A 1,153,433-nucleotide genomic window follows, 5' to 3' on the forward strand; every position below is an offset into this window, starting at 1 on the left:
TCTGTCTGTTATTGGTGTATAAGAATGCTTGTGATTTTTGTACATTGATTTTGTATCCTGAGACTTTGCTGAAGTTGCTTATCAGCTTAAGGAGATTTTGGGCTGAGACGATGGGGTTTTCTAAATATACAATTATGTCATCTGCAAACAGGGACAATTTGACTTCCTCTTTTCCTAATTGAATACCTTTTATTTCCTTCTCCTGCCTAATTGCCCTGGCCAGAACTTCATGATTATCTCAATAGATGCAGAAAAGGCCTTTGACAAAATTAAACAACGCTTCATGCTAAAAACTCTCAATAAATTATGTATTGATGGGACGTATCTCAAAATAATAAGAGCTGTCTATGACAGACCCACAGCCAATATCATACTGAATGGGCAAAAACTGGAAGCATTCCCTTTGAAAACTGCCACAAGACAGGGATGCCCTCTCTCACCACTCCTATTCAACATAGTGTTGAAAGTTCTGGCCAGGGCAACTATAAGCTTCTCAATGACAGTGTATGTTTTTTATTCTGTATTATTGTTTTACTGGCTAGAATAATTTTTGACTCTACAAAAACAACAACAACAACGACAACAACAACAACAAGAACCCTACTCGGGCCTCTTTAATCATAAAAGGAAATTTATTGGTTGAAATATCAAAAAAGTCCAGGCTCCAGGGAATCAAATGCTTTTGAGGCGCACTTTCTCTTTTGCTCACTGCCTCTCATGCAGATCACAAATTAACTGAGTTTTCTCTCTCAAAGAAGAGTCCCTACATATAGCCAGAGATGATGACTGCATGCAGGTGCAACATACTTGTGACAGTGTATTTAATATGTTTCTGATAGAATACTTCCAGAGATAAATCATTTTGCTTTCCTCCACCCCAAACTACTCAATCTTGTCTGCCTCCAAAATCCAGCTTGAATTCCTTTCCTAGATACCCTCTCAGTTCATTGCAACCATAATCTAGTTTTCCACTGGATTTGTAGTTGCTTTCTTTCTTTCTTTTTTTTTTTCTTTTGGACATTCATTTGAGAATGGGGCATTGCCTTGAAGCTTGTTGTCTTGCTTTGACACTTGATATCTGGCTCTGGAATTGCCATTTAACTTTTAATGTACTTGGAAGACCATCTCTAAACAATTGTTGATTTGGTTTGCTAGAAATAACTATATGGCATGACAAGTTTGCATAATGTCTCCCTTTGATCTCAACATTTAAGATTTGGGGATGAATGTACTCTATGTGTGTTGGCTTTCTTTCCATAGTGGTAGAAATACTGTGTATTGGTGATATTAATTAAGCTAATGAAACTTCTTACTTGGTAGTAAGAAAATGATTTATCTTATTTGCCCTCCATTTCTCCATATATAAGATATGGGTAACAGAACTTTCTACTTCAGGTTTTTGTGGTAATAAATTAAATCACATTTATTTGATTGCCATCATTATTTTCACAGCTGTATTTTGTGGATAGTGAAAAGTGGCTGCTGTCCAGTGTGCTGCACAAAGCCCCATTATTGTAGGAACAAGGTGTGCAGGTCTGAAGTGGGGCTAGGGCATCTTAATTTCTAACAGGCATGGCAGGCAGGTCTGATACAAAACTACATGGTTCATAAGACATAAAATAGAAAAGATATAAGGTATAAAAGTAACCTTTGATGCTTTTTTGCCTTATATTTCAAATAATTTCTATTATTTAATGATTCACTCATTCATTTAGTCAACAAATGTTTCTTTGTTGCTAAAAACAAGTAAGACAGTTGCCTTGTTTTCCTCTATCCAACAGTGGTTTGAGGATTGCAGGCAATGATTCTGAAATTTATGTGTAAGATTCACATGGAGAACTTGTTAAAATACAAAGTATATGATCCCATTCCCAGAGAGTCTGACTCAGTAGGTCTGGTGTGAGATCTCCTAAACCTCCATTTTCTCATACTGTAGGTGGCCATTTGCTCATGCTTTAAAAGCCAGTGACCTATTCTATGTGAAAATTATCTGAAGTGTAATCATTATTCTGAAGAGCTAATGGGGATAGTCTATTTGATTTCACTAAAGGCATGGATTCGTCGACTTAGGGAAGACAAATGCCACCTAACAATACCTGAGCCACTCAATGATGGGTAAGAAAAATGCCAAAATATGCCTTGGAGGAATCCAATGCCCTAGAATAAAGGTGCACAGACCAAAATTATGAGACTGGGCTGACATCAGCAGTTTTATTGTCAAATAGAAGTAATAGTGAGGGAATCCCTGAATCATTTCTACTGAGTTTCCTAATGTAGAATTCAGCCTTGTGAAACTTTCAGGTGAATTGAACCTTGTATCCTTCCAGTTACTAGGAGATCAAAGGTCTAACAGGAGATTTTTCTGACTCTCAGTATTGATTCTGCCAAAGCCCTTAATGTTTATAGCTGCAGTTTGAGAGGACTTTAATTACCGTGTTGCTCTCCAGTATCCCTACAGGTTCTAGCAGTTTTACAAGCTATATTTTGAAAGAAATGGCTAATAAACATTCTACATTTTAATGGTTATTTCAAATGCATATGTCATTGACCCAGTATAGATCATCCCAACCATTTCCTAGGTGAGTAAGCCTGTCTCCGCAGCCTTCTTTTTTGAGAGCATCCCTGTTGATGGCTGCTTGACTTCTAAGCCCTAAGTAATTGCAGTATATTCTTCCTTCTGTCCATCAGGAAATAAAACTAAAAATGGCCATACTGCCCAAAGAAATCTATAGATTTGACAGTATTCCTATCAAACTACCGACATTTTTTTTACAGAATTGGAAAAATCTATTCTAAAATTTATATGAAAACAAAAAAAAAGAGCCTGAATTGCCAAAGTCATCCTAAGCAAAAAGAGCGAAGCTAGAGGCATCACATTGCCCAAGTTCAAATTACACAATAAGGCTACAGTAACCAAAATAGCATGGTACTGGTACAAAAACAGACATGTAGACAAATGGAACACAAAAAAGAACCAGAAATAAGCTTGCACACCTATAACCATCTGATCTTTGACGAAGATGACAAAAATAAGTAATGGGGAAAGGACCCCGTATTCAATAAATAGTGTTGGGATGGCTGGTTAGCCATATGCAGAAGAATAAAACTGGACCCCCTACCTTTTACCTTATGCAAAATTAACTCAAATTAACTCAAGACAGATTAGATATTTAAATGTAAGACCTCCAATTACAGGAATCCTAGAAGAAAACCTAGTAAACACGATTCTGGACATGGGCCTTGGGAAAAAATTTATGACAAAGTACTCAAAAGCAATAGTAACAAAGATAAAAATTGACAAGTGGGACCTAATTAAACTAAAGAGCTTCTGCTCAGCAAAACAAAACAAAACAAAACAAACAAAAAAAAAAACCTATCATCTCACACCAGTCAAAATGGCAATTATTAAAAAGTCAAAAAACAACAGATATTGGTGAGGCTGCAAAGAAAAGGGAATGCTTATACACTGTTGGTGAGAAGGTAAAATATTTCAGCCACGTGGAAAGCAGTTTGAAGTTTTCTCAAATAACTTACAACAGAACTACCATTCAACCTAGCAATCTGATTATTGGATATATATCTAAAAGAAAACAAACCATTCTGCCAAAAAGACACATGCACACATATGTTCGTCGCAGCACTTATTCATAATAGCAAAGAAATGGAATCAACTTAGGTGTCCATCAACAGTGGGTTGGATAAAGACTATGGTATGTGTACATCATGAAATACTACACGGCCATAAAAATAAATGAAATCATGTTGTTTGTAGCAACATGGATGCAGGCAGAGGCCATTATCCTAAGCAAATTAATGCAAGAAGAGAAAACCAAATACCTCATGTTCTCACCTATAAGTGGGAGCTAAATATCTGGTACTCATGGACATAAAAGTGGCAACAACAGACACTGGTGACTACTAGAGTGAGGAGGATGAGCAGGGGAGGGTTAAAAAACTGTTAGGTATTATGCCCAATACCTGGGCAATGGGATCATTTGTACCCCAAACCTCAGCATCACGTAACATACCTAGGTAACAAACCTGTACAGGTACTCCTGAATCTAAAAATAAACGTTGAAAAACGAAAATAAAAAAGAGATACAACTTGTCATCAGAAATATTCTAAGGGTTCCTACATTGAAAATACACTTGCCTAAAATGGAAACATTAAAATTAGTACTGCATTTTTCCTTTTGTAAGACAAAGACCATCAAGTTACACTTCAGTTGTAGAAATAACTGAGTAACAGTATTTTCTAAACACGTCCAAAACACTATAGAAACACATCTCCCAGCAACAGCATTTTTTCTTTAAAAACCTGCATATTTACTGCTTATATCCCCCAAGCTTAGTAGTTTCGTGATTCTGCAAGGCAAATATTTAAATGTTTAGCAATTTGTATGGTTTACCTCCTTGTCTGCATTATCCTTCTCTTAATATTCCAAGTAGTAATATAAAAGCATATAAACTGTAAATTAGACTCTAGTCACAAATGAAATCTGATTTATCACCTTTCTAGGCCCTAAAAACCTAATCTTCATGTAATCCCAGGCTCTAATGTCATAATAGCTACCAATTAAACAAACCAACATTTTCACTGGGGCATTGCGTACAGGGATACTATTTATTAACTTGTATATTGCTGAAGACAACTGGATGATGGACTTTAAAAAAATTAAAATGTACAATATTATGGAGTAGGGATTTTTAAAAGAATCTGAACACAGACATCTTGGAAAGTACAAAATTTGTTTTGAGGGATCCTAGATTCCGGGAAAAAACTTTATAATATCCGTGATTTCTAATAACCCTCTGAATCAGATCATGACTGCTTTACTGAGGGTTTAGACAAGGTTTTCCCTCTCCTCTCTTCATTGTGGTTAAATAAGAAAATATTCACCCAAATAAGGACAAATAGAGGCTATTTACCCAGCGCTTGCTATAGCAAGGGAGTCAGCCACCATCATGCTTTATTGGCAGAGACTCAAAGGCAAGAAGAAGGGTGGAAGAGCCTTATGGTGAAAAAGAGCGATGGTCTCAATATGCTTTGATCAGAAGTTGTTGGCATAGGGAAGCTAGAGATGAGCAAAAGAGAAGTGGGGAATCTTTTGTAATAGGTTTGGGGAACATATGTGGCTCTCTCTGGTTGGTTTTATATCGGAAGAAGGAGCTAGAAGTAAAGAAGCCAGCAGTCAGTGACCAAGTCCTGACCAGTAGGGGCTGATTGCTGCACAGATGTGGTTTGGCTTTCTAAACTGATTGCTATAAAAGTTGTGGGTCAGAATTATACTGTCGTATATAGTCTGGCCATCATCTATTGGAATATTCAGTCTATTCATCCCCTCTGTGCTCATTCTCTCTCTTGTGAAGGGTTGAACAATTAATGGAAAACTAAAAATTCAGATTTTCAACTCTTGAGGATTGTTTAGATGTTTCCATAGTCAATAGTATAATGAGGTTTTCTTGTCTTTTTGTTGTTATTGTACCATGGCAATTATCTCATGAGAGGGCAACTGTGCAAAAGCATTTAAGATTCTGAATGCAATGGTATAGCATCATACTCTGACAAAAACAAGAAAATTAATAATCTCTTTAAGATATTTTGGAATCAGGAAGTCCAACTGCCCAACCCAGGCCAAGAGAACAAATCCAATAGGCTATAAAGTGTAGTCTGTTTTACCTAGTCTGTTTCATCAATCCAAATACTTCAAGAAGCATTAGCAATGGAACAGACACTGTCTAGATAAGAAATCTAGAGCAATGCAATTGCCCATCACTAATTCTGCCGATGAGTTTAGACTAATCTCTACACATCTAGGGCAGAGGTGGTATTATTAATGCTTTCTGCCAGTAATATGTTGACATATTGGATATGTGTCCCCACCCAAATCTCATGTTCAATTGTGATCCCCAAGGTTTGAGGTAGGGGCTGGAGGGAGGTGATTTGATCACAGCGGCAGATTCTCATGGTTTAACACCATCTTCCTTGGTGCTGTCATTGCAATAGTGAGTTCTTATGAAATCTGGTGGTTTAAAAGTGTGTACCACTTCCCCAATCTCTCTCTTGCTCCTGCTCCAGTCATGTAGGGCATGCCTGCTTTCCCTTCACTTTTCACCGTGATTGTAAGTTTCCTGAGACTACCCCAGAAGCAGAAACTGCTATGCTTCCTGTACAGCCTGCAGAACCATGAGTCAATTAAACATCTTTTCTTTATAAATTACCCAGTCTTAGGCATTTCTTTATGGCAGTGCAAGAGTGGACTAATGCAGTCAGAGTTAGTGATATGTTTATTGTAGCCTGTTTTATTTGCATAGTGCCCACTAATGGAGACACTGCTGTGATTGTTTGCCAAAAGAATGATACAGTAGAGAACCTAGAAATAAAGACAAATACAACCAAATGATCTTTGACAAAGCATACAAAAACATAAATGGGGGAAAGGAAACCCTATTAAATAAATGGTGCTGGACAAACTGGCTAGCAACATGTAGAAGGATAAAACTGTATCTCCATCTCTCACCTTCTACAAAAATCAACTCAAGATGAATCAAAGACTTAAATCTAAGACCTGAAACCATAACAATTCTAGAGGATAACCTTGGAAAATCTCTTGTGGACATTGGCCTAGGCAAAGAATTCATGACTAAAACTCCAAAAACAAATACGACAAAAACAAAAATAAATAGAACCTAATTAAACTAAAAATCTTTTGCACAACAAAAAATTATCATCAGAGTAAACAGACAACCCACAGAATAGGAGAAAATATCAGCAAACTACACATCTGACAAAGGACTATCCAGAATCTACAAGGGACTCAAATCAGTAAGAAAAAAACAAATAATCCCATCAAAAAGTGGGCCAATGACATGAATAGACATTTCTCAAAGGAATGTCAACAAACATGAAAAATGCTCCACATCACTAATCATCAGGGACATGCAAATTAAAACCACAATGAGATACCACATTACTCCTGCAAGAATGGTCATTATTAAACACCAAAAAAACAATAGATGGTGGCATGGATGCAAGGAAAAGGAAACACTTATACACTGCTAGTGGGAATGTAAATTAGTATAACCTCTATGGAAAATAGTATGGAGATTCATTAAAGAATTAAAAAGTAGATCTACCATCCAATCCAGCAATCCCACTACTGGCTATCTACCAGTAGATAAAGGAAAAGAAGTCATTAGATGAAAAAGACACATACACATGTATGTTTATTGCAGTACAATTGACAATTGCAAAGATATGTAACTAATCTAAGTGCCCATTGACCAATGAGTGGATAAATAGAACGTGGCATATATACATCATGAAATACTATGCAGCCATAGAAAAGAATGAAATAATGTCTTTTGCAACAACTTGGGTGGAGCTGGAGGCCATTATTTTAAGTGACATAACTCAGAAATAGAAAACCAGATACCATTATGTTCTCATGTATAAGTGGAAGCTAAGCTATGAGTATGCAAAGACATACAGAGTAATAAAATGGACTTTAGCCACTCAGAAAGTGGAAGGTCAGAGGCGAGTGTGGGATAAATAAAACTACATAGTGGGTACAATGTATACTACTCAGGTGATGAGTGTAGTAAAATATCATAATTCAGCACTTTATAATTCATCCATGTAACCAAAAACTACTTGTGGCCCCAAAGCTATTGACATTTTTTAAAAATGAATGAGATAGTAATTTTCCTAGAGTGCCTAAATAATCAAGGGTGCACCTCATTTTGAAGCTCTGATCTCTGTTGGAATTTCCAGCCATGAACATTTATAGAATTGGGATCTCTATGTTCAGATAAGTGTCAGAATACTATTCCTAAAGTACATGAGTTGTTAGTCTGAGGTAAACAAGACAAAGCAATCTGGCCGCAAAGTAAGTAGTATCCTGTAGGGCCACCAGGAATAAACGAGTTGTTCATGAAACAGGGATATAACCAACTTACATTAGTTGGGTTATGCATTTAGATCTCTACTGGTCTCTTATGAGTGGCAATTATTTGGCCCATCACCCTAGAAAGGTTGCTGAATTCAAATTTAGAATTACCTAGAGTCTGATCAGTAGATTGTAGTAATTGGTTATACTTTTCTGGGAGAGGGGACACTAGCGAAGCCACAAATTGATTTGTTTAAGGTCATTTATCCATGTCGGTGCAAGTGGAAATGTCATTAGCTGTAATTCCCTGTAGTCTAGTTTGGTGAGATTGGAATTTCCCAGAGGTTTCTATCATGGGGATTTGGTGATTATTGACACATCCAGCAGCCAATAAGATGGAGGGCAGAGGCTACAATTTGGGTAAGTGAAGAATGGCTTTGAATTACAGACAGTGGCAAAACACTTTGGGAGTCCTAGGTGAGAGGACTGCTTGAGGCCATGAGTTTGAGATCAGCCTGGGCAACACATAGTGAGACCCCATCTCTACAAAAAAATTTTACAAAGTAAAAATTTCAAAATGCATGAACCTTCCAGCTCGCCAGTTCATAAGGTGACAATTGATTCATCCTCGGGGAGTGGATCGTATGGCCATAAGGGCTAGTGGGAGTATCTTGGGCCAAGGAAGCTCAAGTATTTCTGAAAGTTTTATGAATTTTAATTTAAGAATGTTACTGGTTCTTCCAAACATTTCATGAGATTTTGGGTGGTAAGAAAAGTGTAATTTTTGAGTAAGAGGTAGTGCATCACAGAATTCTTTCATAATTACCATAAAATGTAATCCTCAGCCATTTGGTAGCAAAGTTGGTCTGCTCCAGGTTGGAATCACAAAATTGAGCTGCTTTTTAGTGACTGTAAGCCGTAGTTTTTTTTGGCAAGGACATATTTTACCCATCCTGAAAGTAAACATACAATAGCTAAAATATATTCAAATCTCCTAGAGGGTAATCCATCTGAGAAGGTTCAAAAGGCCTTTGAAGCTTTGGTTTCTGGCCATGCCCCATTTTTATACTTTTTCCAGGTTTCTATAGTTGACAAGTAACACATGACCTGAAAATAACCTTTTTAAAGTTTCCCCAGCAATACTTAATTGAGATGCTAAGTATTTTTTTCTGTACCATGATGAGTAGCTTTGTGGAGAAATTTAGGTAATAGCTATTGGAAAGCATCCGGTGCCACCAAGCAGCTGTCTTGCAAGAGCCAGAGATTATTTGAGCGAAGGGTACAACCAGATTACCAGATTTGTTTCCATTTTTTTCTTTTTCTTTTATTTTAAATTTTATTTATTTATTTATCTTGAGACAGAATTTCACTCTGTCCCCCAGGCTGGAGTGCAGTGGCGTGATCTCGGTTCCTGCAAGCTCCGCCTCCTGAGTTCAAGCGAGTCTCCTGCCTCAGCCTCCTTAGTAGCTGGGATTACAGGCGCCTGCCACCATCCCTGGCTACCATTCTTTTTCAAATCAGAGGATAAACACCGATATTTATAAGAACTTCTTTGAATCATTTCAGAGACTTATCCTTTGACGGCTTGGAAATAGAATCACCTAGGTTAAGGCTGCTTGTTTGTCATAATAATCTACTAGAAGATTTTCCTTTTTGTTTTTTAAAATAATTTCAACTTTTATTATAGATTAAAGGATACATGTGCAGTTTCGTTACATGAGTGCATTGCGTGATGCTGAGGTTTGTGGTATAAGTGTTCCCACCACCCAGACAGTGAGCATAGAACCCAAGGGGTGGTTTTTCAGCCCGTGCCTCTTTCCTTCCCTTTATTCCTGGTAGTCCCCAATGTCCATTTTTTCCTATTTTTATTTCTATGTGTATTCAATATTTAGCTCCCACTTATAAGTTAGAATATGAGTGTTTGGTTTTCTGTTCCTGTTTTAAATTGCTTATGATGATGGCCTCCAGCTCCATCCAAGTTGCTGCAAATGGCATCATTTCATTCCTTATGATAGCTGCATAGTATTCTATGGTGTACATGTACCACGTTTTCTTTATTCAGTCCACTATTGATGGGCACCTAGGTTGATTCTGTGCCTTTGCTATTGTGAGTAGTACTGCGACAAACATGTGAATGCCTATGTCATTTTTGGTAGAATTATTTGTTTTCTTTTGGATATATATACCCAGTAATAGGATTGCTGGGTCAAATAGTAGTTCTGTTTTAAGTTCTTTGAGAAAACTCCAAACTGCTTTCCACAGTGGCTGAACTAGTTTTCATTTCTACCAATAGTGTGTAAGCATTTCCTTTTCTCTGCAGCAGTACCAGCATTTGTTATTTTTTGACTTTTTAATAATCACCATTCTGACTGGTGTGAGATGATATCTCATTGTGGTTTTGATTTGCCTTTCTCTGATAATTAGTGATGTTCAGCATTTTTTCTCATGACATTTTGGGAAGTGTCTGTTCATGTCCTTTGCCCATTTTTTTAATTGCATTATTTCTTTTTTGCTTGTTGATTTAAGTTCTTTGTAGATTCTGGATATTAGATTTCTGTCAGATGCATAATTTGCAAATATTTCTCCCATTCTCTAGGCTGTTTATTCTGTTGGTAGTTTCTTTTACTACGAAGAAGCTCTTTAGTTTAATTAAATTTCACTTGTCAATTTTTGTTTTTGCTGCAATTGCTTTTGGACTTAGCCATAAATCCTTTAACAAAGCCAATGATGAGAAGGGTATTTCCTAGGATTTCTTCTAGAATTTGTAAACTTTGAGGTCTTATGCTTAAATTTTTAATCCACCTTGAGATAATTTTTGTATATCATGATAGGTAAGGGTCAAGTTTCATTTTTCTGCATATGGCTAACCAGTGATCTCAACATCATTTATTGAATTTCCCCACTGCTTATTTTTTTGTCAATTTTGTCAAAGATGACATGGTTGTAGGTGTGCAGTTTTATTTCTAGGTTCACCATTCTGTTCCTTTGGTCTGTGTGTCTGTTTTGAACCAGGAACATGCTATTTTGGTTACTATTCCCTTATAGTATAGTTTGGAGACAGGCAATGTGATACCTCTGGCTTTGTTCTCTTTGGTTAGGGTTGCTTTGGCTGTTTGGGCTCTTTTTTAGTTCCAAATGAATTTTAGAATAGATTTTTCTATTCTGTTAAAAATGATGTTGGTATTTTAATAGGGATAGCATTGATTCTGTAAATTGTGCAGTATTGTCATTTCAACAATATTGATTCTTCCAATCTATGAGCATGGAATATCTTCCCATTTCTTTGTTTCATCTCTGATTTTTTTTTTTGGGGGGGCAGTGTTTTGTAATTCCTCTTGCAGAAATCTTTCACCTTCTTACTTAGATGAATTTCTAGGTATTTTTTTTGTGGCTATTGAAAATGTGATTGTGTTCTTGATTTGGTTCTCAGGTAGAATGGTATTGGGGTATAGCAATGCTATTGATTTTTGTACATTGATGTTCTATCCTGAAACATTTCCAAATTTAACAGTTCTGGGAGTCTTTCAGTGGAGTCTTCAGGGCTATGCATAGACTCATATCATCAACAAAGAGAGATAGTTTGACTTCTTTTCCTATTTGGATGCCTTTCATTTCCTTCTCTTGCCTGATTGCTTTGGTCAGGAGTTCCAGTGCAATTTTGAATAGGAGTGGTGAAAGTGGGCATCCCTGTCTTGTTCTGATTCTCAAGGGGAATGGTTCCAGATTTTGCCCATTCAGTATAACGTTGGCTGTGGGTTTGTCATGGATGGCTGTTAGTATTTTGAGGTATATTCCTTCAATGCCTAGTTTCTTGAGGGTTTTTATCATAAATGGATGTTGGATTTTATCAAAGGCTTTTTCTGTGTCTGTTGAGATGATCATATACTTTTTGATTTTTATTCTGTTTATCTGGTAAATTACATGTATTGATTTGTGTATGTTGAATCAACCTTACATTCTAGAAATAAAGGCTACTTGATCATGGTGAATTAACTTTTTGTGAATCAACTTTTGTGCTGCTGGATTTGGTTTGCAAGTATTTTGTTGAGGATTTTTGCATCCATGTTCACTAGGGATATTGGCCTGAGGTTTGTATGTGGGGAAGGGTGAGTGCACATGCACACCAGATTTTGGTTTCAGGATGATATAGACTTCATAGAATTAGTTAGGAAGAAGCCACTCCTCCTCAATTTTTTGAAATAGTTTCACTAGAATTGGTGTCAGTTCTTCTTTGTGCATCTCGTAGAACTCAGCTGTGAATCCATCTGATCTGGGCCTTTTTTGTTGGTAGGTTTTTTAAATTACTGATTCAACTTCTGAACTTGCTATTGGTCTGCTCAGCTTTTCACTTTCTTCCTGGTTCAATCTTGGGAGGTTGTGTTTCCAAAAAAGTATCGATTTTCTCTAGATTTTTAAATTTGTGTACATAGAGGTGTTCATAATAGTCTCTCAGGAGCTTTGGTATTTCTGTGGGACCAGTTGTAATGTCATTTTTGTCATTTCTGATTGCACTTATTTGGATTTTTTCTTTTTTTCTTTATTAATCTAGCTAGAAGTGTATCACTCTTGTTTATTATTTCAAAGAACAAGCTCTTGGTTTCATTGATCTTTCGTATGGACTTTTGGGTCTCAATTTTGTTCAGTTCTTCTCTGATTTTAGTTATTTCTTTTCTTCAACTAGCCTTGGGATTGTATTGTTCTTTTTTTCTAGTTCCACTATGTGTGATGTTACATCATTAATTTGAGATGTTTCTAACCCCTTGATGAAAATATTTAATACTATAAACTTTCCTCTTAACACTGCTTTACCTGTATCCCAAAGATTTAGGTAAGTTGTGTCTCTATTTTCACTTATTTCAAAGATGTTTTCGATTTCTGCCTTAATTTTATTGTTCGCCCAAGAGTTATTCAGAAGCAAGTTGTTTAACTTCCATGTTTTGTGTAGTTTTGAGAGATTATCTTGGTATTGACTTTTATTTTCATTACATTGTGGTAGTATAATTTAGATTTTTTTTAATTTATGGAGACTTGTGTCATGGCTGAGCATGTAGTTGATCTTAGAATATGTTCTGTTTGCAGATGAGAAGAATGTATATTTTGTGGTTGTTGGTGGAATATTCTGTAGATGTCTATTAGGTCCAACTGGTTAAGTGTTGAGTTTAAGTCCAGAGTTTCTTTGTTAGTTTTCTGCCTCAGTGATCTTCCTAACCTGTCATGGTGGTGTTGAAGCCCCCACTACTATTGTATGACTGTCTAAATCTTTTTGTAGGTCAATAACTTGTTTTATGAATCTGGGGGCTCCAGTATTGTATGCATATATATTTACGGTTGTTAAATTGTCTTTTTGAATTGAACCTTTATCATTATGTAATGCCCTTTTTTGTCCTTCCTGATTGTTATTTGTTTAATGTTTGTTTTATTTTATGTAAGAATAGTGACTCCTGGGCTGGGCTGGGTGGGGTGACTCACACCTGTGATCCCAACACTTTGGGAGGCCGAGGCAGGTGTATCACCTGAGGTCAGGAGTTCGAGACCAGCCTGGCCAACAGGGTGAAACCTGTCTCTACTAAAAATACAAAATTAGCCAGGCATGGTGGCGTGTGCCTGTAATCCCAGCTACTCGGGAGGCTGAGGCAGGAGACTCACTTGAACCTGGGAGGCAGAGGTTGCAGTGAGCCAAGATCGCACTATTGCACTCCAGCCTGGGCAACAGAGCCAGACTCTGTCTCAAAAAAAAAAAAAAATAGTGACTCTTCATCTTTTCCATTATTTGTTTGCATAGTAGATCTTTCTCCAACTCTTTACTTTGAATCTGTGGAGTGTCATTACATGTGAAATACATCTCTTAAAGAGAGAAGACAGTTAGGTCTTATTTTTTTTAATCCAGTTTTCCAATTTATGCCTTTTAAATGGGCTGTTTAGATCAGTTACATATGAGGTTAGTATTGATATCTGGGATTTTGATTCTGTCATCAAACTGTTGGCTATTTGTTCTGTAGATGTGATTGTGTAATTGCTTTATATTTTCTGTGGGCAATGTGCTTGAGTATATTTTTATGGTAGCAGGTTTCAATCGTTTGTTTCCATCTTTAGCACTCCCTTAAGGACTTCTTATAAGGCTGATCTGGTGGTAACAAATTTCTTTAGTGCTTGCTTCTCTGAGAAGGATTTTATTTCTCCCCTACTTATAAAGTTTAGTTTGGCAGGACATGAGATTCTTGGTTGGAACTTCTTTTTTGCAAAGAATGCTGACAAAAACCTTACAATCCCCAATCTCTCTGGCTTGTAAGGTTTCTGCTGAGAGGTCTGCTTCTAGTCTGATGGGGCTCCCTTTTAAGGTGGCCTGACCTTTCTAGCTGCCTTTGTGATTTTTTTTTTCATTGACATTAGTGAATCTGACTATGCGCCTCAGGGTGGTCACCTTTTGTAGTATTTCACAGGGGTTCTCTGTAATTCCTGAATTTGTATGTTCTCCTCTCTAGCAAGATGGGGGCAGTTTTCATGGACTAGGTCCCCAAATATGTTTTCCAAGTTGCTTACTCTCTTTCTCTTTTAGGTATGCCAATGAATTGTAGATTTGGTCTCTTTTCATAATCCCATATTTCTTGGAGGTTTTGTTTATTTATTTATTTTTAATTTTTGTCTGACTCTGTTGATTCAAATAACCAGAGTTCAGCTCTGAGATTCTTTTCTCAGCCTGATCTATTCTGTTGTTAATGCTATTGATTGTATTATAAAATTCTTGAAGTGAATTCTACAGTTCCAGAAATTCAATTTGGTCCTTTCTTAAAATGGCTATTTCATATTTCAGCTTCTGGGTCATTTGACTGGATTCCTTGGATTGGGTTTCAACTTTGTCTTGTATCTCAATGAGCTTCATGGTCATCCAGACTCAATCATCTCAATCCGGTTAAGAACCATTTCTGGGGGACTAATGTGCTCATTAGTAAGGTAAGGGAACACACTGGCTTTTTGAGTTGCCAGAGTTCTTGTGTTGATTCTTTCTCATGTGTGAGGGCTGGTATTTCTTTAACTGTGATGTAAGTTGAGTATAGTCAGTTGACTTTGTTTTCAGAGGGCTAAGACTCTGTACGGAAGAATCTTTATTTGTGGCTGAATTTTTGTATTATGTTTCATAGGCATTATATACTCGAAAAAATTTTTGGTGTTGTATTTTGGGGTGCAATTCATTAGGTGGTGCTGAAGAGTGGTGGCAGGCAAATAGGCTATTACTCAGCCACACAGCTCTTTTGTATTTTGGCACAGTTGGCAGTTGTATTCTGTGTTAGAGGAAGAAAGATGACCTCCTCTCCTGGTCTGCTCCTGGGCCTTATAGGAGACCTCTCTGATCATTGGCTCCATACCCGCATTTCCTCTGTTAGGTGTGCTGGTCCACAGGGCTCCCTCAGGCAGGGTTCATGGATGACAGATAAGCTGTACACTTCTCAGGTCGGCTCTGTGGAGGAATGGATGTCCTGCTCTCCTGCAGGCCTGTGAACCAAAGGGTCTCAACATTTTCAGTGTTCTGAGAGTGAGGGCTCCCCTTTGCTTGGGTGCTGCCCAAGCTGGTGAGTCTCAGCTGGCTAGGAGCAGTAGGGATGTGCGAAGTCACCAATGTGCCTCTCAGTGCTTCCCAGGGGACCATGGAACTGTGTTTGCCCCCAGAGTTCAGGCAGAAGCAGGTCTGCTGCACTGGAAGCCCCAGCAGATGTGTCTCATCCAGCCAGGAGCATTTGGGGTGGGTTGAGTTGCCTGCTCTGCTATTCAGGAGCTTCCTGGGGGGACATGGAGCAGTGCCTGTGCCACAGACTTCTGGCTGAAGCAGGGCCACTGGGCTGGAAGCTGGCACCGAGCCTTGTATGGTGATGGGGAGTGGACCAATATGACTGTTCCCCAGCACCGTGACTGCAGCCTCTATCAGGGCATAGCAATTGGTGCTGGGCTGCTCCAAGGTTCAAAGCCTGTGGAATTCCGTATGGACTTGAGTGTTGCTTCTGCAAAAAATCCAGGCAGTTCTCTGTATCACTCTGGAGGCCTGGGGGATCAGGAGGTTCTCTCATTCCCAGAATTGCACAGTTCCCTGTAGGAAATGTGGATTCCCCAGGGGATGTCCCTCATTCACCCTTTCCCTGTATTGGGGAGCTTTTCCTGGCTTCATGCCTGTCCCAGGTGGGCAGCTGTCCAGCTTCACTCTTCTCTGTTCTTTGTCTGTCCTCACTCCTTTAATGGATCTTGGCATGATTTCTTAGATGATTGTCTTGCAGGGTCAGTGTTTACTCATGGGTTTGTTTCCTTTCCCTGAGAGTGGTGCACACTAGCTGCTTCTATTCTGCCATTTTCACTCCTATGCTGCTTTTAAAAAACAATGTTGTATAAATACAAAATACAAATACAGGTAAAAGATTGGAAAAAGGTACATCACGCTAACACTGGTCAAAAGAAAGCTGGAATGACCTAGAGCATTTTCTTTAGCTTCCATGTCATCTCTTTTTGCATGAGTTGCAGTCATTATGATAGTCACTTCTCCAGAAACTGGAATGCATCTAAAAGTGCTTAACTTGCTCATTTTTTATGGAAGTTCCAAATGGAAGTGAGAAACAGCCTTTATTTCCAAAGCATCCTAAAGCCATGTACTACTCCAAAAGCATACCTGCTGTTTATATACATGTTGACTCTCTGTTCTTAGGCTACTTGATTAGCTCTTAGTAAGTGTAAAAAGTTCTGCCACCTGGGATTATTATTATCTCAGGTAGAGGACCATATTCTAAAGGAGAGCTTAAGTTAATAATGCCATATCTCACTTGATAAACTCCAGTTTCAGTTTTCTGTCAGCAAATAATGTTAGCTTAAGATTCTCAGTGGAATTCTGTGGAGTGAGGACAGAAAATTTCTCTGTGACGTAAGATCGTCATAAGATTCAGGGTGTGGCTGAAGTGAATAATAATGTGAGAAGGAGAGAATAATGGAATCTAATAAGAGGTTAATTGGCTGGCTGAAAAATGTTGCATGTTCTCCATCAGTTGAAATGTCTGTACTGTATGAGGAGCCATAATCTTCCATTGCCCTAAGACAAGGGTGGTGAACCTTGGCAACAGGGTCAAGGGTGAGGTTATAGTGATCAATGGGTTTTTAATGGTTCCCATGATGTTAGGTTTCAAACCCAAGGTTTTGTTCCAGAGCACTTATGTTCAAAGAGAAAGGAGCTTTTTGTGGTTAGGGTTGCTGAGGGAAGGAGGCTGTTGAAGACCATGTTCTGGGTTCCAGAAGGTGTATTTATGCTTGGGCTTCCAGAGAAGGGAGTCTCTTTCTGAGGACTTGGTCAATTCATATAGAGATGCCACAATCTCAGAAAATTTTGGCACTCATTAACTGCAATATCCACTTAAACTGAGAAATTTTATTGTCATTTTGTAAAGGGTCTGGGATAAGTTAGGATACTTTTTAGTCTATTAGGAGAGGATGTTTTTCTCTCCTTGGACAGTTCATGCCATAAATAATGGACTGTGTTTTGGAAAAATTGTTATGGCCCTTTTTTTTTCTAAGGCTGGGGGCAAGAAAATTGAATCCTTTGTGAAGGCTTCCTTGTTTACTCAACAAAGATGAACAAAGATCATCCACATATTGTATCATAACTGAATGACAAGGGAAATTGAGATCTTTAAGTCTTCACTGAAAAGCTTGGAAGAATAAGAGGGGGCTTCAGGGAACCTCTGAGCATGCCTGTGCAGCTGTATTGTTGTCTTCTCAAGGTGAAGGCAAAAAGATAATTAACTGTTCTGGTCTAGAAGCACACTGAGAAAAGCAGTGAGTCACTACATTGAAGCTAGGCTCTTTCTATTAAATTTGCAAGAGTGAGTATCATAGAGCAGAAAGGATTTGTTTCAGATAAGAATCCAGGGGTTACTATTAAGGACTAGAATATAGGAAAATCCATGGGCTATTTGAAATTCCAACCAGCTATGTGATATATTTACTCTAAGGAAGAAGCTGAGAAAAAGTGACAAGGTTTTATGTAGAAAGAGTAACCATCAAATCTACCAGGAATTCATGAGGTTGACCATCTATACTTATAGTTAATTTATCTTGAGTGTTTAAGGCTAAGGCAAGACATTGGGCACTTTTGTCTTCCTCAGAGCACCTGAAACATCAGAACATTCACTGGTATGACTTTTCTGATTTTTCATCATCTTGGTTTTTATTTTGCAGATGGGACCTTCTTTTTTTTTTTTTTAATCATTGTCTCTTCTGTTTACAATATCTACAAATGTCTTTGTCAATAGGTGATCAGTTTGAAGTTTGATCTGTTATTTGATCTGAAGGGCCATAAATTTATTTGGAATTCATCTGGTTTTTGTTCTAAAACTCTTTTTAAATGTACTGCCTCGAGCTGTAATTCTGGTAAAAGGGCTATTTCCTATTCTACTTTCTATTTTTTTAATTAGGTCTCCAATATCAGGTTTAACTCCAATGACAAAGTGAGATAAAAAGGCTGCTGTTACATCATAATGCTTTTTAATTTCCAAGTGTTGTTGGAGAGTATTTTCTAGTGTATCTTGAAAATATTCTATAGTTTCATCTTTTCTTTCTTTGCATGACTGAATTATGGTCTAATCAATTTTTATTGAAAGCATTTTAGGTGTGGCATAGAGGACACTTTTTTTTTACCTTAAGGTTTTTAAAAATTATTATTGTACTTTAAGTTCTAGGGTACATGTGCACAATGTGCAGGTTTGTTACATATGTGTACATGAGCCATGTTGTTGTGCTGCACCCATTAACTCGTCATTTACATTAGGTATATCTTCTAATGCTATCCCTCCCCCCTCCCCCCACCCCACGACAGACCGTAGTGTGTGATGTTCCCCACCCTGTATCCAAGTGTTCTCATTGTTCAATTCCCACCTATGAGTGAGAACATGCAGTGTTTGGTTTTCTGTCTTTGAGATAGTTTGCTCAGAATGATGGTTTCCGGCTTCATCCATGTCCCTGCAAAGGACATGAACTCATCCTTCTTATGGCTGCATAGTATTCCATGGTGCATATGTGCCACATTTTCTTAATATTGTGAAAAGAGAGATCCTGTAGGCCACTTTCTGTGTCAATGCAACCAGCTTTTGCCATTCATGATTTAGTCTCTGAGGTTCCAACCAACACATGTATAATTTGAAAAAGATTAGATGACCTTGAGTCATATGCACTCCAAATAATTCTGAATTATTGTGTGAATAGTTTCTGATCTTCTCTGGGTTTAGAGACATCCTTAATTATTGCCCTTAATTCAGATTGGGTCAGTTTAAGTTCATTGCCTGCATATTTGGCTCATGGAATGATGGAGCTTTGGAGGCAAATGGCATTTTGGGTCTTAGGAGAGTCACTGGGAAAAAGCTGCATGTCTGGACAAGGAGAAAAGACAGTAGAAGTGTTGATGGAAGTGTGGAAGGAAAAAGAATAAAAGGGCCAGGAAGAGAAATAGCTGGACATAGGGAGGCAGCTGAAGAATGACGAGGAGATATTACTAGGAAAATAAGTCTAATTTGTTGCTACTTAAGTTGGTCAAATTGCTCATTAGTTCTAACCAAAGCATCTTTTAGTGAAGCAATTTTTGAATCAGAATTTCATTTGGTGGCTTCTCCATCCTGCACAAAAAATATTGCTGCCAATTGGGACTAAATAATCTCATTCAATTTTTTTTCTAAATACTTCCCAAATAAGCGATTTTGTCCAACTCAAATGTTTCCCAGAGTGGCAAATCATTCATAGTCAAGTCACGCCATTTAGAAAGGTAGGTGCAAGAATTAGAAATATAATGAGAGTGTATTTATGAAGGAGGACTTTCTTTCCTCAACCCCATGAGAGCTGGCAGCAGTTGGAAGGAAAGTATGCTGTGTGTTCAATGTCTCAGGCACCTAACCCGATGGTTTTTGTTCTAAACCTTCATTCTAATGTGGATCAAACAATCCATGCCCTAGCAAGCAGAGAATAAAAAATAAAACTCCTTCTTGATCAAAGCTGGATCTCAAAACAAAAATACAATCTGAAGAAAGGAAAATCTCACCTGGTTTTATTGGTGATACACAGCAAAATTTGTCCATATTGACACCACTCACCAGTCTGTGAGGCCAGCTCAAACAACAGACTTATGAAACTTATGTCTGCATTTTATACTGTGATTCTCCTCTTTATAAAAAGTGATACTTATAGACAGTACAATAAAATATGGAAGCACAAAGGAGATGAAAAGAGTGGAAAGGGAATATATTGAATTCATCAATGATACCAAACAAATAGAAACCTGTAACAAAACTTTAGTACCAAAGTGAGACTAAATAGCTGCAGAACATCGTTTAAAGCACAAAGCTAGGTCATCTGCCCTGTTTACATACATGGCTAAACACAGCATATTCTCTAGCTAGTGGATAGTATGGAAACTTTATAATGGATCATCCATTTTTCCTGCTGTACTGGATCATTTCAATCAGAACATTAAAGTGATAATACTTCCCATATTTAAAAAAATCCTCCTTGACTGCATATTACACCACACACACACACACACACACACACACACACACACACACACAGAGAGAGAGAGAAAGAGAATAATTCTATTTTTCTGTTATTCGCAAAAAGTTTATTAAAACATACTAATTTCCCAACCTTTTCTTCTGCTTATCTTCAATCCTGCTCCTCCCTTTATCTCTTGAATCCATTTTAACCAGGCTTCTTTCCTCGCTACTCCAGGAAATTTACTTTTGTCAAGGTCACCAATGACCTCCATGTTGCTAGATCCAATCTTAAATTCTCTTCTTGCCCCGTGTATCGGCAGGATATGACCCAGCTGATCACTTTTTCCCTCTTTAAACACTTTCTTTTATAAGCTATCAATAAAGCCATCTTCTGTAGCTTTTTTACCTCCCTTCCTAGTCTCACTTGTTTTCTAATCTCTCTGACATTTAGATAAATATTGCCCCAAAGCTCAGTCTTTTCTCATCTCTTGTCTAGCTACACTTATTCCCTAAATGATCTCATCCAGTCTTCAAGACTTAAAATAGCATTATATACTACTGTCTCTTATGTTTGTATTTATTGCCTGGACCTCGGTATTGAACAACAGTTGGATACCTAATAACTCTTATGTTTAATTGACATGGAAAATGAAACATGAACAAAATTTCAGTAGTGGTTTCCTTCCTTGAAACTAACTCCTTCCACAATTTTCCCCGGATTAGCAAAAGGCAATTCTAACCTTCTCGTCACTCAAACCTAAAACTCAGCATCTCCCTTGACTCCTTGTTTGTCTCCTCCACTCCATGTTTGATTCATAAGCAAATCCTATCAGTTCCAGCTTCAAAATATATCCAGAATCCAGACACTTCTCACCATCTCCACTGTTACTACCTGGACAATGGCAGTAGTCTCCTAATTGGTCTTTCTACTTGTAGTCTTGCCTCCCTACAATCTAATCTTGATATTCTTTAGATGTGCTAACTATCACCTAGCCTCCAGGTCTTTGCATTTGCTCTCTCAACCCAGAATATTCTTCTAGCAGATATCTGCATGCTTTACATCTCTACTTCCTTCAGATCTCTACAAGTATCATCTTGTCAACAAGGCCTTTCCTGTCTAATCTGCTTAAAACAGTGACTATTCCCAATCCCACTGCTCTCAATCACTTTTTAATTATATATATAATTTATATATATTATAAATTATATGTAATGTATTACATATAACATAAATATATTATATATTATATATTATAGTATATATAATTTATTATATAATATAAATAATATATAATAAATTATATATGATATATTATTTATATTATATATAATACATTGTATATAATATATAAATACAATATATATAAATATATGTATGGCTATGTATGTCTCTGCTTCATTTCTCCTATAACACTTCTCACCATTTGTCATACTAGTTCTTTGCCTTATTTGTTGATGACTGTCTCCCACCACTAGAATGTAAGCTCCATGAAGGCAAATGACTTTGTATTGTTTCCTGCTGTATCTCTATACTCATAACAGGCTCTGGCAGAGTCGGTGTTTGACAACATTTATCGAATGAACTAGTAAAACCATTATCTATAAAAATATTTGACAAGTGCCCATTATGTGACTCTGCTACTATGCCAAATACTCTGGCTGATCCAAAAGAAATAGAAAATTGTCTACAACAGTCTACAAAATCTCATTGTCTTGACCGAGATGAGAATATAAAAAAATTTTTTTTCAAAGGTTTGGGGAATGATTGAGTGCTAACTGAATTACAAATAAGTAAAAATTCAGAGGAAGGAAAGATCATAAAGTTCAGGCAAGAAGGGCTTTGTAAAGGTGGGAAAATGGCCTAACAGGTATTTTGAGGTTGAAGGAGAGGAACCCAACTGAGATAAAAGATGTCAGCTGTGATCAGCAATTCCTAGTTCATATTATGAAACTGATCAAGGCCAGAAATTGGATAGGCAGGGATGCAGCCTCAATGTGGAGCCACATTTCTTAACTTTCAAAAGCCCTGGGTTTAGTGTTCTTGGGGTAAATTGTAAAGGCTTCTTCTATAATGAGTCATTATCCATTCATTCATTCATTCATTCTCTCAAGTAATTCATTGAACATTTATTGTGTATTCAGCACTGTGCATATATTATTTATATGGCATGATTTTTGAAGCTTTTACAAGCTAATTGGAGAGAGAAAAAAATTAGACACATACAAAGCAGCCAAGTAAAAGCACAAGGAGGCTTATAATTACCTGCCTAATGAATAGCTCAGCCATCACCTATTTGTTTTTGGTTAAAGTGTCACACAGTTCAGTGTTCAACAGAGATAACATTGCCTACATCACAGTACTTCTGTGCCTTTAGTGAGCTATCATACAACAAAGTACTTTGTATACTGTAAAATGCTACTCAGGCATTCATTATTGCTATCTAGAAGTATGGGGGTGGGTAAATGACTCTGCAGAATTTATCTGTGCTTCCAACGAGAAATCATGAAACTTGAGAATAATTAACATGAAGTTCTTTAGAGTTAACCAATTTAAAACTAGGGAGAAAAGGTCAAAAATACAGAATTTGTACATCTCAGTGAAGGCAATGAATTAAACTTGCCCAAACTTCTAACACAAATAGAACATTTCAAACTCAGAAGCCAATAAGAATCTACCCTTTTCTTGAATTATTTTGGAGAAAATGCATTATTTAAAGTCCTTTCATGAAATCAAAGTCAATAGGTTGCACATTTTTAAAAAGCCTGGTAAGTGAAATTGTTGTTGGTGGAGGACTTCTTAGTTATTTTCTCTCTTCTATGCTAGAAAGAAGTTTAGCTGCTAATGTGATCCTTCTGGCTGAACTTGGACTTCCCCTAAGCTGCTACCTTGCAGATGGTACCTTCTTGCAAAACGCATATATTTGCAAGAATTACCCCTTGGGATATTGTCATTACCCAAGAGAACCAGCTATGAGAACCCATTTTTTCTCTCCTTTATCAACAAAGTTAGATTGAATTTTTTTTTCATTTTCAAGAACTGATGAGATAGGAAAAAAGAAGCACTTAAATTTTAGAAACAAGAAATTAAATAAAACTTTTTAAAGCTTGGGAAAGTTCAAAGTGGAAAAGGGTAGGGGCACTTCGACACATACTCTTTTAAAGTATGGATTTTTCTTTTCAAAATGGATCTGAAAGCATGACAGACGTTTACTCCAACACCCAACACAGTATTAAAAAACCCAGATGTCAGGATGAAAATCTGATGGGCTGCAACCTCAGTAGAAGGAAGGATAAAATATCTTATGTGACCCAGGGCTATGGAAAATGCCTTATTCTTCTCTTTTTTTGGCCTGTTTTATCTTTATTCACCTCCATTGTATTCACCTAGAAAAGAATTTTTTCCTAGAAAAGAGGAGGGAAGAAACTATTTCTACGATTAACATTACCAACAAAACTTTGCTACCCTCAAGTAAGAGAGAATTTGTTTTCTTGTTGTTGAAGTAGAAATGAGCAAACAAAAAATGTATACAGTATACAATACCAATACAGTATAATTACTCTTTCAGTAATAGATGTCCAATCATTAGGCATCTATGTAAAGGTGATGAATCAGCACTCTGTGGAATCAGAGGGCGGCCGTGCCATGCTAAATAGTTCTCCTTGCAGACCTCACAAAAGTTCTTTGCACCCCAGAATGTATTGATTTCATTAGATGTGCTGATTTAGCAATTCTCTGGTTTAAAGACCATAATTACAACACAATGCATGACCTGTGTATACATGCTTATTGCAAGGAGAAAAACTTTTGCTTTCAGCTTATTAACAGCAAATGTACACATTTTTTTCCTGCAAATGCTAGTTATAAATCTCCCTTATAAACCCACAAGCCTCTGTTATTATAGTCTTTTATTAATAAATAAAATGAACAAATTTCATACAGTGTTAATGAGTTAGAGCTTATCCCTTGCTCTCTTTTATGGTTAAAATGTGCTGGAGAGCTGGACAATTTATCTAAGCATGTGGGTGACTAAGGTACATGACACTTTTAATAATTAGGCTCCATCTATCTCTATTTTCACTGATGGAAAAATGTTACACTTGATTTTCTTATTTTCATAGCTGTATCAGAGTTCAGTGAGAACAAATCAAACATAGTAATATGATAATAGAGCTGAATTATAGAGCATCTTCACTATAAGTAGATTTTTTACTGCATTCTGTGTTCACTGTGTTTTTGAAACAATTACTAAGACACGAGGAATAAATTAGGTTGTTCTTTGTTATTTTTCAGAATACCAATTTCCTTTAAGGCGCATCTGCATGTTTGTAAATGTTTGCTCCCTTGCCACTCTGCCTATTTTTTAAAGAATCAATTGCATACCTACCATGTGCCGGATACTGTGCGAAGAACTTCCACTTTATTCTTCTACTTAGCTAGATTTACTGGTAGTGCAGGGATGCTAGTGGAGGTGAGTGTGTGTGTGTGTGTGTGTGTGTGTGTGTGTGCGCGCGCGCGCTGGTAGTGCAGGGATGCTAGTGGAGGTGAGTGTGTGTGTGTGTGTGTGTGTGTGTGTGTGTGTGTGTGTGTGTGTGTGTGTGTGTGTGTGTGTGCTGCCCTCTACTGGACTTGGTTTCTAAATACTGTAAGTGTTTAGGAAATTTATTTTTATTTTTATTTATTTATTTTTTTTAGGAGAAAAGAGGAAGGCGAAGGAAAATCTAGGGAGGGTTATATCACTTTATGTTGCCTATAAATTCTTTGGGCATTTTATATAGCTCAGGAGTTCCAGAGTCTAGCACACTACCTTGTACTTCCTAGGTGCTCAATAATTATTTGTTAACTAAATAAGTTAAAGAGCTTACCAGAATTTCTCTTTTCACTGACAGAGTCTGCATGTATTTAACCCAAGGAACACTGTCTCAATCTTACAGTCTATAATAGACTTGGGGAAAAAGCCACAAAGCTTATTAGAGATAGGGTAGGTTTGTATATAAAACCCCACATTTGCATAACCAACTTTGTCAAATGCCAATATTAATAATTTGGTATATTATAGATAGGGATCCAGAAGCAGGAAAACGTGTAGCCATTTAGATACCTACTAAAAATGTTACACAAGTGGATAAGAACTTGAGATGTAAATTTCGCTAAGAGTAAAGCAAGTTTATAAAGGGGAGCGATTAGTCTTTCATCAAATATCTTGCACTTCAGCCATATAGCAAATTTCACCTACAAAACCCCAGCCAACAGACACGTAGAAGGAAAGGCTTTTTAAGGGTGTGCTCTACAGGGAAAAGGAACAATACAGGAGAGTTGTTTAAATGCTTACTGAAATCTATTTGCAGCATCCACATTGTGGAATTTTAGCTGGAAAATGGGTCCAGTAAAGGACTGAATTTCCCAATCCTCCTTGCATCTAAGTCTGGCCCTCTGGCTGTGCCATTCACAACCTGGAATGAGAATGAAAGTGACAAGTACCACTTCTGACTCAGGGCTTTATGAAGCTGAGCTGCTGCATCCATCCCTTCTCCCCTCTCTTTCCCTTTCCTAGGGGAGCTGACAGCAGCACGGCACAAGACAGAAGTCTAGCAACTTACCTGTACTCGAGCAGTAGATGGGACATCAGTGACAAAGAAGCCTTTTGTAGTAAGTCTCTGGGATTTGTTTGTTATAGCAGCTAGTATTGCTTACCTAACACACACACACACACACACACACACACACACACACACATATATATATATTCCGTATATTCTTCCAGATTAACAAGGCAGAAACACATATCTTTTAAGAAGAGGACCAAATAAAATATGTAAAACAATAACTTTGCTTAGTTATCCTGAAGACACATACACTAGGGGTTTCCGATAGCCAGGACAGCCCTGCAGCTTGTTCCTACCTGTACTGGGAATTAATTTGGTCTGTCGTTCAAGTAGGGATGGCTGCAAACAGAAAGGGCAGAGACTATGGACACAAAAAATATATGGCATGGACACCCCAGTGCTATGGTCTTAGCAACAGGGAAACGGCCTTGGGAGTGCCAGTGGGACACAGGCATAAGGGACAAGGAGGAAATTAATGCTCTATTTTTATGCTAATTCATTGTCAAAAAGCTAATTTCTACTACCATTAGATAGCTGGCTCTCCACAAAAATCAGCTTCTTTATCTTCAAAGGACAACACAGCAGTTGTTTTGAGGATAGCTTTAATTAATTCATTATTTAGCTAATTAATAATGTTCTTTTGTTATTTTCATTCATTTTAATAAACGAAGATATTTGACTACTGTTGTAATAAACCTGATACTGTGAGAAAACATGATATTGTGCTTTGCTGAATATAGTTGAGATGTCTCAGAGGAGATGCCTTGACCTATGCTGTGTGCAAAAAACATCTAATAATGAGCTAGATTATAATTGAGTTCGGATGCATGCACTTTAGGACCTGCTGTTATCATCTTATTTCATAAATGATCTTTGCATTTTTTAATGGAGAAAAGTGTGCATAAAAACTCACTTGTTGGGTTAGAAGGTGCTCAGAGATGTTATCCTTCTCTTCTTCTTCTTGTTCATATTTTATTGTACATTTGCCCAAGGGCTATTGAACAAGATCATGTTTATTAATCCAATAAAGAAGTACATGTAATGATGATCGTTCACTCCTGACCTATAAGAAATAGGTACTTACTTTATTAGTGTAATGAAGTTTTATGCTTTCAGAATGTCTTTGCTCTCTAATTCCTCTTAGGGTTCTGGGTTTTCAGTTTCAAAAAATAGAAAGAGCACATTGATGCAAATCCACTCTCCCAGAGTCTTTGGCCTTTACATAGATTTTTGAAATTCTCTTCTTGTTTGACTTTGCATTTTCTGGCTCACTAAAATGTTTCTTGCTGGAATTTTGCCTCATCAAACACTGCTTGAAATAAACTGGCCAATTGCTTGATCAGAGGGATCTTTTCATCATTTGGAGATCTGAATTATCATGGGTTATAATAAGATTTGACCTGTAGACGCAGGCAGAAATGTGTTCATGATAGCTTTGTTGTAGTTCTGCCTGGAGGCAAAGTTATAAAGCAGATAACCTCCCAAGGTTCCCTACACCTCCATAATTCCACAATACTAATCTCCTCGAGTGAATGCAACATTTTTATTCCTCCTTTGAAGATACTACTATCCTTGCTTTGAAAATATGTTTCTCTTTGTTCTTTTGAGGCTTTAGTATATGTTACCAAAGAACAAAGTGGAAATTTTCAGGAAATTTGTGAGTATGAAGCCCTCTTCTTTTTTTTCTGAAAGGAAGGAAAATGGAGCAGATCCATGGTTTCCAAAATTTATTTCAATTTAATTTAATTCAGTAAACAAATACTGAGCTGTTCATTTGGCAGACACTGTGGTAGGATGAAATACATCACCCACAAAACTGGGGAAATAGTGTCTGACTTATTGCATAGGTTTGTTGAAAAGATGAAATGAAATCACACGTACACCCAGAACCTGGCCTATAAGAAACCTTTAATAAATAGTAGCTATTCTTGTCAGTATTAAGAAGTACCCCAGACAACCTGAAAGCACTTTGAAATGTAATGCCTTGTTAATGTCAAATTTATGATGCCTACATTTCTGAACAGTACTGCATGGAAGGCAATGCTGATGTTTCTAGCAGATCTGGGTTCAAATACTAGTTACATCATTACTACATCACTCAGTGTCGATTTTCGTATTTAGGAAGATCTGTTTTCTGAATAAAGTAACTAGCCTATGGCAGGCTTACATCCAGAGGTAACCATGGTTATGATTATTATATTCTAGATGTCTTGGGCTAGGTCCTGGTTAAAGTGGAGCTGGAGTCAGAATGCAGAGTTCTGGGTGATTTGAGAAATGACCTCAGAGAGTAGGAGTAGGGGCTGAGAAAATGGAAGAGGGAAGCAGGGAAAACAAATAAAGTTTACCAAGTTGGCTGCAGCTACAGATGATGTGTTCACTCTTGTCAGAGACTTCTGGAGACCCTTATGAAATATGTCTCAAAATTGTCTTAAAAGGGAAGTATTTATTCAGTGACTCCCAGGCAGTGATGGGCAAGAAGAAAGAGGCACGTGACTGGGGCTTGAGCTTGAGTTTGGGGCATGGCATTGGCATTGTTAAGTTGCAACCAAATGAAACAAATTGATCAGAAGACTAGTTGTCACAGTGGCTCAAGCAAGGGGTGGGGTCAAGAGAATATGCAGTGTTGCACAGAGGTGTCAAATAGGCTGGAGGACATCCAACAGAAAAAAAAACCAAGGCAATCACATTGCTCACTAACTTGGGAAGATGACAAACACATGTAAAATATCTAATGCATTGATGACTAAATTTCAAGTGAGAATTCAAGGATCTGCTGGTGATAGTAGGCCTGTTTCAATTGTTTCTGCTGCACATCCTTTGAACTCTGTTCTCATATAACACCAGCTGTTGGGGTTTGGGGAAATAAAAAGAACACAGAAGGTTCCCAACCTTGAAATGTGATAAAAATTGCAGGAGTAGATCATTTTTGCTGTCTCTTCCTACTCTCGAATATTGTGTAAACCATTCTCTTAAGCAGAACTCCAAGAACAGAACGTTTTGGATTTAGATCGGTCAGCAAATCTTTAACTAGAGAAGGAAAATGAAATATAGACGTCTTGAATTGCAGTTGTGTTCAGAATAGAGCACTCCTTACAATTTTTTTGAACCAAAAGATTGTTTAAGTGTTACGAACTGGTGGAAAATGATTTTAGAGAGAGAGAGAGATGCCTTCTATTCTCCTACCCCCACAGCTATTAGAATTCACATTTATAACAACTTTTTGTCCTCTCCAGAAAAAAACCCTTATTCACCTGTGAGAATAGCCAGTGTAATATGAGCTTTTACAGGTTTCCTGGTAAGCCGCTATAAAGAACGTCTATATTTCTATAAATACTGTGAGTGTGCTGGCAGAAGCTTTGGGCATTGAAAGCAACATTCACAATGAGGAAAAATTTGAGACTCACTCAACTGTCATTCAGATATGTTTTAAACATCTTCTAAAAGGAGTAAAATTCACTTTAATAAGTATGCTCAACATTAAAAAAATATATATTCAAACGTGTAATTATAGACCGTCCCTGACTCATATGATGGCTTGCTTAATGATTTTTTGACTTTACCATGGTGCAAAAGTGAGACACAGTTGGTAGAAACTATGTCTACTTTTGAATCTTGGTCTTTTTCTGCGCTAGTTATATGTGGTACAATATTCTCCTGCAATGCTGGGCACTGTTAGAGAGACATTCTGCTTTTCACTTTCAGTGCAGTATTCAATAAATTACATGAGATATTTAACACTTGATTGTAAAATAGGCCTTGCGTTAGATGATTTTGCCCAACTGTAGGCTAATGTAAATGTTCTGAGCATGTATGCTGGGCTAAGCTATGATGTTTGTCAGGTTAGAAGTATTAAATGCACTTGACTTGCAATGTTTTCAACTTAAAATATTTTCAGCTTCTGATGGGTTCATTGGGATGTAACCTCTTCCTAAGTAGAGGAATATATGTACACACTACTGAGCAGGCAGTATAAGTAATCTAAATAATGAAAAATTTATGGTCCTTTATTACTTAGTGAGGTATTTTAAAGTGACAGGCTTTTATTATTTAGTGAGAATTTCAGAGCTCATTGGTTGAAAATAGTGAGTGAAAATTTTCATCTCTTTTTCCAAGGTCGTGTCATAATTTAAGTTTTTTTTTAAATGATATAAACTGTACAAAACAAAAGGGAACTGGGATTTCAGATATTTAGATATCTAATTCTTGAATTATTTCATGTTTTATATATCATTAATTAGGGAATTAACTAATTAATTAATTTTTATTAGTACAACTTTATGGAGTACGTGTGAAATTTTGTTACGTGTATATAGTGTATAGTAATCATGGTAGGATATTTAAAATGTCCATCATCTGAGTACAATATATTTTTGTTAACTATAGCTATCCCACTCTGCTATCAGACACTGAATGTATTCCTCCTCTTTGTATCCTTTAACCCACTTCTCTTCATCCTTCCTTTCCCTGACTCGCTTTTTCCATTACTTTAGTCTTAATGAAGATATATGTATGTGGGTGTTAAATATAACATGTCTCACTTTGATGGCATTTGTTTATGCCTAATTTAAAAATAAAATTGTATATATTCATTTTAATCAAAATGTCTATCAGTATTTTTTCAGTATATTAATTATTAAATTGCTTTTCTTTTTAAAACTGATTATAGGTTCAGGATTCTAATTTTCTCTAAATGCCTATAGTTTTTTAAATCTTCCATGATAAAATTACTTGATATTTTGGAGATTCTTTTCCAAAAATATATAAAATTCATCAATCATATCATAGGTTTTCTTTGACTAATATGAAGGATTGAGCTATCAAAAAAGTTGGGTTTAAATTAACTCTTAATTAGGAAGAGAAAAAATTTAAATTCTGTGATTGTGTTAATGGCAAACTGGTAGAACATGTTTAACTTTAGCAATTAGGTTTTGTCTATTCTCAGACATCTTTTGTCTTCCTCCTAATTACTAGAATGCCAGTGCAGAACTCAGAAATTAAAGCAGGAGATGAAATACTGAAATAAGTCTTTTGTTGTCATTCTATTGGCTTGAGAATGAGAAACAGTTTCTGATTCTCACAATAATGAGTCAGAGTCCTTGTTTTAAGATGATAAACTGGAATATTTTGGATAAAATGCTGAGTGAATTAATGCCATTTCCGGAGTTAATCAGCAGTGCCTGTGTCTGCACAGAATTATGAGTTCAATTCTTTCAACTGAAATAATTGGTCACTTCCAACAATAGATTTGAGAGATTTTTAAGGTCAAAAGGAAAAAAGACAGACTGTTTACATGCATTACATAATCACTGGGACCGAATTTTCCACTTTATTGACTAAATGACCTAATTAGCAGCTAGGTTTAGCATTCTGTCTACATGGGTGACCTTCCAAGCATAGCCCACACATGGAGAGTGCAAGGCCACTGTCCAGAGATATTTAGTTTGTGTGAGAACATGGCCCTATTTTGGTGGAAAGCCAGCTTCTTGCCTTTAATGTTGCTAATTGTGTCTAAGCTCATGTTCTCCTTTTATTTCGGAAGCATTGCTGCTTGTTATGTATCTGTAAACACCTGGGAAATGATATTTCTAAGAATAAGAATTACACTCCCTTGGGAGATAAAGATTGGTCAAAAAACCTTTCATCTCCTATAATTTTAGAGTCCAGCCTGAGCGAACTGTTGGCCTTATTTCAAGGGCTGTGTCTCTACCAGTCCATCACGTGGGGAAGGCAAATAAAATATTTAAGTAGTGTTTTTGGAAACTTCCACGTATTTTAATATTTTTTATCTCCTCTTTCAGACAAAACATCTGAACAAATGAATGTAGATGCTGTTTTAAATTGGGCAAATTTTAAAGCTGAGCTACACACTTTCAAAGTGTAGATTAAAAGAAGTACAGTATTATGTTTTCCTCTGGCACTACTTTTAGAGGTTTCATCTCCCTTCAGATCCATGTGTACGTGTCAGGAATTGGCTACTGGTTCACTGTTAGCAACTCTCTTAGAAAGATTCATTAATTTTATAACACAACATCTCTTAACAATGAATAGTTCTGCAAACAGGAGCTTCGTTATTTTATTCATCTCAAGCCTGCTTGGCATGCTGCAGGATTCTTTGGGAACAGAGTTTTGCAGGATGAGACTATTCCCATTTTCAATAACTCATGCATCTGTTCTTGCAGTGTCATCAGTACAGCAAATAATAAACCACTCTCAAGAAAACCTATAAAAGGGCTCTCCTCCCTATTCTGAGCTACAGCATAATACTCCTAAAGACCACTCTTATCAGGCTCAATGAAACAGTGTAAGCAAATTATTGTGGCTATTAACCAGTCAAATCATAGAAGGAGAATGAAAAAAGATGCCTGTGCTGTCACACTGGGGAGACCTTGCTTTAAGTACTAAATCTTGGATATGTTACTCGATCTCTCTGAACTATAGTTTCCACATCAGTAAAACGGGGACAATAGTGGCTTCCTCATAGAAGTGACATAATAATTGCATGAGATGATAAAAGTAAAGTGTGAATGCACACCATCAATTATTGGCTGATATTTCAGTCAACAGTTTTATTAGTTAATAGACTTCCTGCTTTAAGTGATGAAAATCCAACTCAAATAGCTTAATAATATGATTTACATGTCACATAGCAAGAAGTCTGGAGGTAAAGCATGCCCAAGTTCGGCAATTTCAATGGCACAATCATGCCCAAAGAGGTCCAGGTCCTTCCAACTTTCCACTCGAAAGTTCTGAATATGCTTCCTGGGCTAACTCCCTTCACAAGTCACAAGATGGTTTGTTTAGTTTTAGGGGTTGTATCTTCATCACTAAATGTCCATAGTCAGAAAATGGGGTTTTGCAGCCCAATATCTCTTGTAATTGTTCAGAAGTCCTTCCCAGGAGCCACCTGTCTCCCTCATTGGTAACTTGGTTGGGCTAGTGTCCCATGCTTATGTCCCTGCTCCCCAGTCACACTGGGAAGACAAGTGGCATCACCATGATTAGCACTGACAAGTCCTGACTTGTCCCCTGGGTTAGATGGGGCTGGAGATGGGGTAGGCACCTGGACATACCTACCTGATTCAAACCTATGCAATTACTATTAACAAGATATAAACAGAAATAGTTGGTGGACAGGTAACCAACAGTTTCTTACACAATTACCCTCTTAAACTCTACTCTAGACTTCCCATAATACCAAATGCTGAGAGAACACAAAAGTTGCTCCTTGTAAGGTGTAAGAATTGAATTGGAGGAGACAAAAAGTTTGAAGCCAACTCTAATGAAGTGTCATACGGTATACAGCAGTGCTTCTCAGGCTTTAACGTGCATACAAATCCCTTGGGAATCTTACTAAAATGTAAATTCTAATACAGTAGTCTGGAGTGGTGCTGAGATTCTGCATTTCTACATGCTTCCAGGTGATGCTGCTGCTTCTGGTATGAGGACCACACTCTAAGGAGTTGAGACACAGACCGCATGTGATGCTAGATGTGCAGGAAGAGTGGAATCTGGATCATTCTAAAGTGTTTCTCAGAGGTGGCAGGATACTGTGTGAGCCCTAAAGCTGATACGATTTTGATAGATGGAGAAGAAAAAATATAATATGATTTGGGATCTTTTAGGGAAACACATTTGCTAACTCAATAATAGTAAGGACAGTAATGTGGTTATTAAGACATCAAAACAGAGTATATATTTCCTGGATTAAACAGCAGGCACACCATGCCAGAAAGCCATGGCTGTTAGGATTACCTGCTTTTATATACTTATTTTTTGTCTTAATACCTAAAAAGAAATAGACAAGGTAACAGTACATTTGTACCTCAGAGCAGAATAGCGAGTTAAAAGAACTCAACCAGGATTTGGATTTATTTTCAAGAATGGGAACAGGCATTTTCCTGAAGATAAATTAACCTCTTCGAGATTTTTTGGTATCTTTTATCCCTCAAAATAACCCAAACAAAACTTTACCACTATATTAATGGTTACATTTTGTCTTTCTTAATGCTATGTGTTTTCTGAATAAATTAGTCACATGAGTTCTTAGAAAATCAAGAATTCAATAAGGGAAACCAAAGCAAAGAGTAGATACGTTCTTAAAATCAACTTCGTCTTAAAAAGTATGTACATACGTGGTAAAAAGGCCATTACACCAGTTGACATTGGTTGACCAGCCAATAGCACTGCTGAGGCAACACATCCATGTCCCTGAGTTATAATGATGTCATTTTTCTTTTGGGGGTGTAACTGGAGACTACTTGAGAGGTCAAGAACAACAAAGCTATAAAAGATTAAAAGGAAAAAAAAGATAATTATGGAATGTCATTGCTGACATGTTGCTTGAGAAGCTTTCCATCCTCCCCTGTGAAGGCCAGGAGGCTGGTGGTTAGGAACATCAGGGAGACTATCGCATTTTTACATGGGATAGAATGAGCAGCAATGAGGAGTGGAGAAAATAGAGGAGATAATAGCTCTAAATTTTGGATTATTATGCATTTGGTGGCTTGTACTCTGGAATACTATATTCTACTATTACACATTATATGGCATTGTTGATCAAGTGAAAAAATGATAGGACTGAGTAATCAAAATAAATTAAGCGTGGAGGTCAGGATGCTAGCTTTGGCAGTCCTACGAATTAACTACCTGGTTCTCAGTTTCCTCACCGGCAAAATGAGAGAGTTGAACCTGACAGTATTCCCCAAACCTGCTAAACATCAGAATAATCCAAGGGGTTTATTAAAAGCACAGATTCCTTGGACCCACCAAGTACCTGCTGAATTAAGATTCCTGGAGTGGGATGGGCTCAGGATGGGGCCCAAGCAATATGCACTTTTAAAAGGCTCCTTGGCTGATTCTCTTGTACCTCCTCTTCCCATGTTCGAGGACGCTAAGATCCAATTCAGCTCCCCAATCCTGTGATTTTAATGGGACAGGGTGGTGATTTAGAAATAGAGAATGATTGAAAGGAAAATTATCTGGATAGCCACAACAATCGTATTCTTAAGTTATCAGTTTACTGTGAAATGGTTTTCACAGTGGTTGGGCTCCAGGATTTGCCTCAATCTTGCCGCATGTCATCTTTGCCTTTGGGAATGGCCACCTATCAGTGCAAAACTGATTTGGAGGCAGAGAAGAGAGATAAACCACTTTATTTGTACCCGGAGATCCTGGTCTGCATTTATTCAAGCACAATTACAAACAGTAGGGTTTCCCAGTTAACATTTTGTAAAGCTCACAAAAGATTGTTATTTTGCTTATTGCTTTGAAAGCCTGTCCGGGAGGAGGCATGTTTTGATGAAACTATTGTCTTAAATCTGCAAACGCAAAATTGTGTGATGGCTTATGCATCAGAGGGTTGGTTCTAAAGCACTTTGTGGTCAACTCCAAGGGCTAGTTGAGAGTAGGAACTGTTTTTTCATCCCTTCTTCATAAGCTGCTGAATGTGTGTTTCTTAAAAGGACAGGCCTGTTTTCCTTAAAAGCTATTGTTGGAGTTTTGTAATCTTGGTGGTGCTTCTACTGCCTTATAGAATGTTAAAATGGCACCCTAGAAGTGTCATTTCGGGGAAATACATGCACGCACATCTCATAGGGTGGGTGGACCTTCTCTGTATCTGTGCCGTTAAACTAGGCCAGTGGCTGCTGCACACAGCTGGCACTCAGATCCAAGGAGCTTTGCTGTTCTGGCTGATTTCTATGTTTGAGACAATTACCCTCTCTCACCACCTCCAGCTCTGCTCTCACAGCCCAGTTGTGTTAGTTCCTTTCCCCTCTATTCCATGTCTGTACTTACCTGGCCTCTGGCCTTCTGCCCATGTCTTCTACTCTTAGTCCTGAGGACAGAGTTAGAATTTGAGTGTTTTTTTGGTCCCTGTTTCTTAGACCCAGGTAGTGATTGCCTTGTGACTGTATCTGCTACTTCAAGTGACTGTCTGCTGAAGAAAACTCCAGTCCCTATTTTTACATCATGGATGGATCTTTCCCCCTCCCTCCCTAATTCGTACCCCACTAAAACAACTTCCTGACATTCTGTCTCTGTGCCTGTGCATGGGGACTAGACTGATGTGTGGGATTTGTCTTATTGGAGACCTATCACAAGATGGTGGAATTAATAGTCTAACTCACTGCCTATCTAACTTTAATGTGCAGATGAATCATCTAGGTATCTTATTAAAATGCAGATTCTAATTGAGTAGGTCTGGGTGGGCCTCTCTGAGAAGCTCCTAGGTGATGCAATGCTGCTGGTATACATACCACATTTTTTATAGCTAGGGTATAACTGATCCCAGAGGCAGTAAAATATAGAGCAGAGGTTTTGAACTTCTGCACTGGAATTCTTTGATGTATGGGGCTATTCTATGCATTATAGTGTGTTTAGCAATATCCTGGCTTCTCCTCACTAAATGCCAGTAGTATTCTCCTCTCCTAGTTGTGACAATCAAAACTGTGTTCAGACATTACCAAGTGTCTTTTGGGGGGTAAAACCACTCCTGGTTGAGAACCACTGGCATGGAGGTTATTACTAAGGGCTCTGGACTGGAATACCTGGATTCAAATTGTAGCTCACCAACTTACTAGATGCGTAGCCTTGGGCAATTTACTTTTCTTTGCCTCAATTTCCTTCTACATAAAATGGGAATAATAATATCTACTTTGGATATTCATAGGTTTGCTGGGAGGATTAAATGATTAAATATCCATGAAGTGCTTACAACTATATGCATGTGAGCACCTGGAAATCAATAAATGTTAGCAAATATTATCAACATTTCACTCTGTACTAGCCTTTTCATTAAAGGATACTAACTTACTGGCTGCAAACATACTTCGATCAATCAAAAGAGAATAAATATTACATATTCTTGGATTAATACAATGTAGTTTATTTACTTATCCAGACTAAGAACAGAAAAACAGCTCATTAAAAATACATTTTGGCATTTTGTATTGATTTGATTTAGTTAATTACTATCCAGTATCCGACCCCTAATTAATTCCACTTAAGCTCATGTAACAGTAGGGGGGTGTGGGGGAGGAAGATAAAGCATGCCTATGTATGCAATTCCTAACAAAAAAACAACTCATCTAATCTTCATCAAATCTAAGTTCTGAGATTTGGATAATAGTCTTGCAGTCCCCAAACCTTCTTCTAAGATTGGGCTTCAGTAATTTCTATGACGTGTCAGGGTTTAATGTTTTGTTATGTACTTAATTAATTTTTGCTTTTTCAATGGAAGAAGTAGGTGTAAAAATATACCATGAATTCGTGCTACATCGAGACTGGAGTCACCCAGTGAAGGCCCAGGGAGACCCAAACTAGTGACTGGAAGATAAGGGTGAAACTAACTTGGTAGATGTGGAGTTTCAAACTTTGGGTGTCTGACCTGTAGGTTGGTCAGATACACAAAGACCTCAGGGAGGAAATATGGCAGTGTTAATAGAACTATGCCTTCAAGTTGGCTGGATTTTAGTCTCAGATATGCCTCTAACAAATCTGTGACCTCTACACAAGTCTGTGACAAGTCACCAAACCTCTCTGGGCCAGCTCATGTCTGCCTTGGTAGTGATTAGCCCTTCCAGTAACCCAGAACCTGGCAGGCTCAAATACTCCCTTCCCCAGACATAACTGAATAAATCCTGCTGAGTGCTAACTCGCCACTTGGCACTTCTCTCAAAGCACATTGCTGATGTCCATTCTGGTTGCAATAAATAGAATCATATTTTCCAGGCTCATAGGGATATGACTTGATTTAGTTAATCATGATTCTATATTCAGTTATCCTGTATTCAATGATCCTAATTAATGCCACCTATCTGCTTAGTGAAATTTTTAGGAGGAATCTTTCCTTTCATTGTCAACACTTTTGAGAGGATAGCAAAGAGTTTACTTTGAAGAATCCTATCACTATAATACTTGAATTATTTTTCCATAATCATATACTGCCACTGACCTTGCATGGAACTTTAGGAATTAGGGCTTTTTAGAGTTTACAGATGTCTGTGAGACAGCTTAGCTTATGGAACAAGAAAGCAAAGTGTGATTACTGTAGTTACACTTAGAGCATTTTTACATGGTGATAGAACAGCTGGTCATTTCAGTGGAAAAAGTCCACTGGTATATGGTTTTATGTAAATCAAAAACAAAGGATGAATAAATAAAATTTGACATGTTGATTGAATTTGTCATTAGATGTCCAAGCAAAAATGAAATGAGAGTCATAGCAGTCTTACTTGTTGTCTAACCATATTCATGTGCAGCCAATAGTTGTTGAGTGCTTACTGTGTGCTGGGCACGATGTTAGACATGTTTTGTGCATTATGGTTCACTTGATTCTCATTCCAAAACAATATGTTCATATTTACTACCCCACCCTGCCTCATTTTATAGTTGAGTAAATGGAAGTCCAGAAAGATTTAGTATCTTGTTCAAGGTCACAAGGCTAAGTGATAGAGCAGACATTAGGTCTAAGGATTTGGACTTCAGAGCTCTTATCCGTGATGCCAGTTCCATCAAACTTTATGCAGTAATTTTATTTTAAAATGTTTTCAGTGTTCACACTCTCAATGACACTAACAACATTCTAAATGTGTTAAATGGAAATTCCCTGGTACTTCAGGTTGAAGAATTATGCAATTCACGTAAGAAACAAATAAACATATTCTTCTTGGATATCATTGGCACATTGCCCAATCTCATTGCCTATTGACATTTTGAAGATATCTCCAGCAACGATATCTAGACTTCTTTGAGCACTTATTTTTGTTTAATAGAATACTATGTTTGCTATCTGTCCTCATTGTCACAGCAAGGGAAGACCAATCTGCTATTCTACTATTTTTTTCCCACTTATTATAATCACTGTAAATTCAGAGCTGGTAAAAATGTCAGATTGATAGTGCTGCTCTACGAAGCCACAGAAAGGAAGTGTAAATCATTTCCTCACTTCCTGCCAATAATCTCAAACCAAAAAGTGAAAGTTGCATTTTTAGAAAGGAGAGACTAATTCGTGGTCTGAGGCAGTTACTATAAAATTTCCTTGAAAGCCCCAATTAGGCAGTGAAAGGATACACTAAAATAAAAAGGAGTTGACTCCTTTAGAGTTGTAATGACTAAAAGAGAAAACACCTTTGGAAAAAAAGGACTTTGTATTTACTAATCACCATTAAACTGTTAGAAAGGAGAGTACATTTTTTATCTTCAAGTCTTATAGTAAAGTCATAATTAGTTTCTTAAGGGTTCAGAGGAGGTAACCAGGATGGAGAGCCATTCTCAAATCAATATGATTTTGATTGTAAGAAGTAGGGTAGGCTGGGCGCCGTGGCTCAAGCTTTGCAATCCCGGCACTTTGAGAGACTGAGGCAGGTGGATTACTTGAGCTCAAAAGTTCAAGACCAGCCTGAGCATGATGGCAAAACCCTGTCTCTACAAAAAATTACAAAAATTGGCCAGTTGTGGTAGTGCACACCTCTGATCCCAGTTACTTGGGAGGCTGAGGTGGGAGGATCACTTGAGCCCAGGAGGCAGAGGCTGCAGTGAGCCAAGATTGCACCACTGCACTCCAGACTCCAGCCTGGGTGACAGAGCCAGACCCTGTCTCAAAAAAAAAAAAAAAAAGAAAAACAAAAAACGACTGAAGAAGAGAATAATAGGGGCCTCTCATAATTATTCTAAAATGTTCTAAAGAACTGTCATGTTAACAATAATGATATTAATAAAAATAATATCTACTGTTTGTTGGCACTTCTAGATGTTAGGCTCACTGTACATCATCTCATGTAATGCCTACCACAGCCTGAAGCTTTATGTACTGTTTTCACCCCCATTTTACAGATAAGAAAATAAGTGTCCTAGAGGTTGAGAACCTTGTTCCAGGTTCAGGATAGTAGTTCGTGGTGGAGTCAGGACCTAAACAAGGTCTGTCTGCTTTTGCAACCCTTTCTCTCAACCACAATACACACTCCTCTTTGTGAATGAAGGCTTAGGTTGATTCTTATTCCATTCAGATCTTCGCAGCAGATCCATGACTAATGGGTAAAAGTTACAGGATGGCATATTTAGGCTCACTGTATCTAAATTTAAAGTAAGTACATTTAAAGTCATCTATTTTCCATGTTAAAGAATTTTGAATTTATTATTTAGGCAGTAGTAAGCTACAGATGGGCTTTAAGCAAGAGTATACTGGATTTGGAGAAGGTAGGGAAAATAAGATAAAATTATTACCTTAGAAGATTGTTGTAAATAGTCTTGGCAAGAGGTGATGGAATCTAGACTTTGGGAAGATGATGATGGGATACTGTATAGAAAACATATTCCAGAGGCAGCTAAGAGATAGGCAGGAGGGACTATTGATCAGCTGAGTGTGGTGAGTGAGGTAGAAGGAGGAGTCAGCGATGCTTCTGAGACTTCAGCTTAGACAACTGAGTGAGTGCCTGGTGACACTATTAACCTTGATACATTACAGAGACTGATTTGGGGTTGGAGAATAGGTCGTGAATTTAGTTACAGGCTTGCTGAGTTTGAAGTGCCTGTGCCACATCAACATAGAGATATACCTTGGGCAGTTAGAAATCAGTCTCAAGTTTGCGTCCTTCACATTGGCGGCATGGGAGTAGATGGACACACCCAAGGAGCGTGCAGAGTGGGAAGACTGGAAGGCCAAGGACCATTCACAGAGTGGTCATGTCTTTTCTGGCCATTGAGCAGGTGGTTGCTGGTGAAGGAAAGCTACAAAGAGAAAATTAGATCATCAAGCCTGAAATCACAAGAGAACATGTTGGTTTTTTTTTTTTTTTTTTTTTTTTTTGAGATTGTCTGCTAAATAAAGCAATCTGTGTACAGCTGAACATTTCCAGTTTTGTCTTACAAAAGGCTCCCGATAGACTAGAGTCGGTAGAAACTGGTTCCAGGGTCTATGATTTAGGTTGGTATTCTTAAGACCTTGCCTCCTCTCCTCCTACTGCCCCCTTCACCCCAGTCATCTGGGAATTAACCCCTCTTTTCAAAATTATAGTTTTCCAACATTCTTATGTTCTGAAGAATTTTTCTGCATTAACAACATACCTATACTTGAAGTGTGATAAAATACAATGAAAAGATGTCAGGATTTTGTTTTTTGTTTTTTTTTAAAAAAATAAGAGCCTGAAATCATTTCTCTTCATTTTTAATCTTTTTAAACGTTTTTCTTTAACTACAGGTGGAATGGTAAGAAGGCCATCTTGCATGTTTTCTTCTCTTCATTTCTTGACAGTCTGTGTGACCTTGTACAAGACACCTCAGCTAGCTGGTGCTGAACTTTCCTTATCTTTTAAATACAGGCATTGGACTATATTTTTTGAAGTCCCTTTCAGGACAAAAGTTTTGTGATTCCACAATTCAAGTGTTGCACATAAATGCCATTTAAATGTCATTTGTTAGATAACCAAAAGGCTAATAATTGTATAATCAGGAATAGATCAAATACCATTGCAATAAGGTTCCTCAAAGATTGAAAAAGTCCTCTTTACAGGAATGAAATCAAAAGAATTTTTTTCATGAGGTCAAAATCTCCATTTTGGTATGAGCTCTAATTAAATTAAAGCCTGAGAAATTTAAACTGGAAATATAGAAGAGCCCCTCCTGCCCCTGACTGACTCTAAAGGTTGCAAGATAATAGAACATGTTCTTTGGGAAATGTACAGACTTTTAAGAAAGGTGAATAACTAACTTGTTGAGGAAGCTGTAGCTCTAAGCTACAACTCAAAGTGGGTGAACTTAGCAAGAAAGCCTGCTTTGACAAAAAGGGACACAGAGATCAGACTAGACTGGGTACGGTGTTGTCCTCAAAGAGCTGACAGCAATATCCCCTGAGAGATGGACCAAATCATGGCTGACATGGAAAGCCAATTGTCCAAGTAGGGGAAGCATGCTGAGTGCCACTCCTGGTAAGAAAGATAAAAGAAGTCCATAAATAGGAAGCCAAATGAAAGAGTCAATGATAGAGAGCATCAGGAGTAAGTTGAGAAGCAAGGTGTGAGAACATTTGCAGGGAGAGCAGTGCTGGATAAAGGTCATTGCACCATGAAAGCCTTCCTTTATATGTCTCCAGCTACCTGTCCTGAGAGTTTTGAGAAGCCAGGTGGAACCAGACACTAGGAGGTAAACTGCCTTTTGTGCTCTGAGCATCCTCGGTCTAGGCAGAGCAGACTGCTAAGGAATGGAAGTCTTTCCTTCCTTGAGAACTCTAGAAATTGGGCCAATGGTGCATACAAATGATATAATGTTGTGGTATCAAGATGTGACTGTGTATCATGGTACCTGCACTTTCTATTTATTTCAGTAGACTTGGAGATGAACCCTTAGGTCAGTCCTGTCTCCCATCCTGTCACTGCTTCCCCTCCACATTGGGTGAATCACTCCTTCCAGAACAGTGACAGCCATCACCAAAACTGAGAACTCAGTGTGACAAAAGGGCTGTTTTCACAGTTCTCTGGCAACATAATATAAAAATTCACCACATCAGGCACATCAGGCACATCATCTTAATCACCAGGGTCAAAAGAACCTTTAGATGTGACAAGTTGCTGCCTTCTTAGTTAACTTTTTCCCTCTGACTGGCAAGGAGAAGACTGCAAATCACCAACCAGGATGATCACTTCACTGTTTCATTTCTTTAGATTTGTCTCCAACAGTTGCAAATATGGATTTCAGCAAGAGTCTTTTGTATTGAAAGGATATATGAAAGGAACCCAAAGCTCACACTTAAAGGTGAGAATGAACAAGGGCACCGGCACCAGAATTCATAAGGAAACCAGTGAATGCATTTCTTCAGTCCATGGTGGTTTTTTTTGTTTTTTGTTTTTTGTTTTTGTTTTTTTTTTTGAGACAGAGTCTTGCTCTGCCACCTAGGCTGGAGTGCAGTGGTGCGATCTCTGCTCACTGCAATCTCCACCTCCCGAGTTCACACCATTCTCTTGCCTCAGCCTCAAGTAGCTGGGACTACAGGCGCCCGCCACCATGCCCGGCTAAGTTTTTGTATTTTTAGTAGAGACGGGGTTTCACCGTGTTAGCCAGGATGGTCTCGATCTCCTGACCTCGTGATCCTCCCGCCTCGGCCTCCCAAAGTGCTGGGATTACAGGTATGAGCCACCTCCCGCCCCCCGCCCGCCCAGTCCATGTTTTTTAAGGACCTACTCTGTGCCTGACACCGTTTCTTTAGGCACTGGTGGCTACAAGAATGAACAGGCTGACAAAGTTCAGCTCTAATTGAGCTTATATTCCAGTGGATAAACAAATACATAACAGCAAAATGTTACATAATGACAAGAACTATGCAAAGAAACAAGTAGGGGGATGTGATACAGAATGACAGTGGCAACTTTAGGTGTTTGGAAAGGCCTCTCTAAGGTGCTGACATCAACACTGAGGTCTGAGTGATAAGAGAGAGGCAGCTGCATGCAGGTCTGGGGGTGAGTGTTCAAAGCACAGCACAGAGTTGATACAAAGTCCCTGAGGCAGAACTGAAATTGGCATACAAGACAATCTATCAACAGTGACAGAGTAGAGAAGTAGAAGATAAATTCTTAGAGAAAAATAGGGGTCAGATTGAATAAAGAATTTGGAATTTATTCTAACTGTACTGGGAAATCATTGGAGGGTTTTAAGCAGAAAAATGATTTTATCCAATATACCCTTTGAAAAGATCACTGTGGCTGCTCTGTGGAAAATGGATTGTATGAAGACAGGCATGGAAGAACAGGAGTCCATTAGGAAGCTACTGCTATTACCTACTAGGAAAGATCATGGTGGCTTTGACCAGAGTGGTGGGAGTAGAAAAGAAGAGAAGTGGATGCCTGTGGGATTTATTTTGGGAGTAGATCTAACAGAACTGGTTATTTCCATGTAGGTGGAATGACAGAAAGCATGAAGGATAATTCCTGGAGTTTGCAGGTGAACAGAATCAATGTTCAATTTGAAGTACATGTGTGATGTCAAAAAAGATGTCAAGGAAGCACTTGGATACAGAATTGCAGCATGGAGGAATGCACAGTGCTAGTGTGGAAGAGACAGGTACTACTCACTGTGTATTCCTTTGCTTTCCTATATTTTTTGATCCCCTCTGCATTTTGGTGGGTCACATGACTGGTTCTGGACAATGGGCTATGCCACCTTGGGCTGAAACGTAGAAGAGGGAATTTGAGTTTTGCAGTGATCCCTCCTGCTGCTGCCACAGAGAACAGCAATGTCCCAGATGGCAGAGCCCTTTTCAACCTGGGTCCCTTAGTGGGTTATGTGAAGCAGAGTCACCATTTCCTCTCATAACCTGTATTAGTCATATAGGATGAGACACATAAATCTTCTGTGTCAAGCCAGTGAGGTTTGGGGGCGAATTATTATTATTATTATTATTATTATTATTATTATTATTACTGTAGCACAACTTAGCCTGTACTGACTACTACAGCCAAAGAAATGGATTAAGACATTACCAGTAAAAGGATACTTTCTAAAATGATGGAAATGGACATATTCATTTAAGGAGAAAGTCTAGATGGAGAGAAAAGGGGAGACCAGTCTAGAGCCCTAATATGCCCCAGCAAGCAGGAGTTGAACAGAAGAGGAAAGCAAGTGTTGTGTGAAGCTTAGAAAGTTAAGAGAAGAGTCATAAGAACAGGATTCTTGGTGTTGAAGTGCTGAGTATTGATGCAGAAGGGATTTTGCAGAATGCATAGACACTGCAATGGCAATTGAGTTTTCCCTAGACACATGGGTGTGAGAGAGAGACTGTGCTGTGATTTCGTAGAATTAAGTCATGACTGGAGCACAACACACTAAAAATGTCACACTGATAAATAAACTATTTCAAGCCAGCAGGTCAGAAAAACTGAGGATTTTTTTTTTTTAATCTGGCTCACAATTGGGCAGAGGCATATGTATTCAACACATCAAGCTTTTCTAACCTCACTCCAGACTAGGTTAGATGCTCCTCCTTGGGGTTTCCACTGCATCCACGGGATGCCTCTAAGGGTTGGTATATGGCAATTTAAGTGTCTGTTTCCTCAGATAATATCTCCTCCAAGACACTCTCCAGTGCCTACAGTGGTGTCTGCCACAAAGCAAATTCTCAGTCAGTGTTTGTTCAATGAATAAACAGTCTTCCATGGCACCTGCAAGAGCACCTCCCACAAATATAAGGTGATAAAGGTCTGGTTGTTAGAAACATAAGACACTATGTTTTTATTAACATCACATGACTAAGAAAAGTCTAACCCTCTGGTTCAGATTCCTCACACATCATAGTCCATCGACAAGTATTTAACTGAGTGCCTGCTGTGCACCAAAAGTTGTGCCATTGGAAAAAAAAGAAAATATCTATTTTAGCCTCTATCCTCAAGGAACTAGCAATGCAGTTGAAAGGACTAGCTAATGACTATGAAACCATTAGAGAACAGTAGGAAATAGTACACAGTTAATTGAAAAACTGAATGGCAGAGACAATGAGCATTACAGGAGTATGATAATGAGAAGACATAGATAAATGTAGAATGAAATAATATCCAGGAAAATTTCATAGAAGAAGTGGGACTTTGAGGGAAGGTAAGATTTGCAAGACTGAGGAGGGAGAGATGGAGAGGACCGGAATCAGAATGGGTGGGAAGGTAAGGTGGGGCCAGATTAGGAAGGATCCCAAAAGTCAGTGAGGTGCTAATGAGAGGTGACAGCGTGCTGGCAGCCCTCGCAGCCCTCGCTCTCGGCGCCGCCTCGGCCTTGGTGCCCACTCTGGCCGCGCTTGAGGAGCCCTTCAGCCTGCCGCTGCACTGTGGGAGCCCCTTTCTGGGCTGGCCAAGGCCGGAGCCGGCTCCCTCAGCTTGCAGGGAGGTGTGGAGGGAGAGGCACGGGTGGGAACCGGGGCTTCGCGCAGTGCTTGCGGGGCTGTGCGCGGTGCTTGCTGGCCAGCGCAAGTTCCGGGTGGGTGTGGGCTCAGCGGGCCCGCACTCCGAGCAGCCAGCTGGCCCTGCCGCCGGGGGCAGTGAGGGGCTTAGCACCTGGGCCAGCAGCTGCTGTGCTCGACTTCCCGCTGGGCCTTAGCTGCCTCCCCAAGGCACAGGGCTCGGGACCTGCACCCCGCCATGCCTGAGCCTCCCCCGTGCCCCGCCCCGCTCCGCCGTGGGCTTCTGCGTGGCCTAAGCCTCCCGGATGAGTGCCGCCCCGTCCCATCAACCACCCAAGGGCTGAGGAGTGCCAGTGGAAGGCGCGGGGCTGGCAGGCAGCTCCACCTGCGGCCCCTTTGCGGAATCCACTGGATGAGGTCAGCTGGGCTCCTGAGTCTGGTGGGGACTTGGAGAATCTTTATGTCTAGCTCAGGGATTGTAAATATACCAATCAGCACTCTGTCTCTAGCTCAACATTTGTAAACACACCAATCAGCACCGTGTCTAGCTCAGGGTTTGTGAATGCACCAACCCACACTCTGTATCTAGCTACTCTGGTGGGGACTTGGAGAACATTTGTGTGGACACTGTATCTAGCTAATCTAATGGGGACTGGAGAACTTTTGTGTCTAGCGCAGGGGTTGTAAACGCACCAATCAACACCCTGTGAAAACGGACCAATCAGCTCTCTGTAAAACAGACCCATCAGCGCTCTGTAAAATGGACCAATCAGCAGGATGTGGGTGGGGCCGGATAAGAGAATAAAAGCAGGCTGCCCTAGCCAGCACTGGCAACTCGTTTGGGGTCCCCGTCCATACTGTGGGAGTTTTGTTCTTTGGCTCTTTGTAATAAATCTTGCTACTGCTCACTTTTTGGGTCCACACTGCCTTTATGAGCTGTAACACTCACCGCGAAGGTCTGCAGCTTCACTCCTGAGCCAGCAAGACCACGAACCCCCTAGAAGGAAGAAACTCCGAACACATCTGAACATCAGAAGGAACAAACTCTGGACCCACCGCCTTTAAGAACTGTAACACTCACCGCCAGGGTCCACGGCTTCATTCTTGAAGTCAGCAAGACCAAGAAGCCACCAATTCCAGACACACTAACTTATGCCATTCATTCAACATTTAGTGAGGCCCCGCCATTTGCCAGGCACTGTTGTAAGTATGGGGTGTGTGTGTGTGTGTGTGTGTGTGTGTGTGTGTAGTTCCTGACCTCATGGGGCTTACATTCTTAATAAGAGGATAGATAATAATCATTGAAAAACTATGTAGCAAAATTTTAGATTGTGATAAAGGCTGTGAAGGAAGACAAGATAAGAGATACAGAGAGATGGGGGAAGATATTTTCTATAGGGGAATGTAAGAGAAAGCTTTTCTGTGGAGCTGATATTTTTGAAGGGACTCACATAAAGTGACAAGATGAAGATAATAGTGGGTTCCTGGGAATCAAAGTGATATGACAGAGTATTTCAGGAAGATAATGCATAATGTAGAGAAATGTGGAGAGTCAATGAGGTAGCAGCAAGGAAAATGGAATAATTCAGAATCTAAGAAGAATATACTAGAAAGCTTTAGTTATGGGATTTATTTTATATGCTCTCTTTTAAACATCAGAGGTATTGGGGGTTTTCCCTATATATATTTAGGTCCTGTAGTTGAAATGACTAAGACATGAAAAAAAATGATGCTCTTTTATCTGTTCCACCGCTTATACCTCACTCATGAACACTGTAGCTCTCAATCTGTTGACAATAGTCATTTTCCAATATTACCTATTCTTCCTATCCTATAAAGGAACCTACTGTCCATCAGACAGGCTGGTGTCCTTAGAAGACAGAGAAATAGAAGACATGGGCCCTCTTGCCCATCTCATCAAAGTTAGACTTATGAGTATCGCATGGCTTTGTGCCCAGCAGAAGAGGATTAAGGTTGCCAAATCTTTGGATAATAACAAGCTCCAATCTACATAACACCTGGTCTTTACAAACCAAGTCATTATGAATGTGATCCAAGTTGTCACTCCAGGGGTTTTATTATTTCCACATTAGTCGGTGTTGTGTCTTAGATATATGGAGGTTGCCGGCTTGTTTAGTGTGGATTGAATGACTGCCTCTCCTTTCTTTGCTCTGGTTTGGTAACGTTAGAGAGCAGTGGGGAAGAAGGGATCATTGTACTATAGATCTCTTGGTCAGTCAATATTATTGGAGGATGAGCAGCAAAACAGTGAACCCAGATAATGCTGGGCATTAGAGTGGGTGGTACGGGCTTCTAAGACAGGGATCAGAAGCAAGGGTCCCAGAACTGACTGTATGGGGCTGATCACTGTCCAGCCTCCCCACAATGCTGCTGTATGACAAGAAGACGGAGCCAAGATCCTTCCAAATATTCATCAAACCATCTGGTTCTCTCTCTTTCCATTAAGCCACTTCCATCTCTTGCCTGGACACTGGCTTCCCTGTTACACTCTTGCCATTTTCTTGGTTTCTGCACAGCATCAAGGTGATCTTTTTAAAGTCTAAATTAGATGATATTGTTCAAAGAGATGAAACCACCCATTGGTCACAAGCACCTGCCCCTCTGCCCCTGCCTGCCTTTCCTATCCCACCGCACTGCAGTTTTTCCAGGCTTACTCCTCTCCGGCTACCTTGGCCCCCGATGGGTTCTTCATGTGCCAACCTCTTCCAGCCACAGGCTCTTTGGCCATGTATCCTTCTTCTTCCCCTTTCTTGGCTGATGCCTGCTTATATGAGATGCAGTGTATCTCGGTGATTAAAAATGCACACACTAGTGCCAGACTGCCTGGCCAAATCCTAGCTTTTCTACTTATCAGCTGTGTGACTTTGAATAAGTTGCTTAAACTCTCTATGCCTCCACTGTAAAATGGACTTGAAAATAGTGTCCACATCTTGGGGTAGTTATGAGGATTAAATAATATATATATATAAAAAACATTTAGCCTGTAGCCTAATATCTAGAAAAATCTTCATAAATGTTACCTCTCATTCATGATTGGGTCTCAGCCTAAATATCATTTCCTCTGAGAGCTCTTGCCTGGTTCTGATCTTCCTTGCTACCCCCGCTCTATTGCATTCCTTTTTTATTGCAGGACTCTTTTCCTTTTCTTTCATATTATATATTTAGGATCATTTGCATACCTGTTTATTGTCACTGCATTAGACTATAAATGTCATGAGGGCAGGGACTCTGTATCTCTGAATAACCAATACCTAGTGCGGTGCCAGGCACATAGTAGACACTAATCAAATATGTTGCTGAGTGAATGACTGAGGCTGATGGTTCAGGACTTAGTTTGTGAGTGTTGAGCGTCTGCTGGGAAAGCATTGGCACCTCAGAGGGACTGAACTGGGCCAAAAGCCAGTGGAGTTCCACTACACTACTTTTCAATACATTATCTTTACATTGTATTTTAAGATGTTGACACATCAAAATCAAATTACTGGACCAAGCTCAAAACTTCCATTTATATGCCAGGATTAAATGCTCTTTTTTGGCAGAAAAAATATTCAGATTTGCCACAGAATCTCATCCAACCTGGAACTGGACTGAATGAATTGTGTAAATGAGACAATCATGGTTCTTTTTGTCTTCCTCCTTTCCTCCTGTTTTGTCCCCCAGAGTGACTGAATATTTGACTCAATTCGCTGCTTCAGTGGATGGGCCATTGTAGACCTGGGCAGCAACTCCCTGGGTGGCAAGTCCAAGATACTGGCTCATGTTTGCATTTATCACTTGTGTTTTAGATTGGGCTTCTTTATCTATGTGCCTTCTTTAGCTCTTCCTTGTTTAATGCCACTGCTTGTTTATTTCATTTCCATAGCACTTTCCCATCCAAGCTTGTTAGACTATATGGAGAACATCATGTTCAGAAAAAGCAGTGGCAAACACACACAACAACAACAAAAATGTAAATTTACACTCTGCCTATACTTGGCTAGCATAGGGTTACTTTTCTCCGTGATTCCCTAATGGGAAGACTCATTAGGTCTTCCCAATGGAGACCTAATCTCAACAGACTTTCTCCTTCCACCCCCTCTCTTCTGCCATTGTATTTTTGTTTTGTTCATTCTCATTGGAAGCCTGGTGGTGATTGGGGCCTTTGGCATCTGTGTGTGCAGGGTTATGGGAATTTCTAATCTCAAGGTTATTTTCCAACCCTGGCACATTCAACTATTTCTTACACATAATGATGCCACCTTTTTTTTTTTTTTTTTAATCAAGCCTACCTTCTTCCAAATACTTTCTTTGTTCACTTATTTTTAAAAATTTCTGTTCCTGCTCTTACGGTCTTCATTACTGACATCCGTTTCCCTGCCTAGGTTATCCTTTTAATGTTTCTAACCTAATCTAGATTTTGAGAGCAGTGTTTTTATTAAGAACCAAAGCTGACTATGTTGGCAAGAAACTCGTGTTATGAGTAAAATATACATTTAAAATATAAATTGGGAATTTGAGCTAGAAATGGAAAGAGAAAGTTAGAATGAGTCTTGTGCTTGCATTCTTCTACAAAATTTGTATGTAATCACACAGTTAGATAAAGTTCAGACATCTTATACTCTTTGACTATACTGAAATATATGTTGTCAGCAGTGCCTTAATGAAAAGTGATTGTTCTCTAAAGGAATCAAATGTAACAAGTTTAACATTCATGGTTCTTTATTTTTCAAAAATAATTTAGATTTCATTCTCCTTTTTTATTTTAAGAAGCCCAACAGAATTACCATATGACTATTATCTCATATCCTAGATTCAAAAACCAGGAGACCAAATACAAACAATGCCTCAGAGGAGAAAAGTTGTGTCTTAAGAATCAAAGTACTCTTGGGTATCGTAAGTGATTGCTGACATAGAGCAAAGGGTTAATGAGAATGGGCTGGCATATTAAATCAGAATGCATGTTGAGAGCAAATTGCCAGCCTAAAGGAATATATACATATCATTGTCTCTGGTGAGGGAGGGGGATAAATAACTACTAAGATGTCCATACCTGACATTCTCAGAAGTCATCCTTGATATCTTTTTTTCCAGACAGATTGCAAACACAAGTCTTTCTCCCATATGGGGGTGTGTGCAGGGGGTGTGGCCTGAAAATGCAGCATTGATTCTGGGAAAACTGAAACCTGGGAAGCCTGGGTATAATAGTTCAAGAAAACGGAAATGTTTTTCTTTGGCTGTTGTTCCTGAAGTTACTTAAATGAGACTCATTGGCTATTGATCTGTATATATTGAGATTACAATAAAACATAATGGACCAGTTTCTCTCTCCCCTGGCTCACAGGATTGGCCTTTTATCTCTTGAGAGTAATAAATCATGGTCTTGGATTTAAGAAAATATTCTGGGATCTGGATGGCAGCTGATTTATTTTTAAGACAGTGATGTCAGGAAAAAAAAAAGCATAACCCAGAATGTGACTGTAGTGCTTACTGGGAGAATAGCGATTGCTGTTTAAAATATTAAGTAAGGCTTCCCTACTTTCAGAACCCATCATCCCACAGCAAGCTGAGTTGAAGCCCCTTACCAATATATTCACATCTTTCTTTACAATGGCACTTACATTCTTTTGATTTCCTTTTTTCTGTGACAGATCCTAGCTGCTCTATTTATCTCTTGAATCTAATTTGCTCTATGACATCAAGCTTTAATTTTATCATTATTATTTTGCTTCATTTTAAGCACCCATGGTGTGCCAGGCATTGGATAAAATAGAAAAGATACAATCCCTGCTGTCGCTGGGCTCACACATTTAAAGAGATTTGACAGGCAAAATATCCTGTAATTGGCAAGAGGGAGTCCTCATGCTTCCCCCCCCCGCCCCTTCTCCCTTTTGAAGCAACTTCATCTCTCTGAACAAGCTTAAGAAGTTCCCTAGATCAAAGGTGTCAAAAACCAGAAGGGTTTGGAACAAGTGTCAGAGAGTAAGCAAACGACTTTCTGAGCTGTGACTCTGCTCCTCGACTGTCCACGTGCTCTCCGCTGTCTGCACTCCTGCCTCACCTGGACTGACTCGGACTCTCCACCTCCTTCGCTGCTTCCGGCATCGGCTACCCAGGAACCTAAGGCGCTCCTTCCCGCAACTCCGTCCCCGCGCCCCGGGATTGTAAATCCTTTAAACAGAGGCCCCAGAGCTAGGGGTTTTCCCAAGCTCTGGTGGGCGTGGGCTGACAGTCGCTGGGAGCCCCGCAACAGGGGGATGTTCAGGCAGGTATGCACCCAGCTCCCAGCGTTTCACGGAGTCACCACAATGTTTCCCTTTCTCTCTCCCCCACGTATGCTGCTAGGGGTACTCCCCAGCTAGGATTTTCTTTGTCTTTTCTCCTAGTAACACCGAAGCCCTCTCGTGCCCGGGGACTGCAGAGGAACGCCAGACCATCCGGACCGTGCGGGATGGCCCGGTGTGTGTGTTTTACTGTGTGTCTGAGTGTCGCGCATGTGTGCGTGTTGGGGTGCGTTATCAACAGGGGCCTAGGGCACCCCCACTCTCTCTTGCTCTCTTCCCCCATCACTTTATGGACCTCCGAGGCGCAAAGCGCTCGACCCTCTCCTGGGCTCAGTGGCTTGGGTACTCCAGGCTGAGCTTAGCTGGAGAGTCCCCTTACCCAGCCCGCACCGGCACCCCGAAGCTTCAAAGTTGCGGCAAACAGTTGCGGGGAGCAGAGGAACTGAGGTCGAGGCCAGCGCGCCCGCGGTCGTTCGCCTTGGGGAGCGGGCTGAGCCGAGGGTCCTGCGGATGCGCGGCAGAGGCGGGGGGCGGGGGGCGGAGGAGAGGTGGGAGAAGGAGGGGGCCGCGGGGAGCAGCTGCCAGGGGAGGCGAGGCGCAAGGTGGCTCCCCGCGGCCCCCGCGGCTCCCGGACGCACCAGGCAGCCAATGGCTGTGCTGAGGTGTACAGCAGATGGCGTCCGACTGCGCCGTTCCTTCCTCCTCCTCCTCCTCCTCCTCCTCCTCCTCCTTCTCTTCCTCCTCCTCCTCCTCCTTCAGTGCTGAGGAGCCAGAGTCGCCGCCGGGTTGCCAGACGCTGGAATGGGTGGTCTTCCGACACACACCACCATCTTTCTTGCGCTCGGGAAGCTCGGGGCTCAGCGGCTCCCAGAGGCTACGGCGGCGGCTCTGGCAAGACGGGTGAGTGCCAGCGCGCAGAGCCCCGAGTCGGGGATGCCGGGCCCCCTGGCCGGCCGGCTGGCTGGGGCGCGGGGTGGCAGCGCCGGGTATGGGGGCGCGCCGCCGGCGCAGACTTTGCTCTTTCCTCGCCGGACAGCCTTCGTCGCCCCTTCTCCCAGCCAGACGCGGGAACTTGGAAGCGGATCTTCTCGGATGCCTCTGGCTTGGGGCTGCGGGAAGCGTGGGCTACCCGGGGCGCAGTGTGCGGAGACCCTCTAGGCGGTCGAGGACGCCCCACGAGGCGACCTGAGCACCGACCTCATGCAACGGGACCGAACCGTGGGACCCGGGCAGCAGGAGCTCTGTTCCCTTCACCTCCAGCTTGCTTTGAGGGATACTGATGAAGGAAACCGGGGGTCTCCCATCCTGCGCGGAGAGCCTCGGGGCCCAAGATCGAAAGGCCGGGAGTTGTTCTGCAGGCTTTGCAAACAGGTTGACTGAGGGTTCCCTTTCCCGTAGCGCCGACTGCGAAATCTGCGCGTGGGCGTTCAGTGCCAGTGGAGGATAGCTGAGCAAGCCAAGAAGTTTTGCAGCTTCTTCTGATTTATCGGTGGAGTGTCAGGAGGCTGTAGCAACAGTTTACATTTCCCCTGTCCCTGCGGGGGGCTAGGAGCAAGCTGGGGTCAGACGTGATACCCTGTTGTTTGTGGAGAGGAAACTGGGAACGGGGCGTGAGAGTGAGGGGCAGGGAGGGGGGGACAGGCATATTTTCTACTGCATCGCCCATCTGCTCCTGTCCCCTTTGCTCTCTTACGCATCCCATAGTATTAAAGTTATTTGAATATGCAGATGAACTCCGCTCTTTGGTGACCACGTATTTTGAATTTGAAGTTGGAAAACTTGGCAGGGGACGAAGGAATGTTGAGGAGGGGGCGTTAAGCTCTCTCACTCTATCCCTTTTTAAAGACAAGAAAAAAACTTTCGTTGGCGAAGGTGGTACTTTTTTCTTTTGGAATGTCTGAGCTCTGAGCTTCCCTTAAGAGGTATTGCGATTCAATACTGTACGGTCAAGACGAAGTTCGACTAAGATTATGGGACCGTGGCATATTCTACGGAAGATACCAGGGTTCCTTGGTGCTCTGTTCATTGCCAGGGTGGTCTGCTGAAAGCCGGCAGTTTCCCACCCTCAGACTCCTTGGAGCTCTTTAAATGACGGTCTGCCTGGTGTTTCTCAGTGGTACACCTGCGAGTGCTCTGTTATCATGGAAATGGTAACCCATGCAGGTAGGGCTCATGCCAACCAGACTGTGGTGGTGTGTGTGTGTTTGTGTGTGTCTGTGTATACGTGCGCGTACGTGTGAACGTGTGTGTTTGGAGTTTCCTTTTAACAGGTAATCTTTGGATGTCAAAGGGATACAGTTATTTGTTTGGGAGTGTCAGGGCAATCTGAGTTTGTTGAGTAACTAGGAGGAGGTAATCTCCAGGGAAGCCTTTTTGTGCTCTTGACTCTCTACTCAGCAGTTGGTGAAGGCTTCCTGAAAGCCACTTAGGGTGTTACTAACCAAACCAAGAAGTCTTACTCAGTGGTGAGTGAAAGCTCATGTCTTTGTGGGTTAAAAGCTATTTATAAAGTTTCTGTCTTGAGGCTTCACTTTGATAGACTGCTGTTTTTAAACCTTAGTGCCATTAATAATAGGAGGCTTCTTTTGAAACGTCATGTGGCCAGTTCTCTGTTTTCTGAGGGTAGTTGATCTAATCTGGTAGATTCCCTGGAATTGTTTTATTTTCTATACCTGGGAAGTGTGTGTGTGTGTGTGTATTTGTGTGTGTGTTTTCTTCATCTACCTGCTGAGAGTTGAGGGTTAGAAACTCTTTTTCATGCAAATTTAAGTGAAAAAAATTATGAAGAAAATTATCCTGACCCTGTGACGATATACACGGATACTTCTGAAAAAATTGTGGGTGTCATTGTTGACTTTAAAAAAATCGGATAGTCTCGTATAAATCAGCACAGACAGATCCAGCAGCCCTGAACACCTACAAACCATTCAGGGTTTTGGATATTCTAGATTAATCTGTGATAAAGGCTTGGAGATATGTGGTCCAGGAAAGGGCTGTCTACTGTTGGTGGTCTTTGATAGTCTGTTTTGAGGGTTCATAATACGATGAGCTCACTTTATGTCAACCTTAATATTTAAATCAATACTTGAGAAATGATCTTACAATATTTCTTAATCTCCCGGCCCATTGTTTTCCATCAAAGTTGTTGATTGTTAGAGAGTTGAAAGGCTAAGAAAGAGGAACACTGTTAGACAGGTAGAAAATAATTACCGATCATATAAACAATGTAAACACAGACTCTACTGTTTGAAGACTGACATTAACAAATTGGTAACGAGAGGTACCTTTCTGTTCTCTGCTGAGTGTGCCTTTTGAGAGAAAGTAGGGAAGAAATGAAAGGAAAATGGTACTAAATTGTACTTCATCAGAAAGGCTATGAAAGACCTTGTCTGCTTGCTACAAATCCTATTTCTGAAGGAATAACTCTTTTGTTAATATCAGCAAAAAGAATTTTGTCCTTAAATGATAGACTGAAAAAGCAGAATAAAAAGATAGGCACTAAGTTAAAGGAGGGAGAATGTCCAAAACAAGAACAATTCTAAAGCATGTCAACTCACTTTAATTATACTTCAGAAATTGAAACTGGAGTCGTATGATTCCTTTAAAGAAAAAAAGTCTTGCCAAAACTTCAATTCTGCTGTTCTGCACACTTTACAAAGATTAGGCATTAAAGTAATAACATCATGTCAAAAGTTTGAATAGAATGATGAAGAATATTTGACTGGTCCTATTTAGTTAACTGTGAAAATGACAAATGATACAATATATTAAATACATGATTAAGATAAACAGATTAAAGAATTCTAAGTAGTGACAACTATACTAGTTGATAAGAGAAAAAGAATAGCACTATTAAGGCTTCAGAGATGCTCTACAGACAAAGCATAAAGGCTGGGTCTTTGAATAACTATTGGGTATTGTAGTATCAAAAACTACATGAGTTACTTAGATATGCTGTTGGATTTTTGAATATGGATTGCACATAAGTGCTTCATATTTTCAAAAGAAGACGTTTCCCAGTATATAACTATAAAAGAAGCTGCTGCATTAACTTTAACAGCAGGCAGCTTCCTAAATATAACACAGGTCCTTAATTTAGAGCTGTTAACAAGATTAATATCTGAGCGATAATTAGCATTTTAAACCTGTGAAAGTAGAGGGATTTTTTAACTCCACTTCTAGTCTAGAAATTTACTATTGTGAATTTTAGTGGGGTCTGTAGTTTAACAGATCTAAAATCACAGGCACCTTTGCTCCAAGATGATAAGCATTCTATTCCCACCCTTTAAAACTTCTCCATCTACTGAGATTATTTTGTTGATGTTTTTAGTAGGATGTTCAAGGGTGGTTATTCTCGATAGCTAACAGTGGCTATTTTTGAAATGAAGCCACGGAGGATTAGGTAGTTTTTGGTCATCTTGTAAGTATCTCTTGACAAAAGGAAATAGGAATCCCAGTCACTGAATTCCTACATTTATGCTTTCATTCTAAGCCATGAATCCTGGTATGGGCTAGTTATACAAAATGTAGAGATGTAGTTATTTTGCCAGGTTATAGTCCACCAGTGATTTAGTATGATCATTTTGTTGCTACCACATCAAGCATTTCATTTGAAAGGGAAAATCAAATATCAGTGAAAATTACTCCGTATCTTTTGGTAAAACTTTGAAACTAACTCTAGAGATGCTGTAGAATAGTTTCACTGCTAGTAGGGACTCATGCTTTTGGTAACGGGAATTGAATCTAAGCATGGTTTGTAAGCTGAACAATGAAGTCATCTGGCATCTATAAGAACTACTTTATTTTAAGTGTGTATATATTGTTGTGATGACTAAAACACAGTATGTATAAAAGCATCGCTAAATTCACATTAATTTTTGGTTACTAGGTATTTTTGCAATTTATGGATTCTAAAAACACAACTCTTTGCTGTGATGTGGAAATCAGTAGAATTTTTTGACGTTAAAAAGAGGTCCACATACTAGAAAAGGTTAGACGTTGACCTAGATGTGGAGATCTGTGAAAGTGTGAAAATGTTTCCTGCATGAATAAAAAAGGCTATCATTGTTGAACTTAGGTGTTTTGCAGCAAGGGACATGGTGCTCGCTTTTGATTTTGCCTTTCTAGGCATATTTTAATTATGAGCCTCTTGTAATTAAATATGCCATAGCTAAAAACAGAATCCTAAGTAACTAATGCACAAACGATTTTTCAATGCCTTGACTTGGAAGAAACTCGTGGCCGTGTTCCACTTGCCTGCATGAGGGCTGGCTGCTGATTTGTGTCCTAGTGTTATGTTAGCGAACAGCTCATTACTTCTGGAAAAATCACAATGTTGAGTAAGTTCTGAACTTCGTGGCAGTTAGGCACGATTGCCTTAGTCTTAGACTGCAGCTTTGTAGCAATGCGTATTTTAATTTTGAGTTCTTTCAGATGCTTATTTTAAAAAGCATACCATGTAGTATGCATACATGAAAGATTTTAATTATAATAAGACTAAGGCTTGCAGTAATCTCTTCTTGCAGAGTTTGCTTCTGGGCTCTCCTCTATTGATTTTTGCTTTTTGTGCTTACCTTAGACATATTCAGGGCAAGTTAGTGCACATGGATACAGCCTTACTGGTAAAAATATTGAACTACTTGTAAAATATTGAAATACTTGTAAAAATATTGAAATACGTGTGTACCAGTAGGTCAATGAGTATTGCTCTGAGCCCTCTGAAGGTCCCACTATCATCCTGGTCCTACAGACCACTCCCCTTAGATCACTTCTTGAGAGAGCCACTGGGTGTCACCCACCTGGTATGGCAAGGAGGCCTTGGGACACACTCCAGTGATATTTCCTAAGGCTGTTCTGATTGGCTTATGCCCCAGACCTACCAACTGGTAAATATTTTAAATATTATCCCTTGATATTTGTACTCGTAACAAGAATGAATGCAACCATTGGCATTATCAAGTAGTCGAACATCAAATGTTTACATTTTAATTTTCTCTGTGTCTAACATTTATAGCTGTTAAAACACTTAAATATTGTTATATTTATATTATCTAGGAGCCCAAAGGTATCAAAAACCCTTTCATCTGAGTTATCAATTCCTATAAAGCCACTCTACCTTCAATTTAATTTGTTTTCTTAGAAAATATAAAATAAGGATATTAAGTTCCTTCCTTCCTGTTAAGAGGAAGAGCCAAATTTCTCACCCAGGTCATCTGCCACCACTGTAAATTCTTCTACCCCACAGCTGTCTCAGACCACTTAATTAAAATGTATGTATGTGGGAGTAGTTCAACAAGGCTTCTTTCTTTTGGGGAAAAAGTAATTATTTTTTTTTCGATCTCTGTTTCTAGTCTTCAGAATTAACTCAATTTATTTCATATTGACTTCCATTCATTTTCATGATTAAATATTGTTAGTAGGGCTTTCATTTCATCTGACTTGACCCATTCTATGAACTGGAATATCTTCTGGCCAATCACAGAGAGGCAAGGGATGTTAATGACTTTGAGGAAAATTTTTTGGTGCTTTCTTCTGGATCTCTTCTAGCTAAAACTAAACTCCAGCACTGCTAGATGGTCCCTGAAAAACACATAACTTAAATTATGCTTCTTTGTTGAACAGAAAAAATAGGATTCCAGATACTACATCAGTTTAACTCTTGCCTGTCGTTAATTTCCTATTATCCACTTTCTTCTTCTTTTAGACCTATCTCTTTAAAGTCACCCACAAGACTCACACTTATTTAAAGTGGCCAAAAACGTTGCTTTCCCTACTCCTGTGGTCCCAGTTATCCAAATTGTATCTATTGGTCAAAATCCAGTTCCAATTATACTTCCACCGAGCTTTCACTGATGATGCCAATTCACAAAGCCCTCTCTCAGTCCGAACAACTCAGGTGGTAAATTCTAATTTTCATGTTTGATTGAATCTATTTTCTTATTAGCATCTATGTGTGGAGTTCTGATAGTAAAGGATTTAAATGGAGAAGGGCACCACTCTCTACTGAGAATTCTGGAAAATGTTGAAGAGGAGAGTGTGATGGAGAGTAGGGGCCTGGGTAATAACAGCCATTTGAGGATCTGTAAGGTAAGGCTTACTAATATCCAGGTAGGCAACAAGTGTGACTAGTAATTATTACTATTAATTAATTACCTATGAATTGCTGCATACCTAGCCAGGTACACTAGAATTTGTTTGTCTAATCCTCATAATAATGTTGCAAAGTAGGTACTGTTATTTAGTCCCATTTTTTTTGTAATAGGAAACAGAATCTGAGGGACATCTGGCACCTTGTCTAAGGTGAATGCAACTGGTAAACCACAGAGCCTAGATGTGCATCCCAGATTGTTGGACTGCAAGGCCTATTCTGCTTCTGACAAACCAGACTACCCAAAGCCTGAGGTTTTACTCAGCAGGTTCAGTCTTTACTGCTGCTGGAATTTATCCAAAATGCAAGAACACACACACTTACCTACTGCCAAGGCCTCTATAGTCAATGGAGATAACTGACAGGAAGAATATTGCCGAATTACTTCTACCTGGAGGTAGAAGCATCATTTGGAAATATGGAAAAAGGCTGCATTTTGATTTTGCACAGACCTTGTGCATGAAGATTATATCATCTTAAAATTGTAAAGAACTAGATACATTCACTTATAAAAGTGTTGGCTTCCTGAGGAACCATTGGAAAATTCAGAAAAGACAGACATATTTAGGAAGTCCACACCATATTTCTTTGTATTAATGGCTTATCATTAGAACAGAACTGTCCTGCCAACTATGCAAAGCATTAGCTTTTGAAATTAGCATAATTAATACAAAAAAGGGAAAATGAGTTGTTCGATGTGAGTGGGGGTTGCTGGTGGGTGCCTGGGTCACTCCTGTGATCTGGTCAGGTGAGTGCTCTTGTCTGTTCTCTTTGCTCTAAGTATATCTCAACTGGAAACTGTTCTTGGTCAAAGAGGACAACTTACTGAGAAGAGAAGAACTGTTCTTTAGTTGAGCATGTGTAAGAAGTCACAGTTCTGAAGATCTCTTTCTTGAAAGTATTTTGATGGCTCAGTATGAGTTTTCTTGACATGAACTTTCATGCAAGTGTATAATAAACTCATTTCCAATACTAATGTCTCGTAACTATTTCTAAACAAATATACTGTTGGAATCTGACCAGTTTCTGTCTTTGCCTTTGGCAGAATCATATAGGAAGAAGCTCAGAAAAGTCGAAGTTGTAAAGAGATTTTTACTCATTCCAGGAATGAGCTTTTTCACATTCAGGGCTGTTTAGAAGTGTGATCGGCTGTCTCAGGGAAATGTGAGTTGCCCGTCTTTGGGAGTATTCAAGCAGAGTATGAGTAACTACATGTCATGGTGCTTTGCAGAGAGGATGTGCACATTGAATATTCGTAGTTGAGATTTATTGAACATATATCGTGTGCCAGGCGCTACTCTACGTGGATTAACTTATGAAATCCTCTCAAAAAACTTATGAGGTTGATTGTATTATTATTATTTTTATTTTACCAAATATAGAAATAGTGAGTGATTTGCGCCAAGTCGGGAGTTGCATGCAGACATTCTCCTTCTAGAGCAGTACAGATCCTTAGAAATTGAACATGAGCCACAAATACAATTCATGTATGCAACTTTGTATTTTTTAGTAGCCACATTAAAGAAGAAAACATTGAAATTAATTTTAATAATATGTCTTATTAACCCAATATATCTAAAATATTGTCATTCCAATATGTATTGATTATGAAAGTTATTAATGTGATGCTTTAGATCTTTGCTGTATTACATCTTTAAAACCCAGTCTGTGTTTTACACTTACAAGCACATCCATTTTAGTTTAGCCATGTTTCAAGTGTTCAGTAGCCACATGTGGGTGGTGGCCACCATATTGAACATGCCTAGAATCTGTACTATTAACAACTCTACCCTACTGCCTGCCTATTGACAGAAGAGAGTTTCCTTTTAACGGTACATACCAGACTACATAGTAGAGGGTTTCCTTTTAACTGTACATAGTAGTCTTTGTGTATGTGAGACCATTCATTTGTTTATTAATGTTTTCTTTAGATACCAGCATGGATAATCTATTTAAAAAAGAAAAAAAAAAACACTTCCATGACTGCTTTCAAGAGCACAAATTCAAAACCCATCAGATAGGAAGATTTCTCTCTATCTCATTACTTTCATCTACTAAAAACTGAATCCCACATACCTTTCATTTTGGAAGAAGGGGCATGTCTGGCTTGCTTCCACTTTACAACTCTTCATACATATTATGAAATCACCTCACCCTTCTTGTTTCCAGCCTAATAATCCCAGTTTCTTTTTTTATTTTGATTAGTTTGTTAGTGTGTATGTGTAGCCTAATACATATGAAATGGGCATAGCCTAAAAATAACCTTTAACTAAGATTGTAAGTAACCAGTGTTTCTGATTTACATTTAATGCATATTTCTCAGCCCTCTTTTACTGTATCTTTATTATAATGACTGCAGTTGGAGATGACATGCAGCCCACCAAAATGATATTACTGATCAAATGGTAGTAATTTTTTTGTAGATTTGATTCATTTCCTGGCAGGTAGCATTCTTCTCAGTGATCTGAAGGGCTTTTCTCAAGTTGAATTTCTGACAGTAACAGACCCTCTGGGCTGTGACATGCTTCAATTGAAAAAACAGAATGTGGCATTCCTTTCATTGTGTGCAACATATAAAAAAAGTCCTGTGTTTCCTTTGTGAGTGCAACCTCTATTCAGCTGTACATGACAATGTGAAACATTTTAATAATTGCAAGTCTCTTTTGGTGGGGGGGATGCATATTTCACAGGTAGCTTAAATCTTACTTTAGTTACTTTTTAAAAGAATATTAAGAACAAGACCTCTGTTAGAAAAATTTTAAACTTCATAAAGAAGAACTACCTTGTGGAGATAGACTCTAAGGCTATGTCATCTAAGAGTATGTGCATGATTATTAGATGTTTCATTTGGATTACAGAGTTGGTGGAATAAAAACATAATGCTTGCGGATATAATATATTCCCAGTGAAGCACTTCTTTTATTTTTATTTTTTATAACTAAGCAGTTTTCAAATAGCAAGACAAACGAATGTAAAGTCCAAGATGCATTTGTTTGTAAGCTATATGAATAAATTCAAAGAGTATTTGTTGTGCACCTGCTGTGTCCATGACATAGAGTAGATACATGCAAGAGTAAAATGCCAATTGCAGTTTCTAGGAATTTACGGCCTACCTATGGAGATGTGACATGCACATTCTCTGTACTTGGCAAAGCCAGATCACTTTATTTATATATGTCTATCTCTCTTAGTAAGTATGAGCTCCATAAAAGCACAGAAGGCATCTTACTTATACTTGGATCGTTGCCACCTTGCAGGGTATGTACTCAACAGGTGTGTATTGAATTAAATGAAAGGGATACATTAATTTAATTTACCCATGTGAATTAAAATGTAGCTGTCAAGCCATATTTACAGTGGGACCATCTATATAAAATTTGGAATTCAAATAATGAAGACAAAGTCTGGTCTCAATCCTTTTCTACTCCTGTGACTGGATCAGCTCTGCTCACTCCATTGGTGACTTGTAACAAGTCAGGGCACTAGAAAAAGGTTTTCATCTGAAAGGAGTAAAGGAATGTGGACGTCTTTTTTCAACATGCCAGGATTCTATTCAGATGTACCCTTAATCATACAGTCATTCAATATAAAAAATTATTGTGTTCAGGGGATAAAGAACCTTATCATTCAGTCACACTAAGTGATCTTTGGAAGTATGCATATGGGAGGTGGGAAGTGGAGCAGGATAAAAGTGTATTTACGTATGCCTGCATAGGGCTCCCAATGTCTCTTGAAGAATATAGTGCTAAGCAATACCAGGAGGACCATTTAATATTTGTGAACAAAAGGAAGCAGCTAAAAATTAGAAATGCTATATAAGCTTCAGAGGTGAAGCCCCTTTAAGTATCCCATTAAGTGCATAGAATATGCTGCATTGCTAGTTTAACTATTTGAGCCAGTTACAGAACAGTGGCGGTTACCCGTGGGGGCATCAGATCATCAAGAAAACATTTCTTTAGCAATTTCCAGGCAAGGAGTTTATTATACTTTGATAGATTAACATAATTCTTCTCAGCCTACTGGGTTCCTCAAGGCAAGTTCAGCCAATCTTTATGTACTGGTTGCCTGTAGTGTGAAATATATGTACTATGGTTGGCCCAGTCAGGGTGCACTGTGATATCCAAGAATTGGCCATGCTCTTAAGGAATTTTCACAGAGTTTTTATGGAGTTAGGAGAACAAAGAAGGATGCTTCAAGGGTAATTATTGAATTTGTGGGGTTTTATAGGTGAGTAGATTCAGCATGGGAAGAAAGGAATTGGGCTCCCTGTCTACCTATTTGTTTCTGTCACAATTTTCCCAGCATTGTTTGGATTCTGGGTTATATATGCTAGACTTAAACACGAAGTATTTATATTTTCTTTAATCTTTAATGTAACATCTTATTTCATGGTGTTTTGAAGTCTGGGGTTAAGGAACCTAGTGGTTAAGATTCAACAAAAACAAAAAACGGCAATAACAATGCCCTCCTACGGCCTCACAATGCAGGCAGAAGGTTTGTCTCTGGTTTACTGGTCCACCTAGGACTTGATAACATTCTTAAACTCTGTGTTTTGAAAACCTGTGATGCTCACAGCACAGTCTAAATAAAGAGAGACCCAAATCCTTATAATCTAAGATAAACAGTTTTGTCCTGGCATGTGTCAGTGTGTGGCAGAAAAATGTACACAGGGACAGAATTATCCATTGATTTGGCAACAAGGTTGGCAAGCATTGTTCAGCAAATGCCTACAAGATAAAAGCACCTGAAATAGCAAAGTAGTTATTCATCCCCCAAAACTGAAAGCCAAGAGAGGTTCAAAATAGTATGAAATAATTTATTCTGTGAAGACTTAGGAAGGGGACCTAGGCTGATGGAAATATGGTAGAGCATTCATGTGTGCATGCACACACTTGGGTGCTCACACACATATGCACACACACATACAACCAGAAAGAAAACATACAGATATTTGAATGATAGGAAAATGATTCTAAGATGAGAAATGACAGGAAAAGAGGAGAGAAGAGGAGGGAAACAATTCAACTGAAAGGGAAAAACCATTCTCAGCTGTTGGGACTCGACATGTGTTCAGAAATATCATTTGTTCAAACCAACAAATGAGATAATTAGAAGGGGTAGAAGGAAAGAAATATAGGGCTCCAGAGGTTTCACCAGTTTCAAAGGTGAGAGAGATCTGAATAACACAATCAGATTATGCGTTCTCTTGGATTTAGAGAAGCTTTATGAACAAGAGCAAAAACGAATGGGAAAGAACTGAAATGGGGTGATGTAGTGAAATTGAAGGTTACTCATAATGTGCTGTCAGATGTTCATGTATAGTACATGAGAGCCCAAAACTTTCCCATTTAATACAAAGCAACTACTCCTGACCCTGTTTCCAGTTACTGCCTCATCCTTTCAAATTCTAGCTTCTGAAACTAGTAGAATTTGCTCAAGGTCTCCACTTTGCACTCACTCTTCAAATTACCAGTCTGTATTCTGCCCTCACTGGTCCTGCTGAAACAGTTCTGGCCAAAGTCATGAATTACTTCCCAGTTGTCAAATCCAATAGACATTTTCCAGTCTCTATTTATTGTGGTGATTAAAAGAAGAATCTTAGTATATGAGAGGAGCCAAGAATGGATTGGCAAAGTTCCCATGATCCTGCCATTTTGATTCTCTCTTTTAAAGCTGCCAAAATAACTACTGAAGATTTAGACAAGGAAAACGAGTAATTTTGGACTAAACGTAAACTGAAAAAGTTTGACATATATGATACTTGGCCAAAAAGAATAGCTACCAAATAAAGTTAAAATTGGAATTTTAGGTTTTGGAAATGGAGAAAGACACAGGTAAAAGGGAAAATTAATTAGAATTTATTAGTAGAAAATATCACAATGCTTTATGGAAGAAACCCTGTTAACTCTGCAGGGGATGAGAGGAGATGTTGCCTAATACACAGACATATTCCTCTTCCTAGAGGACTTTGAAGCCAAAAAGTTAAAAGTGGCAGAGTGTTAAAGGAATGCATAAAAAAGAACATGCAGTCAGACACAAATGTCCTTATGAGCACCAAATGTTTATGGATCCAGGGTGTGGAGAGAATGAAGGGCATACTTATAGAATATTCTGGTTGACCGAATTATCATGGAAATAATCTTTCCAAGAACACCTACAACCCTCTGTCTGCATAGATCTACATTTGCTTTCACCCTCCTCATGGCACTAGATTAATTTGCTTTCTTCACCTTGCTTTCCTGCTCAAATTCTGTCATTAGATCCACATGGTCTAGACTGGCATTCAAAATCTTACACTCTGAGGTCTCATACTTAGTTTTCCACCATTTGCTTCTATAGTCTCCTTCAATAGATCATCAGTGGCAGCTACACTTGTCCCTAAAATAAATCCTGTACACGTCTCCCTCCTGTGACTCAGTTCAAGCTTTGGTGTCTCTTCTGCCCCTCTCTGTATCATGTTCATCCAGTCATAGCTGAATGAGGTGAATATCTACCCCCACACTCTCCACCTCATGGTAGAGCCTGCCTTCCACAGCCTTTAACCACGAATCCATCAATGTCCTACCCAGGAATTCACACAAAAGACAAGCCAGGGGCTCCGAAGTTCTATGAGAAATATTTTGACGCATCTTTTAAAAACTCCTCTGTTACCGATCTAATAATTGCTGCTGGGGTTTCTCAATGAAATTCTTAGATATCTGTTTACACACAGTAGGTTTATTCCATATTTACTTTTTCCTCATTAAAAAAATCTGGTCAGAAACCGTCACCTTAAGGAAGTTCAAGAGATAGAAGAGAATGAAATGAAGAAATGTTAGGTCAGTCTTTTTAAAAGAGAAGAGATGAACTGATACCTCTATAAGCACAAGGAACAGACATTTACTAAATTCCTTCCCTGGGCCTATAAGTCAGCTCTAAGGTAAGGGAGGAATTTGGGCACTGCAGAGAGATTTATCTGTAGAAAAAGAACGCATCAGCTCATTTTTAAAAGAAACTCAGGCCATCAAAATCATCCCAAAAGTACACTTTAAAATCCAACAAGTCAAGCAAAACTATGGTTAATGATATACATGTGTTTATCAGAGCTGGCATTAAGTTTATAATATATTACAGTTTACATTAGAGTTTTATTTTTATGAAGTGTGTAAACTTGAATACATTGGATCTTGTTGTATCATTTCTCCATAATCATTATCCCTTTTTGGGGACACATGTTAAAAGGCTATATATATATGTGTGTGTGTGTGTGTGTGTGTGTGTGTGTGTGTGTGTGTATTCTTTGTTAATGCCAAGTCCTTGATCAGGAAAACAACTTCTAATTATAATTTATAATGTTTTTCCTTTGGGAAATATGTCCAATTTATGACCCAGTTTCTCAGGACACATTAGAGTAGAAAGACAAGTGTCTTTGTTGGTGTGTGGCATTAGTATAAATATTGTTATATTGTAGCTTAATTTATGTTGTAGCCTTTCTTTTCTTATGAGTATTGTAACTGCTTTAAGGTCCCACACCTTGTGTTATATTTGGAATTGTCTCCATTATGCTGAGCATATTACTGCATATACATTAAGAGCTAATTTAAGTGTTTCTTAAATGAATCATATCAGAGTAAGAAAAAAAATCTTGGAAACTTCATTGAATATAGGTTAATCTTGCTTTGATGATTTAAAGTTCCTTAGGGAACTTGGAGTATTCCCAAAAACACTAAGAAAATCAATTACCATTGAATGGCACTATAAATTCTGTTTATTTAAATTTTCTGGGGTTTTTGACATGTAATATATGGGATTTTGCTCTAAATAGGAATAGATATGCATGTGCATAGACCCATTTGGTCTACAATAAGCCTATGAAAAAATGTAAACAAACTGGTTATTGACGCAAATAGGGTTAGTCCTATGGAGGAGTTGAGGTCCAGCCTGCTGAGAAAGGTCTTGTATTCAGAATACCATGGACAGAACTTGTGGAAGAGAAAGAGTCTGGTCCAAATCAGTAAAATTTAAAGGCCAGAATTGAAGGGATGTATTAGCTAAGGCTGTAAACTGGCTGTCCACCACAGATGAGGTGATTTTTTGAGGGGTGTGTGTGTGTCTATGTGTGTTTGTGTCTGTCTGTCTTAGGCTGTTTTGTGCTGCTATAACAGAATAATTTATAATTTATGAATTATGGGTAATTCATAAATAATTTACTCTCTCACAGTTCTGATGGCTGGGAAGTGCAAGATCAAGGCATTGGCAAGTTCCTTTGGTTCCAAGAATGGTGCCTCATTGCTGTGTCCTCTGGGGAGGAGGAACATTGTGTCCTCATATGGCAGAAGAGCAGAAGAGAGAACCCACTCTCACAGCCCTTTTACAGCAGCATCCATCCATTCATGAGTGCATGTGCCCTCATAGCCTAAGCACCTCCAAAAAGGCCTAACTCCGAATACTGTTACCTTGGAGGTTAGGAGTTCAACATATGAATGTTGGTGAGACACAAACATTCAGATAATAGCTCTGTGTGTGTGTGCATGTATTTGTATTTTCTCTTTCTATCTCTGTCCTCCCAACTCATTGAATTTGATTTCCTTTATGCGAGGAGAGCAGATTCAAGTTTTCCCTAATGATTACCTCTCTTTAGTGTCTAATGTTGACTTTTCATTTTCATTGTATGTACGGAACTTCCCCCTCCCTAAATTATTCTATAGAGTAGTGAGAATCACCTGACAAAGTCTTTCATATATAGGGCTGTCTTTCAAAAACTTAATTTTTGAACAGAGTGTTTAAACAGAACTTTTAGTTTCTTTATCCAAAATCTGATCTCTCTTTTTTTTTTTAACCAAATCCAAAGGCATTTATTGTTTTTTATGCTCTTCACTGAACAATCCAGGCAGCAGTTTGTTACTGCTCCTCAAAGTTCCAGAGAGGTGTAAAACAGGCCCACACTTCCACCCGTAATTAAAGAGTAAAATAATTAGAAGGGGGTGGATAGCCATAGTGAAGGCCAACACCGATGCCTCCAATGCCTGTGAAGAATGTGAAGAAGCATATAAAGAGTATGTGTAAAATGCTTCATGCAATGTGTGAAAGCAATATTTCAAAATCACAATATGATTTCTTATAATGTGATTTTAAATATGCATGTGTAACACGGTTAATAACAAATTTTAATATGTAGATGTTTTCAATTTAATATACGTTATCAAAAATTAAGTATGTGTTGGGGAGTGGGGTGGGGGGGCATTGTGCAAGCTGGCCCAACACGAATTAATTTGTATTTTATCATTGGGAAAATGGGGCCTTGTATTTTGACTACTTACCAGTTCTATTTTTTTTTTTTTTTTGAGATGGAGTCACTCTGTCACCTAGGCTGGAATGCAGTGGCGTGATCTCGGTTCACTGTAACCTCCACCTCCTGAGCTCAAGAGATTCTCCTGCCTCAGCCTCCTGAGTAGCTGGGACTACAGGTGCACACCACCATGCCCGGCTAATTTTTTTTTTAAATTTTTTTTATTTTTTTAGAGACACAGGTTCAACATGTTGGCCAGGCTGGTCTTGAACTCCTGACCTCAGGTGATCTGCCCTTCTCGGCCTCCCAAAGTGCTGGAATTACAGGTGTGAGCCACCGTGCCTGGCCGCCTACTTACCAGTTCTATTGGATACTTGTCTGTATGTCCAGCTCCCTCCTGCTACTCTGCTATGGCCCCTCCCCTCTTCCTGTGCCTGGCAGGCTCTCCATGCAGCCCCTGTCTACCACTTCAGCTCTCTGGCCTTCTCCCCAACCACACTCCTGTCTCTCCCTCTGTCCTCCTGCTACTTCACCCTGGCGTTCCTCTGATTCCTTCTATCTATGCCCTGCTTCGTGTCTCCGTGGCCGTGGCTCTCGCTACTCTTTGCTACTCTGCTCTCCTAGAATGTGGAGAAATAGCACCATTGCCCTTTCCTTCAAAGTATAGCTGTATGATTAACATGTGACATATACATTTTTGAAAATCATCATGCTATGCAAAAATCACAGAATGAAAATCCACAGGGCTTATGGGAAAAGGGGGTAGGCACAGCATTAAAAAACTCCCATAGTAACACGTAAAATGAAAGATAGGAAACTAATACAAAATGCTGGTATGTTTTTGCGTGTGTAAAGTGGTTAAGAAATGCCTAAATACTTCAGTAAATGTATTTTACCTTGGAAAAGATCTGAAATGTACTTGTGGAAGTAGGCTTTGGAAAGTCTGCAGCTTGTGAGTTGTGACATGGTAGAAGGGGTTTACCTGTGATGTATGCAGAAGTTGTAACGCCAGAAGAGGTGTGCGCTTCTGCTGCATTTGTGTATTACTACCTTGCTGTAACTCCCTCAGGGTTCTAGGTCTCTCTTGGTGGCTCCAGTTCTGGGCTCTGCTAATTCCACCTCCTTCACTGGTCTCTTCTTCCTCCTTCTTAGCTGTAACTAAGCTCTGAATTGTTTCACCATCTCTTGTTTGCATTTCGGTTGTCAAAAACACCCTTTGAATGAGTACCCATCTTAAATTCCCTTCATTGAACCACTTGGCTGTGTTCAGGTGCAGATTTTTGCTTGTTCATCTGGTGTTTCTGCCAGATGAAATGGCTGTGTAGCAAACATGAAATTATGTTATGCTCTAGAAGTAGAGAGTAGAATGATGGTTACCTGAGGCTGGGGTGGTTGGGGGGATGGGGAGATGTTGGTCAAGGGATACATAATTAAAGTTAGATAGGAATAATTTTCAAGTGATCTATTATACAGCAAGGTGACTATAGTTAGTGTCGATATATTGTATTCTTGAAAAACTTAGTGTGCATGTTACATGCTCTTAATACAAAAATGATAACTATGTGAGTTAATGCATGTGTTAATTAGCTAGATATAACCATTCCACAGTGTGTGTATATATACTTCAAAGCATCATGTTGTATATGATAAAAACATGCAATATTACCTGTCAATTAAAAAAAAGAAAAAATAGAGGAACGACAACATTCAACAGAGGAAGATCACATTATGCTCAAATTTTTCCCTAATATATGAATTTCACATTTCGGAGCAAACATCCAGGCAGAACTGACTGTACGCTGTTGCAAACTTACGCTGAGTAGCATGATTTTCCATGCATGCTCATCTTCTTCATTATATTAGACACTGTGAAGACTGTGTTTGCTTTTGCTCGTGTTTGTATCCTCATCATCCAGCACATTGCCTGGTATTTGAAAAATGAATGAATGAGTCTTTTTGTCCATTCTCATCTTGTTTTCTCAGGACACTTATACCTGCCGTATACCTTGTGAGCAAAAGGGTTAAAGGCTGATTGTGGCTTAGTGTGTTATTCTACCTAGCTACAAAATCTTGGGATGGTTTCTTCATGAATTATCTATGTGGTTCTCATATCAGGCAGAACTGAGCTGGGAAAACAGAGTACATGCCACGTGGTTCTCATTGAACCAAAGGGAATTTAAGATGGGTACTCATTCAAAAGATGTTTCTGACAATTGAAATACAAACAGAAGATGGTGAAACAATTCAGAGCTTAGCTACAGCAGGAAGGAGAGACCAATGAAGGAGGTGAAATTAGCAGAGCCCAGAACTGGAGCCACCAAGAGAGACCTGGAACCCTGAAGGAGTCACAGCACTGCTGAAAATGCTACCCTAAGGGAGGTAGAGAGACTATAAAAGCTAAGAGCTTCTCCTGGCCTCCCACCCCCAGTCTCCTGCCAGGCCCTCCAGTTGGAAGACCATAATCAGAAGTTAGTTGGAAGGGGAGTGTGGGAATTGTAATTTGCAGGAATCAGCTCCCCTTCTCACAGAGGAGAGGAAGAGTAAGGTAGAGAGCCCTGAGGCAAATGACTGGTGGGAACCCACTGTTTCATCACCTCCTTTTCAACAAGTTAGTTAATCAGTGGTGTCAATGCTGCCTGTGAATCAGTTTGTGAGAGTCTTCTTTATCAATTTCGTAAGAGAAATGCATGGCAGTTAGGACTTTAATTAGAGTTTCCTTGAGAGAACTTACTGGTGAGTGGATTATTTATGTTAAAAGTGTGAAGCACAGGCCACATAGATGCAGTGAACCCGAGGGTGTGTTCTAAGAATGTGTGTCGTGAGGAAACTTCTGTTTCCTAATGAGTCACCATGTGAAATACTTTTTTAAGAAGTGGTCTCTCTTTAGTTTCAAATCACAGTAGCAATATGGTACAACTCACCTTTACCCTGTCTTATTTTTCTTGCAGTTTGTAGGCGATATTGTCATTCATAAATTATATTTCTAGCTGAATATTAAAGTATTCTTCAGGGCAAAACAAAAGTAATCAAAACGGAGCTTTTACAAATAACAATTTTGAGCACAGACTCTGCAAGATGGAGAACATTCTTTCGACTTGGGCTGCCTTTTATTGGGTTCATTCCTTCTATCATTTAGAACAACAATGCTCTCTGATACAGAAATGGCTAGGCACAGATTTTTTTTTGTAAGACATTAAAGGGCTTAGATTATTGCAAAGATGATACTTATTTTGTAGGCTCCATTCTTTGTTTTGTTTTTGTAAAATATGTTAAAGAAAATTTAAAATGCACAAATAGAAGGCTGTTAAATTATTGATGAATTTATTCCTTCAAGAAGGAAGTATTATAAAATAAAATGCAATTCAATTTTAATAAATGTGTCTTAAATTTCCAAAACCTTGAATTTTTTTTCTATCTGATAATATTTAGTTCTGAGCTTCAAAGGTGTTATATGCAAGATACTTTTTTATCCTTAGTCTATAAAATTGTCATCATGATGAAATATTTGTTAACCTTTCCTCTGTTAGTAGCACTGTGAAGTGCAATTTTCAGGGCAAGTTACAGTGACATCCACTGGCTCGGTGAACAGGGATAAATTATTATACTAGTTACTACCAATATTTTTAAGCCACATACTTATGCATGCAAATAAGGAAATTTCTTAGTTGTTTTTCCTCTGGCACAACAATCTCTATTTTCATAATGCCATTCAGCCTAATGGCAGAAAATGTAATCTGAGCGAATTGTAGGTTAACTTCATTATGTCTATATACATATTTTTTAATCATTCAATTCTGGACGTTACTCCCACCTTTCTCCCCTGGTAGCACTTGTTGTGGGAGGGGCTTCTGGCCCGCAGGAGTCGCCATGATCTGAGCTGGCATCCTCTGAGGTGTTAAACCATTGCTGCTCCTGGGTATTGTCAAGCCTTCCTCACACTGGCCTCTGCAGCATATCCTAGTGCCCATGTGCTCTGTTGTCCTTAAGTCCACACTGCCCTTCCCACTGCATCCTCTAGCACTGGGAGATCCATCAGGTCTGCTGTTTGCTCTGTCAAAACCTTGCCCTTCTTGTCACTAGGATGATGTTTGGCTGTTCCCCCTGCCCCCTCAGGTGAGAGCTGGTGAGGCAGTGTAGCCCCTCTGCCTGGCCCCTGGCTGCTGTCACTACCCTGCCACCTAGGCCACAGCAGCATGAGGACAGTGAGATGTGGGGGCAGGGGCCACTTTTCATCTTGGAGGACCCCAGAAGGAAAGCAGGGTAGGGCTCCCGGGGTCTGAGTGCTCTCCACCATTCCTTTTCACAGAAACCCAAACTGCGTCCAGCTCTTGTTTTCCATTAAACATGTCTGCTCTGTTTCAAACACACATACAAGACCAATCTGCAAAACCAAAAGTAAAGAGTTTGAGATTTCTGTTTTCTGATTCTCTTACAGACTTCCCCTTGAGGCAATGAGCAACTCATTAGGTGGAGGTCTTTGGGATTGCCAGGAAAGCCCTTACAGCCCCAGTTCAGAAATTCAGTAAAGCTGGATAAGAATGCCTCACTTGATACCCAATACATGGTCTTAAACCATGTTGGGTAACTCCTGGGAGCCTGTTTTATAAAATGTAAAATGAGATGATAATATCCAGTTTGTATGGCTATTATGAAGATTAAATGTAGTAGATTAAGTCAAGGACCAAGCCCAGTGACCAGTCAAACAAATGAGTTCTTTTCCCTCCACGTCTCCCCTCCCTGCTATAGTTTAGAGACAGAAAAAAGCTTAACTGACACACAAGGATCAAATAAAATCAGAAAACAAACTCAAGGCTGTAATTCAAAGTATTGCCCATGTAATCATGTTGAGGCTAACCCCTTAAAACACAGTCTTGTGTTATTACAGAAGCAGTACATATGCAGTGTAGACAATTAGACAATACTGACAAGCAACAATAAGGAAAAAAGTCATATTTCATCATGTAGAGATAACTATTTTAACATTTTAGTGTATATTCACTTTGATCTGTCTGTCGGGATACATATATGTATATATGAATTTATAAAAATATATTTTCATCTCTTGTAGTACCAAAGAATATTCACATTTTCCCAGTTGTCACCAAAATGTCTTTCACTGCTGCTTTTCCTGTCCAGCATCCCAAAGAGGACCATGTATTGCTTCTGTTTGTTATGATTCTTACGTTTCTTTTACCTAAGAGCTGCCTATTTTTTAATGATGTTGGCTTGTTGAAGAGACCTGTTCAGTTTTCCTGTGAAATATATCACCTCCTGGATTCGTCTGATTGCTTCTTCAATGTGTTGCTTGCTTGGCTTGTTTCTCTTGTATTTATTTAGTTAATCAGACGTTTCATCTAAAATGTTCATCAACAAACATTTTGGGCTTCACTGGCCATTTGGTATAATTCAGATTGCACCATATCGGAATGCGCATGGTCTCTGTGATGCTAAAAATAATGGCTGCATTAAAACGATGACGCTGATATTTCCATTGTGCAGTTATGTGTTTCCCTTTCTGTCAAGAAATTACTTTCTTCTGTGTGTAGGCTTGTTTTGGCATTACATAAGTGTCAATGATTTCTTATCAGTCATTCACCTAATAATTTTAGCACCATTTAAAATACATAAAGCTATTTTGAATCAAAAGGAACCTTTAAGTATGTTGTCGGGATGGAGATTGGCATAGTATATTTAAAAAAAGGGGGTACATCAGCTTTCTCTGTTTGGGTTAATGGGGTGGCAGATTTTAGCAGTCTTTAAGTGAGGCGTATCTTGGTGGCCAAAACACACAAGGTTGCCAGAAGTATCAAGAACTGAGCCTAAAATTCAGAAGAAAGCATAGGGTAATTTTAACAAGATACTTTGAGTTTGTTTCCAGGATGAATGTAAGGAGGAGAGTCAAAATTTAGAAAATGATGGAATTCATAATCCAATGTTATTCAGAAAATGTAGAGCACCTTAAAAATGAAATCCAAGAAGCTTCAAAAATTGAAGTTGGATGATTCTTTTTTTTTCAAGGAAAGTTTTGAGTTGGAATATTTTTTTCTTTATATCTGTATAGTATACTTTTGATTAAGTACCCGAGTTTTATGAGCTCTGACAATTTTTTCATAAGCCCTCTCTTTTTTAGCTCTCTAGGTGTAAATTATTCTTTTCTGTTTGCCAAGAGTAAGTTACCCTCTGCTCTGGCACAGTGAATATTTCTCAGGCTGCTGGAAGGACTAGATGGTACTGGATTCTTATAGAATTTCAAGGACTGATTTTTAGGTTGCTTTATAAAATGTGCCTACAATGTAAGTTTACAAAAGGAACCAGCTTCCCTGGTCTTTTTGTCCCTTTGGATGTTAAGATTCAAAATTTCTTGGAGATTTGGAGTAGAATCTGAAGTTTTTCTTGGCAAATATAAATATTTATGGTTGTAGTGGGTATGGTAGATTGTATTAACCTTATTATTCACTATATTATTAGAAATATACTGCTATCCCTTGTTCCAGGAGCCTCTTGTACATAGCTTGGCCGTGTGATTTGCTTTATCCAGTGAAATACGAGATGATATTATGAGTGATTTTTTCCAAGCAGAACTTTTAAGAGCCATTGTGTAGTTCCCCTAATGCTATTTTCTCCTTCTGCCCTAAGGCTGCCATGTCCCAGATAGAGGCTGCTTTTTCAACCTGGCTCTCAGATCTGTGATTAGTGTGTAGCCTGTGTGAGACACAAACCTATGGTTGAAAGCCTGTAAGGTTTTTCTTTGTTTCTTAATGCGGCACAGCTTAACCAAAACTGACTGATACAGAGGAGAAATGAGATATGTGAGTATAAGGCAGGATTGTGTTGAAGCCAGCTGGAGGGTAAAGTTAAGAAATTTCAAGCCTGTGTTCAGCTACGCATAGTTGACTTGAAGGCATCTGGATTTTCCTTTCAGTTTTGTGATTCAGTGAAGTAAACTGCTAACCCAGAATGGGGTTAAAGTGCCTGTTGGGAGAGACCTTAAGCTACTAGAGTTATGCATACACTACACATCACAATTGATTGAAGGAATGAGAAAGGACTTCTTCCAATTGGAGTATGGTTCTGCTCTGAGGTTAATACTAGTGGTCTATTGGAACAATTAACTGAAAGTGTGCTGGGACTTTTAAGTTATTATTTTTTCCAGATATGCTATTTGAAGTAGTTGTTCGAATTGCAGTGCCCCATTGTGAAAGAACACAATCTGTTTGCTTTATAGTCATGCAAATTAATTTTCAACTGAAGTATAAATGTCAGATGATGTATGTCTTACTCAGCTTAGGAAAAAAATATTCTTTTATATTTGATTTTTTTTTCCTTAGGAGAGTACATGCTTAGAATAAACTGTGAGAGCTATGAATTGAGAGAAGAAACCATTCTCTCTTCAATTCAAATTAATTTCTTAGAACTAAAGCAGGATAAATACTCCTGCTGAAGTGTGTGCCTTAATTACAAACCTTAAGTTTTATGGCTCATTTTAAGCATCTAAACCTGTGCAACATGCCTTAAGTAAGCCAAGTTATCAAATAGGTGGTTGTAAATCATTATTTTGCATAAGGAGTGTTATATAAAAATTAAGAATTAGAGGCATGTCTCTTTTCTCCTTACCTGGTTGAATGAAGTTGATCTTCAAAAAGATGTTATTTTCAGCAGATCATTTTGTTATGTGTTGGAAGTTTCCGGATATAGGTTCTTCGGGCAATCAAGGAACAGAGATGAGGGTCTATAATTCATAATTGAAATTTAGCCTTTAGATTAATTTCATTAGTATGCAGTTGATTAGGAGGTATGTGTTTATTAAATGAAATGACCTCTAGATTTCCATATTCAGTACAAAATTAGGTTCTTGGAGATGTAAGGATGTTTAAAATCACTAATTAAAGGGATATTATTGCCAGGATTGAATAATTAAAATTATAACAGTTTGGTTTTTTAAGTTTTGATAGTTTTTGAAACTGCTTCCAGGCCATTTCTTTCTATGCTTCTGTCCTCAGCAAAAAGTAATTATCTTTTTAACATAAAAAAGGTGAATGTGAGTTTCCCAGTCCTAAAGAGCTGATGATCACTACTTAGTTTTATTTTTAATTTTTTAGCTTTTATTGATACATAATAAATATCCATGTTTTCAGGGTACCTCTGATAATATGATACATTCACATAATATGTAAAGATCAAATCAGGGTAATTGGCATATCTACCACCTTAAATATTTATGTTTTGTGCATGCTAGGAACATTCGAGTTATTCTTTTCTAGCTATTTTGAAATGTACAGTAAGTAATTTCAGTCTAGTTCACTAAGGAACTCCTGTGTGTCAGACACTGTACCAAGCTGATCATACAAAGATAAAAAGGTTTGCTGTGTGCTCTCAAGATGCTTACAACCTGATCAAGGAAATAGATACTTTAAGAATAAGTAATGTACAACTTGGTATGTGACATTTATGGGAGTAATGAATTTTCTTATGGGGAATTAGGGACAGATTCTAGAGGAGAGAGTAATGAATTTTCTTATGGGGAATTAGGGACAGATGAATAAATGTTACAAAAACTGATTTTGTTTGCAAGATTGGTTTTTGTATCTAAACAACAGCAAAGTTAAAATGGATACCACAAACTCTTTGTGGAGGGGCTAGTTTAGAAAATGAGAAATATGTTACTTTATACCAAGCTCATTGCATGAGCAAAGGACCCTTCAATTTTAATTGATAGAAAAGATGGAGCCCTCTGTAGACATATTTTGTCTTTTTTTATTTCTTAAACCCATTAGGGATCTTTAATGGCCTGGGAAGGGAAGGAGCTTTGTTCTCAGGTCCTTACCAAATTGTAAGCTCACCCTTTCTAACTCTCTGTGGTCTCCTAGTGCTTGGGAATCTTTCCTGGTTTGTATGTGTGTGTGTGTGTGTGTGTGTGTGTGTGTGTGTGTGTGTGTGTGTGTGTGTTTATTATACATTCTACTTGCCCTGGGTTTCCTTAGAGAATAGGTTTTGAAACTTGATTTGCCTTCACCAGTCCTCGCTTTTGATGAATTATGTTTCACCACATGTAACAAACCCCACTGAGTTAATAGAGAAGAGTGGAAAATAGAAGAAAACCACCTTATTTAATATCTCAAAATATTCAAATAGTACCCTGACACTTACTGAACTAGATATTATTAAAAATCTAGATTTCAATTCTATAAAAAATCACATTTGTTTATCAAAGTTGAAGTAAAATCCTGCCTTCTTTATGAATGTTTTATCAATAGTTTAAGTCCCAGTGATCTCCACTTTTATTGCAAATTTCTATAACATTTACAATTTCTGTAGGTAATAGAGCTTTCAATTATATACTGCCTTGTATCTTGTTTTCCTGTTGTCTGTGTTAAAATATTTTCTCCATAAAAAGATGAAAGTTTTTGGAGATTCAAAGACTGTAATTTATACTTATCTCTGCCATGATAGTTAGCATATTGGGGGTAGTAAAAATGCTACTTAGGATGTCTAATCCAAATGCATCCAGGTTTTCCAGAGAAAAAATACAGATCAACAAAAAGAGCAAATAAAATCACAACATAACCTAGAGACCAAGGACACTACAAACTGCAGATTACCTCTAAATAGAGAAACACCCAAGTGTAGCAGAGGAAACTGAGAAAAGAGGAGGGGGAAGCAGCGGGAGTTGATGGAAACAGAAAATAATCACTCAATAGAGGGAAAGTACCACTGAGATTGGAGGCCTTAGGAGGAGGTCTAAGACTTTGTAGACCAGTGTGCCAGCTACTGGGGCACTGGAAGGAAATAACTGGAATGTTTGTGGGACATGACATGGCTATCTCAAGAAGACATTGCATCTGGTGGAGAAGGGTGACTTGACATGGGGAGCTTCCGTTGGAGAGTTGGTGATAATGGGAAAGAAAGAAGAAAGAGGGAATAATTGAGGATCCTACAGAAATAAATGAATAGGATAAAATCGGAAGATATAGCAACTTCTAGGTTTTCTCCCCTCCAAAAATACAAAACTACACTTTTTAATACCAGTAGTCAGTGCTCTTGGGCAAGGAAACCTGGCAAGGAATAGTTATGCAACCACCTCCACAACCGAGTAATTTTATTTTAATGACATCAAAAAAACAGGGTTTTAAAAAAATATTACAACTTTATTGAGATGTAATTCACATACCAAAGAGTTTACCCATTTAAAACATACAATACAATGGTGTTTAGTATATATATGAAGTAGTGCAACCATCACTACAATAAATTTTAAATTATTTTCATCATCCAAAAGGAAACCCCATGCCCATTCACAATCACTCTCCGTTTCCTCTCAACTCCACTCCCTCCCCCACCCCCCATCCGAGGCAACCCTAATCTACTTTCTGTTCCTATAGATCCTATAGATTTTCCAATTCTGGACATTTAATATAAATGGAATTATACAGTGCATGATCTTTTGTGACTGACTCATTTCACTTGGCGTGTTTTCAAGGTACATCTGTGTTCATGAATATGTACCAGTATTTATTTCTTTTTATTGTCTACTAATACTCCATTGTATGGATACACCATATTTTATTTGTCAGTTGGTGAACATTTATATGTTTCTGCTCTTTTGGCTGTTACGAATAATGCTGCTACGAACATTTATGTAGTGTTTGTGTGGACATGTTTTCATTTCTCTTGGGTATATACCTAGGATGGGAATTCTGGATCATATAGTAACTTTATGTTTAACCTTTTGAAGAATTATCAGATTGTTTTGCAAAGCATGATTTTACATTCCGACCAGCAGTGTATGAGGGTTTCAATTTCTCCACCTCCTTGCTAACCTTTGTTATTATCTGTCTTTTTTATCCTACTGGGTATGAAGTGGCATCTCATTGTGCTTTTAATTTGTACTTCCCTGATGGCTAATGATGTTGAGTGTTTTTGCATTTCACAATCTAGGATTGAAATTCCTGGATTCAATCCAAGGGTTAGAACACTTCCATCACCCCCTAAAATTTCCTCTGTGAGGAAACTTAAATGCAAATTATAAGTGAAAGGGGCCAATCTGAAAAGGCAACATAATGAATGATTCCAACTATATGACACCCTAGAAAAGGCAAAACTATGGAAACAGTGAAAAGGTCAGTGGTTGCCGGGGGTTCTGGGGGAGGGAGAGATCAATAGACGGGGCACAGAATATTCTTAGGGCAGTGAGACTATTGTGTATGAAACAATAATGGTGGATACCTGCCATCGTACATTTGTCAAAACTCATAAAATGTACAACTCCAAGAGTGAACCCTGGTGTAAACGATGGACTTCTGGGTGATGGTGCCGTGCCAATGCAAGTTTACAGATTGTAACAAATGTACCACTGTGGGTGGAATGCTGGGGAGGCTGTGCTGATGGGGAGATGGAGAGATGTGAGCACTCTGTAGTTTCCTCTCAATTCTACTGTGAAGCTAAAACTGCTCTAAAAATAAAGTCCATTTATGTAACAAACCTGCACTTTGTGCACATGTACCCTAGAACTTAAAGTATAATTAAAAAAATATATATATATATATAAATAAAGTCTATTAAACCAAAGTTCCTCTGGGATTATTTTCCCCATTAATTAGCCTCTGTGATTATAAATCCCCATTTCATACCCAAACAACCATTGATCTTTTTCCCGTCTCTATACTCCTATCCCCGCTGCCTATCCTGAAAATTTTATAGAAATGGAATCATACAAATGCAATGTTTTGTGTCAGACTTCTTTCTCTTACCAGCATGTTTTCAAAATTCATCCATGTTACTGCATTTATCAGTAGTTAATTCCTTTGTATTGCTGAGTAGTATTCCTTTATCTTGATATGTCACAGTTTGATTATTTCACCATTTGAAAGTGATTTGAATTGTTTCCGTTTTTGGCTGCTATGAATAATGCTGCTATAAACATTTGGCTACAAGTCTTTCTGTGTGGGCATATATTTTCTTTTTCTTTGAGTAAATAATATATGAGTAGAACTGCTGTGTTTTAATATATGTTTAACTTTTAAGAAACTCCTGAATTCTTTATCAAAATAGCAGTAGCATTCTGCATTCTTACCAGTAATGAATGGGGTTTCCAGTTCCCTTACAACATTGCCAATACTTGGTAATGTTCTTCATTTTGATTTTAGCTGTTCTTGTGTGTATGTAAGGTATCTCATTTTGGTTTTAATTTGCATTGCCTACATGACTGATGAAGTTGAGCGTATTTTCATGGCTTATTTTCCATTAGTGTGTATCTCCTGTTGTAAAGTGTTTATTCACAACTTTCGCCCATTCTAAAAATTGGAAGTCCTTTATCATGTACATAGTTCATAAATATTTTTCCCAGTGCATGGGGTTATCTTTTGCTTTGTTTAGTGGTATCTTTGAAGAGTAAGTTACTTAATTTTGATACACCAAAACTCACAGATTTTGTCTTACTTATGCCATGTTGACTGACTTTTGGTTGTTAAACCTATCTTGCATCACTGGAATAAAAACCTCTTGATCATGTTGTGTCATCTCTTTATATATTGCTGCATTTCATTTACTAATATTTTGGTTAGAATTTTTGTATCTTTGTTTATGAGGGACAATGATGTGTAATTTCTTTTTTTGTAATATCCCTTTTAGGTTTCAGTATCAGGATTATCCTAGCCTCATAACATAAATTGGAAAGTATTTTCACTTTTTTTTTTATTCCATAAGGGAGTATGTTTAAGCTTGGTGTTGTTTCTTCCTTAAATGTTGGGAGGCATTCATTTGTAAAGCCTTCTGGGCTTTTGTTGGAAAGGTTTTAAATTATGGATTCAAATTTTCATTGTTTTTCATACATTTTGGTAATTTGTATTTTTTTGTGAATGTATCCCTTTCATCTAGTTTGACAGATTTATTGCTATAAATTTGTTCATAATATTCTCTCATTATCTATTTCCATGTGGTGATGCCCCTCATAATTCCTGATATGTGTGCTTTGTGTTTTTTTTCTTGTTCAGCTTTGCTATGTGAGACTAGAAAAAAATTTTGCAAATCTTTTCAAAGAAAGTCTGACTATATTGAATTCTGTATATCTGCTTTCTGTGTCATTAATTTTTATCTTACCTTTCTTATTTCCTTTTTGTGCTTTCTTAAATTTCAAATTTTTTTTTTATTTTTCCTTTAGGCAGAAGCTTAGATAATTGATCGTCTACCTTTATACTTTTCTAATATATACATGTAAAGCCAAAATTTCCATTAAGCATTGCCTTAGTTGCATTCCGTAAGTTTTAATATATTATATTTTTATCTTCATTCACTTCAAACATTTTGTAATTTCATTTTTTTCCTATTTTCCTATTTAGAGGTATATTACTCAATTTTCAAAAAGTTGGTGGATTTTTCTAGTTGTCTGTCTGCTTTTTATTCCTAAATCAATTCCGCTGGGGGCAGAGCGCATAATCTGTATGATACAATCCCTTGAGATTCATTGTTTTGCTTTATGACCAAATGCATGCTTTATTTTGGAAATGTTTTATATGCCCTTGAGAGGAATGTGGATTCTGCAGTTGTTGAGTATTGTTTTATATATATTTGATTAGGACAGTTTAGCTAATTGTGTTCTTCACATCTTCTACATCCTTAAGTGTTTTTGTTTGCCATTCTTTCAGTTCTTGAGAGAAGGAGTTGTTAAAATCTCCATTGACGATAGTGGATTTGTCTAGTTCTCTATTTTTTTCCCTCAGATTAAAAAAGAATTAGGATGTCCATGTCTTTCAGTTAAATTGACACTTGTATACTTATAAAATATTCCTATTTATGTGCAGTAAAACTTCTGGTCCAAGAGTCTACTTTGTCTAGCATTACTATAGCCATACCTGCTTTCTTGTGGTTAATATCTGCTTGATATACCTTTACCATCCTTTACCGTTAATTTATCTATATACTTATATTTAAGATATTTCTCTTACAGCCAACTGTATTAATTTCCTATTGCTGATGCGACAAACTATCATAGCTCGTTGACTTACAACAGCATAAATGAATTTTCTTACAGTTCTGGAGGTTAGGAGTCCAAAATGGCCCTCACTGGGCTAAAACTAAGGTGTCAGCAGGGCTGTATTCCTTTTGGAGTGTCAAGGGGAGAATGCATGTTCTTGCCTTTCATCTTCTAGAGGCTCTCCACATTCCTCGGCTCATGGCTGCTTCCATTTTAAAAGGGGCTGTTCGAGGCTTCCTTACGTTGCATCCACCTGATGCTGACTCTCTTGCATTCCCGTTTTACTCAGAAGGACTCCTGTGATTACATTGGGCCCATCTGGATAATGCAGAATAATCTTTTTGTTTTAAGATCCTTAGCTTAATCACATCTGCAAAGTCCCTTTTGCTTTGTGAGGTATCATATCCACAGGTCTTGAGAATGATGACGTGGACATCTTTGTGAGGGCCGTTATCCTGCCTATTACACCAGCAAATAGTTAGGTATTGTCATTTTTATTATTCTGACAAATTTTGTCTTTTAATTTGACTATTCATCCATTTATATGTAATACAATTAATGGCACAGATGAGTTCAGGTCTACCATCTTGCCTTTATTTTCTATTTGTTGCATCTTTTACTTACTCTCACCCCTAACCCCTCTGTCTTGCCTTTTTGAGAATTAAATGAGTGTTTTATTATTCTATTTTTTCTCTTCTAATCTTTTTAGTTATGCATTATTTTATGATTTTAGTGGTTACTGGAGAGATTTCAGCATGCATACTTATTATAGTTTATCTTGAATTAGTTTTATCATATACATTTTTTAAGTCCTTGGATGTTAACTCTAATACTTGGATCATATGTGAGTCTGCTTTTATTTTTTCCCCTTTGGTTATCAGCCTCATTTGCATATTACATACACACATAATCATATCTTACTCTCATTTACCCTCATCTCACCTATAAAGTGTTCTGTCCTCTCTGAAATGTTAGTTCATGTAGACTTTATTGCTCCTACTGCTTTTTGATTTTTTTTTTTTTTTTAGGTATGAATTTTGAAATGTATCCCTTTTTAAAAGTAGTTTCTGTGTGACCTCTACAGGTTTCCATGACTTCTACAACTATCCTAAAAACACAAGACAGGAAATATTATTTATGAGGGAGAAAAGTTAAAGAAACTGGCATAGAGGATGGCAAGCTGATTGCCAGGGACGCTGGCCTGAGCAGGGAAATGGCATCCACAGTTCTTTGAGGACACTTTCACTCGTTTTCCTATGATCAGGTAATTTCTTCGTGAGACGGCTTGTAAATTTTGACCTCACATGGAAACCTGCTGGCGCCCGTGGAACTTTAACAGTAGCCTCTGCAGCCATCTAATTCACACAGGTCTGAGGAGTTTTCTTTCGAAACTAGACTAGCTCTACCAAGGCCCCACTTAAAACCTTTTCAGAGGGGATTATGAATGTTGGGTGCTACCTGTAGGTGGCGGTAGAGAGTCATTCAGTTGTGATAAAATCTAATTCAAGATTTTCAGAGACTAATTTCTAAATTATAAAACTGAAGTATTCCCCAGTATTTTAACCTTTGTGCTTCTTATCAATTCTGGGAGTTTTGAGTTCCTCTAGAGTCAATATTTGTTTAGGTTTGGAAAAAGACCCATTATGAAGTTATAAGCATGTTATAGTATGATTTCTGTGAAGACTGAAGTCATGAATTTATCTTTCTCCTTAAAAAGCTTCCATTTTAAAGAATTGTGTTTTTTAATAGTAATTTAAAATTATAAACATAACTTTCTCTGCTTCTATATCTGGGACATTTATGAAGAAACCATAAATAAGGTTTGGAAGAGCTTAGGAGGGTATAACTACCAATTTTACTGGCCAAGATAGTGATATCATATTTGATCACACACACACACAAACACACACACACACACACACACAATCTAAAAAAACTGAAGACTCATTTGTTTTTGTCAGGAAAAGAAATAATAATTAGGAATAAGTGAAATGTCTGGAACTTTTTTTATAGAAACCAAATTTTGTTCACTTGGGACACCCTTCAAGGACAATAGAGAGACTCTCCTGTATATCACAGACCTTCAAATGCTGGAACAAGTTATTGAGAGTGGGTGAGAAATTATTGTAATTATTCAAGTTTCTGCTGGTTGGTTTAGATAACCATCATCCCCTTCTTCCCTCAAGTCAAAGGAAAGATGTAAATAAACACTTTCTCTCACTCTCTGAAGTCCATAAGTCACTAAATGACACAAATTAAATAACCCTTCCATGTTTTGAATGAACGGACTTAAAAACAATTGGAGAAGGTGTAAGTCTTTCCATAGGCAACTCCATCTGAGTGAATAAACTCAAAGAAGATGTCCGCCTAGTGAAGTCTTACTAGTGCAGATGGAACTTCACAGAAAGACCATAGAGTAGGGCTTAGTTAAAATGATCTTGTTCATGCATTGCAGTTGGATAGGCCATTGATTATACATAATGTTGTTCATGATCTTTTTGAGATTGGTGAAATGGAAAGCAATACAATTAAAATGCACATTTTAATCATTTTTATTGAGTGTTGGCACTTGCATTTTTCTGAACCATTGGGGGACAAGTCGTGGTTTTCTTTTTATTCTTTTTCCTTCAGTCTTATGATTCAAACAAGGCATGTAGCCTGATACCAAGTGATGCTTGTTTCAGAGCATTAGCACCTTATAAGGAAAATGACATTGCCAAGTACTCTCTACCATACACAAATACTTACAATTATTTAATATCAAAATTTTATATGAGATTTGTTGCAAACCTGTACTAAGTGGCCTGGTGAATTTTCTGTCCTGCTGTTTGTTATGTCTGACTTTTATTTGAAGGTGATTTATATATGAGACAAGTCACTTTCTTGCTACTATAATTCTAGACAAGTATCTAGCAAAATTATGCATTCCAATAGACTTATTTTTTCTCTCCCATGCTCTCTTGTGACCATTTCCTACTTGGATGATCATTTCTTGGGCCCTTACAATCAAGGATGCCTGTTGGTTTCCACACTATGCTGAGCTCTAAAATTATACCCTTTATTCAAAACCTGATTCTTTCAGTTTGACTATTTTTCCACTCTCATTAGAATAACAAGGTTCAGAGTCTGGGTACCTCAAATCTTGCATGTTAGCAACCCGTATTTTATACATTAGGATATGCCTGCCTTTACTTTAATGATAGGCTAGGGTTGACTGGTTCCTAGCCACTTGGGAACAGTTCCTTGAAAACTTTGTGTTCAGTTCTTTGGTTTCTTTGCATGATTATAGAGTTACGGATTGCTTTAGACATCATAGATTGGATTTTGAAGGGAGTGATTATGATGGTAGGGAAAGGTCTCAGTGTTCCTTAAAGGAGTCACTAACAGCATGTTGAGTGGGACAGTTCTTCACCTGTCAGACTATTCTGCATATTCCAGAATGGTTAATACCCCTGTCTGCTTCCCTGTCTTCTAAATGGTAGTTTCTACTTTTAGTTAACAACTCCCTCCAGAGGTGGTACTGTCTCAGGTTGGGGACCACTGACCTGATATCAACACTGCACTAAAAACAAAACAAAGCAACCACCTCCAAACTGGCCAGTAAACATTTTTACTCTCTTGCAAAATCAGAACTGCTTGAAGCCACACTGATTGTGACCTTTCTCTGTGGAACTTAGTTAAAAGAAAAAAACCATTTGTCTGCAGTTTACCCAGCCAATTTCCTTTGAAAATTCCCATAAACCCAAATTCCCATAAACATTGACCAAAGGACAATAGAGGTAGTTAGCAATGCTTTCTTTTTGGTTTTGTAGTCTACACACATTCCCTAACTTCCTCTAAGCCTTGCCCAGAGATTCCCTTGCCAATATTTGGCATCTTGCCCTGCTAGCCTTTCATATAGCTGCTTTCAAAGTGAATCCATAGATTTTCTAGGGTCATCTAAAGTCTCCCTTTGCAGGATTAATGCTGCCTTTCCTGATGAAAGAACTTCTTTTTCTATTCTCCTTTACTAACCAGCAACAATATCTTTCATCTAGATTTGCTATGTAACACTTCTTTGTTAGTTGAATAAGAAAAATGATTTATTTCACATAGCAAAAAAGATGTTGGCTGGCCATGGGATTTTACTGCAGTGTCATTATTGCCCTCCACTATAATAATCCAATTTCTTAGATTCTTACAAAATGTATTTTGTAAATGTTTTGGGAGATTGAAAAAAATGATTTTAACATTTAAGTTTTGCAAAATAAAAAATTTTTTTTTGAACAGCTAGAACCATTAATTAGAGCCTATATATTTTATTTTGGTGACCAAAAATGCTTACATATTCAATGGTTTTCATAGATTCCATTTTTTTGTAATCCAACTTCACCATCAAATGCACTAACCTGCATCCTAAGCATGTCTGTACTTTAATTCAGGTCAGTTCAGGTCAGCTATATTGCAAATCATTACTTCCTCTCTAACTAATTAACATTTGATTATTTGAAGTTAATTTATAATTGCAAAGAATGTTTGACTACACATACACACAGACACACACACACAGACACACATCCAAAAACATAGTTATGTATATTTTACACATTTTTTTTTAATCACTGTGAAGTGCTTCTCCTAGACCTGAGTTAATTTGAAAGAAATAGAACTTTCAGAGATTTGAATATCACTTTTTCAATGGGATCAACATGAATTCTATAACCTCATATAAATTATTCTTAAATGCCCATTCTTATTTAATATATCTTTTACATTCAAGGGCATCTCCATTGTTCTAGATCCCAAGATGGGTCACTTTGGTTTTACTTCTGCCCTCAATAACATGACATGACTGAATCATTGTGCCCATGAAATAACTATGTCAATATCCCGATACTAAAGTAATTGAAAGAAGAAAACCTTAAAAAATATATAGAGCTCCCTTTGAGCTATGTGTTCACTCTAGGGGGAGTAAGAAATATTCTGATATGTGGTGCTTTATAGAAAATTGATTTCATTAAAAAACAATTGTGTATATTATAATTTAAGGAAACGCTAATTGGTTAGTATCTGAACCCTCAATTTTTTTCACGTTAATTAGATTCTATAGTCATTTACATAGTATGTACTTCAAATAGTTTTCAACTCCCAGACCACCAAATTTTGTACGGTCATTATATTTGCATCAGTTTCTGCTATTTTTTTCAATAATTATTTTTTGTGATTACCTCCTCCTTTAGGGAGGTGATTAAGCATCATATTAAGTAGTGTGGCTTCTTGGCTTTGGCTGTCTGGATTTGAAACTGTATCTCCATCATCTCAAGGCTTATTTCACCTCTCTGTGGCTTACAATAAGTATCCATCAGTAGGGGAATATTTCATATTATCTTCCCCACAAAGAGAGTTGTAGCATAGTCCAGCTTGTGGCTTCCAAATGTGAATAGAAAACTTAAAACTGGCAACCAATAGAGAATGGGTGTTTTTATCTGGTAATCACACAGTTAGGTGAAACTATTTAATGTATTGTTCAACTTGTATCAAACCTACTAAAATTGTTGTATTTAGAAATAAAATGTTTGCAAGATGAGCCGTTTTTCAAGTAACTGCAGATTTGTGTGGGCTTCCATAATTTTTTCTTGTTTTCCATGTTAGCATTTGGAATGATGGGTCAAGCCTCTATAGAAACGGTGAGATAAAATGGTAAGGCAGAGAGAGCGAGAGAGATTAACTTCTCAATATTTTTTCTCCTAAATTTTCTTTCATCTCAGATAACACAGCACTTTTGTAGATCTTAGAAACTTACTTTCTTTTTTTATTGCCTATGCAGTTCCCTGGAATGAGCTTACCAAGTAAACTCTTAACTCTTAACTTCCTTTACAACACACCCAGAGTCACCTTATTCATGAAGACTTTCATGACTTTGCCAGGTAGACTTGGAGTTTTTTTTTTTTCCTTTGCCCCTCTTTACCCACTGTGTGTATGTCCATTGTAGGATAGTCCTAAGTCTTGATGGTTTGCATATCTCTGCCTTCACAAATAATTGATCACCTGGAATACAGAGATATTTACTCTGACAAATGATGTAACTTGCAGCGTAATTGGCTGTGAACACTGGGGAATCAGGGACACAAATAATTTTAGACCAAAATAAATCTTGAAATGTTTTTCTGTTAAAATTTCTCACTTCACAGATGAGGAAAACGGAGGACCGCCAAAGTTCAGTTTCCATTCTGTAGACTTTACTCTATCTAGAATCATTTGAGGTAGCATTGGGTAGGCACGTTCTGGAATAGACCTCCAAAGTTCAACTTCCATTCTGTAGACTTGGTTGTATCTAGAATCATTTGAGCCAGCATTGTGTAGGGTTCCAGAATGCAACCTTATGTCAAGAAAGCAAAATGGTAGGGCTAGGCTGCTTTATCCCAAAGCTTCTCAGAAAGGCTTATTTTGGCCTCAGTCTGATGTAGTCATGACTACCTTTTTAAATAAGGTTCAAACAGTTTGTTCTTCCTCTTCTGCTGTTTTGATATTCTCTGGTTAGCATCTGTATTAGAAGAAAAATGGCAGTGGAGCAAAGGAAGGGCCCATTAAAGAGGCTGTAACAAGTATAAGACGACATTTTGAAAGTGAGGAGGATGGTTTGAATAGTATTGTAATGCAATTGGCAAGCCAGTGGAATTGTGTCTGAGGGCAGGGTGTGACTGTGCAGCTGTGAATGGCTAAAACGAAGGCAGTAATTTTCAGCACATGCTGTGATCTGGAGTACTAGAACTAAGAGGAGACTTCAGGGAAGGAAATGATAGCATCTTAAACCAGAGCATTATTTCATTCTGATTGCATAATATAGACATGGTGGTTAAACTGTTATTGTGGAGAAATGGCTTATGCATATTTAGTGAGCTGCTTGTATTGAAATGAGTGGCTGTTACAATAACACAAATGCATGTGTGGTTTCCGAACAGTTAATAATTGTTTAATAAGCAATTCCTTGTAAACCTCCCTGAATCATTGTAACTTGGATAGAGATGGATTATTCTTCCCCATTATTAGGACAGAATAAGAAATAGCTGGTAATGAGGAAAACACTTTAAATATAAGGGGAACGTTAATGGGGTAAACTGCCAATTACCATCAGGAGAAATTTTCAAAGCTGACAGAAATGTACCATGTAGGAAAGAAAGTGAGAATAGCAGAGACAATATAATCCCGTGGATCCTTGGAGAATTCACTTCCTTTTATTTCCAAATATATTTTTGCAATATGTGTACAGTGAAGGCAAAGAAGAAAGCTACACTGTAGAGAGGGAGCCAGCATATTTTGGCCAAAGAACTGAATTCCTTTGTAACATGAGCAATAAAGATAACTTCTCTTGATTTCAGAAATGCACACAGCAGGAATAAAAAGTGTGTGCTTGTCCCCAAGTTGGCCCTCCTGAGAGGATAACAAAATATTCAACAATTGAAATGCTGTACAGCTTTGTGATAACCTGGTGTTACGGTCCTTCAGGTATCCCTACATGTGTACTATTGATTATATTGCCTTTAAAAATAATTTATGAATTAAGTTCATGTATATATATATATATATATATATATATATATATATGTAGTATTTGATCACTGCTTTTGCATCCATGAGTGGGCAAAGCCTACTATGATTTGTCTACAATGAAATATTAAGCAACCCATTAAATATTTAATTCACCCGCTGAACTGCAACAGAATGGTTTAGAAATGTGAGACCTCCCTCTTTACTTACAGAGACACTTACTATATAACCAAATGAATTATTAACACCATTATTTAGATCTTTATTATCACCGCATGATGGGTATGCTACGAAACATTTTGCCTACATCAGAGCTAATATCTAACAACAGAGTCAACATTATTATTTTTCAAAGAGTGAATCTAAGCTCATAAAAATTATAAGCCATGGTGTGGATCAAGGAAAAGATGCTTGCTCATAAAATCATTTGATAAACTACCTAGTAACATCCTTGATATTATAGATTCCTATTTCATGAATTTAGATATATTATGGATCAAGTCATATTTCCTGGAATATAAATACACCCACACACACACACATGCACATATATATAAGACTGTTTATTTGTTCTGTCCAAATTTTCAATAAGCAAACAGAAAATTAATGTAATGAACACTAAACATCATGAAAAGGTGGAAGAAGTGAATGTACTACCAGAACCCCAATATAACTATTGTGATTGAATCTTAAATTTGATGCTGACTTTCCTGGCAGTCAAGTCCAGGAGGCATATTATGATTGGTTGCAAAATTCTTATTATCAGGAAAGAGGGAACATGTCAAATTTTAAAGGTAAATATCTGTCTGCACTAAAATAAATTTTTACGTGGAACTATGTGTGGAGGACTTTAGGGATTATGAAAGTTAAATGTCTACTGTGGCTGTTTTGTAGAATATGCAGATAAAATTTTTATCTGGCAGTTTAATAGAGAATTTTTAAATTAGATTATATATTTGTATTAATCAAGGTTCTTCAGAAAAACAGAACCAATAGGTTATATATAGAGCAAGACAGATATGTAAGAAGAGATTTGTTATAGGAATTGGCTCATGTGATTATGGAGCTGAGAAGTCTGACAATTTGCCATCTTCATGCTGAAGAACATGGAAAGCCAATGGTGAAATGCACTTCAAGTCCAAAGGTCTGAGCATCAGTAGACAATGATTATGTAAGGCCCAGTCTGAGCTCAAACACGCAAGAACCAGGAGTGCCAGTGTGGGAGGGCAAGAGAAGATGGATGTCTCAGCTCAAGGTGTGAGGAAATTCACCCTTCTTCTGCCTTTTTGTTCTATCGAGGCCCTCAATGGACTCGATGAGGCCCAGTGATAATGGTGAAGCCCATCTACTTTACTTAGTTCATCAATTCAAATGGTAATGTCTTTTGGAAACACCATCACAGATACACCCAGAAATAATGTCTTACCAGGTATCTAGCATCTCTTAGTCCAGTCAAGTTGACATATAAAATTCACATGAAAATACTCCTGTACAAAGCTGGATATGGTATGGCCTCTGAAGGTAATGTGGTGCATTGGAAAGTGCATGCGCTGTGAATACTGCTTTGGTCATGTATAGCTGTGTGATCTTCAGCAATGTAATTACCTTTCTATGTTCAGCTTCCTCATGTGCAAAGATCTTCCGTATAGAATTATTTGTGAAGGTATGATGAATTAATGTGTCTATATAGAGGTTGAAACTTAATGTTGGTTCGTGGCTTCATTCTTTAGCACCAATGCATTAAGTGAATGTACTGGAACTCACATACACACACACACATAACACACACACACACACACACACCCCCTTACCCTTGTGTGTTTTACATTTGAGGTTTATTCTTAAAGATGTTAATGCTGGAGAAAACAGAGTGATTTCTTTATTAAATTTAAGGCCATAAAGACCAATATGAATATCAAAGTTTAGCTTGGGGTGTTTCCATAATATTATGGTGTTTTGTAAGGTAGTCAGCTGGAGTGTTTGGATCCTGTGAATTGTTTGAGAGCTTTAGGTTGTACTGGTTGTATTGAAGAGGAGAGTATGGATCCTCCTTCCTACAGATAACCTGGACCTCCTCAGATATTTGCATTTGTTTTCTTGAAGTCACTTTTTCCATTTGGTTACTTCAAAAATCTCCTTAAGTAAAAAAGCTTGCTTAATTATTAAGAATGAGGTGTCATGCTGCTGCCAGAGAGTGATAAATGCAACTTTCTTCAGGCCTTGGGGTCAGGGCCAGCAGGTCAGCCCATTCTATATTCATTTTTTGTTCTAGGGAAATGGTGTCCCTACAGTCATTCAGTGGAAATGATCTTGGAGTTGGGGAACACAGGTGTCTTTCTGGGGTGATGGCGAAACAAATTTAAGTTAGAATTGAATGATGTTCACAAAGCAGGCTGTTATACCGAGCTAAAAACCTTCAAAGACCCAGCTCATAGCTGATCTTTCTTTCTTCACCCTAGAAAAAATGCTGAAAGTATAAATGATTCCACACAGTTCTTATTTTTATTGCAGAACCATATAGACTGCATCTTCAGGCTCCTTTACCTATTTGCTTCTGACTGGGTTTGGTCAGGAACTGATCAATTAACAAGCATTGTCTCTTTTCAGCCCCCTTCAACTGATAAAACTTCTGTTGGAGTAGCCACCTGTGTTTGTGGCAGTTAGATAAATTAGTGTCCACAGTTCAGTCTGTCTGTGTTTGTGTGAATTAGAATTAGAGGGAAATATATAGCACATTTAAACAGCATTTTTGCATCCCCACCAGTGGGAGGGGAGAGGTGATCTGTTTCATGAATCTAAATGGATACAGCCTAAAATTCCAAAGTGGTGGCCATGAGAATGGACCTTCTAAGCCCAGCACAGTGAGAGTCAGTGTTAGCTATGTGTAGGTGGGACAGCTAGCCATTTTCTCTTGTGTGTTGAAGAGCTGTTGTTTGCCCATCCAGTTCGGTTCTCTCTCCCCTCTCATTTATCCTGCTGTGAGCTCCAGGAAGCAGAACCGTATTGGCTGCATCTTCAGGCTCCTTTGCCCATTGGTTGCTGATCTGTTGATTGGGTTTGGCTAGTAGGGGAGGGGCTGGGAGAAAAGTAAAAGTTGGAGCCTTTGATTCCCATGGTTTTGTCCTTGCAGAGTCTGTAGCTCCTCTTGTTTTTTCTCACCTTGTTTGTTTTCTTAGCCTCCAGCAACTGCTCTGTCCTCTGCTCCCTTCAGGTTAGGGGGTAGTAACAGCTCTCCTGTTGCTAGCTCAAGGGTGCTGCACTATTCCTTGTGGCTTCTCCACTTCCAGCCAACACCTTTGTAAACAAAACCTTTACTGAACTCTCTTCATATTACCCATTTAGAGTATGCCATGTGTTTTTGCAGGGACCTTACACTGCTGTTGTCACTCAGTGCTGGTGCCCACTTAGAGGGTGGGAGTCCCTCAGGGAGATTCAGGCTGCTAATAAATGTGTCCAAATATAACTTGGCCACAGCATTGCCAAAGTTGACTCTTGTTCTCTTGGAGATCACAGTGCTAAGGCTACTACTTTTTCAGGACTGTGGATAAAATTTTTTTATCTTTTTCTGCCCATGGCATTTTAGACATTTTAGAAATTATATCCTGGGATTCAGAAAGGCGTATTGGACAGTGTGGGCTCTGGGGTCAGCAAACACAGGTTTGAATTCCACCTTCCCAACTCCTAACTGCATGGCCCCAGGCCCTTTATATAATCTGTATTTCTCTGTCTGTAAAATGTGAGAAAAACATTCAGCTCCTCAGGCTGTTTTGAGACTAAGTATGATGATCCATGAAATCTACCAAGAAGAGTATGTGTACATTTAGGATACTTAATAAATGATAATGGGATATGACACAACTTAGCAAGAAGAGTGAAAAACATATTATATTCAGCCATATTTTCTTTTTTTAAATAAACTTTTAATTTTAGAATAGTTTTACAGTCACAGGAAAGATGCGAAGATAGTACAAAGAGTTCCCATATACCCAGTGCCCAGTTTCCCCTGTTGTAACATCTTACATCAACTATGGCGCATTTGACAGAAGACGAATGTGCTAACTATTGAACAAATAGTTTCCTATTATTATTAACTACTTTCTGCGCTTTATTTTTATATCATTGGTTGTTTTCTAATGTCCTTTCTCTGTTCCAGGGTCCCACCCTGGATACCACATTACATTTAGTCTTCATGCCTCCTTAGGCTTCCCTGAATGGTGATAGTTTCTCAGATTGTCTTTGTTTTTGAGGACCTTGGCAGTTTTGAAGAGTTCATAATCAGGGATTTTGTAGAATGCTCTTTATTTGGGCTTGACTCCTATTTTTCTTATGATTAGATTGGGGTTTTTGGGGGGAAGACCACTGAGGTGAAGTGCTCTTCCCAACACAACATATCAAGGGCATTTACTGTCAGTTTGAGTCATCACTATTGATGTTAACCTTTTACACTTGACAGCTGGCTAGGGTAGTGCTGGGAGGCTTCTCCATTGCACAGTTACTTTTTTATTTTTCCCTCTTCTATATGGTGCCTTTTGGACAAGTCGCTAAGTAAAGCCTAAACTTAAGAGGTGAAAAGTTACACTCCATCTCCTTGAGGAGAGGAATATTTACATAACTTATTTGGAATTTTTCTGTGCAGGAGATATTTTCTTCCCTTCATTTATTTATTTATTCAAATATTTATTCAGATCAGCATGGACTCATGAATATCTTATACTTTGGGTTATTATCCAATAGTATGTTATTTATTTTTTGCAGACATTATTCCATCTTTGGCCATTGGGTGTTCTTTCAGTTGGCTTCTGTGTTCCTTTGATATACCCTCATCATTTTGTTTTTGAGAATTTCCTTACTTCCTAGCACTACAAAATGTTTTTCTTTTTTTTTTTTAAGACGGAGTCTCTCTCATTGCTCAGGCTGTAGTGCAGTGGCGCAGTCTCAGCTCGCTGCAAGCTCTGCCTCCTGGGTTCACACCATTCTCCTGCCTCAGCCTCCCAAGTAGCTGGGACTACAGGCGCCCGCCACCACGCCCGGCTAATTTTTTGTATTTTTAGTAGAGACGGGTTTCACCGTGTTAGCCAGGATGGTCTCGATCTCCTGACCTTATGATCCACCTGCCTTGGCCTCCCAAAGTGCTGGGATTACAGGCGTGAGCCACCGCACCCAGCCACAAAATCCTTCTAGCTAATCTTGTATATTTCCTGTCCTAGAACCAGCCATTTCTCCAAGAAACTCTGGTTCCTTTTGTTGAACAGTAGTAAAAACTGCAATCTGGGAACTGGATATGTTTTTGTTACTGTGGTTTCATTGCTTCTGGACCCTCTCAGGGAATAAGAGCTAGGACATACATGTGTGTATACACTATCTATCTTAAGCTAAATAGGACTTCCTACTGATAGCTCCAAATCTGATCTGTTACCTCGTGTTTTATTCTTCTCCGTTTGCTTTGCTGCCATCTCCTACTCCAATAGTGAGAAGCCTTCCATTTACTTACTGTTCAATCCAAATACTCAAGCACAGCACTTTCAGAATTGTCAATGTACACCTCCATGAGGAACAACTTCACTAATGTAGTATAGTGCTTATGTGCAGATCTTTTTGTTTTGAAGTCTTACAGTTTCCAGTCATTTCCAAAGTTACTTAGATCAACATCTCTTTTTCCTTACTCCCTCCAGTGAGGTTATGTCATACATTTGTAATAGAGTTAGATTCCTTTGCCCATTCCATCCTGGTTTATATGCCTTCCTGTTGCACTGATTAATAGCTTGTTTCTTTTCACGGCTCTCTGGTATCACCTGTTGAACAGATGCATTACAGTGTGTTTACTGAAGGTTTATGTCCATCACTTATTGAAGGACATCTTGGTTGATTCTAGGTTTTGATGATTATTTATAAAGCCACTATAAAGTTTGGTGTGCAGATTTTTGTGGGACATATGTTTTCAATCAGTTGGCTAAATGCTTAGATGTGTGACTTTCAAAGTGGCTATACCGTTTTGCATTCCCACTGGCAATGAATGAGAGTTCTTGTTACTCCACATCCTCATTAGCACTTGCTATTGCCGATTCCTTTCATCCTTAGGAATATCTAAATTTAAACACATGTAATTTTTAGGTTTAAACTATTCTATATCTTCTGGCCACAGTTAAAGCTACCTGAGGTCATCTGGTCTTTTACAGATCTGTCCCCTTATGCTGGAGTTTTGCCAGGTTACTTGCCAATTATGGCTAATTTTTTTTTAGGAGTCAGAAGTGCCTAAGTTATCTTTTCAAGGTCTATAAAAACCTTGCACAAGTTTGGATACTTGCTTAAGCCACTGTTTATTAGAAGTACTGTTTTCAGGTACTCACTTGTTCATCAAATAGTTATTGAATACCTTCTATGTGCTGGGCCTTGGGGATCCAGCAGTGAAATAAATAAATGACAAAGTCCTTGCAGTTATAGAGCTTCTATTTGTAAGGGAGAGGAATTTTTCATGTAAACTATAATATAATGTAATGAACTTTATAAAGTAATGATAAATGTCATGATCAAATCAAGGCAGGGTCTAGGAATCTGGAGAACACGAGTTGGCAGGGGAAAGTAGGGGTCGTCAGGGCTCCCTTAGAAGACAGTGAGCAGGAATCTGGAAGTGGTGAAGGGATGAGCCAGTCAGATGTCCTAAGGGGTGAACATTAGGGGCAAAGAGAAGAGTCAGAGCAGATGCCTGAAAGCTCAATGCTTGCCACATTTGAGGAGGAGTGAGGAGCCCAGAGGCTAGAGCTAAGTGAAGATGGTAGGACATGGGGTTGTAGAAAGGATAGGAGCTTGGTCTTGTTGAAGTTGGTAGACTTCAACCAAATTTAATGTGCCATGACATCACCTTGGAATCTTATTACAATGTAGACTCTGATTCACTAGGTCTGGGCAGGACCTGAGATCCTGCCTTTCTAATAAGTTTCCGGGTGATAGTTCCACTGCTGGTCCATGGATCACAAGATGAACAGCAAAGTTAGACACTCTGGCCGGTTTTTATTCTGAATGAGACTAAAAGTCTTACAAGGATTCTTAGCTTGGGAATGGCATGATTTGTCTTAAAATTTTTAAGGCTCTTGCATAGAGAATTCTCTGTGGAAGCAAGGGGGAAAGCATAGAGACCAGCTTGGTGCCTACCGCTGCAGTCTGGGTGAAAGATTCTGGAGCTTGGACTTGGGTGGTGGAGATGACAATAATGAAAAAAGTGCCAGACAACACCGTTTCATAGTTTGTGCACTGCCCAAGTACTCACAGAATAGGCATGATAGGCTGGCAATCTAGCCACCTACCACTTGCTAAGCCATTCATTTTGTGATTCATCAGCCCAGAGCAGGCAGCACCCTTTTTGTAATTCTTACTCTCAAAAGGTAAGGGGTGCCTTTTTATAATTCATGTAAAGGTAGGGGGTATGCTGGCTGTGCTCTGGGTGAGAAGTGGTAGGAGACTCCGGGTAGTTAACGCATAGAGAAGGCAAGTGTGACAAAAACGTTTCCCTTTCAGTTTTCACTTGTGCTGTCACGTGCTGCTGCCTGAGTTCATAGCCCATGAAAGCTTTTCCTGGAAAGTAGTGCAGCCACAGAGGAGCTAAGCTGAACTTTGCATTTTCCAGAGAGTAGTCTTTCAAAGAAATTGCTTTTGCCAGAGGAGATGGAAAACAGACCTAGGTCATTTGTTTTAGGCTCCTCTCTGTGAGCAGATAGAAGTGAAACTTCCTTTAAAATGTCTCTATATGACTATAAAAGTGGTCACTAAGTGTAAAAAGAAAGTCATAGCTCCCTATGCCAGTCCCCAAACTGCATCTGGTAGTTCATCTCCCTCTCCCCACTGCAAAAGTGGTCTGAAGATAATGTCTTGTCCAAAAAGTGAAACTATAAAAGATACATCATACATTCTGCAGTGCTGAAATGGTGTGCTTTCTCTGAGAATGTCTTAATCAAGCTGGTTGTTGGATGGTGCCAACGATGGGTTTCTTTACTGAAGGTTGCTTCACTCTCATGGATTTTCTGCTAGTGCAATGAGCTCTGCACATGAAAGTTCAGGTGTTACATCCTTAGTCATTATACAGTATAATTAGTTTGTATGCTCTTTTTACTTCATGTCAACATAGTCTGCTCCTTGAAGGCATGCTCCTTGTGGACCTGGCATTGGCACAGTACCCAACTTGCTTGAAAGGTAAAGAAATAAAATGTGATGACATTGTTGTAACCCTTGGGCCAGTGGTGCTCCTGGCATGGATTCTTTGAGTTCCTTCATGGGGGTATCATGCTTGACTTGTTCCCTTGCACTGAATGTGGGGTGGTAGATCCTGCTGAGAGCTGTGCTGCATTAACCAGCTCTCAACACACAGTTTTAAATACACGTTGCATGAATGGAACCCAACTTGACAGAAGTTGGCAACAAAGGGAGCCCTTGATGGCGGAGAGTCCTGGAAAGTCTCATTCACAACTCAGGTCCCCTGAGAAGGATTAGTCCAGGCTCTACACAGGAATGGGCACTCTAGTGTCCTCTTCCACTGTGTTCCCCACTGCTGAATCTCCCAGATCTGGCCTGGACTCTGGGATTTCCCCCTTCTGGACTAGATGCCTATCTTGTTTGTAGTCAAGAGTTTGAATTTTATTTTATTTTTACAAACTCACTAGATAGATGTAGGGAGTAGCACTTTTCTCATTTTTCGACCCTCAGGCCTTAGAATAAATTCACAGCACATGGGACGTAAGTAATTGTCACGTGATATAGTAGAGAAATGAGGATGAGGACTAATGCCCTTCTTGCTTTGATGCTCTGCCCTCCACCTTCTTGGGATGGTTTATTATCAAGATCACAGACCATGGGTTACTTCTTTAAATTAAATAAATTAATTCCATAGTGTATAATAATTGTTTATTTATCATGAAAATTTCTTTTCCTCAGCTCTCCTTTGGCTCATTAGCTTATCATTATGATAACTACATTTTATTTTGGAAAAAGCATGATGGTCATACACTAGGATTGGGCTTGGGAAAAACATTTCAGTAGTTGAACCTAGACTTTAGATATAATTTGCTTGATCTGAACAGTGTTTAAAATCTTTTTGAATTATTTTCCATTATTTCACCATCGGTAAATTTTACACAAGACGTGATTTCTGGGTTCTGCTGAAATGTTTCTACATGGCAGCACAGGGGCCTCTTTTGCACATGGTAACCATCAGCACGTGCTCAGTCATGGTTGCCCTCTTTGGAAGGGTGTCGGCTCTTCAAATTCCCACCATCCTCCATACTCATTGATGTTACCTGCCTGATCTCAGTAGGTATTGGATTTTGGGTTCTGTGACCTGAAGAACAAATTCCTCTAAGACTATGCTTTGCAGTCAAGAGTTTGGTTCCAATTCCAATCTAAACTAACATTAAATGAATTATTAAGTGCAATAGACAGCAAATTACTGGATTAGAGCAGCATTTCTCAAACTTCTTAGGATCTTGTGAATTATGTTTAAGTGATTAATTCATTCTAAATAACATACAGCTTTGTTTTTAAAATATCAATAATTTGAAAACTCATTCTGGTTGCTGGAGCACACTCTGAACACACTTAGTGATTTCTGCCTAGAAATGGTGATTGTATTTTTCTTGTTTAATTGGCCAACACCTTACCATGTTGTTTGCATAGTAATTGTCATGAAAAATTTTAACGGTATAGCCACTGAATTATCTGGAAAGAATATAAAAAATTCACAGTACTTTAGTTGACCTGAAGCTTGCTAATTGACAATAAGATACTGTATTTGGTTCTTTGTAATAAAAGCACATTTTTATTCTCTAGCTTACATGATTCTGATAAGACTGTGGTGAGGTAGTTGTAAGCTAAAATTCAGAAGCTGAGCAAAATAGTTATAAAATAGTAATAATAAGAACTACTATTTATTGAGAAGTCTGTATGTGCCATCACCATGCTAAATACTTTATATACAATGTCCTATTTATTCATCAAAGCAATTCACAGAAGTAGGCATCACAGTATGTTCATTTCCTAGATGAAGAGACTGAAGTTGAGAAACTTTAAGCAATTTGCAGTAGGTCACACATAAGTAGACAGAAGAGCGGAATTCGGCCTCGGGCTTGCCTCAGTTTGTTGTCACCACTATGAACACTCTAGGCTGCTAGAAATAACAATTTATTACTACTAATAAATAACAGTACTAGGAGTCACATGCAAATCTAATTCAGGATACCATTGTTTTTCAGACTAGGTAATAATCTTTGCTCTGAAAATGCATTATTTTTGCAAGTTCATATAAGTGGTCATTACTGGGCAAATAAGAATCTATTTACATATATCTGGTGTTACAAATGAGCAATACCAGTTGACATTTGGCTGGCAATTAAATGAATTTCTTCCAACTATTACTGAATCAATTGATTCGGAAGATAAAATAAGGATTGGATAAAAGTAAGCATGTCTTATTTACCACATTTTTCTTCTGTTTAATTACTTTTCTTCTGTTTAATTAATATCCTTTCTGAGTCTCATACTTTTTGCTTCTTTTTGATGAATATGCAATGATTTTTTTCCCAGCATGGCTACATTGGTTTGAAGGAAAAATATTGACCTATGTGTCAAACAGTCTTTCTTTTTTATTATTATTCTTAATTAAAGCCATTTAACCTGACCTCAGCCCTGCTGTGACTTACCCGACACTGCTGTGCATTTAAACCCTTTGGATTAGCCCCACAGTGTGACTACAAAGCTCCTGTTGGCTGGAAAGTTAATGATAGATACTTCCCATTTCCCAAGAGAAGGAAAAATGGAGCGCCTGCTCTTTAAAATGACTTAAACGTATACATACTGAATTGACAAACGGCTTGACTGTATTTACACTGATATTAGTTTGGAGACAGCTGAAGGTTTTTAACTCCTAATTTCAGGTTTGAACTCATACAACTTTGAACTTCAACTACAGAATTACAAATAATATTTATGAAAATGCCATGATTCAATTCACATGCTATTCTATAATTTTTTTTCCAGTGAACTCTACGAGTCAATACAATTTCTAAGAGTGATTTTTTGTTGCTTCCAGAAGCACAGCGTGAAATGATAACTATGTTCTTTAAAGTGAGGTTGCTTGTTATATTACTTAGTGGAGATGATCAAGTTATTTCTCTGCTTGTGACTCTACAAAATTTCTCTTTTAGAGTTCATTAATTTTTGTGTTATTTTCCTGTTTATAGAGCGCTTTTCTCCTTTTATTCTCATAAGAGTTTTGTGAGTTAAGTGATGCCCATTTTATATGAAGAACTGTGCCTCAGCAAAGTAGCACAGTGACTTGTTCTTTTGGCTTCCTGGTGGCTATGCAGGGACTGATGACCTCAGGTTTTCTGACTCAGGCTCTCCTGATTTCCAATATCCCCCTGTGTTCTGTTGCATGTGCTCTCCAGAACCACCAGTTGGGAACTTTGACTTCTATTTTGCCATGATCTTTGAACTCAGCTGGAGTTCCTTTAGAGTAATTATTGAATAATCATTACATGAACTGCATAAATTGCTTTGTTCCTAGATGAAGATATCTAAATTCCCATGTAAAATGAAAATGGGTTTTAATGGGAATAAGTGGAAAAGTAAAAGCTCTGTTATTAATGTACACTCACTTTTATTAGCCTCGGAATGGACTTGCTGGTAATTATGTATATGTAATTAAATGACTCCAATTACAATTCTTTTTAAAACTCTTTAAAAACATTGTTTTGGAGTAAGATTTGTTTTTTTTCTTTTTATTTTATAATTATTATTATTTTTTGAGACAGAGTCTCACTCTGTTGCCCAGGCTCGAGTGCGGTGGCATGATCTCGGCTCACTGCAAGTTCCACCTCTGGGGTTCACACCATTCTCCTGCCTCAGCCTCCTGAGTAGCTGGGACTACAGGCACCTGCCACCATGCCCGGCTAATTTTTTGTACTTTTAGTAGAGATGGGGTTTCACCATGTTAGCCAGAATGGTTTCGATCTCCTGACCTCGTGATCTGCCCACCTCAGCCTCCCAAAGTGCTGGGATTACAGACGTGGTTTTATTGCCTTAGCATATAATTTTTTGTATATGCAAAGAAATCTTTAGGGAAGAATATTACAAACACTTGGATCTTTGTCTTCCATCAGCTTATATGGCAGCTATAAAATTGCCAACCCTAGTGGTCTAAAACAGAGTTTGGCAAACTATGGCCAGTATGGCTCACTGACTGTTTTTGTATGGCTCTCAAGATGAGAATGTTTTTTGTACTTCTAGATAGTTGGAAATAAATTAAAAGAATAATATGTCTTGACATGCAAAATAACATCATATTCAAATTTTAGTGTTCATGGTCAAGTTTTATTGGAATGTAGCCATGCTCATTAATTTATCTATTCATTCATTTATCTATCTATGGCTACTATTGACCTATGATGACAGAGCTGAGTGGTTGTGACAGATAGTATGCTCCATGAACTCAAAAATATTTACTATCTGGCTCTTTACAATAAGTTTGCCAACTCTTGTTCTAAAGGAACTTAAAAGGGAAGTGTATCTCTGTTGTTTTAAATGCACGTTTTATTATCTAAATAAATGGCTGTTGCTGCCTGTATTTTGGAGAGAAGAAGCACAGGAGTCCCTGATCTAGAAAGAGAATTGACTTGACTAGGTCAGTCAGGCAAAAAGATGGTCAATTTTGGGTCAGTTCCAAAAGATCCCTCTCATCCAGCCTTCCATGGTTCTTGGTGCTATAGAAGATTTAGATTAATAAGATGTTGTTTCTCCTGATAGACTCTGTTAAACTATACCCAGATCACCTATCAGCATCCATTAAGCTGGCATTCCCATGTGTTTCCTATTGGAATCAAAAACAATGGTGTAACTGCAGGAGATGGCTTATTAGATGCTTTTTTCCCCTTGATAGTTATTCATTTTAACATATATTAGAAAAAAATAATTAGAACATTAAACCCATGATTTCATGAATGAGACTAAAATATTTAGATAAAAACATAAGCTCATATAAGAAAGAGAGTAACAGACAACATAAATGTTGGTAAATGTCATGAACTTAGTAAGCAAATGGCCAAAGTTTGGAAAACAAATTAAGTTATAAGTTGAGTTGGAAGATCCAGGATATGTCAAAAGCACACAGAGAGGTTAAATTTTGACCAAAGTGATGAGATGAGGCCCAGCTGAAAGTGAGGTTCTTCTTCCACTCGGGAGAGAGCATCAGGCAAGGGATGTCAGAATTTTTTATTTTTATTTTTTTTCTGAGACAGAGTCTCACTCTCTCACCCAGGCTGGAGTGCAGTGTTGTCATCTCAGCTCACTGCAATCTCTGCCTCCTGGGCTCAAGTGATCCTCCTGCCTCAGTCCCCTGAGTAGCTGTGATCACATGTGTCAGTCACCAAGCCTGGCTAATTTTTGTATGTTTTGTAGAGATGAGGTTTCACCATGTTGCCCAGGCTAGTCTCAAACTCCTGAGCTCAGACAATCTGCACACCTTGGCCTCCAAGTGCTGGGATTACAGGTATGAGCCACTGCATTTAGCAGACATCAGAATTTGGTTTGGTATTATTGGAACATGAAGAAAGTGTTTGTTTGCCCCATTCTTTTTAGAGTTTATTAAGTCAGCTATTACGTAAGGGAGTCCTTACATTCTGGGGATTTGAGAGGCCTGGAAGGTATCCTTTGATATTGTTAAATGTCCACTACATACAAACATTTTATGAAGCGGAGAATATTCTGCTACTTCAACGTGGTATCCTGCTTTAAGAGTATATTGTTTAATGCTATTTTAAGGCTTTTTATATTTTTGAAAACTATGATTTTAATAGCTGCATAGGGTTCCATTGCATGAATGAGACAGTTTATTTACCCAATATCTCTATTCTTGAAGTTTTTGAGTTTTTGTTTTATTTTGCTATTATGAATAACACTGGGACAAACAAACTTCATCCTTGGTTACATTTCTGGTAATTTCTTTAGGATAGATTTTTACACAGGATTTCTTGAGTGAAAGAATATACATATTTGTAAGACAATATGTAATGCCAATGGTCCTCCATAAAGGCTGCACATATTTGCATCTCTACTGGGAATGCACTTGAATGCCCTGTTTTTTGTTTGTTTTTATATCTATATCCTTATGGCTGAAAATGGTTTTATAATCTTTCGAATATCATAACGAAGATTTAATTATCTGTTTGCAAGGTGAATAAGAATCTTTATTCCATTGTTTTCTATGGCGTATTGCTGGTGTGTTAAGAAAACAGTCATTTTTGGTAAATTTTATATATGGACATATTGCTGAACTTTCTTATTAATTCTAAAAGTATTACAATTGATTCTCTCTATTTGCATTTAGGCAACAGAAAGTTTAGAGCAGATTCTAGGAGTGAGATCTTCAACTTTCCTCAGTGTATAGAAGCCTCTATTGTTGGCCCATTCTCACCTGAGCCGAAAAACAACGCTAGCAGTAACATGCTGACAGGATGTAACTTAGATGAATAAAACTGCATTAATGTACCAGTTTGAATGCTTCCCTTTAAGAGTAGAACTTATGGAAATATTACAGTTTTGTTTGCTGTTACTTGTCAAATTTGTTTAAAAAATAAGAGAATATGATTTTTCTTAGAAAAGAATGCTGAATTATGTTCAGCGCTACAAAGAACCTGGAATGGGTTAGGAATTGACTATAGTCCCTTGCTTCTTTTAGCTTAAAACAGAATTATGTTTTAATTTAGTTCTTCAGCCTCTATGTGAAATTGTTTAACATGACTGTTAAGGCCAATGGTATAATAAAATGTCACTGATTCCTCATTTCTAATTTTTTTTCATTTAGCAGTGTCCATTGGCTTTCAAGTAAGTTGATTTTTAGGGGACTGGATTTGGCGGCTTATAGCTCTAATAAAATTATGCTGTTATAAAGGAGAATTGTCATTTTAGGTGCTATCAGACTTTTATGTTCTCAATATCCTGGTATCTCAGTGGAGAATTAGGTATTTATGCTCGGGTGAAAGCAGATTTAATGAACATGAAAACCACTGCCTTTACTCTTTCAAAGCATTCTCCATATTTGTCATGTAAAACCCACTGAGCGGCTCGGTGCTTAATACTTTGTTTTGCTTATTTCATCTCAATCCTCCACTGTCAACAGTGGAAACAAAAGGATCCAAGCTAGTGTCCTTGAAAAAATATACAATAGGCAAAAAAAAGAAGCCGTAGGTCAAATGGTCATTTATCAGGGTCTTTAAAAGTCAAGATCATTATTATTTCTTTATGGAGACAAAGTATAATTATGTAAATGCACTAATAGTGCACATCTGTTGTTTTTTCCTGCTCATTACATCTTCTTCCTTTCTTTAGAATTAGGATCTTTGGAGAATTGCCCCCCATCCCCTAGTCCCTCTATTAGCGTGTCCTGGGTTGGGATTGGGTTTGTCCAGGTGGATTTGTGACCCAGACTTTATCAATCCAAACACCCTCCCCCTTCTTTTTCCCTCAGTCCTTATCCCTTAGGGATTTACTCAGGAATAAGACTGGAGCCAGGTAATGTCCAGAACCTTGTTCTCTGGACTTGTCCTCAATGTACTGGGGAAAAGGCACTCACTCTCCCTGGGAAGACTAAATGAGTACCATGAAACATGGGACTTGGGATGGCCATCTGAGCCACCACCTGGAGGAAGAAACTGGGGGCAAGAGCTAGAGAGGCTCCTGAGGACCTTGCTTATGCCCCCAGTCCAGCTGAAGCTGAACTGAGCTCTGCTATTGATGTCAAAATTATATTGGCCAATGCATTTCCTCTCCCTCCCTTCTTTCTTCATTTTAGAAGTGTAGGGAGTTTTCTTCTTAGGAAAGAATCCCAAGAAGCCTACTACTCTCCTCTTTGCTTAGATCACTCTGCTTCAGCTAAGTTGGCTCTTTGGTATTTCTTAAACATACTGGGCACCTCAGGCCATTTGCATTTGCTAGGCCTTATGTCTGGAAAGCTCTCCCCTTCCCCAGTATTCTGGTCCTCACCCCTTCAAGTCTTTGCTCTAATGTCAACTCCTCAAGCAGGCCTTCCCTGACCACCCTACTTAAAATAGAAGCACACACATTCCTCCGTAAACTGTTCGGCTGTCTTCTTGCATACTAAATACCTTATTATTTGTTTATGGCCAGTATTTCTCCACCTTTTCTGGATCCTAGAAGGAAGACCTTTTTGTTTCTTATTTTCTGTGATATCCTTAACACCTCAAACGGTGCTGGATAGGGTAGGTGCTCAATTAGTGTTGGTTGAACTACAAATAAAAATGGTAGCTAATTCCTCCAGAGATTATTTACTAATTCCAAGGGGAAAATAATAACTTACGCAGTGGAATAACCTGGAGGATACCCTGAACCTAGTGATCAAATTCAGCATTCCCAACAGTGAAACAAAGCCGTATCACCTGCCTCCTGATGCAAGGCACTGAGGACATAGCATCACTTCTGTGTTATTTTGCCACAAATGCAAGGAAACATAAGAAAACATCGGATAAATTCAACAAGAGGTTTAGTCAACAAAATAACTGGCTTGTATCCTTCAAGAACACTGATAGTAGAAATGAAAAGGAAAGGCTGAAGAAGTTTCTGGACTAAAGGGAACAAAAGAGACAGTAAACAAATGAAATGTATGGTCCTAGATTAGAAAAAAATGCTATGAAGGTCATTATTGGGATAACTGGAAGACTTAGAATATGGACTGTATATTAGATAACAGTAGCATATCAATGTCAAATTCCTGAGTTTAATAATCATACTATGATATATAAGGTAATTTCCTTGTTCTTACAAAATACATATGAAGTATTTGAAAGTAAAACATTATGATGTTGCAGCTTTCACAAATTTCAGCACTAAATATACCAATATCTGTGTCTATCTGAGAGAGAGAGAGACAGAGAGAGAGAGAAAGAAAGAATCAAAAAGCAAATGCTACAAAATTCTACCAATTAGAGAATTTAGGTGAAGGGTAAATGAGAATCCATTGCATCAAAAAACAAACTTACAGATAATTGCAAGAATAATATTAGGTGGAACCGTATAAAATTACTAATATTTGGACTTTTTGGTGTATAAAAATTACAATCTCATTGAATATTCTTGCAACCTTTCTGTGAGTTTGATGTTTTTAATGAAAATTAGAAAAAAAGAAAGCGAATGTGATACGTATGACTGGCCAATCTTTACAGAGTCATGTATTTACATGGACTATTTTTTTTTCCCAGTAATTTATATCAGCTCGACTTGTTAAGCTTCCATATCCAATGTACTAGCTGAGGGAAAGAAGGAAAGAAAATGTAAAGTTGCCAATTAGTGGCTTCTCAGTCCCTCCTGATAATTTTGTCATACTTGATATTCATTTATAATTAGTTTGAAACTGGAAACTCCATCCTGTGTGATAGTTCAGAATTCCCTGGGCCTGACTCCTCTGGAGTGTGTCTGCAGGGACTGGCTAGCATGAACTGCTTCCTCCCCCTTCCCTCTGTCTCCTCCCTGCTCCAGTTTCCTAAACAACTGGTGGCTGAGTTGGAATAGGGCATGGTAGTGGCTGATGGGGTGGAGAAAAAGTCCTTTTTTGTTATTGACGAGCACAGCAGCTGGACTCGGTGGAGCAGGTCCCTTTCTTGGGTATCACTTGCTTATCTGGCTGGTGCTGGAGTTAGAAGAGCATGAGTTCTGCAAAGTCTCCTTCCGCGGTTAGGCTGGTGTTCACTGTGAGCTTCTCCTGCCTTGGAATTCTTAGTATAGGCAATGTGTGTGCTCTGTTCCAGCTCCAAACTCAGGGGCTTCTATGGGAGCCTTCACATCATTTTAAAACCTTCTACCAGTGATGGGTGCTGCAGCTCAACTTTAACTGTGGATCTCCTTGCTCTGTTGCAAACTTTAGAAAGGCAGAGTTTGTGCTATGCATAGGACCTAGTAAGACTTCAATAAATGTATGCTGTCTACAGAGAACACAACAAATTACATCAGGACATGAATAACTAGGAACGTAATGAAACAGCAGGGCTCCTGGATCATGGCTCAAGGATCACCGCCCTTATTTCAAGCGCCTCTGAAGAGAGAACCATATTCGCACTAGAAAAGACGAAGTAACCAGGGCATAATTGTACGACGACTTGGGAATTGTAAAGAGGAAGTTCAGTTTTCTTGCCTTTTACGTTCTCTGAATGATGTAGAGACTAATGCTTTTGGTCTTTTGGTGAATTGGTTGCTCAGAGTTATAGGGACTATGGCTATGAGACCCCATCCAGACCGGTCTCCACCAAACCCACTTTAGATGATTTAATTTCAGCAAAGAATCCCTTCGGCCGTTTGTGTATTGACATACAAAAGCCAAAGGGCATCTTTTCCTTCTAGATGTTATTGTGGTTCTGTATTGAGACTGACTCCTGCTGCTGCTGGTGTTGTGATCACCTTGGCAACAACTAATTGTCCTCTGAAGGAGAAATCACTGTCAAGCACCTTAAACACTTAGAGCTTAGGGTCATTTAGTCCTTAGATTAACAGAGCAAACTTCTGAAACAGGCATTATTTTCCCCATTTTACAGATGAAGAAAGGAGACTTAAGTCATTCAGCTATTACATTATGCAGCAGGGTTTTGACTCTTTCTGTAATTAATTCCAAGATTTTGCTTTTATACCCTGTTTAAAATATGCATAAGTTCATCTAATAAAATAAGGAAGGGAATGTCCTGTGGAAGGAGCTAGCGGAAGATGGCCCAGGGCACACACTTTCCTTTGCCTGGTGTCACCACGGAGCATGTTTGAAAGGGAGAGTCCTACCTGCAGTCAGCATGACTCTGTGGATGGAGCAGAGAATCTAATATTTTTAAAAAACTCCCCAGGATAATTCTGATATCCTGACTTCCCTAGAAAGTAGGCTAGATTTAGCCCTATACATTAATGAAATTGTTTATTCTAAGTAAATGTGTGATTCTAATTTATTTTGTGGTGTACTGATGGGGAGCTTTCCTTGAAGAAGTTTGGAGTTTAATTACAAGACAATTATTATCAATAAGCACCTGTTTTATACTTCTTTCATGACTCATGTAGTATCTAGAACAATGATAGGCACAGCACAGGCTTTCTGGATAGTTGGTTGTTTATTTAACATGAAAGAGATGTGTATCATATGGAGGATGAGCATTATCTTGTAGGATATCCTTGTGTAAGGTGATTTCTCAAAGATAAAGGCAAGGAGATAATGAATAACCAAGGAGAATGGAGCTCTTAGTACTAACGTCCAGAAATTCCTCAACTCTTCTACAACGTGGGCCATTAAAGTTCTGATTTGAAGACATCCAGCTGCTAAAGAACAGTTTAGTATTTCATCTCTCAATGTCAGTTTCATTTTGTTTTCTCTTGTGACAGACGGTACTTGCTTTGGTTAGCAGAAAGCAGAAGATACTTGTTTTTATAGATATTTTGACGATGCAAGACGGCCTCCTTAACATGATCGGTTAACCTTTTCTCCCCGTGTCTCTCTTTTTGCTTCGTCAGGTATTTCTGTGTCTTTTGCCAGTAATACCCTTTAACTTTTTTTTTCATTGTTTAAACTTCTGTCTCCATACATTTACTTCTTTATATTTAAAACTTTTACTTTTCATGACATTCCCATTTGCTCTGAATTCTGCAGAAATATCTCATTTTAGCCAATTTATTACTTGGGCAGCACTTTCTTTTCTAAAATTCGTTTTTATTATCTTCCTGATTTTTCTGCTCATTTTCTTGGGATTTAGATTGTATTATCGTGTAGTTGCTTCTAACAGTATATACCGAAGGAATTTCTCTGTAATTCTTAACTAAATTAACAAAGAAGGTCTGGATAAGTTTCTTCCTTTGAATAGTCCCTGTGGGTATTAGGAAATTGACCAAGATGTAGCAAAGATGTATATGATGAGCTGTGGTCCATGGACTGGATTCCTACCCTGAACATTTGATCATAATTGATGAAAATAATTACTAATATGTATTGAGTATCTGCTGTGGCTCAGAATTGTACTAAACATTTTGCATCCATTATCTCTTTATTAATCCTCACAACAATGTACTAAGCTCAATATTCATTTATCACCATTTTACAGATAAGGAAACTGAAGTATAAAAAAGAAACTTTTCCAAAGGTACAAAGGTAGTACATAGTGTAGCCAAGATTTGAATGTAGATAGTTGCTTTAGACCAATGCTTTGTCACTTCTCTGCTTTTAAAAACATTTTCTAAATATTATTTTTGATATGTGTACTCATTCGTTACATATGTAAAAATATGTATTATTATATAAAGAACTGTTTAGTACTTTTTACTAAGTGCTTATATATGATATATGTACATATATATATACTTTGTACTGAGTAGATATATATATAAGCTCCCTTTGATTATTTAATATTATCTGAGATTAAGGTCTTTTTTTCTAATATGTTAGCTAGGAAGCTCAGTTTTGGATGCATCTAATATATAAACCCCAAAGTTATCTTTTTAAAGGGCTGTTCCTGGAATGTTGACAAATCATTTTGTGTGGCTGAGCTTCAGTATTTTGAGTGTACCAAATATAATCAGTGTTTGACTGATTAAATATGTTACTTGCAAAATATTTTATTAGGTTTGCAAACTCTAATACATGGCCTGCTGTCCTGTTTCTGATAGCTAAGGGTGGATGTGGAAACTTTTAATACATGGAGTGTCTTCTCTTTGCTGATAGATGTTTCTGTAAAAAATGGATAAGGTGATGAGATCAGAATCAACTGTGTTTCTTATGCAGAACTAGTGCTCGAGATGCATGCTAACTCCCTAGCTATGCATCTCATTAACTTGCCTAGCAGTTGGAGATCTGCATACTGACTTTGAGAATATTTCATTAGTGTATTTTTCTAAGGGAGGCTTTACATTTGCCGAAGAACTGACAAGATATGTGTCTCTATAACTCAACTTGTTTTGTATTATGATCAATATGAAAGATTGCCTCTGATTACCTGGGGATGCCATGAAACTGTTAAGATATATTAGGTTTCTGGTTTATTTTCTAATTGACTCCTGTCAAATTTAGTAAAAGGAGGTACATTGAAGAAAATTTTAAAATGTGATTTCTTTTTACTATTTTCCTTTAAGAATCTTTGTTCAATATTTGTCTTTTAATGTTTGCAACAATTTAAGAGAACAATGAAAAGAAAATTGTCCTATTTTACTGTTGACAAAATAGAAAGGGAAACAAGATAGTCTTTTATTGCTGCTTTAACAAATTACCACACATTTAATGGCTTAAAACAAATTTATTATCTTATAAGTCTGCAGATTAGAAGTCCAGCATGGTTCTCACTCACTGCACTAAAATCAAGGTATTGGCAGGACACCTGTGTTCCTTTCTGGAGCTTTCAAGGAGCTCTGAAAGCTGTACTGATTACCCTTTTCATATTCTAGGGACAGCTTGCGTTCCTTGGCTCATGGTCCCTTCCTCCACCTTCAAAGCCTGCAGCAACAGTCCAGTCCCTCCTATGCTTCCAGGTTTTCTTCTTTCCTCTCATCTTTTTAACTTAGCCAGGAGAGATTCCTCTCTTTCTTTTCTTTTTTTTAGACAGAGTCTCGCTCTGTCGCCCAGGCTGGAGTGCAGTGGCGCGATCTCGGCTCACTGCAACCACCTCCTGGGTTCACGCCATTCTCCTGCTTCAGCCTCCCAAGTAGCTGGGACTACAGGTGCTCACCACCATGCCTGGCTAATTTTTTTTTTTTTTAGAGCTGGGGTTTCACCATGTTGGCCAGACTGGTCTCGAACTCCTCACCTCAAATGATCCACCTACCTTGGCTTCCCAATGTGCTGGGATTACAGGTGTGAGCATTCACGTCTGGCTAGATTCTTCTCTTTTAAGTACTCATATGACTAGATTGGGCCCACCTTAATGATTATTAAATCAAAATAATCTCTCCATCTCCAAGTCCTTTTCCTTCGCAGCACCTGCGGTGTCCTTTTTGCAATGTAAGATAACATATTCACAGGCTCTGGGGATTCGGATGTAGGCATCTTATTTGGGGGGGGGGGGGGTGCGGCATTATTCTGCTTATCACAGATTCCCCAATGTCATGACAGATTGAAAAAGGACTCATTATACATAAGTTAGTTTCGTCCTTTTAGTTATGAAATTATATACTCTGAAGTGGACCTTCCAAAATATAAAATAGCTTATAATGATTGAATTGGACTCTAATGACATAAATTTCAGGAAATGGCAGATATGAAATAAGGAGTCTGTTTAATAAGAAGCCAGGTTCCCAGGATTAGCATTGAGAGGATTTATTATCATCTGCAGTTTTTATCTGTTTTGTACCCTTGTACAAAATAAACTGTAAGCAAATAAACTGTAAGCACCTTGAAGGAGGTAAATCGGATTCATCCTCTTTTCCCTGAAGGATGCTGCTCTGTGCTGAGCCTCTGATTTCTTGTTCATTTGTTGATTGTTGTTACAGAGCTCTTTGATTACTAAGTAACTGCAACAGGACCGGTCCAAGGAACACTGGGAAAAGGATCAGACTGCGTTTTCTGGCTTCAGGCTCTTTCTTCTCTCTCCTTCTCCAAGTCACATTGTCCCATCTCTCCTCCTCTGGAAGGCATGGGGAGCCTTTTGTCCTAGCAAGAGCTAAAGTTAAATTCTCCATTCATGATGCCTGGCAAAATGTGCTTTTTTGCATTCTAATAATCATTAAAACCACCAAAAAGAGAGGCGATGAATTTCAGATGCAGTAAGAAAATAAAAGGAATTTCTTCACAATAAGAGCTTCCTTGTTGTCCCCAAATCACACCCTGCTACTCTTCCCAACGCTAGAAGATGTCTCCATCTCTATGTGATCAGTGATGGAGAAGGAGTGATCTGACATGGTTTAGCAATAGCATTGAGCATAATAATCTCTATGTCTGGGTAGACTTAGTGATTAGCTGGTTAATTTATATACTTATATCTCCATCTCTTTGAGACACAGTTTCTGACTTCTCTTACCTAAGAGTACAGTGCTGATAAATAGAAACCAAGATTAGAAAACCAGAACAAACACAGGAAAAGAAAACATGCTACAGATTAACATAGTTACTATAGTTTCTGTGATTAGTGGTCAGATTTGACCTGATGGTAACCATAGCAAAAAGACAATCTTGAAAATCATTGGTTTCTCTGGCAGTGTTAGGTCAGCTCCAGACTCTTGCAGGATTTCTGACCCAATTTTTCTGGGGATCTTTCGTTGACTTGGAGTACCTAGCATAATATAGAGTACATGCAATATCCACAATACTTAGAAAACTCACATTTTTGGTATTCTGGTGTCCAGACCTATTTGGACCAGCATCTGAAAAGATGAATAGCTGGTCTTGAGCTGTTAGGATATACAGAAAACAAGAAGTTTTTATGGCCTTAAGCATCAAGGAGAAAGAAATTTAAGTTTAGTTCTCTAGGCCAGGGCAACAATTCATCTATACACCAGAGGATGAAAGCAGTGTTTTATTTGAGGAAAGAATAACCCAGTGTCTCTCAGATGGCCTGCCTCTGCTGCCACAGTGTTGCTGCAGTTTAGTGGAGGTTGAAAATGGGGTGATGAGGGCCAGGAAGAACCTCCCAGCTTCAGACACTGGATTGAAAACCAAGGCAGAAGCTCTTCAGTGGTTTGGGTGTGTCCTCGTGGTCCACTTTCTTTAGAGGAAGATACAGGTAAATTTCTTGAGTTAATGCTTACAAAGATGTAGCCGTTGGTTATCAGTAGAAAGGTATGAGATATTTAGAGAGTTACACTTAAATGAGAGAGAGAGAGAGAGAGAGAGAGAGAGAGAGATTGAGAGAGACACAGAGAAATATTGAGGATAAAAGAAGCAACATATTTTGTGCTTTGAACCATTTCAGACTATAAAATTTGAATTTAGCCTATTTCTTACCTATTTGATAATTCAGGGATAATTTCTAATAAGTGATTTGAAGGGTGTGTGTGTGTGTGTGTGCGTATGTGTATGTCTTGTTTGTGTCTGTTATATCAGCGTGGGATATAACCTGTGGGCTCCTGTGTTGATAACATAGGAGCCATGAAGCTGCTGACAGGTGAGTGAAGATTGGGGTACACTTTGCTCTTAATTTTTGATCTCCAGCCCCTCATTCCACTCTTATCTGTCACCTGGCCCCACATGCCACCTGAAATTACTGTCTTGAATAATCTTCATGTTTCTAAACTCAAAAGCCCCATCTTAACCTCTCCAGAGCATTTCGTCACCCTCTCTTTCTCTGGGTAGCCTTTTCTATGTTTCTTTCTCAGTTAATGGCACTATCATTCCTTCTGTTATACAAATCAGAAACCCAGGAACTATCATTGACAACCGTCTCTTTCCTACACCCATATCCGTTACATCAGCAAATTTGGTCATCTTGACTCCTCCCTCCCCACAGCCACCATCCTAGTCCAACATGTCATCATTTCTTACCTGGTCTGTGAAGTAGTTTCTTAAATATCTCCCCGTATCTGCTCCTGTCTTTCTCTATTCCCTTCCCTACACAGTTACCAGATATGTACTTCTGGCAATATAATTGTTTCAAAATGAAAATTGCTAGCATGGCCTACAAGGACCTGTATGCCTGGTCTTGCTTTCCTCTTAAGCATCATCTTGTGCTCCTTGCTTTTTGCATTCTTGCCACATGTTCTTCTTTCAGTTCCTCAGACCTGCCAAGCACATAATTGCCACAGGGCCTTTGCACATGCTATACTCAGACTGCAATATTCTTGCCTCTTTTGTTTCACCTGGCTAGTGCTGTTTTGTTTTTAGATTCTAGTATGAGGGTCACTTCTTCAGAGAAGCTCCGTCTGAGCATTCTTACTAGGTTCTTTTCTCCTTTTATCTCTCACATAGCAGCATGGTCTTCTCCTGTCAATGCCTGTCTTCTGCTAAACTGTAAGCTTCATGAGAGCAAGAATTATGTTTGTTTTTGCACCTGACACAGAGCATGCACTCAGTAACTAATTGCTGAATTAGCAAAATCCTATTTCTTCTATGAACTCTTTGTTAGTTATTTACATCTGCACGGAACTGTCCCTTTCCAAGGCCACTCTATTACATATGAGTCTTCCTTTGTTCTCTTTCTTACTGTATTTTTGAGTTTTCTTCTAACTACATGGTAAGTTCTATAAGGACAGACTGTAATTTCTGTGAGGAGAAGGAGCATATCTAATTCTTAAAAAAAATAAAAAAGTCCTCCAGAGTGCCCAGAATGCTTTTGAGCACATAGTAGGTTTTGAACCACGACTTGAAGATCAGTGTACCTTTGCTCCTATATATGTGGAAGTTCAGCCAGACTGTTTTGCATATAGCACCTCTTTTTTTGGCTTTCTCCTCCAACCACCTCAGATATGGGACAGTTTGGGGGTAGATGAGAGGTGGGAGTAGAACCATTGATTTGCATCCTCTTCTCTGTGGGAGCTTTCTGGAACCTTAGAGAGGACAGGCTTAAACTCTTCACCTTTCAGATCAGGAACTGAGCCCCAGATGGGAGAAACTCTTGCATTGCATGGGGCAGGTGTGCAGTAAATTGTACCAGGTCGTGTAACTAATTAGAAGAAAATCTGTGGCCATAACTTGGGTCCCCTGACTCCAGGCCCGTTGTTCTTTGCTAGGTTGTCTCATTTAAATTTGGAGAAGAAAGATTAAGCACTCATTAATAAGATGAGGAGCACATACTGGGAATCAAAATTAATAGGGGCAGGGAAAGCCATGAAGATCCTGAGGGAAAATATGGGTCTGTGGGTGAAGCCAGGTAGAGCAGGCATGGGTTAAAATTGGCTAAAACCATTATCTAGAATTTATTTTTCTTTGAAGCATATACATTCCATCTATTTTCCTTATGCCTTACTACTTTAATCTTTATTTATAGAATAATTATACATTAAAACATGCCTTTACACATATCCTTTCCCTCTTGCCTCTTTTTATCTTTTTTATATTTTTATTATACAAGCTCTAAGTTGTGGCCCCACTGAGTATTATAGTCTGTAACTGTGAATGGTAGTGTGTGTGGCTTAGTTTATGATCAGACACAAATCTGGTTGTGTTGTTTTCCCAGCCTGTCTATGCCTTTCCTTTTCCTAGGTACCAGATGTCATTTTCTTTGTGTGCCTGTGTGCGTGCACACACACACACACACACATACCTGAGTGTGCATAAACAAAGATTAAATTGAAGTGAAATACTGTGACATATGGTACCTGAAAAACCAGAGTCTCAGTAGCAGATCCATAATCAAGGGTGCAGATGTTTGGCATTTGACAAATGAAATTTTTTATGTAAAACTGTTTTAGTACATTAAGTCAAAAGATGGAAAATTAGCTGCATACCATAATGAACATTTTCTTCCATTGAAAAGGAATAAAATGAGAAAATTAACCAAACAAATAAGTTAGGCCCCCAGTGATCCTATGAATATGTTTTTCCAAGTACTCAGATTTCATTTTTATTGCCTCTTGGGGGTTCTTTTCTCTCTGCCTTCATTATTCAGTTTACTACACAGATAGTGTGTTAAGGTGTTCTAAGTTTTGTTAACCTTAAAGTATTTGGAAATAGATTTTCATGAGGACACTGTAATGTTTTCTTTCTCCAATGTTGAATTTTATTGTAAATGTATTTTTTTCTGCTCTCTATCCTTTCAGACTTTTGTTTCCCATTTTATCTTAGTTTCTAAAACATCTTGTCTCTTCTAAACACCTTTACTTAGCTATTTCAAATGGATATCAGCCTATTTTTCAAATGTTTCATTGTCTGTATCATTGTCATTAAATTCAGTTCTATATACAATTTGGCATTTAGTTATGCCCTGTCTGGAATTGCTTTTTGCTTAATGCGTGCTATTATTTTACTCCACCTTGATTGTAAATTCCTTAAAATTAGGAGTTTGATCTTGGGATAAGTGATCCATAAATCCCCCTTGATTCCTTTTGGACTGTTTTTAGAAAAGGAAGCAGTCACACTGCTTAGCAGAAAATGACATATGTAGATCAATTATAAATACATGAAATGATAATCAACTGGTAATTGCTATCAATAAACTGATTTGGCATTTCTTCTCAATCTTTTGGAACTGTGCCACCTGTTTCCTAGTTTGCCTTATTTGTTTGGTGGTCTGGAGTTCTCAGCCTGTAGAATCTTTTTTTTTTTTTTTTTTTTTTTTTTTTTTTTAGCCATATTCAATTTTTCAATGGGGTTTTCCTCCTCTTTTCATCAGAAACAACTCAAAATTTTATTTCCTAACAGTATTTTTACATTAAAGAGAAATATGGATCTCAGTTAAAGATTAAAAATAACATACATATTTAGTACTTAATATTTGTGTAATATTCTCCTTCATCTCTTTATTTGACCCATATAACCTAATCCTAGGCAGGCATTTATATCTCAGTTTATGAATGAGAAAACAGGACAAATGATCAGGCAAAGTCCATATAGCTGTTGAATAGCAGAGCTTGAGTTCCAACCTAATCATCTGGCTTCAGATTTTTTGGGCCTCCCAGAGGCATTGTGTCTTTGGTAGAATAGCTAACCTTTAAGTACACACTATTGTGTTTGATGCACTGTGTAAAGAGGTATTCTCCAAAATGCACGACAAAGCCATTTCTCTATGGCAAAGACATAACTGTTACAATATTTTGCCTAGTGACATAGACTTGTGCAAAAAGACATGGACATCAACTGTTGGTGGATTTGCCAAAGGCTGGTGTCCCAAAAGAGAAATGCCTAGTGTTAGAGTTGAATGGTTTTAGATGCTTTCGAAAGAAGCTTAAGGCCCTACCAAATATCATCCTTTGAGGATATACTCGTTGGTCTTGGCAAATGAGCCTAGGTATACAATCTTCCTTTTCTTTCCTAGCCCACTTATATAAGGCTTATCCTTCCTTTAAGCCCAGCACAGTCCTTCTGTATGGGCCTTTTCTATGTTGCTCAGGACACTGGGATATCTTGCTTTTAGGAAACTCCTGTAATAATTGTCTGCCCTGCTCATCTGGCACCTAGCAAATGTGTTAGCTTAATTTCATTATAAATGTTCTGCTTCCTCAACTAGATTTAAAGGCTCTTGAGGCTGGAACCATACTTGTGCATTTTGTATTAGCAATTTGACCATAGTACCTTATACCCAGTAGGCTATAATAAGTACTGGTTGAGATGGTTGTTAGGGTTTTCCAGAAAGAACAGAATCAATAGAATATATATCCTATTGTGTGTGTGTGTATGTGTGTATATATATATACACACACACACATATATACAACTGTGTGAGGTATATATATCTCACACAGTTATGGAGGATGAGAAGTCCCATGATATGCCATCTGCAAGCTGGAGAGCTGGGAAAGCTGGTGGTGTAGTTCCAACTGAGTTTGAAGGCCTGAGAACCAGGGGAGTGGATGGTGTAAGTCTCAGTCTGAGGACAGGAGAAGACTGATGTCCCAGCTTATGCATTCAGTCAGAAGGGACAAATTCCTTTTTCTTCTGCCTCTTGTTCTATTCAAGACCTCAATGGTTAGGTTGATGCCCACCCACATTGCAGAAGCCTATCTACTTTCCTAAATTCACTGATGTAAATGCTAATCTTATCCAGACACACTCAGAAATCATGTCTACACTGGGCACCCAATCTCCCAGTGAAATTGACACATAAAATTAATCATCACAACATGGAGCTGTCCCCAATGGTCCTCATCACTTTGCCACTGGCTATCCCAGTCTCCAGTCATTCATACAACTTAAAAGAATACAGAGATCATTTGTTTTGCATATAGCATATAACAAGAACTATGCTGATCCAGATGGTATCAATATCCCCATTTTATAGTTAAGACACTGAATCTCAGAAAGTAAAGTAACTTGCCTGAAGTTGCCAAGTAGGTGGCCGCCTTGGGATGCATTCTTTCTTCTACTGCTCTTGAAGCCTGGCCAGTATTCATCCTCTAGATATACTTTATCTCACTCTTATGTTTGCTTTTCACCTGAGAATATTGGTAGCTAGACAACAATTTGTGGATTTTCCTGATGAAACCATCACTCTTCTACTGATCTCTTAATAATAGACTTTGTTTGTGTTGGGTGATTATCATATTGGTAGAAATTCATACTCTAATAAGTTTAAAAGGAGAGGGGAATTGGCTGGGTGTGGTGGCTCACGTCTGTAATGCTAGCACTTTGGGAGGCTGAGGTGGGCGGATCACGAGGTCAGGAGATTGAGACCATCCTGGCTAACATGGTGAAACCCTGTCTCTACTAAAAATACCAAAAATTAGCCGGACGTGGTGGTGGGTGCCTGTAGTCCCAGCTACTTGGGAGGCTGAGGCAGGAGAATGGCATGAACCTGGGAGGCGGAGCTTGCAGTGAGCCGAGATAGTGCCACTGCAGTCTGGCCTTGGCGAAAGAGCGAGACTCTGTCTCAAAAAAAAAAAAAAAAAAAAGAGAGAGAGGTCAATTATATGCATAGATCTTGATTATTTTCTAGGATTTTTTTTTTTTTTAGCAATTAACTGTTTGGTACTTTTAATGACCTGTCTCTTTCCTTTTTAGATTTAAGGCAATAAGTAGAGCTAATCTCAGCTGGGTGAACTATGAAGGGTCAAGTGTGGGTCATATAATTCAAAGAGGTTTGTAATGAATATAGTTAGAAATATCCTACTTCGTGATTTTACTTTTGTGTATTCAAAGTCACATTTCTGAAAACTGCTGATTTAGAGCCTAGTTTATAGAAGGGGGTGTTTTTCACTTAGGCAAAGTGCAAAAGGTCAAGTAGAATAATTTAGACCATCATTAAGCGTCTTTCTTTCTCATATGTCATAGGTCTCCTTGCTCAGCCTTTGATGAGGGAAAGAAGATGAAAAAGGTTTGATCAGATGGGGGAAGTTTTTTGAGATGTGGATAATCACTTCATAAAAATTGTAAAATTCACTAATATTAATCAAAATATTCACTAAAAGTTTTACTCATCTAAAATGCATGACATGGACTCCAAATCCCCATAGATTTTTTTTGAGATTAATTCCTGGAATTTTAGAGTTTAATAGTTTAGCCAGAACTCTTATCAGAACCTTTTCCTGCTAGAGAAGTTGTTCCTGTGACTAATATGTAGCTAGTACACGGTAGTATGATGATATATCATGTCAAAATATTGAAATATTTCTATGTTGTTTGGTAAATGACACTGCCCTGACTTGCTGAAACTTCTTACAATCCAAGAGCGAAAAGGTTAATGTCTAGTATACTAGAGGCCAGAGAGGACCCAGCCCCTGGTCAGCATCCATCCTATTGGTGGTGAAGTGTTTTAAATATCACCCTTGGTTGTTCTTGCACAGTCTTTCTGTCATAGAACACGCTCACAGCCACAGTGGCTGTGGTCCTTTGCTGCTCTTTGTCAACCTGAGAGTTGACTTTTGAATGCTGACAGATGTTGCTGTAATATAAAATTAGTGGTAGAGTCTTCTCCGTTGTAGATACAATGCCTTAAAAATATGCCATATATCTAGGTAAAAGTGAATGGACAAATCTAAGTTTTGCTTCCTTATTTTGTTACTACTGTTGTTTCCCGAGGAAAGCCATGTAGGTTGACTGTGACCCTGTGACATATTTGTGGAGTTCTCGGCATCTTGGTGTCAGAGTTTTATGCTGGAAATGTCTAGGACTAGGGGTATAGTGTTAGTATCTGTGATTGTAGATGGAAATACATTCTATAAATTGTGAAATGCTTTGACTCCAGGATTTTTTAAAAGAAGATGATTTTATGAGGTTAATGATACAACTCCAATAGTAGTAATTGCAGTAGAACACAACAGTTAGCACTGTTTGGACAGCTGCTACTTATCACTCGGTTTTATATGGACAATTGACCCCTAGAAAATGCCAAATTGATACTAATAAATCTACTAATAAATCTATGTTATCTTCTGTATTCTAGGTAACAATAAAATGTTTTAAATAATTAATGAAATAAGGTTGGATATAAATGTTCAAATGTACCCATTGTCTAATTTTTCCCTCATAAAACCAATGACAGCGGTCCTACTGTGTATTTTACAAACACTAATTGGCTTGATAGCAGCCATATTATTTTGAATGGTGGAGCCAAAGCTGAGACTTAGATTTGCCTCCAGAGCCAACATGCAACTCTGATCACACCTACTCTGATCCTGGGGCATCTCCTAATCATCAGGACTCTATTTCTATACAAAGCTTAATATTTTAAGTAAGGGACTTTTGAAGTTATAGAAAACTGACAGGTCATGAAACAAAACATAACAAGAACACCTCTTTAAATTGAAAAAAGAAGACTAAATTTGTTGTGTTTTCATATCATTCATAAAGTGAGTGAAAAGTAGGATGATATTTGAGCCTTTAATTGAGTCCAGGTGTAACTCTCTGGTGACTGCTAAGCCATTTTTTCTTAGTTATTGAAATAAGTTTATTAACATTAGCTTGCCTCATAGGAGATGTTATGGAGTGTTGAGAAACTTTTAAATTAGCAATATTGATGATGTAAAGTATCATGACATAGAATGTGAATTCATTATATTTTTCAGTTGTGAGGAGGCTCTGTAACATCTTTTGCCTCATGCACGTCAGGAGTAGATTAGGCTCTTCAGCAAGCTGACTTTTATAGCCATACTCCCTCTACACTCTGTGGGAAACCTTTTGAATTATCTATTTCGTCTTTGCGGGGAGTAACCCTTTGTTTTAGCATCTTCATTCTATGTTGTAAAGAATATCTAAAATAACTCTTGTACTTCAGTTTCCTCACAAAGTGGAGAAATAAAAGATTAATATGTATTAGTCCTTTCTGAAAATATGCCATGCTTCCTGAATTCCATGGCCCAAGAAGAGAAACTGGTACACATTTGAGTTGTTAGATAAAGGACTGAATCTGTCCCTGATAATGATGAAAGAACACAGGGGTTTGAGTTGCATAAAGACAGAGAAAATGACTGAGAATTAATGTCTGTTTATTTTTGCTTTCGGGGAAGAAATTAAACTAATCTCATCAAAGTTATTTAGGAAGTTTGCAACTACTCTTTAATCTTTGTTTCCGAAAACAGCAGACTGCATTATTAGAAAGGAGATCATTGCATGTGGGAAGAACATGCAGCTGTTGTCTGTTTTCAAATATGAAATTAAAGAATTTGAAGTTAATTTCAGAGCTAAAGAAGACTGCTAGTCAAAACAGTGTAAGCCATTTTGGAAATGTTATTGTATTATTTAACACGTATTTATTCAAAAAGTGTGTATGTGAACTGCAATGCAAACATCTTATGGATGTAATCGCACATGAAAATGTCACTAACGCTGAGCTCCAACTACAAATTGAACAACTGGACCTGAGGGTGTTAATTTGGTCTCTGTGTTTCAGATAGTCCATACTCAACTGTTTCCATACTTGAGAAGAGAGAGCCTTTTTTCGTCTTCACTGTCAGGAGGTCCATATGCATGCAGTATTTTAATTTCATATTGTCTAGTCCTGTAGCTAGCAGGAATGAGACTGATTAGTGTGTGTGCATTCACTTTTTGTATATATTGTATTAATTGGTAAAACCACCTTGCAACCTAACATCCTCCCAGGGAGCTTAGCACCTCACTGGCTGTCCTTTCTGCATCACCTTTCTAGATCCCCATGCTATGTTGATCTTTGAGTTTTAGAGTGCTCCAGGGCTCAATTCTTGGACTACTCCACTTACCTAACTATATTCACCTCTTAGGTGATTTCTTCCAGTCCTATGGCTTTAAATGCCATCTACATGCTAAAGATGTTTATGTTTTTCTTTCTAGTCTCAGCAACTCCTGAGCTTCAGGCCTTTGTGTCTGCCATCTAGTGTGTATCTCTCCTTGGATGTCTAAAGTCATCTCAAAACTAACACACCTAAAATGATGGGTATTAATTTCTGTTGCTCACACCCCTCCATTATCTAGCTCCTCTCTTGTCTTCCCCATCTTTACCCAGTTGCCAGGCCAAAAACCTGAGAATTATTCTTGAACTTTCTCATTCATTTCATATTCAACCCATTAGCAAGTCCTGTCAGCTATACTTTCAAAATATATTCCACATGTATCTCCAGATTAATCCCAGCAGGTCACTGCTATCTTCCTAGGTTGGATTGGCTTCATCTTTCCCAAAGATCTCTCTGTGTCCACTCTTAACCTGGCGGGTCTGTATTCGATCCTCTGTATTCGTCATGAATCATCAAAAATATAAAGCTGTTCTTGTCATCCCCTGTCTTCCAAGGGCTTTTCTTCCTACTTGGAATTAAATCTCAAGACCTTACTATGGCCTGTAAGATCTGCCAGGGTCTGGCCATTGCCTGTGGCTCTTTATTTATTTTCTACCACGCTCCTTCTGCACTTACCTCATTCACTCTGCTCTAGCCATAGCCTCCCTTCTAGCCAACCAACTTTCCATCTCAGGGCCTCTGTTCCCTCTGCTTATAATTCTCCTCACCCAGATATATGCATGACATATTCCCTGTCCTCATTCACAAATCTGTGCTCTTCTTCCAGATAGCTGCAAGGCTTCCTTCCTCATGTCATTCACAGTGACTGCTCTGTCTAAAATAGCAACTCTGCCACTCTCTATTCCTGCTTAATATTTTAGAGCACTTCTCATTACCTGAAGTAATATTTGTTATTTCACTTGTTTATTCATTGTCTGTCTCCTTGGCAAGTGTGGAAGCTCCATTTGGACGTGGCATTGTGTATGTTATTCATCACTGTCTCTAGAAACAGCATCTAGAATATGGTGATGAATGAATGAATCAATGATGGAATTACATTCATCTTTTTTTCCTTGATATCCTTACCCATCCTCTAATTTTCATCTTTGATGGTTTAAGTCATTTCTTTATATATCCTCCTACCTTGCAATTAATATTCAACAATATTGTGGTCCTTTTAGAATAGAGGAGCATCTCATTTAAGAGGCAGTCAAAATGCATAATGGGTTCAGGCATAGGACCTGGAAAGAGACAGACCTGAGTTACATTCTGGCTGTCTAGTTACTAACTTCGTGATTTTTGGACAATTTGCTTCATTCTCTTGACCTCATTTTCCTATGCTATTATCACACCTATATGTTTTTTATAAAGAATAAGTAAAATCATACATGTAGAGCTCTTGGTTTAGAATTAATGCTCAAGTATGGTACCTGTTATTATTGCCTTTGATCCTAAAGAGTTACGTAAACTAATTTTTTTGTGATTAAATCATCAATTAACAAGTGACCACATTTGTTTGTCTTTTTTCTTTGATGCTCTGGATGTGATCCCTGTTTTTCTTAAGATCTGCTTCCTTGGATTGGGATTATAAATTGGGTATAGAGGGAAGGAGGAGGGGACAGTTTGCTTGGCTGTTCTTAAATGAGATGAATCATGTTTTGGGCTTAGGGATACTAAGGGCAGAGTTCCCCTTTTATCATTTAAATATGTAGTAAGGTCAATATTTAAACCACTCCAAATGAAGCTGTATAATAAAAGTAGCTTCTGTACTTTCTATAACTGATTTCATCTTAATTGCAAGCCTCACTCTACTGGGTACTAGAGCTTGGGGGAACATAACCTTTCAAATTAAGGGTATGCCAGTCTTTCTTGGTTAAACAAGTTATATTTTGGTCATTTAATTTTTTGCTTATACATATTCAGCTTTTCTATGTTCCTCTCCCTTCCCCATCCTCCTTTTCAAGATTAGGTTATTGAGTCAGGAGGAACCTATGGGGCTAACACACTGACTTCTGGGTCTTTCTTGGCATCTGACTGGAGGTGGCCATTTTGATCTGACCCTGAGGGTCTGGCACTGTATTTGCAGAGGTGTTCAAACCTGATTTGCGTGTGTTTGGGGTACCATACTGGCACTCAATGATAAAATATGTTTTTTCCCTAATTATAAAATCTTCATTTCCTGCCTGAAGTCTCTACTTGTGCAGCTGCCTTGCTCTGTGAGCATGGGTTTCCTTAGTTTTCTTTGTTCCCTCAGCTCCTGGAAAGCCGTGGATGGTGAAGGAGGATATTAGGACCTCTCAGGTGCTTTAGCTTCACCATGCTGGACATTTATAGTTCAAGTGAGAGAATGCTTTAGTCCACTAACCTAGAAATGTTTGTAATTTATGTATAAACTACCCTTGAGATACTGTCATGTTGTTCTCATGCCATATAGGACAAAGGAATTGACAAGGGAGCTTGCAGATTTTCCTAGACTATGCTTTGAGGAGCAAAGATCAAGCATGCCTCACACTGGAGTTTCCTCATACACTTGAGGGTATGCACCACACCTACCTCCTTTCTACTGCCTGAGGGTCACCCCTGGCTGGGAATATACTCCTTCTAACTCATGTTTCTCCCTTTCTCTCTCTAGCCTCTGCTAATGAGAAATGGAAGAACTGTTTTTCCTGGCTGGTAGGAACTTCTTATCCTCCATCCTCAATACCCTATGGCTTATAGTAAAACTCTGTGATCAGAGTTCAACATGGTTAGTTTTGATATAGAAATAGGGAATTTATAGTAATAATAATAAAATCTCAGAACCTTTTTCTTTAGCTACAAATTCTGACCTTTAATATTATTGTTTCACTATGTACTCATTAATTTTAGTCTTTGAGACTCAGAGTCTGGCATTAACCTTCTTCCTTTAGGCAGAGCCCCTCCTCCCCATCCTAGGAGACACTTGACCTGCACAATGGAGGGTATAAAGGGAAAAAACTTTAAAAAAAAATGACCAATGCCTCTCTTTAACCTATTGATCATATTATTGTCTTGACTTGACATGTTTTATTTTTTCTTCTTCCTTTTTTTCTGCTGATTTGGTGCTGCCTGATGGTCATTTAGATCTTGTTGTTTATGTTGGTCTTGCTAATTCATGATTTTTTAAATCAAAGAAATTAGTCATAGACAAAGGCATGTACTTAAGTTGAGTCAATGAGCTTCAAAATGGTATCTTTTACACACAATTTCAAGTTTATGCATTCAGTAAGCATTTATTGAGTACCAGCTATATGCCTGACATTGTATCATTGTCTGGGGATATTAAGTTGGAATGACATGGATTTTTGCCTTAAAACCCAGTTTAGTAAAGAAAATAGATAGAAAAATAAGTACAAGGCAGATTGATAGCATATAACTGAGTATGCAAAAGAATATCAAGAAAGAGGCTGAGCGTGGTGGCTCACACCTGTAATCCCAGCACTTTGGGAGGCTGAGGCGGGCAGATCACCTGAGGTCAGGAGTTTGAGACCAGCCTGGCCAACATGGTGAAATCCCGTGTCTACTAAAAATACAAAAATTAGCCAGGAGTGGTGGTGCATGCCTGTAGTCCCAGCTACTCAGGAGGCTGAGGCAGGAGAATCACTTGAACCCTGGAGGTGGAGGTTGCAGTGAGCTGAGATTGTGCCACTGCACTCCAGCCTGGGCGACAAGAGCAAAACTCTGTCTCAAAACTAAATAAATAAAAAAGAATATTGAGAAAGAAATCACCAGTTCTCTTGGGTAGTTGCAGAGCATGTCAGGGTTCCCACTGAGTTGGAAGTTGGAGAACAGCTTGCTAGGCAGGCAGAAGAGGAGCAGCATAAGCAAAGGCACTGAAACAAACCTGGTGTGTTATCTAAAATCACCTCTGTGTTTGGGGCATTGGAAGTTTGAAGGATTGGCAGAATATAAGACTGTCAAAGTAAACACGTCCAGATCAACAAAGGCTTTGAATGTCTTGATAAAGAGCTTGAACTTTATCCTAAAGATGGGGGTCACTGGAGAATTTGAAACACAGGAGGGGTATGATCCAAGTTATATTCCAGGGAACTTGCTCTGGATGGTATATGGAGAAGTGATTGGAAGGGAATAAGCCTGCTGGAAACCCGATGGCAAAAGATGATAAGGGAAAAAGAAAAAAAAAAAAAAGTCAAGGGGCATGCAGTAAGTAGAGTGACAGAACAAGAAATTAGGTCTGTGGGAAATGAGAGGGAAAATATGGAATGATCCCGGATTTTTTGGTTTGATTGGATAGTTGGTGGTGCTACCAAAGGAGAGGGAATATATTTAATATCAAGAAGAGCTTCTTATAGTATCATCAGTGAGGCTAGCATTTATTGTTCACTTGCTATGTGCTGAGTCCTTTGTATTCATTACTCCTAGGCAATTCTTCTAACAGCCCTATGAAGTAAGAATTTCAAACCCCATTTTACATACCAGTAACTGGAACTCCAAGGGGATATAGATACCTTGGACAAAGTTTTACAATGGGAAATATCAGAACTAAGACTTGAACCCATCTGTCTGACTCCGTAGTCTGCTTAAAAATATATTTTACATGTTTACATTTAATGTTTAATATATTCAGTTTTAAAGGTAATGCATATTTGTTATGGAAATGAAAAAAGACTGGGCGCAGTGGCTCACGCCGGTAATCCCAGCACTTTGGGAGGCTGAGGCAGGTGGATCATGAGGTCAAGAGATTGAGACCATCCTGGCCAACATGGTGAAACCCCATCTCTAATAAAAATACAAAAAAATTAGCTGGACCTGGTGGTGTGCGCCTATAGTTCCAGCTACTCGGGCGGCTGAGGCAGGATTGTCGCTTGAACCTGGAAGGCGGAGGTTGCAGTGAGCCGAGATTGCGCCACTGCACTCCAGCCTGGTGACAGAGCGAGACTCCGTAAAAAAAAAAAAAAAAAAAAAAAAAAAAGAAAAAGAAAAAGAAAAAGAAATGATAAAAATACCTAAAAGCAGGAATAGGAGAAATTATTGTTCAGCATATTACAACACAAAAAACTGATTCTTGGCTTTATTTTGCTGGGTGAACTTCCTGGTGGGGATGCAGGAGTTTGAGACACCTACAAGAATACACAGCTGGGTGTATCTTCTAGATGGTTGCTTATGAATCTGGATCTCAGACTAGCAGTCAGAGCTAGAGACACATATTTGAGAAAAGTCAGTAGATGGGTGGTAGGTAAATTGTAAAATTAAAGAAGAGAAAAGCAAACTTTTCTTAATTATTGTAGCAGTATGTTTCCTGACCTTCTGCAAAGAAAATAAAAATATGCATTTTTTTCCTGAAGAAATGAAGGGGTCAGTTCATGCAAGCAGATGTGTATGGAATGTCATACCTACTATCATGATAGCAAACTTCGTCTCCATGACGTCTCCATGACTCTGAGGCAGCTACGTCTGTGGAAGCATGAATTTGTCAAATGAAAGGATTTAAGGACAATTGTTTTTGAAGAACATCTTGCACTCTTGCATTATCACTTCCTTTTTCATCTGAATGATTTCTGTGTTCTTGGGAAAATACTAGCATTTCTCATTGTTAACTTGGAAAAAAAGAACTGCGCTGGGTTATTTTATAGGTGTCAAAAGCTACACAGGAAGTAGAGAAGCCAACAAAGTACTAACAGCGTGAAACAGTTTGTGTTCTTTGTTCCTTGTCCAAAAATAATTGACTTATTAATCTCAACTATATCAATCTGGCCCCATTATGAGGGTCAAAGACAGGTTAATTCTAATAAGTTGATGAGTATTAGTTCACAGATAAGGCATGCATTTAACAGAGATTATCTTAGCAAGAAAGCAATAATTAGAAAAGTTATTTAGTGAGGTGATTTCAGGGAAAACGGGATAATAAAACCCCTAGTTTCTATCTCAGGGTTATTAGGAGAATAAAAACTGAGCTATGTTCCTAAAATTGACATTTGGAAGTAAAGCACAAGGTAAACTTGTCTCCTCTTTGGGAAGAACCTTTTTTTGAAAATAATAAAACAGTTTCACTAAGGGAGCAATAATTTCACCCAAATCACAGAACAGTTGGGGTGAAGAATTATGGGAATTTGATCTTAGATTGCTTTGGCTTTGATTCCTGAACCCATTACTTCATTATCTGACTTTGAGCAAATAACTTAATCTTTATAGATCTCTGTTTCTTTCTCTGTGAAGTGGGATGAGAATCTATTTCTCAGATTTGTTTTAGGAATTGAACAAGAAAATGCATGTGAAAACATGAAGCACAATCTTTCATGTACTTTAATTGTTCAATAAATATTCTTTCCTCACCCCTTCTGAATAATGTACTCTAATCAGGTATTGACTGGCATGGTCTCCCTTTCCAGAAGAATGTTATTGTAATTTTGAATTTCAGCAAAATAACCAAAATAACTGTTCACTCGTATACGAGTTGTTTCATTTTTTTTTTTTTTTTTGCTTCCTTCCTTTGCTTCCAACTATGGCATTGCTTTCTTTTCTTTCATGTAACTTAACAGATTTAAGAGCACTCTTTATACTTCTATTGTCAAGGGTAATCATTCATTGGAAGTAAGGCAATGTCCCATTGTTACAGTTATTGGTGTCTATTGGGAGAAAAGTTAGAATTTTATTATGTCCGTTCAAACATTACATTTCTTACATTTCCCAAGAGGCATCCTGGCTTATGTAAATTTCTCTCTGATGATACTTATATTAACATGCTTATCCCTCATAATGGAATCATATTCGTGAATGCCCATTTTTCTTTTCTCCTGCATCATAACCATAACCACATGCATAGGGAAGCCATTAAAATGGAGAAAAAATATTAAATAAAACTTTTTTACCATTCAAGAGAAAAGTACAGGAATGAGAATCTAGTTTATGTCTTGTACTTTCTTAGGGGTGGAATCTGATAAATAAGACAGAGATATTGCCACACTCCGATGGAAGAGACAGGCCTGTGAAGAACCAACAGTGAGCTCAGTGTGGTACTTGAGGCTTGCATCTACTTTTACTGATATCTACAGCTGATCTGTGTGCAGTCACTTGTTACCTGATTTGCAGGTAAATGGTACGTATTTTAGTTAGGATGTTTCTCTGTACTGAGTAGGCAAGGAAGGGTCCCAAATATAGTGCCCTGACAGTTTTGGGGTGTCTGCTTCTCTGATGTGTTGTCGTATGGTGGGGTTCTGGGGGTACTCCTTGTTGTTCTCCTAGGAACGCAGAACCCTTTGAACACTAGGGATTTATTCCGGTTTACATAATTCCATGATCCAACAGCTATCCACTGTGCCCAGCTCTGGGGGCAGTGTATACCATCACACTTAAGGATCATCCACAGGGATTTCAAACTGTACTCTGAGAGGCCAGAGTCCTCTCTGAGACTGAAAGCAATGTTCTTCCAACTCCCTTTAGGCAGAGCTTTGTGATTTTGATCTTTTTTAGATGTTGGGCCTGTACATGTGGTTTTGATTCTGATAAAGTTTTATTAGTCAGGGTCCAGTCAGGTAAACCAAAATTAATCTAGAGATCTCAAATAGAGATAATTTAACACAGGGGTTAATATAGGTGTTGGAAGAGCGGAGAAGCCAATCAATGGACAATGTGGTAACTATGAGGCAACAGCTGAAAGCTACCAGCATTCCTAAATCCAGAGGAACAAGGGAGGGAGAAGTGTTGCAAAAGCTTAGGAACTGGGGCCACTTGGTGGAAGCTGGAATTACAGCTGTCCTGCATATTGGATGCTGCATCTGTATCTACCTAGGGCAGGAAGAGAGGCCACCCAAAACAGAAAGAGAGAGAGAGAGAGAGAGAGAGAGAGAGAGAGAGAGAGATCGGTTTTCTGGTTTCTCCTTTTCTTTTGTTCTGCAACCTCCTTTCAGTGTCTCCTGATGGCCAAGCCTAGCAAGGGAATTAGAAACTCATGAAAGGTAATTTGGAAAAGGGCTAAGATTGGATCTGAGCACACATAGGTGATGACTATTGAGGCAGACTTGGAGATGGAGATGAGCTCTCCTTCAGGGAGGAAGCAGCAGGAAAGTGTGGTTAGACAGCCTCCAACTGTCAGCTCTTTCAATCTGTCTTAGCTGCAGAGAGCTTGCTTGCCTGAAGTCATGCCCAGTTCAGGGCAGCCCACAGCTGGAGAGGTAGGAGAACATGTAAAGGCTTAGGAGAACATGTAAAGGCCTACACATCAGAGTGCAAGGTGGTATAGCTCTTAATAAGCAACATTCTCTCCAAAGCTCTAAGCTAGGTTTGCCAACACTTTGACAAGCCTGAATTGCAGTTCACTTTCTTTTTCTGCTCACTTCCCCCTTCTTCCTTTCATATGTGTTGATACCTAGTAAACGTCTTGCACTCCAAACTCCATTTGCGTCTGCTTCTAGATAACTGGAAGTTAGAGAGAGACTTATTAACTCAAACCTTGGACATGATCCAGGGTAGAGGGAGAAAAGAACATGCTTTGGATCTGGGAGGGCCAACAGGATTGTAATTCTCTACAGATTTTGTGAAGCCTCAGAAAAGGGAGAGACTGTTGTGCATTGGAGCATCTGGGCACATTCCTATGAAGGAGGTGAAAGGATTGGAAGACGTGAATAGCATAGTGGTAAAGGGAGGCTTCTGGAAGAGGTGAAGAGCTCAATCAAAGGCTAACAGTGGGCATTATTATGCTTAGTGCAAAAGGCAGTGCAAGAATTTAGGACCTGGCCTTGATACTAAATTCTGCTTCAGGGAAGGATGAGAAGCCGTGATAAGCAAAAGAAGTTTTTCTTTTTAACTTTGCAGCATCTGGGGAAACATATTTCACAGTGTGGCAGAAAGAGGTGTGCAGATTTTAAATAAGCTTTCTAACAAGATTTTGTACCCTGGTTTATTTATTTATTTATTTTGCCCCATAAAACATTTAATCATAAGAGCATAACTGAGCCAGGTACAAGTCATTGTTCAAATATAAATTCTTTTCATTTTGGGGGTTTCATATGAGAAAGGAAGAACATTAGAAATGCACTGTTATGTAAGCAATTACAGGCTGGAATGTTGTGCTAACCTATTATGAACTTTTGTTTAGGAGAGGAGTGGCAGTAGTACACTAAGGCAAGACATGCTTGTTTGCTTCTTCTAGATTAAAGTAGTCTGTGAGCATGAACTTGAAGAGAGAGGTTATTCCTCATTCCTCATCACAAGTTGTTCCTGAACACTTGGAAACTTAAATTAGAAGTTTCCACTGATTTCTTGAGATATGATATAGCTCCCACAGTATGTTGTTTATACAAAAGGGGTATTGGGACCATTCCCGTAACTGGCCATGGTGTGGATGGCCTGATGAGGGGCTCTGGTGAGCACAGGGGGTGGTCAGTCATTTTCCTGTCACTGTCCCTCATCTTGGCTGAGGGATGACTCCTTAGACTTCCTGAGACAAGCAAGGGATTTTCTATTTGTATTAATGATGGATGCTTAACCCCAGGGGTTGGATCAATAGTGGGGTGGGGAGTCTTTCAGATAAAATGAGGCCTTTGCTGCATTTTCCATGGCAACATCCACAGCAATTTGGCTTGAGAGATTAGGGTTCCCGAGTCATTGCCTCTTCTGTCTCCTTAGTTATCACACTCATACCCTGGGTTATCATACCCTGGGCTGGGTAACTAAGGAGACACCAGGTACTAAGTAGATGTCTTGAAGCCACTCTTAAGATTACCTTTCATGCTTAGTGTTGTGTGAGAAAGGAGTCCTAACTAGGAAATGTGATCATTTTGTTCATTAAAGAAATGGAAACACTTTCTGCTATAGTAATTTGATAATAAAATTTGTATATTATGAGAAGCAGGAGCAACACCCCAGTACCTGCTTGATTTTCTTTAGGTATGAAGCTAATGCTAAATAATTAACATAAGGATTGTTTATGGATGCCCTAATTTTATTGAAAAGCACTCTGTGACTCCATTTTAACCTTACTTAGTAATTCATACAGAGTGCAGGCAACATGGGCATTATCATAATTATACATTGAAAATTGCCCTACTAGGATATAACTTTTTTACTTGTATAATGTAGAATTTAGCAGGAATATGACCAGAGCTTGGTAGGTGCAGAAGAAAAATCACCCACTGAAGCACTGTATGGGTTTTACGATACACAGATTTCCATATTAACTTTAGGACAGCATTAGAATTTACTAGCAACTATATTTCCTAGGACTCTATTGATATGCAATAAATATCAATAATAAAAATGGTGATGAAAAGTTGAAACTTCATCTTTTATATATTCTCCTGGGTCTGTGTGTAATCATATGGGTTATTTAGAGTTTATGTAAAGCTTAGTTCTGGCCACAGGAGAAACATTGAAAAATCTTTCATTGAATATAATTTTTCTATTTTTTTTCCAATCTAGAAGACTTTTACAGCTGAATTAAAGGTGGGAATGAAGATGCCTTGTGAACACATCTTCATTTGGATGGAAATAATAAATGAAATTGCTTTGATTTGGAATAAACGTCTGGCAAGGAAGCCTTCTACCCCATTTAGAGAGGACTCTGTTACTGGCCAAGGTGCCAGTATTGCTAATAAAGTCAGGGAAAAGTGGGAATAAATGCAAAATGAGAAAATCAGATTTGGTCAATAGGATCTCAGAGTGCTGGACTTTCCATGGTGGAAGTGAATATGCATTAAGGATTACTTGATTTTAGTTTTATCTAGAACCCTCTGGAAAGCTGTTCTTACAATCAGGAATCCTCTTTCTATCTGGAAAGGATTACAGGCTCAGAGGGGAAAGGATACTTTGGAAAGTTTGGGGGTGATTTCTATCTTATGGAGCAAAGATTATGGGTATTCCTGGGAGGGGCCCCATGGCTTTCTGATAAAGTCCTTAGTGCCCAGTTTAGAAAAAGGTGACTATATATCTGGATTTTTTCATACACAGAATCTGTTTCTTTCAAGATATTTCTTTGTGGCAACCTTGAATAAGAGATGTATGACTGTATATGATTGCTGGCTGATTCTCTATAGGGACACAGAATCCCTTTGCTTGATAGGGTCTTTCTGTCGGTGCCCACCAAGGCAGTCTACCTACGTCCCATCCTTCAAAAGCAGGTCAAAAAGCATGTAAGCAGAACTTTGTCTTTTGAGAGTCTTGCATATGTCTTTAATATTTACCTTACACATTGGCAGGATACTGTCTCTACTTCAGGCTTCTACTTAGTTTGAATGAATATATCAGAAGCACAAGGTGTGGAATTCTAAAACCATGCAGCCCAGCTTAGCCTTATTCCTCCCTTCTTATGAGAAAACATTTGCTAAGATTCCAGTGTGCATTTAAAGGTTCCCCTCACACCATACTGGGTTGTCTCTCACTTTGGGGGTGGAAGGGACTTAAAAGATCATCATGTGGAATCTCCTATGTGTTTTGAAGCACTTTCTGCAAATACAGAGACCATTATTTGTAGCATCAAAGATGTAAGAGATCTTAGAGGTCTTCTAATCCAGGTTTCCCATACAGTGTACAATTCCTGTACAACATTGTACAGTGCTTCTCTGTCAGATGTGGTCAGAGCACTACAGATAACACTGTGCTAGTCTCCTCAAGATATGGAAGCTGTGAATTTACTATTAGGCGGCCCAGTGCGTCTTAAAACTCTAGCATGCATCAGAATCACCTGGAAGGCTTGTGAAACATTGCTGGGCTTCATTCTTGGGGTTTGGGAATTAGTAGGGCTGGGATCTGGCTGTATGATTTGCATTTCTAACAAGTTTCCAGGTGCTGTTGATGCTGCAGGTCCAGAGACCATATTCTGACAGCCAGTGATATAACATATAGTTTTGGAGATTTGAAAACTAGCAAAAGAACATAGGATAAAAAGACAGATGCTAAGTTAAGTGTATAATATAAATTCTAATAACTTTTTCAAGAAATGGCTCTAATTTGAAAATGATAATTTTAGATTTTATTATGATTTCCCAAATATATTTGTGAGGGGCAATGAAGACTTAGAACCTAAGTATTTATTGTATCTTTTAATCCAATTTTTGCCTAGAAGTAAATCTGTCAATCATTTTGAGAAAGCTGTAGGGGTTTTTAGTTATGGAAAGTTTTATTGAGAATGAAATGTTCTTATTCTCTTGAAAGTTTGTTTAGACACACGTTAAATTGAACAAGACTTTTGGTGTTTTAAAAATTCATAATTAATTTCTCACTCTGTGATCACAAATTCCCAATTTCTTTTCCTCTTTTACTCTCTTCTCTCTCAGTTTTTAGAAAATAATAATTTTGACAGCAACAATAGCAGCTACTGTTTATTGAATGTCTTTTTAAGCCTAGCACTTAATGGCATCTCTGAGTATTCTAATAACCCTGCAAGTTAAATTTTTTAATTACCATTTCCAAGATGAGGAGGTTGATACTGAGAAATGTCACCTGACTTATTCAAAGACATATGCAATCTGATATCTTACATTGTAAAGACTTGCATTTTCTTTATTGTAAAACACATCCCCTTACCACCAATGACACATCTGGTTTCTGATGCATTTTGTCTTTGCTTACATCAATATTATTTGAAGGAAGTTTAAGAGACTAACACATTGAGTGCCTAGTAGGTGCCATATCTTTTATATGTTGTTTCGTTTATTTCTCACTATACTCTGCCAGTAAAGTAATGCTAAACTCATTTTGAGAATGAGAATTCTGAAGCATTAAGAAGATTAAAGGACTTACTAAATAACTTGGGAAGGAGTATTTGAACGCTAGTCTTTTTGGCATCTAAACTTGTACTCTGTTCAAGGCACCATGTTGCTTCCCTAAGCTTTGAGATGGCCTGATCTTAAATGCTATTAAAGTTGCTAATTGTGCCTAACTATGGCCAGACTTACTGATGGGCAGAACAGAAAATCTCTCTTGCTAGAGAGATTTGAGGGGAACAGGGAAGTCCTGTCCCCATCCTAGCTCCTAGTGAAACATGCAGGGGGTGGGGAGTCTGATATATATCCATTAGTGCATCATAGCAGTAAATACAGCCTCGATCTCTCTGGTTGTCTTCTGCAAATATGTCCACCCCTGGGAGGGCTAATGCACTCAAATAGCTTTCCAGATTGCATTTCATTCTCTAGAGAAATAACCTGAATAATATTTAGAAAAATTGTTTAGATATTTTTGTTACAGAATATTAGAGACATACAGAAAGGTAAAACAAACAATATAACACCTAGGCATAAACCACCTAGCTTTTTCAAATCTTAATAGTTTTTTTACATTTGCTTCAAAAGGTTTTTTAATATCCTAACATTACTTTTACATTGGAAGTCATTTATGATTTTGCCGTAAAACTGTTCCCTTCCACCTCTCTGCTGAGTTAAGCAGTATTCTTTATTTGGTGTTTATAATAACTCTAATATATATTTTAATTCTATCACTGCATATATATGCATTTATAAAATATATTTTTTGACATTTTTAAACATACCTCTATGGTATGAAGCCATAAAGTATAGTTTCATACTTTATGTATCATTCTGCAATTTGCTTCTTCACTTAATCTTATGTGTTTGAGATTTATCTATGTCAATAAATATAATGTTAGTTTATCAATTTTTACAACTGTATAATGCTGCATTGTATGAGTACATTAAAATTATTTATTCATTCTTTTCTGAATGGTTTTTTAGGTCATTTCAATATTATGCCATGGAAAACAGTGAAACAGTGAACATTTTTGTATATTTTTCTCTTTGAGCACGTTAGAAAGACTTCTCTAATATTGCCTAAAAGAGAAGTAAAGCAAATGATATAAAACAAGTGGAATTTCAGGGATAAAGAAAATATACATCTTCAAACATCCCTCAGTGATGTCAATTTTTCAAAAGGATTATTCTGGTGACTCTACCATTAGCAGCTTGTAAGAGTTTTTTGTTGCAAGACTTCTAAATGGCAGGCATTTTAAACTTTTTTTCAGGCTGAAAGTATAAAAGAATATGTGAATATGGCTTTAATTTTAATTGCCCTAATTGCTGATGATGTGGGACTTTTTTTCCATTTGTTGCTTGGCAGTGAATACAGGATAGTTTCTACCTATTTTTAAGCAAAAATAATTATTTTATAGCTAATATTTAATTATAGTTTTAATTTAATAATGTAGTTTCATCAATATTTTTTGCTCACTATTGCTTATGTCTTACATTTTCCCTTTATTTTTACTTCTCTTCTTTTGGGAGTATATCCTTTAATAATTTTTAAAAGCCCTGGTGTTTATATGTCTTAAACTATCATTATTTTGAACTCAGCCAGGAGTGATAATTTAGCTGGTTATAAAATGAAAGATTTAAATTTATTTTTCTTCAGCTATTGGAAGAGATTGCTCCATGATTTTTTGTTACTGATGAATACTCTGCCATCAGAGTAATTTTTCTATTATTCTGGTCATCTCACTTTTCTTTCTGAAAATTTTGTCTTTCAAAAATATATTGGTGTGTTCTTCAGTTTTTCTGTATATCTAAATATGAATTTATCTTTAATGGTTTTGCTTGATACCTAACATATTCTTTTAATTTGAGGATTCATGTATTTCCTAAATTATGGCAAAGTCTCATCTGTTATTTCTATAATTATCTTTTTGTACCATTCCTTTGTTCTCATCTGCTATTTCTATAAGTATTCTTGTCCACCATTTCTTTATTCTTTCTTTCTGCTATCATTTGCATCCTATATAGCTCTTCATTCTACTCCCCATGTCTCTTAACAGCGGCACCTTGCCGTTATTTTTTGCTTTTTGTCTTTGTATCCTGGATTCTGTGTAAATTCTCCAGTAATACTTTCTGATTTATTTAAAGTTTTCTTTGACTACTTTTAGGCTAACATTTATATCTTGTATTGTTAGGTATTGTTGCAAATGAAATTGCTATCCAAATAGTAGCTTAAAACTATTTTTTATTATTGTTTACATGTCAGTGGATCAGCTGGAAATTAGCTGATCTGGGCTGGACTCAACTGGGGTGACTTTGTTCTATTTGCCTCTACTCTTTTTTGAACCAGGGCCTAGAGAGGGATGTTTTTCTCCTGATGGCTTTGGAGATATAAGATGGCAAATATAAATATTTTAAGTCTCTTAAGACCTAGTCTTGTATTGTTACAGCCTTTTTCTATTGGACAAAGTAATTCATATTGGCTGAGCTCGAAATCAAGGGATATGGAAATATCCTCAAAGGATGTGGAAATATCCTGCCATTGTGGGAGGAATTTCAAAATCAGTGACAAAGGATCTCACCACAGGGAAAGATGAAGAATTGAGGCCAACAGTTCAATACACAACTATGTATATATATATATTTGTAGTAACAGAATAAGGGCCCCGAAAAGACACTCATATCTTACTCCCTGTTGATAAGTTATATGGCAAAAGAGACTTTGAAGATTTAATTAAGGTTATATATGGTCCTTAAAATAGATGATCCTGAATCATTTAAATGGGCCCAATCTAATCAGATGAGCCCTTAAAGGCAGAGAACTTTCTCTGGCTCAAAGTGGAGAGATGTGGCAGAAGAGTAATGCAGAAGAGATACAACGAAGTGAGGAAGTCAGAGAGATTCTGAGTAGGAAAAGGATTCTGAGTTATAAGGGGACATGTGGAAGAAATAGAGAGTTGTTTCTAGAAGGTAAGGCAGTCCTGGGCTGACAGCTGGCAAACAAAACAAAACAACAAAAAAACCAAAAAACCATGGGGGAGGATTTCAGTCCTCCTACAAGGAACCGAATTCTGTCAACAACCTGAATGGAAGTAGATTCTTCTGCAGAGCCCTCAGAGAGGAACACAGCCTTGCTAACACCATGCCTTAGGGTCTTGTGAGACTCAGAGAAGAGGCACTGGTTGAGCCACACCAAACTGAGACTTGACCTACAAAAATTGTTAGATGATGAGTGTTGTTTTAACCTGCTAAGTTTGTGATTATTTGTTATGGTAGCAATATAAAACTAGTACAATTGCTGTGGTTTTGATTTTGTTCTTTTATATGTTTTCTTTTAATATAATTTATGTCTGTCTTTGCTTTATGATTTATCTTTGTATTAAAAACTACTTTCATTTTATAACTAAAAGAACAACCTAAATATTTTTATTTTTGCAGTGTCACACAAAATTAATTTTATTTTTGGTGATTTCAAGTTCTGTTTATTTAGAACAGAACTTGCTGTCTTTCATACCATTAAATTTCTTCATGTGTTTTGGCATTTCCATTAAAAAAATTGTATATGATTTAAAAAATGTTGAAACTGCTTCAAATCTACAGAAAGGTTGAAAGTACTTCTGCCTTCCTATCACTCAGTTTCCCTAATTGTTAACATTTTATATATTTCCCCATCCCACCACTTTGCATGTGTGTGTGTGTGCATGTGCATGTGTGTGTGTGCATGTGCGTGTGTGTGCATGTGCATGTGTGTGTGAATACTCTACTGTTTCCCTCCAGAAACAAGGACACTCTCTTATATTCCACTGTACAGCCCTCTGTTCAGGAAATCAACCCTGGTATACTGTTTTCCATTCTGCTGACCTCACTCAAATTTCCCCATCTGTCCCATCAATGTCTCTTATTCCTTTGTGGTCCATATGGAATCCAGGATCATGTGTTTCATTTAGTCGTCAGGTCTCAGTAGTCTCAAATTGGAACAGTTCCTCCATATTTCTCTTATCTCTCATGTCCTAAAGAGTTTTAGAGTACAGGCCTTTATTTTGTAGGACAAACCTTAATGTAGGTCTGTCTGGTGTTTCCCCATGACCAAACTCCAGCCATCCATTCTTGGCAGGATACCATAGAAATGATTCTATGCTATTCTTGTTGCTTAATCTCAGGAGACACACAATGCTGACCCATCCAATACTGGTGATGCTAACCTTGATAACCTGGTCAAGATGGTGCCTCTACATACTTTACCTTTAAAATGACCTCTTTACCTTTGTGTTTGAGTAACATTTTGTGGGGAGATACTGCCGTATTATGCCAAACCTTCACTTATCAGACTTGGCATTCATTGATGACTCTTTCTTGAATTAACTACCACTATTCTAATTGCCAAATGGTGATTACCTAGTTCTATCATTCTTTTCACATTTGCAGATTAGCATTCTATTGTGAGAAATAATTTTCCCTTCCATCTCATCATTTATTTAATTATATGGACTCATGGATTCCTATCTATTCAACAGGGTATAATTATGTACTTCCGTTAGTTTCATGTTTGTGTGTGTGTGATGCCTAAATTGTCCTAGATTTGGCCAGAGGTACCTTTTCAAGCTGATTTGTGCTCTTTTAACATATCTCCATCCCACCCAATCTTTGAGCATTTTCTTACTTTCTGGCACAACAGGATGATCTAGGCTCATCTTATCATTTTGTATATTTATTAACTCAGCCTAGAATTAGCTATTTATTCCTGGAGGATGGCATTTCAATACCAGATGAGGTTACTCAGCGTGCACATTGGTAGTGAAATGTCATTGCTTCTAGGCCCTCTTAGGAAATAGCTGGGGGGGAATAAAATACCACACACACACATACTTACACACACACACTCTCACACACTTACATATGTGCATACATCCATATCTGTTTCTATATGCATGTATTTTTTATGTTCTGTGAATTTATACCAGTGTTCTCAATTCCAGTTGAAAACTTTGGGATTCATTTCCATCTTCCTTTCATTCATGTTTATAAATTTTTTCTTAGATAGTGAGAAATGGCTGTTATTATCTTTCATAGATTTACTTCTTTGCTTCATAAGTGGGCACATTTCCGTAACTACACAACTTTCTAACCACCCCCACTCCTTCCCCATCAGGCCTGTCTCTACTGATGTCCTCCCATGGCCCCCAGCTCTGCTCCATCCCTTTCTCAAGTGCACAGCACCATGGCCTCGGCACAGCACTAACTGTCCTCCATTGCCCTGCTTCTATGCACACTCTTTTCGCTAAGGCTGGAAAAGGATAAGAAGGAAAGATAAGTTGGGAATGGAAAGTGTGAAAGGAAAGGCAACTAGATCACTTTCAATGAGAAGTAGTTCAACAGTGTTTTCCCTCTGTCTTTACTTAGCTCTCTCTGTGTAGGGTTTTATGATGACATTTTGTGCTCCCAGCTCATGGTGATACTTGGGATGTGGGAGATCCAACCATGGAATCATTGGGCACCATGTTTCAAGTCTTGATTGCTAGTATCTGTAGTGTCTGTCTCCCCCATGTTTTTCTATAAGTCATTGCCCCAGGTGATGGGCAACAAGGGGTTTTATTCTTTTTAAATTTCTCTTTAAAATATGAGAAGCCCTTTTCCAGGTACTGGCTTCAAATAATTAGTCTCAATGTAGTCTGCTGTGTTATATAAGCATTGTTAGTTTTCTTTCTGCCTCTGATGGATTTGTGGTTCCTTCTGCCTGTTTCCAGTCATGGAACTGAGAATGCTTGTGGCTTTAGCCTTACTCGCGTCTCCTTTATAGAGATACGTCTCTTTGGTTTTCTGTATATTTATGTATGTATTTTTTTGACTTGAATTTTATTTACATGTATAAAGTGAAGAGTGGGTACATCTTGACTAAAATTTGAGTGTATATATATATGGATTTTCCAGTATATATCAGATCATATCACCTTTCTACCCTATTCACACACCACCCTACTCTCACCACAAAATCCTAAAATCACTTCGTTTACCTTAGAATATCCAAACTACTTAACATGACTTTAGAGGACCTCTATGACCTGGCACCTGCCTGTTTCCCTTGTTCTTCTCTCTCTTTTTTTTGAGTCAGAGCCTCATTCTGTGGCCCAGGCTAGAGTACAGTGGCACGGTCTTGGCTCACTGCAACCTCTACCTCCCAGGTTCAAGTGATTCTCCAGCCTCAGCCTCCTGAGAAGCTGGGATTGCAGGTGCGTGCCACCGCATCCAGCTATTATTTATTTATTTATTTATTTTTTGTATTTTTAGTAGAGACAGGGTTTCACCATGTTGGCCAAGCTGGTCTCGAACTCCTGACCTCAGGTGATCTGCCCGCCTAGGCCTCCCAAAGTGCTGGGATTACAGGCGTGAGCCATCATGCCCGGGTTTCCCTCATTCTTCTCTTATCACTCCCTCCCTCATTGATTATGATCCAACTCCAAGGATCACCATTTTGCTCTCAAAGACACCAAGTGCACCCTCTCCTGTGGCCTTTGCAAACTCTTTCCTCTGCCTGGATTACCCCCCTCCTCTTCCCCAGATCTTCACATGGCTGGCTCCTTCTTATCATTTAAGTCTCAACTTGAATGTCACCTTCTCAAGGAAGTTTTTCCTATCCACCACCTATGTTCATACTCCCATAAGCACTTTCTATTACACCACACTTTTTCATTTCCTTAGTGGCATTTATCACTTTCAGGAAGAATTTTGTGTAATTATTTGTTTAGTTCTTAATTTCCTGTATGTCAGTGAAGAGCAGGGCACTTCTGTTCTTGGACAGTCACTGGCATATGGTAGACTCTGGCTTGTTGAATGAGTTGATGAATGGATGATTCCCACATTAGCAAGAGGGAATCAGATAAACTTGGGCATTTAGAGAGTTGGGAGGATGGGAATGTTAGGAAAGGTTGAGGGGTCTTCCAAAACACATCTCAACCACCTTTTTAACAGGCTGAGGCCAGTGCTTGTTTGTTATGTTTCATCAAAAGGCTCTTAGTGTTGCATTCAGTGTCATGCTTCTTTCCAAATTTTCTTTAAAATAACTTTTAATGTCAATACTAAATTCTCTTTTGAACTTAGGTCAATTTACTTAGCTCTTGAAGAGACAGATCACGCCATTATAATGAGCTGGATTTTTTTTTTTTTTTTTTTTTTTGTGACAGAGTCACTCTGTTAACCAGGCTGGAGTGTCATCATGAGATCTCCATTCACCACAACCTCTGCCTCCTGGGTTCGAACAATTCTCCCTGCCTCAGCCTCCTGAGTAGCTGGGATTACAGGATTCTGCCACCAAGCCTGGCTAATTTTTGTATATTTTAGTAGAGACGGGGTTTCACCATGTTGGCCAGGCTGGTCTTGAACTCCTGACCTCAAGTGATCTGCCCACCTTGGCCTCACAAAGTGCTGGGATTACACACATGAGCCACCACACCCAGCCATGAGCTGGATATTTGACTGGTGTTCAGACTTCCTGTTAATTGTTTTCCTTGAATCTTCAGTTTAGTATTTTCTCCCAAAGAGAGAGAGAAAGAGAATGAGGGAGAAAGTGATCTAAGATTTCATGAACAACTTTTCTGAAGTTTAGTTAGTTTTACTTTTCTTGTTTTTATTCTTTTAGAATAGAGACCTAGATTGGTTTCTTGATATGATGTAATTCTGTTTTGAAAATTTCATTTTAGTTCATTGGTTTTCATTTTGACTGTTTTCATTTCCACAATATCAGGAACGTGACTTATCTTTTATAAAAATGATTTGCTGTATAAGCATTAAATTAAAACTTAAATTGGCTATATTGATTTGAAATTGCCACCAATTTGGAAATATGAATTCATGAAGTTATATGATCAAGTTACATGTTTAACAACAAACAAAATGATCTGTCCTTGGGTCGCCAGGGTCAGGCTCTCCATGTGACACTGGGCATGGCCACTCTGGGCTCAGGCTTGGGCTGGAACCACTCTGATCCCACTGGGGCTGTGCACTCATGGTGACCACATGCCTGCGTTCCCACCAGATGCAGCAGTAAATGGCTGAAAGTGGCAGCAACTTGTGCTTCTTTGTTCCCTAACCGCAAAAGTGTTAAAGCAGATGTTCTTTTACCAAGTCCTAGGCATCCCGTATTTTCTCTCCCTTGTTTAATTTTACATTTGGATCTATCTTATTCAGTGTCTATAATGTGGTTCTATAGCTATGTAAAATTTGCCAATTTATATAATTCATTATATATAACACACCACATGCACACACACACACAAACACACACACGAATGAATTTAAGCTTACTTAAATCCAGGGCTATCAAGTGAAGACAGAATTATGTATATCTAAAGTACTGATTTGAAGGTTCAGATCTGGGTTGCTAAATTCATGCATGACTACTCCAACAAAATCTCACATAATAATTGCATTTTTAAATAATTTGAGAAACAAAGAGCGTTCATGTCACTATTGAACATCGATTTATCATTTTTCCTCTTTTAAACTAAATTCTGGTTCTTATATCAGCAGTTTAAACCCATTCCTTGCTGTTCTAGCATCTGTAGAGAGTAGTTGTTTTTCTCCTCTGTCTGCTACCCACTGTACTGCTGGAAGGCAATTATATTTATGCACTGGCTGCCTTCTTTTTTTATTTGAAATATTTGTAGACTCTATAGCCTTTCTTCCTAAGCCTAGTAATCAAACTCTTTATTTTGGATGGTAATAGCATTACAAACAGATGTCTTAAAAACATAATGGAAAACAGCATTGGAGAAAAATAATTAAGGATGCAAGTCAACAGAGATTAGTTATTTAGATATGTTAATTAAAAATAAATTTAAAGTGATGATTATTAAATAAATAGCGTTCTAGTCTTGGGCAGCATATTTTCACTGTTTTTGGAATCTTTCCTTTTGGGGATTGAAAATGTCTACTTTGAAAAAAATCAATAAATAAGGGCCATTGTAAAAATAATCTATAGCTCTATCCAATGTGGGGATTGCCTACATGCTGACATGTGGTTTATTCTCGGCTCTCTTAAGTTGTTATTGCCATTGTCTATTCATGCCACACAATATAAGGCTAATGGTCCTTCGCATTTCTGTCCATTCCCAGATCATCCTTGGCATCCTGTGAAATGCTTAGGTAATACATCAAAAATGTCTTCTTTTACACAATACACACTATTTAGATAGTGATACTTTACTTGACAGTAGCTTCTGCCAATACCATATTTTATTGATATGATCTAAAATAGTGATGCCACTGTGAACATGTAGCTTCATAAGTCCAAGCCATTTGTTATTATTTTTATATTCCTTTCAAATATGTGTTGGAATGCTACACTGGAAAATTGACCTAATATTTCCAGGTGATCAGGTACTCTTTTCCCTCCCACTATCTGAATTGCTTTTACCACCCAGTGTGAAAATGGAAAAAAACTTAAGCAGACGTCCCATAATATCTTCCCATGGTGCACCCTTATTGAATTATTTCCAGGTGGATGCGACAGATGTTCACCAAGTCGCTCCTGGCTTCCACTGTTAATTGAACCATAATGGGAGTGACAGCAGGGAAGGACAAATTACAGGAATAGAGAGACAGTTTGAACTCTGGGTTCTTATGACCTTCCTGGAAGTGCTGGTTGGGCTGACAGTTCCTGTTTCTTTCCCATGTGTGGGAAGGAATATGAGATTGTTTCAGCTGCAAAGATCAATGAACTAATGTCCTCTAGGATTAGTAGTGTCTTACTGTTGGCACCTGCTACCAATCAACTTATTATTTCTCTACTTGTGAGATGTTAACAGCTTACTAAACCAGGAGTCATAAGTCTTCACTGTGAACATCTTCATTATGAACAATGCTTTTAGACAAATCACTTAATCTTGATGAACCATCATTTTAAAAAAGAACAAACATTATCAATTTTGAAGTGTCTGAAATGAGGCCTTTTCATGTCTGTGAATATTTTTATAAGGGAGGTAAGTTTTATGCATGTATCTGTTTTAAAACCACTTAACTAGAATTAAAAATTCTCTACTCAAATAATTGAATCTGGTGGAGAGAAGATACACTCAAAGTTGACCAAGTTTAACAAGCACTGTGCTGATGTGCTAATAGATCATAACTATAGTAACCAAGAGTTAAGGAACAGACTACTTAGAGAATAGAAAAATTTACAAAGTTCCTAGAGATGAGTTCCAAGGAAGAGTGAGTGGCAGTCATCAAATAAGATGAGATATGAAGGGAGTGACTAGAATGTTGGTGTGGCTGGTGTGTGCAAGGTATGCCCCTTCTCTGTGTGTTCAAAAAAGTTTGAATGGTCAAGCATACTTGGCCACAGTGCATTTTTATGTTCATCAGAAACAGCATTACTGTAAGTTCTTTGGCATTTTTTTAAAAGAGACGTGGTATAGCCCCAAAACAGCAGCCCAGCACTAAAAGTGTCAGGAATGAAGAGAAGGAAGACCTGAGACACATTAGCTAAACTACAATGGAATGAGCGCAGGACTGACCATCCCTTCTCCCTTTGTGTTTCAGTGGATGATGAGAGAAGAGTAAAAGAAACCAAATCATTCCAGAAACTGGTGTTGGAGGAATTAAGTGTGGATCCCAGTTTTACACTGGAGTGGATTCGAGAAAACAATTCATGATTTTTTTTTTTTTTTTTTTTTTTTGAGATGGAGTCTTGCTCTGTTGCCTAGTGCAGTGATGTGATCTCGGCGCACTGCAAGCTCTGCCTCCTGGGTTCATGCCATTCTCCTGCCTCAGCCTCCTGAGTAGCTGAATTCATGATTTTTTTGAGGAGTTGAGGATGGTATCTTAGGAGGCCAGGGCAGTAGAGTGAGAGAGAACTCAAAGGAGACAGCGATGTGAGTAGAGGGAGTGCATTGATGGTGGTGCAGCCCTTGCTCTTCTTCTCTGTTCATTCCCACACTAACTTGTCCTCATCCAATATCACACTGTTTGTAGCTAACATCTCCCAAATTTATATCAGCAGCCTAAGGTTCTCCTCTAAACTCCAGGCTTGTGTACACAATTTCCTATGGGCTATTTCTACTTGGATGAATAATAAGCATTTCCGTCTCAGTATCCAGAACTGAACTCTTGATATTCTTCCTATTCTAAATCTGTTCCTCTTACTGCACAGCCTTCCCCTATCTGTTAGTAGCAATTTTATTCTTTCAATTGCTTGTGTCTAACATGTTGGAGTTATCCTTGATTCTTCTTTCTTACTGACATCTAATCCATCAGCAAATCTTGCTGTCACTACCTTCAAAACATTTCTAGAGCTTGAATAATGATTTCCACTGCCACTCATAACTGCATCATATCTAGTCTCCTGGTTTCCCAAGTATATTCTTAACACAGCATCTCGAGAGATCCTGCTAAAATGTAAGTCACATGACGTCACTGTTCTGTTCAAAATACTCCAGAAGCTCCCCAAATTAGTCATAGTAAAAGCCAAAGTCATTACAGTGGACTGTAAGGGCCCCGGGCCTACTCTGATGCTTTCTTGGAATCATTCTATTTCTCCTCTTGTTCTCTCCACTACAACCTCACTGGCTTCAGTGCCTCAGGACATCACCACTTACCGTTCTTTTTGCCTAGAACGCTGTTTCGCAGACAGCTGCGTAGCTCACTTCTAATCTGTTTCATTTTGTTTACTGCTGCATTCTTAGTACAAGGACAGTACTTGGTATGTAGTAGGTACCCACTGAATGTGTATTGGAAAATTAATTTACCTTGAATGAGGATATGGGCCAGAAGGCTGGCAATTTGGGTAGCATGAGTGAGATTTGCTGAATAAGTGAGATGAACCTATTTTGTTACATATGGAAGGTAGGACCTAGCATAGGAATATTAAGTGAGGCAAAAGTCTCATTTTAGGGTCTCATTATTTTGTGGTTTGCCTTCTATAATGATTTCTCCCACTTATTTCTTAGCCTTTTAAAATCTGGTTTCTCTTTGAACTGCCTTTTGATTCTTATTCCATTCATATTTATTGAAGACCTACTATGTGTGAGATCCCGTGTTGGGTGCTTAAGATATTTTGTCTCACTTAAGACAACTCCACAATAAACATGTAATTAGGTATTATATTCTCATTCTACATGGGAGGCAATAGTGTTTCAGAAGAATGCAAGGACTTACCCTGAGTCAAGGCTGGTGAGTCACCCAGGACTGGGTGAAGACTTGTCACCCAGGACTGGGTGAAGACTTGAGTTTTGTTCTCCCATGAATCTGGTTTGCTCCACTTTGCAGTCTTTAATCCACCAGCAGAATAATCAAATGTCTACTCTGTAAGAGTTGCTATTACTGACTCTCCCTTTTTGTCTTCTTTCTTTTGGGGAGGAGGTCTAGAAAAATTGAAAGAACCTAAATGTATTGGTCATTTATTGTTGTATAACAAATTACTTCAAAATGTAGTAGCTTAAAATGATAAACATTTAGCATCTCACACAGTTGCTGTAGGTCAGGAACCTGAGAGCTACTTAGCTGAGGGGTTCTGGCTCAGGATCTTTCTTGAGGTTGCAGCTTGGGCATCACCTGGGACTGCAGTCATCTGATGGCTTGACTGAGTCTGGAGGATCTGCTTCCAAGGGGACTCACCCACAAGCCTGGAATGTTAATGCTGGTTGTTGGCAGAAGACCTCAGTTCCTAGCCACGTGGACTCTTAATAGAATTGCTGGAATATCCTCATGACATGGAAGCTCGTGTTCCCCATGGTGAGTGATTGAGAAAGTGTGAGTCAGAAGCTGCAATATATTTTATGTAGTAGTCTAGGAAGTCACACACCATCACTTTCACAATTTCCTATCTCATTGGGGATGGGACTGTACAAAGTGTGGATACCAGGAGGTGAGGATCAGTAGAGTCCATCTTGGAACTGGCTGCCATAGTCTGCCCTGTGGCCTCCCATGACCCCATCTTTCCTACTTGCAAAGTATAGTAATTTCTCCTCCAGGCCCTGAGAGTTGCTGCTTATAATAGCATCAGCTGTATGTCCAGGATCCTATCATCTAAATCAGTTTCAGGTATTATTAACTTTTACTTCACAAAATCTTGCTGTTTTAGGTCCCCTTCTACCTGCCAGGTTACCTTTTCTCTTCTATGCTGAACATTGAACACCGGATTAGCATTGACTAAGTGTGTTTCTGTGCCAGGCACTAAGGTAGGAGTATGAAAAAAATAATAAGGCAGGATGCTGATCACTGGGGAGCTCACAGTCGAATGCATGAAAGAAATGCGTAAATGATCATTGTACAACATAATTTAGGATCATCAACTGGGGAGTGAATAACTGCCCAGATGAGCTAGAGAAGACCCTCCAGATGAAGCATCCTTTATGCTAGGCCTTGAGTGTTGTGGAGAAGTTCATAAAGCGGTCAAGTAGAAAAAAGCATTTTATTCAGAAGAGGCAGAATGAGCAATGTCTACTTCTTCTTCCTGAATATGAGCAGACTACAAAACTTAGCCCTTAGCCTGGTCCTCTTTCTATATCACATTCTCTGCCCTGTTTTCTACTTTCAGGGGCTTAACTGCTAACTTAATGGGCCTGATTTTCCAAATCTGTTGCTTATAGAGTGAAATCAGAAGTTTTCACATTTCAGATCCTTTACCATGGTGACTCAATCTACTGCTTACGCTTTCTCTCCAATCTCAGCACTTTAGTTCACAGTATTCCCTTGTTTGATATTCTGTGTGTTTCCCCATGCTCCAACCTTGCCTAAAATCACCTCATCTTTCAAAGTCTTCTTGAAGTCATTATAGTAGTGCCTAGAATACCTGTGGTCTGTCATGGGAAATTGGCACTTACACAGGTTACTTTGTTGATTAAATCTTTACTCATTGTATGCCCAGCCATTGGCGATTAGTTGGTAAGCATCCTGAAAGGTGGTTCTGTGTGCATGTCCCCCTTGTTTTCACCTGAACCCAGCACTCCACCTGGTCTCTGCATTCTGCATTTGTCACTATTTGATGTTGGCAAGTTTTGAGATGAAATACAGTGCTGGAGGAGGAGCAGAACCATGAGATTCTTTTCACTGTGATACTGAGATGTAATATCATGAAGTTAGGTGTGTGTCAGCTTTTCACAGCGCCCAAGGGGCCATCCAGATCCTTTTGCAGTAGAGTTTTCGGCCATACCACCTGGAATGCACCTGATCTCATTAGGTCCTTTCACACTAGAAATTAATCTACTACTGAATGAAATCAGCCAAAAGATGGCTGTGGCAGTGACTATCATTGTGATGGAATTTGGCCTCAGTTCTCTGAATAGAAAGCCAATTGGAGCTGAGAATATTGAGAGAAGGAGATATTGCAATGGATTTTGGTTGGCTTAGGGTCTTAGGAAGAGGGTTCCAGCCACAACTATTAGAGGTAGAAAAGCTATGCAGAGAGGAGTAGATATTTCGATCTGTGTTTGACTGTAAGCTTTCATTATTGAGCTTCAACAAAAACAAATCAAACCAATATTAACCTCTTACAAGGGACAAATCATTTACATTTATTTTACTTTTCGTGATAAAAGATGTAAAAGTTATCCAGCAATGAGCCTTGGTGATTTACAGGACCGTGAAACCCAAGGGTCTGCTTCCTGCTTGGCTCCAGGCATTTCCATTAAAAGTTGACGGTGACTCTGTGTTTAGATAAGCTTTGTGCCGCATGAAGGAGGGAGAAGCATGTCCTGTCTTTGCTGCTTAGAGAGGAATGGCTACGTAGGGAAACAACACTATTTTTAAAGTAGTCATTACAGTTTATTTTGCAGCAGATTATTTTCCTTCCTGGGAAAAACATCGTTTCACTGACAAATTGCCAAAATCCACACAGTGCAGTGAAGTGGCCTTGCTGAGTTGGCTTCCTCAAGCAGGCAGCAGATACTTATTAAGCGCTCAATATATGCTCCAAATTGTGCCACATTTGGTGTTGGGTACACACAGTGTGTTCTCTGGATTTTCTTTTTTTAAAAAAATCTGCAAAATTCAGGTAGTCTGAATTACACATCCTGAGTAAATGTTCTTGTGGAAGCTTGGAAAAGTAAGAGGACAAAGAAGAATAAAATCTCTCATATTTCTACCATGCAAACACAATGAACATTTTTAGTATATTTCCTCCAAAAATTAATGTATGTATTTTTGCTCATAATTTTCATCAGCTATAATATTGAGTTACTTTTTAAACATATCATATTTCTTTTTATCATTTTCCATATTTTCATTTTTTTTTTTTTTTGAGACAGAGTCTCGCTCTGTTGCCCAGGCTGGAGTGCAGTGGTGCGATCTCAGCTCACTGCAAGCTCCACCTCCCAGGTTCACACCATTCTCCTCCCTCAGCCCCCCGAGTAGCTGGGACCACAGGCTCCAGCCACCATGCCTGGCTAGTTTTTTGTATTTTTAGTAGAGACAGGGTTTCACCATGTTAGCCAGGATGGTCTTGATCTCCTGACCTCATGATCCGCCCGCCTTGGCCTCCCAAAGTGTTGGGATTACAGGCGTGAGCCACTGTGCCTGGCCTATTTTTATACTCTTGATAGCTGAGTAATATGGCTACATAATACTCCATGGAGAAGACATAACAAAATTATTTCACTATAATAGACACTTAGGTTGCTGCCTTTCTAATCAATATTACCATGTGTCTAATTAAAATTAATAATAAGTTCTGATATGAATCCTTTTGTGCACAGTTTGGATTATTTCTGTACTGGGTTATTACAGTACTGGATTATTTCTGGAGCAGTTGTTGCCCTGTCCAAATCCCCTTTACCTGGCCAGGTACTGTGAATGCTGGTTGCTCATGGATCACAGCCCTCTCCTTCCTAGAGAACTGCCCTTTGCCTCTTGGAGGCATGTCCGGAGAAAGGGGCCATTTTGGCTAAGGATGTGGGAAACCATGCTTCATAAGAGAATGGTGGAGAGAGCTGGACATGTTTGGCTGAGAAGAGACAAGCCTTGGAGCTTCATTGCATTGGGAAAGATGAGACATACTTTAGCTGTAATTACCAACGGAAGAGTTAAGATCAAAGGCTTTAGATTAAAAAAGGAGAGCACCTATTTCAATTTGAGATCCATGTCCTAATATTTGGACTGGGCTGCTTGGTGGGACATTGGATTAATTTTCTGTCATTGGAAATATTCAATTACTGCACAGGGTATTAGAGAAACTTTGAGTTATAGAGATCTCTTCCAACATTCTTCTGATTCCTTGATCCTTCAAATGTTTGTCTCAGTACTATCAATGTGCTCTTCTGTGTTTTAACATTAACTTCAACGTTCATTTCTTCTTGTCCATGTGAGTTAGAAGATGCAAGAAAAGCTTCTCTAGAGAAAGAGAAAGGTTTAGAAAAACAATAGCATGTGTTGAAAATTGTTGAGGGAAGATAGCACCATCAGTTAGGAAGATGTCATCCCTGGAGCTGGCGTTACCAGTTAAAAGCTGTATTCTTCTCATAAGTTTGTTGATCCTCTATAAGAATCTCTCTACTATATGTTTTTAAGTAGTGGCAAAGATGTGTTGGAGTGCATCATCCCACCTAAGTTTATTCAGAACTTCCACCCTGCAACCAATAACAAGCATTTTTAAAGCAGGTAGAGGGTTGAGGTGCAGCTGTGGCCACAGAACAGAGTGACAAATGACCTGTAAGATGACATACTGTGTTACCTACTGTCTCATAAATATACAATTCCATGAGAGGATGATTTGATCAGCTTGGATGGTGAGCATTGCCTCTGGTTCCCCAAAAGTATTGTCAACACCTATGGAGTGGGTGTGATTGTCACTTTTTCCGTGATGTTCCTAACACAGGAAAAAGTGGGATTTCTTTTTTTAAGCACTTGTGAGAGTGCCTATTTCATTCTTCGTATTTACCTAGTTCTTCATAAGCTCACTTTGTGTTTGTCCTAATGTATTTAGACTGTCATTTTTGTTTTAATGCTTTTAAGAAGTTTATGATTTTTATTTCTCTCTCAGGCTTTATTCCCACAGACATCTTCTCATGTTCTTCGAATTTCTGAGTATTACTTCTCTTTCCCTAGCTGACAGAGGTCACGTTCTGTATTCTGTTAATAAAATATCAGATCTGTAGGAAGCTATATTTTGAACTTTAATAAAAAATCACTATATTAAACTATGTTATTTTTAATGGCCAAGGTCCTTTAAAAACTTCCTGAAATTCACTCTTAACTCTGAAAAAAGGTGGAGGGGGACGGGGATTATTTGAAGAAACTATAGGGCATCTGACATTCCAAGACTATTAGTTTACGAAATATGACTCATTCATTTTCTTTAAGAATTGTACCTAATTATTCAGTAAGGCTTGCTTATGAAAACATTTGTTTGGTATTTAATTTTTAATGTATGGTTACATGCAGAAAAGCATTCCTACCTAAAGCCTTAGAGATTTTCCAACATTCTACCTGTTGGTCCTCACTTCAGTTTTGGAATTGGCAACAGTCTGGAAAGTATTTGTTATGAAAGGTGTAATGTTGATGGGATGAATAGAAGAAAGCTAGGTTTCTAGCAGAGTCTGTGAGAAATGGAATTTTGCAGTGTTTTGGAAGGAGCCTAATTGGTAATCAGTTTTCCATATGTGTTTGAGGTTGCTGGCTTTTCTAGCCCAGTTCTATTTTTTTCATTAATTGTATTATATCATAATCTACTACTGGAATAGAATGTACCTTGCTTTACCTATTCACTTCATTCATTTCTTCATTTATTCAACATCTACTGCCACCCAGTGGGTCTAGACTACAAACTAGGACTACAGGATGAAGAAAATTATGTCCCCTAACATCCAGGAACAAACTTTTGTTTGGATGCTGCAGAGTCCACAGGAGTATTGTTGAGGCTTTTGAAAATACATGTCTTTAACATGCTAGTGTCTCAAGTAAATAATTTAATTCATGCCAAGAATAAAATCACAGACAGGCTATAACCTTGGCTGTCCCTAACGGACCACCATTAATTCAGTGGACATTTTGATGGACATTTGTGGGCTCATTTGCCTTCTTTTGAAGCCCGTGGGTTTCCATGCAGTGCGGAGCTACCTCAGGTGCAGTTCACCAAGGACAAGCATGCAAACAAGAAATGCTTTTCCATTCCCACATGTCTTTAATGGACCTTCCGCTTTTTCTTTCCCACACTTTTCTGCCCTTATAACTGAGAATGAAAGGTTTAAATATACTTTCCATAGTGAAATAGTTTCAAAGAATATATTATATAGTAAATAGTGTTAATGAACTGAGGGTAACAGTAATATCATTTCACAGGAGATCTATCCTATTGCTGTTTAATTAAAATCTTTCTGCTGATGGAAAGTTCTCTCTCTGGTGTTTTCTTTAATGCATTCATGATGCATCTGTCTGGGCTCCCTTGCTAGAGATATCTTTCATTATAATCCACTTATCTAAGTTTGTAATTAAACTTCTAAATGTAAAATTTCCAGTGGTAAATTGTTAGGATACCCAGTGAACTTTACTTCTTTCTCTGGGAGAAATTGCTCCTTGAAATTTTTGATTTTGTGTTTTGGCCACTTTATTATTTAAAAAGTATTTGTGTGTACACACACATATGTGTGATACAGCAATAAAGACAAAGAGTGGCTTTTTATTTACTATTATTAATTTCTGTCTGTTTCTGTGAAATTGGAGATAGATAATATGGCCTGAATGAATGAATGGCTGTTTTTAAGATGGGAAGTGGTAAATGAAATATACTTCAAGACAATTGCCTTCAGGCTCTATTGATCTGTTTAAAACATCTAGAAACACCACGCGCGCGCACACACACACACACACACACACACACACACAAATCCTTGAAGATGCAAGTTGAAATAATGTAATTTGTTTTCCACTGGTCAAACATGTTGCAAATTTTCTTGGAATTTATACAATGAAAAAAGAATTTAAAAATGCCTTTTGCATTTCAACTTAATTTAGGATGTTTTCTTTCAAATAACACTCCATTCTTGTGCAAGGAGGGATGATACAGGATGAAAGTAAATTCTATCAAATCTCCTGAATCTAATGGCCAATTACTAATGGTCAATGCCTAGACATAATAAATAAAAACTTATAAAGATAATGGAAGAGACTGCTAGAAAATTTTATAGGCTTATAAACTTATTATTTTCATGTCAACTGTAGATACATTTTTCAATAAATTTTTTTGCAATAGTAGATACATAATTAATCAAGAGAATGCAAAGCTATATTTACAGTTTAACTGGATAATTCTTTTGACATTAAATATTTAGAATCTTACATCGTAGAAAATGTTAATGAGTAATTAAGTATTTTTTTAATCTCAAAGTTCAACAGCATTTGAGAAGAGGATGTTTTCTTGTTCACACATTCCAGTTATCTTGAATTCTTATAAAGCTCCTTAGAGTAACTGTTAAATGTCAGCCTACATAAAATCTCTCTTTCTTGACATCATTCACATATATGTGTGTATGTGTGTGTGTAAATTTGGTGAAAAGAGGTTATCAAATTCTTTCCTGTACCTTCAAGCAGAATGGACTACAGACTGACTTCCTCAGGTATCTATTTTATTTCTTAAAATATCTACAGAAGGTAATTGTGTCAATTTTATTACTCTTTCTAGAAGTTAAGGTTTTCAAATGGAACGTATTTTCTTTTTATAATTAACCTAAACTCCTCCAAACAACAGATTATATAGATTTTATTTTTTCTTTAGTGACTAGGTTATGTTTTTTGATATTATTTCTATTAAATGATTTAACTTCCATTTTTTTATAATTTGTAAAAAAAAGTTCTCCACTTGAGGATTTAAAATATAGGCAATTTAGAACTTCTTCTGTTCTGATCTTTAGGGGTGGTGGAATGGGATATCCGTAATGTATTTATAAAGTAGGTGGAATTTTAAAGCTATTTACCATAGGGTTGCGTAACTGCTGAATTAACTTTACTAAGCACAAAACAGATACTTCAGAGACTCAAATCAAGAGACATTCCTAAAGTTATAAAATTTACCTTTTCCCTGTGCAAAACTTAATTTAAATGCTGTTTAAGAGATAACCTACTGCTGTTCTCAATTTAAATAATTTCCATTTGTCTGTAAACTAAATAAATTTTAGTAGCCATTAAAGTAAAAATGCCAAATATACATTTTAATCAATGATTTTCCACCTTAAATGCAAGGATTTGGAACCTGACAACATCTTTTATTGAAGCACAGCAGTATTAATTAAGGATAACAGTTGTTGTTGAATAATAATGTAAAGACCGTCCTACCGTAAGAAGTAAAAAAATCATACCTTATAGAAACCATTCTCTTTAAGTGAAGTTTGTTTTCTTTGATTCCATAATTTCATTCCTTTCCCACAAGAGTCATAATGCTTTGTGCTTGGGAGCCATTTTGTGCTTTAAAAATGTAAACAATAATTTGTTCATCTAAGACACTTGGAAATATGATTCTTTTAAAAATGGGTGTCAGCGGCTGGGCACGGTGGCTCACGCCTGTAATCCCAGCACTTTGGGAGGCCGAGGCGGAAAGATCATGAGGTCAGGAGTTTGAGCCTGGCATGGCCAATATGGTGAAACTCCATCTATACTAAAAATACAAAAATTAGCCAGGCGTGGTGGCACGTGCCTGTAATCCCAGCTACTCAGGAGGCTGAGGCAGGAGAATCACTTGAAACTGGAAAGCAGATGTTGCAGTGAGCTGAGATCACACCACTGCGCTCCAGGCTGGGCGAAAGAGCGAAACTCCGTCTCAAAAAAAAAAAAAAAAAAAAAAAAATGTCAGCATTTGTGCTTGTATCTTAGGTGGCAGCAGATAGTTCTCTGTGTTGGGTAAGATCTCATTACCTGTGTGTTTGTATGTATGCATACCTTCCAAATGTTGGTATTTTATGAATAATTTCTCAAAATGTTTTAAAATAGCCTAATTTTTCAGTAGTTGGATTTTTCTATCCATATTTCTCCCATCATATGCTAAAGCTTCTTCACTGAAGTTATGGTCCAAGATTAAGAAAACTTACCTCGAAAAAATTATTTAAAAGTTGACTTAATAGTCCATGGATCCATTGAGCAAATCTTTGTTGAACATCTGTTTCCCAGGCAATATACTAGGAACTGGACATATAACACTGAACAAGATAAAGTACTTAGATACTACTAGAGGACAGGAACATAAACCAATATGCCAATTTTAAGTACACTAAATTATCAGTTATTGAGCTGTTGTAAGTGTTACCAACAAACAACAAACAAACTAAACATCTAGGGACAGAGTCATCTCAGTTGTGCTGAAGGGATGGTGGTCTGGGAAGGCCTTTGCTGCACAGTGAAGTGAGGAAGCAGGTCACGTGAACAGGAAGGAATGGCAGTGCAAGGATGTTAAGAAGGTGCATGCTTGAGGAACAAGAAAGAGGCCAGTGTGTCTGGGGCACAGGAGTGAATGGAGACTGGTGAGAAAGGAGGAAGGAGAAGAGGTAAAGTTCAACTAGCAGAGTCTTTAGATTCTATCCTGTGATTGCAAGCCACTAGAGGATTTTGTAGAGGAAAGTATATTTTTTCCTTCCTAAAGATTACTCTGGATTTTCTGTGAGGAATGCATAGAAAGAAACCAAGGGTGGAAGCAGAAAAGCCAGGCAGGAGGCTGTTAGTAGCTCTGGGGAGAATTGGTGTCTTGCATTAGGAGGGGAGTGTGGCTTGATACTGGATAGATTGCGAAGGTGCTGTCAACCAGATTTGCAGATAGATTGATTTTTCGATGCGACAAAGAAGGATTTCAGGATGACTCCTGGGCTTCTGGTCTGGTGAAGAGTGATGCTGTTGGGGAGATCCAGTCTGTGGGCTCTGTAGGGGAATCAAGCTCCATTTATTTTGTATGTTACATGTGTGTGCCAATCCAAATGCAGATGTTCAGTGGTAAGGTGTGAGTTCGGGGCAAAGTCAGGTTGAAGAATAGGGGAATAGATATAGACAAATAGAAATAATGAATTGTGGAATTTATTATTCCACCGTGGGACTAAGTCAGATCACCTGGAGAGTGAGCAAAGCTAGAGAAGAGGAGTCTGAGGACAGAGTCAGAGCCACACCAATCTAGAGGTTAAAATGAGAAAGACATACCAGAAATGGAGGCTGAAAATAAATAGCCTGGGAGAAATAAGACAAATTGAGGAGAGTTTGATGTCTCTGTCCCAAGGGAAGAAAGTGATGAAGAAAGAGGGAGTAGGGGAAAATTTGGGCAACAACCAGAAATGTTAGGGGGTGATAAAGAGATGATCCCATGAGGTAATCAGAGAAGGTGATTTTCCATGAAATGATGACAAGGTGGTTTTGAAATTATAAGAATGTATCCATGATACCTTCAGAATCAGGTAGGGCCTGGCAACTGCATAGAAAGAAGCCACATAAATAAGTTCTTACTTTGGACTCTGTATGAACAGATTCATTCTCATTGGGGAATCTGAGGCAGCTTATCAGAGTAATTACTACTTTTCTTGGTATAAGCTGTGTCAGAGCCCTCAGTGAGAACAAATCCACTTACAGAACTTCCTTCTGTGCAATTGCCATCATAAATGAAGCATCCCTTTCTTCACTGGAATGACACATGAAAAATGACAACAGATGCAGTTACTCTACTTCTCATGTATTAATCCTGTTTCTATGAAGATGAGTTTGTTTTATTCCCCATATTGGTTTCTCCTATGTTCACGTTCAGCAGGATGTTAGAGGCACACTCATACAACATACATCAACATACATAGATGTTTATAAATAGACCTACTGTATTTAGTGACATGGATACTGTGGGACTTACAGCTCATGTAGCAGAAGGCACACAAAAGCATGGCTTAAAAACAAAGTAGTTTATTTGCTCACAAAACAGAAAGTCCGGAAGTTGACAATTCAGACAGTGGCTGAAGCTCTGTGATGGTGTCTGAGCCTCAGGTTTCCTCTGTTCTCCACTCTATCTTCCTTAGTAGGTGGCATGGCTTCAAGCAGCAGGTGGCATGGCTTCAAGTATCCCCATGGCTTAAAGCAGGCTCTGGCGCCTCCGGGTGTTGCATCTGTGTTCTATGGGAAAGAGATAAATGGTGAAAGACCATACTTTTTTTGGGGGGAGGGACTTTATATTTTTATTGGATAAGGGAAATCTCCATACCTTTGATACTTCTGCCTCCTAATCTTTGGCCAGAACTGAGTCACGTGGCAGCCCTAGCTACGTGGAAATCTGAGAATGTGATCCTGTCTTTTTTCTTTTCTTTTCTCTTTTCTTTTTCTTTTCTTTTCCTTTTCTTCTTTCTCTTTCTTTCTTTCTTTCTTTTCTCTCTCTCCTCTCTCATCTCTCTCCCTTCCTTCCTTGACAAGTGGACACCTTAAAGAATAGTAGTTCTAGAGGAAAGGGAGATTGGGAGGCCAAGGCAGGTGGATCATGAGGTCAGGGGTTCAAGATCTACCTGGCCAAGATGATGAAACTCTGTCTTTACTAAAAATACAAAAAAAAAAAAAAAGCCAGTCATGGTGGCAGGCATCTGTAATCCCAGCTACTTGGATTTATAAAGTAGGGGGAATTTTTAAGCTATTTACCATAGGGTTGCATAACTGCTAAATTGCTTGAACCTGGGAGGTAGAGTTTGCAGTGAGCCGAGATCGCACCACTGCACTCCAGCCTGGGTGACAGAGCAAGACTCCATCTAAAAAAAAAAAAAAAAAGAAGAAGAAAGGGAGAATATAGCAATGTCTGTCACAGATACCCAGATACCAAATTATGTTTTTGACGGTTTCAGAAAACCTATTTCAATCCCTCTTTTTATCTGTTATGTCCTGTGGCAAAAGTTTGTTAAGAGGTAGGAAAAATATTTGTGAGGACTTTTTGCGAAATTTTCTGTGGCTTCGTTACTTGACACCAAGCTATTGCAATTATAATATAGCAAACCAAAGGAACGTGATTGTATACTTTTATGGTATGCATTCCCATGCCACATTCTTACATTTCACACCATTTAGGATTCTTCAGTTACCTGCAGAGTGTCATGGTGAGGTCTGCAGAGTGAGGTGCAGAGAGGAAGAGGCTGGTGGTTCAAAGGCCTGAACAAGTTGCTAAACATCATGTCATTGCAAGGCTGGAGGTTATTCTCTCATAAAATAGAGATGATAATACCTGTTTTCTCCTTTGCAGGGTCAGTGTGAATCTTTAATGGAGTTCTTGGTACAGAGTGCTTTTTAGCTCTTCAGAAATACGGCACAAAGTCACAAGATTGGAAGGTTGAAAAATCATCTTCCACTATTTTGCTGCAGGGCAGAATTGCATTCAAACTCTTCCTTAAATATTGCTGGAGTGGAGTTTTTCTGACTTTTGAGAAAACAATGACAATAGTAATAATGACAACCCTTTAGTGAGCTGTCAGTGTACACTGTCAGGCACTCATCTATACACTTTCTATCCATGCTTCTGTAGCATCCTTCATTCCTAAGGGTTATCAGTGACTGTCCTCCTCATTTTGTGGATGAGGAACCTCAGGCTCCAAGGTCGTGCACTGCCAGGGTTCACAAGGCATGATGTAAACAGAATGGGTTGTGGCGTCGGGACTGTTTTGTGACCCAGCTTGACACTTGTTTGCTGAGATGGCCTTGGAATATTCATTTAACATCCTTAGGGATAAATCTCTTTTGCATCTAAAAACAGGAATAATTGCTCATTGTGATGATTAAGTGAAATTATTTGATATAAATTGGCTTGTACAGATGCTAAGAGAACCTACATCGGGCTATAAAGGATCTACATTATCAGAGACATGAAAAAATGCTTGTGTTGATATTGAGTTACGACACTAGTCTCTCTTGCTTCAGTGGGAGATCATTGAGGTCACTTGGAAACAACCGACTATCTTTGTGACTTCAGGTTGTTGCTTGTTGGACCATGCCTCAGTTTTCTTATCTTTAAAGTGGGGCATAATATGAATAACTACTTTGCAGGGCTGTGGTGAGCATTAAATGAAGTGTTTAGGTCATTTGTCTTGTATACGGCAACGTATGGTAAAGCCATTATGGAAGGTAAAGTGGGATGCAGAATATTACAGTCAGACAATAGCCTCGTTGATCGGCCATCTTTATTGAGCCATCTTCTCTGCACAGTTACCATGAGATGGCGCTATGGAGATGTGCATAATCACAGTTTCCTTTTCTCCCGCTCATTGCTGTTTCTTTAGGCTGAAAGCAAATTGAAACTATTTTTACTTTATTTTATTTTTTAAATGTTGTGCCTTTTAAATATTTAAGGGCTTCAACGATAAGAATACATTTAAGGGAAAATGAAATGCGTATGAAGTGTGAGGCACATTTTTTATAGTCTCAATGGCCTTTTAATGATTAGAAAACTGAGGCTAAAAGGAGAAACTGTGTTTTTTATTTCTCTTAATATTCATCAGTTTAGAGCTAACCTTGCAAATATATTTTGGATGCTAAGATGTATAGTAAATAAGAAGATTTGGAAACTCAACGACCTTCATGATATAAATTATTCAAGCCATCGTGGGTAGCACATGTCTCCCACATAATGTATTTTTGTAATCATAGTCATAGCATTTTTTTTATTTGTGTTTTACAGAGGAGTGGAATCTCTAATTGTTTCTTATCCTCTCATTTTGTTTATGGTAAACTCTTGTGTAGCTTCCCAAGTTACAGATACAAAAATGAGTCCCAATATTTTCCAAGGAATAATTTAATGGGAATTCCAGGCATTTCGGGAAAAGAGGCAACGTGGTTCAGTGGAGTAGGACACACCTGTGTTCAAACTCCATTCTGGCCTGGGCACAGTGGCTTACGTCTGTAATCCCAGCACATTGGGAGGCCATGGCAGGCTGATCACCTGAGGCCAGGAGTTTGAGACCAGGCTGGCCAAAATGGTGAAACCCTGTCTCTACTAAAAATACAAAAATTAGCCAGATGTGGTGGTGGGCGCCTGTAGACTCAGCTGCTCGGGAGGCTGAGACACAAGAATTGCTTGAACCTGGGAGGAGGAGGCTAAAGTGAGCCGAGATCACGCCACTGCACTCCAGCCTGAGTGACAGAGTGAGACTGTCAATAAATAAATAAATAAATAAATCCATTCTGCACTTTCTGTCAGCTCAGTAGAAAGCATGCAGCACATATTTTTTGGAGTAAAAAAGTCCAAAATTGAGATTCTTTTAATCATTGTGTAAGATCTGTATTCCAGATTGTTTTGGTCAAGATCAGTTTTTGGTTTCTTACTGGCACTAGGCCTTGTTAATGATAGCCAGGAGATTATGGGGACCACAGGAGCCCAGTAGGTTCTCCAAGCCACTCTATCTGGATCTTCTGCTGTTGGGTCCTGGCTTGGGTAATCACAGAAGGCACCTTAAAGGAGTTAGGTCACTTTGCAGAGTTAATACAGGGTTCTAGACTGCTGAGGAAGCCTAAGAGAAAACCAAGGCTCATAGCAAACTGTGCTAAGACAATATTAATGTGGCTTTCTTTGGAATTAAAATTCAAAGATTGATGCAAAATTCAACATCTTTCCATATGACTCCTTGGCCAATCATTCTGGCTCATGTGCTGTCTCATTGGAACTCATAATCCTTTCAATCTCTTTTTAGCTTCCTACCTGCAGCCATTTGGAGTAGAGAAGATATGCTTTTGGCCCTCCTTCTCTTTAGTTTACATTGTAGTGATCTGAATATGTTTTCAGATATGCTGAATGACCATTAGTGAGAATGGACAAAGTCATCTTGTATACCCTGGTGATTTTGTTTCATGAAAAAAAAGTAGCCTCTGTGTAGAACTGGTCCTGCTAGCTATTACTTTATTAACTTTGGAAATAATAGCTTAGGAACAACCACTGCCAAACACAGTCATCATCTTTGTCAAAAGCTCTCTGACATGGCATTGACTTTGATCTATCATTATATATAGAAGACCACTCATTTGCTTTCCCAGGGGTATATTTTTAAACTAATTTGCTTTGTAGGATTCACCAGGAAGTTATATTGTTTTATGAGGACAATATTTAGGTTTTGTTCAACTGCCTCAATGGCATATATAATTGGCAATGATGTCTTCTGAAAAATGTCCAGACTAAAATATTTGTATCAAATCTGTATTATGCGGAATTAACCACCCATTTGTGTGGTGTGGTGTGTATGTGTCTGGAGAATATAATAGCCTGGCTTCAGTCCACCATTCCGTAGAAGTAGAGTGCACATCTATTGAGACAAAAGACTTAGGCAGTCTTTAAATATCATGATATAATTTCCAGTCCATTCTTTGTTGTGTTGCTTCTTAAAGCGTGTGAACTTACCATTATAAGTGTGAAATATCCATAATCTAGCGTATGTGTGTGTATGTGCATAAAAATGTCTCATCTATTGGGCCACAATTCATATCATAGACAGATGCCAGCTTACCTGGGAGCATCAGGGCAGGAGCTGAGATTCCAGGGCTTCTAGCTGGAATGGGGAGCTCCTTCCTGCATGAACCCACACCTGAAACTTGTACACTAAGCAGAGCAGGCACTGATGGGTAAACACATGTGTTTGTGGCTGCAGTCTGTCCCCTAACACACTCTGGAGTCTCTGAGGCTCTTCTCCAGCTCTGCTGTAGCTGCAGTTCTGACTGTGGCACTGTTTCCTCTTCTGGAGAGGGGGAGGGAGGGAGGGTGCAGAGTATGCTCCCTGATGGTGATGTGTGCGTCTGTGAATCTTCACATGTGCAGGTGGGTTCCAGTGCGCCCGTATGTGCACAGAGGCTGGGCTGCTGTCCACTGGGGTTCCAGAAAAGGACTCTTAGTCAGAACAATTCAGGCTTTGTAATAGTGTACTAACTTAAAAATATTTTTACTTGAGGAGGGGGACTACCTTTTTCAGCTTCACACAAAAATACCATGTAAGCTAGTAATTGCCTTAGAATAAACTATAATTTAGTAGCCATGTTGCCTAATTTTTAGCAAAAGCTCAGTTGTGACAAATCATATTCTTGGATGTTTGCTCTAAGGAAATGTGGCCAATTCAGTTCTCTAGGCCAGAGGTTTTAGAATTGTGTCTAGTAATGCCACAAAAGTTTCATGAAATCATCTAACAGGCCACTCTTGGAGAAAAAAACCACTCAAGCAATAGAGCTTTACCATCTTTCAGCTGGAGCACTACACTTTTGCTCTTCTCAATATTGGTATGCAGTGTAGAAATTTGAAGAAAAGTTTTGGTTGCTTTTTACTTCTCATCCCTGGATTGAGGCAGGCTGTCAGAGAGCTGTGTACTGGAACTTCATTGCTTGACTCCTTGTAGAATAATTTTTACTGATTTGTACTTTGCTACCGTACCCTTGGAGTGTTCTAGGAATGCCACGAGACTCCACTACAGACAACTTGCTGTTTTATTTGATGAAGTAATGTGTTCAGCACATGGCCCAGCATACCACCTGTATTTATAAGGACTCCTGGTATAAATCCCAAGAGTGCTTGGGAGCAGGGCAATGTCTTTTCCTGGGGGAAAAAAAAGAAGGCAAAAACTGTGGGCAGGGTGGTATAATTTAATCCTATACACATGAGGATCATAGACTGCAATAGCTATTTCTTTTCTTTTTTTTTTTATTATACTTTAAGTTTTAGGGTACATGTGCACAACGTGCAGGTTTGTTACATATATATACATGTGCCATGATGGTGTGCTGCACCCATTAACTCGTCATTTACATTAGGTATATCTCCTAATGCTATCCCTCCCACTTCCCCCCCCACCCCACAACAGGTCCCAGTGTGTGATGTTCCCCTTCCTGTGTCCAAGTGTTCTCATTGTTCAATTCCCACCTATGAATGAGAACGTGCGGTGTTTGGTTTTTTGTCCTTGCAATAGTTTGCCGAGAATGATGGTTTCCAGCTTCATCCATGTCCCTACAAAGGACATGAACTCATCACTTTTTATGGCTGCATAGTATTCCATGGTGTATATGTGCCACATTTTCTTAATCCAGTCTATCATTGATGGACATTTGGGTTGGTTCCAAGTCTTTGTTATTGTGAATAGTGCCACAATAAACATACGTGTGCGTGTGTCTTTATAGCAGCATGATTTATAGTCCTTTGGGTATATATCCAGTAATGGGATTGCTGGGTCAAATGGTATTTCTAGTTCTAGATCCCTGAGGAATTGCCACACTGACTTCCACAATGGTTGTACTAGTTTACAGTCCCACCAACAGTGTAAAAGTGTTCCTATTTCTCCACATCCTCACCAGCACCTGTTGTTTCCTGACTTTTGAATGTTCACCATTCTAACTGGTGTGAGATGGTATCTCATTGTGGTTTTGATTTGCATTTCTCTGATGGCCAGTGATGATGAGCATTTTTTCATCTGTGTCTTGGCTGCATAAATGTCTTCTTTTGAGAAGTGTCTGTTCATATCCTTCGCCTACTTGTTGATGGGGTTGTTAGTTTTTTTCTTGTAAATTTGTTGGAGTTCTTTGTAGATTCGGGATATTAGCCCTTTGTCAGATGAGTAGATTGCAAAAATTTTCTCCCATTCTGTAGGTTGCCTGTTCACTCTGATGGTAGTTTCTTTTGCTGTGCAGAAGCTCTTTAGTTTAATTAGATCCCATTTGTCAATTTTGGCTTTTGTTGCCATTGCTTTTGGTGTTTTAGACATGAAGTCCTTGCCCATGCCTATATCCTGAATGGTATTGCCAGGTTTTCTTCTAGGGTTTTTATGGTTTTAGGTCTAATGTTTAAGTCTTTAATCCATCTTGAATTGATTTTTGTATAAGGTGTAAGGAAGGGATCCAGTTTCAGCTTTCTACATGTGGCTAGCCAGTTTTCCCAGCACCATTTATTAAATAGGGAATCCTTTCCCCATTTCTTGTTTTTGTCAGGTTTGTCAAAGATCAGATAGTTGTAGATATGTGGCATTATTTCTAAGGGCTCTGTTCTGTTCCATTGGTCTATATCTCTGTTTTGGTACCAGTACCATGCTGTTTTGGTTACTGTAGCCTTGTAGTATAGTTTGAAGTCAGATAGCGTGATGCCTCCAGCTTTGTTTTTTTGGCTTAGGATTGACTTGGCAATGCATGCTCTTTTTTGGTTCCATATGAACTTTAAAGTAGTTTTTTCCAATTCTGTGAAGAAAGTCATTGGTAGCTTGATGGGGATGACATTGAATCTAAAAATTACCTTGGGCAGTATGGCCATTTTCATGATATTGATTCTTTCTACCCATGAACATGGAATGTTCTTCCATTTGTTTGTATCCTCTTTTATTTCGTTGAGCAGTGGTTTGTAGTTCTCCTTGAAGAGGCCCTTCACATCCCTTGTAAGTTGGATTCCTAGGTATTTTATTCTCTTTGAAGCAATTTTGAGTGGAGACCCATCAGTGTGCTGTATTCAGGAAACCCGTCTCACGTGCAGAGACACACATAGCCTCAAAATAAAGGGATGGAGGAAGATCTACCAAGCAAATGGAAAACAAAAAAAGGCAGGGGTTGCAATCCTAGTCTCTGATAAAACAGACTTTAAACCAACAAAGATCAAAAGAGACAAAGAAGGCCATTACATAATGATAAAGGGATCAATTCAACAAGAAGAGCTAACTATCCTAAATATATATACACCCAATATAGGAGCACCCAGATTCATAAAGCAAGCCCTTAGAAACCTACAAAGAGACTTAGACTCCCACACAATAATAATGGGAGACTATAACACCCCACAGTCAACATTAGACAGATCAACGAGACAGAAAGTTAACAAGGATATCCAGGACTTGAACTCATCTCTGCACCAAGCAGACCTAATTGACATCTACAGAACTCTCCACCCCAAATCAACAGAATATACATTCTTCTCAGCACCACACCGCACTTATTCCAAAATTGACCACATAGTTGGAAGTAAAGCACTCCTCAGCAAATGTAAAAGAACAGAAATTATAACAAGCTATTTCTTTTCTTTGGCCACTAGGAAGCTCATAGTCAGATGTGCCACCCACCTGTAGTAATTGTGTGGGTATATATTTAGGGGCAATAACTTCTACCCTTCAGATCCTTTTTACTGTTCAATCTTTTTACTCTCCAGTACCTATATCTTTTTATTTTTCATAATACATGTATTGTGGTAAGTTATTTTAGATCTCCTTCACTCCACTACAGTTTTCTTATTATCTTTTGGAAAACTGTACATGGATATCTGGTAGCCTCGTCAGACCTAATCTATTCTATTCTAAAGTAAAGCATGTTCTCAAATGTGCCCCTCTTCCTGTTTCTTGTTTTTGGTAAAGGGATCCCATCAGTTCAGGCATCTAAGTTTGCAGTCTTTCTATCCTTTTTCATCATCTTCTTTTTGTATAGCACATCCAGTTGTTAACCAGATCCTTTAAATCCAGAAGCAATTTCTATGACTTCTCAAGTCTCTCCTGATCCTTGATCTTTTCGTTCACCAATACTTGTCTGGACTACTGTTTCATGAATTTTCTAACTGCCCTCAATTTCTCTACCATTGTCTACTAGTAATCCATTATGCACAGTGATCCTAGTTATTTAAAAATCATTTGCTTTTCTATGATTCTTGTTACTGTTTACAGCATGAAGCCCAAATCCCTCATATGCCATTCACAGCTCCTTACAATTTGGCTCCCAACCTATGTTTTAAATCTCATCTTAGTCCATTCCTCCCTCTTCTTTGTGTCCTTTACAGCAACCACCAGCCTAATCACCAGTCCCCAAACACAAAACGCATTTCAACGCCTTGTTGTTTTCTCTTCCCGAGATGCCCTTCCTGACTCCTTCAAGTCCTTATGTTTCCCTAGGCTCTTCTCAAATATTATCTTGTGTGAGGCTCTCCTCTATTTTTCGCTCAGCACAGAGGAACTAATTGCCTTGTCCTCAATCTTTCCATCCCACTTTCTTAATACTACTGTTAGAGCATCCCTTGCCCTGCTTTGACTTGTTGTGTATGTGTATCTCTTTCTCCAAATCATGAGCTCCTCATGGACTTTGTCTGAGTGGAAGGGAGGCAATATACAAGGTATCTGCCAACCCTGCTTTTAAGAATAAAATATACTAACACAGGGACTGTGGAGTCCATAGAATTGATGATGCCTTCAATGGGTGAGGATTGAAAACTTGGCTAATTAACTGCTGACCTTCAAATGTTAATATTATAAAGACTATCTTCATGGCAATAGAAAATTTGCAATACCATCATAATAAACGTTCTAGCAGTCAAAGTCAGTTTTTATCATTTCTGTACAGAAGAAACTTACTTGATTTTTTGTACAGAAGAAACTTACCAGATTTTATTTCAGAGAAATAAAAGATATACATTTCATTTAACATAACATATATTTACTACTTTCTTTTAATAATATGTACCATTAAAGCTTATTTTCTTACCAAAAATATAAATATGAGTTAACCACCTCAGGCTTTTGTTTCTTTTCTTTTTAGAGTTACTATGGGAATCAAGTAACTACTTTGGATCCTGTGAGAATGCATGATAATATTATCATGTTACATTGATCTTTTTTTACCAAAAGTATAAAATAAAAAGCAATTGGGGAAATAAGTAGTTTTATCATCCAGTGGTAGATTTCATTCATGAATACACTTCACCACAAAAAATAATACAAAACATGGTAAAAACACAATGTGGATTTGCTTTTTGTAGCTTTTCCCACAGGGTTGATATTATATGTACTATCTTCATGCTAATGAAAAATTTGCAATACCATCATAATAAAGGTTCTAGCAGTCAAAATGAGTTTTTATCTTTTCTTTACGGAAGAAACTTACCGGATTTTTCTTTTTCTCTTTTAGGAATAGGCAAGTCAAGAGGCTGAAAAATCTGAAGCATGTTTCCAAAGAGCAACCTAACAGTCACTTGCTGGGTATGGAGGAGCATGAGGAAGCTCTTTCTATTGCTTTCTCTCTTGCTGTCCCATGCAGCTCATTTGGAAGGCAAAAAGGATAATCAGTTCATCTGGAAACCAGGTAGGAATGTCCTGGCTGTTCCTTTGTCCTATTTTCATTAACAAGAAGATATTCTTTCCATCCTTCTTCTTCTTCTTCTTCTTCTTTCTAAAGTAGTGGGAAATATCCAGAGAGGAAAAATGGACTCTTTTTTTAAATTCTGCAGCTTATATTTGATTTTTACTCCTGCATAATTGTATTCTCCATCCATGATGCTTGTTATCCTTCTGAATTTTCATGTTGTTGTCAACTAAAGTTATGATTTCCATAGTTACATCTACTTCTCCTTTGTCAAATATTTCACCAGTGTGCAGCACATTTGTAGCAAAAATGACATGTGAATTTAGCTGATATTCTCAGCTAAGAATGCTTTGGCCCAGTTCTGCATGTCTCTTTCAGGGTTTAAACTAGTTAGCTGTTTATTATTAAATGCTTTCCAGCATAGATCTTCTATGTCTAGGTTTGAGAGCATGAAAAATTATCCTAACAGCTTTGCTCATTAGTTGTGACTGTAAAGTCACGTTAATGTATTTTGAGATTCTTAGCTACCTCATGCATTATCCTTTATGTATATGAATAATTTGAGTTGAAGCTTGGGGCTGGAATATAACTTATGTTCATCTCTAAATATTTCCTTAATTTGGCTGTGAAAAAGATCTCTTAAATTTAATTTCAGAGCCTAAGAATTTATTAACTTAAATTATGAACCCTAAACATCTTAGCTCTTTGTATTACTGATGCTTTTCCTTGCTCTGGATTTTAATTTTCTTTAGGTTTCACAATCAGATCATTTAAAATATTTATTGGTTTCTCAAGACTCCATTCTTTCAAATACTGATAACTTATATACTTAATATCTTGGAACTGGAAAATGTGATGTTATAGAAGATCTATGGTCCTCAAAGAGTTTTCATTTTGGCCTCATCATCTGTAAATTAAGTAGACTTCAAATGTATTGTGTCACCGTGGAAATACGTATAAAAGTGATGTTTGTAATATTTAAATAATTTTGCAAAAATGAAAGTGAATTATGCTTTAAAGTCTATTAAGTAAAAAAAAAAAAAAAACACCACCATTAGAGATACAGTCTGGATGAAATTTAATTGCATTAAAGCCCCTATAAATTAATTTAATTGTGGGCTCCAATACTTCATTATTGATTTGCATTTTTTTTCCCTCAGAGTAGTTTTAGGAAGCTTTGGAAATAGTCCTGAAAGTCAGTATTTCCTTTCTGGGAATGGGGTTATTTTGTTTAATCACAAAAGACGAACATTTGATCAAATCAAAATATGCACATTTTTATGACTACTGTCAAAAGTTTTTAAAAATATATGATTAAAATGGAAAGTGGCAAATTTGAAACACGAATGAGATGTGTTAAGAAAATGGGGTTATTTTGAAGCAAGTTTTAAAATAAGCATGCTTTTCTAAAAGTAGGTCATTGGAACAAGATGGTAAAAACAAACTCTACAGTGGATGAATTTTTTTGGTAACTGTCAAACTTAAGTTTCAGAAGTGAGGATCCTTTTCATCATACATAACACATTGTTTAAAATGAACATATGAGTCACTACTGTCACTTCTCTTGGTATTCATTACTTCTTTCCCTCCTTACAGTGCCATCAAAGAGGTAACAATATAATTTTTTCCTATTTGGTTTTGCTTTCAAAGCAGATTACTTGTGTATGACTGACATTTTAAAAGTGAAAGAAATCTAAAAGGTACAAAATTAAGAACAAATCTCCAATGTATCCCTTTCCAATCTCTTTTGTATCCTTCAGAAAATTTCCTTGTACATGTAAGTACACATTTATGCATGTTTATGTGTATGAATCACACACAAGATACACATATAATTATAGTTACTAATTAGGTTCTATTAAGAAAGAAACAGCACATGCAAAGTTGGCAGTTGAGAAGAGTTTCATAGAAGTACATTTACAAAAGTAGGCAAGTGTGAGCAGTGTGTAAGGACAGCAACAAGGGATTGTGCAGTGACCCTGAACTATATCAGTTGGGAGCCTCTACAACTTCTGGGTAGGTAGGGGCCAGGAGAAAGAGTGGTTCCCAGAATCTGGAGAGGTGCTTGACACCTCTCCAGATTTGATTTGATCAAATGTTCGTCTTTTGTGATTAAACAAAATAACCCCATTCCCAGAAAGGAAATACTGACTTTCAGGACTATTTCCAAAGCTTCCTAAAACTACTCTGAGGGAAAAAAATGCAAATCAGTAATGAAGTATTGGAGCCCACAATTAAATTAATTTATAGGGGCTTTAATGCAATTAAATTTCATGCTGTGGCTTTTAAAGGGATACAACCAACCTGCAGCAAAACAGGAAGGAAGCCAGGGGAATGAAGGGCTCCACCTCACTTTCCTCCAGCTTTCAGATCTGCCAGGCCTCCCGTTGGATGAATTCAACCAAAAACCACAAGGCAGGGGAGCCCATGGATGTATCCATTTGGGTAAACCTCTTGAGCAGGAAGCAAGATGGAGAATGGTGCACCTGAAAATATTTAATTCTTCCATATATGCATGTATGTATACACACACATTTCATATAAGTGAAATCATACTCTGCACTGCTTTTTGCAACTATCTTTGATCATATAATGATATATTGATGAATATTACATATTAATGCACATAGGCCAACCTCATCTTTTAATGATTGCATAGTATTCTTTAGCATTTTTATTTAATAAATTTATCTGGTTTTCCTGTTGCTTTATCTTCTCTTCTTCTGTTGCTTGGCATTTCAGTGGTTTCTAGTTTTTTGCTATTATAGATAATGCTGACATGAATGCAGTATTATTTTAAAGGTAAGCAATAATAAATTGATTTGAGGTGTTATATCCCTGGAAAAATTCTAGTTTATAACCTTTGAAGACAACATCAACATCTTAGAATCTGTTACCTATTTACGGATGAGTTTAGTATATTTCATTTTGATTTTTAATACTGTATTGCAGTTGAAATTAGCTGTATTTTTAGGGTATGTTATCAAATCCAAGAACTCAGGTCCAATCTAATTTGGAATTTGAACAGATTTCCATGGAGACCCAGATAACTATACTTTATTTTAGAAACCTAGAAACCAGTCTCTGGGTTTTGATTGCTGTGTCAACCACTTTACTCTTTTGCTGATGTCTATTGTTCTCCACCCCCACACCCCAAATCAGTAGGTCAGATGTTAGTCAACCTCATCCAAATTACAGGCATTTCTAAGTGAGTCCTGGCTTTGGAAAAACAATGGATTGATGAATAATAAGTGAGTGTATTATGTTTTTTAGGATTTCCATACTGTGGGAGAGTCTGCTGAGTTATAGGCTGCAAGGTCATTGATCTGTCAAGGCTGTTGAATGCCTGTCATTATTGTGATGAGATCCTATGATCTATATTGGTGTCAGGCACTCTGTTAGCTGTGTCAAGAAAGAAGGATCATGTCAGCAACAGTATCAGATAAGGGACATTGTTGTTTGCTGTTTTAAGTTTCAATATAAAACTATTCATGCCTGCCTGCTTTTGTAGAGATGAACAGATTATGGTCTCTGATCCCACAGTAAATTGTGCTCTGTTAAAAAAATTCCTCAGTTTTGGTTCTAAGAGGTTCACTTATTTCTAGTAATACTTATTGAGTCCTTACTGTGTGTCAGGCATTGTTACAAGTACATGAGATAAATTGATTGAGAATAAAATAGGCAAATCCTTGGTCCCCATAAAGAGGGTAATAAACATGATCAGTAGTTAAATAGAGTATGCTAGATGAGGGTGAGTGCTAAGAAGGAAAGATGAGGCCAGGAGGAGGGATATGCAGTGGGAGCAGGGAGACTAAAAGCTTGAGGAGGTTGTCCATGAGCTGCCTGAGGAAGTGAATCTGAGTAAAGACCTGAGGGAAGTGAGGGAGCCAGCCGTGGATATATCAAGGTGAAGAAGAACATTCCAGATGGTGGTAACAAGAAGGACAAAGGACCTTAGGCAGGAGTGTGGGGGGCATACTTGAGGACATGTGGGGAGGCCAGCATGCAGGAGCAGAGTGAACATGGGGAGGGTGATGGGAGCTCAGGTGAGACGGGTAACGGGGTCCACACAGGGTATGTCCTCATAGGTCAGAATAAGATTTTGTCTTTTACTGTACGTGAGATAGAAAGATATGGGAGGGTTTTGAGAGGGTGGTGACATAAACTGACTTTCTTATTGACTTTCTTTTCAATAAGATTTGAAGAGGATCCTTGTGGGTGGCTGGCTGAGAAGAGCAGGGCAAGGAGACGAGGTAGGAGGCTACTGTGGAATTCAAGGGAAGAGCCATGGTGATAGCTTGAACCAAGGCCATGGCAGTGGAGGTGCAGAGAAGGAGTTGAATCTTGGCTATATTATATTTAAGGCCACAGTTATCAACCAAGGGTGATTTTGCCCTGCTGGGGACATTTGGCAATGCCCGGAGACATTTCTGGTTGTCAAAACTGGGGGTGCTACTGATGTATGTTGAGTAAAAGCCAGGGGTGCTGATAAACATTCTAAAATGCACAGAGCAGTCTTCTACAACAAAGAATTATCAGGCTTCAGAATCTCAACAGTGCCCAGGTTGAGAAACCCTGATTTAAAATAAAGCCATCAGGATTTATTGTTGTGGGATGGGTGATACTGGCTTTGCCCTGAGCAGCTGGAAGAGTGGAGTTGCTGTCATTTAATATGGGCTGAGAAGGAGCTGGTATATAGGGAATATTAAGCACTCAGAATTGGGCATGCGAAACTTTTGATTCTGTTAGAAATTCGTGTGGAGGTGTTGACTAGGAAGTTATGGGGTCTGAATTCAGGAGAGAGGTTTCTGCTGGAGATATAAATTTGAGAGCTACTACCAAAGAGGTAGGATTTAAATATGTAGTCCTAGAAATGAAGAGATTAGCTTGAAATTTGTGATCTGGCATAGGTAGAGGATAAAATTCTAATATATTTCCTTTTAGGACTGAAACGACGTTAAAGAAAATTGTTGTGGCAAAATACACACAATATAAACTTTACCATTTTAACCACTTCAAAGTATACACTTCAGTGATATTAGTACATCACAGTGTGGTGGAATCATCACTTCTATCTAATTTCAGAACATTTTCATCACCCCAAACTATATTTTGCAAGTGAGCTTATAGAAAGTCTGGAAAACAAATTATGTTTTGAATAATACATTCTGAAATAGAAGAAAACTCCATATTTGTTGTGTGTGTGTGTGTGTGTGTGTGTGTGTGTGTGTGTGTGTGTGACAGGCTTTTAAAATAGCTTTCAGTCATCCTAAGAGATTACTGTTGATATAGTTTGGATGTTTGTTCCATCTAAGTCTCCCGTTACAATGTAATCCCCAATGATGGAGGTGGGGTCAGGTGGCAGGTGTTTGGATCATGAGAGGGGATCCCTGAAGAATGGCTTGGTGCCATCCTGGCAGTAGTGAGTGAGTTCTTTCTCTATTAGTTCCTGAGAGATCTGGTTGTTTAAAAGAGAATGGCACCTACCCCCCGTCTTGCTCCCTCTCGCCATGTGACACACTGGCTCTCCCTTTGCCTTCCTCCCTAATTGTAAGCTTCCTGAGGTCTCACCAGAAGCAGATGCTAGCACTGTGCTTCCTGTACAGTCTGTAGAACCATGAGCCAAATTAAACATTTTCTTTATAAATTACCTAGTGTCGGGTATTTCTTAGAGAAATGAAAACAGACTAATACAGGTATAATACTAACACTAATACAGACTAATACTAATACAGGTAAACCAGTGTTCAAATCCTAGTTGTCTAAGGGGAAAAAGTTGTTTAACCTCTCTGAGCCATATTTGTCCATATGAAAATGGATATTGATAATAAACACTTCACCGGACTCTTTGAGAATTAAGTAAGACACTATTTGAAATACCTAATATATAGGGGCTATTCAATAACTGTTAGCTACTATTTCTATCATTATTATACAATAATATCAGGTTTAAAATATTTACTTGTGCTTTTATGTTATACAATTTCTGTATACTTCTCTTTCTTAGACATACAAAAAAGGGGATTATTTGACAGATATGTGCACTTTATTAATAAATGGTCAAAATTATTTCACTGGCTTTTTTAGGCCTAAAACTTTCTTTATATATGCCAAACTCTAGGAAAGTTTTAATTTCAGTAGCTCATGCTCAATGAATAAAAAGGGTGAGGATAATGACCTATTTCTAAGAACTAAGTATATAAATTGGAATTAATATTTTTGGAAAAAAGAGACTATGAAAATTACATTGCATAAGGAATAAAGTATCTTACATATATTAATATTTAGTTATAGCTTAAATAATAGTGTTTTCAGTGTTGAATGTACTTTAAGGAAAAAATTGCATTATATATATTACCTATTTATATATTAAAGGTTTGGAATTTTAGAGAAAATAAAATGTTCTTAGGAGAGAGCTATTTTTTAAAATATGTGCTAGAAGTTCATGAAATTTTTTTTTCTGGAAATTTTACTTATGTTGACATCATTTTAATTACTTGCATGGATATTGGTTTATCTAAGAGGCATGAGTGTTAAATCAGCAATATCCAAAAGTATAGACATATGGCCTGGGGTTCACCACTAAAAATTCTAATTTTTTTATAGACCACAATCACTAATTTTCCAAGGTTTCCAATAGGTCAGAAAAACATCCATCTTACCTAAATTGCATAAAATAATTACTCTGCTATATTTTCTCTAAGTAGTATTAAAATATAGGCTCCCTGAGAACAGGGCATTTTGCTGGTTTTATTCACCAATATACTCCAAGTGTCAAGAATATACATAATTTATATAATAAGAATAAAATATAAAAAATATCCCCAGCACATTAAATAAAATAAGGGACACTGTCTTTTAGGGTGTGTGTGTGTGCTTGTGTGTGTGTACATGTATTAAGGGGAGTTGAGAAGAGATGAAAGAGAAAATATGACCCATGTTATTCTAGAGCTTGTAGTATATATTGAAGAGAGGATATAAAATGACTATAAATTAGTCAAACTTATAAATCAGTAAATGTGAAAATATATTTCCATGTCACTTTATTCCAGTACCATTTCTGATCATCTCTGGAAAAGAGGTTGAACTCAATCTTTAAAAAACAGGCTCACATAGTTAAAGATTTAAATATTATTCTAAATCTTATAATGAGATATTATAGTTATAGCTCACTTTCCAGTTCATTTCCATAAAGAGACAGTTTCAGCTCTTTTTGCTGTTTATTCTGATATTCACCCTCATATTTCTAGGTAATATGCTCATGATTGATACTTCTTAGATGATAGATATTAGATAGTTCCTATTGACTCTCTGTTATGTTAGTTAAGGATTTATCTCTCCTAGATCTACTCCTTTCCTCCTTACTACAGTTATTCAAAATAGTTCTATCAAAATATTTAAATCAACAAACAGTGCCCATACTCTTTGTGGTGTCCACTGCTGAGCCAAGCAGTGTGCTGTGCACCTGCATGCTTTCTTGTTCAGCCTTTTCTTTTACATAGAAATGAAAAATTTCCTTCTTTATTGTTTTGCTTGGTTTTCTTTGAACCTACTGCTGCTTTTCCCCAAGGCTCCATTTGATATGTCACATGCCCATCATTAATTTATTCAAAGACTCAAGCGCAGTTCTAAGTGCTCTATTATATTTTTTCTTAGGGAGATTATCCCACAGTCCTGTCCCCCTGCACAGCGTGCATAGTCATCATCTGTGGAACATCCTTTTGCTCTCGATCATCTTGAATCCCTTGTTTCCTGTTCTGTTTCTCTTCTTTGCCTTTATTGTCGTGTTTTCCAGAACTGCTAAACTCATCCTCTAGTACTGCTAAAATAGGGTGTACTGGAAGTAATTTTTCAAATCCGTTGATGTCTGAAAGGGTCTTTGTGCTTGTCATATACTTGATTGATAGCTTGGGTGTGACATTCAAGGTTAAAAAGCATTTTTTCCTTCAGAATTTTGAAAGTCTTGCCCTATTGTATTATAGTCCCCAGTGCCATTACTGAGAAGTTTGACGCCATTCTGATCCCGCCTTTTTGCACATTGCTACCTGTTTGCTTGTTATTCTTTCTCTGGAATCTTTTTTATCCATGAAGTCTGAAATTTCGTGATTATATGCTTTGAGGTAAGCCTTTTTTCTTTATGGTGCTAGATGTTTGTAGGATATTTCGATTGGTGTACTCATTGCTCATTCATGTCCATGTCCTACACTTCTTCTTCTTCTTTTTTTTTTTTTTTTTTTTTTTTTTTTAGATGGACTCTCACTCTGTCGCCCAGGCTGGAGTGCAATAGTGTGATCTCGGCTCACTGCAACCTCTACCTCCTGGGTTCAAGCGATTCTTCTGCTCAGCCTCCTGAGTAGCTGGGATTACAGGCGTCCACCAACACGCCAGGCTAAGTTTTTGTATTTTTAGTAGAGACAGGGTTTCACAATGTTGGCCAGGCTGGTCTCGAACTCCTGACCTCAGGTGATCCACCTGCCTTGGCCTCCCAAAGTGCTGGGATTATAGTCGTGAGCTACCGTGCCTGGCCATGTCTTACACTTCTGAGATTTTTTTTTTTATGCAATTTCCTCTTCTCTGTTGTGTGAATTCCTTCTGAAACTCCTTAGACAAAGGTTTGACCTCTCTTACTGATCTTCAATTTTTAGATAGTTTCCATATTTGTCTTTTGTTTGTAGATTTATTTTAATGTCTAATTTTTTTTCTACTTCATCTTTTAACTATTATTTTGAACATTTTTTTATTTCTACTATCCCTTTTTTAAATTGTAAGGTCTTTTACTTGTTCTATGATTTTTTTAAATTGCATCTTGTTTCATAGATGTAGTGACTTCATTCAGAGGATATTAAGGATAGTTTAATCTTTTTCCTTTCATTCTCTGCACGATTTATGCTTCCTCTGAGTCATTTTTTCCTGTTTCCTTCATTTATGTGTTTGATCATGGCCCCTGACATAGTGAGCTTTCTTCTAATGTCTATTAATTATTGGCTATCTCTTTAGTGTTTCACATTATTAAAAGCGAGGCACTAAAACTGATTCAACATTCCATGTACATGACTCAGCTGTTGGGCTTCACTGTCAAAATATTTTTGTGTGGAGAGCTGGCTTTTTTATTAGAGTATGAATCCCTCAAATAATCTATATTTATCAATACCCAGAGTTTTTTCTCTGGAAGTGTATTCTTTAAGGTGGAGGCTAAGCAGCTGTAACAAAGATGCTCCCAAATACAGTGGTTTAAAAAAATAGAAGCTCAGACCTCTCTTATGTGAAATCATGTAGTTAGTGGTCCAGACTGGAGGCTCCGCTCCCTGTGTCCATTCAGCCAGGCACCTTTCTTTCATATTCAGGAAAGACATCATCATTCTCTGCCCATCCAAGCTGGGTCACAGGCATTTCCATGTTCTAGTTGATGAAAAGAGGTAAGAGCTGAAGTCCAGAACAACAGATTTCAAACAAGTGACACAGCAGTTCCATCCATGTTCCAATTCTCTATTGCTGTGTAATAGCTCACCCCAAAATAGTGATTTAAAACAATAACACACCAATTTTGTTCACACATCAGTGGGTCATTAGGCCCTGCTAAGTGTTCTCACTTGGGTTCGTTCTCTTGTGCCATAGTAATCAGCTGGTTCAGGGGCTGGGGTCATCTGGAGGGCTTCATCACTCACATAGCTGGCACCTGGGCTGGGAGGACTTAACTAGCTGGGGTTGGAACAGCTGAAATTCTTCAGGTATCATACCCTTTCTCTCTGTGTGGTCTCGCCATATGGAAGCTTCAGGGTAGCCAGGATCCTTACATAGGTGTCTGAAGGCTCTCAGAGTAAGCTTCCACAGAGAAACAGAGAGGAATTGCTTGGCTTGTTCTTAACTAGCGTGAGGGCCATGCATGGTCACTTTTTCTGCCTTCTGTTGGTTACAATTAAGTCTCCAAGGAGAGAGCTTCCAGATCATCTCTTAATGGGAGGAGTGGCAAATAATTTACAGATGTGTTTTGAAACCGCCATGACCCATCACTTCTGTTCACAAATTTCACTGGTGAGAAGATAGTTACCTGGCCACTCCTAGCCACAAGGGAAGGTGAGTCTGTAACTGGGCTGTTATGTAAGAAGGGAAAATGGATTTAGTCATAATAAATGCATAATTTTTAGTACGGGAGCTATTCAGCGTCTCCTCAAATAGGAACGTTTTTTCTACTGCCTACGCTGGACTACTGAAAAAAGAGCAAGGGAGTGGGTCTTGGTGGAGATGGCTCAACATTTAGTCCCCAGTATTTCACTTATATCCTCTCTTTTGAATGGTATACCTCAAATTGCCTTCCACATTGTCTACTCTTCTCAAGAATGTCCTCTTGAGAGGTTGAATTTTGCTGTCTGTTTTCCTGCAGAGATTAAGGAAGGGACAGAGGGAAGGATCTGGGGAGCTAATTAGTTCCATTTATGGATTTTAAAGTATTCTTCATTTCAAGCCACAAGCCTTGCCCCTTCTTAGAGTGTCTAGGTCCCAAGCCTTCCCAGAGTTTTGCAAGTATAAATTGCCTTTTTGTTGTTGGTTCATACTCTTCCGTAGGCCCCTAATATTCAGCTTCTTTTACATTGCAAAGCTGCTTAGAGCTCCTACATTTATCTGCCTCTTCATGTTGCAGAATTCATTGCTATATCTTCTCGACCTTTCTCTCTTTTTGACCTTTACTGAGTTATATCATTTAATACTTTTAACTGTTATTTCAGTGGAGTATTAGCAGGGAGTGAAAAATTACACCTATGTCATGTCTTCCACATTAACGGGAAGTCTTCTCATTTACGTTTTACCACTTCTACCACAGTCTGTTTGTTCTGGAATATAATAGCATGTTGAACTGGGTTAATTTTACAATAATTGACCCAGGTATTCTCTTTGCACATATGCTAGAAAATCTGTCTATAATAACTGGCCACTAAAGTTTTTTTCAGATTAAAACTTCAAAAAACCTAATTCAAATGTTCATTGGCTTTAGATGATCGTGAGTTGAATTGAGATACTGGATTGACAATTTGATATGGGAAATATTCTGCCTGGTGGTGAAATTATTGGTGGAGAAATTTCTTTTTGGCACCTGGAAATGTCTCCCTGCACCTTTTTCTGCCATGGCAGAGTTTTGATATTTTACGTAAGTGTGAATTACTATTAACTGGGAAATACAGGTCACTATATAAATACAAACAAAGGTCAGAGTTCAAAACAAGTCAGACATATCAGAGTGGAATTGAATCATAAACTAAAGACTGAACAACAGTACTTTGGAGTCATAAAGGAACCTTAAAAGCTTACCTTGTAAACACCTTTATGGTCATGACCTTAGATGCTATAAACCACAGTCAATTTTTATTGGAATCAAAGTTTTTAAAAGCCTACCTTCTTCTGTGTACCTTATGGATTTACCTTATTTATGCAGTTATTTTGATATTTCACTAAAGTTCCCAACACTATAGCCACAGATGACATATATGCTGTAGACATTAGGGCCACAGATGTTATCTGAGACTCAATTAGAGAAATAAATCAAAAGGTGTACATTTAACATCACTCATACTTATTACCTTATTCTAATAATATGTACTGTTAAAGCTTATTTTCTTAGCAAAAGTAGAAATACGAATTAACCGTCTCAGGCTTTTGTTTCTTTTCTTTTTAGAGTTACTGTGGGAATCAAGTAACTATTACAGATCATGTAGAGAATCCATGATATTATTACTCTCTTACGTTGATCATTTTCCCCCCAAAGTGTAAAATAAAAAGCTATTGTGGAAATAAGTAGTTCTATCATCCAGTGGTGGATTTCATTCATGAATACACTTCACTACAAAAAGAATAAAATGTGGATTTGCCTTTTGTAGCTTTTCCCTCAGGGTTAATAATTTTCTAATTGAATGCAGCTGCTCAAAGATTTCTATTGCTAAATATATGTACTATGTTGCAAAAGAGTGCTGCACTTTTAATCTTTTTAGAAACTGTTTTCAGCTTAATTACTTGGCTTTATTTGTACAACTTTATACCATTTTCAAATACTGATGACTGTACATGATAAAGGAGCTGACACTACATACAAGGCAGTTTGGTGGAGTGGTTCAGAGCATGGACACTGGAATCAGGCTGTCTAGGTCCTAAGCCAAGCTGTGTGTGACCTTGAGCAAGTTCCTTAACCTTATGCCTCTACCTTCTCATCCATAAAACGGGAATAAATGAGAAGCACGATATAAAACCTAGTTGATATTCTATATTACATACTGAAACTAAGTTTTCTATACTCAAAGTACATATTACATGCTTAAGTCATATAAAGCATGTAACTAATGCTACTTTTTATTTCTGGTAAATGGGTGTTACTTGAAGAGACTTATTCTTTGGCCCTCCACCTTCTGACATGTAGAACGTAATGTAGTTTGGATACATACACATGCATCTAATGATAAATATTATTTTTCTAAAGTGGCCATTAGGTATTCCTTTTCTGCACGTTAAAGTTTATTTTCTAAAATATTTAAATTTTTTTATGTTATTGATATCTCTAGTGACATTCCTAATGTACTTTAGCTGTTTCAAATATTGGGCCTCCAATATTTTCCTCTGACATTTCCATTCATAAAACTCTATTGTTTTCAAAGCAAGAGCTCTGGGATTCTATCCAAAGCAATTACCAGGCAGAACGTAGTCTCAAAGCTTTCTTAGAACTGACAGTGTGTGGCATGTTTGAACAAACCTGGGTTTGAGCTTAGATGGGTCCATGTGATTGACTTCTTCCATTTTCAGACTTAACATGAGGAAAAGCAAGAGTGTAGGTGGGAATAAGTGGCATCTTTATATTTGGTAATGAGTTTAAAAAATATTATATTATGGCACCTTCTCTTTTATTTCTCTTATATAGGCCTTACCATAGCCCTGGGATGCTACAGGCAGGACAGGAATCCCATTTTATTTTACAGTTGAAAAAACTGAGTTTGAAGAGTGTAGATATGTGATAGAACTGAAACTTGCCCAGTGCCCTTTTACTACTTGAATTGTGTTTATGAAAAGGTCTTAGGTTTTCTTCTTTTGAAACTTTAACTTAGAACTGCTTATGATGTTGCCATTCTCCATAGAGAATCTCATTAATAAAAAAAAATACAACTTTTTAATAACATGTAAATTGGTTACCATTTTGGGTGGTTGATGATCCAAATGAACAAACGTTTTATGCCAAGTGGAGACTTTTTTTTTTTTTTTTTTTACAGAATTCCATGCTATTACAATACTAGTAATTGTTAGCCTGAAAGATTGGCTATTTATTTTAAGCAACTTTATTGAAGCATAATTTATATTACATAAAGTTTACCAATTTAAAATGTATAATTCAAACTTTTTAGTACATTTATTAAGTTGTGCAAACATCACCACAATCTAATTTTAGATCACTTTAATCACCCCAAGAAAATCCTGCATGCCCATTTACAGTTAGCCTCTGTCCTGCCTCTAGCCCAGGCAACCACTAATCTACTTTCTGTCTCCATAAATTGACTTCTCTGGATATTTCATGTAAATAGAATGATACAATATTGGCCTTTTTTAACCAGCTTCTTTCATATCACATAATGTTTTGTGGTTCCTTTATATTATAGCATATACCAGTATTTCATTCTTTTGTATTACTGAATAGTATTCTATTGTATGGATATAGCACGTTTAAAAATATTCACATTTGTGTTGTTTCTACTTTTTGGCTGCTATGGATAATGCTGTTATGAGCATAACATGCGAATTTTGGCATAGACATATGCTTTCATTTCTCTTGGGAGCAGAGTTGTGTTGTACGGAATATACATGCTTAACTTTTTAAGAAAAATAAACTATTTTCCAACCTGACTATAGTATTTCACATTGCCACCAGTGATATATGAGAGTCCCTGTTTCCCCACATTGTTTCTAATATTTGATATTGTCTTTTTGATTGTAGTTATTTTAGTGGGTGTGAAATAGTTCCTCATTGTGGTTTTAATTTGCATTTCACTGTATCTTTGAAAGTATTTATTAGCCACTTGTATACTTTCTTTGGTGAAATGTTTATGTACATCTTTTTTGCATTTTTTAAAACTGTTTTCCTATTAGTGAGTTTCAAGAGTTCTTTGTACGTTCTGGATGCAAATCCTTTATTGGATGTGAGTTTTGCAAATATTTTCTCCCAGCTTGTGGCTTTTCTTTTCAGTTTTTGTTTGTTTATTTATTTATTTATTTATTTATTATTATACTTTAGGTTTTAGGGTACATGTGCGCAAGGTGCAAGTTAGTTACATATGTATACATGTGCCATGCTGGTGCGCTGCACCCACTAACTCGTCATCTAGCATTAGGTATATCTCCCAATGCTATCCCTCCCCCCTCCCCCCACCCCACAACAGTCCCCAGAGTGTGATGTTCCCCTTCCTGTGTCCATGTCTTTTCAGTTTTTAATGGTGTTTTTGAAGTGCAAAAGTTCTGTATTCTTATGAAGCCCAGTTTTCCAATTTTTAAAAATTTACGGATTATACTTTGATCTTTTATCTAAGAAATCTTTGCCCTGTTCAGAGTCTCAAGATTTTCTCCTATGTCTTCTTCTAAAATTTTTATAGTTTTAACTCTTACATTTAAGTCTGTGACATTTCAAATTAATTTATTTGGTATGAATAAAAGTCTAAGTTCAGTTTTTTACATGTGGCTATTCAATTGTGCTAGCGTAATTTGTTGTAAAAACTATGGTAATTCCTCATTGAATTGCCTTGGCATCTTTGTTGAAAATCAATTAAATATAAATATTAGAGTTTATTTCTGGAATGTCTGTTCTGTTCCATTGATCTATAGTCTATACATAATCAATCCTTATGCCAGTACTATATATATATATATATATATATATATATTTTTTTTTTTTTTTAAGACAGGGTCTCACTATGTCACCCACTCTGGAGTGCCATGGTGCAATTACTGTTCACTGCAGCCTCAACCTCCTAGGCTCAAGCAGTCCTTCTACCTCAGCCTCCCAAGTAGCTAGGACTATAGGCGTGTACCACTCTGCCTGGCTACTTATTTTTAATTGAAAAAAATTTGTAGAGACAAGGTCTCACTGTGTTGCCTAGACTGATCTCAATCTCCTGGACTCAAGCAATCCTTCTGCCTTGGCTCCCAAAGTGCTGGAATTCTGGGATTATAGGTGTGAGCCACCACACCTGGCCTATACTGTCTTGATAACTGTAGCTTTATAATAAGTTTGAAATTGGAAAGTGAAAGTCCTCCAACGTTGTCCTTTTTTTCAGTACTGTTTTTGCTATTCTGTCTTTTTCATTTCCATTTCTATTGTAGGATCAGCTTAACAATTTCTGTTCCAAAGGCCTGATAAAATTTTGATAAGGATTGTGTTGAATCTATAGATCAATATTGAAAGAATCGTTCTCTTAATGTGTCCGTAACTGGTTCCTTCCGGTGGGTTCTTGGTCTCGCTGACTTCAAGAATGAAGCCATGGACCTGCGTGGTGAGTGTTACAGTTCTTAAAGATAGTGTGTCCAGAGTTTTTTCCTTCAGATGTTCAGATGTATCTGGAGTTTCTTCCTTCTGGTGGGTTCATGGTCTCGCTGACTTCAGGAGTGAAGCCACAGACCTTTGCAGTGAGTGTTACAGCTCTTAAAGGTGGCGCATCTGGCGTTGTTTGTTCCTTTCAGTGGGTTCATGGTCTCACTGACTTCAGGAGTGAAGCTGCAGACCTTTGTGGTGAGTGTTACAACTCATAAAGGTAGTATGGACCCAAAGAGTGAGCAGCAGCAAGATTTATTGTGAAGAGTGAAAGAACAAAGCTTCCACAGTGTGGAAGGGGACCCAAGAAGGTTGCCACTGTGGGCTCAGGTGGCCAGCTTTTATTCCCTTATTTGACCCCGCCCATGTCCTGCTGATTGGTCCATTTTACAGAGCGCTGATTGATGCGTTTTTACAGAGTGCTGATTGGTGCATTTACAAACCTTTAGCTAGACGCAGAGCACAGATTGGTGCGCTTTTACAGAGTGCTGATTGGTGCATTTACAAACCTTCAGCTAGACACAGAGCACTGATTAGTGTGTTTTTACAGAGTGCTGATTGGTGCATTTACAAACTTTTAGCTAGACACAGAGTGCTGATTGGTGCGTTTTTACAGAGTGCTGATTGGTGCATTTACAAACCTGTAGCTAGACACAGAGCGCTTGCGTTTTTACAGAGTGCTGATTGTTGCGTTTACAATCCTTTAGCTAGACACAGAGCACTGATTGGTGCATTTTTACAGAGTGCTGATTGGTGCGTTTACAATCTTTTAGACACAGAGCGCTGATTGGTGAGTTTTTACAGAGTGCAGATTGGTGCATTTACAGTCCTCTAGCAAGACAGAAAAGTTCTCCAAGTCTCCACTCAACCCAGGAGGTCTAGCTGGCTTCACCTCTCATTAACAATACTGAGTCTTCCAATCCATGGACATAGAATGTCTCATCTCTTTAATTTCCTTCAGTGATGTTTTATAAATTTTAGTGTATAAGCCTTGTCCTTCTTTTAAGTTTATTCATAAGTATTTTTTATTCAGTTTGAATAGAGTTTTTCTTTAAATTCTGCTTTTAGAGTTTTGACTTCTAAGACAAAGAAATGCAATAGATTGTTTAAAAATATAGACTGAGTGCAGTGAACTCCTGACCTCAGATGATCTTCCCGCCTCGGCCTTCCAAAGTGCTGGGATTACAGGCATGAGCCACAGCGCCCAGCCCCATACTGTGAGCTTCTACTAGGCAGAGAGTACTGCAAGTAAGTTTTACTCCAACATTTACTATCCAGAAAGTGTAGAAAATTCTATTTAGCTCCCCTTGTCCCCCCGCCATAAAAGCTCACAGTATGTTAAAACTCACTTGGGATATAACAGTGGGGAACTGAGATTTTTTTTTTTTTTTTTGAAATGGAATCTCCCTCCGTCACCAGGCTGGAGTGCAGTGGCAGGGTCTTGGCTCATTGCAACCTCTGCCTCCCAGGTTCAAGCAATTCTCCTGCCTCAGCCTCCTGAGTAGCTGGGACCACAGGCGTGCACCACCATGCCCAGCTAAGTTTTGTAGTTTTAGTAGAGACAGGGTTTCACCATGTTGGCCAGGTTGTTCTTGATCTCCTGACCTTGTGATCTGCCCACCTCGGCCTCCCAAAGTGCTGGGATTATAGGTGTGAGCCAGTGTGCCCCACTGGGAACTGGGACTTTTAATGATCATTGTTACCCCTTATGTCCAGCGGCCACTCCTGGATTTTCACCATGGAAAAAGCCATTTTTCCAGCCAAAAGAAAAATAAACATAGCAAATACCCTTTAAAGTACCAAGGAACCATAAAAAATACCCTTAGTTAAGTGAATAGACTATTAAGTGATATCAGGAACTTGCCAGTGTCTTTTAGCTTATATTGTCGAGAGGACCTGGTTCAAATAGTAAAGAGATACTACTTTTCTGTTTCTTAAAAACTCTGTTTTAAGATCAACCTTGTAGGCTATGTCGAGTGCTCTAAAATCCCAACCCCTGGGGGTTAAATATCATATTTTCATTTTCATACTTATTTGTATTGTGTGTTATTATACACCTTAAGTAACTACCATTTATTCAACTATAAGGTACATGATAAATATTTATTGCATTCTTAAATGTGATTTTAAAATTGTATTTTCACACTGTAACTTTTCTTCTGGGAACATATGTCCAATTTTATAAGGCAAGCCAATTGGACAATATATTTCAGTTAACACACAAATCGATTTTGTACTTCAGTTTCCAGTGAGGCACAGCTATATTTAGCTCCCTCAATGGTGTGAGGTTTCATAAAGTTCACAAGGAAGTTACAAGTAGGTAAAAATCTTATTCATTGCATTTTAATGGGTTTATGTTACAGTTGTTGTAAGTGGGGTTCCTAAAATTGCTGGTGGATGAATTATACATAACTAGGCATTCATGTGTTAGATGCTTGAGTTCAGAGAATCAAATAGATTCTCATAGTGCGACCCAGAATACTTATGTAGAGTATTGAGTATTATAAGCTGTTTTTAAAAATCAATAATTGCATAATTTAAACGAAGTATAAGTTCTAAAGTTCTTAACATGTTGCTAATATGCTAGTGGATGCTTAGCTGGCAGGTTCAATAGTGCAGCCTCCTGCTCATAGCATGTCTTGTTTGGCTGGTCATGAAAAATCACTTTTCAAATTAGAACTTAAAAAAAACTTTCCTGTTCTGAACACTAAGCTCTACTCCCTGTGTGATTAGTGGTTTCATTTCTTTCTCAGCAGTTGGGTAATGATTATGGCTCCAGATGCAGTGAGAGTGATAAAGAGATTGATTAATTTCACTTGAAAGGGCATATGTTCAAAGAGAATCCGATCTGAACACCATGAATGATCTGACATGTTTGCAGCTGAGAATTGTGTATACCCTTACTTTGTGTCCCACTAATGCTAAGACCAGGATCTCTAAACCAATGTTACTAACCCACTTGGTCTGTAAAATACTGGACCTTGCCCATACCTGTTGTGTACATGTGTGCATGTGTGTTTGTTCTTACTGCCTTTCTCTTTGTAGTAAGTTACTTGTGATAGCTAAAAAGGTTCCTTTGGCTCCTTTACCCTTGAGATGGCTTTGAGTTATGTGTTGTTATCGATCAATAGAACCAAAGTCATCTATGAACCATGGCTTAATTTAGATCACACTACACACACATACACACACACACCACACAACAAAATCTCTTTGTATTTTTGTTTGAAAAAAACAGTTTCAACATTGTAGCTGTGTGGCTATGGAGAAGGGCCTTTTATCACATTTTATAAAAGACCAAAAAGGGATCTGTTTCCTTTACCTAATGCTTTTTCAGCTTATGTTTATTTGGTATTTTTTATTTCCAGGGAGCACTATTTTGCACAAATGTCTTTACATACCACTCACTTTCATTTTCATGCATTACGTAACCTTTACAATAAATATTTCATGACAATTTTAAAGTGATTCAAAACTTACATTTCAAGAGAAAAATGTTAATATCTGTAAAAATCATGGGCTCAAATTTTGATAAAAGAAAGATAAGGGTGCACAGCTGATTTTAGCATGGAGCTTGAACTCAGTGAGTTTTGCTAATGAGTCTGCAAATGAGTAGGTGAGTATATGTTTTTAGATAAACAAAATATATCTACTCCCCATTCAGAAAGTGTTTCTTATATACAAGTCTCTATTGTAAGGTATGAGTAGAAGATTAGAAAAAAGTGTGATACTCGGAAAACTATCTTCATAATCTTTTACTCAGTGCTTCTGTAAAACAGAAAAGCCTTCTTATTCCTTGGATTTTTTTTTATTGTTTTAATAGAAAAACAAAGTTTTGATCTGAAATGTCTTAGGTTATTTTTCCTGCCTTTATCCTTGAATCTTAAGATTCTAATCATGCAGTAAATAGTGCTTGGGCACTTATTATGTGTCAGATGCTGTGCTGTGAGATTTACAAAGCAAAGCAAGACATAGCTACTGTTTCCAAGTCGGAGGGCTGCCATTTAATGATCCGAATATGGAACCAGTAGACTATGGCCTGTGAAGGCCCACGCTGAAGGAGAACTAAGAAGAATTGCTGTGTACATTATATTGATGTAAAACTTTTCACCTTTTTAAAATATATTATTTCCTTAATACTTCCAATTTTTTAAAAGCTCTAGAATATTACCTGAGAAAGCCCATGTGCTTCCTAATTGTTAAATTCTGAAGTAGACAATAAGGTCACTAAAGGATGCTAATGAGATGAATGGAAATGGGAAATTTGAGAAGAATTTTATAGCTATTTAAACACTCCTCACTGCTTAGGTTAAATTTTAAAAAATTATTGGGGAAGTGACTTTAGCTCTTTAAGTTCTTTTGATATTTTGAAGACATTTCCGTTAGAATGAACTTTGACAAGGAGAAATTCCCCCCAGGGAGTTTTATTTATAGCACATGAGAAAGGAACTCTGTGTTCTCACCAGGATTTTTACAAAGCAAGGATACTTTTTAAAAACTTTTCTTTGAAAAGCATCTTGTATTCAGCATTAAAGCCAGTGATGCATTAAAAGGTAGGCTTCACCGTCTCTTATTTATCTTTGTTAGACTCTGAGTTGTTTGCCCTTGATTGATTTTGAAATAGACAAGCCAGCTTTCAGACCAGAGAATGATTTAATTATTACAGAACCCAAGGCCCAAAATCAGATTTGAAGGTATGTTGAAGCAGTGTTCAGAATGAATTAGTGGACAGATGTAGAGTATATGTCACTGATATTTGATACCCTGGGCTGGCCCAGAAATGGTGCATTTCCCTGAAGGTCTTCACCTCTAAACGTCAGATGTTTGAATTTAATGGTGCCACTTAATCTACACTTAAGTCAAATAATGGAAATTCTAGAATCATTAAAGGGTCTAAAGCTGAGAAAACAGAAGGAAGGATGCATGCAGGATATACCGAATTTATCGGATATATAGGGGTCTTGTTTAGGATGATTAAATTAGCAGTCTGAACTTTGATGTCAGAACTGACACCGGAGATTAGCTAAAAGTACAATTTATTTTTTAATAGTTTCAAAGGTCATTGTCATTGTTTGGATCGTTATGAAACATATATTTAAGCCAGTGTTTTTATAGAGTTTTCAAGCTGGAGGAGATCTTCAGCCCAGCAAACCTGGCCTCTTCATTAACAAGTGAGAAAAATGACAGCCAGGAAGACAGGTTGGAGCAGCAGAGATGGAACTGGGCCATGCGCCCTCTGAGTCCGTCCTCCCCTTCGCATTCTAAGTGTGATTCACTTTCTTCTTCCACATGTGCTGAGGATGGGGGTCCAGAGCCTGCCATAAGGGAGTGGAGGGTGGACCTTCATGGTATACATTCCACATTTTACAATCTAAACAGTAGAAAGTCATTAAAAAATAGGAAGTAAAGTCAATAATTCAGAAGAGGGTTCTCGGTCACAGGAGAAAGGACAGATGAAGAAAATATTGTGGCAATGTCAGCAGTGATGTGTTAGAAGGCCAGGATTCCTGAACTGTCATTGGATACAGAAGAAGTACCTGGGTGACTGGCCCAGCATCAGCAGCTCTGAAACCTGTGAAAAGAAGCAGCCACTCCATTATATGCACATGGGAGGAAACTTCATTTTAAAATCAATGCCAAGAATGACCAGTGTTACAAGCTGGTCCAGCATAGAGGCATTTTGAGATTGGATGAAATTGGCTTGTGTCCAGCTCTGTTCTTACTAGTGTGTGAGTGTGGCCCAGTTGTGCCTGCCAGCTGTGCCTCAGTGTTCTACTGAGTGCTCTATCCCATCATTTACTTGGTGAACATTAATGTAGCATTTACAATGGCCCTTGCCAGATTATGTAAAATAAGGTTATTGACAGCTACCCCAAAAAGGTGTTTTTTTTTAAAATATGAAATTAGATAATATATTAAAACAGAGCACAGTTGCCTGGCATATATTAAATGCTCCGTAGGAGATAGAATCGTCACTAGTGTTGAACTGCTGGCATAGGAAGACCAAGTTTCTAGCTGAGGAAAAGGAGTAAGGTGATCAAGGATCTGATGTAAATGGGCAAAAAGAGGTTGTAAGGAGATAACATGGTTTTGAAGGCAATCTTTCCTTGACACTTAACAGGTAATTTTGAGGGTTCTGTTTTGTTGTTGCTGTTGTTTGTTTGCTTGCTTGCTTTCAGAATTTTTTTTTTAATTAAGAGAATAAAGCGTTGTAACATATGTTTTTCTCATGTCCACCTCAAAGGTGATGCTGCCACAGAGCAGGGGTATGGACAAGATGGAGGTCTTTTACCCTACTTCATACCAGCCCTTTATCCTGGGTGACAGAGGCACATGGCAGGCCAGCACCACACCTCACCCTTCGACCCAAAGGATCAGTGATTCTAAGTTGCACAGGTGGAAGGATGCCAGCCTCTATCTCATTATCACAGGGCCAGAGAGCTAGGCTAGTGCCTCCAGGGAGGTTGGGTACACTTGTTAAGAAAACCCTTTACCAATTAGAAATAAATAAGACATGAGATTTCCGTGGACTCCCAGCATAGTGGCCAGGGCCACCACCTTACATGAGGCTCTCAGGATAGGTGGCAGAAAGAATAGAACTTTCAAAGGAGTTCTCAGTACCCAGCAGAATCTTCCTGTGAGGGGTGTGTGTGTGTGTGTGTTTCTGAGCTGTGCTGGCAGCATGATTTTTGGAAACCTTAAAGCCAGTGACAAAACCCATAGTCCCAGTTGTGTCCCCAAATGTTCCTCAAGGAGGAGGGAAGAATAAGAGGAGGCCTTTTATGGGCAAGAAAATGTGTTTCTCCTTCCTCTACTTAAATACTATTCAGTGTGTAGCGAGAATATCAGGCAACCCCAGCAAATGTGGAGACAGGGTGAAGTGGTGACATTGACTGGTGGTACGTACCTGAGGTATCCTGGCGGTGGCAGAGGTAACCCACCCTGGGACAAGCCTGGGCAGTGTGAGAAAGTGTCTGAGTGAATGAGTCATCCTGATCCTAGACATGGAGGCAGATGCAGAGAAGCAGAGGCAGTGGCTGAGCTCAATGGGTTAGGGTAATGTGCAGTGACAGGGGTCACTTACCACCCCAACCACTGGAAGGGTTTCTACTCAGAAATCTTTCTGGGGCTGGTGCTACAGGAGACAGGGCATGTTCTGGTATGGCTGCTGAAAAGTTCCCTCTTCTGTTATGGGCTAAGGGTCTATGAAAATAACTCCATGTTCACCAGGATTGGAAACAAAGTGCATGGAGCTGGGCTGAGGTTCCCTGCCCTGTGGCAGGGGCCATCTTCTTCCATGTCAGGACACTCAGGGGTGGGACAGCTGGTGCTGAGCTTATGACAGTTCATCCCAGGTGAAGAGAAACAATGAGTGATCTGGAGATCCCAAGGAACCTTCAATGATCGGCCCTGGGGTCTTACTGGGAGATAATTCTGAAGGAAATAAAATAAGTTGGATAAAGAAGACAGAGAAAGCTGAGAATAAAAAAAGAGAGAGAGAAAAAATTATTTGCTTCCAGCAAATGCATGTTCCATTTGATGTGATTCTTTTGTTTTTATTCTTCTAGAACTTTAGTGTCCTTTAGCCTAGGGATTCCACAGACTCATACAATGTTGGAGCTGGTACAGCGTCTTGTTTTTCAACTGGAATCTGTGGGAGGGGAAGTGACTCTTTCATCCACTACTTCCTTGGCTTTCACCTTCACACTTACTGTGTAATGCGATCCCCATGGGAACCTTATGAACTATGTAGGTGTATCTTACTCTCCTTCTGCATGTGGGTTGCTAAGACAATGCGGGAAATCACTGGTAGAGGTGAAATCAGAATCCAGCTTTCCAAATAGTATATTGAGCACTCTTATGATCATTCTACTTAGTTTAGCAGTGAAATCTTACACAACTCTACCTTCATTCCTTCAGTTGGCTGTCAGGCATTTATGAGGCATCTTCCATGGTACTTATCGTGTTCTAGGCCTTGAGGATACAGTGATATGATTCCCTCTTTCTCCACCCTGAGTTTACCATCTAGTTGGTGAGGCAGCACAGATATAGACAATTATTGAAAGAAAAGCTAATAGAGGTATGCCAAAGGCATTATGAGAAGACGAAGACAAAGGTTGTATGAGAAATATTGTTTTGAACAATGGAAAAGAGCTATAATAGCTATGTATACTAAATACTATGCTAAGTTCTTTGCATGAATTATGCCGTTAATGTATTAGCAAGACCATGTCATTGGTCTTAAATTAACAGTCAGGTTTGTAGTCATCCTGCCTAATCATGATGGTGCTTATTCTCTTCACTAAATTTCAGTAGAATGTTCTCCTATCTAATACAATACTGTCTATCAGGAATAGTGTATCACTTTTGGTTGTGGGCAAACATGCCAATGATAACCAGCAATTTGAGACAAGTACATCATTAGGCATTGAGACAAATGATCATTATGGATAATGTAAAATTGAGGGAGCATGTGGTCTCCTGCGAAAACAGAACTCCAGGGACAGTCAGATCGAAAAAGACAGTTGGGGCTAGCATTGGAGCCCCTTATATTGGGGAGGGGAGGGAGGCATGCATGTGCCTTTCAATCTTGAACACTGGGTGGGGAATACTCACAGCTAAAGGCAGAGTCAAGCTGTGACATTTTGTTTGCCTAGGTAGCTCTGTGAGTGCAGACAGGTTTCCCCTCAATGGTGAGAAACACAGTCTCAACCTTCCAATGCATTGAACCTGGCTTTCTCTGCCTTGCACACCTTCTGCCCTGCTCACTGTGATCCCTTTTCTCATTTTCTTCCTTTTCTTAATAGGGGCCTTTAAAAATATTTTTTTATTCACTCTTTCATTCAATTTCCCTTGTGTGAAGTGAAGTTTTAAGAGAATCTGATTCTTTCAGATAACTCTCAGTGTTCAGCAGCAGACAGATACCCTTTATGAGAGCTTCCTAACTTTAAATACCCAAAGCAAGTTCTGAATATTGGCTAAAAAGAAAAAGTATATGTGTGTGTGTTTGTGTTTAATATATACATGTGTTTATATATCATCTATATCCATTTATTGAGAGAAAATGAGAACAGGATAAGGTGCAGTGCACAGCTGAGTTTATTATTTTTATACTTGTAGGACTTGCCAAGTAGAAGAAAGCACTTATTGGAGAGGGGGAGTAGAGTCAAGCGAATAAACCTGAGATTTTTAGGATCATTTTTATATCTCTTGAATTCGTTGATGATGTTAACAAAAAAGTAAGAGTATGGATTCATTAAAATAGTAATTTAGTATATTGATATATTTGACTGGGAAGTTCTACTGTAACTTTTCCAGAATCCTTCACTGTTTTCTGTTTAGGAAATAAATAATTGACAGGTGACTCTGCATGAAGAATGGAAGAGGAAGAAGTATGACAAATAATAGTGATCTTTCTTTTTAGTGGTCCTTTGAGTTTTTCCATCAAATTTTCACTCAAGTAATTATGGCAATATTAGTTTAGTTTTAAAATGAAAATAAAAGAAATAAAAATAATGTGAAAATTATTCTTAAACTTTGTAGAAAGTATGAAGCTATGCAAACTTTCATTTAAAATAGTCGTATATTCATAAGATTCCTTACATTTCAAGGTTTTTTTTTTTTTTTTTTTTTTTTTTTAAGAGAGGGTCTCACTTTGTCAACCAAGCTGGAGTGCAGTAGTGTGATCTTGGCTCACTGCAACCTCCACCTCCTGGGTTCAAGCAATTCTCCTACCTCAGTCTCCCAAGCAGGTGGGATTACAGGCACTCGCCACCATGCCTGGCTAATTTTTGTATATTTAGTAGAAATGGGATTTCGCCTTGTTTGCCAGGCTGGCCTCGAACTCCTGACCTCAGGTGATCCACCTACCTTGGCCTCCCAAAATGCTGGGGTTACAAGTGTGAGCCACCACTCCTGGGCTCAAGGCATCATTTCTATACAAGTTTTCTCAATAAGAACTGTCAAAAATATGTGAATATATTTTTTATTAAAATGGGCAAAAAGAGATATAATTTAATTCTGTACAGAATTAAGTAGTCACCAATATTTATTTTCTAAATCAATTACAAAGGTAGAAATATTGTTTTAAAAATTTAAGTGAAAGTTTAAAGTTTTTACTTATTTTATCAGATCTGTGAAAGTGGATATACTTCATTCTACCTATATTGGATCACAGGAATTTGATAGCCAACAGACAAAATACAAAACAAAGTAATAAAATGATAAATAAGAACCCTGAAGGAAGTAATTTATTTCATGCCTAAGCAATTAAACTGTTATTATCTTAATATTATTTATACCTAGAAGTGAACATCCATTCAGTTCCATTAACTATTTTAGTAAATTACTAAAAATCTACAAAGTCTGAGAATTTTTATTTTGTGTTAGGAGAAGCTGAAGTAATAATTATGGTCTCAGATACTGACAAATTGGCTTTTTCTCCTTTTGCAAAGGTAACTGCTGTATGTTGCTGACCTACAAAGATTTCAATTTAGAGGTTTGTGTTTTTTCTTTTGAAGGTGGAAAATAAATGCCACCAACATTAAGCAGTAGGATGTTTCTTTCAGTGCATTATTTTAGGTGATAGTGATGACACTAATAGAGGAAATTTGGCATAGGCAGCTATAGTAGATGAAAAAACATTTATCTGAAGTTTTTTTATTTGCCTAAAGATTTGGTATCTTACAGTTCTCAAAATTGAGTGATTTACTTTTCATTTAATCTTTTCACAGAATTTGACAGCCATGATTTAAAACACTTCATGTTTTTTAATAGTTTTAGTATGTTTTGTAGACAAATGTTGCATATGGTTGCTAAAATTTGCTTCCTGGAGCTCATTTTAAATTTCTAGAACTATATTAAGTTATTGCGCCATGTACAAAATTAATAATAGATACGTCAAATTATATTAAGAATTTTCACATAATGTGGTAGAAATAACAGCAGCAATAATAATATTTATGTTGATTGGCCAGTTGTTAGATTTCTGATTGCTTTTACTTGCTTTATTTCATTGAATCTTCACACACAAGAAAACTGTGAGATTATCATCCTTATATTACATCTGAGGAAATGAAGTCACATAGTGAAATGAGTAGCAAAGTTGGAATTTGAACTAGAATATAATTGATAATAGACTTGTGCTTCTAAGCAACTGCTATACAAATTGGGACACTGAGTTTCCACGTGGGATTTGATATGACTGAAATCCATCAGGTAATCTGGAGTCTAATTTGGAGATGATCTTCCCTGGGAAGCCATATGTCTATACATCAGCCATCTAGGATTGAGTTTGCACATATTTGCTAATAATACACACTTACTGAATGAACACAGAAAGATGGACATGATTTTGAATGAATAACATAATACCTTAGGTAACTGGATTGAGTCAAAGCAACCCAGCTAGCTGCAGAGGCTGAGTGAATTCCAGTTTTCTTTATGGGGAGGAAGTAAGACATTTTGAAGCATGGCTACTGAGGATTATATTTTCTAAATAAATAAGAGTAGAACATCATTTAACAAGTAAACTTACGGGAACAACAGGAAAGATTAATTAAAAGTGGGCCTATCCTAGTCTGGGCGTGGTGGCTCACACCTGTAATCCCAGCATTTTGGGAGGCTGAGGTGGGAGAATCACTTGAGGTCAGGAGTTTGAGACCAGCCTGACCAACATGGCAAGACCCCATCTTTACTAAAAATACAAAAAAGTTAGTCAGGCATGATGGCATGTGCCTGTAGTCTCAGCTACTAGGGAGGCTAAGGTACAAGAATCACTTGAACCTGGGAGGTGGAGGTTGCAGTGAGCCAAGATTGCCCCACTGCACTCCAGCCTGGGTAACAGAGCAAGACCTTGTCTCAAAAAAAAAAAAAAAAAAAAAAAAGGTGGGCCTCCTAGAAAATGCACCAGAATCATCACTTTTGGCTTATGACACCCAAGGCAAGGACTGAAATGAGGTGTGCAGTTCTAAATTGCTTGAAAACGGCAAGATGGCATGGGAAGATTTTGGAAAAACGAGGGGTGGAGGGTGGGAAATGAGACAAAAAGAAGGAACAGGGAGGAATAGCAAGATAACTTTCCTTTATCCAGAGATAAAGTGCTGATACTCTACTGTTTGTGCTCCTGGAACAGAAACCCTTTGAAGGCAAGGCCATTTCTTATACATCTTTGTGCAATAGTTTCTTCCCACAAAGTTGTGATTCCAGAGTCTTGCTGAGTTTTGAGCTCAATAAGTGCATAGTGAGCAGGGAGGCATGAATGCATGATGAAATACACAAATGACTTTGGAAAAATCCATTTGAGCTTATATTTATCCAAGAAACACAGAATACTAATCAGGCAGTATCTAAAATGTAGTCCAAAACCATATTGGAAATAAAGGGAAAAGTGGATGAGGTTGTTAATCGAGGGCTTATGAGCATGTCCTAAACAATGTTTGAAATTACTAAATCAGTACAATCCACATGATGCTTCCGTATTTGTAATATGGCCAGACTACTTACATTCTGTTGTCGTTATTGATTGTTTTGTTCCAGTTTTGTTATTGTTACTGTTTGGTTTTCTTTACTATTTCCTTAGGGGTGAGCACAGATTACTGGCATAGTGGGAGGGCATGCTGAGAATCCTGAGAGTGTAATAGCCTAGGAATGTGGTTGGCAAACAGAACAGGATCGGATCTTTAGATATATATTGACTTTGAGGCCCCTCTGGGGCCTGTGGGGAAATATCTCTGCTGGCTTGAACTCCTTTCAAGAATAGTGCTTTAGGTTTCAGCAATCTGGGAGCAGTTTCACGGAGAAAGAGGAGTCCAATAGTGTGTCCCCAGTCTATGGAGTAACTCTGCCAGGAGGGAGGAAGCAAGGTGAACTACAGACAGCTAGAATGGAGTATAGACAGAACATGCTCTTTAGCAAAAGGTGCCAAGCAGGAGCGGAGCCAAGAGGGAATAAAAAGAGTTCAGAGAGGAAGGGCTAAGAAACGTCACTGGATGTGTGGTTCTAGAATGAGTCTTGGACATGGTAGTGGCATACTGGGTAGTGGAGCTTTTAGGAATGGGGGCTTGTGTTCACTCACATTTGGGATTAGTCGCTTACATGTGAGATTTAATGATACCAATATATAGTCAAGATTATAAGTAAGTTGAACCTAAATAATGTTTTTATATTTTAAAAATGTCTTGTTTTCTAACATGCACATGGGTTTTGGGATTATTGACTTTGTACAGATATAACTTAAGTAGCCGAAAAATTGATGGTCCTGAGGTGTTAGTGAATGTTATGAAAATATGTCTTTATCCAAAGGCTTTTTAGTACGTGGAGAAGAATCAAAGTGCTTTGCATACATGAACAGTTCAGGAGTTATGAATGTGGATTCTGGAAATACATAAACATGAGTTTGAATGCTGGTTTAGCTACTACTTTGCTGGTTTTGCTATTTTGTAAATATTACCCCAAATGATATAATTTTTTAATGATATTAATTTAATGATATAATGATATATTTGCTTTTATAATGATCTAATGATATATGATTTAATGATATAATTTTTAAATGATATAAATTTTGCTACTACTTTGCTGGTTTTGTTATTTTGTAAATATTACCCCAAATTATATCATTTATTTTAGTGCCCAAATTATATCATTTGGGGTAATATTTACAATTCACTAAGCCTTTATGTATAAAATCAGACTTTAAGGTACCTTAATTATAGAATTATGAAGATCAAATGGGATATGATGAAGATATTATGAAGATCATGCTTTATTCAGTAACTAATACATACTAAGGGATGATGCTGAAATAACTTGGGAAATATTAATTTTGGTCAGCAAAATCAACTTTAAGGTTGGCTTTTGGCCAAGGCACATACTACTATTTTCTGTAAGGGCAGAAAAATTCATGTTTTGCTCTTAGAAATCTTTAATATTTGTAACCACTGAGAACATTTGGAGTGATGATTATGTTGATATGACCCATATTCATGTTGAAATTGCTCTTTAAATGCCATTCCTTAATAATTCTTTGATCATCTGTATGTTTAACAAAATTGATAAAATTGCTTTCACTGTTTCTTTCTGATAAAAACCTTTTGGCGTTCCTCTGGAGATTTCATTGATAAACTCTCCCTTAAGCATACATCCAAATTAAATGTGAGAACCTGCAGCTAAAAGAAATTGCTTCAAGGCAATGATTCACTAACATGAAAAATCAATAGCAGTTTCCTTAAGGAAGGAAAGATACTTTTAGACATACTCCTACCTAGCTTTCTTCATACTAAAAAATGGAAACAGTTGTTGATAATGTCTTTCCTTATAGATGTAATGTTCATATTTTAGTGACATGCCTGCTGTATAGCAAGATTGTGTGTGTACCTTCTACTCTGCTGTGATTCTTGAATAGAGCTAGTCTCTGCATTTTGAGAAATTGACACTAATTCAAATCACAGTTTCTTTAATAATGCATGCCATGCTGCGACTACTACAAGAGAGCACTTTACAGCCACCAAATCCTACAGATATATTTGAATTAAATTCCAAATTTCTAGACATATGCTTTAATTCCTTCTTCCTTTCCATCTACTCCATGGTTGATAGCTAGATGAGGGGAGGGACAGATGGATAAACGGATGGATGGATGGATGGATGGATAGCAGGTCTGTGCATCACTGATGGATTGATGGGCTGTTGGATAGCAGAATGCAGGGAGGGAGAGAGGGAGGAAGAAAGGAGGGGCCAGGCACAGTGGCTCATGTAATCCCAGCACTTTGGGAGGCCAAGGTGGGCGGATCACCTAAGGTCAAGAGTTTGAGACCAGCCTAGGAAACATGGCATGCATGGCAAAACCCCATCTCTACTAAAAATACAAAAATTAGCCGGGCGTGCTGGTGGGTGCCCATTATCCCAGCTAGTCATGAGGCTGAGGCAGGGAAAATTGCTTGAACCTGGGAGGTGGAGGTTGCAGTGAGTTGAGATAGTGCCACTGCGCTCCAGCCTAGGTGACGGAGTGAGACTCCATCTCAAAAAAAAAAAAAAAAAAAAAGGAGAGAGGAACTTAAAGGGTTTAACACAGTGGTATGTGTGTGAGACTCCGTCTCAAAAAAAAGGAGGGAGAAACTAAAGGATTTAACACAGTGGTATGCGTGCTTTCCTGCTGTACTACTGTGGGCAGTTGATTCAAGCTCTGTTTGCTTTGGTTTTATCTCCTGTAAATAGGTCATAATAATGTTATTAATTGGTATGATTTAGCTGTGCCCCCAGCCAAATCTCAACTTGAATTGTATCTCCCAGAATTCCCACGTGTTGTAGGAGGGACCCAGTGGGAGGTAATTGAATCATGGGGGCCAGTTTTTCCCCTGCTATTCTTGTGATAATGAATAAGTCTCACAAGATCTGATGAGTTTATCAGGGGTTTCTGCTTTTGCTTCTTCCTCATTTTCTCTTGGTGCTGCCATGTAAGAAGTACCTTTCACCTCCTGCCATGATTCTGAGGCCTCCCCAGTCATGTGGAACTGTAAGTCCAATTAAACCTCTTTTTCTTCCCAGTCTCAGATATGTCTTTACCAGCAGCATGAAAATGAACTAATACAGTAAATTGGTACCAGTAGAGTGGGGCGTTGCTGAAAAGATACCCAAAAATGTGGAAGCAACTTTGGAACTGAGTAACAGACAGAGATTGGAAGAGTTTGAAGGGCTCAGAAGATAGGAAAATGTAGGAAAGTTTGGAGCTTCCTAGAGACTTGTTGAATGGCTTTGTGCCAAATGCTGATAGTGATATGGAGAATAAAAATGAAGGCTGAGGTGGTCTCAGATGGAAATGAGGAACTTTGTGGGAACTGGAGCAAAGGCGACTCTTGTTATGTTTTAGCAAAGAGACTATTGGCATTTTGCCCCTGCCCTAGAGATTTGTGGAACTTTGAACTTGAGAGAGATGATTTAGGGCATCCGGTGGAAGAAATTTGTAAGTAACAAAGCATTCAAGAGGTGACTTGGGTACTGTTAAAGACGTTCAGTGTTAAAAGGGAAATAGAGCATAAAAGTTCAGAAAATGTGCAACCTGACTATGCAATAGAAAAGAAAAACTCACTTTCTGGGGAGAAATTCAAGCCAGCTGCAGAAACTTATGTAAGTAGCAAGGAGCCTAATGTTAATCCCCAACACCAAGGGGAAAATGTCTCCAGGCCATGTCAGAGGCCTTCATGGCAGCCCCTCCCACTGCAGGCCTGGAGGCCCAGGAGGAAAAAGTGGTTTCATGGGCCAGGCCCAGGATCCCCATGCTGTGTGCAGCCTAGGGACTTTGTGCCCTGTTTCCCAGCCTTTCCAGCCATGGCTGAAGGGGGCCAATGTACAGCTTGGGCTGGGGCTTCAGAGGGTGGAAGCCCCAAACCTTGGCAACTTCCATGTGGTATCGAGCCTGTGGGTACTCAGAAGTCAAGAATTAAGGTTTGGAAACCTCTGCCTAGATTTCAGGAGATGTATGGAAACACCTGGATGCCCAGGCAAATTTTGCTGCAAGGGCAGGGCCCTCATGGAGAACCTCTGCTGGGGCAGTGCAAAAGGGAAATGTGGGGTTGAAGCCCCCATGCAGAGTCCCTAGTGGGGTACTGCCTAGTGGAGCTGTGAGAAGAGGGCCACCATCCTCCAGACCCTTGAATGGTAGATCCACCGACTGCTTGAACCATGCATCTGGAAAAGCCACAGACACTCAACACCAGCCCATGAAAGCAGTCGGGAGGGAGGCTGTACCCTTTAAAGCCACTGGGGTGGAGCTGCCCAAGACCATGGGAACCCACCTCTTGCATCAGCGTAACCTGGATATGAGACCTGGAGTCAAAGGAGATCATTTTGGAGCTTTAAAATTCGACTGCCCCACTGGATTTCGGACATATATGGGCCCTGTAATCCCTTTGTTTTGGCCAATTTCTCCCATTTGGAATAGCTGTATTTACCCAATACCTGTACCCCTATTGTATCTAGAAGGTAACTAGCTTGCTTTTGATTTTACAGGCTCATAGGCAGAAGTTACTTGTCTCAGATGAGACATTAGACTATGGCCTTTTGAGTTAATGCTGAAATGAGTTTATACTTTGGCAGACTGTTGGGAAGGCATGATTGGATTTAAAATGTGAGGACATGAGATTTGGGAGGGACCAGGGGTGGAATGACATGGTTTGGCTGTGTCCCCACCCAAAATCTCAACTTGCATTGTATCTCCCAGAATTCCCACATTTTGTGGGAGACACCTATTGGGAGGTAAGTGAATCATGGGAGCTCGTCTTTCCCCTGCTGTTTTCCTGATAGTGAATAAGTCTCTTGAGATCTGATGGGTTTATCAGGGGTTTCTGCTTTTGCTTCTTCATTTTCTCCTGCCACCGCCATGTAAAAAGTGCCTTTCACCCCCCATGATAATTCTGAGGCCTTTCCAGCCATGTGTAACTGTAAGTCCAATTAAACTCTTTTTTTTTTTTCCCAGTCTTGGGTATATCTTTATCAGCAACATGAAAACGGACTAATACACTGCATCATAAGACAGAATTAAAATGAATTATGTGAAATGTTGTGATCAGTGTCTATTACATGGTAGGCACCATATAACTGTATAATTTTGAGCTGTATTACCAGAAACATTATTGAAAACAATGAAGAGATAGGCAAGATAAATACAATGAAATTTTAAAGATGGCATTTTAGACTAGAAAAATTCAAGATAAAAATAATTGCATTTTAGCCTGAAAAAACACAAACATGGCTTCTGGGTTATCTTCGATGGGAGTTGGACTGTTTAGGGCATGAAACATCACAAAGAGAAGATGGTTTTATCTCTAGGGGAGGATTTTAAGTGGAGTGGAACCAAATCCATGCATTGAAGTGAGATACTAGCCTTTTTCAAGACATTTTAGTATTCACATTTGCTCTGAAATGAGTTAAGGGACTTACAAAAAATCCTTTCCAAAGCAAAGTGAAACAGTTAGTTTTTTACAGCACAGAAATAATTGGAGTACTCAGTCCAGAGATGGAGACAGGACTTTATCATAAATTGCTGCACCTCCTCTATCAGGTGTAAATATGGTTATATGATGTTTTTCCTGTGATAGTGGCAGGCAACGTAAGTATCACAGAGTTTTTAGGAACTTTATTAGAAAATGCTATTTCAAATTCTCAAGAGTTCAACTGCTCCAAACAACTCATTACATTTCTTTCTAGACCTGTTTGATTCATTTAGTAATGGTAAGCATAATTGCTAACACTTGCTACTTTTTCTTAATGGTCAAGTAGTATTGCAAATACTTTTTATCAATTGTTTTATATTATTTTGCCTCACATGGATTGTTAAGAGGTTGGTGCTGTTAGCATTTCCATTTTCTAGGCTGAAGCACAGAGAGGTAAAGTACCTGGCCCATGGTTACACAGCAAGTAAGTGGCAGAGCCAAGGTGCCAAGGTTCAAACCCACTCTGATTCCAGAGCCTGAGTCCTAAATTAGTTCCTTGTACAGTAAGTCCTTAATAGTTTTTGGATGGTTATAATAAGATCTGGTATTAAATACAACAACAACAAAAGGAGATTTCTTCTCAACCTGACAGTACATTTTCAGGTCTATGAGTTTCAGGTCTGTAAGTTTATGTTAAGTGCCTGTACTTGAAGTACATTTTAAAACAATTGTAAAGATAATAACTCATCACTTTCCACTCACCTTCTGGCATAAAAGGAGATAAAGAACTATATCAGCTTTCCCTAACAATTGCTTTCTTTCCCTAGTAATTGGTCTAAATTTTGCTAGAGGGAAGAAGTACAGGTACAGGTGATGATGGATGTTTTTTGTTTTTGTTTCTTGTTTTTATTTTTTTTAATCCACTACCAGCTACCACACACACAAAAAATGCTGAAAGTTTTCCAGTGCATTTATTAGTCATGAGAATGTGTTGGTTATCTGTGGTCTGTGGGGAATTGGGTTGTAAGAGCATATACTAACATCTGCCATGATGGGCAGTGAGAATATTCCAGTCTACTGGTTCAGGTTGCTCCTTGTGGACTTGAAAGGACTTGTTGGCTTCATGCAGCAGACCTGGTAAAAATAATGCCGTTCCCGGAGTGCCTGCCAGGCCAGGCAGACGGTTAGTGTGCATCCACTCATTTCCTTCCACCAGCAATGCAAAGGAGGCTTAGTTAGCCCTGTAAGACAAGTGCAAGAGCCAAGCATTAAGTTTAGAAATTCACTCAAAGTCACAAAGCTTGTGAGCAGTAGAACTCAGTTTTGAAGTTGTTTAGCATCTCTAGGACTTGTACCCATTCCATAGAGCGTTTTATTGTAGTCCAAGTGCATGATATAGAAAATGTATTTTCCTCACTGCTTCTCCCTGTGTATGACGTTCAGCTTCCAGATGGTTTAGTTTTCTGGAGTCTCTTACCTTCCCTTGCCTCCTTTTTGATCCAGATAGTTCATCAGTGTGAAGACTAAGTTGCCATAGCACCTGTCTTTACCTCCACACTCATAGGTAGTGATGGAGGAGGAAGATAACACTTAGTAGTTTACAGTGGAAAGGGACCCAAATCCTGATATTGGTTGCCACGAATCAATGGCTTCATTCTTTAGTCTTGGCATTGAACTTCTTTGAATAGACCTCTGGATCCTGTTTCTAAAATACACAATTAGAGCCACTCAGCCTGTGTTAAAGACAGCATTATTATGAGGCTATAAAAAGAAAAGTTATAGAAATACCTAGAAAAATAGCATTCAAATTGATATTGGTTTTATCAGTCTCAAAGAGGAGCCTGCTTGTTTGGATAAATCATCAATAACTTTCATCAGAAACATTTTTGACTATGATATGATTGTTACAAATTATGAAGTTTTCCAATCTCAAACTTTTCAGTTTAAGTTATCCTCCCCCCATCCCACCCCAGCTTATTTAATTGGCATGAAATCTTCAGTTTGGGATAGTGATATTACCATTTCTCACTTTGTTCCTAGTCCCCTAGTTCCTGTTAGTAAATGGAAATATATTCACACTGTAGCAGTATCTATAGATACATTATTTAGCTTACAAAATAGCATATTTTATTGGGTTGTTTTAGCAGGAATGGATGGGGCTGATCGTTGCATGGTTTAGTCTGTGGACTCACAAAGCCAGCTCTTGTCTAATTGAGTCAGTGAGTCAGCTTATGTGTATTGAGCTCTCAGCTGGGGGTGGGGTGGAACTTTTAACCAGAATTGAGCATCTGTTCAGTGCTTAAGTAGTATGAGCCTCCAGACTCTGGCTGGCCTAATGGACTCTTCACTGCATCTCTGTTATTGAGTAGTGATTAGTATACAGATTGGGACATATTTGGTTTCATTTCAGTCTGTTCCCACAGATGAGGCCTGTGTATGATCACATCATATAAATTATTTAAGGTGCAGAGTCTATGTAACCCGAGCCATAAGTAAAAGTTGGCCTACCATCTGTTCTGTCACCCTGGAGGACTCTTTATTTTCCAAAGGAAATAGTCCATCTTGTGAACTGACATCGTTAGAGTCATAAAAATTCAAATGCGCCTTGAGCGATTTCTTTACTTTGGCATAAAGTCTCAAGTACAGTATCCAAAAGCTTAACATCGTTTAGCTGAAATATACTGGCTTAGGGTTCACAGAAGACAATTTTAGAACACTAATTGCAGTTCCAGAACAGTGGTAACTAGTTGTAATCTGAGGAAAATTTGAATCTGTAAATTGCATTAATTTTCACTGACTCTGAGAAGTTTGTTCTATTTATTTTTTTCATTTGTAAATTTAGTTTGATTGTAAATACAGTTGGTTGTGGATTTTTGTGGGGGCAGGGGAATGGCATGAAAGGGACTACAGAGATTATTATTGTACAAACCTTTTAGTTTGTACCTGAAGAGCATTGGGTCTGGAAACAAAATTGACATGTTGAAGGCTACAGTGTTAGAACTAGAACTTAGGTTATCTGACTTCTGACGGAGGAACCTTTTGTTATATTATCTCCCATCACATAATCCTATTTTAGTAAAGAATGATAGCCACGTCTCTTTCATTTTTATATCTCCACTCCTGGTTTCAGTGAGCTGGAAGTGGAAAACTAGTGGAGAACTCAATCCATCTCCCCTTTCCTCTTGTTGAATCACCTTGCCAAATATAGTTGCTACATTATATCTATTCTTACCTTTGTCTGGATAAGACCTGCTCCCTGAGCCTGTCCTTCTTATTTTTCCTGATGCATGTAATGAAGATGTTGGTGTAGGCTGTGGCAAGTGACAGATTCCTGAAGGTAAAGGTCTGATAGTTATAGGCTCACTGCTAAAAGGGTTTGTAACTCGCACTCCTTGGAGGTAAGGATAACGACAGAAGGGACCCAGAACTTTGTTATTCTTCTCCGTGACACAAGATCTGAATTGGAGTTGCCAAGACCAAACTGGCTTTTCCTATGTCAGGAAGCAATCTGGCCTTTTCAGTGTTTTCCAGAAGTACAACTTTAAACTTGCAACTTCATCTAAGAAAAATACCTAGACTCAATTAATGGAGTTAAAAGGGCATTCGTTTCTTCAATTTGACATCTTTCCTTTGTCTCTATTTATCGTACCACTCTCCTGACCTGGGGTAATAAATAAAGAGCTTCTCTACACTGGGAAGCCCTGGGCAGGTGTGAGTGATGGGTCTGGGGTGACTTTGCATTCTCTTCATGAAGGTGTTTATACCTCAGATCCTCCTTGTCATGCACTCAATTTAGAACCCCTTTAACAAGTGGTCTTGGTTCTAGTTCCTTAAATTGGTGTTTCCCAAACCCCAAAGTGAAACAATTTCCCAAATGATGAATTCCTTAAAAATGCATGCAGTTTAGGAGAGCAGTAGTAAATAATTGGCAACTCAATAGCTTTAGACCTTTTTACTCTCTCAAAGCTCTTGACTACAGTTGGCAATCTCATAAAACAACCACAAAATAAATAGTTGCCTAAAACAGTAATATCACGGAGTATATTTTTGCTTCAGCCAAAATACGTTCTTGGTAATTAGTAGTAGCCTCAGGCAATACCCAAGCAGGCAATATTTTTGTAGTGTTTCCTTCACTTTCTTGTCTATACCTCACCTTGCAGCAGTCTGCTTTTTGGGAGACCAGCTTGCTTCATTCTGATGACCCAGATCAGACCATGTAAATGGCTTTTTATAATGCCAGTTGCTTCTCATAAGAATGTTTATCTTCTAACAGGTTTATTCTAAATGCGCAGCATCTTTTCCCAAAGTACTTAAATCTAGGATTGTGGCAGGCAGGATTATTAAAATTGAAGTTCAGGGGACTTTTCTCTCTGTCACAGGATATTTAGAGTGTCACTTTTCCAGCCAGGAACCTCTGTGGCCAGTGGCACCTTTTTCCGAGTTTTGCTCGGGCCTACTGGGCTTGTTCCACCCGCTTGGCCCAGCAGGCTGCGTATGGCTCACACTACTGGCCTGGATCCCACACCTGCCAAGGGTGAGCCAGGTGCGGAGGGACAAGGAGTGCGTGAGCAAGTGAGTGTGGGGTCCAGCCACTGTGCACAGCTGGGCATGCCGGCTGTGGCAGGGCGGGCAGCTCTAGGCACTGGCATAGGCACCGGCTCTGTGAGGCTGCAGGTGGACCACACATACCATAAGCTGCTTTCACTGTGGGCAGCGGGGAACATGGTGGTGCCTGGAAGCTTGGAGATGTCAGGAATTGCAGAGCCCCGAAGAGGATGTCACAGCCCTAGCTCAGGGTAACTCTAGGTCTGGGCTTCCTAAAGGGCTGCAGCTCTTCTCTCCTTCTTGTCACCTGCCACATGGCAAGTACGTGGGGGTGTGTTTCAGCCCTGTTTATGTTATAGCTCTTTCAGTCCTGCCATTCAGCAGGTTCCAAATTCTTGTCCCATGTTCAGGGAGAATGAGGTGTTTGGACAACTGTAGGGTAAGTAAGGTGGAGAGGAACTTTATTGAGTGACAGAATAGTTCTCAGGAGACCCAAAGTGGCTAGTTTCCTTCCACAGGCAGGTCGTCTTGATGAGTGTCCAGCTCTCAGCGGGGAGGAGACCTGTAGTCGGTAGTTCCTTTCCACAGGCAAGTCGTCCCAGTGAGTGTCCGGCTCTTGGCAGAGAAGAGACCTGTAATGGGTAGCTCCTTTCTGTAGGCAGGTCATCTCAATGAGTGAGACTGGTTGAGTCTGGGGTTTTTGTGTGTTCAGAATGAAGGAAGTGGGTGCTGACTGGTCCATGGGTGGCCACGGGCAGACCTGGAAAAAGTACTATCCAATTGGCCAAAAGGTTTCAATGAAGTTCTGTCTCTAGGCCATGGACTTCACCTGGAACTGGCAGCCTGGCCCCCAAACCTCAAGCCGTTCCTGGCTTGAAGGAGGGGTTTCACTGGTAAGCTACCCCTTCCCACCTAGGACCCTGTCTGCCTTTAACATGCCATCCATGGTGCCCAGGCTGTCTGCACAAAGAGGCACCTGCAGGCCTGCACCAAGCTGCCCTCTGCTCCCCTGGCCTGCCTCCTGTGCTTGTTGACACCCAAAGTCCAGAGGGAGCCGAAGTGGCAGGGGGCTTATGGGTCAGTACTGCCCTGGCTGGGTTACAACAGTACCTGGGCTCAGCCACAACTTTGCTCTGCCCCTGAGTGGTTGCCAGGAGGAGGGAGAGGCCAAGGAGTGGGAGCAGGCCCTTTGAAGCCTGCAGGGGTGGGGGGCTTCCTGGGCCCCTGAGAGCCCAGGATGCCAAGGTCTGGAGCTGAACTGGGCATCAGCACCCGGGAGTGCGGCCTTCTGCACTGCCAACTTGGTAGAAGGCGGAGCTCTCGTCTGCTCCTGGCTCCCACACCAGCTCTGCCTAGTGCGCAAGCCTGGCAGCGCCTCCCCTGCTGCAGCTGGTGTCCTTACAGCAGCCGCTCCAGATGGGCCGTCGCCACCATCATCTGGACACTCAAAAAAACAAAAAAACAAAAAAACAAAAAAACACATAGGCAGGCCCCTTACTCTGCTTATATGCAAGCCTACTTCTGCTTATTTATATCTGTATATCTCTGGATATAAATGGCCTTCTGCTATGCTGCTCATGCTGTCCCAAACTCCTATGCTCAAGCCATCCTCCTGCCTCAGCATCCTGAGTAGCTGGGACTACAGGCACACACTATTGCAACCCATCATATAAGCCTGTGTCTATAAATATCATATGCTGTTTTTTTTTTAATAAGATGAAGGCATAGGCTGTGTAAGATGTGCTAAGCTAAGGAAGGTGGAAGATGCAGTTTGATTATAAAGAAGGTAGAATGTTTCAGATTCATTTCAGGTGTCACTAACTATTGACAGTACTGCCTTAAGGATGAATGGCAATTTTAATTTTGCATTTTCTTGATTTTCAAGGTGTTTTAGATTGTTAACATTTTATTTAATTATAGAATCAATTAGCATGTTAATGGAAAAATCATTAAGTGGTAGAAGTCATAAAGGCCCTGTTTTTTGCAACTATTTGCAAAACAGAGTACTGTAGTTTTCATTACAGTCAAAAGAATTAGGCCAACTTCACCTTTCCCTAGATTGTGGAAGCTCAAATGAATCCTATCTTTCTAACTGGTTATCATTTTGCATAGAGGTGGCTAATTTCCTTAGAGCTGTAAAGAAAGGTTGGAGAAGATAGAGCCTGGGATTCCTTCAGTGCTTTTAGTATTAATTTCTCCTTAGTTTTTACTATCTAATCTCAGGTATGCTTTTGTAAACATTTTCAAAGGAATAAAAATCCCTAATGTTCTCTTCATTGTCCTCTTATTTCCCCTTCACTGTCTGTCCTCTTAGCTGTCTGCTACCTGCCCTTCTCTGGTGGATATGAGCAAACAAGTCCAGAGTGACTCCCTAGCATCAGCTTTAACTGAATTCCCAGTTGGCTGCCTGGTCCACATGGGAACTCAGTATGGATGGCCACTGTCGCTACATTCTCCAACCAGAGAGCATTTATGCCAAACAGTATTATGTCACACCATATAATTATGTATTACAATTTGGGACCCTTCTCTCTGCACCTGATTCTAATGGGAACATGTCCTGCATATCCTTCCCTTGATCAATTTCTCTTGGCCAGAAAGCTTGCCATTTCCATTTTTCTGAAGGTGGTAGAGAGAGAAAAGGAGGTGTGTTTAATAAAACCACATTATTTTGGAGGTAGCATGTAATTAGCTGACCAAGATGTAATTTCCAGTTGGTAATCTTTTCAGTCTATCAACCAGAAATTGTATTTAGAAAATGCAATAAGCTTCTCTATCTCTGTATGTTTTCATTTTCAGCTTCTCCAAGGAGCTGGGAATATAGATATGAGACATACATTCTATTTGTTGTACTTGATTGATGAACTCTTGTTTGCTACATTTAACTTTTAAAGTAGATAACCTAGACAGAATAATATATTTCTCTAAAATAAAACCCCATAAAATAAAATAAAAACCTCTTTTCTGTGACTAATCTCTATTGCATTCAAGCTAACTATACCACTTTTCTATCAAAACAGGAAAGCGAAACATTTAACCTTCCTATTCTCATGTCAGAGACCACTGATGTCTTTTAACTCTTTCTTGACCCCCAAGTGCCATTCCTCTATTTGTTCATGGAGTTTATGTGAATTTGGATATGTAGTTATGTGAATTGTAATTTTTTACCAGTGTCTTTTTTATTGTGGCAAAAGGTATCATTAATTTACTATCTTAACTATTTTTAAGTGTACAGTTCAGTAGTATTAAGTACATACACATTGTGCAACAGATCTCCAGAACATTTTCATCTTGCAACTCTGAAATATTATACCCATAAACACTAGATTCCTCTCCTACCTCCCCACCTAGCCCTTGGTAACCAACTATCTGCTTTCTGTTTCTGTGATTTTGACCACTTTAGCTACTTCATATGAGTGGAATCATACAAGATTTGCCCTTTTTGGACTGGTTTATTTCTCCGTAAGTTTCATCAATGTTGTAGTAGTATGTAACAGAATTTCCTTCTTTTTAAAGGCTGCATAATATTCCATTTTATTTATATATTTCTTTTTAAAAATTCATTCATCTATTGATAGACATCTGGGTTGCTTCTAACTCTTGGCTATTGTGAATAATGCTGTAATGTGCATGAGTGTGCAGATACCTTTTCAAGATCCTTTTTCTTCAATTCTTGTGGATATATTTCCAGAATATATCTGGGGTTTTTGGATCATATGGTAATTCTGCTTTTAATTTTTTGAGGGGCCTCCATACTGTTTTTCCTAATGCCTGCCCTATTTTACATCTCAACCAAAATCATACAAGGGTTCCAATTTCTCTCCATCTTCATTAATACTTGTTATTTCTCTTTGTTTTTTAGAAGTTATTCTAATGGGGGTGAGGTGTTATCTCTTTGGTTTTGGTTTGTGTGACTCTTATGATTAGTGACTTTGATTATGTTTCCCTGTGTTTGTTGGCTATTCATATATCTCCTTTGGAGAACTGTAAATTCAAGTTCTTTACCTATTTTTTTAGTAGAGTTTTTTGTTATTGTTATTGTGTTATAGAAGTTCCTTATATGTTCTGGATACTAACTCCTTATCAGATATATGATTGGCACATATTTTCTCTCATTCTGCTGGTTACTTTTTCACTCTGTTGATTATATCCTTTGAAACATGGAAGTCTTTAAGTTTAACGTAATCTCATTTGTCTGTTCTTGCTTTTGTTCCCTGTGCTTTAGGTGTCATATCCAAGAAATCATTGCCAAATCCAATGTGACAAAGCTTTCACCTTATGTGTTCTTCTAGGAGTTTTATAGTTTTAACTCTTTTGTTCAGGTTTTATTTATTTTTTATTTTTATTTTTTGAGATGGAGCCCTGCTGTGTCACCCAGGGTGCAACCTCTGCTTCATGGGTTCAAGCGATTTTCCTGCCTCAGCCTTCTGAGTAGCTGGGATTACAGGTGCCTGCCACCATGCCCAGCTACTTTTTGTATTGTAGTAGAGATGATGTTTCACCATGTTGGCCAGGCTGGTCTTGAACTCCTGACCTCAAGTGATCCACCTGCCTTGCTGTTTAGATTTTAAATCTACTTATTCTTACTTTTTGGTATATGATATAAGGATCCAACTTCATTCTTTTGCATGTGGATATCCAGTTTTCCCAGACCTGTTTGTTGAAGGGACTATCCTTTCTTCATTAGGTAGTCTTGGCAACTTTGTAAAAAATGGTTTGGCCATTATTTCTTGGTTCTCTGTTCCATTGGGGGAATATATATATATATATATGTTTTTATGCTAATGCTATGCTATTTTAATTACTGTACCTTTGTGATATGTTTTGGAATCAGGAAGTATGAGGCCTTGGCCTTATTTTTTTTTCAAGATTATTTTGGCTATTCATGGTCTCATGAAATTCTATATGAATTTTAGGATTTGTTTTCTATTTCTACACAAAGTGTCATTGGAGTTTTCATAAGGATTGCAATGAATAGATAAGTCACTTGGGAAAGCGTGATCATTTTGACAATCTTATTTCCATCTATGAGCATGGCATGCCTTTCCATTTATGTCTCTTCTTGATTTCTTTTAGCAATGGTTTGTAGTTTTTGGTGTACAAGTCTTTTACTTCCTTCGTTGTTTATTCCTAAGTCTTTTATCCTTTTTGATGCCATAGTATTTGGGATTTTTTTTAATTTCATTTTTGAATTGACCATTGTTAGTAAATAGAAATGCAACTGAATTTTGCATGTTGATTTTGTATCCTGCAACTTTGTTAAAATCATTTATTTCTGTAAGAGTTTTTTTTTGTGTGTGGAATCTTTAGGCTTTTCCACACATGCAATGAGGTCATCTACAAACAGAAATAATTTTACTTCCTCTTTTACAATTTACATGTCTTCTATTCATTTTTCTTGTTCTTGCTCTGGCTAGGACTTCCAGTACTATGTTGGATAGTAGTGGTGAGAGTGGACATTCTGGTCTTGTTCCTTATCTTAGAAGAAAAGCTTTTAGTTTTTCACCATTGAGTATGTTATAGGCATGGACTTTCTGTGACTTTTATTATGTTGAGGCATTTACACTATATTCCTAGTTTGTTGAATGTTTTTGTCATGAAAGGATGTTAAATTTTTTCAAATGCTGTTTCTGCATGAATTGACATGATCATGAATTTTTTTGTCCTTCATTTTGTTAATGTGGTCTATTACATTGATTGATTTTCATACACTGAGCCATCCTTGAATTCTTGGTATAAATCCCACTTGGTCATGGTGTATAATTCTTTTAATGTGCTGTTGAATTTGGTTTACTAATATTTTGTACCGAATTTTTACATCAATATTCATTAAGGATATTGGTCTCTAGTTTTCTTTTCTTGCTGTGCCTTTGTGTGATTTTGGGATCAGAGTAATACTGGCTTCATAGGATGAGTTTGGAAGTATTTCCTCCTCTTCAATTCTTTGGACAAGTTTGAAGGGGATTGGTGTTAATTTTTCTTTAAGTATTTGGGAGAATTCTCTAGGGAAGCCATTTAATCCTGGGCTTTTCTTTTTTGAACTGTTTTTTATTGCTATTTTAATCTCCCTTACTAGTTCGGCAATTTTTAAAATTAATTTACTGACATAATTTCTATGTTTCTCTTTCCTCCTAAACACACATTTTGCTGATATTGTTGGTAAAGGAAATTATATGATGAAATTCCTCTAAAAGTACACAACTGTATAATAATATAGAAATGTTGGGCAGAATATTGAAAGTTTCTTCCAATACTCTCACACTCATTCCCCTCTGCAAAAAGCTTCTTGATCAACTTCACCAAGAAAACAACAAACAACAATAATTTGGCCCCAAATCCCACCACCTTCATAGACTCCTACATGCATTTGCCTATATATGCATTCCTCCCTCCTTTCTCCCATGTCTGGGGCAGATGGATTCCTCCTACAATTGTGGTCTGTCTCATCTTTTCCCCTGGATTCTCCATCCTGTATTATCCCTTCTTGATTAACTGAAGTAGTTTTGCTTTAAAAAAAATTTTTTTTTTATATCTGACTCCCTGCCTTTTCTGCCCTTCCTCTTCATCTAAACCCCTGTGACACAAGTTTACCTGTGTAACAAACCTGCAGTTGTGCCCCTGAATTTAAAAAAAGTTAAAAAAAAAAAATTGGCTGGTGCAGTGGCTTCTGCCTGTAATGCCAGCACTTTGGGAGGATGAGGCAGGCAAATTGCTTGAGTCCAGGATTTTGAGACCAGTCTCGGCAACGTGGCAAAACCCTGTCTCTACAAAAAATACAAAAAATTATCCAGGCGTGGTGGTGCTTGCATGTGGTCCCAGCTGCTCAGGAGGCTAAGGTAGGAGAATGGTCTGGGCCTGAGAGGTCAAGGCTTCAGTGAGCCATGATCATGCCACTGCACTCTAGCCTGGATGACAGAGCGAGACCTTATCTGAAAAAGAAAAAGAAAAAGAAAAAGAAAAAAACACAAAAAACAGTGCTCATGAGCAGTTCTGAGAACCTCTTTTGTCCACTTTACTCAATATTTCTGTGAATTGCTGTGGAAGCTTCTCAGCCAAGCTGGCTGTATTAACAGACAGTTCATCATCCCAGCCCATCACTCACTAAGTCCCTTTCCCTCAAGTGTTGTATAATTTCTCCTTGTTTTTTAAATGCATTTCTATTCTATTGTTCTTAAATGGGCTCATCTCCAATTTTTGAATTGGTTCAGTTATCTTATAAAATACAAACTTGTTTCTAATACTTCTGTGCTTAAGATCCTTTAGTAATTCTCTACCTGTTTTAGGATAAAATATGATTTTTTTGTACACCAAAAAGACCTTATGATTTGTCTTATGCCTCAGCTGTATATTCTGTCTTCTATCACATACAATTTTGAGCAATATGGAACTATTTATCCTTCTAGGAAAGTGCATTTCTCTTCTTGCTAGTTTTTTTTGCTTCTCCCTCCCACTGTTTCCTGCTTCTCTTTCTCTTTCTCTCCCTCCCCTTTTTCCCTTATCTCTACAAATTAACTTGTTTTAGTCTCTTAAAAACAGCTAAAACATTACCTGCTGAGTGAGCTGGACCTGCCTCAGGTGGGCAGCAGGTATGCTGACTTCCAGGGCAGTTGTCTTTTCATTATTATGCAAGAATATTAGGAAATGGTTTGAGTTCCAGGCAAATTGACTTCTGGAATACTAACAAGAGGATTTTCCTCTGCTGCCACTCCAGTAGAACCTACATCTTTTGATATTTAGATAATGTTATGGAATCCTTATGAAATAATTGGCTTCAGGGATGAGCCATTGTTCAAGCAAAAGGCTTAATTTTGTCAAACTGCAGGACATTGAGTTAGCATTTCTGAGGAATAGGTGTTTCCTTCTGAGAACAGTTGGCTTGAACCAAAGTGAATGTTGCCTCTGGGGAATGAAGTCTACTTTGGTTCAAACAAGTAGACTGTAGATAGTGAGGACTGACTGATGACAGACATTGATAGGGCACAACTAGTGCTTAGGAGTGCAGGAAGTTTGGCAGGAGTGAACTTTTTGTCAACAGCTCAATTTTTGACACTAGTTACTTCACAACAGTTGTTTCTGCTTCCTAACAGAGGGTCAGCAAGTTAAAGCCCTTTGATTGCCTTATAAATACACATTCAATTCTTATCATGAACGTCATCTCCAGGTTTGGAAGTCAGGAGGGAGAGAAGTGGGAGAGGGAGATAGGAGTTTGTACCTCTCTGAATGTCAGCCTCAATCTGATATTTTTACAACTTAGCTTACAGTTGTGAAGTTTTTAATACAGATGCTCATTGACTTACAATGGAGTTACATCCTGATAAGCCCATCTTGAAAATATCATAAGTAGAAAATGCTTATAACACACTAACCTACCAAACGTCATAGCTTAGCCTAGCCTTGCACACGTTTAGAACATTTACATTAGCCTACTTTTGGGCAAAATCATCTAACACAAAGTGTATCTTATAATAAAGTGTTGAATATCTCATATAATTCACTGAATGCTGTACTAAAAATGAAAAACAGAATGGTTGTATGGTTACTTGAAGTGTGGTTTCTACTAAGCACATATGGCTTTTGCACCATCATAAAGCTGAAAAATTGTAAGTCAAACCATTCTAAGTTGGGAACCATCTGTATTTTGAAAGCATTTGTATAGCATTTGTTTTTAGCCTAATCCACTGCATCCTGTGATTGACGTTATTGTAATCCAATGTACAATTTTATGTTAATAAGATGATGTGACCGTATCCTGGTATACCTGAAAGGGTGCATATCTAATGGTCTAGGTTGGAAGGTGAATTCTTGGTATAAAAGGCAATAATTGCTTTTGGTTAATGATTCATAGAAAAAAACTATATTTTACATGTAAATTTAAATACCCACAATTCATAATTGAATGATATGCATCTTATTTTAATTTGAGGAAGTCTAACATTAAAAGATCTATACAGAAAAAATACAACAAATATTTGACAGAAGAAAATTATAATTACAGAGTTTTAGGAGCTCATCTGAAATATATCTGCAGAGTGGGTTGATAGAAGAGTCATAAAACATAATATACGCAAAAAGGAAAAAAAGCTATTGAAAAATCACTTCCCTTTTTTCCCTTTATTTTAATCATAAAAATCATGAAAATAGTTCTATAAACATGAGTGAGCTAAAAAATATTACCAGAGTATTAGTTACTAGAGAAACAGAAATGAAATCTGAAGATGAGATTTATCATCTTCTCACTTCAATTTGTACTCCTGCTGTACTGTAAATGTAACAGCCATCAACATGAAAAATGTAACAGATTGATAATACCATGGAGTTTTAATTAAACTACTGAAATGAAAAGGACCCAGATGGATAACTGGAAAATGTAGTTATCCTTTATGAAATGTGCGGGATTGCCCGTTTGTTCTGTTTCTTGTAAATTAATACTCTGCCAAAAATAGTGCACCATCAGAAGATTTACTAAAAATTAATCATTTAAGTTTGTAAAACAGATGGTTGCTTTAGTTTATTCAATTTAGTTTTGAGACACTTATCACTCTAAATCAGAGATTGTTTCCTTCCTGTCCCCACTTGCTATGACTTCCCATTTCTGCAGCTTTCTACATAAATCAATCAATAGTATTAAAGTACTTACATCTTGTTTTTCTATATAGTCATTGGTCTGATGTATTTACTTCAAAATGTCAGGTCTTTGTATGTCATCTTAGTGGGTTTTAGGTTCTGTGCATTCATAAGTTATAACCAAAATGCAATAACACCTTTTAGAAGCTACTCAGGAAATTTTCATCACTCCTCAAAATAACAACCAGTGATGTCAGCTCAGTTAAGGCATGAGGAAGTGGTATTTTGTCTTATCAGCTTGATGTAAGGCTAAACTAGCTACTTAAGATTTAGGAGTAAGGTTTTCAGATATTTTAGGAGGTAGGTGCTGGTGTCCACAACTGCAGACTGCTGGCCTATTTGTGACTTAGAGCACCAGGTGTTCCCTGTGGGATAGTTGCTTGCAATGAAGCTGTTGTAAACATGTGCAAATTTCCAGTTTCTGACTCCTGTGTCACATGGCTAGATGAAGATGACCTTTATGCAGTAGCAGAACTGGACATAAATGTTGAATTAGAAACATAACATTTTCATGACAGCTACAGAGAAATGAGACAGATGAGCTTAATCACAGAGAAATTCTGTTTGTTTTTATTCTAAGATTAACTCTTTAGGGTATGGAAGAAGGTGGTTGTTGGCCTGCAAAGGGCATGAAAATCAAGTTTGTGGTTATGTGTGTTTTATGCCCTGCACTGTGAGGAAGACACAAAAGTACATCTCTGCTCTGCAAGTTCTTATAACCAAAATGGAGAAATGGCAGAACAAATAGGAAATAATCAATTATTATATAATTGATTCCACGTGAATGCTGTAAGAATTCAAGGAAGGGAGAGATCAGTATGAGTTGCGTATAAAAATAGGACAGAATTGGAGCATTAAGCTATAATGAATTATTGGCATTTGGAACAGAGAGAGTAGAGCATTTTAGACAATAAAATTAGAACAATCAGAGGCCTAGAGGAGGATGACTGTGGCATGATTAGAGACTATTGAGTATCCCAGAAGAATGGTTCATGCGAAGGAATAGTAGCAGATAGAGTTGGCTGGATAATGGAGGGCCAGCCACTGAAGAAGCTTTAAGACTAAATGGCAGAGGTTTGATCTCTATGACACGCCACACAAAACCATGATTGGTTCCTGAGTCTAGAAGTAATGTGAAAGTATAGTGGCGGGAAGATGAATCTGAAAGTGGTACCCAGCTAGAAAATGACTGCCGGCATCCAGGCTGATGGATGTAGCTGAAAAATGAATAACGATTTGTGACTTTAGAGAGATGTTAGAGTATATCAGCTCTAAAGAGTAAAGAGTCCAAGACGCTGACATGGTCTTTGTGTAAGCCAGTCTTTGTGTCTGCTCAGAGAGAAAAAATACCACAAATATTTTAAAGAATCAGCCTGAGCCAGGACTAAAGGGGCACAGGTCTCAGCTTAAGAAGACAAATAGGAAATAATTAATTATTGTATAATTGATTATATAGTTATAATCAATATAACACAGGCCTAAGAGACCTGTGCCCCTTTAGTCCTGGCTCAGGCTGGTTCAATATAGTACTACATTCTCCAGAGCAGGGTAATTTGTCTAACAATGACTATTTATCTCAGTCTGGGCCAATAATAGTGCTTTCCCAGAACTTTTTTTCCTGATTGTTCTGGTTAGAAAAAGCCATTTTTCTTCTAGTCATGAGGCCATAAATATATAAGACTGGATATGCCTGCCATAATTGTTACAGCCTCATGGGACTGCAAGCCTGAGAGAATGAAGCCCCAAAGTAGAAGGTTGTAAAGGTCAGATCAATGACAAGTAGGTTGGAGGGAAATATGTCTATACATGTGTGTATGTGCAGCTGTATATTCATGCACACATACATGCGTATGTTAGTACAGCCCTAGAATGTAAACCTCACTAGCCAAATTTTACAGATGAGGAAATTATTGCTCAGGGAATACAGTAATCTGGTGAAGGTTAAATCGCTACTTACAAGGTGGATTAAGAATCAAAGTTTAAGTTTGTTTGGTTCCAAACCACTGCTCTTTTCTCTTCATGAGACTGCCTCTTGTCAAGGTGATGGTGGAGGGTCATGCTCCATGTTTGGGCTAATGCTAATTATATTAATTGTGTTTTCCTGATCTTTCCCTCATGCTGGGAGGGTGTATTCTCAGCAAACACAGCCACTGTTGGTCTGCTTGGTGCTGTGGGAAGTTGACTTTTTGCTCCCCATGTCCCTGTGATTCTCTGTTGTATAAAATATGCAGAGCTTTACCTCCTAATAGATGTCACGAAAAGTGTTTAGTCAAACACTAGCCAATAAAGATCCATATAATCCATATGGATTACATGATACATTCTACATTATCCATGATACATTCTGCATTAACAATGAAAAAAGTAGACTGTATTGTGCAAACCAAGAGGCAGTAAAAGTAAACCAGGACTAGCTTTTAATATATAACACTTATAGTATATTGGCACATTTAGTTCAAAGGTTTTAATAGATGGAGAAAACAATTTTAGATATTTCAAATAACATTTTAGGCACTTTGCAAATTATTTAATGTAGAAAGTAATAGTTCTGATATTATTTCAATTACCTTTAATGCAGATTTCCTGGACCTAACATTTTAAAAATTATATTTAACATAGATAGGACTGGTTCTGATACTTATTTCAAGTACATTGGTGGCTTTCCTTTTTCTTGATATTATTATATCTTTCTTTAAGCCTCTTTGGTATAATTTTCCAAAGTCTTGTTTCTCAAAGTAACACACTAATTATTGATAATTTACCTGAAATTCAACCCTAAACTAAACAGTCAATTTTTAGCTCATTGTAGAAATCAAAGAGTGAGATGGAAAGATAAGAAGAAGAAAATTATTTTCCTAAGGAAATTTTACTAAAAATTGAAAGAGAATGAAAAAAGGATAGATGTGCAAATTAATCTGCAAATTAATCCCTGAGTTGAAATTATCTGAGTCATGGCAGGAAGATATGGAAACAGTGAAAATACAGTTCACCCTTGAATGCTATGGGGGTTTGGGGCACTGGCCCCTGTGAAGTCAAAAATCTGCTTATAACTTTTGACTCTTGAAACTTAACTAATAGGCTATGGTTGACAGGAAGCTCTACCGATAACATAACAGTTGATTAACCTATTTTGTATATTATATTTTATATACCATATTCTTACAATTAAGTAAGCTAGAGAAAAGAAAACATTATTGAGAAAATCACAAGGAAGAGAAAATATATTTACTATACATTAAGTGGAAGTGGATCATCTTAAAGGTCTTCATCCTCATCCTCTTCACATTAAGTAGGCTGAGGAGGAGGAAGAGGAGGGGCTGGCCTTGCTGTCTCAGGGGTGGCAGACACAGAAGAAAATCCACATATAAGCGGACCTGTGCAGTTAAACCTGTGTTGTTCAAGGGTCAGCTGTTCAGTGTGAATTTGTAGAGTGGAGGGAGAAATCAGGTGGTAAGGAAGGATGAAAGGGGCTCAATAGCTTCCCTTTCAGGTCACCAGGAGGAGGTAATGTTCCAGAAAAGCTTGGAAGGCACCAGAGGCAGTAGGGTCGACTTGGTGCAGATAAAAGCATGGGTGGCTTTCACAGTGGTTAAAAGAAAGGCGGTTTTGGAAGTCCAGCTTCCGTTACTGGAGGAATGTCTTAATATCAGACTAGATTCAGGGAGTGATTTCTGCATTTATAGATTATATATTTTGCCCTCCCTCCCTCCCTCCCTCCCTCCCTCCCTTCCTCCCTCCCTTCCTGTTCAACATTGACTATTTCATTTTCTGTAATACATTTTCAAGTTGTTTGGACTTGGAAAATAAAAGATAACTTCAGATCTATTATGATTACTATCTAGTGGTTGTCAGAAAATTCTTAGTGTGGCCGGGCGCGGTGGCTCACACCTGTAATCCTAGCACTTTGGGAGGCCCAGGTGGGCGGATCACCTGAGGTCAGGAGTTCAAGAGCAATCTGGCCAACATGGTGAAATCCTGCCTCTACTAAAAAAGAATACAATAATTAGCTGGGCATGGTAGCTTGCGCCTGTAGTCCCAGTTACTCAGGAGTCTTAGGCAGGGGAATGGCTTGAAGCCAGGAGGCAGAGGTTGCAGTGAGCCGAAATCACACCACTGCACTCCAACCTGGGTGACAGAGGGAGACTCTGTCTCAAAAACAAAAAAACAACAAAAGAAAATTCTTAGTTTGTGAAGAGACTCCAAGTGGGTTTTTTTAAATTATTGATAGATTTTAATTGCATCAGTATCTTTTTAATAATCAATCTCTTTCTCCTTCTCTGTCCCTTTCTCTCTGTTCCCTGTCCCCCCATCCTTCAGTATCATCACAGACGTTAAGTCTACTATATTCTCTTTTCATATTCTAATGCTTGATTGTATTAATCTAACTGATATTGAACCTAACTGAAAATTTTATTCAGTTCCTAATGTATTCTACTGACCCAGAGTGGCAGATTACTAAGAAATAAGTGTAACACCACATAGATCCTCCAAATTCATAGCTATTTAGGTTGTGCTATTAACTGAGGTTCCCAAGCTAGAGGTGTTTTCTCTCTCTTTGGAGATATACCAATTCAGAAATTCAGACAGTTTGCCAGGCAGCCTTTCTGTACAAGCCTCATTGACACAAAAAGGCATTAGTCTAATTAAATTAGGGGCTATTAAATCCACAAATTAGCATACAAAGTTAGAAAAATCAATATCTTATTAGTTTCAAAACCTTTTATCTAACTCCTCTTGAGTTTTTTTTTCCAAAAACTTTTTATAGTAAATGACATGAAAATTGATTTAAAGCTTTCCAAATATCGGTAATCAATAATTGTTTTCTAGTCACAGAGAAATTCATTAACTTCTATACTTATTGCATTGCCACATATTTTTATTGAACTCTTTTCTTATCACATTATTTTTGGCTGAAAACATGTCAGCTATAAAAAGTCATGAAATAAGAAACATAACAATATAAAGACTTTGTTTAGGTATAGTAGTTAATGGATTGTGCAGAACAGTGGAACACTCTCTCATTTCCAGTAAAAATAAAAATTTATGTCTTTCATTGTTTTACACTTAAACATGGATAACTTCACTGCATTATCATTGCATAAACAAATTATTGGCAAATGAATCTGTAGACCTGCGGAAGCTATATTTGTTTTGTTTAGCAAGAGGTAGGAAGCTCAGTATCTTCTGTAGATGAAGATAGACAACTATCATATATGCACTAGGGAAAATGTATTATGAAGATAGACAAAAGTCATATATGCACTAGGGAAAATTTATTAGAAAAAAAAGAAATTATTGGCCATTGTCAACTTTAGAAAGTAAGTGTAGTGTAGCAATAGTAGATTAGGCATACTTAAGTCATTTTAGAATTTTAGCGTACAATTTGCCTTTTCTTTTGAGTGCATTTAAAACTAATTATTTTGACCTATTTTAAAATTTCTACCAGTTTATTTTATAAAAGTGCTAAATCATTTGTATTAAGATTTTTATCTCATAAATCACTTAAGAATTTTAGCAAATAGATTAATAGTAATTTATAACTCATTATTTGTGGAGAATTTAAGAAACTTTCAAAATTAAGGTGACTGTAAAAGATACTTACATTCTTCCAAGGTAAAACTGTGGTATTTATGAGGAGTATGATTATGAGAATAGGATCATGGATTGAAAGGCAATTAGAGGTTCATATTCAGACTTAACAGCATCCAAACACTTTTAAGAAATGATTCAGATATAAAACTACCTTTTTTCTGTGTTCTAATTCCATTTCATATTTGTATTTATGCAGAACTCTTTTTCTCTCTCTTGAGCCTTTGTTATTGGCTTTTGAGTCAGACCCTTTTGAACATTGATTTCACTACCTCCCAGTGGTGGTGAAAATTACTACACTTTTCTGAGCCTCAGTTTTTTCATCTGCATGATGGGGTCATTAAACCTTCATCATGGTATTGTGGTGAGGATTCAATGAGGAGACTCTATAGAAAGTGGTTAGCACTTGCCAATAACAGAGTAGTTATTATTATTTTGTCACTTTTATTCTCCATAATGTAGGGAATAAAACTGGATGGAAAATTTGAATATGTTCTGAGATTCACCAATCACTAGCTACTTTAAGCCATTGATGTATCAACACAATGGATGAGTTTAGGGGCAAATATTTTTAACTTGATGAAAAAAAATCCATGGATTAAAAGACATTAGTATATTGAGATTTAGATTGTGAACCCAGTGTCATTTCTCCAGTATGAAGATGTTATATGTGACTAGTATAATTTACTGTTCCCAAAGCCATGAGCACTGCTGACGAAGTCTGTCATACTCTGGGGGTTGGTAAGAACCTGGAGAAAGAGAAGAAAAGGGTGTGCTCTGTGAAGAGGGGACAGTTGGGACAATTATGGCCAGGTATGCTTGGGCATATGCCAAGCTATTTATTACATTCTATAATAATTATATATTCTATTATAATTATAATTATATAATTATATATTCTAAAAAGAGAATATTCTAAATATATTATCTATATATTTTAAATTTAGAAATATATATTTCTAGAAATATATATATATATATATATATATATATATATATAGTCGAGGCCCTTTCTCCTGTTTTTTAACAGCTTTATTAATATAAAATTCACATATGATAAAATTTACCCATTTAATGCAAATCAAAATCACAGTGCAATACTACCTTACTCCCACAAAAGTGGCCATAAACAAAAAATCAAAAAATGATAGATGTTGGCGTGGATGTGGTGAAAAGCGAACATTTCTACATTGCTGGTGGGAATGTAAACTAGCACAACCACTATGGAAAACAGTGTGGAGATTCCTTAAAGAACTAAAAGTAGATCTACCATTTGATCCAGCAATCCCACTACTGGGTACCCACCCAGAAGAAAAGAAGTCATTATACGGAAAAGATAATTGCACACACATGTTTATAGCAGCACAATTCACAATTACAAAAATGTGGAACCAACCCCAATGCCCATCAATCAATGAGTGGATAAAGAAACTGTGGTATATGTATATGATGGAATACTACTCAGCCATAAAAAGGAATGAATTAATGGCATTTGCCACAACCTGGATGGGATTGGAGACTGTTATTCTAAGAAAAGTAACTCAGGAATGGAAAACCAAACATTGTATGTTCTCACTCATAAGTGGGAACTAAGCTATGAGTATGCAAACGAATAAAAATGAAACAATTGACTTTGGGGACTCAGGAGAAAGGGTGGGAAGAGGGTGAGGGATAAAGACTACAAGTAGGGTACAGTGTATACTGCATGGATGATGGATGCACCAAAATCTCACAAATCACCACTAAAGAGTTTACTCATGTAACCAAATACCACCTGTTCCTTTAAAACCTATGGAAATAATATTTTTTTAAAAAAGAAATGATAACATTTCTCCTTTCCCTCAACTACATCTTCCTAAATGCCAATAGACACACCTTCCTAAAACTGAAATCTCACCAAACCCAGTCATGTCTCTTCCCCTTTTTAATAACTTAATGTAAAAATAAAAAAGATGTAATGATAAAAAATTTTACTCATTTAAAATGTTCAGCACAATGGTTTTTGTAAAATTTACAAAGTTGTGCAACCATATTCCGAACTGAGAATTTTCAGCACTGTAACAAAAAAACCTCGTATTTATTAACAGTGTCCACATTCTCCTGCACCCCCAGCCATAGGCAGCCCACAAATTGACTTTTGATATCCTCCTTCAGTTGTGAGCCTTAGTCTTGCATTTACTCAGATTGGAATTCCTATTCTAGCCACTCTGGTTTACTCAAGTTATCTGGTACTTTGGTTTCTGCTTGGTCATCTCTGTGTTTTTGCCACATCACCTCCTTCCCTCACCTCTTACTTGCTAACTCTGCCCCCACCCCACCACCTGCTGTTCTACCTAGATAGTCCTCATCAATCTTCTATCAAACCCCATCCTTTTTGTAAAACATTTGCTGACACTCGAGGTGAATTGATGTGTCTTCTCTGAACTTGGATTGTCCGAGTTGGCAGGCATACTTTCTGCTGCCCCGAGTCAAGCCTTCTGCTGTTTTAAACAGAAATGTTATTAATTGTTCACGCACTGATATTATTCTTCAGATTAATTTCAGGATGCTTGACCCACACATATCCTTGCAGAGTATTTAATGGTGCCTTGTATAGAGTTACTATTTAATAAAATATTACTTGTTGATTTTTATCACCAAGCATTAATATTAACTGTCATTTCTATTCACTTATCTGCTTCATACAATTGCCTGAACTTGGCTGGAAGTCATCTTCACTTTCTTGTAATGGAAGAGATCTGGTTCTTAGATGTAGTGTGGATACTTTGTGTTCAGAAAAAGCTACATCTTCCTTTGCAGTTGAAGTGATTTTGAGTGGAACTGTTGAAAAAATAGTTGAGTAGAGCAGTTGCTTGATTTTGTCATTGAGTAAATAAAATACTTGTCATTATCAAGCATATAGCCTTAGGTAGGTTCATCCCACATGAGTAGGGCTTGTATTGAGACACACTCTGATTCAATCCTATTTTTGTACAGGTTCACTTAGTATAAAGGAAAAATACGTATACTTTAAGAGGTGAAAGAAGCCCAGCAAAGAGTGTGAGGTGCAGGAAGTGGGTGAGAAATCCAACTCACTTGACTTGGGCTGTGCTTTGGAATTTGCATCTTTACCCACACCGAGATGGGTACTTATGCAATGGTTTGTAGCTCACACCTGGAGAAAACAGTGCTCAGAGGGAGCAAAGTGCCCATCCTTTCTAAACAGCAGATTGTGAGATTTTAAGGGGAGTCAAGTTTGAAAGGACAGAAAATGAGCTTTGGTCACTGAACAGCTGAGAATGCTAAGGCAGTAGGGGAAAAGGAATGGAAAGAGGTAGAACCCAGAGACTGAGGAGCTGAAAATAAACAATGAAATTTAGTTTAAGTTTATCTTGCAGTGGGGAAGAGTGATCAAGCATATTTTTTTCGTGCTTTGAAAACACTAAAATCTTAACAGTGAGTCATTTCTGTTTCCCATTTCTCCCCAAATATAACATTTTTATTTATTTCTCTATGTACTGTGTATATTTTTTTCATTTGCCTGGCTTTTATTCAGATGCTTGTATACATAGTATCTGAAAAAAACCAAAAACATTCTTTTCCTTTAGTTTGGAGCCAAAGATAATGTAATGTTCTCTGCTTTTGTTGCAGCACAGATTAGACTTTGTATTGAGGCACATTTTCCCTTTTTGTACCACAGTACATCACTGGGAAGGTTGCATTTGGTGCTGTAATGTGTGGACAGAGCTTTTGAAAGGAAAAATAAGATGAGGACCCAATGGATGATGCCCCCATTGTGTCCAAGTCTGTAATAGAGTAATCTGATGAATAAACCAATCTGACTTAGTGTGGTGTCACAGAGGTGACTGCTAAAATAGGATATCTATTCTCCAGTAGGCTCTAATCACTACAGAATTAATGGGAAAAAAGGAAAATAATACAACCCACACTGCTATAGAAATTAAGACACATCTGTGTGACTCGAAAACAGTAATGGGAAGGATCTTACATGACTCCTTTGCTGTTCGTTGAGTCCCTATTGTCCATTAGCCTACCTGGCCATGCAAAACAAGATTTCATGGCATCTTTCCTAAATATCTTTTTTCAAGCAGATTTTAATAAGAACGACTTTTCCATCCATTTTGTTGGCTGCAGCGCTTGCCTGGTTTCTGCATTCCTGTAGCTGGCCTTGACTTGCTTCACTGACTCATTTCTTAAGTGTAACCAATCATCATGTGAATTTCTTCAAAGCACCATTGTGCTCCTATTGCTACCACCCACCACCCTAGCAACAGCTTCCAAGTTATTCTCTGCTCTCTTGATGTATCCTTCTCCAGTCAATTCTGGAATGGGAGATAATGGATTAACCTTCCCCAAAACACAAATGCTAACATGTTTCATGCTACTGGAATTTAACTTTTTTTCTCTATTACCTGTAGTAAATAATTCCATTCACTTTTACCTAATATACTGGCATGTACAACTTTATCACCTTATGCCCCATGATTTTATGGGAGAATTCCTGTCAGGTTGGATCTTTCCTTTCACCAGGCATATGCTGTGTGGAATTCCAATCCAGAACTATCCCCTGAGCCTCAGCTCTTTCCTGTCTCTTCCAAGAAGCCTTCTTTTCTCTCTGACCAATGGCAATAGATTTTGCTCTTTTCTGAACCATGGTGTGCACATTTTTCCTCTATTATAACCCTTAAGTGTTATATATGCATCTTACCTCTACACACATTGTTCCCTTCTCACTTCACAGGCACAAATTATACCCTTAACTCTGTCATCCATCTTGTCAGTGTGCACTATCACTGGAAATCTCTAGGCAAGCAAGGTTTGATTATTTAGCACATCCTCAACCTCCCTACCACCACCCCCCAACATACCACCACCAGGACCATCATTTCATCCTGAAGTACCCAGTGGTGACACAGAGCTTTCATTTTGTGTACAGAGTGCAGCACTTTTTAACATGTGTAATCACTATACTAGCCAGGGAGTCCTTCCTTCTTTATGATAAATAGGGTCTGTGAAACTAACCCCCAAATAAGTTTGGTTTTTTATCTTTTTTAACATTTGTGTAATGGTAAAGACTGAGCTTTTAGTGTAACCATCACCCGAACAGTATACATTGTACCCATTAAATAATTTCTCATCCCTCACCCCCCAACCTACCCTCCAACCCTTCCTAATCTCCAGTGTCTATTATTCTTCACCCCAAGTCCATGTGTACACATTATTTAGCTCCTACTTACAAGTTAGAACATGTGGTATTTGACTTTCTAATTCACTTAAGATAATGGTCTCTACTTCCAACCATGCTGCTACAAAAGACATAATTTCATTCTTTTTTATGGCTGAATAGTATTCCATGGTATATGTATACCACATTTTAAAAATCCCATCATCTGTTGATGGACCCTAAGCTCTTTTTGATAAAGTCTTAATATTTTATCAAACATTAAGTCTTAAGTTTGATAATTTCTTTTCCTCAATCCTCCTACCTCAGCCTCCCGAGTTGCTAGGACTATAGATGTGCACAACAACATCCAGCTAATTTTTGTATTTTCAGTAGAGACAGGGTTTCATCATGTTGCCCAGGCTGGTCTTGAACTCTTGAGCTCCAGCAATCCATCCACCTTGGCCTCCCAAAGTGCTGGGATTCCAGGAGTGAGCCACCATGTCTAGCTGAGACATACATGTGTATATATATATATATATATATATATATATATTTTTTTTTTTTTCTTATTGCCATTCTTAGGAGAAAAATATTATTTCACTATTAACGATTAAAGTAGTTAATAAACTATTAAAGGTAGTTTTTTTTTTGTAGGTGTTCTTTATCAAATTGAGAAAATTTTCTTCCATTCTTAGTTTTTTTTTTTTTTTAAAGTTCTAGGGTACATGTGCACAACGTGCAGGTTTGTTACATAGGTATATATGTGCTATGTTGGTTTGTTGCGCCTATTAACTCATCACTTACATTGGGTATTTCTCCTAATGCTATCCTTCCTCCAGCCCCCCACCCCATGACAGGCCCCGGTGTGTGATGTTCCCCTCCCTGTGTCTAAGTGTTCTCATTGTTCAATTCCTACCTATAAGTGAGAACATGTGGTGTTTGGTTTTCTGTCCTTGTGACAGTTTGCTCAGAATGATGGTTTCCAGCTTCATCCACGTCCCTGCAAAAGACATGAACTCATCCTTTTTTATGGCTGCATAGCATTCCATGATGTATGTGTGCCACATTTTCTTAATCCAGTCTGTCACTGATGGACATTTGGGTTGGTTCGAAGTCTTTGCTATTGTGAGTAGTGCCACAATAAGCATATGTGTGCATGTGTCTTTATAGTAGCATGATTTATAATCCTTTGGGTATATACCCAGTAATGGAATGGCTGGGTCAAATGGTATTTCTAGTTCTAGATCCTTGAGGAATTGCCACACTGTCTTCCACAGTGGTTGAACTAATTTACACTCCCACCAACAGTGTAAAAGCATTACTATTTCTCCACATCCTCTCCAGCATCTGTTGTTTCCTGACTTTTTAGTGATCACCGTTCTAACTGGTGTGAGATGGTATCTCATTGTGGTTTTGATTTGCATTTCTCTGGTGACCGGTGATGATGAGCATTTTTTCACGTGACTGTTGGCTGCATAAATGTCTTCTTTTGAGAAGTGTCTGGTCATATCCTTTGCCCACTTTTTGATTTTTTTTTTCTTGAAAATTTGTTTAAGTTCTTTGTAGATTCTGGATATTAGCCCTTTGTCAGATGGATAGATTGCAAAAATTTTCTCCCATTCTGTAGATTGCCTGTTCACTCTGATAGTAGTTTCTTTTGCTGTGCAGAAACTCTTTAGGTTAATGAGATCCCATTTGTCTATTTTGGCATTTGTTGCCCTTGCTTTTGGTGTTTTAGACATGAAGTCCTTGCCCATGCCTGTGTCCTGAAAGGTATGGCCTAGGTTTTCTTCCAGGGTTTTTATGGTTTTAGGTTTAACATTTAAGTCTTTAATCCATCTTGAATTAATTTTTGCATAAGGTGTAAGGAAGGGATCCAGTTTCAGCTTTCTACATATAGCTAGCCAGTTTTCCCAGCACCATTTATTAAATAGGGAATCCTTTCCCCATTTCTTGTTTTTGTCAGGTTTGTCAAATATCAGATGGCTGTAGATGTGTGGTGTTATTTCTGAGTCCTCTGTTCTGTTCCATTGGACTATATCTCTGTTTTGGTACCAGTACCATGCTGTTTTGGTCACTGTAGCCTTGAAATATAATTTGAAGTCAGGTAGCATGATGCCTCCAGCTTTGTTATTTTTGCTTAGGATTGTCTTGGCAATGTGGTCTCTTTTTTGGTTCCATATGAACTTTAAAGTAGTTTTTTTTTTTTTCCAATTCTGTGAAGAAAGTCATTGGTAGCTTGATGGGGATGGCATTGAATCTATAAATTACCTTGGGCAGTATGCCCGTTTTCATGATATTGATTCTTCCTATCCATGAGCATGGAATGTTCTTCCATTTGTTTGTGTCCTCTTCTATTTCATTGAGCAGTGGTTTGTAGTTCTCCTTGAAGAGGTCCTTCACCTCCCTTGTAAGTTGGATTCCTAGGTATTTTATTCTCTTTGTAGCAATTGTGAATGGGAGTTCACTCATGATTTGGCTCTCTGTTTGTCTGTTATTGCTGTATAGGAATGCTTGTGATTTTTGCACATTGATTTTATATCCTGAGACTTTGCTGAAGTTGCTTATCAGCTTAAGGAGATTTTGGGCTGAGACAATGGGGTTTTCTAAATGTACAAGCATGTCATCTGCAAACAGGGACAATTTGACTTCCTCTTTTCCTAATTGAATACCCTTTATTTCTTTCTCCTGCCTGATTGCCCTGGCCAGAACTTCCAACACTGTGTTGAATAGGAGTGGTGAGAGATGACATCCCTGTCTTGTGCCGGTTTTCAAAGTGAATGCTTCCGGTTTTTGCCCATTCAGTATGTTATTGGCTGTGGCTTTGACATAAATATCTCTTATTATTTTGAGATACATTCCATCAATACCTAGTTTATTGAGAGTTTTTAGCATGAAGGGCTGTTGAATTTTGTCAAAGGCCTTTTCTGCATCTATTGAGATAATCATGTGGTTTTTGTCATTGGTTCTGTTTATGTGATGGATTACATTTATTGATTTATGTATGTTGAACCAGCCTTGCATCCCAGGGATGAAGCCGACTTGATTGTGGTGGATAAGCTTTTTGATGTGCTGCTGGATTCAGTTTGCCAGTATTTTATTGAGAATTTTTGCATCAATGTTCATCAGGGATATTGGTCTAAAATTCTCTTTTTTTGTTGTGTCTCTGCTAGGCTTTGGTATCAGGATGATGGCTGGTCTCATAAAATGAGTTAGGGAGGATTCCCTCTTTTTCTATTGATTGGAATAGTTTCAGAAGGAATGGTACCAGCTCCTCTTTGTACCTCTGGCAGAATTCAGCTGTGAATCTGTCTGGTCCTGTACTTTTTTTGGTTGGTAAGCTATTAATTATTGCCTCAATTTCAGAGCCTGTTATTGGTCTATTCAGAGATTCCACTTCTTCCTGGTTTAGTCTTGGGAGGGTGTGTGTGTTCAGGAATTCATCAATTTCTTCTAGATTTCTTAGTTTATTTGCATAGACGTGTTTATAGTATTCTCTGATGGTAGTTTGTATTTCTGTGGGATCAGTGATGATTTCCCCTTTATCATTTTTTGTTGCCTCTATTTGATTCTTCTCTCTTTTCTTCATTAGTTTTGCTAGCGGTCTATCAATTTCATTGATCTTTTCAAAAAACCAGCTCCACGATTCATTGATTTTTTGAAGGGTTTTTTGTGTCTCTATCTCCTTCTGTTCTGCTCTGATCTTAGTTATTTCTTGCCTTCTGCTAGCTTTTGAATTTGTTTGCTCTCGCTTCTCTAGTTCTTTTAATTGTGATGTTAGGGTGTCAATTTTAGATCTTTCCTGCTTTCTCTTGTGGGCATCTAGTGCTATACATTTCCCTCTACACACTGCTTTAAATGTGTCTCTGAGATTCTAGTATGTTGTCTCTTTGTTCTCATTGTTTTCAAAAAACATCTTTATTTGTGCCTTCATTTCATTTTTTACCCAGTAGTCATTCAGGAGCAGGTTGTTCAGTTTACATTTAGTTGTGCTGTTTTGAGTGAGTTTCTTAATCCTGAGTTCTAATTTGATTGCACTGTAGTCTGAGAGACAGTTTGTTGTGATTTCTATTCTTTTACATTTGCTGAGGAGTGCTTTACTTCCAGCTATGTGGTCAATTTTGGAATAAGTGTGATGTGGAGCTGAGAAGAATGTGTATTCTGTTGATTTAGGGAGGACAGTTCTGTAGATGTCTATTAGGTCTGCTTGGTGCAGAGCTGAGTTCAAGTCCTGGATATCCTTGTTAACCTTCTGTCTCCTTGATCTGTCTAATATTGACAGTGGGGTGTTAAAGTCTCCCATTATTACTGTGTGGGAGTCTAAGTCTCTTTATAGGTCTCTAAGGACTTGCTTTATGAATCTGGGTGCTCCTGTATTGGGTGCATATATATACTTAGGATAGTTAGCTCTTCTTGTTGAATTGATCCCTTTACCATTATGTAATGGCCTTCTTTGTCTCTTTGTTGGTTTAAAGTCTGTTTTATCATAAACTAGGATTGCAACCCCTGCTTTTTTTTTTTTGTTTTCCATTTGCTTGGCAGATCTTCCTCCATCCCTTTATTTTGAGCGTATGTGTTTCTTTGCATGTGAGATGGGTCTCCTGAATACAGCGCACTGATGGGTCTTGACTCTATCCAATTTGCCAGTCTGTGTCTTTTAATTGGGGCATTTAGCGCATTTACATTTAAGGTTAATATTGTTATGTGTGAATCTGATCCTGTCATTACGATGTTAGCTGGTTATTTTGCTCGTTAGTTGATGCAGTTTCTTCCTAGCCTTGATGGTCTTTACAATTTGGCATGTTTTTGCAGTGGCTGGTACCGGTTGTTCCTTTCCATGTTTAGTGCTTCCTTTAGGAGCTCTTGTAGGGTAGGCATGGTGGTGACAAAATCTCTCAGCATTTGCTTGTCTGTAAAAGATTTTATTTCTCATTCACTTCTGAAGCTTAGTTTGGCTGGATATGAAATTCTGGGTTGAAAGTTATTTTCCTTAAGAATGTTGAATATTGGCCCCAACTCTCTTATGTAGAGTTTCTGAGACCCTTTCTTCCACTTGATCGAATTGGCTATTGAAGCTTGTGCATGCGCCACGTGGTTCTTGTGCCATGGTTGTAGAGTTTCTGCCAAGAGTTCCACTGTTGGTCTGATGGACTTCCCTTTGTAGGTAACCCGACCTTTCTCTCTGGCTGCCCTTAACATTTTTTCCTTCATTTCAACCTTGGTGAATCTGACAATTATGTGTCTTTGGGTTGCTCTTCTCGAGGAGTATCTTTGTGGTCTTCTCTGTATTTCCTGAATTTGAATGTTGGTCTGCCTTTCTAGGTTGGGTAAGTTCTCCTGGATAATATCCTGAAGAGTGTTTTCCAGCTTGTTTCCATTCTCCCCGTCACTTTCAGGTACACCAATCAAATGTAGATTTGGTGTTTTCTCATAGTGCCATATTTCTTGGAGGCTTTGTTCATTTCTTTTTACTCTTTTTTCTCTAAACTTCTCTTCTTGCTTTATTTCATTAATTTGATCTTCAATCACTGAGACCCTTTCTTCCACTTGATCAAATTGGCTATTGAAGCTTGTGCATGCATCACGTGGTTCTTGCGCCATAGTTTTCAGCTCCATCAGGTCATTTAAGGTCTTCTCTACACTGTTTGTTCTAGTTAGCCATTTGTCTAGTCTTTTTTCAAGGTTTTTAGTTCCTTGTGATGGGTTTGAACATCCTCCTTTAGTTCGGGGAAGTTTGTTATTACCGACCTTCTAAAGCCTACTTCTGTCAACTTGTCGAAGTCATTTTCCGTCCAGCTTTGTTTCGTTGCTGGCAAGGAGCTGCAGTCGTTTGGAAGAGAAGAGGCACTCTGGTTTTTAGAATTTTCAGCTTTTCTGCTCTGGTTTCTCTCCATCTTTGTGGTTTTATCTACCTTTGGTCTTTGATGTTGGTGATCTACCGATGGGGTTTTGGTGTGGATGTCCTTTTTGTTGATGTTTATGCTATTCCTTTCTGTTTGTTAGTTTTCCTTCTAACAGTCAGTTCCCTCAGCTGCAGGTCTGTTGGAGTGTGCTGGAGGTCCACTCCAGACCCTGTTTGCCTGGGTATCACCAGTGGAGGCTGCAGAACTGGAAATGTTGCAGAACAACAAATATTGCTGCCCGATCCTTCCTCTGGAAGGTTCATCCCAGAGGAGCTCCCACCTGTATGATGTGTCACTCAGCCCCTATTGGGAGGTGTCTCCCAGTTAGGCTACACGGGGGTCAGGGACCCACTTGAGGAGGCAGTCTCTCCATTCTCCAAGCTCAAACACTGTGGTGGGAGAACCACTGCTCTCTTCAGAGCTGTCAGACAGTGACGTTTAAGTCTGCAGAAGTTTCTGCTGCCTTTTGTTCAGCTATGCCCTGCCCCAAGAGGTGGAGTCTATAGAGGGAGCAAGCTTTGCTGTGCTGTGGTTGGCTCTGCCCAGTTCGAGCTTCCCGGCCACTTTGTTTATCTACTCAAGCCTCAGCAATGGTGGACACGCCTCCGCCTGCTGGGCTGCTGCCTCGCAGGTCGATCTCAGTCTACTGCGCTAGCAGTGAGCAAGGCTCCGTGGGCGTGGGACCCACCGAGCCTTGCACAGGATATAATCTCCTGATGTGCTATTTGCTAAGATGGTTGGAAAAGTGCAGTATTTGAGTGGGAGTGTCTCGTTTTTCCAGGTACAGTCTGTCATGGCTTCCCTTGGCTAGGAAAGGGAAATCCCCCGACTCCTTTCACTTCCTGGGTGAGGCGATGCCCTGCCCTGCTTTGGCTCACCCTCCTTGGGCTGCACCCACTGTCCAACCAGTCCCAGTGAGATGAAGCAGGTACCTCAGCTGGAAATGCAGAAATCACCCATCTTCTGCACCAATCACGCTGGGAGCTGCAAATCAGAGCTGTTCCTATTCGGCCATCTTGGAACGGTGACCCTCGACAAAATCTTAATGTGATTGTATGTCGCTAAGAGAAAGTCTTTCTTCTACCAGGGAAGGTATTTGAAGCTTTGTTGCTTCCTGTTTATTCTTGTGTTTTCAGCTATTCCACACTGAAAGGCAAAAAGGAAGAGATGAGAGATGGAATGGTAATGATAGGCAGTTTTGAAATATTTGGTTAATTGAGATATTTTAGTAATTATTAAGATTATTTTTCTAATTAAGCATATAGCTTAAGGAATTAAATTTCAAATAATTTTCCTAATTTGTCAGAGTACTTTCATGAATGATGTTATCTATAATAACAACATAAAAATCTGTCAAATGCCAGTCAGGGGTTGAGTTACCATTTAAGTTACTGTGTTATCCATATGATTCCCTGGAGGAAAGATAGCTTAAATCTAAGCATTTCTGATGATAGACGACCCTGACCAGAGATTATTCTATTTGAAGATTATTTTGGTTTATCTCTGTCTTCCTCTGTCTTGCCCCTGGTCACGTCCCTGCAAAAAAGCTCTTGTGTCTGCCACAGGTGACGGCACATGGGAGGATAAATCCTACATTGATTTTTGATTCTAAGGTGCATATAAAGTAGGTATCAGATTAATTCCTTTAGATTATGTAAGATTTCCATAGATTATGTTTACATGTTTTTTGCCTCTGCATTTAATGATTGATACATTTTTCTCTTGTCTCTGTAAATCTGGAAACTTAACACTTCAATGTGGATCATTCCAAAGTATGTCTCTCCCTGCCAGGTCCAACTTGCAGGGAAGTGTCTGCTGGTCAACTGCATGGGGGTGTCCTGCAGACACTTCACACTGACTCGTCTACCATGGCTGTCACCTTTACTCATGCCTGACGAACCATCAGTAATGGCACCATCAGCTCTCTGAGTTTACATGACCATCTTCATCTTCCTTGTAAACTAAGCCTTATCACTTAACATATTCTGTTCTTTCTCTCTCCATAATTGTATGTATTTTTCTTTTATTTTTTTTATTTATTTTTATTTATTTATTTTTTTAATTACATAGGTTTATTTATTTTTTTAATTTAATTTAATTTTTTTATTATTATTATTATACTTTAGGTTTTATGGTACATGTGTGCAATGTGCAGGTAAGTTACATATGTATACATATGCCATGCTGGTGCACTGCACCCACTAACTCGTCATCTAGCATTAGGTATATCTCCCAATGCTATCCCTCCCCCCTCCCCCCACCCCACAACAGTCCCCGAAGTGTGATGTTCCCCTTCCTGTGTCCATGTGTTCTCATTGTTCAATTCCCACCTATGAGTGAGAATATGCAGTGTTTGGTTTTTTGTTCTTGCGATAGTTTACTGAGAATGATGATTTCCAATTTCATCCATGTCCCTACAAAGGACATGAACTCATCATTTTTTATGGCTGCATAGTATTCCATGGTGTATATGTGCCACATTTTCTTAATCCAGTCTATCATTGTTGGACATTTGGGTTGGTTCCAAGTCTTTGCTATTGTGAATAATGCCGCAATAAACATACGTGTCCATGTGTCTTTATAGCAGCATGATTTATAGTCCTTTGGGTATATACCCAGTAATGGGATGGCTGGGTCAAATGGAATTTCTAGCTCTAGATCCCTGAGGAATAGCCACACTGACTTCCACAAGGGTTGAACTAGTTTACAGTCCCACCAACAGTGTAAAAGTGTTCCTATTTCTCCACATCCTCTCCAGCACCTGTTGTTTCCTGACTTTTTAATGATTGCCATTCTAACTGGTGTGAGATGGTATCTCATTGTGGTTTTGATTTGCATTTCTCTGATGACCAGTGATGGTGAGGATTCTTTCATGTGTTTTTTGGCTGCATAAATGTCTTCTTTTGAGAAGTGTCTGTTCATGTCCTTCGCCCACTTTTTGATGGGGTTGTTTGTTTTTTTCTTGTAAATTTGTTGGAGTTCATTGTAGATTCTGGATATTAGCCTTTTGTCAGATGAGTAGGTTGTGAAAATTTTCTCCCATTTTGTAGGTTGCCTGTTCACTCTGATGGTAGTTTCCTTTGCTGTGCAGAAGCTCTTTAGTTTAATTAGATCCCATTTGTCAATTTTGGCTTTTGTTGCCATTGCTTTTGGTGTTTTAGACATGAAGTCCTTGCTTATGCCTATGTCCTGAATGGTAATGCCTAGGTTTTCTTCTAGGGTTTTTATGGTTTTAGGTCTAACATTTAAGTCTTTAATCCATCTTGAATTGATTTTTGTATAAGGTGTAAGGAAGGGATCCAGTTTCAGCTTTCTACATATGGCTAGCCAGTTTTCCCAGCACCATTTATTAAATAGGGAATCCTTTCCCCATTTCTTGTTTTTGTCAGGTTTGTCAAAGATCAGATAGTTGTAGATATGTGGCATTATTTCTGACGGCTCTGTTCTGTTCCATTGATCTATATCTCTGTTTTGGTACCAGTACTATGCTGTTTTGGTTACTGTAGCCTTGTAGTGTAGTTTGAAGTCAGGTAGTGTGATGCCTCCAGCTTTGTTCTTTTGGCTTAGGATTGACTTGGCGATGTGGGCTCTTTTTTGGTTCCATATGAACTTTAAAGTAGTTTTTTCCAATTCTGTGAAGAAAGCCATTGGTAGCTTGATGGGGATGGCATTGAATCTGTAAATTACCTTGGGAAGGATGGCCATTTTCATGATATTGATTCTTCCTACCCATGAGCATGGAATGTTCTTCCATTTGTTTGTATCCTCTTTTATTTCCTTGAGCAGTGGTTTGTAGTTCTCCTTGAGGAGGTCCTTCACATCCCTTGTAAGTTGGATTCCTAGGTATTTGATTCTCTTTGAAGCAATTGTGAATGGGAGTTCACTCATGATTTGGCTGTTTGTCTGTTATTGATGTATAAGAATGCTTGTGATTTTTGTACATTGATTTTGTATCCTGAGACTTTGCTGAAGTTGCTTATCAGCTTAAGGAGATTTTGGGCTGAGACAATGGGGTTTTCTAGATATACAATCATGTCATCTGTAAACAGGGACAATTTGACTTCCTCTTTTCCTAATTGAATACCCTTTATTTCCTTCTCCTGCCTAATTGCCCTGGCTAGAACTTCCAACACTATGTTGAATAGAAGTGGTGAGAGAGGGTATCCCTGTCTTGTGCCAGTTTTCAAAGGGAATGCTTCCAGTTTTTGCCCATTCAGTATGATATTGGCTGTGGGTTTGTCATAGATAGCTCTTATTATTTTGAGATACGTCCCATCAATACCTAATTTATTGAGAGTTTTTAGCATGAAGGGTTGTTGAATTTTGTCAAAGGCCTTTTCTGCATCTATTGAGATAATCGTGGTTTTTGTCTTTGGTTCTGTTTATATGCTGGATTACATTTATTGATTTGCGTATATTGAACCAGCCTTGCATCCCAGGGATGAAGCCCACTTGATCATGGTGGATAAGCTTTCTGATGTGCTGCTGGATTTGGTTTGCCAGTATTTTATTGAGGATTTTTGCATCAATGTTCATCAAGGATATTGGTCTAAAATTTTCTCTTTTGGTTGTGTCTCTGCCCGGCTTTGGTATCAGGATGATGCTGGCCTCATAAAATGAGTTAGGGAGGATTCCCTCTTTTTCTATTGATTGGAATAGTTTCAGAAGGAATGGTACCAGCTCCTCCTTGTACTTCTGGTAGAATTCGGCTGTGAACCGATCTGGTCCTGGCCTTTTTTTAGTTGGTAAGCTATTGATTATTGCCACAATTTCAGCTCCTGTTATTGGTCTATTCAGAGATTCAACTTCTTCCTGGTTTAGTCTTGGGAGGGGGTATGTGTTGAGGAATTTATCCATTTCTTCTAGATTTTCTAGTTTATTTGCATAGAGGTGTTTGTAATATTCTCTGATGGTAGTTTGTATTTCTGTGGGATCAGTGGTGATATCCCCTTTATCATTTTTTATTGCATCTATTTGATTCTTCTCTCTTTTTTTCTTTACTAATCTTGCTAGCGGTCTATCAATTTTGTTGATCCTTTCAAAAAACCAGCTCCTGGGTTCATTTATTTTTTGAAGGGTTTTTTGTGTCTCTATTTGCTTCAGTTCTGCTCGGATTTTAGTTATTTCTTGCCTTCTGCTAGCTTTTGAATGTGTTTGCTCTTGCTTTTCTAGTTCTTTTAATTGTGATGTTAGGGTGTCAATTTTGGATCTTTCCTGCTTTCTCTTGTGGGCATTTAATGCTATAAATTTCCCTCTACACACTGCTTTGAATGCATCCCAGAGATTCTGGTATGTTGTGTCTTGGTTCTCGTTGGTTTCAAAGAACATCTTTATTTCTGCCTTCATTTCGTTATGTACCCAGTAGTCATTCAGGAGCAGGTTGTTCAGTTTCCATGTAGTTGAGCGGTTTTGAGTGAGATTCTTAATCCTGAGTTCTAGCTTGATTGCACTGTGATCTGACAGATAGTTTGTTATAATTTCTGTTCTTTTACATTTATTGAGGAGAGCTTTACTTCCAAGTATGCGGTCAATTTTGGAATAGGTGTGGTGTGGTGCTGAAAAAAATGTATATTCTGTTGATTTGGGGTGGAGAGTTCTGTAGATGTCTATTAGGTCTGCTTGGTGCAGAGCTGAGTTCAATTCCTGTGTATCCTTGTTGTCTTTCTGTCTCGTTGATCTGTCTAATGTTGACAGTGGGGTGTTAAAGTCTCCCATTATTAACGTGTGGGAGTCTAAGTCTCTTTGTAGGTCACTCAGGACTTGCTTTATGAATCTGGGTGCTCCTGTATTGGGTGCATATATATTTAGGATAGTTAGCTCTTCTTGTTGAATTAATCCCTTTACCATTATGTAATGGCCTTCTTTGTCTCTTTTGATCTTTGTTGGTTTCAAGTCTGTTTTATCAGAGACTAGGATTGCAACTCCTGCCTTTTTTTGTTTTCCATTTGCTTGGTATATCTTCCTCCATCCTTTTATTTTGAGCCTATGTGTGTCTCTGCACATGAGATGGGTTTCCTGAATACAGCACACTGATGGGTCTTGAGTCTTTATCCAATTTGCCAGTCTGTGTCTTTTAATTGGAGCATTTAGTCCATTTACATTTAAAGTTAATATTGCTATGTGTGAATTTGATCCTATGTTATGAATGTTAGCTGGTTATTTTGCTCGTTAGTTGATGCAGTCTCTTCCTAGTCTCGATGGTCTTTACATTTTGGCATGATTTTGCAGTGGCTGGTACCGGTTGTGCCTTTCCATGTTTAGCGCTTCCTTCAGGAGCTCTTTTAGGGAAGGCCTGGTGGTGACAAAATCTCTCAGTATTTGCTTGTCTGTAAAATATTTTATTTCTCCTTCACTTCTGAAGCTTAGTTTGGCTGGATATGAAATTCTGGGTTGAAAATTCTTTTCTTTAAGAATGTTGAATATTGGCCCCCACTCTCTTCTGGCTTGTAGGGTTTCTGCCAGGAGATCTGCTGTTAGTCTGATGGGCTTCCCTTTGATGGTAACCCGACCTTTCTCTCTGGCTGCCGTTAACATTTTTTCCTTCATTTCAACTTTGGTGAATCTGACAATTATGTGTCTTGGAGTTGCTCTTCTCGAGGAGTATCTTTGTGGTGTTCTCTGTATTTCCTGAATCTGAATGTTGGCCTGCCTTGCTAGATTGGGGAAGTTCTCCTGGATAATATCCTGCAGAGTGTTTTCCAACTTGTTTCCATTCTCCCCATCACTTTCAGGTACACCAATCAGACGTAGATTTGGTCTTTTCACATAGTCCCACATTTCTTGGAGGCTTTGCTCATTTCTTTTTATTCTTTTTTCTCTAAACTTCCCTTCTCGCTTCATTTCATTCATTTCATCTTCCAGGGCTGATACCCTTTCTTCCATTTGATCGCATGGGCTCCTGAGGCTTCTGCATTCTTCACGTAGTTCTCGAGCTTTGGTTTTCAGCTCCATCAGCTCCTTTAAGCACTTCTCTGTATTGGTTATTCTAGTTATACATTCTTCCAAATTTTTTTCAAAGTTTTCAACTTCTTTGCCTTTGGTTTGAATATCCTCCTGTAGCTCAGAGTAATTTGATCATCTGAAGCCTTCTCTCAGCTCGTCAAAGTCATTCTCCGTCCAGCTTTGTTCCATTGCTGGTGAGGAACTGCATTCCTTTGGAGGAGGAGAGGTACTCTGCTTTTTAGAGTTTCCAGTTTTTCTGCTCTGTTTTTTCCCCATCTTTGTGGTTTTATCTACTTTTGGTCTTTGATGATGGTGATGTACAGATGGGTTTTTGGTGTGGATGTCCTTTCTGTTAGTTTTCCTTCTAAGAGACAGGACCCTCAGCTGCAGGTCTGTTGGAGTACCTGGCCGGCCGTGTGAGGTGTCAGTCTGCCCCTGCTGGGGGGTGCCTCCCAGTTAGGCTGCTCGGGGGTCAGGGGTCAGGGACCCACTTGAGGAGGCAGTCTGCCCGTTCTCAGATCTCCAGCTGCGTGCTGGGAGGAGAACCACTGCTCTCCTCAAAGCTGTCAGACAGGGACATTTAAGTCTGCAGAGGTTACTGCTGTCTTTTTGTTTGTCTGTGCCCTGCCCCCAGAGGTGGAGCCTACAGAGGCAGGCAGGCCTCCTTGAGCTGTGGTGGGCTCCACCCAGTTCAAGCTTCCCAGCTGCTTTGTTTACCAAAGCAAGCCTGGGCAATGGCGGGCGCCCCTCCCCCAGCCTCGCTGCCGACTTGCTGTTTGATCTCAGACTGCTGTGCTAGCAATCAGTGAGACTCCGTGGGCGTAGGACCCTCTGAGCCAGGTGCGGGCTATACTCTCCTGGGGCACCGTTTCCTAAGCCCGTTGGAAAAGCACAGTATTCGGGTGGGAGTGGCCCGATTTTCCAGGTGCTGTCTGTCACCCCTGGAAAGGGAACTCCCTGACCCCTTGCGCTTCCCGAGTGAGGCAATGCCTCGCCCCTGCTTCGGCTGGCGCACGGCGCACTCACCCACTGACCTGCGCCCACTGTCTGGCACTCCCTAGTGAGATGAACCCGGTACCTCAGATGGAAATGCAGAAATCACCTGTCTTCTGCGTCGCTTGTGCTGGGAGCTGTAGACCGGAGCGGTATCTATTCGGCCATCTTGGCTCCTCCCCCCTGTATTTTTTTTTTAAATGACTAAACCTAGCCTGGAGTGGGTGATAGATTGTTGACTGAATGCATGAAAACCATCATTACTGCCTACTTGTCACACATTGACTTTCTTGAAAATTTAAGTTGCACATGCCATGCCCCTGCTCACAAACCTTCAGTGACTCCCATTGTCTATGGAAAAATTGAGATTCCTTGACCTGTCAGGCAAGGCCCTTACAATTTAGAACCAACTTAATGTGGTATTCTTATGTCCTTTTACTCTCCTAGTAGACAAACTTGACTCTCATGGTTGACTGAATGGCACCCCATTCCCCATACCTGTCTTTTTTTCCATGCCTTATATATATCATATAAAAGAATACACACACACACACACACACACACACACACACACACATATACACACACACCCCTCTTTAAAAATTTGGAGAAAATGCCGTAGAAATTCAGGTAAGGGAAAGATTATTTCCTGCTGGGTGACATTCGGGAAGTTTACTAACGGTATTTGTATGATATGTATAAGAATGTGTATTAATATACATATGTAAGATATGTGTATATATACTTACATGCATATGTGTATAATAAAAGCATTGGAAAAATAGCTAAAATTAATTGAGCACTTACTCTATGTTATGCACAGTGCTAAAAGCTTTACAGACGTTTTTCTCATTTCTCACCACAATTCTAAAATATAAGCAACATGTAGGTCACATTGTATGTGAGAGATATATTCCTGATCTATGCAGAAAAGATGCAGAATTTAAAACTATTTCTGTAAAACAATGGCATTTTTGTTCTTATGTGGTAATAATAATAATAATAGAGATATATCTTAGAATTCACTGAATCTGTTGATTTTGACACTATTGGTTTTTTAAAAAAATTGTTGGCTTTTGGAGATCGGGGGTCTCACTCTGTTTCCTAGGTTGCTTGGGAGGGGATTTGACCTGTGTACATTTCTGAGGGACTTCCTAAACCTTACCTTGTCTTAGTTTGAATGGCCTTTTGGAAAGCTGGAAGTCAGCTGGGGGACAATTGTGGTTATCATTGGTACTGATTACCACAGATTTTGACCCTTGGCTACTCCGCCTTTTATTGTATCCTGCAATTGTGCTTCCTTGCTTCTTTGGAAACAAATGGGGCTCTGAGCCTTGCTTTCACCACAAAGTGTGTAAGTCTCAGCTTGGGAAAAACTTTAAGAGCAACTGTGTGATTCTCTAAATTAATTTTTTTTCTGCTTCAGCCTTTGTATGAGAAAGGACTTGGAAGCCCTCTCAGCCTGGTTCCCTCACTAAGAATGATGTAAAAGAAAACTCCAGATGAAATGCATTTGAAGCCAGCTAGACTTGTTTGAAGCAACTGAGATTTCGGAGGGTTGTTTGTTGCCACTGCATATTCTAGCTGATTCTCACTGATAAGACTAGGGTTTGCAGTTCACTGTTTCCCAGCGTGGTTGCTGCGGTGCTCTGTAATGCACGCCTACCTCTGTTGAAATCTAAACATAGTGAGGAAAGCCAAGGAGGTACATGCAGTAACTACAGACCAGGAGTTCTCAATACTGGCTCATGTTAGAATTGCCAGTGAGATTTAAAAATACCATACAAGGGGCAGCACCCCCAGAGTTTCTGATTAAATTCGTCTGTGATGAGGCCTGAGAATATGCATGTTTAAAAGTGAGAGGTGTGGTGATTCCTTAAGGATCTAGAACCAGAAATACCATTGGATCCAGCAATCCCATTACTGGATATATACCTATAGGAATATAAATCAATGTACTGTAAAAACACATGCACACATATGTTTATTGCAGCACTATTTACAATAGCAAAGACTTGGAACCAACCCAAACGCCCATCAATGATAGACTGGATAAAGAAAATGTGGCAGCCGGGCGCCTCACGCCTGTAATCCAAGCACTTTGGGAGGCCGATGTGAGTGGATCACGAGGTCAGGAGTTTCAGACCAGCCTGGCCAATATGGTGAAACCCTGTCTCTACTAAAAATACAAAAATTACCTGGACGTGGTGGCACGTGGCTGTAGTCCCAGCTACTTGGGAGGCTGAGGCAGGAGAATTGCTTGAACCTGGAAGGCGGAGGTTGCAGTGAGCCGAGATTGTGCCACTGCACTCTAGCCTGGGCGACAGAGCAAGACTCCATCTCAGAAAAAAAATATAAAAATAAAAATAAACCTTCAGTGACTGTGTAATGAACACAACCTAGACGACAGGTTGATAGGTGCAGCAAACCACCATGGCACATGTATACGTATGTAGCAAACCTGCACATTCTGCACATGTACTCCAAAACTGAAAGTAAGATAAAATTTAAAAAAAGATGCCCCGAGATGGTAATATTCTGCCAAAGTTGAGATTCGCTGGTCCAGAAGTAGACTGTTAGCTCTCAGACTTTCTTTTTTTACTGCCTGTCCTTGTCATAAATGTGACTTTACATCTGATTCTTAATATTACAATTAAGCTCAGATGGGGTAAATTTACGCTTAATAATGTTTGAATTATTTAATTAATTTGTAAAACTACTCATGGAAGATCTCATCCCCTTCTGCAATTATCGCCATTAAAAAAAGATTATTGAGTTGCTAGGACAAAGTAGATGGAGAAGAGGAAATCAAAGCACAGACGGTGGTGTTCACTATTTTGCACGATCCCATCAATAATTTTTACATTTCCTTTCAGGGATACTGAAGAAAGACTGTTGGCCCATGGTTGTGCATGGCATTCTCTTGATGTGGAAGAAAGGACCAAATCAATAACTCCCTCCTTTGCTTCAACTCAGATGCTGTTGTGTTTTAGGCAGGTGGTGGGGAGAGATACACATAGGTTGTAGTTGTGAAAAAGACTCCCACGTTTGGTGGCTAGATACTGAAACTACTTTTAAACAACTGCCTGTTTAGGTAATTGAAAGGCTTCCACCATTGATTTGGTCTCTGTGGTAGCATCCCCAGAACTGGGTGGGCTAGGAGAGGATGAAGGGCATGAGGGAGGCCTCACGGCATCACTAATTGTAGCAGGTGCCATGGGACCCTACCGAGAAAGAGTTTACCTTGGGATGAAGCATGCATTTGAGAGCCGGCCTTTAACAGATAGCTTTATTGAGTAATTTAAGGCTGAGACACATCACAAAATATTTTTTCCTCTCTCTCCCTTCCTCATTTTCTTATTATCTTCCCTACTCTCTTTTCCTCTCTGCATTTAACTAGTTAAACGATTAAAATGTCCTGTAAATTTGTTTAGGTTAAAATATAACTATAATTTGAATGTAGCAAACTCTGTTGAATCATCTAATTTTTTAAATCAGAAAATGCTATTAGAATTCATTTATATACCTAAACTCTATTCCTGGCCCATAGGTCTGGGGGAAAAGTAGCAAATGTCTAGCTTATTCTGCAGTGAGTAAACTAGAGAGAAAATACGGCATGTCTCCAAAAGGAGAGGAGAATAGTGATTTAAAAATTTTCTCACTCCAGCTTTCTTTCTGACTTCTGTCCTTTATCTTTTGCCAATACTACCAGAGGTAAAGAATAGTATTCTGTGGGGGAAGATGGTTTAATGATTTTGATGGGCTTTTTAATTCAAATATTTCAGATGGAGTATCTATCAACATTATAATTGCTAGTTGGTGGTTGGAAGAAAAGATCTGTCAAAATGTAAAACCTAAATCATAATTCACCCTTTCTCTGCCATCTACAATGCAGATAAGACATCAAGTTTTTTTAAAATTTATTTTTGTTTGTTTGTTTTTGTTTGTTTGAGATGGAGTCTAGCTCTGTCGCTCAGGCTCGAGTGCAGTGGTGCAATCTCAGCTCACTGCAACCTCCGCCTCTTGGGTTCAAGCGATTCTTCTGCCTCAGCCTCCTGAGTAGCTGGAACTACAGGCACGCGCCATCATGCCCAGCTAATTTTTGTATTTTTAGTGGAGATGGGATTTCACCATATTGGCCAGTAGGTCTCAAACTCCTGTCCTCATTATCTGCCCGCCTCAGCTTCCCAAAGTGCTGGGATTACGGGCATGAGCCATCGCACCCAGCCAGTTTTTTTATTAAATGTGTTTTAAATGAAGAAGAAGCCAACCCCCACCCCCTGCCCCCCCAAAGAAACCACATATATTGAACTCATTGAAATTATATTAACAAAGTATATTTTACTGGGTCATGATATAGAAATAAATTGTTATTTGTCAACGTAATTGTTTCAAAGGGATTCTTCTTGCCCTTGAATATGAGTAATGTACTATAGATTGCATTTCTCAGTTTCCATGAAAAATATAAATGCACTGAGAGACATAGTTTGGGCTGAAAACTTTTTTTGTTGTTGTTGTTGTTGTTAGTGTAAGTTAGTGAATCTCTTTTCCTGGAAATATCTGAGATGATTTAATCTCAAGCTCGCTCAGTGGCAGAGGACTTATCTTTGGATGATTCTTTTTTATCTGAGTTATTACAGTAAATCATCTAAGAGACCCAAACCCACTTTAATAGTTTTACTCTTTGAGAATTGGTATGTAACTTGTGTGCTATACCAACACTTCTAAAGAGGTTCTCAAAGAACTTAACATTTCTATTGTGTTTTATGTTGAGTATGGTAACAAAGAGGTATTCTTTTATTTTTTTTGATCGAGTTTTCTAGAGTCAAGTACATAGGCCTTGAGATTATTTCACCTTTGACTTTGTACAGCTTTTGAAGTTTGGATCTCTAGAGATACTCTGGAAGAACATTAAGATAGTGGTTTACCTTCTCCCTTGTGGATATCTGATATTTGCCATTAATGAGAATAAAAAATTCATAAACCAGTTAGAATTACAGTTTCATGTGGATTCTTCCAGAGCAAATTGTTATGGTTATTTATAACTTCACTCAAGTGAATATAATCCATGTGATAATTTCTCAGGAAAAAAATGAAGATTAGGGTAAAAAATATGTGAAATTATGTTGGTAACAGGGCAAGATATTTCATTTGTTATTGATCCAATAATAAGTAACAGAATATTTACAAATAATAGAAAAGTATGTAGAGAAAAAAAACTAAAACATAGTCACAACCTTCACTTATAGTTTTTAACTTGTATTTTGAGACAAAGGGATGGACAGTAGAGGGCCTCTCTGGAAAGAAAAAAATTACTCTTAGACAAATTTTGTAGGAAAGACAAACTTGTTTATTGGATTTCAAGGTTAGCTAATTCCTTCAAAGACACTGCTGCTTAATCTGATTATTGGCTTTAAAGAACACATTAAGCTGTTTTAAAGAACAAGTATTTTCAGCCTGGGGACTTCTCCTCATATGAGGCTGTAATATTTACTACCCAAGTAATATGGGACTCAAACAGAGAAATGGTAAGAAAGAATTATATATCCTTATACTTAAGCTTTTCTTGTACATGTAGAAATTATTTCTAGGTTTATTTCCTGATTATGCCACTTATGTACAAATGTATGAAAGTCATAAATAAGGGTTAACATGAGTCAGACTTAAATGGAGCATCACAATGAGAAGAGAAATGACCCTAGGACCACTCCACCATCTTCATGAATTAACGGAGTCTTATCTCCCTCATAAAATAAATCTTAAACCCATGTAAACCCAAAGCCTGCAAATAAACATCTATTGGTAAAACACCAATAATTCCTAATCCTTAAATAGCTTTTCAGTCCTCCTTTTAGGGTCTCATGGACACTCTCTAGTTTACTGTGCTCTTTCCTCTCGAGGTACTTAGAGTCATTAAAATCACCCACATTTCTAGGGTTCAAATTAAAGAGATGTAAGGGATTTGCTTAATTACAAATGCGTCAGAAATACAGCCTAACCCAGTCATGTGAATAGTTATTTGCCCCAAGGTTTTATTTTAGAGTCACATTCTAGGTAATGAGAGCTAGATGGTTCAGTTATTCACTCAAAAATTACTTACTGGATTATTTGTTGACATTTCTAGGAGCTGAGAACATGGGCAGGATCCCTGTAGTCACTGAGTTTGCAATCATCAGTTGTTTTAAAAAATCATTAAATAATTCATGATGGAGTCTTAATTGTGAAATGTGCACCAAAAGAGAAAAATGAGCTGCTGTGGAGTTTGAGTCAGGGGGCTAATCTGGTTTGAGAGCCCCGAAGGCTCCCTAAGGAGGTGATATTTAAGCTGCGAGTTGAAGAAACCCAACAAAGAGTAGCCAGATAAGAAAAGGTAAAGTGTTTTGCAAATCTTCCTTGGCCAGCTCATCTCATAGTGATTTTCCTCCTCGTTGGATGTATTGACCAGTTAGTGCCTCTGCCTTGTTTTTAAGAAATTACGGCCAGGCGCGGTGGCTCACGCCTGTAATCCCAGCACTTTGGGAGGCCGAGGAGGGCGGATCACGAGGTCAGGAGATTGACACCATCCTGGCTAACATGGTGAAACCCCGTCTCTACTAAAAATACAAAAAATTAGCCGGGCAAGGTGGCGGGCACCAGTAGTCCCAGCTACGCGGGAGGTTGAGGCAGGAGAATGGCGGGAACCCCGGGGGGCGGAGCTTGCAGTGAGCCAAGATCGCGCCACTGCACTCCAGCCTGGGTGACGGCGAAACTCTGTCTCAAAAAAAAAAAAAAAAAAAAAAAAGAGCTTTTATACTGTTTATCTTATTGTTTCTTTTGACTCTTATACTAGACTGTAAAAAAGTACATTTCTGGATCCTCAGGATTCAGCCTTCAGTGTCTCTATATAGGTATTTTATTTTTACATGAAATATATATAGATACATGTCTTTTTTTTTTTTTTACTGAGCATTTCCTTATGGTTGCATGTAGTAATTCTTTGTGTATTTCAACAGGCTCTGGAATTGAACTATTTTACCTTTTATCTGTAGACAGTAATCTTTCTTAATTGTTTTTATGCCTAAAGTCGACATGTTTGGGTTGACTTTATCAGAGGGATCCCAGAAGACTAGAATGGAGGGTGAGGAAAAGACCAGTTATGCTAACAATGCAGAAACGAGCATCATGGTTGACCCTAACTGAGTCACAGTTCGGAGAACTCTGCTTTTGTTTGAACCCAAAGACAGCAATATAATTGTGTGCAATTTGAGGTGATGTTTAGAGAGCTGGAATATATTTGGTCACCTTGATGGAGCTAATGTATAAATGGAAATTTAGAGAACTATTGTTTGCCTAGATTTTTCGCTGAGCAAGTTTCAGCCCATAACATCAAATTGTTGTAACTTAATTTACAAAATCACCTAGCTAAATTAGCCTCACTCCAGAAGGGAATTGGATTTGATATGACTAACATAATCTACTCTGTATAGATTCTTTCTATGTGTTAATAATAGCTTCTCATGCTCTTTAAAAAAGAAACTCTGAGAGTAACAGATATGCCACCTCAGGAAAATTAGTCACAGAACCAGCCCTCAGAGTGCTTTTAAATTTGTAGTTTCCTTTAAAAAAAAAGTTAATATCAATTAAGTTCAGGACATGAGTTTTCTTATATTTTAATCTGATTTCTCAGATTCTAAATTGGTACAGCAATTTCTTAGAACGTTGCATCTGAAGGATGTGAATGTAAAAGCAGGGCAATTGTGAGGGCATTTCATTCATAGGAGGCAGCAGAAGAGAGAAATATAGAAACTATATGTTTTCTCCTGCCTCGGCCTTCTGAGTAGCTGGGACTACAGGTGCCCACCCACCACACCTGGCTAATTTTTTGTATTTTTAGTAGAGACGGGGTTTCACCATCTTAGCCGGATGGTCTTGATCTCCTGACCTCATGATCCACCCACCTCAGCCTCCCAAAGTGCTGAGATTAGGGTTATGGGCATGAGCCACCACGCCCGGGAGGCAGAGCTTGCAGTGAGCCGAGATTGCGCCACTGCACTCCAGCCTGGGTGACAGAGCGAGACTCCGTCTCAAAAAAAAAATATGTTTTCTTGTGCATAGAAAACATTAAGATTCTTAGTCTCAGGCAGTAGAAATTTAATGAATCTGTCAAGGAGTAAGATTAAATTTACCCTGAATTATTTAACTCTGTAAGGAAGCTAACTGCATGAATCCTGAACTAAACCTTTGATCTCAAAAGAACTTTGTAAAGCAGACATGACTGATTTTTAACTATGTGTCAGCAAAATAAATTATTTAGCAGCCTACAGTGCCAGTTTGGCCCCAAGAGAGAATGAGTCTTACAGTGGCTAAAATGGAGAGCATGGTGGCGTGTTTTGTAAATCTGGGAGAGATCACTTATCTGTCTTTGGAAGCCTTACAAGTTTTTCCATAGGTCTGACCAATAGCCCCACGTCTCTCTTTTGTATAGCAAAGTGTTCTCCCACAGTTAGTGTCCCATAAGAATTTTTTTAAAATTTTTTTTAGTCTGTTGAGTTCAGAAGATTGAGGCTGCAGTGAGCCATGCTCTTGCTACTGCCACTCTGGGTGACAAAGTGAGACCCTGTCTCAAAAAAAAAAAAAAAAAAAAAAAAAAAAAATTAGTAAATTGGTCTCTTTAGCAAGAGGAGTTAGATTTCATAAATATTAATTTTTTTCTTTTTTTTTTTTTTGAGACAGAGTCTTGCTCTGTTGCCCAGGCTGGAGTGCAGTGGTGCAATCTCAGGTCACTGCAACCTCCACCTCCCGGGTTCAAGTGATTCTCCTGCCTCAGCCTCCTGAGTAGCTGGGATTATAGGCACGCACCACCGCCTATAATTTTTATATTTTTAGTAGAGACGGGGCTTGACCATGTTGACCAGGCTAATCTTGAACTTCTGATCTCGTGATCTGCCTGCCTCGGCCTCCCAAAGTGCTGGTATTACAGGCGTGAGCCACCGTGTCCAGCCCCCATAAGAATTTTATTAGGCTTCTTTAGTGGCCGTTTGAGATCTGGCCCACCCAACATTCATTGCCCCTTCCACTGGTGACGGTGGCTCAAATTCTCACTGCCTTTTTCAGATTGTGTTCCAGAAGGGCTTATCTCCTGGTCTCAGAGGGAAGCATGTGACTTGGCCTGGCCAATCAGTGTCATTTAGTCCCTTTGTTAGTTCATTTACATATTCTGTGGCCTTGGGCTGGTGTAACCAGAAAGAGACTCATTTCTTCCACCAAGGATTGATTCTGAGAGAAGGTAGGACCATATCTGGTGGCAGCCATCTTGCTACCACGTGCATGCTGAGAATGAGCCAACATGGAGGACAACGGAGCTGACAGATGGGAGGGCACTGTATGATCCCAGAGTCCTGCTGCAACTATTTTAGCCTTTTCAGTTACATGGGCCAATACAACGTTTTTGGTTTTTTTTTTCTTGCTTTGATTAATTCAATTATTATCATTATTATTAATATTTTCTTTCTGAAACTAGTAGCAGAGAGTCCCGACAAATTTAGTTTCATTTGTGTGACTAAAGCATTTCCTTTTTTGTTGTTGTTATTGCAATAAAACCTCCTGAGTTTTGTGTATTGTATCAGGATTAAAGCACTCTACACAATGTGATAGAAACAATCTGATTATGTACATTTTAATACTTCATGTGATATTATATTTCATCACATTGTGGATAAATGTGAAAAGTTTGAGGCAAGTGATAACAGCTAGAGAAACCTTGGCTAATTAAAAGATTATATTCAAATTGTGTGGATTAAATTTAAAATGTTAACCTGATAATAGTTGCTAACAGTGTTTTAGCCTAAATATGGTCAGTATTTTTCTTAGCATCTTTAAGTTAGCACAAATGGATACAAAGCTGAAAGTGATGATTAATATGTTGCCTATCTAAATCAGGATATATAAAGGTCTACAATAACTAGAATAGTTATTTGTATGTAGCAAGATAAATTTAACAGAGTTCTCCATTTTTATAATGGTATACACTGGTAAGATTTGTCAAACCTGTTTTTTTAATTACATCATGTTTAATTCATTTACCGAAACAAATTAATATTCTCATCTTAATTAACTTATTTTATGGCGATAAGTTCAAATGTAGAAGTAACAAATGAGGATATAAGGAGAGATAGGAAGGACTTTTTGAAGCTTATCAAAATGCAAATACTAGAAACACATTTATTTAAAAAAGCAAAAGTGACGCTAAAGATTTCTATGAGTGAAGAGTCATAGTTGTGTCCTGCAAATAATAATCTTCAGCCTGCATGAGCACAGGATGACTGTCCTGTGTTGTTTTATCAGCAATACTGGGAAAATAACTTAGTGGTTTTAGTTGATCGCAAGCAAATATGATTTAACAACCTGCTTTACTAACCTAAATGGTTAATTTGAACTCATTGATTCAGATGTAGACTAGTTTAATCCAGATATAAAACCCCCAACTTGGGAAGCAGTAGTCACCTTTTATTCTGGGATGATGGAGCCAAGTCTGAAGACTCAGATTGCTTTTGGCATTTCACTTAAGGGCTATTGACCAAAGGGTAGAGTTCAGAGGAAAGGGAGAACAAGGCCAAGAAGTCCTGTCACTATTTTGAGGGAACTGGGGAAGTTTGCATTAGAGGAAGAAAGACTCTTTAATTATTTTTGAATGACATTTATGTGGAACAGTGAGTTACCTTATTCTGAGCATTGTTGGTGAGCAAACCCAGCCTGATTTACAGGAGGGAGGTTTCAGTTGATTAGATCAAGCTTATTAGATCTGTCCCACTATTGGACAGCTCATGAGACCAAGCAATCTAATAGTCAGAACTGCCCCCAAAGTGAGCTGAATTTCATCTAGAGTGGGTACTTTCAGACCTTTGAATTCCCTGTTCACTCTTGTGTGGGAAACCACTTCTTGGACATAGAATGTGGGGGCGGGGGGATTCAGACAGACACACCTCAGAGGGTGTGGTAATGGTGATGGAGGTGCTGGTGGGGCTAGGGAGGGAGAGTGTACCTGACTATTCAGATTCTCTCCAAGCAGGGATTCTGGGAAATTCTTTCAGGAGTGTAATTGGTTACAAGTGTATCACAGACAAAGTCCCAAGGAAACTTTAGAGGTTAGGTACTACCTAGGGATCATGAACATAACCTCAGGCCAGCAGCTATTTTGATATAACAGTTTCGGCTAACTGGCTTCAGTCATTATACTTGCTTAATAATTTCCTGCTTCTTTGTCTGATAGTGCAGCATTGTGTCAAGACTTCCTTGACTTGTGTTGGCTTAAAGGAGTGGAGATGGAAACAGATAAGCTTTCCCTCTCTTCTCTCGATCAGTAGCTTACCAGTCATTCACTCCCATTTATAGCATATGTCAAAGTCAGTTACTGAAACTGCACTCATGTCCTTCCTAGTTTTTCTTGTCATAGAACTTCCTATTCTCTGAATTTACTATTTCACTTTTGCCCCTAAAAACAGGTTTTGGTGAAACTTACTACCTTCCATGTCCTCTTAAGATTACTTGACTGTCAGAGCACTCATTTCATAAAGTTTTTCAAATAAAACATTTGGTTTGAAATAAATGATCTTGAATTTCCTTGTTGATTTTTTAGAAGGTTGGCTGAACTTCAAACTAATTAAAGCCATTATTCCTTCTTGGCCAAATGTTTTTCAGCCTAAATTCTGGGTGACTAGAGATAGAATAGATTGCAAAGGGGCCGATATTAATGCCCCACTACTTATCTCCATAAATTTGTCATAAACACATAAACATAGGAGTGTTTCTGTGCTTATTTGGTTAAAATAATTGTGATATTTATCCTTGACTAGATTTGAGAACTGTCAAGAAAAACTCTGGAGGGGGATTTCAGAGACAGGAATTAGAGATTAAGTTGAGGAAAAGGACCAGGACACTCGACTGGAGGAAGACATGCTTCAATCAGAATCAGAATCTGCACCTGGATTCAGAATTAAGAGCTGAATTGCTAACCATTCGGAGTTCATGAGTTCTGGGTTGTTTGTGTTTGAAGTCATTTTTCAGCAAGCAAATGACCCATTTGTGTATTCATTCAGGAATTTTCTTGTAATGGATTCAGCTGGATGAAATGGTCTCTATTTTTTTATTTTTTATTTTTATTATGATTTTTTGAGACAAGGTCTCACTCTGTTACCCAGGCTGGAGTGCAATGGAGTGATCATGGCTCACTGTGGCCTCCACCTCCCAGGCTCAAGTGATCCCCCACCACAACCTCCTGAGTAGCTGGGACTGTAGGCATGCGCCACCATGTCCAGCCAGTTGTTATTATTATTTTGTATTTTTTGTAGAGATGGGGTTTTGCCCTGTTGTCCAGGCTTTTCTCAAATTCCTGGGCTTAAGCAATCTTCCCACCTTGGCTGCTTGAAGTGCTGGGATTACAGGTATGAGCCACTATGCTTGGCCTGGAATGGTCTCTAACATCTCTTCCCCATATAAACTTTCCATGGTTTTGTCTGTCATTGGCAGTAAATACGGGGTAACTGTGGGAGGGGAATGCATTGAACTTTCCCGTGGGCTTCTTTAGCTTCACTTCATTTTTTGATATGGGTTACTTCAACTGTTTCTGAGAAGTGCCTTTCAAACAACAGCGTTAACATGTGGCCTCTAGTGTCAGGCTTTCCCTATACAACAAGATTCCCTTCTTGAATCTCCTTCCATAGAGTCATTCTGGAGCTGCCACAGTTGTTTATATCTTTACAAAGAGAAGAACAGAGGATGATGTGGGCTCATAGGGAAGAAAAACAATGACACGTTTGAAAATGTGAGACTGGGCCGGGTGTTGTGGCTCAGGCCTATAATCCCAGCTCTTAGGGAGGCCGAGGTGGGCGTATCACAAGGTCAGGAGATTGAGACCATCCTGGCTAATACGGTGAAACCCTGTCTCTACTAAAAATACAAAAAATTAGCCGGGCAAGGTGGCGGGCGCCTGTGGTCCCAGCTACTTGGGAGGCTGAGGCAGAAGAATGGCATGAACCTGGGAGATGGAGCTTGCAGTGAGCCAAGACCGCGCCACTGCACTCTAGCCTGGGTGACAGAGCGAGACTCGTCTTAAAAAAAAAAAAAAAAAAAAAAAGAGAGAGAAAATGTGAGACTGGGCAGATTTTAGAAAGTTGTAGGTAAAGATGAAGATTTCTGTTTCTGATTCGAAGCTGTTAACTTATTGGTATTATTGACATGTATTTTTCTTTTCTTTTTTTTTTTTTTGAGATGGAGTCTCACTCTGTTGCCCAGGCTGGAGTGCAGTGGCGCGATCTCGGCTCACTGCAAGCTCCACCTCCCGGGTTCACACCATTCTCCTGCCTCAGCCTCCCGAGTAGCTGGGACTACAGGCGCCGCCACCACGCCCAGTTAATTTTTTGTATTTCTTAGTAGAGACGGGGTTTCACCACGTTAGCCAGGATGGTCTCGATCTCCTGACCTTGTGATCAGCCCACCTCGGCCTCCCAGAGTGCTGGAATTATAGGCATGAGCCACTGCTCCCAGCCTGTATTTTTCAATGTAAATAGTAAACCTATGAGGAGATGCCCATGATGGATCATTCCTGGCTAAGCTCAGTACCCCTTACTATGGAGGTCTTCATACATGTGCATATCCAACTGGAATGAAGGAGGAACTTATTATAGATTTACTGCTTCTTTAGCTTTGTGTTTGAAGAAGATAAACTATCATGGAGAAGGGGAGTCACGTGGCCTTTGCATGAACGGAGGAATGTGGTGGTCTCTGGAATATGGAAGCAAGTAGAAGCTTTATACAACCTTCAGTTACTAATCACATCAGCAAGGGAACAGGGAACCAAAGACAGTGTCTTTAAGAATATAAAATGATTTCTTAGATTTTGTAACATTTCATTGGTGGTAGGAAGACTAATGTGCTCTGTCATTACCAAAGATGCCCATGTCCTAATGCCCAGGATGTATGAGTATGCTAGTTTCCATGGCCAAGTGAATTAAGGTTGCTAAACAGCTGACCCTGAGGTGGGGAGATTATCCTACATTTTGTGGATGGACCCAGTGTTATAATCAGTGTCCTTATGAGTGGAAGAGGGAGGCAGAACAAGAGCGAGTATCATATTTGCATCTGGAGAAAGACTGCACAAGCCATTGCTGGCTTTGAATATGAGAGGGAGTCCTAAGCCAAGGAAGGCAAGAGACCTCTAGAAGCTGGAAAAAGCAAGGACACAGATGCTCCCCTCAAGCTTGCAGAAGGAACTAGCCCTGCTGACAGCTTGGTTTTTAGCCCAGTGAGATTTATTTCAGACTTCTGACCTTCAAAACTGTAAGATAATAAATTTGTGTCAAGTTGCTACATTCGTGGTAATTGGTTTACAGAGGCAATAGGAAATTAATACACTATACATAAATCTGTTATCTTTTTTTTTTTTTACAGTATATGGCAATATTCTAAAAATAGGAGAAGACGTTGCATGGGAATGGGCAGAGTCATGGAGAGTTGGGATGGCGGTATCCTACTCCACAGTCTATAGCATGTGGGTGGAAAGGAGGAGCAGAGTGTCTTCAAAGTAGCCTGTGTCATGCCCTCCCCTGTAAGGGAAGAAAACAGTCTCTGAGGGCGGGTGGATGAGAAGAAAGGGATGATGTCAAGAGTCAGCCTGGCCTTGAGAAACTACTCCTAGGCTTTAGTTTAGAAAGAAGTACACAAAAGACACCTGAGGAAAAATTGTCACAAAAATGATTGAAAGCACTACAGAAAATAATAAACATTTTTCTGCGAAATACAACTTCATAAAGATAGGTGATCTATTACTTTTCTTATAGGAATTAGAAGTTTGTGGGGTCTTTAAATTTTTTTTTGCCAGTTATAAAACAGACACACGTTTGAAAGAAGAAAAATGAAAACTAATATTTCAATTCTGATTTTAGAATACTTGTGTTTTGAAATCAGATTTTGTGGTTTATTTAGACAAGAGGATCAAAGGAGAAGTCTAAATGAAATGGCAAATGGAGGTTAAGTTACTGCTTCTATATATCATATCTCTGAGATGGGTGAAATAGGTCAAAATATTGCTTTTTGTGTGGTAAAAATTACAAAATTAAAACAATGTAACAAGGTCAAATGTATGTATAGTCACCATCTCTTTCCTGGCCCAACTCTTTGAAAAATTTGGGTTGGCCTGTTTGACACTGCATGCTATCTCCCTTCCCAACCCCAGTCCTTCCATCTTATTTTGCAGATGAGAGTAAATTAGTATGAAAGAATAGGAGGATAAATGTTGGGTAATTGGCCTTGGAAAGGCCCATTTTTTACTCATAAGAAGTGAAAAAGAATATAGGCAGCAGAAAAGGGAAATTGAAAGAACAGGGCTGAATACCCTGGGTGCCAGGGCTTAGGGAGGCCGAGGGTGGGGAATTCCTTGAGGCCAGCAGTTCAAGAGTAACCTGGGCAACATAGCGAGATCCATCTCTAAAATAAAAAATAAAAAATTATTCTGGCATGATGGCACGTGCCTGAAGTCTTAGTTATTCAGGAGGCTGAGGCAGGAGGATTGTCTGAGCCCAGAAGTTCAAGGTTACAGTGAGTCATGATTGTACCACTGTGTTGTCCAGCCTGGACAATACAGTCAGGCACTATCTCTAAAAAATAAATAAAGAGCAGAGCTTATGCCAACCCTGTGTCACAAAACACTTTTGATTGGGAGAGTTTTGAGTAAACTGTGTTATGGAGTTTTGAGGGTGTCTCTGGGTTGAGAGAGTTACTAAGAAGAAAGAGAAAGTGGTATTTGTGTGTTATGAACGGGATCTTCTTGAATGTTTTTGAGCAGTAAATTATTCCTTTTGATAATTAGACTGTGTTTGTTAATGTGCTAAAATGGTGAGATTGGGCCACATGAAACTCATCTATTTATTTGGGTTACAACTATTTGTGACAGTGTGCTATCATAGGTAGAAAATATTGCTAGCTGGCCATGTTGGTTAAACCCAACTCTTTGTCTGTCCTCTGGTTGCACCCTTGCAACTGAACACAGCTGGAGAAGAGTACATGATTTTGTTGCTGAATATTTTCACTTTGAATTTGATACCATGGAATTCTCATAGGAACTCAGTAGTAGCTAAAGATTTTACCACATCTCCTTAGTAAATTCCGTTTTTCATGCCCAAGACAATTGTTTCACTTTTTATTTTTTCTTAAATCTTCAGCAGATTCAGTTCTCCTTTCACTAAGGGAGGATTCAGAAGAGAATTTTTCCTAATCCTTTTAGGATTAGGAAATAGGCCTGAGGATTGACTCAGGCATGGTGAAGTCTTAGCTACTTAACAGGCTGAGGCAGGAGGATTGCCCAAGCCCAGAAGTTCAAGGTTACAGTGAGCCATGATTGCACCACTGCACTCCAGCCTGGACAACACAGTGAGACCCTGTCTCTAAAAAATAAATAAATAAAAGGAAAGAGCAGAGCTTAACTTAACTCTTAACTTTTGTCTAGGGCAACTCTCAACCTTCTGCTCCAGAATTTGTCCCCCTTGACTTCTCAAGGGAATCACTTTATTAACTACCCTCTTTTTTTGCGTTATCAACACATTTTCTCTCTACTTAAACATTCCTATGCAGATATTCTCATCCCTATGCAAATATTCTATAACATCTTCCATCTCAAAACAAAACAATAACCAAAACATCTCTCCAGCTGTCATCTCATTTCTCTTCTTCTGTATGTAGCAAACCTGCTTAGCCGGGCGCGGTGGCTCACGTCTGTAATCCCAGCACTTTGGGAGGCCGAGGCAGGTGGATCATGAGGTCAGGAGTTTGAGACCAGCTTGGCCAATATGGTGACACCGTGTCTCTACTAAAAATACAAAAATTAGCCAGGTGTGGTGGCACACCTGTAGTCCCAGCTACTCAGGAAGCTAAGGCAGAAGAATTGCTTGAACCCAGGAGGCAGAGGTTGCAGTGAGCCAAGATCATGCCACTGCATTCCACTACACTCCAGCCTGGGTGACAGAGTGAGACCCCGTCTCAAAAAAAAAAGGGTTTATACTAGCTGTCTGTATTCTCTCATTACCCATTAACACTTTTACCTGCTCCATTGTTTTCCCACAGTGCTTATTTGAAATTGCTGTTGCTAAGGTCTCTTCCAAAATCTGATAATCAGTTCTTTGTCTTCATATTATCTCCCTCTCATGTAGCACAGTTAACACAGCTTCTACACTTGGTTTTCAGAACATTCTCTGAATAGGCCCTATTCTAGGCACTGGAACTCAGAACAAAGAGAACTAATTTGCCTCTCTTATGGAGTTTACTTTTAGACAGATAATAAACATAAATAACACATATCGTGAAGAGTGCTGGGGTGAAAAATAGAATATGGGGATGGGAAGAATGTGCCGGCATCACAATTCTAAATAGAGGATCAGAGAAGTCCTCACAAAGAAAATGGCATTTGAGCAAAGACCTGGAGGAGAGGAAGGAGCAAGCCACAAGGAAAGTGTTCTGGATAGTGGGACAAGTACATAACTCCTGCCTCCTAATATGACTTCTACACACTTTGCTTAATGAAACCGCTTTCCTGAACCTCACCAATGACTTTTTATTTGTCAATGGCATTTCTAAGGCCCCTTTCTTTGTTCATTTCTCCTTGACATCTCTGCTGTATTTGACTCTGTTAGTCTCTCTCCTACTATTTATCTTATTGTCCAGTTGAGATAATGGTTTTCCTTTATTTTCTGATTTTTATTTCGTTATTTTTAATAGTTTCTTTTCCTCCCACCTCTAAACTTGTAAACTTTCCCTTTATGGTTTTTTTTTTTTTTCAGTTTTCTTAAAGTGCCTGTTATGGTATTTCCCATGTGGTAGGTGCTTAATATATGTTTTTTTTTTGAAAAATTCATTAGACATCTTTTCCACTTTCCTGGATTGAGGTCTCACTTCTCTGCACATACATCCTATTTCTGCTGACCTAATATTTTTCCTGAGTAAATGCTCTAATTTTTCAAGACCATCTTGGGCTTCTTTGCTTGATTAATCAACTTCTGTCTCATTATGCTCCCAGTGCTTAAAATTGAACTGATGCCCTTCCCCCAGATCTTCCCCTCCTGGCAACCTTCTTTCTCACAGTGGTCTCAGGGATCTTGCTGTCTAGACTTCCAACCTCAGAGCTGGTTTTAGCATTTCCGCCTCCTTCAAATTTATTTCATATTAATTCTTCCTAAACATTTTTTTTTGAGACAGGGTTTCAGTCTGTTGCCCAGGCTGAAGTACAGTGGCATGATTTTGGCTCACTGCAGCCTTAGCCCACCAGCCTCAAGTGATCCTCCCACCTCAGCCACCAGAATAGCTAGGACTACAGGTGCACACCACTACACCCAGCTAGTTTTTGTGTTTTTGTAGAGACGGGGTTTTACCGTATCGCTCAGGGTGATCTCAAACTCTTGGGTTCAAGTGATATGCCCAGCTCATCCTCTAAAAGTGCTGGAATTACAGGCATGAGCCGCTGTGTCCAGCCAACAACATGTCTTGAATCAGTTTTTTTAATTTTTATTTGAAAAAAAAAACATTTTGAACAGTCACATTTTAGAGCAGGTCTTTATCTTTTTGTTTTGTTTTGTTTTGGCTGCTATAGTTGCCTGGTCTCTGAGTTGTGTTCTTTATCTTTTGTTTATTTTCTTAGCTCCTATTCAGCTGATGACAAAAATCTGGCTCCATCCTATCTTTTCTGTGTCGTCTTTGCTGTTTGTCTTATTCTGCCCAGAGTACCCTCTTTGCCGTCTCCTGAATATACTATGAAGCACCTTCCCTGCCTAGAACGACCTTTTTTCCTTCTTTCTAAGTCCTATACATGTTCCAAGATATAGATTAAAAAAAAAAAAGACTAACTGGAAATGACTTTCTTTCATGTAGAAAGTCTATTCTATTCTCTTTCTCTCTTCCTTCCCCTCCCCTACTAAACTCTGTATCATTTATTATCTTTGCAAATGACCTAGCCTTGTCTTTTATTTAACTGCCGTTCCATTTTTATATGCCCTGTATCTTCAGCTAAATTGTAAGCTTCCTGGGGAAGAGAATGCTGTTTATATTTTACTGTATCCTCTACCGTACTCAGCATGGTACCCTGCAGGTGGGAGGTACTGAGAAAAGCATTTCTTAGTTGGCTATTGGAAATAAATAATTGCCACAAAATTAAATACTGAAGGAATGTTTCAAGCTCATGGGGTATCCTTACATGGATGCCACACCAAAGGTATTAAACTCAAAGTGTTGTCTTCCTCAACTTTCTCCCTGGGAACTTGCTCATATTCCTGGGTTGCCCTCCTGTTTTCAATGGTGTATTTATCCTACCAATCACCTGAATAAAATCGTGAGGATATTAATTTCTTCTCGTTCTATTTGTTATTATATCCAGTCATTTGCCAAATTCTATTAATTCTGTCTCATTTCTGGTAACTCTGTCTCATTCTCTCCCTGTCCTCTGCCATTGTTTCAGACTTCATGTCCTTTCCTCTGAGTTGTTGCAATGGCTTTTCCTTTTGTTCTTGAGATATTTTCTTTCTCCCAGTCTTTTGCCTTATTCGTATTTCAAAATATGTATTTATTTGATATTGTTAAATATACTTTGAAAAAATACAAGTAAATGCAAGTTTGAAGAATAATGGTAAAATGAGCCTCAATCTAACAACTCAGGTTTAGAAATAGAATATTGCTGTACTCCCAATGTGTCTCTTCCTTATCACAATCAACTCCCTCTTACCCAGAGGAAAGCACTTTCCTTGATGTTTGTAATAATGTTTTCATTTCTTTTCTTTGGAGTTACCGCTGATGGATGCTTCCCTAAAGAAAATAGCTTAGTTTTGAACTTTATGTAAATGAAATTATACTGTATATGGATCTTCTGAGATTTGCTTCTTTCTCTCCACATTGTGTTTCTGAGATTCATCCATATAGTATCATGTCGCTGTATGTTTTTATTGCTGTATAGCCCTCTATTGAATGAATATTTCACAATTTACTTATCTATTCTATTATTAATAGGCATTTGGATTTTTCATTTTTATTATTACAAACAGTGCTGCTCTGAACGTTTTATGACTGTATCAGGACATGGATGTGCATGAGATTGTGTGGGATTTGTATTTTAGAGTGCACTGACTGGGCATGTATATCTTCAATCTGCTATGAATGACAGGCTCTTTTCCAATGTGATGAAACCAATTTACTTTCCTATTAGCATTATTTGGATGTCTACAGTATTCCATATGTTTGTAATTTGTGCTATCTTCGGGCTTTTTAAATTTTTAAATTTTTATTTTGTTTATGTGTGTGGATTTAAAGGTATCTTTGGAATTTTAATTTGCATTTTTGTAAATAGTGGTGAAGTTGAGAATCTTTTCATATGTTTATTGGCCTTTTGGATTTCCTTTTGTTGAATGTTTAAGTCTTTGTACCCATTTGTGTATTTAGGTTTCTTTATTTCTTATGGATTTATAATGATTTTTGTATATTCTTGGGATGACTGCTGCACTGGTTATATATGATGCAAATGTATTTTTCTGCTATGTCTGTATTTTCGCTTTCCTTGTGATGTCTTTTAAAGGGGGAAGTTCTTAATTTTAATGTAGAGATGCTTATCAATAATTTATAAATAGTACTCTTAGAATCTTGCTTAAGAAATCCTTTCCTACCCTGAAGTTATGCAGATAGTTCTATATCATTTTCTAAAAGATTTTAATATTTAAGTCTTCAGTCCATTTTTGATATTTGTTTATGCTGCTAGGTAGAAAGCAATAGCCTTTAAGCTTTTTTGGTTTTCCTTCTAGTTTTTTTCTTCTCCCATCTGTCTAACACTTTGCAACCAGACTCACATCCCTAAAACACAACTTGAATAGTTTGCATATAAAAATTATGCAGCATGTTTCCCAGTACACAGTAAAAATTATATAACTAAATAAACAATATTAATATAATTCAGTTGCCCAGAGAAAACATCCTAACATTTTTATCCTAAACTTTGAGATGTTTGTTCAGTGAACCCAATCTACATTTGCAAGTTTTTACTCACCTCTTGAGTTCATAAAAAGATGTCAGCTATAGGTCTGCTTGCCATTGTAGTAAAGACTTTTGCTTTGATTCTCTTACGTCTGTGTCTTAGACTTCTTGGATTTTTCTTTCAAAGCTCTTTTTGACCTCTTTGTCTATCCAGTTTTGAATGTTTAATGTCCTTCACATCTTATAAAATCTAGCTTATCCTCAAGTCCTTCCCAGGTCCTTTTAGTGAGAAATGTCCACCCTACTCCAATAGTACTTTATTTTGTCTCTCAGCACATGGCTATGGTAAACCTATATTTCTAGACCTGACTCTCTGTAATACCACAAAATGTTTTACATTAAAGTTAGTTGCTCCAGTGTCTTTCTCTCCAGTAGTTTGTGAACTGCCTTGGAGGGAATATTTAATCTTAATAATGTTTGAATTTCACAAAGCATCAAACATCATGTTGTAGAATCTCTAAAATAGTTTTTGAATGACTTCATTCATCAATTCATCCTATGTATTTTCCTTTTCAAAGATTAGTTTAAGGCTATTTAATTATGAGGGTTTTTTTTGCAAAAATATTTTGTGAAAATAGTGAAACTATTTAAAAGGCATGAATGGAGACCCTGAGCCCTCATTTGTTGCCCTGTTCCCAGAGCACATTAGGCAGGAGATAGAAGATTTTCTTTATAGAAACAGTAATCTCAGAAGAAAGACCAAGGAATACTAGTATTTGGGGATCCCAAGTCTCCCTAAAATGTTACCACTTAATTATTCTAAGTGAAGCCCACCTGTTGACAAGCTTTCAGTGAGCTTTTCAGTGTTCAATGTGTAATATAATTGGACAGATGGGAATCTTTCCAATTGAGGGAAGCTTCCAATATGAAAGTCATAAACTAGCAAAAACATAAACAAACCAAACCACATACCTACAAAAGGAATCTGAAGGAAGCACAGGCAATGTGGGAAAAAAAGAAAATATTTTTTAAAAATCCTGAGAGAAATAGGAGAAAATATTTTATCCAGAAAGTAATATCAGGATGCTTTAAAAATGTAAACACTCAGAGGATATTAATGTGTTCTAGAAAATTAAAAATAACATAGAAGAAATAAAAAATATTGAGTACAATTTTGGAAGGTAAAGTAGAGGAATGGCCAGGCATGGTGGCTCATACCTGTAATCACAGCACTTTGAGAGGCTGAGGCAGGTGGATCGCTTAATCTCAGAAGTTCAAGTCCAGCCTGGGCAACATGGAGAAACCCCGTCTCTACTAAAAATACAAAAATTAGCCAGGCATGGTGGCACGAGCCTGTGGTCCTCCTGCTCCTTGGGAGGTTGAGGCATGATAATCACTTGAACCTGGAAGGCAGAGGTTGCAGTGAGCTGAGATTGCACCACTGTACTCAGCTAGGGAGACAGAGTGAGCCTTTGTCTCAAAAAATAAACAAATAAATAAATAAATAGAAAAGGAAAAAGAAGACTATAAGAAAGTATACAAATAAAAGGAAACATAAGAACATTGAACTATCAATTTGAGAAGTCCAAAATTTGATAGGTAATAATTTCAGAACCACAGAACTGAGAAACTAAAGGAGAGAAATAAATAATACAAAATATTCTCAGAATTGCCACACGTCAGTAACTAGATTGAAAGATCCTGCCAAGGTCCAGTTTAGTAAATGAAAAGAAACAATTTTACTCCGAAGTGCAAATCTTGATTTACAGAATACCAGACATAAAGAGAACATCTTAAAATCTTTCAAAGAGAAAGAGAGAGAGTGAAAAATGCACCTTATTTACAAGCAATGGGAATAAAGATGGCATTGGATTTCTGGATAGCAAGTTTGGAATCTATATAGTATTATATCAAAGCTTTACAAATTCTAGCCGATGGTTAATTAATCTTAAACATACCATAAAGCCACAATTACATGTCCATATTTCAAGAATTTTTTCTGAGAAACTACTAAGTGATGTGTTGCAACTAAACAGTGGAATAAACTAAGAAAACAAAAACTACCTGAAAATGTTTTGCACCTAAATAAAGAGAAATACATGAAATCTGGACACAAAATATCTCAAATAGGAATAAGACAAATAAAGTTTCCAGGAGGTCTGTGATGGGTGGTTATAGACTGTAAATGTGCAACAGGCCCAAAAAAGCCACTAGTTCCAAAAACGAGTACCCGTGAAGGGTACTGTTAATTTAAAAATGCATTGATAGGTCATTAGATATATTTATGTAGATGGTATGTCATGGTATTCTGAGTACAGCCCTGATTTATACATATGGTTCTGGCATAATCATTGATAACACATACTTTTACTCTGAGAAGCGACACAGGTAGAATATTAAATTACACAGTCACTCGTGATATGTTGTACCATGTGAAAAATTGCATTGAAATGTTGCATTGAAAGTTTCCTGTGGTGTAGGAAGAAATAACTATAGGCAAAAAGCAATCTAAGCAAATAAAAAAGCATATTTTTAATACCAAGGAGCACTAAATATTGTATAGAAAGGAAAATGTAATTATTGATTATCACTGAAAAAAACTTACATAGATGCAGAACACAAATACCAAGTCACTGGTTTAACAACCACAAATACACACACACACACACACATACACGATATGTATATACATACATATGTATATATATTATACATATAATACAATTATATTGGACAATGGAAAAAGGAACTGAGGGCTATTAAAGATACATTCAACTATAACAGAAAATGCCAACTCAGTTTAAATTTAAATTTTATATCTCTCATGATAAGAAGTTTCGAGATAGGGAAGCTACAGCCATGATACTGGCAGGGATTGGGCTCCACTTCTCTATGAATGTTAATTCTTCTCTCTGCTCTTTTGGCTTTATGCTCAAGCAGATAGCAAGATAGTTGCAGAAGTTCCAGTGATTGCATTCAATTATGATAAAGTCCAGACACAGAAAGCAAATCTACTCTTCTGATACCTCTTATAATCTAGGAAACCTTTCCTCGTAGATCTCCAGCTACCTTCCCTGAAGTCTCTATGACAAGGTTTAGTTGCATATCTACACCTACAACCAATCACTGTCAAGGAGAATGGACTACCACGATGACAGAGTCTTAGACCCAGGGTAGACGTTGGGTAGGCATCCAACATTATCTGCTGAATTTGGGATAGGAAGTGCTGAGGGGTAGTGAGAGCTATGTTCTCATCCACCTTGGAAGTTAGTAGATAACTTCCTAACATGATGAATTAGGATATTAAAATATAATTATATTATTTAGAAAAGTAGTGGTCAATAACAGCAGAGATAAAAGCAAAAGCAGTTGCTCTAGCGAATAGGCAGTAAGTAAAGAAAAAAGGATTTTGCTTTCTTTTTAAACTTTCATATGGTCTTTTAATGTTATTTGATGTTTTAAACAATATGCATGTATGCATGTATGTATTTGATAAAAATGTTATGTAGAAAATAAAATCACAAATATTAAGCCTATTTTAAGTAACATCATTATATTCCATTACAATTTTTCATTACCTTCAGTCAGCTTTTCTTGAAATGTATTTAGGTTGTTGAAAATTTTTACTATTGCAAACCAGGAAGGGCGATCGTTGGTTCATTTAATATACTTTAGACACACTTATAAACATTAAATAAACTAGGGTTTAAGACAAGTTATTAGGAAGACAGTACTAAAGGATTAAAATGGTGCTTCTCAATGTTGCATAACGTATAAATCACATGGAGAGATTTTATAAAATCTCAGTGCTTGGACTGTACCCCAAACCAACAAAATGAAAACCTTTTTGGGGGTGTGGGGGCAACTACACAGACATGGGTAGTTTTATCTAGAAATCTCTTCTGGTGATCTAGTGAATACCAAAGTTTGAGATTCGGATAAATTCTCTCTTCCTCCTCACTCCCCACAAATTAAATCACGGTTTAAAAACATTTGGTATGTCTGTGGTGTAAGCTGAATAAAGATTAGAATTGTATCATTTCTCATACTCATTACCGTCTTCTTTGGATCTTCTCTTATCTCCAGTCCACTCCCACGCTCCTACCACCATCCCTTAAGGCAAGCAATCTTAGGAAGCACAAAAATTATAATTGGAGAATATTGTTCTTTCTTCATTCCTTACTTTATATTATAATCAGTCTTCTCTTTCCTCTAGAGGAGCAAAAGATGTCCCATCTGTACTATCCATTCTGAATGTTATGCTTCCTTTGCTGACCTCGCTTTCCTTTCAAGTGTATAATTAACATCTTGTCCATTCTTGTATTGCTCACATTTGGGATTCTTTCATATAGTCTACTGGCTTGCACTTTTTAATGTGGAAAATTTTCTTTCACTTTTATATTCTATTTTGGCAAATAAATTTAGAGACTAAATATCTGTATTTTCCTCTTTTCTGCACTTTTTTTCTTATAATGGAGTTGTGTTTTATATCAATATTTGTCATTACAAGAGAAGCAAAATTTATCATTTTCAAAAATTATTTGTGAAAATGGACTTCCGAGTCTTTAATATATTCTGTTATTTTACCAATAGAAAAGTGCATTCAATTTACTTTTTTGATCAAAACCAAACTTGACAAATACATTGTACTGTTATGCCATCTGTAGCAAGCTGTTGTAATTACCCATCTGTTTCAAATTGATGTTTTGCTAGTACATTCTTGCATTTGGTGTTTTGCATAATTAAGTTCATTAAAGCAGCACCCTTGAGTTTTAATATTTAGGGTAATATTTTTGAACTCTGCTCTTCAGGAGAGTATAAGTCAGTATGTGGAGTTTTGATGAAAGTAGATGTTTTATTCCTCACTGATTTGTGTTAATTTGAGACACAGTCTTTTAAAACTAAACTATCATGAGATAATGCATTGTGTAACCTCCTATCTTGAAAGATTTTATACTTAAATGAAAGTTAGGCTAAGTGGAATTGACAAGTAATGATGATTTCAATTATGCTCTTTTTCTCATTGTGCTTTATGTAAGTAATGAATGTTCATCTGAACTTCATATTTATTTTCATCTTGCCATTGATAGTTGTTTTCTTCTTGCATTGTATATTGTTACCTCTATAATATTTTAGTATTCTTATGATTCAAAAATGCTTTATATATAGTTTGTGTCAAAATATACTCTTTTACTTTAAAAAATTTTTACTTTAAGTTCCAGGGTACATGTGCACGTTTGTTACATACGTAAATGTGTGCCATGGTTTTTTGCTGCAGCTATCAACCCATCACCTAGGTATTAGGCCCAGCATGCATTAGCTACTTTTCCTAATGCTCTCTCTCCCCCGAACCCCCTGCCCCGCACAGGCCCCAGATTGTGTTGTTCTCCTCCCTGTATCCATGTGTTCTCATTGTTCAGCTCCCATTTATAAGTGGGAAAATGTGGGGGTTGGTTTTCTGTTCCTGCATTAGTTTTCTGAGGATAATGGCTTCCAGCTCCATCCATGTCCCTAGAAAGGACATGATCTCATTCCTTTTTATGGCTGCATAGTATTCCATGGTGCCTATGTACCACATTTTCATTATCCAGACTGTCATTCGTGGGCATTTGGGGTGATTCCATGTCTTTGCTATTGTGAATAGTGTTACAGTGAACATAGATGTGCATGTAACTTTTTAGTAGAATGATTTGTATTCCTTCAGTTTTATACCCAGTAATGAGATTGCTGGGCCAAATGATATTTCTGGTTCTAGGTCTTTGAGGAATCGCGATGCTTTCCTCCACAATGATTAAACTAATTTACATTCCCACCAACAGTGTAAAAGTGTTCCTGTCTCTCTTCAGGTTTACCAGCATCTGTTGTTTCTTCACTGTTTAATAATTGCCATTCTGACTGGCATGACATGATATTTTATTGTGGTTTTGATTTACATTTCTCTAAGGTCAGTGATGTTTAGCTTTTTTCATATGTTTTTTGGCCACATAAATGTCTTATTTTGAGAAGTGTCTTTTCATGTCCTTTGCCCACTTTTTAATGGTTTTTTTTTAAATTTTTTTTGTAAATTCGTTTAAGTTCCTGGTAGACTCTGGATATTAGACTTTTGTCAGATGGATAAATTGCAAAATTTTTCTCCTGTTCTGTAGGTTGCCTGTTCACTCTGATGATAGTTTCTTTTGCTGTGCAGAAGCTCTTTAGTTTAATTAGATCCCATTTGTCAATTTTTGCTTTTGTTGCAATTGCTTTTGATGTTTTCATCATAAAATCTTTGCCCGTGCCTATGTCCTGAATGGTATTGTCTAGATTTTCTCCTAGGGTTTTATAGTTTTGGGCTTTACATTTAAGTCTTTACTTAATTTTTGTATAAGGTGCAAGGAAGGGGTCTGGTTTCAATCTTCTGCATAGGGCTAGCCAGTTCTCCCAGCACTATTTATTGAATAGGGAATGCTTTTCCCATTGTTCATTTTTGTCTGGCTTATCAAAGATAAGATGATTGTGGATGTGTGGTCTCATTTTTGAGGTCTCTATTCTGTTCCATTGGTCTATGTGTCTGTTTTTGCATCAGTACCATGCTGTTTTGGTTACTGTGGCCTTGTAATATAGTTTGAAGTCAGGTAGTTTGATGCCTCTGGCTTTGTTCTTTTTTTCTTAAGGTTGTCTTGGATGTATAGGCTCTTTTTTGGTACTGCATGAATTTTAAAATAGTTTTTTCTAGTTCAGTGAAGAATGTCAATGGTAGTTTGATGGAAATAGCATTGAATCTATAAATTGCCTTGGGCAGTATGGCCATTTTTATGATATTGATTCTTCCTATCCATGAGCATAAAATGCTTTTTCATTTGTTTGTGTTCTCTCTGATTTCCTTGAGCAATGGCTTCTAGTTCTCCTTGAAAAGGTCCTTCACTTCCCTTGTTAGCTGTATTCCTACATATTTTATTCTCCTTGTAGCAACTGTGAATGGGAGTTCATTCATGATTTGGCTCTTTGCTTCTCTGTTGTTGATGTATAGGAATGCTTGTGATTTTAGCACATTGATTTTGTATCCTGAGATTTTGCTGAAGTTGCTTATCAGCTAAAGGAGCTGAGACGATGGGGTTTTCTAGATATAAGATCATGTCATCTGCAAACAAAGACAATTTGACTTTCTCTCTTCCTATTTTATTTCTTTCTCTTGCCTGATTTCCTTGTCCAGAACTTACATTACTATGTTGAATAGGAGTGGTGAGAGAGGGCAGCCTTGCCTTGTGCCAGTTTTCAAGGTGAATGCTTTCAGCTTTGCCCATTCATTATGATATTGTCTGTGGGTTTGTCATAGATGAATCTTATTATTTAGAGGTACTTTTCTTCAATACTTCATTTATTAAACGTTTTTAACATGAAGGGATGTTGAATTCTATTGAAGTCCTTTTCTGGATCTATTGAGATAACCCCGTGTTTTCTTATCTTTAGTTCTGTTTATGTGATGAGTTACATTTATTGATTTGCATATGTTGAACCAGCCTTGCATCCTGGGTATGAAGCCAACTTGACTGTGGTGGATAAGCTTTTTGATATGCTGCTAGATTCAGTTTGCCAGTATTTTATTGAGGATTTTTGTATCGATGTTCATCAGAGATATTGGCCTGAAGTTTTCCTTTTTCTTTTTTTTTTTGAGATGGAGTCTGGCTCTGTCACTCAATGGTGCGATCTCGGCTCACTGCAAGCTCCGCCTCCCAGGTTCATGCCATTCTCCTGCCTCAGCCTCCAGAGCAGCTGGGACTACAGGCGCCTGCCACCACGCCTGGCTAATTTTTTGTATTTTTAGTAGAGATGGGGTTTCACCGTGTTAGCCAGGATAGTCTCAATCTCCTGACCTCGTGATCCACCGGCCTCGGCCTCCCAAAGTGCTGGGATTACAGGCGTGAGCCACCATGCCCAGCTGAAGTTTTCTTTTTTGTTGTTGTGTCTCTGCCAGGTTTTGGTATCAGGATGATGCTGGTCTCATAAAATGAGTTAGGGGAGAGTCCCTCCTTTTAAATTGTTTGAAATAGTTTCAGAAGAAATGGTACCAGCTCCTGTTTGTATCTCTTATAGAATTTAGCTGTAAATCTGTCTGGTCCTAAGCTTTTTTTTTGGTTGATAGGCTATTACTGCCTCAATTTCAGACAACTTATTCCTGGTTCAGTCTTAGGAATGTGTATGTGCCCATTCTAGATTTTCTAGTTTATTTGCATAGAGGTGTTTATAGTATTCTCTGATGGTTATTTGTACTTCTGTGGGGTCAGTGGTGATACATCCTTTATCATTTTTTATTGTGTCTATTTGATTCTTCTCTCTCTTCTTCTTAGTCTAGCTAGCAGTCTATTCTTTTTTATTAGTCTAGCTAGCAGTCTATTAATTTTTTCAAAAACCCAGCTTCTGGGTTTGTTGATTTTTTTGGAGACTTTTCTGTGTGTCTATCTCCTTCAGTGCTGTTCTGATCTTGGTTGTTTCTTGTCTTCTGCTAGCTTTTAGAATTTGTTTGCCCTTGGTTCTCTAGTTCTTTTAGTTGTGATGTTAGGAGGTTGATTTGAGATCTTTCTATCTTTTTGATGTGGGCACTTAGTGCTATAAATTTCCCTCTTAACACTGTTTTGGCTGTGTCTCAGAGATTCGAGTTTGTTGTCTCTTTGTTCTCATTAGTTTCAAAGAACTTCTTGATTTCTGCCTTAATTTCATTATTTACCCAGGAGTTATTCAGGAGCAGGTTTTTCAATTTCCATGTAGTTGTGTGGTTTTGAATGAGCTTCTTTTTTTCTTTGTTTGTTTGTTTTGAGACAGAGTCTTGCTCTGTCACCCAGGCTGGAAATGGCATGATCTCAGCTCACTGCAACCTCTGCCTCCCAGGTTCAAGTGATTCTCCTGCCTCAGCATCCTGAGTAGCTGGGATTACAGGTGTATGCCACCATGCCTCGCTAATTTTTGTATTTTTAGTAGAGGCAGGTTTCACAATGTTGGCCAGGCTGGTCTTGAACTCCTGACCTCAGGTGATCTGCCTGCCTCAGCCTCCCAAAGTGCTGGGATTACAGGCATGAGCCACTGCACCCAGCCTTGAATAAGTTTCTTAACCTTGAGTTCTAATTTAATTGCGCTGTGGTCTAACAAACTGTTATGATTTCAGTTCCTTTGCATTTGCTGAGGAGTGTTTTACTTCTGATTATGTGATCAATTTTAGAGTAAGTGCAATGTTGTGCCGAGAAGAATGTATATTGTTGTTTTGAGGTGGAGAATTTTGCAGATATCTATCAGTTCCATTTAATCTAGAGCTGAGTTCAAGTCCTGAATATCTTCGTTAATTTTCTGTGTCGATGATCTGTCTAATACTGACAGTGGGGTGTTTAAATCTCCCACTATTATTTTGTGAGAGTCTCAGTCTCTTCGTAGGTCTCCAATAACTTGTTTTATGAATCTAGGTGCTTCTGTATTGAGTGCATATATGTTTAGGATAGTTAGCTCTTCTTGTTGAATTGACCCCTTTACCATTATGTAATGCCCTTCTTTGTGTTTTTTTCATCTTTATTAAAGTCTGTTTTTTCAGAAACTAGGATTGCAACCCCTGCTTTTTTCTACTTTCCGTTTGCTTGGTAAATTTTCCTCCATCCTTTTATTTTGAGCCTGTGTTTGTCTTTGCACGTGAGATGGGTCTCTTGAATATAGCATACTGATGGGTCTTGACTCTTTATCCAGCTTGCCATTCTTTGTCTTTTGATTGGGGCATTTAGCTCACTTACTTTTAAGGCTAATATTGTTATACGTGAATTTGATCCTGTCACCATGATGCTGGCTGGTTATTTTGCAGACTTGTTAATGTAGCTGCTTTATAGTGTCACTGGTCTGTGTACTTCAGTGTTTTTTTTTGTAGTGGTTGGTATAGGTTTTTCTTTCCATATTCATTGCTTTCTTCAGGAGCTCTTGCAAGCCAGGCCTGGTGGTGATGAATTCCCTTAGCATTTGGTTGTCTGAAAAGGATTTTTATTTCTCCTTCACTTATGAAGCTTAGTTTGGCCAGATATGAAATTCTGGGTTGGAAATTCTTTTCTTTAAGAATGTTGAATATTGGCTCCCAATCTCTTCTGGCTTGTAGGTTTTCCACTCAGAGGTCTGCTGTTAGTCTGATGGCCTTCCCTTTGTAAGTGACCTGACCTTTCTTTCTTGCTGCCCTTAACATTTTTTTTTTTATTTCAACCTTGGAAAATCTGATGATTATCTGTCTTGGAGTTGATCTTCTCATGGAATATCTTACTGTGGTTCTCTGGATTTCCTGAATGTGAACATTGGCCTATTTTGCTAGGTTTGGGAAGTGCTCCTGGATGATATCCTGAAGTATATTTTTCAATTTCGTCCTGTTCTCCCTGTCTCTTTCAGGTACCTCAGTCAATCACAGGTTCTATCTTTTTACATCATCCCATAGTTGTTGGGGGTTTTGTTCATTTCTTTTTATTCTTTTTCTATAATCTTGTCTGCCTGTCTTATTTCAGCAAGACAGTCTTCAAGCTCTGAGATTTTTCCCTCCACTTGATCTATTTGGTTACTGATACTTGTGGTTGCATTGTGAAGTTCTCAAATTGTATTTTTCAGTTCCATCAGGTCATTTATGTTTCTCTCTAAACTGCTTATTCTGGTTAACAGCTCTTGTAATGTTTTATCATGGTTCTTGGCTTCTTTGCATTGGGTTAAAACATACTCCTTTATTTAGCTTAGTGAAGTTCATTATTACCCATTTCTTTTAATTCATCCATTTCAGCCTCAGCCCAGTTCTGTGCCTTCCTGAAGAGGTGTTGTGATCATTTGGAGAAGAGACACTGGCTTTTTTAATTTTCAGCATGTTTACCTTGATTTTTTTCTCATCTTCATGGGTTTATCTACTTTCAATCTTTGAGGCTACTGACTTTTGGCTGGCGTTTTTGTGGGCTTTTTTTGTTGATGTTGTTGTTGCCGTCTATCATGTAAATTTTTTTTTTTTTAAACAGGCTCATTTTCCTTAGGGCTGCTGTGCTTTGCTGGGGGTTCACTCCATACCCTATTCACCTGGGTCTCTCCCGCACCTGGAGGTATCACCAGTGGAGGCTGCAGAACAGCAAGGATGGCTGCCTACTGCTTTCTCTGTGCACTGGCCTGATGGTGGCTGGAAGGCCACAGCTCTCCTCTATAAGATGTCTGGAGACCCCTGTTGGGAGGTCTCACCCAGTCAGGAGGCATGAAATCAGGGACCTGCTAAAAGAGCAGTCTGGCTGCCCCTTGGTAGAACAAGTGCTTGGCGCTGGGGGGAATGTCCCTTGTCTGGACAGCTAGGACTCCTCAGAGCCAGCAGGTGGGAAAGATTAAGTCCGTTGAACTGGAGACAGCGGCCACCCCTCCCAACAGGGGCTCCTTCTCAGGCAGATAAGAGTTCTGTCCATAAAGCCCTGGCTGGAGTTGCTGAAATTCCTGCAGGGAGGCCCCACCCCATGAGGAGGAGGAATAAATCTGGGTCCCACCTAAAGAAGCCTGGCCACGATCTGTCACAGCTGCTGTGCTGCACTGCAGGAAATTCCTCCCAGTTCAAGGGAAAATGGCTGAAATTGATGGTGGTCACCCCTCCCCTGGGAACTTACTTGGTTGTCTGAGGCAGTCTCCAGCCTGCTGTTGCTGGCTGCCACCTGAGTGGTCCCAAGAGTCTTCACAGTTCTGTCCTTGGGAACCAAGGCCCTGGTGGTGTGGGTTCATGAGTGTATCTTCTGATCTGAGGGTTGTACTAATCTGTGGAAAAATCATGGTTTCCCTGGCAGGGTAGCACAATCACTCACCACCTCTCTTGGCTGGGGATGGGAGATCCCCTTGCCCCATGTGGCTACTGGGTGGGCCATAGCTCCACCTTGCTTTTCCTCGCTCTCTGTGGGTCACACTAACTGCCTAGTCAGTCCCAGTGAGATAACCTGGATACCCTCAGCTGAAGATGCAGGATTCACTCGCTGTACTCATTGTTCTCAGTGGAGCCGCAGTGGGAGCTGCTTCTAATCAGGCATCTTGGCCCCTCCTGTTTTACTTTTATAAAAACTTTTTATACATTATAGTTTGTATTGGAATATTTGTAAAAGAGCGAATGTAACTTTCTTAGGTAAAATGTAATGATTAATTAACTTGAGATATTAAAGTTCATTTGAATGGAGATTGTATAGTTGATAGAGGACTCTCTCAGTGGCCTTAGCCTTGTGAATGGTTGTAAGTGCTGCAGCTGAGGCCACTAGTTTTATCCACCCAGTACAGTGTGCTGAGATGATTAAAGAGAGCAGAATATTGGACAAAAAGAAATCGGTGCTATATACACTATGGGCCCTGGGGTGTGTGCTTATTAGTTGTGAGGGTTCACTCTCTACCTTAGGTATTTGGTAATTTAATAATCTACATGAATTTTTCTTTGCATTTTGCTCATTATTAACCCTGCTTGTCTCTTTATTTTTTAGTTTAATTCTATTCTAGCCATCCCTCCCTCTGTACTCTTTCTCTGAGGTGCTCTTAGACATGGAATATTCTCATTGACCCTGTAGTGTGGCCTGCAGAAGCCTGGGTTCTACATGATTATCATCACTGCCATGCCTCACGTTCAATTCAAGTTAGTGAACCTCAGTTGGGTGCCTTCTGTTTATTCCTTCGACAAGTTTCCTCTTTATCATCAACTTCTCTGGAAAACCTTGTCTGACTCCTCCAGGCTGAGTAGGAACCCTCTGCCCACTGAAGACTGCACACCACACCTATGTTTAGCACTTGCTTCAGCATCTTGTAGTCTTTGGCTCAGCCACCCCTCTTTCTTATCTGCCTGTGAGCTGTATGTCAGGGAGAACGTTGTGTTGCTCATTTATTGTCCAGTGCCCAGTGTCATTCACACTGCTGGCTCTGACAGCACTTGGGAATCACTATGCAGGAGGCACTGGGTGAATTTCTAGGGAGATCGACATAAATGTGATGCCATTTTACTCTCAAGGAACTTACAACCTAGTTAGGGAGATAGACACACAAGCCACTAACTGTAACATGGTGTGATCTGTTTGTTTAAAAGCCATGGCAGACAGGCTGATCTTGAACTCCTAAATTCAAGTGATGCACACACTTCGGCCTCCCAAAGTGCTGGGATTATAGGTGTGAGACACCACACCTGGCCCCAAATTTTAGATATTCTTAAACCTTCTGATCCTTGGTTTCTCTCTCCAAAATACTCTTTCTAGGTAAGATAAAATAAAATAAGGTTCTTATATTTGGTGCTATGTGAGCAAAAATGTACTTTTTTTTTTTTTTAAGTTTTCTTAACAATAGTGACAGGGTGTCCTTATGTTGCCCAGGCTGGTCTCGAACCCTGGGCACAGGGGATCCTCCTATCTTGGCCTCCTGAAGTGCTAGTTTCAGGATTATAAGCATGAACCATCACACCCAGCTGTAAAAATGTACTTCTTATTCTCCAGCCTCTTTTGTATAAACTGTAGTAAGGGATGCAGGTAATGATGTTATCAGTGAAAATAGCCACCATTTACCCATAAGACAAAACTTCTTAAAGCCTCATGAGTAAAATGTGGAATTGTCTTGGGAGTCTAACCTAGTATATCAGGCCCTTTTTCACACACACACAAAAAATCCTTTTCAGGATTTAGTGGAATCTGTTGTTTCCCCTAAGTTGAAAAACAACTCTAAGACACTTTTAAGTACCTGCTTGGGCTGGTTACATGGTTCCCAGCCTAGGTTTCAGACTTTTGATTAAGGCCAGTTTTAGAAAACCGTGAATTCAGAAAGGTTAATTTAGAAATTTTATAAACAGAATTGTTCATTTAAAAATGAACTGGAAAGATTGTAAGTTCTTTCTGAATAATCCAAAAATTATGCATTATTTTCCTTCAAGAATGATAGAGTCAGAATGTGGAATTCCGAGATACCTCTTGACTTCCTCTCAAGTGCCATGTTTGGTCAGGGGAGGCCCATGTGAGCTCAACATGTGTACTGAGAAGTGTTAGTTTCTTTTGGGGCCCATCTATCCTGGATCAGTTTAAAATTAAAAAAAAAACATTTCTAATGTAAAAAGTATCTCTCAAACTGTGTAGATTAACTTCTTGGTTTATATTTAAATATGAATCTTAAGCAAAATAGTGAAAATAACCATCTTGATTTAGTGTTTTTCTCCCATATGTGAATTGTATGTACTTAGGTGAGGACAATAAAATCAACTGAACTGTAAGCTTAGAATAGGCCAGAGGGATAATTTTGCCCGGCAGCTTTACTAATGCTACATTGTTACCATTAGTAACAATGTTACTTCATTGTTGTTGCTTCAACACACACACACACAGACACACAGACACACAGACACACACACACACACACACACACTCTCTCTCTCTCTCTCTCTCTCTCTGATTTAGGAAGCAAGTGGCCAAAGGGGTTTGTACTCCATTTGGAGGTCCTCAAAGCATTATTTGGAGTTGATAATACTTCAGCTAGAACCCAGTAGAATCTGTTTTTTTTTTTTTTCTGAGGAGTATCCTTAGCATAAATGTGATTATAAACAAAGTACACTTAAGATATATGTATGCAATGACTGCTATTTATACAAAATTTAAATCTGCAAATGGAATCAACATGTTTATGGGTCATTAAAATTGTCTAAATTCTTAGGTTCTGTATAGTACACATGTATTGATTTACAAATAAATGATTTACTAAGTGATTTTAAAAAAAGAAGCTGTGGCAGAGAAATGTGCCACGTGGGAGTGAATAAGCAGCATGGTATATACATGATGTGCAGAGTGGAATTTGGTAAGTCCCACCTTTCAGGAACCGTCAGTTTGCTAACCTGGACTTCATGAGAGTGTTTAGTATGTATCATAGCCATGGGGAATGGAAAATTTCTGGACAATCCAAATACTTCAATCAATGACATCAATAAAGATTCACTGAGCACTGGTATATAGACTGAAGTGTTTTTCAAGAAGCAAAATATAAGCATAGCTTTTGCTTTTAAGATAGTAACCCTCAAATGGGGAAATATGCCATGAAGGCCTAGAAAGTAAGATTTTAAAAAAGAGAGCAAGAAAGAAAATATTGGATAAGCACCAACAAGGGAAGTCTGTGATGAATTATCAACCCAAGGTCATAACTACTGAAATGGAAGAGCATGGACCTCATAGCACTTTTCTGTCCCTCCCATCCCACAGAGTGGTGAAGCTGTACAAGATGTGGAATGGACAGGTTTGTTGATATGGTTTAGATGTTTGTCCTCTCCAAATCTCATGTTGAAATGTGATTCCAAATGTTGGAGGTGGGGCCTGGTGAGAGGTAATTGGATCATGAGGGCAGATCCCTCCATGAATGGTTTAGCGCCATCCTCTAGGTAATAAGGAGTTCTCGCTCAGTTATTTTGTGTGAGATCTGATTGTGTAAAAGTCGGGGATCTCCTTGCTCCTGCTCTTGCTCCTGCTCTCACCATGTGGTTTCCTGGCTTTGCCCTTTATTTCCACCATGGTTGTAAGCCTCCTGGGTCCTCACTAGAAGTCCAGCAGATGTTGGTGCCATGCATGTATAGCCTGTAGAACCACGATCTAATTAAACCTATTTTTTAAATAAATTGCCTAGCATCAGGTATTTCTTTATAGTGACACAAAGAATGGCCTAATACAGAAAATTAGTACCAAGAATGGGGTGTTATGTGGAAACAGCTTTGGAACTGGGTAATGGGCAGAGGTTGGAAGAGTTTGGAGGGCTCAGAAGAAGACTGGAAGATAAGGGAAAGTTTGAAATTTCTTAGGGACTGTTAAATAGTTGTGACCAAAATGCTGATAGAAAAATGGACAGTGAAGGCCAGGCTGAAGAGGTCTCAAATGGAAATGAGGAAGTTATTGGGAACTGGACTGAAGATCATCCGTGTGTACCTTAGCAGAGAACTTAGCTGCCTTGTGTTTGTGCCCTAGGGATCTGTGGAAGTTTGAACTTATGAGTGATGACTTAGGGTATGTGGTTGAGGAAGCTTCTAAGCAGCAAAGCATTCAAGAAGTGATATGCCTGCATCTAACAACCTACCATCAGATGTGGGAGCAAAATAAAGACTTAAAATTGAACTTAAAAGGGAGGCAGAGTGTAAACATTTGGAAAATTTGCAGCCTGGGCCTGTTGTGGGGAAGGAATCCAAGCAGCCTGTGGAGCAACTACTTGCTAGAGAGATTAGCAGGACTGGAAGGGAGCCAGGTGTTAATAGCCAAGACAATGAGGAAAAGGCCTTGAAGGCATTTGAGAAATCTTCAAGTCAGCCCCTCTCATCACAGCCCCAGAGGCCTCGGAGGAGAGAACAATTTCAGGATCCAGGCCCGGGGCTCTTGCTGCCTTGTACAGCCTTGGGATACTGCTCCCTTCATCTGGCTGCTCTAGCTCCTGCCACAGCTGAAAGGGCCCCAGATACTACTTAGGCCACTGCTTTGGAGAGTCAAAGCCACTGTAAGCCTTGGTGGCTTCCACACGGTGTTAATTCTGGCATGCAGAATGCAGGAGAGAAGTGGGGCTTGGCAGCTTCCCTCTAGATTTCAGAGGATGTATGAGAAAGCCTTGGTGCCCAGGCAGAAACCTGCCACAGGGGTGGAACCCTCATAGAGAACTTCTACTACTAGGGTAGTACAGAAGGAAAGTGTGAGGTTGGAGCCCCCACACAGAGTCCCCAACAGGGTACTGCCTGGTGGAGCTGTGGGAAAGAGGCCATCGCTCTCCAGACCTGAGAATTATGTAGCCACCAGCAGCTTGCATCCTGCGCCTGGAAAAGCCACAGGGTTGGAAAATTCTAGCCTATGAGAGCAGCCACAGGGACTGCACCCTGCAAAGCCACAGGGCAGAACTGCCCAAGGCTTTGGGAGCCCATTCCTTGCACTAGCGTGCCCTGGATGTGGTACATGGAGTCAAAGGAGATTATTTTGGAGCTTTAAGATTTAATGACTGCCCTGCTGGGTTTCATATTTGCGTGGGTCTTGTAGCCCCTTTCTTTTGACCAATTTCTCCCTTTTGAAATGGAAATGGATACCTAATGCATGTACCACAATTGTATCTTGGGAATAAATAACTTGTTTTTGATCTCACAGGCTCATAGGTGGAAAGAACCCATTTCCAGATAAGACTTTGGACTTGGAACTTGGGACTTTTGAATTAATACTGGGACAAATTAAGATTGGGGGGGACTATTATTAAGGCATGATTGTATTTTGAAATGTGAGAAGGACATTAGATTTGGGCAGCCAGGGATGGAATGATATGATTTGGACATTTGTCCCCTCCAAATCTCATGTTGAAATTCCCTTTGATGATGAGTGAGTTCTTGCTCAGTTATTTCATGTGAAATCGAATTTAAAAGTCTAGGACCACCCCCTCCTCACTTTCTTGCTTCTGCTCTCGCCATATGACCGCCCATTCTCCCTTTGCCTTCCACCATGATTTTAAGTATCCTGAGGCCCTCACCAGAAGCAGATGCTGGAGCCATGCTTGTACAGCCTGCAGAACCATGAACCAATTAAACCTCTTTTCTTTATAGATGATGCAGCCTCAGGTATTTCTTTATAGTAATGCACATGGAGTAACACATATAAGGAAGCAAATAATAAGCTTCTAAAGGTAGAGATAGTGGTAATGTTTCTCCTGCATTTTTTAAGGAAATGTCAAACAGCACTAGTGTTCTCATGATTTTTTTTTTTGAAAGTCAGATTAGTGTTCATTATCTGAGAACATGAATTGACAGATAACCATTCCTGCCAACACTATCAAGTGTACCTTTGTAAACTGCCATTGTAAAAAGTTTATTTCTGTCACTCTGTCAGCTCCCACTGGTAAGAAAGTATGACTGTAAGCATAGCTTATAATTTTGCAAACAGGATCAATGCTGTTTTGATGCCTTAACAATTTGTCTAGTGAGTTTCGGGAATAACTTGGTGCCGTCCCAGAGTCCAGAGATGTTAGTGACAGCAAAAGTGTTGATTGAGAGTTATTTAGCCACCTGAAATTGGACACCTACTTTGTGACAGAACATGCATGGTGTTATTTCATTATCTTTCAGCATTACTGAAAGGTAGTTATCAGTACCTCCACTTCACAGAAGAGAAATCAGACTCACAGTAGTTCAAGCAACATTTCAATATGTTGCATATCTAGATCTGTCTCAGCTGTCACATATAAACTAGAGAGCAAATAAAAGAGATTACTACTTTTGATTTTGCAAGGCTGTTTAGCCAGGGTAGAGGACTGTGACTCCTACCCAGTGAAATACTGATATGCCTTATATGGGAAAGTATGCCATATCCACTGGGGCTATTCATATTTTTACTGCCTTGATGAATGAAATACTTTAAAAAATATAGAGAAGAGAATGAAAACTGAACAAAAAGTTATCTGTAAATGGAAGAAAAACCACATAGAGAAGTCAGGCATGTGAGGATACATTAAAGGTGAGAAATAATGGGCATGTTTTTACTACAAGAAGAGAGGGATGAGGCAGCCGTGGAAGTGGAAAACATGGAGTTAGGAAGGGAGAGACAGAGAAGGGCCAGAATACTGTACTCATAGAAGCTCATTCTTCTTACCAGCTTTCCCACCACTCAACTTAGGCTTCTGACTTTTGCTCCAAGACTGGTGTCATAACTTTGCTTGGATTATTCCCTCGATATTTCATGTAATCTGATAATTGTGTCCTTTTGCATTTGGTCAAGTGCCAAAGATTGTGCCAAATATTTTATATCTAGTCACTTTCCATTTGACAAAAAGGATGAAAGAAGTAATAACAGATTTTTGGAATGGAAATTTTCTCTTCTGGGAACCTTCAGCAACATTATTAAGCCAAGAGTTCCCCACATCTTTAGATTAATATAAAGAAAGAAAAGAAGAAATATATTTTTATAGAAAATTTCCCCTTGAAACTGAAGGTCAGGGAAAATCAGCTGATGAAGTCCAAATGTTTATTTTTTAAAAAAACTTTATTGAAATATAATATGCATTCCATAAAATTCATCCAATTTAATAATATTTAGTAAATGCACTGAGTTGTTTAATTGTCGCTACAATCTGGTTTTAGAATATGGCCATCTCCCCAGTGAGATTCTTGGTGTCCTTTTACAGTTAATTCTTCTCACCTTCAGCCCCAGGCAATCACTAATGTGCTTTAGGTCTGTACAGATTTCCCAAAGGCTCTATTTTAAGAAAAGCAAGTGAGCCAGGAAGTTTTTGGGCTGGATTTTGGTGTCTCTGGCCTCAGAAGTGGAGCAGGAATGCTAATATGAGATCAGGTATTTCAGTCTGATTTGTAAGTCTTCTGATTTTTACCTGTTGTGGAAAAGAATGACCATGAGCAGTGGAGGAAATAATACCTAATTTGAATTTCCTTCCAAATCTGCCAGAGAGAGTTGATAAATGTGTTTAAAAAGTAGTTTGAGATTGCTGAATCTTTTCTCTAACCAGCGTGTGATCTTGGGTGATCTTACCTGGGAAGACTGGCCTCCACTGATGTGTGAGTAAACTGGCTCCGTGTGTGGAGCTTCCAGCAGAGACTATCCTTGTGGCTGTAATCTAGAGAACTTTGTCCTCACCCTCTGAAAATTTATATTTTCCAAAGAAACTTACCACTTGAGAAGTCTCTCATGGATTTCCAATTGTGGGCATGTAAATTTTTCCTGCCAATGATACTTTATTTTTCTGTTTTCCATTCAAAATCTACTCCACTCCTGCTTAACCGAAAAATCAAGTCCGTCATTTAAAATGTCCAAGAAGTCTTCACTGCCCGAGTAACTTCTTCTGTCATTCCTCCATTTACCAAACATTTGTCATTTTGTGCACTGTCCTAGGTGATAAGGATACAGGAATGAATCAGAAAAACAATGAATCAGAAAAACAAATGTTCCCCAAAAGTTTACATTTTACCAAGGCTAGAGAAATAATGAGTAGATAAATAGGGTAAATTCAGACAGTGGTCAATGATACAAAGAAATGAAAGCAGGGTATTGGGGTAAGGATGGTTGGTGGGATTAATGTAAATGGGTGGTCAGGAGAAAATGTCTAGGAGCAGATGGACGTTCTCATTGAGACTGAAGTCCCACATGGAAGTCAGTCTTGTGAGAATTTGTTAGATGGGTATTCCAAGTAGAAGGCAGAGCAAATGCCAAGCCAGAAGGAGAGGGGTACAAGCTTGGTGTATAATATGGTTTGGATATTTTGTCCCCTTCACATCTCACGTTGAAATGTGATCCCCAGTGTTGGTGGAGGGCCTAGTGGGAGGTATTTGGGTTATGGGGGCAGATTCCTCATGAATGGCTTGGTGCTGTCCTTGCAGTAATGAGTGAGTTCTCACTCTGAGTTCATGTGAGATCTGGTTGTTTAAAAGAGCCTGGTGCCTTTGACTTCTCTCTCGCTTGTTCTCTCTCTCTTACTATGTGATACACTGGCTCCCCCTTTGCCTTTTGCCCTGACTATAAGCTTCCTGAGGCCTCAACAGAAGTTGAGCAGATGCTGGCACCATGCTTGTATAGCCTGCAGAAGCATGAGCCAAAGAAGGAAACCTAATTTCTTTATAAATTACCCAGCCTCAGGTATTCCTTCATAGAGCACAAAACTAACACAGTATGTTCCAAAGACTAAAGCACTGTTGGTGGCTGTACGTCAGGAAGAGAGACAGTGACCCAAGATGAGCTCAGAGAGGCTGAAACCCGTGGAAGGGAATTTGAATTTATTCCAAGTGCAGTGGGCAGCCAGCTGGGAGAGAGGTAGGGATATGATGTATTTATATTTAATTCATTTTATTCTAAGTGCTGGGTTTAAAATCTAGGTGTCATGGGAGGAAGCTAGGGGATCATTTGGAGGTGATAATGATAGTGGCTAGTACTAGGGTCATATAGCATTCTAATGGTTTCACACATGTTAATTCTTAACTTGATGCTTTCTTTCTTTATTCTGTGTATCTGTCCTGTCTTCTGCTTTCTCTTCTTGTTTTAAAAGTAGTCCTCATTGAATTGGCTAACCCAAAGTGACGATGGCTTTAAATCATTGAGTTAGAAATGTTCTTAGAGAAAATATAATGCAATCTTCCCATTTAAGAACTGAGGCAACCGAGGTCAAGAGGGAAATCAGTGACATTTCTGAGTTTATACATGTAGTTAATGGCAGAGCCCAGAGTAGAACTTAGAACTCTCATTGATTGCATTTTCCACTAATGTCCTGCCTAGTTTATATTCTCATACATTATACTCATTTTTGTCTTCAGTAATGTGAGGGGCAGATATCCTTTCAGATAGATTGGTCTTTGGACAGAGACACCTGAGCTAATAGAACAAGCTGGTGGAGTAGATCATTGTGTCAGCCCAAGGTGATCAAGATGCCTGAGCAAGAGTGGCCGAGAGTCAGGAAATCGACAGGACTTTAAAAGGTCAGAGTGATGAAGACAGCAGATGGACAGAACTGTAGGGGGGGGACATGCCAGGCAGGGAGCAGATGAACCTGAGACTGTCTGAGGGCATTACAGGACATGCAGCAGATGGGCTGCGCTGGAATGTGGGGCAAGAAACACTGTCATTGACACTAATTACTCATGATGCACGTGCTTTGCAAAACATGGGGGAAAATGGCCTTATTTCATAGGACATTTACTGTAATGGCAGACAAGTTCACAACAGCTTTCTACATTAAATACGCTAGATTGAGGAATCAGGGAAATATGTGCAGTTTGCTCTTCTCCTTCTCTAATACCTTGTTTGAGATGGAGATACTGATTAGGACACGCCACAGTGCCCGGCCAATGGTATTTCTTCTGAGTACTGAGCATTTTCACAAATTAAAATTCCCTTTAAGAAGTAAAATATTCAGAGGCGAAACGATGCATAACACAGCAGATGAGGTGGTTTTGTATCACAAATTAGCAGGTAAATCAGAAGAATGAGATGTGGGAAAGACATCAAAACTGTCACATCGTCTCTGCTGGCACAGGTGAATACCCGTCCTCCCCAAAAAAGAAGAAAGATGGTTATATGTTAAATAAAAAGGAGCTGGACAAATGAGATTCAATAAAAGGCTGTACATTTTGCCTCATCATAAAGTACTAGGCATATAATTTAGCATTTTAAAACTCAAGAGATTTTTCAGCAATAATTATGTGTCATACACAGTGCTGGGTTTTGGTGATACAAAATAGAGCAAGTCAGGATCCCAAAGCTCAAAGAGCTCACCATTTAGTCAGAGAGACCACATGCAAAATGATTCTAACGTAACTGCTATTGTGGAGGGAGGTAAAAAAATACTTTCGCCACATGAAGGATATGTTTCTATGATAATAGAGTAAGAAATTAAATAAAAATATTAAAGTCAACCATGTTCTATAGAAAAGTATATTGGCTAAGTGATATATTTGGAATTAAAAAAAAGAGCGAGCGAGAGAGAGTCTCTCTTTTGATTACCTTTTTTTTTTGTCACGAATATACCTGGGTATGCAGTGGAGAGGGGGACATCTTCTCTCCTGGCTTCTGAAGCTGTGCCACTTGGGTTCCAGAGTAGCAGAATACTAAATGCCAGCTGGGTGGTTTCCAGTGCATCTGAGTAGCTGGAGAGTTGGGTAAATTGAGTGTAGTGCATCAATTTATTTGTACGCTCTTTCATATGCTGTATATTTATAAGGCAGCAGGAATTAAGGATTCTTGTTAGCCTTATTGTTTGCATTCTGTCCTCATAGCCAATTCTTTCATCCCATTAATTTTTCTTCTGCTTCACTTCTTTTCTTCAGATTCTCCTATTTCCTTGCCACTGCCCCAAGGCCAAATTAAATTTGTCAAGAGTATTTTGTAATTCAGGTTCATAAACTTTGAATGCCAAACTGCAACTGTTTGGTTTTCACAATTTTCAGAAGCTTGTCTGGCCCCAAAACGGGATTTCTTATTTGGCTTCTGCCTTCTCCATTAGTCACTTTACCGTAATAAAAATTACAGAGTCCCCTTCAGCAGTCACATAAGCTACAAAGTCACGTTCATGAAAACAAATTAAAATTTTATCCTCATTGTCTCTCTTGCTCAACACACCAATATATAATTTTATTCCAGACTTGGAAAAAATAATTTAGTTGATTGATATAGCAATAAAGAGGCATTTCAGATCGACCAAGATGAAAAGCCTGACTAAACTGTCTTTGTTTCACAATAATCTTTCTTCTGAAGTTACCAAGACCTTAATTAAATGACTCAAGTGTGGTACATAAAATTTGTTCTCTTAGCAGAACTTGTACTGATTGAAGGCTGTAACTGATTTGATAGAGCTTCTGTCTTAAAGTGTCATTTTGGTTTTGTGGAAACCATGGGAACCAATTTAGATGATTGTCTCTTGGTAGCTCTTGCTATTCCAGAGGTATATATGTCTTTTTGTGGGTTCTCCCAGTAGCTGACCTGAAGACCACACTTGAGTTCAAGGAGTCTACTTGGAAAGCTCAGGAAAAGCATATGGGGGATGGAGAAGTGATATAGGAAAAAGAAAACAGCCAATAAATGGAGAACTATTAAGGCAGCACTACAGTGGGTGCCTAGAGCTTGATTTTGAGGGAAGACACTTGGAAGCAAGGCAACACACACACTCAAGGCATGAAGGAGGTAGGACAATTGCACACTTAGTCACAAGACACTGGTTGAAAACTGCCCTGTCCCTGGGAGTGTTAACACCTTGGAACTTCTGGCTTGCCACACAGTAGCACATCTTGGCAACTCACCTATTTATCATTCTAGGAAAAAATGACAGCTACTAGCAATTGTAAGTCAGCCTGATACCAGCCCATAGAGTGGACCCAAGACTATGCATAGGTCATCCACAATGTCTGTTAAAACATGTTCACCCAACTTTAGATTATCTGAAGAATTGAAGAATAGAGAAAACAAAGTTAAACACTAAAAGCTTTGCTCTCTTTTTTAGTTCCACCTGTTCCTCTCATCAGTAGTCTAATCAAGAGATGTTAGTTCCTTCATCTTTCTACTCATGCTCTTGCACTGGAACAAATACTCAGTCAAGTGGTGAGCAAAATGAAGGGAAACAAAGCTACCTGAATGATTCATAAACTGGAGAAACAGACCATGGAAAACCAAGGATTGTCAGTACTGGCCTTTGCGACCAAGAAGGTGCTTTAGATGTTTCGGATGTATATGAGAACAAATCATTGAGTGCTTGTATCATTGTCATCGTTAATGTCACACATTTCTTAGGCATCTCCGTTTAGATATGACACTTTCAGACAGTATAAAAAGCAAGTCAAACCAGTGTGCTTCTTTCCTCCTGGAATCTAAAATCAGAAACAGACACTAAAATGGACACAAAAGCATAGTCCAGAGTGCACAAAGTGAAATACCCATAAAGGCTATGAAGGTAAAGTGAATGAGGAAAGAAGCCAGGTGTAATAAGACAAATAGTAAGTGACATTTTGCCTTGTAGTCAAGAATCTAATAGTGAGTGGTAGAGCCTTTAGTATAACAGAGAGCTTGAGCTTTGTCAAAAGTGAAAATGTAACCATATAGGGATGCACACTCAGTACATCAGTACATAGTACAAATATAGACGTTCATGTGACATTGCCAAAAGGTTTAAATGAGAAGGTAATTCGTACACATTTAAAATACTCTGTGGCCCAAATCTGTTCAGGTGAAAACAACAACAAGAACAAGAACAACAACAACAAAAGCACATTTGCTGACCAGCTACAACATACAGGTCAATTTGGCTGGAGGCCTCTGAGACAGGGAAATGTATGAAACCGGATGACCCACGGCCAAAGGTGGGGTCATGTGTGTCTCTGTCTGCGGGCATGTGTGTGCATGAAAGACAGAAGGGGAGACAAAGAATCACCTGATGTGCTCATGATGAACATAAATATATACATGCATTTATATTTGTGTATATATGTTTATACATACATGTTATAGAAAACAATGAGCTAAGTATAGTTTCTGAGGTTATGGTTGGGGAGAACAGCAGAGATAACTCTTTGATGTATTTTTGCTATTTTAATTGTATTCTCACTTCAAGGTCGCTCAGCCATTGCCACATCACAGATGACTTGCCTCTGTAAGACAAGATTGTTGCAGGAGGGATTTGCTTGGTGGATAGGTGAATTTGGAAAGAAACACATAATTGACGAGGGCTGGCATAAAATATATTTAAACTGCTCAGTTTGTAAGACAGAAAAAAGCATGAAGAGATTTGTAAGGCTTTGAATTGTAGCTTGAAAATCTAAGAAAGCCTATAGGGCCGGGCGCGGTGGCTCACGCCTGTAATCCCAGCACTTTGGGAGGCCGAGGTGGGCAGATCATGAGGTCAGGAGATTGAGACCATCCTGGCTAACACGGTGAAACCCCGTCTTTACTAAAAATACAAAAAAATTAGCGGGGCATGGTGGCGGGTGCCTTTAGTCCCAGCTACTCGGGAGGCTGAGGCAGGAGAATGGCATGAACCCGGGAGGTGGAGCTTGCAGTGAGCTGAGATTGCACCACTGCACTCCAGCCTGGGACAGAGGGAAACTCCGTCTTAGAAAATCTAAGAAAGCCTATATTGAGAATTACTGGGTGCTGAGTCCTGAGATAGGTAGTTTGCATATGTTATCTTATTTGATCCCTATAACAATCGTTTATGGTGTTAAGCAACCATTTTAGAGAAGGGAAAACACACTCCTTTACACATATATGTACAACAACAAGTGTAAACAACTTGTTCCACATTATATAAATAATAAGCATCAGTACTAACATTCAAATACAGATTACCCTCCTAAAAGTATGTATATAATCCTAGACATAAACTTTTCTAAGTAGTGAATATGATCTACATTTTTCTAAAAGTAGGAAAATCGGCATTAACTTGCATTGCTGTGTGGTAATCCTATTTGAAATGCAGGTTGAAAGAGTTGCTGGATGCTGGGATCTTCAGCTAGAGCATGTGCTTTCATGATGCCTGAGCTAGCCTGACTCTGCAGTAGTCCTATCCCATGTGTCCTCTGTAGTCTTTCTAAAAGTGGAGCTAAATTTCAGAGTAAGGTGTTAATCCATCAACAAACATCTCTTGTGATTCAAAGCTGGCACCTGGAGTAGAGTAGGGTAGAAGGATCAATCCTACCCAACCCAGGACTCCATGGCTAAGAATGACTGTCTCAGAGCAAACTCTGGTGGGGGCTGTGACCAGAAGGTGGGAATTGATGTATGCCAGTGGATGTTAAATATGATCTGCATCCAAAGCAGGGAAAGCTGGGATGGTGTGGCAGGAGCTGGGATAAGGAGATGGGAAGATTGGCAGTAGGGAAGCCTAGGATCACAGAGACTCATGGACCAGCAAACCTGCATCTCTGGAATACAGAGGCAGTAACAACATCTTTCACCTCTTGCTTCTCCAAGATCAAGCTCTTCTTCCTGCCTATATTTCTATTCTGTTCTCTTAATTTTCCCAATAAATGCCTAGTTTTAATTTGAATTAGTCTGAGTAGTAAAAAGAACTAAATTGTGTTCTTTTCCTTGAAATAGAATGACCCCATCTAAGGGGACTTTTTTGGGAAAGTGTAATGTGAATCAATAACAAAGGTATAATAATTCCCTTATTTGGACAAAGAAGAATAAGATGGGTCAATAATTACTTCTCATGACTTCATCATTTTCAGGAGATAAAAATCTCACCCAGACCTCACCTAACAAGGAGGTGGTTGTTACCTGCCTTTGTCCTTGTCATTTTAGAATTAAATGAGAAAAGCTTGTTGAAGGTAGAATTTTAATGCTATATGGAAACATATTTCTCTGGGTTATTCATTTTTAATGCTAGGCCTTATTTATAGGTGGGTGTAATGAGGACAGGGTACATGTCATTATTGAAGTCAGAGTTAGTAACAGTGTATTCTGCAGTAGATTCTGTCAGCTCTCACTACTTGATCCACTTGATTTTTCTCCTGAAGTTTTTAAAGAATCATCTTTACTTTTTGCTTCATGTCACATAACATTTTGTATCTTTGAAGAGCAACATATAATTTAAAGATGTAATAGTGTTATTTGCAGTTATGCTGATTTTTATGTCTTAATCCTGTGTGTGTTAACACCTCTGCAGAGATACTACTGTAGCAGTAATTTCTATTTTCCTTCATCTGTCTGTGTGCACTAAGCTAGCAGACTGGATGAAGGTACTCCACAACTTAGTAACTAATTGGAAAAGATATGGAAACCTATTTTAATTTACCAACAAATAAGTCAGACTGGTCTCTCTCTCTGTCTCTGTCTCTTTCTTTCTTTCTTTTTCTTTTTTTCTTTTTTCTTTTCTTTTTTTTTTTCAGACAAGGTCTTGCTTTGTCATCTTGGCTGGAGTGCCATGACGCAATTACAGCTCATTGCAGCCTGAAACCCCCAGGCTCAGGCAATGCTCCCTTCTCATCCTCTGGAGTAGATGGCAGTATAGGCATGGACCACTGTGCCTGGCTAATTTAAAAAAATTATTTGTAGAGATGGGGTCTGTCTTATGTTGTCCATGCTAGTCTTAAACCCCTGGGCTCAAGCAATCCACCTGCCTAAGCCTCCTAAAGTGCTGGGATTACAGGCATGAGTCATTGCATCTAGCCAGACTTTGTTTTTAATGTATGATTTAGAAACACACTAGAAACAGAAATTGGTGCTTTTAATAAAATAATTTAATTATTAATCAATATTGATTGGGTACCCTTGGAAACAGCATGTTGGATGCCAAAACAAATACTTCTAGCAAATGCATAGAAGTATAAATAAATGATCGAGAGAGCTGTCCTTTAATTTTAGTAATGAAATATTGCACTCTCTCTGACGTTGGACTAAATTGAAAACACTTATAAACTGCTGTGGACTACAGTGATGGAGAGTGGGTTATCTTTATTGAATGCATTTTTGAAGCAGTAATGGAAATTATTTTTTCTTAAATACATATTGCCAAAAATCTAGAACACTATTTTGTCTACTCTTTATCCTTGGAAATACAGTGTAATAATGTAATTGATATCTCTTTGCATCCTGGATTTTCTTACATTACCACCAAATTAGTCCCAGTAACATCAAGGATTATTATAAAGTTGAGGAATAAAATACATTGTGCTGACTCTGTATCGAGCTGAAAATATTCCCTGGTGTAGGAAACCACTCCTCTTTTCTTTCTCCCCTTTCTTTCCTTTAGTCTACTCCTTGCCCTCCTTTTTCCTCCCTTTCATCTTTAATCAAAATCCTACTTAAAATGAAATTGTTTCATTGACATTTACTTTATTCTTCTAAAATTAGAGTGTAAATATAAGACAACATCTATGTGCTGGGGAGATTTGTTTCACTGGGGATTAAAGAATAAAATATTTTAAACAAGTTTTGTGCTTGATTTTGTATGGATACTGTCATATCCTAGAAAAGATGGAGCTAGTATTTTTAAACCAGTACACCGAATGGATGTGTTTCTTTTATGTTACCTTCCCCTATTGATGCTTAACTTCATTCATATTGAAAAGTGGAAAGCGGGGCATAAATGCCACCAGAAGTGGGAAGAGGATGTGATAAAGCCCTTAGGCTTCTGATAGCAGAAGCATAGAGGTGGAGGAAACTCACATAGTAGAAGCAAGTTGTCTGATTCTTGTGTCCTAGTTTCCTCCCTCCAGTTATTGCAAAGTGAAAACAAATGCCTAGTCATAGAGAGGGAATGAGTTAATGACTCCTTACCTAGTCTGATTGATTTATGTCATGGAAGTGATTCAGAGGTCGTCTTGTGACCTTCTGGAGGTACAGAAGGAAGCTGAGCTCAAAGCTTGGGACCCTACCACACAGGCCTCAGGGAACTCAGCTTAAGCCAATCAAGCGGGAGGACATGGCTAAGATACGAAGGGTTCCTCATGCTACCAAGGGCAAAGGTAAGGCAAAGTGAGCAAGGGAAGGTAACCTGGCCTAGACTAAGAGAAAAAGCCCAGAATTCAGTAGTCACATTGTAGCAGACAACTGAGCAAGGAGCTTGGGACAGGATTAGACCAGCTGGAGACACTGACCACAGACCCACTAAAAAATCTGAAACCTCACTCAGTGCCATGGCCTGATCCAAGCTTTTTGCTACTCTTAGAATGCCATACTGGGGAGAGGAAGCATTAGGAACCTTGAAAGCCTATAATTTATCCTTAAAAGACAGAGATTACCTCCTAAAGTATTCCTATAAATGGAAAGAGACTAAAAGGCCAAGAAAAAAAGAAAAGACAAGACACCTTTATTAGCAAATCTAAGGTTTTTTCCCCTTGGTTTTCACTGGGTAGGAATATGCTTTTCTGTCTATTTTAGTGCAACATGTATAAATTTCAACCCACTACTCACACTTAAATGAGTAAGGATGGCTGCTGCTTTGCTCCTTATCTCATCTGTGGGAGGAAGGGGGAGGGCACTCCTAATGGCAGAGGCTGGACTATCTTTATAAAGTTTTACTGAGGAATTAGACTTTTAGTATGAAGCTTCACAGTATCAAGTTATGTGGCATATCGGACTTCACACCCTTTTGAAAATGACAGACAGTATTTGCTAGCTGTAGAATGGAGAATGTCCTCTTACCTAGCATAGATGTGCATAGTTGCTTTCTTTCATTTTGTACTTAGATCATCCAAGAATACTGCTGCTGGTGGTTTCTTTCTGGAGAATAGGAACTTCAGATATCAGGTTCTCAAGTTCTGAGTCTAAAGTTGTTTCAAGAGGCAGAAACATAAGCTTGAGAAGTTTAAAAACATACTTGGTGATGGGGGAGATAAATAATTAGTGGCATGCTTTTTATCATCTACTGTTTCATGCTCCTTGAATACCCAACACACGCACACACCCACACACACACCCCCACACACACCCACACACACACACACCTGCTTTCTTTTTATCCAAGTCTTAAGCACGAGTGAAGATCCTGTTCAAGTTTCACCTCCTTGTTGAAGTCTTAGCCAATCACTCCCATCTCTTCCTTCCTTTCAACATCTATTTTATGTATTCTTTATTTAAGGACTTAATTGTATTTTGCCTGCAGAGTTCTCAACAATTTTTTGAGAGATTAATGTTTCCTCAGAAAAGATTATAAACCTCAAGTAGATAGTTAACCATGGTTTTTGATCTTACCCTACTTTTCTGGCACAAAAGAGATAGCTAATAATTGCTAACTGCAATGAAAGCCATACAGCTACCCCTAATAAACAGCAAATACTTTTAGAAATTCCTGGTGAATCCTTTTATCTACCTTTGCTAGATCATGGATTCCTTCATGTTTAGTAAAAGGTAGAATGTGATGAACCTGTGTGTTGACTGAAAAGAAGGAAAGCTAGGAAGATTTTAGGTAAAAGTAATGTAGGGTGATAGATTTAAATTAGAGATCTTGTTTTTTTTTTTTTTTTTTTCAAGCATGATATTGATTTTGACTTATCCCTTTTTCGTGTCAATATGAACCTGGCTGGGCCGGGCGTGGTGGCTCAAGCCTGTAATCCCAGCACTTTGGGAGGCCGAGGCGGGCGGATCACGAAGTCAGGAGATCGAGACCATCCTGGCTAACACTTTGAAACCCCGTCTTTACTAAAAATACAAAAAAATTAGCCGGGCGTGGTAGCGGGCGCCTGTAGTCCCAGCTACTCGGGAGGCTGAGGCAGGAGAATGGCGTGAACCCGGGAGGCGGAGCTTGCAGTGAGCCAAGATCGCGCCACTGCACTCCAGCCTGGGCGACAGAGTGAGACTCTGTTTCAAAAAGAAAAAAAGAAATGAACTTGGCTGAACTTACCCTTGGAATTTTTAAAATTTATGGCAGCAGGTAAGGGATTAATTAATTTACCAAATCTAAAAGTCTGTTTCCCTACCCTCCTACCATATGATTTTGGCATCTGTCTCACCAGCAAGCTGCTATGAATCTGCAGCATTGTGAGGAGAAACTCACAATATTTAAGAAATATGAACATACTGTTTAGATTACATTTTTCAAATATTGCACCCCCCCTTAATGTCTGACTAAAGCCCAGCTGGAAAGTAATTTTGGTATAGTAGAAGTTGTAAGCCAATTTATATTTTTCAAGTTTTGCTTCAAGGCTCAGTCAAGAGAATCCATCCTGTGCTAACGTGTTCAATTTGGCACATTTTGGAAATAGATAGAGAGCAGTTAGGGTTCCAAATTTAATTGTATGAAATATTCCAGGCATTTTACGGTAGATTCCAATTCCAATTGAAGAATTTCATTAGACAGTTCTACCTTAAGACAAATGAACACTTTCTGTCTTTTCATAAATTCCAGCAGGAATGTATAATGGAAGAGACTGGCTATCAGTTTCTCTCTGGCATGGGGAAGAGGGTTCATCCTTTCAGGAGGCTGGAGGAACAAACACAGAGTTAGGATATAATTGACAAGAGAAGTTCAGTTGCTATTATGCTGTGAAATTTACAAAGCAGCAATGTTTCCTGAGTCCCTCCTCCTTCGCCATTTTTCCCCTAGGTTGAGGAAACCCTGCTTAACTTTTCAAAATTTAAGGGGACTGAACTTTATGTAATCTAGAAATTGTAGATATCCTATCACTCAGAATTTAACTGGGAAGGTGTGTTGTCATCATAGAACCTACAGTGTCTTAAAGTCTTTTAATGATTAATCTCATTTAAAGGTGACATATTTTAATATGCATCATAATTGTGATTGCATAAATATCTTCAGCATTAAGAAGGAAAACTGATACTGTGGGGTTGATTATTAACACTGTTATTACGTTCTTAGTGTACTCATGAAACTGGTAATGCATCCATAATTTATTTTTATTATATATTTTGGAAGCATTGTTATAGGTTAATTGGCTCTATATTTTACAAGTTTGCATCACTAATACCAATAAAAATCTGTTTATATTGTTCTTTTGGGAACCTGATTGCATTAAGGAATGATTAGTCTTAATTAAGTTCTGTAGTCTATACTAATTACAATCAAATAAGACTTCACATAAAAGTGTGAAATTAAGCCAAAGTAAATGCATTTTTGATCATTAATTAGACAGCTACCAGGCATAACTTTGGAGATGTTTTTATTTTATTTTTTATTTTGAGTAACTAGAAGGAAACCTCACCTACAAGCTATTGCATTTCAAAAGGGTGCCTCTCATAGTTGTAACAGAAGCCATTTAGTTAATTATAAATTTGAGTAATGTTTGCTTGTTTTACTTTCGTGAGAACTAAAGTGTCCTCAGCTGTTACTTATCCACCCTCCAGGTAGCAATACTATGTTTACATTACAGAATAAAAATAAGAGGCTGAAGGTTTTAAGAGCATGTGTTCTATTATATTGCCTCATTTAACTTTTATGCACTGCAGGTTTTTTCATGTTTTACGCTTCCCTGATTTCTTTTTAATGCTATAGATTCATTGGGATCATCCTGTGTGAGACGATAATGATACTTCTATCTGTACTTCCCCAGTGTGGTGATGACTGATGAGTTTTCTTTGACCTTAACATCTGAGTTTTAATACTCTTGCATACAAGAAGCACTGAATTCTATGTATAATAAAGAAACTATAAACAGAATAAAATCACAATTTCTGGCCATCCACATCTTTTTCTGTCCTCTCATAGGAAGCACGAAATGATATTGTGCCTTCACAATATAACACACCCTGGTTCTTGATGCAAGGAAAGGTTCAATAAGTGTTAGCTGAGATAATAATTATTATTAGGATTGCATTGCATTTGGTACTTCTGGAAGTCCAATTTTAGACCAATTAATTGGTTTTGAGCTCAGGAAGAAGAAAGTATTACATCAGAATTCTCCAACAATTTTATTTCCTGTTCTACATTTATCCTGCTTTGAGATGCTTCAAGTATGGCAACTAAAACACTTACAGAAGCCAAACTTTCTGGCCTGATGCAATGACCATGAAATGCCTATTTTGATGCAGTACTAAAGGCTCCAATTCAGAAATATGTTCGAATCTTTGACCATTTATCTATGTTTAGCTTCAACCCACTTTTTCTAAACCACCTACTCATTCATTTTCTCACAACCAGTCACTTTTCTCCTCTATTTATCAACCCAAGAGCTGTTTTTCTACTTTTCTGACTTTTACTTGCATTTCACTTTCTTTGTTCTTTTTTGTTCAAAACTTTTTCTTTTTTCTTATAAAAATACTTTTGCTTACTCTTCAGAAAGTGTATTCATCATTTTATTCCTGTGTATTTTCCTTTTTTCAGCTGAGCTGCTGATCTACAAGACCCTATTTTCTTTCCTATCTAATTGCTATTATTTCTCTCTGACTGAGTCCATATTCCAGCAAGAAGGTATGACTTTTGCCTTCCACATATGACTGTTTTCTTTCTAGCTCTGGGTTTTGTACACATTTTTTGCATTGCCTAATATCCATCTTTGACAGTTTGTCAATAATCTCTACTCATCTCCCCTCCTTGAAGTTCCTCCTCATAATTATTTTCTTTCAACAACTTTTTACATCTAGAGTATTGGGTATACCTCCTTATGGGTGTTCCTCTAAAATCACAGACTACTCTAAGTACCACTGGGATCATATAGTAAACCTCCTCATGTTACAAATGAGAAAATAGATCCAGACTGGGTCACCTGAGCTGCCCAAGATTATGAGATCCTTCAGGAACAGAATAGGGGACTAGGACCTGGGTGATTCCAAACCCCATGCTGTTTCTCGTGCATCTGCTGTATCTTAGGACTCCAAAGTAGATTTCCCCTTTGGTATTTTATGAGTTTTTAAAAACTTCCTTCATGTAAGAGGCTCTTTTCCCCCTCAGTTATTTTATGAAATTTTAGAAGACAGAGGTCGCACCTCTTTGCTTTTATTCTCTGTTTTCTATCATCCTCCATAACATCTAACACAAATTGGATTCTTAACAGGGGTCCACTGTTGTTAAATATCATTGTCTATATCACTCTAGCATTTGAATTTTCTGTGTCTTGTCTTAACCTGTATTTGATTCTATATCACTGTTTCCCGTTTTCCCCTTTTTTTGCCTTAATTATCTTTCCTTCTCATTACTTTAAAAACTACATTTCCCTGAATCATATTAATTCTCCATTTTATGCACAGATTTTTTTCTTATACTTCTGATACCAAGTAGATTTTATTTAAAAAATACATAATAAAATGAGATAAATTGATGGGAAGCTGAAACCAATACCAGGAGTGTCAATGATTGTCGAAGTCACTGAGCATTTTATGGTGTCTGAATAAATTACCCCTGTATATACTAACTCAAGTCTTTTATCCAGTTGACTGCAGTTACCTCATGAATTTTTCAAATGTTTGACGTATCTCTGGGGAGTCTCTTTATTTGGTTTGTAAGTCAAGTAATAAGGGTATGATGACCTACCTCATGAGAAGGGTTGAACAAGAGGCTATGTTCTCGTGCTGATGGAATGGGAAGGCCACACATGGCTTTTTAAAAATGTATGACATATAAAACTCAGAGGCATATTTTGATTGTCTCAGAGTCCTGCTCCTTTAGAACAATCTTGAAAGGAGATTGAAAGCTTTGCTAAGGAAAATGGAAAGAGGATTCCAAGAACGAGAAAATGTGTGATTAACTGCTCAGAGGGAGAGAGGACGCAGGTTACTGTATTTTTCTGCCTGTAACAGAAAGTAGAGATAGGATTATAGAGATAAGAGGGGTGTAACAATAGAAGAATTGCTCAAATATTTGAAGTCAGTGACCAGAAATCTCTCATTTGAAATAAAGAGGGAATACATGGCATGGCAGTATTGTGAAGTATAATGTAAGATTGTTACATTTCATGTAATGATCCTGAGATGCAAAATCATTGCGAGAAATGGTTCCTTCTCTTATAGCACTGGGAAGATTCTGACTTCCATTTGGATGTCTTTACAGCACCTTCTCCAGGAGTCATTCTCCTAGCCAAGACCCCTTATAAGCATCTATTTACTGTGTACCTATCTGTATTAGGCCTCTCCATGCATTTGCTAGCTCTTCAGTCATCACAGCTAATCCTTAGGTGAAAGGTATCAGTTCCAACTTACAGGTAAAGGAAAAAGAGTCACAAAGCATTGAAGTAACAAGCCCATAATTAAGCAATGAATGTGGTATATCCAGGATTCAAACCTGACATTTATCAGACTTTACAGCATTTTATTTTTTCTAAACTATGTTACTTTTTGGTGCTAAAAATGTTATAAAAACCCAAACCTATCTTTTCTCTTCCATTGATGCCTAAGAAGTGCCCTTTACCCTCCCCTGTTGCTTCCTAAAGGAAATGAGCCTTAAGCTGAAATTCCAATGTTGCTTTAGGGTCTTATTGTGAAAAGATAGAAAAAGTATCTGAGAAAATCAATATTAATTGATACTTGTCTATGAAATTATTTTCTTCATCAGTCAAAAGAAAAAGTGGCATTATATGAGGGCACAAAGATGGCATTCTGTAAAATGAGAAGTCTATGCATTTATACATTATAGATAGGGCTGCTGACCTTTATCCACCTTCATCCTCCTTCCCATGACCCAGTGTGTGTGCACACGTACACACACACAAACACAAACTTATTGCAGGGGAACCATTATAAGGTTATGTGACTACAGCTATTCTTTTTACAAAATCACATTAGTTCTTCTTACGGAAACAATTGCTTGTTACTTATGGGTTCATAGTTACCAAAGTCTTTCAATGTGCTTCCTATGATGGATTTTTTAAAAGGCAGTGAAATACAAAAATACAAATACATCTCACTGGAAATACTGCTTATCTGACTCAGGTAATTAGTCTTTCAAGAAAATTATGGTCCTATACCAAACTTTCAAGAGATCTATTTTTAAACTCCCAATGACAGTCTGTGTGTGTTTGGATAAATGTTTTCATGATGTTGATACCATCCCAAATTCTGGTAAAATAATCGGATAGCTATTGGACATTTTATTGGACCCAAATATTTGACTAAAATATCTCGTTTCCATATGAATATTTACTCTTAACAATCTGTGGCCTTCATTTTGTTAGGTTTGTAATGATTTGAAATATATTCATTAATTCACTGAGTTTTTATTGTAAAATATATTTTACTTCTGTTCTAAATAGCTGTGAAGAGGTAAACTATTGTATTGCCCTACTATTTATTTTGAAGTTGAATATCATATAAAGGTATCATTTACTCATGGATGAGTGCATTTTGTAACTTTTCTTACATTTTGAAAAATAATTTTATAAAACAAACATAGTCTTATTGAATAAATGCTACTGCTCTGAAAATTATAATGAAATATGTATATGCACTACGTAGTAGAAGAGAGTCTATTCTGCCAGTCCTTTAAAGCATTATTTGATATAAACCAGAAGAACTAAAATGTTGTCAGGCTTTTTCAATGAAAATGTGATTTCAGTGCTCAGCCAACTTATTTTACCAATAATTTTCTTCTTGAGCCACCAAATGTTTATGAACAAGTCAGCTGGAAGAGTTGAAAGGTTCTGAAATCTGCCAAAGCATGTCAGTTGTTTTATGTTTAAATTCCCTAAAGAAAAGAAATGTAGGGTATAATACAGAAAATATCATCTGCTATCTTTTCTCCCCAGGGCAATGGCTCTGCTTTGCCATCAGTGAAACGGCCCATCCTTTACTTTGTTTGACTGGCACCTTGTGACTTTCACGTCAGTGGAGTTGTGAGATCTTTAATGTATATAGCTCAGACTGTGTATGTTGGCATTACTGCAGGAAGAAATTGAGATATCTTAACAGAAGTAATTGTATACCTGTATTGTTGGCTACTCTGTCATAATTACTTCTGCAATTGCCAAGTTTCATGAATTTAAAGTTAGCCTATTAATTTGGCTTCTATTGTAGAGAAAAATCTAGGCTTTTCAATTATACAAAGAAAAGAAAGAAAAGCTTATTTTTTCTAAATTCTTTTGTGTGTATTACAAATAGTAGAATCGTGTTGTATTGTTAGCTGAAATTTCACCTTCTAAAAATTTCGTTTCTGTCTCTGCCTTAAAATGAAATAAAAAATAATAAGTCATTGACTTAATTTACATAGTTTTGGGTGTTACCGGATTGGAGGGAAAACTCATTTAACACTTTATGTGTGTATGTGCATATACGTATGTGTCTGTGTATCTCATAGTTATATAAATTATGTTTATTATATCTTTTCAAATTATTAAGAGGAATAACCTCAACTAATGACAAGGCTGAATGGAAAGCCATTTTCACACCTTTAAATACTAAAGCAATAAGAACTACCTCAAAAAATTTGTGATCGAAAATTCCATCTGAGCTGTTTTAATAAATACACATAGAGGCAGGCGCGGTGGCTAACGCCTGTAATCCCAGCACTTTGGGAGGCCGAGGCGGGCAGATCATGAGGTCAGGAGATTGAGACCATCCTGGCTAACACGGTGAAACCCCATCTCCACTAAAAAATACAAAAAAAAATTAGCCAGGCGTGGTGGCGGGCGCCTGTAGTCCCAACTACTCGGGAGGCTGAGGCAGGAAAATGACGTGAACCTGGGAGGCGGAGCTTGCAGTGAGCCAAGATCGCACCACTGCACTCCAGCCTGGGTGACAGAGTGAGACTCCGTCTCAAGAAATACATACATACATACATACATACAGGTTGTATATGAAAAGCATATACATTTGGCTGTGACATGGCCTATAATTTATGTACAGGAGGTTAAAGGACTTATCTGATAATCCTCATTCTACTGGTTTGCTTGACTAGTCTCTTCTGTACTGCCTGTTCACACTCCATTATCAATGCAGAGAGAATAAATGCCACCAACTCCCCCAAATTCTTTTAGAAATAAACAAGATATAGCTAAATAACTAAATATTTAGCTCAGCCCAAGTTAACACTGCAACAAATTTGAATTAATTGAATATTGTATATCTCATTTCCTATTTGTTAAACGTTTTACACCTGACAACGTGCATTTGTATGAAAATGCCCTCCATACTAAGGGGCACATTTTACATTTTCTTTGATATTTTCTATAGCCATACAGTTTTAAAAGATTTCTCATTATTTCATGGATTTGAATATTTTTGAACCAGCACTAATGTTGGACACTATGAAACTGTGAGGTCAAAAACTGACATATAAAAAATTTAAAGAGAATTTTTAATGAAAAAATGTGCATTTTACTGAAATCAGTATTGCTCAAAACATTTCTTCCTAGCTGTGTAGAGGACAAGCAAATTAATATTAGGGTCATCTTAGTTTTGAAGATATTGCATTTAAATATATTAGGGTAACTAAAAACTTTTCCATGAGACATCATTGCATATGACTAATAGTGGGGTTTGAAAGCAAACAGACATTCCTGAGTGTAAATGTGTAGGCTGTCTCAGACCTAAGATAGTAAATATTCATGTTGTAAAAATGGGCACTAGTGAATGGAGCTAGAGTTAAATCAGACATTTGTCACTTTAAGGGAGAGGCTTTGTGGGCAGCTTAAATTATGCCTGAGAATATTTAGATGGCTAAATGTACACTAATGATCCACAGGGATGTTTAAATTACACCATGAAGCATTTTAGCAATTAAAAGTTTCCTGCAGATTTGAATCACATCAACACTAATAGAGATAGATGACCATCTAATGGAGAAATAAAGGCAGAAGCTGTATGGAAAAGACTAGAGGTGTCCAGTTTAATGGATTTTCATATCAGAGAATAAACAACTCATGGAGAAAGTACAATCTGTTGGAAGATGGCTTGTAAAATTCGAATTGGTGAGTGATAAATGAAGTTTCTGGCCTGGTCAGATCTTGAATTCTACACTTGGACCATTGACTGTTGCAAAGGTACAACACAACGAGATAAGAATTGCAGAGACACACTGTGTCATTTTGGTAGCATAAAAAAGAGATTAAGGCATACACAGAAATTAAGGTATACAACTGTAATGTTTCTATAGAGATTATATTGCCAATGAAAAACTCAGACAAAGAAGTCTGTATGATGAATTCACTAGGCCGGCAGTCTTTTTATTTAACTATGAGTCGCCTTAATACCACTTTAATTCCAGGTCAATTCATGTTGTCATTAGTTCTTTTAATATCTATAAAACAAATATCCATTATAAAACATGGAAAAATATGTGGACCACCTTTATGAACATGATTGATACTAGTTGGCTTGGTTTCAGCAATAGTTAGTTGAGGGAGTCAGCTATCCAGATAAATTTGATATGATGTCAAAGCTATAAGACTTGACAGTTTTATATCTAATCTATTATCTACTAGCGAAGACATGAAAAAGTGTTGTATAATCGAAAAAAGACTATATCCTAGGTTGGACTAGATCAGAAAAATACCCTCTGGCCAAAATTTCCATTTGCAACAGAAAGTGAAAAGCCCTTTCTGCATTCTACACTCTTTGCAGTGCATTGTTAAATGGTATAATGATAGAGGAGTGGGTGGAAATGCATCTTAATGAGCATGTCTTCTGGCAGACAGTGAGTTGAACATGTGGAAACAAATTGATTTAAGAAGCCCCTCTTGATAAAATTAAATAAAAATAAGAAGGAAATCACTTTTAACTAAAGAGGAACTATAAAACAAGTCATTCAACCCTAAGGGTGCATTGTGTCTTTAGATGTCATCCAGTAAAATGTCTTCATTACCTGTTAGGAAAATTGAATTTATGACCTATTGGACAACCTGAAGTGGTTGGTATAGTACTTTAGTTAACCAGGTAAAAGTAAGCTCTCTTATAATAAGATTAATTTTGACTATACTGTTTTGTTTGATGTGGCTGATTTCTCTGGGATTTGTGTGTGTGTGTGTTTCTATTCAATGTAAAGAGATAAAACTCCTATTTTCTATAAGAGCTTATCTTATAGATACCCTTATATTTGTGTGGGCATCACAATTTGTGGAACACTTTTATTTTACATAAATGTGGAGAGTATAATAAAAAAAACACTTGCTTACGAAGGAGATAGTGCCAGTTCATAAATTGTGCCTGTTGTAATCCACTAGAGATTAAGTGACCTTAAAGTGTTTTCTTTTTATTTTTTCATTTTTGAATGAAGTCCCCACATACAAACTACAGTGTAATTTCTATTATTTGCAACATCAGCTTGGTGGATTCTATAAAGGTTGACATAAAAATGCTTTGGCAGTCTCTAAACCTAATTTACCACGTGGGGCTCTTTTGTTCTTCTGCAGACAGTAAAGAACAGAATAAATTAAAAATCATTGGGAGTAAATTCACTAACTCTTTGAGGCTATATGATCTCTGGCAGCAATGCTTAAAACATAGATTAATTTTGACATAAGATTGATACTGAGTGTCAGAGAGTGAGGGTAGGGAAGCATAGTTTGCCTCTGGTGACTCTTTCAGGAGTTGCTTTCCTGTGTGTTGCTAAGACATCTTAGACACTGTCCACAATGGGGCTTATCATATACTATTGTCGTTATTTGCCTGCCTTGAGTCATTGAAGGCAGGAATTCTTTCTTTGTATTTTTAGGTCTACAGCAGTATTTTTCAATCTTGGGATCATTGACTCTTTGAACCAGATAATTCTTTGTGGTAGAAAGCTGTTTCATGCATTGTAGTATGTTTAACAGCATATCTGGTCTCTGCCCAATAGAAGCCAGAAAAACCTCCTCCCCCATTCATGTCATATTGGTCTGTTTTCATGCTGCTAATAAAGACATACCCAAGACTGGGTAATTTATAAAGAAATAGAGGTTTAATGGACTCACAGTTCCACGTGGCTGGGGAGGCCTCACAATCATGATGGAAGGGGAAAGGCACGTCTTACATGGTGGCAGACAAGAGTGAATGAAAACCAAGCAAAAAGGGAACCCCTTGTAAAACTATCAGATCTCGAGAGACTTATGAGTTACCATGAGAACAGTATGGGGGAAACCACTCCCATAATTCAATTATATTCCACTGGGTCCCTCCCATAACATGTGGGAATTATTGGGGGCTACAATTCAAGATGAGATTTGGGTGGAGACACAGCCAAACCATATCACATGTCAATCAAAAATGTCTCCACACATTGCCAATGTTCCCTGAGGGAAGAGCTCTATGTCTGGCATGCAATTGACGTTTCATAAACATTTCCTTAAGACATACATGCAGCTATTGCTGCAGCATAAAACAATAACACGTTTATCAGAGAATCTATAAGGCTGTTCTTACCTAATTCTGAATTAAATTCGGGTGATTTTTCCTTCTTCTTCCATCCTCACCTGCTCCCATCCTTCCCAGACCTAAGCTTGAGGTCTTGTAACTATGCAGTTCTGACCTAGCACTGACAAAACGTCATCTCGCTGTGTAGACATCTTCAATTCATTTTGATTTGAGGACATGTGTTGTCCATTATGATCAGATACAGAATCATGCGCAGAAACCCTCACAGTCAGCAACAGTGGTAGATATTGGCACAGTGAAGATAAGGCTGCTACTTCAGTTATGTGTGTATTTCCAAAATAGTAACACTATATTAATATTCATATCTAAGCAGTCAGTATAAATGTAAAAGAATCTCATCTTCACCTCTCACCTAGATGACTTGGAACAATTCTGTTAAGTTCCATAACCTGCTATTTTCTTACTAATAAAATAACAGTAATGTCTACCTCCCCTGACACTGTTATGGGTCTCTGCTGTGTTCTACCATTTTTTCTATATTGGAAGACTTATCACACTTGGTTATAATTATTGTTTCCATTGCCTGACACTCAGGCTGGCCTGTAAGCTGTGTAAGGGGCAGGCTCATATTGTTTGTTACCACAGTCTCTGCTGTAGTGCCAACACACGTTATTTCTCAAAGAAATGCAAGCGTTTTCTAGCGTACACTATACAAATGTGATCATCATCTATTTGTTCTATAAATATTACTGAATGCCTACTTTTCAAAGCCCAGCTGAGAAGCTCTCTAGACCCAGGAGTACAATGGGTAATAGATGAGACAAAGTTCCTGCCCTCATGTAGCTTGCATTCTACTGGGCCAGGCACTTAATAAGAATTAAAACATCAATCAATCTCTCTCACTATCTAATTTCAGGTAGTGGTAAGTGACTAAGTGTTATGAAAAGATATATAGCACAGTGGGATGAGAGTGATGAAGAGTGGCAAGGAGAGGCCTCTCACGAGATAATTAACATAATTTTTATCATTATCATGATTAACATTATCATCAAGGTGATGTTATTAGCCTTTCATTAGTAGAATTTGTTCTTTGATTTATCTTCCTAATAGTGATTCTGAACTATTTACATTCTCTGACCTACTTCCCCTTCACACCAACAGGAGTAAGTATATGACTTTCCAGAGCCGAGGGTAGATCATTTTGCCTTGAAATAGAGATTTTGACAATGCAATGGATCAAACCTGTGGGCTTAATCCAGCTACTCTGCACTTGAGGCCATCTGTAAGGAGGTTTTACCCCTAAAGCTTTATATTCCATTTGTTTCCTAAACAGCTCCCTCTTTCCTTTTTATCTTTTTCAGTTAGTATAAAGAAAGCCAATTTAGTGAGCTATTTCAAATCCTGTTTTAAGCTCTTCTTACAGGAGGGTTTCTGAAACTTAGCTGTTTTGACATTTTGGCCTTGATAATTCTAAGTTGTAGGGACTGTTCTGTGCATGGTAAGATGTTTAGTGGCATCTCTGACCTGCACCTACTAGATGCCAGTAGCAGCTCGTCTCCAGTTGTAACAAGAAAAAATGTCCCCCGACATTGCCAAATGTCTCTTGGGGACAAAATAGGCCCTGGCTGAAAAGCACTGTCTCATAGGAAGCTTCTCCATCTTTCCAACTCTGGTGCACTGTGTCTCCGGCAGGTGCTTCTGATGGACTCACTGGTGTTTGCTTGTGCAGCACCACAAGCTCCTTTTCCCTGTCCAATTATCTGAATCTCATCCATCCTTCAAGACCCAGCTAGAGCCACATCTACTGCATACAGTCTCCTCTAAGCACTAGAGTCTGTTCCATCTCTTCTATTTCTGAATTCCTATTGCATTTCTTTTGTTTGATCACTACCATCTTCATCTATTAGCTGAATCCATCATTGTTTGTTAAAAGGATTGCATTTTATTATCTCTACTAGACTATAAATTCTTGGAAAGGAGAAACCTTGCTTTAGTCACCTCTGCATCTTCATAGACCACATAAAAAATACGTGGAATAAGGACACTCATTAAGTAATGGGTTGAATTTAGCATCAGTAATCCTATTCACAAAAATTCCACTAAAAACCCCATCTTCAATCAGGCGAAGTGATAAATAACACAAACAGTATAATCTTCACAACAATCAATCATTTTGGAAAATTATATTTTTATAAACATCTTCTATAATTCAATTGTAATTAATACTATGGAGGTTCAGTACTGATGGAACTAAGTATGCGTGGAGCTGAGTTTTTAGGACTAATTTTTCTGAAAGAAATGATCAATCTAGGGTGATCCAGAGTTTGGGGAGTGTGACCACTTTAAAAATATGGTCTTCTACTTCATCAACAATACTCCACCTAATTGCTAGCTCCTTATGCAAAAGATGGTTACATAACTACTTAAAACCCTGAGCTTGATCTTTTTTGGTAACAAGCTCTTTTGAGGACAATGTATGGAAAGATGCATCTAATCATGTAAATCCAAAATGTTTCATTGCAGAAGTGAATGGTTTGGTTTAACTCTTGAAGGGAAGTTTAAAAGCTTCATGGAGAAGAGTACACATTCCATTCTTTTTTTTGTCCAAATACAACTTATTCAGAACGTATCTAGTTGTTCAGCAAGTTCAGTGCTCATGTGGCATTCAGGCAATTATTGAATGTTGGAGAACCAAACTCGAGGTCCTTTTAATGACATTTGAGAAGTGTAGGACAACCACAGCTTTCACATCACATGTGGGCAGCTCTGGTTTCCCAGTGTGTTCACTCAACTTCACATGGAGAGTCATCCTTCTACTTTTATTTGTGCGTTTAACAGAGTGCTTGAGAATTTTTGAAACATGAACTTATACTTTGTCAAAAATAAACTTTCTAAATTCGTAAAGCAAATTTTATTTTTTCCAAATATGTCTCTGGACAACTGGACAGAAACTACCTGGGGTATAGACTTACCTGAGAAATGCCCATGTGGTGAGAAATTCATGCAGCAAACTCCACACCTACTGAAATAGATTCATCTTAGCCGGTCAAGATAACGAAATGAATGTTTATTTTTTTTCAGGTGAACAAAACTATGATTTTATTTGAAAAATACATAAATCAGTTACTTTTAATTCTGTGAAATGTATAAATAACTTTTAGAATAAATGCATGCTTTAAAGTTTAAATGCAGACTTCCACTTCTGGCCAAGATTGAGTAACAGGGACTGGCTTACTCTCTTAGCTGAAACAATCAAATAAATTGACAAAATATATGAAACAATAGGTTTGAAAGACACTAGATATCAGGCAAAGAAAGATGGTGATCCCTGAGAGATGTAATGAGGTGAGTGCTACAGCTGCCCCAGTTTGGAGAGTTTCCAAGTCACAGCACAAAGAAAGGGGAATCCAGGTAGACCCAGGCAAACTTCATGAGTTGAGAATAGAGCTGAGACTCTGGGGAGATCAAGGCTGCTAGAGTTCTTAGGATAGGGTACAAGAAAGGAGAGAACTGCACAGAGAGAGGAAGTTCCAGAGGTGGGCAGAGGGTTCCCTGTTGAGTGAAATAAATATTTATTAAATTCTTTGTGAGGGTCCAAAATCTATAACATGTTGAGTATTTTCTGTACTAGCTATTCTACATATAGCAAATGAATCCTGAACACCACCTTTAGTGAGGTTTTGCTGCACAGAATTCCCTTTTGGGGTGCCTACCAACCCCCTGATCCTTCTTTAAAACCCATCCTCCACCCCCTACACTCTGCCCTGCCTCAAGGAGGGTTCTCAGAGCCAGGCTGGTGTGTATGACCTGCCTCCTCTGGGGCAGAACTGGGCCTACCAGGTGACTTCCTAGGAATTAGAAATTAAGATTTTTAGAAAGAAGTCAGTCCCTTCGAGTAAGTGCTGAAATACAAGCCTGGGGTTTACGGGGAGCCACAGCAGTCCATTGCATTCATGTTGGTGAAACAGAGAATGTGTTGGCAGATATAAAACAGGCGGAGAGATGCAGCCAGTGGGAGAGCGGTTGCTTCCCACAGCTTTCTAGTTTCTGCTTCCATTCCCTTGGGAGACCTGACTGCATGCCCTGCCATCAGGTGGTGTGTCATCCTGCCCATCCTTAATGTCATCCTCTTTTGCTTGTGCTTGTTGACTGGGTTTCTGCCATCAATACAGCCTTGACAAACCAATTTCCTGTTTTCCTAGTGAGAAAAGTGAAGTTCAAAGATGCCAGCAACTCCTTCAGGATGGTGAAGCTAGGACGTGGTCGAGGAAGGCTTCAGGCCCCTGGCTCAACATTCACATGTCTCTGCAACTACTCACATGATTGTGGTTTTCATCAGCCCAGTGTAATGGGGCCAAAAATAATTTTGCAGAATGAATGTATTGCGAATGGTCTAGTGCTCGGGCACCTGCATGATGGTGGCCATTTCCTAGGTGCTGCTGAGTGTGGTCAGAGCGAGGCTCATCGCTTAAGACACACTTTTTTCACCTGTAGGCCAAGATCAGCTGTCCTTTGCTGCTTTTGCATAACAACTCAGAGCCATGTCTGTTTTCTTAAAGGCATTCCTGTGTCTTGGTGTTTTCAATATTGTCAGCCTGGGAGTTCTTTCATTTGGTCTATTAAAGTTCAAATAAATGTCTTAGTCAGGAGCCCCAATTCAGGCTGCCCAGTGTTGGCCTGTTGGGGTTGGTCTGTTCTCTATGGCCATGGCAACCAGCTTCCCTGACTCAAACATGAGCAGCTCTTTCAGTTTATCTGGGTTATTCAGATTTTCCCTCCACTATCAGACCTCCGCTTTCCTCACACCTCATCTCAGTCACTTCCCCTCTTGCTTTCTGTGCTCTCATCCAACTAGACACCTTCAATTTCCTTCACTGCATCAGCCAGCTGTCTCTTCTGGTCTCCGGAGCTCTGAGCACACTGCTCACCCAGCCTGGAATCTCTCCCCTGTGTCCTTCCCTACCTGCCTCTGTCTCAGTGTCATACCTCTGGTCTCAGCTTTCTCCTCACTCCCTCTAAGAGGTCTTCTCTGGCCCCTCAGCTTGGTTCTGTTTCCTTAAATTCATTTTTGTCTCATATCCCCTGCATCGTGATACTTATCACTACTTACTCATATTGCTTTTCAAGTGTCTGTTTTCTTTATTAAACTATAGACTCCCAGGGGGCAATGGCCATATCTCTTGCTCACTGTTGTGTATTCAGAGCCTAGCAAAAATGCTAGTGCAAATAGTGATAATGATAACTAGAGGACACGTGTCTCATTCTAAATGCCAGTTATCCAAGAAATATGGCCTTTGTTTATTTCTGTGTGTCAACATTATTTTTGACTCTGAATTACTCTGATGGACTGCTGGGAAATTCAGTATTCTTAGCCTTGAGGGCTCCCCTCTCACTACAGTCATGCCACAATCCTGGGGCCTTTTTAGTAATCTCTCACGTGTCCTCAGGGGTTATTGCTGAGGGGGCATATTGCACTAGTACCCCCATTGTCCCAGCAGCTTTCTGCTGCTCCAGAGCCACGCATGGAATTGAGCATCGTCGGTGTGGCTAGGTACCTCCAGGCTTCTGAGCTGATTTCCCTGGACACATCATATTTCATATGAAATTCCATTTGAATTTCATTCTCCCTCAACATACATATTGCATTCCTTAAAGGTAATTTCTGCCTCCCTGGTGCAGCTGGTGTTAAAAGAGCAGAGTCCTCACTATTTTGGAACCAAAACCCTCTCCTGCACCCTTACCCTTTACTTTAAAGAGTCTTTTTCTAATCTTGGGAAACTCCTCCTTATCGCCTGCTTTTCTGGCTACTTGTCTGTTTTGTAAACATCAGCTACTCTATTTCTCCCTCAGAAGTGGACTTTGATGTCTTATAAATTTCAGAACCTGAACCGGTGGCACACAGAGCTCAGTTCCCCTTTCCTCGAGAGGAGGGAGGGCTTAATGAGCAAAACCTTCTAGGAGATGAAGAGAAATGGAAATACTTGTGCTCTTTTCTTCTAGGACAGCAGTGAATGGTAAAACAGAATAATTCAATTTGCATAATAAAAGAGTCTGCATGTTCATCTTTTGCTACACTAACATTTGTTCAGTGCTTACTGTATGTCAACCACAGTGCTAAATGCTTTGCAGGGGGAAATTGCATTTCATCCTCACAAGAACCTTGTAAGGTAGGTAGTTTCGTCATCTATGAGGAAATTGAGGCTCGGGGGGTGAGGTGGCATTGTAAAGTCACATATGAGGATTCTAGCCTGGCCAGCTTGATGTCAGTCTGCAATATCACCTCCTTTGCTGTTTCTCTCCCAAAAACTGATGGAGGTTTTTGGATGAATAATTAGATAAACTCTTGAGAGCTTTCCTAACCTGATGAATAATAAGAGTGAATTTGGGGAGATATTTTTGACAAAGTCGTCTGTCACCATTTCTCTCAAACTCCATCTTTTAGAGGACTGTAACTTTGAATGGTGGTGTATATATTCTTACTTCCTTAGTAAGTTGGACAAACGCTGCCATCTTACTGTGAAACCTACTTGCCACTGCACATGTCTTTCTGGGAAAACTGCTCTGCAGAGCCCCTAGCAGAGAAAGAGACACACTGTAGTTATTTTCTCATTGTATGTGTTATTTAATTCTCATGGGTATTATCACAGTTTATTTCCTTAACACTACTTTCCATACTTGGGCCAGGATATATTCTCAGAGAATATTAAATAATATGTGAAGAGTGTCTAGACATGTTAATGCACCTTAATGTAGTACTGTAGCATGAATCAGACCACAATTCTTTAGAGGAACTTCTTAAGTAGGAAACCACTGGTGTTTCATATCAACCTCTGTATTAAACATTTAATGTAAATACTTTTGCAAGTGCTTCTAACTATCAAGATTGGCGTGAAAGATAGTGCAAGTTTACAATTCTTTACCCCAAATCCTTGGGGCCAGATGCTTTTCAAAATAAAGATACTTTACAGTTTTCCAAATATAATACAGCACATATATGCTTTATGTTACATACCACCCCCATTATGTTGTAAATAGGAATTTACCCTGAAGAATAAACAATATAATATGCAGTCCAAGTGTAAGTTTCCATGAGATTTGGCTACCAAATGAGCAGATCAGGTTTTGCCCTCAAATGTGTTGCAAACTTTATTTTTATTTTTATTTTTAGAGCTTCTTGCATTTTAGCACTGTGGATGAGGGATTGTGGACCTATAGTATGTATCCACTATTCTTAACAAAAAAGAAAACAACAAACATGGAATAGGTAGTTGAGGCAAAACTGGAATTGAACGAAGGGGCTTCCATGTTTTTTTTTTTTTCTCTCTCTCTCTCTTTATAAGAGAAAGTTAATTTTGGTGGTTAGGGGATAGAACCAATTTGGGGAAGAGATTGGAAAAGAGACATGTACCATTTGTGAGAATAGGAGAGAAAGGACTGCCAATATTAGCCAGGGAAAGCAGAGGAGAAGATGGCTCAAGTGAGGTTGAAAGAGGGCAGAGCTTGGGAGTCTGGGTCTGATGACCTGGTTTAGAAGCCAATATCATCTGCTCCGTGTCACAGGGATGATATTTGGGTTGGCAAATACAGATGTAGAAACAGACTGTCAAGCCAAACTGAGAATGTTACTGAAGCACAGATTCCTGACTCATGCTTTCCAGTGTCAGGACATCCCTTATGGTCTGTCACTCATACAGGCTTCATTAGTCCCTCAGGAATCTCCTGTCAGTGCCATATGATGCCTTATTCTGTAAGATGCTTTGTGGCCTTTTCAATTCTAATTTAAAGAGTTGCACGAATCATTTTTAACTTTTAAAGATCACATCAAAAAAAAAAAAAAAAAGAATATCCAGTCTGTTGTTCTTTAAATTCTGAGCAACTGGATTCAAAAATAATGCTGTGTTTCAGCTTGCACTGTTGTAATATTGCCAAAACTTCTGTTATATAAAATGTGGTAAGAGCATCTGTGAGGCTGAGGGAAAGACACCTTTGTCTTGCCTTTTTTTTTTTTTTTAAAGCTTCTTTGGAGTTGATCCTTCTCTTTTATGAGTCAAAAACTCTGATCTTTTTTTAGCATCTTTAGATGTATATTGCTATTGCTTTGTGTTGAAAATGTAAGTCTTCAATGTTCTTTTTAAAGTCAACAATCCTTAAATATAAGAAAAATATCATGCAAATGCATTTTATTTTGGAATAAAATATTATTAAATCCAAAAATGACTTCTAGACAAAATTTTAAACTTCAGAAAATGTTCTCATTTAAAAAAATTGCAAAATAAGACAACAAAGTATACTTATTTCTTATTGTGTTTTCTCATAGGCATAAGGACATTTTTAAGGTTTCCCAAGAATGATTTATTTGTTGTTAATAAAATAACAAAGATGTTAGCAGGTGCAACCTAAGAAAACTAGTAGGAATACAGAAGTACTAAGAATAAACTGAGATAATCTCTGGAAAGGTACATATCTATACCCTAAAAACTGGAAAATTTTGGAAAAACACAAGGATTCACCAGCACATATTTCATTCACTCTTACAGTGATTCTGTCAACAAATAAAATACAGCTTCTGGAAAATTCCATTGTATACTTATAAATACAGAGTATAAACTTGCAGGGCATTCAATTTGCACAGTACAAGACATCTGAGGAAGAAAAAGCAAATAAAATAGTATTTATTATTGTAGTAAGCTCAAACGCGTATTATTTTGGTAAGAGAGATGGCACAGTATTGACCATTATTAGCCAAGTAATCTAATCATTAATATTTAAAAAATAACAAAAGTATGATGTTATTGTTGTCTGTCAAGTGTTATCCCATTACCAATGTTTTCTTTGATTCAATTATTTTTTTGTTTGGGAATTATTGGCAGTTTCCTCTTATTTATAAAACTCTACCCAGACTCTTTCCTCTGCAAATTTACTGTTTTGTTTGTTTTACTGTTTCAAATATCTTGGCAGTGTCATAATCTCAGTTGGCTAAAGATTTTATTCTCAGCCTCCAGTCCTCTCTTTACTTCTTTCTTGTCCCTGCCCCCATCCCAGTAAGTCACTACATATTTTAATCATTTCTAAGGAATGATTCTGAAATATATTTGCATCACAGTTGCCATGTCCTCACCCCTTCCACTGTATCCTCTGGGCACCTTCATGTGACATCTCCACGAAGGACACCCCAGTTGCCTCCATTCCAATCCATGCCTTTTCCTTCGTGCTTCTTAACACCCTGCTAAGGAGTTACTATATTTTTCTGTAATTGTTGGTTTATTTGAGTCTCTCTGCCATTCTACTGCAAGCTCATATTTATGTTTCCAGTTTCACCACAATGCTTGGTACTCAGTATTTATGTGAATAAATAAAAGAATTGACCACATGGAGTGATCATCTGCTTAAAAATTCTTTTGTGGCTGTCAGTTACCACGGAATAACTTCCAACTCCTGTGTGTAACCGAGCAAACCCTTATAACCTGTCTTTGACTGTGTTTCTAGCATGCTGCTGAACTATTTTGAACACTCTGTGGACTTTTATAATTATTTGCCTTTGTCTGTCTAGAATATATCATCTCACATTTCCATATCACCAGCCTATCCTTTGCCAGGCTTTTTCTACCTGATACCTTTCAAACATCTTGCAAACCCACTGCAAATGTAACATCTTTGTGAAGCCTTATAATTCTTTGTATCTATTTTTACCTAATGCACTTATATAATTACATTGTGAGCACCTATAATTTATTATTTATTATAGTCTCCTTAGAGACTAGCTCAGTGCCTGGCACCTATTAGATTCTCTATAAATGTGATTTGATTAAATGACTGTGCACTCAGTTAATACTGTAGTGCAGGGATAAAAGCACAGGTTTTAGAGATAGAAATAAATATTTAATTTGACTACTGGCTCTGATAGTTACCCGTGGTGTAATTTTAGTCTAGCTACTCAGTAGCTCTGATCATCTGTTTACTTGTCTGTAAATAGGGATAATAATTCCTACCCAAGGTTTGTGAGGATTAAATTAGGGATCATGAAAATGCCAGGCACAGAACTTGAAACATATACTTGCCCAGTCACTTGCAGCTGTTATTATAACTAACTATGGAAGTCCCACAGAAGGCAAGGTCATTAACAGCTGGGTTGGATTTCCAGTCAGTGTGGTACTAACTGCACGTTAAAGGGCTATCAAGACCCTACTAAAAGTAGATGAAACAAGTGTCATTCCAGGCAGCAGGAATAGCTTGAGCAAAAGCAGAGGGGGCGATCCAAGCTGTGTTCTGAGGGAAGCAAGTGGACCTATGTGAATGGAGCATGGTGGCACATAAAGCCTGGAGGCAGAAAGACCCAGATGGTCAAGGGCCCTGAATGCTAGACTGAGAGACTGTTGACTTCTTTCCAGACCTGCTAAATGCCTGCAATCACTTTAGAAAATTGTTTGTGCTTATTTTCTCCTAGCCTGATCTGATTGCGGTTCATTTAAAAGGAACATACCTCGTGCAAGCCCCACCAGTGGGAACACGCATGTACATAGCACAGCAAGTTCGTCTGTGCTAGGACCCCCCGCTATTTCATTCAGAAGCTAATCATAGCAGTTATGGCAGAGAGGAGAAACCCCTGTACCCTGCATATCCCTCCCCAGAGCTCCACTGACAGAAAGCATCCCCATTAGCCTCTAGTGACCCTTCTGCATGGCAGGCAGCTGGTTTATGGGGGAGTCGCAAGCACTCCTTTGCTTTGCCCCGGGATTGTCTGTTTGTTTTCCAGTTTCATTTGTCAACTTATCAAAGAGAAGGACCTTTTGAGCAGGGCATCGACTTTTTGTATTGTGAATGGGGGCCACCACTGCTCATTATCATACTAAATTCCATTTTTCACCTGGACATAAAAGTTAATGGGAAAAGCTGCAATCTACAATAATTCACACTCATTATTTTATTTTAAAAGATGGGAGTTTAAGGAGGAAGTGTACGACTTATCCAGGAGACAGCATCATGTTAATTGGCTGAGGAGCTATCTAGTGAACAATGCTTCTCTGTAAGCAGTTTGTCACAACTGGTTAGTTCTTACTACCATGGAGGGTTCATTACCACTTTCGGAACTGCAGAGTTTTTTGAGTAGAAATGTGTATTTCTTTGTGGGAAGTGTGCTTTCTGGGAGTAGTTTTGTGTGAAAATTTTCCTGTCTAATGGCTGAAATTTGGCTACATTTTTAGCCATTCTGGCCCCAAATGAGGGTCTAGAGCCACTCTGTCCATTGTTTTAGCCACTAGCTACATATGGCTACTAAGCATTTGAAATGTTACAAGTGTGAGAAAGGATTGGATGTTTCTTTATTTTTCTCTTTTTATTTGTATAAATGTAAGGAGTATAAGTGCAGTTTTGTTACATGGATACATTGCATAGTTTTGATGTCTGGGCTTTTCATGTAACCATTACCTGAACAGTGTGCATTAAGTTTTTAATTTTATTTAAGTTTATTTAATTTACACTTAAAAACTGATATTTGATTCAGTTACTGAAAAACTTCCAATTATTGGAGAAAGTTGGTTATATGAATCTACTTAAAAAATTAAACTATTTATTTTGTGAATTCACATACATTTGTAAGAAATAGTAGATTTCCCTTGTGTCTTTTACTCAGTTTCTCCAAAGTTTACATCTTGCAAAACAATAGTACAATTGCACAAACATGATATTGACATTGATGTAGTTAGATCCAGAGCATTTGTATCACCACATGATCCCTCATGTGCCTGTTTATAGACACACCCATACTCACCATCCCTGACTCGTGGCGACCACTAATCTGTTCTTTATTTCTATAATTTTGTCATTTCAAGAATGCTATATAAGTGGAATCATTCAGTAAGCATCATTCTGAGTCTAGTGTCTTTCACTGAATGGACACTTTCTTGGTACTGATCTAGGTTGTAATTATCACAGAGATCAGCAGGGCTCAGGATGGAGGGCCTTGTTTTATTTAGTGCATGAGTCATTTGAATTGCATTTGAATTGTTAAGATTTCTCCATGCTGTTACATGTATCAATAGTTTGTCCTTTTTAATTACTGAGCAATTAACCATGGTAGAGCTGTGGCATTGTTTAACCATTTACCTGATGAAAGACATCTGTGTTTTTTTCCAGTTTGGGGCTATGATAAATAAAACTATAGCGAACATATGTGTACACATTTTTGCATGAAAAAGTTTTTATTTAACCGGGATAAATGCCCAAGGGTGCAATTAATGCATCGTATGATAGCTGCATGTTTAGTTTTGTAAGAAACTACCTGTTTTTAAACTGGTTGTACCATTTTGCATTCTCACTAGTAATGTACGAATGAGTCAGTTCCTCTGCATCTTTGCAAGCATTTAGTGTTGTCATTACTTTTTTGTTTCATCATTCTGATAGATGAATAATGTGCATCTCCTTTTTCAAGTGTGAATTTTATGATTTTATGAAAGCCACACAGAAGTCAAGTATTTGTAATGAAAATTTAGCATCCAAAATGAGATATGCCATAAGTGTAAAATATACACTGGGTTTTGAAGACGTACCACAAAAAAATCTTAGTTTTTTTTTTATATGAATAACATATTGGAAGGATTATAAGACACATGGGCTTAAATAAAATATAACAATTAATTTCACCTGTTCCTTTTAACTTTTTTTTGATGTGACTACTAGAAAATGTAAGACGGCCTGGGAGATCACACTATTTCTATTGGACAGTACTGGTCTAGGCTGTAATTATCACAGAGATCAGCAGGGCTCAGGATGGAGAGCCTTGTTTTATTTAGTGCATGAGTCAGCAAACATTCTGTGGAAGGCCAGCAGCTTGTAAATATTTTAGATTTTGGGACCATGAAGTTTCTGTTGCAACTACTTAATTCTGCTGTTGTAGTACAAAATCAACTATAGATAATACAATATTTAAATGAATAAGCATGGCTGTGTTCCAAGAAAATTATTTACAAAAGTAGACAGTGGGCCCAAGGTTCATAGTTTGCCAATCCCTGGTAATAAATACAAACAAACACACAAGAAGACAGTTAGCTTTATAAGAATGGCTCTATCAAATATGCTCCAGTCAAGAAACAAGAAAACACCATAGGTACTTTAACAAAAGAAATTTAATAGGGAATTGTTTATACAGAAGATGGAAAAGCTGAGAAGCTTGGCAGAGGGTGGTAAACCATCTCTCAAATTAGCAACCACTGGAAGCTGCTACCATTCCTAGACTTGGAGGGACAATCAGAAGGAGCAGAGTTGTTTTCTGAGTTCATCTGGAGAGTCATGTTGGAGACTGTCAGTCAGGGTCTAGGACTGCAGAATAAATGGCTGTCCAGTGGCACCAGACACTGGGGGAGGTCTAGTAGCTTCCAGGGTTTCTCTTTGCTTCCACCACTCAGTCTTCTGTCAGTGCCCTGTAGCAGATAACCTGTATTAGGGAGGGACTCTGGGAAATGTAGTTCCCTGCAATTCAAAGCAGAGCCTGGGAAGCATAGGGAAAGGATCTGAGAGCAATGCCATTTTAGTCAACAGATTAAAGCTAAAATTAAAGGGAAGTAAGGAGCTTTGAGCTAGCCTGGTGGCCAAGAACAGAAGCATTTTGTGCAGATATCTCTTTCCTTTGCGTGGACTCTTTTTCAGTAGTTTTACTATTAAATCCCTCAGGGAAAATGGTTAGTTAAGAAAGAATAAGATAAAAGGCCCAAGAGTCCTCAGATAGAGTTATCAGTCCTGTCAGTAAATCGTCAGAAGCATGGGAGATGTGATGGCAGTGATGGAATGCTAGCTGGCAGTTTGTAGTTGGAGGAATTGTGACATTTTTTCCCTGTGGGTATGAGCCACCTACATAATAAGAGATTGGTAATAGGAAAACAGCATTTCACTTCAAATTCGACAAATGAACAAGACATTTCTCTTCTTCCTTCTAGTTTTTTTTTCCTTCTTCTTTTACTATCTGAAATAAGGTAAAATTTCAGTTTTGCTTCAATCCACTCCTGAGTTCCAAGAACTGAGTTGGAAGATGTTACGAAAAAGGCCATTGATTACACATTCTTATCTTTGAAATGACATCCATTTGTTGAAAAGTCCCTCCTTGGGTCCTCACTTTTACAGATGTCTTTAACACTCATTTATTTGCATTTGTTTTATGAGAGAAACTCTTTTGCCTTTTCTGTTTCTCTGTAGGTAACATTCCTGGACGCGATCTGTCACCTCACTCTCTCCTCAGGAGAACGGGGGAGGCTAAACTGATTGGTGGTGGATTTGGGAGAAGAAGCTTTGCATATGTGGCTTTCCAGGCTCTTTCTCAGAAAGTGTGCACTGGAATTTGCTCTCCTTTGTGGGTTAGAGACCTGACTGCAGTGTAGCCATGCTTTTGTTCACCCTGAGGCAGGATGGGGTTTAGTATCATTAGCAAGGCTGCTTCGCTGAGGATAGTACATTTCTATCATAATCAGCATTACCAATTATAAAAGTCATACTTAAATCTCCCTGCAGCTGATTTCTGGATTTTTTTCTATTGATTTCAAATTGAAGAGGAGAAACAGAGTGTGATATATTTCTTAAGTTCCTCAAAAACCTTCAAAATTAGCACCTTATTTCATTATAATAAGGCCTAGCAACATATATTAGCATACCTGTATTAAAAATGGATATTTAATACATAGCCCATGCCAGGTACTCTGATAAAAGTGTACACACACACACACACACACACACACTTCCTGTTCTTCCCACACATAGTCAACTTAATATTCTCCCAGTTTTCTTCATCTCATCAAATAATACCTCTCTCTACTCAGCATTTCAGGCCAAATATATAATTATCACTGGCTCCTCATTTTTGCCTTGCTGACGATATATTATCCGTATGCAAACCCCTTCAGCTTTAACTCCAAGATGTATTCCATCTAACCACATATCAACATCAACACCACTATCCTTCTATGCCAGAGGGGCCCACCACTGTCTCATTCCCGGAGTCCTGCAGTGGCCTCCTGTCTGAACTCATTCTTCCATTTTGCTTATCCTAAGTCATTGTCTGTGCAGCAGCCACAAGGATGAAGTAACCCATCCATACCAGTCTTCTGCTCAGAAACTCTTCTTCTGAGAGTTCCCCGTTAGAGTTACAGTCTACCCAGTCTTTTCATGAAGCTGGGAAGATCCAACTACCAGATGGCCCTGCCTCTCTCTTTTTTCTCACTATGCCTCCCTTCACACTGGCCTTTTTGCTTTTCCTTAAAAGCATAAAATTGGTCTATATCTTAAGAGTTTTGTGTGTGCCACGATTTTTGCCCCAAATGCTCATTCCACAGATTTTGCCAGACATTTTTCTCAACTGAAACATAATCTCTTCAGAGGAACCTTCTCTGATCTTCGTATTTCAGTGCATTGTCCCAGCTCATAGGACATGGCTCTGTCCATCACTCTGTTTTATTTTCTTCCTGTTCATTGTTTGGAATCTTATGTGTGCATGTGGATTATTTAGGGTAGGCTGAGTCCTGGTAAGAAATAGATCCCCAAATAGTATACTAATACCACTTTTGTGGATTTTTTATTTGCACACACTCAAAGTTGGTTGGCAGACAGCTCTCTTCTGTGTGAGAATTCAGGGTCCCAGATGCTGTTCATCTTGTGGCTCTGCTATTCCCTAGAGTCTGAAGTCAACAGAAGGAGAAAATGAGTATGTGGGAAGCATTCTCACTTCTTAAAATATTTAGCCCAGAACTGATATATATCACTTCTGTTCAAATTCTTTTGGTGATAACTCATCACATGGCTTCATCTACTTGCAAGGAGGTTGGGGGTAATAGGGAAGAGAGTTCCTGACTGACAGGTTGCACACTACCAATTATAATATATTATTAAAGGAGAAAAATAGATTTAGTTAGATATCAGCCATCTCTGCCACATCTACTCCTCTGGACACAAATTTCTGTGCATAACCTTTTTGTCACATAAAGAATACACTCAGCCCCTCCCCAGGTGAGACAGATACTGCTTCCATGTCAAAGTCCAGAATCTGAGCAATGCTCAGTTCTTTCCATGAGGTCCACATGTTTTTTCTTGTGTTGTGATCATTCAATTAAAAGATGAACTATCCTTCTAGCACTAATATAAAATGATAGAACAGGGATGGCAGATGTACATGATAATTCCTATTCAGAGAAGGGAAGATTGAGAAACACACACACTCAGCAGTCCAGGGCAGCGGTGGAGCCTTTGGGACAGGGAATATGAAGATTCTCTGCTTTTCCAGTGGAGGAAGTTCTTGTTTAGAACCTAGATCCCATTTTGGAAGAGTCCTCTTCTACATTGTTCCCTATAGTTCCTTGCTTTGCCCTCTAAGAAGATCTGTCTTGTCCACTTTCTTCCATGGCCACATCTGAAGTGAGTTTGGGAAGTATCTCTGCTTTAGCTGTGCCGTTTCTGCACATGGTTTCTTGCTCGTAAAACTTTGGGAAAAGGATTACCTTAAAAATTTAAGAGTCCATGGTTTTTTATAGTACTAGGCTCATGGCTTCTTTGGCAATAAATTTCCCTCAAAATGTACTAGCCTTTTGATCTGTTTGCTTCCATTCAATGTTGTGTGTCTATCCCCCCACCTCCAGGTATTTCTTATGTATCCTTCTTGAGTCTACTTTGCTTCTTTGCTTCCTCAAACCCGTGCTGCTCACCCTTAGCCTTATTAAGGCCACCTCATGGCCATCTGAAACAATATATTTGCAACACTCATACTCTTACTGTTGTTTCAGCCAAGTCTATTTGTTTAAATTATAATTTTCTGATAAGGATTTGTCTTCCTTTTTCACTCTCGTCTCTTGATATTTAGGGTCATTGATCATTTGTCCTTTTTATCTCAGCATTTTCCTTAGTGTTTGTCAATTTTCCCCCGAGGTTTTCAGTTTTTCATAATACATTGGAAAAGGCAGCAGCCATAATCCAACACATTCCAATCTGCAAAAGTCAAGCTTCTTGAGCTATGGGTTTAGTTTGGTGTTTGGTCAGCCTTTCCCATTATTGCAGGCAGCAGCGTTCACAACTATTTTGTAACTGTACAATGTGGGTATTTATATTTCTAGCCTGTGATATCTGTTCCATGCCATTCACTGCATGGTTATTAAATTAATTCCACATATTTTGGTTACATTAATGGTAGCACCAAAATCAAGTACACACTTCTATATTTTTAAGTATAGTGCTAGCTGCTGTAACAAACAGGCCTCATCATATAATGGCTAAGCCCACAGATGGCTCTTTCTCTCTTAGAGAGCAGTCTAGGGAAGGTCTTTCTGGTTGGCATGTGTCTTTCCTCCAAGTAGTGATTCTGAGACTCAAAAATCTTCCATGTGGCAGCTCCTCTATTCCTTAGGACTTTATCATTGCATCCAGCTCAAAGAAGGAGAAAAAGAAGAGTGAATTACACCCCACACCTGATTTCTTGAAGCCTTTGCCCAAAAGGAACGCAAATTTTACTCACATTCTGTTGGCAAAAGTTGTCACATAGCCATATATATATGCATGAGGAGCTGAAAAGAAAGGTAATCCTCACTGAAGAACTGCTTCCCAGTAACAAACATGTGCTATGAAAGAGGAAATAAAGGTTTTGGTGGACTCAGCCACCTTTGCCACAGTATGTGTGCATGCATGTGCTGCAGTTTCTGTCTATCCTGATTAAAATGTATACTCTAGGAGCACAGGGACTTTTATACCAGTGTTTGTTCACTGGTATATTCTCAGGGCACAGAACAGTGTGTTGCTGAGGGTACGCACTTAATACATATTTGTAGAATGAATGACAATAAGATTAATAAGGGAGACACTGGGGTTTATAGCCCTGACTCTGGCACTCATTGGCCTTGTAAACTCAAGATACTTGCTTCAATTTCTTCATCATCAGAGAGGAAAGTCATATTATCCACCTCATGAAGTAAGGACTAAATTAGTTAATGTACATATATTGCTTATCATAGTTCCCTGCACATAATAAGCATTCAATAAATGTTAGCTAGTCTTGTTATTATTATTCCTATATGTATATATCTACACATATGCTTCATATCATGAATTTTTAGGGTAATTAAAGTTTCATTTCTAGAATCTAAATAGATTTCATTATTAAAATGATTGTTTTTGGACCTAATTAGGAGTTTGGTGTCAAAGCAATGCAGTGGTCTGGATTCATAAGCTTAGAGGATTGTCTTCCAACCTGAAGCAAACAGAAAGACTCAAGTATGAGCATGTGGAACTTTATACACTGCATTGGTTAGACAGCCATGCTGATAAAATTATATAACAAATGGCAGGAATCCCTGTTACTGTTAAAACTGGGTGTGAAGAAAATTGCTTGTAGATAAAATTTCATAGGAAATATAAATTATTGACAGGCTTATCAACAATATCAGCTGCCTTAATATAATATGTCACTTAAAGGGAAATTTCATTGTTGCTCCAGAATGTAGATATTACATTATCTTTGCCATACTATAGGCAACACATTTAGGAAATGAGAAAACATCCAAACTTTCAATTATTTAGTAAATGTTTATTTAACACCAACCATGTTCCAGTTACTATGCGAGGCACTGGTATTACAGGGATAAACTGGACAGAGATAGGTAATAGTCTAGAAGGTATATAAGCAAGTAAATGAGGCAATGCAATGCCAGGAAATAAGTGCCATCATAAGAAAGAGCCCAGCATGCTGTGGACGCTCAAGGTGGGCAACCTACCACAGTGATGGGATGCTGGAGGTTTCCCAGAGGCAATCGTTTCTAAGCTCAACCTAAAAAGTAGGTAGGAACTAGTCAGGTAGATGATGCTTTGATTCTTTCTGATGACTTAGAATTGATATTTTGTTTGTTTTGTATTCAGTTATTTTAGAAGATATGGAAAAATATATAGATGTACCTATAAATGTTTCATATCCCTCCAAGCAAAGAAAACCCCTGTTAATATTCTAGTTTATTTGATCTCTGTAAATTTTATGTAATTAAAATATATAAAATATGCATATACAATATTCACCTATTTTGTTACTTAGATGTTATAAGCATTTTCTGATGTCTTTGTAAGCATTTTTTTTTTTTTTTTTTTGAGAAAGAGTCTTGCTCTGTTGCCCAGGCTAGAGTTTAGTGGCGTGATCTCGGCTCACTGCAACCTCTGCCTCCTTGGTTCAAGCAATTCTCCTGCCTCAGCCTCCCGAGTAGCTGGGACTACAGGCAGCTGCCACCATGCCAGGCTAATTTTTGTATTTTTAGTAGAGACCGGATTTTACCATGTTGGCCAGGCTGGTCTCGAACTCCTGACCTCAAGTGATTTGGCCACTTCAGCCTCCCAAAGTTCTGAGGTTACAGGCACCATGCTGAGCCTGTAAGCATTGTTCTAATGGGTAAAAAATATCCCATTTTAAACATAGATCCCACCTTTACCCTATTGTTTTATATTTAGATTATTTCCATTTTTTCACATCTTAAAATTCAGTGGGAATTAATATTCTATCTTAAAACATTCAAAGATATACAAACATACTTGTCATAATATAGCAAAGTCTGCATCTCCTGAGGATAATCTGAAAAATAACATGAAGGAAGAATTAATTCTCTTTGCCAACTATAACTGCAAAAGTAGAATATCCCAATATGTATTACCTCTCTAGATCCAAGGGGTCTTTCAAGTTGCTGGTCAGTATTGAAGTAGTTCATTGCGGGATTTCTCAGAGCTGTCAGGGTGTTAGGGTGCATTGTTTATCTACAAGAGAGGAGGTATATCATTAGGCCGTGATTTCCTAAGTTAGTTGATAATGGTACCCTGTTTTTATAGTGCGCCTGATAGCACTAGTGTTCCACGGAGCATAGCCATGGAAATAATTAATTTATTATAACTTTGAGGAGCTGGTTGCCTGTTGAACAATTATAGGAGCTAATAGGGAAGAGGTATGTCTTCATTCAGCTTATATTGGTCACATATTTGTGATCTGTATAAGACTGTGCTACACTACGTGGGGTACACGCTGTTATATGAGAAGCGGCTCCTGCCCACAAGGATTTTCTAGTGCATCAAATGTATCAAGATAATCTACGTGTGGGTTTTGCATGTGTGGGTGCGTGCATGAGTGCATGAGTGTATGTAGAGAAGGTTGGGTAGTATAAACACAAACATTGTTTACATTGTATACAGACAACAAGAGATACTCCAGGAAGGGACATGCATAATGCTTAGAGAAAGGAAAACTCACAGCTCACTGAAAGGCTTAGGAAAACATATTTTAATATACACATAGATTTAAAGATGGTTTCTTTGATGCTTTTCATTTTTAAGGATATGGAGTATGAGACTAAGTTTATCCAGAATATAGTCAGACATATTAGTAAGAAGTAAGAAGGGTATGGCCCAGTAGGCACGAGTTTAGGCTGTGTATCAGAAAGTTTTGAGTGTGAATATGAGCTTGAATTTCAGAAGCTGTGAGATCTTGAACAGACACTTTAACGTTGCCAGGTATCAGCTGCCCACAAGGAGAGGCTCAGTATGTTGGGAGGATTTAGTGATAATGTATTTTAAGCACTAACACTCAATAAAAGCTAGGCTGTAGTTCTTACAAAATGGTCTCTTACAGCAACTTAGATGGAACTGGAGGCCATTACTCCGAAGTTACTCAAGAATCAAAAACCAAGTGAGAGCCACATATTCTCATTTGGAAGTGGGAGCTAAGCTATGGGTACACAAAGGTATACAGAGTGGTATAATGGACACTGGAGACTCAGAAATGGGGAGGATGGAAAGGGATGAGGGATGAAAAACTACCTATTGGGTACAGTGTACACTATTTGGGTGATGGGTGCGGTAAAATCCTAGACTTCACCACTATACAATTATCCATGTAATAAAAAATCACTTGTATCCCTAAAGCTATTGAAATAAAAGAATTCAAAATAAATAAGTAAATTTTTAAAACCACTAGGTTGTAGTTCTTACTATTGTTATTGTATTAATAATTCATATTTATACACCCACCACCTTCATAACATGAAAAACTAGAGTGCAATTAGCAGAGGCCAGGCACAGTGGCTCATGCCTATAATCCCAGAACTTTGGGAGGCCAAGGTGGGTGGATCACTTAAGATCACGAGTTCGAGATCAGCCTGGCCAACATGGTGAAACCCCGCCTCTACTAAAAATACAAAAATTAGCTGGGTATGGTGGCGGGTGCCTGTAATCCCAGCTACTTGGGAGGCTGAGGCAGGAGAATCACTTGAACCTGGGAGGTGGAGGTTGCAGTAAGCCGAGATCATGCCACTGCACTCTAGCCTGGGCGACAGAGTGAGACTCTGTCTCTGAATGAATGAATAAATAAGTAAATAAACAAACTAGCAGAAAATATAGACATATCATTGTCTTCTGAGAGTAGTCTCTCATTTTTTGCTAGAGCCCATGGATTTTGTCACACTTCGCCTCAGAGACAGTGTGACAGGGATGGAACCAGACTGTAATCTCCATGTGGACAAGCATATGAAAGTTTTGTTCATCGGTACGTATCTAGGGACCAGCACAGTACCTAGCTCATAATAGGAGTTCATTTAATATATTAAAAAACAAGCATAACAAAATATATTTAACAAATAAAATAATAACAAATAATAACAAAATATATTCAAAAAGAAGAATAACAAAATGTATTTATTTGTTAAATACATTTTGTTATGCTTCTTTTTGAATATTTGCCTTTAAATTACCCATGTTGCCTCATCACTTTCCCTTACCCATGTCTTAAATCATTGGCCAACCATGGCATGCTTTTTTTTTTTTTTGGCCGGGGGTAGGGGATAAGGTTTTGCTCTGTCACCCAGACTGGGATGCAGTGACATGCTCACTGCTCACTACAGCCTCAACCTCCTGGATTTAAGCAATACTCCCACCTCAGCTTTGACTAGCTGGGACTACAGGCATGCTCCAACATGCCCAACTAATTTTTGTATTTTTTTGTGGAGACAAGATTTTGCCATGTTACCCAGACTGATCTCAAACTCCTAAGCTCAAGAGATCCGCCTACCTCGGCCTCCCAAAATGCTGAGATTACAGGCGTGAGCCACCACACCCAACCCATGGCATGCTTTTCAATGAACTGGGATAGAATCTGAGGTCTCAACACAGCACTCCAAGAACACCCTACTAATAGAGTGAAGTTGGGACATGAAGTTAAAAAAAAAAATTGCCGTTTAGTGTTGATATTTGACCTCAGGTCTTGTCTGGCACATAGATGCTTCACTTTGACTTGCTTGTCTCTACTTAAATGGCATTTCCTCAAAAACAGGGACCCTACCCTGTCTTAGTTATCTCTATATATACTTGCAACCAGTACTGTACTAGACATATAACTGGTTCACATCTGGTGACTTAACCCATAACATTTTGTACCTATCCCAGATCTTCCCAAAAAAGGAACAGGCATCTCCAGCAGATGTTCACCAACAAACCGGGGATAGCTTATTCTCTCCCTCTCTCTCTCAGAATAGCCTCTTGACTACCTTAGAGTGTGTTAGGACACTTAATAAACTTGGCTTTTTCACACAATTTGGTACAAAAGTTCTTGTAGGCAGGCCCTAGTTGGCTTCAAATCCTGATAATGATAAACCTGAGGTGCTCCTCTATCACATAACTGTATTTCTGAAAAATTGCTTGGAAGGTAGATTTTAGAAAGCAGATTATAGTTTAAATGTGCATTGGAGTCATTTAATAGATCATTTACAATGCATAAAAGTATCATGTAATATGTTTAGTATCCTTTAATTTATCATTGTTAGAATTCTGATTTTCATGTCTAGTAAAATTAAGATTATGTGCCATCCTTGGGAATGAACCATACTGGATAGCTGGAGTTTTCAAGGTTTTCAGATTATTTTCTTTATGTATTTTTAATGGCCACTTCAGATGGAAATATCTCTAAAACATCTTTATGTTTATCTGCCTTATTAAACAGAGGATACTGGGCAGAATTTAATTTTTCCAGTGATTCAAGTTCATTGTTATGTGGAATAGCTAATATTTGCTGAAATTAAATTACATCAGTTAGTTATTACTTGATAACAAGTACTCTAAAACTCAGTGGCCTAAAACAATAAAATATTATTGTATATGTGTCTACATGCCAGCCAGGTGGTTCTGCTGATACTGGCTAGACCTAGCTGATCTAGGCCGAACTTGCCCTGACATCTCTAGTCAGTTAGAGAGTCTTCTAGAAGCTGGCTTTATCTAAGATGGTTGTAAGTGGTGTGACTCCTCTGTGCTCCAAGTGGTCCCTCTTCTTCCAGCAGGCTAGCTCAGGCCTGTTCAGGTGGCAGTAGCAAGGTGCTAACACAGTGAGCAGAAGTGCACAAGTCTCTTGAATCCTCTCTTAGAACTGACAGTCACTTCCACCACATCTTTTGGCTAAGGTAAGTAAAGAGATTGTCAGCCCAGTTTCAGGGGATGGAGAAGCAGACTTCACTTCTTGATGGAATTGTTGCAAAGTCATATTGCAGAGGGAGTAGATACAGGGAGGGTTGACTATTTGGAGTTTTTAGATATTATTTTTATTTATTTATTTTTTTGAGTCAGATTCTCACTCTGTCCCAAGAGCTGGAGCGCAGTGGCACTATCTCGGCTCACTGCAACCTCTGCCTCCTGCGATTCTCCTGCCTCAGCCTCCCAAGTAGCTGGGACTACAGGTGTGCACCATCACACCCAGCTAATTTTTTTAACACTTTTTTTTGTTGTTGTTATACTGTAAGTTCTAGAGTACATGTGCATAATGTGCAGGCTCCTTACGTAGGTATACATGTGCCATGCTGGCCTGCTACACCCATTAACCGGTCATTTACATTAGGTGTTTCTCCCAATGCTATCCCTCCCCCCGTCCCCCACCCCACGACAGGCCCCAGTTTATGATGTTCACCACCCTGTGTCCAAGTGTTCTCATTGTTCAATTCCCACCTAGGAGTGAGAACATGCAGTGTTTGGTTTTCTGTCCTTGTGATAGTTTGCTGAGAATGATGGTCTCCAGCTTCATCCATGTCCCTGCAAAGGACATGAACTCATCCTTTTTTATGGCTGCATAGTATTCCATGGTGTATTTGTGCCACATTTTCTTAATCCAGCCTATCATTGATGGTGCTGGGAAAACTGACTAGTTATATGTAGAAAGCTGAAGCTGGATCCCTTCCTTACACCTTATGCTAATTTTTGTATTTTTAGTAGAGACGGGGTTTCACCATGTTAGCCAGGATGGTCTTGATCTCTTGACCTCCTGATCTGCCCGCCTCAGCCTCCCAAAGTGCTGGGATTACAAGTGTGAGCCACCACACCCAGCCAAATTTTCTTTTTATTTATTTTTAAATTTTTACTTTAGGTTTTGGGATACATGTGCTGAACATGCAGGTGTTTTACATAGGTATACATGGGCCGAAGTGGTTTGCTGCACTTATTAACCCGTCATCTAGGTTTTAAGCCCTGCACGCTTCAGGTGTTTGTCCTAATGCTCTCCCTTCCCTTGCCCCTAACCCCGCCAACAGGCCCCTGTGTGTGATGTTCCCCTCCTTGTGTGTCCATGTGTTCTCATTGTTCAACTCCCACTTATGAGTGAGAACATGCAGTGTTTGGTTTCTGTTCCTGTGTTCAGTGTTAGCTGAGGATAATGGTTTCCAGCTTCAGCCATGTCCCTGCAAAGGACATGAACTCATTTTTTTATAGCTGCATAGTATTCCGTGGCGTACATGTGCCACATTTTCTTTATCCAGTCTATAATTGATGGGCGTTTGGGTTGGTTTCAAGTCTTTGCTATTGTAAATATTGCTGCAGTAAACATACATGTGCATGTGTCTTTATAGTAAAATGATTTATAATCCTTTGGGTACATACCCACTAATGGGATTACTGGGTCAAATTGTATTTGTGGTTCTAGATCCCTGAGGAACCGCCACACTGTCTTCCACAATGGTTCTTTCTTAAAAGAGCTCTACAACGTGCTACAATGTTGTCTAGGAAGAATGAGCTCCAGAACTCTCAGGCCCTGATGCTAATTGGTCTCAGAAGTCTGTGAACTTTGAGCTTTATCGTTTCCCTTTTTTGGAAGTTGCGTGTCTCTTATCATTAGGCCATCTTTGTTATCTTTGCTGTTGATGTACCTACTTCTAACAGCCATTTAACCATACCCATCTCTTTTCTCATTTTACTTGACTAGAAACCAATTGACCTACATCTGTTAGGGACGTATGTAAAGTAATTCTCAGTAATTTCTGTGGCATGAGGAGCTCTCCTTTTTTGCAATGCAGTTTTGTTGCCTAGAATCTTAAATTTTTTTGCTAGTAGAAGACATTGTACAGAGGCATGTTTCTAGATGGCCAGGGTGAGGTTCTAGAGAAGAGATATGTCATAATATTTTTTTATTCCTCATAAATGAAAACATCTTACACTTTACACTCTTAAGTTTCAAGGGAGTGGAGAGGGATAGTGTTTCTGTTTTTTTTTTTTTTTTTTTTTTTAAACCATTCTATCCTCAGATCCTACCAACTTGTCTAGGGCTCATGATAGGTGGTAGAATGAATGAATAAATACACTGATGATTTGTAGTAGCTCTAAACCCAGGTAGACTGGTGAAAATCCCCAGTGCTTTCTGTGTTCTTAAAAAGTATCCCAGGCAATACTTCCTTGCCTCTGAGGGGTATTAGAAGGATTAACTAATGTCAGGAAAGGGCTTTGATATGCCTCAATGAAGGGCATCCCATAACTATAATGTTTTGTTGTTATAACACTATAAAATGCTTTTTGGGACATATAGCTTACATATTTTCCATAAAATTAATCCATAAATCATGTACAAAATGTATCAAATCCAAAAGCAATAGCTTTGACCTTAGAATTGCTGCAGCAGTAGTTTGATGATATACTACCTACCACATCAGCAGTACTCTAAAGTACATAAAATGTGCTTTCATATATTCAAAATGTGCAAACACTTAAAACAAATGACTAGGTGCTTTAAAAAAGTGATTCAGAGTTTTTTATACATAATGCAGGTATTTTAAATACATTATCATGAATGCTGCAATTCTTATTTATTTTCACTAATGCACATGAAATACTCACTCTTTATATCAAAACATTCCATAGAACTACCTTACAGTTTCTTTCTTTGAAAGGTAATCTTCATTTCCTTATGCTTCCTGCTTAATAGCTATATACAAATGTCCACAGAGCTTTTAATGAAATGTCAACATGTATAATCTTTTCGTTACATCTTTGTTTTATGTCACCAACATGGCAAATAGAATACTTGCAAATTTTTTAATGGAAATATTCATTTCTCCTTCTCAGTTACACTATCAAATTTATGAGTAACTATATGAGAATGAAGGAAATATATTATCATTACTAATGTTGTCAAAGACTGGTTATTCATTTCAGTATACTTGAAGGAACTATTATGGCTTATAAATATAATTTTCAGAAATATAAAAAGACATACCTGTTTCAAGTAGACTCTTGCTTAAATAAGGCTGTTTTCCAATACCTCTATTACTGTACGGTGCCTGTAAAAGAACTGCAAGTTTAAATCAAAATGGTGTGCACATTCTTTTCCCAGAGGGACTTAGCCAAGTACGGGAATATTGCTGAAAGGGTATCTGTGGCAGACACAAGGTAACTTTTAAATATTTGCATAGTGTAATACCAGACAGCAGGTTTGGAAGTACAATTACTCATTTATACTGGAGTTCTTGTCTGTCCGCACAGTGGCTGGGCTGAACCTTTCTCTGTCAACTTATGTCTCATTTTATTGAGAATGTCAAGACCATTTGGTATAAATTACTTTCACTACTTTCTTCTGAAACCTTGCTCACATCACCTCCCTTCTCTCTTCCTTCTCTGAGAAGAAGGTGTAGTTACAAAATTCTGCTGTTCATGAAACATTGTTTTCTGACTCAGTGTTCCTAAAGCCTTTGTACATTGGTTAGCATAGCTACTCCATAATATTTTGCATTAACATTATTTTTGACTAAGTCTTTTTTTTCCCTAAGGGATTCCAAGCAATCTGAGGGCAGAGATGATATCTTAAATATCTATTTCTGGCATTTCTGATATAATTCTGACATCTACATTTTCTACATAGCAGTTACATAACCCTGAATTGAATTAAGTTTACATATGTGAGTACTGCAAATAGTACTATTCCAACTCTGAATATTTTTTGTTTACATATTAAGGCGATCTAAATGTAAATGGACACTAGATTCTTAGCTTAGACTCATGAAGAGCTGTATGAAAATGAAGGTCATGTTTTTGAACTGATTATATATATGTATGTATACGTATGTATATATATACACACACACACACATAGAGAAGGCATGTTGTGAATACTGTACTTTTGTTCAAAAAGGACAGGGCTTTATGAATCTAGTATATTTTTCCATGTAAATACAGTCTGCTGTTATCATTTTTCACACTTCTGTGTCTAAAAAGAGGTCTTATTTTTATTTCCCAACAGGTCTTGATCTGACAGGTGGGGAATTGCAGAGGTGGAAATCACAGTTCTGCTTTTTTGCCTCTTTTTCTTTGTCTTTTAAGAAGATAAATATGGATTTATTTGGCTAAAGTACTTTCTGCACGAACAAATTGTATCTTAAGATTTTTTTTTCTCACATTTTCAACTGTGTGATAAAGTGGCATAAACAGTGTAGTTATATTAGCTGGATGTCCTATATAGAGTATGGAAAAAGGATATTAAGAAGACATTACAAATAACTTTTATGGACATTAAGGAGGATGTTTTAAGTCACAGATGATGGATTAATGGAATCCTTGTTGGCCATGTCACCTATGAGAAGGATAATCCCAAATATTTTATGTGTGAAGATTTTCATGTAATGTTTAGCAAAAATAAAAAAAAGTTTTGTTGATTGCTTCCTTTGGAGAATCAGATAATTATTATTATTATTTACTTTGTAAAATTTTAACATAGGATAGAACTCTAATCCATAGTATTTCCTTATTATGCATTTTGGGCCCGAATTGGGCCTATGGTGGTAGTTATCACTTGGGAATTTAAGGGTTGTATGTCCCTGAAAGTTGTTGTATGTTCCTTTTACAAGAATGTTTCATGGTTTTTGACATTCTAGGAGTGGAAAGAGATTGAAATATTTGACATTTTCTTGAAGAGATTTTTTAAAGCATCTTATTAAAACTTCTTCATTCAAAATCACCACAGAGAAGGGGTTGAAAGCTAAATGGTCACGTTTAAACCTATCTGATGAAGAAGAGCCATTTCTCTGTGATGGGCAGCAGGTCTTCACTGACCTTTCATGGAAAATCCACACTGCTGATGAGCCTGGCACCCCTTTGGAAAAGAGCTGCCACTGCCCTTGGCCACTCACAGGCATCATTGCTGGGACCTTTTCCAAAGTCCCTTAGTCTTAGACTAGATGGAACAGCTGGGTTATGTTTAATTTGTATTAAATTAGTTGGAGGAAGTTGGATCATTTTTAAGTTGTGTTTCTGTGGGGAAGATAAGATTAATCATTTTTTAAGGATGTGGATAGGCAAGGCAGATTAAATGGGGAGGAAAGAATCCTACTACTTCTAGAGATGGCCTTGCAGAAAAGGGTCAAGGAGATAGGGTTGCACTCTACAACTGCAATCTGTACCATTCACCTTGGCTCTGCATAGCAGGCTATAATGGAAAGCTGGCTGTCAACACTATTGTGAAGTTGGCACATTCCAGTTTGCTTTTCTGTAGGATATAAAGGTGAGAGTAAGTTATATGCTGAGAGTCACCCAGCTAGAAAGTGGAGCAGCCACAGTTCAAATGCAGGCCGATTCCAAAGTCTAGAGGTTTTTTTCTAGAAAAGGGACTGAGCAAGGTAAAGTGGAATTTTATGAATTAGCACTGAAATTGATGGAGAGGGATCGTTCTGAAAATTTCTTTATTTGAAGATGAATAAAAACAGAGGATGGGTAAAGCACACAATTATGTAAACATTACTCTGTGCAGCCAGAAGTTGAACTTGGCCTGCTGAATATACATCAGTGGCACTTCTTTTATTCTTCTTTAAAATACACATTTTAAAGATGTGGAGAATAGCAATGGGTTTCAAGCTCTTGGCTCACTGTCCTGGACCTTCCCCTTATTACTGCTGAGATCCTGGATAGGTAATGTGGCTTCTCTGTAGAATGAAAAGTCACCCATTTCCAGGGATTTTTGATAGGATTAAATAATATATTAATAGTCTATATTAGTGGTTCTCTGCTATGGTGATTTTGCTCCCCAAGGGGCATTTGGCAATGTCTGGAGACATTTTTGATTGCCATAAGCGGAGAGGGGGTTGGTGATACTGCCATTTAAAGGGTTGAGGCCAAGATTGTTCCTAAACATCCTGCAATGCACAGGACAACTCTTTACAACAACTGTCTGGCCCCAAATGTTTAAAGTGCCAAACTTGAGGAGGTTTTGTACAGCAAAAGCCTGGTAACAGACAATTCCTCCCACATGGACTCTCCATGTGTTAGGAGCTTCCATACTTGTCTCTGTCTTTATATGCCTACAAGATGAGATCACTGAAGATTAAAGCAAACAGTGTCCTGCTGAAGGTCACACAGTGCTGAATGGCAAAATCAAGATTTGGACTAAAGCCTGTATAGCTCCAAAGCACTTTCTACAAACTTGCTTCCCCCTGTTTAAACTATTTACTGCGATTGACTCTTTGCTTTGGATATTTGGAAGAACAAATGAATGTAAGCATTTAAGGCTGATTTATCAGGCACTGTGAGCAGAGCCTGCCTACTCTATTGTGTTTCTGTCCACATACTGTGCCCAGCTAGTCAGAGGGTGTTGGTTTTCTGGTTGTAGCTGACTGCTGCTGTGGAACCTCTGCTCCTTCCCCACTGCCTGCTCAGGCCAGGCTTTCAGATCACTGACAAATGTTCACTTTTGTAATAATCACCCCCACAGTACAGCAAAAGGTTTGGCAGCACTGTGAGCAATGCCCTGCATGGCTTATTGAAATTGCCTCAAGAAAGAAGCAGGGTTACAGAGGAATAATGGAGTGTTTGATTCCCAAAGGGACTCTTTGATGAGAGCTACAAGGGCTGGACAATGCTTACAAATGTGTTCCAGTAGAAAGGTGGATAGGTGTGGGATGGCCACCTCTCCTAGACTAAGTATGAAAGCTTATTTTGATTCTTCTCTTCCTCTAGGTGGAAGCTACAGGAAGCTAGCCCAAGAGGTAGCTATATTTCTTTTTCTTCTCCTTCTCCTCCTCCTTCTTTTTTCTTCTTTTTTTTCTCTTTCTTTCTTTTTTTTTTTTTTTTTTTGAGTTGGGGTCTCCCTCTATTGCCCAGTCTGGAGTGCAATGGCACAATCTTGGCTCACTGCAGCCTCTGTCTCCCAGATTCAAGTGATTCTCCTGCCTCAGCCTCCCGAGTAGCTGGGATTTCAGGTGCACACCACCACGCCCAGCTAATTTTTTGTATTTTTAGTAGAGACGGAGTTTCACCATATTGGCCAAACTGGTCTCGAACTCCTGATCTCATGATCCACCTGCCTTGGCATCCCAAAATGCTGGGATTACAGGCATGAGCCACCGTGCCCAGCCGAGGTAGCTATATTTCTTTCTGAGACCTGTAGATCTCACACTCAGTGTACCCCATGGCTTATGTGGTCAGCTAGAAAAAAGTAAAGAGGGACTCTTACTGAGCCTACATCTGTCTTGAACAGAATAAAAGAAAAGCTCAAGTAAATCTTCATGTAGATTATGAAGTGTAGACTTCAATTACCCCCAAGTGGTATAAGCTTTGATAATGTGTTTCATCAGGACAGGAATTATGAGGTACTCAGACTAATTCTCTGAAATCACAAGGGGAATAAAGAGTTCTAATGGCATGTTACAGTAAGTTGGTGCCAAGGGAATGGAATTTTATGGTCAACATTAAATTTCCATATCTAGTCCATGATTTAACTATTGATTTTTGGAGAACAAGGATATGACAGGGTACAGCTCACTCTAAAATAAATGTAAATTCATAGTTTGTGGATGGTTCAGGAATGTTGTGTGTTTAATCAATTTTTATGTGGTCTCTGCGTGGAGAAAAAACTAAAATTCTTTGACTGTTGGATATCAATACTTTCCTGTTTGTATTCAAGGGGATAGTCACACATTTCTTTGCATAGAAGGAAAAGAAGCAGAAGTCTCCTTGAGGTTGTTGATGATGGGATGAGCATAAGGGGTGCAGATAAGCAGTAATTTTGGTCGTTGAGGTGATACATATTAGATGTGGCTATTAAAGTATATTAACAAAATATACTAAGAATACTATAATAGAATCAATTGGCAACATACATATATATTAATATGAATGTATGTGCACACAGGAATGTATACATGCATTTATATTATATCTAATATAGTTTATAATAGAATGTCATATTATATAAATATATGTAATATGTGATATGATATAATATGTATTTAATATAACATATAATATGTTATGATTATATTAATATCTAAGCCAATTCTGTTTCTTATGTATTGTTATATTAATATAATACTGGATTCATGTAATTTTCTTGGCATAGCACACAGAGTCAATAATGCTGTGTTCTAAAATTGGAAGCAATGATTATATTGCTATAATTCGCTAATGTGTGGCCAATAAAGTACATCATGTCATATCCTGAAGTAAAACCCCAGCACAGCACAAGATATGTTTGAAAGGATGTAGGAAATCTGAACTTAGAGAGCATGTCCTGTAGGTAGGGCCTTTTCGTGGTCTATAAATTAGGCACATGTTCAGTGATTGTTCTGAATTAGTTTGTGCCTTTACAACATTAAGCCTTGTCACTCTTCTATGGGATCTGATCTCATATCTCAGGGCTTTGACAATTGCTCTGCTGATACCCCTGAAATATGCTGATTTCTGCCCTGCATTTTACCTTCACGTTTATTCCTTGTGAACATGTGGCAGATCTCAGACTTTTACTGATGTGTTCATTGTTTCATGGTTTTATGTGTTCACATCCTGTAAAGGATGTAAGTGCTAGGCTTTGGATGGGAAATTGGATTTTAACCTGAACTTATGAGATATGAATCCTAAAATTGAAATTATAAAAATGTTTCCATGTTATCTATAATCATTGAGGTTAAAAAAAAAGATCATCTACCTCATCTAACCTAACAATAAGAAACTACCACGCATGCAAAATATTTCTCTTTTTTTTTCCTCCAGGAAACAGTTACACGGAGAAAGAAGTTTGTGACCCTTTGCACACTAGGGATAAATTCTTGAGGATTCACATTATGTATTAAAAGCCTGGAGGAGTCCTTTAAAACTGAAAACTTAATTTTGTTTAACCCTGCATCATTCCCAAATTTATTTAATAACAGGGATCCTCCTTTCTTACTAAACTTAGAGGGTACAGTGGTTCCACTTAAAACATTTTGGAAAATCGTAAGTAATAATATGTTATCTTCAGTTGGACTCAGATGAGATGATTAATCCAGGAAAGGCAGGGGACAGCATAGTACTCCCGTGTCCCCAGGAACTTTTAAAACTCAGCATTTTCTTTTCAATAGCCTGAGCTAACATTGACCCTAACAAGTGATTAATGAGCCCTTATAATTATTATTTTCATTATGTCATTGTAAAGTCCCTCCGTAATTCAAATGACATTTCTTCAATTCACTTTCTTTGTAAGCTGAATTCTCACAAAGCACTCTGGGAAATTCCAATAATGCAGGGGCTAAAAAGAGTTGACACAGGCTGCAGGCCATTGCTGTGTGCTCACCCAGCTCGGAAAGGGTAATGAGGATAGATTTTCTCAGTGCACTATTGAGCGAAGGTTTGCATGTCCCATGGGGCTGTCAGCCCCTGGGCTGGTTGGGGATGTATTTATTATTGCAGTACATCTCTGATTTTCTTTAATTATTATATGTGGTGGTGATTATTATAGTGGGTGTCCCTCTCAGCCAAACAAATTAGGTGTGCAAGGAATATCATTTTCTTTAACTTACTTTGATTATTTACATTGAGCCCTTCCTACCACCAGGGTCCCCAATTATTTCCTCTGAAAAGTTAACCATTCTTCAGCTGTCAGTCAGTTGAAACTGGTCACTGCTTAGAGGGCTCTTTTTCCTGATAGGCTGGCTGGAGACTCTCTCTAGAACTTCTGCACCATGCTTGGTTCTTTATGGTACTTTTCCACTGTGCTCAACTTGAGTCCTAGGTGTTTCTCAGTGACCTCGGCCTGCTCTGCCTGGTCACCCTATGCAGCCATTCATTCTCTGGGGAAGCAAGGTAAAGGGTCTCTCACTGACATTGAATCTCTATTCTTACCAGTTTTGCTCTGAGGAGGAGAAGAGCAGAGAGGAAGCTTTTATTTCAATTATATGTATTTTTTTGAGGCAGGAGGAGTGTGGCAGGAGCAGACTCCTTACCTCAGAAATACCCAAGGTAACCTACATAATGGCCTAGGAAGCTGGCACACAAACCCCAGAGGCTTGTTGGACTGTGTCGATGTTTTGCTCTATTACATCTCTTCTTTGAGAACACGAGCATGGGCCACTGATGACCTGTTTAAAAGGAGAAAGGGGGGAAAGAGAAATATTAGGTGGAAGGAAACAATTGTATAGGTTGATATTTCAAAAATGCCTTCCACCACCTTCTCTTAATAAATCTTTCTGTTTCTATAAACAAAACCTACTTCTTACACACATTTCTCCCATCCATTAACCCCCACACTGAAGGTGAGTACTAGGTTTCTGACCCAGACTGTACCCTTCAGAACAATAATCTCACTCCAAGCTCCTCTAGGGTGTGAGTATGAAGACATTTTCTGGAGAATCTTCCAGGTTTTAGTCGGGAACCTGCATCCTGACAGCTTTCGCGCTGCTTCTGGGGTTTCTCTCAGCTTGTCCTGCTTCCTCTTCGGGCAGAAGAGTGGTCCACATCAACAGCCTTGAAGCACAGCTGCTCCCAGCTCACTCCTTCTTAGATATTTTCCTGGATATCTGAGAATGTAATCATATCAACAATCTCTAAAAAGATTACATTCACTCCCTTTTCATTTATTCTGCCAATTTTTCTGAAGATATCCAGGGAATTTAAGGCATCCAGGAATTCTTTTTAAAATTAGTCTCTTTGTAAGGCTGCTTTGAGGACTGCATGACATGTTTGCTGTAAAGTGTCCAGGATAATACTGGGTGTATTGATGCTGTGGTTACTATGATGAACCTGTGACCACCATGATAATTTCATCTCCCAGCACTTTTTAGCTTTTCTTGTGCAAAAGTCTGCCTTTGTTCCTGAGGGATATGTTCCAGGACCTCCAGTAGACACTTGAAACTGTGACTAGTACAGAGCCCTGTACATATTATGTTTTTTCCTATATACATACCTATGATAAAGTTTGATTTCTAGATTAGGCACAATAAGATTAATAACAACCGTAATAAAACAGATCAATTATAGTAATAATATTGTAATAAAATCTGTGTGAAAGTGGTCCCTCTTTTTCTCTCTCTCAGAATGTCTCATACTGTACTCATCTTTCTTCTTGTGATGATATGGATCCTAAAATTAACAAGGATAAAATGACTGTGTGATGATATGAAGGGAGGTGAATGGCGTAGGCATTCTGATATAGTGTTAGGCTACCACTGACCTTCTGAATTCCTGAATCCATGTCACTATCCTGTACTTGCAGCAAGTGGCTCGGTGTCACTTGTTTCAGGGGATCCCTTGTTGAAGTCTTCCTTATGGGCTTAATGCTTTCTGATGCAACACATTGCCATCAATGGCAACATGTTTCTCTTCCTGTCTTCCACCTAAAAATTTAACGCCTTTTCCAACTCAGTACTTATCTTGTGCTGTGGCTGTAACTTTTGCAGTCTGAGGTGCAACAGCAAAACTAGGATGAATTTCTTTTTCCTTCTTCATAATTTCTCAGGTAGAAGATTCATTCTTATGGTAGATCTTAATAACCTCAGCATATGACTTGTTTTTTTTTTCTCCTTATTAAGTCTAGAACTTTCACCTTTTCACTTAAAACTGACACTTTATGACTCCTTTTTGGTGTTCTGAATTGCCAACATCACTACTCTTGCACTTTGAGGCCGTTATGAGTAAAGTAAGGATTACTTGCACACAAGCACTGCCATACTGCAACATTCAGTCTTGTAACCCAGAGGGCTACTAAGTGACTAGTGAGGCAGCATCTGCAGTGTGGATACACCTGACAAAGAAAGGATTCACATCCCCAGGCAGAAACAGAAGCAGGACAAAGTGAGACCTCATCATATTATTCAAAACTTATGAATTGCTTATCTCTGAAATTTTCCGTTTAGTATTTGGGAACTGCAGTTGACCATAGGTAACTAAAACCACAAAAAGTGAAGCCGCAGATAAACAGCAACTACTGTAGTAAGCCAGTATAATAGAATCTGATATGCAATTCTCATTTATTTACACTCTTCAAGAAAAAGGATAATAGTATTTTACTTGTTGAGTGAGATTCCTGCATCATTCTCATTAGAGCTATACTTAAGATCAAAAGTGTTTCTGTAGTCTTGGGTGCTTTAGTACATTACCGTGCTAGCCTTGAGAAGACTGGGCACCCCATCGCTGAATTCCATGGGCTTTATGGAGACTGGGAAGAAGGGGTCTATAGAGTTGCAACAAAGAATAACAGGCATTGCAAAAGGACTTGTGAAAAAACAGTATTTAAAAATTCTGTTGGGCACCATTATTCGGTGCCCAATAGAATATAGGTTGCTACCTATAATCATAAACTAAGGCAACACAAAGAAGAGACTTTTTCTCTTCAACTTTTTTTTCATTTTGGAAAAATCATCAACCCATTGATGTTGCCAGTTTCTAGTGTTGACATTACACCTAACTACTTGGACATGATTCTGCTTCCTATGATGCTACTTGTTCTAGCTTCAGTAATGTGCAACATTAATTAGACCCTAACTGTATGCCTAGTGCTGGGCTAGTACAGGGAATAGAGTAGTGAATAGGATGAAAATGTTTCTACTTTCATGCAGTTTAGAGTCAAGTGAGAGAGACAAGTATTAAACAGTGAATTCTACAATTAGATTTGTAATTGCAGGAGTGAATGCTTTGTAGGAGAATAAAGTACTATCAGAGCAGAGGGAAGAGTTCTCTACAGATATGCCTTGAGACCTAAAGGGTGAGTGGGAATTAACATTACTGGGCTGTAGCAGGCAGTGCATGTAATTTGGTTTAAGAGACCCAGCCAGGTGTGGTGGCTCACGACTGTAATCCCAGCACTTTGGGAAGGCAAGGCGGGCAGATCACCTGAGGTCGGGAGTTTGAGACCAGCCTGGCCAACATGGCGAAACCTCGTCTCTACTAAAAATACAAAAATTAGCTGGGCATGGTGGCGGGCACTTGTAATTCCAGCTACTTGGGAGGCTGAGGCAGGGGAATCATTTGAACCTGGGAAGCAGAGTTTGCAGAGAGCCAAGATCATGCCACTGCACTCCAGCCTGGGTGACAAGAGTGAAATTCCATCTCAAAAAAAAAAAATTAAAAGACGGTCCATATGGCCGCCCAGGTATTGGAAGGAGCTTGGCTTATTAGGGGAACCAAATGGTGGCCAATGTGATGAGAGAGCAGTGAGTGGAGGTGGCTGGGCCAGGAAATCATGATACTAAAGGAGTATGATGGGCCTGATCAAGCAGGCGCTTGTATATTATGTTAATGATATTGTTTTTCTTTGTTTTGTAAGGAACAGGAAGCTGTTGACGAGCTTTTCACATGAAAATGATATACAGATGACATGCTGCACCCAAAGTGGTACAAATTTGAATTATTAAAAGATATAGGACCACAATAGGGAAAAGGAATTGATAGCAGGGGTGGAGTAGGGTGCAGCAGTGGCTTGTTGAAGGCGGAATGGAAAGATACTCCTTTCATCCATGCAAGAGAAAGCAATGGTCTGCACCAAGGTTGCAGGTGGTGGTGGAATGGGATGAAGAAACTGGGCAGATTGAAATAATGTTTAGGAGAGCTGGTGGGTGACTGAATCTGAGCTTTGTAATTCTTCCTGAAAGTCTTCAGCATACCCATTTGACTCTACTGGGTATATAGGTGTTTTAGTTGATTCTCGATAGAAAACAATATTGTGATTGTGCCTTGTTGTAACTGAGCACAGGCTCAGGTGCTTACTGTTTGAAAGCCAATAACGAGGATGAAGCGCAGTGAAAGGAAAGTGACTTTATTTCTAAAGCCGGCTGTGGAGAAGTGACTGGCTTATGCCTCCAGAAACTGCTTCTAATTTTAAACTAGGAAGAGGAGCTAAAAAGGGAACTTGGAATGGGAGCCATGCGGGAGGGGAGCTGAATACAAGGTCCACGTGTCTTGTTCCAGTGGCCATCTCAAGCCGTGGTCCACCAGGAGCGCGGCTGGCATCATCTCAACAATGCCAGGTTGTTGCTTTGAGGTAATCTCTGGAATTTTGCAGCTAAGTCTCCAGGCTTGGTCTGTCTCAAGATTAGCCTCTGGAACTTCTAAGTAAACACATGATTAGATAACAAGCACACAGCTAGATAAATGTGCAAAGGGCAAAGGAGTACATGGTGAGAAAGGGAAGGGAGTGGAGTTTTGGAGTGTCTCAAGACTATATTTTAAGACTAAGGAGGAAGGTCTCTACAGTTTTTTATTTATTTTTTATTATACTTTAAGTTCTGGGATACACGTGCAGAACGTGCAGGTTTGTTACACAGGTATACACATGCCATGGTGGTTTGCTGCATTCATCAACCCGTCATCTACGTTAGGTGTTTCTCCTAATCCTATCCCTCCCCTAGCCCGCCACCCCCTAATAGGCCCTGGTGTGTGATGTTCCCCTCCCAGTGTCCATGTATTCTCATTGTTCAATTCCCACTTATGAGTGAGAACAGTTTGTTTCATGGTTATATGGTCACACTGGGAAGAAAGGAGAAAAGAAAAAAGTTTTATAATGCCTTTTGAAAGTAAACTACTCAGTTACAATGTTACTGCTGTTTCTCAGATTTTTTAAAAAAATATGCTAGCTTGAAAATTATTTTACAGACAAGAGTCTCACATAGTCTTAAAATTGCAGTTTCAAAACAAAAAAATTATTCCTTTGAAAAAAAGTGAGATGCACTAAATGTTCTGTCCACCAAAATGCAGCCAGTACTTCGTTTGTTCTCACTTGCATATCGTATGAATATCTGCTACTAGAAAGATATATGGGTTCAGGTACAGATATACTCCATGTATCTGTTACAGTGGTTGATTCTTGAAATTAGGGAAAATATTGTCTTGGGTATGCTCTTGTGCAATTTTTATCTCAGGCAAAATTAATTCTTGAGTTGCTTAATGGTAAAGGAAATGTTTGCATGCTGTCTGCCCTTTTGTTTTATGTATTTTTAAAGCTTGTGTGCATAGTCCCAGTGTTACTGCCTTGCCTTGACCTCTAGTAGACAACATAAAAGAAAGCCTCCTTTATCAAGTTCAACATGTATTGATCATTCACTGGGTAAACAGAACTTTATTCTCATTTTTTTTGATGAGGGACACAGCTTAAAATTTTCAGCCTCTCGAGAACATCTTCTAGTTTGCTTTCTGTGTAATATAAAGCAAACAGATATCTGGTCCTCTTGAGTGAAGTCAATGCCTAGGCTATCTGTAAGCTCAAGGAGAAAGTCCCTCAGGAGAATGTTGTGTGGGATTCAGCTGGTCTCTGTTTCTGGCTTACTCTTTATTGCCATTTCCATTTAACTGATGCAAAACAGCCAAGTAAATGATTTTCTTCCACCTCTCCAGGGAATCCAAAGGGCTTAGCTGAAGCATTTATTGTAAGTAAAGTCAAAGTTGAGTGAAGCCATATTTATGGGATGAAAACACCTCATAAATATCTTTTGACAGGTAGCAGAGCCCCAAGAGTTTTGAGGCCATCACTCGAACCAGGCCAATGAGCTGGACAGAGACAGGGGCGGGGCTTTCGGCAGGAGACGGGTGGCAGGGCCTTCGGCCCCACACACCAGCTGCACTCAAATCAGACTCCCTTCTAAATATGTTTTACCCAATGGCTTTGCAAGCCCCATTTGCTCAAGGGATATCATTGCTACAAATAATTAAATTGCAATTGTTGTGGAAGAGGTTTAGAATAAGATAGAACTGGAGAGGGCACCTGAGCTATTTACCTTCTGCAGGTTCTTTGATCTCATGCATTGATGTCCTCAATTGCAAAGCAGAACAATTTCAATAAGGCACAAATGGTATTGGGAAGATGATAGTAGGTGTTCAAAAAAACAAAAACAAAAATAATAAACCATGCCTATTACTATTATTGTAATTGTTATTCTAGGGACACATCATTTCTGATTGGTGTCTGAGGGTTCATTCCTGTGCTAAACCCCTGAATCTTGCTGGATGTACTTGAGCAGCAGTTTGGCTGATGTTCTCAAGCAAACAAAGGCAGGAAGGATCTCATTTCACATAACAAATAGTGAAGGGACCCTGGGAGCAGCTATCTGCTCCAGGTGACAGACAGTCACAGAGGCCAAAAATCAGAATTAACAAGTAGAAATTACATTATAAACTTGTATAACACACACAACAAATTGCTTGTTAATGTTGAGATTTTTCGGCCTCTCTTCCCTCACCCACATCTTAAATTGCAACATTTATGGAGCCCTTATTCTTCCCTTGCAGTCTTAGAACTGTTCTAATAGAAACCAGTGTGATATAGAGTTACAAATCACTGGATTGAGTTTGTGTAAATAAAATTGTCAGCCCCATTTTTTGCTCCAAATGATTGTGTGACCTTGGGCAAGTCACTAAATTTGTCTAGGCTTTACTTTTTCCTGCAAAAACTCTGGGCTGTAAGATTCCCTTGTCACTCCTACATTTTAGGAGGTTAGCAGGATGTAGGTTTTAGTGATTCTAAAGACCTACTTGTGTCACATTGCTGTGAAATATATGAGGTTTGAGAGTATTTTTTAGGCTTTAGAATTTTTAGAATGTAGCATCCAAACCAGAAATATTGATAAACAATTTTTAAAAGGTGGTTTTCTGCCTCTGTGATGTTTGCATTAGCTGATGAGTGGTTCAAATACATGTCTAATCTGCTTTGCTCTCGAGCTACTTCTAATGGATGTTCTAGACACTGGCGACTAATAATTTGTAATCAAAAGTAAGTAACAGAGGCATTTTGCTTTTCAGTCAGAGGCATCTGTCCACAAAGATGAAATGGATTTACAATGTGCTATTAGTGCCAAACAAAAACACAATCATACAGAAAGAGCTGGGAACATTAGCAACAAAGCTTATGCTTACTTGAGGTATAAATATTCCATCCAAATGCTCTGCGGTAGTCTGCTATGGAATCATGAACTGCCTTTGCAAGTAAATCTTTAAGTATGTGAAAATGAAGTTGTATATGTTAGCTTTCAACTTTTGCTGTTGAATTTTTCTAATGAGATGTATGGGAATACTTTAGCACACATATTCAGGCCACGAATGTACCATGAATGTTTTTTATTATTTTTTTTTAATGATTTTGGTATAACTGAAATTTTTTTTTGTTGTTGCAAAAAGTGCAAATGGAATTTTTTAATGAAATGCAACAGAGCTTAAGTTTCCTCTCATTTAAATTCTCATATGTTCGTGTATTTTCTTTTTTTAGTATTATCTGATGCATAACTCAGTAATGGATATATCTGATGAGCAGGTTTTCATTGCTAGTTTAGAAAGTATTGAGTGGCTTTGTGCATCCTCTGCTAGTGGAAGTTATTGATGATCATGATTGATTTAGAAATATAGACTTGGAAACTCTCATCTCTTCCTGTTTCCATCAGTGAGCCTGCCTCCAGGGCTGACTCTCAACTTCTGGCTTGCTGCTATAGATCTAGTGAGCTCTGGGAAACAAAAGCATTAAGATTGTTAACACTGTGTATAAAGTAAGTGTAAATAGGCCTAAAGGAAGGACCAAACACCCTCTTCAGGAGTAAATTGGCGTTACACTTAGTGTACAGCATTAACAGATATTTAATGACTTATTTATTTTTGTATTCTCAGAATCTAATACACTACTCGTCAAGTATTAGAGGATGAATAATTGTTGTTACAATGAATGAATGTTCAGATGTCACTTTTTCTCATTGCTTGGGTTCTTAGATGCATTTTAGAAAGTGAAATTTCTTAGATAAATGACTGCTATATAAGAGAGGTATTATTTTAATTATTCCATAGTTGATGCGGTAGCTTTTTGAGAAGTAAAAGTCACTACATTAACCTATTGGAAGTGAAGCATCTTATAGGTAAGTCAATGTTGTTTTAAATCCGATTTTGTAATTCTGAGGTTTATGAGCGCTTTGGTTTGGTAATTATTCACAAATGGTTTGCTTAAGTTGCTAAAACTCTGCATCATTATTCATGTCATCTCCCCATACCCCTTGCCCAAGTTAAAAATAAAGCAATGTCAGGATAATAAAAGCTATGACAGGGAAAAATGAAAAATAAAGCAAACATCTCTTCCTATTGCATGCATGGTATTAAATCAGGGTGGCCACTTCGAATAGTGGCCAGTACTGTGCAAGAGCTATGGAGAGTGTGCTTATTTTCTTTGTCCTCTGGAGCCTCCTTTTTCATTTGTTTCAGGCATTTTATTGAACACCACACCTAAAATTCAGGCATCCAGCATGCTTTCTTAAATGTGATGATTTATGTTGGGTGATGCATGCCTCTAAACTAATCCAGTTAAGGGTAACTTAATTAAGAGGATAAAATTTGCCTGTGCTTTTCTGCTTCTAGAGGAATATTACATTATAGCATTCACATATTTGCATTTCCTGCAAAGACACAGGCAGAAAAAAAGACAAATCACAGAGCCTTAAATTTGAAAGTGACCTGTGAGTTCATCAATGCTACCCTTCCGAGTCCAAAGAATTCACTTCTAGGCCAAAATTTTAATGTGTTAATGTGTGATGTGGCTTAAAATACTTAGATTATTCAACAGCAACTATATTCCTCTCACAAAAAGGGTAGCAAGTTGCAGATATATGACTCTTTACATAATGTTTGCCCAAGTAAACAGATACAGAACTACTGTCCCCATTACATCATTGAAGTATTTTCTGAGAAAGCAACCAGCATGAGTTTTATTAATAGTTTAGAGATACATTACATCAGTAGTCAAACTTTTAATACTTAAATTGTTCTAAATTTTGTTTTACTTTTATTACTTGGTGTCCGTTTTTGTTCACTAGGCATATAAAAATTCTTGACATTTAAAAACATGGTTTCTTATGTATTTCTTTAGATTATTTGTGAATACTGTTAATATATAATACATATATATTTTGTAATAAAAGCAAGTTTTTTTGTATGTAGTAAATTTAAAGGTAATATTCTTCTTTCTTCTTGCAACTGCTTACATTTTTAATTATTTCTTCTATTTGTGAACTTGGACAAGAGATGTAAGATTTCTCAAACTGCCAGTCACATTTTACTTCAATATTCATGTTTTTTTGAAATGGCAAAACCCCTCAGGGCTGTGTGATTTTCACTCATGTATGTATTGAAAGTTCATAGCCAAATACAACTGAATAAATCATGGAGCACATTTTCTCTCCATGCCTGAGAACTGCAAATGGCTATAGGTTAATTGCTGAAAGGTCTTGTCTTCATCTCATATGTCTTGTTTGTAATTTGTTTTTCATTTATTCCATGTGTACACAATTCAGTTTGCATTTTCTTGTTATTTACATGTTTTTTGGTTGTCCTCAGAGTTTGCTTTAATATAAGGAGGAACTATTCTAGTTTGACTCTGCCTTTCTAAATGTCCTGACCAAGGTTTATTAACATGCGTATGTCTTACCTCACAAGAGCCACTATCCTAAATTTCCAGGCCAAGGAGCGGGCAGTAATTGTTTATGTACTGCCTTCATTACCTGTTCTACTCATACCCAAAGGAATATTAACATATATAACATAATATTGAATTAACTCATATCCAAAATTAATATAGCTTAATATTCCTTTGGATAATTTTTAGAGTTAATATTGGATGTGAGTTAATTTTGGATTAACTCATATCCAAATAGGAGATCATGGCTAAGCTAAGAAACATCTTCAGTGATAGCAATTTTAATTGCTTAATAGTTATACTTTTTTTCTCCAATGACATAGAAAAAATTTTGCTGCTTGATAAAATTCTTCATTTGTTCTTAGCCAAAAGGCTAAGCAATTATTTGGAAAAATTCTGTTAACAAAGAGGAGATGAAATCTAAGGGAAGAATAATATTTCTAAAGCTTAAAATAGTAATGATTTCAAATAACCAAAAAAGAGATAGCTTATTTTGAAAGTGGAGAATTTATAATATATAAAAAAAGAGAATGTCATAGTCAAATGCTTTAAAAGTAAAGACAAGAGTTACTTGGCCAGATATTCTAAATGAATTAAGTGTAATATTAACTTTTGAAGATTGATCAGAAATAGGTCCAACTTTTCTGATCTTACTTTCATTAATCCACACAAAAAAAATCCTGAGTGGAAAATTGTGTATGCTTAATAACTAATCAAATAGAGATAAACTGACAGCCATTACTTAAAAATCCACAGTGCTCTACAAACAAAAATTTCCTTTAACTTTATCCAATAACTGTTTTATATCATTCAAGACTAATTTTAGATTTTAAAGTTTGCTGTGTTTGTATATATTTTGAAATATTCCTTTACTGAGTAACTGTGGGAATTTCGGGGCAATAATAAAAATTTATATGAATAGTCTGGCATGATGGACAATAAATAGAACCCTTAAACTGAAACTTCTCTAGAACATTAGGACAGAGAAAGCCTCCCACTTTCAAGTAACAAGAAACATCTCAATTTGCAAAGTAAAAAATTGTGAGTAATCTACGTCACCAGAATTGTGAGTGGCTGATTAAGTCAGCCTATGCTAAGATCACCGTTTTCAATGTGTGTTCTCTATGCTATAAGCAGTCTGTGCTGGGACAACAGACTGGAGGAAGGTAGTGGGCAAACTCAGGGGCATTTTGGTAATGAAAGCTGACCTGCTCCAGTGAAACCTGTTCTGTTTCAGCAAGAAAGTCTCTAGTATGTTTTCTACGTTAATCTCTCTCACGAAGTGGCAGAAGGCATTGACACTGTAACCTGACACGCTATTGCCAAGAATGCCAGGTGTATATGGCTAGAACAGGGATGTGAGGAAGAACTGAGATGACCGGGTGCATTAGAACCAGACCCTTTTGTCCTATTAAAGTGACAGATCCTCATTTTAGTGTGTGGCCCCAATGCAGATAACCTGCTTCTCTGGGGATGTATATGTTTCTTCCTAAATGCATGTGACTACGTACATGTCTACTATTTGTACAAATGTAGTGGATGCTAATGAAAATATTTTTCATGGAGTAATTAAACATCATTTGGGGCAGCTGGTCAGATTCAGGGACAGAGAGAGAGCTTGTGTAAATTCATATGCCTTTTAGGGTCTGAAGTGCCTTATGATCATCACAGTCCTGATACAGGGACAAAGGTTCCTAGTTAAGCTGATAAAACTTTGTTTTTTTAAATTTTAAGTTCTGGGATACATGTGCAGAACATGCAGGTTTGTTACATAGGTAAACATGTGCCATGGTGGTTTGCTGCACCTGTCAACCCATCATCTAGGTTTTAAGCCCCGCATGCATTAGGTATTTGTCTTAATGCTCTCCCCACCCTTGCCCCCGACACCCCGACAGGCCCTGGTGTGTGATATTCCCCTCCCTGTGTCCACTTGTTCTCATTGTTCAACTCCCACTTATGAGTAAGAACATGCAGTGTTTGGTTTTCTATTCCTGTATTCATTTGCTGAGGATGATGGTTTCCAGCTTCATCCATGTCCCTGTGAAGGACTTGAACTCATTCTTTTTTATGGCTGCATAGTATTCCATGGTGTACATGTGCCACATTTTCTTTATCCAGTCTATAATTGATGGGCATTTGGGTTGGTTCCAAGTCTTTGCTATTGTGAATAGTGCTGCAATAAACATACGTGTGCATGTGTCTTTATAGCAGAATGATTTATAATCCTTTGGGTATATACCCAGTAATGAGATTGCTGGGTTGAATGGTATTTCTGGTTCTAGATCCTTGAGGAATCACCACACTGTCTTTCACGATGGTTGAACTAATTTACACTCCCACCAACAGGTTCAGATTACATATTTAAATAAAATAAAAGGGAAGAAACTATTTCTTTCATTGTTGTTGGCACAAAATATGATTACTTACTGTCCTTGTGAAAAGATATCAACTTTCTGGATAAGGCCTGCTGGTATGTCTGTAGATCAGATGCAAAAAACATGATAAACGTCAATGGGCAGCTCCCTCATCTGTCCATTTCTTGGACTCTTTCATACACAAATGAATTAGTTAATTAAAAGATCTGGCATATTACAAGCTAATGTTGGGAACTTTACCTGGAGACAGTACCCATCAGAAATCAAAATGAATACACTTCAAGGATTCTAGGGGCAGAATTTCCACAGACAATTCAGTGCTGCTGCTTCTCTTATTACCTTACCTTTCCCCTGCACCCCATTGTTATTTTCATGCAATTCACTCTGCAAGTACTAACCAAAACTGAGGACAATTATTTTGAAAATGAAAATAGGATACTTTGGCAACTTATGATGTTAAACATATCTCTCTTCTGAGCTTCTTAGAGCTTGAGCTGAAAGACTGGAAATATGAAAAATTCTACTTTATTAAAATCCTGGCTTTAGGGCTTTTCTTTTAGATGAAACACCACCTCAGTGGAAAGTATTAATATTGAGTTAGATGTATAGGCTTTGGAACGTAGTAGTTATAATGGTACCAATCATTTATTAAATTTGTATTTTCTACTTGACACATTATATCATTTATCTTCAGAACAATTCTACAAGTCGGTGCTTTTATTATCTTCTACCTTATATAGGTGAGGAACTTTCTAAGGCTTAGAAAGTTGAAATAATTCATCCAAGTTTACATTACTGATGGAATGCTTATTTCAACAAGAGTGTCCACATTCTGAACCACTAAATTATATTGTCTCTGTTCCAGCAAAATTCCTAATTTCATACTGCTTGTGTTGGAAAGTGTGTTAATTGACTTCTACTTACCTCTGAATTGCTGAATGTAATCTCTGAGTAATTAACATCCTTGTTTTTCTGCCTGTAGGTCCCTGGGGAAGGTGTACAGGAGACTGTGGTCCCGGAGGAGTCCAGAGTCGGGCAGTGTGGTGTTTTCATGTTGACGGGTGGACAAGTCACCTGTCTAACTGTGGTGAGAGCAACAGGCCTCCAAAGGAAAGAAGTTGTTTCCGAGTCTGTGACTGGCACAGTGACCTCTTTCAGTGGGAGGTTTCTGACTGGCACCACTGTGTGCTTGTTCCTTACGCTCACGGTGAAATCAAGCCTCGGACTGCAGAGTGTGTGACGGCTCAGCATGGACTGCAGCACCGGACGGTGCGCTGCATTCAGAAGTTGAACCGAACTATGGTTGCAAATGAAATATGCGAACACTTTGTCCCTCTGCCTCCTACAGAACAAGCTTGCCTCATTCCTTGTCCCCGGGATTGTGTGGTATCTGAGTTCTTACCATGGTCCAACTGTAGCAAGGGATGTGGGAAGAAATTGCAGCATAGAACTCGCGCGGTCATAGCTCCCCCTCTCTTTGGTGGTTTGCAATGTCCAAATCTGACTGAGTCAAGAGCCTGTGATGCTCCCATTTCCTGTCCTCTTGGGGAAGAGGAATATACATTTAGCCTTAAGGTTGGACCATGGAGTAAATGCAGACTGCCTCATCTTAAAGAAATTAATCCAAGCGGAAGAACTGTTCTGGATTTTAACTCTGATTCAAATGAGCGAGTCACCTTTAAACATCAAAGTTACAAAGCACATCATCATTCGAAGTTTTGGGCAATAGAGATAGGTTATCAAACCCGGCAGGTTTCGTGTACAAGAAGTGATGGACAAAATGCTATGTTAAGGTAGGAGACCTTTGATGCTTGTATTTGATTCACCTAAAATATTTTATAGTACAACTTTATAAAGCTTCTTTATGATTTTCTACAAAGCGAAAATGGCAATGAGGTTTATAATTTGGGTTTTTAGAAGTTTCATGTAAGAAATTTTTAATTTCACTGGGAGGTTTTTGAAATTGCATAGTTTAGACCAAGCAGTGTTCTAACATTCTTGTGTGATTAGTACTGCAATTATATATATATATAGGATAAGTCATATATTTCCACATTTTATCAAGACAGTAACTAGTATAAAAATAGATCGGCCCTTACTACAGTGATAGAAGACTAAGGGGCTTCTCATAATGATAAAAATTCAAGTTCAATTTCAAATTTGGGATATGAATTATGTAAATATTTTTGTTTTTCAGAACATTTGTCCTTTAAAATTTTGTTTTTGTTTTTATTTGTTTACTTTTGTTTTCACTGTTATCAACATTCTTTGACATCTGTGTTGTACATTCTTTATACTAGCAATAATACCGAAAAGTTGTTCCAAGAGTGCTTTCTTTGTCATTATTTTGATAAAGGTGTTAACTTGCATAAGCAGTAATTAGAATGACCTACTGGAGAAGAAATAAACTATTAAAAGCAACAGCTTAGGTTTCAAATTTATGCTTGTTTTATTTTAAATTGTAGTCTAAAACATCATGACATAAACTCACAGAAATATATTGAAAGTAGTATTTGTTTAATTTTCCCCCAGAGGGTCTTAAATGAAGCACTGGTGTATTACTAAGTTTCTTCCAAATTAAGATGCCTTTTAATAGTACTTAAATTACCAAACAACGTAATGCTTGTCTTTAGAATTAATCATTCTCATCAGTTGCTGCCTTCTTGGGATCCACAGCTGACCAGGAGATGCCCAGAAGACTACCAGTGTTGTTTATGAACAAAGTAATGTGATGATTGTTTTTTTTCCATTTGACTTCACAGATGAGTATATTTTATCCTTGATGCTTCATTCTGATTTATGCCATATGAAATTGGCAAGTCCATTGAAGGGTGATTTGCAGCTTTTTATTGCCTACTTCTTTGAAGTCCAGATTAAGCAAATGATTCATGCAATTTGTTTGAATATGTGTGGGGTTGTGTAAATACATTGTTTTCTTAATATTCCATACTGTATTGCTGAAGTGAGCATTACATAGAATCTTTTCATTTTGTTTGCGCATTTTTGCAATGTTTTTCTTTTTTTAATAGACTTGATTTTTCAGATCAATTTTCAAGTTTTCAGAAAAAATGAGTGAATGTACTGAGAGTTCCTGTATACTCCCTCACTATCTCCAACATACAGTTTTTTCCTATTATTAACATCTTGCATTCATGTGATAGTTTCATAAACAAACATTTTATAGTTATATACACAAACATTGAGTGCATAACACAGTTCAAATTGTGTTCCCCTCCCCAAATTTATGTATTGAAATTCTAACCTTGAGTGTAATGTTTTTAGGAGGCATGGGGCCTTTGGGAGGTAATTATGTCGTGATGATGCAGTTCTCATAGATGGGATTAGTGTGCCATGAGAGCTTCCTCTCACTCTCTTTCTGCCATTTGAGGATACAATGTGAACTCAGCAGTCTGCAAGCCAGAAGAGAGACCCCACCAGAATGTGACTATGCTGGTACCCTGGTCTCAGACTTCCAGCCTCTAGAACTATGAGAAATAGATTTCTGTTGTTTTTTAAGCCATCCAGCCTCTGGTACTTTGTTATAGCAGCTTGAATTGCCTAAGACTAACTGTTAATAAAAATAAATACCATAGTTTGGGAATTTAAATGAGAAATTTATTTCCACAGTTCTGGAGGCTGGAAAGTCCAAATTCAAGGTGTGTCTTGATTTAGTTCTTGATGAAGATTGTCTTTTTGGCTTAAAGATGGCCATCTTCTTGCTGTGTCCTCACATGGTGGGGGAGAGAGAGAAAAAAAGAGAGCACTCTATGTCTCTTCTTATAAGGGCACTAATCCCATCACAAGGGCTCCACTCTCATGACCTGATTACATCAGAAAGTTCCCATATTCAAAATGGAGGTTAGAGTTTCAACATTTGAATTTTGGAGGAACACAATTCAGTGTGCAGCAGGTGCATTTGTTACAATTGATGAGCTAATATCAATACATTACTATCACATAAAGACTATACATTAGGAATCACCCTTTTTATTGTACATTCTGTAGGTTTGACAAATGAATAATGACATGGATCCATTACAGTATTATACAGAACAGTTTTACTCCCCTAAATATCCCTTGTGCTCTATTTACTGATCCTTCCCTCTCTCCTTGAGAACCCCAACTGCTGATCATTTTACTGACTGTCCCCATAGTTTTGCCTTTTTAAAAAATGTTATATAGTTAGAATTATATATGTAGCTTTTTCTGGTTGACTTATTTCACTTTGCAATATGCATTTAAGTTTGCTCCATGTCTGTTTGTGACTTGGTAGTTTATTTCTTTTTATCACTGAATAATATTCCATTTTGTGGTACTATAGTTTGTTCATTCACCTATTGAAGTACATCTTGGTTGCTATCAAGTTTTGGCAATTTTGAATAAAGCTGCTATAAAAGTTTATGTGTGTATTTTTTTGTGAACATAGGTTTTCAAGTCATTTGGGTTAATATCAAGTAGTGCAATTGCTGTATGGTATAGCAAGAGTATGTTTAGTTTTGTAAGAAACTGCCCAGCTGTTTTCCAGAATGGCTGTGCCACTTTGCATTGCCACCAGCAATTAGTGGAAGTTCTATTTTGTCGCATCACTGGCATTTGTTGTCAGTGTTTTGGAGTTTTGCCGTTCAAATAGGTATGTAATGGTATCTCACTGTTTTAAATTTCAATTCCTTAATGACGTGATGCTGAACATCTTTTCATACACTTGCTTGCCATCTGTATATATTCTTTGATAAGTTGTCTATTCAGATGTTTTGTGTATTTTTCAATTGAATTGTTTGTTTTCTTATTGTTGAATTTTAAGAGTTATTTGTATATTTTGGATACCAGTCCTTTATCAGATATGTGTTTTGCAAATATTTTTGACAGTCTATGATTTGTGTTTTCATTTTCTTGATGGTGTTGTTCACAGGGAAAATATTTTTAATTTTAATGAAGTCCAACTTCTCAATATTTTTTCAAGGATCATTTTTTTTGGTGTTGTGTTTAAAAATATCACTAAACCCAAAGTCAACTAAATTTTTCTCTTATATTTTCTTCTATGAGTTGGATAATTTTGTTTATTATATTTAGGTCTGTGATTCATTTTGAGGTTTTTTGGTGGAAGGTATAGGTTCTATGTCTGCATTCTTTTTTAAAAAGATTATTATATGTTCAGTTGTTCCAGCACCATTTATTGTAAAGAATATCTTTTCTCTATTGAGTTACCTATGCTTTTTTGACAAAGATCAGTTGACTATGTTGGTATGAATCTATTCTCTGCCTTCAACTTTTATTCTATTTTGCTATCTATTATTTGTTAGTAACACAATGTTATGAGTAATGTAGTTTTATAGTAAATCGTAAAGCAGAGAAGTGTCAGTTTTCCTAATTTTTTTCTTCCTGTGCGTTGGCTGCTCTGAATCTTTTGCTTTTTCATATGAACTTTGGAACTACTTTTTGATATTCACAAAATAAATTTCCAAGATATTGATTGGGATTGCATATAATGTAAGATCAATTTGGGAAGAACTAATATCTTGATAATACTGAGTCATCCTATTCTGGTACATGGGATATCTCTCCATTTATTTAAATCTTGTTTATTTTGTCAGGGTCTTGGAGGGTTTTTTAAAAAATATATCTTGTACATATTGTGTCAGATTTATAATAATTTACCTTTTTTGGTGCTAACATAAATGGTATTGTGTTTTTAATTTCATATTCCAATTGTGCATTGCTGGTATAACAAGAAAACAGTTAACTTTTTATATTAACCTTGTGTCCTGCAACTTTGTTATAGTTACATATTATCCAGAGATTTTCATTGCTGTAGTTGTTGATTTTTTGGGATTACCTACATAGATAAGCATGTCATCTGAAAAGAAAGAAAGAAAGATTATTGCTTTCTTTCCAATCTGAATATGTTTTGTTTATTTTATTCTTGTCTTCATTAGCCAAGACTTCCAGTGCAATGTTGTACAGGAGTGATGAGAAAGGACATTCTTTTTTTTTTGTACTGGGAAAGAAATCTATGCTCTCACTATTAAGTGTTCTATTAACTATAGGTTTTTTGTAGGTGTTTTTGATCAAGTCAAGGAAGTTCCCCTTCATTCTTAGTTTTCTGAGAATTTTCCTTATAATAAGCACTAGATTTTGTTGAATACTTTTTCTGCATCTATCGATCTGATTATATGATTTTGTTCATTAGCCTGTTTATGTTATGGATTACATTAATTGATTTTCAAATGTTGAACCAGCCTTGTATATGTGGAATAAATCCCACTTAGTTGTGACGTAAATTAAATTCCTTTTATATAGTGTTGGATTTGACTTGCTAGTATTTTATTGAGAATTATTTCATGTATGTTTATGAGAAATGTTGATCTTTGCTGTCTTTACTTGTAATGTCTTTGTTGTGGTGTTAGGGTAATTCTGCCCTCATTGAATGAATTGGAAAGTAGTTTGTGTGCTTTCATTTTCTGAAATAAATTGTTGAGAATTGGTATAATTTTTTCTTGAATGTTTGGTAGTGAACCCTCTGGACCTCATGCTTTCTGATTTGGAAAGTTACTAAATACTGGTTTAATTTCTTTAACAGATTTAGGACTATTCATATCATTGATTTCTCTTTGTGTGTTTTGCTAGATTTTGTCTTCCAAGGAATTGGCTCATTTCATCTAGATTATCAAATTTAGGGACATAGAGTTGTTCATAATATCCCTTTTTCCTTTTAATAGCTATGGTATTATTAATCATTACCCTTCTTATGTTTCCAGTATTAATAATCTGTATTCTCTCTTTTTTTTCCCTAACCTGGCTAGAGGTTCATTAATTTTATCAGTGCTTTCAAAAAACCAACTTTTGGTTTTGTTGATTTTTTCTATTGATTTTTTTTCTAAATTCATTGATTTTGGCTCTGATTTTATTATTTCTTTTCTTCTGCTTACTTTAGATTTAATTGCTCTTCTTTTTCTAGTTTCCTAAGGTGGAAACTTAGGTTACTCATTTGAGATCTCTCTTCTTTACTATTAGATGCATTCAATTTCCTCAAGCTCTTTCTCTTTGTTCCACAAATTTTGATAATTTGCATTATTTTCATGCAGTTCTAAATATTTTTGCATTTCTCTTGAGATTTTCTTGATCCATGTGTTATTTAAGAGTGTCTTGTTTAATCTCCATATATTTTGGGGTTATCTATTTTGTTATTAATTTTAGTTTAATTCCATTGTGTCCCGGGAGCATATGTTGTATGATTTCTATTCTTTTAGATTTGTTAAGGTGTGTTTCATGGCCCAGAAATATGGCCTATCTTGAATATTTTATGTGAACTTGAGAAGAATGTGTGTACTCTGCTGTAGTTGGATAAAATATTCTATAGATGTCAATTATTTCCAGTTGATTGATGGTGCTGTTCAGTTCAACTATGTTCTTACTGATGTTATTCCTGATGGATCGTCGATTACTAAAGAGGAGTGTTGAAGTCTCCAAAAACAATATAAAATTTGTCTATTTGCAGTTATAACAGACTTCGCCTCATAGATTTTGATACTCTGTTGTTAGATAATACATATTAATGTTTGCTATATCTTACTGGAGAAGTAATCTCTTTATTATTATGTAATGCCCACCCCCCGCCCCCCTTAATCCCTGACAATTTTCTTTGCTGTAAATTCTCCATTGTCTGGAATTATGATACTTACTCCAACATTTTTTGATTCATGCTAGCGTAGTATATCAATGCTTACTGACAAAAAGTGTATTCATCTGTCTTGTAGATAACATATAATTGGATGCTGTTTATTATCCACTCTGACTGTCTTTTAATTAGTGTATTTAGACCATTTATGCTTAAAGTGAGCATCAATACAATTGTACTAATATTTACTGTGGTCATTATTTTTCATTTATTGTCCTTGTTCTTTGCTCCTTTTCAATTTTAATTTATTTTTTTGTTTAATTTTTAGCTTTTGTAGGTGCATAGTAGGTGTATATATTTATGGGTTACATGAGATATTTTGATACAAGCATGCAATGCATTGTAATCATATTAGGGTAAATGGAGTATTTATCACCTCAAGCATTTATCCTTTGTGTTATAAACAATCCAATTATACTCTTAGCTATTTTAAAATGTACAATTAAATTATTTTTTACTATATCACTCTGTTTTGCTAGCAAATACTAGGTTGTATTCATTCTTTCTAACTGTTACTGTGTACCCATTAATCTTCATTTCTCCCAATTACCACTACTCTTCCCAGCCTCTGGAAACCAGCCTCTACTCTCTAGCTCCATGAGTTCAATTGTTTTAATTTTTAGTTGTCACAGATAAGTGAGAAAATGCAAAGCTGTCTTTCTGTGCCTGGCTATTTAACTTAACGACTTCCCCCGTTCCATCCATGTTGGTGCAAATGACAGGATCCCATTGTTTTTTATAGCTGACTAGTACTCCATTGTGTATATGTACCACATTTTCTTTATTCATTCATTTGTTGATGGACACTTGGGTTGCTTCCAAATCTTGACTATTGTGGATAATGCTACAGTAAATATGGGAGTTCATCTATCTCTTTTATGTACTGATTTTCTTTCTTTTGTGTCCGTAGCAGTGGGATTGCTAGATAGTATGGTAGCTCTATTTTTACTTTTTCGAGGAGCCTCTAAACTGTTCTCCATAGTGGTTGTACTATGTTCCAACCAACAGTGTATAGTGATTCCCTTTTCTCCACATCCTCGCCAGCATTTGTTATTGCTTGTCATTTGTATAAAACTCATTTTAACTGGGATGAGATGATATTTCATTTCAATTTTGATTTGCATTTCTCTGATGATCAGTGATGCTGAGCACCTTTTCATATGCCTGTTTGTCATTTCTATGTATTCTTTTGAGAAATGTCTATTAAGACCTTTTGCTCATTTTTAAATTGTATTATTATATTTTTTCCTATTGAATTGTTTGAGCTTCTTATGTAATATGGTTATTAATCCCTTGTTAGACTGGTAGTTTGCAAAAAATTTCTCTTATCCTGTGGATTTTCTCATCAGTTTGTTGATTATTTGCTTTGCTGTGCAGAGGCTTTTTAACTTGATGTGATATAATTTGTCCATTTTCTCTTTGATTACCTGTGTTTGTAGGGTATTACTCAAGAATCTTTGCCCATTTCAATGTTTTGAAGAGTTTCCTCAGTGTTTTTTTGCAGTCATTTCATAGTTTGAGGTCTTGGGTTTAATTCTTTTATTTTTATTTGATTTTTTTGTATGGTGAGACATAGGGGTCTAGTTTCATTCTTCTGCATAGAGATATCCAGTTTTCCCATCACAATTTATTGAAGAGACTGTCCTTTCCTCAGTGTATGTTCTTGATAGCTTTGTCAAAAATGAATTCATTGTAGGTGTATGGGTTTATTTCTGGGTTCTCAATTCTGTTCCAATGGTGTGTATGTCTGCTTTTTTGGCAGTACCATACTGTTTTGTTTACTATAGTTCTGTAGTATAATTTGAAGTCAGGTAATGTGATTCCTCCAGTTTTTGTTGTTGTTGTTGTTTTTTCAGGATAGCTTTGCCTAATCTGGTTCTTTTATGGTTCCATATGAGTTTTTGCATTTAGGATTGTTTTTGCTATTTCTGTGAAAAATGTCATTGATATTTTCATAGGGATTGCACTAAATCTATAGATTACTTTGGGTAATAGAGACATTTTAACAATATTGACTCTTCCAATCCATGAATAAGGATTATCTTTACATTTTTTGTGCCCTCTTAAATTTTCTGCTTTGGTGTTTTATAGTTTTCATTGTAGAGATCTTTCACTTATATGGTTAAGTTTATTCCTATGTATTTTATTTTATTTGTAGCAATTGTAAGTGGGATTACTTTTTCATTTCTTTTTAAGATTGTTAGCTGTTGTCATGTAAAATGCTACTGATTTTTATATGTTGATTTTGTATCCTGTAACTTTACTGAATTTATCAGTTTTAATAATTGTGGATTTTTTTGGTTTTTCCAAATATAAGATTATGTTATCTGCAAACAAGGATAATTTGACTTCTTCCTTTCCAATTGGTTTGTCCTTTATTTTTTTCTCTTGTGTGATTGCTCTAGGACTTTCAGTACTATGTTAAATAGTAGTGGTGGCAGTGGGCATCCTTGTTTTCAAGATCTTAGAGGAAAGGCTTTCAGTTTTCATTTATTTATTTCCTCTCTTCCTCTGTCCTCTCTGATTTTAATGGAACATTTTATGTTGTTTGATTTTTTTGTTCTTTCTTAGCATATCAGTTATACATATCTTAAGCATTTTTTAGTGGTTTTCTTAGAATTTGCAATGTACATTTACAACTAACCAAAGCCCACTTTCAAATAACACTATATAAACTTCACAGGCAGCATAAGTATCCTATAACAGAGTATTCTGAATTGCTCTCTTCCATCCCTTACATCATAGCTGTAATTTATTTCACGTACTTATAACCTATAATCACCAAATACATTGTTGCTATTATTTGAACAGATTATTATTTGTTAGATCAATTTGCATATGAAAAATAAATGACATTTTATTCTCCCTAATTCCTTCTCCAATTGTCAGTTTTTGTTTTTGTAGATCTGAGTTTCTAACCTATATAATTTTCCTCCTCTCTGAAGCTTTTTTAAAAACATTTTTTTCAAAGCAAGTCTATTCCTCAATTTTTATATGAGAAAATATTTATTTCTCCTTTATTTTTGAGGTATAATTTCATTGGATATAGAATTTAGGTTGGTCAGTTTTTGCTTTTTTTTTTTCTTTTTGGAAACAGAGTCTGGCTCTGTCTCCCAGGCTGGAGTGTGGTGGCATGATTTCGGCTCACTGCAACTTCTGTCTCCCAGGTTCAAGGAATTCTCCTGCCTCAGCCTTCTGAGTAGCTGGGACTACAGGCATGTGCCACCACGCCTGGCTAATTTTTTTGTATTTTTGTTAGAGATGGGGTTTCACCATGTTGGTCAGGCTGGTCTCGAACTCCTGACCTCAAATAATCTGCCCACCTCAGCCTCCCAAAGTGCTGAGATGACAGGCATGAGCCACTGCACCTGGCCAGGTTTTTACTTTCAATAGCACATGATCTTCTTGCTTGCATAGTTTGTGAGCAGAAGTCTAATATAACTCTGTCCTTCCTTCTCTATAGGTAAGGTGTGCTTTTCCCCCTCTGGCTTCTTGAAATAATTTTTTTCTTTGTCTTTAATGTTCTGCAGTTCAAATATGGTATGCTTGGACGTGGATATTTTTGGTATTTACCTTGCTTGATTTTCCCTGAGCTACCGGGATCTGTGATTTGGTGTCTGCCATAAATTTTGGAAAATTCTTAGCCATTATTACTTTAAGCATCTCTTCTGTCATTTTCTTTCTTTATTTTCCTACCAATATTTCTATTATGTGTAGTTACATCATTTGTAGTCCTACCATAGTTCTTGGATAGTCTTTTCAATCTTTTTTAATCCTTTTTGAATTTCAGTTTTAGAAGTTGCTATTGACATTTCTTCAAGCTCACTGATTTCCTAGACTCCATCCAGTCTGTTGATGGGCCTATCAAAGGTACTTTTCAGTACTTTACAATGTTTTTGATTTCTGTCATTTTCTTTTGATTCTTCCTTAGGGTTTCCATCTCACTGCTTACAATACCCATCTGTTCTTGCACATTGTCTACTTTTTCACTAGAACCTTTAGTATGTTAATCACAGTTGTGTTACATTTCCAGTCTGATAATGCTAAAATCTCTGCCATATCTGAATCTCATTTGGATGTTTGCTTTAGCTTTTCAAACTATGCTTTTTGTCTTTCAATGTGCTGTGTAATATTTTGTTGAAAGCTGGACATGATGTACCAGGCAAATGGAACAGAGGTAATTAGACTTTTAGTGTGACGTTGTTATATTTACCTGACTTGGAGGTACACTGTGTTTGCTATAGTTGTAGGTGTCAGGGGCTAAAAATCTCCTTTGATGTCCTTGTTTTTGTTCATTTTCTGTTGTATTTTTTCTTTTCTGTTGTCTTTGGGTTTTCTTAGAGACTTCTTTCTAAATAAGGTCTGAAACAAGCAATTTTTTCCATTGTAACCCCCTAATAAAATTCAGGAGCCCTATTTATGATTGCTAAGTTTCAGGAGTCGGGGAAAGAGTCTTTTGTCCCATGATTAGATTCTAATATTTTATTAAGCCTGTTTCTGGACTGTGACCTTCACAAATTCTTCTCAGTCTCTTCCCATTTTCACTCCCAACTCAGGTAAGACAAGAAGGCTAGAAGGGTATATGCCTTCTTTTATATCAGAGTCTGGTAAAACCCTAGTTTGTTAGGCTTTCCTAAGATAGTTTCCTGTGAGGGCAGAACTAAGAAAAACAGAATTCTCTTGGTGTCTTTCAAAATGCCTACTTTTCCTTTCCCCTGCTGAAACATGAAGAAAATTTTTTCTCATCTTCACTGTGAGAACCTGGCAGGGCTGCTGAAGGTATACTCACAAAAGTATAGGGTCCTCACTAGAACTGGGCTCCCTTAAAGTTTTTAACTATAAAGATTGTAGACACTGAGCCTCCAGTAAGTTGTCAATCATAGTTTAAGTTTTTCTACTCTGGTCCTGATTCTAGTAGTGGTTTCTTCTCCTGGCTTTTCCTCTACTATGTTGTGATTCTTTGTATATGCCTCTCCTGTTTTGGAGGCAGCCATTTTCTCTATGACTTCGATTCTCTGATGGATCTAAGAAGGGTTATTGATTTTCAGATTGTTTAGCTTTTTTCTTATTGTGAGGAAAGAGTGACAACTTTGAAGTTCCTTACATGCCAGAGTGGAAACCAGAAGTCACCATTATCTCTTTTGAGTTCTAGACAGCAGATTGAACCGAAGCATTTTTCTTTAAATTATCATGTCATGAAATCTATAACTCTCATTTAGTCTTCAAAGGACTATGAAATGGCTCATATATTATCATAAAATAATTAGGTTTTAGAAAAATATCATGCTAGATGAGGACATTTCTACTTCTGTAACTTTCATTGCCAAAAACAAAAATGTTAACTCTTGACAGTTATGTGATAACATAGTTGACATTGCTGTCTCATTTCTGTCCAACTTGATGAACTATGTTGGCATACTCTACCAGGGTTTTTTACTAAAAGGCTCAGATTAATCTCTGAAAAATGACATTTTTCGTGTGTGTATTGGATGCTTTCAGAAAATCATTAATACCTGTGTATACTTATTGACTTCTAGGATGAACTATAGGGTTCCCTAAAATTATTATAATTTGTTCTAAAGAACAGATTCCTTTTACTCTGTTCATATGCCTAACTTCGGGTCTGTTTCTTTTTGGTAGTATCTGTGACACTGTAGGGACAAGTGGCATTCTGTTTCCTCTGTTTTGATTATGGCTACTGTTGGTTATTATGTCATTTGGAATAGGAAGAGCTTGTCTTTACTTCTATAATGTAAACTCCTGTAGTCACTTTATCAATCTAGGACATGACAGAGCTTTAATTAATGCCATTTGCTAGCTATCTCATTGATTGCTCTGACTTTTGATAATCGCCTCAAACGATTTTCTTTTCAGTTATATTTTGCAATGTGGTAGGCAGTTGTATTATTCTTGCTGCTACTCTGCTCTCTCATCATTGATTTTCTTCTTGTGCTTAAAGATCCTTTGCTTTTACTTGTCTCAGTGCACGTCCTAATTTTTCTCTTTTATTTTGACAGGAGTTTCTCTGAGGTTCCATTATTACATTTAAAAATAGCTGTCATATAGTCTGTTCATCATTCTTTCTCACATATCAATGATGCTATTATTGACTTTTTATAATACCTTAACTTGTGAAATGCAATAGTCTTCTCTCTTCAGTTTTTATTTTTGTTTTTGTTTCACCTTGTTTCCTTTTTATTTTTTTGGAGTAAAAGTACATCTGAATTAAAATATCTGAGCTATAGACTAGGAAGACTGTTTATATAAATAGGAAAGTGATTCATACTTACTGTTTGCGTGAATAAAAATCAGATCAATGGGTTTTACTTTTACTTTGATAGAGAGGAACATTTGGTTTGGGCATCCTTTTAAGAGCTATGATTATTTGGTACATGTTAACCATCTTTCAATTCTCAGACCACTTTAGTTAAATGAATGCACTATGACTTCCTCATTAAGGAGTGACTGAAGGATAATAAATTTTAAGACGATTTTTTTAAAAAGCCATCATCTCTAAAGCTCACTCCTTATTGTTCCCTTGTTTTTTGTATCTACTGTTAAAGGAGATTTAAATTTTACATTGCTATTCCTCCTTAAACATAAATAAAAATAAGTCCCCAAACAACACAAGTCTTTTTCATAATTTGTTCTTTGAAAGTAGTAGAAATGTATATATTTATATGATTTCTACTGTAAATATATATTACATATAAAATACATAACTATACATATAAAACATATATATAACTATATATAACATATATAACTATATATCTGTGGATATATATACATAGTTGTTTTGTTGTTGTGTTGGTGGGAATAGAGGATTATTTTCCAGTTATAGATTTTATTTCCACCTCCTCATCCATATTGATTTAATTTTATTTTTGAACATATTGAACATTAACATGTTTCTAAAAATAAAAAATATGCATAGTTAGAGGAATGTCACCCATCCCATGTCCTCTACTCCTTGCAGATAACCAACTTCCTTATTTTCCATTTTGTACTTTGTGCTTGTTTGTATCTTTCTATTTCCCCTTATTTCTTACACAAAAGGTAGCAAGTTATATAATCTCTTTTGAATTTTTTTTCACTTAACATTTCCTAGGAATTAGTTCATATTAGTTATTCAAGGTCTTTTTCATTCTTTTTTTACAGTTGGATAGTACTTCATTGTGTGTGTGCAGCCATAGTTTATTTGAACAAATTCCTATACTTGGACATTTAGGTAGTTTTTAATAATTTATAATTATAAGCAATTTTTCAATGTACAATCTACTGCACATGTATTTTGGTATTTTTTGAGGTATGTTTTCAGGATAAATTCATAGAAATGTGATTGTAGGATAACAGGATAAATGCATACAAGTTGTGTTAAATATTGCCAAATTCTCTTTTATAATGGTGGTACCATCCTCACATTCCCACTGCAACTTTACAGATACAGTATATTGTTTGTTTGTTTGTTTGTTTTTATCTTTTTTTAATTATACTTTAAGTTTTAGGGTACATTTGCACAGTGTGCAGGTTAGTTACATATGTATACATGTGCCATGTTGGTGTGCTGCACCCATTAACCCGACATTTAACATTAGGTATATCTCCTAATGCTATCCCTCCCCACTCCCCTCACCCTACAACAGGCCCCAGTGTGTGATGTTCCCCTTCCTGTGTCCATGTGTTCTCATTGTTCAATTCCCACCTATGAGTGAGAACATGCAGTGTTTGGTTTTTTGTCCTTGCGATAGTTTGCTGAGAATGATGGTTTCCAGCTTCATCCATGTCCCTACAAAGGACATGAACTCATCATTTTTATGGCTGCATAGTATTCCATGGTGTATATGTGCCACCTTTTCTTAATCCAGTCTATCATTGTTGGACATTTGGGTTGGTTCCAAGTCTTTGCTATTGTGAATAGTGCCACAATAAACATACTCGTACATGTGTCTTTATAGCAGCATGTTTTATAATCCTTTGGATATATACCCAGTAATGGGATGGCTCAGTCAAATGGTATTTCTAGTTCTAGATCCCTGAGGAATCACCACACTGACTTCCACAGTGGTTGAACTAGTTTGCAGTCTCACCAACAGTGTAAAAGTGTTCCTATTTCTCCACATCCTCTCCAGCACCTGTTGTTTCCTGACTTTTTGATGATCACCATTCTAACTGGTGTGAGATGGTATCTCATTGTGGTTTTCATTTGCATTTCTCTGATGGCCAGTGATGATGAGCATTTTTTCATGTGTTTTTTGGCTGCATAAATGTCTTCTTTTGAGAAGTGTCTATTCATAACCTTCGTCCACTTTTTGATGGGGTTGTTTGTTTTTTTCTTGTAAATTTGTTTGAGTTCATTGTAGATTCTGGATATTAGCCCTTTGTCAGGTGAGTAGATTGCAAAAATTTTCTCCCATTTTGTAGGTTGCCTGTTCACTCTGATGGTAGTTTCTTTTGCTGTGCAGAAGCTCTTTAGTTTCATTAGATCCCATTTGTCAATTTTGGCTTTTGTTGCCATTGCTTTTGGTGTTTTAGACATGAAGTCCTTGCCCATGCCTATGTCCTGAATGGTATTGCCTAGGTTTTCTTCTAGGGTTTTTATGGTTTCAGGTCTAACGTTTAAGTCTTTAATCCATGTTGAATTAATTTTTGTATAAGGTGTAAGGAAGGGATCCAGTTTCAGCTTTCTACATATGACTAGCCAGTTTTCCCAGCACGATTTATTAAATAGAGAATCGTTTCCCCATTTCTTGTTTTTGTTAGGTTTGTCAAAGATCAGATGGCTGTAGATACGTGGTATTATTTCTGAGGGCTCTGTTCTGTTCCATTGATCTGTATCTCTGTTTTGGTACCAGTACCATGCTGTTTTGCTTACCGTAGCTTTGTAGTATAGTTTGAAGTCAGATAGCATGATGCCTCCAGCTTTGTTCTTTTGGCTTAGGATTGACTTGGCACTGCAGGCTCTTTTTTGTTAAGCTTTTGAATTTTTGCCATATGTGAGAAATGATATCATAGTAGAGTTTTTGCTTGACATATCTTTTAATATGCACAAATTTGAACATTTGCTTATATATTTAGTGGCTATATTTATAGCTCTTTTTGTGAACTTTCTGTTTTTGTAGTTTGCCTATGTTTCTATAGGAAATGTTGTTTTTGCCTTCATTTTCAAATCTTTGTATTTAGAGACATATTCATATATCTGTGATATATGTTGCAAACATTTTCTCTCATTTGGATATTTGTGTTTTGACTTGGCTTGTAGTGATTCTTGCCATGCAAAAGATTTAAAGAGAATTTTTACATAGTCAGATGTATCATTAATTTCTTTTGTTTCTTCTGGAATTTCAGTCATGGTTATAAAGCATTTTCCCATGCCACACTTAAGTTTACCCATGATTTTTCTAAGTGTATGCATAATTTTATTTTTTTACATTGGAGTCTTTGATCAGTTTGGACTGTGTGGTGTGTGGAGTAGATATAATTTTATATTTTTCTGAAAGTCTTTCCAATGTGTTCGTACCATCATGAAAAAACTATCTCTTTGTCCTTGTGATTGAGATAACATATTTTCACATATTAGATATCTCTATATATTTGGATTTCTTACTACACTTGTATTTCATTTGTCTGCCTAGTTATAAACTAATTCCATACTATTTAAATTAGGCATCACCAGTATATTTTAATATCTGTTAGTGCTACTCCCTCCTCATAGCTGTTCTTTTTGTGTATGTTTTCAAGCTATCTTTATAATTTTTTCATATAAAGTTTAGGATTAACTTTTCTAGCTCCATGAAACAAGCTCATTGGAGTTTTTTTGTGATTACATTAAATTTATAAATAAACTTAGAAAGAACTAAAATCTTGATGATTTTAAGATGACCTAACCAAAAACAAGGGATATATTTTTGTGTCAAGTCTAGTTTTGGATCTAACAGAAATTCTAAAAATAGTTTTCTTTATAGAAACCTTGAATACTTCTTGTTATTTTCTTAAGTATTTTATATTTTTGTTGCTATCGTGGATGGAGTTTTATCCATTTTATTCTCTATCTGGTTAATAGAAAATGATATTGATATATGCTTGCTAATTTTATAACATGCTAACTTGTTCAATTTTTTATTTGAATTATTTTTTATCATTCTATAGTAGTTTTCAAATATAATGTTATATTAGACAATAGAGAGGTTTTATTTCTAATTTGTATGCCTATAATTGTGTTCTCTGGTTTAATGTTTTGAGTCCAGAGAAATGTTGAATAGTAGTAAAGGTAGTGAGCATTCTTACCTTTCCCTAATCTCACTGGGAATGCCTCCAGGATTTCCCCACTAAGTAAGTACTTATAAGTTTCATATCACTGCTGTAACAGATTACTACAAATTTAGTGACTTATGAAAACACACTTATTATCATACAATTTTGGAGGTCAGAAGTAAAAAAAATGAATCTTACTGGAATAAAATCAAGTTGTTAGCAGGGCTGCATTTATTCTGGAGGTTCTAGTGTATAATCAGTTTTTTGTTTTTTTGTTTTTTTGTTTTTTTGCCTTTTCCAGTTTCTGTAAGCCACTTGTGTTCTTTGTCCAGCAGTGTAGTTTCTTCAGATCTCTCTGACTCTGATCCTTCCTACCAACATCCCTCCTTCACTTAAAAATAACCCTGTGATTACACTGGGCTCACCTGGATAATCCAGAACAATGTTTCCATTTTAAAATCCTTTGGGAAAACTGGCTAGCCATATGCAGAAAACTGAAACTGGACCCCTTCCTTATACCTTATACAAAAATTAACTCAAGATGGATTGAAGACTTAAATGTAAGACCTAAAACCATAAAAACCCTAGAAGAAAACCTAGGCAATACCATTCAGGACGTAGGCATGGGCAAAAAGACTTCATGACTAAAACACCAAAAGCAATGACAACAAAAGCCAAAATTGACAAATGGGATTTAATTAAACTAAAGAGCTTCTGCACAGCAAAAGAAACTACCATCAGAGTGAACAGGCAACCTACAGATTGGGAGAAAATTTTTGCAATCTATCCATCTGACGAAGGGCTACTATTCAGAATCTACAAGCAACTTAAACAAATTTATTAGAAAAAAACAACCCCATCAAAAAGTGGGCGAAGGATATGAACAGACACTTCTCAAAAGAAGACGTTTATGCGGCCAACAAACATATGAAAAAAAGTTTATCATCACTGGTCATTAGAGAAATGCAAATGAAAACCACAATGAGATACCATCTTATGCCAGTCAGAATGGCAATCATTAAAAAGCAGGAAACAACAGATGCTGGAGAGGATGTGGAGAGATAGGAATGCTTTTACACTGTTGGTGGGAGTGTAAATTAGTTCAACCATTGTGGAAGACAGTGTGGTGATTCCTTGAGGATCTAGAACCAGAAATACCATTTGACCCAGCAATACCATTACTGTGTATATACCCAAAGGATTATAAATCATTATACTATAAAGACACATGCACACATATGTTTATTGCAGCACTATTCACAATAGCAAAGACTTGGAACCAACCCAAATGCCCATGAGTGATAGACTGGAAAAACAAAATGTGGCACATATACAATATGGAAGACTATGCAGCCATAAAATAAGGATGCATTCATGTCCCTTGCAGGGACATGGATGAAGCTGGAAACCATCATTCTCAGCTAACTAACACAGGAACAGAAAAACAAACACCACATGTTCTCACTCATAAGTGGGAGTTGAACAATGAGAACACATGGACACAGGGAGGGGAACATCACACACCGGAGCCTGTCGGTGGGTGAGGGGCTAAGGGAGGGATAGCATTAGGACAAATACCTAATGTAGATGATGGGTTGATGGGTGCAGCAAACCACATGGCACGTGTATCCCTATGTAACAAACCTGCATGTTCTGCACATGTATCCCATAACTTAAAGTATAATAAAATTTAAAAAAATCCTTATTTTAATCACATCTGCAAAATACACATAACACAGGTTGTGAAGATTAGGGCATAGCTCTGTTGCTGGAGTATTGGCAGGGGTGTGTTGTACCTGTTACAAGGTGTGTGTGCGTGTGTGTTTGAATGTATGTGTGTTTGATCATATTAATGAAATATCCATCCATTTCTGTTTTGTTTTTATTTTTCTTGTGAGAGTTTGCATTAAGAATGGGTGTTGGATTTTGTCAAATGAGGTAATCACATGATTTTTTCTTTGGACCTATTAATATGGTGAATTATATCAATACATTTTCTAATGCTGAACCATTTCTGCATTTGTAATATATTCCCCACTTTGTCATTTTCTTGTTTCTCTCTTTATCGGGTTCAGATATTATTATGACACTTCATAAAAAGAATGTGGATGTTTTTCTTCATTTCCTGTGTTCTAAACAATTTATATAGCATTAGGACTATGTGGTCACTAAATGTTTGGTAGAAATTCTTTGTGAAACTATGTAGAACTAACCTTTTTTGTGAGGTATTTCTTTTAAAGCTCTCTATTCATGCTGAGGCTAATTTTGTTCTTTTCATGTTGGGGTAAGTTTTGGTTGGCTGTATTCTGAAAAGGAATGACCCAGTTCCTCTAAATTTTCAAATTCATTTGCATAGATGTATATCCTTTATTAAGAGTTCTAACCCATACCATTTTTTCTTTTTATATCTATGTGTTTCTCTCCTCAGCTATTATTTAAAATAGTAATTTGCCTGTTTGGTTTAATTTTTTAGCAGGATCATGGTTTGTTAATTTTGTCTACTGTTTTTGTATTCTCTACCTCATTAATTTCTGCATTTATCTTTATTATTTAGTTCTTCATGTTTCCTTTATATATGTATATATTTTTGTTTCATTTTCCAACTGTCTGAATAAGAAATTTAATTCATTTTCGTGTGCCTGACATGTGTGTTTAGGACTATTAATTTTCTCCTGATAACTATTTTAAATGGATCCCGTAGATTCTTATAGTGTTTTATTATCATACTTTTTTTCCCAAAAATTCTGTAGTTTTCTTGTTTGTATTGCTCCTTTTACTCAAGGTTTATTAAATGTAAGCTATTTTAATTTCCAGATAGAAAGGCCATATTTTGTTTGTTTTCATTTTTAAATTCTAGTTTTATTGCATTGTAAGCAGAGTGTTGTTTGTGATATTTCTATTTTTTAAGAATCTACTGATGTTTTCTTTGTGTTAGAATCTATAATTAATATTTGTGAATGTTCAACTGGGTGCAGTGGAGCACACCTCTGATCCCAGGATGGCTGAGATAGGAAGATGAGTTGAGCTCAAGAGTTTGAGACCAGCCTGGGCAACATAGTGAGAATCCATCTCAAAAAAATAAATCTGTAATTGCAAATGTTCTATGTACATTTGGAAGAAGATATGTTCTCTATTATTGATGTGATTTATTAAATATATATGTATTTAATTGATTATACTTTTTAGGTTTTTTTATAATCTTTACTATTTTTCTTCAATTGGTCTATTTTGTACCAAAAATAGTTAAGTTATACTATTATTAGTATGTTTCTATCTATTTTTCCAGCATCTTCTGTGTTTTTTCTACACATAGTTGCTGTTATATGGTGCATAGATATTCAAAACTTCTATTTCTTCATAGTGAAATGTTAACTTTAACATTCTAAAGTGTTTTTATTTGTCTCTTCTGACACTTTTTGTCTTGAATTTTAATTTGTCAGATATTAGGATTGTACAACATGCATTCTTCTTGTTTTAATTTGCCTAAGTCTTTATCCATCCCTTTATTTTTAGCCTTTTGAAACCACCACGTTATGTGTGTCTTTTATATTCCGCATGAACACAGAGGTGGGTTTACCTTTATGTGTCAGTGTAAACACTGAATTTCTCTTAATAAATGAATTAACCTTATTTACTTTTATTGATATGACAATTATCTTTGGCCTCTTCATAGTAGCTTACATTGTATTTACGGTGTGTTTAATTTTACATGTATTAATTGCTTTCTTTATTTGGTGTATACATTTGGCTGTTTTGCTTTTTTGTTTGTTTGTTTGTGTTCTGGGATGGAGTCTCACTCTGTCACCCAGGGTGGAGTGCAGTGGCGTGATCTCGTGATCTCAGCTCACTGCAACCTCCGCCTCCCAGATTCAAGCGATTCTCTTACCTCAGCCTCCTGAGTTGCTGGAATTACAGGCACGCACCACCACTCTCAGCTAATTTTTTTGTATTTTTAGTAGAGAAGACGTTTCGCCATGTTGGCCAGGCTGGTCTCAAACTCTTGACCTGAGGTGATCCACCCACTTCAGCCTCCCCAAATGCTGGGATTACAGCCATGAGCCACTGAGCCTAGCCTCCCAAGCAGCTGGGATTATAGGCATGTACCACCGTGCCCAGCTATTTTTTTTTTTTTTTTAATAGAGACGGGATTTCACCATGTTGGCCAGGCTGGTCTCAAACTCCTGATCTCAAGTCATTTGCTTGCCTTGGCCTTCCAAAATGCTAGGATTACAGGTGTGAGCCACTGCATCTGACCAATATGTTTTGGTAGTTAGGAATACTTGCATTTTTAGTTTATAAGTTACCTTTGTATTTAACTTCGTATAGTGCCCTTAATTTCCTCACCTTTTCTGGCCTAATTTAGTGCTGTTTTTTATGTCAGTTTTAAATTATTTCCACCTGGTACCTATAATTTTATTCCACTTTTTACATTTTCTCTATCTTCTTCTTCTTCTTCCATGTTTTAGGTCTATTCTATAAATAGAATCTATTCTACTTTTTCATAGCATGAAATATTTACGTGTTATTCTTCTAGTCCTGACCCCATTCTCATTGTAATATTTGCTTTACAATTATATATTTGACAAGTTTCAGTCATTTTTGCCAAAGATTTCCAAGTTATTTTTTGGTTGAATGAAGCTTAGTTTCCAGCAGATTCTTGAGGAAAATCACAATATACAGTGTTTTCTGAGTTGGGGAGATTCAAATCTGTTTGAAGAACAGTTTAGCCGGATGTAATATTCTATTTACTATTCTTGAAAATGTTACTGTGTTGCAGCCTTGATTTGTATACTGTTTTGAGAAGTTTGTTGCCAGTTTTAATTTTTTTGCATTTTAAAATTATCTATTTTCCTGAGAACTTGAGAATGTCTTTATTTTAAAGTTTAATAGTTTTACTTGTATATGTCCCAGGGTTGATTGATCTGAATTAGATTTTCAGGGGATATAGTAGTTTGTGTCAATGTATAGATTCAAGCTTTCTTTATTTTGGGGGGAGTTTGAGGGGTTACTATAATTTTAAACATTATTTTGGTCAGATGTTTTAATTTTCTTTATATAAAATATAGGTATGTTGGACTATTTTCCATTTCATTTACTTTCTCTAATCTACTTCTATCTTTACCTCATCTTATTTATCTATTTTTCTTTGCTACTTTCCTTTAATGTTTTAACTGAATCTTGTATGTCATCATTTGAGTATTTTCTTTCTTGGACATCTTGTTATTCATAATTCAATTTTGAAAATTTTTTTGCTTCTATTGTCTTTCTGAGTTCGGTCAATTCATTTTATTTATTTCTCTTTTTGTCCATTCTGGTCTTAATATTCTATTTCTGATTCAAGGTATTTTTTAGTCATATCTTCAAAGATTTTGAGGGTATTTACTGCTGTGTGATGTTTTATGTTACAGGTTTTTTCTTTTCAGCTTTGTTCTTGGTTATTTGGAGGAGACTTTGTTAGTGGAAACGTTTTCACATTTTCTGGCTTTTATTGCAGTTTTACCTGAAGGTAGTCTGTTTTATTTCAGTGTCTATTTATTTCCTGAATAAGGTTTCTATTTCCAAAGCATCCTCTTTTGTTATTTCTGCCCTCTTTTGTGAGGTTTGATTTATGGATGTTGTTGCTGGTAGCGGTGATAGGAAAAGGGCGGTATCTTGTTCTGTCTTTGTTTCTGCAGGATTCCTAATTTCCCTGCTCTAATTTCTTCTCCCCCTTTACTGCATTATCTCTAAGGTCTACCAGCTATTCCGTCTATATATGATTATCCATGACTGCCACTTCCAGTCTCTTACATTTTGAAGTCTGTATCTGGGTTCTGAACTGCCAAGTTCTGAACTGTATTCTGTATTTTGAAGGCATCGTTGAACTTTCTTTTTCTGAAAATGATTTTGTCTGTGTTTCACCTAAGTCTTTTACTCCTCTGCAATTTTTTTCATGGAATCTCTTAGGATTCTCTTCCTCTACGTTCCACACCCACTGGGTGACATTCATACTGGGTAATCTGTCAGATATTTTTCTACTTACATCTAATTTGAAAGTGTGTATATGTGTGTGTGTTCATGTTCTGTCTCTAGTAATGGAGGATGCAAGGGTAATGTGTGGTTTGGTTTGCTCTGCTTGTTGATTTTCTTTTGTAGTAGTGCTGATAGGTGAATATCAAACTCAGGCTACTGCTGTTGTTTTGCATGCCTGGAAGTCAAGATAGGTTTTTCTTTTCAGTGCAACTAGATTGGTTTTAAAAATTTGAATCTATAACAACAAGAGCTCTCAAATATTTTAACTTTAAACATAGTTTTGGTCTAAAAGGCAGGGGAAATTAATTTTAGTTTTGGCCATTCTACAATTTTGCATGCAGCCATTAGGAAATTACTTATCTTTTTGGGTTTCCATTTTGGTCTCTATAAAATGAAGATAATGGCCAAGACCTTCAAATGATTGCTGATATTGCTTATATCTCTAACCGGTTGTACACACATCCACAAATATGTACCTACATATCATTCTTAGTACTCTGTCTAAGAAATTTGGAGAAAATAAAGTCTGTTTTATTCTGAGAGTGGTACTGCATTTTAAATCTCTGTTGAATAATGTTTTCCAGTGACAGAAATTGATCATAATACTAAAAACATTTCATTTTGATATAACATCACACTCAAGGATACTCCTCAGGACTTTAATATCTCAGTATGTCTGTGTGCTTATCTCTATATCTGTGGAACAATCTCTTTATTCCACAGAAGCAACTGAACGGCATATTTAAAAATAATTTCATCCTGCTATTTTAGCTTAACTGCATGATGTTAGGTTTATTACCTTTGGAAAAGTTTAAAATCATGTAAATCAAGATAAGAAATTAAGAGGCATTTTAACAGTGCAGTTTTATTTTATTGAGAATTTTAAAGAGAAGGGCTATGTAACTCAAGTAGCATCCCCCATTAGTTGTAAACACTCTCCTTAGGTAAACATTTGTATCAAATAACACCTAAGTTACCTCAGCTTAATCTGGTTAAGAAAGGAGTTATGGAGAAAAGGAAACTCATATACTCTTCCAGCTAAACTTCTCAGTGATCCTTTATATTTGTTTTTTGGTAGTTTAAAAATCACTTTTAATATTTTCAAAATTGCCTTCTCCATCATATTTTTAAAACTCTTATTCAAATGCCTTTGTTAAATTTCACATTGCAGAAGGTGGCAATGCTCACTTTTTGGTCTAGTTCCTATAGCAGTCAGGGATGTAACATAAACCTTGGTATATGCAGGTTTTTTTCTTCAAGTTATTCTAATTTTTTATATGTTTCTTTTAGTTTGCCTAGTGGCAGAAAAATGCTACCAGTTTGGAGTCAAAATCATTAAAAGTAATAGCATACATTCTGATTTCCCAGATAGATTCTCTTTTAAATCTATCTCCGTTCTGGTTCATTTCTCTTCATTTTTCCATTCACATTTTATTCCTTGGTGTTATTTTCATGATGTGATATTGCAAACGTTCGCTGAGTTAGAATCTGTAAGTTATAGAAGCAACTGTCCCCTTGTAATTATGCTATAATTTGGGTAAGCTGCTGCCATATGGATAGCAGTGTTTTTGTTAAATAATTGGAATAAGCATGATTTCGAATGGCCCACTGTTTGATTAAGAGTTTCTAAAGTACTCAGTTGCAATTTCACTTTTGTAAAAATACTTTTTAACTGTAAAATGTATTTTGGAAGTATTATGTTCTATAAACAAATATTACATAATTTAGAACAAAATTAGTAGAAATTCAAATACCTTCACAATTAGGGACTTTACTCTTATGTTATTAGTTATTTCTAATCAGTATTTTTTCCATATTCAGGGTAGATTTAGCTCTCTAGGAATATGTTTATTTATAAATTGGATTATTACATGGTTGTAGCAAAGCTTTGTGTCACATAACTTTTTAGGTTTCTGGTTGAACATGATAAAATGAACACAGCTATGTCTGCTGTATTGGGGAAATCTACTTACATGACAGTAAAATAATAAAAGAGGCATAAACTCTCAAGGAAAAATATAATAAAGCATGTGACAGTTGGGAAGAAAGTTCAACAAATTTTGGGAGCTGAAAAGTAAAGCGATGAGTGGTAATTTACCTAGCTGAGTGGAGAAAGTAGAAAGCTCTTCTTCAGTTGGAAGATGTTGAAGAAGCAAATCAATTTACAGGGTATAGCTGCGTTGTATTTATGACATTTTACCTCTTGCGTGGCACATAGGAAGATATTTCACTGTCTTCTTTGCAGTATATTTGAGCCATTTGGCTGAGATGTGACCAATGACTTGTAGGCAGGAGCAACCTAAGCCACTTCTAAGCCAAAGTCATAAATCACCTTGGGCTACCCTCCTGCTATCTCTTTCCTTTTTAAGGGTGAACTTGAAAGCCACATATTCTAGATGGTGAATCTATAAGGTGGACACAACCTGGATTCTAAGTCTTCACTTAGAACATTGCCCTCTGGAAGAGTTGAACAACCTGCATCAAACTTTATGTGAAAAGAAAATAAACACTTATTTTAACAAATATTAAGATTTCCAGGTTTATTTGTTACCACGGTATAGCCTATTTTATTCTGACAAATACAAGATTATTGGAAGCCTTAGGAATTATAAGTTGTAAGAAACTAAAGACAAATGTGTTCAATGGTCCTAAAAATTACCCCCTTACCTAGAGAAGATAGTGTTAGTATAAAAGATCATACTGTGAAAATGCAGGGTAAAAGTAAAAGTCTATATAGTTTGTGAGAGAACCCTGACAGTACTCCCTTTCTCTAGTCAGCTGTCATAAAAGCACCATCCAGGTTTATACACATGAAGCAAGAGATAGGGGATTCCTATCCTGAGAAAAAGGCAAGCTAAAAAGTAAAGACTTATGGATACTGGCATTTGTAGAACACAAATAAAACGCCCTGGTCCTTGCATAATCAGCCAATAGTAATGATTAATACTGGATAAGACTCACCTATAATCAAAGAGCTTCCAATTTGTGTTTGTGGTGCCACATTCTAATCCCTAATAGCAAAGGATCACCAAAAATGTAAGCTAAGTCCAATGTGAAACAGTGAGGACAAAATAAATAGAAATCAGGAACTAAGAATAAAATGAGATAAGGTACAGAGAGAAATAAAATAAAAATATTTTAATATTGTCAATTATGTAAGATGAAATATTGCAGTTATGAGAACAAGATAATATTTAAAAGGAATAATTAAGAAATGAACATTAAAAATCTAATTGCAAAATAAGTTAAAAATGAATAAAAAGTTGGAGACTAATTTAGGGTAAATTACTTGGAAAGAAAGAAAACACAGAAAATAGAGAAAAAATAAAAGAAAAAGTTATATAGGTTAAATATCTGATGGATGATGCTTCCATAAATGGAGGACCTATAAAACACCATACATGAAAATGAATTGATGACCTAAATATGAAGTGGTAAAGTGTAAAATTTTCTAAATGAAAAAATATGAGAGCATAGATTTATAGCATTGGGATTGAGGAAAAAATCTCAAGTGTGGCATAAAAAACACAAACTGTGAGGGGAAGGATAAATCAAGAAATTTAAAAACTGTGTGTTACAAAAACCATAACAAAATTAAAAATCAAATTATAGGAAAATATATTTGTATTATATAAAACCACCAACAGACTACTGTTCAGAATCTATGCATATATTTCTATATGTCTATTGTCAACATCTATCTATATATAAGTCTGTGTGCATGTGTGTGTGTGCGTGTGTGTGTACTTAAACTCAGTAGGAAAAAAATACATGTTAGAAGTCTAAAAGTTGGCTGGGTGCGGTGGCTTATGCCTGTAATCCCAGCACTTTGGGAGGCCAAGATGAGTGGATCACCTGAGGTCTGGAGTTCAAGACCAGCCTGGCAAACCCCTTCTCTACTGAAAATACAAAAATTAGCTGGGCATGATGGTGCACGCCTGTAATCCCAGCTGTTTGGGAGGCTGAGGCAGGAGAATCACTTGAACCCGGGAGACAGAAGTTGCAATGAGCCAAGATCGTGCCATTGCACCCCAAGCTGGGCAACAGAGCAAGACCCCACCACCCCCGCCACCAAAAAAGTCTAAAAGTTAAAAAAAAAAAAAAACTTGTAGCTATAGGGGCAAAATTGGTTCCTAACTCGTATCCCTCCAACTCCTGCTTCTGTCTCCTTCTCTGACTTTGACTTTTCTGCCTCCCTCTTACAAAGATGCTGTGATGCATTGGGTCCACTGGGTACTCCAGAATCATTTCCCCTTCACAATATTCTTAACTTAATCACCTCTGCAAAGTTTACTTTGCCATATATGGTGGCAAATTCATTGATTCCAATTATTAGGTGTGGACATTTTTGGAGGGCCATTGTTCACTCTACCACAATGGTCAAACAGTATGGACCAATTTGCAGAACAGGAAGTATGAAGAGTCATTAATGATGTGAGAGGAACATAAAGCTCATGGTAATCTGGAAAACAAATGAATTTTCACAACAAAAATAAGCCTGATGATACCAAGAATTGGGAGCATGTTGAAAAGAAAAAATTTGACAATACTTTATGTATCTGCTTATATAAATTGGATTTATGACATAACTCTAGGCAATACTAATAGGGGAAATCTCTTTTACATGTGTAACACATAGAGATATGTACAGGGAGGTTCAATACATCATCCTGTGGATTTGCAAGAAATTGAGCACAACCAGAGGTCCCACTAATTGGGAAATGAATACATAAATTGCCATGTATTCATATACTGGGATATTACTCAATAATGAAAATGAATGAATTCTATCTGCATGGTCAACATGGATAGATCTAGAAATCACAATACTACATGAGGAAGATCTTTCCCAGAGCAATATGTATAACAAAAATATTTAAGTAAAAATTTAAAAAAAATGGCAATAGTATGTGCCATCTGTAAATACAGGTATATACATCTTAGTTAAAGCATAAAACATTTATACTTATTAATTACACTCTCACCACTCCTCTTCACATAGTACTGGAAGTCCTAGCCAGAACAATCAGATGGAAGAACTAAAGGCATACAAATCGGAAAAGAGGAAGCCAGCCTGTCGCTGTTTGCCGATGACATGATCGTTTACCTAAAGCCTCCTGCAGAAAGCTCCCAGAACTGATAAAAGAATTCAGCAAAGTTTCTGGATACAAAATTAATATACATATATCAGTAGCTCTTCTATATACCAACAGCAACCAAGCTGAGAATCAAATCAAGAACTGAACTCCTTTTACAGTAGCTGCAAAAACAAAACAAAACAAAACTAACCAAGGAAGTGGAAGACCTCTACAAGGTAAACTGCAAAACACTGCTGGAAGAAATCATAGATGACACAAACAAATGGAAATACATCCCATGCTTATGGATGGGTAGAATCTGTATCGTGAAAATGACCGTACTGCCAAAAGCAATCTACAAATTCAGTGCAATTCCTATAAAATATACTACCATTATTCTTCACCAAATTAGAAAAAACAATTCTAAAATTCATATGGAACCAAAAAAGAGCCTGCATAGCCAAAGCAAGACTAAGCAAAAAGAACAAATCTGGAGTCATCACATTACCTGATTTCAAACTATATTATAAGGCCATAGTCACCAAAACAGCATGGTACTGGTATAAAATAGGTACACAGGCCAGGCACGGTGGCTCACGCCTGTAGTCCTAGCACTTTGGGAGGCTGAGGCAGGTGGATTGCCTGAGTTCAGGAGTTCGAGACCAGCCTGGGCAACACAGTGAAACCCTGTCTCTACTAAGATACAAAAAAGTAGCCAGGCATGGTGGTGTGTGCCTGTAGTCCTAGCTACTTGGGAGGCTGAGGCAGGAGAATTGCTTGAACCTGGGAGGCGGAGGTTGCAGTAAGCTGAGATCACGCCACTGCACTCCAGCCTGGGTGACAGAGCAAGACTCTGTCTCAAAAAAATAAAAAAATAAATAAAATTAAATTTAAAAAAAGGCACATAGACCAATGGAACAGAATAGAGAACCCAGAAATAAACCCAAATACTTACAGCCAACTTATCTTCAACAAAGCAAACAAAAACATAAAACGAGGAAAGGGCACTCTTTTAAACAAATGGTGCTGAGATAATTGGCTAGCCACACATAGGAGAATGAAACTGGATCCTCATCTCTCACCTTATACAAAAATCAACTTAAGATGGATTAAAGACTTAAATCTAAGGCATGAAACTTTAAAAATTCTGGAAGATAACATTGGAAAAACCCTTCTAGACATTGACTAGGCAAGGGTTTCATGACCAAGAACCCAAAAGCAAATGCAATTAAAAAAAAAATAAATAGCTGGGACTTAAACCAAAGAGCTTTTGCACGGCAATAGGAACCATCAGCAAAATAAACAGACAACCCACAGAGTAGGAAAAAAATCTTCACAATCTATACATGTGACAAAGTACTAATATCCAGATTCTACAATGAACTCAAACCAACAAGAAAATACAATCCCATCAAAAAGTAGGCTAAGGACATAAATAGACAATTCTCAAAAGAACATATACAAATGGCCAACAAACATTTGAAAAAATGTTGACCATCACTAATGATCAGCATTATGTAAATCAAAACCACAATGGGATATCACTTTACTCCTGCAAGAATGGCTGTAATAAAAAAATCAAAAAATATTAGTTGTTGTGGATGCAGTGAACAAGGAACACTTCCGCCCTGTTGGTGGAAAATATAAACTAGTGTAACCACTATGAAAAACAGTGTGGAGATTCCTTAAAGAGCTAAAAGTAGAACTACCATTTGATCCAGCAATCCTACTACCCAGAGGAAAATAAGTCATTATACGAAAAATATACTTGCATATGCATATTTACAGCAGCACAATTTGCAATTGCAAAATGTAGAACCAACCCAAATGCCCATCTATCAATGAGTGGATAAAGAAACTGGTGTGTATATGTGTGTGTGTGTGTGTGTGTGTGTGTGTGTGTATATGTATATATACATATATATGTGTGTGTATATGTATATGTATATGTATATATACTAGTGTGTATATGTATATATATGTGTATGTGTGTTTGTGTATATGATGAAATACAACTCAGCCATAAAAAGGAATGAATTAATGGCATTCACAGTGACCTGGATGAGATTGGAGACTATTACTGTAAGTCAAGTAACTCAGGAATGGGAAACCAAACATCATATGTCCTCACTCATAAGTGGGAGCTAAGCTATGAGGATGCAAAGGCATAAGAATGACACAAAGGATTTTGGGGACTCAGTGGGAAAGGGTGGGAAGAGAGTCAGGGATAAAAACTACAAATTGGGTGCAGTGTAGACTGCTTGGGTGATGGGTGAACCGAAATCTCACACATCACCACTAAAGAACTTTAGGAGTCCAAAGAGGGCAGATCACCTGAGGTCAGGAATTTGAGACCAGCCTGGTCAACAGGGTGAAGCCCAGCTCTAATAAAAATACAAAAAATTAGCTGGGTGTGGTGGTGCACCTGTAGTCCCAGCTACTTGGGAGGCTGAGACACGAGAATTCCTTAAACCCGGGAGGCAGAGTTTACAGTGAGCCAAGATTGTGCCGCTGCACTCCAGCCTGGGTGACAGAGTTAGACTCAGTCTCAAAAAAAATTAAAAAAAGTAAAAAGAAAAATGAACTTACTCATGTCACCAAACACCACTGTTCTCCAATGACTTATGAAAATAAAAAAATTAAAAAAATAAAAATTTAAAAAATATATATAGCAATACTACATGCGATCTGTAAATACAGGTCTATACACATGAAAGTATAAAACATTTATACTTATTAATTATTACATTTTTATATCTGAAATAATACAATCAATTTAAGGATAGTAGCTATGTCTGAGAAGACAGAAATAAAACTAGAATTGCAAAGAACACTAGGGATTTCACCAGTATTTGTAATTTTTTTATTATTTAAGGAAATTTGAACCAAAAGTTAGTTTTGCTAGAAAGGTATGGAAGTATTTGTTATGACTCTATTTTTCTGTATGTGTGATGTATGATATAAAAGTAATGGTAAATGGAATGCTAATGAATTGGAGGTATTTTACCGCTGATTTTTATTTTATAAGAGCTTCTGCCCATATTTGTAAATAAGGAGATATTCTTACATTTCCAGGGGAAGTAAGAATTACTAGTGTAATATTTGTTTCAAATGTTTTCTTTATATTTAAATATTTGAGGAGTAATTTACAAAAGACAGCATGTTCTATACATGTGACAGGGGTCAAATTATCATGGCATCTTTTCTAAAAAGGCAAATCAACAGAATAGGTCTGTTTCATTAAGAAGATACATCATTTTCTATGAAAGGATCAATTTTCATTTCTGTCTGTGGAGAAAAATTTTTGTTGTGGATTTTAGTTTGTAAGGTCATTCCAATTACACTAAAGGTTACTACAAATCTAAGGGGTGAGTAAATCGCATTTTATTATTGTTTCTCTCTCTGCTGATAATGAAACTTAGCAGCCAAGAGATTAAGGTCATAATAATATATCGTGATGCAAAGTGCAGGACCCAGATACTTCTCATTCACCATCTAATATTCCTTTTACTGTTCCAGAAAAGGGAATCTTACTGATCAAATTAGACCAGAGCTCAACATGTTACCTTTTATTATTATTGTTTTAATCAAGGAGTGGGATAGTGAAAATAACATTAAAAATATGTTAATATGTAATCAATAGGACATATGTTATTTCTTGGAAAGAAAACAAGAATTAGGAGCCCTTTTCAAAAATATAAAAGCCTTAATTAATTCCTATAACTGCCTGCACATGCTCTTACTGTTGGAGACTTATTATCTGTTCTGCTGGTCCAGGAGGAAAAGTCAATGTGGGAAGGATGAGCAATAGAGAATGAAAGCTGGTAAGTGGGAAGAAATGAACCACTACTTTAGCTGTATACAGAGAATGAAATAGCATGGGGCTTTCTTTATGAAGGGAAAAATGAAATCAATCTTGGAAATTGAAACTCATTTTCTAAAAACATACACAAGTTATAAAACTCTTTCACATTTCTGCATTGGTTTGCTCGGGCTGTCGTAAGAAGTTCCACAAACTTGCTGGGTCAAACAACAGATTTTTATTTTATTTTATTTTATTCATTCATTCATTCATTCATTCACTCATTCACTCACTCACTTTCTGGAGGCCGTAAGTCCAAGATCAAGGTGGGGGCAGCATTGCTTTTTTCTGAAGGCTCTCTCCTTGGCTTGTAGATGGCTGCCCTCCCGCTGTGTCTTCACAAGGTCTTTCCTGTGTATGTGCCTGTGTGCTAATCTCTTATAAGGACACCAGTCATGGTGGATTAAGGCCTACCCTATGCTTTATTTTAATCACCTCTTTGATCACTCTATAAGTAAGTTTGCAATCTGAGGTCCCAGGGGTTATGACTTCAACATATTAATTTCAGAGCAATGAAACTCAGCCTATAACAATTTCTGAAAAGTCAAAACATGGAAACTTCTTGTTGACTTACAGCTTTCTGTTGTATCGCACAATGAAAGAGGTGGTCCCCTGCCCCAGCCTCTGCTTTACTTGGCAACAGTGACATTACTTTCTGTATGAGATGAGACATTTTCAGGAAAGTTTCTTTCTATGGATTTTGATCCCAGGCCCCAAAATTGTCACATTGAATTGAACAGTAACAATGAGACACTGCACTTTTCATTTTGAAAGGACTAATATTATCTAAATAGATTTTTAAAAAATGAAATATTGAGGCTGGGCTTGATCCTGGGCCAATCCTGGCACTTTGGGAGACCAAGTCAGGTGGATTGTTGAACCCAGGAGCTCAAGACCAGCCTGGGCAACATGACAAAACCCCGTCTCTACAAAATATACAAAAATTAGACAGTTGTGGTGTTGTGCATCTGTAGTCCCAGCTACTCAGCAGACTGAGGTGGGAGGATCACCTGGGCCTGGGGAGGTTGAGGCTGCAATGAGCCCTGATTCCACTATTACACCCAGCCTGAGTATCAGAGTGAGATCTTGTCTCAAAAAATAAATAAAATAAAAATAAATAAAATAAAATATTGGACCAGAGGAAGATTTAGCTTTTCCTCTATGAACACATTAACTCTCAATGGCTTAATGGGGAGTATAAATATGGAAATTTACTATCAATATGGCCAAATATTAGCATGTTTTACTCTGTCTTCTATAAGTGATCGCTCCCCCATTTATGTGTTTTCCCAAGTTAGAAATGAAACAATTTAAGACTTCTTCCTTTTTTTGTTTTTTTGAGACTTTGCCCGTCACCCAGGCTGGGGTGCAGTGGTGCAATCTCGGCTCACTGTAGCCCCCTCCTCCCAGGTTCAAGCAATTCTCCTGCCTCAGCCTCCCAAGTAGCTAGGACTACAGGCACACACCACCACCATGCCTTGCTAATTTTTGTATTTTTAGTAGAGACAAGGTTTCATCATGTTGGCCAGGCTGGTCTCGAACTCCTGACCTCAGGTGATCTGCCTGCCTTGGCCTCCCAAAGTGTTGGGATTATGGGCGTAAGCCACTACACCTGCTCCCCCCACCTTTTTAAAACCACATTCAGAGGAACCATTACCAAAATCTCTCTGTCAGTATTTGAACATTGACCCTTTCTTTAGTTTACATTCTTAGAATATTATCCTTTTTCTCCCAAAGTATTGGTTGCCTTTGACTGAATAGAGGAACTTATAACAAGGGACAAAAGGAACAGAATGCCAATTAATATTTGAAATATTATCTCCCAATATGAATCTGATTTCCCTCCACTTGAAATCATTTAAAGCCTATTTAAACAAATTTCTTAGCCTGTGACAGGAAGCCCTTCCAGAGCAGCTTTCGAAGAACCCTCATACCTTGTATCTATCTACGTTCCCCCTCGCACTTTATGCTTCAGGAGAACAAATAGGCTCCTACGTTTCCCCAGTGGTGTGCTTACAAATGTTTAACAATCAGTTCTCAGGAGTTTGGGAGAGGAGGCTTGATTTGTAGCATTTGCCAATTTCTGTATTGTAAATACTCTGACTTTGCCCAATTTAAAGCTTACAGGAGGTCAAGTGGTTTGCAAATTCCTGAAAATTTAACAGTTGGCTCCTGTGAGCAGGTAGAGCTAGCTCCAGTATACCACTGGTTCCCATCCCCAAAAGGTATGATTTCAAACCTTTGAATATACTATCGTTTTGCCTTAGAATAGTGTTTTCTCTGTGCCTGAGAAGCTCCCGTTAATCTTTTAAAAATGTAGCTGAGGTGTCCTCTCTGAGCACCCTTCTGCCTTACGGGGGTTGGGGGGGTTCGTCACTGCCTCGTCAATGTTTCTCCTCATCATTACAAATGCTTTTATGTCGGGTTGGTCACATTATCACATTATCTTATCTTTTTATTTATTTACCTTTTTCCTAATTAGACTGTTGGTACTTGATCACACACACATTTTGCTGCTCAGGAAATTAATGCTCAGAGCCTAACAATATGAGGAAATATAACAGCACATTTTAAAAATTACCCAGTATTTACCACAATGGATAGGTGAATATTCTAAAGTTTATATTTACCTTTTTTGATGCTGTACAAATTACTTAGCCTTTCTGAGCCTAAATTTCTTTATCTATCTACAAAGTGGATATAATAAAATGTAAACTCATGAGCTTGTTGTGAGAAAGTTGTCTGTGAAGTGCAGCACAGTTGTGACACCTGAAAACCAGTCAATCCGTGGTAATAGTAGGCTAACACCATGGGTGAAAGCAGTCTAGAAGGGCTGGGCGTGATGGCTTATGCTTGTAATCCCAGCACTTTGGGAGGCCAAGGCAGGTGGATCACTTGAGGTCAGGATTTCAAGACCAGCTTGTCCAACATGGTAAAACCCTGTCTCTACTGAAAATACAAAAATTAGCTGGGCATGGTGGCGTATTCCTGTAGTCTCAGCTACTCGGGAGGAGGCTGAGGCAGGAGAGTCGCTTGAATCTGGGAGGCAGAGGTTGCATCACAGCACTCCAGCCTGGGCGACAGAGCAAGACTCCATCTCTAAAAAAAAAAAAAACAGCCTAGAAGGACCCCCATTATTTCTAATAATACGTAATACTGATAAAGGTGGACCCATCTTAGATGTGTATCCTGCTAGAGTGAAGCAGCTTCACTGTTTCAGAAGAAATAAACATTCTTCAGATGTTACTCTTCAATATTTTTTCATGATGTCTCTAAGATTTTTTAAAAATCTTCCTATTAAACGCTTAAATCAAATTTCAGAGTTTTTTTTTCTCATGGTAGTCACTTTATAATGTTAGTTGCATCCATTAATATATGGCCTCCTATTTTCTACTTCTGTTTTTTTCAGCCTTTGCCTTCAAGATTCTTTCCCATTGACTGTTCAGTCCTGCATCATGCCCAAAGACTGTGAAACCTCTGAGTGGTCCTCCTGGAGCCCCTGCTCCAAGACATGCCGTTCAGGGAGTCTCTTGCCAGGATTTAGGAGCAGGAGCCGGAACGTGAAGCACATTGCTATTGGAGGTGGAAAGGAGTGCCCTGAACTTCTTGAGAAAGAGGCCTGCATTGTTGAAGGAGAACTTCTGCAGCAATGTCCCAGGTATTATGCCTTTATGCCTTCTTTAGTGTGAGTGTTTTAATATATAACCTCATTTAATGTTATAGGAATGTTAACAGTAATGAAAGTAGCTGTGACTCATATTTATTGAGTCTTCACTCAGTATACAAGTTCCATAATTGGCAGCGTAGGAGAGTGGGTTAAGATCATGGGCTTTGGTGTTGACTCCCTTGGTTTAAGTCCTGTTTCTGTGACTCTCTAATTATATGAATTTCTTTAAGTTACTTAGAGTGCATTAGTTTACCAGCAGTACTTAATTCATCCTGTGTTTGGCACATAGTAAATGCTCAGTAACGATTAGCTATTATTACCTGACACAACACACCTAATTCTCATAGAAACCTAAGAGGCCATTCATGGCATCTCCATTATACAAATGAAGCTACTAATGTTCAGAGAGATTAAATAATTTCTGAAGTTATGTAGGTAAGGAGTGGCAGTACCCTGATTCTATCTCAATTCCGTTTTCAAATCTTACTGCCGCTATGTGGCATTCTTCAATTCCAGAGTCCCTAGGGAGCCAGAGAATATTCGAGAAAGGATTTAACATATATTAATGGCTATATTTTAACAGCATTTTTTTTTTTAGATAAAAACTCTTGTTGCCCAGAGTGGAGTGCAATGGTGTAATTATGGCTCACTTTAGCCTCCACCTCCTGGCCTCAAGAAATCCTCCCATCTCAGCCTCTCGAGTAGCTGGGACTACAGGCATGTGCTACAGTGTGTGCTACTATATATATTTTTTATTTTGTATAGAGATGGGGTCTCACTGTGTTGCCCAGGCTGGTCTCAAACTCCTGGGCTTAAGCGATACTCCCACCTCAGCTTCCCAAAGTGCTGGGATTCCAGGCTTGAGCCACCACACTGTGCCTGGCCTACATTTTAACATCTTGATATTGGTTATATTTTGTGTGGCTCCAAAGACCTGGGTAAAGGCCTGCAGTATGTTTTCCTTTAGGTTGTTGGCTCACAGTGGGCCCAGTCTGATAACAGACAGAAATCTGTTAGGGATGGATTTGTGATGTTTCCTGCTGAACAGCTGCCCTGAACTGAATCTGTTAAATCTGTAGCTATTCAAGATAGGCATTTTTCTTATAGTTTCTTGTAACTTCTGTGACTAGAGACTCATTTCCCTAGCAAAAAATAAAATAAGGAAAAAATAGTTTTCTGTATGAATTAGTGATTTGGTGATGTGTGAAGGGTATGGGTTACTGACCCAACAGGTTCTGGTGGTGGGCTGCAGCCTGTCTCTTCCTGAAACCTGATATGAGGTGTGCATTAGAAAGGCAGGTTTCTGTTGTCAAAACTCTTAGCCACTCACATCCCCGCTTCCCAATTGGAACCAGTGTTGATTGAGCACAGTTCCTTATATTCTTATTGTTAATTTTTTGCTAAAATGACCCCTTAGATTTGTGTCATTCCTTACCTCAAATGCAGAAGATGTAGAGGCAGTGCATGCCTCTTTACCACAAACTCTCAGCCTCACAGAACCCTTCCTCGTTGTGTTGTGTTGAGTCTTTGAAAACGCTAATTTTGGAGTAAAACAGAAGCTTGAAAATGGCATAACTCTGAGATCTCTGTCCCTTTTAACATTGAAATACCTGGATTAAAATTGTATCTTCATCACTTACTAGCAGTATGATCTTGAACAAGCTATACAACTTTTCCAAGACATTTACTTTTTCAGTAGAATGCATCTGATAATACTGCCTGTGTGGCAGACTTGAAAGGCTGAAGACCAGGCATGTGAAATGCCAGGCCCAGGGCTTAGCACATAGGAGTCACTGCAAGAAGGATGACCACTATTGTTGCTATTTGCAGGTGTATTTGTTTCCTCCAGAAAGACAGTATCTCTTTTTCTTAGCATACAATAATAATTTCATGAGGTAGAAACATATTTCTTCTAGATAATTGGGAAATCTTATTTCCCTTCGGAGGTTTACTTCGGAAGGCTTCTCAATGATATACAGGCAGGAATAAAATCTGGGTTTCATGATGACCTTGACATTGATGCCTCTATCCTTCATTTTTTTTTCATGGAATAGCTAATATTCTCTACCTGATACTTTCAAATGTTTGTGATTTATAGGCAATCCTCCATTTTCTTTTTTAATAACAATTACAGTTCTCTTAGAAGTCAGAATGGTACCTTCCTGTCAATGCTGAGAAAACTGAATTACATCTACATTTGTTAAACAATGCCTACCTTTTATCAAGTACCTACTGTTGGCCAATAATTATAGCAGAGTTATAAATTAATTAAATACAAATAACATTTAGTGTGACATGGAACATTTTTGAGAGTGAAAGGGATGTAAATTGGCATTAAGATTCAAGCACAAATTCACTCAACTCTGAAGCCAGTATTCTTTCCATTATATCACACTGACTTTCATGATAGGCACAGTGAAGATATGCACTAAGATAAGGGTATACCTACTAATATACATGCATTTGTGTGCATCATATTTTTTTCAACAAGATAATGTGGAAAGTAATAATTCAGGATGTACCCAAGATGAATTTCTGTATGGGTCTTCATTTGATAGAACTTTAGTGTCTGAAAATAGAGGCTGACAGACTTCACTGGTGATGAACCTGGCCCTCTAGTTCTACCGTTTGAAAATGTCGCTAAGTTTGACACACAAAGACACACACACACACAGACACACACACACATACACACTTTTAAAATGGTGAAGCTGTAGGAAATAGGAGTATTGGAGAATTAACTGAAACACCAACCAATCAGTGTTCCATAGGGAGAATGATGTAACTAATGATTCTTCTTGGTTGTGGGAAGGGGAATACATGGGTAACGCAACTAAACATCAGCTAACATTCTAATTTGTCTGAAATCTGGACTGTGGTCTCTACCATGGGAAAGCATAGAGGCTATGTACTAACTTTTGTTTCTGGTTTTATATCAGTGATTAAAATTCACTGTTAACAAGGGAAAGGAAAATGAAAATCTATTAGGGAACAGAAATTATCATGTTTCCTTTCCCAGAACTCATAAGCAAGTCATGTGCATCAAGCAAGTTACTTCACCTTATTTCTCCCTGGGAAGTAAATGCATGCTTATTTGATTCTTCATAGTGTTTTAAAAAATCTTTTAGAGTACTGTTTGACTTTTACCGTTCCGCTATCTTTGCTATTTGAGATGTGTTTGTTCCTTCAAGAAATACACATTAAGCCCTTGCTATATGCCAAACACTATGTTAACCATTTGAGATACCTCAGAGAACACAACAGACAAACTTCCCTCACACCCTGGAACCTACATTTTAGTGAAAATACACCAAATAAATAATATAAACTGTCCAATTGGTGGAAGAGCTATGGAAAAAATAAAACATCCAAGTAAGATAAAGCTAGAGGCTCTGGAATGCTGTGATGACGGGTTAGCACAGGTGATGAAATTAAACAATGTCCCTAGAGAAGCATCATTTGAACAAGCAGGATTTGAGGAGGTAGGAAAATCAAAGAAGTAAATAAATTACTCACTCAGGAAATTAGGGGAAAAATATTTCAAGAACAAGGTATAGGTAGAAAAGTGCCCTAGTCCCTGGATATTAGTAAATCTTCAGTTGCATAGCTTTGGGGGATACTCTTCTCACTGCTCGACTGTCCAGCATTTTCACACTAAACACTATGAGTGACCGTCCCTAAGGCATGACTCCATGAAGGGAATTGTAACTAACAGGAGATCTTTCAAAAAGCATTCCCTTGGGCCACCACACCACCAAGTAGTTGCTTTGGAGCAACTAATTTAACTTGAAAGGAGACAGAGACAGTTCATGTTATGCTATCTTAGGAAATTTTAGAACTACATGAAAATTAGCATTGTATAGCCTTAAGTTTGTTTCAAAGTTGTAGTTTTTGACTAAGACATATATAGACCCCAGGAAACCTCTTCCTCCAGTCTATTTGTAATTTTATGGACCTCCCCAACCTCTAGTGTATCATTAAACACTCACAATATATACTATGGGTGGGGAATGGACATGAGAGAGAGGATAAATTTGCTTGTCAGTTGCCACCTTGGCTCTTGGTGTGGTTGTCCCCTGTCACTGGGCATCATGATCTTGTATGTCATGTTATTCTGTGTCCCCAAACATGATGAGATAGGAGTCATTTAGGATACCTTGGCACTTGGGCACTTTCCTTTGTCCTGACTAACATCTAAAATATTATATCCCAGATCTCAACTAAGGGGAAGGCAAAAAGCATTCTAACACTGCAGGATGAGGCAGTACTGTTTAGTAGATGGGGTAAAGAAAGACAAAGATCATAGAGCTGTAATAGTGTGAATGCTTCATGTCAGAGAGCTGAGACACAGCCTGATTCTGGAACAGCTATGATTCCAGATCTCTTGCGCTTTAATAGAGAGGCCCATTCTGGTGAAAGACACTGTAACACACAAGAATATTGGAAAAACATCAGCTGCGAACATCTTTCTTAGAAGTGACACCTCAGATGACCTACCAGCAACTCCTGCCACCCCACTGGGAGGCAACAGTTTTCATAGGAAAATGGCTGTTCTGTCTCTTAAATGATCATTTAGAGTATGGAATCGAATGTAAGACAGAACTATTAAATGGTGACAGTGACCAATACCAAGTAAAACTCTTAAGAAAATCTCAAGGCAGAAGCTGCACAGCTGAGAGTATTACATAGTCTTTGTGATATTACTACACAGAAAAGCCAATGTGTAAAATATCATTCCAATACTCTGGTCTGGTACTGAATAGATGGGCTCTTTTATTTCATCCTGCCTTGTTTCTGGTATGTATTAATTTATCCTTATTTTGCATGGACTAGAGATCCTTTAAAATAAGTCTATTTGTGCAAATTTATGCTGAGAGATCTATCTGGGCGCCCTGCACCCCATTTTGATTTGCTTGTGAAACAAACACCTGAGACCAGCCTGGTTCTCCCTAACATCTTTTTGAGGCATTGTACCTAATTTTAGATTTTCTAGACATCCTTTTTTCCTTGAGAAAACCCTGGGTATTAGTTGATGAATTTTTAGATGAATATTGAAGTCAGGGATAGTGCCAAGAAGAAGGATGGTAGATGAAATCTTGGTGTGGTTGTTCACCTCCTTTGCCTTTTGAAACAGAGTGCTGTGTTGTGAAGGGATGTTTGTTCAAAACCTGCTTTGGCCTGTCACTGTGTTAACCACTGGAGAATTCATAAAACAGAGAACTTCCAGTCTATGTTCACTTAGGTTATTTGTCTTAAGAATCTTGTTTGATGTACTCTTTCAAAACTATCGTGTTGCTGCAAAAGTAATTGCAGCTTTTGCCATTGAAAGCAATGGCAAAAACTGCAATTACTTTAGCACCAACCTTATAGATGGCCCAGAACACGATAATCATGTCCTTTAAGAGTGCTTAATAGTAATGTCCCAACACACCATCTCATACATATGGATAGGACTATTTTGTTTGTTTCCTTTTCCTTAGAAAGAGTAGCACCTAGAAAAGTGCCTGGCTCATAGTAAATGCTCACCAAACACTGAAGGAATAAATAAATGAAGGTTAAAATGTGAGGTAGCTCCAGAACAGTATTATACACTCAGCACTTTATTCCATGTTTACCTTTATTATATAGTAAGTATGACAGACTCAAAGGTATTTTAAAATAAAGAACAGCTGAAATTGGCATCATCAAGGTCAAAAAAGGACATCCACCCAGGACAAGGATGGACCCAGGAAGCTTGCCACAGTTCCACAATCCTGCTGATGCTGCGTCCAGCTTTCCAGATAAAAAACCTCTGTTGTCACTGGTTATGAGGGTTACTTCAAAAAAGCTGAGGAATGATATCATAGTCTGAATTTGTCCAAGTTTTCCTTCTAGCACACACATCACTTGTTACATCTTTTAAATCTTCTCCCATTAGTTTTCTTTTTGTTGTCATTTGTTTTGAAATGGACTCTCCCTCTGTCTCCCAGGATGGAATGGAGTGGCGTGATCTCAGCTCACCACAACCTCTGCCTCCTGGGTTCAAGTGATTCTCCCACCTCAGCCTCCCAAGTAGCTGGGATTACAGGCATGTGCCACCATGCCTGGCTAATTATTGTATTTTTAGTAGGGACGAGGTTTCATCATCTTGTCCAGGCTGGTCTCAAACTCCTGATCTCAAGTGATCCACAGCCCTTTGCCTCCCAAAGTCCTGGGATTACAGGCGTGAGCCACCGTGCTGGCCTTACGTTGATTTTCTATCACAGCACTGAACACTCTTCACATAGTAAGTATTTAATAAATGGTTGTCAGATAAATTAACAGATTGTCTAAGGAAGCTTTTCAAAAATTGTTTAAGCAGCTTTTCTCCAGCTATTTAGAAGTAGAGCTAGCAGGAGTTTATTTTCATATCCCAGTGGTGCCTGGAACGCCAGCGAGACAGATCCATTCACTCTCCTGGAAAGGGGGCTGAAGGTGGTGAGCCAAGTGGTCTAGCTCAGCGGATCCCACCCCCATGGAGCCCAGCAAGCTAAGATCTACTGGCCTGAAATTCTCGCTGCCAGCATAGCAGTCTGAAGTCGACCTGGGATGCTCCAGCTTGGTGGTGGGAGGGGTGTCCGCCATTACTGAGGCTTGAGTAGGTGGTTTTCCCCTCACAGTGTAAACAAAGCCGCTGGGAAGTTCAAACTGGGTGGAGCCCTCCACCGCGCCACAAAGCTGCTGTGGCCAGACTGACTGTCTAGATTTCTCCTCTCTGGGCAGGGCATCTCTGAAAGAAAGGCAGCAGCCCCAGTCAGCGGCTTATAGATAAAACTCCCATCTCCCTAGGACAGAGCACCTGGGGGAAGGCGCGGCTGTGGTCACAGCTTTAGCAGACTTAAACATTCCTGCCTGCAGACTCTGAAGAGAGCAGCTGATCTCCCAGCACAGCACTCAAGCTCTGCTAAGGGACAGACTGTCTCCTCAAGTGGGTCCCTGACCCCCATGCCTCCTGACTTGGAGACACCTCCCTGCAGGAGTTGACAGACACTTCATACAGGAGAGCTCCAACTGGCATCTGGTGGGTGCCCCTCTGGGATGAAGCTTCCAGAGGAAGGAACAGACAGCAATCTGCTGTTCTGCAGCCTCTGCTGGAGACACCCAGGCAAAAACAGCCTGAAGTGGACCTCCAGCAAACTCCAGCAGACCTGCAGCAGAGGGGCCTGACTGTTAGAAAAACTAACAAACAAAAAGGAATAGCATCAACATCAACAAAAAGGACGTCCACACAAAAACCCCAACAGAAGGTCACCAACATCAAAGACCAAAGTTAGATAAATCCACGAAGATGAAGAAAAACTAGTGCAAAAAGGCTGAAAATTCCAAAAACCAGAATGCTTCTTCTCCAACGAATCACAACTCCTCGCCAGCAGGGGAACAAAACTGGATGGAGAATGAGTTTGATGAATTGACAGAAGTAGGCTTCAGAAGATAGGTAATAACAAACTCCTCCCAGCTAAAGGAGCATGTTCTAACCCAATGCAAGGAAGCTAAGAACCTAAAAGTTTAACGGAATTGCTAACTAGAATAACCGGTTTAGAGAAGAATATAAATGACCTGATGGATCTGAAAAACACAGCATGAGAACTTCGTGAAGCATACACAAGTATCAATAGCTGAATCGATCAAGGGGAAGAAAGGATATCAGAGATTGAAGATCAAGTTAATGAAATAAAGCATGAAGACAAGATTAGAGAAAAAGCATGAAAAGGAAAGAACAAAGCCTCCAAGAAACATGGAACTATGTGAAAAGACCAAACGTACATTTGATTGGTGTACCTGAAAGTGACGGGGAGAATGGAATCAAGTTGGAAAACACTCTTCAGGATATTATCCAGGAAGACTTCCCCAACCTAACAAGACAGACCAACATTCAAATTCAGGAAATCAGGAAATACAGAGAACACCACAAAAATACTCCTCAAGAAGAGCAACCCCAAGACACAAAATCGTCAGACTCACCAAGGTTGAAATGAAGGAAAAATGTTGAGGGCAGCCGGAGAGAAAGGTCTTGTTACCCACAAAGGGAAGCTGATCAGATGGATAGTGGATCTCTCTTCAGAAACCCTACAAGCTAGAAGAGATTGGGGGCCAATATTCAACATTTTTAAAAGAATTTTCAACCCAGAATTTCATATCCAGCTAAACTAAGCTTCATAAGTGAGGGAGAAATAAAATCCTTTACAGACAAGCAAATGCTGAGAGATTTTGTCACCACCAGGCCTGCCTTACAAGAGCTCCTGAAGGAAGCACTAAATATGGAGATGAAAATCTGGTACCAGCCAATGCAAAAACATACCAAGTTGTAAAGACCATTGACACTATGAAGAAACTGCATCAACTAATAGGCAAAATAACCAGCTAGCATCATAATGACAGGATCAAATTCATACATAACCATATTAACCTTAAATGTAAATAGGTTAAATGCCCCAATTAAAAGACACAGACTGGCAAATTAGATAAAGAGTCAATACCCATCAGTGTGTTGTATTCAGGAGACCCATCTCACATGCAGACACACATAGGCTCAAAATAAAGGGATGGAGGAATATTTACCAAGCAAATGGAAAGAAAAAAAAAAAAAGAAGCAGGGGTTGCAATCCTAGTCTCTGATAAAACAGACTTTAAACCAACAAAGATAAAAAAAAAAGTCAAAGAAGGGCATTACATAATGGTAAAGGGATAAACGCAACAAGACGAGCTAACTGTTGTAAATATATATGCACTTAACACAGGAGCACCCAGATTCATAAACCAAGTAGTTAGAGACCTACAAAGAGACTTAGACTTCCACACAGTAATAGTGGGAGACTTTAATACTCCACTGTCAATATTAGATCAACGAGACAGAAAATTAACAAGGATATTTAGGACTTGAACTCAGCTCTGAACCAAGTGGACCTAATAGACATCTACAGAACTCTCCACTCCAAATCAACAGAATATACATTCTTCTCAGCACCACATCACACTTATTCTAAAATTGACCATGCCATTGGAAGTAAAACACTCCTCAGCAAATGTAAAAGAACAGAAATCATAACAGTCTCTCAGACTACAGTGCAATCAAATTAGAACTCAGGATAAGAAACTCTTTCAAAACCGCACAAGTACGTGGAAGCTGAACAACCTGCTCCAGAATGACTACTGGGTAAATAATGAAATTAAGGCTGAAATAAGTAAGTTCTTTGAAACCAATGAGAACAAAGACACAACATACCAGAATCTCTGGGACACAGCTAAAGCACTATTTAGAGGGAAACGTATAGCACTAAATGCAGACAGGAGAAAGTAGGAAAGATCTAAAATCTACACTCTAACATCACAAGTAAAAGAACTAGAGAAGCAAGAGCAAACAAATTCAAAAGCTAACAGAAGACAAGAAATAACTAAGATCAGAGCAGAACTGAAGGAGACACGAAAAACCCTTCAAAAAAAATCAGTGAATCCAGGAGCTGGTTTTTTGAAAAGATTAACAAAATGATAGATGGCTAGCCAGACTAATAAAAAAGAAAAGAGAGAAGAATCAAATAGACAAAATAAAAAATGATAAAGGGGATATCACCACTGATCCCACAGAAATACAAACTACAACCAGAGAATACTATAAAGATCTCTACGCAAATAAACTAAAAAATCTAGAAGAAATGGATAGATTCCTGGACACTTACACCCTCCCAAGACTAAACCAGGAAGAAGTCAAATCCCTGAATAGACCAATGACAAGTTGTGAAATTGAGGCAATAATTAATAGCCTACCAACCAAAAAAATTGCAGGACCAGACGGATTCACAGCCGAGTTCTACCAGAGGTTCAAAGAAGAGCTGGCACCATTCCTTCTGAAGCTATTCCAAACAATAGAAAAAGAGGGAATCCTCCCTAACACATTTTATGAGGCCAGCATCATCCTGATACAAAAACCTGGCAAAGACACAACAACAACAACAAAATTTCAGGCCAATATACCTGATGTATTAATGCAGAAATCCTCAATAAAGTACTGGCAAACCAAATCCAGCAGCACAGCAAAAAGTTTATTCACCACAATCAAGTCAGCTTCATCCCAGGGATGCAAGGTGGATTCAACGTACACAAATCAATAAGCATAATCCATCACATAAACAGAACCAATGACAAAAACCACATAATTATCTAGATAGATGCGGAAAAGCCCTTCGATAAAATTCAACACCCCTTCATGCTAAAAACTCTCAATAAACTAGGTATTGATGGAACGTATCTCAAAATAATAAGAGCTATTTATTACCCACAGCCAATATCATACTGAACGAGCAAAAACTGGAAGCATTCCCTTTGAAAACCTGCACAAGACAAGGATCCCCTCTCTTACCACTCCTGTTCAACATAATATTGGAAGTTCTGGCCAGGGCAATCAGGCAAGAGAAAGGAATGAAGGGTATTCAAATAGGAAGACAGGAAGTCAAATTGTCTCTGTTTGCAGATGACATGATTGTATATTTAGAAAACCCCATTGTCTCAGCCCAAAATCTCCTTAAGTTGCTGATAAGCAACTTCAGCAGTCTCAGGATACAAAATCAATGTGCAAAAATCACAAGGATTCCTATACATCAATAATAAACAAACAGCCAAATCATGAGTGAACTCCCATTCGCAGTTGCTACAAAGAGAGTAAAATACCTAGGAATACAACTTACAATGGATGTGAAGGACCTCTTCAAAGAGAACTACAAACCACTGCTCAGGGAAATAAGAGAGGTCACAAACAAATGGAAAAACATTCCATGCTCCTGGATAGGAAGAATCAATATCATGAAAATGGCCTTACTGCCCAAAGTACTTTATAGATGCAATGCTATCCCCATCAAGGTACCATTGACTTTCTTCACAGAATTAGAAAAAACGACTTTAAATTTCATGTGGAACCAAAAAAGACCCCATATAGCCAAGAGATATCCCAAGCAAAAAGAACAAAGCTGGAGGAATCACGCCACCTGACTTCAAACTATACTACAAGGCTGCAGTAACCAAAATAGCATGTTACTGGTACCAAAACAGATACATAGACCAATGGAACAGAACACAGACCTCAGAAATAACACCACACATCTACAATCAACTGATCTTTGACAAACCTGACACAAACAAGCAATGGGGAAAGGATTCTCTATTTAATAAATGGTGTTGGGAAAACTGGCTAGCCATATGCAGAAAACTGAAACTGGACCCCTTCCTTACACCTTATACAAAAATTAACTCAAGTTGGATTAAAGACTTAAACATAAGACCTAAAACTATAACACTCTAGAAGAAAACCTAGGCGATACCATTCAGGACATAGGCATGAGCAAAGACTTCATGACTAAAACACCAAAAGCAATGGCAACAAAAGCCAAAATTGACAAATGGGATCTAATTAAGCTAAAGAGCTTCTGCACAGCAAAAGAAACTATCATTAGAGTGAACAGGAAACCTACAGAATGGGAGAAAATTTTTCTATCTATCCATTTGATAAAGGACTAATATATAGAATCTACAAGGAACTTAAACAAATTTACAGGAAGAAAACAACCCCATTAAAAAGTGGGCAAAGGATATGAACAGACACTTCTCAAAAGAAGACATTTGTGTGGCCAAGAAACATATGAGCAAAAGCTCATTATCACTGATCATTAGAGAAATGCAAATGAAAACCACAATGAGATACCATCTCACGCCAGTTAGAATGGCGATCAATTAGAAGTCAGGAAACAACAGATGCTAGAGAGGAGGTGGAGAAATAGGAATGCTTTTACACTGTTGGTAGGAGTGTAAATTAGCTAAACCATTGTGGAAGTCAGTGTGGCAATTCCTCAAGGATCTAGAACCAGAAATACCATTTGACCCAGCCATCCCATTACTGGTTATATACCCTAAGGATTATAAATCATTCTACTATAAAGACACAGGCACACATATGTTTATCGCAGCACTATTCACAATAACAAAGGCTTGGAACCAACCCAAATGCCCATCAATAGACCGAATAAACAAAATGTAGCACATATACAACATGGAATACTATGCAGCCATAAAAAAGGATGAGTTCATGTCCTTTGCAGGGACTTGGACGAAGCTAGAAACCATCATTCTCAGCAAACTAACACAGGAACAGAAAACCAAACACTGCATGTTCTCACTCAAAGTGGTAGTTGAACATTGAGAACACATGGACACAGGGAGGGGAACGTCACACACTGGGGCCTGTCATGGGGTGGAGGGCTAAGGGAGGGATAGCATTAGGAGAAATACGTAAAGTAGATGATGGGTTGGTAGGTGCAGCAAACCCCCACGGCACGTGTATCCCTATGTAACAAACCTGCACGTTCTGCACATGTATACCAGAATGTAAGGTATACTACCAATAACAAAAGTAGAGGAGTCATGACCTGGAGTCTGCAGATACTGTTTTAGAAAAGAAACACTAGATTTCAAAGAATCTGGAATTGTTTCAATAGGAGACTCTTGCCTTTTTATTGGATTTGTCTATTACTGAGGTATTATTTCACGAGTCCCCATTGTGCTACTTAAAGACCTCCTGGATGGAAGGTTTGTTCCCCAGTTACTGTAAGAAAGTTAACGTACTGCTAAGTGCTGTATATGGCGATAGAAGTCTATTAATAATACATGTGTGGAGTTTGGCTGGCAAAGTCATTTGCTGAAGAGCAAAGAGCTTTGCACTTCACAGTAGCTTTCCATAATCAATAGTCCCACTTTATCCAATAAAAAATTACTGGAGCATATAAAATGTATAAAGCTTGATCAGTTCCCTTTATTTTAGTCATCTGTTCAGCAAAAAATGACAAGTTAATTCTTTTCTAAATGCATTTACAGCTTTAAAAGGACAACAGACATTATCATAAATTAGTCATGCTGCAATACACTGATTTTTAATATACACATGCATTTAATTTGAATACCTTGCACTAGGGTTTCAATTCCAAGAATGTTTGCAAATCTATATGTGCTCAGTCAAAACATGACCATTAACTAATGCAATTGTTCTTTCAATCTGTCATAATTAAATCACTTAAAATTCTATTTTGTGTTGTTCTGCTTTAAATCTAAGCCTTTAGAAGAAGGAGCAAAGAAACCCACACTTTTAAGCAATTCCAAGCATTTATGAAAGTGATAAAGTTTAGATGTCAAAGGACAGAGGTTGCTTTCAAGCTGTGATGGTCCTGGTTCTATTTTAAGAATAGTTTCTTAAATGTGCCTACTTTTCTAATTTTGGCTTTGCTAATTTAGGATGCCTCTACTTATTGCTTCACAGCTATAAATTCCTTCCTTCTTTTGTCCCCCTTTCCTCCCTCAATTTAGGAAATATTTTAATTATGCGATTCCTTAGGTGGGACAGCATCACTCTCAGGAAGTCAGGCCAACCACTTGAGTTGTTTAATTCTAAGGTCTAGACTCAGCTTCTCTAATCCAAAGTTTGTATCCTGTATCTCTTTATGAGAACGTGCATTTCCTCAGTTACAGGAGAGTCCCTTCTTTGACTAATTTTGATTTGTCATTTTAAGCTGCATCTACCTTTTGAGAATGATAACATATTAAATCTTAACTGTTTCTACTCATGCAGATACACTTGTGAACCATTTCCTGAGTAGACTTAAATTATAAACTAAACATAGAGAAATTGGGCAATGAGTATCAGGCATGGGAGAAAAAAGTTCAGAAGACAAATGCTAGGAGGTAAATGAAGAAAAATGAAATTTCACAGCTATAATACATGATGTCCTTAATATTTGTGATTTTGTTCCCTTTCCTGAGCTGTCTTACCTAAGAATTCAGTGCCAGGAAATTTTGCTGCTAATACGTGGGTCAAAAACAAATTTGGAATCATCCATCACTCCTCTCTTTCTCATTCCAGGTCTAATCCATTAGAAGGTTGTCTCCACCTTCAAAATATATCCCGGATCTGATCTCTTTGCACTACATTCACTATGACTGCTGCAGTGGAAGCCACCATCCTTTCTCCTAGACTGGCAAAGACCTTCAAATGTATAATTTCTTCCACCTCCCTGGCTCCCACAGCCTATTACTTCCCTCAGTAGCCAGGTGATCCTTAAAAAATTAAAATCACATCATCATGTCACCATTCTTCCCAAAATTGTCCAGTGATTTTCCAGCATATTTGGAATAACACTCACAATCTGTCCTCTGGCCCAGTGATCAAGCTTTTTGGTACCAGTGACCAGTTTTGTGGAAGATAATTTTTCCATAAACTGGGACAGGGGGATGGTTTCAGGATGATTCAAGTGTGTTACTTTTATTTATTTTGCATGTTATTTCTATCATTATCACCTTATAATGAAATAATTATACAACTCACCATAATGTAAAATCAGTAGGAGTGCTGAGCTTGTTTCCCTGCAACTAGACAGTCCCATCTGGGGGTGGTGATGGGAGACAGTGATGGATCATCAGGCATGAGATTCTCATAAGCAGGGCTCAACCTAGATCCCTCTCTTGTGCAGTTCACAATAGGGTTTGCACTCCTGTGAGAATCTAATGCTGCTGCTGATCTAACAGGAGGCAGAGCTCAGGTGGCAATGTGAGTGATGGGGAGTGGCTGTAAATACAGATGAAGCTTCACTTGCTCACCTGCTGCTGTGAGACCTGGTTCCTAACAGGCCGCTGACCAGTACTGGTCTATGGCTCGGGTGTTAGGGACCCCTGCTCTGGCCTATGAGGTTCCATATAACGTGGCTCTTGACTACTCTTTATGTCCTGTCTCTACTATTCTCCCCTTGACCCACCTGTCTTAACCACACTGGCTTCGGTGCTATTTCTAGATGGTGCTGGGCACTCTGCCTCCCTGGGGACTTTGGACAGGCTGCCCTTTTCTCTGCCCAGAACACCACTTGCCCACCATCCTTATGCTCACTCCCTCATTTTATTCAGGACTCTGAGGATTTCCCTCGTCATGGCACTGAAATATCTCTTCTCATCCATCTCTCTCTCCCCACCCGGTAACTGGTGCCATGCCATGTATTGATGCATTTATGTCTGTCTATCCCACCAGAAGGTAATGTTCCCAAGGTCAGGGGCTTTCTCTCTCTCACTGCTGTGTCTCTGTTGTCCTCGGTGCTTAGCTGTGGCTCAACAATTACTTGTTGAAAGAAAGGATAAGTGAATGCATGGATGAGTAAGTGATTCACTTACTGTTTGGACAGGCCTATTTCTTTTTCTAGTCAACCTGCTTTTTAGCACTTTTCAGGCTTCAGTCTTCCATGCATATCTTTATCTTAACTAAAATGTTCTTATGGGAGTTATTCTTCCTGTGCATCCAGTATTTGAGTTATTAGCATTCCCTTTCTCAGAGGTTTGGGGTTCAAAGTGGCTGACAATGTGCTCTCTCACTCAAAGTAGGGACATCAGAGCTGTTTTTACATAAATGGAGGGCAGGTTTCTCTAACATTTAGAATGAGCAGGGAGCAATGTTGGGAATTTGATTTTGGGGCCTTGAAAAGACATTCTTCTTCAAAAAGTTATCTTTTGCATCTTTTAGTGGGAATTTGAATTTACACAATTAGAGATTCCTTTACTTATGTTTTATTTCTCTTTTAACTTGCAATTACAGCCATGCACTCCATAACATTTCTGTCAATGGTGGGCCAGGGACTGCATATATGATGGTCCCATAAGATTATAATACTTTATTTTTGCTGTACCTTCTTTATGTTTAGACATGTTTAGATATGCAAATACTTGCCATTGTGTTATAGTTGCCCACGGTATTTAGTAAATTGACATGCTGTACAGGTTTCTAGCCTAGGAGCAATATATACCATATAGTCTAGGTATGTAGTAGGCTACACCATCTAGGTTTGTGTAAGTGCACTCTATGATGTTTGCAAAAGGATGAAATTGCCCAATGACACATTTCTCATAACATATCTCTGTCATCAAGTGAGACAGGACTATCTCCTGAAAGTGCTAAAATTCATCCCTAGGTGACCACAGGGATCTAATTATAAAATGATTGATTATAATATATTCTCAAACTGTACTTGTATTTGAGATTAGAAGAAAAGTTATTTTGGCAGTATGAAATATAATTGGTCAGCAGATTATATTTTTGTTTACACCCAGAACACACTTCCTCAGACCAAGGTCAACATTGACTTGTCCTTGTAATGGCTAGACAGGTAGCTACCCATTGTCTACTGAAATTGCATTCTGTACTACTTGATTGAGCTTTCTGGACTATCTGATTGAGTAAATGGGTTTGCCATTTACCGTTTTAATCATTTTATTATGAAGTGTCATTTTATTATGAAGATATGCTTCAGAATCAGGCAAACCTTGCTTTGAACCCTGCTTTCACTGATGTGACCTCGGAAGAGTTACTTACTCTTCATGCCAATTCTCCCATCTGTAAAAGGAGAAATAAGATTTTCTTCATAGGGTTGTTGGGAGGATTAAATGAAGTAATGCCCCTAAGTTCATTAGTGCATGCCTGGTACAGAGTAAGCAGGCAGAAAATGCTGACTATTATTTGTACTACTTGGAGGATCTGCCTTGATACCCTAGTAGTCCAAACAAATTAATGCCTTGTTTATTCTGTTTAGCCAGACACTTTGAAAAAAGCACACTGATTCACACTCTCATGTTGGTAAGGGGCTATGGAAACTGACATTTTTTCATTCCATGGCCATTTACTCTACTTGAGGCATTTCCATAGCCAATTTTGAAGGTCTGTCTCAGAGGAGGTAGGACGCTGGCCTTTGCAACTCCCCACATTCCCTTTTAACCAGGAGGGCCAAATGAGGGTGCTTTGAAAGGCTTCAGAGTTGGGAGATGGGAGGATGAAAAGGTCTGGTCTTTGACATGGGCTTAGCCATTAAAGAGAGTGTTCCAGGCATCAGAAAGCTGAGTTTTCTGGAGGCTGGAGGACTATCGCTGTAACAACTTCTAAAGGAGAAAGGGAGTAACGTTTAGCTGAGTGCGCTCCTTTGATTTGTTATTCTGTCAGATCCTAGCGACACTTTCTCTGGTTGGAGCAGCTCAGGATGTTCAGTTTTCATGGCTGCCGGGATTATTTGTGACTAAACATAGATAGGGCTTTTGAAAAAAAAAAAGAAAAAAGGTTGAGCAAAGACTATGAAAAGACCCATATTTTTTAAAAAAGGAATATAGAAGTCGTTTATTGGTGTGGTTTTTCCTCTCCCTCTTGTTAGGTTGATATTTTCTCTGAGGTAATAAAAATAAAATAGCAATAGTGATAAATGTCTTCTCTAAAGGATTTATCATTTGCCAGTGAATGGAACTTGGGTGTTTTTGGTTAATGAGCTACCAACAAGTTTTTTTGTTACTTTATATACAGATATAGTCAGTAACCTCTTGTTTTCATTTTTCTTCGTAATAACTTCCCAAATTTCTCCATTGCTAATCCTTGTAGGGTCATGTTAAATTAATTGCAAAAGCAGTTTATACAGAATGCCCCATTCCTTTCAAACAAGTAAAAAAATTACTATAATCTAAACTTTATATTTCTTTTTTGCTTTTTGTTGAATTGTGGTTGCTGGAACTTAGACCATGGCAATTGTGGATTTCTAATATTAAGACTTTTGATGAAATCAATGAAATCCTCATAAATAAAATGTTAATGTATGTGTGTGTGTGTCTGTGTGTGTGTGTGTGTGTGTGTGTTTTCCACATCAGCAATGGGCAAAAGGCACATGTAGAAGGGATGCAAGAAGAAAGGGAATGGACACTTATTGAACATTTATTATATGTCAGGCTCAATGATTGGTATTATTATCTCCCTTGTACAGGTAGGAAAACAAAATTGGACCCAAGTCACTAACTAGAAAGTGGTGAAATTCTGATTCAAACCAAGTTGGTTGGACTCCAAAGCATACTTGTCATCTGTACCACACTATCCTCTTTTTGCCTGTCTTCTTTGTTAACTATATCATAGAAGTCTCTGAGTCAGTGGCTGTATCTGACCCCCTTGTTGAGGCCAGAAAGTTCTTCTTTTGGGGAACCCTTGGAAGAAGAGGGTTTGAAATGAGATCTTGGTAATCATCCACCCCAACATTCTCATACCCCATTTTATTTTGCCCTGGATGAAAGATCTATCTGTGCCCTGAAACTGGAAATCTGAGAAACAAGCCTTCTGCTGAGGTGGCCCTGAAGAATAGGAAAAGGACTGACTCTGTGAGCAGAAAGGGTTTCAGAGCCCTGGCTCTGGAAAAGAACTATCCCTGTGAAGAAATGAACTTCTCTTTATTTCTCATACCCAGGAATTAGAAATATATTGTTTTGTGGGGATTTTTTTGGTGTGTGTGTGTGTGTGTGTGTTTTTTGTTTTTTTTTGTTTTTGTTTTTGTTTTTTTTCTTTCAGAGTTTTGCTCTCGTTGCCCAGGCTGGAATGCAATGGTGCGATCTTGGCTCACCACAACCTCTGCCTCCCGGGTTCAAGTGATTCTCCTGCCTCAGCCTCCCGAGTAGCTGGGATTACAGGCATGTGCCAACACACCTGGCTAATTTGGGATTTTTAGTAGAGATGGGGTTTCTCCATGTTGGCCAGGCTGGTCTTGAACTCCCGACCTCAGGTGATCTGCCTGCCTCGGCCTCCCAAAGTGCTGGGATTACAGGCATGAGCCACCATGCCTGGCCAGAAATATATTGTTATTTATATTCACCTAGCAAAGGAAGGACTTGAACTCTGCACTCCAAACTCTTGTCTGCCTGAGTGACTAATTCATAAGGCTAGGGGAAAAAAAGTGAAAATTAAGTAGTGAGGCTGAGGGAGAAAAACTCATGTTACAACAAATCCCAGAGGACTGTCCAAATCCTTTTTCTATGATGGGCTTTTCACAAGACTAACGATTCTCAGCTGATTCTTAGCTTTCAGGCTTTTTAGAATGATGACATTCATTGTTAGGGATTTGTCACTATGAGGTTTCTTGGAGATTTGCTTTCTTATTTTGACATCTGTTACTTGATTTCAATTTTACTCTAGTTTTTGTAAAGCCAGGATCTTGGTGACATATGATTACTTTTATGGCTGGTTTTTCCTCTTTTTTCTTTTAAACAATCACAAAGTTGATAAATTTTTCTTTAAATATGAAATGGGACAGCAGATATGTGAATGTTACTTAGGCTTTGTTTATTGTTCAGAATTTAATGAGTCTCTCAGTGTTTTTACGAATGCCACAAGGTTATATTAATGCTGTGGGCTTAAAGAATGCGGTAATAATCCACAAAAGGAAATTGTGTCTAAAATAATTCTCCAGGTATGAATGTAGTAGTGTGATAGTTGTTTTGTTTTCTGTACATTGTATACAAACTCCATTGTGTTTTCCTCCTTATTTGTGGGGGTGTATGTGTGTATTTGAGTATTAACCAGTTATAAACTAGGGAGACATATTCCTATATCAGTTTATATAACAGTATGGCTGCATATGTAAAAAAGTATTAATCAGTTATATATAGTGGCACGGTATTAACTCATTTTTAATACATATACTTTTATGTGAATGACATGAAGTCAAATGGGTAAAGAGTTTCTTATATCAAGAAGATTGAAAAGTTGGAGATGGCTGTATGTAAAATAATATATTTACGACTTCACACATTCACACACTGTCTTATTAAGAAAGAAAAGCCAACTTTCACACAAAGTCATCTGAAAGTCTGTGAAGTGAAACCCCATGACAAGTTCAGCTATCAAGAATTAGGCTCATTCGGTTTCCAACTCCTCTCTCTATTCCCTCACTCTCTTCCAGCTTCAAGGCTGAGACACACTCACTGTTTGTCTGTATCACGTTCCTTTAGTCTGGTCATCCTGTGCTATTGTCATGATGGGCTGCTGGATGTTTTTTTTTCTAGGAAATAAAAGGGATTTAGTAATTCAAAGCTAGTATACTTCTTTATCCACAGGCAAAGATTTGGTCCTAGAAAGAGAGATTAGGCCTCTTGATGTCATGACTTAAGTTTTCCTCAGAGTTTTATATTTTTCTTACTTCTTCTTCTTCTTTTAAATAAACCAAACCAAACAGGTATTCCTGGAGAACTTCTGAATGGAAAGAATGCCAAGTCTCTCTCCTCCTCGAGCAGCAGGATCCCCACTGGCATGTGACAGGACCCGTGTGTGGCGGTGGGATCCAGACCCGGGAGGTGTACTGTGCCCAGAGCGTACCAGCAGCTGCCGCACTGAGGGCCAAGGAAGGTAGGCAGCCAGTTCCGGGACAGATGGTGCGCTGCTGGTTGGAAGGAAAATCTCTCCAACTCTCCAAGTATTCTTCTTGAAATAACTGACACTTAGCATTCACAAATTTAATATTTATTTTGTTGACCATTTGTATGCCACCCCTAAGTTCTTCCACTTGTAACACTTGGGATAGTTAAAAATAGTAGCAAAAATAATATGTCTCCCAAGAGTCACTGTGAAAGTTAAAGGAGAAAATGTAGTTAGGGTGTGTAGCATAGATAAATGCTACAAGCTAAAGGTCTGGTATGCCAGGAATGAGTCAGTAATGAATGAATAACATTCTTTTTTAAAAAAATTTTTTGCTCAAAGGAATTTTTATGTGTGTGAATTTTTGAATGTGGAAATTTCTACAAACATATTCCTTTCAAATGTCAAAGATCCAGAGTTTTGTCGCCAAGTTTTAATTTTTCTGAAGAAACAGAAGGAAGAGGAGAAAACAGTAGCTTCCTCCATAATAAGCTCTCTAATTGGTGGGTGTAACCCAGCAATAGTGCATTTGTTTCAGAGTGCGGATAGTGATAATATTTAGAGACTGGGAAACTTGCTCGGATTTATGTAAGTCAATTGGCTGAGAAGTCATGAGTAGACAAGGAAGCTTCCACTCTAGAAGAATTTGTGACCTGTTCTAACCACATTGGAGAACACAAGCAGTACTCCCTGCAGAAGTGGTAAAGGTGGGAGTGTTTCCTTGGGCTTGCCAGGTAAGAGGACATATTTCCACTGTGGGCTTTGGTTAGGAAGGCAAGATGCAAATTTTCTTGCTATGGTAATGCATCCATTTAATTCTGTAAAGCTTGTCATGCTAGACGTCTTTTTTTGTGTGACATAGCCTTGCAGAGTTCATAGGCATCTGTGACCATAGCCTCAGACAAGGTACCTGATGGGATGGTTCTTACAGACTGCTTAGCATTTTGCTTCAACAATTGGTGCTAAAAGGCCACATTGACAGGGCTACAGCTGTTTTTGAAAATAATGATTGAATTTTCTTCCTTCTCTAATTTCACTTTGGAAAATTACAGCTTAAACACTTTTTATTTCAGGGCAAAACATGACTATAGTTACTCCTCTGAATTTGTAGAAACAGAATTTAGATTAAAAAGCTCCAGGTTAGTTTTTCAAACCTTGGTGATCTTTCCATTCCAGCTCCTCTCTTCTTTTCTTTGACTACCGTCTGCTGTTGGAGGGTCTTCAGGGATCAACATATAAATAAAACTTGTATAGAATTGATACATTATGACCTACCTATTTTTCAGCTTCAACTTTTAATCTGCTATTGACATTTTCATCTTTCTGAAGTTTCTTTTGTAAAAATAGCTTTTCTTATGGATCACCTATTTCTAAAGTTTCTTCAGGCTTAGTCTTTCTAGCTTTTTGAATGGAAACTTACTGGGCAGGTATAATTAGGAGGAAAGTGGAAGTCTGGTGTTCTAGAATTGGGAATTAGATGCTTACATAGTGTGGGGGTGCAGGTGGAATAGAGAAGGGGTGTTAATTGCAGAGTGAGCAATCTATCAAGCCCTAGTACAATCTACTCCAAGCATCTAAAGAGGAGGAAAATGTCTTAGGCCAAAGCACACTTGGAAATTAATATCTGTGTTCACAGGAAAACAGAAAGTACTTAGAAAGCTGTAAGTCTGATAGTCCAGTTCTCAGGGGGAAAGGCTGGATGTGGGACGTGGATGTAAATACATAGATGTGTAACACGACCGTATACTCCTGTACAGAGCTGAATATAGCGAGTAAAACTATGCTGGATAACACAGCACGGCTGCCATAAAGGCACTGTATAGCTTACTGCTTACCTTAGTAGTTGTTATCAAAGGTTTTATTTTGCTATGGTGTGGAAGTGAACCAGCGGGGTTGTTCGCCCATTACTTTCCTTTCTTATAAATGCTTTCACTTCTTACTGTTATCATTTATAGATGTACCTTGACAAATCTGGAATGAGAATTTCTTCTTGGCCCCCATTAAACACAAAGGAACAATTGAATTTTTATCGTTAGGAACCTGTGAGTATTTGCCCAGTGAAGTAAGCAGAATATAAATATTTTTAATCTGTCAATGCAATAATAAAGGCCAAAATTGGATACATTTTTAGCATTTCAGTTTCTGTGAACATCAAATTATTAATATTTATTGTTGTTATGTTAGATATTCATACTTTGGAGGGAGAAAGCATTTTAGTAGTATTGACTTTGGAAATTCCTTTGTGAGTCCCTATTGACATCCCCACAAGGTTAATTTTCCCCTAGACTCAAGGATACTCTTTCTCTGTTCACTCTGGAGTGTGACTGTGATTGCTTAACTTTTCTCCCATACAAAACTGCATCATCCACTGGTGATTTAGCAGCTCTGATTCCAAGCACCTGATTTTAGAGGAATTTACAATCTTGGGGGGAAAAACAAACTTCATTTCCATGGATCCTTCATGTAATAGAATGCATATAATTTCTAGATGCTATAATAATAATTTTAAAAAATGCTAATCCCCTCCCAAGTGTCTCCAAATCTCTTGGCCTAGGCTGGATGCTGAAGCTAAATCCTGACATTGATATGGTCCTGTTGATGACTTATTTTTGGTGATGTCTCATTCCTCATTGAACCTCAATTCATGATGCTTGCTGCAAGAGTATAGTAACACCTATAGCATATTTAGTTGATACTGTTGTTCATTGTTCATGTGGTGTTTTAAATGCAGCCAAAATAGTGCTGTAATAATCAATGTATGTATTACCAGTAATATTAGCCAAGCCAATAGAATTGGGAATGAAAATGTAGAGAACTATTTATGATTTTGCTTAACACTTGTTGTTTTAAAGAGAATAGTGTTTCTCTTTTATAAATCAGAAGCAGCAGCACAAGTGATGCTTACCTGCAAAATAAAAGCTTGAATTTGGTAAGACCACTTTCTTCTTGCCTTTTCTCAAATAAAATTAAAGCCACTCAGTTTGCATTCAACAGTCCTTTCTCAGAAAGTAGAACATGAACCAAGGAATGCACTTTCGAAATCTAATGAAGACCAGGGCAAATTTATTCCATGTATGGCAATGTGGCCTAGAGACTAGGATATCAACAAATATAAATTTAAGTGACATAGAAGTAGATATGCCATATATTCGTATATGGTAAAGCAAAATTTATTAAAGCAATAAACTATATTTAAAAATCCAGAAAAATTTTTGGTATGGTTGTAGTGGAGCAGAACATTGCTTGAATTTTCTAAAATATATATATTTCAGATTTTCTACTGATAGCATATTAAAAATGGAACACAGTTTAGCTATGAATTGTTCAATGCATTAGTTGCCCCCTCTGCACTAATAAGATTGTCTTCATTCTGGCCTCAGAGTTGGCATTAAGAGTACATGACCACATAAGGGCACACATTCTGGAATGCTAAGTTGTATTAGTCCATTTCCGTGCCACTGATAAAGGCATACCTGAGACTGGATAATTAATAAAGAAAAAGAGGCTTAATGAACTCACAGTTCCACATGACTAGGGAGGCCTCACAATCATGGCAGAAGGGGAAAGGCACGTTTTACATGGCAGCAGACAAGAAAGAATGAGAGCCAAGCAAAGGGAGTGTCCCCTTATAAAACCATCAGATCTCATGAGACTTATTCACTACCATGAGAACAGTATGGGGCAAACACCCCCGTGATTCAATTATCTCCCACCGGGTCCTTCCCACATCTTGTGGGAATTATGGGAGCTACAATTCAAGATGAGATTGTGGTGGGGACACAGTCAAACCATATCATGAGTAGTATATGGAAACTTAATATATTTCAGGTTCTGGGTTTTAATTCTGACTTTGAAGGAAATGTAGTAAACCACATAAATGTTGTACCAGTCTTCTAGTTCATTATTTTGATTTTGAATATGTTGATTTGGTGAGTAAAATTACATGACAATCAAACATTTATTTGTTTAAAAAAATTATGTGCCTGTTATGAGTTAGTCTATGCACTAAAGTGCTTCTGTCATAAGGGTGTCCCCCAGTAATTTACAGACTTTTAGTTGTAATAATAATTGAACTATTAACTCCGTATGCGACAGTGACTTAAGTGTTTTGATGATTACATATCTAACATGGTTTAACCTATTTATTGATGCCCAAGAGTAATCTCCATTGAGGTGATATTTAAAAGGAGGTTGGAGAGTCCATAAGCATGTTCTAAGGTGTGGGAGAACACATGAAAAGAAATGGAGAGGTTTGTGTTCAGTAGCAGCCTATGCACTGGTGTGAAGAGAGCTCAGGGTAAAAGCAAGTGACAATGACAGTGGAAAGGGAGGCCTTCTGTGCTCTTCTGGAGTAAGACTTTGTTTTTGAGAATATGGATATGTGCTGCAGCCTTTTTTCCCCCTACTGTAGGTTTTTAAACATAAAGGAAATCTCATATTGAGTGTATTTAAGCTATTAAAAACATTAGTATGCTAAGAAAATTATCATGAGTTATCATATCCTATGTGCAAATGTATCTGATTATCCAGGAAGTTTTTGAGTTATGAAATAAAGTAATTTATATTCTGAGCTGATATCTTAAGGAGCAATTGGAGGAGATATTCCACCATCATTTGAAAGACTGGAAATATCTTTCACCTGTCTTTAGAAATTGGTTTTAAAGTCAATAAAGTCATTTGGGTGTGAGAATAAGGTGTCAGGAAAGTGGTACACTAAGAACTTCCCTTGATGTCAACCCTTAGAGGAGCAGTGAGACTGTTTAAGTGGGCTTATCGCATTTTCTCTTGCTTTATGCTAAGAGAGAAGCAGAGATAATAGAATAAAATAACCTTTGCTAATTAACAGCAGGATATTTGATGACAGTTCACATAAGGCCAAGAGAGATAAGTTTCTTGGCTTGTAAGAACCTTGGAAACCTCTATCTTGGAAACCTCTTCAATTATTGAAATCATAGGTGTAGAAGAAAGTCAGCAAAGGGTAGCACAAGAGAATTATTAACATGCAGATCTCTGGATTCCTCACAATGACAGGTGGTGATGAAAAGGTGTGGGGAGGGGAGGGAATGAGAAGATGGGTGAAGACAAGCAGTTACTCCAGTGTTTTTTTGCAAGAAGGAGGAGGAATGGAAGTGGAGGAAGAAAAAGAAGGGGAAGGAGGAGGAAAGATGAAGGAGGAGGAGGAAGAGGAAGAAAAGAAGAGGGAGAATGGAGCAGACAGAAGGGAGAGGGGATGGGGAAGGGGAGAGCAGGGAGGAAGGACGAAGAAACTTATTAAGTCAAACTCTTAGGGATCTTTTCTTTCCATTAGGCTGCATTATCTCTCTGCTTATATCTTGAACCTACACACTAAGGTAGAGTTTAGGACTTGATAGCCATTTCTCCCTGGGTTATTGATGTAGGACCCTAGACTCACAGATGCTCCAGATCTCTAGTGTTAACTCCATCTTCTTCTTAAGTGAGAATAGTTAGCGTGTCACGCTACCTAGGCCGAGTGTAAACAAGCTTCCTTTCCAAATTGTTATCTGTAAATGGAAGGAAGTAGAAGAGTTAGTGAAAGTAACGACATGTGTTCCATCTTTAAATCCCCACTCTTTTTGCAGAGGCAAACATAGACTTTATAAGCCATGTATCTACATATATAGTTCAAATATTCTCTCTAAAAGTATAATGCTGGGAAGAGTTAAGGAACAAAAGAAACGCGAAGTCAGAAAGAGTCCAAAGTGAGATTGGTTTCTACTGGTTCTGTTTGATTGCATTTGTATCTAAGTTTAGTTAATTTTTAAAATCAAGTGTAACAAACTTATCTTAGTGTGATATAGCAAGTGTTTATTGAATTAATGGGCTTAGCAAAAATATTGAAGAGTTCCTACTTTAAGTGTTCATTAAATTATCAGACTGTTCTTGTTATTAAAAATTTCCTAATTTATTTAGCTCAAGGTATAATGCACCTCATTAAACAAGAGCAGGAGAGAGCTACCCTGGACAAATGAGAGAGTCAGGATATTTGAGGAGAAAGCCTAGCACTGAGTAGAGGTTGCTCTGGGAAAAATAAACGGCTTATGGCAAAATTTGCTTTTTGCATGATGTGTGAGTCCTGTTTAATTTGATCTCCTGAAGAGGAAGGACATGTGCAATGTGTTATATATTTCTTCAAAGTTAACATAACTAAACTGAAAATTCACTGCTATGTGTTGCTGAAACTAAAGCATGTGGCATCGTGGAGAAGGGAGATTGTGAATGACCTAGAACTAGATATGAATTTGGATTTTGCCAATGGTTTTACCAGTAATAGTTCAGCTTTCCTAATCCTATAGCCCTAAGTTCATACTCCTGTAGGACATCACTTCTTCCTGATTTCTAACTATTATTATAATAGTCTTTGTCGCTCATTTGGCTGTAAAGGCCCTTAAAGGCCATGCTTGACATTCTTCTTTGTATTCCCAAGTGTCAATACTCTTCATGTAAAAGGCAAATAGCAAATGTTTCTGGAATTCAAAATGGAAACTCTTAAACACAACAGAATGATATGTTGAGTTTGATTGAATTCTCTTTGCTTTTTAGATAGCACAGAGAAAGGAATTGTTTGGCTGTTGACCAGACCAAAATTGTCTGCAACCTGGATGTCAGCATTCCATGCCAAAGCTAGGTAGCTCTGAGAGCCCAGAATGCAACCAGACAAAATAGAAGGTATAAGGATCCTGAGTGAGGGAAATGGCCCGGGGGGAAAGATTGGGAAGGAAAACAAAGGAGAAAGAAACAAGGAGCATTACTGGGCCAGAGAGATTGGCCTGGACTGAAATGGGGGCTTTGCCCAGTAGTTTTGGGCTAAGGCAATGCTAGTTGATTTCTAAATGATTTCCACAGTTAAATATATCCCACTGTTGTTTTAAAGAGGAAAAAGTTTATAGAAGCCATGAAAATTGTTTATTTCTATCAGTGTTACTTGTGACCTCTTTAATGGTATAGGAGGGGAGATGAGCCAGTTAAATAAATAACTATTGAAATGAAATAAGAACCTTAAGAGAAAATAGGAATTTTAGGTAAGAAGAGATTAAACCAGTGAGACATGGGGGCATAGGGTAGGTTTGGGGATAAGAAAGCTTTTACCTGGGCCTTAAAGGAAGTGCGTGGTTTAAACAGGTGTTCATATGAAAGGGACAGAATCCCAGAGGAAGCAGGCCATGTGTAAAGACACTGAGGTGGAAAGGCAGAGAACATATTTTCAGTAAAACTGGTAATCAAGCTCGCCATGAATATGGGGGAGATGAGGTAAGTGCTATGGGTTTAAGGTAGAGAGGTAGAATTATAGGCTATGATCTTAGGCCTCATGTGATCAGACCATGATATGGTAATACCTGAACTTTTAAGTCTCCATTCCTGTTCAACCCTTGGAGCTCCAACAATGCTGAACATCTTTCACAGTCTAGGGCTTTGGAACTCATCTCTGCCTGCCTGCTGCCCGCTATCATATAGTCTCCCTTATTTTCCTCCCTCACACATTTACTCCCTGGCTCAGACCTGTACCTGGATAACCCATGCCTAGAAAATCTCTCTTCTGGGAGTTCTTTGAGATGACACAGGTACCTCTGCTTCTCAGCCACTACAGCACTTTGTCACACTGCATGATAATTGCTTGTTTATGCATACTGGTCACCTTGCTGCTGTGCAAGTCTGAGATCAGGTAAATAACCAGATCTGTGTTATTTACTCTCATCTTCCCAGCGCTGGGCACAGTATCTGGCATGTAAAAATTGCTTATACTGAATTCAAGCTTTGTGAACCTTCTCACCCTCCTTTTACCACCTTCTTTCTTGTCCTTGGCTCGTGCTGTGTGGTTTAACTGTCCCATCTCCCTTCCTAGACTGTTAAAGATGTTGCCAGTCCATTTTCAAACTTGGATGAAACACCATGTTGTGGTGTCTGGGATCTAGCTTCCTTGAGTAGCAGCTGAGAGGCTGGATGCTGCAATCTGGAGGATACAACCTGGAAGGGTAGGGGGCTTAGCTCCCTGTGGGGTGAACCTCGACCAATGAGAAACAAGATTCAGGAGGAGGCCAGGCCACTCACAGTGCCCCTGGAGATTTTTATCATGTACAATTTTATCATGTACAATTTTTGCAATCCTACCAAAAACACAGATCTGCTGAGTGATCACTATGTATCTTTGTGGTTTGATGATAAATGGTGGTCAGCAGGATAACATGCCACACAGCATTCCCTCATATTTTCTTTGCTTTACTCCTGTTGTTTCTGCGCTGTCATTGCCTCCTGGCCTGGAACCTCCTGAGTAAAGTATTAGCACTCAAATTCTCACTGTAGGTTTTGCCTTCTAGAGAACTTCAGTGATAACGTTCAATGAATGCGTGTTGAAAGGAAGAAAGGAGAATGTTTTAAGGATTTATTGCAATAGATGAGATATAATATGAGCCTGAAGTATGTTGAAGCTGTAAATGACAACTTTTCTTTCTGTTCCTCCTTCAATTTCTTTCTCTTTTTTCTCCCTCAGTCTCATTTCTCTTCCTCTTCTTTTATGTATTTCTCTTTCTCATCACCCAATATTTCTGTTTTTTCTCCTCCCTCCTCTTTTCATCTTACATAAGCCTTAAGAAGAGGCTTAGTAATTGTGATAGACTTCTCAGCGGTTAGCACATTGCCTGGCAAAATGTAGATAAGAACTCAGTAGATATTTCCTGAACAAATGAATGTAACCCCCTGCATATAGTCTTACCATTCAGTTTTAGGCATTACTTTTCACTTTGGGACAACTTTTCTCTTCATTCCAGTTGTTTGCATACACCTGCACTTCATTAATGAACAGTTAAGTTCTTTTTCTGAGAGTAGAAGATTACATTTGGAAAACCACGCTGAGACTAGTGCATTAACAATCTTTAGTTGAGTGTCTCGCTCATCTTCATTTTGTCAGCTGAACTGGATTTTTCTCAAACACAAAGCCAAGAGGTAATGAGGTTCCTCTTGGCAGTGCAATTTCTGAAACAAAGTTATTGCTTCCAATCTATTTCTCCAGCTTTGTTAAGTTTGCCAATTTAACTAGCAAGTAGGATATAGAAGAAATATCCACTTACTGCCCAACTCTTCCTGCAAGAAAGTTTCAGAACATTTTCACAAACCTTGTTCTAGTATTTTGCATTTTTTTCATGGTCTAGTTTAAGCTTTACGTCAGGTTCTCTTCATAAGAGGACATAGTCACTTAGTAAGATCTCAGTGTGCTTAAGAATAATTAAATGACTCCTTGTGTCTTCTGGCTACTTCCTCAAGCACACAGGGGAAAGGGGGAAGGGATTTATTCCTATGTCAAGAGAAAATCTGGAAAGCCAGTGAACTAGGATGCTAGTTCTAATTCCAAGATCCTGTGTGTCTCCATGTGGAATATACAATTGTAGTTCATTTTATTCTTTTTAGATCTGCTTTTCTTTTTTACCTTTTTATTTTTTAAATTGACAAGTAAAAATGATATGTACTTATGGCATACAACATGATGTTTTGATATAGGCATATATGTGAAATGAGTAAATAAAGCTATTTAACATATGCATTGCCTCACATACTTACCATTTTTTTTTTGTGGTGAGAACACTTAAAGTTTACTCTGTTAGCAACTTTCAAATATGCAACATGTGATAAACTGTAGTCACCATGAAGCACAAAAAAAAATCTTTTGAACTTGTTTCTTCTAAGATCTACTTCTCTAAGACTTTAATTATTTTTTTGACTTTAGATGGACTTTATTAAAGTTGTCCCAATTCTTTTGAAACTCAGTTCTGGACACAGCCATTTCTATTTGAATAATCTATGGGCATTTACAATTTAGTTTTTCTTATATTGGACCCTTCATCATCTTCCCCACATCCTTATCAGAGTCTTTTCCACTGCTCCAAAATTCAAGAAATTGTCTCTTTCAATTGACTCTTCCTTATACGACAGATTTCTCTGTAGCATGAGAGGTTGTTTGATAGCATTTTACCTATAGTAGAACTTATTTCAAAATTGGAGTCAAACCTCTCAAACCCTGCTGCTGCTTTTTCAACTAAGTTTATGTGATATTCTAAATGCTTTGTTGCCATTTCAATAATGTTGAGAGCATCTTCACCAGGAGTAGCTTCCATCTCAAGAAACCATCTTCTTTGCTCATTTGTAAGAAGCAATTCATCATCCATTCAACGTCTATCATAAGGCTGCAGCAATTCAGTCACATCTTTAGGCTCCACTTCAAATTCTAGTTCTCTTGCTATTTCTACCATATGTGTAGTTACTTACTCCACTGAAGTCTTGAATACCTCAAAGTCATTCATGATGTTTGGGATCCACTTCTTTCAAACTTCTGTTAATGTTGATATTTTGACCTCCTCCCATGGATCACGAATGTTCTTAATGGCATCTAGAATGGTGAACACATTTTCAATTTACTTTTCATGTATTTCATTTTCAGTGTACTTTTCCCAGATCCATCAGATGAATTACTGTCTATGGCAGGTATAGCCTTACACAAAGTATTTCTTAAGTAATAAAACTTGAAAGTTAAAATTCCTCCTTGGTCCATGGGCTACAGAATGGATGTTGTGCTATGAGTCATGAAAACATTAATCTCCTTGTACATCTCCATCAGGACTTTTGGGGCATCAGGTCCATTGTCAATGAGAAGTAATAGTCTGAAGGAAATCTCTTTTGTTTTCTGAGCAGTAGGCCTCAACAGTGGGCTTAAAATATTTAGTAAATCATGCTGTAAATAGATATGTTGGGGTTTGTTATTCCATTTATAGAGCACAAGAAAAATAGAGCTAGCATAATTCTTAAGGACCCTAGGATTTTTTGGAATGGTAAATGGGCACTGACTTCAACTTAAAGTCACCAGCTGCATCAGCCCCTAACGAAAGAGTCAGCCTGTCTTTTAAAGCTTTAGAGCCAGGCATCGACTTCTCCTCTTTAGCTACGGAAGTCGTAGATGGCATCTTCTTCCAATATAAGGCTATTTCATCTACATTAAAAATTGGTTTTCCAGTGTAGCCACCTTTATCAATGATCTTAGCTAGATCTTCCTGATAACTTGCTTCTGCTTCTACATTAGCACTTGCTGCTTCACCTTGCACCTTTTTGCTATTGAGATAGCTCCTTTTTAAACCTTAGGAACCAACCTCTGCTAGCTTCAAAGGTTTCCCCCACCCCCCCGCCCCACAGCTTCCTCAGCTCTCTCAGCCTTCATAGAATTGAAGAGAGTTAGGACCTTGCTCTGGATTAGGCTTTTGCTTAAGGAAATGTTGTGACTGCTTTGGTCTTCTATCCAGAGAACTCAAACTTCCTTTATATCAACAATCAGACTGTTCTACTTTCTCATCGTTCATGTGTTTACTGCAGTAACACTTTTAATTTCCCTCAAGAACTTTTTCTTTGCATTCACAACTGGGCTAATTGTTTGACACACAGGCCTCGCTTCCAGCCAGTCTTGGCTTTCAACAAGCCTTCCTTTCTAAGCTTAATCATTTCTAGCTTTTGATTTAAAGTGAGAGATGTATGACTCTTCCTTTCACTTGAACATGTAGAAGTCATGGTAGGGTTATCAATTGGCCTAATTTCAATATTGTGTCTCCAGGAACAGGGAGGCCTGAGGAGAGGGAGAGAGATGGGGGAATGGTGGGTAAGTGGAGCAGTCAGAACACACACAATATTTATTGATTAAGTTCACTGCCATGGATGGGTGTGGTTCCTGGAGCCCCAAAACAATGACAATAATATCGTCAAAGATCACTGATCACTGATGACTATAATAGATATAATAATAATGAAAAAGTGTGAAATAATGCAAGAATTAGCAAAATGTGACACAGAGACACAAAGCGGGCACGTGCTGTTTGAAAAGTGGTGCTCACAGTCTTGCTGGACGCAGGGTTGCCACAGACCTTCAATTTGTAAAAAATGCAATAGCTGAAAAGTGAAATAAAATGAAGTATGCCTGTATTTAATATCTGCTGGCTGTGCTGAGGAGATTAGAATTTTTACTCAGCTGCATACCGCAACATGATTCCAATCCTTTAAGAAAGAGGAACAGGTGCCCTAACTTACAGCGGCACACCATCTATATTGTTGCTGATAACACACTGCATACCTAATGATACTTAAAAAGAAATCTTTCATTTTGGAAATTGTCAAATGTATATAAGTATAGATAATAGTTATTACTTTTTGGTAAAATGAAATTAAGTAGGAGGAAACACTGAATTGAGAGTTAGATGAGTGGAATTCTAACTCTAACCTTCTGCTGGTGGGCTACCTGATTTGGGCTTCAATTTGTTACTTTTAATAGTGTGAATAATAGTTTTAATAGTGTGAATAATAGTTTTAATAGTTTTAATAGTGTGAATAATAGAATGTATTTATTCTCATAGGTATATTAAACACTAGTTTATGGCTCAGGCCTGTAATCTCAGCACTTTGATAGGCTGAGGTGGGTGGATTTCTTAAGGTCAAGAGTTCAAGACTAGCCTGGCTAACATGGTGAAACCCCATCTCTACCAAAAATACAGAAAATTAGCCAGGTGTGGTGGTGCACATCTGTAATCCCAGCTATTCAGGAGGCTGAGGCAGGAGAATTGCTTGAACCCGGGAGGCGGAGGTTGCAGTGAGCTAAGATTGTGCCACTGTACTCCAGCCTGGGTGACAGAGTGAGACCCTGCCACAAAACAAAATGAAACAATAAAAAAAACCAAAAAGCCCTACTAGGTTAATATAGTATATTAAACACTAATAAATATAGGGAAACATAGATGTAAAGGCAGTTGCATTCTGAAGAAAATCTATGTAAATGTAATACTTTCTTTTCTTATTACTGGTAATATTTTCTTCCATTGAACTAAAATGGATTGGGAAGACTACAGATACTTTATTTCCCCAAAATTCTATACCTGTAATTTTCTTTCCTGCTAGTTAGGATATACTGTCAAATTGACGACTCTTTTAGTGTACTATAGATTAAATAAAGCTTACAACAACGTCTGTCATTTTTAACACTTATAACTTTAATAAAATAAATTATTTGTGATTTATTAATCTATTTCTACATTAATCTGTTTAGGTTAAGAGTATTATTTCAACTAAGACTTAAAGAAATTGGATTTTGAGATTGAGAAGAATCGAAGTATCATTTAAGCAGTAATTATCAACAACCATTGTGACACAAATCACCCATGGTACTTAATAAACATTACTTTCTGGGTTCCTCTACTGAAGATTCTGATTCAATGAATCTAGTCTGGGCCTGAAATTTTGAAAATTTTTGTGATATAAAAGATGATTCTCACCAAGAGGGAAAATTAGGAAAGATTGATATAACCCAATATTTTTATAGTAAAATATGCAAATTGAGACCTGCAGTAGTTGAAACTTGCCTGAGTTCTCAATGTTTGTCAGTTGCAGGCCTAAGGCCCATGCCTTAAACTTCTAGCACTTTAGAGAGGTCTCCATCCACTTCCCTAACCTGAAAGTTAATGTGCTTATAAAACATGTACCTTCTCTACTAACTTACGCTGACTTTTTACTGACACTAATTTACTCACTAGTCTAATTTCTTCTTAGCTAAATTTAGCAACTATTCAAGTTTCAGGGGTTGGAAAGCAGCCTCAGGAATCACAGAGTTCCTATAAGAACCTTTTTCCAATGAAAATAACTTTTAAGTGTCCAGGCTCAATGTGGAGTTTGAAGCTTTAGCATCAAAGCTTGTAGTGACTTGCTAACTCTAATTGATTTTTTAGCTGAGACTTCCTGGATTTTTGTTTCCTGGTTGGTTCTTACATCTTATATAAGCCACATGGCTTTTTTTCATGACCCTGAAAAACACCTCCTATTGTGATAATTCTTTGTCAAAGAACCTTGAAAATCTGTAACCTTTTATAAAGAAGATAATTATTTTCTACTCGTTTTCAAGTTGCTTGGGGTGGAATTAAAGCTTAAAAGACATAGTGGTGATATACCAGGCATCAATCAGTTTACTCTCTTCTTGCAACTCTGGAGCTCAACTTATTAAGACTTTTCTCTAGATTTCTTTTTTCTCATTAGTAGAGGGGTAAACTCTGTACAGGATAATTTAGACCCTGTTGCTGTGGTCAATGTTATTTGTTCTTTTTATGTCAAATATAAGACTTCTTAAAGGAGTTTTGTTCTCTTTAATTCAATTAAAATCCCCTTTGAACATTCTGTAATTACCTTTTTCTTTTTTAAGACAGAGTCTCACTCTGTCACCCAGGCTGGAGTGTGGTGGTACCATATCAGCTTACTGTAGCCTCAGCCTCCTGGGCTCAGGTGATCCTCCTGCCTCAGCCTCCCAAGTAGCTGGGACCACAGGCCCGTGCCACCACACCTAGCTAATTTAAAAAAATAGCTTTAGAGATGGGATCTCTCTGTGTTGCCCAGACGGGTCTCTAACTTTTGGCCTCAAGCAATCCTCCTGCCTCAACCTCCCAAAATGCTGGGATTACTGGCATGAGCTACAGCACCTGATCTTATAACACCTTTTAACTCAACATTACACAGTCATTTCTTAATACCATTTATGATTATAAGTATTTGTTACTTATATTTTGACCATTTGCATTGTTGGGTGATGGGGTCCTAACTTATGAAATAGTCCTAATTCTAAATATCTCATCACTGTTTTCTAATGAGAATAGGATGAGCATTAGTGGGAAAATGTAGAAGGTAAAAGAAATTTTTATTTCAGTGTACTTGACATTTGGTGTTGGAGGACAGTTATAAGAATATGTCTGACAGTTTTTATGTTTTTTCAGTAAATTGTCAATGGCAGGAAAAACTGGAGGTCCTTTAGAACTCTAGGAGCCACATTGAGAGGGGATTGCATTGGGAAGCAAGGGAAGGAGAGAGCAAGGGGCTGGGGCATAGCACTGACAGGTGGGTGCTGTTTCACAATACCAAGATGAAGTGGATTTATGGCCAGATGAGGTAGATTTAAAAGGCTTAAAATGGGACAGTCACTGAAAAAACACATAATGCATGTCTAGTTTGTTAATATGTTTTAGTAGTATATGTAGCCCTATCCCATTTGCTCAAAGAGCTGTGCTATATTATCATTTCAATCTCCATAGTTACTAAAATCCTTACTTTTCCCAAGCCTCACCTTTTTTTTTTTTTTTTTTTTTTAAGGAAGCTATGTAAAGATTTGATTTTGGGAATGTTTATTTTTAATAGGGGAGTAATAGAATAGACCTTTCCTATTGATAAGGCAAGGATACTTCCTTATGTGAGTTCACATTACATATTATCAATATATTAACTGTGCCCAGTATTAAGTGACTGTCTTTTAGCTCTCCACTAATCCTTCTTTATACAGGTAAAGGCTAGACATCAAGATATAACCTTAGCACTGTTGCTGTATTCATTCCTGTTATCTTTACTAAGATAGTGGAATCGTAAGGTCTACAGTTGGAAAGGAATTGGATTGATTGTCTGGTGCAAACCTCTCTCAGACAGTGATTTCCTCTTGAAGAGTTCTAGAGTGTGGTTTCAGGTTGCATGCTAGTGATAAGTAATTCATTGCTACACAAAGCTGCAATTATCATATAGACTTTTCCTTGTATTCAACTGCCTCTTGTTAATGTCTATCCATTTCTCCCAGTTCTGTGCTTACAGGCTACATGAAATTTATCTATTTTTTCTATAAAAGCCCTTCAAAAATGTAAAGACAGCCACACTGTACTTTTTACAGTTTCTCTCTTTACAAAACACTGACAGTCTGACATTTTTCTCATGGGCCATATATTCAAACTCTTTTATCATAAAGGATGATTAATGAACTGTAATAATCTTGTAATGAAGTATGGTTTCCTTTCTGTGTGGTTACTATTTAAAAATACCCCGTTGACTTTTGCCTTGGATTATTATCACACTGAATACCTAGGAAATCCACTCTTTTCCTGTCTTGAGCCAACAGTGCAAAACTGGTTTGTTTTCTCTTTCCACTGTCTCACCTAAAATTCCTCATGTAGTAAGGCCCCAAATAATCTATTTTAAAGCAACCTGAAGGGTTTGTTTGTGTGAGGGTGGAGAGTGGGAATGTTAATGGGAATTCTAGTTATGCAGAGTTTGAAAGAGGAGGAGGTTAGGCAAATGGAACATAAACTTCTTTATTCAATAAAGTAAAAGGGACTCCCACCTCTTCCATGCAGACAATGTAGGAGGTGAATTGGTTTTTCCTGTGGAATAGTGGTTCTCATATTTCAATGAGCGTGTAAATTACCCAGGGATTTTTTTTTAAATGCTGATTCTGAGTAAATAAACTTGGGATGGGAGTCGGATCCTGCATTTCTAATAAGTTCCCTGGAGATGCCTATGCTGTTGCTCCATGGACCACATTTTGAGCAGCACTGCCCAGCAGAAATTCATTGTGAGTTACAAATGTGAATGACATATGTAATTTTAAGTTTTCAAGGAGCCATATAAAAAATGCATAAAGAAGATAAATAGGTGAAATTAATTTTAATAGTGTATTTTGTTTCACCAAATATATCCAAAGGACTATCATTTCAACATAAATCAGCATAAAAATAAATAATCAGATAGTTTAAATTATTTCACTTTGGTACCAAGAGTTTGATGTTTGTATATATTTTACACTTGCAGTGCATCTCATATTGGATCAGCCACATTTCAAGTGCTCCATAGCCATATGCAGCTCTGTGGCTACTGGCTACCATGTTGGACAGTATAACTTTAGATCTGAAGATTTTGATCTCTCAGAACCTGGAAATAACACAAATAACTAATATTTGTTGAGTATTCACTTTGTGCACGGCATGGATATGAGATGTAAGTGCTATATAAATGCTTCATCTAAGTCATCTCCTAAGACCCTTATAACATCCCAATCAAGTAAACAACATTATTATTTCCATTATACGCAGGAAGAAAGTGAGGCTTTGGACTGGCGGTAACTTGTGTGAAGTCACAATGGTAGAGCTGGATTTTTCAAGCCCATGCTCTTACCCACTGTTTCAGAGCAGAGGGCCCTCTGAAGGAAGCAAGTCAGCATTCCTAACACTGAATTTTAATTTTTTTTCATGTGCTCTTGTTTTCTTGTGGTATCTTTAAGCCTTTAGCACAGTTGATTCCCTTCTATAGTCTAGCAGCAATGGTCTCCTTTTGACAGTGCCTTCGAGAATTAAGATTCTTGGGGACGCAAGGGGTACTCTGTACACAAGCTTATGGTGGGATGGCCCAAGTGTCAGCTGGAGCAGCAGTCCAGAGGATGAGGAAGATGGGAAGTGGTTCAGGCCATGCGCTGGCCCTCTAGGGGTGGGGGGCACTGTCAAACCCATTCCCAGGGGCTGGCCTTCCATAGTCACATGGGGCAAGGGCTTACATGATTTTGTTTGTATACCAAAGGGAAACGGCAAACCCGTGGCCCTTCTCTGCCATCTCAACTGTGGGTGAGGCACTGGTTATATACATTCCCTCTTTATTCTGGGCTGCAATTTATCTAGAACAAGAGGCTCAATTTTCTTTTGAAAAGCTACACAATCCCTTTGCCTACTTTAAATTTTGATTGCCTCTTAACCGAGTTCTTTCTACCCTTTTCAGATGTAGAATAGGATTTCATTAACAGCAGTAACAATGAGAGTTGGAGAGGTAAATTACTGTGTGGTGCCTAAGACAGCAGGCCCTAGGCTCAGATTGCTGCCCTCAGAGTCTGGCCATATCTTTTGCTAGCTATGTGACCTCGACTAAGGCACTTATCTCCTGTGAACCTCAGTTTCTAGAACCTCTAGTATCAATTTCTGATACTAATACTGGCCTTGTGAGTCTGTTGTAAGCATTACATAAAATAGTATACACATAATGCTTAGCTTAGCCCCTTCTATTTAAAAAATAGTCAGTAAATGTTAACTCTTAAATTATTATTGCCATTCTGACCCTTATATCTCATTATTCTATTTGCCCAAGCTGAAGGGTTATCCAGTTCTTTTACTTATTTTTCTTAACATAAAGTTTTCAAGTGCCCCTTCCATTCTCTTAGTTTTCTTTAGCATTTATACAAGCCCAGTTTCTTCTGAGCTTTAGCCCTTATAACATTATTATAATGCTTGTCTGAAGTCACTAATATTCTTTCTCAATATCTGCAAGTCCTTAAAACGTACTCATTGGGGAGCTCCCGGTGCCTCTCAGGAGCCCTTCTTTGGAGTTTTCTTCTTTCAGATCTGCGTTGAGATACCTGCAAATTGATTATCAGAATTCTTTTTTGAGGGGAGCCTACACCTTAAAATTCTTAAGAGATTTAGCCCATGGCTTTTCTGAGACCCTTTTGAAACTTGCATTTCTAGTCTAGGGTGCAAGTCTGGCTCAGCTCTCTATGTCTGTCACAAAATCTTAGAATACCTGAAGGAAACCCTGGGAGGAGTAGAACTGCCAATGGTTGGTCCCTACTTTTAACCCATCTCCATCGTGCAAAAAAACTCAGTCACTCAGTCTCTGAACACAGTCTCCAAATACAGCTTCACTCACACAATGATTTAATGAGAAATGCATGTTTGCCTGAAGATTCGAGGAAAGGAAGAAATGAAGAGTTATACGCTACACTAAAAAAAAAAACACCGTAGCAACTTTTCTCATTAGACCATTAGACACACTGTTCTTCTTCAATATTGTGAACTACTTGATAAAGAAAATGTGGCACATATACTCCATGGAATACTATGCAGCCATAAAAAAGGATGAGTTCATGTCCTTTTCAGGGACATGAATGAAGCTGGAAACCATCATTCTCAGCAAACTGACACAAGAACAGAAAACCAAACACCACATGTTCTCACTCATAAGTGGGAATTGAACAATGAGAACACATGGACACAGAGAGGGGAACATCACACACCAGGGCCTGTTGGGGGGTGAGGGTGCAGGGGGAGGGATAGCATTAGAAGAAATATCTAATGTAGATGACAGGTTGATGGGTGCAGCAAAACCACCATGGCTGTATGTATACCTATGTAACAAACCTGCATGTTCTTCACTTGTATCCCAGAACTTAAAGAATAGTAAAATTCCCTGAAAATGAATTTGGAGGAATGAGATTTTATTCCAGTGAACAGTTCACAAACAAGGAGAAATATCCTTCTGTATAAAATAAAGGTGTTCCAGAGAACAACAGAATGGTTTGGCTTTTATGAAAGTTTTCAATCAGGCCCTCTTATGCAAAGGAAGGATTCAAACTTGCTTTGTTCTGATTGATTGATGCAGCTGAGTTCTGATTGGTTAATGTAGGCCATAGCTTATTGGTTGATTCAAGAGACATGAATGGGCACAGTCAGCTATGAAAGGCGTAAAGTTAAGCACATGTGTAGGTTTTCTGGGAACTCTGAGTATGTGTGTGACCTCTAGTCAACAAATGGCTGTTTGGCTCCTTTTAAATTTTAGGCTCAATTAGCCACTTGGCATTCATCTTCAGGGATTAACTCTTTCAAGTTCCCATTATCATCCTCCAAACTCTCATTTTCTGATTGCCTTTTTATATCATTTTCTTTCTTTAAATGCAAAACTTTCATCTTAATTTTTTTTTCTGAAAGACAATTCATTTTTTATGTTGAAAATACTACATTTAGCAAATCAAAAGATGAATATTAGAAAATTATTGACTATGTATTGCTACTAAATAGGACTGAAGGAAATAGAATCACAGTTAATTCCACCCAAATTGCTTTCGCCAATGTTCTCATCTTCCCATTTGTTAGAATTTGTCCTGAGATGGCAGTTCCTTTTCCTACTTTCTTTACAATTTCAGGTATTAATGTGCTGTCAGTAGAAGTTTCCAAACGTTCTGATTTTTAGTTAAATGAAATTTTGGTAAAATATTTGCACAACTGAAATCCTCATTCATACTTTATACCTCTGTGATCATTGAGGTGTAATTTACAAACAGCAAAATGTTCAAATGATGTGTATATTTTGCTGGGTGCCTTTCAAGACACATATTTCTATCACCCCCAGAAGGTTTCCTTCTGCCTCTTCCCAGTTAACTCATTCCACTTCCACTCCTAACCCCCACCAGAAGCAACTATTCATCTGTTTTCTATCACCTTAGGTTAGTTTATTCTGTTCTAGGATTTTGTATAAACGTATCATATAGTATGTACAGTCAGGTACTGCATAACCATGTTTCAGTCAATGACAAACCACAAATGAGATGGTCGTTCTTTAAGATTATATTTTTTACTGTACTTTCTGCTAAACTTATGCTTAGATATGTTTAGATACATGAATACTCACCACTGTTTTAAAATTGCCTACAGTGTTCAGTACAGTAACATGCTGTATAGGTTTACAGCCTAGGAGCAATGGAGTATGCCACATAGCCTAGGTGTATAGTAGACTAATTCATCTAAGTTTGTGGAAGTAACACTTATATGATGTTTGCACTACAAAATTGCCTGATGACACATTTTTCAAAATGTATTCCTATGGCTAAGTGACACATGACTTTTTGTGGGTTTTTTGTGGATTTTTACTCTGGATAATATTTCTGAATTTCATCCATGTTATCCTTTCATTCTGAGTAATATTCCATTGTATGAATATGGCAGTTTATTTACTCATTTTCTTCTTGAAAGGCATCAGGGTTTTGTTAGGTTTGTTTTTTAGTATTATTTATAATGCAATAATGAATATTCTTTTTTTGAAATAAAGTCTCACTCTGTTGCTCAGGCTGGAATGCAGTGGTGTGATCCCAGTTCACTGTAGCCTGGACTTCCCAGGCTCAAGTAATCCTCTCTCCTCAGCCTCCCAAGTAGCTGAGACCCACCATACCTGGTTAATTTTTTAAAAATACTTCTTTTATACAGATGGGGTCCCATTATGTTTCCCAGGCTGATCTCAAACTTCTGGCCTCAAGTGACCTTTCTGCCTCAACTTCTCAAAGTGCTAAGGCGTGATGAATATTTTTTTGGAATAGTTTTGGAATATGAAGGATTTTTTGTGAAAAATTCTTTCATTTATTTTGAGTAAATCTTTGAGAGTGAAATCGCTGGATAATAGTTTCATAGAATTTCTGGAATATATTTTGATTAAAAATATCCAAATAGATTGTACCACTTTATGCACCTGCCAGCTGTGTGTACATATGAGGTTCTGATTGTTTTATATTCCTAACAGCTTTTGGTGTTTTCAGTTTTTTTACTCTTGGCTATTTGGGTGGGCATATGGTTGTTTCTCCTTGTGGTTTAAATTTGCATTTCTTTGGTGACTAATGATGTTGAGATATTCTGTGTGCTCATTGTATATCTTCTTCTGTAAAGTTGGAGTATTTAAATCATTATAGAGGGTTGTGATGGATTTTCCATCCAGAATAATAATGTGTTGTCCATGTCCTCCAGAAAACTGGGTGGGTTTATCATTCTCTCCAAAGATTACTTCTCTTCATCTATATCTTATTTTGTTTCTCTCCTGAGCAACCCACCACATGTTTAGATTCATTATTTTCCAAGAAGATGAGCATAGCTATGACATTTAATAAGAAAATGTGTGGGAAACAACTGTATTCTGAAATTTTTGCAAATTTAAAGTATGTTTCTATTTTCTTTTTAATATCAAATTTGTTTCTTTTGAAGATGATTGTATGTATGTTCTACTTGAACTCTCCAGCTCAGCAAGTCTTGGTGTCATTTGCAATATCTTATTTACCTCCTTTTGTTATATTTCTAGTTTCATTCTATAAGGTGGTATGGTTATGTTATTTTCCATACTGTCCCTAGGTATTTAGTGCTGTGTATTACCGAGCACATCTTCCATTATTGAATTTTTTCTGTTCTGTCACTCAACATTCTGTTCTCCAGTCATTCCATTTTTCAATTTTATATTGGTTTTTCTCTTTCCTTTCATTGTCAGCTTGAAGTAAATTCTGTAATTATTTGATGAGTGTTAACTGCTGTGTTAATATGCTGCCTCTACTGTATGGACATGTTACTGCTGATTGAGGGTCAGTAGGGTAAGTGCATGGAATTATTTTCAAGGATTGTTAACTAGGAACATCTGAGAAATTCCTCGGCTAATAGATTATATCTCTGAAAAAAAATTAGTAGTGAAAGGATCTGCTACTCTGGATCTAGAAGAACACATTTCTGAGGCAATTTGGATGTGGTAGAGAGCCAATGTGATACAGATGCACATGCACTCACTGACCAGTGCTTCGGTGGAACCCCGAGGTAATATGCTGCAATGTGGCCCAGGAGGCTGCCCAATCAAAGTAGGCACATGGTACGAAGAGGATTTTTTTCTATCTATATTTAGTCATTTGATTTCTAGCTGTGAAATCTTAAACTCTCCACACCAAGCCCTTAAATAGTTTGCCAGCCATTGGGCCAGGATTTTTGGATGGCAGGAGAGTTAGCGATTCCTCCAGACTGCCTTTTGATTGATGTAGATATTACATTTGCCTGCCTGATTCACTGTGAGATGCTCCAGGAATCCCTTCATAGAAGAAATACTCTTGCTGAGATTCTGCTATTGGTAATTTATTCCTTTGGCTTAAGAAAAAAGGTATTTAAATACAAGTGTCCCTAGTAAAAAGATAGCATATTATGTCAAATACTTTATGATATTTTATATCAATGACACTTTAATATGAATTAGTTTAATGAGACTATCTTCCATTTAATTTTTAATTATTTGAATTAGTTTTTATTCATAAAGGAAATGTGTTATTATAAAAATTTATAGAGAGAATATGTAGTGCAAAAAGTTTAAAAATTTTTCATTCAACATTTGGTTGAATGTTGAATGTTGCCTGTCCTAAGAATATCAGGGCTAGTTATTATAAATGAATTGGCATAAATACTTTTTGGTCTAATTTAGTGCATACACACACACACACAATACATATATATATATATACTGATATCTAGATGTACATCCAGAATATTTTTTCAAAACTTGCCTTTGTCACTTAATTTTTCCAAAATAGCACTTATATATGTCCTTCTTTATAACAATTGCTTAATATCCATGGTATAAATTACTTCAGAAAGTTTATTTCTCTTTAGAAAGACATTTAGCATGTTTTTCTTATAACAAACGAAGTATACAACATCCAGCTATCCTCAAATAATGTTGAGGGGAACGTCTTTCTATGCCTTTGTTCAAATGTCAGTATTTTACTATGATTCCTTGAAATGGAATTGTTGGATTTGTACATTCCAAATTTTGACAGATACCACCAAAATTTCTTCCAAAAATTCTGTGTCATTTAAATTTCATTAACAGTGTCTAAGCCATCCAGTTTCTTCATTTTCCTGCCAGTTCTAAATATTTTCATCATTTTTAATTTTTTGCCAACTGGATAAGAGAGAATTGAAGTCTTGCTTTTTGGAGTTTATTTTTAAGACAACTAAGGGTAATTTATTCATCGAACAAATATTGAGGATCCATTTTATGATAAGAACTGTTTTCATTACTTGGAATATAGCAATAAACAAAGCAGTAAGTCTTTTTAGTAGTATTTATGTTCTGGTGGGAAGGGAGAGAAAATGGATTATTTAACAAAAAATGAATAAGTGTGATACATGCAATATAGAAAAATTAAGCAGGCTTAGAGAATAAATAATAATAAAGGAATGAGTAAGAGTGGGTACTGCTTCAAATAGGGAAGTCAGTAAAAGTTCTATCTCAAGAGGTGATATTTAAGTAGAGACTTAAGTAAGGAAGTGAGACTGTATCTCTCTGGGAAAGGAGTGTTCCAGGCAGAGGAGTTAACAAGTGCAAAGCCATAGAGCAAGAGGGTTCCTGGAATGTTCCCCAAAGAGGGTTTCTCACATGGAGGAGTGTGAGGCCGGGGAGAGAGGTAGGAGGGGAGTCTGAGAGCTGGTCCCTTACCAGGGCCAGATGATTCTGAGATGTATTGGCCAAGGCAAGGGTTTGAGATTTAGTTGAGTGACAGGAAATGCCAGACTTCTCTGAGCATTACCACAGCTCTGTGGTAAACTAAGAGTGTGTCAGTGCCAGCTACAAGCTTGAGAGCAGGGATAAGGATACATCTTCTGTAGAGAATTTATAAACAAAACTAAGACCAATTAGAAAAAATAGACAACAGATTAGCAGTTACCAGAGGTTAGTGATGGGAGGGAGCAGATGTTGTTATAAAGAGGTAGCAGAAAGGAGTCTTGTAGTGATAGACTAGCTCTGTGGCTTGATTGAGGTGCTGGTTACATTAATCTGCACAGATGATAAAATTGCATAGAAACACACATGCGTGTGCGCACACACACACACACACACACACACAGAGGAATGCATGCAAAACTGGTGAAATCTGGGTAAGCTCTGTAGATTGTATCAATGTCAATTTCCTGGTTTTGATATTGTACTCTGGTTGTGCAAAATGTTACCATGGGGGAAACTTAGTGAAAGGTACATGGGACCTCCATGCCCGTGTGTGTGTGTGTGTGTGTGTGTGTGTGTGTGTATCTTCCAGATAAAAAGTAAAACAATCATATTTAATTATTACCATCTGCTGGCAATTCTTAATAACAGTGGTAAAACACTCCTTCCCTGGGGCAGCCTACTCCCTGTGCCCCACCCCTGGTACTCACTGTTACAGTCTAGAAGTTACGTTTAATGTTTTTTTTGCTATCATCCTTGTCTCCTAAACATTCATATAGTAGATACAATGAATTCAAGTTTTAATAGAGATCGAGCCATTGGTTTATTTTAACTATTACTAAACACTTCCTACATATAGTTGTTTTTACATATGACACTCGATACTTTGATAAACAATATTTCAACAACATTCTTTAACCAAAGAAAAAATTGCTACAAAATGTAGCAGATGACTTAAAAAAATAAACATAAAAGAAGTGCCTTAGTCTCTTTTGTGCAGCTATAACAGAATACCACATACTGTGTAATTTATAATAGACAGAAATTTATTGACTAACATTTCTGGAGGCTGCTCAAGGTTAAGGAATCTAGTGAGAGCCTTCTTGCTGGGTTATAACGTGGCAGAAAGTATCACATGGCAGAAGGACAGAGAGGGAATGAGCCCAGGAGAGGGCAAACCCACTCCCTAGATAAGGATAATAACACTCCTGTGATAATAACATTATCACTCCTGTGATAATAACATTAGTTCATTCATGAGGGAGGAGCCCTCCTGACCAAATCACCTCTTAGAGGCAACTTTTCTCAATATCATTACTATGGCAAGCAAATTTCAACATTCGTTTTTGTTGTTGTTGTTGTTTTTGGAGGGTTGAGCATTCAAACCATAGCAAGAAGACTTTGAGAAATTAAAGATGATACCTAAAACCTTGTCTATTATACTATCTTAAGCATTCTTACAGGTTTTATTTGATATTATCAAATTTTTTGGACAATAATTGTATATAAGCCATAATATTTATCTTTTCTCACTTAATATTTATAAATTTTATGTCTTTTTTATGTTATCACACTAGGTAGGAAATATATCACAACATTAGGTCATAGTACGTTCACTGTTATATTTGCCTTGCTTCTAACTTAAATATCTAGAGTTTTGCAATTCTAAATATGACTTGATTGTTATTTATGTTATGTGACATTTATTAAGTCAGGGCGATTGTTTTCTTATTTGTTTTGAAGATTTGGATATTTGATTGTTAATGGCTGTGGAATAGCATACACAGGCATACACACACTTATTGAGATGAGTTCTTTTTCCTCCCTCAATCTATTCATGCAGTAAGTTACATTAACAGATATTTCAATGTTGAACTATCCTTGAATGGTTTTGGAAAAATAAAAAATCTAGCATCCTACCAAGGTATATGTAATTGGACAAAAGGCTATAATAGTATGCTGCATACCAGGGACTTTAAAAATAAATTACCAGAAAAAAACAGAGAAGACATTGCATAATTCACAATTATGCCCTGGCTATGCCTGGCTTTTTCAGAATTTCTCAGCATGTGCCTGATCTTTTTCTTTTGTGAATGCCTACCTCATGTACAATTGGTACTATACACATGAATGCTGAATTACATACCTGTTTTAATATAGTCCCCAGTTTTTGTGTGTGTAAATCTAATTCCTCCAGTCAAATTATAAGCCCATCAAAATGTGGAATCATGCATTCTCTTCTCTGGGACTTTTTAACAGTGCCTAGAAAAAGGCTGGTTAGTAATAACTGCTTTGCCTTGAGGAAGCAGGCAGCAGGGTGGAAAGGAGGGATTTAGGAGTTCAACAGTTTTATTCCAATTACAGCTCAGCTGGTGTGTCTTATTTGACAGTGATCTGTGTTAAGGAGGTACTTTCTGCTTCCAGAATATTTCCTTTTATGAAGAATGTGTTCTTTCCTTTTAACATTACACTGCTTATTGCTAAGAGGTTACAAAAGGTAAGTGGCCTAATATGGGCACTTTCACACTGTGTCTATTTAAGTTTTTGGACTTTGGGATCATTAGCAAGTAAATTTAACATGCTGACCTTTCATGCATGCCTCTATTAACCTTGCTCTTATTTCCCGTAGTCATTTTTCATTCTGTATCTTAGTATCTTATTTCTAATAAACTGTATTGGTTAATCTCAGACTACAAGAATCTGTTACTTATATATAGTTCTTCTATATGCTGTATTTTCATTGGTTTGGGATCTTTTTTTAACCAATCATCTGAATTTTTTTTATTTGTACATATTTCTCATGTACTGCCTGCTGGTTTTTTTTCCAGTTTTTAATTAACTTTAAAACAATTCATAAGAGTTTATGGCTGTAGGAGTGCCTTCTAATTTCAAGATGAAACATTTAAACCAACTTGACTCTACAGGTACTCATGTTTTAAGATTGCACATGGGTAGGGCAACAGACAGCATAAACGGAGTCATCATTTGAATTAAAATGTCTTTCCTCTGGGTGGAAGTAATAGAAAGTAGTGCCTTTTGAGGCATAAACTAGAGGGAACAGCTTGGAAAGAAGAGAATAGGCTGGATTTCAGCTTTTACCTGCCCCCTTGGTAAGGTGAACTTTTCTAGACTTGACCTGTACAACCCTATTAAGACCCAGTATATTAGGATTTTAAGGCCATTTCATACTCTCAAATATACATCAAATTGTTGCTACCAACTTTTTCCCTCTTTTATTTAGTATTTCATTTAGAATTGAATTCATATAACCACACTAATTTATTTATGTATTTATTCAACATTTATTGAGTGCTGACTATCTGCTTGTCAGTATCAGAGAGGCTCAAGTTAAAAAGGTCAGCTGGACAGATACAGTGTCTGCTTTTGCAGACTCAGTATCATAGGGGAATTTAACTTAATATATGTGTTCTTATTTAAGTATCTACATAGTCTACAGAGGCCTTTCATTGTAGGTAGAAAGCTTATTTCAAACTGTGTTTTGACAAAAAGACCTGTGTTGTTTCTCTTGGTGAGTGAAAACACACTAATAATGACTATCTGGTGGAAATAGATGATCTAGACCTAACTACAGGGTATTTGCAACCTAATTCGGAAGGAGAAAAAATATTCATTTCATGGAGAAGAACATCATCATTGCAGAACAAAATGAATAGATGTGAAGTATTGGAGGGATTGGGATATTAATTAATTAAGGATTTTATCTTTTATTATTATTTTTAACTAGAGGCAATAAAAATGGATGAACTAAGCATCAGGACAGGGAATTTTAGGTTGATTTTTATACTGTTGATCTTGAAAAAGAGATACGATCACTCTAGACCTTGATTTTCTCATTTGTAAAAGTAGGATATTATTATAAGATATAATTAATATCTCATTCATTCTAAGATTCAAGGAGAGAGCACAGCTCTGAGGAGAAAATTAGGCTGTTATTTTCTTTAGGTTCTGGCCGGCTATTGTTTGAGACATAAAGCCCCCTTCGATCATGCAAGTGGCAACTCAGAAAAGGAGAAGCTTCTTTTTTTCCAAAAATATAGCAGTATATGTCAGCTTTTTATTATCATAGATATAAAATAAAATAACTATAGATGAAAGGAGTCTGATATAATTAGTTGACAATGAATATTAAGAAGAGAGGCCACAGTTAGTTATGGCCTGGTGGCCTGCAAGATGTGTCTTGTCTTTGTTCCCAGGATAAGAAATATTAATATATCAGAAAGCAGGAATGGTTGTAATAGGAGTCTTGTCCTATTTGGATTCTACTGGGCCTGACTGGAGGCAGGATGATTCTGGATAGGTAATGCTGATGGTTCTTAGATAAAGTGCCTTACCATTATCTGTACTCTCTCTTAGGGAGCCCCTAAAGGCTTTCTGACTTTTGTGCCAAATTGAGTTCATTACTGTAAAGATCTTGAGCTGCCAGAGGTAGGAATATTATCTGAAAAGCCATGACTACTATCCATTGAGAGCCCCCCATGCTGCCAAATATTAGCCATAATAAGTATGTCTTATCTGTGGGCTTCATTGATTTGAACAAAACAGTATTTGTTAGAGCACCTCAATTAAGAAGGTATAAATGCTAAAAAAAGATTGCTGCACCTGTAGTTTTTCATATGTTATTTAAAAAGCTATATTACTTTGAAAAATTCGTTTTACCTGTCCTTTTAGAAATATGTAATAACGCTTTCAGAATCAGTGTTTATTTGCATTTAAGAACCTCCAGATACATCCATGCTGTTTTTAGTGTAAAATCGTCTAATTTCATTTTTTAATGAAATAATTATTCTCATTATATTTGATGCTTTCTCTCTCAAAACTTCATAGAAGACAACTGTAGTATTTTAAAATGTAAATAATTGTCTCCTTCATTTTATAACCCGTTTTTTCTGATGATATATGTATATGTGAAAAACTTAGGCATATACAACTTAAGACAACTTTTTATAACATGTCTGCTATTTAAGCAAAAGAAAAAAATTCATAAAATTCCACAGCATATCAGTTGTTTTGAAGTTTCCATATTCTCCTCATGCACTAGAATGCTACCAGAAAATAGTGTATCTTATTGGCTAAAGCATTATCTTTAATAAAAGTAATAAAATAGTAATAAAAATATCAGCATATAGATTTTAACTACAGGCAATACACAGGTGCTGAGATGTACTGTAGTCAAATTAAAAAGATAGATTTCAGTCTATAGCCATGGAAAAGCACAACAAAGCCAAGAGTTTCAAATCCTTAATCTGGAAGAGTCTGACATGGTGATAAAGAGAGAAAACTAGTATCACACTCTCTGAGTTCAAGTCTTGCGTCAGCCGTTTAGGAATCATAAAATCTTGGACAGATTAAAAAAAAAACACTTCAGTTGTCTCATTGAAAACTGGAGATACTAGTAGTACTCATCTCATAGAATTTTCTTATTAGTTAAATTAGACTATACTTGTATGTTGCTTAGTACATCAATTGTTCAATATATGATCTAGTCCAAGCATTCTCAGTAGAGGTGATATCACCCCCAAGGGGACAAAAATTAGTTCTTAGGGTTAAATAAAATATTGTACTTATTATATATAAAGCACAAATACACATATAGCACATATGCAGATATATAGCATATGTTTATTGTGAAAATATCATAAGGGAGGAAAAGACAATTAGGAAAAAAATGTTTACAAAAATTACTGAGGGAGGAGATCATGAAACTTAGGTGAGAAATACTGTGTAGTTTAATATATTTATTTTGTTGAAGCTCAGTTGCTAAGAGATTTGTCCAGTTCACAGGAGTAGTAGTAGACTCTTAGTTTAATGGTTTTTAAATGAGAGTATTTTGTCAATTGGCTTGTCAAAATTATACTCCATAAATTATTCACAAGAGTGACTCCCCAACCTGGTAATCATAAAGATTTTTATAAAGTATAAATCCTTGTTGTACTCTCTGCTACCCTGTTCCCAATTTTGACCCAGTGCCTCTGGGTGTATGTTAGGTTCCGTTGGTTTAGACAGGTTGGAAGCTACTAATTTAGAATACTGGCTGTGACATAGTGAAGAGCTATGCAAGTAGGACTTGTAATACATGAATGCACCTGGGAAGAAGGTGCTTTTGTTCGGTTTTGCAGTAAAGGGGTTATGCATTTCCTCACACAGAAGAATGAACTAGTCTGTATTTTAAAAATTCTGCAGACTCTTGTTCCTGTCACTTCTTGGGACCTAGTGAATCCCATGAGCCTTCCTTTGAAGTTGAGTTAACTTGTTTAGTCTAAAATGATTTGCAGATTTAAAGTAGCATACGCTAACAAGGACGTCAGTTACAATGAGGTCTTTATTACTCCTTCCTTTAAAAAAAAAGGCACATATTTATTTTAGAGACACAGTTCTCACTTGGACCTTGTCTGCTTTTTTTTTTTTTTCATCCCTTATAAAGAGGTTTAAGCTTTGGAGTTTGTGGTCGTGTTTTTGGAGGAGAATGTTATTTTAGAGAATGTGGATTTCTCCTTGCTATCATTATTACAGATTTCCGTTCAGATACTTTTAGGTCAGGGTACCTACTTTCTGAAGGAACACAGGTGAAGATCTGTCTTGCTTGATTCACCCCGTAGGCTAAAAGGGCATCTTGTGACCAGAACTGAAGTCTGCGAGACCTAGCTCTGATTTTTCTCACCTCTTTCTTACCGGATCTTCGTGATCCCTTTCTCTCTTCTCAGACATTCGTATCTCAACCATGCTTTTGTATTTTTTTTAAACATCCTTCTCCCTTCAAATTCTTGATCATTTGCCTTACGGACATTTTACTGTCACCTCTGGCCTTTCTTAATTGATAAGAAGAAAGAATTTGTGCTACTTACATTATAGTGACATTAGGTGCTTGATATGGTTTGCCTGTGTCCCCGCCCAAATTTTATCTTGAATTGTAGTTTCCATAATCCCCAAGTGTCATGGGCGGGACCTGGTAGGAGGTAATTGAACCATGAGGGTGGTTACCTCCATGCTGTTCTCATGATAGTGAGTGAGTTATCATGAGATCTGAAGGTTTTAAAAGGGACTTTTCCCCCTCTTTGCTCTGCATTTCTCATTGCTGCTGCCATGTGAAGGACGTGTTTGCTTCCCCTTACACCATGATTATAAGTTTCCTGAGGCCTCCCCAGCCCTGCAAATCTGTGAGTCAATTAAACCTCTTTCCTTTATAAATTACCCAGTCTTGGGTATTTCTTCATAGCAGCATGAGAATGGACTAATACAAAAAACTGGTACTGCAGAGAGTGGGGCACTACTGTAAAGATACCTGAAAATGTGGAAGTGACTTCAGAAGAGGTTGAAACAGTTTGGAGGGCTCAGAAGAAGATAGGAATATGTGGGAAAGTTTGGAACTTCCTAGAGGGTTGGAGGGCTCAGAAGACAGGAAAATGTAGGAAACTTTGGAACTTTCTAGAGACTTGTTGAATGGCTTTGACCAAAATGCTAATAAGGATATGGACAATAAAGTCCAGGCTGAGGTGGTATCAGATGGAGATGAAGAGCTTGTTGGGAACTGGAGTAAAGGTCACTCTTGCTATGAAAGAGACTGGTGGCATTTTGTCCCTGCCCTAGAGATCTGTGGAAGTTTGAACTTGAGAGAGATGATTTAGGTTATCTAGTGGAAGAAATTTGCAGCAAAGTGCTCAAGAGAAAGCAGAGCATAAAAGTTTGGAAGATTTGCAGCCTGACGATGCCATTGAAAAGAAAACCCCATTTTGGGGTGAGAAATTCAAGCTGGCTGCAGAAATTTGCATAAGGAACAATGAGCCAAATGTTAGTCACCAAGACAATGGGGAAAATGTCTTCAGGGCATGTCAGAGACCTTTGTGGCAGCCCCTCCCATCACAGGCCTGGAGGCCTAGGAAGGAAAAATGATTTTATAGGCTGGATCCAGGGCACTCCTGCGCTATGCAGCCTCGAACATGGTACCCTGCATCCCAGCTGCTTCAGCTCTAGCCATGGCTAAAAGGGGCCAATGTACAGCTCAGGCTGTTGCTTCAGAGGGTGGAAGCTTCAAGCCTTGGTGTATGTGTGGTGTTGGGCCCTTTGGTGCACAGAAGTCAAGAATAAAGGTTTGGGAACCTCCACTTAGATTTCAAAGGATATGTGAGAATACCTGGATGTCCAGGCAGAAGTTTTCTGCAGGGGTGAAACCCTCATGGAGAACTTCTGCTAAGGCAGTGCAGAAGGGGTTGGAGCTCCCACACAGAGTCCCCGCCAGGGCACTGCCTAGTAGAGCTGTGAGCAGAGGGCCACTGTTCTCCAGATCCCAGAATGATAGGTCCACCAACAGCTTGCACTACTTGGGACCTAGTGAATCCCATGAGCCTTCCTGGTCTCTGTACCTGGAAAAGCTGCAGACACTCAATGCCACCCTGTGAGGGCAGCCAGGAGGCTGGCTGTACCCTGCAAAGTCACAGGGGTGGAGTTGCCCAAGGCCATGAGAGCCCACCTCTTGCATCAGCATGACCTGAACATGAGACATGGAGTCAAAGGAGATCCTTTTGGAGCCTTAAGATTTGACTGCCCCTGTGGATTTCAGACTTGGGTGGGGCCTGTAGCCCCTTCATTTTGGCCAATTTTTCCCATTTGGAATGGGTGTATTTACCCAATGCCTGTATCCCCATTGTATCTAGGAAGTAACTAACTTGCTTTTGATTTTACAGGCTTATAGGTGGAAGGGACATGACTTGTCTCAGATGAGACTTTGTACTTGGACTTTCAGGTTAATGCTGGAATGAGTTAAGATTTTGAGGAACTTTTGGGAAGACGTGATTGCATTTTGAAATGTGAAGACATGGCTTGGTGCAGTGGCTCACGCCTGTAATCCTAGCAGTTTGGGAGGCCGAGGTGGGCAGATCACCTGAGGTCAGGAGTTCGAGACCAGCCTGACCAACATGGAGAAAACACTGCCTCTACTAAAAATACAAAACTAGCCAGGTGTGGTGGTGCATGCCTGTAATCCCAGCTACTCTGGAGGCTGAGGCAGGAGAATCATTTGAACCCAGGAGGCAGAGGTTGTGGTGAGCTGAGATGGCACCGCTGCACTGCAGCCTGGGCAACAAGAGTGAAATTCCGTCTCAAAAAAAAAAAGAAAAAGAAAAGGAAGTGTGAAGACATGAGATTTGGGAGGGGCCAGGGGCAGAATGATATGGTTTGGCTGTGTTTCCACCCAAATCTTATCTTGAATTTTATTTCCCATAGTTTCCACATGTTATGGGAGGGGCTCGGTGGGAGGTAATTGAGATCATGAGGGTGGTTACCTCCATGCTGTTCTCATGACAGTGAGTGAGTTCTCATGAGATCTGATGTTTTTATAAGGGGCTTCCCCCCTACACTCTGCACTTCTCCTTGTTGCTGCCATGTTAAGAAGGACATGTTTTCTTCCCCTTCTTCCATGATTGTAAGTTTCCTGAGGCCTCCCCAGCCCTGAACAACTGTCAGTTAATTATAACTCTTTTCTTCGTAAATTACCCAGTCTTGGGTATTTCTTCACAGGAGCATGGGAATGGACTAATACAGGGCTTAATGAGGGGGTTCCTTCTAAGAGATGCTTTGTTAGATGATCTTGTCTTTGTACATCATAGAGTGTACTTACACAAATCTAGTTGGGATAGTCCACTCACAACTAGGCTATATGGTGTGGCCTAATGCTCACAGGCTACAAACCTGTAATGCATGTCGCTGTGCTGGATAATGTAGGCAATTATAACACAGTGGTAAGTATTTGTATATCTAAGCATAGAAAAGATACAGTAAAAATACAGCGTAAAAGATTAAAACCCAGCACATCTGTGTAGGGCACTTACATGAATTGGGCTTGTAGGAGTCAAAGTTGCTCTGGGTGAATCAGTGAGTGAGTCCTGAGTGAGTGTGAAGGCCTAGGATGTTACTGTACACTACTGTAGATTTTATAAACACTGCACACTTATGCTACGCTGAATTTATTTTTAAAACTTCTCTTTTCAATAATAAATTAATCAGCTTAATTTAACTTTGTACTTCATAAACTTCTCAATTTTTTAAAACTTTTAACTCTTTTGTTATTACACTTAGCTTAAAACAAAAACAGTTCTTCAACAGCACAATATTTTCTTTCATCTTACCCTTTCTGTAAGCTTTTTTCCATTTTTAACTTTTTTTGTTTTTTATTTTATACTTTTAAACTTTTTTGTTAAAAACTAAGACACAAATACACACATTACCCTAGGCCTACATAGGGTAAGGATCATCAATATCACTGTCTTCCACCTCCACATCTTGTCCCACTGGAAGATCTTTAGGGGCAATAACACACATGGAGCTGCTATCTCCTCTGTTAACAATGCACATGTACCCTAGAACTTAAAGTATAAAAAATAACAGCAACAAAAAGACAATGCCTTCTTCTGGAATACCTCCTGAAGGACCTGCCTGAGGCTGTTTTACAGTTAATTATTTTGGTAAGTAGAAGGAGTATACTCTAACAATAAAAAGTATAGTATAGTAAATGTACAAACCAGTAATGCAATTATTTATTATCAAGTATTATATATTGTACATAATTGTATGTGCTGTACTTTTATATGACTAGCAGCACCACAGGTTTGTTTATACCAGCATCACCACAAATGTAAATAATGCATTGCACTATGACATTAGGATGACTATGATGTCCTTAGGCAACAGGTATTTTTCAGGTCCATTATAATCTTATGGGATCACAGTTGTCTGTGCAGTCCTTGAGGTGAAGTGTCATTATGTGGCACATGACTGTGTTTGTAGCTAGTGGAGGGTGACCTTTGCACCCAGTTGCCACGCCTTCCCTAGTTTCAAAGCTACCTTAATTTTTTTTTTTTTTTTTGGTCATTCTTTGCCCTTTAAGCAAAACTTGAAGAGGAGGGGTGCTTATAGTGAACTCTTTAAATGTTTTTAGGAATGGTCCTACAACTAAATGGTAAAATGAAAATAGTCAATATAAACACATTTCATCCCCTCTCTCAAGTCTTTGGGAATAATCTTAAGTACTTTTTAGATTACCACAAAAATACTCACCTAGCTTCTTTTACTTTAACAACAAACTTACCTTTTACTTTAACAACAAACTTACCTTTCTTAAGGTTTAGCTTGTACTGGTGACATTTTTAAACCTATTTTTTTCTATTTTATCTCATTTCACATATTTTTTGGAAGCAGACAAAATGGTCACTTATTTTTTTCCTAGTTAATTATTACTATAACAGCCTACTTTTCTATTATAATTTTTCTTGCAAATACAAAATCATTGTATAGTGTAATATTAAAGGATATGGAGATTTAAGAAGCCTGGAGTTTGTCACTTATTAGCCTTGTAATTTGAGACAAATAACTTACCTTCAGTTATCTCAGCTGTAAAATAGAAATGATAATTGTACGCACCTGAGTGGTTGTGATGAGTAAATGAGAAATCACACTGAAGCGATTAGCATTGCACCTAGAGCCAAGTGGGTTGTCAACGCCTATTAGCTATTAATACCAACATTAGTCAGTTAAATAGGCACTTGTGATCATTCCTGGGAAGACTTGCTTTCATTTAACTGTTGTCATAGTTTCTATGGAAAAGAAAATGAATTATAAGTTACAAAGTGCTGGGTGTGAAGAGTACTCTTGGACCTTTTGAAAGCTCCCCTTCCCTCACATTGCATATTTCTGCCCTTGAAATCTCTGGAAATAACTCTTTCATTTTACCTGCCTCTCTGCCTTTTTACTTTTTCTCTTTTCTTGACCGCTTCCCCATCTCTCACTTGCCTCCTTTCTCTTCCGTGTCATCAATAATGGTGCTTCTCACTTCATGAACTGTATAAGATGTCATTTAGATCAGCTCTTGTTCTTTCTATCTTCTCCATGCCCTTCTTTTATTTCTGAGCCAAAAGTCTGAGAAATAATCAGAAAATAAGTTTCAAAAGGGGGACAGAGGAGAGAACATATGATAATAGAAACAGATGAATATATAGCTGAAGGCTACTATATTTTTTCCCTTAATTATGTAATTGGTGGCTATTGACTTTGATTTCTTTCTAAAATTATATATGTACTTCACTTGTTTTGCCTTTATTTTTCTCCCGAAGAGTGTTTTTCTATCTTTGCCTATAGTGCTGTTACTCTTTATCATTAGGAAAATCACTAGTTGATATTCATTTTCTAATTGGCTATATGAAATGAATGAAATTCAGAAAACTTTTTGACATGTGGCCAAATTTTACATAATTATTTCTAATTGCAGGAATTATTTTTATATATTAAATCTGCTGTGCATATACACACATCTTCCTGCCAAATTGTATTGCATGGTACTTTGCCAAGAGAGTCACAATATGGCTAAAATTAAGCTTTATTAGGTATAATAGGATGAGATGTGATTTAATTCTTTAAGCTGCCTATAAGTGCTAGGAGACAGATTTTATTCTATTTACTAAGTTAAAAGACTGATTCATTATTTTCCAAATCCCAGTGGCAACAGTCAACTGAAACAATGCATGATGCTTCTTGAAGGAAAATGGCTTTATGGTTAAAATTGTAAAATTATTTATCTTTCCCCTTCCACCATTTGACTCCTTCAGTCTGTAGAAGAGGCCTATTTATTTTAGCAGTAGGTAGATTGAGTTTCTGCCAAGTCGGTGTACTCCCTAAATGAATATATCAGGGGCAATATTGTTTCTCAAAAATCATTTAGAAAGTAGCATTTTTACATATGTAGGCTCTTTCATTAGTTTCAAATTAAATTTGAGAAATTGCTGGTGCTTTTTTAGTTGTTTCTTGAAAAGCCCATGGAATTAGGGAGTTCTGAGTCTTTCAGTGAGAATTTCCTTTCGGGTTTACAGTGCCTTCATTTGATTTGGAAAACTGAAATGACTATAACTTCTTTATCTAACTTCTTTGAGGAGGTTGATATTACATTCTGGAAATCAAAATCATATTTAAAATTAACTGAAGATAGAATGTTTTATTTGTAGGGTTACTTAGATACCCCTAAGGTAGAAAGCAGGCAAAATAATTTAGGTTTGGGGGGTTCTTAGGAAGTAACAGTACCTTTATTTTCTTTTCATTTCTACCTTTTTGAAAATGCTGGGGAAAAAAATTAGTATCTTGTGACAAATTCCTCTACCATCTGTAAGATACTTCTTTTTCTCCTAAAGGAAAGATGAACTCCATTACGCCTTGGCAGGATTACCTCAAACACTTTCTGAATTTTGAGAGACTGACTTGATTTTTCATCCAGTAATAGATATATTTAAAAACAAGAAAGCGCCAATGACTCTTATAGTACCTCTTTTTACTTTAAGCAAATATAACTTCTTGTATTTAAACTAAAGAGGGATATATGGTTATTAATTATAATTAATTAAATACTATTATGCAATTCTATTTTAATTTCTTTTTGAGGAGTGTAAATGCACTGACATTTAAATTTTACAAAATGGCTATCAATAGGGGTGGGAAAATGTATACTCATTGATTCTTTAGCATCTTATTTCTCGGTTAATTCAAATTAGTTTGGAGTAGAGTTTGATTTAATTTCAAAGAATGATACTCATTTTTCTTTACAATGGCAGTCACATACTAATGATCACAACAGGCATTTTTCCTCTTAATTACAATTCATTTTGAATGAATTTGTATGCTCATCTGAATTCACCATGTCATTAACGAAAATCGTGAACTTTGTTCATTTCTAGAATTAAGAACAGTTTTTTTTTCTCTTAACATTAAACATATCCCCTACCCAGCATATTTTTCCTCCTCTTAATTAACATTCTGTTCATGGAGGAATTCATTATTTAAGGTGACTTTGCAATCATTAGTAGCAGACTTTAACATTTCTTGTGAGGCAGGTCAATTTAATAATTGCACATTGCAAATGAAAAATTCCAGGTTAGACACCACCAAAATATTCAAAATATTAATGACTATTGCATATGTGCAATCACTTACAATACTATAATATTTTCCTTAGCATTTAGAAAGATGCTGCTAGGCAGTGATCCAGATTTGTCTGAGTTATATGTTATTTTGACTCTTTAACATTTTGTGACCATGAAGAGTCTCTGTGGGGATTAACATTGCTGTCTACCAAACCTAAATAGCCTATAAGACCTCGGATAATTGCTTATCTAGTCTGGCAGTTGGTCAGCCTAGGAATGGCAGAAGGCTCTAAGGTGACATGGTCTAAGAGGCAGCTGGAGGAAGTGGGATAGCACAGACCTGCTCCTAGGGGCTCATTGCATTAAGAGAAGACAGAGCTAATTAATAGAAATAAATTTGTTTCAGGCAGTAGTTTCAGAGAAAGGAGTGCAGGTGAATAGAAAAGCAGCAGTTCTTACTACAAACATTATGACTGGAGTTTGGCCAAAGAGAACTGAAGACTCAGTAGACAGTAAATTGCATAGATCACCCAACTTTAGGTGACCCAGGAAATGCCTTCACTCCACCCACTTCCTGGGATAAATGTATTTCAACATGAACAGCCACAAATTTTTTAAAAGTATGATAGTCATTTGAGCTGGAACAAATTTTGGTCTCACTGACTCCTTGATGGGGACCATTTGGGAAAAGACTGGAGTTTTGCAGTAGCAATGAAGGAGGGGAAGGATTTGGATTTTATTTAAAGGTATAAAGGGTTTAAAGTGTTAAATTTATTTAAAGATTCTTGGATCTGTCATGTCACGTGTTGCCTCCAGTTCTGGTCACTGTGATTCATAAACAAAATGTCCTTGGTAGAAATGACCACATCTGCACTATCTGATGTTTTCATTCTACGGAAGGAAAACCAAGAAGAATAGACAGAGATGAGTTGGCCACTTGGGTAGAGGCTTAGCTCTTGCTTTGCTCTGTGCTTGCTGAATGAACTTGAAGAAACCACCCAAAGTCTTGGGAGCTGAGATTTTCAGTAAAATTGATGAATTAAACTAAATCAGCTCTAAAGCTCCCTCTAGCTCCAAAGGTCCTATTGACTGTTGGAGCGTAGAAATATCCTGTGTTTTTACTCTTCTCTGGAAGATGTGACTTGCTAAGTGGTCTGAAGCTGGTAAGTTCTTTGTGACTTACTCATGATTTATTTCTAGAACAAATTTAGCCTGGGGTGGGCGTAGTGGGTCTGTGATAGAGACAGGCTGACCCAAGCACATTGATTCAGTGTCTAAATGAAGCATCTTAGACTTGTCACCAGACACTGGAATAGTTTATTGATATGGATTAAGATTCACTGTCCATCAAAACAGCAGGTGCTGAAGAGACGTGACTACTTTGATAAATGGTCTCTCTCCTACTCCCGGTCCTCCAATATGTCACTTAGTAGTCCCTGGGGAAATCCCTCCCTGTTCTTTTCCAGCAAACCATGTCCTTCTCTAATTTCAAATCTGAGGGTACTATTAGTTCTAATGTTCAACAGTCAACTAATTGACAGTTAAGTATTTATCAAAGGGGACTCAGGGGACTTAATCTCACAACCCCCATAATCCTCAACAGGCCTCCAAAAATAAGCCACATATGCATAATATCTGTGTAGACACAGTGTCCTTGACAAACGCAGCTTCAGAACATATTTCCCAGGCTTTTTCCAGCTGCACTGCCAACCATAAGCCCTTCCCGCACAGATATGCTGGGAGCTTCAGATACACTATAGTGCTTGCCTACTGTGTGCCTGAGAGTTGCTCCGGTTGATTGAGTACTTTCAACTGCAGGGCCCAACATCAAGTACAGAGGTTGTGGCAGCAGCTGTCAGCTGGGTCTTGGGGCTGAGGAGCTTAGGGTATCTTCTTAGTAATGAGAGAGACAGTCATGGCAAGGAAAAGAGGGCAGTAATACAGCTTTCCAGTCTTATTAGGATTCGTGGACCCATATATAATTAATATGAATTCTTACTGTAATATGGACTCTATGAAGACAGAAACCTGATATGTTTTCTCACCATTGTAGCTTTAGCACCTAACACAGTGTTAACAAATGGTGTGATGCAGGTCCACTGTGCACTGGTTACCAACTTGTCTGAGTCCAGTGGGAGAGAATACACTCATATGCAACAAGTTATGTGAAGCAGATTTATTACTCACAGATAGGCAGCAAGGGACAACAGACGCCTACGATTCATTGTGAGCTGGTGCCCCACGGTACAGAAAGCTGCCCATGGTGGATGGGGTCTCCACTGTGCATATCCCACTTGCACTGCAGATGAGGGACCCTGAAAAGTGGCCCATCTTGGGTTTCATACCTTGGGGGAAACCTGACATGCTGGGCTAAAAATGTTGAAGGACATCTTGTTCTTATGGGGGACTGGAGCACAGCCGGGGCTGTTTTGGCTAGCTTCCCCCTTATCTCTGGATGTTGCATTTTCAGCTCATTCTACAGTTATTTTTGGGAGCTACACACAACAAAGAGGGAAAACTGTATCAGTCCAAGGCCACCCAGAGAAGTGTCCCATGCAGGGAAGGTACTTAATATAGGTTGAATGACAAATACCGAGGTCATATAGGGCTGTGGTTAAGAAGGCAAACTCAGACCCAGATGCCTAGATCCCAGTTCCAGGTCCACTGCTCACTAGCTGGGAATGTGAATAAGTGAACACTTCTGTGCCTCAGTTTCCTTATTTTAAAACTAGAGATAATAATAACAACATATATCTTAAAGGGGAGTTATGCAGATTAAATGAATTAATGTGGATAAATAGGTTATAACTCGTGCCTGACATGCATTATAAATGCTTATTAAACATCAGCTTACATGGCCCACTTTCTTTTCCATCATTACCAAGGTTTTGTTTTGGGAACTAAAGTTTGAGTTTGTGAGAACACATGCTAACATGTATGAGACCAGACTGAAATACACTTCTGCCTGAAGCCATCCAACTATGCAGCTTTCTATTTATACAATGCTCTGGCACATCTCTTTCATCAACTCTGTTAATATACTGCTTGATTTACCCTTTTAGACTGAGAGCTCCTTGTAACTAGACACCACTCAACAGTGCCTGATTTAGATGGATGCTCAGTGGTTTGAAATGAATGCATGATTTACTCAATGAATGACTGTCTTGTGTGTGTCTTGATTTCCTCAACCCTGGGGACGAATCACAAACCCCTTCCCCATCTCTTGGGTTCCCCTTTACACACAGTTCATCAGTCTCATCTGTGCATCCCCAGTTCCAGTCACTCCAGCTTCTCATCCTATTGTTCCAATTTCAAGCACAATCTTTGTTTGATTGCCACCTCTCCTCAGCCTCCCTGGGCAATCCCTTTACATTCCCCTAATACCTGTTCTCTCTTTCTTTCTCTGTCCCCTCCACATGGCTTGCAAACTGTAACATTTACATTGGCAATCTTGCTTTGTACTTGCCCTTTATTTTAAGTCATATCAAATCCTTTTGGTAAACTGGAAAAGAATTAATTGCAAATAAAACATTATTATTTTGTTTCTCAGCCTCTCTTTTCCTTTCACCCTCATAAGCAGCTCAGGCTGCCTCATTGTTCATTAGAAATACTTTTTCCCCATGGGTTGCAACTTTGTCATGATAGTATTTTTTTTATTTTGCTGCTATTTTGGTGTTCGAAGTTCTGCTGGTCAGTGCTGAAATTTATTTTCACTCTTACCAGATTTGACTCTTACACATGTGTTAAGGGTAAGACAGAAAGTAGATGGTGTGGTTTAGAACTCACTCCTCTTACTGCAGTGTCCACCTTGGAAGCATTTCTAGTGGCTCAACTGAATAGAAATGACATATCAGAAATATTTAGACAATAGTACAAACTAGTGTGTAAAATAACATTTTCGGAACTTTAACCATTTGTTAAAAAAAACTCTAGATTGCTTCAAAGCCTTCCTAGTTTAGGGTCTCTCTGTGCAAGAGTAATTACTTAATGCATTTGTCTGTTCCTTTAGAGTGTCATCTCCAAGTATTACTATCCTAGCTCCTATAAAATTACAATCTTCACAAGGATTGGGATCTTGTCTTTTCTTTCTTCTGTGTATTCTCATGGTGCCTAGAAAGAGTCTCCTGGCCAGGCATGGTGGCTCACGTGTGTAATCCCAGCACTTTGGGAGGCTGATGGAGGCAGATTGCTTGAGCCCAGGAGTTTCAGAACAGCCTACAGAACATAGGGAGACCTTCTCTCACAAAAAGCAATAGAAAAAATTAGCTGAGCATGGTGACATTGCACCAGTGTTCCCAGCTACTCAGGAGGCTGAGGTAGGAAGATTGATTAAGTTGATGCTACAGTGAGCTATGATGGTACCATTGCACTCCAGCCTGGGTGACAGGGTGAGACCCTGTCTCAAAAAAAATTAATTAATTAATTAAATTAAAAAGAGCAAAAAATAAAAAGAAAAAAATAAAGCATCTGCATACAGAGGACGCATGGTGAACACTGTTGTTGGAAAGATGGTTGCTGCGACCTAAAATGACCTCCATGTGGCCCCACTCTGGGTGCAGGTGCACACCAGGAAGAGACAGAAGCTACTAGTCATTTTCCAAGAGGACATTTGGGCCTCTGTGTAGCCTCACAAATGAAACTGATTTCCAAGGGTCAGTTCTGCAGTCACAGATTCTGAATTTTCTTCTTATCCTAAGAACCATTTTTCTTGTGTGTCTTTGCCAGCTCCCCCGCTCAGGGGAGTCGCAGCAGTAGATGGGTTATGCTAAACACTCCACCTCAGGGCTTCCATCTGGATTTTTTTCACAGTGACCTAGTCATTTATACAGTTGAGATAGACTCATCTTGAAACTTCACAAAGCCATTTAATTTTTTTAAAAAGTCATAACTCTAGATAATTTGTATCTATGATATTTCCAGTTCTCTCTTAGATTCCCAGGGAATACCCTGCAAAGCAGGAATTTCAAGTGCATGCACTTTGCCTCTGTCTTCTTTGCCTTTTCTCAACCAAAATACTAATCATGTGAAGCTAAACAACACATATTAGAAAGTGTTGATGTTTTCTTTGCATATGTTCTTTTTAACTATAAAGTTTTATTTGCAAGACAGGCATGCAAATAAAGGCAGAAGCAATGCTAAGGATGTCCAGAGAATGTGACATAGTCCGTTATCTTTTTGTCCCTCAGTCTCTAGACCTGTGGAAAAGACATTATGTGTGGGACCCACCCCATTGCCCTCTCAGCTCTGCAATATCCCTTGCTCTACGGACTGCATAGTATCTTCCTGGTCAGCCTGGGGCCTGTGCATCCATGAAAACTGCCATGATCCTCAGGGGAAAAAAGGTGAGTGCCTTGTTTGCATGCGCTTCATTTGCTGCCAGTGTACAAACATTTATTCTGATAGCTAAGTCACTGATTAAGCCTGCTTAAGACAATATTTGTTTGTAAAATTTAGATAACCAGCTCAAGCCTAACGGTATTCAGTTTTAGGGAGGCAGCTGGGACATTTCTGTGGAGTGCAAAATCTCACCTTGATTGACCTTCAGTTAGACTCATAGCTGACTACTACTCTATTTGGTATAACTTCATCTTTTGTTTTGTTTTGTTTTCCAAGATGAGGTCTTGCTCTGTCACCCAGGCTGGAGTGCAATGGCACGATCTTGGCTCACTGCAATCTCTGCCTCCTGGGTTCAAACAATTCTCCTGACTCAGCCTCCCAAGTAGCTGGGATTACAGGTGCTTGCCACCAAGCCCTGCTAATTTTTGTATTTTTAGTAGAGATGAGGTTTCACCATGTTTTCCAGGCTGGTCTCGAACTCCTGACCTCGTGATCTGCCCACGTCAGTCTCCCAAAGTGCTGGGATTACAGGTGTGAGCCACCGTGCCTGGCCACTTCATGTTTTTTATATATAATGGTTTTATGGGGGAAATTGGACATGATTTCCACACTCACATCTGAAAAGAACTGTTTTGCAAATCTATATTTCTTTTTAGATTTCCACATTTAACATTTGATGTTATATTTTAGATTTTTGCAAGGGTCATTATGTATATTGTTTAGTTTCTGGTATTGATCTTGGGCTTAAGGAAAAATCTTCAACCTTTATATTCCTGTTTATTTTTGTAGGCCTCTATGATCTAGTTTTCTTCAGTTTGTAATCAAAATACACATCTTCATCTTCAAAAGTTCATTCCTAGTGATATCTTGCCTTCTCTTTCATTGACCCTTTAGTTTCTATTGATACTGTGTTCCCTTAAATGACAGTACTTAAAAAAAATATTTCCTTTACCAAGAGAAATGAGATCAAAGGACATTCCAGAAGTTAGGTTCTAGTTATTATATGCAAAGCAAGAATCCATGGCCAAACACTTGATGCTAGCGTGCTTGTGTACCTAGCACCCTGCTCACTGCTTACTGCTACATTCACTTGAAAACCCACATTTCAGTAATTCCTAGAGTGCTCATATACACACATGTGCACACCCAGACTCACTTATCCCTGTTCCTGGGCTTTTCCTTTCATTCTGACTCTTGTTCTAAGGTAGAAAGGAAGATGTGTATTGGCTTTCAGGCAGGAAGAAGCTAACTTTCATTCTTTTATCAAACCATAGAAATCTGGATCTCAAAGAAGCCTGGAGAGGGCCTTGGGCAATTCTCTTATTTGACATGTAACCAGAATATCCCCCACGCCTCTGCAGCTTGTGGACACAAATAAATTTCTATTTATACTAATACCTATAGTTTGCAGTCTTATGATCTACACATATATAGTCAGTTGCATGTAGTTGTATACGAGATTCCTCAGGGTGATTTACATATTTTTAGAACAGTCATCTTATGTTTAGCCTGTGCTGCCCCTGTTTAGGTCACTGTCCAGAAAATCATGTGAGGTTAGACCAAGGCTCCTCCAGTCACTGTGGCTGTGACATCAATTTGCTGCATGAAGTGCTGCCTTCATCTGCTTTCAAAGCTGTAGAACCACATCAGACCAAGTAGATCTGGGAGACTTTTGGTTATATTACTTGGGAGACTAATGGTTATAGGTGACAGAAACCCAACTGATAACCAACTTAAGTCAAAAGAAGAGACTGGTTTGAGCTCATGTAGCTGAAATGAGAAGAGAGGATAGGGCTGCATCCAAGAGTATAAACAGGCCAATGGGTCTCCGTCTTGTTTTCTAATTCATTCTTTACCTTTACATTTCTCTCTCTCTCTCCATCTCTTGTGTCTGCTTTTCTCTATATTGGGTTCAATTTAAGGTAGTACATGAAGCAGGAAGAAATGTCTTTTCCATTGGTCCCAGGAAGAGTCCTGGAATTGAATCTCATTGGCTGTTTTATGTCATGTCCTCATTCCTGAACCAACTACTCTGACTGGAGGATGTGGGGTTTACATGTTCAAATCCTGGACATGTGGCCACCACTGGGATCAGGAGAGGCACAGTTCCCTTCACACTTCACAGACAGAGAATGGGGAGATGTGACTCCCTCAGAAAAAAATGAGGTACTGGTACTGCAGGCAGGTAGAAGCAGTTCTGGCAGTCAGATTTTATAGGTGTTTATTAAATAGATGTTTACTAAATGCTTTCTCCTCTTTGTTCTGGGCCATGGATTCTCTATGGCAATTCAGAGAATGCTCTTGCCTGCTTTCTTTTTCTTTCCTTTCTTTCCTCCCTCCCTCCCTCCCTCCCTCCCTCCCTCCCTTCCTTCCTTTCTTCCTTCCTTCCTTCCTTCCTTCCTTCCTTCCTTCCTTCTTTCCTCCCTTTCCCTTTCCCTTTCCCTTTCCCTTTCCTTTACCCCTTCTTTTGAGTTTCACTCTTGTTGCCCAGGCTGGAGTGCAATGGCATGATCTTGGCTCACCACAACCTCTGCCTTCTGGGTTCAAGCAATTCTCCTGCCTCAGCCTCCCAAGTAGCTGGGATTGCAGGCATGCGCCACCATGTCTGGTTAATTTTTGTATTTTTAGTAGAGACGGGGTTTCTCCATGTTGATCAGGCTGGTTGCCCTAATTCTGTGTTGTGTTTTTTTGTCACTTGAGCTCCAATTTTCACAAAACTCCTGTTAAAAACTGGCTCCTTGAACTTTCAGTTTTGTTTTCCGGATAATTCAGAACTGGCCCATGGAACTTCAGACCACCTCCCTTGGCCCCATTCTGCCAAGTAACATTTTTTGCCAAACTTTATCCTCATTGGCCTCTATTTCTCTATAGTAAAAGTCAACCTGTGCAGATATACGCTGGTCCATCATTCATAAGACACCAGTTGCTGTAGGTTGAATGGTGTGCCCCCAAAAAGATGTGTTCAAATCCCAACCCCTGGTACATATGAATAGGATGTTATTTGGAAATAGGATTATTTCAGAAGTAATGAAGTTAAGATTAGGTCATACTAGATTAAGGTAGGCTCTATTCCAGTAACTGGTGTTCTTGCAAGAAGAGGAAAATTTGGGCACAGTGACATACACAGAGAGGAGAGTGCCGTGTGAGGACGTTGAGACACAGAAGAGGAGAGTCCAAATGAAGATGGAGGCAGACATTGGGAGTAATGTGTTCTAAGCCAAGGAGCACCATGGAGAGCCACAACCACCAGAAGCCAGGAGAGAGGCATGGCACAGATTCTTCTGTAAAGCCTCCAGAGGGAGCATGTGGAGCATGGCCCTGCTGACACCTTGATTTCAGGCTTCCAGCCTGCAGAACTGTGAAGACGATACATTTCTATTGATTTAAGCTACCCAATGTCCAGTACTTAGTTATGGCAGCTCTAGAAACTAATATACTACCCAACTTTGAATCAGCATTTAGGCTCAACAAGGATACAGAACTTCACAAAATGACAACACCAAAGTGTCAAGAAGTAAGGTAATTTGTCTAAAGTCCCGTGGTGATTTAATGATGGCCATGTTGGCAGTAAGGATCTGGTTTCTTGTCTCTTTAGTCCAATGTCCCTCCAAACCCTAAGCTTCCTTAGTTGATTTTCTCCATCAGCCTAAAAAAGTTTGGATCAAAGTACAAGCTCAGTTCTGAGAAGAGAAGCTATCTGCCCATGATGCACCACATTAGTCAGTGTGAGCCATTATGCCTGAGAGCAAATCATTGAGCAGATGCAGGAGACAGGGTATGGGGCGTGGGATGTAGCTAGTGCCAGTACGCTGTCATTGGATGAAGTGGGAAAAGAGACTGCAGTTGTGGGAGGGAGGGAGGTTGTGCTGAGAGTAGCTTAAGAGCATTAGATAACCAGAGGTGGGGAGTGTTTTCCCCCAATCAATACTTTTTTGAAAGGGAGACTCAGCCTTTGAAAAGGGCTTAAGGCATCATCACTGGCCATCAGAGAAATACAAATAAAAACTGCAATGAGATACCATCTCACACCAGTTAGGATGGTGATCATTAAAAAGTCAGGAAACAACAGGTGCTGGAGAGGATGTGGAGAAATAAGAACACTTTTACACTGTTGGTGGCACTGTAAACTAGTTCAACCATTGTGGAAGACAGTGTGGTGATCCCTCAAGGATCTAGAACTAGAGATACCATTTGACCCAGCCATCCCATTACTGGGTATATACCCAAAGGATTATAAATCATGCTGCTATAAAGACCCATGCACACATATGTTTATTGTGGCACTATTCACAATAGCAAAAGATTTGGAACCAACGCAAATGTCCATCAATGATAGACTGGATTAAGAAAATGTGGCACATATACACCATGGAATACTATGCAGCCATAAAAAAGGATGAGTTCATGTCCTTTGTAGGGACATGGATGAAGCTGGAAACCATAATTCTCAGCAAACTATCGCAGGGACAAAAAACCAAACACTGCATATTCTCACTCATAGGTGGGAATTGAACAATGAGAACACTTGGACACAGGAAGGGGAACATCACACACCGGGGCCTGTCGTGGGGTGGTGGAGAGGGGAGGGATGGCATTAGGAGATAAACCTAATGTAAATGACGAGTTAATGGGTGCAGCACACCAACATGGCACATGTATACCTATGTAACAAACCTGCACGTTGTGCACATGTACCCTAAAACTTAAAGTATAATAATAAAAAAAAAGAAAAAGAAAAAGAAAATGGCTGACGGAAAGGATGGAGGCAGTAGAACCTCTCACCTGAAGGTGGTACTGTCCCCACAGCCTCCTGCAAAGTTTAGGGACATGTTGGGATTGATGAGAATTAGCCATTTTTTAATAGAACCCAGTCTGTGGCTGAATGGCTGCCTCCTGAACTGTAGTCACTGACAGGAGGGATGGTAAGCCCTGATGATTGTTATTCAGGTCTAGCAGTTTGGTATTTTATAAATGCTCCCCTAGAGCAGAGAGAATTTTGGTTTGTAAGGTCTTGTTAAAACCTGCCAGGACCACCTGCCTATATTCCCTCTTGGGAAGAATGAAGAATAGAGTTTTCCCTCTAGAGAAATGATTCTGTTCCTTCAAGGTATCCAAGCATGTTATGGTGACAGCAAGCAGTCTTGTTATTTCTACTGACTTGTGTGTATTAGGTCTGAGATCCCCCTCAGTCTTGGTTCCTGTTCTGGAGTTCTGCCAGGATCACTTACTGGTACAAAGTAAAGATGCTTCAGAATTCTACAGAAGCTGGGGTACACAGGCTAATGCATTAAACATTGCAAAACTCTGGGATATAAGCAGGAGTGTTTAGCTTCACATTTGAATTCTGTACTCTAAAATGCAATGATTCCACTAGCAGAAATCTAGGACATTTATACTTTCCTAGATATTTCATACTCTTAAAAAATACACACACACCACACACACACACACACACGTGCACACACACACACACACACACAGAAAGATGGAGTATTTAAGAGAAAATCAAGCAAACAAAAGCAAAAAAAAAATGAATGTGGAAAGTAGGAGAGAATATCATTTTTCTCCTCTCTAGGCTTTCCTAGTCATCGTGTTATTGCTCTGGTACATTTCCTTCATTCACATTAAGAAAACAAGTAGAAAGGAATGGGAAAGTAGGAAATGTTTTATTACCAAATAGAAGAAATTAGTTACTATAGAAATTATCTTTACATGACTTTTATTCTTAATCAGAAATCCTTCCATTAGGAATCATCAAAGGCTTGTGGCTGTTGGCTATTCAGAGTACATTAGAAAATCAGCCGATGTTCACAGCCTTCACACCCTTCCATTGCGTCATGACAGGCAGACAAGGGAACCCATGATCGGCAGGTTGGTGCTTGTCAAGTGAAGCTAGGATGCCTTTCAGAGGAATTTAAATTGGGTCAGGTTTTATCATTTATTGCTTTCTCTTTGATACACTCCCAGAGTGTTATAATTAGAGATATAGGAAAGAGAATTAGCCTGAAAAAATAAATACTCATAGACAAACTCTACATATAGATGTGATGCATTTTAAATTTTTTTCTTGATATATAGACACACATTTATATGACATCCTTATCCCTTTCAGACATATACTAGAAAGGCAGAATTGCCCACTGAAGTTGTTCTAAAGAGGAATTTGCTGGAGGCTCCCTATAGAGTGTCACAACAGCCAGCTGCTTATGTGGGAGGACTTCAGGGATTCCTTCCCTCAATGAGAGCACCCAAGTCCTTAAAAATTCCCAAAGGACAAGATACTTTGAAACTGAGAAGCCATGACTCTTTTTTGAAGGCAGTCTTTTAAGCTCTTAAACAAATTAGATAACATGCTAAAGTTGGAAAATACTGACATGTTTTAGATGTTACATACCAAAAATGGGGGTATTTCCATTTTCCATCCTTGTCTGCTAGATAGGCTTTCCCTTGAATGAGAAGTCTATAAAATCATTTTGCTTTCTCATAGATAGGAAATGCAAAGAGATAGTTGTTTCTTTTTTCTGTGTCTATGTGTTTGGGGTGGGTGGGTCATTCTGTTAACTTCTCATTCTAAGCTTTGGAAGTTCTCATGCTGACATCACCCTATCAGTGTGTCTTCTTAGTTTCTGAATTTACACCAGGCTGTGGACTAATAATGATACTATAAAATACTACCCCTGAAGGATGGTGGTTGATTTCTAAAGGGTTAGGATCGAAGCTTCAATATGCTCAGATTCTTTCACTCAGAGTTGTTACCCAAAGTTCAGGGCCGCCAGAGAGGAAGAGCAAATGAAGTACTTAAGACCGAACAAGCTTCTGTCCTGTTTGTTTAACCTGCTGGACTTTCTTTTTCATAATTTTTATTTTATTTTATTATCTATTTATTTATTTATTTATTTTCTGAGACGGAGTCTCACTCTGTCACCCAGGTTGGAGTTCAGGGGCGTGATCTCGTCTCACTGCAACCTCTACATCCCAGGTTCAAGCAGTTCTGCCTCAGCCTCCTGAGTAGCTGGGATTACAGGCACGTGCCACCCTGCCTAGCTAATTTTTTTGTAGTTTTAGTAGAGATGGAGTTTTACCATATTGGCCAGGCTGGAACCTGCTGGACTTTCTTCACACCTGTCCCAATGGAGTTGGTGATGAGACATAGCATTGCCCGTGGATAGCTCATGTGTACACTTCTGATCCACTAACTCATGCAGAAATACAGCCCTCAGATCTGGATATACCCTCCTGAGCCTCTTTTAATTTTTCCATGGCTTCAATTAAAAAACACTGACCCCTTTTCTGCCATCTGCTCATCTTCCCTTTTCTCTCCCCATCGCACTGTCTGTTCTTTTCTAATGGTCTCCTGTAGAATTTTACACTATATCTTAATTCTTGGGGACATAGAAAAAAATAAACCCTGCAGATACTAGTTTCACTAAAGGTGAATTGAATCTGTGGTCAGAAAATGTTGATTATGACTCTCCCCTGCTACCCAGTGTCTAAAATTCCACTGTCCAATCTACTAACCTTTAGTACCTTCAACTAAACCACAGTGCGTTTCAGGTTCACTTTACAAAGTGTAGCAAAAATACAATATCCACAGGAGCTGACTTTAATTTTTCTTGTGAGGAGGCAATGACTCTGAAAGACTTCTGCTGATTTTCACACCCATCCATTTAATCAGTAGTAATGCACCTTTGGAGAAGTAATAAAGTGGCATCTTAGTTTTCACACATGCAAAATGGGAATAGTAACTTATAACATAGTTTTGAGGCTTTATTCATTTAGAGTAATAAAGTTACTGTCCCAGTCTTCGTAAAGGGCGGATGTTAGTTTATGCATGTGCCTTTTTCCTTTGTTGGGTTTTACGCTTTGAGAAGAATACACATTTCTGGTTCCTCCTGTGGCTTCCCATAGTACAGGAAAATGATGTGCAAATGGCAGTTAATATTTATGGAATAATATCATCTGATTAATATGAAACTCAGTAAATGAAGGTGATTGGTTGGCTGGCCCCCAACCACTGTGGACTTGGCAATTGTATATCTTTCAGAATAGAAGTACCTGGGAGACGACTGATGTCTATTGCAGGCATGAACAGCGATGTGTGATTAAAGTTAAGTGCTAGCAAGAGAATCCGAGGTTTTTGTTTTATGCTGAGCTTGTGCTGTGATTTGATCCTGGTTAGAGTCAGGACAAGGGCAGCACAAATGAAAGACTGAAGGAATTTATTGACTGAGGAGATGTAATCTATAGATTTATGGCAAGATGGATGCAACTTGATTTATGGAGGAAAACTGAACATGTCCCTCAATGGTATTAAGCTCCAAATAATAGGACACCCAGAATCCTTTGTAAAGACTGCTAAGTTTCTATGCTCAAGTCTGGGCTGGTTGTCAAACAGTGTAAATCATGGCAACTCGTGCCATGTCTTGCTCAAAGATAAAATCAAAACAAGCAAAAATATAAGACAATAAATAAGCAGCATGCACATGTTACATATAAGAATAGAAGTCATTCGAGTTTTGTGGCAGCGAGAGCTCGTAGGTCACCGTAGTTTGATGCTCGTCAAGTGAAGTTTAGAGCCGTGTATGCATCTCTTTTGAAGGTGTCTCAGGAAGGAAGCTGAGCCCTTCTGTGGATTTTATTTGGCTAGTTAATGATATAGACATGGAGCTATGGCGTATAAAGCACGGCAGAAGCCATAATTTTTTTTTTAACCGCCCTGATCTTAACCGTGTCAATGCCATGAGAATATAGCCTCTGACTGGCTGAATGATTTCTTCCCAAGGTAGCTAATCCTTAAAGAGTCTAGGAGTCTCTTTTAAAGGGAGGTTCTGGGTTATCTTAGAAAAAAAAAAAAAAAAAAAAAAAAAAAAAAAAAAAAAAAAACCTCAAAGCACTTAAAAATCCTTACCTAAAATTCTTGCCCAGCCCTGTACTTTGCTAAAATACTTAGTATTTTAGGTAAGGATTTTTAAGTGCTTTATTTGAGGGGTTTTTTTTTTTTCATCTAAGATAACCCAGAACCTCTCTGTAGCTTTTTCTTGTGTCTCAAAACCACATGTTCATTGTGTTCTAGCCTCCTCGACTGTGCTATTTAAAAGAGAGGTTGGTCTTTCTCCAACTATACCTTGAGATGTGTAACTTTTTCATGAGAGAGATGTTACCTCTCATGCTCCCTAACTTGTCCTTCTCCCCTCCCCTTGTGAGAAGAGTGGTGGGATATGCAGCTTTCACTCTGGGAATTGAATGTTCTCTGTGCTATCAAACTCTCTCATTTTCTTTACTTACTCTGAGGAATAAATGAATAACAATATCTTAAAATGTTATTCATGCAAAACTGTTGGTTTTGTTAAAAGAAAAAGGAATTAAAGGAATCTGTTGATTGAATTTGGAATAGAAACGATGGAAGGTATAAGATCCACAAAAGGTAGACGTAGCCTTTAGAAGTGATATATCATGGGGGCCAGAGATTGAAAATTTAGACTGAAGAGTTCAATCTGGTTCTCAGTCCTTCTTTATTAGGTCACTTTGTTTTTTAAAAATTGTGCATTAGTTTTTATCATTTAAAAATAGAGGGATTTCTGGTTTCTTAGACAAAATGGAAGGATCTGTTAACAGAGGGTTCGTGATCTCTAATGTCGAGAGTCAGCGGAAGCTGAATAGTAGTCAGGCATTTTAGAGCAGGCCCATTAACCCAAACACTCGCTGCAGTCTCACGGTTGACTCATTTGCCTCGATGTGTACCTGCTTGACTCCTGTTGATTTGCATTTGTGACTCTCTGGGCCCGTAGCATGTAAAATACATCTATGTTCTTATTACAGTCTCTGGCTGGGACTTTGAGGCCCTAGTACCACAGTACACTTTCTTTTAAACAGAATAACAATCATGGACCCATGTCTAGCCTGGGTGGAAAGTGAACTCCAAAGAGATATTGTCTTTATGAGGCAGACTGATGTGTAAATCTCAGTGACATGACGCAGATAAATCTTGGAGCAGGAAGTTGTGAATGGTCAGGCGCCAAGGAGATGCCAAAGAGGCGATGTATTTTAACCGAATGCAGCGTAACAAGAATGTCAAAATCAACAGCAAAAAGAAAATGTGGATTAATCTATATTTAGATCATTTCTGAGTCTCCATTTATTTCTACTGGTTTATTGATGCCATAGGACTTATGCTACTTATTATTCCATTGAATTATGTCTGACTTCTCCAACTCCTAGGTTGTAAACTCTTGGAAGACAGATTTCCTGCTTTTATTCTTTCCCATTCTCTTTTTTTTCTACATCTCATCCTCTCACTTCACATAGAATAAAACACATCAAGATAATACATGCTTAGAGCGATGAGTACTTGAATAAAAGTTTTCATCTCTCACCCAGCTGCTTCTTTTCCTTTACTGGAAAAGAGTGGAATTCTCTGAAAATTCTTTTCTCTCTCTTTTTAGGATTTAGAACGAGGCAGCGCCATGTCCTCATGGAATCTACGGGGCCTGCAGGGCATTGCCCTCATTTGGTAGAGTCTGTTCCTTGTGAGGATCCAATGTGCTACCGATGGCTGGCATCAGAAGGGATCTGTTTCCCTGATCATGGAAAATGTGGCCTGGGACATCGCATTCTGAAGGCCGTCTGCCAGAATGACCATGGTATGACCCAGTGACCCACTAGAGGTGTTAGGATGTTAAGTATCAGCCAAATAACACATGACCACCCTTCAATAGATCATTCTCATGAGGAAGAGAAGCACAGCCTTTCTTATCCTTGAATATTTACGTTTACATCAAGTGACACATTGCTGCAAAGTAAGATGCCATGACTTAATATGGGTCCACATACTCCATGACAGAACACTATTTGATTGTACTTAAATGCAATACAGCAAACCTAGAGATTTCTTAAGAGTTTTTAATTTGTCAAAAAAATAGAAAACAAATCTCTTGGATAGTGTTCAACTTATCAATATAAAACAAGTAAAAGCCAATGTATAACATGCCTTTATATATTATAAACAAATACCACCTTGTTAAGAATCCAGGACTGAAACGTCCTTCAAGTTAAAAAAACAACCAAACAAAACTAAGTGGCTTTTTGTTTATATAACATTAGAGTTGAATCAGCTTTAGACACAATACTAACATTTCCAAAGAACTGTTTTTAAATACAAGTTGTCAAGATTTACAAAACTATTAACAATGATGTCCTTCCTCGATCAGCAAGCACCTGGTAGGTTGTTTGAAATGAAAAGTGATTCAGAAAACATGTAAGTCATGTGGAAATAAGAAAAGTGACATGTAAAGCCTTGATCCTAAACTTGAAAAAATTTCAGTGCCTTGGAAGAATATTGTGTATATTTATTAATCAGCTCTGCCATGAGAAGCCCCATTTATAGTGCTCTTGATATGTGGGATGAAGTGTTTTGAACTTATGCAGCTAAGTAATCCATAGAACAGAAGGAAATCACAAAATAGATTCAGAACGGATAATAGCATCCACACAGGGTTGATATATATTGTAAAGCTTTTCCTTCCTTTTTTTCTTTCTCTCTCTCCCTCCCTCTCTTCATCCTTTCTTCATTTCTTCCTTTCTTCCTTTCTTCTTTCTTTTCAATTATTAATGTAATTACACAGATATAGATTTTGTCAGGTGACATAATTGGTTACCTGTGGAAACCAGGTGATTGTTTAATTAAAGGGCAATAACAGATTGTATTAGCTACAGCAGAGAGTTAAAACTAATAGCAACTCCTGTGAATCTTAACATATAATTTTTGAATTGTGGTAACATGTGCAATTTAGTAACAGATCACTTTTTTATTGCTTTTGTTTGTGTGATATTGTGTTTTGTAATAAGATGTATATTTTTTGGTCTTTGTCCCTGGCTCGTTATCACAGAGCTCCTAAAACCCTGGTTATTTCCTGAGATACAGGGGTGCTAGGAGAAGCTTTTGTTTTAATAGTTGGTCTTTGATCCTGGTTCCTGACACAGCTCTTAAATCCCTTGGAATTTCCTGAGTGTGAGGCCTGCCTTATTCTAATGAAGTGATGCTTGGTGAGCTTCTGGATGGAGGATGATCACCAGAAAGACCAAACCATGATTAGAAGCTTAGGGATTTCAGTTCTCCCACTGGAAAGAAGAGAGGGGCTGGAGATAGGGTTAATAATTGATCCTACTTACATAAACACCTCTGAACTATGAGGTACAGAGAGCTTCTGGGCTGTTGGAAACGTGGCAGTGCTGAGAGGGTGGCAGATCCCAGCAAGGGGATGGAAGCCCCACACTCTGTCCCCTATACCTTGCCCTGTGCATCTTTTCCTCATGAATCTCTTCTGCCTTTTCATTTATATTCTTTATAATATTCTTTGTGATAAACCAATACATGTAAAATGTTTCCCTGAGTTCTGTAATATGTCCTAGGAAATTATAGGATCTGAGGAAGGAGTTGTGGGAACCCCGATGTATATATAACCATGGGTCAGAAGCACAGGCGACAGTCTGGGACTTGTGACGGGCATCTGAAGTGAGGACAGTCTTGCAGGACTCAGCCCATAACCTGTGGGATCTAATGCTAACTCCAAATAGATAGTATTAGAGTTGAGTTAAATTGTAGGATATCCAGGCGGTGTTCGAGAATTGTGTGGTTACAGAAGTGTTCTGTGTTGAGTTTGGAGTAAGAAGTGAAGTATGGAAGTTTAAAATGTGAGCTCTAGAGTTAGACAGGTTGCAGTTTCAACTCTGCTACTCACCTGCTAGGTGATCTCAGGAAATGTATTTAACTTGGAAGCATCCTTTCTTTCAGCTGTCAAGTGGGGTAATAAAACCTCTCTCTCACTCTTAAGACTGTGAGAGTTAAATTAGTTATATAACAATGATTAGTGAAGTGGCAATGATTTTTTTGAATGGCATATAACCATTCAAAAAAGCCATAAACTTTTTTTACGTGTATTTTGAAGTACAATTATTATTCTACCTGGTCCTGAAGGATTGGTCAAAGAGCATTCTTTTAAAAAATGAAAATAATAAGGAGGATTAGAATAACCATAACTAATTCTTCCTCCCCAACTCCAGCTAAGGAAACAGGAAGATCATTGGTTTGGTTGGAACCCAGTGATAAATGACTCTCATGCATTGTTATCTCACAGCAGATGTTGGAGGGTTGTCATGATATCTCTGTCCACTTGGCTAGGAACTTCTTTCATAATTTATGCTGAGCCTTCTACAATCATCAACTTTACTGTTTTACAGCAGTTTTAGAGCTTTCTTGCTTATTCCTGTGAAATGACTAATTTTCAGCTTTTGACCTACACGCCGAACTTACGTGTGCAGAAGAGGGAATTAACATTTGTTCATATCAGCTCCATGAAGTCTTTGTGGTTTTTAAATACCTGAATGACTCCCTCATCGTTTGTGGGGCAGTGGCCATGCTCATGGTTATAGGAACATGCTTGGCCTCCCGGTGGCTGAAGCTGTCTTTTGTTCTGTGTGAAACTGAAAATGTGGTCTGGTTACACTTTGTGTGGTTCAGCTTCAGTGTGAATCTGGGTGATTGATGATAGAATTTTGGCAGAGAAGTGCTCCTGTTTGACTCCTACATATTATCAGGGTTTTTCCATAACCACAGGAGTTGACAGAACTGTTGACATTAATTTAAATGCCTGGAGAAAGACAGGTTTGAGATATACAGTGTCCTTTGATTTCCTTTTGTTTTTTTTTTTCTTTGTAACATTTGATATTTTCCTCCATCACTCTTGGTTTATTAATTGCTTCATAGACACTTTCTTTCAGAATTTATTTTGAATTTAACAAATGAGACCAAAAGAAATACTTTATTTTTGATTTTTTAGAAAACCGCTTACATTAGATCTACTCAGACTTGAGGCTTACTGTAATTTGTAAGGGTAACTTGGCTTGTTTACCATTTTTAGGCTTTTACATATGATCTCCTGCGTATAGGTGTTTAGAAAGGAACATTCAACATCCCTGCCAAGTATCTATGTCCCACTCAAATTGTGGAACCATGAGATTTCTACATAAGCTTGACCAAGATTCTATAGGACTCTCGACAGTGTCTTGTTGGGTGTCCTTGTTAGCTGCTAGGAAGATGTATTGCTCTTCCTCAGGAGTTTGTTTAGACCATTAGCTTACAAACTTCAAAAATATATAATCTATGTCACATTGAAACCAGGGAGTGTTCGGAAATAGCAATTTCTGATGTGCCTAAACTTTGTGGATTAGTTTAAGAATGTGGTCTACTTTGGGTTATCTTAGATTCGAGTAGTCATCTCTAATTCCTACAGGTATCTCTGCTTTGTTCCATTCTCTACTTTGATTTATTAGCAATACTATCAGTGCCACTGAAGCTCCTCTTTCTCCCTCAAGCCTGTAATTATAGCAAACAATATGTTAGTCAGTGATATTTATTTTCAGGAGGAAAATTGCTTAATAGATTGTATAAATGAGTGTTCTTATTTGGAATCTGATTTTCGAGTCTCTGATTGGTGGAATAGCTTTGATTTCTGTCCTCTGCACAACGTCTTATCAAATGTCAATAGATATTTACGGAGCGTAGAATATGCATAGGTTATTCTTGTCTCATTGACAAGTATGTTTCCTCATTTCAAAGCAGCACTTGAAATGTAAATGGAGTGAGATTCAAAAATGCAAGCCCAACATATTTCTCCCTTAGAATATCAAATTTATTCACTGCATTTTAAACATCGATTCTCAAACATATAACTGGTTCGTTATTGCCAGGTTTCACTGGCGATTGATCAAAGTTTACCACCAAGTGACGTCTTCAAAAGCAAGTTGGAAAAACCCTCATAATGCCGGGGTAGGGGACAGTGTTCCCAGTGGCTGGCAAGTGACTACTATGTATCATCTTTCATGTGCCCACAATGCAAAGTGGGCAGAAGACTCCATGGGGTCGTTGGATAAACACCTGTCTGCCTGCTGTAGCAGTCAGAACTGGAGCACTCACCCATAACTTTTGCCCCATAATTTGCCAAATAAGCTATCTTGAAAAAAAAAAGTGTTTATATGTTTCAGCAAACATCTTCATTCAGGGATAATGCAACATACAATCTGCGCTTCTAGAAGGCAAATGCCCACACTAGTGAAGAGTGTAATAGATCACAAAGAACAAAGTTCACATGTTGAGAGGCATGGAGTTAGAGTTCTGCAGTGTTGCCAAAAACACTCCCTTGCATACAAGGTTTTTTTATTTTCACAGTTGCACTATGCCTTTTCCATGCAAATATTTTTCTCAAGCTGTGTATATATTTGCACAGCACTAGGAATGATTTTGCATCATTAAAGTAGCTTTGCTTTTTATTTCAAGGATATTTTTCTAGGGGTCTTTGCCTTAAATCATTAATTTTGAACTCTCCAAGAATGTTACCTTTAATCTTGGCTAAAATGACATGTACTTGTAAGCTCTAACACTGTGAGTACCTTTTTAAGGAGGACCTCAACTGGTGGAAATGTGTTAGAATAATCATTTACCTAAGTTGGATCAAATATTTTTTAAATGTTTTTAAGTCTATGATTGGAGTTGAAAGTTTTGTTTTGTTTGTTTGTTTTATTTTTAGATCTCAGAAATGTTCTTTGGCTTACCTGTGAGAATAATGTCAGACTCCATTCAAATAAAAATTATTTTTTGGAATATTTTGCGATTCACCAGAATTCTAAAGAGAACTCCTTTTGTGTTGTCTTTATTTTTAAATCCTTCGATTAGGCTGTATCTCGTGTTGTTAACAAATGCTGCTTTGCTTCTGCTCTGTAAGTTTTTGCTTTTGCTTATAAGATATTCTAAATGCTATTTTAGTATAATATTTATTTTCTTGTATTTTAGGATGAAAGAAGAATAGATTATTCATCAGATATTTCTTTTTCACATAAGTATATTCCTTCAGTGAATCAACCTATTAAAGAGATGCTACAAAATTCGAGCCACCCTGAGGATATGTAGGCTCTAAAATAAAGTTAAAATGTGGATTTTCTAAAAGTTTTGAGAAATGGCAACTTGGTTAAAATAAATATGCAGTTTATTAAGATGTGCATTTTGGAAAGGATAATAGTAATCAGATTTATCTTTTCTTTTTTAAGAAAGTGACAAATGGACACAGGAAGGGGAACATCACACTTCGGGGACTGTTGTGGGGTGGGGGGAGGGGGGAGGGATAGCATTGGGAGATATACCTAATGCTAGATGACGAGTTGGTGGGTGCAGCGCACCAGCATGGCACATGTATACATATGTAACTTACTTGCACGTTGCGCACATGTACCATAGAGTCTAAAGTATAATAATAATAATAAAGGAAAAAAAAAAAAGAAAATTAAAAAAAAAAAGAAAGTAACTACCATTTTTTCTTGTGCTATCAATTTTTTATTTGTGTAGGAAAACTCCCACTTACCTTTATATAAGGACGGGAATCTTATCTTGCCAACATCTTGCCACCTGTTTGGAAGAATCGAAGAATGGGAGAATAAACATGGACATGCATATGTATTAGCAATGCAGATTCAGAGAAATGGCCTTTTGGAATAGTCAGAAATAATGGGTTGTAGCACACACCTTTGTTTCCTGCCCAGATCCCCTTGGCCATTTCCCATTTTTGTGGGTGTCAGCCTGAAATTCCAGCTGATATCACCTACATCTCTTTGCCTAAGAAATGTCTCTGTCCACTGCAGCCTTGCTAGGGAATTGGCAACCCCAGGGAGCAGTCTTCAACTATTGATTGAGAGTTGGTGATACACACCCAGCTTCTTTCTTCTCGGTTGGAATAGCCTGGAGGTATATGTTTGAAGCTGTTTCCTTATCGATTACCTACTGTTTACCAGGCTCCTCCCTTTCTTGCCTCACTTCCCCACTCTTTGACTGGCTCCCTGGCATGGCTTCCCAATAAGTACTTGTCCGGGAATCTTTGTCACAGAGTTTCATTATGACACAGCTCAAACTAAGACAAAGATGCTTGGAAAGATATTTAGTCAATACATTCCTATAGGAGATACAAAATCCAATTCAAATCATACCATGTTGATAGTTTTTAAAGAATTACCTTTCAAAGCAGAAATGATATAGTATCTCATGAGAGATCATTCAATATTTTGAACAACCCTCAGTCTTTATTCATTATTTGCCATTATTCAAAGGGCTTCAGTATACTACTTCTGTTCTCCCTATGAAAACATAAAACATATTATTGAATTCCATTTATTTTCCAGTTAGGCAATCTGGGTAACATACATCATCATCTTGAGTCTTGTTTTTCAACTATTGAGTCATGTGTGACTCTGGAAGGGGACTAGGTTACTCTTATTTTCATTTTGTAGTTGATTCCAGATTGTATTGGAATAGTTCTGAAAAAGAAAAAGATAAACAGACCTCTACTGGGTGTGAAGGTAATTACTTGTATAGGAAAATTGGGTCTGAAATGTTGGAGAGACATGGTGCTCTATCTTGTTTCTTCTAGATCAGTGGTTCTAAAACTAGTAGGCATCAGAATCACCTGGTGGGCTTGTAAAAACACATGTTTCCAGCCCCTACCCCAGAGTTTCTGATTCAGTAGGGCTGGAATAGGGCTCAAGAAGTTGTATTTCTGGCAAGTTCCCAGGTGATGCTGGTATTGATCCAGGGACCGGACTTTGAAAAACACAGTTGTAAGCCAAAGAAGGACAATGGGCAGCTTCATAATGTTAGCATATAACAGAGAAGTAGGCTAGAGCATGTCTTACAAGGCATGTCTTACACTTAGTTAGAATCAAGAGTAGTATTGGTCCAGGCACAGTGGCTCATGCCTGTAATTCCAGCACTTTGGGAGGTCAAGGTGGGCGGATCACTTGAGGTCAGGAGATTGAGACCATCCTGGACAATATGGTGAAACCCCATCTCCACTAAAAATACAAAAATTAGCTGGGCATAGTGGCACATGCCTGTAATCCCAGCTATTCAGGAGGCTGAGACAGGAGAATCGCTTGAACCTTGGAGGTGGAGGTTGCAGTGAGCCAAGATCGTGCCACTGTACTCCAGCCTGGTGACAAAGCTAGACTCTGTCTCAAAAAAAAAAAAAGAAAAAAAAATAGTAGTATTGGTCCTAATCTTGTTTCTTGTTTCCTGCTGCGGAAGTTATTCTTGAAATTCTTGAAATATTCCAGAAGCAAGCAGTGAGTAATTTTTTTTTTTACTTCTTTATTGTTACCTATGAATTACTAAATGATCAAATAGTGGAAAGCAATAGTGTTCTCTTGCAGGAACAGAAGACACGCAATATGTGAGATGAGTTATTTAGGTTTAGAGGAGAGAATTTTCATTTCAGCAAGCTGTCTTTCGCAGACCACCAACTGGTAGCAGTTTGGTGTCAGTGTCCTTACCTAAGGAAATGTGGTGATGACAAATACGTTGTGTTAAATTTTGAAATGAACCTGACATTGCAGTTGAAAGTGTCAATAAGATCAGGCTGTGCTGTTCACGCTACAGGAATCAGACTGCAAGGGAGATTAAATTAGAAAGTTTCTGTAGCCAAGTTCCTCGTTCCCTTTCATTTAGTTGTCTTGCAGTGAAATTAAAGATGAAACTCTAATAATGTTTGGCAATGAGGGAATCCAAAAGAGAAAAAATAGAGACTCATTCTAATCAGAGTTTCCCCATCCACGTTTGACGTGAAGGTGGGAGTAGATGTAAACTGGTGAATCAATTTAAATGCTAAAGAGAGAGGAACTGCAATGCGGGTTTAAATATATTTACTGTATGTTGTCTCTATAAACAGGCATTGTATTTTGAATTACTTCCACTTTCCACCCTGCTGCATATGTAGCATTGCATATGTAGACATTGCAAGATAGCTTTTGTCTTTTTTCTCCTTTAAAAAGGGGCCTAAATAAATGACTGTTCCCATCACTACTCCACCAATGTTTCACAATCAGACTAAATGTAATCTGTTTTTTCCAGACTTTAATATTTAGAAATAGCTTAGAGCAAATTGCTTCCTGAGTTGTGCCTGTGTCTCTCATAAGAGTGCTGTGTCCTTTTTCTATGTCTTCTGAAATTCTTGTTAGGCAATCGACTTTCTGTTCCCATTCTATGTGATTCGAGAAGCAAAATGAGTCATAGATTGTACTGATATTTCCAAATGTAGCTCATGTGATTAAATGGTCAACCCAACCTTTCCGTGAGAATTAATGTGAGATTGTCACCCTTGCTATCCTTTTCATCTTCCCCCCAGACATGTCCTAAGTTTTTCTATTCCCTATTGTATTCCACTGTAATGCCAATAACAGGGATTAGTTATAGCATTAGTCACAGGGTCACAGTTTTGTTTTCACTTTCTGAAATGTATTTTAAAGTGTTATTTTGCTGTTTCATATGACCATTGGCTCATTACTCTTGACACATTTACCAGTTTTCCCTCTATGTAGACACAAAAAAAGTAATGAACATGGATAAAACACTTCTCCATTATGACAGAGTAATTTACACTGGTGGTATGGCCAATATGACTAGATAAGGAAAGGTAATCAGAGGTTTACACATTCTGTACCTATTTAAATGTTTTCAGGAAATATAGTGGAAAAAAAAAAGCCCTCCTAGAAAGGCCCTTCCACACCCTGCAAAAGCAATGCTTTTTTTTACTTAATCTTATCATCAAATATTTTTTGAATTACTAAATTAATGTATACATATACTTTAACTGATTCATGAATCAAGAATTCATAGTGTGCAACCTTTTGTGCTCTGAAATTCCATAGCTCATAATCAGTGCTCCTTTACCTCTGTTACCTCTATGGTAATTTGCTTCCACAGTCACAGTCATGCTGTTCCCCTGCCTGAGATGCTTATCCTCCTCTTCTTCTTTGGCTAATTCTTTTTTATCCTTTAAAAACTTGAATTGGTGTCCTTCAAGAAACATTTTCTTCACTCTCACTCCAACTATTTTATGCTGGTCTAGAATCTCAAGTGAATATTATGTTTATCACCCGCCCAAGATTATTTGTCACAGCCATTAATGGTAATTTTATTTCCTTTATAGGTTATTGGTTCAGAAATGGGTAACGTTAAATTTATTTAGGTCAACAAGATATGAGAAGAGGGACTTGAACAAGGAAGGGTGTTGTTTTAATTGCTGCTGTGATCCATCTTATTATAACAGGATATGTAGCTTCAGGATAAAGGCATTACTGTGTACAGTAGGTCAGAGATGGAAAGATACTATGGGTCCTGGAAGATATTCTTGAGCCACTGAATCAACAGTGTGAGCACGGGCTGTTATGTGAGACAATATATTTCCTTACTGTTAAAGCCAGTTTCTATCAGAGTATATAACGGTTGCTGCAGAAATCATTATAGTTGATAGACTGCTCATCGTTTGTGTTTTCATAACAGTTTGTGATTCAGTTACCAATGCCTTTACTGTATTATATTAAAATTATCTGTTTATTTCTCTGTTTCTGCCATTTGACTCAGCTTCTCAAGGGCACATGCCTTGACTCATTTATCATTTTATTCTTGGCATGATTACCAGAGTATTTGGTATATTAAGGTACACTCAATGTTTATAGAACTTGAAAGAGTTATTTCAATTGATTCACACAATAGCCCAATTGGGAATTATTGTTATTTTTTATTGCAAATTTACTGATGAGGAAATTGTAGGCAGAGATGTTGATAGTTTAAAGTCACTCAACTAGTAATTTCTGATACCAGAAGTTTGAACTTCAGTTGCAGGACTCCAAACCAGTGCTTGTTCTGCTTTATGAATGTTGGTAAATGCATGTCACATGTACCAACTACATTGACCCTGCCCTGTACCAGACTATGCAATAACTTGCAATAGTTAAGATGTTATTTTTTGGTAAAGTTCAACTTGGCCTGAGATTTATTCTCAATGCAGCATTAGAGACGCTTGTGCCAACTCACTGGGCTAGACTCATGAAACCTATTCCTAACCACACACTAAGCATATTGCCTTTTCTTTCCTTAGTGTGAGCTAAGAGCAAGAGAGATCACCTGTACAATGAAAACATAAAGCCCACACACATTTCCCTCTGGCACAAAGTGAATTTAAGTTAGATATATAGTACATACTTATCTGGTTTTCCCTGCAACTGTAATTCTAATCTTGATCATATTCAGACAGCTAAGCAGCATAGAATTTATTCATCAGAATGGATTGGGAGGAGAGAGAAGCAGAGTCTCTGAAAAAGGAGATATGTGAAATCACAAAGAAGATAGGAGACAGCTCTTTAGGGATAAACAGCTTTTCACTCCCTCATCGTAGAGATATTCCTAGAGGAGGGTGATAGCAGAGCTGCTAATAACACCATATTGAGAAGTTTGAGAAAGTTTAGTAAAAAGCAAGCAAAATTCAATACACCAAAGTGGTCTTTAATATTACATCAGAGTTCATTAAATATACTTAACTAAGGATTCATTGAGAAGGAGAGGTAGTTATTTCTGTGTTGTTCCAGAAGGCAAACAGGTAGAAATAAAAAGATGACAGATGTTGGCCTACATGAGACTACATCTTCCGTTTTAGCTGCCTAGCAATGGTGAGTAAATGAGCTCAGTGTCACCAGAGGCATATTCACAGAGGCTGGGATCAGCTCTTAGGGTTTCTGCAGGGGAATCTCCTCAGTATCCTGCAAGTGAGGGTAGCTCTGTGGACAATCTGCTGCCATTTTGGACAGGACAATTTTGTATTTTTCCTCGTTGTCCTGCAATTAATGATACGTAGCATCTCTGGCACTCCCCCATGGATTGGCAGTCATGTACCCTCATCATCATGGCAAACAAAATGGACCACATAGTTTTTATTATCCCCATAAGGAGTGGTGGTATTGCTCCTGGTAGAAAACCACAGCAAGGAGATGTCTAGTTTTTCCCAAATTATCAAGATTATGTTTAATTAAATAATTGATTTTAATTAATCAATTTTAATATTAAAATTTAAGTTAGAATGGATTGAGGAAATTAGCAGTATATTTTGAGTGCATTGTAATTAAAAGCTAAAATAAGATCAGGCTGCAAGTTTAAATTGGAAACTTCAGGTAAATAGAAAATTCGCTTATCCAGAAGGGCCAGTCAGCATCCTTACTGGTAAATAGGGTTTCTTTGTTTATAAGGCATCCCAGCAGGTATAAGAGGATAATATGAAAGGGAAAGTATAACTACCTCTTTAGAGAAATACTAAGGCATATGGGCATTTGTTTATTGAGACAAGTAGGACCCTGTGCTTTAGGAACTTGGCAGGGAGCACAATCACAAAATCATTTCCATGCAGTATTTATCACAGGCACAGCTGAGAGAAACAGTGTATGTCCAGATATTCTGAAATCCTTCCCTCAATTAATTCTGACTGGGGAGAGCTGTGTGCCTGGAGAACATAATATTGACAACTTACAGAATTGTTTTTACGGAAATGTTCACAGCTGTGATGTCAGCTGCCTGTAGTGTATGAAGTTATAAAACTCTTCACCATGAAACTCATTGTCGTTTCTTCAAAAGGTATGAGATTTAGGGTCTTTGTGTGTTTCCGCATCCTGTATGAGAATCCATAGGAGTAACACTGGTCAGTTCTAAATCAAACATACTCGCCCATCTCTCTGTGATAATATAGCTGCCAGCATAGGTTGAGTGCACCCTGAAAATTATACTGATGACCGGATTCCCAGATTGTCTCCCTCCTGGACTCATTTTACACCCTTTCTTTCTTTCATATCATTTGAGTGTCATCCTGTATGCTGTATATCACTCCTAATTTCTCCACTTGCTAGGTGTGTGACTTTGAGAAAGTTACTGCTCTCTTTGGCATCTCAGTTTTGCTGTGAGAAATGGAAATTAGAATAGGACCTACATCATAAATTTGATATAGATGCTGATTTCATCTATGTCAAGTTTTTAAAACAGTTCCTGGCATGTTAATACTGCTGCAGAAATGTCAGCTCTTATCATTATTATAATTATCTTTCATTTTGTGTAAACAAACTTACTTAAATACTTTATAGAACGAATTGGTGGTATCAGTTAGTGGAAATGGCAACTGACTTTAGGCAATTGATTATCTCTCAGAGGCCTAGTTTCCAGACTTATGGTTGTAAGGATGCTATTTTGTAAAATTTTTGTTTTTTTAACTCTTTTATGTTTTAAAATCTTTACAGAAACATTGAAAAGTTGAGGAAACAGTACAAAGAGTTCACTTGTATTCCTTGCCCACTGCCCAATGTAAACATCTCACATAACCATAGTTCAATGATCAAAAATTAGAAATTTAACACTGGTATAATATAGCTTGTTTTGAGGGTTAAAAAAGATAACGTGAAGGCTTAATGGAAGATCTGGCAGCTATCTTGATTTTTCTGGAAGTTACTGTTATCTGCAAGAGTGGAGTGTCTGGTAATCTTCAGTCAATCCAGATGTTTGAAAGCATTATTTACAAATGATGATTGTAAAAAGTTAGAATGTTTGAATTGGAAGGTGCAGGCATAGCCCACATTATAGTCTGAGATCACGTTCTTAAAAAGAATGACTTGTATTTTTTTAATTAATTAAAGAAAATGCCTTAGTAATAGCACAATTTACTATAAATCCTGGCATATCCCTCTGGTAATAGGGAGGAAATTTTGTGGCCTCAGGCTGTGATAGTAACATGAGCCAAGCAGCTATGGGATGGGCCGTAATTATACCCAGTGTCAAAACAAGGGACCTAGGTATTGATGGATATAGGCCTTTACATGCAATAGGAAAGAACATCTATGGAAAATCAATTTCTTTGTTGTGAAAAATGGCTCATTGTCATTTCTAACATTTTACTTTGGGCTGATTTCATTTTTAGTGTTCAAATTTGTTTATGTTGTACAGTAAGGATGAAAAATGCCTGTGTTCTCTAGTGGTTTTGATTAAAGATAATGGAACCTTCTGTTTATATATACTTTCCACTTTCAAAATACTTCCTTTCACTTACATTATTTCATTTTACTTCTCACAACAGCCCTGCATGGTGGTCAGGCATTGGTGTTTCTCACAGTTCTGCAAGCTGGAAATCCAAGATCAAGGAAATAGCCAGGTTCAGTGTCCAGTGAGGAGTACATCTCTGCTTCCAAGATGGTGCCTTTTTCCTGCATCTTCAGGAGAGAAGGGACACTGTGTCCTCATATGGTGAAACGCAGAGGAGGGAAAAAGGGCTAAGCACTGTGAGAAGCCTCTATTACAAGGTCCTTAGTCCCATGCAGGAGAGAGGAGCCCTCATAACAAAATCTCCTCTTAATGGCCCCTCTTCTTAACATTTTCACATTGGCCATTAAGTTCTAACTCATGAACTTTCGAGGGGACACATTCAAACCACAGCAGTGACTTACTCCCATTTCACAACAGAGGAGATTGAAAATAAGGGAGGGTTAAGACATGCCTGTGGTCACAAGGCAAGTGTATTTACAAAGTCTGAGCTCCTAAATCCTAGGATTCTATGTGGAAACACAGTTGAGACAGGTACTATGAAATAATGAAATTTATATATCTAAAAATGTCTATCACTTATGTAACCTAGGGGAATTTTTAAAAATTCCACATGTACATATTCATCCATATTCATATCAACTGTCTATATTTGTCTATATTGTCTATATATCATATGTCTAAGTCTAAATCTATATCTAGCTGCTTCTAACATTCTCATTCCCTAGATCAATATTTTGGGCAAGAGAAGAAAAGAAAGCCAGAGATCCAGAGGAAAGACAAAAATAGTAGAAAGCCCACTGTACTAGAAAACTATTGTTAAGGCATAGATGGGCCAAAACTAATTTGAAATTTGTTTGGAGGTGATAATAGGCATTTGGGAATATGAGGCTTCATTCTACTCTCCCAAAATGAAATTATTGGAAAAGTTCTTTATTCTCTTTTGAATTATATATAGTTAGTTATAGTCACAGATGAATGACTTTTAGCTTTTTGTTTTGTTTTGTCATTCCCTCATTCTCTCAGGTATTACAACAAATAGTGGACAGCTACATTATGGAGAATAAAAATAGCATGCCTGATCAAAAGCTTTGGGTGGCCCCAAAAAGGAGCCCGAGAATTGGCAAGCAGTTATCTAGAAGAGAGTATACTTCCTACAATAAAAGCAACGTATTTATATAACTTATTAAAGAAAAAAATTTGTGGGGAGTCTCTAGCCATAGGGCTGGCTGCAAAGTTATATCTCTAGTGCCTTTTTTTTTTTTCAACTTTTATTTTAGATTCTGGGGGTACATGTGCAGGTTTGTTACAAAGGTATATTGTGTGATGCTGATGTTTGGGGTACGATTGAATCCGTCACCCAAGAAGTGAGCATAGTCCCCAATAGGTAGTTTTTCATCCATCCCTTGGCCCCTTTTGTATTCTCCAGTATCTATTATTCTCATATTTATGTTCATGTGTACTCATGTTTCAACTCCCACTTATAAGTGAGGATATGCAGTATTTGGTTTTCTGTTCCTGCTTTAGTTCACTTAGGATAATGGTCTCCAGAGCATCCATGTCACTGGAAAGGACATGATTTTGTCCTTTTATATGGCTGCATAGTATTCCATGATGTATACATACTGCATTTTTTAATGCAATCCACCTTTGATGGGCATCTAGGTTGATTCTATGTCTTTGCTATTGTGACTAGCTCTGCAGTGAACCTATGAGTTCATGTGTTTTTGGTAGAACAGTTTATTTTCCTTTGGCTATATACTCAGTAATGAGATTGCAGGGTTGAATTGTGTTTGTTTTATTTTTTTTATTTCATTTTTTTTCTTTTATTATTATTATTATTATTATTATACTTTAGGCTCTATGGTACATGTGCGCAACGTGCAGGTAAGTTACATATGTATACATGTGCCATGCTGGTGCGCTGCACCCACCAACTCGTCATCTAGCATTAGGTATATCTCCCAGTGCTATCCCTCCCCCCTCCCCCCACCCCACAACAGTCCCCGAAGTGTTATGTTCCCCTTCCTGTGTCCATGTGTTCTCATTGTTCAATTCCCACCTATGAGTGAGAATATGCGGTGTTTGGTTTTTTGTTCTTGCGATAGTTTACTGAGAATGATGATTTCCAATTTCATCCATGTCCCTACAAAGGATGTGAACTCATCATTTTTTATGGCTGCATAGTATTCCATGGTGTATATGTGCCACATTTTCTTAATCCAGTCTATCATTGTTGGACATTTGGGTTGGTTCCAAGTCTTTGCTATTGTGAATAATGCCGCAATAAACATACGTGTGCATGTGTCTTTATAGCAGCATGATTTATAGTCCTTTGGGTATATACCCAGTAATGGGATGGCTGGGTTGAATGGAATTTCTAGTTCTAGATCCCTGAGGAATCGCCACACTGACTTCCACAAGGGTTGAACTAGTTTACAGTCCCACCAACAGTGTAAAAGTGTTCCTATTTCTCCACATCCTCTCCAGCACCTGTTGTTTCCTGACTTTTTAATGATCGCCATTCTAACTGGTGTGAGATGGTATCTCATTGTGGTTTTGATTTGCATTTCTCTGATGGCCAGTGATGGTGAGCATTTTTTCATGTGTTTTTTGGCTGCATAAATGTCTTCTTTTGAGAAGTGTCTGTTCATGTCCTTCGCCCACTTTTTGATGGGGTTGTTTGATTTTCTTGTAAATTTGTTGGAGTTCATTGTAGATTCTGGATATTAGCCCTTTGTCAGATGAGTAGGTTGCGAAAATTTTCTCCCATTTTGTAGGTTGCCTGTTCACTCTGATGGTAGTTTCCTTTGCTGTGCAGAAGCTCTTGAGTTTAATTAGATCCCATTTGTCAATTTTGGCTTTTGTTGCCATTGCTTTTGGTGTTTTAGACATGAAGTCCTTGCCCATGCCTATGTCCTGAATGGTATTGCCTAGGTTTTCTTCTAGGGTTTTTATGGTTTTAGGTCTAACATTTAAGTCTTTAATCCATGTTGAATTAATTTTTGTATAAGGTGTAAGGAAGGGATCCAGTTTCAGCTTTCTGCATATGGCTAGCCAGTTTTCCCAGCACCATTTATTAAATAGGGAATCCTTTCCCCATTTCTTGTTTTTGTCAGGTTTGTCAAAGATCAGATAGTTGTAGATATGTGGCATTATTTCTGACGGCTCTGTTCTGTTCCGTTGATCTATATCTCTGTTTTGGTACCAGTACCATGCTGTTTTGGTTACTGTAGCCTTGTAGTATAGTTTGAAGTCAGGTAGCGTGATGCCTCCAGCTTTGTTCTTTTGGCTTAGGATTGACTTGGTGATGCGGGCTCTTTTTTGGTTCCATATGAACTTTAAAGTAGTTCTTTCCAATTCTGTGAAGAAAGTCATTGGTAACTTGATGGGGATGGCATTGAATCTGTAAATTACCTTGGGCAGTATGGCCATTTTCACGATATTGATTCTTTCTACCCATGAGCATGGAATGTTCTTCCATTTGTTTGTATCCTCTTTTATTTCCTTGAGCAGTGGTTTGTAGTTCTCCTTGAATTGTGTTTGTTTTAAATTCTTTGGGAAATCTCCAAACTGCTTTCCACAGGCACTGAACTCATTTACATTCCCACCAACAGTGTGTAAGCATTCCCTTTTCTCTACAGCCTTGCCAGCATCTGTTGTTTTTTGACTTTTTAACAAAAGCCATTCGGACTAAGATGGTATCTCATTGTGGTTTTGATTTGCATTTCTCTGATGATTAGTGATGTTGAGCATTTTTTCATGTTTGTTGTCCACTTGTATATCTTCTTTGGAGAAGTATCTGTTCATATCCTTTGCCTACTTTTTAGTGTGGTTATTTTGTTTTTGCTTGTTGATTTAAGTTCCTTGTTGATTTTGGATATTAGGCCTTTGTTGGATGCAGAGTTTGAAAATATTTCTTCCCATTCTATAGGATGTCTGTTTACTCCGTCGATAGTTTTTCTTGCTGTGCAGAAGCTCTTTAGTTTAATTAGGTTTCACTTGTCAATTTTTGTTTTGGTTGCAATTGCTTTTAAGGACCTAGCCATAAACTATTTGCCAAAGCCCATGTTGTGAAGGGTATTTCCTAGGTTTTCTTCTAAGAATTTTATAGTTTGAGGTCTTCTATTTCAGTCTTTATCTTGAGTTAATTTTTGTATATGGTGAAAGGTAAGGGTTCACTTTTATTCTTCCGCATATGGCTAGACAGTTATCCCAGCACCATTTATGGAATAGGGAGTGCTTTCCTTATTGCTTATCCTTATGGACTTTGGATGACTGTAGATGTGTGGCTTTATTTTTGAGTTCTCCATTTTGTTCCATTGATCTTTTTGTCTGTGTTTGTACCCATACTATGTTGGTTTGATTACTGTTGTAGTGTAGTTTGAAGTCAGGTAACATGATTCCTCTGAATTTGTTCTCTTTGCTTAGGATTACTTTGGCTCTTAGGACTCTTTTTTGGTTCCATATGAATTTTAGAATTATTTTTTCTACTTGTATAAAAAATAACATTTGTAGTTTGATAGAAATAGTGTTGAATCTATACATTGTTTTGAACAGCATGACCACTTTAATATTGATTCTTCCAATCCATGAGCATGGATGTTTTTCCATTTGTTTCTGTCATATCTGATTTTTTTCAGCAGTGTTTTGTAGTTCTTTTTATAGAGATCTTTCACCTCCTTGGTAAGAAGTTTTCCTGGGTATTTTATTCTTTTTGTGGCTATTGTAAATGCAATTCCACTTACAATAGCCACAAAAAGAGTGAAATATCTAGTGCCTTTAAAAAATTATGCTCAGAAAATCCAAGTGGTTTATGTGATTGGGTAAAGAAAGTATAGATATGCTTTCCTAGGTAATCTTTCCTTTCTTTCACTAGGAGATGTCATCTGAAGTCGTTTTAGTGTCTGTGAAAATGTAGCTGTTGCCAACCCTTTGACATTGGATAGCTATTGTCTTAGGAACTGCCCTGGGAGGACAGAGGCAACACTGAGAATGACAGCATGGCTTCTCCAGGGCTAAGGTGGACAGGTGGCTTGTGAACCAACCAGAGTGTGGCTGTGTTTCACGAAGGAATGACCTGCCTGTTCCTCGGGAGATCTGTGAGCTCTACACAGTGACTTGCCACATAGACCATGGTGTGCAAGTTTTATACAAAGCTCAAGAGCAGCACTTCCTTTTAAGGGATTAGAGGGCAGGAAGTGTTTTGAATTATCAGTTACTTCCTTTTGCCTGAAGAACTGTCCTGAAACCATGTTTGTAATCTTGAATAAATGCATTAGATCAATGCACAATGAGTTGCACTGTTGAGACAGATATCTTCCTGATCTCTGTGTTGTAAGAGGCTAGAAATACGAGATTAGAAGTTGATTTGGGAAGCCTGAAATGAATGCCAGAGTAACTACCAGTACCCCAGAAAGCCATGAGAATCCTGAGAAAGGGAGTTATAGCTGTGGTGAAAGAAGTATGTTGTTATTTATTTTGCATTATCTTTGGTGGTTAGATAATATCTTGTGTTGATAGACTATCATATTCAACCCATATTTCCTTTGCTGTATGTGGTATATAATGTATAGTTCATTTTTTCTCAATCTGGCTAATTTATTTTACTTATTTTTAATTTTTGTTCCAATGTTCCCTTCATCCACATCCCTTCCTGATCTAAGATTTTAATATCAAATTTGAAAAAAAAATTCTGTATTTGCTTTCCATGGGAAATCCCCAATGTTTAGAGCTACCAGCTCTAGACATGGTAAGATAAGTCTCATTGTTCATCTGGTATCTCCAACACTTAGCATGGTGCCTGGCTCATGGTAGGTACTCAATATTTGAAGAATTAAATGAATGCTGGATTTACCCAATGACAATGTAGGAATCAAGATGTAAGAGCTAAAAAATCGTGGGCATTGAATTCAACCCTTTCATTACATTGAGATTCAAAGGAATTTACTTTTTCAAAGAGAGGTAGTGCTGAGACCAGAATCCAATCACCTTGCAGCCTGCCAAGAGTTCTTTCTCCCTCGCTATTTACCAGCAAATGGATATTTCATGTCTCAGACCAGTGCCACCTTCTTCTTGTTCTTATGAATTGGAGTGCTGAAGGTAGATACTCTATCTGGAAATCTTCTAACCCACCCATGTAACAGACAATTTTCCAAATTATTTTCCATGGGATATTAGTTCCAGGGCCTCCTAATGAATAACCTGGAGAAATAGATCTTCCAATTAAATAAAAGTGGACAAGACTGCATACTTTATCATGAGTTTCCGTAAGAGAGATACACATTACCATAGAAAGGGCTGCAGGCAGAATACCTCTGAAGAAAACCTGCTTAATTTTGTTTCCTTGGGAGTGTCCTAAATTGTTGGAACATTGAATATTTTATTTGTAAAGTACATACTGACATGTTTTCCTAGAGATAGCATTTTGGGGATGGCGGTCATCTAACTTCCAGGTTTGACAATGTGTTACCCAGTATTCTGCAGTCCTTAGGAGCAGCATCTCTTTTCTATGCTGTAGTAAATTTGAAAATGGACCTGGGCACTTTAAGATATGTGTATATGGATATTAGCTATGCCAGGCATTTATTAGAAACATATATTGTACTGAAGTTTTCACAGGAAAGATGGAGGAAGAGTTTTACATAGAGTGGTCATTTACCCCGGTTTGCTCAGTGAAACCCCGTTTACCCCCATTGTCCTGCTGTCATTATGAATGCCACTACATTTCAACCTCAGAAATGTCCTGATTTTGACACATTGTCATTCTTCCAAGCCTAGAGCCAACATATTAGCTATTGTTTTTCTCTTGAACACATTCTCTTCTCTGGCAGCCAATTCCCATCTCATCTTCCTTCCTTCATTTTCCTCCACACCACACTCAGTTCCCACTTCCCTGGCTGCTGCTTTGTTAGGCAGAGTTGTCCTGTAGCTATATAAACCCAGGGGCAGCTCCTTTTTGCCAGAAGTGAGGGTTCATAAATTCTTGTCAGAAAACTGATTTCTCCCTATCAGAGGGTTTTCAACATTTGTTGTCAATAACCTATGAGGGAAAAAAACAGAACGTTAACAACAACAACAACAAAACTCCCCCTGTATACATAGGCCCTGTAACATCATCCCCAGCACTGATCCTTTGCTTGTCCACATCCATTATGGTGTTCACTCTAGGCCCTGCTCTTTCTCAGGGCCTCTAGTGTCACCACTTAGGAAGCCACAAGATCAACGTCACCCATGACCTGTGCCCTCCAGAGCTTCGTTCAAGTCTGCTCCATCCACAGGGTCCTCCCCATGACCTGTGCCCTCCAGAGCTTGGTTCAAATCTGCTCCAGCCACAGGGTCCTGTCTTCAGGATTCTTCACACTGACCTTCTGGTCACTTCATGCCCCTCTCTACTTGCCATGGTACCATGCTCTGCATTGCATGTTTTTGTTGTGATTGCTTTTAAGAACTTAGCCATAAATTCTTTGCCAAGGGTATTTCTGACTCTGACTATGCTGACCTCACAGACAGCTCCCTTCTCTCATCTGCTATTTCACACATACTTCTTACGGCATGGCTTCACATTTATTCAACTCTGTATTCTAAGTTGAGCTTCCTTCTTATATATGCTCCTCAAAAATAGAAACTGTCTTAATAAGTCTAAATTGCCTTCCATTCCTAGCACATTGTTAGACTTGAATCAGTCAGGGATTTTCAATCATAGAAGGTATTTTAGATACCATCTAGTTCAGTCTTTAAACATGTTCAGAGACTTACGTGAGGTCACCCATTTGTGGAAGGCCAGTCCAGGTTGCCAGGAAGAACTGTGGGTTAATATGGGGGAATAGCCCACAATTAAGGCTTGGAAGGTCTAGATCACTATGTAGGCTTCTGCTGGATGTGACTAACTAGAGAATTTCTGCTGCTTATTGTCTCCTATTTCTCATAGGCAATAGCGTGGAGATGATTTTTTGAACTCTGTGGGTTTGAAATGAAGACTACATGAGACAATGTATATGCCATGTGCTATTCCAAATCTAGGACATACCAGGCACTTAGTGCATGATAGTTCATATCAATTTTTTTTCTGATTTTTCATTCTTTTGTGTGCAAATGGCTTGAAGAACGGAAGCAAGTTGCCTGAATTTGGGCAGCTTATGATGTAGAATCGGCATCATAACATCTGCTCCGAGGTGTTTCCGAGGAGGGTTGGGAGCGTGGGATTGCCATGGTGACAAGGATTCTGCCAGACCCGCCTGCAGCAAGGGAGCTTGCTCTTTTTCTGAACCCATCGACTTTGATGACACTTGGCAAAAGTATCCTCGGGTGTTTGCAGCATTGGTTTCTGTACTGCACGGTCCTTCTGGTCATCCTTTCCTGGGCTTTCATGAGTCACAGTAACAACTTCAGTGCTGAATATGGAACCAGAATCCCCTGGGGCTGGTTAAAGCATATATGCATATCTAACAATATAATTCAGAGAGGAAATGATTTACAGTTCACAATGTCAGGTAAACACACTTCTGACGAGCGTAGTATTTTCACATCTTTTAAGGGGATTGCACCTTTTCCCTCATGTGGAGAGTTGATGGGGTGTGCTCCCCATCAGCTGTCACTGCTGCTCTAGGAGAAGGCTGCCCACTGACAGTCTGGCGGCTGTTTGCTAGCAGCGGACTGCTGCATGTCTCCTCGGGGCAGACCATTTATCACTGGTCTAAGCCTGGACTAAAAGATGCTGCAATTTCACAGCCACACTCCTGCTGACAGGCTATCACCCAAGCTGCCTAGTGCAGTGTGCCTTTGCCCTTACAATAGGTCCTGAGGCCGGCGCAGGGTTTCTCTCATGAAGGGCCTCTGGCAGAGTCTGCTGTCTGCAGAGGTGCTGATGATAACCCCTGCAGGTGACACCACTCTTCCTGAGAATGGCAAGCAGGTGTATTGCTGCCTTTATTCCCTTCATCAAGTATGAATTCAACAAAATGCTGATTGTCCATTGGTGGCAGGATTTGTGATTCCCTTCTCAACTTTATTCTCTCCATGTTAGTTTGCTACCAGATATCATTGTGTTTCTTTTATAATTCATTTATAATTTTATTTTCAAAATTGTATGTAAATCTCCTAATTATTATTTGCATTTTTATTGTTCTCTTGCTGCATCCTCAAGGCTCTGATGGGAACAAAGTATGGGGCTTATGCTGGGATGAGGGGTGGCCTTTCTGTTTTGAGACAGCTGGCTGGGGAGCAGGGAACCTGGTGCTTGCCTGGTTCTGCCGCTTTTCTTACCAGATGTCTGGGTTTTAGTAAGCTACGTGAGGTTCCTCAAACCTAGGCTTCCTCTTGCCTCTGGGCCTTTATTTAACACTATTCCGTCAACCTGGAGCATACTCTAGACCATGCCCCCATGGCTGCCCACCCGCCTGCACTCATTCAGTCATCTCAGCTTAGGGGTCATCTCCTCCAAGAAGCTCTCTCTGACCCCTCATTTGTTTGAGTATCCTCAAATGCTCCCCCACTGCAGCCTGTGCACAGGCTTCCACAGCCCTACTTCAGCAGCTGTGGATCATATTATATATACTGAATGATGATCTGTCACTTTGGTGTGAGCATTTTACCAATTACACATTTTTTTCTACATTGTCTTTTTATGGCTTCATTGTATCACAAAGGGCAAAGGCACCTCAATTTCTTTAAGGAATTACCTATTGTTGGATATTTGGGGTGTTCCAGTTTTTTGGGGTATTACAGATAGTGCTAAGATGAATATACCAATAACTGAATCTTTATGCTTTCCTTAGGATGAATTGTTGGAAGAGGAATTGCTGGTGTTACCATTTGTGTTTTGTGGGTTTGTACCTCCCTACAGTGTTACTGGGATTGGAGATTTAATCAGAAGTGAAAGAAAAAAATCAAAGTGGGAAAAGCCCCTATGATCATCTCAGTTTATCCCAGCTTAATCGTGGGTATACATAAATAATATGCTAATAAACAGCATGTTTATTCAACACAACAACACATGTATATGTGTTCTAGGAGATACTGATGATACATAAAGTATCCTCCAAGTATATTATAGTATAGGAAGTGAACAAGGTGCATATAGAAAGGGTATGAGCAAGGAAAAACTCACAGGGAGAAGAGTGAAGTGATATTCATGATCAATCATGAATGTCATTTCTAGCCAGAGTGATTGGGGCTGGGAGAATTCTCCTGATAAGGAGTTAGTTGGAACAAAGCTGAAAGCATTGATATACTTGTATACTTGAGAAGAGAGATGGGAAACTGAGGAAAAATTCTAAGTAGAAAGAGTTGTGAAAGCCAAACTTGGAAGCAGGAAAGCAATGGGCATTTTTCCAGAATAATGAGTGTTTCCAATTTTCATATGAATAAGGAATAGCAGTGCTTTTTTAAAAAAATAAACTCCTGCCATTTACACAGTACCTTTATGCATTTTGCTTCAACTGCCTACTCTTATTCCTGAAACCTGGATATACTTTGAATTTAACAAATCTTGATAATAAATAAATATATACAGAAAAAGCCCGTTTCATTTTAAATGGAAAATCAGTATTTCCTCATTCATCCTTGGAAAACCTGGAACAAAGGATGAGGAGCCATAGGAAATGCTGAGTGGGGTTTTTAAATTAAGCTAAATTATTTGACTTGGTGTCTCTAAGTCTATTCTTGAAGTATTCTTCCATAGCTTAGAAAGGAAAGCTTGTGTGTGTGTGTGTGTATGTGTGTGTGTTTGCATAGCTGATATTCAGAGGGTATGCATTAACTGTGGAAATTCTGAAATAGTTCAGCATGTATTGATAAATTTTCACTCACCCCTCCACCCCTGCAGCTCTTCAGAGTCCAGCCACTCTCCCAGCACTTTGCAGACCTCTCCACGGTCCAATAACCTGATAAGTCACCCTGCCACGCCAGGGGTTAAATATTTGGAATATCACACATGTATGTACGTATGTGTGTATGTGTGCATATGCATCCCTGAACACTCATGTGGATGTGTAACTTGTATGAGTGTGTTTGTTCATTTTTATGATAAATTGATAATTTATAATTGTGTAAATTTATGAGGTGCAAATTGATGTTAAATTTATAAACACAGTGTGGAATAATTAAGTCAAACTAGTTAACATATTCATCACCTCAAATACTTAACATTACTTGTGGTGAGAACATCTGAAATGTACTCTTTTAGCAATTTTGAAATGGACATTATTATTAATCATATTCACCACATGTGAGAGAACTGTAACAACGGAAACAGAAGTGACAGGACACATCTGATTGACAAGAAAGCTTCTTGAGATAGTAGGCTCAGGTTCTGAAGGAAAAGAATGGTGGCAGATGCTCTTGGCAGGTCCTTTGTCCCGCCTTGCCAACACTGAGGGTGTTATGCTCAGTGATGAGCATGTCATTGGCCTTTCTGTATAGGAGCAGTTCCCTGTAAAATCAAGAATTTGTTGTTTCAAGGACTGTTATAAACTGGAATGTAAAAGCCAGAACTCATAAAGTTACGGGATGCATACAAAACTTCTGACCTGCATGTCTTGAAGCATTCACCTTCTCTTAGACCTAGACGGCAAATCATAGACATAAACTTGTGCATCCTAGATAATTCTCCTGACTCTGGACTTTCTCGCTCCTGATCTCCTTAACCATTTGACATTAGAGGAGAGTCTGGATTTGCAACCTTGGTTTTCTCATCTGGAAGTTGAGCTAATGGACTCGCCCAACAGGGTTCTTGTAATGATTAATGGGATAATAGCCAATGCCATCCAGGCCTTCTAAAATCGTTTTCACAACTTGCCTCCAAACACAATAAAGAAATATGACAGTAACAAGTAAGACCACACAAAACCCATAATCCCAGCATAACTGGAATGTGGAGAAAACCCATCTTCCAATAACATTAAGTAGGAAAATAAATACCAAGTCCAGTGAGCTGTCTCCTGTATTCCCTCCCTTTGGGGAGTGCAAGAGTTGCTGAGGGTGGGGAAAAGGGGCATGCTGTAGGAAGGAAAGGGCAGGAGAACTTAGCAGCAGCCCTAAGATTGATCTAAAGCTGCCACAAGGGAAAAAGAGACTTCCCTGTGTATGATATTGAGAGTTTCCTCCAGTTCAGAGCAGCCCCTCCTGGGAAGTGACTTAAAAGCCCACACATGATCTGAGTAAGCAGTCTTGGAAAAATAAAGCTCCAGGAAGAGAAAGAAGTGTGTTAGTATTTTTATTTCAATTGAATTAGTTTGTAAATGAACTTAGGGAGAACTTCTGTCTTTACAAGGTTGATTTTTCCTTCAAAGAACAAGCGTATCTTTACATATGCTAACATCAACCTTTGTGTCTTTCAGGGTTGTTTCAGTATTTTCTTCATACAGGTTTCATACATTTCTTGTCAAGATTATTCCTATTCTATCTGTTGTTACTATTGTAAATAATGTTTTCTCTCTTTGTATCCTCTAATTATTATATATGTACATGAGCACTACTGATTTCTTACGTTAATTTTATAGCTTGCTACTCTATTGAATTATTTTATTATTTGAGTTAATTTTATCATTGACTCTCTAAGGTTTTCCAGGTACACACTCATATCATCTGCATAAACATTTTCTTTTACTTCTTTTCATTCAATTTTTATTCAGATAATTAATTTCCCTTTTCTAAATGCACTGGGTAATATATGATTAATAGTGGTAGAAACAGTGGGAAATCTTGCCTTTACCTAATCTTAGTGAAGCCACCTTTAGTGTTTCTCATCAAGAAAGATGCTTTCTTTAGGAGTGGGGTAAATATATTTTAATCTATATGTGATTCTATTTTGTGAATAATAAGAGACCCTGTTTATAGAGCACATAGGAGCTCTTTACTGTATTCCCAACTTTTTGGTAAATTTAAACCTCTTCTAAATAACTTTATTTAATAACTGCAAAAAGCAAAACCCTGCATATAGCTATTTGTATGTATATGTATGTGTGTATATATGTATACACACACACACACACGTGTTTCTGTATTTGTGTATAGACATATATCAATTTTTCAGCTTCTTTATTGAGAGAACTGAGAAACTGCCACTTCAGTAGCAACAAGCCACTCCTAGAGCTCAGATCTTGGTTTCTAAATGCCATTTACTACTAAAATAACCCCAGGCTTCTTGGAAAAATAGCTGATTCCTGGTGCGAATCAGAAAAAACAAGATGAGCTTGGGAGATCTTCGTGTGCCAAAAAGTAAGAAAATGTTTAAAGAATTGTGGGAATATTGCAAAAGAATGCAGGTCCACTTTGAAGGGGTTTCTACTGGCTAAATCTATGACAATTTGAGCTCCAAATAAATAATATTTAACTGTTATAACTATTTAATAAAGTACAAGTCTGCTTGATGTTAATAAATGCATGAATAAATAGATAAATAAATGGGGAGAAAGGAAAGCTCTTGCTTGCATTAGAAAGCCAACCAAAAAATATCAAATGAATAATGGAATTAAAAAATCACTATTTGTAACCATCAGAGTAATAATTAAGTCAGGCAAGAATCATCAATGAATGTTGACACTAGTGGATGAAATTTTGATGAAGAACAGGATATTTACATCATCTGAAAGTATATACCCACAAGATATATTTTTATTACAAGAGGTAAAATGATAACTTTACAGAAGGAAAAAAATAGCAGACGTTACTTTAACTTTCACAGATTGACCGTCCCTAATCTAAAAATCTGAATTCCAAAATGCTTCTAAATTTCAAAATTTTTGAGCACTGACATGATCATAGAGATGACATCGTTGGCACTGCACAAAAAGTGCCTATAGACGACAGGGTGAAAAAGTGTGAAGGGCTTTTTTGTACTGGAGCAGTGCCTTCATCACAGAACAAGAAATACTGTTCGTTTATAAAATCAAAGAGAGATTTCTAACCCAAAAACCATTGTTAATGAGGCAGATGACTCTGGAGAAAACATTTTAAAAAGCCCTCCAGCAGAATGCCTCCTCATCCTTAGAAGACCCACTTCCTGGTCCTTCAGCTGCTTCTGATGTTTCTTCTGAGCTAAAAAATAAGATACACAATAACTTTTTAATCAAAACACAGCCTTTTAGCTGGAGATGGAAAACCTGCTTTGTTTTTTGTGGCTGCTGTTTCGCAGCAGATCCAGGTATTCTGGTGATGGTACTGTGCTGCTTAGTTACCCTAAACTTTTAACATTATCACCATTTAACATTAACACCAGGTATTCTGGTGATGCTACTGTGCTGCTTAGTTACCCTAAACTTTTAACATTATTTTTTCACTGTATTAATGGCGTGTCATATTTTGATCCCTAAATACTAATGGGTGAATGAGTATAAGAAAATGATTGCTGATCTGTAACATAAATTCAGAGTCAGGAATGATGGTGATGCCAAACAACCACAGATTGTCCATGTGGGTGACTGAGACAGTGACACCTTTCGCCTTCTGATAGTTCACTGTACAAGAACTTTGTTTCATGTATAAAATTATTAAAAATATTGTATACAGTTATCTTCAGCTATGTGTATCTGGTGTAAAAGAAACATAAATGAATGTCATGTTTAGACCTGGATTCCGTCACCAAGATATCTCATTATGCATATGCAAATATTCCAAAATTTGCAAAAATCTGAAATAGAAAACGCTTCTGGTCCCAAGCATTTTGGATAAGGGATATTCAAATTGTAATCAAAGATCAGCAGTAATAGGGCTAATGCACAGCGGGCTCCTCCTGTTACGACGCCCTAAGAGCTCAGCATCAGTTCTGTGCTATTCCTGCCAAAGGTGCAGACCCTTAATCTAATCACACAATCATGAGGAAATATCTAATGTAATCATGAAGAAACTTCGGACCAACGCAAATTAGAGACATTGTACAAAATAACTTCAAAAATGTCAGTCATTAAATACACAGAGTGACTGTGAGACTTTTTCAGATTGAAAGGGATTTGGGATGTGCTACTGAGGGCATGATTAAGATAATTGACAAAATCTAAAAAGGTCCAGAAATTAGGCGATAGCATTATTTCCAGTGTGAAGTTCCACTGCTTATGTACACAAGAGACAGAGATGGAGGAAGGAAGAAGTTGGAGGTGGGAGATGTGTGAATAATCCAGTTGAGGGTGTGCTAAAAGCTAAACTTCAGGCAATCTTGTTGAATGGTATCCAGTAATATTTTGTTTTATTCTTGTGACTTTTTTGTAAGTCACAAGTAAAAAATAAAAATAAATACATTGAAATAAATATAAAATGAAGTGATCTGGCTAAATCACCACCAAAAGATGTGTCAATTAAAATTTGCTTAAAAAAGAAATAAAGATACCATACTTTAAAAAAAGAAATTAGGACCCTGTGAAATGGGCTACTGTTAGAGGTTTGAGTGGATGTCAGAGTAAGTCTTAAACTTTATGAAGATGAATGGGGGAGGCATGCAATACTGTTGGCACTTTAGAAATGCTGTTGTCAGAGGGGACAGAAAGAATCCATTCTTGGGTTCTGTGTGTTTAGGAACATCATGGAAGCATTATCAGCATTCTCTTAACATTTTAGGGCGTTGGCACTTTGTTCCGAGAGTGTAGTCCATGTTTGTGAAAGCTGAAGCATGATTCCCTGAAGTGTTAAGAAATGCCCATTGTACTAAATGAGAATAAGACCATGTCTTCAGGTCATTGATGGCCACTTGAATCCTATCTCCATCAAATGACCTGGACAATTTCCTATTCAGCACACACTCATGCACACGTGTATGCATGTGCACAGTATGTGTTGTGGGGAGGTTTGGTGAGTTCATTTTTTATTTTCAAGGAGTAGCAAATACATCTTTCATGCCTCTGTGTCTACTTCATCTTTCTGCCTGCCTGCTTTTCATTATTTAGCTTCAAATTTTCATTACATCTTTACCAAAGGATGAAAAGAGAAACGGAAATACTAATGAGTCTACATAGTCATTTATCAGAAATTCTTCAGAGATGTTTTGAGTCCAGGAATCAATGAGACTGGCGTTTCTCTTGTACTCATTTATTTTCTTCCTTCTAGGATTCCTCTTTTCACCGCCTGCCCTTCTCCAATTTTGAGAGGAGAACATGAGAGTGGTATTTTCTCTTTATCTTTCAGTGGTGTAACCTACAACTTTATCCCTAAACCTCTTAGAGGTAGATCCTGACATTTGGAGAGGAATGACTTATGTTTAATAAAAATCTGCTTCAGGAGAGTGAATGGAAAAACACTTCCCTACAGGTCACATTTCCCCTATAGTTCCTCCCCAACTTAGAAGCTATCCTTGGAAGACAATTCCCCTACTGCTGCCAACCTCTCGGCTTTCTGAGGAAAAGAGATGAACGGTCTCAGCTGCTAGCTTTCAACCACCTGAATAATGATCAGAACATGTCCTTCTTCCCCTCCACTGCATATATGCACTTGAAGTGGTAAAGTGTTGTTATAAAAAGCTGGGGGTGGGAGCTTTAGGTGTATAAATGGGAATGTATATTCTGATTACCTTACCATTTCTGTGGATTCTCATTAACTTGCCGTATCTCTGAATACAAACTTTTATTCCAAGATATATTGGTAAATGATGAGTTATAAAAGAAAACTGTTTGGAAGACTTTTTGGTGGTTTTCTTTTTTTTTCAGACTAGGAATTTGAACACCTTACTGTTGCTGTTTTACCCTTATTATTTGAGTATTGCGATGCCTTTGGGACAAAATTGTAATTATTTTGCCTAAGATATTTGAGTCGGGAGATTTGTATGTCCAGGATTTGCACTATTTATAAGAAATTAACAATCAGAATAGATGCTGTTAAGAATTCTTGCCATAACCATAAGGGGCAGAGCTGAACTGCACAGCACTCCTAGTGTAGTCTTTGTGTGTGATCTGCAGTATAAATTGGGTAAATGGTGGTGCTGCTCTCCCATTCTACAAGTGAGTCCTATTAAGTTACTTTCCATGTTTGGCTCTTCACTGACAGTGGTGAACAACTTAAGAAAACATGTTTTTAAAACAAATGCTTTTCCCAGGCTTTTATTTTCATTTCTCTTTCTTTTCTAAAAAATATATTGAAAGATAATGTATCTAGTCTTTTCTCACCCTAAAAATATGAAATATAGAAATGTATGCACATCGTAAATACTTTAAAAATGTTTATATAAAATAAAAAGTAAGTCCCCTTCTCAAAGCCTCCTTCCATTTACCTCTTCCCTCTAGTCCCAGTAATTAACAAGGTTTGGGATATTAACTGAATATTTTTAAGGTATTTCATATGTGCATATAAAGATTCACTTAGCTATTTACACTTGTCATGTATTGAAATACAGACATATTAGCTAATTCTTTTGAGTTGATCTTTAAGGATCTGATATACTTGGTTTTGTGATGCTCTTCCTGAAATGACTGTGAAAACTAATTCCAATGCTCATTTTATGAAGTGGAGAAGAAGAATTATGTGGTGATGAATATCACTAAAACACTCTTGATAAAAAATACCATATTGCATTTTTGCTTTTGATAAGTAAGCATAATTTATTTCCCCATATCAGATTATTGAAAGTTATTGTGTATGTTCTCCTTAACTAAGAGAAATATGCAAATATGAGAATTTTGCATTATACTTTTGAACTTTACTTGATAACAGTTTTAATAGAGAAAATGAAAAAGCTGAAGATAGTGTAAAATAGTTTCCAAAGGCCAGGTGGCTAGAATGATTAATGAGAAAACAATGCTGGTGGCCAAATATTTCTAGAGATGCAACTGAGATTTTGGAAGAAATAACCTCAGCATCTGACTAGACTGTTGCAGAATCTTCACATAATTACATCCTTAAAAGGATGTAATTCCTCCTCAAGGAACATTGGAAACGTGAATATTTTTCAATCTTTAATAATTTTTCTATTACTCAAATTTTTAAATCTGTACCACTGTATTCTTCCTTAGATATTTCAGAAATATGTGTTTCTTTCTCTCTGAAGGCTATAAATTATTCAAGGGCATAGGAGTACCTTTTTATTCTTGTATATTCCTATATGCCTTTCTCATTCCCACCTCAATTTGAGTATGATATGGATGCTGTGTCAGTGCTTGTGGAATTAATGAAAGAAATCAGTTTAGATTTAAATCTCCATTTGAACCCACTTTATTGTGGCATTTTATACATACAATTTATGTAAATACTTTACTGTTCAACCTTGTTTTAGGCCAACCTTCACATTTTTATTTCTTCTTGGTTTGTCAAGTATTTTTTAAAATGAGTTTACATTGTTTATTTTTAAAGAACATTTTTAGAAAAGTGTAACATACATGTAGAAATCAGCATAAATCATAGTATTCCCTGAATGAATTTTTAAATGCACACACACATGTGCCTAGTATTCACATAAATAAATAGAAATTCCTGACTTCCCTGAACCTCTCCTGCCTCATCCCAGTCATACATATGGTCCATACTGTAACCACTATTTTTTTTTTTTAATTTAAGAAACAGGATCTTACTCTATTGCCCAGATTAGAGTGCAGTAGCACAATCACAGCTTACTGCAGCCTCCAACTCCCAGGCTCCAGTGACCCTGGGTTCCAGTGGTCCTCCTGACTCAGCCTCCCAAGTAGCTGGGGCTACAGGCACATGCTACATGCCTGGCTAATTTATATATATATATATATATATATAGAAGAGATGGGGCCTCCTATGTTGCCCAGACTGGTCTCCAACTCCTGGCCTCAAGCGATCCTACTGCCTTGACCTCCCAAAGCACTGGGATTATAGGTATAGAGCCACTGCACCCAGCAAAACCTGTATTTTGATTTGTAACATCATAGTCTGATTTTGCCTGTTTTTGAACTTTATGTAGATGTAGGCTATTTTCAAACAGCATTGTTTCCAAGATTCATCCAGGTTGAACAGTAGTTACAAATATATGTGTGGTTCATTCTTTTTCATTGCTAAATAGCATTCCATTGTTTGACTATATTGATTGATTGATTGATTCCATTTTGATGGCCATTTTAGTGTGTGTCTTTGTTACATTTAACCCTTAGTGCAAATGACAGAATTTTCTTCTTTTCAAGAGGTGCAAAACATTCTGGGGTGTGTGTGTGTGTGTGCGTGTGTGTGTGTGCACACGTGCCACATTTTTATTATCCGTTGCTCCACTGGTGGGCACTTGGGCTTCCCTCGTGTCTTGCTTATTGTGAATAATGCTGCAGTGAACATGTAGTACATGTATCTCTTTGACATGTTGATTTCAGTTCCTTTCAATATGTACCCAGCATATGAGATCATATGGTAATTCTACTTTTATTTTCTTGAGAAATCTCCATAGTTTTTCTATAATGTCTGTATTAATTTACATCCCTACCAACAATGTATACATATATTAAAACACATTGTACTCCATAAGTATATATAATCATTATTTGTCAATTTAAAAAATGAAAAAACAAAAAACAAAAAACAAACAAAACCAAACCCCAGTGCAAAATTGTTGTATCATATGGTAAGCACATGGTCACTTGTAGTAAAAGCTGTCCCACAGTTCTCCAAAGTGGCTGTGCCAATTAAGACCCCATCCAGCATCAGTGTGAGAGTGCAAGGTGCCACATCCCCTCGTCGGACTTGCTACTGTTGGTCTTTTTCTTTTAACCACTCAGGTGGATGAGTAGCAGGATCTCATTTGTGGTTTAATTTACAATTTCCTAATGACTAAATAGACTGAGCCCTTTTCAAATCTTTATCAGCCGTTTGTGTTTCTCCTCTGGGATGCTCCTGCTCAAGCCTTTGCCCATTTTTTCTGATGGTCTCTATGTCTTTTCCTTGTTAATCTCTCAGGGTACTTCATTCTCTATAGATTCTGGATCTGGGTCCTTTGCTGCACATCATCTTTTCTCCCATAGTGTATTGTGTAATTTCACTTTCAGAACACTGTCTTTCACAGAAAAGAGATTCTTTGTTTCCATGTAGTAATTTTATTAAAATTTTTCTTTAAATACTGTGCTCATCTGAGTGAGCTTTTGTATGATTTTCTTTTTGTTATTTTCTCTGGGTTTTTTAGTAGCCTGAATGATACTTCTCCAAAAGATATCCACATCAAATCCCTGGAACTTGTGAATGTGATCTTAAAAATTTGGGAAAAGGGTGTCTGCTAATGTGGTTAAGGATTTGAGGTTATGAGATAATCCTGGATTATCTCAGATGGACCCTAGATGTCATCCCAAGTGTCCTCATAAGGAGGAGGCAAAGAAGACAGACACCCAGAAGAGAAGACACAGAGGAGATGGCGAGGTGAAAAGAAAGAAGCAGAGCAGAGTGGTTTAACCACAAGCCAGGGAGCATCGACTGCCGCAGAGCAGTTACGGAACAGGTTCTCCCAGGAGCAGCAGTAGAGAGCACGGCCCTGCCGACACCTAACTGTCAGACTTCTGTTTTTCAGGACTGCTGGAGAATGAGTTTCTGTTGTTTCAAGCACCAAGTTTGTAGTAATTTGTTATAGCAGCTTTGGAAATAAATACACGGTTACATAGGGCTTCTTAAGTTTATGGCTCCATGAGTTTGACACAGATACACACCAAGAATCAGCAAATGCTTTGAGAAAAGAGAGGCTGTGGTGGTAAGTCAAGTCTCTCCAATTACATCTCTCTGGGATCTCAACTTCCAGATTTCTATTTGACTCAGCAGTTTCCCTATGTCTTGATAGAGAGATAAATAGATGATAGATAGATAACAAACAGGTGATAGTTGGATAGATAACAGATGTGTAGAGAGACGATAGCTAGATAATGGATAGAGGGATAGATAGGTGATACATGTGTAGATAGATATGTGATACACAAATAAGAGATGGATAGAAGGAGGCATGGACAAACAGACATAGATAGATAATGATGGATAAACAGATAGTATTTTGTTTGGCTTTGTTAGTTGTTCTCAGTGTGATTGTTGATATTTTTCAAGCTATTCCCATCACAGCCAAAAACAGAATTCTGATGTAAAATTTTTAAATTGAGAATTCTCTCATTTGTTTCCCTAAATTTACTTTGTTCTCTAGAAAAGTAAATAATAACTTCCTAGTTTTATTCCCTGGTCTAGGGTATGAATAAAATGAGAACTCTTATCTTCCTTAATGGTATTTTAAATACCTGAAATTAAGCTGCTTTATGATTTATCCTTTCTTAAATAGGACTGTAATAATTGTGTCAGATTGTCTGGAATTGGCATGGGTGTTAGAGAGTAAGAACAACTAATTCAAACCTTAGTGAAGTATACTTTTATAGATCTCAATATTTTAATGATAAATAGTTTCTAATTTTACTTATTTATTTACATACTTCTTTCTTTACATGTGAAATAGATCTTGACTGTGCTCCTGGTCCTAGCCCAAAATTCCATATTTCTTTTTTAGTGAGAGAAGAGATAAGGAAAAAAAACTTCTTTTATTTTATTAATATTTATAAGTGAAATTTATTAGTAGCTATAAGGTTTGCTAACATGCTTAAGAACTGAGATAGTTCATAATGACAATGGGGACTTCAAAACATCAATAAGGAATGAAGGGTGTGTTTGTGTATGTGTGTGTGTGCGAAATGTAGAATCTATTAACTTCAGAAAATAGAATATTATGCAGTGCGTTTCTTACTTTTAATTGGCATTGATTAAATTAAAAATTTTTAATGGAGATTTAGAAAAGTATCATGACACACACACATGTTTGCATAAACTTTGCTCTCAGAGAACTTGAGGACATAATACTATTTCATTGCACCCTTTCCTCACAGACAACCTTTTCTTTGTCAGGTAAGAGTACACAGACTACTCAGTGATAAATATGAGTATGTGAAAGAAATATATCCATAGACAATCTCAAGGGAAAAGGAATAGTTTACAGCTACTAGGAAATCAACATCAAAGAGTTTTCAGATTGGTGATGTGATAATTATTGGAATAGAATGATAGGCAAGACCGTTCAGTCCTCTGGGGTTTCTATGTAAAGATCATCTGTTACATGGCACCTGGAGTGGGCACCATGCAAAAAAAATTCCCAATATGTTAGTTTAGAGCAACACTTTTATTTAAAGGAAAATAAAGATTGCTTTAACATTTCTCTAAATTAAGAAATACCTACATCAAATTCTTAATAAAGGGAAAAAAGAGCAAAGTTGGGGTTTTCCCTTAATCTTTCAGTTGAGAATCCCTACTTATGGTGGAGAGAACTATGCTATATATTAATTTCTCCAGGTGGTATTGTCTTCAGATTTCCATATATACTGTGTCACAGTGTAAGGTGGTATTGTCTTCAGATTTCCATATATACTGTGTCACAGTGTAAGCTGTGAATTTTTCTTAGAGTTATTTTGCATGCCACTTTATCTGCTGTTCAGTTGTGTTAAGTGTGATTGAGATCTGAGATTACAGGTGAAGACTTTAAGAAATTGTAGTTGACATTCAGTAGTTGATTAGGACACCATTTCAGAAATAAGATGCCATTTAGAAGGACATCATTTCATAAATGAGACATTTTCATTTACAAATACATATGTATGTAACATATATATTTTTTATTGAGCACAAATTATTTTAATCTACAAGTGGCTTTGTGCTGGCTTATTGCCTACATGAAATGCATCAGTAAATCAGGAATCAACTATCTTAAGAAGTTATACTGAAAAGTATGATTTGTGGTATGTGTCATTTTTCATAGATTATGATGTAGTAATTTCATCCAGAACTCAGATTTATTGAAAGAAAAAAAAATCACTGAAACACACTGGCATTGTTATAACTAAGTAATAGTTAACAAAACTTGGAATCAATGAGCATCAGTAATGCATGGACAAAATCTTCATCATCAGGGAATACTGCATCTGAATATAACACCCAATTACTATGTGAGAGGCTAGGTTAGGATGCACCCACACGGATGACCCAAAAGTTTTCTTCTGTCTACCACACTCATCCATTTCTTTGTTGACTCCAGGTAAGCCTGGGCCAGATCCTACCGTAGCCAAAATCCTGAAGGAAGGAAGATAGGCGAATGCTTCTGAATACCATTTTGTAATGCCAGTTTTGTTGCTGGATAGAGTGCCAGTGAAGGTGAAGAAACTGTAGGTTTTTTAGAAAAGATTCTTGGAGATTATAAAAGTTCTCAGTAGGTATTTAAAAGACTGTCACGTAGAACATGTGTTAACTTGTACTCTGTGGTCCCACAGGAACTCCAGAGAATCCCAAAGATTCTCCTACCACAAATGAAGGGAATTTATAAGAAATTCTTCCAGTCAGCATAATTAAGATCTAAGTTTATCACAGCTGAAAAATGTTCAAATAAAGACACACCATTTGCTGAGGATGTTGCCAGGAAATTAATGAAATGCATGGTTAGATTCAATCCTTTAATTTAATTATGTAGTTTTTGTTTCTTTTTTGTTTTTGGTATAACAAAGGCAAGAGCAGTTTTCTGTTTTGTATCGCTATTGTTTCTGTTAAGTAGATGTGAGACCTCTGCAATATTATGATTTTAGACGTTGAACGTCACTTTCCACTTTGGAAACAAATTTTTTCCAAGTTCATTTCTTTCTACAAAAATTGAGGTGATGGAAACAGCTTCATATTTAAAGGTTCTCGGCTCCTCAAGAGCTCTACTTTTGAATTTAAATATTTGTTACTTTTAACATCATGTGAGTCTTAAATCCCACAGACGTGATTCTACAACAGCTGTACATTTATTTTACAACAGTTTGCATTAATTCAGACCCGACTTGCTCTTCTAATACATTATTTATCATTGAGTTAAGAATAAGAATAATGTCAGTGGTAGATTGTTGCAGCATATTTCTACATATTAATACTATCTACTAACTTATTTTCTTCTATTACTAAAGTATATTCGCATACAAATCTCTGCCTTTTCTGACAAAAAAATAGTTTATATTTCCAACAGTGATTATCCTTTTTTTTTTTTTAATCTAAATGTCTTTCACATTTTTTTTAAAGGAGTAGGAATTGTGGAGGGTGATTTTGGAGACTATTTGATTTTTAGTGGGTGATTCTTAAGCAGCTGTTGACTGCTCCATGTAGTCACCTTACAACTGTGTCATTTAATTCTTGACACCTCCCTCAGAGGTAGGAGGAGTCCTTAAATCCTGAGGAGCAAGACATTGTGATTATGAGAGGTGAAATGACTTGCCTAAAGGCATGCATCTAGTAACCAGTACAAACTAAAGAGGGAAATGGAAATGATCTTGACTTTCAACAGTATAATTAATGAGGAAGAAAGAATAAGCGTAAGTGAGAGTGTTTAAAGTCCCAAATACACAATCACATGTAGCTAGTTGCCACGCAGAGGTTTTCAGCCCTGACTGCATATTAGTTACCTGTCATATTAGAGTTACATTATCAGGGGGTCCCATACTTAAGCACTGATTTAATTGGATTTGGATTGAATCCTAGTATCAGCATTTTAAAAGAGATCCCCAGGTGATTCTTATATGCAAACAAGGCTGCCAGCCACCGCTCCCTATATAAGAATTAAACAGGTCCAGGCGGGAATAGAGAAAGACCATAAAGGATTTTGCTCAGAAAAGCATTAGGGACAGGTAGAAGAGGCATGTTTTGTGGTAATATATCTGAGTAAGGGCAAGGATACATTTTGTTTAACTGTATTAGGGAGTCACTATTCACAGACACATCCTTTGCTGAAGCCCAGTACTTCAGCTTAAATGAATGAAAGCAGAATAATAGATTTGTTTTCATGGTTGGAGCTGTGAATACAAATTAATATATTGAAAGAAATAAAAGCAATTAGATAAGGAAGGATTTCATCTAATTAAAGCAGGAATGTATATCTTTGTGGGATTTTGAAGAAAGGGTGTAATTGATGAGGTGAGGCTTCTGGAAGGTTTTCACTGTTTTTCCAAAAAGGAAAGTTCAGAGGGGAGAGAGGATGTTGATGTTAGGAAGAAAAGACATTTTCATAGGTAATTTAGGACTGTGTCTAAAGGAATGAAGAGAAGCTGCAAGATGTAAAAGTGAAGAGAGGATGAGGAAGATAATGCATCTACTTTTCAGGGCTACCTATTGTGTTCTTAATGCTTTTATATGTTGAAAACTTGACCAGGTAGAATTTATTGTGGGCATTGTATTACAAATGAGGAAACTAAGCTCAGCAAATTTGAATCATTTGCTCAAGGTCAGAAGATTAGAAATGGGTACATCATTGCTCAGATCTAGGTCTTTCTGGTCCAAAGCTTGGCTCATTCACTACATTCCTTTTCTGTCAGGCACTGCTGCCATGTAAATAATGCATATTATAAAGAATTAGCAGTTAATCAAGAACTACTGAATTAATGGATATGAGGCAACAGGTGGCAACAAATTTCTAGATGTTCTTTGCTGTTAATCTTTTAACCACCAGAGTGTAATGCAAATTGTTTGCAAGAAGACCCTATCAATAAATCATGGAGCTTAAAAGCAGGTAGAAAGAGAAATAAAGTGACTATAAGGATAGGCAGCCAGCATGGCTTTCATAATATGGCTAAGAGATGGCACTGGATTGAGGTACTGGTAGACATTTGGAGAGTGGGTTCACTTAAGTGAATGTTGGGCAAGAACATAAAGACGGAGCCCTTGACTGTACTTCTCTCCTGAGTTTGGTGAGTTCCTACTTATTCAAACCTCAGTCTGTTTGTCACCTCTTCCATGAAGTATATACTGATCTCTGCTTATATTATTGATCACTGTCTCATTTGTGCCATCATTGTGTGATCACCTGATTGGTTCTTCCTGCCCGCTGCACAGACAAAACCAATTCATTGAGACCGTGGTTTTGCAGTAAAGAGTTTAATTAATGCAAGGCTGCCAAGTGGAAGTGTTCCCGGACCAAACTGAGGGTAGGGCTGCTATTTCTTATGGCCCAATAACGAGATGTAGATGAACTGGGGAGGAAGAGAGTTTTTAATTCTGTAACCGGCTACAGTGAGAAGTCCTGGAAATTATTGCCAGACCAACTCAAAATTACAAAGTTTTCCAGAACTTATATACCTTCTATGGTATGTGTCTATGAGTAAGTGTGCATTCATCTAAAGACATATGTATTAACTTCTTTTAACCTATAACTAAGGTCTGAGTCCTGAAGACCTTCCTCTGGAGCCTCAGTAAATTTACTTAATCTAAATGGGTCCAGGTGCTGGGGTGATTACCCTTATCTCTCTGCTGCTAAATTACCGAGGTTAAAAGAGTTCCTTCAGACCCCCAGTAAACTTGTTTGTGGAGGCCTGGGGAATTTCTTCAGACCCACAATAAAATTTGTTTAATCCTAAACGGGTCCTGTTAAGAATTCCTTTTTTATTTTGTCGTGCTTTAAGGCCCAGGAAAGGCCTACGCAAAACCCTGGGTGGGCTTTTGTTACATTCCAGCCTTTGTATAAGGGCACTGGCTTTTAATATTTAATTTAACCACCCAGTACTGAAACAGTTGTTATGGAGGTCTGCCACAGGACTGGAGGTATCCCTCAAATCAGTCTCCTCAAAGGCTCAGAGGTAGGGTTTTTCAAGGATAATTTGGTGGGCAGGGTGCTAGAGAATGGGGAATGTTGACTGGTTGTGGATGAAATCAGAAGGGTATGGAAAATTGTCCTCATGCACTGAGTTAGCCCCTGGGTAGAGGACACAGAACTGGATGAGTCATGAGCCATGGGGCTGGGTAGAGTCAGCTGGTCATCAGCAATGCAAAAGTCTGAAAAACATCTCAAAAGGCTAATCTTAGGATCTACAATAGCAATGCTGTGTACAGGAGTAATTGGGGAAGTTACAGATCTTATGACCTTCAGAATAGTGGCTGGTTATTGTATAACTATGCCTGCATCTTAGCAAAATTAAAGCCCCTCTCATAATCCTAACCTTGTAGACATCATTAGTTTTACAAAGGCAGTTTAGTTTTGGGAAGGGCTATTATTATCCTTGCTTTAAGGTTAAACTATAAACTAAATTTTTTCTCAAAGTTAGCTCAGTTTATTCCCAGGAATGACCAAGGACAGCTTGGAGGTTAGAAGCAAAATGGAGTCAACTATGTCAGATTTATCTTACTGTCATAATCTTTGCAAAGGTGGTTTCAATTGCTCCTTTCCAATGCCTGTGTTATAACACTGATCAAATAGAATATTTGCTTGCATAGCTGACTTTACTAGATTCTGACCCTCTTGAAGATGGGCTTCATGCTTTAATTCTCCTTCAATCCATAGCTCTTAGCACAGGATGTCTCTCCCCATTAAAAAATAAGTGGATTAAAAAGATAAATAAATGTATTAATAAATGGATTGACTTCATTCTTTTTATCAGTGACTATTACAAGGTCCCACAGTGTGCCAGATTTATGGACAGAAACACAGATCACAATTACATTGTTTACCTGGAAATAATGTAATTACTGTTATAGCTATGATTTGTTTTTTAAAGTCTGGTCATATTTGTAAACTCATTTGTTTAACATTCAAATTTAAGAACCTGAACTAAATACTGTTGGATTTGGCAAGTGATTAAATCATTCCAATGATGCCTAATAATAGTCACTATAACAATTTTATTTACATGCAATTCTAACTATTTGAAAGTTAGACAACAAGTTACCATGTATTATCTAAATTTAAGAAATGCTAATGCATTTAATGCATTTAAATTACAATAACTTGGCATACGTTATGGGCTGAATTGTGCTCTCTCAAAATTCATATGGTGAAGTCCTAGAACCCAGTATCTCAGAAGATAACCATGTGGAGATGGGGCCTTTAAAGAATGATTAAGGTAAACTTAGGCTGTTAAGGTGAACCCTGTTTGAATCTGACTGGTATCCTTATAAAAAGAGGAAGTTGGGCGTACAAAGGGGTGTCTGGAAGGCATGTATACAGAAGAAAGACCAGTGAGGACACAGCAAAAAGGCTGCCATCTGCAAGCCATAGAGAGAGGCCTTAGGAGAGACCAACCCTGTGATGACTGACACCTTCATCTTGAACTTCCAGCCCTCAGAACTGTGAGAAAATGAATTTCTGTTGTTCAAGCTACTCAGTCTATGGTATTTTGTTACGGTAGTCCAAGAAAATTAACACAGCATGATAGTCATTTTCCTTCTCAATGATGCCTATCATCTAGGTTCTTTGTCATCTATCAAGCTTTCACTTTTTGGCATTTAAGTAGCTATTACCATGAAGTAATCAATAGACATAAGTAGATCATGCCTAAGCAAGTAGACATACAATATTAAAAATTCTGTCGTGTTGAGTTGAAAAAAAATGTATAATTGGTTCAGAGATATATGGGGAAAAGAATTTCCCCATAATTTATACTCTATAAATTATGTTAAAATATATACATTCATTTAAAATGATCCATTGAGGCTGATTTGAAGTATTTGTTCTTACAGTCATGTAGGAGCCTCTTTTTTCTTTTCAAGTTTAAACATTCAAAACATTCAAGGATAAATCTCTTTGTAAACTACCTAAAAGTCATTCTCAAATCTTTATAAACTTTGAGTGGGAGAATTTTATAGGAAATTACTGGGCTGACTTGGTTTGATGTATAGTAATACATTTAAACTGCATTTAAGTAGAGATGAGAGGAGTATCAAAGACTGCACCAATAAACATTAATTTCTTCTGAAAGAGTTTAACATTTCTCTTGTGCAACTTTTATGTTCACTTTTGTATTATGTCATTTAATGAGATTATGTTCTAGTTAAGGTTAAAAAAAAGTTATTTCAGAAGATAGAATTTAGCCCTGTAGGTATATCAGGCTTTTGAATGTCATATGGCTTTTGAACTCCTTATCTATCTTTCATTTATTCTGAATAATTTTTAGAATAATTCATTTGGGGGAAAAGGAGAATATATTCATAATAGAGCTGTTTCTTCCAAACTTTGATTCTGTTGATTGCAGGAACATTAACTATTCTTTCTTAATTATATTTTTTGCTTCCTCCCACCTGTAAAAGTGAACATTCATTGAGACCCTATTATTGCAAGATACTTCCTTGACATTTAGTGTTTCAAAGGTATCGGTGTGACCTCAAATATCTTTCACTTTGGCTTTGGAAATGAGATTTGTATAAACAAATAGATACTGGCCATGAGAAAGAGTAATTTATAGTTTAACTGTTTAATTATTTTGTTCACAAAATTTGACATTGAACAATGGGGCATAGTCCATTTAAAACTATTAACCCAGATTGCTTGTCTGTTACTTCAACAGACTTCATCCTTCCTACACACACACACACACACACACACACACACACAAAGGCACACACACACACACGGAGAATATATTATAGATGTTATAGTTGTGCCCTCTCACTGTCTCACACTCAAGATTTTCTCAAAAAAGCCAGTGTTTTATGTGAAAAAATTAAACCATCACATTATTAGTGTAATATATGTTATGTAATTTTCATTTTCAATCAATTCATTTTAATACTATAATGTGTATCTAATTTTTTAGCTGAATTTTAATATAGAATTTATAAATGATCTTAGGATGACATGTGGTTAATGGCTTGCTGACTTGGAACAAGTCATTTAATCTTCTTTTGCCTCAGTTTCCTTGTCAATGTAAGAGTGCTAATACCTTGGTGAACATTGTTTGATTCATGGTTTGTGAAATTGCTTGATAAACAGCTAAGTGTTCTACAAGTATTTTTTTGTTATTTTTGTCACTGCAATTATGATTGTTATTTCAAAGTGTCTTTCATGACATTTGCATATGCACCTGCCTATTATCACATTATGGAAAGAAAAGGTAAGAATGCAAATTAGCCTTTGCTGTTAGTCTTTCATTCATTCGTTCAATAGATATTTGTCAAGTGAATCTGTACCAGATATATCTGATATATATCATGGTGAGAAAACTAGGAACAGATTCTACCATGCTGGAGCTAAATAAACAATAAACAAAGGGGGAATCCTAATGTGAATCAAAACAATCACATACATATAAAATTACAGTAATATTTTTGGTGATGTTTTCTAATATAACCTCACAAAGTCAAAATTTTATTAGATATTTATTGTATTAAATATTTTTAAATGCTACATTTTATGTAAAATTATGTTACTTTTGAATTCACTACCTTTGGCTTCACTTACATTTGATTCTGGTCAGTTTTTCCTTTTTGTTTGTTTTTGGCAGATATCATAGTTTCATAGGTGGTTTCTCCTAAATTCATTTTGTAATGAGTGAGCTCTTTCTTAATTTTATTCTTAAATTCCATGTCTCCACAATCATTTCAGAACTTATCTCAATGGTACACAGTAAGTTATTCTATCAGAATTATGAAAAGCCTTCATCAGAAAACTCTTTAGAATATTGACAAGATTTGGGAATGCTTGAAAATTATTCAAAGCCTAATTTGATATGTGAAGATTTTTGTCAAACTGGGTAATTGAAAATGTGTTCAAGAGAAATAGCATGTAGAATAAATTTAAAGCAAATTAAAACATTGTCTGAATTCGGACTAATTGGCTGTCAAAATGGAATGTATTGAGGGCTGAGATGGTAGTAGTAAATGCTCAAAGGTAGGCCTCATCTCTAAAGCATTTTTTTAGTGCACACAAAAAAAATATCATTTTTGTCCTGTGACTTACAGTTCAGAAATTCACTGCTTAAGGCAATCCATCGTCAGCCATGAAAATATAAGATTTTTAAGATGAGGCTGAGGCTCTTTAATATGTGAAAACATGCACTGAGTCTTGAGGATGGCTCCAGGACAAAACCAAGATGCTATAAAGAGAAGGGTAAGGAACGAACCACAAATGGCGTAAAATTATGGATCAGGAATCAAAGTAGAACTAGAATACTTTCCTCGATAGTTGATACTGGATAAAAGTTCAAGGACAGGAATGTTGTTCAATTCAGGCCCAGATTTATGGCATCTGCCACAACAAAAATTGTTCTAAATTGCATAAGCTGATGTCTGTATGCTAAAAAAGAAAAAAAAAAAAAGGTTATACAGAAACGTTGTCAGGTATGTAATATTTTTGTAAGCCTAAATTTGAAGGAAGCTGTAAAGTCATTTGAAATACACTAAAGAATATTAATATATTGGGAGCACACAACCGTGTACCCTTTGGTCTCAACATTTGCTGCGGCTTTTAAAATTTATATTTCATTGTTAGGTAGCTAGCTAGCTAGATATCAGGTAGGTATCTGACACATATTCTATATATCTGCTGTTATGTATCACCAACTTTCTCCCCCCATTTGCACATTTTATTAGCAGCTGATAATTATATCTAATATAATGTTATATATATTTATAATATATAATAGTATATATGTTATAATATGTACTATATTCAATATTAGTATTAACTAACCTATATAATATATAGATTATATATTATAATATATTGTTATATTAAGTTTATATTAGGTCATATGTTGTATGTATTATAATATGCTATATGTATTCTATATAATTTATTTAATAGTATGATATGGTATATATAATTTATATATGTGGATAATCATATGTAATGATACATGATATATAAGATTATTAATTCATAGTAAAATAAAATTAAGTGGCAAGGCAGAGAATTGATCCCCTTATCCCTAGTATTCTCCCTGTCGGATTGGGCTGCCAAAACAGATATCAATAAACCTGTTTTGAAATCTCGATCATGGTGCTTGAAATCTCAGCCAGCTTTAGCACCAGAATTATTCCTGTCCTTGTTTAAATCAAAGTAGATAATGGCTACTGGGTGGTGACAAACGGCAGGTAGAGTTGGCTCACAGAGCCAGATCCTGGAACACTATCAGGATCACCCCAGCTGTTTTGTTAGCCCCATAATTATATGACTCTCTATCTTATAAGCTTGAAATTTTTAGAATCTACTTACTGTATTAGGATAGAGTTCTCATGTTCAGAATCCATGAAGCCATGGGTAAAATTCAGCATCTCATTTAATAATAATAATGGTAATAAATTTTGTTCTGAGATTGATTTTTCATGCCAGTGTGTTTCAGGTGGGAGGAAAAGAAATAAACTAATAAGTTGAAGGCTTTGATTCTAGATAATAACTCTGTTCATTTTTGTGTTAATGGCAGTATATATGTTTTTCTCATATACATTGTTTTTCTTTCTGGGAAGTAAAAAGCATTTAACATTGTCACCATACCTATTTATGTACTTTTACCTGGATTTTCCTTCTGTCTACCATCTTCCTTATGTTTACAACATCAAGTTGCTGACATCAGATCCCTTTGAACAAGTGGAAATTGAACTATTAAAATAACAACATTAACTCTAATAAGCATCTCTAGCATGGTATTTAATAAATATACAAATCATAAAAGTCATACCTTTGGTAGAAAGTAGAGAGAAAGGCAAGCATTTTTATTTATTATACTTTAAGTTCTGAGATACATGTGCAGAACGTGCAGGTTTGTTACATAGGTATACACATGCCATGGTGGTTTGCTGCACCCATCACCCCATCATCTGTATTAGGTATTTCTCCTAATGCTATCCCTCCCCTAGCCCCCCACCCCCTGACAGGCCCCGGTGTGTGATATTCCCCTCCCTGTGTCCACGTTTTCTCATTGTTCAACTCCCACTTATGAGTGAGAACACGTGGTGTTTGGTTTTCTGTTCCTGTGTTAGTTTGCTGAGAATGATGGTTTCCAGCTTAATCCACATCCCCGCAAAGGACATGAGCGCATCCTTTTTTTATGGCTGCATAGTCTTCCATGGTGTATATGTGCCACATTTTCTTTATCCAGTCTATCGCTGATGGGCATTTGGGTTGATTCCAAGTCTTTGCTATTGTGAATAGTGCTGCAATAAACATACATGTGCATATGTCTTTATAGTAGAATGATTTATAATCCTTTGGGTATATACCCAGTAATGGAATTGCTGGGTCAAATGATATTTCTGGTTCTAGATCCTTGAGGAATCCCTACACTGTCTTCCACAATGGTTGAACTAATTTACACTCCCACCAACAGTGTAAAAGCATTCCTATTTCTCCACATCCTCTCTAGCACCTGTTGTTTCCTGACTTTTTATTGATCACCATTCTGACTGGCATGAGATGGTATCTCATTGTGGTTTTGATTTGCATTTCTCTAACGACCAGTGATGACGAGCTTTTTTTCATGTTTGTTGGCAGCACAAATGTTTTCTTTTGAGAAATATTTGTTCATATCCTTTGCCTACTTTTTGATGGGGTTGTTTGTTCCTTGTAAATTTGTTTAAGTTCCTTGTAGATTCTGGATATTAGGGCTAATATCCAAGATACAAACATTTTAACAGAAACTTTTCTCATCCTATTCTACAAAAGCTGCAGATTCCCAAACAGGTTATATGAGTTCTAAAACTGTGATAATCAATTCTCCCTAGGGGAGGAGTCATTTGAAATAAGTCATTCTGAAATGCAAAAAAGGGCATGCTGGCCTGGAGAGCTCTGTATGCCCTCAGTCATGGGAGGAAATCTGTTGATCAGGAAGTTAAGACACTATAGTATGTTTTAAAATGATGACTGAACAAAGATGACCACCTAGTAATAGTCTTTATTTTCTTGGAAGACCACTTGAACTCATCTTTAAAGCTTGCAAGAAGGTCAGAGACACATTTTGCAAGGATTATGTTAAGACATTGGCCAAGTTAGTTATATTCTTTATTCTCTTAATCTTTGTGAATTAGCTCTTTGACTACTTTGAATAAGTGGAAATATTTTTTCCAAATTTTAAATATTTCTTCTCTAAGATACTGAAAGCAATTCATCAGAATAAGGCCTAAGGAAATTATGCATTCCTTAAATAGATTTTTAGATTAAGCTATGTGATAGGCCCAGAAGTACATAAAGATAGTGAAATTCTATTTGCAGTGTCAGTGTTTCAATATTTTATGAAATTAGCAAAGCTTTATTGTATTTTCTGCCTGGGTACTCAATTGAATAAAAGGAATAATAAATAAGAATTCAAAGGCAGAATTTTGTTGAGGGGGAAAATAAATTAGAAACAGTATTGCAGTCATGCTCATATATATTTTATGAATTTCATGCATTCTGTATTTGAAAGTTTGTCAAGATATGCTTGTGTTTTAAAATATAGATTAACACTGAAAGTTTTAATATTCTTCTATTTACATACTTACTGCTTTGCACACATAAGTATAAAAATTCTGCTGAAAGCAGTTGTCAGGATATCCCTGCCCCCTGCCCCCTGCCCCCCGCCCCCCACCCCCCTCATTATAATAACAGAATAGTGAAGAAAATTGAAGAATATTTTCTAAGTTAGAGAAACAATATTGCATTCTCTAACTCTGGGGCTTTCCTTATTTTCAGGCAAATTTATCACACACGCTCTTCTTCCATCTCTTCATCTACATTTGGAAGAGTGGATTGAAATTAGTTTTGACAGGCTTGAGATTTTAGGTACACTGATGAATAAGGGAAATGGAACAGAATCCCTTTTCCATGTTGCTGAAATTATAGGGATCCTGTCACTGCCTGGAAGTAAACACCGTATGATTACTTCTGAATCTGAAACGGGTGCCCCATGGTGCCCAGATGTCCAAGGATGGATTTGGCATGCTTGGCAAAGATCTGTAAGTCAGCTCAGCATTGGCTGGATGTACAAAACAGGTTGGTGATTAAACTTTCATAGTTTGTGAAATTTCACAGCGAAAGAAAATGTGATTTCCTGAGTTTTGGCTGATCTCCACAAACTTGAATGAGAAGTCACATGAGGCCAGATCTGTAAGCACAGTGATACATCATAGGCTCTGGCTGCCAATGCCAGTGCTCATATTTTTAAGGATGCTCAAATGTCACTGTCTAGGTTAGCTGCCTAGTTGTCTATGGGCAAGTTTGCTCCCATATCTTCCAAGAGATATATGTAATACTGATTTAACTCTTTTGTGATTATTCAACTCTTTTCTCTCTTGGCACTTTTAGTCATTTTTTCTTACCTAAGTGAGAGCCCCTTTTGCAAAATTTTCCTTTTGACATGGTCATCCTTCCATCCAGAATTGTTTCTCAACATTCCCCCTGGAGGAATTGTATACTGATGGATATTACCTCAAGCAAGAGCTAAAAAAGAGTACTGGACAGGTAAACCCACTGCCAAAGCAAGCATACTGACAATCAGTTGGTGCCTTGCAAAGCTTTGCACAAATGCCTTTTCATATGCCCATTATTTTTTACACCATTCCGTACTTTCTTCCTATGTTGGCATAGTTTTTACAGACTTGACTGTATCTGCAAGGAAGTTATGGAAAATCTAAATCCATTAATAGAGATTGGTAGACATATGTCATTATTATTACCAACACATAGTGAACACTTACTGTGTACCTGTTACTTTAATCTTACCTCATTTAATTTTGATGTAATTCCTGTGATGTATTGGCAGGAATCATTATTTACATATTTAGGTGAAGTAGCCAGTGCAAACTTAGAGATGAAATAACCCACCTAGAGACACCCAACTTAGAATGGCAGGCTAGAATTCAAACCCAGGTCTATCTGCTTGTAAATCACTGCCTTTACCAGTATTCATAGCAGTAGAACCTTGATCAAATATATTGATGTTGATACATTTCTAGTCATTTAAAAATTTCCTCAGTTTGTGCTAGCTCTATGGAAACCAAAAACATCTCAGATGCTAAAACATCTGTTCAGCTCAATTATGCTCATTTCAGTTCAATTAGCATTTATTGACTACTTACTATGAGCCAAGTACCGTTCTAAGAAGTGGGGATTCAGAAATACATAAGATACATCATTTTCTCTGGCCAGGGAGGTGATATAATGGGTTAAAGACTTAAGACATTATGCAACCCTGAATTTACTGAGCAGCTGTTTCCCTCCATTTGTTATGTCTCAGGAAAAAATGCCTGTGTGCAAATAACCTAATAAGTACAGTTTAACTGCCTGGAAAAATTAGAAAATTATTCTTTTAATCAGTAGGCCAGTTAGAATAAGATAAATTATCAGAAATATCTAATGTTCTTAAATTGCTTCCACATAAACTATGCCTTGCAGGCAGTAATTGTCAATATAATTATTAATGATATAATTACAATTTGACCTCTTAAGTAGACATTCAATAAAATAATACTTATTTCATGGACATGTTTCTTTTTTATTTTAATGCAGAGGAAAATGGAGGACATGTATTTCAGATGTCTGTATTCTTCATCTTTTTTTACTCTGAGCATACAACTTGACTTAAATGTCACTATTATTGTTCTGAAGTGTTGAGGAGAATTTGACAATGATATAAAGTGACGTTTGCATTTTTGAAACATTTGCTTAAGTTCACTCCTTGTGTTTTGAAATATCTCAGCATATATTTTATTTATATTTAAATATATCTTAAGTGAAAGTGTGGTTTCTTTCTGAATTATTAAAGATTGGCTAGAAACATGGCAGTGCCAAATTGTTGTAATAACTGGTAGTTGAGTTTGGGGAAGATAAACAAAGTAGGGTTTATTCTTCTTTAGAATTCATTCAATTGCATAAAGGCATTAATATCAGTCTTAAGACAATACTAGAAAAGTATACTATATAAAAGAGAATTATAATAGAAATCTATATATTCATTATATATGCTTATCATTAATTTAGGTGTTGTTATTTACATAAATTTCCAACTGATGTCAGCTTGGCTTGAGTAAGAACTTTGGGATTATGCCTTCAATATTTATTCTTTCCCCACTCTGTTTTTCTGATGGTTTTCTTTATAATATTCATGTGAGGATCTTATTTTTTACAGCTGACTGGTTTTACTAAAGACTGAACTAAACTTTTAATGGCTCTGTTTTCTGTTTGGAGCACAAAAAATTCTGATGAGTGAGAAACCTATTCTAAGTATTAGCTTCTATGCTGCCTTGTCTGTGGTATTATAATACTGTATCTCAACTGAGTTCGTGAAAAAAAAATATAGAAAAGTGGGATACATTCATTATTTTAAGGTCTTAGTTTGCAAGATTTTGATGAGAAAAATATACAGCATGATTCTCCCCTAGTTCACCACTGCAAACTTTCAATGTAGTTACGTGGTTTGTTGTTTTATTATACTTCCTTAATATAGTACAAAACTAGTCATTAGACCCCTGCCGTGTTCTGCAAAATTGAATAGGAACAGTTTAATAGCCAGGGAATCAGGCATGGGAAAAGACATCAAGAATGCCTTTTAAAGGGAAACACTATGGTTATCCTCTGAGAATTACACAGTCAGTGATATTTGTCTGCCTTAAACTGTTTTGTTTCTGTAGATTTGTGTTCCCCAGTACAAGAATTCTTAGATGTTGATGAGCTCTACAAATTTTTCATAAATTCCAAAATGTACAGGATCCAAAGACAAGAACTGGCAATATCATGGAGCTATAATAGCAGGCATATGATTCAGACAAAAACAGAAGAGGTTACCAACCAACTCAAGAAAAAGGCAAGCTAGTCTTGCTTTTTGCATACTGTACTCAAAGTCAAGCTTCCTAGAGGCCTAAGCTGAAAAATGTGTTAGAGTGAAAATAGTTTGCCATGGTCTGTAACTTTCAATATGTTACTATCACAATTATATCATAAAAACTATTAGGAGCAAATACTGTAAAAGCAAAAGATTGCTTATACATTAACTAGACTAAACATCTTTCCTTTTACTTCTCATTTACTTCTTCATCCAAAATTTATTGAGACCTACTATGTGGCTGACATTGTGCCGGATGTTTGCACAATGTTATAAAAGACAAGTCTCACCTTCATCATGGTGCATTATACTAAATGGATGCTAAATAATATTTTAGCCACAAGGTAATTTTCATTGCATCATACAGGTTGACAGGATGTTATAGTGCTAGACTCTCAGTTGTTACTTCAGTAAACATTCACTATGGAAAAATTGTGCTATAGAACTGTAGGTGAAAACTAGTGTTGGTGTTGTATACTAGGACACGCTGGTTGGAGAATTCACTCTATCCAAAATCATAAAATTATAGGTCCTAATACAGAAGTTTCAACTCTCTTTCTTTGTGTGTGTGTATAGAGCAATGTATTTTCTGTTCCTTCCTGAAAATTTGTATTTTTAAATACAAACTGAATACAGCACCAAAGCACAATCTATACAGGAAAAAGTTAATAAGATGACTTCAGCAAAGTTAAAACTTTTTCTCTGCAGAAGACACTGTTAAGAAAATGGAAAAAAAAGACTGTAAAAGGACATTTTCAAATCACATGTGTGACAAATAATTTCTTTCTAGAATGTATAAGGAACTTACAAAACTCAACAATAAAAAAAAATCCCAATTAAAATAATAAGCCAAAGATTTGAAAAGGCTCTTCACCAAAGATATACAGATGGCAAATAAGCACATGAAAAGATGCATCATTGGTCAATAGGAAAATGCAAATTAAAAATACAGTTTAATAACACTACACACCTATAAGAATGACAAGTCAATAAAGAACAGAAAGAAACTGGTTATACCAAGTGCTATTAAGGGTGTAGAACAGTTAGAGCAATGTAGAACTCTCAAACATTGCTCATGGGAAGGCAAAAGAGTGCAGCCACTTTGGAGAACAGTTTGGCAGTGTCTTATAACATCTACACTTGCCATAAGATTCAGCAATTTCACCCTTAACTATTTACCCAAGAGAAATGAAAACTTGTAGTAATCTTGCATAGCAGCTTTATTCACAATCTCCAAAACCTGGAAACAACCCAAAAGTCTTTAAGCAGGAGAATGGATAAACAAAACCTGCTACATCCATACAATGCAATGCTATTCAGCAACAAAAAAGAATGACTAATTCATAGAGACAGTAACATGGATGAACCTAAATTGCACTTTGCTATGTGAAAGAAGTAAGACCTCAAAGGATACAGACTGTATCATTTTTTATATATATGACATTCTGGGGGAGGAGGGAAGCAAAACTATAGGGACAGGTGCCTTCTCAGTCGTTCCCAAAAGTTAGAACTGGCTCACGCCTGTAATCCCAGCACTTTGGGAGTCCGAGGTGGGCGAATCACGAGGTCAGGAGATCAAGACCACGGTGAAACCCCATCTCTACTAAAAATACAAAAATTAGCTGGGAGTGGTGGCGGGCACCTGTAGTCCCAGCTACTCGGGAGGCTGAGGCAGGAGAATGGCGTGAACCCGGGAGGTGGAGCTTGCGGTGAGCCAAGATTGCACCACTGCACTCCAGCCTGGGCGACAGAGCAAGGCTCCGTCTCAAAAAAAAAAAAAAAAAAAAAGTTAGAACTGATGGGGAGGGATTGACTACAGGGGGACCCCACAAGTGAACTTTTTAGTGGTGATAGAACTGTCCTGCCTCGTCATTTTGGTGATGGATACAAGACTGTGCATTTGCCAGAACCCATAGAACTATACAACTACAAAGAGTGAATTTTATTGAATGTACATTAAAAAGCTATGTGTGATGATAAATAATGGAAAAAAAGAAAATAGGCAACTTTTTCTACTAAGAACCTTAATGAAGTTTATGTTTTTTGACTTTGTTTTTCCATTTCAAGAAATCTATTCTTAGGAAAGTAATCAACGTGTTATGGTCAAGAATATTTTTGGGGTGTTATTTATGACAGAGAAATTGAAAACATCTTAATTGTGCAATTATAGTGAGGTAGTTAAATAAGTTACCATACTTTTCTCATGTACAGACATTAAAGTTATGTTTCCGAAGGTTAATTACAGAGATAAATGATTATTCTTTAGTGATATGTTACCAATTTACTCTATTGACTTACCCAATCTAACTTAAAAGTTTTGATTATTCAACTATTTAAGAAACTTCTAGATAATTTGAAGTACTTTGTAAAGGTATACCTCATATTGAAGCTGGTCCAGATTCTTTTCTGCAGAGCTAGCTAGACAGCTAAATGAAATGAGTAATATTATTTCTGACTTTATATTCCTTTCAGTTCCTCTTATACTTTTCTAGCTAAGACAAAATTAGGATGAATAAGAGGAATGGTATCTTTAACTCAAATCATTTTTCTATTTGGAAAGTCCTTTATCCCCATTTTTACCAATAATAAGAAAACCACATTATGTATAAATAGTGTTTGCAATTTTCTAAATATTATTTTCTATTACCCTCTTTGATCCATCATCAAACCCAATAATATAGTCAGAAATGTTAGTACTGCCCTTCTCTCCACTTATGGCAGGTATCTTAGGCCTAATAAGCTTAATAATTTTCCAGCATCACATTTTGGTAAATGTCAAAAGCAGAACTGAAATCTAGACGTCCCAACTACTCATCAATTATTCTGTCCATTATAATGCACTGTTTATTTGCTCCAATATTTTCTTTTGAAGAAGCATTTTCTACATTACAGAGGTCACTTACTCATTTTATTATTTTATTCTGGATTCATCTTTTGAAAATTATACAGAGTTTTTCTGCAAAACTCTCATGAGAAACAAGGTTTCCATATTAAGTAGCTGTCATCAGATCATATTTTGAGATGTTGCAGTGTGCTTTTTTCTTGTATACCTTCTTGGGCAAGAAACCCTCCCCCTGTTGATTTCTGAAGCATGCACTGGAAAAATTGGGATAATTATACCTCAAATACAAACATACAGAAAAGGGTTAGTGCCACAAAATGGAGCTCACATCAGAGACAATAATTCTGAAAGTCAGTAATTCATATGCAAGTGCCGGGCGTATACAACAGTACTTTGTAAATCCCACATTTACAAAGGGAGCTCCCTTCAAATATCAAAAAGGAAGGCCAAAGGACTAGAGTGTAGAGCATTAGCATAAGCCTGGATCCCACATTGCTGGCTTCCTGGGTCAGAAAGGAGGAGCCTGGGGAGGATGTGGAGAAGATAGTAGATGGTGAGAGTCCCTGGCCTCTCTCATTCTGTGGATGAAATACTGGGCTGAAGAAATGACAACTATGGAAATTTCATATAGGTTAAAAGGAAACTGAAAGCAGAGAAAATGGTTCCCTGTGTTTAGGCAAAGAGTGGGCCTGAGCTAGCTGCTACCCACCCTCCAAACCAGGTCTCCCCAGGCCTGTTTATCATGTGGGATTCCTCAGTGTCCCTCTATGGGCTGTGGAAATGTTGACTGCTCAAGGAAACTAGAACTGTCTTGAAGTCAGGTGTAGGTGGCTGTGAAGTATGTGGACCAGAAGATAGAAAAACTGTGTCACGGACCCTAGAAATTCGCAGTGGCTGCAGGTGCGCTTTCAAGACTAGGTAATAATACACAAAGACCAATTTGATGGCAATAGCTGAGTTGGAGAACCAACAAAATTCACACATGTCCAAAATTGTTACATACATATTTCTCTGACCCTTGGCTGCTGCCCAGAGAAAATGAGAAAAGAGACAGAGGAGAAACATTGAAAACCTGAGATTGAGTTAACTCTGAAATATCAAGTTTTACCATCCAGTGCTAAGTTACTTTAAATGGACACCTTCTTACCCTGTTCTCATCCACCCTGACTACCAAGCTGGAAGGCTTATCAACAAGTTGGCGTTATTTTTAGGAACAACAACAACAACAAAAAAGGTTTTTTCCTGCACTTTAGTTATAGTAATTTTCAAACTCTTTACACAAATATAAAATAGTGATTGCTTCCTCCTGGAATGTGTGACTGGACCCCCTCAATGTAACATTTCAGCACTGATGTGGTTTGGATTTGTGACTCTACCCAAATCTCATGTTGAATTGTAATCTCGAATATTGGGAGGAGGGGCCTGATGGGAGGTGACTGGAACATGGAGGCGGATATCCCCCTTGCTATTCTCTTGACTGCAAGTTCTCATGTGATGTGGTTGTTTAAAAGTGTGCAGTATCCCCCCACCCCCGCTTCCTCCTAACTCGGCCATGTAAGGTGTGACTGCTCCCCCTTCTGCCAATGATGTAAGTTTCCTGAGGCCTTTCCAGCTATGCTTCCTGTACAGCCTGTGGAACCATTAGCCAATTTAACCTCTTTTCTTTATAAATTACCCAGGTAGTTCTTTATAACAGTGTGAGAATGAACTAACACAACCACTAAGACGTTTTGTTAGATTTTTGCTCAATTTGTTGTTTTTGAGCAACTGCAGTTTGCTCCTCAATCATAGAGTCTGTTTCTGCTCTTTCACATCTCTTTTCACCTTGAGTAACACATAGTACAGAATTCGTTTACTAAAGGTGTGATCATACTTACACTTCACTGACTTTCCAGTGGATTGAGTCTTCTGTAGCCAGGTACATAAATTGTCCTGAGAGAGAATAGAACGCTTGAGTATCAGTAGAGCATCATGATTAAGAAACATACTCTGACTAGGTTGTCCATGTCCAAATTCAAGCTCCACCATTTACCTGTGTTTGTTCCTACACAGAATATTTAACTTACCCAAGACACAGTGCCTTTATTAATAAAGATAGTTCCCACATAGGATTATTGTGAAATTTAAATGAATTAATATAGGTGATTTACTTGGGGCAGAAACTGACATCTATTAAGTACTATGCATGTGTTTACTGATACTAATGCTTTGAGGGTTAAATAAGCTAATACTTATAGGACATAACAGTATGTTTCTGGGTGCATCCTAGGTGATCAAATTGTTAGCTACTATTATTATATTATTGTATTTTGAAGAACTTTGTATAGCTACCCAGTTAGGCTTCTGAAACAAACAGCTCACTTGCCACATGGATGCAATTTTAGCTAATTCCTGGCCTTTGTAATCATGTTTATTTGGAAATATTTTTTCTTATTCTTTATTTATTATTGCTATTATTTCTTATCTAAAGTATTTTCTTTTTAATATCTCTTTTGGGTTTTCCTCCCATGTTCATTTTAGCCTTTGCTCTATGTTCTCTTTCTTTACTTCTATCAGTTCTTAGAACTTCAATGTTTTCCACTTTGTGAGCATCTTTACATCATTATTATATTTTTTGCCTGTGTTTGTGTAATTTAGCTCATCATACATTGCACAGTTTTTGCTGAATCTCCCTACTTGAGTCTTTACTTATGTGGCCTTGTATTCTGTCACTTCCTCTCATCTCTTCATTCTGAACTGTCTTTCATCTACTCATCTTTTCTATGTTGGAAAGCATTGTTCAATTCCACCCCATGCCATGATGCAGTTTCAAAATAAACAAGGTGCCCACTCTTCTGGGCTTGCTTCCCCAATGCTAGATTTACTGATGAGCTGACAATGAATTGTGTACAGTCCCTTATTTATGGTTTGGTATTATCTAAAAGTAATGTAAAGAGAAAGATATGTGTGAGATATGAACCAGAAAGCAACACAACCCGTAATGGATAAGAACTGAGCTTATTACATATTGCAGATCTGCTTTCCAAACCCAACTCAGACACTGGCTGTGTAAGGAAAAAACTTTGAGGAAGTTTTTTAACTTCTTCATGCCTCAGGTGTAACAATAGTGCCAAACTAATGATATTAATATGAATATTCAGTGAAATACTGCATGTGATGTGGTTAGCTAGAGTTTAGTCCACTCTAAGCTTTCCCAAATATCAGATGCTATTATTATTTTATTGCAGTTGTTGATGTTGTTTTTGTTATTATAATATTTGACATTGAGTTTCTTTATGTATCTTCCTATATGTGTAAGCTAAATAGACAAATATGCTTCCAATTCTGAAATTAGCAAGCAGAGACATTAATTGTGTTGTTGGCAATATTAGGATGTTGTACATAGCTTCTGTTTTGCCCTTAGCTTTTGTTCCATATTTTATTGGTTCTGAATATAAACATTTCCTTAGCTGGTTAGGGTCTCCATCCAGAAGTGGCCAGGGGCTACTTGTTTTTGAGGACATAATATTTAGATTTTAAAAATGGAATTAAAAGCATATGAGTTCCACTAAATTTACTACGTACTCTGTTGATATCTTACTTAGCTGTGGGCAAGGATTTAATCAAGGTTTATTGGCGTTCTTTTCTTAGATTTAAATAGGACATAAAATTTTATGACATGTAGAGTATTTTCGATAACTGTTTCATTATTTTCCATAGTGTAATAGCATACAAGAGGAAATATCAATAAAGTACCCAGTATGCATTATTTTTGGACGAGTAAGGTAGTTTGAAGTTTGTATCATAACAAAATGTTGGTCTACTTTTCAAATTACACTGTGGATTCATGGTTGTCTAGGTTTTTTTATTTTCTTTTTCTTTATACTTTGTTCATATCTTTATTTTTTCATTCTCTCTTTGGACACCTGTACTCTAGGGTCAGAAAATAAGAATTATAGACTATGCTGTTTGTTTATTTTTTTAAAATATACCTGCTATTTATATTTTATTTTTAATTGGTATATACATTTGAACTGAAAAAAAGAAACATTCTTAAATGATCTTGAGTATATTTATATGTTAAGAATCTTTGTTGTGTCCAAGTGCTTTTGATTCTGCTGGGCATGGGCAGGTTTTAGAAGAGTAGTGTGAACTGTAGCCAGAGCCATTTCATCTGGCTATCTATGCCACAGCCCCCAGAATCACCAGCGAGCAAAATTGAGTGATAAATGTGACTCCAGAATTCCACTCCTAGATATATATCCCAAATAAGTAGAAACAGGTATTCAAACAAGTATATGCACATGCATATTCATAGCAGTAGTATTCATAATAACCAAAATATGGGAACAGCCCAAATGTCTATCAACAGATGAATAAACACATTTCAGTCTATACATACAATGGAATATTGTTCATTCATAAAATGGAATGAAGTTCTGAAACATGCTGTAAGGTGAATGTGCCTCCAAAATACTGTGCTTAAAGAAGCCAGATGCAAAAGATCACAAATATATATAAAATATTCAGAATAAATAAATTCATAGTGACAGAAAGAATATAAATTGGCAGTTTCCAGAGGCTGCGGGGAAGAGGTAACAGAAACTGCTCAATTCGTATGGGGCTTTACTTTGGAGTGATTAAAATATTTTGTAACCATTGTGAATGTGCTAAATGCCACTGAAATGTTTACTTTAAAACAGTTAATTTTATGTTATGTGAATTTCATCATATTAAATAATTTTTCAAAATCCCAAGTGACACGGTCAAAGCAGCACCATTTTCCATTTTCCCAGAATCATAACTGGTTTAAATAAGTCTATTCCACGAGGAGAGAACAGGGAGTTTGCTGTTATTGATCTCAGGGAGCCTGGTGAGTGCTGGGAATAATTTTATAGAGTCTTTTTGAAAGATGAATTCAATTTCCCTCTTAAACATATTCCATTTTATTATGACATTAGATTATCTGAGCTTGTGAAAATCACTTTTAATGTCTAAGCTTCTGAACTATGTAGGGGTTTATTTTCCATGCTTGCCTGAGATTTCCATGGTCTCATTGATCCATCCAAGAAAATAAAAACAGGAAAGCATAAATGTTCCTCTTCTGAAATGGGTTCTGTCTGCACAATGGGAAGATAATTATACCAATGTATATGGGCAGATGAGGTTATTTAGGCTCAAGTGCTTTATTTTTGGCCTTAGATGGTTTAGATTAGCCAACCATGTCAATAAAAGGATCTGTATAATTATAAGTTTTTAAATATTTTATGTGAACCAATCTATGAAACTGTTGATTGTCATTTGTACACAAATATGAATAGTAAAGCAAGTGCTTTTCATGGCTGTGACATAAATATCTAGATTTCAGATGAAGACCATTTTTTTTTGTGGTATATGTCTTTGCAAAGACATTTTTTAAGGTTCCCCTATATTGAGAGCTCACCATGTGTTAGACACCTTGATATGTATGTTGAATAAATGAATCCTAATCCTTAGAATAGCCCTAAAAGGTAAACGTCATTATTTTATTCCTACAAATAAAATAATTGACGTTCAAAAATGTTAAGTGATGTCCTTAAGTGAATAAATGTTGGTAGCTGCAATTCACCTTAATACACTTAATTGAGTCTGGCTAGACACATTGCAGCTGAGACCTCATTGTGCAGCTTTTTTTTTTTTTCCAGATTTCTTTTAAAATAACTCCCGCAGGAATTACAGGATGCTTATGACTATTAGTTTTGCTTCCCTAAAGTTCTGATCTATTTGTTCCCTTTTCTGAATTAGCCTGTATAGCCAAACTACCAAAAGGTTGGCGTTGGTGGGAGTATTGACATTAAAGTCCACTGAGGAAATAGGTATATCAGCTTATAAAAAATCTGAGATTTTAAAAAGTATTTGAGTGCCTGAAGTGAATACTGAGAACACTGAATGTAATGACAGGGAGGATGGTAAATTTGGGTAATGGGAAACCTGAGTAACTGGGAATTTAAGGAAGGCAGAGATACAATAAAATTTATGTTTCAGTCTAGATCATTTGGAATTTGATGTCAAATAACTCCTCCAAGATAGGCTTTCTCTTTTCATCATGCACCTTCAGTATTAACTATCTTCCAGATATCTCGTATTTTCTTACCTAACCTTTGCTGATCCTTCCAAAGCCTGAAATACCCTCCATCCTTGCCACAAGTTCTCAGCCCTTTTATTTCCCTTATTGGAGGGAACCATGCCAATCCACTGAATCACTGAAATATTTTATGTTTGAATCACGCAGTTGCAACTTGACATTTACTTTTGGGCTTGGTTTTACTTTTATGTGTTAATAGCTCATCTTCATCATTAATCATGAGCTCTAGAAACATAAGTAACAGTGAGCCCATCTATTTTTATCCCATCATATGCCTTGGACATAGTATTTACTCATCAAGTAGTAGTTGACAATTTCATAATTCTTTAATGTAGAGTTTTCTCAAAGCATACTCATAAAAATACCATTTCTGAAAGAAAGAGAGAGATGCTCTTCAAAAAGTATGGCCCTTGATCAAATACAGATGAAAAGCACTACATCTCATTTACCTTCTAGGAAACTTACAATATATATTGGCATTTTCAACGCTGAGAAATTTTTCAGTAATGAAACCAATGTTACTATTTTTAACCCAACACTCACCACCTTTCCCTTTACTTTTATTCATAAAACCCCTACAAATATCTTGTTCCTCAAAATGTTTATTGCAAGACATAGCTTTAAAGTATTTTGTGCACAGATTATGTTAATAATATTCACAAGTGTGGAAATTAAATTTTGATTAGATGTAGGTTGGGCCTTTTGTTTGGCCTGCCTGCTTCTATACTTGTGAAAGTGCTGTATTGGGGGTGTGTGTGTGTGTGTGTGTTACACACAGTGTGGACTCAACCTGGAAATAGATTGAGACTGAAGACAGAATTATTGGAACTGGTCTTCCAGCTTGATTATCTGCTAGAACCTCTATTACTTCTCATAATATGCTTGAAAAGCTTTATTTGTACCTTAAGGGCAATGAGCCTGGCCTCATTTACAAATATGAATGAAGATATTAGCTGTGCACTATCTTCGCCTTCAGGCAGTCTTGCTGACTGTCAGCTTGTTTTATTGACTTCCTCAGAAAAAGAATATCCATATCCTTGGAATTAGACACAGCATGGTTAATGGGAGAAGCAGAAGTTTCAGAGTCAGAGAGTTCAGATTTGCTCCCCAGCTCAGGCCCGTGTAAGCATGAGCAAACTTTCCTCTCTCAGCCTCTGCTCTGAGCCCTCATCTATAAGATGAGATGGATCACACTTGTCATTCAGAGTTTCTTGTGAGGACTCAATAACATATGCAAAGCCTGAATGATATATGCAAAACACAGTGCCTGGCACAAGGAGATGTTCAATAAATACTAGTCCCCTTCGCGTTTATTTTTTTGTTGCAGCCAGATCATGACAAGAGAATTTCAAAGCCATAAAGTCATACAAACAAAACCGCCTCTCTCCTATAGTTGCCATTTCACGTTTTATGTTGTTATTTCAAACAATAAATGATGTCACTATTCTTTGTGTCCTCTTTTTTTATGAGGAGACTGTGAATGAGGGAATAGTAAGAGTTGAGTTATTATCTATAAAAGATGAATATTTGAATTCTACTAATAGCAAATAAATAACCTGAGAGTTTTAATTCGCCATTGTAGTCATTTGAAATATTTTTCCATTACTTAGAAATTATCCCTTTAGTCCTAACATCTGTTAATTATAAAACTCCATTATTTTATAGTTTCTGAAAAATCATGTTCTATGATATGGTATCAAAGGATTGTAAATAGTATTTACAGAAAGGCACTGAGGCAATAGCAAAATTGAGGATCCTTGACATCTGGTGTGTTTGTGCCATATTTTTGAGTATAGTTATTTTTTGGTTTAGCAATGCATTAGATTATTCAAGGGGGAATAGTAAATGTATTAGGGAGAACTTCAGACTGGCTGTCAACTTTATGTCAACATGTTATATAATTTTAGCCACAGGTCCATTTTCATTTTAGTTTCAGATAATTTACCACTATGAAAAAGGAGAACCAAACAGTCATCGTGTGATAATATTTCATAAGGTTGCACATTTGGAGGTGAATGTACCCAAAAGAAAACTAGAATTATAAAATTCCTTTTAATTTAGTAGATTAGAAGGCTCAACATAAACTGTGGTTTTCAGGCGAATGGACAGCTCTGACTTCTGTTTTGAAGAAAAGCATATACTTGTTATATATGGTTGTCCATAACACATCCACCACATCCATGGCTAAATTGTTTCTGAAAGAAGCCAACTTTGTCTCTATGAAAGATTACAAATGGGAGTTTTGCTGTAGTATCTACCTTTCTAAATGCCAAATTATCTCCTGGCAGTTTTTTCTGATGTAAATATTGTGAATGGCTGAAGAAACTATCATTTTTTTTTTTGGTACTTTAAACTGAAGTAATAGATAAAGCAGTGAGCCTTGATTGTGCATTAATCACCAACTGTCTTGATCTTGTTGATTATAGGAGAAGATGTATCAGGGAGTCTTTGCCCAGTTCCCCCTCCTCCTGAGAGGAAGGCTTGTGAAATTCCCTGCCGAATGGACTGTGTGCTGAGCGAGTGGACGGAGTGGTCATCCTGTTCCCAGTCCTGTTCAAATAAAAACTCAGATGGGAAACAGACTAGGGCAAGGACTATCCTGGCACTGGCTGGGGAAGGTGAGTAACAGAAAAGGTTTTCACTCTGGATTCGTTAGCTCAATTATTATCGTTTTTCCTTATTGGTGATAGAGAAGTTTATATGGAAGATACTACACATAGATGATATCTCTATTCCCTGAATCCAGATTAACAGTTTCATTTCCCTCCATGCTTTTTGTTTTGATTCTCTAGTTTAGCTATACTGGGTTCACCCATTTACATGAATTGCTTTATCACATACCTGTGTATGGGCCATGGCAATCAGATGGATGTTATTTTTCAATACCCTTCTTAGACAAGAAAGCAGAGTTTGGTTGACACACATCCAAACCGAAGATAGCTTGTGCAGTTGGGAACACAATTAGACTATGTTTAGTAAAAAGAGCTTCAAATTAATAATCAGGAGACATGGCTTCTCAACTGGGAACTGCCACTAACATCTGCAAACTACCTGATCTGTGCATGCTGGTATCCTGTTCTGTCATGCCAGCATTCTGCAGGAGGGGGGCACAGCATGGAGGCTGTGAAAATGGCTTTGATGAAGCTAAAAAGTGCTATGAGAATATAAGCGGGTGACATCAGAACAAATTAGAGGAGCAGCTGTTCCTGTAATTTATGGTGATGGTCTTTGTCTCCAGCACACGTCATTTCTTTCATGCCTTCCCTTGGCTTTTTCTGCCCATGGCTCAGTTAGAACAGCAGGATAGCATGGCCACTGGCTGTGAGGAACTACTTTTTAAGTAAGTTTCTGTTCTTTGATCCTGCAAAATGGGGCCAGGGTCAAGATAAATGAAGATTTTCGTATTCTTAAAGTGAAGATGGTTCCTTCTCTTTTCTTTTATATTTCTGGAAGGAGTGAATGGGAAAAAAATCAAGAATAACAAAACCAAGGTCACAAATCTTGGGCATTTGGCCCACTGAATGAACCATTAAAGTGTGGAAGAGTAGGCAAAGATCGATGCTTTAGATAAATACCACTTTTTATATGGATATAAAAATGTGAGAAAAGGACAATAATGAAATTGGATTGTCTGACTCATCCAAGAGTCTGGATGCATATATGTTTGGTCTTCCTGCCAGGCGATAGCACATTGTCAGGTATTATTTCAGAGTTTAAGGAGGGGCTTTCTTCTCCAAACTTTAACAGATATTTCTGGATTTCTCAAATTGCAGTGAAATGCACTGCTTGATGGAGGATGGGTGTCTCAATATAGTTCTCTTAGAAAAATAACGCCTCCCTTAGGAAAGGAAGACCATGCTGCATAAGGGGTGTGTGTGTGTGTGTGCTCATTCAAGATAATATCACTTCGAGGTCATAGACTATTCTAACTGGCTAATACATGAATATATGAAGCATAGAAATATTTTTTGAAAAGCAGGTTTCTTTGGAGTTTATCTCAGAGATGCATGCTGCAGTGGTGGGCAACAGAGTCAATTAATTTTAAAATCTAATTGATGTGGACTGCTGCTTGTTATTTAGTGGAAAAGAGTGTACAATATTATCCTCAGGTGTTGCTCGGGACAAAAATCCCTGTTCTTAGATTGGGAAGAACAGTGCTCAGGTCTTTGGAAGGCTGTGTCAGCAAAGCTGTCTCTCTAGACCATTAAAGCAGCAGAAACAACAAAAACAAGGACAGCAACAACTATGTATTATCTTTTGTTCTTATTTTTGGCAGGTGGAAAGCCATGTCCCCCTAGTCAGGCTCTCCAAGAGCATCGTTTGTGTAATGACCATTCCTGTATGCAGCTTCACTGGGAGACATCGCCTTGGGGCCCTTGTTCTGAGGACGCATTGGTAACTGCCCTTAATGCAACCATTGGCTGGAATGGAGAAGCCACATGTGGTGTAGGCATTCAGACTCGGAGGGTCTTCTGTGTCAAGAGTCATGTGGGACAAGTGATGACCAAAAGGTATTTATTAGCTTCTTACTGAAAATGCACTTGCTTGTTTCATGTTAAGTATTTTTAGTTGAAAGCATTTATCAAGCAATAGATATTTCTGGGTCTCTGATAGAGTAAGAGGGTTTGTTGTTGCTGTTTGACCGTTAAAGATTAAAACATGTGCCTCAAACAAAGATAAACACGGTTATGATATATATCACTGGTGCATTTATAACATGTATTAATATATCAGTTCATGGATAAAAATGAATAATGTCCACAAACATTGAATGCTTTTGAATAATCAAATTTTCTAGAGCTGTTCTCTGTATTTTTTACTCTTCTCAAATAACATAAAGACGAGGTCAACATAAAGCTAGGTTCTGTGCTTTGAAATATAGGGTTGTGTCTTACTCTTCTTTAGACTCCACAGATCTCTCCTGCATTAAATAGATACATCCATACAGCCATTCTAATTAGACTAATGAATCCATGCCCTCCGGAAGCTTACAATCTCATGCATGTTATACTCTCTGTACATGGAGATATAAAACTTTTTAAAGACAGTAGGAAAATATGGGCTTGGAAACTAGGATATAGATGTCAAAACGATCAAGAACAACTGCAAATGATGGGAGGAAAAAAAGTAATTGACTAAAGAACTGGCTGTGGGGGTTTTATCACTAGACCAAATGAGGAGATGTATGTTTTCCTACAGTCCCGGTGGGAAGGCTGGTAAAGACGAAAACAGAAGGGCCCTATGCATTATAGAGAGACTTGTGAATGGTCTATCTGGAAAGATTCCCAGTGGCCATATTTGGAGACCCCACTCCAGACACAGGGTGTGGGACACTAGGATGAGCTGGTGCCAGCTTTGGTCTAGCGTCATAAGCTAGGCAACATACAGTGCCTCCCCAGGAATTTTCAACCTGGAAGAATGAAACTCATTTATTTTCTGTTCATGATACTCTAAGCATATGAGCTGAGAGTTGCCACAGACAGGGTCAGGTCTGGTAGAAAAAGTAAAAGGAGAGATTTGTTCTGATGCTCAGGAAGAAACAGATATGCAGTTGGAACAAATTGTGGCAGCATTGAACCGTGGTCCCATCCCTACTGACTACACCCTGCCCTCCATGGCAAAATATGAAAATACATTTGGTGTTCTGCCTAATCCAATTTAATTTGTGTTTCTCTCATGGGCAATGGAAACACTGAATAATTTCATCTGGGGAACCATAGTGAAGGGCTCTGGGCCTGATCCACACTGTCATGGAAGCCACTTTGGCCACGTGTAAGGAAAGTCACCCAAGCTCCGTTATGGGAAATTAACTGGTTATGGCAGATAGAGTGCAGACTGGCAGACATTGCCCAGAGCTTGTGTTAGAGCATTTGATGAGCGGATGGTTTTGCAAATACACATGAAGATGTGTATTTGCAAGTCATACTGTGACTTGAAGGGAAGCGTAGCCTGGAACACTTCACTTTTCTCTTCTCCTAAATGTGGCTCCCAGAGTGCTGGGATTGGGTGTTCTTTCTTTTCCAACCCTAGTCTAGCACAGCATCTGGCAGGTAGTTAGTATAAACATTTCTGGAATTTATGAATGAGCTAAACCTATGTGTAGAGGAGTGATAGGTTTGCCAAGGATTGGATATGAAGATCAAGGGAAGTGTATGTTTATCTTTTGCTTCAAGAAAAACATATTTAATCTCTCATGATAAATTTTGTTAAAGGGGACTATCATGAAAAGTAGTGAACATGTCATACATATGACCTGCTCTTTTTAGCTCATAAATACTGTTTTTGCTCTAGAACCTAACTCTACATTGTTAGCAGTGTTCTTGGAAATGTCAACTTGTATCAGTTGTATTTTTCAACTTACCTGGTAGCCATAGCAGCACATGGATTGATTGGACCAATGAATCAATGGAAGTTATAGACAAATATGGACAATAACATTTAGTATCGCCTGCTTCAGGTGATAACCTAAGTCATGAGGTTATGGTAAAATTCTGAAAGTTTTATAAAGGTGTTACGCAGACATGAGAACTCCTTTTATCTGAGAAGGATTGAAGCCTAGATAATGTTTATTCTTATGACCTGAATTTTCAACTGCTTAAGATGCACGAAAGATTAGAATGAATATAAAAATAAAAATAAGTATTGATTAGATGTAGGAGTAACCCTACATAAAATGCAGCAAACTATTATTCTTTTTAGTGATGAAAAATTTTAGCATGCCTGAAGCCTGATCTCCTTTCCACAAAGCTTTTCATCTTTGAACCACTATGACAGGAAAAATACACTGGACATGAATGTAACTTGTTTATTTTTTAGCAAAGGGGCATTCGAATTGAGACTGATACCTATTCCATAAATTATCATCATATTTTAAAGGGCTATTCGGACAGAAAAAGTTGAGTTATATGTTCAAATCAGCATCTATTTCTTCTTGTATCATCATTATTACTTTGAATAACAGTTTCATGAAGGTTTCTGAGCACATCAGCTTACTCAAATGTTAAAGACAATTTGAGAAAAAAATCACAGGAACAGAAGTTTGTAGTTTAAAACATAATTCATAATAAGGTAATATGCATTTGTTTTAAAATGTACATAGGTGAGACTAAAATATTATTATTACAGTAAATCATCTCCAGTTTTGCTGTGGTTTACCAACACAGAAAAATCAATTGCACAGATGTTTTCCCTAACATACACACACAAATATAAAGGCATTGCTAATTACTTTCTGTACTGTTAATGAGGCTGGAGACTTAACAACCTAGTTTTAATTCTGACTGTATGTCTCCAAATAATCCTGTTAAACATGAGCAGCCTGCAAATTAATTAAAATTCTTGAGGTTAATGAGATTAATTGAGCTAAGAAAATAATACCTAGTGTCCAGTGAAGCACCCAGGGAGATTATCAGCAATATAAAGTATCCTTTGCTATGCCTCCAGAAATATATTTTTGCTCTTTTTCACATGAAAGTCATTGCAGTGGGAAAAGATCCCCTGTCATATATGAAATCTTTGGGATGGGGATAGAGAAATGGAAAGGAAGAAGAAAATATCCTAGAGAAAGAGTGGTCTTCAGAAAACAGAGAAGGAAGCATGTCTCCGTGGAACATGTGGTTCAAAATAATGTTATATTTCTAAACCCACTGCACTGAGAGGCATAGAGTTTCTCGCAAGTTCTTGTGTCCCTGGGTTGGTGTGTTGGTTTCCATGTAATTGTACAGGTGAGACTGTTACCATTGTATGAATAATAGAACTGATCATATCAGAAAATGAGAGCTAGCTGGGCACAACTGAATCAGAGTGAGAGCTCGTTGGGATCTTCCTGAAGTTGTGTTCAGTTTTGTTTTACCATTCAATGCTTTTCTTTCTCCAGTGGCAGTGTACAAAAAATAATGATAATAAAGATTGAAAACACATAACTCAAAGCCTTTCAAAGTTCCTGATAAGGTACTTTCTGCTTTTAATGTGAAAACAACTGGCATTTTGTGAGATACAGCAATAAATAGCTCCATTTAAACATTTAATGTTTAAAAGCTTGGCAGGTTTCCCCATCTAGCTGAGTGAGATGAACACATCAGTTCCTGGGTCAGATGACTAATTATGGAGGTGTAGCTAAAAAATGGCAGGTCTTCGTAGCTCAATGTGATGTATTTCAGCACAGTGCTTATAAGAAGCTAAAGCTAGCTGGGTGCGGTGGCTCATGCCTGTAATCCCAGCACTTTGGGAGCCGAGGCAGGTGGATCACCTGAGGTCAGGAGCTTGAGACCAGCCTGGCCAACATGGTGAAACCCCATCTCTACTAAAAATACAAAAATTAGCCAGGAGTGGTGGCACCTGCCTGTAGTCCCAGCTACTCGGGAGGCTGAGGCAGGAGAGTCACTTGAACCTGGGAGGCGGAGCTTGCAGTGAGCTGAGATGGCATGCCATTACACTCCAGCCTGGGCAATAAGAGAGAAACTCTGTCTCAAAAAAAAAAAAAAAAAAAGCTGAAGCCTACAATGAGGCCAAGAGACAAGAGTTATAGAACATTCCAGTGCAAGTCCAGGAAAATATAATCATTGAAATAGATTTCGTTCCCTTTTATGGAGAGCATTGCTAATCCAAAATCAGAGTATTACATGAAAGCAGGAAGTTAAATTTTGACAAAAGGCGAGGGGCCATATATGCTTACTAACTAAAAAGTGAATCCATCTGTTTCTCTGGGTTTCAAGGCTTCAGTTTTGTTGCGGAAATAGCTGGAGAAATAAGTCTAATATTCCCCAGGTATTTATTTGTCTTCAGGCTTCGATAGCACAGAATCCTATTCAGTCATTCACTTACTGTTACTAAACGTTTACACTGAGCTAAATATGGGATTTTTAAGGCATGATATAAAATGGAATTCTATCATCAAGGCACTCAAGATTAGTGTATGTACAGCATGTGCGTGTATGTGCACACACACAGCATCAGCACCCCAAAAGTTATCAAAAGTCTTTTCTCTGTCAGTGATAATACAGTGATACAGAAAACCAACTTTACCGTTTTTAGAAGTTGGGGAGAACCTAGGTTGCTAATAGCCAAAGATGGTATTTTTGAAGACTATGAGAAAATTTATGGAAATTGGAAATGTGACGATGCATGAAAGGATAGACAACATGTAGATAAACAGGAAGAGAAAGTTGAATCCCTGAGGAGAGGGCAAACCTCATTGGCAGGGGAAGTGACAAAAAGACAGTTTCCATTGCAACAAAATATTTGGCCCTTATCAAACCAAAAATAACTTGCATTTCCAGGAAAGCCCACAGTTCATTTCTTCTATAATAGCACTGTAACTAACCTAAGCTTGACCTTTGCCCTTGAGGGAATAATACCCTTTCTCTCTTTCAGACTTAAGAGAAAAAGAGAGAGAAAGGGCCATATCACAGAGAGTTCAAGTATTACCCAGTGAGTGTTTATGGTGAGTGATGCCAGTAAAGGGTCAATAAAATTGACAATATCAGTTCCCTAAAAGAGATTAATGCCTACTCCTAATTGAAGGGGATAAAGTTCCTGAGATATTAGCAACTCTCTATAGAAAGCTTGAAGTGTTGCGCCACAAATATTTCCAGGCTGTTTTGTGAATGTTCGAGTGTTGGGTGGGTCCATATGGGAAACCTTGTGACTCCTGGGCACAGGAAGTCGGCATCACTCAAGTTGTGTTTTCATTCCCAGCTATCTACCAGGAGAGGTTGGAGACGAGTTAGAATAAATGGCAATTCAATTCATTTTTAGAAGACCTTAAAAAATGAATAAGGGACTTAGGAATGATTTTAGTGTTTTCTTATCTTGACTAAAGTGTGATATAAATTTTCCTTACCGGAGTAGCTTCTTTAAATAACACTATATCTTGATAATGACACTCGTCTTTCTTTCTCTTATTACGCTCATTGAATCAATCTATTTTATAGATGATTTGTGTGTATGTATGTATTAAAGATAGTTAATAATAATAATGCCACTAATAAGAATGAATTTATGAGCAATTTTTTCTGAGTATATATCTTTTAATTTTTATTTTTTATCAAAGCATTACATGTTTTATTGTATAAGTAAAATAATAGAGGGACTGATGGCGGAAAGCAGTAGGTTCTCAACCACCTCCTCCTCCACTTCATATCCTACTTCCTTAACACAACCACTTTTTTTTTGAAATAATTATAGATCCACAGCAACTTGCAAAAATTGTACAGAGAGATCTATGTACCCTTCACTCAGCTTCCCCCAGCTGTAACATCTTACATAACCATAGTACACTATCAAAGCCAGAAAATGTATTTATATAGCACAACCACTATTTAACAGTTGCTGAATTTTTTTTCTTTCTCTTTCTGAATTTTGATTGGGAAAACAGACACATAGTTCACCAATATAAAAAGGTGAACAGTTGGAAGCCTTATGCCACCCCGGCTCTCATTCACCCACTTCCCTCCTCCTTCCCTGTCACCGACAACCACTTTATTCATTCCTCATCTACCTCTCCTGTATCTTTATGTGGATACAAGCAAATTCAAGTGTATATCACTGGCCCTTCTCCCTTTCTGGTGTTTACCTCCTAACTCTAAAAGATATATTTTTCACAGAAGAGCCATGTAGCTCTGCATTTATCAATTTAAAATTGTCATTCTGTGATTTGCTCCCATGAAAGTAACCAACCTCAGCTCATTTCCACTACTTCCTCTCCCAACTCCTCCCAGAATGTTGGCATTCTGTTGGTTACAATAGTACTTTTGATCAAGTTTCTTAGAACCTTTCTCAAAGTCAGTTTGGGCTGCTATAACAAAAATACCATAGACTGGTTGGCTGAAACAACAAACACGTTTATTTCTGACAGTTTTGGAGGCTGAAAGTCCGAGATCAGGTTGACCTCATGGTTGAATTCCGGGAAAAGCCCTCTTGCTGGTTTGCAGATGGCCACCTTCTTGTATCTTCACATGGTGGAGAACACAGAGAGGAAGCCAGCTACTTGGTGTCTCTTTTTGTAAGGGACACTAATGCCATTCATGAGAGCTCCAACCTCATGATCTAATTATCTCCTAAAGGCTCCACCACCCGATGTTTTTACTTTGGGGGTTAGGTTTTGACATACAGATTTTGGGAGGGACATAAACATTTTGTTCATAATGACTTTGTCTTTTGTTTCATTTGTGTTTAGATCAACTCTCTGAACACCTGCTTTGTTGGAGGAGGACATCCAGTGTCCATCCTCTCTCCTCTTTCTAGTTCTCATCCTGTACTCTCTGTGACCAGAATGATGTTTTGGAACATTTTATCCCAAAACAAAATTTATTCTTCTGTGTTTTGCCTATGCATTGTTTCTAAAATATTAACACTGTGAAATTGCTTTCAGATTTATAATTATGTAAGTTGATGAGGTCTGATATCACTCAGATTCCTCTCCCTTCTTAGATGAACCATTTTTCTTCCTTTTTGCCCTAAGTTATTCGTTTCTGTTCTGCCTGCCCTCCCTCCCTCCTTCCTTCTTTTTCTCTCACTCTCTCTCTCTCTTTCTTTTTTAGAGACAGGGTCTTGCTTTATTGGCCAGGCTCTGGAGTGCAGGGGTGTGATCATAGCTCACTGCAGCCTTGAACTCCTGGGTTTCAGTGATCCTCTGGCCTCAGCAACCCAAGTAGCTAGGACTATAGGCATGTACCCCCATGCCCAGCTAATATTTTTTATATTTTTTGTAGACACAGGGTCTGGCTGTGTTGTCCAGGCTAGTGTTTAACTTCTGGGCTCACGCAGTACTCCCGCCTCGGCCTCCCAAAGCATTGGGATTACTAGTTTCTCCTCTTAACATTTTCTTTGTGTTTGAAATTTGGACAGGCCCTGTATTTGCATGTTATTCATTTTGTATACACTTCCTGGGTTTTTCACTCTGAATTATCATCCCTTTTTCAATTCTGTAATAGTAAAAACCAAATGTATAGTATAAAGTGCTTTCCTGTTTTTCTTCTTGGTGTAACACTGTTGTAGAATATAATAAATGTGGTTGTTAGCCATCTCTACTCTAAAAACAAGCAAGCAAGCAAGCAAGCAAACAAAAACTCACTTGCTATTTGCTGAGACTTTAGTTTTCCAAATAATTGTGAATCCATTAACTATATTACTTTCTTCCTGAGTCTGGGCACTGAATTAATTATCAGTAAAGTAATAAAATCAATATCTTTTTCCTTGTTAATGCTGGGTAGCATATTTGTTATTAACAGGCTGTCATATGTTGCTTCTTCCAACTTTTCAGTCTACGTGTTCTATAGAAATACCTGTTAATTGGCTGGGCGTGGTGGCTCATGCCTGTAATCCCAGCACTTTGGGAGGCCAAGGAGGGCAGATCACGAGGTCGAGAGATCGAGATCATCCTGGTTAACATGGTGAAACCCCGACTCTACTAAAAACACAAAAATTAGCCAGGCGTGGTGGTGCGCCTGTAATCCCAGCTACTTGAGAGGCTGAGGCATGAGAGTCACTTGAACTCGGGAGGTGGAAGTTGCAGTGAGCCGAGATCGTGCCACTGCACTCCAGGCTGAGGGACAGAGTGAGACTCCATCTTGGGGAAAAAAAAAAAAAAGAAAAGGAAAGAAATACCTACCTGTTAATTATTTAAGTAGTCTAGAATTCTGTTAATGATCAAAGATTCCTAGTATTTTTAAGTGACCATCAAAGATTTTTGTTTTCCAATATATTTTGTATTTCTTTTATAATCCTTTCTTTTGTAGAATATTGCTAATTTGATATATCACCCTGAATAAAACATTTAAAATAATATTTCAGTTTTTTCCTTCTGAAAAAGATAAAATTAGTTGATGCTCATGGTGAGACACTTTCTTGGCACTCATCTTTCATTGGTTTCAGAGGTTGTTTTTTACTGGTGTAGTGAAAAGTTATTTTGGTCTCTGGGTCAAGAGAGCTGAGGTCTGCTTCAGGCTCTGCCTCCAGCTTTGAGTGTTTGGGCAAGTAGCTTCACCTCCAGGAGTCTTTCTTCCCTCACCTATTAAGGGAACATGAGGGCCTTAACATTTTCGGTTCTAAAATCCTATAGTTCTGTGTTCAACCACTTAGTCTCTCAAGGAGGCATTGACATGGTCTTTTCACATTGACAGATGTCCAGAATCTACTCGACCTGAAACTGTGCACCCCTGTTTTCTCCCATGCAAAAAAGACTGTATTGTGACTGCTTTCAGTGAGTGGACACCCTGTCCAAGGATGTGCCAAGCAGGTAGGTGGATGCTGCATTCTTAGTTCTTTCTTCCCTAACCTGATTGTTTCTCCACAGCTTAGTAAGTGAGAGGTTGTGGAATGCGAGCACCATTTTGTTTTTTTTCATTTGCCTGTCACTCTGGAAACAAGTTTGGTAAAGTTTGTAAATGAAGTCTTGTATTTCCAAATCTATCAGAGCTTGGAAGAGAAAACAGATTCTCTTATTTTATGTCATAGTTCCACCTGCATGCATTGCAGGAGTATTCATCTTCTACTGACCCCATTGTGGCATTTTGAACAGTCATTCCCATGTAATTCCTTATAAAGCATCATCACTATCACAGTTTCTATGTGGCTCTTGTGTGTCTGGACCCTAATTCCAGGTATCCTCATTAGAATATAGGGCTTGAATATGATGCTCACATCACTGATTAATATAAGTACATGGAGTACAAGAGCAGATACATACAAAGTGTTGAACAAGTACAGAAATTGGCAATATATGATTTGTATTTCTTTATTCTTAATGCTGATACTTTATACATCTGGGTATATTTGAAGGTATTTAATCCAGGATACTTAACAGCAAAGTCCTAGATGAACACATAGGAGTATATGCTAAAGTGATCCTCTCTCTTAGAACAGATCTTTCCCCCAAAGTGTATTGCAGCTCCCTGATGGGCTCGTTCATGTGAAGATATAATTAATCGTCATCCCAAAACTCCATTTTGGCCTAAGATCTAGAGTTAATAACTTAGTCCCTCTCTCCTAGTCTCATACACTAGCCTTGGCCCTTTGGATCTTACCATTGTATGGTTACAAAAGGCAAATCCAAGAAAAGGAAAGACAGAAAGAATATTACCTCTAATGCCCAGAGTTCAGTGAGTCTCATCCGCTGGTCCCTGGGCTTCTCTTGGCAGCCATGTCCTCTCAAGCAGGGCGTGGCTCTCTTGCTGCACCAGCCTCCTGGAAGAAGAAAGAAGAAAGTATGCAGTTCTGCAGAGAAAAAAACCCGTCAGAGGTTTACTTTCCTTGGATAATTCCAGCTATGTGCATCTAAGATCCTTCAAATGCTCTTTGACTCACATATCTATAGCATCACTTCATGAGAGTGACATGAAAATAAGGCCAATATTGACATAGATCTGATGGTCATTCAAACACCTCTCAGTGATTGAAAACAGAGCTGTGGCACCTGTTGAAAATTATCATCTTTGTATTGCAATGGTGGAGTACCAGCATAAAGTTTTATAACTATGGCATTTCATCTTCCTGATGATCATTTGTCACAGAATTAATATAGTAGCATACAATGAGATTTGCTTATGGATAGAATCGTAAATAAATACATTGAATAAGAAAGAGCTTTGAAAATACAGTGCTTTATTTATCTAATCTTTTGAGGGATGGAAACGACAATCTCTTCTAGAAACTCTCCAAAACTTGTTTTTTTTCTGAATGAAGATCCAAAGTAAATGAACTGGATGAACAGGGTTTGTTAAATAGCCAGGGTAATGTCATTTCAAAGCAGGCAAGGATAGAAAAGTTTCTGTCTCTATTCTGAGCCATTTGAAGGGGCAGCATCTAGGAGGCTGACTTTGGGAATTTTAATCATAATGTACCTAAAAACATTTCAGGCTCTTAAAGATAAATATTGAAAAGATGCAAGGGAATAATATAATCTATGAGGATGGAGTTTTGTTGATGTTTAGCTATTTATTTTAGCTTCTTATTCATGAGAGTTTAGTATAATTCCTGTTAAATTGTTATAAGAAGAGACTGGATTTAAGAGAATACCCCACTGGCAGCCAGAAATTGGTGTTGGAGTTGTTGAAATCTCTTGATACATAGGGAAGCAGATTAACTTTGTTGAGCCAGTGTGTCGTGGTGACCAGAGATTACTTTAGCCACTGCTAGTCCACCTATTCTATATTCAAGAAAATTCTCTCTGCTACCGGAGAGTCTTTTCCTAGCATTGGGTAAAGGCAACGGAATCACAGGGCATGTAAAATAATTGTTCCTCAAGCAACTTTAAATTTTACTCCAATTTGCAGAAATTCAATTAGTTGTTTAAATCATTGGCATTGTAATGAAAATAGTTCTAAGTCTCTGTGGTCTCTCTTTGCCGCCATCTCTTCAAGCCCAGATAATTCTTTTCACAGCTTGGCAGTCAGGGACCTACAGAGGCAAAGCTTCAATTTTCAGATTTCTTCCAGCTTTCCATTTCAATCCTATTTACCCTAATTTTTAGTTTACAGCTTGGGACTAAGATATTATTAAGTAACTATGGGTTAATTAAAGGACACTATCAGAGGGGGAAAAATTTGGAGGAAATTGTATCTATAAGCCTATGGTTCTCAAACTTAATTACATTTGAATCACCTGGAAGCATTATTAATATGCAGATTTCTGGATCCATGACTAGAAATTCTGATTCAATAACTATGGGGTGGGTCCCAGAAATTTTCAGTTGTAAGAAGCTAGGGCCCCCTGAATGGTGACCCTCCTCCTCCTCATCTCCCTCATTCTGATGAAGGCCATAGATCCATGAGCAAAACTTGCTTTAACTCTAGATATGTGGCCCTTCTTTCAGCTTCTTGAATGTATCTTGTTTTTTTTCCCAGTTTAAGAGACTGTAGATTGGGGCATAAGAGCATGGATGCTGAAGCCAGATAACTGTGGTTGTATCTTCATGTTTGCTGTGTGGCAGATATATTAATGTTTCATTGCCTCAGTTTTCTAATTTGTAAAATGGAGGTTAATAATAACACCTGCCTATAAAGAAAGCACTTAGACCACCTCCTGACACCGAGTAGGCACTGGGCAAGTGTTTGTATAGTTGTATAGTTTGCACCTGCTGTGCATGAGGTTGGCACTCCACTCTCTTCAGCTGCACCTCCTTCCTGGGTCCTCAGCCTGTGTATCCACAGAGACCTGCCTTTCCCCTGGAATGCTGCTCTCATCTACCAGACTACTGTAGACTCCCCCATCCTCCTCCATTAAGTAGATTATCCCACAGCATCCTATTCATCCCCTTAACTTGTCTTTTCTTGTTAGAGTTGCCCCTGCTAGATTTTAAGTCCATGAATATAAGGACCACTTCCGCCATCTTCACAACTGGATACTCTAAACCCAGTCTAGTATGGGGCATATAGTTGCCACTCAATGCATATGTTTTGAATGTACAGGTATTCTGTAAAGAGATAGAGGAGTGTGGATTAAAATCTAGGCAGTGGATTTTGTGTCCTTGAGAGTGTCCTTCAACAGACTTTTTGGGAAATGGTGTCCTAAAACAGTACTTCTCAAACTTGAATGTGCATACAAGTCCCCTGGGGATCTTATTAATTGCAGGTTCTAATTCAATAGACCCAAATGGGGCCTGGAATTGTACATTTCTATAAGTTCCCAGGTGATACGTATATGTTGGGTATAAAGCTCTATGTAGGGTTGGGTTCATTAGAAATTTCTGGGCGAGGCAATGTCTGATCAAGGTTTTAAAGTGAGAAGCATGGACCAGGGACAGACCAGCAGGTGAGGACAGGGTGGGAGGTGAAGGGGAGTGGTTAAAAGTGGTTAACTTAAACTGAGAGATCAGGAAGAGATCCAGGAGGAGGATGGACCAGAGCAAGTGGAAATCTCGACTAATGAAGACAGAAGAACTCCTTTTTTTGTTTTGTGGCTGTGGCTTCAGGTTGGGTCATCAAAGTTGAGAAGCGGTTATGTCTGAGGTCCTCAAAGTTGACTGCACAATGGAATCATCTGAAAATCTCTGATGCCTGGATCCTACTCTAATATATTCTGATTTAATAGGTTTGTGGTAACAACCAGGGAGTCACTGGATTATGAAAATCCCAAACCACATTCATTCTAAACCTCTCAGAAAGCCAAGGTCGTTTAGGGGACCAAGTGCACCAGCAGTGATTTGTGACATAGCAATGGATGAATTGCATCAGGTTTTATTTTGTCCTGACTTGATTCAAGAGCTAAAACCTTAAACATAAAGGTATTTTCAAGCCATGGACAGTCTCAAGCCATGCTTATGATCTTCTTACTCCTCCTTCTCTGAGTCTCTCCTTAAAGGATCAATGATAGTCTCATATTTTTCTAAGCAAACCAAAGGTCTATCAAGCTTTGGCCTGTTGTGGCCTAATTCTTCAGTCCCTGTAATAAATTCACCAAATGATCACGAACCATTTCCTTTGTACTTTTTTTTTTTTTTTTTTTTTTTTTGCTGTTTTCTTCTTTTTTCAGCCTATGAAACAAATGCCTGCCTAAAGTATCCAATGTGGTCTAGTTAATAATAGCAACAGCTCGCTTATTGCAACATTTCTCAGCCCTTAGTTTTTTCAGTGGACTGATGTCTGAGCCTCATCCCAGCCCGCCCAGTCAGAATATCTTTAGGTTGGAAGGATATCTGCGATACTAAAATTCTCCATAGGTGACTTATAAGCAGTGAAGGATGAGAAACACTCATTTAATGCCTAATATTTTACAATATGTCTTCACATACATTTCAGCCTGTTATAGGAGATCATTGATAGTTGTTTGCCGAGGTAGTGTTGGAACTAATTATGTTGGCCACTGCTGTCATCACTGTCATTCCTCATGTTTTTACTTTAAGATCACAAATCAATATTATTCTTTGTATGATTTATATAAGAGAATCTTTAAGGAGCCTCACTGCATATTTTCAACATTTAATTACATGAAGTTTCAAACATATGCATAAATGAATGCAATGTGAATACAAAGTATTAATGGTTAATACAATGTATTCATGTCATGATGGCTACACAAAGCAATTATCACCTCATGGACATTCTTATTCTGTCTATACATTAATCCCCACTTCCACACCCAAAAGGACTAGTTGAAATAATTGCCAGATATGTTTACCAGTTTATGGAAAGGGAGAATATGAAAGAGGTAAAGTTATTAGACTGAAGATAAATTATGGTATGTTAAAAATAGAATATTCAACAGAATATTTCTAGAAACCATGGAGCTAATGATTAATTATTTGTCAGTCTCAAATAATTAGAGGCTGAAGGAACTCCTTTAACTTTCATCTCTAAGGAGTGAGCTAGAGAGTAGTGTCATGGTAACGGGAAGGCCAACAGCAGAGACTGCTGCTGGGAATTTGTAGGAAACCTCATTTGGTGGAATTCGTTTCCTCCTGTGTCAACCCTCCTGGAGTTACCTCTTGAGTTTTCAGTATCAGAAAGAGACAGTGATTTTTTTTTAAACACCTAAGCATGTAGCATGGATTCTTGAGTTAGATTTCCTTGATTCAAATCTCATCTCTGCCATACAAATTACTTTAAACTTGCTGTGTTTCAATTTCTTCCTTTCCAAAATAAGGTAATATTACCACCTACTTCAAAGAGCTGTTATAAGGAGGACACATGGAACAGTGCCAGGTATATAGAAACTTATTATTATTTGTTTTTATTTAATGTCAACCCCATTGAGTTTTTTTCAATCCACAGATGTCTGAGACTCACCCCAGCTCACCCCAGTCAGAATCTCTTCAGGTTGAAAGGATATTTTCAGTATTAAAACTCTCCATAGGTGACTCTTACTAGTGGTGGAGGATGAGAAATACTCAGTGCTTAACATTTATTTATTATTATTATTATTAGATGATAATGATGATGATAAAAGTTCCTTAAGGTCAGGGAGCTTGTATTATGTTGAGTTCCTGCAATTATTAAGTCCTCTACATGCTGGTATTATGGCACCTGTTTCTATGCCTGTATTGCTCTGGACAGACTATAAACTCAGAGGGTAGGAGTCTTTCATTTCATTAATGAACTTCCAGTGCTTAGTACAGTGTCTGGCACATGGTGGGCATTTAGTAATTGTTATTGAATGAATGAATAAATAAACATATCTCTTCCCCAGTCAGTTCTAATGCTTAAAGATTTTGCTTTCTTTTAAATGAAACTGTGGCATTAACAGATTATTCCACAGATCCAGGCCAATTAGGGAATTGGTCAATCTGAATGTCAAAAAGGTCAAAAATAACCTATTCTGGATTCCAGAATTTTGCCCACTGAAATACATACAAGCACTAACTTGCCTCTTTACTTTCCCCTGTCAAGCATATGTGGCCCCCTCCTCTTCACAGAACCATCCATACCTTTGTTCATCCATTTGTTCCCAAATAATAGAGGGTCTGCTATGTTTGAGTAATCAAAGCTTTGAGCCTGGAACACTGGCCCAGAAAATAATGTTCAAGGCACTTTAACACCTTGTTCTTCCTTGAGATTGACATTACCTAAATCTTTTTTGCTTCTTCTGTAAACTTTAGATAATGTTATCTTTTCCAAAGAGTTTTTTGAGAAATTAAACACAGTAAGATGTATAGCTCACATAGATGTCTCCAGACCCAGCTCTGATACATGAGTGTAGGTATCTTTGCCTTCACAGGTGTTGCTGGGTATAACTTGCTTCCTTTAGTCTGTAATTTAAAGTCCATAGATCACTACATGGTCCCAGTGCTCAATAAATATTCCTGATAATTTAGTAGGAGGAATGACAAACACTTGGGCTTGTAGAGATTACAGTTTTCAATCATACTCCTGCCAAACTGAGGTGTTCTGCTGATAAAATTCATAAAAAAACACCTTTTCCTATTTCACAGGGGGAGAAAATTCATGGATAAAATTCTCTCAATTAAATATTATTTTATTTTTTCCTATGTGTATATTTTAATTATGGGATCTTCTGCCTGTCTTTATTAAAACCCAGCATAAGAAGTTATCAGATTTGGTTTAAAAAAAAAAATAACAACATTGCATTTGAGTCTGATGACCATATTGAGACAAGGAGGAACACTTACATTAGAATGGGAGTTGCTGCTCAGAGCTCAGAATTCTTAGTTAGTCTGGTCTAAACTCCTTCAGAGAAATGTTAATCCAAATAATATCTGGTAGGGAAAGCATTGTCAGTCCAGACTCTTTCCTCTCACCGCATTACTCCCTCTTCTTCCCTCTGGACTAGAGATTGATGTATATTTAGAAGGACCTGAAATCTACGGTATAATCTACTGGATTTTCTCTTGCATCCTACAGTGGCCCCAGGAGGTAAGTCTAATCATACATAACTAACAGGTGAGAAACCCCAGGCTCAGAAAGATGAAGTAACTGCTCCGAGGTTACCCAGTATGTTAGAATCAGAGCATGGTGGAAATCCAGGCTTCTCTCTGGCTCTAGGGCTTGTCTGTTTTTATCCCACGACAACGAGCTACTTGCTACATTCATAGGCACAGATAGTCTTGCTTGTCTATTAGCAAATCAAGAATTTGAAGCCCAGTACCTTTATTGCAGGCTTTGCATGTTATAGATCACACATTAATTTGACACGTGCTATCTCATAAATTGTCAGGACAGTTTAATGGTAAAGGAAGAGCTGTTTTATTAGTCCTGCTTCACAGATGAGGCAACACACTCCTCAAGGGAAGTTGCCATATGGCCTCAAAGGAGCAAAGACCAAGTTAAAAAAACCCAGTGTTTAAACTTGCTACATTTTCCATCCTGGTGCCCCTGTTCAGCTACAGAAAGGCAAGCTAGACAAGTTTAATTCTGGCCAGTGAAAGGCTATAACTTTGGCATAGCTTTGCTTTATTTCACTGCCTCTTCCTATTAAATTTATATGCATTACTCTATTTGATTATTTCTATTTTAAAATTTTATTTTAATTTGACAAATAACTGTATATAAGTATGGGGTATAATGTGATGTTTTGATACATGTATACATGATGGAATGATTAAATTAAGCTAATTAATATATCCATCACCTCACCTGCCTAGAGTTAATAATAAAGCATATTTCAAAATTGCCACCAGACTAGGTTTTAAATGTTCTCACTATTCCATTTAATTCTTACCTCAACCTTATGTTGAAAGAATTATTACTCCATTTTATGTAAAAGAAAATAGGGCTTAAAGATAGAGCCCAAGGTTGCAAAACTAACATTAATAAATGCCAAAACCACATGGAATCCTAAGCTCTTAACCACTTAACAACAAATATTTGCTGAATGATCACTGCGTTTCAGGCTGTGTGCTAGGCGCTGTGTGTATATGGATAAAGTAGTGAATGAAGCATACAGAAATCTCTCCATCATAGAGAATACCATCCAGTTAGGGAAGATAGAGGAATTGAACACAAAACTACCTAAATAAAGGTGCCGTCACAAAGTGTGCTATGAAGGTCAGGGCACTATGGAAGAAGGCAAGAAAAATCTGATTTCCCCTCTGTCTAGAATGTCTCCCTACATCTCTACTGCTTGCCCAAATCTTACTACAGCCTAAATCCTAGCCCCCTCCACAGGGTTTGTTCTGACCCTTCTGCTGGAAATAAACACTTTGCCCTCTTAAGTCCCATACTGTGTCTGAAATGTTTGCAGTCTGGCTATTGGTAAAGGTGTTTTGTGTTCCTCTGAAGGACTGTGAACTCCTTGAGGGCTTAAACCTTGCCCTTTTCAGTTTTCAGTCCCCAAAGTACCAAGAAATAAACTTAAGGCAGAACAGAACTTAGTAAATCCATGTCAAATAAATAGATGCTAGCAAGAACCAATTTGCTTAAGCAAACCTAGCAAACTGCTGAACGAGAAGTTAGTCTACCTTCACAGCTCAATTTTCCTCATAAAAATTTGCATAGCTTAATGCAAGAACATATGTGGTGACGCTGGCCACACAATGTGTGAGACTTAGAGCATCAGATTTGTCTCTGTTTTCCTGGCAAATGTGGTTAAAAGGGAAAAAATTCTATCATTTTTGTTTATTTTTTGTTTACTTGTTTGTTCATTCATTTGTCTATCAGTCTATTATCTGTAATGAAGTTGTATGAATATCTCAGGGAAGCAAAGCCTATTGAATTGCTAATTTCTTAAAGTCATTTCCCACTCATGCTTCAAAGTCACCAGCTGGGGTAGTAGTTACAGTTTTCAACCATATGTTTATGGGAAATACAATGCACTGTCTGATAGGGTTTCATTCTTGATAAAAACCCAAGGCCATATATAAGGTGAAATGCAAAATTGTGGTCATGTGCCATCTTTTAGTGTCCTAGACTAACCCGTGGGTAAAACTTAAAATAATTGAACAGGTTTCTGAAAATGTGGTCCACAAACCTTCAGCTCAGATCTGTGTGGTATGCTTGCTAGAACCCTAAGATATTCTGATTTTGAAATTGGAACTGGGGCCTAAAAATCTGCATTTTTAAATTAACTTCCTTAGTGATTCTAAGACACACTAAAGTTTGGAAACCACTATATTGGAGAAGCATTGGATGTAACCATAGACCAACAGATTGTTTAAGAAATGTGTGACAAGCACCTACTATGTTGTTTTAATCAACTCTATTTTAGTTTTTAAGGATCAAAGAACTTTAAGCTACATTAGGTAAAAGGGGGCTTGGCTGGGCACAGTGGCTCATGCCTGTAATCCCAGCACTTTGGGAGGCCGAGGCAGATGGATCACGAGGTCAGGAGTTCGAGACCATCCTGGCTAACACGGAGAAACCCCATCTTTACTAAAAATACAAAAAATTAGCCAGACATGGTAGCATGCGCCTGTAGTCCCAGCTACTCGTGAGGCTGAGTCAGGAGAATCGCTTGAACCCGGGAGGCAGAGGTTGCAGTGAGCTGAAATCATGCCACTGCACTCCAGCCTGGGTGACAGAGTAAGACTCCATCTAAAAAAAAAAAAAAAGCCGGGCTTAGGGGGGTGGGCTTGATAGGAATTTATAACAGATCTGGCAGATGTCCAAATGTAAGAAAAAACCCTGTGGGTGTGATGGGAACTGTAAACGCTGGGATTACAGTTTAGTTTATAGCTGGAAGTAATGCTGGAAGTGCTGGGATTATAGGCATGAACCACCATGGCTGGTCCTTTATTTATTTATTTATTTGTAGAGACGGGGTCTCACCATGTTGCCCAGGCTTGTCTGGAACTCCTTTTGCTGTCCTTCTGCCTCAGCCTTCTGCAGTGCTGGTATTACAGGTGTGAGCCACTGTGCCTGGCCCCGGTTTGTATAATACTTTTGTGCCAGGTCCCTCAGTGGCTCAGAAGCCTGTTGGAGCAGGCCCTGAGGCCAGAGACTCATGTGGAAGGAGAGGGGACAGTGATGCACAAAGGCAGCAGGGACTGATGCAGGAGCATCCCTCGGGAGAGGGCTTGTGGTGTTCCGCAGGGAGGTTGGCCTCTCCAACTGGCTCAAGCTCTGCTTTTAGGAGGAAATTCAGAACCTGGCTCATCCCTCTCTTGTGCCTCCACCAGTTACACTCTGGGTGCTAAACTATTGGAAGAGACTAGCATGTTTCCAATAGAAAAGGCTCGCTTTTTTTTTTTTTTTTTTTTTTTTTTACTTCACAGCTTTGGTTTGGGAAAAGGGCTGTTGTGAATTAGGTAGAAATATAGAAAAGGCAAATGAAGCTCCAGAGGATAGAAATGCAGTAGAATAACACCTTCATGTGGAATAGAAACTGGGAGAATGAGGTACTCACTCTGAGTATGATCAGAGTCTGATATTACTCACTCTGAGTATGATCTGAGCGATATTTTACTTCAAACAAACAAAATATGCAGTCTGTGTGTACTTGCATTCTTACCAAAATGCCTTGGCTATGATTCCTATCAGTGGTCTATGATAAACAGTGCTGTCTTGGTTGTCTTATAAAATAAACCAACATACCAAAGAAAACAAAATAAATTTAAAAAGCAGAAAAATAAGCAAATGTAGGTTTGGTGTGTGGAGTTCTGTTCTTTACACCTGAAATGCAATACTATGCTGTCTTAGTTTATATCTAATAGTGACTTTAAAGCACTATTAATTTCCTTCATGGAACAGCCAAGCTAAGCTATGTTACCGTTAATAAATCTCATGGCACATGGATATTTAAAATGATTTATTGTTAGCATTGGTGGCAAAAATCTGTGTTTCCTTCAGTGTGAGTGTTCTTTCTTTACAAAATGCTTTTACTTCTGGCTCGTTTCATTCTCATATCTGTAGAATTCTCTGCAGACAATATAATATGATTCTTATTTGTCTACAGAGGTAAATGAGTTGTTTTATAGAAACCAAGGTACCCATTCTAATTAGAAGTATATTTTTAGTCTTTTGATGTACTTCCTATGAAGAAATTGAATAAATTAGCTTTGATTTACCTGGGATGTTTCCTTCAGTTTATTAAATTATCTTCTGCAATTAAAAAGAATAAATTAGTTATTTTTTGCTTCTTTGGCTTTGGTCCCATTTCAATGTGATTTCTAAATTACAGTGTGGTTTCCGGAGGTTTTTGACTCACTGGGTTAGCTAATATGATGGTAGATTTATGAAGTGTTTAATTTATATTATTATAGTAAAGCCTAGAATTAGAGGTGGAGTTAAACATTAAGATCTTAATATGTCAATTTGAAACTTCAGGTTTTATAGAAACATCAAATAATTTATGTATGGTTAAAAATCAAGAAGCTACTTTATGCTTAAATGAAATAGATTGCTCATGGTTTAGACAAACAACTTTTAAGTGTCCCCTAGTAGAAAAATCAGCCCTGGATAGTCTGTGAATCTCTTGAAGTTGTTTTGAAATTAAGTTGCTACATATAGATGGTTCCGATAGAATATCTCTTCAATGACATGTTTTCAATGATAAGAAATAAAATATCCAAAAATAAGTATGCTAGGAATGATAGACTCTCTGCCTTTTGAAATCTTTCCAAGTTAGATTTAATTCGCTGATATCTAAAATATGTTTGTCATATTGTATTTTGAGACCTTATGGATAACCAAAGGAATACAGATCACACGAATGTGGTGGCAAGTTCTGTTGCAAGTGTGTTAATTTCTAACTTGAGCCAGCAATATCCTCTCTCATTGCTGAATGACCACAATGCTTTTGAGTGGATGTTTGATTATATTTAGTTTCACAGTGAATTATATTCAGTCTTAAGCTTCTGTCTTATTTGTTCATGGGTACTGGGAAGAGCTTGACCTTTTTTGGAATCTAACAGACTTCTGGTGGACTCCTGGTATTAGTCACTTTTTCGCAGTATTTTGAATTTAAGTTAACATCTCTGAAACTATATGCTCATGTGTAACATAGATATAACATGTAATATCTGTAAGACAACTTCATAGGGTTTTCTTATCCCGTGCAAAGTTGCTCAATATGTGATAATTTTCTCCATTATGTATTTTTTTCTACCCCAAGTAAGTTGTAGGATTCATGACTATTTAAGCTCAAGCCATAAACATTATGAATTTTATAAACAGAAGATACTTAGCAGTGTGTATGTTTATGTGGGTGTGTATGTGTGTGCGTGTGTATGTGTGTATGTCGAGACAGAGAAAGAGTGAGAGGGGGGCTCTCAGAGTGGAACAATAATAATGTTTAGTATTTAAACATTAGGACCTGTTTATCACATATAATGTTATTTTATATTCTTGCAATGTAAATATGCAATGTAACATTGCAAGAACGTAAACATTGCAAGGATATAAAATAACATTATATGTGACCAACAAGGTCATACATGGTCTTGAACCTTGAAGAATTCCATCTTTTCCCAAACTATCTTTCCTTCCACCCAAAATCAGAAACAACTGAGAGTTAATCAAAGCAGAGGGAGATCAAAATATCAGCTGCTTCTCAACCCCAGAATTAGACAGGCTTTCCTACCTGGCCACAGCCTATGCTGAATAGCAAAACATTCTCCTTGGGTGAGCACAGCTGAGAAGACAGAAGAATATGTGCATTTTCTGAGCAGACGTATCCCAAAGAAAGAAAAGGAGAGAGCATATCATAACAAGAAACATATCAGTTTCTTGTTGCCAAAGTCATGATTTACATCTCCACAGGAGATGTAGGTGAGGGAGGTGTAGAGAGTCGAGGCACAAGAACTACTATGGAAGTGGATCTCCCTTCACATGGAAGGCATCATTAAGAGGACTCCACCCTTGCTGTCTGGTGCTGTGCGACTTGGTGAACTCTCACCCTAATACCTTCCACTGCCTCCTTGACTTCCCTTTAGCTATGTCAGCCTCCTTTCTGACCAAGCTTTTTTCCATCTCATTCAGACTTTCACTTGCTGCTCCCTCTTTCTGAGAATCTCTTCTAGCCTTTTGCCTGGGTGCCTTTCTAAAACTTTTCATTTTTTTAGAAACAGGGTCTGGCTTTGTCACCTGATGGAGCACGAGGATGCAGTCAGAGCTCACTGCAGCCTCAAACTCCTGGGCTTAAGCCTCCTGAGTGGCTGGGACTACAGGTGCATGCCACCACGCCTGATTAATTGTTTTTATGTTTTTAGAGGTAGAATCTCTCTATGTTGCCCAGGATGGTCTCAAACTCCTGACCTCTAGTGGTGCCTGGCCCTTGGGTGCTTTTATTCAACACTTTGTTTTCAGTTCAAATGCCATTGCCTCAGAGTGTCTGTCTCTGACTACCCTGTTTAAAAATCCCCCTTCTTCCTGTTTTTTTTTTCTTCTTCATTACTCTATATTATTTTCTCAGAGCAATTATCATTATCCCAACTAGAATGGAAGTTCCATGTCTTGTTCTCTGCTGAAACATGTTGAATGGTGACTGCCCCAAAGTAAGTGCCTAAATATTTGTTGAATGAATAATAATGGATGAGTCAGTAAACCTTTTTCTAGGGCTTACTATATACCAAGTTTTATGCCATCTGCTAGTTACATTAAGATGAATAAAATGAGGTTACTTTTATCATGGAACACTTAAATAGAAATTCAGGCATGCAAACACATATTTTCTATAACAGGAATGTGTACAGGACATTATGGAGCCAGAGAGAAGGGAGTCCTATGCTTGGGGAGGTGAGATTTAGTAGATCAGGAGTTACCAGGTAAACATGGAATAGATGTTTACAAGTAGTAAGTAGCAGAGGAGATATGTGTGCAGAAGCTTGGCTGTGTGTGAGTACTTTGTAATTGAAAGAATTACAGGTGGCTAATGATGCTTGGGATACACAACCCATATGGGGGAATGATAAGAAATAAAGAGATATGCAGGTACCCGCTCGTGAAGACATTCTACCAAGTTTGTATCTTATCTGGAATTCTGGTGGAATTTACATTTTAACCATGAGTGTGATAAAATCACATTTATGTTTTAGTAAAAGAAAACAGTATAGAAAATAATGAGGGGAGACAACATTGGGAACCAGTGGAAAAATTAGGGGACCATTCAATTATCTGGGCAAGAAATGAGGAAAATATTTTCTTCAATAGAAAAGGGGAATTGAAGTTACCTTAGTCTGTTTTCTGTTACTTAAAACAAAATACTTGAAACTGGGTAACTTATAAAGAAACAAAATTTATTTCTTACAGTTCTGGAGGCTGGGAAGTTCAAGGCTGAGAATGAGCATTTGGTGAGAGCCTTCTTGTTCGTGGGGAGTCTACAGAGTCCCAAGGTGGCACAGGGCATCACATGGTGAAGGGTTGATCATGTGAGCTTAGGTCTTTCTTTGTCATCTTACAAAGCTACCGGTCCCACTCCCGTGATCCCTAATCCCATGAATCCATAAATAAAATCCAGTCACCTCTTAAAGGAGCCACCTCTCACTTCTGCCACATAGGGGATTCACTTTTGCCATGAGTTTTGGAGGGGGCAAATATTGAAACCACAGCAGTAGGTAAGCATATGAATTATCATAACTCAGTAGTGTTTAATAGCATGTCTTCATGACCTGGAGTGCACTCAATTTTTCATCCATCCATCCTGTGTAATTCACATAACTGGATGATTATGCAAACACTCTTCCCTGCTCAACGGATTTAATAGAAACAGTAGTAAGCAATTGGCTGGATTTCAGCAAGGCACAGACCCTTTTTAGCCACCCATCCTGAGTGTAAGCTTCCAAGGAGTAAAATGGTTCCAAAGATCCAGGGTATCTCACAAAGTCCCCACATTCCCATCTCTTCTTATCAGGATCAGTGACAAAATTTGAGGGTCCTGTGCAAAATGGGAAAATGTGGAGTTCAGTGTTCAAAAAATTATTGAGAATTTCAAGACTATTTTCACAGAGCCCTAAACCACCCCTGAGACTGCACAGATCACCTGCCCATCCATGATGCTGGTCCCAGTCTTTATTGGCTTTCTCTCCAGGCCAGGAACCTAACTGGCTTTGAGTTTTAATTTCTGGGAAGAGTTGCCATTAACTCAGATTATTTTATTGGATTGCATTTCTTCAGCTGAGAACATCTAAGGATTGGAGGAAATAGGACCAGGGAGAGGTTCATTTTTGTGACAGACAACAAAGCAGAATGCACACTCTGGACCCAGATTGCTTGGGTTCCAAAGTCTCTCAACCACTTACTGGGACCTTGCATGAGGAACAGAAGCTCTCTGTGTCTCCATTTTCTTACCTGCAAAATGGGAATGACAAGAGTAATTGTTATAGGTTCTTATGAGGAGTGAGTGAGTTGATTCATGTAAAGCACTTGGTAAATGACTCACATGGTTGAATTGTTTTTCTTACTGTTTTGAAGATTATAGTCTCCATATTAAACTTTTGTGGTTCCATGTAGTAAAATTATCCCCATTCGGAATGAAGTTTATCATTTGGGGAAGAGAAATGCTTAATTTTAATGTAGTTGAATTTATCCAACTACATTATGGCTTTTATTTTTTATGTTTTAAAATACTTTTTTTATCCTAAAGATATAAAGATATTAGCCTATGTTTTTCTTCTGAAATTTTTACATCAAAGTCTTTACTAATTTATTTTTAATATGGTTCCAGGTAGAAATCCAATTCTGTGTGTGTGTGTGTGGGGAAGTGGTCCTCTTTTCCTCTCATTCCCGCTCAATGATCTAGCCACACCTGTGCTGTTGCTCTGTCTGGAATTTGACTCTGGGCCTTGGCACATAATATCAGCTTTGCCTTGACTTGTCCTTCCCCAGATACTACATTAGATGACCCCCTACCTCCTTCAAGTTCTTACTCAAATATTCCCTTCTCATTGAAGATTTTGAAATTAAAAATTGCAAAACCTTCTCCCCTGCCACCACTCCCCCTGCCCCCTACCTGCCACAGGCACAAATGGAAAGATATACACAGACACGCATACAATGCTCTTTTTTTTTTCTGCACAGTATTTTTTTTTTATTTTAGGTTCCAGGATACATGTGCAGGTTTGTTATGTAGGTATACATGTGCCATGGTGATTTGCTGCACCCATCAACCCATCATCTAGGTTTTAAGCCCCTCATGCATTAGGTATTTATCCTAATGCCCTCCCTCCCATGTCCTCCCCACCTCCTGACAGGCCCCGAAACATGTTGTTCCCTCCCCTGTGTCCATGTGTTCTCTTTGTTCAACTCCCACTTATGAGTGAGAACATGCAGTGTTTGGTCTTCTGTTCCTGTGTTAGTTTGCTAAGAGTGATGACTTCTGGCTTCATCCATGTCCCTGCAAAGCACATGATCTCATTCTTTTTTATGGCTGCATAGTATTCCATGGTGTACATGTGCCACATTTTCTTTATCCAGTCTATCATTGATGGGCATTTGGGTTGGTTCCAAGTCTTTGCTAGTGTAAATAGTGCTGCAATAAACATACATGTACATGTATCTTTATAGTAGAATGATTTATAACCCTTTCGGTATATACCCAGTAATGAGATTGCTGGGTCAAATGGTAATTCTGGTTCTAGATCCTTAAGGAATCACCACACTGTTTTCCACAATGGTTGAACTAGTTTATATTCCCACCAAAAGGGTAAAAGCGTTCCTATTTCTCCACAGCCTAGCCAGCATCTATTGTTTCTTGACTTTTTAATAATTGCCATTCTGACTGGCATGAGGTGATATCTCATTATGGTTTTGATTTGCATTTCTCTAGTGATCAGTGATGATGAGCTTTTTTTTATATGTTTGTTGGCTGCATAAATGTCTTCTTTTGACAAGGGTCTGTTTATATCCTTTGCCCACTTTTTGATGGGGTAGTTTTTTTCTTGTAAATTTGTTTACATTCCTTGTAGATTCTGGATATTAGACTTTTGTCAGTTGGGTAGATTGCAAAAATTTTCTCCCATTCTGTATGTTGCCTGTTCACTCTGATGCTAGTTTCTTTTGCTGCTTTGCACAGTATTTTTTGCACAGTATTTAATTACTATATGAAACACTAAATGTTTAGCTTATTTATTTTCAAATTGCCTTTCTCTCTCTACTAGAATGAAAAGTACTTGAGGTCAGGAATAATTTCTTTTGTTTGGTTGCAGCTTCAATTTCTAGAACGGTATCCTCTCCTCAGAATATTTCAGTATTCTTCTTCTAGGACTCAGAGCACCTATAAATAGTTCTCATCTTGGGTTTTCTTTATTTGTGTGTGTGTGTGGTGGAGGTTGCAGGTTTTGCCTCCTCTTTCCTGATTTCTCTTACCCAGTAAATCCCAGGCTCTCACCATCAGTGATGGAGAAATTTTCCCAAGGGCCAGTGTTCCAAACTGTTTCCTGACTTTAATGCTTTTTTAGGCATGGATTTATAAAACACTTTAAAAACATTTCAAAGAGGATTGCAAGGCAAACAAAAATGAAAGGAGAAGGAACTTATAGGACATGTCAACAAATTATAGCCCAAATAATGGTTGGGTATTTATTAATATTTTAAGAGAATTGGTATAAGTATGTATAATATATTACTATGATATTAAAAACAGTTTTAAAAAGAGTTATTGTCTTTTAAATATATTCTGAAATATTTGCATGTAAATAATGTGCTTTCTGAATTTTTTAAAAGTAATCTGTGTGTGTATGTGGGAATGGGTATAGTTGAAACAAGGTAGGTCATATACTGATGGTTATGGAAGCTGTCATATGTGGACTCTGGGTTCATTTGATTTGTTTACAAATTTCTTAAAAAGGTAAAAATTTTGCAGGCATGGTGGTTCATGCCTGTAATTCCAGCACTTTGGGAAGTCAAGGTGGGAGGATTCCTTGAGCCCCCGGAGTTGGAGATGAGCCTGGACAACAAAGAACAACCTTGTCTCTACAAAAAAGAAACAATAATAAGGCAGGTGCAGTGGCACACTCCTGTAGTCCCAGCTACTCTGGAGGCTGAGGTGAGAGGATTGCTTGAGCCTGGGAAGTTGAGGATGTAGTGAGTCATGATCTTGCCACTGCATTCCAGCCTAGGTGACAGAGTGAGACCCTGTCTCAATAAATAAATAAATAAACAAACCTTTCAGGAGAGGTTCTCTAGACATGCAGTTTCCTATATTGTTGGAAGCTAATGTCTGCATCTTCTCATTCAGAAGAAAAATGTGTTTTAAATGGCTATATGGTAATTCAGTCATTTTTTTCACTCATTCACTCTTTTATTTGTTCAACAATTATTTACTAATGCCTACCAGGTTTATTTTATTTTATTTTTATTTATTTGTTTTTTGTAGATATGGGGGTCTTGCTATGTTGCCTAGGCTGGTCTCAAACTTGTGGGCTTCAGCAATCCTGCCGCCTCAGCCTTGCAAAGTGCTGAGATTACAGGTGTGAGCCACCTCGCCTGGCCCTTACTAGGCTTTAAGCACTGCAATAAGACCTAGAGAGGCGCACTGTTCAAAGACAGGGAGTCAAAAAGACAACAGGATGCGACAGAGTTCTTTGTGGAGGTGTAGGAACATGGGAAGAGGGATGATTAGGTGAGGGAGGGGTGGAAAAAACTTCTTGAAAGTGGTGACCCTCTGCTCAGTCTCAAAGGAAGTACAGGGGTCATCTAGACGAAGAAAGAAGAAATATGCTTAACCTATCCTGCACGCTAACCTGTCTCCCAACTAACATTTTTACGTGCTGACTAGATGCCAAACCCTGAACTAACTACTTGATATTTCATTACCTGATTATTCTTCTTCAAAGCCCCCAAATCAAGTCTTCTTATTATTGCCCTTCGATGTACTGAGAGATAAGTAATTTTTCTAGGTTCACAGACCTTGGGCTCCAGGTTTACTGATTCTAAAAAGTCGCATTATTTCATCAACATAAAGCCAAAAGAGAAGTTTTGAATGCTAGTGACCATGTTGATGCTGCAGAAGTAATGACAGCAATACAAGCATTAACATGTACCTTATGCATAAAAGAGATAATTAAGAGTGTTTATCTTGTGCTAAAATTTATGGTTAAAAATGAAAAGCCTAATTTTAATTAGTTTGTATTCACAGAGTTATTTTCCCTTAGTCATGTTTTACAACCACTTCCAAAAAAAAAATTTTAATATGACAACTGGTATTTAATGTCTGAGTAATTTCCCTCACCTTTCATTTGGAAAACCAATGTTTCCATATAGACCCATCATGGAAAGGACATTGAGGAAAGTTTGTCCAAAAAAAAAAAAAAAAGCCCATGATTTTTGTGGTTGAGCCATAGTGAGTGATGGGCAGAACATGGCAAGCTCCCTGACAGCAAGTGGTCCAGTGATACACTTCACTGTCCTGTAAAAGCTGAGGATGCAAGGACCCAGTGGTGCTATCTGTGCCCTTTCTGAGTTGTGTCCTCACTCTGCTAGCTTCTCTCTCAAGCTATCAGCACAATGGTCGGCCTGAATAGCATTCTTAAGGACATAAAGCATTTATAGAGTAGGGCAACATGAACTGTTTTAAAGCAGTTTTCAGATATATAGTTCAAGATTCATGCCTAACAATGATGACAGCATCTTCAGCTTCAATTCTAGCAGTATTTTTTCAGCTTATATCTTAGATGACATTTGTGCCCCTCAAAACCTGTCTGTATCCCATGCAGAATGGTGTTTCAGTGTATTTCAGTCTTAATGCTGACGGAATGCAACACATTAGGGGACCTTGTTGTAGCAAGCAGCTATAGTCACTTCCTCTGCTAAAATGAAAGGGGTCAGGATTTGGGGAAAAAAAAAAATAAATAAATCCCTGTCATTTCATAACACATAACACATTCACAAGTAGAAAAAACAAGTGCAACTTATCATTATAGGTGTTATTATTAACCTTCCTTGATTATACTGCACAATTCCAATTATACCCGTTATGACAGACTTAGCTAGAGGGCAGGTCACATTTTTTAAATGGGTTGAGAGCAGTAACGGTTTAGCTAGTGTTAATTTGTTTTCAATTGCTTGGTTAAGCATGCCGTATGGTCTTTTTCCTGTTTTACATATTGGATGCATAAGAAACTCTGCTTTAATTGTGCTAAATTGGTGGTTCTTCTCCCTGGGGATTTTTTAAAACATGCTAATACTTCAGCTCCACCCATCAGGGATTGTCATTTAATTGTTTGGGTTTCTAAGAGTAGGGTGGGGCACTAGGAATTTGAGAAAGCATCCCTGAGATTCTGATATGCAGCTGGAATTAGACACAATGAAATCAGCTATGGATGACTTCAGTTGTGATATGTAGAGACTGAGGAAGGGCAGACTCAAAGTGGGTCACTATTAGATAAGATTAGCTCTCTCTAAATCGGAGATGTTTTAAGAACAGCAGTGGTTGGGGATAGAAAGCTGAGGATATTGGAAGGAGTCCCTGGACATTTAGAACTATGGCCTGAGCTTCTGAGTGTGTTGTGTCTACTACAGGAAGTTTGTATTTGCCTTGACTCTTATCCTGGATAGTGTAGGCAGATATAAACATGAATTGCTCTTTCTTAAGTCTATACAAAGGGCTTTCATATAAAAAATTTCAAGTTCACTATATATATATAATATATATATACACATACACATATATATAGCATTTGAAAAAAACTTTAAATCCCACTTAATTAAGCATTCCTAACAGCTGTCCTGTGAATTGTCTCAGCAGTATTACCCACATAGGACAGTAAGAAAATTGAAGTTCTGAAAGGTTAAGTGCCTTGCCCAAGGTCATATAGCAATTCAGTAATGAGCTGGGATTAGAAACCAGAGCCCCGAAGGTCTTGTCTGTTGCCAGATCCATTGAATTTGGCTTCTGTTGCAAAATGAATGATGATTATAAAAATTTAAGAATATAGAGTACATTTTTTCAGGCAGTATTTCAAAATGAAAGAAGTATATGGATATCCTGAAGCTTATTTTTAACATTCCTGGAAAGTTTAGCAGAAAAGCTTTGCAATTTTGCCTAATTTCATTTGTATATAGATAGATAGAATCTTTAGCTCAGTGTTCATTTTGAAGTACTTCAAGGTTTAGCCTGGGAGAGAATTTTAGGGGAAGATGCTGCTGTTGATGTATCTGCTCTATATATGGAACACCAAGATGAATAGGAAGGAAGTATATAAAACCTTCCTACTCATAGTTCTAGTAGGGCATTGCATTTTTTAAAGCACTTAAGCCTCCATTTCTCCTTGAACAACGAGAGAACATATTGGATTGATGAATTTGGATAATAAATACAAAGTTCATATTATCATTTCTGAACTCTTATAGAGATCTTTTACGTTATTATCCATCTGTCAAGTTTCACTTCTGCTGCTCTGGGTAGATTTAATAATGCATGTATGTACATTTCAGCATAACACCAGCACCTAGGTGAGTTGCCTACATGTAGCAGGTACCTCACAAATATTTATTAATGATGACAACACTGTATGTGGTAAATGCTTCACTCTGATAACTCAGTCACAGATTTAAAGATGAATAAACTTAGGCTGCCTAATATTGTACTGCCATCTTTGCTGTCTATAGTATTGACTTAGAAACAGCCTTTTTTTTTTTCTTTTTTTGAGACAGAGTCTCGCTCTCACCCGGGCTGGAGTGCAGTGGTGCAATTTCAGCTCGCTGCAAGCTCTGCCTCCCAGGTTCATGCCATTCTCCTGCCTCAGCCTCCTGAGTAGCTGGGACTACAGGCGCCTGCCACCACGCTTGACTAATTTTTTGTATTTTTAGTGGAAACAGGGTTTCACTGTGTTAGCCAGAATGGTCTCGATCTCCTGACCTCATGATCTGCCCACCTCAGCCTCCCAAAGTGCTGGAATTACAGGCATGAGCCACCGCGCCCAGCCAGAAACAGCCTTCTTAATGACAATTTGGAATTTTTTCCAAGTCCAAGTTGTTTTCCCTGCATATTAATGCTCCTTTTTGAATAAATGCTAAGTCTCTTCAGTTTTATGGCATCCATTTGTGATGTTTCTGTTACAATAACACATATAGAGTAGCTATGGTTATTTTGAGGTAAGCCCTGTACTCTCTTTTCCCATTAATTTTTAATTCAATATTTCACAAACAAGTTTGTTGAGGGACGCAAAACAGCCTTCTTTGAATGTTTGAATAATGCAAGCAGAATTCTGTGGCAAGAAATAAAAAGGTCCACTGATCCTGTTGAGTAGATAATTTTAAGAATAGCAGTGCAGTCAGTCTACCTTTTCCACACATTTGAAATGCAATCCTATGCTGGAATGAGAAATAAAATGTACGTTTCTTGTTATACATGCACATGGGGGTGATAGTCTTTGAATGATCATATAATGTTTCATACAAACCAAGACATTTATGAGAGTGAATGGAGGAGTTATTATTATTTAAGCTAAGATAATAGGTATTGGCTAGAATTGCCCTGAGAAAACAGGATCTTTGACCATCCTATCCATTCCTCTCTAATAATATGAGAACATGGTTGTAGGTACTAATTGCCTTGCAATTGTAGTTTAATTTACCAGGAAGATAGAATGGTTTTAAGCCATTCATTGTCTACTCCTAGACGTACAAAACAGGAATGAGACTCAGCTCTGAATGGAAAGCTGGTTTGTCATTTTTTTTTCTTTTTCTAAATTACAGAAAATTTAACTATTGAAACTTTTCTTCTATTTTTAAAAATCTTTCTTTTCTTTCATGAACTCACACGCTAGAGAAAATTCCTTGCACCTGGCAATGTGTTCATGCTTTACATGCAGTATCTCATGTAATCCTCCTAGCGGTTATAAGAACTAGAAACTTTTAGTTGGCCTGTTTTACAACTTAGGAAGTTGAGACTTAGCAGGGTCAAAGAAATAATCTGAAGTCTAACAGGTGTTAGGGTTGCAACTCCACCCTAGGAAGTATTTAACATGTGACTGTTAATGTGATATTAATCTTAAAAAGCATTGGTGTCATCCTTTTGTTTTAATCTTTGTGAGAGAAGAATCACCACGATGGGTTCAGTTTTGTTTTTGAGTAGTGAATTGTATATATAAGTGAAGAGGAGGGATGAGAACTTCAGGGTGAGGACCAGGAGTTATAAGGTGGTAAGCCTGGAACAATACTGGTGCTGTGAAGCACAATAGACCACTGATGTTTAGTGGGTAATAGGAATATTTGAGAAACAAGGGAAACCCCTAAAGGTTAATTTTTAAAATCTATTAGAATTCTGCAGGTTGCTGCTGAAATAACTGCCATGCATTGCTGGTACATAACTATCCTGCATCTACTCTGCACCTATCCTTGCCTCTAGCAGTGCCCCCAATTTCCTGGCCACACGTTTGTCTCCAACCCTGCCTGTCCTATCAGCCAGTACCTTTGTTCACTCCTGTTCTACCACCCGCTTGCTGTCCCCCTACTCTTACATTTTAAATTAGTTGCAAACTTAGTAAGTCAGTTCTTTATTTTAGCTCATTAATCGAATAACTCTGACATCAGGGCTTAGCATTCATGACACTAATTCAGTGTGATGTTCCCCAGCTTACCTAGCTGCAAATCACCCAAAGGGTCTCTTTACATACTCATTTCTTCTCTCTTTGCTATCATCTTTCTGGAAAAGACTAGTGTAGACCTTCACAAAGAATCTATAAACATCTCTCAATGTTTGTAGCCCATTCATGTGCTTTCTATGGTAAACATGTTTCTTAATCTTTAAGTCACCATCTTCTCTAAATGTTATTTCTTTTGACTATAATTAATAACAAGTTTAATTATACCTGATGACTTAGTGATGACAAAATATGCATAAATCAAAACTGAATTTAAACTGGTTATTTATTAGTCATAATCATGCTTGAGCAATTGTTCATGTTGGCAAACAGGCACTTTAATTTATTGTTATTCTTCTTCATAGGCCTAATGAGGTTGGAAACATCACTCACAAAAGCTTACAAATATGGCAGTTTTTTAACACTGAAATCTTCTGTAAGTGAGTGCTATTGAAAAATTGCTTAGAAGGGAAGAAGTATTCCTTTAGAATAACAGAAGGACAGTGATGTAGACTACCTCCCCCCAAAATCCCCCACCCCCGAATGCTCCCCTCTTTCCCTTCATCATACTATAAAGTCTCTTTTAATGGAAATATCGTGGGCCTAAATGTCTGCCTAGTACAGTTTTAACTCTATCTAGGTGATTTTTGGGAAATTATTTACCTCTTCCACCCTCCATTTTCTTATCTGTAAAATGGGAATAATAATACCAATCTGATAAGAAGTTATAATAATAAAATAAGGTAGCATATGCATACATAAAATGCCCAGACATAGATCTGACATAGATTAAGATGATAATTCCTAGAAACATTTAATATGTTTTACACACATAGGTGATCTAAATGTAGCCCAGTGGCAAAGCCACTATCCTCCCCTCTCTATAGCTACTTCCCAAAATCACTTTTTCTTGAGTATTCAGTGGAAAAGGAGGTGTTGTTTGACATCACTTCCTGAGAGCTACTACTTGGCCTTTGCCCATCTTCTCTTAACTGGCTTCAAACCATGATATTGGGGGCTGCCTCAGACTCTACTTCTTTTGTTGCTAGTTACCTCTTGGATTTCTGGAATTATTGTTCTCCCTTGACACAACCCTCATGCTGGGTTCAAAATGAGGTGAAATTTTTACAGGAAAGGGATATGGATCCAGACCCTAAGAGAGGATTCTTTATTTTATTTTATTTATATACTTTAAGTTCTAGTGTACATGTGCACAACATGCAGGTTTGTTACGTAAGTATATATGTGCCATGTTGGTTTGCTGCATGATTCAGCTCGTCATTTACGTTAGGTATATCTCCTAATGCTATCCCTCCCCCAGGCCCCCACCACCCAACAGGCCCCGGTGTGTGATGTTCTCCACCCTGTGTCCAAGTGTTCTCATTGTTCATTTCCCACCTATGAGTGAGAACATGCGGTGGTTGGTTTTCTGTCCTTGTGATAGTTTGCCAAGAATGATGGTTTCCAGCTTAATCCATGTCCCTGCAAAGCACATGAACTGATCCTTTCTTTATGGCTGCATAATATTCCATGGTGTATATGTGCCACATTTTCTTAATGCAGTCTATCATTGAAATCTCATGCAAGAAAGAATTCAGGACAAGTCCATAGAATAAAGTGAAAGCAAGTTTATTAAGAAAGTAAAGGAATAAAAGAATGGCTACTCCATAGACAGAGCAGCGCTGAGGGCTGATGGTTGCCCATTTTTATGGTTATTTCTTGATGATATGCTCAACAAGGTGGGGATTATTCATGCCTCCCTTTTTAGACCATGTAGGGTAGCTTCCTGACATTGCTATGGCATCTGTAAACTGTCGTGGAGCTGGTGGGAGTGTAGCAGTGAGGATGACCAGAGGTCACTCTTGTGGCCATCTTGGTTTTGGTGGGATTTAGCTGGCTTCTTTACTGCAGCCCATTTTATCAGTAAGGTCTTTATGACCTGTATCTTATGCTGACCTCCTATCTCAGCCTGTGATTTAGAATGCCTTAACCATCTGGGAATGCAGCCCAGTAGGTCTCAGCCTTATTTTACCCACCCCTATTCAAGATGGAGTTGCTCTGGTTCAAACGCCTCTGACAAAATAAGAAAATCATTGACTGCTCTATCTCAAGTGTACACTGCCTGCCCTTGACCTTCCCACAACACCACTTAAGTCTGTTGTGTGTAAAGGATTCTGCTATAGATTTGGCCATACTTTGAGGCATTTACATCATAAGGACAGGGGAATTCTTTAAAATTGAATGCTAAATATGTGCATTGTAAAGTTCAAGGAAATATACGTGCACACACATACACACACAAACACACACAGAGAGAGAGACTCTTAACAGATAGTTCACACATCTCTGGTATTGTTTCCCTAGCTTAAGATCCTCCCTTAACTCTCTCTCTTCAAAGACATGTACATTTTTCTTCATTTATGCAGTGTGGATCAGTTTCTCCTCTGGAAAATCTTACTTTGATACTAAATGTTGATTTTCACTAGAGGATCCATCCTTTTGAAAGTCCATCTGAATATCTGTAGGGCATGAAAATCAATGCAACTATTCTTCTCAAACTTTAGATTATTTTACCTGCAGTCACACCATAAAGGCAGACTACCTCTGTGTGCGAGTGTGTATCATATGTGTATGGTGTGTGTGTGTGTGTGCATGTGCATGTTCAGTGTAAAGGGAGAATTATTGATCCTTGCTGTATATGTAGTCTCCCTTAGGGTTTCTCCCTCCATGTGAGGTGAGGGCATCCCTTTCGTTTTTTTCTATTATTTTCAATCTTTATTTGCAGACGCCTAAGATAATATTTGGACAAAACACACATACACACAAACCCACACTCAAGAAAACATTCTGAGGCTAAATAGTACAGTATAGGCTAAACAGAGATAATACAGTATAATTGACATTAATTGGGAGTAGGGGAAGAGACTTTTTCCTAAAGGCATAATTATTTACAGAAGATTGTTCCCACCCAAATAAAGATAGCTTTTTATATTATTATGATGCAGAGCTGTCTTGGTAACCCTCTTTTTCTTTTTAAGCATCTATTTCTAAACTCCTCACAGAACCTTAACTACATTTAAAAGGGGGCCAATTACAGCATTTACTCTTTCAAATAGCAGCATCTCTCCTTTGACTTTATTGGCATGTTCTGCCAGGAAAGAAGTAGCCCACTCAAATGGGGCAACTGAGGAAGATTTAATGAAGGGACTATTTACAAAGGATGAGAAGTGTTAGGGTAGACTAACAGGGTATGATGGTTTAGGACCTGGGCTAGTGAAAGTTAAGAGCCATAAAGTTGATGGAGGGAGAAACATTTAGTGGAATGAAAGAAAAGTATTTAATAGCTATAGGCAAATTCCACTCCATAGGAACTGTGGCTTTTGTTAGAGGTAGGGAGACAATGTGAGGCAACACAGAGGATGGAATCTGGTGGAATAAATAACCTGATGTCTCTATTCCTCCTCTTGCCCTTTTTTTCTTTTCTTTTGTGTGTCCCATCCCCCCATTGGCAAAACCCAAACAGAAGCCAATAAGCCAGAGGGCTACCAATGCAGCCCATCTCTGGGTATAAAGCAGGTTGAAGAAGAACAAAGAGGGAATCTAGGGGGAACAGATGGAAAAGATCCTATACATCTCCTTAACTTCTAGTTCAAGGTCATAAGATGTGCAAAGGTGTTGGTCTCTCCTCCTTCTGAGGATCTCATTAAAAATGATAGGAAAGGAATTTTAAAAGCCGTAATTCCTTCTCAAAAACAAAAGGAGAGGGCCATTAGTGGAGGAAATATCTTTATGGATGACAGAACATTAATGCGTAAGACCAAAAAGTAGAGAAATTGATGACATGACATTGGGAGCCATGACCTAATGTAGCAGGAAGGTGGGTAGTGGCAGGGAGAAGACCCCAAGAGGGCTCTGCAGAGCCTTGGTGACTGGTCTGATGGAGGACAGGAGTGAGGGGTAGGGCTTAAAAAAATATGGGTTATTAAGTAACCAGTAGAGGCATAAAAAAACATCATTATAAAAGATTGAAAGATGGTACAAAGTAAATTGTCAATTACTGCAGAAAGTCAATAGGTAATGTCTGAAGTTAATAAATCAAGAAGTAATGACATAAGCATAGTATTTATAGATTTGGAGGTAACCATAGAAAAATTAAATACAGAAGCAGTTGAAAATGTTCCCTCTGAAAAGGAAGACAGAGAGTAAGGAAGCTTTCATAGTGGCTGAGTTGCTTCTCACTGTGAGTCTTCTAGTATTAATGATTTTTTTAAATGCATATATAATTTTAATAAATTCTTATTTCATTGTGCTGGCTTTCTATAAGTTAACTTCTTGATATGGGTAGGTCCATTATTTGTACCAAACCTACCAATTTTTTCCATCTTCTCCTGTCTTTTCTCTCCATTCTTTATAACCGTCACTGTGCTTCTCCCTCTCTCCCACCTTCCCCATGTGCTCACACCCAGAGCCATGCTCACATACCTTCCTTCTGAGTGTAGTTAGTTACATGTCTGTCTTTGCAAATAAATGTCTTGCACTGTTACATCTCAGTGCCTTTCTTCAAAGTGTTTCCTTGGCCTGAAATGGCTTCATTCATATATATATATGTATATGTATATATACATATATATATATATATATGTGTATATATATATATGATTCATTCATATATATATGATTTTTTTCTATTTAGCTATCAAGGCCCTCAAAGAAGACAGAAATCAGTCTCCTTCATGAGCCCTCTTTGGTTGCCAAAGTCAAAAATGATTTCTGTTTCTTCTATATCCACCTAGCACTGTGTCACTCTCTGACACTGGTCACACTGCAAAGTCTTCTAACTAGTCGTATATATGTCTGCCCCTTTTCTTCTTGCTTAATTATAAGTTCTGTAGGTCAGAGATTTGTGTCTGCATTTACAGTGCAAATAGTCTGTCTTTCACATAGTAATTGAAATAGTTGCTAAGCACTTTAACGGTAATTGATTTTTGTTGTTGATGTTGATTCAGAAGGCATCTAAAGATTGTGAAATGAGTGCCTCAACATATTAAAGTGAACATCAGTTTTTTTTTTTTACTGATGTTCCTATTAATACTTCTACTTCTCGGCAAAACCCTGAAGTAAACAATATTTTGTTCTTTCCCAATTTTAGTGCCTCTTCTGTAAATTCCAATTATACGCATATGGTTATGAGGTTATGAGGAATAAGAAATCTAATAAACTAATATCGGTAAATAAATAGGTTACTAATATATTAATTATTATAGGTCTGTTTTGTTTGCATTATAAAAAGTAGCCTGGATGGAGAAATCCCTTACTCAAGGGACTGAGTTGCTAATAATAAAACACCAGGGATTTCAGCTGTTGTTTGGAGATCAAAGAAGGTTTCTGGGGCCCCTCCGATCATGCCATAAAACTTTTATGCCATTGGTAAGGTAGATTCTAATTAAACATATTAAGACAGTGGGAAATAATTATATTTGAAATCACCATTATTAAGTATTGTGTGTTTATTTCATAAAAGTAAGATGGAGTGTTAACTCCTGGTCTTTGCTTGTTATTTTCATTCCCAGGTTGACTTTCCACATGTGCTTACTTTATCTCACTCTCTTTCTTTTTCAATTGCTACCTGGATTTTGATCTGCATCAACATAAAAGGGCACTATGTAATTTTCTTTTTCCTTTATTTCAGGGAATGCCACAATAAAACAGTCTCGATACAGAATCATCATCCAAGAAGCAGCCAATGGAGGCCAGGAATGCCCAGATACCTTATATGAGGAGAGAGAGTGTGAAGATGTTTCCTTGTGTCCTGTATATCGGTAAGTAGTTACCTTTTAAAATTATCATTAGACCTACTATAAATTATAACCTATTTTCTTTCATATAATATATGGTCGTTTGGTGAAAAATAAGAAGAGGGGATCTGAGATTTACATATCTTCAAATACTTTAATATTCTTACCCCCTTATCTGGAACATATTTGAGAGGAGTAGAGCTATCAAAGTCTAATTAACAGGGGATAAAGGAAGCATGTTTGACTGTAAGTGAGCTGTTTGACTTATGCCACCAAGGCAATCCATTTTCAGGATCATGTTCGAAAGAGATTCAGGATGAGGTTGTTACGGTTGTTATCTGGGGGCTGGGAGAAGGAATACACACCACACACACATACACACACGTACACGCAGGAGGTAACTTACCTTCATTGTATCATTCTCATCCTAACATCTTTAATCAAGAATTAAGAACAAATTTGTACTCCCTTGTTTATTTTAATTAAAAATGTTTTTGATTCTCAATTTTTGTGATACACAATTTCAGAAACCATCCACTTAGAAAAAAACGTTTAACTTAGGGGTAAAATTTTTTATTACAAAAAGAAAATGAATAACTTTTAAACTGTATATGTTCCCTGTATATTCCCTCTTGGCAAATTGGTGATTACTGTTTATAAAAATAATACCTGAGGTTTCTTTGCTTACTCACAAACTTCCCCCCTTTTAACACCTGACAGTTTTAAATCTGATTGAAATGCTACTTTATAGTGTATTTGGATTAAATTCAACCTCTGTGGGGTTTTACCGATTTGTGAAAATAATCCATGGTCTTAAAAAATAATATAGGTTTTATCAGCACACTTAAAAATGCCTTAAGCAAAAATATCCCGTGTTTCTACTAATTATCTGAGAAACTAAACTTAAAGCTGTGAAATTCAAGGGCTAATTTATTTGGGAAAATACAAGTCATTTCCTTTTTTAAAAGGAGAAAGATATCATTGAAGAAGTCTAAATTACTATTGATTTTATCATCCTTTACTTTCATTGTTTTTATCCGATGACCAATTTTGGGAGGCTGTAAATAAACACTGGAAACATGCCCAGACTACCATTTTTTCCTCATTAACCACAGGGTCATTGTGGAAACACTGTCAATATTCATCCTTTTATACAATGTCTAAATATTGAAACTTCTGAGCCTAGCAAAAGAGCTCTCAAGGAAAGTGTCCAAATGAAAAAAATTAGCCAAATCAAATATTATTAGACATTTTTATGAACCCAGGGTTGTTATAATGAGATAAAATCAAAAAACTATTAGTGGGATCTTCCATTTCTTTGTCCACTCATTTTACTCTCCTATTGCACTTTAATTTAGCTACTTGTGTTTGAGCTAGTTTCTATCAATGACCTCCTGCCACGTTCCCCAAAAATCAGTTCTACTGTGTATGAATTGGATCATTGTGCCATTTTTCCTGATGCATAGTTCAAAATGTATCCAAGTTATCAGCATGAATCTCTGCACCTTAGTGAAACATCCTTGAATTTTGAGCAATATAGTTCCAATTTAGATTTTGCTTTCACCTTTATTGGTATGTTAGGGAGGAAGTTGTCTTAGGAAGCGAGTTAACATAGGATTTTATCATTATCTTCTGATTCTTCTTTCTGACTCCATTAAGGTGATATATTCACATGTTTACCAAATTAAAGCAGAATCAAAATGCCTATTTAATTTGTCAAGTGAATTTGAACTTCTCTCAACACATTAAGTAGATAAGACAGCATGGGTGCCTTTATCCCTATGTAGAATTGGCAATGAGATGTTGACAAGAGGCTGTGGCTGAGCATCAAAGACAGGACTGGAAACTGGCCTGTCCTGACTTATGCAGCCTGGGACAAATCATTTAACTTCTCTGAGCCTGGTTTTTGAAAGTTTAATAAAGGAATTCCAAAAATTTCTTTCCTCCATTTCAGTCTATTCACCAAGGTAAAGGAGATTGAACTCCTTGGTCTCATTTTGGTCAAGAAAGCCTATATAAACTCAATTTAAGGAAATTGAGTGAATCAATGACATTTTAGTTCAAAAGTTGGACTAAAATCCCTTACCTTTTGGCTTCTGTATCGTGGAATCATGCAGAATGTATATCTATGCATGTATAAAGTAAATTTATAACAATCTAAAATTAATAGATGATTTCTTTAAATGTAACAGGTTTCCTGTTTAGCTGTTTCCTGATTTTTTGCCCAACTCTTCAGCTATTCCCATTATGAAGGCCACTTGAATGAAGTCAATGATGTTTTGCTTCATGTTTCTCACTGCTTTTTTGAAGTAGTTAGCAGAGGTACTGGCTCATATGAAAAGGGTTAAAATGTACTAAGTGAAAGAGCAGAATCTGTAGTTGTACTTAGGGTTTGGGTTTTCTGGAATGTTCTCAAGAGACAGATTTAAGGACACAAGTCATCGTCTGCCCTGTGAGTCATAAAAATAGAGTTTTGTTGACCTGAGAAAGAAAAGCCAGTAGAAAGTGAAAAGATTTCCTTCAAGACTGTATCCTCTGAGGACGAGACATCATGGTATTTTATCAACGGCAGGTCCATTCCTCTTTCCTAAGATTAACTATCAGATAAGATAGTTCCATGGTGCCCGTTCTTTTACTCTCTAACCTATTGAGATATTTGATTTACTTCAAAAGTCCTTGGAAACACCTTATAAAAATTTGAAGCAGAGGATTAAGTGTGAAGGTTTGTACCTCAAGCTTATAAAAATTTTGAAGCAGAAGATTAATGTGAAGTTTGTACCTCAAGCTTACAGATGTTCAAATCTTGATTCTCTAATGCACCAATGGAACACATGGATTTTCTCTCTCTTTTTTTCTTTTATTGTTTTTATTTTTTTTTTGGAAACAATTTTAAGTGCATAAAGAACTAGACCCTCCAGACTGATCAGTGCCTCTAATGTTTATTATTGCCACTTTTCTATATTAACCAAAGTTTATGTATAAAATATCCAAATTCAGTTTTTTTCTCATTAGCCACAGGGCCAATTCAAAAACACTGAATTACTGCCTAAATCATGAATCTGGGGTAGAGCAGACTATTGTCATTCTAGTGCTTGCCAAGGCTTGGTTTTATGACATTCATTTCACATCCATTTTTATGGAATTACTGTCTTTACGTTTTTTTGAACTTCAAACATATCTAAGTATTTCTTCTTCATGTTGATCACAATAAAGTTTCTATCCATTGTTTTTGGTAATCACAGGTGGAAGCCACAGAAATGGAGCCCTTGCATCTTAGTGCCAGAGTCTGTCCGGCAGGGAATGATGGGCAGCAGTGAAGCCTGTGGAAAGGGGTTACAAACAAGAGGTATGATGATTTTTACATAGTTTTTTTTCTTAATACATAAGTTAACATTATGTAACTCATATGTGTTGCTTACTTTTATATTTGAATGAATCGTGATATTATTGGCTTGAATTATTCATATTTATTGATGTTAAATATAAATAGGATTTGGCATAGTTAGCATTTTATATTAGATTAACTATAACCAGTTAGTGTACCTAAGGACTAAAGCAATATAAGCAAATATCTGTTCTCGGTCATAGTATAGCCCAATGCTCATGTTCCAAATGCATGTTAGATATTACATAATATCTGTGAAGGAAGGTTATGTCAAGATTAGATTCAACTGTCTGTATACCGTAGGTTTTTTGGTGCTAGTTAAATATTTGTTGATGAATGAAAGAATAACTGAATGAATTGACTAATCTTAATGATCATAGGATATGGTTTAAATGTAATTGTCATATACATACTCATCATATATCTTACATGTCAAATGCATACAAAGGAAATATTAAAATTTCTGGAAGACATATGAATAAGCTTCTGGACCTGAGTAGAATTGCTTTTTATCATCAATGTCTAGAAGGTGTGGGAAATCTCTGAAAAGTGCTCAGAGAATCATCAGACTGCTCACTTTTCTATTTCATTCGTAATCCAGGTGCCGGTTGTAGGAAGCTTGATATGAAGTGCATTATTCTCCAAACCTGACCACTTTGTCACTAAAGGGATATATGTGGCAAAATTAGACCTTGTGGAATCAATTAAATTATACTGATTTCATAATTAGTGTTCTTTTAGAAGGCATGTTTAGAATTAAGTTTCTCTTTTTGTTACATAGGTCATACTTTGAAAATAATATCCCTGTCAAAAAATTTATAGATGAAATTTATTGGTCAGGTAGTTTGATTTAAGATTGCTATGGGGATCTACAGTGGCTTTGTGTAAATTATAATGAACCACTTTCTTAAGACATTTTACTTTTATATATCACTAAATTATTGTAATAATATGATATTGTTATTTTAAGATTTTTGCCTACTTTCTCCTGAAAAATTGTTACAGAATATCCAAATTACCAATATCTACTCCATGAATGGAGCCCTGTTAAAAAATGGCACCTTTATGTAGTGTACAGTTTAAGTAGGACCTTGAATTTGTTACTTTATGATATTACAATACTAAACAAAACCATTTAATAAATTCTGCAAGGATATTGTATGTAAATGATGTAGAATTATCACATAAAAGCAAGATACTTCATATTTTCTAGAATATGAAATCTCTTTGGATTTCAATATAAATGAATATTTTGAGCTGGGTGCCTGATAATCCTTTAGATTAGGCAATGAACTTTCTCCAAATTTGACACCAACATTAGAGCATTCCTGGTGTTTAGTTGATGGGCAAGTTGCACTTTTAGCATAGTAGGATGGGTCTTCAATTTTAGGATTATGGAAGAAAGACATTGCTACCTCTATCTTTTCTTTAAATTAAGAACCTTAAAGGAAAATACAGAACAATAAGACTAAATACATCTCCAATGAGATCAATCTCCTTTATAAAATCACTCCAAAGAACAAGGAATACAGTAAACTTAATTTCAGGTAAATTAGGAGCCATCGGTAAACTAGGTCATAATATATAAATTTGGAAAGTAAATGGAGATATGGCAAAGTATTTTGCAGAACAGGATTACACCTAAGTGTTGGCCAGGGTGAAGGTGTGGGAGCTGGAGAGAAATAAAATGATATATCCTGGACAACTCCAGGAAGAAACCACATTCTGCAGAAGGAAGTGTGCAAGGGTGTGTGTGTATGTGTATTGGGAGTTGAGGATAAAAGCTGGAGTTCTGAAAGCCTGAATAAAGAGCAGGAAAGTTCCTCCTTGTTCAAGTTCCTCACCTTTCACTCTACAGAGTCAGATTTCTACCATTTCTTTTTCTTGTGGGAGCATGGAGATGTATTCTCTGGGAAACAGAGAGGTTTTAGACTCTGGACAATAAGCAGAGGTGGGTGGAGATGCGGGGCTAGACTGAAATCAGGTGGATCAAAGGAATGTCTGAATAAGGAATTATGAGACTCTGATTTCCTCTGAACATTAAACTGCTAGGAGTTGAAGATAGAGAAATGAGAATATAAAGGGGAGAAAAATATCAAAGAAATAATACTAGAAAAATACTCATTAAGGAGCCAAAATGATTAAATAAGGCCCATATCAAGGCTTGTCATTGTGATATTTCAGACCACATGGGGTAAAGTCATGACCCTAAAGCCTTCCAGAGTAAACACCATGATCTCTCACCCAGAGTTCTTGAATAAGATTGTAGGACTTTTCAACATCAGCATTGGAAAGTGGAAGGAAATAGAACAATATCTTCTAAATGTGGAATGAGAGTATTTTCAACCAAGAAGTCCATATTAAATTATCATTCAATTATTAGGATAACATGAAATGTTTGTAGAAAACAAAATCTCCAAAAGCTTACCTTCGTAGCATCCTGTGTCCGGAAGTAAATAGAGTATATGCCTCATCAAAGATGAATAAATCAGGATGCACACTGGGTATCCTCCCCAGAAGAGAGGACATTGGCATTCCTAGGAAGAAAGATAGGGGAAATTCATGGACCACTGCTGTTCACAGGCCTCGAGCTGGTCACTAGGCTCATGTGGTGAGAGCAGGAGACCTGTAAAGTGTCAGGAGGGATGTCTTAACATAAACAATAGAAAGAATAGAGGATCTGTCAGGTTTGACCTGGACAACTGTACTGAGAAGCATTTCATAGGCATAAAAGCACTTATCCAGATTCATAGAAACGTTTGCAAATAAAAGTGAAAGAATTTCAGGAAATACAAAGTGCCGTAGATAGGAGGTATAGTTACAATATACTTTTTCAGCTTACCTATAAAGAATATATTGTCATAAAGGCAAGAGCATTAAGTTATGGATTTAAGCAAAAAATGTGATTCAACAATGTTGAGAGTTTAGTGAAGGGACTTGGGAGGTGTTGTCTTCAAAAAGACAACAGTAGAAAACACCTGTCATTAAGGAATTGGCTAATGGAGCTATATGAATATATTTTTAGAAACATGAAGTACCCATTAGAAGAAACTGTAGAACAGTAAAAAATAATTGACTCAAAGTGAGGAGTCGGATAATTATTTGTTTTATCATTATTCAAGTTTCAATGCTATGAATATGTACTACTTTGGTAAAAATATATTTTTTAACATAAACTGGCCAGGTGTGATAGCTCACGCCTGTAATCTCAGCACTTTGGAAGGCTGAGGTGAGAGGATTCCTTGAGCTCAAGAGTTTGAGACCAGCCTGGACAATATAACGAGACCCTGTCTCTACAAAAATAGAAATTTAAAAAAAAGAGCCAGACATGGTAATGCATGCCGGTCATCCCAGCTACTCAGAAGGCTGAGGTGGGAGGATTGTTTGAACCTGGGAGGCTGAGGCTACAGTGAGCTGTGATCATGCCACTGCCTTTCAGCCTGGGTGACAGAATAAGACCCTGGCTCAAACAATAATAATAATGAAATAAAGTGATCTATTCAGTGTTCTAAGGGATTATTTAAGTAAATGCATTGCAAAATGCTGAAAAAGCTAGGTCCAGGAAGGAAATTTAGATTGGGGAACGGAAGAGGAGGGACCTGCCTGTTTTACACTGTATGAAGAGGCTTCTGCTGTCAGCATTTTTTGCTGGTTTAAACAAATAGGGTCTTGTTTCTTTATGCATATTAATAGGATGGACTGTAGTTCCCAAAAATACATGTCCACATGCTAAGCATCATAACCTGCACATATGACTTTGTTTGCAAAAAGGATCTTTGTAGATGTAATTAATTTAAGGATTTAAAGCCTTTATCAATTTGGAGGAGTTTATTTTGTCTTTGAGGATTCTTTGCGTCCCAGAGGGAGTTTGAACTCAGACCATAAAGTCACGGGAAAGCCGGCTTGAGGTTACACACTCTCATGAAGGATTCTCCTCTCTTGCTATCCAATGCTATGTTTTAGAATTGCAAGTTGTCTTGCCAAAACCTTGTGCTTACAAGTTTATTTCTATCTAGTTCATCCCTAAACACTAAGGGTGAGTGTTAGTTGCCATTGCTTCTAGTGTGGGAATTTTATAAGATTCTGTGTAGCCAATTTTATATTTCTTCCTTCTGTGCGTTATGAATCCATAAAAGTAAAAACTGGGATCTCCAAGATTTGATAGAAACCCTTGGGATGAAATTTGTCTTTCTTATTTACCTTGCAGGGCCTCATACTTTCACTTTGTTTGGGGTGTTATGGATTCCTTACTTTCAGATCAGCCCATCAATATATTCAGAAAATATATATGTTGTCATATGCTTTAGTCTTTTTCATTTGAAAGGATATTTCAGGATTTGTATGCCGTTAGACTGCCAGAAACAGAAGTACCACTTGTTTTATTTCATTGTGTGTTTGTTGCTGACCTGTTTAATTGGTTCATGGTTAAGATTTCATTCGTGTAACAATTTTTCAGCCAAAAAATAAGAAAAACAAGAAGGTAGAACAGCACATAGAGTTATAGCTGCAGCTAAACATCTATACCATCTCCAGGAAGATGGGCATTTTGGGTTTCATTGTCCTAGTTGTCTCATACTTCAAGGAGACCCAAGTGTTCTTTCTGCCTAGAGTCTTGTGCTTTATCAGAATAATTTTTTAAAGGTGACTTATATTTTATGGCAAACAAAAGTATAAGAGAGAGAAACTTAAACATAATAACAAGCTTTGTAGAAACTGCCCTTAAAATGCTAAAACCTTAGGACTAAAAAAGGAGAGACAGAAAAGCTGAGGTGCTGTTGTTTCTATAAGTGGAGTGTATTTCACTAGGGACTGATTTTTTGTTTTGCTATCCACAGTAACTATTTTAAAGCTGACTTAATGGACTTTCTAGTATTTTTCTTTTGCACAGAACTTTCTTGTCATTTATCAGCCCGTGAGTATACTCTGTCAGCGACAGACTTGACATTATGGCACTGTAATGGATACAGAGGAGGTACAGGAGATCGAAATCATCTTGTCTATGATATCATTGACTTTCTTGAACTATCTGTAGTCTTTTTTGGTTTATTTTCACTGAACAGTGTTTAGGTGGAACAAAAGAGGCAGATCTCTAAACTCTGTCAAATCTTCTTTTTCTTCTTTAATTAGTTTTTGTCACGGTTTTCTTACACAATAGTTTTAATGGATTCTGTATGTTTTTCTTTGCATTCAAGGAACCCCTTTAAAGTAAAGATGTTTTTCTGGAAAAAAACATGAGCAAAATAATTCCCTTTCAAATTTAATTGTGGATTACCTTTAGTTTTCTTTCTTTCTTTATTTATTTTATTGGATGATAATGTGACTTTATTTTTTAATTTATTATTTATTATTATTATTATTATACTTAAAGTTTCAGGGTACATGTGCACAACATGCAGGTTTGTTACATATGTATACATGTGCCATGTTGGTGTGCTGCACCCATTAACTCATCATTTAGCATTAGGTATATCACCCAATGCTATCCCTCCACCCTCCCTCCACCACACAGCAGTCCCCGGTGTGTGATTTTACCCTTCCTGTGTCCACGTGTTCTCATTGTCCAATTCCCACCTATGAGTGAAAACATGCAGTGTTTGGTTTTTTGTCCTTGCAATAGTTTGCTGAGAATGATGGTTTCCAGCTTCATCCATGTCCCAACAAAGGACATGAATTCATCATTTTTTGTGGCTGCATAGTATTCCATGGTGTATATGTGCCACATTTTCTTAATCCAGTCTATCATTGATGGACATTTGGGTTGGTTCCAAGTCTTTGCTATTGTGAATAGTGCCACAATAAACATACGTGTGCATGTGTCTTTATAGCAGCATGATTTATAATCTTTTGGATATATACCCAGTAATGGGATGGCTGGGTCAAATGGTATTTCTAGTTCTAGATCCCTCAGGAATCGCCACACTGACTTCCACAAGGGTTGGACTAGTTTACAGTCCCACCAACAGTGTAAAAGCATTCCTATTTCTTCACATCCTCTCCAGTACCTGTTGTTTCCTGACTTTTTAATGTTTGCCATTATAACTGGTGTGAGATGGTATCTCATTGTGGTTTTGATTTGCATTTCTCTGATGGCCAGTGATGATGAGCATTTTTTCATGTGTCTGTTGGCTGCATAAATGTCTTCTTTTGAGAAGTATCTGTTCATATCCTTTGCCCACTTGTTGATGGGGTTGTTTGTTTTTTTCTTGTAAATTTGTTTGAGTTCATTGTAGATTCTGGATATTACCCCTTTGTCAGATGAGTAGGTTGCAAAAATTTTCTCCCATTCGGTAGGTTGCCTGTTCACTCTGATGGTGGTTTCTTTTGCTGTACAGAAGCTCTTGAGTTTAATTAGATCCCATTTGTCAATTTTGGCTTTTGTTGCCATTGCTTTTGGTGTTTTAGACATGAAGTCCTTGCCCATGCCTATGTCCTGAATGGTATTGCCTAGGTTTTCTTCTAGGGTTTTTATGGTTTTACGTCTAACATGTAAGTCTTTAATCCATCTTGAATTAATTTATGTATAAAGTGTGAGGAAGGGATCCAGTTTCAGCTTTCTACATATGGCTAGCCAGTTTTCCCAGCACCATTTATTAAATAGGGAATCCTTTCCCCATTTCTTGTTTTTGTCAGGTTTGTCAAAGATCAGATAGTTGTAGATGTGTGGTATTATTTCTGAGGGCTCTGTTCTGTTCCATTGGTCTATATCTCTGTTTTGGTACCAGTGCCACGCTGTTTTGGTTACTGTAGCCTTGTGGTATAGTTTGAAGTCAGGTAGCATGATGCCTCCAGCTTTGTTCTTTTGGCTTAGGATTGACTTGGCAATGCGGGCTCTTTTTTGGTTCCATATGAACTTCAAAGTAGTTTTTTCCAATTCTGTGAAGAAAGTCATTTGTTTCGTGATGGGGATGGCATTGAATCTATAAATTACCTTGGGCAGTGTGGCCATTTTCACAATATTGATTCTTCCTACCCATGAGCATGGAATGTTCTTCCATCTGTTTGTATCCTCTTTTATTTCATTGAGCAGTGGTTTGTAGTTCTCCTTGAAAGGTCCTTCGCATCCCTTGTAAGTTGGATTCCTAAGTATTTTATTCTCTTTGAAGCAATTGTGAATGGGAATTCACTCATGATTTGGCTCTCTGTTTGTCTGTTATTGGTGTATAAGAATGCTTGTGATTTTTGCACGTTGATTTTGTATCCTGAGACTTTGCTGAAGTTGCTTATCAGCTTAAGGAGATTTTGGGCTGAGACGATGAGGTTTTCTAGATATACAATCATGTCATCTGCAAACAGGGACAATTTGACTTCCTCTTTTCCTAATTGAATGCCCTTTATTTCCTTCTCCTGCCTAATTGCCCTGGCCAGAACTTCCAACACTATGTTGTATAGGAGTGGTGAGAGAGGGCATTCCTATCTTGTGCCAGTTTTCAAAGGGAATGCTTCCAGTTTTTGCCCATTCAGTATGATATTGGCTGTGGGTTTGTCATAGATTAGCTTTTATTATTTTGAGATACGTCCCATCAATACCTAATTTATTGAGAGTTTTTAGCATGAAGGGCTGTTGAATTTTGTCAAAGACCTTTTCTGCATCTATTCGGATAATCATGTGGTTTTTGCCTTTGGTTCTGTTTATATGCTGGATTATGTTTATTGATTTGCGTATATTGAACCAGCTTTGCATCCCAGGGATGAAGTCCACTTGAGCATGGTGGATAAGCTTTTTGATGTGTTGCTGGATTCGGTTTGCCAGTATTTTATTGAGGGTTTTTGCATCGATGTTCATCAGGGATATTGGTCTAAAATTCTCTTTTTTTGTTGTGTCTCTGCCCGGCTTTGGTGTCAGGATGATACTGGCCTCATAAAATGAGTTAGGGAGGATTCCCTCTTTTTCTATTGATCGGAATAGTTTCAGAAGGAATGGTACCAGCTCCTCCTTGTACCTCTGGTAGAATTCGGCTGTGAATCCATCTGGTCCTGGACTCTTTTTGGTTGGTAAGCTATTAATTATTGCCTCAATTTCAGAGCCTGTTATTGATCTATTCAGAGATTCCACTTCTTCCAGGTTTAGTCTTGGGAGAGTGTATGTGTCGAGGAATTTATCCATTTCTTCTAGATTTTCTAGTTTATTTGCATAGAAGTGTTTATAGTATTCTCTGATGGTAGTTTGTATTTCTGTGGGATCGGTGGTGATATCCCCTTTGTTATTTTTTATTGCGTGTATTTGATTCTTCTCTCTTTTCTGCTTTATTAGCCTTGCTAGAAGTCTATCAGTTTTGTTGGTCTTTTCAAAAAAGCAGCTCCTGGATTCATTGATTTTTTTGAAAGGTTTTTTGTGTCTCTATTTCCTTCAGTTCTGCTCTAATCTTAGTTTTTCTTGCCTTCTGCTAGCTTTTGAATGTGTTTGCTCTTGCTTCTGTAGTTCTTTTAATTGTGATGTTAGGGTGTCAATTTTAGATCTTTCCTGCTTTCTCTTTTGGGTATTTAGTGCTGTAAATTTCCCTCTACACACTGCTTTGAATGTGTCCCAGAGATTCTGGTATGTTGTGTCTTTGTTCTTGTTGGTTTCAAAGAACATCTTGATTTCTGCCTTCATTTTGTTATGTACCCAGTAGTCATTCAGGAGCAGATTGTTCAGTTTCCATGTAGTTAAGTGGTTTTGAGTGAGTTTCTTAATCCTGAGTTCTACTTTGATTGCACTGTGGTCTGAGAGACAGTTTGTTATAATTTCTGTTCTTTTACATTTGCTGAGGAGTGCTTTACTTCCAACTATGTGGTCAATTTTGGAATAGGTGTAGTGTGGTGTTGAAAAGAATGTATATTCTGTTGATTTGGAGTGGAGAGTTCTGTAGATGTCTATTAGGTCCGCTTGGTGCAGAGCTGAGTTCAATTCCTGGATATCCTTGTTAACTTTCTGTCTCATTGATCTGTCTAATGTTGACAGTGTGGTGTTAAAATCTCCCATTATTATTGTGTGGGAGTCTAAGTCTCTTTGTAGGTCACTAAGGACTTGCTTTATGAATCTGGATGCTCCTGTATTGGATGCATATATATTTAGGATAGTTAGTTCTTGTTGAATTGATTCCTTTACCATTATGTAATGTCCTTCTTTGTCTCTTTTGATTTTTGTTGGTTTAAGGTCTGTTTTATCCGAGACTAGGATTGCAACCCCTGCCTTTTTTTGTTTTCCATTTCTTGGTAGATCTTCCTCCATCTGTTTATTTTGAGCCTATGTGTGTCTCTGCATGTGAGATGGGTTTCCTGAATACAGCACATTGATGGGTCTTGACTCTTTATCCAATTTGCCAGTCTGTGTCTTTTAATTGGAGCATTTAGCCCATTAATATTTAAGGTTAGTATTGTTATGTGTGAATTTGATCCTGTCATTATGATGTTATCTGGTTATTTTGCTCGTTAGTTGATGCAGTTTCTTCCTAGCCTTGATGGTCTTTACAATTTGGCATGTTTTTGCAGTGGCTGATACCAGTTGTTCCTTTCCATGTTTAGTGCTTCCTTCAGGAGTCTTTTTTTTTTTTTTTTTTTTTTTAAGAAAAGATGGAATTAGAAATCGGAAGAAGTTAAATAATGGAGATCTAAAGTCTTAATTATACAGCAATAATACCTGGTATTTAAAAATGAAAATTCACAAGAAACATATATTTGTATTTACCATTTTTGCCTGATATGCTTTATTTAATGCAACATTTCATAATCTAGTGTTTCACTAAGGCTTGTAATATGTGATCAAATCATTAAGAATTGATTTATGGCTGGGCGCAGTGGCTCACACCTGTAATCCCAGCACTTTGGGAGGCTGAGGTGGGCGGATCACCTGAGGTCAGGGGTTCGAGACCAGCCTGACCAACATGGTGAAACCCCATCTGTACTAAAAATACAAAAATTAGCCGGGCGTGGTTGTGGGTGCCTGTAATCCCAACTGCTCGGGAGGCTGAGGCAGAAGAATCACTTGAACCTGGGAGGTAGAAGTTGCAGTGAGCCGAGATCTTGCCATTGCACACCAGCCTGGTGAGACAGACTTTGTCAAAAAAAAAAAAAAAATTGATTTATATGATTTTCCAACATTATATATTACATAAAGTATATATTTATATAAAACAAAGGCAAGTTGATTGCATGAGTTGGATTCAGAGAAAACTATTTGTATTGTAGATCTGAGTAGTCTAATTTTCTGATTGAAAGTGTTCTCTTCAGCTATGTTATCTTCATGGAGAGAAGGTTAAAGATATTACCCACCATCACCTCATCATCCAACTTTTGTCTGGAAAACACATAGAAATATAGCAAAAACACACACTCTAAAATAAAGATGTCGTTATAGTCTATCACATGTCAAGACAGCCAATCAGCTCGTTGTGTTCTTCTTTCTGATGCCGGGTATCCTTGTATTTTAGGAGACAAAGGATACCTCTGGAACATTGGACTTTCATTCTCCGAATGGAAGACACCATAGTCACTTAACCTTCGAGCTGCAGTTTTATTTTCTGCGATAGCCATCTACCTACATCACAAGCAAAAAGTCATTTCAGTTCATTCATAAAGCAAAGCACATATATAGGTTTGAACTATGACTGAACAATAGCAAAAAAACAGAGATAGTCACAGCCATTTTTATTTTGGGTATGGGAGCGGGAGGAGGAGAAATGTTTTCTGAGAAAGAAAGTAGAGTAGTTTCTTCTGTTTACTTCAAGGTTTGGACAAAAATTAGCAACCTTATCCACGAGCTGTGGGCATTTCCAGTAGGGGATGCAGAGCAACTGTAGCGTAACCCAGGTGCCCCTTCCACAAATGTAACTGTATTCTAAGAGGGCAAAGCCATTTGGCAGTGTTTTCTCATGGACTTGAAGAAGAGAGGACATGAACTCTCTGTCCAAATCAACATATCAAGGTTGCCGATATAGGCAACAGGCAAATACTTATTTAACCACTATTTTTAATAACTTTTGTGAGATAGTTTTTAATAACTGTGTTCATAGCATAGAAACAAATGATTATACCCCAATATTTTTGTATTATTGATTATTCTTGGGGAGAATTCGTCCATGAACAACAGAGTAAAATATTGGAGGACATAATATTCTTTATTGATTTATCTAATTAATTATCACCTGATACCAAATGATTGATTATAAATATTTTAAGGAACTTAAAAAAATCTCTCCTAAATAATATGATTTTTAAGTGGTAAAAAGAAAGGAAGATCAGGTTAAAATGTAGAAATTAGACAGTGTAGGGCAACTTTCTAAATTAAAATATCTTCAGATTATAACAAAAGGATGGGTTTTATAACACCAGAGGCATTGGTTTTGAGAGTAAAGTGTTAGATTCAGAGCAAAGATTGCATTTTAATCTTCGTGAATAATGATTCTGCGACGTATTTTTCATTTTCTTTGCATGTTTTAGGGCAGGGTTATATTTTGTGACTTTTATGGTTGCTTCAGGTAGAATGTGAACACTTTTTTAAATTGGTGATAAGTTAAAAATAAATATTAAAAGAGATGGGCAACCTAAGGCAGTGATGCTTTAGTAACACAGTATGAACTAACTGCAGATTCAGAGATGCTGTCTTGTGCCAGCCTCCCATTTTTAACATAATAAGCTATGATACAAAGAACAGAGTAACCGTTTCTTCTACCTCCACCTCACCCACATCCCAGTAGATATTTCATTGATAAAATGGATGTTAGATATGAAGATGGGTGGGTGGGGGGTAATTTTTTTTAAATTGGTGAATGCAGTCATTTGTAAAACTGGTAGTAAGAAATTTCTCTTCTAGCTACATGGTTCTCAGTCACAGAACTATCTTCCCTTCAGGAATGCTAATATGAATTTCAAAGTCTACTGCAAACTGTGTAAATGTAATAAGATTATATGTCTCTTGTTCATGACTAAAATTCTATCTCTTCAAATAGACGTGAATTCCTTGGCTTCCCTTAACACTTAGATTGCTAAGGTCAGGGTATTCACGTATCTTTATGTCAGGTGCCATCTCAGGATTGCATCAGAAACATGTAATGTTTGTACGTTTTTTGTTTTCATTTCTAAAGAGAACAGAAGGACTAACACTCTTTCCAGGCAGCAGTGAAAGAACAAGGAGACCGCCCTTGCTCTAGAGGCTCTAAAAACTAACAGAGGAGAGTCAAAACTCAGCCTCACCACTACTTGGAATGCAAACAAATACAAAAGTTGTGAAACAATGCTTCTTTATGCCAACTATGTTATGAAAAATGTACATGGTGAGAAAACCAAAATAAAAAACAAATCACTCTTTTAGCTGAGGTGTATGGGGAGTGAGAATTTAAAACCTACTAGAGTCTATTAAACTTAGCAAGTACATAAAGTAATCTGCCACTTAGCAGGATATGAGAAGTAGGAACTGAAAATGGGAAAGCTGGGGGTTTTTGAAGACTTTGTAATTATGCCAGGAAGGGTTTTGAAAGCCTCTACCAGAAGAATGACTTTAGGAATGGATTAGAAGGAGTCTACATAAAAGGCATTTTGGGAAATAAAACAATGGGACTTAACAGCTAACTTTATGTACAGAGCACAGGATAGTGATGAGTTGAAATTTCATACTCAATGGGGTTTTAGGCCAATGAGAATAGGATAATATTGACATTAAAAAGTTCACATCAATAACTGACATAAAAATGCACACACACAGAGCGCACATACGCAGTGAGAGAGGGCTTAAACATGCAAGAATAAGTATTTCTAGAAACATTACATATATATATATTAGAATCATTTGTTTAAAGTTTGAAATTGATGCCATTTTCTTTTGAAAGCACAGAGGGCATGTAAAGGCCTAAGACCTAGAGGCAAACTGGTGTGATGAAAAGGATGCTCCTTCACTTTGAAATGTGAGGGACATGACTCTAATCATAGTTGTTCCACTCACTACTTGAGTGAACTTGGTTGAACCACTTAACCTCTCAATATTCTTATCTATGAAGTGGATAATAATTCCATTTTTTTTGATACTTTTACCAGTGCTTATAGTTGCTCAGGAAATATTAATCTATTTTTCTTTTTCAAACCTCGGAAGACAGCAATCCTTAGAAGGCAGGGAAAATGGAAGTATTACAAGACATGTTTTTTTAAAGCAAGTGAGTGGAAATTAGTGGAGAGATTCATTGTTGTATGAATAAAAGGGTGAAGAGGGGGAGTTTTTGTGACCAAATGATCTTCCTCTTAGAAATCCTCAATTAAAAAAAAAAAAGAAAAAAGAAATCCTCAGTAGAGTTAGTATATTAAAGCCTCTTAGATTGCAGCCATAAAGAAGTGTATTACAGTTTTTTTCTTTTAAGTAACATAGTTTTCTCAAACTAATTTGCCTGTAGACTGTTTATCTTGAAATACCACCTAAGATCTTTATGCTATTTAAAAACATGGGTATGGTATCACAAAAATCACATAGAGGCAATTTTTAAAAAATATGTGTGTGATATTGTCAAATGTTTGTAAAATAATTGTGTAAACAAAGACAGAAGAATGATTTGGCAATTGAGTAGATGTAGCTGAATATATAGACTCTAGTCTCAGCAAAGTAATTGTAGATTTTTTTAAATAATAATTTTGGGACTAAGGGCTAACAGCAAACAGATATTGAATAGATGGCTTTATAAAATCTTTGCCAAAGAAAACCAAGAAATAAGTAGCTTTAAAACTCAGGGTTCAAAGAGTGATGATAGGACCACCCTGTACAAGTATGAAGAAAAAAGAGAAAAAAAAGAGTGGGGTAAATATACTGAAGGTGTTCGAAAGGGAGGAAATACTTGAGCAAGCATGATTTTTGGGTGAGGGGATATGACTGAATGCGTAAGTGAGTTCAGGATTTGGAAAAGAAGATCCTTTTTTCTTTCTTCTAAACTCCAAGGGAAACTCAGAACCAAGGTATAAGGGCAATGTGGAAGAAACATAAAAGACCTCTTTATAAAATGGTTCAATGTACGTAGGAACCTCTCTCCCAGTAGTTACGCATGATCTTCTCACTTTAAATCCAGTAATTAATTTTCAGCCCCAAAGAGTTTTCTTTTCTTTTTTGTTTTTTGGATGGAGTCTCGCTCTGTTGTCCAGGCTGTAGAGCCTTCAATCTACACCTGAGTTCAAGGGATTCTCCTGCCTCAGCCTCCTCAGTAGCTGGGACTACAAGGCGTGTGCCCGGCTTGTATTACTGGGACTACAAGGCAGTACGCCTGGCTAATTTTTTGTATTTTTAGTAGAGAAAGGGTTTCACCGTATTAGCCAGGATGGTCTCGATCTCCTGACCTCATGATCCGCCTGCCTGGGCCTCCCAAAGTGCTGGGATTACAGGCGTGAGACACAGCGCCCAGCCCAAAGAGTTTTCTTTCTGAGAGTCCGTAACTCTACTCATGTTTTGCAGTTTTCTCCTGGTGCTTACTCTGTCTCTCTACTGCTCAGATCCCAAGTCACTGAGCCCCGCTTCTCTTTCTCCACTGAAACCTTACATGGCATCATTCTTCGAGCTTCTCCTTTTGTGATTTCCATCTTTAATGTCTCCCCAGATCATCCCAGTTCTGCCCAGGATTTAAGCTCTTTAGATACTCCCTAGGTCTTTATTTCAAGGGAAGTCTCCCTGTCAGCACCAGGCTTAGAATTTTCCCCTGCTGAACACCAATCACCTTAGAGACAATATAATGATCATTCAAATTCATTGTTTCTAAAAGTGAACCTATTTTCTCCATCTGAGTTTTCAATCTTAAGGAGTTGCATCTCCACTGATACATTAACAGAGAGAATCAGGCTTGGAATCCCATCCGTTCCATCTTCATGAGGACTCTCCAGCCTATTCCCTTTTGCTAGACCACTGTTGATATCCACCTGAGAATTGTGGTAACATCCCACTGCTCCAGGCGCATTTCTTACAAATCCATCACACTTATGAAGCCAAGGTCATCTGTGTAGAGTAACTCACCTGATTATCTCAATCAACTGCCCAATAATTTTCAGTTTCTGTCCTTTTCTATTCAAAGTCCTTATTACCATGCATACTTTTATGTCTCTAACTGCTTTCTCTCATATCCCTAATCCACTAGCCATTGACCAGATATTACCCATAATCTACAAACACTCATCAACTCTTGGCTTCTCCTTTAACCTGGAAATCTTACCTTTCTTAACTTGTTGGGATCCTATGTCCTGTCCTAGTCCCACCTCACGTATCTCTTTCTCCAAATAATTCCATTCTCCCAGTTGTAATTAAGCAATTCTCAGTATACACTCCCTTCTTACTTATACTTTATGTTTAGGAATTATACCTTAAAGGTTTTCTTATTGGATTTTTCAGCTCCCGAAATGCAGAAAATGTACCTTATTCGTCTTTATATCCCCAATGCCCCAAATAGTCATATATTACACATATAAAAGTTACTTCATAAATGTTTGCTCAATAAATATTAATCCATGTGCCCGTTAGTGGAGGTTCAGAGCTTTGGCAAAAATACGATGAACAAAAATACATGTAATGAAAGCATGATTTTATTCTGGAAAGTCAAATGCTGAAATTATAACACATTAAAATTACTATGACGAAACACTTTTTCTGTGCTTAAATCGAGTAATGGAAAGGGGAACTGTGCTTATGAGAGTTTAATCTCCTAGAGAGTAGAGGCTCTATCAGCTTTACTGTATAGTGTGCATATTTTACAAATTCCTTCAAAAGTGTATTTCTAGTGAAATAAGAATGAGATGATGAGAAAATGCCATACAACCCAATTCTCTGATGCCAGGATTATGAATCAAATTTATATAATTTCTCAGGTGCCACTCTATGAATTTACATGAGACTGAGAGGATTTTGTCCCTTAACTGTAGCAGAGTGGGCCAAAAATGTGGCTTCTCTTTCTGTTTCTTTAGAGTAGTGCTTTTCAGTCGGGGTGAATTTTTCCCTCAAGGGACATTTGCAACATCTGAAGACATTTTCAGTGGTCACAACTGGGGGAGCAGAGGCTGTTACTGGCATAGTTCTGGCATAGCAATAGTGCTGAGATTCAGAAATGCTGCTTCTAGAACCAGAAGGGGAGTGTTGGCTTCACTTCTCATGATTACACAGATCTAATTTGAAAATATTTGTTCATTTTTAGGACTACTCAAAATGCTTCCCATACAAATAATATTTCTTACAACTTGTGCTTATTGTTAATAACATAAGCTAATTGGTTTAACTGTGTGTATAGATAGAAATTAATTACAAATGCATTTTAATCTGGAGTAGTGCTAAACACTTTTTTAGAGAATCATTTGTTTCAACATATGGGTCCAAGGCACTTCAGAATTTACAATTGGCTGGTGGATGGTGATATGACAGTTGCAAAACTGCAAACTCACAATTCAGTTCTGAAACACTTGTGTAGACTGAAAATTTGAGTACTGTGTCATCTTATTAGCAACTGCCCTTGGAAGCCTAGGTTTTGGAATGACATGTATGGCATAATTATATTTCACAAAAAGAGCTGTTTATTATGCTTTAGAACCTGTTAAGTGTAGTTTGTATTTGGTATTATTATAACAATCCAATCTACTGTTAACATAGTTGGTCTCTAATAAGTACTTTTTCTTCCTTACATTACCAGAAAAATAATTTTGTCTCCATGGTTGTTGTTTTCTACCATATTAGATTATTTATTCCCTGATGGTAACTACCTGTATTTGTTGGGCTTAAAGGATCCTCACCCTTTCTTTAACTCCCAACTGCAATTTTAGCATGCCAGCTATCTTCAATCACTCTAGAACACTTCTTCCTCATAACCCTGCTCTGTGTTGGCCATCCCATGTATATCATAACTTCCTCATTAGTTATTTCATCTTATGGGTTAAATTTGTACTTTAATACTCCCTATCTTTACCAGTTACCCAGTCTTCTTTAGTTTATGGAACTATGAATCAAATTGCGTGCCCTCTCCTTGCCATGGGATAGGTGGCATGATTTCCCAGCCATTGCTTAAGGCACTAGTTTTCTGGATTTTTAATATTAAATTGAGTGGGCCCAGGTGGTGCTTTTCATCAAAACTTGCAGTTAAGAACTGACTTAGTTTTGTTTTTTGACAGATAGTCTTTTTTTTTTTTTTCTTTTGAGACATGGTCTGTATCATCCAGGCTGGAGTGCAGAGGCACAATCATGGCTTACTGCAGCCTCAACCTCCTAGGCTCAAGGGATTCCTTCACCTCAGCCTCCCAAGTAGCTGGGATGACAGGTGCGTGCCACCACTACCAATTAATTTTTGTATTTTGGGTAGAGATGGGTTTTGCCATGTTGCCCAGGATGGTCTAAAACTCCTGAGCTCAAGCGATTTATCTGCCTTGGCCTCCCGAAGTGCTGAGATTACATGGGTGACCCACCATGCTGGGCCATAGATAATTTATTCTCCTATTCTGTGAAATACCTCATACCTTTTCTTTTTTCTTTTCTCGCTCTGTCTATTTCTATCTCTGTCTTTCTATTTCTGCCTTTTTTGCTAAGTTAACCAGAATTGGTTCTCTTAATTGCAATTTTAAAACTTTAACTGATGTACCTCAATATTCCCAACTTGTTATTCCAATATCCTGTATTGAACAGAATGGCATCATTGAAAAATTACTCTGGAATTTTCCCAATTTTTAACCAATTATATATTTTATTAGACACAAGATCTTACAGGTTTTACCCAAAATCTGTTCTCTTCTCTCCCTTCTTACTGCTGCCAATTTAGTTTAATACTTCATCATGTCACCTGGACTATTAATCTCTAAATCCATGTCAATATTTCTAAATGATTATTCCAACATTACTATCTCATTACGTAACTATGTCTTTAATATTTTATACTGCCTTGAGTACTTCTAAAACATGAAATATAGGGCTATTTATAATCTGGCCCCTGTATTTTATTTTGTAACTCACTTGGCCCTAACCCTCCAATACCTAATTCACCTTTACACTTTCTCCAAAAGGTCTGTCTTCCCTCTGCATTGACTAAAGTCTTCACAGGGCTTTCAATAAACAGTTCTCTGCTCCCATGTCATCTTTCTTTCATTCTTTTTAAGTGCTAACTTGTAATCATTGGTTAACTCGTCTGTCTCTTTCCTATTAAATACCTGTGAGCAGCAATCGTGTTTCATTCATCTTTGTACACTCTACAGGGTAGTCCTGCCTTAGCTGTGGTTTTGTTTTCGACAATTTCAGTTTCCTATGGTATGGTACAGTAAGATATTTTGGAAGAGAGGGGGCTGGGTGCAGTGGCTCACACCTGTAATCCCAGCACTTTGGGAGGCCGAGGCAGGTGGATCACCTGAGGTCAAGAGTTCGAGACCAGCCTGGCCAACATGGTGAAACCCCGTCTCTAATAAAAATACAAAAATTAGCTGGACGTGGTGGTGAGTGCCTGTAATCCCAACTATTTCAGAGGCTGAGGCAGAAGAATCACTTGAACCCAGGAGGCAGAGGTTGCAGTAAGCTGAAATTATGCCACTGCACTCCAGCCTGGGTGACAAAGAGTGAAACTCCATCTCAAAAAAAAAGAAAGAAAGGGAGAGAGACCACATTCATATAATTTTATTATAGTATATTATTAAAATTATCCTATTTTATTGTTACTTGTTAATTTCTTACGGTGCTTAATCTATAAATTAGACTTTATCATAGGTATGTATGCATAGGAAGAAACATAGTGTTTATAGGAGTGGGTACTTTCCACAATTTCAGGCATTCACTAGAGGTCTTGGAACGTATATGCCATGGGTAAGAGGAGACTGCTATGCATAGTGTCTGGCACATTTTAGGCACTCAGAAAATATTAGGAAAATCAATGCCTTGATGCTTATCTTTTCTTGTATTCACAGAATTTTAACTAATACTAACTTTTAAAAATTTTTTCATTATGAAACATTTCAAATATATAACTCAAACATGTACCTATCCATGTACCAGTATTTAATACTAACATACTACTTTCGTGTTTCCTTTTTTCTCCCTCCTCGCCCCCTGTATCTCTGCTGACATTTGTTTACTTGTCTCAAATATAATTTCCTAGTTGAGTTTACAATTGGCTCAATTTTCTTCACATTTTCTCACTGGAGTTATTACAGAACAACAACAAGGCCTGTTCCAATTAGAACACTAGCACAACCAGCAATATCATAATAAATGTTAAAGAAAAAACTTGTCAATTGAATGAATATTTAGTTTTCCACTTTACCTCGTAATAGAGTGATGTATGCTTAGTCTCTTCCTCTAAAATATATCTGTTACACAAATGCATATATGTTTTTTCTTTGCTTCTGTTCTGTTTATATGATTTCCATGGCAATTTTGAACTTTACTACATATTATGCCTTCATCCATCAAACAGACAAAATATCAGTCTTACATAGAATATTTTGCCCTACTGAAATTAAAAAATCTTTTTTTGTTTTTGTTTTTGCTTTTGTTTTGTTTTTGAGATGGAGTCTCGCTCTGTTGCCAGGCTGGAGGATAGTGGTGCGATCTTGGCTCACTGCAATCTCCTACTCCCTGGTTCAAGCAATTCTCCTGCCTTAGTTTCTGAGTAGCTATGAGCCACCATGGCCAGCTAACTTTTGTATTTTTAGTAGAGACAAGGTTTCACCATGTTGGCCAAGATGGTCTCAATCTCCTGACCTTGTGATCATCCCTCTTCATCCTCCCAAAATGCTGGGATTACAGGCATGAGCCACCACACCCAGCCAAAAAATCTTTTTAGGTAGTAGAATTTATCTGCTTATATGTTTTTAAATGCTGAGGTTCCATGGTGACTAATTTGTTTTCATTCATATTTGGGACCTCAAAACATTTTATCTTCTGTCAGATCAGATAGATTAGGCTTTGCAAATTCATGTCCTGTATGATCTGACCTCTTTTACTCACAGAGGATTGAGCTCATTTGAATTTGTTTTATGGTAGATATTTTACAGTCATCATTAAATAATGGTACAACCTGTTAACTCAGAAGGTTAAAAGTCAAATTTCCATTTTTCTCTTGTTGTAAATGGTTTGAGATTCTTTGGGGGGAAAATATCCATTCGGGTTGAAAATGAGTTTTATTCTTCACATATTCCACATCGCAAATTTCTTTTACATGTTTTCTATTGACCCAAAAGCTTCAGACTTAGGATAATTCGTGTTATATGTTGTTTACAAATTTATTAAGTCCTTCGTTTTATGCTCAACTAGAATTTTTTCATAGTTTTCTTCAGCTTAACTCTTATTGCACTTAGGAATTATTTTTCTTGCTTTCATTCATTTCTTAAAAATTTTATATGCTACCTTTTTAGTTACAGTGACTCAATTTGCTACCCAAACAAACACAGAACTTTCAACAAAACAGAGGAATCCTTCATCTAAGGGGCTAACATACAAGTTGGTAAGGCTCTATTAGCAAGGCTGATAATTATCTATCATGAATGCTGTCACTGTCTTTTGGATTCTGGTAATGAGAATGATGTGGTTACCATGGACTATAAACTCATAATGCAGACAGGATCTTAAATCATTTTCTGCATCTGATTTGTACTAATGGTTAATTAATTACCAATACTACCATTGAATGCTAAATGACAGTTTTTACAAGCAAAAACTCCACACATGTAGGTTGAGATAAATTGCAGATATTTCTAAAAATATCCCCAACTCCCTTATAATTATCATTGAAAGCAGCAACTACACAGAGGAGACACAGAGGGGAGAACAGTAGGGTATGGCTCCTCCAACTTGGGCTGTGTCTGGTTTGGATGGATAGTCCCTAGGTGTAAGCTCCACTAGCTAGAAACTCAGGGCTGTTGTGGCTTCCTTGCTCATTGATTAGTCCATTGTGATACACTCAGTCTCTCCTCAACTGAAAAGACATCTTCAAACTGAGTTCTTTCTAATCGCCGTAAGAGATTCAAATATGTGGTTCATATTTATTGCTTTGCCTTTTCTATTTTTGTCTCCAGTAAACTGTTTTATTATTATTATTTTTTAATACTTGGGTTTGTACATTCTTATTTACATTTGTTGTCTTTTTCAAACAATTACTGATGTGAATATTGGAGGGGGTCCCAGAAAGTATCTAGTAGGCCTGGAGTAGTGGCTTGCACCTGTAGTGCCATCTACTCTAGGGAGCTGAGGCACGAGAAGTGCTTGAGCTGAAGAGTTCGAGGCTTCACTGAGATATGATCACACCACTATTCTCCAGCTGGGGTGACACAGCAAGACTCTGTTTCTAAAAAAAGAAAGAAAAGATAAAGGAAAAGAAAATAGCCAGTAGGATAACCCCACTTCCTTCCTATTTTTTTTTCTTCTTTCCCCAGCCTTTCCCGTTTTATGGGTAAGTATGTGGAGTTCAACTTGGTCAAATTTGAAGGTTTTTTTTTTTCTTTTTTTAAGCTGCAAATTCCAAGTAAGAAATACTCAGATATCTAAAAAGGAGTAAATTGATCACCAAAAGGTAATTCCATAAATATGACAATTTCTGAATTTAAAACAAAGTTCCATCATGACTCACCAAATGTCCTTGAAGTTAGTGTTTCATATGGTTTAGCTGTGCCCCCACACAAATCTCAACTTGAATTTTATCTCCCAGAATTCCCATGTGTTGTAGGAGGGACCTAGTGGGAGGTAATTAAGTCATGGGGGACAGTCTTTCCCATGCTATTCTCATGGTGGTGTATAAGTCTCATGATATTTGATAGGTTTACCAGGGGTTTCTGCTTTTGCTTCTTCCTCATTCTCTCTTGCCACTGCCACGTAAAAAGTGTTTTTAGCCTTTTGCCGTAATTGTGAGACCTCTTCCAGCCACGTGGAACTGTAAGTCCAATTAAACCTCTTTCTTTTGTAAATTGCCCAGTCTTGGGTATGTCTTTATCAGCAGTGTGAAAATGGACTAATACAGTTAATTGGTACCAGTAGAGTGGGGCATTGTTGAAAGAATACCTGAAAATGTGGAAGAAACTTTGGAACTGGGTAACAGGCAGAAGTTGGAACAATTTGGAGGGCTCAGAAGAAGACAGGAAAATGTGGGAAAGTTTGGAACCTCCTAGCGACTTGCTAAATGGCTTTGACAAAAATGCTGATGGTGATATGAACAACAAGGTCCAGGCTGAGGTGGTCTCAGATGGAGATGAAGAACTTGTTCGGGAAATGGAGCAAAGGTGACCCGTGTTATATTTTAGCAAAGAGATTGGTGGCATTTTGCCCCTGCCCTAGAGATTTGTGGAATTTTGAACTTGAGAGAGATGATTTAGGATACCTGGTGGAAGAAATTTCTAAGCAGCAAAGCATTCGAGAGGTGACTTGGGTGCTGTTAAAAGCATTCTGTTTTAAAAGAGAAACAGAGCATAAAAATTCAGAAAATTTGCAGCTTGATGATGCAGTAGAAAAGCAAAACCCATTTTTCAAGGAGAAACTCAAGCCTGCTGCAAAAATTTGCATAAGTAGCAAGAAGCCTAATGTTAATCCCCAAGACCATGGGGAAAATGTCTCCAGGCCATGCCAGAGACTTTCATGGCAGCCCCTCCCATCACAGGGCCAGAGGCCCAGGAGAAAAAAGTGGTTTCGTGGGCTGGGCCCAGGATCCCTGTGCTGTGTGCAGCTTAGGGACTTGGTGTCCTATGTCCCAGCTGCTCCGGCCATGGCTGAAAGGAGCCAATGTACAGCTCAGGCTGTGGCTTCAGAGGGTGGAAGCCCCAAACCTTGGCAGCTTCCACCTGATGTTGAGCCTGCGGGTGCACAGAAGTCAAGAATTAAGGTTTGGGAACCTCTGCCTAGATTTCAGAAGATGTATGGGAACGACTGGATACCTAGGCAAAAGTTTGCTGCAGGGGTGGGGCCCTCATGGAGAGCCTCTGCTAGGGCAGTGTGGAAGGGAAATGTGGGGTTGGAGTCCCCACACAGAGTCCCTAGCGGGGCACTGCCTAATGGAGCTGTGAGAAGAGGACCGCTATCCTCCGGACCCCAGAATGGTACATCCACCGACAGCTTGCACTATGTGCCTGGAAATGCTGCAGACACTCAGTGCCAGCCCATGAACGCAGCCAGAAGGGAGGCTGTACCCTGCAAAACCACAGGGATGGAGCTGCCCAAGACCATGGGAACCCACCTTTTGCATCAGCATGATCTGAAAGCGAGACTTGGAGTCGAAGGAAATCATTTTGGAGCTTTAAAATTTGACTTCCCCGCTAAATTTCAGACTTGCATGGACCCTGTAACCCCTTTGTTTTGGCCAATTTCTCCCATTTGGTATGGCTGTATTTACTCAATACCTGTACCCCCATTGTATCTAGGAAGTAACTGGCTTGTTTTTGATTTTACAGGCTCATAGGCAGAAAGGACTTGCCTTATCTTAGATGAGACTTTGGACTATGGACTTTTGGGTTAATGCTGAAACGAGTTAAGACTTTGGGGGCCTGTTGGGAAGGCATGATTGGTTTTGAAATGTGAGGACATGAGATTTGGGAGGGGCCGGGGTGGAGTGATATGGTTTGGCTGTGCCCCCACCCAAATTTCAACTTGAATTTTATTTCCCAGAATTCTGAGATTTCCCAAGAAATCTCAGAGGGTGAGGCTACAAAATAACAACATTTTAGTGCAGTTACCAGCTTATTTATTAAGATAAAGAAAGATATGGGGAATATTTGTATTTTATTGAAAAACAACACTACACTGTTTTCACACTTTTAAAAATATTAAACTTGTGGGCTTAACCGGCTGTTAAACGTAAACATACATAGTTTTAACTATGAATAGTTGCTATTGTACCATGGATTTTTCTCTATTCAGTTTAGGAAATTGATTTTGTACCAGTGAATGATAGATACGATTTTTAAACTTTCTCTCTGTATTGATTTGTTGTATTTTTGAGAAATTGCTTTTAAACCATAAAACATGATATCATATGCAATCTTTTACATCTGTTCTCTCAATTGGGCAATAAAGTATTGAACAATATTTCTTATAGACCCAGTGCAGTCTCACTGTTATGTGCTTAATGAAAATATTTTGTCTACCTTATGGAATGAGTAGAAGCAGGTGAAGGTTGATTATGATTTCTTAAAAATCTGTTTCTTAAATGGAATTATTCCCCTACTTTTCATGTGCTAAGGGAAATCAAATAGGAATTTTATTATACTTAGCATTTATAAACTTAATGCTATTTTAATTGCTTCTTATTCCTACTTACCCTTGCCCTCTGCAAGTTTCTTAACCAAAAAAAGTTAATTTATTCCAACTAAAATATCCTTACTTATTATAGCAATATCTTTTAATCAGCTGTAATGAAGAACTGAGCCTGGGCAGGTTATTTTGTAATTTACAAAAGGTTATGAAAATTTAGAAGCTTTCCTTCCTTCTTGTCTTCCTTCCTTGAATGATAATTGTATGATATGCCGTCTCCGTTTTATTTACCATTCTAATAATGCGACTTGGTCCAGTGATTGTAGGGTATGTTTGTGTGTGTGTATGTGTATGTGTGTGTGTTTTCTATGCAACCATTGTGCATTAATACATACCCATATGGCAAATTACATTTTCAAAATTTATTACAAAATCTATGTGAAATAGAGGGAATAAGTTGTCCCCAACATTTATAATTTATACGTGCCTGAAAATCTAGAGATGGATGATTTATAAGAATTCATGAGAGGATGGCATTGCTGTAGAGGAAGGCACATGCTGGAAAAAGTGAAATCAGCCAAAGAAATATATTTATACTTGTGCTCATGAATAGATGAGTAGTTGATTTGATGCTGGAATATACGACAAGTAAGAGAATGGTTGAGCAAGTTTATGTGGACAAAAAGATGGAAAGAACTCGTGTAGTGACTGAGGAGTGTAGAGGACAAGATAGGTCAGTGAGGCAGAGACATCAAGGGTCATGTGGGGAAAAATGGAAGCTCTAGATACCACTTTGGTGTTAGCACGATGAGGGCTAGTAAAGTGTATGTGCCTGTGCTAAGTATGAAGTCCCTTATTGCAATTCTCATCACTATCAAAAGGAATTAAAATCCTTTTACAATTGGAATTTATAACTTTTATTGTAATTCATAAAGCAATATAAAAACCTGCCTCCCACTGGCTCTTTAAAACAAAATCATTCTACCCAGCACTGCATCACAGCTGGCCCATTAATGTTCACTACAGACATTAACCCAACTGCCCCCAGCTTCCTTTTGAACTGCTGCTCCTGCGTTTCCCTTTATGGTTCCCAGGCGACTGGCTGTGGACCTCATCGGCTTGCAGTATTTGCTTTTGGCTCTTTCTGGCATGATTGTTTCATTATTCCATCACTGGTGTGTTAATTAACTTAACAAATATTTAATGATCACCTACTATACCATAAACACCAGTTCTAGATACTAAACTATAGTAATAAACAAAATTAAACTCTTTTACCTCCTGTAATTTAAATCATGGTGAAAGAAAATAGATTATCAACAGAAATGGATGGTATGTGATGTCGGCATGGTGACAAATGCTATGGTGAAAAATGAATCAGGTGAGGACAGAGAATGCAGGAGTGAGGTGAAGAAAATGGCTCAGTTTAAATATATTTAAATTTTAATATATTTTATTTAATATATTAATTTAATATATTATGTTCATCACGGAAGCTCTTGCTCAGGGAGTAACATTTGAGCAAATACTAGAAGCAGGGAAGGGAACAAATGATGCTTAGGTCTAGAAAATGCAAAAGTCCCAGGTTAGTAAAGACCTTGATGCATTAAAATAGCAAAAAACAGTGAAATTTGAGCAGAAAAAATCAGGAGGAGAAAAGTGAGACACGAGGCCAAAAAGGTGGGGGAGAGGTATAAAGCCTTGTGACAACTTTTGATTTTTACTCAGTGAAATGGATGGCTTTTGAAAGCTTTACACAGAAGACTGATAGGATCTGGTTTACATGGTGGTTAAATGGATAATAGACTATACTTGAAAAGACCCAAGCAAGGACACCAATTAGGAGGCTGCTAGAACCATCCAGGGGAATGATGATGTGACTTGGACCAGAGGAGTGCTGTCATTAGAGGTAAGAAACGGTCAGATTTTGAATATGGTTTGAGGGTAGGATTGATAGGCCGTATAAATGTTATGAGGGAAAGGTTATTCTGGTATGATGAGAGATATAATTTGGGTGGTCATCATCACATAGCTGATATTTAAACAATGGGACTGAATGAGATCATGGAGGGATTGCATGTGGCTAGGGAAGACTCCAAGGACTGAAACAAGGCTAAGAGATTGGGGAAATGAGAAAAAAACAGCAGAGACTAAGGAGAAGATGTCAGTGGTGCATGGAGAAGACCAAGAGAGGATGGAGTCTTGGACGTCAAGAGAAGGAAATGTTTCTAGGAGGGAAAGAGAATGGCTATTTGTGCTAAATGTTGCTGAAAGGACAAGTAAGGTGGGTTGGAGAATTGTCCGTAAGATGTAACAACTAGTAGGTCATTGTTGGCCTTGACAAGAGCAGTTATACGAAGGTGGGGAAGAATTACAAGAGCATGCCATCTTGGGTTCAAGAGAAAATCAGAGACAGTAATTGGGGGTAATGAAAAGTAAAGATCTTGTAACAAGTTTTGATGTGAAGGGAACAGAGAAGTGGGGTAGTAGCTTGTGGAGGGGAAGTGCAGTTAAAGGAGTGTTCTTTTATTTGCTCTTGTGGTTTGTTTCTAATATTGAAAAATAATATCTGAAGAGAATGATTTCACAGAGAGAGAAACTCATGAGGGAGAAAAAGGAGAAAATTGCTAGAAGGATGTTCTTAAAACAAGAATGGATGGATTTTATTTTTAGAAAACTTTTCTGTCTTGAAGTCATGACCATTTTAAAAAATTGAAAAGAAAAGCAGTACAGTCTAAATTCACTCTTCCCCTTCATTCTCCTACCGCAATCTTTACTTCCCAAGTCAACTCAAAAGTAACTCGGTATGTAGTTCTCAAATGCAGGTGCAAATATCCATAGAGACACACAGAAGCACTTCTTCATTTTATTTTTTTGAAACGAGGGTCTTCTCACTCTGTCACCCAGGTTGGAGTGCAGTGGCACAACCATAGCTCACCATAACCTCAAACTCCTGGGCTCAAGTAATGTTCCTGCCTGAGCCTGCCAAGTAGCCAGGACTACAGGCACATGCCACAGCACAAGTGCCCACCCGCTGCACATGGCTAACTTATTTTTATGTTTTGTAGAGACAGAATCTCACTTTGTTGCCCAGGCTGATGTCAAACTCTTGGCTTCAAGCCATCTTCCTGCTTCAGCCTCCCAAAGTTTTGAGATGACCAGCATGAGCCACTGCCTCTAGCCACTTCTAAAATATAGGTTCATTTTGTATTACAACCTTTGCAATTTTATTTAATATTAGTAATGCAACTGTATTTTCGCAATAATATGTAGAATTCATTCTTTTTTTAAACTCGTGTTTAATCTTTTTCTGTGATTATAAAAATTGATATATAATATGTTGGTAAAAATATTTGGAAAATTTAAAAAATTCTGTAACATATAAGGAAAATATATTTTTCCTCAGCTCACTTCCCAGATACAACTATAGACATTTTTATCTTAAAATGTTATCTTTTACTGACATGAATTTAACAGAATAAAAAGAAACAGAAGTGCACATGAGAAAGTTGCTGAATTTCAAATGCTTTGTTCTATTTTATTTTATTTTAATAAACAGAATTAATGTGGTCCTCAAAGATTAATCTCAGGTTCAAAGAAAAGTTGAGAGATACATTAAGAAGTTGGGGTAGTCATTTATAACTTTAATTGCATGATTCTTTTTTTAATAGAAAAAGTTTAATTGTTCCACTCTTTACAGACATATATAAACATACATTTTTATGTGTATGTGTATATATATATATATATATATATATGATTTGAAACTTCTCTGAGTGTTCTTTTTATTATTATTATACTTTAAGTTCAGGAATCCATGTGCAGAACATGTGCAGAACATGCAGGTTTATTATATAGGTATACACGTGCCATGGTAGTTTGCTGCACCCATCAACCCGTCATCTACATTAGGTATTTCTCCTAATGCTATCCCTCCCCTAGCCCACCACCCCCTGACAGGCCCCAGTGTGATGTTCCCCTCCCTGTGTCCATGTGTTCTCATTGTTCAACTCCCATTTATGAATGAGAACATGTGATGTTTGGTTTTCTGTTCCTATGTTAGTTTGCTGAGAATGATGTTTTCCAGCTTGATTCATGTCCCTGCAAAGGACATGAACTCATCCTTTTTATGGCTGCATAGTATTCCATGGTGTATATGTGATTCTTCATTGTCGTTAGTTTATTTCATTAAAAATACTTGGACAAATGTCCCCTAAAAATCAGATTGCACCACTAATGTCTAAACACCAAGCTAAACCTTCCTGGATTCTTTAAATTAACTAATGCAAAAAATATCTGTCAAGCAATGACTCTGTGGTAGGCATAATTTTGAGAAGTGGAGATGTAGTAATTGCCAGTGTTGATAAAGCCTTTGCCTCATGCAACTTACATTCATTTTAAAAATAAGAATAAATTTTCATATATAAATCTAGATTTAGAAATAATAATAGGGAAAGCTTGATTTGAAAGCCAAATTTCTATTAGTGACAGAAGATTTTTAAAGGAAATACATCATGGGATAATTATTATACTTAATACATTATAAATTAAATAAAAATTACAAATTACACTTGACTTCATATTCTCAGTAGGCCCCGTCATCCTTCTGCAGTTTCTTCACTGGTGTATGTATGCTATTGTTTTTCTAGAAAACTCTGTTACATTCTATTAATTGCTTCATGTCAGATGATGCCTAGCTTGTTTCATCTAGGAGCCATAGCTCTCTTTAGGAATTTTTTCTTTTCCTTCTTTCCATTTTTGTTTGTTTATTTGTTTAACAAAACATGATATGTAGTTTTCTTAGCAACTGTGCCTCAAAATAATAATTCATAATAATGTAATATTCATAATATTTCGAAGCTATGCATGTATATTCATAATGTACATGAGTAGCTTAGTTTAATGGTGAATGTTGTCTGTTTAATGGTGAATGTTGTCTTCTTGAGGATATACCCATGGGGGCTTTCTAGACCTGTTGCATGATTATAAAATTGGACCTGAACTTAGATTTAGTTCTACTTTTTCTGTCTTGGATTTATATTTAATTTTGCTTGGGTTATTTTTCAGGATCCCTGAGGTGGCAAGTTTTCTGAGATCTTATGTGTTCAAAGATGATTTTATTTTGCTCTGAAACTGAAATGACAGTTTGATAGAGTGTAGAATGCTGGCTTTAAAATAATTTTCCCCCATGCTGCAGGTCAGAAATCTTATGCCAATCAGGCACTCATTGTACCAGTCGGGATCAAAAGCAGAACCAGTATGGGATATGAGTTTATTACAGAGACTTGGCTTACACAGTTGTTGGAACTGGTCAATCAGTCTCTGTAAGGCTGTCATCTCTGCATTTGATGATGAAGCTTGGAGTCTACAGGACAGGCAGTCAGGAAGAGAATGTCACAAGTAGGCTGGAACCCACAGCACTGCTTGGAACCCAGGAGGATGAATTGAAACTCATGTCCATTCTTGCTATCTTTAACGTTGCTTAGAAGGGTATCTTGAATGAGCTGGGGCTTCTTGCAGAGTTAAACATAACTTGGAGTCCCAGAAGCTAAAGGAGGGAAAGGTAGAAAAATTGTAGGCTTAGCTGCTGCTTCATGCCCAGGAGGCAAGTCAGTACATCAGCAACAATGCAGGTGAACTACCAAAGTCCTACTACCTTCCTTACCCCTTTTAAATCTCTTAGACTCTCCCTTGTGACCCTCTCTAAGCTGAAATACAGTCATGTGTCACCTAATGACAGGGATACTTTCTGGGAAATGTGTCTTTAGGTGATTCTGCTGTTGTGTGAACATCATAGAGTGTACTTATATTACACAAACCTAGATAGGATAACCTACTATATACCTAAGGCTATGTGGTATGACCTATCGCTCCTAGGCTACAAACCTGTACTGCATGTTACTATACTGAATACTGTAGGCAATTATAACACAGTGGTAAGTATTTGCTTAGCTAAACATAGAAAAGGTACAATAAAATATAGTACAAAAGATAAAATGTGTACACCTGTGTGGTGCACTTACCATGAATGGAATTTGCAGGACTGGAAGTTGCTCTGGGTGAATCAGTGAATGAGTGGTAGTGAACCTGAAGCCCCAGGACATTACTAGACACTTTTATATGACTGGAGAGCTCAGTAGGTTTGTTTACACAATGTCACCACAAACACGGTGCGTAATGCATTGTGCTGTGATGTTAGGACGTTGCTAGGTGATAGAAATTTTTCTGCTCCATTATAATGTTATCGGATCACCATTGTCTTTGTGGCCAGTCACTAATGGACCAAAAAGTCACTACATGGCACAAGTAATGGAATTCTAGGAACTGTAATTTAAACTAGCCAAGTTGACACATTATAAAACCATCACACTTAAGTATTTTTAGGTAGCCTGTTTTTGTGCCTTTTTCATTCCTTTTTCTTCAAACTTTAAAGATTCTTTTTACCCTGAATTTATAAAATTTTAGAAGGATTTGTCAATGTGTTTATCATCACCATCATCATTATTCTCATCGTCATTTATTGTGATAAGATATTTTGTTCTTATTTTTTGCTCTATACGTAATGGGCATAATTTAAAAACTTACATGTCTCTTCTAGTGAAAAAGAATTATATTTTATTATTTTCATGCTGTCCTGTCTTTTTTCTGTGATATCTTTAGACTGATACATGTCTTCTATATTTACCCTTTTATATCTTGAGTTTTCTCTTTGTGTTTATCTCTTTATTTTGCCCTTTTAAAAATGTTTTCATTTTATTGCCCAGGTATGATTTTTAGCCATGTCTATTTTGTAGCATGTTTTTAAAATTATATAATTTCTTTCTTATTTTCTGATTGTTCCTTTTACAAAAAATATGAGGATACTAATAGATAAATAGAACATAACAATATTTCAGGCAAGAACCTTTTTTAAAAAATTGCTCTTGAGAACAGAATTACTTTATTTTTATTTATTTTTTTTTCTTTTATTATTATTATTATTATTATTATTATACTTTAGGTTTTATGGTACATGTGCGCAATGTGCAGGTAAGTTACATATGTATACATGTGCCATGCTGGTGCGCTGCACCCACTAACTCGTCATCTAGCATTAGGTATATCTCCCAATGTTATCCCTCCCCCCTCCCCCCACCCCACAACAGTCCCCGAAGTGTGATGTTCCCCTTCCTGTGTCCATGTGTTCTCATTGTTCAATTCCCACCTATGAGTGAGAATATGCGATGTTTGGTTTTTTGTTCTTGCGATAGTTTACTGAGAATGATGATTTCCAATTTCATCCATGTCCCTACAAAGGACGTGAACTCATCATTTTTTATGGCTGCATAGTATTCCATGGTGTATATGTGCCACATTTTCTTAATCCAGTCTATCATTGTTGGACATTTGGGTTGGTTCCAAGTCTTTGCTATTGTGAATAATGCGGCAATAAACATACGTGTACATGTGTCTTTATAGCAGCATGATTTATAGTCCTTTGGGTATATACCCAGTAATGGGATGGCTGGGTCGAGTGGAGTTTCTAGGAGAACAGAATTACTTTAAATTCTCTTCTGTAATCTGCATTGTCTTTGTTCATCTTGACCTTTGTCTAATAAGCTGTTGGTTTTCCACATTTACCTAGGGATTGGGGGTTGTTCATTTATAGCTGCAGCTGAAACACTAGTTCAAAACATGAGCTTCTGCAGCAGCTTTATAAAATAGGTTTAACACCTGAAATGGATGAATTATTTTGGGGTCAGCAGCTCTTTCAGTTTTAACAACATACACAGACCCTATTAGGTCTATTAGATGAGAAGTTCAAGTTGACTTTAGGCCTTATTCTAACAGCTCTGATGTTGGTGCTACCAGTGGATCTGGCTCCTTTCCATCCCTCCCACCACAGATCCCCATCAGTCAGGGTAACTCCCAGCCCGCCCAGAATGAGAGGGGACATTCTGTGGTGACACACGGGAAAAGAACAAAAGAGACACCAAACTCTCTAGGAAAATGTCTCGACAACCCAGGAATAAAAGCGGGCTGTGAATCAATATGAATTTCCACTTATCCCTAATCCAAAGGTGAAATCCATTTATCTTCTGAAGACACACACGTTAGAAAAACTATAGAATGCTTGGGATAAATTGCAGCTTTGTTTATTGAATGTGGAAATGGGAATGTCAAATGCCAAATGTGAAATGTGTCCCTAAAATCGCTTTCAGGCTTCCATTCCTGAGAAATCAAACATATTTTTATGAAAGATGAAAAACAATGGTCATGCACTACTGATAATAATTGTCTATTCTTTGTGCAATTTGGACACGGGCATAAATTGGATTTATGTTGCACAAGCATAAATTACATTCTTCTCAGAGTAGATTAGCATGTATTTCAGGATTTATCATACTTGACTTTAATGCCTTTGTTAGTCAGGCAACTCTGGAAGCTGACCAGGAGCAGTGACCTTCTCTGGAGACTGTCTTTTATGATACAAGGAGTCTTACAGGTTCCTCACAGGAGCCACTACCACCTGACAGGAAGTAAGAATGCCTCTGGGAGGGAGGCAGGGGTGCAAATAGGGCAACCATTTTCTACCATGGGAGTCCTTTATCAATCTATCCCGATGCTCTTATCTAATTACAACTGTGTGTGATACACTATGGAAGAGAGAATGGAGGCTTCCCCACAATTATTTCCTCCAGGTGTTAAAGTAACCCCTTCTTGGTGCTCCTGCCCATCCCTAGAACATTGTATGCATGTGCACTCACACTCATAAACTCATACTTCAGTCCTAGCGATGATGGAGATGGCTCTGCCCTATTTGAGCTCCAAGCAGAAAAGATCACCAGGAATAAGGGAGCAGGCCTGTTCAGTGTGTGATGATTTTACCAGCTGTGAGCTTCCTGATTAGGTTCCAGACCAGCTTATTGTCTGATTAGTCTTGTATCATCTATTAGGAGAAGATCTGGTTGAAGCATTTCTATGCTTTGAAGTCGTGTGAGGGCTTTATAAGTGATGGAGTACCATGATATGTAACATATCATATGTAAGAAGGTTTATTTTAGACTTCATTCAGAGTCATTACCCATTGTAGATATATCATATTCCTAAATTGTTCATTAGCACACATTAACTCGTACTTGTCAAGTTATAGGTATTGAGCAAGCAACAATTTTTTGTTTTATGTGTTTATATAATTTTTTTCTGTTTTCAAACTACAATTTGCCTTATGATTATAAGAATATTATATGTTTTTGAAAAAAATCCCATTGTTTCATAGAATTCATTGAGAAAAAGGTATAATAAAAATTACCTGAAATCTCACCAACCTAAAGAAACCACTATTTATTTTGATATTTTAATGTACAACCTTCCAAACATTTTTCTATACGTATATGTACTGACACACAACTGCTTTTTTCCTTCCTAACAGTTTGCAGACATATCTTAAAGTCCTTATTTATTGTTACAAAGCTACTGATCATATGAATGCTTCATTTTGTGGTAACCAGTTTATTACTGAATGATATGACGTTGTTTCTGTATTAGAAACAGCTCTGAACTACAACTTTGTCCATTTTTAACTTTAGGACCTACTTCTGTAAGTGGAATTTGTGAGTCAAAGAGCAGGAATCTTTAAAGTTTTTCATAAATATTTCCAAACGGGCTTCTAGAAACATCATATCGTTTTATTTTTCAACAATAGCATAGGACAAGTGCCTCATTCTTCATTCCTTTAGCTAATGCCAGATCTAATCAATATTTTAATAGTTGTCAATCAAAATGGACAGGAAAACTCATTTTTGTACTTGAATTTCTTTGATTGCTATTGATATTACTTAGTCATTTATATTCCTTTTCAGACATTACTTCTCAGAGTTTTTTTTTTTTTTACTATTTTTATACTGGCTGTTTGCTTTTTTGTCTTTCCCTATAGTGTAAAAGACTTAGTTGGCATACTGTGGATAGTAAGCCTTTTTGTCACATATTTTGCAAATATGCTCCCAGTTTGATATTTATTTTTAACCTTGATTATGAACTTATTTATTTTTAAAAAATTATTGGACAAAGTTCAGAGTTATATATATATATATATATATATATATATATATATATATATATAATTTTAAAACATTTTTCAGTAACATCTCTATCAACTTTTTTTTGGTTTCTAGATTTGGTATTATTATAGAAAAGTCCCTCTATCTCTAGATTATAAAAATAACTAACTTGATTTTCTTCTTCTGTTACCTTTTTAAATTTAATTATTATATTTAGATGGAATATATTTAGGAGGGAAATTGCGGTAGAGATAGAGTATTTTGTTTCTCAAATAGCTAGCCAGTTATCCCTAGTTACCCCATGATTTCAAAAGCTGCCTATTGTAATTTCTCATGTTAGAATCTCTGCCTGTGCCATTTTACTGATGCATCTCTTCACACATTAGTAATTCCACTGCTGTAACGTTAGTTTTATGATGTTTTAACACCTAGTATGCTATTTTTTTCATTGTACAGTTATTTTCAAAATTTTATATATTTATTCTTCCATGTGAATTTGTGAATCCTTTTAAAATTTTTATTTTAACTTTTAAATTCTTGGTATTATGTGTGTTTCTTAGTCTTTCATACCATCCCAGAATTATTACTTGGGTAAAACAATTACTTCAGCGGGATAGATCTGGTGGAAATATATTGACAATTACAGCGAAGTGGTATATATTTCCACAGATCTGTTAGAAGTTATGGCCTTTGCCTAAGCCTGCATGTGTGGGCGAAAAAAATACCACAAACGATACCTTCAAAATGAATCTTTAAAACTAGGAAGTTATAGAACTTGGTGAAGGTTAAATGACTGATCTTAACAGAATGCCACAGTCCTCATTTTGTGCTAAAAATAACCTCTGAAACTTAACCAAAAAGTTACTAAGAATTTACTCCAGGTTTCCCTGATGAGTTCCCCTCCCTCATTTTTGTAGATATTTCCCAAAGATTTTGGAAAAAAGTGATAGGTTCATACAAGTGAATCATCTAAATAAGAACTAACTGCTGTTAAGAAAAGGCGAGGCCGGGCACGGTGGCTCACGCCTGTAATCCCCGCACTTTGGGAGGCCGAGGCAGGAGGATCACGAGGTCAGGAGATTGAGACCACAGTGAAACCCCGTCTCTACTAAAAATACAAAAAGTTAGCTGGGCGCGGTGGTGGGTGCCTGTAGTCCCAGCTACTCAGGAGGCTGAGGCAGGAGAATGGCGTGAACCCTGGAGGTGGAGCTTGCAGTGAGCCGAGATGGTGCCACTGCACTCCAGCCTGGGCGACAAGCGAGACTCTGTCTCAAAAAAAAAAAAAAAAGAAAAAAAAGGAAAAGGCGACCAGGTTCTTATGATATGGTAATTTGGATGGGGAGAAGATGGGGAGGAGAGAGTGAGCCAGTAGAAGTGGGATTTATAATCATTGACTGTTGTTAACGTTGCATAAATGTATTACTCCCAGCAGATAATTAAGGTTTTTACTCTTCTGACTTGGTAGGTTCTGACATAATCTGTATTTCAAGAGTAAAAGTAAAACCATAGGGGAAAAAGTGTAGAATTTAGAGTATAAATAGAAGTCTTTTGTAAACATAATTCTTATTCACAGCATTGAACTGATCCATGAAGTACAGTTGACAGTTTTTCCCAGGTGATGGAAACATAAATTTTTTGTATATCTTGATTTTTTTCTGTTCTTTTATCTTTTTATTTTTTAATTTTTTTATTTTATTATTTTATTTATTTATTTTATTATTTTTTATTTATTTTTTTTCCTGTTCTTTTATCTGTTTTTCATCTCCTAGATGAAACAAGCTAGGCACCATCTGACATGAAGCAATTAATAGAATATAACAGAGTTTTGTATATCTTGATTTTTTTCCTGTTCTTTTATCTTTGTTCAGGTATTATGTTCATCCTACATACTAATTATCTGATCTATTTTTATTTTCCCAAGAATTCTATGGGCAGTCAAGTCCTTTATGATACAAACATCAAGTATTATTTATTAATGCTACATGCTCAAATAGTGTTTGTTGGTATTGTATAATGAGCCTATTTCTCATAAACCTCTTTATAATGATACGGCGTGACTACACATTCTACAATTACCTAACATGCAGAGGCACCTTTTGAAATATGGTAACTGGACTATTTTTAGAGGATCGAGTGATGTCAAGCAAAACAAACAAATCATAAGTACTCTAGAACATTCTAATCAAATTATCTTATAGTATATCCATAAATATCTCCAGAGGAAAAAAATTCTCAGATTGTTTCAAGATAAACCAGTTTTATTAACTCACAAAACGTGGGCTTTAAAAAGTATTGATGCTGGGGCTGGGTAGGATGGCTCCTGACGATATAATTATGCCTATAACCCCAGAGCTTTGGAAGGTTGAGGTGGGAGGATCTCTTGAGGTCAGGAGTTTGAGACCAGCCTGGGCAACATAACCAGACCTCGTCTCTACAAAAAATTAAAAAGAAATGAGCTGGGCATGGTGGTGCACACCTGTAGACCTAGTTACTCAGAAGACTGAGACTGAGGCCGGAGGATTGCTTGAGTCCAGGAGTTCAAGGTTGTAATGAGCTATTACAGCACCACTGCACTACCACTGCCTGAGTGACAGAGCAAGACCCTGTCTCTATGAGGGGAGGGAAGAAAAAGGGTCCATGCTGGTTTAGTTGCAGCTATTCCTGTTTGAATTCTAAGTTACTCCATATTAGTTACAGCATACATCTGTTACAGTTACATCTGTAAACCCACTCTATTAGGCAAGACTTTTTGCATTATATTAACAGAAAGTCTAACTCAAATTAGGCTAGTTACAAAAAGAGGGACCTACTCTCGCACATAATTGAAAAATACAAGGTTTTGATTTTGCTTCAAGCGTGATTAAATCTGGAGACTCAAATGATATCATCAGGGCTTGGGTTTTCTTCCTGACTCTAGTTCTCTACGTTCTGACTTTATTCTCTAGCCATCTCTGTGCATAAAGAAGTACCTCCTAGTCCAGGTTTAACAACCACAGGATGATGGGAACTTTCCCTGTCCAGTGTTGCAGAAAAAGCCCAGGAATTAAGACTTAATGTTTTTATTTGAAGTCATATCTGTGAACCAATCACCATTACTCTCATTGGTCAAGCCTAAGTCTAGTACTCACCCCAGGAGGTACAATATAGGGCCAATCTTATCCCACATATGTCTACTGAAAGTAAAAACAGAGGTAATACCCTCACTCCCCCACCCCCATCCAAAAAAAAGCAGGGTACTGAAACAGAGGACAAAGGCGTACAAACTGGGCAGCAATAATATTGGAAAACCATGATCCAACATTATTGAAATTTCTCCACTCCTTCCTAGCACAGAAACAGCATAGGATTCAGAACCTAATTGTCTGTGTTTAACTTTTGTCACTATACTTAAGAGCTTTGTCACCTTGGTTTTAACCTTTTAAAACCCTTTGTTCTAAAATAGGAATGCTTATCTTTTTTTTTTTTTTTTTTTTTTGAGATGGAGTCTCGCTCTTGTTGCCCAGGCTGGCGTGCAGTGGTGCTATCTCGGCTCACTGCAACCTCCGCCTCCCAGGTTCAAGTGGTTCTCCTGCCTCAGCCTCCCAAGTAGCCACAGGCACCCGCTTATCTTAAAGGAAGTTCTGAAGATTGAATTGTCTCACAATGGAAAGGTGTAATGTATAACATATCTAGAAACAAGACTCATTAAACAGAATTTTGTAATGGAGGTTGTTTACTCGTCTTACTGTTTCTGACCCTAAAATCTTTACTCAGGATGTAATACCTCTTATAAAATATCTTTCTATACTCTCTGCAACTCCATGAAGAAACGCGTGTTCTTACAACTTGTGGTTTTTTGAAGAGAAAAAAAAAAAAGGAGTTAAGATGACTATACCGTAAGTATATATTTCTTTTTTTTTTTTTTTAAGGACATGTAATGGGACCTAGGGTTAGCTCCTTCATCATCCATGTGGCTTTAGAAATGTTCTGTTCTGTTTCCTACTCTTCTTCCATGTTTTGAGGTGCTTATATGTCTCCTGTGTTTTATTCCATGTGATCTGTACCATGATGTCCACCTCCAGCTTCAAGACTCTTATTACTATCTACAGAGCAGTGTTATTTCTCTTATTAACAATGTTTCAGTGAATATTGTTGTGATATTTTCTGTGTCACACTATTTATGTTCCCAAGCCCCTTTAATCCAGACCCGTGCTGTTTAATCACTTCATGTTCAATATTGTGTGAACTACAAAAGCACTTTATGAAGTGCAAAGCACTGAAAAGATGTTATCATGGCTGTTGCTGCCATTTTCTCATAAGATCTACTAAACTTATCAGTTCAGATTTTTCATATCAGACACTGTGGTGGAGGTTTCTAGTCGCCCCCACAATTCTAATTTTCTTCTTATTCCCTACTAACACAAACCTGACTTTTTTTTAGAGGTGCCAGCTTAAAAAATCATTGTTTTCCAGATTTTCTTAAGGCTTAGGGGGGTCAAATGAGTTATAAGCATAGAATATTGGGTAGAGCTTCTGGGAAATACCTTTAAATGTTGCTGATTTAGCTTGCCCTCCTCTTGCTCTTGCCTGGCTCATGGATGAGACTCCTGGAGCTCCAGATACCTTCTTGTGGCCTGGAAGACGGAGACATTCACTGAGGATTACGGAGTAGAAATACAGAAAGGTCCTAAGGGAGTTGCTGTGTCAGCTTTGGAGCACTTATCATTAGATTTCTTTTATAAGAGAAAATAAAACTGCCAGACAATTTAATGTGTTTAGGCCACTATAATTGGATTTCTGTTATTAGCAGCTGAATATAGTTAACTGATTAGACTCTTTTTTCTTTTCATAGTAACCATATTTAGCATATGACCTCATACATGTGCAAAGATATTATATCACATTGTACTCCAGCTCTTCTATTCTAATATATATATATATATTTACTATATGTATTGATGTATTTTATTACACAGCACAGTATTGTTAATCATTTTTGCATACTGTGTCATACTTATCCAGAAAAAGTTTGCCCTGTTTCTCTAAAATGAATCATCCAAATATATTGAAAACTATAACTATTTTGAAATCATACACCTTCAGTAAGATTTATCAGTCTTTGGTTGAGGAAATGACATTAAATGTGCAATTTGTCCTTTATAAAGCCTTATTGACTTTGAGTTAATCTGTGTTGATTTGGGCCATGTAGAAAATGAATGTGGTATGTGGACTAGTGTCAGGGTTGTAATTATACCCAAAGCCCAACGTCATGCTTTTCATATTTAAATGGAATAATAAGTTTTATTGTATTTGCTGTCCACAGTCTTTACTGTGAATCCACCAACCATCTAAAAAGTGCTTACAAAGGTGGAATGGAAAGAGATGTGTTCAAATTAGAGAAAAATGTATTAATTCTTTCATACCCCTGGCTTTGGGCCTGCCATTTCTTTACCTTGAATGTCCTTCTTCTTCTTCGACTGATAAAATCTGACTTATCCTCAAAGCCCAGATCAGATGGCATTTTTTTCTCTGAAGCCTTCCCCAATTCAAAGAATTATTCCTTTCCCTCTAGCTTCCCAGAGCAATGCAGCAAATGCATGTGGGATCCCACAGAGGCTTTCTGGCTTTGAGCGTGTGTGTGCCTTAGACAAGTTACTTGATTTCATTAAGCCACAAGTTTCTCATCTTTAAAATAATTGTAACACCTACGCCATAGAGTAGCTGTGAGATAAGTGAGATTAGTTATATAAGGTCCTCACAAAGAAGTCAGCCCATATTTATCCCTCAAATTATAAAATTTTTCATCATCTTTATCTTAATTAGCCTTATGAAAATTATTCTTTCCGTTTTAGGGGGAAACTGAACATATGCTGTAGTTTAGAGTATTATGTGTCTTATAGGCTAAATTATGTATGGTGTAGAATAGGAAATTTTCTTACTCATCTTTGAATACCCTAGACCTAAAAAGTGAATAATTCATTTATTAAACTGGAAGAATCTAAAATAAGTATCTTTTGAATTAATCAATTAATAATTGTTCAGCCTTGTGCTTTGTATATGAAAGTCATGCACATGCATTCTTAGCTGTTATAATAGGAGTGTTGTGTTTGTGCTAATGAGTTGACATATTCTTATCTGGTCACCTATTCCAGAAGGGATAAGAATGTCTTACCATGATATTAAATAAAATTAACTTCCCCAGATGGGGAAGGTACACATAATCCTGGCTTCATTAGTCTGGCACATCAACAGCTGAATCAACCAATCATAGGCACTTTAGGAATGAGGCAATGTGGTAATCTCAATGCGTAAAGTGGGTTCTTCTGGACTGAAATATATGCAAAGTGGTCTGCAATAGGAAAGTAAGACTCTCAAGGGTCTTCAAATGAACATTCTGGGATGGTGAGCAGTGCATCCCCTTCAACAACACCCAAGAAATACAAATATACCAACCATATTGTGTTGTTTCAGTCCATGCTGAATTTCATAGAGTATAAATTCTTGTCCAATCTAAGCACATCTGTTCATAATAATTAACTTCTGTGCCTTGTGAGCAGAAAAGCGGCATCAGCTATATAGTGAGATGCATTGGCTTTATTTCTGTTTGTCATAATGATTCATTGAGGCATTATGGGGAAGCAGATGCTTTTTATGCACTCCAAGACTCTGCATTGTGGCTGCCTTTGCACTGCCATTACTTCTCATATGTTGAGTTAAGCAGAGTTTTAAGGTTGTAGAGCATTAAGGTTGTCAAGTGTTAATACCACTGTGGGAATATAATTTTGAAACCTTAAAAAGTCATTTGCTCATTCTAAAACTCAGCTCCCCTTTCCTCCCTGGTGTAAGGTCATAATTTAAGCTCTAATCTCAAATTGGAATGGAAGCTTTTACAAAGTTGCAAATCATGGGACTAGAAGTTCCTGTGAAAACTTTAATTCCAGTCCCAGGTCTGCCACCTTCTCTGTCAAATACATGCAATAACACTTTCTCAGTAGAGACATTATGATGATTAAAATGAAATTAGAGGAGTAGGGCACATAGCATGGAGCCTGACATATAGCAATGATAACAGCCAGAACAGTTACTTTTCAGGGCCTGTTCTAAATCTTTACATGGGTTGTATTTAGTCTTCAAGAAATCCTATGAGGTGGGTACTATTATCACTCCCATTTTATATATAACGAGACTGAATCTTGGAGAAATTAACTTCACCAAGCTCATCTATCAAGACAGTGTGGGACCAGGATTCAGGCCCATTCAGAGTCCAGAGCTAGCATCCATAAATGTACCCTTCTTCACTTCATAAATATCAGTTGACAGATCTTTAAAGCTAACACAAAAGCAGATTTGACCTTTAGCTGAGATTTGATTAGACATTTGTTAACCATGCATTAGCTGGGTTATCCTAATTTAGATAGGAATCAATACATGCCCTAGAATACTCTCTAATCCATTCTGACTTCTAGACTTGGAACATCTCTGTTTGTCATAGAGCCTCACCTTGTTTCCTGATAGGTACAGAAACCTAGTTTTAATTGGTATAGAGGGACATGGAGGAGAGGATATTTCCTTATCTCTATCATAAACACAACAAGAATATTATCTGACATTTCCACAGCTTTTGGAAAGGAAAGTCATTCCAAAGCTCTATCGACAGGACAGCTTCATGCCATGGCTCTTGTCGCTATGTGGCTCCATATTCCTGACTCTCAGGCAAGCTCACTGGTCACCACCAGTCAACACATAGTGTAGTAGAAACTCGAGGAATGTGATAATAGAGAAATCAAGGAGGCTGTGATGGATCAGGTTCAATCACAATTCTGAAAGAAAAGCTGATCAGAAACGACGGAGTTAAAAAGATTCTACAAAATAGATGAGTATAAAGACAGTACAGTTAACAGACAGAGTAGACTGGAATGAATGTGAAGTCAGAGGTGGAGGTAGCATGACAGAGACACCTTGCTACCTACGAGCAAGGAGACTGGTAGCCTGACTTCTGGTTGCCCTGGCTCCCAGTTCCTGTCCCCCATGAGAAGCTCGATATTCATAGTCTCCTCTTGTATTCCTATGAAATCATTCTCCCTTATTGACCAACATCATAACCTTACCACATCCTTCTATTATTCATTGAGATGTCATAAGACACTCTTTTATTTCCAGTCAAAAGAATAAATTATGTGTCTACTCTTCACTAACTATGCTGAGAGGTAGTGTGTGGCATGAAGGCGAGAATTGTGGCTGCACACAGCTCTAGGCTTGAATCTCTTCTTTGACACTTATTAGCTATTGAGGGAGTGGGAAGTCTGTTTTGATTAAGTAGTAGTGACTAGGTGAGTGTTTAGTCTCTTGCTTATGTGAATGAATTTGACTGGAAACCTGATGACAAATTTGTCTATAAGCCAAACTGGCAAAAAAAACTAGGGCGAACTGGTAATTTTGAAAGATATTAATTCCATAAATTTTACAGATGAATATTCATCATTTATATGAGAAAATCTGAGAAGATGAATGAGATTCTGTTTGACAAAAATAAATGCTCTGGCTCTAGCAAAGCAGAATGCCACATCATTGTCAGCAGTAATACCTGTCATTTATTCCCATGTTTTCCGTAAGTCATAATCATTTTGAAAGTGAATTTTAAATAGGAAAATATATCACTCTCCGAGGCTCATAGTAATGAGTGGCCAAAAAAGAGATTTTATCGCTGGAGACTTGGATTATCTTTTCCCTCATTGTCACAACTCCTAAGGATTTAATGTGTTTCAGAGGTAAAAGTCACTACAGGTTAACTTAGGAAATAAGCACATAGTGTAATTTTCATTTCAGTTATCACATCAGTTATCAATTTTTGATTACTTCTCTGTGTCCTAAATATGCTGAAGCAGAGACCAAGTTCTTTATCATATGCAGCCCTGGAACCTAGTGTAGTTGGACACACAGTTGATAAGAAGTGTTTCTTTAATTAATGGATGAAAAAAATGACACAAGATACTGTATCTCTTCCTTGAGTTATATAGTTGTGGTTGAATTTATAGTATTTGAAATAGTATTCCTCACAAGAAAAATATAGTCAGCCAATAATTAATGACATTCATGTTTATTTCATTCAATCAAAAATTTCTGTATGTTTTATAATTCTTTCATTCATTGCTTTGAATTTTACTAGGCATCTTGTGAGATAACAAAAAAAAACCTCTATAGTTCCTAACCTCAAAATGCTTATAGTTAAAGGGGTATAAATTACATGGTTACCAACAGACATACCATTTTGAGTGCTTGCTGCTTTCTCGTATTGATTCTTACAGCAAAGCTTTTCAACCTTTGGGGACAATGGATAATTTAAGGGAAAGTGTATATTTCTAGAGAAATAAAAGTTTAAAAAATTGTTTTGTATAAATCAAGGGGAATTCTAATCAAATCAAGGGTATAAAAACAGGAAAGGACTGTTTCAAAGATAGGACCAAGAAGACAAATTAAAATTAGGAAGGAGGACAAAATCAAACTCCATATTACTGACCCTTTTCTGAGGACCTTTCTCCCAGGAAGAAGAATGCCTCAAACCATGAGTCAACTTGATCAATGCATGCCTCTTCCTTGCGAATAGAGGTCAGCAAATTCCATTTCATACTTAACTGCATTCAACTGGTTTTTCATTTTCCATGATATGATATGACAGATTTCCTTGCGGTTTTGCCATAGGCATTGGCGTTAAGCAGTGCATTCTATTCGAGATGTTGTTGCTATAGAAAGAAGTCACTGGACAGGCAGCCATAGGTTAATAACCCATCTCTCTGAATTCCAGCTCCCTTCTCCACCTACACTTTTTTTTTTTTTTTTTAATTTTTTAAGCTTCTGCTCACAGACAGAAACTCCACATCTGGGCCATCTCTGAATGGAAGTGAAAAGAAAGCTCTGAACTGAAGTGAAAGCAAGCAGTTAACCTCACTTTGACTTACTTTTCAGCCATGGCTTTTAAAATTTTCCATTTTATGCTTGCCTTGGAAAAGAGCAAGAACAACAGTGAAAGGAGGGTGAAAAATCTCAGTACCCAACAAAATGGTATCACACAGGAAACCTGGTGGTGGGCTTCGCTGGACCTGCACCCTTTCATGTATTGGTTGCCTGACCATGGTGGAATTATTATTTATCCTTCATCAGCTTCATGACCTGTAAAATAAAGAGACTAATAACACAACCTCAGAGAGCTGTTTTGTGAGCTAAATGAGATAACTCACAGACACACACACACACAGACACACAAACACACACATGAATACGTTTAGCACAGTGCCTGATACTCTACCCATGTTAACTGAGTTTAATAAATGTAAAATAAGAATGATATGTATGTATTATATTTGATAGAATGTAATGAAGTAACATAAATGTATTTGGAAGGATGTTTTTTTGCTGCAAGTAATTTAAAATACTGCTCAAATTATTCTACTATGCAGAACTCAAGACTTGGTGTCTGCTTCGCAGTGCTTCTGATTCTCTTGGCTCTGTCCTCTGCCGTCTTCATTTGCTGGTTTTCCCTTAGCTTCACAATCCCAAACTTCTCATTCATGTGTTGCCATAACATCTAAAGGAAAAGAGACATATCTTCCCAGTGTCTTCTCTTAAATGTGAGGGAGCATTTTTCTTTTTCTTTTTCTTTTTTTTTTTTTTAAGCCCTCTGAAATCTTTTCTCATATACCATTGACTTGGATCGGGTCACAATCTCTTTCCAGAACCAGTCTCGTTAACAGGGGATTATCAGGAGTTGACTGGCTTCAGTTTGGATTCTTGACCTAATGGATATTTTAAGGGGAATTATGTTAGATCCATCCAGACTTCCTTTGACACTGGTGAGGGACACAGCTTCCATTGAGACCCATGATCATAGCAAGGAGGGGTAGATACCCAAAGGAAAATCAGTGTGCCCTTCGGAAGGGTAAGAGTGAATAAATAATGCATAAAAATGAACAGCATTATGACAATACATGAACACACCTAGATCTTTGTCTGGTATGTAGTTGATACTCAACGTAGATTAATTTCTTTGCCATTCATCCTTTCTTTTCTTGGCTATTACCACAAAAGGTCTTAAGCCCCCCGCACATTCTTAACAAAGTACAAACAGGCAAGAAGTGAAAACTTGACCTAAAAACAACTAAACTTAAAAAAACCTTCAGAGCGGGTTATACAAAGCCACTTAGATTCCTAAAAGTGGTAGGCTGAATAATTGACAGAGAAAACGGTGGCTCTATTTTTTAAAAACTCTTGAAATCTACCTATACTCATACCTTGCAGTTCCCCTTTACTGTCTTTTGTAGTAACAAAAGCTATCAGTTATTCCAAGATATTGATTTCATGCCTATCAAATGCTGAGCTTTGAAAATATTAAAATAAATAGAAGATGCTGGAATGAACAGTTTTGGGGGACTTAAAATACAGTTGACAAAACTGGATGTACACAAGTGAATATAATGTGAATCCTTACAAAGCAGCAAGCATACTAGCACAGATCAATATAAGAATGCCAGAAAAATGGACCCCTCCCTTGATAAATGCAGCTGCGGTTTCAGACACATAGCAGCCAAGCTTAAGTGTGTTTTATGATAAATGTTTAAGTGTGAAAATAATAAATGAGTAAAATCTCTCTGTGGGTCAATGCTAGAATACTTAAGCTTGTTGATTCTTTCCTGGAAAACACATTTATCCACACAGTTAATGGTTTTATTTCTATTTGACTAAGTCATCTTTCCTTCCCTTGGTAGTGAGTAGTTATCTGTCATTTCCAATGGAAGCTTAGTGTACTTTTTGCACTACATGCATATTGTTCTACTGAAGTCCCTGATTTAAAGAGCAAGCCTGTGTTAGAACTGAGACAGCTGGACTAGGTGAGTGTCCGGTAAGCTCAGGCCACTGCCAAGCCTGAGACATTCTGTGACATCTGCTGAGCATTGCAGACCTCCTTATTAATCTTTTCTGGTACTAAGTTGAAGATTTGATTGTTTAGCTTTGAGTTTTTACTGTAAATATTAAAAGTATCTGATTATAATAATTTTTGTTTATAATATGATATCAAGGAGCAGAAATTCAGTATTGTTTTATATGATTAGTTATTCCAACCTCTGACATCTTTCTCCTTTTCCTTCCATTCTCTCTTCTCTGTTTTCCTATTCTCTTTCTCCTCTGCTCTCTATCTCCTCTATCTTCCCATTTACTCTTTTCTTTTCTGTTCTTAACATTTCCTTACTCCTTTTGTACTCCCCCATCTTGCCTTCTCTTCTACCTTTATCCATCATTAAATATTTATTGAAAGTTTATGATAGATATCAATACAAGGAAGTGAGGCAGTTATTTATGGTACATAGTTTTAGGTAGCTCCAACTTTGAAATGTAGAAGGCTAGATGTAATAAAAAATGTTTTTCAAGCACTGCCACCATGATTCAATTACCTCCCACCAGGTCCCTCTCACCACATGTGAGGATTATGGGAACTACAATTCAAGATGAGATTTTGGTGGGGACATAGCCAAACCATATCAGAGAATTTGGGAAGGAGTGGTTCACTTTTGTAAAACCAGCCAGTCAGATGTCACTAGACAAAACACCAGTCTGCTGATGTCCATTTTCAAAGGAAGAAGCATAACTGTACTATTATACATTCTGCTATGTTTCCTTGATTCATGTTTTGAGAAAAAAAAAGTTTTTGTAGGTTTGTCGCTGTAAAATAAAAATAAAAGGATAATTATCAGTATCCTAGCTAACATTTAAACGTTTTCAAGCAATAGTTTTAGAATTGTTAGATAATAAAATTAGTTATACTTTCTTTTTAGCACAATAGCTAAACAGTATTAATTAATTATTGTAAAGAAAAGCTGTCAACATCCACAGATGTGGCCTTTGGAGTTTCTAGATTATTCTTCGGGAGCCTCTTTGTGAAAGGTATGCTGACATTTCAAAAAGCAGATAGTCCAAGTTGACATTTTTTTCACAGCTGGATGAATTTTCAAAACACTACTGAGGCAAAGAATTACAAAGCTGTTGCAGTGTTTCTCCCTTATTGATATGGGGATTTTAGCTTCTTATCAGATTTTTACAAGTAATTGGCATTTTTCACTGCTTCTCCTTTACAAGGGGGACATAGCTGCATGAAATTTGACATCTTATACTTAGATAAATGCGTATGAGTCTAAAATATTAGATAAAGAGAACATATTATTTTAAAAATGCAACTGAAAATATGGCTAATATTTTCATTGAATTTGTTTAATCCTATAAGAGTTTCTTTACTAAAAATTTGGCAGAAACAGCAACAATAACAACAACAAACACATTTATGCACAAATACAGTCACTAGTTTCTAGTAGCAACAGATTTTTGAATGTCCTCTTACTCCAAGACTTAATTGTATTGAATTTCATAGAGAACACTTTTGAAATGTAATTTAAAACGTTTAAATGTTAGCTAGGATACTGATAATTATCCTTTTATTTTTATTTTACAGCGACAAACCTACAAAAACTTTTTTTTTCTCAAAACATGAATCAAGGAAACATAGCAGAATGTATAATAGTAGCAGTTATGCTTCTTCCTTTGAAAATGGACATCAGCAGACTGGTGTTTTGTCTAGTGACATCTGACTGGCTGGTTTTACAAAAGTGAACCATTCCTTCCCAAATTCTCTGATATGGTTTGGCTATGTCCCCACCAAAATCTCATCTTGAATTGTAGTTCCCATAATCCCCACATGTGGTGAGAGGGACCTGGTGGGAGGTAATCGAATCATAGTGGCAGTTTCCCCTATACTATTCTCGTGATAGTAAGTTCTCATGAGATCTGATGGTTTTATAAGGGCCCCCTCCCCAGCTTTGTTCATCTCTTTCATTATCTCTCCTGCTTCCCTGTGAAGAGGTGCCTTCTTCTATGATTGTAAGTTTCCTGAGGCCTCCCCAGCCATGCTGAACTGTGACTCAACTAAACTTGCTTTATAAATTACCCAGTCTCAGGCAGTTGTTTATAACAGTGTGAGAATGGACTAATGCAGTAAATTGGTACCACAAAATGTGGAAGTAACTTTGGAACTGGGTAACAGGCAGAGATTGGAACAGTTTGGAGCACTCAGAAGAAGAGAGGAAGATGTGGGAAAGTTTAAAATTTCCTAGAGACTTGTTGAATGGCTTTGACCAAAATGCTGATAGTGATATGAACAATAAAGTCCAGGCTGAGGTGGTCTCAGATGGAGATAAGGAACTTGTTGGGAACTGGAGTAAAGGTCACTCTTGTTATGTAAAGAGACTGACAGCATATTGTCCCTGCCCTAGAGATCTGTGGAGCTTTGAACTTGAGAAAGATAATTTAGGGTATGTGGTAGAAGAAATTTCTTTGTTTGTTTGTTTGTTGAGACGGAGTCTTGCACTGTTGCCTGGGCTGGAGTGAGGTGGCATGATCTCAGCTCACTGCAACCCCCACCTCCAGGGTTCAAGCAATTCTCTTACCTCAGCCTCCCAAGTAGCTGGGATTACAGGTGCCTGCCACTATCCCCAACTAATTTTCTGTATTTTCAGTAGAAACGGGGTTTCACCATGTTGGCCAGGCTGATCTCGATCTCCTGATTTCGTGATCCACCCACCTTGGCCTCCCAAAGTGCTAGGATTATAGGCATGAGCCACTGCACCCGGCCCAGCAGAAGAAATTTCTAAACGGCAAAAGATTCAAGAGAAAGCTGAGGATGAAAGTTTGGAAAATTTGCCTGACAATGCAATAGGAGAGAAAAACTCATTTTATGGGGAGAAACTCAAGCCTGTTGCATAAATTTGCATAATTAATGAGGAGTTGAATGTTGATCATCAAGACAATGGGGAAACTGTCTCTAGGGCATGTCAGAGACCTTTGTGGCAGCCCCTGTCATCACAGGCCTGAAGGCCTAGGAGGGAAAAATGGTTTCCTGGTCTGGGCCCTCCTGCTGTATGCAGTCTTGGGACTTGATGCCCTGCATCTCAGCTGCTCCAGGCATGGCTAAAAGGGGCCAACATACAGCTTAGGCTGTTGCTTCAGAGGGTGCAATCTTTAAGCCTTGGCAGCTTTCATGTAGTGTTGGGCATGCAGCTGTGTAGAAGTCAAGAATTGAGGTTTGAGAACCTCCGCCTAGATTTCAGAGGCTGTGTGGAAATGCCTAGATGTCTAGGCAGATGTTTTCTGCAGGGGTAGAGGCCTCATGAAGAAACTTGGCTAGAGCAGTTTGGAAGGGAAATACGGGGTCAGAACCCCCACATGGAGTCCCCACTGGGGCACTGCCAAGTGCAGCTGTGAGAAGAGGGCCACCATCCTCCAGACCCCAGAATGGTAGACCTAACAACTTGCATCATGCACCTGGAAAAGCCACAGACACTAAAGCCAGTCTGTGAAAGCAGCCAGGAGGAGGGCTGTACCCTGCAAAGCCATAGGGGCAGAGTTGCTGAAGGCCACTGGAGCCCACCTCTCACCTCAGCATGACCTGGATGTGAGACATGGGGTCAAAGGAGATTATTTTGGAACTTTAAGATTTAATGAGTGTCCTCTTGGATTTCAGACTTGCACAGGCCCTGAGTCCCTTTGTTTTGGCCAATTTCTCCCATTCAGAATGGGCATATTTACTCAAAGCCTGTACCTGCATTGTGTCTAGGAAGTAACTAATTGGGTTTTGACTTTACAGGCTCAGAGATGGAAGGGATTTGCTTTGTCTTAGATGAAGTTTGGACTTAGACTTTTGGTTTAATGCTGCAATGAGCTAAGATTTTGGGGGACTGTTGGAAAGGTATGATTGTGTTTTGAAATGTGAGGACATGAGATTTGTGAGGAGCCAGGGGTGGAATGTTATGGTTTGGCCGTGTTTCCACTCAAAGCTCATCTCAAATTGTAGTTCCCATAATCCCAAAATGTGCTGAGAGGGAGCCGGTGAGAGGTAATTGAATCATGGGGGCAGTTTCCCTCATACTATTCTTGTGATATTAAGCTCTCACAAGATCTGATGCTTTTATAAGGGGCGTCTCCCTTCACTCAGCTCTGTCATTCTCTCTCCTGCTGCCCTGTGAAGAGGTGCCTTCTGCCATGATTGTAAGTTTCCTGAGGCCTCCCCAGCTATGCTGAAGTGTGAGTCAATTAAACCTATTTCCTTTATAAATTACCCCGTTTGGGGCAGTTCTTTATAGCAGCATGAGAATAGACTAATATATTCCTCTAACACAGACTTTCAGTGAGCAACAGAATGAGTTAGGTGGCCCTGTAGTATCAATTGTGTGGATCCAAGAATGAAGGAAACCATATTCATTGACTCATTGTAAGTTGCCCAGAGAAATTTTGGGAGGGTCTGTCTGGTAGAGGAAATAGTTGTGCAAGTGGAGAGGTAGATTGATGGATGCTAGGAGTTTAGAACTCATCCTGGACATCTAACCCACTTCATCCTCTGCCCAACAACAGGTTCTGATACATCTACCTCCTGGGAGGACTCAAATTGTCTTCATCTACACCACCACTACTGTAGTTCATACTATCGTTTTAGTCTATTCTCTACTCTGCAGCCAAAATGATCTCTTATGTATGGAAATCAAATGATACCATTTGCTTGCCTAAAATCTTTCAACAATTTTTCCTTTATTCTTAGGAAAAAGGCACAGCCCTCTACACGATGGCAAAGTCCTGTGGGTCTGTACTTTTTTCCAGGTCAGGAAAGTCCTTTCCTCCCTCAATCCAGCTCCAGCTGCACTGATCTGTTTTCAGTTCCTAGAACACTCATTGCTCTCTTTAACCTCTGGCCCTTGGCACATCCTGCACTTCATCCTTCTCTGCTCAGTAAGGGAAACTTTCTGTCCTCCAGACTGCTAAGGTCTCCCTATGACATCCTGTGTCTTCATTGCACTGGTTACAAGTTTCACTTATGAATTTGTGTGATTAGTGGATTAATATCCACTGTTTAATTAATAATGTCATAAAACTAGATTATAAATTCCATGATAACCAAATCATAAACTCATGCCTGTTACTCTACTCCTGATTTCCCAGAACTCTGGTTTACACATATACAAATAAGTAACTGTTCAGTATGGAAGGAAATAAAGGATTGTAGATATGAAATCTGGTTTGGGTACAGGCCAACTGGAATTTCTGTGTTGGTTTCCTTGCTAGCTAGCTATGTAACCTTGGTCAAGGTACATAATCTTCAACAGACTTGGTTCATAATGTCAGACAAGGTTCATAATGTCAGATATACATGGTGACTATAAAGATAAATTATATAATGTTTCTTAATTATTGCCACTAATATTATGCCACTATTATTATATGTAGTTCTGTGTTAATATTGTATTAATCAACAATCTAATTTTCCTTAAGGACAATTTGTGGCAAGTAGCAAAATGCACAGTCTGATGCCAAAAAAGAAATCTCTTATTAGTATTTGTTTGAATCTATTGAGAACCATCAGAGATCAGAAATTAAGCATTATTTCCTTCTGGAGTGCCTCCACAGTGACTTCATTTCAGTATGTTACCAATCAGATCATCATGAATGATGACATAACACACATGTCATGAAAAGTCAATATTAAAACACAAAAAGACTGCTAAAATTTCAGCCTTCTCTGAATGAAATTTCCTAAAATTACTAAGAAGTAAACTTTAAAAAATTGTTTAGTTTGCAATTGTAACTTTTTAAAATTTAGGAAAATTTGGAGGAAAAATGCAAATAATAATGGTTTCTTATTCAGTAAATTCTCAGAATTATCAGAGATGCTCACCTGACTAAATTAAATCTTGTATTTTCTTGTCTCTGAGTGCCTCTACATGTGTAATTAGCTTCTGCACTTTATATTGCTCAACCTGTACCTAGACTGTACTACACACCATGGAAGACATAAAAGGAATATCGCATGTGAAGAAATTATTACCTAGTTGAGAAAATAAGGTTCCCACCTGGACTAAAAAGCAAGCCAGAGAGCAGATGAAATAAACGATTTTACAGCATAGACAAGTAGAGAATAGAAAGCCAACAAGAGAGTCCCATGGAGTCTTTATTTGACCTTTTATAAGAAAAGTAACTTTCTTTGAACAGCTAGAGGTAATTCTCTTCTGATGCCCCAGGCACTTTCTCTTCACTCCCTGCCCTTAGTTCTGTACTTTATACAACTGCTCAGAAACCTTCTGTTATTTTTAGTCCTGGTCTCCTCTAGTTACATCATCCTAATGCTACAGCAGCCACAATAAGAAAAGCAGGAAATGCTCCATGATGATGGGGTGGGGAAGCAAAGAGGAGGTTGAGTGGAAAAGCTCTCTCACTTGATATGACTTATTGTCTAATATGGTTCTAAACCAAAAGTTTGCAAACTCTGCAAAGGGCCAGAGAGTAGATATTTTTGGTCTCATAAACCATATGGTTTCTGTCACAACTACTCAATTTTGCCATTTAGCATGAAAACAACCATAGACAATATGTAGACATGTATGTGTGTTTGCAATTCAATATTACTTCATTTACAGACAGGCCAGATTTGACGTACCGGCTAATCTTCCAAATCATTCATTTCTTTCTTTCTCTCTTTCTCTCTCTCTCTCTCTTTCTCTCTCTCTCTCTCTTTCTCCTTCCTTCTTTCCTTCCTTCCTTCCTTTACCTCAATGCTAGTGGCCATAAATGGAGGAAAGAAGGAGAGAAGTATTCTACCATCACTGTTCTTTTCCTCCCTCCTCAGCTCATCCCAGCTCAGCATCAACTCCACAGGAGTGAGAAGTCGGGGAGCGAGAAAGGAAGTGATGGGAGAAGGGAGAATAGACCCTGCCTTTATTTTTCTCCACACCCTGAGCCCACATTCAAAGCCCTCAATCCTTTCTGTCACCTCATGTGACTTGTGCCAAATTCTCCCTGACTCTTCAGCTCAATATTAACTCCTCTGCATGCCCTTCATCCTCAAATTCCTCCATTTCTCCCCATTCCTCCAGCCCTGCTCTCCTGTAACATCTGCCCCAGCAAATCAGCATCAATCACTGACCAAATCAGGACATCTGGTGAGGATGTGTGCTTCCGGCATTCTTAGGGTATTTCTGAATGCATTTTCCCCGTATAGGAGTGGTTAGAGAATACAGTTAAATATGAATAGAAATAGATTAACTAGATTTCTGTAACTAATATGATTTGGCTCTGTGTCCCCACCCAAATCTCACCTTGGATTGTAATAATCCCCATGTGTCAAGGGTGGGATCAGGTGGGAGTGAAAGTAATTGTCTTATGGGAGCAGTTCCACCATGCTGTTCTCGTGATAATGCGTGAATCTGATGAGATCTGATGGTTTTATAAGCATCTGGCATTTCCCCTGCTGGCATTCGTTCTCTCTCCTGCTGACCTGTCAAGAGGTGACTTCTGCTGTGATTGTAAGTTTCCTGAGGCCTCCCAGCAATGTGGAACTATAAGTCAATTAAAGCTCTTTTCTTTATAAATTACCCAGTCTCAGGTATTTCTTCATAGCAGTGTGGGAATGGACTAATCCAGTAACCTACCCCAGAAACTTTGTATTTCTATGGGAAAATGTAGTAGCTATTTGGAGATTCAAGTTAATGATTGCATATGAGCTTTTACAATACAACCATTTATAAGTTAAAAAACTACCTCATGATCTTATTTAAGCCAAGAATTGCTTAGTGTTGGAATCTTACGAGCGCACAAAAATAAGGTAATGAAGGCACTGACTGTTAATTATAAGTGGCCAAGTAAGGAGGACGTCTCCAGGGGCTCTATAAACTGATCTTCCTCCTTCTTCTCATTCCATGAACGGTTGGTAAAACAACACAGAACAGATTATCTACTGATGCCTTAATTCCTGTTTCTTTTATTTTAACCTTTCTTTTATTTTCCCCTCTTGGAAGTAGTTTTTTTTCTTATCCACATTGAATTTTCCTCCCAAAGTTAATACCCTATGCTCACAACCTCTAAATAAATCAGCAACAGTTGGTGATAATATTGGTTTTTGGAGAGAAATAATGTTTGGCATGAATTGCAGTAGTTAGACAGATTGGAAGCAGCTTAAGGACAGAGGGGGTAGTAAGGTGATTTTGAGTTGTAGTTATTGCCCTTCAGCGCACTTTGAGTAAATAGATCAAATGCTGGTTTCGAAGATAGCAACAACCTAAGAAAGGCCAGGATATTGATTTTAAGTGATTTTACCTGCACAGAGAATGGTGATTAGAATTCTAGCTGCTGCACATTCAGGAGGAAAGTTTCTTAGGTTGTAATTGAAGAATATTGCCCTGTCAAGTTTGAAATGTTTGCTTTTCTTTTTTTTTCTTTTTTAGTTTATAGCAGCTTATTTTTTCTACTGATTTATTTGTTTGTATATTTTCTTAATTTTCTTGGGTATTCTTTCTGATAGCAAGCTATTCCATTAGTAAACCATCAATGAATATTATTTAATAACCTTAATTTTCAAAGAAAGCAGATGCTTACTAATTAGAGGAATATGAGTTCATTAAGTGTTGTTTTCTAGAGACAGTAGAAGAGGGAAGTCCACAATTAACAGTACTAAAGTGTCAGAGAAACAGTTAATTATGAGGATTAGATCATCAGAAATATTCAAGGTGACTTTACATATTTTAGGACTATTTATAATTTTGCATTTATGTCTGTTAAATAATTAACTGCCTTCCAAAGCTGCAATAAAAAGTGCTGATGCAGGAAAAACCAGCAAGTTACCTGCTTCCTCCACAACCTATTATCTTCTGAAGCCGTCCTGAAACTATATGATGGCGTCTGTCTTTACTCCACCTTAGCTCACGTAAGTTGAGTTTTTATCCCTTCAACTCCTCGTCCAATATATTGTGAACAGTGGACGAGATTTTGCAGTATCGGTGTGGCAGCCAAAGATCTTCCCTTTGCATCAGAAGATAATTTACGGAGATGGTGTTAAAGAACTTAAATAACCTTCTCTTCCATCCTCTACCTTCTGGATGGGTTGCATATCAAACCAAAATCAAGATATGTGCAAAATTCAGCAGATCAGTTGCAATAACAGCAATTCTTTTCTTGGTCTTGCTCCCTGTGCTAAGACCATGAGGAGCTGCAATGAACTAGAACACAGGACAGGCAATTAGATTATGAAGTTGTGTTCTTGAAGAGAATATCACAAAACAGTGTTTGTCTAACTGGAGTTATGTAGCAACTTTTTCTTATTTTTAGAACATTTTATCGAAGCATTACATACATAAATGGTTTCCATTATTTTTTAAAAGTATTCAAAAATAAGCATTTAAATGTCTGTTCTTCAAGAATATAATGAAGCAACTTTGAAGTCATGCTTAATCCACCATTCCTCCTTCATATCAATTTTTTAATGTATCAACTTTATATTTACTTTCTATTTAAAATACTTTAAAAACTACAAAATAGTTGCAAAATCATACGCTGATTCCTTGTATGCCACCTTTCCCTGTTGTTAACATCTTATATGAGAATAATAATACCTAAATAATAATAATAGCGAATAATATATATATTATATATACCTAATAATAATACCTAATAATACCTAAACCAGGACATCAGCATTGGTATAATACTATTAATATTCAGAACTTATTCAGATTTCACCAATTATCCCACTACTTTTGTTTTGTCTTGATTTTCCAGTCTAACACTCATTCCAGAATCCCACATTGCATTTAGTTGTCATGCATTCTTAGTTTTCCCCAGTCTAGGACAGTTCTTCACTCTTTATCTCTTATGACCCTGACAGTTGTGAAGATCACCTCTCATTCATTTCGTAGCATGTTTCTCAGTTGGAGTTTGTCTGATGTCTTTCTCATGATTAGGTTGAGGTTATACTTTCTTGGCAATAATAGCATCAAATCAGAAGTTACATGATATCAACATGTCTTATTACAGATTAATTTTGATCACTTTGTTTATGTTGGTCTGAAGGATTTCTCCACTGTTAAGTGACAAATTTTCTCTTGTAATTAATACATATTATGTGTGAGGTTACTTTGAGACTATAAAAGCATCCTGTTTCTTATCATTCTTTTACTCCTTAATTTTAGCAACTATCAGTGATTCTTACCCACAAAATTTATAAATATGGTGATTTCCAAATAGTGATTATCTAGTTTTCATCAGTCTTACTATTTATTAATTTGAATATTACTGAAAGTAAGAATTGTCTCTTCTTTCCTATGTATTTATTTTTCCAACTATTTATATTGGCCCAGACTCATGGGCAGTTATTTTACTATATGAGTTTTAATCCATTACTATCATTATGTTGTTGCTCAAGTTGTGCCAAATTTGGCCATTGGAAGTTTCTTCAGGATGGCCCCCAGTGTTAATTTTTTTTAAGAGGAAAACCATTATATTCTTATGGACACTAATCTGGTTATTTGGTGCTATATACAAATAACCCCAAAACTTAGGGGTTAAAACAACACTGTATTTTCATTCTTATGCTTCTAAAGATTAGTAGGCTTGGTGATTCTCACTTATCCTTCAATCCATTGCAGTCAGACAGCGGCTGAGACTGTGCTAAAGATTTCTTTAGTTTGAAGCCTGGCTAAGAATGGTTGCAGCAGCTGAGGTTATTCAGGTCTTTTTTTCTCCACATAGTCCCTCCAAAAGGTCAGGTAGGCTTGCTTATATTACAGCAGGCTCAAAATAGTTGAGCATTTTGCATGGCGAATAGCTTCTCCCAGATCAGGAACTCTAAGGGACCTAGGTAAAAGCTACAAGGCTCCTGATGTCCAAGCCTGAGATGTCATGCCATAGTCTATTGATCACAGTGGTTACGGGTCAGAGAATTCAAGGTTGGGAGGTGGGAGGACTGGCCTCTGACTTGCATTGAGGAATTGCTTCACAAAAAAGAGAAGAAATTCATGATGGCATCTTAGAGACAAACTAAAACATATATCTAGTGTTGATTTACATCCATTTAATTTTAATGCTACTTATAAGTCTACATAAATAAAACTAAGGAAATATTCTTTAGTTTACAATGTTAATGAATTATAAAGTAATAAAAATTAAATGCAACAGAAAGTTTTTAAAACCAATAAAATGCAAATTAACAATATTAATTAAATATGACAGTTGATGTTGCTTCATTGAAACCAAAATTCTGCTTAGGATGTGGTACTGAATGTTATAGGGAAGAAGGTTTTGAATCTGACATACTAAGACTCTGACACACTAAGACATTATCCTTTAATCAATTACAAAGCCTCTGTGTGTACCACACATTATGAAATCTTTTGTTGATAGAGAAAGACAAAGACAAAGGACAGGAAATGTGATGAAGTTCATGGCTGTGGAGGTTAATTGCTCTTTAGAGATTTTATGAAGTTTCCTTGGCATCTGTCAATTGTCTTTTGCATGATTCTATAATGAATTGGCTACTTGTATGTACTCATAAGGTGGCATATAATAGATACATGATCCCCACTCTCAAGAAATCTATAATCTCTTTTTTGATAACATAAAGAAGTAGGAGCCTAAATGTTTCTTAGAAATTGTTGAAGAATAAATACATTTTTTCTGAATAAATATATTTTGAAGATAAATCAAAGCTGATCCCTGATAATTTTCTTCCAAGAACTGTGTCATCAGTTGGAGTCCCGTGCCATTAGAATGCAGCCCTTCTGCTCAGACAAATAAGCACAACTGTTTCTGTCAGACGGCGAGCATCCAGTGCATCCAGAAATCACTGGAGCAGGTGTGTTTGTGGTAGATGCAAAAATAACTAGAGAAGAGCAAATGAGCACAAGCTCCTTCATGCTCTACTGAGTGCTATGAGAGAAGAAAATATAGAAATATCAAGAGAATGTCTTTCTGGCCATTCTTGGGGTTGTGAGAATGGATGAAGCAGAGTAGAAAGCACAGTATTGTGAAGGGATGGATTGGGAGCTGGGGTTCAGCTGAATGCCCAAACATCTAAATTGAATAATAATAATTCAAAACACAAATGCACATCATTTGTGGTTTGGAGATTTGGAACATCTATAAGGCAGCTGTTGTTCATAAATTGATCTCTCAATGACAGCAATAAAGAAAAGTGCTTTGACGTAAGTGGTCATCATCATGTGACTCTAGAAGAAAGATCAGTCCTGTGGGAAGCAGCCCTAAGACTCAGGTGGCTTTGGTGAGGAAGGGGACAGACAGGGAAAGGTTGCTGTTTTTTCTCACTTCCATACAGACATGTCTTTCCCATTTCTGCCTGAACCTCTTTCCTCAGCTTTTTCTTGCTACCTGATTTAACTATGTAGAGAAGCAGCACTGAGTTAAGGAAAGAGGGAAAATAATGGTCTTTTTTTTTTTTTTTTTTTTTTTTTAATCAGACCAACCTGTATTTAGTCCCAGCTTCTCTCCTTACATATGTTTGCAGGCTGCCTCATCTGCTGATATCCCAGTTTTCTTTTGTCTGGTGTGAAGGTCTAATAATTCTGTCATAGGATAGTTTTGATATGGAAACTTACTAGTTCAGTGTTTGGTACATTGGAGATAAACATCATATAAAATATATCATTGTGATTTATAGTCAATAAAAGTTGGAATCACTCTCCTTTTTATAGACATTTTATCTTGAACTGAGATTCTACTTCCCACACTTTAATCAAATAGATACAAATCTAAAATATATTCTTCATATGCATAATTTCAGGAAAATTCAGACTTCTCTTAAAAAACTAAGTTTCAGATGAAATATATCTTAAAACTCAGGTATAAAGGATGTAAAGGTTTTAGGAGGAATTCAGAGGATAATTTTTTATTGTAAATTGATAGTTTATAATTATATAAATGGGTACAAAGTGATGTTATGATTTATGAATACAATGTGGAATAATTAAATCAAGCCAGTTGACATATTCCCTACCTCAAATACTTAAAAAGTTTTTGTGGTAAGGACATAGTATTTGAAATGCACAATATTATTAACTATATTCACCATGCTGTGCAAAAGATCTGAAAAAGATCATATTCCTTCTGTTTAACTGAGATTTTGTATCCATTGACCATTATTTTTCCATATCCCAAACCCCTGCCTCCATAATTGCCATTCTACTCTCTGTTTCTACGGGTTCAATTGTTTTAGATTCCATGTGTAGGTGAGAATATGCAGTATTTTTGTCTTTCTGTGCCTCGCTTATTTCACTTAGCTTGATGCTCTCCACTTCCATTCATATGATTGCAAATGACAGAATTTCTTTTTTGAAAGATGAATAGTATTCCATTGTGTATGTATCCCACATTTCCTGTATCCATTCATCTTCTGGTGGACACTTAGGTTTACTTCATAACTTGGCTATTGTGAACAGTACTGCAATGAACATGGGAGTGTGGACATCTCTTTAATAAACTGATCTTAAGTCTTTTGGATAAATGCTCAGAAGTGGGATTGCTGGATCATACTCTAATTCTCTTTTTGTTTTTTTCAGGAACCTCCTTACAGTTTCCATAATAGCTGTAATACTATAATTTACCTTCCCACCAACAGTTACAAGGGTTCCCTTTTCTTGACATCATTGCCAACACTTGTTATCTTTCATCTTTTTGGAGAATAGCCATTCTAACATGTGAGACGATACCTCACTGTGGTTTTAATTTGCATTTCCCTAATGATTAGTGATGTTGAGCATTTTTTCATTTATATGTTGGTCATTTGTATATCCTCTTTTGAAAAATGTCTATTCAGATCCCTTGCCCATTTTTTAATTTTTGTTTGTTTTTCTTGCTGTTGAGTTGTTTGAACTCCTTATATATATTGAATATTAACCCCTTCTCAGATATATGGTTTGCAAATATTTTTTCTTCATAGGTTGTTTCTGCACACTCTTAATTGTTTTCCTTGCTATGCAGAAGCTTTTTAGTTTTATGTAATCCCATTTGTCTCCTTTTGTTCTTGATGACTGCATTTTTGGGGTCAAATAAAAAAACAAACAAAAAATCATTGCCTAGATCAATGTTATGTAGTTTTTTCGTTGTTATTTTTATTTTTCCCCTACATTTTCTTCAAGTAGTTTCACATTTTATGGTCTTATGTTTAAGTGTTTAATCCATTTAGAGTTGATTTTTGTATGTGTTGTGGGATTAAGGTCCACTTTCATTCTTCTGCATATGGATACCCAGTATTCCCAATACCATTTAAGAGATTGTCCTTTTTACTATTGCATATTCTTAGGCACTTTTATAAAAAATCGATTGACCATACATATATAGGTTCATTTATGGACTCTCTATTTTGTTCCGTTGGTTAATGTGTCTTTCTTTTTTCTGCCAGAAGCATTCTGTTTTAATTATTATAGCTCCATAGTAAAATTTGATATCAGGTAATGTTGTACCTCCAGCTGTTTTTTGTTTGTTTTTTTTATCATGATTGTATTGGCTATTCAAGATTTTTTTTGTTGTTGTTGTTCCATGTGAATTTTAGGGTTTTTTTCTATGCCTATATGAAATGACATTGAAATTTTAATAGAGATAAAATCAGTATTGAATTGGCATTGAATTGGTAGATTACTTTTGGTAGTGTGGACATTTTAACAATATTCTTTCAATCCATGAGCATGAAATATATTTTTATTTGTATATTCTTGAATGTCTTTCATCAATGTTTTATAGCTTTTTAGTGTACAGTTCTTTCACCTTCTTGGTTAAACTTATTCCCAAATTTATTTATTTTTTGTAGCTATTGCAAATGAGATTGTCCTCTTGACTTTTTTTTTCCCAGACAGTTTGTTGTTAGTAAACAGAAACACTACTGACTTTTTGTGTTGATTTTGTATCCTGAAACTTTCTGTATTTGTCAATTAGTTCTAACAGAGTTTTTTTTTTTTTTCCTGGTATATTCTGTAGGATTTTTCATATATAAGAAAGATTATGTCATTAGCAAACAGTGACAATTTTACTTCTTTCTTTCCTATGTAGATGCCTTTTATTTATTTATCTTGCCTAATTGTTCTGACAGGGACTTCCAGTATTATGTTACATAGAAGTTGCTAGTATGGGCATCCTTGCCTTGTTCTAAATCTTGAGGAAAGGTTTGAAGTTTTCACTGTTGAATATAATATTAGCTGTGGGCTTCTCATATATGGTCTTTATTGTGTGTAGATGCATTCCTTCTATACCTAATTTGGTGAGAAGATTTTGTTTTGTTTTGTTTTATCGTGAAACTATGCTGAATTTGTGAATTTTTTTATATCTAAGGAGATGATCATATGGTTTTTGTTATTCATTCTGTTTAATGTAATGGGTCATGTTTATTGATTTGCATACAGTAAACCATCCTTGTATCCCAGGGCTAAATCCCAGGTAGTAATGGAGGATGGTCTTTTTAATGGTTGTTGAATTCAGTTTGCAAGTTTTTTTCTTGCGGATTTTCCCCTTTTGTTCATTAAGGATACTGGCCGGTAATTTTACTTTCTTCTAAAGCCTTGACTAACTTTGATATCAGGATAATGCTGCCACATAAAAAGAGTTTTGAAGTATTCCCTTCTGTTTGTTTTGTTTTTTTTTTTTTTTTTGCATGAGTTTGATTTTTTTGCAAGTTTTTTTTTTTTTTTTGCAAGAGTTTTGTGTTTTGTTTTTGTTTTTGTTTTTTGATTGACTTTTTTGCAAAGATTGGTATTAGTTCTTTAAATGTTTGGTAGGATTCAGCTGTGAAGACATCAGGTCCTTGGCTTTTCTGTGATGGGAGACTTTTTATTACTGACTGAATCTCCTTAGTCCTTATTAATCTGTTCAAATTTTCTGTTTCTTCATGATTCAGTCTTAGTAAGTTATATGTGTCTGAGAATCTATTCTTTTTTTCTAGGTTATAGTTTGTTGACATATAATTGTTTATAGTAATTGCTTATTATTGTTTGTGTTTCTGTTGTATCATTTGTAATGTCTGAGAGGAGAATTGTTTCAGTAATTAAAGTGTTAGCCTGAACAGGGTTTTTCAACGTAGGCATTATTGGTGTTTGGGGCAGGATGACTCTTGCTGTGCATGACCATTTTGTGCCAATGCCGGATGTTTAGACTTTGTCCCCAGATACTGCCCCTCAGTCATTTTAACAACCATGGCCCTACTTCTTGTTTCAAAATTCTGCTTAGAGGAGTGCAATTACTTTCAGTTGAGAATGTCTGCACTAAAAGACATGTTTATTTGTTTTAGAAGAGAGCACGTTTCCATATGTAGGCTGAGCACATGCTACAGTGTACAAATACCACACATTTATTCTTAAAAATGATAGAAAATATAATTTAACGAATGCATAACTTCATTCTTTTACAATACACTGAAGCCCTTGGTGGACCAGAAATTGCTAACAAGAAGCATTAGAGGTGTGATAGAAGCACTAATCTCAAATACACATGTTGAGTTCTTTGAGGTGGCCTAAAAAATAACATTCCTTTGTTATTTCTGAGTTCTGAATGAATGGAGAAAAAAAGGAGAATGGTCTAAGACAGGAGCTCCCAACACCCGGGCCACTGACCGGTATTGGCCGCATTAGATTCTCACAGGAGAGCAAATCCTAATTGTCAACTGCACATGAGAGGGATCTAGGTTGCAGGCTTCTTATGAGAATCTAACTAATGCCTGATAATCTGAGGTGGAACAGTTTCATCCCGAAGCCACTCCCCCATATCTGTGGAAAAATTGTCTTCCACAAAACTGGTCTCTAGTGCCAAAAAGGTTGGGGACCACTGGTCTAAGACACAGGGAGTTAAATATTTCAGATATTAAGCCCATGTTGAATAATGTGGCTTATAAGTGAGAACAAATGAGTTTTCTAATATGAGAATAAGACAAACTTACCACCCAATCATGGAAGCATCAGACTGTACAGGCCTTTCCACATTTACAGATGTGTTTGCTGCCTGCATAACATTCATAGTAGAGATGAAAAAAGGAGAACTTATAATTTCTGCAGGCTGGCCCACTTTTGAGTGACAAAAAAAGATGCTGCTTTATATGTGACTACATTCTTCCAAATACCCCCGATCGATTTTCTCCCATCCACAGGAGAAATAAGTGGACACAAACCGGGAGTGTTACAGCTAGTGCAGCTTCCTTCATTTGGAGGAGATATCACCAGTTTGAAAGAACCATTTTCTCTCATTATTACATAGAAATGAACTCCTAAAACAAGGGTGCACCATGCCTGGAAGGGGTGGATATAAGGAATAGAAAGAGCATGATGATGGTCTAAGGGCAAATAAAAGGGTGGGTAGTCAACATTAATAGAACAGAAACAAATAGGCTGGCCCTTGCATATCCTCTGCATTTCCACCTAGGTCAAGTGGCAGTGATGGGGGGATATATATGTAATCAAAGGGAGCCTGATATCTGGTAACTTATAAAAATAAGACAAGTTGGTGATACCTAAGTAGAATATGGAGCTCCCTGTACAGAGAGTGACTCTAGAATCTTCTTTAACTATATATTCAGCTACCCAACACCCTCCCTTCTTCTGAAAACAGGCTTGAATGCAACCAGAGGAAGCTACTTCTTGCCTTCCCTAACCCTATAGTGAGGGATAGCATATAAATTGATATATCAAATAATCTAACAGCAAATCTTAACTGTAAACAGATACAAATGTCGTTAGCCATCAAACATTTAAGAAAATGCAATATCACCAAGCAAGGAAGAAAACTGAATAAATGGAAGAAACTATTCCCAAGAAGAGAGGTTAATCGAGGAAGTACATTCAGAATAAAACAGATTTTGACATTAACTTTCTTATTAAGCGCTTTGGTTACATGAAAATAATTGCATAGTACCTTCAGAGAGATAAGGAAAAAATAATTTATAAGCTAGAAATTTATGGCAAACCCACACTATGCATTTGTGAGGAGAAAAAAATAGACATACAAAAACATATGATGCTTTTTAGACATAGACGTAGACGTCTCTGTAAGAATTGAAAGATGTGCTTCAGAACAAAGAAACATAACTTGAGAAAAAGAAATGGGGTGTGAGAGACCGTGCTACTTGGTCACATGGTCAATCAAACTAAGAGTGAGAGAGAGAGAGAATATGAATTAATATGGTATTAAAGAAATAATGACTGTGACCAAGAAGAGCAATTAAAGAAAGAAAAACAGCTGAGCATTCTTCTTTTTTAGACTCTAACCTAGATAAAAGCTGAAGGAAAGAACAGGTATGTAGAGTCCATGAACTACATAATATGTGAGTTTAGAAAACAACTTTAGGATGTGAGCAATTCAGCTGATGATTAAAAAAGGAAAAGAAAGGATAAGAGACATTTTTTAAAAAGCTCAGTACACACACATATATATGAATAGACACAAACACACACACATATATACACACCCATATATTTATTTAAAAAACATTTGCACCCACTTTGATGACATGTCAAGGCTGCTTGGTGTGGTGGGGGAATAGGGTAGGGAGCTTGCCCTTTTATTTTTGTGAGAGGCTAGGTGCTATTGGCTGCTTCAGGGCCTCCTATGTCTTCCCTTATCCTCTTTACTTTTGTTTTGAGAGCATTTTTCTGGTGGTAAAAAGCACTTAACATAAAATTTACCATACTAAACATTTTAAGTGTACAGTGCATAGTGTGAACTTTGTGTTCATTGTTGTGCAACAGAGCTCTAGAACAGTTTAATCTTGCAAAACAAACTCTCTAGCCACTGAAACGCTATACTCCTTTTCCCTCTTCCCTAGTCCATCATTTTACTTTATATTTCTGAGATTTTGACTACTTTTAGATGGTTCATATAAGTGAAATAATGCAATATGTGTTTTATTGCCGTGGGTTTATTTCCTTTAGCATGATGTCCGCCAGGTTCATTCGTGTTGTAACATATGACAGGATTTTATTCTTTAATATGGCTGCATAATGTTCAATTTAATAAGGCTGTGCATAATATTAATATTCCATTCTCTCTCTCTCTCTGTCTCTCTCTGTCTCTATCTCTCTCTCTCTCTCTCCCTCTCCCTCTCCCCAACATGCCCTTGATTGAGCATACCCCTAAGTAGCATTGACTCTTATACCAATTATTTTCTCAAATTATTTTTCTTCTTTCTGAAGCACAACTTACAATTCTTCCAGAGTGCTCTATGTCTAGAAAGTGCTATACATTTTTGTATGTGTAATTGTTTTGAAGTTTTATTTTCTCCTCACACATGGATAGGATAGTGTGGGTTTGCTGTAAAATTCTAGCCTATAAGTTATTTTTCTTTATCTCTCTGAAGGTATTATGCAATTATTTTATGTTTGTGTGTATATACTACATTTTCTTTAACCATTCATTCATTGGTGGACATTTAGGTTGCTTCCACTACTTGGCTATTGTAAATAATGCTGTGCAGTGAATATAGATGCACAAATATCTCTTTGAGATTCTGATTTCATTTTTTCAAATAAATATGTAGAAGCGGAATTGCTGGATCATATATTTCTATGTTTAACTTTCTGAGGAGCCTCCATACTATTTTCCATAGCGGCTGCACCATTGCAACCCCACCAACAGTGCACAAGGATTCCAATATCCCCACATCCTCACCAACACTTATTATTTTCCACAAAGCCTAACATATTTATATCTGTCCTTTTACAGAAAAAAGTCCCCAACCCTTGCTTGATGAGAAAGCACAAAAAATTATAGAATTTAAATATTAATCAACTTTGACAATGTAAAACTACAGGAGCAGAAGTTGAGACAGAAGGAAAAAAGAGAGATGAAGGTTGATATAGACAAGTTAATGCTGTTATGCTACCATGTGGTTTAAGAAACAGAACATTCCTGTAAGTGGGTATGAGTTACATGTTACCATAGTGAGAAGTCAGTAGTGTTCCACTGATTAATAAGTCAATGAAAGGATTAGTATAGAATTTATAGTTATGGAAGATATGACTTTAACAACAGAAGCAGTAGAAAGTGTGGACTCCGGGGAGCTGGAGTGATGGTACCAAGCGCTGGGAACAGAGACAACTCCTTTTCACTAGGCTTGTTTGGAATTACTTACATTCGTTGATATTGATTTTTTTTTTTTTTTTTTTTAAATAACGAGAGGAGAAGCAGTAGAGCATAAGGAAGAGATACTGGGCTTACTTTGCCTTCCTGGCTCAGCTGCTATCTAGTTGTGTGAATTTGGGCAGATCTCGTTATCACATCCCCCTTTGTTTCCTTAATCGAACTTGGACTCTACGATTGAGTTTGGATGTGTTATATGCTCAAATTTTTTCAACTTCTATGCTTAGGATATAAACTTATACAGTGACTTAAGAGTTATTTACATGAAAAATAGTTCTTAATGTTATAGTTCCACTAGAATTATCATGCTTAGATATTCGTCTCTAAAGCATTAAAATTAGAATTGTTATGATCAAATCACAGGAAGAAGTTATAGAACTCTATTGTATTATGCTCTAAATTTAATTTGGGCCTCATTTTCAAAAAAAAAAAAAAAATAGAAAGAATTACTAGAGGAAATGTAGACCAGAGTTTCACAGTAGCTGCACTTAAATTGGATTATTAATAATTTTGTTTGTGTAAATTCAACAATGTGGAAAATTCTATATGGAGGCATTTGAACCATCTTAAAGGCTCTAAAGTGAAGAAAGATATTATGAAAGAAACAAATGCAAAATTGTATGAATATCCAGTTGATATAGACACTCAACAGAAGATATGATTGAAATGTCTCCACTATACTCTCTAGATGCAGATTACACAAGGTAGTGTCAAAAGCCAAGTATGATTTAATAAGTAAAAAGCAATTGTTTGCAACTGAATGCCTACTGAGAGTATCCATAACTGCAAGGCCAGATGTTCATATTCGTGCTTTTTTGTGTGTTTTCTCTGGTTTTTGGTTTTCTGAGGGCTGTTAATCATATGCCCCCGATATGAAGTGTTCAATCCATTTTGTTAGCCTTTTATCGTTTTAAACAGTTACAGATTATGTCTCCATGGAGTGTGCTAGAAGTGTCCTTATGTTGCACCAGCCCATGCTTTATGAGATAAACAAATGAGTAATTCAAGCTTTGTAGCGGGTTCGTGTGTCACATAAGAGCTCAGTCATAATTTCTGAATTGTCTGCCAATGCACATTAAATCAAAGTGTCTATCTGAAACAGTAGTAGTATTTCATGAGCTGTGTAGAACAGTTCTTTATCCTATCTCTATGAACCCTTTTTTTTTTTTTTTTTTTTTTTTTTTACCTTTTTGGTTTTACTAGGGGCATGGGAGGGCACAAAAGTTTAACTACTTAATGTTAAAGCCAAGGTCAAGACACAGGAATCTAAATGCTACATTTTTCATTCCTATTATCTTGAAAGTTTGGTCATTTATGCATATAGATAGTATATCCCTGGATGACAGGAGGAGGTTCACTTTTTCTGGAGGTTTCAAAAAGTGATACTAACTCTAAAAATTTTGAAAAATTAAATCAACCATATTAAAAGATAGTTATAAAATAGTATTTTTCTGGCAATCTAAAATGTTGATTTTTCTGAATGTCAATGTGTGTAGATGAATGTGTGTGAGTATGTATATATGTAACTGTTTCCATAAACTGGGATAAAGTTAGATAAGGTTAGTGATTTTTGCCACATTTTGTGCTGTGGCAAAACTATTTGACTCTACAATCAAAGTGAAAATGGCTTCAGAATCATCCATTCAAGTCTATTGCTTTGGGAAATCATATATAAGCAATCACGGGCATCTTCAAATCAAACTAACTAATATTCCCTTTGGAAACATTATTTTGTGATTTTTAACAGCATTTTTACCCATTTGTCATTTCTTTATGGAATAAAATGATCATGAAAAGGAATATTATTAATTTGTGATGCTGATTGCATTCCATTCCAGCTGATTAAAGCCAGCTGGGAAACAGTACCCCAATGCTGTTTATAAGAATCATGTCTGGCATGTGCAAAGTTCATAAAAATCCTTAGCAATTTGTTAAATAATGTGCCAGATGATAGCTATAGATTTGTAATATTTTAGAAAGGTCTATCTTTAATTCATGAACCTTTCAATTACCTTAAAAACTTATGCCAGGAGGGCAAAGCTGTCTGACCCACTTAGAATTATTGCAAACTCTGTTTTCAGTTACAGTTTAAAAGTAGGCTATTGCTGTTGCTTGCTGTGTTCAACATTTTATTGAGACCATTTTTCTTTGACTCTTGAATACCTAGATAGTTACTTGTGATAGTTATTTCAAATTCTATTCTCTCTCTCTCTCATTTTTTAAATGAGCCCATAATTTTTCAAAATTTTGCTCAATGATCAGTCTGTGACAACAATAATATGCTAAAGTCATAACAACATGAGAACTAACAGAGATTAAGAGGGAAAAACTGTTGTTTAAAGGTATCTATCTTGTCTCCTAAATCCCAGATAAAGCATCAGGTGTGACAATTGTTAATCGTAATTTGCTAGACTAGGTTTTTCATATTTCTATTATGGAACACACAGTTTGGGGCTAGAGACAGTGATATTGCTATCAAGTATCACTTTAAAAAGTCTCTTATATATTAGATATTTCTCATTAACTTATTTTATAAATGTACTATTTGTTAACCTGTTATGTACCAATGTATTAGGGATGGAATACAGAAGAAGACACATGCTTCCTTATTGATCTTTTAACATAATAGTGAAGTTGTATGTTAAATATTTATAAGAATAATCAAGTCTTGTTCTGATAAGCATTACAAAGGAAAAGTTCAGAGTACAATAAGTGAGTTTAATAAAGCTAAGGAATCCTTGACATTTTTTTTGGAGGAAATATATTAATAATTGAGCCAAGACAGGATGAAGGAAATTAGATTGGTCAGGAAGAGGAGAAAGAGTATTTCCAGTAAAAGTAATACTATGTGTAAATCTGTGTGTAAGGAAGATGTTCAGTGCAATGGAATAATCAAAATAGAACCGTTGTGGTTAAACTAAATCTAGCAGTGGAGAAAGTCAGAGAGTGGCACCCGGTAAAGTCATACCAGTGAGGAGAGAAGGGGGATCATGGAGGAGTTTATAAGCCACACTCATGTATCTAGACTTTATGATAAAAGCAATAGAACCATTGCAGAGCATAAAGTTGGAGAGTGACATGATTAGATTTATGTCTGAAAGAGATCACTCTGGAAGCAATATAGAGAATGAGGTGGGGAGGGTTGGGGAGAAGACTGGATTAAGAGAGACCAGGCAGCAGGCAATTTTAATAAACCAGAGGAGACAGGATCGTAGCTTTGATTATCAGGGTGCTAGTGGAGATGGGAAGAAAAGGATGCGCTGAAGAGATGTTGGAAGAGTAGAATGCCAAAGACTAATTGGATATAGGAGTCAAAGGAAAGACGAAACGAGGACAACACCCAGGTTTCTGGTTGAGCAACAGCATTGATGGTGATGCCACTTACTGAATTAGTTGTGAGAGTAGAGCAGGACACCAGAAAGATCATCAGTTGAACTCTGTATATGTCAAGTTTGAAGAGCCTGCAAAAATAGCCTAGTGGAGATCTCTGGTAGACAACTGGAGCTAAGTGGAAAAGTCAGGCTTCAGATCAAGCCTGGTAATCATTCACATCACCATTGATAATTGAATCCTTGGGATTGGTTGAGATCTGCTAGTCTCACAGAGAGGGACAATGTCTAGTGAGAAGAAGGCTTAAGATCATTCCCTGAAGAACTTCAACATTTAAATGACAAGTGTCAGAACATGGTATGAGTCTTAGGTGCTATTTAATGATATAAGCTTAATATAGAATATTAAGATAAGCTTAACATAGAAGATATGCAAGATAAGCTTAACATAGAGTATTAAAAGTAATACATTTGATATATTTCTGTCATCACCAAGGATGTCCTATATGTTCAGCAGGACACAATATTTCACAAATGCAATTTTTCTGACTTTAGGCAAGTCATGGTTTCTAAAGCATCAGTTTATTTGCTGTTAAAATCAGTCTACCCAATGGTCCATGCATGCATAGGCAGAGTACGTTATCACTAGAGCAGACATTTCTACTAGGGATCATTTCCAACTAAATAGAAAATAGAGTTCTGATAAAATGATGCAATGGATGAGTGAGCCTTGATAGAGTTTAGGAAGTAGATAAAATGTAGAACAGTACGAGCAAATTTTCATGTAATTATAAAGGAAGGATGAAGCCTGGGTGGCTTTCAACATGAGGCACTGATCACATAAGAGGTAGAGGGAAAGCTTAGATGTAGCTAAGACAACCAGGGGATGAAAAGCTTGGAGATCAATTTTGCCAACTACATGTTTTATTTAAGGATGGCCTTTTAATAATATTAATATTAGCAGTTTTCTTTTAGTCCTCCCTAAGCCCACAATGCACTAAATCAAGCTTGTTCAATCCATAGCTTGGGCCACATGCAGCCCAAGACAGCTTTGAATGTGGCCTAACAAAGATTCATAGATTTTCTTGAAACATCACGAGTCTCTTTGCAATTTTTTTTTAGCTTATCGGCTATCATTAGTGTTAGTGTATTTTATGTGTGGCTGAAGATAATTATTCTTCTTCCAGTGTGGCCCACAGAAGCCAAAAGATTGGACACCTCTGTGCTAAATAGTTGCATTATTTATTCTATTCCCAAAGCAACTCTTTACCTAAAAATAAAAAAGAGGAGGGGGCAGGGGTGAGGGGAGAAGGAAGAGGAGGAGGAGGAGGGAAAAGAGAGGAGATAAAAAAATTTTCATGTAATTATAAATGAAGGATGAAGTCTTTTCAGGGCAAGAAAAATCGAGATCCTATTCTCCCTCACTTTTGGCATCTGCCTGCAGGATTCTGATGGAGGTTAATGGGCAAATGTTTGAGATGGAATGAACCATGATTGCCTCTGAAAGTCCACAAGCCAAGTTGTGTCTCCTTTCAAGGAGGGACAAAAACTTGTTTATTTCCCTGCTCAAAAACAACTTGGTCATTTCAGTCTCTGTTGGGCCTTCAGAGAAGTTGGCTCTTGGGTTAAGCCACTTAATCCTCCTGGCCTTATAGACTCTTTAATCAGTTTTGTTTCTAAAGTTATCACCCCATGGTTTATGGGGTTTACCTGGAGTGGGTGGCTACAGGATTCAAATTGTCTGCCATGACTTCGGCCTTCTTCTGAGTTAAATGTCCAACAGTGGTTCCTGATAAGTAAATTGCTGAGTACCATATTGTATGCCCCTGACACTGCCCTCTAATTATGGACCACGTATCAGTGCTCCAGTTAAAGGTAACTGATGTAGTGCTTCCCAAATTATAGTTAATGTTAAACTCTTTGTGAAAATGTTTAAGAAGGGTTAAAGGGAGAAAAATGTATTGAGAAAAAATAAACTTCTATCTTTAAAATAAATTCCTCTTTTTAAAGCAGAATTTTTATTTTTCAGTTTTAGAGCCATATATATATAATATAATGCATTTCTAACAGACAGATTTGGTACATATTTTCTCTAGCTTTTTCAGTGGTAGAATGAGCCTTGCTTAACATCTCCTAGAATTGGAGTTTCCTGGAAGATAGTAGAAACGTAGAGTTAGCCATAAAGTAGACTACACAACTCTTAATTGGCTGAGTTCTAGAATTCTGACAATTGAGGTGTTTTGTATTAGGCAGTGACTAATTGATTCAGTCAGATTTTCATTTTTCGAAAGACAGGGAGGCAGTGTTAGAAAAAATGTCAGCAGTAAGTGGAGATGTTACAGTAAAAGCAGAGTCAGAAAGAAATTGGGTAATGAGTATGGTGGAATTGCCAACTTAGGGAGAAATATATAACCTCATCTCTAAGTTTAGCAAGATGTGTCAGTTACCAGTTATTAGCTCATTCCTGGTGCCATTGGATTCTGAATGATGGTTAACCCTTGAGTCAGCTATCCATGAGGCCAAGTTGTAGAGCTATGGGCAGTGGTCTGTGTATCCCAGCTTCCCTGTGTATTCACTGACCTAACCAATCCTGTTTCTTTTTCCTTGCAACCTAATGTGACTCTAAAGCAGGAGTGGACTCTGTATGATATCCTGGACATGGCATGAATTTCCCTAAAATAACAAAGAATGAGAAAAGAATGAGAGATCATTCTTCCAGATCTTCTAAAGCTCACTGTAGAATTAGGTTGTTTGTGTTCATGCTTGGCATTCTTTTAAGTGTTTTGCAGTGAGAATTCACTTGAATTTATTCTTTTCAATTTTCTAGACAAGACCTTATGGATAAATACATACAAATCAAAGAATCTTATACCTATTCTGCCAAGTATAATAGAAGCTTCAACCACACAAAAGCTTTCTTTCTTACCTTTCAGAATGTCATGCCATCCTTATTTTACATACTTCAGGAGATTCCACATGTGATTGAAAATGAGGTAGAGTAGGCTTTGGAAGAATTGGGAAGCTGTAGTTACAGAAAGAAAAGAACACATTTAAGTCAATCTTTGTGCCAGTTTTCATTAGAAAAGGCAATCTTAAAACCATCTGGCCCACTTTTCTAGTCTCCCAGCTGAGTCTGATGTCTGATCCTTCTCTGTCTCAAACTAATCCTGTTTGTAACTACGTGGCTGGCTCTGCAGACAGAGCTGGTATTTCCCTCCCCTCTGCTTGAAATGATAACTATGTATATAACTCCACTAAAATATTTTATTACATTGTTATTGTAGTTATGTGTTTATATATTTGTCTTTCCCATGAACTTATTAGCTTCTTAAGGGCTACAGTAGTATCTTATTTGCCTTTGTATCCCCACAGCCTCCTAGATCTTGGATGTTGAATGCACAAATATGATTAATGCAGTCATAAAAAAACCTCTTTACTCCAGAAATCTTAATTCTGGCAAATGTGTAATGCACAATGTTTTACCTTTCAAAACTCTATTTTAAGAGGAAAGAAAACTTATGAAATTTCCTTTAGGTATACTGTCGGAAAGAGCAATAATTTATAGTCATATTCATAGTTTGACCAATTGAATGTCTTTTTCTTTAATAATCATCTATTAAAATCATTCCCTAAGCAACATTAAAATAGAATAATATTGTATTTAGTATCTTTCTTTTATAGATGTCCAAGTATTTTATTTTATAATTTTTAGTATAATGTACATCTAGCAAGTAAGAAATAGCCTTAAGTTAACAGTTTTAAATATAAGTTCTATAGTCATTTTTGACTGAGTCATTGAGCAGTTGCATTTATGGTTATGTATTATGAAATCTATAGTAATCTTGCATTTTTTATATTATGAAATTTAGAATCAAGGTACTACTTTTGTCCAAAAAACAGCCCATAAACTCAGTCCTATTTCCATTGAAGTTTGGATTTCAGTTCCCTCTGGGTATCTGAGCAGCTGTTTTTTTCTAAGTCTTGATCATCTAATCAAAAGGGAATATTCTGAATGCATTTTCATTTTATCTAAAATTAACAGTGAAGCTTCAAGCAGATGTTATGAAAGATTGGAAATAACTGTTAAATAAAAAGAATAGCAAGAGACTGCTGCAGTCTAGCATAGAAATGGCAAAGTAAACAGCCAAATACAAAATGTAGTAAGCATCCACCATGAGTATCTTTAATAGCTTTATTTGAAATGATTTGGGGTTTTGACAGTTTAAGAAAGAAGTAATCATGAATGAATATCAGATCTCAAATATTTATGCTTTTTTAAGAACAGCCACAAACTTTGAGGCTTTTTAAGAGCTTCATAATCTTGGGTTGAGTTTTATTTTTGCTGGAGCAAGAGTAATGAAAATAAACCAGTTGTCACCAACTCTAACATTGAAATGTGAATGGCCATTTAAATACTGCAAAGCCGGAAAAGTAGAATGGCCCATTGAAACTTGTGTTACAAAATAAGTGAAATCATATGGCTGACATTTATTTTTACAGGAAATAAATGAGATAGTCATAAACTATCTATGAATGAAACTAAAATGTTTCATAAACACAAAGTTTTTCTTTTGTAAAGATACATTGTAACACCTATCTATTCTTCTAAAAATATCTCAATACAAGATAAAAAGTATAAAGAAATATAAATTCACTGTGTAGAAAAATAAACTTATATTTGTTCAGACCTGGGAAGGGACCAGAGTATCATTAAGATTAAAACACAGGAGTATGCAATTCCCAATTCAAGAGTGCTTTTAAAATCAGCATGAACATCCCAAAGAGTTGCAAATATAGTCACACCATTTACTTTTCTAATGAATCAATCTCCAAGGAAGGCAAACTGCTTAGCTTTGAGTCCTAGCTCAGCTGTGTAACAGCTATTTGGAATTGGAAAGTTAATTAACTTTTCTTTGCCCCTTTTTCCTTCTCCATAAAATGGGAATGGTCACAGAAGCCAACTGTAGAGTGTGTAGAATGGTATTGACACATAGTGAGCACTCTGTAAAGCTAGGCTAACGCTATGCTTCTTTGCCCATCTACCTTAAGGGATATGCTTCTTTGCCCATCTGAGAGTGTTAGGCATGGTAGTGTGTCATGGACATCCAGTCATGGAGAGAGTAGGCATCTGTGAGACCTACTACAGCTGTGGCTTCTCATTGACACAGGGAGCTGCTGTTGAAGGCTGCCGTGCTGTGGCAGTCCTGTATCATTCACTGGCATCGAGTATCACTAAGGCGTGAAGGCTCTTTGTGTGAACCACAACTGCTAATGTGGATTTTGGTCAAGGGTGCATCACGGTGGGCTAACAAATTTGCATATCTTTATGCTTACTACTTTTATTTCTCATACATATCCACATACCAGGGCTATACCTATGCCCACTCAGGGCTAATTTCATGATCCACCAACTCATGGACTAGAACTTCTGTCCCCTCCCCTTCTTTCTTTAGGAATCCACCTTAAAAATTAGATCTCTTTTCCTCTTAAATTCTCAAACACCAAGCATCAGATAACATCCTTTTTGGAGCCTAATTGACAAAGTTGCTCTACCATGCTTCTAAATGAAAGCTGTCTTTAAGTCCAAAAGATGTCTGTGTTAGATTATTATTTTAATAGGTCCTAATGAGTCTTATATCCCGGTATTTATGTCCTTGGTGTAGTCCCCTCCAACATTGATTCTGTACTTGCCATGACTTGCTTTGGCTAACAGGACATTGGTAATCATGACACAAGCCTAGATGTGCTGAAGGCTTGCCCACTGGAGCTTGCACTCTTGGGAGGCTGACCCCACCTTATGAGGGGCTGTCTCGACTCCTCCAGTGAGCAAAACCACATAGAAGAGACGCCAGCTTCTCCAGTGACAGTTCAGTTCAGCTTCCAGTTGACTCTTGAACTGAATACACCTTTTAGGTAAGCCCAGGCAAAACCCAAGAAATTGCCAAGTTAATCCACACTTACTTTAAGCCTTTATTTTGGGGTAGTTTGTATCTAGCAGTGGATCAGTAATACAGTGTCAATGCCTACTTTTTCAAGCTGCTACTTTCAATTATCTCTTTTCCAAGTGAGGAAACACACACACACACACACACACACACACACACACACACGCTTTAACCTCCTTGGTAGCAGACATTGTTATGCTTGGCTTGGAAATGTATTATGTGATCATAGGAAGTATATTTTCTATTTATATTTGTTGAAACATATTAATGACATTATATGTGTATGATTCACTACATCAAAGATTTAGTAAATACCCAGGAAAAGATTTTGCTAGGTACCAAGAAAAGTCACTCTTAAGGAAAATAAATTTTAAACAAAGAATTAAATTGATACTTACAATTAAATATCTTTAAATGTATCTGTGCTTCAAAGATATATTTCCCTATTCAAAACAGCTAAGCATACTCCAGTGACTATATGGTGTGAAATTTGGTGGTCTTAAGTTTATATCTTAACATCTCCATTTATTGTTTTTTTAATTTGGGGGAAAATAATAGGTTTTTCTGAGCTTTAGAGTTTTTTTGTTTGTTTACAAACTGAGATTATATATCTTATTTATAGGATTGTTATAAGTATTAGAAAATTATTCCATAAGGTATGCAGCAAAATGTTGGACCCCCAATGCCTTAGTAATTGTTCCGTATGTTTAGTGTTCTCTCTTCTTGCCATTACCAACTTTCCAGTTTTGAGGCAATCTGGACGTACGTTAAATAAAAGTACTGGAAAGAACTGGTGTTTGAAAAATAAATTAGGAGAAAATGGATAGCCTAACTTGTCTCTCTCTTTTGAGGACAATGCATGACCAGTTCTCCTACCCACCACTCTCTACTCTTCTACTCCCAAATGTTGAGACATTGATTAACAGTGCTATAGGAGGAGGCAGTAGTAATGATGAAATTGCAGTAGCTCATGTGATTATAACCATGGGGAAGAGCAGCAATGATCGTTTGTTCTGCAGCTTCCTCTCAGTCATACATTTTAGATCATTTTAAGTGAAGAGTGAGGCTTTGCTCTGTATTTCCAATAGTACCCTTCTGTGTTTGCATTTTAATATTACCACTTGTTCACATTTCAGAGCAAAACATTTCTCCATTTAATCTCTCCTACCTTGCCTGACACTTTCTCTTTTTTATGGTGACTTTCTTTTCTCTTTTCTTTCCTTTTCTTGCTTAAGTGAACAGCTGTGCCCTCAGGCACCAGCCTTGACATGCTGCCTCTTTCAAATATTAGAAAACAAATAAGATGAGGTTCTTTTGCAGGGTGGAAGACTAGTCAGTTTTATTTGCTTGTTTTGTTTTGTCTACAAACCATTCTAAGATTCCCACTCAAATCTCCTCCCTGAAAAGACACATTTTTTAAATTGCTGGCCAAGGTTGTAATGAGAATCTTATTTCCTCTTTCTCTTGTTTTATGAATTGATTCAAAATAGAACTGACCTTAGAATCTCATGTAATAGCATCCGTAAGAGCATTTTTGGTCATGATTATGGACTGATTTAATTTGCAGACTGTAGATGATTTAGCTGTGGTAGATTATTTAGGTGTGAACTTATTACACCTACTCAGAGGAGCAAAAAAAATTTTTTAAAGCTGGACGTCTACATGCCAAATAAATTTAACAAAATATCTTAAACATACCACCCCTGTTACTGTTTTATGAAGGATAGCATCAAAGAAAGTGAAGGGAACTTATTCTGGATAAATTCTCAGATAAGCAATCCTACTGACAATTTCCATGATTTCCTGAAGTCTATTTTTAGAGGTTCCAGAGAAGCCAGTTGCAGATTGATCAGGAGCCATTTGCAGTCTCTTGTGGTCAGATGCCGTATCTTATACTTCAGATCCCCTTCAGCGCCAAACACAGTATCTCACATTTAGAAGGCGCTTAGTGAATTCTTATTCAATGGCTGTTTCACCATGGCTTTAGTAGCTTTACTTTTCCGATGATCACAACCTGGGTTTTGATGTTCACAAATACTGTATATTAGCACCTTTGCTTGTGAATGTTTGTGTTTGTAGGCTCCCTGAGTGCCTGCAGCTTTGTTAAAAGAAGGCTTTTACTTATGGACATTCATCAGAGATCAAAAACACATATTGCTCAACTGAAAATAAAATAAATTCCACAGATACTCTTTATCTGTAGAGGCAAAATCTCTTAATATAGCCCACAAGGCCTTCTACAATTTCATGTGTGCTTACTTTTATAGTCTTCTTTCCCACGTGAACCTTTGGCTTTTAGTCCAAGGAAGGCTAATTGGCTGTGCCATATCTTCTCCATAGAATATTTTCCTTCCCCTTATTGTCAAGTAAAATTGTATCCCTCCTTCAGGGTCCTGGAAAGGAGCTACTTCTAGGAGCATCTCAGTCCAGGAGCGAGGGCAAGCCACACATGGAGAGTGGACCAGGACTTTGATGAATTGCATTTGAAAAATAGACCTGGTGGGGCTTAGAGCCAAGACACAGAAAGACCAGCTTTATCTTAAAATAGTGTGAGAGTTAAACTAGGCACAAAAGAGTCAAAATGTCAGGACATCAGAGTAGAGGAAGAGGAGATGAAACCTAGAGGGATGCTAGTGAATTCCAACTGTAGCGCTACCAAGGAAAACTACCAAGAGGGGTGGTAGAATAGAGATGATGGGATGCTACAGACAGGTCCCTGGCTTTTTATCTGGTCTGGATTTAACCCTGACCCACATTTTAAAACAGAATGATAGGCTACTGTAACCTTGGACACTTGCTAGAACATTTGGTCACCTCCTGGGTACCGTGAACTTCTAGGATAACACATCACCCACCAGATGCTCTTTTTAGATGTGTGTATGTAATACCTCTTTTGTTCTCCTTTAAGGTTCTGTCTATATCATGGGATTTCTGCTATACTTATCTTGCTGTTCTTCCCACAGTCCGCCAACCCCACATTCACAAACACATACAGGCTCACGAGACAGATGGTATTCAAAATATTTTTATTGAATTAATAGGTGAATCAATGAATAAGTACATCACTTGTAATACAGAAATCTTAATGTGAAATCCAATCATAGGAATAAAAGTCAGCCTAAAACAAATCTAGCAGGGCCTTATTAAATGGGCAACTGCTATTTGTTTAAAGCTTAGGTAATCAATAACTTGTCAAACAGGTCATGTAGAAGTTTGTGAACTTTTTAAATGAATGTAACAGGGTCCTCAGAAACCGTGGCTCATAACTTGTGAAATATAGATCAAATGGCTACGGATAACTCAAGTTATTAGCCAGACACAACTGAGGAAGAGATTTAGAATTTTAAGCCTTGAGGTCCATTCCAAGATGACTGAATAGGAACAGCTCGGGTCTGCAGCTCTCAGTGTGATCGACGCAGAAGATGGGGGATTTCTGCATTTCCAACTGAGGTACCTGGTTCATCTGATTGGGACGGGTCAGACAGAGGGTGCAGCCTATGGAGGGTGAGCTGAAGCAGAGCTGGGCACTGCCTTACCCAGGAAGCACAAGGGGTTGGGGGATTTCCCTTTCCTAGCCAAGGGAAGCCATGACAGACTGTACTAGGAAAATCCGGACACTGCCACCTAAATACTGCACTATTCCAATGGTCTTAGCAAACAGCACACCAGGAGATTTTATCCCTTGCCTGGCTCAGCGGGTGCCAAACCCACAGAGCCTTGCTCACTGCTAGTCCGAGATTGAACTGCTAGGCAGCAAGCCTGACTAAGAGAGGGGTGTCTGCCATTGCTGAGGCTTGAGTACATAAACAAAGCAGCCTGGAAGCTCGAACTGGGTGGAGCCAACCACAGCTCAACCAGGCCTGCCTGCCTCTGTACACCCCACCTCTGGGGGCAGGGCATAGCTGAACAAAAGGCAGCAGAAACTTCTGCAGACTTAAACATCTTTGTCTGATGGCTCTGAAGAGAGCAGTGGGTCTCCCAGCATGTTTGAGCCCTGAGAATAGACAGACTGCCTCCTCAAGTGGGTCCCTGAGCCCTGTGTAGCCTAACTTGGAGACACCTCCCAGTAGGCGCTTACTGATACCTCATACAGCTGGGTGCCCCACTGAGATGAAGCTTCCAGAGGAAGGATCAGGCAGCAACATATGCTGTTCTGCAATGTTTGCTATTCTGCAGCTTCCGCTAGTGATACCCAGGCACACAGGGTCTGGAGTGGACCTCCAGCAAACTCCAACAGACCTGCAGCTGAGGGACCTGACTGTTACAAGGAAAACCAACAAACAGAAAGGAATAGCATCAACATCAACAAAAAGGACATCCACACCAAAACCCCATCTGTACGTCACCATCATCAAAGACCAAAGGTAGATAAAACCACAAAGATGGGGAGGAACCAGAGCAGAAAAGCTGAAAGTTCTAAAAACCAGAGTGCACCTTCTCCACCAAAGGACTGCAGCTCCTTACCAGCAATGGAACAAAGCTGGATGGAGAATGACTTTGATGAGCTGACAGAAGTAGACTTCAGAAAGTCGGTAATGATAAACTTCTCCGAGCTAAAGGAGGATGTTCAAACCCATCAAAAGGAAGCAAAAAACCTTGAAAAAAGATTAGATGAATGGCTAACTAGAATAAACAGTGTAGAGAAGACTTTAAATGACCTTATGGAGCTGAAGACCATGGCACGAGAACTACATGGCGCATGCACAGGCTTCAGTAGCTCATTTGATCAAGTGGAAGAAAGGGTATAAGTGATTGAAGATCAAATGAATGAAATGAAGCAAGAACAGAAGTTTAGAGTAAAAACAGTAAAAATAAACAAACAAACTCTCCAAGAAATATGAGACTCTGTGAAAAGACCAAATCTACATCTGATTGGTGTACCTGAAAGTGACGGGGAGAATGGAACCAAGTTGGAAAACACTCTTGAGGATATTATCCAGGAGAACTTCCCCAACCTAGCAAGGTAGGCCAACATTCAAATTCAGGAAATACAGAGAACACCACAAAGATACTGCTCAAGAAGAGCAACCCCAAGACACATAATTATCAGATTCACCAAGGTTGAAATGAAGGAAAAAATGTTAAGGACAGCCAGAGACAAAGGTTGGGTTACCCACAAAGGGAAGCCCATCAGACTAACAGGGGATATCTCGGTAGAAACTCTACAAGCCAGAAGAGAGTGGGGGCCAATATTCAACATTCTTAAAGAAAAGAATTTTCAACCCAGCATTTCATATCCAGACAAACCAAGCTTCATAACTGAAGGAGAAATAAAATCCTTTACAGACAAGTAAATGCTGAGAGATTTTGTCACCACCAGGCATGCCTTACAAGAACTCCTGAAGGAAGCACTAAACGTGGAAAGGAACAATCAGTACCAGCCACTGCAAAAATATGCCAAATTGTAAAGACCACTGATGCTAGGAAGAAACTGCATCAACTAATGAGCAAAATAAACAGCTAACATCATAACGACAGGATCAAATTCACACAAAACAATATTAACCTTAAATGTAAATAGGCTAAATGCCCCAATTAAAAGACACAGACTGGCAAATTGGATAAACAGTCAAGACCCATCAGTTTGCTGTATTCAGGAGACCCATCTCACGTGCAGAGACACACATAGGCTCAAAATAAGGGGATGGAGGAAGATCTGCCAAGCTAATGGAAAGCAAAAAAAAAAGCAGGGGTTGCAATCCTAATCTCTGATGAAAGCAGTCTTTAAACCAACAAAGATCAAAAGAGACAAAGAAGGCCATTACATAATGGTAAAGGGATCAATTTAACAAGACGAGCTCACTATCCTAAATATATATGTACCCAATACAGGAGCACCCAGATTCATAAAGCAAGTCCTTAGAGACCTACAAAGAGACTTATACTCCCACACAATAATAATGGGAGACTTTAACACTCCACTGTCAATATTAGACAGATCAATGAGACAGAAGATTCAAAAGGATATTCAGGACTTGAACTTAGCTCTGCACCAAGCAGACCTAATAGACATCTATGTAACTCTCCACCCCAAATCAATAGAACACACATTCTTCTCAGCGCCGCATCTCACTTATTCCAAAATTGACCACATAGTTGGAAGTAAAGCGCTCCTCAGCAAATGTGAAAGAACAGAAATCACAACAAACTGCCTCTCAGACAACAGTGCAATCAAATTAGAACTCAGGATTAAGAAACTCCCTCAAAACTGCACAACTATATGGAAACTGAACAACCTGCTCCTGAATGACTACTGGGTACATAATGAAATGAAGGCAGAAATAAAGATGTTCTTTGAAACCAATGAGAACAAAGACATAACACACCAGAATTTCTAGGACACAATTAAAGCAGTGTGTAGAGGGAAATTTATACCACTAAATGTCCACAAGAGAAAGCAGGAAAGATCTAAAATTGACACCCTAACATCACAATTAAAAGAACTACAGAAGCAAGAGCAAACAAATTCAAAAGCTAGCAGAAGGCAAGAAATAACTAAGATCAGAGCAGAACAGAAGGAGACAGAGACACAAAAAACCCTTCAAAAAAAATCAATGAATCCAGGAGCTGGTTTTTTGAAAAGATCAACAAAATTGATAGACCGCTAGCAAGACTAATAAAGAAGAAAAGAGAGAAGAATCAAATAGATGCAATAAAAAATGATAAAGGGGATATCACCACCGATCCCACAGAAATACAAACTACCATCAGAGAATACTATAAACATCTCTATGCAAATAAACTAGAAAATCTAGAAGAAATGGATAAATTCCTCGACACATACACCCTCCCAAGACTAAACCAGGAAGAAGTTGAATCAATGAATACACCAATAACAGGCTCTGAAATTGAGGCAATAACCAATAGCATACCAAACAAAAAAAGTCCGGGACCAGACAGATTCAAAGCTGAATTCTACTGGAGGTACAAAGAAAGGAGCTGGTACAATTCTCTCTGAAACTATTCCAATCAATAGAAAAAGGGAGAATCCTCCCTAACTCATTTTATGAGGCCAGCATCATCCTGATACCAAAGCCTGGCAGAGACACAATAAAAGAGAATTTTAGACCAATATCCCTGGTGAACATCGATGTGAAAATCCTCAATAAAATACTGGCAAACTGAATCCAGCAGCACATCAAAAAGCTTATCCACCAAGATCAATTTGGCTTCATCCCTGGAATGCAAGGCTGGTTCAACATACGCAAATCAATAAATGTAATCCATCACATAAACAGAACCAAAGACAAAAACCACATGATTCTCTCAATAGATGCAGCAAAGGTCTTTGACAAAATTCATGCTAAAGCCTTCATGCTAAAAACTCTCAATAAACTAGATATTGATGGGACATATCTCAAAATAATAAGAGCTATTTATGACAGACCCACAGCCAATATCATACTGAATGAGCAAAAACTGGAAGCATTCCCTTGGAAAACTGGCACAAGACAGGGATGCTGTCTCTCACCACTGCTATTCAACATAGTGTTGGACGTTCTGGCCAGGGCAATCAGGCAAGAGAAAGAAATAAAAGGGATTCAATTAGGAAAATAGGAAGTCAAGTTGTCCCTGTTTGCAGATGACATGATTGTATATTTAGAAAACCCCATCATCTCAGCCAAAATCTCCTTAAGCTGATAAGCAAGTTCAGCAAAGTCTCAGGATATAAAATCAATGTGCCAAAATCACAAGCATTCCTGTACGGCAATAACAGACAACCAGAGAGCCAAATTATGAGTGATCTCCCATTCACAATTGCTACAAAGAGAATAAAATTCCTAGGAATTCAACTTACAAGGGAGGTGAAAGACCTCTTCAAGGAGAACTACAAACCACTGCTCAACAAAATAAAAGAGGACACAAACAAATGGAAGAACATTCCATGCTCATGGGTAGGAAGAATCAATATCGTGAAAATGGCCATACTGCCCAAGGTAATTTATAGATTCAATGCCATCCCCATCAAGCTACCAATGACTTTCTTCACAGAATTGGAAAAAACTACTTTAAAGTTCATATGGAACCGAAAAACAGCCCACATTGCCAAGACAATCCTAAGCCAAAAGAATAAAGCTGGAGGCATCACGCTACCTGACTTCAAACTATACTACAATGCTACAGCAACCCAAACAGCATGGTGCTGGTACCAGAACAGAGATATAGACCAATGGAACAGAACAGAGGCCTCAGAAATAACACCACACACCTACAACCATCTGATCTTTGACAAACCTGACAAAAACAAGAAATGGGGAAAGGATTCCCTATTCAATAAATGGTGCTGGGAAAACTGGCTAGCCATATGTAGAAAGCTGAAACTGGATCCCTTCCTTACACCTAATACAAAAATTAATTCAAGATGGATTAAAGACTTACATGTTAGACCTAAAACCATAAAAACCCTAGAAGAAAACCTAGGCAATACCATTTAGGACATAGGCATGGGCAAGGACTTCATGACAAATACCGAAAGCAATGGCAACAAAAGCAAAATTGACAAATGGGATCTAATGAAACTAAAGAGCTTCTGTACAGCAAAAGAAACTACCATCAGAGTGAACAGGCAACCTACAGAATGGGAGAAAATTTTCACAATCTACCCATCTGACAAAGGACTAATATCCAGAATCTATGAAGAACTTAAACAAATTTACATGAAAAAATCAAACAACCCCATCAAAAAGTGGGCAAAGTATATGAACAGACACTTTTCAAAAGAAGACATTTATGCAGCCAAGAGACACATGAAAAAATGCTCATCATCACTGGTCATCAGAGAAATGCAAATCAAAACCACAATGAGATACCATCTCACACTAGTTAGAATGGCGATCATTAAAAAGTCAGGAAACAACAGGTGCTGGAGAGGATGTGGAGAAATAGAAACACTTTTACACTGTTGGTTGGACTGCAAGCTAGTTCAACCATTGTGGAAGTCAGTGTGGCAATCCCTCAAGGATGTAGAACGGGAAATACCATTTGACCCAGCCATCCGATTACTGGGTATATACCCAAAGAATTGTAAATCATGCTACTGTAAAGACACATGCACATGTATGTTTATTGTGGCATCATTCACAATAGCAAAGACTTGGAACCAACCCAAATGTCCATCAGTGGTAGACTTGATTAAAAAAATGTGGCACATATACACCATGGAATACTATGCAGCCATAAAAAAGGATGAGTTCTTGTCCTTTGTAGGGACATGGAGGAAGCTGGAAACCATCATTCTGAGCAAACTGTCACAAGGACAGAAAATCAAACACTGCATGTTCTCTCTCATAGGTGGGAATTGAACAATGAGAACACTTGGGCACAGAGTGGGGAACATCACACACTGGAGCCTGTCATGGGGTGGAGGGATGGGGGAGGGATAGCATTAGGAGAAATACCTAATGTAAATAATGAGTTAACGGAGGCAGCAAACCAACATGGCTTATGTATACATATGTAACAAACCTGCAAGTTGTATGCATGTACCCTAGAACTTAAAGCATAATAATAAAAAAAAAATAAGAATTTTAAGCCTCAGTTTCCTCTCCTCTGAAATGGAGGTAATGCCTTGCTTTACATATGTATTCAGACTTTTCGGAAGGATCAAGTAAGAAAATATCTGTGGACAAAATATTTTCTACTGCAATTGATATCACAAATGGTTTCTCTTTCCATCCCCTTCTATATGTTACATCTACTTCTGCTATTTTTTTCTCTTCAAAATATGCTATTGACATACAATCAGTAAAAAAAAAAAATAGAAGAAAAACTAGGCCACTGATATTCCTTCCTTGCAAATCTTGCAAAGATCTAAAAAAGGCAAATAAAAGGTAAACGTTTTTGATATTAATTGTTATAAAAAATATTTTGAGGGGACTTATGTAATTAAGGTAAAATAGAGACGTTTTAGTAGATTCAGTCTTCTAATATAGTACTAAAATATAGCATTTCTATAACTATGTTTTCTCTTTCTGTTATTTCCTTTGCTATAGTCTTTATCATACTATTTCCCTTACAAAAACCCTTTAAATTATTTCTTAAGTCAACATTAACAGAAATACTTTTAAGGAATATAGTACAAGGATGTTTGTTTTCCCTATTTACTTCCAAAGTGATGATATTACATCTTCAAGGTTAGTATGTACTCATTTCAGACTTAATTCACCTGGGTAGATAAATAAAATTTAAAAATGAGTGATTGCTTTTTTTTTTTTTTTTTGGCTTGAAATCTTTCCCTGTCATCCATGATGCATCAAGTAGCTAAAATATTTGCTACTGTGTTATACCAATGCAGTAGCTAACTACCATATTCCTTAGGCAGGCTGTGCAGTAGAAAACTGTACAGATTAGCAAGAGATCTGGATTCCAGACACATTTCTCATTTCAATTATTTGCCTTAGCGTGGGCAAGTCACCCTAAATTTCTGAACCTTAGTTTCTTTGTATATAAAAGGAGAGAGATGGGAGAAATCAGAGTCACAGGCATGAAGCAGGTTACACAGATATGTTTTTAGAGTAGGAGTAATGCAATTGGCAATGATGGCACTTGTGTGAAATTACAGCTGTCACCCCTATGCAATATATGTTTTGGAAGTATTTTTAATTCTATGCACACAAAACAAAGCAAGTCTGCAGGCTAATTCAAAAGGTCACCAGTTTTTAACCCTTGGAATGAGTCATATCTGAATTCCCTTCCAGCTTTAAAATTCTGTAATATTTCTAACTTATATTAGTCTGCTTCAGAGGGCATAACAAACACCACAGACTGAGTGGCAAAAACAACAGAAATTTATTTTCTCACAGTTCTGGAGGCTGGAAGTCTGAGGTCAGTGTGCCAGCATGGTCGGGTTCTGGTGAAGAACCTCTTCCTGGCTTGGAGATGGACACCTTCTAGATATGTGGCCTTTCCTCAGTGTGTGCATTCAGAAAGAGTGAGCATGAGAGAATAAGAGATCTTCATCCTTTTATAAGGCTACCAATTCCATCATGGCGTTCCCACCCTTATGACCTAATCTAACCTTATTTATCACCCAAAGGCCCCTTCTCCAAATACCATCACTTGGGGTTTAGGGATACAACTAATGTATTTGGGGAGACACAGATATTCAGTCTATTACATAACCTATTCAGTCTGTCTTTCTGAAAATGTCAGAAAGCATGAGTTTTGTAGTTCAAGACTCTAAAGGACTCAGGGCCACTTTTCTTGATGGAGTTTGTTGAGAAAGAATAAAAGCCTTCCTGTATCTGAAGATTGTGCAAAGAATGTGGACCCACTTTGTTTTCTGTCCCCGTAATTGAAACAAAAAGGAACTACCTTCAGAAATTAAAGAGGGATGGACTTTGGGTATATGAAAGAAAAATCATTGTAAATTAACCCAAATCTCTAGATTTACAAAAAAAAATTTATAGAATTTTACTCTGAAATTTCCTATCAAAATAATAAGCTATATTTTTTTCTTTTTCCTTTTCTCTCTTTTTTTTGCTTAAAAATTAAAAAAAAAGTGTTAATCATTATCTTAGGCATTTTTTCAAGTCTTTTGGTTTCTCCTAGCCCTGTGAAAATTATGTTATGAGTAAGGAGGGTATTAGTTAAATTAATTCTGGCTTTTTCAGCTAGCTTACATTTAATTGTTTGTAAAGATCATGTATCAATGCAGTTTACTTCAACAGAAGCTCATCTTTTCAGTGATACCATATTCCAGTATCTGGGTAATTTTAGACATATTTTTATTATGCTAATTTAGAAAATCAGAATTGAAGATTATACAACCAAGAGAATTTTACTTGTTAAAAAACAGATGTGATCTAATTTCCACAAGTTGGAAAATAACTTGAAAAGGAAACTAATTTACGTCTCAACCCATGAGGTAAAAGACTGTGTTGAATTTTAGCCTTATCCTGATTCTTTAATTCCCAGTTGCCCACTACTCAGAAAATGTGTTCATTGTGTTACTTGCATTTGCAATCATGACCACAAAGATTACCGTCATGTAATTTTCAGAATTTTCAATCATATTTAAGGGAGATAGTTATAGAACTCTGCTTGGAATTTCTTGGACTTAGTCTCATTTACTTGGTTCAACTTTTCCAAGTAGTCGGAGTACTAGGAGAATTGAATGTTAGTACCTAAAATGTGTTAAAGCAAAAAATAATTTTATCATTTTCACACCTAAGCCACTTACTTTTATGAAGTTGTTTTGATTTGAATTTGCCATTGCCCCTTCCTGTTTTGTTGTTTTTGTTGTTGTTGTTTGGTGGAGGGGCGGGTGGGGACCCTTTTTTTTTTTTTTTTTAACAACCTTAGACACTATTTGGCATTGCATCCCTTTTCCTCACAATGTTGCAGTTTTGGAAGGAAGCAGATGCCTCACAGTCGCTAATGAGTTTATCTTGGCTGAGAATAAAATGAGATTATTTTGGCTTGAGTTTGTTAATTGCTGTCAGTAGTCTTTCAAATTGATTTCTGGCATTATTTGCTTTAGCAGGCAGCAGCTCTGAGGAGTAGAGATGCCCTCAATACCAGAATTCATGTCTACTGCTTTGAATTTGCACTGGACTGTTTTTTGTGACTTATGAAATCAAAGGGATACAGAAATTAATGCTACTCTCCTAGAAATGGAGAAAGAAGAACATGGAAATTAAATCCGAGATTATGTTTGGGGGTTGAGTGTGCTGAAAGAGGCTAAATAGTTCCAGCTAAGGGAAGTGAACTAAGATCTGCAAAGCAAATCATTGCCTTTGCCTTTCCACACAGCTCAGTAACGATTACTCTCTTTTGTAGGCCCTGGTGTTTCCAGCTAGCTCATCTCTCATTACAAGCAAATAACCGTTGTATTTCATCCTCATCGTTTTGACCTCTGCTACCAACAGAGTTTTCTCTGTGTCCTGTTCTAATTTCTCCTTCTGGAGGTTACAAATAAATTACATTGCCCACCCTTCCCAACCAAGGACTCACTTAAGGTGTCAAAAGCCAAGGACTGGGTATCTTTTGTGTATTTTTACTTTGCAATGCTTAATAGAGCTTCTGGCACATAGTAAGCCATTAAAACATGAAATAAATGAATTTGAATAGCTGTCTCTGTTATTTTCACAAAATTGGAAGAAAAAACATCTGCCACTGTTTGTTGTGTCATTTTTGTTGAGAAAGATAAATAATAGGTGGAATATCTAGAGGAAAGAAATACAAACTTATGCTCCTTTATATTTTATTGACAAAAGTAGGAAAATTGGACAGGCTTTGCCTATAAAGAATGCATATATGATACAGAATCCTGTATATCATGTATTTGATCTGGTATGCTATTTCGTATACTTGTGAAAGTATTTTAAAGATGTTAGATTTAATCTGTTTTATTTACTCATTCATTTAATTTTGGTTTTTATTTTTATCAAATATATACATGCCCATAATTTGAAGGATATTTCTATGATGTATGACTCCATTTGTTCTCCCCAGCATCAACTGCTATCAATTATTTCAGCTGCTTATGTTGTTTTTTTAAACTGAATCTCCAAAGAATGTTTGTTTTGTGATATTTATATTTCTGATTTAACCATTATCTTTTGCTTCCCCACTCTGAATGATAAGGATTTTGTTTTGTTTTGTTTTGTTTTGTTTTAGACAGAGTCTCACTCTGTTGCCCAGTCTGGAATGCAGTGGCACAGTCTCAGCTCACTGCAACCTCTGCCTCCTGGATTCGGGTGATCCTCATGTCTCAGCCTCCCAAGTAACTGGGATTACAGGCATACACCACCATGCTTGGCTAATTTTTGTATTTTTAGTGGAAAGGGGGTTTCACTATGTTGGCCAGGCTGGTCTCGAACTCCTGACCTCAAGCGATCCACCTGCCTAGGCCTCCCAAAGTGCTGGAATTACATGTGTGAGCCACCGTGCCCAGCCCTTAATAATAAGGATTTAAAACTCTTGTCTCATACTCTCCTCACTACACATGTACACTTCCCATCTTCTCCAAAAGTTATATAATTTTATTAATATATTCAGTGTTTATATTAGTATAGCTATGTACAAGTTTTTGAAAGGCTTACCATGGGTAAATAAACTATGATAATCTTTTTTTTTTCATGCAGCATTTTATTTTTCCTGGAATTATTTTCTATATACCTTTTTGCTTTTAAAAAATCTTATTAAGAACAAACAAAAAATTTTTTACTAATTGAGTAAATGTCTTCTCAAGATTATCAGATCCATCAGTGACATATTTCTGTAAAATTGTTGTGGACCTTTCTGACCTATTTTATCTGGACTCAACCTCGATATTTAGTGCAGATCTGCCATCCTGGGATCTCCCTTAAACATTATTCTGTCTTCTTACTCTCTCCCCTACTCTTCCTTGGTCTGCTGTCTTAGAGAAGTGCATTTTGCTCTTCTGCAGGTTTCTGAGAAAAGATGTGGAGGTAAAATTTTTCTAATCATGAATATCTGAAAAGATCTTCATTCCATTCTCACACTTGAATAATATGGTGAGGTATAAAATTCTAAGTCAGACACAGTTTTCTTTCAGCATCTTGCAGATATTTTCCATCTAAATTTCAGTGGAGACAAGGAATCAAAAGCTGTGAGATCTTTGTCCTCACTGTTTTGAAATTTTATGAAGATGTATCTTTATATGGATCTATTTTAATTGAATTGACTGGACATTCAGTTATCTCTTTTAATTTGGAAAAATATATTCTTGAAATTAGTTTGAATAATTTTTTAATGATTTCCTCCCTGGCATATTTTTGTTCTCTAGTTCTAGAACTCCTATAGTCTAAATGTTAAACTTCCTAGATATATTTTTCTAATGTTTTTCTCCTAGATTTCATCTATTTGTTCTTTTACTCTATGTTTGAAAGATTTCTTTGACTTAATCTTACATTCTATTGAATTGTTTTTTTAATTCTTATTTTGCTTTGATTTCTGAAAGATCTTTACTTGCTAAATATTCTTTTTTCATAGTAAGCACTACTCGTTTCATGGTAGAAATCTTTCTGTTTTTCTTCAGTATGATAGTTTTAGTGATAGTCTTTTCATTCACAAAGTTTTCTTCCCCTTATGTTTTGATTTGTTCCAACTTCTATTTATGACAGACATTGTCCTCAGGTATCTGGTAATCCTTCCCTTTCTGTTTCTCTTTAAGATTGAAGTAAAAAAGTTGAATTGTGTGAGTTTTTCTGCTCATACTAGCATAAGAGTGAAGTGGTCTGGCTGGGCTGTTCAGTTGAAAAGCTCCTCATGTCAACATAGGTGACCCTTTCCTCTTGTACTGAATGGACTTCCAAGAGAAGAATTTTTCAGTGGTGGCCTAGAGGGGGAAGACCTGATTGTCAGTCTTCTGGAAGCTGAGTTAGGGAAGATGGCAAGGAGTTTCAGCATTCAGCATGAATGTGGTCAGGTAATCCCCTCAGCTATGCCTTTGGCCCCCAGGCCAGAGAGAGTCTGATAATACTCTTTAACCTCCAGTCTTTTGCAAAGATAAAGGGAAGGTCATAGGTAGCTCTGTGGCATGAGGAGAGGGAGGGAGGGAGAGAGAGGGAGCTGGGAATCTGGCTGCTTTGTAAACACACAATGGGATATTTCTGATTTTTTAAAGCACATCCGTTCTCTCCATTTAACTCCACTTTTATTCTGTGATGTAAATCAGATTACTTCTTGACTTTTTCTATTCTGCCTTAAAATTTACTATTTTCTTTGGTCTTTTTAATCCTTTACCTCTTGTTCATTGATTTACAGCTTCCAAAATCATGACACTATTTTATTCTTTCTCATTCTGTTTGTCCTTAATGTGTTTAGCACTCATAAAGTTTTAGTGCAGTTATAGAAGGATGTGAAAGTATATTCAAATTTCCACTGTACCATCTTTATTGGGAAGTCCAATTAGTTTATATTTGTTGTGGAAAATGCCTTTCTAAGTGAGGTATGAATTTTTTTAACCAAAATTGTAGAATGTTTTCCATTGTGTATTAGCATGCTGTGTATACTTAACATGTCACTAAGTGAAATAAAAACAAAATAATCATGCATAAGTGCTTGCTTTAGTACCAGCTGGCTATGCTAATCTTGCAAGTTCTCAATAGAACCACAGATTACAACAATACATGTAAGAATGCACTGTACATGCTTGTGGCCATAATGTATTCATGGAGTATTAGGGCTGGAAGGGACCCAGATCATCCAGGTCCAGCTCATTCATTTTGCATATCAATACACTTGAGTTTCCATGAGCCTAGCCAGTGGGTCATGCAGCTATTACAGGTAAAGCCGGAGCCAGATTGACCATCCTGACCAGCCATCTTGCCTCCTCAGGTTGTGCTTGGATCCTGGACATTGTCATGGAACTCTTTGATTAAGACACAAGTTCCACTTGGGTGCTATGAAGACTTGAAGCAAATGTGCAGCATAACATTTTTTCGGACCTGGTTACAGGTCCAATTAGCCTTGGTAATTTGAATCATCCGGGTGGCCAATACTACCTCAAAGTAGTCAAATGTGCAAATTTAATATTGTTAGTCACATTAAGGTTAATTACTTTTCAGAGTTTAGAGGTAAAAATAGACTTATTTTAAGTCAAGTTCCTGACTTAAAGAAATTATAACTCGTGAGACATTGGAAGGCAGTTTTACACTTAGCTAATTTTAACAGGTTAAAAAAAGACTGTACACAAAAAACTGGAGGTCATTTGGTATTGAAATATATATCACTTTAAGCAAATTCAATTTCACATAAGCAAAACATTGGTTGTTTACATTGAAAAATGAATCTTTGAGGTTAAATACCATTATTCTGGATGGAAAGCCTTTCAATAGCAGGCTTCTCTATTGCATTAAAATAAATTCATTTCCTTCCTGTTTCTTGCATACAACTTTTCAAGAATCCATCTACATATTATAAGAAGTGAGTTGTTCTTCATTAAAAAGTCTCATGTGAGACACGAAGGTATATGACTAATGAATATATATAGTATATAAGGACTACAAAATGATCCTCTGAATCCACCATTACTCAGACTTTTATAATAGAATTTTATCAAGTTTGAGATTCTAGAACAGAATTAAGGTGTAACAAATTTGTTTTTTTATAAAGAATGTAGCAAATGCATGGTCTCCAGAGAAACCAAAGAAGATATGGGGATGAATAAACATAATTCCAGCAGCACGTCGAGAGAGTCTATGGAGGAGGAGAGCAAACAAAATGAAAACAAATGCCTTCTTGACATGGCATCAGCTTTGTACATAACAGACGATATATTAAAATAATGGTGATTATGATCTCATGCAAAGCATGGCTACTCATAGTGATCTACAAAAAGGAAATCCTTTGTAGAAAAAGGAAAGTTCCTTAGAAGATGTTTTAAATAGCCAGATCCACAAGAAAATGTAGAATATATTTTGGCAAGTGGGGAAAATAAATGTGGATATTGTGCTAATTTATCGTTTCTCTATAGCAATGAGATAATTAATATCTTGGATCTTTGCAGTTGTTTTTCATGGGAGAACAGCAAATTATTTCTAAATTCGGGTTTTACATTCCATTTGTTACTTAGTTACTGTTTCTAGAATGATTATATGACACAAAATTTAGCTTCCTAATAAATGATGCTGCATTCATTATCCCGATAGCCTATTTCATGGCAGATGTTGTTAGAACCTCAGTTGTACACAGGCTTTTTAAGAATATTATTTCTCATACTTCAAGAATAAGTACATTTTAAAAAATCTATAATTACCTGATGCAGTGATTTGGCCCAACTCTTCCCTGTGCCTTTATGTGAAGTGCAGCAGGTGACTAAAGCATCATCCATCTGTCAAATCCAGAGCAACTGTTAAAAATTACGCAGCCCATTTTTTTCTTCTGATTTGGAAGTTAGTTGCACAACAGCTGTTTGCAGAGATACAGGTGAAACTTATGTAAATACTGTCATATTCCTTCAAAAATGGAATAAATCATACACATGCAGTGTGTGAATTAGCATATTTATTCTTTCTACCTGCCAAATACGCATTTCTCTGGTACATGTACATAAAATAGGGGTTTAAGGTGCATAAAACTTCTAGCATATTGCATAGTTATAGGCAATAGTCTGTAGAATGAAGTATGTCTAATTTTTTTTGCCAAATATATAAAAGAAATGCCAGAAACTTTCATACAATTTGAGTTGAAGACTTTATTCAGCATAAGACACAGAATTCTGATGCAGGAGATATTTCTGAAGGATTCTAGTCTGATGTCTTTTTAGTGGCAGTGAGAAAAATGACTTGGAAATATCAGAAAGCATCTCATCGTTAGCTTTCATCTCTAATGAAGCCATGATGTAGAAAGAAGGGAGGAAACAGAACACTCATTTGAAAGGGGAGTTAGATGATTTCTTACCTAACAGATTTTTATAACATGGTAAGAAATTAACTTTAGCTGGAGGAGCCAAGATGGCCGAATAGGAACAGCTCCCGTCTACAGCTCCCAGCGTGAGCGACGCAGAAGAGGGGTGATTTCTGCATTTCCATCTGAGGTACCATGTTCATCTCACTAGGGAGTGCCAGGTAGTGGGCACAGGTCAGTGGGTGAGTGCACAGTGCGCCAGCCGAAACAGGGGCGAGGCATTGCCTCACTCGGGAAGCACAAGGGGTCAGGGAGTTCCCTTTCCAGGGGTGACAGACGGCACCTGGAAAATCGGGCCACTCCCACCCGAATACTGTGCTTTTCTGACGGGCTTAGGAAATGGTGCACCAGGAGATTAATATCCCGCACATGGCTTGGAGGGTCCTACGCCCACGGAGTCTCGCTGATTGCTAGCACAGCAGTCTGAGATCAAACAGCAAGGCAGCAGCGAGGCTGGGGGAGGGGCGCCCGCCATTGCCCAGGCTCACTTAGGTAAACAAAGCAGCCGGGAAGCTCGAACTGGTTGGAGCCCACCACAGCTCAAGGAGGCCTGCCTGCCTCTGTAGGCTCCACCTCTGGGGGCAGGGCACAGACAAAAAGACAGCAGTAACCTCTGCAGACTTAAATGTCCCTGTCTGACAGCTTTGAAGAGAGCAGTGGTTCTCCCAGCACGCAGCTGGAGATCTGAGAACGGGCAGACTGCCTCCTCAAGTGGGTCCCTGACCCCTGACCCCTAAGCAGCCTAACTGGGAGGTGCCCCCCAGCAGGGGCAGACTGACACCTCACACGGCCGGCTGGGTACTCCAACAGAACTGCAGCTGAGGGTCCTGTCTGTTAGAAGGAAAACTACAAACAGAAAGGACATCCACACCAAAAACCCATCTGTACATCACCATCATCAAAGACCAAAAGTAGATAAAACCACAAAGATGGGGAAAAAACAGAGCAGAAAACTGGAAACTCTAAAAAGCAGGGTGCGTCTCCTCCTCCAAAGGAATGCAGTTCCTCACCAGCAACGGAACAAAGCTGGACGGAGAATGACTTTGACGAGCTGAGAGAAGAAGGCTTCAGACGATCAAATTACTCCGAGCTACAGCAGGATATTCAAACCAAAGGCAAAGAAGTTGAAAACTGAAAAAAATTTAGAAGAATGTGTAACTAGAATAACCAATACAGAGAAGTGCTTAAAGGAGCTGATGGAGCTGAAAACCAAGGCTCGAGAACTACGTGAAGAATGTAGAAGCCTCAGGAGCCAATGCGATCAAATGGAAGAAAGGGTATCAGCAATGGAAGATGAAATGAATGAAATGAAGCGAGAAGGGAAGTTTAGAGAAAAAAGAATAAAAAGAAATGAGCAGAGCCTCCAAGAAATGTGGGACTATGTGAAAAGACCAAATCTACGTCTGATTGGTGTACCTGAAAGTGACAGGGAGAATGGAACCAAGTTGGAAAACACTCTGCAGGATATTATCCAGGAGAACTTCCCCAATCTAGCAAGGCAGGCCAACATTCAGATTCAGGAAATACAGAGAACGCCACAAAGATACTCCTCAAGAAGAGCAACTCCAAGACACATAATTGTCAGATTCACCAAAGTTGAAATGAAGGAAAAAATGTTAAGGGCAGCCAGAGAGAAAGGTTGGGTTACCCTCAAAGGGAAGCCCATCAGACTAACAGCAGATCTCTCGGCAGAAACCCTACAAGCCAGAAGAGAGTGGGGGCCAATATTCAACATTCTTAAAGAAAAGAATTTTCAACGCAGAATTTCATATCCAGCCAAACTAAGCTTCATAGGTGAACGAGAAATAAAATACTTTACAGACAAGCAAATGCTGAGAGATTTTGTCACCACCAGGCCTGCCCTAAAAGAGCTCCTGAAGGAAGTGCTAAACATGGAAAGGCACAACCGGTACCAGCCGCTGCAAAATCATGCCAAAATGTAAAGACCATCGAGACTAGGAAGAGACTGCATCAACTAACGAGCAAAATAACCAGCTAATATCATAATGACAGGATCAAATTCACACATAACAATATTAACTTTAAATGTAAATGGACTAAATGCTCCAATTAAAAGACACAGACTGGCAAATTGGATAAAGACTCAAGACCCATCACTGTGCTGTATTCAGGCAACCCATCTGACGTGCAGAGACACACATAGGCTCAAAATAAAAGGATGGATGAAGATCTACCAAGCAAATGGAAAACAAAAAAAGCAGGGGTTGCAATCCTAGTCTCTGATAAAATAGACTTTAAACCAACAAAGATCAAAAGAGACAAAGAAGGCCATTACATAATGGTAAAGGGATCAATTCAACAGGAAGAGCTAACTATCCTAAATATATATGCACCCAATACAGGAGCACCCAGATTCATAAAGCAAGTCCTGAGTGACCTACAAAGAGACTTAGACTCCCACACATTAATAATGGGAGACTTTAACACCCCACTGTCAACATTAGACAGATCAATGAGACAAAAAGTCAACAAGGATATCCAGGAATTGAACTCAGCTCTGCACCAAGCGGACCTAATAGACATCTACAGAACTCTCCACCCCAAATCAACAGAATATACATTTTTTTCAGCACCACACCACAACTATTCCAAAACTGACCACATACTTGGAAGTAAAGCTCTCCTCAGTAAATGTAAAAGAACAGAAATTATAACAAACTATCTCTCAGATCACAGTGCAATCAAGCTAGAACTCAGGATTAAGAATCTCACTCAAAACCACTCAACTACATGGAAACTGAACAACCTGCTCCTGAATGACTACTGGGTACATAACGAAATGAAGGCAGAAATAAAGATGTTCTTTGAAACCAATGAGAACCAAGACACAACATACCAGAATCTCTGGGATGCATTCAAAGCACTGTGTAGAGGGAAATTTATAGCACTAAATGCCCATAAGAGAAAGCAGGAAAGATCCAAAATTGACGCCCTAACATCACAATTAAAAGAACTAGAAAAGCAAGAGCAAACACATTCAAAAGCTAGCAGAAGGCAAGAAATAACTAAAATCAGAGCAGAACTGAAGGAAATAGAGACACAAAAAAACGCTTCAAAAAATTAATGAATCCAGGAGCTGGTTTTTTGAAAGGATCAACAAAATTGATAGACTGCTAGCAAGACTAATAAAGAAAAAAAGAGAGAAGAATCAAATAGATGCAATAAAAAATGATAAAGGGGATATCACCACCGATCCCACAGAAATACAAACTACCATCAGAGAATACTACAAACACCTCTACGCAAATAAACTAGAAAATCTAGAAGAAATGGATAAATTCCCCAACAGATACACCCTCCTAAGACTAAACCAGGAAGAAGTTGAATCTCTGAATAGACCAATAACAGGAGCTGAAATTGTGGCAATAATCAATAGCTTACCAACCAAAAAATGTCCAGGACCAGATGGATTCACAGCCAAATTCTACCAGAGGTACAAGGAGGAGCTGGTACCATTCCTTCTGAAACTATTCCAATCAACAGAAAAAGAGGGAATCCTCCCTAACTCATTTTATGAGACCAGCATCATCCTGATACCAAAGCCGGGCAGAGACACAACCAAAAAAGAGAATTTTAGACCAATATCCTTGATGAACATTGATGCAAAAATCCTCAATAAAATACTGGCAAACCGAATCCAGCAGCACATCAAAAAGCTTATCCACCATGATCAAGTGGGCTTCATCCCTGGGATGCAAGGCTGGTTCAATATACGCAAATCAATAAATGTAATCCAGCATATAAACAGAACTAAAGACAAAAACCACATCATTATCTCAATAGATGCAGAAAAGGCCCTCGACAAAATTCAACAACCCTTTATGCTAAAAACTCTCAATAAATTAGGTATTGATGGGACGTATCTCAAAATAATAAGAGCTATCTATGACAAGCCCACAGGCAATATCATACTGAATGGGCAAAAACTGGAAGCTTTCCCTTTGAAAACTGGCACAAGACAGGGATGCCCTCTCTCACCACTTCTATTCAACATAGTGTTGGAAGTTCTGGCCAGGGCAATTAGGCAGGAGAAGGAAATAAAGGGTATTCAATTAGGAAAAGAGGAAGTCAAATTGTCACTGTTTGCAGACGACATGATGTTATATCTAGAAAACCCCATTGTCTCAGCCCAAAATCTCCTTAAGCTGATAAGCAACTTCAGCAAAGTCTCAGGATACAAAATCAATGTACAAAAATCACAAGCATTCTTATACACCAATAACAGACAAACAGAGAGCCAAATCATGAGTGAACTCCCATTCACAATTGCTTCAAAGAGAATAAAATACCTAGGAATCCAACTTACAAGGGATATGAAGGACCTCTTCAAGGAGAACTACAAACCACTCTTGAAGGAAATAAAAGAGGATACAAACAAATGGAAGAACATTCCATGCTCATGGGTAGAAAGAATCAATATCGTGAAAATGGCCATACTGCCCAAGGTAATTTACAGATTCAATGCCATCCCCATCAAGCTACCAATGACTTTCTTCACAGAATTGGAAAAAACTACTTTAAAATTCATATGGAACCACAAAAGAGCCCACATCGCCAAATCAATCCTAAGCCAAAAGAACAAAGCTGGAGGCATCACACTACCTGACTTCAAACTATACTACAAGGCTACAGTAACCAAAACAGCATCGTACTGGTTCCAAAACAGAGATGTAGATCAATGGAACAGAACAGAGCCCTCAGAAATAACGCCAAATATCTACAACTATCTGATCATTGACAAACCTGACAAAAACAAGAAATGGGGAAAGGATTCCCTATTTAATAAATGGTGCTGGGAAAACTGGCTAGCCATATGTAGAAAGCTGAAACTGGATCCCTTCCTTACACCTTATACAAAAATCAATTCAAGATGGATTAAAGACTTAAACGTTAGACCTAAAACCATAAAAACCCTAGAAGAAAACCTAGGCATTACCATTCAGGACATAGGCATGGGCAAGGACTTCATGTCTAAAACACCAAAAGCAATGGCAACAAAAGCCAAAATTGACAAATGGGATCTAATTAAACTCAAGAGCTTCTGCACAGCAAAAGAAACTACCATCAGAGTGAACAGGCAGCCTACAAAATGGGAGAAAATTTTCGCAACCTACTCGTCTGACAAAGGGCTAATATCCAGAATCTACAATGAACTCCAACAAATTTACAAGAAAAAAACAAACAACCCCATCAAAAAGTGGGCGAAGGACATGAACAGACACTTCTCAAAAGAAGACATTTATCCAGCCAAAAAACACATGAAAGAATGCTCACCATCACTGGCCATGAGAGAAATGCAAATCAAAACCACAGTGAGATACCATCTCCCACCAGTTAGAATGGCAATCATTAAAAAGTCAGGAAACAACAGGTGCTGGAGAGGATGTGGAGAAATAGGAACACTTTTACATTGTTGGTGGGACTGTAAACTAGTTCAACCCTTGTGGAAGTCAGTGTGGTGATCCCTCAGGGATCTAGAACTAGAAATTCCATTTGACCCAGCCATCCCATTACTGGGTATATACCCAAAGGATTATAAATCATGCTGCTATAAAGACACATGCACACGTATGTTTATTGCGGCACTATTCACAATAGCAAAGACTTGGAACCAACCCAAATGTCCAACATTGATAGACTGGATTAAGAAAATGTGGCACATATACCATGGAATACTATGCAGCCATAAAAAATGATGAGTTCATGTCCTTTGCAGGGACATGGATGAAATTGGAAATCATCATTCTCAGTAAACTATCGCAAGAACAATAAACCAAACACTGCATGTTCTCACTCATAGGTGGGAATTGAACAATGAGAACACATGGACACAGGAAGGGGAACATCACACTCTGGGGACTGTTGTGGGGTCGGGGGAGGGGGGAGGGATCGCATAGGGAGATATACCTAATGCTAGATGACGAGTTAGTGGGTGCAGCGCACCAGCATGGCACATGTGTACATATGTAACTAACCTGCACATTGCACACATGTACCATAAAACCTAAAGTATAATAATAATAAATAAATAAATTAAAAAGAAATTTAATCATCATTCAATGCTTAAATATTCTGTATACACTAAAATGCAATTGATTCATAGATATTTACATATTTAGTGCATTTTTCCCCTATGTGGTGGAAATTGGGTATTCTGTGTAGATTATGAGCCCTCTTAGGGAAAAAATTCTGTTTATATTACTGTTATGTTTCATCAACTGACTGTATCCTCCAGATAGTATTCTGCAGAATTCTAAGTTGGTAAATATGACATTGCAGAAAGTCTAGGTGAATGTCTATTTTGTCCTTAGTGGAGGATAAAATTTAAAAACAAAATTTTGAAGGTCATAAGCATGTGAAAAAGCATTAATGAGATAATATTAAGCATTAATGACAAAATATTAATTCCTTATTTGTGGGTACACTTTTATTTATAAAAGTTAATATAAATGGTTTAAAGCATAACTTTTGGGAAAATCATTTGTTTTCTAACTAGTAAATGCTTATGATTCCTAACATTTCTGGAGAGCTGCATCTAATTGACATTGTTTTGTGACATGATGTCTGAGCTCGGTTTAAAAAAAATTACATCATTTCAGATTCAGAATATTTAAATTATGAATTTTTTTGCAGCAGCTTTGTTGAGATAAAATTCACTTTTTTTTTGAGCCGGAATCTCCTTCTGTTACCCAGGCTGGAGTGTAGTGGTGCGATCTTTACTCAAGGCAACCTCTGCCTCCCAGGTTCAAGCAATTCTCCTATCTCAGCCTCCTGAGTAGCTGCGATTACAGGCACGAACCACCATGCCTGGCTAATTTTTGTGTCTTTAGTAGAGACAGGGTTTCACCATGTTGGCTAGGCTGGTCTCGAACTCCTGACCTCGTGATCCGCCTGCCTCGGCCTCCTGAAGTGCTGAAATTACAGGCATAAGCCACTGCGCCTGGACAAAATTCACCCTTTAAAGTGTACTATTTGATGACTTTTAGTGTATCCACAGAGTTGTACGACCATCACACTAATTTCACAACATTTTCATCACTTCCAAAAGAAACACCTTAGTCATTCCCCATTGAATTATTTTTAATGGAAGAAAGTCAACTGAAATAAATGGAGCTACTCTAAGGTGTTGTAAAACTTGGGAGAGGATCACTGATCTATTAAAAAAAAAAAAAAAAAGCCTGGTTGCAATGAAAGCTCCTTCATATTCACTGTCAGGTCTTAATTTAGAATGATTGCTGCCAATGCCAATGTCTTGACGAATATGATTTATATGCATTTATGATGGTTTTCTTCAATATAGGTTTTAATATTTCTTTGTAGAAGGAAAGACTTAAAGAGGCAATCTAAAAGGAAGGAGTGGCTAAGGAACTTCTTCTGCAGCTGACTTTGCACAGCACATCCACTGTTTCTATTCAGAGTGTGTATTTATTTGGTCCAGTTTACAGGAGGGAGTAGTTGAGGATTAAGAGATTTGTCTTGCAGCCTCCTTAACAAGCAAGCTACTTTTTGTACTTATATATTTATTTTGGGTGGTTTCATCATGGCTGATGGAGATTATTGGGGTGCAAGACCACTTGTCATGTAAACATCATCCGTGGGCTACATTTTGTCTTGTTTAACACTTTTCTTTCTTCCTTGGACTTAGGATTCCTAACAGTTATTCTTTCACCACTCATTCTTGAAAGTCTTCACTCTACTTGTCTGGAAGAGCCTGATTTCCTGACTTGGCTGGGAAGTTAATTTGGAGCACCTGTGATTCCCACCTCCCCCAATCACTCCCTAAGCCAGAGCTGGTCCTAATTATTTTGCTTCCAACCATGGCTGAGTAACTTGACCACAATTCCTAGCATTCCCTCCTGGTCTTAGCCATAGCAGATCATCAGCCAGAGTTTAAGATGTTTCTCCTCCCTTCTCTGTGACCCACATGTGTATTAGCTATTCTTTATATCTAATTTATGAATTGTTTGTGATTTTATTTTATCCATTTTTTTCTGAAATGCTTATTCTTGTCAGTCTTTATAAGTGATACCTTGAAGCCAAGAGCCCTATCTGTGTAACTTCGTGGTTTAGCTGGGAACATAGAGGGCTACAGGGCTCAACAAATGCCTTGGAATAAAGTGAAGGGGCATTTTTCAACTCTGCATTTTCTGGTCTTGTATTAGAACCTAAATAAAGTGTTTCCAGGTTACCTAGGGATTAAGTGTATATCACTAGCTTCCTAAGCATTTATTTATTTAAAAATTCACTTTTTTGAGGCAACAATAATTGGAGAATATGTTTCCAACGTGCAAAATAAGTTGTATCTTTCCATAAGCAAGCTTATAATTGGGCTCCTGCAGCCACGCAGCTTCACATATGGAACTTATGAGTCAATTAAAGCACCCTAACAAGCAATTACAGGTTTATTGTTTAATTCAATTTCCACAACTCATGCTGTTTCCACTCAAAAGTCGCATATATGTCAGCATGTAATCATAAGTACACACTTTCCTCAAAATTGGTTTTGAAGAATGGGGCCTCCAGCTACTGTGCTCCCACAAACTGAGTGCAGCACAGGGAGAAATCAAATGCAAGGGGAGAAGGAAAGCACTTGGCGTATGGCAAGAACTGGCTTTAACTTCCAAATAGATTTCTTTGTATAATAGCAAGTAAAAGATCTCTTCTACTTACAGATGTCACAGTAACGAGATTGCTAGAACATCCTCTGAGAGGATATGAATATGTAGAGTGGTTGGTTTGTGAAGTTCTAATATTAAAGTCAGGGGGAAGGGCTGGAGTTTGATCCACCAATGAGGAATTTGGCCAGAGTGACCTGTCTCTATGCCTGGAAAATGCTAATACTAGCTGTCCACCTTCCCTGTTCCTCCTGTGCTACTAGGGCTCGTGCCCTTCCCCACACCAGCTCTCTACCTGGTGAGAAGATGAAAGCAATTCATCCTCTTCCCTGCAGCCCAAGTAATAGATGCACAAGTAAATTGGGAAGACTTTGTTGCAAACAACATCCCATTGGCGATACCAATGCATGTCCTAACTCTGGTAATTCTTTGCTCTTAAGCTTCAGGTGGAATATGGGAGTGATCCAGGGCTGCCATTGCTTCTGGTAGACTTTTAGAGCACATGTGTCCATTGTAGAGTCAACAAGACAAATTTGGGCCAGGCACAGTGGCTCACACCTGTAAAGCTAACATTTTTAGAGGCCAAGGTGAGAGGATCACTTGAGACCAGAAGTTTGAGACCAGCCTGGGCAAAAAAGTGATAACTCATCTCTACAAAAAATAGAAAAAATAAAAAATAGCCATGCATGGTGGTGCACAAATCTAGCTCCAGCTACTCATTGGGAGAATTGCTTGAGCCTGGGAGGTCAAGAATGCATTTGTTTAAAAGACAGCATACAGTTAGTCTTCTTTTCCAGGACATAGGACTCTCCCTTCTAGCTGTTTCCACTCCCTTCTCAATACCAGTATTCCTCTGAAAATGTTTTTGTCTTCATTTATTCATAAGCTAACAATTGAACTGCAATAGTTGGATGAATGGAAGTGACTTTATAGAAGCAGAGGGACAGATGGAAAGGGATGTGAAGACACTCCCCTGCTGGCTTTGAAGAGGGAGGAAGGGGTTATGTGTGAGGGGTATAGGCAGCCTCTGGAAGCTGAAAAGGGTGAGTTAACAGATTCTTTCCTAGAGCCTCCAGAAGGAACCCGACCCGTTGCCACCTTGGCATTAGCCTGGTGTAAGGAAAATGCATGTGCAGTGGTCGAGAATAAGCCAAAACAGACATCCAGTCCAGCATGACTCAGTGAATTCGGAATGCAGACATACAACTCCACACATTATGTAACTACACCACGTGAGGTGCATTAGGTGATCACCCACATGAGCGCGTGCTTGACTTGGAGCCACTGTTGTCTGTAAAAGGTATAATTACCCTGCTAACACTGTACATATGGCTTGTGCCCGTGGCTCGTGCCACGGCGTGTACCCAGGCTCACTCACACCCAGAGAGAGAGTAAAACCATGTCAAAACTGTCTACGATTCCTCGAGTGTTTTTCCAACTACCTGACACTCACCCTTTGACTCCCCTCAGACCTCAGTTAGAACCTGACAATTGGTGTCACAGACAGGATTTCAGAGTGAGTGAGCCTTCAGTCCCCACCGATTCCGGGTCAGCCATCTATCTGGCTGCAACATGGATTGTGGTACCCGGTGGCAGCCGTATTGCTCAGATGGGCTCTGATGGAAAGCTAAGTGGCAGTAGATGAGTCCCCTGCAAGCATGGAAAAGGCGCTGAAGCAGCTAGAAGCACAGAGCACCAAGAAGGAATGAACCTTTGCCAGCAGAGTTGGATGGGCATTTTTGACCGTGCTATGAGAAGTACACACCCAGTCCCTGAGGGATGCAGCAGAGGTGAGGATCCTCCAGATGCAGACAGGTCACCTGGATGCCTGGCTACATATTTCAGAAAAACAGTTAGAAGCTTCTGTGAATGGGAACCTCCAGGTGCAGGTGGGGTGCCTGGAGGCCCGGCTACAGAGCTTGGAAAAAGAATTAGAGGCTGCTGTGAACGCAGGCCTGGAGGCCATCAGCAGTACCAAGGGGTCCATGCTGTAAAGAAGGCGAAGATGCCCCACCTGCGGGGCCCTCCCCAGTGGGAGAAAATGGGGCCTTAATGAGTGACACACTCACAGATGCAGATAGATTTGATTTTGGCTGGGGCTGACTGAGAGAAAATTGATAAGCAGCCCAATGAAGTACTCTTAACTTTGTGGAGACAGTTGTCTTTGGAACACCAATTCCAGAAAATGACCAAGTAGGGGAAGGACATTGCTGTGTGACCCAGTCCCGCCCAGGCACTTCAGCTCAAAGACTACGTGCTGCAGCCAGGCCAGGGTGTAAAGCCTTTTCTCTTTGATGAGGGAACTGACCAAGGTGCTTGGCCACTGGAAAACTGGAAGCCACATGTGAAATGAGTGATCCACTGGTCTCCCACCAACGTACGGCAAGTGCTGGCACTGGTAGACATCAATGCAGATATATTCTGGGGGTGGATGTTTTACACAGCTTGGCAGCTGTGCTGTCTGTCATGAACTTGATGGACCGCTTGACGATTGAATTGGGACAGTACCACTATGTGGTGGACTTGGCTAATGCATTTTTTTTTTTCTAGAGAGCCAGAAACAGTTTGTCTTCATGGGAGGGCAACAGTGATCTTTCACAGTGTTGCCTCAGTGCTATATGCCTAGCCCCACCGTATGTCATGGTCTTATTGATAATGTTATGTTAACCTCTGATTCTCTTGCAGATTTAGAAGTGACAACACTCCTCTTGCCTGAGACTGGGATGATGCAGCTGAGACTGCCTTCCTAGCAGCCAAGGGGGCTATTCAGTAGGCACAAGCCCTGTGGGTAGTTGACCAGGAGTGCCCATTTGAGCAGGATGTGCATGTGACCATGGATGGTTTTGGTTGGGGCCTGTGGCAGCACATGGAGCACTTGAGAATGCCAGTAGGTTTTTGGTCCCAACTATGGAAGGGAGCTGAGCTCCAGTATTCCTTGATAGAGAAACAGCTAGCAGCTATGTATGCCACCCTTCAGGCTTGTGAGAGTATGGCAGGATGGGCTGCAGTCATCATGCAGATGACTTACCCAATAGTGGGATGGGTGCGTTCATGCATAACTATCCCCTGGACTGGGATGGTGCAGACATCCACTTTAGCAAAGTGGGGCACCTACTTAGAACAGCAGAGTACACTGAGTACAAGCCCCTTAGGAGCAAAGTTGCAATAGGTCTTGGGATCTGTAGTCCTAATGCACAATAAGGCCATGGGGCCTGAGGCACCCCTAGACCCTGAGCCTTCACTGTTTAAGGAAGGGCATCCCCCAATTCCCAATGGGACATGGTATATGGATGGGTCTAGCCAGGGTGCTGCTGCTGCCTGGACTTCTGTTGAAGTCCAGCCTAGTACTGACACCATATGGTTTGATAGCAGGTGTGGATAGAGTAACCAATGGGCTGAACTTAGAGCAGCATAGATGGTGATCACCAAGGAAGCGACACCTATGGTAATCTGTACCAATAGCTGGATGTTCTAATGAGGCTTGACCTTGTGGTTAACGACCTGGAAAATACAGAAGTGGCTAGTCGGCCACCTACCCATGTGGGGCCAAGCCATGTGACAAGACCTGTAGGTGGAAGGATGACCTCCTCCAACCAAGCATGGGACAAATGGTAACCTGTTGTTGCCTGCCCCAGTGCCCCTAAAGGTAGGGAAATAACCTGGCTTAATGTATAAAGCAACATTGGGGTAACGTCACCATGGGGTGGTTGCACACCATAACCTGGAGTTATTGCTCCCTGTATTACTGCTGTAGCCTCTGAGTCCAGGGTTCCACCCTGTGGGTGCATCTCCCCACTAGAAAATCCCTCAGCCTAGGGGGTGGAATATAAAGCCTATGCATCAGACCTGTGTGTCCAAGGCCTGAGTCTCCCTTGGCCTTGGGGATGGAATGTAAGGAAAATGGATGTGCTGCAGTCAAGAATAGGCTGAGGCAGACATCTGGTCCAGTGTGACTCAGCGAGTTTGGAGCGCAGGCACATAACTCCGCACATTATGTAACCACGCCATTTGAGGTGCATTAAGTGACCACCCACATGAGCTTGTGCTTGGCTCAGAGTCATTATTGCCTGTAAAATGTATAATTACCCTGCTAACACTGTACATACGGCTTGCATCCATAGGTCATACCCAAGCACATGCCCAAGCTTGCTTGTGCCCAGAGAGAGAGTAAAACCATGTCAAAACTGTCTACGATTTCTTGAGTGTTTTTCCAGCTCCCTGCCACTTGCCCACCAGCACCCCTCAGACCTCAGTTAGAGTCTGACACCTGCTAAAACTGATTTTGAATTTCTGGACCCCAGAATCATAAACAAATACATTTATGTTCTTTTAAGCCACTCAATTTGTGGATTGTTACAGCAGCAACAGGAAACTAATACACCCTTGAAACAAATAAGCATTTTTTAAAAAATCTTGTGGGACCTTCTTTATACTAAAGGACCAAGGGTGTTGAGCTTTCCAGCAGAGCATCCAAGTCCTTTGGCACCTGATACCTAGCTTTGCTCTCCAGGCATGTGGTGAACAAACACCCTCTGCCTCCTGCTCCAAGGTGGACTTCAAAGACTCCAACTACTCTATTTAGCAGTATCCTAATGTGTCTCAGGAGCTTATTAGGAGATACCTCAGGACACCAGCCAGTCACAGGCTTATCTCTCCTGGGACTCAGCTCATGGTAAAGCATATGGATTACGGGCTTCATATTTTTAAAAATGCTTATTAATTGATATTCTTAATTCAATCAGATTTCTTTCTCTGCAACCTGTCTGCCATTATAACTTCAGGGAAAGAGACAGGATAAATGCCACTTCAGGAGGAAGAGAGATGTAATTCCAGGGAAGTCTCTGTCAGACAGAAGGGATTAAAATTCTCCTCTTTCTGCCAGCATGGGTGAAGGAAGGGAACAGGAAAGAGACTGGGGTAGGGAAAGGAAGTGGCACAGAAGGAACATGAACCATGGCTTCCCCTGACTCAGGACTTTCATTCTAGAGGTGAAGGAAGGGTCTGCTCAATCTCCTGTTTAGAATCTTGAGAAGAGGTGCTCTACAGGGCCCCACTCCAAACATGGCATGGGCCCTGTCGTCTTACAGTTGTGGCCTGGAGTGACTTGGCAGAAGGAGGGACTTAATGCCTTTTCAGGTGCTCCCTGAGTTCTCCCTCTGGAGAGAAAGTCTCCAGAAGTTTCCCCATGGGGAAACTGCCCTAGGAGGATGTGGTAGCTGATGGTGCTGGCTGGCAGGCTTAGCAGAAGATCCTACCCTGGAACTCCTGGGCCACTCATCACATGGCCCCTGCAAACTGGTTCACCCCAACAGGTGCCGAGGTGGGGTGAGACCTCCTCAGCTGGAGGATGAGGCACCTGACCAGGTTGAGAGAAATGGATCTGGAGTTCTTCAGCCTGAGACTTCAGCAATGGATATCACCAAGGCAAGCAGTCACCAGGTGGACTCCAGCCACTCGTTTCAGAGGATAGCAAAGACCCAGGGAGCTTCAAAGAATTTTCCTGCAGCGCCAAGGCCCCTGCTGCCTGCCACAGACATCCAGGTGCCATCTTGGGAGAAGAAGGGGAAGTCACTAAAAGAGACTGCACCTTTACCTGCAAAGAAATATTTTAAACAAGAAAGAAACTAATTAAAGTGGCCAGAACTGAACTAGTGTTAATTGGCATTTTTACCTTTCATGATTACCTAGTAGGGAGCTCTTAAGGAAGATTGTATCACCCCATGATGAAATAATTGCAGTGGAGTGTAGTTCTGCCCTTAGATTCAGTTCAGCAAGAGGGCACCTGCCCTGGCCTCCATGCCCCTGCTCTGGCCTTCTTGCTATGCTTCATTTTTGGGCAAGGAATCACAAGGCAGATGATAGCCTCACCAGAGCCCATGCTCCCCCACTCAGCCCCTTGTCTAAACTCTTTCCCCAGCACTTGGCACCTTGGAACTTCTGCCCAGTGGTCTTGAGCCAGCTTCCAGGGTTTGCAGGGGCCTCTACTCTGAGTCTTAACCTCTAAGGAAAGCTTGCACTGCCTGTGTGTATATCTTAGGCCATGGAGTGGACAAAAGGTGGCCAATTTGTGACTTGCACATTGGAGGATTGACTTCAGTGTCCACACGCATGTGCAAAAAAGTCTCTTCTGGAACAGAATCAAGCTGGGGGTGAGAAGAGAAGGAGTAAGGCCAGATACCTTCTGCCACCATATTCCAGCCTGAAACTCCAGGTCATCCCAGAATTCTTTAATGAAATCTTGGTTTCAAGTCATTATGAAGGTATATTTGTGAAGGTGCAGAAATAGAACTAATTTATTACACCGTTTAAAATTTCAATTATAACCTTTAACTCTTTGGACTTGTGGTTCTTACCTCCACTTATATTTTAACGATGATTTCCAGACATGTGGGCAGCCTGATGTAGTGTCATTAAATTAGACACTGAACATGTCATTATGCATATGAGAAGTCTTATCAAAGGGGAATTTAGAAGTTCCTACTGAAGTGAGTAGCATGAGCAGGAAACAAGTCTGTCACATTGCTTGTTTCTCTGCACACCTTTCACGGTGTTCCAAGCCCCTGGCCAAACTCATGCTGTTTTCAAGGGACATGTCCTACTCAGCATTTGTGCATCATTCCTTCCAGAAAGGCTCCACTGACTGGCTGATGCTCAGGGTCCCAGTGCTGTGCTCTTGCAGCCGCCTGAGTGTAGTGAAATTTTATTTCTGTTTCTTTCATCTGTGTATCTTAGGCCACTAGTGCAGGGCCTGACATACAGAACACATTGTAGGAACATCGGTTGAGCTGAGCAATTGCTTCCCACTCTCTCAGCAACTTGATATGCATGTGAATTGAGCCGTGCAGCTGAACTGAGGTCCCCTGCTATTGCAGGACAGGAAGCTTTATAGGTAGAGGCCCTCAATTTTCCAAGAAAGTCACCCCCATTTCCTGGAAATTATGACCTCTTGAAATAAATTCTATCCTTTTTCTTTAACTATTAGAGTTGAACTCTGGTCAGAATCAACTTCAGGAAAGTAATTTCAGTGTCCTTGGTGAAGGTGATGATCTGAAGTAGCAAGCTCCAGCCTTTTATAGTTTTTCCAGGGAGAAGATTATCATTTCTTATCATAAGGCCAGTAACCCCTGCCCTCTTCATATCATAATTGAAAAGAAGCAAAACTTATCACTGCATGTCTGACTATCAAAGTTTAGAGGTGATCCAGGGCAAAAAGACCAGCCATTTAGTAATAGTTAATAATCTGCTGATTTGAGACATCATTTAAGCTTAAGAGGGCTGCCTGACTATCCTACTGTTAACAGCAATTCTTTTTAAAAAATTAACTATGAGACACACTGAGAATTCATACAGATCCATGCTTTGTTTCATTTGCTAAGTTTTTAGATAATTTTACATTTATGCCAGGGCATTCTTTTTCGTGCTGCTAGAATTGAAAAGAATCAGGTAACAGGGGGAAGCAATCAATGACTATTCTCTCCACTCTGACCTCCCATTTTGGGTGCGTTTCTCCCAAGGCTCATCCTGTGTAGCAATTAAGAAAAAGATGAAGTAGCTGAACTCAGTTCTCTGTGTTATGTAGCTTGTTAGATACTTTGCATAGGAATATGTGGCCTTAGTCATCAAGGAGATTTTTTGGAGGGTTCCAGGTCACCCTGACACACCCACTTGCCAGGTGACTGCTGTTATTTGAGTACTCTTGTCTGAGTGGTTTACCTCAAACACCTGCTTCTCCATCATTCCCTAACAAGGATACTCAGCTGCCCCAGGCAGTTTCTCAGAGGGCTTTCTGCCCAGAGCATAAGATAGCTAAATTTCAAACAATACCCAATAATGAGATCCTTATAGAGCTATTTGAAATAATTTTACCTAGGAGTACAATTTTCCTCCAGTAAAGACAACAATATTCCAAGTTAAATAAATGAAATATAATTAAGCATTAAATTGTCCCTCCCCTTAAAAAATTCATTACAGGTAAAAATATACAACAAGAAGGGTCAGAAGTATATAAATGTCTTCCCCATCCTAATGGAAAGACCTTTCCCAATAGTATAGTATAGTAATTAAAATAACAGAAAGAACCAAAAAATAAATATTTTTTCTAAGATTGTGTCCTGAGAATGATTTGCTATGATCTGAAGGACCCAGAATTTAAGAGTTCAACTAAACAGCAGATGTCTGACAGATAAATTCTCTGTAATACCATATTTTTTTCTGCCTAACCATTACACATCCCTTCTATGCCAGGTTTCCCATTGGTTATCACCACTATGAAAACTATAATATTGTACTACTGTTATCTCTCTACCTGCCTGTCACCGACATCACTGTGGCCTCCCAGAAGCCAGATTACTGATATGTATATGTGTGTATATACGCACACACACACAATACATTTGTAATTGTTTACAGCAGACTGCTAACCTCAACATTATCATGTAAGAGAGGCTCTAGTAATACTTTTAGGGCTCAAGAGGCTTTGGTGGAATTTGGAAATTCTTCCTGAGCCAAGAACCAAGACAGATGATAGTAGATGCTTTTTTCCTACCATTTCTTACATTTCGTTTTCAATAGGCTTTTTCATAATAGTACATACTTCCCAGGGCTCAGGTACTAATGTACTCAGTGCTTAGTTTTGTGCAAAGCAATTTATCTGTATCAGTTTATCCTGCAAGGTAGGTATTATTACTCCCACTTCATGGATGAGTTCATTGATATAACTTATATAATTTATATAACTTAATATATATAACATATATTATTTATATAATTTATATAACATATATATTTATTATATAACTTACATAAGTTATATATAAGTTATATAACTTAACAAAAGTAACAGTAAAAAAAAAAAGGAGACTCACCCTTAATTCTTTTTGAGTTTTTTTTATTGATATATAATTTCTGTACATTTTTTGTGGGGTACATACGATACTTTGTTTTATACAGAGAGAATGTGTAATGATTGAGTCAGGGTATATATCACTTCAAGTATTTATCATTTCTATGTATCAGGAACATTTCAAGTCATGTCTTCCAGCTATTTTGCAATATAGAAAACATTGTTATTAACTATAGTTGCCCTAGTCTCTTATCAAACATTAGAACTCCCTCCTATCTAACTATATGTTTGTACCCATTAACCAACCTCTCTTCATCCTCCTCACCCCCACACGTATCCTTCCCATCGTCTGGTAACTCTCATTCTACTACATACCTCCATAAGATCAGCTTATTTAGCACCTACATGAGTAAGAAAATGCATTATTTGTCTTTCTGCACCTGGCTTATTTCACTTAACATAACAACCTTCAGTTCCAACCATGTTGCTGCAAATGAGAAGATTTAATTATATTTTTATGAGTGAGCAGTATTCTATTGTGTATATATACCACATTTTCTTTATCCATTATTCATTGATGTACTTATGTTGATTCCATATCTTTGCAATTGTGAATATTGCTGCAATAAACATGGGGGCTGCAGTAAACATGGAGGTGATATACTGATTTTCTATCCTTTGGATAAATACCCAATAATGGAATTTCTGGGTCATATAGTAATTCTGTTTTTAGCTTATTGAGAAATCTCCATACTGTTTTCCTTAGTGGCTGTATTAATTTACATTACCACTAACAGTGTATAAGAGTTCCCTCTTCTCTGCACCCTCACCAGGATCTCACCATATATCTGCCATATATATATATATTTATATATATATATGACAAAATAATATATATGACAAAATTATATGTATATATATAGAGAGAGTTTTTTTTCTAACTAGCATAAGATGATATCTCATTGTGGTTTTGAGTTTCCCTAATGATAAGTGATGTTAACTATTTTTCAATATACCTCTTGGCCAATTGTTTGTCTTTATTTGAGAAATGTCCTTTCAGATAGTTTGCCCACTTCTTAATGTGATTTTTTTTTTTTTTTTTTTTTTTTTTTTTTTTGCTGTTCAGTTGTTTGAGTTCCTTCTATATTCTGGATATTAGTCTCTTGTCAGATGGATAGTTTGCAAATATTTGCTTCCATTCAACAGACTGTCTCTTCACTCTTGATTGTTTTCTTTGCTGTGCAGAAACTTTTTATTTTAATATAGTCGCATTTGTTTATTTTCATTTTTCTCGTTCATGCTTTTGAGGTCTTACCCATAAAATCTTTGCCTAGACCCATGTCTAGAAAAGTTTTCCCTAGGTTTTCATCTAGTATTTTTATACTTTTGCATCTTATGCTTAGGTTTTAAACAATTTTGAGTTGCTTTTTGTACATAGTGAGAGACACAATGTCTATTTTTATTCATCTGCATATGGATATTCAGTTGTCCAGCACAATTTATTTAAAAGGGTTCCTTTTCACCAATGTATGTTATCAGTATCTTTGTCAAAAATCTATTGGCTGTAAATACATGAACTTATTTCTAGATTCTCTATTCTGTTTCATTAGTGTGTGTTTCTGTTTTTATACCAATGAGATGATGTTTGGGGTTTTGAAGTCAGGTAGTGCGATGCTTCCAGCTTTGTTCTTTTTGTTCAGGATTGCTTCGGCTAAACTGGCTCTTTTGAGCTCCACACAAATTTTAGGATTACCCTTTCTATTTCTGTGAAAAAAATGATGTTGGTATTTCGATAGGGATTGCATTGAATCAGCAGATTGCTTTGGGTAGTATGGTCATTCTTACAATGTTAATTCTTTTGGTCATGAGCGTGGGATGTCTTTCCATTTGTGTTCTCTTCCGTTTCTTTCATCATTGTTTTATAGTTTTTCTTATAGAGTTAGTTCACCTCCTTGGTTAAATTTATTTTTAGAATTTTTTTGTAGGAATTATAAATAGGATTGCCTTCTTGATTATGTTTCAGCCAGTTCATTATTGGTATATAGAAATGCTACTGATTTCTGTATATTTTTATATTCTACAACTTCATTAGATTTATATATCAGATCTAAGTTTTTTAAATAGAATCTTTATGTTTTTCAAAATATAAAATCATGTCATCTGCAAAGAGAAACAATTTGACATCTTTTTCAATTTGGATGCCTTTCATTTTTTTCTCTTGCCTGATTTCTCTGTCTAGGACTTCCAGTACTACGTTGAATAAAAGTAGTAAAAGTGGATATCCTTGTCTTGTTCTAGTTCTTAGAGGAAATGCTTTTAACTTTTCTCCATTTAGTATGATGTTAGCTGTCAGTTTGTCATACATGGTCTTTATTATTTTGAGGTATGTTCCATCTGTGCCTAATGTGTTGAGAGTTTTTATTATGAAGGGATGCTAGATTTATCAAATGTTATTTCTGTCTATTGAGATGATCAAGTAGTTTTTGTCTTAAATTCTCTTTATGTGCTGTATGACATTTGTTGATTTGCGTATGTTGAACCATTTTTGCATCCCTAGCAAGAAACCCACTTGATCATGGTGTATTTTTTGATGTGATACTGGATTTCATTTGCTTGCATTTTGATGAGGATTTTTGCATCTATGTTCACCAGGGATATTTGTAGTGTGGTATGGGGTGTGTGTGTGTTGTTGTTGTTGTTGTTGTTGTTGTTGTATTCAGGAGGATTAATATCAGTTCTTCATATGTTCGGTGAAACTCATCTGTGAATCCATCTGATCCTGGGCTTTTTGTTGTTGTTGGGAGACTTTATATTACTGCTTCAAACTCACTATTTCTTATTAGTCTGTTCAGGATTTCTGTTTGTTCTTGGTTTCATTTTGAGAGGTTGTATGTTTCAGGAATTAATCCATTTTCTCTCAGTTTTCTCGTTCGTGAGCATATAGTTTTTTCTTAATAGTCTCTGTTTATCTTTTGTATTTCTGTGGTATCAGTTGTTATATTCCTTTTTTCATTTCTGATTATGTTTATTTGGATCTTCTTTCTTCTTGGTTTGTTCAGCTAGTGGTTTATCAGTTTTTTTTTTTTTTTTTTTTTGTCTTTTTAAAGAACAGGCCAGGCATGGTGGCTCATGCCTGTAATCTCAGCATTTTATGAGGCCAAGGCGGGCAGATCACAAGGGTCAGGGATTCGAGACCAGCCTGGCCAACATAGTGAAACCCTGTCTCTACTGAAAATACAAAAATTAGCCTGGCATGGTAGCACGTGCCTGTATTCCCATCTATTGGGAGGCTGAGGCAGGAGAATCACTTGAACCCAGGAGGCAGAGGTTGTGGTGAGCTGAGATCGTGCCACTGTACTCCAGACTGGACAACAGAGTGAGATTCAGTCTGAAAAAAAAAAAAAAAACAACTTCTTTTCTTGTTAATCTTTTGCTGTATTTTTTGTTACTTTTGACTCTATTTTATTTAGTTCTGCTCTGATCTTTTTATTTCTTTTCTTCTGTTAACATTAGGTTTGGTTTGTTCTTGCTTTTCTAGTTCCTTGAGATGGAATATTAGTTTTTAAATTTGTGATCTTTATACTTTCTTGATGTGGGCATTTAATGCTGTAAACTTCTCTTAGCACTACTTTTCTGTACCCAACAAGTTTTGGTATGTTGTGTTTCCATTTTTATTTGTTTCAAAAATGGTTTAAGTTTCTATCTTAATTTCTTCCTTGACCCAGTGATCATTTAGGAATATGTTGTTTAATTGCCACATATTTGTATAGTTTCCAAAGTTCCTCTTGTTACCAATTTCTAGTTTTATTCTGCTATGGCTTGAGAAGATACTTGATATGATTTCGATTTCTAAAAATTTGTTGAGGCTTATTTTCAACCTACAATGTGGTCTGTCCTAGAGAATGTTCCATGCCCTGGTAAGAATGCGTATTCTGCATTTGGTGCATTTAGGTAGAATGTTCTGTAAATTTCTGCTAGGTTCATTTAGTCTAAAGTCCAATTCACATTCATTGTTTTTTGTTGCTTTTCTGTCTTAATGATCTGTCTAATGCTGTGAGTAGGATGTTTAAATCCCCTACTATTATTGTATTGCTGTCTCTTTCTTTCTGGAGTTCTAGTAATATTTATTTTATGAATCTGGGTGTTCCGGTGTTGGGTACATATATATTTAGAATTGTTATATCCTCTTACTGAACTGATCCTTTTATCATTGTATAGTGATCATTTTTGTCTTTTCATAAACTGTTTTTTATTTAAAGTCTATTTTATCTGATATGGCTACTCTGCTCCCTTTTGGTTTCTGTTTGCATGGAATATCTTTTCCACCTCTTTTCTTTCTGTCCATATGTGTCTTTAGAGAGAAAGTTAGTTTTTTATAAGCAATATATGGTTGGATCATCTTTTCTTTTTCTCATTCTGCTTATCTATATATTTTAGGAGGAGCATAAATTTAATCCATCTATGTCTTTTAAAAGGAGTGTAAATTTAATCTGTTTACATTCAAATTAATACTTACATGTGAGGTTTTGCTCCTGTCATATTTGTCTTTAGGTGAAATTGTCTTTAGGTGAAATTCTGTTGGGTTGCCATTAGATTCCTTTCTCTTCCTTCTTTGTGTGATTATTTTATAAGACCTGTGAGTTTTATACTTTTTATGTTTTTATGGTGGTAAATATCAACCTTTCATTTCCATGTTTAGGACTCCTAAAGATTTTTTGTAGGACCAGTCTGACAGTAACGAGTTTCTTCAATATTTGCTTATTTGGGAAAGACTTTATTTTTCTCTATTTATGGAGCTTGATCTCACTAGGTATAAAATTCTTGGCTGCACGTTTTTTCTTTCAGTTTTTTTTTTTTTTTTTTTTTTAACACAAAGTCTTGCTCTGTTGCCCAGGTAGGAGTGCAGTGGTGCAACCTTGGCTCACTGCAGCACCCGCCTCCTGGGTTCAAGCGATTTTCCCACCTCAGCCCCCTGAATAGCTGGGATTACAGGTATGCACCACCACGCCTGGCTAATTTTTGTATTTTTAGTAGGGATGGGGTTTCACCACGTTGGCCAAGCTTGTCTCGAACTCCTGACCTCAAATGATCTCCCAGCCTTGGCCTCTGAAAGTGCTGGGATTACAAGCATGAGGAATGACACTTAGCCTCTTTCAGCAGTTTATAAACACCTTCCCATTCTCTTCTGGCCTGTGAGTATTCTGCTGAGAAATCTGCTGTTAGTCTGATGGAGTTTCCTTTAAAGATGACTAGGCACTTTTATCTTGCTGCTTTAAAAATTCTTTTCTTCTTTTTGACTTTAGACAGTCTGATGATGATATGATCAGGGTGATTTTTTTTTTTTTTGCAGTGTATTTGAGGATTGCTGGGACTTCTGTATCTGAATATCTAAATCACTAGCTAGAATAAGGATGTTTTCATCAATTATTTCCTTAAATAAGGTTTCTAAACTTCTTTGTTTTTCCTCTCCCTCAGAAATACTGATAACTCTTAAGTTCATTCAGTTTACATAGTTCCAAACATCTTAAATGCTTTGTTCATTATTTATATTATTTTCTCTTTATTTTTGTCTGACTAGATTATTTCAAATGATGTGTCTTCAGGTCCTGAGATCTTTTACTGGCTCTAATCTACTATTAACATTTTTAATGTATTTTGAAATTTCTTCAGTGAACTTTTCAGATCTATTATTTCTGGTTTTTTTAAAATAAATATATCTATCACCTTGGTGATTTTTTCATTCATATCCTAAATTGATTTTCTAATTTTTTTGTCTTAGTTTTTGTCATTCATATCCTAAATTGGTTTTCTGATTTCTTTTGCATCTCTTGCATTGGGCTTCTCTAAAACATGTACTTTTAATTATCTGGCATTTTGAGAATTTCTTTTTAGCTAGCATCTATTGCTGGTGGAGGATTACTATGTTTCTTTGAGGGTGTCATAATACCTTGTTTTTTCTTCCATGCTTTTTGTATGTTTGCATTGATTTCTGCGCATCTAGAGCAACAGTAGCTTCTTATTTGTGAATTTACTTTTATTGGGAGGAGCACTTTTTTCTTGAAGATATGGCTATGATGGTTGGGTAGGGTCATTTGGCTTTGCTTCTGGGTACATGTCGTTGCAAAGACTCTATGATTCCCCTGGCTATAAATAGCTTTAGTGTGGTAGCTTCCTTGAATGCAGTTGTAGTAGTGGTACACTGGGTGGATGAGCAGGCTCATGACCTCTTGGGCAGCTGGGGTGGCATAAGCAATGAGGGATGGCAGTGGTCATGAGAAGCTTTTCTTCTTCCTTATCACTGTGATTTTTGTGTTAGGAATTGTTTTAATGGGCTGTGTGGGCTTGCCTTCAGACCAGTAGGTGACTTTTGCAGGTTAGAGCCAGCTGCAGTGATAGTGGTAGGATTTATGCCCAACCTCTCTTTCCTGGAAGAAGTGCTCAGATGTCTCACATGGTGGATTGGGCTATGGAACCCCAGGGGCCTGGATCCTGTGCTGTGTCCTGGAGCAGGGGAAGAAGGTAGGTGGAGCTAGATAGTGCAAGCCTGTACTCAGGCCCACTAGTGGCAGGTGCATTTGCCAGCCCTGATGGAAGTGGTGGGGCAGTCCTCAGGCCCCTGGTTGAATGGCTTAGGGGCAACCGCTGACATGCCAAAGAGTTAGCACAGTGAGGTAGAAGTAGTCCCAGTGCTTCAGCCTTGGCCAGCAGGAGTGGGATCTTAAAGCCTACAGTTTTATCCGTAGATTTCTACTTCTGATTTAATCCTCAGAAATGTTCTCTGATTTAAAGACACTATATATCTTTAATATTGGCCCCAGAATTATATTGTAGGTAATGTATAATTAATATGTTTTTAAAATTTCTTTCCCCAGGAGTTGTGCAATGGAAGGGACCTCTGAATTGGGTTGTACCTGTGGTTACTTATTATCCCCATTTATGCTAAATGTCTTCTTTTCTAATTTCCTTTGTGTGTTTGTTTTGTGCGCTTTGCTGATTTTCCAGTCCTGCAGCCTTCCTGCTTGCTATTTCTTTAGTATTTTCATACCCTCTAGTATAATTCAATGCACAGTAATTCAATTAATGTTTATGAATAAAATGATTACTTTTATACTAGAACATTCCCAACAAGGAAATGTTTCATTTAACTTTTTAGTGTTTTCATTTCCAGTGATCTTTTCACACTTGAAAATAAATTAGAATTCTGAACTAGAAGACACCTGAAAACTAATTCCTGGTCTGAACTGATGATTGCATGATCTGTAGCTGTTGAGTTTTTTCTTTCTTTTTTTTCCTTCAACTCTGCAGTTTTTCAATGGCCTTCATCCTTGGGTTATCATTAAGAGAGCTGTGGTCTTCAGGCTAATGTGGGTGCTGTCAAACATCATGTCCTAACTTTGCATGCATTTGGTGGCATTTAGAAAACCCAAATGCCTCCATTAAACTACTTTACAATACCAATTGATAAAGAAAAACAAACTGATTTGCTCTACACAGCCCTGTTAATTCAGTGAATGTGTCTTCACCATATCTGAGCTATTGGTTCACTGATGCTTACAAATCTAGCACCAAATCCGGCAAAGATGCAAAAATATTTTCTCCTTACCTTTATTCTTCACATACTAAGGATGACCAAGAAACAAATGAGGCATGGTGAGGAGAACGTGTGTACACATACTTGCTTGGAAAATGATCAGCCTGCTTTATTTAAAAACAAATATAAAGGATAGTAATATTTAATAGCATTTATCAAGCTCCTTAGTGTGAGACATTGTTTTAAGAATTCTCACTAGACTTTGTTATAGTCTTGGGATACTCATTTTAAAGATGAAAATACTAGGGCATGAAGAATTAAATAACTTACTTAGTTCACATAGCTCGTTGTTTAGACTTGAAATTTTCAATTATTGCCATTTGACTACAATATGTGTGAATTCCACCCTACTCTATAGCTATTCTTTCTTAATTTCTTATGCTTTCCTTTATTAATTTGAAAAGTTCGATATCGATCTCTGTAAATGCAGTGCATTCTAATTTAGATAGTTTCTAGAACTTGAAAACATCATTCAATTTGGTTTATCATAGTTTTTAAATTATGAACATATTCAAAAGAAATTATGTGAATAAAATATTCTAAAATAATTTATTATAATTGAAAAAATGTTATTTATATACGTCAAGCACCTGGTGGCTCACACCTGCAATCCCAGCACTTTGGGAGGTAGAGGTGCACAGATTACTTGAGGTCAAGAGTTTGAGACCAGCCTGGCCAACATGATGAAACCCCATCTCTACTAAAAATACCAAAAACTTAGCTGGGCATGGTGGACAGTTGTACTCCCAGCTACTCTGGAGGCTGAGGCATGAGAATTGCATGAACCCAGCAGGCGGAGGTTGCAGTGAGCTGAGATCGCATCACTGCACTCTAGCCTGTTCAATGAAGCGAAACTCCATCTCAAAAAAAAAAAAAAAAAAAAAGGTTTAAATTTCACATAGCAATGCTTCTGAAAGTATTTAAAATGTGTCTTCATGTTATTCAGTGCATTGTCATTTTGGAAAAAAAATTAACTTGGCAAGATAAAAGTTCTCTAAATTAACTCTAAATTGGTTATCTAAACAAGCAATTCAAAGAACATTTGCTTGTACCCTACTTGAGATAAAATGTCTTGCTGTATTCATCATTAATGGCTGCAATATTCCCAACAAAGAAAATGCAGGTGATGTTGGCTTGATGTGTGATGGATTTTGTTCCTGCGACGTGGATAAAAACAAAAACAAAAAATATTCAGAATGAATGAATAGCTCCACCTGCCACAGAGCAGATGTACAAACTGGAAAGTATTGTGTGTGCATCCATTGTCATCTTAGCTAATTCCTTGGTTCTAAAGCATTAGATGGGTTTGGCTTTCACCAGTTCTAAAAAAAAATAAAAAATAAAAATAAAAAAAGATAGATTTATGGTGTTCAGACAGACATATTATCTGATGTGCTCAGAATAAAGAACTGAATTCAGAATATAAGAAGAATGGGCATCTGAAAGGAGCCCATATGTACACTTACCCTGCATAAGAGAAGTTTATGTAAAAAGTTTTTAACAACATTATCCTAAGCTGTGGTCTTTTTGTTCCTTTCACATAGCAGATTTTAAAGAACTGTAAAAAAAGTGATCCTAAACTATGATTTCTTTAGAATGATGAATTCAGCAAATATCCATTAACACAAAGCATGTCTAAGGCATCATGCCAAATATGGGTAGTCAGTAGACAGGGTAGACAAGAATTACGTGGGCCATTTAAACACAAAGATATTCCCTGGTTTCTCACCCAGAGATGTTGATATGGAAGATTTGAAGTGGTACCATGGAATCTGTGTATTCACATACACATCCATGGTTAGGAATTAGAAGAGGTGTTTTCAACTGGGGCAATTTTGCCCCCAAGGGAACATTTGGCAATGCCTGGAGAGAGTTTTGATTGTCACCACTTAAGAGGGGTGGATGCTACTGGCATCTAATGGGTAGAGGCCAGAGATGCTGCTACATATCTCACCATGCACAACACCCATTTACACACCCACAAAAAATACTGTCCAATCTAAATTTTCAGTAGTGCCAAGATTGAGAAATGTTGATCTAGAGAATATAAATGTATATTCTTTGAGAGTCTATAATTAACCAGAGTGAAAAAGATGAACCAAAATATTGTGCATTCATTCAAAAATAAAATAAAACAAAATAAATGGCATTAGTCCAGAGAATTCAGTAAAAATTTAAGCAAAATTTTAGAAATGGGTTACCTCATGATTATTATTTTAAGGAATGACTAGAGAGTTCCTAGTTGAAAAAGTGCATGAGAGAAACTTTGAAAAGCTATAAAGAACTAAAAAAGCTATAAAGAACTAAAAGTAGAATTACCATTTGATCCATCAATCCCACTACTTGGTATCTACCCGGAGGAAAAGAAGTCATTATTCAGAAAAGATACTTGCACATGCATGTTTATAGCAGCACAAGTCACAATAGGAAAATCGTGGAACCCACCCAAAAGCCCATCAATCAATGAGTAGATAAAGAAACTCTGAGATAGATATATATACACACACACACACACACACACACACTATATATATACACACACATACTATATATATTCACACACTATATATATACACACATACTATATATATACACACACATACTATATATATATGATCATATATATGATCATATATAGTATAGATATATTTTATATATATGATGGAATATTACTCAGCCATAAAAAGGAATGAATTAACAGCATTTGCAGTGACCTGGATGAGATTAGAGGCCATTATTCTAAGTGAAGTAACTCAGGAATGGAAAACCAAACATCATATGCTCTCACTGATATGTGGGAGCTAAGCTTTGAGGATGCAAAGGCGTAAGAATGATACAATGAAGTTTGCGGACTTGGTGGGAACAGTGGGAGGGGGGTGAGGGATAAAAGACAACAAATATGGTGCAGTGTATACTGCTCAGGTGATGATTCTCACTCATCTCCACTAAAGAATTTATGTAACCAAATACCACCTGTACCCCAATAACTTATGGAAAAATAAAATTTAAAAAATAAAATCTATTTGCAATGGAAATGATCTGAATAGATTATGCTTGTGCTTGAAAAAAATAAAAATTTTAACTGGTCCCTAAAAATTAATAAGGAGAAAAATGTTTATTTACAGACAGCAGAAATTCCTTTGAAAATACTGACTGTGTAGGTCTACTTCTGTAAGTGCCATCTAAACAAGCAAAAAAAAAAAAAAAAAATGACATCTAGGAGGAGTCTGTGTGATTTTTTAAAAGTGGTTTCGTCCTTTTTGTGTTCTCATCTTACTCTTATAGTTTCCCTTTCTTAGTTTTATATCATCTCTAGAGATTAGATGCTGAGGAGCAGGAAGTACAATAAATTACTGGAAGTTATTTTGGTTGCTGTCAATGCAGGGTTTGGATTAATAATGAAACCAATTAAATCCTCAAATACCTCCAATGGCAACAATAAAAATTTAATTTCCAGAGAGAAATAAGGTTAGCTATGTTGAACACCATTTGCACCATTTGTGAAACCCAAGTTTTTAAACATTGGGGGATTCTGCTGTCTTGTCAAAGAACCAGCAGCTGACTGATTTAATCAAAATAATAACAAAAGATTTCATGCTTTTTTTCAGCTGTCTCATGCATCTCTGATGACAACCAGTCAGCAGAAATGATGGAATGCCTCAAGCAGACAAATGGCATGCCTCCCCTTGTGCAAGAATGCACGGTCCCATGTCGAGAAGACTGCACCTTCACTGCTTGGTCCAAGTTTACGCCCTGCTCCACGAACTGTGAAGCCACAAAAAGTAGGCGGCGACAGCTCACAGGTATAGTGTGCATTTTACTCTTTAGCATCAGGCAAGCTGAACATCTCTGGATCTTTTGTGTAGAATATGAGGTCCAAAGGACAGGAATTTGCATCAGGTCTCTTCCTCTCTCTCCATTCCTTAATACATACCCTCAAACTCAGAACAATGCCTGATACATAACATGTACTCAATTAATATTTGCGAAATGAATGAAAGATGTGAACTGTTTTATAGCTATCAAGTTTCTCTCTATATAGTTTTATAATCTTTGTAGTCATAAAAGGCATTTTATTCACCAACTTCTTTTGAGTAGGTAATGACAAAGTTTGTCATGTGCTATCATGCCAGGATCTCAGTGAGCTTGAAGGCAATCACTGATTTGGAAAGATTATCAAAAACAGGTCTAACTGACATCATTGTCTTTTGCCATTATCTTATAAGCAATTTGACATTTTAAAATTTTACTAGTGTAAGGCAAAAATCAAATTACATATACTGATTCTGCTTTTGTGGTATATTATTAATTATGAGTTCTGTTTTCAGCTGCAAAAATTTAATGGGAATTAAAGCAACTAATTGTTTAATTGAATTCCTGGGGCAATTTTTGCCTGCAGTATGCAAATAATTGATGCAATAGTATATTTTACTACGTGCCTAGATAAATATACCACAACTTCTCTTAACTTCTTATGTGTTTGTATAAGCAGAAAATGAAGAACCAAAGGAAAATGCCAAAATAATCACTGAGATAATGAAATTGGTGTTGACATTGAAGAATTAAGCACAGATGACCATTTGTTTTCATGAGCACTTGAAGGGCTAATTCTGTTGGTTTCAAGACCCTTTTGTCTGAATGCATTGCTTACCTGATCACATTTTGAATTTAAATCACCATTATGGATTTAAGTAATCTGCTAGAGCCTTTAACAGGATTTCTGCAAACAAACTGGGAGTCCATTTGTAAGTGTAGGTGAAATGCATAACCATAAACAGAAACACCAAACAAGAAATGCTGTACTTCGTGCCCTATCTTCCACAAAAATTTGTGCCACATAATTTTATGCAACATTACTTGTTTCTAAGATACAACAAATTTCTCATAGAAAAACAACACAATGAGATAGAATGTATGTGACAGGAATAGTTGAAGTTCAGGGGCCAATGAATGAAACTTTGTTTGCCTGTACAAACATAATACATCGGAAGCCATTACTCTGGCAACTCTTTATATACTTGAGATGAGAGAGAATTTCCTGTAGAGGGAAGGGAAGTTTTTAATTAGTGGCCAGTTGTTTTCTTTTTTCTTGAAAGTTTATTCATGATAGTTTACACCTACATAATGAAAATGGAAAATATTGAAAATCCTAGGATATTTATTCATTTTATAACCAGCAGTATTTATGTTATGAATTGTTAAAACTCTAATGAATTTGACTTTTATTTAAAATGTTCCTTTTATATAAATATTGAAAAATAGCTATACATTTTTTCTGTAAACTCTAAAAATTACTCATACTAAAAGACTGTTTGAAATTTCTTTTCTAAATTATTAACTGCTGTACTTTCAGGTGGCTAATTGGCCTTTGTGTATCTTTATGTCTACGTGGCACCAAAACAAGTTAGCAATTTCATGAAATACATGAGTTTTTTTTTTTTAAAAAAAAAACAGTAAAATGAATCATTTAATATCACTGTTGGAAAAAAATCCCACTAATGAATTGAAATATTTTCACTTTTCAAGACTTATGTATATTGTCATGAAACTAATGCTTGTATTTTGTTATCCCTAAGTAATTTGGTAGTAAATGCAATAAACAGTCTCTAACATGAATGCTGCTGAAAGCCTTGGACTCAAACTCCAAAGCCATGTGATTCTTTCTCTCTTTAACATAAACACACACACTGAAACATATAAACAAACATAAATACAAGCCACTTCATTGAATATGGGGCCATACAGGATATTTAACTTTCTTTTGTCCATTTGTAACAAGAGGCTTTAATTCACTGAGCGTTCTGTATTTTGTACCCAAACTATGTCATCACAGGTTTTAAACTCTATAGTATTTAAAGCAATTGTTTATAGAATGCCAAAAATATTCTGTTTATTAGATAGAAAACCTGTCCAGGTTTTATATATATTATATGAGATATAATATATAAATATTTATTTAGAATAACTAGATAACTAGTACATATTCTGACTTAAGGAAGAAAAAGTCTTTAGAATTGTACTAGGGATTGATTTTTAATATTAACTTGTTCTGAATCCAAAGGTTAATGCTGATTTTGATTAGTATATAATCAAAGGATCACTGATAGTTTGTTTCTTATTGTGACAACCATTTCTGCATTAAGTTCCTTAAATCCTTCATCAAACAGTGATGCTATGTAATTAAGAAGGATATCATAAACATAGAGGCAGCATATATTTGTACAGAATATTTGTTCTGCTAGTAACTTCTGGTCACCTTGTAGATGAACATTATTTTTCTTTTTTTCTCCTCCTCCCTCTCTTTCTCTTTTTTTCTCCTTCCTCCTTCTCCTTTATCTTTATCTTTTTCTTTTTTTTACAACTTCCTTTTCTCAATTATTCAATGAATTTTTTTTGTTTACCACTTATGTGCGCTAGACCTTGGTAATACCACAAGAGAATCAATAGACATGATCTTCACTTAACAGAGCTTGCAATCTAATTGGAGATATGGTGAGATTTTTACTGGAGATAATTACAGTATAGCTTCTGCTATAGTAGCTGTTGTATTGGGAGTGGTATTCAAACAAATCCTATTGTAACAAATTACCACAACATTGCTGGCTTAAAGCAGCACAGATTTATTATTTTACAGATCTGTAGTGTTTCACAGAGCTAAATAAAGATGAGATGTTGATAAGGCTGCATTTCTTTCTGGAGGCTTCAGGGGACAATTGTTTCCTTTCATTTTCAAGCTTGTAGAGGCTGTGCACATCCTTGGCTCATGTTCCCCTCCCTCCATCTTCAAAGCCAGCAACATTGCATTTCTCTAACCATTCTTCCATGTTCAAGGATGGTTTTCTGGAGGTAGTAACCCATGAGTTTTGATCTGAAGAAGTAGGCATTAGCTAACCTAAGGAAGGAGGGTAGAAACTGTGGAAATTTCTGGAGTAAACACACAAAGGCCAGAAGCAAAATAAGTAATTTCTAGGAACTGAAAGAGGCTCACTATGACTGTATCGTAACATGCTAGAGGCAGAGTGGTACAATGTAGGCTAGAGGCAGTTACAAATGGGTACAAATCATATAGGTCCTTGATGACCCTAGGGGAGGAGTCTAGGTTTCATTCTGTGCTATGGTAAGCCATTGCAGAGTTTTCAGTAGACCAGTGATTTGATCAGATTTGTACTTTGAAAGCTGGTTCTGACTGCAATGTGGTGGAAAGATCGAAGGTAGTGAGGTATGACAGCAACAAGATCTTGGAGGAATCTGCTGTAATTTCCGCTGGAGATTTGCAGGTGGGGCTAAATATGGGTGACATCCATTGGAATGGAAACAAATGGACTGATGCAATGAATCTTTATGCATTTGAGGTGATATACTTTTGTCATTAATCAGATGTAGGGGGTTCAACAGAATAATTCAGGGCATTCCAACTTTTAACTTGGTGATATTGGTAGAATTCAGAAACAGAGGAGAAAGGAACATTGTGATGTAAAGAGAATGAGTGTGATTGGTTCTTTAGATGTAGATTTTTCAGTCTATGGATTGGAAGCTTGAGCAAGAAATCTTGGATGAAGACAGTCATTTAAAATTGAAGAAATACGTATGATAATTAACACTCTTCAAATGGATCAGAAGAGAGACGAACCTAAGATGGTGCCTTGGGGAACCCCATCAGTTTAAGGGAGGTAGAGAAGAGGAATAGTTCACCAAGTAAAAATAAATAATATATGGCAAGAGAGAGGTGGGGGCATGGGGTGAGGGTGAGGAACAAAAAGATATGTTACGATGGAACTTGGAAAGAATATTTCAAGAATGAAAGTGTAGTCAATACTCTGAACTATCATTGAGTGATTAGACCTGAAAGATAAGGAATAAAAGATTCCAGGACTTTGGCTTTGTTTCTTGTTTTTGTTGTTGTTTGTTTGTTGCTTCATAACAGTGGTTTCCAGAAATATGTAGACAGAATCCAGGGTTAAGTGGGTTTAGAAGAGAAATGAAACTGAAGAGATGAAGATTGAGAGATTCAACAATATTTTATGGAAGTTTGAAAAAAGGGAGTTCTCGAATCTGCTAAATGCTAATAGGAAGGAGGCACTCACTAATTATTGATATATCTCTCAGCCAGTAAATTTTCGTGGCTGTGATGGAAGCTGTGCTTTTCAAACTTATTCTAGTGTCCTAATGGTAGAGGCAAGTGAACACCTTCTATCAGAAGTATAGCTGAATCTACTACCAGCTCAACTTCAGGTCCTGCAGAAATTCTTTTTTTTTTTTTTCTTTTTTGAGACAGCGTCTTGCTCTGTTGCCCAGGCTAGAGTGCAGTGATGCGATCTTAGCTCACTGCAACCTCCACCTCCTCGGTTCAAGTGATTCTCCTACCTCTGCCTCCTGAGTAGCTGGGATTACAGGCACGTGCCACCACACCTGACTAATTTTTGTATTTTTAGCAGAGATGGGGTTTCACTATGTTGGCCAGGCTGGTCTCGAACTCCTGATCTCAAGTAATCCTCCCCCAGTGGCCTCCCAAAGTGCTCGGATTACAGGTGTGAGCCACCATGCCCAGCTTAGAAATTCTTATTTATTGCAAACATACGCATCATGGCAGACCGTAGAGCCAATCATCCCATCAGCAACTCTAGAATTGTATGTAATGCAAAACATGTGGCAATGAGAAAGTAGCCCATGCATCAGCTTGTATCAGGCATTTCAGAACAGCCATAAACACAGAAAATAGACCAATAAAACTGCCTATATATTTTATAACCAGCCATGACTCTAGCTAATGACTCACTAATGAGAAAACAAAAGGTGGAATTATTAGATCTAGGAAAATTTTTAGTAATCCAGAGGAATTGTGTTGACAGCAAAGTTGAATCAAGTTACAGGCCGATTTAGAATCCACTAAACATGATTACCAAGTGTTTACAGCTGTGAAAAATGACATGCATTGTCTTACTCAGAGATGGGACCAAAACTAACAGGTCCATCAAATTGAATTGGTAAGGTAAAGTCATATTTCAGAATACTTAAGTTAGAAGAATCTCTCAAAATGAAAGAGCTTTTTCTCTGATTAAATTATCCAGTATGACTTGATCATTTATTTCAATTTATTGTTTGTATAAATGTTTGAGAGCTGCCTGATGGCAGAGACCAAAATGAGTTTAACTTTGTCCATCACATTGCAAGAGACCTCTACTAAGAAGAGAGGGAGTTAACCACTTAGATGCTTTTGTTGGTTCCCTGGAGATCATTAGTCAAGGAGAATGGGGACAGGGTTATCAGTATGTTTCTTCCAGCAAACTACAGAGAAAATAATGTTAAATAAATTAACTGGAATTCTCTAGCTGTAGCAAACATCTTCTAATATTTTATGCCACTCTCAAACATTAAACCATTTTCTACTTTTTTCAAATTAACTTGAATTTCACAGTTGTTCTGGGAGTTGTTTCCATTGTCTCAGGATTTACTGTCATGGCAAAAGAGTGAAAAAAACAAAGGCTTTATTTTATTTAATATTCTAAAAGGTTACAAATACAAAAGTGTGAGTGACTTTTAACAAAACAGCAGATAGGCATTTAATATCTCAATGTCTCTTGTTGGAACAGGGAAAAGCAGAAAGAAGGAGAAATGCCAGGATGCTGACCTTTACCCTGTAGTGGAAACAGAACTATGTCCTTGTGATGAATTTATATCCCAACCTTATGGAAACTGGTCAGATTGCATTCTTCCAGAGGGCAGAAGGGAGCCTCACCGAGGACTGCGGGTACAAGGAGACAGCAAAGAATGTGGAGAAGGCCTGCGCTTTCGAGCAGTAGCCTGTTCTGATAAAAATGGAAGACCTGTTGACCCCTCCTTCTGCAGCAGCTCTGGTAAGGAGATGGATGGAGAGTAACAGATGAGAACACTCACACACAGCTCGGGAGGTTTGTCTCAGGTCTAGAATTAATAGCTCTGCTCTATAATAATTGTTTTAGTTCTCCTTTGTCAATAACACATTGTCTCTCGTAAAATATGGACAGATGAAATGCATACATCTGTATCTCAATGATTATCTGGAATGTGATGGTGTTGGATCCCTGATTCACTTCATTCTCTAATTCACCTTTGTTTATTAGCCACCTGTTTACTGGTGGTCGGCACTGCTGCTCCACTTCACTGAGAAAGCCAAAGCCGAATACAAACAAATATGTTCCATGCTGTTTTTTCATGCTCTGACCATATACATAGAAGGCATCAGAACTTGAGTGTCTTCTAATGTAGTTGAGAAAAAAAAAAATCAATGAAAAAGTTGATTTTAAAAGGCCAGGCGCAGTGGCTCATGCCTGTAATCCCAACACTTCAAGAGGCCGAGGCAGGCGGATCGCCTGAGCTCGGGAGTTCAAGACCAGCCTGACCAACATGGAGAAACCCTGTCTCTACGAAAAATACAAAATTAGCCAGGCCTGGTGGTGCATGCCTGTAATCCCAGCTACTCGGGAGGCTGCAGCAGGATAATTGCTTGAACCCGGGAGGCAGAGGTTGCAGTGAGCCCAGATTGTGCCATTACACTCTTTCCTGGGCAATGAGAGCAAAACTCTGTCTCAAAAAAAAAAAAAAAAAAAAAAAAAACCAACAGTTTTACTATAAAGTATAAGTATACCCAAGTTAATAGAATAAAACCGTAGGAAAAAAACAAGAGACAATCTCAGAGAGTTTTGTCAGATGTTAATCCGGGAAAATACTGTTTTTGAACCTTAACTGGGAGAATTTGAAAGATCTGGGTGTATGGAAAAAGAAATAGAGGTTAAATACAGCTGGGGTGAAAGTTGGTGAAACAGGCTGAAACCAATCATTACAATGGAGCGTCTGAATTTCCTGCTCTGCTTTTCTTTCTTTTTTTTTTTAATTAGTTTTTTAAAAAGAATAAACAAGTCTAGAAACAAATGGGTAGATTTTGGTCTTAGTCATCAAGGTTTTGTGTACTAATAAATGTTCTCAGTAATACCAGAAAATCAAATTCAATTATAATGTACAAGCTAAGTAAATGATAGTTCTTCTTTATTGCCATTGTACTAGCTATCTTTATTTAAGATATACCCATATCATTATACAATGAGATTTAATGACTTTTAAATTAATACTCTCATTGCTTTATATAGGCTTCCTAGATTAGTCTACATTAATTTTTTAAGTGATTTGACTTTCAGAAACATTAAATACATAACAAGAAAGTAATGGACCCATTTTAAGGTGCTCTAATCTTTGTTTTTTAGCTTGTATGTGTGCATTGGTTTATTCATTCATTTGAACAAAACGTTTTTATTGACCATCTGCTATGTACCTGGACATCTATGACTTCAGTGTACAGTTAAGGGGAAGTCAGAAACTTGTGGAGTTTACTGTCCAGTAGGGGATAGAAATAAAACAAATACATAAAAAGAATTTCAAGTTTTGATTAGCTCTGAGGATGCTGAAAAGAAAATTTTTTGATAGACTTTAGGGAAACCTTCACCGAAGTGACATAAATCTAAGATGTGAAGGGTAAGAAGGAGGCAGATGTACAAAGCACATAACAAGGTTGTTTTAGTTAGTGGGGTATCCAGAAGATAAAAGCTAGGAAAGATGTTTTGGATTAAAAGAAAACCCTGTGGTTTGAGAGTAGAGAGTGAGGAGAGAGCTGTGTGAGGTGAAGTTGAAGAAGTATGTGGAATCTTGTGAGACAAGCCAAGGAATATGGATATAATTTAACTGCAGTCATCAGCTTGGAAGTGGGGTGAGTAATGTTATTCAATTTAGAGATTTTAAAGATCCCTTTTGACTACTGTCTACAGACTGTCTTAAAAGGGGGAAGGAAGCTGCTGAGAAACCCCTGTAGTTAATCAAGGAAAGACATGATGGTAGGTTAGACTAGGGTGGTGGCAATAAAGAAATACAGAGTAATTTTAAGATGTAATTTAGAGAAAGAATTGACAAGATTATTCCAAATGCAAGTCGTTTTTTCTATATGTTATCTATCATTCATCCCTAATTTTGCATGAATTTGTGGAGGGTTTTTTAATTTAGAAAATAGTCATTTCAGGTTAGAAATGAAAACATCTTGAAACAAGAGGAGACATTTGTAATTCAACCAATTTGCAATGTCATAGCAAAAGCTATTAGGGAATCTAAGAGACTTTCACCAAATGAATATTGTGCTTTAATCAAAATTTACTATAGCCTCACAACTTTTATGATACTTGTATTAAGCTACTTTCACTGTATATATTTTCAAAAAAAAGGGTTTTTTAAAAAAAATAGCAAGTGAAAATACCTTATTGTGTCACCTCTAGGGATATGACATATACTTGTCTATCAAAGGAAAAAAAATCTTTTAATGGTTACTAATAAAGACTTAGTGTGTGTATGTATGTATATATATATATATCCATCTATGAATTGGGGTAGGGCACTGTGGCTCATGCCTGTAATCCCAGAACTTTGGGAGGCACAGGCGGGAGGATTGCTTGAGCCCAAGAGTTTGAGACAAGCCTGGTCAACATAGGGAGGCCTTGCCTCTAGGAAAAATAAAAAATTAGCCAGGTGTGGTAGCATGCATCTGTGGTCCCAACTATTTGGGAGACTGAGGTGGCAGGATCACTTGAGTTTGTGGGAGGTCAGGGCTTCAGTGAGCCATGATTGTGTCACTGCACTCCAGCCTGTGTGAAAGAATGAGACCCTGCCTCTAAGTATACATATATATGTATATGAATTAGCTCACTATTAAGAATTACATTACAGGTTAGGTGCAGTGGCTCATGCCTGTAATCCTAGAACTTTGGGAGGCCAAGGCAGGTGGATCACTTGAGGCCAGGAGTTCAAGACCAGCCTGGCCAACATGGCAAAACCCCATCTCTACTAAAAATATAAAAATTAGCCAGGTGTGGTGGCAGGCACCTGTAATTGCAGTTACCTGGGAGGCTGAGGTGGGAGAATCACTGGAACTCGGTAGGTGGAGGTTGCAGCGAGCTGAGATCGTGCCACTGCACTCTAGCCTGGATGACAGAGCAAGACCCTGTCTCAAAAAAAAAAAAAAAAAAAAATTGTTATCATGGACAAACTGAGGCACAGGATAATGACCTAAATCTGGATCTCCCAATAAGAATGGTAAGTGTTTCCCCCTTTTAAATCTTTACTTGGACTTTGTCTCCCATTTGCATTTTAGACATGAGCAGGATTCCCTACAATGACATCAGGGAGACTTCTTCATGAGGATAATTATTCCTCGTCAAGCATAATGTGTTCTATATGGGCCCTATTGGATACACATAACTGTGGGAACACAACTCCATAAATTCTGAGTTATCCATACTAATGGATACCATGGATAACTCAAACCACAGATAGTCACAGCCAAGTCTGCTTGGCTTTGGGAGTATCACAATGAGGAGAAATATTAAATTTGCAATTTATTTTTTAAAAACCTTTAAAATGGAGTTTGTCTCTATGTTCTGTCAGCCCCTATTGGCGCTTAATGGGTTCCATCACTGCCTGATGCAAAAGTGCATGGTGTCGTCTTCATCTGTGTGACAACAGGTCCAATGATGGGACTACCTAAATTGGGCAACAAAATATCCCATGACAAAATTAAGATTCTTGAGGTGAGCCACTTCCAACCATATTTCTTATATCAGTGTTTTTTTTTTTTTTTTTTTTTTTTCTCGAAGAACAGGACAAAAAAGTACTCCAGCATGCCAATACAATTTCCCTTGCCAGTCTTTGTTTTCTCATAGCACTTAATCACCAACTGACACATTATATATTTACTTTTTAGAAATGAGTGCTTATTATCTCTCCTTGCAGTCGATTGTAAAGTTCCAGGAGAGTGGAAACTTTTTTTAAATGTCTTTTATTTATTTTCAACTGCTGTATCCACAACATCTACAGTGTCAGAAATTTCATAGACACTCAAAACATATTTTTGAAAACATGACTGAATCATCAGGTTCTGGCAATTTTGTCTCCAAAGTATGTCTCGTCTTTTCCTTTCCTTTTGCTATCTTCTGCACATGGTGATGTTATGCTATTCTGTCTTGACTTATCCACCTGATATCTGTCATGCCAGGAGCCATTAGCCATCATACTGACATGAAAATGTGCCCAAGCCATGGGCCTGCTTGCAGTCTTTCCTGGTCTCTTCATGTAGCAGCTCCTCAGCTGGAGCCTCGAGGACTTCCATGAGGATGTACTCCACCTGGCATGCCCTTTTTCCTCCTGTCATGGGACTCTTCATCCTCTGGGTTAAGATCAGGTGCTACCCGTTGCAGGAAGTATTTCTCCTTCTTCCACTCTTGTGTTTCTTTGTAACACTACATTTAACTTTATTCGAAAAATCCATGTAGATCTCTATTTCTCTTACTAAATTGAAAATTCATTGAAATTCATGATTGTATCATGTTTATTTCTCCATCCCCAATACCTGTCACAGGCTCTGGCCCCACACAGGCTCTCAGTATCTGTTGGCTGAATGAATGGAAAGGCTAGTTTAGACAAGAGTCAACACACATATGCCCGTATACAAATTCTGAAGTTTGTGTGCAGTGTATGCACATGTTTTAACAGCCCTTTGGGTAGAACAGCTGTGTATAACAAAAGCAGATCCATAGAGAAGCCACCTGTGTAACACAGAGACAAAGAGCACAGAAAACCTTGTTCTATTTTGCCCTCGATGTGTAGTTTGGGAATAGAGGAAATGAAATTGCATTGCTACTAGTGGATAAGCACTGTTTTTGAAACAATGGAAGAATACAGAAGGAATGATTTTTCAAGTAATGCAGTGACAAAAATGTGAATAAGCTTTCATTCATCAAATTATGAAATGAAAATGTAATCTGTTTTCTATCTGATTCCAGATAAATTATAATTGATTTGGTAGGCAATTAATTATTTTCATTAATATATCATCCACATATAATTTAGCATTTGCAATTTAACAATTATAATTTCATTAAATTACTGTAATATATAAGTAGGTATAGATAGAAGACAAAGCAAAATAATAATCATAATCTAAAAGAATCTCTTTTTCGATTTAAGAAATAAATATTTACATGTTTGCAATCACTGGAAAAGTGAATTTAATATTAATGCATTTAGAAAGTTTAGATTTGCTGTTTATGTGTTGAATTTTACATAATTGAAATATTTCTCTTACAACTCTATATGAACAAATTTATTTTGGCTGAGGTGGGAGAACATGCTTGGGACTGAAAATTACAGCTTTATTAATCAGGGTGATTAAAAGAGCTTTTTTTTCTGATTCCAGGTCTAGGTTCAAAATTAACCATTTTATTTTATTTATTTATTTATTTTTGAGACAAAGTTTCCTCTGTAGCCCAGGCTAGATTACAGTAGCATGATTATAGCTCACTGCAACTTCAGAGTCCTGGGCCCAAGTGATCCTCCTGCCTCAGCCTCCTGAGTATCTAGGACTACTGGCTAATTTATTTTTTATTTTTTATTTTATGTAGAGGTGAGGTCTCCCTATGTTGCCCACACTGGTCTCAAACTCTTGGGCTCAAGCAATCCTCCCACCAAGGCCTCTCAAACTGCTGGAATTACAGGCATGAGCCACTGCAACTGGCCTAAGAGAGCATTTTATATATAAAGTGTCCTTATTGGGAGAACCTGCCCCCAATAGTCACGTAGGTTCTTTTCTATTTTCCCTAAGTGTCGGCTGGTCTAAGAAATAAAGGGACGGAATACAAAAGAGAGAAATTTTAAAGCTGAGTGTCCAGGGGAGACATTACATGTCGGCAGGTTCTGTGATGCCCCCCGAGCCGTAAAACCAGCAAGTTTTTATTAGTGATTTTCAAAAGGGGAGGGAGTGTACGAATAGGGTGTGGGTCACAGAGGTCACATGCTTCACAAGGTAATAAGATATCACAAGGCAAATGGAGGCAGGGCGAGATCACAGGACCACAGGACCAGGGCGAAATTAAAATTGCTAATGAAGTTTTGGGCATGCATTGTCATTGATAACATCTTATCAGGAGACAGGGTTTGAGAGCAGACAACCAGTATGACCAAAATTTAATAGGTGGGAATTTCCTCATCCTAATAAGCCTGGGAGCGCTATGGGAGACTGGGACTTATTTCATCCCTACAGCTTCGACCATAAAAGACAGCTGCCCCCAAAGCGGCCATTTCAGAGGCCTACCCTCAAGGACGCATTCTCTTTCTCAGGGATGTTCCTTGCTGAGAAAAAGAATTCAGCGATATTTCTCCCATTTGCTTTTGAAAGAAGAGAAATATGGCTCTGTTCTGCCTGGCTCACCAGCGGTCAGAGTTTCAGGTTATCTCTCTTGTTCCCTGAACATTGCTGTTATCCTGTTCTTTTTTCAAGGTGCCCAGATTTCATATTGTTCAAACACACATGCTCTACAAACAATTTGTGCAGTTAACGCAATCATCACAGGGTCCTGAGGCGACATAGAGACATACATCCTCTTCAGCTTACAAAGATGACAGGATTAAGAGATTAAAGACAGGCATAGGAAATCACAAGGGTATTAATTGGGGAAGTGATAAGTGTCCATGAAATCTTCATAATTTATGATCAGAGATTGCAGTAAAGACATGCATAAGAAATTATAAAAGTGTTAATTTGGGGAACTAATAAATATCCATGAAATCTTCACAGTCAACGTTCTTCTGCCATGGCTTCAGCTGGTCCCTCCATTCGGGGTCCCTGACTTCCTGCAACATGTCCTGGCAAAGATTTGTGGATATCAAAGACAGGAAACATGTATTAATCTATTATGAGCAGTCTTCATAAGTCCAGTTCATGGAAGGGACTGAATAATTATATTATACCCTCTCTCCCAGAAAGAAATAGAAACTTTTGGTCATATGAAATTCTTGCCAAATGACTCATTGCCTAAATCCTTTACACCTTTATGTTTATTTACTAAGACATTGAAAGGCTCTTCAGTTCACCACTTGGGGAAGAATAATAGTGTCTGGGCCAGGGAGATTTGCACTGACGAGATAAAGAATATGTTTCTATGTTTTCATGTTGTGATTTTGCCTCTTTTGCTATTTTTGTTTGTTTTAACATGACCATAGATATAAACTTCATATAATATTGCTGCGTTAGAGCTGTTTCTCTCTTCTGTCCACTTTTCTCCAGCCCCATTGCTCTGCCTTAGTTCAGGCTACTTTACGTTTCTTGTAGATTCACTGCAGTGGTTGCCCATCCACTGTCCTCACTCAGTCCTTCTTCCTGCCAGCCTTTCTCCCATTTCAAGGAGAGGAATCTTTCCAAAAGGCAAATCTGATTATCACTCTCATAGATTTTAAACCCTCCAAGGGCAACCCATTGCCCAGACCCCTTAGAATGGGATACAAGCCCTTCATGATTTTACCCTCCTTTTTTAAAATCAATATACAAGATTTACATATTTTCTGCATACAATTGATAATTTGAAACATTCGTATAATCATATCAGGTTAAGCAGAATATTCATCACCTTAAATATCTTTTCTTTATGCTAGAAACATTCAAATTACTCTTCTAGATATTTTGAAATGTACAATACATTAATGTTAACTAGAGTCACTCTACTGATTATTGAAAACCAGATTTTATTTTTTCCTAAGTATATATTTGTACCCGTTAATCAACCTCTCTTCATCCCTCCTATTTTTTCCAGCCTCTGGTAATCACCAATCTACTCTCTATTTTTATGACATCTCCTTTTATAGCTCCCACATATAAGTGAGGACATGTGATATTTGTCCTTCTACGCTTGGCTAATTTCACTCAACATAATGACCTCCAGTTCAATCAATGTTGCTGCAAATGACAGGAGTTCATTCTGTATAGCAGCTGAATAATATTCCATTGTGTATATATATCACTTTTTTTTTAAGATGGAGTCTAGCTCTGTCACCCAGGGTGGAGTGCAATGGTGCAGTCTGGGCTCATGGCAACCACTGTCTCCTGGGTTTAAGTGATTATCATGCCTCAGCCTTCTGATTAGCTGGGATTAGAAGCACCTGCCACCACACCCAGCTAATTTTCGTATTTTTACTAGAGACGGGGTTTCACCATGTTGCCCTGGCTGGTCTTGAACTCCTGACCTCAAGTGATCCACCCATGTTGGCCTCCCAAAGTGCTGGGATTATAGGCATGAACCACTGTGCCCAGCTATATCACATTTTTGATGCAGGATTTTTATTGGTCCCTTTGCCAGCTTTGCTGCAGAAGACACCCCATCTACTCAGCCTGCCAGGCTGTGCCTGGCTTGTACTCTGGTGCTTATCCCACAGCCACTGCAACTGAGCTCTCAGCCCCCACTTTTGGTGGGTCCTGAGTTCTTGTCCTATATCAAAGAAGAATGAGGATATACTGATAATCGAAGAGTGAAAAGGACAGAGAATGATGTTACTGAGTGATGAAATAGCTCTCTGCAGAGATGGGATGCAAAGGTGCCCCCCACCTGAAGTCAGGTCATCTTTCCCTCAGTGTGGCTGGGTCCAGGGCTTTTATGTGCTCAGAATGGGGAGTGTGTACTGATTGGTTTGAGTATGCAAAAAGAGGCTAAAACAAAGCCACCACTCAAAGGTAGGCACAACAGTGTAGAAAACCAATTAGGAAAGGGTAGGTATATGTAAAATAGGTGAAGAGCGGGGATCAATTGGTGGAAAGCACAGCACACAGTCAGAGAGGTTCTCAATCTGATCCGAGAATTTACCCAGGACTGTCTTCAGCTTGAAGGTCAGATTTCACTGGAGACCTGTCCCTGTCTGCCTAGGATTTGTCTGCCTCCTGTCATTATCATTTGCTTTATACATTCATCCACTGATGAACACTTAGATTGATTCCATATTTTGGCTATTGAAAATAGTGGGAGTATAGATACCTTTGCTATATTGACTTTACGTCTCTTGGATATATACTCAGTACTGGAATTGCTGGATAATATGGTAGTTCTATTTTTAGTTTTTTAAGGAACCTCCATACTGTTATTCATAATGATTATACTAATTTACATTCCCACTAACAGTGTATGAGGGTTTCCCTTTCTCCATATCCTCAGCAGCATCTGTTATTCCCTGTCTTTTTGACAAAAGCCATTTTTACTGGAGTGAGATGATACCTACTGTGGTTTTGATTTTAACCTTGTTGAATCCCGAAGCCTCATCTTTCATCCACCCCAGTCTGAACTCCAGTCCTGGGTTCTAGAATATCTCAATAAACACCATTTGCTGGCAGGAGTCTTTTGCCTTCTGTACCTATCTACTTTCCTCCTGCACCTATCTACTTTCCTCCTGCACCTATCTACTTTCTTCCTGCTCTGACTTTAATTTAATTTAATTTGCAGCTTAATTCTCTAGTTGACTCCTAATAACCTTTCTGAACTTGTATTAGAAATGTCACCCTTTTTGAAAACCCACAGGTAGTCTTGCCCGGCAGCCCTTTCCCCACTCCCCAACCCCTAGAACCCACTAGGAGTGGAGCTTGCCTGCTTAATGTTTGTTAGCAAGATATATGTTCTTGGTCATATACTTCTCCTGTTATACCTATCTTACTGCTAACCCATGCTGCCACAGAGGGCTGTGTGCCTCCTGAGAGATGGACCATGAACACTTCATCACTCTGTCATCACAAACAGCTGGCAAAGTGTCAGCACATCACACATACTCAATAATGGCTCACAAAACATATACTGTAAATTATGCTTATGAATAACTAATTTTCATTTACATATGTGAATTCGTTCCCTATGACTACTTTATCAAAACTACAAACTTGGTGGCATAAAACAATGCAGTTATTCTCTCACAGTTCTGAAGGTAAGTAAGAAGTTCAAAATCTGTTTCACTAGGTCAAAATCAAGGTGTAGTCAGGGCCATGCTCACTCCAAAGGCTTTGGAAGAAAGGTTTTCCTGGCCTTTTCCCCTTTTTAGAGTTGCACTCTTAGCATTCCTTGGCTCATGGCCTCTTCCTGTGTCTTTAAATCCAGTGGCATAACATCTGGCTTCAGTCTCACATTGGGTTCTTCTTCTGCAGCAAACCTTTTGACTCCTTCTTATAAAAACACTTACGACTACCTGACCTATGTGGACAATTTAGGATAACTTTTCTGTGCAGGGAAAAACACCCTGACTGTGTTTATCCTCTGCCCACACACCACCACAACACCAATCATCAACACACAAAAATACTTCTGTGACCAAATGTGTGGGAGTTTTTCCCCCACACACCCAGCAGCAGATACCAGTTGGTTGTCCTCCAATTCAATTCTAATACTGTCTATCTGGAGATAATATCAGATCCCACAGGTTGGCAGCTCAGACCCCAAAACTGCCTCCCGTACCTCCAGGCACCAGTTGCAACTCTGGGCCTCTGAAAATTCTGACCAACTGGCTTCCACGACTCCCTCTTTGGGTTTGATTAATTTGCTAGAGTAGTTCACAGAACTAAAGGAAATAGTTACTTACATTTATTGGCTTATTCTAAAGGATACGGATGAAGAGACAAGAGGGGCATGGGGATAGGGGGACAGAACTTCCATGCTCTCCCTGGGCACACCACCCTCCAGGAATTTCCATGTGTTCAGCTATCTGGAAGCTCCCTGAACCTGGTCCTCTTGAGTTTTTATGGAAGTTTCATGAAGTCAGCATTCCTTCCACAGGATATAAGAGGGTCTTAACACCCACAATCAGAAATTTTGGAGAAGATTAGAGTCCTGCCTTGGAGCAGGTGAAAGGAGGGTAGGAGAAGGTTGGAGAGATTCTGTTTCCTGAGGCCTAACACACCCAACATTGTAACAAAAGATTGTATCAAGGACTATGGGAGTTATAAGCCAGGAAACCTGGATGAACACCAATATAAATCGTAACACCACACTTACCATCTCAATATCACATCTGCAAAATCTCTTTTACCTTGTTAGGTAGCATTTGCACATTCCAAGGAATAAAACCTGAAAATCTTTGGGCTGTTTTTTACCCTACCAGAATATGTTAAGAAGGCGGTCATGTTTTTGAAACTAAACTCCTGAAAGATGTGCAAGTGAAAAACAATTTGAAACTTTGCTCAAGGGTTTGAAGCATTCACAGAGTGTTATTTTCTTATTTTCCTTGTGTGTAATATCTACACAGGGGACTTTATGTGAATTATATTGAATTGAATTATCTGGAAAACTATTAGGCAAAATATTGTCAGCAAAAATGTTACAATGAAGAAAGCAAATATGGGATTTGAGTATTTCCTTGAACAACATTATATAGAATTAGTATTTCCTTTTACTTTTGTTTTGTTTGTTTTTTACAGGGTATTGGGCATCCCCTTGTCTCCAGGTCACATATTTGCTATATCTTGTTTATTTAGTATGTTGTATTTTCTAATTCCAACCTATTTAGCAGTTGCTGGAGACAAGGGCTTACTGATGAATTCTCATTTGAAGAGATAATTCAGCTACTGAAAATGTTTGAGGAGCTCATGTTGTCCAAGTCACCTGGAAGGATCCATTGGGAATAGTAGTTCATTTGCTCATGGATTCATTTATACTTTAAAAAAATATCAATGGAACATCTAGTTTTCATCAGGCACTTTCCTATATATCAGTTTATAAAGATTAACAAGTCATACTCTCTAAACATATTCATAGTCTAATAAAAGACTGTATTAGGGACTTCCAAATTTAGGAATATCTCTTCTCTCTGAGTCAAACCATACTTTAATTTTTTTTAATTACACTGAAGCAAAAATTTCAGGACCTCAACCAGTCAAATGGTTTAATATACTCTATATTTCTAAATCCAGAATTATGCCCAAATATGGAATCAAGATTTCTTTATTGGTGATTGAAAATGGAAAATTAGAGAAGACATGTCTAGGGCCTTATAGCCTGGTCTGTATGGATTTGATAGGAAAACCTTTGTAGAGAAGGCAGTGTGTGTTTTGACCCTTCTCAGAGAATAAATTGTGGACCCATGATGAAATCCACGTACAACTTTCTTCGTACCTATTTGGAATAAAATGGGATATATTTTACCCTAAATAAGAAAGTAAACAGAACTTCTAAACAAATGGTTTTTAATTAATAAACTAATATTTATTACTCATTTTTTCTTCAAAAACAAAAGCAAGTAGGTATCTTATGAATGGGCTACAAAGTAACTCTTTCTCTACCTTGATTAAAGAAAAAATAGTTCAATCTTCCTGAGATCAGGGAAAAAACAAGAATGTCTATTCTCAACTTCTATTCAGCACCATGCTGGAGGTTTTAGCCATGGCAATTAGGCAATAAAAATAAATAAAAGGTATCTATATTGAAAATCCAGGAGTTAAACTACATCTATTGGCAGATAAAATAAACTTATAAATAGAAAATATTAAGAACCACCCTCAGAAAGAAGCTATTAAAGCTAAAGAATTTAGCAGGTTTGCAGAGTATAAGATCAATGGTCACAAAGCATTTGTAGGTCTATACACTAACAATGAACAATCAGAAAATGAAATTAAGAAAATAATTCATTTATAATAGCATCAAAAAGACTGAAAGACTTAAGAATCTAGTTAACAAAAAAAACTTATTATACTCTGAAAACTTTATTTATTATACTCTATAAAACATTGTTGGGGAAGATTAAAGAAGACCTAAATAAATGGAAAGATGTTCTATGTTAATGGATGATAATTCTTAATATTGTTAAGAATTGTTATCTTAAAATACCAATGGTCCTCAAATTAATCTATTTAGTTCAGATTATATTAAAAGCTTAGCTAGCTTTTTTGAATAAATTGAGAAACTGATCCTGAAATTCATATGGAAATATGAGAGACCAAGAATAGTCAAACAGTCTTGAAAAGGTGGAACAAAGTTGAAAGAGATACACTCTCTAATTTCAAAACTTACTACAAAGTTACAGTTATCAAGACACTGTGGTACTGGCATAAGGAGAAACATGTAGATTAATAAAACAGAATTGGCATTTCATAAATAAACCCTTACATTTATGCTCAATTGATTTTCAACAAGGGTACTATGACTGTTCAATGAAGAAAGAATAATCTCTTTAACAAATGGTGCTGGAACAACTGAATGTCTATATGCCAATGAATGTAGCTTGACTCTTTCCTTATACCATGACAAAAATTAACAAAATGAATCATAGACCTAAATGTAATAGGTAAAATTATAAAAAATTATAAGAAAACTTAAAAGCATATCTACTAGACTTGGACTAGGCAGAGACTTCTTAGATACTATACCACCCAAAGCACTAGAAACAAAAGAAAAAATTAATTGTAGTTCATCAAAATTAAAAATGTGTGTGCTGTAAAAGATACCATTAAGAATATATAACTAAAGAGGCTAGTATGATCCTTATACCAAAGCCAGAAAAGGACACTATGAGAAAAGAAAATTATAGGCCTATAGCCCTGATAAATGTAGATGCAATAATCCTCAACAAAATTTTAGCAAACCAAATTCGATAGCACATTAAAAGGATCATATACAAAGATTAAGTGAGATTTATTCCTGGGATGCAAAGATGTTTCAAAATACAAAAGTCAACAAATGTAATACATCACATTAACAGAATGAAGGACCCAAATCATATGATCATCTCAATAGATAAAGAAAAAATATTTGATAAAATTCGACATCCTTCATAATAAAAACTCTCAATAAATTGCATACAGTTGGCTTTCCATATTTAAAGGTTCTGCATTAGTGGACTTAACCCACCACAGATAAAAAATATTTTGAAAAATAGGCCAGGCACAGTGGCTCACACTTGTAATCCCAGCACTTTGGGAGGCTGAGGCAGGCCTCTCAAAGCACTTTGGGAGGCTGAAGTCAGGAGATTGAGACCATCCTGGCTAACACGGTGAAACCTCGTCTCTACTAAAAATACAAAAAAATTAGCTGGGCATGGTGGCAGGCGCCTGTAGTCCCAGCTACATGGGAGGCTGAGGCAGGAGAATGACGTGAACCCGGGAGGTGGAGGTTGCAGTGAGCGGAGATCGCGCCACTGCACTCCAGCCTGGGTGACAGCAAGACTGTCTCAAAAATAATAATAATAATACAACAATAAAAATAGTCAAATAAAAACCATATTCTATAACTGTTTACATAGGATTTACATTATAGTAGGTATTAAGAGTAATCTAGAAATGATTTATTTATTTTTATTTTTTATTTTTTCTTTGAGATGGAGTCTCGCTCTGTTGCTGGGCCTGGAGTGCAGTGGTGCAGTCTCTGCTCACTCCAACCTCCACCTCGCAGGTTCAAGTGATTCTCCTGCCTCAGCCTCCTGAGTAGCTGGGATTACAGGCGTGCACCACGACGCCCAGCTAATTTTTGTATTTTCAGTAGAGGTGGGGTTTCACCATGTTGGCCAGGCTGGTCTCAAACTCCTGACCTCAGGTGATCCGTCCACCTCAGCCTCCCAAAGTGTTGGTATTAAAGGCGTGAGCCACTGTGCCTGGCCCTAGAGATGATTTAAAATATATGGAAGGATATATGTAGGTTATATGTAAATGCTATAGCATTTGTATCAGGTACTTGAGTACCCACAGGTTTTGGTATACACAAGGGTGATGGAACCAATCCCCTGTAGAATACCCTGTGGATTCTGAGGGATGATTGTATAAAAAAAATGTATGTCAACACAATAAAGGCAATATATCACAAGCCCACAGCTAACATTGTCCTCAATGGTAAAAAGTTGAAAGCTTTTTCTCTATGATCAGCAGCCAGACAAGAGTGCTTATTCTTGCCACTTCTACTTAACATAGCACTAGAAATGCTAGCCAGAGCAATGATGCAAGAAAATAAGTTAAAGACATCAAAAACAGAAAGAAAGAGAAAGAAAGACTGACCCTGTTTGCAGATGGCTTGATCTTATATATAGTATATCCTAAATACTCCACTAAAGAACTGATAGAACTAATAAATGAATTCAGTAAATTTGCAGGAAACAAAATCAACATACAAAAATCAGTGGGGTTTTTATATACTAAAAACAAACTGTCCAATAAAGAGATTAAGAATACAATCCCATTTACAATAGCATTTTAAGAATAAAATACTTAGGAATAAAATTAAGGAAGTGGAAGATCTGTAAGCTGAAAACTATAAAACATCAATGAAACAACTTGAAAATGACATAATAAATGGAAAGATATCCTGTTTGTTAATAGATCAAAGTAATAAATATTGTCAAAATGTTTATACTGTTCAAAATCATCTACAGACTCAATGCAACCCTTATCAAAACCTCAATGGCACTTTTCACAAAAATATAAAAAAAAATCCTACAATTCATATGGAACCACAAAAGACCTTGAATAGGTAAAGTAATATTGAACAAGAAGAAAAAAGCTGGAGGCACCACACTTCCTGAGTTAAAATTATATTACAAAGCTATAGTCATCATAAGCAGTATGGTACAGGCATAAAAACAGACACATAAATCAATGGAACAGAATATAAAGCCCAGAAATAAATGTATGTGCTAGTAATCTTTGACAACGGTACCAAGAATACACAATGAGGAAAAGAGAGTCTCTTTGATAAATGGTATTGGATAAACTGGATATCATGAAATTGAATCTTTATCTTACATCATACACAAACTCAAAATAGTTTAAAGATTTGAACGTAAGACTTGAAGCAATAAAACTACTCAAAGAAGACATGAGGGAAACATTCATGACACTGGTCTTGACAATGATATTTTGGATATGACACCAAAAATAGCAGCAACAAAAGCAAAAATAAGTGACCACATAAACTAAAATTTTCTGCACAAGTAATGAAACCATCAATAAAATGAAGGGGCATCCCATGGAATAGGAAAAAATGTTTGGATACCATATATTCAATAAGGGGTTAATATCCAAAATATATTAAAAAACTACTACAACTCAATAGTGAAAAACAAATAGCCCAATTTTAAAAGGGCAAAGGATCTTAGTAGACTTTTTTTTCAAGGAAGACACACAAACAGCCAACAAGGATATGAAAAGTTGCTGAACATCACTCTTTATCAGAGAAATGGAGAGCTAAACCACAGTAAGATATCACCTTAGACAGTCTTTTATTAAATAGTCAAAAAGTAACAAATGTTGGTGAGATGTAAAGAAAAGAGAACCTTTCTGTATACAAGGCTCTTGGGAATGTAAATTGGCTTAGCCATTATGGAAAACAGTATGGAGTTTCCTTAACAAGTTAAATACTGAACTAATACATGATTCAGCAGTCCAACTTTGTGGTATATTCTCCCTTCCAAAAAAATAAAATAAAATCACTATCTCAAAGAGATGTCTGCACTCCCATGTTCATTGTAGTGTGATTCACAACAGCCAAGATATGAAAACAACTTACATATCTGTTGACAGATGAATGGATACAATAAATAAATTATGGTGTGTGGGGTATGTGCTTGTGTGTCTGTGTGTGTGCTTGTGTGTGTGTGTAATGAAATATTATTCAGTCTGAAAAAAAAATAAACCCTGCCATTTGTGGCAATATAGATGAACCTTGACATTAGGCTAAGTGAATTAAGCCAGACACAGAAAGACAAATACTACATGATCTCACACATATGTATAATCTAAAAAAGTCAAATTTATAGAAACAGAGAGTAGACTGGTGGTTACCAGGGGTTGGGTATTAGGGGAATGCTGATCAAAGGGTAAAAACTTGCAGTAATGAGATGAATAAGTTCTGTAAAGCTAATGTACTTGAATGTACATCGTGGCAATCACAGTTAATAATAGTATATACTTGAAATTCTCTATGAGAGAAAATCTTAAGGATTCTCACCACACACAAAAACAGGGAACTATGTCAGGTGAAGTACATGTTATTTTGCTTGTTGGAAATCATTTTGTAGTATATGTGGATATATCAAAACATAATGTATACTTTAAGTATACACAATTTTTATTTGTCAATTATATCAGAATAAAACTGAAAAAAATAATGTGTAAAGACAACATACATGATGGGAGAATTATTTGCACGTCATATATCTGATAAGAGACTTGTATGCAGAATATATAAAGAATTCTTACAAGACAACAAATAAAAGATATTTGTCCTTTTATTCTTGATATATGATCCAAGGATTTAAGTTGGCATTTCTTCAAAGACAATACAAAAATGGCCAGCAAACACATGAAAAGATACTCAACATCATGTCATTAAGGAACTACAAACCAAAGCCCAATGAGATACTAATTCATACCCACTAGAATGGCTGTAATCAAAAAGACAAAAACAGGTGTTGGTGAGGATATGAAGAATTTGGAATTCTCATACATTGCTCGTGAGAATACAAAATGATTCAGCTGCTTTGAAAAATTATCAGTTCCTCACAAAGATAAACATAGAATTACCATATGACCCAACAGAGATGAACAATATATCCAAAAGAAATAAACACACATCCACATAAAAATTTGTACACAAATGTTTAGTAGTGTTACTCTTTATAGCTAGAGAGTGAAAACAACCCAATTTTTTTCTGCTAACCCATTTTTTCTGGATAAATAAAATGTATAGTTTCTCCATAAAGCAATATTATTTGGCAATTAAAAGAATGATGTACTAATACCAGCTACAACATAGATGAATCTTGACCTCACTATACTAAACAAAAGAAACCAGTCACAGAAGACCGAGTAGTATGTGGTTCTATTTACATGAAATATCCAAAATAGGCTAATTTACTGCTATCGTCTGAATGTGTATGTCCCTCCAAAATTTATATATTGAAACTTAATTCCCAATATAATAGTACATGCGTAGGACTTTTAGGAGTGATTGAGTTATGAGGACTCCACTTTCATGAGGCGAATTACTTCATGGGAGTAATGCCCTCATAAACAGGCTTGAGGGAGACTGCTTGTCACTTTTTTCCCCTTCTGCTGTGTAAGGAGAAAGCTAAAAGTTACCGTATGAAGAAAAGACCATCACCGGACACCAAGTTTGCCAGCACATTGATCTTGGATTTCTCCAAGAACTGTTAGAAATAAATTTCTATTGTTTACAAATTACCCATTTTAAGGTATTTTTTTACAGCAGCAGGAATGGACTAAGGCATTTATAGAGACAGAAATTTGGTTAGTGGTTGCTTAGGACTGGAAGAATGGGGAGAAACTGCCAATGGATATAGGGTCTCTTTTGGGGGTGATTAAAGTATTGTCAAATTGTGGTAATAGTTGTACAACTCTGTGAATATAATGAAAAACATTGTGCTTTACATTTTAAATTCATGAATTATATGTGAATTATATCTCAGTAAAGCTGTGAAAAATTAAGTCAATTTAAGATCTAATTAGCAAAGAATAACAATTCAAAAGAATAGTTGAATGCAAATATATATATGAACACATCTGTGTATGTATATACACGTATTATTTATGTGTGTGTATATGCACACATATACACACATTCACACATATTTATAAAATATTGGCACTAGGAATTTTGATTCATTTGAAGGATTTTCTGGAGAATCACTTGTGTTAGGAATAGACGTGTAAACTAATTAAATGTAAAACATACCAAAACAGAAATTTGAATAAAGCATTCTGGTTAGACATTGGGAAATTCTGGTGTGGTTTTAGGTTTTATAAACAGCATCTCAGAATAGAGGAATATTTAATCTGAGTTTTGAAGAATAAGAGTGCATTGTTGTTTGGCAATATTGACTAGTGCTGTGTGATTAGGGTATATGCAGATGATAGAAGACTAGGTTAGAAATGTGGATTGGAGTTAACCTGTTTAGGAACTGTCGTGCTAAAGAAGCTCTGTTACTTGAGTTGGTTTTATTTTTTTCTGAATTTGAGTAAAGTTTCACCTTGTTTTTTAAAGACATTCATGTCTAACAGAACTCCAGTGTTAACAAAATGATTTTTATGATAAAATTACTTAAGTATGGCCAGGTGCAGTGGCTCACACATGTAATCACAGCACTTTGGGAAGCCTAGGTAGGAGGATCTCTTGAGCCCAGGATTTTGAGACCAGCCTGGGCAACATAAGGAGACCCCATCTCCACAAAAATTTTAAAAAGAAGTTAGTTGGGTGTGGTGGTGCATGTCTGTGATCCCAGCTACTTGGGAAGCTGAGGTGGGAGGACTACTTGAGCCCAGGAATTCAAGGCTACAGTGAGCTGTGATCATATCACTGCCCTCTAGCCTGGGTGGCAGAGCAAGACCCTGACTCAAAAAAATTTATTTTAATTTAAAATATTACTTAAGTACATGTCAACGTAAACTAAGCATAACCTCCCTATGCTTACAGGATATAAGCTATATGAACTGAAAGAGACACAGCATTTCACATGTTAAATTTTGAAATGGACTGTCCTCTGAGAAATAGCTTCAGATGTCTGCAAAACTCAGCTTTAGGCCAGTAATTCTTCACTTTTTACTCTGGTGAAGTAAAAATACATTTACCCAACAATGTTTCTCTAGCATACCCATCAGAAGAGGAATTAGCCCAAGGGCTGCCCCATGGATAAAATCTCCTGCCTGAGGGTAGAAGAAACTCAGGGGCCCTGGCCCTAACTTACCTTTCTCCCTCTCAGTGATTCTTCAAATCCCCAGCTGTCAAGACATTGCTGCTTTAGAAAGTTGGGGCATTAGCCGGGGCTGTGATAGGATTCCATGTTTATTTCAGAAAGGTAATTCTGACTTCAAGGTTGAGGCTGGATTCGAATAAAATCAAACGTAGAGAAACCAGCCAGGAGAGAGTGACATTGGTCCTGGAGAGTGTGAGACAAGGCAGCAACCACAGGGATGGGGAGGGAAGACACTGACCAGAGGTGCGGAAACACAGAGGAATCCAGAATAAGGTAGAAAAGTGAGCTAGGGATGGTTGATGACATTAACATGGGTAAATATCCAGCTGGTGAGAGGAAAACAAAGAACTCAGTTCTGGATGGTTGGAGGACTGAGCAGAACAATTATTAGTGTCGACAAAAAGAGTCAAACTCTATAAAATATTTGAAGAGTTTTATTCTGGGCCAAATAAGAGTGAACATGGCCCATGATACAGCCCTCAGGAGATTCTGAGAACATGTGCCCAAGGTGGTCAGGGAACAGCTTGGTTTTATACATTTTGGAGAGGCATGAGACAACAGTCAAATATACTTAAGAAATACATTGGTTTGATCTAGAAAGTGAGACAACTCAAAGCAGGGGGAGGGGGTTTACAGGCTATAGGTGAATTTAAACATTTTCTGGTTGACACTTGGTTCAGTTTGTCCAAAGACCTGAAATTGACAGAAAGGGAATGTTCAGGTTAAGATAAAAGATTGTAGAGACCACGGTTCTTTTGAAGTCTTATAGTGGCTGCCCTTAAAGACAATAGATGACAAATGTTTCGTATTCAGATTTTAGTTAATCTCTTTAGGATTGGGAGGGTCTGGAAGAAAAAGATCTAGCTACGTTAATAGAGATTCTTTATAGATGCAAATTTTCCCCACAAAAGATGGCTTTGCAGGGCCATTTCAAGATATGGCAGAGAAACATGTTTTGGAATAAAACATTTTGATTTTCTTCCTTGACTTGTTATGCCAGAGTAAGACTGGAAAGTAAATCACAATATAAAGGGTTAAATAAAATAAAACATATCTGATGAGAATTTATGGTTTGTAGATTATGACACCCCGGACCCCATAGATAGGATTTTGGGCAAGATAAAAAAAAATTAGAGCTTAGTCCTCATTCGAGTGGTTATGAAGAAAATACAACTAAAATATTTTATTGAAGTCAGGAGAAAGAAATTTCTGTAGTTTTAGATTTGGAATAGAGCTTTTGGAATAGCTTATAGATGATACGAATGATGTTGACAACAGGAAGAGATAACTTCAGAAAAACTCTAAGAAATATTTTTATTTGAGGTGGTTATGGAAGAATCTGCTTAAAACTCCTCCCTGACTAAGAGCTTGTTACCACTGCAAAATTCAGCTGAACTACTCTAAAATTGGAAAGATCTTTATATTTAAAGTCTAAAAGTAGCTCCTTCCATTCATTGGTTCAAATTAAGTTCATTTAATTAAAAAAAAATTAAAAACTTGTCAGTGGCCAGGCGCGGTGGCTCCTGCCTGTAATCCCAGCACTTTGGGAGGCCGAGGTGGGTGGATCACGAGGTCAGGAGATTGAGACCATCCTGGCCAACATGGTGAAACCCCGTTTCTACTAAAATCCAAAAAATTAGCTGGGTGTGGCAGTGTCTGCCTGTAATCCCAGCTACTCCGGAGGCTGAGGCAGGGGAATCGCTTGAATTTGGGAGGCGGAGGTTGCAGTCAGCCGAGATCGCGCCACTGCACTCCAGCCTGTCGACAGAGCGGGACTCCGTCTCAAAAATAAAATAAATAAAAAATAAAAATTGTCGGCATAAGAGGATTTCACAAATTTGAAAAAATATATAATGCTTCCTCCACTTATAAATGTTTTACTCTTCAGGCTAAATATCCAGGATTTTTGTTTTCTGACTCATATGACTGTTTCTACTCCCTTTCGTTCCTGTGCTCATGTTTTCCTAGGATGTTTCCATTTGGCCACTAAACACTTAAATGGCAGTAAAGGGAACATAGTGTCCCAATGTCATTTTCAACCACACATTTCACGTACCATATGGACTTCCTCTCACTGTTCCCCATGTGTCTTCTGTCCTTCCACGACTCCATTTCTTTGCCTGTGTTCCTCCCTCAATTTGATGTCTTTTTCTTTTTAAGGTGGACTTCTACTCAATTTTAAGCCCTAACTCAAGTCAGTTTCTTCAAGAAGCCTTTTCCTCAACTTCACCAGTCTGTTTCTACACTCTTAGAAATTTAGACCGACACTAATGAAGAATATTATTTATATTAGACTTTATCTCTTTGCTTGTCTTTCTCCCTTTCTAGATTGTTAGCGTCTAATTCTTGGCTCATTTACTCATTAACGTACGACATATTTATTTAACACCTTCTAGATGCTAAAACCTCTGCTATACCTTGGCTATATAGTATTAAACAAGACAGATATGATCTCTGTACAGTCTAGTAGTTGAGGAAGATATTAAGAAAGTATATACACAGAATATGTAATTTCGAATAGCCCCAAGTGCAAAAAGCAGCAGGGTGCTATAAGATAATAAGATGGGGGACATTATTTAAGTTGGGGAATCAGGGAAGACCACTCTAGGGAAGAAAATGTGATCTAAAAAGTGAAAGATAAGTAGGTGTGTAATAGGCAAAGAACACTCTTTTGGACAGAAAAGATGCTCAAAAATGTCTCTTGAACCAATAGGAATACAATATTTGCAATATTGTATATTTTTTCTTTCTTTTTGAGATGGAGTCTTGCTTGTTGCCCAGGCTGGAGTGCAGTGGCATGATCTCTGCTCACTACAGTCTCCACCTCCTTGATTTAAGTGATTCTCCTGCCTCAGCCTCCCAAGTAGCTGGGATTACAGGCGGGCACCATCTCTGGCTAATTTTTGTATATTTTGTAGAGACAGGGTTTCTTCATGTTGGCCAGGCTGGTCTCGAATTCCTGACCTCAAGTGACCCACTCGCCTCGGCCTGTGAAAGTGCCGGGATTATAGGCATGAGGCTCCGCGCCCCACCTATTTTTCTACTTTCTTTAGGCCATTTCAATACTGCTTTTGTGCATGTTTTATAAATCACTTCAAACACTGCTCAGTAGATGACATTTACATTAAAATAATTAAAATGTATACTTTAATTTGTATAATAACTATTGATGCATTTTCAGTGTGCAGTTTAAAAAAACTCTTGAAGTCTGTTTTTTAAGAACTGCTATAAAGTTTTGTAACCCCCAATCTGAGTATATATGTTCAGCTGCCCTTTGGGTACCATAATGCAGAACTGCGCTTTTACCTGTATTCCTTTTTATATTCTTAGTTGCTCATTATTCCAGCTTGTTAAGGGCTCTAAATCATGACTCTGACATGTCATATATTAGCTATAACTCTCAGCTTTATATCATCCCAAAATTTGATAAGCATGCCGTCTGTGTCTTTATCCAAGTTGTTAATCAAAATGTTGGACAAAATAAGACCAAGCATTCACCCTCAGCATTTGTTGCAGGGAGACATCTCTCAGGATGGCACTGATACATTAATCAACATTGTTTGGGTAGCTACAAAAATCCCTCTAGCTCTTTACATTTGTTTATGATGTATCAGGGGACTTTTTGTCAAATTTCTTTCCGCATATACCATCTCCTTTCTTCTCTACAAGTCTAGTAAACCCATCACAAAAGAGATTAGATGCCTCTCTCTGAGTGATCTAAAGGAGCCCATTTGGACACCTGATGCCCATTTCTTCTTTCTTGAAATATTCAGAAGCTCTTTAACAGTATGTTCATAAATTTTTGTCAGAATCAGGCACTAACATAGGTTTGTGTTAACCCCGTATGGCACTGTGCCCTCTGGTTAGGCCCAGACCTCCTGGGCAAAGATAATATTTCAATGGCTTGAAACTGATGCCAAGTTACACAACTTCCAAAAAGACTGGGTCTTTCACAAGCTCATAGCTCCTTTCAGGTAGTGATGCTGTTCAGCACTCAGACATGACAATGTGGGGATGTCACTGCAGAACAGATTTCCCACACTGAGTCTTTGCTTTACTGTGTCTGTTTTCCATATTTTGTGTATTAATTTACAGATACTTTTGGCTACAGTGATAGTTCCTCGATTTCTATAGTTATTTTCTCCTTATGGTGATGTACGTCTCCTCTACTCCTGATTCAAGTCTTGTTCTCAGTTTTGTACTTCTACCTGTTCATTTATTCTCCCTCTCACTCAAGGTTGCCTTAAAGCCTATAATTATGTCAGCTGCGAACATTTTTTCTTCCATTAAGATGTACTTAATCGTTTGCCAAGAGGCTCATTATATATAGTTCATTGCCTAAAAAAACTTACTGTAATCTTCAGTACTATCACATTGAAAACACTTTACTTTTTATGTCCATCTTTCTTTTTCTTTTTTAAAGCCTTCTTCTAAGAAAAAAATATATTAATACCACCTGTATTCACTCCAGCCCCTTCCCCTCATATCTAAGACTATCATGTCCCAGCAGCTACATTCTGGATTTCTCATCAGTTATATTCCTTTCCACTAATATCATTCCATTTAAGTTGCAGTTAATTAACTTGATAAGTTTTGGCATTCTTTTTTGGTTATTGGAGCCATGCCTGAGGATGGTTTGGGGAAAGATACAAATTTTTTAGCGTATGCCATGTGTTAGGCACTCTGCCCGGGACTTTGCTTATGTTATTTCATAACGTCTGTTTATCAGAGTAAAACCTCACACAACCCAGTCTTGATATAGTTTCATATTGGAAGCAATTAAAATATTTTAAATCTTTTCAGATTCTTGATGTAATACCAAATAGTGCAATGATGAATCACTATGCACAGAGATCTTAAAGATACTGTTTTCTCCATTCCAGCCCCACCCAATGTCCACTGCAGGGCTTTGAGCAGGAGAAAATTAACAAAGTTATCTTGAAGGTCATTATCATAGTTTTTTCTGTCCTTGTATTTGTACACCTCAAGTTGAACTGAAGAACATTTTCATGTCCATGGGCAATGTTCTCTGTGGAGTGCCTAATCAAACTGATATACTATTAGTCTATTCTTAATTTCAAACAATGAGAAAACACTGAAGTAGTCTCAGGTATTGGGGCCCAGGGATGGATACACAGGGAGCTAAGGAAGTAAAGAGGAACTCCTGTGTCTCAGGAGGAAATGCACAGTGGCTCCTGGTTCTGCCCTCTGCATGGCTCCTCACTGTAGGATTCTGTTGTTCAGGTGACTCTGTGTCTTTGGGTCTCCTGATTCAGCCTAACTTTCCAGTTCCTTCCGTGCTTCTACCACTTTCTCTCCATCTCACATTTAAAATTCCCTAAGAGAATATGAGTTACTGCATGCTCTCATCTCCAGTCCATGCACATCCTCCTGTTATTTTTAATTCAGTTTCATAATTTCCCCTTTCAGTCTGTATCCCCAATCCTATTAGCTTCCCTCATATTAAATTTATAACCTTCCACTTCACTCTGCATCTGTTTGTATTAATGTATATGTATTCCTGATGTATACATATAAATAAATATATATAATTATTTAGCTTGTGTTTTAATTTACAGTTGTGATATACATATTCATCTTGTTTATTTCTGACAGATAATGGTAACTGACATTTATTGAGCACTTAAAATATGCTGTGTCTTCCTCTAAGTGCTCTCTTTATTAACTAATTTATTCTTATATCAATAGTATCAGTTAGATATTATTTTTATTCTTGTGTTACAGATAAGGAAATCAAGGAACAGATAGGTTAAAGAATTTGCACAAGATTGCACAGCTAAGAACATCAAAGCCTGTTTTGTCATACACACAATTTGGTTCCAGAGCTTGTCCCCTATTCTGTGTATTAACTGCCTCTGTTCCTGCTGCTGTTTTTAGATTAGTTTTTATTTGGGGAGCAGTGCATGCTATTCCATCTTTTGCATCTATTTAGCATTTTACATTTATTTCCCATTAGTGATAAATTAGCAAGCCTTCATTCAATTCTTGGCCATTCAACTGATACTGTTATGAACAGTCTTACAACAGCCTCTTGTGTCACAGTATGATTACTAGATGGCTAGTAAAATAGTATGAATATAATTTACAAACAAACAGTAAAAACAAGAACAATAACACAAAGAAATTATACCAAAATGTTAATAGTTGGTAGCCTTTGAATGGTGAGAATGTTTTCTTTCTCCAGTGCTTTTCTCTTTTCGCTTCCCATTTCTCATATCTCTACATTTAGAATTATACTGTTGACAAGCCCCCAGATTTTGAGTCTCAGGTGTGAAATCAAAGCCAGAGCCAAATTTCTACCTGTGTGGCTTGTGTATTGTGTCACTTAATTTTGCACACACCTAGGTATAGTTTAGTTTTACCTAATTATTTCCAATAGCAGCAAAACGAATATTTGTGCCCTGAAATACCATAGTTGTTTCTACAGTATCTCAGTTTTCTTGAATAACACTTGAAGATTTTATCTCATCTTTTTTCCCAGATCGTCTTTTGAGATACTAGAAAGATGAATGCAAAGTACATTCTAATCCCAGATGAAATAATCCAGCACTTTCCTGGATCAGAGCTATACTTCAAATATACACAGCCATAGCCTTGGCAGCCCAAGCTCTGATTTGACAGCTTATGAAATCTTATCAAATGAAAATCCTTACTAATGATGTTGTCTTCCACTCCCCCCATGCATTACCGTTATTGTCTAAACAGTCAGTATAAGGAGATGGTCTTGCCTGTGCCCTCACTGCTCCAAGTTCATGTCTAAGGGGATGATGATTGTAGAGAAATTCCTATAAAGCTAAGATGATTGTGAAGAACAGGAGGCAAAACAAAGGAAGCTGTCTTCAACATGTCCTGAATTATATCTCCACTTGACAAAATTATTACCAGCTGTTGAGCATTGTGAGGTTACAGAATTTCATGCACCTTTAAAGCAAGAAGAGACATGAAAGCAACAGATTACAGAAGTCCCTATGAGTCATTTCAAAGAGCTCGGACCTTAATATAGGAGCAAGGGAGGGAACACAGGAAGAGGAACCCGATTGGTGAGGGTGGGGATGATGATAAAGATTTCAATGTAACTTTTTATTTAAGGTCTTATTATTTCATCCTCATCGATGCCAGCCTTCAGGCTCTGTGTTCAATAGTTTAAATAATTCTGCTTTAATTATCAGGGAACTATTGATTGCTGTATAGCAAATGTTAATCTTTACCTACTCTGTTTGTTTGACCAGGAAATAGATAAAAATTCACATGAGCACTCTACCCTTTTCTGCATGCCACAGAGGTTTTGGCCTTGAGGAGAAAACATCATTTTGGGGAAGACTTGAGACATTTGATCTTCTTAAATATGGAATTTCTCAAAATGAAACTGTCTTCCCAACTCCCACTCCCATCTCATACACTGAAGATGTTATATTTTCTTTGTTGGAGAATAATACTAGTAGCAGAAATGGCTAACTTCTTGTTCCAGACCATCTGATCTACAGAGCAATTTGAAGTACATGTAATAATTACCTCCACTTTAGAGATAAGAAAATTGAAGATTGGAGAGGTTCAATGACAGGCACAAAGTAACACCACGAGTAGTAAGTGTCCTGGTTGATTTTGAACTTAGGTCTTTAAATTTCTAAGCCCATGTTGTTATCCACCATGGCACTATGCCTTTCTAATAGAAACAGTGAATTTTCACCTACTGAGTGCTCACTGTGTGGTCAATACCGTTTAATGCTCTCATTTGATTCTCATAATAATCTTATGCGATGGGTACTGTTATTAACCCCATTTGATAGCATTTTCCATAAAGGTCTAGATAGTATATATATATTCAACTTTGTCAACTGTACTGTCTCCGTCACTAGTCACCTCTGCTTGTTGCAGTGTGAAAACAGTCATAGGCAATGCAGAAATAAATGGGTGTGGCTCTGTCCCAACAAAACCATATTTACAAAAACAGGTGGAGGCTGGGGTTGACCTGCAATAGTCCCTGCGATGGTTGATAACATTGAAGCTTAGAGGATTTAGGCAGCTCATGTTGAGGTGGGATATAAGCCTAGGTCAGCTTGGTGTGTATCTAAGGCTGCACTCTCATCCATGTGTTACATTCTCTTCTTTATTATAATCTTCATTCCTCTCTCTAGTAGGTTGAATTTTGTCCCCGCAAAAGATATATTGAAGTTCTGTCCCCCAGTACCTGTGCCTGTGAACTTATTTGCAAATAGTCTTTGCAGATGTAATTAAGTTAAAGAACTTGAGATGAGATCATCCTAGGTTTGGGGTAGGCTGTAAAACCAATTATTAGCATCCTTATAAGAGAAAAGAGAAAGATTTGAGACAGAGAAACAAAGGGGAAACAACCATGAGAAGATGAAGGCAGAAATTAGAAGTATGCTACCAAGCAAGGGGCCACCAGGAGCTACCAGAAACTGGAAAAGGCAAGGATTTTTTCCTATAAACTTTAGAGGGAACACAGCCCTACTGACACCTTAATGTCAGGCTTCTAGAATGTACCAAAATGAATTAAGCATATATTATGAGAGAGCAATGAGAGAATAATTTTTTTCTTGTTTTAAGCTACCAAGTTTCTGCTAATTTGATACAACAGTTCTAGAAAACTAACAAACCCTCTTTTTCTGTTGCTTTTTCTTCAGAGGAATATTTTGGTTGCTTGTGATGCTTTTTTCTGGTTTCAAAAGCCCTCTCTGTGTGAATTAGGATTACCCACAGTCTCTTGAGACTTCTATTAGTATAATTAGAAGATTTCTGGCTATTTAATTTTTTGAAGAACATAAAATTAAATAAATAAATTGAAATGTCTTGACTTCTTTTATTTCTTTATTTCTGCCTTCATCCAAGGTATATCATTAAATAAATAAGTTATCTGTCAGTTGCAGACAACAGAAGTCTAAATGTAAATCTCTGGATTAGATAATGCACAATCCGTTAGGAAACAAAATTATTGGTAATGGAACAAATTCTCTATTACCAGAGAGCTGTATAAATCAAAACTGGAAGTTGTATTTAATTTTACACCTTGGTGATAGTTCAAAGGATTTTATAGTAACTTGCAAGGAGTTAATGTACTGTGAATTCATTCTTGTACATTGATTTCTGCGTTAGCTCCGTGAAAGGTACAGTTCTTTGGCAAATGAAAACTTTTGGAGGTAAATTTTTTTTGTCATGTAATCCATATTCCGATTATAAATCAGAATTTATAATAACTTGTTTCATTGTTCATGATTACAAATCATTGTCTGGATGACCCCACAGTCCAGCAAATAGAAAAATAGATTCTCATCTCTGAAGCTTACTATACAGACACTTTATTACATTATGAACTTTCTTCTGTTCCACAGAGTTCTTTGGAGGAGCTAGGCTCTGAATGAAGAACGCTTCCATCTGTCTATCTCTAGATATTCATGTTCTAGTTATTCACGATGTCTCTTGTTGCCACCTTTAGGAATTATGTTTGAATGTTGGTGTAGTAATATGTAGAATACTGATAGCAGTGGAAGTTAATCCACCTAATGAACCTTAAAGTTCAGAAACTTTATTTTCATGATCCTCTTCCAAATCATTGCACTTAAATTTGCATTTATAATTTTGTCTTCTTTTTTAAATTTTAAAGAATGCCTTTTTCATTATATAATTTCCAGAGCCCACATGCCTGCTCCAACACTGGCTGGTAGCATAGAGTCTGGCTCCTTCTGAAGATTTCAGACTAGAAAGTTTCTGACTCAACTCTTCCTAGATCCCTTCATGCGATGAGTAGGGTGAGCCTGGAGAGGTAGATCTCTGTCTCATCCAACCTCCTCTCCAATAACCATAGCCTCACCTTACCTTTTTTTTTAATTGGACATATGAGTAAGTTTTGGCCTTGTTTCAGTTGGTAAAGAAGTCCTTAGTTTAGGGACTGTAGAATACTGTGATGGCACATTTCGTCTGAAGAGGTCCTGCTATTCAGTTCCAGCCAATTGTTGCTATGCTGGAATGAGAACCCAGGTGTTCCCAGATCATCTGCATTTTCAAGGGAAGACAGAAATGTTTATTTTATGTGAAATCTCCCAACTTTGCACTCCTATCCTCATAAGAAATACACAAATATATAAATAAATAAGCAAATAAGTAAGCAGGTAGGCAGTAGGTAAGTCTACTGTTCTGGTCCAATATATTGGCTGGATTCAGGTCAGAGTTTCTTTAGGAACCCTGGGAGATAGAGCAAAAAGAAGAGAAATACTTTTCTTCTAAGCTTATATGTTTCTGAATCCCATGACACACATAGAGACATTTATCTACTCATAAACTGGTGATTGCTGATGCTTAGGATTCATTGTATCAGATCTGTCTTCACAGTTGGGAAATGAAGCTGCTATTTAAAGAGCAGATTCATTGGTCACTTTGAAGGTAGTAGTTTCCATTTAGATAGTATATTAGCCATGTGTACATGTCACAACTAGCTAATTATAAGTAATATCCTATCATGTTTCATTATATTGTTCTCTAACAACATGCATATCATTTTTTAATTATATTTAGTGGTCTTTTAGCCTAAGGGCAAAGCATTTGCCATTTCAGAATTTTCAAATTGTCTCTTAATCAGGTGCTCTGATCTCATGCTGTCTCTTCTTCATTCCAGTGCCCCAATCAAATTTATACCAGAATTCTTAATCAATTTTCTGAGCCTCCCCAGCAGAACCTCCTGCTGTGGTCTCACGCCATCCTAGCCAAATTTATACTACTCCTCAAACAAAAATTATTGTAGAGAATATTTGACTTATAAACATTTGGGGTTCATTCTCATCTTCTTAATTTAATTTGTGGTCTGTCTCCTGCCAAGATTGCCTTCCACATGCCTGTCTATTTATCAAAATCCTGCTACACTGTGAAGGTTATTTATTTTCGGTTAGGCCATGACATATGTAGAGTTGTGCTTTAGGGATATTAATATTGCAGTTGATCAGACATGGAATGGATTAGAAGAAAGAAACTGGAAACCTGCAGCCCAGTTAAGGGGCTATTATAATAGTTCAAGTGAGAGATATTGAGTATCTGGCCTTGGTTGGTAGCAGCAGACTTGGAAAGATAGACATGGAATGAAACAACAATTGATTTACTGACCCAAAGCAGAATCTCTCATTTTGTCAATGTTATCCTAGTCTTTAATTTACATGGAAATAAGCTGGAATGAGAAAAGGCACCCAAATTTGAAAATTATTACCCTATAATTTTTCTGCTAAAGTATCTTTACAGAATTATGTTTTTTATCAATCACCTGCCTCAAAAACATAATAATGAAAGAACATTTTTACTGTGCTATATAGCTTTTAGTAGCAGTAAAATGTTAGTATGTCACTTTCATCGTATATTGATTATTTTCCACAGAATTCTACTTCTTATATTTTTTTGACCCTCACAGCATTATAAGAAATTAGAATGGAGAAGTATTGTTACATTTTTATTTTCACACAAGGAAATTGAACTATGGAGATTTAATATTTTATCCCAGATGACATAAGGTTAGACTTTGATTTATAATCCATATTGTGAGTCCTTTTTTAAATACTAAATTATACATTTTCCTGAAATACATATATATAAGCTCAACTTTTTGCAAAGTCACATCCTCATTTGATTTGATTTGCCATTCAGACTGTGCTAACTGCTGATATAGCTTAATTGTACTTTCTCAGGACACTATATTCGCAAAATATTCTAAATATTTGTTTCATTGTGTTCTTTACTTCACCTTCTGAAGATGCTTTGTTGTGCCAAGCTTGATCCATCAGGATGGAATTGGTAATGTTGCAGAAACAAACAGAACAGATTACTTCAAAGTCTCGGTGGTTGAAAGCCACAGGGTCTGTCACCATTCATGTCTATCTTGGGTTGGCTGGAGACTCTGCACCAAGTCTTCATCACTCCAGGACCTGGGCTGATTGAGCAGCCAGCACCTGGAATATTGCTGGTCCTTGTGGCATAGGGAAAGAAAGAGTAGGTCAAATTATGCTGCAGCTCTTAAAGCTTCCACCTAGAGGTGACACACTACATTTCTGCTCACATTTTATTGGCTAAAACAAATTATAAGATCACGCCAAACTTCGAAGTGTGGTAAAGTGTCCAGGAACAGAACCTGAAATATTTGGAGAATAGCCTGATGAATACAAGATATGCTCAGAAATCAGCTTTCATAAATGAGAAAATGTAAAGTACATATAGTATGGTGTAGTTTAAGGTGAAATTCTCTCAAGGCAAGAAGATGTAATGAGAAGACTTCATATAGGCCCTTGGAGCCACAGTTCTAAGAATTACTCGGTAATATTGGGTTATTTAAATCTGTGTGTCTTTATTGTGTTGCAAATACCAACTTTATTATGTGATTAAAGCATTCAGTCACTTTAATTTTAACAGCACTTATTTGCAGTAATGGGAAAAATAGCTAGTGCATGTACAGTCCTAATTGAACAGATCAGATTGTTCTGTGTCTAGTCTCATTTGTCTCTAATATCCTGAATATCATCTAAGGAAAAAAAATATCTTTTCTCTGCCTGGAGGAACCTGGCACAAGGGTGTTAATGTTGCAAGCTCTGCCTATAAGAACAACTGAGATGCCATTGTGATTAAATTGCCTGGACTATTCAATTTCAAAGATCAGTTCTTTATAGGATTTGGCTGCTTGATTAGGTTGACACTGATACATTTAGTTGTGGCAAGTGAACCAAGTCAAGCCATCAGCCAAATCCTGTGTGTACCAAGATAAATACTTTTCACAAGAATCTCTTAGAAAATTAAAACCGTAATATATTCATGTTATCTCAATTTGTCATAGAATTTGTATACATTATTTGTATCATACAACATATGTACTTGATTACATACCACATTTTTTTCCTCATTTATAAGAATTATCTCTTCCCAAACATGAATTAATTAGATCAAGGGCAGGGTTGATTCTCTATCTTGTCAATCCTTTACTAAAGAGAACATTCTGGGCCATAGTAATTATTTTTTTCTGCTTGATAGTGAACTATCTCAACCAAGTCTGAGTTTGAGTTCCCGTTGTACTTCTGACTATGAAATGAAATCTTTTCCTAGATGACCATGAATAACTCATCTACATCCAAAATACAGTACACCAGTGAATTAGTGAATTATATTTTAATTAAGGAAACTGGCTGACACCGAAATGATTTTCCTGGTGGATGTAATATAATTTAATAAGTTATTGTGCTACAAAAAATTGAGTTTTAAGGAATCCAGTAAAACTTTTTTTTATCAATTAATTGTTTGAACATTGTGTGACTTCTAAATCAGCTACATTTCAGTTATCTTATCATATTGTGGGTCTAAATGAGATATTTTGTTTGCAGTATATTAGCATCATTTATAATATTTAACATTATTTTGTCTATGCTGATGGAGTTTTATAAAAAGCAGTAAGATATTTTCTACTAGTAGACAGTACTTTCAAAACCATCTCTTAATAATTCAGAATTCTAAAAAGAAGAGATAATAACCTAGACACTTTTTAACTATCATGTCTCAGGCCTCATAGAGACCTAAACAAAGTTGGAAGCATCTTTATGAGAGCATGCAACTTCTTTTCATGAGTGGTATTTCCAAGAAAATGTATACATTCACCAAGGCAAGCTGGTAACTCTATTACATTTGATTTACATTTTCACATGCTGATGGATTGAGATTTTAAGTATTTGATGGATTGAGATTTTAAGTGTTTAACACTGTCAGTTCCTTTCTTCATAACAGTGGCAAAGTATTGATCTAACTTCTCAAATTGTCTTTCTTGGACTAAGGTTAAAATAACTTTTGCAATTTTTTCTCCACCTTTCCCAAACAAATATGCCCTTTAAACTAATCTGATTGAAGTCATTGGATACTTTTTAGTATAGTGCATTTTTACTAGATAAATAGAAAAACAATTATATTCTCATAGTACTAAAATATATAAGCTACAAAACTGGATATCCATATGCAGAAGAATGAAACTAGACCTCTATCCCTCACCATTTACAAAAATCAAATCAATTAAAGACTTAAATATAGGACCTGAAACTACAAAACTACTAAAAGAAAATTTTGGGAAAATGCTCCAGGACATTGGTCTGTTCAGAGATTTCTTGAATGAGACCTCAAAAGCATAGGCCACAAAGGCAAAAATGGACAATGGGATCACATCCAGCTAAAAAGTTTCTGCACAGTAAAAGAAACACTCAACAAAATGAAGAGACAACCAACAGAATGAGAGAAAATATGTGCAAACTATTCATTCAATAAGGGATTCATAACCAGAATATATAAGGAACTCCAATAGCAAAAACAAAATAATCCAATTGAAAAATAGTCAAAACATCTGAATAGACATTTTTTAAAAGAAGACACACAAATGGCCAACAGGTATATAAAAAAATGCTCAACACCACTAATCATCAGGGGAAATGCAAATCAAAACCACAATGAGATCTTATATCACCCCAGTTAAAATGGCTATTATCAAAAAGGTAGAAACTAACAAACTCTAGTGAGGATATGGAAAAAGAAGAATGCTCGTACACAGTTGGTAGGAATGCAAATTAGTACAGCCACTATAAAAAACAGTATGGAGATTTCTCAAAAGACTAAAAATAGAACTACCATATGACTCAGCAGTTTCACTGCTGGGTATGTAACCAAAAGAAAGGGAATCAATATATCAAAGTATCAGCACTCCAATGTTTATTGCAGCAATAATCACGATAGCCAAGATATGGAATCAACCTAAGTGCCTATCAACAGATGGCTGGATAAAGAAAATATGTATATACACAATGGAATATTATTTATCCATGAAAAGAATGAAATTGACATCCTATCATTTGCAGCAATATGCATGGAAATAGAGGAGATTATGTTACATGAAATAAGCCAGACACAGAAAGACAAATATTGTGTGTTCTTACTCATATGTGGGAGATTTGAAAAAAAAAATGGATCTCATTGAAGTAGTGAAGAGAATGGTGGTTCCAGAGGCTGGAAAGGGTAGTAGGGAGGGAAGAAGAAAGACAGGTTGCTTAACGGGTACAAAAATACAGTTAGATAGAAAGAATAAGATCTAGCACTCAATAGCACAATAGGGCAACTATAGATAACAATAATTGTTTTACATTTCAAAAAAGTATAAGAGAAGAGTTGTAATGTTCCCAACACAAACAAAAGATACATGTTTGAGGTGATGGATATCCCAGTTACCCCGATTTGATCATTACACATTGCATGCTTGTATCAAAATATCACATGTACCCCATAAATATATACAACTATTATGTATCCATAAAAGTTGAAAAGGGAAAAAACATCAAATAAAGTTTAAAAAGCAGGTTTTAAATATTGAGAAAATCACAACATGCTACTTTAACTCACAAGATTCTCCCGGATCTTAGCTTGTTTAGCATTGAAAAAAAAATCTGTTTCCTTTTTGGTACTATGATGTTTCATTATTCGAGCACAGTGTCAGTAGATAGAACATAAGCTGTCCAGTGAGATGTTGGCTATTATTTTATATAGCAGGAAAAGATAAGTAAATTAATCTAGGTTATTTTCTCAGGATTAATATAATCAATATTTCCTACTTTTATGTCCTTCAAAACTAGATCTTAATGGGAGAAAAACATGTTCGTACTTGACTGATGAAGGGAAAAAATGCACATAAGGTAATATTCTGGGAGAGGTTGTATTAATGAGTCCACCTTATTCAGAGAACTGTGCTGACACATACATCCATTATGCTAACCCAAAGCCTTCAGTCTTTGGGGATTAGAAATATAGACCGAAAAGTCCTTTCATTCCAAGTCTCTGGGCTTCAATTCTATTTGGTAGTTCATTAAATAAGTATCACTGGTTGTAACATCGATAGGGACAGTATTAATGCATCCTATTCAGTCCATCTTTATCTGTAATAGGATTTTTTTTGAGCATCTACTATGTATAATGAATATGGTTTACAAAATTACAAAGTTTGGTGTATTCTCTACTGATAATTCTGTAATGACTACTTCACCCCTAATTCTATATGCATACCGATAACTAAAATAGAACACTAAAGTATCCCTAGGCCAAGTAATAAGATGGTCCAAGCAATGTATTCTGCATATAAACTGTACTGTAAAATACTTTTTGGTAGAAAAAACTGCTTTTTTGGTAGCAATTAGGTTTAGATGTATGAGTGTTGCCATGAAATATTATGTAGATGGGAACAGAGATTCTGTAGTGTATTTTATGGAAATGAGTTTCTTAAACATTAGTGGGACTTCCATAGTTAGAAATTAGAATATTTGTGTGGCAGGTCAACCTTGTACATAGTCACATTTGATCATATTCTGTTGCCAAAAACTATAAGTGTTAAGTATGTGGGTAAAACTTATCCATTCGAATATGAGATAGGTATAAGAATATGCAAGTATTAATATTCTTCACTATGAATTTTCCTTTGGGGTATACTCTGGCATGAAAATAATTTTCCTGAAAAATAAATGTCACTGTTGTTTAGTCCTGTTGAATTTCAAAATTATTTTTTACTCATTGAATTTATAACCTTGACTTTCATAGAGATCCTCTGGGTTTACTTCTTATCATAGAGAAAGAAAAAAAAGTATTGCTACAGGCTTGCTAATTAAAATCCTTCAGTGTGCAAGTGTAGATGAGAATGATTTAAAATCTCAATTAAAAGGGCATCTACTTCAAATTCTGCTTTAACATAGGGTCTACATAGACATTCAAACATTTAAAGTTTATCTGAAACCTCCTAGAATTTCAGATTTGCATATGTGAAGTATGCATGCCATGAGCGTTAATCCCACCTAATTTCTAGTTTTCCTCTTTCTATTTGGTAGCAAATGAAAGCATTTTGTGACTCAGTTTCTCTATAAAATTAAGTAGTGTTGTGGCTTCTTTTTAATCCTTTATTTAGCTTTTACTGTGTATCTAATAGTGAATTAGTAATCAAAACTCCTTAGAAATGACTGTAAAATTAAAATTATGTTAGAGGATTAGTCTTTTAGGAGTGTCTATTGGAGCATTTTTTTTTTCAATTCCAGAAGGATCTTTTCTGATGACTCTTAGATTTTAGTGTATTCTCTCTTGTCAATGACTAGTATTAGGGGAATTTAAATTCATTCTAATATTAATCTGAAAGAAATATAAATATGAAATGGAGAGAGAGAGAGAAAGAAAGAAAGAGAAAGTACCAAGGAAACAAGGTTCTGAAACAGTCTGTGGACCAGGGGAGAAATGAGGTGGAAATGAAGAATGTTCCTTATATAGGAAAATGGACACCTTTTTCATGTTAATATGAAGAGAGAAGAAAAAAATATGAGAATGCATACAGACACATTCATAGGAAACTGAAGGAGTCTCATCCATTTCTTGCTATTTTTTTCTGTGAAGGAAGATGTGAAGAAGATGTGAGGTCTTAGAAGTTTGAAAATAGTTGGAGGCTTGAAAGAGCTGTCTGTGGAATCAGAGTGAGAAGAAAACTCAGAAGAATGACCAAGCAGTGTGAGAAACTGGTTGAAGATAGAGTACCTATTAAAGTGTCTCCAGTGTGGTATCAGCATTTTCTTCATCTCTGCTTGGCAGCCCTGTTTTAAGAACAGAAAAGGAAGACAATTGGACCAAACTAAGTCTGAAGTTTTTCCAGCCTGAGATGGCAGAACACTGGGACGAGGCCATCAACCAAATTGGCAAGAGAGTGGTTAAAGTAATGAAGCAGGGAGGCTAAGCTGGTTAGGAAAATAACTCATTTTTGCAAGAGCAAAGGCTCGTGGAGAAGATGGAGTAGTCTGTGTAGATAGAATTTAAGATAGAAGAGACGGGAGGGTGGGAGGAACAATAAGTTTGGTAGGCAGTCCTCAGAATCATCTGAATGTGTTTAAAAACTACCCTTTCCTGGCCGGGCGCGGTGGCTCACGCCTGTAATCCCAGCACTTTGGGAGGCCGAGGCGGGCGGATCACGAGGTCAGGAGATTGACACCGCGGTGAAACCCCGTCTCTACTAAAAATACAAAAAAAATTAGCCGGGAGTGGTGGCAGGTGCCTGTAGTCCCAGCTACTCGGGAGGCTGAGGCTGGAGAATGGCGTGAACCCGGGAGGTAGAGCTTGCAGTGAGCCGAGATCGCGCCACTGCACTCCAGCCTGGGCGACAGAGCGAGACTCCATCTCAAAACAAAAACAACAACAACAACAACAACAAAAAACTACCCTTTCCTGGGTCCCGTCCTCTGAGAATCAGGTAGAATTGGTCTATGGTTTGTCCTGGGGAATGGACTTAGATTTTACAGACAAGGTTGAAAATCATTGTTTAGAGTCTTTTATAAAGAATTTTTGTTTGTTTGTTGTTTGTTTGTTTTATTTTTGTAAGGTGTGTTGACATTTTATTATAAAGGCAATGGGGAGTTAGCAGAGGTTTCAAAAAAGGAGTAATAAAAGTTATTTCGTATTTTAGAAAATGATCTTTTTTTTCCCCCTCAAAGTAATTGACAGATACTAAAACAGAACAATTAAGAAAAAGAAAGGCAGACTTGTGGAGAGAATATGGCATTATTCTGGGCCATAAATGGTGGGATCTTGAACTAGGGCCTGACAAAGGAGTTGTAGAATAGGGGGCTTATTTATTTGTTTTAATATAAGGATTTGTGACACATTTTAATGTTTGTGTAGAATGATGGAAGAGGGTCTAAGATAACTGGAGATATTTATTTTGGATAACTTCTTAGCTTTTCCATTGTTGCATAAAAAAATACCACAGACTTCACATCTGAAAACAACCTTTATTATCTCATAGTTTGCACGGGGCGGAAGTTCAGACACAGCTTCTCTGGATTCTCTGCTTGAGGGCTACACTTGGTTAAAATCAAGGTGTGGGCTAGGGTTGAGATCTGAGCAGAGGCTTGGCTGGGGAAAGCTCCTCTTCTGAACTCCCTCATGTTTTTGGCAGATTTTGTCCCCATGCAGCTGAAGAACCTGTGTTCTGCTAGCTGAAAGCAAGAGGCTACCCTCAGATTCTAGAAGCTGCTTGCAGTTTCCTGTCATGTGACCACGCCATCAGCATTTCATAACATGGCTATTTTCATTTTCAAGGCCAGCAGGAGAATCTCTCTCTCTCTACACGAAAGAACTCAGTCCTCTTTTAAGGCTTTTCACCCAATTAAGCCAGGCCCACCCAGTATATCTCAAACTGATTAACTGATGTGGCACATTAATCATATCTGTAAATTCCCTTCACCTTTGCCATATACCATAACCTAATAATGGGAGGGACATTCTGTCCCATTCACAGTTCCTTCCCACACTCAAGCAGAAGAGATTATACAGGCATGTACAACAGGATACAGGAATCAGATGATGTTGCAGTTAATCGGGAAAGGAACACAAGAGAAGTATAATATTTTAGGAAATTGATGGCCTCAGCTTTTAGACAAGTTGAATTTTCAGTAAATTGGGCATCAAATTAGAGTGGTTCAGTAGATGGTACAGAATTTAGTGGAGAGATCTGCATTAGAGGTATATATTTGGTAATGATTATTAGAGGTGATAGTTAAAACAGTGAGATTATCCAGAGAAAGACTGTTGCAAGAAGTGGGCTGAAGACACAAGCAAGGTCAATAGAGCTAGAACTTCTAAAGCTGTACTTCAACTCACATCTCTTGATTTCAGTGCAATATCCCATTATACAACTTTTTGCTCTTCTACTGTCTTCTTTCAATAATATCCCACTCTTCCTAATCTGTGGTCCACTGTCTGCCCTCTTCCCATCCCTAAGTCACATTACAGAATCAACATCTTTTTAAGTGAAAGACTTGCAGATCACAGACCCTTAAGAAGGATGGAATCTTTTATAATCCCTCTTCTAGACAGTGAATCTTAGGAGGGAAACACAAGGCCCAGTGAGGGGAGATGGCACCATCTTTAGCCCTGAGCTACCTCATTCCTTCTTATCAGAAACCAGAACTAACTGTGCACTTTTTCCTGTTCCTTTCATCCCAAAATTGCCTACAAAGTAAATGGAGTGGCACAAATTTGAATGCAGATGTCATATTTATTTCTTAAAAATTTGATCTGTTTATCTGAGAATAAAATTATTGAAGCCACTACGGCAATATTGTTGAAAAATGCAAACTGTGATCATGGAAATAGAAAGTGAATTTGATCAGTACATTTTAATCAGACTGTCTTCTCTTAAATCTTTTTCTGTCAGGTTACATTCAAGAAAAATGTGTCATTCCCTGCCCATTTGATTGCAAGTTAAGCGATTGGTCTAGTTGGGGGTCTTGCAGTTCATCTTGTGGAATTGGAGTGAGAATTCGATCCAAATGGCTAAAAGAAAAACCTTACAATGGAGGACGACCATGTCCCAAACTGGATCTCAAGAATCAGGTAAAGTGCATGAAGCAACAAATAAAAAGCTAAAAAAGCTATCCTCATTATTATTTCCCATTGAAACTGAAGTCATTCTCTTATTACAAGGAGCTCATGAAAAGTTACCACAATCTCAGAAGAAGGATTAAGAGGGCCAAAATTAAAATAGTAGAATTAATAATTGAAGCTTTGCTCACTCCTGGATAATGCTGAGACAAATTTGGTATCCTTAGTAGTAATAATATTTGTAAAATCAAATCAAATTGATTTTAAAATAATCTTAAGCTATAATTTTGATATTTTAAAAGTTGGATATATATATGTATTATATATATGTCTAAATATATACATATATATTTAAGTATAAGTAATGCTGCGAGAGTATCACTTATGTCATGGCAATATGATTAGTGGTCTTATCCATCAAGTCCAAAAATGGTGTTCTATTTTTCTTTCACCTAACGCTTTATCCTAATGTTTTTCATTCTCAATCTTGCCAAATCTTCCACAACTCTATAAATCTCTTTTGAACTACTTCTCTACCTGCCTTCTCAAAAATCATAGATATTTTCATAAATAAAACCATGATAGATCCCTTTCCATATACATGTCTAATGAAATTGCCATCCTAAGCAATCAAAGTTGATTAGAGTATTTCAGTTGGCTTTGTATATATAACAGAGTCTAAGATTTCATTAAGAATTATAATAAAGAACTCAAATTTCTCCCATGATTGTGTACTGATTATTAGATTAGGACTGATATAACATTAATCAGTTGACTAGGTTGAGTACAAGATGATTTTGATTAAAAGGTTTTTTATTTTTAGACAGGTGAAGTGCATCTCATATGAGTTGGTAGAGCCTCTGTAATTGGGAAACTTAACAGAATAGCTACATATGCTTCTATTACTAATTCTAGTATATGAATTTCTATCCTCTCAATTCCATTCAGCCTCTATACATGCTGTTTAATGTAAGGAAAATCTCATATGTCTTTTCTTAATTAATTTTAATAGCATGTTTAGTACTGCTCAGACTTGAATATCATGTGTCAATTCAAGACCAATCTCTTTAGCTATTTTTTCCTAAGTTTTTATAAAAGACATGTAACTCATTGAAATTAAAAAAATTATTTCAACAAGATATGTTTAAGTTCTAAGATAGAGCACAGTTATTATGCTAGTCTTTATTTTTAAGGTTTTGTGGTAAAATAATGACCATAGTTTAAGATTTGAACCTTTTAGGGAAAACAAAGCAGAGGATTATAAAATCAACATAAAGGTTGAAAAAAAAAAACCTCACAAAATTTTGGTGACAGGAAGAGTAAAATATGATTAATGAAAACAGGAGGAAAATAATTAAAGCAGAGATAGTCTGAAGAGATAAGCTTTACAAAGAAAGAAATAATGCAGGTTTATGTTCAGGAGGGAGACTTTTAGGGAAATACTCTGTATGAAGACTATTTGCCCATCCCTGGGGGAATTTTCTGGGCATTTAAAATGAAAAGAACTACTAAGCACTTATAGTTATAAATAATGTATGACAATTCTTTTTATATCTTCCTCAAAACCATCAATGAAAGCTAATGATTTTAATATGCTAATTTTATGAACTAGGAAATTATCAAGGGAATAAGAGGATTTTATCTGAACTCTGACTTTAAGTCTTTATTCTCAGTATGTGAAGGCAAATGTATAGACATGTCTATAACATTTGAGAGTAAGAATTTTATGAAGGGATGACACGACAGTATTTGGGTGCCTGTTGTGACTTAAAGGAAACTTGTTCTAAACAATTCATTAACATATAGCACTTATACCCTCAGGAAGTTGTACAAACTAGAAATTAAATCAAAGTTCAAGAATAATTACATAAATTCAATAAGTGAAGGTAGGTCTGTCTGTAGAGGGTATTTCTAACTTTTGAGTTCCAGAAGGGAATTGCAGCCTTCCAAAGACATTTTCTTTTAGGTTTTCCTTGATGCTCAAAAAAGAATCCTGTATAATGATCATAAATAGAATTTAGTTTGGCTTTTATTTTGTTATAAAGAGATTTCAGATATCAAGTATGTATGTGGCTAAATTAAGAACCTCACCCCAATCCATACGTTATATCTTAAAAAAATTTATTTATTATAAATTGACAATATGGGGGGCACAAAATGATGTGTAATTTATGAATACAGTGTGGAAAAATTAAATCAGGCTAGCTAACATATCCATTACCTCAAATACTTTTTTTTCTCTGCTGAGAACATTTGAAATTTACTTTTTTTGTTGTTGTTGTTTTTGAGACAGAGTCTCACTCTGTCTCCCAGGCTGGAGTGCGGTGGCACGACCTCGGCTCACTGCAAGCTCTGCCTCCTGGGTTCACTCCATTCTCCTGCCTCAGCCTCCCAAGTAGCTGGGACTACAGGCATCTGCCACCACGCTCGGCTAATTTTCTGTATTTTTAGTAGAGACGAGGTTTCACTGTGTTAGCCAGGATGGTCTCAATCTCCTGACCTCATGCTCTGCCCGCCTCGGCCTCCCAAAGTGCTGGGATTACAGGTGTGAGCCACCGCACCCAGCTTGAAATTTACTTTCTTAGCAATTTTGAAATGTACAATACACTATTATTAACTACATTTACCATGCTATGCAATATATCTCGATTGAAAATAAAATGTATTTCTCCTGAGATTTTGTGCCCTTTGAGCATCATCCCCCTTCGCTCCACTTCCAGCCTCTGATAACCACCATTCTACTCAGTGTTTCTATGAACTTGATAGTTTTGGATTTCACATGTAAGTGAAAACATGCAGTATTTTTCTTTTTGTGCCTGGATTATTTCACTTATCATAAGGTTTTCCAGTTGCATCCATGTAGTCTCAAATGGCAGAGTTTCTTTCTTTTTAAGATTGAATAGTATCCCATTGTGTATCTATAGCATATTTTCTTCATCCACTCATCTGTTGATGTACACTTAGGTTGATTCCGTAACTTGGCTGTTGTAAATAGTGCTGTAATGAGTATGGGAGTGCAGACATCTCTTCAACATACTGATTTCAAATTTTTGGAGTAAATGCCCAGCAATGGGATTGCTGGATCATATAATGCTATTTTTAGTTTTTTGCGGAACTGCCATATAATTTTCCATAATGGCTTTACTAGTTTACATGTGCACCAAATGTGTATAAGGAATCACTTTTCTGCACACATACTTTATATCTTACCATGAGTTAATTGATCAGGACAATAAGTAATAAGTCCTTTCTCTCACTCGTAAGTTTTTAAATGGCAAGGGCAAATAATATAGTGAAAAATCCTAAATTTAAAAGAAATTCTCTTCAGAGCCATTCTATCGATCAATCTATCTATCTATCTATCTATCTATCTATCTATCTATCTATCTATGTGTGTGTGTATGTAAGTATGTTTGTAGAAAGATCTCTGTGGTGACTTCATTATATATTTGTTCTTATGTATAGTAGAATCCCATGTGTATGTTATACTGTACATAGAGCTTTGTTTGATGTTATTCATATTTTCTTAATTCATTTGACAATAAATTGGGTTGTCAGCAATTTTCATTTTTAAAAAATATTCCCCAGCTTCTATTATTTATGGCAATTCTTTAGAGGAGGCCACTATTTGTTTCTCTAGGCTAGGCATATGGTATATTTAGAGTTATACCTACTGAGGCTTTTTTATAAAGTTCAATTTTACTGCTAGCTTTAGGTTATTCATCTCCTGTCCAATTTGTTTCAGTTTTCGATTTACTTTCCTATTTTTGGAACCAGATTAATACCCTATTGCATTTTTACCCATAAGTAAGAGCTTTAAGAAAAAGTAACCAAATTATAACATGAAGAGAGGAACACATCTTTACTATTTGGGCATGAGGAGGATGCATTATGTGTCAGATTGAACATAACATTCTGTTCATAAAAATATTGAATTTTGATGTGTGTATGTGTTTATGTAAATGTCAGTATATCTGAATATACTTATTCATTCTCCTCCACTGCTTCTCTTTAGAATATGAGGTCTTTTTGAGGGCAAGGGCTGTCTTTCTACTTTTGCAACTCATTCCAGTCCCTGTACATTATCTTGTGAGTTGTCAAATTGTATTCACTGGAAGCCTCATTTGAAAACGTAGCCTTCTGTCTGGATGAGTGGTGCCTATTTCCACAGAAATAAACAAAGATATTAGAACTCTGGTCTCTTATGCTGTGATTTGTCATTAGAATTCTCAAAAATGCGAGCTCTTCTAGAGGAAAGAGATCAGAATCCCCAAATTATTATTGCCCAAAGAGTCTTTCAAAATTTTCCTGGAACATCTTGGGTGTTTCATTCCCCATTGCAATCTAACACAACAATATAAATGGGAAGGTTGCTATTATGTACACATGCTCCTCATAAGTTGATCTGAATCTGTTAGTGAAATCAATATTTATCATCTTTCATAAAAGCCTCCTTTTTAAACCAAAACCTATCACCATGATAGCTCTTTCTCTAGAAGTGCCTAAATGACAGCAATACTCAAGTAGCTTTCTGCTAAGTATATTTGCGATGCTAAATACTTTGAGAATGCAGCTTGTCCAAAGCTCTTATCAAGGCATAAAACATCTTCTAAATAGTTTATTGTATTATCAGGTTAGTTGGCTAATGCCCTTGACTCTGCTTTGCATATTGAAATACCTAATATATTTTAATTTTTCACAGTCTCTAATGGGTTGAGTAGATTTAAGTGCACTTGCGCTGTACATTTTTTGCTACATATTTTTTTAAATGTTGCCTAATAGAAGATTAAATATGAGGACATTAAAGCCCTGTTGGACTTACATTTCCCTTTATGAGTTCTTCACATGGTGGAAACCAACAGAGTTCCAGAAAACTATATATTTTGTTTATTAATTGCAAAGCACATGTCCAGTTTGTTTGAATAAAAATTTTGTATCAAGATTAATTACCTGTTCTTTTTATAAGTACATGCTATTTAAATGCATTTTGAAAACATTTTTATTATGTTTGCAACTGAATGAGAGTATATAAATTAAATATATGTGTTCTCTAGCATCAATTGCTATTTTAAAGGTGTGTCTTCTCCCCAAAGAGAGGTATTCTAAGTTGGAAATGAATAATGTAATAAATTTTATTTTTCATAGCAAGGTAATGATGTTTTTAAGAATTTCTTGTTTCCAAAGATATACAAATGTATTTTAGGATGAAGATGACTTTGGGATGAGAAAAATTTCTATGGAGAAGTAGCTTATGCTCATTCTGATACTGCTTTATTAACTCTATTAGCAGCATGTTGGGATGTGAAAATAGGATAACTGCCATTCTATTGCAATATTTGTTTACCCAGAAATATATGGCTATGCTTCAGATTTAATTTGGTTTAATCAATGTTGGCCTCTTGCATCTTTTCGACCAGCCCAACTCTTTGATCCTGACCTAGGCCTGATCATTCCTGGCAGACTGCTGCTCACTTTGGACATAGAACTTTGGCAGGAGCCCGAGACTTTACTGGAGCAAGAGGTCATCTTCCTGGGTATCCATATGGAACGCAGCCCAAACTGATCTATGATTGAGCACATTCAGGTGTACTGTTCTTACATGTGGAGGGGAGGTTGGTGGTTTTACCTTGGATAAGAACTTGTTTTAAATATGAAACATCACATGCCGTATAATTAAGGGCTGCAGAGTGATTTATTCCTCAGGGCTATTTGGGAGGATTTAATTTAGAAGACAAAACCTCTAAAACATTTTACCTCTCTCTGCAAAGTAATAATCCCAAAGCCCAGGCATGCACCCTATCTTGGAGGTGGCATAAAATGCCTTATATAAGCTGGTGTTCTTCCATTTGTATCCTTTATGCCGGTCAGCTAGCCCTGACTCTGTGCTCTCAAGTTGTGGCATTGCACTAATTGAGCTGAATGGAGCTTAGAGGAGAGGCAATTTTTCTTTTTTTTCTTGCCCTGTTGCCATTTCCAAGAAAAATTGTTTTTTTCTCCTCAAGAGATTCCTCTCCCCCAACATTTGTATCCTCACACACCCTATTGTAGATCATTGCAATGTACTATCCCCTCAGGCTTGTTAAATCTTTTGAATCTTTGATCGTTATTCTTGCGAGCTGTCAGAATCAATCATGAGAAGCAATTTTCCTGTATCTGTTGCCCACATAGTCTTACATTTTACTATATTTTTTCATACTGGTTATTGCTATTCTGCATGCATCCAAACTCAGTTTTAGCTGTTCTTCAAGATATTTGCTATGCACCTCTAGAATGTTCTCTTCTAGGCTGGCTTATCAAATGTCCCTAAGGCTGTCCTTGGGCAGGGTTGTGAGGATTGGCTGGAGACAGCTATAAAATTGTGAAGCTGGCAAATTTTGTCTAATTTTGCCATTGGAAGTCTTTCACTGTCCTCCCACATCTCATATTATTCCTAATCCCTTAACTCCTAACTCCCTGAAATATTAGATAGCATTAGCTTCAACAGGAAAATCAAATCATCTGTTTATAATTTTGCAAAACTGTCTTCTTAACCAAGTGTTTCAAGTAGAAGCTCCCAAGTAGTTTTCTAGAAAAACATTACAACCTGCTTTCCAAATTTTCTCTGAATCAGTCTGTCATTTAAGCTTTAAATAAAGAGTGAAAAGCTCTCCCCTCCTTTCAGGCATTGAAAGAATAAGAATCTGACTTTATGCATGTAAATTTTTTATACTAAATGTACCAGAGGACTTTAAAAAGTTTGTGGAAAAATGGAATTAACAGATAAAAATACAAAAGATACACTTTCTCAACATAAGCTCCATCCATGTCAAGACACATCCAGGTCAAGGCTAGTAAGTGATGATACTAGCCATTTAGTCCACCCCTAAATAAATGAAGGTTCTGGGAATTTAACCATGTCAATGCAATCAATCATTTTTTACATTATTAACCAAAGAAAAATGGGTGCCCTTTCAAGATCTTTTTAAGATTAGGAAACAAACAAAAAAAAGTTAGAAGAACCAAATCAGGACTGTAAGTGGATGACTAATAATTTCCTATGAAAAACTCTCACAGATTTGCTCTTGTTTGATGAAAGGAATAAGACGGAGCATTGTTGTGATGAAGAAGGAATCTCTGGTGAAGGTTTCCCAGGGGTCTTTCTGCTAAAGTTTTTATTACCTTTCGCAAAACACTCTCACAATAAGTGGATGTGATCATTATTCGAACCTCCAGAAAGTCAACAAGCAAAATGCCTTGAGTATTCCAAAAAACTATTGTTATGACCTCTGCTTTTGACTGGTCTGCTTTTACTTTGACTGGACCACTTCCTTCTCTTCATAGCCATTGCTTTGATTGTGTTTTGTCTTCAGGATAGTACTGATAAAGCCATGTTTCATCCCCTGTTACAATTCTTTCAAAAAATGCATCAGGATCTGGATCCCACTTTTTAAAACTTCCATTGATAGCTCTGCTTTTGTCTTGCAGCTAATCTGGATGCAACAGTTTTGGCACCCATCAAGCGGAAAGCTTGCTCAAATTTAATTTGTTTTCAGTCAGAATTGCGTAAGCTGCAGTAGTTGAGACATCTATAGTATTGGCTATTGTTTATGCTGTTAATCATCAGTCATTTTCAATTCAGGCAATACCAATATAAAATTTTTCCTCAAAAATTGGTGTACATGGTCTGTCCCTTTGGGCTTCATCTTCAACAGTGTCTAATACCTTCTTAAAATGAGTTATCTTTTTGTAAACTGCTTTTATTTTATTTGGCATACTGTCTCCATAAACTTTTCATAAAGATCAATGATTACACCATTCTTGTACCCAAGCTTTCCCATAAATTTGATTTTTGTTCTTGCTCTAGTTTTAGCAGAATTCATGTTGCTCTGATAGGGACTCTTTTCAAACTGATATCTTATCTTTCTTAGTGCATCAGACTAGATCCTGTCCAGACATGTAACAAGTTAATATGAGTTGATTTTGGTACAAAAAATTTTGAAATCTATGTGTCCTTTTTTCACCATACACATTTTCCATGAACTTTTTAAGGACCTCTTATAGTAGTTTGAAAATTAAATCCAAACCGATGGGAGTACAGTATCTTTAAGAAAAAAAAATCTAAATAAGAAATTTCCTAATACCATTTGAGAGTAAGATTCTAAATTGCATGCTAAAAGTCTCCCATTCTTTAGATTTTTTTAAAGCTTTATTCCAGTATTAAGATAAAGTGACAGAAAGCAAGTGACCTATGTATTGTCACAGGTTCCTGCAGAAAAACATTTGTTAAAACATGAGTTTATTTTTTTCTACATGACTTAAGATTCAAGATAAAAAGACCCAGTGTGGTGGCTCAAGCCTGTAATCCCAGCACTTTGAGAGGCGAAACAGGCAGGTCACTTGAGGTCAGGAGTTCGAGACCAGCCTGGCCAACATGGTGAAACCCCATCTCTACTAAAAATACAAAAATTAGCTAGGTGTGGTGATAGGTGCCATAATCCCAGCTACCTGGGAGGCTGAGGCAGGAGAATTGCTTGAACTCAGGAAGTGGAGGTTGCAATTAGCTGAGATCGCACCACTGCACTCCAGCTTGGGTGACAGAGTGAGACTCTGTCTTTAAAGAAAACAAACAAACAAAAAAAGATTCAAGATAAAAATAATAATCTCTCTGAGGAACCTATCTAGGTCTTTTGAAATCTGGAGTTTATTGATCGTAACCATTATTGGTCATAAGAATGGAAAAATCACTGGGATTGGGAGGAGACTGTTACAAAAACAGCTTTCCAGGCACCTGCTCTGGAATCTGTAGTTCAGTACACTTAGAGTGGATTAAGGAATGTGTATTTGTTAAAACAAAAATGGTTTATTTTTGCTGGTCCTTCTGATAAGGCAGGTTTGTGAATACTACCAGGGTTAAGATTCTTGCCCAGTGAAGCCATCATTTCTTCTGAAGTCAGCCATGGAAAAACTTTTCTCTGCAGTTGACTTAGCCTACCCTTTCTAATTCAAACAATGAAAGTAATCACTCCTTGTCTGCATGATACCATACCCAAAGCAAATCTGTGAGGACCTTTCCATTTTACAGAAGAGGAAACTAAGGTTTAGAGGATGTAATAGCTTGTCCAGTGTCACCCACTGGTATATTAAGTGGTTAAGACTCAATCAGTTCACTTTCCAAATTGAACTATTCTGAGTCTCCATTTCATAATCTGGTCAATGAGTATAACTGTGACAACTATCTCATAAGCTTATTATGATTATAAATAAGCTAAAGTGAATATAAACTTCTTATCTCGTTGCTTGACACACAGTAAGTACTTGATAGATGTTAAGTATGAACACTTTTTCTTGGTCTCTAACATATAATATCTGTTTCCACATCAGTTTACTTTTATTTATATTATATTGCCTTTTAGAAATAAGTTATGCAGATTGCTCCTCTTTTTGCATTTATCTCCTGGAGCATTTGGATTCAAATGTTTTCATTGTAATGATTCAGCTTAGATGAATAGTAAAAGCTGTTGTCACTGCTTCCTGTATGGAATCAGTCTGTTTTATTTTATTCTTAAACACCTTATTGGGCATAGCATTTTTTCCCTAATGACGAAAAGTAATATAACTTTTAAATAACTTCCCATGAATGTGTAATTCTTTCACCCTTTTTGTATATTTATAAGAAGGAGTGCAGACAGAAAGGCACACAAATCCTTAGGTACACAACTCTATGATTTTTCAGAAAGTAAACATTCTCTCTCACTTACTACCAATTGGGGTCAAGAAGTAACATATCATCAATATATCAGATGACCTCTCTGTTTCCTAAATCCTCCACTGCCGCCTTCCTCTCACCAAATATAACTACTATTCAGATTTTTAACATAATAGATTAGTTTTATCACTAAGGAAAACAACTTTATGTAAGTGGAATTTTGCATTATGTACTCTTTCACATCTACCTTTTTCTACTTAATATTATTGTTCATGATGTTACATGTAGCAATATTTTGTTGATTTTTAGTGCCTTATTTCATTGTATATACTTCATTATTTTATTGTATATACCACATTTTGTCATTTTATTGTTGATGGGCATTTGGGTTATTTCCAGTCTGGGGCTATTACAAATAACACTATGACCATTCTTGTATAAGTCTTTTAACAATAGACACGTATGTGTGCATTTCTGTTCAGCACATGCCTAAGAGTAGAATTGCTAGATCATAGGATATGTAGATATTCAATTTCAGTAAGCAATTGGCATTTCATCTTAACTTGTAAACTATCACAGGTCTTCATAAATACAAATAGTAGATAATTTTAGATAATGACTTAACATATGATCTGACACCCTGAAAAATAAAAGCCATGTGGGTGCAATAAATGTTTATCTCAACACTTCTCATCACAGCATATCAGTAACTGCTGCCTAGTCCTGAGTCATGTATCTTGTCCCAAATGGCAAAAGTACATAAGCACTACCTTCCCGCTGGACTCTGCTCACTGCACTCCAAAATAACCATCATAACCATTATGTTTCCTCTGTCTCTTATCTCCTTCCCTCCTCTTCAATCTATTCTTCATACAGAAACCTTAATTTTCTACATCATAAGTCTGATATGACTTAAAATTTTTCAAAGCTTCTTGTTGCCTTTGAGACACAAAAGCAGCTTGTGTACAGCCTCTATAAGCTGACTAAAACTGGCTTAAAGTCTGCAATAGCTTATCAGAAAAGGATGTTTGTAAGGCTGGTCCTCTGTGTAATCAGAGTTGTAGGTCTGGGTTGTAAATCAGAGTTGATGGCTCCTATGGTTAGGAGGTTTAGCCCATAGGAATATAGATATTTCTCATGCCAGCCAGACCCTGAATCCCTAACTTGTAGATAACTGTTTTTTTTACCTTTGGGTCCATCATAATTGATAGAGGGGCATCTGTTTGGGTCTCTCACATTACACTACAATATGATTTCCTCATTTACTTTTTGGTTTTAATGTTTGTCCCTCCCCAACATCCCCAAAACATATACTACGCAGTTCCCACGAGTGCCTTGAAAACTGCTAACAGTGTTATCTTAGGTTGGGTTCTCCCAGAAAGAGTGCAGGATTTGAGAGCAAGAATTTTATTTTTAAGTGCAGACAACACCATTAGGTGTTGAAGTGTTACAAAGAGATGAAGAAGCCAAGAGAGATACATTATTAAGCCAGGTACCATAGTGGCCACTGAAGTTTAAGCTTGTGGGTAATTCTGGGAGGCTGTGCAGAACACATGCCTCAGATTTATCTCACTGAAAGGCCAGGGAGCTGGAATATTCATAAGGAGATTTCTGAGAGTCCTTGGTGGAGGGAATGTTAAGTCTTCGCACTTTGTACTAAGTATAAGCAGTCTTCTGTTCTGGAAGAAACCCTTAGGCATAGAAATACAGGTTCCAGTAGCTGGAATTTGGCCAGAGCACAGTGAAAAGTTGCTATTAGTATTATCTCCATATTGAAGAGCTGCTCAATTGACTTTTTAAGACATTATTTATTTATTTATTTATTTTACAGAGGATATTGTGTGGTCTATGCTATCCATGTTGAAACCAGAAGTAAATTTTATTTCCAATAAAAATATGCTTTATGATAGCCCAGTGGTCGATTAGATATGTATCTTTAGTCGCTTGTGTTTGGAGTAAAATAGGTGTATAATCATCTCACTCTGCAATCTTATGTGGTCTCTCCTGAGACTGATTCCTTATCCTTTGTGGATGTTGAATCAAAATTATTGCAAAGAGCAAATCTGGGTATAGAGCCCAAAGCATGTCCCAATTTAGGAGAGAGAAATAAGGAAGGACATGCAAAGGCTTCAGAACAACCCTACAAGGAGCCTTTTTTTTCTCCTTTATGTGCTCTGCCATATATTAATCCTTTTTTCTACCACTGCTACCAAGTATAGTTTTATTTGTCTGAAACTAGGAGTAAGCAGGAGGCAGAGTAGGGTGGGACTGGGATGTGAGCCCCTTCAATGGCATTCCCCATGCATGAAAAAAAGAAGAGTACCTGGCTGAATGTAACTAAGACATTCCAGGACAATTGAATACTAGAATAAAAGACGTTCAAGTTGGGAAGAAACCTAAAAATATCTAATCTACTAGTTGCCAAACATGGCTGCACATTAGATTTACATGAGAAGATTTGTGACCCCTGCTCCTCTTCCTAGACCAATTAAATCAGAATATCTAGTGATGTGATCCAACTGTCTATATGTTTACAAATCTTCAGGTGATTCTAATGGGCAGATAGGACTGAGGATTGCTGTCTAAGGCAACCCCTTCATTCTGTAAATGAGGTAACTGGGACTCAGAGCGGTGATGTAACACCTAATTACTGACTAGAACAGGGGTCCTGACACTTGGTCCATCGCTCTTCTTTTCTACTTTGAATACATCTTCCACCCAAATGAATGCAAGTGCAATAAGACACATCAGTAACATGGGTGTGTACTACATGTTCATTGTTCTTAGAGGCAAACAAGCCAGTGGCACTCTGGCTTCATCCTCTAATATTGCCTTCTGACAATGACTGTCTGAACCACTAATGTCAAGTGGCGTTTACCATGAGCAAGTAATCTCTTTTGGAAGATGGTTTAACTGAACCTGTAGCTTCCAACAACTTTCTATTGCTTAGGTGGGGAAAGACCTTACCTGAAGGCTGTGTATATTCCTCTGAATATGTGGAAAAATAAAATATGAGGTGTTTCATGGCCCCATGGTTTGGAGTGGCATGATATGGTGGTAAATATATTTTCCTTTGCATTATTCATTAAATATTATATATGTATCCTCATGCTATATAATTAAAATCATTGCAAGTATTATGCAGGTGGGTAAAATGATATAAGTTTATTATATGGATGAGAATCTTGTAGCAGACAGTAATTTGTTAATAAGCCCCAGTAGCTTTCAAAAAGAGAAGTGGTAACAATAAAATGGAATTCAAGGTAATTGTAAATATTTTGGAAGGCTTTAACTCAGTGTACTTGTGCTATTATTCGTTTGTTCTTTCATTTATTCATCACACACTTATTTTACTCTATTGCTCAATGAGTTTCCATTGAGCGCTGGCATTCCAGGAGTTTTGAGTGGGAGGTCGTAAAGTGTGAAGTATCAATAATAATGCTGTGGATCAAGCTTGTCCAACCCGTGGCCTGCATGTGGCCCAGGACGGCTTTAAATGTGGCCCAACAGAAATTTGTAAACTTTCTTAAAACATTATGAGATTTTTTTTTTTACTACTCTAGATGCTTATGGCATCTGAGCTGCTTTATCTTTTTCAAATACACATGAAACCAGTTTGCACGCAATCAGCAAAATTGCCCTTTCTCCTCTTTATTAGGATGATTTGCAACTAAAAGAAACCTTAAGCCAAAATGGGCTTGAAGAGTAAGGAAATGCATTATCTCATATAGCAAGAAGTCCAGAGGTTATGGAGACTTCAGGGCAGGTTGGCTCTGTGGCTCAGCAATGTCATAAAGACAGAGCTTCTTTTCGTCTCTCTCTGCTTTGTCATCTTCAGTGTTGGCTTCATCCTCTGGTTGTTAGCAAGATGGCCCAGCAGTTTGCAGAGTAGCCTCCTGAAGCAGCAGTGACCAAAAGAATAAGAGAGTGTTGCTGTTCTGGGAATCTTAGGTACAACAAAATTCTCCCAATGCCTCCCCAGCTCTCCCAGAAGCCTTTTCCTCATGCCGCACTGACTGAAGCTGCATGTATGTCCATTCGTGAACTACTCATTGGAAGAAGTCCTGGGAAGAGCTTGATTTGCTCAGACAAGTGGTTTCCAAACTCTTATTTCTTAAACTTCTTGGCACATATAGAAATCTATAATATTTGTCTGACGAACTGGGATACATGTTCAGAACTGCTTAAGGCAACAGTGAACGATCTGAGACCCTAGGCTCTGTGGGGTGGTGACAGCAATGTCTCAGTCACACCTGGAATGCATTTGTTATACACTGGTGTGGGAGGGCAGGACTTCTCAGACTTTAATATGTACGTGAATCATCTGACAGATGTTACTTCAGTGCACACTGTGATTGAGTAGGTCTGGGGAAAGGAGATAGCCTGCAATTCTAACAGCTGCCAGATGAGGGCAAAGCTGCTGGTCTGCAGATTACACTTTGAGGTGCCAATGTGTCTTAACTAGTTGGAAGGTTTTTTCGTAGGCTGATCACCTAGGGTGGAATGCTTGTTGAGGAGTAAATAAGAATGTCCCCTATATACACTTAATGTTACTCTCTTTTTGATACCTAATTTGATAAAAATGTAATTAATTTTAAATAAAATGTTGAGATGGGAAAATTAAGTAATGTTTTAAGTCACATATCAGAAAGTCTCATTTGCAATGGGAAAAATGGCCGAATACTTTCTCTATGAGGATACAAGTTGCATTGACCAGGGCTCTTCCTTGACACTTACGTTTTTGACAAAGGGATGGTTCTATCTTGCAAGCTATTTTCTGTAAACAACCTTCCAATGCCTCACTCACATGATAAATAAGGAAACCCCAAATCAGATAAGCAATACATGCATACAACACATGTTTCTCCTTTTGTTTTCTCTGACCTCTGTAACTATGTAAGCCTCTTTAGGTTATTTACAAATGATTTAAAGGCATAGTAAAATTATGCACATATTGATGAGTGCTCATAACAATACTAATGAAGAAAACTAAGCCTAATATTTTCTATAGATTTCTCCAGAATGTTTTGATTCAAGTTAAACCTTCTGTAGACTATTGAAGTTGGAACACCATTTAGTAATGCATGTAACAATAGCAGCTGGCAGGGAGAAGTAGAGCTGCATATTGTTTTGCAGGAAAGTGAAATAAGAGCCTGTATTTATGAAAAGAAATCCCAGTGAAAATTGTCATTTAAAGAGATTTATATATTTAGATTTAGATATGCAGTTGCTATAAAAAGTTTAAAAAGCCCCAGAGGGATGATACATTCAGAATAGGTGAGGGTAGAATCTTAGCAAGTGCAAGGCAATGAGACATCAGACACTTAAAGCTTGGCTTAATATGCACATACCCATCTAGTTATTTGCTAATGTTCTACTGTTTCGCATGTGTCTCTCCTGGTTTGTCCTCTAAACTTGAAGATGCTGGAAGGCATGTGTCTTATCTTCTATCACCATCATGAGTCTCCAAGGGCTGAGCATTTGGAACCACATGAGTGAAAGTCTGGGTGCCTCCAAACAAAAAAGAAAAGAAAAAATAAAAGCTTTAGAGGCAAATAGATTTGTGTGTGTGGAGGGGTGGGGGGTGGGGGCGGTGGGTAGAACTTTTGACATAGTAAAAGTATTACATTATTTCCTCTGAGTAAATTGAGTCACTGGAGAATAGTTAGCATGTATATTTAGATACTTTATTTTCAGATTCCATTTTTGGCCTTACATGAACTTCCCTATGGATTCTTTATGGTGTTTACATTACCCTCTACATCAGTCAGAGCTAGAAACTAGACAGGTAGCATCAAGCCCTGTGAAAGAGAGTAAAAGGGGAAAAGTTTGATTCAGTCCTTTTAATGTATTGGTGTGGTCAAAAGAGATTGGCCTTTTTGTTGACTACTGAATTGCTAATTCTGTGTATTTGTTAACTTTTAAAATGTTGGTTTTTATGTAGTTGATTAGGCCATGTCTATATAAAACTGAAACAAATGGCCAGTTCAATAAAGTCCAGGGAAAATAATTTATGAAAATAGAACATGTAGTGGTTTGAATGTAGACCTATCTGGATCTGTCTAGATTCTGTCTCCTCACCCTTGGGATTACAGGGATTAATATTTAAGTCTCCCATGTCTAAGAGATCAAACCAGAAAGATAATTGAATAGAATACTGAATAATTCTGGCGAGAAAAATTAGTCAAGTTAGCTGCATAATGCTAAATAGAGATAGCGAAGTACTAAGAGAAAGAAAACTGAATAGAAATAGTTTTGTAATGTAAAAGTGAATATGAACATTCTGAATTCAATATGCGATCCTCTTTGCATGAATTATTATCAGTCATTTGTAATGCACATTATTCAGCACATCGGAAAAATCTTTCCTGACTTATTTCTTAATTAAAAGTAATGAGCATTTTTAGTTTTTATATATTTATATCATTTACATGTCACAAAATTTCCATAATTCTGTTGGCCTTAATCATCAAATAAGTATTGCTGTGCTTAAATACAATCACTTTGCACCCCTCCTCTCCAGCAGATGTTATAAAAGAAACTATCACAGCTGGGGGAAATTGATATGCAAAAGTATAAAACTTGGCAGTGAAAAGATTAATTTTTAATGCCCTTGATTCTTGAAAACTTTAAACTTTTTTCACAGTAAGGCCAGTGGTTTCATTGTCTGGTGGGCAGTGGACAGATGATAATGTTCTGCTCTATTTTACTTTATGATGAACCAAACAGCACCAGTTGTTTCTCTAATGACTTTGTAAGAGATGCTTCAATGCTGAAACATTAGCTGCATACTTTGGACTACTATGATGGGGAAGTGAGAAGTAGTTTTAATAACTTGCTAAAATTATCACCATTAGAGTGAATGAAGCACTAAAATAACCATACCAGATGTTTCAAATGGTTAGATTTGGGGGAAAACATACAGTTAATTTATATTTTAGTACTAAGTACAAATTTTAATTTACTCTGATTAACTACTTTATAGCCCATCTAGAAGACCATTTGAAGGAGTTATGGAAAAGCTATAAAAGAAGTTGTAATCGAGAGATGACACTTTATTGGCACAGAAGCAGAAGAGTTTTATGCCCAATGCCCATATTGCTTAGAAGGTTCAAGTTTCACTTGCCCAGAACCTATTATTGAATTACAGACTTGGAATCAATATGGGAAGCAGATTAACTCACTTAATTACCACAATTTGCACCAAGGTTTAATCTCTTCACAGACCAGGTAAATGTTCTAATCCATGACCTTATACGTTATCCTTACTGTACTTGCTGAGCAAAAGGATAAACAGATTTCTTGATACAGATTATTATAAAAGAGACTGGACAAGTGGAAATGGGTGGTTGAGCTCCTCAGCTTTCCCATGGATGAAAACAGACAAACAAAAAACATAGGGAAGTATGAATGCTGTTGAAATAGCATGTTCAAAAATCTTAGTATAACACCTGGCATGTAATGATAGGTAGCCATTATTATTAATCACGATGCTAGTAAGGATGCTGAAAGAAGAGCACTGGAAACTCCATGATGTTGCAAATTTTCTTCAAGCCCAAACCATTGTAAGCTAGTGGGCCTCTGGCCAGCTCTCAGCTACAGAATACATTATTTGGACTAGTCAGTGTTTGCTACCAGCTGTCAATTTTTAAAATTAGTTGTCAAGATTTTAAAATTAGAATTTTCTGCATTAAAATTTGGATTCCCAATATTCCTTTAAAAATCAGAATGTCTGGTACTCTTCAGCTGAATCTGAGAATGTCTATAGTCTTTAGACAGAATATAACAGTATAATGACCGTTTTCCCTCCCTCTTCCCCCAGCCCTCCCTATTTCTTTCTTTTTCTTTACTTTTCTTTTTTTTTTTTTTTTTCTTTTTTGAGACAGAGTCTCACTTCATCACTCAGGCTGGAGTGCAATGGCTCAATCTCAGCTCACTGCAACCTCCGCCTCCCAGGTTCAAGTGATTCTCCTGTCTCAGCCTCCCAAGTAGCTGGGATTACAGGTGCCTGCCACCACGCCTGGCTAATTTTTTATATTTTTAATAAAGGCAGGGTTTTGCCGTGTTGTCCAGGCTGGTCTTGAACTCCTGACCTCAGGTGATCCACCAGCCTCGGCCCCCCAAAGTGCTGCAATTATAAGCGTAAGCCACTGCACCTGGCCAGCTCTTCCCATTTCTAAGCCAAACATCAAAAGCCAGGCTCATCCCTTATTATTTGTGATTTGGAGAGGGAATTCAAATGCACATCCACATTTCATATGTTTAAATTACTAAGTTATAGAACAAGCCAACAAACTGTTATATAAAATATGTTTTATCCTTCTACCTTGACAAATACACCTTCATAACTACCCAGAAATCTAAATTCAAATTTGTGATTCTCAAAGTTCTGGGGTGGCACGTGGTGCCATAGGAAGAGCCCGTCTTCACACTGTGGTTTGCACTTCCTGCTTGTTTATCCCTACTCTGTCCCAAAAACCTCAATCTACTTGTATAAATTCTGTCCACTGCCATCAAGGACCCCATGCCTACTCCTCAGGTCTAGGGGTCATCACGTGGGAAGAGGGTGCAGTCCCCAGCCTCAAGAGGATAAATCTAGAAAAGAGGCTCACACAAGTCATCGAAGCAATTCAAACCCATTTTGGGGAGAACTTTGGGGTCCAGGGCTTGTGAAATGGGGTTTAGGTGCAGGCTCCCACTGGCATGTCCCCTAGACTCTGCAGCTTCTTCACTGTGGGGAAAGGTGTAGCTGGACGAGGGCCAGAAAATGTTCTTCTGTGCTGAGGGCAAAAGCAAAAGGCAGTACTGTGGGTGACCATTTATAATGAAACTTGTTCTGTTGTTTTCTTACGGTTGCTTCAAGATGAAAATATTATTCTTGGAATTCAAGTCTCTATCAAAAATGATAATGTGAAAAATAATGTGGTGAGTTTTAAGAAGGTGGAAAGGGCTTAGTTCTTAGATGGAAATTATTTTACCCATTTATGTCACAGGCCTACAATCTGCAGGTGTTGGAGTTTAAGGCCTTTGGTTAGTCATCTTCCTCCTGTTCATATTGCAGTGCTGTGTTTATGTTACATAGTAGCTGCTTGTGAATATTCACTGCTTGCCTTAATGCCAGAATATGTGATTTGTGGAAAGCTCATTAAATTATTTCAATTGAAATAGAAAAGAAATTAGGAAAGTTTCATCTAAAAAGCCTTTTAAGAAAGTGCCCTTAAAATAGTGATTCTCACTTTCTGGTTTCAGGATCCTATACACTCTTAAAAATTATTGAGGACCTAAAAGAGCTTTTACTTATATAGCTTCTATCTATCTATATTTACTGTAATCAAAATTTAAAAATGAAAAGTAGAAAAAGTATGTATTAGTGTATTTAAAATAGTTAAAACTAAATTGTACCCTTATGAAAAATAACTATATATTTCAAAACAAAAAAAATTAAGTGGAATTGATTGTTTTACACTTTTGCAAATGTCTTTGATATCTGACTTCATAGAAAAGAGCTGAATTATGTCTGTTCTTGCATCAGTCTTTTACAATAGGTTGTTTTAGTAAAGGATATGAACAACTTTCAGCCTTACCCAGATATGTAGGTGGAAAAAGGAGAAGTATTATAGTAGACCTTTTTAGGCAGTTTTAGATACTCTTTGGTACTGCACCAAAACTTGACAAATGATTGGTTTTGAAAGGCTAGTTGCAGTGTGGAATCTAAAATCATAACAATGTACTTTTTATATTCTGTTACTTTAAAATACATTGAGATCTTAGGCATTTTGAATTAATCTTTAATCTATGCATTATTTTGTGACATCGTATATTGGTCATTGGAAAATATTTGTCCATTGAGTTATGCTGGTATGTAAATACATAGTATCAAAAATCATACTCATTAATATCACCACAGATATTATTTTAAAAGTTTTTATGTGCTGTGCAACTCCTAAGCTTATGGTTGCAGACACAAGTCTTCCAAATTTCTAATTTTCTTTCGAGAGCTTCAATTTTATCATTGCACACAAATACTATTAATTGTTTTTTTTTTGAGTAACAGTCTCCATTCATTCAGGAAAAATTATCCACTAAATAAGCAAGTCTTTATAACCATAGCTTGTCTGCAAAACATTATTATTATTAATATTATTATTTGTTTGTTTGTTTGTTTGCTTGAGACAGAGTCTTGCTCTGTTGCCCAGGCTAGAGCGCAGTGGCGCAATCTCAACTCACTGCAGGCTCTGTCTTCCGGGTTCACGCCATTCTCCTGCCTCAGCCTCCCACTACAGGCACCCGCCACCACACCTGGCTAATTTTTTGTATTTTTAGTAGAGACAGGGTTTCACCGTGTTAGCCAGGATGGTCTCGATCTCCTGACCTCATGATCCACCCACCTCGACCTCCCAAGGAAAACATTATTTTAAGTGAAAATGGTGTTCCATTATCAGCTAGTACAGCTTGCAACTCAATCACACAAGTCCTTCATATCAAGAGAACTCTCAAACCTTAGTATGTAGCAGAATTATTTTATGCTCACTTCAAAATTAGTCATGTTGAATATTATAAAGATGTGTGATGGGGAGTGCAGTGGTTAAGAATACAATGACTACTAGTACAGTTCTGTGCCACTCTTCAATTGCTTTTAAGTACCAGTAGTTTACTGTCCTCGCTTTTGCACCCTCACTACAAACGTCTAAGAAGTTTTTAAAAAGCAAAAACATCTGCTTTATGATTATGAAAATAGTTTTGACCTGTAGGCTCTCTGAAATTGTCTCAAGTACTCCTCAGGCATTCTACAAATCACACTTTGAAAACCACTTTCTTAAAAGTAGAAGGGTGAGCATAGGACCTCCTGAAAGTGGGTGGGGAGGGGATAAAGGAAATGAAACTGCATTTTCTCTTAGATGTGCCACGTTAGTCATAATAAATTTATTAGAGAAACAACTGTAGAATTTTTTTAAAAGAAGGCTACCTAATCCCTTTGGCCAAGACTTTACAATCTTATGCTTTTCACTTTCAGCAAACTGTTTTCGTTCATTACTAAAATTCATCATACTGAAGTGTATGTTCAATGTATTTCTACATATGTTTGACCATACCATTTATAATTCCTCTATGTAAACACTGCTTCCAAATTGCTCCTCAATTTTCTGATGTTTGGTTACTATAGTTTTTCCAGAAATTTACTTGATGTGCCATTAATCAGCTGTTTCCCTGGATTCTTTTCTGCTCATTCCTATTCACATTTAAGTCATCAGACCTGGAGGAAACAGATTGAATGGTTTCAGCTTTTACTTGTCAAGTCCACTCCCTTTGGTCTCCCTTTTCTCTATTTTTTTTTCTAGCTTTACCAGTGGCACTTTCTATCCCCAGTATCCCAATATAGAGACCACATAGTCAACTGAACTTGACTAAGAAGTATGGGAATGCTAGATGTCTCACAATAAGTGTTTCTTTATTTTCTTGTTAGCTTTCTTTTAGTTTAAACCTCTGGATCATAACACAGACACATCAGGTGGCAGTCAAGATTTTAAAAGAGCAAATTATGCTTTCTAGGTCTATATTTACATTTGCCTGAATCAGTGAGCTTCTCAAGTATGGTGTTAGAGCACAGTTACAAAGGCCTAGGCATGGAATCAAATAGTCGTGCCTTAAAATTCTTAGTCATTTATTTGTTTGAATCCTTAGCAAGATTAAGCTCTCAGAATCCCAACACCCTTATCATAAATGATGAAAATAGTTTGTATCTTATATAAGAAAATAATACACAAAAGCCACATACCACAATCTGTGGCATATACTAATCCTTGATCAATGATAGCCATTATTGTAATGTTTATAAATCATTTTAAATGGATTTATATCCCATTTCTATTCACTTCTTCTCTTAGCTTTTTGTAAATCTGTCCAAGTGTAAGTTTCTCTAGGACTGGATATTCTTGTACTTAAACTTCAGAAAGAAAGAAACTCTTTTCAGACAGGCCAGTGACCTAAATGTGCTTGATTGATGTGATTTACTTTCCATGTATATTGCTAACAGTCATATTGGAGTCTTTGTTCATATGTACTTAGATATACATTCAATTTGGGGAGTCTTTTGACTTTTCACTTTTAAGGTACTTAACGCCCTTTGAAAATTGATATATAATGTTTGTATTTATTTATGGGATACATATAACACATTTTGTTACATGCATAGAATGTGTAATAATCAAGTCAGGGTATTTAGAGTATCCATTGCCTCGAGTATTTATCATTTCTATGTGTTCGGAAACTTTCAGATTCTCTCTTCTAGCTTTTTTTGAACTATACAATATATTGTTAACTATAGTCATTCTACTCTCTTATTAAACATTAGAACTTATTTATTCTCTTAAACTGCTTTTTGTATCCACTAACCAACCTCTCTTTATCCCCCACATCCCCAGACCCTTCTCAGCCTCTGGTAATGACCAATCAACCCTACTTCCATGAGATACGCTATTTTAGATCCCACATATGAGTAAGAACATTCAGTATTTGTGTTTTTGTGCTTGGCTTATTTCATTTCACATAAGGACCTCCAGTTCCATAGATGTTGCTTCAAATTACTTTATTTATGGCTGAATAACATATATGTATTGTGTATATTTACCACATTTTCCTTATTGATCATCTGTTAATAAACATCTAGGTTGATTCCATATCTTTGTTATTGTGAATAGTGCTGCAATAAACATAGGGGTGCTGAGATCATTTTTATATACTGATTTCTTTCCTTTGGATAAATATCCAGTAGTGAGAGTGCTGGGTTATATTGTGTTTATATTTTTAGTTTTTTGAGAAATCTCCATATCGTTTTCCATAGTTGCTTTTAAATTACATTTCCATCAACTGTCTAGAAGAGATCCCTTTTCTTTGTGTTTTTACAAGCATCTATTGTTTTTTCTCTTTTTAATAATAGCCATTCTAATTGGAGGAGGATGATACTGTACTTTTGCATTTTCTCAATGATTATTAATGTTGAGTATTTTTTCATATACCTGGTAGGCCATTTATATGACTTCTTTTAATACATTTTTACTCATGTCCTTTGCATGCTTTTTAATGTGACTATTTGTTTTCATTTTTGTTTTTTTCTCTTGAGTTGTTTGAGTTCCTTGTATATACTGGATATTATTATAGCATCCTGTTGAATAAATAGTTTGCAAATATTTTTTACCATTCTGCAGGTTATCTCTTCACTCTGTTGATTGCTATCTGTGTAGAAGCTTTTTAGTATAATAATATGGTTCTGTTTGTTTATTTTTTTTTTCTTTTTGCTTGTGCTTTTGAGGTATTACTCATAAAATCTTTCCCTAGACCAATGTCCTGAAGTGTTTTCCCTATGCTTTCTCATAGTGGTTTCATAGTTTTTGGTTTTATGTCTAAGTCTTTAATCCATCTCTGATTGATTTTTATATATGGTGAGAGATAGGGGTCTAGATTAATTTTTTCTGCATATGGATATCCAGTTTTCCCAGTAATATTTAATGAAAAGGGTGTCCTTTCCCCAATGTATGTTATTGGTGTTTTTATGGAAAATCAGTTGTCTATAAATACATCTCAGCTCACTGCAACCTCCATCTCCTGGGTTCAAGGGATTCTCTTGCCTCAGCCACCATGCCAGGTTAATTTTTGTATTTTTAGTAGAGACGGGGTTTTACCATGTTGACCAGGCTGATTTCGAACTGCTGACCTCAGGTGATCCACCCACCTCGACCTCCCAAAGTGCTGGGATTACAGGCATGATCCACCATGCCCAGCCGTGATTATTACTTTTATTCCAGTGTGGTATGGGAAGATACTAGACATGATCTTGATTTTTTTAAAATTTGTTGATATTTGTTTAGTGTTCTAACATATGATCTATCCTGGAGAACATTCCATGTGCTGATGAGAAGAATGTGCATTCTACAGGTGTTGGATGAAATGTTCTGTATGTCTGTTAGGTCTATTTGTTTCTAAAGTTCAGTTTATATGCAATGTTTCTTTGTTAGTTTTCTGTCCAGAAGATCTCTCTAATACTGAGAGTGGCTGTTGACATATCCAGCTATTATTGCATTGCAGTCCGTCTCTTCCTGTAGATCTAATGTTTGCTTTATAAATCTTGGTCCTCTGGTGTTGAGTGTATACATATTTACAATTATTATATCTTCTTGCTGAATTTATCCTTTGCCATTGTATATGACTATTTTTCTTTCTTCTTACTAGTTTTAATTTAAAATCTTTGTTACCTTATGTAAGGATAGCTACTCATTTTTGCTTTCTGTTTGCATATAATATCTTTTTCCATTCCTTTACTTGAAGTGTATATGTATCTTTACAGGCAACATGAATTTCTTGTAGGCAGCATGTAATTGAGTCATGTTCTTTTATCCATTCAGCCAGCTTATGTCTTTTAAGTGTAAATTTTAATTTATTTATACTCAAGATTATTATTTATATTTGATCATTATTTTTATTATTTATATATTTATTCCTTTCATTTTATTAACTGATTTCTGGTAGTTTTGTTTTGTCTTTGTTCCTTTCTCTCTTATTGTTTATCATTGCAGTTCGGTGGGTTTTTATAGTGATAACATTTGAGTTCTTTATGTTTCTCCTTTGTGTATTTGCTACACAATACACAAATTGTAGATGCCATTTTTTCACTTCTAGGTGTAGGACTCTCTTAAGCATTTCTGGTACGGCTGATCTAATTGTGATGAATTTCCTCAGTTTTGCTTGTCTAGGAAAGACTTTTTTTTAATCCTTCATTTATGAAGGGTAACTTTGCTGGGTATAGAATTCTTGACTGACAGTTTTTTTTTCTTTCAGCATTTTGAATATATTGTCCCATTCTTTCTTGCCCTGTAAGGTTTCTATTGAAGAATATGCTATTAGTCTAATGGAGATTCCCTTATAAGTAGCTATATGCTGTTCTCTTGCTTTTTGTAGAATTCTCTTTTTTTTTTCTTTGATGTTTGAGACTGTGACTATAATGAGCCATGGTGAAGATCTTTTTAATTGTATCTATTTGGGCATCTGTAAGCTTCCTCTATATGGATGTCTAAATCTTTTCTTAGACTTGGGAAGTTTTCATCTATTACTTTGTTAAATAGGTTTTCTATCCCTTTTGTTTACTTTTCATTTGCTAAAACACCAAAAATTCACTCTGTGGTGTCCTATATATCATGTAGGCTTTAGTCATTCATTCTTCTTTATTTTTATCTAACTGGGTTATTTTGGAAGACCTATCTCAACATTCTGAAATTCTTTTGTCTGATTGATTGAGTCTGTTGTTGAAGATTTCAGATGTATTTTGCATTTCATTGACTGAATTCTTCAGTTTGAAAATTTGTTTTTGTTTTTGTTTTTGTTTTTTTTGTTATCCACCTCTGGTAAATTTCTCATTCAATTGTTTTTCTGATTTTCTTGTATTGTTTATCTCATTTGTCTTATAGCTCACTGAGTTTCTTTAATGTCGTTATTTTGGATTCTTTTTCAAAAATTTCATAATTTTTTTTTCATTGGAATCTCTTGTGGAAGAATTATTGCATTTCTTGGAGGTGTCATGTTCTCTTGCTTTTTCATGTTTCTTGTGTCCTTACATTGGTATCTGTGCCAGTAGTGTATCAGTCACTTCTTCTAATTTTTTGAATTCTCTTTAATAGGGGAAGACACTTTCCTGAAGTTGTATCTATGGTGTCAGTTGTGTTGGGTACTTTGTCTTTGATCCTGGGTGCATAGTATAGTTTTCATACGATTTATTTCACTGTAAACAGAATCAGTAGTGTCTGTGATTTGCTCAGTGGCTTATGTTGGTTGTTAGTTGAGTCTGTGGTGAAAATTTGCTGGTGACAGGGATGTCAAGTAGGCCAACACTTGGACCCTAATGGTGGCAGTGGTGCCTGTCCTTTGCCCCAGGGAAGTATATGCATATGCTGGCACTGATGTTGGAAAGTCCAGACAGGCTTATATTTGGGTCTCCACACAACTTGCTCAAATGCTAGGAATGGCAGCAGTGGGCCTGTATGTGGACAGGTTTCTGGGACATGGGCATGGTACAGGCAATGGCAGTGCGGTGACAGAACAACCCTATCTCCCAAGTGGTCTACACCAGTGTTAGTGGTGGCTGCAATGGTCTAGCAAGGCCAATCTCCAGGCCCACAGGTGGTATGTGCAGGTGGGTGCCTGCTCTGGTGGTAGTGGAATGTGAGGTAGGCCTTCTGTTAAGCAACCAGGAGGAGTGCTCAGGTGTCAGTGGTGGCGGTTGTGCCAGGTAATTCCCAGGCTCCCAGATAGCATGCTTGGGTCCTGTGGAGCTGGGCTTGGTGGGCCTGTCCTCTGGCTTCCCAGTGGTGCATGCAGGTGCTAGCTGTGGTAGACAGGGGTGGAGTGATCTTCAGGTCCCTGTCAGAATGCTCAGGTTGGAGCAGCAGCAGTTGCTGGGGAAAGTGGGGTTCCTTTCACTGGGAGCAGCCTTAGGCAGGTGGCTGGGGACCACATGCTTTGGCCCCAGTTAGTGGCTGCAAGCAGGTAGCCTTTCCTCAGTACGCTTGTAAAAGCACAGAAGCTAAGCTTCTCTGGGGATAGTGGGGGATGCTGCCAATGGTTCATGTTTTTGCCCTGGCAGCAGCATCTAGATATGGTACCTGGCTGCAGGCAGGGAATATCAGTAGGACTTCAGAGATATAAAGATACAGGGGCTATTGAGATCCTGGCAGTATGTAGTAGTCTGATGAGGGTTAAGGCTTCAAACTGGTGCTATGCTGTAGCTGTAGCTGCTTGGGACTCAGAGTTTTGTGGGACTCAGCATGAGCTCTCTCTGTAACAACCCTGGTGCACAATCTCCAGGCAGATCTTTATGTTAGTCTCCCATGGGGTCTCCCATGGCTAGGATTGCAGGAGTTCACAGTTGGAATGTGGACTTTTTGGGTCTTTCATTTACCCTTTTCCTGCAATGGGAAGCTCTCTAGGCACCCAACAAAGTTTGGCTGAGCAGACTGCCTCACTTCCCTCTCATTCCTTGCCTTAGGTGTTTTCTGTCATTTCTCTCTTGAATCCCTATCTTCTCTCTAGGCGATCTATTCAAAGTGTGATTATCTACTCACTGTTTTGACTCTTCTTTGTAGAGAGGTGAATATTAGATGCCTCTAGGCAGCCGTCTTGAAGTCTTGCTTATAGAAAAATCTCCTCTGTCATTTGGGATAAGAACATGGTATTAGACTACAATTATTGATTATAGAAATAATATATTCAGTATATGTTTTCATCAGAATTTTAAATCATGGCTATTATTTCAATATTTACAAAATGTGGTCAAGTTATAAAGTTTTGAAAAATTCATTTTGATTTATAGTACATTATGATAATTTGAAATGCCAACATAAGGCATCTTTCAAAGTACCCATATAGGCCTCACCAAATTCTAGAATTTAATAAAAAACTAACTGTAAGTATTAGATTATTTTATTAAATTTGTATGTAGAATGTTCCACATTTTTGGCAATTACATTGAAGTTCTATCTTTATTGAGAAAAGATGAGATTTTTCACTTTTGATTAAGCTAAATTGCATGTTTCAAGAACCATCCAATTAATTATAACTCAAATAGAGATTTTTCATTAGTGTTTGGAAGAGGCTAAATTTAAGTGCATTAATAAATTAACAGGATTAAAATTTTACCCATGTGATGGGCTACTGGAATTCTCTAGACTTTTTAAAAAAGACAGCCTTGTAAATCTTTGAAATCAAATCAGAATTTTATAATAATTTTTCCCAGAAGCACGAAGTGCTATGTAATTCTGCTATGTTTGTGTCTCCTCCAAAATTCTTGTTGAAACCTAGTCCTTGATGCAACAATATTAAGAGACAAGGCCTCTTACAAGGTCATTAGGTCTTTATAAAAGGTGTTGGGGTAGGGGTGAGTTCACCCTTTTGTCTTTTCTGCCATGTGAGAATACAGCATTTGTCCCCTCTGGAGAAAATAACTTTTAAGCTGCCATCTTGGAAGCAGAGAACAGCCTTTATCAGACACCAGACCTACCAGTACCTTGATCTTGGACTTCCCGGCCTCCAGAAAAGTGAGAAATAAATTTCTATTTTTTGAATTGCCCAGTCTCACGTATTTTGTTATAATAGTACAAACATACTAAGACTTATGCATACAACTCTTAATTAAGACATATGCATGCAAATCTTAGTTACATGTCAAAACACTGAAACTTTCTTTATAACATGATTTTTGCAGCTCATACAGAAATATCGGGTTTTGATGTTTTAGTTTTATATCTATGACAGTTGTAAAATTCTGTCTGGGCATTAGATAAGGTTATTAGTTAGACACTTTCCAAATTGAATTATTATGGATAACATCTCCTCTAAGATTACTTTTAGAAAGTTGTCATCTGTTGTTAAATAAAAAATAACCCTGGAAATCAGGGTGAGCAAGCTGCTTCTACAAAGTACCAAATAGAAAATATTTTAGGCTTTGCAGACCCCATGATCTTTGTAAGGATTACTTAGCTCTGTTGTGATATTGCAAAAGCAGCCATGAGCAATAAAGAAATGAGTAAACATGACTGTATTCTAATAAAACTTTATTTATAAAAACAGACATTAGAATGGATTTTACCTTTGGGATATAGTTTGCCAACCCACATCCCACTCCCCAGTAAGATATTAAACATTGGAAAATACATAAATATAATAGCAGCCCCTACCAGCATTTTCATATATCCAAGGAGTCTCAGGAATGATGCTTATAATTTTAAATGGCGTTGTCCCCTTGGGCTATTGGAAATAACATTCCATAAAAGTTTAGCCAGCTGGCCGCGGTGGCTCACACCTGTAATCTCAGCACTTTAGGAGGCCGAGGCAGGCGGATCACGAGATCAGGAGATCAAGACCATCCTTGCTAACAAGGTGAAACCCCGTCTCTACTAAAAATACAAAAAAATTAGCCGGGCGTGGTGGCAGGTGCCTGTAGTCCCAGCTACTTGGGAGGCTGAGACAGGAGAATGGCGTGTGAACCCGGGAGGTGGGGCTTGCAGTGAGCCGAAATATTGCCACTGCACTCCAGCCTGGGTGGCAGAGCAAGACTCCGCCCCCCCCCCCCACCAAAAAAAAAAAAAGAAAAAAAAAAAAAAGAAAAAGAGTTTGGCCATAGGTTAATTTCAAGTGCATAAAAACTGTTGACTAATTATTAGTAGAGGCCAACTTTTCAACTGTATTTTGCATGTTCACCAAGAAACTAATTTGTATTCTAAGAATAAATGTAATTGCATAAATTCTCATGTTCAAATAATTTCTGGAAACACAGGATTAAACAAAATTAAATTTGTTTCTTTACTGTAGAACTTAATAAAACTTCTAATATACTTATGTGCCCTGTGGGTCTCCAATGGGTGGTGCAGGGTGAATATGGTATAGCATATTTTGTTTCCTAAACTTATTTAATCATAAAACCCCTACTGAATAATCACAGAAAGTACAATACATGAAACATAGTTTGAAAAATACTTGCATAGGTATTCCTGGGCTTGGGTATGCCTGACAGCATTCTTAAATATGGCTGGCCATCTGTCAGTAGCTTTCCCAGCTTGAAAGGCTCAATAGCCACCTAAAGAAAACTGTTTTTTTTTTTTTCCTTTGAGCCACCATTTAGGGTTTATTATTAGTATTGCTTTTCCTTTTTAGTGTGTACTCATCAGAACCACCGTTTCTACCCTGATTGTGTTCCAACTTCTCACCTTGTTCCAGAACAAATAAAAGGACAGACAAGGGTGAGAGGAAAGGCAGGAAGTGGGTGGGAGATCCAGATGCCCAATACAGCATAGGATCTCTGAAATGCAGATGAATTGCTCTTCAACCCCTGGGACATAAAAACATTGCAAGGTACTCTGACTGTTAGGAAAAAGCTTAATAAGAGGGAATGCCTGAGACATTACTAAGTGATAGAAGTCATGACCAAAAGTCGTGAGGGTATGTTCTGTCTCACTTGGGACTGAGATGTGTTCTCAATAGGATGCCTTGGGACCTACAGCTCGTCATTCCTTGGTTCTCTGCTTCCCTTGACTGCCATTTATTCTGGTGTTTTGGTGGCTCTCCCACTTGAGGGAATTACAGTATTAAGAGTTCAAACTAATGAGCAGAATGTTCTACCTGCGTTATCTGTTTTAATTCTTGTTTACCCTATGAGGAAGGTACTACTATCATGCCTTTTTTGTAAATGAAGAAAGTAATTTCTCAGGGAGGTTTAAGTAATTACTGAAAATTACATAACTAATAAGTCATGGATCTAGGACTAAAACCCAAGGGAGCTTGTCTCCAGAGTCTTAGGTAATACCTCTTCATAACCATCCAGTGCATGAAGGAGAAGAAGCTACTAATTCCACATGGAATGTTTATTAATTGAAGATGCTGGGCTCTGTGCCAGGAGCAATGGTTTCAGAAGTTAAAATGGCCTAACTCTTAAACCCTGAAGGCACTTACACAGCACCTACTTCATTGAACTCTATTATTGTCTGTTTATTTTATTTTATTTTATTTCTTTGTAGATGGATTTTTAGAAGCACAGAGGTGGGGACAATGAATTTTAGTTAATGAAGTTAGGGAAGTTTTTATAAAAGTAACAGTGGAGCTGAGCCTGTAGGATGATTCTAACAAGTAGAAAATGGGAGGGCGGCTTTCTGGGCAGGAGAAAGCACAAAGACCCAAAAGCCCCTGCTGGTGGCAGGAAGCAGTGTGTTGTCAGGTACGACTGGTTATAACCTTACGAATCATTTCGGAGACAGAATTTACAGTCTGTGTTCGTGGATAGAAACTTGAGGAAACGAGACCTAAAGAATATTCAGTTTTCAAGCTTGGATGGCTGGTAGGATGCTAACACCATTAGTGGACAGAGAACACCTTGAGGGCTGGACATTATGCGATTCGTTCCAGACATGCTTGGTTTGAGGTTTCTTAAGACATTTAACTGCAGATTTCCAATCAATGGTTGGATATCTAGATTTGAAACCTAGTAAAATGCTCAATACCATCCAGACTGCATTGGAACTAAAAAGGTGAACTATTTCAACTGATACTAGTTTTTATAATATGTCAGAAGTAACTTATTTCTAACACTTAAAGTATACTGTAAAATAATTATTGAATTAACTATTAAGGTATTCATATGTATATGCACACACATATACCAATATACACATTATATTTATACACCTATATATTTAAAACCAATGTATACATCATATATGTAATATATATTACATGTATTATATTTTGAAGAATATATGTGTCTTTTATGAGAAAAGGCACTTTGAGTTTCAACTCATTGATATAGAAGCAGGTTTTCTTAATCTTTAAGATTGGCCCTACCTATAATTTTATCAACTGCTTACAATAAAAAATATAGAATTATCAATGATTGATGATGAAATTAGAAGTAAAGGTTCTAGTGATCTGAAAGATGGTGTTTTCACAATTTTCTTCCCTCACTGTCTTTCTCTTCCTTCCACGTGTACATGCATACAACACAGTGTACTCAAAATCACCTATCTTCTAAGATGAAGAAGCTAAGGCATCCTCTATCAATTTTTGGAGAATGAAACATTCACTTGTATCTTGCCTGAGAGAATAATTACAAGTCAGTCTAAGATTGAATTTGAAATTACCAAATGTTAGAGAAGAAAGAACTTTGTTCATTGGGTAGTCCTGCCTATCCTGTAGGATGAGCCACAGAGAGAGTATATGACTTTCCCAGCTTGATGGGGGGCAAATCTATGACTAGCACGAAGTCTCCAGGATCCCCACTGCTGTGTACATTCTGACCACCTCAGTTCTCAGATTTTAGGGATGAAGTTGGAATTTCATCCATGCCAACATAATTTTCCACACTTGTTAATTTTCTGTACTTGTTGACTAAAAGAAGAACTTAATTTTTTTTTCTAGGTTGTCTGTTATGCTAACAAATAGAAATGACATAGCAATGGACAATTTGGTCTATTGTCTCCCCTTCTTAAGAAAATGTTGAGCTGGGTGCGGTGGCTCATGTCTGTAATACTAGCACTTTGGGAGGCCGAGACTGGCAAATCATGAGGTCAGGAGATCAAGACCATCCTGGCCAACATGGTGAAACCCCATCTCTACTAAAATACAAAAAATTAGCCAGGCGTGGTGGTGCACACCTGTAGTCACCGCTACTTGGGAGCCTGAGGCAGGGGATCACTTGAACCTGGGAGGCAGAGATTGCAGTGAGCCAAGATTGCGCCACTGCACTCCAGCCTGGCGACAGAGCGAGACTCCGTCTCAAAAAAAAAAAAAAAAAAAAAATAGCCTACCCAATCTCATAACAAGTAAAATCGAGTTAATTAAGTTTTTTTTCTTCAATGTTTGCCAATTTAGTCTTACTGACCATAGGTTGTTTTGGTTTGGATTTTAGTTTTAAGAATTGCATTCATTGAATTAAAATCAAATCCATAGTTGCAAGTTTCTTACAGTAGCCTTTAAAATCACTGTTAAGTCACTCTGTAGATGATGTGACCCAGGTTAATTATAATTTGAATGATTAAAAAGAGAAAATCCTGGATCAGGACCCAGCATCATTCCTAATGTGCACACATACAAATACACATTCTAACTATATCTTCAATATGGAATGTTTTTATATTTTGTTAGCCTGAAATCACCATATTTTAAACAACTGATAGTTTAAAGAAAAAAAAACCTCTCCTTCCTTTACTGTCTTTTTCCCACATCTCTACATGAACATCACTGATTGTGAAGTCTGTGGAACAATATTCTGTTTGTGTGTGTGTGTGTGGTGTCACACAGAGAAAACACTTGAACAACTCAAGAACAATAGATATTCATTAGAAAAACCCATCAGAGAAATCAATGGTATTTTGAGTTTCACTGAGGACAAATGCAAATACATTGAACATAACGTATGATCAGAGTAATCACCAAGATAGCAGGGATGATGACATAAACTGTGTTAGAGTATAGCTAAGACATGGGCATTTCCTAACCATTAGTAATTGGCCACTAGAATTCATTCAGCATACAAAGGATGCCCATTAAGTCTCAAGTAAGAGCAAGTGACTTTTGGTCATGCTAGATAAGACAGTGACTTTTCAGAACTTTCTTTTCGATGGTATAGAATCCAAAGTGAAAATGTTATGTTTTTACATTGATGACACTTCCCTGTTTAAATACACAAAGACCATTTTAAAAAAAATCTATTCCTAATGATGTTAGAAAGTGAGATAAGATAAATATTTTCATAGGGTGCAGCTGGAGTTTTAAAAATTACTTTTTTCTTTTTTTTAATTAGACATTATTTTTAAGGCAGTTTTAGGTTCACAGCAAAGTTGAGCAGAAGGTACAGAGATTTCCCATATAGCCTCAGCCCCTACACATACATCATGGCCTATCCTACTGTCAACATCCCACATCAGAGTGCTACATTTTTTACAGCTGGTGAAACTCCACTGACATACATTATCAGACAAAATCTATAGTTTACATTAGGGTTCACTCTTGGTGTTATTTATTTTTGTCACTCAGAAATGCCAGCTGAAGCATTGTTGTAGGGAAAGTGATAACTTTGCTAATCCTGTGTATGAAAGTTTATCCTACTAGGGTCTGAGGGTCCCAGGGATAATGGACATAGTCTAGAAAGTCCATAAGTTGTCTAAAAAAATCTTTGCATGTATGTATTAATGAGTGTATTTTAATTACAAAGACAATTGTTAGAAAAATAATAAATTCAAGCATGTTGTGGATTATCCAAATAACCAGATTTTATCCAAACATGGTTTTTCAAAACCTTCATTTACATTTGTGTTTTTGGTCACATTAGTAACAATCACTTGAAAAGTTTATTTTAAAATCTGAATCTGAGTTCCATAGACTAATGAAGGTTTATAGAGTTATTTATGTGACCCCATATTTTTAGATTAGAGACACATTGACCCAAGGGTGAGTAATTTCCATGTGCATAATGACACGGTGCAATGAAACTATAACCTCTTAACCAAACAAAGATTGGCTTTTTCAGTTAACTCTTGAAGGAAACACTTCTCCCTAACATACACACAGCTGTGTATATACAAAAGAAATAGTGCCTTTTTTCCCCTTAGCTAGATTTGAAATGAGGGAAATGTGAAGAGGGATAAAAAGGAGATACGTTCACCTTTCTGAATTGATCATGGAAAAGACTATCAGGAATTATAGGTGTGGCCAATGTTTTTGATAGTACTATTACTATTTCTGAATTTGCCCATTAATCTGGGTTTATATAACACAAACTAGAAAACATATATTAAGTCATGTGCTTAATTGTATTTATATGATACCAAGCCACATAGTTAACTTTTACTCCCTTCATCTCAATATTTTTAGCTAAATGGACTACTATTCTGTCATCATGTGGAGACAGGTTTAGATTGGGGTTGGCCCAAAGGCTGAGCTGTTGACAAATGTCTTCATACCAGGATGCCAGAAGCCAGTTTGCTATGTTGGCCACAACTCTGAGCCAAGACCTGTTTCATGCTACTCATGTTGAAATCATTCCCATTCCTTTTAAAAAGATTTATGTCTTCCCCACTATTAGTGTCAATTGAAAGAAAGTTAAACCATTTAAGAGGACAAATTGGGAAAAAAAATTCTGGAAAAAGATGAATTAAATTGTTCCTAGTTTAGTGTATAGCTCCATCAGTTTCTAGATTGTTTCTAGTATTCGATATGTCATGATTTTCTGATTTTATTAAACCATCAGTGATGTGTTGGTCTTTGAAAAATGTAGAGCAATTCTTTTTCTTATTTTTTTTTCTTGAAGAGTACTACTACTAATCTGGTTTTGGTTTGAGCTAATCTTTGCATCTCAATAAGGAAGACAAGAGCAATTTCTTGATTATCTCTATTTTCAACTAAATTCATTCTTTGCAGTTTTACATTTAACCCTGAACTCCTTTTCTACTTCTTTAGGCTACAGTACTACAAAGCAAGGGAAATGAAACTCCATTTGTCTACTTTCAGAACAAGTTCCAAACCCACTTAGGGAAAGCTTGCTTACTACCATTTTATAACTACAAAATGACAAATTTAAGTTTTGAGACTCCTTTTTCTTTCCATCTTATACCTATTTTCCAGATTCAACATTCCTACCCACTTATTATCAATTATATACATGTGCCTGCTAGGAGTCTCTTCCCATGCCTCTCCTATTTAGGCTTATTAATCTCCACACCTCTACTTTTGCGTCAACTATACCAACTCTAGAGAAGAAATCATCTCAATTGAAACAAGTTGTACTGTGGTATAAGTAGGTAATAACTGGTAGATGTAGTATTCTCATCTGCCCTCCATAATTTTCCTTGCCAAAGAAACATCTGTTAATTCAAGGTTAGTAAAGAGGAGGTAGATAGGTTTAATGAAAAGAGCTTGAGCTTTAGAATCAAGAAGACTTGTGTAGACATTCTGGGCCCCATTTATTCCTCCTCTATAAAAAGGTACAAAACAATGGTTACTTTTTAGGAATTCTGCCACAATTGAATTAGATGATTTATCTAAAGCACCACACATAGTATTTGGCATAAATTAGCGGTTAATAAATAACACAAGAACTTAGCACTTAAAACATGATACAATTTCAAGTATTATTAGCAATAAACTAAGAAAAGTATCTTTGGGCTGGGTGTGGTGGCTCACACCTATAATCCCAGCACTTTGGGAGGCTGACACGGGTATCACCGGAGGTCAGGGATTCAAGATCAGCCTGGCCAACATGGTGAAACCCCGTCTCTACTAAAAATATAAAAAATTAGCTGGGCATGGTGGCGGGTGCCTATAATCCCAGCTACTTGGCTGAGGAGGGAGAATTGCTTGAACCTGGGAGGAGGAGGTTGCAGTGAGCCGAAATTGAACCATTGCACTCCAGCCTGGGCAACAGAGTGACACTTTCTCTCTCAAAAAAAAAAAAACAAAAAACAAAAAAAACAGAAAAAGGAAAGAAAAGAAAAGTATTTTTGGACAGCAGTTCTTTGTTGTTGTTTTAGTATGTTCTCCACAGTATTCCTTGAATCTTTTCCAGAAAGAGATTTACAGAAAGTTAGATACTGTATTTACTGAAGACTTTTCTTTATAGTTTTAACAATTGCTTTCTCTAACCCTTTGTAGAGTGGATTTTATTATTTTGGCCACAAAGAGGCAGGTTAAATGTCAGCAAGAGATTAACTTTATTATATGTAATCCAAGAACATTCTGAGGCTAGTGACCTGCAATGCAGCTCTGTCTTCTGTTGTCCTAAGAGCCAAGTCCTACTACTCCCTGCCTGTACTTCTTACTTTACACACTCGTATGGTGACACAAGAAAGGGCACTCATGGCATACAACTTCCACCACAAGGAAAGTCTATTATCATCTTCAAGTAAAAGAATGCCTGGTGGTAAAGGTCAGCTTGTGAGTCCAATTTTACCTTTGGTTTATGCATTGGAGAGAAACAAAGCCACACAGATATAAGCCAAGTTGCTGACAACCTTTAAGTCTGCAGTCTTCTAAAATGCAGATGAGAGAAAAGCAACATAATGTAGACATGTTATCCCCTGCTCCTATTTTCTTTATTTAATTTTTTATTCTTTCATTTTGATCAGATGTATTTTAAAAAGAGTGATACCAATCCTCAGGGGAAACGTACCTAGCACTGGATATGATACCCTTTGTGTCATTTGAAAATGATGCTGTTAATACCTCAGCTGAAATCTTCACATCTCATAGTACATTACCTATTTTTATATGAAATCAGCTGCTTCATAATTAAATTTGATGGATGACACTTTTGAATGTAAAATTTTACTAGTAAATAAATTGAACAATAGCATATCATTTTCCCAGGAAATCAATCTTCCTGCCTCTTGATTAACCAAAATGCATGAAAGGAGAGCATTCATTATTAAATTTTAAAGCTGTGGTTAACAGAAAGGTACTAATTTAATCTTTCCTGTGGAAAATAGCTTACAATTTATTAGTGTGCCTCACAGCCTTATTAATCGAGCATAGTATGCTGAATGAAATAAATGGGCTCTTCTCTGATGATCAGACCCCCTCTATTTCTTTAACATCTTCATTTTTATAAATGAGAGTATAGTAGATCAAGATTTTTAAGATTCAGGAGAGCAGACTGTATCAACTAAAAAAGTACTCCTTGGAATTTACTCCTTTAAAAAATAAATTAGTATTTATTGCCAGATTTTCTTCTTATGTATTTCTTTCTGAGAGTCAAGGACAGAAAAAAAAAAATAAAGATGGTATTTAGCTGAGATCCTGTACCCTAGTCAGAAATGAGCCTGTGATCATGTGACGCATGGACATTTCTGTGTTCCATTTTCTTGTGCTTTGTAAGGATCTATTCCAGCAAGCAGAACCAACATGGCAATCTCATATTTCTTGGGAAGCATTTATTAAACTCACCAGACCATCTCTGCCTACCACACTCTTACTCTTACTGAATATGTTTATCACCTTACATCTACTTTTAACTTCTTCATTTTTCTGCTACCATTTTTTATATCAAGAGAAAGTTTAACTTCCCTGACTTTGTAACCATGGCCCTTTGTGATCTGGTGCTATGCCTCCATGGACACCTCTCTCTCACTCATCTAGAATTACATGCAAACATCTTTTCTTTCCCACAAACAGTACACTTTGATTCTCATTCTGCCAACTCAATCCATGTGTCCATTCTCTACCTCTGTAACTCCTACGCATGCTTTAATACCCGTATTTTTTATCACCTTCTCTAAGAATGCTGTCTTGATTACCATCTCCACCCCGCACCACACAGAGTGCTACTTTGCATTTTCCTGGCATGCTGGGATTTCTTCTCTCACTCATTACTTACCACAGTCTAATTGTTTGTTGCTTGTCTGTTTCTCTCTATGGTAGGTAGAATCCTTTGCACAGTGCTAAGTATTGTGTATTCAAAATGTTATTTCAGCCAATGTGGATTTTTTTTTTCTATTTAGTGGTTCCTGATGAAAGTGCATAATAACTTTAATAAATATACTATTTAAAATTAAATAATACCCAGGAAAAACTGGCAGGTTTAATATTTCCTGTAGCCTGGCAATAAGGCAATAGGCCCTTTGCCTTTTCTTCTTTCTGTTCCTTAAAAGCAGCTATCTTCTGATCTCTAGCTGTTATAGCCACTTTACCCACTTGAACCCTTTTCTCTAGTTTGTATTGGCAGAAAATTAGATCTTAACTCCCTCAATCTATCACCCATAGTAATTCCAAAATCCGGGGAGGTCCACCCTGGGGTTTACACCCTCAGTCTTTATGGAAGTGTTCTTCTCTATGCAAATAGCCACTTCCAAGGGTAAAATTTCATCGCCCCAAGGATTATCTTGGGAGGGACTCTAAAGTGAGTAAGTTAGTAATTTAAAAGACCTAACACTCATCTCTCATTAACCATCCAAATGATTGGTGCAAGAGCCTGCTGACAGGTCCCAAGTATTCAACTGCCTCTCAACCTCTCCAAATGCCCCCTTATCCCATACATTTCTGAGCAGTGAGTGGTTACACAACAAAAAGGGACTGTTCACATGATTATTTTCAAAACAAAGAAGTTCTGCTCCAATAGAGCTTTGATATTTGTACTGGGAAAAAATATATGCCTCTTAACTTTTCAATGACATATTCTGCCAAAACTAGCAATCAAAACTCCAGTTCTACCCCCCTGGCAAGCCCACTAAATTTATTGGCCAATTTTATTTTCTACAAATAATACAGAATTTTTATTTTTCATATTAAAAAATAAAAGTCAAAAATTTTATTTCTAGTGAATCACATCTCAATTTAGACTCAATTATTGGAGTCTTTATCTGTTTTACTGAGTTTTTAAAATAGCATGGGCTCCAGATCAGAGTCACAAAAATTTAAGAGAGAAAATTTTGAAATTGGTGAGCGTAGTTTGAGCCATCCTTTGAAATTCTGCAAGTAGAGATATATCAAAGAAAGTTACATTTTTAAAGCTACCAAAGACTTACAAGCTCAGTTAATGAGCCCTCTCATTTTGCATGTGATGAGTAGATTCCAGGTCCAATGCTCGTAGCTGACTTTCCTAAGGTCTCCTACGGCCAAAGACTGATAGATTTGGACTACAGCTGGCCTTCTGATGACCAGATTAATGTACTTTTCCCTCCAGGCAATCCAGCACTTTCTACATTTTAAAGATAGAATCTAGGCATGTTAATATGTACTCTTATCCCAAATGTTGTCCCCTCCCAATAATAGGCCTATTTTCTACCTCTTTGAGTCCTTTTTGTTTTGTGTGGGTTTTTTTAGACTCTCAAATATATAGCCAGGTTTTATTATGTGCAGATTTCTCTCATACAGTGAGTTCTTTTAAGTTATTACCAGTATAATTACCATTGCATCAGTAATTTCTCTCCTTCAACTGCCCTGTTTAAAAACCACGGGCAATATTTGCTCTTTTGGCAGCATAAATCTCTGATCCATTTATTTATAAGATAAACTCTTATAATTGGAAGGATTCTAAAGTGATCATTATGTTGTAAATACCTCATGAGTAGAGGCAGTTTACCAAATGGATTTAATTTCTTTCTGTAGAGTGGTGACTTCTCATTAACTTTTTTCATAAAGATAATTTTTAATTCAGTCATAATTTTTTGAGTGCCTATCATGTGCCTGGTCTTAGGGATATGGAAATTCACATACACAGAGGTTACCCTTGAGGAGTTCCGATCATCTAGTTCGCGTAGTTTGCTAGGATCAGCAAATTGCAGAAGTGGTAGGCAAATGTGGTTATTCTTATGTCCATTATTTCTATTCTGCAGAGAATAGTCATAATTTTTATTTGGTCCTCTAAGGGATTGTAATTCAAAACAGGGTTAATAAATACTACTAATTGAGCCCAACCTTTTTCTAAATTGTAATATGCAGGCACAGACTTCCAGAAAGATTGGTAGTTACTTTTTTAGGCTTCTTATGAATGAAACTCTACATAGACACACATACAACACATACACAACACACACACACACACACACACACACACACAAGATCTCACTTTAATCCTCTTTTTCTTGTTAAAGAAAATAACATTCTGTTGATTAACATTGATGGTAAGATAACTTTTAATATAATTAATTTTTCTTTCAACTACAGTCTGGTAAAATAATCGTAGACCTTAAAAACATTTCACATGACCCTAATTTTTTCAACTTGTTAGTAAACTGTGTAGGTCTTCCCTGAAATCTGTATTATCTGTGATGATTTTAACCAAAATCCTCCCTGCCTTGTTTTGAGGCTAGACCCACTTCCAAATGTACCAATTGCATATAAGCTTTCCAAGATAGAATATAGCCAAATTAAGAATATATATATGTATCAAACATATAATTATACATATATATCTGTATATATATATGTGTGTGTGTGTGTGTGTGTGTATTTCCCCAAGGAAGAATTTCCTCTGGCATATGGATAAAAATACTTCATTTCTTTAAAAACATCTCTGACAGCAGTATAACTTAATTTCAACTGGCAGACTGTTGACTAAAATTACCCTCATGAAATAAAAGCATTATTAAATGACAGGAAAGTTTCTTAGCTCCTTCATTGACTCACATTTTTAAAGTCACACATATGCAACTTTAAGAGGGTAAACTAATATTGGTTTTCATGGAGTGCTTGTTTCTTTTAAGGCTCAAAAACCTCAAGGAAATATTTTTCTATTAAAATGAAGCAAAATGTAACCTTCCTGCTGAGAACTTATATTTGATGATCATTTACTTTCCTCACAATGCTGGACACTAAACACCATACAAGGACTTGTGGCACCTCAGCACGTTGGCTCTACCACCATTGCATATTAAATAATCCAAGGCATATGGAACTTTCCCGTATATAAAATGGTACTACAACAGCTAACAAATTTGGTGATTTCTAGTGATCTGTTAAATATGTTCAGATAAGTATGAAATTAAATTAATCTATGAATTGTTGTATCTTCTATTTTTCTTCATTAAGGTTGTATTTATTGAGCCCCCCACCATGTGCCAAGATACCATGTTAGGCACAAGAAATAAAAGATGAATTAAGACTGTTTAGGTCAGTATATCACATCTCTGTAGAAGGGACAGTAAAGTCTTTTTTTTTTTCGTGTGAAAAGTATATTATCATGATTTAGACAATTGAATTGATTTCATAATCAAGTAGTTCTGAAACATTGGCCGTGCGTCTTCTTAATTCCCTATCCTTAAATGAAAGCATCTGACCCAGTGATTTTATATATCTTCTTAAATCAAATGATCTAGAACAACTTCACCCACCAATCCTAACCTAAGCGTCAGAGTTTACTGGCCAGTTAACCATCTTTGGATCTATTGGATGGGGGTTTTTTTTTTTTATTGTTAAAGAGAGCATGGAATCCGGGGGGTAGGGGAGCTCTTAATTGTTTGTTGGTTGTGTTGTAGTCACCCATGGCAATCCTTCATCCAGTAAGAAACAAAAGAGAAAGGGAGAAGGTGTAGGAATTGGCCTTTTGGACTAATTATAAGAGGGGAGAGAGGTGTTATATCCTGACAACCTTATCTTCATGGTAGCCCTTGCAAAACCCTGAGAGAGCAGAGGCCTAAGTGAGAGTGAGCTGCCTCATGCTGAAGAAAGGAATACCTCCCCACTTTCTTCAGGAATCTCATGGAGACCTTTGGAAGATCAGAGGCATGTCGTTCCCTTGCCATGGATATGGGCATTGTCACCAGGACTACTAGCAGGGGCAATACTGAGGCTCCCTCAGGAAGTGGGCAAGGAGGTACTGGATCTCCCTTATATAATCATGATGGAGAGCCTGGCTCACAGGCATCTGTGGGCCTCTGTTCAGAACCACCGGGAAACTCAGGGTAGGCTGTGTGCCTCTTGCAGGAGAAGGCTAAGTGTGGTAGTTGCCTGTAAGTAGATGAGGCAAGATCAGAAAAATCTCAATTATTGGTGAAATGTGACCAATTATATTTAGTGAAGTACAGAGGACATTTGCTTCTTCCATCTATTCTATTACAGTGTCCAGTTCCTCTTTTAGTCTCAATGATTCATTGTGAACCTAAAATAGTATACAGATTGCAGGGACTTGTCTAACCTGTAGAATTTTGAGAAATTTTAAATATGTCTTGGTACTTACAGAAAAAAAATGTGTATGGATATTTTCAGCCTGGCTGAAGCCCTAATACCATCATATCAATGCTTGCATAAGCAAAAATAACAAAATAATTTTCCCATCAAAACATTTTATTATGTTCCCATTCCTCAAATTTTACACCTACTCCCAATTTTGCTTTCAACGATCCATCTCATCTTCTACTTTTGATCTCTTGACATCTATGGCAAAGAGTACTAGCCTTTCAACACTGAAAGGTTTTCATAAGATTCATCTGAATCTTTATCTCTAAAAAGCATTGAATTGCTTAAGTTCTCACCAATGGATATGAGCCATGACAATACCGAAGCTCCTTCAATTGGCTTCGTGAACAGAGCTATCAACAATGGGGAACATGAGCTGGAGCAGAAGAGGGCAGACTGAGAAATACCATGTGGTGGCTGTGGCTGAAAACCAAATGCATGAGTGCACACACATACACACCAGAGGACTATCAGGAATTCTTGGAGGAGAAACACATTTCATGAGGGCAGGCAATACAGTCTAATCTGGAATCAATGAGGAGCATATTGAAACTATATAAATCTTGGAGGAAAACATAAAGATAAAATATTCTACATTAAAAGGAATGCAGCTTAGAAGAAATATAGGATGATAAAGGACCATAGCAGTATGTAATCCCTGACAATACAGGAAAAAATATCAAAACCATATGTTTCAAGACACCCCACTGTTTATGCATGGAGTTCAGACAAAAACCCCCCAATTCCAATCAACGGCTCCTCTTTCCTTGAAATACCATCACTATTGAAATCCTGACCTAATTAAAATACCCACTTTGATATATCAGAATAAAGAACTGAATATTGAATAATGAAACCTATCTGAGTGCATAAGATTAAATGATATTGTAACAACTCAAGCTAAGTATAGAAGTTGAATCTAAGGTTCAATCTACCACAGGAAAAACAAATTAAAGCAATGATTTGAATAATTCAGAAACATGTTTTTTTGACTCAGTAGCAAAGATCTAGACATTTTATACATGCGTAGTCAGGCTAATGGCACTGCTGTCATTGCAATTTAACATGTGCCACAGTTTGTTCTAAAATTTAGCCTTTCTAGTGCCTGGAGAGTTGACACACCAACAAAGAAAATGAGGCAAATTAGGAAGGTCTAAATTATAAGTCAGGCACACTTATGTTTACTTTCCAGCCCTATCACTTACCACCAGTGCAACTCTGACAGTATTTAACGCTCTGTGAAGCTATCTTTTAAATCTGTAAAATGAACATACTAATATGTATGTCAAGTGTTTCTGTGAGAATCAAATGAAATGATATGTGTGTAGCTCCTAATATGGAAATCTGACATTCAGTAAGCACTCATTACTATATTTCATTTTGTTTATGCACATGTTAGTAAAACATGTTGGGGGCATTTCCATGCAGGTGAGGAGTGCATATTATGTATCCACTCAGGTCAGTCAATGCCTCCTTACAACATTGCCCAGAGCTTAAAACTTGGTAATTGCACAAGAAAGGATTGTTGCAAATGTGAATTGTGACTTTATACTTAGTACCTTTTATGTTTCATGTTTTTTTTTTTAATATTAGAAAGGTTTAAATCAGAAACAAAGATTTATAGTTTTGTTAGATTTGTAAGATTAAGCATCTCAGTACTTCACACAAGGGTAAAAGCAAGTGCATGGCAGGGGCAGTTAACATTTAGGATCACCCTGAATTGTGACATTTACTTTAACAGGGTGATTCTGTCAGGGGGTATATTGCTTCACCTAGCATCCTTTCATGAAATCATAAAACTAAACATTCACTGCATCTACCCCTTTTGGAATAAGATACTATTGACATATGCAAATGTATTTTATTAATCAACATTGAAGATTATTCACATAGTGAAAAGAAGAGGATTCCACAATCTAGCAAAATTACCTCTTTTAATAGAATATGGTATATCTCTTTTTATGATGTATCTGAATACAAGCCCAATAGTATGGAATGTTGAATGAATTAATCCGTAATATTAGAGCCATTTCAATATTACATTGAGGGGTTCTGCATCCACTTTTTGAAAAAAAAATTTGGTAAAGGTATTTTATTAAGAGATCAAAATATATAATCTCAATAAAATTTTTGATTAGGTTTTATACTATGACATACTATGAAAATGAATTCATTCTTCCATTTATTTTGCTATTATTCATCTTAGATGATACCTCTATAGGTTTCCTCAGCAATAGGAACCTTACCTTAAAGTAGAATGAAAGTTAGAATCACAACTCCCTCCCCGAAAAGAATCATTGATGCATTACCAATATGATTGTACTTACAAAAACCACTTGAGTAATTTGCATTTAATTCAAGATTTCCTCAAGAAAATTGCCTATGATTTACTAATCTAACTGTGGGTTAGCAAGGAAATTAGCATCTCTGAAGCCACAGAATAGCAGAGATAAGTTAAATTTAGTGGTTAATTGTGAGAGTAGTTAACAGAAATCTAAGCAGGGCTTTCCCCAGTGAAGGATGTTGAGCTTCCCCTGAATGCAACTGGAGGTGCTTTGCTGTGGTCTGGCTAATGGATTGAGTAATTTAAACAGGAAAGGATTAAATGGGTACTGATGATCAATGCACAAGCTAAAGTGTTGGTTTGTCTGCTTTCAGTGTTTATCCTAAACCTAAATACAAGAAACTCATAAGCCAATAAATGATGTGTAGTGAAACGTTTTAGTATAATCTGAAAATATATTAGATAATAAAATAAATGATGATGAAGTCAGGTTCTATGCACTGAGGATAACATCCCTGGATTTATTATTCTTCCACAATAAATATTCTTTCATTATAATGGTTTTGAACTTCAGTGGTTGTCTTAGTAAATTAGATACTGTCAGGTTAGTAGTTAACTATGCAACACAAATCCTTACTGACAGATAGATAAATAGATAGATAAACACACACATATATATGTATGTACACATATAAAGAGAAAGAGAGAGAGACAGATACAGAGATAGGAACAGATGGATAGAAAAAGAGAGAAAAAGAGCGAGAAGGAAAGGTCAGAGACAAATCTTACATTTGAAATGGAGTACATTGATTCCATTAATAAAATCTCAAGAGTGAAATGAATACAACCTAGCTTCTTGCTAACCTTGACTTGGTACTAAGTAAATGCTTCAGAATCAAGCTATCTTTACTGTGAATTAAGATAAAAATGCACTGAAATCAACTAACTTTGGGAAGCTGGAATTCTCATCATAACTACAATCAATAACTTAGACAAATATAAATAAACTTGGATGTTTAATCCTTGAGATAGTACCCACTTTGATTAATCCAGTGCTAAATATATTTTGTCATCAAATTACTCTTACTTTGAATACTACTTCTATTTAATCTCAGCCCCGCACAACAATATCTCTGATTCCGTGGGTTATAGTTTATAATGTTTATTTTCAGGTTGATGAATTTATAATATTCTTAAAGGCCGCAGAAAATCATGCAAAGTGTGTATATCCATGTATGGAATATAATGTAAATGGAAAAAGTCCATTCCCTCTGTAATTTTTAGAAGATGCTAGTCATTACTGCATATTACATATATTACATAATAACAGGCTGTCAACAGTCATAAGTCTTTCCAAAGAAACAGCAGGGAAAGATACATATTTTTAAACAAAATATTCATTCTATCATTGTTATGTACAGAGTATCATGCATCCAAATGGACTATATATTATAATCTGTAAGCAAGCATACCATTGTTATAACTCTGGGACATATATATTTTTTCTTCTTAAAATGAACTTTGTTGAGGTTTAATTTGTATATAGTAAAATCCTAAGTATACAATAGAGTTCATTGAGTTGTATACACTTGTGTAAGTAGCAGCCCAGTCATAACTGAATATTTCTCCCACCCTAATCAGTATAAAAAACATTCCTCACAAAAAAGTCTCCTTTCCTAGTTGCCACCACTGTTGCCCTAGACCCTGGTCTTGGTTCAAAATCACAGCTGTTCTCCATTTTAAGCTTGTCCTACACCCTGTATGAATAAACATGTTATGTACTGAGGGACAGAGACATGAGAAAGAATTGTGAAAATTCTACATTGCTGTACATGTAGCTATTATGTAATGTTATATTTTTGCCTTTTTCATGAGAAGAATATCAAGTGATGCAGCTGAAGAGTAATAAAAACAGCGTAGGCATTGGTGCAAAACAGATCTGCTTTTAAATTCCAGATTACCTACTTTCTTGATGCATAGTGTTCAGTTCAAGTTACATAATGTTTGTGAACTCTAGTTCCCTCCTCTATTAAGTGGAAACAACACCCACTTATAGAGTATAGAAAGAGCGCGGTAGCTCATGCCTGTAATCCCACCACTTTGGGAGGCTGAGGCAGGTGAATCACGAGGTCAAGAGATCAAAACCATCCTGGCTAACATGGTGAAGCCCCGTCTCTACTAAAATTACAAAAATTAGCTGGGCGTGGTGGAATGAGCCTATAGTCCCAGCTGCTTGGGGGAGGCTGAGGCAGGAGAATCGCTTGAACCTGGGAGGCAGAGGTTGCAGTGAGCCAAGATCATGCCAGTGCACTCCAGCCTGGTGACAGAGTGAGACTCCATCTCAAAAAAAGGAAAAAAAAAAAAAGAAAAAGAAAAAGAAAAGAGAGAGAAAGTGAGCTTCGGTGCAGTGATTGTCATCTTTATGTTCCTGAACATAGCTTTCCCTCTAATTACCCTTACTTTAAAGGCCACTTCTGGTTCATCTCAGTTCTTTACAATACCTCTGACTCCATGGGTGATGGTTTACAATATGTATTTTCAGGATGTGGAATTGAATTTATAACATTTATAGGTTACTGAAGAAATTAATGAAAAGTATGTATATAGTTTATATATAGAATAAAAGGTAATTGCAAAAAAAAATCCTTCCTCTGTGTATTTTTGAGAAGAAGATAGTCATTATTGCATCTGTCTAGTCTAAGACCTACTCATTCTCCCTCAACTCGTTCCATGCTGCTGAAAATGTTGGTGTTGGATTCTGCTCCCATCTAATCCATGTAGTTGACTGTTTTTCTTTATGAGGATGTCCAAAATAGCAGCAACAAGTCTAACTATGTCCTTTCAACAAGGAAAGGTATTATCATCTTTACCTAAAATGATTATTGATATAATACAAATATGATTGAACCACACAAATTAGATCCCCACTGAAGATTTGGTAGACTGTTCATTATTTGTCTTTTCTGTGGAGTCATCTTGGATCCAACATCCACCTGAATTTAATCTTGGATTATACCTTCAGGAAAGAATATGCAAGAGTGCTGCTTTGCTGTTGAGGCAGTATCATATCTATTGGGTCAGTTTTATAGTTTCTGCAGATCAGGAAAGCTGCCAAGTAAAATGGTATAGAGATGTGTGTTAATCCAAGCTGTCCAATAGGCAGACTCCAAGACAAGATTAAAGGCAATGTATTAGAGGAAAACGACTGTGAGAGAAAATACAGTGGTGCTGGGAGAGCCAGTTTGCCATGATGCAGGTCTGACCTGGACTGAAGGAGACAAGGAAGGGAGGAAGGAAGGAAGGGAGGAATGGAGGAAGGCAGGAAGGGAGAAAGGGAGGAAGGGAGGGAGAGAGGGAGGGAGAGAAGGAGGGAGGGAGGGAGGAGCAAATATTTTAGAATGCAGTCCTAAGAGGAATTCAGCAAGGCCATTGGAGGATCGTTGAGCCTGTCCCAATTTGCCTGTCCCACATTTCCCAAGAAGGGGCCTGCTTTGTATCTCTGCTGCAGTCATCACAGGCTGGGAGCAACCCACAAGAAGCATGGACCAAGTGGTCATTTTCAGACTTTAATAAGAGAAGATGATGCATTAATATGCATAGAAATCACTCGGAGTTTTTGTTCAAATGCACATTCTGATTCGGGGAGGGACATGAGCTTCTGTGGCTCCAAGTTCCAGGAGCTGCTTATGGCACTGGTCCCTGGACCACAGGTTGGGTCACAATGGTAGGAACACTTAGCTATTAGTCAGTCCATCCACATTCGTGGATTCATTGCTGTTCCATTCACTGGCAACCTGGGAAACCCAGTTCCACAGAGCTTTTGTACCAGCCCAACTCATAGGCCACTGTCCAGTCTATAGATGACTGCTCTGTGCCACATGATCATGCCTGGACCAATAATCTGTGGACAGAGTCCTGGGATAAAGTTGTACAGAGTGGCAACTTTGCATAATAGTCAGTGTTTTAAAATAAAGTATATTAATGGAAAACTAGAGGTATAGCAAGGCCAACAGATGAGAAGATGACTGCCATTGAAAAGACAGTTGGTATACTCACAGTTCCCAAGAGGAGGGGCACTCCATGTAATGGGGCCCACATTGGATAGCACCAGGGCTGTCAGGAAGCAGAGGGAGTGCAGGGACTGTGACAAGAGCTTATATCATGGTTTTCCAGGGAAGAAATGGATAAGGCAGGGTAAGCAGGCTTAAGATTGGCTAGTTATAACAACTGGCATAGTGGCCAGCTTTAATTATCTGGTACCTGGCTTCGGGGTGATTAGGACAGATGGATAGTGACCCTGTGCATAGGAGCTTGTAAAGGAGGTGGTTGAGGCGTGGACTCTGGATTGGTCTGTTTGTGTTTGAAAAGCACATCCGTGGGGAATGCTTTTCTCCTGTGGAGGAGGGCGGCTGAGTGAGAGACAGGAGGCCAAAGCAAGGTGACCCAGGCCTATCATTAGGTTGTTCAAAGCAAAGCATACCCTTCATATTCACACAAGGCAGAAGTTACAACATCACATTACGGAAGCTAGAATGAGGCTAACAACACAGTCACTGGCTTTGTTTCAGAATTGAGTCGTGACCACAAAAAGCCCTCAGATGCCTCTTCTTCAAAAACTTCACCATTTACACACAAGGGGGATTTTCTTTAGAGGTTGGATATGTCCTTGGGTAAACCATTTTCTGGTCAGATTAGGCATCTTCTTTCCTTCTTTTGGATTCTTTAATGTTCCTGAATAAAAACTGATTCCAATTCTTGATTCTATGCTAATGGCAACCAATTAAAACAACTCCTGTATTTATACAAGTAGACTGAACCTACCTGCCTGTGACTCTCTGTGATTCTGACTCTCAAACGCTGCTTTGTGGAAAGCACAGGGAGATGTGGAGACACATAGATAAATACTCAGGAGGGAGGTTTGAAAACGCCCACAGACAGACTTCTCCATTAGCATTTACCACACAAAATGCTTCAGAGAATGGACATTCTCTTTAGCACTCACTCTTTTACAGGGATCTTTCAGGTTTTAGGACGACCTCCTGATGAAAACCTGATTCAATGCTAATGGACTGTAAGCTCTCGTAGCCTGGGAATGTTCTGGAAGCTACTGCAAGATGACCCAGCCTCTGGGCTCAGTAGGCAGCTAATAGTAAAAACATCTGAATCAGAAAGGAGTCCTGCACAGTCAATTTCAAGAAAGGTGAATTAGCAAAAACCTTAAACTCTGCAGACCCACTCATCTCCACAGGCTTGAAAGAACTAACAATCACGTCATTGGTGTTTTCTGAAGAAAGTATTGTTTACTTCAGTTTAACAATACAAGCTCAGCTGGCAGACTCCAGGTGCCTGAAGATATTTGAGAGGGCAGCACAGTACATAATTATATCCTTGAAAGGAAAATAGATAACCCCTCCAGGAATTGAGTATTCTCATTCATACAAAATCTGGCCTGTTTGTCAGCCCTCATCTTACAATGACAGCTAGCAATGGGAGAGAAATTACAAATGGCTCTCACTCCAGTGCCAGAAAGTAGCCTTCCGGCTTCTCTTCAAACCACAGAAAATAGAGCCACCTTAATACAAAGTCAAAGAATTGCCAGCCTTGGGGAGGTCAAACTCCAGTCATGTATTATAGTTCAGGGATTTTCAGAACATAAATCATACCAGAAATTCCACTGTCTTTCTCCCTTGGCAACAAATTCCCATAACTTTGGGGTTTGGTGATTTGAAAATTCTAGAGTGAAGTTTGATGGAATAAGCTTAGTCAGGTTCAGATTCAGAGCTGTTTTGTGAGCAGCTAGCTTTGCCACTTCAGGCAGGTGGTTTAAACTGCATGAAGTCATAAATCCCCACTTCCTCCTTTGTGATTGTAATAAGGGCCTGAATTAGGTAATAAATGGGAATAAACTTCTTTGTAAAGTTATAATTACCCTTCAAATAGGAGATTAATTTCCAAACCTGAATTTTTCTTACTATGTTTAAATCCATTTTTTTCTGTTTCCTTTTTCTTCCTCCTTTTCTTCCTCCTTTTTTCTGTCTTCTTTCCTCTCTCTCTACTTCTTTCCCTCCCTCCCTCCCTCCCTTTCATTAATCTTTGCTTTTGTCCTTCCTTCCTTTCATTCTTCCTTTTCTGTTTTGATTTATGTTTGGTGAAATTGATTACTTTCGAAAGATGATTTGGGCTAAAATAATTACCCCAGTCAACAAATTGAGCCAGTATTGTAGAACCAGGCTTTCTGGGATCAAATTCTGTCTCCTCTAAGTGACTGTGTAAACATGAGCGAGTTACTTAAAATATCTGTATAATAGTTTCCTCATCTTAAAAAGTAAGAAAGATAATAGTATCTACTTCACATGGTTCTTGTAAAAAAAAAAAGGTAGTATTTGCAAAACAATTAAAATAGCAACTGGTTTACAGTAAGTGCTGTATTTGTTAAATAAAGTACCTTAAAGTGTTATTTGAAAAATGACAAGTTAAGATAAACTGAGTTTAGATTTCAGTTTTCTGAAGGAAATCCCTGTCCACTTGTATTTACTTTTTAAATTCTTTCTCTTTTTAAATTACTGGTTTTGCTTTTTGTTGTTGTGTTTTAGAAACAGGGCTCTGTTGCCCAGGCTGGAGCGCAGTGGCACACTCAAGCTCACTGCATTCTCAGACTCTTGGGCTCAAGTGATCCTCCTGCCAGGCTTCTGCTAAATAAAACAATTTTTTTTTTTTTTTTTTTTTTTTTTTTTTTTTTTTTGAGACAGAGTCTCGCTCTGTCGCCCAGGCTGGAGTGCAGTGGCGGGATCTCTGCTCACTGCAAGCTCCGCCTCCCGGGTTCACGCCATTCTCCTGCCTCTGCCTCCCAAGTAGCTGGGAATACAGGCACCTGCCACCATGCCCGGCTAATTTTTTTTTTTTTTTTTTTTTTTTTGTATTTCTTTAGTGGAGACGGGCTTTCACCATGTTAGCCAGGATGGTCTCAATCTCCTGACCTCATGATCTGCCCGCCTCGGCCTTCCAAAGTGCTGGGATTACCGGCTAAATAAAACAATTTTAAACTAAATTAGTTAAGCTGGAGCTCATGTGTATAAATTGAGTCTCAGTACTCAATTTATGCCTGGGCAAGTGCTGCCCCATCCCTTCTCAAGGGAACTTATGGGTTGGAGCACCCTCCTTTATAGAAAATACTCTGTGCCTAGAATCGTCCAGGGCCAGCAGTGTGGTCAGAGGAGAGACCTGAGCTGGACTTGGACCTGGAGCTAGATGGGAACCTGACCTGTTTTCTGCCTCAGGGCACTCTCCAACCTGCTATTCTACCATGTAGGTTTAACCAGTGCTCCAAGAAGTTCCAAGGCTTACCGCTATGAGGTCATCCTGGGGCACCATGGGCAGGTAGACACTAATTCCTGAAGGCAACCTGGCCAGTGAATCATTCTCCCTGGCCAAAGCAGTATTTCTTTTACAGAATCATATGAACAGTGCTGATACACTAATTTTGCAGGACTCAAATTGTTTAAAGAGACAGGAGTCCACCAAATATATTTGTCCTGCACAACTTATGATAGCCCTGTGTAGCCTAAGGTCATCTTCCTGTCTTTTTCTTTTCTTTTTCCTTTTCTTTTCTTTTTTTTCCTTCCTTCCTTCCTTCCTTTCTTCCTTCCCTCCTTTCCTTCTTTCTTCTCTTTCTTCTTTTCTTACTTTCTTTCTTTCTTTCCTTTCTTTCTTTCTTTCTTTCTTTCTTTCCTTTCTTTCTTTCTTTCTTTCTTTCCTTTCTTTCTTTCTTTCTTTCTTTCTTTCTTTCTTTCTTTCCTTTCTTTCTTTCTTTCTTTCTTTCTTTTTCTTTCCTTTCTTTCTTTCTTTCTTTCTTTCTTTCTTTCTTTCTCCTTCCTCCCTTCCTTCCTTTCTTCTTTTATTTATTTTGTATATCTTTATTTATTCACATTAAAATTTGGCCATTTTAAGGATACAGCAAGATATCAGTTTATTTATCTTAAACATTTTTTTCTCTCTCTCTTCTTTGGATTGGATATTGATCTATATTGAATTTTATTTGTTTGGTCATTATCTGTATATTTTTAATTATTTGAACATATTTTCCTCTAATTCTTTGAACATACTTTCCTTAAATTTGAGAATATTTAGACTAGCTACTTGAAAGTCTTTGTCTGCTAAGTCCACTCCTAGTCAATTTCTACAGACTGTTTTATTCCCTTCTGTGCATTGGTAACTGAGTTTTGGCTACTACCAAAAGCAAGTTTTAGAACATTTCTATTATCCTCCAAATTTTCCCTGTGCCTCTTTGCAATCACTGCTGTGAAATAAAGGTGAAATAAAGACTGTGGTTAGATGCTTAGATGTCTATAATTGTTATAGGTTTATGATTGGTTATTCCCTTTTATCATTAAATATGAAATCTCTTTCTTTAATAACATTTCATTTCTTGACGACTATTTGATCTGGAATTGGTGTAGTCATTCTAGTTCTCTTCTATTTATTGTTCATTTGGTTTTAACATTTTTTTCTCCCTTTATTTTCAACCTATTTATGTCTTTGCATTGGAATTATGTCTCTTGTTAATATTAAATAATTGGAGATTATTTTTTACATAGTCCAAAAATCTCTGCTGCTGGATGTGTTTAGCGAATTCACATTTAATATAATAATTGGTATGATTGGATTTAGATAAGGAATTTGGTTACTTATTTTCTATTTCCGTCATTTATTTTTTATTCCTCTATTCTTTCTATCTTCTATGAATTTTAATAGCTACTTTACCCTTCTAGTTAAGTTTCAGCTATATTTATTTTTAAAAAGTGATTGCTGTAGAGATTATAATATGCATCTTGAATTTATTATAATCTAATGGTAATTTACCCTGACTTCTGATAAAATGTGGGAATTTTGCACAAGTATGGGTCCATTTTCCCCCATTATTTTTGCATTGTCATGTATATTATATCTGTGCATTATAATATGCATTATAAGCCCCCAAATACAGTATAACTTTGCTTCACACAATTCTAAATCTTAAAGAAGAAAAGAAATACATATGTGTGTGTATTTTATATATTTACCCTATACTTACCAATTCTGATGCTCTTCATGTCTTCCAATGCAGACAAGTTAGCATTTGTGTTATTTTTCTTCCACCAAAGGACTTCTTTTAGTATGCTTTATAGTGCAATTCTCCTAGCAACAATTTTTTTTTTAACTGTTAGCAATTTCAGTGTCTCCTTTGGCTTCCATTGTTTCTGAAGAGAATTCTGCCACTAATCATATAGTTTTCCTTTGTGTATGATTTGTCGTTTTTCTTTGGTTGCTTTTAAGATTTTCTCTTTATTTTTGGCTATTAGGAATTAGACCGTCATGTGTCCAGGTGTAGTCTCCTTTGTGTTTATGCTATTTGGGGTTTGTTGAACTTCTTGATGCGTTAGTTAATATTTTTCACAATTTGGAAGGGAGGCATACTAACTACTATGCCACATATACCTATACCTCAGTATTTGTCACCAATTTGGGAAGATTTTGTCCATTTTAGTTAAAATATGATTTTTCTCCTTTCTCTCTATCATCTTCTTCTGTGACTCTAATTGTATGATAGTTGGAATGCTTAATAGTGTATCACAGATCTCTGTTTATTTATCTTAAACATTTTTTCCTCTTTCTTCTTTGGATTGGATATTGATCTGTTCTGAAGTTTATTTGTTTGGTCATTATCTGTATTTTTTAGTATTTGAACATATTTTTCTTTAATTCCTTGAATGTATTTTTCTTAAATTCGAGAATATTTGGAATACCTACTTGAAAGTCTCTGTCTGCTAAGTCCACTCCTAGTCAATTTCTACAGACTGTTTTATTCCCCTCTGTGCATGGATAACTTTTCTGTTTCTCTGCATGACTAGTAATTTTGTGAGAAACTAGACAATGGAGATGGTATGATGCAGAGGTTATGTTGCAGTTAGTTTCATGTCAGTTTCAGGTCCCCCCTGCAGCAAGAGGGTTGTTGTGTTTTTTGTTTTAATAGGCAGTTAAGTTCCCTGGACTTAAGCTGGAAAATCTGTCTGCTCTGAATAGGGCAGTCCTTGAAATGTCCATTTAGTGTTTGATAGCCTGGTTCCCTTGTAGAGTTTCAGGGTCAGCCAATGACATACACAGAGGTTATGCTAACCTCTTACTTGCTGGGTTAGGCTTACTGGCCCCATGCAGTAAGGCTTCCATCCTCTGCCACCCGAGCTGTTTGTTGGTTGGTAAATAGACTCAGAGACAGCAAATCCTTAATTCTCCCTAGGCTTTCAGTCTTTACCTGGATCATTACTGTGCCTCACCTGCAGGGGAGTTTAGGAGTAAACTGAGGATGTATGGAGAGTTTATTATTTCAACCTTTTTTACATTTCCCTAACTTCCAAAATTTTACACTCGAATTTCTTATTCCTTTGCCACCTGCCCTGAGCTGAGTCTGCAAACACCAAATGTAAAGCTATTGGATTTTGCCACCCTATATGAAGCAGTAGGAATGTCCCAGCCAGTGGCCACAAAATCACTATTCTTACCTGATGAATTAATTAGCAGGCTTCATGAACAAATAATGTTCAAATTGTTACCTGCTTTTTATCTTCTTTTGATATCTGGAAATAATTATTTTGAGTAATTTCGACCAATTTTAAACTTGTTTTCTCCCATCCAAGTACTAACTAGGCCCAACCCTCCTTAGCTTCCAAGGTCAGATGAGATGGGTGTATTCAGGGTGATATGGCCATAGAGCAATTTTAAACTTGCTTTCTAAACAGTGTAATCACTCACACTTTCTATCAAGGCATTATTAAAAGTACAATTTTTTTCATTTTATTTTAAGTGATTTAAATCATTCATGGTATCAGAATGTATGTAAGTTTTGTTTGTTTTTGAATGATTATTAGTTACATTTATTTCTTTTTTTTTTTTTTTTTTGAGACAAGGTCTTACTCTCTTGCCCAGGCTGGAGAGCAATGGCATAATCACAGCTCACTGCAGCCTTGACCTCCCAGGCTCAAGGGATCCTCCCACCTCAGCCTGCCTAGCAACTGTGACCATAGGCACTCACCACCACTCTCAGCTAATTTTTTGTATTATTTGTAGAGACAGGGTTTCGTCATGTTGCCCAGGACATATCTTGAACTCTTGAGCTCAAGTGATCTGTCTGCCTCAGCCTCCCAAAGTGCTGGGATTATAAGTGTAAGCCACCACGCTTGGCCTTATTCACTACTTTTAAAGGACCTTGAAAAGCCTATGGAAAAAGATATCATGGATATAAAGATTAACTTATGTAGGTACAATTATAAATCCTTTACGTGTAGTAATTCTTTTTATCCTCATAGCTAATACTTACCCCCATGAGGCAGTAATAATATTTTTCTCACTTTCCAGAAGAGTAAACTAAGCAGAAACAAGATGAATCACTTGCCCAAGGTCACCTACCCAGGATTTCAAGTTCAAGCAGAGTGGGATAATCACTTTGTATCATTAGAGAGGCAAACCTAAGATAATATCAAAAGTTATCAAGGACTGTTATTTACCTTCAAAGCAACACCACTGAAAACATCTAAAGGGTGTACAATAAGGATCCCTGATATTTCCTGGTGTCTTCCTCAAACTTTATCACATTAAATAACTCAGATTCTCTAAGCCTTTGGGGCTTATTTGTCACTTTTTTAAACAATGCTGTTTATTTCTCTAATTAATCCCCATATTTAACATAGTGAACCAGTGAAGAATAAAAAGCAGTAGGTTATATTGAGCTTATGCACTAATTTGTTGAGACTGAGAATTTGGGGACAATAGGAAGTTTTACTGCAACACACATCTGAAAGGGCATAATAAAGTGAGTTGTTAAAAAATTAATTACATTGCTATAAGATTGATATTTTAATTGCAAGTAGAGGATTTGGAGAGAGTAGAATTCAGCATCATATGCAAATAAATCTAGCCTTGATCAATGAGGCATAAAAGGAAAGATAAAATCTTCTAATAATTTATGCTAGGAAAACCGTGCTCCAAATACTGCAAAGTAGGCATAAATATATTATATGCATTTTATAATTTGAAGTTTTCGATGATATACAGACACATAATAAATATAACAAAAATCTTCTAGTATACATTTGACCAAAATAATTTAAGTAAAATATGTAAACATTTCATTAAAAAAGTTATTATTACTTTTTTACTTTCTGTCTTATTTAGAGTATCTTAGAAAACAGATCCTGAGGTAGAGCTAGAGCTAGCACCGTGAGGATTATTCTGGAACCTGATTCTTATTCAGAAGTTGTCCAGACAACCAGGAGAGTTTGTGGATGAGGCAGCAGTGGAAACTGGGAATCTCTATGAACAAAGCCTGAGTACGAGGAGACAGTGATATCCAGAGGGTCTGAGAGGAAATGTAAATTGTGCCAGATGCACATACTTTGTGTCACTTCATTTATTTTTATAAGTTGTAATTTTATATGCCTCAAAGTAACAACACAGTTGCTTTCTATCTCTATGCCTCACTGCATTTCTCTTTTCTTGACCCTGTCTGTATTGATCTATTTCATTATTGACAGTATTTTCCCACTAGATATCAATTGAAAATTGATAAATGCCTTGAAATTGACCTTGCATCCTCTCTTACTGCCTATATATATGACAGTATATGTGATATGGTTCTGATGGTTAATGCTGAGTGTCAACTTGATTGGATTGAAAGATGCAAACTACTGTTCCTGGGTGTATCTGTGAGGCTGTTGCCAAAGGAGATTAACATTTGAGTCAGTGGACTGGGAGAAGCAGACCCACCCTCAATCCGGGTGGGCACCATTTAATAAGCAGCCAGTGTGGCCAGAATAAAAGGCAGGCAGAAGAATGTGGAGAGATTAAACTGGCTTAGCCTCCCAGCCTCATCTTTCTCCTGTGCTGGATGCTTTCTGCCCTTGAACAACAGACTCCAAGTTCTCCAGCTTTGGGACTCGGACTGGCTTCCTTGCTCCTCAGCTTACAGATGGCCTATTGTGGGACCTTGTGATACTGTGAGTTAATACTCCTTAATAAACTCCCCTTTATATATATCTATCCTATTAGTTCTGTTCCTCTAGAGAACCCTGACTAATATAGATTTTGGTGCCAGGAGTGGTTCCAGAGGAACAGAATATTAAGGACAAAGTTCTTTTGTTGATTTTGGAGTTTCTGGAATTGGCTGCTTAATATGATAAACCCAAAAATGCTAAGGACTCTACTTCTAATAGTACAGAGAACACTAATAGTCCTTGGTGTTAACTGTTTGGAGAGTTATGCAAAATAAATGCATTTGACACTCCTGATTCACCACTCTTGAGAGGCAAGGAATTTGGTGACTCTAAACATAATACCTTTGACTATATGTGGAGAACCAAGGAACATAATGAAGTTGGTTGGTTGCTCCTACGTTCAGTGGACAAAGTGATGAAAGAAAATGAAGAACCCAGGCATTCTAACTCCCAGCTTTAGAAGCAAATACTGAACATCATATCTTCGAAGATTGCCCTGAGTGAGAGTCTTATCTCCTGTAGAGAAAGAGCTGAAATTTTGGAACACCAGACACAAGCTCTTATCATGCCAGTGGCTGACCTGCAATGAATGGTGCATGCACAGCCTCACCAGGTGTCTACTGTTAAAGTGAGGGCATTGACTGGAAAAGAATAGGACCCTGCAACTTGGAATGGGGATGTGTGGGAGGATGCTGATGAAGCTGGAGACACTGAATTTGTAAACTCTGGTTAACTTTTTTTGCCAGAAGAAACAGCCTCCCCATTCCCATTAGTGGCAACATCCCCTACTGGTCCCATGCTGCCATCAGCCTTTCCACCTTTGTCTGAAGTGGTAAACCCTGCAATGCCTGAGGCAATAATGATGGCCTCCCCTGAGGCAGTTGCCAGAGAAAACAATATTGATTTTCCTCAGGACCCTCCCCTAACACCTGTTTGCTTCTAGACCTATAACTAAACTAAAATCCTGCCGGGCTCCTACAGGTGAGGTTCAGAGTGTGACCCATAAGGAGGTGCATGACATTTGAAAAGAACTACTTGAGTTTTCTAATTAATATAAGCAGAAATCTGGAGAACAGGTGTGGGAATGGTTATTAAGGGTGTGAAATGATGGTGGAAGGAACATAGAGTTGAATCAGGCTGAATTTATTTATTTGGGCCCACTAAGTAGGGATTCTGCATTTTATGTTGCAGCTCAGGGAGTTAAAAAAGGTTCTAATAATTTATTTCCTCAGTTAGCTGAAATATGGATTAAAAGATGACTCACTGTGAGTGAGCTGAAAATGCCTAATCTCCCTTGGTTTAATATAGAGGAAGAGATCCAAAGGCTGAAGGAGATTGAGATGGTAGAGTGAATTACTCACTTCAGACCTAATCATCCCAGCTGGGAGGGTCCAGAAGATATATCCTTGACCAATACTTATGAAATAGACTGTGACAGCAGCACCTGCATCTTTGAGGAGCCCTGTAATTGCTCTTCTCTGTATGTCAGATCTAACAATGGGAACTGCAGTCACTCAACTACAACATTTAAATGCAATGGGAATAATTGGATGTCAAGTTGGCTAGGGCCAAGTGGCAGCACTCAACCAACAAAGGCAAGGTGGGTGTAGCTGCCATAATGGACAGCAGAGGCAAAGCAGCAGTTAGAATAGTCTGACTCATGTAGAGCTCTGACATGGGCTAATTAATCACGGTGTTCCTAAAAGTGAAATTTATAGGAAGCCTGCTATATTCCTACTTAATTTATATGAGCAGGAAACTTGCAGGTCAAGTGGACAAAAGACTAATTTGAATTCTAAAAACAGAGAATCACTGATCCTCAATCAATTTCCAGACTTGAACCAATTTACATATCCAGAACTACTTGAATGAAGGAGAGACCAGGTCCCCTTGAGGAAGGATCCCACTACATTACCAACAATTTACGCTGTTAATCTTTCTCTCATCCTTCCCCAAGGAGACCTCCAGCCTTTTACCAGGGTAACTGTGCATTGGGGAAAGGAAAATGATCAGACATGTTGGGGACTACTGGACACTGGCTCTGAGCTGACCTTGATTTCAGGGGACCCAAAACATCATTGTGGTCCTCCAGTTAAAATAGGGGCTTATGAAGGTCACGTAATTAATGGAGTTTTAGCTCAAGTCCAACTTCCAGTAGGTCCAGTGGGTCCATGGACTCATTCTGTCGTCATTTCCCCAGTGCCAGAATGCATAATTGCCATAGACATATTTAGTAGCTGACAGAACACTCACATTGGCTCCCTGACTGGTAGGGTGAGGGCAATTATGATGGGAAAGGCCAAATAAAAGCCATTAGAGCTGACTCTACCTAGAAAAATAGTAAATAAAAACAATATTGCTTCTCCAAGGGATTGCAGAGATTAGTGCCACCATCAAGGACTTGAAAGATGCAGGAGTGGTGATTCCCACCACATCCCTGTTCAACTCTCCTATTTGACCTGTGCAGAAGACAGATGGACCTTGGAGAATGACAGTGGATTATTGTAAGCTTAATCAAGTGGTGACTTCAACTGCAGCTGCTGTACCAGATATGGTTTAATTGCTTGAGCAAATTAACACATCTGTTACCCGGTATGCAGCCATTGACTTGGCAAATGCTTTTTCTCTATTCCTGTCCATAAGGCCAACCAGAAGCAATTTGTCTTCTGCTGGCAAGCCCAGCAATATACCTTTACTGTCCTAGCTCGGTGGTATATCAACTCTCCAGCTTTGTGTCATAATCTTGTTTGAAGAGAACTTGATCAATTTGTGCTTCCACAAGATATCACACTGGTCCATTACATTGATGACATTATGCTGATTGGATCCAGTGAGCAAGAAGTAGCAAACACACTGGACTTATTGGTAAATCATTTGCATGCCAGAGGATGGGAAATAAATCAGACTAAAATTCAGGGGCCTTCTACCTCAGTAAAATTTCTAGGGGTCCGGTGGTGTGAGGCCTGTTGAGATGTTCCTTCTAAGGTGAAGCATAAGTTACTGCATTTGGTCCCTCCTACAACTAAGAAAGAGGCATAATGTCTAGTGGGCCTATTTGAATTTTGGAGGCAACACATTCCTCATTTGAATGTGTTACTCCAGCCCATTTGTCGAGTGATCCAAAAGACTGCCAGTTTTGAGTGGGGTCTGGAAGAGAAGAAAGCTCTGAAACAGGTCCAGCCTGCTATGCAAGCTTCTCTGCCACTTGGGCCATATGACTCAGCATATCCAATGGTGCTTGAGGTGTCAGTGGCAGATAGGGATGCTGTTTGCAGCCCTGGCAGGCCCCCATCGGTGAATCACAGTGGAGGCCTCTAGGGTATTGGAGCAAGGCCCTGCCATCTTCTGCAGATAACTGCTCTCCTTTTGAAAGGCAGCTCTTGGCCTGTTACTGGGCTTTGGTGGAAACGGAATGTTTGACTGTGGGTCATCAAGTCACCATGCAACCTGAACTGCCTATCATGAACTGAGTGCTTTCTGACCCATCTAGCCATAAAGTGGGTCATGCACAGCAGCATTAAATCATCAAATGGAAGTGGTATATATGTGATTGGGCTCAAGCAGTCCCGAAGGCACAAGTAAGTTACATGAGGAAGTGGCTGAAATGCCCATGGTCTCCAGTCCTGCCACCCTGCCTTCTCTCCCCCAGCCTGCACTGATGGCCTCATGGGGAGTTCCCCGTGATCAACTGACAGAGGAAGAGAAGACCAGGGCCTGGTTCACAGATGATCCTGCACCACCCAAAAATGGACAGCTGCAGCACTACAGCCCCTTTCCAGGACATCCCTGAAGGACAGTGATGAAGGGAAATCTTCCCAGTGGGCAGAATTTAGAGCACTGCACCTGGTTGTGCACTTTGCACAGAAGGAGAAATGGCCAGATGTGTGATTACATACTGATTCATGGGCTGTAGCCAATGGTTTGGCCGGTTGGTCAGGGATGTGGAAGAAGCACGATTGGAAAATTAGTAACCAAAAAATTCGGCGATGAGGTATGTGGATGGACCTCTCTGAGTAGTCAAAAACTGTGAAGATATTTGTATCCTATATGAGTGCTCACCAACGCGTGACCTCAGCAAACAAGGATTTGAATAATCAAGTGGATAGGATGACCTGTTCTGTGGACACCACTCATCCTTTTTCCCCAGCCACCCCTGTCGTTGCCCAATGGGCCCATGACCAAAGTGGCCATGGTGGCAGGGATGGAGGTTACGCATGGGCTCAGCAACGTGGACTTCCACTCACCAAAACTGACATGGCTACGGCTACTCCTGAGTGCCCAATTTGCCAGCAGCAGAAACCAGCACTGAGCCTTCGATATGGCACCATTCCTCAGGGTGATCGGCCAGCTACTTGGTGGCAGGTTGATTATATTGGACCTCTTCCATCATGGAAAGGGCAGAGGTTTGTCCTCACTGGAATAGACACTTACTTCGGATATGGGTTTGCCAATCCTTCATGCAATGCTTCTGCCAAGACTACCATCCATGGACTCACAGAATGTATTATCCACGTCATGGTATTCTACACAGCATTGCCTCTGACCAAGGCACTCACTTTATGGCTAAAGAAGTGTGGCAGTGGGCTCATGCTCATGGAATTCACTGGTCTTTCCTGTTTCCCATCATCTTGAAGCAGCTGGATTGATAGAATGGTAGAATGGCCTTTTGCAGTCACAATTACAATGCTAAGTAGATGACAATACTTTGCAGGGCTGGGGCAAAGTTTTCCAGAAGGCTGTGCATGCTCTGAATCAGCATCCAATGTATGCTACTGTTTCTCCCACAGCCAGGATTCACGAGTCCAGGAATCAAGGGGTGGAAGTGGAAGTGGCACCAACCATCATCACCCGTAGTGATCCACTAGCAAAATTTTTGCTTCCTGTTCCTGTGACATTACATTCTGCTGGCCTATAGGTCTTCGTTTCAGAGGGAAGAATGCTGCCACCAGGAGACACAACAACAATTCCATTAAACTGGAAGCTAAGATTGCCACCTGGACACTTTGGGCTTCCCTTACCTTTAAGTCAACAGGCTAAGAAGGGAGTTACAGTGTTGGCTGGGGTGATTGACCCAGACTATCAAGATGAAATCAGTCTACTACTCCACAATGGGGGTAAGGAAGATTATGTGTGGAATACAAGAAATAATCCATTAGGGTGTCTCTTAGTATTACCATGCCCTGTGATTAAGGTCAATGGGAGACTACAACAGCCTAATCCAGGAAGGACAAATTGCCGATACCTTTCAGGAATGAAGGTTTGGGTTGCTCCACCAGGAAAGAAAAAAAAAAGCATGGTAGTAGAAGGTAGCCATCAATACCAGCTACAACCACAGAACCAGTTGCATGTTATGTGGACCAGCTACAACCACATAACCAGTTGCATGTTATGTGGACCAGCTACAACCACATAACCAGTTGCATGTTATGTGGACTGTAATTGTCATGAGTATTTCCTCCTTCTTTTGTTAAAAACATGTTTGTGCATGTATACACTTGTACTAAGAACTTATCTTCATTTTATTTTTCTTTCCTTTATCATGTGATATAAGATTTATTGACTTCATATCAGCATTTAAGTGTTGTTAACTTTATGTAATAGCATTTGGGTTGGGGACTGGTGCATTTCCAGTTGTACAAAGGATGGTTGTATTGTGTTAGGCATAATTATGACCTTATTATTGTCTTTATTTGAAGATTATGTATGATCTCAGGAGATGTGTATGGGTTCAAGTTGACAAGGGGTGGATGTATAATGATTAATACTGAGTGTCAGCTTTATTGAATTGAAGGCTGCAAAGTATTATTCCCGGGCATGTGTGTGAGGGTGTTGCCAAAGGAGATTAACATTTGAGTCAATGGAATGGGAGAGGCAGACCCACCTTCAATCCAGGTGGGCAGCATCTAATCAGCTGCCAGTGCAGCCAGAGTAAAAAGCAGGCAGAAGAAGTGGAGAGATTAGACTGGCTTAGCCTTCCAGCCTTATCTTTCTTCTGTGCTGGATGCTTCCTGCCCTCGAACATTGGATCCAAGTTCTGCAGCTTTGGGACTCGGACTGGCTTCTTTACTCCTCAGCTTGCAGATGGCCTATTATGGGACCTTGTGATACTGTGAGTTAATACTCCTCAATAAACTCCGATATATATATATATACACACACATACATATATGTATATCTATCTTATTAGTTCTATCCCTCTAGAGAACCCTGAGTAATACAGTGGTATATACTGTATTATAGATCACATCAACTAAAAGCTATGGGGATCAGAAAGTTGATGCATTCATTTGGAGGCTTAAAAGACAACATATATGTCTCACATTTTACTTCAAATTTTATAAATTTGCCATGTATGATTTCAAAATTACAATAGAATACACTTAACATTTTATAACATATTTAAATAGGTAGTTCTTAACATTGAATAATAAGGGTTTCTGTGCCCAGTAGAACTATAGTTCCAATTCTAGCTCTTGTATTTATTGGTCAAGTCACTTAACTTTCTTAAGAATTATTTTCCTCATCTGTAAAGCAGAGATAACAATACCTGCTTAAAGATGCTTTAAGTGTATCTGTCAGTCATTGTCCAGTCAGGAAATCAACACCAATCTATGTCTTTCAACCAGAAACAGATTTATTATAGAAAAGTTTGCAAAAGTGTTAGATGAGCTGGAAAGGAAAAGGGGAAAGGGGCTGGGCACGGTGGTTCACGCCTGTAATCCCAGCACTTTGGGAGGCCAAGGCGGGTGGATCATGAGGTCAGGAGTTCAAGACCGGCCTGGCTAATATGGTGAAACCCCATCTCTACTAAAAAATACAAGAATTAGCCAGGAGTAGTGTGGTGGCACGTGCCTGTAGTCCCAGCTACTCAAGAGGGTGAGGCAGGAGAATCACTTGAACCCGGGAGGCGGAGGTTGCAGTGAGCTGAGATTGCACCACTGCACTCTAGCCTGGTGACAGAGTGAGACTCCATCTCAAAAAAAAAAAAAAAAAAAGAAGAAGAAGAAGAAGAAAAAGGAAAGGGCCATTATTATCCAGATATGAGCAAGATGTTGCCATCTCTGGACTGATTTCCATAAGGGTTTTCTTGCCACTAATATTATTAGAACAGTTATTTTCAGTACTGCTGAAACCATGGCAGGTGGTATGAGCAAGAGCTGTTGTTCCTTCACCTGGTAGAACTGCTAACTCCTGATTCTAAAATGCTTCATTAGCAGAACTTGGGCTCCCACTGCTGCTATCACTATAGGAGGGTTCATCAGAAACAGAATGTCTCACTTCTTACTGATTTTCATCTTGGCATAACTACTTCTGACTGGCAGAATATGATCAGCAACTTGCTAGCTAGGAAAGCTGCAAATAATAGTTTGCAGGTTTCTAGCCCTAGCAGTCTGAAGGTGAATATAGAAGGACAAGTTTGGGGCTGAGACTTAATAAGGAAATGTCTAACATATTAAGAGGAAACAAAAACTAAAGCATCTGTCATCAGGTAGGGATCTTACTCGTCCTATTTTTATACATGTAAACCTTCTTATAATTTCATATTCTTCTTAGAATTCATCAATAAATACTTAAAATATAAGAACAACAACTTTATTTGATCACTGGGGCTTTAAAAGGAAACATATCTCAGGGAATGAGTGAATCCCAGCAAGAGAATATAAAGTTTTCAGTACCTGTTACCATTTCCTTTCTGACGTGGAAAGAAAGCAAAACACATGAAGACGAAGAGCCCTGAGGCATGGAGAATAATGTCACAGGGACATTGTGAGAGAGATGCTAAAAGGTAAAGACTTCCCATTTTATTGTCCAATGCCCTTAATAATGTGAAAATATTTTACATTATTTAATAGTTGTGTAAAAAAGCTCTAGACTTAGGATGCATTTCTGTTTTTGTTTTTTTCACATTTGTTGGGTGGCAGTAGGAATAAATTAGTTTACAGAGTGTGGGCTTCCCTTCTACAGAGGAAAAAAAAGCTCTTGGATTCATTAATTCCTTTTAGGTTTTGTCCAGCTTTATTGTTCTGTTTCATGAAAATGGATGATGATGATAATGATAATGATGATGACAATTTGTATAACGAATAGAATTGAATTTTTATTGAATGCTAACCATATGCCAGAAACTAGGATAAGCACTCTGTATATATAATGACAACCATTGTTAATGTATTTAAAGCACCTGCATTTAAGAGAGGAGAAAATTAGGCATAAGTGAACTAGTTACTCTCCTTATGTGTGTATAGCTGAATGCAGACCTAAAACTAATTCTCAGTGCTTCGTTAAAAGCACTAAATTTATAAGAGAAAGATGCCCATAAATGCTGGATATGTTTTATGTCCAAAGATTCTTGGGTAGACACTGCTACAGTAGGAGTGCTCATAAGAATGGCAAGCTCTTCGATTGCTTTATTTCTTTTTATCAGTCCATTCACTTGCTGCCCTTTGGCATAAGGTACTTTTATCTTCAGCATCCCTGGAGCACAGTATATGCACTAGGAAATCAATAAACATGGCAACATTCAATATTAAATTGCAATTACATATTACTTCTTTCATAATGCTAGAGCATGATGAAATTCTACAAATTACATTTCATAATTTAATATGCTGGATGAATCATGATTCGTGCTTAAAAATCATTAGCACTTGAATTTTTAACACTCTTCAAGTTGTTTGAAAGTTGTGTTTAGTGAACCATTGTGGGTGAACTCTTTGGTCAGACAAAAGGAAAATATAAGGCTTCCTAATTTCTCTGACCTGAGGTGGGGTTGGAGATTGGGTTAGAGCTGTTTTTGCTGCTTGGTGGTATCACCAGAGCAGATGTAAAATTGCTATAGAGGCAAAGAGTCATTTGGGCATTGCCAGGGAGATTAACATATTGTTTGTATCAATTTTTGGGTGAGAAAGAGCTGATCCAGGGATTTGAGCACTCTGTCCCCACTCCAGATTATGGGATTCTATAGTCCTTATTTAATAGGTATGTTATCTCAATTCGTTTTCACAGCACTTTTCTTAAAAATAAAACAAAACAGATATTTGTTGAGCTGTCCTTCTGAGTCAGCCTTTGTAGTGAGGGGGGAGCTGTGACTACAGACATCAGTGAGATCATCACTGTCATTAAGAAGCTTGTATGCTCATGGGTAGAGAGATCTGTAAATAAATTGTAATAAGTCATGTGGAGTGCAGCACACCTTCATCTAAGAAAAAAAGCCCACAGGAAGGAAAAATCTCCCCCATCCCTCTTTTTCTTCTCGTTGGACCCTTTCTCTTCTCATTGGACTCTTTCTCTTGCCCATTAGTTCATCTCTCACTGGTGGGCTTTACTGGTACAGGGGAATAAAGTTGTTAGTGTCTCAGCCCTGTTTGTTTTCTATGATCAGAGCATGGTTGGAAGAAGTGGAGATGCCAGCTGGCAAAGCCACTTCTGGTAGATCAGGGACAGTAGAGGGGATACTGGCATCTGGCTGGCTTTTGAGACTTCTCTGACAATCTGTCTCCCTGTAGAGCAGGAGTGCTTCTTAGCATATGGTCACCATGTCACATGGCAGAGCATCAGAGGGCCTGTCAGTCATAGAATGTCCCCACAACAGGGCAGACTGTGCTGGCATGCATCCCTCAGCTGTTGAGTAACCTTACTCCATGTTCTGCATGATTTTTTAGCACAAGATACCCAGTGTTCTAATCCCTCCTTGTAGGGGTATCACAAAGGAAAATCCCACAAGACCTCCTTGGTTCTGTGCTTTGTAAATGTGAACAACTTCCCAGATGGAGATAAACTACCTTTTCTTCTGAACTCAGCCTGAGAACTGCATGGGCTGGCTGTCTTTTTCTCAGGTTTGAATCAGCTCAGATAAACTCTTCTTGGTGCACTAGCCAAGACTCCCCATGAGTGCTCTATAGTGAACCCTTCAAATGCTTCTCTCTGTGTGTAGTCTTAAGAGTCCTACCAGAGTCCCTTGTAGACTGCATGTGTTTTCCAGAAGGATAGTGTAGAAATGACATCAAGCTGTAAAAGACAAGCTTAATTCCCAGCTTTGCGCTTGTTTCTTTTGTAACATGAGCGAGTCACTTAATGTCTCAATGTATTTATCTTAAAATTAGCATGATAATCCAGAAATTCCACAGAGTTGTGACTGCCTTGCATACATGTCTTTGTTCCCTTTTAGCACATTTCTTGACACAAAGGAGGTGCTTGATGAATGTTTCTTGAATGAATTGCTGGTGAGGGAAAGAAAGCAATTCAGTCACTCTTTTTTTTCTTTTCCTTTTTCTTGGAATGAAGAGGGAAGAATAAGTATGAGGCAACTGTGGAATTTCTTCTTAGTTAGAAACCTTAGTTGCAGCTCCTCTTGCTCTGGACTTTCCTTTGCATTATTTTATTGACATTGTCATAAATCCAGCTCCATTCGAGCAAAGTTTTGTAGCAAATCTACCTTCTACTTAAATGAGAACAAAGCAGATTTTGATTAGAAATCTCTCAGCAGAGCAGAACAGAGCACTTAGAAATTATATGCTGTGACACAGTATACACTTATACCAGATAAATCATTTCTGCATTGAAGACTCTGCCAGTTACCACCATTTGTGCTGGGTGATTGCATTCAAGCTAGTTGTTTATCTGCCTGATGGCAAAGATTGCATCTCATTCATCTTTAAATATCTCTAATGGATGGTGGAGGACTTTCCACATAGTGGCTACTGAACAGACATGTGTGTTTTGAATGAATACACTTGAAGATTGTTATTGACATCGTAAAGGCCACAACCTAAAAATGCTGCAAGGAGTCATGTACTTTTCTTAGACCAATGTGATGGTATAAATATTATTTCATATGCACAGATGTAGAAATGGACTAGGCATATAATCAGTGTTCTGATTATAGGTTGCAGTTGTTATTTTGTTAATAGCTTCTTCTGTCATTAATTCAAAATTCAATTTTTGCCACATCAATTTTATTTGCTCATATAGTCTTCAGATGTTTTTCCTGTGCTCATGCTATTTCTCCATGCAATTTTCACATTTCCAAGCCCAGAAACCTCTGTTTCTTCTCACGTTTGGAGTTTACCACAGTGTCTGGAATCATGGATTTGTTTTAGAGGTTGGGAGAAACTTATATATTACTGAATCCAATCCCACATTTTCTTGGGACATTCTGTTACTTTGTGTATTCATACAGAAAAGGAAGGGAACTGGAAGAACTGATATGAGAAATGTCATTTTCAAACTATGCTTTGGTAAGTTTCCCATGTCATTGAAAATTTTTAAGAGCTATTTGAGAAACTTGGAGTATATGACAGACACAATTTGTTGCATACTCAATAATTGTCTGCCCAATAGCCATTCTTTTTTCTATTCCCTTTTTCATGCTCATAGAACCAAAATGTATTCAGTCAGGTATATGCCCACTTCCACTGATTTAGTCGATGGGTCTGAGCTGGTCATGGTTACTCCACTGTGCTGTTTCAGTGACCTAGTTCTTGCCATCCCCACTTATAGATCTCTGGGGCATACTCTTTTTTAAGCTCCGGGATGGATCTCAGACACCATCTATTTTTTTCCTAAGATCATTATATGATTCTAAATGTGAAGCCATGGTTGAAAACCACTACTGCAGCGTATTCTGAACAAATAGGTCCTCAACACATGACTTTTAGTTAAAAATACAGTGAGGGGATTTAATTTTATATAAAAGTAGTTTAATGGATTTTTTTTTCCATTAAAATACAAATCAATTTCTGGATTTCAACCAACTCTTTTTATAGTCTACTAAGTGAAACTGCATATGTGTTTACTGCATTGAAACCCTAACAATGACAACAACAGAAAGTCCTGCTGCTTTGAGTTTTGTAGCCTGTCAAAATGTCAAAAGGGTTGGCATCAAGACCTCATTTTAAATGAATGCCTTGTGGTATAAATAGGATATTCAGTAAGCCACTGGAAAATCTCAAGTTTGCTTGGGGAGGCTTTGCCGTTAGCCTCCCCAAGCAAAGAGCTATTTCCCAACTCATGAAGAAATTCCTCATGTGGAACTGCCTCCTCACCATCTCTGCCATGGGCCACTGGAAATCACTGCTTGGCTGGCAGAGCACAGGGCCCTCTGCAGGTTAGAGCTCACTGTTCATTTTTCTTCCTTTCCTGTTCACCAATATTTTTGGGTCTAAGCTATTTTGGAGTACAAAGTGTTTCTTCCCCTCCCGACATAGTCTGGGACAGAAATATCTGCATTTTTTTTTATAGGTGATGGCTGCATCTTTGTTTATGTTTGCCAAACTAATGTTACAGAGTCAACTGCCGTGAATAAATGTTGGAAAAGAAAGAGTCCCAACTCTGAAGGAGCTTAGCTTTTGCTTTGTTTTGTAAATAACAATTATGCAGAAAAAAGATGTGTGTTCATAAGGTCAGGAAATTTATGTGCACTGGTCTGAGTCTTCTAAACTGAGGTTATTCTTACATGGGACAGCCTTAAGACTGTTCTTAGGATGAATATTCCATGGCTGTGTACCTGTCCTGCTCACCAGCTGTTCTCCCTGTGATTGTGAGTGACTTTTCTCAGTGGTGGATATCAGACATTCAGGTGGCTGAATATTTTGAATGTCATCACTGCTGTAGAATTTGTATCCACTTGCATTGTGGCTAGCATTGCTTGGCATTTTGCTATTCACTCTCTTTTCCATGTATGTTGGCAGCTAGATGGGAGACAATAAGGAGAGGCTGTGCTTCATGTTTTATGAGGTCGTTGTTGGTGTGCCTTTTTTTGTTGGTTGGTTGGTTGGTGTTTAATTTACTTTTCTCACAATTTTGGCACAATCTTTGACATTTAGTTCAAAATAAATATTTGCTGTTTGGCTAAGAGGTTCAAAGCACCAAGGGTAGTGGAACCACACGTGAATATTGTGTTCACACAAACAGTATACTCAAAACAGATGGTGTCTGATCATGGACTGCTGCAGAAAAAATAGAAAACAAACACCATGCACAATTTCTAGCTGTCTCTTTCTGACCCCAGAGATCACAGTTTATTCTAACTCTTAGAATCCCAAGGGAGAATCACTGCCCCAGATCATAACTGAGGTCGGAGCTGCTAGCTCCTAGGTAGCTGCAAATATCTCTTTATTTTGACAGGCAGTTTATGAGCATCTCTTCAGCGTACATTTGATGAGGCAAAGCCTTTTCCAAAAGCTAGTTACTTATACTTATTTATCCATTTCCCAGCCACTATAATTCTCTCTTCTCTTGAAATTCCTAACTGCTACTCAGGGATACATTTTAAAATATGCTGTCATTATGGAGCTTAAGTAGTGTTTTGCATCTGTAATTTGTTGTGTTGATCGATGTGAGCCACATTTTGAATATAATAGTGCAATTTCATTTGTTTAAATATCATTAATAACAGTATTTCATAATGTACTATGCTTAGAAATGGAAATATTATAGTCAGAAAGTGTAGCAATGAATGAGAAGAAAGCTGGAGATCAAAGAGCTGCTGGTGAGTTCACACATTTATAAGTGTTTAATGAGTCAGAGGGGGCTGAATAAGTAAGTGGCTGTGTAACCAAATTACTCCCTCTGTTCCTAGCTCTTAATGTAGTCATACATCCCCATTTAGGAGCCATATAAAAGCTAGCTTCACCCAGCCCTTGTCACAGTTGGTATGCCAACCAGCCCCTTTCCTCCTTAGCCTGTAAGTGTCTCTTCTCTTGTCCCTGGGTCTTTGTTTCCTTGCCATGACTCTTCAGCTGCAGATATCTCACCTAGCCAGCCCCTCCCAGGCTGACAGCCACTTGGCTTGTTATCTCTGCTGCTCTTCTCCCTCCTTCCCCCGGTTTCACTGCTCTTACTACTTGGAGAGAGGCAGAGAGAGAGCCATGTCCCCTACCACTTATACCTGGCCGATTTCAATAGGATACCGGGCTACTGGATCATTCCTTTTCTTTTCATCTGAAAGGATTGAGCAAAATCAACTTTTTGAAAAGTAAAATATTAACCTACCACATGACTTATTACATTAAGTCCATTTATTAGTATTTGTAAGATATGGTGCTAGGGGCTGAGAATGCAGAGCTGTGCCCTCAATGAGTTTTCAGTTTATGGAGAATTAAACTAAATTTCCTTTAAGTTTAGGGTTTTTTGTTGTTGTTGTTGTTTGTTTGTTTGTTTTTGAGAGAGAGTTTCGCTCTGTCACCTAGGCTGGAGTGCAGTGGTGCAATCTCATCTCACTGCAACCTCTGCCTCCTGGGTTCCAGCAATTCTCCTGTCTCAGCCTCCTGAGTAGCTGGGGCCACGGGTGTGTACCACCACACCCCACTAACTTTTTTGTATTTTTAGTAGAGACAGGGTTTCGCCATGTTGGCCAGGCTGGTCTCGAAATCCTGACCTCAGGTGATCCATCTGCCTTAGCCTCCCAAAGTGCTGGGATTACAGGCATGAGCCACCACACCCAGCCAGTTTAATTAGTTTTTATTTATGTAATTAATTTTATTATTATGGTATTAATAATAAATGTGGTGCACAGTGATAAATGTTTTGAATAAGAGGGTGTTGGCCTATAGAGGAGAGCTGTCTTGGAGGTTTAAACTGTGCCTCGAAGAATGAGCAGGTTGAAAATTAACACGTGTACTCAAGAGAACATAAAATATCACCAAAGAGGAAAATCCTCAGAAATTTTGTACCGCTTATCCAATCCGTAACAAGCCACTGAGGAGATAAGTCAGCAAAACCTTCTACCTTCCTTAGAGAAATGAATAATTTTGGAAAGGGAATGAAAAGATATGAATTGCCGGAAGGAAGTATTGATTAAAGGATTAAAATAACCAATGTACTTTAGTTGAAGAATGATTGTGGCTATATGTGCACACAAATTAAAGTTTAAAAAAAGCATTTTAATTTGACTGAACAGTGGATTATTTTGAAAAGAAAATAAAAGAATTCAGTTAGTTGCAAAACAGAATAATCTTATTTGAATAGATTTAATCCATATCAAGAAAATTGCCTTGTAGAAATTGGGGGGGGGGGTGTGTGTGTATGTACGTATGTGTGTGTGCATGTGTATAAAAACCATCTAAAAACAGATTTCCTGCTAGAATAAATGTTCATTTGTCCAGAGGTGTGTCCTAAGGAAATACAGAAATCTGGAAAATTATCACCTAATTCATCAATGAGTATAATTGATTCTGTCATAATAATAGAAAGCCAAGGTCAGTTACCTTGCTCCATTTTTTAGCTGAACATTGTGGTTATTTGCTAGCATTGCTCCTTCTATTTTGAAACTCCTTTTTTTGTACCAACAATTAAATTTTATTTTGAAGAATCATGTGTCCCTCATTTGAAGTCTATGACATTTGGGTGGTGTTGACTCTGTGCTTGATCCAAAGGTAAACATTAGGCTCCCACATAGACAATCAGAGCATTGAGTTGCCCTGGCTGCAAAGTGAACTTAGGGATAGATCTGTGACCCAAGAAGGACTGCAATGGGTCATTGAAATAGATTAGAAAAAAGAAAAGTGCTGTCTTCCATTGAACTTGAATTTTGGAGGATGTGAGGACAGCACTCTGGAGCGAGCCATTTTGCCACAACCAGTGAAACAACATGGAGATGACAAAGAGAAAGCAACCAAGAGATAAGAAAGGAAAAACTGGATTCTAGAGTCATTTTTCTTTTCCCTGAATCAGTTAATTCCTAGAGCCTATCATGAACTTTTCAGCCATAAGAATCAATAAATTCCCTCTTTGCTTCAATCAGCTGGGCTTGAGTTTTTGTCATTTACAATAGAAATAACATTGATACACACTTGATTGGATTCCTGTATTTCTTAGCTTCAATTACATCAATTTCATGTTCAACTTTGTTCAAGCTAGAATTGTGCCCAATCTTGTTGACCCAAAATTGATGTTTGTTGTATTTCGTTGTGCCCAAAATTGGGGTTTGTTGTATTTCATTGGATAGTTTGGAAGTTACATCACAGATATTTGGAAAGGATGCATGATGAAGGAGGAGGAGTCAGACAGCCCTAGACTTTAATTTCCACTCCTATCATGCATGCATTGGGTAACTGCTGCCATGTCATTTCAACACTCTGAGCCCTTGTTTCCTCGTCTGTTAAGTAGAGATAGTAATGACTACCTCACTGGATTTTTTATGAGGCGTATGTGGGACAATATGTTTAGCAACAGAAGAATAATAGCTGCTGGAATATTGTAAATTAAACACATGATATTTCAGTGCCTTTACTTATAGGTCACTCAGGTACAATCTTGATTTATGCAAAAATAGCAACTAACTAAATTAATCTGTTTGTAATCATTATCATTAAAACTGACATTCCTTGCCTGATCTAGTGCCAAAACCTCCTAGAAGTGGGCTAGCCATAGCACACTGCGTTTTCAATAACTCCCTTAGATTTCCTGTTTGCATACAGATGGCATTTCTCACAGTTTCGTCTGAGGACAACTTGTATCAGAATCACTAGAGATGTTGAAAATACAAATTCCAAGACTCCATTGTATATTTACTGCATTAGCCTCTATAGGAACTTCTGACCTGCCAGAGTCCTTGACCTGCTTGTACGTAGGACAGAGAAAACACTGATTGCCATGGTATGCAAAGCTCTTCTCAGTCTGGCGCTTCACAGACTCATCTTTCTATCAACTGCATTCCAGCCACACCAAAAATTCTTGGCATTCCTTGAGCATACAATCCTCTTTAATTATTAAATTTTCGTACATGTAATTATTTTCACTTGAAAAAATCTTTGTCTTTACTTTTTGGCAAACTCCTACTTATGGCTAGTGATCGGGAGATATTAAATCTTCCAGGATCTTCCACTTCCATGGAGACAATACTTTCCCTTTCTAAGGCACATTTCATTTTATGAATTATTTGCTTTACGTGACTGTTAACTGCCTCTCCTCTCCCACTTTTTCCTCTGGACTATGGGCAATCTAGATATGATCATTATTATTTAATGAGGTACTCTGTAGATATTTGTTGAATAAATACATGAATGAAAGAATGAATGATTCATTGTGACAAGCATTGGAAATACAACGATATAAAGGCAAGGTAGAGATTTTCAAGGCAGTCAGGGAACTAGCTCTTTCACCTAAAATTTATTTTAAAATATAAGGGCTATATGTGCTAAGGGACTAATGATTGTCCCAAAGATAAAGGCTTTAGTGCATAGGGAGGCCTCATAAAGAAGGTAAGGGAAGAGTTGAACCTTGAAAGAGAATAAGCAAACATTAGAGTTAGGCAAATATCGTGTAGAATGTTCATGGAATGTGGATAGTTTAAGGGATTTAGAATCCTCCTAAGAATCTTTTTTTTTTTTTTTAAAGGACATCCAGAGTGTACTTGTGTTCAGAGAGACCATAGAAAACTTCAGAAAAAGGAAATTCAAATGGAAAGTTTAAGCTTTTTAATAAGATTATGGTTAAAAAAATCATCAGAAGAATTAAACTGTCCTTTGGATATTATACCTATTTTCCCTGCTGTGATTGAGATGAGTAATGAGAGTAGGGACATCTGGTTTTGTAGTGTGACCTCTAACTACATGTCAGCACTTAGAGAAGTGTCCTTCCATGTATTTGAAATTTAAGTGACAAGCGGATGATGATTCAATTAACATTAAAAGGGAGAGAAAATGCCTTTTAATTAGTATGTGGGAAAAATTAAGTGCAAAGGAGCCTTTTAATTTTTTTTGGTTCCTCCACATATTGACTGTTAATTGAAAAACGGTTATTGTTAGTACCACAATGTGTTCTTGAGTTCATCTGGGAGAATTAGAACTTCAAAGCTGTGCAGGCCTAATGAAAAAAATCAGCATTCTACTATTGCTCTAGCAATCAGCTGTTGAGATGTGTGTGCCTCATTGAGGCTTTGCAAAAGTTAATTGTTGACTAAGCAATAGGTAGAGAAGCTGTAGGGATCCAACATGAGTGAATCATGTTTACAACTGGAAAATTGAACGTTTCATGGATTTATATGAAACATGTTTCTTTTACCATGAGGATACCTCATACCTCTATTAAATCATTTATGAGATTTTCATGGGGTATTGCATGACATGGCTAAATGACCTGCCAGGCCCACCATGTTTCTCAATGACAAGGTGCATAGTCCATACTGTAACCCCTGCAAATTGTGTCACTGGAAAACAACTGAAATGGGACTAAGCCACAATGTAAATGATACTTCCTGGATTTGTAAAATGACCCTTGAAATGACAACAAAATAGAGCTTCAAGTCAGCTTAGTCATTGGCCTTACTTGGGTAATTGTGCTGTTTTAGCACAGCCTGTCTCATTTAGAGAGACAGGAAGTTGAAATGTGAAGGGCACACAACTGCAGGCAAAATTGGAAGTGCTAAAGGGGCAGCATTATGGGGTGTTCTGGGGATAGCTGTCACAGGCTTGATCTCAGGGGCTTGAATGCAGAAGCAGAACTCTAGGAGACCTAGAAAGACAAAACAGCGTTCTGTGAAACACAAAGTGGACTAAAGCATATGCAAACAAGTGTAGTACGTCTTACTAGAATTGTGATAAGTGACAAGGCTTGATTTCACAAGGATTATAGCATGAGCTGAGTTGCTGGAATTAGGATACAGAGGAGTGCAGGCATCATTGATCCTTGAATTCCAATATATAATCATCTAGGTTAAAAAGAACTTAACATTGATCAGTTCTCGAATATCTAAACACACAATCTTTGGGATGCATTTTCTGTCACTACAAAGCATTTGTGTAGCCTACATCTTTCTGTTGTTAAAAGGTGTGTTTAAAAGTTACAAACCCATTGTTATGCGGACAGAAAATAAAATAAAATCATAGTAAACAGGCTCACTCTAGTAGGGCTAACATAAGCACTGTATCCCAAAGCAGTAAAAGTTGGCCTTGTAAGGCACACACCCTGCTTCCTCTGAAGCATAGCACTCAATTAATAATAGTTGCATTGCTTGGTCTTCAAGATCAGTAAAGCAGTCTTATCAGAGTGTGATGTTTTCTACAATTAATCATGGCAATTAGGCTTAATACTGAATTCAAGAAAATATTCTGACACTGATGCCCTTGACACATCATTTTGTTGAGCAAAGTAAGGATATGATTTGGGTCCACAATGATTAAGTATAGAGGTAGCACTCAGGGTAAGAATTGTTAGTTTGAAATTCAGTTCTCAAGCACCTGAAACCCAGCAGCACTCTCATTTAATGAAATTTTTATGAAAGCTTACTTTCATATCTTATCTTCTGCTCTAGAGTTTTTTAAGCAGTAAAATTGCATGGAAATGTATATAATTATACCTTTAATTACTTAATAATTGGGATAATTAACCAAGGGCTCCCATAGGAGGATGCAACTGACCAGTTACACCTGCAGTTAGCTAATTTCAGGTGCTATGATTTCTGCATACAAATTTTTACACCTGCAGTTAACTGCAAGGGCTAAAGGTAAACTTGGGACAAAGCCATCTGTGTGACCCTTTCGCCTTAATGCTCATGTGCTTTATACCACTACCTAGTATCTAATGCTTAATTCAGTAGTGTTTAAAGTCTTAGTAGGTAAAGTGTCTTCCTGGAGTGACATAAAATTTGGGTGAGTTGTGGTGTTTTGCTCACAGAATATCAAGTAGTATTCCTCACAGGAGGAATGAGCACAAGTCTGGGGCTCATAGCCAAATAGAGATAATTAGCCTTCTACAATATAAACAGAGAGAGTGTATTTGACCAAGTAAGGTGTATTTGAAAGGGAGAGTTACACATTGTAACTGTGTTTTTAGAGTTGAGTGTTAAAGAAGTGAATTCTGACTTACCAAGTTAATTGCTTAACATGATAATATTGAGAACACAGTAGGAGTTCAATAAATGTTTGGGGAATGAAAGAACATGCCTTGCAATTACTTTAGGACCATTCTGAATCTGAATCTTGGGAATTCAGTAGAGCCATCTTGATCAAATGTATTGTGGTAGTTCTTCTGTATATCAAATGCCAATAAAGGATGTTTTTCTAAATACATAAAGCTATTACTGACTTGATTCCTAAAGCAGAAATTCTTTGATCTTTGGTAATACTAATCATTGAAGAAACTTGAAAAAAATCTAATTATGGAAAAGGCAAAACTTTAGATTGAGAAAAAAAAGAATTATTCTAGATTATTCTGTTTCTCTGTGTTTTGTAACTCATTAAATTCCTACAAAACACATTTAATTTAGATTTAATTTGATGGGATCATAGCCCTTAGGGAAAAATTAACATCTTTGAGATAAGATTTCCTTATTAGAGAGTGCAAAAAATTAAATGATTTGCTATAAATGATTAAACTACTTGGTTATGGAATAGAGATAAAACATGTTATTCATGTCCCTCAGAGTTTGTTTCAAAATACAGAGTATAGTTGGCTGTCTCTTTGCATCTTCTTTGTTTCTTTTTCTAATTCTTTCTCTGTTGTAATCTGCAGGGCTTTATGATCCCACTTTTAAGTTTTTAATAATGAATAATTTAGAAATTCTGTAATAATATAAAACAAACTTGTAAACTAGCCAGTGAGTGACCATATGGGTAAAAGTCACAGTTATTAGGACAAATATATATATTTTATATGAGCAAATAATGTGTGGCTATATGCATATATATGTATACATATATGCATAGATATATACACATACCATACATATATATACCATACATTTATGTATCTATATCTATATACATTCTATCTGTATCTATGTATCTATGTAATATTCCTTATATGATATATAATAGGTAATATTATTTATATATAAATAATGATATACATATGCATAATGAAATAATATATTTTCTTAACAATGTAGCTTAGAAATATTAGAGAAGCCAAAATATATTTGTTTTAATTTAAATCACCAAACTGCATTTGAGTATAAATAATTCCCTATTGCTAAATTAATTTTTTTCAGATTAAATCACTTCTGACTCATTCCTCTTGTATCAGAAATGTTCCAGTTCTCTATAACGTGCCTCTCCAGGACTGTTTCCCGTAGGAAATAAGTCAAATACAGAGTAAATCCTGTTATTTCTACTCTGGTTAAATCTCTCCTCTCTATAATTACATGAGAGACAACTTCTTTATCATATTATTTTATTAGGTTTCAGACTCACCTAAAATTAATAACTGTATTACTCCTCCTTCAACTCAATACCCTACTTATTAAAAAAAATTCAACTATTCTGACATTTAGCAAGAAGGTAGCAAAATAGTTGGAGTATTTGTTGTTGTTATTATTGTTTTGTTGTTTTGCCTTGTTTGTTTTAGATCTTCCATTCTTACATAGGCTTTGTTTAGTGACCTCGTCCAATGATATGCAAAACATTGCATTGCAAATGTTATATAAATAGCTCTTCAAAAGAAGAAAACAATTATTCCCTAAATAGATTATTATATTTGTTTTAATGTAGTCATAGCATGTGAGCCCTTAGCCTGGGCTGCCACTGACTGGGCTTTCTGGGTTATTGAGATTTCAGCAAGTTCCATATGATTAAAAGGACTCTCAGAACCAGCAATTTGCCTCTGAAAATGTTGTTTGCTTGGCTGCTTGATTGATACCCTCTCTTATTACATGAAAGCACAATAAAAACTTTGACTAAACACTTAATTTGGCAACTACAATCTTAGGGGCTTTCTCTCTGTAATATTGGTTGTTTATTCCAATATCCTTTTAAAAAGTATATATTAAATAACTGCCCATGCACATGTATGTGTGTGTGAGCATGCACACACACACACACACACACACACACAGACTTCCTTTAACTGATGGGAAAAGAGCTTGTTTTCTTCCAATTTTGATCTTCTGTAGTGTTTGAAACACTATTTTTTCCCTAATCTTTCCATTTCCCCTTTTGCCTTTTCTCTAGGTTTATTCTTTTCGTTTTAGTACCATAAAATAGAAATAGTTATCTCTTTTATTTTGCCTTCTTACCTATTTATGAAGCGGTAAAGAAGATTAATGAGAATAAGGGTTCTAACAGTAGTACATCTATTTTTCAAGTTGTTGGTGGCTATTTAATAGTGGATAGCAGTCCCTTTTATGTCATTGTGAATACAGGATAGTATTTTATGACCAACCATAAGTTGCACTCAGAAAAGTATCATTCATAAAGTTCCAGGACAGTGAAGATACATATTTTTTTTCCATTTTTTCTCTGAGGAGACAGCAAAATTCAGGTTCTCTGAGGAAATAGAAAATGCACTTAAGTTTTTCTTTGTATCATTCAACTTTTCTATATATTTTTAATTATAAATTGTATATAATACTCAATTCATTTTTACTTCCATGAACTAAACACAAAATAATGCTTAACCTACAGGAAAGTTTTATGTACTTGATACTAAAATATATACTATCAATATAAGTTTTCTTTTTTACCCCAAATTCTAAGATATGTCAAGACAGACACATAAATCTATGAGTAATGGATGTATCCTTAACATCTCTGAGTTTCTCAAAAAAGAAGCTGAAAAGCATATTTCTTATAATCACATTAGATATCTCTCATATAAAAGCTATATAATAACGTATTCTTTCAGGTGATTCCATATTAAACTAGTTAGAATGACTATTCACATCATGCTCTTGTTTAATTATAAAATTTCACAAGAAAAATGTAGACATATTCAATTCATGTATCCTCCTATAATTGAAACTTGATTTTGTCTGTTGGCATCTGCCTTAATTATGCATAAAAATCTCTATTTTTCTCCATTTTTCTCTAAGGCAGATTTCAAGTATTCTTTAACGTTTTATTTAATTTGAAGGTCTTATGGTACTACAAAAAGTTGTGAATACAGATAATGCTGTGGAAATGTTTTAATATGTAAAACTTGATAACCTGTTCATTTTTACTCCTGGTTAATGTTTTGGATTCACATTTCCCTAGATGAGCATTCATTATTTGTGTAAGTCTATACCATTTCTATCCATTCACATTGACACACTTGGCTGAAAGTTCATTATTTGTGGAAGTATAGAGGAGGTATATGCTGGAACACATACGAAAAAAAAAGCAAAGGTATTCATACCTCCTAGTGACCTGCCTTAATTACCATTTATATTAACTGTCAGTGATATTTAATTTCAGGTAATGAATAAATTGGATTGCATGGAAATGGAATTCGAACACCTATACCTATTTATTTACGTGCAATGACCACATAGGCTCCATGTAATATAATGTGGCTTCAGAGTATCTTTTTACCACATTTTCTTATTCTGTAGTTATCAATCCTCACAGTCTGTGCTTAAGACTATACCAGGTGCCTAACTTACTAAGAGGTAATTATTCAAGGAACAAACATTTATTTAATAGATCCTGTGTGCTACTTGCTAGGATACAGCTAGGAATATGACAGTCAAAAACTCTGCTTTAATGAAGTATATATTCAAGTGAAGTAAATAGATTGCAAAGAAGTAAAAATACAAAGAAATGGTTGCAGGTAATGATAGGTTATGATGGTTTGGAGGACAGAATGATCAGAGAAGACTTCTCTGAGATGACGATGTCAGACATAGCCAAGAATGATGTGAGGGGGATGCTGGGGAGGCCTGAAGAAAGAATATTATCAATGTGGGGAACAGACTTGGAGACAGACGTTCTCTTGTCATGGAGGAACAGTAAGAAGGGTGGTGTGGCTGAAGTAGATAAGGTACAGGGAGAGTATTGAAGATAATTTCAGATAAATAGGCAAGGTTTGGGTTATTTAAGGACCTAACCGGCCATGAGTATGGAAACCACGGGTATGTGAATCACTCTCCTACACAAAACACGGCAGGGCCCCCTAACAGGCCATGAGTATGGAAACCACAGTGGTTTCCATACTCATGGCCTGTTAGGGGGCCCTGCCGTGTTTTGAGTAGGAGACTGAATTGGTCTGAGCTTGTCTGAAGTGTGTGCTACAGATCCCAGTCTCAAAACAGACTCAGACTCCATTTGGAAAATAGGACACATATATAAAAAGCCAAATCTGTGGTACTGTCTGCTGAGTCTCAAAAATTCATGGGACTGTGGAAACACAGATTTGGGGAAGTTTAGGGTTAAAGAGAGGGAGATCTGAACTGAACTCTAAAGAAAGAATAGTACTTAGATATGTGAAAACGGTGTTGGCCCAGGGCAAAAATTAAGCAGTTTCTGTTTAGGCCATTAAAGTTGACATAATAGCAGTATTTTAATGTGGAAATAGCCAGGAGCAGTTTTACTAAAGCCAAGAAGAAAGATTAAGATTGCATATAGAAGTAAAAGTGGTTGAAATATTTGAAAATATTTTAAGCAAGAACAATAAAGGACTAATCTTACCCAGAAATTATGTATTTATTTAACAAGAGACTAAGTAATTATAATATTAAGATTTTTAAAAAAAAAAGACAGAAAGAAAAAATGATATATGTAATTACAGGAAAACAACTTAGTACATCATAATACATTCAAATTTCCATATCTAATGTGACTGATGCTTCTTCAGTATGTACCCTGAGGAATGACAAAGAGGTGCTTTTGATTACTTTTATTGCCGCATAGAAATTTAACCATCCATATCCAAGAAATTACCCATTATAATTCAGTGAAAGAATTTTGGTCTTTAATATTAATAATGCATTTGTTACTTACCCAGCACATATTTTCTGTAGCAATGCAATAAATTAAAATGGAATAATTCTAGCTACTCTTCAACTATAGAGCTGCATTCCTAGAACCCTGCTACCTCTCTGTTCTGGACAAACCAAAATGCATGGGTTGTCTATACAAAAAAAAGAGTGAAGCAAGTGATACACCCAAGTTTTGATGATCATTGATCTAAGTTCCAATGCATGGGCAGTCATCATCAAGCTTTGGTATTAATACTAAGATAGCACAGAAATCATTCTATAGATATAATACTAATGTGCAATAAAATTATCATGTGAACATGTTCATTAATCACTAAATTCTGATATGATTATGTCTACTACATATGAAGCCGACTTTTCCCTGATGTCAGGAATTTTGTTGAGTTTCTTATGATTAAGGATTTTTAATGTTTCTATACTTCTATCTAAAGCCAAAGGTATTCTTCTTTTAATTAGGCTGTATAATAATATATAAATGGCAACTTACTCATTTTAATAATATTTTTGAAATAGTGATAGTTAATCTGGCTTTCTGCTGAGTTTGTGAATGCCTGTAGCCTCAATGACTTCTGGTTGCAAACAACCATCATTTATAGATTGTGGTGATGATGGGTTGTATAACTCTAATGTGCTTAGAGTTTACAAGATGCCACGTATATGGATATTTAATTGACCTTCTCAACTTAGTTTCTTTGGAACTATTATTCTGTTCATTAAGATTTGTGGTCTATTACATAAGAGAGTAAAACTTGATTTCAAATTGAAAGTGGATTTTGGATTTGGGTTATAATTTTTCAGATATATCTACATATTTATAATTTACATTGCTTTTAGACTACATTCATTTATTCATCTTCCTAAAAATATTTTGGAAATATCTATTTTATACCAGGCACTGGGTTTAGTATAGAGACTACAATATTTAAAAAAATATGATCCTAGCCCTGCCCTCAGGGAGCACCCAGTCTAGTTTTAAAGATGGCAGTAATTAAACTATCACTCACATAAGTTCAAAAATTGAAGTTGTAGTAAAGTTAGGGAGGAAAGAAAGATACATGGTTGAGGAAGAGGGGACCAGTAGGGACAAGTGTCATGGAATCCACATTCCAAGAGTTAGTCTGGTCTATATGTCCTGTATCCCTGTAAAATAGCAATTCTCATGTCTTTTCCTGTGATAAGCTGTGATTAAGATACTTCTTAGGGAATTTGGGTTCGGCTTCAGAGATTTATTTCATTTCATTAAGCCCTTGATCTTAGGAATCAGCTCTCATAGCCAGAGGACAGCTAGGAAAACATCTGCTTAACCTTCTCAGATCCAAGTGTTCTCTATTTCCACACAATCATATGTTTAATATCAGTTAGGGGGAAGTACTTTGCTCGAGAACTGGGAGGGTAACATTCAAATTGTAGCTGAAAAATAGCCATTAATTTTGAATGATCGGGGAAAGGATTTCTACTTTTTTCAATTTTGCATTATAATAGCAGTTCCACTAATGCATATATAATTTTCTTTCCCTTTTGCTTATCATGCACTGCTAACACGGACTTCTACAAAGGCTCAGGTTGGTGTTGCAATCTGTTTTGATCTTTATTGTTTTTATTTAGTGAAAAGAAGCTTTGATGTTTTCCTTCACAAATCAGCTTTTTTTCTCTTTGTAAATTCTGATCAAAACATTGTTCACATATGACAGAAAAAAATTCCTCCCATAGAAGAGTCACTTTCTCAAACATTGCTGTTGAATGAATTCCTTTATTTCAGTAAAAGGACTATTTCAGACACCTAGGAAATTGATTTATATCTGCTTAAATTGGCCATGCCTGGCTTATTTTATGATAGGAAGACAACAATGCTCTGAGATTTCAGAATCAGCATAATATAATGGGCTCTGAAAAGATTTCTGATACGGAATCTGCCCTGTACTTTCAGAGTGTATTAAATGTCATTGCCATGGTTAATATAGCTCCAAACAGCTGAGAATTTTATACATAGCTGCCTAGCCAGAGCTGATTCTAGGATCACCAAATTCTTAGTAAATAGCTTTCAGAAAATTAATGGTGTTTCTCTTTTTCTCTCTCTGTTTCTTAAAGGCATTAGTCTGCTTTCTAGATTACATCAATATCTCATATAAATCACAAGTTCTTTACTTTTATAGTTTGAATAAATCCACATGCTATTTCTGTCCACCCCAATTCTTACTTGAAATATTATTGGTCATACAAATAAAAACATCAGTAATGTTTTCAGAGACTACTTGTGTAGTAGACTGGAGTGATATTTATAATGCCTTAGGGGCCAAGTGCTAAGTGTAGCTAAAGTGAGTTTGTCACTCACAGGATAATTCAAATTTTTTTTTCACGTGCAGGGTTTTGTAAAGACTAAGAAAGGAAAATCAAATGGCTAGGTGGTTTGGATCTCATACACTGGGAAGAGGGTAAGATGTACAATTCCAGACCTATTCTGCCTTATGCTGTTTGGTTGTTAGGAGGCAGACTTTAAGATCCAAGAATGTTATAATGTCATAACGTCTGTTATGTCTAAGCTTCATCAAATTGTTCAAGTTGGCTTTTTCTAGTCATATGGTGTATAAGTAAAATCATGGCATGATATTCTTGGGGTTGGCTCCCATTTCACATTCTGGTCATGTGCGAACAGCTTGTGTAGAGGATGAATTTACTAAAATTAAATATTCACATCATAATCTCATATTTAACTTCCAAGACTGTTATAATGATTTGTCAAGATGAATACTTAGAGTCCTATAGAAACTTTTTTTCTCTGAGTAAAAATAATGACTTATTGCTAATAAGGCTGTATACCATGCTGCCTGACACATGCAACTTGGTGGATTGTTTGAGCTTACTGACCCAAAATATTACGTTGTGTTGACTTAAAGTCATTTTCTTCTTTTTTCGGTTGAAGATGGTAAACACTGTCTTCCTAATTCATGATGCATTTCTTGCTGAATAATCAAGACTTCATCTTATTTATTAGTATATATTATTTTAATTTAACTTTACCCTAAAAAGGATCACATCTGAATTTTTCTTCCAAAACTTGGTCACACAATATAAAAACTAAAAAACTAAAAGCTTGATATACATGTAATGTCTTTTCTAAAATGAAGTGTGAGATATAGAAAAGGGGTCAGCAAATATGACTTTGCAGATAATGAGGTCTTGTTGCCACTACTCAACTCTGCTGGAGTAGCACAAAAGCAGCTATAGACAATAAATACATGAATGAGCATGGCTGTGACTCAATAAAACTTGATTTAGAGAAGTAGGCCATGTCAGCAAAAATAGTGGAGAAGAGATCTCCCCAAATCTCTTCCTGCATAAAAGCAGCAAGAACCACTTGGCAAAACTTGTCAAAATCAAGTTTCTTAGAATTCTGGAAATAAATCAAGGGTTTGCCACAATCTGGAAAGCATTTACTCAGAAAAATGACTGAGTCTTGGTAAGAACTGAGAGATTTCTCGCATTTTAACTTGCCCTGTTTCCAACCCCAGCTGCAGGGTAGCCTTGAAAGAAGCTGCCCACAATTGTGGCAAAACAACCAACCAACCCCCAACACCTAGCATTTGGGAAGCCAGTGGAGAGGGCTGAACAGGATTGGAACTCCTTCAAAGCCCTATCTTTGAAGAATTGTCATTGTTTGAACTGTCCAGTGTTTCCCGGGAAGACCCCACTCACACAGCTATCTTTGTTTGACCTGACTCCAAGCTGGTCTGGTACAAACGGCTTTTTCTCTGATATGCTTTTTCTCTAGAGAAAACGCAGTTTAGTCTAAAACACTCAGAGGCAATTGTTTAACTTGTAGCTACCTGAGATGGTATATAACAGTTAGGGTAAACAATCAGATAACAAAAAGCTTAAAAGGAAAAGCTAGAGAATGAGATGTTCATAGGGGTTCTGACAAACTGTAAGATATTCCTGGGGATTAAAAGAGCATGCAAGTATATAGGGCTGTGCACGTACTTAGGAAAGCACTGACAAGACCCTAAGATCTCACCTCAGGCAAACTATGAGACTTGGTGGCAGCAAAAAATTGAAAAGAAAGGCAGTTTTAAATTGCCTGGCTAGATGTTGAACGTGTGCCCCAACACATATGTATAGCCACTCAGCAAAGACTGGCAAACTTAATAATTCCAGATATCAAAAGGCATCTTCGTCAGATCATAACACAGAGACATCATTATACATGACAAACAACATACATATCATAGAGTTATTTCAGAAAAGTAACTAAACAAATAACAATAACGAATAGCAACAACAACAAACTTTGGGGAGAGTGAAGAATCTGATTTCCAGGATTGCCATATTATATTATTTTCAATGTCTCCTCTTTAACAAAAAATTATGACACATGCAAGAAAAAGAATATGGTCCAAAAACAAGAAGCAGTCACTAGAAGCTGTCTCTGAGGAAGCTGGGATGTTAGACTTAAGGAGACAACTATTTTTCAAATATTTTATTTAATTTTATTTTTTAATTGACAAATAATAATGGTAAATATTCATGGGGTACATAGTGATGTTTTGATACATGTAATGTATAGTGATCAAATCAGGTTAATTCACATATCCATCATCTCACACACTTATCATTTCTTTGTGTTGGAAACACTCAATATCTTCCCTCTAGCTATTTGAAACTATATATTATTGTTAACTATAGTCATGCTACAGTATAGAACACTGCATGTCCAGCTGTAATGTTAGAAAAAGATTTTGAACCTATTTTAAATATGTTCAAAGCACTAAAGAAAACCATATCTAAAGAACTAAAGTATGAGAATAATGTGAAACAAAATAAAGAATATCAATTAGCCAGATAGAAATTATAAGAATCACATAGATATTCTGGAGGTAAAAAGTTGAAATGAAAAATTTACTAGAGGGCTTAAACAACAGTTTTGGGCAGGCAAAAAAAAATCAGTGAATTGAAATATATGCCAATTGAGATGATCTAGTCTGAGGAACAAGAAAGATTAAAAAGTGAAGAAGAATGAGAGCCTCAGAAATCTATGGGACATTATCAGGTATGTAAACATTCACATCACAGGAGTCCCAGAAAAAAAGAGGAGAGATGGAAAGGGGCAAAAAAGATTATTTAAAGAAATAAAACCTAAAATCTTCCTGAGTTTGATGAAAAAATATAAATTCAGAAGCTCAACAAACTTTGTGGAACATAAACTCAGAGCTATTTTCACCTATATACATCATAATAAAAACTGTCAAAGCCAAACATAAAGACTCTTGACAGCAGCAAAACAGAAGTGACTTACTATAAACAAATGAATATCAATATCAGGATTGACAGCTGAGTTCTCATCAGAAACCATGGAGGCAAGAAGGCATTAGGAAGACAAATTTAAAATGCTGAAAAACAATCAATAATTATATATCCAGCAAAGTATTCTTTGAAAATTAAGGACGAATTAAGAAACTCTCAAATAAACTAAAACTGAGTACATTAATTGCTAGCTGACCAGACCTACACTAGATACTAAAGGAAGGCTTTCAGGCTGAAATGAAAGGACACTGGAAAGTAATTCAAATCTGCATAGAGAAAACAAAGAATACCAGTAAAGGTAAAGCTAAAGGTAATAACTACCGAAGTATTGAACACTCTACCTAGCAATAACACAATATACATTATTCTCCACTGCACGTGGAGCATTCTCCAGGGTATACCATACGTTCAGATTCATAACAATCTCAGTAAACTTAGAAGTCTTGATATCATACAAAGTGTTCAAGGGAAACAATAGCCAAAACAGTATTGGAAAAAAACAAATCTGGAGGACTTACTTACACTTTTTTGTTTCAAAGCTTACTACAAAGCTCAATAATCACAATCATGTTGTACTAACATAAGGATAATCCTGTAACTCAATAGAATAGAAGTGAGAGCCTGAAAATACACTAAAACATTTATGATCGTTTTGGCAATGGTGCTGTATTAGTTTTCCATTGCTGCTCTAGCAAATTATCACAACTTTAGTTGTAGCTTAAAACAACACAACTTTATTATCTTGTAGTTCTAGAGGTGAAAAGATCAAAACAGATCTCGCAGAGCTAAAGTCAAGGTGTTGGTAGGACTGTTTCCTTTCAGAGGCTCCAGGGGACAAGCTATTCCTTGCCTCTTCCAACTTTTAGAAGCTGCCAGTGTCTGTGGCCAGATTACTCTAATCTTTGTATCATTTTCACACCTGCTTCTCCTGTATCTGACCTTTCTGTGATCCTCTTATAAGGACTCTTTTCCTTATTATTGGCTGACTAAAATAATGTAGGACAATCTCCCTAACACAAGATCCTTAACCATATATGCAAAATCTTTTTTTGCTATACAGCCAATATGTAGAACATTCAGATTCTAAGAACAGGATGGGAGTATCTCTGCAATACTGTTGTTCAGCTTAACACAGGTGCCAAGGCAATGCAATGAAGAAAAACTCTCTTTTTGACAAATAGTGCTTGGACAACTGGATATCCACATGCAAAGAATGGATTTAGACCACTCCCTCATATCATATGAAGACGGTAATTTAGGTGGATTAAAGACCAAAATATAAGCACCAAAGCTGTAAAGCTGTTAGAAGAAAACATTGATATATATCTTTATGATCATGGATTAAGCAATTGACAATGAAAGCTCATGTAACCAAAGAGAAAAGAGATAAATTGGTCCTTATCAAAATGAAAACATTTTCAATTTAAAGACACCATCAAGAAAGTGTGAAGGCAATCCACAGAATGGGATAAAATATTTGCAAACCATACATCTGATAAGGGTGTAGTATTGAGGATAAATGAAGAACTCTTATAACTCAACAACAGGAAGACAAATAATTTGATTAATAAATGGGCTCAGGACTTAGACATTTCTCCAAAATAGGTCTTGGAGAAGACAAACAAGCAGCCAAAAGGACCTGAAAAAATGCTCAGATGCTGAAGATTAGTCATTAGGGAAATATAAATGAAAATAAAAATGATATGTCGCTTCACACCCACAAAGATGCCTACAACACAGTAAGTGTTGGTGAAGATGTTGAGTAATTGTAATCATCATCTATTGTTGGTGAGAACCTAAAATGTTGCAGCCACTTTGGAACACTGTGTGGCAGTTTCTCAAGATGGTAAACACAGCATTTCCATATGTCCCAGCAATTCTACTCCTAGGTATATAGCCAAGAAAATTGATACCATAGGTTCATGCAAAAACTTGCATATAAATGTTTATAGCAGCATTAGTCATAGGTGAATAGCCAAAATGTCCATCAAATAAAGAATGCATAAACAAAATGTAGTACATTCATACAAATGAGTACTATTCAGCTACAAAAAATAGTGAAATATATGTTCATGGATGAACTTTGAAAATATTATGCTAAATGAAAGTAGCCAAAAACAAAAGACCATAGATTATATGATTCTATTTATATGAAATTTCCAGAAGAGGCAAATTCATAGAAGCAGAAAGTAGACTAGTGGCTGGGTGGACCGAGAAGGGGGAAAAATATAATGGGCAGTGACTGCTAATGGGTATGGTTTTTCTTTTAGCGATGAGGAAATATTCTAGAATTACAGATAGTGGTTATGGATGGACAACTTTGTGAATATTTATGTAAGTTAAAGAGTAAGTACAAGAGATCTAGTTCCCACTGTTGAAGATGTATACAATCCATGACTATTGTAATCAGATGACATTTATTTTTAATGAAGAGTGAGTTTATAATATTCATACTCTCTTTTATTTTTATTTTTCATCAATACCTTGTAGTCTACCTTATATGTAGTGATTTATAAATAGTTAATGGCTTGATTTTAATTCTTTCAATGTAGGGCACTTTATATGTCTCAGTTATAAAATTAAAGACTTCTTTTTTTTGGAGGAATCATTTCATACTCCAGAAATTTCAAAAACTGACATTATTGTAGAATTGTACATGCCTCCTCATACTATTATGAGAAATAGCAGTGATATTTTTGGAATGACTGAGGTTGTTTTGCTGGCTTAGCTGTTAGTGATTGGGCATCTCTTGTTCTCAATAATGTATCAGGGGCTATGGAGGATGAGAAAGCATACAACTTCAAGGCATGTGTCTGTCTCAGTCACCTCTTCTTTTGAGGGTGCAATGTTAGTAAGTATTCAAAGATTAATTTATGTGGGAGTGCAGGTGTATTTTTGATGAAGAAAATGAGACAGTTGGAATTGATGATCAGTTTACTCTGAGCTCCAAAATTTCATCATATTTGCATTTTAATCCTAATCTTACTAAAATAAAAAGTTACTTATTACAGTGAATTCTCTTAAAGTTTCTAAAGTTCATATACCATTGCTGTACATCTCTTGAAAATGGTAAGTATTAATATCAGGTTATGAAGAGAAAAACTAGACTCCAAGAGTCCCGTAAGTGAGCTGCCAGAAAATCAATGGCAGAACCTGAAATAAAACCTCTTTCTCACAGCTTCCTTAATACTGCCCTGCTCACCAGACCACAGATAATCTTTCACACAGTATAAAGGATCACTTCACCCATCATTGAAATGAAGCCACCCCCGAAGAAGACCACATTATCAATTTAATAGAACCCAACCGAGGAATCCAATAATGAAGGATAGGAATCCAAGACAAGTAAAGTACTTGATGCTGCCCATCTCCTAAATTGCTCTATAGATGCCATTTCATTAAACCAAAGCAGTGTGCTTCCTGCTAAGGAGTCATATTTTAACAGACCTCTCCAATAAGTGAGAAGCCAGCTCAGATCTAGAACCCTAAGCTCTATACTTCCTAGAGTTCAGTCAACATGCATTTATTATGAGCCCATCATGAGTCCAGCACAAAAGAGATGCTATGTGGAACATAAAAGGTGTGCAAGACATGGTCCCCACCTTCTGGGAGATCAAGCTGTCTCTGTGAGCCTTGCTCCCTCATGCCATCAGGGTCTGCCTGTGGTTATGCATGGTGAGGGCTGACCACCTTGAATATTACCTGCCTTTAAGGGAAAAAAGTCAATCCTTTTAGAAGCTTATTTTTTAAATTAATTCAAGACATCCTTAATTGGGATAGGAAAGTGGGGTAATATTGTCTTATTACTGTCATCTACACTGAGAAAAAACATAAATGGATTCAGAAATGAAAGGATTTTGAATTCATATCAATCTAAGAAATATAAGACTCAAAATTCATTTAGATTTTTACTTTCCAGAACCATTTAAATCTAAACACTATAGATTATAGTTATAAGCAATTAGAACTGATATTAATGCATAATGCTGATCTTGTAACATTAATAACAATGGGCAAAAGTTTTAGCTTCAGGTGATATTAGCATCATCTTTCGGTATGGGCATGTTTTTCAGAAAGCATGTTCATATTCATTTATGTGTTCATGCATTCCGTATTGAAGTCATTATATATATATATATATATATATATACCTATTGAGCACAGAGGATAAACCAGGGACAATGGTTTACAAATGTTTTTCTTTCTTTCTCTTTCTCTCTTTCTTTCTTTTCCTTTTTCTTTTGGGGAAATTGGGTTTTTTTGTTTTGTTTTGTTTTACAGAAAATACAGTTTTCTGGAATTCTTAGTTCTCAATAAATATCAGAGAAAGGCTGTTGTTATTTGTACACACGTGTGTATTTATGTTTTAACCTATCATCAAGGCCAAGTTTGTGGAAATATGCCCACTTTATATAAATGGGTTAGTTGACCATTCAGTAACACATTTTGTGGTCTTAATTATTTATTGCATGCAGGAATAGCTGCTCTTGTTACAAGTGGCTTCTACCTTACCAACAGTAGTCTTTCCTTTGGCCAAAACAAATGAAGTTTAATCAAATGGAGGCCAGGTACAGGTTAGCGTTAAATGAACACTTTTCTTCAGCAATCATCTGTTTTTATTTTGTGAAGAGCCAGAAAGGTCTGTATTAGTCTTTGTCTGTTCCTCACTGTCTGCTTCAGAAGAAAAATGTTTGCAACAAAATACCTTTTATTCCATACAGCAACAGCTTTCAATTAGTCCATAATAAAAGTCTCCAACTGTTGAAATTAGTGTGGAACTCAGAGCCAAGATCTCAATTTATCACCATGTAAATTAATGGCAGGAATTCCATTATCCAATCAATTTTACTTCTCACTTTTGCAAAGGTCAGGCTGTGCCATCCTTGGTTATAAAACACCACTTCTGGCTCTATGTTCCACTTTAACTTTCTCCCAGACATGTCAGGTCTGTTATGGAAGGACTCACATTAAGTGTTCATACTTTCAAAAGCCATTTTGTACTGGGCCTAGCCTTATATTTTAACTCGTAATAGCACAAGGCTGCCTCAGAACTGCTTCTTCATACATTTATACTTTTCTACAGGAGAAGAAAAAATTCACTGTGTGTGTGTGTGTATGTGTATGTTTGTAACACTTCTGTGCAAAAGTCTCTTTAGGGCTATATTATAATCATTATTTTCATTTTTGTCTTTTCTCCAAACTACAATGAAGTAATAATCTATTTTATCTCTTGGATAAAAAGATGCAGCAATTTCCTCCTTTCTCCTATTACAACAAACTCATTTAGAAATTAGCCACATCAAGAATGGAGTTTGCAGACTGCAATTTGTATGTTTTTCCTTTTTTTAAAGTCAGACTTTCTAGATAGAATAAAGGCCATTTTTGATAGTTCCCCTTTTGTTCTGTCCTCTTTCACTTCCTGATAGACTGTGGAATAAGTGATACATAAGAACTCTGATGTGCTTCAGAGTAGGGAAGGTTTGTTTGCAGTGCTGATTAAGAGACTGTAGCATGGTGGGCCTGCAGCTCTCACTGCATGATAAGAAACTCTTAAAAAGGGATTTCTTACCAGTTACGGGCTTTCCTTTTGGATGTGATCCTGGAATTCAGGCCAGATCCAGTTTTGTGCTTGCCTACTGTGAACATTGGTAAGTTCTGAGCAAAACTTCCAAAGACCAGATTGCTTTTAAGGTCACACATGACATCAGATTTATCCCAAGGAAGCCAACATAAGATGAAATAAGATGGCAAATGTATTATGAAGAAATTTTCTTTTCAAATACCCACGAGTTTTTGCTGCTCTTCTCATTAGCAATACTCCCTGGAATCGAGGGCACTTGGGAGGCTGCTGCCTTGTCTTTTTCCTCACAATGATGTTGGTGAAAAACAGGAAACTTGAATGTGTTCCTAAGTATTAGAATATACTAATTTTAAATGATCCCCAAAAGTAGCAGTGATGTTTCAACTGTCTCTTTCATTTTCACTCCTAAATCTTGGTGTTTCTTCTTTCTTGTTATATACTGGAAGCTTTGTGAAAATAGTAATAGTGATGATCATTATTCCATAGCTATCACCTCATACTGAGACCATAACAATTTCCTCCTTTCTCAGCCCTTTCACACACTCCCATCTCCCTCACATTCAAGATGACTTATTCTTTCCCAAACTTTATTTGGAATATCTCACAATATAAATCTCAGAAGTCTTAGTAACTCTCATTGTCCACAAATAAAATTTTACATCATTACGTTTTCCTATTTTCATACCCCAGCTAGCTGCAGTCTCCAGATTTTATTCTGTACACGTCATGACCCTGTGTACAGTTTATGAGAATTACATTTCGGTTAGTTTGCTTGATTGATTAACAAATCTCCCTTTCAAAGTATAGTAGTTCATATTAGGTTAATCCTAACTAGGGCTACTCATCCTTGTCCATTTGTACTTAATAGTCCAGCCACACAAATGTAGGATTTCTCTGCTTAAGGAGTGTGTGCCTTAAATTATATTGCTTCTTTATACAAACACATTTTTATAATCCAAATTATATTGATTTCCTGGGCATGCTCTATAAGTTTCTCACTTTCTTGAATATATTGAGTAAGGAGACAGTTGCATGCATCCTAGAGAAAAGGAATAGCATGAAGTTCTTAACCACTGAGAATAACAGGGAGTTATATCCAGCCTTCTTCCAGCAAAAGTCCATAAGGAAAGTAAAGGTTTTTCTCAAGCCTTTACTTCTTTTTTTTTTAATTTTTTTATTTATTTTTATTTATTATTATTATACTTTAGGTATATCTCCCAATGCTATCCCTCCCCAATCCCCCCACCCCACAACAGTCCCCAGAGTGTGATGTTCCCCTTCCCACTTCTTAGGTAACAAAAAGTTGCGAGCCTGGGGCTAAAACTCATTCTCCTCCTTTTCTTGGTAAATCCTAAACAGCACCGCATACCTTTCTGATTCACTTCACCTTAGGACATATGTTTCTAAGGACTGAGATCCGTTAACTGATCTCTGCTTTTAACCCCACCTTATGCCTGTAACTTGTAGAACCTTTGCTGCCTGCCAGAAGGCAGACATGTCTTTTTTTTCAGATGCTCTTTTTTTTTTTGCAACAGAGATAGAAAGTTTTCCGTTTTCATCTGATTTCTGATGGTCATATTCTGTGGCCCAGACTCACTCACTCAATCTATCTACTCATCCTTGCACTAGACTCTAAACAGTATCTCCTAGATGGTAAAAGCAGTGATAGGTTTTCATGGTGCAATCCAACCCTTTCTGAGACACATAACTTAAAAAAAATTATTCTGATAAGAACACTTAGCATGAAACCCTCTTAACAGATTATCAAGTGTACAATACAGCGTTGTTATCTATAGGCACGGCATCATACTGTAGGTCTCTAGAACTTACTAATCTTGCATAACTGAAGTTTTATACCCATTGATTAGGAACTCCTTATTTCCCTGACCTGCCAGCCCCTGGCAACCACCATTCTATTCTTTGTGTCTATGAGTTTGACTATTTTAGATACCTCACCTAAGTCTATCATGCAGTATTTGTCCTTTTGTGATTGGCATATTTCACTTAGTGTAGTGTCCTCAAGGTTCATCCATAACCTCTTTTCTGAAGACTGTAAATTCAGCTCTTCCAATATTTTCTGAGAGTATCAATCATAGCTAGCATGGTGTTGCTTTTTTTCACTTGAACTTGACTGATAACTACAATCTGTTCTATGAAAATTGGAAGGACCACCATGGCTGGAGTCGCTGGCATGCTGTGAACGATCTCCAAAATCCTATCTGATTTCTTGCCATAATACAGCATGGCAGTGGGAAGCACCTCCCAGGGTATTGAAGAAGGCATTTTTAGACTCTGGAGTGAGCTTCCCTCTCTCATTCTACTTGCTGTGACTGTTTGCATAGTGCTGTGGAACAGAATGTGGGCTTTACAGTTCAACTTACCCCAAGTGCCTATGTCAATATGCTCCATCAGTTCTGTTAAAAAAATATACAGCGGGAGTCTGATCAATGCTCAAATTTGTCTGTACATATGTGTTAGTACTTGCCTTGTAGAATATCGTGTGCTTTATAGGATCTGCACAATAATTTATGTTGCTGATTGAGTGCCCCTTACTGTGCATTCACTTCGAAATCATAGTTTATTTTCATAGTCACTTAAACCACATACAATCAGAAATATAAATCTGCAATAGGGGGAGATATAATATTCTGCATTAAAAACTAAGGAATTTCTACTTATCTGCCATTACAAATAATATAAACTACAACAGCACAGATAGCTTAGCTTTAACTATGGTCTTTGAGATGAGGGCTTTGTGGCTGCCCTCTGTTAAATATGTTGTGTAGTGGGAAGGGGCACTGTGTGCAACATCCTTGAAGGGAGTCAGCAAGCTCAGGAGTGGGGATGAAGTACATGCATGGCTTATGACTGCATTTATTAAGTCTCAGTGCTTCCACCATGGCAAGGAAAATAAGACTATGTGGATGACATGGATGGGAGTAGGTGTTGGCTTGATTTTGAGGACCTCATGTTTATAAGATCATCAGTGATACTCAGGCCAGAGGGAAAGGGTTAAGTGCTTTAGATCATTAGAAAATGAAAGGTAAAGAGTCCAGAGCTCAGTTCTATGCTTAGTACCTGGGTAACAAATTCGTCTATACACCAAACCCCTGAGTTATGAGTTTACCTATATAACAAACCTTCACATGTACCCCTGAACCTAAAATGAAAGTTAAAATATTAAAATAAATAAATAAATAATAAAAAAGCAACCAAATCATCGAAGTAATCAAAAGATAAAAATATATAAAGATATAAGCTGAAAAAAAATCCAGAGTTCAGAACTTCTCAGAAAAAATTATTCTTCAAAAACTTATCCTTCTGAAAGTGATTTCTGAAGGTCTGTTATATGCATATATAAGCAGCAGTGTGTTTTTAGGGCATAGCCTTTTTGTTAGTAAATTTCTTCTCTTCTTTATATGCAAAGGCAGCAGTTCCCTGCATTTCTGATATGAAGACCTTATACTCTTAGTCAGCCTGAATTGGGAAAATGCCTAAGGGGAGAAAAGCTCATTCAAATTCAGCAGTGCCTTCAAATGAAATTAAAATTTCATTAATCACAATGGTGCCTACATTCATTTGACAAGAGATGACACCAACATGCCTCAGATTATGTTATTCATTGAGACTACAGACAAGGTTTAGGATGTGAAATGTTCATGGGCCCATTGCAATAATGCTGCTATCCTTAAGAGCCACACATCCAGATTGCAAACCACTGTTCTTAGGCAAAGGGGAACGCAGCTACCAAAGTTATTCTAATAAACTTCCTATTGGCTTTAAAGTTCAAAAATTTATTTATCAATACATTTTGTTAAATAAAGCTTATTTAGTATTATTAGTTTCATTTTTAGGTTCTTAATATCAAAATTGAGAACACATAATGCATATTTAAAACTAAGATGATTCCTAACAAACCAGGCATGATGGGAAGCTCAGAGTATTCTGAGGACATCTGCTCAATTTCTGTGTAGGTAAAAAATCTAGTGTGTGAAAATGCCTGCCAACAGGAGGATAGCCTGGGCCTGGGGCTTGAGCATCTGGCTTAAAATGGACAGTTATCAAGAGGGGTAACTGACCCAGGACCACTGGACCTAGGATCTCCAGAGATACCTGACTCCCAGTATTGCCCTCTTGAGAGACCAATAGTACACGTGACAGGCATAATAGTTTTCTTGCAGATACCAATTCAAAAATGTCTCTGGAAATTTCCTAACCCACCATCTTCCCACAAATAATTGCAACCTTCCAAAAGACATAGGCCTGCTCTTGCTTTAAACATGAAAGGTAGTTTACTGAAAGACTTTTTGACTTTTTGAAATTGTCGAATGCATCTCCTTACCCAAAGACTAAGAATAAATTGCTTTTGCGGCTTTTTTTTTCTATATAAAGTAACAGGCATCATCTAATTTATAGGCAACTTTGAAAATTCTGTTTCTGGCTTTCCTTTTGCAGGAATTTAGAACTATTAGAATTGTGTTCATTGAAAAGGTATTCAGTATCTCTTGGAGGATAGTGATGTGCCTGAACAAACTAAACAGGCAGAGCCTATGCACCACTGGCCCCTCCAGAATTGGTATCTCACCATCTCAGTGTGAGTGCGGGCATTAGCTTCCCTCAAATTTCAGTTATTATTTTTTTCCTGTTAGTAAGGATCATACCAACCTTGTCTAACTCCAATGAGTGTGATGACCAAGATTTAAGGCACAGAATACCTTACATAAGCTATAAAGTTCTACACAGTATTATTGTGGTATCACTGCTGACCAGATACTATTAATGGGCATATTTGTATAGCTTGTGGGTATGGTTGTATTAGGACTAAAACTTAGCATTGCATGCATTACATTGTACACAAACAGATATGAATGCATGGTTGATAAAAATGGAAGCACAACTTCTTTGTGTAAATGTGATCCTTTCCAGTCAGTCAGACCAATCAGAATGGAGTAAAGCATAACTTAATTGCTGATTGAATAAGAAAAGGGTCAGAATGTGGTAAATTGGAGGAGAGTATAGCCCAGAGAACCCATCTGGGGGGAAAGTGAAGTGTGAGCCATGAATGAGAAAAGAGAGAAAGCCTGGACATCTATAGAATGGCTAGGAGTAAGTTCATTGAATTACGGGATGGGGATCCTAGGCCTGATGAGAGGCAAAATTGGACAGCTTATGGAAAGAGCTCACAACATTTGGAGAAGTAGCAATCTCATAGTGCTTTATTGATCTCAGTGTTCCTAGAGACCATTTCCCCTAACATTCCAATGAAATTGACATTGAATATGACTTTCCAGGATCTCTGGTCTCAGATGGGCCTTTGAACTGGTTTCCAAGTTCTATTGAGTAGCCACAGTGCCCAGCATGGAGGTCTCAAGCTTGAAGGCATCTACCTGGGTCTTGACTTGCAGCTTCACTAGAGCAAGGTTTATTGCTACAGAAAGGCAGAAACTGTAAATTTTCTATTTTTTTAATGTGGTGGTTGTTAAAGGATTATTTGTTTTATTTGAGCCCTTGAACCCTACGGCTCTGACATACAAGAATGACTTCCACCAAGCCCCAGTAAGGCCCGGCTTCCAAGTTTATGGCAGGAAAGTCAGTCTGTAGCTGGAGAAGCAGTATCAGAAAGCAGTACTTAGTTAAACTGATCAATTACAATGAATGGAGGCTTATTTAGTAAATATTAAAAGAATGACTCAATGAATGAGTTTATGATATGACTCTGGACCTGGCAAAATTATAAAAACACAATTCCCCTGTGAAGAAATAACAAATAGGACTCATTACTAGGAGAATGAAATGTTGCCTCTCTCAAAGGATTTGGACTTTTCAGTGGCATTTTTTTAGCATCTATGGCCCTATTAAACCTTGTTATTTTTTCCCTAATTTGTGCCATTCAGAAATGGATTTCATTTAACTTTCCCATGGCTCATTTCTCTCCCTTAGAACATTTTCATATGATTCCCTGATAAAGTCCATGCAGCAACACATTTCCATTATAAAACCATAATAAGCACCAACTAAACAGCAATGTAAAATAGGCAGAGCATAAAAGACTGACAGGAGAAGGAATTGGGCATCTGGGTAGTTAATTTTTATTCTTGAATGCCCTGCTGCTTTTTTTGTCTTTTGTGGGTGTTTTTGGTCCTCTAGATAAGATTCCTTGCCTGTTGGACAAAGGCTTTAAGGAGACATTTTTCACGATTCTTTAAAGATAGCTTCTTTTTTTTTTCAACAAGGAAATCATCAACTGATACCTTTCAATGTCATAGTGAGATTGCTGTTCTTCACCAAAGTTCCATAATGGAAAGAAAAGATTTTTATTTTTGTTCCTTCTAATCATCCTTTGTGCTTTCTAAAATATCCCTTACTCATTTCATGGAGTGGGACTGTTTTCTCTAGAGAATTAAGTGAGGGGCATTTAGCAACCTGTGTCCCTTCAATAATTAGTTTCAATTCAACAAATATTTATTAATAGCTTCCCCTTCACCTTATGTCTTGCGAAAAATATGCATCATGAAAACACAGCCTCTCCCTACAGAAGACACAAATGTTTTCCCCAATAAACACTTAAACAAATGCTGACAGTTCAAGTATAACTTTGGTTATGACCAGAAGCGTATGCATGCATGGAGAGGTCAAACTGTGTCTCTCTGAGCATATTGACTCAGTATTATTTCAGGTATGAAATAGACATATAGTTTTTGGGACTAAGGTGAGATAAAGAGCTAAAGTCATGAAAGGCTAAAAGAGGGGAGGCAGTTCCAAGATGGCCAAATAGGAACAGCTCCAGTCTACAGCTCCAAGTGTGAGTGATGCAGAAGATGGGTGATTTCTGCATTTCCAACTGAGGTACCAGGTTCATCTCACTGGGGCATGTCAGACAGTGGGTGCAGGACAGTGGGTGCAGCGCACTGAGCGTAAGCCAAAGCAGGGCAAGGCATCACCTTACCTGGGAAGCACAAGGGGTCAGGGAATTCCCTTTCATAGCCAAACAAATCTGTGACAGAAGGCACCTGGAAAATCGGGTCACTCCCACCCTAATACTGCACTTTTCCAATGGTCTTAGTAAACAGCACAACAAATTATATCCTGACCCTGGCTCAGAGTGGCCCATGCCCAGGGAGCCCCACTCATTGCTAGCACAGCAGTCTGAGATCAAACTGCAAGGCGGCAGCAAGGCTGAGGGAGGGGTGTCTGCCATTGCTGAGGCTTGAGTAGGTAAACAAAGCCACTGGGAAGCTCGAACCGGGTGGAGCCCACTGCAGTTCAAGGAGGCCTGCCTGCCTCTGTAGACTCCACCTCTAGGGGCAGGGCATAGCCCAACAAAAGGCAACAGAAACCTCTGCAGACTTAAGTGTCCCTGTCTGACAGCTTTGAAGAGAGTAGTTGTTCTCCCAGCATGGAGTTTGAGATCTGAGAATGGACAGACTGCCTCCTAAAGTGGGTCCCTGACCCCTGAGTAGCCTATCTGGGAGGCACCCCCCCGTAGGGGCAGACTGACACCTCACACGGCCGGGTACCCCTCTGAGATGAAACCTCCAGAGGAACGATTAGACAGCAACATTTGCTGTTCAGCAACATTCGCTGTTCTGCAGCATCTGCTGCTGATACCCAAGCAAACAGGGTTTGGAGTGGACCTCCAGCAAACTCCAACAGACCTGCAGCTGAGGCTCCTGACTGTTAAAAGGAAAACTAACAAACAGAAAGGACATCCACACCAAAACCCCATCTATGTGTCACTATCATCAAAGACCAAAGGTAGATAAAACCACAAAGATGGGGAGAAAACAGAACAGAAAAACTGAAAATTCTAAAAATCAGAGGGCCTCTCCTCCTCCAAAGGAACACAGCTCCTCACCAGCAATAGAACAAAGCTGGACGGAAAATGACTTTAATGAGTTGAGAGAAGAAGACTTCAGACGATTAAACTTCTCGGAGCTAAAGGAAGAAGTTTGAACCCATTATAAAGAAGTTAAAAACCTTGAAAAAAGACAAGACGAATGGCTAGCTAGAATAACCAATGCAGAGAGAGAAGTCCTTAAAGGACCTGATGGAGCTGAAAACCATGGCACAAGAACTACGTGACGAATGCACAAGCTTCAGTAGCCGTTTCAATCAACTGGAAGAAAGGGTATCAGTGATTGAAGATCAAATGAATGAAATGAAGTGAGAAGAGAAGTTTAGAGAAAGAAGAGTAAAAAGAAACGAACAAAGCCTCCAAGAAATATGGGACTATGTGAAAAGACCAAATCTACGTCTGATTGGTGTACCTGAAAGTGACGGGGAGAATGGAACCAACTTGGAAAACACTCTGCAGGATATTATCCAGGAGAACTTCCCCAACCTAGCAAGACAGGCCAACATTCAAATTCAGGAAATACAGAGAACGCCACAAACATACTCCTAGAGAAGAGCAACTCCCAGACACACAATTGTCAGATTCACCAAAGTTGAAATGAAGCAAAAAATGTTAAGGGCAGCCAGAGAGAAAGCTTGGGTTACCCACAAAGGGAAGCCCATCAGACTAACAGCTGATCTCTCAGCAGAAACTCTACAAGCCAGAAGAGAGTGGGGACCAATATTCAACATTCTTAAAGAAAAGAATTTTCAACCCAGAATTTCATATCCAGCCAAACTAAGCATCCTAAGTGAAGGAGAAATAAAATCCTTTACAGACAAGCAAATGCTGAGAGATTTTGTCACCACCAGGCCTGCCCTACAAGAGCTCCTGAAGGAAGCACTAAACATGGAAAGGAACCAACGGTACCAGCCACTGCAAAAACATGCCAAATTGTAAAGATCATCAATGCTAGGAAGAAACTGCATCAACTAATGAGCAAAATAACCAGCTACCATCATAATGACAGGATCAAATTCACACATAACAATACTAACCTTAAATATTAATGGGCTAAATGCTCCAATTAAAAGACACAGACTGGCAAATTGGATAAAGAGTCAAGACTCATCAGTGTGCTGTATTCAGGAGACCCATCTCACGTGCAGAGACACACATAGGCTCAAAAGAAAGGGATGGAGGAAGATCTACCAAGCAAATGGAAAACAAAAAAAGGCAGGGGTTGCAATCCTAGCCTCTGATAAAACAGACTTTAAACCAACAAAGATCAAAAGACACAAAGAGGGCCATTACATAATGGTAAAGGGATCAATTCAACAAGAAGAGCCAACTATCCTAAATATATATGTACCCAATACAGGCGCACCCAGATTCATAAAGCAAGTCCTTAGAGACCTACAAAGAGACTTAGACTCCCACACAATAATAATGGGAGACTTTAACACCCCACTGTCAACTTTAGACAGATCAACAAGACAGAAAGTTAACAAGGATAACCAGGAATTGAATTCAGCTCTGCACCAAATGGACCTAATAGACATCTACAGAACTCTCCACCCCATATCAAAAGAATATACATTCTTCTCAGAACCACACCACACCTATTCCTAAATTGACCACATAGTTGGAAGTGAAGCATTCCTCAGCAAATGTAAAAGAACATAAATTATAACAAACTGTCTCTCAGACCACAGTGCGATCAAACTAGAACTCAGGATTAAGAAACTCACTCAAAACCACTCAACTACATGGATACTGAAAAACCTGCTCCTGGAAACTGAACAACCTGTTCCTGAATGAATACCAGGTACATAATGAAATGAAGGCAGAAATAAAGATGTTCTTTGAAACCAACGAGAACAAAGACACAACATACCAGAATCTCTGGGACACATTTAAAGCAGTATGTAGAGGGAAATATGTAGCACTAAATGCCCACAAGAGAAAGCAGGAAAGATCTAAAATTGACACCCTAACATCACAATTAAAAGAACTACAGAAGCAAGAGCAAACACATTCAAAAGCTAGCAGAAGGCAAGAAATAACTAAGATCAGAGCAGAACTGAAGGACATAGAGACACAAAAAACCCTTCAAAAAATCAATGAATCCAGGAGCTGGTTTTTTGAAAAGATCAACAAAATTGATAGACTGCCAGCAAGACTAATAAAGAAGAAAAGAGAGAAGAATCAAATAGATGCAATAAAAAATGATAAAGGGGATATCACCACTGATCCCACAGAAATACAAACTACCATCAGACAATACTATAAACACCTCTATGCAAATAAACTAGAAAATCTAGAAGAAATGGATAAATTCCTGGACACATACACCCTCCCAAGCCTAATCCAGGAAGAAGTTGAATTTCTGAATAGACCAATAACAGGCTCTGAAATTGAGGCAATAATTAATAGCTTACCAAACACAAAAAGTCCAAGACCAGACGGATTCACAGCCAAATTCTACCAGAGGTACAAGGAAGAGCTGGTACCATTCCTTCTGAAACTATTCTGATCAATAGAAAAAGAGGGAATCCTCCCTAACTCATTTTATGAGGCCAGCATCATCCTGATACAAAAGCCTGGCAGAGACACAACAAAACAAGAGAATTTTAGACCAATATCCCTAATGAACATCAATGCAAAAATCCTCAATAAAATACTTGCAAACCGAATCCAGCAGCACATCAAAAAGCTTATCCACCATGATCAAGTGGGCTTCATCCCTGGGATGCAAGTCTGGTTCAACATAGGCAAATCAATAAACATAATCCAGCATATAAACAGAAGCAAAGACAAAAACCACATGATTATCTCAATAGATGCAGAAAAGGCCTTCAACATAATTCAACAGCCCTTCTTGCTAAAAACTGTCAATAAACTAGATATTGATGGGACGTATCTCAAAATACTAAGAGCTATTTATGACAAAGCCACAGCCAGTATCATACTGAATGGGCAAAAAGTGGAAGCATTCCCTTTGAAAACTGTCACAAGACAGGGACGTCCTCTCGCACCACTCCTATTCAACATAGTGTTGGAAGTTCTGGCCAGGGCAATCAGGCAGGAGAAAGAAATAAAGGGTATTGAATTAGGAAAAGAGGAAGCCAATTTGTCCCTGTTTGCAGACGATATGATTGTATATCTAGAAAACACCACCATCTCAGCCCAAAATCTCCTTAAGCTGATAAGCAACTTCAGCAAAGTCTCAGGATACAAAATCAATGTGCAAAAATCACAAGCATTCTTATACACCAATAACAGACAAACAGAGAGCCAAATCATGAGTGAACTCCCATTCACAGCTGCATCAAAGAGAATTAAATACCCAGGAATCCAACTTACAAGGGACGTGAAGGACCTCTTCAAGGAGAACTACAAACCACTGCTCAATGAAATGAAAGAGGACACAAACAAATGGAAGAACATTCCAAACTCATGGATAAGAAGAATCAATATCTTGAAAATGGCCATACTACCCAAGGTAATTTATAGATTCAATGCCATCCCCATCAAGCTACCAATGACTCTCTTCACAGAGTTGGAAAAAACTACTTTAAAGTTCACATGGAACCAAAAAAGAGCCCACATTGCCAAGACAATCTAAGCCAAAAGAACAACGCTGGAGGCATCACGCTACCTGACTTCAAACTATACTATAAGGCTACAGTAACCAAAACAGCATGGTACTGGTACCAAAACAGAGATATAGACAAATGGAACGGAACAGAGCCCTCAGAAATAATACCACACATCTACAACTATCTGATTTTTGACAAACCTGACAAAAACAAGAAATGGGGAAAGGATTCCCTATTTAATAAATGGTGCTGGGAAAACTGGCTAGCCATATGTAGAAAGCTGAAACTGGATCCCTTCCTTACACCTTACACAAAAATTAATTCAGGATGGACTAATGACTTAAATGTTAGACCTAAAACCATGAAAACCCTAGAGGAAAACCTAGGCAATACCTTTCAGGACATAGGCATGGGCAAGGACTTCATGTCTAAAATACCAAAAGCAATGGCAACAAAAGCCAAAATTGACAAATGGGATCAAATTAAACTAAAGAGCTTCTGCACAGCAAAAGAAACTACCATCCAATTAAACAGGCAACCTACAGAATGGGAGAAAATTTTCACAATCTACTCATCTGACAAAGGACTAATATCCAGAATCTACAAAGAACTCAAACAAATTTACAGGAAAAAAACAGCCCCATCAACAAATGGGCAAAGGATATGAACAGACACTTCTTAAAAGAAGACATTTATGCAGCCAAGAGACACTTGAAAAAATGCTCATCATCACTGGCCATCAGAGAAATGCAAATCAAAACCAAAATGCGATATCATCTCACACCAGTTAGAATGGCAATCATTAAAAAGTCAGGAAACAACAGGTGCTGGAGAGGATGTGGAGAAATAGGAACACTTTTACACTGTTGATGGGACTGTAAACTGGTTCAACCATTGTGGAAGACAGTGTGGCGATTCCTCAAGGATCTAGAACTAGAAATACCATTTGACCCGGCCATCCTATTGCTGGGTATATACACAAAGGATTATAAATCATGCTGTTATAAAGACACATGCACACGTATGTTTATTGCAGCACTACTCACAACAGCAAAGACTTGGAACCAACCCAAATGTCAAACAATGATAGATTGGATTAAAAAAATGTGGCACATATACACCATGGAATACTATGCAGCCATAAAATATGATGAGTTCATGTCCTTTGTAGGGACATGGATGAAGCTGGAAACCATCATTCTCAGCAAACTATCTCAAGGAGAAAAAACCAAACACCACATGTTCTCACTCATAGGTGGGAATTGAACAATGAGAACACTTGGACACAGGAAGGGGAACATCACACACTGGGGCCTGTCATGGGGTGGGTGGAAGGGAGAGGGATAGCATTAGGACATATACCTAATGTAAATGACGAGTTAATGGGTGCAGCACACCAGCATGGCACATGTATACATATGTAACAAACCTGCACGTTGTGCACATGTACCCTAGAACTTAAAGTATAATAAAAATATACGTATCTCTCTCTCTCCCTCTCTCTCTCTCTCTCTCTCTCTATATATATATATATATGTATATATATGTATATATAAAGAAAGGCTGAAAGATGCACAAAGGAGTCCAGGTGCTGACTTTTTTGAGTGTTTGCTCCCCTAGCAGCCCACCATGTGTCCCTAGCAACACCACTGCCCAGCCCCAAACGTGTGCACTCTGGCTTTATTATCTGGCTTAAAGCTGGGACTGTCACTGCATCCCAGAGAAACACTAACTGGGGTCAGAGGAAGAGCCTTGTGTTGTGATGGGGTTAACTTGGCCTTTAAAGGAAGAGGGTAAGGATTTGTTGGCTAGAATGAACAGCATGAACAATTCTTAAATGATAGACACATATGGGGAAAATTTTCAAGTAATTCCATGAGAATGGAGAATCTTGTTTAAGAGGTGCTGTTTAAATGCTATTACTCAAGAATGTATCTCCACATCTTCCTATACAGACATTCTCCCTGTCTTCCAGTAGCTTGACATTGCAGATAGCTATCCTGCTGCAGGTGCAGACAACTGGAGCATAAAGAATATAAGCAAGAAACCAATATACAATCAGGTGGTCAAATGTTTATACCAAAGGTACATGCAACTAAACAAACAGTTTTTCATTTTTAGTTTGACCTTGGGGCTTTATATGGGAGGGAAGGTGAAAATCTAAGTTCTACTTAGTATTGATAGCTTTAGAAAAGATACTTTCATTTCAAAGAGTTTATCTCAACCATTTGCTCTTAAATTCATGCATGAAATATAGGATAAATTACTTTTCAAATTAAGTTTTTCATCCACCCCTGTTTGTACAAAGCACTTTGGCAGAGGTGCTCTCTTCTATCTCAGGGGAAATCCAAAAAACTTTGTTTAAATTAACAGATATTAAAGGGTTCAGAGAATGAAACCATAAATTCAGTGAAAGCATTGTTGTTGTGATGCAGTCAGATCAGCTAAACCCTCAGCTGTCATCAGCTCAATTTCTTAGTATCTATTTGGTTGGGGTCCTATCTCTTCATTTTTATAGATTATTCTCTTACATCTACTATCCTGACTGTTATGGAAAAGACTTCTTAGATATAAGATATCACCCCCTTATTCTAATGTAGGAACTGCTTCTTACCCTTTCATTCCATTCTTGCCAGCATTCACAGCATGAAATGTGATTATTTTATTACTTAATTCCTTTCTTTCCACACACCCATTTCCACTTCTATTTTCCCATCTCCTTTCATTTTGTCCTCACATATTTGTTACCTTGTGGTTTATCTTCTTGTGAGTTCTAAGTGAGAGAGCCAAGTAGAACCAGATGGTTAAAAATAGTTTCTGACATTATTTGTGATTCTTCAGAGGTAGTCTTGCAAATCACTTTTTCTCATTTGATTTTTACCTAACATGCTGACAGTGCTCCAGTCTTGTTTTCTGATTATCCTATTACATAGTGCCTTCCTTTGCATTTAGTAAAAACATACAAGCAATGGTTCTGTTTGGATAGTGCAGCCTAGTTATCATTTACAATTTTATGGAATTAGAAAGGCAAGAGGAGGAAAGGATTGAGACTTAAATTATTATTTAAAAGGAAAAGCATGAATTAACTACATTGGTGATAGGTGGAACCATTCTTTGTAAGCATGCCTATAATTGAGCCATCTTTGTGATCATGCAATGGAACAGTGTTCTTTTTCTTACCTAGAAAGAGCACTGTTCCCCATATAAAGGAGCAATGCAATTGAAATGCAGCCACAAAGAGGCAGAGAAACTCAATTGGCTGCCCACTGGGATACAATTTCAGTTAAAAAAAAAATCACCACAAACAAATGCATGGGAAGTAACCTAAGAATTCATTTACTGTACTCATTGTTTTCAACATAAAATTGTAAATATTCATAGTCAGTAATCATGTAGAGCCACTAACAGTTTAGCAGTATTTCTCTTGGTGTGTGTGTGTGTGTGTGTGTGTGTGTGTGTGTGTATCTGTTTTAGCTACACTCTGAAAACATCCTACATATAGCTAAATTTATATGAAGCCACAGTACCCAGGAGGCTAAATGATTGCCTGTTAGCATTGATCATTTGGGGGCATAAAAAGAAATTTCTGGTGCAAATAATACCACTTTTCTTATGCATTGTAAGAACTCCTTACATTCAAGAATAATTTTCCTTATATATGTTTGTTTCAATTGACATGTTAAAGTACATCTGAGAATACAATATACCATATAATTGAGAGCTGGACCATCTAATAGATGCTGTGTGAGCTCTCAGAGGAAATGAAATGATAATGGAATTCCTATTCTTGGCACTAGGAAATGACCGTCCTTTGTTCTCTTCTGTGAAAGCATGCCATCATATTTTAGTTGATTTCTCCTGTATGCTTCTTTAGGCAAGTCAGTAAATTCAGAGAAGCCAAATCTATCTTGCTTTCTTGGGAAAGTAATTTGGCTGTTTGGGCCAGAGTGCAGTTTTTTGGGTTATGTTCAGCAAGCATTACTAAAAGATAGGCTATTTTTCTATATGTTGGATAGTTCCACATAATTTTTTTTTCTTTCCTGTTCCTGACAGGTACATGAGGCAGTCCCATGTTACAGTGAGTGCAATCAGTATTCCTGGGTTGTAGAACACTGGTCTTCATGCAAAATCAACAATGAGCTGAGGTCCCTGCGCTGTGGAGGAGGAACACAATCTAGGAAAATCAGGTGTGTGAAAATGGAGAGATCTGGGAAATAGGGGGAAGTGGAACTTATATATTTTTTATAAAAACAACAGTGATGTTTATCCAAGTACACTCTGATTTTCATAACATATACTCTGGTTTTTGCTCATCTTTGAAATATTCATTGAAATATATGCATCCTGACCTGCCATGTGTATAGTGGGGTTCCCTCTGCAGTGCAGCCACAATCCGTTAGCGTATCCTGCAAATGACATTGGTGCGAGAACCACCTGCATGGAGCAGGCTGGTGTCACTCCACTGATTCATGGCCGTTATTCTTAACAAATTAGGAGATTCTGACTGTGTTGCCATTTCTCTTTTTTGCATTATGGTTAGTATAGTTGATGAACATTTTCTTAATTTTGGATGTTGATAATTAAAAAGGTTAATTTAAACCCCATGATTAGCCTTGGAAACTAAAGTCTGAGAATACCTATGAACAATAGCAATACATGTTAATATAAGAGAAACACATCTCAGAGAGAATTTAGCGAATGCTAGATTATTTACTGAGGAAACTGGTTTAAAGTTTTCAGTTTAGAAATATAGCAGTGTTAACCAAAGGAAATACATGGCCTGAGTTTGTCAAGATGATCTATTTTGAAATGATTTTGAAAGAAAGAAGAACAATGTCCTTACCAACTGAGGATAATGGCAATGAACATTATACAATTAAAACAGCAAAAGTTACAATATTTACACATAATGATTAGTATGTAAAATAAATAAGAAGCATAACTTAGTTAACTATTGCACATGCATAGTGTATTATTTTGTCAGATTTAGGAAGCTGTGTTTCAAATGGACAGTCAGTGTCCAAATCAGGTAGCTGCCTATTGAGTTAACTGTTGGAAGTCAGTTGCAAGGCAGAGCCTAGTTATATCATTGATTGTTATTCAACGTCTGTGAAACGTACTTTACTCAGTAATTCAGTACATACTCACTATTTATGACAGTCTCAATGTTGCAAAATCACTGGTAGTCATGTTGAAAGGAAGAGCTGCTGGCAAAATTATAAAATTGCTTCTCCTCACCAGCCCAAGCAAATGGCTAATAGACAAATTATCTTTCTTCCCTTTGTTCATTGCCCTTTCTTCTGGGAACTCAGATGCTCAGACTGTTGCAAATTTGGAGCTTTTACCTTTTTCTTTTTAAAATCTCTGTCTCCTGTGTCTTTTTCTCTCATGGTTTTGAAAAACGATTGACCAACCTAGCTCGTAAAGTAGTATGTAAATGAGCTGTGGCATCTCCTACTTGTATCCTGTTCAGGCCTCTTAGAAATATTCAAGGAAAATCTCAGGAGAAAAAGAAAAGCTTTAGGAGAATAAATTGCTATGGACAGAATTGTGGAAGGTTGATTGAGGAAGACACACTTGAACAAGAAAGCCTTTCAGGCATATGCCTCAGCTTAAACCTACAAAACCCGATATAATACAAACAGTGTAACTACCAAGCATTACTCCACAATAGGATGAATTGTATATTTTCCAACCCCTTCCCCACAAAAAAATCCATATGTCTAAGTTATAACCCTCAGTAGCTCAGAATATGACCATCTGGAAATAAATAGGATCTTTAAAGAAGTAATTAAGGTAAAATGAGGTTATTGGTATGGGCCCTAATCCATTCTAACTGGTGGCCTTATAAGAAGAGAAGACTAGGACACAGACACATAAAGGAAAGACCATGTGAAGACAGGGAGAAGATGCCCATCTATAAACTAAGGAGAGAGGCCTCAGGACAAAAAAAAAATCCAGATTACACCTTGATCTCAGACTTCTAGTCTCCAGAATTATGAGAAAATAAATTTCTGTCATTTAAGTGACCCAGTCTGTGGTATTTTATTATGGTAGCTGTTTCAGCTCTTTTTATTTTGCTATGACAGAATACCCAAGACTTAGCAATTTATAGGAAAAGAAATGTATTTGGCTCATGGCTCTGGAGGCTGGCAATTCCAAGGACGTGGCAGCAGCTTCTGGCAAGGGTTTTAGTACTCTTTCATAACATGGCAGGAAAGTAGAAGGACAAGCAAGCATGTGAGAATGAGACCGCAGGAATGAGCCAAGCTTGCTTTTACAACAATCGACTCCCACGAGAACAAACTCACTTGCATAAGAACTCAACACTAGAATAATGACATTCATAAGAGTTCCACCTTCAAGACTCAACTGCATCTTAAAGGCCTCACATCTTAGTACTATTACATTGGCAATTACATTTTCAACAGATGAATTTTAGGGTGACATATTCAAACCATATCATTCTGCCCCAGTCCCCTAAAATTTATGTCCTTCTCACTTGGTGGAAGCTTCTGGCGAGGGCTTTTGGTACTGTGTCAAAATGAAGTGGAGGGCATTACATGGAGAAAGGGCAAAAGCTTTTATGTTAGCTCAGGTCTTTTTCTCTTCTTAGAAAGCCACCAGTCTCATCATGGTGGCTCCACTCTGATGACTTAATCTAATCCTGATTATGTCGCAATGGCTCCATCTAATCAACATACATATTTGGGAGATTAAGTTTTCAATACATGAAATTTGGAGAACACATTCAACCCACTGAGGTAGCCCTGGAAAACATACATACTCACAATGCACCTTGCTGTATGTACATAATTACTTTTAAATATGTGAAGCAGATCTTCCAGTTACCTTGCATTCTAAACTATTATTGACCTTAAAGTCTTATAATGAATGGAATAGCTCATCTGTTCTCTTTCTTAAAACCTTCCAACTGTAGAGCATCTTCATGGTTTATCCATGACTAGAATCAATTATTAAATCAAAAAATATTTATGAATATTTGCCTTCTGTGTGTCAGATATTGCTCTAAGCACATCAGATAAAATAGTGAATAACATTTTTGTCCTCTAAGAATTGACAATATAATGTCACTGAGTAGAATTTGGTCCATTTGCTCACATGCAGTGGAAAGCTAAACATTGAAGCACCAGGTTTTTGCAGCAAGGAAAGTTTATTGTAAGTCCGTTGACAAGGAGATAGGAGGAAATGCTCAAATCTGCCTCCCTGCGCTGGGGGTTGGGTCATGTTTTATAAGCATAAATAACAAGGTATGATCTGATTGGATCTTGCAATAAGGTGGTGCTGAGAGACATGATTTGAGTGGACCCTCCTATGCCAGGGACTTGACCTGATTGATCCTATATCCTGCCATGCAGTATCCACCTCTTAATTCAGTCCCTCTTCTGAGTACTTACATTCCACTGGTGCTTAGTTCATCTGGGCATGCCCATCGGGTTTCATAACCTTTAGTGTAAGGGACCCATGGCAACTGAAAAACAACTCACAACTTTGTTACATAAAAATTCAGTCTGATTGGTCTGATGTAATATAATAGCAGTAGAGATAATCTGATGATTATAATAGCAGTAGAGAAAAAAATGAACACATAAATTATATTCAACAAAATGTCTTTGCTATGAAATACCAAAAAAGAAAAACAAAACTGGGTTGGAGTTATCAGGAGTATTATTTTGGCAAGATGGTCAGCAAAATATTTGAGCACAAACCTAAATATAGTGAGAGACCTGAATGAGCATGAAGATCTGTAGAAAGAGAATTCCAGGGACAAGGAGAGTAAAAAGCAGGAACCTTCTTGGCTTAATAACAGAGTAACAAGCTGTCCCATATGGCTAGTGTCAGTACTCAAACAAGATAAAGACTGGATATTATTCTAACTGCAACATGAAGCTATGGAAGGTTTGATGTGGGGGAATGACATGCTCTATTTTATTTTATTTTATTTTATTTTTTGAGACTGAGTCTTGATCCATCGCCCAGGTTGGAAAGCAGTGGCACAATCCCAGCTCACTGCAGCCTCTGCCTCCCAAGTTGAAGCAATTTTCATGCCTCTGCCTCCCAAATAGCTGTGATTACAGGTGCCCACCACCACACTCAGCTAGTTTTTGTATTTTTAATAGAGACAGGGTTTCACCATGTTGGCCAGGCTGGTTTCGAACTCTTGTCCTCAAGTGATCTGCCTAAAGTGCTGGGATTACAGGCATGAACCACCCTGCCCGGCCTCTTATTTACATTTGAAAAGAGCCTTATTGGATGTGGTATAGGGAAGGTATTTTCAGAGTGTAGTGTAGAACAGCAAGGAATACAGTTTTGAGGCCGTTGCAGAATTCCAGGTGAAAGAAGTTAATGGTTGGAATCGATTTAGTAAAAGTGAAGGTGATGCGAAAGTCAAATTTGGAATATACTCTGAAGGTGTAGAACACAGAGTTTGCCGATAAAATGATTGCACGGTGGAGAAAACAGGAAGCCTCAAAAATGACTGTTAGGTGGTGTGGCCTGAGCAACGTTAGGAATAATGGCATAATTTTTTGAGTTGGGGAACATTAGAAGCAGGTTTAAGATAAAAATCAAAATTAGCTTTTGAACACATTAAATTTGAGGTGATAGTAGCTTAACAACTGAACTATTACAGTCCAGTTCAGAGGAAAGATTTAGAATATAAATTTGGGCACCATTGGCTTATAAATTTAGTATTTATTGAGAAGAAATTGAGTCCTGGGGAACTCCAACATTCATAGATTAGAGCAAATAGAAAGATTCTACAAGTGAGACTAAGAAAAAAACCGAAAAAGAAGGAAAACAAAGAAAATGAGAAGATGGACAAGTGAGTTACTCAAGAAGATATAGTAATCAATTGTTTCAAATGCTTTTTGGTTTACTGAGATAAGAATTCACCCTTGAGTTTGGCAATGGGGAGTTTGTTGATGATCTCACTAAGAGGTTTCTCTGGAATGATAATAAAAGTGTGATTTAAGTGAGTTCAAGAGGTAATAATTGCGGAGGCGAGAGGAGAGGAGGGGAGGAAGTGAAGATAGCAAATATAGACAATGCCTTAAAGCAGTTTTGCAATGAATTTGAGTAAAAGTGAGGTGATGACTGAAGGGAGTTGGGCAAGGAAATTGATAGTGCGGGATATGTAGTGGATAACTGCATTTTCATTCAGGAACACCCTCAATTTAAATATTTTGGAGTCTTTACTCTCGGGCTTGTCAGAATACCTAGTAAAGTCTCTTATTAAATCATATGTGAAATAGATAATCCTAACAGCCAGTGTATTAGTCTATTTTCACACTGCTATAAAGAAATACCTGAGACTGGTTAATTTATAAAAGAGAGATTTAGTTGACTCACAGTTCCACGTGGCTGGGGAGGCCTCAGGAAACTTACAATCATGGTGGAAGGCGAAAGAGAAGCAAGCTTGGACCTTCTCACATGGCAGTAGGAGAAAGTGAGTGTCAGCACAGGAAAAACTACCGTTTATAAAACCATCAGACCTCGTGAAAATTCACTCACTATCACGAGAACAGCATGGGGGAAATGGCCCCCATAATCCAATCACTTCCCATGAGGTATCTCCCTGAACACCTGGGGATTACAATTCAAGATGAGATTTGGGTGGGGACACCAAGCCTAACCATATCAGCCGGTATTCTGGAAACCTAGTGAAACAGGAATGCTTGGGTTATAGACAGAATGATGGCCCCCAAAGATGTCCACATCCTAATTCCTGGACTTTATGGATATGCTACCTTCAGCAAAAGGGACTTGGCAGATGTTATTAAGGTGAGGACATTGTGATGGGAAGATTTTCTTAGATTGTCCAATGGGAACAACGTATTCACAGGATTTTTAAGAGTGGAGGTAAGAAAGGGTGGAGGATGTGACTACAGAAGCCAGGCACCAAGAAATGCAGTGTTGCTGCCTCCGGCGATGGAGGAAGGGGTCACCCAAAGAATACAAGTGTCCCCTGAACCTGGAAAAGGCAAGGAAAGAGATTCTCCTGTAGGAGTGCAGCTCTGCTGATGCCTGACTCTCTGATGTTAGCCCATGAGGCCCAAGTTGTATTTCCATCCTACAGAACTATAAGATAATACAGTTCCATGGTTTAAGCCACTAACTTTGTGGTAATTTTTGCAGTATGTAAACTTTTACTTAAGCCTCTGTTTACAGGATGGTGTCTCCATTAAGTGCACCAGGTGTTCTCTAGTCCAAAGACCCTTTTGTGACCCTCTCCAGATACTAAACCAGAAATCATCGGCAAGGGGAGGGGATGGGCAATCACTTACCTGTGTGGACCAGGGGAGAGGATCTAAAGGTTTGGGTACTTATACTTTCAATAAATCCTTCAATTTTTTTAAGCCTCATTTTCTTCCTCATTTCCAGAGGTACTTGGTGCCATGAATTCCAGAATTTTTTCTTTGTTCTGTGTTGTAAATGGAGTTATTTTTAGTGTTTCCCTTTGAAGGTTTAGTATCAGCTTTTTCAGATGTGCTAAGGAGTTACCAGGAGCCCATCTATTTTCCATTTCTTGTACTTGTCCTCTCCCATGTTCTCTGTCCTTGTGGAGTAATGCCTTTCCCTCCCAATTATTATTATTATTATTAATTATTATTATTATTATTTTGGTACCAAATTCCTTTACTATTGCTTTTGTGGCATATTGGGAGTAAATGGAGACTAATATGTACATTCACTGGATTTCATTAACCAGAAGTCTTCCCTCTTCTTTCTCAGTGAAATAATAAATGAACATCAGCAGATAGTGTGCAGGCAGGAAGGGAAGCAATTTCCAGTTTTTTTTTTTTAAGTTTGTCCAGGAAAGGACATTTAAGCTAACCCATGGATTTTCCTTCTGCTATTGACTTTTGCCACAGAAGAAATTAAAGTCCATAGTTATTAAAGTCCATAGAATTAAAGTCCCTATATTAGAAGGTATTATTACAACTTTTTTGTATACCATTCTCTGCTAACCTCTTTTATACTATCTAACTTTTCATGAGTTAGCAGCTCATAAAGGTTGTTTTATTTTTCAGTATGTGATTGGCTACTTTGAAATGTTCCTAGAGTTTTCTTTTATTATTATTATTGTTATTAATTATTATTTTTATTTTGAGATGGAGTCTCGCCCTGTCGCCCAGGCTGGAGTGCAGTGGCGTGATCTCGGCTCACTGCAAACTCAGCCTCCCGGGTTCACTCCATTCTCCTGCCTTAGCCTCCCGAGTAGCTGAGACTACAGGCGCCCGCCACCTCACCCGGCTAATTTTTTTTATTTTTAATAGAGACGGGGTTTCACCATGTTAGCTAGGATGGACTCGATCTCTTTTTCTATTTTTGATGTGTGTATAAAAGAAACTCTTAAGTGCAGGATAATTCATTAGCATAGCATGATCTAGGGAGCACCAAAAGCTCTTTAGCATATTGTTATTAAAGTGCTTACTTCTTAACCTTGACATTGTATCTGAATTGCTAGATCAGCAAATGGCATGATTTATTTCATCATCATTGCCATTTTCATCTTTATCTTTATCATTATCACTACAACAAAATACTTATAGCACTAGGGATCATATTTGTCTCTATTTCAGTTCTGTACCCCAACACATACTAAGGCGAGGACTTAGTATGTAGCAAGCTATCAAAAATATTGACTAAATGAATCACTAACAAATAACGACTTTGTATCCCAACAGCTAGCAAAAGATATTTGCACATAGAAAGTCTTTATTAAATCGTTTTGAAAAATAATTATAAAATTAATTTCTATTTGGGATGTGATATAAATAGAGATAAATGCCCCCATCATAGGGGTACAGCTGGATGAATTTTAACAATGTGAACACAACTGTGTAGGTCAAGAAACAAAATGTTATCAAGACTACCTGAGTCCCTATCAGTCACTAACCATTTCCTCAAAGGTAGCCACTATTCTGACTTCTGACACCCTAGATTAGTATTACCTATTCATTAACTTCTTTGGAATGGGATCATATGTACTCTTTTATATCTAGCTTCTTTGGTTCAACATTGTATTTTTGACTGTCACTCATATTCTTTCATTCATTCTCATCACTTTATGGCATTTACTATAATATATTTATAGGTTATACTCTTGCTGAACATTTGGACTGTTTCTAGTTTGGTTCATTATGAATAGTGCTGCTATGAACATTTTCAGTCAGCTTTGGTTTTTGGTTTGGTACACATTTATATACATTTCTATGGAAATATAAGTGGATTGTTGGGTTACATAGTATGTATAGGTTTAGCTTTAGTAGACATTGCCAACCAGTTTTCAAAACAGATTATGCTCCCACCAGCAGAATGAGAAGAATTAATTACAATCGCTCTGCATTCTTGCCAGCTTTTGATATTTTCCATGTTTTTACAATTTAATCCATTTTGGCAAGCATATAGTGGTATAACACTTTGGTTTTAATTTGATTGAATCTTCATCATCTTTAACAATAGTGTGATTATCTCATTATTGCCAGTACTTATCTCAAAACCTGACACAGAGTAGGCCAAGCACCCATGATGCATACATCTGTGCTGTGTGATTAATTGCTGCATGAAAATACTTGCTCATTGCCCTTTGTTTTTTGATTTGAAAAATTCTTTACTGAAATGCAGAAGTTACCTGAAATAATACCTATTCAGTTATTTTTCATATTACTTTGCCGTAACTTTAAAAATGGATGGGATAAAGTTTAGGAAATTTTACATGGTATCAGATAGAAGTTTGGGAAAGGTTTAAGAAAGCCACAGGAAGTAGGAAGGTTCTAGCTATCACAAAGTGACGGATTTATTCAGAGAAGGAGAGCCTTCAAGATTCATTACGATAAAAAGAATATTCACTCAGTGCTGGACCTGAGTAAATGTATTGTAGGTCTCTTGAAATATAAAGTTCTTCAAGGTCAACCATTGCCTTTAGTCCAAGGTCAATCATTGCCTCTAGTCTTTCCATTGTTCTCCCTTGCCCTCATGAATAAAGGGTTCTGTACTGAGTTAATGCTCACAAAACCTGACTGACTAAAGGAGGAAAGTTTTGTTCCCCTTGGTTTCTGTGCTGGTCTTATGTTATATTTAACTATCATCAGTTACTATGATACGTCATAACTATTTTAAATATACTCTCCACTGATTTAAATAATCAAGCCATTTTGTGACCTTGCTTTACAGGTGTGTGAATACTGCGGATAGTGAAGGTGGAGCAGTGGATAGCAACCTGTGCAACCAGGATGAAATTCCCCCGGAAACCCGGTCCTGTTCTCTCATGTGTCCCAATGAGTGTGTCATGTCTGAATGGGGACTTTGGAGCAAATGCCCACAGGTAATTTCTCTTTCTTTGTCAATGCTCTGATAATCTATTGTTGCCTTCACTGTTGTTCTCTGTGCATTCATAGTGCTGGTCTCCAAAGCATTCTTCTAGTAACATGGGAAAATAATTTTTTTCTTTTTGAGAAATCCAAAGAAAGAAAAAAAGAAAAAAAAAAGTCTGCAAGCAAGACTGAGCAATTTAAAATGCCAGTGCATCTTCCAGGGCCTTTATCACAGGAACATGAACAAGGAAAATGAGCCTATAATGATCACACTAGGATCCAACTGCGCACCTATTGTGAAAGGGGTCCTCTTTAGTAACAAATGATTCTCGTTATAATATCTTGGTCCTCTTCCATTTTTATCCTGGCAGAATCAATTATATCTTAGGAGCTCAACTCCACTGTGCAATTTAGCTTCTGTTAGTGATCTGTTTTTGCCTTTTGCTGTTTTCCTGAAGATGAGGCATTCTTTTGCCATGTTTCTACTTCTTCCAAAGCTAACAAAAATACCTTAAAAAAAAAAAAACTAAAGCATATACCTTTATTTTTTTCTTTTAAAGTTTTAAAAAATTGGAAGCACAACAGGAGTATGGCAAAATAAATATTATTCAAGGAGCATATTTCAACTTACTATTCCCAGAAGATAAATTCTGACATTTTATACTCATACTTCAAAGTAAACACTGAAAAAAATGAAAGTGGGGATTAGGAACAAATTATATGAGTTCAAACATTAGAAAGGAAAATTAGGATACTTTGAACTCAATTGTCATACTGACAATTTGTGGAAAGACTGTGGAAATCTCTGTATGGAAATGGAAAATATCTTTAAAATCAGTTAATATCATATGTTTAGAGCTTCAAATTATTGATTCCTTATAAAATATTGAGCCCTTATCTTTGATATTTGTATAATTCTGTTCCTGAAGGAGATTTCACTCTGTTGTTATTTTTATTTGTTGAGTTGTTTTTAGAGCAATATAATATTGACATGAAGAGAAACTAATAAGAATAACTTGTAGAAGTGGGATATTTGTACTACTAAGTCATTTATTTTGTGTGTAACCTGAATATAATGAAAGTTAAAATTTATCGACCACTTATTTTGTGCAAGGCACATGTAGGAACTATTCCCTTTAGTACTTGCACTAATCCTGTTAGGTTGGTAGTATTACTAGTTCATTGTTCAGCTTAGAAACTGATGTGTAGAAAGGTTAAGTGGTTTGCACAAAGTTTTGTACTTAATAAGTGATGAGCTTAGAATGAACATTATTCTGTTGATGAAGCCAGAGATTTTGCTCTTATATTCTTGGCCCAGTTATCTTGGAAAAATTAAGGTAGATTTCGAACCAATACTTTTCTTTGTTTAAAATGCAATATTTATTTTAAGAAGAAGGGAAGCCGTTTTAGCTATCTGTATGATTAGTCCATGAGTGAGTACTATGTTTATATTTTAGAAAGTGTGCTAGTACCACTCTTTATTAATCAACCTATAGAAGAATTAGCAGCCTGAAGAAGTTTAATTAAATGTAAGGTCATGATCTTCCTCACTTTTGTTTTTCTAATTTACTCACAGAAGACTCCATTAAGCTCTAATCAGTTTGCAATGAAAACATTGCCCTCTTAAGGTATCTGGCCACTGGGCTAAAATTTTTATTGTAAGAACGTTTTACACAAAGTTGTGAAGGTTTAGCATTCTGTGTTTGCTTCTTTCGGGTTTTTGTTTTTTCAAGGCTTCTTTTTCAAAACATAATTATTTAATTTTTGGAGTGTTTAGAAATTGGAGGTAGAGAAAATATTTTAACCTCCTTTCATGTGTCAAAAAGACAACATAGTTACCACCTGTCAGCATGGAATGAGAAGGTTGTTCCTTTACCTGCTTATGTACCTTCTAAGTTACATAATGATAGAAGCTATGACAATGACAATACAGACTTTTATTGAGCATATCTTATATAACCAACATTATACTGAAAGCTACATGTAACTCTTAAGTTTTATAACAACATTGCACTATGATGATATAACACTTGTCCATGGCCACTCAGGTCTGTCTGACCACAATGGCCTTGTTCTTTCTCAGATGCTGTGCTGTACTGTCCCATGTGAATGTAAACTTCAAAATGAAAAAATGGTAATTAGGGCTCATACCTGATTATTTTCCCTAAATCTAGATATATTGCATAACTTTAGTTAAGTTGCAAGATCTTAGCATAATGTCCCGTCATCATAGGACAATCCCAATCAGTATTGGACAATGAGAATGAGAATGATTGTAGCAAACACAGCAAACTAAATCATTGTGCCTATAATTTAATTAGCACTTCAATGTGCATTTTATTAGAAAGAGGAAACAATTATTTTATAAGTGTTCTGTAGAACATGAGCTGATTTAAGGATCTTTAATATTTGCCATTATTTTACCAAACTCTCCTTTGATAGTCTGCAGTGTGACATATGATATTGGGACAAATTCATTATTTGTTGGGTATTTTCTCCTCCAAAGGTACTTCTTTAGAGACAAACAAATAAGCTGAACATGTGTTTAAGTGTGGTTGCAGCAAGTTATTTAAACGTCTGAGTTACAGGTTTCTTATTGGGAAGTGAGGACAATAATAGCTATTTTTTTTCAGATTGTTTAAAAAATTAGATATAATATGTATAAAATAAATTTCATAAGGTATTACCTAACACAGAATTGTGATGAAGAAGAACCACCACAAAGCCCCCTCCCACTTACCTTGTTTGCCATGTGGTTGGGAAATCCCAGACAGGGAGCAGTACATTTTTTAAGCTATACAGGAAAGATCCCTTCCCCTGCACAGAATAAGTTATTACTTGATCTTTTAGAAATAAAATGTCACCTCCATTACTGAAACATGACTTATATCTAATTTAATAGTAGTCCTTAAAAATAATGCATCACAAAGATAACTTTGAATGAATGGGTTACTGACCTGACAGTAACTGCCAATTGCAAACTCTACAGAAGAACAAATAAGACAAAGGCATTAAAAATTGTATTGGGACCATTTTTTTAAAACTATATTGGGAAAACCATAAATGGATCAAGCAAAAACAAATACAATTCGAGGAGGAATTTGAAGAAAATGAAAAGCTATTTGTTTCCTTTGTTTTATGTTCATGTTTTTTCTTATTCCCATAACACACACACATAAATATTTTTTTACTTTAACATGCTTACTTTTCTAGAATGCTTTACTATGAAAGGAAAATTGTGTAATTGTGCATACAATAACCTTCCTAATAGTGTTTACTCTTTAAAGGTATGTGTGTGTATACATGTTTATACATGTATATAAGTACATGCATACACATACAAATATATAGACATTTCGTAGTTCATTATTTACCACCCAATGTTCTCTTTTACCTAACTAATTTTTTCCAGTTTTTGTCCTGATCCTACATACTTCAGAATTATGCTGAGGATTATTCATAGAATCATCTATTTTTCAAGAGAAGTTTGTAAATTTCTGGATGCAGATATCTTAGAACATTTGAAGTTGATTAGCCACTTATGTATCTGAAACAATATTGGGTTGCCTTCATTTATGCTACCAATCCTTACAGAAATTTTCCATTGAGTAACACAGATTTTCTATTTATATCTCTCCTTGGAGTCTTGGCAAAGGAATTTCCTAAACATTGATATTGATAGGACAAGTGTATTGGAAGTGAATTTCCAAACTGTTGTATACTTTGCAGAAGCAAGACTTTGCAAACCCACTCTAGAAAGATGACTTAGATTTAGCAAACCTATTTGAACTTTGATTCACCTCTAGCTTAATGTGTCAGGGGTTGGCCAGAACTGTAGCCAAGCATCCCTTCACATAGTGGGAATTAGAGGCTCGTTGAACAGTGGTCCCAAGGAAACTTCATGATCAAAAAGTTACCCAAATCTTTGAATTATCACCAGAACAATCTGTGAAAAACGATCACAAAGGAAGACTTTGCAAAGAAACTATATAGGGCTTAAATGCAATGGAATCTGGATTCTGTCACAGTCTGAATATTGTGTTTTTAAAATTCACCTTATTTCTGTGCTTTATTCTTTTCTGTAACTCTTTATGTGTGCAGGACATACTAGTGAAAGCCAATGCAGAAGTTGCCATTATTTCTTCAGGCAAATGCCCTGCTTTAGAAGAGAAAGAGAAATGCATGCCAGTTTTCTGATAAGTGATCTATAATTAAGCATTTGAGGTTAAGAAAAACACACCCCCCCTCTTTTTTTAATGGTGCTCCAGTGTTATTTTGGGGAAAGGCTGTGAGCAATGACATTTTATTCCTGATGACTCAGTATTTTCAGCACCTTAGCATCACCTGTGTAAATTATGTTTCAGGGAAGCAATTTATCCCAATGTTTAGTACTAGAGCTTAGCTCTAAGCACTTCCTCAACTTCACGTAACAGTCTTTATCACGCAGATGGCAACCTGTATTTGTCTCTGGAGGAGGTGCCTAATGATCATGACCCTCATACTACCTAGTTCTTTTCTTTGATTCAAGCTGAAAGCCAGAGGATGAGAATGATGATAATTTTCTATAATCTGGACAGTAAATTCTGGTTGCATGTGCTAAATTGATATTGGCCCTTGTCAGATGACAGTAATTCATTACTCAGGGGCTTGCAGAGTATTTTACCCCTGTGTGCAGTGAGATGTAATATCACTTAGAGCCACTTTTATTTCCAGAACCATATAAGGCACTGCAAGAAGGGTGCCTCATTTCATGCATTGGAGCAGTGAATGACAATCTAATAGAAGAAGTCTTTAGGCTCCTCAAGTTTTTGATATTTAATATGCTTGTCATCATTCTTTCTTATACAGTCTAATTTCTTTGATTCTCAATATCATCAATTTGGAGTACAAAATAAGGCTTCCATTGCCCTCAATTTCCCTCTGTCTCTCCCTTTGCCCCAACACCTTCCATTCTATCTCCATTTCTATCTCTATCTCTATTTCATGAAATTCTCAGTCATATAAAACAGTATTATGGGCCCTATACATTGATCATCCTGCTTCAACAATTATCTACATGTGACAAACCTTATTTCATTTATCTCTTATTTCCCCACTTCTCTTTCCCTTTCTTACTAGCAGACTAAGGCACATCCCACATTTTATATTATTTCAGCCATAAATACTTCTATATATCTTCCTAAGAGAGAATGATTAATGACAACAACTACACCTAACAACACTTTTCTATACCTTGTAAAAGTGTAATTCTATACCTTGTAAAAGTATAATTTTCAAAAAATTAAAAACGTGACTCTCATACAAGGTATCAAAAGTTAATTAACTGATTAGTCATTAAAGTAGCACGATTGTAAGGTGATTCAAAGAGAATTGGAGAGAGAAGAGAATTTTCACGTCTAAAAGTGATGGAATATCATTGGATTTCTTTGGACTGGATTTATGCTCCATAGCAAACAATGTCATAAAGGGCAAAATATATAAACCAACAGTTTTGATACATTGGATGAGTAGCATGGGACTATGGTGATTGAGGAAGAAAACCAAATGAAATGAGCCTTACAATCACCATGGCTTTCTAGCTAGAGGCACTTTCTGAATTGTGATGAAAGGAATGAGACTCCAAGGAGACCATGGTGAGGATCCAGTAACCAGAGTTGGAGAGGTACGGGAAGTTGAAATTTGAGACACAAAATACTGAAAAGAAAAGAGTTAGGCAAACCAAATCATCTAGATATATATATGGGGCCTCCTGGAGTTCTTAGCTAACTACTAATTTGGACATTCATGGAGTGAAAGTCCCCAAGTTCAGGCAAAGAATGACTTCTGAGAATCTGCAAGATGTACATATTCTAAAGCTCACACAGGTCTAGGAGACATTTCAATTTCATGTAGTGTGAACAGTGATACCTTTTCAAGCTCTGAGACCATTTATTAATGACCTAACAAGGGTTTTGCCTTAGCAGGAGGGCTAAATTGACCTTAAAGTCTACTCCGGAATTTCCCTAATGAAATTTAAAGACAAACCACAGAAAGACCAAGCTGATCCACAGGTAACATTACTGCCTGCTAAAACATACTCCAACACATTGGGATGGAAGACACCAGCACCCCCAACAAGCATTCAGCAGTGTTACAATCACAATGTCTAGGAGTGGTTATTGGCTAGAGAGGGGACATGATAGGGACCTAGGTGGTTTTGGTAATATTTTGTTTGTTTGTTTCTGTTTTACAAGGTAACATTTTTATTTCATGAGCTCTGTTCTGGCTATATAGGTGTTTTCACTTGAAAACATAGCTACTAAGCACAGAAAGAAAAAAGGAATGGAAAACGAATAGAGACTAAGTGATCTGTAGAACAACAGCAAGTCATTTAACGTTTGCATAATTAGAGCCCTGGAAGTGGACAGAAAAATATTTGAAGAAGTAATAGCTCAAATTATTTCAAATCTTGGGATGGTTGCAGTTTTCAGAGAATATTATCTGGATCATATGATCCTGGATGACAATATTCTGAGGACAAAATAGAAAACATATTCTAGAGGGTCTCAGTACCAGTACATGAGCAGTGTTTCCCTTAATCACTTTATTTTCAAAATGGTAGCACCATGCTTAATTGTGCCCAGTGTAGAGATTTTCTGCTTTACTTTTCCCAAATAATGAAGTTCCATCCAAACAGTTAAAGGCCCGAGTAGAACAAAAAGGCTGACATTCCTATGAGTAAGAGGAAACTCCTTCTGCCTGATTGCCTTGCACTGAGACATTAGTTTTTTCCTGCCGTTATACTCAAACCAAAACATTGGTCCTTCTTGGGTATAAAGCCAGCAGGCCCTTTGGACTGGAACCACACCATTGACTCTCTTGGGTCTCCAGCTTGCGGACTGCAGATCTTGGGACTTGTCAAGCTCCATAATCATGTGAGCCAATTCCTAAATAAATTAATATGCACGTGAATACATGCACACACACATGCACACACACATACCAAACACACACACACACACACACACACACACACTATTGATTCTGTATCTCTGGAGAACCCTAATATAGACGGGTTAATTATTGATAGATGCACTTTCGATTAGTTCTCTAGTTTTGAACACTACTTTTAATCCCTTTTTCAGATTTACTTGATGCTCAAATTCCTAGTCTTTTGAGGTTATAGAGTCCAAATCAAATTCCAGTTTATCCATTGCTGATTTGGAATTCAGTACTTTCAAATTGGCTTTCAGTTATCAGATAAGTTTTCTAGCTCCTTAAATTTTATTACTATTAGGTCCTTATATTATTATTGTTGTTGTTTGTACACTTTTATAAACAAATGTCTTCACTCTCATTTTAATCCTTTTAATATCATTTTAGTGGTATTCCTGGAAAGAGTTTTGTATAGTCTTCCATATTTAACGAAAATTTCCTATCAATTAAATTTTAACACAATTTGCGGTATCTGGTCATATAAAAGTGTTTAGTTTTTATGATACTAAGTTTCTTTCTTGCTTAAAAAAATCCCAGGTTTACTGTATAAAGATATGTTTCTAATATTTTAATTGTTTGAAAATATATAAACATGTTTTACTTTGTTTTGTATATGTTGACACAAGTTCTATTAGATTTCAAATGAATATTCCTATACCAACTAGTTTCTGGATTCCATTTTCTAGGTATTTTTTAAAAATGTTCACGAGTTTTATTTCTATTTTTTCTGTACCCAGTTACATTTGATATCATGTGAATTGAGATTTTTTTCATCACTATTATTAATGGAGTGTTTTCTTCCATCTGTGTATCTAATTGGTTAGTGCTAATGTCTAAAGAAACAAATGGGTGTTATATTGGTATTACAGGAATATCTTGCATCCAACTGTGTTTTCTTAATTTTATTATTAATTCTACTACTAGTTTTTAAAAAATTAGTTCATAGTCTTAGGTTTTCCTGACATACACCCATATAATATGCAATAATGACTTTTACCTATCCTTTCTTGATATTCACCTTATCTTTCCTAGACATACATACTTTATTAGGAACAACTTTCTAAATAGTGCTAAAAATCAAAAATCATTTTTATCTTTTCCTGGTATATTAGACTGTTCTCATGTTGCTATAAAGAAATACCTGAGATTGGGTAATTTATAAGAAAGAGGTTTAATTGGCTCACACTCCTGCAAGCTGTACAGGAAGCATGATTTCTGGGAAGGCCTCAGGAAGCTTTTACTTTGGTGAAGTGAGAGCAGGCACGTCACATAGCTAGAGCAGGAGCAAGAGAGAAGGGGAATATTGGGGGAGGTGCCATACACTTTTAAATGTCCAGATCTCACGTGAACTCAGAGCAAGCGGTCCCTTATCACCAAGGGGGTGGCCCAAGCCATTCATAAGGAATCCACCCTCATGATCCAAATATCTCCCACTAGGCCCCACCTTCAACACTGGGGATTGCAATTCAACATGAGATTTGGGCGGGGATAAATATCCAAACTATATCACCTGGCTTTAATCAGGTGATATAATATGTTTCAGCTATTGTTAAACAAACACTCATTGTATATTATCTTTAATATTTTCTGTGAATTTCTTTTTAAATATATTTATATATATAATATATCAAAGTATGTATGTGTTCAAAAATGATTACTCAGTTCTACTAAATGCTTTTTATTATTGCTGATATTATTTTTAGAATTTGTCTTTTATAAATATGATAAAGCAGAGCTTCTAGTTTTGAAATACACATTAATTCTTAAATTAAACTTTAATTTAAATTATAGGCTGGGCGCAGTGGCTCACGCCTATAATCCCAGCACTTTGGGAGGCCGAGGCTGGCAGATCACCTGAGGTTGGGAGCTTGAGACCAGCCTTCCCAACATGGCAAAACCCCATCTCTACTAAAAGTACAAAAATCAGCCCAGCGTGGCAGTGCATGCCTGTAATCCCAGGTTCTCTAGAGGCTGAGGCAGGACACACGGGAGGCTGAAGCAGGAGAAATTGCTTGAATGCAGGATGTGGAGGCTGCAGTGAGCTAACATCGCATCACTGCACTCCACACTCCAGCCTGGGCAACAGAGAGAGACTCCGTTTCAAAAAATAATAATTATAAAAATAAATAATAATAATAATATATAAAATCTGCTGGGCATGGTGGCTCATACCTGTAATCCCAGCATTTTGGGAGGCCCAGGTGGGTGGATCACTTGAAGTCAGGAGTTGATACAAGCCTGGCCAACATAGTAAAAACTCCATCTCTTTTAAAAATACAAAAATTAGCCAGATGTGTTGGTGGGCACCTGTAATCCCAGCTACTCGGGAGGCTGAGGAGTGAGGTTTGCTTGAGCCTGGGAGGCAGAGGTTGCAGAAGGTTGCTGTGAGCCAAGATGGCACCACTGCATTGCAGCCTGGGTGACAGAGGGAGACTGCTTCTCAAAAAATAAAATATAAATAAATAAAAATAAATAAATTAATTAAATTCTATTCAGTTTATCATTTTCTTAGCTGGTTCAGGATGTTCTGGTTCAAGATATTTCTCTCTCTCATTTCTGTCTCTCTTAATCTTCCCATCAACATATTTGGCATTATTGGTATGCTAATTTTAAAATAATTTGTTAAGGTTCAACATTTTATATTCTTTAAACTAGTTTTGCTAAATGTAGGAAATAGTTATTTGACTTTTTTTATTATTATACTTTAAGTTCTAGGGTACATGTGCACAACGTGGAAGTGTGTTACATATGTATACACGTGCCATGTTGGTGTGCTGCACCCATTAACTCATCATTTACATTAGGTATATCTCCTAATGCTATCTCTCCTCCCTCCCCCCACCCCAAGACAGGCCCTGGTATGTGATGTTCCCCTTCCTGTGTCCAAGTGTTCTCATTGTTCAATTCCCACCTATGAGTGAGAACATGTGGTGTTTGGTTTTTTGTCCTTGTGATAGTTTGCTGAGAATGATGGTTTCCAGCTTCATCCACATCCCTACAAAGGACATGAACTCATCCTTTTTTTATGGCTGCATAGCATTCCATGGTGTATATGTGCCACATTTTCTTAATCCAGTCTATCATTGATGGACATTTGGGTTGGTTCCAAGTCTTTGCTCTTGTGAATACTGCTGCAATGAACATACGTGTGCATGTGTCTTTATAGCAGCATGATTTATAATCCTTTGGGTGTATACCCAGTAATGGGATGGCCGGGTCAAATGGTATTTCTAGTTCTAGATCCTTGAGGAATTGCCACACTGTCTTCCACAATGGTTGGTTAGTTTACACTCCCATCAACAGTGTAAAAGTGTTCCTATTTCTCCACATCCTCTCCAGCACCTGTTGTTTCCTGACTTTTTAATGATCGCCATTCTAACTGGTGTGAGATGATAACTCATTCTGGTTTTGATTTGCATTTCTCTGATGGCCAGTGATGATAAGCATTTTTTCATGTGTCTGCTGGCTGCATAAATGTCTTCTTTTGAGAAGTGTCTGTTCATATCCTTTGCCCACTTTTTGATGGGGTTATTTGTTTTTTTCTTGTAAATTTGTTTGAGTTCATTGTAGATTCCGGATATTAGCCCTTTGTCAGGTGAGTAGATTGCAGAAATTTTCTCCCATTCTGTAGGTTGCCTGTTCACTCTCATGGTAGTTTCTTTTGCTGTGCAGAAGCTCTTTAGTTTAATTAGATCCCATTTGTCAATTTTGGCTTTTGTTGCCATTGCTTTTGGTATTTTAGACATGAAGTCCTTGCCCATGCCTATGTCCTGAAAGGTATTGCCTAGGTTTTCCTCTAGGGTTTTTATGGTTTTAGGTCTAACATTTAAGTCTTTAATCCATCTTGAATTAATTTTTGTATAAGATGTAAGGAAGGAATCCAGTTTCAGCTTTCTACATATGGGTAGCCAGTTTTCCCAGCACCATTTATTAAATAGGGAATCCTTTCCCCATTATTTGTTTTGGTCAGGTTTGTCAAAGATCAGATGGTTGTAGATGTGTGGTATTATTTCTGAGGGCTCTGTTCTGTTCCATTGATCTATATCTCTGTTTTGGTAGCAGTACCATGCTGTTTTGTTTACTGTAGCCTTGTAGTGTAGTTTGAAGTCAGGTAGCGTGATGCCTCCAGCGTTGTTCTTTTGGCTTAGATTGTCTTGGCAATGCGGGCTCTTTTTTGGTTCCATGTGAACTTTAAAGTAGTTTTTTCCAACTCTGTGAAGAGAGTCATTGGTAGCTTGATTGGGATGGCATTGAATCTATAAATTACCTTGGGCAGTATGACCATTTTCATGATATTGATTCTTCCTATCCATGAGCATGGAATATTCTTCCATTTGTTTGTGTCCTAATTTATTTTGTTGAGCAGTGGTTTGTAGTTCTCCTTGAAAGGGTCCTTCACATCCCTTGTAAGCTGGAATCCTAGGTATTTTATTCTCTTTGAAGCAACTGTGAATGGGAATTCACTCATGATTTGGCTCTCTGTTTGTCTGTTATTGGTGTATAGGAATGCTTGTGATTTTGGCACATTGATTTTGTATCCTGAGACTTTGCTGAAGTTGCTTATCAGCTTAAGGAGATTTTGGGCTGAGATAATGGGGTTTTCTAAATATACAATCACGTCATCTGCAAAAAGGGACAATTTGACTTCCTCTTTTCCTAATTGAATACCCTTTATTTCTTTCTCCTGCCTAATTGCCCTGGCCAGAACTTCCAACACTGTGTTGAATAGGAGTGGTGAGAGAGGGCATCCCTGTTTTGTGCCAGTTTTCAAAGGGAATGCTTCCAGTTTTTGCCCATTCAGTATGATATTGGCTGTGGGTTTGTCATAAATAGCTCTTATTATTTTGAGATACATCCCATCAATACCTAATTTATTGAGAGTTTTTAGCATGAAGGGCTGTTGAATTTTGTCGAGGGCCTTTTCTGCATCTGTTGAGATAATCATGTCGTTTTTGTTTTTGGTTCTGTTTATATGCTGGATTATGTTTATTGATTTGTGTATGTTGAACCAGCCTTGCATCCCAGAGATGAAGCCCACTTGGTCATGGTGGATAAGCTTTTTGAAGTGCTGCTGGATTCGGTTTGCCAGTATTTTATTGAGGATTTTTGCATCGATGTTCATCAGGGATATTGGTCTAAAATTCTTTTTTTTGTTGTTGTTGTGTCTCTGCCAGGCTTTGGTATCAGGATGATGCTGGCCTCATAAAATGAGTTAGGGAAGATTCTCTCTTTTTCTATTGATTGGAATAGTTTCAGAAGGAATGGTACTAGCTCCTCCTTGTACCTCTGGTAGAATTCGGCTGTGAATCCATCTGGTCCTGGACTTTTTCTTAATTTGGTAGGCTATTAATTATTGCCTCAATTTCAGAGCCTGTTATTGGTCTTTTGAGGGATTCAACTTCTTCCTGGTTTAGTCTTGGGAGGGTGTAGGTGTCCAGGAATTTATCCATTTCTTCTAGATTTTCTAGTTTATTTGCATGTAGGTGTTTATAGTATTCTCTGATGGTAGTTTGTATTTCTGTGGGATCGGTGGTGATATCCTTTTTATCATTTTTTATTGCATCTATTTGATTCTTCTCTCTTTTTTTCTTTATTAGTCTTGCTAGCAGTCTATCAATTTTGTTGATCTTTTCACAAAAACCAGCTCCTCGATTTATTGATTTTTTGAAAGGTTTTTTGTGTCTCTATGTCCTTCAGTTCTGCTCTGATCTTAGTTATTTCTTGCCTTCTGCTTGCTTTTGAATGTGTTTGCTCTTGCTTCTCTAGTTCTTTTAATTGTGATGTTAGGGTGTCAATTTTAGATCTTTCCTGCTTTCTCTTGTGGGCATTTAGTGCTATAAATTTCCCTCTACACACTGCTTTAAATGTGTCCCAGAGATTCTGGTATGTTGTTCTTTGTTCTCGTTGGTTTCAAAGAACATCTTTATTTCTGCCTCTATTTTGTTATATACCCGGTAGTCATTCAGGAGCAGGTTGTTCAGTTTCCATGTAGTTGAGCGGTTTTGAGTGAGTCTCTTAATCCTGAGTTCTAGTTTGATTGCACTGTGGTCTGAGAGACAGTTTGTTATAATTTCTGTTCTTTTATATTTGCTGAGGAGTGCTTCACTTCCAACTATGTGGTCAATTTAGGAATAGGTGCAGTGTGGTTCTGAGAAGAATGTAGCTTCTGTTGATTTGAGGTAGAGAGTTCTGTAGATGTCTATTAGGTCCACTTGGTGCAGAGCTGAGTTGAAGTCCTGGATATCCTATTTAACTTTCTGTCTCGATCTGTCTAACGTTGACAGTGGGGTGTTAAAGTCTCCCATTATTATTGTGTGGGAGTCTAAGTCTCTTTGTAGGTCTCTAAGGACTTGCTTTATGAATCTGGGTGTTCCTGTATTGGGTACATATATATTTAGGATAGTTAGCTCTCCTTGTTGAATTGATCCCTTGACCATTATGTAATGGCCTTCTTTGTGTCTTTTGATCTTTGTTGGTTTAAAGTCTGTTTTATCAGAGACTAGGATTGCAACCCCTGCCTTTTTTTGTTTTCCATTTGCTTGGTAGATCTTCCTCCATCCCTTTCTTTTGAGCCTATGTGTGTCTCTGCACATGAGATGGGTCTCCTGAATACAGCACACTGATGGGTCTTGACTCTATCCAATTTGCCAGTCTGTGTCTTTTAATTGGAGCATTTAGCCCATTTACATTTAAGGTTAATATTGTTACGTGTGAATTTGATCCTGTCATTATGATGTTAGCTGGTTATTTTGCTCATTAGTTGATGCAGTTTCTTCCTAGCATCGATGATCTTTACAATTTGGCATGTTTTTGCAGTGGCTGGTACCGTTGGTTCCTTTCCATGTTTAGTGCTTCCTTCAGGAGCTCTTGTAGGGCAGGTCTGGTGGTGACAAAATCTCTCAGCATTTGCTTGTCTGTAAAGGATTTTATTTCTCCTTCACTTAGGAAGCTTAGTTTGGCTGGATATGAAATTCTGGGTTGAAAATTCTTTTCTTTAAGAATGTTGAATATTGGTCCCCACTCTCTTCTGGCTTGTAGAGTTTCTGCCGAGAGATCAGCTGTTAGTCTGATGGGCTTCCCTTTGTGGGTAACCCGACCTTTCTCTCTGGCTGCCCTTAACATTTTTTGCTTCATTTCAACTTTGGTGAATCTGACAATTATGTGTCTTGGAGTTGCTCTTCTCCAGGAGTATCTTTGTGGCATTCTCTGTATTTCCTGAATTTGAATGTTGGCCTGCCTTGCTAGGTTGGGGAAGTTCTCCTGGAAAGTATCCTGCAGAGTGTTTTCCAAGTTGGTTCCATTCTCCCCGTCACTTTCAGGTACACCAATCAGATGTAGATTTGGTCTTTTCACATAGTCCCATATTTCTTGGAGGCTTTGTTCATTTCTTTTTACTCTTCTTTCTCTAAACTTCTCTTCTCGCTTCATTTCATTCATTTGATCTTCCATCACTGATACCCTTTCTTCCAGTTGATCAAATCGGCTACTGAAGCTTGTGCATTCGTCACGTAGTTCCCGTGCCATGGTTTTCAGCTCCATCAGGTCCTTTAAGGACTTCTCTACACTGGTTATTCTAGTTAGCCATTCGTCTAGTCTTCTTTTCAAGGTTTTTAGCTTCTTTGTGATGGGTTCAAACTTCTTCCTTTAGCTCGGAGAAGTTTGATTGTCTGAAGCCTTCTTCTCTCAACTCATCAAAGTTATTCTCCACCTAGCTTTGTTCCGTTGCTGGCGAGGACCGGCGTTCCTTTGTAGGGGAAGAGGTGCTCTGATTTTTAGAATTTTCAGCTTTTCTGCTCTGTTTTTTCCCCATCTTTGTGGTTTTATCTACCTTTGGTCTTTGATGATAGTGACGTACAGATGGGGTTTTGGTGTGGATGCCCTTTCTGTTAGTTTTCCTTCTAACATTCAGGACCCTCAACTGCAGGTCTGTTGGAGTTTGCTGGAGGTCCACTCCAAACCCTGTTTGCCTGGGTATCAGCAGCAGAGGCTGCAGAACAGGAAATATTGCTGAACAGCAAATGTTGCTGTCTGATTGTTCCTCTGGAAGCTTTGTCTCAGAGGGTACCCGTGTGAGGTGTCAATCTGCCCCTACTGGGGGGTGCCTCCCAGTTAGGCTACTCGAGAGTCAGGGACCCACTTTAGGAGGCAGTCTGTCTATTCTCAGATCTCAAACTCCATGCTGGGAGAACCACTACTCTCTTCAAAGCTGTCAGAGAGGGACATTTAAGTCTGCAGAGGTTTCTGCTGCCTTTTGTTGGGCTATGCCCTGCCCCCAGAGGTGGAGTCTACAGAGTCAGGCAGGCCTCTTTGAGCTGTGGTGGGCTCCACCCAGTTCGAGCTTCCCAGTGCTTTGTTTACATACTCAAACCTCAGCAATGGCAGGCGCCCCCCCCCCCACCCCCCAGCCTCACTGCCACCTTGCAGTTTGATCTCAGACTGCTGTGCTAGCAATGAGCGAGGCTCCATGGGCATGGGACCCTCCGTCCAGGCGCAGGATATAATCTCCTGGTGTCCCGTTTGCTAAGACCATTGGAAAAGTGCAGTATTAGGGTGGGAGTGACCCGATTATCCAGGTGCTGTCTGTCATAGCTTCCCTTGGCTAGGAAGGGGAATTCCCTGACCCCTTGCGCTTCCCGGGTGAGGTGATGCCTTACCCTGCTTCGGCTCACGGTCAGTGGGCTGCACCCACTGTCCTGCACCCATTATCCAACAAGCCCCAGTGAGATGAACCCGGTACCTCAGTTGGAAATGCAGAAATCACCCGTCTTCTGCATCACTCATGCTGGACTATTTGATGTTTTAAAATACCTCTGGAGCTGGAATATGTTTCAGTGTTTTTTTTTTTTTTCGATTTCTCCATTTTATCTTGTGGTTATAGTCTTTTGAATGCTTCTGCTTCCATTTTAGCATTTATATTTCACACCACTATGGCATATTTTTGTTAGATTTAAAAAGATCCATTGAAATCCAGTGCACATAGATTTTTTAAACTCATATAGTCTCATATATCTGTGATTACCATCTTTTTATTACTTTTTATCACATAATAATGTGTATGTGTGTCTCTGGCATTTTGACAATATCCATATATTGGTATGTTGACTCATGTTGTCCTTTATTTATTTATTTATTTATTTTTTGAGATGGAGTTTTGCTCTTGTTGCTCGGGCTGGAGTGCAATGGCATGATCTCAGCTCACTGCAACCTCTGCCTCCCAGGTTCAAGTGATTTTCCTGCCTCAGCCTCCTGAGTAGGTGGGATTACAGGTGCATGCCACCACGCCCAGGCAATTTTTGTATTTTTAGTAGAGATGGGGTTTCGCCATGTTGGCCAGGCTGGTCTTGAACTTCTGACCTCAGGTGATCCGCCCGTCTGGGCCTCCACAAATGCTGGGATTACAGGCGTGAGCTGCCGCACCTGGCCACATGTTGTCCTTTTAAAATCAAATAACATAAGTGTGTGCTTTTGATGTTTGGCAGATACTTTCCTGCCATTTGGTTTTCTTTTCACTTTTTTGGCTATTTACATTTCTTATTATTCTTCATTAAACTCTGACATTTTTGTCATTTGTATAATAAAAAAGTACGTAAGTTTTTATTTAATCCATATTCTATTTAGAAAACATTTTACGTCATTCTATTAATGTAATGTATTTTCTCTTTTATAATCATGAAACATTTAAGCATGCAGAAACTACCCAGAATCATATAAATAAAACTTTAGTGTCCAACTTCCATTTTTATAAAATCTTAGGCAATTTATGCCTACATTTTTAAAATTCAATCCTTTCCTTACATATAATTGTGAGATTTTGTGATTTTCTTCAAGTAGATATTTTACATTAAGTTTATATTTAGGCATTGCTATTTTAAATTACACTGTTTAAAATATTATTGCCAGCATGGAGGCGGTATAGTGTTGGGTTTTCTTTTTAGTTTTTGTTTTTCATGTTACTGTTCACTTCACTAGACTTTTATATTTGCTCTTGCATATTTGGGTTCTGGTTTCTTAGTATTTTAAGGCATATAAATATATTATCTCAAATAATAGATAAGCCTTTTTTCTAATGTGTACATGCAAGCGTGTAGAATACTTTTTCCTATCAGAACTTATTTAGTTGGGAAGAGCTAACAACCACCATGGCAATTATATACTGGTTATTGGACATCCTTGCATCCCTGATTCACACAGCAATGCCAAGTGCTTCACAATTATTATGACTGTTAGATGGAGATCATTTATGATTTTCGTCTTAAGGAACAAAAGACTAAGACCAAGACCATAGCTAAGATGAAGACCACATAAGCTGCCAGTTGTGTTTAAAAATTATAGAAAATTTGAGTGAAATTATTGGCTTTTAAGTTCTTTTTTTTTTTTCTTTCATGGCCCTCCTGATTTTTCTCTTTTGCTATCAGTACCTGTGCTTCACTTTTCATATGTAAGCCATGCTTTCTCCCTTCCTTTTACTCCAGAACAGAACTTACAATATTCTTTTGTGCAAGTCCTGGGAAGAGCTAGATCACTGGCTGTACTATTTACCATGGCTAATACTTGTCCAAGCATTTTAATACAAGCATTTAGTACAAGACACAGCAATGTGGGACACACTTAGGCCTGATCACCTCATGAAGAACCAGGCTGATGGTCTGACTGATGGTCATTTTCTGAGCTAGAACCATGGGCAGGGTGACATCATCTGGATGGAAATTTGTGCAGGACAGGCATCATGGCTGACTTGGCTAGTATAGCTGACTATAATAATAATATGTTTATTTCTAAACATGTACAAGATTGTATCAGGCTTGGATTTTAGACTTTCTTGATTGAATACCCTGCATGTATTGCAATGAGTATTTGTGTATGTGTGTGTTTGTGTATAAGTGGATGAATTATTTTGATATTTTGAAAGTCTTTTATATTAGACATCTTTAATTTTCCAAGAAAAACAACTCAATCACTCCTACTGTATAGTATTTTTTAAAGTAGCATAGGTTTTTTAGTGCTTCTGCATCATATTTCTACAATTGACATTGATTTATAATTTCCTTTTTATATGTTAATTTTGTAAATTTGGAATTAGGGCATCTAATTGCTGTAAAATACATTTTGCACTTTTCCCTCTGCTTTGAAATAGTTTTTTTTTTTTTTTTTTTTGAGCTAAGGAGGTACATGATACTTGATGGTATAACGAGTTTATCTGTGAAACTCTCTGGATACAGAACATTTTGGTTGGTGAACTTTGATCAAACTATTCCTTAGTTTCCTCCAGGCTGATTAGTCTATTCACATTTTCAATAATTTCTTGAGCTAATTGTTAGAAATTTTATTTTTTATTTTTTCTGATACACTTTAAAAATTCCCTTGTGGAAGAGTCTTTCTACTTTTATTTCACTCTGTTTATTATTTTTTCTCTTCATTTCTCTTGGTTAGATTTGCTAAGTTTACCCCTTTAGTAATCTATTTTCAAAATTTTATTTGATGCTCATATCTGGTCTTTTTATTTTCTAATTTATCATTTTTAGTTGTTGTACTTATTTAATCTATTTGGGGAGGCATTTAAGGTATACATTTTTTCCAACTAGAATAAAATGCTTATTAATATATCTACTATCTTTTGTAGTAATGAAACATTTAAAGATATTATTTTCCCTTTAGTAGAATTTGGGCAGAGTGGAATGGTAAGGTTTCGACTCTGACCTTAAATTTCATATGTAATATTCTCATTTTCATTACGTCTAAAAAACCCGTAATGATATAAATGTCCTTATTTCCTGAATATTTTATAAAGTTCAGTATATTTCAGTTTTTAAATTTCAAAGGTTTTTCATATTATTTATGCTTTTTTACTTATTAATTTCTGTTTGCTTCAAAAATATATTTAAGTTTTAACAAAATCAGTGATTGCCTTTCTTAGAATACACATATATATTGAAAAAATTGGTTCCATGTATTATATTTTTCAATATTCTTGTGTCCTATTTGTCGTAAACCAATCGAAAAGTTATAGAATGACAGCAGTCTATTAGAGGATGCCATTACGATTATATTTCTGTCAAATTCTTTTTGCTTTTATTATAGTGTTTTATTCTTATAGTTTGATACCATGTTATTTAGCTCAATAAGGTTCACAAATGTTTGTTTATATAATGTTCAGCTGATCTTTGTTTCATAAAAACGTTTTGCCTGGGATTTTATTCTGTCTAACAGTTATGCTGTTTTCATTTCTTTTTCTTTGTGTTTTAAAAATATCTTTATTAACTCTTTTGTTTATTTTTCTATGCTTCTTTCTTATAAAGAAGACTTCCATTAGAAGTATAGATTAATATTTTTGGCTTTTCATAGGAGTATTATCTATTTTGTATAATTGGCATCTGTTGTATTATGCTATAAAAAGAAAGGATCTTTGGTATTTCTTTTATTTTCAGTAGTTTCACGGGCTATGCCTTGTATTTTTCTGTGCACCTGAGTAATTTAATATTACTACTGATTATGTTTTATTTTTTATTAAAAAATTTAAATACATATTTCTCTGCATTACAAATGTATACACAAAAAATTCAATAGTGAACCTTGCATATCAAAAAAATATAGCTTGTTTTATTTCTCCCTCAAATTTTTTGTATTTTGTCAATATAACCTAAAATTATAGCTCTAGATGATTATTTTAATCAGTGTCTGTATTTTACATAATCATATATTATTTGTGAATATCCACATGGAAAAGCTAATCTTTTTCTATTAGAACATTTTTGCTTTTATGAATGTGGTACCCTTTAATTTCTGTATTTTAGCTATGGAATACTACTCCAAGCAAGTTGGAATGATACCTTGAATTTCTATATACTTCATTATGACAAAACTTCAAGTTCAAGTGCTTTAGTGCATTCTGAGACCATAACTTTTATTCCTAAATCACTTCTCATTTTCAGTGATTACAGGATGCATCTTCACCCAAGCTGCATTTTTCTGTTATCCCCTGTATGGTTTAGGGTTTTATATGTGTATTATCTGTTTCAATTCTAGGAAATTGTTAATAGTCTTTTGATGTATATACTTTATATGTTAAAATGCATAGATCTCAAGGGGTTGATAAATTTTCTTACTTCTTATATCTCTGAATAACCATTAAACACAAAAATATAAGCCAAATCTAGTACACTACAGGATCTTTGATGCTACTTTTCAGTGCATATGTACAATTTTCTACTCAAATTTAGGCACTTCTATTACATCTATTAGTTTTGCCTGCCTTGGGCTTCATGTACTGAAATAATACCCAAGCCTTTTGTGTATGATCTCATTAGCTCAACGTTATGTCTTGAATTTCATATAAATGGAACCACACAGTTCTTTTGGGTCTAGTTTCATTTGCTCAACATAATGCCTTTGAGATGTCTGCATGTTGTTGAGCAGATCAGTAGTTTGTTCTTTTTTGTTGTTAAATAGTATTTCACTGTAGGATTATAGCATCATTTATTTATGTACTCTCTTGTTAGCAGATATTTGGTTCATTTCTAGTTTAGGGCCTTTATGAATAAAGCTACTGCAAACATTCTGTAAAAGGTATTTTGTGAACATCTGCACTCATTTCTCTTAAGCACATATTTAGGAGTAGAATAGCTAAGTTATAAAATAGGTGTATATTAATTATTAGAAATTTTCAAGCAGTTTTCAAAGTTATAGTGCCATTTTACATTATTTACAACAACGTAGGAAACTTTCAATTTTAATACAACCTCATCAACATTTGATATTTTCCATGTTTTTTTCTTGTTTAATTTTAGCTATTCTGCTGGATATACAGTAATATCTTTTAGTGATTTTAATTTGTATTTCCCCAATAACTAATAGTGTTGAGCAACTTTTTATCAGTTTATGGGTCATTAAGATATCTTATTTGTAAAATGATTGTTGAAGTCACATGCCTATTTTTTAATGAATTTAACTATTTTTATTATTGATTTAAATAAGTTATTTGTATATTCTGGATGTAAGTCGTCTGTCAGATGTAAGCATTGTGAATATTTTCCACAATTTTATATTACTTTTTACCTTTTTATCACAATGTTTTGTTTTGTTTTAGAAGAGGATTTTACTTTTGTTGATGCCAAATTTATTGTTTTATTTTATGGTTAATATCTATTTTGTCCTAAGAAATCTTTTTCTTACTCAAGGCCACAGAAGCGTTTTTTTCATATTTTCTTCTAAAAGTTCTATGAGTTTAGTGTTCACATTTAGATATATGGTTCATCTCAAATACATTATGTATGTGTGGAATGGTTTAGGAATATTTTAGGTTGAGTCCTTTCGAAGGTGGATCCTGAGCTTCAGTACAAGTGATTTATTAAGGAAGTGTTAAATGTTCCAAAAAGAAACCAATAAGGTATAGAAGGGAAGCAGAACTGAAAAGGGAAAGAAGCCAGGCAAGGGTGCTATTTCAAATGAAGTCCCAGACTCAGTCTGATTTTGAAAGACTCTCTGGAGTAGAATTGCACTACAGAGATGACCATTTTTGAAGCAAAGGATCTAGGCTTATATCTCCTGCCACTAGTTACTTACCAGCTACAGGCTGTTTGGGGTTGGGGATTAAATCTTCCAGGCACTTTTGATTCTCCTTAGAGTTTTAGAAAGGTAAGATAATCCATGGGCAATTATTTGAGAGTCTTGGGTGCAAATCATTAGCTGCAAATCATGGCAAAGCAGAGAAATTGGTACACAGAACTGGTAAAAATATCTGAAGGAATCTGAATGTGGCACCAACGTTATCTGCTATAAGATTAATGGCCCCCACTTCCATACAGTTTCAAATTGCATTGTTGCCTTTGTAGACCATCAAGTAAACAGCTCTGTGTTTGTCTCTTTCTAGACTGTCAGTTTTATTCCATTGATTGGTTTGTCTATCCATGCAGCAGTATTGCATTGTCTTAATTAGTGTTGACTTAGACTAAGTCTAAAAATTTGATAATGTATTTTTTCATTATTCTTAATTCTTCAAAATTTTCATAGCTATTCTATGTCTTAGCATTTCCGTATAAATTTTAGGATTGCATTGTCGATTTCTTACAATAATCCTGCTGTGTTTTTACTTGATAATAAATGGAATCTATAGATCAGTTTGGAAAAGAAGCCTGATATCATAAAAATAGTCTCTCAATTCATGAATATGGTATATCTCTCCGTTGTTAAGATCTTTCTTAATTTATTTCAACAAAGTTTTATAGTGTTCAGTGTAGATGTTCTGCATATCTTAGTTTATTACTATAATTTTATGTTTTTAATGTTACTGTAAATGAAATTGTTTTGCTATCTTTACTTTCCCATTTTTGGTTGCAACTGTACAGATATGCAATTAATTATTAAATATTAACCTTATATGGCACTACTATGCTAAATTCACTGCTACTAAAAGTACTGTTTTTCTGTGGCAAACACAACTTTCCAGTTTTTATGCAATGGACACGTTTCCGTATGATATTTTATCACTCCAGCATATGTTATGGCCTCAAAATTTCCATTTCTCCCCTTTGTTGCATTTGTTATATTCCTCTATCTATTCCAAAGTGACAGTATTTAATTACAAGAAGATATGAAAATGCTATACCTGTTCCTTTCATTTTTCAGTCTGTCAAAGTTTCTCCTTTATATACCGCATCTTCTCATTGGCAGTAATATGGGTAACTTGTTGTGGTGGGTTTCATAAGCCTTTACATGCTTTCTATCATATTTATAGCATGTGGCTAATTAGGCAGCCCTAAAGCCAGACATGTTCAAACAACCCAGGGATAAATACTTTCAAAGGGGTGAGGTAACACATAAAATGCTTTCTGGTTTCTAACACTTTAGTTGTCTTTTGTGCACAATTCTTGAATTCAGATGAGTCCAAGAAAGTTTAATTTGAGATTTACTGTGTTGGCTTGGTATTGAAAATACTAAACTTTCAGTTTTAAACAGAAAATGGACTGTCTTTTATAGACTTAATCCCTTTTTGTAGGATGTACATTGGGAGAAATTTCATTTTAAAAATATACCTGTATAGATATATGTACACATTCCATGTGAATCAATAAATATATATATACATATATGTTTATATCAATCATGAATGATTTATTAATCACACAAAACTTTAAAAAATAATATTATTACAAACTTCAAGTGAAGGTTATAACTATATACCTATTTAATATTTTAATTCAAGTCATTAAATATTTAGTATATTTTTGGGAGCTCATAAATTGCTCAATACTTTTGAAGATATATATTACATAGTTCTAATCTTTAAAAGACTCAGAATCTTAGTGAAGAAAAAACCCCAGAATACAAGTAGCAAAAACAGAGAGCTATACAAAATAGTCAAATATATTTCAGCCTTTATATCCTATTGGGGGGTTAAAAAAATGAGATTATTGTAAGCCAGAGAGGTTAAGAAAGACAGCTGGTAAAAGTCATACATCTTGCAAGCACAGAAGGCAACATGGAAACTCACCAAACAGGTAAAAAGCATGAACACATGCTGGATAATACAGCATCCTCCAGGGACAGAGCCCAGACTGCCTTACCTGGAAGACAATGTAGCTATTAACTAACTGTAAGAATTCAGTTAAATGGAGGCAGATAACACAGGACTTGAGTGTCAGATTAAGGAATTATTTTTGTGTTGCCAGTATATGGAATTAGTACATGTTTTGAAATCTGCACACTTTCTAGAAACATTAAAAATGTTTAATTATTCTTTATTTGGCTGTGTTCAAACATCATCTTCTAATTGCTCAAAACTCCTGAAACCAAAATCTTATCATCATGGTTAAGCATACTCTGATCAAATATCAAACAATTATAGCTGTGTCTCAACCCATAGTTATCTCCATTGAAATAAAATGAATTGACTTCAATCAAATTCATCAAAGCATATGCAAATTGAGTTAATGTGAGAGTTGTGCTGTGAGTGCCTAATATAAATGGCTTCTTTTATTCTTTTTTTGTTTTCTTTCTTCTCTCCCTCTCTTTCACCCTCCTCTTTTTTTTTCTCCTCTTCCTCCTCCCCCCTCCTCTTCCTCCTCTTTCTCTTGCACCTCCTCTTTTCTTCTTCAAGATTGTTAATACCATGTGGCTATGTTCTGTGGTCCAGTAACAGAGTGGATTGATCAGCACATTTTCTCCTTTGTTACTATATATTCTAAAGTATTTTTAGAAGTTTGAAATGACATAATGAAACAAGATTATTATGTATAACTGTAAGGGATGCTAGAGAATGTGTATTGCCATAAAAACAATAGAATGTAAGGATACAACCACATGTGGTGATTAGTTTGATAAATATTTAAGAAACCATTGTGTGGTTTTTCATCAAAAAGAACATTTTGAAACTAGCATTATTAGTAGCCTAGGCTCCAAAATCATGGATATGAGATAAATTTTGAAATTTTGTCAGAATGGAGGTTAGTATGCTGGAGTATACTAACTAATAAAAATTACTGTTGCCATGGACGATCAAATGGGACATGGAAGTGCCTTGCTGGATACAATCTTTGTCGTAATGACATTTAGAATAATGGGATTCTGCCTTTGTTATCAACACCTGTATAGTTAGATTATGATTCTCTGACTCTCAAACAATATTAGACCATGAAATTCTCCATTGTCTATCAGGCCAGATGTCCTGATCTTTTAGTGCTTGGAAATAGGATTCTTTGTGTTTAAATGCATTGGCTGTATGAGCCAGCTGTGAAGGTCATTTCCTAATCCAAGACAGTCCAATGGGCAAAGGAAAAACAAAACCAAAAAAACCTGTTTTCTTTTTTTTTAAGATGCTTTTGTTTGCAAATATCACTACAATAAAATTTACCTGGAATCGTGGGAAGAATGGTCCTCTAGTGCAGCAAAGTACTTGCATAGTGACAAGGAGTGTCCTTACTAATGGTCAAACTACGGAGAACATATAGTCAGGAAAACTGGAGGCATCTCCAAGAACAAAAGACACAAAATCAATGAAGTGTAAAACTCAGCTGTCCAAATCTGTAAAAGGGCAATGTACTGTGCACTGTAGTTTTCTGAGGGAACACTTGCAAAAGGTACACAATTTTAGTGGTTACCGTTTAATTATTTTGAATTGGGTTGTCACTGTTTATTGATAAGAGATTATTAAAATTGTAATTACACTCTCTATATCTAGAGATATAGCCCTCAGTTTTCGTATCTATAATATGGTTAGTTAGTAAATATTTCTCAAAGAGTTCCTAAGGTAAATAAATGATAGAAGACATAAAAGCCCCCAACAATTGAGCTTGAGTCTCTCTTCTTATCTCCTACTTCTCTTGCTTCCTCACTCTATCTTATTCCTGTTCCTATCTCCCCATTTCCCCATCTTTCTTTTTTTCTGTCTTTCCTCTTCACCCCACTCTCCATGCTATGCACATATGCATATTTTTAATAAAGATCTAACAAATTCCAGGACATTATTTTTGTCCTGATGAAGGTAGAGGAGGAACTAGACCACTGACATAACAGTCTGCTAGATGGTACATTTTCCAGAAGTAGCCAATATGCTAAGAAATCCTCAGATCCTTGAAATATATCTCACTGCTACATCTGATAAATCTAGAATATAGAATCAGGAGTAAAAGATGATTTTCTTTTTCATGCGCTAGCAAAATTTTAGCAAGGAAAGTGGGTTCTTTATCATTCAGATTCTTTAGCATTTAGGACCCAGTGTACAGATTCTGCCATGTGTTCCAAACTGTTCACTAATTCATAGAATAAAGTGCTTACAGAAGAACTGGAAAACATTTACATTGGCTTGTACAGTAAGTTAGCAAATGAGCATTTATTAGACAGTTATAACTGTTCAAAACTCACTAGAGATGCATTCACTTTAGTTTAAGGGTTGCACGTTTCCCTATAAATAGCTTGTTGTGAATAATGTAAATGTGCATCCCTGAGAAGAAATTAAATACATTTCCTGATACTGTTAATGTGTTAGAACAGTTGTACCATAAATCACTTGAATAGCATTTATAGATTACTATACTCTATCTAGGCCAAGCTCGTAAATATCTGTGTAACTCATAATTCAATGATTTGCAACCCTCGAAAGAAAACCTTAGAGATTTTTCTCTTGTTTTCTTTCCTCCCTTCTTGTATGATATCGACAAACATCTAGCTCAAAGAAATTCATTTTGAATGCCTTTATAAAGCTTTACTTTTCAATAGAAGCTGGAGGATTTAGTGTATAACTAAACGAGAGGGAATCAACAAAAAGCATGTGGAGTGACTTTCCACTGCACATGGTTGGGTCATCATTCACGTATCCTTTCCCCTTTGCTCTACCAAGCCCTCCTCCTTGTAAGATTCAGAAATCCTCTATGGCCATGCAAAACGTGACAATTTTCCAGTGCCCCTCAGCTTCCAGTTTCCTTTGTCTTCCCTCTTCTTTCCTCCACCTCCTCCTTTGCCTCCTCTTCTTCATCATCTCTCCCTTTTCTGCCTTCCCCTCCCCAGGGGCACCTGCACACATGCACGCACACACACACACACACACACACAGAGAGAGATAAAAACACTTATTGTAGAAACCAGTTCAGGCATATTTTGTCTGTTCCTACCACCATGAATTTCATTAAAACTTATGGCATATCAGAAGCAAAATGAGCATTCAGCTTTGGAAACAATAAAGGTTATTGGTTTCAGTATCCAGTCATGTGCCACATAACATTTCAATAATGACTAACCGGATGTATGAAGGTGGTGCCATATGATTACAATGGAACTGAAAATTTCTTATTGCCTAATATTTACTGTATTATAATTTTTATCATTATTTTAGTGTACTCCTTATACTTATATATATTTTTAAAAGTTAACTACAGACTGGATGTTGTGGCTCAGGCCTGTAATCCTAGCACTTTGAGAGGCTGAGGCGGGCAGATCACTTGAAGCCAGGAGTTCAAGACCAGCCTGGCCAACATGGCAAAACCCTATCTCTGCTAAAAATACAAAAATTAGCTGGGTGTAGTGGCACACGCCTGTAGTCCCAGCTACTTGAGACGCTAAGGTATGAGAATCACTTGAACCCGTGAGGCAGAGGTTGCAGTGAGCTGAGATCACGCCACTGCACTCCAGTGTGGGCAACAGAGAGACCATTTCAAAAACAAAACAAAACAAAAAAACCGAAACTTAACTACAAGACAGCATCAGGCAGCTCCTTCAGGAGGTATTTCAATAGATGCCATTATTATTGTATGAGATGATAGCTCTATGCATGTTATTGCCCCTGAAGACCTTCCAGTGGGACAAGATGGGGAGGTGGAAGACAGCAAAATTGATGATCTGGACCCTGTGTGGCCTAAGCTAAAATGTGTATTTATATCTTAGTTTTCAGCAACAAAAAAAAGCTTAAATAGGAAAAACATTAAAAATAGAAAAAAATTATAGGATAAGGATATAAAGAAAAAATATTTTTGTTAGGCTATACAATGTGTTTGTGTTTTAAGCTTAGTGTTATTATGAAAGAGTCAACAAGTTAAAAAAATTGAAAGTTTGTAAAATAAAAAAGTTGCAGTAAGCTGAGGTAAATTTATCATTGAAGGATGGAAAACATGTTAAAATGAGTGTAACCTAAGTGTACAATGTTTATAAAGTCTACCATAGAGTACAGTGGTGCCTTAGGCCTCCATATTCACTCACTGCTCACTCACTGGCTCACGCGGAGTAACTTCCAGTCCTGCAGGCTCCATTTGTGCTAAGTGACCTATATAGGTGTACCATTTTTTAAATCTTTTATACCATATGTTACTGTACCTTTTTTATTTTTAGGTGTATTTAGATACACAAATACCATTGCATTATAATTATCTATAGTATTTAGTATACAGTATTCTGTACAGGTTTGTAGCCTAGGAGTAATATACTATCCCATATAGCCTAGGTGTGTACCAGGCTATCCCATCCAGGTTTGTGTAAGTACACTTTATGATATTCGCACAATGATGAAATTGCCTAATGATGGATTTCTCAGAACGTATCCCCGTCATTAAGTGACATATGACTGTATGTCTTTGAAACCATTCTTCTAAGTAAAAGGAATTTTGTAAAATGGTGTTTCTTTGTTCTGGGCATTTTGCATGCATTATCTCATTATTAAAAAAGTATTAACTCACAGTGTAGCATTCTTAGTCCCTCTTTATTAGTGAAGAAAGTGAAAGATACAGCAATGAAATAACTAATCAAACTCATAATACTTGAGGTTGTAGGATCAGAATTTGAAATTGAGCCTCATTCAGAAGCCAACATCTGTATCCTTTCAGCTCCACCTAATTGGTCATAACTGTAGCAAACTATTTCAATCTGATGAAAATCTGTCATGCCTATTCAATAAAGTGCTCTGAAATTTTCTCTCTGTTCACTGTGTCTGAGTTCCCAAAATTGCAGTGGCCTGCTCCCTCACATTTACCTGTGCGGCTTTCATTCACCCCTTTCTGGTCATCCCTTGGGCTTCTTGAGGGAATACAATCCAAATTATCCTTCAAATGTATTGTTTATTTCTGAGGCTACATTAATTGAGAGTGGAGAATCATTTCGTGTTGTTCTGTTTTGTGGTGCTATAGCAGAATACCCCAGACTGCGTAATTTATAAGGGAAAGACATTTCTTTTCTTTTTCCTTTTTTTTTTTTTTTTTAAGATGGAGTCTTGCTCTTTCACCAGGCTGGAGTGCAGTGGCACAATCTCGGCTCACTGAAACCTCCGCCTCGCAGATTCAAGCGATTCCCCTGCCCAGCCTCCCAAGTAGGTGGGACTATAGGCGAGCATCACCACGCCTGGCTAATTTTTTTGTATTTTAGTAGAGACGGGGTTTCACCATGCTGGCCAGGATAGTCTCAATCTCCTGACCTCATGATCCACCCACCTTGGCCTCCCAAAGTGCTGGGATTACAGGCGTGAGCCACCGCGCCCTGCCAAAGAAAGACATTTCTTACAGTTCTGAAGTCTGGGAAGTTCAATATCAAGATGCCAGCATCTGGCAAGGGTCTTCTAGGTGCATCATCCCAAGGTGGAAGGGTGAAAAAAGCATCAGTGGTGGGGGACAAGTTTCTTTGTTTTTTAATAAGGAACCCACTCTTGGGATAACAGAATTAATCTACTCATGAGAGTGGAGCCCCCATGGCCTAATTACCTCTTAAAAGTCCCACCTCTCAACACATTTGCATTTGGGATTGTTTCAAACCCTTGAACTTTGGGGGACACATTAAAACCATAGCACCTCTCAATGGGGAGTTTCTCTCTGTGCCACATGTCTGCATCTACCATCCACAATGACCCTGCCTTAGGAGTTACCAATGCTTCCCATGCCCACTTGTCACATCCCAGAGTCTGACTGTCTGTGCCTGACCAATTTTTATTTTGTTTCTGGTGGTGCTTGATTGAGTTGCTCCAGCCTTAGTGTAACTGGTGGTGAGTTGGAGCTTGATAATCTTTGGTTTTCATTAGATGATGCTTTGCTGAACTGCTGTCTCATGGCACAGTCCAGCATGAACACCTCCCCTCGCCTGAGTATCCCACCATTGCAATATGGACACCACCACTTTGTATTTGTAGAATGCCTTTTGTTTCTTCAGAGTGCTTTCAAGCTTATCTCACTTCATTGCCTTCACATCATTGTGAATTACATGGGGTAAATCTGAGTGAAGAGACTGAAACATGGAGAAATGAATTTTATTTCTGCAGACAGTGACTTTAGTTTCTTTTTTTTTTTTTAAGTACACTTCTTCCCATGAGTCCTGTGTAATTAAAGTGTGCTAAAATGGGTTCTCTAAATCTTTAACTTTCTGCGTAGGATGGTTTTGACATTGGAACACCCAGATCATTGAACAGTGTACTTGGAAGGTCTTAGTCACCCATATAATTTAGAATGAAGGCTGAGACTCATTAGCCACTGGGGTAATAATAAAATGGTTCTTCTTGCTATTGAATTAATATTTATAGAGCAAGTATAAAAAGATAGCACTTGAAGTACTTGACATCCAAGAAGACAGCAAGAAGGGGATATCTGGATTTTGGTCTCTGTTTTGCTTATTACGCTATGTGACTTTGGCATGTTACTGATATTCTTTGAAGCTCAGTTTACTGATCTATAAAACTTAGTGTAATTACTTTTAGAATATCAAATATAATTTGACTTGGCATCACAAATGCATAAACATTAGTAATATTAAAAACTTTAAAACATGACCGGGCATGGTGGCTCATGCCTCTAATCCCAACACTTTGGGAGGCCAAGGTGGGTGGATCACCTAAGGTTAGGCATTCAAGACTAGCCTGGCCAATATGGTGAAACCCCGTCTCTACTAAAAATACAAAAATTATCCAGGCTTGGTGGTGTGCACCTGTAATCCCAGCTACTTGGGAGGCTGGGACAGGAGGATCGCTTGAACCTGGGAGGTGGAGATCGTGCCACTGTATTCCAGCCTGCCTGGGTGACAGAGTGAGACTCTATCTTGAAGAAAAAAAATAATAAAATAAAAAAAAACTCAATCAGATCCCAATTCACTTATAATAAATATTTCTAATTGCTCATAGCTTCCTGAAAGTAAGGAAAGAGTTTTCTTCAAGAAGTATAAAAACATGTACCATAAAACCTAAAGTATAATAATAATAATAATAATAATAAAAGAAAAAAAAAATAAATAAATAAATAAATTGTACTGAATTATCAAAAAAAATAAATAAATATGCAATCTCCTAGATTTTCTGTTAAGGGTTTCAATTGTTTCAATAAAAAAATTAAGTGTAAAAAGAATAAAATAAAATAAAATAAATAAAAATTATTAAAAAAAGAAGTATAAAAAGAAGTGACTGTTTCAACTTTTTAAATAGTAAAAATATAAAATTTAATTTTTTAAAATGACTCAATTCCTCTCTTTGATCTATGTGATATATGTCTTTACTGTCAATAATATTTCATTATTATGATGGCTATTATTAAAACTTTAGTATTAAACTACTCTATAGCACCAGTTTTGAGCTCAGATGTATGATCTATATTCCACTTTACCTGTGATTTTTATTTCATCTAATATGTGTGTTTCATGTCTAAGAAGAAAAGGCCAGATTTTTGCTTTGAATTTTAACATGTATCTATCGTCTAGGTTATCCTAGAAGTCCTCTTTTGCATTGTTTTAATCCTCAAAATTGGTTATCTGGAAAAAGAATGTAAAAATTCACTTATTCCCATGGAACCTCACAGTGTCAGTTGCCAGGGACCCGCTCCATAAAATATCACTACTGATGAGTCATACTGGGCACAGTGATCCCTTGTTGAGTTTTGCACACACTTCAACATTTTTAAAATTTACATGTTTCTTTCCAAGTCTTTTCTAATATCTTTTCCATTTTGGGTACAATATAACTATTACCTTTAAAAGTATCTATGAATAATATTATGCAAACTGTGATTTCTTAAAGAAGTATGTGATATATTTGGCTATATTAGATTTATTATATCCCAGTAGTATTTCTTAGTTCTTAATATTTATTTGTAGGATTTCTAAATCATTACTTTTTTGGTATGGTTGTACTAGTAGAAAAATAATATAATATAATAATAATAATTCTGAAATTGCACATGTAAGTCCTTTGGGTGTTTTGACCTTCAAATTAGCTAATAAGCATAAATTCTATAGAGAGCATCTTCTCACCTCCGAGATTCTGTTCACATTTCAATAAGGCCCATGGACAAAATAGACCTTCTCAATTTGGCTGCATGTCTTGTTTTCCAGATACTGATTTCTATTTTGAGAGGCAAGTACATAGTGATGCTGGGTAAACAACTGTGGAAAATAAGTTTAAGATTTAGAAACAGCCCAAACTCATCACATTCTCCTTTTTACCCTATCTCCTTTCATGTCTGTATACTCCTTCACACTGGCACTTTGAGCAAGTAATTTAACCTCAATTTGTCTGGAAAATTGGAGTAATAGTGCATCACTCAGAGGCCAGTGTGAGGATTAATACATTTAAATCACTTAACAGTGTCAGGCACATAAGTACAAAAATTAGTTGTAAATATTGTGTATTTGACTAATATTGACTACCTGCTATGTAACAGGTATTATGGTAGACATCAGTGGTATGATGAAGAGACCTTGTCCCCAAGGAACATACAGTCTACTGAAATATACAGGAAATTCCAGATCAATCTCAGCAGAGCCCTAGTGTTAAAAGTAAAAAGGCCAAGGGTATTAAAAAAGCATATATTGGCACTTGGCATTTGGCACTTTTTTTTTTTTTTTTTTTGAGACGGAGTCTCGCTCTGTGCCAGGCTGGAGTGCAGTGGCACGATCTCGGCTCACTGCAACCTCTGCCTCCCTGGTTCAAGCGATTCTCCTGCCTCAGCTTCCTGAATAGCTGGGGTTACAGGTGCTTGCCACCACGCCCAGCTAATTTTTTAATATTTTTAGTAGAGATGGGGTTTCACCATGTTAGCCAGGATGGTCTCAGTCTCCTACCTTGTGATCCACCCACCTTGGCTTCCCAAAGTGCTGGGATTACAGGCGCGTGCCACCATGCCCAGCTAATTTTTTGTATTTTTAGTAGAGACGGGGTTTCTTCATGTCAGCCAGGATGGTCTCAATCTCCTACCTCATGATCCACCCACCTTGGCTTCCCAAAGTGCTGGGATTACAGGCGTGAGCCACCACACCTGGATATTGGCACATTTTCTAACCCCTGGGAAGATCAGTGACATCTTTCAGGAAGAGAATGTTTTTCTGGAAACCTGAGAGGTAGGTAAGGGCGAGTTAGGCAAAGTGGCGTAGGAGAGTGATGAGGAAAGAGTAAAAAAAATGAAAGAATACATCCTGTATGAGGAGAGCCCAGAACAACAATGTGACTAGAAAGAATGGACCTAGATCGAAGTCCCATGTGGGGGCCTCTATGTTGCTTGCCCCAAGTATGCAACTGGATAACACCTCTTCTAAGAGCAGATCAAGTGGCTTGGCTAACCTGAGAGGAAAGGGGTCCTGCGTTCTTTGGTGGAAGAAGAAAGGAAAAGGTGAAGAGTGAAATCCCAAACACATTCTAGATCCATTGTTTGGCCCCTTTTCTTTGGTTTGGTAGGGAGTGGGAATGGAGGGTGCACAAATATTAAAACAGAAATGTCATAGAAGTGGCCCCTTTTACTTTTCTGGGGTCTAGAGAAAGACTCAGTACCCCTACTCTGCTGGCAGAGACTGGAATTTTTGTCCTGGGAGTCTCATTCCAGATATTATTCTGGGACTCCTCACAAACCAGGAGGCCTCGAGCAATTTATCGGCTACTTTGGCTTGACTTTAAATTTGGTTCTTGAATGGCTGGGGCTTAGGATAAAGAAAGAGAAGTAAGCATTGCATGGGAAGGAAAAGAGGAAGGAGGAGGAGGAGGAAAGGAAGAGAGAGAAAGTGAAAGGAGAGAGGGAAACTGAGATTGAGATTAAGAGTTTCGTGAGTCCTCATTTCAAATAGCAACTGTCACCTAAGGACCCTTTGGGTGGCATATAGATAAATATGAATAAGGCTTGCTGCCTGCCTTTGAGGAAACCACAGTTCACAAATGATGCTCCCAGTCTAGGGGCCTGGCTTGTCAGATTTAGAGTTAATTGGAAGGAGAAGTGCCAGATACATGTTTTAATATAATGGGACTGACAAGAACAGGGGCAAAAGCTATGATATCATTAAGATGATATAACATTCCTGGTAAGACTTCATTTGCATTATTCATCAGTGTCTTCTAATATTGGTGTTCCAGTGCCATTCATATTTCTCTCATTGAAAAAATTTCCAAAACTCATTTACAGAAAATTTGCACCACCAATTATTAAGTTTACCACATACGCTTACCTCTATGTCTAGGTCTTTTTCTGTGTATCTCTATTTCTATATCTCTACACAGACCTTCCAAACACACACATACACACACAACTATTATGTTTTCTGAACCATTTCAGTATATGTTGTAGGCATCATCCATTTTATCCCTTAACGTTGATGATTTAATATGTAATGCTAAATACAGGGATATTTTCTAACATAATCACAACATGGTTTAAAAATTCAGCCTCGATGCAATACTTATAACTAGTCTGCAGTCCGTATTTGTGGTTCTCATGGGTCTCAATAATGTCCTTTATAGTATTTATATTTTTTTTGATTACAGGATCCAGACTGTATTGCATTTGAGGATCATATCTCTTTCATCTCTTTCTTCCTCTCTCAATGCCAAATAACTGTCATTTTTGGAGAATTCAGCCCAGCATTTTGGCTTGTACTTGGTCATTCTTTTTTCTTCACTCCCAAGCTCCAACTGTAATATAAACAGGTGACAACCTCAATTTCTGTGATTGGATATGCCATACATCATTTATCTGTTCCAAAACCTCTGACTGGATTGTAAATATGCAACTTCACAACTCCTTAGTGTCATAAAATATCAGACAGAAAGACTATGTGAGGATGTCCCTGCCTATTATAAAATCTTCACCCAAATAACTTAGCTAAGCAAAAAATCTACTGACATTTATGCATCATCCTAACTTCCTCTTTGCAGTAGGACAGCAAAGTCTTACCAGGAACATTATATCATCTTGATGATATCATAGCTTTTGCCCCTGGTCTTGTCAGTCCCGTTAATACTAACACATGTATCTGGCACTTCTCCTTCCAATTAACTCTAAATCTGACAAGCCAGGCCCCTAGACTGGGAGCATCTTTTGTGAACTGTGGGCTCCTCAAAGGCAGGCAGCAAGCCTTATTTATTGTTCTATTCCTAGCTTGGCTCTCTCATTCTTTAGCCTGTGATTTATCTTGCTTTTTGATTAGCTTATAAGCTATAGTTCCTTGTGTCTGTTCCCTCTCTTTCCCAATCTCTAATTACCATTGTCCATACTAAATGCTTTTCGGGTTGCAATAACTGGAGTCAATACAGCTCTGTGGTGCTTTTTTTTTTTTTTTTTTTAACCAGTTATCCCCAACTCAACATACTCCACAAGCACCAGTGCTTTACAAGTGTAACAGTTACTGAGGAGCAAATTAGACCTCCCAGATTGAAATCCCAGCTTAGACATCTACTATAAACTTGTTATGTTCTTTGATCTTTAATTTCATTATCTGTAAAAACAAGGATATTAAAAGTACACTTAGCTCGTTGGGAGGTTGAAGGGCTGTGTGAGATAATAAATATGGAATGTTCAGCACAGTTCTAGGTATGTATTGACATTTTTAAATGTTTCCTGTTGCTATTATTTTGGGAATAGCGTAGCACCCAGAATATAGTTTTAGTTTCCCTCACTATTATACATTTATTTCTTAAAAGACCAGTGGAAGCTGTAAGGAGCTATTCCTTTATGCACAGATATGTATGCCTTGTTAAATTCCTTAAAGTTAAGGTAAAGTATAGGAAAAGACAGTCTTCACTGAAGGACCCCAGAAATCCAAACCTCCACCCCTTCTAACTGACCAGGTTAGTTTATAGTGTTTCAATTTCTGATCAGGTTTGAAATGATGTTATAGTAAACATTCTTGTGTTGTATGCTATCTTTTTACCTATGTAAAATGCATTAATGATAAGAGTGCACTGCACTTGCAAAATCCAAAACTCCCCAGAATTCAGGATATACATTCATTAATCTCATTAAACTCATTAGATATCCCAAACTCTGGGGAGGCTAAGTGATAAATAGTCTCTCTACTTGAGACAATTGAAAGGCCAGACTGCCCTTGCAAAGCTTGTGTTGTCACTCACTAACACACACAGTCTGTTGAAATCTATTCTCAGTAAACTATCGCAAGAACAAAAAACCAAACACCGCATATTCTCACTCATAGGTGGGAATTAAACAATGAGAACACATGGACACAGGAAGGGGAACATCACACTTCAGGGACTGTTGAGGGGTGGGGGGAGGGGGGAGGGATAGCATTGGGAGATATACCTAGTGCTAGATGACAAGTTGGTGGGTGCAGCGCACCAGCATGGCACATGTATACGTATGTAACTTACCTGCACATTGAGCACATGTACCATAAAACCTAAAGTATAATAATAATAATAATAATAATAATAATAATAAAAAACAAAAAAAAAACAAAAAAAAGAATAAAGGAATGTGATATCTCATAAGCAATCATCAAAAAAAAAAAAAAAAAGAAATCTATTTGTGGAGCATCTCTAAAGGCCATGAGCCTATCAGAGGAAAGATAAAATTTAAAAGAAACAAAATGCACCAAAAGCACCAAATTAATAATATATAGAATATGAGGTAGTGATAAATGATATGGAGGAGAAAAAATATATAGGAAGACAAGGAGTAACATGGAGGAGTTGCTGATATTTTTACATAGCATAATCAGAGAAGGCCTCTCTAACAGAGAAGTCTTTGAGCAGTGGTGATTAGAAGCAAATAAAGCAGCAAGTCATGCAGGTACTGGAGGAAGAGTGTTGCAGGCAGAGGGAACAGCAAGATCAAGGCCCTGGGGCAAGGAAATTCTTGGAGCTCTCCAAGGATGACACAGAGGCCAGAGTGGTGAATGAGGTGTAAGCAGATAGTGTAAGGAGGTGAATGGGCAGATTGTGTAAGCAAGCTATGAGCATTCAGATATGATGCTGGACCCGATTATGTATAACTTTGTAGGCATAGAAATAGATTTGGTTTTCACTAAGTCGGGAAGTCATTTAAGGGTATGGAAGAGAGGAATTAAATAATCTTAACTGCACTATTTTAAGAAGATAGTTCTGGCCCCAGAGGTCAACATAATCTGTAAAATGGAAAGAGTGGAGTGAGTTATTAGATTATTGTTATAATCTAAGTGAAGAGTGATAGTGACTGTTACCAGGATAGGAGTGGCACAAATGGTGAGAAGTAGATGGGTTGTGCATTCTACTTTGAAGATGGGGCTGAAAGGATTTGCTCAGGTTTGGGTTATAAGGTGTAAGAAAAATAAGGGAGTCAAAATTGAGTCCAAACTTTTTGACCTGAGCCTCTAGATTGTTGGAGTTGCTGTTAACAGAGGTGGGAAAGATTAGAAGAGGATGCTGGGGATGGGGATATCAGTTTGTTATTGTGCATAAAGTTCAGAGACAATGGTTTGAGGGCATTGGTTTTCAAACTAGAACATGCATTAGAACCACCTAGAGGACTCACTAAAACAGGATTGCCGAATCCAAACCCTGAAGTAGATTTTTCTTTTGTCTTTTTTTTACCCTAGGGTTTTTGATTTAGTGGATCTAGAATGGGATGGGACCCAATAATTTGTATTTCTAACAAGTTGCCAGGTGATGTTGATGCTGCTGGTCCTGGGACCACACTTGAAGAATGACTTTTCTAGTGTTGAGAGTATCCATGGAAGGCATGGCTAGGGTAAAAAAAGCCCCAGGGCATTAGCAGGGGGGAGTTGAAGTATAGTTAGTGGAATGCTTTCTGCACCTGGACTGCTGGAGTACCCCCTTTGGTTCTACTTTCTTCTACCTCATGGCCAATATTGATACGTGTGAGCCCATGGTCAACAACAGTTTTTGAGTTTTGATCCTGCTTCACATTTGGTCACAAAGAACCCTGTGAAAGGAAATATTCTAAACACACGAAGAGTTGACTCAGACACTAGCTTTTGCTTCTTCTCCAGTTAAGTCTAATTTATCTAGATAGGCTGCAGACACCAACCTAACTCCATACCCATTTCTATGGGAAGAGATATGCCAAAGAAACTAATTTGTCTGACAAGTTTACATTTAAGAATCACATTTTTTTTGCTTTAGATGTCATATAATTGAAAGCAAATTATTTTCTAGGTACAAACTTAATTTGATAATTGTATTGTTCTGAAATTAATTCTGGCATTTAAAGAAGAAAATCGTTTCATCTTATAGAGAAATATTCTAGAGAGAAAAATCGAGTGAACATCCACTTCTTTTTAAAAGTTATAGCTTATAGCAAAACTCACAAAAAAACAGACAAGCAAACCTTTATAGTGAAAACACAGTTTTGCAATAATGATCATGACAGTCTATGTAATGGAAAAATTCTTTTGATAAGAATTTATCATTACGTTAGTGGCCTTTAATCATTCTTGACTATGGTCTACTATAAAACTATGTTTCATATCACAAAAAATACACAAATCATTGTTTACCTATAGATGTTATGAATATATATATATAATTTTTTGAAATAATTTTTACCCTGAGTATATGACAGATGTTTACTGTGCTATGCCCTATCAGTTTTAATATTGCTGGCTTTTACCCACTAAATTGAGAACCAAGATGGCATAATTAAAAACATGGACTCACAAGGCTGATAGGGTTGGAATCTTGGCTCTGCCTGTAACTGTGTGATCTTGATGAAATTGCTTAACCTCTCTTTGCCATCAGTAAAATGGGAATAATGATATATCTACCTTATAAGGCAGTTATAAGGATGAAATGAGTTAAAGAACTTAGAATGGTGACTGACATATAGTAAACACTATGGAAGTATTAGTTACTAATATTGTTTTCACAACCCAATGATATGTAATGGCTTGAAGTTTGAAAAAACAAACAAACAAAACAACACTTATTTGGATGACTAAGACTAACTTCACCCACCTACCACCTTATCTTCCAACACGTATAAAAAATTAGTAAATTAACTTTCTCAGAGGCAACATTAATAAATTCTTTTGTATGGAGGGTGAAACAGCTCCATTTCCTTTTAAATCCCTAGTATGTTCTTTTAAAGTGTAATTGTAAGTCTTTTGGGGAGACAAGGTATGATCTCTTGAAACTCCAGACTATAAAAAGAAAATTCTTCCTTAGATGATGTTTTATTCATTGGTGTGGTGTCTTGCATTTAATATATTTTCAAAAACTATTTGTTTAAAATGAGTGTAAATCTTAATGGAAAAATTTTCAAGGAAACCAAGTGATGCATATAGATAATAAATTAATAACTTTGTAATTTACAATGATTTTACATTCATGTGTCTTAAATCTGTAATTCAAATTGTATAACGTGAAATGCTAAATTGAAATATAAAAGTTTGAGACTCTTCAAGAGTCACCATGTACAGTGTACTAGTTATAGATAATTTGTCAAAACACATAGCCCCAAATTATAATGGTTCAAATGCAATGTAATGTTTGCTGATCACCCATAAAACAGTCCAAAGTGAGTTTTCCAGCTGTGGAAAGGGTAATCTGAATCTGTTACATGCATCACTCTGAGGCCCAAGCCCATAGTGGGTGTGCTGTCTTAAAGCTTGACTTCCAGTGTAATTCTGGTTACCACTATTCCAGCTCTCTGGAGGGAGCCAGTGCAGGTTGAAGGATGACAAGTGGGATTTAGCGTCAGGAGTGGAAGTGTCACATAAGACCTCCCATTTATCTGTCATTTGTCAGAACTCAGTAACATGGTCACTTAACTGCAAAGAAGGCTGGGATGTGTGATCCAGTCTTGTGCCAACAACAAAAAAAGAAAATAGATTTTAATAACAAATCGCAGACTCTGCCAAACATCATTAAGTTCTATTGCAAAAAATTCCTTGTTTAGCACTATTTAGGTCAATGTGTTCTCATTATATTTGACTAGGAACCCTATTTTTCTCTCTTGGCACCTCTTAACACACTATAGAAAACAACACACTTTGGAAAAGGTGGTTGTCAGGAAACTATCAAATCGCATAATGAAAATAATCTTACATTTTCCAAGAACGATGAGAGAAAGATTGTTTTAACTTCTTCAAAATTGATTAGGACACAGATGCAGAACAAATAAACTATATATTTAACAAATATACAGTTAAATCATTATTAGTCGAATACCCTTGTAACAGTCACCCAGGTGGCAGAACCTTCCCAGCTACTTGGAAGGAAGAGCTTCACAACTTCCTCCGGATTATAACTTCCTTGCTTCCCTCAAAAGTAAATTCTGCCCTGATGTCTATGGTAGTCCTTTCCTTACTTCTCCTTACAGGTCTAAAACCAGAGTGGTTCAAACATGATCACTTAGTTCTGTCTTTAGATATGTCTTTAAATCTCTTTTAACCTAGCTTCTCCTCCCCTTGCTTGTTTTCCCCCTTCGTAGTGATTTATTGGTGAGGAAACAGGCCACTTGTCCTATAAACATTTTCAGTCTCTCTTTTGTGAATTGCATCTGCATGGTGAGGTTTAGCATGTTCCTTTATCCTTGAATTTCCTGTAAATTGGAAGTTGGATATCAAGGCTTCATTACTCTTTGACAAGACTCCTTCATAGAAAGTGTGCTGTTTACCAGAAAGCACATAATGTGTGGTTATCACTTTTTGTGAGTTTGGCTATCATTGATGGTCAACGACTAGAGCCTTTGCTATTTAGGGAATGCAAAGTGGCTATGTTCAAATTCTATCATTCTTCCTCATTTGTTTGTGGAACTGTTTCTATTAAAAGAATTTTTGCTTCAACTGCTATTTAATTACTCAATAATCCATTTTGTATTGAGGAGGCAAGAAAAATTAATGTCAACTTTTTCTTTGCTGGTTTTCAAAATGGGGAATTTTCTTAGCAGCTTTCACTCTATGTGACTTTTTTGTATTATTACGAAATCACAGATTTAAACAAATTTGATGTGTTTTAATCATTTTCAATTATCATTTATAATAATATTCAGATTCTCCTAGTGATAGTCTTTTAAAATGTGTCCTATAAACATTTCAATAAAGACTGTGGTGGTCCTCATTAGCTTCTGTGCTATATATGTCAGGATGTTTCTGGCTCATCTTGGACATTTCCTTTGTCAGACTTGGAATCAGCTATTTCTCTATAAAGACCTAATTTGTTTTAGTAGTAATGCCTCTTCAGTGCCACAGAAAGAGCTTTAGGAGTGCTTACTGTTACTGGATTCCACTATTTCTAGGTACTTCAGTAGGCAGAACTTTATAATATATATTATTATTTCCTTTATTTTGAAAACAGAATATAAAAGTGGGTATATGCTAATGTTTCCAATTGAAATTCAGAACAATAGGAGTTGGTTCTGTCTTACATCTGTATCTCATTTTTTCTTGATAAACTAAGAATCAAGTTTATCAAGGACATTGAAGATTATAGTTGAAATAGAATATATAATAATTACACATTTGCTTTATTCCACATAAAAGAAAACATTCTCAGAATAATAGTACTACACTACCACCACCATGAGTATTTGAAAACATTAATATTTTTCACATAAATTCTCCTAATTTTTTTACATTTGTGTTTTATATATATCTTCAGAGCATGTAGCTTTTACCTAAGTTCCACCTGTAAAGTGGCTCACTGCAAATCTCTATATTAAAGTATTTCCAGTCATTGGAATGTATGTCTAAAACTCGGTCTCCGGGAAATTCCTAAGATAGGGCTCATGGAAACAATATTTTGAGTTCTTGCATGTTATTAACAGTATATCTATGTTTTTAAAAATTGTTTTTAATTGACACATAATTGTATATATGGGGTACATGTGATGTTCTGATAGATGTGTGTGATGGATTGATACATTGTGTGATTATTAAATCAGGATATTTAGCATGTACATCACTTCATACATTAATTATTTCTTTGTGATGAGAACATTCAGAATCCTCTCTTTTAGCTGTTTTTTTAAAAATGTGATGTAATATTGTTAACCATAATCACCCTACTGTGGCCTGGAACACCAGAACTTATTCCTCTTATCTAAGTGTAGCTTTGTATTCATTGACCAATCTCTCCTCATTTCACTCTCTCCCCTACCTTCCCCAGCTTCTGGCAACCACTATGACATCAACCTTTTTAGAGTCCACATAGGAGTAAAATCATGCCATATTTGTCTTTCTGTACCTGGTTTATTTCACTTAACCTAATGTCCTCCATTTTCATTCGTGTTGCTGCAAAAAAAAACAGGATGTCATTTTTTGTGGCTGAATAGTATTCCATTGTGTATGTCACATTTTCTTTATCCCTTCATCCACTGATGGACACTTAGGTTCACTCCATATCTTGCCCATTATGAATAATGCTTCCATAAACATGGAACTGCAGATGTCTCTTCAACATAACTGATTTCATTTCCTTTGATTTTGTTTCCCACTACTACACAGTAGTGGGAATGCTGGATCACATGGCAGTTTTATTTTTTATTTTTTGAGGAAACTTCATACTGTTTTCCATAATAGCTGGGCTAATTTACATTCCCACCAAAAGAGTTTAAGTTCCTCTTTTTCCCTATCCATGCCCAGCACTTTTTTTGTCTTTTCGATAATAGCCATTTTAATTGGAATGAGGTGATATATCATTTTGGTTTTCATGTGCATTTCCCCAATGATTAGTAACGTTGAACATTTTTTCATTTACCTGTTGGCCATTTGTATGTCTTCTTTTGAGAAATGTCTATTCAGGTCTTGTGTCCATTTATCTTTAGTCATTATAATTGAAAGTGAGCTTTGCTGGATATAAAATCCTTGGATCATGTTTTTTTTTCTTTGTGTATATTAATTATGTTTCTACATTTTCTTCTCTCATAAAATTTTCCTGTAAAAAAGTCTAATGATGATATTTTATTTTCATTATAAGCCAATACTCAAAGAATTTTTTTCTCTTTTATAAAGCTTAATAATTATACTAGGTTATGTCTCAGTATTGGTGATTCTGATGTGCCTTTCCAATAAGTAGTTGAATTTTTTTCTCTATTTTTATTGGAAAGGTTTTTGAATCTTCTTTTTATTAAGTTCTGTGCTCTTTCTTTGGTTTTCATTTTCATGAAATTCTATTACATGTATGTGGTATCTGCTTTTCCTTACTTCTCTATTTGCCAAGTTTTTTCAAATTCTTTTATATCTCTTTTTGAATGTTTTTGTAATTTTTTTCTTTACATCTTTAATTTCTCTTGAAGCATTATTTGTTGTATTTTTATTCTTGTATTTCTTCTTGTTTCATTTTTATTTCTGAAAATGATTTTTAAAGTTCTAATTATTTATTGGGTTCTATTACCTAATTTTTGAATTTTTTCTAATTTTTATGCTGTTCTTTTATATCTTGGGTCATTTCTTAAGTGACTTTTAACCCCTTTGGATACAGTAGTTTTTATCTGTTTTGTGTGCATTTCTTTCTGCTGCACTGCCTAATCTGTGGGGATGTTAATCTGCCCTTTATTCTTTTTCCTTAGAATATCCTTTCATGGAATTTAATTTTATCTCTTTATTTGTTTACTTTTCTGTGAAATTAGTTTCTGTGAACTTTTAAAAGGGAGTATGGATGAGGATTGTTTTCTTCTCATTTGATTTCAAGGCTCCAACTCTCTCTCTCTCTCTCTCACACACACACACACACACACACACACACACATGGTCAAAAATAAAACAGCTTACTTTGTGAGATTTAATGTTTCCCATTTCCTTCCTCATCTTGCTTCCTGGTCCTTTCTTTTTCCTCACTGCTATTTTCCTTGTTTTGCTCAGTTGAGAAATTCTTCCCACCTGTTTCTGTTTAGTAGAGTGGCGGGGGATAGGAGGAGATTGTTCTGGAAGGGAGCTCTGGCTTGTTAATGTTGGCCGTTCAATAGATCCAGACTGTGTCAGCTTCCAAGACCTCTCCATAAACCCCTTATATTCACCTGCTCTTGAAGTGTGCAAATTTCTCAAGGTCTCAGCTTTAGTTCCCCATTTTGGTTGCCTTGGGTCATCAGATTGCCCCATTTTTACTTTCTGCTCTCTTCTGTCAGATGCTGATATCACACAGGTCCAGAGCTTCCGTTGTTGGTCCCACCTGCTTGTGGTTTGGGATTTGTGGTGATGGGTTGTCACTTAATTCTCCTGAGCATATGGTCTGTGTGTTTTTCATTTTGCTCTCCTTATTGCACTGTGTTGTGAAAAGATCGTGTCTCTACTTCTGTGACGATCTCCTAAGAATATCTGAGAACTGTATTAAACATGTGACGCATGAGTAACAGTTCTTCAGATTCAGATTTTTCTGTTCTATGCATTTTCTCATTCCTTGTCAGCTTTGGAGAACCAGGGTTTAATTTCATTAAAAATTTCTTCAGAAAGCTCTGCAAAAGTTTTTCTGTGAACTTTTTACGCTATTTTTCCAAATAAGAAAACTAAAGTTCTTGAAGTATAGATCCATTTTGGCCTCAGGAAAAGACAGACAGAGAAACAGCAAAGCTACTGACATAGGGCTAATCAGCTATCCAAGGGAGAGACCATCTCAGAATTATCAGTTAGACCCTGTAACAGAATAAAGGCATTGGGTTTCTATCTCTGATGGAAGCTTACAAGGCCAGGCCTTGGAGTCATGCTCATCCCCAGACAAGAAATTTGCAGACTGATTTAAATTCACAAATAATTGGATTTATCACAGGTTTTATTAAACTCTGATTATTAATAGTTCAGTGATAATGAGAAAAATATCAAGTTATACCTCCTTGTTTAGATGTATTTAAAATGTCTTATCTAAATTATCTGTCGGTCATCTTTTATATGAGTAAATTAAAACTCAGTTACGTATATTTTTATTAATTTACTGATGGATTCTATTTTTCTAGAAAATGCTGTCTAGATTTTATAGGAAATGTTATGAGAAAAAAGATTATATTCTTTTCATCGGATATACATAGCTATGGGAAACTCTTACATTCAGACAATATGATCATAATCCAGGGTTGGCCATTTGTCTGCTAACGGCAGCTTACAAAAAAATAGTCATATTACCCGGGAAGAACCAAATTATTACACATAACATTTATTATTTGTATGCTCTACACCAGACACAGTACAATGCACAGAATGTCTAAGAAAATTAAGACACTGACTCTCAAATTGCCCATAGGAAAGAATGCACAAACATAAATACATGTAACAGAAATGTTTACTAGATGAGGCAATCCCATTTATTATGGGTCCAAGCATGTCAATTGAGGCTCACAGAAAGGACATCTGATTTCATCTTGAGGGATATGAATACAGGTATTTAAATCAGGCAAAAGGCTTTACTTCTAGAGATAACAAAATATGTGAAGGCATAATGTCATAAGGGAAGATTGAACTTTAAGGTAAATGCTGCTTTACAAAAGTGGTAAGTCATGAAGGGGTTTCTGTACTAGACACTAACTGGTTCTAACTGGATCATCTTCTTCCCTAGCAAATAAACATTAGCTATATAACCTTGATTTTTTTTTAAATAAAACTGGTCCAAAGTTGACTTTTGGTTAATTATTCACACATCATTTTCCCACTTCTATATGCAGGAAATTGACAATATGTCTTTATATAATTACTTTAGTGAAGAGAAGATCCAGAATTGTATTTGAGGAGTCTTGATCTAATAAAGAAATCATCCAGATAGATGTAAACATCCTTTCTCTTCTTTTTTCACTTATCCTCACCCTCCTCCATCTCTCTTGTGGATAATTCATTATTTTATGGACTTTGTATAAACAGCTAATAGAGAGAAAGAAATAAGGATAAAAACACTAACATTAAACTTTCTATAAATAGCTATTAGAAAGAAATAAAGAGAAACAGTAATCTATCACTTGTTAGCAGTACTAGGAGAATTTTTATAAGATGAAGTGTGAAAATACTGCCTGAGATGAGGTTGAATCATGTTCATGGATTTCAGTCACCCACGCAATCCTCTTTGCCTGTTTCTATGGGAAGAAACTTAGTAGGGGAGTAAGATGCAGTGTTGGTTTTCTTTATATTAATATCTAATTATCTGAAACTGTATGGTATGAAATGTGGATTACCTCAAGAAGATATTTTAGAACTATACCCATCAGACTTATACACATATGGACTGTGAGATCTGAGGAAGAAAATTCTTAAATCTCATCAAATTTCATTTCATCCCCATTCTTCTTTCTTATCTAGGTTTAGATGCAGAACTAAGGTTTAGAGTATATAAGCGAATTGTTCAAAGTTACATAGTAATTTGATTGATGTGTGTATGTTTTATTTTCTCTTTTACTTGATAGCTTAGACTAAGCAGATACCTAAGCCTTTACATGTATTCACTTGTTTCAGACATTAATTGATTACTTTATAAGATAGAAATGCAGGAGAGCACTAATCAGGAGTATCTACCAAGATACTTTCATTTTATTTTATTGACAAATCATTTGTTATTATTCTGCCACATGAGAAGAAGCATTCAAATTAATTGGTAAAATAGTAATAAATTATTGGTAAGCATTTAGCATGGAACTCATGTGCAGATAATTAAGAATAATTGCTTGGTTTCATGGGCCCTTCTTGATTATCCAGAGACAATTTGATTCAATTAAGTATAAAATTATAAGTACTGACAGATCCAAATACAAAATCACATGAATAGTGAATGTGTATCAATGGTCCAAACTTTTACAATTAGAAGAAAAATTTGTGGCATGCTTTTTGCATATTTTAATGCAATCCAACATAATAATTTTGGTTCATAGCCAAGACTCAGTATACAGGTTTTGTTCTTTACTACTATATCTGAAAGAGGAATAGGAATAAAAAACAAATAAAATATCCCACATATAGAAATGGTGATTTGATGATCTGCATCCAGAGACTTTTATTTTTCCCATGACTTAAGAATCTATGGGCCTCGTTAGATTGGGGGTCTGGGATTGCATGTTGTGAACATGTTTAATGGTATTTGTTGAAAAACTGCAACATATAATTGAGATTAAGACTTTCAGGGAGTGACATGAGAAGTAGAAGCCATGATCCAACATGCCCTAAAGGAATTTGTAAAGAAAGTAAGAGGCAGGGTGATGAAGAAACAGAATGGCGATGTAAAGAAAGGTAGCACCTGAGGATACATGTAGGTATATGTGTTTAGAAGCAGTTCTATACAGAATTTCCTAAGCATGAGTGGAAGTTTGCTCAAAAAGGAAGAGAAGAACATGGTATTGTTAGAAAAAAGACTGAGAGGAGTGAGGCTTGATTAGTGTTCTGAAAACGGTGAATAGGATTTGGAGGACAGTGGAAAGAAGATTGTTCGAGTAGGAGGAGCTTGAAGGCCCACTGTGGGTAGACCAGCTGGATGAAATCTGGCAGGCCGGTTGACCTGGGTCAAGAGCATTATAGGAGCTGAGGCTACAGGAGGACATGTGGAGCCACAGGTATCATGATATTTGCAGGATATCTTTGGAGTTCACATTTTCACATTAATTTTGCCAGGAGGGCAACAGCATGCAGTTGTCCATGCTCTGTGGACCAAAGGCACTCCCAAATAAGAGGAAGATTCTAGTGTATTGGCATTATTGATTTTATAATTCCCTTTCTATATCTCTGTGTTCTAGTGTTTAAAAAATGATTTTCTCATGAAAATTTTCTGTGTGATTATTTTTATTAGTCTAGACTATCTGAGGTCACAGGGCAGTTTCTTCCTTTTTTTTTTTTTTTTAAAAAAAAAGCATTTAAACATTCAAAATGTATGGATCTCTTACATTGTTGCAGACTATTTGAGAGTACAGTGTGAGTTTAAATGATAGAAATAGTCTCCATGTGCTTAATTATATATGGGAGATAGAAATGTAGCCTTCAAGGTAACACAGGAAAAACAAAAGAGTTGTCAGGTGGAAAAAAAGAATTTATAATAATTCACAGAATGGTTTCATTTTCTAAGTAATATGTTTAACCCTCTAGATAATCTATTCCCTATATTGTTACATATGTGCCTACTTATACCTGTATATCTTATATAATTTATCAAATAACTTTCCCACAGTTAACTTTTCCTACTCTGATTTTAATAGTCATGCGATCCCCACACAATGCAGAGAAGAACTCGCCACCTGCTAAGACCATCACTGAATTCAAGGACTTGTGCTGAAGACTCACAGGTGCAGCCTTGCCTCCTTAATGAAAATTGCTTCCAGTTCCAGTACAATCTAACAGGTACAGTTAAAATCTATGACCTTGTCGTTTTCCCTGAACATTGACTAATGAGAGAATTTTTGTGTGTGTTTTCATTCTCAAGATTAAGAATGGAGAGTAGAATGTGTGAGTGTATTGCATAAAAGCCTGAGGACTTGATGTTTCTAGTATCCCCTCACAGAAAGAAATGCCCACTCTTGGCATGTAGAATCAGCAAGGCCACATAAAATCTCTGTGGTAAGAGAAGCTTAGAAAGATTTGGCAACATTTCAGCAAAATGTTGATTTAAGCCGTGATAAACTGAAACAACAAAAATAAGTAGCAGAGAATAATTTACCATTGAGAGAAGAATGTAATCATACTGTCATAGAATTCGGCTCTTTCGTGCCTTTTATTATTTCAGAAATCTGAGCTTGTGAGATACTTTCTGTATGGGTCTGAATAAGAATGAATGCTACGACTGACTGGTCAGGGATGTTTTCGAGGCACTGGGAATTACATCAGTCTAGATGGTCGGCTGCTGCTCAGGATTTTTCCAGGCACCACAGTGCTCAGTGTCTAAAACCAGAGGACTGTTATAGTTACATTGATCTGCTACTTGCCATTCCCTGCAGCAGCAGACATTCCATAATGCTACAAAATGTGGAACCATGTTAAGTCACAGCATTGAATTCAATACTGACAACCAAACCACCACATGCCTGCAGAGGCAAAGCAATTGCCTTTTCTGAAAGAAAAAAAAAATCCTCACCACAGCCACGTTGGCTCTGCTGAGATTCCTCTTGTGGAAAACCTCATAGTGACTTCTGTGGGGCTGTCTGATTGTCTTCATGGGTAAAGATGACCTGGTGTATTTGTCCTTTTTCTTTAGAGAAAAGATCTCTGGTTTTTATAGTACTGTTTCAGAAATACAATAAAACTTGTTTCATTGGAAGAGCATATCTTTGAAACACTGATTTTACTATACGTGGGTTTGCTATTCTATTCCTATTAAACTATTAGATCATCTACCAATATGGAAAATTTCCTTAAAGAGATTTTATATGACCAAGGGTCTTCCTTTCTACTGACACCAAAAATAACAGTTGTTTAAAAATCAAATTAACTTTGGGATAATTTATTCTAATTCTTCACCATCTAGTTTGTAATATGACTAGCCAAATCTGTAAAACTTTTTCTCATGATAGAATAATCTGAAAAAAATATAGTTTCTGTAACAGTCCATACAGTTTTATGTGTCTTTCCCTCTTTCTTTCCCGGAGCATCTCTTTTGACTATTCTGTATCAAATGCACTAAATGATTTAAATGATTGAATTTAGTATTGAAAATGTTTTCAAGTTTACATAAAAGATTGGTGTCTTAGTCTGTCCTGGATGCTATAACAAATTGCTATAGACTAAGTAGCTTATAAAACACATAAATGTATTTCTTATAGTTCTGGAGGCTGGAAGTCCAAAATCAAGGTGCTACTAGATTCAGTGTCTGGTGAGGAGGGCCTGTGTCTCTAGACAGTGCCTTCTAGCTACATCCTCACAGGATGGAAGGCGCAAACAAGCTCCCTTAGGCCTCCTTTGTAAAGGCACTAATTTCATTCATGAGAGCTCAGCTCCCATATTCTAATTATCCCCCAAAGGTTCTCCCTCAAAATACCATCACCTAGAGGGTTAGGATTTAAATATATGAATTTTGCAGGGGGACACAAACATCTGGACAATAGCAACTGGCATCATTTCTGGGTTGTTTTTTCTCCAATTATCCTCAACAAATAGTTGATTCTAAAGTGGTTTTTCTTTACCATCCTGGTTAGTATCTTTCCTCTTCTACTCCAGCTAACCATGAGATGGTTTCTAACAAATCATTGGGTCTTTATCTCTGGAAAGCAAATTTAAGTAGGTAACTCACTTTTCTTTGTGTATTTGTTTTTTGTTTGTTTTGCAATAAGGGCATTGCACGATGCTTCCCAAAGCTACCTGGAAATGATTTTAGGATTATGTGTGGATTATTCTCCACCAATGCAGATAATCAAAGATCTGTTGTATTTTGCTCACATGGCCATAATTTTGAAACTCAGTGTGGGTGATCCTATGCCTGTAGAGTGGAGCACATGCCAGCTGAGTGAAAACGCACCCTGTGGTCAAGGCATCAGGACCCGCCTGCTAAGCTGTGTGCGCAGTGATGGCAAGCCAGTCAGCATGGACCAATGTGAGCAGGTACTGTGTTTATATTCATATCTCACTTTCAAGGCTTTGTTTTTCTTAATATTGGTCTGCAGTTCCATGATGTCCAATATAGATAACAGACTGATTTCTTCTCATCTCAGCTTAGGTTCAGTTAGAGTAAAGGGTGCCAGTATAGTATGGTTATAGCTCACTAGTTTGAATTTAGTCAAAATGACTGGGAAAGGTCATTTTTGTAGTGGAGAAATGGGTTCATTAAAAATATACGTTTTTATTACTTATAAAAATTTATTTAACTGTACTTGTTTGCCAAACTGTTGACCTTGGGTGACTTTAATATTTAAATATGATTCTTTTGTATTGGACAGGTGATTCATTTGCATATGTGATAATACTGTCCCTTGCATAGAAGACGAACATGGACACTTGCCATTACATAATCATGTCAGTTTGCTTAAGCAGATAATATTTGGATAAATAGCAGAGATTTTTCTTTTCAACCTACATTAAAATGCATCCCTGCCAAGTTTCAAATTAATGGGTTCTGAATCTTTGTAATTTTATAGCCCTCCTTTTTTTTCTCTGTTCCAAACTATATGGAGTTCAGACAAAAGCTATAGTCAGACCTTTTCCAAAGAACTTGGCATTTTCTTGGCAACATATAAATGAAAAACACTATGGGGGCAGTTTAATAGAAGTAAAGATACTATCACACTTCAAGAATCACTGAAACAATCTTTGGATAAATTGCAAAAAGGGGACCAGTAAACTCACGTTTCCCCAGAAACTTCTTTAACAAACTGGCAAAATGAAAATTGGTGGCATTTCTCTTAAGAGAGGTGGAATACATCAGTGGGAATTAAAACAAAACAAACCTCTGTCACCTATCCTGACTTCGCTCTGTTTTGTCACAACACGCTCATGCTCTTTAAACCAACAGAGCAGCTGCAGACTACGTCACCAGTCCTAAGAACAGAACATCTGAAATGGATCTCCATTTGGTCAGATTCTGAAACTGACTGACACAGGGCAAAATGCTGTATACCATGATTTATTTTAACATATATTTTATTTAATCAGCCTCTGAAGAAGTTGTCTGTGTCAGGGAAAAAAAAAATCATTAATCTACAACTCCCAATAGGTGAGCATTGTTTATTTAGTATACGTAATGAGTATTTTCTTTTGATACAAAAAGATATAAACTATTCATTAACAGAAAGTCAGTTTCTCTGATTTCCGGATACCATATGCCCAATAAATATGTAAAAAATACCAGTTTAAAGAAATCTCAAATTATTAATGAAACTAGAATATCCATATATCTCAGATGGATTATAGGTCTCATTATGATAGTATCCATTTTACCCACTTGGCAAGTCATTGTACTATAATCATTAATTTTAGCTTGGTAAGGATATTGCTAACATATAACACATGTTGAATGTCAAAGTTTTCCTAAGTAAGCACACAAATAGTGTGTTATTCCTAGAGCAGAATTTTTTATTATTCTTTCTGTGTTTCTCAGGTGCTTTATTCTTTCACTAGGACCTCCGCTACCTTGGCCATTAGAAAATTTGTATGGTTTGCCAAGATGCTGCTTTCAGAGAGGACAAGAAAAAAAATAAACTGTATCATCAACTTGACCCGTCGTTAAGACCAGGATTGTTTTTAGCCCAGGCTTTTTTATACACTTTAGATGGGTTGCTGATTGTATATTCATCCCCACATTATTTATTGTCTAGCCTAGCTGGCTTTCTGTGTTGGCCCTCTATGTACTTTTGGCCTATTCAGAAGCACAAAGTGCCTGAAGTTGGCATTGAAGTGTCTTTCTGGTTCCTTGCTGATTGAGCAACAGGACAGATCTCTGTGTAACGAGACACCTCTACTTTCCTGGCAGCCTAATAGAGTTTAGGATTTTATAAAAAGAAATTTTGGCTGACAAATTTTTATTTGGTAATTAAAGGACAATCATTTTCTATGATTGTCACCAATTTATATAAGAAAGGATATACTTCGCCACTGAAATAGGGAAAGGTTTTTATCACAGAGTAAAGGCGAGTCTTTCCCATGAAAGGACAGTGATTTGACTAAAGAATGATTTCTCCAATAAAGTTGTGTTTCATTTTCATTTGCAGCATAATTTGGAGAAGCCCCAGAGAATGAGCATTCCCTGCTTGGTGGAATGCGTGGTCAACTGTCAGCTCTCAGGGTGGACGGCTTGGACAGAGTGTTCACAGACCTGTGGCCATGGAGGTATTCATTTCCCCGTGTTTCCCACTAACTAGTGTAGATTTCTAAATATCTTTCAGCTTGATAAATGGCATAAGGTATGGGACCCAGCTAAAGCCAATAGAAACTGACCCACAGGGGAAGAAAAACAGATCCTGGCCTCATATCAGTCTAGGAGAGTGAGGCAGATGTTGCAGAATGGACCAGTTAACAGTGGCAGACACCAGAGAGGCCAATGAACCTGTGGGGCAATGTTTATTCAGGTCATAAGCTCAACAAATTGAAAAAACATGTTGGCCTCAGTGGTTTTTGGAAAAAATAGTATGTGTTATTTAAGTAAAGCTGTCTACTATACCACGTAAATCCCCAAAGAACACCCTAGGCTGAACATAATAGACTAGAGACTTGCTTTTCACCCACATAAAGAGAGGGCTTTATGCTTCAAAATGTAAATCGAGGACACAAGTTCACAGAGGTTCTGCCACTTTAACAGGACCAAGTTACTCTGGATGGTGATATCACTTGGCTCTGTGGAGGTTTTATGAACTGGGTTGGAAGCAGCATACATCTCTTACATATATATTAGACATAAATTGCTCTATGTTTCCAACTCATTGGAAGATGCCAGGGAAGGAAATGTACTTTCTGGGTAGGCAGTCACATCTCAACAATAATGTTACATTATCACATAATGTTATAAAGGAAAGGGAGTATAAATCTTTGGGAAGAAACAGAAATCATTACTATATGATCCCAGAATCCCAGTGGATAAGTAATGCACCATGGCAAGGAATGCAGAAGGCAATTGATACCCAGTAGTGAGGCAGGTAAGTGAAAACAGAGGTGGAATTCCAGTCATTAGGCTGAAGTAAGGATCAAGACATGGGCCCACGGGAGAGAAAGCAACAAGACCATAGCATAAAACAGAGCTGGCTTAGGATAGAACTCTGGTCCTAAAGTAGAGTTGCAATATATCATAAGGTAAATGTCAAAAATTTGGAGTAAGGACATAGGGAGAAATCCTGGTACACTGTTAGTACATCTTAGTGCATTTTGTGCTGCTATAATAGAATACCTGAGGCTGGTTAATTTATGAAGAAAATAGGTTTATTTGGCTCGTGATTCCTATGGCTAGAAGGTTCAAGATTAGGCAGCTGCATCTGGTGAAAGCCTCAGGCTGTGTCAACTAATGGCAGAAAGCAGAAGAGAGAAGGTGTTTGTAAAGAGATCACATCCTGAAAGAGGAAATAAGAGAGAGAAACTGAGGAAGCAAGAGAGAAATAACCCTGTGTTGCAGGAATGAATCTATTCCTACACGAGTGAGAACTCACTCGCCCCCAGGGAGGGCATTAATCCATTCATGGGGGATCTGCACTTATGAGCAACACACCATCCCATAGACCTCATCGTCCAAGACCATCACAAAGGGGATCAAATTTTGATCTCAGTTTTGCTGGGAACAAACCAAATCCAAACCGTAGCATTCCACAGGCGAATCTAAAAACTCGTGTTCCTCTCACATGCAAAATACAATTATTCCATCCAATAATCCTAAGTCTTAACTTGTTTCGGTACCAACTTAGAAGCCCAAAATCTAGAGTCTCATCTGAGACTCAAGGTAAGTTCTTCCAGCTTTGAGCCTGCAAAAACAAAACAACAATGACAAAACAAAAAACAAAAAACAAAAAAAAACAAGTTATTTGCTTCCAAGGTACAGTGGTGGTACAGACATTTGTAAACATTCCTGTTCCAAAATAGGAAAGCTAGCAGAAGGCAAGAAATCAGAGCAGAACTGAAGGAGTTAGAGACACAAAAGACCCTTCAAAAAATCATTGAATCCAGGAGCTTGTTTTTTGAAAAGATCAATAAAATTGATAGACCACTGGCAAGACTAATAAAGAAGAAAAGAGATAAGAATCAAATTGATGCAATAAAAAAATGATAAAGGGGATATCACCAGCGATCCCACAGAAATACAAACTACCATCAGAGAATACTATAAACACCTCTACGCAAATGAACTAGAAAATCTAGAAGAAATGGATAAATTCCTGGACACATACACCCTCCCAAAACTACACCAGGAAGAAGTTGAATCCCTCAATAGACCAATAACAGGCTCTGAAATTGAGGCAATAATTAATAGCCTACCAACCAAAAAAAGTCCAGGACCAGATGGATTCACAGCTGATTCTACCAGAGGTACAAAGAGGAGCTGGTACCATTCCTTCTGAAACTATTCCGATCAATAGAAAAAGAGGGAATCCTCCCTAACTCATTTTATGAGGCCAGCATCATCCTGATACCAAAGCCTGGCAGAGACACAACAACAACAAAAAAAAGAATTTTAGACCAATGTCCCTGATGAACATCGATGCAAAAATCCTCAATAAAATACTGGCAAACCGAATCCAGCAGCACATCAAAAAGCTTGTCCACCATGATCAAATGGGCTTCATCCCTGGGATGCAAGGCCGGTTCAACATATGCGAATCGATAAACATAATCCATCATATAAATAGAACCAAAGACCAAAACCACATGATTATCTCAATAGATACAGAAAAGGCCTTTGACAAAATTCAACAGCCCTTCATGCTAAAAACTCTCAATAAACTAGGTATTGATAGGACATATCTAAAACTAATAGGAGGTATTTATGACAAAGTCACAGCCAATATCATACTGAATGGGCAAAAACTGGAAGTATTCCCTTTGAAAACTGGCACAAGACAGGGATGCCCTCTCGCACCACTCCTATTCAACATAGTGTTGGAAGTTCTGGCCAGGGCAATCAGGCAGGAGAAAGAAATAAAGGGTATTGAATTAGGAAAAGAGGAAATCAAATTGTCCCTGTTTGCAGATGACATGATTTTATATTTAGAAAACCCCATCATCTCAGCCCAAAATCTCCTTAAGCTGATAAGCAACTTCAGCAAAGTCTCAGGATACAAAATCAATGTGCAAAAATCACAAGCATTCTTATACACCAATAACAGACAAGCAGAAAGCGAAATCATGAGTGAACTCCCATTCACAACTGCTTCAAAGAGAATAAGATACCTAGAAATCCAACTTACAAGGGATGTGAAGGACCTCTTCAAGGAGAACTACAAACCACTGCTCAATGAAATAAAAGAGGACACAAACAAATGGAAGAGCATTCCATGCTCATGGATAGGAAGAATCAATATCGTGAAAATGGCCATACTGCCCAAGGCAATTTATAGATTCAATGCCATCCCCATCAAGTTACCAATGACTTTCTTCACAGAATTGGAAAAAGCTACTTTCAAGTTCACATGGACCAAAAAAGGGCCCACATTGCCAAGACAATCCTATGCCAAAAGAACAAAGCTGAAGGCATCACACTACCTGACTTCAAACTATACTACAAGGCTACAGTAACCAAAACAACATGGTACTGGTACCAAAACAGAGATATAGATCAATAGAACAGAACAGAGCCCTCAGAGATAATACCACACATCTATAAGCATCTGATCTTTGACAAACCTGACAAAAACAAGCAATGGGGAAAGGATTCCCTATTTAATAAATGGTGCTGGGAAAACTGTCTAGCCATATGTAGAATGCTGAAACTGGATCCCTTCCTTACACCTTATACAAAAATTAATTCAAGATGGATTAAAGACTTAAATGTTAGACCTAAAACCATAAAAACCCTAGAGGAGAACCTAGGCAATACCTTTCAGGACATAGGCATAGGCAAGGACTTCATGTCTAAAACACCAAAAGCAATGGCAACGAAAGCCAAAATTGACAAATGGGATCAAATTAAACTAAAGAGCTTCTGCACAGCAAAAGAAACTACCATCAGAGTGAACAGGCAACCTACAGAATGTGAGAAAATTTTCACAATCTACCCATCTGACAAAGGGCTAATATCCAGAATCTACAAAGAACTTAAACAAATTTACAAGAAAAAAATCAAACAACCCCATCAACAAGTGGGTGAAGGATATGAACAGACACTTCTCAAAAGAAGACATTTATGCAGCCAACAGACACAAGAAAAAATGCTCATCATCACTGGCCATCAGAGAAATGCAAATCAAAACCACAATGAGATACCATGTCATACCAGTTAGAATGGCGATCATTAAAAAGGCAGGAAACAATGGGTGCTGGAGAGGATGTGGACAAATAGGAACACTTTTACACTGTTGGTGGCACTGTAAACTAGTTCAACCATTGTGGAAGACAGTGTGGCAATCCCTCAAGGATCTAGAACTAGAAATACCATTTGACCCAGCAATCCTATTACTGGGCATATACCCAAAGGATTATAAATCATGCTGCTATAAAGACACATGCACTGTATGTTTATTGCGGCACTATTCACAATAGCAAAGACTTCGAACCAACCCAAATGTCCATCAATGATAGACTGGATTAAGAAAATGTGGCACATATACACCATGGAATACTATGCAACCATAAAAAAGGATGAGTTCATATCTTTGTAGGGACATGGATGAAGTTGGAAACCATTATTCTGAGCAAACTATCGCAAGGACAGAAAACCAAACACTGCATGTTCTCACTCATAGGTGGGAATTGAACAATGAAAACACTTGGACACAGCGTGGGGAACATCACACACTGGGGCCTGTCTTGGGGGTAGGGAGGGGGGAGGGGTAGCATTAGGAGAAATACCTAGTGTAAACGACGAGTTAATGGGTGCAGCACACCAACATGACACATGTATACATATGTAACAAACCTGGACGTTGTGCACATGTACCCTAGAACTTGAAGTATCATTTAAAAAAATAGAAAAATAGGCCTGAATAAAGAAATGACAGGGCCCAGGAAAGTGCAAAACATAGCAAGACAGGCATGAAATTTTAGATTTCTGGAACATATTCATTTGACTTCATGTCCTGGGCGCACTGGTGCAAGAGATGGGCTCCCAAGGCCTTGGGCCACCCCACCTCTATGGCTTTGCTGAGTGCAGCTCATGTGGCTGCTCTCACCAGTTGGGAGTTGAATGCCTATGGCTTTTTCAGGTGGGCATTGCACACTGCCAATGGCCCTACAGTCTGGGGTCCCCAAGGCAGCCCTGCTTCCAGGAATCTACTAGGCTTTGCCATGGTGGAAACTCTGTGGCAGCTCCACTCCTGTGGCAGGTTTCTGTCTGAGCTCCCAAGCTTTCTGACACATCCTCTGAAATCTAGGTGGAAGCCAACATACCTTCACTGCTCTCCCATTACAAAATTAGTAATATGGATGTGGATGCCCCTAAAGCTTATAGCTCAGCCTCTGCAGAGCATGGTTACATCTAGGGCAGATTGAGCCATGGCTGCTCCAGCAGGAATCACTGGGATGTGGTTAGCAGATCTCTGAGGCAACACAGGGCAGTGGCGCTCCGGTCATGTCCCCTGAAACCATTCTTTCCTTCTAGACTTCTGGGCCTCTGATGGGAAGGGCTGGCTGTGAAGATCTTTAAAATGCCTTCAGGGCTTTTTTTCCATTGTTCTGACCATTACCACCTGGCTCCCTTTTAGCCATGCTACTCTCTTTAGCAAACAGTCTGTTGGCAGCATTCTTGTATTCCTTTCCTGAAGATACTGTTACATTCTCTACCACATGACCATGCTAAAAATTTTCCAAATCTTTCCACTCAGCTTCCCTTTTCTCTAGCTGTTTACCATAAGCAGTTAGAAGCAGCAGCAGCCAGAGCTTTGCTTCTTAGAAATTTTGTCCACCAGCTATGCTATTCTTTTACTCTTAAGTTCTGTATTCCACAAAGCTGTAGGGCATGGCCACAATGCAACCAAGTTGTTTGCTATGGTGTAACAAGGATAGTGTTTTATCCAGTTCCCAGTAAGTTCCTTATTTCAGTCTGAGACTTCATCAGCATGTCCTTTACTGTCCATCTTTCTGTTAGCATTTTGGTCACAACCACTTAACCAGTCTCTAAGAAGTTCTAAACTCTTCCTCATCATTTTGTCTTCTTCCGAGCCCTCACCAAAAACACACTTATTGCTCCAGTTATGGCAATGCAGACTTTTTCTAGCCTGTCCCTGCAAACTCTTCCAGCCTCTATGTATTACCCAGTTCCAAAGCCACTTTCACATGTTCAGGTATCTGTATACCAACAATTCACTCCTCAGTACCAATTTTCTGTGTTAGTCCATTTTGTATTGCTATAACGGAATACCTAAGACTGTGTAATTTATAAAGACAAGAGGTTTATTTGGCTAATGATTCTGGTGCCTGTAAGGTTCAAGATTGCGCAGCTGCATCTGGTGGGGGTCTCAGGCTGCTTCAACTCATGACAGAAAGTGGAAGGGGAGCAGGTATGTGCAAAATAGTCACATGGTGAAAAAGAAAACAAGAGCAAGAAGCCAAAAAACCACACACTTTTTAACAACCCTGTCTTGCAAGAGCTAATCCATTCCTGCAAGAGTGAGAACTCACTCACCTCCAAGGGAGGGCATTAATTTATTAATGAGGAATCCTCACCTATGGCTCAAATACTTCCCACTAGTCCTTACTTCCCAACCCCACTGCAAAGGAGATCAAATGTTGATATGCCTTTTGGTGGGCACAAACCACATCCAAACCATAGCAGGCAAATTAAACAGGGGAGGAGATGGGAAGAAGAACTGCAGTTTGGAGAAATCATCATTGGGAAGGGAGGATGGGATACCAGGACCTCGATCTGATTGTCAACCAAAGATATTTGAAAGCAGTTTTCTAGAAGTCCTGATATTGGACCACTGGCAATAAGTTATGGACTCATCTATAAGCTACTCACAAATGGATGTGCTTATGTTGTTGATAATTATCTTCTTTAGTTGGGATTGTGTGAGAAACCAGGCATGACTCACAATTAAAAAGGAGCTCATCTGTGAACTCAACTGTAAGGTCCTAGAGAGGGCAGAGCCAAAAACTGTAGCCAGGATACATATTAGGAAAATGTGACTAAGAAAAATTGACAACTACTTCTACAAAGAATGTCACTCATAATGAAAACATGGGAATTGCAATGTCCAACAATAATATGTAATTTCTTGCACAAATGAGAGCAAAGAGCCTGTGGAAATGAAATGGCAGGTCTTAGGACTGAGATTTCAGTGATTACCCAATAGTTTGTCAATTGTTTTAACAGGCAGTCAGGCATGGTTTCCACTGGGGCATCTACTTTAAAGTTGTGTAAATCTAAGTTCAAAAGTAGCTGTTTAAGGAATTAACTAAATCTTTCTGAATGTCCTATTCTTTATCTATGAATTGGAATTTTGCACATGTTAGTGGTTTAGTTTTTGTTTTGAGAATTAAATGAAATTAAGTATTTGAAGACACCTGGCATAGTAACAGACACATCATGAGTGTTTAGTATATGTGAATTTTCTCCTCCATGTTCCTCTACCTGTCTGTAGAAGAGAGGGTTATTGGAGACTCCATAGGATCTTTTAAAAATTATTCCATAGACGCAGTCACCCTCATCTCCCAATTTTATATCTCATCCTTTTACTCCTCTCCAAATTCTACACACTATATTCATAGCCTATATGATGTTCTAAAAGTGAATATCTGATCAAGTGTTTTCATATTGACATATAAGTCATTCATCTATTTTTTTTATCCATAAACAAATACATACATGTCAGTTATAGTCTTATGTACTTAGAATTCAGCACTGGGGGAAAAAAGGCAATTTCCCTATTTTTATGGAGCTTAAAATCTAGTTTAGGGACAACAGAGAGTAAACTAACAAATAAGTAATAATGCCCATTGATGAATCCACAAAAGACATTCAAATGAGAGGTATTATTTGCATCAGTGATGTCTTTCATCGAAACAGTTGGTTGCTCCTCTGTCCAGAAGAGACCCACCTGGATATCCCACTGCCATAGCACTACAGTGTTGTCCTCAGGGGCCACTGCTGGGATGTTTGTTTGTAATAAAGCATTCACTGTACCAAGTCACTGAAACATGACAGATCTCTGTGTTATTCCAACATACCAACTTTATGAATAAGACCCCAAATCGTAAGTTTAGTATTAAAAGATCACTTAAAAATTGTAAGCGGTTCTGTTAGTGCTGTGGACTCATCAGACTCTGTTATCTACTAGACCCTGTTTGTCTACAAACAACAAAAACCCATGCAAATTTGAATCCTACTTTTCAGGATTTCTAGACAACTATAGTCTGAGCTAAAATTCCCCTTTCTCCAATCCTTAGAATAATAAACAAAGACAAAAACAACACACAGATTTCACAAGAAAAGTCCTTGTGTGAACTAAGGCACAGAAGGACTAGGGAAGGAATGTTAACTACTTGGAGAAATCAAGTTGCATAAAGTACTTGGAAATCATCTAGATAGTGTCTATTGGCATATAAGTATGGCATCAGTTACACATCACCTCTGGCTAGTTTCTAAGGGTCAGTAGGATAATATTTGGGCAGGATGGTGCCATAGCTCTTGTGACTAATGTTTTCCTTACTAGGCTGCTCAGTGCTCAATCGCACAAGCATTTTTTGACTACCTGTTCTATTTAAGGTCCCATGTTAAGATCTTCAGACAAAAATATAAGGATGAGTATTTTCTACTTGCATGTATTTGCACCCAACCTCAATTTTTTTTTTGTGATATAGAATCTTGCTCTGTTGCCCAGGCTGAAATGTAGTGGCACAATCTTGGCTCACTGCACCCTCTGCCTCCTGGGCTCAAGCAGTCCTCCCACTTCAGCCTCCCAAGTAGCTGGGACTATAGGCACATGCCACCACACCTGATTAAATTTTGTATTTTTTGTAGACACTGGGTTATGCTATGTTACCCAGGCTGGTCTTGAACTCCTGAGCTCAAGCAATCTGCCTGCCTCGGCCCCCCAAAGTGCTGGGTTTACAGGCATAAGCCACCCCACCCAGCCCCAATCTCAAACTTTAAAAACAGAATTGAGTGGTACAAAGAGGAATAGGATACATGGCCCTTGAATTTTTAAGCACCTACCCTCAAGACTGTGCCAAGGCAGCCTCTGTGGGTGTATCATGTTATTCCCCACCATCCCCAAACTTCTTCCCCATTCTAGCCTTCCTGCTCCAGTCCGTTGGCACCACTCTTCCCTAACTATCACTCCTGTGGAAGATAGTAATATTATTAAAATAAGATAATTCTGTATTTAAATCATGCTTGAATCCTCATACAACACAACCTGAAAAACAAACAGTAAATGAATAGCAGTAATCAGAAGCCAGAATGTATGGTATAGATGAACTTGTTTCTTAAGTGACCAAATTGTGGAGCTGCAAAGGTTGGAGACTGTCATTAGGAAACATCAGCAGCTCGCCTGTTCTAAGACAAAGTGCCAGCAGCTGCCTTTTGTAGGAGCCGCTTTCTCTTTTCGAACGGGTTGTAGCAATAGGCAGAGACCACAGGAAGAGGTAGAGTTTATTTAGTCACATTAAAGTGGGCATGCGAGTTACCTGGGAGTCAAACTTCAGCAGCTGCAGTTCTCAGCTGCTGTCTTTATCAAAAACAAAAGTTCACACAATTATCTCTGTTTCTGCATTTGCTGAGTTGTTGGGCAAAACCTTGTGTGCTGGATGTCCCTGATGCTTCCCCATGAGCCACACTTCATCATCAAACCCACAGAACTGCAATGATCTGAGAGGAAGTTTTGAAATGAGCTCTTACTTTATTTTCCAAGTGTCTGGATTGCCTCTTTAATGTACACCTGATGCTTGGCATATACTTTCTAATTGTGTTAAAGATTTCAAGGTCAGAACAGTTTGAATCCAATTTATTTCAATTTAGAGAGAGACTGATTCTAAGCTTCCACTAAGGGATCTTTTTAGATAGATTTCAAAGATCAAAGCTTGTAATAGAAGAGCTTAATATTTGGATTAGTTATGTTTTTTGTCTCTTGAATTTTCATCAGTTTAGTGGGATGTAGAACTTCCTAAATTTAGCATATCATGAATTATTCATAATTATTTAACTGATAACACTCTAAGAATGTTATTAAATCCAGACTATGATTTCTTTGTATTTTATATTTTTAAATTTAATGCATATGAGTTTATAATATTTTTACATCATATGACCCAGCCTACTTCTTGTGTTTCCCAGACGGCATAAAATTTTTCTGTCAACTCTAGCCCACAATAAGAAAATAATTTTGTATTAACTCTAAAACACAACAACAACTTTGTGACTTCCAGCTTTTTTTCCTAGGTTTCAAGGGCAAGCCAGTAACTTTAATTTTTGGTATCTGCATCCGATTTGATCAATGCATGGTATTCTTGATTGGGCACAGTCTGTCATAATAATTCAGACTTATTTACTGTATCAAGTAATTCGTTCTTATGGCAAAAGAACAAGAAGCTAGGTAGTGGAATGGAAGAAAAAGAACAGACAAGAAACTCGACGATCTGGGTTTTAGAGTCAGCTTTTCCATGGCAAGTTGTAGGATGTCGGACCGCTCACTCATTCTGTGCAGAACTCTCTTGCACTGTTTTTATCTATAAAATGATGAAATATTAGAGGGATTACTTTTTAATACCTGTTGGTCAAGGGTATAATTACTGATGCTAGGAGTATGTTAGTAATTCTTCTCAACAGTACTATGAAGTATAGACCTAATTTTACAGATGTAATGATAGGCACTGAAGTTATCTGCCCAGGGTTACATAGCTTGTCAGTTGTGGAGGATGGATTTGAACCCAAGTTCAGGTATCTCCAAAGCCCCCATTTGTTCCACTATGATCCTGTACATCTGACACTCTGTATCATCTATTGTGTACATGGCCCTGGCTTGCATGCTATATCACTATAAAAATTATTATAATTTATAGGTATATTTGAGAATAAGCAGAGAAAATGGGTCATAGGTTGGCACACAAAGGACAGTGAAATATATTAATGCTTTAAGAAGTCCCTCTGAATTTTAAACCTTCTAAATATGTTCTTGCCTCACAACCAATAATGTTGCATGTTATGTAGTTTATCTAATAGGAATACAGCTGCCAATCTTACAGAGAGGTAATGTGTGACTCTGATGGTTTTCTCTAAAAAGGGTGTGAAGATTAGCTCCAAGATTTGCAAATTCACTCTCTCTCACCTTCTTGCATCCCATGGAAATTGCTCATTGTGGGTATTGCTGCTGTTTATAGGTATTACAGTGGTCCCTCAAGTTGTGTTAGTTTTTAATGGAACTGAAATGTGATTGTTGAAAATAGAACTGGAGGTAAGCGGTCAGAATGCATATACATACTCTACCATTGAAAAATCTGGAGTTATTTATATCCAAGCAATGTCAAAAGTGCTTAATCTTCTGCCATAAAATACCTATCTAAGCCCCTTGACATCACAGCCTTGACTTTTAAAGTGGTGGTCTTGTTACTTCCCATGTACCTGGTAGAGATGTGATCCTGGCTGGGACTAGAGTCTGTTTTGCTCTGAAAAGCCTATAGAATGTTTATCTTGCTTAAGTTGGATCTTCTGTAGGATAAAAGGGTATCTGGAGACCTGAAGCAATTTTCATATAAGCCAAGGAATCCCTCTATAGGGGAAGCTGATGGACTGTATCTCTGGGTGTAGAATTACTGCTGCATCAATACTACACACGTCCTAAAGAGCTGTCTTTAGTTTGCAGATCAGGATGGTAATTTTCCTCCACTCTGCTATACTGGAAAATAGCCTTGATCCCAAATCTATATCCACCAGTAATATTTAAAATAAATTTTGGATAAAAATTCCTGATATTTGTTAAGAGAAGTGAGAAGTACAGCTTTAACCACTTTTTAGTAGATGTCCAGCCTAAAAAGCCACATGAAATTAACTGAGCATTTTATACACAACCTGATTTTCCACTGCCTTCAGAAATTTACTCTGATGAGTACCTGAAAGCAAATAAAGAATTGTCATAGGAGAAAGGTGTTAGCACAGTCATCTTAATTAATTTTTGCTAAAGAAAATATGGAGTGTACAAATACATACAACAAATTTATTGCAAAAGATAGATCTAAGTGCAATTCTCAAACAAGTTTGAGTGGCCTAATAACTAGAGCATAGTATCTGATACCTAAGACATGGATTAGATGAGATCTATTGGAAAGCATATGTTTTTGGAGCAAGACAAATCTTTGTTCCAAACCTTCTACCTGTATCATTTCACAAAAAATATTTAAATTCTCTGAGCCTCAGTTTATCATATGTTAAAGCGGAACATTAATAACTATGTCCTAAACTCAGCCTGAAACCGGGGTTGATAAAGTGATTTATGTGACTCAGAGAGTAGGGGGAGGAACTCTCAGGGGCAGGAGAGTGAAGAAAGCAGGATAAGGGAGAGAAAAAGCTAAGCAAGAATGTATGATATCATTTGTATATCAAAGCACACTGTATTCTCTCAATTAATGTAGTGCCTCCCTCCATAGTGAGGACTGTTTTTACAATGACAAAAGGTATGATACAATAAAACGCCTTAAACACAGAAATATATATGACTAAAATTAACTTAGATTGAACATGGCCATCTACTAATGAGGTTTTGTTAGTATTCCTTTGCTTCTTTTTCACTTATGTTGTCATCCACTAGTATTTGCTATTGTCTAACACTAGGTCACAGGTACCAAATGCTTAAGAATAAATCCATAGGGGGAAAACCCTTGAAAGCAGAAACCTTTTATTCATTAACCTGATTTTGGGGTTCTCATCAGGAAAGACCATCATTACCTTCAGTTAAGTGACATTGTACCCTATTCTGCATGGTGTTTTAATTGGCCAACCCCTTCTAGATGTTGGCTTCTGGATGATCATTTTCTGCCAATGATTGTGCATAAACTTTGGAAATTTAACTTATGTTCAAAAGAAGTAATGTCCAAGTGGAAAGGAAGCCAATAATAATGATATCCATAGACATGCTGGAAGCTCAAAGTTACTTCATATACTACTATTATTGCTTTTATATATCTACTGTGCACTGGTATTGGTATATTTATGTAAATTGCTCAGATATTTTATTCAATGAACTATTTGTTTCCAGTAAATAGGAACCTTCTTCAACAATCTCTCTATTATTCTTATATTTCCTTTTCCATTATCTCTTACATATATACATTGCCTTGGCCATATCCAAATTGGCCAGAGCTATCAAAATCGTAATTTCCAGTAAATTCACTGACTACGTGTCAGGGCCACAGAAGAATTGTTGTTTACAGCATGGCTCTCTAAAGGGCATGGTGGCTGGCTGCTTTGATTGGAAAGTTTGGTCAGAATAAGGAATTACTGCATTTGACTTCCTTTCTTTTTCTAAGTGTATACATTGACAAATGTTTACCAGTTTTGAGATTTGTTTGAATTGCTTAAAATTTCCTACATCTACTTTGTCAGTGGAGCCTCAAGAGGGAAGTTTGACTACTGCCTAGTTCAGTAGGAATATGATCTAGTCTGATATGCTTTAAACCTGTATGCAAGCACTAGGATTGTCCTCTCTTGTTTTTGTTTTTGTTTTTACAACCTGTATACCACCTCACTGTCTATTATTTTTTCTAAAGATCTTGCCATTCAATCCTTTTTCTTTCATTGCTAGTGATTGTTGCTCATATAATAATAAGCTCAATATCAATGTTGTTTATAATGAGGTCCCAGTATTCTCCAGGGAAAAAGAGGAAAAGGCTCAGAGAGGAGAATTGCTAGCAAATAGCAAATTTACCCTACTATGATTTAGGTCTTTTTTTAATTGGAAACATATTTTATATGGAGTGTCTTTCTCTATTTTGTAGCCCGATGAGTGCACGAATAGAGAGTCAACTTCTGTTCCTTCATCTCAATGGGCATTGCTCATTCAGCATATTGTCCATATTTATGATTGAATTTAGTTCCCAATTGATACCTATTGTCATGTCTTATGTTGTTATTGAAAAACATAAACCCAAGCAAGACAAGTCCAGAGAGTTTCCAAGGAAATTCTTCCCTTCTGACTTTGAAAGCATAAGGATATGTATGGCAGCAAGCTTCACTATTACTCTGAGAACAGAAAGAGTCCAGGATACAGTGTTAAGGGATTTGATGGGTTGGGACCTGACTGAGTAATTATGTATTTTATAATTTTGTTCATTTAATATAATAAGCCCAGTAAAATACAGGAGACACGGGTAGCGTGTTTTATGTACTCATTACAGGCATGTTTCAGGGCCAGTTCTAGGAATTGATATGAGAGTATTTGTTAAAAATAAATGTTTAAGAAGAGAAAAATAAAAGCATTTACCATATTTAAAATATTCCGCAAGTTTCTTTTTCTTTTTTTTTTTTTTTTTTTTAGATGGACTCACAGGCTACAGTGCAGTGGCGCGATCTTGGCTCACTGCAACCTCTGCCTTCCAGGTTCAAGCGATCTTCCTGTCTCAGCCTCCAAATAGCTGAGATTATAAGTATACACTACCATGTCTGCTAATTTTTGTATTTTTAGTAGAAGTGGGGTTTTACCATGTTGGTCAGGCTGGTCTCGAACTCCTGACCTCAAGTGATCTGCCCGTCTTGGTGTCCCAAACTGCTGGGATTACAGGCATGAGCTACTGCGCCCAGCCCCTTGCAAGTTGCTTTTATACAGTATTTTTTATTTGTATAACCTTTGTGACACATATCCAGGCAGTCCTCATCGTCTGATATTCTTCACCTGAATCCACATTATTGTGAATTCCATAGACAGCCAAGCCCCTCATAACATCAAAATATTCAAGAATAAACTTATTATTCACAGAACCTTTGCCCAGTCAACAAGCTTTCTCCATTAACACACGTGCTCTGTCATTGCAAATCAGGGGATTTGTTGGTCTATCTTTAGCTGTAAATTAAATGTGTGTCCACTACAAAGGGGTTACAATATGGAGTGATCTTCACACCAAAGATTAAAGGGAGCCCTTGGAAAACTGATGATAATTGACTCAACAGCCAAAGACTTTATGTTCAAGCTGTGAAAGTCAGCTATGAAACATCAAGATCTCTTACAGCTATCATAAAATTATGTAAGAAATATCAATGACCAATTTATTATTTGTCCTAATAACGAGTGCATAATTGTAATCATAATATATATGCTAGTGGATATTAGATAAAATAAACCCACTTGCATTCTTTTAGTTTCAGAAAAAAGTCTTATTTAAATATTTTTTACTATTTATTTAAAATAATTTAATTCCCACTTAAAATAGCTTCACTTTTAAGTGGCATTTTTTTAACATGAATTATCTTCAAGTAATAAAGACTTTTTGTATTCTCAGTTTTATTTTACAGAAAATTTATGCTCGGAAGAGTTAAAGTACTTGTATGTGGTCATATCATTTACTAGTTGTTAATTGGAGAGAACTATTTCCAACTAGAAACTTTTAATGCCCATTCCAGGCCTCTCTCCACCATATATCAGGTTTATTTTTTAACTTTCTATTTTTTTCCTATAGATATGAGGTCTTGCTATGCTGCCCAGGCTGGTCTCGAACTCTTGGACTCAAGTGATTCCCTTGCCTCAGCCTTCCAAAATGCTGGGATTACAGGCGTGAGCCACTGTGCCTGGCACATCAGCTAGTTTCAAATTCTCTTCCTCTCATGTTCCATACCACACCATACTTTTACCTTTAATTTGGCCACATCCTCCACTGCTTTCTCTCTCCCATCAAAACTCATCATTGCCAAAACAATTCCTTCAGGCTCCTGCTGTTAGGATTTCTTGATAGAATAATCATTGCTGGGAGATAGCTGCTTGGTTGAATATTCCATCCTTTCTGAGATCTGGCATCCCAAGTAATATTTGACCACTACCCTGGGAGGTGGCAGACCTCTTTATTGATAACATCCACATTCCATGTTATTAGATTTTTTTATTTGAGGGATATATTTTTGGTTCTTTAACTTATACAATCTAAACATCCCTGACTTAAATAGAAAAAGAAATATAGTAAAAGATAACAATTACCCAACAGAAGCATCAGGTCCAGTAATTTTCTCTTACACTTGCATGCATTTATTAGCAATATTTTTTGTTGAAGTTTAACATGAACCAATTAAACACAAAATACATCAAAATGCAGATTTACTATACGTTCCTTGGTTTCAAAAAACATTCTTGAAAGTCATAGGCATTGTTTGGAAATCTTCTCTTTGTGTTTGGATACCAATAGCAAGAGAGACCATATGGCTGTGCTTCCAATGAATGGTCTTGAGACTTCATTATTTTAAAAGTAATAGCATCATTTTTTTCTTTTGCATTTATTAGATTTTCTCTACCTTTATGTCCAGCAGAACATATCTGTCACCTTAATGGAAATAAATAAAATGGTTCTATAGTACTGGCCCTCCGCATGCCATCAATTCAAGACAAGCTTGAAGTTATTTGGTTATAATGAAATAGAGCCTCTTTGGCTGTGATAAAGGTGACACCACATTGTCATTATCCTTACAAAGATGGATGGAACAGCCTGCAATTATAAAGACATTAGGATAATAGGTGTTTCAGTCAAGAGAATAAACATTAAAGTTATTATAAAAGGTGAAGAGTATTTAAGCAAAAATTAATGTGAAATCTTGTGCCAAATGTGTTCATCTGGCAGGGACAACATTTGATGTGAATGATATCTGACCTGTATGATTTGAGTGATGCCGGGAAGAACATCTGTCTAAATGTATACACTCCATGCAAGAGCTCTGTGCCCAGGGTTGCAGAATAAGCCCTTGCCTATATTATCACTGAAAGAAATTTTACCACTGATATGATTTGGCTGTGTCCCCAACCAAATCTCAAACTTGAATTGTATCTCCCAGAATTCCCACGTGTTGTAGGAGGGACCCAGGGGGAGGTAACTGAATCATGGGGGCCAGTCTTTCCTGTGCTATTCTTATGATAGTGAATAAGTCTCATGAGATCTGATGGGTTTATCAGGGGTTTCCGCTTTTGCTTCTTCCTCATTTTTCTCTTGTTACCACCATGTAAGAAGTGCCTTTCACCTCCCACCATGATTCTGAGGCCTCCCCAGCCATATGGAACTGTAAGTCCAATCAAACCTCTTTTTCTTCCCAGTCTTGGATATGTATTTATCAGCAGTGTGAAAATAGATTAATAGAGTAAATTGATACCAGTACATTGGGGCACTGCTGAAAAGATACCCGAAAATGTGGAAGTGACTTTGGAACTAGGTAACAGGCAGAGGTTGGAAAAGTTTGGAGGACTCAGAAGAAGACAGGAAAATGTGGGAAAGTGTTGAACCTCCTAGAGATTTGTTGAATGGCTTCGACAAAAATGCCGATAGTGATATGAACAATAAAGTTCAGGCTGAGGTGGTCTCAGATGGAGATGAGGAACTTGTTGGGAACTGTAGGAAAGGTGACTTTTGTTATGTTTTAGCAAAGAGACTCATGGCATTTTACCCCTGCCCTAGAGATCTGTGAAACTTCAAACTTGAGAGAGATAATTTAGGATACCTGGTGGAAGAAATTTCTCAGCAGCAAATCATTCAAGATGTGACTTGGGTGCTGTTAAAAGCATTCCATTTTAAAAGAGAAACAGAGCATAAAAGTTCAGAAAAATTTGCAGCCTGATGATGCAGTAGAAAAGAAAAAGCCATTTTTTTTTTGAGGGGAAATTCAAGCCAGCTGCAGAAATTTGCATAAGTAGCAAGGACTCTAATGTTAATTCCCAAGACCAAGGGGAAAATGTCTCCAGGGCATGTCAGAGAACTTCACGACAGGCCCTCCCATCATAGCCTGGAGGCCCAGCAGGAAAAGTGGTTTTGTGGGCTGGGCCCAGGGTCCCCGTGATGTGTGTAGCCTGGGGACTTGGTGCCCTGTGTCCCAGCTGCTCCAGCTGTGGCTGAAAGGGGCTGACATAAAGCTCGGGCTGTGGCTTCAGAGGGTGGAAGCCCCAAGCCTTGGCAGCTTCCATGTGGTGTTGAGCCTGAGGGTGCAAAGAAGTCAAGAACTGAGGTTTGGGAACCTCTGCCTAGATTTCAGAAGATGTATGGAAACGCCTGGATGCCCAGGCAAAAGTTTGCTGCAGGGGCAGGGCCCTCATGGAAAACTCCTGCTAGGGCAGTGCGGAAGGGAAATATGGGGTTGGAGCCCCACACAGAGTCCCTAGTGGGGTGCTGCCTAGTGGAGCTGTGAGAAGAGGGCCATCGTTCTCCATCCCCATGAATGGTAGACCCACTGACAGCTTGCACCTCGTGCCTGGAAAACCTGCAGACACTCAACGCCAGCCCATGAAAGCAGGCAAGAGGGAGGCTATACCCTGCAAAGACACAGGGATGGAGCTGCCCAAGACCCTGGCAACCCACCTTTTGCATCAGTGTGACCTGAAAGTGAGACCTGGAGTCATAGGAGATCATTTTGGAGCTTTAAAATTTGACTGCCCCACTGGATTTCGGACTTGCCTGGGCCGCATAACCCCTTTATTTTTGCCAGTTTCTCCCATTTGGAATGGCTGTATTTATCCAATATCTGTGCCTGTATTGTATCTAGGAAGTAATTAGCTTGTTTTTGATTTTACAGGCTCATAAGCAGAAGGGACTTGCCTTGTCTCAGATGAGACTTTGGACTGTGGACTTTTGGGTTAATGCTGAAATGAGTTAAGACTTTGGGGGACTGTTGGGGAGCCATTATTGGTTTTGAAATGTGAAGACATGAGATTTGGAGGGTCCAGGGGCAGAATGATATGGTTGGGCTGTGTCCCCACCCAAATCTCAACTTGAATTGTATCTCCAGAATTCCCACATGTTGTGGGAGGGACCCAGGGAGACGTAACTGAATCATGGGAGCCGGTCTTTCCCATGCTATTCTTGTGATAGTGAATAAGTCTCATGAGATCTGATGGGTTTATCAGGGGTTTCCGCTTTTGCTTCTTCCTCATTTTTCTCTTACCACCACCATGTAAGAAGTGCCTTTCACCTCCCATCATGATTCTGAGGCCTCCCCAGCCATGTGGAACTGTAAGTCCAATTAAACTTCTATTTCTTCTCAGTCTTGGGTGTGTCTTTATCAGCAGCATGAAAATGAATTAATACAACCACCATCTAAAACTCCTTGTATGTCTCCTATAAAAGACTTCAATAGGTAACTATCTTTGCTGTCTTGCTCATGTCTACCCAGCAGCATGATTAATGAAGCAGCTACTAGAGTAAAACTGCTTTGAATCCTGTTCTACAACCTACTTTGTTTGTTTGTTTTTTTAAACCCAAACAAGTGACTTAAATTCTCTGAGCCTCAGTTTTGTCATCTATAATATGAGAAAACAGTAGAATTTTCTTCTTGGGTTGTTATCACTATTAAATGAGTCCATGCATATGAAGTGTTGAAAATATTGCCCAACACATGGTACTAGCTCAATCAATGTATTGATATTATTACATCACACATTTGCATATAACATAATATCACATCAATAATTTATGAAAATATAAATTAAACATATAGTACACTTTACTTAATGTCTGTGAAGTATCATGTTAGGCACGGAAGTATAAACCTTAAGGAATTTAGAAGCCAGTGATAACGACCCCCTAGTTTTCTTCAAGGATATTCTCAGAGAGTTAGTTTACCCCCAAATCTATGATAATATTCTGGTGGACAGTAAGAGGTCTAGTTCTTTGAAAGTGAGTCACCCTTACTTATCACTAAACTTGAAGGTATCTGTAATTGTTTCTATCCAGGGTTTTCAAGTAAATTCTATCTAGAAACGAAGTCCTCACTAGCTTTCCCTTTCTCTTAGGATATAAATGTAGAATCTTTGACATCAACTAAAAGACTCTGTTTTTAATAGCTTTAACAACATTTTCTCAAGCCCTTCTCACTATTACTCTCTGCTCCAGCTGCACTGGTTTCTGTCAGGTCCTCAGACATGTGATCCCTTGCACCTCACCATCTCTTCACGTGCTCCCTCCTCTGTGTGGCGCACTCTCTCTGCACACCATGTCTGACTTACATCTTTTCAGATTTCTGCTTAAAGTTCCACTGCTCATGGCAGTGATCTCTGATTCCTTCTTAGAATGGGCTGCCATTCTAATGCATGCTTCCACAGAACCCTGTTTTTCTTTTAACATTTATCACAAATACAATTACATAATTAACTTTATAACAACATTGGAAGTCCATCATATTCACAAATAACTAATAGTAATTAAATTATATGTGCTGAGTACTTCATCAGAAAGAACAAGAGTGAGTAGGAAAGAGAGTGAGAGTGAAAGAATGCAAGAGAAAGAGAGAAGCACAAACAAATAATGTAGGTTATTCCATCACTATTCCACTTGATGAGCTGATGACCTAATGCCTAGAAGGGGGCAGAAGGTGATATGGGAGCACTGCTCTTTCCTGAGCAATTTTTACTAATCAATTGTCTTTCATTGCAGAACAGGAGACTAGTATTTGAACATATGTTTTTTAAACATCTTGGTTCCTTCATACAAGCCAAAAACTTTATCTTGTGCTCAGTGAAGAAAGAAGTTGGTTCTAAACCTCTGAAAAAAATTATCTGTTTTGAATTAATTGAAAGACACTATTGGGACCTTGGGGTAGCACCTTCCTAGGAAATTTTTTAAGATAATTTGGATTATGTGTGATTTTTACCTTACTTGCTCATGTTTATGCTCATGCTCATTGCCTCACAGAAGAGGCAATGCTCACTATATTTTGGTTTAATATTTGTAATCCTGTCTTAAAATATGAGGTCTTTGATGGTAGAAGATACATCTGGCAATTTTACTACTGTCCATAGCATACTACAGGATGCCTTGATCATGCTAGAGCTTAATAAATAAATATTTATTAAATGAATTGACAGTCTACCAATGTTTACAAGATCAGTCTACTTGGCAACAATAGCAAGTTTGTACTTTGAAGGCTAAAAGAAGTAGAAGACAGAATTTCAGATCCTTTAAGCATTGTGAAAACCTAGATAGCCTGTGTCTCTGTAGAACTCTAAATGAAAATGACAGAAAAACTAAAAGTGGGATAGGACAGAGTTCAGTCTATTAAAATGAAGACTTACATGTATAAGGCAACATTCTGTTCTTCAGGTCCCTTTCCAAGCCAAACTAACTGAAAAGCTGACACCTCCCTTATCATTTTAGGTCGAATGAGCCGGACTCGATTTATCATTATGCCAACCCAAGGAGAAGGACGGCCATGCCCCACAGAGCTTACCCAGCAGAAAACCTGCCCAGTGACCCCCTGCTACAGCTGGGTCCTTGGCAACTGGTCTGCATGTAAATTGGAGGTAGGTCGTGTAATGACAGTTAGAGAAATACTCATCAGTATATTCGAAGCACTTGTCTGGTCAAACCTATGCGCTGATGGAATAAATTTCATAGCACCAGGGGTCTGGCACAATGTATTTTTAATGCAATGCAGAACATGGAAAAATACAACCAAATGGCTGAACCTCATGCAGAGTGATATTGCTAGGATAATAAACAGCCATTCATTAAGCACTGATTATAATAGGACAGGTCACAGATACTTCAATTTCCTTGGCATCCTTAAGAATTCTGTTATTTTATTGGCTTGTTGGGAATATCAAAGGATTATTTAATTAGGCAAAAATCCTGATGCTGTGAAAATGCATAGCTTGCTTTAGATTGTTTAAGAAATGTAGATTTCTTAAAAAAGCACTTTTAGGGTTAGACAAAATCTTGCATATAGCAGAAAACCAAGTGTATGAAGTTATATTTTAACATTATTACATGAACCATGGTTACTACATTTTCCTCAATGATTACTTTTTTATTGGCCTTACAGATAAATGCCTAACAACATCCTAGTATATCACGTACCAAGAGCTTTTGCTAGATCAGCAAAGATCCTTTACTGCATTTTCTCTCTGGCTTCTTGCTTAAGAAATAGCACATTGCTTTTCCCTATTTTCTTATCGTAGTAGTTTATCCTTCAGTTCATGTTCCAAAGCATACTTTAATTAGGTAACAATAATTTTGATTATGCATTAAGAAATCTGCAGAGTATTCTCATAGAGATGTTTAGTGTTCCTGTCAGGATGACATTGTCAGGCAACATTATTATCTTGCAAAAGTTAAATGCCTATGTATTTTAATGGGTCCCAGAGGAACAAAAATGCATGGTACATTTGTTCAGTCTCATTTTTAGAGAAAATAAGGTAACCATGCTAATTAACCAATTCAGAAGTAACTTAATAGCTTTAAATATTAATACTTTGTCTACTAGTCTAAATTCTTTCCTAAATATTCAGCAATATTTAAATATTGTTTGGATTCACTTACAAAAATTGAAGGAATATTGCTCCTTATCATTGGGACTGCTTTGACAGAATAGAGAAAATAAGCTCAGAGAATTTAGAAAGCCATTTCAGGGGAAGGGAGAAGAAAGTTGAATGTTGGGAAGAAGAGAGAGGACAAAGGATGGGAGGGAGGGAGAGACAGAGGGACAGAGAACTGACAATGTCCACACTCCAAGTTTTACCAAAAATACAACTACTACTGTACCTTACCTGTTTTTGGCACTTTCTCTTTTATCTTCTCAGGTATCAGGAATCTATATCTTTGATAGGCAAGTCTACCAACTTGTTCCATAGGAATATTATAGGAAAATGCCAAATGCAGTGTTTTCCTGTCAAATGTTGAGCTTTTACAAAAACAATAAGGGCAAGAGTGATGGGTGGTGGTCATTCTCTGTAGTGGTGCTGGTGATGGGTGGAGGGTTATGGCATCTATTGGAAATACCTAGTCTTGAAAGCCCTGACAAGGCTTCTGGAGATCCACCAGAGTAGGTGATTGGTTTGTGCTTCCAGAAACTTCAGAGTTGCCTCAGATTTCCAGATAGAGTGAGTCCCGTTCGCTGACACTTCTAGTTGTGAAGAAACTCTGGAGCTAGACTTAATCTATGCAAAAGCTTCAATAAACAAGTCTACAGTTAATTATTCTAGGGTGGGCACTTACCCAAACAGTGCCAATCAGCATTCTTCCCCAATAATTTAAAATGAAATTGATCTCATTCCAAGACACTGTAATCAGAAGCTCTTCCTTGCCACATTTTTCTACCTTATAGATGAAGTCAGTCACTCAGAAGCAAAAAGCCCACCGAAAATGACATAAAGTAAAGCAGAGGTGCAAGAGAAAGGGAATCATGACAATATCTAAGTTGAGTTTTTCCTGACTACCAGCTATATTCCTACTTTTCCTGCAGCCTGATTGTTAACTCTTTGTGAGATAGGTAACACCATATCTTTTTAAAAAATTTACTACACTTAAATTTATATATAAGCTGGATTTTTAAAATTACTGATCAAAATGCACGTGGGCCTTTTTGCACAAAGGAAAAACATCTTTCTACCGCTGCATTTGTGCTTCCTCTTGTCCTAGCATGTCCTTGCCTGCCAAACACAAGTTGGGATCTCATTCAATGAGGGTGGTGATGATATTTAGGTGGCTGCTTGCCTTCACAAGTATCAACCCATAATAAAAGCTCGTGTGGGGCACAGTGGATGTGCCAATTCTGTCAGTGTCTTATGTGAAAAAGGAAGTATTTATCCTCAGGCTTCACTTTCTTTTTTAGCATTTCCTAACTCTTCCCAAGTTTCTCAGCTGCTAACACATATACACACATATGCTCATAAATCTGCTTGAGAAGCTCAGATTCTGGAGTCTAGCAGCCCTAATTTTGGTCATGGTTCTGCCAATTTTTAGTTCTGCATTTCTGGCCAAGTCTATAAACTCTCCAAACATCTGTTTTCTTTTTTATATAGTGGGGGTAGCAGTAGTACCTATTTCGCTGGTTATGTGGGCAGGAAGTAGATAAGTGAAAGTACTTTGCATAGTAATAGACATAAGTTAAGAGCTCAATAGTTACAGTTAGTATTATAATTTTTATTAAAACTATGATTATGATTATAAGCACCTATCTGCCTGTTCACATTAGGCAGTAATGCCAATTCATTGTATACAAAACCTCTATTAATGCTCTAGGCAATGGAGAGTTAACGAGAGAACCTGTGCCATTTAGTCTTTCTCTTAGAAACCTGGGTCTATTTTCAGGCCCTAGTGTGTAAAATCTCTTGACTGTGGATGAGTGAATGTTTGCTTTATGAAGGAAATTATTAATCTGATGCTGATTTCTCTTCACATTGTGGCTGTTGTTGTCAAAGTTATAAGCAATTAAGGTTGAATATGGACTGATTCCAAGATACATACTAGGAGCACACTGTTATTTGTCTTAGTTTTTAAAGTGATTTGTAGCATAAGTTTGTTTACTGTTATTTCTTCACACTCTGTCTCATGGTGTGTAAAAAAAAAAAAAAAAAAAAAACCACTTTAATAAACTGCATATTTTACCTAAGGGTCCAAGTATCAGTACTTTCAAAACTATCAAATTTCATGTATATTGCTGTATCTTTAAACTCTTCTTCCCAGGTACACAAAGTCTAATACTCCACAGTAAAACATACACCTAGACAATTCAGCAATGAATCTATCATATGGAATGATAAGTTATAAGTGAGCCCTCCCTTCCCCGGAGTAATTTATACCTATTGTTTTTCACTCTAGGGAATAAACATTTACTAGAATATTTGCTTTGAATAAATCTACTATGAATTGATTTTGAGCTTCCACTTATCTCCAAAAAAATGCATTTAGATTTAAAATTATGGTGCTTTTTTGGGACAGTTTCATAACAGGCATAGAAATTATTAGAGCAGTTATGAAATACTGATAAAACAAATGTGGGAATGACTGTGTGCTGTGGGCTGAATCTTTGTGCCTCCTCCTCCAAACTCACATGTTGAAACATAACCCCCAATGTGATGGAATTCAGAAGTGGAGTTGTTGGAAGGTGATAAGGGCACGAGGGATCCGCCCTCATGAATTGTATTAGTGTCCTTATAAAAGAGGCCTGAAGGAGCTTCTTCTTCCCTTGTACCATTTGAGGACACCCAGAAGTCACCATCTATGAGGACCTGGCTCTCATTTAAACACTTCAGGTGGGGCGTGGTGGCTCACACCTGTTATCCCAGAACTTTGGGAGGCCGAGGAGGGTGAATCGCTTGAGGTCAGAAGTTTGAGACCAGCCTGAACAACATGATGAAACCCCATCTCTACTACAAACACACACACACAAAAAAAATAGCTGAGTGTGGTGGCACTTGCCTGTAATCTCAGCTACTCGGGAGGCTGAGGCAGGAGAATCACTTGAACCAGGGAGGCGGAAGTTGCAGTGAGCTGAGACCGCCCCACTGCACTCCAGCTTAGGTAACAAAGTGACACTCCATCTCAATAATAATAATAATAATAAACACTTCACTGGCACCTTAATCTAGGATTTTGCAGCTTCCAGAACCATGAGCAATAAATTTCCATTGTTTATAAATTACCCAATCTAAGGTATTTTATTATAGCAACATGAACAGACTAAGAGACTACTTTAGATAAATAAATCATAATTCCTCTTAATATGTCTTTAAAAGAGGGTACAGTGTCCCTAATGTTTGTGACTGCTCAGATTCTTTAGATTTAAAGTTGCTACAACTTCATGTCCTCCAAGTTGCCCTTTTTCTTTTGTGCCAGTATGTCTTTGAGTTACAACTTCTCTATGTTAAGAAGCTTTATGAGCAGCCATTCTATACCATCCTGCACCCTCCACCAGCTTATCCGTGACCTTCCCTTGATGCCCAACAGCTGCTGTCACTGTACCCTGGCATGTCCAATGCCCAGCTGACCCATAAGCCCAGGGATCACTTGCTCCATGTCCTGGAACGCTGTCATGACTGCTTTAGCGGGCCACCTTGTCCTACTTTACTCCTGCCTCTGCAAAGGCCGTAGCAGCTCTAAAATCTAGACGATGCAGTTCGGGAGTCCTGCAGGGGAAGAGGGATAAGAAGGAGGGGACACTCAGTTTTCAAGTGCATAGTTGTCAGACTGTCATCTAATAATGGATTGTAGCATGTGGCATACCTGACTGCAGCAACAGAGGTGCAAAAAGACTGGGAAGTTTGAAGGCCTGAGTCCCTACTCCGATCTCTCTCTGTCTCTTTCTCTCTGTGTCTCCCCAACCCCTCTACCCTCACTCTCTCACTTCTCTTGTTCTTCCTCTTGTTTTGTCTCTTGCTCCCACCTTCACTTTTCTTCTTTGTCTTAGCATCCATAGCAGCAGCAATAGTCACAAAGCCTCTAGCTCTTCCACCAACTTCTGGACTTAGTGGAAGCTAAGTAACATGACTTGGAAGTACAGAGGAGTTAAGACTTCCTAAAATGACCATTGATCAGTAAGAACTGGATCCTAGGAGTCATTGACATTTAACAACAACTTTCTTTCCTCTCCTCCCTGCTCTTCATGAATGGTACTGAGACATGGTGATACCCCATGACCTGTCTGGAAGATGATGTGGGTAGCCAAGAAACCAGCCGTGCTTGTTTGTGAAGCTGAGGCCAGCTTGGTAACACACTACCTCATGTTAGCATCCCCTCCTTTCCTGCTTCAGTTATCTTTTACCTCTACTCTAGCCATACTGGGATTGCTTCTTAGTGTAAAAGTTTTGCCTTGGACTCTGTTTTCTAGAATATCTAAATGAAAATAGAGCTATCAACTGAAGTTATCCAAATATCTAATAGACTTCTTTGAAGTGTGAACACCTGACTAAAATCGAAGATACTCATCTCATGAGTGCCTGACAAAATTTTATTTTTTATTTTAGAACTATATTTTTGATACATAATAGATGTATATATTTTTTGGGTATATGTGATAACTTAGTATATTCATATAATTTGTAAATATCAAGTCAGTGTAATTGGGATATCCATTACCTTATATATTTTCCTTTATGCTGGAACAACTCAAATCATTCTCGTCTGGCCATTTTGAAATATATAGTAGATTATTGTAAGCTATAGTCACCCTACTGATCTATCAAATACTGGGTCTTATTTCTTTTATCAAACTATATATTTGTACCCATTAATCAACCTGTCTTCATCCCCCCTCACCCCTAGCGTTCCTTGCCTCTGGTAACTACCAATCTTAACTCTCTATCCTTGTGAGATCCACCTTTTTAGCTTCCACATATGAGTGAGAACATATGATATTTGTGTTTCTGTTTGGCTTATTTCACTTAATGAGCTCCAGTTCCATTTATGTTTCTGCAAATGACAGGATTTTATTCTTCCTTATGGTTGAGTAATAGTCCATTTGTATACATTATACCACGTGTTCTTTATCTGTTCATCCATTGATGTGCACTTAGGTTGATTCCGTAGTTTGACTATTGTGAATTGTGCTGCAATAAACATGGCAGTGCAGTTGTCTCTTCAATTTATTGACCTCTCTCCCTTCTCTTGACTATATAAATGTGTGTGTGTGTGTGTGTGTGTGTGTGTGTGTGTGTGTGTGTGTGTGTGTGTATTCAGTAGTAGAATTTCTGTATATGGTACTTCTATTTTTAGTTTTTTGTGGAACCTCCATACAGTTTTCCATAATGGCTGTACTTATTTAAATTCCCACCAACAGTGTTCATGTGTTCTCCTTTGTCCACATCCTCACCAGCATCTGTTATTACCTGTCTTTTTTATAATAGCCATTTTAGCTGGGGTAAGATGATATCTCATTATGCTTTTGATTTACATTTTTCTGACAAGTACTAATGTTGAACATTTTTTTTTCATATGGCAGTTGGCTATTTGCATGTCTTCTTTTGAGAAATGTCTACTCAGGTCTTTTGCCCATTTTTAAATTGGATTATTTGGGTTTTTTTTTTTTTGCTATTGAGTTCTTTGAACTATTTATTTATTCTGGTTATTAAGTCCTTGTCACCTGGGTAGTTTGCAAACATTTTCTGCCATTCTGTTGGTTGTCTCTTCACTTTGTTGATTGTTTGCTATGCAGAAGCTTTTTAGGCTGTTGTAATCCCATTTGTCTATTTTTGCTTTGATTGCCTGTGCTTTGATATCTTACATGAAAGAAAAAAATATTTTCCCAGACCAATATCCTGGACCATATTCCCAGAGTTCTTTTCTTCTAGTAGTTTCAAATTTTGGTTCTTAGGTTTAAGACTTTAATACATTTTGATTTGATTTTCATGTATGTTGAGAGAGAGAGGACTAGTTTTATTTTTCTGCATATGCTTATCCAGTTTTCCCAGTAATATTTATTAAAGAGACTGTCCTTTCCCCACTGCATGTTCTTGGCACCTTTGTCAAAAATGAGTTGGCTATAAATGCATGAATATAAATCTGGATATAAATCTGGGGTTTTTATCATGCATATAAGTCTGAGTTTTTTATTTTGTTTCATTTGTCTAAGTGTCTGTTTTTATGCCAGTGCCATGCTTATTTGCCTACTACAGGTTTGTAGTATATTTTGAAGTCAAGTAGTGTGATGCTTTCAGTATTGTTCTTTTTGCTCAGGATTGCTTTGGCTATTCAAGATATTTTGAGTTCCAGCTGGACACAGTGGCTCACGCCTGTTATCCCGGCACTTGGGGAGGCTGAGGTGGGAGAATCCCTTGTGCTCAGGAGTTTGAGACCAGCTTGGGTAACATAGTGAGACCTCATCTCTACTAAAATTTAAAAAAAGTTAGCCAGGTGTGGTGTTGGATGCCTCTCATCCCAGATACTCGGGGGGCTGAGGTAGGAAGATGGCTTGAGTCTGAGAGGTTGAGGCTGTAGTGAGCCCTGATTATGCCATTGCATTGATATTTTGAGTTCCATATACATTTTACGATTTTTTTTCTATGTATGTGAAGAATGTCTTTGGTATTTTGATGGGGATTGCACTAAATCTGTAAATTGCTTTGGGAAGTATCATCATTTTAATAATACTAGTTCTTCCAACCCATGTGCATAGAATATCTTTCCATTTTCATATATCATCTTCAGTTACTTTCATTAGTGTTTTATGCTTTTCCTTGTTAGATCTTTCACTTTTTTTGGTTAAATTGATTTGCAGGTATTTTATATCCTTTATAGCTATTGCAAATGAGATTGCATTCTTGATTTATTTTTCAGGTTGTTCACTGTTGGTGTATATAAATGCTACTGATTTTTGCATGTTGATTTTGTATCCTGCAACTTTACTTAATTCTTTTATCAGTTACAAGAGTTTTTTGGTAGAGCCTTTAGGTTTTTGTAAGTATAAGATCATATCATCTGCAAACAAGGCTAATTTGACATCTTCCTTTCCAACTTAGATGTCCTTTATTTCCTTCTCTTGACTAATTGCTATGGCTAAGACTTCCAGTATTATGTTGAACAAAAGTGGTAAAAGTAGGCATCCTTGTCTTGTTCCAGATCTTAGAGCAAAGGCTTTCCATTTTTCTCCATTCAGTGCAGTGTTAGCTGTGGGTTTGTCATATGAAATCTTCACTATTTTGAGGTCTTTTTCCTTCTGTATCTAATTTGTCAAGAGTTTCTATCATAAAGGGATATTGAATTTTATCAAATGCTTTTCAACATCTATTGAAATGATCATATGGTTTTTCTTCTTCTTCCGTTAATGTTATGTATTATTTCTGCATATGGTGTACCGTCCTTACAGGGATCCTTCAGGGATTCCTGAAATGAATCCCACTTGATCATGATGAATGATCTTTTTAATGCATTGTTGAATTTGGTTTGCTAATATTTTGTTCAGGATTTTTACATTTATTTTCACCAGTAATACTGGCCTATAGTTTTCTACTTTTGCTATGCCCTTTTCTGGTCTTCGATCAGGGAAAGCTGGCTTCATGGAATAAATTATGAAGTATTCCTTTCTCTTCAAATTTATTTAAATAATTTGAGTAGAATTGGTATTAGTTCTACATTAAATGTTTGGTAGAATTAATTAATGAAGCCATCAGGGTCTGGGTTTTTTTTTTCATGGCAGACTTTTAAGTACAGCTTCAGTTTTCTTACTTGTTATTCGTTTGTTGACATTTTCTATTTCTTCATGGTTGAGTCTTGATAGGTTGTATATGTCCAGGAATTTATCAATTTAGTCTAATTTTTTCAAATTGTTGGCATTTGGTTGCTCATAATATACTGTAATGATTATTTGTATTTCTGTGATCTCAGTTTTTATGTCTCCTTTGGGGTTCTGATATTATTTATTTGGGTCTTCTTTCTTTTCTCTTAGTCTAGCTAAGGTTTGTCAGTTTTTTTTTTTTTAAAAACACAAAGATTTGATCGTTTGATCTTCTGTATGATGAGACCACTTTCACTTATGGCTACTCTGATGTATATGATTTTGTCTTTCTACTAATTTGAGGTTTGGTTTGTTCTTGCATTTCTAGTTCCTTGGAGTACACCATTAAATTGTTTATTTGAATTCCTTCTACTTTTTCAATGTGAACATTTATTGCTGTAAACTTCCCTCTTAATACTGCTTTTGCTGTATCTCATAGATTTTGGTTTGTTATATCTCCATTTTCATTGTTTCAAGAAATTTTTACATTTTCTTAATTTTTTAATTTATTTGTTGGTTATTCAGGAGTATGTTGTTTAATTTCCATGTATTTGTGTAGTTTTTAAGGTTCCTCTTGTTATTTATTTCTAGCAGCATTCCCTTGTGATCAGAAAACACACTTGATATGATTTCTACTTTTTTGGATTTGTTGAAACTTGCTTTGTGGCCCAAGATATGGTTTATTCTGAAGAATGTCCTATGTGCTGATGAAAAGAATGTATATTCTACAACAATTGGGTGAAATATTCTGTAAATATCTGTTAGACCTATTTGGTCTAATGTAGTTTAACTCTAGTGTTTCTTTGTTGATTATGTGTCTGTCCTGTCAATTACTGAGAGTGGAGTGTTGAAATGTTCTACTATTATTGTATTGAGGTCTCTCTTTCTCTCTCTCTCCCTTTAAATCTGTTAATGTTTTCTTTATATACTTGGGAAGTCCAGTGTTGGGTCTATCAACAATTACAGTTGCTAGATCATCTTGCTGAATTCACACCTTTATCATTATATAGTGACCTTCTTTGTCTATTTTTACAGTCTCTGATTTGTAGACTATTTTAGCTGATATAAATATAGCTGCTCCTTCTCTTTTTGGTTTCCAGTTGCATGGAATATCTTTTTTTATTCCTTCACTTTCAATGTCTTTCACTATATGTGTCTTTCTAGGTAGGGTGAGTTTCTTGTAGACAGTATATACTTGGGACTTGTTCCTTTATCCATTCAGACACTCTATGTCTTTTAAATGGAAAATTGAGTCTATTTACACTCAGTGTTATTGATAGGAACTTGCTACTGCCATTTTGTTGCTTGTTTTCTAATTGCTTTGTAACTCCTCTTTTAGTTTTTTCCCCTCTTCCTTTGTGGTGAAGTTATTTTTTCTGGTAGTGTGTTTTAATTTGTTGCGTTTTACTTTTGGTAAACCTATTATAAGTTTTTGCATTATGGTTACCATGAAGCTTACAAAAATATCCTGTATGACAAGTTATTCTGAAGAGATGGCAAGTTCACTTAGATCACAAAGAAAATAATAGAAACAAACAAAAAAATTTACACTTTCACTTTGCCCCCCTGACATTTTGACTTTCATTTTTCTCAATTGACATATTTTTATATTACCTATCTCTTAGGTTGCTGTAGCTGTTATTATTTTTGATAGATGTTTATTTGGGGCTTCAAATTCAGTTATGAGTGAATTGCACACCACAATTACAGTATTAGGATATTCCATGTTTGTCCATGTGCTTAATTTTTCCTGTGCTTTCTGTTTGCACATTTGTGTTTTGTTCTTTCAAACTGAAGAACCCCCTTTAGCATTTCTCATAAGAGAAGTCTGTTGGTGATGAATTCTCTCAGCTTTTGTTTGTCTGTAAAGGACTTTATCCTGCCTTTGTATCTGAAGGATAACTTTGCTGGATACAGTATGCTTGGGCAGTGGATTTTTTTTCTTTCAGAACTTTGAAAATGTCCCACTCCCTCCTACCCTGTATGATTTCCATTGAAAGATCTGTTGCCAGATAAATCGGAGCGCCTTTGTATGTTGTTTGCTTATTCTGTCTTAAGGTTTTTAAGGTCCTCTTTTTCTCCTTCATCTTGGAAAGTTTGATTATTATGCACCTTATGATAGTCTTATTTGGGTCATATCTGTTTGGTGTTCTCTGGCCTTGCAGTACCTAGATATTTATATCATTCTCAAGTTCTTGAAAGTTTTCTGTTGTGTTTTATTTGAATATGTTTTCTACACTTTGCTCTTGCTCAACTCCCTTTTGAGCACCAATAAATCCTAGATTTGGTCTTTTGGGGTAATTTTCTATATCTCGTAGGCAGTCTTCATTCCCTTTCATTCTTTTTCTCCTCTGACTGTGTATTTTCAGATAACCTGTCTTTGATCTCCCTAATTCTTTTCTCTGCTTGATCCATTCCGCTTTTGAGAGCCTCTAATGAATTTTTCAGTTCAGCAAATGTAGTTGTTTCAATATTTCTATTTTTTTAAATTATTATTTCAAACTCTGTTTAATTTCTCTGATAAATTTCTGAATAGATTTTCTGTGTTATCTTGGAGATCATAGAGTATTCTAGAAATTGTTATTTTGAATTCTCACTCAGAGAGCTCACATATCTATGTTGTTAGGATCACGCACGTGTTCCTTTCTTTATTCATCTGGGGTCGTCCTGCTTCCCTGTTTCCCTTGTTTTTTTAATGGATGTACATCTCTGTCTTTATGTGGAAGAATTAGCTATTAATTCCAGGCTTGTCTGTATGGCTTGTTTTGGTTTTTATTGGATATTATTTTTTAGTAATTCTTTGTAATTTAACTGTTGGTTTTCTTTCTTTTTTTCTATTGCTAAGTTCTGGCCTTCTTTTCGGCACTAGATAGCATCTTGAGCCTAGGTTTGCTTTGCTTCAGTAAGCAATTAGTGTGCTGCCTATCGTGAATAGGGGAGGTCCCCAAGGGGATATCCCAATAGTGTGAGAAGGCTAGGTAGGGGTTCATGCCTACGGGATCTGTGAAACCAACCTCCTACAGCATGGTACTACTGAACCGCCACTTTGACTTGGTATCTCCTTTGGATGAATTACAGAACAGAGTTTTCAGAGCTGGGGGATAGTAGTCATCCCTCCCCTCTTTGTCTTTGGATATCCTTAGGGATGTTTCTTTCTTCAGGCACTTCCCATGCTTCCGGTGGGTTGAGGCAGGGACAGGCCTCCTGCCAGGATACTGAAGATGGTGGGGAAGCTGGTTATCTACCTCAACCTCACATTTCGCAGCACAGAAACCATGAGTAAAGGGGAAAATTTCTGTGCACTTTGTTCTGAGCAGATTGGGGGAGGGATATTGCAGATATGGAAGTCTGATTCCCTTACGACTTACTGAGTTTTTTCACTTCTCTGTGGCACCAGGAACTGTCTTATCCTCATGTTTGAGCTCTGAGATATGGCTGACGATAGTCTCAGCATTGAATATTTGTTTTTGGTTTTCTGTGGGGGGCTGGAGGAAGGGTGAAGCCAGCTTGCTTCTATGCTGACATTTTGGAGCTGAAGTCTTCTCTGCCAAAAATTTTATAGTAGGAAATCTTTTATCAGGCAGATCGTTGGGCCAGTTTACCACTAGGAGCCATCCAATTCTAAGCTTCTGTTTCTGTGAGACACTGTACAAAATTTTTCTAATTGCCTAGAATATCTAAGTGAGATGGGTATGACATGTCTTCAAGGAATATTATTCAGCAGAGAAGGCATGCTGTGAAAACAAATTCTTGTGGCAACAGAGAAAAACAGTGTTTTATTAGAAGCCTCAACCTAATCCATATAAAAAAGTACTGAATTCTATAAAAAAGAAAAACAGGTAAAATAAATTTATGCCCTGTAACTTTACATGTTCTCATTGGTGATTACAGATTAAGTCATTTTATCACATACATCTAGACAAATTATGTATTGTTTTCTTTTTTAGTCAATCTTGGCTGAGTTCCAAAATGAATTGTCATATTCTAAGTACATAGGTTCCATGGCATGATTTGCATTCCCACTGCAGCTTCTCTATCAGCTCTGGCAGTGTTGCTAAGGGATGTTTTATTGTCAACAGTTGAGAGAGAGCTCACAAGAGGAGGAAGCTACCAAAATATGCAACTATGGTCTTCTTAGGCAAGAGGTGGCAAGAGCCAAAACTTTGAGATGTGAATTATTTGGGTAATTGTGAAAGTATCCTTTCCTCTCATAGGGTGGAGACTGTGGGGAAGGAGTTCAGATCCGCAGCCTTTCCTGCATGGTCCACAATGGTTCAATATCTCATGCAGCTGGACATGTCGCGGATGCACTGTGTGGAGAAATGCCCTTTCAGGACAGCATCCTGAAACAGCTGTGTTCTGTGCCTTGCCCAGGTATGCAATGCTAGTGATTGGGAGTGCCTCCCATGGTGATCTTTTTGTTTATTTTACTACTATTTTCCTAGAAATGCTCTAGCTCATCAAAATTAAAGTTTTTAAATAACTTTAACTCATTTTTAATTGTGGTTATCACTTTGGTATATACCTACTGCTTTGATGGAGCCAAAGTAGGCAAAAAAAAAAAAAAAAAGACACTGGATTTGGAAACTTAAGAGCTAAGTTAGAATCATGTCTCTATCACTTCATTGTTTCACTTGGGGTATGTAGTCTAGCCCCTGTGAGCAATGATTTCTTCATCTAGAAATTGTGATGTTAATTCTGTATCCAACAGCACCTAGCACACTGGCCAGCATTCAAAAAATGTTGGCTGAATTCTGGGTGATGGCATGGTGGGAACCAGTAAGGCTATGAGTTCATAAAAGCACTCTGTAAATGTGAAGTTCCATATAAGTGTGAAGTTCTATATAAATTTTATTAGTTACATAAAATGTATCAGTTTATTTTAATCCTAGTAACACAACATAGTTTGTATGGCATAAGTTCAAGGTGACAATATGTGTTTATAATACAGTATATAACATATGTGTATGTATGTATACACACATATGTATTACAAAAATATATATAATTTATATAAAGATACATTTATATAAATTATAAATTATATTTCTTGAGTGAGAAAGATGTTTAGGGTATTAAATTAAACATTCTTTGGTCCAAAGGATAGTTCATTTCAGTGACCTACTTATTCTCTTTTATATGGTTTCTATGAACATCCATTTTATGATGTTATTCTGATCTTTGAACACTGAGTTACCATAATCTTTATATCTCTCTTTTAAAAGTTTTATTAACACTAGCAGATACATAATATTTTCTAGACGTGACTACTACAATTTGAAGCAAAGTAATAACAATCTAGTTTTTGGCACTTTCTTGTTAAGCAATATTAAACTATAAATTACTTCATCATTCTTAGTACATTCTGATTGGAAAATTGATCAATATAGAATGTGTAGTATCAGGAACTGCACGTATCACTGCAAATCTCTGTGTGAGCCCTGCCCATGCAAATGTTGTCCAGTGCCACTTTTCATGCTGTTTTCTCCACCCTGTACGGCATGACTGTCCAGGAGACTGCCATTTAACGGAATGGTCAGAGTGGAGCACATGTGAATTAACCTGCATTGATGGAAGAAGCTTTGAGACTGTGGGCCGCCAGTCTAGATCAAGGACATTTATAATTCAGTCTTTTGAGAACCAAGACAGCTGCCCCGAACAGGTTCTAGAAACACGCCCTTGTACAGGTACCAAGAGTACTTTTCAGTTCTTTAGCCTTGATTGATCAATGCTTATTCTAAGTGAGGTGTAATAGAACTGCTATTATCATATTTACTTACAGGAGGCAAATGTTATCACTACACATGGAAAGCAAGTCTTTGGAACAATAACGAACGAACTGTATGGTGCCAGCGTTCAGATGGCGTTAATGTCACAGGTATTCCTGCCTAAGACTCATGTGGGCACTTCACAAAGACCCCTGAGTGTTGTTATTTGTGAGAAGAATTAGCTTACAAATTATAAGCAAGGGGTGACTTGGGCAGGTAGCTTAGATGAATTTTATTACAAATTTTCATTAGACGTTTGCATCTTAGAAAGAAAGAATTCAATTTTAAGACCTATAAAAATATCAAACAACTTAAAGAAATAAGCTGAAATGCAATAAAATATCCTTAAATATCATGATCTGAGATAAAGACTGAAAAAGACAGATGCTAGTAAAATTTAAATCATGTCCCTTCTCAATAAAACGTTTCAAAGGACGTATCTTAGCATGTGTGTGTGCAGTATTCACCTGACATAAAACATACTCCCAAGTTGAAATTAAAGAGGTTAATAAAGACAAAATTTAAAAATTAAAATATTCTGTATGTTAATGATACTGAAAGCTTTTATGATGTAAATTACAGGTATTTGTATTCATGTGCTGGATGCTTAGTTTTTGAATATTTTGTGAGTCATGATTATTACTTAATATCTAAATATAGACTGAGCAAGAGGTCCCTCATTCATGATTACAGATACCATTTGGTTGTGCAACTGGTCTTCTCAATAATTTTTGAGGTTTCTTTGTTTTGTTTTGTTTTGTTTTGTTGGAGACAGAGTCTCACTCTGTCACCAGGCTGGAGTGCAGTGACACATCTTGGCTCACTGCAACCTCCGCCTCCCTGGTTTGAGTGATTCTCTTGTCTCAGCTTCCCGAGTAGTTGGGACTGCAGGCACACGCCACCACACCCAGCTAATTTTTGTATTTAGTAGAGATGGGCTTTCACCATGTTGGCCAGGATGGTCTCGATCTCTTGACCTTGTGATCTGCACGCCTCGGCCTCCCAAAGTGCTGGGATTACAGGCGTGAGCCACCGCGCCTGGCCAATTTTTGAGATTTTTAAATGCTTTCTTGTCAGAGCAAATTAAATTGTCATTATTCTTACTTAGTACTATGGTTTACAGAGAGCTTGTGCAAGAGCTGAAATGCCTATAGGAATAGAAGTATTGTCAGCTCCTCCTTTTTCTTGTTTACTTGCTCTTGCACTATTGGTATTCTTTTTAATTCATAGTTTATCCACAAAATAATTTACTTTAAGCTACTTACCCTTTTTGTAAGTTGTTAAAACTAAATATACTCTAAGTCTCCCTAGTCAGGAACACAGAAGGCATCATACTCTGCAATACACTGAGAGTTAACATACTGGTAGGGGCTTTGCTATCAATTCTCTGCACGGAATTCCTCATGCACAGTGTATAACATGTAATCATCTGATAAAGAAGCTCAGGTCACCAGTATCATCTGACAAATATTATTAAAGCTTAATTTAATTCTTAGAATTAAAAAATATGTTCTATAACCTATGTAAATTCCAAGATTTTCTTTCCTATTCCTAAGAGCCCTCCTCCCACTGAGGTACTCCTGCTGTGGAGATGCCTGGTTGAAAGAGCGGAAACCCTCCCCCCACCAGCACCAACACAGTTGGTAGAAATAGGACTGTGTGGTTATTGCCACTAACACCCAAATTACCAATTTCACACCTAGATGCTAATTCTGGACTGTGAATTTTGCTTTTTAAAAATTTCCGTGTGGATTCTTTGTGTTATTTTTCAAGTCACGGTGAGAATTTGGCTGCTTCATTCCCAGGGACAATGTAGGTCTGACTGTTCGCTACTCTGCTTTAGGCCTAGAGCTTTTTGCTAGCTACAAAACTATAAACTATAATGGGTTGACAATTGTACTTATCCAAACGCTAGGACCTTTCAATGCAACCAGTACTATATAAATGGTGCTTTGTCAAATTGTCTCTAGGCGTTGTCTCATGTCTCTTTTACTATCTTGACTAGTAAGACTAGTATGTAAATGATTTTCCAGTTACAGAGACATACATTGTCTCATCCATTAATTCAAAAATATGTACGGAGCAGGAACAAGTACTGTGTCAGATGTTTGATTGTCTCTCCTAGAGCTATGGTGCTTGCTCTTAAGAATGTGTTTATATGTGACTCTGTGTGCATGTATTCCAGTTGATTTACATTTAAAAATACTACCAACGTGTTTGATACCATGGTCCCATTAATTCATTCATGGCATTCTTTTAGCATTTCCTGGGTTGTTGAAATCGGCCTAGTGCCTACCTGGGTGCTCAGGAGCTGAAGCAGTAGATATGTAGAAGGAGTATCCCAGCAGATATGTTTTCTGCTCCTGAGTTTAAATTTAGATTTTATCAATTCTTCTACAGATTCTGGCTCTCATAGACTTTGCGCTCAAGCATAGCTGTATGATAGAATCACATCGCCAATAAACAAGTATAAAAACTCTACTGCAAATAGCCTCTGTTAGAAGAGCCTCCCATCTCAATTCATTTTAGAGTAATCAATAAAATAGGCTTGGACCACAATGTTGGCAAATAGATTTTTCAAAAATAATAATACTGTTGCAAAGAGGCCAGTGGCACAGGTTAAAAAAAATACCAAAAAATTAGAAATAATTATCATAGAGAAATATGCAAATGATGGTGGAATTTCCTTTGTAGGAGGCTGCTCCCCTCAGGCCCGTCCTGCTGCCATTCGGCAATGCATTCCAGCCTGCAGAAAACCTTTCTCCTACTGTACACAGGTGAGTCATGTGCTGGAGTCTTCTATAAGTGCATTAATTGCTGTGTTTTACATATGCAGTCAGATGTTCTCCTGCCTGCTGCAGCCCAAGCAGCAGTTCCACGTGCCCATGATACCATCTAGAGGCATTTGCAGGAGTAATCCCAGTTATAAAGAATTTCTTGTCAGGACCATGTATTAACAGTCTTTTTCTATAAATCTGTCTTTAGCCAAATCTATCTTTCAAATACCTAATTTATGTTAGCTCTATTTACCAGTAAGTATTCTCAGTTGACTTATGTCTTCTCTTCTTAACCTTTTATACACCTCAACTATTTTGAAAGATACTATAAATGTTCATATTTGCTAAAGTTATTATGCAAATTGTATTACACTATGATTACTGTTGAGTGAGTATACATTTTTAGTTTATTTTAAATAAACTGAATATGTGACTATGGTTGAAAAAATATGTGTATGGGGTGGCGGTTATACGTGTATTTTTTTTTTTCAAAGCAGAAATTTATTTGTGCTTTTTCTCCTATAACTCCCATCGACCACAACTCAGGAATTAATGTAAAACATGTAGTGTATTCTAATCAATGGCACTCATGGTGTGCAGTGCATTATAATTTTTAAAAACTATACTACATTTTTTAAAGAAACAAGCTTTTTCTTATAGTATGCTTATTCTAAAAGTGATTTGATTAAAAATAATTCAAGTACTCAGTCCTATTATTGGCCTTACAAATCAAGATGGGTTAATTCTTTACCACAGAAAAGACAGTGGGTCAGCTTGCAGAGGGGAATAGAAGGAAAAGAGGAGAAGTTCAGGAACAACTCCATTTGGGTTAATGATGTTTGAAAAGTAGAAATTGTAGCTTTTCACCAACTCTCTGGATGTCCTCTTTAATTAAACAGAAAATACTTTTTTCCTTGAACTCTTGAACATATGACTGACTGGTTACAAGTTTTGTCTCATGCTAAAAATAGACATGCATCTTGAGAATATGGCTTTAATAGCTGAGCATATACAAATTTTCTTAGATATCTCCACTGTGATATGAAGATATCATTTTGTGATACTTTCAATTAAAACCAACTGAAAATGTCATATTTATGTGTTATTATTATATGAATGCAACCTGAACTAAACTATAGGCAGTTAACTATAAAATGTGCTCTTACTTTTTTCTTTTGTAGAAGATTAAGGTGCCTTGTTTACTTTTAGTATCTGTTTCTCCTCAAAATCATGTGTTCAGTCAATAATTGATGACCTAAATAAAGTTAACCGGTTGATGAGGATTGGCATGAGTAGCTATGTGAAGCTAAGATCTGCTCAGAAAATGCTAGATAAATAGCTTTAGGTAAGGAGCCATAAGAGCGAAGTCATAGAGATTCATAATCTTATGCTTATTCTCTTCCACTCTTCTCTATTGTCTGTATACTTGCTGGAGGAAGAGCAGTTATTTTCAAGTTCACTTCCAGAGACAGATAGGAATCTTCATCCATCATGTCTCATAATAATCTGCTTCTTGGTGACATTCATTGTACTTGAAAATGACCAGAAATTTACGGACTAATATAAAAGACCCATTGTCACAATGCCAACTGGAGATGTGATGTGGGGTGACACTCGAGTTATTACAAGGAAGGAGTAACTCAGATAGCCATAGGTATATTTCTCTTGAGCATGTGTTTTTGGTGAAGTCTTTTATCTCCCATGTAAGACTACCCTCCTTGAGTTCAGAAGTAAGCCTACGAGCAGAGACGTAGTTTGATATGGTTATGTCAGCAGCAGCGAATCCATACAGGTCTGCAGCAATTTGACTCTTGCCTCCTCTGAGGAAAGAATTCATCTGAGGGGCATAAGGCAGAATGTACTTATGCTTGTACTGAGGCAAGTATTTGAACAAGAGTGAAAGTTTATTACAAAGTTTCAGAGCAGGAATGAAAGGAAGTAAAGTACACTTGGAAGAAGGCCAAGTGGGCAACTTGAGAGATCCAAGTGCCCTCTCTGACCTTTGACTTGGGTTTTATGTGTTGGCATGCTTCAGGGGTAGAGGTTGCTCCCCCTCTCCCCTGATTCTTCCCTTAGGGTACGCCATCCACATGCACAGTGGCCATCCACAGTGGCCTGCCAGGACTTGGGAGGGGCCGCATGCACAGCGTGTTTACTGAAGTTGTATGCATGCTCACTTTAGGCATTTTTCCCTTACAAGTTGTGTGTTCCTAGAAGAAGGTCATATACCAGTTAAACTCCTCCGTTTTGCCTCTTAGTGAGCATGGTTGAGCCTGTTTGCCCAACTCCTGAGATTTTATCGGGAAGCTGCTGATCACCAGCTTCAGGTGTTTTCTTTTTTCTTTTTTTCTTTTTTTTTTTTTTTGTTGAGATGGAGTCTTGCTCAGTCCACCCAGGCTGGAGTGCAGTGGCATGATCTCGGCTCACTGCAACCACTGCCTCCTGGGTTCACGCCATTCTCCTGCCTCAGCCTCCTGAGTAGCTAGGACTACAGACGCCCGCCATGACGTCTGGCTAATTTTTTTTTTTTTTTTTGTATTTTTTAGTAGAGACAGGTTTCACCATATTAGCCAGGATGGTCTCGATCTCCTGACCTTGTGATCCACCCGCCCTGGCCTCCCAAAGTGCTGGGCTTACAGGCGTGAGCCACCACACCTGGCCAGGTATTTTCTAACTTTTGGGAGACTGCCTTTCCCTAGTGCTGGCTGCAAACAATTATTATTTTAGAGAGACAGTTTAACAGCTGCCTAACCATCACCTGATGGTTGCCTGACATTCCTGGTGGGGAACCCTTCTCCTGCCCTGCTTATGTCTTTTTAGCTACCTACTCTAACATTTAGTGGTCAATGGTAAAAGGTGATGGAGGAATTTCGCAGCTGTGATAACAAGAGCACTTAATTCAAAGAAGATATGTACATAATCCCTGTTGCTTTGCTTCTCAGTAAGAAGGGTGGGTTGGAGCAAGTAGGCAAGGATCTGAAACAAATGGAGATAAGAGTTGAAGATAATTTGATTAAATGCCATAAACATCTCCATAAGAGAGGAAAAGATGGTCGGACATGGTGGCTCACACCTGTAATCCCAGCACTTTGAGAAGCCGAGGCGGGAAGATTACCTGAGGTCAGGAGTTCAAGACCAGCCTGGCCAACATGGTGAAACCCTGTCTCTATTAAAAGAACAAAAAAAAGACAAAATTAGCCAAGTGTGATGGCGAGTGCCTGTAATCCTAGCTACTCAGAAGGCTGAGACAGAAGTGCTTGAACCCGGGAGGCAGAGATTGCAAAGAACTGAGATTGCACCATTGCACTCCAGCCTCAGCAACAGAGTGAAACTCCATCTAAAAAAAAAAAAAAAAAAAAAAAAAAAGACAAAAAGAGAGAGGAAAAGACATAGTTAATTAACTTTATTCACAAAGAACTATGGTTTAATATTTGGCAGGTGTTAGAATTGTAAACACATTTGAAAAACCTAACATTTGATTTAAGCTGACTTTGGAATTTAAAAAGATGAACTATGTATTTGATTTTCATGTCATTGGTAAGTCAGTTGCCCCAAACCCTAAATTGCCATGATGTATAGTGCAAATATTAAGTGATTTTAACATTATATTTTTATTTATTCACCTGTTCAACTCACTGTGTAACCATAAAAATATTCTTTATGCTGTAGGGTGGAGTCTGTGGTTGTGAGAAGGGCTATACAGAGATAATGAGATCAAATGGTTTCCTGGATTACTGCATGAAAGTACCAGGCTCAGAGGATAAAAAAGCTGATGTGAAAAACCTTTCTGGGAAAAACAGACCTGTGAATTCAAAAATACATGATATTTTTAAAGGATGGTCTCTTCAACCACTTGATCCAGGTGAGTCTCTGTTGTGAGTAAGAAATGAAAATTTTCTCACAGGAGGTCTATATTTTGACCACTTCTCATGATGGAAAGAATGGAGGGAAGGAGGAAAAGAGGAGAGAAGAAAGAGGCAGTATGGCATAATTCAGGGTTTCTCAGATTTGAATATTGTGTGATGCATGAGTCCCTTTAAGTGTACAGTGTTTTCATGAACGGTTAAACGTAAGTCTCTCAACCTCAGTCTAAGAGACAGTAGGTTAAGGAACAAAAATAATATTCTTTGAAAAATCTTTCTTTTTTCTTGGGTCGGGGAGAGAGTTTCACTCTGTCGCCCAGGCTGCAGTCCAGTGGTGTGATCTCGGCTTACTGCAACCTCCACCTCCCAGGTTCAAGCGATTCTCCTGCCATAGCCTCCAGAGTAGCTGGGATTACAGGTGCCTGCCACCACGCCTGACTAATTTTTTTGTATTTTTAGTAGAGACGAGTTTCGCCATATTGGCCAGGCTGGTCTTGAACTCCTGACCTCAAGTGACCTGCCCGCCTTGGCCTCCCAAAGTGCTGGGATTACAGGCATGAGCCACTGCGCCCAGCCTGAAAATATCTTTCAATCCTAAATTATCTCTGAAAAATGATCTACTCTTATAACTGAATTTGTATATGTAACTAAAATGACAAAATTGGAATAGAACCTCAAGAACTTATAAGAAATGTCCAGAGATCCTATTTGCTTCAAGAAACACTGGTGAAAAGGTAAAGAGTATCAGTTTCAAAGTTAGACCTTACTGGACTCATGACTTACACACACCTGTTTTGTGATTAGGTGATTAGGTGTAGTTTCTTAACTTCCCTGGACCTCAGTTTTCTCATCTATAAACTCAATCTAGTGGTATTTATCCTGCAGGATTGTCATGGATATTGCAGTATTAGGCCTGTAGGGCTCAGTAATCGACTCTTACTAAGTGTAGGAATGGACATTTATTAGATGCTTTCTGTGTGCCCTGTGGCTCTGTGCTGGCTGGTTGTACAGCATGAAATGTCTCATTATGTTCTTGCAACCTAATGAGATGTTATCATCATCCCATTTGAGAGATGAGGAAACTGAAAATGGCAGTGCAGGTTAATTTTATCAGTTTCACACCACCAGCAAGTGACAGAGGAAGGTTTTAAAGGCAGATCTTTTAGGCTTTTACAAACCCCTGTCCCGGCTTCCTACTTTGTGAATTGGATAGAAGGGGAAAGCCAGAGTCTCTGTGGCCATCAGACATACTTCTTTTGGAAACAAAATGCTACAAATGATCAAGCAAAGCAACATAACTCCTGGGGCATGGGAAGGGAAGACACAGAAAAAACTCAGGCAAATATACCCTAGGAACTTTCCTTCCAAACCCTAGGCCTTAGCCGTACCAGAAGTGTCTTGTGACCTGTTTAATGAAGCAAAATCCAAAGCTCAGCCCCAAAGAAATACAGATCTAACAGGAGAAGCAATATTTATACCCCTCAATCAACTTTTAAGAATTACCACCATATCTTAGTCAACTGTTGCTTCCCCTATGTGTCTGGGAATGCCAAAGGTGTTTAAAAACATCTCATTAGCTTTAATGCTAAATTAGAAGTAGATTTAAATTTGAAGGAAGCATGATATTAAATATAGCCATGTTCACCCATTGCCTGTGGACCCTATTTCTGACACAGAATTAAGTTGAGGTCCCAGGGAAATGCGTCTTCAAATCCACAAGTAAGCCCTTAACCTTTTATCCATGGATGGAATTTGGAGATCTAACTAAAACAGCAATATCATATGTGTGAGTATATGTGTCTGTGTCTATGTGTGTCTAGATACACAAAAGTTTATGTATTCACACATATATGTATATTGGGATATAAATTGCATGTGTGTGTGTTTATATTTGTATATATATATATAGATAAGTACATATAAAATATATATTTGGTCTTGGGAGAGTTTACAACTTTCATTAGGTTTTCATGGTGAGGGTGTAAATTAGAGCAACCTGTCAGGAGGACAGTTAGGTCATACTAATATATTTATTTACCTGTCATATATTTTGACCTAAAATGTTCCTCTAAGGAACTCATCATGCAGTTATATGCACATATACTAAAAGAAGTCTGTAAATTATATCAATTACATGATTGCTTATTATAGCAAATGAATGAAAACAATATAAATGCCCACAAATAGAATAATGGGAAAACCAAAATATGATATAACTGTGTCATGGTGTATCACAGGGATACTAAGAAGAGGTAGACCTTCTTTTATGAACTAATATGAAAATATTTCCAACCTATATTGTTTAGTTAAAGAAAAAATACAAATCAAAGTGAATGATATGCACCATTTGTGTCTTTTTAAGAAGTGTATGAATTGGTATGTGTGTGCTCAGGTGCTTGCATATACAGAGAAAAACTGGAAAGATTCACGAGGAAACTGATAACAGTAATAGCTACTGGGTAGGGAATTGAGAGGGTGATGGGAAGACTTATTTTTCACTATTATCTTTTTTAATAGAGGTTTTAGCCTGTCTTTTTTTATGTCCTTATAGAATACATTAATGCTTTTTTTAAGTAACATGGCTTAAAGGTTTTGTACCACCACATACCTCTAAACTGAGTATTTAAAAGCACTGGATCCTCCCAATGCACCAATCCATAAGGTATTATGGATTATAAGCTATAAGGAGCGTTCTCACTCAGGAAAGCCTTTTTTTTTGACCAATGTAAAAACTCAGATTAGGCCATTTCATCATTAGTGTTTCAAAGAGATTAGAATCAAAGTTTTGGTAAAAGTTTTATGACCATAGAAAAATACCATTACTACATTAAACCTTATTCTAAAATCTGATTGAGACTTGAAAGTGTCCTATAAGCAAAAACTGTAATAGGTAGTTGTAATGTAATTGAGAGTAATTGTGATTTTATTCAAAACAAGTGTTGTTTACAATAGATTTTGATTGATTTTCCCCTCATAGAAGCTTTTCAAATAAGATAATGTTATGTGTATTTTGGACCTGTAAATTACATTCGTGTAGTATAATGAATCTCTGTGTGTGTTTCTTCCAGAAATAAATGCAATTCTTTTGGGATGCTGAGACATTGCCTTTGTCAGTCCAATTCTAAGTTTAGTTAGCTATAGGCTCACATAAAATAGAGCACAAAGACATTAGAGTGACAGAAACAACTCAAGTTTCTATCACATGTAGAAAAAGCATATATATATTTGTATATGAATATATGTATATATACTCAAGCTTATATCTTATATAGAATAAAAGTAACATAATAGATTAAAATATATGGTTGATTCATTTTGTTAACTGTAGTAGATATCAGATCCAGAATAATGTGTACTTGCAGACACATGGTCATAATTTCACAGTAATTTGGTGAATTGATTAACTTGTTTGGTCATGTGGTTTTTGTTTGCCTAGCATCATTTTGGAAGTAGAGCCACTAAAAATGGTCATAGTAGTTTTCTTTCCATGCAAGGTTGTCTCCTAACTATAATTTTCTTTGTTCTTTTTGTCAAATGTTTTGCCATATTTTTGTATATGCATATGACTATAAACACCTTAAAATAAATTCAAATTAGCCCAACAATTGACTGGATTTTATGAACTAATGATTACCATTTGTTTGGTATTATGAAAAAATTTGATTGACTATCTTACATTTTACATTTTCACTTTTTTTTCTTCATTTGAGAGCTGTTACCTATGTGTATTTCCACCTATGCTTATGACTTATGCGTGTCTCAGAATTCAGATGAAAAGTAAAACATTCAGTAAAATAAACATTTTGGTGCCATGAAGTTACAACCTAATGTTTTTGAGAGTTAATTTGCTAAAAATCAAACAACAATGCAAACTGTTTATCTGTAAAATTTCATTAAAAATGGTACCATGTAATAACATTTAAGGTTTTTTTCATAGATATAATTTCTAGTAGGAAACCCATATTCCTATGATGTTCTAAGAGAATCTTTTTAATTCCCGATTATACCTGCCAATTTACAGAGTATGCTAGAACATTGCTAACTTCTGCAGTTGAGTGCACAGTTGGCTAAGGTGCTGCTGTTCAAGTACAGAACTAATGGTCAGCTTGGGGTTGTCAGATCTGATGTTGCCCTATCTCTCAAATGCTGCAGACTTCTGTATGCTAAGCTTCTTATGTTATCTCTATTTTAAACAGATGGCCGAGTAAAAATCTGGGTTTATGGCGTTTCAGGTGGCGCTTTTCTTATCATGATTTTCCTAATATTTACTTCCTACCTTGTTTGGTAAGTACTAATTAGTAAAAAGTTTATATTCCATATTTTTATGGATTTCATGTTATACTTAAAAAAAGTATCTCAGGATCATTGCCCATTATAACAGGATTCTTCAGTCCAAAAATAATCTTTAACAGTAGAATGGCTGAATAGTTGAAATGAGGAATCATTATTTTTTTTGTTCTTATTTGAGATAACATTTTTTAAATTTGGTATTTGAATAATATGAAAATCACCGGTCAGAACTTTTCCATTTGCGTGTTTTGATTTCGATGAGTAGTTTTCAGCTTTGACAATACATTGATGTCTCCTAGGGAATCAGGCTTGATCCCACTCCCCAGAGATTCTGATTTAATTAGTCTTAGGTGTGGCCAGGTCATCTGGGTGTTTGAAAGCTTCTCAGGTAATTCTAATCTGTGGTCATGGATAAGAAAATTACTATGGATTATTTTAGTTCTTAAATTCTGTTCTTAAATTTTGAATGGTTAGGTTAAACTGACCAGTTGGTTGAAAGAACCTGTAAGCACATTTTAAATAGTAGAGCAAGTTGTTTTTCTATATTGACCAGCTATGAGACAAAATTTAACTGATGGTCATTTCCAAAAAAAAAAACCATTTTGTAAAGTGACTAGTTCTGGGAATTTATTAATCTCAAAAAATAATAACTAGTTTATCAACTGCTCTTGAAATCAGACAGAAGTAAATGCAGTTGACTCTTGAACAATGTGAGGAGGACTGGGGTGCCTACTCCCCACACAGTCGAAAATTCAAGTATAATTTATGACTCCCCCAAAACCTGACTACTAATGGCCCACTTTTGACCAGAAGCCTTACCAATAACATAGTCAAATAACGCATATTTTGTATATGAATTATATAGTATATTCTTACAATAAAGTAAGCTAGAGAAAAGAAAATGTAATTAAGAAAATCATAAGGAATATAAAATATATTTACTATTCACTAAGTAGTTATGCATTATCATGAAGGTCTTCATCCTCACCATCTTCATACTGACTAGGCTGAGGAGGAGGAGGAAGAAAGGGTTGTTTGCCTTATTGTCTCAGGGGTGGCAGAGGTGGAAGAAAATCCGCATATAAGTTGATGCAGTTCAAACCTGTGTTGTTCAAGGGTCAACTGTAGATTTTAGTGTTTTCAAGTGTGCTAAGAATATTATATCAGCTCTCTGAGCAGAAGTTTCAATGGATTTTAATGAGATCAAAGTGTTACTTCAATTTTTTCTCCTAATAAATATATTTATATTCATCATCTGTCTCAGAGACTATTTTCCTGAGAATTTTTACCCAAGTTTTAATCTTGATTCAAATTCAGCCGTTGTCTATTAACCTCAAGTTCTGTTTCCAAGGCTACACAGGTTTTTAAATTTTTGCTCTTGGTCAGTGAAAGTTGATGAAGAAAATAAGATGACTTTAATTCTTTCTGCCACCTATAGTGATAGAAATTGAATCCCTAGAAATTAGATTTCTATCCAACTAACATTTCTCTGTTGTTGTAGTGAAAAGTAACATCTTCAATTGGTCATTCATCCTGGAATCAATTTTTTTTTTAACTGATTCTCTTTATTCAAATTGATGTTTGGCTAGTATTGCCTAGATCTACTTTTAATGAACAAATGTGAATGTGAAAGCTTTGTATGAGGTTTAAAGGAATAGGAAGCATTCACCACCAGAAAAGATTAAAACAAGGAGGAAATTTCTTAAATTGCAGCAAAGGACATGAAGGTTTGGCCAATAGGAAACTGCTTTCAAAGCAATCAGTAGGCCAACCCAGTGTAAGGTAATTAGATAGTCTATCGGTCTAAAAAAGCTTAGATGAATTCTAGCTGTTAGTAGCCATATCCCCAAATCCAGATTCTATAGTTCCCATTTCCCTTAAATATTTAAAAGATTAAAAATTTACGTGTAGTAACACATACATTTTTCCTTTTTATTTTTCTCCATTCCCTTCAACCTAAAAATGTGTTAACCATAATCTATTCCTTTGACAACAAATATTTATTAAGGCCCCTTTCTGCATGACTCTAGGCTCTGGGAATTAATTAGGTACATCATTGAATTCTGTTAACAAACCACTTTCTAGAGAATTTATATATATATATTCATGGGATACAAATGCAATTTTGCTACATGGATATATTGCTTTTTGGTGAATTTTTAAGTATAAAATACCTATGAAATTTCTCTTTACTTTTCAGTAGCCAAATTACATAAATATTTATGCACATTGTGTCTCATAGCCATTTTTCTCATCCCCAATATCTGCCTTTAATAATGTCCCTGTGGAAGTAGCGTTCATATTTGGACCGGCTCCCATCTGCGGTCTACAGCCAGATTCGTCTTTCTGAAGCTTAGCTCCAGCGATCAGCCCTTTACTACTCATACATGAGCTCTGGCTTCCCACTGACAGCAAAACTAAAGTCATGTTTTGGCTGCCTCACCAGTTGACTAAAGTCTTCCACAACTGGAGCCCAAAAAACTCTTTCAAATTTATCTGCTACTAATTCCCTATACCCTGTACAGGCTGGTGTGTTGTATAGGTCCAAACACATTTAAGTCTTCATTTTCTAACAAGGAAAATTTTTTAAAAAAGAAAAAAATTGACTTTTTAAATAAACTTTGATTTCGATAAGACAGTAAATTGTCTATGCTAATATTTAATCAATGTGCTAAATTATAGTTCCATTTATTATCTTATATCATATATAAATACAGTATTTCATTATATAAAATGCTCGTCTTCGGCCAGGCGTGGTAGCTCACACCTGTAATCCCAGCTCTTTGGGAGTCCAAGGTGGGCGGATCACGAGGTCAGGAGATCGAGACCATCCTGGCTAACATGGTGAAACCCCGTCTCTACTAAAAATACAAAAAATTAGCCGGGCGTGGTAGCAGGTGCCTGCAGTCCCAGCTACTCCGGAGGCTGAGGCAGGAGAATGGCGTGAACCCGGGAGGCGGAGGTTGCAGTGAGCCGAGATCGCGCCACTGCACTCCAGCCTGGGCGACAGAGTGAGACTCCACCTCAAAAAAAACAAAAAAAAATGCTCATCTTTTCTAATTTCATATTCATAACAGAATTTTATTCAAGGTCTACATCTACCTTTCAGATAAGTCACTCTTATCACTGCTTTAGTCTTTCTTTCCGCAGTTCACTTCAGTATCAGGTTTAGTATATTCATTTCCACCCAAGTTGTTTGAGATACAGTACTTCTTTGGATCTCTTTGTGCTGCTGTTTCAGAAGTTTTATCCTAACATCCAAATACCTATCTGCATATATTAGGGAGATGGCCATTTTATTTGTCTTGTGTGTATATTTATGATTTGCTTTTTTTTAAAAAAAAAAAAAAAGCTTTTGGTATAACAAATGTAGCCCCTCATTATATAAAAGATTTTATAGTCATTGAATATAAGACTATTGCCTTTTTCTGAAAGATAATTTTTAGGAGGAATAATTTCACATTAGGGCACTATATTAATCCATTGTCATACTACTATAAGGAAATAGCCAAGACTGGGTAATTTATAAAGGAAAGAGATTTAATTGACTCACAGTTCTGTACGGCTGGGGAGGCCTCAGGAAACTTACAATCATGGCCGAAGGCAAAGGAGAAACAGGCACCTTCTTCACAGAGCAGCAGAATGGATTGAGTGCTGAGACTAGGGGAAAGAGCCCCTTATAAAACCATCACGTCTTTTGAGAACTCACTCACTATCATGAGAACAGCATGGGGGAAGCCATGATTCAGTTACCTCCACCTAGTTTCTCTCTTGACATGTGGGGATTATAGGGTTTAATAGGGATTACAATTCAAGATGAGATTTAGGTGGGGAAACAAAGCCTAACCAGGCACTTAGGGTACTGCCCCTCTAATTTTCCAAGGAAGTTTCTGCTTCTGTGGCTTACTCTTTGTTTCCCATTGCTAGCTATTGGTACTCTACCTGTTCATTAATCCCTGTAAAACTCAAATACCAACATTTTCCTTTTTAAACAGTCTGGAATAACTTGTTCATGTCTCTTTTGTCATGGTAGTTACCCCGTGATAATATTGTAGTTATTTATGTAAACATCTTCCTACTCTATCAAACTCCAGAGAGTTTGGGTGGGGAGAGGTAATGACTATGCTTTATGGATTGTTTTAAAGCATGAATTTGATAAAGATTTACTGAGCAAATAAGTAAAATGTATTAGTAAAAACTAATTTATTGCCCGTGATTTTTAGAAAAACAGTATAGGAAAAAAAATCTAATATTTATATGTCAAATATTACATACATTGCCTTATTCAATCATAATAATTCAAGGAGGTGTTGCTATTGCCATCCCTATTTTAAAGAGTAATTGATCCGTAGTGAAATTACATAACTTTTCTGAGGTCATCAGCATGGTAGATTCAACCCCAGGTTTGCCTATCCCTAGAGTTTGCCTATCCCTAGAGTGCATGCTCTTTCTACTGGTCTTTGAGTTGCTGTGATTTATTTCTCTTGAGTGATGCCCAAAACTCTTTAGACTCAACATAATGTCTATAGCTTCCACATTTCCTAGAGGATCCTTGTTTCACAGGTAAAGTAAGCTGTTGACCTGTTACAGACCTATTGATATAAAAACACATACCTTTTACTGTTACATATGAGCCGCCAAAGAAACCCAAATAGATATTTTCACAGCATCTAATTCTATTAAATGGATTGCAGAAGAGTTACAGGATGACAGTTTTAGAGATTTTATATTTTTGCCCAAAACAGAAGCCTTAGGACAAGAGAACTGCTATAATATGCCAGGTCTTTGGTGTATACTTCAGATGAAAGCAATTTATAATAAAACTTGAAAATGCTTCTGAGAAAATGTCAAAAAAAATAGCCTTCTAAAGACTACTTCTTTCAAATACTAGCCTTTGAACATCTACCATTAGTGTTTGGAGTTTCAGAAATATTATTGATGCTCCTTCTCCCCTGGCAGTAAATATCCATGAAGCAATTTAATGGGGATGACCACTGGATGAACTTGCTGTTAACCTAGATGTAGCACCTGGAAGTTACACCAGATAATAATGTCCATTCTGCCTGGCCCAGCACAGTTCTGTAATGCACTCTCATTCTTCCCAAGTTTGAGAGTGGTACTTGCACCTCCAAAGGCTTGTCTCTCACAAGTGGCTGCCAAAACAAAATGTGGTTTGCTGCTTTCATCAAACTAGTTAATCTCTTCTGGCTTGAGAATGAGTCCTTGCTGAGAACTGCCAGAGGCTTGCTTGTCAGTCCACAATGAGCTCACTTTTCTGGCTTAATTCGTTTTTATCCTTTGCTAAAATGCAAATGACCCTAAAAGAGGTCACTTTAAAATGTGTCTGCCAGTGATCTTTCACAGCCAGGATTGCAAAATGGTTTTATGCTGTGTGCCAACTCTAAAAGCGGGCATGGCTGTCAAGAGTGCTGTTAGGAAGAATGATGAGGCTACACCTCAGCTCAACAGGAGAGAAGAGAGTGATGGATTAGAGATGTCCACCTGGGCACAGGATGACTAGTGGTGTTGGTGGCCTATGTGCCAGGCATTTATGGGTCCTGATTTAGTGAGTGAGGGAGGTGATCATACCTTTTCTGAAACCAGAGTGGAGGAGAAAAAAATAAGAAATAAACTTACTTCTAAAGGAAAAATATGGATACTGTAGGGAGAAAGGAAAGCAAGCCAGAGGTCCTAAAGACAAGCCTCCTAGTTGCTGGCCTCCTCAGTGTTGGCCTTGCTGAGTGCAGTCTTGCCCCTCAGCTCCTCCTCCTGAGGTTCTTTTTTACTGGCCAGAAAGCCTTGCAAAGCTGCTGTTCGGCAAAGTACTACCATATTCAGTGGTCCAGAGATTAATATTTGAGAGGAGGCTGATCTATTCTAAGCCATAAAACTTCTCAGATCTCATGGATTCGTAATTGTGATTTTGGTATCTGGCAGTTGGGAGGTTGCACAATATGAAAAGATGCATGATAAATGAGGTCCTAATGCCAATGATCCCCAGCACACCACATGGCCCACAAAGGTCCAAGGCCTACCTATTAGTAGTCCCCGCTGGCCACAGTGTCTGTGATTCCAAACATGGTAAGTGGTATAAACATATTTATTTGTGTAAATTTTGAATAGAATATTCCAAGCCTAGATCATAGAGGCTGGCCAAGTTGACATGTCTCCCGGGTGATAGTATTGTCTCTTTATAGAGATATGACCACCTCTAGCCTTTCTCCTGGCTTTGCATTCTCAACTCCCCAATGCTTAGGATTCTCTAATTTCTCCTTGCCCAGTGGCCTTTAGCAAATGCCCATTAAGGGTAGACTGCCAAAATCTCTGTTTTGGAAGCAACTACATTTCTTACCCCTCTCTTCTTTGCTCCCTTCCAGCAGAAAAAAGAAAACCAAGAGAGGTGGGAGGGAGAAGACTCCTGCTGTAATTTCAGATGAACTTCCTTGTACTCTTTTTTGCCATTAAGACAACCCACCCCATCACCACCACCACCATCAGGGTGGATTTACAGGCTGTCACTTTCAGATTGTCTCACCCTCTGGTGTGTGTGATTTCTTAACACCTTTAAATGCTGTGGAATGGTATACCCACGACTCCATGTCAAGCGGGGTTCATGCCAGAGCCTGAGCCCATCAGTATAATTAGAGTCACTGGAACATACTTAGTATAGATAAAGTTAAATTGGATGTTATTCAGATAATTAAGTAATACCCTTTTGAAAATTGGAAAGGACATGGAAAGCAGGAAATTGAAGGCTGAAGCTCCCTCTGGAGAATATTCTGAATCATGTTCTTGCATCTCCACAGCTTCTCTGGTTGGAAGTTGTTTGCCTGCAGCCATCCCTGCCCAGCACTCAGCATATTCTCAATGAGCACCCACTTCATGCCGGGTGCTAGGGTGGGGGGCACTGAGAGAATCTGCAGTTCCTTTTAGGGTTTCTGCCAAAACCATTTTTAATTTATTTCTTTAACTTGTGTGATTTGCTTCAAACATCAATCAAAAAAATAATTTTACTCCTCAAATTAAAATTTGAGCATTTTAAACTAGGAGTTTCTCCCTACAACCATTTTAATTTTATCAATTTTTTATTGCAGTAAAATTCACATAACATAAAATTCACCATTTTAGCCATTAAGTGTAAGAATCCAGACACAATAGACCACATACAGCATGATTCCATTTAAGATATCAAAATCTATCAGGGCAGAAAGTTAATTGATGAATGGCTGCCAGGGGCTGACAGCAGGGGGAAATGGGGGAGAGACTGCTTGGAAGAGTGCAGAGTTGCCTTCTGGCACGATGAAAATGTTCTGGAGCTAGATAATGGTGATGGTACACATGCTGTGACTGTGCCAATGCCACTGAATTGTATAGATTAAAATCTTTGTTTTTAAATTAGATTCACTCAGAATACAAAAATTAATTCATATGTGCAGACACAAAAAGTCATTTCTACCAAGTGCCAAATGAATGCCATATATATATATATATATATATATAGAGAGAGAGAGAGAGAGAGAGAGAGAGAGAGAGAGTGGTGAAAAGGTTAAAAGCTCAGGTCTATGTGTTAGATTTGCTTAGAATTCAGGCTCTGCCACTCACTCAGTGACCTGAGGGAAGGTAAACAACCTCGGTAGTCCTTCTCTGTAAAGTAGCAATAATTCTAATGCCTCCCTTGCAGGGTTGTTCTGGGATGTTTTGAGAGATTTTGTGTAAAACATTCAGCACAGGTCTTGGCACTTAGTATGCATCCAATAAGCAATAGATGCGAATATAATATAAAAACATGGAAGGTTGGAGACAGGGAGAGAGATGAAGCCAGGCTGTGTAGGTAGGGCAAAGCAAAGACCTTGAGGAGGGAGGATAAGTGTGGTGGTGAGAGAAGTTAAATGGCAGAATTAAAGGTTACAAGCATTTATAAATACAAGTTAAGATTTCCCCATACTAAGAAACAAGAAGTGTACTGCAGGGTGTTTTGCCCCACATCTGGGGCATCGCTGTGTGATTTGGGAATGTTGTTCAACTTCAGCTTTTCTCTCCATGAGAAGGAAAAGCAGCCTTCTCTGACCTGGCAAAGTTGTGGACTTCAGGTAAATCAGAGACCAGGTGAGAATGGCTTTGCACGGAGTAGAACTGGTTAAATTTTCCTGACACACTCTGGCATCTTGGCAGCCAAATGTCAGGTTCCAGGTCAGAGCAGAAGTGTTTTTACTTAAAAGCAAGACCAGCAGGGTGAGGCCTTGCTGCTCCAGCTGCTTATGATGTTGAGCATCTGTGATGTGAAGGTCACAATAGCTTAAAAATTAGTGAGAAAAGACATTCCTGTTGTTGTGTATCGACAAGAACATAAAGGGAAAACAACCATTCCTGTTGTTGTGTATCGACAAGAACATAAAGGGAAAACAACTCTTCTACTAAGTTCCTTCATTCCACTAAACCAATTTTAAGATTCTGTAAAATGATAGCTTCTCCTTAACAGAGGGTGAAAGCATTCAATATTCACAAAAGGGAACCTGCACATCTAGAGAAATGAATCTTTTTGTCATTTTACCACTTAAATTTCTATACCTCAAAATTGTCTTTGGCAGATGAAACAGAGCTCTATGAACTTACTTTATCTGAGGAATTTTTTTCCCTTTGCAGCAAGAAGCCAAAACCACATCAAAGCACACCTCCCCAACAGAAGCCTCTGACCTTAGCCTACGATGGAGACTTAGACATGTAATCTGAAAAAGAAATCCAAATGTAGACATCAGCTGCCTTAACCGCTTTCTCTTTTGTAGCTCTCAGACTTCTCAGTTTTTTGAGAAATCTCAAGATGTGATATATTGGGCAGAATACAAATATTGCAAAAGTAATATTGCCTCAACTTCATTTGGACATGGAGTCAAGGATTATTAGGTCTGCCATTTTGTTTTCAAGTTGTTTGTGGGTGTGTTTTATTTTTTTGGTTTTCCCAAGGGACCTGAAAGCCCTTCTCTTCCTGTTTGGAACTGGGAGGAAGAAAACATGATGGAATTCCCACAGACTTGAGTAAACTTGATCTTCAGCAGCATAATGACAATCCAGAGGAAAATCCAGTCAAGGCATTTACTCTAAATGACCAGTCTGACACTGCATTGTTACGCACTATATTAGTGCAAAGTCTTTATTCTTCCCATACTTCTTCAACACTGAGTTTTCTAGAGTTTACATTGGTTTAAAGACTTTCAAATTGGATTGCCTATTTTCATGAACACAGAGAGAATGGATTACCATTTCAGAAATTCTCTGAGTTTTTAACCTTTAAATATTGTATTTTGTTTTGTAGCCAGGGGATGATGGCACTTCATGGGTTGCAGCTACTGAAAATAGCAGAGTGTGTGTAATTGCTGAACTAGATGAAAGTTAGGTCATTTCTGAAGGGAATGTGTACTGAATGTTAGAGTGTACAAATGAAATATGTGGTTAAATTGGAGAATGAGGTAGATTATTTGATTACTAAAACTGTATTTTAACAAAAACTTATTCATGTAGATATAGCATTAACCACACACAGTTGTAATTCAGTTTAATGATGACAAACTCTGCTTTTGTAATTTCAATTTTCTTATCTGAATATTTATAAATTCTTCTTTCGAATTAATTATCTGACCTCATTTAATATACATCAAACACCGATCCTGTTTGTAGAAAGTCTTGCTTTTATAAGGTTTCAATAATATCTAAAACAACACATTAAAAAGCTGAGACCATTTTATGAAGATAATTGTTTGTAATCATAGGTGTTGAAAGTAAAAAGGTGCCATCTTGTGATATTGACTTGTATTTATAACAAATAAACTGCTCAAGAGACTGCAGTGTTGGCTGTTCTAGATTTATTCACTTCTGAAGTGCCTTGCCCTTGCTTTGACAAAAACAGTATTAATATCAGTTTTTCAGTGTTTTGGGGATTGACAGCTGCTGTCACTGACAAAAACAAACAAAAAAAGGAATCGTACCCCTCCACACTATCAGGCATACTAGGAAAGAGCGCCAGTCACAATGACATAGAGTAGCTTTTAGGGAACATTTAGAGCTCCAATAATATTAGAAAAAACTTCTGTAATCATGCAAACACTGATATGTAAATGATGTGAGAGAAGGAAGAAAATGGAAATGTTAGAAATGTGACACAACGACCAGATTAAAGGATGTTTTCATTTACACTGTGACCTCTATTAACCATTTAACACCTAGGTAAGCCCTCCAACTAGCTGATTGTGTCCAATGATACCATAATTTTAAAATAAGAAAGCAAAAAGAGCATACTTTATTTTACTAGTATAATTGAGGAAACAATTCCCAGAATTGTGCTTTCAAAAGTTCACTTTAGCTAAAGCATCAATAGCCTTCTTAGTAGTTTAAGAAAGGCTGCTTTGGAGATCATACCATGGCTAGGCTCTTTATTGCATGTGTGACCCTGGACCAGGAATATAACTTTTCTGTGCCTCAGTTGTTTGACCCACAAAATGAAGATAATAAAATTATGTTCCTCTAAAGTTAGACACTAATAATAAATGTAAAATCCTTAATATTCACCATGTATCAAAAGTGCAATAAATATTATCCACAATTAGTATTGTATATTCAGAGTTAGGACCCTTAGGTCATTCAAGTTTTTCATTCATTACAGATTCAACAATTATCTATATATTTAATTTGTGTCAATAATATTAGACTTTTAGTACTCATGGCTTGAATAAAATTGCTTTTCCAATAATACATGCCCAAAATATTATTTCAGTTACATCCAGTTCCCAAATATCAATATCACTACATATGTCTTTCATTCATTTAAGCAAATCATATATATTAAACATCTACCATCGGTTAGGCACAGTGCTCAGAGGTGCACTGTTGAATGAAATGTGATCCCTTCTGACTTTTACTTTACTTGAAAATTATGCCAGACAGACCCAAAGATTTGAGACGATTACTCCTCAGGAGGAAAGCCAAGTAAAAAAATATGAGTAAAAAACTATGTACATTCCATAAACTGATATAGATTTCAAAAGTTTATACATGAAGTCTATGAACACTTCCTTAGGACAGCATATTGCTCCTACAGGACAAATGGTTTTAACATGTGTAGTGCTTATAGGGAGAGGATAAAAGTAGGAGATCAGAAGAAGTCAGTTTGTGCCTGGTACTACTACTAACTAGCCATTGACTTTAACAAGCCACCTAAGTCAGTTTCCACACTGCACAGTGTAGAAAACAGACTCACGGACACCAACTGATTTACCCTGTGAATGTATATAGTAGAAATCCCAGAAAACTAGCTTGCAGAAAGATTCAGTTTCATATGCAAAGGGTTTTTGTTTTTGAATTAAAGTCATTTGAAATTGAGAGCTTTTACATAAAAATTTGGAGTTCTAGGTTCTCTTGAAAACTTACACAATCTGGTAACAAATACCTCAATCCTTCATGGTAATTTGCTGGAATTGAATGTTGACTGCAGTCTTTAGAAATGGCATTCACTCTCTGATTAAACAAATATACATCATATATTTAGGCTTTGCAGGCCATACAATCTCTATTGCAACTACTCAACTCTGGGAAGGCAGCTATAGACAATACATTAATGAATGAGTAGTTGCAATAGAGATTGTACGGCCTGCAAAGCCTAAATATTATCTGGCTCTCTACGAAAAAGAACTGCTAACCCCTTTCCTACTGGTTCCCTCACCCTAGTTTCTTCTCCCCAGTTTCTTCTTCTTTTTTTTCATAGCCTGATTACTTCTAACATTCTATTTACTATACATATTTATGTTATAGTTTGCCTATTTTTTCCTTGCATTTAGATGTTAACACCATGAGGGCAAGGATCTTAATTTTGCTCACATATGTATCCCAAATGTTTGGAATACTCAATGAATATTTGTAAAGTGATTGAATGAGGCTAGAGGAATTACAGCATGCAATCACAGAAGCCATGGTGAGGAATTCGTATTTTATTCTGAATAACAGCCACAACGGTGTTTTAAACATGATATGATCCATGGCACCACAGCCTCATGACTTCCTACACTCCTTACCCCAGATTAGACAGGTCAGTTTACCTGTGTGCTTGGTCTGTGCTACATATTAGTCCAGCAAATACTGCATGAATGAGAAATGATCATATTAATGGAATCTCAAAAGACTAGCATTCAACCACTTCACCTCAGAAGATTCCCCTGTGGGCAGAGGCCCTGGGGAGAAATGGTTTTAATGCCAAGCTCTGCATAGTTCTTTAATAACAACGTTAAACATCAAGCTCAATTATTTTGGGACAGAGAGATCTTACAGAAATTTTACAAGCTTATGTATTACATTTGTTATAATGCTTGTGAGTTTTCTTCTGTGAAATTTATATAATGCTGTTAGTGTAACCAAAGCATGATAAAACTCACCTAATCAACTAATACGCTGAGTACATAGGTGTGCCAGAAGTGGGTTTCAGATGTGCTGGAATATTGATTCCTCTTCACCTTGGGGGTGACAAAAGCCAGTCAGTATCTTAGTCAGTCATGGCCATACCCACTTACCCTCAGATTTTATAGAATTACTATCATTTTCTATGCATTCCATAAGATTAAGCTCCTGCAATGGGCAATGATCATAATTTATTAATGATATTTGTTTTCCAAAGGAGAAGAAAAATCATTAAGTTTGTAATTATTCATAGAAGTAGGAGGCTCATTGGAACAACTTGACAATAGTTTCCTGAGAATATTCCTATTTTAAATAAATTTACAAACTAGGGAAAGCACATATAAACAATAAGAAACGATATGGATGGGTGCAGAAAAGAAGGCTTGACTAATTGCATCTAGGAGATTAAAGTAGGGCTTAGGAAGAATAGGAGTTTGAGTTGCACATTGGAGAGTAAAGACTTTCTGACAAGGATAGAGGGCTCGGTAGCTGATAATTGGCTAGACAATGTTGCCCCAAAGATTCAACTTAATGTCCACATTCTTTGTGATAAGAACCAGGGTGATGACATTTTAACATTCTTAGATTGATCTAGGAATGAGATACCAACAGTTGTATCAATTTTTTTCATCAAACAGCATCAAATGCTTTTTCATTAACACCTCATGATCCATTATATTGGCAGTCTTCCTACCAAAGAGTTTTTATCCTGTGTCTACCATGGAGCAGCCTTATCAGTCTCACTCCAGAAGGAGGAGTTGTTGAAAGCAGTATATGCTGCCCAACTACCTAATTAAGAAAACTCTGCCTCAATTCACTTATAGGTAGAGACCAGGGAATTGGGGACTATTTAGTCACAGAATATAGGAATTACACACACACACACACACACACACACACACACACACACGCACACCAAAAAAAACTTCCTAGAATGTCACTTGGCGTTTTATGATTATTCTTAAAGCAAAATCAACAGATTCAAATGATTGAACAATGTCAAACAACAAAATTGTGTGATTCAGAGATCCCCAAACTTTCTTGATCCACAGATCCTTTGTGTCTCAGTAATTGACCAAAAGTAATGTTTAACTATTCTGCTTATGAATAGTTAGGTCCAAACAACTTAATTTATGTCTTAAGAATGTAGTAGCCTTTAGGAAAAATACAGGCATAAATAAAAAGTAATATTTTTATTTTATTTTTAGATTACCACAATTACCAAGTCATTAGGAGCCAAAGTGGATTTATGCTCCTGGAACTTCTCAAATTTTGGAATCTATTTGGATGCTATCACCTTCATTTCCAATTTCATATTGATTTCTGTGCACTTTTTATCAGAGCAATCAATGAAAATCTAGCTTAACAAAGATGTGACATCATTGACAGAAATGTAGTGTCATGAAATATGAACTACGTCAAGCTAGTAATTCATACCATGTCTGATGGATGCTACGTTTTGCTGTGTTTTTCTCATAAATTTAAAATCTAGTAGATGCAATCTCAAAGAGATCTTTGATACATAGCCAATAAGAGTTGTGTCTCTAAATGGCCAACATTTTAGATACATTGTCAATTTTTTCCATGAGCTTGTTTTTCATTTCAGGGCTGAAAACCTTCATAAGTCTCATTTTGTTGTTATTTTGCTTCCTAAAACTGCAGCTTCAACTTATTTCTCAAATCTCTAAATATCTCTCTATCAAGCATTATTGATTTGCTGAATGTTTAAAAGCACAAAGGGCACAGTTAAAGGGCTTTTCTGTGAGTGTGGCTATTCACCCCTCATAAATATATTCTGTATAGATATAATTTTTATGGAAAATTTCCTTAAAATGGAGTATTATGCCCTCTTCCCACCAAGTTTTCTATTATCAGACCCTTTACCTAAACACTGTTCATTGACACCTTTTTAACATAAGCATATTGATATTTAACAAAAAAGTAACAAGGAAACATGCAGTTGGAACAACAGAACATGGCAAGAAGTTGTAGAGAAATTGAAGAAATAAAAGTAAAGGATGTAGAGACACCTTCAGCTGCTGATTATTTTATCAGAAGTTGAAAGAATCCAAGGCCATTGCCACAAAAAGCAATTTATAAAAGGTTTATTCATGACTAATATTTCTGAGATTACATATATGTGTATGTATATATACAGGCATTTGTGTGTGTGTATATTTCTTCAGGGGAACTAAATTCAAGATTAACAAGAAAAGATCTAAGACCACTCTGAGTTAATAAGTTCCATCTCACTACCTTAGGCAAAAAGTTAGTTACTTTGGAATATGATTTCATCAGTAAATTGTAACAAATCAACTAGAATAGGCCTGAAACTACTTGGGGGATTAATCTTCTAACCAATAGACAGGCTATGGTGCCCATCTTGTAGCCTAACCAAGGTGAAAAATGGCTGTGTGTCACATTGAAAACTAAGATCTTGTAGATTTGGTCATAATGGCAAATTTGGACCTATGGTCATGCTCCATGCAGGGCCACTGAAGAATTCTTAGTTATTTTTCCCATCTTTCCTTTTAACAGAATAAGAGGGTAGTTCCTTTTAATGGCTCTGTACTGTAGCTTCCTTTGGACAAGATAACTAGACAGGTTGGACAGTAAGGTGAATCACCTTTGGTAGATACTCAGTATGAAGTACTTACTCAGGCTGCTCCAAGTGCTGTCAATGGGAGAGAGAAGGGGGAAAGTTCTGAGCACATTAGAAAGCGGGTGAAGTTTCAAGTCCTCCTTTTTGTGTACTTGACACAAAGGAAAAGAAAAGCATTCACAGCCCTCATGGAGGCTGCAGGGCTTTTCCCAGAACCACAGACCTCCACTTACATCCCTTATTGCACAACAGAGGTTTCCATTCTCAGTTTTGTCTATGTGAATGATTCCAACAGGAGTTGTGTGATGCTACAGCCCTGATGGTCTTTATAGTTAGTTTGATAATTTGGGGTAGCTGCTTGAACTTTTTTTAATTTTATAAGTTGAATTTATCATATTTTATATTTTAAATAATGAATAAGAATGTTTTACCTGAAGCTAGAGCAGCAAATAAACAATAGCTTAAAGAAAACAAAGTTCAAGTCTTATAAATTTATTTTTTACTCAAAAACTATATTTTGTTGATTCTATTCTTTAAACTGGGAATGACTTTAAGTATAAAATTTTAATTTATTGGCTTTTCATGTGCATTGTGTATTTCAAATACAACGACAACACACCACCATCTTGCCTCATCCTAAGATTTGGAAAAGATACAAAAAATAAGTTTTTAAGTACTAAATAGTAATACCAGTTCCTTAACTTATCAGATTTACCTTACAAACCAATCTGTTGTCAATTATAGAAACACTAAATATATACATGACTTATTATTTACTACCATTGATTAATCTGACACTAGGCTATATATGCCAGTACCAATTTACTTAGTCCATCTCCTACAGACAATGAATAAATTTATAATCAAAGCTTAAAATTTTAATAATTGTATCTAAATAAAAATTGAAAAATTGGTCAACAGTAGTCACTTTTGAAGATACAAGTTATTTCCATAAATTTCTAAGAACAGACCTTTCCGTTGAAGAAAAATGGCAAATATATGCCTCTCTCTAAACAAATTTAAGTAAGCCTTTCATTGCAAATAATTTGTAGAAATCCCAGCAGGGATATGCAGAATGCAGACACATAGTCCTGGATTTATTTGTTTCATGTGCGTCAGTGTGAAGAGAGTGAAAGTGTCTACCTGGACTAAGAGGTATTTTAGTTATCTGACTCAGGGCATGTTGAGTAAAGCTAATTTGCCAGTCCTGGGTGGGGGCAAATCCTCAAGCTTGATGTGTAGGGAAGGGAGGGGGCCTGAATAATCCCTGAGGAGTAGTAGAATAACAGATGGAACACTGAGAACTTATTTCCTTGAGGATAGATTTCCACGATGGAAAGAAAATGAGAGGTTCTAAGAGGCGGGCTAGTGGCTTGTACTATAGCATAGCCTGCCTTTGCTGGTGTGTGGCGATTAGGCCTGGTGGAACTGCCATCAATAAATCAAGCATGATCAGGGTGAGGAACAGGAAAGAAGGAAATATGGGGAAATGGGGTGAATGTCAGGTGGATCAGAGAGATACAGTCATGGGGGTCAGGTGTAGTATCAGGAATAATGTGGGAGGCTGGATTGAAGTCTGGGCCTGGAACAATGGTAATTGTGGGACTTAACAAAGAGTGAGTACAGCTGAAGGAGCCAGGGAGCAGAAAGTATATGCGTCACATATGAGGAAGAAAATAGATTTTGGAAGTTATGAGAAATGTAGAGAGTGAGTTGAGCATAGTTTGTGATTTTTAGGGCCTCTAAAAGTATTAAAGCATGCAGACATGAGGGCTAGGCTAAAACAGTAAGGTCAAGTTGTTTGGACAGAAAGGCTACAGGGTGCGGTCCTGGCTCTTGTGTAAGAATTCTGACCATGCTAACCATGCCTAGGAAGGAAAGGAGTTGTTGTTTTGTAAGGGATTGAAGTTTGGGAGATTAATCAGACACGATCAGCAGGGAGAGCACGTGTGTTTTTATGAGAATTATGCCGAGATAGGTAACAGATGAGGATGAAATTTGGGCTTGACTGAAGTAATGGGGGCTATGTGTGAAGCCTTGCGGCAGTACAGCCCAGGTAATTTGCTGAGCCTAATGGGTGTCAGGGTCAGTCTAAATGAAAGCAAAGGGAGGCTGGGATGAAGAGTGCAAAGGAATAGTAAAGGAAGCATGTTTGATATCCAGAACAGAATAATGGGTTGTAGAGGGAGGTATGGAGGATAGGAGAGTATATGGGTTTGGCACTATGGGGTGGATAGGCAAAACAATTTGGTTGATAAGGTGCAGATTCTGAACTAACCTGTAAGCCTTGTCTGGTTTTAGGACAGGTAAAATGGGGGAATGGTAAGAAGAGTTTATAGGCTTTAAAAGGTCATGCTGTAACAGGCGAGTGATAACAGGCTTTAATCTTTTTAAAGCATGCTGTGGGATGGGATATTGGCATTGAGTGAGGTAAGCGTGATTAAGTTTTAATGGGATGGTAAGGGGTGCATGATCGGTCACTAAGGAGGGAGTAGAGGTGTCTTATACTTGTGGTTTAAGGTGGGGAGATACAAGGGGAGGATGTGAAGGAGGCTTTGAACTGGGGGAAAAAGCGACAATGAGGTGTGGCTGTAGCCTAGGAATAGTCAGGGAAGCAGATAATTTAGTTAAAGTGTCTCGGCCTAATAAGGGAACTGGGCAGGTGGGGATAACTAAAAAGGAGTGCTTAAAAGAGTGTTGTCTAAGTTGGCACCAGAGTTGGGGAGTTTTAAGAGGTTTAGAAGCCTGGCCGTCAATATGCACAACAGTTGTGGAAGCAAGGGAAACAGGCCTTTGAAAAGAAGGTAAGGTGGAGTGGGTAGCCTCCGTATTGATTAAGAAGGGGACGGACTTACTTTCCACTGTGCGAGTTACTCGAAGCTCGGCATCTGTGATGGTCTAGGGGGTGTCTGTGATGGTCTAGGGGGCTTCTGAGGCAATCGGGCAGTGTCAGTCTTCAGCCGCTAAGCCGAGAAGATCTGGGAAGGAGTCAGTCAGAAAGCCTTGGGCCAGAGTTCCAGGGGCTTTGGGAGTGGCTGCCAGGTGAGTTGAACAATCTGATTTTCAGTGGGGTCCTACACAGATGGGACGCGGCTTAGGAGGAATCCTGGGCTGTGGGCATTCCTTGGCCCAGTGGCCAGATTTCCAGCACTTGTAGCAAGCTCCTGGGGGAGGAGGTTCTGGAGGAACTCTTGGCAGCTGCGGTTTAGGCGTTTGGAATTTCTTGTGTGCTGGAGATGTGGCTGGGGTTTGTCTCACAGTGGAGGCAAGTAATTGCAACTCAGAAATACATTGCTACTTGGCTGCTTCTACTCTATTATTGTACACCTTGAAGGCGAGGTTAATTAAGTCCTGTTGTGGGGTTTGAGGACCGGAATTTAATTTTTGGAGTTTTATTTAATGTCAGGAGCGGATTGGGTAATAAAATGTATATTTAGAATAAGACGGCCTTTTGACCTTTTAGGGTCTAGGGCTGTAAAGCGTCTCAGGGTAGCTGCCGAACGAGCCATGAACTGGGCTGGGTTTTTCATATTTGATGAAAGAGCCTAAAAGCTCACTGATTTGGGAGAGGTCTGATAAAGAAAAAGGAGCATTAACCTTGACTATGCCTTTAGCTTCAGCCACCTTTTTAAGAGGAAATTGCTGGGCAGGTGGGGGAGGGCTACTCACGGAATGAAACTAAACCGGAACAGGTGTGAGGAGGGGCGGTGATAAAAAGATTATAGGGTGGAGGAGCGGAGGCTGAGGAAGAATTGGGACCTAGCTCGGCCTGGCAAGGAGCAGCCTGGGGAGGAGAGGAGAGGTCAGATTGGTCTGTAGAAAAGGAAGATTAGAAAGACTCAGCGACATTTGGGGTTGGGACTGAGGGGACAGGCGGGAGGGAAAGAAGGAAGATTTGGGACGAGTTGCACTGGGCACAGAGACTAGGGAGGGACAGATGTGTAAAAAAATGCCTGGACATCAGGCACCTCAGACCGTTTGCCTATTTTATGACAAGAATTATTTAGATCTTGCAGGATGGGAACATTGAAAGTGCCGTTTTCTGGCTATTTGGAACAACTGTCGAGAGTTTGTACTGGGGTCAAGTAGCACTGCAGAAGAAAATAAGGCATTTAGTTTTTAGATCAGGTGTGAGTTGAAGAGGTTTTAAGTTCTTGAGAGCACAGGCTAAGGGAGACGGAGGAATGGAGGGTGGAAGGTTGCCTATAGTGAAGGAGGCAAGCCCAGAGAAAAGAGAGAGTACAGACACAGAGGGAAGGGGTTCAGGGGTTCTTACCTTCCAGAAAAGTGGGAAAGGGGTCGGGGCGTGGAAATAAGGGATTGGGGCACAGAGATAAGAGGTCGGGGTGCAGAAATAAGGGATGGGGGTGCAGAGATAAGAGGTTGGGGTGTGGAAATAAGGGATTGGGGATTCTTGCCCCCTAGAAAAGTGGGACTTGTCACTAAGGGTGAAGGAGAAGGGGTTGAGGGGTTCTTGCCCATCTCCCAGAAAAGCGGAGAAGGGGTAGAGACATGGAGAGAAGGGGTTGGGTACTTGCACCTCCCCCAGAAAAGTGGGACTTGCCGCTAAGCATGCAGGACCAAGGCAGGTGTCCTTGCGTGGTCTTACACCTCTGAAACATGGGTGAATAATCAGAAAGGCGTCCCTGCAACGATTAAACACCAAGGGAAGGCTGCCTTCCCTGTCCGTGACCAGTGCTGGAGTTTTGAATCCACAGATAAAACGTGTCTCCTTTGTCTCTACTAGAAAATGAAAGGAATTGAAATTAAGAGAAGGGAGAGATTGAAGTGTGGCACCAAGATTGAAAGGAGAAAAAGGTTGAGGGATAGTGAAGGAGGTTGGAGAAGAGAGTAAAAGGAGGCCGCTTACCAGATTTGAAATTGGTGAGATGTTTCTTGGGCTGGTCAGTCTGAGGACCTGAGGTCATAGGTGGATCTTTCTCACGGAGCAAAGAACAGGAGGACAGGGGATTGATCTCCCAAGGGAGGTCCCCCAATCTGAGTCACGGCACCAAATTTCATGCACGTCTGTGTGAAGAGACCACCAAACAGGCTTTGTGTGAGCAATAAAGCTGTTTATTTCACCTGGGTGCAGGTGGGCTGAGTCCAAAAAGAGAGTCAGCGAAGGGAGATAAGGGCGGGGCCGTTTTATAGGATTTGGGTAGATAAAGGAAAATTACAGTCAAAGGGGGGTTGTTCTCTGGCAGGCAGAATGGGGGTCACAAGGTGCTCAGTAGGGGAGTTTTTGAGCCAGGAAAAGGAATTTCACAAGACAATGTCATCAGTTAAGGCAGGAACAGGCCATTTTCACATCTTTTGTGGTGGAATGTCATCAGTTAAGGCAGGAACCGGCCATCTGGATGTGTACATGCAGGTCACAGGGGATATGATGGCTTAGCTTGGGCTCAGAGGCCTGACAATTTGAGTTCAACTCAAAGGCAGAATTGATTTTTCTCCCTGGCAGTTTTCTGAAATGTACATTATAGCTTTGTTTAGTTAAACCAGTTATGACACTTGTGCCTCTGAAATGCTAATATACCTGCAATGTGCCCTCTGAGCATGTTGACTTTACTTCTTTGGTGGAACAAATTTCAATCCCTTTTGTGCAGAAAACTAAGATAAGCAGATATTTGTGTAATGTATATGTTAATTAAAACGTACTGTACCCTGGGGGCTGGAAGCAAAGAAAATATTATGGCTATTTTAAGGAAGACATTCACTTGTGAAATACAGGAGCAATAGGGCAGGATAGTGGATTGCTAGATGCTGTAAAGTGACTTATAGTAACATACTTAAAACAAGAGAAAACCATGCTGTAAAAATACATTTGGATGCCTTAATGTAACAGTGATATGGTTTCCATCAGATGTTGTGTCATGCTGATGGTCACCAAGGCAGTAAAATTACTTCACCTGGTTGTAGGCTGTCACAGCTCTACTCAGTCAACGGGTGATAGGTTTACATTACCATAAATAATTAGCTTTTCCAGGTAAGCTGAAAACTGTCTTCAGAGTCTATTACCATCCTACTCACTAGCAAATCATGGGCTTACAGATTAAGATGCAAAAAGCTAGCATGTCCCAATTGGTGCTATACTTTCATGCCAGACAAATACACAGGCAAGCAATGACTGTCCGATAAACAATCCATCAAAAACCCTCTGGACTCAGGCAATGATCCCAGAACATACTCACTAGCTTCCTACTTATCTTTTGTTTGGTAAATGATTCAGTTCCTAAATTTTGAGGTTCTTTGTTTTGTTTTGTCTTATTTTTAATTTATTGTTCATCTTGGTCCAAGAGTTTGTATATGTCACCCAGATATCAATCAAACATTCTAGGTTGGAATTGACAACAAACTCACTCTTTTTCACAGTGGTATGACCACACTGGTTCCCTCACAACCAGCATTCAGTTAGCCAGTTAGCCCACTCAAGTCTTTCTTCGAAGAGTGAGGTTTCTAACAAGTGTGTGTGTCTTAGAAAGAAAACACAGGGGATGCAGTGAAGTTTCAAAGTGACTCACAGTTTTATTTACAGAATACTGAATGTCCAAGTCTTATCTTCAATGTGAGATGTAGTGGCTGACCACAAACACATGGAATGTCTTGAGTAATTTCATCAGTTTTACATAGGTAAATGTGTATTGTCATAATTGTAGAAAATATATTTCTACCTGTATTTATTGATTTATTAACTTTAGAAAATAGCAATTGATTTCAATATGAATCATGAGCACTAAGCTTGCAAATATAGTTTTTTCTTTCTACTTTTTCATATTTACATTATTTTAAATATTCTATCATTTATAATTTAAATTCAAAATATATACAAACATCCATATATTCAATAATCTTTTGACCGCTTTTTTTTTTACGATAATAATATTAACATTTATCTCCTTTTCCCTCACCCTTATGCCACAGACATTTTTAACGACCAAATAAATATAGCACTGTACTAGTCTGGTAGCATATTGGAACATAAATTTTCCTCACTAGGCATCCAGTCCCACAGATGCTGTCTCTTATCGAGTGCTTAGAAGTGTGCTCTTTTTCATTTTACTTCCTATCTGGGAAGCATTTTTCTCATCCAATTTTCCCGCTTTGGAGTGTCTAGTTGATTTTTCCCCTATAAATTATTACCTGTTTTCATTATATTAATTTTTTAACTTCATAAATATAGATTATATGCTATAAAGCCTTTTTGCTTTTTCTCCAGCTACCAAACTTCCAGTCCTTCTTTGTCTTTCTCCAATCCAAACTGGTTATAGTTTAGGTTTATTATAGAGATCTCATTCTGGGACTTGCCTTTGTTATTTAATTGGGTGGTTCCATTGTCTTTTAGATTCCATGGCTTTCTTTTTCATGGATTACTCCATTATTTTGCTGAAGAACATCCTAATAGTTTGAGTCTTTCCACGTCTGAAGAGATCATATTCCATCTTTGTATGGTTTGATTCTAGGCTAAAACAGGTGGGATGGTATTATATAATAACAAAGTTATAAAAAACTATACAAATTATTAACTAGAATATATTAATAGAGCCTCAAATATGAAATAAAAAAAGACTGAAGTACCATGAGAATTCACTGACATACTGGACTTTTAACATATCTCTTTCAGTAAATGGTCATTTAGATAAAAGATAAAATCTAAGTACAATTTTTAATCAGCATTGCAACAACCAACTGAAGAATATAATTTCATACATAGATAAAACAATTGGCAACAATTTTAAGTAAATTAGAAAGATAACTGCAATGTCACCTGAAGTTGGAAATTTTCAGAAAAAAAAAAAAAGAAATTTAACAAAGCCTAAGATTGGTTGTTTGAAAATACTGAAAAGCAGATAATCTTCTGGAAATGCTGATCAAGATAAAAGTTACAAATAAAGAATATCTGGAATGAAACAAAGGGACATATTGCATGGTATAGAGAATGAAATGTAATGGGGATAACATGATGAATTTTATGAGAATAAAACTAGTAGCTTACATAATATTCCTTGAAAGAAAAACTCAAAAAAATTGAACTGAACAGTCTTCTTAATATTAAAGAAATTCAATTGGTAATTAAATATAATTATATACAAGATATAATTGGTCCAAATGGCTTTGCTTATACATTCCAGCAAACACTCAAAAAGTAATTCTAAGGATTCACCAACTTTTACATAGAATTTGTAAAACAGCCAACACTTTCCAACTCATTAAATTGGGTTAGCATATCCTTGATACCACAATAAGAAAAGACTGTACAATTTATAAAAATATAAAAATTATTGGCCAATCTCACTCATGCAATTCTAAAGAAAATATTAATCTAGCAAAATACACTATGACAATTTTGGAATACATCCAAGAATACAAGGTTGGCTTATTAGATAATATAATTAGTCACATTAACACATTAAAGCAAGAAGACCTTGTAATCTTCTCAATAAATGCTCAAAAAGAACTTGAAAAAATGCAAGAATCTGTGGCAAAGCTCTTAGTAGAAAAAATAGAAAGAATAGAAGAAAAATACTAACCTGATATGGTAGTTGGTCTCCGAAATGTCCCACAATAATTCTTACCTCCCGATTATTCTTACCTTCATGTATTTACGTAATTTCCTCTATCACAGAACAAGATTTCAGAAAAATTCAAGATCTAATGATTTTATTAGTGATTCATAAGTTGAGCAGCCTCCCATCTGGGAAACAGAAAGGCACTTCCCAGAGCTGAGCAGAGAGAGAACTCTTTATAGGCAGGAAAAGGCTGAAGAAAGCAGAAATAAGGAACAAAAAGTTGACTGGTTATTTTAAAGTAACTTTCCTTATACAGTTAAAGTAGTGAGGACTTTCTTACTGCACTGGTTCATATTGAAGGGGCCCATTTGGATGGGTTTCTGTGAATCTCCTGTCTTTTGGAAAACTTTTTTTCTAAGTTCAGTTTCATTATGTGGAAGCTGGCATGAGTAACTCTATTCTATATTAGTCTGGCCTGATTGTGTCTAGTGCAGGAGCTCAGTCCAAGAAATGACCTCCCATAACTTTTACCTAACACTTCTGCATGACATTCAGTGAATCTGGGTACTCAATAAGATACTGTGGAAATAGCAATGTGTTACTTTCAAGGGTGTCATAAAAACATTTTGGCTTCTGCCTTGCTATCTCTTAGATTGCTCACTCTGAGGGAAGCCAGCTACTATGTTCCGAAGGCATGTAAGCAACCTTATAGAGAGGTCCATGTGGAACCTATCTAAAGTCTCCATCCAGCAACCAGCATCAACTCGCCATCCATATGAGCAGGCCATTTTGGAAACCAACACTCCAATTCCAGTCAATCTTTAGATGACTGTACCCTTGGCTGATATTTTGACTGTAACTTACTGTCTCCCTGGCTGACATTTTGACTAGTTTCATGAGAGACCCCCTAAGACAGAATCATATACCTAAGGTGCTCCTAGATTCATTACTCACAGATAATATGAGCTGACATATGTTTATTGTTATTTTAGGCCACTAATTTTTAAATTAACTTGTTATGCAGCAAAAGATAACAATACACCTGATAAAATGTTTTGTAAAGAAATTTAACAGCATTCTTTATATGCAAAAATAAAATATTAAAATATTCACTTTAGGAACAAAATAAGGAATTCTAGTATCATCATTCTTTTTCAATATAATATATTAAGAAATCCTAGCCAGCCCAGTAAGGTGGAAAGTGAACTTACAAAGATTGTAAAATCAGAATAAAAACCTTATTATTACAAATGAAAAGTTGTCTCATTAGATAATGAAAAAAAGTAGACAAACTATTAAGACAGTTTAGTAAATTTTTCAGATAGAAAATCAACATATTGATTTTCGCTGCAATTATTTACACCAACAGCAAATAGAAATGCAATGAAAATATGCCATTTGAAATATCAACACCCCCAAAAAAGCACTAGGAATAAATTCAACAAAGCATATATAAGAACTTTTTGTAGGATAACACTTTATTTAGAGGTTATAAATAAAACTTAAATACATGGGAATATTTGCTGGATGCTTTCTTCCTTTTTCCCTCTAGACCCACTCTCAACTTTTCTCCACAAACTCTTGAAGACAAAATTTATGGATTACATCAATGAGCTCCCTTGAACCCTGGATTCTGGTAGGCATCATCAGGCAAGAAGCACTGGCATGAGATTAGAGAGCAAAAAGAGAATATTCAGCCAACTGTCTTCCTGCTGGATGGCCAAGGAATGATTATATTCCTCTAATGAAGGCCACAGCTTCTGTAAAGTGAGTGGCTCTCTTTTATAGCTAGAGATTTTGCCTCTGGGTTCCAGTAACTACTCCTTCAATCTACTTTCCTTTGCTACTTCAGACACAAGAGTGATAATCATTTATGACTGTTGGTTTTCCATTAATCCTGCTCATTCATTTAAAAACACTTTTATTAAACTCAAATCAATCATCTTGTTTGAGTAAACCACTTCTTTCCTGCTTAAACTCTGAGTAATAAGTCATTTGTACCAAAGTGACCCCAGGAAATGGGACTCTTGCACTGCATTGCTCATATATTTAAGGAGAGCACATATTACTTTCTTGCCCTAGAAACCAATGGCATGTAATGGATTCACAATTACCCAGATTAACACTGGTGGTGGTGGTGTGTTATGAATGCAAATGGAGAGCAGGAAATTGGGAGATCATCTATGGCCCCTCATTGCTATGATGACAAAAGTGACTATAATAATGCAGGAGACAACAAACAAAGAAAAGAAAAAAATTAAGGCCTTTAATGTTAACTCAGATTGTGGGTGAAGAACGACTGTATGACAGCTGGTGACTCAGGACAATTATGGCTGAGATATAAGCCGTATATCTATCTATCTATCTATCTATAATCTATCTAACTATCTATATCTATCTATCTATATATCTATATATATATATATATATATATATCAGACTTAAGATGAGTTTGTTTACATGGAAACAGTCACCTCGGATTCATGATTTAATGTTTTAATTTGAGCTTCTAAGAATTGCATTAAATCTATGGTGAATTTAAGCCTAGACTTAATGGTGGACTAGACATGCACCAAATATCAAGGAGATGGAGATGCTGGACTGGATCTACTTTGAACCTGCTTAGTCACCCATGAGCCTTACCCTCATGGAAGGCCCAGAGGATACCGTCTTCACCAAATCATTGAGAAATGCATTGGCAAGACAGCAGCTTTAATAAGTTCTGTGGTAGCTGAATCTGTAAGTCAGAGATGATGATAGAGGATGCTTCACTGGAATTGGGCTCCCTATTTTTAATGAGAATAATTAATAAGATCCTACATGAGAAAGGCCAGGATGTAGAACTTAAAAATCAGCGCTAAAACTGGGCATAATTGCCATAAAAATTCACAAGGACAAAGTAGCAATCAGAATATTGACCTGTAGGAATGTGTGGTGATTGTTAGTTAATCACACCTAAGGATGGAAAGTTTATTTTTTACTGATTTACATATACAAGAAAAAAAAAATCAAGGTCTGGTAGCAGTTGTAGCTTATTCACATAGAGAATTGTGATCTCTTACATGATGCCTAGACCTAAGCTATTTTATGGATCTAGAGTCCTTTGATAGAGAAAAAGACCCTACAATGTGACCAGTGCAGTATACTTTAAGTAAGACCTCAAGCCTTCCCCCAAGATGCTCGTGGCCATTTCCCATGATGTTTTTTCAATACATAAATGGAGACACACAAATCTTCTGGACATAATTTAGTAGTGGAATAACTGATGTTAATCCCTAGGTCTAAAATCTTTAACATGTTGTACAAGTCAAAGAGGTGATATATGGCGGTCCAGTGATAGATGAACTGCTGACTCCAGTCTGTATCACAATGAGTCCAGCAAAAGCTCAAACTTATGTTACAATGATTTACCTGGTTCAAGAATTAAGGCTCAGTTCAGGTATAATAATTAAATAGAACAGTGACTACTCCCACTGCTACCTCTCACCCCACTTACAGCCTTATGGGAAGTATTCTAAAACCAATGAATGAAAACCAATTAGCTCACGCCAGAATCACCTGGAGGACTAGTTAAAAAACAGGTTTTTTGTGTTTTTTTTTTTTTTGAACTAGAATTAAATGTGTGCTTTATTTTTTTATTTTTTTACTTTAAGTTTTAGGGTACATGTGCACAATGTGCAGGTTTGTTACATATGTATACATGTGCCATGTTGGTGTGCTGCACCCATTAACTCGTCATTTAACATTAGGTATATCTCCTAATGCTATCCCTCCCCCCTCCCCCCTCCCCCCACCCCCCACTCCACAACAGTCCCCGGTGTGTGATGTTCCCTTTCCTGTGTCCATGTGTTCTCATTGTTCAATTCCCACCTATGAGTGAGAACATGCGGTGTTTGGTTTTTTGTCCTTGCCATAGTTTGCTGAGAATGATGGTTTCCAGCTTCATCCATGTCCCTACAAAGGAAAGGAAGTCATCATTTTTTATGGCTGCATAGTATTCCATGGTGTATATGTGCCACATTTTCTTAATCCAGTCTATCATTGTTGGACATTTGGGTTGGTTCCAAGTCTTTGCTATTGCGAATAGTGCTGCAATAAACATACATGTGTATGTGTTTTTATAGCAGCATGATTTATAATCCACCAGTTAGAATGGCGATCATTAAAAAGTCAGGAAACAACGGGTGCTGGAGAGGATGTGGAGAAATAGGAACACTTTTACACTGTTGGTGGGACTGTAAACTAGTTCAACCATTGTGGAAGTCAGTGTGGCAATTCCTCAGGGATCTTGAACTAGAAATACCATTTGACCCAGCAATCCCATTACTGGGTATATATCTAAAACACAGGTTTCTAAGCACCACTCCCAAAGTCTCTGCTTTGGTAGCTGTGCGATGGAGGCCACAAATTTGCGTGACTGCATTTCCAAGTGATACTTACTAATTTGAGAACTCTTAGCCCTTTCTCTATGGTTCAGGTCACCAATTGGTGTTCTTCTAGATAAAGTCCTTCCCAAATATGAGCCTCTTTCCCACGGCATGGGAGGTATTCATTCCTTTCTACTTTGTCTGATTGGTGCAAAAGCTAGATGTCTTCTGGTACACATCAACACAAACAATCAGAGAGTGATATTAATTACAACTATCTTTTTAGATGTGGTCTTTTCTAGAGAGCAAAACAACACAGCCCTTGGCACCTAGTATACAGACAATGACTTGACAATTTTTTTTCCTTATTGCTACCAGCAAAATTAGTTAAAAGCACTTTGTCTTTACATATTAGGAAAAACAGTATACTATTATGCCCTTGTCACTCATCAGCTCTCCCGTTCTCCCTCCATAATATATTCTAAAGGGAGCTTAATTTTCCTGGTGGCCTACAAAGTATTTTGCTAGTACATTTTATTGATGACATTTTCCTCATTGTACCTAATGAGTAAGAAGAAGTATATGTATACCTGAGAGAGGGTGATAAATACCCCTGAAATTCAGAGGCCTGCTACATTGGTGAAATTTCTGGACCCTCTGATCTACAGCATGTTGGGATCTCTTTTATAAAGTAAAAGTCAACCACTATATTTACTCCCACCAATTAATAAAAAAAAAAAGAAATCCAAGGTGGTGATACTCTAAATTTGGGGGTAATTGTAACTTATTCAGCCTTACTGTTTCAAGGTGTTTACTAAGTTAACTGAAAGGCTCATGGTTTTGAGTAGCACTTTGGAGCAAAAAAAGTCTCTGCAGCAAGTATAGGCTGGAATGCAAGCTGCCCTGTCCCTTTAAACTTATGACCCACAGTCATACCTGTTTTGGAAAGATCTGTAGTAGAGAGATGCCAAATAAAGCTTTTAGCAAGCCGCAGTATAAGAACTGCAGTGCAGGCCCTGAGAGGTTTGGAGTTTGGCCATGTTCTCTTTGCCCCCTTTCCCTGACAACTATATGCCATCTGAAAAGCAGTCCCTGGTTTGCTACTGGGCTCTATGAATACATAACCATGTGACACCAAATATCTACACAATAGAAACTACCTGTTAGGTATTTGGCATTATGTAATTTACCAAATCATAAAATTGGAACATTTTCAGCAGCCGTTGCATTGTAAGATGGAAATAGCATGCAATCCAGCACTGGCAGGTTCTGAATGCATGGGTAAACTACACAAAGTGCTTCAGATTTCAGTGCCCACTCCCACTGCTGCCTCTTACCCCACTTACAGCCTCATGGAAGATATTCTAAAACCAATTAATGAAAAATGAAACAGGACTGACCTGGCTGGTAAATAAATCCACACAATGTTCTGCCATAAGTTAAAATAAAGGAAAGATAAAGACAGTAGTGAAGGGCTATCTTCCCAGTGGGTTGGTTGCTCACGTGAAATAGAGATGGCCAATGGTAAAGACCGACATCAACTTACAGCCAGGGCTATATACTGGCTGGTTAGTCAAGGACGGGAAAAAAACAAAACTGACAAACTGGTAACAACAAAGGCTGAGACTGAAATAAGGTGATGAATACCTTGGTGCAGCATATAAAGATGATCATGTGCCACATAAATGCCCACCAGAAGGTATCCACAACCTAGGACCTTCTTAAGAATTAGCCAGACAATTAAAAAAAAAAAGAATTAGACAAGATCTTTCTCTGATGTCAGTCTCTTTCCCTTGCCACTCTTCTCTTTGTTCAGTGGAGTCTTGTACGACAAGGCCCTAATGACATGTGTAGTGGTTATACATAGCTCAACAAATGATCCGCATTGTTAAGTGCAAAACCTGCTAATAGCAGACACACAAATGGAGCCTTAAATGGCACCATTTCCTAAGGAAACCTGCTAGCCACCTGATGGCTGACCGCAGACATACACAATCATACGTGGAGTGAAATTGCTGGTTCATATGGTCGAAGTCTTTTAGCTTTATTACAGATTAGTTGGCAGTTTTGCAAGGAGGTAGTACAATTTTAGATTCTTAACATAAGACTTCCAGTTGCTCTACATTCTCACCAATCCTTGCTTTTCAGGCTTTTCATATATGAGCCTGTTTGGTATATGTAGTTTTTTAAATTATTATTTTAAAATCTTATTATACATGTAATTTGTATTAGCCATGACAATTGAGAAGCTTTTCATATGCTTATTGCCATATGGATATTTCATTTTCTAAGTGTCTGTCTAAATATTTTGGTCATTTTTAAAAAGTATGTTGCTTTGTTATTATTGGTTTGTAGGGTTTATATGTTCTGGATATACATTCTTTGTCAGCTATATGCTTTATGAATAGTTTTCTGAATCTGTGGATTTTCTTTTTATTTCCTTAAGTTTATCTCTGTGAGCAGAATATTTTAATTTTAAGCCTAACTTTGCAACTTTTTTTAATGGATGGGCCTTATTGGCCCTGAAGGAACACTTGCTACACCAGGAAATTTGTGTATGTTTTCTTCTAAAAGCTGAAAAGTTTTTAGCTTTGACATTTAGATTTATGTCAAATTAATTTTAGTGTAAGGAATAATGTAGATAGATGGTCAATGTTAACTGATTTTTTAAGCCTTTCTTTTTTCATTTTGACGTATTTTTTCTCCAGAAATATCTGTATTTAAAATTGAAGAACACTGCGTGGGCAACATGGTGAGACCCTGTCTCTAAAAAAACTAGTTCTAGCTATCATGAGCCTGAGGTTGTAGAATCAATTGAGCCTAGGAGTTTGAGGTTATAGTAAGCTATGATTATGCCCCTTTACTCCAGCTTGGGCAACAGGGTGAGACCCTGTCTCTAACAAATAGATAGATAGATAGATAGATAGATAGATAGATAGATAGATAGCTGATGATAAACAGATTAGATAGATAGATGATAGATAGATAGATAGATATAGCTAGAAAGATAGAAAGAAATAACTCTCCCTTATCCCATTAAACTGCATTGGTGCATCTGTCAAAATCAAGTAATTGTACACTGTCTTTAGTTCTATTGATGTATTTGTCTCTCTGTGTACTAATACTCATTGACTTAATTAATGTTGTTTTATTCTGCCTGGAAATATGGCCTTTTTTTAAAAAAAAAATTGCCTTGACTCTTCTGCATTTTTAAATAAAATACAGAATAAACTTTTTCAGATCTAGAATTTAAAAACCTGCTAGAATTTGGAATTATACAGCTATGAATCCATATATTAATATCAGGAGAAATGGCATCTTAACATTCTGACTTCCAATTTATGACATTATTTTTCATTTTATTTAGTTTTTTAATTTCAGTGATTTTCAATGTACAGGTCTTACACATGGTTCTTTAAAATTATTATTCAGTATTTTATAGTTTTGTGGTTTTTCAATCGCTATTTTAAATGGTATTATTTCCCCATTTTATTTTCTGATTTTGTGTTACTATACCTATATGAGACCATTTGACATTCTCCTACAGGGCTCTGATCACCAATTTAAAAATCATTATTTATTTTTCCTCTCTGTGCTTCAGTTTAGAGAATTTCAAATGACCTTGTTTGAAGTCAATAAATTTTAGTTTCTGTGTCCAGTCTACTTTTAAGACAATCAGATTAATTATTCACTTCCAATATTACAGTTCTCAGTTCTAGAATTTCCTATTTTAGTTTTCCTTTTCTCTGCTGAAATTCTTCATCTATATACCAGTTCATCCATTTTTTCTTCTAAATTACTTCACTTTAATTTTCTTCATCTACTAATTCCTATAATTGTATCATCTATAGTTCTGCTTCTTTTGGCTTTTTAACTTTTTAAAAAATAATTTCATCTAATTTTATTGCCTTGAACATGTTTTGACAGCAGTAGCCCTCTCTCACCACTCCTATTTAACATAGTATTAGAAGTTCTGGTCAGGGCAGTCAGGCAAGAGAAAGAAATAAAGTGTATTCAAATAGGAAGACAGGAAGTCAAATTGTCTCTGTTTGCAGATGACATGATTGTATAGTTAGAAAACCCCATTGTCTCAGCCCAAAATCTCCTTAAGCTGGTAAGCAACTTCAGCAAAGTCTCAGGATACAAAATCAATGTGCAAAAGTCACAAGCATTCCTATACACCAATAATAGACAAACAGAGAGCCAAATCATGAATGAACTCCCATTCACAATTGCTACAAAGATAATAAAATACCTAGGAATCCAACTTACAAGGGATGTGAAGGACCTCTTCAAGGAGAACTACAAACCACTGCTCAAGGAAATGAGAGGACACAAACAAACGGAAGAACATTCCATGCTCAAGGATAGGCAGAATCAATATCATGAAAATGGCCATACTGCCCAAAGTAATTTATAGATTCAATGCTATCCCCATCAAGCTACCAATGACTTTCTTCACATAATTAGGCTTTTTAACTTTTTATCAGGAATCACATTGTCTTAACACTTTTCATGTCTTCTAGTTTTCTATTGCATAACACAATTTAAATACAAAATAGCAGCAAACACCCAAGTTGGTAAGTTCTTCCAGAAAGGACTTGCTTTGTTCCTTCGTCATGGAGCTAGGGGCTTATATCCTCAATTTAATCAGTAGTTTAGAAGACTTGAGTTCTGTCTTTAGAAGCTTCCAGAATGGGATCAGGCCCCACCCTGCAGCAGGGCTTAAGCAACTTCTTTCTATTTTCCAACCTGCCTGCCATCAGTTTTTCAGAACCACTGCTTAGTCACCCAGATTCCTTATATGGAGAATTTCATTAGCAGCCCTGTCAGCCAATTTGCACTGGTAAAAATCTCAGCTTGCCTCTCCCTTTGGCATTAATGCTGCTTTGCTTATAATGGTCTAACTTTTCCACCCAAGTATTCCTATAGACTCAACAACTGCATTCAGAAATGAAGGATGTTGCAGTCTCTGCTCATCTCTAAAGGTCTCACATATTTCTAAAATTATTTTATATAGGCCAGGCATGGTGGCTCAGGCCTGTAATCCCAGCACTTGGGGAGGCCAAGGTGGGTGGATGGCTTGAGCCTAGGAGTTAGAAACCAACCTGGACAACATGGTAAAACCCCATCTCTACAAGAAATACAAAAAATTAGCCAGGTGTGGTGGCGTGCAAATATAGTCCCAGTCTCTCAGGAGGCTGTGGTGGGAAAATCATTTGAATCTGGGAGGTTGAGGCTGCAATGAGTCATGATGTCACCACTGCACTCCAGCTTGAGCAACAGGAGTGAGACGCTGTCTCAAAAACTAAAAATAAAAATAAATTTTACTTAAATTTCTTTGTGCCCATAGCTTTTTGGTGGTTTTAAATATGTGTGTGTGTGTGTGTATGTGTGTGTGTGTGTGTGTGTGTATATATATATGTGTGTGTGTATATATATCATGTTATATGTTTTTTCTTAATGTCACAGAGTGATCAATTGTATTTTGTGACCATTTATAATTTAACTGAGATCATAACTCCAAGAGATATGTTTTATATTAATCAATTTATCTCACACTCTTTACCTATTTCTCACTAATATCTTAAATGAAGAGCAAAAAGCAGTATTTCAGGAAGAGAGATGACTGGACTGGAATGATCTCAGGATAATATAGTAGCTGTTAGAACTTGACATGGGAATATATATTTTTCAACAGAACAAAGGGCAAAAGTGAACTCTAAGGAGGAAAATGGCTGAATATCTACCATTTGCCCCAGCAGATTAACTTTCACATTTCTCTACCATGCTGTATGCTCCAGAAAATGGTTTATGGATTCCATCAATAAGCTCCCTCACACACTTAATACCAACTGTATTTAGTCACTTATAAGAGGCCCTGATGGTAATGGGAGGAGGACACATCTTAGCCTTCCGGAATGCCTGGAATGTACTGTATTTTGATCCCATGGTGGTTACAAAAGTGTGTACATATGTGAACATTAACTACACTGAACACTTAATATGTGTACTCTTCACTGTATGTAAGTTCTAACTGAATTAAAATAGTATTAAAATATATTTATAACACATTCTATTTAGTAGTAAACTATGAAATAGAAAACAAAAGATTTGCACTATCACTACCTCTATGTAACATTGTACAACACTGTGAAAAGCCCTTGCTATTGCAATATGACAAGAAAAAGAAAATGCATAATGTTTGTAAGAAATACAATTTATTATTCACACATAATCTATAAAACCCACAACAAACTATGAAAAATAGAATTAAAAAGAGAATTTATTAATAGATTAAAAGGTCAATACATAAATGTTTTTATGCAACAACAGATACAATTACATACTCATTTTTAAAAGAATGATTATTCTTACTTTAGCATCAAGGACTGTCAAACACAGTAAAACTAAAAGTTGTATAAGATGTAGACACAGAAAAGCCATGAAACATTACTGAGGGAAATTAAAGATGGTCTTTGTAAGTAAATGGAGCTTTATGAATTGCAATATTCAAAATTGTAAAGATGCCAATTATCTCCAAATCAATCAACAAATTAAAGAAAATCTCAGAATATGTGTATATGTCTAAAATCATAGCCTGGACTATTCACAAGTGTTGTTCAAAGATCAACTGTATGTATGCATACAACTGTATTCTTCTCCCACTTCTTGTTTACTTTTTCACTCAGTAATTGTGTCTTACTAAATTTAAAATTTTTAAATTTTAAATATAAATTAATATTTAATACATATTAAGTCTATATATTGTGATAGCAAAGGCATGGAATCAACCCATATGCCCACCAATGATGGATTGTATAAAGATAATGTGACACGTAAACACCATGAAATGCTATGCAGCCATAAAGAAGAATAAAATCATGTTCTTTGCAGAAACACAGATGCAAATAGATGTCATCATCCTAAGCAAATTAACCCAGAAACAGAAGCCAAATGCCACATATTCCCACTCAAAAATGGGAGCTAAACATTGAGTGTTCATGGACATTAAGATGGCAAAATAGACACTGGGGACTGCTAGAGGGAGAAGGATGGAAGAGGGGCAAAGGTTGAAAACTATAGGTACTATGCTCACTACCTGGTTGACAGAACCAATCATACCCCAACCATCAGCATCACACAATACACCCATGTAACAAACCTGCACACAAACCCACAAATCAAAATAAAATAAAAGTTGAAATTATAAATAAAATAAAAGTTGAAATAAATAAAATAAAATCATAAGCTCATTCTTACATACATGAGAGATTGTAATGGGTCAAGAATAAAAAAGACAAATTTGTGGAAGCAAAACAAAATTGGAAGAATTTTATTACCAGATATGAAAACTTCACGTAAGCTACACTAAGATCATGTAGTGTTGGGGTAAGATAAACTAATACATCAAAAGAGTGGAATAGAGAATCTAAAAAAGACTGTACACATATATGTCACTTGATTTATATCAAAGGAGAGTCTGTGTTATAGTGTGGAGAGAATGATCTTTTCAATAACCAATGCTGAATCAATTGAATATCTACATAGAAAAATATTAATCTTGACACATTCCTCATGTTATTTGCAAAATGAATTTCCAAAGTACTGTAAATATAAATGCGAATTTTAAATAAGCAACAAGGCTTCTGGAAGAAAATGTATTAGAGTATCTTTATAGTCTTGGAGTTGGCAATGATTTCTTATAATAGACATAAAAATATAAACCATGAAATAAAAAATCGATGGATAAACTACATTAAAATTTTAAATATCTATTAATTAAAAGGCACCATTACTGAGTGAAAAGGTAAACAAGGAGTGGGAGAAGAATACAGTTATATGCATACACACAGTTGATCTTTGAACAACATGTTTGAACTGCACAATTCCACTTATATGCAAATTTTTAAAATAAATATATTGGAAAATTGGAGATTTCAGACAATTTGAAAAAAAGGGGAGATGAACCACATAGCCTTATTTTAAAATTAGAATTTTTTTAAAAAATAGAATTATTTTAAAAAATTAAGAAAAGATATGACTGCATAAAATATATAAAAATCTATTTAGATACTAATCTATTTCATCATTTACTACCATAAAATATACACAGATATAAACAGTTAAAATGTATCAAAATTTATGCATATAAACATAGACTGTACATAGAATCATTTGTGGTCAAGAGAAATGTAAACAAATGTAAATATGAACTATAGGACCTACTACTGTATAAAATGAACTATAGGACCTACTACTGCATAAAATGAACTATAGGTCCTACTACTGTAATAATTTTGTAGCTACCTCCTATAGGTTAGCATGCAGTTAGCTCAAGTGCTGGGAGTATCCACTTAAAATACTACGTGATGTTAATCATTTCTGCATGAGCAGTTTCTCTCTCCAGTAAATTGTATATCACATCAAAAAGTGATCTCTCATGGTTCTCACGTATTTTTCACTGTACTTAGTGCAATACTATAAACCTTGAATAACATCACAGAACCCTTATGAAATGGCTCTACTGATGCTGGAGGAGTTAAGCAGAGAAAAGACATGACATTACAAGAAAAAGTTGAATTGCTTGATATGTACTATGGGTTGAGGTCTGCAGCTGCAGTTGCCTGCAGTTGTCTGCAGCTGCCGACAGATGATTTGTCTTGTAAGCAGACACAGTATTAATACAATGCAGTAGTATAAATATATTTTCTCTTCCTATAATTTTCTTCATAATCTTTTCTTTAGTTTTCTTAACTGTAATAATTTGGTATATAATACATACAACATAAAAAATACATGTTAATTGACTGTTTATGGTATCAGTAAGGCTTCCAGTCTACAGTAGTCTATTAGTAGTTAAGTTTTGGGGGAGTCAGAAGTTATACATGGATTTTACACTTTAGGGGTGATTGGTGTCCCTTAGCCTTCATGTTGTTCAAGGGTCAACTATGTAAGTGTGTGTCTATATGTGTGTATAACTACATGTATGTATGACATGCATTCAGAATATATGAATAACTATCATGAACCAATAAAAGGAAGACAACCAAGTAAGAAAGTGAACACATTGAATAGACAATTTATAAAAGAGAATACCAAAATAGCCAATACATTAAAAAAAGCTAATTTTTTTAGTCCTTCGCACATTGAAATTGAAACCACAATGAGACCACAACTCATCTGCCAAATGGCTAAAATAAAAAATAAAATTAAAAAAATAAAAGACAGTGTCAAACGTGGGCAATACTTTGGCACAATGGAAACCCTCAAGTACTATTACTGGCAGTATACATTTGTGCAGAAACTTTAGATAAATTTTGTGGCAGTTTCCACTCAAGTGGAATAAAAGCATAAGTGATGACTCATTGTTTCCATTTCCATGCAATATGGACTCACGTGCAAAGAAAGATGTGTACAAGAATATACATAACAGCACTACTAATAATATCCCTAAACTAGAAACAATCCAAATGTTTAATTGTGAGTTGATAAAGTGTTATGTATCCATGTGACAGAATATCTTACAATGAAAATGATACAAACATGTTTAGATCCAAGAAGGATTAATGTAGCAAGCACATACAGATGATCCCTGACTGTTGATGGTGTGATTTATGAGTTTTTGATTTTACAATGGTGCAAAGTGATTGCATCAAGATTCTCCTCAACTTATGATGATATGTGTGAATAAAGCCATTGTAACTTGAAAACATTTCCAGTTACTATGGGTTTACTCAGACATATTTGTCTAAAGTTTCTGTACCAATTTAGACTCCCAAGACATTGTTTTCAAGTTACAATTTAAGAAACACAATTTCCACCTATAAAATTTTCAATTTATGATAGATTTATCAGGATGTAACCTCATAAATTAAGAAGGATCTGTGTATACTACTTTCTTGCCTATGACTTATTTTGCTTAATACAGATGTTCTTCAACTTGCAGTGAGGTTATGTCATAATAAACTCATTTTAAGCTGAAAACATTGTAAGTTGAAAACACATTTAATACATCTAACCTAGCAAACATTATCGCCTAGCCTACTTAAGTGTATTCAGAACACTTACATTATCCTACAATTGGGCAAAATCACCTAACATAAGGCCTATTTTGTAATAAATCCTGAATATTTTATATAATTGATCGAATACTGTACTGAAAGTAAAAAACAGATGGTGTGTGGGTACTCAGAGTATGGTTTCTATAGAAAACTTATTGCTTTCACAACATCTAAAGTAAAAAACTCATAAGTCAAATGATTGTAAATTGAGGACTGTCTGTTTTATGACAATGTAAAGTTCAACAATAGGGCACTGCTAATCTTTTTCTGTATCTTAAACTATCTGATGTACAATTATGTAATTTTCTATATGTGTAATACATAGTTAAAGTTTTACTGAAAAAACATACATTTGCACATTTGTACATACATTTGCACATTTCTAGATATCTATTTCCTAGGAATCCATATAATAAAAATTAAATATCAGCCAGCACCTAAGAACATATATATAAAGACGTTAATTGCAACATAATTTTTTAAAAAGTAAATGCCCTTCAATATGGAACTGTTGAATAAATAATAATATGTGCACATAATGATTACTATGCAGCCACTAAAAAGAATTTTACTTGTAAGGATTTAATGAAATATGTGAATATGTCACAGGACCTTCAGGTGTTGCGTCACCAGCCAGAAACATTTGTGGCCAGCGGAACCTCAGCTTGAGTTTTCCTTGTGCCCTCTGGGCTCATTCTGCACACTCGGCCCCACAGGCTGCACTCAGCTTATGCTACCAGCTAGTATCCTACGCCTGCCAAGGGAGAGTCAGGCATGCAGCGGCAAGAAGTGTGTAAGTGAGTGGGTGTGGAAGCTGGCCACTGTGCACAGCCAGGCATTCTGGCTGCTGTGGTGGGGTGGGAAGCTCCAGGCACTGGCGCATGTGCCAGCTCCATGCAAGGCTAAAGCTGGAACAGACATACAGCAAGCACCCTCTGCTGTGGGCACCAGCATCCGGACAAGAGGAATGCAATGGCACTTGAAAGCTTGGTAGACACCACAAACCACAGAGCCCCAGAGAGGGTGTTACAACATGTCACAGCCCTGTCCTGGGGAGCCCTGAGGTCTGGGGTTTCAGAAGGGCTACAGCTCTTCTTTCCTTCTTGTCACCTGCAGCGCAGCGAGCTGGGTGGCAGGCAGGGTGGAGGGCATGTTTCAGGAGGAGTATTTAAGTCTGTTTGTGTAACAGTTCTTTCAGTCCTTCTGCCCTCAGCCAGGCCTGCAGCTCCTGGGCTGGCCAAGCCCTGCCACTGCTTCTTGTCGCAAGAGGTGGCTGCCCAGTGCTGGCAAAGGACCAGAGAGCTATAGTGTTACAGCAGCTCTGGCTTGGGGGAATGCTGGTATGGGCCCCCAGCAGAGTCACCACCCTTCACTCCCTTCACACTGCAGGCAGTGTGTCGCTGCCTGCAGCTCAATAAGCCATCCAGGAATCTATTATAGCCCCTTTAGCTGCCACTGGCACCTCTGTGAGCCAGCCAGGAATGTGTTACAGTTCTTTTCACTCCTGGTGTTTAGCAGATCCCAAGTTCTTGTCCTATTTCCAGGAAGAATGAGGTTATGTGGACAAATGGAAGGTGAGCAAGGGAGAAAGCTTTATTGATAGAACACCTCTCAGCAGAGAGGAGACCTGAAGTGGGTGACTCCTATCTGCAAGCAGGTCTTGCTGATGAATATCTGAGTCTGACTAAGTCCAGGGGTTTTTATGGGCCCAAAAGAGAGGAAGTTCATGCTGATTGATCTATGGATAGGAGGAAGTATGTGCTGATTGGTCCATGGGCAGCCATGGGCAGGCCTGGAAAAAGCACCATCTTGTCACAAAAGGCATCAAGGAAGTTTTCACTCCAGGTTGTGGACTCCACTGGGAACCGGAAGCCCAGTGCCCAGGCTTCAGGCCATCCCTGACTTGAAGGTGGGGTTTCACAGGGGAACAGCCCCCGCCCACCTAGGAACCTGTCTGCCTCCCACTGCCATCAACATGCCATCCACAGAGCCCAGGATGTCTTCACTGAGGGGCACCCAGAAACCCACACCAAGACACCCTCAGCCCCCTGGGCTCCCTCCCATGGCCATTGGCACCCAGTGTTTTAGCCTCAGAAGCAGTTTCCAGAGGGAGCCAAGCCAGCAGGAGACTGGTATGTCAGCACCACCCTAAGTGCACACATGCCCAGCTGGGTAGCAAGAGTGCCTGGGCTCAGCTATTGGGACATGTCCACAACTTTGTTCTGCTGCAGAGTAGCACTGGGAGCAGGGAGACGCCAGGGAGTGGGAGCAGGCACTTCCAAGCCTGTGGGTGCAGGTGTCTTCCCAGGCCACCAAGAGTACAGGGATGCCTGGATCCAGAGCTGTGACTGGGTGGCTGCAGCTGCACCCAGGAGCACAGTCTCTGCCAACTAAATAGGGTGTGGGGCTCCCACTGGGATCACCTGTTCCCAGCCCCTGCCATCTATGCAGATCACACAGCCCTGGCTGTGCCTCCCCTGCTGCAGCTGACGTCCTTGCAGCTGCCACTCCAGATGGGCCACTACTGCCATCAAATAGAGCAAGATGCTGAAAAATGAGAAAAACATACAGAATGTCACTCATTTTTTAATAAAAATAATCAAAGAGTTACATATTTAAGTATATATATGACTTTGTATTTCATATAATATATACTTTTTATATTATTGTGAGATTGTGGAGAAATTGTGAGTAGTGCCTACATTCCTGGGTAGAAGGCGATGATTGATACAAGTGGAAAGATGAATAAAGGAAGAGAATTAGAAAATCTAAATTAAAAAAACAACATCAATATATATAACTAAATTAATGTATTTTCTGTCACAGTGAATAAACATATATGTATATATAATGATAAAATAGAAAGATGAAAGTATAAAGAACTTTAAAGAAAGTATGAAAGACCAAAAGTAAGTACAGAGAAAAATTACAGGCCAGCCTCACTCTGACCATAGAGGCAAAATATGTTTTAAAATATTAGCAAACCAAATTTAAATATTTGTTTTAAAAAATATATCATGGCCATATCAAGTTGTCCCAATAATGTAAAGACAGTTTATATTTTAAAATAAACTTGCTATATTTAGAAATTAAAGAAAAAGAAATAAACCATTATGTCAAATATATGAAAAGCATTTGTTTGTAATATTCATTAATGGTAACAATTGCTAGCAAACTAATAATAGATGGCAACTCTTTCAGCCTAGTATAAGACATCTACCTAAATTTTATGTCAGTTATTATTAATAACGCAAACATAGGAGAAGTATTGATAATGGAGACATATGATATTATCAAGATGACAGAAGAGGAGTTCCCTGGTATCACTCATCCCACAAAAGTACAACTAGCAATTATCAATAGACAAGAATACCACCCTGAACTTGCCAGAACTCTGAGGAGAAGCAGAAAACCCCTGTGGGTTTTCCAAAATGACAAAAGCTGCAACTGATAAGAAGGATGGTTATTTCAGACTTCACTACCCTTCCCCTAAACTAACATAATGCCGCTTACAGAGAATTCCTATCAACCCACAGTTTCTCAGGTGGGAGGAGGGAATTGGAGGTGGATATTTGATCTCCCCACTGGTCCAACAATCTTCCCATGAAGGTGGGAAATGCTTTGGTCTCCTCTGCTGGAAGCACTGGAAGTGCCAGGAGAGCTCCAGTCCCATCTCATGGAAGCATTGGGAGTGCCCATAGGGCCAAACCACCTGGGGTAAATTGGAAACAAAGATCAGGAGCACTGATTGCCGTGACTGGTGTGCAGATCTTAGTGGCTACTCTACCACTGATTGGGGGGGGCATCATGTTGAGGAGACCAGCACAATTACAGTGCAGGGGGCATGGTTCATGTATCTCCTAGGCCCAAGTTTCTGGCTGGCTTTCACACATGGTTCAGGTGCTCTTGTTGAGTCTTACCCTGACTAGGAAGCAACTAAAACTTCAGTAATTATTTTTCAATGTTCAGATTAAGTCTTCTCAGAGTTGAAAAGAACTGCAAGTCATTGGTTTAGTTCTGGTGCAGCATTTGAGGTCTGGTGCTCACTATAAGTGTTCCCCAGAACAGAACTTAACTGCAGGCCAGCAGTTAAATTCTGACATTAAGTAGTAAAAGTTTAATGCCACAAAATAATATCTTCACAAGATAAAGTGGTGACTGTCTCCTTAAATGCACAAGCATTAACATAAACACACAATGATTGTGAAAAATCAGGAAAATATGATACCACTGTAACGCCAAAGGTCCTTGCCTTAGCCACACCAAAGAATTGGTGTGGTGGCTGCCCGTGGCAAGTGATAGAGACACGGACTGATAGAAAAAGCTGTAGGCTTTATTGGGCAGAGTGAAAGTATAAAGCTTCCACAGCGTGGAAGCGGTCTCAAACAGGTAGCCAGAGTTAGATTATGCAGTTGCCTTTTAAACTCTTTAAGGTGGGAAATACGTGCAGAGAGAGGATGTTACCAGAGCGAGAAACAAAGGCAGTAAATTATTTTCTGACATGTCTTAGATTTTGAGGAAAACTGGAATTGCAACTTAGGTTTTATCTGTTTTATGACCTTGCAGTGGCATGGCAAAGGAGACAGGATATCACATGACTTTACAAAGTGTGTTTACAAGGAATTGGAATTAGGAGCATAGATAAAGTCCATTGGTCACAGAAAAACGGGCATTTAACATTCCTTTTAGTTTTAGGGGAGGAGAAAGGGAGAAAGGGAGAAAGGGAGAGAGGACACAGGGAAGCTTACAGCAAAATTTTCTCTGTTTATAGCTTTTTTGGGGAAGAAAACACATGCACAAATCCTGGTGTTAGGAATATTTTAAGCATATATCTTCAATATTATTCATCCAAGACCAAAGTAAGTCCTGATGCAGGAAATGAGTGAGTTTCACAGCTTTCTGAGCCCCTACTTGACCCAGGAAGCCCAGCTGGCCCCTCCTTTCACCACCAAGATAAACAAATAAAGCTCCCATAATGGATTCAGAAGAATTGAAGATCTATGAACTGACTGACAAAGAATTCAGAAAGATCCTCTTAAAACAATTCAGGGCATCACAAGAAAATATGTTTAGAAAGTTAAATAAATTTTAGAAAACAATTTATGATGTTCACAAAAACATTTGACAGAGGAATAGAAATAAAGAAACAAATTAAAACCCTAAAACTGAAAAATGCAATAACTGAATTGAAAAACTCAATAGAAAGCTTTGAAAGCAGACTTAATCAAACATAGGAAAGCATCAGTAAGCTCAAAGGACGTATAAAATTGTTCAAGTAGGGAAGTAAAAGTAATAAATAAAAATCAAATAAACACCACAGGAATCATGGGACACCATCAAGTGATCTAAACTTCACATAATGTAAAGTTCTTGAAAGAGGTAAGAGAGAAAAAGGCCTAGAAATAATATTTTTAAAAATAGTGACTAAAACTTTTCCATATCTGGGGAAAAATAAAAACATACAGGTGTAGAAAGCTCAGAGATCACCAATCAAATGTAAGACAAAGAATAATTCCCCAACAAATCCTCAAAAATCAGAGACAAAGAAAGAATACTGAATGTAGCAAGAGAAAAAAACATATCACATTCAGTGGAGTACCAGTACAACATTCAGTGGATTTCTTGGCAGAAATCCTGCAAACTAAGAGAGAGTGGGATGATACATTCAAAGCACTGAAGAAAAAAAAACCCTTCCAACCAATGATACTTTACCCACAAAAACTATACTTCAAATTAAAAGAGAGATAAAGACTTTTCCAGACAAACAAATGCTAAGGAAGTTCATCACTACCAGACCTGGCTTACAGGTAACACTCCAGGCTGGAGAAAAAAAAAAACAACAACATTAATAAGTAATAAAAAAAATCTGAAAAATGTAATACTTACTAGTCAAAATATGCTAATAGCCAAATTCAGAAAGCTCTAAAAATGTAATGATGGTAGGTAAATAACTTAATATTCTTAGCATAATGGTTAAGTGATAAATCACTGAAAAATAATAGTAAGTATGATTCTATTTTAAAGAATATGCCATATAAAAATGTAAATTGTGACATAAAAAGTTCTAAATATGGGGTGACAGTAAACTTAAAATATAACTTTTTTAAGAGATCAAGGTTAAGTTGATAGAAGCCTAAAATAATCTATTCTAACTACAAGACATTGTCTGTAATCCTCATGGTAACTAGGAAGCACAAAACCTGCCTTTAGTTTAGTAGATAATGTAAAAATAAAAGACAAGGAATCAAAGTAGAATACTAGAGAAAATCACAACCATCAAGGAAGACACTAAGAAGGAAAGTAATAAACAAAGAATCTACAAAATGACAGTAAAATAATTAACACAATGGTAGTAGTTGGTACTTACCAATCAATAATCACACTGAATACAAATGTATTAACTTATCCAATTAAGCCACAGAATGACTGAATGGATAAAAAATAAAGACCCAACAATATGTTGCATACAGGAGACTCACTTTACCTGTAAGAATACTCACAGATTGAAAGTGAAGGGATAGAAAAAAATATTCCATGCAAATGAAAACCAGAAGAGAGCTGGGGCAGCTATACTTATATCAGATAAAATAGATTTTTCAGGTTAAAAAGTTGAAATTTTCTTTTCCTCTTAAAAAGAGGCAGAGAAGGTCATTATATAATGATAAAGGTATCTATTCAATATATACATACCCAGCATAGGAGCACCTAAATATATGGAACAAATATTAATAGACCTAAAGGGAGAGAGAGACTACAATACAATAATAGTAGGAAACTTCAACACTCCATTCTCAGCAATTGACAGATGATCATCCAGGCAGAAAATCAACAGAGAAACTCTAGATTTAAACTGTACTCTAGACCAAATGGACATAACAGACATTTATAGAACATTCCATCCAATAGCTACTGAATGCACATTCTTCTCAACTGCACACAGGGCATTTTCCAGGATACATTATATGTTAGGCCACAAAACATATCTTAACAAATTTAAGAAGACTGAAAACATCACAAGTATCTTTTTTAACCACAATGGTATAAAACTAGAAATTGATAACAGGAGGAAATTCAGAAACTTTACAAATACATGAAAATTAAACAATATACTATTGAATAATCAATGAATGAATGAAAAAAGTAAAGGAGATATTAGAAATATTCTCTGTAAAATCAGGGATAAGTCAAGAATATGCTTATTGAATGTATGATGTCTACTAAAGTTTCTAAACAGTGTAACAAGATAAGAAAAGAGAGAAGAAGGACATTGCCGTCTTTCAAAACGATGAAACTGGTAACATACAAAGGGCAAAATCTAAGAGAAAATTATAATTTAAAAAAAGGTTTATTTAATATAAACTTATGATAAACTTATGTCAAACTTATGCCTTAAAGGTAAAGACAAAAGTTCTATTTCTTATCTTTCAAGGAGCCTTGACTTCAGGAGGATAATAAAATTTTACAAGTCGTTGAAGTCTGTCATATCTTTGTCTTTTCCAGTTTATTCAGGACATCGAACATCTACAATTGCTAAAGTACCAGTATGTAACTACACCTTCTCAGCAATAAGTTATGTATTAGGAGTTAGAGACACAAAGTGTTGCCCTCAAAGAATTTACAATATATTATGGGGAAGATTCATAAGTGGTGTAATACAATAAAATGTTTAGACAATATTATAAATGTATGTTCACAATACATTGGAGGCATAAAGATGCTAATAAGTTGGCCTGAGATGATTAAGAGATGTCTTTACAAAGGATTTGGAGCTAAGTTGGGAGACAGATTGGGAAATGGCCTTCCAGGCAGAAGAAATAGAGGCATATCATTGAGATATGAGGTACCTGAAATATTTCAAAGAAGCATGGGTGTAAGAGGAATGTGGAAAGTATCTCTTGAGAGAAAAAAAAAAGAGCTGGATTATAGAGAGTTATTTGTAGCATAATAAGCCATGTAGACATTGACCAAAGGCTATGGAGACCCATTCAATAGGCTTAAGCAGAAAAGACCTCAGATTTTAGTAACATGGGATTGAAGTTAGGGTAATAAAGGCAAGGAAGAGATAGCTAAGGCAACAAAAAGGAGGTGAACTGAAAATATATGTGGCTCTGGTTTGGGGACAAAGATGATGAGAAGTGTTAGCAAATCAATTAATCTGATGCACCTGTAGGATCACCAGGCCAAGATCATTAGACCTGCAACAGGAAAGGATGGGGCAAGGGTTGAAAAACTATTGGTAGTATGCTTACAACCTAGGTGATGGGGTCATCCATACCGTATACCTCAGCATCACACAATATACCCACGGAACAAACCTGCACAGGCACCCTCTGAATCCAAAATAAAAGTTGAAAAAAAAATAGTATCTGACATAAAGTGATTATTATTTCACATAAATCTGTAAGCCCATTTCCCCCTCTTTGTCAAAGATGGTATTCATTTGACCTTGGGTGGATTTTTTTTTTATGTTAAGCCAAGCAGATGATCTCCTGGAAACATATAATTGGTTGAGAAACCACAAATTATTCTCTATTGATAATTTGAACTTAATATGTAACCTTGGGAGTTATAACGTGATCATGCCTTGTAGCTTTCTTTCTTTTTGTCAAGGCCCAGCTATGCTGCATTTCTACCTTTTACTCATAAATTCTTATATTTAACGTTTACATTTTTCCTTGACTTGGTTTGTGTTTCTTTGAACAAAAAAACTCAATTTATAAAATACATATGAGTTAAATCTCTTGATTGTAGCAAATGTTTCAGTATTACTTGAATGTAAAGGTGACTACAGTGAACTGCTCAACATCTTCTCTTCTATCAATAATATTTTAGTTCTTAATTATGAGCAGAAGAGAATAAAATCAGATAGAAGGCTGGGTAGTTCATGCAAAGCAGACCTACCTCAAAGTTGTCTGTTTTGTAAAGACTTCTTAAATGCTCAATATACACAGCTATTCAATGTCTTCCTCTTTGGCTCTCAAAACATTGGGTCTCAGATATTTAGATGTTCCTGTCCAGTTAAGGGCAGAGAATCTAAATATATCCCAGAATTTCCCACCTTATCATCTATATCACCATATTTCCATAAAATAAAGAATTATCTTCATTTAAAAAAATCAGGAAAAGGCTGATCTGAAGATGATAAGTTATCTCGATTGATTGTTCAGTCAGTTACAGATCCAACTCCTTGCTCTATTCTTTCCTCTCTTCTCACTACTGCACTTGGCTAGGAAGATAAGTCAGAAAAAACCTTTATTTTAGAATTAAGTTCAGTTCCTTCAACTAAACATATTTAACTTTATGCAAAATATCTCTACAATTTTCTTTTTTTTATAATCAACTGAAACCAAAGCCCTGGTCTTATAGCACTTGTAATTCTTCACTTTGAGCAACTATTATTAGTTCATTGTTGGTATTGAGAGATGACAGTGTGCTGGCAGCCCTCGCTCACTTTCGGTGCCTCCTCAGCCTTGGCGCCCACTCTGGCCATGCTTGAGGAGCCCTTCAACCCACTGCTGCACTGTGGGAGCCCCTGTCTGGGCTGGCCAAGGCCAGAGCCAGCTCCCTCTGCTTGCCAGGAAGTGTGGAGGGAGAGGCACGGGTGGGAACCGGGGCTGCACCCGGCACTCATGGGCCAGCGCGAGATCTGGGTGGGTGTGGGCTCAGCAGGCCCTGCACTCAGAGCAGCCAGTTGGCACTGCCGGCCCCAGACAGTGAGGGGCTTAGCACCCAGGACAACAGCTGCAGAGGGTGTGCTGGGTCCCCCAGCACTGCCGGTCCGCCCACACCACGCTTGAATTCTCACCGGGCCTCAACCACCTACCCATGGGGCAGGGCTCAGGACCTGCAGCCCGCCATGCCTGAGCCCTGCCCCTCCATGGGCTTCCACGTGGCCCAGGCCACCCCAATGGGTGCTGCCCCCTGCTCCATGGTGCCCAGTCCCACTGACTGCCCAAGGGCTGAGGAGTGCAGGTGCATGGTACGGGACTGGCGGGCAGCTCCGCCTGTGGCCCCGGTGCAGGATCCACTAGGCAAAGCCAGCTGGGCTCCTCAGTTGGGTGGAGACTTGGAGAACTTTTATGTCTAGCTAAAGGATTGTAAATACACCAATCAGCACTCTGTGTCTAGCTCAAGATTTGTAAACACACCAATTAGCACCCTGTGTCTAGCGCAAGGTTTGTAAACACACCAATTAGCACCCAGTGTCTAGCTCAAGGTTTGTAAATGCACCAATCAGTGCTCTGTGTCTAGTTAACCTAGTGGGGACTTGGAGAACTTTTACATCTAGCTAGAGGATTGTAAATACACCAATCAGCACTCTGTGTCCAGCTCAGGGATTGTAAACGTACCAATCAGCACCCTGTCAAAATGGACCAAAAAGCGCTCTGTAAAACAGACCAATCAGCTCTCTGTAAAATGGACCAATCAACTCTCTGTAAAATAAGCCAATCAGCAGGATGTGGGTGGGGTCAGATAAGGGAATAAAAGCAGGCTCCTAGCTGGCAGTGGCAACCTGCTGGGGTCCCCTTCCACAGTGTGGAAGCTTTGTTTTTTCACTCTTTGCAATAAATCTTGCTGCTGCTCACTCTTTGGGTCCGCACTGGCGGTAACACTCACCGTGAAGGTCTGCAGCCTCACTCCTGAGGCCAGCGAGACCATGAACCAACCGGGAGGAAGGAACAACTCCAGACAGGAGGAATGAACAACTCCAGACACTCTGCCTTATGAGCCGTAACACTCACCACAAAGGTTTGCAGCTTCACTCCTGAAGCCAGCGAGACCACGAACCCACCAGAAGGAATAAACTCCGAACACGTCCAAACATCAGAAGGAACAAACTCTGGACACACCATCTTTAAGAATGATAACACTCAGAGCGAGGGTCCGCAGCTTCATTCTTGAAGTCAGTGAGACCAAGAACCCACCAATTCCGGACACAGTATTACATTTATTATGTATGGAGCCTTCCTCTTCCATTGAATGATATTTTTCTTGGAGGAAAAAAAAGTGTTTTTCTTATTCATCTTTGTCTTCTCCAACATGTCCAGGCAGCCCCTAACATACACCTTTTATATAGGCAATGCTTCAGTAATATATTGCTGAAGGCTGAGCAACGCTGGTGGCCCAGGAGCAATTGATTTATTATTGTTTTTATTTTTAAAATTTCAGTTCAGGTTTGAGTGAGAAAAAGATGAGAGTAAAAGTTGGGCACATCAAAATTTCTCTTACCAATAATGTTCGAATCTTTACTGTAGGCATGACCAAGTAGCTCAGGATGACATGGACTTCAAACAAAGTCTGATTTTACCAATTATCTTTGCTTTAGGAATCCAGTGATTACCTGGGAGTATTTTGATGGCCATGTTTGATTATTTAATTTTCATTTTCAAAGCCATCACTATTTTTCTAGTTTAAATAATTTAAACAGCTCTAGCGTAGACAATAGTGTCAAAAATAAATTGTAGACTAAAAGCATTACTGGTACATTTACATTTAAGATTCATTTGCTGAAATTATCAGGCTGGGTTACAATAGATTGTGGTTGAGGCACAGGCTGTCAAGACTCTCAAGGGCTACTTTGTCCTGGAAATGATTTTTAAACTAAGCAAGGATGTTTATCTAATAACAATGTGAAATGAAGATATATTTTCTTGTTTTGTTGCCCTATCATTCTTAGATAGTTCTTATATGTAAGCCCTGACTAGGGCATTTAACACAGCAGAGAAAACTGCACACTTCCACCTTCATCTTGGAGGCCAGGCACATGGCAGCCTAATGGAGTTCTGGTATGAGCAGTCTCAAATCTGGACATCTCTCAGGATTGGCAAATGATGAGTCTCAGGAGCTGTAATTCTTTGGGCTGATGACTGGGGCTGGAAAAAATTAAGAGATCTCATTCTTTTCTGGCAAGTGGAGAAGCCTATTAGGTTTTACATATTTTGAAGACATTGTCTAGCCCCATTCAAATACCTTAAGTGCTTTTTTCCTACCAGCATACATTTCAAGCAACAGATCTAACACAGGCAGTTAATGCAACAGCTCTAAAGAAATATTCTCATATAACCAACTGAATCCATCTCAGGTGACCACTCAATTACTGCAAATACACACATTAAACCATCGCTTCAAGGTAATTTGTTTTATAATTATTTGGTGTGATTAAATTACCTGGAAGCATTACAAACTACATTGTCTTTTTTTCCTTTTTGCCAGACACGAAAGGTGGTTTGCAAGCATCATGTTTCATGTGCTCTCTTCGTGTCTTCTCCTAGTATGTACTCCTTTCATCTTTTTCCCCCACCTGCTCCTCCAGTCTTATTGTGTGTGTTCACTATGGTTCAACATATTGGCATTGTTGCCCAGGTGTCCTAAGATCTGTGCTCATCAATGCTCTTCACTGCTTGACTGCTCAAGTAGTTGACTTCTACTCATCATTCTGTCCTTGGCCTTAAAATTGTTTCTTCAAGAAAATCTTCCCCAACTTCTAAAACTAGGTTAAGTGACTCAATTACATGAAAATACTCTCATGTTAATGATGTATATTTACTTAATTTTTTTCTTTTATCACTAGATAAGGTCTATGTGAATACGAACTTAGGCCCCATTTCTCTGAGATCTATGCCCCAAGACAACTACCACAATGGTGGTGGTAGCAACACCATTCTTTCTGTAGAACTGACATCTAACATATGATGACAGCACTGAATTTCCTGCCTACTCCTTTGAGACAGTAGCAGCTGTGTCAGATATTATACAACTATCATTATGGAGCATTGACCATGATAGTAGCCCAAGCTGTCTTGGGCAAGTAACTTTAATATCAAAGATTTTTAGAGTCCTGTGTTTCTCTACATGTGTTGACAGACCGACGTGTGTTGCTATTATACTGGCAAAGAACAGCAAGTCTTCCTAAATTCTAATTTGTGGGTAAAAACATATGCATTCCTAGGGAATTTTGAAGATGTTTGTGGAAGCAGAATCTTTCAAAGTCTATATGTTCTTATAAGTCTAAGAAGTAGTAGCAGTGAGAAGTTTTGGGAAATTCAGGAAAGGTAACTTTCTCTGGTATATTTTTTTGCTAGAGCTGTCATAAAAATTATTACAATCACAGATTGGGTAGCTAAAGCAACAGAAATGTAGTTTCTCACAGTTCTGGAGGCTGGAATTCCAAGATCAAGATGTCAGCAGGTTTGGTTTCTTCTGGGGCTCCTCTCCTTGGCTTGCATATGGCCGCCTTCTCACTGTATCTTCACATGGCCTTTTCTCTCTGAGTAAATATCACTGGTACATCTCTGCTTCTTATAAAAAAAATCAGTCATATTGAATCAGAGCCCCACCCTTAAGATATCATTTAAATTTAATTATCTTTCTAAAGGCCCTATCTCCAAACACAGTCACAGTGAACAATAAAGATTCAACTTATAAACTTGGAGAAAACATAATTTCTCCATCACATCTGGTATTTCCTGGGATAATCTGGTTACATGTGTTTCTACTGTTTCAAAAGAGTGATTTTTAATGTTGCTGCATTTTGTTCTTTTATAGGTATATACTCATACATATGTAGTATATATGTTTATATCAAATATACATAAAGATTTATGTGTGTATATATACATATATTTATATATATATATAAAATTAATGATTCTGACCTGGACCTCAAAATAATGTCTATATTTTGCTGTTAATATACCTAGCCAAAACAAGACCCATTGATCTGTTGCCTAAAAGAAACACTTCACCTGTTAAGACACGTATAGACTGAAATAAAGGAATGGTGTGATGGTTAATACTGAGTGTCAACTTGATTGGATTGAAGGATGCAAAATATTGATCTTGAGTGTGTCTCTGAGGGTGTAGCCAAAGGAGATAAACATTTGAGTCAGTTGGCTGGGAAAGGCAGACCCACCCTTAATCTGGGTGAACACCATCTAATCAGCTGTGAGTGTGGCCAGAAAATAAAGCAGACAGAAAAATGTGAGAAGACTAGACTGGCTTAGCTTCCCAGCCTACATCTTTCTCTAATGCTGGATGATTCCTACCCTCAAACATCAACTCCAAATTCTTCAGCTTTGGAACTCAGACTAGCTTCCTTGCTCCTCAGCTTGCAGATGGCCTATTGTGGGATGTTGTGATACTGTGAGTTAATACTGCTTAATAAACTCCCCTTTATATATATGTGTGTGTGTATGTGTGTGTGTGTGTGTGTGTGTGTGTGTGTCCTATTAGTTCTGTCTCTCTAGAGAACCCTGACTAATACAGATTTTGGTATCAGGAGAGGGGTTCTAGAGAAACAGAATATTAAGCATAAAGTTCTTTTGTTGGTTTTGTAGTTTCTGGAGTTGGCTGCTTAATATGATTAGACCCTAAAATGCTAAGTACTCTACTTCTAATAGTATGGAGAACACTAATAGTCCTTGGCACGAACTGTTAAGAGAGTTATGCAAAAATAAATGCATTTGACACTCCTGATTCACTGCTCATGGGAGGCAAGGAGTTTAGTGACTCTATACATAATACCTTTGACAATATGTGGAGAACCAAAGAACATAATGAAGTTTGTTGGTTGCTCCTAAGTTCACTGGACAAAGTGATGAAAGAAAATGAAGAACTTGGAGATTCTAATTCCCGACTTCAGAAGCAGATCCTGAACTTTACATCTGCTAAGATTGCCCTAAATGAGAGTCTTATCTCCTGTAGAGAAAGAGCTGAAATTGTGGAAAACCAGACACAAGCTCTTATCATGTGAGTGGCTGACCTGCAATGAAAGGTACATGTGCAACCTTGCCAGATGTTTACTGCTAAAGTGAGGGCATTGATTGAAAAAGAATGGAACCCTACAACTTGGAATGGGGATGTGTGGGAGGACTCTGATGAAGCTGGGGACATTGAGCTTGTAAACTCTGATGAACTTTTTGCCAGAAGAAACCACTTCCCCATTCCCAGTAGGGGCAACATCCCTTCCTCGATCCATGCTGCCATCAGCCTTTCCACATTTTTCTGGGAAGATAAACCCTATGCTGCCTGAGGCAACAGTGATGGCCTCCCCTGAGGCAGTTGCCAGGCAAGACAGTGTTGATTCTCCTCAGGACCTTCCTCCTACACCCCTGTTTGATTTTAGACCTATAGCTAGACTAAAGTCCTGATGGGCCTCTAAAGGTGAGGTTCACAGTGTGACACACAAGGAGATTCACTAGATTCAGAAAGAACTGCTTGAGTTTTCTAATTTATATAAGCAGAAATCTGGAAACAGGCATAGGAATGGATTTAAGGGAGTGGGATGATGGTAGAAGGAACACAGATTTGGATCAGGCTGAGTTTATTGGTTTGGGCCCACTAAATAGTGATTCTGCATTTAATGTTGTAGATCAGGGAGTTTAAAAAAGGTTCTAATAGTTTATTTGCTTGGTTAGCTGAAATATGGGTTAATAGATGACCCACTGTGAGTGAGCTGGAAATGCCTAATCTCTCTTGGTTTAATGTAAAGGAAGGGATCTAAACGCTTAGGGAGATTGGGATGCTGGAGTGGGTTAGTCACTTTAAACCTACTTATTCCAGCTGGGAGGGTCCAGAAGACATAACTTTGACCAGTGCTTGTGAAGTAGATTTGTGAGGCAGCACTTGCATCTTTGAAGAGCCCTGTAATTGCTCTTCTCTGTTTGTCAGATCTAACTGTGGGAACCACAGTCACTCAACTACAACATTTAAATCCGATGAGAATCATTGGAACCTAAGGTGGCAGCGGGCAAGTGGCAGCACTCAACCATCAAAGGCAAGGTGGGAGTAGCTACTGTAATGATAGCAGAGGCAAAGCAGCAATCAGAATAGTCTGACACATGTAGAGTTCTGGCGTTGGCTAATTAATTATGGTGTTCCTGGAAGTAAAACTGATAGAAAGCCTACTGCATTCCTACTTAATTTATGTAAGCAGAAAACTTCCAGATTGAGCAAACAAAAGACTAATTTGAATTATAAAAACAGAGAATTACCACCCATCGATCAATTTCCAGACTTGAACCAGTTTACTGACCCAGAACCCCTTGAATGAAGAGAGGCAAGGTCCCCTTGAGGAAGGACTCCACTACATTACTGACAATTTATGCTATTAATATTTCTCCCATTCTTCGCCAAGGAGACCTACAGCCTTTTACCAGGGTAACTGCAGTGGGGAAAGGGAAATAGTCAGACATTTCAGTGACTACTGGACATTGGCTCTGAGCTGACCTTGATTCCAGGGGACCCAAAATATCCTTGTGATCCTCCACTTAAAGTAGGGGCTTATGAAGGTCAGGTAATTCATGGAGTTTTAGCTCAGGTCTGACTCACAGTGGGTCCAGTGGGTCCACAGACTCATCCTGTGGTCATTTCCTCAGTGCCAGAATGCATAACTGGCATAGATATATTTAGCAGCCGGCAGAACCCCCACATTGGTTTCATGACTGGTAGGGTGAGGGCAATTATGATGGGAAAGGCCAAATGGAAACTATTAGAGCTGCCTTTACCTAGAAGAATGTAAATCAAAAACAATATCACTTCCCTGGAGAGATTATGGAGATTAGTGCCACCATCAAGGACTTGAAAGACGCAGGAGTGGTAATTCCCACCATATCTCCATTCAACTCTCCCATTTGACCGGTGCAGAAGACAGATGGATCTTGGAGAATGACAGTGGATTATCATAAGCTTATCCAAGCAGTGACTCCAGTTGCAGGTGCTATACCAGATGTAGTTTCCTTGCTTGAGCAAATTAACACATCTTCTGGTACCTAATATGCAGCTATTGATTTGGTAAATTCCTTTTTCTCCATTCCTGTCCATAAGGATGGCCAGAAGCAATTTGCCTTCAGTTGGCAAGGCCAGCAATATAGCTTTACCTTCCTCAAAGGTATATTAACTCTCTGGCTTTGTGTCATAGTCTTGTTCAAAGAGACCTTGATCACTTTTCACTTCCACCAGTATCACACTGGTCCATTATATTGATGACATTATGCTGATTGGATCCAGTGAGTAAGAAGTAGCAAACATACTGGACTTATTGCTGAGACATTTACATGCCAGAGGGTGAGAAATAAATATGACTAAAATTCAAGGAACTTCTACCTCAGTAAAATTTCTAGGGGTTCAGTGGTGTGGAGCCTGTCAAGATATTTCTTCTAAGGTAAAGTATAAGTTGCTGCATTTTGACCCTTCTACAACCAAGAAAGATGCATAATGCCTAGTGGGCCTATTTGAATTTCGGTGGCAACACCTTCCTCCTTTGGGTGTGTTACTCCAGCCCATTTATCGAGTTACCCTAAAGGCTGCCAGTTTTGAGTGGGGTCCAGAACAGAAGAAGGCTCTGAAACAGATCTGTGCAAGCTACTCTGCCACTTGGGCCATATGACCCAGCAAATCCAATGGTGCTTGAGGTGTCAGTGGCAGATAGGAATGCTGTTTGGAACATTTGGCAGGCCCCTATAGGTGAATCACAGTGGAGGCCTCTAGAATTTTGGAGCAAGGCCCTGCCATCTTCTGCAGATAACTACTCTCCTTTTGAGAGACAGCATTTATCCTGTTACTGGGCTTTGGTGGAAACTGAACGTTTGACTATCGGTCATCAAGTTACCATGCGACCCAAACTGCCTATCATGAGCTGGGTGATTTCTGACCCATCTATCCATAAAGTGAGTCATGCACAGCAGTATTCCATCATCAAATGGAAGTGGTATATACATTATCAGGCTTGAGCAGGTCCTGAAGGCACAAGTAAGTTACATGAGAAAGTGGCTCAAATGCCCATGATTTCCCCTCCTGCCACCCTGCCTTCCCTCCCCCAGATGGCACTGATGGTCTCATGGGGAGTTCCCTATGATCAGTTGACAGAGGAAGAGAAGACTAGGGCCTGGCTCACAGATGGTTCTGCATGATATGTAGGCACCACCTGAAAGTGGACTGCTGCAGCACTACAGGCCCTTTCTAGGATAACCCTGAAGCACAGCGGTAAAGGGAAATCTTCCCAGTGGGCAGGATTTCGAGCAGTGCACCTGATCCTGGCCTTTGCATGGAAGGAAAAAATGGCCAGATGTGTGATTACATACTGATTCATGGGCTGTAGCTAATGGTTTGGCTGGATGGTCAGGGACTTGGAAAAAACATGATTGGAAAATTGGTGACAAAAAAATCTCGCTAAGAAATATGTGGATGGACTTCTCTGAGTGGTCAAAAACTGTGAAGATATTTGTATTCCATATGAGTGCTCACCAACGGGTGACCTCAGCAGAGGAGGATTTTAATAATCAAATGGATAGGATGACCCGTTCTGTGGACCCCACTCAGTCTCTTTCCCCAGCCACCTGCTGTCATCGCCCAATGGGCCCATGAACAAAATGGCCATGGTGGCAGGGATGGAGGTTACATATGGGCTCAGCAACATGGACTTCCACTTACCAAGGCTGACCTAGCCACAGCCACTGCTGAGTGCCTAGTTTGCCAGCAGCAGAGATTAACACTGATCCCTCAATATGACACCATTCTTTGGGGTGATCAGCCAGCTACTTTGTGGCAGATTGATTATATTGGACCTCTTCCATCATGGAAATAGCAGAGGTTTGTCCTCACTGGAATAGATACTTACTCCTGATATGGGCTTGCCTATCCTTCACACAATGCTTCTGCCAAGACTACCATCCAGGGACTCACAGAAAGCCTTATCCATTTTTATGGTATTCCACACAGCATTGCCTCTGACCAAGGCGCTCACTTTACGGCTAAAAAAGTGTGGCAGTAGGCTTATGCTCATGGAATTCAATGGTGTTAGTATGCTCCTCATCATCCTGAAGCAGCTGGGTTGATAGAATGGTGGAACGGCTTTTTGAATTCACAATTACAATGCCAACCAGGTGACAATACTTTGCAGGGCTGAGGCAAAGTTCTCCAGAAGGCCTTGTATGCTCTGAATCAGCATCCAATATATGGTATTGTTTCTCCCATAGCTGGGATTCATGGGTCCAGTGGCATCACTCACCATCACCTCTAATGATCCACTAGCAAAATTTTTGCTTCCTGTTCCTGTGACATTGCATTCTGCGGGCTTAGAGGTCTTAGTTCCAGAGGGAGGAACGCTGCTACCAGGAGACACAAAAACAATTCAATTAAACTGGAAGTTAAGATTACTACCTGGACACTTTGGGTTCCTCCTACCTTTAAGTCAACAGGCTAAGAAGGGAGTTACAGTGTTGGCTGGGGTGATTGGCCCAGACTATTAATATATAATCAGTCTACTACTCCACAACCAAGGTAAGAAAGAGTATGGATGGAATACAGATCCATTAGGGCGTCTCTTAGTATTACCATGCCCTGTGATTAAGGTCAATGGGAAACTATAACAGCCCAATCCAGGTAGGACTACAAGTGGCTTAGACCATTCAGGAATGAAGTTTTGGGTCAATCCACAAGGAAAAAATTTATGACCTTCTGAGGGGTTTGCTGAAAGCAAAGGGAATACAGAATGGGTTGTAGAAGAAGGTAGTCATTAACACCAGCTACGACCACGTGACCAGGTGCAGAAAAGAGGACTGTAATAGTCATGAGTACTTCCTCCTTCTTTGTTAAAAACATATTTGTGTATGTACATACCTGTACTAAGAAAACATCTTCATTTTATTTCCTTTTCCTTTATCATGTGACATAAGCTTTCTTGACTTCATGTCAGCATTTCTTTAAGTATTGTTAACTTTATGTAATAGCATTTAGGTTGGGGACTGATGCATTTCAGGTTGTTTGAAGGATAATTATATTACGTTAGGTGTAATTATAACTTTATTATTGTCTTTTTCTGAAAATTATGTATGATCTCAGGAGATGTGTATGGGTTCAAATTGGCAAGGGGTGGACTTATGATGGTTAATACTGAGTGTCAACTTGATTAGATTGAAGGATGCAAAATATTGATCCTGGGTGTGTCTATGAGGGTGTTGCCAAAGGAGATTAACATTTGAGTCAGTGACCTGGGAAAGGTAGACCCACCTTTAATCTGGGTGGGCACCATCTAATCAGCATAGCCAGAATACAAAGCAGACAGAAAAATGTGAAGAGACTAGACTGGCTTAGCCTCCCAGCCTACATCTTTTCTCCCGTGCTGGATGCTTCCTGCCCCTGAACATTGGAATCCAAGTTCCTCAGCCTTGGGATTCAGACTGGCTTCCTTGCTCCTCAGCTTGCAGATGGCCTATTGTGGAACTTTCTAATCCTGTGACTTAATACTCCTTAATAAACTCCCATATACATGTACATATACATATATATACACACACATGTATATACACATATATATACGTATATACACATATATATACGTATATATATGTGTGTGTGTGTATGCATATATATATATATATATCCTATTAGTTCTGTCCATCTAAGGAACCCTGACTAATACAGATGAAAAAAGATATTCCTTGCCAATGGAAACCAAAAAAGAGTTGGAATTGCTATACTTATATCAGACCAAATAGATTTAAAGATTAAAACCATAAGAGACAAAGAAGCTCACTATATAATGATAAAGGGGTCAATTCAGAAACAGAACATAACAATTTTTAATATATATACACTCAACACTGAACCACTCAGATATATAAAACAATTATTCATAGAGCTAAAGAGGGATAGGCTCCAATATAATCATAGCTGGAGACTTCAACAACCCACTTTCAGCATGGGAAAGATCTTCAAGACAGAAAATCAACAAAGAAACATTTGATTTAATCTGCACTATAAGCAAAATTGATTTAATGGATATTTACAGAATATTTATCCAACAGCTAGAGAATATACATTATTTTCCTCACCACAAGGATCATTCTCAAGGATTGACCATATATCAGGTCACAAATCAAGTTCTTAAACATTGAAAAAATTAAAATAATATCAATCATTTTGTCTGACTATGATGGAAAAGCTACAAATTAATAACAAGATGAGTTTTGGAAACCATAAAAATACATAAAAATGAAACAATATGCTCCTGAATGATCAGTGTGTCAATGAAGAAATAAGAAAGAAATGGAAAAATTTCTTGAAACAAATGACAATAGAAACATGACATATAAAAACCTATGGGATATGGCAAAAGCGGTACAAAGAGGGAAGTTTACAGCTGTAAGTGCCTATATCAAAAAAGAAGAAAAACTTTGAATAAACAATGGAATAATAAATCTTAAAAAAAACTAGAAAAGCAAGAGCAAACCAAGTCCAAAATTAGTGAAAGAAAAGAAGTAAAATATTATAACAGAAGTAAATGAAATTTAAGTGAAAAGAACAGCAAAAAAGATAAATGAAATAAAAGGTTGGGTTTTTTTGAAAAGTTAAATAAAACAGACGAACCTTTAGCTAGACTAAATAAGGAAAAAAAGAGAGAAGATCTAAATAAATAAAATGACAGATGAAAATGGAGACATTACAACTAATACCACAGTAATTCAAAGGATTATTAGTGGCTACTATGAGCAACTATATTCCAATAAATTAGAAAACTTAGAAGAAATGGACAAATTCCTAAACACATACAACCTACCAAGATTGAACCAGGAAGGAATCCAAAATGTTAAACAGACAAATAACAAGTAATAAGATTGAAATCATAATAAAAATCTTTTAGTAAGGAAAAGCCCAGGACCCAGTGCTTTCACTGCTGAATTCTATCAAACATTTTAAGAAGACCTAATACAAATTTTACTCAAACTATTCTAAAAACAGAGGAAGAGGGAATACTTCCAAATTAATTCTATGAGGCCATTATTGCTCTGATGCCAAAAGCAGACAAAGACACATCACAAAAAGAAAACTATGGGCTAATATCCCTAATGAATAGAGATACAAAAATTCTCAAAAAAAATTAAGGAACCAAATTAGATAATACATTTAAAAGATCATGCATCATGACCAAGTGGGATTTTTCCCTGGGATGAAAGAAAGTTTCAACATAATCAATAAATGTATGACATTTCTATTTTTATTGTTTATTTATATAAGTATTATAAATAAATATTAAATAAGTAAATATTAATATAGATAAATATTAATTATGTGTTGTGTTTTATTTATTATTTATTTAATTTACTTATAATTGTTTTATTTATTTAATTTATTTATTATTGGTTTGTTTATTAATTTATGTTGTATTGATTATGATTATTTATTGATTACATAATTAAAAATGTCATACATCATATCAATAGAATGAAGGACAATAATCATATGGTCATTTCAATTGATGCTGAAAAAGCATTCGATAAAATTCAACATCCATTCATGTTAAAAACGCTGGAAAACCTAGGTATAGAAAGAACATACCTCAACATTGTAAAGGTTAAAAATGACAGACCCACAGCTAGTATTATACTGAATGAGGAAAAGCTGAAAACCTTTTCTCTAAGATCTGGAACACAACAAAGATGTCCATTTTCACCACTGTTATGCAACATAGTACTGAAAGTTCTAGCTAGAGCAGTCACACAAGAGAAGGATATAAAGGTAATCCAAATTGGAAAATAAAAGAAGTCAAATTATCCTTGTTGGCAAATAATACGATCTTATATTTGAAAAAACCTAAAGACTCCAGAAAAAAACTATTAGAACTGGTCAATAAATTCAGTAAAGCTGAAGGATATGGAATCAACATACAAAATTCACTCATATTTCTATATGCCAACCATGAACAATCTGAAAAAGAAATTTAAAATGTAATCCCATGTACAATAGCCAAAATAAAATTAAGTACTTAGGAATTAGCCAAAAAAGTGAAAGATCTGTATAATGAAAACTGTAAAACACTGATGAAAGAAATTGAAGAGGATACCAAAAAAGTAGAAAGATAATGCAGGTTCCTAGATTGGAAGAATGAATACTGTTAAAATGTCCATACTACTCAAAGCAATCTATAGATTTAATGCAATTTGCATTAAAATACCAACAACGTCTTGCATGAAAATGGCAGAAAAACTATCCTATATTTCATATGGGACCACAAAAGATGCAAAATAAGCAAATATATCCTAAGCAAAAGGAACAAAACTGGAGGCATCACATTACCCAACTTCAAACTATACCACAGAGCTATAGTTACCAAAACATCATAGTACTGGCATACAAACAGACACATAGACCAATGGAACAGAATAGAGAACTCAGGAACAAATCCACACTCCTAGACTAAACTCAATTTCAACAAAGCTGCCAAGAACATACATTGGGGAAAAGACAGCCTTCAATAAACTGTGTTAGGAAAACTAGATATCTATATGCAGAAGAATAAAACTTGAATCCTGTCTCTCAATTTACACAAAAATCAATTCGAAATGAATTAAAGACTTAAATGTAAGACCTCAAACTATGAAACTACTATAAGAAAACCGGGTGAAAATCTCCAGGTTACTGGGCAAAAATTTATCAAGTAGTACCTCACAAGCACAGGCAACCAAAGTAAAAACGGACAAGTGGTATCACATCAAGTTAAAAAGGTCTACACAGCAAAGGAAACAATCAACAAAGTGAAGAGACAACCCACAAATTGGGAGAAAATATTTGCAAACAACTCATCTGACAAGGGATTAAAATCCAGATATATAAACAGCTCAAACTCTGTCAGAAAAAAAATGAATAATCCAATTCAAACTGGGCAGAAGATTTGAATAGACATTTCTCAAAAGAAGATTTACAAATGACAAACAGGAATATGAAAAAGTGCTCAACGTCATTGATCACCAAAGAAATACAAATCAGAACTACGATGAGATATCATCTCACCCCAGTTAAAATGGCTTTTATATAAAAGTCAGGCAATAACAAATGCTGGTGAGGATGTGGAAAAAAGGAAACCCTCGAACACTGTGGGTGGAAAAGTAAATTAGTACAACCACAATGAAGAACAGTATGGAGGTTCCTCAAAAGACTAAAAATAGAGGTACTATACAATGCAGCAATCCCACTGCTGGGTATATAACCCTCCCCGCCCCCCACCCCCAACAAATAGGATATGGAAGAGATATCTGAACTTCCATGTTTGTTTCAGCACTGTTCACAACAGCCAAGATTTGGAAGCAACCTAAGTGTCCATCAACAGATGAATGGATAAAGAAAATGTGGTACATATACACAATGGAGTACTATTCAGCCATAAAAATGAATGACATTCAATATTTTCAACAACATGGATGGAACTGGAGGACATTATCTTAAGTGACATAAGCCAGGCACAGAAAGACAATCATCACATATTCTCACTTACTTGTGGGATCTAAAAATCAAAACAATTGAACCCATGGAGATAGAGAGTAGAAGGGAGGTTACCAGAAGCTGCGAGGGGTAGTAGAGGGGTAGAGGGGATGTCTGGATGGTTAATGGGTATGAAAATAGTTAGAAAGAATAAATATGGCCTAGTATTTGGTAGCACAACAGGATGAGTATAGTCAATATTAGTTTAATTGTACATTTAAAAATAACTACAAGAGTATAATTGGATTGTTTGTAATACAAAGGATAAATGCTTTAGGGCATGGATACTCCATTTTCCATTATATGCTATTATGCATTGCATGTCTGTGTTAGAACATGTCATGTACTCCATAAATATGTGCACCACAAAAATTAAATCTAAAAAACTATAAAATATTTTTTAAAATTACATAGCCAACTCTTGTTTAACAGATAGCAGTGTGTATCTATTTTAGGAATGGTCTTAAGGGGAAATAATATTTCTTATGAAAGAGCCTTAGAGACATAAACATACAGACAGTTAAATTCTGCTCTACATAATCTATTGCATTTAAGGGATTAAAAAAAATGTCATATTTGGTCACAGATAACCCTTACAATCTCTGCCCATGAGAATTTAGACCCTTTTGAACCATCAATATGGCTCTTTATTGTGCATTTTCATGTTTACTGAGATGAAAAAATATAAAATTCACTATTATTTTGCACAGACTTATCTAAAATTGTTTTAGATACTGACCAGATGTTTTTTCTTTTCTTGTTTTGTCTTAATTTGTGATTTGGGATATTTCTTCAGCCTGTTTCTGATCCAAGGTTTTTGCTTTGTATACCATATCGCAAAAACTGTTTTATTCATAGGAAAATGAAAATGCTCAGCCTGAGTAAACAAATTTCCTGCATGACAAAGCTGTTGTCTTTCCTGACAGGAGAAGCTCCAATTCCCTGTTTAATGCAATCAGTGGAGGAAGTCTATGAACTGTTTGAATTGAAATGAAAAACCATAATGACGACGTTTATAACATATGTCACATTAGATTTGCTTGGTCTATATATCTCTCTCTGGAATAATAGTGATTTATGCAAATTGCTTCTCACAGCAATTTATATCAGTGTAAAGATGCCACTAGATATATGGAGAATTTTATTTGCTTCAAACTGACTGTCTATTTAATTGTATTTGCCACAAACTGAAAATACTACCCTCTGGCACATCTGCTTAGATATAATGGTTAATTTATTTTTGGGTTTTATAGCTTCAGCCTCTTCCACTTGTTAGATACTTGAAAGCATAACTTTCTCTCTCTCTTTTCTTTGCAAATATATATATATATGTTTTAATATATGTATATGTAACATCTTTATGTCACAAATCTGGTAACTACACTTTTATTTCTCTGGAACTTCATAGCCTAGATATCGTTATTCCTCTTGTGGAAGGAAAACAAAAAACGCTTACTCTGGCTGCTTAAACTACAGCAGTGGTTCCCAATACAGAGAAAGAGGGTATTTCGTGACTGTGAACATTTTTGGCTGTTGCAAGTGGGAAGGGTTACTATTAGCACCTGTGAACAGAGGCCAGGGATGCTGCTAAACATTCCACAATTTATGAGACAGTCTGATAACAAAATATTCAGTCCAAAGTGTCAATAGTGCTAAGGTTGATAAACCTTGAACTACAGAATGATTTTTGTAGTGCACTGGAGCTGCTTTATTAAGATATGTCTACATAAATCCCAATATTTCCATTAAAGGTCAACAACTTCTAAAAATACAAAGGTCAATTCATCTAGGTATAGATGAATTTCCAGGAAATCCAATTGCATTTTCAGTTGTAGTTTTGGAGTATTTTACATGCCTGAATTCTTTCTGGCTGCTTCTATTCTGCCCTCTATAGAGCCGGGCTTTCCCCAGAGTTGCACAGAGCCCAGTGTGGCCTTATGCTTTTTCCATAGACTCCTTTTTCTTTGAAGGAAAAGGAGTGAAAGAGCCCAGGAACTCATCCTCAATCATTATTTTGGCTCTCTGCTGCTCAGCACTCCTGTGTCTTTCTCAGTATGTCTTCTACTGCAATGACCTCTTTTTCTCTGTCCCCTTCATTAACTTTTCCTCTTCCTCCCATTCCTTCCATGTAGCTACCACCCAGGGCTCTGACACAAAATCTCTTTCTTTACTTCTGAATGTGCTCCTTTGACATTTTCATTTACTTTCTGGTTTCAATAATGATTTCTAGAGGATTATTAAATTTGCAATATAAGCCTAAGTCTCTTTTCTGAATTACATATTTTTTTCTCTGGGTACCAGGTGCTTTGCCCAACTTTACTGATTTGCTTAAAAACACTTTTCATAACCTCCTCCTTTACGTTTACCACACTGACATAATCGGTGCTAAATCATGCAGATTGTGCCTCATGTAGTTTCTTTCCATCTATACTTATTTCCCAGTATTATTTGCCTTCTCCATCCACTCAGTCCTATATGATATGGTCATAGGAATTTCTTCGAAGCAGAGATTATTTGTGTTAGCACACTGCTAAAATCCTGAGTGCAAACTCTTCACCATATGTGTTAAATGAAAATTCCCCATCCTGACATTCAAGATCCTCATTAACAGGCCCCAGACTAGTCTTTCTGCTTCGACAATGTGTACACCAAAAGAACTTTCACATTCAGCCAATACACCCTGATCCTTGATCATGAATATGCCCTGTATTTTCCCAAGTGTCTGTTTCAAGCTTGTTTTGTCCCCCATAAACTCTGCACCACATCATTACAGATCCTGTAAGAAGCCTTTTTTAAAAAGCCTCCCATGCTCCTCCACCTTCAACATTATTTTTCTCTTTTATGAATACCCAAAGTACTTGTTGCCACCATTTTATCAATGCTTACCTAGTGGAATGATCATTTTTGTCCTTGTCCAATTTTCTGTGTTAAATAAACTGCACATTGTTTGTTGAAGGGCATGGATTGAGTTTTTCGTATTTGTTTTTCTTCAAAACATTAAACATAAGATGCTGCACATTATTCATTGTTCAGTAAACGTCATACTCAAATTGCAATCTACCTTTTGCCCTCTATCTTCAACTACTGACAGAATATTTATTTTATTTTTATCTAAAATTCTGCTTATTTCTAAAGCTGGGCTCATCTTCCCCTGATCACAAGATTCTCCATTTACAATTTCTTATTTTTGTCAAGGTAGGTCTTTTAACTCATTAGCCAAGTGAAAAACAAACAAACAAAACAACAACAACAACAAAAAAAAACCCTCAGTCTTTAATTTTATACTTCCTTTTTTCCTTTTCTTTTTAAGTCTTTTGAATCTTTCCTTGGACAATCTCCACCTGCATTTTATGTTGACCTCTTAACCAGTGTTTCTGCCACTCACTTTATTTGAACACTAATAAAAATTGCTCACATTGTTTTGAATTCTTCCTATGTGCTAGGCATTACTTAAGCACTTCCTAATCAGTAATTCTCTTGATGCTGAAAACAATCTTATTATCATGATTCCTGGAGAGATAAAATGACTTTGCCATAGAAACAAAATTATAAAGTGGTGAGCCAGATGCAAACTTAGGCAACCCGACATCAAGTCTTAAAACACTAGGCATACTGTTCCCCATCCTTGAATTCATCTTCAACTACAAGCAATTTAATTAAATCTCTTTCCATAATAAAACATTTTTTTCCACTGTTAATAGAAGAAAAAACCATATTTTTTTGAATTCTAGACCACGTTCAATTTCTCCCAACAATACTGCTCCAAACTGGTCTATTGCAAGAGCCTATCTCTCCAGCAGTTGCAGACACTGGCTGAAACTTCCCAGCTCCTCTACAACTTGCTCAGTCTTCTCCTTTCACCTTTTCTGCTATCCACGCCCTCCTTATCCAGTAATTCAGATGTGCAAATGAATAGACTATAGGTCAGATATGACCTACACAGCACTGGTTTATGGTATTTTAAAGTAAGATATTAAAAATTAGATGTTTTCACAAAAAATTCAGATTTCTGATTCTTCAGAAAAATGGAAAGATCTGGCAATGTTGAGCCTGCATATCGCCTCATAGTAATTCATGGGAGCTGAGAAGTTACTGTTTTATTTAAAAGGAATGGACCCCTCCCCTCACTACTCTCTCCGTAATACTGATGCTAAGGGAACAGTCACTATTTAGCTCGTGTTAATTCTTGTGTGTATATTGACTTTAATACTAGACTTGGAGGAAAGTAAAATACTTATTATTTTAATCTCTATGAAAAGCCAAAAAATAAAAAGTAAAATAAAATAACTTTTGATGATTAAGAAAACCAAAAAAGGTATATTACATAAAGCCAGTAAAAAATATATTATTTTGCATTTATTAAGCAATAAGTGCAGGTAAAACAAATGAATGAAAATGAATAAATGAGTGTTAGTATGTAGGGAACTGAATATACTTAACATTCATTCCGTGGAAGGCAATTTCCATATGTTATTACATTAAATACTTACCAGACCTCATGATGTTCTCTCCATTTAAAAGATAAGGCAACTGAAGCTCAGAAAGGATGAAGTTGCCTACGACCACATGAATATGAAGCTATTTAGTAGTGTGGCCAGGGTTTCCTCTGACCTGGCTGAAAAGTCTAAGTGCTTCCCACACTGCCATATTTAAGTAACACATTGATTAATTATGTCATTAAGTGTGAATAGAGAGCACAGATATTGTTACTAATTCTCAGAGTCAGTGATAAGCTGGCTCACACTGACTGATAACAGCGCTTTGTGCACTTCTCTTCCTATCTCCACCTTAATGCCATCACACAGGTAGCTTGAAATCAGCCTTGGAGGGAGTATTTACACCATGGAAGCTGGCAAAAATCCTAAAATTAGGGCTGGTGTTTTGTTTTGGTTTGTTGTGTGTGTGTGTGTGTGTGTGTGTGAAAAGCCTGTTGTTAAACATTTACTAGCACGCTCTTAATAAGAAATCTGGTTATTTCAGGTTTGACCCAAAAAGGTTTTATTTTTCATGTCTTGGGAAAGCATCTCCTAATACTAAAAACCTAATACACTGAATATCAGGATTTGGAGAATCATTGTGGTTGATCAGACAAATCTTTGTCTGGTAACGGTAGCTATTTCCATTAGCTCTGTCGGGAGCACACAATGCTGCTATTGCAAATTTCTATTTCTGATGTTCATAACAGAAAAAACTGGGAAAACATGAGCGCGAAAGACTACAGAATAGCATTTGTTCAAAGAAGCTACCACAGAGCAAACACATAGCAGCCGACAAGTTATGTTGGGCCCCATCAGAAATAAAGGTGAGACTTGCTCATGATTTTTCTCACTGATGGTCACAGCAGGCACTGTTAACCAAGCAGAACAAGTCTTTGTCCTCTTGGTATTCACATGCTATGTTACACTGACGTTCAAACTCCTAGAGCCCAACAACAAGGCTTCATAGGCATTTACACCCTGCTGAGAATCCAGACTCTGTTATGTCTAATAGCAAGTTTTTAATAGTTGGTCCATATGTTTGAGATTAATTAAGGGACACATCTGATGTTCATTTGGCCGATCTCTGGGCTTGCTGTTGGTGTTGCAGCTGATGAGATATAAAAGCCTTGTGAGTCTGAGTGAGGGTTTAGCCTGGCCAGAAGGCCGGAGAAGACCAGAAGATTGGAAGAGAGAGGAAAGATGTGGCTACCAGAGGGAGAAAACCCACGCAGGAAGACTTCATGATGTGCAAATTGGTCATCATCTTCTTCCCTGCGCAAAACTTCATGGACATTTTATTACTCATCATACCTTTCAAGGTTGGATATTTGGGATGATAGGGTAAAGTTACCAAACGCTAGGTTTAACCCGAAGATGGGCAAAACACAAGAACAGACACATGGTACAGTAAGTAACTAAATCATATTTTCTTTGTTGCTATTGTTTTGTTATAAACACCATGAAGTGGCTCTTTCTAATCATGAATTGGGCTGGGTGACCACTTCTCTATTAATTGAAGCACACTGGTAAGTGTTGGAAGCAGTTTTAACTTGCTTTAACATATACTTCTAATTACCATCGAATATCTATTTTCTACTTTCTCCATAAAAACAAAACTCAGAGTTTTAATTTAGAGTGATGATGTAACTAGCCTTCCACGACTTTCTCAAGCCTTCTTTTCAGCAAGGTATGGGCATGTGAATACTTAATGTCAACAAGACATATGCAGAAGAATTGCATGGGATTTCCAGGAAAGTGGTTGAAGGGGTGTTGACTCAGTTTCACAGACTCCGTTTTTGGTTCTTCCACTTTCCTACTGCCTGTGTTGAAGAAGAGATAGCATGAACACCAGATGTCACGTTTGTACAGGAATCAACCTTGAAGATAGAAGCCTTGTAGTAAAGACATTTTAGGAGAAAACTAGGAGTTAGGTGGCTGAGTAACTCATCAAATCATTGCATGAGGCTTGGCAGCCTACCTTTTACATGTCTTTGTCTCATGGTTATTTTGAGTTTTCTCCTTTATGCAACCAAACTAACCATAATTTATATAATCATAGTAGCCCTTTATAAACAATCAAACATTATTGCTTTTATATTTAAAAATAAGGAATTCTGCTTACAAATGATTCCTAAGTATTTCCAGAGATTTGTGGACATACATGCCATTGATACAGTAATTTTCTTAATTTTATTCAAGTTGTTTTTATTCATGTAGATAGTTCATTCTTTTATATGTGTTTAAGTCAACTTTACAGCTTTCCCCAATGATCATTTTGAGTTTATCAAAATAAAATAAAATGCAGCCATTAGTAAACATTTACATATATTTTGGGATGAAATTTTAAAATTTAATTTTATTGTGGTAAGACCACAACATGAAATCTACATTCTTAACAAAATTTTAACTGTACCATAAAATATTGTTAACTATAAGTACATTGTTGTATAGTAGATATCTAGCAGTTATTAATCTTGAGTAACTGAGACTTTCACCTGTTGATTAGTAACGCCCCTTATAATGCTTTTATTTTTAATTTTTTTGAGGAACCTCTATACTGTTTCATCAGAAGCTGCGTCATTATGCATTTCCTCTAACAGTGTGTGCAAGTTTCTATTTCTTCACATGTTGTCTAACAACTGTTCTTTGGTTTTTTGATGTTAGCTATTATAACAGTATTAGGTGATGTCACATTTTGGTTTTGAATCTCATTCTTTGATGATTAGTGACATTGAGCATCTATTTATATACTTGTTGGCCATTTGTATGTCTTCTTTGAGGAAAGATCTGTTCAAGTCTTTAGCCATTTTAAAAATAGATTTTAAGGGTATTTTTGCTATTGAATTTTAGGAGTTTTTAAATATATTTTACAAATTAGTCCCTTAATTGATATATGCTTTGCAAATTATCCGATTCCATAGGTTTTTTTTTTTACAATTTTTTTTTCTGTACAGCTTTTTAGTTTGATGTATTTCCACTTGTCTGATTTTGCTTTTGTTGCCTGTGCTTTTGGTGTCATATCCATGAAATGATTGCCAAGACCACTGTCATGTAACTTTGCCCCATCATTTCTTCTGGAAGTTTTGAGGTTTTCATTTGTTTATTTAAGCCTTTAATCCATTTCAAATTGATTTTTGTGTATGGTATAAGGCAAAGCTCTAATTTTGTTCTTTTGCATGTGGATGCCCAGTTTTCCCCGCACCATTTGTTGAAGAAACTATCTTTTCCCCATTGTGTATACTTGGCACTCTTGACCAGTTCACAATATGTGCATGAACTTATTTCCGGGCTCTTTTCTGTTCCATTGTTCCATGTGCCTAGCTTTATGCCAGTACCATACATTTTTAATTATTGTAGCTTTGTAATATATTTTAATATCAGGAGGTGTGGTACTGCCAACTTTGTTCTTTCTCAAGACTGATATGACTATTTGGGGTCATTTGTGGTTTCACATGAATTTTAGAATTGTTTTTCTATTTCTATAAAAAATGCTATTGGGATTTTGATAGGGATAGTATTTTGAATCTGTAGATTACTATGTGTTGCATGAACATTTTAATAATATTAAGTCTTTAAATCTATGAACACAGAATGTCTTTCCACATGTTTGTGCCTTATTTGATTTTTTCCTCGTGTTTTGTAGTTTTTACTGTATGTCTTTCATCTCCTTAGTTAAGTTTAATCCCAAGTATTTTATTCTTTTCTGTGCTATTGTAAATTGGATTGTTTTTCTAAATTTCTTTTCAGTAATTCATTCTTAGTGTATAGAAATCCCAATGATTTTTGTTTATTGGTTTTGTGTTCTGCCACTTTACTGAATTCATTTGTTTTAACAGATTTTTGTGGAGTCTTTAGGGTTCCTATGTATAAAATCACATCATCTGCAGAGACAATTTATCTTCATCCTCTTGAATTTGGATGCTTTCTATTTATTTATGTTGCCCAATTGCTCTGGCTAAGATTTCTGGTATTAAGTTGAATACAACTGGACAAATTGGGCATCTTGCCTTGTTCCAGATCTTAGAGGAAAATCAGTCTTTCACAGATGATTATCCTGTCAGCTGTGGGCTTGTCATATAGGGCTGCCTTTATTATGTTGAAGTAATTTCCACCTTTCCTAGTTTGTCGAGAGTTATCATGAAAGGCTGTTGAACTTTGTGAAACATTTTTTTGGCATCTATTCAACAATCATGTGATTTGTATTCTTTATTCTGTTAATGGGATATCTCACATTAATTGATATTTGGATATTGTGACCCAGGAATACTCCAACTTGTTCATGGTGTGTGGTCCTTTTAATGCACTGTTGGATTCAGCTTGCTAGTATTTTTTTTTTTTTTGCATCTGTTTATCAGGTATATTCGTCTCTAATTTTTTTCTTGTAACATCTTGGTCTGGCTTGGATATTAGGATAATGCCGGCCTCATAAAAGAATTTGGAAGTTTCTTTCTCCTCTTCAGTTTTTTGAAAGTGTTTGAGAATTATCAATATTAATTCTTTGAAGCTATCTGGTCCTGGGCTTTTGTGGAGATTTTGGATTACTGAATCAATCTCCATGTCAGTTATAGGTCTGCTCAGACTTTCTATTTATTTATAATTTAGTCTTGGTGTTTGTATGTTTCTAGGAATTTATCCATTTTTTCTAGATTATCCAGTTTGTTAGTGGACAATTACTTACAGTAATCTCTTGTGACACTTTTCATTTCCATGGCATCAGTTTTAATGTCTTTGCTTACATTTTTGTTTTATTTGTTTGAATTTTTCTCTCTTTTTTCCTTGGTTAGTCTAACTAAAGACTTATAAATTTTGTTGATCTTTTCAAAAAACCAGCCCTTAATTTTATTGACTTTTTATTGTTTTTCTATTCTCTATGTTGTTTAATTCTGCTCTAAATTTCATTACTTACTTCCTTCTGCTAATTTCATCTTTGGTTTATTCTTTTTCTAGTTCCTTGCAGTGTAAAGTTAGGTTATTTATTTGAGAGCTTTCTTTTTTTAATGTAGACGTTTTTCACATTAAACTTCCTTCTCAGTCCTTATTTATTTTCCTGCATCTCATAAATTTTGGTGTGTTGTGTTTCCATTTTTGTTCGTATCAAGATATTTTCTGATTTTCCTTTTATTTGTTTTTTGAGTTATTGGTTGTTCAAAAGTGCAGTGTTTATTTTCCACATATTTGGAAATGTTTAAGTTTTCCCCCACTATTGATTTCTAATTTCATTCCATTGTGGTCAGAAAAAAATGCATGGTATGATTTAAATCTTCTTAACTTTATAAAGTGTTGTTTTATGAACTAACGTGATCCATACTAAAGAGTGTTCTGTGCACTTACGAGGAATGTATATTCTACTACTGTTGAGTGAAACTTTCTGTATAGGTCTGTTAGGTCCATTTGGTACTTCACATTGTTTAAGTCTACTGCTTGCTTCTTTTCAATTTTCTGTCTGGTGTTTTAATCCATTATTGAAAGTGGGGCTGTGAAGTCTCCTACCATTATTGTATTGCTTTATATTTCTCTGTCAGTTCTATCAATTTTTGCTTTATAGACTTAGGTGTTCTGCTGTTGGGTGCATATATTTAGAATTGTTATATCTTCTTGGTGAATTAACTCTTTTATTATAGATAGATAGATAGATAGATAGATAGATAGATAGATAGATATTGTTTTTCTTTATCTCTTGTGACAACATATTTTACTTAAATTTATTTTGCCTGGTATATGTGTAGCCACCTCTGTATTCCTTTTGTTACTATTCCCATGTAATAGCCTTTTCTAGCCCTTCTAATTCAGCTTATGTGTGTCCTTCAACCAAAAGCAAGTTTCTTGTAGACATCATACAGTTGGATTTTAAGAATCCATCCAGCCACTCTATGTCTTTTGATTGAGGCATTTAATCCATCTGTATCTAAAGTAATTATTAATAGGGATGGATTTACTATTACCATTTTGTTAATTGTTTTGTTTCTCTTGTAGTTCTTTTCCCATCTTTTCCCCTCTTGCTGTTTTCCTTTGAATTTCATTAAATTTTTTTTTTTGTATTGCTGTGCTTTCATTTTCTTCTCTTTTTCTTTTGTGTAATTTCTACAAGTATTTTTTGTGGTTACCATGGGACTTATATTAAATACCAATAGTTATGTTTATTGTAAGCTGATAACAATTTAAGCTAAGTTGCATACAAAGTTTACACTTTTATCCCGGACACACGCACTTTATGTTATCAATGTAACAATTTATATCTATTCATACTGTGTACCATTAACATATTTTAAAATTACATTTATTTATAATACTTTTAAAACTTTTCTTCTAGGATAAAAGTGGCTTATGCAACAGTTACAATCAAGGAGTATTCTGTATTTGTCTATACATTTATCTTTACCAATGAGTTTTATACTTTCTTATTTTATTGTGCTGCTGTTTAGCATCCTTTTGTTTGAACTGGAAGAGCTCACTTTAGCATTTCTTGTAAGGCAAATCTGGTGGTGATGAACACTCTCAGCTTTTGTTTGTCTGGGAAAGTCTTTCATTTCTGAATGAAAGTTTTGCCAGATATTGTTTTCTTGGTTGGCAGATTTTTCTTCCCTTCAGCACTTTGAACATATGATCCCACTACCTTTTGGCCTGCAAGTTTCTGCTGAAAAATCAACTGGTGGTCTCATAAAAGTTCCCTTGTACACAACAAGTTGCTTTTCTTTTACTACTTTCAAAATTATTTGTCTTTGACTTTTTACCATTTGCTTATAATGTGTCTAGGTGTAAATTTCTTTGGATTATTAACTTATTAGGAATGTTTGGGCTTCCTGGTTCTGGATATTCATTTCCTTTCCCAGATTTGAGATATTTTTAGCCATTATTTCTTTGAATACCTTTCTGGTCCTTTCTCTTTTTCTTCTCATTCTATGATTTCCATAGTATAGTGTACACACCAGTCCAATTGATGACATACCTTAAGTTTTCTCCACTCTTTTTTATTTCCTTTTGTTTTTGCTTCTCTGATTGAATAATTTCCAATGACCTACCTTTGAGTTTACTGATTATTTCTTCTGCTTGATCTAGCCTGCTCTTAAATTCCTCTAGTGAGAATTCCGGTGAGGCAGGAAATCTGTCCAATCCCATAGGAAGGGGGCTAAAGACAGGGAGCCAAGCAGCATTCTCCATTGGGCCCCACTTCCACAGATACTCAGTAGCTAAGACCCACAGGCTTGGAATCCCCACCAGCCAGTGGCAGCAGACTTGAGACTGCCTAAGATGAATGAGCTCCTAGTGGGAGGGACGGCTGCCATCTCTGCGGCTCCAGTCGGCTGTTTTCCCCTGCCAGTGCCTGGGAAACTGGAAAAGATACTTGCACATGCATATGTATAGCAGCACAATTCACAATTGCAAAAACATAGAACCAACCCAAATGTCCATCAATCAATGAATGCATAATGAAACTGTGGTGTGTATATATATATATATATATATATATATACACACACACACACACACATATATATGTATATGTACCACAATATGCATATATATACGTATATACGTATATACGTATATATATATATGTGTATATATATGTGTGTGTATATATATGTGGTATATATATATATATACACCACAGTTTCATTATCCATTCATTGATTGATGGACATTTGGGTTGGTTCTATGTTTTTGCAGTTGTGGGTGCTGCTATACATATGCATGTGCAAGTATCTTTTCCAGTTTCCCAGGCACTGGCAGGGGAAAACAGCCAACTGGAGCCACAGAGATGGCAGCCGTCCCTCCCACTAGGAGCTCATTCATCTTAGGCAGTCTCAAGTCTGCTGCCACTGGCTGGTGGCGATTCCAAGCCTGTGGGTCTTAGCTACTGAGTATATATATATATACCATTTGTAGATGAATTATTGTTGATTTGGTTTCTTAATAAGGAGGGGAGAGGATGGTCCAGGACTTTTTTTTTTGCCATCTTTCTGACTTGCCATCTTCAAACTTTCTGCCTTTTTCTTTGTAAGGCATATTCTCTGAAAAATGTAATACTTTTATATCATCAGCAAAGCAATAGTAAGACCAGTTTCATCTATTATTGTAACTTTTAAATGTAATTTATGCAATCTAAAAAAAGCTGCCAACCTGGTATTCATATATATATATATATATATGATGGAATAATAATCAACCATAAAAAGGAGTGAATTAATGGCATTTGCAGCAAGCTGGATGTGATGGAGACTATTATTCTAAGTAAAGTAACTCAGGAATGGGAAACCAAACACTGTATGTTCTCACTCTTAAATGAGAGCTAAGCTATGAGGATGCAAAGGCATAAGAATGACACAATGGACTTTGGGGACTCAGATGGAAAGGGTAGAAAGGGGGTGAGGGATAAAAGACTACAAATAGAGTGCAGTGTATACTTCTCAGGTGATGGGCGCACCAAAATCTCACAAACCACCACTAAAGAACTTACTCACATAACCAAACACCACCTGTTCCCCAATAACCTATGAAAATAAAAAGAATAAAATAAAATAATAAAAATAAATAAATAAAAACCCTAGAAGAATATCTAGGCAATACCATTCAGGACATAGGCATGGGCAAAGATTTCATGATGAAAATGCCAAAAGCATTGCAACAAAAGCAAAAATTGACCAATGGGGTCTAATTAAACTAAAGAGCTTCTGCACAGCAAAAGAAACTGTCTTCAGAGCAAAAAGACAACCTACAGAATGGGAGAAAACTTTTACAATCTATTTATCTGACAAAGGTCAAAAATCCAGAGTCTACAAGAAACTTAAACAAATTTACAAAAAAAAACCAACCCCAATAAAAAGTGGGCAAAGGACATGAACAGACACTTCTCAAAAGAAGATATTTATGTGGCCAACAAACATATGAAAAAAAGCTTGGCATCACTGATCGTTAGAGAAATGGAAGTCAAAACCACAATAAGATACCATTTCACTCCAGTCAGAATGGCCATTATTAAAAAGTCAAGAAATGACAAATGCTGGCAAGGTTGTGGAGAAATAGAAATGATTTTACACTGTTGGTGGGAACATAAATTAGTTTAATCATTGTGGAAGATAGTGTGGCAATTCCTCAAATATCTAGAACCAGAAATACCATTTGACCGAGCAATCCCATTACTGGGTGTATACCCAAAGGAAGATAAGTCATTCTACTATAAACTTACATGCACATGTATGTTCATTGCAGCACAATTCACAATAGCTAATACATTGAGTCAACCCAAATACTCATCAATGATTGACTGGATAAAGAAAATGTGGTACATATACACCATGGAATACTATGCAGCCATGAAAAGGAACAAGATCATGTCCTTTGCAGGGATGAGGATGGAGCCGGAAGCCATTATCCTCAGCAAACTAATGCAGGAACAGAAAACCAAACTCCTTATCTTCTCACTTACAAGTGAGAGCTGAATGGTGAAAACACATAGACACAGGGAGGGGAACAACACACACTGGGGCCTGTCAAGTGCAGGGTAGTCGGGGGAGGGAGAGCATCAGGGAAAATAGCTAATGCATGCTAGGCTTAATACCTAGGTGATGGTTGATAGGTGCAGCAAATCACCATGGCACACATTTACCTATGTAACAATCCTACATTCCTCCACACATACCCCATAACTTAAAATTTTTTAAAAAAGTGTTAATTGGATACAAATGCCGGGGAGAATAAACTTCCTGGGCATGTGCACTAAGAGACAAAATGGTGAGAAAAAATAAAAAAAAAACCTCCTCTATTAAATTTTTCAGTTCAATAATCTTCAGCCCTACAGTTTTTGTTTGGTACTTTATTATATTTTTATATCTTTATTTAAATTCTCATTTTGTTCCTGCATTGCTGTCCTGCCCTTGGTGAACATCTTTATGACTGCTATTTTGAATTCTCTGTCAGATAAATCACATATCTCTACTTAATTAGTGGTGGTTTCCAGATAATTATCTTGTAGATGTTTTTGGAACATATTTATTCATTTCTTTGTTTTCTTTCACTCTCTGTGTTGGTGTTGGCGCATTAGAAAAACAGCCATTTTTCCCAGTCTATGAAGACTGTTCTCATCAGGAGAAGACTCTCACCAGTCAGGCTGGTTGATTCTTGGGATCTCTCAAATCTTTGCACTAGTTCAATCTGCTTTCTTTGTTCTTAGCAATTCCTAAGGGTCCAGATTATGCTTGTCCTACCCAGAGCTTTGAGACAAGTGAGACTGAATCCAGTTACCAGAGTAGCCCACATAAAAACTGAATAACTAGATGCTCTGTCCAAACCTTTTCTCTCCAGGAAAAATCTGAGATCTTGGATTTTTTGCCTGTTCATTCTGTGCTAAATTGGGGGATGGGGCTGTGGCAACTAGTTGCATACTCAGTCAAACCACTGTCTTGTTCTCACTGGCCCATTGATGTCTAAAGTATTCTGGTTCTCATCAGCCCTCTGAAACAGGCAAAACAGAAGCCATTTTTTGGGGTATCCCCCAGAAAAGCTGTACCATTGGATGCATGGTCCAACTCTTTCCCTCTCCAGGGAGGAGCTAGGAGCTGAGGGTTTCCTTCCAATCATGTGGCATGGGCAGGAATAGGAATTCTTGCAAGAGGGTGTCTTGATCTCCCTAGCAGTTTCTATGTATCTGATTTCGCATTCACACAAGGTACAGATGACTTTTAACCAGTTTCTAAATTCTCAGAGGATAAATTTGTAGATGAATTATTGTTGATTTGGTTTCTTAATGAGGAGGGGAAAGGATGGTCCAAGACTTTCTTTTTTGCCATCTTTCTGACTTGCCATCTTCAGATTTTCTGCCTTTTTCTTTGTAAGGCATATTCTCTGAAAAATGTAATACTTTTATATCATCAGCAAAGCAATAGTAAGACCAGTTTCATCTATTATTGTAACTTTTAAATTTAATTTATGCCATCCAAAAAAAGCTGCCAACCTGGTATTCGTTCTCTTTTTTAATGACATCCTAATTTTGTGGGCCGCAACAAAGGGCTCAAATAAAAACAAACAAGCAAACAAAACTACATTCACTTGTATCTGTCAGTGATGACCAAGATTTTGAAATTCTAGCCAAGTAGATATAAGCATAGTGTAGCTGACAGAGTGTTCTGAAAAACTCCTTTAAAGGAGGTGAACCCAGCAGGTTCATACCCTTTTACTTTTCACCATCTCCTTTACTCCTATCTGTTGTGAGTGTGAAAGCTGGTAATGGAGCAGCCATTAGGACCATTAATGAAAAGCCGAGAGAGTCACCGAATCCTGGACTCAGATATTTTTCAGCCGCAGAACCAGTGCCTGCAAGTATCTGCCTTTGGATATCATATTGTGCGATTGGGCTCTAAACCCTCAATTTGTTTACATTTACAGGCAGTCAGGCAGACAAATTCAATCCCCAAGAGTTACATAGCTACAGGGAAAAATAAATACATAAATAAAAGGGAGGTCAAGTATCTATATTTTAGGAGGTGGTTTATAAGAGATGATGATTTTTCAAAACTATTTTCATGACTGCTTCCTGCACTTTTAGTTGGAGGTTGGCAAGATTTCATTTTCTCATTATCCCCTCAATCATGAGAGAAGTAGCAATAATTTTATTCTCTTCTTTTTCTCTGATTCTCCAACGAAGATATTCTCACCTGGGAAAGCTATTTCTTCAACTCTTACTCGTAGATAATTGAGAAATCATGTCTCCTTGTTCTTTCTTTCTTTGTTCCTTTCCCTAATATCTGACTTTTTCTTCAACATCCCATTACTTTCCTTCTTTTCTAGCTTTTCCCTTTGCTTTTCCCCCTTCTCTTATCTTTTCTCCATCTGTTATTTCTTTTCTTTAATCTGTATTTTTATTCAATGCATTTTAAAATATATATTACAACTGCTAGAAAAAGTTATTATTTATTATTTTTTTCATCACCCCAAATGCTTGAGTTACTGAAATTTTGGAAAATACAAAAAAGAGGCATTTTAGCAGTTTAATAGGTAAACACAATGACTAAGGACTAAGGGCTATATATATATATAGCCCTTGAGCATACACACATATATGTGTGTGTGTGTGTGTGTGTGTGTGTGTGTTTGTGTGATATTGCTCAGTGTTCTTTAAAGAGAGGTTTTGTTACAAGATGGCAAGAAAATGTATTATTGGCAAAAAAGGAAAAAGGACAGAAAAGAAAAAGCCCTCTTGGTACACATTTGATCCCAATGATTTTCATAGCATGATATGCTACTTACTGGTATAAAATACTAATGTGTGTGCACATGTATGAATTTAAAAATGTTATTCCACGCTGGGCACAGTGGCCCATGCCTGTAATCCCAGTACTTTGGGAGCCTGAGGCCGGCAGATCCCCTGAGTCAGGAGTTTGAGACCATCCTGGCCAACATGGTGAAACCCCGTCTCTACTAAAAATATAAAAAATAGCTGGGCATGGTGGAGGGCACCTGTAGTTCCAGCTACTTGAGAGGCTGAGGCAGGAGAATCACTTGAAGCTGAGAGATGGGGGTTGCAGTAAGCCAAAATTGGGCTACTGCACTCCAGCCTGGGTGACTGAGTGAGACTGTCTCAAAAATAAAAAATAAAATAAAAATAAAAATTTAATCCCATACCAACTTTAAAGCAAGTTTTCCCTTCTATACACCTCTATTAGACATGATGCAAGCCCTTGAAAGCGCTTGTTAACTAAAATTATTTATCTAATTATTCAGTGATCTTGATATTGGAGATTTCTGCTGTAATGTCCACCTCTAGTTCTCTCCCAATTTGAAAGTAAAGTAAAGTAAATGAAAATTGGAATAGCCATTCACCATCTTTACAGTGATTTGTGTAATAAATGGATCTTGCCATAGAGTAGTTTCTTTAGGTAAATCTGGTGGGGAAATAACATTGCCTGTAAATTATTTTATTACTTGTTTGTTACTTCAAAATCCTCTATCAGGTTTTAAAGATAATTTATGGTTTATTACCTTAGGGTCATTTCATGAGAGCAAATGTGGTTTTCCTGACATAAAAATGCCACACAGTAACTAAATGAATATAAAATAGGTGCCTCAACCAAAAGAAACTTGGTTCTGACAGCCTTGCATTCTGAAGGGAAAATGGGCAAGAAAGTAAATTGAACTGACAAGGTGATGTAAACTGTAGATGGAAGTCTGTTACTTCATTAACTTAGCAAAAGATTTTGACTCCTCACAATACCTGTAATAATTTAGCAGCATGAGCTGCTTGGCCTCTTCGCCTCAAAAGTTATTTCCCAACATATTTCTGGAAGTAGATTAGCACTACCAAGTCATCCTGTTGTGACACCTGGAAGTAGGTAAAAGCAAGCTGTGAAAATGCCAAGAGTGGACATTAAGAATATTTTATTGCTACAGTTAAATTTGGAAAGAAAAGAAGACAAAAACAGCAATACTCCCTGGTGCTGTCTGTGTGGGAGCCTGTCACGCTCCTCCAAGTCAACTTCTGCATGTTCTGCATTCCCCGGAGGTCTCTTTGTCATCTTCCTCCCTGTCATCACCAATCAATCCCTTATTTAAAAAGGAGCACATAAAGGGGCCACACCATCACACAAATTGTCATGAGGAAGCACAGAATTCTAAAGTCTTTTCATTCAGCGCAAGCACATATCAGGATGTAGGTGCCATGAAAAATCATAGTGAAAATGGGTGGATCACTCACTCTGTGTTAAGCACAGGTGTAAGCTTTTCATACCCAGCGTCTGTTTTATGATGTGCAACAACACCAATACCCTCCTTTAATGGAATGAGTCCATAAAGGCGGAGAAAAGTTAAGTAAGTTACTCGGGGTCACAGAGCAGGTGACTGAGCCAGAATTGGAGCCTATGCTATATGACTCCAGAACTCTCTCTTAATAATAGCCATACTGCTAAAAAAAATAAAAAATAAAAAATAAAAAATATTAATTATGCCTTGCTAAATGCTGACCTGGAAATTTAGCCTGTCACATGCCCATTTGTTCAGCTCCTCCTCCTCAGTCTCTAATTCCAGCCCTAACACTACAAGGCTGAGAGCTCCTTTAAATGAAAGGGCACATAGATTTCTAAGCAGCCTGAAGTTTCTGCCTGATGTTTTTAGAAGTGTATTCCTTATAAAGCTGATCCTTTCTCAGTCCTACAGGACAATTAGAATTTGTCAGTTGAAGACACGGTGCATTATTCTCCCCTTTAACCCTGTCCTATTTGTGCTTCCTTATCACAGTTCACAGGCAGCTACTGATCTGATTATTAAACAGACAATTCACTCTGCTGCTCCTGCCTTCCAGAGCAGGAGCTCTATCTGTTTGGACTAGTTCAGCCCCATCTCTTTTGGGGTGACTCGGGTGATGCTAAGCTTCCCAGGGCTATTGTGTTCTGTCTTCTGCCTCTGACTTTTTCCCTGCTACCCACGTGAGCTTCTGCTATGCTCTTTTCTTTCCTGTCCAGAAATCATGTAGTAAGATGCTTTTTGGCTGGAGTCCCTGAAAGCAGTCTGAAGCTGCAGACCTTTCCTTCCTGTGTCCTCCAGGCAGTCAAGCCCATTGAGCAAAGTTAAAACTTGCAGAAACTAAACTCTCTTGCTTTCATAGCCCTTGGTGGTCTCTAGATTTGTCAGGGGCTTCCAAAATCACTCTTGAGAGGAGAAAGAGATGCAAGAACAAAATTAATAATAAAATCACTATGCTTCCTCTCCCACTGGTTGCCTCATCAAATTTAGAAATTGCTATAGCAGTCTATCCAATTAGGCCATAGAGACTTAGTGGTGGAGTCTACCATACTATAAGGGATCCCATTTAGTTTATTATTTTCAGGTTACTTCTTTTAACTAAGCAGGCTGCTAAGTTCAATCAAATATAAACATAGCAGGGTAATTCAGGAAAGCATCCGACTTGCCTATTGCTTTTAGCCAATTGGCCTATTATGAGGGAGTTATGAAATCTATTATTTGCATATTGGTTGACTGAATCTGGGAACCAGGTTGCCAATGGTTTCACTTCAGATTGATTCTGGGTGAAATACCCCAAATTTTAGCCCAAATAATAAGCTATGAGATTAATTCAGAGGTATATTTTTATTATACTCTTAAAGCTCAACATGGGACCACAGGTCTCTTGAAAACCCGGCATGACTTTAGGAGACAGGAGGAGGAAACTCATTGTCTCCCTGGAAGCACACCCGTATTAGACTTGGAAATCCCCCTAATTTGTTGCTCTCCTGTATGGAGTACCAAATTGATAGAGGAGATACCTTATTAGAATACAGTTTTTGGCTTAAAACATATTTTTCACCTATTTGGATTTAAATTGGTTGCTACATTTCAAGCTGAAGACCAGAACAGTTAGTGAGCGGTTAGTGATAATCCAATTAAGGGCCTTAATGGGGTCAAGCTTCTCATTGAAGGTGACTGGCCATGGCTATTTCAAATACAAAACCTGTTACTGAAAGGGATGAGCCTTTGGCTCCTGGATGATCTCGTCTATATGCCATGGCTTCACAGAAGCAATGAGCACAAGCCCCAAACTCTGTAATATTTTTTAAATGATGCAAAGACTGAAAAGTGTATTTTTTTCCTCCTCAAAAGAATAGGCATGAATATGAAGGAGATTATTTAGGACATGCATACATTTTAAGGAAAGAGCTATCCAACTGAGAGGCTGGGATTATATAAAGTGAATGTCTGTTTTGTGTCTGTAGATTTACATATTCAGAATAACTCAGAAGCCAAGAAATTTGCTTTGATGAAAAGTTGCAAGATGCATTTATTCTTGGGCAATGAAATGGTATGTCTTCAGGAAAGCTTGAGAGCTGCAGATTCTGAATATAAGAGTGTTAGAGTGTGTTACAGTAAGACACCTGACACTAAATGCTCCTAAAAGTATTGATAATAGGATGAATCTGCAGATTTGGTCTTGTATAAAGTATCAAATGCCATATTTGTTGGCTAACCCCATAATAAAGGACATGGAATAAAAGAGGAAGGCCTCAGGCAACTGCTGCTGAGGAAAAGCCACTGGCATATGCAGAAAGGGTTTTGCTGTCTGTGTACTTGGGGCAAGGAGCCTATTTTGTTGTGTTCTCTGCGCTTGATTTTAAAATACCTCAGGCCAATATATATGTGTGTTACTTTAAATCTATAACTTAGGAACTTTCCAAATTCCATGACTGAGAATATACCAACCTATAACCCTGTGAGTCTCCAGGTCAGAGGCTTTAGCTGTCTTAATCTCCAAGCAACATCAGAGCCCTTAAAATGAACATACTGGATGATAAAGTAGCTTTTCATCATTGAACTGAGTGCTGTTTCAGATGAGTGCGGAGGAGAGTTATTGTTCCTGGCAACATATCCTACTCCAACACCTTCGTAAGAATAGAGAATAAGAATCAGAATCAGCAAACCCAATAGGCTCAATCTTAGAGAACACTGTTTTAGGCTTAGACTTCTGAAATTAAACCTATATTTATTTTACCACTGTATTAGTCATGGTCCTCCAAATCAATAGCATATGTAAATTTGTGTGTATTGAGCGGGAGAAAGTGGAGTGGGGGGTGAAGAGAGAGAGATACCATAAGGAATTGACTCATACGATTACAGAGATGACAAATCCCAAAATCTACAGTCAGCAGGCTTGAGACCCAGGAAGGGCTGATGTTTTGATGTTTCTGTTCAAGTCTCAAGGCAGGACAACCAATATTCCAGTCCAAAAGCAGTCAGGTAGGAAGAATTACCTCTTATTCAAGGGAAGGTCAGGCTTTTGTTATATTCAGCCCTTCAACTGAATGGATGATGCCCACCTACATTCAGGGGTACAATCTGCTTTACTCAGTCTATTGATGTAAATGTTAAACACGTCCAAAACCACTATCACAGAAACATGCAGAATAATGTTTGACCAAATATCACTGTACTGCATTGCCCAGTCAAGTTGACCTATTAAATTAACTATCACAACCATCTGGCAAAGACATTTGACATGTGCTCCAACTATAATATTAGGTGAAAACTGCCTCTAGAATGGTGTCACATCTGTCTCTAATGATGTGAGGTGGTGTCAGAACACAGAATGGACAGAGGCCTAGAATCTCATCAATATTACTGAAAATGTTTTATGATGACTTTTGTGCATGCTTGTTAATAGATGTTGATGTACAGAATTTGCTTTCATTGCTTTCATTGTAACCTCATTGTAGTGAGAGCGTATGGGTGGATACCTATTGTTTTCAGCTATTTCTGAACTACTGGAGACTGCCCAGTGTCAACCAAGAAGAATCTCATACTTGGGAATGGCCACATTACATTGGCTTAGGCCAGATTGCAGCACATTTTCTATAAAGCCTCTGGGCAGAAAATGTTTTTTTCCATAGAAGAGGTTTTGAAATGTCCTTCCTAGCTCAACAGCACCCAGGATAATACAGATCTCACAGAGCAAATGCAGGTGACAGAGATCACAGCCCCAGGCCTCAGGTAGAGAGTAAAGGCTTGCAAGATCTCACAACTATTTTTGATAATATACAAAACAGAAAGCTAACATTGAGCAGAGGTAAGGGGAGTAAAATACAGCTTCTGTGGAAATCAGTTGCTGAAGGCTGTCTCAGGAGCAAAGAAAGAAACAAAATAAGACTTTGGAACCAAAAGAAAGATGCGGACATCAGAGCACACCCAAACAGAGAACCCAGAGAAGATTAACATTAGCCCCTTATCATATTGCTCAAAGATTATCATCAGCTCAACAGTAATCAGAACTCCAAATAAATATCAAAAGCTACTGAATTCCTTTAGAGTTTGTCATATATGTGTAAATTAAATGTTATATCATTTTTATTGCATTTCTTTTGTCTTCCTATATATTCCCCAAATCAAATGCCCTACATGTTTTGTGATGGGATGAATGAAAACCATCTTATAAAATTAGAGTCAAGATTCTGGTGCCCACAGTGGACTAGACAGATAAGCACCTGCATGCCCTGATGAATATGTAGTAGAATATATAATTGAATACAGACCTAATGAGACTTAATTCTCTTCTTGTATATACCACTGAAGTAAAAAACAATAATCCAATAAACAAAATCAATGACTACTCCCAAGGAATGTGTATTTCACTCAAGGCTGAAGTTTTCCACCTTCTGGAAGCAAATTTGCTCTCTGAAATATTTTATATTTAGCTTTGAATGTAAAGTCCCTTTGCTTTGGCTGAGGACTCCCCAACAGGGTTGTAAAGAAAAGGAAATTGTAGAATTACTTTATCTGTTGCCCTTTCAACTGGCTTTGTAATGCAATCTATGTTTTGAGACTTAAGGGAGGTGCTTTTGGAAGATACAGTAACTCTAATCAACCTTGCAGTATTTTCTCTAGGAAATTACTACATCAATGGCTAAAATTGCATTTAAATGAAGAATAGTAGGTAACTTCCTTCTCACAATAGTCTTTTGTGTACTTGATGTCTCTTGTATAATCTATATTCAGCCTTCTGCTATTTCTTCATATCTTATCTCCTCAGGACAGTGGGGATTTATTTGGATTATTAATGTCTCCTTTTCAGGGATATTTTTCCCCATGAGGCTATTTTGTGTTCCACTATGAGCTCATAAAGCTAATCTAAACATAGGGCACCACTGACATTAAAGGAAAAATTTGTTCAGAAAACATCCCCGTAAGACTTAGAAAAAAAAAATCAACCCTCCAGGCAGATTCACAGAGTGATTTTAGGATGAACATTTTCATTTCATGAAAAAAAAAAGACAGCTTTGATTTTTACGTATCACTTTTTTTTCCCGTAAGTTAGAGATACTAAAGATAAATATGTTTATATGTGTGGAATTTACTCCAGATTCTGATAAACAATGTGCATATCTCTGCATATTGAGTCGAGATGGCAAACACACTGTGGATTTTTTGTATTATAACTAAATTATGTATCTGGAGTTTTACCTCCTCAGCAAGATAAGCTTTTCTATTACATATAGGACCACATGCAAGAATTAGGAAGATTAGGAAAGAGAAAAAGGCATCTGTCTGAGCATGTTGATAGTACTGGTTTGGGGAATTTAGCTGACATATTAAAAGAACTATCTGAACAAGATTGGTAGAAACTCAATTTCACTTCTCCCTTGAGTTTCTTGGGTTCTGGCCATTTCTGACAATTGAAGGCTCTGGATGGGAGCTCTCTGCTCATCTGGGAGCCTATTAAAAGAAGGAAATCAAATACACATAACTGTATTTACTTCCTTTATGGCAACCACTAAAACCACTGAATAAACAAAAAAAATGTTGCTCAATAAAATGTTAATTTGAAAATGCCACTGTAGTTAAGTCCAAAGTCATTTTTCACCCTTATATCCTATCCTGTATCCAATTTGTCATTAATTACAGGGTTTTTTCTTTAAAATGTCTTTCAACTTTTTTTTCTCGTTAGGCCTTAGGACTACACTCTTTTGTTAACAACAAAAACAATAATAATAATAAACTTTAGCGTGACTTCCTGCCTGAGTCTTTACACATTTCCATGTAAATATTTGCAGATTAATTTAAGGCTTAGGTTCAGCTACCTAAGATAGTGTTTCAGTTGTTTATGAGAACGCCGAGTACAAACTAACTTTATATTTAAGATGTATCTCTTGTGAGAAGTAAATAGTTGTGTCTTGCTTTTTATCCAACCTGATGACTTCTTTTAATTGGAGTCTATAGCCCATTTTTATATTAATATGGATGCATTAAATCTATGATTTGGTATATGTTTTCTATTTGGCTCCTCTATTTTTTCATTAGCCTGTTTCTCCTTTCCTACACTACAGAATAGCAGGTTAAAGTAAAGTCTCTTTGGGGCCACAAACTGAAAATAAGTCATGGTTGCTAATGGAGCTATCTTGGTTACTTGTGTAGATGTCTATGGTAAGGGTCCATTCTCTGATGAGACTGACTGCCTGAGCTTATACTGCTCAGCTTGCCATTATTGCTGTCTGGATTCATTATCATACCAGAAAAATCAGTGCATCTACCATCACAGACAAGGCACAAAATAAAGGGTTCTATGTTTCTGATGCAGAGATTACCATTACTACCTCTTGTGTAACTTGTGATACATGCCAAAAGTTGACCCATTTGTCTTGTGATAAGAGAAGTCACCTTGTACAGGGTATAGCTCTCACCCACTCTTGTAGACTGACTAGATTGCACCTTTGACCCCCTCTCCAGGCTGACAGCAGTGTTTTACCACTGTTTACGCTTTCTCTCATTATCGGTGTTTCTGTTCCTTAAAGATCAGCTGTATTTGGCCAGAGTCGTGGCCCTTCAAACGATCTGTGTATTTGGCCTTCCAGATCATTTTCAGTCTGATAAGCACTTTTTATCATACATGTTACTTAGTAATGAGTTGATTATCAAGGTATTTGATAGAATTTCCACACTCCCTTTTATCTACAGGTATCTGTTATTATTGTGCATGCATTGCATCTGCCTTCTCAAAAATTGATTCAAACTATTTCTGACTTTGTGTTTCTCACTTTCTTTTGGCTCACACGTCATAGCAAGGAAATTTGGCCACTGAGTGCAGCTGCCCCCAGAAAGGGAACATCTACCTGTGACTGCTTCTTGGATGGTAATTAGGACCAAAGACGTGAGAGGTTATTTAAACCTATTTTGAAAATTGAAGATTCATCCTTGATCATTCTTGGGCCTGAAGCTTCTTACTTTCCCCTAATAATAAACACAGGTGATCTTGGTAGGTATGCCCCTTGGATGTCCAAAAGTGGGCCCAAAAAACTTAATTCTGGTTTAGCATCTTGGGTTCTTTTGTTGGATGGATCTGGTCCTGGATCACAACACAAAGATCTCTTGGTTGACCACATTGTTCATTGAGTTCCCCTGCAGTGGCCCACTTCTACAAAATTGAACATAATAGATTTCTACAAATGTTATAAAAATGACCTTGTTTCTCTCATACCTGATCTTTCTAGATGAGAAATCTAGTTGTGAGTGGGAGATGATTAAAAAAAAAAGGTGTTGTACTATATTGGAATGAGGCACATCTATTTTGTGGTGGCAGAAAACAACACCCTGTCACCTGGGAGAAGAACACTTCAGATATGGAGAGGGAGAGGAGAGAGGGGTACGTTAATCATCTCTGTTTTCCAGAATCAACTCTGGAGATTTCTTTCATAAAGAAGAAGACCCTGATTTTCTCTCCCAAAATATTATAAGAACATTTACTTCAGCTGACTGCTCAGTTTACCAAACCCTACCAGATATCTGTGAACACAATTTGATCAACATCTCCTTTCACCTTACTGAGAAGATAAGTAGAAACATATCTTCTGCACCTTTCATGTGAAACAGCCGTCAACACATCTGGAGGTCTTCCCCACCCTCATTCAGGTAGCCCTTGCTCAGTCCCATGATGCAGACTAATTCCACCAAACCAGTGGGATAGACAAATGGGACAGGTTAGATTGACTGCCCTCAAGCAGGTCTTCCAGAACAATCATTTGACTCAATCATTTTAACTGAACTGGGCACTCAGAGGTCTAATGGCCAGACAGAGAGGCTGTTAGAACCCCTGTCAACCTGTGGGTCCTGACCCATGTAGGAACTACTTTGAGGACACCAACAATTGTAGCCAATACTTTATTTCCTAGGGTTCTATGTATATTTGCTTCTTAACTGTAAGGCAGGTATAAACTGACTTCCTCCTAAAAACATAATGTCTTTACCTTAAAAGACTTTCAAGTATTTAAGAATACAAGTAGATCATGCAGCTCTCATATGACTATAGAAATCTCTTTAAAATTTGGTCACCCCTAGTTACTCAGGGAAGATTTCTGGAGAAATCAGTGAGATAAATGACTCATTATTTTAGCACACCCTGTGAGCAGTTAGTTTTACAATGGAAAGCATTCAGTTAGAAATTTGTCCTTAACTTTATTGAAATGACTAAACATACCACTTCAGCTCTAGAATGCATTCAGGTCAGCCATAACTTAAAGGCCACAATTGCCCTAGACTTCCCCCTTTTGGGTTTAAGTAGAATCTATGTATTCACTGATACATCTTACTGTACCTCAGTTAAAGTGGAAAGGCTAATGCAGAAATTTAAGAAGAAAATTACCTCAATTTCTAAGGTAGACCCTGATGGCTTAAAAGAATTTATTTAGCTGGTTGGGTCCAGCTGGGAAGAATGTTCAATACAGCAGATTGGCCTCCTCCTGCTACTTGTAGCTCTGGGGATAGTAGTCTTAATTAAATGATATGGGAAACAAAGTGATGGATTTAGTCCTAGCCTACCTTATTTAAATTAATGAGATTAGCCAATAGAGTAGCGTACTCGTGGGAAAATTCACCAGCAGTCAAGACAAAGTAGTAGCAATAAGAATTAGATACTGTTGTGACATAATTCTCCAGGGCTATCTCATAATTTTATGTCTTATAAGGAAGGCAGTTACTGTACTTTATTCTGAACTATCTTTTAAAATATTTTTGTATAGAGAGTAGCCTTGGAAGACAGAGTTAGAGTTTTCCTCCAGAGCAAATAGCAAGCATGCTTACTGTCAAATACAGTGATGGTAACATCTCTTTCCAGACCAAAGGGCTGGCGTGCTTATTACCTATCATGAAATATTAGAGTTCTAAGCACAGAATCCCTTTCTTGTATTACAGACCACAGCATGTGCTAATGCTTTCTGGCTGAATAGCCCTTTGGAAATCAGGAATTGGAGGCACAGGGCAAAAAAAATGCCAATACCTTTGTGATTGCCATTATTATTTGTAATTAACTATATTTTCCAAACCAGAAAGCTCATATAATTTACCAGAATCCATGAAACTGTGGCAGGCTAACATGTTAGCTTCCCAATAGACTAAAATCTCAGAGCCTTCAGAGTTGCTGACAATATAATAAGGTGAAACATCACACATAAACAGTGATCACAGTTTCTGATACAATAAATAACTTCAATATTGGAAGTTATTTGGTGTCATTTCCCTTGCATATCACAACACTCAGTACAGAGTCAAAGTGCAATGCATAGTAAAAGAGGGATTGGTCAAATTTTCAATAAGATATTAAAAAAAATAATTTGCTTGCCATAATGCCACAAAATAAAGATTTCAAAATATAATTGGGTGGTCAAAACAAAATTAATAGATAGTTCTAGAATCTTTTTAGTTCAGTACATACCAATCAGATGTCAGTTTTCACAAGTTGAATAAATTTTGTTCTTAATTTTCTATCCAGTAGATGTCAGCAATTTTCTCTATTTCTTTATAAAGTTAATTCTTTCCTAACTCATATGTTTCAAACATCAGAGATTCTCATTACAATTAGATTTTTATCATTATCTAAAAATTTTGGTAACACAATAATCAATGTTGGCTAAAGATGATATTTTGATACAATGACAAAAGGCCAATGCTCAGCTTTATATATCTCAATGCATCAGCCAGACACGTGAAAAAATCTCATTTATGAAGGACATACCTGTCATATAATGAAAAGATATGATAAATTTTTGTCCTGAGTAATATTTCAGTACTTATTAAACCCATAATGTTCTCTTATTTTTATGGAAAAGGAGGGAAAGGTGGAGTTTCTATTAGATTATATTATTACATAAAATATCCTATACCCTTTCCTGTGGAAGGGTTATAGACATACTTCAAAAAGTTTGTAGAAAATGGAATTAAATGATAAAAATAAAAAATAGAAACTTTATTTCTCAACATAACCTCCATTGAGCTCAAGACACTTTTGTAAGTGATAGTGCCAACCATTCAGTCCATCTCCAAAGAATTGTGGGGCCTGGGTATTTAACCATGTCAATGCAGTCTTTTTTACATTACTAAATTTTAAAAAAAAAGTGTGCCCTTTAAAGATTTGTTGTTTAAGATTAGGAAACAATAAAAAGTCAGAAGGAGCCAAATGAGGACTGTAAGTTGGATGCCTACTGATTTCCTATTTACACTCTAATAAAATGACCTTTGTTTAATGAGAAGAATCAGCAGGAACATTGTCATAGTGGTAAAGAACCCTCTGATGAAAATTTCTGGGTGTTTTTCTGCTAACACTTTGGCTAACTTTCTTAAAACTCTCTCATAATAATTAGATATTATCAGTTTTTGGCCCTCCACAAGGGCAACAAGCCAAATGCATTTAGAGCCATTACTTTTGCTCTTGACTGTTTCACAATTGGACCACTTCCATCTCTTGGTAGCCATTATTTTGGTTTAGTTTTGTCTTCAGGATTGTACTGGTAAAGCCATGTTCAATCTCCTGTTATAATTCTTCAAAGAAATCCTTCGGGATCTTGATCCCTCTTGTATAAAATCTCCATTGAAAGTTCTGCTCATATCTGCAGTTGATCTGGGTGCAATGGTTTTAGCACACATTGAGTAGAATATTTGCTCAACTTTAATTTTTCAGTCGGAATTGTGTAAGCTGAACCAATTAAGATGTCTATGATACTGGCTGTTGTGGGTGCTATTAATCATTGGTCTTTTACAATTAGGGCATTTTGATGGTCAATATTGAGTGTCAACTTGATCAGACTGAAGGATGTAAAGTATTGTTCCCGGGCATGTCTGTAAGTGTTGCCAAATGAGATTAACATTTGAGTCAGTGGACTGTGAGAGAGAAACCCACCCTCAGTCTGGGTGGCACCATCTAATCAGCTACTACGGCAGCTAGAATAAAGCAGGCAGAAGAGGTTGGAAGGACTTGACTTGCTGAGTCTTCCAGGTTTCATCTTTCTCCCATGCTGATACTTCCTGCCTTCAAACATCAGATTCCCAGTTATTCAGCTTGTGGACTCTTGGACTTACAACAGTGGCTTGCCAGAGGCTCTCAGGTCTTTGGCCACAGACTGAAGCCTGCACCGTCGTTCTCCTTATTTTGAGGTGTTGTGACTCAAACTGGTTTCCTTGCTCCTCAGCTTGCAGTGGGCCTATTGTGGGACTTTGCTTTGTGATCATGTGAGTCAATACTCCTTAATAAACTCCCCTTCATAATTACATCTATCTTATTAGTTCGGTCCCTGTAGAGAACCCTGGTTAATACAGGCATGAACAACATTAATTTTTTCCTCACAAATTGATGTGAATAATCTGCTGCTGTGGGCTTCATCTTCAACATTGATTCCTTCTTAAAATGAGCTATTCATTTGTAAATTGCTAATATCTTTAGGGCATTGTCCCCATAAACTTTTTGAAAAGCATCAATGATTTTACCATTCTTTCATCCAAGCTTCCCATTAATTGGATGTTTGTTTTGTATCAATTTTAGTAGAATTCATGTTGCTCTGATAAAGATTCTGTTCAAACTGATGTTTTATCCTTCTTAGTCCCTCGAACTAGATCCTGTTCAGACATGTTATAACAAGTTAGTATGACTTTATTTTGGTGTAAAAACTTTGAAATCCCTGCATAGATATTTCATAATGTGCATTTTCATGAACTTTTTGAATATCCTTCATATACTTCAATCTATTTATTGATGCCAGATTTTAAAATGTGAGCAGGAATGATGTGTCTCATTAATGAGTAGAAGTTTTTAGAATCATCATGTCCTTTATTCATTGTTTTCTTTTTCCTCTGACATGAGACTGGAAATATCCCATACAGGGGTTGTTCATCATGTTTCCTAAAATGAGAACAATGAGTTGCATTTAACCCATGATGGCTATGTAACAAGAGAAAAAAATTGACTGAAGTTGAGGACACTAAGATTTAGGGGTTTGTTAGATACTGCAACAGATTTAGCTTGAGCTATCTGATAAAGGGGCAATAGAAAAGGATATTTATTGCCCCAGAAAGTTGATGAATGGGTAATATGTATAAACACCTTGTTAATTCTAAAGCACAATTCTATACATTTAAAGAAGAATACGGCAGGGTGTGGTGGCTTATGCCTGTAATCCAGCATTTTGGGAGGCCAAGGCGGGTGGATCACCTGAGGTCAGGGGTTTGAGACCAGCCTGGCCAACATGGTGAAACACGTCTCTACTAAAAATACAAAAATTAGCTGGGTGTGGTGGCATGTACCTGTAGTTCCAGCTACTTGGGAGGCTGAGGCAGGAGAATTGCTTGAACCTGGGAGGTGGAGGTTGCCGTGTGCCGAGATCACACCACTGCAATCCAGCCTGGGTGACAGAGTGAGACAAAAAAAAAAGAAAGAAAGAAAGAAAAGAAAGAAAGAAAGAGAAAGAAAGAAAGAAAGAAAGAAAGAAAAAAAGGACTTCTGAACATAGAAAGCTATTAACTTTTCCTCTTCTTTATTTGCTTTTTTAAAGATCATATATTCCATGGCCTCTGTTGGTGTCTCGTAATGTTGACCATTAAATTCTATTTTTCTCTTTTACTATCCTCAGGCAAAGATTCAATGAACATCCACTATGTTCAGCCATGTGTCCACATTTCTGTCTTTATTCCTTCCTCATGCCTTATGGAGGAAACTTCTTACAAGATTTGTAACCATTTATGAAACAACCTCTGTATATCAGGTTCTGCCTTAATGTTAATTTTATTAACATATTTAATAGTAAATCATATGTTATGCATAAATTTTCTTTTACAAATAACTGAAATGAGATTGACAGAGGTTAAGAAAATTGAAGACAATTACACAGCTGATAAAAGAACAAAACCAAGATTTGAATTTAGTTTGCTTAGTTTCAAACTCCCCTATCCTTCCACTACATCATTTTCTTCGATGGCAGCATGAGAAAACTACATAGTTTATCAAATCGAATTTCTCCATGACACCCAAACTATGTGTAATGGAAATTAACCATATGAGAAATTCATGAATTTCAATTAACATTTGTACTCCTAAACTGTATGTTGGCTCTTTCTTAGTTTAATGCAATCAAAGTATCAGTTTCAAAGTACTTGACAATAATTAAGGTGGAAGAAGTTTTTGGACAAATCCAGGTACTTGAGATAAATATTAATCAAAACTTTTCTTTTAGCTTAATTTCACGTGATCTTCATAACTCTTTTGGGGCTGAAATTGGTTTATTTCAGATAAGCCTAGAACTGATTATTGGTTTAAGAATATAAGAATATGAGAGAAACAGATGGATTTCAAAACACTATGTTGAAGAAAAGAAGCCAGAAACATAAGATTATATACTATATGAATTCTTTGTATGATGTTCCAGGATGGTTCTGCATATAAAATCAATTAAAGTGTTATATCATGTCAACAGAAAAGGAAAAAGCACAAACAAAATCCACATGATCATTTCAACAGATGCAGAAATAGAATTTGACAAAATCCCATCTCCTTTCATGATAAACCACACAGCAAAATAGGAATAGAAGAAAACTTCCTCAACTTGATAAAGGGCATCTATGAAAAAAACCTATAGCTAACATCAAGATGAATAATGAAAGACTGGCTTTTTTTCCTCCTAAGATCAGGGACTAGACAGAGATGTCATCTCTTCAAAATTGCATGAAGATTCTAGCCAGGGAAATTATGCAAGACAAATAAATTAATGACATCTGGTTGGAAATAAGAAAGTAAAACTATATTTACTTGAAGATGACATGATTGTGTATATGGAAGATCTTTAAAATTTACTAACAATTTATTACAGATAATAAATGACCTCAGTAAGATTGCAAGACACAAAATCAATATATTAAAAAAACACAACTGGATTTCTGTACACTTGCACTACACAATTCAAAATAAAATTAAGAAAACCATTCCATTTATAGTAGCATCAAAAGTAATCACATATTTAGGAAAAAAATTAACAAAACAACTGTAAAATGTATACTCTGAAAACTACAAAACATTATTGAAAGATACTAAAGATCTAAATAAAAGAAAAAATCTGATGTTCATGAATTGGAAGACTTAGTATTGTTAAAATGGCAATACTTCCAAAAGTAATCTAAAAATTCAAGGTAATTATGATTAGAATCCCAGAAGACTTCTTGCAGAAACTGTTCAGCTGTTTCTAATATTCAGATGGAATTGCAAAAGACCCAGGATAACCAAAGCAATCTTGAAAAAGAAGAACAAAAAACTAGGACTCATTTTTCTGATTTAAAAATTTACCAACAAACTAGAGTAATCAAGACATTATGGTATGGCATGAGGATATAAACCAATGAAATAGAATTGAGAGATCAAAAATACATCTGTGTGTCTATGGCCAAATGATTCTCATCAAGAATGCCAAGACCATTAAATGGGACAAAGAATAGTCTTTTAAACAAATGGTATAGAAACAACTGGAAAACCATATGAAAAAAAAAAAGGCAATAGTCACTTGTCATTGAAATGGTTTGATAAAATATAAATTCATGCGCATGATGGTAAGACACACTACCATCTACCATCTGGCCCAGGTTGTTTTACATAATATTGTACTATTTCTTTAGTCAACTTTTATGATAGCACCATACACATTGATTGGCTATTAACTTACCATGGTTATCCTTGAATCTTTTCAAGGATCTCTACTTCAAAATGGGAACATAATAGAAATTGACATACATAATTGAATAAATAAACTTTCACATTCTCTTTTTTTTCTCATCATTCTCTTTCCATTGGCTAAAACATTTCACTAAAAAAGTCCTCCAGAGCACAGCCAAGGACACCCATCCCCCAAGGCTCGCCATGTTCCCCTAGGAGACTCTAGCCTTAGGAGAAGAGTCGGACCTGAAGAGAGAAGGGCAATTTTGCCCATGAGATGGAGCCAGTCTTTCTGTCTGCCTCCTTCTCTCAGGACCCCAGCCTGGCCGTGCCTGTTAGCAAGTCAGCCTTGGATGCCCAACTGGAGTGCCGTCCTGAAGTTGCATCATAGCTTCTGCACTGGCAGACCATGCCTGAACATCAGAGAGCTCCAGCAGAGCAGTCCCCCACTGACACATACCAGCCGTCTGCACCTTCCTTCCACTTCAGCCTCCCCCATGCCACTTTGCTGGCATATACTTGCCCATGGCCACTCCCTCATTGCTTTGCCAGCATGCATGTGTGCAGGTGGACCTTGCCTCCCGTTCCCTGCCAGTACATGCCACGAGTGCATATGCCTCCCACCATGCCATTGCTGCCAGCATGAGTGCACCCATGCCCCTCCTCCCACCACCGCACCACCACATCACCATTATTGGCATGAATACATGTGTGGATACCAGCAGCCTTGCCTCTGCCTTGTGCTTCCACTGCCACTAGTGTAAACGTGCAGGGGCACTGCCATGGGTGCAAATGCGCAAATGGACCCCAGCAGCCCCAACATTTCTCCCCTGCCATGTAACCACTACAGTCATTACTAAAGCCTACATGCAAGCCAGTAGCCTTGGGCCTGCCAGCACTCCACCCGAGCTGACAAGTGTGCAGCCCACCATGCTGCCACTGCTGCTGGCACATTCAAACAAGTATTGATCCCACTGCTACCACCTGATGAAGCACTTTGGCTGGCACCACCCTTTGAGGTGCTGTGACCAACAAGGAACACCTCAGCCCCTCCAACACAGCACATACCCAACCTCGAGAGGCCAGAGAACAAAGCCAGGGGCCGGATACCAACCCTTAGAGTTAGAGCATGTAGCCCAGGCATGCCCAGCTGAGCCTTGCCCCTCCAAAAGTCTGCCAGAAATGAAGCCAGATGACTGAACCCACCTTATACCACAATCCAACACCAAGGACATCAAAGAAGATAAAAGAAACAAAAACCCATCCAAAGGACAGCAACTTCAAAGGTGGAAGGAACATCAGCCCACACAAGATGAGAAAGAACCAGCACAAAAACTCTGGCAACTCAAGAAGCCAGTGTATCTTCTTACTTCCAAACAACCACATACTAGTTTCCCAGCAATGGTTCTTAAGCAGGCTGAAATGGCTGAAATGACAGAAATAGAATTCAGAATATGGATAGAAACAAAGATCATAGACATTCAGGAGAAAGTTGAAACCCAATCCAAGGATTCTAAGGAATACAACAAAACAATATAGGAGATGAAAGATGGAATGGCAATTTTTAGAAGAAACCAAACAGAAGTGATAGAGCTGAAAAACTCATTTCAAGAATTTCAAAAACAATTGCAAACATTAACAGCAGAATTAACCAAGCTGAGGAAAGAATCTCAGAACTTGATTACTGGCTCTCTGAAATAACTCAGTCAGAAAAAATGAAGAAAAATCAATAAAGAAAAATGAAGAAAACCTTCAAGAAATATAGGATCATGTAAAGAGACAAAATCACCCACTCATTGGTGTCCCTGAAAGAGGGGGAGAGAAGCAAGCAACTTGGAAAACATATTTCAGAATACAGTCCATGAAAATTTTCCAAACTTACAAGAGGACAACATTAAAATTCAGGAAATGCAGAGAACACCTATGGAACACTACTCTAGAAGATCATCCCCAAAACATAGTCATCACATTCTTCAAGGTTAAAAAAAAAAAGTTAATCATAGCTAGAGAGAAGGGACAGATAACATACAAAAGGAACCCCAATTAGGCTAAAAATAGACCTTTCCACAGAAACCCTACAAGCCAGAAGAGAATGGGGGTCAATTTTCAGCTTTTTTTTTTTTTTTGAGACCAAGTTTTGCTCTGTCACCCAGGCTGGAGTGCTGTGGCACAATCTCAGCTCACTGCAACCTCCACCTCCCAGGTTCAAGCGATTCTTCTGCCTCAGCCTCCCGAGCAGCTGGCATTATAGGCATGCATCACCATGCCCGACGATTTTTTGTGTTTTTAGTAGAGACAGGGTTTTGCCATGTTGGCCAGGCTGGCCTCGAACTCCTGACCTCAGGTGATCCACCTGAGGCATCAGCCACCTCGCCTGGCAATTTTCAGCATTCTTAAAGAAAAAAATTTAAACAAGAATTTCATATCCAGCCAAAGTAAGCTTCGTAAGCAAAGGAGAAACATCCTTTTAAGACGTGCTAATACTAAGACATTGTATTACCACCAGACTTGCCTTACAAGATGTCCTGAAGTGAGTGCTAATCAAGAAAAGGAAAAACTGTTACCAGCTACTACAAAAACACACTTACTTACATAGACCATTAACACTATAAAGCAGCCACACAAACAAGTCTACATAATAACCTGCTAACAACATGATGACAGGAACAACTTCACACATACCAATACTAACCTTGAAAATAAACAAGCTACGTGCCCCAGTTGAACGGCACAGACTGCTAAGTTGAATAAAGAAGCAAGACCCAATGGTAGGCTATCTTCAAGAGGCCCATCTCACATGCAATGGCACCCATAGGCTCAAGATAAAGAGATAAAGAAAAATCTACCAAGCAAACAGAAAACAGAAAAAAGCATCAGTTGCAATCATAGCTTCAGACAAAACAGACTTTAAACCAACAAAGATCAAAAAAGACAAAGAAGGGCATTACATAATGTTAAAGGGCTCAATTCAACAGCAAGACTTAACTGTTAAATATTCTAACTATATATGCACCCAACAGAGGAGCACACAGATTCATAAAGCAATTTCTTAGAGACCTACAAAGAGACTTAGGTAATAACACAATAATAGTGGGAGACTTCAACACCCCACTGACAATATTAGACATAAAGCATGGCAGAAAACTAACAAAGATATTCAGGACCTGAACTATGGACCTAGTAGACATCTATGGAACATTCCACCCCAAAGTAACAGAATATACATTCTTCTTACCTGTACATGGCATATACTCTAAAGTTGACCACACGTAGGCCAACCCCAAAGCTAACAGAAGGCAAGAAATAACCAAAATCAGAGCTGAACTGAAGGAGTCTGAGACATGAAAAACCATACAAAAAAAAAATCAAGGAATTCAAGAGTTGGCCCTTGAAAAAATTCCTAAGATAAATAGACTGCTAGTTACACTAATAAAGAAAAAAAGAGAGAAGATCCAAATAAACACAATTAGAAATGACAAAGCGTACATTACCACTGACCCCACAGAAATACAAATAACCATCAGAGACTACTATCGACACCTCTATGTACACAAACTAGAAAATCTAGGGGGAAAAATGGATAAATTTTTGGACACATACAACCTCCCAAGACTGAACCAGGAAGAAATTGAATGTCTGAACAGACCAATAATGAGCTCCAACATTGAGTCAGTAAGTAAAAATCCTGCCAACCCAAGAAAAGCCCAAGACCAGGTGGATTCATTGCTGAATTCTACCAGATGTACAAAGAAAAGCTGGTACCATTCCTACTGAAACTGTTCCAAAAAATTGAGGAGGGACTCACCCCCAACTCTATGAGGCCAGCATCATCCTGATACCAAAATCTGGCAGAGACACAACAAAAAAAGAAAGCTTCAGGACAATATTATTTATGAGTATTGATACAAAAAATCTCAACAAAATACTAGCAAACTGAATTCAGCAGCATATCAGAAAGCTACTACATTGAGATCGAGCAGGCTTTTTCCTTGGAATGCAAGGTTAGTTCCACATATGCAGATCAATAAATGTGATGCATCAGATAAACAGAACTAAAGACAAAAACCACATGATTATCTCAATAGATGCAGAAAAGGCTTTTGATAAAATTCAACATTGCTTCATGTTGAAAGCTGTCAATAAACTAGATGTTGAAGGAGCATACCTTAAAATAATAAGAGTCATGTATGACAAACCCACAGACAACATCTTACAGAATAGGCAAAAGCTGGAAGTATTCTCCTTGAAAACCAACATAAGACAAGGATGCCTTCTCTCACCACTCCTATTCAATCGCCACTGAGTGCTCTGGTCTACTGGATGTCCTGGTCTGAAAAATCAGGCAAGAAAAGAAATAAAAGGCATCAGATTAGGAAGAAAGAAAATCACACTATCTCTGCTTGTGGATGATATGATTCTATAGCTAGAAAACCCCATAGCCTCTCCCCAAAATTCCTTGAGCTGAGAAACAACTTCAGCAAAGTTTCAGGATGCAAAATCAATGTATAAAAGCCGGTAGCATTTCTATACACCAAAAATATCCAAGGTGAGAGCCTAATTAGGAACAAAATTCCATTCACAATAGCCACGAAAAGAACAAAATAAAATACATAGGAATTCAGCTATCCATGAAGGTGAAAGACCTCTACAATGAGTATTACAAAACACTTCTCAAAGAAGTGAGAGATGATGCAAACAAACAGAAAAATATTGTATGCTCATGGATAGAAAGAATCAATACTGTCAAAATGGCAATACTACCCAAAGTAGTTTACAGATTCAGTGCTATTCTTATCAAACTACTAATGACATTCCTCACAGAATTAGAAGAAACTATTTTAAACTTCATATGGAACCAAAGAAAAAGAGCCCAAATAGTAATACTATCCAAATAGGCAATACTAAGCTAAAAGAACAAAGCTGGAGGTATCATATTACCTGACTTCAAACCATACTACAAGGCTACAGTAACCAAAACAGCATGGTACTGGGACATAAACAGACACATAGACCAGTGGAACTGAATTAAGAGCCCAGAAATAATGCTGCACACCTACAGCTATCTGATCTTTGGCAAAGTTGACAAAAATAAGCAATGGGGAAAGGACTCCCTATTCAATAAATGGTGCTGAGATAAATGGCCAGCCATATGCAGAAGATTGAAACTATACTCCTTCCTTATAACATATACAAAAATCTCAAGATGGATTAAAGACTTAAATATAAAACCTAAAACTATAAAAACCATGGAAGGTAACCTAAGAAATACCATCCTGGACATAGGGCCTGGCAAAGATTTCATGACAAAGATACCAAAGCAATTGCAACAAAAACAAAAATTAATAAATAAGGCCTAATTAAACTAAAGTGCTTCTGCCCAGCAAAAGAAATCATTAACAGAATAAACAGACAACCTACAGAATCGGAGAAAATTTTTGCAAATTATGCATCTGACAAAGGTTTAATATCCAGAATACATAAGAAACTTAAACAAATTTACAAGCAAACAACCCCATTAAAAAGTGGGCCAAGGACATGATCAAACACTTTTCCAAAGAAAATATACATGCATTTAACAAGCATATTAAAAAATGCTCAACATCACTGATTATTAGGGAAATGCTAATCAAAACCACAATGAGATACCATCTCACACCAGTCAGAATGGTTATTATGTAAAAGTCTAAAAATAACAGGTGCTAGCAAAGTTGTGGAGAAAAGGGAATGCTTACACACTTCTGGGGGAAATATAAATTAGTTCAGCCATTGTGAAAAGCAGTTTGGCGTTTTCTGAAAGATCTTAAAACTGAATTACCATTCAACCTAGCAATCCTGTTATTAGGTATATACCCAAAGGAATATATATCATCCTAATATAAAGACACATGCATGTGTACGTTCATTGCAGCAGTATTTGCAATAGCAAAGACATGGATTCAACCTAAAGGCCCATCAATGGTAAACTGGATAAAGAAATGTAGTACATATATACTATGGAATACTATACAGCCATAGAGAAGAATGAAATCATGTTCTTTGCAGCAATATGGATGGACCTGGAGGACATTATCTTAAGCAAACTAACATAGGAACAGAAAACCAAATATTGTATGTTCTCACTTATAAGTGGAAGCTAAGCATTGCATACGTATGAACACAAAGACGAGAACAACATATCAGGGCCTACTTAGGGTGCAAGGTGGGAGAATGGTGATGATCAAAAAGTTACCTTTTGGGTACTATGCTTATTACTTAAGTGATGAAATAATCTGTACACTAGATCCCTGTGACACACAATTTACATATATGATAAACCTGCACACGTACCCCTGAACCTAAAATAAAAGTTAAAAATAACTTCCATATTTATGTCTTCACTCAAGTGTTAAACATTGTTAGCAGTAAAATGTACATACTTTGGAAATAATTTTATATCTCCCTTTACATACATATGTGAACATATTAATATATACATCATTTTATATTATTGAATTCATACTGCATTTTTTCACAATGTTTCATTTACAGATAATATATCTTGAATAATAATCATAGCTTCCACTTATACACCACTTTTTATGGGAGAGGCAACATTCTAAGTCCTCTATGGCTCTTACTTAATGTGATCCTCAAAAAAAAGCCCTGAGATAAGTACTATTACTGTTCACATTTCAGGATGATGAAACTGAGGTATGTGGAGTTTAATAAATTTGACCAAGTTTGCACAACTGGAAGCTGCTAATTTAACTCTGGAAAAACTGGAGGAACTTGAAATCTCTCCATATAAGAGCATATTTTCCTCCTTCTCCTCCTCCTTTTCCTCCTCTTTCTTCTTCTTCTTTTTTTTTGACAGTGTCTTGCTCTGTTGCCCAGGCTAGAGTGCAGTGGCATGATCCTGGCTCACTGCAACCTCCGTCTCGCGGGTTCAAGCCATTCTCCTGCGTCCGCCTCCTGAGTAGCTGAGATTACAGGTATGCATCACCACGCTCGGCTATGTTTTGTATTTTTAGTAGAGCTGAGGTTTCACCATGTTGACCAGGCTGGTCTTGAACTCCTAACCTCAGATGATCCACCCAGCTTGGCCTCCCAAAATGCTGGGATGACAGGTGTGAACCACCAGGCCCTGCCCTTCTTATTTTTTACAACAGCCCCATTTCAGCAACAACTGGCATGTTTTCTACTTAACTATATTTATCTGTTCAAGAAATGGAGACATAATCATTTAAACTGGGTCTTTTTGTGCTATTTCAGGTAATGCCACATTAACATCTTGACACTTATCTTACTGTATAGAATGAAGTAAAGATCAAATTATCTTTTCCTGATTGCCAGTGAGAATTTTATTTATGATATTTTTTTTTTATTTGTCTGCCTGTCCATGACATGGTCAGGAACTGTCTTTTATCTTACGCTTAGCTAAGTGACTCTACAATTGTTCACTAAATGAATGAATGAATAAATAATCTATCCGCTTTATGAATTATTAGCTCATTGAGGATAAATCAAATGAGTCACAGCATTGTGAAGATCAGATGAGTAAACTATAACATGCTGAGACATTAAAAGTTTTATATTGTTCTCCCTCTTTGTGATTTGATGTGAAATCTTTGTGTAGGTACTTTAAAGATTCCTGACCACGTATTCAAAATCTTAAACATTCTTTAAATCCAAAGTCATTACTTCCTGATTCCTCTAAAATGTCTCAAACGTTTTCTGGTTTCTCTGATTCTTCATTTTAATAAAAACTTTCCTCTTTCATTAAATTTCATTTGGTCTTTGAAAAGACACTCTAGCTTCTGGGCTATGCTTTGCTTTGCATCCTGTCTGCCAGTCTGAGTTTAAAACGAGGAAGCACGGGGCCGCTCCACATCTGATTGGCTGTAGTCCACTCTCTGGTACTGTGCTGATGCAGCTGACAGTGCTGAGATGATTAAAGGATTTCGGGAATCTGTGAAGAACCAAGTACAGATATTTGAATTGTAACCACTTGTCAAAATTTTACAGTAATTAGGAGCTAAGCAAAGAAAAAAGAATGTGGCTGCTCAGAACTTGGTCGAATCTCAATGTGATGAATATTCCTTTTGAAATTTTTAAATGACCTGAATTCATTAACAAGACACATAAACTTCACATTCCATTGAAAGGAAAAAATAAATACATTTGTGTAGTATCCTAGATAGTGGTAACCTTGAGATGGGGGCCAGTATTTAGAAGTGGTGTCTTGGAATTGATTGCATTTGAGCAGCTACGATCTTCCTTCTTTCTCCTAGGAGAGTAGTCAGATTACCCTTTCATTAATTTTCTCCTTCATTGCATTTATACTGCCAGACACTGTAGCAGGTATGGGGACAAAATGGTAAAGAGCGTAGGTGCCTTATTGGACCTTGTCAACCTAATAGCTTGTTTAGGACCTTTTATCACAATTTTCTCTGTGTCATTTACAGCTACTGTATTTAAACACAATTTTTGAAGCTTTACGATCTCTTATGATTGAGAGCTATCATTTACCTAATTGTTTATTTGAGAAGATTAAGATTGCTTCTATTTTTAAAATTATTATATCTAATTTGGATACAAATATTTTTATATTTAAATATTTATTTACCTTGTCAAAAGAAGAGTTTTGAAGTAAAATTTTTCACTTACCACAGGACTCAATCCAATTTAACCAAGGAAATTTTTTTTTTCACTAGGGAAATCCTAAATTTTGTGTGTCTTTGTTAAAGGAAATAATTTAAAAGCCCAATTAGAGGGTGTGTGATGTAGGAATCACTTTCCCTATATTAGGGCTTTAAAGTAAGTTGGCTTCTTCTTATCTACCAGGAGCCTCCTATTTGCTGCCATGTTTGTAGTCAGGGAGCATGGCGTAGTGTTTTGGTTTGTTTCATGTGACTGTATGATGATGGATGCTTTTTCCAGCATCTGAGGTTCCAGAGAAATTGAGCAACTTGAATACTTGTGAATGTTTTAGAAATTCTGAATTATGATTGTACAATACTGGAAATCTCTATGATACAAAATAGAAAAAAAAATGAAGTAGCTAACTGATCTTCTTAGAGAGATGTATGGGTTTGAGGACTATATATAAACCAAGATTTCAAATGATCTAGAATTCAAGGTGTGTTATCCAGGAATGGTGTCTCCCACCTTGACTAGATGCAATGAACCCTAGAAAACCAATCTCTCTGGTCTGTCCCCATTGGAATAGTGTAACCAGCTCAATCTAGCCCCAACAAAAAGGAATAAATGTAATTACTGTTTTTCCTATTACAAAAACCTCAGGACAGAGAACAGATCCCAGCTATTCCAACTAAAAATACACACCCCTTAGCTTAGTTTTACCCATCCTTTTGCCATTTCCTCAGGCTGTAGAAAATTGGAAGTGACACAAAGTACCCAGCTCTCATTATATCTCATAGTGAAAAAGAAAAAGGGAAAAGAAAGAAAAATTATACTAAAAATGCACTTGTGGGGAGAGAGTCTAAAGTTACCCACATTCTATCAGAGCAAATAGAATGTGTAGACTAAGACTCTCAAAAAGGAGAAAAATGAAAACTAAAGCAATCTTGGCAACTAGGAAAACCTAAGATAAGAAGAATAAATTTTTAAAATCAAGAAGGCAGGAAAGAAGGAGAAAAGACACATTATCTAAAGTAAGAAATAAATAAAAAATACATTGGTCCAATTACTAAAAGGTGAATAAAAATAATAAAATAAAAATTTTTGGAACCGGGAAATGTGTTAAAGGATTACTGCTTCATACTGTCAAAAGATAAAATTACAACAAATTTATTTTTTATGCTTATTTGAATATAAAGTTTAGGGTTTTTATTTTTATTTTTTAACTTTGTCAGGCATAAAGCTTCAATTTATATAGTTTAAAGATTTATTTGGCTTCTATGGGAAATTCTAGATTTGGGCAATACATTCTATAAAATATAATTAGTGATTTGATGAGCTGAGCAGAGGCTTGGTTTTATAGACAGAAAAGGGCTGAAAAAAGCAGAAACAGGGAATAAGAAACAGATTGGTCATTTCAAAGTTACTTTCCTTACAGGGTTAAACACAAGGGACTTCTTTATTACGCTGACTTAAGTTGACTGAGATCTGCATTTTGTTTTGCATTATTTGGGAAAACTGGCCCACTTCAACGTTCAGTTTGATTACATGGCATCTAGTATGAGTGGCTTCATTCTGGTTTGGTCTGGCCTGCTGGGATCTAGTACAGGAGGCTAGTCCAAAAAAATGGTCCTCATAAATTTTGTTTAACACTAGTGTATCAACTAAATGCAGGAGTAAAACCAATTATTAGAATTATGGTTAACAACTAAATACTAATATTATAAAAATTGACGTTGACATAGGAGTACCAGTAACCAAAAATCCAGAGGAAAAGTTGAGGAGAGTTGATAAGATTGGTGAGATTGGTAGCATCCTTCTAAAGCAGAGTAAATTACAGATATGGCTTAAAATTGAAGCACATAGTTTAAAAAAAGCATAATGACTCCAACTTTTACCAAAAGTTTCATAGCATCTTTTTGAAACCATAGTTGAGAATATTAATTTTAATTTTTTTAACTTTACTTCTATATTTTAACTTCAAGTAAAATTAACTTTATTATCAAAATAGCATGTACTTTATAAATTCCTTTCTATAAATATTTATATTTGTTTATTTATTCTCATCCATCTGCATATAAATCCATCAATCTATTTGTATATTCAGAAAATAACACCCAACTATTTCAATAATAAAAATGTATGGATGGTGAGAATTAAGTTTAAAAAAATACTTCACCTTTGGGGTTTTTTTCAAAATAGACTATTTTTTAGAGCAGTTTTAGGTTCACAGCAAAATTAAGAGGACAATTCAGAGAATTCCTGTATACTCCCTGACCTCAAACTCAGGTAGTCTCTACAGATATCAATATCCCACATCAGAGTGATTCCTTTGTTAAAACTGACACACTTACGTTGACATCATCATCACCCAGCCTCCATAGTTTGTATTTAGGCTCACTCTTAGAGTTGTACATCTTACGAGTTTTGGCATAATGTATAATGACATGTTTTAGTTCATTCAGGATCCTATAACAAAACATCAAACACTGGATAGCTTATAAACAATAGAAATTTCCCAGTTCTAGAGTCTGGGAAGTCCAAGATCAAGGCACCAGTAGATTTAGTGTCTGGTGATGGCCCATTTGATTCATAAATGATGCCTTCTCACTGTGTCCTTACCTGGTGAAAGGGGCAAGTCAGCTCTCTGAGGCCACTTTTTTTTTTTTGAGATGGAGTTTCATTCTTGTTGCCCAGGCTGGAGTGCAATGGCACAGTGTGGGCTCACTGCAACCTCCACCTCCCGGGTTCAAGTGATTCTCCTGTCTGAGGCCACTTTTATAAAGGCACTAATCCTATCCATGAGAGTTCCCTGCTCAAGATCTAATCGTTTCATAAAAGCCTTGTCTCCTAATATTATCCCATTGGTGAATAGGTTTCAATATGTAAATTTGTGGGTGAGGGGATACAACATTCAGACTACAGCAGCATGTATCTATCATTATAGTTTCATACATAGGACAGCTTTACTGTCCTAAAAATTCTATTTATTCTGCTTACTCCCTGGCCACTGAAAATCACTAATCGTTTTACTGTCTCGATAATGTTGCCTTTTCCAGAATGTCATATAATTGGAAATATACAGTATCTAGGCTTTTCAGATTGGCTTTGTTCACTTAGTAATATACACTTAAGTTTCCTCCATGCCTTTTTCATGGCTCTGAATAATATTCCATTGTCCGGATGTACCAGTTTTTGTTTGTTTGTTTGCTTTGGGTTTTTTAAAAGAAGTATTCATCTACTAAAGGACTTTTGGCTGCTTCCAAGTTTTAGCAATTATAAATAAAGCTGCTATAAACAACTATATACATTTTTGTGTCAACATAAGTTTTCAGCATCTTTAGATAAATACCAAAGAGCACGATTACTGGATCACATGGTATGACTATGTTGGATTTTATAGGAAATTGCTCAGTTGCCCTCCAAAGTGGTTGTACAATTTTGCATTCTCACTGGCAATGAATGAGAGTTCCTGCCAGCATTTGGTGGTGGCAGTGTTCTGGATTTTATCCATTTGAGTAGGTAGGTAATGGTATCTTTGTTGTTTTAATCTACAATTCTCTAATGACAGTATCATCTTGAGCATCTTTTTGTATGCTCCTTTTGCTTTTCAATTCTTAAAAATTCTGTTAAAGCAGTTTTCAATTTTATGAAATCAATTGAGAAATATTAACTTTAAAGGAAAAAAAAAAAAAACCTTGAAGCAAATATGCCAAGATTTAACAGTGGTTAATTCAGAATATGAAATATGAACTATAAATTATCCCACTTTCTCTTTCATGTTTTAAAAATTCAATAAAGTAAGAAAACTGTGTGAGATAATTTTAATCTACTCAGCCAGGCACAGATGAGAAGATATCTAGGTGTGAGATTAGGGATATTACCCTACCTGTCCATTTTTACCCTGGATTTTTCAGCTTGGTCTCCACCCTTGAGTATATTTTGTCAGAGCTTACAAGGGCTAAGGAGACCCTTTGACGTGGCATTTCAACACCACTCATACCCAGCAAGAGATGTGCGAGTGGTATCCCTCTGGGCCTGGAGGAACTTGGCTTCATTTTATTCAAACCTTAGCAAAGCTGCATTGAAAAAACTGCTTCTCTTATTTTGAAATTTGCTATACTTCCCTTTTCTCTTTCCATCACCAATCTTGCTCTTTTTGTAACGTTTCTCAATAGCATGAAAAATGCTAATTTTTGGAGTTGAGTCCTTAAAAAGTAACTTTCTCATGTTAAGTCTGTAAGTGCAATGCCGAAGAGCCTGTTGTCCTGCCTAAACAGCTGAGGCTGCAGAGGGGTGTCAGTTCTGACGCATTTCCAATTTATCTGCATTAATAGTTTATGAGAAGGCTGGGGTAGGGGTTAGAGAACTCTGCTTTAAGCCTTAAACACTTGAGAGGCAAAAAGCAAAGAAGAGAAGAGAGAGAGGGGAAACATGCACCCACAGTGGCAGTTGGTTAATGTTGGCTGCTGATAAAGGGAGCTTACCAAGAAGGTGGCTATCCTTTGATTCACTGGGTCTTGGTGGGGCATGAGGGGACTTCTCCTTCCTGGTATTTTGCTAGTTTACCCTAAGATGACATAGCTAGTGGCCCAGTGCTTGTTCACTGGCATTCAAGCAGCTTTCTGTTTGATAATTCTGTTTTATATGCTAAGCTGAAGAAATCACCTCAGCAAGATAGAACAACCGTCAGGATTAAAAGGCCCTGGCCCCAGCACTATCAACAGCCCTGCAGTGTTTGTTGCATGAATGAGTGCTAAACCCCCCAATTAAATGCCTCATTAGAAGGCCTACCTAATCCTAGATCTTCACAGAATCACATAGCATCTGTCTTCTTAGCTCAGCTTTGGGAGTGGTGGCAACAGGAGGGAGCTTGATCCTCACAGTGGAGTAGAAATGTTTTCACAAGAAAGGAGAACGTTGGGAATTATATATTCAATTTGAAGGCTGCATGGGGCCTAAAAAATTAGATTTCCTCAGAAATGCTAAGGAACCAGGCAGATCGGAATCTGCCAGAAAGGCAATTCTTTTTTCTTATTTCTTAACATACCCAAGGATAGAAATAGTGTGAATTTCTGTGTTAAATAACCAAAGAAGTACTTTTTTTAAATTTTAGAGATTCACCAAAAATGATGGTAATTTGAAACATAAAATGCAATAATAGGAAACTGTATGGGCCGTAGAGTTCATAAGCCGCAACTTATATCTGAGTGGCTTTCACTGCCTTGTTTAACTTCTTGGAGTCTCACTTTCCTCATTTGTAAAATGAGAACATCTAGCCTGGAGTATTTTTATAAGAATTAGAGACAGTGAGTGTAAAAAACTTGGTACAGTGGGCAGCACACCTTAGGCACATTATAATGATGGTTTAAGTACTATTTATAGATTTTTTTCCCCCAGAACAACACTAAGGATTACCCATTGTTGGAAAAAAGAGATGCAATTTTAGCCATGTACATCAATGGGTTTAGGAATCTATAAAAACCATAAGTAATTAAGAAGATATGTGTTACAGATATTGGTCCAAATTTTAATATTATCTTAATAAAGGATAAGCATTGTAACAGAAATGAAAAGACAAACAAACCACCACAAAAAAAGGGAGACTGCAAGAGGAGAATTGAAACTGCTCCTTAAATGAGCCAACTTCAGCCCACAGAGAGGGCATAAGGACAAGACTGAGAAGCAATTTTGTGGCCATTACTTCATAATCACTTTGTCATTCTGAAGCAGTGCTAATGGTATTTAGAAATTTCCTATAGCACCAGAGTTCTTCTCTCATATCCTGTTCTCCCATAGCTATGGCAAATTTTGGAAGTATTATAGAGAGTTTTAGGTGCCAAGAAATCATTGCCCAGACACAACGGTGACTGCCTTTAACACCAATGCTCTCTGCTTGGTGCACTGGGTAACATTTCCCCATCACGGGCAAAGAATCCATGTTGGAGCCAGATCAGAGATTGCACATATGGGACAAAAGCTCAAAATACCTCATTACTCTCTAATTGTCACTGGAGTCCAAAGTCTTCCTGAGAGTGGCTCTGCTTCACTCACCAGAACTTCATGTTATGATGTGCCTCTGGAATTAACGATTAGAATAAAAAATTTAAGATGGAACAGTTTTAGAATAACTCTGCTTATGAAGAATGTTTGTTGTCTCCACTTAATGTGGCATTTGTTTGTCCCCTGCAGACATCATATTCCAAGGGAAGAACATTTATTATTTATTTCATTTTTAAAAATTTATGATTTTTTTTCTCAAAGGATATATCCCAAACTCCAAACTCTTAATAGTTTATATGGCAGGATGGTGAAAAATATACATGGAAGAATTTTCCTCATCACTTTCTTGCATTTATGGGTGTGAATTTTAATGTTCACCTATTTAGTTAGAAATAAAATAAGTTAAAACATCTATGACCCAAAACTCGTAGTTTTGCTCAGCCATTCTACAGAGATGCTGATAATTTATAGCACTCTAATCATAAAGGCTGACTGGCTTAGTTAGGTCCTCAACATTAGACATAGAGGTCTTTACAAAGAATAAATGATTTAATTTATTTAAAACTCAATGACCATTTTTTAGTGCCAACTCTTTGCCAACTAGTGGAGATGCAGAGGTAAATCAGATTGGTCCATACTTTCCAGAAGGATACTCTCTATTGATAATAATAATTTCATAAAGAATAATTATGATGATGCTACCAGTTGTTGGTTCTTACCCCAGGCCTGGCACTGTGCTGAGCCCTTCATTCACATTCATTTATAAAAACTTTTCATTAACAAGATGACAAAGATAACTACTAGTATCTCAATTTTACAGAAGAAAAAAAATGCAGGCATAGACGGGTTAAATAAATCTGCCAATACGTTTTAAAATGTAGGTTTTTTTTATTATTCAGGTATGGTGAGGCCAGTGGATCAGGAAAAGACTGCCATAGAAAAGATAGTTGTTACTCACAGTTCCCAAGAGGAGGGAGAACAACCCACCACCCAGGTTCACATGAGGAAGCACCAGGGCCAATGAGAAGGCAGAGGAAGCAGGAGGAAAATGTGGGTAAGAGCTTTTGTTTTGGCTTTCATGGGAAGAAATGGGCATTGCACCTACAGGCTGAACATGAGGATTTTACTTGTTAAAGACTCAGCGCCAATAATCACCCTACTACTGTTGTAGCTATTAAGAAATGTTACAAAAAGAGCAAGACTGGCTCTTTCAGGGTTCACAGTGAAATGCTTTAGTATTCCTTCATCCTGTGCATTCTCTGTCGAATTTGCTCCATGTGGAGGCCTCCAATTAGCATAATACAGGATGCTACTTTTCCATTCATATCTATGAACAAAGGCAGAACCTGGTTCTTCAGATTTAAATGTTGCTGCCTCTGCTGACTAGACTTTTTAGCCCTACATAAATTACAAACCTCACTGAGCTTTAGTCTTCTTACTTACAAAGAGGAAGTATGTAATAATGCTGTTGACCTAAACGAAGAAACTGAAGCAAACTTAATATGAGTAAAGAGTTTATTGGGCTAAAGTTGAGGACTAAAGAACAAGAATCATAGATTCAAGTTGCCCTGAACATATGCTTCCATTAGCAGCAGTTATGAGTGGGTTTTTAGAGGAAAAAAATAAGAAGTTTAGGGGCAGTTCCTAAGTTGTTTCCCAAGAATTTACATTGGTTCATTAAAATAACATAAGCTATCTACCGGCTATGCATAGATCTTTGTGTCACAGCTTCCACAAACGAAGATAATGGGCAGGGGTCACATTGTGCACCTTGTGGTAACGCTTAGGTAATTTATCACCTACTCTGAAACTTCCAAGAAGGAAAGGAAAACCAAAATGCCTTTAAACAAGTACCTCTCCACCCCCACCCAAGCATGGGTGCAGGAACCATGACTGAAGTCCCATGCTTGTGTCACTCTGGGCCTGATAAATTTTACAAATCTCACATTCCTCAGACTGCGCTGAGCCCTTGTCTTTCTAGATGTTTACTCTGAAAGTTCTTTTAGAGATTAGAACAGGTTTTTGCATAGGCTGGAGAGCATAGTAAGTGCTCAGTAAGCACTATATATTTTAAAATTATTCAGGAAAGTTCCCTGTCTGTGAGATTCTTGCTAGAAGACAAACATTAGCAGATAGTTACTAACTACTTTTTTTTTACATTTTGTTTTTATAGATTCAGGAGATAGATGCATGTGCAGCTTTGTTATGTGGATATATTGCATAATTATGAAGTTTGGGCTTCTAGTGTGCCCATCACCTGAATAGTGAATGCTGTACTCAGCAGGTAATTTTTCAACCCTCACCCCTTTCCCACTCTCTCCTCTTTAGAAGTCCCCAGTGTCTGTTATTTCCCTCTGTATGTCCATATGTACCCACTGTTTAGCTTCCACTTATAAGTGAGAATATACAGTATTCGATTTTCTGTTTCTGAGTTATTTCACTTAGGATAATGGCAAAGCCCCATCCATATTGCTGGGAAAAAAAAAAAACATTATTTCATTCTTTTTTATGGTCATGTAATATTCCAGTACATATATGTATGTGTATATATATACCAGTCATCCACATCCATCAGATCCATCCTTAGGTTGGCTCCATGACTTTGCTATTGTGAGTAGTGCTGTGCTATGATAAACATAGGAATACAGGTGTCTTTTTGATAAATTAATTTCTTTTTCTTTGAGCAGATACCCAGTAATGGGATTACTGGGTCAAACGGTAGTTCTGTTTTTAGTTCTTTGAGAAATCTCCATACCGTTTTTCATAGAAGTTGTACTAATTTATATTCCTACCTAGAGTGTGTAAGTGTTCTCTTTTCTCTGCATCCTCACTAACATCTGTGGGTTTTTTTTGTTTTTGTTTTTGTTTGAATACTTTTTTTTTATTATTATACCTTAAGTTTTAGGGTACATGTGCATTTTTGAAAACCTTTTAATAATAGCCATTCTGACTGGTGTGGGATGGTATCTCATTGCAATTTTAATTTGCATTTCTTTTATGATTAGTGATGTTGAGCATTTTTTCATATGTTTGTTGGCCGCTTGGATGTCTTCTTTTGAGATATTTCTGATTCTGTCTTTTGCCCAATTTTTAATGGGTTTGTTTGTTTTTTTTCTTGTTGAGTTTTTTGAGTTCCTTTTGGGTTCTGGACATTAGTCCTTTGTCACATGCATAGCTTGCAAATATTTTCTCCCATTCTTTACATTATCTATTTACTCTGTTGATTATTTATTTTGCTATGCAGAAGCTAGTCTGAGTCCCATTTATCTATTTTTCTTTTTGTTGTATTTGCTTTTGAGGTCTTAGCCATAAATTCTATGCCTGAGCCAATGTTCAGAAGTTTTGTCTAGGTTTTCTTTTAGGCTTTTGATAGTTTCAGGTGATACATTTAATTGCAAACTATTATTTAGTGAGGATAATAGTAGTGATGGTTAGACAAAATGTACTTGAATGCTTCTGGGTAAAGAGCATCTTTTTCCGAATTACACAAAATCATAGAAGCATATCAGTCAGAGTTCTAGAAATTATCTACCATCTAGTAAACAATCCTAAAAAGATTAAATACCTTTAAAAATTCTACTTCAATAACTATGTTATGATAAGGTTCCTTGTGTTCAATTCCTAGTAGAGTGCCCTTTCCTTTGTCCACATTGTCAGGGTTGGTTTTGTATGAACATAAAATGGCATCAAAATATTAGAGTATTATATGAAGTATGAAATATATAATTTCTCCTCTATAATTCCCTGTGTAGGGCCCAAGGGGTTAACTTCTTCTTCTGAAGTTTCACTGAAAAATCAAATTACAAAAGGCAGGTTGATTAGAAAAAAGGCATATACATTTATTTAACATGTATACGTGGGAGGCTTTAGAATGAACACCCCAAAATACAGGGGAAATTGTTCATTGTTATGCTTATGTTCAACAAAGTATAGACAGTGATGTAAAAATGTGATTGGAAAAAAGGGGTATGTGCTGATGCTAATAGACTGATTGGGAAACCCAGCAAGGCCAGTCTGTCTAGACTCTTCTTGACCTCATTGTGTCTGCATCCTTTCCTTCTGGGTTTGTGGCAGGTCCCTCTCTGGAAGGGGGGTTTTATAACTTAAGAGTCAAACAAAGTTGGTCAGATAACTTGTGACTAGTTTTCACATGGCATATTTTTCTGTTTTATGGCTGCGTTTCAAACAAAAGCATTCTACTTTCTGTGACCTGCCTCGGGGAAGAAGGATTATAGTTTCTATGGTTAGCTTTGGGGGAGAATGAGACTGAGAGACAGGAGAGCAAGAGAAAGTTAGAGAAAAACTTTTATTTCTAAGGTGTTTCTGAGGGCTTCATTTTGGGGTATTGTTTTTTAGTCCTACTTGTCAGTTGGGGCTGGGAATTCCAAACATTAGATTCATTCCACTGGGTTGAAAGAGTGCCTTCTCACAGTCCTTGTTAAAATACTTACAAATAATCTGAACGCTAGCACCATGCATAAAACCTATCAGTCACAAAGTTAACACAGTGGGTGGAGTCCTATGAAACCTATCAGTCACAAAGTTAACACAGTGGGTGGAGTCCTATGAAACCTATCGGTCACAAAGTTAACACAGCAGGTGGAGTCATCAACCAGGGGACTGTGGTTTGTTGGATTCTTTTCTTTTCATTGTAACCCCTGCGTCCCATTGATAATTGGTTGCCTGACCAATTCATCTGGGTAGGAAACCTGAACAGTTGAGGAGGTCATGATAGCATTTACATTTACCAAAAAGGCGACAGGACTGATGTGTTAGGTTGGGAAATGTGGGGCATCAAGAGTGATGAATACCAGACACCATATGGGTTTTATTTCAAAAGTATATGTCCTGGCCAGTGCAGTGGCTCATGCCTGTAATCCCAGCACTTTGAAAGGCTGAAACAGGTGGATCACCTGAGGTCAGGAGTTCAAGACCAGCCTGACCTACATGGTGAAACCCCATATCTACTAAATACAAAAAATTAGCCAGGCGTGGTGGCATATTCCTGTAATCCCAGCTACTTGGGAGGCTGAGGCAGGAGAATTGCTTAAACCTGGGAGGCGGAGGTTGCAGTAAGCAGAGATTGCCCCATTGTACTCCAGTCTGGGCAACAAGAGTGAAACTCTGTCTCAAAGAAAAAAAAAAAGTATATGTCCTGACATTTTCTTAATCCTGTGGTGAAGAGTAGTGCTTTTTAAAATGGGCTTGTCCTTGGATCAAAATGAATGGAAAATAAAAGAAGGCACATCAGAGAGGAGAGGTATGGCTGAAAATCCAGGACACAGCTATGGGGTTCGATAAGGGCATCTCACTTCCTTCCACTTGAGCTGTTAGCCAGAAAGTGTCACCCAAGATTCACCACATAATGAGAGCTGCAGTGTCCATTTCAGACTGGGGGAATTCTGCCGGGATTTTTTAGGTGCTGAACAGGAAAGGAAGTCCTACATCAGGCACCTCAGCAGGGTGCCTGGCGGGGTCAGAGGGAAGATAAGAATACAGCTTCCGACAGTTTTGCCAGATTACCTGAGAGCATATTTAGGCTTGAAGTGATTATTTTCCTGAAAGGAAGCTTAGAGGTCTAGATGAGTAGCAAATGTGTCAATGGATAAGGTTTCAAACACTTTTAAAGTAAAGATTCTCTGACCCCACTTTTATATTTATTTTGCAGCCCAGGGAGGCAATAGGATGCAGTGGGTAATGGGACGGATTTTGAAACTGAATAGATTTGTGTTAAAAACCCTAGCTCTGCCAGTGAGTATGTTCCATAATGAGTATTGGAACCACAGTCTCTTAATCTGTAAAATGTGGGGATAAGACCTACCTCACATAATTATTGCAGATTTTAAATGAGCTTATACAAGTATTTAGCATAAAGCCTATATAATTAAAAGTGATAAATAAGTATTGTTGTTATGGTTATGATTATTTTCTTACTGATCATGCCAACTTGTTTATGCTGGATCATTCCAGAAACATGGAGAGACTAAACAGAATGACCCATTAACTAAATTCAATTCTTGATTTCATTACTATGTCTCACTATTTTGTATGGATAGACTGCTTGTGCTGGTTTCACCTAGACCAAGTGTCCATAAGTGATACAGGCTAATCCATCCTAATGAGCTAATAAATCAGTTTAAGCAGGCATTCTGCTGGTGCTTCCCTCATCTGCTTTATCAATTCTTTGTACTTTGTCTTCAGAGGGAAGTTTGTAAGCACAGTAAGAAGATTCATAATTAAAATAGAAGGTTCATTTAACCCTAATATGCTAATTTGTCTTTGTGAGGAGATAAAAAAACATTATGGATATACTATCAGGAAATAAAATACAACCAGCTGCATTTTTTTTCTCCTGAAATGATAACAAAGAAGATAACATTGGAGCAGTAACACTAAGTCTGAAATTGGCATTAGCTTTACGTACTTAACACAAATGAAACAAGATTTCTCTTCTCTTTAGATCCTCTCTGTTAGGTTTTTTAACTTCCTGCTCATCCATTGAGCCCATGTTTTCAGTTCTTCTTGTCACTAGGATCTGTCTGGCTCCAGGCACTTGCAAGCTTCTTTTGTATTTCTTTATTGGTAAGCTGTGTGTGACGAAAGTTGATTTCTGTGTAGCCTCCTTGTGTCGCTTCCTGGATCTTCTTTCCACCACCTTGGAATATTTCTCTCCATTAGTCAGATTAGCCATCACACAGGGACCATGAAAAAGGTGTGAGTTACAGAATATTGGCTAATTTGAATTCTTAGAATAATGTGAAACTACAAATACTTGCTGAGTCTACTGAAGTTCATGTTGATGAGTCAGGAAGTCATTTCAATTGGTTGCAGTTGAGCATTACTGTGTTTAAAGTAAAGATTAGTTTCTTAGTTTCAAGTGTACATATGGGAACTTTTACTTCAAGGGACCTAGGGCAAGAAAGATAGGTGTAGATTAAATGGGGACTTTATAGTAAGGCATGAATTTATGTTAAGATATGTAATATGTGTATGATTTAGGGCTTGTTATAAAATGTCTCCAAGCTATGACATTCTCATGTGAAAAATGTTAACAGGGTCTTTGTAGTACACTTCTGCTGTTTTTGCTTACTTAGAGTTGCCAAATTTGGCGAAGAAAAATAGAGGAAACACACTTTAATTTGAATTTAGATCAACGAAGAATAATTTTTTAGTATTGTTCCAAATATTGCATGGGACATATTTATACTAAAAATTATATGACATTTGGTACATAATTATAATGAAAATATTAATTATTGATCTGAAATTAAAATTTAAGTGGGTACCTTCTATTCATAACCCTATGCTTATCCCATCTCTTCCTTCTCTGATAATCTCTGATCTTTCCCTAGGAAAGCACTCCTCTCCTAATGTAAGCCCATGTGCTTCAAGTAGAGTTTCTCCTGCGTGGCACTAAGTGGGGTAATAGGATGAAGATTTGGCCAATTGGGCACCAAACTCTCTTTGTTTATGTTTCTCGTTCAAAGTTGGTTATGAGACCAAGGTGGTCTAATTGAACTCAATATTGGGACTCAATCAAGCAACTCTGAAAGATGAATTTACTCTCTCTGGGCTGATGAGCTACAGATGTAAGTCAGCAGTTGCTGGATCTGTTTTGCTAATGTGATTTGAGAGACTGCTGGAGAATTCAGCCAGGATGGCACAGTGTAGACCTCAGAGTTAAAGAGAGTTAGATTGCGTATTGAGGATAAAACCACCTTTGCAAAGATTATGACAGTGAAATAAATCTAACATGGCTGATTTGATCTTGCTTCTGGCCCCACAGGTTGACTATCTTCATTCATTCGTGGGCATAGGCCAAGTTAACCATGGAAGAAATTTAGATTATAATTTAACTTGAAAGCAAAGATGATAATAGTCCCTCCCTAAAACTAACCCCCTCCTTCCTCAGAGACTGAAAACTAACGAAGGCCATGAGATTAGGATTATAAGAGGGGTCTGAACTCTGAGATTAGGATTATAGAGGCATAGTTTCTATAACCCTTTACTACTTACGAGTCATATGGGCAGAGGTCACAAGATTTTTGACTTTCCCAATTGCTCCTATAGATAACATCACTGTTACAGAACTTAAGACTGGACTCTTGAGATATTTTTCAGACTTGCATTCTAGCAATGAACTGACCTCACCCAAACATGTGACTAATGATTCAAGCTGTCCTATGCACCCTGATAAAGAGGTGGACTCAGTGCACAAGGACTGTTTTCCACACCCCTATGATTTCATCCACAACCAATTAGCAGCTTCCATTCTCTAGTTCCCTGTCCATCAAAGTATCCTTTAAAAACCCTAACCTCTGAGCCTTGGAGGAGACTGAGGTGAGTAATAACTCCAGTTCTTCCATGGAACTGGAAGTTTCATGCATGTGGCTTGCCTTGCATTAAACTCTTTTTTGCTGCAATACCACAGTCTCAGTGAGTTGGTTTTGTCTGTGCAGTGGACAGGAAGAACCCATCAAGTGGTTACAAATCTGGGGGCTTATCCATGATCTGCCCTCCTGGGTGCCTATCCACAGTTTGTCGGGCCCCATGTGTGTGTTTATATATGTGGAGAAATCCCTGAGGGAATTGCTAATAGAAGTCCAGCAGGCCTTAATTTGGAGAACCCTCTTTTTTTGTCTGATCACATTTGGTGAGCCCTGAAGGAAGCTCAACAGGTCTAACTCAGGGTGACCATTTGCCCTTCCACCTTGCCCAGATACTGACTGTTGAAATTCTGGGATGGAGGTCATCCTTTCTGACCTCGAGTAGATCAAAGTCAAAGTAGAATGTGTTTTGGTAAAAGGTTATAGAAGAAGGCATTGCAGTATGGTTTTTATTAAAGGGAAAGTAATTTTCTCTAGCTTAGAGGTTTTGAAGGATTGTCCGAAGTTTAAAAAATGAGAAGACAAAATTGAAGATTTAAGCAAGTTGTAAAACATTTGTAAAAGATTTAATCTTGTAGAGGAATTTCTGTGTGTGAGCAAGTTGTCCAAAATTTGAGGGAGATTATTTAGTTTTTCTCTGAACTGAACATTAATATGTAAAGCACATTGATGCAGGCCCAGAATCTGGGCTGCTGTGTCTAAAAAATAGAGTTTTGTGGAGCATCAATCTGTCATTTAATAAAAAATTGTAAATGGTAATAAAGCGTTTGTAGAAATCTTACCTTACAGTTAAACTAATTAAAATTAGATAAATTTATTTATAAAATTGTATTAAAAATTAGCTTTAACATTAATAATGCACGAATGTAAAGGTGGAATTTGGTTTTCTCTTTAGAACAGAATTTCCATGTAATACTTAAAAATATACATATGTATATATATATATATATATATTTTTTTTTTTTTTTTTTTTTGCCTTTTGAGTACACTGCAGGTAAAAAGGAAAAAAGAATGGAGAGGAAAAGGACAGTCAGTTGGTCTCATGCATTGGATATTTTTTGAAAAGCTGAGTCCCCTCTATATCAGAGTAAAGGTTTTTGACTTCTTGAAATTTTTTGTTATCAATTTGACTAAATGAATGACCTGTGATCCAACTTTGTGGTATCAAGTGCTTTAAACATTTGATATTTAACAAACCTTCCAAGATCAAAATTTCAAATTCTAAATTCAATCCTTTTTACCTTATTAACTTTTTAAGATATTAGGTCCCCTGAAGTCCAAAAGAGACATTTGGTTAATTTGTTGTGTTAAATCATACAGGAGGAATTTTCAAGTATGAAATGGTGTTTGGTTTTCTTTGGATCATATTTGTATGAATGTGTAATTAGTGTGTGTTACAGAATTGCATGAGATTCTTGTATTCTGATATGTCTCAGCATATGTTATCAGTAATAATTATAATTATGTTAAAATTTTTTATGCCACAGAATAAGCACATTTTCACCAATTGTACCATTAACCCTGAATGTTCTAAAACTTTTGTCATCCATAAATGCTTTAGATTGATCCTTTTGAAAAGATGATTTTATAATCAGCTATAAGACTGACAGGCGCTCTTGAATGCAAGTTTCTGATAACTTTAGAAATTGTGTCTTTGAAATAGGAAAACTTCTCAAACTATTATGGAAAGCTGATGTATTCATGAGATTTGAGCAAAACAGGAGTTATTGGCATGGACTGAACTAATAGAAGACTGAAATAATCTTTTTGTGACTTATTGCTTGAAACATTGCTTGTCTTCCAGAGTCAAGAAAACTTATTTTCTTTTGAGCTGTTTACAACTTTTTAACAACTGAGTAAAGTATACTCCCTTGAGCAAAATTTGGCATATATATCTTTCTCTCTACGTGATTTCTCCAGAATTTGGAAACTATTTATGAGTATTTTTAACTTATGACAATATATTTATTTGCAATAATTCAATGAGAATCTGTTTTCTTTTCTAACAGGAAACAATTGGAGACACTGATTATTTTACCAAGGCTTTGACTGGTATGACATGTTTTCAGACTGCTTTGGAGAATTAATGTTGAACTACAGAGCCAAAAAAGTTCCTTGGGAAAATTGGTCCCATACCTTGTCCTTTACAAGTTTCCTAACCTGTAGTAAGTAAAGAATGTCAGTTTCCAACAGGCCCAGGAACCTCAAGTTATTTTGGAAACATCGAGATGGAAGGAATTCACTCAATTCATACAAGCATCTGCAGGTACAAATAAATCTTTGGCTGGGCTCCAGAGGCTTTTAAAAGGTCTAATCTGAGATTCCTTATTAAAAAGTCCCAGAAAAGCCAATTTAAAAAAAAAAAAAGGATATATGGCAATTAATTATTCTCACCTCATTTTGTGTGTATAATTAGGCCAAGTATATAATAAGACTAAAACTTATTTTGCAAATAAATTAGTCTTACTATGATGTGTCTTTGATAGAAATGAAAAAGTGAAGAGATAAACATTATTTCAGAAAAATTATAGTACACCTGTTATTAGATTCCATTCTTGTCCATTGTTTTTGAGTCTCCGCTAACAACCCAATATCTGACTGCTTTTCACGGTCATTCACCTGGATCCCTCAAAGCCTCAGGTTAATTTTACAGAGACTCCTGAAGCTAAGAATTTTACCCCTTATGTTACGGCTCATTATTTATCTTATAGTCCACTGTTCTCTCAAGTGCTGTACTAAAGCTGTAGATAAGAATATTAGTGTTTTTGTTATGCAGAACTTGAGACCCCAACTAGGCACCTGTGAATGCATAGGCACCCGTGAATACATACAGACAACTGCAAAATGGTTTCACGCCTCTTGCCCTCGTGGAAACCCCCATCCCAACTATGCCCACTGTCAACAGGAAGAAGTTAGAGGAGTCCTCAGTCTTTTTCCATCTCCATAGCTCATGCGTAAGGACTGAGGTATGGTGAAGCCCAAGGAAGGAATTGAAACCACCTTTGCAGAGATCATGAGGGTGAGAGAAATCTAACATGGCTGACTGCATCTTTCTTCCAGCCTCACAGACTGGCTGTCTTTACTCATTTCTGAGCATAGGCCAAACTAATCATGGGAAGAATTGAGTTTAGTTTAACTTGGAAACAAGCACGATAATAGTCCTTTCCTAAAACTAACCCTCTCTTTGCTCAGGGACTGAAAACTAATGAAAGGCCATGAGATAAGAACTATGGGAGGGGCCTGAACTCTGCTGAGATGTAGGTGTAGCTTGTATAATCCTATATTGCTCAGGAGTCATGTGGGCAGAGGTCAGAAGATGTGTAACTTCCCCAATTGATCCTATAGATGACCTCACCATTGTGGAACTTGTGTTAGTTCATTTGCTGTACTATAAAGAAATACCTGAGGCTGGGTAATTGATAAAGAATAGAGGTTTGTTTGGCTCATGGTTGTGCAGACATATAAGCATATAGGCATGACACCAACATCTGCTTGACTTCTGGTGAGGTCTTAGGAAGATTTTACTTATGGCAGAGGGTGAAGGGGGAACAAGCATGTCACATGGTGAGAGAGGGAGCCAGAGAGCTCCCAGGCTCTTTTAAACAACCAGTTCTCATGGGAAATGATATATTGAGAACTCACTCATTATTGTGAAAAGGGCCCCAAGCCATTCATAAGCAGTCTGTCCCCATGACCCAAACATCTCCCACCAGGCCCCACCTCCAACACTGGGGACCACATTTCAACATGAGATTTGGAGGGTAAAAACATCCCAACTCTATCAGTGAGATTGGTCTTTTGAGATGTTTTCCAGACTTTTGCATTCTGGCAACTGACTTGCCCCACCTGGACTCATGATTCATGATTCAACCAGTCCTATGGCCCCCAACAGAGAGGTGGGCTCAGCACAAGAGGACTGTTTTCCACATCCTTATACTTGCATCTCCAACCAATCAGCAACACCCATTCCCTAGTCCCCTGCCCACCGAATATCCTTGAAAAACCCTAACCTCCAAGCCTTCAGAGAGACTGATTTGAGTGATAACTTCAGTTATCCCATGTGGTCAGTCTTGCATTAATTAAACTCTTTTTTTTACTGCAAAATAACTCAGTGAATTGGTCTTGTCTGTGCAATGGGCAGGAAGAACCCATCAGGAGATTAATGACATTATATGAACCTCTGCCTGTGACTATAGCCAGCCTACCCTGCATTTCTGGTAATATGAGCCTATTTTATAAACCACTTGCTGCTTTAGCCATTTTGAATTGGGTTTCTGTCACTTGCAACAGGAAAGTTCTGAAAAATACAGAGCATAATCAAATTTTGTGAGTACTAAGTGAAAAACTATGTAGAGAGCTAAAAGGACTATCTGTTACATAAAAGATATTCACTAAATATCAGTTCCCCTCTGCCTCCCCCCTCCCAATCTCCGTAACACCACACACAATCCCTGTGCAAGCACAAACAATAATATATGAGTGAGAATATATAGAGTTTTAAATTTACATTTATCCTCCATATGAGAAAGAAACAAGTGAGAAAAATAACCTCTTAATAACTACAGGATCAGCCACATATTTTCTTAATAAATGAGACCACTACTTTTTTACTTACTTTAGACACAAGATATAGCAGTTTTTCTCCAAAAACATAAAAAGCAATTGCTGACTTATTGATAAGTAAGGCTCATAATGCTAAAATATGAGAAACTTTAATCTTAAGCTCATGCAATGTTACCATAATTACTAGTTGGACTGGGATATTTACTTTCCTAAAAGTTTACAGGGACAATAATTATTTGCAAGCTTAGGCTAACTAGTAAATATTGGGAAAGATGATTTTTCCTTAATTTTATATATTGAGATTAAAACATGGTTCTATTTGAATCTGTGTGTGTGTGTGTGTGTGTGTGTGTGTGTGTGTGTGTATAGAACACAGTGTAGTTTAGTGTTTCTACTGGGAAATCGAATGAGAATACATATAATAAAGAGAGCCCAATGATCTGGTCTTAGGGTAAGATGCTTAAATATTACCCAAATTGTAAGGCTAATCATCCTGTCTTTTAAAATTACAATAATTACTTTGTTCTTACATTTCACGATCATGAAACACAAGCAATGATTCATATTGAAGGCTTTGGAGTTAGATAAACTAGAAATAAAATCCAGGTCTGAAAATTGTAATTGCATGGGTATTTGCAATTACCTTAATTACTCTGATACTCTGTAATTTCTTTAAAACAAGTTGCTGTGAGAATTAAAGTATGATGGGTACCTGGAACAAAGTAGGTGCTCACAAAATGGTGAGCTACAGAGATAGTTGAATCATGGCTATGTTTGGATTTTACAGCATAGTCTCTGAGGAGATGGTTGCCAGATCCATAAACTGGCAGTTTTTCTTCTGTTCTCTTCAATTCCCCTGAAGTTAGAACATGCTATAATCCAGTTTCTTCCAGCTACGCTTCAAATGATTGTTGGTCCATAAACTGAGGCAAGAGATTTTATAACACCCTAGCTAATTTTAAAACACCTCTCCCAATCGCAATTACTTTCTGGTATTTTAACATGGTCTTTTTAATTTATTTCAATTGCTATGAAGTTGACATTTTAGCTTCTGGTATAATCATCTCTTTTGTTTCTTTGATCCACTCCTATTCCTTATGCACATTTAGTCTGATGCATATAGGTCTAAATTCTCTACTAGAACACAAATCAATGGTAAGAAAAGTGGCTATATCAGGGTAAGTGACACAGCAACACTCAGGATAGTGCAGCAGGCCATTTATTGGTAAAGAGCATAGAGCACAATTTGTAACTTGGGGCTGGAGCTGCTAGTGATATTGCTAGGCTGGGAAATTTAGGGAGATATTTGCTCCGAGGGTCCCACAAGTGCAATGTCAGCCCTGGGAGCAAATGCCTCCTAAATTTTGAGCCCCAGGGCCTCACTCCCTTTACACTAGTCCTGGCTCTGAATTGCAACACTAAGTCACATTGGCTCAAAATATAGAATAGCATTCAAAGCTTGGAAAAATAAACATTTTAAGTAATTTACAGTGGATTGTATTAGAAGTCAGCAAAAAATTTTACACACAAGGGGAATATATATATAGCATTCTCTTTTTAGATTATACATTAAAAGGTACTAGGAAAATTTAAAATTTTTATGTCCAGTTTTAAAAATACATGAATAATAATGTTAGAACCACTAGCATACCTCAACAAACATTGAGCAAACTAAGTGCATCCACATCTTTATTTCATCATTAGTTTGGTGACTTGAAATAAATTTTATGTTAAACACTATGAGCAAATCAAAAGGTTCATCCAGGAAAATTAAGTACTTCTATTTTTTTAAAGTTTTAATAGGATGTATATTTCTGTATTAGTCCATTTTCATACTGCTATGAAAAAATACCTGAGACTGGGTAATTTATAAAGAAAAAGAGATTTAATGGACTCACAGTTCCACATGGCTGGGGAGGCCTCAGAATTATGGCAGAAGGCAAAAGAGGAGGAAAGGCACATCTTACAGGGCAGCAAGCCAGAAAGTGTGTGCAAGGAAACTGCCTTTTATAAAACCATCAGATCTCAGGAGACTTATTCACTATCACAAGAACAGCATGGGAAAAACCAGCCCCCATGATTCAATTACCTCCCACCAGGTCCCACCCATGACAAGAGTATTAAGCAGCTACAATTCAAAATGAGGTTTGGGTAAGGACAGAGCCAAACCATATCATTCTGCTCCAGGTCCCTCCCAAATCTCATATCCTCACATTTCAAGACCAATCGTGCCTTTCCAACAGTCCCCCAAAGTCTTAACTCATTTCAGCATTAACTTGAAAGTCCACAATCCAAAGTCTCATCTGAAACAAGGCAAGTCCCTTCTGCCTATGAGCCTGTAAAATCAAAAGTGAGTTAGTTACTTCCTAGATACAGTGGGGTACAGGCATTTAGTAAATACACCCATTCCAAATGAGAGAAACTGGCCAAAACAAAGGGACTAAAGGCCCATGCAAGTCCAAAATCCAGCAGGGCAGTAAAAATCGTAAAGTTCCAAAATGACCTCCTTTGTCTACATGTCTCACAACCAGGTAATGCCGATGAAAGAGGTGGGCTCCTTTGGTCTTGGGCAGCTCTGCTGCTGTGGCTTTGAAGGATACAGCTCCCCTTCTGGCTGCTTTCATGGGCTGGCATTGAGTTTCTGTGGCTTTTCCAAGTGCACAGTGCAAGCTGTCTGCGAACCCATCATTCTCGGGTCTGAAAGACGGTGACCCTCTTCTCACAGCTCCACTGGGCAGTGCCCCAGTGGGGACTCTGTGTGGAGACTCCAACTCCACATTTCCCTTCTGGACTGCCCTAGCAGAGGTTCTCCATGAGGGCTCTGCCCCTGCAGTAAACTTCTGTCTGGACATCCAGGTGTTTCTATACATCCTCTGCAATCTAGGCAGAGGTTCCCAAACCGCAATTCTTGACTTCTGTGCACCCACAGGCCCAATACCACATGTAAGCTGCCAAGGCTTGGGGCCTGCACCCTCTGAAGCAATGGCCTGAGCCCTACTTTGTTTCCTTTTAGCCACAGCTGGGATGCAGGGCACCAAGTCCTGAGACAGCACACAGCAGCAAAGCCCTGTGTATGGCCCACAAAACCATTTTTTCCTCCTAGGCCTCCCAGCTTGTCATGGGAGGGGCTGCCATGAAGGTCTCTGACATGCCCTGGAGACATTTTCCCCATTGTCTTGGCAATTAGCATTTGGCTCCTTGTTACTTAACGCAAATTTCTGCAGCCAGCTTAAACTTCTCCTCAGAAATGGGTTTTTCTTTTCTACCACATGGTCAGGCTGCAAATTTTCCAAACTTTTATGCTCTGCTTCCCTTTTAAATATAAGTTCCTATTCCAAGTCTTATCTTTGTGAATGAATAAAACTGAATGCTTTTAAGAGCTCCCACATCACCTCTTGAATGCTCTGCTGCTAAGAAATTTCCTCCATCAGATGCCCTAAGATCTTAAGATGCCTTAAGATCTCTCTCAAGTTCAAAGTTCCACAAATCTCTAGGGCAGGGACAAAATACCGCCAGTCTCTTTGTTAAAGCATAGCAAGAATCATCTTTGCTCCAGTTCCCAATAAGTTCCTCATCTCATCTAAGACTACCTCAGCCTGGACTTTTTTATCAAAACCATTCAACAAGTCTTTAGGAAGCTCCAAACTTTCCCGCATCTTTCTGTCTTATTCTGAGCCCTCCGAACTGTTCTAACCTCTTCCTGTTACCCAGTTCCAAAGTCTCTTCCACATTTTCGGGTATCTTAATAGTAGTACCTCACTGTACTGGTACAAATTTACTGTATTAGTCCATTTTCATACTACTATGAAAAAATATCTGAGATGGGGTAATTTATTAAAAAAAAGAGGTTTAATGGACTCAGTTCCACATTGCTGGGGAGGCCTCACAATCATGGCAGAAGGAAAGAGGGGCAAGGGCACATCTTACGTGACAGCAGGCAAGAGAGCATGTTCAGGGGAACTGCCCTTTATAAAACCATCAGATCTTGGGAAACTTATTCACTATCATGAGAATAGCACAAGAAAAACATGCCCCCATAATTCAATTACCTCCCACGAGGCCCCTCCCATGACATGTGGGGATTATGGAAGGTACAATTCAAGATGAGATTTGGGTGGGGACATAGCAAAACCATATCAATCTCTGATCAGTATAACTAAAATGAAGAAAACAAGCACAAAAAAAATCCTGTATTGTGTCAATTTTCAGAAGCCTGCTCCCTCAAAAAACACATTAACATTTCTTTTACAGTGTTGTTACATGTGACTTATTTTGCTTATATATAAAGTAAACAGAGAGTTTTCATTCTTCTTAATAAGTACTTAAAATATGTTTCTAGGTATTAAGTTTAAGTGTTAATTTATGACACCCTTTAAATTCTTTTGTATGGCAGACTCACCTGACAGCAATAATTTAAAGACCCCATCATCTAAGAAGAATGTGTGTTCAGAGATCCAAGCTAAGGAACCTGGAAGCAGTCAACCTGGAGATTTATTCCTTATTGATGAGGAACATCTGAAACCCTGGCCCATCCTGTGGAACGCAGGCCTTACAGTGGATCAAGGCCTTTTGTTTTGGGTTAAGTGAAGGTTGCCAGGTGGAGGGTGCTAGGGGGAGGGTGCTGAGAGAAAATGCTATATAAACTGTGTGTTTTTTACAAATGGTGGTGGTTCTGCTATCCAGCCCATTACCACTGGACTACACTGTATTGTAAGTCTCCTCAACAAACTCTATGTCTTGTTTACTGGTTCTATGTCTTTTCTCCTGCCTCTTGAACATGGTGTCATCCTATTGAATAGTCAATAGGGGTCCAGCACAATGTCTATGAACTTGTAAAAAACAATTTCTAAATATATACGGATGCTTATGTTTTAGTAGCAAATTGTCGTATAATTAATCAGCACCATGTAAAGACATATGTATTTGCTTTGGTTCTAGAAATAACTTTGGTCCAGTATAATAAGAAAATCATGGGTATTGGAGGAGTGGTCTTCAAAGAGTCAAAAGCATAAATTGTTTCCTAACTTTTTTTAGTTGTCATGTAAAGTGTTAATTTTTTCCTGAGATATTCAAACCATAAAACCTAGCATTTTCTCTCCAATATGAATATATTTTTTACAAATTGATACATTTCAGAAATTCAACTTTGTGAGTGCATTTGAAAAGAAAGAAATACAAGACAGCATTTTAAGGCAGTTCAGATAGCTTTCTAGCCTAGAAGAAAGAATGAAAACGCTGGTCTGAAACAAATTTAAAAATCAAGGAGTTGATTAGCTAGCCTTTAAGTTTGTAAACCTAGGGGTAATTGGATGGTCAACTCTCTTCCCTTAAGATTAAAGCTCTGCTATTTTTTTAGGGCTCAAAAAAATTTATACTGATATAAATTTTAGAGAACACATGCCCAAGTCTTCATCCTTGATACATTCAAGAAGCTTCTTTCTCTATGCTCAATTTGCATTCTCTGTATAAGACTCCTTGAGGCTAATCTGTGTTGTCAGGTTTTAAGGAATCCAGTGGTTGTGCATTTTCAGTAGCTCAAACTTAAGTCTGCATACTGGCAGCTGTCATTTATGTGTGGGTGAGGTATGAGGTGGAGGTCAGGCAATATAGGCTTTGCAAAAGGAGGACTTATCTATTGCTTTCAGTTGCTTTGAGCTTTTTCTCTCCTCTTTCCCTTTCTTTTCTTACTGTGTGTTTGTTCCCTTTTCTTTGGAAGAAAGTTTATATGCTGCTGGGATAATGCTGAGTGATCTATAGCTGGAAGAAACAGGGAGGTTTTTGATGAAGTCTCCAGTTGTAGCTAGACCTTTTTCACCTGTCACTTGGAACCAAATTTATATACTTCCTAACTACTAGAGAAGACAGAAAGATGGTCCTGCAGTCAGGTAGAGTGATGTACTTTAAATGATATCAATGCCCTCCTTCTTGCTGACTATTAGAAAGAACCAAAAGCAGAGACATTCGTTAGACAAACCAAAGCCCTCTGCTTAGACTAAAACAGGTTAAATGTTCTTTTGAGAGAAACCTTTTAGTTTGCTCTTTAAAGATGGCTTACCTTCTAGAAAATGTAGTAGGTTCAAATCCTTTCATTTTGAGGAATGCCCCTAAACATTCAAGAACTTCAAAGTGATTAAATGTGTATCATTATATATCAGATCTTGGAGGCTATATGGTATGAGAGAAAAAAACATTAGTTTTGGGTCATAATTTTTTTTTTTTTTTGAGACAGAGTCTCGCTCTGTAGCCCAGGCTGGAGTGCAGTGGTGCAATCTCGGCTCACTGCAAGCTCTGCCTCCCAGGTTCAAGCCATTCTCCTGCCTCAGACTCCCGAGTAGCTGGAACTATAGACACCTGCCACCGCGCCTGGCTAATTTTTTGTATTTTTAGTAAAAACGGGGTTTCACCATGTTAGCCAGGATGGTCTTGATCTCCTGACCTCATGATCCACCTGCCTTGGCCTCCCAAAGTGCTGGGATTACAGACGTGAGCCACTGTGCCCGGCCAGGTCAGAAATTTTATACCCCAGTTTTGACACTGTAATTAACTCTTTGAAAGGCACTAGAAAAGTTTGTTTTTTTGTTTTTGTTTTTGTTTTCCTGGGTGTCAGTTGCCTCATCCCTAGATATTGGACTTTAAATTAAATCTCTGTTTCAGCTCAAACATTCTGTGAATTCTTGTTATTCTAGGTTTAACATTACAAGTATAGTACAGAACTGTACATCACAGTCATGACTGGAGGAACCTGCAATCCTACCGCAGAGATAAGGCTGTCCCTGTGAAATAATAGCATGCACTACAGAACAGACTACATTTTAGTAATGAATAGAGTGGAACAGATCACAAGTGTCAAAATATTTCAGAATAGCAAGAGAGAGTAAGGCAGACTCAAATGATAAAGTTCCTTGGAAACGGTTAGACTTGGGTTGGGCCTTTGAGGTAGGCATTGTGTAGATGGATAAAATTGCAAATGTAACAGGTAACAGTAATTCAGTTAATGGATACTACATGACAGGGCCCAGATATGAGAGGGAGCATGGTAAAGCCAAGTAAAGAGATAGCTCAATATATCTTTTGGTTCAAAGGGTAAAATGTTGTTTATTTTTCACTTTATGCTTTAGTCAGTTTGGACTGCTTTGAAGAATACCATAGACTAGATGGGTTAAGCAACAAACACTTATTTCTCACAGTTCTGAAAGCTGGAAAGTCTGAGATCAAAGTGCCAGCAGATTCACTATCTAATGGAGGCCCACTTCCTGACTCAAATGACCATCTTCTTGCTGTATCCTCTCATACTGAATGGGGCAAGGGAGTTCTCTAGGGTCTCTTTTATAAGGGTATTAATCCTATTCATGAGGGGTCATCCTCATGACTTAGCTCCCAAAGACACCATCATTTACAATCATCACATTGTGGGTTAGGATTTCAAAATATGAATTTGGGTGGAGGGCACATAAACAGTCAGTCCAGAACATTGTAGAACCCCTATTTCCAACTTTCTTCACAGTTTATATAAGAAGCAAACTTAAGACCTAGAGTATGGACAGATCAACTGTGCTATCTTACACAATTGTATCTTACTCACTTCTTAGAAGGACTGCTCTAGATTACAGCCAGTCTTGCCTTGCTTCCTCTCTGAATGGGTCTTTTCCCCCTAAATTTCTCTTGAAACTATTCTACCACCACAATTTCAATTGCTAGAACTAAAGAGTTTATTGCATTCTTTTTGTGACTTCCCAAAGTTTTAGATACAAGGAAAGTTTTAGAAAAGTCCAAAGAACAGATCATCTTTTCACTTTTGCATCCCAGAACACAGCCATTGCATCTCAATTTACTGCCTGATTCCACATGACCTCATCTTCCATAAGCCCTCTGTTGAAGTTCCTTGTGCTTTGCCCTTGGTTCCTTGTCTTTCAGGAGCATAAGGAACCTCAGAACATCCATTGTTATTACTATTTGGAAGTTCTAAGATTGACGCTCTTCTTTAATTGCAGATTTATACCTAGCCTGCCAAGCAGAGAGCAATGGAGTAACTACCAATTCATTTATTTTCATAATTTAGCTACATAGGATCATATGAGTTGCATTCTTCCTTTTCTTACCCATTTTATAGATTCTCAAAATTATGCCTTCTACCTAGTGAGAGAGAAGAAAAACTGCTTGAAGATATTTGACATAAAGTTACAGAATCTTTCATTAGAAACAGATGGTGTAAGGAAAGTGTTATGTTTCATATCTGGGTATAATAGAAGTCAAGGTATGCATCCAGGTTTCCTCCAAAATATGTAAAAATGTATCTAAGGAACTTCTTTCCTTCTTTGAACCAAGACTAGGGGAGGTAAAACTTTTCATGTTCTGCCTCATTTAACTCTGAGGAAACACCTCCTGATGGATGTGGCAGTGTTTGTTTCCTATTCCATCTGGTGTTCATTAATTACTAAGAGCATTAATGATGACTCGAAAGCCATTTTGCAAAACAGTAAAGTAGAATATGGTCCACAGAATATTTAATGTTCTACATATTTATTTTATTCTGCCAATTTTGAACAGGTGGATCTATTATGTTTTTGGCTATTCGTCTCATATGACTGACTCTCACTCTTAGAACTTTCACAACTTCATGCTAACTGACTAAAAAGGTGCTTAATTAAATGTGTGCTTGGTAATTAGAGAGTTTTCACAAGCAAGTACAGATGGAGAAAATGTAATTGAATGGAGGAACATAGCAATTCAGTGAGCTTTTATATAGATGTGGAATAGTATGAGCAAGATAGTAGAAGAGGATCTTTGTAGAAGTTTAACAGTAGAAGCTTTTTTATCCCTCCCTAAAAATTTAACAGTTTTGAACCACTCAGATTTATACTCAAGGGGAGATGCCCTAATACATGGGGCAATTAGTAGGAAGAGCATATGGCCTAGTTTCCCTGAGACCATCTTAGTAAAAACCTTATAGCAGATGTTGTTAGTTTCCACCTATAACGCATTGGTATTCACATTCAATTCTATGTCTAAGACATCTCAAGACAAGCACTTGTGACCCTCTCTATAGGGCTTCCTCTAGGCTCAAAAGAATGGCAGGCCAGAATTGTGTAGTCGTTTATGCTCTTGAGAGTGACCCTTAGATGGTAAAAGATGGAAGTTCTGGGATAAATAGCCCAGTTTCTTCTCTCCTTGGGGATACATCTGGCTTATGTTCTAGATCAATTTTCAGAGTTTTTCAGCTGGATTGAGTCCCTGTTACCCACCGTGGTAACTGACTTGATATATAGCTATTATTGTGTTCTCTCCTTTTCTTGCCTTAGTTCCTCACTCTCATGCTAGTGCTTCCTGGGATAGTCTCCCAGATAAATGGCTTCTACTCAAATTCTTGCCTTCAAGTCTGCACCTGGGGGAAGACAACCCAATGCTTGCTATTGCTGGGTAATTTTGAAGTTTCCTTTGTCTCTCAAAATTTCTCAGCTTAGATATAAAATAAATAGCATTCTAATCATTACATATCAGGATACACTCTTGCTAGACTCATCTAAAACTGCAGACAATTTTGTCCTCATTATTTCAAGATTTAGTTTTGAGTCAACAGTTTCAAATAGTTCTCTACTTCCTCTTTTTGCAGTCTTCCAGAAGACAGATAACTAGAGTATTCCAACACCCACAGACACCTCCAGGGAGTTCAACTTATTTCTCTCTGTGCATTTCCATAACATTTTATTCATACATCTGTGAATTGCATGCTTAGCAAAATTACAATGACAATTTGCATAACTGTCTTTTCCATGAGGTTATAGGTTTCTCTAGTTCTGAGGATCTTAGTTTATTTATCTTTTACTTTCCACAGTATAAATAAGTACCTGACATCTTTAAATGATACCTACTCAATGAGTGAATAAGTAAATCAATGAATAAATGAACCACATGCATAAATTCTATGGTCTATTCCCTTTGAAATTAGGTCTGGATTTCTGAATCCAGGAAAGGATGTTTACTGGGTGATATGGTTTGGCTCTGTGAGCCCACCAAAATCTCATGTGGAATTGTAATCCCCACGTGTCAGGGGAGGGTCTGGGTGGGAGGTGATTGGATCATTGAGGTGGATTTCTCCCATGCTGTTTTCATGACAATGAGTGAGTTCTCATGAAATCTGATGGGTTAAAAGTGTGGCACTTCTCCTACCTTACGCTTTCTCTCTCGTGACACTGTGAAGAAGGTATTTGCTTTCCCTTTGCCATCCACCATGATTGTAAGCTTCCTGAGGCCTCCCAGTCATACTTCCTGTTAAGCATGCAGAACTGAATCAATTAAACCTTTTTTCTTCATATGTTACCCAGTCTCAAGTAGTTCTTTACAACAGTGTGAAAACAGACTAATACAGAAAATTGGTACTGGGAGAGTGGGCAGTGCTATAAAGATAGCTGAAAATGTGGAAATGACTTTGGAACTGGGTAACAGGCAGAGGTTGAATCAGTTTGGAGGGCTCAGAAGAAGACAGGAAGATGAGGGAGAGTTTGGAACTTCCTAGAGACTTGTTGAATGGTTTTTACCAAAATGCTGATAGCAATGTGGACCACAAAACTGGGGCTGAGGTAGTCTCAGATAGAGATAAGGAACTTATTGGGAGTTAGAGTAAAGGTCACTCTTGCTATGCTTTAGCAAAGAAACTAGCAGCATTTTGCCCCTGCCCTAGAGATCTGTGGGACTTTGAACTTGAGAGAGATGATTTAGGCTGTCTCGTGGAAGAAATTTCTAAGCAGCAAAGCATTCAAGATATGACCTGGCTGTTACTAACAACATACAGTCATATGTGTTCACAAAGATATGGGCTGAATTTGGAATTCATATTAAAAAGGGAAGCAGAACATGAAACTTTGGAAAATTTCCATCCTGATCAGAAAAGAAAAACCCATTTTCTGGGGAGAAATTCAAGCCACTGGCTGCAGAAATTTGTGTAAGTAATGAGGAGCCAAATGTTAACAGTCAAGGCAATGGAAAAAATGTCTCCAGGGCACTTCAGAGATCTTCACAGCAGCCCCTTCCATCATAGGCCTGGAGTCCTAGGAGGGAAAAATAGTTTCATAGGCCAGGCCCAGGGCCCTGCTGCTCTGTGTAGCCTCAGGACATGGCACCCAGCATCTCAGCAACTCAAGCACCAACCATGGCTAAAAGGAGACAAGATACAGCTTGGGCCATTGCTTCAGAGGGTGCAAGCCCCAAGCCTTGGTAGCTTCCATGTTGTGTTGGGCCTGTGGGTGTGCAGAAGACAAGAGTTTGGAAACCTCCACCTAGATTTCAGAGGATGTATGGAAATGTCTGGATGTCCAGGCAGAAATCTCCTGCAGGGGCAGAACCTCTGCTAGGGCAATTCAAGGGGATATTTGGGGCTGGAGCCCCCACACAGAGTCCCCACTGGAGCACTACCTAGTGGGGCTGTGAGAAGAGGGTTACTGTTCTCTAGATCCCAGAATGGCCGAGCCACTGACAGCTTGCGCTGTTCACCTGGAAAAGCTTCAGGCACTCAGCAACAGCCCATGAAAATAGCCAATGGGGCTATAGTCTGCAGAGCCACAGGGGTTGAGCTGCCACCCAAGGCCCTGGGAGTCCACCTCTTGCATCAGCATGTCTTGGATGTGAGACATGGAGCCAAAGGAAATTATTTTGGATCTCTAAGATTTAATAACTTCTCTGCTAGGTTTTGGACTTGTGTGGGACCTGTGGCCCCTTTGTTTTGGCCAATTTCTCCTATTTGCAAGGGGAAAACTTACCCAATGCCTGTACCCCCCATCGTAGCTTGGAAGTAATTAACTTATTTTTGATTTTACAGGCTCATAGGCAAAAGGGATGTGCCTTGACTCAGGTGAGACTTTGGGCTTGAACTTTTGAGTTAATGCTGGAATATGTTAAGACTTTGGGGGACAGTTGAGAAGGGATAATTGAATTTTGCAATGTGGGAAGAACATGAGATTTGGGAGGGTCCGGGGACCATGGGTGGAATGATATGATTTGGCTCTGTGTCCCTACCCAAATTTCAGATGGAATTGTAATCCCCATGTATCAGAGGCAAGACATGGTGGGAGGTGACTGGATCATAGGAGCAGATTTCCCCCATGCAGTTTTGTGATAATGAGTGAGTTCTCGGGAGATCTGTTGGTTTAAAAGTGTGGTTCTTCCCCTACCCCTCCTGCCATCTTGTGAAGAAGGTGCTTGCTTTCCTTTCACCTCCCACCATGATTGTATGTTTCCTGAGGCTTCTCAGTCATGCTTCCTGTTAAGGCTGTGGAACTGTCAGTCAATTAAACCTCTTTTCTTCATAAATTACCCAGTCTCGGGCAATTCTTTAAGGCAGTGAAAACACTGGGTAATACACTGGGTAACGAAGCCACGTGTTCCTGTCATAAAGGCATCTTCCGTTGTAGTAAAGAAGTTGCAGAAATAACTGTGGTTCACATATTGAGTAATATCAAACTTTTCTCTTTGTTAACTCAATAGGTCAGAGATTAGCACTTGAAGAAAAAAGATTCTCTAAAAGCACATAGGAGTCCAATTGCCCCAAAAATAGCTTGGAGTAAAATTCCACCCATTAGGGTTGCTTGGCATTTACATGGCAATTAAACATTCTGTCAGTTCCACTCTTCTGGAAATGAATTCCTAACTAAAAAAAGAAGGCAATAAGTATGCATATAGTGTGACCCGTGAAGAATCCTGAGGCACTTTTCCAGTTTCCCATGAGACCTGCCGTATATCTGCCATATATCTTGGAAGTACTGGAAGCCTAAAACATTATCTACATGAAACATTGAAGTGCTTTGTCTCTCTACATTTTTCAGTATCTTTGAAAAAGCAATTTTACCAAATGCAATATTTTATGCCTCTTTCTTGCAAATCTTAAAGAACCAAACAAATGCAGATAAATGAATGGATAAATAAGTTGGGGACAAAGCAAAAGATCATCATGTAAAAATAAGCAGTGCATAGGAGCAGGAAGATCAACCTCTGGAATAAGTTATTTCAACCTCTTTTGTTTTCTGACTTTACATCTGGCTGCTGTGACCCTCAGATTTCAGCTTTTGTTACCTGGTATCTGTAGATGTCTTGGCTCACTTGCTTTAGAAGGAAATGGGGAATAATGAGTCTATTCTTAGTCTGCTTTGGGATTACAAAACCACCCTAGCAGAAACAGTGAGAGAAGTCTAGCATGGCTGACCCCATCTTGCTTCGAGCCTCATAGGCTGGCTGTCCTTGCTCATTCCTGGGCATAGGCCCAGCTAACCATGGAAGGAATTTAGTTTATAGTTTAACTTTGAAGAAAGGATAATAGTCACTCTCTAAAACTGACCCCTTCTTGTTCAGGGACTGTAACCACTACAAGATTAGGATTATGAGAAGAATCTGAATTCTGCTAAAATGTAAACACAGCTTGTCCTTCTGTAATCATTTACTATGCTGGAGGTTACAAGATTTGTGACTTCCCAAATTGCTTCTATAGATAACCTGCAGATGCGCTCTAAGTATAGTGAGATAGCAAAGAATCTATAGAACCTAAGATTGGTCTTTCGAGATGTTTTTCAGACTTTTGTATTCTGGTGACAGCCTGACTCCACCTATACCCATGATGCATGACTCAACAGGTCCTGTGACCCCACCCAGAGGCAGACTGAGAGCACAAGGACATTTTCCAGACCCCTAGGATTTCATCCACAACCAATCAGCAGCACCCATTCCCTAATCCCATGCCCACCAAATCATCCCTAAAATCCTTAGTCTCTGAATTCTCAGAGAGGCTGACTTGAGTAATAAACTCTGCCTTCTTCTTGGCTAGCTCTGTGCTAATTAACCTCTTTCCTTGACGCAAAAACCTTCTGTTCTCAGTGCACTGACTTTTCTGGGCAGCAGACAAAGTGAACCCATTGGGTTATTACAATTATACTAAGGACCCCAGGATACAGAGCACGTTTTAAACTCAAGACAGGGTGACTTAAACAAAGAAAGCAGGCACCATGCAATAGACTATCTAGTCAGGGGCATGTGGCAAGAGCTGCAGCCCTCTCCTGGGACATGCAGAGAGTGATACTTCTCCAGAACTGCTGGGGGTTACTGACATCTATGATGCAACTTTCTGTTAAAGCACAGCAGAAATTTACCTGTTTTGAAACTCAACTTTCTCAGATGTAAAATGGTCCCAGAAGTCATCTCAGCCAGGCTTTATCTTGGTAAAGAAAAAACAACAATCAAAAGCTAAAAGTCAACAACAAAACTTGGAAAAAATCAACACCCTAATTATGTACAGCATTCTAGAAAATTTCAAATTGTTTCTCTGTTATTGCATTATATTTGATTATCACAATTCATCTATTAGGTGGGAAAGAAAATGAAGATCCTGAGATACAGGATAGGTAAGCCATTCTGCTAGTTATTGGTTAAGTCAGAACACAAGTTCTTTGCTATCTCACTATACTTAGAGCGCATCTGCAGGTATAACCATTGTTGATCTCCCCGGCTCCTTCAGAGACCACTCCTTCCGTAATCTACTTCCCTCAGGCTATAGGAATGAACACCTACTCTAAGTCTGGGTAATTATTATATCACTCTTGCTGAACAAAAGTGATTGGTCCAAGAGGTAGACATTACCTTTTTTGTTTGTTGTCTTTCAGCTTCTGAAAGGAAAATAAAATCTCGGGACCCCAAACTCACTATGCCAAAAGGAAAAGTTAAGCTTTGGAACTGAGTCATGCAAAAAACAAAAGCAGAAACAAAACAAAACAAAACAAAAACCTGCCTTCCTTTTGTTTCCAAATAGATAGCTATAATTTCATATGCTTACGTTATCTTATGTAAAATGTAGATTTGCTGAGCACAAGACAGGTACATAATTGACTTGTTCCCCACTAATCTCTTTTCACCTGTAAAATGTGGATTTCTCATTGCCTAGCCTCTCCCTTTTTTTCTTTCCTTCTTCCCCTCCTTTCCAATCTTTCCCTTTAAATATTGAAGTCCATCATGAACAGACACTTTTCAAAAGAAAACATACACGCGGCCAAAAGTATATGAAAAAATGCTCAACATTGCTAATCATTAGGAAAGCGCAAATCAAAATCATTGTGAGATACCATCTCACACTAATCAGAATGGCCATTATTAAAAAGTCAAAGAATAACAGATGTTGGCAAGGTTGTGGAGAAAAAGGAAAACCTATACACTGCTGGTGGCAATGGAAGTCAGTTAAGCCAATGTGAAAAGTAGCTGGACTATTTTTGAAAGAACTTTAAACAGAACTACCATTCAACCCAGCAATCACATAACTGGTTATGTACCCAAAGGAATACAAATCGTTCTACCACAAAGACACACACATGCATATGTTCACTGTAGCATTATTCACAATAGCAAAGATATGGATTCAACTGAAATGCCCATCAATGGTAAACTGGATAAAGAAAATGTGATACATATGCACCATGGAATACTATGTAGCAATGAGATCATGTCCTTTGCAGGAACATGAATGGAGCTGGAGATCATTATCCTTAGCAAACTAATTCAGGAACAGAAAACCAAATAGTGCATGTTCTCACTTATAAGTGGGAGCTAAATAATGAGAATACATGGAAACAAAAAGGGTACCAAGAGACACTGGGTCCTACTTGAGGGTGGAGTGTGGGAAGAGGGAGAGGATCAGAAAAAATACCTATTGGGTACCATGCTTGGTACCTGTGTGATGAAATCATCTGTATGTACATCAAACCTCCGTAACATAAGTTACCTGTATAACAAATCTGCACATCTACTCCTGAACCTAAAATAAAAGTTAAAAGAAAAGAAATGAATAAGTAAATAAATAAATATTGAAGTCCTTAAAACCTTATTTTGAAAAAAGCACAGGTCACAGATCCTACTTTAATTTGTGTTTCTTTTTCCCATGCATGTTCTCAAACCTGGCAAAATAAATTTCTTAATTAATTGAGATCAGTCTCAGACACTTTTTGGTTTACAAGTTCATAAATTTTTAACTAGTTTTTTTTGGTTGTTTGTTGTTTGTTTGTTTGTTTTTTGCTATGCAGATGTGGAAAGAATGAAGTCACCTTTTCACTGGGATCGCTAAACTAGTGGTATCAATCTTGAGCTGTTAAGGGTGTCTGCCAAGCTGTTGGAGGAAATACATCTTCAAAATCTATTTTATTTCATTTTATTTTTTATTACTATACTTTAAGTTCTAGGGTACATGTGCACAATGTGCAGGTTTGTTACATATGTATACATGTGCCATGTTGGTGTGCTGCACCCATTAACTTGTCATTTACATTAGGTATCTCTCCTAATGCTATCCCTCCCCCCTCCCCCCTCCCCCCACCACATGACAGGCCCCAGTGTGTGATGTTCGCCACCCTGTGTCCAAGTGTTCTCATTGTTCAAAAGAACTTAAACAAATTTACAAGAAAAAATCAAACAACCCCATCAAAAAGTGGGTGAAGGATACGAACAGACACTTCTCAAAAGAAGACAGTTATGCAGCCAAAAGACACATGAAAAATGGTCATCATCACTGGCCATCAGAGAAATGCAAATCAAAACCACAATGAGATACCATCTCACACCAGTTAGAATGGCAATCATTAAGAAGTCAAGAAACAATGTGTGCTGGAGAGGATGTGGAGAAATAGGAACACTTTTACACTGTTGATGGGACTGTAAACTAGTTCAACCATTGTGGAAGACAGTGTGGCGATTCCTCAAGGACCTAGAACTAGAAATATCATTTGACCCAGTCGTCCCATTACTGGGTATATATAAATCATGCTGTTATAAATCATGATTTATAACAAGGATTATAAATCATGCTGTTATAAAGACACACGCACATGTATGTTTATTGCGGCACTATTCACAATAGCAAAGACTTGGAACCAACCCAAATGTCCATCAATGATAGACTGGATTAAGAAAATGTGGCACATATACACCATGGAATACTATGCAGCCATAAAAAAGGATGAGTTCATGTCCTTTATAGGGACATGGATGAAGCTGGAAACCATCATTCTGAGCAAACTATCTCAAGGACAGAAAACCAAACACCACATGTTCTCACTCATAGGTGAGAATTCAACAATGAGAACACTTGGACACAGGGTGGGGAACATCGGGGCCTGTTGTGGGGTAGGGGGAGTAGGGAGGGATACGCATTAGGAGATATGCCTAATGTAAATGACAAGTTAATAGGTGCAGCACACCAACATGGCACATGTATACATATGTAACAAACCTGCACGTTGTGCACACGTACCCTAGAACTTAAAGTATAATAATAATTTAAAAATCTATTTTAAAAAATATAAAAGAAAAATAAAAAGAAGAACAAAAATGGGATTTGAATTTTTATGTTAACCTGTGAAGTGAGGCCTTCATTCTTGCATATCTATCTTAGCCTGGGTATCGTTTCTTGCTTCCTAAACCAATAAATGCTCCCATGTATGTTTAAGTTGCTTTGAGTGGTGGTGTTCTCCCTTGCAACCTTTGACATATTATGAAGATAAATAACAGATGCTGGCAAGGTGGTGGAGAAAAGGGAACACTTATACACTTCCAGTTAGAACACTCTTCTAGTTAGAGTACAAATATGGCTCAACCACCCCTAAGATTATGAGGCTTAAAAACAGAGATTAGATGAGTGAATTTAGCCAGAAAATGAAGAAGGCAGAGTTGCTAGAGGGGAATAAAGGGTGTATATATGCCAGGGAAGGGAGTCCCAAGGACATGCAGGAGAGGTAAAGAGAAAGGAAGTTGGGGAAGATAGAGCTGGGGTAGAGGTTGAGGCATGTTTTAGCTTCAAAGGTTTCAGAATATATCTCAGGTCAGGAAATAGTCTAATGCACACAACTTGGTCAACTCACCCAATTCATCATCTGATGGCTATGCTAGTTCATAAATACTCAGTAACCAAGGTCTCTGCCTCTTTGCTTGTAATTCTGACTGTTGCTCTCTGTTAGCCAGCCTCAGTGCTATCTTTGGTTTGCTACTAAAATGCTTCTCCTTGGACAGGTGTAACAACCAGTCTTATTTAACATTACGATCCTATGCAAAACTCCAGAGCATGCATAAACCTGATTTCTTAAGAAAGCACAAGGCTTATGTAAATCCTATTAAAGAAGCCAAGAAATTAAAGACTCAGCAAAATGGGGATTATCATATTTTGTACTCATTTAAGCATTCGTAGATTTAGGGAGGGGTTGAGTGAAGCATAGAAAGTCAGATACCTTGATACAAAGCCTGCATCTGTCACAAAACATTGTGACATGTTTTTTTAAAAGCCTGTTTTGAAAACATGTCAGTTCTCAAGTTGGTTTGGTAAGTAGTCTTCATATTAATCATCAGTTCAGAGATCCTTGGGCCAGAAAGCCCTGGAGTTGTAATCTAATCTTTGCTACCTCAGAGAACACCAATTTAATCCTACCAGGTTTATTTATTTATTTATTTATTTATTTATTTATTTGCTAGTCACTGTGATAGCTTTTGAATATACCATGGAACACAAATCGTAGTCCACAATGTCATAGAACTGTTAGTCTAACGGGAAGGAAGACAGGCAAGTAATAATGACAATATGAGGAGACACTAATGAGGAGGAAGCTTAGGGAACTAGGTTAAGTTGTAGCAGGAAGCCTGACTAATCTAGGGGCAGAGAAGGCTTTCCTTTCAAAATTGATGTTTAAGCCAAGACTGTAGGAACAAGTAAGACTATCCAAGTACAAGTGGCTCTAGAGAGTGTTTTACGCAGCAAGAAAAGTGTGAAGAACAAGAAGAGAAGGGGAGCACTGATCCTGGTGGAACCACAATATGTCCATTATGGTTTGCATGTAATGGTGCAGCAAGAGGACACTGCAGGGAGATGGAGCTAGCTAGTAACTATCATAAATAGGTACTAAAAAATATTGAAACAGTTGATGCCTAGGATCAGACCAGTGTTCTATTAGGAGAATCATATTCCAACTTCAAGGTTTTCTCACTCAGCAACTCATTATCTGGTTACCAGGAGCCAGATTGTGGAAGGCCTTGTAAATTGTTTTAAGAAATTTGGATTTTGTGTTTGAAGTTTATTTGAGATAGCTATGTATCCAACAACCCACACATCCATTTGCTTATTTCACAAGTACTTATTACGCTTCTATTACATGGCAGGCATTGAGGCAGGAATTAGCTTTAGATTAGAGAATAAAGTAGACACACTTCCTAACTGTGAAATTTATAGAGAACATGGAGAAATAAACAATAAACAACTAAAGAAACAAACATGTGATATGACTTATTGCTACAATAAAGGAAACAAATTTCATATAACGAGAGAAGATAATGGAAATGAACTCATGGACATAAGGTGGTGTGAATGGTTTCTTTAGGGAAATATAATTTATGATGATAAATGAAGGTTAAGACAGAAGCCTTGTGAAGAAGATTCTAGGCAAAAGGACACCTCTGTGAAGACCCAAAGGCAAAAATATCTTGAGACGTTTAAGGAAATAAATACAGCTACTGTGATTTAGATGGAGAGGGAAAGAGAGAGTGGTTCAAGGTGAAGTTAAAGGTTTACCAGGTTAGACAGGGACTTTGTAGACAATATCAATGAGTTTGGATTTTATCTGAATAGCAAGAAGAAACCATTGAAAGTTTAAACAGAAAGTAGTGGCCATGGTACTATAAAGGTTGGGTTCTGGTGAGGACCCTCTTCCTGGCTTGCAGGTGGATACCTTCTCACTGTGTTCTCACATGGCCTTTCCTTGTGCACACAACGAGAGAGAGAGAGAGAGAGAGAGAGAGAGAGAGAGAGAGAGAGATGTCTCCAGGGTCTCTTTCTCTTCTTATAAGACAATACCATGGTATCTTCAGGAGCTATCACAGGACTAGCAAAAAGTACCTGATTGGTGTTCTCTAAGATAGCAAAAATCAGATTGCATTCCTATCAAGGTGAGGCTCATCCTTATGATCCCATTAACCATAACTACCTCCTAAAGGCACTATCTCCAAATACAGTCATGCTGAGGATTAGGGCTTCAACATACACACACATTTGAAGGAAACAAAATTCAGTACACAACCGGACTATGGATCAAGACTAGAAATGGAAAGACACAAGTATGCTAGGATCTTGATTGTGTCTTGAAACGAGTAGTGCTCATGCATCGAAGAGAAGTAGGTGAACTCAAAATATGTTTAGACGTAGAAACAGTAGAACTTGTAGATGATTTGGGTGTGGGAAGTGGTACCACTAATAAAGTGGAAAAGCCTTGGGAAGAAAGATTTGTAAGAAGGAAACGGGCACAGTATTTTAATTTCTATATTTGGGAAATCTATAACTCACCAAACTGAAGATGTGTGTTGAAAATTGAATCTAATAATCTGGAACTCAGAATATAGATCTAGAGAAAAGTGAAAATTTTGGAAATCATTGGCATCAATGCAGAATGAATTATCACCAAGAGAGACCATAGAGTGAGTGGAGCTGAACATCCACAGTAAATTAACATTTAGAGGATGGGGAAAGAAAAAGTCATCTAGAAATAAATTAAGCTGGTGTATATGTTTCATACTTTCTTTATCCAATCCACTGTTGATTGGCACCTGGGTTGATTTTATGTCTTTGCTACTGTGAATAGTGTTGTGATGAACATACGAGTGCATATGTCCTTTTGGTAGAACAATTTATTTTCCTTTGGGTATATACCCAGTAACACGATGCTGGGTCGAGTGGTAGTTCAACTCTTTGTTCTTTGAGAAATCTTCAAATGGCTGTCCTCGGTGGCTGAACTAGATTATATTCCCACTAACCATGTATAAATTTCTTCTTTTCTCCATAGCCTTGCCAACATCTGTTATTATTATTATTATTATTATTTTTACTTTTATTATTATTATTTTAACAGAAGGTATTCTGACTGGTGGGAGATGGTATCTCACTGTGGTTTTGATTTGCATTTCCTGATGATTAGTGATGATTAGCATTTTTCATATATTTGTTGGCCTCTTTTATGTCTTCTTTTGAGAAGTGTTTGTTCATGTCCTTTGCCCATTTTTTAAGGGAGCTATTTCTTTTTTTCTTGTTGATTTAAGTTCCCTATAAATTCTGGATATTAGACCTTCGTCAGATGCATAGTTTGTGAATATTTTCTCCTGTTGTGTAGGTTTTCTGTGTACTGCTTTGATGTTTTCTCTTGTTGTGCAGAAGCTCTTCAGCTTAATTAGGTCCCACTTATTTTTTTGTTTTTGTTGCAGTTGCTATTGAGGACTGATGGAATACTATGCAGCCATAAAAAAGAATGAAATCATGTCCTCTGCAGCATTATGGATGCAGCTAGAGGCTATTTTCTTAAGTGAACTAGTGCAGAAACAGAAAATCAAATACTGCATGTTCTCACATATAAGTGGGAGCTAAACATTGGGAACACGTGGACACAAAAATATGAAGAATAGACACTGGGGACTATTAGAGCAGGAAGAGAGGAAGTGGGGCAAGGGCTGAAAAACTGCCTATTGGATACTACGATTACTAACTGGATGATAGATTCAGTCATATCTCAAACCTCAGCATCATACAATATGCCCATGTAACAAACCAACATATGTGCCCCCTGGTTCCAAACTAAAAGCTAAAAAAATAAAATAAAAATTTCAAAACAAAACTACAAAAAAATAAAATTTAAAAAATAAATAAGAAAGACAGAAAGGCAGGAATAAAACCAGGAAAATGTGTTGCCAGAAGTGGAGAAAGTTTCTAAAAATGAATATCTGTGTTGAGGTCCCCAAGACCACTCCAAGGTTCAATGATTCTCTAGGAAGCCTCACAGAACTCAACATAAGTTGTGCTTACAACTATGATTAATTATATGGCATGAAAGAATATAAAGCAAAATCAGCAAAATTAAAGGCAGATGGATAAATTCCAGGGGAAAGCAGGTGCAAACTTCCCAGGATCCTCTCCCAGGGGAGTTGCACAGAACACAGGTAATTTCCCCCAGCATCAAGCTGTGACAACAAATATGAAACGTTGCCAACCTAGAAAGCTCGTACGACACTCAGTGCTCAGAGTTTTTACTGGGGGCTTATCATACAGGCAACCAATTCCTGGCATGTATGAAAATTCCAGACTCCCTGAAGGAAATCAGGTGATCAGTATAAACCATATTGTGTGCACAGGCAGTTTAGTTAGGTACTGTTAGCTACTCTTAAACAAACAAACAAACAAACAAAAAACAGCTTTACTGAGGCATAATTGACATACAAAAATCTGCACATATTGATTGTATATAAGTTTGGACATATGCATATACCTGTGAAACCATCACTACAATCAAGGTAAAAAACTTATCTATCACCTCCAAAAATTTTCTTGTGTCCCTTGTGAATTTGTTTTTGTGATAAGAATACTTAATATGAAATCTGCCCTCTAAACAAATATTTAAGCGCATAATACAATATTGGTGACTATAAGCATTATTTTTCACAACAGGTCTCTAGAGCTAATTCTTCCTGCATAATTGTAATTTCGTACCAACTGAGAAGCAATTCCCTATTTTCTCCTCCCCCTGTTCCCTGGTAACCACTGTTCTTTTCACTGTTTCTAGGAGTTTGACTATTTCAGGTACCTCATGTAAGTGGAATAATGCAGTGTCCTGCCGTGCCTGGCTTATTTCATTCAGCATAATGTCCTCCAGGTTCATCCATGTTGTTTGAAATGGCAGGATTTCTCTCTTCTTTGAGGCCAAATAATATTCCATTGTACATGTATGTCACAATTTCTTTACCCACTCATCTGTCTGTAAACTTTTGGGTTGCTTCCATATGTTGGCTATTATGAATAATGTTGCAATAAATATGGGAGTACAGATATCTCTTCACAATGCTTATTTCAATAATTACTTCTGGGAATGGTGGGAATTCTCCTCAAATCAAGATTCTCAGATGCCAGCCAAGGGCAACCTTGTAAGCAGGACTTTCTAAGGATAAGCGGTCAGGTCTGCTTTATGTATTTTCTATGCAGCACCAAAGTGTCAGATGCTGTTTGGGAGGATTAAAGGTAAAGAGAATCAAAGATTGTCACTGAATTAAGTGATAAGGAAGTTATTCATGACAATACAAAAGCAGTTTTCATACAGGGCAGAGTAAGGCAATTTTTCAAGGGTTGAGGCATAATGAAGGGATAAAAGACAGAAGAGAGTCAGTGTAGACAACTCTTTCAAGAAGTCTTGTTATGAAGGTAGGAACAGGGAATGTAGTAGCTAGAAGTAAAAGTGGAGTAAATGGTGTAATTTTTGTTTTTGTTTTTTAACGGGGAAGCCTGGAACATATTGAAAATCTGGTATGCACAGGTTGGTAGAGAAAGAGAGGTTGAAGGCACCAGGCAGAAAGAAGACAATCAAAAGGATGAGAGTTCTGAAGAGGCAGAGGGAAGGTTGGCTTTAGACTGAAGAAGGGACTTTCCTTTCATTTTGATGGGATGCCAGGCAGAATGGATATATTCAAGGGCACAGAAATCTGAGGTTTTCATAGCAAGAAGTTGAAATGATTTTTTTCTGGTAGAATTTGTTTCTTTAAAGAAATAGGGAGTTAGATTTCTACTGTGAGATCTATGAAGATCTATGGATGTGGGCGTTGGAGGATTAACTAAAATGAGAGAGAGTAGAGTAAAGAAACACAGTAGGACTGACAGTCTGCTTAATGTTGGTGACCACAAATTTATAACTGCAATAAATGGCTAATTGGGTGCTTTCTTCAGAGACAGTTCAGTTGGAGAAGGTTGATGTTGGACGTAGTCAGAGGCACACTATGGTTCAGCTTAGGAAACCATGTGAACATGATGTGGCCTTAAGAAAGCCCTGAAGAGGGCAAAGGTGGGCAGTGGGGGATATATTAAAAAAATTATTCTGACTTGGCTTTCCTGTCTTGTGTCTCAGGGTAGACCTAGAAATTTGATGCTGTTCAACCAGTGTTTATTGAACACTTTATATTGTGCCATACACATGTTCTAGATAATAGAGATAGGGACATAGAGCAAGATTATTTTGCATAGTAAAATAACCAAAAGTCTCATTTACCACAGTATAAAAGAGGTAATTGAATAACAAAAGTAAAGGTGATAAAATAATTTCTTATCTATTCTCCCACAGGTAAATCAATGCTTTATATTATCTGGGGCTAGTAGGATACTTTTCCTATATTTTTCTTGTGACTATATACAAAATATCATGGCATTATATTACTCATGATTTATTTTGAACTTCTCTTTCTTCATTATAATGCATTTTGCTAATTAGTTATTTTCTTACTCTACAGCCATTCAAATTTTATTTATTGGGTTTGTTGTTAAAGATGGTGCACATTATAGAAGCAATGCTGGGAGTTGCAATTTCCTCTGTTTTAATAAACCAAGGCTTTAATGAGTTGTCTGGCTGATCCATAGCCCAGAATTTAGAAGAGAAATCAAGCCTTCATTGTAAAATGAGGATCTAGACTTTGCTAAAAATGTCACAATACTTTGGCAGTCTGGACTGACAAGAGAACAAAAAGTTATTTTTAACATTCATTTTATGGTGATGTTATTCTTGAATATGTGGCATAGTCTGATGAAAGCATTTCCATTTTGAACTTAGAGAAAGTGTTGAGTGTTAAAATAAATTGAGAAAGTACTGTAGCATTTCATTTTTATTTCTTATTTAATTCAGCAACCCTAAAAATGGAAAAATTCTAGAATCAGATGTGTAAAACTTCATATGGAATAAATAAATACATCAACAATGACACTGTGTTTATCCATTTTGCTGACATCATATGAAGTATACTATCACAGATTTATCGCATTGTATTTAACAAACATGTTCCTAAGTATATAGTTGTTGCAATAAAATATTTATTATCTTATGTATACTAAGAACTATGCTAACATCCATGAAAGATGCAAATTAACTGTAGTCTGCCTCGTGGATTATAGAGTCTTACTGTAGAAAAAAGTAATGTATCACACAGTTTGAGAGATATCTAAGACAACATCAGTAATACCCTAAATATGTGGCAAAGAAAAGTTTGAGTAGGGTGCAATTACTCTGAACTGTGGGATCCAGTTACTATTTCAAGAAGCAGCAGATCCAGGATAAAGTTCCAGGACACACTCTGCCATGATTGAGCTATTTCCGGTTCTGGCTTAATCCTCTCTCACTCTCTCACATGAAAATGCTAGACTTAATGCTACTTAATGCATTAAGGATTCTTAATGCTACTCCAAAACCTCATCTGGGTTGGATGCCTACATGATTTGTACTTACAACTTCCTTTGCCTGGAAAGCCACACCCAATTCATCAACCTGCTTTTATGACTAATTTCTAGCCTTTCAGTAGCAACTAAAAAATCACTCACTCAGGGGTGCTTCTCAGACCTGGTTTGGCTGGGTTAGGAAACCCCTTCTCTGTGTTGTTAAAATATCTTCACTTACTTCTGCCCTTCAGGTTGCCTCCTCACTGATAGGCTGCAAACTCTTTGAAGGCAATATATCCCTGGTAGCCATGAGTATACTGTACAAATGGAGGCCATCATCAGCCCCTAGAATAATGCCTGGTACATAATGGTCTCTCTAAAAATTATCTCATGGTTGAATGAAAGAGAACATTTGATATGGAGAACGCTCTAGTTAAATGGGACATCAACTTTCTTTTTTTTTTTTTTTTAAGGGGCATGTCCTTTTATTTTATTTTTTTTCTTTTATTATTATTATTATTATTATTATTATTATTCTACTTTAGGTTTTATGGTACATGTGCGCAATGTGCAGGTACGTTACATATGTATACATGTGCCATGCTGGTGCGCTGCACCCACCAACTCGTCATCTAGCATTAGGTATATCTCCCAATGCTATCCCTCCCTCCTCCCCCCACCCCACAACAGTCCCCGAAGTGTGATGTTCCCCTTCCTGTGTCCATGTGTTCTCATTGTTCAATTCCCACCTATGAGTGAGAATATGCGGTGTTTGGTTTTTTGTTCTTGCGATAGTTTACTGAGAATGATGATTTCCAATTTCATCCATGTCCCTACAAAGGACATGAACTCATCATTTTTTATGGCTGCATAGTATTCCATGGTGTATATGTGCCACATTTTCTTAATCCAGTCTATCATTGTTGGACATTTGGGTTGGTTCCAAGTCTTTGCTATTGTGAATAATGCGGCAATAAACATACGTGTGCATGTGTCTTTATAGCAGCATGATTTATAGTCCTTTGGGTATATACCCAGTAATGGGATGGCTGGGTCGAATGGAATTTCTAGTTCTAGATCCCTGAGGAATCGCCACACTGACTTCCACAAGGGTTGAACTAGTTTACAGTCCCACCAACAGTGTAAAAGTGTTCCTATTTCTCCACATCCTCTCCAGCACCTGTTGTTTCCTGACTTTTTAATGATTGCCATTCTAACTGGTGTGAGATGGTATCTCATTGTGGTTTTGATTTGCATTTCTCTGATGGCCAGTGATGGTGAGCATTTTTTCATGTGTTTTTTGGCGCATAAATGTCTTCTTTTGAGAAGTGTCTGTTCATGTCCTTCGCCCACTTTTTGATGGGGTTGTTTGTTTTTTTCTTGTAAATTTGTTGGAGTTCATTGTAGATTCTGGATATTAGCCCTTTGTCAGATGAGTAGGTTGCGAAAATTTTCTCGCATTTTGTAGGTTGCCTGTTCGCTCTGATGGTAGTTTCCTTTGCTGTGCAGAAGCTCTTTAGTTTAATTAGATCCCATTTGTCAATTTTGGCTTTTGTTGCCATTGCTTTTGGTGTTTTAGACATGAAGTCCTTGCCCATGCCTATGTCCTGAATGGTAATGCCTAGGTTTTCTTCTAGGGTTTTTATGGTTTTAGGTCTAACATTTAAGTCTTTAATCCATCTTGAATTGATTTTTGTATAAGGTGTAAGGAAGGGATCCAGTTTCAGCTTTCTACATATGGCTAGCCAGTTTTCCCAGCACCATTTATTAAATAGGGAATCCTTTCCCCATTTCTTGTTTCTGTCAGGTTTGTCAAAGATCAGATACTTGTAGATATGTGGCATTATTTCTGACGGCTCTGTTCTGTTCCATTGATCTATATCTCTGTTTTGGTACCAGTACGATGCTGTTTTGGTTACTGTAGCCTTGTAGTATAGTTTGAAGTCAGGTAGTGTGAAGCCTCCAGCTTTGTTCTTTTGGCTTAGGATTGACTTGGCGATGCGGGCTCTTTTTTGGTTCCATATGAACTTTAAAGTAGTTTTTTCCAATTCTGTGAAGAAAGTCATTGGTAGCTTGATGGGGATGGCATTGAATCTGTAAATTACCTTGGGAAGGATGGCCATTTTCACGATATTGATTCTTCCTACCCATGAGCATGGAATGTTCTTCCATTTCTTTGTATCCTCTTTTATTTCCTTGAGCAGTGGTTTGTAGTTCTCCTTGAAGAGGTCTTTCACATCCCTTGTAAGTTGGATTCCTAGGTATTTTATTCTCTTTGAAGCAATTGTGAATGGGAGTTCACTCATGATTTGGCTCTCTGTTTGTCTGTTATTGATGTATAAGAATGCTTGTGATTTTTGCACATTGATTTTGTATCCTGAGACTTTGCTGAAGTTGCTTATCAGCTTAAGGAGATTTTGGGCTGAGACAATGGGGTTTTCTAGATATACTATCATGTCATCTGCAAACAGGGACAATTTGACTTCCTCTTTTCCTAATTGAATACCCTTGATTTCCTTCTCCTGCCTAATTGCCCTGGCCAGAACTTCCAACACTATGTTGAATAGAAGTGGCGAGAGAGGGCATCCCTGTCTTGTGCCAGTTTTCAAAGGGAATGCTTCCAGTTTTTGCCCATTCAGTATGATATTGGCTGTGGGTTTGTCATAAATAACTCTTATTATTTTGAGATACGTCCCATCAATTCCTAATTTATTGAGAGTTTTTAGCATGAAGGGTTGTTGAATTTTGTCAAAGGCCTTTTCTGCATCTATTGAGATAATCATGTGGTTTTTGTCTTTGGTTTTGTTTATATGCTGGATTACATTTATTGATTTGCGTATATTGAACCAGCCTTGCATCCCAGGGATGAAGCCCACTTGATCATGGTGGATAAGCTTTTTGATGTGCTGCTGGATTCTGTTTGCCAGTATTTTATTGAGGATTTTTGCATCAATGTTCATCAAGGATATTGGTCTAAAATTCTGTTTTTTTGTTGTGTCTCTGCCAGGCTTTGGTATCAGGATGATGCTGGCCTCATAAAATGAGTTAGGGAGGATTCCCTCTTTTTCTATTGATTGGAATATTTTCAGAAGGAATGGTACCAGCTCCTCCTTGTACCTCTGGTAGAATTCGGCTGTGAACCCATCTGGTCCTGGACTTTTTTTGGTTGGTAAGCTATTGATTATTGCCACAATTTCAGCTCCTGTTATTGGTCTATTCAGAGATTCAACTTCTTCTTGGTTTAGTCTTGGGAGAGTGTATGTGTTGAGGAATTTATCCATTTCTTCTAGATTTTCTAGTTTATTTGCATAGAGGTGTTTGTAATATTCTCTGATGGTAGTTTGTATTTCTGTGGGATCGGTGGTGATATCCCCTTTATCATTTTTTATTGTATCTATTTGATTCTTCTCTCTTTTTTTCTTTATTAATCTTGCTAGCGGTCTATCAATTTTGTTGATCCTTTCAAAAAACCAGCTCCTGGATTCATTTATTTTTTGAAGGGTTTTTTGTGTCTCTATCTCCTTCAGTTCTGCTCTGATTTTAGTTATTTCTTGCCTTCTGCTAGCTTTTGAATGTGTTTGCTCTTGCTTTTCTAGTTCTTTTAATTGTGATGTTAGGGTGTCGATTTTGGATCTTTCCTGCTTTCTCTTGTGGGCATTTAGTGCTATAAATTTCCCTCTACACACTGCTTTGAATGCATCCCAGAGATTCTGGTATGTTGTGTCTTGGTTCTCGTTGGTTTCAAAGAACATCTTTATTTCTGCCTTCATTTTGTTATGTACCCAGTAGTCATTCAGGAGCAGGTTGTTCAGTTTCCACGTAGTTGAGCGGTTTTGAGTGAGATTCTTAATCCTCAGTTCTAGCTTGATTGCACTGTGATCTGAGAGACAGTTGTTATAATTTCTGTTCTTTTACATTTATTGAGGAGAGCTTTACTTCCAAGTATATGGTCAATTTTGGAATAGGTGTGGTATGGTGCTGAAAAAAATGTATATTCTGTTGATTTGGGGTGGAGAGTTCTGTAGATGTCTATTAGGTCCGCTTGGTGCAGAGCTGAGTTCAATTCCTGGGTATCCTTGTTGACTTTCTGTCTCGTTGATCTGTCTAATGTTGACAGTGGGGTGTTAAAGTCTCCCATTATTAATGTGTGGGAGTCTAAGTCTCTTTGTAGGTCACTCAGGACTTGCTTTATGAATCTGGGTGCTCCTGTATTGGGTGCATATATATTTAGGATAGTTAGCTCTTCTTGTTGAATTAATCCCTTTACCATTATGTAATGGCCTTCTTTGTCTCTTTTGATCTTTGTTGGTTTAAAGTCTGTTTTATCAGAGACTAGGATTGCAACCCCTGCCTTTTTTTGTTTTCCATTTGCTTGGTAGATCTTCCTCCATCCTTTTATTTTGAGCCTATGTGTGTCTCTGCACGTGAGATGGGTTTCCTGAATACAGCACACTGATGGGTCTTGAGTCTTTATCCAATTTGCCAGTCTGCGTCTTTTAATTGGAGCATTTAGTCCATTTACATTTAACGTTAATATTGTTATGTGTGAATTTGATCCTGTCATTATGATGTTAGCTGGTTATTTTGCTCGTTAGTTGATGCAGTCTCTTCCTAGTCTCGATGGTCTTTACATTTCGGTATGATTTTGCAGTGGCTGGTACCGGTTGTGCCTTTCCATGTTTAGCGCTTCCTTCAGGAGCTCTTTTAGGGCAGGCCTGGTGGTGACAAAATCTCTCAGCATTTGCTTGTCTGTAAAGTATTTTATTTCTCCTTCACTTATGAAGCTTAGTTTGGCAGGATATGAAATTCTGGGTTGAAAATTCTTTTCTTTAAGAATGTTGAATATTGGCCCCCACTCTCTTCTGGCTTGTAGGGTTTCTGCCGAGAGATCCGCTGTTAGTCTGATGGGCTTCCCTTTGATGGTAACCCGACCTTTCTCTCTGGCTGCCCTTAACATTTTTTCCTTCATTTCAACTTTGGTGAATCTGACAATTATGTGTCTTGGAGTTGCTCTTCTCGAGGAGTATCTTTGTGGCGTTCTCTGTATTTCCTGAATCTGAATGTTGGCCTGCCTTGCTAGATTGGGGAAGTTCTCCTGGATAATATCCTGCAGAGTGTTTTCCAACTTGTTTCCATTCTCCCCGTCACTTTCAGGTACACCAATCAGACGTAGATTTGGTCTTTTCACATAGTTCCACATTTCTTGGAGGCTTTGCTCGTTTCTTTTTATTCTTTTTCCTCTAAACTTCCCTTCTTGCTTCATTTCATTCATTTCATCTTCCAGGGCTGATACCCTTTCTTCCATTTGATCGCATCGGCTCCTGAGGCTTCTGCATTCTTCACGTAGTTCTCGAGCCTTGGTTTTCAGCTCCATCAGCTCCTTTAAGCACTTCTCTGTATTGGTTATTCTAGTTATACATTCTTCTAAATTTTTTTCAAAAGTTTTCAACTTCTTTGCCTTTGGTTTGAATATCCTCCCATAGCTCGGGGTAATTTGATCGTCTGAAGCCTTCTTCTCTCAGCTCGTCAAAGTCATTCTCCGTCCAGCTTTGTTCCATTGCTGGTGAGGAACTGCGTTCCTTTGGAGGAGGAGAGGTACTCTGGTTTTTAGAGTTTCCAGTTTTTCTGCTCTGTTTTTTCCCCATCTTTGTGGTTTTATCTACTTTTGGTCTTTGATGATGGTGATGTACAGATGGGTTTTTGATGTGGATGTCCTTTCTGTTAGTTTTCCTTCTAACAGACAGGACCCTCAGCTGCAGGTCTGTTGGAGTACCTGGCCGGCCATGTGAGGTGTCAGTCTGCCCCTGCTGGGGGGTGCCTCCCAGTTAGGCTGCTCGGGGGTCAGGGGTCAGGGACCCACTTGAGGAGGCAGTCAGCCCGTTCTCAGATCTCCAGCTGCGTGCTGGGAGAACCACTGCTCTCCTCACAGCTGTCAGACAGGGACATTTAAGTCTGCAGAGGTTACTGCTATCTTTTTGTTTGTCTGTGCCCTGCCTCCAGAGGTGGAGCCTACAGAGGCAGGCAGGCCTCCTTGAGCTGTGGTGGGCTCCAACCGGTTCAAGCTTCCAGGCTGCTTTGTTTACCTAAGTGAGCCTGGGCAATGGCTGGCGCCCCTCCCCCAGCCTCGCTGCCGACTTGCTGTTTGATCTCAGACTGCTGTGCTAGCAATCAGCGAGACTCCGTGGGCGTAGGACCCTCTGAGCCAGGTGCGGGCTATACTCTCCTGGGGCACCGTTTCCTAAGCCCGTCGGAAAAGCACAGTATTCGGGTGGGAGTGGCCCGATTTTCCAGGTGCCGTCTGTCACCCATGGAAGGGGAACTCCCTGACCCCTTGCGCTTCCCGAGTGAGGCAATGCCTCGCCCCTGCTTCGGCTGGCGCACGGTGCACTCACCCACTGACCTGCGCCCACTGTCTGGCACTCCCTAGTGAGATGAACCCGGTACCTCAGATGGAAATGCAGAAATCACCCGTCTTCTGCGTGGCTCACGCTGGGAGCTGTAGACCGGAGCTGTTCCTATTCGGCCATCTTGGCTCCTCCCCCAGGGACATCAACTTTCAATTGTTCCAGAAAAAATGCATCAAAGGCATAATGATTAACAGCACTATGACTTCCTCTAGGGCCTGTGAGGAGATAAATCTGATTGCAATAAAAGAATAAAACTTGGCTCTGGACAAAACAAGATGAGTCCCATAAATTGTGAAAAAAACTCTACACCACAGAATTTTGTGGGTGTGTATCTATCATGTGCCTATCATTTCTGTTACCTCATTTAATCTGCAAGCAACTTTGCCAAATATCTTATGATAACTTACAGACACTTTGTAATTTAAAATTGTCTAAATTCTATTATCTGATAACTTATAGACACTTTATAATTTAAAACTGTCTAAATTCTATTATCTACTTGCTCTAATTTGATCAATCTTTTATTATAAAAACAACATATGCACATAATGAGCTATTACGCCATTGCCATTTCCAGTTTGCTCATAGGTAACCTCTTTTAACTACTTGTGTTTTTCAGTTTCTGGTGATCAACAACATCTTAGTAATATCAATATGACTTCATTGCTTGACTTACCAACTTAGGATAGTTTTCTTTTATTTAAGCTATTGGAGACTAAAAATTCAGCTCACTTATTCTGCCATCTGCCAAATATTTCCCTTCATTCTGAGTTTCAAGAATTATACTGTCATTTTAGTTATTCTGCAGGCTTTAAGAAATAATGTAAATAAAGTGTCTGGACCTACATGTTTGTTCCATCAGCTTGAAACCTAAAAAAGACAAGGCAATGTACTACCCTACACTAACCTACTCCATTTACCACTATCGTACCTACTGTATTATTATTGGAGTATCAAGACTTGTACAATTTTCTTTCTGACAAAACTGTAATTAATTCAAGTATGTTAATAGTTTGAGATTCTACAAATCTAAATGCCAATAAATAGTATTAATAATATTTGGATTATCCAAATACTACTTTTTAAAAGAACAAAGGAGTATGATCAAAACCATAAAAAGAAACCCATAGAAAGAAATATAATTCAACATCATGTAAGATATGCTAATGAGAAGAGAATCAGCCAGCATCAATCAAAATTATTCTCTTTTTAAATTTTCTATAATTCAAACATGATGTATTTTGCTTTGCTTTTTTGAGCTGATTCACCTTCATGTATAGCTCTTTGTTTTTTGGAGGATTTCTATTCATATCTCAATGCTTCTTTTATGATACAACTGATATCTTCCAGCTTTGAAGTCATAAAATTTGATGAATAATGTCACTTTTATCTTTCACTCATGGTTCTTTATGCGCTCTTTCCCTCTTCCAGCAGAAGAGCCATGTCCCAGAAAAGGACGTGGATCCTAGGATGAAGACAATAGACAATGTAGAAGAGAGCTACAGCCAGTCCACATTGGGCATGTGACTTAAACATATGGGGCCATTTGCTACCTTAGCATTTCTTACTCTGTTCTGATACAGGCTTGATATGTATGGTTGAGAAATTTTCTTTTTATAATTTTGAATTACTATTCTAGCACCCACTGCTTTCGATGAAAGATTTGATACCAATTTATCATTTCTTTGCTAAATGATTGATATATTTTATCATATTCTTTCAGAAAAGTTTTAGAATCTTCTCTTTAATCATTGGTGTCTTGAACTCTTCTATGCATTGTCTAAGTGTTAACTTTGTTTCATTCATACTTCAATTAAAGACTTGTCTCTTTCTAGTTCTAATAAATTTCTCCTCTTCCTCCCTTAATTTTTCCATGTTCCCTAGTCTTAAGTCTTCTAGCTTTTAAGTCATAATATTGACATTTTTATTAGAAACAGATCTTCCTAATTTTATATTTTGAATTTCTGTCCTGTTTTAACGGTTAATTTAATTGGAAATTAAAATAATTGCAGTTTAAACAAATTGTCTCAGTCATAAGGTAACATCCTATTGGCTTTAGGTTATATGTGATTTCCTCAACTCATTTCTCATTTTTTCTTTTTCTTTTATTAATGACATTTCTAATGTAAGTACTATGATCTTTTTTCCTAGAAGTCTTTTTGCAATGAAGATAAATGTCTTTTCAATTCTCTTTGGAAATAAAAATTGAAATTAAAAATATTATTTTACCTTTGCTGAATTATATCTGCTTTCCTCTTGAGCAGTTGATTCGTGTGTTCATTTTGGTACATCTGTATCAAGTCATTTGTTTTCCTCAAATGCTTAGTTGTCTTTAATTTTCTATCATATTTATGAGTAAATGATGAGGTAGATGATCATAGATAACTGGAGACCTGTTCTAAGCTCTTGACAAGTCTAATACCTATTCTGTTATTATAACAATCAAAACATCCTTCTTGTAATTAAAGGACTGATAACAATGACTACAAGTCCTGGGTGTCGGGACAAGGTGAGTTGGCTTTCAGGTTTCCTATTAGGGTACACAGATGGGGTATAGGTAGCAAACTGTCCTTCTCCTCCACTGAAAGAAAAGTGCTTTCCTCTTAAGACACATACCTGCCTTAGGAATCCTAACCTTGCATGAATAGGTTGTTCGAACTCATTGGAAAACTCTTTTTCCAGTTTTAGCTACAGAGGCAACTCTACTGCTCTTTGACTTTTGGTATATGTAGGTTTGTTTAAATTTAAAAGGATCAATTGACTTAGTCTTCATATAGACAGTTTTAAAATTATTTATTCAGATTATTACTCTACAACCCTTTGTGCTTTTCCTGTCTGATGATCCTGAGCCTGGTCTTTCCAGGGTTTTGCCAGGAAGCTCAGCTTCTACATTTTTTTTTTTTTTTTTTTTTGAGACAGGTCATCCAGGCTAGAGTGGAGTGGTGTGATCTCGGCTCACTGCAGCCTTAACCTCCCAGGCTCAATCGATCCTCCCACCTCAGCCTCCCAAGTAGCTGGGACTACAGACACATGCCACCATGCCCAGGTAATTTCTTGCATTTTTTTGTAGAGCAGGGTTTCATCATGTTGCCCAAGCTCATCTACAGTTCCAGGGCTCAAGCAGTCTGCCCACCTCAGCCTCCCAAAATGTAGCTCTAATGTAGTCTTCTTCAGGCTTTTTCTTTCTATTATGATTTGCATGTTAATGTGGTCCCATTCACTTTCCAAAATGTCCTATTTTCTGAGATGCTTGGCCTATTGTTAGTATTATTAAGGATGTATTTCATTTTGTGCCTTCTTACTAGAATCTCAAACATGTTTTGGCATGTATATGTCTCAGTCTCCCATCATGAACAGGAAGCTACCAAATTTATTTTCCTGAACATTAGGAAAAGCTATGCATCTATTCATTACTGGATAAAAAAACTAAATTTTACTAAGAAATTTAGGAAAAAATGATATAGAAAAGGGAGGAAGGAAGATTAACATTTGTTGATGACATACTGAGAGCCAAGAACTGAATAAGAGACTTTTTTTTTTTTGCTTTCATGATCTAATTTAATCTACACAATAACCCTAAGTGCTGTCATTATCCGGTTTTCAAATATATCAGGGAATTCAAATAAACCCAGGGAGCTCAAAAGGTTTAAGTAAATTGTCCAAGTTGAGTCATAGGACTAATAAATTGTAGAACTGATCCTAGGCATGTCTAGCTCTAAATCATCTGCTAGTTGCTTCACAGCATGCTGAATGACTTTGAGTGGTTTAGACTCGATGCTGGAACATTGTTAGTTGTTTCTAAGTTATTGTTGTTGTTGTTGTTGTTTTTAAACAGGAAAATAACACATGAAATACTAGATTTTATTTGCAATCTTTAAACTCAGAGAAATTCTATATAAAGGGAAAATGTATTTTAAAATACATTTTCAGACTAGCATAAGCAGTAGAACATACTGCATCCCTTTCAGTGAAATTCAACCAGTGACACATATTTTTCCTCCCCATAATTGGATTATGCATAGATAGTAACAAACATGTGTTAGTGTTCTTTAATGACAAATCAAGGCTAAAACAAGAGATGCTGTGATCTGGTGCCCACAGACCACGAGACCAAGACAGTAAAGTGGGTAAACATAGTTCAGTCTTCCCCCAATATAGTCTTCATGCCAAAACAGGTGACAAAGTTTAGCTCAAGTGTCGTGGTCTTCATTCAGTCAAGAAATGGTGTGTTTCTTTCTTCCCCAATGGATTAGGTATATATGACACTCCCAGGGTACGTGGATCTATCAGTCTATCTTCATCCTATATGATTCCTCCCATAAGCAATGGGAGCTGAAAAACAGCAAACAGCAGTAGAAAAAAAGAAGCAAACAAACCCTTTCTGTGAGATGGTTTATGAGGGGGAATCACATTGGGTTTTTCATAGAAAAAAATTTACTGACCACATTACTGGTCAACTTATTATTAAAGACTTCTCACAAACAAAAACAAACCTTTGCTATGTTGATATGGCTGAGTTTAAATCTACCATATTGCTGGGTTTTTTGTCTGTTTATTAATCCATTCTTGCTTAATTTCCCCCATCTGTTTGAAGAATACATGTTTATTCTAGTTTATCTCCTTTATTGACTTATTAGTTATGCACCTCTGTTTTGTTTTTAGTGGTTGCTCTATTTTTTGTCCAATAAAACTTTATATGATTATGAAAATGTTCTATTATCTGCATCACCCAACACTATTCTCTAGTTACACATGACTATTGTGTCTTTGACAAATACATTTAAATTTAATATCAAATAGATACATACAGCTATCAAATGCTATACCATGAAACTTAAGGGATTACTATGTATAGTCTTAACTTATCCATGTTTACCTTCAAATAATATTACTTTACATAGCCAGGTGTGGTGATGTGTGCCTGTAGTTCCAGCTACTTGGGAGGATTCTAATTTCAGCTGAGGCAGGAGGATTGCCTGAGTCCAAGAATTTGAGGCTGCAGTGAGCTATGATCACACCACTGCACTCCAGTCTTGATGGCAGAGTGAGACCCTGTCTCTAATAAGAAAGAAAAGAAATTACTTTACCTAGAGTATGAGAATCTTATACCTATGCTGTAAGTTTAAGACTAGACTAGTCTAGTTCAATTGTCATTGTACATTTTACTTCTACCTATGTCATAAGCCCCCGTTATATATTGCTATCATTTTTGGTTTAAGCAATCATATTTTAAAGATACTTTTAAATAAAAAGAAGTATCTTATATGTTCCCTCATATTTACCCTTTTAAGTGTTCTTCATTCTTTTATAAATTTCTACCTATCTAAAGGACTTCTTTCTTTCTTTCTTTCTTTAGTAAAGATCTGCGGATAATGAATTGCCTCCGCTTTGTATGTCTTAAAAAGTGTTTATTTCACTTTCGCTTTTAAAAGTTGTTTCTGGCTGGGTGCGGTGGCTCACGCCTGTAATCCCAGCACTTTGGAAGGTCAAGGCAGGTGGATCACGAGGTCAGTACATGGAGATCATCCTGGCTAACACAGTGAAACCCGGTCTCTACTAAAAATACAAAAAAATTAGCCGGACGTGGTGGTGGGCGCCTGTAATCCCAGCTACTCGGGAGGCTGAGGCAGGAGAATGGCATGAACCCAGGAGGCAGAGCTTGCAGTGAGCTGAGATTGTGCCACTGCACTCGAGCCTGCGCGACAGAGCAATGCTCTGTCTCAAATAAAATAAAATAAAATAAAATAAAAAGTTGTTTCTACTGTGTATAGAATTCTAGGTTGACACTTTTCATTCAACACTTTAAAGATGTTGCTCTACTCTTTTCTGGTTTGCATTATTTCTGACAAAATGCCTGCTGTCACTTACCTTTGTTCATTTGTACAAATGGTCTTTTTTTCCTGACTGCTTTTAAGATTTTCTCTTTATCACTGAGTTTCAGCAATTTGATTATGATGTGCCTTGGTGTATCTTTCTTCAGTTTCTTGTGTTTGAGGTTGGTTGAGCTTCTTACATTTGTGGGGTTATAGTTTTCATTAAATTTTTAAAAATTGAATAGTTTTTCTTCAAATATCTTGCTGTCTCTACCCTATTATTGTTTCTCTCCTTCAGGGGTTCTAGTTATAGATCTGTTAGGCTGCTTGATATTGTATTGTCCCACAGCATGTTTACTTTAAAAAAAATCTTTTGTTCCCTGCATGTTTAATAAGTATATCAATTTTTTTAGGCAGGGTCTAAAATGTTGCTAATATGATCTAGGGTTTTTTGTTTTTGTTTTTGTTTTTTGTCTTAGCTGTTACATTTTTCATCCCTAGAAGTTTCATTTTGGTCTTTCTTTTATAAATTGTATTTCTCTCCTCAACATATTTATGCTTTCCTTCATGTTAATGAGCATACAGAAGACATTTTAAATAGGTGATTCAATGTTTTTTTAAATGAATTCTATCATCCATGCTGTTTTCTGCATCTGTGTCTATTGAATAATTTTTTTCCTCATTATGAGTCATATTTTCCTGCTTCTTTTATGCCTAGTAATGTTGTATTGGATACCAGACATTGTGGATTTTGTATCGAGTGCTGAATATTTTTTAACTTCTTTAAATACTTGAGAGGTTTTTTCCTTTGTCGTTGTTGTTTTATCTGGGATGCAGTTAAGTCTCTTGTTTTATCCTTTTGAGGCTTGTTTTTTAAAATGTGTTAGTTTGGGATAGAACACCGTTTATTCTAGGGCTAACTTATGCTACTTCTAAGATAGGACCCTTTTAAAGATTTCACTTGATGCATATATGTTAAGATACATTTCCATTCTGGCTGGTGAAAACAGTAATTATTCCTGGCCCTGTGTGAGCTGTGAATACTATTTTTACTGTTTTTTTTCTGATGGTTCTTTGCTTAGTCTTGGTAGGTTGTTCACATGCATGGAGTGATCAGTACACAGCTAAAGGCTTGAGGAAACCCTCTGAAGACCTTTGGAACCCACCTTCTCTTGAGGATCTTTTATCCCTGGTATTCTGCTCCATAAATTTGAGTTGCTTTGGCCTCCTTGAACTCCAACTTTGTCTCCTCAACTCAAGAAAACTTCAAGCTCCAGTTTGGTTACTCCTATCCGATGGTTAATTTTTTGTGTTAACTTGTCTGGGGAAAGGGATATCCAGATGGCTGTTAAACATTATATATTAGTCCATTCTCATGCTGCTAACAAAGACACACCTGAGGCTGGGTAATTTATACAGGAAAGAGATTTAATTGACTCAGTTCAGCATGGCTGGAGAGGCCTCAGGAAACTTAACAATCAAGGCAGAAAGGGAAGCAAACATGTCCTTATTCACATGGCAATAGGAAGGAAAGAATGAGAGCGGAGTGAAGAGGGAAGCCCCTCATAAGACCATCAGATCTTGTGAGAACTTATTCACTATCATGAGAATAGTATGGGGGTACCACCCCATGATACAATTACCTCCCACCACGTCCCTCCTACCTCACTTGGGGGAGAAAAAGGGTAAACATTGGAGGATATATGGCTTATGTATATTATCTACATTGTTTTGATGTTACATCCAGAACTTTTACACCTTATTGCCATAGCCTTATTTTACATAAGATGAAAGACATTTTATCAGGAAGACTTCTTCTAAAGTATTCACTCATATTTGAGATGTATTTGAACACAAAAGACAGTAAAGCAGTGAAAGAGGGGCAGTGGTCCACATACAAGATTAAGTTGGTGTTTTTTATAAGCAGGCTGGCTAGAAAATGAGGCCCTCTGTGCAGCAAAAATTGCTCCAGGGTAATTTAAGTACCAAACACAATCAATAAAAATATCAGGGCTATTTATAATGTGTTGCTAAGAAAGACAACAAATAAAAACTCATTTCAGAGTACTTGCCAGCCATTCAGACTTGGAAGACACATCTCCAGTGAGTCGGAATGGAAAAGAAAGGCTGTAGTTGTCACCGGCATTCAGCAAATTATTGGCTTTTGCAGCCTGTAAAATCTAAGAAAAGCTTTGTGTTCATTTTTAAAGCCCCAAGCATTTCAATGGACCGTCTTTTTGTTCATATATGCTATGAAACATAAGTTCTATGTTACCACACATTTATCGACCACTTCAAGCTTAGTAGTGTGTGCTATTTGGACGTATAATGATGAGTAACAGCAGTTTTATCCCTGAATAATTTTATAGTAAAAAGGGGTTAAGAATTTATGTCCAAATATTAACAATCCAAGTCATGATATGCTAAGTGCCATTAGGATAGTCTGAAGAAGGGTGTCCAGGGGCAGAGATCTCACCTGAATTGTCTCTAATGGATGCTTTCTTGGAGGAGGTAGTTTTAGAGTAGATGACAGAAGGTGGGCAGGATTTTCACAGGAAGAGGTAGGAGTGGATGGTAACTTATTAAGAGCAGAGGCAACAAATCACCAGGTGGTGATTTAAAAGAATAAAAGTTAAGGGGAGAGGGACTAATGGAAGAAGACACTGGAGAGAAAACTTGGGCACAGGATTATAAAGAGCTTTACGTGGCAGGCTGAAAGGTTGTTGTGCAAGATAGGTAGGTCCCTTCTAAGTTCCCATTACCATGCATTACAGCACTAGGATTTGATACTAAATTTACAACTTTACATAGTATGGATTTAAAAAAAAAAAAAAAAAAAAAACAAAAACAGGCTTTTTGGAGAAACTTAAATAGGCCAAAGATACAAAGATATACAAGGAAAAAGACATCATGTGAGTCCTGATGCTCCTTTCACCCCACAGAGTGATGTATGGGGGCCAAGGCAATGCTGAGCCTGCAGCATATCCAACTGGTAACACTTTACCTTGTTACTCTCACTTTTTCCAGAAAAAGTATGATAAATTAGCCTATCAGTGGGCAAATTCACAGATTACTTAGTCACATGGTGTCTGAATTCATAGGAAGTGTCTGGAGAAGCCAGATAGCTGGAACTTAAAGACCTTGGATCCCCTGGATGTTACTGTGTGACCCCTAGGAGGCCACATGGGTAGCTGAATTTGGACCCAGCAACTCTCACTCTGACATAGTGGTCTTAAGTTCTAGCTAACTTTCAGGGTCACTTTTTGGACAATTATGCTCATTATACCATCAAAGGATTGGAATTAATAAGATTAATGGAGGTTTCAAATTCAAAAAAAATTCTAAAGCCAAACAGAATTTTAAAGAAAAAGGAGCCCAGGGCTTAAGGCATACTGAAAAGATTAACAACATTCAAAGTTAAATTTAGCAAGAACCTGCATAACAAAAGTCAAGATTATCCTGACCCATTCAATGTTCAGATGAGGAGTGAAAAGGATAATAGAGTCAGCATGACTCAACCATGAAAACAGGTAACTAAAAATGTGCCAGTACCATTAGCAGTGCTAAGAAATTTAGAAGAGCTAGTTTGGGTGGAAAGAAGGCAGTAAGTCTGGATTTTAGACATTTTGGATTGGAGAGGTCAAATAGAATAGCTAAACATATTTTGTGTTGTTTTTTGCCTCAGGCGTACTCTTTTCTTTTCTTTTTTTCTTTTTTGAGACAGGGTCTCACTCTGTCACCCAGGCTGGAGTACAGTGGCACGATCACAGCTCACTGCAGCCTCCAACTCTTGGGCTCAAGCTATCTTCCTGCTGCAACCTCCCAAGTAGATGGGACTACAGGCATGCACCACACTCAGTGAATTTCTTCTGATTTTTCTTTAGAGATGGTGTCTTGCCATGTCACTCAGGCTGGTCTCCAACTCCTGGGCTCAAGCAATTCTTCTGCCTCGGCCTCCCAAAGTGCTGGAATTACAGGCATGAGCCATCCCACTTGGCCCATTTAAGTCTTATAATTACTCTTTGAAGTGGAAACTATTATTATTATCCCCGTTTTACTGGGAGAACAACTAAGACTTAGAGATATTAAAAATAGCTCATTATACCATTCAGCTAGTAAGTGGAAAAATCCAAATGAAGATAGTCTTCTGATGCAAAGCTGATCAACCACTGAGTCAGTGAGCAAATTCCAACCAAAAGGTCTATCTGAGAGCAGCCACAGAGGCTTTGGTTTATCCACCTAGTCATGGGAGAAGGAGCTACAGGAAGAAAACAAAATTGTTCAAAGGGAACATAGAGATATAAAAAGAAAGGCAGCCCTGAAGAAAATGTTGGGACAGACCAATTTGAGTGAGTAGTGGGAAACAGGAAGGAGTAAGAATATGAAGAATGGGAGAAATTAGAGAAGACAGGATGTGTGTTATGAAAAACAACAAACGAAGTTTTGAGAAAAATCCATAATCCACAATGTAAATTGTTGCCAAAGGGGGTAACAACTAGAAGGTTATGGGGAACTTTGGGATAATAATGACAAACAAGTAAAACATGCTTATTATGTGTTAGGAACTGTTTTAAGTACTTTACATGAATTAATCATATAATCATCACAGCAAGTTTATTACCCTATTTCACAGATAGAAGCTGATGCACAGAGAAGCAGTGCCCTGCTAAAATAATTAAATGGCAGGAAATTTGCCTGAGATGGCTCTGACACCCTGGGTTCTAGAGTAAGCAAGCCAAAACCCAATACAGAACTTGAAACAAAACTTAATCTCAGCCAACCACAGGCACCCTACTGGGCATTAGGTAATATTGTCTTGAACTTCCTGTTAAGATATTCTAAATAAGGCATTTGCTCACACTTTAGCCAATCAGATAATCTATTTTATTTGCTCTTACATTCACCTATAAAAGCTTCCCCTCATGTCCCTTTTTAGCGCTATGAACCATTTCTAGTTTTAAGCTGTCTGATTCATGAATTACTATCTGCTCAAATAAACTCTTTATCTTTTAACAGCCAAAAGTCACTCAGCTCATAAGTAGCAGAGCTGTGATACAACCCAGTGAGTCCAATCCAAGTATATATATCCTTCATTGTGCCACAGTTTCAGGAGAATGGCACCTGCACTGACCAGACGGTAGCATGTTAACAAATGACTAAATGATATTATTTTCCCTCTTGCTATCCAGTGGTTAATGGGATAACCTGGCTTAGGGATCTTCCTTTCTTGCTGACTCATTTTTTAAAAAGCCAAGGAGCTGGAGTCCAGCAAGGGTCAGCATAGTTGTGCTGCAATGACCATATTGCAGTTTCTGTGGCTCTGGGGACTGACTGCTGGACTCTTTTGACAAGTGAACCAAAGTCTTAAAGGTCAGGACCAGTGTTTCTCTGGGAGTTGCTTAACTCCCTCTCCCCTTTTTTCCTGATGTATTTTCCTTCAAAATAGCAGAGAAGCCAAGTAGGCCCACATATTTGGTAAGAAGGAGAAGAGAGGATGCTGGTGAAGAACAGGGGTCTGAGTCAGTGCTAAACAAGAGGAGGTCCCAGTGTCAAATACAAGGGCCTTTTTCATTATGAGTCAGGCCTTTGCTACTTGATTGGAGGCACAGTACATAGAGGTTTAGGGTTAACCCTACCTAACCACAGAGAGGCAGCTGCTGGAACCAATGAAAAGGAATGATTGCAAACAGCACTCACCAATCCTTTGTCTCTACAAGAAGACCCTCTTAGTTATTCCTTACTGTTCCTATTCATTAATTCCTTTGAAAAGAGCCATTGCTTGTGAGCTTTGGTTGAAAAGCTCAGCATTTTTCCTGAGAGGAATTCTACGTTACCCCATTAGCTGGAGCAAAGTGGGAGTGAGGTCATCCTGGAGGCTCCAAAAGGAGTCTGGTTCTGGGGAGGAACTGACCTTGATTTGAATAACGGCTCTTGCCAGCTCAGCCCCAAAGCCTCAAATTTCTCATCTCTTATGTTGCTGAATTTATGGCTTCTACAGCCTCCCCCACTTGCTCTCTCCTTAAGAGCCCACATTTTTCTGCCTTCACCATTTTATCGAAGAGCTGTTTGCCAAGATTCCCAATGATGGAGTCCAGGTACCAAGGGGAGGATGGAAGACCAGGCAGGGGAGCCTCAGTTACTGCCCTCCCCTTGTGGGGAGTGGGGTGTGTGTGGAGAGACACTGGTCCTTCAAATAAGAGTTGGAAGAACTGAAAGCAATGCTGTATGTATCAGTGGTTCCCAAACTTTGCTGCATATTGAAATCAACTGGGGACCTTTGAAAAATATGGCTGCCTCATTTCCACTCCCAGACACTCTGATTAAACTAGGATGAGATGGGCATTGGAAGTTTGGAAAGCTGCCCAGGTGATTCTAATGTGCAGCAAAGTTTGGGAACCACCAGTCTACTTCACTTGCCTCCCCTGTCCTAGATTCTTGAAGAATATTTTTGAATGTGTGGTCTTGAGTTGGCTTAAGGAAGTCTGGATCCAACAAACATATTTATTCAAGTTGGCCTGGTGGGCTTTTTCCGTTTGGATCTGGTATGGTGTCATAGTTGCTGGAATGGCCTTCCTGACCCCTTAATCTCTTCGCAAAAGTGATCAACTGTTAGGCTTAGTCAGCTGGGAATGAAGCTTAAAGGAGATGCAGCAGGTGTCAGAGTTCAAATCTATAAGTTCTAAAGGCTAACAGACGTCCCCGGAGGCAGGTGGTGAAGAATACCAGAAGAATAGAGGAGGCAGATGATATCTGTTAATCCAGCAAGTTTTGGTGAATGATAAATAGCAGCATTGATAGGGATATAGCTTGATTCTAGAACAAAGGACGTTCAGGTGGAAGGGTAATCACAACCATTTGAACTGGACTGGAAGCAGGAGGAGGGAATCTGGTAGCTATGGGAGAAGCATTGACACCAATTTTCTGGTCTTCACTGTACTCATTTTGTGTGAATGTGAGTGATCTGTGTCCAGAGATAACAAAACTCTAATGAATATTATTATACAACAATATTGGAAATATGTATTTGGGTGGTGTCATCTACTGGTTGCTACATAAGGACCTAGCACAGCTGGGAAGACTTTGCAAAAGAAGCTTGTTATAGTGTTGTGTAGCGGAATGAGCTCCCCAGTGAGACAAATCTGGGAGAACATGGCCTGAATACTTGCTAGTTGTGTGACGTTGGCCAAGTTACATAAGCTTTCTGAGGCTTAGTTTCCTTATCTGTAAAGTGAGAATATGGTTCGCTCTCATAAATTTGCTGCTGGATTAAGTAAGATAATGGCATAAACATCTTGTACATTTCTTGGCATATAACACGAGTTCAACAAACGCAAGTTGCCTGGCCTTCAAAGGAAGCCAAAATATTCCTCTCCAGAATACTGAGGATTATTGAGCTGAAGAATACAGGAGGCATCCTGCCCCTCCCTCTGCCTGCATGATGGCAGGACAGCAATTTATAAAGACAAAAGTTGACCTTCCCTCCTCCGCCTTTCCCACCTAAAGATAGGCTGCTTTCCAATGCTTGCTTATCAGCTCAGAGACAGCAGCACCAGAGCATGTAGGAGCAGACTTTACTCTTCCCATAAATTTACATTCCCATGTTTTCCCGCCTTTAGGAAGCCTGAAGATATTATCTTCTTTATCTTTTTACTGTATAGGATTTATGGCTCTTTGACAAAATACTATTTAATTCCCTAAGCCACTGCCTTGAGAGAGAAATATTTTGAACTGAGGCCTCTTCTGTGTGATGGGTACAGTACACGTTAATAAACTTCTCCTGGTTTTTCTCTTGTTAATCTGACTTTTGTTTTCAGGAAAATGTCTCAACTAAGAGCCTATGAGGGCAAGATAAGAAATTATATTCTCTCCTTTACACTTTTCTCTGTCATCTTGTTCTTTTATCTCTAGAATAGAAATATATTAAAACATTTTTATAATATGCAGCAGGTTTAGTATCACTTAAATTTAAAAATATTATAGGTTATTAAATATAATAATATATATAAGTGTTTTGAAAATTATAAAGTACTGAGCGACTCTAAGGTATCATTATTTTAATTACATAATTACACACGAGCAGCTCCTATCTCATGTTCCTGCCTATTACTGCCTGCTACTGACTCTCGAATCTGCATTTCTAGGACAAATCCCTGAAGGCTCCTTCTCCTCAGGGGCACTCACAAATCTCCACTTTGCATTTCCATAAACAGACTCATTACCTTCCCTCCTATGTGTTTTCTTCTATTAGTTGGTGCAAAAGTAATTGCAGTTTTGTCCATTGCTTTTAATGACAATTAAATGGTGCAATTACTTTTCCACCAACCTAATACTTCTATTGGCACTTTGGATGAAGTGATCCTCTCTGTATTTGTGTGAAGAAGGATCTGTCTGTGAGTTCAGCTTAGAGTGGTGGAGTGAGCTGAGGAGGATGGCTGAATTAGAAAGTCATAATTTGAAATCTTGGAGGGGCAGAACAGTATATGGTGAAATAATATATTCTGGAACCTAACTGCCTTGGTTCAAATCCCAGCCTCATCTCCTATAAGCTGTGTGACCTCAAACAAGCTTCCAAATTTCCCTGTGCCTCAGTTGCCTCAGCTGTGAAATGGGGATAGTAATAACAGCACTTACCTTACAGGGCTGCAGTGATAATTAAATGGCCTAACACAGTTCATCTATTTACAATACATTCATTATTTATTAGCTTGCTGCTGCCTGTATAGCCGCATAGTCTCTGCAAAAGTAACTCAACTTGGAGCCTATTAGCTTGTCAGTGAAGTGAAATAAAAATGCTTGCCTGTTAGAGACTGTGATGATTAAGTGAGAAAGTAAATTTGCTGCCAAAGAGTTGGGATCGTTCTCTAGTTTAGTTGACATCAAGGAAGACAGTGGGTTGTGTCCTCTTGCCCACTGAAGACAGAAAATATAGATGTGCACCTCCTTCCTGCTTCTCCTTTCTGCATCTAGACTGGTCATCTTACCTGGTATTGGCCAGTTAAATTGAATTTGGAAGCCCTTACCTTGGATTGGCCAGTTACCCTGGATCTGGCTTCTATTACCTGGGTTTGGCCAGTTCCCCCTGAAACTGTTCATCTCACGTAGGAGCCGGTGAGTCTAGTGTCCAGGTTCCTGGGCAGGCTGGTGCGGCAGAGACACTGTGGACAACACTTTCTCACTTGCTGTCTGGCTGCTTCCATTCCCCCATCGTGGGGATTCAGAATTAGATGTAAGAAAAGGGCTTCTCACTTGAGCAAAATAAGTGCTGTACATGGTAGGTCTCAGATTACTGCAGGACTTGCAGAGAATCCCCACAATAATCAGGAATAATTTCCCTTCTATTTGCTATGAGTGTATTTACCTAAAAACTAGTCTAGGTTAACTTGGGTATCCCTAGACTCTGGCTATCTTGTTGCCATAGGAGGATCTCAATCTGTTCATGTTTTCTGTCATAAGCACTGGGATTAGTATTCATTCTATTTCCATGTGTGATGTGGTCAATCAGGCTAGAAAGGGGACATTTTCCTCCTCCCTACCTGTTTGATGTGCTTACCTCCTGAAATCCATGGCCAAAATGATGTGGACACACTTTCTTCCAGACAGTAGCTGTTTTCTTGCTAAAGCCTCTGTTGTATATTCTCTCGGTCACATGAGCTCCACATCCCTCTGAATTTGGGCTTCTCTTTCTCTGTCATTGTCCATATTGTCCTGGTCATCTAATAAGTGGTGATACTCCCTCCAATGCCTCTCACTTTTGTGGTGTCTAAATAGTGGTCTCTCCACATTCATTGGGTTTCTAGCCATCGCAAAACTAGATTCTATCTTCTTAAAGCAACAGTTCTGATGCCTCACTGCAATGATTTTTCCCGTCGTCCGTGTGCAGAAGTGGATTTGCCATGAAGCTAACGAGGCATAAGGTTGAGGGCACCCACTGGCAGGGCCCCTGGCATTATGTTTTCATGGTCATATGTTATTGTAAAATAAATAAAAGTAAGACATTTAACCTAAATAAATTCATACCTCCATGCCTTTCTGCTTTGGTTTACCCTATGTACACACCCCATCGTGTCAGAAGGTGATGTCATAGTGTGGATATTTTAAATTCATGTAACAGGAATTTTAGCTGAGCATATATTACAATCCAGTTTGGTGCCGTATGTCCTTTTTTGACTCACAGCCACATTGTGCCATTATGCTATTTTCCTGAATTTTGTGATGTTTTTGAAATCTGTCAGCTTTGAAAACACTTGTAGCATGTTGTCGCTTATTTCCTTACCTAAAATGATGTGTTTATTTTTATTTTTATTTTTATTTTTATTTTTATGTTTCGAGATGGAGTTTCACTCCTGTTACCCAGGCTGGAGTTCAATGGTGCAATCTTGGCTCACTGCAATCTCTGCCTCCCGGGTTCAAGCAATTCTCCCACCTCAGCCTCCCGAGTAGCTGGGATTACAGGTGCCCACCACCATGCCCAGCTGATTTAGAGATGGGGTTTCCCCATGTTGGCCAGACTGGTCTCAAACTTCTGACCTCAAGTGATCCACCTGCCTCAGCCTCCCAAAATGCTAAGATTACAGGCATGAGCCACCGTGCCTGGCCAATAATGTTTATTTTTGTACCTAATTTTGTAACAAAAGTTTTATGATGGTGCCCCAAATTAAATAAGCTGCAAGCTCCCAACAACAACAACAAGAAAGATCCACCCTTGCTCATAATGTTTAAAGAATACGCTAGTTTGGGATTCTGATCCCTCCCTCCTGGGCTGCTCATATATTTTCCAAATTTTCCCAACAACCACCACTGGCAGTGTGGAACTTCTACTCCTGTTATTTACTCCTTTTCCCCTCAACATGTCATATATGGATTTTAAGTCCTATGTGTCTCTAAATTCCACCCATCCCTTTAGGCCCTCACCACATTGCATATCAAGGACAAAGATGACAAAGTCACAGTTATTGACTATTTCCAATAGGACAGGTGTTCTGTATACATTGTCTTTAGTTCCTACAACCACCTGGAGAGGGAGGCATCATTATGATCATTCTGTAGTTGAAGAAAGATAATCTGCAGTTATTTTTCCCACTGTTATGACACACAAAGGCCAGGAGCCAGCATTTGCTATTGCCTTGAATCAGCACCTCTTTAGAATGAGAACCCCCCTCCCACCATCAGTCCAGAGTTATCTCTGAGCCCTAAAGTACGATGGTGCCTATCTTGTAAATAACCAATAAGAATCTTAACTATTTTGTACACACACTTCTTCATTCCTGCTTCTTCCTCCACCCCAACTAGAGCATAATAACCTGGAAAACTTGGACAAAATTTATGCTTCCATTATATCTCCTGTAAGGCCCATGGCATGCAGACAGGTTAGGGTTTATTAAATTAAGGTACAAATGAATTACTCTGTTAGAAACTAAAATAAAAGCAGTTGGAGGAAGAGCTCAATTTTAATTCATAACAGTTAGGAAACTTGAGAATAAGAGTCTCTGTTCTAACATTTTAATCCCAAAATACAAGACAGAAGTTAAATGATGCATAACAGCAGAAATATATTTGAATCCACAATGTCAAGAAATATTAACTAAAAATATTTTTCACACAAAAAGTAATTCACTTGTGTCTGGAGACTGACACTTCAGTGTAGGTGATTAGACTGAGAGGAATTCATAGTTTTTAGAATACAGCTGAAAAATTACATAGAAATTTTGAATCAACTTCTGTTCTTCAACCTGAAAAATGCATATTTTCAAAACCCAATCAAATACAATGATAATGAAGATTAACAAATAAGTTGCATATCAGAAAGATGATGATGCCATTACAGTTTTCTTTTTTATCTCTCTTTTTTTACCTAATTGTCCATATGTAGTTTCATGGAATAGTGGGAATGAAATACACAAGCTTCAAGTTTTCATTTTCTCTCTCTCTCTCTCTCTCTCTCGCTCACTACTCCTCCCTGCCTCCTCTCTTACTTCTATTACACTTCCTTCCTCTCTATCCTTCTCTCTTTCAAATCATTAATGTATTAAATTAAACGGAACATTTGGTTTCAATACACAAGCTATAGGTATCTGCCTCAAAAGAGCATGCTGGGAAAATTTCTTGGTAACCTGCTGTTGCTCAGTCATTGGATCACAGAATCTCAGGTTTATTCTTATAGTGTCTAATATCTTAGATATTATGTAGCTCAAACCATTTCATCAAATTAATAAACATACTTGTTTAGTATGTCAAGCGCCATATTAAATACAATACATATTTTATTTTTTTAAAGGAAATTCATAAGGTACATATTATCTTTACTGTAGAGGAAACATACCTTGAGATAGTTGAATAATAATTGTTAACATTTGACTAGGCATGGTGGCTCACGCCTGTAATACCAATACTTTGGGAGGCTTAGGTGGGTGGATCACCTAAGGTCAGGAGTTTGAGACCAGCCTGGCCAACATGGTGAAACCTCATCTCTACTAAAAATACAAAAATTAGCTGGGCATGGTGGCATATGTCTGCAATTTCAGCTACTCAGGAGACTGAGGCAGGAGAATCACTTCAACCCAGGAGGCAGAGGTTGCAGTGAGCTGAGATTGCACCACTCCAGCCTGGGTAAGAGCTAGACTCTTATCTCAAAAACAAATAAACAAAATTGTTAACATTAATTAGGTGCTTACTATATGCCAGGTAATGTTCTGAGTTTTATATTTGTTGACTTGTTTGATCCTCACACAATGCTGATAATAGTACTTACAAGACAGGTAGTATTGTTGTCCACATTTTGTAGATGAGATCATTGAGGCCAGGAGACATTCAATGCCGTGCCAAGGTCACACAGCTAGTAAGAGCAGACTAGATTGAAAACCAGGCTAACCAGCTTCAGAAACCACCACTCAGCTCAAAATAATGTATCTATTTAGAGAAAGTCTTTGAACTTAAGTCTTTTTTACCCAAAGCCCATTTTCTTAGTTACACTGTTTTAATCTTCTTTCCAATTACCTTACAAAAGGTTATTAAGCCTTGGCTAGAACTCCTCAATTGCTGGTGGGGATTGGCTGCTTCTGTTTCTGAAGAAAGTTCATTCTATTTTCGGACAATTCTGTTAGAAAATTCTTCCTCATACTGAGCTAAAATGTTCCTCCCCATTACCTGTGTGAAAGGAGCAGGTTGGCAGAAAATGTCACTAGATGTGAGGTTGGACAGGAAGGTAAAGACCGGAGTGTGCAGTGCCTTGAGGCCATGCCAGCCTCTGAAGCTGCTGTGGAGAGTGACCCCTGAAATAAGTCCAGTGTTAGCACACATCTTCCCATGCTGCACATGGACGGCAGGTTTCCACCTTTGGAGCAGGAATCTACTTTCATCTGTGCTACATTTAACAGTGTTGGCTTCTGCTCATCATTCCAATGTAAAGATGTTTTGTCTCCCAACTCTGACTTTCAGTATATTACCTACCTTTTTCAGTTTTCTACATTCATCAGTACTTTTATTCAAGCTATTGATAAGCTTGATAGCAAGCTTGATACCAAGAAAGATGTTACTGGATGTTGCCTGAAAAAAACAGACTTGAATTTCTAAATCACCATTAAGTTGTAGTATTCTTGCCTTGTAATATATTGCCAGAGATTCTCTCCTCTTTTTCTCACCAGGCAGTGTCCTGGGTGCTTCACCAGCTAAGAGATCACTGGGTGAGAAATAGTAAAAATCATAAAACTTGGACCTCTGTAGCCAAGGAGGATGTTTAATGGTGTTACACAGGAAATAAAATGGTATTTATGTTTCTGCTTAATGGAGAATCAATATTTAGCTATGACCTAGTTGGAAAGTTCTTTGAATGACCAAGGGGGAAAAAGCTATGGATCATAAAAGTCTACTCACTGCCACAGCTTTGAGAAGAACACAAAGTTGACTGGGCAGAACACAGAGCAAGTACATAAGGCCAAGGCAAGACAAGGGTACTGACACAAGAAAGCAGAGCCACGTGCCTTTCCGCGTCCATTCGTAACTCATAACCAGCAGGCTGGGTGCTCGCAGGCTGCAGGCGAAAAAGAGCCCCTTCTTAGAAATACCTGGTAAGGACTTTATTAATTAATGTCTAAACTTTCAGTGGCTATAGCTATAGAGAGGGAAAATTCTCTGTAATTACAATGAAGATCATGATACCAGGAAGCAATCTTCCCAGCCACCTGGGAAGGGCCCAGAGAGTTATCTGTCTCATAAGGAAATTAACAAGTTCTGTTCAGAGGAAGAAATAAGACATTCTGAGCTAAAGCAAAACAAGATCATTCCCAATTAGCTAAGATATTAGTAAAGACAGAATGAAGTTTAACACAGAGTGTGCCATTTAGACCTTTTAGTTTATTATGCAGTCATTCTCACATTGCTGTTTTAATAATCTGCATATAATTTTCATTTTGAAATGGTTCCTATGTTTTCTCGAAGTACTTTATTATGAAAAATTAATAATAATAACTCTCCATATACCATGTTAGAGAGATGTCTGGTCTGAGCCAACCCGAACTAAAAATCACATGTAAGGCTCACGTTTACAACTCTGGAGCCCTTAAGTGGGCAGACCAGACAAGCAATCTTTTCTTAGAATGTTTAAAACAGCTGTTCCCAACTAGTTGTGCTTCATTATTGTATTTCCACCCATAAGTAGGTATATGTCCATACAAAACTCAATTTGGGAGATCAGAGCTTGCCTCTCTTACTGAGACATCTGATGCTTTTGAGGGAGGTGTCCATCTCAATGTTGTTTCTCATCCCAAGACTCACCCTACCCAGTCCCAGCAATTCCATGTGATACATTGTCAAAAGCTGTAACAAGGATAGTTACAATTTACGCTGCATTTAGTGTCTGAAGTATGTGTTCTCATTTTAAAGTAATCACTTTGATTTACTGCTTTCTGAATTCTCATAATAACTCTTTGACATATATTTAATCATCCTGATTTTATATTTTAAGAAATTTCAGTTCAAGACTTTAAGCTTCTTTTCTAAAGCCGAATAGCCAGGAGATGGGGAACCTGGTGTCTGCTGTCTATGATGTCGTCATTTCTGTGCTTGGCATGATGCTTGGGTTTTACTACCAATTTGTTTTCTAGGTGTTTTTTGTTGTTGTTGTTGTTGTTGTTTCCTTGTGGGCACCTCTAGCACTGGGATTCTGCTTTTATGTCCTGCCTTTTATGGACTGCCATTCACACACTACTCCATCATTGCAGAGTGCTCCTATAGCATTGCCTATCTCAGAGGCAGGGCCACCTCATGTTTGGCTGGTCCCAAGGAAAGGATGCAAATGTAAGGCCCACATTCCATTTGTCTAAATATTTTAATTTATAAGCCAAGTTAACTAATCATTTAATAAAATACGTTCAATCCTCCTACCTTGACAAATATACACAAAAGACCAGAGAGGCCACATTTGAGTTCAGAATGATCAAATTCCTCAGCCAGAACCTGGTGGTGCCAGAAGAGAAGGGACCTGGAGCCCAGCAAGCCACCTGTCTGTACCTCTAGCTCCATTCTGTCCTGCGAAGGGCCTCACACATTCACCACCCCCCAGCCTAGGAGTGTGCACAGTATAGTGCTAGCCACCCCAGAGAGGGCAGATCTGGAGAAAACACCTGCAGGGGCCTTGGGGAAGGGCTGGGAGGCCATGTGGGTGAAGAATTCTGGGATCTGGGCACCACCTGCATCACGGGCTGAGAGGGGAAGATGCTAATTCTGGGGACATGTTCCACTGGCCCCGCGGGCATATCGTCTATGGCAAGGGGCCTCCAGAAATTAGTCCAGAGTGGGGTCTTAGATGGGTCTAAAGGCAATACTGCTTGGGGTTTCTCCAAACTTTGGCTTCTTTCATTGAAGACAAGTGAAGTAATGAGGAAACTCTGGGTCAAACGCCAGACAAGTTGCCTTGCAGCAAGGCAAGCGGGTCTGCTAGAGCCAGTGGCCTACGATCCTACAACCCTTTAGAATTGTTTCCTTCCAAGTATCCAGTGCTTTTCTGTAGATATGAGCCATCCATTCATAGAGGCTGTGGTGTGAACACTCATTCTCTAAAATAGGACACCTTTCCCAGGATCTCATGTATTTTATTTTAAAAGAATCTGCAATTTAAACCAAAGGAATAAATTTGCTAATCATGGAATTTCTAGCACACTGGAAAAACACATGGGGACAGGAATTTTCTTGATATAAACCTGTACGAGTTTCCTAGAGTTACCATTTCAAAAGGCCACAAATTTGGTACCTTAGCACGATAAGAATTTATAATATTTACTCAGAGTTGTGGCGTACAGGATTCTGAAATTAGGGTGTTGGCAGAAACACGCACCTCCCAGAGGATCTAGAGGGGAGTCCTTCCCTGCCTCTTCAGGCTTCTGGGGGCTCGAGTGTTCCTGGGTTTGTGGTCACATCACTGCAATCTCTGCCCCTGTCTTCATATGGCCGAATCTTCTCTGTCACAAATCTCCCTATGCCTTTCTAAGGACACTGGCCATTGGATTTAGAACTCACCTGGATAATACAGGATGAGCTCATCTCAGGATTCTTAACTTCATTACATCTTCAAACACCTTTTTTTTTTTTTTCTAAATAGGGTCACATTCATGGGTTCTATGTGGACATATTTTGGGAGGGTTTCCATTAACTCACTATGAAATTCTCATGCATTCATAAACTAAAGGCAGATGTAGGAAGAGGGAAGTGGTGAGCACTGGAGTCCCTACTGTGACCTCCTGCCTGTGCGAAGGCCATGAATGTTAGTCCAACATTGCAGACCTCTGGAAAGTTGGCAATGCTCCTCACAGGAGAGGAACTTCACGAGTCAAGGAGAGATGGGGAGGGGAGCAACTGCATTTGAGAACATGAAGAGAAGGTTATTGTGACACGTTGCAGGGAAGCTTTAGGCACGTTGAAGCAGAGTAAAGAATAAATCTTCTCTCTTTACTTTTCAAGACCCACAATTTCCTCACAACCATACCTGGAAATTAGTTTAGGACCTAAAATCTAAATTCTGTTATTTTTTCCCTATCCAAAGGAGACACAGAGCTATTAATAATCGACTGCTTATTAAATCTTAAGTGTTTTAATAATATTACTCCGTTTTACTTCATTTTTCTTTCCCTTGTAAGAAAGATAACATTCACACCCATTATATAAGTACGAACACTAAGGCCTTGTGATGTTAAGCAACTTGCCAGGATCTCATAGCTAGGAATTACAGGAGCTGAGACGCACGGAGTCCATGCTCTTTCTAGCCCGGGAGTCAATCTATAACAGCCCTGGCCCTCTAAGTTGAGTGCCTTAACATGACTGAGTTTGCTCCTTTTCTCCTGAAACAGCGATAAAACATCCTTTAACAGCAGCCAGAGAAGCTTGGGCTGAGGAACTAGATTTTCCTTTTGCTTACACTATACCGCCATCTAGTGGCTATATAGTTAATTACAAATAATATCTTTTCTGGTGTCTTCATTCTTTTGGGGGGGGTATTGGTAATTAATTGATATTTAAATATTGCTTTTAAGTCTTGTGATTCTATAAAAATCTACATCAATTTCATTCCTTTGCTTCCATATATGCATGCACCGCTTCTCCTGTACACCTTACCTTCATATGTGTACCCCACTTGGTCATATTTTGTGTAGCAGAGAAGTGAGTTAGGCCTACCTTCAGTGCTCAGAATATGACTTGAAACATCCAGAAATTAAAATCGTATGCAAACACACCACATGCTCCCCCTCCTCCCTCCTCATGGAACCGTGCTCCTTCAGCATAATCTAAATAAAGCTTGTCCAACCTGTGGCCCACAGGCCATATGCAGCTCAGGACAGCTTTGAATGTGGCCAAATTCATAAAGTTTCTTAAAACATTGTAAGTATTTTTGCAATTTTTTAAGCCCATTAGCTATCACTACTGTTAGTATATTTTATGTGTGGCCCAAGACAATTCTTCCAATGTGACCCAGGGAAGCCAAAAAATTGGATACCCCTGGTAAATTGACAGAAATGTTAGGATAGACTTGCTTTTGATCATGTTTTTAGATCTGAATACACAATTTTTGTCCCACCAAAGATGACATATGCACTAAGCCATGGCAGAACTGCCTCTGGTACTGATTGCCCAGCGCACGTGCTGGAGTGAGATCACCCATTCAGGGATGTGTGCTGAGTGCCTCTGTGTACATGTTGAGCGGAAGGAGGTCTCACCGCCCCATTACGAAATACACATTCTGAGGCTGCAAGACACCAACCAGTGCTAGTATTAATCACCTAATGTGGCTGTTGTAACAAATTACCACAAATTTAGTGGCTTAAAACAACGCACTTTTATTATCTTACTGTTCTGGAGGTCAGAAATTTAAAATAGGTTTCACGGGCCGAAAACCAAGGTGTCGGCATGCTGGTGTCTTCTGGAGGCTCTAGGGGAGCATCTGTTCCCTCACCTCTTCCTCTGGAGGTTGTCTGCATTCTTTGGCTTAGGGCCCCTTCTTCTATCTTCAAAACCAGCAACATGGCTCCAGTCCTACTCACATTGCTATCTTTCTGGTTTGCTCTCTTTTGTCTTTCTCTTCTCCACTGAAAAACACTTGCTGGTTATATTGAGACCACTTACAATAATCCAGGATAATGTCCCATCTCCCATTTTAAGGGTAGCTGATTAACAACCTTAATTCCATCTGTGACCTTAATTCCCCTTTGCCATGGAACATAATATATTCACAGGTCCCAGGGACTGAGGCTTGGACATCTTTGGTGGTGTGAGTGGGGCATTATTCTGCATACTCAATACTCAAGAGAAGGGAAATCTGGACCGAAGTGTTTCTTGCTGGGCCACGGTGGCGATGGGAGAGGCAGGTTCCACCCAGAGATCATTCTTTCCCTTCTCGCTGCCTCTTCATCTTCACAGACTGCAGAGAGGCTTGTAAGCATGAGGACACATCCACCCTTAGATTCTGCCCACACTTTTTTGGAAGCCACACTTAACAGTAGATAGGAACATAGATTTAGACAGATTTCAATTTAAATCCCAGATTTATTCCTAGATGTAAGAACTTGAGTATATTACTAAGCTCAGTTTCTTCATTATTAAAATGGGTGAAACACCTTCCTCCTAGTATTGTTGCAAGGCTTAAATAAAAGAGTCTCCAAAGAATGCTTAGCAGAGCACATGGCATATATTAGGACCTCATAAAGAAGAGTTTCTGAAAATGAAGGTTTTTCTATTCAATATTTAGGGGGAGATTAACTAAACACTTTGCTGGTGCTTGGGGAACAAGGAAAGGACAGTGTCTATCCTCACTGAATTAATTCCAAGTGAATGAAAAAAGATTTCATGTGTGAAATTAGAGACCAAGTTACAGCCTATGATAGGTACAGAATTTGCCCAATCATATACCTTTAGGTGCAAGTGCATTTGTAGAGAACGTTGAAGAGAAAGACATAGCCATAAAAAGGAATGAAACAACAACATTTGCAGCAACTTAGATGGAGTTGGAGGCTATTACTCTAAGTGAAGTAACGCAGGAATAGAAAACTAAATATCGTATATTCTCACTTATAAGTGGAGCTAAGCTATGAGGATGCAAAGGCATAAGAATGATATAATGGACTATGGGGTCTTGGGGGGAAGAGGGGGAGGGGGTGTATACTGCTCAGTGACAGATGCACCCCGTGATCACCACTAAATCACCACTGAAGAACTTATCCATGTAATCAAAAATCACCTGTTCCCCAAAAGCGATTGAAACAAAAAAATAATAAAAATTACAAAAGGAGGAAGATAATCTTTCCTTAATTCTTTCTATTCTTCATTTTCTTGAATATGCATACCCATGTACCTACTTAGGTGAGTATTTCCGTACTGTATAAGAATATACGTGGAAATATGGTCATTTTGACCTGTTTCCTAATGGTGGTTGGAAACATATATATGTACTGCTACCACACACACACTCACAAACACACACACACACACACACACGCCATCAAGTCATATCAAGACCTATTTTGCCCTAAAAAGAAGTAAACATTTGGCAATAAAATAAAAACGTCTTTGAAACCATCTTATTATACTAAAGGTTATTGTCAGGTGGAAGTCCTGAAATAATGAGTTTAAAAGTTCATTGGTTATGAGCTACCCCAAAACAATTTGCTTAAATTATTTTTTTTAATCTATGCTTTTAGGTAGGCTAAATCTATGTGTTCCCTATGGTCTTGTTTCAGTAACTTTATTTATGAATATGTTCTTTAAAGAAGGTAATTTTTACAACTATTGTAAAACTTTTTGAATTTGTGACATCTAATGATATGGTTTGGCTATGTCCCCACCCAAATCTCATCTTGAGTTCCCACGTGTTGTGGGAGGGACCTGCTGGGAGGTAATTGAATCATGGGGGCAAGTCTTTCCCATGCTGTTCTCATGATAGTGAATAAGTCTGACGAGATCTGATGGTTTTTAAGAGAGGCATTCCCCTGCTCAAGCTCTCTCATTTTCTGTCTGCCGCCATCCACACAAGATGTGACTTGCTCCTCCTTGCCTTCCGCCATGGTTGTGAGGCTTTCCCAACCACGTGGAACTGTAAGTCCAATTAAACCTCTTTCTTTTGTAAATTGCTCAGTCTTGGGTATGTCTTCATCAGCAGGGTGAAAATGGACTAATACATCTGATATGTTTGAATGAATATTTCATTTTAGGATTTTATGTAGTGTTCATGGTTATAATGCATTAATTCCTTGAATATAGAAACTAAACAGTAAAATGCTATTTTCCACATTACAAGTATTAAAAAGACACCAAAAACAAAGTTTGACTTTGGCCCTGATGGTCTTTTTAATTGCCTCAGTAGAATCAGAAAACAGAGCCCTGTCTCCCAGGTCTACCAGACCTTCCAAGAACAAACAGAGAACATTTGGCCATCACCAATTCTGCTTGGGTCTCTGCCAACTCTCTCACTTAGATGGCAGCATTGAGAAGGGTCACTAGGTTTTTATTGTGGCCTCAGCTCTACTCCTGATCGCTGAAAACCTCAGGATTTGGAGGACTAGTTGAGAACTGGAAAACCTAGTATCAGCAACAAGATCACAGCTCTCAGTTTTGCATGAGCTTAATGTTCATTACATACCAAGGACTTTGGCATGAGGACATTAAAAGCAGATCGACAAACCCAACCTCCATCCTGAGTTTACATGGCTGAGGCTGAAAATGATTTGGTATGGAAGTGGTCATAGCTTGGGTAATGAGGCCTTTGCAGACTGCATGTGCAACTGTACTTTGAGGCACTGTTGTGAATACAGCCAGTACCTCCTCAGACAAAGCCATGGAGTTTTATATTTGAGAATTGTTCAACCCTCAGCTCAATGTTCATGCCAAGTCCAGCATGCTAATTCAGTGTGACAAGACTGTCAACCTGGTCCACTTAAGCAGTGGCTAAGGCCACATTTCAGCATAATTTGAGTCAGCCCTGCCAGAGGAAGGCTGGAAAGGATACACTCAAGAACCCATCATATTTTGTTCCTCTGTGCCTCATTGGAACATTTTTTAAATTGCAGGTGTCCTGAATTTAGTTTTTAGAAAGTAATGGCTAGTTCTTTTCAGTATTTGATAGATAAATTGGACTAGTTGGTAACATTTATTTAGTACCTAATATATGGCAAGCACTCTACTAAGAAACGTATGTGCATTATTTATGTAAAGTAGTCAACCACACTATTAAGTGAGTAGAATTAGTGATGGATGAATCTGAGGCCTGAAGAAGTCAAATGACATCCCCAAGTTCGCATAGGGAGTAAAGAATTGTATTGGTGTTTCCCTCACAGCTCTAACCCCTTTGAGTTCCACTGTTACTTAAGAATACAGAAGTTAAATATATATAAATAAATAAACAAATAAATCTTAATCAAATTTCGCTAGCCTTGCTATTTTTTATTCAACGGATCGTTCTCATAGTCTATCTTTGTCACCTCTCAAGACATTGGCACCTCCATATCCTTCGTGCTAGAATGTGGAATATTGTGACTCTGAGATGGGTCACATTTGAATTGTTCATGGGATAGATTCTCATTAAGAGCATTCATTAAAAAAAAGAGTATTCATAATGGGTCAGGAACTATCATTTGTCCTTTTTTCTGGATTAGATCATCCAGGAAATAACAGGTTTATTAAACAAAATAATAAATGGGTAGATGAGCAAATGAGGGCCATAATTGTTAAAAGGAATGAGTGGAAGAGATTGGGGGTCAATAGACTCTTTTATCCCATCCATGAGATCATGGAAGGGCAATGGTGTGATCATTTGTATTACATGTTATCTGTCAATTCTGACCAAACTTCTTAGTTTTCTCCATCAACTCATTGAATTAAAATTCTTTCTACTCTATGATTATTTCTACAATCAACAGAAAAGAATAAATGAGTCTTTGTGTCAAGCCTCTGAGAATATGTTCAGTAAATGAAAAAGATTGTTTTGAAGTGGATTTATAATGTTTTCTCCTTCATTGGCCTAGATTGGAGGTGAAACTCAATTGTCCATTAGGATGAGCTTCTCTCTTCAATAATGAGGAAGTGATGATTAGGAGAAATACATTAGCACATAACGAGGTCAAATATGTACCATAAAATATTAGCTAATGCTTTCCCTTTCCTGGTAATAGAGTTTGGGAGGGTTTCTCATCTCTTTAAGAAATGGGCTACATTAGTCTTTAGGTCATGTGACTCAAAGTCTTATCATTTTCATAGATCCAGTCCTAAGCTAAAGTGCTTGTTGTTGCTAAAGCTATTACATTTTTTGGATGATTAAAAACAAGAGCTAAGGATTAACAGTAATTAAATGTCTCTTAGAAAAGGTCAGTGGTACAAAGAAATGGTTAATTAGAGTGAGAGAATAATAAGAAGGAAGTTGCAGAGAATGTATTTTTTCAACAACAAAATTGAGTAAAAGCTATCCAAGTAATGAGATTCACTAATTCATAGTAACTAAGTAGTTAATTAGAAGTCTGTAATTATCTTTGCCACTTAATTAAGAACTGTACAGATTTCTCAATATAACTTGTTGGAAACTCTACTTATCTTGGTTATTGGGATTTCATGAGGAAACTGCTTTCAGTGTATTGGATTGTCTCATTAAAACTTTGCTCAGCCATCCGTGGAAGCACGAGTTGATTCCTAAGAGTCTAATAGTTCAGGGTTTGCTGGTGAAATGTGACTGAAAGCGCATAGGACAGCACAAATAACTTTCTAATCCTCAATCACAAAGGTGGATATTAACCCACTCTGCACAGCTATGGCATTATTACTTACTTATGTTGGTATTGATTCTTATTGACTGTAGGCATCAATTCTTATCGTTTACTGCCCAGGCTGTATAAGATCATTGTAAAACTCACCTCTTCTACAAATGGGTGACTACCTGGATGGAAAAACAGAACCCACAAGATACTGACTTCAGGTTGCCTACTTTGACAATGGTAAGAGAGCTCAAACTTACTTCCATCTATAACAGCCGAAACTCATGAAGACAAGTCTCCAGGAAAGAAGTCAAAAAGCAAAATTGTAGTAGCGTCATTGGTGACTCTACTTTTCTGTATTTTTTTAATAGACAGATTCTGTGATTATTATCAACATTGTCAATAATCCTTCTTAGAGAGCTTGCAAACGTAGTGGCTACAGTGCTGCAAATAGATGAGTAGCAAAATAGTAGAAATTCCAATGTCATCAGGTAATATATAAAGAATGAAGTTGATGGATATGTGTAGCCTCTTAGCCCAACTCTGGAATAGAGTACGTTCTCAGTAAATAGTAAGAAATATAAGAAGAAGCATTTCCCCATGTTTTTCAGACTGATTACTACCTAATTTTTAATAGCATATATTTCTTCAGCAAGCAAATGCATTGTGATGTTTTTAACCACCTTATCAAAGTTGGACATTTAGGTTATTTCAAAATTTTTGCAACTGAATACAATGACAATCTCCTCATGGACATCTGTATGTATCATGAACATTGTTTTTCCATTTTGGATTATTTCTCATTCTACTCCAAGTGGATTGGCTGGGTCTAGTGTATGAATTTGTTTAAGAGTCCATTGCAATTGGTCCTACCCACCTTATTTACTGTCTACTTACTGATAATGGTGAACTACATATAGTACCTAACTAAGTTTAAAGATTTGTCATGTTGTAATAAAGATTAATAAAAATACAAAATAGTATGTCATAAATGTGGGAGAAAACAGTGAATTAGAAACTAAGGGCCACTGATTTTTATACTTTAAATAGAGATTGAAGCTGGAATTGAGAATTCAAGGAGACATTTATATCATTTCATCAGAAAAAGGATAGGGACAGGATATATAACAGTGAACTCTCAGACAATAAGAATATGAATTTTGCTGACACAGTTTATTCATATACAGAAATAATAGGGCATCAATGGAGAATCAAGAGTAGGTAGATGCCAGAGAGGAAAGGACTTTCGACATAATTTAAGGCATTTGGAGTTTATTATTCAGTCAATTGGAAGAAATACGATTTCTCATTATGAGGTTGATATGCAAAAAGGCATTATAGGAATCTGTGCTTTTTAGGGGTGTGAATTACAAGTGGTTAAAAACAGAAAAATTTTTTTTCATATACTTGTTGGCTATTTGTATGTCTTCTTTCGAGAAAAGTTTATTCAGTTCCTTTGCCCATTTTTAAAATTGAGTTACTTGTTTTCTTGCTATTGAGTTGAATTCCTTATGTATTTTGGATATGAATCTCTTATATGATGTATGGTTTGCAAATTTTTTTCTCTCAATCTGTAGGTTGTCTCTTCACTCTATTAACATTGTTTCCTTTGCCGTACAGAAGTTTTCAGAGTGAAGCAATCCCATTTGTTTATTTTTTCTTTTATTGGCTAAGCTTTTGGGATCAAATCTAAAATATCATTGCCCAGACAAACGGTGTAGCAATTTTCCCTTATGTTTTATTCTAATGGTATTACAGTTTCCATTATTATGTCTGGGTCTTTTATCTATTTTGAGTTTATTTCTGTATGTGGTGTAAGATAAAGGTCCAAATTTATTCTTCTGCATGAGAATATCCAGTTTTCCCAGCACCACTTATTGAATTGAAGAGACAGAACTTTTCCATTGAGTGTTCTTGCCATCTTTGACAAAAATCAATTGATTGTAAATCTGTAGGTTTATTTTGGGTTTTTCTATCCTGTTTTATTGTGGTGTCTGTTTTTATGCCAATACCACACTGTTTTAATTACTATAACTTTGTAACATATTTTAAAATCAGGTAGTTTGATGCTTCCAACTTTGTTCTCATAATTTTCTTGGCTATTCAGGATAATTTGCAGTTCCATATGAATTTTAGAATTTTTTTTTCTATTTCTGTGAAAAGGACTTGGAATTTTGATAGGGACTGAATCGAATCTATAGATTTCGGTGGGGGGTGGTATGGAGATTTTAACAATATTAATTACTCCCAGCTATGAACACAGAATTTCCTTTCATTTATTTTCAATTTGTTTTATCAAAGGTTTATAGACCTTTTACCTCCTTGGCTAACTTGAGTCATACGTACTTTTTTTTTTTCCATAGCTATTGTTAATGGGATTTTTTTTCTTGATTTCTTTTTTGGATAGTTTATTGTATAGTGTATAGAAATACTACTAATTTTCATATATTCATTTTTGCACCCTGCAACTTTCCTGAATTTATGTATCAATACTAACAGTCTTTGATAGAGTCTTTAGAGATTTTTTTATATAGAATATCACTAGTCACTAGGAAAATATAAATTAAAACCACAATGAGATATCACTTTACTCCTTTCAGTATAGCTATTATTAAAAAGATGAAAGGTGAGTGTTGGTGAGGATGTGCAGAAAAGGGAAACTCTTGTACAGTGTTGGTGGAAATGTGAGTTAGTAACGTTATTAAGGAAAACTAAGGTGAGTTCTTGAGAAACTAAAAATGGAACCACCATATGACTCAGCAATCTTATATCTAGGTATATATGCAAAGGAATTGAAATCAGCATGTCAAAGAGGTAGCTACATTCCCACGTTCATTGCAGCATTATTCTCAATAGTCAAGATATGGAATCAATAGTTGAATGGATAAATAAAGTGTAGTGTATTCACACACACACACACACACACACACACACACAGGAATATTATCCAGCCTTTAAAAAATGGGCAAAATCGTATCATTTGCAACAACATAGATGAACCTGGAGGATATTGTGCGAAGTAAAATAACCAGGCACAAAAAGGCAAATACCACATGATTTCACTTACATGTTGAAATAAAAAAGTCAAACTCAAAGTAAAATAGTCATTATCAGAGACTGTGTGTGGGGAAAAAGGAATGGAAAGGTGTTATACCAAGTTCCAGTTAGACTGGAGTTACAATTTTTGAGACTGATTGTACAACCTGGTAGCTATATAGTGAATAACAACCTACTGCTTATTTCAAAACTAAGAAAGTAAATTTCAGATGTTCTCATGAAAAATGATAAGTATGTGAGGTGATGGATATGTTAATTTAGCTTGAATTAATCATTGCACATTGCATACATATATCAAAAGATCACATTGTACCCCATAACTATATACAATTATAATTTGTCTTTTAAAAAATTTGAAAAATAGAGACAGTAAAATACTAGTAGCCATGGATTTCTCATTAAGAATCTAGAAGTGGCTTCTTGCTATGCAAAAGAGACACACTTGATATAAATAACTATGGCTTTTATTTTATGTGTTAAGAATGTTGGGTTAAATGTAGTAATGTAAAAATTGACAGGTAATACAATTAAAAAATAGTAATAGTTAACATTTTTTACTATTTAAGACCTACTAAGTGGCAGGTACTGTGTGAAACATTTTACATTCCTTTTCTTATTTAAAATTCCTCCAAACCCTATATGGTAGAAACTATGATTATCTCAACTTTACGAAAGAAATAATAACTTAAAGAGGATAAGTAATTTCATTATTTAATGTAGATACTTAGGGGCAAAGCTAAGATTTGAATCTCATTCTGCCTGGCACCAGAGTGTTTGGACTATCTTTCTTCAGGCATGGTTACACTCATGACAAACATGATTCAATTATTAAAATAACATTATAGAAGTCCAGGAAAAGGGTGGCTCCAGGGCAAATGGAAAAGAGGAAAAGACATAAGATAAATTACTAAATTCAATACAAGAGGAGAGATGAGGATCAGAGAACAACTTCAAGTGTTTAAACATGAGATAAAAGGAGAGCAGTAGCACCACTAGTGGAAATAGTAAAAACTAGAGAATAAACTTGTCTCCAGTAATAAAATGTTTTGGCTTGACAATGGTAAAACAGTATGGGCTTATTTTAGACCAAAGTCCAAGTTTTATAATTGTATCCCTTGAGTCCAGCAATTCCCAAAATAATGTTATTAAGGATGAGATGTTTCCAGGGGGTGGCTTGACCACAGTGCCTATCTTCTCTTCTTCCTAAGATCAGCATACACAGCAATAACTCAACACACTATTTGGTGAACTAGCTCAACTACTGTGGGCATTAGTATGCTGGATCAAGGATATTCAGTTTCAATCATATAGAATTTCCCTCACTAATGAGATTACTTCTCTTTAGTTATTCCTATTGATTATCAATCCTCCTTCATGTAAACCAAAGTCCACATCAAGTTTCAAATGCCTTGTTTTTAAATACGAGCCAAAAAAAAAAAAAAAACCCAAGAAGCTACAAGCACACAAGAAAATTAACATATAAATGCAAAAGAAAAAATAAGTATAAAATAGGAAGAAAGAAAGGAAGGTAGGAAAAAGGAAAAGAGGAAGGAAGGAAAGAAGGAAAGAAGGAAGGAAGGCAGGCAGGAAGGAAGGAAAGGAGGGAGGAAAACCAGAGAAAGTTGAGATTTAAAAGAATAGAAAATAGCTTAAAATAATAAAATAAAATATTGATTACTGTTCTCAGAGACAGTCCTGAAGATATTTAATTTATAAAACCACTGTTGTGGCCCTTAGAAATCATTACTTCTAATGTCTTTTGTTGATAGTGTTTATTGAAAAGAAAAGTATTTGGATGAATGTTTGTTGCTTAAGGGCTTTTGCTTGAAAATTGCAATATTAATTGTCAGTACTTTTATAGAAAGTATCATTGAATGACTATATCTGTGACACAAAAATGAAGGGAATAGTTCTAATTTGAAGCATTTTCTTTATCACAAATTACATATCTAGCAGAATTCACAGCCCTTCATATAAGGTTTGCAATTACAGGAAACTTATCTCTACAAGCCCCTTGAGAAGCCCTGGATTGGATTCCATGATTCCAGCAGGTATCTATTAGAGTCATCACGTCTTACAGGACTCACCAAAGCTCTTGCTAGGTAATCCACAGAAGTATAATAAACTTTAAATAATAGCTTTACGAAGCCATCACAGTTTACTGGAAGTCACTATTATGGGCAACTAATCTACAAAGTACATTTTCTTATATCCTCCAAACTTTGCAGCTGTGCTACAAAAATCTAGGTATGGAATTAGGAAATCAGCATTAAAATTACAGCTGTTTACCATTTGATTTTAAATAAGTCAATTACCATTCTGAGTTGTGGTTTCTATGTAAACCATGAATACAGTGATAACTTTATAGCATAAATTACTAAAAGAATAAATAAATTAAAAAATTTATCATGATAAATAGCATATAGAAACTCTGTTATATTGAAGATAATTTGTTACATGGGCATTAATTAAAATTTCCATATAAAATCAAGATCATTACACATTATCATCATAAAAATTGAATATATCTATTATTTTATCCACCCCAAACAGGTCTAGCTTTATTTTAAAAAAATCTATGTGCACCCCAAACCCTCTGTTTTATTAGAGGATAGACATTAATTTTGAGCAGATAACCCCTACTAAAAGAAAAACAAATACACTACATGAAATACATGATCTTAATGATAAAATATGAGGTTTCAACAATATAAAAACCCAAGATTAATCTCCAATTCTGTAATATTTGGAAGATAATGATTTTATCTCTTTAAATGTAAGATATAGACATTTGAAGTGATGGTTTATAAGATCTATAGCACTTTGGAGCTTAAGCTCTAAATATTTGTAATAATCATCCAACCTGGCCATAACTGTGAATAAAATTGGTCCAAAACATAGATTTTATTTTTTTCTAGATTTCTCTTTATATCTATAAATATTTTTAGAACAGTAAATTTACCTTTTGAGCAAAATTATAATATCTCTCAATCACGCAGAGAAAGTATTTATGATCTTCATAAAACTTTCCTTGCCTTATAAACTCCACGATACTACGGAAAATGTCACCAATACAATTACAGCCAATTTTTTTGTTGAATATTCTTGGCAAAGTTCCTCAAAATGTTAAGCATTAGAGTTAGTACACGACCCAACAATTTCACTCCTATATATCCTAAAGAAGTGAAGCTATATATTCACGCAGAAACTTGTACATAGGTTATAGCAGCATTATTCGTAATAGCCAAAAAGTAGAAACTGTACAAATATGCATGGACTGATGACTAGTTAAACAACATGTGGTATATCTATACAACAGAATATCACTTTGCAATAAAAAGGAATGAAGTGCTGACACATGCTATAACATCATGAACCTTGAAAACATTAGGTTAAGTGAAAGAAGCTGGTCACAAAAGACCACATATTGTATGATTCCATTCATGTGTAATGTCCCGACTAGACCTATAGAGACAGAAAGCAGATTAGCAGTTGTCTAGGGCTGGGGGTGAAAGTGTGTGTGAGGAGGCAGGACGGATAGGGAATGACTGCTAATGGGTATGGCAATTTGGCAGTAACTACCCAAATTTTTAAAGAACGTATTGTTTTGACTCAGCAATCCACTCTCAGAGTCCTATCCCAAAGAAAGAATGCAATTAAACTTGTATTAAAAAGTTGTTTATTATAATATTATTTGTAACAGTGAACAGAGTTATTAATTCTGTGGAATATTATTCTGTAGAATGCAGCATTTGCAAATTATAAGAATATGTACAGGGTTTGAAAGAGTGCTAATACATTATAGATAGACTAGACAGAAAGATAACTATGCCTTTTATATGATAACCTGTATATGACATATAATCTATGAAGACATGCCTTTATGTTAGCATAGATAACATATATCATATATGCAACATATGTATGCCATATAATTATACATGTAATATGATTTCATTAATGTTAAAACAAAAATAAGATATGTATAGAATGTAAGTGCATGGATATGCATTGATCAGGGCACAGGCAGAGACTGAAAGAGGCCTAGTCAATTATCAAAGTGCAGTTGTTGCTGGGACTCAAGTGGTATTGGGAGGTAAGAAAGAGGACCTTTGAGCGTTCTACTCTGTATGCTTTATATCATTTGAATCTTAGGAAATAATATATTCCTATACTACTCCTGTCATCGGAAAGGGAGACTTATGTTTTACGTAACTATAAATTTGCCTATTCTGAAAGATTTATTTTATTTTATTTTATTAATTTTTTTTTTGAGACAGAGTCTCGCTCTGTCGCCCAGGCTGGAGTGCAGTGACGCAATCTCGGCTCACTGCAAGCTCCGCCTCCCAGGTTCACACCATTCTCCTGCCTTAGACTCCCTAGCAGCTGGGACTGCAGGCGCCCGCCACCATGCCTGGCTATTTTTGTTGTATTTTTAGTAGAGATGAGGTTTCACCGTGTTAGCCAGGATGGTCTCAATCCCCTGACCTCATGATCCGCCCGCCTCAGCCTCCCAAAGTGCCGGGATTACAGGTGTGAGCCACTGCGCCCGGCCAGGATTTTTTTTTTTTTTTAAAGTAAACAGATGGTCCCAATATGCTCAAGAATCCAAGCAAGCAGACAAGCTGCCTGGTTTCTCTCAACAGATACCAGGTTCCACCAAGATTGAGGAGAAAAAGGGGAGAGAGGTATAGACTGAGGCTTGGCCAGACCATGGTCAGCCCCCCAGCTCTCAGAAGAACATGGGGTACAATCTACTAGAAAGAAAGGGCAAATGAGCTGAATCTTACCTTTATGATGTGAAATGACTGGTCAGTTGGAAAACTATCATTGACTGTCATCTTGACCACTTTTATTTTAAAACTTTTGTAGGACACAGCACATGATAGATGATATTATAAGCCATGGTATAAGCCATGGTCCTGGACAGCGAAGAAATGGCATTGTCACGGGGTCATGGAATGAGTAATGAAAGGACGAGTTAGAAAGCTGGAGGCAAGGTTAAGGGAACCAACAAGAGAAGGTGAACCACGGAAGAGCAGGATGGTGTGAAGCCTGACCATTTTAAGGCCTGAGGGGAAGCAGGGTAAGTGGTTGCTAGAACCTGGGAAAACTGCCCTAGGAGCGAGGGTCCACCCCACAGGAGCTGTGGCTGTTGATGAACTGTCACTGCTGCTCTTAAACTGCTATCCAGCCAGAGAAGCAACCTGAAAAGCATAGAACTTTCTCTCCTCCTGCACTCTACTGCCAATGCCCTATTCTAGCCAAATCTAAAGGTCACATGATACAAGAAAAGGATGAAGAAGGGCTGAGAGGGACTAATTAATTACCAAGGCTATTGCCTGTTTTAATTACAAGGTAGCTTGTGCCTTTAAAATGAACTGATATTTGAGACATCACTATGTTATTCTAGTTGTGTCTTACTGTCTTACTTTGCCATTGTCATGTAAATATCATGGGAAATAAAATGCAAAATGAGGTACACTTAACTACTCAAACATAATGGAAATGTGTTTAAAAGATGCAGGCAGAGTCTCTGCAAAAACGAAAATATTTCAGGGAGAATTCACATGTCTGCTCTAGCTCGTATAATTAGAAACCATAAAGTGATTCTCCCATCTTTGTCATAAGGCTGAAAGAATTTTCAGCTGTCCCATTATTCCCTATGATAAAGAAGACAATATGTAAGCCATAGTGTTATTTTGCAAGGGTCTTTTTTTTTATTTTTGTAGCAAGACATTGCCAAATTTGAAATTCAAATGATTCAAATGATCAGAATAAGCCAATTGGCACTCTTCAGGAATCCTAAATATCAGCCAGGATGATCCTATGTAGATGTAATTTCCTCTGGATATGAGAAAAACAAAATTTTGAAAAACAATTCATTTTACTGACTAATCTAGAAAAGACCCAACTCATTCTATTATAAATTCAATTATCATCCTATATGACATTAAAAAGCATGTAAAACTTAAAATTGAATAATAAGAGATTCATCGAATCATCTCTCAACTCGAGTTTCCTTTGCAAATAATGAATGAATGCTCCCAAGTTGAAGAAACAGCCATTTGAGAGTCATAGCAACATGGGAATGCTTGGTGTGTTTGAAGAGTAGCAGAAGGCCAGCATGGCTGCAGCCAAGGGAGCAAGAGGAGATACGCAGATGAAAATGCAGGAGGGTAGCTGAACAAATCATATAGGATCCTGGATGCCAAAGGCAGAACTTTGATTTTTATTCTAGGTGAAAAGTAGCAGAGGCTTCAGGAAGCCTTGCCTGTTTCTGCCTGTTTTTTTCTTATCTGTCTAATGTCTGTCATGAGTAGAGAAGAACTCAGATAGCTGTTGCCCTTTCACCCTGGCTCCCAGCAGATTGTTGAAACTGCTTCTTGTGGTATGTCATGGATGCTTTGGAGTTGGTTTGTTGCTGGGGCATAAACTGAGTAATACACTTTGTGTATGCATGTTTAGGTCTGTTTTTGACCAACATGTGGATTCCCAGTGATAGCATGGTTCCCATCAAATAGTAGGTGCTCAGAAAATGAATGAGGGTGGTGAAAAGCTCAGGCTACTACAACAAAATGCCACAGACTGCGTGGCTTAAACAACAGGGCAGGATAGAGGAGGTGTTACTCTTGACTGGTTACTTTGATTATCAAAGACACACTCCCTCCTGAGCCATTTGTTATCTCTAAGAAATGGCTAGAACAGGAGAGGCAGCCTGTCCCCAACCAGAAGAGTGTTTAAAGATGTCAAAATATAATATACTGATAACAAAAATAAAAACAATATATCCCCTATTCCCTTATTAATAATTTTTGTATACTCCATATGTTTTTATGCATGTTTGTATGTACTTATACAGATATGTGCATATATATGTATGTATATTTACCTATACATATATTTCATAGTGATGTTATAGCATATATATTGATTTGCAACTTGTTTTATCACATAACAAATTGAAAACATTTTTATGATTTTTTAATTTATTTTAAAAAGCTTCATGTTTTATTATATATATTTATGTTAATATATATTTATATATATTTATGTTTATATATTTATATATTTTATGTTTATATATATTTATGTTTTTTTATATATATATGTATATCCATATATACCCGTATGTGTTTAAGCAACATCCTATTGATATTTATGTTTTTCTGGATATTTTTCTAAGATATGCCTGTGCATTTCTACTTGAATATCTGTAGTGCAAATTTGTAAAAGTAGAATTGCTGGATGCCATATACATGATTTATATTTAGATAGTGACAGATTGTTCTCCAAAAGATTGTTCCAACTTTTCATGTTTATTGTTAAAATCTTCATTGATAATAAGAATGAACCCTTGTGGTTATAAACCACTGGGTGAGATAAAGAAATACAGAGAAATCTTGACGTAGGAAGAATAACTTTTCCAATCATGTCACATGCTTAGCCAGAAGTGAATAAAAGGACACTTTGCCTACTTACCCCTTTGAATTAACTCTTTTTACATTTTTAAATTTATTTTAGTTACCTTCTTTTTTTTTCTTTTTTGCTCTTTTTATTCCTATCACCTTTTCTCCTAATGAACTTTTAGTAATACCTATTTTCTCTTGAGCTCCTTGTAACTTCTTTTCTTCTCGGATGATTGTATTTATTTATTTATTCATTTAGTTATTTACCAGCTCCTTTTTACCATTTCAAAATTATTTGATTCTAAGGAAAACCCATCTGGACACTGGCTATCCCATTTACTTAAACCCAGAAAAAGTTATTTCCCAGGGCTGCCTCCCCTGGTAATTAACATATTCCAAACTGTTTTTTTTTTTTTTTAATTCCCGGTAGTGAGTCCTCTGATACACCTGGTTTCAAACATATTCTCCATATTGTGTTGTAGAGAATACATTTGAAACCTGGCATATGAGAGGACTGACTACTGTTGTATATTTCAAACATATTCTTTGCCCAATCAGTGGGTCTCTTTTCTTATAAGAGTCAATCCTAGTTGACGTAATCTGTGTTCTCCCATGGGACTCTCATGTATCTCCTCTTGACCAGCAACAAATGCATAAACTCTGTACATAACTCTAATGTTCTGGCTTATTTATGTGCTTACTTAAGTATAACTTGAAGTTTGTAATATTATCTGTCTTTTAGTTATCTGTGGGTATGCATTCTGGGAGATTTTATTTATTTTCATTGTTAATTGGTGTGATTTTTTGATGACATGGTAAGATTCAAAGTTAAGAAGCTATTATCTTTGCACAATTTTTCTTCATGAGAAGTTTCCAAATTAACAAGGGACTTATTTCAGTTTGTTCTATATTAATTCGGATAACTTCTGAATTGGTAGGAATTAAATAAATGCTAGTCTAATAGTAATAATGATAATGATAACAAGATAATATACAGAGCTTTATATTTAAATTATCCATAGTACTTTTAAGATTTTTCAAAAATCCTCTTAGAAAGGTATTCACACGCTGGAATCTGATACTATTATTATGATTTGGCCAAACTTCAGGTAAAGCCAGTAAAATTGATAATATGCTTTTTGAGCTGACTTGATATGTGGTCCATTAGGTTGTGTTAAACAGCACATTACAGCTTGTCAGAGAAAATAAAAAGAAGAAAACGTAAGCCACTCCAGTCAGGGAAACATTCTCACTTTGTAATAATTTTTTGATATTGTAGTTGAATTGCCATTTTCTATAACTTCAATCTATTTGGTTGAATAAATAATTTATTATATACCTTATCCTTCTTTGTCTACCCTTCAATACCATTATACAAGCTGCTCATATCTTGAAATATTGGCTAGTGAATCTTTAGCTATTACTCCCAGGTCATCATGGCATTTAGATAATTAAGATTTACTACAATATATTACACTTTCAACAAAAATTAAACACCCCCAGATTGAAGAAATATAGCCAAAAAGTGAATTCATCAATTATAATGTCTTGCCATCTTCCTTGGAGATTGGTGTTTCCAATAAAAGTGATCATGTAATTTCCCTTTGTCATTACATGGACATGTACTATTAATTTTAAATATTTTGTCTGAAAGAAGATAGTAACCCAAAATTTGCAGCTATATAACACCTATTAAAAGGAAAGGTACTTAATATCTATATTCAGATATTCTCTAAACCTAAAAAATATTAGATGTCAACCAAATCTCAGTTCAGTGAGGGTTAATGTAGTTTGAGTACATTGACACTTGGCTATAAAAGACATTATATCTGGACTATTTTTTAAAAGGTAAGAATTGAAGAAATCCAGTTAGATTGTTTGCATTTGATACCCTTAATGATCAAAGGTAAAAATTTTGCTGGTTGTAAGGGAAATTATAGCACAAGTTTAGTAAATTTCTAAACTAAAATCTGTTCCTGAGAAAGCTGAAAGATGGCAAAGTGTCATTTTCTTCACTTTTGACTAAGCATGTGGAATGACTGGAAAAGTTATTCTTTCTTTTTTGTTTTTATTTTTATTTATTTTTTTTTCCTTTATTATTATTATTATTATTATTATTATTATTATACTTTAGGTTTTATGGTACATGTGCGCAATGTTCAGGTAAGTTACATATGTATACATGTGCCATGCTGGTGCGCTGCACCCACCAACTCGTCATCTAGCATTAGGTATATCTCCCAATGCTATCCCTCCCCCCTCCCCCCACCCCACAACAGTCCCCAGAGTGTGATGTTCCCCTTCCTGTGTCCATGTGTTCTCATTGTTCAATTCCCACCTATGAGTGAGAATAGGCGGTGTTTGGTTTTTTGTTCTTGCGATAGTTTACTGAGAATGATGATTTCCAATTTCATCCATGTCCCTACAAAGGACGTGAACTCATCATTTTTTATGGCTGCATAGTATTCCATGGTGTATATGTGCCACATTTTCTTAATCCAGTCTATCATTGTTGGACATTTGGGTTGGTTCCAAGTCTTTGCTATTGTGAATAATGCTGCAATAAACATACGTGTGCATGTGTCTTTATAGCAGCATGATTTATAGTCCTTTGGGTATATACCCAGTAATGGGATGGCTGGGTCGAATGGAATTTCTAGTTCTAGATCCCTGAGGAATCGCCACACTGACTTCCACAAGGGTTGAACTAGTTTACAGTCCCACCAACAGTGTAAAAGTGTTCCTATTTCTCCACATCCTCTCCAGCACCTGTTGTTTCCTGACTTTTTAATGATTGCTATTCTAACTGGTGTGAGATGGTATCTCATTGTGGTTTTGATTTGCATTTCTCTGATGGCCAGTGATGGTGAGCATTTTTTCATGTGTTTTTTGGCTGCATAAATGTCTTCTTTTGAGAAGTGTCTGTTCATGTCCTCCGCCCACTTTTTGATGGGGTTGTTTGTTTTTTTCTTGTAAATTTGTTGGAGTTCATTGTAGATTCTGGATATTAGCCCTTCGTCAGATGAGTAGGTTGCGAAAATTTTCTCCCATTTTGTAGGTTGCCTGTTCACTCTGATGGTAGTTTCTTTTGCTGCGCAGAAGCTCTTGAGTTTAATTAGATCCCATTTGTCAATTTTGGCTTTTGTTGCCATTGCTTTTGGTGTTTTAGACATGAAGTCCTTGCCCATGCCTATGTCCTGAATGGTAATGCCTAGGTTTTCTTCTAGGGTTTTTATGGTTTTAGGTCTAACATTTAAGTCTTTAATCCATCTTGAATTGATTTTTGTATAAGGTGTAAGGAAGGGATCCAGTTTCAGCTTTCTACATATGGCTAGCCAGTTTTCCCAGCACCATTTATTAAATAGGGAATCCTTTCCCCATTTCTTGTTTTTCTCAGGTTTGTCAAAGATCAGATACTTGTAGATATGTGGCATTATTTCTGACGGCTCTGTTCTGTTCCATTGATCTATATCTCTGTTTTGGTACCAGTACGATGCTGTTTTGGTTACTGTAGCCTTTGAAGTCAGGTAGTGTGATGCCTCCAGCTTTGTTCTTTTGGCTTAGGATTGACTTGGCGATGCGGGCTCTTTTTTGGTTCCATATGAACTTTAAAGTAGTTTTTTCCAATTCTGTGAAGAAAGTCATTGGTAGCTTGATGGGGATGGCATTGAATCTGTAAATTACCTTGGGAAGGATGGCCATTTTCATGATATTGATTCTTCCTACCCATGAGCATGGAATGTTCTTCCATTTGTTTGTATCCTCTTTTATTTCCTTGAGCAGTGGTTTGTAGTTCTCCTTGAAGAGGTCTTTCACATCCCTTGTAAGTTGGATTCCTAGGTATTTTATTCTCTTTGAAGCAATTGTGAATGGGAGTTCACTCATGATTTGGCTCTCTGTTTGTCTGTTATTGATGTATAAGAATGCTTGTGATTTTTGCACATTGATTTTGTATCCTGAGACTTTGCTGAAGTTGCTTATCAGCTTAAGGAGATTTTGGGCTGAGACAATGGGGTTTTCTAGATATACTATCATGTCATCTGCAAACAGGGACAATTTGACTTCCTCTTTTCCTAATTGAATACCCTTGATTTCCTTCTCCTGCCTAATTGCCCTGGCCAGAACTTCCAACACTATGTTGAATAGAAGTGGTGAGAGAGGGCATCCCTGTCTTGTGCCAGTTTTCAAAGGGAATGCTTCCAGTTTTTGCCCATTCAGTATGATATTGGCTGTGGGTTTGTCATAAATAGCTCTTATTATTTTGAGATACGTCCCATCAATTCCTAATTTATTGAGAGTTTTTAGCATGAAGCGTTGTTGAATTTTGTCAAAGGCCTTTTCTGCATCTATTCGGATAATCATGTGGTTTTTGTCTTTGGTTCTGTTTATATGCTGGATTACATTTATTGATTTGCGTATATTGAACCAGCCTTGCATCCCAGGGATGAAGCCCACTTGATCATGGTGGATAAGCTTTTTGATGTGCTGCTGGATTCTGTTTGCCAGTATTTTATTGAGGATTTTTGCATCAATGTTCATCAAGGATATTGGTCTAAAATTCTCTTTTTTTGTTGTGTCTCTGCCAGGCTTTGGTATCAGGATGATGCTGGCCTCATAAAATGAGTTAGGGAGGATTCCCTCTTTTTCTATGGATTGGAATAGTTTCAGAAGGAATGGTACCAGCTCCTCCTTGTACCTCTGGTAGAATTCGGCTGTGAACCCATCTGGTCCTGGACTTTTTTTGGTTGGTAAGCTATTGATTATTGCCACAATTTCAGCTCCTGTTATTGGTCTATTCAGAGATTCAACTTCTTCCTGGTTTAGTCTTGGGAGGGTGTATGTGTTGAGGAATTTATCCATTTCTTCTAGATTTTCTAGTTTATTTGCATAGAGGTGTTTGTAATATTCTCTGATGGTAGTTTGTATTTCTGTGGGATCGGTGGTGATATCCCCTTTATCATTTTTTATTGCATCTGTTTGATTCTTCTCTCTTTTTTTCTTTATTAATCTTGCTAGCGGTCTATCAATTTTGTTGATCCTTTCAAAAAACCAGCTCCTGGATTCATTTATTTTTTGAAGGGTTTTTTGTGTCTCTATTTCCTTCAGTTCTGCTCTGATTTTAGTTATTTCTTGCCTTCTGCTAGCTTTTGAATGTGTTTGCTCTTGCTTTTCTAGTTCTTTTAATTGTGATGTTAGGGTGTCAATTTTGGATCTTTCCTGCTTTCTCTTGTGGGCATTTAGTGCTATAAATTTCCCTCTACACATTGCTTTGAATGCATCCCAGAGATTCTGGTATGTTGTATCTTGGTTCTCGTTGGTTTCAAAGAACATCTTTATTTCTGCCTTCATTTCGTTATGTACCCAGTAGTCATTCAGGAGCAGGTTGTTCAATTTCCACGTAGTTGAGTGGTTTTGAGTGAGATTCTTAATCCTGAGTTCTAGCTTGATTGCACTGTGATCTGAGAGACAGTTTGTTACAATTTCTGTTCTTTTACATTTATTGAGGAGAGCTTTACTTCCAAGTATATGGTCAATTTTGGAATAGGTGTGGTGTGGTGCTGAAAAAAATGTATATTCTGTTGATTTGGGGTGGAGAGTTCTGTAGATGTCTATTAGGTCCGCTTGGTGCAGAGCTGAGTTCAATTCCTGGGTATCCTTGTTGACTTTCTGTCTCGTTGATCTGTCTAATGTTGATAGTGGGGTGTTAAAGTCTCCCATTATTAATGTGTGGGAGTCTAAGTCTCTTTGTAGGTCACTCAGGACTTGCTTTACGAATCTGGGTGCTCCTGTATTGGGTGCATATATATTTAGGATAGTTAGCTCTTCTTGTTGAATTAATCCCTTTACCATTATGTAATGGCCTTCTTTGTCTCTTTTGATCTTTGTTGGTTTAAAGTCTGTTTTATCAGAGACTAGAATTGCAACCCCTGCCTTTTTTTGTTTTCCATTTGCTTGGTAGATCTTCCTCCATCCTTTTATTTTCAGCCTATGTGTGTCTCTGCACGTGAGATGGGTTTCCTGAATACAGCACACTGATGGGTCTTGAGTCTTTATCCAGTTTGCCGGTCTGTGTCTTTTAATTGGAGCATTTAGTCCATTTACATTTAAAGTTAATATTGTTATGTGTGAATTTGATCCTGTCATTATGATGTTAGTTGGATATTTTGCTCGTTAGTTGATGCAGTCTCTTCCTAGTCTCGATGGTCTTTACATTTCGGTATGATTTTGCAGTGGCTGGTACCAGTTGTGCCTTTCCATGTTTAGCGCTTTCTTCAGGAGCTCTTTTGGGGCAGGCCTGGTGGTGACAAAATCTCTCAGCATTTGCTTGTCTGTAAAGTATTTTATTTATCCTTCACTTATGAAGCTTAGTTTGGCAGGATATGAAATTCTGGGTTGAAAATTCTTTTCTTTAAGAATGTTGAATATTGGCCCCCACTCTCTTCTGGCTTGTAGGGTTTCTGCCAAGAGATCCGCTGTTAGTCTGATGGGCTTCCCTTTGATGGTAACCCGACCTTTCTCTCTGGCTGCCCTTAACATTTTTTCCTTCATTTCAACTTTGGTGAATCTGACAATTATGTGTCTTGGAGTTGCTCTTCTCGAGGAGTATCTTTGTGGCGTTCTCTGTATTTCCTGAATCTGAATGTTGGCCTGCCTTGCTAGATTGGGGAAGTTCTCCTGGATAATATCCTGCAGAGTGTTTTCCAACTTGTTTCCATTCTCCCCGTCACTTTCAGGTACACCAATCAGACGTAGATTTGGTCTTTTCACATAGTCCCACATTTCTTGGAGGCTTTGCTCGTTTCTTTTTATTCTTTTTTCTCTAAACTTCCCTTCTCGCTTCATTTCATTCATTTCATCTTCCAGGGCTGACACCCTTTCTTCCATTTGATCGCATCGGCTCCTGAGGCTTCTGCATTCTTCACGTAGTTCTCGAGCCTTGGTTTTCAGCTCCATCAGCTCCTTTAAGCACTTCTCTGTATTGGTTATTCTAGTTATACGTTCTTCTAAATTTTTTTCAAAGTTTTCAACTTCTTTGCCTTTGGTTTGAATATCCTCCCGTAGCTCGGAGTAATTTGATCGTCTGAAGCCTTCTTCTCTCAGCTCTTCAAAGTCATTCTCCGTCCAGCTTTGTTCCGTTGCTGGTGAGGAACTGCGTTCCTTTGGAGGAGGAGAGGTACTCTGGTTTTTAGAGTTTCCAGTTTTTCTGCTCTGTTTTTTCCCCATCTTTGTGGTTTTATCTACTTTTGGTCTTTGATGATGGTGATGTACAGATGGGTTTTTGGTGTGGATGTCCTTTCTGTTAGTTTTCCTTCTAACAGACAGAACCCTCAGCTGCAGGTCTGTTGGAGTACCTGGCCGGCCGTGTGAGGTGTCAGTCTGCCCCTGCTGGGGGATGCCTCCCAGTTAGGCTGCTCGGGGGTCAGGGGTCAGGGACCCACTTGAGGAGGCAGTCTGCCCGTTCTCAGATCTCCAGCTGCGTGCTGGGAGAACCACTGCTCTCCTCACAGCTGTCAGACAGGGACACTTAAGTCTGCAGAGGTTACTGCTATCTTTTTGTTTGTCTGTGTCCTGCCCCCAGAGGTGGAGCCTACAGAGGCAGGCAGGCCTCCTTGAGCTGTGGTGGGCTCCACCCAGTTCAAGCTTCCAGGCTGCTTTGTTTACCTAAGCGAGCCTGGGCAATGGCGGGCGCCCCTCCCCCAGCCTCGCTGCCGACTTGCTGTTTGATCTCAGACTGCTGTGCTAGCAATCAGCGAGACTCCGTGGGCGTAGGACCCTCTGAGCCAGGTGCGGGCTATACTCTCCTGGGGCACCGGTTCCTAAGCCCGTCGGAAAAGCACAGTATTCGGGTGGGAGTGGCCCGATTTTCCAGGTGCCGTCTGTCACCCCTGGAAGGGGAACTCCCTGACCCCTTGCGCTTCCCGAGTGAGGCAATGCCTCGCCCCTGCTTCGGCTGGCGCACGGTGCACTCACCCACTGACCTGCGCCCCACTGTCTGGCACTCCCTAGTGAGATGAACACGGTACCTCAGATGGAAATGCAGAAATCACCTGTCTTCTGCGTCGCTCGCGCTGGGAGCTATAGACCGGAGCTGTACCTATACGGCCATCTTGGCTCCGTTTGAATCAAAAGTTATTCTTTCTACTTCAAGATTTCTTTATATTTCTTTATCTCACCCCATGGTTTATAACCACAAGGGTTCATTCTTATCATCAATGAAGATTTCATCAGTAAACATGGAAAACTGAACAATCTTTTGGAGAACAATCTGTCACTATCTAAATAAAAATCACATGTACTCTGGGGTTCAGCAATTCTACTTTTACAAACTTGCACTACAGATATCCAAGTAGAAATGCACAGGCATACCTGTAGAAAAATATCTAGGAAAAAAACACAAATATCAATTGGATGTTTGTTAAACACATATTGGTATAGATATGTAATAAAACATGCAGCTTTTTAAAAGAAATAGGAAAAACAGCATGAAAATGTTTTAAATTTGTTATGTGATAAAACAAGTTGCAAATCAATATATATGCTGTAATATCACTCACAAAATATATGTATATGTAAATATACACACATACTTATAAGCATATATGCACATATATGTATGACTACATACATATATTCATAAAGTATATGGACTATACAAAAATTATTAGAGAATAGGGGATATATTGTTTATATTGTTTATGTTTTTGTTATCAGTATGTTATGATATTTTGACATCTTAAAAAACCCTTCTGGTTGGGGACAGGCTGCCCCTCCTGGACTAGCCATTTCTTAGAGATAATAAACGACTCAGCAGGGAGCATGTATTTGGTAAGTAAAGTAACCAATCAAGAGTAACACCTCCTCTATCCTGCCCTGTTGTTTAAGCCACACAGTCTGTGGCGTTTTGTTGTAGTAGCCTGAGCTTTTCACCACCCTCATTCATTTTCTGAGCACCTACTATTTGAAGGGAACCATGCTATCACTGGGAATCCACATGTTGGTCAAAAACAGACCTAAACATGCATACACAAAAAAAGTATTACTAAATTTATGCTGTAGCAACAAACCAACTCCAAAGCATCCATGACATACCACAAGAAGCAGTTTCAACAATCTGCTGGGAGCCAGGGTGAAAGGGCAACAGCTATCTGAGTTCTTCTCTACTCATGACAGACATTAGACAGATAAGAAAAAAACAGGCAGAAACAGGCAAGGCTTCCTAAAGCCTCTGCTACTTTTCACCTAGAATAAAAATCAAAGTTCTGCCTTTGGCATCCAGGATCCTATATGATTTGTTCAGCTACCCTCCTGCATTTTCATCTGCGTATCTCCTCTTGCTCCCTTGGCTGCAGCCATGCTGGCCTTCTGCTATTCTTCAAACACACCAAGCATTCCCATGTTGCTATGACTCTCAAATGGCTGTTTCTTCTGCTTGGGAGCATTCATTCATTATTTGCAAAGGAAACTCGAGAGATGATTCGATGAATCTCTTATTATTCAATATTAAGTTTTACAAAGTTTGAAAAGGGACAAAATGAGTAGTTTCAAGGCAAAAAATCATTGAAACAGAAAAGTTATAAAGAATCATAGGAAAGTACAAAAAAGTATATTTCTTATTTGTAACACTTTTTTTCTCCTATCTTATATAAAACACAATCTCACAAAGTGCTTATTATAAATGTGATTGGATAGACGTACAGTGTGGAAGAATGTAAATCATACAACAATAATAGCACAAAGATGAAAGAGGAAAGGGTGCTATATAGAAGCAATTTTTGTATAGTATTGAAATTAAGTTGCTATTAATCCAAACTATATGGTTAGAAATTAAAAAGTTAATTAATCTCCAAGGCCAGAACTAAGAAAATACATCTTATTATTTTTATTATATTTATTATTTTTCTGGGTTTTTTAAAATTTTTATATATGTGTGGCATACAAGTTCAATTTTGTTACATGCATAGATTGCATAGTAGCCAAGTGAGAGCTTTAAGGATATCCATCACTCTAATAACGTACATTGTACCCATTAAGTGGTTTCTCATATCTATCCCCACTGCCACCCCCTCAATCTTCTGAGTCTTGTCTATCATTCCACTCTCTATGTCTATATAAACACATATTTTAGTTCCTACTTATGAGTGAGAAAT

At 37.6% G+C, this 1,153,433-nt stretch overlaps 1 protein-coding gene and 1 long non-coding RNA gene across 7 annotated transcripts; one reads left to right on the top strand and one right to left on the bottom strand.

The window, feature by feature from the left end:
- The first annotated feature begins 52,907 nt into the window (after nucleotides 1–52,907).
- THSD7B (thrombospondin type 1 domain containing 7B) lies at nucleotides 52,908–959,291 on the top strand. 5 transcript variants are annotated; one of them, XM_054478924.1, is made up of 28 exons: nucleotides 52,908–53,050; nucleotides 168,289–168,462; nucleotides 349,012–349,822; nucleotides 384,320–384,568; nucleotides 404,632–404,801; nucleotides 447,790–447,945; nucleotides 458,383–458,580; nucleotides 520,695–520,886; nucleotides 522,545–522,779; nucleotides 531,390–531,505; nucleotides 560,805–560,934; nucleotides 564,153–564,256; nucleotides 686,739–686,933; nucleotides 692,721–692,984; nucleotides 732,947–733,125; nucleotides 841,303–841,436; nucleotides 850,450–850,600; nucleotides 898,310–898,451; nucleotides 900,526–900,641; nucleotides 902,744–902,861; nucleotides 923,922–924,067; nucleotides 936,969–937,128; nucleotides 938,268–938,441; nucleotides 938,537–938,632; nucleotides 941,217–941,299; nucleotides 944,969–945,161; nucleotides 949,359–949,446; nucleotides 958,096–959,291. In XM_054478924.1, the coding sequence occupies exons 2-28, from the start codon at nucleotides 168,324–168,326 to the stop codon at nucleotides 958,175–958,177; spliced, it is 4,821 nt and encodes a 1,606-aa protein (XP_054334899.1). In that variant the 5' UTR covers nucleotides 52,908–53,050; nucleotides 168,289–168,323; the 3' UTR covers nucleotides 958,178–959,291. The 5 variants fall into 5 exon arrangements, with proteins under 5 accessions (XP_054334899.1, XP_063503496.1, XP_063503498.1 ...); XM_063647426.1 differs by lacking the exon at nucleotides 949,359–949,446 and having other exon boundaries at nucleotides 52,915–53,050; nucleotides 958,096–959,256; XM_063647428.1 differs by lacking the exon at nucleotides 458,383–458,580 and having other exon boundaries at nucleotides 52,915–53,050; nucleotides 958,096–959,256.
- Nucleotides 315,910–329,361, bottom strand: LOC129031999 (uncharacterized). Of its 2 annotated transcripts, XR_008501173.1 has the most exons (4): nucleotides 329,266–329,361; nucleotides 322,418–322,517; nucleotides 320,248–320,296; nucleotides 315,910–316,183 (listed from the first exon to the last, which is right to left on the bottom strand). It is a non-coding gene; the product is annotated as an uncharacterized LOC129031999 (long non-coding RNA). The 2 variants fall into 2 exon arrangements; XR_008501174.1 differs by lacking the exon at nucleotides 320,248–320,296.
- Nucleotides 959,292–1,153,433: the final 194,142 nt, after the last annotated feature.

This window comes from Pongo pygmaeus, chromosome 11, assembly GCF_028885625.2.
Source record: "Pongo pygmaeus isolate AG05252 chromosome 11, NHGRI_mPonPyg2-v2.0_pri, whole genome shotgun sequence".
Taxonomy (NCBI): Eukaryota; Metazoa; Chordata; class Mammalia; order Primates; family Hominidae; genus Pongo; species Pongo pygmaeus.

What these genes read in the sequence shown, in the direction of transcription:
- THSD7B (XM_054478924.1), top strand. Translation starts at nt 168,324, where the DNA reads ATGTTTCCAAAGAGCAACCTAACAGTCACTTGCTGGGTATGGAGGAGC. An exon ending in TCCAAGGATGTGCCAAGCAG is followed by an intron (nt 531,506 to 560,804) that starts GTAGGTGGATGC and finishes CCTTTATTTCAG; the next exon opens with GGAATGCCACAATAAAACAG. An exon ending in GTGTTCTGTGCCTTGCCCAG is followed by an intron (nt 937,129 to 938,267) that starts GTATGCAATGCT and finishes ATGACTGTCCAG; the next exon opens with GAGACTGCCATTTAACGGAA.